This window comes from Ptiloglossa arizonensis, chromosome 2 (assembly GCF_051014685.1).
Source record: "Ptiloglossa arizonensis isolate GNS036 chromosome 2, iyPtiAriz1_principal, whole genome shotgun sequence".
Lineage (NCBI taxonomy): Eukaryota > Metazoa > Arthropoda > Insecta > Hymenoptera > Colletidae > Ptiloglossa > Ptiloglossa arizonensis.
This window is the reverse complement of record NC_135049.1, coordinates 2503161-3535116: the sequence shown is the minus strand read 5'-3', so window position 1 is coordinate 3535116 and position 1031956 is coordinate 2503161. Positions and strand designations below refer to the sequence as shown.

Sequence of the window (1031956 nt, the reverse complement as noted above, 5' to 3'; positions counted from 1 at the left end):
ACACCACGTACTTTGCATACCATCTAATGACATATCCGTTAAAAGACTACTTCTAATTAACATTTTATTCATTACTAAGTCTCACACAATTTAAATAGCGATTTCTTGTATTAAGAGTAAACGAAGACAAGTAAATTAATAAGAAATAGGCGAGAGAAGAAAGAAAAATAAAAAGGTAATCATCGGGGATGTTTTAGTAGAAACTTATTTCCTATGTAATTGTATTTGTATAATCATTTGTTAACAAATATAAACATGTTTGTAAAAGTGCATGCGTAAACGGTATTTTTAATTTGACTACCAAATAAAAATGGATTTGTTTCGTGGAGTTTAGTGTTCAATTCAATGGAACGCGAGAATTCACGTTTAGTTTAGGCTGAGAGCCCGTGGGTGTAACATGTCAGTTTTTATCAGCGCCGTTTTTAGACGAACGCGGACGGTTTGAAGCGAAGTAATCCCGGGTATTTTTACGCACGCGTACCTACCATCAGTCTTTCTCGGTATTCCGTCTTAAAACCTTCAAAAAGCTGCTGTTAGAAAGAATCAAAAATATTAAAGGAAATGCGCGCGCAAAAAGCAGACTCTTTTCTCTCCTTGCTCATAACGTTTTTTATTCCATATATCGAAATCGAAACTCGATGATTCAAAAGATCGTTTGACATCGCGTGTTCTATTTTAGAAGAATAGTAAATATTTCGAAATCGTACCCACGTGATCTGTAAACTAAAAGTGAGTTTCTAATGGATCATTTACGATTTTCAGTGTGATTTTTATTTTGTTTAAGTGACGTGAGTTGTACGGACGAAAAATGAGCTGTTTAAACGTTCAACATTCATTGAATATATCATTTCCATAAATGGATAATATATCAAATCTAATGTTACATTTGCAATCATCGGATAGTATTTGTACAGATCAAGTGAAATTAAATTTCCGAGAAGAAGAAAATTTCTGTTAAGTCAGTGAGAAGGAGAAGACACTAGACAGAGTTATTTATGTGATCTATTTTCACGCAAGTTGTGTTACCTTACTGGCCTAAAAATATCTGTGAAATTTGATTAGGCACAACTTGATGCTTCGATATTACCTATTCGAATATTTATATCTATTTTAAAGCGATAAATATGTTCAAAATTTTCAGTTATAAATTTTTATATTCTAATCGCATTCTATACATATTTTTCATATTGCTTCGTCAAATGATTAACGAAACAAATTTGTATAGTTATGATAATTTGATATCTCTATAAATTACGTCTTCCGTAAACAAATTCATCGTGACAGTGGAACAGCTAACAATGTATAATAACAAGTTGAAAGAAAATATTGTGATAAAGTAAAGGAAGCTACTGTTATGACAAAGTAGAATAATATTAATTATAAATAAATAAATTTCATTAATATTAAAATGAGTAAAGTTTCACAAGGGTATATAAATATGAGATGCACATTTTTTTTCGCGTTTAAAGAAATTTCTTTTTTCCTCAATCGAACGTATTCACTCTTAAGTAATTAATGATAAATATTCGAAGTATGTATTTGTTTAACTACAATTACAAAAATTAATTTTCATACCCTCAAGTTAATGTAGAATTTAACTTAAAAATTCAATAAAATTGAACATTCAAGACATCTCAATGAAAGAGTGAACATTTTCAGAATGAATTATGGAATTACAACTTTTGATTCATGTTTAATTAAAGTGGTCTAATACTTCACATCAGTCATAAAGAATTAAATGATCGATTAAATTCTTAAATTGTTGGGGATGTTTCGTTAAAATTTTAATTTAATCGGCAATAAATACTATGTAAAACCGAAAACCATAAATAATATTCTGATTACGGCAATTTAATTAATATAGATTTCAATTTCAGTAACGACTAAACGAAATAATAGTAATGTGAAATTCACATGTTATTTCGTACTGAACAATAAAACTAATATTAATTTCACATTTATTATCAGTTTTCTTAAATTTTTACTAAGTATTTAAGAATCATAAGTTTAAAATTTGTGTGTGTAGTGTTTCATAGTGAACTATAACATTTATACCAATTTTCTTGAAATTTTACTAAGGACTCGAAGAAATATTATTATTAATTTAAAATTTGTGCGTGATATACCGTAATGGACAATAAGTCGACCAACTCGTTTTTAAAAAAAATTGAGGAAAATAAGAGAAACATACATTCGTCGTCGCCAGAAAATAATGAAGAAAATCGTTCATTTACACCAATTAAAATTAAAGAGGAAGAAACAACTGATGAAATTCAGGTAAAATATATTTTTTTTCTCGTAATATTATTTTGGTTTACTATATCAAACGTTAGCTATTATAGTTTACTATATCATTTATTAATATGGTTTATTAATGGAGTAGATTTAACCCATTGCACATTATATAAAACTTTTAAATATAGAGGGCAATAAAAATTACAAAAAATATTGAAATATAACTTCTCCTTTCAAATAAAATATATATATAACAGACACAACCTGCCTGATTGTATCTCCCACCCCCAAACACTCTATTTTATACTATATACAAATATATATACACAAATTTATATATATAAAAAATACGGAGATCAAATTTTGTAATAATTTTGGAGTTTAAGTATTCTAACTGGAGTGATTTTAAAGTTTATAAGGATTTTTAAATTATAAACGAGAGTGATACAATAAGATTCGGAACTGAACTTCAGCGCGTGATTCAAATAGGAAGTCAAACCTATATATATTTTACAAAATTAACCATTTATCAATTTTTTTTTATTTCGTATTAATATTTTTATGTTTAACTATTTATTCTATAAGTTACAATAAAAACTAAGTTAAAAACATGTATTTTACTTCTAACAAAAAACGAACATTATTAATAATACAATATTGAACTAAAATAAATTGCAGTTGATTTAATATTATTATAGGTCTAAAAAAAAATATACCTTTAAGTCATTTATATACAGAAAAAAGGAATAGGTCATTTATTGAATGCTGATAAATTCTGGTAAAATAATATTATATTATACGTTATTGCAGGAATATGCAGCGACTACAATGAGTGAACTATTAGGGTGGTATGGGTATGACAAAGTGGATAGTGGTTGTACAAGAAGTTTAAACTTGGACCATTTTACATCCACACCTAATACCAGAAATAATCGAATGTTTAAAATGGATCAAAATTTTATTTCAAACAAGCAAACAACAAGGTCTCCAATATCTCTAAATATAGCTAATTCATCTTTTGACATATCAAGTTTACCACTGCCATATTCTACAAATAATTTAACTACTATAAATAAACAATTAATATCACCTCCATTATCACTGAAAAAAATATCACTTAATTCTACATCTAAATTTCTTCATACAAATGAATCAAATTCAATTTGTTCAGGTAAGCTAAAAGAAAATTATTATTATGTATATAAGATAAGAATTTCCTCCTTAATTTAATTCTAAAGAACTTACTAAAATTTATCTTTTCATGTTTTTACATGTATTGTAGATAATATCTCTTGTTCTTGGTGTGGTCAAGTCACTCAAACATGTAAATCAGGAAGACCTAATTCTCTTTCTTATAACATGATGAATACTTTGGGACACTTTTGTAGCGAAACTTGTTTTGCAGCTGGTAGAAGAGCAATTTTTAAACGAGCAAAAATATGTGATTGGTGTAGACACATAAGAAATCCAGTTAGTTATGTTGATTTTCAGGTACGTAAATAGAAAAACGATTTACAAATTTTATATGAAATAAGGAAGAGGTCCAAATAAAATAAAGTAGTAGATACTTCAAGAAAATTATTTTCAAAATTACCCAATCTTGGATAAAAGAATTTGTAATTTTTTCATTACACTTATATTACATATGCATATAATGCTAATTTCATTATACAATAATAAATTGGTGTACCAAATAATTGTAATGTGTTGTTTCAGAATGGTGAAAGCCAACTTCAATTTTGCAGTGATAAATGTTTAAATCAGTATAAAATGAATATTTTTTGCCATGAAACACAAACTCATTTAATGCTTCATGGTTTAAACAATGTTTCTTGTCATGATACAGAAAAGGGTAATTTAATAACACCAGAACTTTGGTTCCGCAGTTGTCAGTCACCACTAAATAGTCCTACAGAGGATACGTTTGTAGTAGATGAACATGTGACGTCTAATTTACTATTACCTTCTCATGATAGAGAAAAAGAAAAAGACCATAATGAAATTGAGAAATCAGTAGAATCTAATCGAAAAGCAATAAGAAAAAGAGATTCATTTTGCATTCGAATATGTACCAAAGCTAATAATCGTAATGAAAAAAAAAAGAATTTCCATACAGAACTTAATAAAAGTAATGTCAATGAAGATAATGAAGAAACAATACTAGCAAACGAAGAAAACAAATTTTGTCACTTCACAAATGATCAAAGTCATTGCAAAATAAATTGTTCAAAAAAAACTGTTTTGAACTGTAAAGATTTTAAAAAGGATCACAGAACAATGGATGTCATAAAGTGTAATTCACACGATCATCAACATCATAATAATATATTTTTGGAACAGAATATACATGTAAAAGATATAAGGAAATTGCAAGGAAACAAAGAACATGATTCATCAGAAAATGTATTAAGATCATCAACTTGGTTTACAAAATCAACTGCATCCACAGTGGAATGCAAAACTCCATTTGCAGTTAAATCTTTTGTAGACGAATGTAATCAAGTAAGGTGTAGAAAACAAACTAATGCATCTTCACGAATGGCATCTCCTGTACAATCTAGTCAAGCTGAATCTTCCAACAATTCATCACCTACAACTCTTTTACCTCCTGTCACAGTTCTTGTACCATATCCTATACCTGTACCTATACCTATTCCTATTCCTATTCCTATACCAACTCCAATTCTTAATAAGTTAATAGCTGGTGAACAAAAAGTTTCAGTAAATACTAAAGATAAAAAATGTAAAAATTTAAAATGTAGTGATTCAATAAACAATAAATGTTCTATATCTCGTGAATCACAGATGTGTATAAATACAAATGTATCAATGACAGACAGTCCACAGCATGCAGCTTCAGCAAAACTATGTTTTTCATTATCACCTTCTAGAATTAAGAACGAGAATAGTGGTAATCTACATTCATTAAAACATAATATAAAATCTCCAAGGAAAAGGAAACGTTCAAATGAAACTATTAATTGTGAACATGAAGAGATCAGATTGAAAAAAAGGAATAAATTCATAGCAGCTTAAAAAAGACAATTTTTAAATAAATATTTTTTAATAAAATATATAAATTATAAGTGAACATTTCTTTTCGCTTGTAATCAATAATTTAGAAATATAAACTATATTTTTTATGATTGATGCAACTGAATGTATAATGGATCACAGTAATTTTATTGTTTTAATGTAATAAAATTACATTTTGTATTTAACATCCCACCTGTTTATAATTTTTACCAAATTCTACTATTGTAAATTTAAATAAAAAATATAAAATAAATTCCATTTTAATAAGTAATATTTTATTTAAATAATAAAAATACCATTAAGTAAAGGTGATTATTTTGTCCTTTTAGTGTTGTAAGTCTAATGCTTTTAACGATCATTCTATGAATTTAATGACACATACAATGACTATCACTTAAAATCGTACACTTAAGAATTCTGCCAATTATCACTTATAAAACGCAGACGTAGTAAATTATTAATTGATATTAGGTGTTTAAAAATATTTAAATATAACAGTAAGTGAATCGAAAGTTTCACTTTCTTCTTAATTCCATTCTACCTTGTTTTAACTCTGTTAACTAAACACCTTATAAAATTATGTAGATTAGTATTTCTTAATAAAAGATAATGATTTATAATTAGGAAAAACCAATCCTTCACAAAGCAAATAATTTTGGAATATTTAAGAACAAATTTTAGATATTTAAGAACAGACTAATTTTAGAACTTTAATAAAAGGTTTTAATACTAAACTTTGTAAGATACAACTTTATTCTAAAAGTAGTTTTGCCTTACTTCCACTAACATCCTTATTAATACCATGACGTATCGCAAATTCATGTTTTACACTTGCAAAAAGAATATCAGTTAATAGAAAAATTTGTGCTATAGCAAATGCCAATGTTACCCCAAAGTAGAAGTTTGCATTTGCTGATCTGGAATAAATCCATTGGTACCAAACAGTAGGTGCAAAAACTGTGCAAAATAACATGAAACAGCCTACGATGAACCTTTGGTGAGTATCTAAAAAGAATGCAAAAATTTTAAAAAAATCATTGAATTTTATAAAAATACAGTGAGAAATAATTAATATAGTTTTTGGTAAAAACTTACATTGAAACAAATGTTTCCAAAGTGGCAAAAGAGACATGTAAAATCCAACGTCTCCTATGCATGGATAAGACTTAAATATAGCAGCAATTGCCAAATAAGAAAATGCTAATAGCATTGGATCATGTCGTAATCTCAATGCTAATGGTACTATATACAATAAACTAACATTTATTTGAAAAGAAGCAATAAAGAGCCATCTAAAATGCTCAAATAATTCTGTAAAAAAGTACCAATATAGTCCTATGTTTGGACGTAGATCAGGAACTGTTAAAATAAAACCAACTGTACTCCAAATGAATGACCAACTTCCCATGATATAATAGGAAATGCAAAATAGAGCTGTTAACATGCTTGCAAATATTGTGATGATAAAAATGATAATATTCCTTCTTTGTTTTATACACTTAGAACGAGCAATGTAAATGACTGTTGGTACCATAAGTGAAATAGGATAAAGTCCTTGCAATGTCAATAATGAAATTGATAAACAGCTCCAGAATATAGAACATCTTGTCATTGAAATCAATGCTATGGAATGCAATAAATTTGTAAATACTGTTGTTGTATGTCCAACACAGTTTAGTATTATATATGGATTAAATAAATATCCTGCTGAGACATACATCATCGAAGTTGATATTGCAGAATCATTTTCACTTTCTACATTTTCACTTTCTACATTTTCATCATGTGACTTTTCTTCTTTTTTAAATGCCTGTAATTAATATTATTTGAACAATATAATTTAATTAGATTATATAACAATAATAGCATTATTATTAAATAAACTAACCAGTTCTGTTGCATATTGTTTTGCTGTAAATGCGAGAAGTAAAGCAGTCAATAAATCAGTGGCAGTAAATAAGAAGAATAAAGTCCAACAAGATAAATATTGTTGTAGAAGATTAAAAATATATAAACCAATAGGAGTTTCGTGAAATAAATCTCCCGTATAAGGATCAATGCCAAAATTATATAAATGTACACCCTCAGTTACTAAAAATAAATAAACAGCACAGTAATATTTAATATTTTCTAATAAGTTCACTATTAATTATTATTATGATGACCATTACTTATTTTATAAATGTACGTACATAAATATTGTCATTTGTCATAATTTTAAAATACTATTGATTACAATAAATTCTTATAATTTGTGGCTTCTATATATATAAATAATATAAATAATAAATTAACACCTATCCTAACCTCTTTTCCAAGAATTTAACGCAGTAGAGACTTCTACACGATCGCTAATAACCTTTTGGTATCCAGAGTTCATTAATAGAAGTCTAATAGTACCAGCTAATATGAAGTTTGATAACCATTGTTTCGACATGTTTTATAAATTACAAATCATTCATATATTTATTGTATGCACATAAACACAACCCATTTAAGGAATGTAGCCGGTATTTAATCGGACATATTATATAGCTGTTTCGTTTGTTAGTAATTTTAAATCTTTAAAATTTTTTAAAATACAATTTTTAATAGCATTAGCCGACTGTTTTGATGTTATTAAACCGAAATCAAATAATCACGCCCTCCATTGTCAAAACTTTAAAGCACAGTGTGCGAATGGAAACAGGTTTCTTATACTTTCATTGAAATAGTTTTATCATTTTACATATCAGTCAATGATACCTCGTCTATGCTGTAACGTATAAACCAGTGGTATTATGAAAATATCCACAAAGGAGTGATCCGTACCTACCCTTCCTATCTTTCACCCCACTACTATCGGTCCACTACTGTAGTTAATCCCTACTCATAATTTTTTGCTGCAACGTAAATTCCTTTGGTACAGTATTTACCCTTGCTTTTGTCTGCAAGAGGTCATGCTCTGTGCTGGATTTGTCACACAATCTGAAATACCGACCTCATAAAATATCAGTGGTTTTGCAGTGATTTCTTCATTCAAGAACTGGAAACTCTATTCAATTGAACCATCGAAGTCGGTAAAGATAGCAAAAGTAGGAAAATTATTCATGTATACATAGCATTTGTGGTTCTCTCAAAGCTCACAATCTTAGAAAACATTATAATAATAAGTTCTATTCAATCTCACCGACGAAATAAAGCATGATACTAAGAATATTTTCGAAGTTACAGCTACTGTAACAATTTAATTTTATATGTATCTTATATTATAAGGGAAGAATGAGTAGTGATTCTGATTGCTACTAAAATAATGAATTCTCATTATGTTTAATTTTAATTCCTACACCTTATAGCACTATATTTTTATTCCAGCTGAGTGGATAACGTTAGAAGTTATATGAAAATGATAAGGAGACTCGCAACCTTGTGAGTTTCTGACCGCGTAACATGAAAAAGCATTGTCTTTAACATCTATCCTGTACATATCTCATGTGTGTAATGTATACTTTATCGATGGTACTGTGGCATTATAAAAATATTTTGTAATATAGTGTCACGGTATTGTTTAATGAAAAGTATTTTCACAGGTTAGACAATGCGAGACGATCAGAATCATTAATATGTATTCATTAATTAAGCGCGTAAATCGTGAAAGCAGATAAAAAGGTGAACAATTTTTCAGATTGCACAGTATATTTAAAGTGTCACTATGGTGTCATATCCATCAATTAATTTAGTAGATTTAACTATTGACGAGATTGCATTAGAGGGTTTGGATGGTATTAGTCTAGAAGGTTAGTATAAAAAAGTACTTATTATTTTCTTTCGAACAATCAACGATTTTGATATTCGATAAAATAATTGCTTGATTTTAATTGAATGATTATTATTTATATGTAACTTTAAAATTATAAATTCATCTTTTGAAATTATCAACCAATGTATGTTTTATTATATAAGATTGTAATTTTATAATATATTCGTTTTTATATAAATAATAGAATTAAATAAGTAAATGCTTTTTTAGTAAATACATATAATTAATTGTTATAAAGAAACTGTCTCTAATATTTTAATAACTATTACTGTTTATTATAAATATTTATACTCTAAATACATTACAACTAATGGTACATAATTTTATTTCATCTACATTGAATTTATATTATAAAAAAAATGTTGACATATATTAGAAGATATTATAATTAATTCAATAAAAGTAATATATTTATAATCAGTTTAAGAATATATAAATAATATTAATTAATGGAACATACTAGCATTGTTGTTATTCTTTATATTATTTTTAAAAATGATTATTATTATCAAAGCAGGAATACTTTAGTGAAACTATTTTATGCACAGAATTATTTTAGAAAATTGTTTTATATTATATGAAAAGTTTTGCATAAGGTAGTGTTAAAAATTTGGTCACTCTATAATTCCATTCATTTCATTTCTATATATTTTTAATACTAATTTTCTATGTTAAAAATGTGAATTTTTTATATGTAATGTTTAATTTCTTTTATAGCATTATGGTCACGTTTAGCACAACGACTACAGAATCCTTTGCCATTTTCAAAACCATTTATGGTTCAAATATGGTCAATATGTGTCCAAGTCAGAGAATTTGGATTTTATAAACTACAAACAGCACGGGAACCACTTGTAATTTATGATCGTTATGAATTTGTAGACCCAGATTTAGGTGTAATATTAGAACCAGTAAGTAAGAAAAAATATTAATTACATTATTTAATAACAAACAATATAAGATTTACATATTATAGGAAAATGTACCACCAGACATTTATCCACACTGTCCTATACATGATATTAATAAAGGCATTAAAGGTTCTTGCTCAACATATTATACTCGTAAAGAAATTACAGAAATTGCAAGAAATCTTAATTTAGATGAAGCTATAGAAAAATATGGAAAAAAATTAGTTATTGTTGCATCACAATCTGCTAGAAACCATGCACTAATGGGAGATGAAGTATCACCAATGCTTGAATTAAATGTAACTCAATACTGTTTCCTAGAAAGAGTAGGCAGATCACGGTATCATGGTGAAGTTACTCAAGGAAAACTCAGTCTGAATGCATTGAAAGAAGATCCTAAAAGTTTGTTTTACCATCGAAAATTATTACTACGACATAAATTAATAACAAAACAAATACATCATCTGAAAAGTGGTGGTCATAGTTGTAATGGCAGTCTTTTACATCTTCCAAGGTTCTTTGTTGAGAGGAAACCAAAAGCAATTTTTTTAGCTGAAGAGGTTATCAAAATTCTTAAATCAAAACCTAATTGTGTTGCAGAATATGATGAAATAAAACGCAAATTGCAAATTGAAAATGCAATAAGGAAATTATTTAAAACTTCATTCTTTCAAAAAGTTGTAAAAACAGATATAGTAAGTAATAAATATTGTATATTTCTCAAATTGATTGGATAGTTTCATTTTTATAGATATTGTTTAGATCATTTAAAAGAGGTGTATATTTCTAAATAGAGGGTACCATATAGAACTTTATATCCAAATGCCAAACCTACTGAATGGCAACAAAAAAATAATCCAGCAAAGGAAAAAAAGATTAAAGTAGTGCAATTGTTACATCCCACTATTGATGTTGTTGAAGCGTGGACTAAAGATGACATGCAAGAAGAGGATGAATCACATGGTTTGTTTATTAATTATTTATTATTTGCAGTATTTAACATGTTATTTTATTTTAGTGATCAAAACGATTGCATAGAGATCTGTTAAAACTAAATTTGGAGTAATTAAACCATTATTTTGTAGTTCAATGTACCCTAATTCTTTTAATTTATATTTCCTATGTTTTTTAGAGTTAAATATTTCAAGTCATAAATACAGTGTGCCCTACTTAAAGCAAGCAAATACATTAATTGAAGCTAGTGGAAGTGAAGGTGTATGCCAAGGAAGTTTAGCTAAAAAAATGGGCCTAACCAAATTACAATCCAGGACTGTTTTGCGAAATATAGTTAAAAGAAACATTGTTGCTACCTATATGAATGATATGGGTAGACAAAGACTTACAAAATATGTGTCAAAAAGATTTGAGAAAAGTAGTAAGTTGAGTAAACAATTTCAGAAGGAAATGCATAAAATCAAAGAGCTTACAAAGCAAATTGTAACTGAAAATGAAAGTCCTGAGAAAAGTATAATTATAAAACAAGAAAAGGAGGATACTATTATTAGTAATAACAGCAAAAATGTGGAAGAAGTAAAAATATCTGATGCAACTAATGATTGCAATGAAAACAATTATGTAAAAATAGAAGAAAAATCAAATTTACCTACAATACAAATAGAAAAAACATTTTTTGTTGTTAATCGAATATTGTATAAATATCATTTAACAAAGTGTAGAAATAAATATAAACGTACATTTTCGAATTTTCAATCAAGAAAAATTGAAAAAGTACAAGTAAAAGAAGAAAATACAAATTCTAATAATGTATCATTACAAATTTCTGAACTATCAAGAAATGAAAAAGCAGCAGCTGCATATAAGAATATAAAAGTTGACTTGACAGTTTTAACACCAATAAATACAGACAAATCTGAGAATGAAGTATTTGGATTTATGGAAAATGTGCAAAATAGTGAAAAGAAAAATATATCGAATATTACATACAGATTATTGCGAAGGGCTAATATGATTATAGAATCAGTAAAAGAACATCAAGTTATTGATGACATGACAAAATTAATGAAGGTAAAACAGTAAGAAAATAAAATTATTTTTTTTAATGTATAAGCAATTATTACATTTGTTTTTTATACTTGTGATTCTTATTTATACTGTTTTATACTCGTGTAGCTATATAATACCATGTCTACATAAATAATTAATTTGAAAGTTTTGTTAATGTAGAGTTTATATCTTATAGTTAGTATCAATTAATGTTTTTCAGATGATACATGAAGAAGAAGATAAAGAAGGATATGATGTGAAAATTGATAAAAAATCTTTAATAAGATTGTTACAAAAGCTTGCAAAAGATAATTTAGTAAAAAGTATAAGAATAACAATAAGTGGAAATGGAAAAGAGAAACGTTTGACATTTATATGTAATCCAAATTTAGATATTAACAGTGCTGTTATTCAATCAGCTGTGGAACAAGCGAAATTAAAATTTTATCTATTATCATCATCTCAAAAAACTAAATCGTTCACAAAAAAATGTTCAGAAAAGTTAGAGTCTAACAAAAATAATAATGCTGATGATATGGTAAACAAGTCTGAAGATAAATCTGCATTTAAACAATTGAAAACAGTAGTAACAGCCTGTAAATGTGGTCCTGTAAGTATTTACTTTGTTTTAGATTTTTAAAGTTATACCTGTAAAGCTGCATAATTATAAAGTAGTTGATGGAAAATGTAAAAAAAAAAACTTGTTCAAGAATGTACAATTAGTAGGTATGTTTAAGGAGTTTGTTATCTTCCTATGAAGTTGTCTGTTAGCCTCACTTTCATCTTTTATTACAGAATTTTGTTTCATTTATGCTTTTAAGGAAAAAATTTCTCTTAGAAAATATTACAGTTATTCAATGTTTCAATTGTATACTATTAATACTTGAACTTTCTTTTCAGAAATTATTGTTTGCTTATTTATTCATAAATTATATGTATGTCATTCTCTTTTAAAGCAATAATCACAGTAGATTCGTATTAAAGCAATAATCACAGCAGATAAGTATTAACAATAAAATTATGTAATTCTATTTTTTTCATTTCAGAGAGGATCAAAAAAATATGGATATAGTCCAAAATTTATACGCATGCAAGCATTACATATACTTTTGTTTTATTTAGTTTATGAACATCCAGGTGAACAAACCCTTTCAAAAGAGATGCAGATACAAGCACTACGTGATAACGATTTTAAAATTACGGATGAATTGGCAGGAGAATTCAGTACAATTTACACTAATGATATTAGTTGGAAAATGTTTATTCCACCTTTGCCGAGGTATACCGGTAAATATTAACCTTAAATACTATTATTAGCAGTGTATATATTTTGAATTGTATAAATTCATCTAAAAAGATTGATAAACTGCATTACATTTTTGCAAAATGTACTGACTAAACTGTTGCTTTTCAGGTTGGCCTCAAGGATGGGCGTTAATGTGCGATGTTCTGTTACGATTACCATTATCGATATTCTTAAAAATTCATTTTCTTTCTTTTGTTATACCAGAGTTGGATAAATATGCAAATCATCCTATTCGGAAGCATTATTTAGTTAGAGATTTACCAAGTGATATTAGGAATTCTTTGCTGTATGCGCGAAAGTACATATTCAATGTTCATGAGACAGTAACAAGATTATGTTACATTGGGCTAGTACAATTTGGTCCTCAAAGACTGAAGGAGAAAGACCAGGTATTCATTTACGTGAATCGACGTACAGAATTAATGGACACGACTTCATCTGCACCTAGTTATCACATAATAGAGGATAAACCCTATCCTGTAGTCAAATACAACTTCGACGCAATTCACGTAGTTGAGAAATACTGGTATGATATGTGGAATACATGTATGAATACATCATTAGGTGGTCGACTTGTCGTTCAAGGAAAAGACATAGTATTAGAAGACGTAAATAAGAAAAGTGATATGATTCAAGCAATGGTAGCTCGTTCTCCAGAAAAAGCTGTAAAATTGGATACTGGTCGTGTTCCTGGTGACCATAAAGGCGCTGCTGGAACAGATTCTGCTTGTTTTGCCCATCTTAAACGTAATTGGAATTGGGGTATTGGTACTAATACGAAGCAAACAAAGTGTCAGGAGAATGTACAATATGAAAGGGATATGTATCTTTCAAAAATAAAAGCGAAACCTATCAAATTTACTGAGTTCTCTGGTTTGAAGAGAGTGTCTGGTCCTCCTTCTGTGAATGCGACAGATCTTAGAAAGAAGGAACAGGCTAAAACTGAAGAGGGATCGAGTCAACAGAAGAAATACGAAGCATTAACGTGTTGTCGAAGTATGAAACAAAAATCTTTTGTAAGAAGAGTATTACCCCGTAAATCCACCAATAAAAGACGGACAAAATACGACGAAATTGATTATCGAGCGTTGCAACGAATGCAAAAATTGCGAGTAGATTGGGATTCACACGAAGATAAAATTTTGCTCGTTTGTAAGGTTGCAATGGTCTACCTGTGTCCAAATCCACGTAAACAAGTGATAACATTTTCTATGGTGAGAGACATCTTAAGAACGTATTCTCTTACTTCATATAATAAGACGTCAAGAGCTTGTCAAAGACGACTTTTGTACATGCTTAGACAGCAACAGAGTCTCAATGCCATTGCTTTAGGAATTGAAGAGATAAAACAAAACTTTTTCATTAGACAACGCTTTGATGGAATTATGGAAAGAATCAAAGAAGAATATAAAAATTCTTATGAATTTGAGAAACAAGTTACAGAAATATTCAAATCACTGGTTGCTTATATAGCGAAAAAATATTATGATATTTCAGATGTTGAAGCCCTTCCTGTGCCGATGTCAGTACAAGAATTTAATATATTTTATAAAGTGGTGCACCCTGCAAAACCATTTGGTAATCGTGGATTCGTGAAAGACGTTCAAAATGTTAATGATATACATTCTGCAGTTATCAATTCTGTTATTCATAGTTCTATGTGTTGTGGGAAAGACAGAAGATCTTGGGCATATCAATTATTCAAAGTGTATCAACAGTATCCAGAGATGCTTCTACGAAATGCCATGACAAAAATTCGAAGTGATCAAATGGTTACAGTTAAAAAGACTCAACTTCCTACAATAAGAAAATATGGTAACTACATGCCAATGAGTAGCTCTCAGTATCAGTTAAGTAGTAATTACATATATAAATTTCATACTAAATGGCCATATGATGTGTTCAAAGAATCATACGATGTTTTCTTCAAACTCAGTGATTGGTATCATCAGAATCAAATAGATAATCAAAAGAATACACTTAATAATTGCAGTGGCGTCGAAGTGTCACCAGTTACCGGCGGTTTAATAGCAGCAATGCATGATTTTATTACACGAAATCAAATAGATTTTGATATTGAAATACCGGATCAAGTAATAATGCTTGATCCAAGATTAACAGAAAAAGATGAAACTTATTTTAGAATTGCTAAAAGATATCAGGATGTATTAGCTAGTTTGGATAATTTAAAATTAGTGAAAGAGTGTTTTTTTCAAAATAGTAGCGCGATTTCTAATTTTACAAAAAAAAGCGAGCACGACAAATGTTTCAATTCCGACGTTGATATTTCAAACGATAACGATACTAATATTCGCAATGTTGATGCAAAATCAGATAAAGACGGCTTCTCAGATCTGGATACGGAGAAAAATTTATTTTCTCAAGAATACGAAATAGAAAAAAGAAATTTCGAGGATGCAAAATGTTCTGCCGATTATGACGATTTAATCTTCGATAGTGATGAAGAGAGTGGTCGTAATGTAGCCGACGATGAACACAATATAATCAGGTTTCAAGATGGAACTAAAATCATATTAAACAAAGATGATGTTGAGGGTTCAATATTTTGTGATGATGATTCAGTGATGGAAACGGAAGAAGGTAAAATATCTTTAACAGATGATGATAATCTTAAATTTTGCAATCAAGCACAAGCACAAAATACTAAAACTACTACAAATATACTTTTAAAATTTGAAGATGGAACTCAAGTACAGAGTACTCAAAGTAATAGTACATTGAATATAGAAAGTGCAGTTTCATCTCAACTGCATTTAGAATCAAATATGAATATGCAGAAAAAATTGATTACACCTGGACATAAGAGGGCGAGGGATACTGATAAAAAAATATTTGATTTAGATGAACCTATGCAAAAAAAAGCAAAACCAGATAATGAAGTTATGTACATTGGAAAGAATGACAGTAAGAAAAAAGAGATGTTGCCAAGCAATGATTCTGTACCACTTGAATTATTAGATCAAATACAAAGACAAAGTTTAAGTAAACATTCTACCAATGAAACTGATGAAAATAATGATGCAAAACAAAGTGCTGATGATACAAAGCTTAATAATGAAAAAACTATTTTAAATAAAGAAAGTGAAAGTATTCTGCTCTCACGGAAAGATAATGAACAGACATTTACACGTGTTAGTGATATTTTGAAAAATACACTACATGAACAGAATTATTTATATCAATATTGTAAGATTGATGATTCAGCTGATGTTCAAAAACGATATACTCGCATAGCTTTGTTAAGAATGAGAGAAGAATTGAGTGAACTAACAGTAGCAGACAGCCATCATGCGCACGACTATTTCGTCGTAAACATGTTTAAAGTTTTTTATTCCTTATATACATCAAATTCACAAAACTCCTGTGAAAAGGAAATTTTTAAGGGATTTTTGATGCCTTTAGAGTTATTACCTTTAAGATTGAGCACTGCAAATAATCTAATTCAAGAAGTAAACAAATTTGCAGTTTTTCCTAAAGACAGTGTGTCTTATTCTGATTTCAAGAAAAGTTTACCCAAGAATTTTTTGTCCAGTTTTAATAATATGGATGCAGTTTATAAGTTTGTACGCGATAAAAAAGAACTTGGAGCCAGTGTTCAAGAATTGATTGTAAGTAAAAATTAAATTATTATTAAAGAGTTATATATCTATTTTATGTTTCTTTTGTACAGGATAAATTTGAAAAAGCCATGGGAGAAGATTTACACCGCATTGCTTCACTCTTGACTGAACACCGTTTATTCTTACGATCTGGTGTAACGACTGTTCGCTACATACACCATCGTCATGCTGATTCTTGGTTAATACATTCATATAAAATTTATCGCCTTGAAAAAGAGACACTTGTACCAATGCCTAGAGGAACAATATATATGACAGAACCTGAGGTAATAATAACTGAAGGCAAAGATTTAAATCCAATTGAAGAATCCAATGAGAACCCTAGTTGTACATCGGAAAACGAATTACCAAAGGTTTCCAGTGAACAACCAATCGAATTAAACATTCAGTCAGAAATAAAAACTCATAAAAATGAAGATTGTGATAAGGATTCATCTAGTCATAGTGATGAAGAATGTAGTAGATACGTAAAGAAAAGAATGCAAAGAAAGAGGACTCGTTTGCTACCTCAAAGGGATATATCTAGAGCTGCAAAGCAATTAGATCTTACGTAAGTATATTAGTTAGCAGATATTATTTAAAAATATGAAATTATTTAAAGTTATTATAAATATGATAAATACATTATTTATTTAAGTTCACTACATGCATGTTTTAGTACAAAACAAGAAATAAGGGTTGTGATAAAACCGTGGATTCGAATAGATGGAGCTTTAAATCGTAGAGTACTTGATCGTATGTTGGGAGCAGTATTATCATACTGCTTGACGCATCCTGGTATAGCATTAACTAAAGTACAAAGTAGATTTGTTCCTGCTCTTCAACCATATCATACACGCGAATTGGTTGAGGTAATTAACTATATATATCTTATCCTACATAATTTTATCACATGAAATATTTCTTTTAATTTTATAATGACTTTCGCTAAAAAATTATTTTTACGGTACTTATTAATATTATGCTTTTGTTTTGGGTAGAGGTACTATGAAGATATTAATATAATTTTTTTTTGTCAGTACCTAATTGCTTTTATGATATTAAATATTGTCATCATGCAATAGTCACTGTTACAATCTTATCTAAACAAATCTCTTTCATATTTTGGAAGATGGAGAATATAGGAGAGTGGAATTTTTTCAAAAGATTTTTTCTACAATAACTGAAGTGTGGAATATTTGATGTAATGTGTTATATGTTTAAAATTTGCTGATGCAATCAGCTAATTGAAATTTAAAGATCATACAGCAGAAGACACATCTGCTACTGCTTAGACTATACATCAAAAACAAAGTCTCCAATTACAAAATAGTAAAGCACTTTTTTTGGTATTATGATATGTAAAATTGATCCTAAAAAAGTGTATATTTTTATTGACATCTTATACAAATAGTAGGAAGTATTTTATAATTTTAAAATAAAAGATGTATCAGGTGATACAGTTATAGAATATATGCTGTACATATATAAATGAAATATTTTATCATTTTTATATTGTTTCATAACATTTTTTTGTGATAGATGTTGGAAAAGTTAAAATGCCTAGAAAGGATAATATTAAAGAAATCACGTGTAAATTTATTTTCCAAGCCATCACCAGTTGAACCAAGTAAGTAAAGATACTGTTATTTTGTTAATGAAATGTATGATCAATTTTTGTTTAATTTTTTGAATTGAGTTTTATAGTCCTTATAATAACATTAAAGTTAAAGCAATATTTTCATTATTACATTTAATGATTATAAACTAAATTGTATTATATTTTTCTTTTAGAGATTACAAATACTGATTGGGTTGTTGAAGAAGATATTTTCCTTGAACCTGCAAATGGAGCAATGTTAAAATTCGGAATTTTTTTGAGTACTAAGATGTATGAATCAGATTATATTACATAATTGTCATGCATAAGTCAATTGAATTCTTATAAATGCCTATCAATTTTTACACTTTCAATTTGTAATGAAATAATCATTTAAAGAGAATGTACAAAAATATTATTTGAATTAAGTATTTATGTAAATGCTTTATTAAAGTTATATTAAATTCATTAAATAGTATTTGAAGTAGAATATTAAATTCCCTTATTTCCATACTATTTATATGTGCATATTCTTATATGTTTGTATTTTTAGATATATTTTGCACTACTAATTTTGTTGATCTTTTCTTGTTTCTGTATAGACTCAATTTTTAGTTGGCTATACCATTTCCATTTAATAAATCGTCTCTTTCCTGTCCATTTTTTGTTTGTTCAATTATTTTTTCTATTTTTTTTAAATATTTCTTTATCTTCTCATATCTAATCACTTTTTTCCTGATATTATATTGATTTTGTCTTTTTTTACAATATCCAATACTGTGTCCTGGAGTGTTTTTGATCTAAACCTAAGTATCATCAATATCATCGATATCATCGAATACTATAGCTTTTGATTGATTCAAATAATTGTTGATAAATTTAAATTAATATTTGAAGGGATGCACGCATGTAATTATGCTTATGTGTTGGTATAAACATTCCAAAACAGTTTTCATAAAAAGTAGAAAACTTTTATTTTAAAAAAGTAACAAATAACAAGTTTTCTGCGCTAGAATGATACAATCATACCATAAAAGACACCAAAATATCTATACAATATTAACAATTTTTGTAAATTCTCATAATCGATGAGTTATAAAAAACCTGCTATCTAGCTGTGATTATCTTAAGTCAAGGTATATTAGGCTATGTTACATCTTCATTAATGAACTAATAAATCGATTTAAATAAGATTGAAAGAAACTTAAAAAGAATGTTACCAATAATTGCAAGAGTAGAAAAATCCTATTATAATTTTCATACAAAGTTTAACATATATGTATATAAGATATTAAATAAATGAATACTGTTCAAACATATCTTATAAAATACATATATTAGATATTAAGGTTTCAGTAATAATTTAATTGCGTTTACAAATATTTTGTGTACGAACGATAGCATGATATATGGATTTTGGGAACAAATAGATTTCAGTCAGACTAGAGGAATATTTTCTTATGGATAAAAAATGATATTTTGTACATTAAATAATTAATGATATGTAAAATTAAATACATCATGATGTTATACAATTTAATGTTTTCATTTATGTGTTAGATAAATATAAATTAGTATAATAACTCTTCTCTTAAAAGGTGTTTTGTGTAACTATTGAGAATTTTGTTCAAATTATGAATACTATACGTAGATCAAATATCAATAAATGTACAGTAATTGTAATATAAAAAAAATTATGTAATTTATTAATACTACTAACAAAATTTGTAATGTTTAGAGATATTAACACATAAATGAATTATATTTGTATAGTTCCAAATAATATTTCTTCAACACTAGAACTACCGACAGTAAACGTATTATTATTTGTATCAAACTAGATACGCATTTTCGAAGTTAGATGGGGAAAGGACAAATTAATTTACGAGTATCATTAGTTGTCTATTTTGATAATTGTCCACGAATATTGTAAGTAAAGACACCGTTAATAATTGAGTAATTTTAAAAAGAAGTTTGAAGCAAGTCGAATTGTCCTTTTTGATAGTTCTAGTGTTAATGTGTTTTGCAAATGTATAACATTTAATATGTTTCTATTATATATTTTTATTACAAAGAAAATAAAGTTTATTATAGAAATTTTGTCATTTTTCTATTTGAAAGTATAGTTATCTTGCAATTTCGTACACATACTATTTTTTTAGGATGTATATATCAACTGTGAATAAAAAATCAATCAAGTGAAAAAGAATGTATCTATTTCTTACGATATTATTAAATGTAAGTATGGAAACATATTATTTTTATAATTGCCATACTACCTTAATTATAATAATACATCTCACATGTTTATAAAACTGCACATTACCATCCAGAAGATTTACCATTATATTGTTACAGATAAGCATAATAGTTAACTGCATAAGGGTTAGACTGTTTATACATTTTAACTGAAAATATCTACATAGTTGGGATTTTAATTACTTCTTTACGAAAATTGTTTAAATTCATTTTAATTTTAGCAATTAAAAAATTATACATCCAAATATATAAAGTTAATTTGCAACGTACACATCAATTGCAATAGTTTTTTTGAATGATCAAATTATGTTAAATTTTAAGACTAATATTTATGTTACACATATTATTGATATTAATAACGTTATAAAAAAAATAATAAGTGTAATAAAAGCACTAATGATTTATAACATATTATATTTTAATAAATGTTTTTGTGCATATTTATCATTGTATATGTAGTAACAATATTTTAATATTCTTAGGTAATACATTCATTTTGTATTTAGTAACTATTTTTTACCATTAAGTAATATTAATGTTCATCAATTTAATTCATTAATGAATATCAATAAAACTAATCAAAATAAATTACCATACTTCAAAAATTCAATAATCTGAGTAGATAATATCATTAGATGGTAATGTGTTAGAATTAAATATTTCAAAAAAATAAATTCAATGGAATGTTTTGTGTTGAATGATAATGTTTATATTCATTATTGTAAATTTGTATTTTTGTCCAATTTTAATTATGGAAGTTTCTTAATAATGAAGGTATTAATATCATGTGTAATAACATTTAACAATAACATACATATTTGTATATACTTGATCATGAAAATAATACACGAGTAACAACATATAGTAAAATATAGATACAACAGTACAACACGTTTAACAGTGCCTAGATTTTAAACTAAATGTTATACCCCGTTTATGTTACAAAATACGTATTTTATTTATGTTTTCTGCTATGCATATCTCAATAACTAATAGTTTGGATGAAATTGTAGATCCTTAAGGTACATACATGTACATTTTATATAATTTCTCTTCTGGTATCAATTTTTTCTTGAAAATATATATTAATTCTTTCTTATTCAATTTATATTACAAAATGTAATGTAATGTTGAAACGGAAGATTTTAAACTTTAAAATAAAATGATGGTTTATATTTTTTATGATACATATTAGATTAGAACCAAATCTGTTTAAGAATTATAATATAATAAAATTAACATTATTAACTCCAATTATGAAAACATAAAATTCACCTTATTCTTAAGTCAGAGATCTCTCGTTTCAGTTTTGATAAAACATTTTATACGATATTACTACTCTCTGTTCCAAAAAATATAAGCTCATAAAAAATTATATTAAAAAATAATGAAACGAGAATAATAATAATTGAATTAGTAATAGAAAATACTTCAGTTTAAAGTAATTCCTTTGATTCAACATAATGAAGATGAAAAGCCTTTGTTCAATTTGGTAGTACACTGGTAAAATGTTAAAGCAAAAATTGTTCCCATGAATTCTTAAAAAACATGATTTAAAACCGAATGTTCCTGTGTTGAATTTGTTCATAGACTTCGGTGGTTATCAACTGATACCCCGATTTTTCGCTCAAATAATATAACTTGTCTTGTATCCTCTTAGGATCATATCCCTCTTCTAAAAGATCCTTCTTCTTTAATTTGAATGTACCTAAAAAAATTAGTTATAATTTTATGGTAAAATAATTGGACCAGAAGAGCAAAAGTATATCATCATATACTATTAATTTTAATAAATTTTTGTTGAAGGAATAAGTTTTTATATATCTTGTTGCAATATACAAATAAAAATAATTTTTTCGAAAACGTATAGACAAATATATAAAAACACTAATAGAAGTGTTTTTTCTGATGTTTGTTCCACCATTTAAAACAACAGTTATTTAGATTTATCTCAAACTAAAGAAATTTTTGATAAAATATTTAAAAATAAAAAAAATTGATTATTTTTTAAAATATTAAGTCTTCATTATTACTATCATTGAATTTGACGAATGTTATTATTAAAATCACCTGTGAGATCAATTTTCGTTAAAACTCTAATAAATCTAGGTACCGCATAAAATGCTAAGTGTTCCTTCAAATCAACTGACAATTTGTTGATATCTAATGTAGCATTTTCGTCGTATATTGCTGCCATTCCAGCTTTACCTTCGATACCTGGAACCTAACAAAAAATTCAATGATATGAAGATTTGAATAATCTATAAAAGTGCTTATTACTATAAATTATTTGGGTATAGAGGGAGTATTATAACGCGTGGAACTCACTTTAGTAGTAGATTGGAGACACGAAAGCAATAAAACTAATTTATATAAACATGTACCTTCTTGTTCTGAAGTTATAACCATTTTTGTACTGCAGTAGTGTAAAGTTGCTAACCTTTATAGAAAATACATAAAATGGAATTTGATTAGTAAATATAATGAATTTGAGTAATTTGATTTACAGAACGAAATAGTCAACATGGACCTATCAAGCATTGCACATAATCAGTTTAGTAGGATAAACTATACTATAAAGTTTGTAATCAGAAATTATCAAAGTACAAAAATGGCTATAATTTGGAAATAATATCAAATAGGGCACATATTTATATGAATTATTTTGATTCCTTTTGTATCCCCAATCTGCAGCATAATATAACAAATTTCTAATAATATTATTATAAATATAGTTTCATAAGCTTTTATATAATTATGTAATCCATTATTTACCTCAACTCCATATACAATGCAGTCTCTATAATTAACAACATTACTAATAATAGCTTCGACTTCAGATGTAGAAACATTTTCTCCCTTCCATCTAAAAGTATCGCCTGTTCTATCTTTAAAATATAAATAACCAAACTCATCTGCTATTAAAATGTCACCTACAGGAAAAAGAAATGCAAGAATTAGTTATGGTAACATTGGTTTCTATATTTATGTAAAATGAACATGTGTAATAATAAAAATCAAAATAATTAGAGAGTTTAGGTATAAATAACAAATAAAAGTGATTGAAATTTGATTAAAGTACATTTATACCGGATATAAATGCTGAGTCGCCTTTTGTAAATACATCGCGAACTACTTTCTTTTCAGTTGCTTTTTCATCTACATATCCTAAAAATGCTCTAGATGGGTTGTTGGGTAAAATTTTTCCAACAAAGACACCTGGTTCATCTGAAAGTAACAACATATATATTCATATATATATATATATATATATATATGAAAATATTTTTTAATTGTTTGGTAAAATTTTTAATGAAACTACTAGTAAACCATTGTATTCTATAATAAAAAATATATTTACATCAAACAGAGTACTTACTTGGTTCACACACTTGACATAAACCTTTTGCATTTCTAATAGGTTCTCCATCAACATTTGCTTTTAAAATTGAAATAGGATAAACTGATGGAATAATTCTAGACATAAAACCAATGGCTCCAACAGTATTGTCAGTATTTACTGAAAGAAAATATAAAACTTTAATATAATGAAATGTTAATGTAGGCAATATATGCATACCTTATATAACAAAATATGAATTTTTTACATTATTTAAAATTATAATTGTAGCCAATCTAACAGGATTCGTCATTTAATCATTTAATCTGTCAAGGAAGATACTTTAACTCTTATCATGCTTATACTTAAAAATAATGTAGAATAAATAAAATAAATAAAGTAATTGGTTTACCAATATTGGCATTTCCTTCTGTTGCTCCATAAAATTCAGCAACTTGTGGAACATTAAATCGTTCTACAAACTCTGGCCATATCTGTGGCCTTAATCCATTTCCAAACATCAGTCTAATGTTATGTTTCTTGTCTTCTGGTTTTGGAGGTACAGCTAAAATGTATCTACACATTTCTCCAATATATTGACCAACCTAAAAATAAATTACGTCAGTTCGTTCTTATTGTAATTATTTATTTATTATTTTTTTTACAGACAAATCATATTGCATATGCATACATATCTTGTATTAAGATAAAAAAACTTGTAATAAAAACATTGAAAAAAAAAAAAAAGATTATTTTGTATATAAAATTTGTATTAACACATAATATATTCTGGTTCTTTATTCAAAAGTACTATTCTGCAATATAGTTAAAGAAAATGCAATTTTCTAAAAAAACCATTACTATGAATCTTTAGATGTTAGTTTCAATAAAATTATATTATTTCCTGCTGGTTACTGATTTTATAGCATTCAATATAGTAATAAATGTTTACATAATATAGATTTAAGTTTTTCATTTTGTCTGAAAAAAAAGAAACATGTGTCATTTCTATCCTACATTCCTATAAATTTACGAAATGTTGCCTACTTAAATGAGGTAATTAATATTTTCAAAAGGCAAACATTTATTAAAATTCTGACGGTATTTAATATACGATATTCTTCTTATTCCTAATATTTAATATATTTTTCAAAATTTAATATTTAGCTCATTCTTCAGACATGAGTTCTTCTAATTATTTGGAGCAGTGAATGATATATTATTTTTTCTAAATTAGAATATCTGAGTAAGAATTTTGAAAACTTACAAGGGTTTTGAAATACTAATTTACATTTAATAACAATACAAGTGGAGATAACTTACTGTACAGTTATATTTGATGCAATCGGTAAAGTAGGCGCTTGCTGAAAATTTCTTCCTAATTACTGTAGTTGCTCCATGAAGAAGAGTTGCACCTACAGTCATTGCACCGGCCGCAGTATGATACAATGGCAATGGTGTATAAAATCTATCTGTACTTTTGAATTGTGCCATCATAAAAATGCCAGTCGCTATAAACATATACCTGGGAAGGTGGCAAAAATCAGGATTAAAATACTGGAAGAATATCTACTGTGAAGTCACGTACCCTATAATAAAACGACATTATTTATAATAATATCATATAATATATTTTTGGCAAAGTTATTATTTTATAATGTCACATTTTTATAAATTCGGATATACCAACTTATATATGATTAAATCGAATACACTGCTCAAAGTAATTAGATGATCACACCTCCGAATGAGTCTAGAGAATAAATCAATTATCAGAAATGAAAAAGACAATATACATAAATATTTAATACAGGAAAATTTGTAGCTTATGTTTACCTGATACAATATGAACAATTTTTGTATTATTAAATATTTTATTAATGGGTGAAATTCTTTGAGTAAATGATTATCTATTAGTTCTAAGAAGTAGAGATCTATACACATCTACATACATGTTTGTTTCAGCAATGTCAGTCATTAGTTTCATTACGGTATAACTTAAGGCGAATATAGATCACGAGCAAAGATAAGACAAAATTATAAAGAATTCATTAAGAAACATTAACATAATAAAAAGAAACGTTCAATAATTTTACACAGGACGACTTAGTATACGATAAAATTAAAATATTTAAAAATAAATTCTTTTTAATAAACATCTTCATCATTTAAAATTTGACAGTTCTTTTAATAGCAATACGTTCAAGAATTAGCTGTTTCTTACCTAGAATTAGTTATAACTGCTGCTTTAGGAAGACCAGTTGTGCCACTGGTGAAAATATACAATAATTTATCGTTGTGACAGCCCTTTTCTTGAAGAACTGGCGGGGCGGGAGAAATATCAGTCAAAATGGCGTTTAAATCTTTATCCTTAAGTTTCGGTGTTTTGGAGTTTGGTAAACTACCAAGTCTGTATAGTGTAAATTTCGGATCCAGCGAGCCCGTGATATCCGAGACAGCTGAGATAAATATTTGATCGCATTACAGAAATGTTTGCATGTGTATCTTGGAAATAAGATAAATTAACATGTAAATTATTTACATGTACTATCAAGTAGTACATGTACATTCCATTTATGAGGAAAGTAAAGTCGTAGAAAAATAAAAGACCTCGTTGTAACATTAAATGTTTTTTTGTAACATTTTTACTTCTTACAATAAAGTATTATATAAAATACGTCACGTTTCAATTACGCGATGAATCCTGCATAGATTTTTAATAAGAATTGCATACAACATCTTTAAGTCGCAATAAAACTTTCAATTTTTCTTAAGGTACGCTGTATATATGGTGTCTCACAGTAAGTGGTATAGTAGAGAAGCTAGCAATGGCACACAATCATAAATCTGGTATATCAGTTAATGAAGATAGATGATAAAAGCTGGAATGATCGAAGAAGCGTAAAGTCGAATTACGGTTAATCGAAATCCTACTCGATTGACAAACTGTGTATTAGCAACTACGTACACCCATACTAATTCACGATTGTCTATAGCACGAGTTAATGATAATTGATTGCCTGAAATTCGAGTAGCTAAATTTCGTGTGTAATGCCTCCGATAAATAATTCCATGTGCATACTTCGTAGTTAATGTGTAAATGTAATAGCTGCTATTGATGTTGCGCAATCGTTTATAAAATGGTCCTTGCATTGAATCGACGACAGCACGCAACCGAACACCTAATTTTCTTCCATTTCGAAGTAGTTAGTTCTATTTCCTATTATTGCATCAATCATTCTAACAAGAACTACATACCTACAGCATCTACGAGTTGCACGTGGATATACTGGTTTAGACAGTTAGTTTCAAGGTAAAATAAATTACATCAGTTGTTTGTTAAATAAACAAAAGAATGTATTTCCAATAGAGATGGATTTTCAAGACAACAATTCAATTTTTCGAATCATCTGTATTATCCCCTTAAAATTAAATTGCAATCTATTTTTTTCAGTGCAGTAGATCGGTGCAGCTTGTGCGGTAAACGCCTATAGTGAATATGTTTAACCAAGAAGCCTACGAAATGTTCATACACGATGAGAGTAGAGTGATTGACTCTTACAAGTGTTAACACTCTTACTTTATAACATGAAAACGACTAAAAATATTATAAAGTAGTATTTTCCAAGCTAGTGGGCGTGAACCAAGGAAAACGTCTTATAATTCTAAAAAGTGCAAAATCAAATTTTTAATGTTGAAGCATGTAACTATAATCGAACATTGTCTAAGATCGACAACTACGAGTCTGACTCACATTGAATATCAATACAGTACGCCCAATCAGGTGCACCTAATTTTTCTACAGATGAACAATGTTTATTAATAAGTCTATCATTTATGCTGGTTACTATTGAACAAGTGATATGACGCATACTATCGTCTTATTTTGAGTCGTAGAAAACACTCGTTATTAGTGTTTAACTGCTATATAAACATATTGTTTTGTTTCATTTTAAATATACCATTTATCTCGTTCGATAAATAACCACATTTCTAAATTTTTCTTCACGAATATTATAAGAATATCCTTCAATTTTTGTGATTTTTTTATTTTGTATCATATGGTAAATATCTTTTATTTATAAGTGCAAAAGTTTCACAAGGATTTATTTTGATTAGAGGCTTTCTTTAAATATGTTTTTAGATTCAATGAGTGAAAAATTCAATCAATTAAAGTTAGTGAAAGCGATTTAATTTACCATTAATTACGATAAACATAACAAAATATTTTTTTGCATAAATCTCAAACGTAGACATTTTTTTTGTCTTTATGTATCTTTTAGAGTTTAGAATTTTTATCTCAATATTCCTATTATGACACAATATTTAACATTTGCACAACACGAGGTTTTCTGTAAAAATATAATTTTATATTATAATCTACTTACACTTATTATTTCCCATATGTTCGTTATAAAAGTAATACGATAATTAAGCATAATTTAATAAAAAATAATGAATTAAATTCAATTCAATCAAGAGCAATTTCAAAGAAATGAATAAATGTAAACGTTGAAAAATATTAAAATAAATGTACAACTTAAGCCATTGTTCATTGTGGGCTTTCTACTAGAAAATGTATCAATTATTCATTACGAATAACTAACATATTCAACGAAACTGAAACTTCAATGAACATGACATTATTTCGATTTTTTCTTCAGTTTCTCATATTATTTTTATTTTCCCTTTTTAATTTTAATTGTTTTAAAAATGAAATATTAATATACAAAACAATTTCAACTACTTTGAAACGTAACGTTTTTATTGGAATTTATATGTTCAACGACATTGCCAACTGTATAAAAATTTGATTTTAAATAGAATTTAGAAGTTACTGCAATTTACTATCACTTGAATATTTTTACAAAGAATGATATTGAATATAAATATTTCTGTATGAATTCTATTGAATCATTTGACAGACATGAATTATTAATAACTAATAATTAATGTAGAATGTTCTACTTACACGGAACGCCCTATTTATAGTACACTTGGTTATGTGAACCGTGCATTTTACACGTACTACATACTATTCGCATGCGCGCGTGACAAAGTGTTTCACAATAACCGTTTGTTAATTTATTAAATTGATGCTGTATTACGAGCGCAGCAGTAATGCTGCAATATGCATTATGAAACAATAACTGTCATTTATAATAGATTGCTTTGCCGTCAGTGAGAAAGTAACTTATTGCATAAAAATCGAACTGCACCGGAACTTCTTTAATTGCATTTCGAACATTTGCATTTTTCTGATGTACTTTTCTTCCGTGACTGTGGTACATTAGATTTTAATCTTTCTACATCACGAATAATGCATGTTTCAAGGCTAATGGCCACTTTACGATAAGTCATTGAATTCGTAATTTTATATTATTTCGGTTGATGAAATAATTATTTAAACTAAACAATACTTTCGTGACACCTAGATTAAATCTTAATTTAAATGAAAAAAATTTGATTTATTTATGCATTGAAAAAGATTTCGTTTAAAATCAACGAAATCGACAAGAAAATATTTTTTTGACAAGCTTTTGACACGTCTATTAAAACGAATTTTTCTGAAAAAATAAAATTTTATCAACAGTTTGTTCAAGGTCGCCTTAATACATTGAAAAATAAAAAATATAAAAAAAGTAAAATACTTTGAGAAAGAAAGGTAGGTGAAATTTAATCGTGCTTATTTTCTATTGAAGTGAAGCTCACTTGGTTATGTTTATATTAAGGAAAATTATGTGAAACAGTAAGAGCAATTAAGAAACTTAAAGCAAGTAAGAGAATAGTCAGAGCAAATGAGAAACAATGAGAACGAGTAGGATGCAGTTACATTTGATCACTGGTCGCCCAGTTTGTCTCTCGCCAATTGTATATTCCTTGTCCAACTTGAAAACATTAAAACATATTCGTGTTTGGCATAATTTTCATCGTTAGAACCTCAAGAATCAGATTAAAGCAGTTTTTTTTAACGATAAACTAAAACTATAAAACTTTTATTTTCCTGCTTCAATAACTCATTATCATATTCAATAACATTGACATAGTCAATAACGTGTCAGAGATAACGTTCAGGTACCGAGTCGGTAATTTTAAGAAGTGGTGGGGATAATCGCGTGAACTTTACAGAGGGGATTAACGCGACTCTTAAAGAGGATTTACTGTACTTCTGTTCGATGAGACCTATCTAATATCATACATTCTATACAAAATAGTTTTTTCTAAATTCCATATGAAATAGGATTATTTTAGATGTCAACTGTTATTCACTCACCTTGTATGAAGCGTAGAAAAAATTAAAATACGAAAAAAAAATAAAAACAAATGAACAGACGACGTTTTTGATCGAGTAAATGTTCTGTTAATAATTACATGGTTTTTTTACTTACCATCGATGAAATCAGTTCCGTAAATGAGGGCCTGACATTTAGATACATTGATACTGTGCAGGAGTGCAGTTTTGCGAAGATTGGTGTTAATGAGGGGCGTTATTATTCCTAGCTTACTTAGACCTAGCCAAATTCCAATGAATTCCACTCGATTTTCCAAAAGCACGGCGACAACGTCTCCCTTACGATATCCATGTGTTTTGAACAATGTAGCGATTTTATTACTGTAATCCTCCACCTGCAAGTATTTTGTTAGATTTTACGACCGTAAATAACTTGCATGCGAAAAGGAGTTGCTTTCAAATTAGAAATCTAATATAAATACACTGTTCGAGATAATTAGAGGTTCGTCTAAATAAATGAATTATTCTTCAAGAAGACATTTAATATTCTAAAATCACTAACCGATTACATAGATTAGATATTCAGAAAAAATCATGTTGTATTAAATACAAACTATTTGTTTCGTTACTAACATTTAGTTCATTTGACTGAATAGTTTCGAAGAATTTGTGATATGCGAACAAAACAACATGTCAGTCTCGACAGTGGACACTGGAATAAAAAAATCAATATAGATACAATATTGTTGTCTATTTCGATAACTGATCACGAATATTGTAGGCAAACACACCGTTAATAATTAAGTAATTTTAAAAAGAAATTTGAAACAGGTCAAATTGACCCCTTCGGTAGTTCTAATGTTAATATCCTGAAGCGTGTGAATAAATTTACAATTGACCGTATTTTCAGCGAACAGGAACATAGAACGAGAGTGTTGTAAATAGAGCAAATAGAGTTAGGAGCGAATGAAATGTTGAATTTAAAAGGAGGTAAAAAAATTGTTAAGTGGTTAAGAAGGTTGAGCGAAATGAGAAGGAGAAAGGAGGTAGAGAGCGGTAAGAGCAGTGGGTCATGGTGTGAAAAATGAATAAGACTGCGTGCATAGAAGATCTAACTTGGAAAAGTTAAATTACCACTGTATATAGTATACCTAACGTATACACTAAATATTTACTATATAACGTTTCAATAAAGCTTTTATTGAAATTCTTCCTTCACTTGATCTCAACCTTTTATATCTTCTCTTTACTTGTATTTAGAGGATTTGGTATATTTTTTGTAAACATAAAATTATAATAAATATTTTGTATATACTCAGACAACTCATTGGCAATTATTATCAATTATAGCGAGATGGTTTGAATGTCAACTGTTAAAATAGAAATTGATTATACGAGATGTTGGGGTATCTTGATGAAACCGCCAGAAAAATTCGTTATATCTTGGACTCGATTACTTTTCGCATACCTATGTTTATTAGAAATTGTTCGTTTCTTTTGATGTACCAGTTAAATCTGTGGTTATAATTTTATAGCTATAGACGTAGCTATATCGTTATCATCTGCACTTCGGGGACGAATGAAACGTACATAGATGGAAGTTATGGCTCGGTGACCATGCGTTGCTATAGTGGAGGCAAATTCATTTAGCCACTCAAAGTTAATCCACAATCAAAAATGACGTTACACACTACATCTTAACAGAGTAACTAAATTAATGATACGATTAAAAATCAAAACGATATTTATAAAAAATTGTTGCGTGAAAAGTGAAATAACATATCAACGAATGATGAAATATGTCATGTTGGAACAATTACATGAGAATGGGAATTTCGAAGGTATGAAAAATAGTGAACGAAGTAAAAGGATATACACTAATGAAATGGATATTTTTAATCAATTATTATGTAACTCGTTAAGTTTTCGTATTACCCTATCACAGGAAAATGTATGAATACTGTTTTTACTAACACGTGTACCCAAATTTTTGAGCGATAGTTTAGATAATTTCAAATTGAACCAAAATTTTTTATTCAAAAAGAAAAATAATCGTATACTAAGATGTATCTTACCTGTTGAAACGTCCACTCTTCATCTTCATAAACAAAACAAACTTTATTTGGATGTCGGTTAACGTGTTGTCGAAATACATCAGCGACGCTCCGATCCTTCTTTTCGTGGCAGCGAATAGTCCAAAGAATTCTCAAATACCCTGTGATAGCTCTGAAATTAATATAAACATTTCTGTTAGTTGAAATGAACGGAAATATTTCGACCAAATTCGTTAAATTTAATATATATGTATATATAACAAATATATTCTTAAATCTATAACGTTCTAAGTATGTTATCAATTATGAGAACTACGATATACGAGAAACGAAGTTAGGCAATGAAGATAAACCTCGACAAGCCATAAAATCATCATGGGAAGAAATTTCACTTATAAATTGTACAAATTTAATAATATCGATGCTATATCGTATTAAAGCTGGAAAATATACTTTTTTAAGTCGTAATGCGTTCGTCGTGAATCGGAAAATTTCGCGCAATTCGTGACACTTCTTTTGCGGGGACTTCAGGATTTAGAATGATCGATAAATTTCGAAAATGCTGCAATGCGCGATAATGCACGGGCTACATTATTGTCAAGGCTCTTAATATGTCAATGTATGTCGAATATCGGTTGTAAATTGTCCTATAGAATCCAGTTGATGGAATTGACATGATGAACATTTGTCGCGATTCTAATTGAAGGCGTAGATTAACGATTTATGGCCCCGTGAACAAGACCGCCTCGTGCAGCCGTGTAAATTGTTCACAGCACAGGGGCGATTAATCGATAGAACAGTATTCCGATCGATTAGTCGAAAATTAAAATTTATTATCGATATTCAAATTTTTCAATTTAAGTAATTTCTCGAAGCTCAAAATTCAATAGTAAACACTACACACAATCCTATTACTTCTGCTGCGAAGAAGTTAGAGCTTTTCTAAACAAAAAAAAACACCCAACGGTTGTTATTTTTTATTTATAAGTTGCAACGCTACTCCTACTGCGAAATCGAATGTATTTGCTACTACATATACTAATCGACGCACCCGGTACCGGATACACTAACGCGATAACGTTCGTGACCACTCTCGTTTTTCAACGACCTAAACGAGTTTCCCTTTTTGCATCCTCGCAGGAGGTCGTTCAACGATTTTAACAGTTTCACGGCACCATAGTCCATCCGCAGTAACGAGATACCAATGTTTACATTAATGCCTGCGCGAACAGTTAAATGGTCTGCAGCTATTAGTCTATTCTCCTCAACTCCAGGAACGACTCTTACTTGTCAGTTATTGAGGTTTGAAGTAACGGTTTGACAGAACGTTCGGAATTTACCCTGCACGTCTTCCTTTGAGCCACTTGGTTCGATTTCCCTCAAATTGCTCGATTTATTCAAAGGTACTAAGCAAAAATTACTAATATATCGCTCCTCCTATTTGCGATACATACACGGCATTTTCCATCTTCAGTCACCAACGGTTGAAAAGTAAAAGATTTTCGGTAATTTTTTTACAACGTGAAACCTCGATGAAACTTTGTCATTTTTCGTATATATTTTTTAACATTCCAAAATAAAAAATTTTTCTTCACCTTCTGAGGTATGAACATGTATTCCCGAAACACTCTGCATACTAGGTTCAATGAAACGAGTCAACAGCATAAACAAATACACCGGCCGACGTACAAGCAAGACAAGGCCAAACTCACAGCCTGTCTTCTTTTATCGTATGAATTCCGCACGAAAGTTTGTTTTTCTTCAGTAACTCGTGTCATTGGATCGAGTATTGCGATGAAGTGGTCGATGTCCCTTATTACGTCATCGATTGGCCGACACAATGTTACTGTCACGGAGAGACTGCTATATTCGTAATGTCTGTGACTTGCAACACGCTCGAACGAGATTCTCGCCAGAGTGTTTAGGCTTGGTCTCAGAAACCAATACTATCGAAAGAATTTTGATTCCACTGGTGAAAGAATCACTCTGTATACCATGCTCGATTATCTCCCGAAAACAAACGATCAGGTTAAATTCAACGAGAAGCTGGGTTACACCAATTCGCTCATAATTGTTCTTACGTTGGCGTTGGTTGCTCGACGACACACTCATTATCAAATTGACAAGACGTTTATTTCGTAGGTCGACGAATGACATAGAAAGTTCATCCCGATGATGGGAGAATCCGTGTCCGTGACCACGAAACGCCACTTGAAACGTCGGTGAAGAGAAAGGTTCAATGTTACTGCAATTATACCGTAAATTCGTATATCCACAATTTTGCAGATTCGCATAAACGTTCACAAGGATATGTGCACAGATTGGCTACCAGATCCGCAAAAAACGAAATTTTGGACAATTTCTGATTTTTTACTTAACTGCAGAAAATACTCCGAACTAGAAATTAATACCAAGTGGAGTCAATTTTAAAAGAAAATGTCAACAATGGTCACAAAATGGAATCGATAGTACTGGTTTTGAAAAATGTAATGCTTCTCAATAGTATTTGATTCACGATACAAGCTTTCGTCTAAGGTATTGAATCAACGTCGTTAACCATTTGTACTTTGTTCAACGAGTCACCAGGTATAAACATTTTCGAATTGGTTATAATTGTCACGGAAATTTTGTTGTACTTCTATGTTTACTATTATACTCTAGAATTATTCGTTGCAATTATGAATATCGACAAAAAAGATACAGAAACTAAGAAATGAACAATTGAATACAATCGCTTGGTGTGCATTACGCAACGAGACAAAACCGGTTCTGGGTTTAACAAAGGACATATTTGACATATTTGACATATTTAACATATTTGACAACTGTTGCAGCCAATAGCTGCAAGTGTGACCGTTGCCCCCCCCCCTCTTTCTTGCCTTGACAGGAATTGTTTTTTTTAGATATATCTGTTGACTCCGTTAGTTGAACGGATTATAGGTGCACATGCATTAGGGATAGCGGGCGGTCGTGAGATTAGGGTTCCACGCGGTGATATGAGAAGGAAGGAGGGGCCATAACCGTCCCCCTCCCCCCACCCCTCTTCCGATAAAAACACGAGCATGCGCAGGCTCTGTGTCGCACGGGTGGGGGGCACTGAACGTTTTGCTGCAGGCAGTTCCTGGTGCCTCTCCGAAATTGTGGGAGGATAGTCACTGTGAGTATTTTAGTGAGCAGATTTTATACCCGGTTTATCTTTCTCGATGTGGGGAATCCCATCGAGTGATGAAGTGTCACCTCAAGAGGTCGGAGGAATCTTTAGAAGATTTCCTTCGTGTAAAAAAAAGGTGCATATACATAATACAAGTATTTACACACAAAAAAAAAAGAAAATACAAAACGTTTGGTAATATTGTCAATTAACGATTAAATGCGAATACATAGTTTATCCTTGAAATTTAATCCGTTCTGAATTATTCAAAAACACGATTTCTTGTTTGTTTTGGACACTTGTACTTAAAAGTGTCCATTATTTACGTTTATGCATTAGTCTTTAAAAAATCATCGGTAAATTTTCTTTTGTATCGATAGATGTAATAATTTTTTTACATTAGGAATCTCAACACTGATTTTGCTAGAATATGTTGTGAAACTCAATACTCTGAATAATTTTTTCCTATACATATAACCGCCGCTTCGCCTCGATTTCCAAGATATTAATAACATTTTTTGGTACATTTTTTTGGTTTACAAAATATTTCAATTTAATTAAAATTGGTGTTGAGATCCTTAATGTAAATAATTACTAACAAATTACTGTGAAAATTTCACGTACGTTCAAAAGTAATTTTCTAATAAAAAAGTAATGTAGGGACTTGAAAATTTGCGTTAAATGCATCTACTTGCAACCTGGTGCATTCTAAACTATTGGCGATATAAGATTACACTGTGTCGCGATTAAATTGTAAGGTTAGTTAAATCTGAATGCATCCTAAAGAAAAGCTAACATAAGTGCTTAGTTAATTTAATGGGCCAGTTAGAGCAATGAAAGAAATCTGTGCGTTGCGCACTTCGTTTTAAGCGATTCATAGCTCATCGGCACTGGATTTGATGACATTGTATATATAACGCATGTGTGTACACGATAAGTTAACCGTGAACGTATATACAAATATATTCTGCAGCCCTGGTTTTAACTTTATGTATCTACAATTATCTATTTCAATAGGAATATATCATTTGAGTAATCCGTTAAATAAAAAGGCAAACAGATATTATATTCGGTAAATACAAATTTTAATGTACAAATAATGTTCGTAGTAACATCCACTAAGAACTAGTGAATACATACAAATTTACAATACTTCATCTTTCCTGATCAAATTGAACGTAACTAACGCAGTATCTTTCCTTTGCATAATTTTATATAAGTTCTATAACATGTCCTGCACTGTGCAATGAGGTTTTAATACTTTTAGTATAATCACCAATATTTTGTGTTAAAGTTGAGAGAAAGAATATTGTCTGAGGTAAGAAATATTATTCAAATGTAAAAGTTATTTTATGGCTTTATGGCTATAGTGAAAAATGCAGATAAAACAAACCAATGGCCTTACATAATAAACATCCTATATAATACAATCTTGAATTTTAAAAGTCGAAGCTAAACAAGTTCATATGTACCTACTTCTTTGTGAAATCAAAAATTAAATAAAAGAAAATGTTATTTAATATGTAAATACTACATAGATACGTATAAAATATATAGATGCAAGGACATAAGTGGGGTCATAATCGCGTATCTACGAATCCACGTAACTGGAGACTGCGTAATCCGAGAACTGTATATGGTACATGGAAAATACAAAACTTCGTACTCCACTTTTCTACAAATTCTTGAGTAATGCACCCTACATGTTTAGAACATTATTATACAAGGTGTAACATTTAAGCTGATAACTTGGTCAGCGGATAAAACACGAAAAAAAGAATGCAAGTTCTTGAATGGGTTCCTGAGAAGACATTAATTTATTTTTGGATAGGCTCTTTTTATAATTTTGACAACATTTATTGTACAGGAAGTGTTACGGCCATCCAATGTCGAAAGGTTCTCTATCTCTGTTCTAACTGATCGAATTCCATCAGCCAATTAAATGCAGTGACCATTAATCTTTCCAAACCATAAACGTTTAATTATGCAAATAGTGGATTTCGACCCGTCGTTTATCAAATAAGTAGTTGTTACCACGGTTAAATATTTTCCCGTACAGGTCAGTGCACACGAATGCAGAGAAAAGACAAAAAACGAATAATATAATTTGTATAAAAAATATAGAGAACGAATAAAATGCGATGTAAAAAGTTCCAGCAGGAAGCCACTAATGGACCGCAGAAAGGGATCCAGGTAACAGAAATCAAACTTATCACAAGTGCCTGTAAATAATACCAGTCTTATGCAATAATATAAACCGCATTGCACGATTTCTTATACTGAGATTGTTAACGACATTGCCAGTCATATTTTCTCAATGCAATAATTAGTCGCTACTGAAATTGTAATAAAAATCATACACGTTTATAATTAAAATTCCATGATAACTAATAGATTGTATCGATACGAGAGAGGGACAATCATAATCGATAATATTTTACAGAGAGTAAAACAGAGATTAAACGCGCACGTAACAATTTCAGTAATGAATATGATAAAGATATACGAGGGTAATTTTAACTGTTTATTATTGTAAAAATTGTGAGAAGGTCACTGTAAATATTATGACCTTCGTATAATATTATAATTATTACACAATGTTATAGATTGATAGATATGATTTCTTGTCGTAATTCCTTTGTTACTGCTATGATTTAGAAATAATAAATTAATTTCTTCGTTAATGTCGAAAACATGAAAAACAAACGCACAAAGTACGTTAATAGAGAGTAAAACAATCATTACTTTGTATGTATCATGATTTTTTAAAAGCTCATTATAATCTTAATCTTAAGAAGTTACAAAAACACTTGACTCAACGATTTGTACACATAATTTGATTGCATATCGAAATTATTATTAGCGATTCGTGTAAATATATTCTCAAGAACAGTGTTTTTGACTATGTTCATTTTGAATTAATTTTTTTTAACGATTCGCCGAAAAAAAACAGAAACGATATAACTTGATTTAGTTTTTTTATGACTCGTTAAATTTTATATTGTTTTCTTTGTGTATTATACACATATATACTTGTCAAAACCAGGTATATATGTACATATGTATGTATATGTTGCACATACATTCAATTTGATTATTTTTCTTCGTTTTATTTGTTTTTCTGGTAACTTATTAAGATGACGCATAAAATTGAAATATAGTTGCAAGTACAATATTCATGCAGTTGTTTTTCTTATTGAATATCTTTAACTTATCTATGTGTGTACCAAAAGTGTGTATTTACTTTTAATATTTACATCTTCACTTTCAATTTTATCATAAAATATTAATATTCAGACTAAAAATCAATTACTGTCAAAGTTGTATAGTAAATCATTTTCATTTTATGATACTGTTCACAAAATATTATTAAGTAAAATTTTTAATTAAAATAAGAGTAAAATAAAGCAATTAAATGCAATTTTAAATGCCAAATACCATTTTAACGTTTTTCTAAGTTCTACAATTTGACACTAGTTTCGTATTTTGTTATTTTTAACTAATTACTTTTATAAATCGTAAACGTCCAATGAAAAAAGTCGAAAAAAATTATATGAATGTTTGTTTAATTATAATTCAATTCGAACATGTATGCGATAAACGTAACACCGATTAAGTGTACATTACTAAGAAAAAGAAGACAAAAAAGATTGTAGATCTTATGAGCTGCCAATGTATTTCCTAGGACATCTAAACACAATTATAAGTTACTCGCTAAAAATTATAGTCACGTGAAATTGAGTCCTGTGAATCAATTTTGACCTTGATTATGCATATATATTCGATTCTGGTTGTCGTATGTCATTGCAGACGCTTTGAAACCTCTTGAAAGGGGAACAATATTTCATAAATCAAACGTTTTTTCATTAAACACGGTCAAGTACAAGAAATCGCCATATTTACGATTCACGGCGTAAGTATAACGTGTATTACTACGTCACAGTAGGAAACGAGAGAGTGAATAAACGTACGCAGACCGCCTTTCAATGATAACAAGTATTATTTATGAACAAGATTATGAACTAGATTATTATTACGTGATCGCTATATTAACTACGTTCTCTTAGATTTTCATAATCTGGAAAACATGGATTTCTGTGCTCGTTATTAATTTGCTCTTTAATAAAATACAGAGATCGTACTTTAGAAAAAACAAATTGATGTTTATTATCAAGGGTCTCGTTTAAAGTCTATATTTTTACGTTCTGGAACTTAAATATAGGCCCGCTTATTCTGAAATAAGATCAAGTCAAAATATTTTCCCTAATTTACTTTATCTAAAAAGTTTAAAAAGAAACGAAGTGAAGATAAAAATAATCACTGAGTGAAAATGTCTTCGTAACCGTTCTTAAACTGTTTTAAAACTTGTTATTTTGTTATCTATACGTATATTTGTTAACAACTGTTACAATTATTTCGTAAAATTTGAAATTGAAATTCAGAGTGTAATAAATAAGTAATGTTTGTAGTATTATATTTAAAAATAAATTAATGAGCAGACGTAGGAAAACCGTGTTTTCTGTACCCCTTAGGAGATAAAACGAGCGATAAATGACACATTATGAAACATTTTAAACAGTAAACACGTAGGGTGTGACAGAAAAATAAAACGAAACATGCTATATATAATGTCAATGATACGAATATGTTGAAATAATGTATAATTTTTATACAATTGTCGTAAAAATATTCTGCCGTTTCTGTTGTCATACTGCACCGGTCACTTACGTGCGCATGAAAAGTTTCCTATTTGAATACATACATCACAATCGTATAAACGTCATTATTGTGCAACGACAGTAATAGCTAATCATGCTACTTTAGAAATCAATTCTCTCACTGTAGTTCGCAATATTAAACTTTGACGGTCGATTTACTAAATTCTAGGTACCACATCACGTGCTTCTACCCTTGGTGCAACGTGATGAGCAAAAATGAATGTACACAAAAATGAATAATACATACATACCCTACATACTTAAGATGCTACACCACAACTAAATAAACCGATGTTTACCCATTTTGTCACTGAATAAAAAATACAATTTTTTTAACGTAACCAGCGTAAAGAGAAAATTCTTATATGCCTTTGTTAAACAATGTTAAGATATTTTTTTTCTTTGAATCGTGTTAAAGAAGTATTAACGTCCCGAGCAATTTTTACACGTAAAAGTTCAACAATTAGTTTAAAGTGATATGTACGTATATTAACTCCCGAAGATCGGTACTATTTTTTCTACATGTGACCGATTTTCTATAATCATTTTACCCTATCTAGGTATCTTTGTACATCTACATTACTTAAGCAAAGTTTTCTATTGTACATTGATACTTGTACGAGGTAATAAATATTTAAAAAACTACTCGCACGAATGAGCTCAAATAAAAGTATTTTTTATCATTTCCTAAACGTTTAGATTTCTTAATTATTTCAAGAGAAACGTGTATCTGTATATCTGGAATTTATCGCGTTTCATATTGTATCAGTTATAATTCTTACTGGCGCCACAATGTCCAAAATAATGTAAATATTTTGACCATTTTTATACATTAGATGTCAAATATTAATCTCCTATAAATTCACTAAACGCGTAACAGAGTTTGCAAACTGTATCACAATCTCATCTAGTATGATATATTTAATCAATCGGGAGATAAAAAATTAAGAGAATTGACGCACAAAGTAAATACGAGCGCAAACACCAATCGGTTACCGTTCAACGAGGATGAATGTAGAATAAATTTCCGATACACCGTATTATACTGTCAATCATAGAAATGCGTACTGTCCAATTGTTCCTCATGCTATTATTAGTCAACGTCGTGCTGAAATGATCGCCATAAATTTTGATGGTAAACAACGATGAAACTGACGTTCAGATCGAGATTCCGAGATCGCTCGCGGTTGTTTTTTTTTTTTATTGGATTGTCAGTTTCATCATCAGTTACTCACCTAGAATCTTATTAACGGAGCGATCATTAGCAACTGGAGATCGTAAGAAGGAATCACGATCGGTAATACCTCGGACGGAGATTGAAAAATTGTTACTCACATGACGTCTCTGGGCAATGTTTTGTAGACTACGTAAAACCATCTGAAACGTCCTCCGGAGACTAAATACGCGACGAGAACAACCACAAGCAGCTGCACGAGGGAAATGGGGCCCGCGTACATGGCGATCAGAGCCAAACAGGCGACCAAGCTCGCTAGCAGTATCATGATGAGCGCCAAGCGGCGAAGCAAACGGCCGACTGCCTTCCACCGGCTAGGTTCGCTCGTTTCCGTTCCTGTTCCCGTTCGCGTCCTCGTCTTCGCCGTTGTCGGTGTCGCCTCCGTCCCCGCTCCTGCACATAAGCAACGTTACAACCGTACACCCAACTGTGCCGCGTCTCCTGTTCGTCCTCTACGTTCGACGTACCTATCATCGGTTCATTGTTCGAGGCGATTTCCACTTCTACCTCCACGCTCGCCACATTCGGCTTGGTTCTTAGTTTATCCTCGAGCTCGACCCTGCTCTCGGCCGACGTCGACGTCCGCGACGAAGACGTCGGCCGCGAACAGATCGACGATGAGAGGCCTACAGCTTCGGAATGGATATCACCCTTTTCTACGTCCTGTAACAAGCAACAAGCAACAAGCGTGGACCATGTGAGACATTCACGCGTGGTATCGTGTAACGCAGAGTATCCAGTGCAAAGGTGTACCCTACTATGTCGAGAGACCGAGAGCCTATCTAAATCCGGATTGAAGTGTTTCTCGATGTTTTGTTACTCTCACGAGTTGTGCTACTTTCGTATCTGAGTATCACTGCAGACTCCGGTCTGGGTATTGCATTCTACGAAGAAATTACAGTTTCGTGTTTGTCAACAATGCAGAGGACAAAGAGGCACGTACGAACGAACAGAACGATGCGTGTTTACTTTGGACGACGATGCTTAGATTGAATGTCTGGCTTATATAATACGTTACAGCCCTTGAAACATTGGATACTTTACCAAGAGCCGTGCGTAAGAATAATGTTACAGATTTGACTAATTATTTTGAACAATATATATATATATATATTAATTTAAGTGGAGGATAATAGTAATATTCCACATATGTATGAATATGTATGTAGGTAGATATATCTGGAATCATTTTATTCTTGCGCGTACGTTGTAGATTTGGAAACTGGAAATGAAGCCTATACTTAAATGTTACGTGACACTGGTTAATTACAGTAAACATTACTGTACATAAATTATTATTCATTAGTTATTATAAATTCATCATTTAACAAGTTATAAACAAATTTTAATTTACTTCGCTATTTGTTTTGTCGTGGTAAACGTTAATGGCTTGTATTCATTTGCAAAATTAAAGGATTGCTGCACATGTACTTCTTTTTTTTTTTTTAATATTGCTTTATATGTCTGCTAGCATTTCTATACTTTCTACTTTCTCCTTGAGTTTCTCTCGTGAGATGCACGATACCTAAAACTGATCCAATTTCGAATATCTATAATTGTTTTCAGAAATTAATAAATATTTTAATAACAAATTTTATTTTAGAAAACCTTCTTTTTTTTCTTTATTTGATCGTGATAGAATCGCGATTATTTTTTTATTTACCTCTTATTTACATTGTTACTTGTTCAACAATTATATTATCTCGTTATTTAACATTTATTGACCTTCTTTTAACCCCCTTGACAAATAGACTTCTTTTTAATTGTTAGTTTGTATTATTCAACATTTTTTAATGATTATAATTTTTAACATCATAATACCATATTTATAAAGAAATTTATACTAGTGCCTGTTTCAACAGTGCAAATATTCACTGAATTCTCATGCACTTTATTTTTGTAATATTTTATACAAAATTACAATTAATATTTACAAAGCTATAATTTGTAAATTTTTTATTGCATTCTTATTTATGATGAGATTGAAGCGGCGCAGTCATAAAGCCATTTGTACAATGGTAGAGTTACCGATAATCGGTAACGGACTCTCTGCAACAGAATTGTATATGTATTTAAAACTGACAAATTTTTTGATCCATTAAATGTTTTCTATAATATGAAGAAAACTTGAAATTTTTAAAAAACTTTTCGAGTAATAGTTTCTAAAATTTCATAAAATGCTTTATTGTCTATCTCGCGACTATGTCGGTGTAACGTTTTATTAAAATTTGAAAGTTTAAGTAAACCAATATGTCATAAAACCAAAGAAAAATATATATTATAGCAATACTGTTAATTTCAAACATTATAATTTAAATGTTACAAGAGCAGAATAATGAATTTTTTAACTTTAAAATTTTTTGAAATACATACATAATTTTTATTCATAAACCTTTTAGACAATGGTACGAGAATTCACTACTTCTTGTCATTCATTGTAATTATAATTCATATATACACTCCTTAAGAAAATATTGATTATATACATGAATTATATACATGTAAATTTATACAAAGCTGTTAATAAAATTGAACCGTGACAAACAATAAATAAATACATAATATTACAATATAACCTTACCGATTTAAATAAAATATCATCATATGACAATATCTTTTCGAATAATCGTACATATTTGCTTTTTCTCAAAGTAACAACTTGCTACTTATTCTTATTGTTTTGATTCTTTCTTATTGATCAATCCAATCGTTTGTTCAATTATTTATCTGTTTATATTATATTTTTCCAACATTGCCCTAATCTAATTTTCATTATTACTTCTGAAAATAATCATCTCTATGAAATTAAATCATAAAAGTATTATATACATTTGTTTCTTTCAATATGTACCTTATCAGAATATTTAATACAAAAGCTGCTTTTTGAAACATATTTTTATATTATATATTTTTATCCTTATTGCAAATAAATTTTTGTAATGTATAATATATATTAAAGGATAATATTCAATATTTTATATTTTTCATTTACATAATTGTTTATATACTCTCAACATTAAAAAACAATGAAAAACTATAATGCATTATCTTTATACGATGTTACTTACCAAACTGAAATTTTCATATTGTGTTATTAATAATTTTGTAAACATAAGTATTGTTCAGCAATTTTATCCGATATTGTTCAAGATTCAATTTGATCAATTATTATTCATAATCATGACCAAAATTAAAGCATTTTCTATGACTTTATCGTTTCATTCTTTTAAAAAGTGTGTGTCATCATTAACACAAGAACCAAGTTATTTTTAATTTAGATAATCTTCAATAAATTCATTGTAAGAATTTCGAACAACAACGAAGGAAGAATCTTTACTCACCCCAAAAAGATATTTATGACTTTGATTAACGGTTTCGTATGAGGCTAGAACACATTTTTGTAGGACTCTTTTTAGTCGCGTAGTTGCTGTTTATATTGAACATGCGTCAAATATGCTTCATTAACTTTTAAGATGTTAGGCTTTTCACACAACCATCCAAAAACAGTACTTATTTCTTAAATGTAGCTCTTAAAAACATAGAAATTGTATTACTTTGTGATCGCCCTCAATAACGAGACTTAATCAATAACTCTACATTAGCTGCTTCTGCTACCGTGTGGCAAAATTCAGAAGCTCTTAACACTACTCAGCGAATATTATCTGCACGAAATAAATTTAAAATAAAATATTTAAAATATATTCTTCCAAACTTTCTATCATCTATTAATAAATATAAATTTAAGAAATTTTTTTATACAATAATCTTAATTTCATGAATTACAATAATTTATATTTTACACATTATCTAAATGTTTCTCTTTCTTTATTTACTTCTTTTCTGGGTAACTTCTAATGTATTATTCAAGCTTCGTATAACACTCGCCTATCTTTCTAACAGTTTTATGTGTCTCTTTTATTAATACATAAATGGTTTGTGATCTTTCCTTATAAATATGCAGAATATTAATGTGCAAATTTTTAATAAACCAACAATAATGCGAATACTGTAACATCTTATACGTGGACACACGAAAAAAACTAATCAGAACAAATTTAAATTGTGACAGAAAATAGTGACAGAAAAAGAATGTCCCTAGAATAACTTTTCTCGCAATTTCAAGATCATGTTTTTTTAAACCACTTTTAAATCATTCTAGACTGAACTAAATAGTATTGTTTACCATGAGAGACTTACAACACAAAGGAATATGAAGCAAAGAATTACTGCAGCATGTCCATCAATTACGCTACAGGAAGTAGAAAACCTGCACAGATCATTGATTAGGAGGCTTCAGCTTCGTCTTGGTACCAATGATCATTACTTTAAGTAACTGTTGCGGCTTCAAGATGCATTAATATAATTTAAATATCTTAAAATTAGGTAATTGGTATAGTATATCGTTACACTTCGTTAAATTTGTTTCTAAAAATTTCTGTAAAAATTTTCTGTTTTCAAGTATTGGAATAAATATTAAATTACGTGGATGACCTTAATTGTTTTTATTGGAAAGCTAGGATTGTTTATATGTATCATGTGAAAGCGGTTATCTGGAAGATCTTATCGACGTATCGTATAATAATGTCCAAGGTCACACGTAATAAAAAATAAAAAGCCGTAACAAAGATTTGATATACATATTGGCATTAGGTTTGAATATCGATTATGATTCCAGAGCTCTGTCACTCATTCTATTTCTAATATCTATCAGATCCTCTTTTTATCTTTAATTCCTTGTTTGACCCCGAATATTACTGTCACGTTGCTGAACCTAAAGTTTTGAAAGAAAATTCAAAGCAAATTTTTTAAATTAATTTCTATCAACGTATTCTTTACAACTATATTTGTACATAGTTGTACCATTCGTTCGGAAAAGAATACTGGTTACATTTATGATAATTAAAAGGAGCGGTTTTGAAATGCTCAAATAAACTTGCAAACATTGTGATGCAAGACTAGTAAACCGTATACAACCGTATTTTCGTTTAATTTCTTACTGTTCGAAGAACCAGGGCCGTACCAAAGCGGGGGGATAATGAAGAAGATATGTGGCTCCAAACGACTTGTTATACGCACACGTCTTTACAGGTGGTCGTAAAACTAAAAAAAGGTGAATTAACTATTACAACACTTTTTTGTACGCGTAAAAACATGTCAACGATGTAAAATACCTATATTCGTGTATCATTGCAAAGCGAATGGCCAAAGGTCGCCGTATTCCATTGTTACCTTGGGACTTAAAATACTTAGGCACGACCTTGAGGAAAAGTTCAATATTTTATCATAGGATACAATCGTTCCTTACGATTCGAAAGGTTCTGGTATGCGACGATGTTTAAAAGAAAAGGTATGTTAATATCCCGAATACATTCTCGAAGAATTCTCTGTCACGAAATTGATGAAACATCCGGTCCACATTTGACCGACTGTACATATATGACTTTACAATTACTAAGATTCGTACACTTCTTTTTACACGTGGAAGACATTATTATTTTCAATCAAACATATTACACTGTAAAAAATACAAACCATTTATACATCCTTTTATTCTTTCGTATTATTCATTTTTCATTGTAGGTAATATCTAATGTATTAATAACGAAGAAAAAATTCTGCGATTGATGTTTCATTAAATTTCTTACTGAACACTTTTATTAATTTAAAAAGACAATTCAACTTGGATGGAAAACGTTGAATAAAATTTTATGCATAACCGGTAATAGGCGTAAATATTGTCATATAGTATATACACATAATATATTATGTATGCTGTAATGTACTTTGTATTAACTTATGAATCAAAACTGTAAAAACCCGATAGTCATTGATTACGCGAACAGATCACGACCTTACTTACGTATTCCGATTTCAAAATTTTCTTCGCTGAAGAATCATTAGCCTACGAAATAATACATTGAAAAAAATGTTCGTAGTCAACAATAGTTTGTACAACAACGAAAAAGGTTTTCGCAAGTATCCGCTATTAATAATTTTCAGATTTTTTATTTCAAAGCGATTCTGTTCTCTCGTTCTGCTATTAATTATCTATTTATGTATGGGATACGTAATGCATCATAAAATTTAATTGATTTAATTTTCTAAAGAAGTATAAAAAAAGATTAATTGCACGCTTAAGAAGATATGCACATAACAATATAACGTCCATAAATTCTGAATAGAAATTAGCGTGTGTCAAGTATGTAAAACTTTATTATCACGGAAAACATTGTTGTTATAAAACTGTTGTATGCACTGTGAGATATAGAATATTCACGATTGTACGTTCTTTGCAATTTATCGTCGTATGCAAAACGTCGTTACCGTCGTTAGAAACTAAACGGACATGATTGATGCTTAGGAAGAAAAGTCGTTAAAGTCGATTCGAATTACGTTTCCACTCCAAATAAGAATTTTATTTACAATCGTCTTAAAAGTACATTTTCATTTCTTTAGTATAAGACGAATAAATGTATATTTTGCCAAGGTTTCTTTCCATGGACATTGCAACCGAGGCCGTCAAAATACCATCGTAATTGCGGTCACCAAGACGTTTCATAAGAAAGAGGGACTACAGTAAAACCAGTTAATATGCCCCAGTTGCCGCAAAGAAACGCATACCGTTATATGCGAAATTTGTACTGTTTTTAACGCTAAACGTTTATGAAATATTTATAGGATTTCCCTTTGCCGAAAAGGTAATGCATCAAAACATGTGGCAACGATACAAAATTGAGTTTCTAGCTTCGTATTTAATTAAAAAGATAGATTAATTCTTTGTACGAGGGAAATATGTAACGTAAGCTGCTCTCAAATCCTCGAATTTGATATATTTTTATCAACATGTCGGTCAATTCGTAAAAATTATTTGAAAATTAAAACTTGAACGAGTTTCATTAATTTTAACGATGAAAAAAGGAAGAAGCTCGTAATCAAAGCTTCTCCCCGTGGGTATTTCATACTTCGTGACTTTTTCAAAATTAACAATACACGTTTCAACATCTGAGAAATATAATATGGACGATCCTGTTTCAAGGCAACCGTGTGGCTCTCAATTATAAACTAATGGGTAGCAGAAAATGTTCAATGACCATCGCCTCAATATGGAAGTCTAAGAAGCACGCGCTGTTGCACGCTTTCTATTGCGTCCGACGTAATCGCGCAGGAGTAACGCACTTTAACATAATCGCGCAATCTAACATAATCATTCCCTATTCTGCAATAAACATTTATACTTCCTGGAATTTATTCTTCCAGTTTTAACCTACTCTTAGGTAAAAATCTTGTTTAAATTTCAAAATTACCAACTATACGATATATCGTCCTACCAAAATAAATTTCCAACGGTTACAAAATTAAAAAAGTGCACTTGTTTCGAAACTATAGACATGAAGTATACAAATAATGCAATATGAATAATTTGGTGCATAAGTAATCGTACAATCAGTTTCCGATTCCTTCTCGTTGATCGTATAATGATACCATCGGTTATATTGTACACAAAAATAAGTCAAAAATGAATTTTTTTTTCGAAAATCTCGAAAGGAATAATCTGTCGATCATAATCTTAGTCTCTCCAAATCAAATGATTTCTTCTCTAGATATTGTTTCGTATCAAGAAACAAGACAAGAAATAATGATCGCTTCAAAAATTTACTAGTTTGAGCAACGTCAGTATTATTTCACATTGATACTTTTGACAATTTATCAACTACGTTGACACGACCTTCCTTTCATTGTATTCTGACATCCTATATAAATCTACATGCAATTTCGATTGAAGAAAATAGAGTAACCTCGATAACTAATACGCATTAATCTGCAGGAAAAATAAAAATAATGTATGCTGAAAAATAAGATGCTGTCAATATATCTCATAACACGTACATTTCCAATCATCGATTATTATAAATGCATAAACAAGAGAAAATAATATCTGTACGTGCTTCTTAAGGTGTAAGAAGCTTAAGAAGCTTATTAAGGTAAATAATTTCTGCACAACGCAAAATGTTTATACACGACCGCACAATGCATTATTTTGTAACTAAACCACATATTCTCAAAAGACAAGTATATCTAATTTATTTTCCCGGACAACAAAGAAGCGTGCAGGAAATCGTTCGCTAAGAAAAGTTCATACGCATTCAAGATATTTCTAAGAGACCAATCATATAATTATTCTAAATACAGGTTTATCGAATTAAATGTCAAATGAATAAGTAACCGTTTAATTCTTTCTCAAACATACAGATAACGAATATCGTGTCAAAACACGTCATCTACTTATAATTTACAATTTCATGATTAACGCAATCAATGCATGCGGAGCAGTGTGAATATATTGGGAATATTAAATATAAAAATTTATTCGATATAATTTCCATAAACAATTATTCTTCTAAACTAGTTTATGGCATGTACGAATCGAGGCGTTTAACGTTATCACTCCAAAAATCTTCAGTTCTTTCGTTGATACGAAACAATATCTAAAAAAGAAATCTTTTGGTGCGGAGAGACCAAGATTACGATTGACAGATGATTCGTTTTGAGATTTGCGAGTCATCGATGTTTTCTCAAACGCGACAACATATTTTTTTGCGAATTACGTTGTAGCTGACATCGAGACGAATTGAACGACTTGTAAGAATATAACCATTCAAATGACCCTGAATAGAAAATTTATGTTAGTGGAACGTAACGTTTGATGGTGATGTTAGGAATGTAATCGTTCTTTTGTACAATCGGAAGAGAATAATTTCAAAACTGTAACGTTTAGTATTTTAAAGACCTCTTAAGGTAGGAAGTTGACGTATCGAAAGAATTACTTTCTCAACGTTTCTTGTAATATAAGAGGTTTCAAAATGCTACCGTGATTGAATTGAAGGAAAACCAGAGTTTATGAGGACAGGTGGTAGGGGAAAACTACCGTTCTCCTACCGCAGAAGTTTAGTATTCAGAGAATCATAATTTACAATCAAATAACGGAAATGACACGGTTAATACGCTTTGTTGGATTCATTTCATTAAATTTAACATTTTTATCGCACAAGCAAGAAGGACGTAAACGGAATTCTCTAACGTGAAAGAGCATTACGAATGTACAAAAAAAAAAAAATGTATCGTTAACAGAAAACAATATAAAGTGACATTAATTTCATACTGATATTGTCTATTGTGACTTATGATATTATGTGAGTACTTTCGTTTACATAATTCATCGAAATTAATGTCGGACATTAATTAAGAATTATAAAGAAACTTTACTTCTTTTCTTTTAAAAAATGTTCTGGTTTATATTTAATTTTTAACTTACATTTTAAAATAAAGTAAATAGTTTTTATCATATTACATTATAATAACACCATTGTATTACATTAACATGATACAATATACTTGAAGGTATTGGCCTTCTAAACTTACGTAAAACAATATTCAAAGTAATGTACATATTTGTTTATTAATATGCTACATGTATTTAAAAAAAAAAACAAAAACAATGGATCGCGATTTATTATGTACGCGTATTTTTTATCATAATATTCAGTGGATTAAAAATGTTTCTCCGATAAGTGAATGATAAATTAGTTTACTTTAAAACAGGATTCGATTCTGTTTCGATTCAGTGTAAACAATAACAGAAACGGTGTTAATCTCGACGTTATCCAGTTTTCATTGTTGCAAATCTGTCCCAAATTGACGAGCACGTTTCTTGTTTGACAAGTTCATTTCTTCGCAGAGTAAATTTTGATACAATAACCGATGCAATTTTAGCATGTATTATTTATTTCCAATTTCTGACAAGAGAAAAGTCTCATATCTGAAGCGTTATCAAATCTGAAATGATACACTACTTTTGTACACTGTTTTGTTCTCGTGTGATACTTACACGATCCTTGTCACAAATTGCATTTATTCCGTTCCCCACGTTGCCGCTCGACATCTTCGAGATCGTAGCTGACATGTTCAAACTATCGTGTTTTCAAAAATCGTAGCACCAATCATTAAATCCAACGTGTACGCGCAACGTTAATATAATTGTGTCAAGAAGTCAACACATCAAAGCTCGTTTGAAATCTACGGCTGCCGCAGAAAGTTTCACCTCTTATCTTGTACATAGACAAATTCACTTGGTTTACAGAAAGTACTCGGCGGTAGGTAAAAGTATATAGAGTCAACTGTTAATACACTATTACGAAATGCCCCTTACAGAGAAGAGAAGAGCTTTTTCTTAAGCCGCACGACACGGAAGTTTCAATATTTATTTTACAACAATAACGTACGGTTCTCTCGGAGAGAAACTGCAATCGTAGCCGTCTCGTTCGAGATAGAACAAAAACTTGTCGACCGCAGAAAACACGTGAATACGTGGAACATGGAAAAAAGAATCCCCGTGTGTACACACTGGCCACAAAGTGATGTTAGTTAGCCCGCGTACTAAAGCGGAATACCTACCAGTACCGAGTTTGCCAGGCCGATCATGCAAGCCGATCTCCCTCCATCGTTTCACAACCTGGTGTGGAGATACCGGTGCCGAGAAACAATTTTTTACTCATCCCGAACTGAATTTGTCAGGTCCATCTACTCCCGGAAGAAAGCTAAAAATAGAAATGGACGTACTACGCGAAAGAAGCAAGAAAATTGTATAATAGTTTCGTGGAAATTACCGGGCCTGTTCTGTAAGAATAGCATTGTAATTGTTGCGTCTTTTCGATAACATCGTTCAAAACAATTAAAAACTTCTTTTTTAATTGGGGGGGTAATCGAAGCGAAAGAACAATACGAAATAGTTGATCTATCGCGTATAATCGCAATGGTTGTGAGTTTACTTAAACATCTTGGATGAAATTGCATTATACTATTTCGTATTCATTATTTATGATTATGAATTGTAATTTTATGCCTGACACTAATAACTCATACCATATCTATACCACAGGTTTGAAAGCCCCCATAATACCTCGAATTTGGGTATCATGTGAATACATTGCAATAAAACGAAGGAAGGAGGAAGCATGATGTGTAAAAAACGTTAAAAGTTAGAGAAAGTTTTGAACTTTAATTACAGTACCTTCAAAGTCTTAAATTCGTGCGACAAGTAACGATCGAATTTTAAAATTGTAGTAAAAAATTACTACAATTTAAAATTAATTATAAAGAATTTCTTTGAACGTCTCGTGTTTATCAGTTATATGATGATAGAAAAAAGTTTTAGGAAAAAAAACTATTCAATTTACATGAATAAGTATTATGGTCGGCGGCTAATATTTCTTGAAAGTCAAAGATTTGCAATATCTATCATTTAAATTGGAGAAAAAGAGCACAACGAGACAAGTTGAATTACAATATGCATTATATGATTTTATTGGAAAATTTATAAATAAAATGTTTACCGACATGTTTGAAAGACAGAAAGTGCAATTATATATGAAACGTGGCCACCATTTTTCAACAAGAAAGATTTTCTACATTTTTTAATAAAATCACAATTTTTATAATATAATTGAACTCGATTTACTATTCCTGTTTTACCTGTTTCAAGAAATACACGTTCAATTTAAGACAACTTAAGCGACCTCGAAATGGTAAAATATGATCTGTACAAGATAATATTTATTCTTTTAAACTAAACAAATTTTCTTTCTTCAATTCTCTTCGATCATCAAAAGCAGTGGAAATATTTGTGGTGGTCACAATAAAAAAGACACCCTGTATATTTAAAATCGTATTGTTAGATCTCTGTCCTGCTTTCTCTCACAATTATTTCCGGTACGTAAATGCGTACTTGCTTAAGTGTTAATAGGGCGTTATAAATGAAATAAGATAAGTGTTTTAAGGTCATTCTATATTTTCTAATCGCGTTGAGAAATTGGTAATTTAACAAGATATACGTAATATTACAAAATTAGATATTTAATAATATTTAATTATTATAATATTAACTTTCCCAAGAATTAAATGTTAATAGTATTATTAGCAGTTTTAAATCACAAATACTTCTAGAAATAACTAAAGTTCCAATTATAAAAGTTATAACAACATAGTTAAGCAATATCATCGATTTTCACTTTGATATCATGTATATATTTTTATTTTAAATTATATTCAACGTGACAGATGTACCTTTTTATTGAAAATGAGATTGTCAATGTTATGTGACCGATAGAGTATGGTAACCAGTTAATTGTACCTATGAACGTAGATGGCGTGGCCAGGGTATTGCCTTATTGTAGCGTGCTATATTGCAAAAATAGAGCAGCAGTTGTTACGAATCGTTTGTGATCAGTAAATAAATAAATAATAAAGCAAAGATTTCCTTTAATCAACGAGTGTTTGTTAATATCCTTACCCTCTCGTACCTTCACACAGGCAATGTTTATCATGTTACGCGCATAGACGATTCGCAAGTCTCCTTTTCTTACCATTTCCATAGAACTTCCGACGTTATCGATTCAAACTGAAATCAAAATTCTGCGCATAGGGATTAAAACTAAGCATGACAAGAATTCATTGTTTTGGTAGTAATTAGAATCACAGATGAGACATAACATAAACCTTGAGAAATAAAAATACTAACATCGTAAAATAACAATGCTTTTGAAGCGACCTCTTCATTTAAGAATGGTGATTATGAGAATTAGTATATTTAACTGAAAGTAATAAACTTTGCAAATCATAACCAAAAAGCAATCTAGATTATTATTTGTTATTTAAAGAAGTGAATTGACAAACTTTTTTTTTCACATCGTATCGCCAAGAAGGATCCTTCTTAGTAGTAGGGATACACTCACATTTAACGTGAGGTTCTTTCACACACTTAAAGCAGATATATTGTACCAAGTTTTACTACAATTTAGCGTATGATGTGATTATTACTTTCTTTTTAATAAAGAATAATGCTTAATTATTTATTTTTTGTGCGAATAATTACTAAATGTTAGTCTATAGAATAATAATTTCTTTTCAACTAAATTCCTTATACTTTTATTGTACCGAGGCAGCACTTCCTACGATACGACCTGTATCATTTTTACCGTAGGCGACTATAGATGATTTTTACCGTAGGCGACTATAGATGATTTTTACTGTAGGCGTTCAGGTGTGAATCATAGTTCTTTCAGTCACCTCAATCTTCTGCCAAACAATTGTACTAATGAACAAAATAAGGCTAAATTAAAAAAGACTCAACACGAACCGTAGATTTGGCCCTAGATTCTGCATAAATTGCAAAGTTGAACGTTCTGCAAGTTATTAACTTTAAATTTCCATTTAATGAATAAAATGATACATTTTCCGGTACGTTTAAATACTTTTAATTAATAATGTTTCGTATACGTTAAAAATGTTAAAAATATTGTTTTTCCATTTATATAACCTTAACCTTAGGAATTGATATTCAAGCATATTCATAGATTAAATTTGTAGGCAAAGTTCAACAAGTATTTATCAATTCTTAATATATCATTGAATTAGCTATCTAATAAAATGTTTGCTAAAAGTACAAAGTAATTTTTTATCCATTTTAGATATCTTGTATGGATAATCCTGAGACAAATAAATAAAGGAATATAAAAAAAAAAGTAATAATTGGCAATATTTTAAATTGCGTGTATTAGGTTTACAAAATATATTCCAATGTAATGTGTCATACAAATATGTATATACCCATATAACACATAGTCATAAAGCATAATCCTTTTGATTTTATTTTAATAAAACGTATTTATGTAATGCGTATAACTTTTTATAATTTATGCATAAAGTAAAGTATACCTAAATTTACAACAGCTATTTTCTTTAAGTATATATATAACATTTTCAATTTAATTATATCTTACGTCATACATATATAAATCCACCACCAGAATATTCCAGTCGTGCTTGTGGTTCCACAAATGCTAACCAATCTGATGCATGTGTTGGAAGTAATCCCATTGATTGACATTTATACAATGCCAATGCAATATTTACCAGTTGTCCCAGAAAGTACACAAACTTTTGACCAAAAACATGAGTTCCTTCACTTACTTTAAATGCTAAAAAAATAATTTTTAAAATAGTAATGCTGAACACTTTTTCTGTCTTACGCAAATGTACCAAACAATTCTACATTAACTTTTGGGAAGAAGCAGAATCTAATATTACATATCATGGAACACCTCATGTATAAACATACATAATAATATAATACTCACTTTGTTGAAGAGTAAATAATGCTTTCACTGGCCTGATGATCAACATGCCAACCATCATAATAGGAAATATTGCTATAGAATTACCTGCCATATACATAATAAATAAATTCATTGGAACTTGTTTTAAAGGACCTAAAGCTAAATCCCATGACTTTTTCATTATCAAGTGATTAGAATCTGTTTCTCTAATAGAATCTGCGGCATGAACTAAAGCAACAGCTGGCGTATAACCTGGTGGGGAAGGGATATCCACATTTTTGTCTTGCTTGCTTCTACAAAGAACAATATTTTAGATTTTATAGAATTTGTAACAACTAAATATTAACTATAACAGTTATAGAATTATGACTATCAATTTTAATAAATATACAAATAAGAACCATTCCATTCTATTAGTTCTTAGATCTAATATTTATAATGTATCTATAATATCTCAATATTCTACTTTCAAATGCTTCAGGTCTCAATTAACTTGTAAAATTTGGCAATACAACTTAGTAAACTAGTACTTCATAACCTATACATATTTTAATCGTGTATTGAAATGTACAATACCATTGAAAAACAAGAATTTTCATTGGTGTATTTGTTTTCTACAATTTGTATTATATACTACACAAAAATTAAAAGAAAATTCATGCAATTCAATATATTGCAAGCAATAATAAAAATTAGTAAACATAACAGTGTGTACTTTAAAAATACTGGTTACTAACTTATGGGCGAAATCCAGAGCCCATTTGGATCGTTTTGTGTTTTGCTTAACTGCCATCATTACCATTACATGTAGTTTATACTTCTTATATTATTATTGTTGTTTCTTTATAGCTGTATTTTTCCCTCTTCGATACACACATATATACGCAATAGACACAATATGGCTACGACTATAGAATCATAGTCTGTAGCATGAACTAATCAAGTTACTACAAGAGAGATATGAATATTACAAAGTTCTTAGGAAATCAACTATGATCGGTGTACAATTTATCCCTAGTGCGTTTCTCAATCATTTTCTTCCCCTTGTATAATATTATATTTTTTCTGCAATAAAACTATTATAATAAACACACTTGTATATTTCCTACTTTCTTAGCCCTCTAGAAGAATCCTATAGAAACAAGTATATTCAAAAATGAAAACGCAATATGTATTTTATTCATACATCTTAGAACATAATTCATAAAAAATTTTTCATATAAAATAGATTCTTTGGTTATTTTTAACAAAAAACTTAAAAATATACTTATTTTTATAATACATAATCGAGGGTACGCGCAGTTACTTTCACGTTATATGAGTTCTAATTGTTTAAACGTTGGTACAACTTGAAAGGGGAATCTCACACTATCGTTTTATGCTACAGTTGCTAAGCAACCAAAAACAAATGACAATCTGTTATGCATAAATTGATGACAAGTTGCAAGATAAAAACTAAGCGAAGCAAACTGATATTTCAGTTAATATATACATACAAAATAATACATACATATTTATATACCTTATTTAACCAAAAATGAAACAATATTGTATAAGTAAACAAAACGAATTATTGAATAAAATAGAGGAAAGCAGAAATCCTTTTAACAAACAATTTGTAAGCAAAAATTATTAAAATTTATTATATTAGCACTTTATTCACTGAATATACAAAGTACAGTTTTTTATTCAGATTGATTATAAATATAAACTGATATAAAATATAAGTAAAATTTTGCAATGCGTGCACATTTATTTTGAATGTCGCTAAAAAGTTGAAGAATGCGATTTTTTAAATAAACTATTTCAATTAATATTCTGTAAAGAAAAACTCTAACTACTATTACACTATTACTACTACACTCTACTTTATTATTTATTTATTTTACTAATTATATTAATTTATTAGTACATCTGTAGTATTTAATGCTTATTTTATTTCATTACGATATTTTTATTATTTCATACAGATTATGGGTATAATGGTTTATTCATGCCTATAATATACTATTATTATTATCATCATCATTATCATTATCATTAGTATTATTAATATCATGCATTATTACATTATTAATACTTACTACTTACTTTTAATAGTGTTATGAGTTTTTATTTTTAGAGAAAGAATAAAACTTCATTATCCAGTGTTAAAGAATGTCTCACAGAATATTCTTTAGAAGACAAAGTCGAGGCTTTGAAAACTATGCTCATCCATAATGAAAAACATAGACAAGATCTACTATCGCATAGAAGTATAATGCCCGAAACAAAAAATATAGTTGGGGTAAGATTTCAGTATACAATAACCAATTTTATTTGAAATTGCTGCATACAGAATTATCTCCCTTTACTTTAATCTGTATGATTCCTTTTATTTGTATTCAATTTATTTTTATACTTATTGTAAATAAATATTTTATAAATAATGATAATAGTAAAATTAATAAATAACTTAAGGTAAAAGAATGTTTACAATCAGATCAAGGAACACCATTTCAAACAGTTATTTCTGAATTAAAAGACACTGTAATGAGTAGCTACTGGAATAAAGAAATTGGTAAATCACGTTATCAGGTTCCAAATCTTCCAGTGGGTATGAATCCATTAGAAACAACTTTTGGAAAAAAAACTGAATCTGGTACAAACTAATCATATGTATAATAAAATAGTTGTAATTTTATTGTAGCATTTAGAATATTTTTTTCTAATTTTATTGTAGCATTTAGAAATATATTTTAGAAGATTTATAAAGTACAAATCCAAAAATATTTTTACTATTAATCGTTTTCTATTAATTAGAAGCAACTATGACTGAACTACTTCAAACAAAAGTAAATCAAAATGATATTTTAAATAAGGATGTCCTTGAGATGTATAAAAAAAGTCATAATAGTTATCAGCCTGCAGAGCAAATTACTAGATAGTATGAAATAATAAAATGGTAAATTAGTATTTACAATTTCAGATCATACAAAACATAAATTGCATTTACAGCTATAAGGAACCATTCAATTCAAATCTTTTATTTGGGAAATCAAGATATAGTAACATTAACGGTACACGTATAAAAAGACTTCTGACGTGGATTGATTCTGATCCTACTACTGTAGTTAATTACATTTTGGCAGATTTTATAGAACGTTCACGTTTTCATATTGGAAAAGTAAGGTAAAATAAATGTTAATAGTAAAATAATTTTAATGCAGAAGTTAAATTTGAATGTTATTAGAAAATAAATTTATATTTTACTCAAGTGGGAAAGTTTTTAATTGTATAAACATTTGAATAGAGTATTGAAAAACATACTTACTGAAAGTGAAATATTGTATACAAGAAAATGTCACTTTTGTTTATACATATTTAAAAATTCTCTTTGTGTTATATCAATTAATTTTTTCAGAAATTTAAAAAATGCACAATTATATATGTCCATGACACATGGTAAAGCAAGTGGAAGAAAAGGAACACATGAAGTAGCAAATGTTTTAAGTGACTGTTCTATGAATAATGATGTGATACAGCAACAAAAATATTTGCAATATATAAACAGTTTACGTCAAAAACTTAAGAAACGTATCCCAGAAATACCATTTTTAGATATTTACGAAGATCTGTTATGTCTTGATAAAGTAATGTGTTATTTTTCATCTTACCCTTTTGCTTGAAAATACTTAATAAGGATCTACTTAAATACTTAGTATAAGATATTATATTTTCATTCAATAAAAGTAAAAACATTTAAGACTTATAGATTAATTTAAATAATTAAAGAGAAGTTATATATTTGTAGAATTCCACAGGAATATTACCAGAACACAATGTTATTTCTACATTAGCGAAATATAAAATATATATAAATGAAAAACTTTTAATACTACTACTGGATCTGCTTCAAATACGCAAGGATAAAAATATGAATTACAAAGAATTATTAAACCTTTTAAATTGGAAATGTCATTTTCCTACATTACCAAAAATAGAAAGTAATATATTTCAATTTTATTAATAATGTTACTCTATTAATGTATTTACATAATATATCAGTAATATATATTTTTAAAAACATACATGTGGAGCTTCTAAAATTAAGAACTTTAAAAATCAAAATTTTTCAGAGATACCTTTAGAATGTCAATATTATAGTACTATATACAGAGACGCAACAGAGAATATGGAGACAATAGATGTTACAAGTTAGTACAATTATTTTACATAAATTTTATTTAAATTAAAATAGTTTTTGCTAATATTCTGCATATATTATAAAAATATGTTAGTATTATAATTTGTATATTGTAGAAACGCATACATATATACTTTTAAAGTATCTTCCATGACAAAATATTCACTATTTTTTATCAAGAATATCAACAAAAAGGAGAAAGTTTAGTATAAAAACCAGCTGTTCAAAAAGTAAAAAATGTATAACATGACCAATTTAGTTTGTTTTGTTATGCATTTACATACGTTTTCATATTGATTTTCTTTTTATAATTATAGAAAACATATAAGTTATATTTCAATCTATATGAGTTATAAAAACTATAACCAAAATTCCAATATTTTTGTATTACTAATATTAAATTTGCATGAACTAATTTCTACTTTAGAGTACAAATTATTTAATAATTTAAATTTTAATATTTGTATTATTGATAAATAATTTCTTATAATAGGGATTGTATCTGAAGATCTTAAAGATAAAACATCGGCTTACAGCCTTATATTTCCAGACATCTTCACAAGACATGGCTTAAGCTATATAGATCTCTCCAAAGTATGTTTAAATATATAAACATATGTAAAACTATTGCTAAACATAAACTTAGAAGTCTAAAGAATAATAATTAAATTTTTTACTTAGTAATAATTTTTTACAGCTTAGATGCAAAGAAGAAATAAGAAGTATATTTGAAAATATTGGAGTTCAATTTCCTAATAATAACTTTGATTTGCTTTGGGAAGAAGGAGTAAAAAAAGATGGCACAGACAATTTATCTGTTAAAACTTTTAGATACTTACTGGATCAACATGACTTAACAATTAACGAAATAAAACAATAATTCGTAATGTTTATTTTTCAAAACTAATTAATACTACATCTCATCACTTTGAATGTAACAAGAAATAGGTAATATTTGAATGCTACCCTAGAAATTAAATATCTTGAAAATTATTAGTTTCAGGACATAAGTATCGTAATACCATTTTAATTCTTTATTTTCAAAATTCAAAACTCTATTAAATTCTGATATAAAAACTGAATATTTCATTTAAGAGAACAGAATTAACCTTCATACCCTCTTTATACTTTTATTTATGAAGAAACTATTGCCATTATATTATGTTTTTCCCCTCAAAACCATTAAACTTTTATATGTTGCACTTCTACTTATAATTTATAATTACGAAGGTATTAAAGTAGGCTATTTCTAATAGAACATCGCGTGCACGTGGGTATATACGTATACAAATGATTCTTATTATATGGAAAATTAAGTAGTGTTCTAATCTTGTGGTTTCAAAAATTTTGGTTTCGGTAATAATTCATTATTTTCTTCTAATGGTTTTTCATATTTATGTTTATGTTTTATATTTTTTCTGAAACTTTTCCAGTGTTGTGCCATTTCTTCATTCGAAACATCTGTTTCTTTTCTTGTTTCCAATAACATGTGCTCATTTTGTTCCAGTTCCATTATTTTTTCTATTTCAGGATTCATACCTTTAAAACTTAATCTACCATCAATTAATTTTTCACAGAAGATGTAACTAGGTTCAATGATGAATCTGTCTCTTAAATAATAAACAATATATATTAAATCATATTTTGTTATTTCTGACCAATTTTAGTTTCATTATAATAATTACCAACTATAACCAACATATAATATTTATTATGCATTCTAAAAGTATTTAGTTTTTTTCTTCTAAAAGTAACTCTTATAAGTTAAATTTATACACTTATAAGTTAATACTAATTTTGTATGTTAAGAAATCATGAGATGCAACATTTTTGTATGCTAAGAAATCAAAAGAAACTTACGATTCTTTCTTCATGCGCTTTGTCAGTTCATTACCAAAATATTCTTCACCTTCTTCCTTAAATTGTTGTTTTTCTACTTTCTCTTTAGTCCGTTTCATAAACTATTCATACAAGTAATACACACTTCTTAATAGAAGAAAACATACAATTTCGTGTTACATTGAGAAAAACGTAAAAATGTGTTAACCTCTTTAACTTACTTTCATTTCTAGAATACTTTTTGATAATTTTGCTTTGTTTGAATTCATTGTTCTATTTTAAAATACAAATCTTAACAAATAATTATTGCTATCATATCCTTAGTTACGTCCAAATAAAAGTGCACGTGACAATTAATACTTTCTTATTATGATTATACACTCTCTCCCAATGAAAATCTAGAGTAAATATTGACGCAGATCTTAACTACATACACAAGTTTAATAACAGGATATGGATTTTTAATAAAGCTTAAATTACCAACTTCTAGTTAAGTATATTTTTATGATTTATATACAAAGTAAGAAAGAAGAAATTATGTTCGTTACTAAAACCTAACTATAACTAAAATATGCAGAAAATTAACCTAAACTATGGTGAAAAACCCTAAACTATATAAATTCGTATATTGTATGTACATATATATAATTTAAAAAATTACAACTGTGAAAGCGTACTCACAAATATTAACACACTTGAAGAATAATATTTGTGATAATGATTGTTTAGAGGTTTGTACCTCTGGGTAAAAAGCGGGTAATGAAGCAGTGTAGAACAAAATAGGTACAACCGGCTTGTGTATTTCGAAGTGACAAAAAATCTAAACAAACATTGCAAGGCTTAGAAAGACAATATATTTTATTGGCTTTTATATAGCTCCACATTGGTTTGAAATAAGGAAATTATAATTAGTTTATGTTTTTAGTATATTCACTTTTTCAGTATCAGACTTCCATACATTTTTATTTATAACTATAATAAAACATTGTATAATTTCTGCATTAAATTCATATCCACAAAAATTCATTTACTATTATCTACAGTAGCCCATTCTTGTTTTATTTCTCTTTATTTGTAGATGGATTCTCCTAAAATAAAACATAAAATATGACATTTACATATTATTATTATTGATTAATTACTAATTATTAATATTTAATGATACATGAAGATAGGTGAATATAGAAGTAATTATGTGAACACAAGAAAATGGAAATAGGAAGGGTACTTATGTAATTACTTTTATTTCCTCCAAATTTTTTGACTGTTTTAATAAGAACTATTATAATGGTTTTGAACGATCTTCATTATTATGCTGAAATATACTGCAGACTTCTAACTTATCCTCAGCTGACCTTCCAAGTACTATGATCACAACTTTTATTTAAGGAACTAATTTTACAAAATGAGTTTATACAAAATTTTATGTTCATAATTCATCATTAATTTGTTTCACCAATAATTTTAATTGTTTTTTCAAAATTTACAATAAAAAACTAGGCCAATATTACAATTATCTAAATGTGTATATAATAATGTATTAATAAAAGAAAATATATATATTAATATTTTGGAATAAATTTTAAAATATGATGCCAAACTATATTAACGTCATTACAAGGTAAGGGAGGAATGATGCAATATGGATATTTTTTTGTTGCATCCTACCTCCGTTTTTTCAGTTGTAGTATTCGACGTTTTCTGTTCAAAAAGTTGACTTATGGTACGATAAAATTCTGATTCAAGTAGAGTTTTTACAAATGAAATTTCTTTAAGTGAAATTTCCATTTTGTTATCTCCTGGTTTCACTGAAATTATTAATCCAACATATTGCAGTTTGCAATTTCATTAATAGTTTATATTTCAGATGACAAGTGCAAAATTTATGAATCATAATTTATTATTGTGCAATACAATAATGGATTTGACTTAAATTGATTAAAAATTGTAAAAACTAAATTAAGTTGTTTCAATGTATAAAATATTCTAAATTTATTTCAGTATCATTAATGTATAAATTCAGCAAACCTTTTATGTTTTTTGGCAAAATAATTAAATAGATAATGAAAAATCCGTAATTAATATATAATATTCTTTATGAAGTATTTCAATACAAAAATTTCAAGTACTTTAATATCAAAGTAATAATAAATGTACGCACCACCACAAATGAAATTGTAACCAATATTTCCATAATGTTGCACCATATTAAATGCTTCTTTAGATTCCTTAGGGAAACAAATAGGTGCAACAATACTAGCACCTGCAGTAGTATAAAGTAATCGTTTAAATAAACCTCCTCTAAGACCCAGTATCAGTCCTGATAAACCACCGATACAAATAGCTCCTCCTCGTGGTAAAATATTGTCTTCATCTTGAAGGTAATCAACTACAACTATAAAAAGACAAATACTTAATTAGAACAAATAAACTAACACTTTATACATTTTAAGTTAAATTAAGTTTTTTATTAAATATATTACGTTTTTTGTGTAATATGGTTTATTGGTTAAAAATTATATAAAGAATTTACGAATAAAAGTATAAATATTAGAATTTTAGTCGTATATAAACACATACATTTAGCATTATCGATAGTTGATGAAACATTATGTGATAGTTTATGGTATATAACCGTCAAATCTTCAACCGAATGACGTACTTTTCTAATATTTTCCTCTATTATAGATGGGTATGCTATGCTGTGAAAGATCATGATTATCATTCTTTTTTAAATCATCAATTATTTGTAAAGATCATCTGATAGAATGTTTCTCATGATTTATACCATAACAGAAACATTTACATAAACTGATTATGAATGTAGAATACAAATTATCGTATAAAAAATATTTTAATTCTTTATAAGACACTTTTATATAAGACAATAAAAATTCATTCATCAATATGAAATTACTTGCAGTTTACCATGGCATCTCTTTAGAACACCCATCATCAACAGAGTAAATGGGTAGTTCAGATGGTTTTATTAATTTCTGTGATTGTGCTTCGTTACAACATGGTGTAGCATGCTCTTTTGGTGGAGTGGCAGGTTTCATTGCTGGTATTGCTGCACATAGTCCACACGGCATCAAGAATTTCTTGAAGAACTTCATGTAAACACACATCTGATTTCTCTCTTATATACCAGTAACAATATTTAAACTACTTAAAAGAAAACTTCTACTTGCATCTTTCCGAGATATTGCACCCGTTTATCGATAGAACTTTACTAAAATGTTCAATTATATTCTACTAAATTATAAAATAAGGGAAACAAAATTACATAAAAGAAACCTATTCAATCGAAAATAATAAATGGTATATTTTAACGATTAAAAATTCATGTAATTTATGTCTATATAACTGTACAATTACCATTGTCCGCTGCATTTTACAACACACAATCGATGAAACAGTAACTATGTTTAAAATTTATTGTTCATTCATGAATTATGAAGAAATATTTTAAAATAGTTTCTAAAATGATTAACCCAAATTGATATAACCTAAAGATTGTGGCACTAGTAGAATGTATTCTAGCAGACCTAAATTGTATGTTTTATAAAGATGCGACACCTAGTGTTAATTTCAAAAGTTGTAATTAATTAATTTATACATTTTATACATTTTATAAAAAGCAAAACAAATTATGATTTGTATAAAAAGTAAGTAAATAACAGAATTTGTAAAATGTTGGAAATTATGCAAGTAAATGGGTCATCTTTTATTCGACTATAAGTAAAATATTATACTATTTAATATAGTATTCCCTGTTCGATTCTTTCTTTTATATTATTATAACGTTATACCCTATCACTTCCTGAACCTGTTCAAACCAAGCGAGCCTCAGTATTACTCACTCTCATCTTTTCTTATATCGATCTCGATATGTACCGAGTTGAAGAGTCAGAAAGATAGCAGCAATCGGATTTCACTTACTTCCCTCGTAAGTTGCCTCGGCTCGGTCCCGAGCTTGTGACAACCTAGAAGGGAATACTATACTTATTACAGTTTTTCCAATTGAATTTCTTTAACGTATTTTTGTTATTAATTTATTTCTTGGATATGATACAATCACGAATAGAGATTTGTAACTGAGACCTTTTTCAGTCAAATACAGATTTGTAATCGAAACCTCTTCAAATATTACGGTTAAACATTTCATTAAAAATTTGTTAGTTTGTTACTGAAATAAAATGTGTTATTCATTTCGGTTATCAGTCGCTTTCTTAGGGTTATTACTTATTAGTTACAATAAAGTATGAATAGAGTAAAACTCAAAAGATGTACTTACTAGATTTATAGATAGTTTATGCAATAATTTGAAATAACGTAGAATTTATTGGCTAAAATTAAAAACTTACATTACTTCGTAGAAAATTGACATGCTGTATCAAATTCTTTGTTACGTAGTCATTTGCAAAAATTTATAACGGTTAAAAAGAAGAAGATCAGAAAGTCGCTTGAATTAATCTTTCGGGTATTATATACATATATACATATGTACATATATCTTGTTACGCATTAATACTCAAAATAAATCAAAATTTTGTATTCATTAAAACTATAACTATAGTGTTTATATAATAGTGAACTCAAGTGATGGAATTATTAATTAATTACTTACTTTTACACCGGTTCTGCCAAGTTCCATTAAAACACCTGGTTGATAATCATCGCAACGATGTACTGGTTCTCTACAAGTTATATCTTTACCAAATACTCTACCAACAGTAGATTCCAAAAATTGGTGTACGTAATTATTCATAATGATTTTAAACAATGATTACACTTCTTTAAATTTTGAAGTCCGAAATATTTTAATTTTTACGTTTTGTACAAAGCCGAAGGTATTAATTTAAAAGTCAATTAGCCATTTTTAAGTGTGAAATTGTGCTATTTTCATGTGTATCAGTAATTTGTTTAAAAAGTAAAAGTCGAATAATTTATTATTTTATTATAAAAATGTTTCCACTAACTAATCTTAATTATTTAAATATTTCAGTGTAGTTAATAAAAACAGTATTATTATTTTAAAGAACAAATAAAATGTTACAGCATTAATAAAAAAATAAAGATCATGTATGTTTTTTCATTTTCTTTTATATTTTTATACTATTAAAATTTAGTTTTAATACAAAATTTATTAGAATTTCTAAATAGTCAAAATATAAAACTTCTTAAATGTTTAAATTTTAAATAAAAAATTCAACTTTTTTTAAAAACTATTTTTCTAAAATCAAGCATTATTCATGAAATGTTTATAGCATTGAGGTTTACTCTAATAAAATTAGTAACAATTTTCAGAGTATTGCATAAAATGAGAAAAGTAAGTGAACATATAAAAGACAAAAACAATATTATTCAGTACATAATAAATTTTTAATAAAATAAAAGTAAATATCAATTTCTTATTAGTAAAGGTATATTTTTGTTTATACATGTTACTAATTTTTCATTTATTTATAGGTATATTTTATTAAAGCATGTGATGCTTTTCTGCTACTACAGTTTCCCAAAGTTTATCTTTTTTCATAGCAGTTATAATCATTTCTTGACTAACAGACCATAATCTTGATGCAAGTGCAGAATCTAATACTGTATTCGAAGGATCGCAACGGTAACAATTATTGAAATAAACTCCAGTTAGACCTATCAATTCAGGTGCAGTTGCACAGAAAATTGGTGTACTCGCTGCTTGTTGCTGTAAAGTTTGAATAATTGAACAATCAGATTCTTATTTCAAACAATTATACAGACTCTTATTTCAAACAAATAAGTATCATACCAGTGATTTTGTGAAAGGTCGCACTAGCGTAAATAAAAATCGTAATATCCACGAATAACGAGACAGTGAAGATGAAACCATATTACCAGGATGGCAACTAAATATGCTTACAGAAGGCCAACGTCTTGCCAATTCTTGTGCAAATAAAATATTACATAGTTTTGAATCATTATATGCTCCCATACACCAATATTTATGTGCAGGTGGAGAAAGAATTAATTGATGAAAATCTTCTACAGTTCGCAGGAACGAAAATCTATTAAGAAATAAAAATAAAACATTATAATTTGATTTTCGTATCGAAATTAAATATGTTTGTGATGTAATTTTGTTTAATTAAGAAATTTGTGATACCTGTGTGATTCACTTGAAACTACCACTATCCTAGAGTTAAGACAGTTTCGAATTGGTTCTTCCAATAAGAGAGTAAAATAAAAATGAGAAAGATGATTTACTTGAAATGTTGTTTCATAACCATCTTTCGTAAGTTCATAAGGAATCGCAAAAACCCCAGCATTTAATATAAGAATGTTTAGTGTTCTAGAATTGTAAAATACATTAATTATACAAATAAATTACAAGTAGTGTAATTATAGTAATATAAATTAATTACATTGATTTATGGTAATAATATTATTGATTAATTTTTTTATACTATGGGGTTACCTATATTTGTGTTTAAATGTTTCAGCTGCTTCTCTGACACAATGTAATGAGGACAAGTCTAAATGTAATGTTTCACACATTACATTGTCTCTTTCTTGTTGAATTTTCTGTACTGCTTCTTCACCTTTTTTTAAATCTCTGCAAGCCAAAATAACTTTGCAACCATGTAAAGCCAATGATCTAGCAGTTTCAAATCCTACAAAAACAACATTGATTTTAATATTAATTAAATACATTGAGATAATAGTATTATATATGGAAAACATTTCCAAATATATTATATATAGGTATTTCTTACCTATGCCTGTATTAGCACCTGTAACAATGGCAATTTTGCCTCTTAAATCTCGACCATGTAAAACAAACAATGCTGTACTACTCCCATCAAATCGTTGACGTACAGGTTGTGATAATTCTCTATATTCCGTTGCAAATGCAAGTCGTGGATCAGAATACGTTGTTATTTCATTCGTATGATCAATGAATAAAATTTTACCGTCATCTGACACGTATCTCTCCCATCCAGATGGTAATTCTTATTAACAAATAATGTTATTAAGTTCTTATCATTTTGTTTCATAATATTTAAGTATGCAATGTTTGATAATTGTTAAATATTTAAATACTTCAAAAATTACTGTACGTTATGATACTTTTCTTGATATTAGTTTCCTAAATTTGTATGATATAAATGAAAATCAGTTAATAATTTAAACAAACTACATTAATATATGAATATATGTACTAATACTGTACCCCCTTCAACAATCTTTTTACGACCAGTCCTAGGATGTGCCCATTGTGTGCTTCTTGTATAATGGCTAGAAAAAGAAAAATACTGTTGAAAATTCTGGAATATTTAAAAGTAATAAAAATTGTTTATGAAGTACCAAGAAATCTTATTTTAGGAGAATATATTTAAATCTTTACTATACTAATAGTTTATATCAGTGTATTGCAATAATAATATAAATGTGTTGTAAAAATATCATAAATATGATTTACTTCACATAATAGACGTTTCCATCAACAATTGCCATTTCTTCCCACCCAGGAGGTAATTCATCTTCACTGTCAGAATCATTCAAAATGCCTACCATTTTCTTGAATTTTTAATTTCTATTTTTATATCGATTTATGTCTGATTATTTGTTACTTTTTAGTGTTTATCAGAAACATTAATTTATGTAGATTTGGTATAAAACATGTAATAATGTTACATATATGTATGTAATACCAACGTCAGAATTGAAAAAAATTGTACAATAAAGATCAGTAAAAGTAAAGGTGGTACTACGTTATTATATATGAGATTGTTTACCTGCACTCTACTTGAACGGACAATAGGATTTCATTCCGAACGAAGTTAAGTGCAAGCTACACCGCAGTTGCGCACAATCGATAGCATTTCATTTCAGTCAAATGGATAATGGCAGCGACGGCGAGTGCTATAATGTTGCAGAGCAATAAACTTCAGCCAAAAAAGAAAGAGGACGTAGATAATAAAGACAACTTATGGTATGTTTAAAGAATTTTCTTTCGTAAACATTATAATGTAGAATATATATGAACTTGGAAATAATTGTGCTACGTAAATGTTTGGATGTATTCTTCGTGTGCCACATATCATAAATGCGAAAATTAACTTTCGAAAAACTCTTATTTAGAATTTTTTGTAACTTGTGTTATTTTCTTTTGTCTTTTTTGCAGGTCCTCTATTTTGGCCGAAGTTCAAAATAGTGGCAACAACAAGTTACCTTCAAATAAGAACATTCTCGTCCTAGGTAAATTTGAGTCATTCTCTTTCATTGATTCAGTTTTGATACGATATATACGTGAAGCGTATAGATATGTTCACTCATTTTTTTAATGTCTTTTAGTGATTGTGTTATTTTAACGTATTTTATTTTTTATTTTTAATGTTACATATGATAAAAAGACATAGAAATAGATTTTATAGCAATATGCAAATTTTGTATTAATATATTTGTGTTATATGGAATTAAGAAATAGCCTAAAGCATAATTTTTTTAAGAACATGTTCTAGTCTAAATAGTTATCTTTAAAATGATTTTTATAAATTAAAGAGTAAGATATTGTACACAAACCATTAAAGTTTTGTATAAATGTTTATCTACGTTTTGACTAATTGTAAACAAATTTCAAATAATGTTAATATTCTACGAAATAGAGAATGTCTCACATGTCATGCTTTGAAATTTCTACTTAACTGTCGATATTGATTTGATCTTTTTCAGTTACCTAATTTCTGTCATCTGAATCATAATAAATAATATAAACTAAAATGTTTTTTTCCTGTTCCATATGTTGATAAATGTTGTTTATGAAATTTGTAGAATATCATGTTTGGATAATATAATGGAAAGTTTACTGAGTGATACATCTACTTATTTTTTAAATAAAAGTTTCATACCAATTACCAGCAATTAAAGGAATTCATCACTAATGAAAGAAAATCTAGTAATATTTATTATTTTATGATGATGTTAATTCTAATTTATTATTTCCTATTTAATGTTCTTACTATTTTATTTGTTTATATGCATGCCTCAAATGATCACAATATTAAACATAGGATAGCTAAGGATAATCAAGTGCGTCATTACTTTTAAACAGATAAAAGTGATTTTAAAATCACTTCTATGATTTTATATTATCATACTACATCTCTCTTAATATTGTGTAATTCTTTCAGTGTATAAAAAATTATGGAAATATTTCAGGTGAACAGAGTTGTTACCCTGCATAAAAGTGGTAATTCAGTAACTGTTCAAAATATAATATATGTGTAATTAATTTGTAGGTGATAATGAAAGTGGAAAAACAACACTTATTGCCAAATTGCAAGGTGTAGAAGATCCCAAAAAAGGTTCTGGTTTAGAATTTGCATATATTGATGTGAGAGATGATTATAGAGATGGTAATAATAATTTAAAGTAAATGATATTTCTTAATTATCTAAGACAAAAAATTATAAAGTAATACCAGTTAAAATACTTGTTTAGACCAAACAAGATTATCTGTATGGGTCTTGGATGGAGATCCTGGTCATGCAAATCTTTTGAAATTTGCATTAAATGCAGAAAGATTTCCACATACACTTGTTATATTGGTAGCTGCAATGACAACTCCATGGGATATTCTTGATCAACTTCAATCTTGGGCTGCACTTTTGGGAGATCATATTGATAAGTTGCCTTTAGATAATGATACTAGGCAACGATGCAGGCAACTAAGTGAGTAAATTTCTCAATTATTTGTTTTTATGTGTGGATTCAATTTCTATGACTTGTATAGAGTGCTAAATTAAAGTATTTAACTTTTATGTTTATGGTTTTTTAATGTTATAAAACTTACTAATTTAATAAAATGATTTTTTAAGATTTAATAAGTTATTTCTTGTATGTTTAGATGTAAAAAAATGGCAAGATTACACAGAACCTGGAGACGAATTAGATCCAGGTAGTCCCTTAAGACGTACTAGTCGTAATCTTGATGATGAAACAATTGTTAATTTACCATTACCAGAGGGAGTACTAACAACAAATTTAGGTCTAGATGTTGTTGTTGTTATTACAAAAACTGATTATATGTCCATTCTTGAAAAACAACATGACTACAAGTAAGACTTACCATTAAAATTAGTAAGGTATAATTATAATGAATGCTAATAAATTATTCTACTTATCTAGCAAATTTGATTAATAAATTTAATTTCCTTATAGAGATGAACATTTTGATTTTATGCAACAGTGGATAAGACGATTTTGTTTACAGTATGGTGCAGGATTATTCTATACATCAGCAAAAGAAGACAAAAACTGTGATTTGCTTTATAAATATCTTACACATAGAATTTATTCACTACCATTTAGGACACCTGCTTTAGTTGTTGAGAAAGATGCAGTGCTTATGTATGTAATTTCCTTCAATTAAATATTCATATATATTTAATATGTTTTTAACATCGTTTTTATTATAGTCCTGCTGGTTGGGATAATATGAAAAAGATAAGTATTCTTCATGAAAATTTGCAGTTAATGGAACCAGATGATTATTATCGAGATGTTATTGCACAGCCACCAACAAATAGAAAAGTACGTATATACGAATTATTTTAATTAATGTAAGGAATTTGATTATAAACAGAACGTTTACTTTATTTTAATATATTCTTGTTAAATAGTCTGTGGCCAGGGAAGTAGAAGTACAGGCGGAAGAAGAGCAAGCTTTTTTAGCAAAACTACAGGCTGCATTATTTGGCCTAAAAGATCCAACACGTTCTCCAACGCTCAGGAACCAGGCAAGCCCAGGACCAGTTATTCAGGTTATACCATTTATAATTGGAGCATGCTTCTCATGTTACATGCAGTTAATTAATAATCATTCAGCATTGAATAATGGTGATGTCTTTGTGGCTAAATTATACGGCGACATCATGTGTGATGTTACATATATATTCACCCCTTAATAAATAACGCTTACCCGCATTAAAAATATCTAATTTTGATATTTTTAGTATCCTGAAAATATCTGTCTTTGACCTTGATTAGTTTTTTCAGCGAATGTGGCTTTACTATTGTGATATGTAATTACATAATACATAGCATTTACATTTCATGATTAGTTCTTCTGTACATTGATCTTAACATTTTATGTTATACACCTTAACATTTTAAAATCATTGCGTGTTTTCCATATATGTATCGTTAATTCATCTAGATGTATCCACATTGCTTTATGTTTATATTTTTATATGTTTTAGTTAATAGCTTACAATCATACAATTATAAAATATGATTGTGCTATAATAGATAATACATAATACTTTGTGTCTCTAAATTTATATTGTACATTGACGGTTATGTGAAAATGTTAATATGTATATTTTACTAGATTTAGAGTATATAGAAAATATATTTGCATACATGATTTTTTGATACTTTGTTCCATTAATAGTACCATCAATTTAAAACATGTATATCATTGTTCAGCAATCCATTGAATAGGATCGCTATGTGCTTTTTATAGTTAACTCTTGAAAGCATGTTCTAATCTATGTGGTATGATCTGTCATGGATATGACGGAAACTTTGGTTTTGCAAATACTAAATATTTTTCAAATAGGTGGCTACACCAAATAAGAAATTGGATCCCAAAGCTACTGGAAGTACACAATCTGGAGAAGGTGTTTTAGCTAACTTTTTCAATTCCCTTCTCCACAAAAAGACTGGATCGCCTGGATCACCGGGTAGTGTAGGCACGAGTCCAATAAAAAGTGGTAAATATTAAATGTACCAGGAAATTTTGTTACATATTTTTAATTTAAGGATTTAATTATATTTTTATTCTTCATTTTAGATAGTCCTCTAGTAGACAAAGCGGCCATATATAATGCTGCAGTGGAATTAGAACGTGCCACCAGAACAAATAAAATCTCTCCTCCTAATTTGAATTCTTCATCTGAATGTTGAAGGAGATAGATTTTCTTTGCGACCCCTTTATTGAATTACGAACCATTTATGTGAGTACTCCAGTCAAATCTCGGAGACAATTAAGGAGACACAGGATGCGATGTGTGATTTTTATTACATTTATCGCATTTTAAATGGATGCATTAACGATGCTAGACATTGTCGTTTGTATTCGTCAAACGTATTTGATGCATCTAGTAATTCGTAATAGTTTATTTATAATAATTCGCCACATATTGTGGTTTAATAAACAGTTTCATTATACATTAATTTAAAATAGTTTTTATGAAAATAGTAGTAATTGTTCTTAATTATTTTCATAAACAATAAATTTTTAATTATTAGTTCGTAAATATATTGTGCAAAGCACAAAAATTTACTTATTTTACAAAAAAAAGATAACGTAATATTAGAATCATATGAATTTGTTATAACATATTATATTAATTTATGAAGTAAAGCACAATTGCATAAAGTGGAAGCATATAAAGTAATTATTTTGTTTTCATTAAAATATTAATTTCTTTAGAATATATTGCACATTTTTTATTCATAGGTAAATGCACATTTTTAATGTCCTTTTGGTATTAATTGTAACTAAGTTTAATTAAAAATTGAAGTGGGTCGTAAAGTTTTGGAATTTGATTGAGCACTGTCTAATTCGATTAAAAAATAAATACAAAACAGAGGAAAAGTACGCAATGATGTTGTTATACAACTTATTAACAGCCTTATTTGTTACGTTTAACTAAGTGCGAATATTGATATAAAATAACAATTACAAAGTTATTACATTAATGTAAGTAAATATTTAACGTAGTAATACATTCTAATTATGCTTACGCACATGTCCCTATATCTTGCTATACTGAATTATTTAATGATTACTCACTGAGGGTGAGACAGTCTTTTTAGTACTCTAAAAACAATTTATACTTTCATTTTCCCTACTGAAAAAATTTCTCTATTCAGATAATATTACTCTGGTTGATGTAATTTGGCTCTTGTATTCGGTCTAATATATGAAGTGCCGTTATTATCGTAAAGGAATCATACGAATGCGTGAGATAGAATTTTTTACAAGTTGTCGTTAGACCTACGTGATATCTTTACCAAAGATGCAGAACTGTCTTTGGCCTGAAGAATATAATGCGATATGAAATTGAAGTACATGTTTATAAAGCGAGTGAAAGTGTAACATGTAACTTCTTTATCAACTTTTAAACGTGTATTATGTAAAGAGAAAGAATTTGTAAATTCAGTTATGATTAATGTCGTTTCCTGTATATGAAGTAATTCAAATTCTTGATAAAAAATAAATAACTTTTCATAAATGCCGGTTTTATTATTATGATAATATTCCAATTGATTGTACACGACTAACAATTATTAGATTAACTAAAAAGGTCTTTTACGAATTTGTGTATTATTGAATGTTTTGAAACTTAGAAGACATAGGAAGTATAGAGTAAATAAGTAAAAAATGTGGGAAGTTGATCGATCATTTAAGTTTTGGTCAATTGTGTACAGGATTTTTGATGAGCAAAAGTTTAAATTTCACTTTGCGCACTTGATTTTCTGGTCATTACCGTTCTTAAACTACTCACTAGACGCTTAGCTACAATGTTGTTTAAAAAAATGATCTTTATGAAAATACTGAAACAAAGAGTGATATGTTTCTAGCTTAGCCTTGCCATAAATCTTGTACACAAGAGATCATTCACTTTGTACAACTGATCTATCTCTTGCATTTCTAAATTATTTCAAATAGCCTAGGAAATGTAGAATTTCTATACACATATTAATATCCCTCTACAATTAACTGGAACTTTTAGCAGTCAGTATGCTTTTGATAATGCAAAGAATAAGAATTGTTTTGAAGAATGTTTTATATAACTTGTTACTATTCCATTGAAACTGAAGTCAACTTAGTATGGTTTGCAAAATAAGATTCATTTACATTAATATTCTTCGATAAATGAGTAATAATTTAAATTATTATTGCAATAAGAACAAATTATTATCACGATAGGCTCTATTGCACATGTAATTCTAAAAAATTCGAAAACGACTATGTATACGTATTGACGTGAAAATGTTACAATTTACAGATATATGGGAAGAAGTGTATTTTTTTAATACGTTCCGTGCGAAGTCAATCCATGTATGAAGAAGAAACGGAAGCTTTGAAGAACTATTGACGTCACATCAATCGGTGTCGCCGCCCACAATTGGACAAAACTTTTGCACGGAACGTGTTAATGTGAAATTACACGGCGTAAGACTTTTTCTATTATGATTGAAAGTTGGGATGTATTATGTGATTGCACAATAAACATGTTTTAAATCATAACATAAAAGTGTGTAAAAAGGTATTAAAACTATTGCAAAAGTATATTAAAATGAATGGTGATGCATTCAGAGCAGTGTTGTCGATAATTAATGTACGTAAGCGTGATCTATGTGTGCTCGTATGTGCATAGTGCGTGTATGTATAACCGTGCGTTCAGCTCAATGGATTTAAATAGCGTGCCCCAGAAATCAGACCTGTAAATTTTAATTGCTTACATCTCGAAAATAAAGTCTCAAATTATAAAATGATAACCAAGTTTTTTTGTTATTTTGACATATAGAATAAATCCTAAAAATATATTCATCATATTATACATGGAATCAAAACTATTTCGTTGTTTAAAATTTTGTCTAGTTTCCTTGCAATTTATGATTTGAATAAAATTAAGTTTACACACATTGTATTTTAACGTTATTAATTGTTGTTAAGAGACAAATAGTGTGTCTTCTATAAATTATATTTTACGAAAATGCTTATATGATACATATATAAATATTTAAAGAGCCGGTACTTGTCGTAAAGCTGAGATGCACTTATTGTTATAATTTCATTCAATAAAACTACGCAATTTATGCACAGTGTGGTAAAATAATACAAGTGTATGGTAATTGCTGTGATTAAAGTGTTTGTAATTGAAGCAATGAATTTAAAAATAAAAACGTAAAGATATGTTTTTCAATATTATTTTAATATTGTCAGTACTTCATGACACTATATTATAAGATTATTGGTGTGTTTACAATCCTTTTCTTAAATGCAATGCTTAGTATCTCTAAATGAAAAATCATTTTACAGAAATACTATGATAACAGGAATGACTTAAAAGCTATATGTTGCTTAAATATATATTTTGTATTATCTTATTCAGGACTCCAAAGTAATAGTTAACTATTTATTACTTGTGTAGCAAATAGTTAATAGTTAATCAAAATTTTGTTTCATGGTTTATCATGATTTTATAAACAAGTTCTTTTTATATGCAATTTAATTTTGTTTTTAATATATTAACAAAATTCTTTAAATATGTTCCAATGTAAGATTGCATATTAATAATATTTTTTATCATATTGTTAATTTTATTTTCTGTTGTCCATATATATTTAATTAAATAAGGTAACTGTATACGACTTATGTTTGTAAAAAGTGGAGTCTCGAATTAGATTTTAATGTTTGATACTTTCTAATTATTGAGCTACTTATTTTAAATATAATTAATAAGATTCCTATTCTAAATATAATAACTGCCTCGCAAAAACTTTTAAAACGGATTTGTAAATGGAAGAGCAGAGGAGCAATAGAAAGTAGTATTGCATATATTTCAAAGAATTTTAAAATGAAAATTGAATCTTTTGGGTACGATCATGATCTATGTTGTGCGTTATTATTTTTAATAATTAATTTGAAATGAAACATATTGTAAACATTTGCTTTGTCACATTTATGTATTGTTACTGTGAACCATATATTACTACAGAATGAAATCTTTAGAAAGTATACAAATATGAATTTGAATATTAATGTTATTTAAAAAATAACAAATTTTTATATTCTACATATTGTGATAAAATCACATTATACCAAATTGAAAAAATACTTAGTAAATCCTTGCATCATATGGTCATATTCTACAAAAGTGTAATTCAATTTTAAAGAAATATCACTTAGCAAATTTAGTTATTGTTATAAATAATTGGAAGCTGTAATTTTTGTATAAGATTTGCATAGTGTAAGGTTTAAGGAAATTCTTAAAAAAAAAATGAATATCCTCTTAAAAGAAAAGGAAGATGAATTAAAAACAGCAAAACACTAAATGATAATTATACTCTCATAAAATTTATGTTGAGAAGAATATCCTCTTAAGTTTGTTTATAATGCTAAATTTTGTTTCTAATGCTATGAACATCCTTTTATGGGTACATCGTTAACGAGTAATATTCTTTCTTTCTTATGCTTTTTTTGAGATTAACCTACGATGTTTATATAGGGACATAGAATATAAATCACTTGAATATTTGTCTTGGATTTGAAGATGTAAAAAACTGGGTAAGTTTAACTAAATAAATTGGATTTAGTGTCTTCATTTGTTGCGATTATCTAAACTTTGTTCAATGTACTTTTTCGTACTTTCAAATTTAAGAGGCATATTTTACGTTTTCCTTTATTTGCGTTTTTTTCATGTAATAATATATTTGAAGTCAATGAAATGGAAAGAAAAAGATGCAAAGTCTTGCAAGGATTTTTACAAGCCAACAAAAATATTAAATTAATATTAGTTGAATGTTTATTACCTTTTTAAAACTTTGCTTCCCTTTTTCTTCATTATTAAGACAAAATGAATCATTCTTGTTATCCAATAAGATATGGACAGTTGTATATATGTACATATTATATTTATGTAAATAATTGTTAATTATGCTTTTATTAATATTAACTTTAAAGTCATTTTTTAAATATGATATATAAAGTTAAGTAATCTTGTATTACATTGATTAAAATGATTAACTTCTTTTAATATTCCATAATTAGTTAGATGTTCAATGATAAACTAAATTTTCTACTGCTTATAAAACTACTTGGCACTATCCATTGTCGTTGTAAGTATCAAAATTGCGAATAATAATCCTATTTATGTAATTTCAAGCAGGGAAATTAGATGCGATTATTTAGTGAATTACGAAAAGTATTTATAGGAAATTCACGCATTGTGAGTGCGGGACAAAAAAATCATGTATTATAAAAATTGTCTCAAGAATGGAGTCGAGCTCTTGTAACAAAAAGTGAAAGTATAGAGTCTAAATTTAACAATAAAAATATAATATAGAATAGATAGTACAAATAATAAAACAATAAAAAGTAATAACAAAATTTTGTTCGAAAACTACTATGTTGAAGTTCCAGTATCATTGTATAAGTGAAATAAAAATGGAAGAAGAAAAAAAGTAATGTTAAACTTTCTTCATAAATGAGTTTATATTTAAGTTATGTTTAACATGATATTATCTTGCATAATACAAATTTTCTTGTCCTTCTGATTGTTCGTAGTATAATACCTAATAAAGGAAAGCAAAAGCTTTGTGAAAGGTTTGCTGGCTGTCTTGACTTTACAAGAAATTGTAGTTGGACAATGCATCTGTGCATTGTATGAATTTTTGTCGAATATATTCAAATGACAATTATGCGTACAAGTTATGTACCCTCACAATTGTAAACATTAATATGAATGCATGGAAATGTCTTAAATGTGTTTATCGATTAATGTTAATTACTAGAAGACAATTGTTTATTTATCAGTGGATTATAGTTAGATAAAATTAAATGAAGAAAGAAAATGGACGAAGCACTGTTAATATCTATTAGACAGTGACCAATTTCTTTTATGCATCGCTACATTATTATTTCCATTTCGCGCTTTCTTCGATTTGCACTCAATAATCTATTTCGATAATTAATCGATCGATTATAATTGTGTCGCATAATTAAGCGTCGAAGATATCAGTTTCGCGGGGAAATGAAGTTTTTTCTATCGAGTTATTTTTTCTAATAAAAGAATAATTAAACATTGCATTCAATTATTTTTTGAATATACACATAAAAATGAAATAATCGTTTTGCTGTAACTCACTACGCGTTACAATGAAATTGAAACAAAACAGTTTGAAAATTTCAAAGTTTGGATCTCCCTACCGGTAGGGAATTTTTGTGATTAATGATTTTATATTTGGATAACATTTACGTATTATATTTCAAGTATCTATTTGGGAAACTGTTTTACTGTATAGTCTATGTACATGCTACGAATAAAGTAGCAAGCAAAGACATTGCTCGATTATCGACACCATTGTACTTGTACAAACTGTCATGATTCTTTCCCAAAACATTGATATTGGAAGTGTGTGGAAAAAATATTAAGTTTTTCAGAATTGTTTTAGAAGAAATAATCAGTTTGTAAGTATAGCAATTTGGTATTGCTAAAACAATGTTTATATGTCTCGTATATGTTACAATAACACCACAAATTTTGTTATAATAATACTGACAAGAGTACTACAGATTTTGTCATAATAATACTGACAATAATACTAAAAATCTGTGTCTTTGAATCGATGCAATATTTAATTATTCTTTCACCAGTTTCCTTATGCAAAATTCCAGTTCAAAGCAGCGATAAGTTTCCTATGCTTAATAGAGTAAAATCCGTCTGTCTACCGCCTTCCGGCATATCGGACATTCTGACATCCGGTCTCCGCACATTTGGCAGGTTCCATGGCCGCAGAGGAATATCATGTTCTTCAAGCGATCCAGGCAAACTGGGCACATGGTCTGTGAAAATAAAAGAACGAAGGAAATTAAATGTACTTGCTCGTTCAAGCGAATTCATTAACTGAACTCAATTTGCGGTAACGATCGAGTGAATTGAACACTCAGATTTCATTACGTTAATGCTACCTTGAATTAATTGTTTAATTTGTACAATTTGATTAAGTTCTTCTTGAACGAAGATATTAAAGTATCAAGATATTCGAGTTCTTCCTTTATTGTGTTTATTACAGTTCGACAGCAATTTCAATGAAAGCTTACGACGCCTCTTTGATAAAATTAAATGAAAAGTTAATTAATTACATCGAGCAATGTTCTCTCATCGTTTGTCAATTTTTCTTCCGAATTAGAGTGGAAAACTGCACTGCGGATGAAATCATACAAGCGTTGAAAAATGTTTGTAGACGATTGCAGTATCTAAGGTACAATTTATTCCAGAATAATTGTCTTGTAGTGTAGTTTTTTTTGAAAAAACTTTGTCACACGTATGTATGTATTTATGTACATATGTGCGATAGAGGAATGATAAATATAAAAAACGTCGAGAGGATAATATATATGTATTATCCTCTTATATATGTAATTGAACGCAAGTTGCAAACAATAAAGCGATTATAAAAACCGTATTGTATCTACCGTTATGAGTGTATTATGCAATTATATTATTTATTCGTATTTGTTTCGTTTTCTTATTTGATAACAATTCTTACCGGTAACTTTGATACAGAATTTTTGTAAATTTACTAGAAATTTGAATTTGAAAGAGTCAATCGATGTTTCAAGATTAAATTTTCACGAGCACATTAGATATTTATGTTACTTACAATTAATTATATGCTTATGTTACAGAAAATAATCGAGGTAGTAATGTATATAATGTAAAATCGATAATACGCTTCATACCTGTTCTTTGATGTCTTGAAGTTGCTGTTCAAGTTTCTCTATATCACTGAGAGTTTTATCTATGCTTCCGTTATTCATAAGAGGTTCTCCATTTCCGGTAGGTTGCTTGCTTGTCGTTGGTTCTTCCTCTGGATCGCTTTTTACCTCCAAGATGGTACCTTTTTGTAATACGATAATTTAAATGAAGGATACATTGTTTCCAGTTTGAAACGAATTCGCGATATTTTTCATAAAAGTTGAATAGTTGATTCAGTAGTAAAGATATTTGTACGGAATAAACTTGTTTCGAGTATTAAGAGTAATTAATATATCAAAAAAGTACAATATCAATAGTTGTACTCCTGATCGAATAGATTGGAATAGAATTTCGAATTGCGTTAAAGTGAAGGAAAAAGTAAACGTAAATACTATAAAAACATAGACATCGAAAATGTGATCGTAGATTAACAAAAGGTTGTTATTGAACAATTTTATCTGTCGAATAGTGAAATTATAAAAAATGCAGGAAAATCGACTTACGATAGTTACGAAATCTTTATATAAAATTAAATATTTTTATGGAGATGAACGAAGAACTTTTTCCAGCTATCCGAATAACCGAATCGAACATTAGAACTACCGAGAGATTTCGAAATATTAAGGTACACTTTATATGTATCTAAAAAACACCAATCGATGAGGAAAAAGAAAATTTTTTAAAATTGATCACGTATCTAGAATAGAAAAAGTTATTACGTCTTCGAAAAACATGCTATGGAATTTAAAGCAAATTTCATTACGAAAGCAGTTGGAACCAGTCATTTTGACTGGTCGGTAATTCAGTGTTGAATAGTTTAACAGGTCGATTAAAATGACGTTTGTACCTGTAGTATTGCAGCCCTTAACGTAAGTGACATCTCCTCCTCCACCACAACAGACTGACAACGATACCATGTGTTGAATCTGAGATCTGCATTGGACGCATTTCTTCATAAGAGCAGCGCAACCTTCGCAAGCGCACATGTGTCCACATGGACGAAACAGTACACCAGCCTTGCGATCGGAACAAACAACGCACTCCTCGATCTATGAACAAATAATCTCGTTTCCGTTAATGCGCAAATTGCTGTTCATTTGATCTGCCACGTTGGTATTTAACCATGCGTGAAAAAATCGTGATTTCGATCTCTAAGGAGATTTGCTTTGAATTTCCAATACCATTTAAAGATGACACAACAGAAATGATCTCTGGTAGCTATGTGTATGTATGTATGTGTATGTGTGTGTATATATATACATAAAGTCTTTCTAAAATCTTCTAGAAGATTCTGTTCTGGGGATACGTGATGTTTATTAAACAAAATAAGAGTTTGCTCGTTACCATGACGATTAAAGTAATTTAAAATAACGTGAATTAAAGTAATCTGATCTACTTACAAATCTACATTACTATTATAAATTTTAGAAATTTATCAAAGTTATACGTTTCGTGTACGTTTACGAATTTAAATAAAATATTAATACAAATTCATATTATCGTATAATACAATCTAACAATTTATAAGTAATTAGCCAATTTCTTCATAATTTAAGATAGCAATGTTACACACGTGTCAAGGCACTTTGAGCTGTTCATTTCGAAATAACTTTTAAACTATGCGTTGTGTGTGTGTGTGTGTATGTTGTATGGTTTCCAGAGAGATTTGAATTCTTCTCTCGTTATTTCGTGTACTTTTCAATTACTTAAACGAAATACGCAACTGCGAGCATTTCATTATAGATAATGCGTCGAGTTCGTATTGTGTTAAACCATAATAATGTAAATGGACAATTTTCGCACGTGAACATCTTACCTTCACTCTCGACAGAACGTTCTCTCTGCAGATCAGACATTTCTTCACCCTTGGTGCACAAGTGTTGCAACATGTAACATGTCCGCAGGGGTTGAAAAGCATTTCACGTTTTCCATCCGAGCATACTAAACATTCGTCGATCGTTGCTGACGGGACTGTTGCTTCAATATTGTGCCTGAAAGTATAATTACGTCAATCGATGACGTGGACAAAATGATCAAGAGCGTCTTGTAAACCAAGGAGGGATGCGGAAGAAAATCTTGAACACGGTCAAATGTTTGTAACTTGAACATCCGATGTTATCGACACAGTAATTATCGAGATTCAACAACCGTAGAGTTTTTCTCGTATCAAAGTAAATTAAAATTCGAATCGACATCGATGCGTGTTGTCTATCAATTTTACGATTATCTAATCGTGTTGTATCGTTGAAAAATTTAATCACGGATAAATGTTTAGTGAAAAAGTCGCCCAAGAAATTGTATCGAAACAACGAAGAAATGTTGAATATTCCAGTCTTAATTGTATCCTCTCGAGAATATTTTTTGTCAAAAAGAAAAAAAAAATGTCATATGCGGCTTAATAATATAGTATTACTTGTCTACTAAATTCAATAATTCTTCGTTGCTTTAATACAATCTTTTGGGGGGACTCTTTGTACTGTTATAAAGTATGCTTTACACGTACAACTTTCATTAAAATCGGACTTGTAGATTACAGGAATTTCCTCGTAATATAGTGTAGAAATATTTTTTTGTTCCGCAGTGTAATACGAAAGCAACTAGTTTACTAAATTTCTCGTCCCCGAGCCGTGTTCGTCTTCGGGGGATTCGTTCGAAACTTCTCAACGAACCGTGACGTTTCTCGTATTTCAGGGACGAAAGAGATTAGGATTACTAACGATTCTCTGTCCTTGTGGCAAGTAGTTAGCGTTTTGCACAGATTCGGATCCGGACAGAGGTCAAGGGGAGTCTGTCCCTTCTTGTTCTTCAATTCCAAGTCGGCCCCGTGGGCAGCGAGGAAGCAGGCAATGAACGAGCTGCTCTTCTTGTCCTGGCCCTGTGCCCCCAGACCCATCAGGAGGCGTCCAACGTCCTGAACATCCTGCAGCTGTCGCAGCTGCGACAACGTGTGATATCTCAAGGCTTCGTGAAGAGGCGTGTCGCCGTCCTTGTCCGCCACGTTCAAGTTGGCGCCCTCGCGTACCAGCAGCTGTACCAAGATTTACGAGCCGCATTTAATTATCGAAAACCGATGCAAAATTAATCCGTCGTTTCAATAACAACTTAATATGTACGGCACCGTTTCTACTATGCGCGCGATGGCAAATCTACCCCCTGTTTCCGACTCGTGTGTGTAAGTAACCACTGGGTGGACAACTTTATTCTCGAAGCGGTAATTTTGATCATTTTCTTTGGTCAGGAGAACACGCTTTTCCGGAAATAATCATTTTATTTATTCGTTCTTCAATGTTACGACCATTTGTCCGGAAGATCTCCTCGGAAGATCTGAATTAAAATTGCGGGGTAATCGTGTGATACGGTGTAACGTGAACAAATTGTTTCTTTATCATTTTTTTAACATAATATTCTACGATTGTGTCGTTAATTTGGTTCGTGTCCCCTAAAGACGGTCAGCGGACGGTCGTAAGCTTTAAGAATAATTAAAATTATTATTTCCAATTTATATATGACACATTCGTCTTTCGAAACTAAAGTAGTAAATTAGTTTCTTGAAACCTGTGTGTGTGTGTGTAACCCTTAAACGCATAATTTTTTTTGAAAGTTGCAAATGAGAATGAAAAAAAAAAAACAAAAAAAAAACGTAGTAATAAATATGTAGAAATGCAATAGTAGGTGAGAAACGCGTTGCCGGTCCTTAGAAACATCTATGTGTGAATTGCAGTTGCAGTTCTGCAACTGTATGCATTTAAAAGGTAATTCGTTTTAAGGATCTCCGCAAAGTGGAAATGTATTAATAGGAAGTTCTTTTGGTACGAAACGTATAAAACATTTTCCGTATTGTCGCAACAAACGGAGGTAATTAGATGGCTTTTTGATGAACATATTTTTTGTATAGTTTTTTAAGTACGAAACGTAATACGAATTTATAAACACTCGAGATAATATAGCGTAAAAATACTCCTCGTAATATAGTGTACAAATATTCTTTTGATCCACTGTATGTAGAAAAGGAAGGACTATAAAAAATTGTGCATTTTGCTTCTTTTCTTTTTTTTTTTTATGTCAAATCCTCTGTGCAACATCCGGAAAACGACGTATCGGATGAGAATAATCCCTTAAACGTTATGGTCGATTTCCATCGAGGAAAGCATCGCGATTCTTTCGGTGGAAATGCTCGACGTTTGAAATGCTTTTTCGAAAGAAAGTAGAACATCGGGAATGTTTAGTGGACTGTTTGCTGAACATCGGATCGGAGATGAAATTTCTCCTCCCGTTGAAACAAACGTACACGAACGATCTGCGTGTGCTGCCGCTCTACAGCGAGATGCAGCGCGGTCTGCAAATTGACATTTTGCAAATCCAGGTCAGCTTTTCCAGCACGCGCCAGCTGTTCAGCAACTTCGACGTGATTGTTGAGGGCAGCCAGATGAAGGGCCGTGTAACCATCGTCCTTTTTCTCGTCAACTATCCATGGTCTCGGAAGTTTCGAAAGGAGCACTCGCATCGCGCTGCAATCAAAAGAAAAAGTATCGGGACACGACTGTCATCGCAACGGGACACGACTCGTTACGGACCGATTTTAATTGCGCCCGAATGTTTCCAAAATGGCGACACAATGCTCGGGAGGATCGGAATATTGAAATATTTCGCGTCAGGAAATTGTCTCCAATACGATAATATTGATAGTATCGTCCAAGTTGATAATATTGATAATATCATCCAATTTGATAATTTTTATAATACTGTCCAATTTGATAATATTGTCCAATTGAACAATATTAAACGCAACAGTTACTATTTCACTTTTATCGAAATTACTCCAGTTACAATCTGAAGTAACAACTGACTGGTTTCTAACAGGAGAAAAGTTAATGTTTCAATTATTTGATATTTGAACAAGTTTTATTTATCGAAACGTAAAACCGTAGATATATCACTAGAATGATTAATTTAAGTAGAATTTGAATCGAAACATTAACTGAACACACAAATCGATGTGGTTCGACGGATTACAAACGTAACAAAGTACGAGGTAAAAAAATTATTATCAAACAATAGCTACTATTTTGAAAGATAATCATTGTGAAACGTGTCGATGGTGATTTTCATTTTGAAAAGAGCGAAAACACAAGTTACTCGATGGCAATCACGACAATGCGAACTTTAAGCAGGTGAACTCGAAATTGTGATTTTCTCTTGTAAATTCAAAACGTTATTTGTTATCAAAGGATGGGCAATCAATTATATTGTTTGGTAAACGTTTGTAATTCGATGCCGCATTATTACTTCGCATTAGTGTCGCCGCGTGCAGTTAACCGATGATAAATCGCGTGAAATCAAACAGATATTTGTCGTCTGGGTATTTTCAGATCTGTCGATGCGAATAGTTTACGCGAAAATCAACTGAAATCCTTTCGGTTTATGACCACGATATCATTAACAGACGCGATTGTTGATTAACACACCCCGTAAACTCTGATTAGCAATGGCGTCGTTCGTAGATTATGTATTTAGTAGCAGGTGTGTTTATGCTAGCACACAATCTATATTGTGTCGCGTGACAGTGCAAAATGACCAGTGAAAATGGACCTTCTGCGATTAAGATTCGTTTCCTTTTTTTCCAAATTTTATTCGAACGATAATAAATTTGAATTTAAAAAGAGTTACATTTTTTGAACGAAATCATTCAGCACGAACAAAGAGCCTTAAATATATTCCTTAAATCGAAACAATATTTTCTTTATTCTAGACATATTACAATTTCTCGAATGGTTACATGTAAATAAAATGGATCGAACAAAGAAACCTTATTAACTGTCAAAGACTTAATTGCATTCAAAAATATTGCGTTTACAGTAACACCTCGTTAAAAGTTGGGATTCTTACCCCAACAAAAGTTTCAGAATAACTAATGAAATTCAAATTTCAATATTTGTCATTATATTTTTATGAGAACGTGTTTAAACATGAGCTTGTTTGGATTATTTTTAATTATACGAAATTGAAAAGTTTTGCAAAAACGATTCGAATAATATGTTAATAATAATGTAAAAGTAAAAAGAAAAGTTTGCCCATCCATTGGTAATATTCTCACAAGGTATAATAAAAAATGTAGATATAGTTATTTTCAATTTTTCTACCAATGTATCGGTGATATTCGTAAGACGACATATACAATACAATCATCGCATTAAATGAAAATCGACGTTCAGGTACGATTAAACTGCACATTTTATTGTAAAGTTATAAAAATTAATTTCGTCGTAAAAAGATAATACTCCTTTATGATCTAAACGGTTCGTCCTTATAGAACACGAGTGGTACGTAGATGGTCCTACTCGCGAGTCTTTCGCTGTGCGCGCTGTAATTGTTATATTTTCGTAACGATCAGGGTAATTTCTAATTTGAAAAATTAGTTTCGACGTTGCTATGTTTGTCGTGTGTCAATTATAAAGACTTCGTTTCAACGGTGTTCTCGTAAGACACTTCTAACTAAATACTGTTGTGCTCGATGGACCCCATGGAGAGACTTTCCTTGAGGCTACAGGCAGAAAGAGACATGACAGCTGTCCTCTGACAGGACCTCCTCGAGGCACCAGCACGGTTGGGGCACAACAGGCTTGCATATGTTTTTGTCGTATGCACGTGCACGTGTATGAACTCGTCGCGTAGATTTTCGATAGACATTGGCTTTCGTTTTTCAACCAGAAAACAAGTATTTGCAATGCTGCACCATCTGCCGTACATTTTTTTTTCTATACATTTGATACATACTTTTTCATTTTTCAACCGTTAATAACAAATTTGAAAGGACCTTCAGATGCGATATCATCGATGACCTCTAAGGAAAACATCATTTATCAATCTTTCCAGAACAATTTTACAATGTACTTTACTCTCAATTTTTCAACCTTTCTTTTTTTTTTCAGTTTGTCGACGAGGACCTCAAGCAGAGAGGTCGAAAAGCTGGAAAAAAAAATGCACGCGTAAAATTGTCTCACATTCTTGTATTTTTTTCAGACTAAAATATTCCGTAAATTAGAAAAATTAATATATTCATTTCTCTGTTTCTGATTATTAAGAATATACGAATTTCAATCGTGTATTTTGTAACGTAAAATGAACAATAGGTCACTTGTAACTAATCGCAACTTTAAACGAGCTTCGAATCACGATTTTAAAATACGTCGAGCACTTTTTACAAATTAAACAACCACCAGAGGTTCATCGTAGTCGCTTGTTGCAATTTATTGTTCCTCGTATAGATTGTTGGTCGCAACGATATATTGAAATATCTATAAACGGAAGTTTTCGCGTCAGGGTTATCCAGGTCAATACGTACACGATGTAATTTATTACAAAAATGTCGATGACCTTGTAATCTCAAAAAAGATGACCTCGAGGAAACAATTTCGTTCATCGTAAGACTTGTCCATTCGGGACGGACGATATTCGTCGAAGACCGCGAATAATATTTTATTTAGGGCAGTCTCGTTAAATGGAACGCCTTGTATAATTCAATGAAACACTGGTATAGAAAAATGGTGTTTGTACGATTAACACAAATAGTCCATTACCCGCGTTAGTCCGTCTAATTGTCGTTTTGCCGCAGGATCGATTTGCTCGCGTTTAACGGCCCTTTCCACCGTTTTATTCGATTTCTCGGTGTCATTACGCATTTTACGTCCCTCCGTTTGCACCAGAAAGACCGCCATCCGGAGACTATAAAATTTTTATGGTGCTTCGGTGGCGTATTTTTTTATTAAGGCGAATCTCGAAGGGCTCGCGCGCTGCGGTTGAGTGCAGTTGCAATCACGAGCGAGCGAGCGAGCGATTTTATCGTTATAAATATTCAAAAGGGATCGAGCACCGATGTTATTGCGTCAATAGCCGTAAATTGATTAACATGGCGCGAAAAAATTGTGCTTTTTTGTACGTAGTCTTCGCGACTCGATTTCATCGCCTTATTAAGAACGAATTCTCAAAGTGTCTCTGGCATTACGGGAGAATGTTTATCGTAACTTGAACCAATTAAAATCAAAGCCGCGCGAAAAATATTTATTCGACGATAACGTTTAATTACACATCAAAATCTAGTCACGACGAGCGAACCACCTCGGTGTAAATAAAATAGTATCGCAATACCTAGTGTATCTAGAATTAGTGAAATAGAATTATAATACCCAGTGCGAATTTTATTTTAATAGATTTTACGAATTGTTATTCTATCGTTTCATCGTGCTGCGAATAGATACCGGGTGGAATTAGTTTTTATTGCTCCAATTTTAGTGGCCTCAACATCAACAGGAAGCTCGTCTTCGTAAACTATCTTAAACAGCTCTTGAAGCGCAGTATCGCCGATTCTAGGTCAGGAATAAAAGGAGATACGAGCCAATGATTTGTGACGTTTAGTTGTTTATTAGCATCGATGATGCCATTTGTTCGCTTTACGCGAAGCGACTCGTGGAAGTGCTTCATCCTTGAAGCGGAGCGTTTTGAAGTTAGCCCAGTCGCATGATCGCTTACGCAACTGGCGCATAAATTAACGCGCGAGCGACGATAAATAAATTGATGAAAAAATTTCGTAGACGCGGCCACCGTGGTAATACCGTCAACGTGACGTCATTCGTTGCTTGGTTGCTGTAGATGACACTTGAATGACGTATCTTCTACTGTATACGTCGTGTGACGTGTTCAAATATCGAACATGTCGCCTGTCATACGATGTCTCGTTCTGTTAGATGCACGTTCGTGACACGGGAGCACATATGTCGCATCGTGTTGCAATTTGAACGCTCGATAAACCCGTCTGTTCTTATAAAAACGTCTTAAATAATTTTCTCGCCTTCTTCCGTTTTCTTACGTTAATATTATCGATGTAATGTGCAACGACGATCGTGACGGGTGTTAGTCGCAAAAAGGTAATACCCAACGACGACAGTGTTACGCGATTGAAGTTTCGATACCTGAAAAACAATTTCGATGAAATGAATTGTCGTTTGTGAGAGAAAAAATAGAGACGAACATCATTCACTCGATAATGCTGGGGTTCGAATTTTTTAAGTATTGGAACATCGACGTTCCTACTTTTCAACGAGATCGAGGAAGAAGTTGGAAGAAGTAAAGTATAGTTTATCGATACCGTGTAATAAAAATTAATTCGTGCACTTACGAAAAAGACGAGTGGAAAGTATCGGTGATAAAAAGTGGACAAGACAAACTAGAATATTTATACACTCCGATCTGCACTAGTGTTCAAAACATTAGTATCAATGTTATTACAGAAATTTTTAAAGAAAATTTATACTATTTCAGAGCGTTACTTTCAAAGACGAGAACTTTCATTCTTGAATCAATAACCAAAATGTTAATTTGTTCAATAACCGGGGTACCCGGATAATCTGAGCCTCCTGTTTGGATAAACCAAATATACAACTATGATTTCGTTCCCATACTTTCCCGAAACTCTTTCCTGACCTTTTCCTGACATACTACGTACGTTTTCAGAGATTTTAGCCATAAAAGAAACAATACTTGCAACTTTGATACAATTCAATAACGAAGTCGATTGTCAGTTTTGCACATATACACGCTGTCCTTGACTCTTAATCGAGACGATTCTCTTTAGCAAGGTGGTAAACAAAATTTTATCTTATATAACCCTGAGATTACGAATCGTGGAAGAAAATTCGTGCTTCCTTTGTCAAGATATCTTTTAACGTGGAAATGAACAATTGTCGGTACAATAAGAAAAAGAAATGGCAGCATTTAAATTAGGTGAAATGTTTTCACGAAAAAGGATAAGATTCTTACACTACAGTATTTAGATCGAAAAATAAGACAGAAACTATTCAATTTTATAGCAAAATATTACATCGAACAACAAAAGGTTTAACATTTTTAAACGAAATACGAGTACTTCCAAAAATAAATAGATTCTAAATAGATTCAAACACTGGTCACACTGGTTGACACTCATTATTGTAATTTTTATGCACAATTTATCTGTGCATTAATATTGCACATTTTCACGTTTCGAATGTGACGGGGAATGGACAGATTAATTTACGATTACCATTAGTTGTCTATTTTAACGATTACCCACGAATACTGAAACGTAATGTACAATAGTTTCCGCCTACACGTTATTGTACCTACACGTTGAGCGTTTCCAGCGTTAATCGCGATTGTCGACAAAGTGTAAGAGCACAAAAATTTGACGATTCTTCGAAACGGAGATCAAAGTGGCGTTCCTCTATCGTTTCGTAACGTCTCCGTGCACCGCGACGCCAAAATAACAAGCCGAGGGAGAAACGAATCGCCGATACCGCGCCGCGGTCGAATTAATCGTAAACGGGGGGAATCTCGTTAATGAATGGCGCGGTTCAGCATACGGGGCAAGATACTTGCTCGAATCTCGTCCACATTGTATCGGTATCGTCCTACACGCGTGCACGGCCGTACATACGCGTATACCGTGCATTTAGTGACTCACTGACAAACGAGGCATCATTGCAGAGTCTACCGAGAACTCGGTGTACGTACACGCGTCTGTTTCGCGGTCGCTCGTTCGTTTCGGTTCTTTCTCTGTTCGTGAAACGCGTTTTGTTCTGGTGGCGGTGAGTCAGTGTGAGATCGCACGGCGAAGTGCTAAATATAATTGACACAGTGCAACCCGGGGATCGTGTCGCCAGAGAAAACCACGGTTCGAACGCTTTTCAACGCGATCCACCACCGAGGAAGAGAATTCTTGGATAAATTAGGCTCGTTCCACGGTCCGTGCACGCTGGACGTTTCGTTGACGTTTCAGCGTGCCTACGCCGGGAAATCTAACTTTCGACTTCCTTTTTCCCCTCTTTTCACTCCGTGCATCGTTCGCATTGCACATTGCACGCGCGCGCAGTGAACCTCGTGTTCCGCGCCAGTCCAGGAATTTTATATCGTCGTTCTCGTCGTTGTCGTCGACGTGCATAACGAATTTTGATTGTCACTAGAGGAACCAATGTTAACGTAGATACGTCTCTGGGTAAGTTATCCGTGATCTGACGACGTGGTTGTTAATCGACCGTTTCAACGAGACGAATCGGGATCAACGATCACGGAGATTCCGCGAATCTCGTTTCGAGTATACTTCCTTGGTAATAAATGCACCGAATGTTTCACAATTGAAAACCTTTTTTCAATTCAATTACTCCTCTCAATGCGACTTATCGTCGATCGTTCGATAGTGTTGCATTTGTTGTTTTTTTTTTTTTTTTGGTGTTTTTCGAAACGATTAAAGTCGGTGGATCATCTGGAAACCTTTTTTCTTCATAATACTGCAATGTATTATTTTTTGAGAAAGTATCATCACAGGGTTACTGACTGTGATACGATAAAATTATCTACGCGTAATTCTTAGCGTTTTCTTCTCAAACCGGAGACAATATTCTCGTCGAGAGAATTTTATCGAATGCAAAAGCGTTTCTTCTTGCTAGAGTACCTCGATGCTGCGAAGTGCAGCGAAATTATGCGTGCATTTATGTTTCGCGAATAAGAATCGAATAATCATTTTTATCGGATGAAAAACGTTGCTTTCAGAATACATTTATTAAAAGAAGATAAAACAGATAATCGTGGCTCAGTATATTCCAGAGGTATTGAATTATTCTCGTTTACAAATTCCAATGCAGTCGCGTGATTTAATTCCAGTTTAAAGTATCTGTTTATTAACGAACACGGCATAACGCTTTCGAAATTGATTAGACAATGGTACGCCTTTGTTGAAAAATGTTTAGTCTGTAGTACAATCGCGCAAAAAGTGTGACCCGTAATTATGCGTTACGAATGTGTCCCTATCGTGATTCGTTTCTCGAGAAGAATTAACAATCGTTTAATCCGCCACGATGACGATGCTACGTTCCGAGTGTAAGTTTCGCGATGTTCTTCAAATATTTTCACGTCACCGGGAAGTCGTGATAGCGAATTTCCAAACCTCGAGACTGTTTATCTCGGTACCCTCGTGGAATTCAGGCGAAATTCCATTTATCTTCCTTTTCGTTTGGCCGCGCGTCGCCTCGGGAGATTGTTTCAAAGTTTTCGGATTTCCTATCAGTCATTCACGTCCACCGAGAAGCCGATTCGATCAGGACTCTACGCGATAAATAAAGCTTCAATTTCTCGTCCCACGACTTGTTGTCCATCACTTCTTCGATTCTGGAAACGCGTATCGTCGACGCACGATGAAATAAATTCCATTTTCAAAAGAGAGCGAAAGACTTCAACGCTGAGAACTCTTGGCTGTCACGAATTCGGCACGTGAAAAGTTCACCTATAGTTTCTATTACGTTGCACCGTTATTAACAGCGAAACTACCAAAGGGGGTCAATTCGACACGTTCGAAACTTCTTTTTAAAATTACCCGATCATTAACGGCGTCTTTGCTTACAATATTCGTGGACAATTATCGAAATGGACAACTAATGATACTCGTAAATTAATTTTGCGAGAATAGAGGGGGCGTTTCTTAGCGTTTCGTAAGAACATTCAATGCGTAAAGTTCTTTCTTTCTTTTTTTTTTTCAAAACCCTAGAAATTTGTCAATTAGACTTGTTGCAAACTTCTTTTCGAAATTGTCACTTTGATCTTCGTTTCGAAGAATCGCCTACTTTTCTGTTTTTAGCGTGGAATATTGTTTTCAATTTGTTCGAAAGGAAAAAGAAAAATGGATAAACCCGTTTATTCTGGAAAATATGTGTAAAATGATATTTTTAACAGTAAATTGTATTTCACCATTTCGGAAACAACAACGTCAGGATACTGATTTCAATATCACGATTGGAGACTGGCAATGGTTCGAACGTGTAAATCGCTTGGTTGAACGGGCGTATTTCCTATTGATTTGCGAATTTTTCGAGGGAAAAGGCGAGTTAGGGCTCGGTTAATGGAACTTTCAACGATGCACAACCATCGACATTGTCAATCGACACTGGCAATCCCCTCGTGGCTCTGTTGTTAAATACGCTTGATTTGCTCGAGCTAAAAAGAGTTACAGAGCAATGGGTATGGTTCGTGATTGCATCGGCACTTCAATTCTGTTCTTAACGACGGAAGTGAGACTGTGCTTTACCTCTTTCGCACGAGAATCAATTTGAATACATGAATTTTCATTCTCCTTGCAATATTTTTATGAATAACAGAGGAAACGTGTCGAAGAAGGATCGCTTTTTCTACTTAGAAAGAAACGAAGAATTGTAGACAAATATCGACAAATATTAAGCAATATTTATTTGGTATATTGAGCAGAAGTTATTTTTTTTAGATTCATTCTCCTCCCAATATTTTTATGAATAACAGAAGAAACGCCTCGAAGAAGGGTCGTTTTTTCTACCTAGAAAGAAACGAAGAATTGTAGACAAATGTCGACAAATATTAAGCAATATTTATTTGGTATATTGAGCAGAAGTTATTTTTTTTAAATTCATTCTCCTGGAAATATTTTTATGAATAACAGAAGAAACGCCTCGAAGAAGGATCGTTTTTTCTACCTCGAAAGAAACGAAGAATTGTAGAGAAATTTGGGCAAATATTAAGCAATATTTATTTGGTACTAGGAACGAAAGCAAACCATAAATCTGCAACTTTAAATTTTGCTCAAAAATTAAAAATTCGATCGATCAATTCCATTTTATTGGGACTAATATGTGTAATCTTACTGACTCTTTAACAGGAAACCAATATTTTTTTCTTCAATTTCCGCAAAAAGAATAGTTCAATGGACTTTAATTAAATTCTAAGAAGATGGGACTGTAGTTTTCATTTAGAACTATTATATTTAAGGTATGTTTAGTTAAGGTATTTTCAACAACTTGAATATTAAAAATCGTACATAACATTTTACTAAGAATGTTGCCGTAGAGGATGTTTTCTGGCTAAATACGATTTTAAGATCTTGAAAAAAAAAACAATTTTTCTCTGGAAATATGTTCGCAAATGCTTCGTTCAAGAGATATTGACTTTTAAAGTTAGATGATTATAAGAACGGAAATATCGAAATAATGTTTTACAAAAAGAAAAATGTAATTATTAAATCTTATTAAGCTTACTTAAGGCATCTCATCTATCGACGAGAGAACGAGTAGCTGACTAACATTGTGCAACTGTAATTTCTTCGCATGCTTGCACAAAATTCATATAAATATACCGTATCCACAAATTCATTAATGAAATACGTACAAGGCTCGATTATAATTAGTTTATTTTCCAAAAGCATTCAATGAACTAATAATTGTTTGGTACGAATGGAACGAACTTTGTTTACAGTGCAAATAAAAACCTATCAATAACCTTTGATCTTTAAAAGAAACGAGATATTTCGATGTTATTCATTTATATAGCTTTATAACTTTACAAGTCAATGAACAAAGTATTTGCGAGAATATTTTCAGAGGAAATTTGTTTTTGTTTCGAAGCCCTTTATTCAAGTTTAGTTTCACCCGAGAGCACCCTGTTATGATATTTATTAATAACTTTTACGGGAAACGATATACAAGCCTTTAGTTTACTTATTTTATAGTTTGCTCGTAAAGAATTATTTTAATAAAAAAATATTCGAATAACATTCAAATCTCAATGTTCATGTTATTCGAAAAAATGTATAGATAAAGGAAGTGAATGAAATCACTTAAATCCTTATTTCTTTAAAATAACACGTAGAAAATAATAATTATTAATACGAACTAATGCAATGAATAGAATGATAAAAGAAAACTTTCTTGACACATGATTTGTGCGAATGATAACTTATATGATAACTTTTGTGTGTGTATTTCAACTTTATTGTCTTCGATAAATAATATATATAATACTTCCACATATTGTTACGAGAAATCTGAACAAACTTCTTTTCCAAATTTAGCGAAGCTGTAAATTTTTTACTTTTTCTTTACGTTCAGCTCCATTTCACTTTTGTCACATTACAAAACATTAAATTAACAGAAAGCCACCGATGTACGAGTTAACCTACTACAATATAAATTGAATTGATGATCGCGAGTCCGTTGGCAGCGTAACAATAATCGTTCGCCTGCTTCGAGTTCAACTGTACACCATTCAACAATAAATACTACCTTGATCTTAATCGGTGGAATATTAAAACGAAATTTTGGGGAAACATTCTCAGACGTATGACAATTAATTAAAGTTGATTTACCGAAAAAGACCCGAGCACGAATACTTCCTTTGTATTAATTTTCTCTTTTCGTACGAAAAATTTTAGATTCCCACTGTATTCAATATTAAATACAATAAGACCGAAACAACTGTAAATTTTATTAAAAAGAATTAACACGTTGAATGCAGCGGAGGACATCGGTGACCGACGCTTCGAATTTAAAACCCTCACCGTAAATAAACCTCGATAACTGTTAATTTCTGTAAGGTCAATGTCATTACGAATAAAATAATAATTACACCATGGTAATATCGAACGTTTCCAGTTGAATCCGATTTGAAGAAGCGTTGAGAGTAACTTTAAAACGTCTCTTCGGTGTTCGGCATGAATAGAACGGTATGCAAAACTCGTTTGGCACTCAACGTGTTGAATAAACTTTGTTCGCTTCCGCATCTACCTCGTTGTTAGTACCAAAACATAATAAACTTAAGGTTTTATTCGCGAACTGAAAACTTTGTATTTTAAAATACCAACTAAAAAGAGCGAAAGAAGAAAATTCGTTAATATATTAATACGTGTCTCGTCGGTAGTTGCGTCGAAGTTAAATCGATGTTCATATTCAAAATTAGTTGGAGCGAGGTTTGAAGTGAAATAGAAAACGAGGAGGGGAGAAAGAGAGGCGAGGAAGCTAATATGCAGAAACCATGAAGAACGTTAGCCACCGTGACGCAATTTCCGGCGCTTCTATCAGAATTGGCACTCCCAGTGGCCGAAGAGGACCGATGCACTTCAAAGCGATCCTCGTCTCTTTCGACTCTGCGATTCGTTGATTCGATTCGTCCATTTTCTGTCATCCCGCAGCGTGCGAGAAAGAGTCCCGCAGCGAAGATTCCCACTTTCGCTAGAAAGTAATTGGAATAATAATGTAAATTTTCTGGACGAACGTTGATTCGACGCTTGCTCGACGAGTTTCACACTTTCGACCCCGACGATGCACCGCTATTAGTTAATTTAAAGTATCGTTCGTTTTTCAAGCGATAAGATCGAAACCCTACGAATTCAACGGCGGTTAAATACGATGCCGAGACGGTTGGATATTCAAAGATTTAACATTAAACCTACCGATATTTCGGTTTGTCTATTTCTAACGCGACAGGTCAAATGACCGGTCTTTGAAACAATTTATATTTCTTATTGTGGAATAAAGATAATTGCCAATTTAACAGCGAAGAATATAGTTTCTATTATTTAGGAGTAAATAATCAACGTACAGTTCGAACCTCCATCTCTTTTGTGGATGTTGGTCATCTTTCGGATAAAATAATATTTTCGTAAAATACATAACGGGGATTCGATCAACGGAAATCCTACCGTATCTAACAAATTTCACTCGAAGCATTCTATGATTCATTGGCAGTTATAGAATATTGGAAAGGTGTGCACAGAAAAAAAAAGTATATTGGAAGCACATATATAATAAAATGTAGATATATTGGAAAGGTATATAAATCACGGTTCATTTTTTTTTTTGTTTCTAGATTCGTTTTCTATCGAAACGAAACACGTATATTGTATCGAAATATTAAATGCACGAAGAAGCTCTGGAACACAGAGGAATAGGAATTCTCGCAAACAAAATTCAATTCACAGCTACTTCGTGTTTGCTGGTTTATATGAAACAAGTGATACATTTCGAGCTAAACGAATGGTCGTTGGTGAAGTTTACTGCAAACAACTGAGCCGACTCGAGTCAGGAGTCAAGACACTGCGAACAAAACGACCATCCTTTCCTCAACAGAAAACGAGTTCTTCGCTAAAACGACACACGATTTTATATGGTAACGTGGACGCCGAGGAAACTGAAGAAATTCGAAAGAACGAGTCACCCAGCCCGTTCAATGATTTCTCGTCTCCTCATTGGTTTCTCATCCGTTTAGGAGTCCGACGAGTTATTTAAATACAAAACACATAGGATTACGAGCTACCTTCAATCGTTTCTTTTCACGTTCTTTTGCTATACATGGACGATCGAATTGAATGTAACATTCGAATCGTCCGATTTCTAGGTAATTCAATTTGCAAATTAAAGAATTTAATCTCTCGTGTTTAACACACTGACTGCCACGTCAGTTTTCCATATTTAAGGATGTCCTCGGCATTCCTTTAAACCGTAGGGTGAAAAATAGAAATATTCTACAATTTATCGGTGTACTTGTTATTTTTCAACAACGTTGACAATAGTAACGTTATTTACAATTTGACAAGTATTGGGGTACATTTCTTGTAAGTGGTTTAACGAACCGTTTTAAATTTGGAGCGTCCATCGCCCAATGGCTATCGTGACATTCAACGTGTTAATTAAAATAACATGGGCTTTAATTCTGAGAATGTATTTACCTGCGATAAACAACACTAAATACAGTACCATTTGGAAAAGGTCCAAATGTGGTACCGTGCATTCGAACTGAATTCTAATGTTACAGGAAAAAAATGAGGCCATGGAATGATGGATACTATTACGTCACTCAATGTTTTCCTCTATCATTTGTTTCTATCGTCGACCGTGCGAGAGACACGTACCGTATAAATTGCATGACTCACCCTGTGTAAATTGCAGACTAGAGACCGAGATAGTAACAGCGACACGTATTTACAAGCAGAGGAAAAGTGATTCTTCGTCTAAAAATTAGTCAAAATTGTAGACTACCTTTTTTTTTGTAGGTGTTCGATGCAGTAGTCTAACAGAGACCGATGAAAAATTTACGGGCGTAGATATATCAATGGTGCGAGTATTTCTTTAAAAGCAAGTTACACAACGAGGGTGTGTGTAAACAAAAGAAACTGCACAGTATTTGCACGATGACGAGCGGACGTACCTCTTAACGAATAAACGAGACATATTCCGGATTTATTAACAAAAATACAGAATTATAAGTAGAGACTTTCTTTTAACACCAGAGCTAGTACTATTTGTATCGGAGCACGTATTTTCAAAGTTAGATGGGGAAAAATTAATTTACGAGTAACATAAGTAGAGATTTTTTTTCAATACTATAGATAGTACTATTTGTATAGGAGCACGTATTTTCGAAGTTAAATAAAGGAAAAATTAATTTACGAGTACCATTAATAAAGATTTTTTTTCAACACTATAGCTAGTATAATACTATTTGTATAGGAGCACGTGTCTTCGATGTTAAATGGAGGAAAAATTAATTTACGAGTACCATTAGTCGACTATATTCCGGGTCTAAACAAATGATCTCGATCTGTCCTCAAAAGGAAAAACACAGAAAAAATTGACGGTCGTTTTAGGACGATTCGATCCCCGGTGTCGTTCCGATCGGGGTCGTTCAACGACGGGTTCGCGCGCCATCGTGATCGAACTCGAACCCCATCGTCGGGCTCGCATCGGCGTGACGAAAATCGAAATTCCCGAGGGATAACGTCGAAGGGGTTACACCGGGGTTAGAGGGACAGAGGCGACGCGACACGGAGCATCGAGGACGAGGGAACAGAGACGGGACGAGGAAACGGAAGGAAGGGACGAACGGGGTTGATGTGGAGTGTGGGCGTGGGAGCGAGGGGCAGAGTATTTGAACCAAAACTAAATCACAACTACCAACTAATTCCATCCGCGGAGTTTGGATTCCGTGGTGGTGGGTCGGGCGAAACCCGATGGAAAGGGGTTGGTTCTTCGTGGTTGGCGGTGGCGGGGGTGCGAGAGAGAAAGAGTCCACGTAACGGAGGAAGAAAAAACGAGGAAAACCTCGGGTGCCGTTGGAAAAGGGTGGAAGGGATAGAGGAGGGGAGAGGTGGGGCAAGAAAGCACTTCAATCGCAGCACTTTGGCTCGAGCCGCGTAATTTATGCGTTCAATACCCGACCGCGGCACCCGGCCAGCCATTCCGGCGTGTGCTCTGAAAAAATATATTAATTCCGGGCTCCTTTAAAAGTTATTGCAAAAGGAGTTGGTTACGGTCGCCGCGGGCGCGGAGAGGCCCAGGGGTGTGCGAGGTGGGTGCGAGAGGGTAGACGGAGCGGGAACCTCGAACTTTCTCGCGACGATGGAAATGACTTCGACGTAAAATATGGCGGTAGACAAGTCGCAGGTGCGGCCGCGTAAGAGTCACCGTGAGATCGGCATCCTCGTTAGTCACCTTCGTTTCGATCGTGACGAACGCGATCGTCTACTTTTATCGAGGGGAGTGCGAGCATTCTTTAAACGGCGGACCCTACGGATTTTCGCGAATTTCACTCCTATCGGTATCTTGAAAACGGGACAAATCACTCGATGCGCTTCATTTTCTAACTGTACTCGTTTTATCGATACTATATTTAGTACCAACGGTCTTGGATCGACCTAATCGAGGATGACTTAGAACGTTGAAAACATTTTGGACGAATGGTCTTCTTCGAGACTACACGAGATTCGATTTATAAATCATAGCATTGATTCTCCGTTAATAATTGTTGAATTATTAAATTTATCCACTCTCGTACCAGTTCGAAAACAACCGAGTTTGAACAAATTGCACATTGAAACGTATCGTACAGGGTGTTTCCTGTAATCATCACCGGTCGATTTGAATTTCGCGCTATTTTTAAAATGTCAAACCAATTGATCCGAAACTTGACATATGTCGTCTAGACAGATGGGAAATTAATTAAAAAGATTGGCGATCCGTAAAAAAAGTCAAGGTAGCCATTTAGAAGACGTCTTGTTCCATTGTTATCATATCTCTCAAGTCTCTATTTTTCAATGAAAAAACAAGTATCGAGATTACTTGAACCGTTTGAGTGTTATTCGAAAAGTAAATCGACCGGTGACGATTGGGACACTGTACTAATCGGAAGTCGAACCGTGCCTACACATTCGCGATAGTATGGACAAGTATTTTTGAAGTCAGTGTACTGTCTAACGAGGTGAGTAACCGGAATACACCGCGAACGAGGGAGATATAGCAATGGCGAGCGAATCTCGGCCTACGTTTGTTCGACGGTCGACAGCCGAGAGCGATAAGACAGGCGCGCGAATGAATCATTCGCTAATAAAATTTCAATTTTTATTTATTCTATTTCGAAACTCGATATTCGAAGCACAGGTCAAGATAGTTTTCAATCGTGCAGACGACAATGATTCTTCTTTTTTTTTTTTTTTAACATGGTACAATATAACAGGACGTTACATGACTGTTATCCATCTGTTTGCGCAACATCAGGGTCCTTTTTTCACCATCGTGCACACATGGTGAGTCAGGTTTAAGGCCGAGGTCGTGTGAGAAATTCTCTCCGGAATTCTCGATTTGAAGCATCGACAATAAATTCGTCGGAACAAAGTTGAAACCGTAAAATACTATACCGAACGAACTCGCTATTCGTAGTGGCGCATAAACCACACATGCGTAAGCAAACTGAAATATAATATAGATAGAAGCCGTCACACCTTCCGAGAACATAGTTTTTATTCGAACAGCTCGATATTTGAGTACATCGAAACTAGAATCAATAAATCTAGAAAATAAAAAGTGGAGAAAACCCACGATATTTTAAATACTGCACACAAAGCGATCAAACATTTACAAGTAACGATAAAAAGATATAAATTTCGGGTTTGAAATACTACTAAAAAAGCGAGAGGATTGTACACGTAGAAATTGTGGAAAGAAAGTATTGGACATTTTTATCAAATATTTAGTTTGCACGAGTAATTGTTAGTTACTTCGTCCGAACAGGGTAATAAGATTTTTATATGTTTATTATGCTCTGTTTCATTGTTTATCGTTAATGATTAAGAAACACAGAGAACTACTTGCCATAACGCAAAGCTCTGTTAGTTAGTCGAATGCTTTATTATCTCGATCCTTTTATTATTCGAGCAGAGCGTATCGTTGTAGAATATCCTTTTGAGTATCGAATCATTCTGCCGTTATGGTTGAAACTAATTCCGATCATAATAGTTTAGTACGAAACTTACTGCGCGTTCATAAATGACAATGAATTCAAAACGGAAGAATGCTAATTATGGACAACAATATAATTTACATGTTAGAAAGTGGTGAGAGTGCCCTAGAAAATATATAAGGGATCCCAGAAGTCAGCAAATTTTTGAGAAATAAAGTGAATTTCAAATTCATAATGACGTGTTTGTATATTTCTATACAGAATCGGTGAAAAATAATGAAACCTTAATCATTATTTTCTACAAATGTCAACGAAATGTTTTTAAAAATCTCTCTTCAATTTCGCTAACTTTCATCTTTCAGGCGTGACATATCACTACAAAAAATACGTTCTTGCAAATCCATTACGAAGGTCGCTAAGTTATCCCCACCATTTCGCATGTTTTCCAACATTCGAGAAAACCGGGTAAGAAGATGTGAACGAAAAAATATTCAAGGCCTTGGAATCTTCAAAATGTATAATTTTGGAAAAATTACTCATTTTCAAAATAGAAAGTACTATCGCACGAAGGGGTACTTTCAGGAACGAAGACTCATCTAGGTTCATCGTTTCGTTTTAATTTTAGAAAGGAATTACGGAAGGTCTGTACGGGGTTGTCAGATGGAATAAGGGAAAATTAATTAATTAATTCAGCTCATTGTCCTTCACGTCCGCGGCCAAGGATCAACGATAAGTGGTTGCATATACCGTGGACGAAAAAGAAATTTTCTGGGCGATTGCACCGACCCCCCGATTCCCTTACGTCATTCGACTGTTACACGAGGTGGGAAAGGATCCAAGCTCCACCCACACCTCTCTTTCTGTCCCTTCCCCCACCCAATCCCCCGTTTCAAAATAATTCTTTCGCGCGAGGAACTCGAGATGACATCGGACTTTTCCTATTCTCCTTAAGAATTTATAACTCGGTCCCCTGATTACGCAGATGGTTTCGACTCCGATCGAATGTTTTTTTAATGAAATTATTTATGATCGTCCGAGGGCATCCCTCTTCCTCGGGGCGGATTTCCACAGCGGGGAGATTACTTTCATTGAATTTTATGAGCCATTTGCGGCGGCCATAAAGGAAATTCTTTGAAAATCGGGTCGTTCTGGGAAAAATATCTGCATCCGGCTGGTGCATAGTCAAAAAGTGGGCAAATGTTTGTTAAATGTTCTTTAACCGACCATTGGGGAAGTATTTTCAGTGTTTAACGATCGTTGTGAACGTATGTCTTGTCAATGAGTTCGTGTAAACTCGTGTATAAATTTAGGCGAAAATACTTACCTAAATTTCGGCAATCGCGCTTGTATCTTAACCAAAATTAATGTAAATGCCTTGCCTGAAACAGAATTAAAAAAAAAATAACTATGAGTAATACTAAATACAGAGTTTAACAGACAAGCTGGTGAATGAGAGATCGATTTTTGTTTATTTCACTCGTAATTCAAATTTCTAGTCGATTTTCACAAATGATGTATTTAATATCATCGAAGTCAATTTTTGGTTTTTCAGAATTTGGTAAATACAAATATTTAAAAATTGTTCTTCAATGGGGCGCTTTTAAAATGTTTGGTCGACTGATCAATTAATCAATTAATTCTCTTATCTTAAAATTAGAATTAATACTATCAGGATCAATGTTTCGCTGTGAAAAACACTCGTGAATTTTTCTCCTAACGCGGTAACGTATAAACGCAACTGCATTTTATCGATATGGAAGATGCATCCCGTTAATACTTAATCGCAAACAATATTTTTAATTTATTCCGATTTATCGTACCGATTTGAACGGACACTGAACCAGTACGGATTCCTATGTATATCGAGTTAAACTGGAAGCCCAGAAGCGAACACGATCGCAAATCCTACCTATCGATTTTTATATCAACATACAGCCTGCATCGATGTCTACCTCGTTGCTCCGTTCCAATTCTTTTATAATAATTAATTTCCCACGTAAAACGAGTACGACGTAATACAGACTCCTAAGCGGATTCACCTTAACGACGATTCCTCGCAGACGAACGCGGTCGAAAAACAGAATTACGTGTAAATCAAACAATACTGGCCTGGAGAGAGAAAAGAACGACGAGAGGAGCGGATCTGAGGAGTAGGGGAGATTGGGAGAGGGGATGAAGTCTTTATGCAGCGTTGTCTCTGTGTAGCAGCTGGTAATTCTCACGTTATCAGTGAGATTACTAGGGTGGGGCTCGGGGGACGTTAAATAAGATCTTAAAATACCCGTTCACGAGTGGTAATCCTCGAGACACCCGGTGACGTAACATTTTAATTTCAGCCCCGCATTCGAGTTCTCGGTGAACTCCAATTTTCTATTCGCGGTACTTTATTGTACGCGTTGCTTTGGTTAGTTCCTTTCCGCTGTTGTCCAGCTCCGGGATAAAAGCGTGGATTCCAGCTCGACCTATTTTTCTTCATAACGACTTTCGTTACCGGGGAAAATAAGATTTTACATTATTTTAAAATAATGGGTTTGTTTGTGCCGCGTTACGTGCACCTGAATACAATCTCGCGTTCTCAACAGGCTCAACCAGCTGGAATTTTCACTGCACTTCCCCCACCACCACCGGTGTCTCACATAGAATGAGGCTTCAGCGTCAACGGGGGTTTCCAATTTTTCTTCTCTCATTTCGTGAGAACGATCAAACTATTCGGTTCTTCGGAAAGTCATTTTGTTTTCCAAAATGGAAAATATACGATTTAATAAAATGTTTATACGCTCGAAAAAAATCGTGCTTCATTTCCACCAAAAAAAAAAACGGAATGACTTTCCAAACAACCCAATATTTTGGGCTCGAAAGAAGGGAAGTTTCCGACGTAAGAATACCAAACACTTTTTCTATTTATCGAAGTGTTTCATAATTATGTATTTAATATAATTATGTATTTTTATGTGTCATTGGTTAATACGTCAAAAATCGTGTTTCATTTTCACAAAAAAAAAAAAAAAAAAAACGAAATGACTTTCCGAACAATCTAATATTTCTATTTATCCCTCGCTCGGTTTTATTTCCGTAATATCGGTTTCTTCGGCGACTCGATTTATTTATTCACATGACGCAAAAATGGTTAACATTCTTCTATTCGATCTTTTTCTCTCCAATCGTCGATTCGTAACACGTGTCGAACGAAAGTGACAATGTTTTGGAATCATGATTAGAAGGTAACGTGTAAAAATGATTGTGTAACTTGTACGACGTTTGTCTGTCACAGAGAATAACATTAAATCGGTTGATCGTGATTTATTTATACACGTGTCGTAAAAATGGTCTTGACATTCTCCTACTCGATCTATACTTCTTTTTTCAATCATCGATTCGTGATTTGCGTCAAACAAAAGTGACAAAGTTTTGGAACTACGATTAGAAGGTAAAAATGATTGTTTGTGTAATCTGTCCGACATTTGTTTGCCACAAAGAATAACATTAAATCGGCCGATCTTTTGGTAGTTACCAAACGGAGCATAGTAATTGCGGTTTAAAGTAATGCTCGTTAAAGTTGGCGCACGTTAATACGTTAAGCGTACGTTAAACATAAATCGGGTAAAAGGTGAAGGAAAAAATTTAATTTATCCTTAATCAATGCCATCTTGACAGCGCGTTATTTACGACGACAAGGAACAAGCCGTTCTAATTAATGTTCAGTTAATAAATATTCATGTACCGGATCGCAGATGCCGAGCTCTACTTATCGCGTGATATTTACATTCCGGAAACGTGTATCGATTTTTGTACGAAATTTTAATTAATTCACGAAGCTGCAATTCGTGGCGGGACTTTGATATTGTTGCTTGCAAATTTTCGAGCAAGCCGAGTGGAATGGAGCTTTAAATCGCTTCGAGACAGTTTCGACTCCCCTCCCCACATCAGAGATGGATAAAATTTTGTTAGAATAAGAGATGACGAATGAGATGTTTATTCGATCGGACAGTTAAATTTTTATTCGTTCGTTGAGAAATATTTTGTTCGCTAGAATTCAAATTCTGATTTTACCCGAAAACCAATGGAAAAGTTGTTTATCTTTTAGTTGCTTTTCGACATTTTCATGTAGAACATTTTCCTGTTTCTACCTCCTCTCTCACAGATACATTCGGTTAGGTCAATTTTTCAGTATTTAATTCTTTGGGAGCCATAAATATTCAAAAACCCAATAGTTTCAATTGTTAAGAATTTTTTTAAATAAAATTGAGTTTATACAATCTCGGAGAACTTGTGAAAAATTTGACATAATCTTTATAGCATTGGTCGACATAAAAGATCTATTAATCCTAAACGACCTCGTGTGTGTAAGGAAGGTATCGAGTTTCAGTGTGTATGTGGAGGGTCGAGCTCAAATAGCCTTGTAAATCTTAAAAGTATCGAATGTTTTGAAAGATTTGGAAGTCTCGAAAGCCCCGACTGTCTTGAAAACTTTTAAACTTTTGACAACCTTGACACTACTTGTTATCGTTACGATACCGAAGAATTTACTCGTGTTTACCGAAAAATATTTTATACTTAAAAATACTTATAGTTATATACGTATACGAGACTTATAGAACTATAATAAAGGACAATTTTATTTCGAGCTTCCTATAAGATTATACCATACAAGTTTTCAATTAAAATTTAGATACAAGAGAATGTAATGTTGTTAGATACTTTACGCATTAATTTCATTAATCAGATGTGACTTGTATTTAACCCTTTACACTCAATAGGCGTCGTCATCTACTAAGGAGGTCTACCAAGACTCGAGACTCAAACAGTATATCTCATAAAATGTAAGAATACATAAAATATCGAATATTAAATATTCTATTAAGAATTACACCTGCAATGTATTTTTATGTTTGCTTTGAGTCATTTTACCGAACTACTACCCGTTCCCTCTAATACAGGGTGTTCCAATCGTCACCGGTCGATTTGAATTTCGCGCTATTTGTAAAACGTCAAACCGATCAACCCGAAACTTATATTTCCTTATTATCTCCCAAGTTTCTACTTTTAAATGAATAAACCAAGTGTCAAAATTACTCAAACCATTTGAGTTTTATTCAAAAAGTAAATCGACCGGTGATGATTGGGACACCCACTAGAGAAAGCTTCGAGCGCAAAGGATTAAAATGCAAACGATTCGTTCGACCGTCAGTTTTACGGACATTCACTTACAGAGAATATTTTCTGCAGTTTATAATGCAACGTGCAAATACTTTTCGGTATTGACAAGACTGTTGACAAGTTATTCAATTTTGTCGGGTATCTAGCAAGTTTCGTCGGTTTGACGTGACTTTGCACGTTTCGTAGGATCTCGTCACTAGCTATAGTGTCTCTAACGAACTCCAAACATATTCCGGCGAGTAGAAATCCGCGACACTTTCGGCCGATATCGCGGTCAACGTCGTCCATTAACGACGTATCAGTTCTTACGTTCGCAATTCGCAAAGTTTTATTATGCCGTAAAATTGTCGCTTCGTGCTCCGCCGCCGAGCTTTAAAGCGGAAAGAGACTTTCGAAAGCGAGTGCAATCTAGATTTTAATGGCCATAATGCCTCTGTTGTTTTGAGTTCGTCTCGTCATTAGTTTCGCGAGCTCTTTCGGGCTGCGAGCTGGCAACACTCCAAAAAACCCTCCGGAAAATAAAAGGGAAAAAGAACGAGGAACGGGGGTGAGTGGGAGGGGATAGGGTGAAACGACAGATCTATTTGGCGAATTTTATGACCGACTTTATGGACCTTTATCGAGGTATTCCGCCGTTTACTGTAACCCTTTGGTATCTAGGTAATTGAAATTGCGATCGAACTCGCTACAACGCCCGGCACCCTCGGATCAGAAATACTATCGACCATCGATAACGCGCGAATAATCTATTCGTGGCTTTCGATTTGTCGATGACATTTTTAAGGCTTCGATAATGCAGATACGGACGAAATGGAATCTAGCCCGCGATAAACATTTATCGTTCGCATCGTTCGCATCGTTCATTTCTTCCCGGCGAGATCTCTCAGTCGAAGAATTGTAAAATTGAATAATTCACCAGACTTTGGGAAAATACACTGCGACGAATAATAAACTACATTTCTCGCTACTCAAAATCACCCCAAATGAATTAAAAAGAGGAGAAAACGTATTCGGTGTACGAAAGAATGAAAGTGCACTGTGACGAATAATAAATTACATTTTTTGCTATTAAAAAATCACCCTAAATGAACGAAAAAGAGGAGAGAACGTATTCGATGTAAGAAGAATGAAAATTGAAGATGACGCGTATTGCAAAGTTTTCTCTCTGATATCGAGCGTTGAAATACAAGAAGAGGATCGCTAAAGTGGACGACCATTTTACAAAACGTTGAATTTATCGTTCGTGCAACGGTTCGCGGGCTTCTCGTTGCGGAAAATTGAATATTTCGAAATTTCTCGACCTATCACGGAGTCCAACGTGGTTCGTCAGAGGCAGGGATTCGAACGTATTGGCAAACGCTTTACATCCGACGTCGCGAGCGTGCAGTTAAATACTACTCAGGTGCACGCAACCGATAAAAAAAAGTCGTAAGGCGGCGGGTTAAATTCGACTTATCGATAACGTTATCGTTAGACGCGGGTGCCAGCCGCGGAAGGCCGGGGATAAATATTTTCCAGGTTGTTTGCCCGCAGTCTCTCGCTGAAAGCTCCCCATTTTCAACCGAGCAAACAGAACGAAACGAATCCGTGCTCGCGACGCGACGTCGCGTTTCATTACGCATTCCGCGCCCGAAATTCGCGTAATGCGATTTCGTCGACGCGAGTCCTTCGCGCGCAGTTGCACGCGCGCGCGCGCGCGCGCGCACGAACCATTCATAAATTACGTTCTGGACGAAATCGGTCAAAGTGATTTCACTCCAGCGAGGTGACGTCTCAATTTGTCGAAGTTGCTTCGAAATGGTCGAGCCGATCGCTTATTGCTTCCTCGAAAGTAATAAAATGAATCATTGTGTACGCGACACACGTGCATTAACGCCATCGAAAACTTCCATCGTCGATTCCCGATTTCACATCGATTTGCCTCTCGGTTCGTCTAACGAGAATGTTTCGCGTTTTAAAAAAAGAAGTTCGAAGCTAGTTGTTTCGTATCGATAGTTCGGAGTTCCTTTTATCCTCGCACGGGACCGTTCGCTTCGATTCTACGCGAACATTGCGTCGAGAGTACGTTTATAGGTTACGAGCCTTATAACGAGGAGTTCGTAAAAATACGTTTCCTCTTTTATACCGAGCGTCGGCCGTGTAACCGAATTGTTGCAACGACGCGTTACTATTCGCGAGGGAACTCTATCTCGAAGTAAATTTACGAAACGTTGTAAATGGTTCGATTTCGTTGGAAATTAATTGAAAAAAAGAAATCGATCCAGTATTCTTCGCACAGGTACCATACTTTCGTTTTTGTATCGAACGATTTTGTTCGCACCCTTCTACGATCTTGTCACTCCACTTTGGGAAACGTTACTCCAAATTATTCGCAAGAAGTTTGTAGCTTTTAGTAGGCCAAACGATGAATAATCGCCATTCGAATTCATTGTCGTCGACATAAATTATGTATTCGTCGAAAACATGGAATCCAGTCGCGAAGAGTTTGTATAAAAGTCGGTACTCCCGGCATAACTTTCTCTTTCTGCCAGGGTTCCAAATAATCCTACCAGCAGCCGTGAGACAAATAGCATTAACCCTCTTTCGCTCGTTCGTGCTTGTCGGAAAGGGCGGCAAGTTTGATGTAAAGTTCTATAGATTTGTCACGAGACAAAAAGTGACGTGTTTCAGGCACCCTTCGTGCGTAGCCGGGAATTCCGCTACTTTCTTAGGCGCTAGAGAGTGGCTTCTTTCGGCCGCTTTGCATTTTCCTTTCGCCAGGGACTCCCTCGTTTCGCCAACCGCTTCTTCCGTCCCACTTTACCCCACTGGCTTTCTTTCGACTTTGAATGGAAGCTGTTCGCATCGATTCTGCGCGGTTGCAACTTGGAGAGAGGCTCGCGCTTTTTTACGTCACACGCTAACTCGATACAAGTGGTATCTTAACACGTGGACGCAACGTCAGGAGTAAATTCGACGCGCAAAATTAATAAAAAAACGACAAGGAAATTCGATAATCGATAAACGTACCGGTTCTCCTTTGTTGAAAAACTTTTGAAAGATAAAAAATCCAACGTTCAATTTGTAATCGATAGAAAAAATAAAAATTGAAAAAGATCCCCACGCTTAACAAGAACGACACTGATGCAGTTTGTAAAACTGGTGATAATTATCTCACAATTGGAAATCTACCAATGAAATTTGGTCGATTTGTAGTTTAATACGTTACGTACTTCCTAAAATTACTCACACACCAGTCTCCAAAATCAATTTCTGAAAACTACCCCATTTCTCGGCCCGTCAAAGTGGCGTAACCCCTTAAGACTTTATTATCTGACCATGATGTTACCGTTCGATAAAAAATACACAAGGAGCGAGGGTATTCGTCAACGATGAAGGTTGGCAGAATTAAAAAGAAATTTCTCTCCCCCTACAATTTCCTTGGCTCGTACAATTTCCCAGATGGTTGCGTTAGAAAAAGCAATTGTAATCGGTTATCTCTGGAGGCAAAGGGAAGCGGGAGCGAGAAGGACGAGAAATATGAAGAGGCAGGAGAGTGTCTCAAAGGGGCCACATAAAAGAAACATTCGTCCGGTTTGCCAAATATCCTTAAGCCGCTTAAAAGCCCACCCTCGAGCGAGTAAGCGACTCCCTTCTCCGATCCCGTGAAACGTCGAAGAGAAGGAGAGAGACGATGGTCCGCAAAAACCTGAAAAACTGTTCCACTTAGGATCTAGACTTTCTCAGCTAAAATAACGATGATAATTAGCAGAAAGGACCACCACCGACTTCGTCGTCCTTCCCTTTTTTTTCTATTTTCTCGTCGCATACTTTTTTCTTTCCCTTCTTTGGGCCCCGTGTCACGTTATTCCGTGGTTTTCTTTCACCGGAACGTCTAAAAACTGCTCCGAAAGCGAATTCCGGTCCCGTATCTTGGCTGGCGAGGGGGGGTGAGGGGCGAGGTGGTTGGTTGCTTTAAGTCTTTACCGTTAGTACACGGGTAAAGGCTATTTTCAACGGCGAACACGTAACCCGATACACATCGAGCGGACGAGTCTGTGCCGTGTTCCTATAACTAGAAAATCACTGAGAAATGGTTCGATGTTCTCTTAATGAAATGCACGTCGAAGAGAGAAGGTTTTTCCGTTTGCCACCGAAGATGTCTAAGCTCGTTCTTCGTTCGACCGTTTCGTCGGTTGCGTTCGCGTTTTCGGGACGTTTGATTACTTACACCTCGACGAGCAGGGATCGCGATCAACTTTTGGTTTTAAATGATTCTGTTCGCACTTGTACTTTCCCTTTGAAAAAATATCGATTCTCGTGGTACTTTTATGGGTGACAGACTTTTATCTTGAGAACTTTTCTGAAAAATTGTTCTCATTGCGGAACAGGTACTTTAAAACCCTCGTGAAATTAGTTGTTTCGGAACTTTCGTTAGAAAAAGTTTCGTAGAATAAATAAAATTGAAAATTTATAATACGTTGTATTAATAAGTAATAGTTTTCTTCGGCATTATAATATTACGGGTAAGAAACTTTTATCCTGAGAACTTTTTTCAAAATTAGTTGTTTCGGAACTTTCGTTAGAAAAAGTTTCGCAGAATAAATGATTCTGTTCGTACTTATGCTTTCTCTTTTGAAAAATATCTATTCGTGTGGTACTTTTATGGACAAAAAAACTTTTATACTCTCAGTACGTGCCGTGGTATGTGATAATCCTCTGTCATTGTTTCATAAAGTTTTACGTCACTGTTTACATTCGAACTAGTAGCAGTGTAGACGAAGTATTCTAACGCTATTACAAAAGTATCCTACCCGTATAAGATATTTTATGATCAACGATAAGAAGGTAAGGATGTTGGACCATTTTGAGTGTGAGCCATTCTGTACAGAAATCGTCCCTAGAATCTTAACTCTTGACATTCAAACGCGTTACTGTCTTCACCCTCGCCCCCCCCTGCTTTTACGACTATTTGCCAGCAATAATCGTTACACGTTTTAGTGTACACGTTTACTAAAACCTCAAATGTGTACGTAAGTATGTATACTTTTGTGTAAACGGTGCAGTTAATGATCTTACTATGGCACGCATTTCTGGCTAGATGAATGAGAAGTACGAAATTTTGTCGACATAATTACTTCATTCGAATCACTAACACACTCCCACTGATTCTTCAAAGCGAGATGAATAAATTTGAAAACATGGCATCAACGAACCAAAACTTTACAAAGAATTTTTTTAATTTCAATGATCAATGTATCGATCACAGAAAGAGGTGTTTTAACAAACATGTTTCTACATTGAACACTTTCTTCGTCGCAAGACACCATCTTCTTTCTCGTGTAGAGGTCACCCTCCGCCCACACCTGGGGAAACATTGGTATTTTTGATTTTTAGCCCGTAAAGCTATTATATCCTAACTCATTGTTACGCTGACGTATATACAGGATATTTTATTTACTTATTTTCAACGGTACATTAACCTTCAACTGCGCATTATTTCACAAACAATGATTCGTACGAAACTTGTACTAATTAGAGGAGAACGCTGGTCAGGAGCAGAGTTCCACGACACATTGAACAATAAGAAAAAGTAATAATAACTTTTCCTCGGCGCGGCGTTAGCGCAAAAGGAGAAGCAAATGGGAAGAGGGACGGGAAGATGGATGGAAGGGTAGGGGGAGGGAAAGAACGTCGATTTTCTTTTGCGGGAGAGTTGTCCTCGTCGTGGCGTCAGCGCGACGTCCAAAAATAGGGGCTGTATTAGGGCGTAAGCCTGTAGTGGCTCGTTTTCGCACGGCTCACCGGACCGCGAATGCATCGTCTTCGGCTGCCAGTAATTTTAGATCCAGAGGAGACGTCGCGACGCGAGCTGAAGGATTTCTCTTCTGTTCCACTCGACTCCAAACGAAACGACACCGCGAGAAGTCTCCGGAGTCGTGTTTCGTCAACAACGGACAATCTCTTAATAACATTCGGTTGAAATCCGACCGACCGATTGACGAGTTAATGGTTTCTCTAAATAGCGATGCACTCTTTCGATCCAAGTACTCCTTTTTTTTCAATTTAATAAGAGTCCATGTAGCGGAGTCTTTAACACTAGAACTATCAAATGGGTCAATTCGATTTGTTTGAAATTTCTTTTTAAAATAACTAGAGATATTGAAAAATAGAATGGAACTATAATGCATATAATAGAATGTGGAAAATTAAAAAAAAAAGAAAAAGGCATTTTTGCCAACAACACGTAGTGTTCCCAGGCGGTCACCCATCCAAGTACTAGCTACGCCCAATGCATCTTAACTTCAGTGATCGGACGAGAACTGGTGGTGCATGCATGGTATGGTAGTTGACGGAAGAAATTTACTTATTAGATAAAATCTTTCTACTCGTTTTTATGTACACAACTTACACCAGATATGATAGTTATTTTATTTAAAGCAGTAGTTTCTTTCTTCTTTGAAAGTTGCCGCTCCAAAAGGAGATTAATAGTAGGTATTAATTGATGTATGAAAAGTATATTCTTGCAGTTGTCAAAATGTGCCCCTGTTGGATTGGAAAATGCCTCTTCTAGGGGTTTGCATTTTTCACTTTGCAAAATACCGGTTTAGGCCAATAAAGCAATTTTGCTTTAACAAGTTTAATTTATATATTTCGAAGTTAATTGATATCTGGTAATTAATAATTTCTAATGGTATAAATAAATATACTTAGTAATTATAGCAAGTCCATAGTTGATATGAAGTAATAAATAATCTACAATGGTATGAATAAATATACTTAGTAATTATAGCAAGTCCATATTTGATATCTAGTAATAAATAATTTACAGCGGTGTAGAGTATTTACATACGTAGTGTCTCTTTTGAAACGATCAAATCCATTATCTCAAAATTGTAAAATAGTACTATTCGTCGGTCTGAACGTTTTTTTTTCAATCGAAATTAAAATTCTTTTTCTTTTGGTAGACTACCGATATTCAAACATCCGTGGAACGTTGTTTGTCCGTAGATATCACGGATGAATTCGCGACACCTTCAAATAAAACCACAATTAATTACTGCTTTAACACTACATTGTAGAAGCGTTGGCCGTTTGCCAGCACCGTTATTGCTGCAAATAACATTCTATAAATAATACTTGCGACAAGCGATCGCGCTAGCCAGCTTGCTAGCATTTGGAATATGAGTCTAATTTAACAGTTACTACCGATTCGAAATCGTTATTGCATGCAACAATTAAAATTTAAACGACGAACACTATAACCCTTTTTGACTGGAGAATCACAACACGTGGAACCTTCATTTGTACCACACAAGTTCAAATCACCAATAATTTATTTGATAATTTAATTCATAAAAGAACACTTGAATGACGCCATGAGTTAGATTCAATGTCACCAAAAGTTATTTTAAGGTTAAACGAACATGGTTCTTCGTTGTAAGTAATATTAATAAAACAAGATGGCGTATATTAGAAATGTTTCGATAAAAATTGAGTTACTTTTACCTCGGGCTTCGTACGAGTTTCGTGCCAACTGAACGTGAAGTTGAACATTTGTAGATATATTTTCTCACCATATTGTAATTCCATGTATGTGCATCTAAGATAAATGTGTTTCACCTTGCATTATTCTTCATACATAAATCCCAAATCTTATCTCAAGTGTATACTCATGGTTCCAGTGCACGCTCTCGGTAGTTTTTAAAAATGATTCACAGGGTGAAGAAAGAATTCTGTTCGAATTACGTGACTTTTCTTGGGAAATGTTTAATTCGTACAGTACCGAAGGATTTAATTTACCTTGGTGTGTTGCCATCACAATCTCAGCCGGAAGTAGCGGAATTACGTATTATCGCGATATTTGCGAATGGAAAGCTGGCTTTTATCCAGGCGAGTGTTTTAAAAACACATCCTATATTTCTTTGCAAAACGTTGGTACAGAATATGTACATTAGGCGAACATCCCTGAACTGTCTTGAATTTTCCAAGAATACATTGTACATTCCACTTTCGTAACTTTGTTCGATTTTAAGATACCAATAGTAACTATTCAAACAATCGATAGTTCATATTCAAGATCGTTCGAAGGTCTCGATATTACAATTCACTGATATCCTCTCAATGTCCATGATAAATAAACCTACTTCCGATAATTTCGAAAAAAGATGGATAAAAAATCAATTTTATCATTTCATCAAATCTTCTGAATCGCAATAAACAAATTCTGATTGGTCCATTAATAACAAGAATAATATGGATAGACAAATTACGCCGATCAGGTATTTACAAAATAACGATTTGATTGACTATGATACGATAAAATTTGTATTCAAACTTTGCAATTGATCGTCGAAGACTAAACCTTTATCGTAAACATCATGTTTGTTCTGTCTTCATTAATTGTTTAGGTGTTTAACCCTTAAATAGCGCTCATATTTGCAACATAAATAGACAAACATCGATCAGTGAAAATGCATGATTTGGTAAACGCCTAGTTCGCGCTTAATTAAATAAGTATTTCATTCCCAACGTTGAGGGTAGTTTTAACATTGTTTAAACGAATATCGATCGATGAAAATAAATACACATGTAACATTTTTCAATGTTCCATCCGTGTGTCAAGTTTCATCAAAGTCAGGGGTTGCCAGTTGGGTGATGTTTCTTGCCAGTTGAAGAGATATCCCGCTTTCAAGTGAATCGGGGGTCCCGATTTTGTCACTTGAAAGCGGGAACTACCGTACTCTCGGTGAAAACGATTCTGTTTATACCACCACAGATACAAGAAGCACGCTCCGTCTTCCCGATTGGTAGAACGTGCGTCACCAATCTCGTTCCACCAATCAGAATCTTCACGTTTTCCGTGGGTTTGTGGTAGTATGGACGAGACCATTTGAACCGAGTGTACCACGAATTACGCCTCTGGTCGTCTCGTTTTATTATCGGTGTGAGATACACGTTTCATTAGGTGTTCGCGACACGGGCCATAAAGTCATAGTTTAAAGGAGTTTAATTGGATCAATTTAGTTATTTTGAGGGACCACGTTACGCGGCTTGTTTACCGAACGGAATTTCCTTAATCCGACGCGGAAAAATGCTGCGTATAAAAGACATTAAGGGTTAATGGCATCGTTTGACACTTTTACTGCGACGCGAGGTGCCGGCAATTTATGCATCGCCCTTGCTTTAATTTTTCACTGTTAACGTAAATCTCGAGTCGTTTGAATTTACGACGGGGAACGATTATTATGCTTCAGGCTTGGAATCGACACCGTGGAAATTTCACGAGGCAAAGTTTTTGTTTAACACTAGAACTACCGATAGTTTCTGGTACGTTAAGGCGTTCCTCGTACGTGTCTAAGAAAAATCAAAAATTTGAGCATAATATTTGAAAATTAAATCAATAGATAGAGGACTCGTGTTACAAAATTCATTGGTATTTAAATCTTCCAAGAGTACTTTTTCTAGTAGCTTAATTTTCAAATATTATATTTCAGGAGTGCAACGAACATTTTTTGACTAGAGAAATTGAGTCGTGAACGTTATGTAATAATGTTTGTACCGATTAGCGATTCACCAAACATTTTCAGTAATGCAAGCATAAATTCTTATCATATTTCAGCATCTATGTGACGTGACGTAACAGACGTAGCTGCGTTTCACTTGGCTTAATGAACGAGTTGTGGAAAGAAGGTAAATTTATGTAAAAATTTTCATGCACTAAAAGAACATTTTTACCTCCTTTCGACGAGCAAATAAAGTTTAATCGATTAAAAAAATAATTACATACTTTCGAGTAATTTTCATTTTATTTTAAAGTACATTTCTCCTTGACCTTTTGCGTTTATTTCGATTAAAGAGATTTTGGAATAGTTAAATTTCGCTTATATATATTTACTTATATTTTAGAGTATATTGAGAACCTGAGGTGGAGTTTGTCGATGATTCTGCGCTATTTCGAGTATGAAATTGCAGATGAGATGATAAGCATGGAATGCAAACGAGTTTCGTTCTTCCGCCAGAAGTGGTTGCCAAATATTCAACTTAAAATATCATAGTGTATAAATAATGTTATATACGGGGAAGGGCGAGGTAAGTTGCATCCATTATTTTTCGAAATCCATTTTGTACACAAAAGTTCGGAAAAAGTTCGCGTTTTTAAAATCTTCATTTCGTAAAATGCAGTGCAGCATTTCGTTACGATGTGGTCACAGTCGAACGAATATATTTTGAAATTTAAACTTTTATCGTCGCTTTGGAAACAAAAAAAAAAAAAACAAACAGTGGAAAATCGCAGTTGGGAACAGAAAACATCCGACGAGTTTAGTTTCGGATGGCACCGAGATGCATATTAGTATGCACCGAGTGTTTCAAACGATGTCAAACAGTTTCGTGTCCTGTTCTATGTTTCGCCTGTCTTATTTTATACCAATTTACGCGTCATTCATGAAGCGGTCGAGCATCGTTCGTTTCGACATTTCGGAAAACTATAAAGCGAAGAAGGTGAAGCGACAGGTTAGATTAATAACTGCTCGTAACTCGGCTTTGCACCGTGTATTTTTACTTTTTACTTTACTCGTCTTCTGCTTCGTACACGATCTAAGGACACGTGCAATGTTTATTATTTACTTCTCCTATAGAAACAAAAAAAAAAAGGAAAAAAAAAATAAAACTTAACGCGCTACGCTCGAGAGCTCGTGATACGCCAACTCGTGCAACTAGGTGACAACTGGTGCTCGAAGAATCAACCTCGATCGCGAGTTGCAATCTCACGCGTCGATCCCCCTTGAAACAATACGAAATCCGTATCTCTTCACAAAGAAGACACGACGAAGAAAAGAAAGCGCGAAATTACCTCGCTTTTATCCGCGGTTCGGCACGTCTGCGCGCTAAGAATGGCAACCGAGAGGAACGGAAAACTCGGATATTCCATTCATCCAAATAAAAGCGTCGCTCGCTCCCGGGGGGCATAAATTCGAGCGAAACATCAATTTCGAGCGGCGCAGCTCATTGCAAAGGGTTGAACGTCATTCTATCAAGTTCTCCTCGGGTTCCTTGGTTAACGACGCCGTAAGGGGGCGAGGAACTGCACGTACTTACATACGTCTTTGTACGGTATCGCGAACGGAGAAAAGAAGAAGGCAAAGTAGCGCGAGGGGAAGACGAAGCCCAGGGGCGAGGAGGGTTAGCGAGAGAGTAAGAGAAAGAAAGAGAGAGAGAGAGAGAAAGAGATTGAGGGGGCGAGGGGAGGGGAAACGAGACAGAGGCCTGGGTAAGTTATCACTCGAGTCTGGACCAGGAATAGTCGCCATGTGGTGGCAGCCGTGGGACTGACTATTTTCGGGTAAAGACAAATTTGGCGCGATGCGCTACGAGGGAGCAAGCAAGCCTCGTGGTAGTCTCAAGTGTAAGCTTACATGTGCCGGGGGGTGTCGGCCACGACATGGAGAGGCCAATGGGATCTGTGCGGCCATTTTTAGAGGGCTCGTTGAAGCAAGCGTGCTCAAAGCTTTGGCAGCATTCAGTCTGAGGCAGCCAGCCGGTTAGGTGGATTCGCTAGATGTTCCGGACTCGAGCTGCTCTTCGGTCTTTGATCGTTGCACTTCGCGACCGGAATCCTCGACCTCTTGAAGGACTCGGGGGCTGCCACCGAAGGTCCGCCATAGTGGGCTGCCCGGTCAGCCTCTCTGTCCGCAATCGGATAGAACAGGAAGTGCGAGCTATCAGATACCTGGCGATCTGGTGAAACGTATCGGTTTTCAGGACCTTCTATCCTGAACGCGAATCTCGATCGTACCGAATCAGTGGATTACGTAATCGGCCGGCTGGATCATGAAACAGGTATCGACTATGCAACCGGGGTAAGGAGTTCCCCGGTCTTCGTTGTTTGGATAGTGATCGGGTCGCCAGCGAGGATAGATCGGGATCAAAGGAGGAGGATGATCCCCTAGCGAAGGAAGACCATCTTCCTGAGCCGGGCGACTGTTCCGTGCTTCCTTACTTCCCATAGTGAATGCGACGTATGGAATGTAAAGAAGTATGGAGCTGCGCCCAGGTGTAGCATCGAGCTGAGGAAAACGGTTTGGGATTTCCCGTTCGAGCTCGAACGACACGGCTGGTCGAGCAACGCGTTTCCCCCGGTTCGAAGAAGACGAAGAACGGAGACCAAGATTTCACCACGACCAATGGAATCGCAGAAACGAATTCTCATCGAAATTTCACCTATCTGCTGCAATCAACGGCGAGAAAAGAAGTGCGCGACAATGTTTCCCACCAGTCGTGTTCAGGGTTTTCTGGGTAAGAGTACACGCGGTAACCGCAACGAGAAAAGGATTCCATTAACTTGGCGGTGCCCTGGGTCTGCCAGCTAATGGCCAGAAATAGACCCAAGTTCCACGTATTCCGTAACGTGGCTCGAGGATCGTTCTACGTCCATGTGGCCTCTCGTGTTCTCTATTTACGGGCTTACCGTGACTACCATGTGGTCGCCAGCTTTATTTAAATCGGCAAAATATTTCGAGCCGTTCCCAGGCCTCGTTTCGCCTCTCCCGCCGAGCGCCACGATTCATAAGCTAGAGATTTTCTTCTTGCAGATGTCAGCGACGCGCTGGTCGGAGTGAAACGAGGAAAAAGTGCTCTCTGGCATCGCGGGGCTAATCTTTTAGTAGCAGTGCAAACGCGTACGAACCGGGGAACCATCAACCGTAAGTGTAAGTATCGCTCGTCGAGGAGATGACCAAATTGCTGCTAGCGGAACGTACAATTCCCAGTTCTGAGCATTGACCCGGTCGATTATTTAAGGAGTAAGTAAAAAAAAAAAGCACGTTTCATCGGTGCCTTGCACCAGATGCCACGATCGACGACTACGCGTAGAGTTTGATATCAGGCAGCTCGATGGTTTATGTAATCTCGGAGCTTGGTAAGCAGCGTTCGCTCATGGGTTTATTAAATCCCGGCTAATTTTATTATAGCATTCGGTCGAAAGAGTGCACGGACTGGGTCGACGGAAGGGAGGAAGAAAGCTAATGGTGGTGGGAGAAAACTGAAAGGAGATCCACGTTCAACGGTGAAGTCAAAAATAGGACGTACGTACGGTCACCACCATATTTCCATAAATGAGTTCTCCGGTTACAGGGTCTATTTCCGGTCCGGGCCGGCAGCCGGAGTCACAGCCAATTAGAAACGGCCGCAACACGGCGCACCAAGACTTGGATGATTCGATCGAGGGATCTATCGTACGATGATCCTCCGCCATGGTTCACAGCGGCTAGATTTACGCGTTCGGCTCGACTCGCGCAACACCCGGGAAGATTGTGAGGATTGTGATTACGTAGGACAGGTTTGGAAAGTGACGTTAGTGAGAATCAGTGACGTAATCGGTTTTGCATTCCATGTACGCTTATGGATAGATTGTCGGTAATGTTTAATAAGCGGTCCGTGCCCCATTGTAAGAATTGTTTAGTCGAGGTGCTTGGAACTTGAAGCGATCGATAAAAAGAACACGATAATAATAATAATAATATCGAAGGATAAGTAAATTGTAATACAGTGAGTCGAAACTGTGAGATTTCTTCAGTTTTAAAAACGATCTTTCGCGCGCATTGCTCCACGTCAACCAAAGTCTGCTTTACCGACTGTACCGCACATCTATCCGGGCTTCGTCAACTGCAAAATTGTTTTAATGTTACTGATATCATTAAAGAATACAGTAGGGCAGATAGAGAGCAAGTTTTTAATATTTACGAATATAAACCTATGTAATTAGAAATAACAAACAACGAAGAAAGATAGATTTTAAGGTTAGAAATTGATAAATACTCGATAACTCGTGATAGTAATTCTAAAGTTTTTAAAAATGTAAGACCGATTAAAACGATCGAATTTTTATCAAGAAAATTTCTTAATGATCTCTTCTAATGCGTATTAATGAAATGGCGACAATTTACGAGAATTTTAAATAAAAATATCAAATGGTGTATAAATTGTGTATCGATTCATGATTTCCACGATCACAGACTTATCGTTGACACTTTCATTTTCACTAAACAGAACGATTTCAAAAATAAATTTTATCGATCAGTCTCTTCATTATCAATAACTTGACATTGTCAAAATTGTAATTATGTTACACAAGTACTGTACGTTAAATGTTTTCTTTTTATCGATAAATTTTATGCGTATGAACTTACACACAACGCCGACCAACATTGTTCGTACTTTTCGTTTGAAGGTTGATTTTCATGAATTGCAGAGCAATGTATTTATGTTAACGCGTAACAAGGTGATTTTTAATTATAAGAATTTCTATCTTTTTTCTATTTCCATTGCAAATAATATATTGTACATCTGTACTCGTTTAAAGAATAGAATGAAACATTTGTTAACGTCAATTTGTGTATTCTTAAAAATGTAAATTCCGGAGATGACTTGGATCCAAAGTTTAAAAAATGTTAACACGTTAGGCAGTGAATATATTACGGCAAAAAGGAATCCATTCGTTTGTATGCAAAAAGTGAAACAGTGAGATCATTTATAAGATCGTAAGATAAAATTATCAGCTAAAGAAAATACACCGTGCAAAAATGACCGAAAACTTTATTTGTAATTAAAAATTAATATTAAAATTACCGCAAATGCAATTACTCGAATATATTTTTACAGAGTGCAACATATATCACAAAGTTCATCATTTTGAGTACTGTTGCACAATATAAAGACTTATTTTAATTATTTATCCATTTGTGGAATAAGTTATCACGAAACAATTTATGTTGTTAGTATTTGGATTAGAATTTAGAAAAATACACGAATCGTTGTTTTCAAGTGCTCGTTTTAAAAAAATGGTGTAATTTCAGCTTTAAGACGTTGTTACGAGAGTGTTATATCTCAGGAAAGTAATTTCTTTAGCACGAGCAATAAACATTTAATGAAAGCTTTCACCATGGATGAGGTATACTTCGTCTGTACTTTCACCCTTATCATACCCACTGTTGTATGCAGTTCACTCGAGGCCCGTAACGTAGCGCTGATAAGAGAACGACGATAAAGTACATACAAAATTATCGTGTACTTGAAAGCAACACTTTAGTTTATCGCGTTATGAAAATTCATCAGAATTTCATTTATTTTTTAGAATCCTTAACCGTTTACTTTTTAGGTACGTAGAAAAACGCGAACAGTGGTTAATGAAATAACAGTTAATTACGTTACAATTATTAATTAATTGTAGTATAAACAGTAGTAAGTTGCAGTAGTATAGAACAATCCCTGTAATTAGAAAATTTTGTTCTATACTACTGTAGTAGAAACTTTCATTCTCATACGTACAAGAATTGTTATAATTCGTAGTACACTATTATATTATGTTCCTTTCAATGCGTTAAGTATACTTAAACCGTTACAAAAAATTTATCAATGAATAAATGTTCGCCGCATTTTTTAAATATTCGCAAAATAAATATAACACAGCATCTGTTACTAATTTTTATATTAACACCGCGCTATTCGAACTGACTGTTCGAAAATTAGAACTATTAGAAAATGATAGGGGATGATTCTGTACGTTTTATCGAGGTAGAAACGCGACGTTTTAACGAACTGGTCCTTTCCTCCCGTTATATTTTCATTTTTTCCATTCTGGCATTGAAAATTCTCAATTTATCCGCCCCCCCTCCCCCCCATTAAAGTTCTTATTCCTCCCCCATTAAAATTCTTATATCCCCTCCATTAAAATTCTTAGTTCGTCTGTCTCGGTAAGGATCCGTTACAATTCGTTGGTCGTTGCGTTTCATTTGTTAGAAAGGAATCGATCAGTTTTTGCGATTGGTCGCGTGAAATTACGCGCCTACGAGACTGCTCGTCGCGCGAAGAACGCGAAGAATTTTCTTAAGAATTCGACGAGTACGATCCGGAACATCCAGCGGGACCTAATCAAATTTATCAATTCATTGTTCGGGGCGACGGGTCGCCTCGCGAGAGAAACGGAGAAACGGAGAAAGGGTTCCTAGGGACGACCGGGTGAGGGGTGGGGCATAAAACTGCGCTAAACACTCGATTTATGAGGTTGAGACAGCGGTGCCGGTATGAGCGTTCACCCTAATAAATAACTGACAGTCTAGGGAGCAGAAACGACGGGGTTGGGTGGGCTGCTGCGAGTGGATGTGATCCCAGCTATGCGTGGAAGCTTGGAGGCTATTCATGATGCAGCCACCGCCGGATTTGCATTGCCGTCATTGTCGCGATTTGAATCGGTAGCTCGTTCGCTAGCGCGAGCGCAAGGACCTGTCGCGGCTTGCCCCTATTGTTGCAAACAATTCGTCGGTGCCGCGAGATTAAGGGTTGCTCTAAATCGAGAACGAATTTGCGTCACCGGCGCAGCCAAGAACGTACATTCTCGATTCACCTATTTTCTTAGCAAATCGAATTAGCTCTCTATTATCGGTTAAGGTTACCGTTACTACACCTTCAATTCCTCCGTTAAAGGGGTACACACCACTCTGAGACGTTAGAAAATAGGGAAAGTTTACGAATTTTTTCCCCAGATAGTTACTAAACGAAACACGTAGTCTTTTTTGGAGAATATAAATATAACTTTCAGCTTCATTTTAGAATTTTGCAAAAGTAAAAATCCTACAAAATGGCGAAGTTATTCGCTATTCCCACAATTCCTTCCGGTGAAACATTCTTCGTTGGTTGTCACATTTGACAAGCCGTGAAAAAATGATTCAAACTTTATTATAAAATGACACTTATGCTATAAAATGATATTTAATTTACGTATTGTCTAAAAATAATAAAATTGTTATGCTATAAAATGATATTTAATTCACTTGTTGTCTGAAAATAAATTTGTTTTCCGAACGTACCCTTCGAGTTTCCTTGTCAGTCACAGAAGCACTTCCGGTTGGCTGATTTAATTCGACTACAGTAGAGAACTTACAGAAATAAAGACTCGAAAGCATAACTACTCAAGAGAATCACAAACATTGATATCAGTCCCTCGGTCGTCCTAATATTCTTATTCACGTTGGTCCTGGACACCGACTCGTTTTCGTTCCTCGAGTTCGAGTAGTAGTTCAGCAATAACGAACAGCAATAACGTATATCGACTGTCGATATAACACATACGACGGATAGGTGGACTCTAAATTAGTAGGCGCCAGCATTAATGCAAATACCAACATTAGCCAATAATACAGAGTCTAATATTATTATTTTACGGGAATAATATCAGCGTAACTCATTTGGCTTAATCAAGAGCATTACCGCCGCTGTACGCAAACCTATTTTACCGTCGACAAATTTAATGCTGCACTGCCGGGCTCCGTATTCACCTGGTCGCCTCTCGTTTCTCCTCTCCCTTTCTCTCCCGTGAATAGTCTGTGAAATCGAATAGCACGCGAGTTCGGCCAGCGGGATTCGGCTCACGTGATCGCGATGAAACGGTAACCGTTTAAAGTCATGAGTCAATAACCGAGTTATTACTTGTTATAGAATTTGCTGGCCGATTGACGGACACTGGAAAATCAATTACCTACGAATCCTTCTTCTTTTAACACTAGAACCACCAATAACAAATATATTTCTATTTGTATCAGATGGTGTAAGTATCTTCGATGTTAAAGGGAAAGGGTAAATTAACTTAACGATATTTACCTATTTTGATAATTGTCCACGAATACTGTAGGCAATGACAACGTTAATAATTCGGTAATTTTAAAAAACAAGGTCGAAAGCTGTACGTTCAATTTGATGTCACGAAAATGAGTATACTTTTAAGTTTTTTTTGTTAATAATTGGGTAATTTAAAAAAAAGTTCGAAAGCTGTACGTTCAATTTTATGTCGCGAAAATGAGTATACTTTTAAGTTTTTTTTGTTAATAATTGGGTAATTTAAAAAAAAGTTCGAAAGCTGTACGTTCAATTTTATGTCACGAAAATGAGTATAGTTTGAAGTTTTTTTTGTCAAAAATAACCAAACGATTCAGTTTATTTAAAAAGTTTTCTACGAATTATCTGCTTAGATGTATGAATAAAATATACGTTATGATTTTAGTTTTCTATAAAAAGAAGGAAGAAGAAATATTTCGGAAATACTAAAACGAAAAATTCTTTTTTCAGTTTAAACTAAACTTTTCCGCAAAAATTGCATAAGTTTCAAAATTTGAAACATCCTTTGTAGAATCATTTTTTATACTTTACGCATCGCTGTTGCATTCGTACCCATTTTTCCACTTTAAATTGCCACTATGGTATTCAAAAATGCTTCCTTTGACCACGGTCCTCTACATTATTCAACTTTTCTTTTGTATTCAGTTAGCACGATTACAGAGAACAAAACATTTACTAGTTGTTACGGAACAAAAGTATTTACCAGTCATTATGAATAATCGTATGGTGGGCCAACTTTCCCCTCTAAAAATCAGAGAAACATAATTTAGAAATTACATTAATGCACGACATTTGAAAGAAGTCATTATTTTTCAGAAAAAAAAAAAAATGCTAATAAATTATAATTCACAGAGTAAGCAGAAAATTGTCGAGAGTATTAAATTAATGGAACAAGACGTCTTCCAAATAGCCGCCTTAATTTTTTTTACAGACCACCGATCTTTTCAATTAATTTCCCATCTGTTTAGACGACGTATGCTAAGTTTCGGGTTAATCGGTTCGAGATTTTAAAAATAGCGCGAAATTCAAATCGACCGGCGATGATTGGGACGTCCTGTATACATTTGAGAACTAAAAAGAACAATTCCAAGGGGTATCATGGGGCACGTGAAATCTGACTCTGCAGTGGTTGTTGACAGGGCAACTGTTTATGTTGAATGTATACCGCCCAATAGACCTTTTTCCCAAAGTTTACTTCGTCATGAGTGTCACAAAGAAAGAGTAAACACAGTGGATATGTTACGAGGAAATTCCCCTAACCTACAAATCTGACTTACTGAAAGTTTCTGTGCATATAAAGCATACTGGGCTGCATACGACACAATATTTGTCATAAAATATTTCGAAATACATATGTCGACAATACCACGTAACTATAATATTAAATCGAGAAACGAACCAAAGAGAGCGCGTTACACGTTACTGTACAAACTTGATCATTTCGCCTCGATAAATGCACCGGTGTACGCGAATCGGTAGTCAAAGCCGGCAAGGAGGGTTGTCGGGCGCGAAACGTCAAGAGAAGCTATAGGGGTCAAATGACAGGCACGCGCATCTATTGGCTACTCAGTACGATCGTCACGTTCTCCGCGACAATTTATGACGATTGGAATAGCGGCCAGTTCAGCCATTACACGTCCGTGCAACGGTGCCGGACTACTAAAGTCCAGAACGAGACACCTTACCAAACTAGTTCAATTAGCGGGCCAACGTGAAAAAGGATTCACCCGCCGTATCAATCTCTAACGAACTTCCTGATAGGAATAATCCACGTGTACCCTCCCGTCCCCCACCCATCCCCGTAAAGCTCGATTTCCTAGTCGACCAGTTTCCTCTACGGAATTTAACCGAGTATTTTCTACGCGAGGCTCCCAACTCGGGGTAGTATGTAACACCAGAGGTAAAACTAGCGCGGATCGGAAGTTGACGCGCGACGTGAAACAATGGGAACGACGGTGATGTACACGGTGGTTCATTAATTCTTGCCTTTTGAGGAGAATGCAGCGGCATCGAATTTCCTTCCCCCTCTCCGCGAGCCTCCATCCACTTGTCGAGGTTGATACGCTAGATGACGTGATTTTGAGCTTTAATACGATATTGTTATTTATCGTTAGATTTTCGTACGTGTAATTTCAACGAAACGTGCAAAGTATCGATTACTTGTATCCGAACTCTATTATATTATTGCATCGTACGAATACCGTTTCATAAAAATTGATGACAATCCTGAAGTGTCATTATCGTGGGATGGTGACTGTTTTTATTTTATTAATCTACGTTACACGCATCAGAATTTTCTTCCCAAAATGCAATGAAATATATTCAACGCAGAACAGTTAATTATCTACTTTAAATTTTACGTGTTGAGAAACTATCGACGGAATTTTGTCGATGGAGTTTTGTTCATATTTTAAACACGAGACTTAGGTTCACGTGTAACGAAATTCATTTTCAAAACTTAGCGATGCACGTCATCTAGCGTTTCATCCATGCAACAACTAAGAGTACCGTATTTTTCTCACGCGGTAAGACGCGGTACACGTCTTCGGAAATTTAAACACGACATCTTTATTTACAATAATAATTATATTATACTTGTACCGTGATATTAGAAGACAGTTTTAATTAAAAATTTTCAAGTACTTTAATACTTAAATACTTTAATTTTAAGTACTAAAATTCAATATCAAAATTACCTCGCAAAATGGCGATCATAAATACATTTATTCCTTGAACGTACTGGTTCTAAAGTGCCGATTAAAATGTATCGATGTTTTTTTACGACCGGAAGATTGAATTACAAAAGAATGAAATTTCAACTGGTGGAAAATGGCGTTAAGAACGATCCAAGATAATTTTGAAAATTTATGTATCGAGAACTATTTCTATGCTACTCGATTATTCGTAATTTGAATACCACGAGGGAGAAACTTATAGGAACCAGCATCGAAACAGAGAAAACAAATAATTAATGTCATTGCGGAAGCGGTATCGACGGACATAGCAGACCGATTCTTCGTTTTCATGATGTTCGGGGCGTACCGCAAAACACATATTCACCGATAATGAATTTGCTGGCTAATATATTAACGTTATCAACGCATCTGGATTAACGTTTCAGCCCGTCACGTTAATATAGTGCACACCGTGAGTGCTCGTCGACGTTAGTGCCGTATTTGCAAATGTTATGTACACGTCCAGAAGCCATGCAGTGTACACGATCGAAGCACTGACATAATAAAGATTTATTTACTCCGACAACGTATACATGGAACCGGGCTTGCGTTCTATCTGAATGTATAGATCTAGCGGACCGACATAGAATTTAGTTTCTTTTTCATTTCGGTGTGAAATCGATGGAGTGATTTACGTACGAAAATATACCGATTAAAAATTCTAGGAATTTTTCCTTTCCTTTAACGAAGAATAGAAATTGTAAGTTGGATTATTAATTTATACGGGAAGCTTTTGGAACCGTTCATGTGAAATTATCATTCATTTAAAGATACATTTATTTATCTCATCACCTTGTGGTTTCATTAACGAGTTGCATTACACACACATGTACAGGGTGGGTTATTTTGAGGTTCGAAGATCCTACAAAGATGGGTCCAATCCGAGCAAACAAGTAGCTCTTGGCGCCAAAATTTGAAAATTAATTTTTAATGGAAAAATTATGCACGGTCCGAAAGAATTATACATTTTACTACAGATCGAAGACTAGTCGCAATATTTGTACGTTTCTGTACTCAAATTTTGCAAAATAAATCGATTCGAAGATTCGGGGTGAACGAGTGTTCAATTTTCCACTTATAAATTACGTCGCGCAATATTATCTTACCTTCTACTTTTCCTCGCACGACGATACCGATGTTCTTCTATAAAATTTCGGTAGATTTTCGTTCTCTGTTCTTCTCCACGACATCGTTCTCCGATTTACGTTGAATCTCGCGAGTAATTGTTTCAAGTTTCGCAAAAAATTCTCAAACATTCGATGTAATTTCCTTTTGGGAACGACGTCTCCCCGAAGTAGTAACTTTTCTACCCGCTTTTCTGTCCGTGCTCGTATCTAAATCGGTATTTCAGCGACGTTGTCCCGCAAGAAGTCGTAGTCAAGGCTTCCAGGAGGATATTACCTTCTTCTGAGGAACGCGCTGGAACGCCAAGCATTTAGGGGTACAATGAGAGGCGGACGTAGACACGGGACTCGATACGCCGGGAATGGAACACACCACGGAGATTGTACTAATTAAGTCCCACCTCCCATTAATTGCCAACGTTCCTGCCTTGTCAATGCTCGCCGTTCGTCGCTATGGCTGCGGACACCAGCCGTTCATCACTGTGGCTGCGGGTACCAGTGATGTAGTTAACAGAATTTCGATATCGACATGCTCCACTTACGTAACTACTTGCTTCTGGCTGCTGGATCCAGAGTTGCTCCAACTTCGATACCACCGAGCCCGGTCAATAATAACAAGTCTGGTTCATCGCGCGATAAGATATTTGCAAAGCACGTCTGTGTCGCGACGAGCGTTCAACACACTATTGGATGCCTTTGATATCTTTTTTAGTTTCGAGGCTTCACATTTATCGTCACCGTGTCGATTCTCGTTAGTATTCTTCGATCGAGGATTTAACGAAGAAAGGATTTGTTCCACAACGAGTACAGCGGTCCTTCGATGTAGTCTGCGACACTGATAGGTTTCGCTTCCGCTGTATCGAGGGAAAGTAGCGATTCTAATTCAGAGATTCGCTCGTTTCGTCTCGACTCGAAACCGAACACGACTCGTTTGCAACCGAGTTCGATAAGGTTTGACAAGAATAAGTTATTTTATACACATGCACACATATCTAACGAATATTATATTTTGTATTATTTATAACGAGTACAGTAATCTCTCGATATAGTCCGCGACACTGATAGGTTTCGCTCCCGCTGTATCGAGGAAAAGTAGCGATTCTAATCCAGAGATTCGCTCGTTTCGTCTCGACTCGAAACCGAACGCGACTCGTTTGCAACCGAGTTCGATAAGGCTTGACAAGAATAAGTTATTTTATACACATGCACACATATCTAATGAATATTATATTTTGTATTATTTATAACGAGTACAGTAATCTCTCGATATAGTCCGCGACACTGATAGGTTTCACTTCCGTTGTATCGAGGGAAAGTAGCGATTCTAATCCAGAGATTTGCTGTTTCGTCTCGACTCGAAACCGAACGCGACTCGTTTGCAACCGAGTTCCATAAGGCTTGACAAGAATAAGTTATTTTATACACATGTACACATATCGAATGAATATTATATTTTTTATATTTTGTATTATTTACAACGAGTACAGTAATCTCTCGATATAGTCCGCGATAGATAGAGTTCGCTCGCGTTGTATCGAGGGAAAGTAACGATTTTATACCAGATCTTTTTACTCTTTTTCTCAAATCGTGGAATATTAGACAATGATATGTGTAGCAGTAAACACTTAGCAATTATGCTAAAACAACTATATCAAGAAAAGGTATTTTATTATTTCTTGACGATACGAAGTACGATTAGTACAATTTTATTGTGCGAAATCGTTCTACTGAGAGAAAATTATGCATTACTTCGGTCTATGTACTAATTTTCGTCATCTTTTAATCATAGCTCGATCCAGTTTCTAGACTAACTTTCTATATGGCTGCATTCATTGAAATGGTAAAATAACATTTCGCTTCCATCCAGATACCGAGAATACTAATCCCCAAAGCTTCGAAAATCGATTTCTACATATAGAAAGACGAGAAACCATTTTGGTAGTCTTGAAATCAATATTTCCCTTTCCACGAAATATTTTTTACAATCTACTGATTTTTCGTCTCGAACGGTATGCATTCCATTGAAATTTTATGTGTAATTTTACCCCTCCCCTGTATCCTACTTCTAATCACTAGGATGGACGTTGGAATTCATTCGACGTTGCAATTTCTGCAACTGCGACACGATGTACCGAAAAGTTAGAAAATTACATTTCCCGAAGCGCGGCTGCTGCTCGAATATTCCAAAAAACTCGCACGCCATCCTCGAGATCGGTTTTTCGAATGGCGTCACCGCGTCGCGTCGTGCCAACAAAATCCGTAAAAACATTTATTCGCGAAAGAAAATCGTAAATTGCCTGGAGATCCACCGCTAATTATTTTCGAATCTCTGGGACGGTGACGAAAGGAGACCAAAGGCGAAGCAAGCACCCAGCGCAGCTTAATTAGTCAGAAATGCAATTGCCCTCGGAAATCTTTCTTACGGAGCGAAGTTGGAAGTATTCTCGGTCATCGAAATACTTTAAAAGATTAAAGAGCCCTACTCTATCCTGTTTTTAATTAATTCTGCATAGAATTCGAGGGAAGCCAGTCGGTAGTTGGATCCTCGTCGAAGGCGAACGATATTGAATCCACGGATAACTTTTCATGGAGTTAGACCTCGCCTATCCTGGCACGTCGTTAAGAAAGCCCCAGAGGGTAGGAAGGAGAAGTACGATTTTATTGGACTGCCGGTCTAGCACGAGGGAAAAAGGGGTGTACGTGTTTACATTACCAAGTAACTGCGGCTGCCGCGTCACACCACTGCTCCGTTTCGTTATTGTTCGAATACGGTGAACCTATTATTATTATCGTTATTATCATTATTCCTATTTTGTTCTTTCGCACGGGTATAAGACAATGTGGTTTTGTCACCGTAATGGGAACCATCTTTAGAGTCGAAAAGAATTTATAAACTAAACGTGTACGTACATATACGTTGCTATCCCTGGAGAGGTTAACACGAATTTGAGTAAAATGGAACACCGTATGAAAACAATTAATTACACGTTTATAATTTATTTTTAAACGCAAAATTACCTCCTCGTATGAAATTCATAATACGAACATGATTCGAGGAAATTTAAAATATCCTTATAATTCTATTTTGTTGTTTAGTTGTGGCGTGACTTCGTGATTTTGCAATTTTTATTATTGAAATTTCGTTGTTAAATACGGAACCCGACATTACAGGCTCGAATGCGTTTCCACGTTCGAATAATCGGTGAATTCGAATTAGTACGACTTTAAAAGCCAAGGACCGATATGGAGAGAATAATTATAATGGGATAATAACTTTTATAATTAATTTCAAAAGTTCCGATTCGACGACCGAACTTGCATCCTTGAGTTTCCTACAATACAGGTCAATTATTCACCTACTTCGGGCTCCGACTATGAAATTCGACTTTTAATTCTGAAAACATGGTCCTAGTTCGCATAATTGAACGGTCGTTCTGAAACTTTTTAATGGCCCTCGTAATTGTTCGACCAAAATTACAATAACGTTCAAATTCGTTATTTTCATTGCGAATCACTATTTGCGTTACATATCGATTAAATGGTAACAAGATTACAAATTTTCGTAACAATTGAAACGCTTTCTTGGAAAAAAATATAAAAAATCGTATTTACAGTAGTTTCGACAAACTTCAATTTCATCAGAACGTTTTCGACCGTGATTTTTTTATAGTAAAAAACCAAGAGAAAACCTACACTTCAGAAATTTAGGTTTATAGTCTCCGAGTTTTATATTTATATACATATTGAAATATGGATGCAATTAAAATCTATTCCTGCTACTATGGCAGAGATCGTGGCTAAGGTTCAGAATGTGTGACTCGTGTGGGAATGGGCGGTCCGATCTCTCTTTGCCTCTGAAAGATCGGCGAAGATCCCGAATCGTTAGCGTAAAAAATCGCGATTTTTTAATTTAATTAAAAATTTAATTTAATTTAATTTAGTAATGCGCCTGAATAATTTGCACTCCATTTATCACTGTGTACTTTTCCCCGATTAATTTCCCATCTCTCTAGATGACATGTGTCATGTTTCAGGTGAATCGGTTGGACGTTTTAAAAAGGGCGCGAAATTTAAATCGACCGGTGATGATTGGGACACCCTGTAAATACTTAGTTCAGTCACAGCGGTGGGAGCGGTTATTCCGGCACTCGTTTATCAAAGTCAAAGAATGGACGATTCTAGATTGAGTCACGAACTGCTTCTCTTCTGAATTACCCACCTTGTACCAGGAAAAAGACGCAGACCAAGTCCTCGCGAGCTGCAATGACTGATGTGAAGCGTGCGATTTTTTTTTTTCGCGAATGGAGTTACTATCGTCTTGTCTGCTCTCTGCTACGATCTCGTTAAATTGTGACAGTTCAAAATGTTGATCTTCAAACAGTTGGATAAAACTTAGGGAAACGATAAAGCGATTTTTTTAATCCCGATAAAAAAAATTTGAAGAAATCGTAAAGAAACTCGACTTTATGAAATAAGAGATGATAGTAACATTGTTTCTTAAACTTTGCATAAGTAGAAGGCAGATTAAAACGAATCAAAGAGGCTCAATTGAGATCGAATATTATATAATTCAGTTATATAATACAGTTTCGATAATTGTGTAATGAATCAAAGGGGCTCAATGGGGATTGTTGATTGTATAATCCAGTTATATAATACAGTTTCGATAATTATGTAATGAATCAAAGGGGCTCAATTGGTATCGAAGATTATATAATCTAGCTGTATAATATAGTTTCGATAATTGTGTAATGAATCAAAGGGGCTCATTGGTATCGAAGATTATATAATCTAGCTGTATAATATAGTTTCGATAATTGTGTAATGAATCAAAGGAGCTCAATTGAGATCGAATATTATATAATCTAGTTATATAATATAGTTTCGATAATTGTGTAATGAATCAAAAGGGCTCAATTGAAATCGAATATTATATAATACAGTTATATAATACAGTTTCCATAATTGTGTAATGAATCAAAGGGGCTCAATGAGGATTGAAGATTGTATAATCCAGTTATATAATACAGTTTCGATAATTGTGTAATGAATCAAAAGGGCTCAATTGAAATCGAATATTATATAATACAGTTATATAATACAGTTTTCATAATTGTGTAATGAATCAAAGGGGCTCAATGAGGATTGAAGATTGTATAATCCAGTTATATAATACAGTTTCGATAATTGTGTAATGAATCAAAAGGGCTCAATTGGTATCGAAGATTATATAATCTAGCTGTATAATACAGTATCGATAATTGTGTAATGAATCGAAGGGGCTCAATTGGTATCGAAGATTGTACAATCTAGCTGTAGAATATAGTTTCGATAATTGTGTAATGAATCAAAGGCGTTGCCTGTTACTACCAAAAGAATTCGTTATTGAATCAAAGGAGAATATTTCCTCTCCGGTTCGCCTTTGACGTTTCGGGAACGTCAACCCTCAACCGCAATCGCTATTGGGACGCAGAAACGCGAGCAGCCTCGCGGTAGATCGAGTTTGGATGAGTGCCCGTGAAAATTCGTGATTGTCGCGGAAATTCCGGTCCCTCGATTTTCAGCAGCCCGGCATCGGTGGTGTTTATCGGGACCGGGACCAGGTTCGGTATGCGGCTCACGAAACAACCCCTACTTCTTGCTTCTCTACGCAAGACCACCACCCTACGGCCCTGACGCGTTGCACGTGACCCGTGGATAGCGATGGGACCAACACCCTCTCGGATAGATTCGATATTTGACGGAAAAATATTAATTTCTCGCGGCTATTGATTTATCGGTATCTTCGTTAATTAATCAATCGCTTTACCGAAATTTTATTCCCTATTTCTTTTTATTAACGGCGTTATCGTATCGTATTATACGAGTTTACTCCCACCTTGTTCGTTCATAGTACAGGTTCGTGCTGAAACAAATCGAACAATATTCTTACAGGGTATTTAACGTTTAATAATTCTGAACGAACATCGAATCTTTCAGTTTTTGCGTGCTGGTACTCGAAAGAGAAATATCATCACTCGGGAGATTTTTGACGTATCAACCAATGGCATATAAAAATACATAATTATGTTGCCATTACGAACAAACTTAAAATAAACACTTCGATAAATAGAGAAAGTGTTTGGTATTCTTACGTCGAAAACTTCCCTTCTTTCGAGTCCGAAACATTGGGTTGTTTGGAAAGTCATTTCGTTTCTCTTGGTGGAAATGAAGCACGATTTTTTTAGAGTGTATAAACATTTTATTAAATTATATATTCTCCATTTTGGAAAGCGAAATGATTTTCCGAACAACCCAATATATGCCCCACGATTCCGACGATTTTGCGAAAGTGTACTTTTCGCAATTCTTTGAAATTATATCGTTTCGATATGCACGCGGTAAACAGTCTCCGGTACGATTGTACTGTAATTTAATTCATTTTCGGTAGAGACCACATAAAGCGCATTCGATGTGTACCAGCGAGCAAGAGGTTCTAATTATATCCAAAGAGCCATTGATATACTCGTCCTTTCGAAAAGCTGGACCATTTTTGTCTAATTTAACCAGATCGTTACGATTAAAAGCGAAAGGAGTGGACTCGATTACAGAAAGATCCTCGAATTTTCTAATTCGAGTGTTTCAATTAGTTTAAAAGGGACAGCTTTCTGACACTTGGCTTCTATTTTCCGAAACACTCCTTCTGTATAACGTAATTTCGTTTCTTTTCCTTTCCGTGCGTTAAATTTATCATTCGTTCAAGGTGAGCACGTAACAACTATAAGCGTTTCTTCCATTCAAAGTTTCGAGCTGTTCGAATGTTTCGAGTACTCGGGCAGCATTGGTCCCATCGCTATTTAGGGGTAGCTCTGGACAGGGTACAGACGACGTGCTGCAGTAGAGACGAATGCAGTGGGAAGGGCGGAAGATGGCGGCGGAGGGAAAAGGCGCCATCGAGCACGTGACACACATATTGCCTACCTTTCGAGAATCTCGAGCCAAAAAGCTTCGTCTCCCCTTCTTCGTGCTTGCCCGGAATGATAGAAAAACTAATCTCCCAGATTAAATCTCTAATTCACGCCGCGGTCCGTGGTCGATCCGAGAAGATTTCTTTCCTAGATAAAATCGACGAAACTATCGCGCGTTTATGAAAAAGATTGGCTTTATCTTGGGTCCGGAGCTTGCATGCTGACTGGGTAGCCGGTGAACCCGGTGAACACGGTGAAAAAAAAAAGAAACGGTTCGTATCGTTTGTGGAAGCGCGAGGGAGATACGGTAATTGAATTCATTTTTGATTCAGCAGATTCTGGCTCACTTTTAACGTATATACAGTGGATCGAAAAAGTATTTGTACAGTATATTACGCGGAAATTCCTCTAACCTACAAGTCCGATTTTAATGAAAGTTCGTGTTCGTGTACAGCATACTATGACAGAATTTTTTTGTCGATAAAATATCTTCTCGAAAGGATGAAATTAAGATTCGAAAATTCAACGTTTCTTCATTGTTTTAATACAATTCTTTTGGGGGACTCTTTTCACAGTTGAATAATAAAGCACCAAAGAGTGAACATTTTTCGCAAGAATATTCTGTGTAAAGAAACATTTGAAATCAGCCTTTACGGTGCCATTTTCTCTTCGATTTTTCAAATACAACTTTGCAATGGTGCGAAACAGAGTAAAACTTTTCAGACGAAAAGTGTTCAGCTCTATCGTTCCGTTGCAAAAAAAGTCGGAAGAAAATTTGCATCAAAAGAATGAAAAAAAAAAAAAAAACATTGAAACCTTTGAGACTCGATTGTACCTTCTTAAAGAAATTTCCTGCGGACAAAAGAATTTCTCTATGTGTACACTATTATGCTCTACGTGCACACAAACTTTCGTTAAAACGAATCTTTCAGGTAAGAAGAATTTCCTTGTAATACAGCGTGCAAATACTTTTTAGAGCAGTACTTTCTCGTTGAACGAACAAAGAGCGTTCGTGTACCTCCGTTACGTTCACCGCAGACACGGTATCTAGTTACATTGATTTGTGTCTAATTAATGTTGCTAGAACTTCGTCCTTAAAGCGACGCTGACCACGTACAGCAATTAGGAACTTTCCCGAAATTTGATAATCTGATATTCTAATTTGGGCTTCAACATAAATTTAGGGATACAATATAGGTGCCGTAAATACATTCGAAACGGTATAACTGAGATAATTACCGCTCAAATTATGCAGGTAAGTTTTAATTGGCTAACGTTGGTTATTATTGCAAGTCCTGCTTAATTTTTTTTCCAAATTTGCACAATTGGCGAACGAACGATCACATTCTAAGAGTATTTTGCTAACCGAACCATCGAGAGATAGTACGATGAAGATAATTACACTTTTAATCGACTTTTGCTAGTTGGCTGTTAAACGACGCGAAAAATTTCGCAAATCGTAATAATATTCGAAGCTTTATTTATATTTCTTAGCGTAGATCTGATGTTCCAAATCGAGGTTATGTATCTTAATAAACAGCACTTTAGCCGTATCTAGTCTCTTATGCACTCGCACCCACCTGGTTTCATTTGTTTTTATTACTCGCGTCTCTGAAAGAATGTTGTAACTTTTATTAAAATTTACGAACCAGGAACGAATTTTTTAATGAATGCTCCAGAGAGTTTCTTCTTTTTTTATACCAGGTCTGCTGTTCGTTCGGAGCGGAGAGTTCTTAATGGATTAATATTCGGTAATGAATAATAATCCATCGGAAACTTTATATTTCTATCGTACTCTACTTGCAAAAAATATGTAATGTTTCGATCCAATTTCCGCTGCACGGAAGTCCGGTTTCGAATTGCTTTTTAAAATTACTCAATTATCAACGGTGTGTTTGCCCACAATATTCCTGGACAATTATCAAATTAAACAACCGACGGTACTCGTAAATTAATATTTCCCCGATCTAACTTCGAAGATACGTGCTCCGATACGAACAGTACTAGCTCCAGTATTAAAAAAAAAAAACGTCTCTACTTACGATTCTCCATTTGTTAATAGCTTTCCAGAGCGTGGACCAACGAATCGGAGTCTTGGTATCTGGTTTTCCATTCCCGTTCCTCTCCCCGTTTTCGTTTTATCGCGTACATTGTTTGTCCTGTCAACATTCGCCAGCGAGTGTTCGCTGACACGTCGTTCGCGTATCTTACGCGGCCATATTCGCGTGCCGAAATACATCGCAAAATTCGCAATTTCTCCGCACGAGTTTCCTCGGTTACCGTTCCAGGGCTCGGCCGGGTCCCATCAAAATCGATCAGCAAATAGCACTTCCGGTGTAGTACCTTCAAGGTGGATGGAATTTTTCCAGACACGGCCACGCCACGCGATCCATTCTAGTGCCGTGGTGGTCCGAGGTCACGATGTGCCCGGTAGATTATGCATAACGCACATGCATATATGCATCAGAGAAGACGCGTATCGGGTCGACAGGTGCGACCTACGGATTTTCCGATGCGGCCTCCGAGGCCCTCGACTTCCGTCGATGCGGAATCGCCGATGCAAAGAATGTCTACGGGTCTAACAAGCCGGGGAAGAGAATTTTCGGATGAGAAAAGGGCCAAGTGATGGCGTGGACGGGGAGAGGAAAATGTAAAGAGGAACGATGCGAGGATGGTGTAAAGAGGAATGGAGTATTAGATGGCCTGGCGCCAACGGACGCCTTTGCCTTCCACAGCCTTCCGGTACCACTGACCCCGGCCCGGCACTCGATCTGCCTATACAGTGTTCCTGTAAAGTGTTTGGTCAAACTTTTCCGAAATAGCCCTATTATGGTTCTACGATTTTTACGGTTTATACTACCACGGTCCGCGATTTTCCCAATTTTTCCCTAACCCTGATCGTTCGATCTGAAACGACGCTTGAAATACTGGATGCTGAAACGCAGTCTTTGAAATGGTAGCTGGTAGCGTTATTCCCTCTCACGCGTTTCATTAAATTTCGGCGAGTGTGTTATTCAATTGACTCGTATGTAAAGTAATAGTGTTTGCAGGAAGAAACTGTACTGCAATCATTTCACGGCTATGGTATCCTTGAATCTTTTAAGTTCGAAAGCACGGAATCACTCTGCGGGTGTTTGCTATTTATACATTTGGTATTTAACCTTATTGGCTGATCTATTTGTGAAAGAGGTGGAGAAGATGGTGTCTAATTGGTGCACAGTTTGTGTGGACGAAACATGGTTCTTCGAAGAAGAAATTAATGAAAATTGTAAAATTTAGAAATGTCTTTTTAGTGGACTTGCAGATGGTTTGCAGTTGTTCGGAAACCCGGGTTATGATTATTGTCGTTTGTCGGGAGTGTGCGTGTATGCGTATTTTATTAATTACTCGACAAGCGTCGAACGTGTATTTTTTCAATTTTTATAGACGATGAAAGCTACGATCACGTTACGTTATTTTCTTAGGTTGACGCGTTTGAAAATTTTCATAATCATTGCTCCAGTGTTTTTAAATTCAAAGATTGTGTTATGCGAAAAAGAAGTGCACAAACGGTAGAATTCACCGTTGCTAAGAGCAGCGTGTATTAAGTTCTCAACGCTTGTACAAAACATTCAAATAACGCTAAGGAGAGTAATTATCATAAATTTATGCGGTTACGTATTCAAATTAAGAATTCAAATTGGCTGCAGTAGTTAAATGCAAATTTTAGTACTTGGTACGTATTTACTGACACTTAAAGAGCACGTTTGCACCTACTTTTGTACCTTATTAACCAGCGACACCGTTTTGTATATTTAATGAAAATTCTCCAGTGTTACCCAGAGATCAATTTGACTTCACAGGGAACAATGAAAAATCAATTTGCAGGAAAGAAGGCTGAAAGTAATTGTGACGGATTAAAAGGTGACAGCATTTAATGTCTTTCAGAATTAATGAAAGTAATAATGAAACGGTATTTTTAAATGGTATTTTAAAACGTTCTCGGTTAGTTGTAAAGAATATCTACTCAAAGTATAGAATTGAATTTTTACAAGTACGACAGTGAGGTCGCACTAATTTTTTAAAAATTAGTTTCTTATTTTTACTTACGATATTCTAATGCAATTGAGACAAAACTCATAGCATAACTACGTGCAATTAGTCTATCCTATAAAGAATTAGCACGTAAAATTAAGATTAAACGACATCTGATATAATATAATTGTAATTAGACAAAGGGCATAAAAAATGTTATTAACAGACATTGACGATTATTTTTGAGGTTCGATACTCGAGAGAAATTTTTGAAATGTTTCAGAGGAGTTAATTAATTGTGAAATTATTTAAATAATATAGTACAATTTTTACTAACTCCGTGGATCGATATAACTTGCTAGGAATGAAATTCTGCGACCTCGATTTCAACATTTTATCGCCATTCGACGGGTTATTACGGCGTATCCCGCTCTGATTCTGAATGCGATCGATTTGTTACAATTCGAAAGCGTTCACCTACGAAAACACACGGGAAATTTGAGACCGCCGATGCTACGGCGCGATTCCACCATCGACTCAATGTTATCGAATTAATTGCCACTGGAATGCAAAGTTCGCTGGAACAAATGCGAACCCGATATTGAGGTATCGTGTGCGCAAATACGTTGCGCTTTTGAAACTGTCCTGCATGTGCAGCTGCGCTTACAGGGGTAGACTGAAGAAATCACGGTCACCTAAAAAAAATTGCACAAAAATGAGACCGTGTTTATCGAATTTATCTTGGATTGTTTTTTCAATAGAAGGGAAACTATATTTCTTTCTTCGTGACAAAATATATAATTTTTAAGCTAACCTTGTCAAAGAAATATAAAAAAATTTCAAATTTTACCCCAGTTCTTTCCTCTGGTCTACCATATAGGTTTGTATGGAGGAACAAAATTGTTTTCGTTCTCAATGTTACGATAACTTACACGTGATACTGTTATTTTAAACAAAATTTTATTAACATTAGCCCGAAGAATATAATGCTTTCTGCTGCATATTTTCTTATATCTGTTTCCTTTGTCTCACTCTTTGTTACTTTTCTTCTAGTTTCTTCTTTTAAAACGTTAGAGTTGAAATTTCTAAATGCTACTGTGCTCTGGTCTTACTTTTCGAATCAGGAAAAATTGTAACAATATACGCAAATTAATCGTTTATAATACATAAAATTAATATTTGGAACATGCGTAAATGTTAATAACAATCGCGTTCAGGAACAAGCATTCACTAAAACCGTTCACCTTCGTAGATTTCGCAATACCTTGATATTTATTTATCATAATTATTAACAACCGTTATAGGACCATACTTTAAACAATTGTTAATCATTGTTACTAAGACATTTCTTAGTATAAATAATCGATTAAAACATCAATTTGTTGAAATATTCGGTTAAATCGACTAAAGGCAATCGAAGTAACTGTGCATTACCTTGGCGGGGGTATATGTACAGCATCCGCTGCCGAAAATTTCATTCTATGGGGAGCCTCGGAGCACTCGTGGAGCACTCGGACTATTGGTGGAGTACCCTGGACCCCATAGTGTCCACGCTTGTCCACTCCTGACCATTCCTGACCACTTCTGACCACTCCTAACCACTCCTGACCACTCCTGACCACTCCTGACCACTCCAGACTTAACCCTGACCACTCCTGACCACTCCTGACCACTGCTGACCACTCCTGACCATTTCTGACCACTCCTGACTACTCCTGACCACTTCTGATCACTTCTGACCACTTCTGACCACTTCTGACCACTTCTGACCACTCTTGACAATTCTAGACTACGCTTGACTACTACTGACCAATGTTGACCGTTGATAGGCGGTGGTGAGTACCGACGACCATTTTCTAATTTTCTTTTTAATTGTTTTATTTGCTTCATTTTTACCTACGCGAATATTTCGCTGAAAATAGTATGCGTTTCTATTAACTCTTTCGCCGCTTACAATTAATCCGTACATAATGAAACAAAGCATCGAATAAAATAATTCAAACCAAAACATTTCTCCACTGTGCCCTGTGCAGTTAACGTACACTTAAAGAACAACTGCGGGGCGTATTCTTTTTCTGTTTCTCAATTTTTGTAGAATCAATGGCGATTGCATATCGGTTTCAATTTCAAGGAAAAGAATTTTTAAATTAATATTTTTGCGAACGTTGCACCTTCTCTGTGTTAAAGGACTTGCACACGGTCGATATTATTGTCCAATATCGAATATTGGCAATAATATTCAACGTGTAGAAGTGATATTGTGGATTGATGCAATATATTGGAACAATCAAAAAATGTTTGATATTATCGAAGCTCTGTCATATATTGAAACGTGCGTAGAGAGTATTGCACAATATATCAAGAATATATATGTATATGTGTACATATATCATATAAGAAGAGAAAGATTGGAAATATTGAGTCATCTGTGCGAACCACCGCCTCCCAATATTATTGACGCAATATTATCATTTCAATGATATGATTACATAGAAAAATATCACGTTGTTATAATTACATAGAAAAACATTACGACTCTACCATGCACCAACACTTTCTTTTTGAATGTTTTTAACAGCGAAGTCCATAATTTGTGTCAATTGTATTAACGAAAGGAGTAAATAAAAATTATGTATATGACAAAAAAGAAGAATTTTTGACTTCATATTTACACGTCCCTCTTTTATTCCTGAAACGAGTAGAACACCATTCCCATCCACCTATTTCAGTCACACCCTATATATATACATATGTAATATTACCAATGCTCAAAATGCATTCCATAGCGTTTTCGAGTAACTTTTTTGAGAGATGTCTTTCTTTTTCGGATACATCAATGTTATAAAATGATAGTTTTTCGTTAAACAGAAAATAACTTTGTACTTAGTGTACAGTTAACATTCACATAAAGTTTAATGTATTAAAACCGAAAGATGTGCTGTGAAAATGGAAAAGCACATGAAACGATAAAAAATAATATAAAAAAACAAATGTTTTATTAGTATTGTTCCTTTGTTTTGATTTTTACACGATTGCACCAACAGACATATCGCTCGCGCGTGAATATTGCATTTTTCATTAATACAGGCCGATCAAATTATTTATTCGGACGAAAAACCGCACGATTCAATTAAATCCATTGATATATCGCCGATTAATACTTGTGAGGCGAGGAGGAAGCGTGGAAATATTGTGGGTAATCAAGCGTTGAAATAATTTTTTTTTTTCTCCCGATGACTCCTCTAAGGGAATTTTGCATATCGTTGAACTGATTTAAGTTCAGTAAGAGATATCTTTTATTAAAATAAATCAGTTCGATAATGACGCGTCTTTTCTTGGAATTATAAAAACAGAACGTTAACGATTTTTAAAAAATTCCTTTTAAAATCAAATTTTGCAATAATTCGTTTCACACGTGAAATGATTCACGCGTTGAACATTGCATCGATAGATTTTGCATTCGCTTAAAAAATATTTTATAATACATGTTGCACGTAAATACGATTTGAAAAAATTCTCAAATGGTCCTTTACAATATCTAAAGAAGGTGGATCAAAATATATTTTAGTATTTTCTTTTATTAAGTACTTAACTAAGCTCAAATAAAAATTGGGTAAATCAAAAAGTAAAAAATGTATCAACTTAGTCTTCCCTGCTTTCAACGATAAGTACAGCCGTGATAATAGGATAGAATTATTATTAACTATGAAACAACATAAATTAAAAACAAAATCGATTAATGAAATCATATTGGTACTATTACCATCGATGTGTATATTTATTTGTTTAAAAATTGACAATAATACAATAAACTAACGTAAACTAACATATTTTTATTTGAATTTTACAAAAGATGGAAGCCATATGGGAAACGAAAAATTATTTCTCCGATGAATTAACCGTGCTGCTTAATCTCAATACACCACACCTGAGCTGTCGTAGAACCAGCTGTGTTATTTAATTAAATACTTGCCGCGCTATAGCCTATGAAGCGAAGATGAAATATCTCGGTATACATTACTATGGGGATCGTGGTAATTCTCACAAATGTCGGTACGTTATATCGTGCATATCTTTGTCAGTTTATTGCACTATACGCGTACCGGCGGAAAATTCGAATAAAATATATCAGACACCACCGTCGGTTAATAAGGCACGAAATTACGGGCAGGAATTCACTCGAAATAGTCGACCGACAGTAAGCGCTCGCATTAAATACGTTGTTGTATAACATTCCTGGAGTCTTCTCTGGGAACTGGTGTAATATATAAAATTAACGTCTCTTTTCCGTTATTGGAACAACCTTCGTGTTATTAATGGTATCATATACAGAGTTATTCATGGGTGCATATCAATGGGGCAGGGGATGGATCAACACATTTAAGGGGAACGTCAACTGTCAGGCCGAAAAATTCTGATATTTTTTCCCACGATATGAAATGTCCGATGGAAACATTTCGTACACGTATCGAGAGTTTATACTTTGAACAATGTTTCTATAATGCTTCATAAATAAACGTTATTGGATGTAGAAACTAGCTATGTACAAACGGTGCAATCTTTACTGGAATCCGTGTGAAGACGATCCACGATACATTTAAAAGCCTAATATTTTCTTCTTCTCTTTCACGTCTAAGCTCGAATATAAACACTGCACGCCATCATGTTTCTCTGATCGAGAATTCAGGTGGACCGGTTCCTTATCAACTTTCGTAAAGTTTTTGTAATTCTTTCTCGTGAGACTACACGAAAGAGACCATCTTAATGCTCTTACCAGTTGAGATGACTGGTTCCAAGTGGTTTTACAAAGAAATTTACTTAAAATTCCATAGCATATTTTCGAAAGACACTTCACGTGTTACAATGTTTAGCGGAGGATGTTCTTGGTAATTATCCAGACTTGGTCACTCGTCGATAAGACAGATTGTAGCCTGCACTTCGGAATAATGCGTTTGGAAGACGAGTGGACGTAGCAATTACAAGGTTTAGGTTGGAAAGAAATGTCTGATCGTAACGATAGGAAAGATACGATACTTTTCTGCAAATTGGAAGTCTGAAAAATAACGAAAAGGTCGACTCAGCGTCTTTAACACATCGCCTAGGAGGTTTCATATCTAAAACAAAAACGAAACGGGGAAAGGCAAACGATCAGATCGGAGGAAACAGTCGATTGTCCCCCTTCATGCGGATAGGCCGTCATCACCGGAGAAACCACCCCCTGGTCGTCAGGGACAATTCAATAAGGTCGACGGAGTGTGGATTTTTCTGATTAGCCGGCAAAGTTGGACGTCGGTGGCGCGTGATCGTCCTGCTGAAACGACCGCCGTGGGAGCTAAGAGACCAGAGCCTTTGTCTTATTTTAAAACTCGGGGGCTCCTCTCGGTCATTCGTGTCATGCCTCGAGAAATGCACTCAACACCTCCGGCACGGACACACCGAGTTTCAATCGGTGTCGAAGCACTGCTCCGTGAGCTGCTTACCGTTTTTCTCGCCCGTTTCTGTAACCGATAAATCGATTCGAGGTACAGACCGTCGAAACGATGATCTAATTCCGAGATACATTTGAAAGTCGTTGATTGAAAGTCAACAGGGAACAGACGGTCCCGTCAGGGTTAGAAGCTGATGGTTTCCCGAGCTGTGCAAGGTGTTTCGCGAAATACAACAAAATATACGTGGTCACGCGATATCGAAGTCGATAGTCGGTTTTCAAAATTCATCGCCTTTAAACTCGACGACCTTTTCTAAAATATTTCTCGCAATACATTTACCAACATTCACTTCTTTTCTCATTGTTTGTTCTCTGAGAAAAATATGTAGTCTTATTTACCACGACTGGTCATTTGATTCATATCTTTGTGTAAGAATATTCTCTCGAAGACTCAATTCTGAAACTATAAATTATTACAATTATTTCCAACAAAAGCAAGGTGTATAGTATATTCGATCGGTACGTGCCCAATAAACCGAACAAATTTGACATCAAATTTTGGTCAGCGTCCAATTCAAAAGCAAATATACAATAAACAGTTTTCCATACTTGGGAAAAGATAAAAGGAGGATTGTGTATGTGGATTTGAAAATCGTCGGGAACACTGATGAACGAACTGATCGGAGAAGAAAGTTTATTTAAATGATTATTTTTCCTTTTTTTTGGAGGAATACAATAGGGCAGAGAATACCGTCGAAAGAATACCACGACAACGTGTAGTTTTCACTGAGCAAATTCGGTGACATTGACTCGGAGATGTTACGAAAAATCAAATTTGGGTCGTTTTCGTGACACGAACTGGAACGACGATTTCATGACACCAACTGCAAATATCGTGACATCCGCCGTTACGGCAATCAAAGTCACGCGAACACGCAGCTTATCGCCGAGATAAACGATCGAGTTTTTCCATTTAAAATCCAAAGTTACCCCCACTACTGTATTTGTTTACGCAGTGGGGGCAATTCGTCAACTCGCACGAATGGGGCTGCAAGCAAGAGCGATAAAGCACGGAATCTTCGTGAAATTCCATTTGTTAACGAAAACTTAAATTTCGATACGTTTCGTTATATTTTCACCGTAAGAGTTTTGTCAAGAAATCGACAAAGTTTTCTCGACGAAAAGGAGTTCACGCGTGGCCTCGTTAGAATTATCTACAGTTAGGTATATGTTATTAAAAGTATACACGTTATTGAAAATGGCCACGATCTATCATTGAAAATTGTTTGGGCTACGGTTGTACTCATTTTTGTGGAATACAACGTCGTGACTAACCTACGACACATTTGAGATTAGATGTTTCAAGAGAGTTGTTGACGTTCGGGTAGCTGACGACGATTCTGCGCATCTATGTTGCGCAGCCATCGAGTGTTTGACGCGCAGGACGAGGAGAGGGGGTAACGCGAACCGAGTCTGCTCCCTAAACCAGAAATAAAGGAACAGCTATTGCAAAAATACAATAAGAAAAACGCTGCGAACGATAATATCTGAAATCAGATGTCACAAATGCGGCGACGACGTTCGTTGCGATAAAAGTTGGGATTTCGTTTGGCAATTTGAATAATTTTTTCATATATCGACAGTCAAAGCAAAGCAGCGCGATAAAGAAAGGGTCCTACATACCGTAAAAGTTTTTCGGTTACATTATAAGGACACCCTGTACGTTATCACACCGGACCTTTGGTCTGTGATCAATTTATCACACAAAGATTTACATAAAGGGAATCGGTCGATAAATGTTCCAAACTACATTTCTCGAAACTTAAAATTCTCTCATTTTCTTTTGCAAGCAATTGAAATTATTATTCACAAAATTGGTTTCTGCGACATCGATGAAATTATTCCGCAATTGTCGCTAAAATCCCTTCAACTTGTAATATTTTAGTTCGCGTTTCTATTGCGGGCGACCGGGACAATTCTGCGGCGTACCGTTAAATCCGAAACGTTGGAAATAAAAAAAATAAATACGAAGCACAAAATATGTACCTTTCGTCGAGAAAACGATGAATTCTTCGTGCTATCGTGCCATCGGCTCATAAACAGTACAGTAGTTTCGCTTTTAACGAAAACACCGCTCGGAAGACAATAATCACAGCGGCAGCAACTTCCTCGTTCCTCGGTGCAATTCGGCATGCAACGTCAACACGGATAATGTGGCGGGACCTGCGTTGCATCCGCAGTCTCTGTCTCATCAAGAGGAACGCTACGGAATCGTGGCCCCTTGCAACGACCAAGTATCCACCACGTGGCTGGAAGAAGGGGACAGGACGAATTCGAGGATTCGGATCGTTGGGAGAAATAGGGAGAAGGACGAGGAGAAAGAGACAGGTGGCGGACGCCCAACTCGAAGGAACTTGAAAAGCTGACGTTTCGCTTACGTGTGGAAACTAGCAAACAGGGGATACATTCTGCGCATCTAGATGAATTTGTCAAGTGAGCATCGAGGGCCCATTGGAAACGATGAAAATTGGACGGACGCGCGGACGTACGTCAGTGTCAGACTCGAGATCACATTTTCGGCGAACTCTCGATCTACTTTTGCCCTCGTTTAAATACAACGCGATCGACCCACTACTTGCACCACAACTTGCACGTTACCGATACTCGTTCAACCCTTTGCACTTTTTCATTTTCTTTTTACCTACCTCGATTAATTTACAAAATAGATAAAAGAAGTGAATCTCAACGAAATGTTGTATCGTTACCGATACTCGTTCAACCCTTTGCACTTTTTCATTTTTTTTTACCTATCTCAATTAATTTACAAAATAGATAAAAGAAGTGAATCTCAACGAAATGTTGTATCGTTACCGATACTCGTTCAACCCTTTGCACTTTTTCATTTTTTTTTACCTATCTCAATTAATTTACAAAATAGATAAAAGAAGTGAATCTCAACGAAATGTTGTATCGTTACCGATACTCGTTCAACCCTTTGCACTTTTTCATTTTTTTTTTTACCTACCTCGATTAATTTACAAAATAGATAAAAGGAGTGAATCTCAACGAAATGTTGTATCGCGAGAGTGAAGAGCGTGTAACAAATATATTTCTCATTTATATTTTCATTTAAACGGAGTTGATGTAAGAAATGTAACGTCATACTCGACACAGGAGTGGTGAAGGTTAAGGGTGATACGGCTTCAAAAGATCGACCTTTGGTTTGTATTTTTCGAAGGTACGTGCCTTCGAAAATATTTGCCCAATAGTCGATTTTTTCGAAGTTATAAACGTTTAAAGAGTAGATACTTCTCGAAAACGAATCATTGTTTCAACAATTCTTTCGACAAAAAAGAATCATTGCTGGAAACTCGATTATTATTTAAATTGAAGAAAATAAATTGAGCATACGAAGGGAAAAGTTCAAGTAATAGAACGACTTGTAAATATCGACAAAGAAATTATCGATTTGTAAATTTTTTGATCGCGAGTAACGGTTATACGTGACTTGAGCGCGATACATGAGCGTACATTAATTAATCCTTTGATTCTAAAACATCTCGAGCAAATTTCCAGGTATATACATTTGCATATTAAAAAGAAAGACGCCACATTCCACGACCGTATGTTTCCACCGTGTCGTTGTTTTTTCAAGTTACGAGGACTGAAATAACAGCAGCATTTATTACCATTTATTACCATTTCTCTCCTCGTTCGGTGTTGTTTCAACTTTTGCGCTTCAGCGCGAAAACTCCTTTCACGCGAATAAATGACGTACGTTTTTTATCGCTCGAAAATACATAAACTACGGGCGCCTACCTCTTTCCCTCTAGTTCTTTTCTAGTAATCGTCTCCTCGAGGATCATTTGTATCGCTTGCCTCGTCAGATTTCCCGAGTTCAAGTAACACAAGAGCAGCCTTTTCGCGGCTCGAGCACAATATCAGACCGTCGGAGTTTACTAATTGCCCATTGGAGAAGTTATTGCTGGTAATATTCGTTTGTAACTACTTGAATACGAACATCGTCGTAGTCGTCGAACGCGTAGTACGAGCTGCTCGATTAGTATACGAAACTTCGCACAAGGTCGAAGATTGTACAGTGCGTCCCAATCGTCATCGGTCGATTAGAATTTCGTGAAATTTTTAAAACGTCAAACCGATTGACCCGAAACTTGACATACGTCATCTAGAAAGATGGGAAATTAATTGAAAAGATTGCTGATTCGTAAAAAGAGACGAGACGGTTATTTGGAAGATGTCTTGTTCCGTTATCAACTCCCAAGTTTATACAAATATCGAGATTACTTGAACCGTGTGAGTTTTATTCAAAAAGTAAATCGACCGGTGATGATCGAGACACCCTATACATCGACTAGTGCTCCTTTCTCAGAGATCGAATCTCGTGGAAGCTGGATTATTTTGGACTCCTGCTAAAACCACGCATAAACAAATTCCAAAGTGTAATTTCTTATCCTTAGATTTTGGAGACCGAAGTGACACAGGTGTGTCGTCAAGTGTTCACGATCGACAGAAGTTTTGGTTATCGTAAATCTTGGGTCTCGAACGACTCAGGTTCGTCCTGCCAGGGTTATTATTTCAAACTCCTGCCAAAACCACGCATAAACAAATTCCAAAGTGTAATTTTTTATCCTTAGATCCTTGGAAACACTTCGGTTCGACGTGCGCGTTTACTGGGTCAAAACTCGTAAATCGGTGTACCTACTGTACCTACGCACGAAAAATGCAAAAAATGAATAGAAAGAAAATCTTTCTTCTAATCTGAAAAAGAATTCGAATAGCCCTTCGAGTACACGGTGGGCGTAGCCCGTGAAAGTTCGACGCAGTACGCGGGTGGAACTCGTCGTTTCCGCTGAAAGGATCCGAGTAAAATAAACGGAACAACATTGGTGGACATCGGAATTAAAGCCGAGCGATAACGCGCCTAGTCGAAAGCGTTCGTACGTGATTTTGAATACGCTCGAATGCAACTCGGTGCAGCTGCACAAAGCGCGCAAAAAACCTGCTCAAGAATTTTCCAAAAGAAATCACTAAACCCGGCTCACAGTCGAAGGGATAGGGGGAGGAGGAGGAGGAGGAGGAGTGGGGGGGTCTGGTCGGGGACGGTATCGCGAAGGTGTAGGACGGAAGGTAGAGAGCGGCCGCATAAACCGGATGTCCCAAGCTTCCCCAGGCAGCGTAATATCGTAAAGCCGATTTCACTGGAAAAAGGGCGGCATTGGTGCGCGCTTATACCCTTATACAGCGCCCCGTGTTTGTATGCGCGGCTGTGTAGGTGGAATAAATTTCGTGGCAACAATTCGACAATCCCGCTCCAATCGGAAGGGATACGCGAACGGAGATCCTCCCCTGGACGTAGTCCTGGACCCAAACGATCCACCTTTATCGGGATCCTGGCTGATGGATTCGGCCCCATTCTGCCCCAAATCTATTCCGTTTTATTGCCTTTCTGATACATAAATTTTTATTCAATTTGATTTGCCGCCATTGCTATGGTAATACGGCGAAAAGAGATGCACGCGTCTTCCCTCCCTTTTTTTTCTTCCCTCTTTTCTCGCTCGTCCAATGCCCCTTCCTTTCTCACCCTCTACTCCTTCCTCCCTTCGGCTTCTTCCGTGGCCCTTCGTTCCCCTTTCTTTCCATTTTTCCGCGTTCCCTCTTCAGAAACCAGTCGCCTTTGTACAGCCACTTCGGAATAGTCATCGTTTTTTCGACACAAACAGGGCTTCCTTCTGCCCGGTAACGATTATTCGAGGAGACCATTTCTTTTTTTTCGGAAGCAATGGAGGCTTCCGCGTGTTCGCGAGCGAAGGATGGATCGTTAGAGGGGCTCTAAAGCAAATCGTCCGATTCCGAGATCAGCTGTGAATAATTTTATAGTTCTCTGTTTCACCCTCTGCGCTCGGTACTCGAAACAGTGCTACTCGAGCAACGTTGATCACTCGGTGTGTCGAAAGATGGAGGTTGGAGGTTGGAGGTTGCAATTTTCAGAACGGGGTCGACGTTTCCGTCAACGGTTCACGGAATTTCCGACTGCGTTTACCTACGATGATGTTCTCACTTCGCCTTACCGAGGTGTTCCGTTACAGTTTACCATAAAGCACGAACAGTGTTACTCGTAACGTTACCTATGGAATTATTTCAGCAACTCGACGGGGCTCGGAGAATGTTGACATTTTACAGGAACGTAATTCGAGCCAATAACGCAACTATTTCTTTTTTTTTTTGTTACGGCTGTGAAACGGTTCCTGGGGGTGGAAACACCCCTTCGAAGAAATACGGTTCCGTATTATCGCGAATATCCACGAAACTGTAAAAAGTATCGGGGGAAAGTTTAATTCAAAGTTTTATTTCGATATCCCATCCGCTGTTGTGGAAAACGGTCAAACTTCGAATCGATGTAGATTGTACCGTAGTAATGAATTTTTTAAGTATCGAATTTTACTTTCGTCCGCGAATACTTATCTCGATATTTGCACGGGAGTTCGTTCGTTGAGAAGAATTATCTTCGTTGTTAAAAAACGAACGCATTTCGGACACTAATGTAAGATCAAATCATAGAAACCAATTCGAGAGGCATTTCGTGTCGCTAATAACCATCGTCGCAATCGATGTGACGTTAACACTCCCCCCCTCCCCAATAAAACAGAAATTTGCATATACCATTCCATGGGAAAATTGCACGTTCTTTTAACACGAATTTCGATTGCATTTTTTATTGCTCGTTTCATTTTTACTCTCTACACGTACCGCGTATTACTTTCTCTCTCTCTCTCTGACTTTTCATTTCTTGGGTCGTTAAATGTTTATTTTTAATTTTTTCCAACATTTTTGCACGCGTCACTTTATAGTTTTATTTTCTGTCCGTTAACACGCATCGTCGTAGTTAAATATCGACAGCAAAGTGCCGAAGAAACGATTTTAATGGATGCGGTTTGAAAAATTGTTCCTCGTGTTCGAGTTAAATCGCGTACATGGATGATTTCTAGGGGGAAAATTGGCCAAGTTCCCGAATCTTTTGTATTACTTTTGTTATACTTTTCCCCGATTAATTTCCTATTTCTCTGGACAACGTATGTCAAGTTTCGAGTCAATCGGTTGGACGTTTTAAAAATAATGCGAAATTCAAATCGACCGGTGACGATCGAGACACCCGGTATTCAAAATTGTCGAAAATTCGTAACTTTACGGACGATTGAAAAGAATGCGAATAAGATTGTATATAAATGTACAAAAACATTTTGTTGAACTGTCTTGCAACTTATCGTTCTAAAAACGTCTAGAAATGAAAATCGTATATTATTTTACGATTTCTATTACCAAAGATCACGATACTTTGACCGAATCGACATTAGAAAACTGAGCATTCTATTATCCGGATCGTAACGTCTCTCCATTAGTTCGAACAATGGAGGCTCTATAGTACTTGCATAGTATTAGCAACGAAGAATCAATGGCGTTCGTGTTCGATGATCCTCTGTTTCCTCTGTACGCAATTCTTTGCCTCTGAAAAATGTAATATCTCTGAAAAATCGTGGCTCGATCAGCTGTACCGATCAATCATTGACATTTTTACGATTGCGTGGGTTTGTTCCCCCCCCGTATAAAAAGATCCAACTTTTCACGATTAATCGAAAAAGCCCTGGAATCCCGAACGACTCCAAGGGGACAATGAATCGAATCAAATATTCGCGCGACACATTTAAGCGTACATAGTAGTTCACGTAGGAATTGCGATTGTTTGCGAGCACCTGACATTACTAGAACCGCTATTCTAGAAGAAGAATAGCCAGGACAAAAATAGCTTCCGTTCAATCGAGATGAAGACTTTGCCAGGTGAAGTATTTGATCACCCCATAGGAGTGGAACGATGAAGAGGATCCTTTTATTCTTTCGGTGACGAGATCGTTTCGGTGAAGTATTGCTCTACTACGAAATTCGGAAGGAATCCATATCCAGGATCATTCTATGGTGCATTAAATCAGGCCGAACATCCTGTAAGCTATGAGATTCGATCCTCCGAGGACGTATTCTTTATGAGAATAATCTGTATAATGAGAATACGGTCGTTGAAGTCAGTTCTTTTTATTTATCGAGTTTCGTATATTTCCAAGAAGACATATATATTTTTGCTTGTAAAATATCGAATACAATACCCGTAAATGTGGTCAAATGAATGATTACGTTCGATACATTTTTTTTTTTCTTTTTTCAATTAACGTTCTCCACTTATCAACGAAAGTTCACAGTTTCGTCGTTAATTAATGCTTCTCGGCTGACTCGGTACGAAACTGATCGATGCTTATATTCACAATGGAATAACGCAAAATGACGAGTATTGAGAAATAAAATAAAAGTATTTTTTTCCAATACCTAATTAGAAAGTTTCTGTTAGAACGTCGGTTAATCGCTAGAACAGTCCCAAGTTCTATATCGACTTTAATTAATCCTAGATAAATTTGTGCACGAATCGAGTAGCATCGATTGACATCCGGAAATCGAATGCACAAAGAGTAAGTTATATTCGAAACGATCATGATTTTAAATAAAGGAACCGTTTCTTCTTATTTTAATTTTGTGTACCGAAGGGAAATAGAAGACAGTCGAGGTAAAGACGATTTAAGAATTCCAAGAGAAATCGAATTCTTCGAGTTTCGTTAACATTTCCGTTTTTTTTTCCCGCGCGGGAACATCCTCTCCTGATAGTCCCGTTTCGGTCGTTTGTTGGAACTTTACACATTGTCACGGAATCCTATATAAATCGAGCATCGTAATTGAAATAAGAAATAAATCGTTGTCGATCCAATTCGCGGGGCTCTTCATACGGACACCCAACACCGAGGCTAGTCACGATTCTCCCTGTCATCGAATTACTTACTTTTTGCTGCTGTACTTCCATCGAATAGATATTTCGAGGCTTCCTCTTTTGCTCTATATTACCTTGAACATGATTTCCTCTCGAAGTCTCCTTGGTGAAGGAATCGTCGAACGGATAGAGACGTCTTTTCTCCGATAAATTTGAAAGTTCTCGGTTCTCTCCTTTTACGCGATTATTTAAATTATTCTCTCTCTTTTTTTTTAAATTATTTCCAATCGCGTGACACGAAACTGTTCTTCGGGCACGTTTCTCGCATTCTATAATTCTTTCGCGAGTGTGAGCATTCGAACGAAGAGTTTGTGGTTCACCGACACGTTAAATTCTTTCCGTCGTTACTCGCGCAGACTTTAATTAGCTCGCATGGGTTCGATCGAAGCTGGGCACATTTTATTTGAAAACGGAATAAAAGAAAAAAAAAAGAAAAAGGAAAAACAGCATCGCAGATTTTTACTCGTAAGTATAATTGACTCACCCAAATCTTGATTCAGAGGATAACGATCACGTACCTGTAACAAAGACAAAAATGAACAGTGGTTAGCGTATTCGTAGAATACATATTTAATTAATCAGCAATCGTAAATAACATGGCGAGAATCGCTCCGTATTCGACGAACGAGAAAAAAGAATAACCTTGAAAACGTTTGTTTTTCCTATTGTTCTGTGCAGCTACTCTTTCAAGACTTATCAATGTAAAAGTATCGATACGATTTCGGTGGTTCAAAATAAACGAAGCTACCAATCGGTCGTGTATACGTGTTCCTGTAATACGTAATGCTTTACCAATGCCTTAGCATCGTGTGCGGATTCGCTGTCGCGTATGTCTTCATTTATTCTCGGTGCAACATCTCGCGGCCGTTGTGTCATTTTTTCTATCATCTCGCACCGTCTTCTTTTTTCAATCCCTAGTAGTGGCGTAATCTCGTTCCGCGGGATGGTCTTGCAGAGTGAAATATGATTACGATGATAGCGGTAACGATGTTACAGGAGCTGACGCAGCTAGGCCATCTATCCCAGATGGGTCTTGGTTCAATTGATACGAACGAGTAAAATAGTATAAGTTGACCATCTGGTTGGGGTTAGGTGTTCAACTGCCTTGAAACATTCGTTAAATGACGGAACACGAATCACTTTCTTTGCATCATCGTTCTGAATCGATCGAGTACGTCGACTTTAAAGATATCTTCGAACATTCATTTTTCTCTCCGATGAAAATTTTGCATACGACACTCGGGCGATTATCCGCGAGTAGGCTCGTTCTTGCAATACTTTTCCCCGTAATTGACAATTGTTCTTCCAATATGAAAAAATTCCCACCTTGTGCAACTTCCTCGATTGAAATTGTTGAAAAATTACGTAGCGATATTTGTAAGTAGTAAAACTATTAATTCTCGGTGATACTGAACTTCAAAATATAAAAGTCTTGGCGATTATACATTTTTAAATATAAATATCTTGGTGATTTTACAGTTCACAGTATAGATTATCGGCGTTTCGAAAATTTTCAATACAATAGTCTCGATCGAATGTGGCGTTTCGTTGTTAAAACGAAATAAATAACGAGATACACTTGTCGATAGAAAAATTTTTAGAAAATAAGCAGGCGCTGTATCGTCGCTACCTGAAGTATAATAGTTGGACGATTCTTAACATTTCTGATTTCGTTCCTCAAAGATAACAGATTACGTCTCTGGGATGGGTCGATAACGTCGAAACTTGATTTTCCAAGGAAAACTGCCAGAGACCCAGCTACTCCCAATCGTGTGTCCCGGACACAGGAAGCATCTGGCTCTTCGTAGAGCCTGCATTTGCTCAAGGACGTCATACAAGTGCTCGGTAAGCACACCGGGACTCCTATGAGGCTTTAATCGTACACAGTCATCGAGGATTCTCGGGACACGTTTGCCCGGTTACTAGGAATTAACCCTTGCTAAGGTGGAACGAACGCATTTTGAGAAAACAGATCAGGGTTCAAAGAGCTGGTCTAATTTACAAAAGAAGAATTCGAACTTGAGAATTCAAAGAATTGCGAAACTTTGGAGATACACGGAGCATTTTCTGCGGTTCCAAATTCAGTTCGAGGGGGTAAGAAGAAATAGGAAATTACAGGATCTTTCGATGATTAGGCATATCGAAGTAGGATGAAATAGTTTGGAAAATCAACGAATTTAATTATTCTTAACAAGAAGAACACGTATCGTACTGTTTCTTCAAGATTCGAATAAAATTGAAATACGAATGCAATCTCTAAATTCTTTCTCTCTAACACGAAGAAATTTAAACAAGAGTTATATAATATTTCAATGAAACTAATGAGCTTCTAAATTTTACGCAAACGATGAAATTAATTAATGTTTCTACGAAAAATAACTCTAAACGTTAACCCAAATGTCATTTGATAAAATAGCTTTTAGTTTTAAGATCAATAGTATTCGTAGAAATGCTCAGAGATTTGTAGAAAATCGGATTCAAAATTTTTAAACAATCTAATACGGATCTTGTTTTGCGTTTTAGTAATTTACTTTTTACGAATGCGTATTTTTGCTTGCAGTGGTTACTCATTTCAACGTCATTTGTACGTGTTCGAATTTATACAAAAGTTTGAGAGAAACTCTAGAAGTACAAATTCAACGATGAAAACTGGTTAGATTTGTTACGATGTTTTCTCGAGATAAGAGTGCTTATCCAAGTCGGAGTAAACTATCTACGTAGAAAAGTATCCAAGTAAACCGTGTAAGAGTTAGGGACCGAGATTACGTTGAGAACAAGGTCTTCGTCTTGTTTCGAAATGAGGCTTTGTTACCGTCAAGACACGGTCTTCAGATTGGAAGTATGTTTGAAGCGTAAACATGGAGTTGGATAAGAATAAAATGAACACGAAATACACCTTCGTATAATTTTTTACACAGTGACAATACAAATAAGAAGAATTTGGACGTTTCTTGAAAAAATTGATAAAGTACGTCCAAAAATTTATGTACTCGAATCGAGAGTTTGAAATAAATTTTGGAACGTTACAAATTTTAGGCTACGAGCATTCATTTGTCACTGTGATACAAGACTATCTATGCAGCGATTGCTTCTTTTTTAAATTCATTCTACTTCTTAAGTCACGATATTAGGAAATTTAAAAATTTGTAATTTAACAATATTTTAGTGGTGCATCATCTGATCGTCCAAACGAAAACATTGAACCGTTGTAGCTGAATGAAAACTCTTCCGAAGTTTAAACCATAGAAAATTCTCGTGTCGATGAGTACTCTCATCGAACAAGACTCTCACGATTAGTGAACTAAATTTATTTACCGGTCATTGATATTGATTCGTTTTAGAAAATAATTTCCTACGTTAAAATTCGTTCAGCGCAATAAATTCACGAATCCTTATTCTTATTCCCTTAATTTACAAAAGAAGAACGTTCTCTTCCTATTTATCTTAATAATTTACGTTTTCGAACATTTTTGTTTCCAATATGCTTTGAAATGTTCTCAGCCTAATTTGAAGTAACGTTTTGCTTCGTATTTTCCACGCGCAGGGATCACCGATTGAACACAAAGAGACAGTTCGATTTTATGCCACGGCCTCGCGTTTGCCCTGCTAATTGACTTAATTGATTTTGCACACGCTACGTCATTATTGATGCGTGGTAACGCGGCCCTGGATCCGCGACACATTAAAATCACCGATTCAATCAAATTGACAGGCAATAACGTGAGATGCCGAGGCATACACCAAGCGCTGCGCCTGTCGCTCGGCAATTATCAGGTAGCCCGGGTTAGCAAATCGACGATGCACGAACGAACATTCAAACATACCGGAATGTTCGATGGCGACAGCCTCTCGATTGTAACGCACCAGCTGCGACCCTCCTTTTCTCAGTCCGTGACCACAGTGAAATTGGCCACGATGCTCAGTTCGCCACGAACCACCGGCAAAAGGATCGGCTTTTCCCTCGATCCTTCTTCTCAATCTTTCAAGTCATATTTCTTTGACCATTCAACGCTGTACTAACAGACGTCCCCTTTAACAGTCGAATTCTCGTGAATCGTTTAATTAATCGGAGAGAACGCTCGCGACTTTGAAGAATTGCGTATCACGAAAGCTCCTCTACAGGGTGTCCCAATCGTTACTGGACGATTTAAATTTCGCGCTATTTCTGAACCGTCAAACCGATTAACCAGACATTTGAAAATTAATCATGAAAAATTACAAAGTGAAAGAACGCGTGAAAATGATTCAGGCACGAAAAACTTTGGGAAAATTTTCGTGGACTCTACAAGAAAGACCTGTGATAAAACTACAGGGGCAAGAGACGCTGGAATACGACCGACCGAGTGTACGTTCAGACAAGTGGAAAGACGAGTCGGACAAGTAGAAATGCGAGTGTACGGTCGGACAAGTAGATCTGTGAGTGTATGGACAGACAAGTAGAAATGCGAGTGTACGATCAGACAAGTAGAATCGCGGGTCCATGGTCAGACAAGTAGAATCGCGGGGTCTATGGTCAGATAAGTAGAAAAGCGGGTCTATGGTCAGAAAGTAGAATCGTGGGTCTATGGTCAAACAAGTAGAAAGGCGGGTCTGTAGTTAGAAAGTAGAAGTGCGCGTGTATGGACAGACAACTAGAATCGCGGGATCTATGATCAGATAAGTAGAAGTGCGAGTGTGTAGCCAGACAAGTAGAAATGCGAGTTTATGGACAGAGAAGTAGAATTGCGGGTCTACGGTCAGAGAAGTAGAAATGAGAGTGTATGGTCAGACAACTATGGATATAAGGTCAGACAAGCAGATATGCGAGTATATGGTTAGACGAGTTGAAATGTGAGTGTATGACCAGACAAGTTTGAAGCTCTTTAACGAAAACTGAGGCACTTGTTGGGGAAACGACTTATACCATTATTATCTCCCGAGTTTTTACTTTTACATGAAAAAAGAAGTGTCCAGATTCCTCGAACCGTTTGAGTGTTATTCAAAAAGTAAGTCGACCGGTGAGGATTGGGACACACTGTATTTTGAACGTCATTTTCAGAAAGTGGAATTCATAGAATTGACCGCGATTGATCAATTTTTTCTGTTCTTCTTTTCAGATAATATTTAATCCATGCGTTAAAATTAAATCGTCCATATTTCATTACTTTGAACATTACCATTTAACTCATATTAGTTCATATTTTGCCTATCTTCGCTGTTATTGAATTAATTTTGATCCCTGTTTCTATTTTGTTGTTTTTGCTCCTATACCGTTTCTCAAACTTCGAGACTTACGAGGCCGTTTTAGTCATAAGCCAGTGTTAAAGTGATTCGGACACTTTGTACATTTCACTTGTTTGAAAATTTTCTAACAAGAGACTTATCGAAGTCTCGTCAGTAATCACCTGTACCAATTACGTGGCTCACTTTGTACATTTAAGATTCATACTGAAGATCACGGAAGTACTTGCAGGAACAAATATTCTTAGCGAAAATTAATTTTGCTGCGTCCCAAATTCAAGATTTTACAAACGGTACAGTGATTTATGACATTGAAAATGGTGTGTACAGGGGTAGGAACGAATGTCATCAAGGATGATCAATGACGGGTAACGAAGCTTCTATCTGTGTAAACATTCATAATTCATGTCAGATCGAATATATTTGCCGAAGGAATTCATGTTTTACTGCGGTGTATTTGTAATATCTGCGGAACGGAACATTAATTTTTCCAGGGAGCAATATAGGTGCGTGGGATATCGAGGTATTTCAGAAAATAGATCGCATCATAAATAAGAGGATGACTGTGATGATCTACTTAATACTTCCCTGGTTAATAATTTTAAATTGTCACATAGCTGATGTCTGCCTAGAAACATGTTGCATTTATTGAAAAATAATTTTGAAGCAATATTAATCCAATGACCATTTATCAACTAGGCTCGTAAGACTCGGATATTGAAATAAACGAGGTAAACACTACAGGTATTAGCAAGGCAAATATCAAGACTTTACGTGTATTAAAATTCACGATAATGGTTGTTCGTCGCAGATCTCGCGGTAGAGTAACTTAAAAAATAAAAATTTATAAATTATCTTTACATCGGATCGAAGGTTATTGCGTACAAATAATATACTATTTATATATTTAATGAAATGTCGGATGAAAAATCAAATCGAAGGCTTAGCTTATGTCAGAATTTTCCAAAAGGTTAGAATCTTTCTTCAATTAAAAAATTCCGACGACTTTCAGACGAGTGTTGGAAAAGTTTTCGAGAGACGAAATTTGAGCATCTTGTACTGGAATACAGAATTTTGAGGCGTTTCCACAAAACGTGCTCCATCTCACCCGGAATTACCCTAATGTCCATTGTCTCGAACAGCTCAGGCGGACGCGATGGCAGCTCGGTGAACGAAACAATTCATCTTGAAGATAAATCAAACGCTAAGATAATGATTCGCTCGGGTGTCCGGTGGTTGGTGAAACGGAATCGCAACACGAGCGTCGCAAGTGACGGGCCGCAAGCTGATTATCTTTTCGCTTGGCTTAAGATTGATATTCGTCGGCGTGGCGTTGCGTCGCGTACGGCCTGGCAAAACTGCACGCTCGCCGAAACCGCATTAGCTGGAATAGCATCGAATAGATCGGCGCTGAGTCGTCGGTCGGTCGATTGCACTCGCGAAATTCCGTTCCGGCTGTGCGACTGCAGTCGCATGCACCGCTCGTCCTCCCGCATCGGATGCCTGGAACTTCCGCATGTGTTGCGAATTAACGTGGCCGCTCTTGCAAACCGGATCGCACACTATGGACGATCAATAATTTCATTTGGACGGGGAACGGCTTCGTGTTCGTTCGTAATGGGAGCCGAGCTGTTTCGAGCTTCTGTTTTTCTTTTTCCCTTTTTTTTTTTTTTTAACCAAAACCCCTCCCTTTCTCGTCGCCGATGCTGCACTTTCGTTGCATTTTCGTGAACGAAGTACACGCTGTTCGCGTAATTTTGTTTATTAGGACCACGAACTTTATGGGGCCGGTAATCGGTACCGTTGTTAACCAACTGGAGCGAGAATTTGAGCACCTTCGATGAGAGAGTTTAGAGATATTTTGCGCTAGGTATTGACAAACAAGGGGGTTCGTAGTTCTTGAAAAATATATTGAAATATGCACAGTAGTACGATAAATTTTCGAGTAATGTACGAATTGTTCAGTTTTATTATAGAAATTGGATTGAAAATTGTCGACGAAGAATTACTAACATAAGTGTGTAAGACGGGATAAATTTACGATTAGAAATGCTAATTAATTATAGATAAAATATTAATTTTGTTAATACCGACTTTTTCAGAAAACAAGGGAAATATTTGTGGTTTAAAATAATCGTAGTGTTACATACATACATACATGCGTGCAAACGTGCATACATGCATACATGCATACGTGCATACGTGCATACGTGCATACGTGCATACGTGCATACGTGCATACGTGCATACGTGCATACGTGCATACGTGCATACGTGCATACGTGCATACGTGCATACGTGCATACGTGCATACGTGCATACGTGCATACGTGCATACGTGCATACGTGCATACGTGCATACGTGCATACGTGCATACGTGCATACGTGCATACGTGCATACGTGCATACGTGCATACGTATATTGAATTATTTACCCTCCTAGTCATGTTAGTAAAATAAATGAATTAATTAATATTCAGAATATTAATTGATTAATTACATAAAATTTATTTGTTGAAATTATATGAATTTAATGTATAAAAGGGAGAATTATTAAGATTAAAATAGATGCTAATAATATAATTAGTTCCCCTCATTTTCTGGAAATTTCTCGCAAAATTGAATAAGCAAATAAAAAATATCATTCAGGTTTAATGTGAACGGGTGTATTTATTGAAAGCTTGAATAAAGTTATCAGGGTTTCTTAAGAATAATGGAAATTTAATGATAATAATAAAATTAATATAAATAAATATAATAAATCATAATAAGTCTTTAATAGAGAATAAGGCATAAATGTAAATTTTATAGTAATCACTGCTTAATCCGGTAGGGTTATTTCTTCCAGGTACGTAGAGAAAAAATAAATAAATAAATAAAATGATAAAAGATAAAATAAAATGAAGTGAATAGAATTGATTTAAGGTAGCATTATTAATTGAGAATCCGCCTCAGATTCATTGAACAATTTCCGTACCAATATATAGAATTGTGAATAATAAATTAGTAATAATTGTTGCCCCTCTAAAAGATATTTATCCTCATTGTAAGATATATCCTAAGAATGCTGTAGCTATGGATAACAGATAGATTAATAAACCTATTGATCATACTTAAATAAGTTTAAAGGAATGATAATGGATTCCTCGTCTAATATGAATATATATACATAAAAAGTATATAGACGCTGCATTTATATGAATAAAACGAATTAATCACGTTCAGTTAACATCTTTTATAATATGAATAATTCTTTCAAATGCTAAATGAATATTTGGGCAGTAGTGTATTGATAATAGTAGTCCTGCAATAATTTGAATTATTAAATATAAACCTAAGCATGACCCAAAATTTCATCATATAATAATATTTATTGGTGTAGATAATTTAGTTAAAGAGTGGTTTATTAAATTAATTAATTTATTCTTATATTATGGGATATTTTCATAAAGTGTTAGTATTCGAAGAGGTAAATTTTTTTTTGAGGAAATATTAATAGAAATTAATAAAATAAAGAATATGTATATAATTGATATGATTGATATAATTGTTAAGTTTATGTAGGGTTTAAAATAAATTTTGAAGTTTCAGTCTCTAAAATTATAATAAATATTAATATTGTAGTTTATAAATATATAAATTAATCATAAATAATTAATAATATATATATATATATATATATGTAATTATATAAATTGGGGAATTTAGATTTAGATTTGGCAATTAATCTAGTAAAATAAAGAAATATAATTATCATTCCTCCTGTCCTCCTGTTAAAGAAATAAAGATTATATAAATATATAAATTGATATTTATGTATATATATAAATATATTAAGTTAAAAGTTAGACATAAATTAAATATTAATATATCGTTTGAGTGGGATTTTTTTGTAAAAATTAAGATTATTAATAAATATATTGAGTAAATAATTAATAAGTATTTAATAAATATATTTATTTTTAATATTATCATATTTTCAAAAAATAATTTAATTCAAATATTAATTTTGGGGATTAAATAAATTAAGTCTTTAATTTTTTTGAAAATTTATTAAAGGTTATTATAAATAATTTTAATTTACAAAATTAATGTTTTTATTAAATTACTTTAATATATAATAAATTTTATAGAAAGAGATTTATTTAAGTTTTAATTATATATTAATAATATATTTATTAGTCTTAATTTTATTATTTAAATATAAAGATTATTTTATAATGACTTTAATTAGTATAGAATTTTTAATTGTAATAAATTTGATATTCATTTTTTTTTATGAATTAAATAATTTTAATAGATGGATGTTTTTATATTATATAGTATTTTCTGTCAGGGAAAGAATTTTATGGTTATCTTTAATAATTAATTTAAATAATGTGTATGGGAATCATTTATTTAAAAAAAAAACAAATTTATTTTATAAATATATAGTGCTATGATAATGTTAATTATAGCAGTTTGTATTAAATTATTGGTTATATTAAAATTTAATTGAATAATATTATTAAAAAATGTATTTTTAATTATTTTATTAATCAATTTAATATTTAGGATAGATAATTTTAGACTATGGAATAGGATTATTATAAATAGTATAGGTTTAAGGTATTTAAATATAGTATATTAATATTATTAGTATGAATTATTAGGATGGTGTTTTTGATTTTAAAAGATTTAAAAAATTGCATAATATTAAGATATATTATATTTATAAGATTGATATTAACTTTTATAAGATTAAATTTAATTTTAAATAAGATTATTAATTTTTACAATAGTTATTTATTGAGGTAAGAGTGAATTTCGGGTTACATCTAGGTATTATTTAATATTCTATACTTTACTTTTTTCTTTTCTTTTTATAGCTTCTATATTTTATATAAATAAAAGGTTACTAGGAAACTAAATTCTTAACAGGTTGGAATTTACTATTATAGAATTTATTTTAATACAATTAAATAATTATTATATATATAATAATATTTATAGTAAAAATTCTTATTTATATGTTTCACGGTTGGTTATTAAAGGCGTATGTTGAGGCATAGAAGGTATAGAATATTAAATAATGTACGTGCATACATACATACATACATATATATGTATGTTGTTAAATATATATCTAACAACAGTAGTATAACGCATAATTTATTCGTTTATTTACCTATACATGTACTGCAATTTTTAAATTCCTTTTTGAAAGATTATAAATATAATAATGAGACAATGAAATGAAAAATTTACATCCTATTCAATATTCGCTTCAGTGTTTCTTATGCATTTCCGACATTACATAAAAAATAATTATATTATAAAATGAGTTTAAAAACAGCATATCATAAATAATATTTTCTTCATTTATTTTGAAGCAAATGAATGATTCTCCTTTTAACTCTTTGATCAAAAGTAACAAACGAGTTAGTAAATTTCCTCCGAACAGGTTTTCTTCAGAAAAGAAAACGAAGTTGGAGTATACATCACGCTTATACGATTTTTCTTGCATTCTACAAAAGATACGAGCCCTTAGAAACCGTGGGTTTTCTTTGTGCTCGAGGCTACAAAACTAGAAGACAATATTGTGTTATGTTCCGCATAATCGGAACAAGAAAACTTGTATCTGGAAAAAAGCTTTGAATTACAGTCACGATGTTCTTTATTCAAGAATTATGAAAACTCGTATTTGTATTATTACTCTCAAGAAGCACGTATTGATCGCGTAGATTGCAAAAACTGTTAAATCTTATTGAAAAAAAAAATATTCGTATAAACCCGATTGACAATTACTCATAAATAAAGTTACGAATTAAACATCTATAAGCTTTAGAAACCATTCGTTTCCTTAGAAAATTTAGATTACGATTAATCGGTGTCAGCAAATTATATATTAATTATATTTGTCACGATCAACAATTTTAAATTTTGTTTAAGTTATCGAAGCAGCGTAGTGGCGATTAACGTTGCAAGAGGCAAGCTCTGTTATTTAAATTTCGATAAAATTAAACATTTAAGGATATTGGGTATGAAAATTGTAGTAACGTTTTTGAACATAAATATCGATAAAATTTTGTTTCTGGTGGGTATAAATGGTAGTTTTGTTGCCAATGAAATATATTTCATCGTCGATTCGACAGTAGAATTATTCTGAATGCTTCTAATCGCTTGTTAATTAAAACATAAATCAGGATTTTACCGGACGATACGGTCGTTATTTAATAGAACAAATGATCCATGCTCCGTCTCTGGTACACATAGTCGATTACACATTTTGTTCCACGGCAGGATCTGCGCGGCTTTACGATGCACGACTTCCGGCGCGTTGTTTTGGAAAAAATTGGATTTGCTGGTTAATCCGCTGTGCACGAAAACGAATTATGGTGTTACTGCTGATGCCGGACAAAGGGAGAGTTGTTCCACTCTGCGAAAGTTTCAATAAATGGTATTCGAATCTAACAGCAGCGATAAAAATGCAAAAAAATTACGTAAATAGACCGTTTGTAAATTCGTGCGCTGTTATTACTATCATATTTTGCATAATGAGCCCTATTGTTTATACAAGCACGTATTGTTCGCGTAATGAATCAATTTCCGTTGTTTGTGCTTGCGATCGATTTCTGCACTCTGTGAATATTGCAAAATTCAATGTGGTTTGAATAATTTCGAAAAATAATTTACAGAAATGGATATTAATAATTACCGTGAAAGGCACCTTTAGTTTGTAATTTTCGAACGAAGGAGCGCAAGAAGCGCAATAAATGAATTATATGGCGTTCACGGTAAATTATAGGGCAAGAATATAAATTAATCCCAAAATGCAGTTTCACGGTATTTTACCTCGATATTAATATTGCTTTAAAATAATCAACCAATTTGTGGCCGTAGTTATTTGTAACAAGGAACCGTTGGTTTTAGGGGGACTGACGGTTATAAATTAAATGATAATTTATCACAAAATCGTGTATAAAATAAAAATTAAATTTCAAACGGAGAAAATAATTGTTTGTAAAGCTGTTCTTGTTTCGAAATATTTCTCAAACCTGTGTTCACAAATTTTTCATATCTTTCGACACAATAGTACAATATATATTTAAATCGAAAATGAACAACTGTTAATGCATTTAAAAATTTTAATCGGTACCCGGAATAATTAAAATCGATAGATTCAATATTTTTCTGAAACGAATAATAAAGAGTGAGTTTACACTCTCTAGACCAAACTACCCATTTATTTTAGACCATGTTTATAAAATAACTTTCGACGAAAAAAACAAAAATCTTGTATACATTATTTTTCAAAAATGTAAATTTGTAATTGAAAGAGTGTATTTTCACTTCATCGTGCGGCAACAATAAACGTTTATGATTGATAAATTGTTATATTTTTAAGTTTGCATCCGAGAAACCTGAAAAGTATGTAAATATAAGTTTTATGCGTACCATTGAAATCTAAAAATTAAACTATACGATAACGATCAGTATAAAGTACTTATTAGCGTGTCGTGTGAAAGAAACAAATTACATTCAGAGTTAACTTGTAGATATTGGTCAAGGTTCAATCGATTCAATGGAGAGATTTATACAATTATACTGATTTAAATGAGACTCGCCGAAAGTATTTTCTTTCTTGGAAGCACAATATTTTCAACGAAGCATACGTATTTTTTCCCGGTGCCAGTACAATATCCGCACGTTTTTCCGGCGTGACGTTATAAAGTATCTACGTACTGCATCAAGTTTATACTGAGCTATTATAAAAGTGTAAGTTACGAGCCGAGTGGAGAGAAATAAACATTGCTCGGGGCTTTTCCTCTGATATCTGAAATAAGTGTTCGAAATTGAAACTATTTCTTAAATTAATATCGTCACGCGCGGATTACACATTTCTAGATAAAAGATGAATAATCTTTTAAATACAATGTATTCTTAGCAACGTTGATGGAAGTATCTATAGTATATCGTACGCGTCAATAGAGAAACACGACTTTCCAGAGAGGAGAAAGTAATTAACAATAATACTAAGGAAACTATTATTATATATGATATTGTTTTAGAATACCATTATACTTGTAAATATAATAATAATATTATTACATTTTTCTTGCATTAGGATTTTATACACACATATATAGAAAGGAACAAAGTATCGAATAAAAAAGAAAATAAGAAGAGACGCACACGACTGATGGAATAAGAAAAAGTAACAAATAAATGTTCCAAGAGGGCAGTTCCTCTAGCACCTTTGATTAGTAAATCTTGCTTCATTTTATCAAGCTTGATTCAAATTACTACCTTGAGTAACTTTAAAAATAAATTCAAAATAGCACAAATGATATCTTTGGTAGTTTTAATTACCCTACCCCTAGCTCTAGTAACTTTAAAAAAGAATTCGAAACAGCTCAAATGATGTATTTGGTAGTTTTAAAGTCGTAACTTTGATATCTACCCCTCCTCTAGCTCTAGTAACTTTGAAAATAAATTCAAAATAGCTCAAACGATGCCTTTGGTAGTTTTAATGTCGTAACTTTGATATTTACCCCTCCTCTAGCTCTAGTAACTTTGAAAATAAATTCAAAATAGCTCAAACGATGCCTTTGGTAGTTTTAATGTCGTAACTTTGATACTTACCCCACCCCTAGCTCTAGTAACTTTGAAAATAAATTCAAAATGGTTCAAACGATGCCTTTGGCAGTTTTAATGTCGTAACTTTGATATCTACCCCTCCTCTAGCTCTAGTAACTTTGAAAATAAATTCAAAATGGTTCAAACGATGCCTTTGGTAGTTTTAATGTCGTAAATTTGATATCTACACCTCCTCTAGCTCTAGTAACTTTGAAAATAAATTCAAAATAGCACAAACGATGCCTTTGGTAGTTTTAATGTCGTAACTTTGATACTTAACCCTCCCCTAGCTCTAGTAACTTTGAAAATAAATTCAAAATGGCTCAAACGATGCCTTTGGTAGTGCTAACCACGATAATTCCCCCTCTCCCAACTTTAATAATTTCAAATAGAAATTCAAAACGGCTCAAATAGCATCCTTGGTAGTTTTCAGTGTTAACCACAGTAACTGCTCCTTTCCCAGCTTTAATAATTTCAAATAGAAATTAAAAACGGCTCAAATGACATCTTTGGTACTTTCCAGTATTAACCACGGTAATTGCCCCTCTCCCAGGTTCAATAATTTCAAATAGAAATTCAAAACGGCTCAAATGACATCTTTGGTAGTTTTCGGTGTTAACCACGGTAACTGCCCCTATCTCAGCTTTAATAATTTCAAATAGAAATTCAAAACGGCTCAAATAACATCCTTGGTAGTTTTCAGTGTTAACCACAGTAACTGCCCCTTTCCCAGCTTTAATAATTTCAAATAGAAATTCAAAACGTCCCAAATGACATCTTTGGTAGTTCTCAGTGTTAACCACGGTAATTGCCCCTCTCCCAGGTTCAATAATTTCAAATAGAAATTCAAAATGGCCCAAATGACGTCTTTGGTAGTTTTCGGTGTTAACGACGATAATTCCCCCTCCCCTAGGTCTATCGCGGCCTCTCGAGCCGACCATCTTTTCGCGAAGCGAAATTCGTGCCGTAGCTATGGAAGGGGTGGGGGGTAGGGGCGGCCTGCTATCGCGCTCGCTATCTCTCGTTCAAACAAATGGAAAATTTCCCGCTGGCAGATACGGCCATCCAGTCGGCGTTCACGCTGAAAAACGACGCGGAAGCCGTTTTATGCATTCCGCCGTCGTTCCCGGCATATCGTGCACCGCCGCACGAGGAAAAACAAATTCGCGAATAAATAACGTTATTTACGAGGCAGTCGACCGGAGGTTCCCGGCGTCCCTTCCAAGGCGAAAGGGATGGAATCGTTCGGAATCGAGTCGTTCGCGAGCCGAAAGAGGAGGAGAGAACTTGCCTCGGATTTGAATAACTTGCCGTAGAGCCCAGCGCACGTCGCTTGATGGTTTTCAATGCGAAAAAGGGTTGCCCGGGTGAATGGGATTCAAGGGGGCGAGAGGCGGTACCACTCCCGGGGAGGGGACCCTGGGACGATGGAGGGGGGAGACAATCGAGTGCAGCGCCGCTACACGATTCTCCCTGTACTGTCGTTAATTTTTAAACAGCACCCACGGCTCGATTCGCGGAAGGGAATTGAAAGGCTGTTAGGAATTATCGGGGATACGATTCTTCCTTTTTTACCATTCTCACGGCGCGCCGTGGCATTCTTCTGCGAGAAATCCTTGTACACTTGGTCCACTTGGTCCACTTGGTCCGCTTGGTCCGCTTGGTTCGCTTGGACCGTGTCCACTACTTTTCCGCAAATCGAATTATTGGATTGTAACGCGAGCAAACAAGACGGACCCAGTATTATTAAACGAGGAGTTATTTTTTTATCTTCGATTCTTTTTATTTTCTATCTTCGGATTTCTGAGTGCAGGAAGAGGTCAGGACGAATCCTCGCGTGTCTCGTAATTGTTTCTCCTTGATGACTGGTACTTTCGAGTCTTTTTATTGTATTTTCAATAGCGAATAATTTGTCCGATTCTCAACTTTTTGTTCTACACTATTCTGTTGTTGCACACGGGTAATTTGAAATAATGTTTCTTACATAGTTCATACCGTTGATACAAGTTTACTTTCGTATCTACTTTTTGTTTCTTTTGCTTCGGCTTGTGTTTGAGTATGTGTCCTTTTTTACGATCGTTCAAGACTGGATAAAGTATTTGAAGGTAAAATTAGAAAATATAAATAGTGATCAAAATTTATTTGTCTGTTCTTTGAAAGCATTTTATCGAGAAACATATTGCTCGTCTGGAAGATAAGTTACATAAAATTGGAAATCGTGTCGTACACTTTTGTTACGCGTGTCTTTTGCGTAGAAAGTATTGGAATTTGTTGAGTATTTCCATTGTAACTGCACGATGTTCGAGTCGTTCTTCTTTCGTAATCGATACCAACATCAAAAATGAAAAGCGGAATGTACCTGCGAAGAGGATGAAGAAGATCGAAGATTTCAGAACTTTAATTGACAGATCCACGTCAATCTGTCAGAGATCTTGAAGGACGTCGCGGCGCGAGTAACACGACAATCTCTAGACATTTGACAAAAATTGGCGAAGTTAAAAACCTCGCCAAATGGGATCCCTCATGAGCTAAACGAGGATCGAAGAAACCGACGGTACGAAATGTGCAGTTCGTCGTTCTAAAAAATCATTTCTGTAAAAGTTACAGTGACGTAAGTCGCATTATTAAAAATGTCGACTTGTCCGTATAAATGCGATTTAAAACCACACAAAGAACGTAGACCTTCTTTCGATTCTAACCATTCATGATAAAACTTCGTATGAACGTTCACTGTGTTACATGTTTGTCACGTACGACCCAATAGTTGTTTACTTCACGCACACACAAACTCTCGTTAAAATCAGACTTGTAGGCTAGGGAAGAAATTTCCTGTGGACAAAATAATTTCTTTATATGTACACTATTGTGCTCTGCACAAGCTTTCACTGAAATCGGTCTTACAGGGTAAGAAGAATTTCCTTATGGTAGTCCGAATACATTTTCGAGCCACTGTATATTGAAAAGCATATCGCGCGTATCTTATCGATTCTCTGTCACGATGTCGAGGCTATTTGGGCGGTAAAACGCAATTACCCTGGCCTTGTTGTCGTTGCGTCAAAAACTTTTAAATCGCGTCCGTTAAACGTGACTAAACGGTTAAGTTTTCAGTCGGCGGGTCTGCGATTCGCGGAACCGACTTGGAATTATCAAGTAGCGCACTGTATAGATGGCGGTCCTCGTCGTCGGCGCGGTCTCGAAAAGTTGGCACGGGATGAAAAAAAAAAAAAAAAGAAAAGAGAAAAAAAAACCACGGCAGTTTCGAAGACCGCGTTACAACTACGCAGACCCCGGTTAAATGATTCAAACACGATGCACCCCACGAAAGTCGAAGAAAAGTCTGTCTTTACTGCGTTAAAATTGCGATCGAAATTACGAACGACAGTTGTACAATCGTGGGTTTGGAAATTGCACAAAGCTCTTCGAAATTATAGGCATCGAAGAGTATTTATTAGAGAGGCAAACCGTTATTTATATTATTTATATCGAGAAACGATCCGAGTGTTTCATTATTGTAGTTTCGTTAGGAGCATTTGATAGTTGTTCTCTTTCGAGTTTTATTGAACAATCGTTGCAAAAGGAAAGAAATAACATTCGTTGTAAAATTCTTCGAACTCTGTTCATCTAAATGTGGGACACGTGTCTTAAAAACGTTCAGGAAGATTCATTTATTTTTTGTAAATTTACATTGTTCCTATTCGTTCTTCAAACTTTTTCTCACATATTTATATGTGAGTTTGCATCGCGGAAAAAAGAGAATAAAATATCATCAGTAGGGTGGATCTATGATTATTTCGGCCGTTGTGAATCACGAATAATAATTCATCTTCCGAAAGGTATTGAAAAACGAAGCTTCGGTGGAAGGTCGAGGGTTGTGTAAGGTGATTCGTTATACAGCATCGTTTGGATTAAAGGCCAGTTTTTACGTTATCGATGCAGCTTCGCTGAATCGACGACACCGCATCGTAAAATCACAAAGCATTCCAGACTCCCTCGTTGCGGAGGGAAGTTAATTGGAAGGTAATTAACGACGGTCGTAACTGCACTTCCTATGAAGATTCGCAAGAACCAGGATCGCTTTCGAAAAGGCGAGAAAACTCGTCGACTAGCGTCCCATTACGACTTAAATTGGCTTTTCTTCTGCATGGGATCTTGATCTTCCTTATCTGCGGTGAGACTCATTTTAGTTCTAAGGGAACGATTCATGCCTTTACGAGGAACACATCCGAAGGAATTTCTAATCTTTGGAAGAAACTTTTTTATTTTCTGCTTGCGGGAAAACGTAAGGTTCGAATTCTTACCCCGACAAAAGATTCGACGATAAAATCTCTTCGCGATCCTCTTTAACTCTAGAACTGCCAAAGGGGTCAATTTGACTTGTTTCGAACTTCTTTTTAAAATTACTCAATTTTTAACGGCGTGTTTGAAAATTTATTCAAATTGCGTTCCTACAAAAATTTCGCGGAATGATGTAATGGCAACGGGGATAATTTCGTTTCAGTTACGCGGGGAGAGATTGTTTCACTTATCCGGGGAGAAAATGTTTCACTTATCCGGGGAGAGATTGTTTCACTTATCCGGGGAGAGATTGTTTCATTTATCCGGGTAGAAATTGTTTCACTTATCCGAGAGATTGTTTCACTTATCCGGGGAGAGATTGTTTTACTTATCCGGTGAGAAATTGTTTCACTTATCTGGTGAGAGATTGCACCACTTATCCGGGGAAGAAGTTGTTTCGATTATTCGGGGAATACCACGATTTCGTCGAAATCGAAAGAATACCACGGAGCTCGAGTTGTGGCCGTAAATAATACTTTCCGCGGTATTTGTATATCCTACCGGATGAGTCCTCGTATTTTTCGCAAGTCAAACACTAGCCCTGATACCACAACGTCGCGAAAGAAACGCGCGGTTGCAAAAGTACGATGTGATCCGTTTTATTGCGACTTAATTTATGCCCTGTCGTCTCTGCGCTTTCGTAACGTTTCCCTGACCTTTTTTTTTTTTAGGGGGTTGGGGGAACTTTAAATCAGCTCCTACGATATTTCACTCGTGAAAGCCCGAAACACCGGTAGTGGTGGTACCTTAATAAATCATGAGTCGCGAAGAACGCGCCGGTTTAGACCGCCTTGTAAATCCGGAAGAAATTCACAGGTGTTCCCCGTAGAAAATGAATTCCGTAGAATTCTGCTTGTTCACACTTATCGGTATGCTTGATAACGTTTCTCGTTCGTTTGGCAACTGAGCAACTCAAGAAGGCAGTCTGGTCTCGTTTCTGTGTTGATCGTGAGTTAAAAGAAAAAAGACAGTTATCATAGAAGTCGAAACGACATGGTGTTTAGATATTTGTACTTGTTTCTGATTATTTCAGAATTATTTCAGTAGACGTTACGCTCTCGCGTTATAGTATTTCAATGAGGTCCACAATCGAAATGGGCGGGTCTCGTACGCAGTTATTTCAACGGTGCCAATTGTACCTCTATAACGAATTTAGCGACCCTCTCTATTAATTTAAGCAAGGGGTGTCCCAAAATTGCCGATGTCGTGCAATAAAACGCTTCAGTCCATTTATTTGCCTGTACATTCGTTATATGAGCAGAACCTATACCTATCTCAGAAACTTTACTACATATATTGTATACACGTACTAATACATACATCTTATTCCGTTAATATCTCCCAAGTTTTTACTTTTAAATGAAAAAATAAGTGTCAAGATTACGAAAACCGTTTGAGTGTTATTCAAAAAGTAAATCAACCGGTGATGGTTGGGACACCCTATAGAGTGAAGTACTGTTTCCTGTAAGTTCGTGGTGCATTTTCCAAGATGGCGCGTTACAGGATTCATTTACGAATTATGTTTTTATAAAATTGGGCAAAAATCGCAGCCTTCGATGCTCTGTATTTTTGTTACAAATTTTAAACAAGTAAAATGATGAATTATCTCTAATTTTACGTAGATTAAAATATATTTACTTTTCATAAAAATTTGTAATATCAAGTATAGAATGTCATTGATTCAATGCAGAATGACAATGTCCGAATTAATACGAAAGAATAATATTTTTAATAAAATGTTCGCATGCGTCAATTTTTGTTATTAATTCCAACGTGTTTTTTTATTAGTCGAACGGCAATGTTGTCTGTGATAAATATGGAAATTTTGTAATTTTTCTCGACCTTGGTATACTATGAGTAGAACGTTTCTTACTATACTTGTACACTGCAATAGTGTACGATGAAAACCACCGTTTGTTCAACTGAAATTGAAAAATGACTTTGCACAATGTTTTAAGTAATGGGGAAGGCTGGAAGATACTTATGATTTATAGTATGTACTTAAACACTTAGGGTTGATTTACACTAGCAATCTACTCGAGCTCTAGTCCGCCTGAAGATAAATTTCTTTCACGTTCATAAAAATCGGTATAATTTAAAGCAAGATGGTCGAAAGAAATGATATCTCGCCATGCAAACGTACACGTTTTAATAGTTTATACAATATACATTGAAACTGATAATGTGCACTAGGAAATTTTGCAGACTTTGATTCGTGCGTACATTTAACCGTACAAACGTAGTGCAAATTTTCGTTCGAGCAATTTTTTTCTAGATCTCATCATTTTCGAAATATCGAGGGGAATGTGTTTTCTCCCCTAACTTTGAGAGCTGATTTCACCCACTGGATATGTATAGTAGCAGATAAAAAAAATACAAGTTAAATATTTTTCTAAGAACCGTCTTATAGGTAAGTTTAATTAAAATCGACGATTTAGGCTCAAGTGATGTCCCTCGTGAGAAAAATAAGCGCACGACTAAAAGCGTTATTATTCTAGTTCTTGGATAAATATCTACTATCCGTATATACATACATGTATACATATCTACCAGTTGATATTCACAGGGAAAGACCTTTTGAATACGCTAGCTATCCTCTGTCTTCCAGTTTTTCTCAGTTTTATTTCCTTTCCTCTATTATCATTCTCTCTTTCTCCGGTGCCCAGACCCGCGTGGAAACTAATTTAAATCGTAATGGCCCAGCCGGCAGCAGTGTGGAACTACGAGTTTTTGTAAGAACGCCATTTGTCTGCCGCGTGCGCGCTCAACAATTCCGCGTCCGAAATTTAGGAGACCACGTAAGAAAAGAGAGCTTTCCGTGGCACGATTGTGGCGACAATCACAATTGCGAACGAACTTTTTCCTTGAAATTGGTGCTCCTCGTTTGCTCGTTCGTGATGCGTTTTATCGTATATAGAAACGTTTAACGTTCAACACAATCGACTGTCAAACCGATTTTACACAAATTTCCCCCGGGGGCCGTCTGTGTAGTAGCTTTTTTTTTCAGAATTCGTATTTGATTTACAACCCGACGAAAGTTCGAATTATTTACCAGAAATGTTGATACAGGAGAATGTCAATTTTCGCGTTTTTTTTTCCCACGAAACGAGGTTTGGTGTTTCAAGAATTTCCACCGATTGTAAACGAATCGATGAAATCAAATTTAAAAAACGTACAAAATGGCACCGCATTGAATGGGAACATTCGGTGTCCCTATTTCTTTGTGACAATTAAGAAATAAAAAAATATTTGACTGTAACTTTTCACTTTACGAGGTAACTAACCTGAAAAATGTTCTTTCGAGAAAATTCCTTCACAGTTTCAACGTACAGTGTATATATAGGAGTATATATAGGAGTATATATAGGAGTATATATAGAGCTCGTTACAAAGTTCTATTTGAAATTCGAATCCAGTAAGAATCTTTTCAGGATGATGTCATCAAGGCTCGTCTCTTAAAGAAAATGCGAAAAAGAAAAATTGATTTTTGTACACGATATTGTTTCGATTCTTTAAGATTTTTATTATCAGGTTGTTTTCTTCGTAGAAACATATTTTTGAAATTTCCACGCCATTTGAAAGTCAGATTATTCCGATATGTATTCATATTATTCGGATTCAAATTCAAGATCTTTCTTATCAATGGATACTTTTCGTGATTTCCGTGCTCTTCGTACTCGATTCGTCTGAATCCGAACGTACAGAGTTTTCATCCAGTTATTCAACACAAGAAAGAAATTAAAAAATACCTCTCGATTTTATAGCGCTCATGTGTCGGTTCCTTTCGTATAGTTTTATCAACAGCAGATAGCGGTTCTCGTGGAGATCTTTTTGCAAGATTTCCACGTAATTTGTATTCAGTTCGTTCCGGTCCAAGTTTACGCTCACTGTTCCCATTCCGAACGTGTTATTTGACGAAAGAGCGTATTAAAAAATAACCTTGGTGGATCTCCGCCACTAGCGTTTGTTCTCGGTTTCACGACGCTTCCGTGTCTGATTCAGGCGTCGGTGAGTCTGCGAAAGTTTTCGGTTAGTGTACCGGGTCCTCCTCGACTAGAATAGTTTCTGTGAAATGGCTTCCACGGAATCGAGGAACACCGTTTGCTTCGGTAATTGTCGAACGAAGATCGATCGTCGAGTTTGGGACCGTTATCATCGAACAAAACGCGGATTCACTTCCTGACGTACCAATTTCAACGATGCTTGTGTAACTGTCGATATCTCCACGGTTAGGTGAATATTGGAACAACCCGCGACTCTTTCGTCGGAATTTAGACGCGACTGCCTTTACGCCTCCTTTCATTCGGAAGAAGTCTCTTCTCTCTTTCTTTCTCCGAGTTATCGAGATGAATGCAGAGAGAAGAACGCTAATGATGATTGAGGACATTCGGTACGTTGCGCTTGGATCGAATGAAACTTCCGAGATACGACGTGGAATTATCTTACGAGGAGAGATCGCAGCACCATGGTCGCCAATTTTAATCAACTCTTTTTTAGCGATCCTAGAACGTCTGGGGCGTCTCTTAGCGTTTCGCAAAAATATTCAACGCACCAAATTTTCAAAAATACGACTCGATTGTTTTTTCTTCTTTTTTTTCTTTCGAAATAGTAGAAATTTATTGCAATTCATCCCGAAGGACATTCGGTGGGTTGTTTCGATTGTTAAGGGTAGGTGTTAGTTCCATTGGAGTAACGATATTTTAATCAACTCTTTTTTAGCGATCCTAGAACGTCTGGGGCGTCTCTTAGCGTTTCGCAAAAATATTCAACGCACCAAATTTTCAAAAATACGACTCGATTGTTTTTTCTTTTTTTTTTTTTCTTTCGAAATACTAGAAATTTATTACAATTCATCCCGAAGGACATTCGGTGGATTGTTTCGGTTATTAAGGGTAGGTGTTAGTTCCATTGGAGTAACGATACGATTGTTTTCACAGTAGAACTACCAAAGGGGCAAATTTGACCTGTTTCGAACTTCTATTTAAAATTACAAGCTGATTACACGGTCTTCCTAAACGCAGCTTCGCGATCTTTCCGTATTCGAAACGTAGCTGCTGTTTAAATGCACGAACGTTCAGGGAAATGTTTAGAAAATATATCGGAATTAACTTTGTCGTGTTTTTAGAATTTTAAAACGCTGTTTCTTTTACACGGGAAACTGTATGCACGGTTTAACGAAGATCAACGCACGATAAAAGTATTTTCATTTTGAACGAAGATATTCGAGATATATTCACGCGCATAATTTATTCGGAGTTGAGAGGTAACGTACGATGAAAATATTTTCATTTTGAGCGAAGGTACTCGGAATATATTCGCGTTCGTATATTTAATCAGAGTCGAGAGCTTATGAATTCTGTAAAATGGAGAAATCGAAACCGAGCTTGGAAAGCGAACAAAGGGAAAGAAACCAAAAGTATTTGCAACGATCTGGTAGCCATTTTGTACGTAGAATCCTGAAGAAATATCGGTAGTATTGGTAAGTGAAAAGAATAAAAATAAAATTACGAGCAAGATTTTTCTTATCGATTTCGACCGTCGCGATTATTTTTCTTAGTCAATTACCAAAAGTAAAGACAAAGTAATTAATCCCTGTTCTACTCTGCTTTCTGGTCCCAATCTGATGCGTTCTCTCTCTCTCTCTCTCTCTCTCTCTCTCTCTCTCTTTCTCTGTCCTCTTTCCGAATAATCTCAGTCCCCGATTAAACGGTGATGGTCCGCAAAATTTTTTTTACAACCATGCTAAGTTACCAAGGGTGATGAAATTGTGCATCGAACAAGTATCGAGTTTCACGGTTCACCGGATATGTGCGAAGTGAGCTACAACAAGCATTCCGTTAGTTGGTCGAGCATGAAATCCTATAATCGACGTGCACGATTCCGCGGACTCGTAATGCACTTTTAGCGCTTCGAGACGAGTGGGGGGATCCATTAGAATCGGTAGACCCGGTGCATTTCAGGTCGGCCGAGAAAAGAGGAAGACAAGCCTGTGTACGATCACGGGGGAACGAACGATTCCGGGGAACGTAGCTCCTCTATCTAAACTGCTTCGGAAGACAGCACGGCAGTTAAGCGGGGAAATTGCAAATCGAAACGCTTTACGCGGGCAATGAAAGGAGTCGAGGTCCGCCAGTTCGATTACGGCTCTGCCCGTAAAATGTGGCGCGGGGATATACGTGAACGCGAATGAACAGGAAGGAAGAAAGAGCCGGAAGAGAGCTCGTAGGTGGAATTAAGGACAGCCACGGTCAAACCATGAGATTCCTTGGAACAACCATATCCCAAACAACGATCTTGTTCCTCGATTTCCATTTAATTCTCTACCGAGACGTTTCTTTCGCTTTCTTAATCGCTCTCGCGGGGGACATACTTTCTTCGTCGGTGATAATGTTTATTCTATAATTGAAATTATCGAAATTGCGAAAAACTATATTCCAACAACGATTTTGTTCGTTGATTTCCATTTAATTCTTTCTCGAGACGTTTCTTTCGCTTTGTTAATCGCTTTCGCGGGGGAGATACGTTCCTCGCCGGTGATAATATTTATTCTATAATTAAAATTGTTGAAACTGCGAAAATACCACAATCCAACAACGATTTTGTTCGTCGATTTTCATTGAATTCTCTCCCGAGACGTTTCTTTCGCTTTCTTAATCGCTTTCGTGGGGGACATACGTTCTTCGTCGGTGATAATGTTTATTCCATAATTGAAATTATCGAAATTGCGAAAAAAAACTATATTCCAATAACGATTTTGTTCCTCGATTTCCATTTAACTCTCTCCCGAGACGTTTCTTTAGCTTTCTTAATCGCTTTCGCGGGGGAGATACGTTCCTCGTCGGTGATAATGTTTATTCTACAATTAAAATTGTTGAAATTGCGAAAATACCAAATTCCAACAACGATTTTGTTCGTCGATTTCCATTTAATTCTCTACCGAGACGTTTCTTTCGCTTTCTTAATCGCATTCGTGAGGGAGATACGTTGCTCGTCGGTGATAATTTTATTCTACAATTAAAATTGTTGAATTTGCGAAAATACCAAATTCCAACAACGAATTTGTTCGTCGATTTCCATTGAATTCTCTCCCGAGACGTTTCTTTCGCTTTCTTAATCGCTTTGCAAGATACATCGTATCTTAAGTATTTGTATATAAAAGAATAAGTATATAAGTAAGTGTATAAAAGAATATAGTCTAACAAGTGTAAAAATGGTTAAGCAACGAAGTCAACACCGCGAATTAAGAAATCCCGAGTCCGCTTGCCGGTTGGAAATAATCCCCGCGTTAAGATTACCAGCGATCGAGAGCTTGAAACTTCCAACAATTTCAGGGATGGTCGGTCACGACGTAGACTCGGTTTTCGCTAGGAAGACGCGCGACGTGCGCGAAAAATTCGGTGTCCCCGATTCCCTCGGCAGGAATTACACCTGAACCCACGCCATTGTACTCGCGCGACGTTATAACTTCCTCCGTCGAAGTCGTAATCACCGATTTAGAACGAGAAGTTCGACGAGTTCCACGCTCCGCGAGAATCGCACCTATTATGGGGCGGATTCGTTCGTTCGCCAATCTCTGTCGCGCGACGAGAACGAAGAATTCCCAAGCACGATTCCATCGGCGAGATTCAAATGCCTTTCGCTTCAGAAAACTATAAACTGCCAAGATACGCACGGAAACTGAGAGAACTCGTCCCGACCTAACAGTCCGGTGGGGTTACGAAGAAGGGTGGATAGTAGGGGTCGTAGCGGAGATTCAACTTTTCTTTCGCGCTGTTCACCAAGTTACGGTCCTTGCCCCGGATTTATTACCTGTTTCGAGGCATTGACGACGTGTCGATGGCACCAACCAGCAGTCGCCTGCTGAATCGACGAATCGGTTCTGAGCTCGAAGAGCCATTGGCCACGACTCCGCTTTACGCTACCTGCGACAGCTGCGGACGATCGTCCACGAAAATAAAAGGGACGGTCCCCGGTCGGGGCGACGATCGAACGAGCAGGTGGATGAAGGCGCTACGGGACCCTATAAACTGTTCAACAATCTTGACATCGAGTTCGCCCGATAGAACGCTGCCGAAGGATCTCGAGAAGTATTCTCTGAATCGCGTAAGCTCGTTCTTCGTTGATACGCCCCTGCGACTTTCGCCCCGTCGTTTACGGAAGCGCGACCTTTTCAGAAAATTGAATCCGTTATTTGGACGGGCAATTGATTCACGGATTCGTTCCGTACGTTTAAGGAAGTGTTATTTCACTTGTTTTACGACCGATCTTTCACGTTGTTAATACTCGCGGTAGATCGCTGAGATCTGCCGAGCCTTATGCGTGTTTGCACGTTAATGAGTTTACTCGAAGGACCACGTTCTCCAATGGAACGACGATAGGCGCTAATTGGGATAACAATGTATCGAAAAATCACTATCGAAGAATCCCGAACAGCGCGATCGCGCTTTTTGTAGACGAGTACGAGAAGACCCAAGAAGCGCGATAGCGCTTCTTTTTATTTTACGTCGATAAATCCCAAGCGGCGCGATAGCGCTTCGTTTATTTTAAAATCAGCCGAACGGTTTTAAATGCATGTACTATTTACAAGGAAAGATCGATAACTGGGTTAGATTTTATTTGGAATATTATTTTTGAAATTGAGCGTGAATGAATGAACGAAAAGGAAGCGCGCGGTTAGGAAAAAACATTTGATTTAGCGAAGTTGCCACAACTTGCGACAATGCACAGTTTGCAGCATCAAAAATGCAATAAAAAGATCACATTTAATTTGTGCGCAATGTAAGAAAAGGAATTCACCCAATAGGTTTCGATAAACACCGATGTTACAAATTATAAATGTTACTCTCCATTTAAATTGTTTGTTCGTAACAGAAAAATATTTTTAATTTGTAATTCGTTATTTTATGAAATACATCGGTATTATTATATACGCGTACTGTAAGTTTATAAATATATCAAATTTTGTTCGATTATTCAAAATGATTGAGAAGATAACAATGAAATACAAAATATTCTATTTTGTAATGTATTATTGCACTATTATTACAGTATTGTACCTATCGTAAAATGTATTATTTACATTAAAAAGAAGAAGCTGTGCGATGTAGTTGCGTCGGTAAAACTTCGACAGTCGATGGTTTTAAATGCATATATAATCTACAAAGAAAGAGCAACGAATCGGTTAGATTTTATTTGAAATATTATCGATGACGCACCGTCAGTTGTCGACAACGCCCGAAATGTGCTGCTTTTTCTCGACATAAAATCTGAACAGCGCGATAACGCTGCTTGGGACTAAAACGGTTAACGAGAAACTGGTTTTATACTTAAGTGAATTGCTACTAACACTTTGGTGGGCTCGTACAGTTAAACCACGGTGTGTCCCGTAAGAACGTGTTGGCGATATCTTCGAAACTCGACACCCACTCGAGTGGAAACCGTGATGATCTTAACGTATACGGTCCTCTCGAACACTCGTTGCCCAAGTTTCTTTCAGATTCGTTACCGTGGTCGAGAACAGATCTTCCCGAGACGACTACTGTCCATGCAAAACGGTTCGAGGCGATTTTCCCGTGTAGTTATCCAAAATGAGTTCTGCAAGTGCTGGAAAATACTTGCACAAGACACCAATTTGTTAAGAAGCGAGTAGATGGGTACAAGGAAACGAAAATCCGACTTAACGTTTAGTCACTTTCCACAAACAAGTATCAAAGTATCGAGCCATGTTTCCCAAGAGAACAATGTTCCACAGGTATTCGAATTCAACATTATTGTACGATGTTGTATTACTTTCGACTCAATATCGAAAGAACGTATCGTTTTCTGTATCTGAATTTTGTTTCGCAGTACGAGAAGTAACGACGCACATTCGTAGCAGCTCGTTCGAGAAACGTTCGAGAAACGTTCGAGATAACTTGCAGAAACGTTACCATCGAGACACCAGTAACACGTATTAATAACAGAGGCTAGCCAATCGAGTTCCTCCCTAACTTCTTATCTAAACGGAAGCTCGTTCATTATTCAAAGACCGGGTTTCTTTGATGGCCGCTAACAGTCTCGGTACAAGGCCCGCGCACGGTTTCACCTATGAAATCCTACCACCCGTTGGTTCATTCTGTTGAAGTCCTAGGTCGGAGTTGAAACTTCAATCTCGTCTCTCCGGCTCGAGTTTCGCTCGACATTTTGCTCGTCGACCAACTCCGGCTTCAACTTCAGATTCGACGTTCCTGGGACTTATCTTTGTTAATATACACCACGGATTCGTACTTGGACAGAAGTGGCGCGAGGATGAGAAATGAATATCATTCCCTTATTATACGGGGATGGAGGAAGTCGCAGAGAGTTTCGAAATACTTGCCCTTCTACCATAATTCAACGAACGTTTAGGAGATACAAGAGCGATTCTATTTCGTTCTAAAGGATAAGTGGAAAATCTTAGGAGACCCGGACAGAGGTTATTTCTACGTAAAAGAATGGAGAGAACGTGGAATACAATATTTCGTCCGAAAATGAACGTTAAACTGGATAGTTCTAAATTTAAATTAGACCAGTGCCCGCGTTACGAACCATTTAGTACGAAATATAACAATACATACAACAATGGAGGTGTAAGATGTAAAGTGTACGCGTGATGCTAACCGCGTGTGTTCTTTACGACTGTTTTATCTGTGCTGTATTCAGAGCTTGGTGGTTGTTATCTTTCTAACTTGTGAATCTGCTCTTAACATTAATATCAGTGTCTTTCCATTAGTATTCTTCTACGAGGTAGAGGTACGTATGTTTGCAATTTATATTTAACGTATTTCACGAATAAAGAACAAAAAAACTCAGCATACACGTTAATAACTATCGAACAACGTATTTATGCCGACTCGCAATAACGATACATTTTGTCTTCATTCCGTACTCCACAATTTTCGCGAATCCATAATATGCACACATTCCACATACCGAAACCTTGCGTTGGTAGAATCTAGGAATCGCGATAACTTTTACAAAAGTATCGATCTTCCCGATAATTAACAAAATTCTACAATTTTTCTACGAACACGAACATACGGAAAAAAAAATGTATTCCCATACTTTCGTAAGCTGCGTAAAACTGGTGTAAAATTTGCTTCCGAATACCCGGTCGATTATTTCAAACGACACTCGCAAGGCGAAACATCGTCTACAGTTCGTTCGTCCGTGTTCCAATGCTCGATTATTTTCTACGTTCACCAGCAACCCTCGTAACAAAGAAATCGAAGACTCGCGTTTCAGTCGGAGCGATACGCGCTACCGGGGAAGCCCTCTACCTTGACGCTATACGATTATTCCACACCGTTGTGCCTTCGAACGGTTAGGTCGTGTCACGGTGGCCATCGTCGCCGACACACGCGGTATTTGACGCTTCCAAGCGAGCGGAGCTCTCGATAAATACTCGTTGGCCCGCAATCCGGTCCGCGATCGATGCAACCTCCTACCCGTTTATGATGTCGTAACGTCATTCTGGGCAGCGGCGAGTTCACGCGGGATGATTATCATCGGGCGCGACATATTTCACGAAGGAATCCTTTGATCAATAGTTACCTAGCCATTCCGATCCGTGGCTTACTCTCGCAATTTCGCACCCCGCGGGAGATTTACACCGGTCGCAACTGACAATGCGAATCCCCTTTAATAATCGCGAGCGTCTTTATTGCCGGGTCGGTTTGTACCATTTGTAGCGGCGACTCGCAGGCTACTTTACAATACGCCGTAGATTCGCATTATTAGATAATATGACAGCTATACGACGGAGTTTAGCGTTGCGAGCCCTCGTCGGTGGGACTACTAGCAGCGATCAAGGCCTTGGCAAACACGTAGCTACCGGGTGAGCGACACGCCTCCATTCCCGCAGGATTGATCACCGTATCCCTCGATCCGATCGATTCGTTCCAGTGACCGTTCTGACTACGTTTCCTTCCTTTTTTCCCTGAGCCCTCCCCCTCCCCCTCCCGCCCTTCTTTTTTTGAAACGACGACTTCATCTCATCAACGTAGCACGGAAAGCTTTCTGAATGCACGAGCGGAGGAATATAGAAATGTCGACCTGGGCGTAGAAATTGTGGCGGAAAGCAATTCGTAACGGGGATTTGTGCTCCGAGTGTGTCACCCAGGGATCGAAGCATCTTTCAGCTTGAATTTTTGATGCCTCTGGCGGGAGTGTTGTTTGCCAGGATATTGTGATACACGTGTGGAATAATATATCGGTTGTGAATAATTAATACTTAGAGAATACATAGATAACGGTAGATACCGTGATTATGGTGCAACTCTGTACAACGTGAAGCGTTGTACAGAGTCTCGGCTCAATATTCAACACTCCTTGACTTAACATTCGACACGATGAAAACGATTAATCGATAAAAAATATATTCTCAGATTTTTACCGTATGGATCTTTCGAAGAGAAAACAATTTCTGGAAATTTAACAAATTCGACCCTCCTCGACACGATGAAAACGATCAATCGATGAAAAATATATTCTTAGATTTTTACCGTATGGATCTTTCGAAAAGAAAAGAATTTCTGGAAATTTAACAAATTCGACACTCCTCGACACGATGAAAACGATTAATCGATAAAAAATATATTCTCAGATTTCGACCGTATGGATCTTTCGAAAAGAAAACAATTTCTGGAAATTTAACAAATTCGATCTGTAGTTTTAACAAATCGGCTGATAAATAATTTTACGTTCGATCGAAAATACTGCGAGCGTTCTCGAAATATGACTTAATCTTTATTTAATTGGAATTGTTATCCACGACGCGTGAAATAGTGCAAGAAATCCTGCGGAATCCCATATTGTACGGAATTGGAGCAATTTGTCGTCGGATTTGTTAAATTTCGAAATTTTAACGAGGTGTGCATAATTCGTGAACTCTCTTCGTTATTTCGCGATAGTATTGTCCGAACGTTGGCAAAGTTCTGCCCATCTCGGTAATAAAGTCTCCAATTATTTGAAACGCTGTATTATCCAACAACGAGTTCTTTCGTTCGAGCAGGAATTAAGTTTCGAATCCCCGAAGATGCATTACACCCGGCAACAGTATTATTCTCGACCGTCGAATCACGCGTTAATAAATCACGTGGAAGAAATACGATTAACACGATAACGTACAGTAACAAACTCGATAATCCGGGATCCGTCTTCGCCATCTAAATTTACGACCGACTGTTACGTCCGCCGCATAACAAATTACCGAAACGATTGGAACGAACGAACACGAAGAGACAAAGATGACGATCAATAAAGAACGGCGCCAGATTCGGGGAATTCGTGAAGGTTCAGCGATCGCGGATCAAGATGGGAGCCATATAATTCGCGCACGGAATAATCTGGGTTATAGCGGGCCAATAACGAGTGAGCCGAGTCTGAGGCTGCCGCTGGAAAATCGTAATTTCCTTTCGCCATGATCGGTCATACGGTTCACCAGAATTTCGTCTGTACGTTGATATTACGGCGCGATGCAACAAACAAGATACCACCGACCCACCGCGATGCATCTAAATATTAATTATTGCGCGTGATTATACTCGGAGCGATCGATTAATTTCCGTGCGAAAAAGAGCCGCTGGAAACGATCGTGGAATTGAACGTTCGCGAAACGAAGGCGATCTTATCGTCCGCGGCAACGTAAATACGTATTTATGCTCGTTGTATCCCGAGCTGCGCGTATCTGAGATTGAAATCGCGCCATAGGGAGCCTGAGCTTGGTTTTGTTAATTACTCCAAGACCATAAATGCTCTCCTTTTGTCGTGATACGTAACGGGTGGCGTCACAGGCGACGCTGCGTTTTATCAGGGACTACGATGCGCTAGGGTGGAAGAGAAAAATATCTTATTGTTGGATGCAAGTTATTCTGCTTCAAGGGGTCACAGATAGCAAGCTTATTAAGTATTTTTATCTGGACCCGTTGCTTACACGGAGACAAGTTAAAAGTCCGTTGTACCGCTGTAGGTGAGTTGCAATTTTCTCGAGAAACGATAATTCTGCGAGTTTCTCTCTTTTTCGGGCACGTATCTCGAACCAACAAATTATTCACACGTGTTTCGAAAAGTCCTCCTTCGAGTGGATACGCGAAGATTGCCTAAGAATTTTCATTTCATAATCTGTAACCGCGGTTGTACGTTTCTAACATAATTACTCAATTATTAACGGTGTCTTCGCTTACGATATTCCTGGACAATTATCGAAATAGACAACTAACTCGTGAATTAATTTGTCCTTTTCCCATCTAACTTCGAAGATACGTATGCAAATAGTAATACGTTCATTGTCGGTAGCTCTACAGGGTGTCCCAATCGTCACCGGTCGATTCGAGTATCAAGATTACTCGAACCGTTCGAGTGTCATTCAAAAAGTAAATCGACCAGCGATGACTGGGACACACTTTAGCGTTAATAATAACAAATTTCCTCGAGAAGCGATTCCTATCACGAAGTAAACTTCTATTTCTATCTTCGTAAATTCTTTTCGATGTTGCAAAATCAGCCAAACTGTCGCAGCAAAAATCGAAGCTATCGGACTAAATCGAACGGTCGATCTTTTCCAATAATGCTCGAGCATCGAACATTGGATAGCAACGAGTCAGACGCTCGCCTAAACGGACGTTACACCGTGAACCAAAACGGTAGACCGACGTCGAGGCACACCGAACCGTTAAAAACCTATCGCCCAATGGTCACTATAGAAACCCCTTGGCCGCCCTTTCGTTCGAACACGTTCGTAGAAGCGTGAAAACACGCGTGGTGCATGCGAGACGAGAGAGACGAGCGAATAAACGGGTACACGTCTGCAGGAACGAGTCTGCGTTAGGTGTTAACGATGAGTTGTGGCCAGCCAGAGACCGATCCCCTCTGTCATGAGATCAACGTTAAAGTTCTCCCCTGGTTCGTACTTTTGCACGGTTCCTAATGGCTTTGAAATCGAGCCTCGGTTGATTTGTGAATTTCGTGCACCTCCACTGAGAGCTAGACTATGCTACTCGGTCTTTCATCCTGATTACTATCGAGTTTCGAAGGCATTCTGTGCCAAAAAATGTGTATTATATTTACTTATATTTTTTTTGTATTTTAATCGATACTTTAAATCAAAATATTCACTTTTCCGTTTTTTACTTGTTTCAACGTAACGATTAATCTCTCGGTTGATATCCACCATCAGAACAAAGTATACGTATAATTAGACGTTGGAATAAATTCGAAGTACTCGAGAATTCGAATATTTGAGAAAGCAGGGGAAGCATTGGTCGCCACACGCGTCCTAGATTGCTCGAGAACGAAACGAGGAATCGCTGAAATTAAGAAACAAAACACGGGAAACGTAAAATAGAAGAATGTCAATGAAAAGAAAGTATAGGAGAAAGTGAAGAAACTAAAGTCTACCCTGATGTATTCCAGATATTCGTAACTCCGAAAACGTCGATCAAAGGCAACGTGAAAGATGCTACGGTGAAAAAGTTTTCGCGACTGCGAAACAATTTTTAAAAACCGTTTTTTTTTGTCAGCCAATCGATCGATTCGTAAATTTCTCGCCAAGAGCAGTGAAAGTATCGACGCTGGCACGTTGCAAGCTGAAACGAAAATCAACTTCGACGCGAATGTTCGTTGGTGGTGTATTAGTGGCTCGTTCGACGAATCCGTGGAATCGGGACTGATAATTGAACCATGTCCTCGTTGACTTTCGTAGGTCGAAAAGCTCGTATCGACGCGGGTATTTTAAAGGTGCAACTTTCATCGGATTTTTCGAGGCATGAATTCTGACTGGGCAATTTTCGGTCGGCTGGAGGAAGCCCCAACAACATACACACAGCTGTCGTTCCAATGGGGGAATCCTCTGAAGCATATTTTTGGTTAGTTCGTCATCAATGGACGAGTCTATTTGCTATTCCTTTTATATTTTTGCGGGTCTCGTCCCGGGGAGAAATTATGATGTTTCGTGGTGTGCCGTCGACGTTTCGAATCTGCTGCTTTGTCCGTGATTAAAATTTCGCGTGTTTTAAAACGACGCGCTTTTAATGAAACCGTTCGCCCTCTTTCGAGGAGAACCAGTCACGTTCTTTCCAATTTTCATCGTAACTTTCGTTTCCGGGATCAGTCAACTGACCGCTAATCACTGATTCGAGATCTCTAACCGAACGTGTTCTCCGAGGCTGCTGGAAGTTCTAGGTTAAAGAACCCGATCGTTGTCCATGAATTTTTCAAGGTCTTTATTTCATTTATAACGTCAATATCGTTCTGTTGGTGTATTTCAATTATTTCGATGCAACTTGGTGACTCTTTCCTGGTTCGAACCGTTCGATTCCAGAATTTCGTAAATATTAATTAAATACTTTTATCATTGACAGTTGTATAATTCTATTCACCCGTATAGTCTTACAATTGGTTCAATTTGCTATTTTTTGGTACGATAAAGTTATTACTCGCATCGACATCCGCGAAAAGAGGTCAGTACACCATCGAACTTACCTGAAATTGAAAAAATTCTGAAATTATTACAGCGTTACGATATTATTTCACATTACGTAAGTGGAGATATATTTTTAATTATTATGGAAGACTGAATTGATGCAACGATCATTCTCGTAACAGACGAGATAATAATCACGTAGATACACGTTTTATGAAATGTGTTCAATTATTCCATCACGGTTTCAAAACGATCGAAGCGTAGAACTAATAAAAATGTAATTTTTATAGCAATTTGTAAATGTTTAAATTTGCCGTATTTCTTAAACCATACGTCATTTCAAAATTTATCACGCACATATTAAATTTATATTTGCCCTGTGCTTGCAGTAGCCATATTGCAAATAGAAATTTAATAACGCATTTAGTGCACCGGTTGGAGTACCAGTCAAATTGTTTTTCTTGCTTATTTTTACGCTCGATGTTGAAATTGCTACAAAAAGTATGATTTACAAATATACTTGACATTTTATTTCCCAACGAAAATGAGAGCACCATTTCACGCGTATATTTGACAGCGCATTAACCGCCCGCAAATGGTTATTAAAAATGGATAATTTAATAGCTCGAAGCCTTACCTCTATCGCTCAATGATTAATTTTTGCAACACTGTGTACAACATTAAATATCTACGTACAGTTCACAGCACAGTTTTACAGTACAGTTTATTCATTTAACATTGAAATTTCATCCGTAGCAATACCGATAAACAGAATGTCAATTTCGATTCTCATTTTTCAATCATCGAAATATGTAACAGTCGCTGAAAAAGTTCTCTCTGAAAATTGACCCGAAATTGAGAAATCCAGAGAATGTGGAGTTCGATCGCGAGAATGTTTCGATCGTTGAAGAAAGATCCTAGGCTTTGTCATTCGACTGCGTGTATCTCGGTACGTGAGAATCATCTATACGCGAGATTAGAAATCGCGCCGCAAGACCAAGACTTCATATTCCGATGGTAGCCTCCCGTTGCGAATAACCAGCGAGCTTCCTCCGCGGAATTGTAACGCGATTTCCCGGGATTTCAGGGATGCCGTTTTTCAGGGGAGCGAAGAGGAAGAATAACAGAGCGAAGGGTTCGCCTTAATGAACGTCCCCCGTCTTCGTTCCGCGCGCTCGTCGAGGTTACGTTGGTTCCTTATCAACATTAACCAGTGAGACGCCAGGGAGAATAACATTGGCCTCTGGCGAGTAATATATCCATACTTCCCGTCATCCCTTAATGCATTATGCATAAGGGTTCGATATATCCATGGTTGGTGTGTGCGGGTGCACGTCGACTGTGTACGTGTACCTTCTCCTACGGATGTGTACGGGTTCGAGGGCATCCGGTGAACGACACTCCTCTTTTGTGACTCGAATACACCGGGTTCTAACACGCGTGTATAAAGACAACAATGTCACGGTGCAACACCGCCTCCCGTGGCTCACGCCTCTAATAATTTTGTATAATCAGTCGTGTTCATGAATAAACTGTAAGTTATTAAACACGGTCCTCTGGAACACGAATCGGATAATCGAACACCTGTGTGTACAGGACCGGGTGACGATGAGATTTCGTTTTCTTTTAATTTCATTTTCTGACACGCTCGTGTATCGTCTATACCAAGTTCATTCGATGAATAAAGATGCGAGTCTCGTTCAGCAAATTCTCCCTTGCGCACGATAAGTGCACAGGACGAGGAGAATTTAGATCACGCTTCGCCCCGAAATATAAAGATCTTGGTTAGTAGTTGTAGTTAGTAGAAGTAATATTTCAAATATCGTTACTTTAATAGCGGTCAATACCGAGATTAATTTGAAATACGATCTTCGTTAAGGTAAATTATTCAGGTAACGAAACATTCTTTTCCTATTTACTTAACTTTGGTTAATATTATAATATATCCGTGTTTCAAAACCTGCATTCGTTCGCTCTTATCGCGTTGGAGAATTTCAGAAAGAGGCGAGATTGGTAAAAGACGCTGACCATTGAGGTTTCCTTCGTTAGATATTTTTTTTCTCTTTGTACATGCTGGTCCATCGTTTAGGATGCCGCGAGGTTAACTCGTTTAACGTTGGGTCAATTTCTGGGGGATCGAGCGAACGAGAAATTATTTTTAATGCCTCGTATAATTGAATGGACACGAATATCGCGTTTTACTCTCACGCTTGTCCTTGTTTTCCATAATATAATTATTCACTCACAGCGACGCTAATTCGTTCGACGTTAAGCGAATATCAACTTTTTTGTTTCTCGTGCTACACACAACCTTGGCCACCAGATTTATGACCCGTTTTTCCCTCGTTCCGGTAATGTATAAATCAAGCTTAATCCTGCTAAGATCTTTCCTTGCGCTGCACATTTAAGAAATGGCCCTCTTGCATACAGATCTTTACGTTCTTCGATGAAATAAATAAATGGAGCGGTCGCGAAACATTTTACTTATTTAGTCGATGAAAATACGTATCGTGGAAAATTGTTTAATTACAGAGAGTGTGAACAAGTTACAAATATAAGAAGAAAAGTGTCTCAACGAACATATTTACCTTCTATTTAAAAAACTGTTCAACTTTCTCTCTAAAATTTCAGTATGTTTCTTTAAAGCGTCGTTTAAAAAACGATACATATTCGTTTCATCGTAATCGTACTGAATTAGAAACTATGTCACTCTTTTGAAATTAAAAGAATGCGAACCGTATTTACGATACTTTTTTAACAAATTAATATTTACACAAGATGTTTTAGAAATACGTTTCAGTGATACGTTCGTTCGATACGTTTTCTTAACAAAGATTTCTAGTCTTATATTTATCTCCTGAAATACGAGCAAGTAATTCTAAAATCCATACGAAAAAAACTAGCGTAGGTCTTGAAAAACCTACAGGTCATCAAAGCGCAGCTTTATATCGAGTGCTTTGGTGAAAAGCAGTGTTTGAGAAAAAAGTGCACGAAGAAACGATTCTTGTTAGCGTTTCACGATGCATCGGAAGATCTCCTTAAGTATTTTTGCAATTTGTATCTCGCGTCGACCGAAACGAACCAAAAACTGAAGGAACGTTACGTGCCGTGCATTAACATTGAATCGCTACACGATTCAAATTCGTCACCGAAAGAAAAGTTCACCGAGTCGCGACTTAAGTTTGTTTATCGGCGGAGGTAGGCGGCAATTTTTCGCGGCTCCGTGTCGCATAATGGCGCGTCTTCCGCGAGACAAATCTTATCAAAATTCAAAGCACTCCTCCATCGCCGATGGGATTTGCGAAGCGCGCTACGTTTTCTTTGGAGTACGACGAGGACGCTGGCGCGTGCGCGCACGGGTCATTTAAACGGGGTAAAAAAAAGAAAGAAAGAAAAAGGTGAGCGGCAAAAACGAGTGGTGGGGGGTGGAGTGAAACCAAAGAACCGTAGAAGAAACGCGAAGAAAGGAAAGACGAGAGGGAAAAGAAGGCGGTAAAAAAACGAAGAAAAACGGATTATTCGGAGGAAAATAGTCTTAAGGGCGGAACAAGAAGGGTTCGAGGGGAGGGGAACGTTTCGAGAAAAGTATACAAAGAAGGGTGGAGGGGATACTCGAAGCTACAGAGAGCCGTGAGAGTGAAAGGGAGTAAGGATAAGAGCCAAGTGGAAGAGAAGAATGATGTAAACGACAAGGTGATTGAAACTCGGCGCAAATAAATATCAAAAGTAAAGGAGCGCAACAAGAGAGGGGAAGGGGCGAAGAAGGGGTAGAAATTCTAGAGAAAATGAAGCTAGAGAGAGAGAGAGATTAGAGCTCTAATCACGACTTCGCGAACCCTTTTGTGGCTTCTTTGACCGGTACTTAGATACACGAACAAAGTCATAAAGGTTCTGCACGCAGAGAAGCGCGTAGCTTAAGGACACGCGTCAACTGTATCTGTGACTGTAAAATTTTATGTTCGACATCGTGTAAAGTAGTTGGGTTTCTGAGATTGCTCTTACTATTGTACGATCGCGATACCTTTCTGCGTTTTAATAAATCGTACCTCTCGATAAAACACCGCATCGATCATCTCCGTGTTTGTTCGTATTCTTCGGGCGATGCTGCAAGCGTATCAATGTGGTAGCTACTAACGCGAATTAAAAACTTTTATAATTCTCGTTGCAGCACCACGAGAGTACTATGAACGGATTCGCGAGACTGTCCCGTCGAAAATAAGTACAGACACGATCTTCTTCGGACTATTTTTAATTATATACAATTAACAGTTTTCCAGAAATTATTTCTACAACGCACGAGAAAAATTACTTCGTATACAGGGGTGTTTCGTCTCATTCATCATATTTTTGTAAAGTATATTCTCGAATTAATTCAAAGCCGATGAAATGCAAGGCGAGAACAATTGCACGGTACAAAGGTTTCATTCGAATTTTTCCTTCTTACTAGAGGTTTATATTTTTCGTTCGAAGAAAACGTCGAAAAATTCGAAAACTCGTTCGGTCTCCGTTTTGTCCGGACTTGTTCCGTTTTAATATAATTTCGACGTGGAAATCACGGCGTTCTCCGCGTGTCTCTTTTGACTGCAAATGTAATTACGTTCGCACAGTTGCGACACACTCGAACAAGGCGACGTTCTCGCGTCTTCTCGTTTCTTAGCGCGGAGGTAATTAAACAGCATTGCGAAGAAGATTTGTGGGAAAAGAAGGACGCGTAACAGTGCTTGCGTAATTAAAACATTCTTGGTTCGGAGCAACTTTGGGATTATTGTTATTATTATTATTATTATGTTCGCGCACTTTGATATCGATTCACTTTCAACGTTGAAATTGCTGCGTCGGTAACATTTTAATTCAGTCGCGATGTAACAATAAAGAACGGGAGATAATTATATTTCGTACTGGAAAATCGGCTGGAAAATATTAATTTAATTGACCTAGTTTCCGCGATATAGATTTGTACTCCTTCCGGAGTACGACGAAGGCTCCTAAAGTTATATAATTAACAGTTTTAAGGGAAAGTCTTTTGTTGTCTCGCTGTTACATTTTCACAATTTTTGGATATTCTAAACGTAGGACCGTTGTTAAACCGATTTTGATAAATATAATTATTCTCGTGGCGTTTCGATGTTTTAAACTTTGGTAGAGTAAATAGCGTGCGATACTGACGTATTTTGTATTAAATATACCACGAGTTGTCGAGTTTTTATGCATCTTCGAAGAAACAGAGTTCGCATTTATGCAAACTTTTGTGTATTCAACTGTACGGAGGATTGTACTCCTTTCGTGAATTAATTTATATAAATACTTCTTCTAGACTCATGAATGTTTCAAAGCGAGTTTGTTTAAAAAGATATCATTGTCGAAATATTAAATTTCGAGTACTTGGATTTTCCAGTCGTTTCGATTATTTCTTTCTCTGTATCTTGCTCGAGCAACGGACTTCGTGTTCTTCGAAAATTTGAAAGTAATTAGCGATTCGTTGATTCAGTTTTGATATATGGGGAGTAAGGAAAAGTTGAAAGAAAGGAAGAGAAAGCAAAGCACACGGGGAATTTCTTCCCGTAGAACGTAAGACAATTACTCAAGCGCTGCTGTAACGATAAATGCAGCTCGGGTCCTCTATTGTGCACAAAGGTACCGATGAAAGATTACTGTCGAGAATTTTTGTGGTAGTGACTTCTTTTCATCTACATTATTAATCATATAATAACATTAAAACAGAATAAGAACGGCTGACCTGCATCGCTGAAATGGGTTAATTATAAGGAAATTCTGAAGATATTATTTGTAAAAGACGCTCTATTCAAAGGCAGTCCAGCAGAATTGAATGTCAAAGATAAAATTAATTAAAATACCCATTCAGAACATAAATGAATTTTACGCGTAATCTTAAATTCATTTATAGTACGATCGTCTATATCGAGGCGTGTCAAGACTGTGTTCGAGTTTTCTATACCGTCGATAAATCGATTAAAATCATTAGCGTACAACTCTGAAATTAACTCTGTGGTACATAGATATGTTCCACCTGGTTAACAATTTCTTGCGAATAAAGATGCCGAATACCTTAAACGTAATTTATCAATCCTCGTCCTATTCTTATTACGCTAGCACGTTATCCTTTCCTTCGTATCTCGTTTCATTTCCTTTTGTTTCTAGTCACAGAGTGCGCTGTTAACCGTGCACATTTGTCAAGACAATTTGCTTTTTCGAACCAGTTTATTTTTCTATCAAGCTTTAAAGTCCGCACCTGCCGTTCAGTTGCTTCCTCTGTAGAAGAAATTTCGGCAATTCGAGACTTTCGAGAGGCAGTGTATCACCCACGCCTTCGTAATCCATTCCTAAATCGACTGCCCTTTTTCCGAGCCACCACTGCTCCGTGAAAAGGGTTAAATAAACCCTTCCACGTGTCGTTCTCTATCTGGTGGAAAAATAGCTGCTGCGTTACGATTGTCAAGCAGTGCAGTGTGTAGTCAGTTTATCTGTGCAGTAGTAGCAGCCGGCGCGTAGCGACTCTGGGCCAGTGAGTATTGAGCGTGGGATCAGGGGGTGGTTGGACGAAGGGGTTACCGGACCGAGGGTGGAGTGCCACGCTGTCCTGACACGCCAATCCTCCGTGCTTTTGCCTTGATACTCCTTTCTCCTCCCTCCGATTGTCACTCGGTTACGCTTTATGCGTGTGTAAATTTTAATCCGCGACAAAGGTAAAAAGCTACGCGACAAGTAGTTACGAGAAATCACGATTTTTCCGTTCATCTCCACTAAATAATACTTATCTATGATTTCGTTTACCGTATAATATATATATATATATAAATATATATATATTTTTTAAATTATATTTAGATACTGACAAGGGAAGATACATATACACAATGTGTATACCAGCTATCATTTTCTATCTTACTTGGAATATTATTTTTCATTCAATTTTTGATCAATTTTTCATTGCTACATTAACATTTTTAATCTTTGGTGTAGAAATTATTTTAATTTTAGAATCAAGTATCTTATTAGTCATATTTAACATTTACGGAGCAATATTTTTGTTAAATAATATTAAATTTTTAATTCAAATCTCTCTGGATGTACTGACAACAAGATCTAAATACATTTCTGAACGATGCAAGGTAATTATCATAGCTAGATCGTATCTATTAGATTCATCGAATTGAGTAAGATTGCAAAACTATAACAGTATATTCTGTCATTTGAATTGCCAGTTTATAATTACAATTCTCGATATTATTCTCGCTTCGAATATTATATTAATTTCTCTCTTTGAATTTCTTCCGCGTGGATAAATTTCGTTTCCATTGTGATCGAAATGAATGGTGAAATAATACTACAAAATTACTCGAAACTACTTCATCGAATTGGGTCAAACATCGGTGGACTCATTTTGCAGTTGCTTTGATTCGATCCCTCCACAGTTCCCTTTCAGCCCTCTCGGAAGAAAAACGAGCACAGAATGTACAAGTATTCTTCTAAAAAGGAAAAAAAGGACAAAAAAAGAAAAGAAGAAAGAAAAGAGAAAAAGAAAAAGCGAAAAGAAGAAAAAGAAGAAAAGGAAAAGAAAAAAAGAATCTTCCCCACACGTTCGTTTTACCGTTTTAACCTCTAACCTAACCTCTTTCACAACTCAGCTATTCACCCCCTGAAATTCTCAAAAGAGGCTCTCTTAAATTTCCCTGTAAACACACGCCGCTTTTGATTCCCTCCCTCGTCCGCCATCAAAGTGCCAGCGTGGCCACAAAATGCGCGCAAAACCGTGAAAAAGAACAGTCTCGTCCACTATCGATCAACCGGGCGAGCTCCAATCTCGCGAGCAGCCTATTTTCGATCACAGAGTCCCGTGTGTACAAAGAAGGAACGATCAACGAATCGAAACTGGCGTCGCAAAGGCCGCAAGAAGATGGCCGCTTGGCGAACGCGGGGCGAATACGAGGTCTACACGGTGACACGAGGACCAAGACGACGGCCGAGGAGAAGACGAGGGGAGAAAAATAAAGCAGAAGGTAGAACCAAGGGACTGTTAGGGGTAGGGTGAGGCGTGGTTACCTCGGCCGGGTCTGTAAATCAACCGAAATGCTTCGGAATTGAGTTGTGGTACTCGAGGGGCCAACAGCGCCTCACCGCAAACTACGCCTGCAGGGAGATGAGGTACTTCTAGTTATACATACACGTCGCCGAAGAACCGCGAGGCGAAAGGCCGCTTGGGAACGAGCTATCGTCTCGTGAAGTGCTCCGATCTACACAGACCTGAAGATCTCGGCTACGCGGGACTCACTCGGACGATTAAACGCTCTCCGTGTTATTTAATAGCGGCGCATTTGTGGACCTCGAAGACGCAATCATCGACTCAACGGAACAATTAAGTTACAACTATGGAGCTTCTTCTCGGGAGAGGACCCCTTCCAAAGGAATAGTCGAGTAGGTAAGACCGAGGGGAATCATGCGAGCCGGGAAAAGAAAAATAATGGAAAGTTCAAGTTTCTGTTTCTTCTTCCTTGTCTTCGAATCCATTAAACCTGTTCGTTGCTTAATTAACCAGTGCCGGGAGGGATCTTTGTACGGAAATAATTTCATAGTCTATCCTTTAATAATCGTACTTAAAAATAGACCTGGAGAAATTGGTTAAGGAATTTTGTGAAACTGTTCGCAAGAATCAAAATATGTATCTGGGAATACATTCTTGGAATAATATTGTTCGTTATCTTCAAATATACGTGTCAAATAGACTTTAGGTTAGTCGTATTTCAAATTTCGTATATTATGTGCATTCGTGCTGTGCGCTAAAAATCGTGCAAAGTATAAGTTGAAAAATTGATCGCGATCCCTTTTATGAGAAAAGTAGTCGAATCGGTAAATATTTATAAGATTTTCCCGAATACAAAAATGAACAGTTTCGAAATTGTAATTGAAAAATGAGTTTTCCAAAATAAAGATGTTTACGTAGAATGTTGTTCACAGTGCGAGTTTATTGACAGAATTTAATTCGGATCGGAGCATTTACCATCGCGCAAGTAATAAATTTAATCTAAATGTTCGGTGAGAAGTTTCGCGTGGTTCAGGATTTAAAGTTGTGTGCACTATACTTGCAGTTTCTCGTCCTGCACGCAGTTTCATGTTTTATTTTGCCAATAAGTTAGTTGCTTTGACGTAACCAGGTAGTAAATTACCTACTTTTAAATTATTCACGAGCTCATGGCGTAGCGGTATCCAACACTGCGACCATATTTTTTCGTGCGGTCGCAACGTGTATACTCCCGAGTTTTCATTAATCGCTAAAAAGAAGGGACGGCGTGCTATAAAAAAGAGATAGCTGTTGGCTTTTAAAAAATTAACAATAAATTTAATCTCTACGGTTCCTTCTAATTTATTTACACCTTTTCCTGTAGATTTATCCGTTTGCCCATTAAACATTTAACTATATTTTTCAAGTAGTTGCTTTATATTACTTTTTCAAAATTTCGTTATTTTCCCTCGCATCCACGGCCTCAATTATTTTCAATTACCGATTATTTCCCCGATACGCACTATCTACCGTTGCTGCACAGCAATAGTTCACACGGCCGACGGATGTAGCTATCGAACTCAACGATAATAGCTTATTAAAAATCTAATCTTTTGTTAGCTTTAGGAGTTTGCAACGACCGTCTTGAATAAATTTGCTCAGTTTGAATAAACTTTTACAGCACAATTATTTATGCTTTTCGTGAACCTTGGTCTCGTAATTTTCGTTCAAAATGTATAGTACTTGAATCGATATTGGCAATCGTTAATTATCCATGTATTGATTCTATTAGAACGAAATCCCTTTAAATTTCATGGTTAAAGCCCTCAATTGATACAATACCGAGTAATATACAGTAATACGCATATCAAATACTATTTTACTCCGAAATTTTTATTCAACGTTATCGATCGCACCGAACCATGATTTTAACTAATTTTCCATCGTACGAAATGCAAAATTGATCACAAAGATATGCGTATTATCTGAATTTCATTCGAAATTGTGGCTACACTCCTGGTAAAAATTATGTTCCAGTCTGCGAAAAATCAGACTGGTAACAAATCATTGAACTCTTCTTTTCCATACCACGTGAATCATCCTTATTTTCCTTTTTGTTTTTTTTTTGCTTTCACAAAATGAATAACGAGCACTTTGTGATCCTTTTCTTATTTTACGGTCCAAAGAATGTATTTTTCGAATAATGTTAATAAAAAAAATTACCGAATTTAAAACCAAATTGCAATTATGCTCTTCAAAAAGCATAAAGTGTAAACAGTCGTATCCCAGGATTTTCGTTAATATTAAATTAGCGAAATTCATCCGTTTTATTCACCGATATTTAAATTCCAGGAACGAGAGGCACCGGCGTAAGAAAAAGTGCCGGGCTTCGGTTTATTCCGACAGTAAATATTGTTTCAGCTTCGTTTTTCATGTTTTTTTAATGCCAGAAATAAATACGACGGTCTTTATCGATTATTCCGTTTCACAATGGATCGTAAACATTCGAATGGCAGAGAAAAATGAACGCAACGTGCAATTTTCACAATCTCGTCTGCGGCGGTGACCGCGCGAAATGTTGAAGCGGCGAACTACTTCGGTATCGCAATTTCATAAATTGTCCAGTCTGGAAATGTCGCGCGACGACACACGATTTCTCTACTTCCGCGAGGCGAAATTTATGTCTGTACACGTCGAAAACCAGAGCAATGACAAATCATTTCGTTCGCCCGTGTTTTCTCTCAATTTTACTTGTGCGCGTATCGGTGTGCACGGTCCGTACGCGAACTACCAACTAAACGTGGATTAAAAATTATTCGAATAATAATAAAACGATAAACATTGTAGATAAAATTGAACGGTACACGATAACGCGACAACCACTCTACGTTGATTGATCTTTTTCGGAGTTTGTCTCTTATTTTCTCGATTCTTTATTTGTCCCACTTTTGTCGGTCTAGCTACATTTTCCTCCAGAAACCTTATTTAGTATTTCTGTTAATATCTTTATTTTGTTCTCCAATTATTCTTTATCCGTCTACATTCGTTCTTTCCATAGTGCTTATTTTCCTATTTCCTTGTATTTGCTTATATAACCCCTTCCCCGTCCTTGTTCCTAACCTTATTTTCTCGTTTCTTGTGTTGTATATTCTGTTTTCCTTTCTTGTGTTACTTCCTTTGTCCTATTTTATTCCGTTATTAGTCCCGTGTTTTTCTGCCTCCTGTATATAAATACTTTAATATCTTATACAATAGATGGTATTCATTATACATACAAATTATACATACAGCCAGTTCTCGCTCGATGTAACAAATTCGAGAGCGTCGGGACTCTTGAAAGCGGGGCGAGTAGTGATTTTCGTCTTACATCTACTCTTAATTGGCACGTGTGATTGAAAAAGGAGAACGAATAAGTAACTTTAACGCGACACGTATCGATGCGCCAGTTACCAATGCAAAATAACACTTTTCGTATTTTTCATTGCGATTGTACGAAAATTAGTATCAATAACGAAGGTAGATGACCGTCGAGCGAGTGAATGAGAACTCGGAGTCTATTAAAGTTGATCTGCGAAGATCTGTGAAGATCTAAGCACGTGAGAGTCTGTGAAGATAGGTGGTTATCGGAGAACTGTCAAGGAAGAACTCTGAAGGTGATCTCGTAGATTCTGTACCTTTTGAGCTGAACTTTTATAGCTTCTAATTGGTGGAGAAGTTGGAGCCAATAAGAACAAAATTTGGAGCGATCGATACAGGATTGAATGCTTAGGAAAATATAGAAACTGTGGGAACGAGTCGTGGATGCGTCTAAAGAAAGGTCAGGGAAAGGGAAATGCAAGAAAGAAGATGAACGAAAACGACGCAAAATATTCAGAGCTTTCTAATTTAGCATATGCTTGTGTCCTGATGCAGAACTCATTCTATGGTACTTCTCCTTTATTCTGTTACTGGTTTCTCAACCGATAGTAAACGAGAATGAAGCTACGAGCGTTGCCAATAATACCGAGCGCGCTCAAACTTTACAACACAAATCGAGTGCATTCGAAGTACAAATTACCATATTCGGAAAATATCTCGAGGCGTATTAAAAGCCCGAGACGGAACGAGAAGAGGGGTTTTGATTTGTTGGTTAAAACAAATCGATATCGTTCCTTTTTCCATTTTGATCTTCGAAGCAGAATTACTTGTAGAAAAATTGCAAAGAAAAATATATAAACATTCTAACCTTTTTCAATTACTTTTGCATTCCCGGTCCAAGAAGCGAGTCTCATTTGTTACGAAACACCCTGTAAATAAAATTTCATATTAAGTGGTAACTTCGATTTCTTATTTACCGAAAATTGATTCCCTCTTTGTAAATTTTCGTAAAGTCGCGCTGAATGTACGCTCGTGGAACCTTTTCACAGCAATATTGTAAACCAACGGGGTTATAAACATTTTATGAAAGTGGCGCGCGGTAAAAATTAGACGCGCCATGGCCGCGGAAATAATGTCGCGCGGACATTGTATTGTTACTACCTTGAACAAAACTATATCTGCCAGACAAACGAAGGAACACACAAGTTTCAAGAAAATAAGGAAAGTAAATTGTAGTTAACTTTACACAGTGGTAACACCGCAACCAACGAAGCTGTACTGTGGCGTGACCACTGCGAGCTGAAAACTTCAAACGCGTTTTCCTCGAAACTGTATTTCTTCGCTGTTAGCAGAATATCTCGAGAATCGGTACTATGATCGATTTTGAAATTTGACACTCGGCAAATGTTTCTTTATTATTGGAACCTAGGAAATACGGGTTACGATTATTACATTTTAAAATGATCTTTTTAACAATTTTCGATATTTTATTTATAGCGAGTCACGAAATAATTGACACACGCAGGAACTGATAGGAATGCGAAGGATAAAAGAAACGATGAAAGACTTTTTTACGCTTTTTGTTTCAGATATAATTTGAAACTTTGATCGTTGGAAAATTGCTTCGAAAATTAAAGGAGTTATACATTCTATTCCTACAATTACCATATTGACCGTTATTAATATTTTTATCGAGTAAAAGGTTCGAAGTAACCGATACTTTATTTATTTAATATACAGTGGTACCAAAAAACGAATATTTAATAGTAGATATTTGATACTTAATACTATTCATTATATCACACCGCGCACGTATCTTCGAATTTAGACGAGGAAAGGGCAAATTAATTTACAAATATCGTTAGTTGCCTATTTCGATAATTGTCCACGAATATTGCAGGCAAAGACACCGTTAACAGAGTAATTTTAAAATGAAACATTCAAACGTGTAAAATTGACCCCTTTGGTGGTTCCAGTGTCAATATTAATATTTGTCCAAGAAATTTTTCACGCGTTGTTTCCGCCTTCGTATCTCAAGCGCGTCGTTTCTTTGTCTAGGAAAAAAGAATGTCGTGGTCGTTAAAAGTAACCTGCGCGTTATTGGTGTAAAATGAACCAGATCGAGTCTAACGCGTTCACACGGGCCGTTTTCGTCGCTTTTGTGTCATCCGTGCACAACTGGTCCTATACGTTATGAAACATCCTGTACAAGGAATACTTTAGGAACTCGAAGGGAAATAGCGAGTCATAACGGCGCGATATTAAACGGAGCCGGAACATCCACGGAAAACGAGAAATATACTAAACGCGTCCTTTGCTCTCCCATTAGTACCGAAACACGCCACGGCTCTCCATCTCGGAAGAACGTAATGTTTCCGCGTGCAAAATGTCCGGCGAACGGACAAGGAAACTCGGGATTTGTGTTCCCACGTTCGCGGTAGTCCGTTGCAATAAACAGCCCCGTGTTTCATAAACTTTTAGCGACACACTTCCTTTGTCGTTGCCGCGGTAAACACGTAAATGCTTCTTTCGCGCCGGACGAAGTTCGACTGTAAGTCACCATTTACCGTCCTCGCGTGGAATGTTTACAAGCGCGACTGTTGCGAACAGTTAGGCGGCGAACGAACATAAATTTCACAGGGGGGGCTAGATTTCATAGAACGGTTGAAGGTAGAACAAGTAGCAGCTCTGGTGCCGATGAACGAACGAATAAAAGAATTGCTCCGACCTAGGGGGTGTCGAGTCACAGAATTATTAAACATTTATCTTCGACCTCACTTTTGCAAGAAATTGATACTTACAAGTGGAATCATTCGACGCGAACGAGTCTAAGTAATTCGTACTCTGTCCAATATTCAATAATTGATATTTACAACGGTGTTACATTTAAAATTCTTAAAGACACGAATTAAAGGAAATCGAAGATTTTGAATTTAAATTCGAGATTGCTAAGAAACGATACTTTCATATTCGAATCTAACTATGAGAGATCTAATCGTGTAATAGACCGGCACGGTGAGATTACTCCTTACATTGATTTGAAAACTGAAAGGAGATCCAGCAGAAGTAATAAAGTTCTTTTTCGATTCACTTTACAAAGTTCGCTTTACGGATCTCGGCAAAGTCTGACTTGAAAGGACTTCATAAACAACTTCGATGGCAACGTCTTCGCAATTTCCTTTTAAAAGAAACCTTCAACGGAGATACATAGACGCTAATTTCACGAATAACTCGTTTGAGTAGTTTGGAGGTAAAAGACGAGCGAGGAAAAGGTATCGACTGGATGTTCAAAGAGCCAGAATCTAAATGATGTTTGGAATTCACTTTGGGAAGAGTTTGGCAATGAAATTTTCAACTGGAAAACGAAAGATCGATCGACGTTGATATTAATCCTTTCTTCGTCAGCGAGGACTCGTAATCGTCCATTGTTATTCCATTCTTTGCAATTTTCCTTTTCGTTTGTTTAATTCCTTGGTTAAGGAATTTATTAACCCTTTCGTTTGTTTAATACATGGGTTACAATCAAACAAAGGACAAACAACGATATTAATGTGACAAATGCAACAGTCAAATCGCAGTGAAACGTGCTATAGTAAAATATCGTAAAATCGATGGGATAATATTGTTTTTTAAAGACACAATGTTTCGTCAACTTTGGTCGATAGTTTCTTTACACATTCTGGAAGATTCTCAATAAAATTTTTACTTTTTGCTGAATATTTATGCATCGTGTCGCTACAGTGTTCTATACAACAATCCTTTTGATAAATCCGCAAGGTAGCACGTGGAATACAAAATAAATCATTTTTAAAACTTTGACCGTGCTCTTTGAATTCCATTTTGTATTTCAAATTTCTTTCGCACAAAGTGCACGAAAATCTTTCAATACTGTAGCACGAACTGTTCAATTTGTAGAACTGGTGACGACTCATCCTATGCATTCCATTACGAATACGATCATTGATAGATTCAGGGTGATTCGAGAAAACCTTTCCACAAGAATAACACAGTATTTCAGCATTGGTATTTCATTCGTGTTACGCTCTTATCTAACGTATGTACAATATTAAAATCTGTCCAAGTACGAAATCATTGTCGCTAATAGTGACCTAGGTGAAGTAGACGAACTCAGCGAACATTTCCCTGAAAGAAGTACCAAACTGTGACAAACGTTCGGTTAAACTTGGCGTGGTTATTTATTTTTTATAATAAACATTTCCCGGCGGATCTCGTTTAAATCGTCGATCAATACTTCGAGATGGTCGCTCGTAAGATTCCGTTAGAATTTTCGCTCACATTCGACACTCGCGACAATGAAACTCGTTCGATGCAACGGGACCAAGCACAAATTGATCCGTTTAACAATCACCAACCGAAACAAACGTCTGCTCGCGTCCTTCCCTTTGACATCGTTCACCCCCTCGAATCAGGGTGTAATCGAAATTCGCGGCATCCGGCGAAACATTCGCTGTCTAATTGATATACGTGTAAGTACCAATCGGAGAGCTTAGAAACTTGCGAGCGAGAGGTGGTGGTGGTGGGAGTCTGCCTTACTTTCCAGGGAGCATAAAATTCCGCGCGTCTATTCAATTTCCTTCTTTCATGTTGGATTTGTTCTTCCGATGAAATACCAATGACGATTCCATTCCTTCGGCTTCTATAATTCTTTCTGGTAATTACGGGGCAAAAGACGAGTAACGAAGGGTTCTGAAAGGACGTGGAATGCTCGCTGGCGTGCTGTCAATGCACGTTCGAAGAGGGTGGTAAGGAACGATTGAACCTGGAGAAGAAGGAGAAGAAGAAAGAGCAAGGAGCAAGAGAGAAAGAGAAACTTGCACCCCGCAATGCGGCATGGCTTCTGATCCGACTGCAAGCTCAGTCAGCGTCCTCGAGAACAGTCAAAGAGTCCATCTGACTTTTCTCTAATGCTTGCCGATACCTGCTGCACCATCGATGCGAAGGAGATGTTCAATGAGCGGTGTTGATTGCTTCGATGTCTCCCCGATACGCGGAATTTATTATTTACTGGACAGTAATGAAAAGGGTGTCCCGATCATCACCGGTCGATTTATTTTTTGAATAAAACTCAAACGATTCAAGTGATCTTGAAATTTTTTCTTTCATATAAAAGTAGAGACTTGTAAAAGAACGAACGTTCTTAGATTTTTAGAAATCAATTTGCGATCCAACAATTGTTAAACGATCGTACAATGAGACCTAGGTGATGCAGTGTGCGACCTGCATTCTTGTTTACGAGACCTACGAGAATAAAAGTTCGGGTCTCTGAACGTGTCAAAAACTTTCAGCCTCGTTCAACACATTTCTGTTTTATTTCTCTTTTATCGAAACTTTAGTGCCAGCTAGTCGGTGGTGCTCGCGAAGCGTTCGAGAGATATTTGAGAGGCGGGTACTTTATCAAGTATCAAATAAATTCAAATAAATTCAACGTAGATACGTAGAAATCGAATTAACGAAAACTTTTACGTTATAAAGATACTTCGCGTCAAAATGGAAAGGGAGAAACGAACAATTGTTATTTTCTATTGAATTTAAAAATCGAGTTTTCGATATTTTAATTAACTCTTAGGTACACTTAACGAAAGGTTAGAATGTAAGTATTCTAGTGGAATATATTTATTCTTTTAAAGAATTCAAATCCTTCGAATGCGATTTATTTGTTCGAGTATTAGTTTTACACGGAATGATATATTTCTCATTGCTGTTCTGAGCAATTACTTCGCGCAAAAAATAGTTCATTTGATGAATCTTTAAGGGGAACGTGCCATTTCCGAACGCATTAGCGGATATTTATGGAGACGTTAAAAGGATGAGCCTTAATGACTCGGAGCATTAGCTTTACATACCAAAGACGCGATCGGGAGTACAGAAACAGCCAACCGAATTCTTTTGTTAGAAATCGTTATTATTCCCCATTAGAAGCACGAAAGCAATTATTGTAAATTCGACCTGCTCGAACAGTGAATCGAATGGTTAATTCGAGGACAGACGAAGCATTTAGGATAAATATTTTCGGGAGAAATTGCTTTTATAATCGGTTCAATTGCGATAATGGGCGATAAAACACTCTCTCGATTGAAAATAAAAAAAATCAAACAAGTCCTTGTAGATACACGAAACGTTGAAAGTCACTTGGTATGTACATGAATATTTATTAGATACAAATTATTCGTTTCGCGAAGGAATAAATATTATCCACCTTGAGAAAATTTATTCGCGTTTTTATATCTTGCATTTGCAAAGTATATAATACGAGTAAGATGCATCTTTCCATTGTAAATGAGTCGCACTTTGTATCGAGTATAAAGAAAATATCGTTGTACGATAAAAGAAATAGTATTATAAAATAATATCTTTTAAAACGTTGCCCGTGTATGGTAACATTTTATGCGAACAAAATTTTAAAAAAGGAGGGAAAATGGAAAGCTTCATCCTCGAGAGCTATTCCGTGTCAAATGTTACATTGAACCGCACACCGTTTAATTTACTACCTAGGTCGAACACATTTTAAGCAATAAATATGAAAATTTAGAAAAGAATCGTACGAAACACTATTTCGTTATCGTTAAAACATTAACATATCGATTGTTTCGTTAAAAATAACCCTCCGCGCTACGTCACAAGGCTTCAATTATAAATTATCATTTCCTCTTGCAAGAGTTAAAAACAAACCCTCTACGCTGCGTTAATTTTACCCCATTATGCAACACCCGATACTCGTAAACTTATCGATCGAAAGGGTTCCTTTGGTGCTTTTTTCCTTATCGGAAGAGTTCGTTACGCAACGTCCTCGTTAAATCACGACGATCGTGGCCGAGAATTAACATCCACAAACACCCTACGTATTACGTCCACGATCGTCGCGTTATTTTTCTTTTTCTTTTCTTTTCTTTTCTCGCAATACCTAACATTTCCATCGGGAGCTAGTGAAACCGGTACGGTTAAAAAAAGAATTTAATTACATCCCGGTTCGATCAGCGGCGAACATCTACCCCCACCTCCGGTGCGATCGCAATTCAAACAAAAGAATACCGTCCGGAGGCGGTCGCTCGTCACGGGACGGGTATAAAGGCTACAAAGGGACCGGCCGGCCAGAGAGCAACATATTTCGGCGTCTCTCGCGTTCGAGCCGAACGTATATATCGGAGCACGGTCGACGGTACGCTCGAAAAGTGGAGCTTCGATGGGAGTTCGTTCCGATCGTAGACAAAGAAAAGCGAGAACGCGCACAAAAGGACGCGAGAACGCGGCACCGGGAACGGAGATCGGCGGACAACAACGCGACCGAGAGAAACCGAACCGTTGGCCAAGCGAGCGAAAGAGAGGGGATGTGGTTCGGGAGAGGTCGGAGGACACTCGGCACCGCCGGCTGGAATCCCGTAATTTCTGCAACAAAGCGAGCCGTCCATCTCGCCGTGTAGGCGGCACGCCGCTGCACCGCCCTCCGTGTAGAGGGTTATTAGATAGTCGTGATGAACGAGCCCGCGTTGCATCGCGAGGAACGACCCCGGATACGTGTAATGCGGAAACACTTGCATCGGAGCGATGGGGCGTGGGACGGACCGTTCGATCGTCCCTGGGTTAGGTGTCCCAATCGTCACCGGTCGATTTACTTTTTCAATAAAACTCGAACGGTTTCAATAATCTTCATACCTTTTCTTTTATTTCAAAGTAGAAACTTGGGAGTTAACAACGGAACAAGATATCTTCCGTTACGGGTTTTTTTATCGATTTCACCCTTTCGATTAATTTCCCATGTGTCTGGACGACGTACGTCAAGTTTCGGGTTAATCGGTTAGACGGTTCAAAAATAGCGCGAAATTCAAATCGATCGGTGACGATTGGGACAGCTCGTATATTCTTTCGGCATTCATCGAAGCTACAAGCGTCGCCATTCTGCGTTGTAAAATCGAATCGAAAGGCCGCGGAGACCGACAACGCGCTTCAAACGGTTGTTCGATCATTTCGGATTGAAAATATCGATTATTGTTTTCCCCTCTTTCATATTTTCCGTAAGTTTCTTTCAAAGCATGCGCGTTGAACGTATTCGACCAAAGTACGAGCAACGTTACGCCGCTCTGGAGCGCGCAAGTTAATTTTACAAATTGATAATCGATTCGCGATAAATTCTGTCCACCGATTTTCAATTTCGCAAAGAATCTTTTCTCGTAGAAACGAAAATGTGATGAACAATATTTTCGAACGGACGATCGACAAAGTCGTCGTTGAAAGGAAAAACAAATCGCCAAATTGTTCAATTCCATTGTACAGCTACCATCGAAAGCCTGCGAATGTAATTACACAACCACGGAAAGTATCTTGAATTAACACACTAAATAAAATAAAATAACGAGATGCCGTTATACCGAGGTGGACACCCGGATTTGTATCGAGGAGTTACCGTACTGGTTCGCGATTGGACGATCTGCGAGTCTTCGAGCGCTTTAAAGTTGATAAGGGAAAAAGAGTGTACCGGAATTAGCGTGGCAGGGGCTCACATGCGCAGATGGCTGCGTTTTCGTTGCACCGTGGCATGGTTTCGTATAATTACTTAATCCGTTTACTCGTGCGCCAGCCGGGACGAGTGTAGAATACGAATTCGAATTTCGGGGCCGGGTGCATTCCCGTAGCGAAATAATTGTGCTTGCAATAAATACAGTCGCAGCTGATTTTATTCTCCACACCGACGTTACCGCGGTCAGTTATTAGATCATCGTGACGAACGAGCAACTATGGCGGACAGAGCAAAGAACGAATCCGTGGATGCACTTTGTCTTTGGATTTACCGGATAATATCACCAGTGCTCTCAACAAATACGATTTGTTGTAACTTTATTGCGCTACCACTATCGTAGCCGCCATTGTTTTTCAGCCGGGGCCCGATGAACGAGGTTATGAGCGCACAATGGCAGAAAAACGCGATTCCCGCGATCGACGCGTCGTTAGTGTCGCGAAACGTTTTGTGGGTTTTGCGTTATCAACCAGTTATATCGGGTCATCTCGTAAGTCTTCTTGTTTTGCGCTCCGCGAGCCAGGAACGCGAAGCCGAGCGCGCACAAACGGCTGCAAACCTGAATTTATTCGTAGAACATTAACTCCAAACGGGTTCCTGATGGTTTTTCATCTTGAACAGTTGGCTCGTGACGCGTTAAAGTAGTACGGTGGAAAATGTATTTCTATTAATTAGAAGACACTAATTATTTGTAAAAGATACGGTAAGAGCGAAAAATTGAAACTCGGTGACGTCAAATTGCCAAATTGAAACCTTTGCTAGTTTTAATATTAAATATTGTTACATCGTGGAATCGAGGGATTATTTTTCACGAAAATTCGACTATGCCCCTAGAACGAGACGCGGAGGGGGCAGAGGGGTGTATTTCTAAGCCAGCGATTATTTCGACGAAATTTGGCTAATAATTATCGTAAAGACGAATATTGTGGGAAAGACACCGTTAATAATCGAGTAATTTTAAAAAGAAGTTTCAAACTTCTTGTTCGAGTATTGTTTGGAGTGTTCCGTTTGTTAGTTCCGGTGTTAAGACGCTTTGGAAATAAGCTCTCCAATTACGTCGCGGCGTAAGCTGGAATCAGGCATCGTATCTCTCGCAAAAATCGACTGACACGCGTTCGTAGTTTCTGCTTCCAGATCGTTACGGCCTCGACGCGGTGCGGGCGCTGTGAAAGAGTCATGGACATCCGGTACGTGAATGACGTCCAATTTCATGGGACAATGGTTACGTAGTGGCTGCCGCGATGAAGAGAGAGGGATAACGGCTCAGAAATAGGGGGATGAACGGACAGAGGGGCTCAGGGAATTCGAGAGAAATACACAGTCTTTGCATGAAGCGAAAAGAGCGGGGAGGGAGCGTGCAAGAGAAAAAGAGAGAGAGAGAGAGGGAGAGAGCGAAAGAAACAAAACAAGAAACACGTGGACGAGAGGAAGATAGCGCAGAGCGAAAGAGGGAGGGAGGTTACTAGTGGTAGAATTTAGATGACAGAATCACGATGCCGTGAAATCGTTCGGTGTATGCCTGGGTACCGAGGGAGAGAAAGAGATCATTGTACTGTGCGAAAATGCGATTGTGGTCGCGATCTTTGGCGGATCTGAGGGCTGCGAAAAAATTATTTTCCTTCGTAACAGTGACGCATGCGTCGATTCGAAGTAACGCGGTACAGTTTGGAATTAATGTCCGCTCGAACGGGGCACGAAGTACAAACGTAATACATGTAATAAAATACGGGACGGAGACGTTTACCGGGGACGAACGCTCGAAATGTATTTCAGAAAGGATCGTGAACTATGAATTTTTACACCAAATGTGATTCAACGCGCGATACTCTCCTCCATTGAATTTTTTACGGACATCTTGGGGGTTAATTTTGACAACGAATAAGAACATTGTACTTACTACTGTATTGTATAATCTTAGGGATCGAAGTTTGCGTAATATTGAAAATTACGTTTCGTATTTTGCATCGAGAAGTAATGTTTTTGCTACCAACCACCGAAACCAATAATACTCAACGTAATTTTCCGCGATTCTAATTGCAACGAATTAAAAAAACGTTGTACACAATTTTCGTTCAGTTGCACGAACCTCTACACGAATAATAAATGTTTTTCGCCGTCACTTAAAAATATTACATAAACACCGGAAATAGAACGACCGATTTCCCTGCGGATCTCAAGAAATTAACTGTCCTGTATTTTACAATTCATTCGTAGAGGACACGTTTAAATCTCTGGAGATATTTACTTTATTAAGCAGAGAGATTAATTTTTTCTCTTCGCTGCGCGTTAAGGATTAAATTTTTAAGTCGAAATTTTAACACTTTTCGCATTAACAATTTTTAGATGTACTTCAACGAAACTAATCCACTTACAAACTGTATATTAAAGCGGTACGGGATATTTATAGCACCTAATCTCCGCTTCGGAGACGAAAATATGATACAACATTTATTACGTATTTACGATTTAAAATACGCGGATAGAATAATCCTAAATAACGTTTAAAATGTTTCTTAAAACGATAAGTTAAAATGCAATTTATCGACGCACACGTTCGCGTATTTTTCAATCTTCCCGTTATTATTTCGTGAAAATACATTTTTCCTTGCGAAACTTACAATGACAAAAGCGTCGCGGAGCTGTTTTTATATTTTCCGAAAACGAACTTTGCCTAGCAATGCGAAATTATATTTTTAAAACAAACGTGTTCATAGAAGGCTCTCTATCGGAGAAAATCGAATTCTAATATTCACCGCGTTCGAGTGCGGTTGACTGCTTTAACGTATCTGTATTTTTATCTCATTATTCCTATTTATTTTGGTGTTTGTAAATGTTTCGTGCTCCATTAAACATTCTATTGTAACATATTTACCGATACAAATAGTGTGATTCCTAGTTGTACTAGGATTTTTTGTAAGACTAGAAATTATATTGAAATCAATTCAATAATTCCAATTTACGTTAATGCGAACATAAATTTAAAATAATTTTTAATTCAACATCGATTCTGTTGAATTAAACATTCTATTGTAACATATTTACCGATACAAATAGTGTGATTCCTAGTTGTACTAGGATTTTTTGTAAGACCAGAAATTATATTGAAATCAATTCAATAATTACAATTTATAATACATTGATGCGAATATAAATTTAAAATAATTCTTAATTCAACATCGATTCTGCGCGATCGAAATCGAGGACAAGCAGAATCTCGTAACTTGGTAGAATTCTTCGTGTTCCGATCCACACGAGCGCACACAGCACACATCGCACAGCAAGTCGAATACACACGTTCCCCGCACGAACGCAGAACTTCTAAATGTCTTTTCTCGCGCGATAAACAAGTCGCAACTTCGATCGCGGCATCATCGCGCAGATCCACTTTAAGGATTTCAAAGGGCGTTCGGCCAACCGAAGGAAACTCATTAACATTTAAGCCGAGTTGTATTTTCATTAATTCCGTTACGAAGACTACGAGCAAGTTACCGTTTGGTTACGTCTCTCGAATTTAAGTCGAACAAGCAGACCGAGGAGGGATTTTCTTTTTTCGTGTCTTCCATGAGACAGCACTCCGTTCGTTTTTCCAGGAAGGACCTGGCCCTAGCAATCCCCTTTAATTCGTTTCGTTTCGATCGCGTTATTGTTTCCCAGTTCTTTATTTTCTCGTCGTTTTTCCACGCGGTTCATCGAAGAAGCAACGGGAATTTACAGAGTGGGCGATACAGCCTGGCATAGGGTATAAATCGAAAATGTAGAATAACATTTTACACGTGGTTTCATTTCCGAAAGAAACGATTTTAAACGTTCGTTGGGTACGCGTGCTGTCGAGTATCACAGGGAGAAGGATCTGGAGGAAATTGGAGTGTCACATTGGGCCTCATTGCGGGACTCGCGACTAACGAAAGGGCCCAATCTGTCCCTCTTTGATTGCGACATGCTTTTGCAGGATGGTAGAGTTTAGGTGCATTTTTAAATTCATAGAATATTAGATGTAGTTATACGATAATTTTGAAGAGACAAATAATTGAACGAAAACAAGAGGTATAGTAAAAATGAGTAATTTCGTTGTATCGAATGCTGAAAAATCGTGACGACAGTTACGCGTGGCACGTAACGCCAAGTACAAAACTTTTTTCAAAACGAATGGAAATTTATTTTTATTTATTTCTAAATTAAACTTTTATTAAATTATTTCTGTTACTTTATTTACTTTTACTGGTGATTACACAACCAACGCTTTCCTAATATTCCTGCCACGGGGCTACAAGTCAGCGATAAACTGTACTCGTCTAAACCACGAGTGTAGTCAATCGCGCGCGTGTCTCGAAAATTTTCATAACCGCTTCTCTCAAAGCAAAGATTCGTATCGATAAATTTCGTTCTATATTTTCGATTTATTTTTGCGCTAGAAATCCCCGTATACCCGGTGGTACCATCAGTTATCGCTCACCCTGTGTGTATTAACGACCCAACGAACCACTTAGAGCGCCAGCAGAGAAAAAGGTAAGAAGGATCGACGTAAAATGTAACAATGGAGGCCGAGGGACGTGAGAACCAAGTGACGGCTGACGGACCTCATAAATCACTGTAAAAAGTGATGTTTCGGGCGGAACATAGCCTAACAAATATTTGACGGGTCCACGTTGCCTCGCTATTTTTTTTTCTTTTTTTTTTTTTTGAATACAAATTTCCCCCGACCCTGGTATACGAAATTGAAGTCGAATATCCTTGAAAATCTGTTTTCCTTCTTTGTTTTTCGTTTTTCCATTCGAAATAATTCGAGCGTTTCCTGTGGCGGTTTCGGGAAAAATTCACGGCGAAATCGTTGTAAATTTATGTATTGCGCGTTGCCGCGCGCTGAAACATTGATGGACGTAATTTGATCAGTTTACGAGAGGCGATTTCGAAACACGAACGAAACGGTGAAATAAGAACGAAACTCTGGAACGCGAAGTTTCTTCTGACGGCGTTCCGAAGGTAAACAACTCTCCAGCGGTAAGTATGTACAGAGGAACGTAATTTGCATAACTTGAAACCTTAACTGATAGCGAGGTTCTCGTAGATTGCTTGTAAAAGAACGATGCACAAGATTTACGTCGTTTCGCGAAGTGGTTGGCAACCATTCAAACGAATTATTTCTTGCAAAGTTTTTCGGATTATTAGGATTACTGGAAAATACTTAACGTAATGTAACTTTGAAAAATTCCAGAGACTCGATTCGATTCTACTCAATTATTGCACGTTAATCGATCATTTTCTAACGAGTGGCTCGGTAAGAAATTATTAGAATTGTTTTAAAATGACATTTTTCTGTTTCGATCGAATCGATTTAGATTTTGCGTGACTATCGTATTAAAAGTAATTAGAAATTACTTGTCTTCTTCAGGAAAATGTTACAGATTTATCTACTGCAGTTTGTTAATTCCTTTCGAACAGTTTCAAAGTTTCCAAAATTTATAATATACACAATCGAAGTGTGTATTTCAACCATTTTTCAAAGTGTGATTCAATTTGTCACTGTTCGTACGAATATATTATAAAATCGTTAAATTTTTGTGTTTCCAAGTATACAGATTGAATATCCCCTGTTACGAAAATGTGACGTAGTTAATCAACGATTCTTCTTTACGAAGATCGTATCGAAAAGGTTCGTATTTTCTGTTTTACGCTAATTTCAACATTCTCTCATTTTAACATTTGACAGATTACTAAATTCACTCTAAAAATCTAATCGCACTAAGAATCAAGTATCAACGAATTACCATCTTCTTTATTCGATTCGAATTCTTCTCGAAAGAAACTAAGCACACTCGACTGAATAAAATATTTTCAACTTTAAATGTACAAGTGAAATAATTTCTACCGTGTAGTAGATAGAAACAATTTTAAATATTACGAATTACTCGCATCGAGAGGTTCGAAGAGCGCTTCTTTGTGCATCCAACTTACCTGAAACGGAACAATCGTCGTGTTATTCGCACATCGTTAAACATCGTAACATTCGAATAAATACAATTACGAATGTGAAATAAATGACGCTGCGTCGGTTCGCGCAACGTTAATAATAACTATCGATACTCGTTGGATATGATTATCAAGGCAGACCGTCGAAAGCGTCTAATTTCCTTTGCGTATTATTTCCATCGAATTTCGAGTAGAAACCAGGGACTCGGTTCCCGATTGGAAGAATCTACGAGATGAACAGACCCAGCGGCCAGTGCATTGAAATGCATCGGATGGTAAAGTCCATTGTCCTACTTCCGTCGTTTTGATTTCTCGCGCAGCGTTTGATGTTCCAATGGCTCCGCTTCGTGTTGCCGGACAAAATAAATCATTCGGTCGTCTCCACTTCGCGCGGAATCCGGCCGGGATCGGTTCGATTTCACCGAATATAATATATTACAGTCTGTCGGTTCGGGGACAGTCGGTTTATATTCCCGACGCGCGGCCGTCATTGTTAAAAAATGGCATTGTCCACCTAATTGAGCGAGGCAGACTGGAAACGTTTACGGAGAACAGGTTTGTCGATAATTCAGCCAATGTCAAATTATCTTAATAGTCTGTGCATGATTCGTTGAGTTTTCCAATTATGCTTGGTTCGCGATTGTTATCGTTTCAGGAATTACCGACTGCTGGATCTACTTCCCGAGCAGATTTTCAAGAATCGCGGAACAATGGCTCGATGGAAGGAAAAACAGCGACTTCTCCTCTGTATCGATGCGCAGTATCGAACCTCGTTACACGCACGAAATTAGCGTATCGATTTGTTGCAAATGCGTTGGTTATCGTTGCCTAACGTCGACCGATAGTAATACTCGATCATATCGAGAGAAGTGAATTGCGAACAAACATTCGAACGTTCGAGTTGCAATCGAGTCGAACATTGTGACAATAACGATGACAGTGATGACGATTTCTCGTTCGATTTTTCGACAGTTTCGAAAATATACGATCGAGGTATTCTCAACGTAAATTCGGTCTTCGAGCAGTCCCGAAGTTTATTGAAAAAATTCAACTCGAAAGAAATATGTAAGTGCATTCGAGAGACAGCGATCGCAAACACACGAGTAACGCAAATGTAATTCAAACAACGTGACACTGGACAGATAAGCTCCGATCGTAACTCTTATCCGTAAAAGCTGACATTGTTGGAATTTGTTTGCGTTATTGGATCGCGTGATTCAGGTCGTGACAATAAACGCTCATTATCATATTGCATAATACGACAGGTATGTAGGTCGAAGAATAATTAACGCGATAAATACGCACAACCGGTTCAACAGGAGTCGTTCTAATCGGATATCGTAATGCGTAAATGATATCGAAGTAGTGTTTCGTATCTTGAAAACGATTCACAAGCACGTTAATCGACGAAGAACACTACGACAGCGAAGTGTTAACAAACAACGTAAACAATTCGAACGTGCGGTAGAACCACGATTACGTGAACCGGTCGGAGCATTGGATATCAGGATAATCGAATCTTTTAGAATCTGAAAATCAACCACCTAATATCAAATACCTACACTGACATTCGATAAAAGTATAAATCTAGAATTGAACGAGTACGAATTAATATACAACGTTAAAAATGGTCCGACGACCGATATTACCGATAAAAAGAATTCTTTGATCTGTAATTTGCTACGAATGAAATTATAGTGAAAATAACTTCCAAACGAATACGTCCTCGATACAACTCAAAGTTTTTCGTTCGAGTAACGTTCAAACTGTTACGAGTGATCGAATTGGCTTGAAAATAATTCCTAAACGATCAAATCGTAGAGACATTCGACCGTACGCAACGATCAGACGTTTAGAAAGAAATTCCTCCGGCAATTCTAAACCGCGATGGAAGGCGGTTTCCGTCCAAAGAGCTCGCTGACAAAGCATCACGGTTGCTAATCTCGAGAATTCTTAAGGAAGTCCCCGGAGTTTCTTCGCGAGAGTCACCGTCACGGTTTCGAGGCGAGATAAGCTTCTCGCGACTGGTAAAAATAAGTTTTGACGAACGTTAATGCAGCTCGCGGTGCGTCGTATGAATAATTTATATACGCTACGAGAACGAAAGTACTCGGTAACAGGTGTTGTTGCCGGTGGTGGCGTTCGTCCGACTGTACGCCATTTTATTCCTCCTACGTGCATCTGTTGACGTACCGTAATACGTTAATAAACGCCGGTAACAACAGGTACGCCGCGGTTCCATCGGGCCGAACTTTGTCCAACTTGCGCAGTTCCTTACAAATGTTACGCTAATGCAAGCTCCGTAAGCTGCGAAACGGAACCGCGGAAGTACACCAGCCACGTGCGAACTTCCCTCGGCGTTCTAACGCGTTTGCGAATTTTTAACGATTCCTCGACCACGATGCTCCCCGGTTTATTTAGCGCCGCGTTCGAACTTTTGCACGTGGATATTTATTTTCGAGAAGCAATGGGCAAATGGTGGACTCGAGGCGATGTAACGGGTTGTTCGGTAAGTTTCGTCCTTCGATGAAACTTATTCAACGGTACTGTTCAATGTAGCATCGAAGTATTTGTTATCGAACGGCGAAACTTATCGAGCAACCTAATACTGTTCGATAAGTTTCATCTAATACAATTATTATCGGAGTTTGAACCGCAGATATCGAAATATTGCGGATAAAAGAGCACAGGTATCACGGTTGTATCGTAATTTCCGAGATTTCGATCGATTTCAAACGATGAAAAAGTTTCGTGCAAATATATTTCGTACGGAGCGGAAAATTATTTGTGCACTACATTACGAGGAAATTTTCCTAACCTACGAGTTCGATTTTAAGGAAAGTGTGGACAAGAAGCATACCGGGCTGCGTGCGAGGTAATTTTTTTGTCGATAGTAAATATTCTCGAGGGGATAATATTAACCCTTTGCACTCGAGGGCTTTTTCGCTCGCGCAAACCAGCAACTCGATTTCGGCCAAATTAGGCAAACATTTTACAGGTACTTTAAAAACATTTGTAAACGAACAAGCGTGTACGAATAATAAAATTTTAACGCAGCTGAAATTTGACACTTGAAATCGGTTTCTTCATTGTTTTGATACAATTTTCTCGGGGAGATTTTTTTCACGGTTAGAGCAGTGAAAAGTGAACATTTTTCGTAAGAAAATTTTTGTTGTCCAGTTTGAGTCTGTTTCTGCAAACGTCTTGTACAAATTTACCCTTTTAGATTAGTCGAGCTTGGAGATATCGCGTTATAGAATAAAGTACACCGTGGAAACAGAACTTCGTCCACATTTCGCGAACCCCAACGCGGGCAGAATACGTTTTTAATTTTTCGCTACCGCCCGAACCGTGTAGTTCTGACCCTGGAGGGATACGTTGAATGATGGAAGACTCTCGGCAAGTGGTAAGGTGTTTCGCGTTGCGCCGAATGAATAATTTATGTTCACCAACAGCGTTAGCCGGCGAAAGTGTTAAGTAGCAGGTGTTGCGGTCGGAATTCGTTGTTTACAGTATCGTCGAGCAAGTTTCGTTTTATTCGCGTACGTGGTTGCGCTGAAAGCTAATCGCGCGATCATATATGCACGTAACGTTGCGTCGAATCGTTGTCAAACAAACGTGCAACCGTAACGAAGGCGTTGCGGTACGAAAAACGTAATTGAATTTCTTCTACAAGGAACACTTGCACGAGTCAACTTCTCGTTGCTGTTGTTTTGTACTTTTGTAAAAAAAACATTCTTGTTTTTGTTTTTTTCTTCATTTTCTTGTTTTAAATTTGACCGCTCCCTTCTTACAAAAAGTACATCGTTACGGACGATGCGAAGTTGATTCAATTTATCGACGAGTTACAAATAAGTGAATTCGACGACGATGAATTATAATTTGTATAAGAAATCGGCGTAGAATACAGGGTGTCCCAAACATCACCGATCGATTTCAATTTCGCAGGTATCGTTTATAAAAGAGAAATTAATCTTAATGTTTCTCACAATGGTTTATATTTCTGTCATTCGTACGATTTTCAAGAAACATCGAAGTACAATGAATCACTTCATTTTTCATTTATTCCGTAATACACTCCTGTTCCAATTTTGTAAATATCATTCTTATTTTATTGGGTTGTTCGGAAAGTGATTTCGTTTTCCAAAATAGAGAATATATAATTTAATAAAATGTTTATACGCTGTAAAAGAATCGTGTTTTATTTACACCGAAACAAGAAAAATTATATTATTTTCCAAACAACCTAATATTTTTTGTAACCTTCTTTCCAAACCTTGGCAAATTCCTTAAATTGGTATTCTTCGCACAAGTCTGTACCAATAGGGTTAAAGGTTTTTGGATTCCACTAAAGTGCATAAATTAAAGTAATCGCACCTTTCGAGGCCGAACCTCTCGCTGACTTTAAAGACCTTATTTTCTATTGTTAAACTGTAACAATGTGTAAAGTATCCGAAAAGTCAACGGACGCTGTAATTTTGCGTTTCGTAAACATTGTGCACTGTTCGTCGCGGTGTTACAGAGGGTACACTGCCTTCTGTTGGAAAAATCGTATTACCGCGTAAAACTCGAATTTTCTTACGAGTTGCAGCGAAGATCGGAACAACGACTGTGGAAAAGTTGGAGTTACGCCAACCCTGTCGAAGCGACCCTCGTTTTTGGGTCAGACATGTTATTCCGATGGCGAGCGAAGTGACAAAGGGCTTTGAATGCGGAACGAGAATACCGACGCTGATATGAATTATTGGCAGCATTCGAAGGTCGAATTTTTTAAACGTCGCTGGTACCCGTTTAACTCGACGAGAACCTCGCGATATATCACGAGAGAGCCACGCATGAATTATGAGTAGAAGAATTTCACTACAGGGATCCGCGTACATTTGTAATTCGCATGCCATAAAGCGGGAGTAGAAATGAACAGAACGCAGAAGTTTGGAACCGCGCCATCGTCTCATTCTCTTACCGATGTTTCAACGTCTCGGAATTTTGTTACGAATCGAGTAACGCGCAAATGTAACGAGAACGTGCTCCTCCGAAACGACCACCGAATTAATTAAAAACTTTCAATACTTCGATACGAATCGACGATAGTCTTTGTTCGATTACGGTTTGCGCTTCGGAGCTATTGTACCGAATTCGAATAGATTATCGAGCGGATCGTTCACGAACGGAAAAATGTCGCGTGAATGTACAGCGATGAGCGTAACCACGGGTGGTTTATAAATTATTTCTCGTTTCTGTCAAGGTATACAACAAATAAACGTAACAGGTACGTTCGGTGTAATTGAAGGTAACGTAGACAATTCTTCAACGTTAAAACTACCGACGGTGAACGGAAAACGTACTACTACGTGTCTAGAAAACTATCCACAGTCCATGAATAACGTATTAGTACGTGTATTACAAATTACCAAGGACCTGTGAACAACGTGCTACTACGTGTTGCGCAAACTACCAAGAGTCTACGAGAAACGTACTACTACGTGTCCTACAGACTACCGACAGTCTGCGGAAAACGTACTACTACGTGTCCCAGACACTATCGAAAACCTACGAACAACGTACTAGTACGTATTCCACAAACTACCGACACGAACAACGTGTTACTACGGTTCACGCAAACTGCCAAGATGCTACAAATAACGTACTACTACGTGTTCTGCAGACTACCGACAGTCCACGAACAACACACTAGTACGTGTTCCACAAACTACCAAGAGTCTACAAATAACGTATTACTACGTGTTCTGCAGACTACCGACAGTCCACGAACAACACACTGGTACGTGTTCTACGAACTACCAAGGGTTTACGAACAACGTACTAGCACGTGTTCTGCATACTATCGACGTTTGATGAAAAACGTACTAGTACGTGTTCCGTAGAATAGGGATAGTAATCAGCTTTAGTTCGACTTAAACTACCGCGACCGAAAAGTTTTCAATCCGTACGCGTACGAGATAAAACGCCTCTAATGTTGGCCGGTTTCTTCTTAACACTGATTGCCTTCGGTGGTAGGATAAAAATCCTCTCGAACGCAGATCGTTAAACAATCACTCAGGATCCAGTAACAAAGTTCCACGATAAAAAGCGGATCTGTTAACGCGACTAACGAGTTTCCATCCTATTTACTCTTCTCGATGTACAGTATACCGTGCTCGATCGCTAACTCGCTCTTTTTACACCAATTAAATCCGTAGTCCGTTAAACCGGGATCCCAAAAATCGAGGGTTCACCGCGATGGTAGACAACGGAGAAGGAGAAGAGGAAAAGAAAAAAAAAAAAAAAGGAAAAGAAAACGATAAGCATCGCTTCCACGACGGTTCCTTGTATTAGCAGAAATTACGTAACAGGATCCGCAATGTTCACCACGCCGAGGTCTGGAATAACCAGAATGTAAAATGTTGGCGCGTTGCCAGTTCTTCGTGAGGCGCGCGCGTGTCCGGGTCCTCGATTTTATTACAAAGGCGCCCGTAGTGACAAGCGTTTCGGGCCACGGGAAAAAAAGGGACCAGAACGGCCACTCGAAAATTCGTTTATTTTTACGTCGACACTGGTTATAACTTCGAAGGCTGCCGGCCGGGCTAAGACATCGCTCGACGGAAAGATGAATTCCGCTGTGAACGGTCCAATGGCGGCTAGGTCATACGTGAATACCGCGTTTTTACGATTCAATTTCTCTCGACGTCTAGCGTGTTCTTACGTTATCCTGTTATTCCGCGCGCGTGTTACCCGCGGCGAGCGATTTCCGTGCGGCGAACACGTTCCACCGTGGCAGAAATCGTGTCACCCCTCAACCACCCCCGGTGAAACCCATTCGATAATTCGTTGCCACGGTTGCATCCCTTCAATGGGATTTCGCGGCGATCTTAATGATTTTTTCCTGCTCTTTACACTTTTACGGAATTCTCGGGCGGAACGGTGCAACGTAATTTTAGAGGAAACAAATTTTAGAGGAAATAGATATTTTCAAAAGGGTGTAAACAGAGCTCGAAAGTTTAAGGAAGTCTGTGTCTTAGATAGTACGCCTATCTCGATGGTATTTTTGTTTTTTATTCCTTTATGGAAATTTTTTAGCGAAACTGTGTAACGTAATTTTAGAGAAAAAGAAGAAATCTTCAGAAATAGATATTTTCATTGAGGGGGAGTTTTAAAATTCGAAAATCTGAGAGGGTTGATTCTTAAGAGGGTCTGACAATCTTAATGCTGTGTGTGTGTTTTTTTTAATCGTTTCGTAAGATTTCCAAACGGTATACGTAATTGAATTTTAGAGGAAAACAGGGAATACCCAAAAAAATACGGTTTTTCTGCGGAGGAAGTATTAAAGGTCGAAGCATTAAAGTTCAAAAGTGTAAGGGGGTCGATGCTTAAGAGCGCCTACTAATCCGTGGTCTTTGTTTGGGTTTTCTTTTTTTATCATTTTATAGGATTTTCAAGGCAAGCGGTTAAACAGAATTTTAGTAGAAAACAGGGAACGATTAAAGTTCGAAAGTCTGAGGGAATTGATGCTTAAGGGGATCTTCCAGTCTAGAACGCTAAAAAGAGGCGTGTTTTAATGAATTTTCTTCTCAAATACTGTTGATAATAGGGTTTTTAAACTTTACGAATTTACTTATACGCATTTCAAGAAAACTTTCTGTTTTTTACAGCAGGGAAGTTTTCCTTTACTTTGAAAGGTATGATTTACAACAGCGATGAGAACCAAAAGATTTCATTTTACTCTTCAGAATGGTGTATTCGTTCAATTTGCGATTTAGGTTGGAAAACTCGAAGAAATGGGATATTTTATTTGTAGAAAAACAACTATATTGCCGTAAATAAAGAAGAAATCGTCAGTGTGTAAACGCTCAATTGTTCGAGAAACAATAATCGGAATGCAGGTTAAAATAATTCTTTTAATGTTACATTTTTTTTTCATTCCGAAGTATTAATCCATTAAAGAAATCTCTGAATCGAGAGATTTCGGTGGGAAAAAAAAAAAACGCGCAGCTGTCGTCTCTGATTTTTAAATTCTATTCATCCGGAACAAAAAAATGACATTTCCCGTGTTCGGTACGAATACTGCGACGCGAACAAAAAATATTGAATATTTTTTAAACGACGTGGTTTTAAAAGAAATATAGCGAAATTTTTCAAAAAAATTGAAACGGTTAATTTAAACATATCGATTGTAATATCGTCGATCAAGATACATTTACTTTATCGTACTATATCCTTTTAATATACAGAAGACTGGTTTCTCAGCGTCGAAGTTGTTAGGGACTTTTGTCGAAAAAGGTAGGTTTCAACAAAACTGCGTTAAAGTTGGTATTCTCAACTCTGACGAGGTTCTATTCGTGCGAGCAACCGTAGACGCTGCAATAAAGTTAGCTACGAAAATTCAGGAACTGGTGTAATCGCATCGAGGCTTTCGCTAAATGCAAACGAGGATGCTAAAAAATAAATCGAGTCACCTTCGATGCTACCCTAGCTGTCGACAGTACGAACTTCCAATAGCATTTTCTCGTTTTTAAAATTCCCTCTTAAAATTGAACGTACACTTGTCAGCAACGTCTGTACTTAAAATCGTTCAAAGTTCTCGCTACCTTCGACATCGTGCACCAAGAGACCGTCATAAGTCACGCATAAAGCTCGCGGATGCATCGTTAGGTTGGTACAGTTATATGGCAGCCAATAAGAACTCGAAGGCACTCACGCCTAGACTACGCATCAGCAAACAAACGAACAGCAACAGCGAGAACTACGAAAACACTGGTCGAGTGTACTTTTACCGTCGCTATTTCGTTCTTTACGCATCTATAAAAAGCCCAATCTGCTTTAATACGTTGGAGACAAAGTAGAGAACGAGCGTGTCGTAAGCAACCAACCATCTGAGTTTTCTTCTCCGGTAGGATGGAAGAACGAGAATGGCGTGAACACTGTAACGACACGGTTTCGTTGCAGCCCGTTTCCATGGAAGAATATTATCTACGCGTTCTCGTCAGATACCATGTGTCTTTCAGTTGCTACGTGAGCTCTGTACTCTCTCCTCTGTCCCGGAACAATCGATTCCACACTCCTGGTTCTTGAACAACGATGAGACTCTGCATCGTTCGGTTTCAAAGTTTGATTAACCCTCGAGTAGTCCGGTGAGATTAGACAAAGACCAGTCTCCAACTTCGATCGACGAACCCTGATCTATAATTAATAAAAATCTAGCGCCAATCGTGTCAGTCTTTGTCTATACTTTAGTGTTCTACAAAATTACCATTTTAAAATTTACCTGCTTTTTATATGAGAAAATAAAAAGAAAGAAAGTCCACTAGAGAAAGTCCAACAGAGTGCCGATACGATGCTTTTGATCGAAGTAAGTTATTGAAATTTATGCGTGTACATTGTACAAAATATTATATACGTTTTGAAGAGCTTTAGATGTCTTTGAATGTCCTCGAATGACTTCGAATGACTTCGAATGACCTTAAACGACTTCGAATGACTTCGAATGACCTTATATGACTTCGAATGACTTCGAATGACCTTATATGACTTCGAGTGACCTCGAATGCCCTCGAATGACCTCGAATGACCTCGAATGTCCTCGAATAATGATTAATAAATATGTGTAACGCGTAATTTTTCATTTGCAATATATTTTGAAGCGTGCACAGTAAGTGCCACGCGTGGAATAGAGTGGTGTCCCGCCACGGTTCGAGTATGGAATCGACGAAGAAAAAATTGACGATCGAGAAAAATTTGCGAGTAACGGCACAGCGTGTTCGTGTGATCGACGTGAAAGTTCTCAAACCACGTTGACATTCGATGGTCCGTAAAGTTTTCGGTGAAATCAACAACGATCCGTAAGCATCCGGCGCCAAAGTTCCAACGGGGCAACCTAATGCGGCCGGTTATCTTTACTAAATTTTCCACTCAGCAGCTACAGCTCCCGTGATAAAGTAGCTCCGGACCCTTGACGACACTACGGAGACCGTATGCGAAAGTAGATACTCAACTCTGGCCATACGCTCGGATCCGGTGCCGCTGCGAGTAGAGGCTGGGTTAGTATCCGCAGTCGCTGTGAGCCCTGGTATACGTGGTTCGGGCTACAAAATCGGCATTTTCCAGGCTTATCCCGGTCGGGGAAGCACTCACGTGGTTCGCTATTTCACTTCCTTTCCCCGTCCCGCTGGCCCTTGTCCCTGACCAGGTCGTCGAAGCAAGAATATCGCGAAACTACGTCGTTCCGGAGCATAATCCTCCCGGTTGGTGTCCTCCGAGCTACCGTAACGAGATCGCGCTCGACTTCCGGCCAATCATTAATGGGATACGAGACGGTCGTGTATTTTACTTAATTCACTTGGCGATGCGGGCAAAAGTGGTCGCCGCCTGCTTGTAAGTTTGGCAGTTTTGGTACACTCGGCAGCCAACCGCCAGCGTTCACCGCGCGGCAGCGGTGAACTTTAATGGCGCGTGATGGAAGTTGGAAGTAGACTGATAACGATTAACGTTTCCTTTTCGCTGTGCAACAGTTAGGGCAATTGCCGCGAACGGGGCTTATCTGTTTTTCGAAACGAGCTGTTGAGACGTTAAGGAACGGTTTTATGAATTGCGCCTGATGAGCCGTCCATTCAGCGCGCGAAAATATTTTTTCGCGATCTTTCACATTGTTACACACTCTTCGACGATAGGTTTTCATATTGTACGGTCTTGGATAGAACGCGAGTCCTATTGGTCAGAAATTTTACTCCGCCTTTGCAACGCATACTACTGAAAAGGATTTTCGAACAGCGTTATCGATTGGTCGGTACATATGAATATTATATGAATATTAACGACTGCTATCTCGGATCATGATGAGGTACATAGTTATACCGAGAAATATTCTTCTTGCCTCGTTGCATCATCGGGAATCGTCCTTTTCAGCTCTTGACTGTAGATGAAAATAGATCGTGTTGTTTTTCAGTAGGATACTATATTTCTATAAAATATATTTTCTCTCAAAAATTCCAACCGAAAATAATATTTGAACTCATCGTTCGTTCAAACATTCCGATATTTATCTAACAAGTAACGAGTACTAATGCTACTTTGGTCACGCGGTGTGAGCAAAACATTTTGACATCTCTCCGCAAACGTTTAATACGGGAATCCTGTTTCACGAATTATTTATGCCAACGAGATGACCACACGTTCAACTCGCTCTTAGCTTTTTGCACGGCTTTTGCCATAAATCCGGCAAATGTAAAACGATAATCTTGTCCTGGTAGAATTTCATTCCGCTCGAATACACGACGCGCATTAATCAGTGGCTCAACTCGCTCGAGATAAAGGGTGACAAATTTTCGAAATCTTCGAAGTGAGCTCGGACACGGAAATCGTTATGAAAATTCAACGAAGGATTATGCAAAGATTGGAGAACATATTACGAGGTTGAAAGAAAAAATTTTAATCGAACTTGGAAGGTTAACCACTGTAGGGTGTCCCAATCGTCACCGGTCGATTTGAATTTCGCGCTATTTTTAAAACGTCGAACCAATTAACCTGAAATTTGACACGCGTCGTCTAAACAGATGGGAAATTAATCATGGAAAAGTACACGGTGAAAGAAAGATTCGCGTCAAAGATAAAATTTATGCCGACAATTCAGAGACAATTCCAGAGCATGAACGACAGCATCGAACGTGTCATTGGTGAAATTTATCCATGTCGAAGGTATCTTGTTTCATTGTTATCCTCCAAGTTTCAACTTTTAAACGGAAGACAAGTGTCAGGACTCCTGAAACCGTTTGAACGTTATTGAAAAAGTAGATCGACCGGTGACGATTGGGACACCTTATACACCATTCGTGTACTTGCCAGCGAAGCGGATAAAACGGCGGAGTAAATATTACCGATTGAGAGCTCGAGTTGCAAAATTACGCAGCTTTGGTACCATTTGAAACGGTGTGCCTCGGAGGTAGAGGTCGATTAAACGGCGAAATTATTCCAAGGAACATCGTTCATCGTCTATCCATCGCGAACGCCTGCCGGGTATATTAGCGCGCGCTGGTCGAAGAGTGCCGAGAGTGTCTAATACGCTTCGAAATCGAAAGAGAACCGTGTCCGGACTGCGTTCCAATTCGAGTGAAGTATCCGGTGAAGAGTACGCTCGAACCGACCGGTAGCGAAGCGATTCGCTCTCCAAGTGCATCGGAAGAGCACACTCGATCGAGTTGCTACATCGAATCGAGAGTTCTCCTCTCGACGCTCGCTCCTGTCTGCTCCGAGGGTCGTGATGGCGGTTGGCAGCGCTGTTCAGCGGTACCAACACCGCGGCGTGGCACGGCGTCGTGAACGCCAGGTTGGCGGGACGCCGCCCCCGGGACGATTATCTTCAATTTCATCGCGACGATTGTTGGACTTGAATCGCAGCCGGCTTCATTAAGCTGGAGAAAGGATCACCTGCAGGAAATTGCAGGATGGCGACAAGCGTGTAGCACTGGCAATTAGCGACTCCATGGGAACGGAGCTGGCTCGATTTACGAGCAGCTCGCTCGAAAACTCTGCCTTCAATTGGAACACCTTCGGCTAGGAGAGGTAAGTGTTGGAGAGGATGGAAAGCAAAAATCATCTTCGCAAATTGGACCGTGCTCGAGATCTAGAAATTCGGTCGAGAGCGACGCATTAAGGGGGTAGTCGAAGGTACCCGAGAAATTGTTGTTTTTAGGGATTTTTCTCTTACGTACCGGAGAGTGGATCGTTCGGGTCCCTGGATCTTGGATCTTGGAGAAGGGGTCTATAGTGGTGCGAACACGGAGTACCGAATGTTGTTTTGGAGAGTTCAGGAATCTTCGATAAGGAAAAGTGGACAGTTCGAGTCTCTAGATCTTGAATCTTGGGAAAGGGGTCTACAATGGTACGAACACGGAGTTTTGGAGAATCCAGGAATCTTCGATAAGGGAAAGTGGACAGTTTGGGTCCCTAGATCTTGAATCTTGGGAAAGGGGTCTACAATGGTACGAACACGGAGTTTTGGAGAATCCAGGAGTCTTCGATAAGGAAAAGTGGACAGTTCGGGTCTCTAGATCTTGAATCTTGGGAAAGGGGTCTACAATAGTACGAACACGGAGTTTTGGAGAATTCAGGAATCTTCGATAAGGAAAAGTGGACAATTCGGGTCCTTAGAATTTCGATCTTGCGAAAGGGGTCCACAATGGTTCGAACACGGAGTTTTGGAGAATCCAGGAATCTTCGATAAGGAAAAGTGGACTGTTCGGGTCCCTAGATTTTGAATCTTGGGAAAGGGGTCCATAGTGGTACGAACACGGAGTACCAAATACAGTTTTGGAGGGTCCACGAATCTTCGGTAAGGAAAACGTTGATATAATGTGGGTAATTCGATGAGTGGTTTAAATTTTTACGTTAATTTTGCTTCGATTAACCTTAGAAAATTGAAAAAATAAAAGAATATGTTTGATTAGAAAGTTGACATTCTTTATTTTCTCGAGTATCATTTTTTGTGATATCGATGTTCTTATTATAGATACATAAAATGTTGTACTTTTTCCTTAGCATTGTATCGCAATAGATATAAATCAATTTCATCCGAATGTTTCTTTTGACTTCAACATTAAAAGAAAGTATAGTATTCGTACTTGAATACGAATACCAACCGTTGAAACAAAATATAGATCCAATATTAATAAATGCTCCACCTGCGTGTCAAATTCCATTAAAACCGTAGATTGTCCATTGGGTGAAGTTCCTTGTCAGATGCAATTAAATTTTCCAAAAAGGGTTTAAATTAATTGTCACCTAGTCGATTGTCTTTATCCGTAAAAATTTCGATAAAATTTCATTGTCTCGTTTAATCGTCCCGATCTGTCTGTGACTTCTTTGGTGCGGTATCGTCGCGTCAATGTAAAGTTTCGCCGCAAAGATATTCAAACGAAAAGTCGGATAAATTGTTGGCGCTGTAATTAGGATTCGGTGGTCGCGTCTGGACGCGTGTTCGATTTTATCGGGCAATTGTCTGGCAACTGGTGCCAGGTTCATTAGACGTGATAAAGGATGCCATGCGAGGAAATTACACGCCAACGACGAACGCGTGGGCCAGTAATTAGTGCCAAAGTGCGGCCGTCGGTTCGCCGACTTTCTTGTCACGTCACTTCCGGATTATGGTCCGGTCCTTCGCGCGACTTTCGCAGTTAGGACCGGACACGGAGACTATAGGGTCGCTTTATAGCCGGACAATTACTGGATATTCGAGGTACTCAGACGGAAGTTCAGCGTATACTTATACTCTTTTTCTTTTACCCTCGGCCCACGAAGAATACGAGAAACACTATCTGTAACCTGAGCACGGTTGTCGTTAACCTGTGTACCGTGTATGAAATTAATCTACAGTTTGTTTTAAGTTCGATGAAAATTCTCGAGACACCGGATGGTTTGACAAAGGTTTACAAAGTAATTAAGACACAACGATGGGAATCGAAGTAAACGAGATTAAAATAAACGTGTAATATATATTGTACTTATTAATGTATTGTACATATATATTATATATTCGTACATATATATTCGTCCACGTGAAATTTCTTCAAATTTCTTCGAAAAGCTGAAATTAAGTCTCGAAAGTTTTCATGTTTTTTTAATTTTTTTAATGCAACTTTTCTTGGGACTACTTTGCAACAGAATCATAGAGCATCAAGAGCTGAACATTTTTCGTGTGAAAAGTTTTGCTCTATTACGAAGTTGTAATTGAAAAATCGAAGAAAAATTGTTAAAATAATTGTTCAGGGTTTTCGTAAAAGATATAATCGCGCCGATAAAGAAAAAAAATTTGGTAATAAATTTCATAAAAGAAAAAATCCAAAATTGATTATCTACATCTACTTTGGTTCGAGTTAATAATATGCGTGTGCCTCGCGCAAAACCCGACGCGTTCATAATCGAGTACAATAATGTGATTATACTTAGCGTTGCTTGTGGTTGCGTCTAATAAATTCGAGAACGAGAGTTTCTGGAAAAGCACTTTACGCCAGCTCTCTTCGTGCAATTATTAGGTTAATGTGTTACCGTGTTCGGTATTACAGCGCAGACTACTGCGACCGAAGAATTATTGTTCATAAAAGAAGAGCGTTTTATTTAATGGCTAATGTCCAACCAAGGACAGAATAACGCGACTCTTTCCACAAGAATTTTTCTGAAACTCGTTGGTTCTGGGTTACGACGAAAGCTTTACAATTAGGTTACTTGAATTAAGTATTCGGAATTTTGTACCGTGCCTATACAAATATACAATTGTTATTTCGATAACAATACACGCGCAAACTCATACATGGAATGCCAATGTACACTGTATCCACGTGTATATACCTATAATAAGCGACAAGTAACAAATAAATATTTTCGTAACGCACAATATTTTCGAGAAGTATAATTTTGAAAACTAATAAGCTCATTTGTTTTTTAAGTTTTAAATTATCGTAGTAAATACACTTCGCGACGATACATTTATTCCGCACGACGAAAATTCAAATCAAGATCTCTGTCCTTGAAATTTAATTCGCATTTTTATCCGATTAAAAAGAACGCTACCGTGCAACGTTCTCCGATAAAATGAAACTTCTCAAAGTTTTCTCTCTTTGTCTATCTTTAAAAATAAACCAGATATCGAGATGGTCTGTTTGCAATAGCTCAGCCTGCATATCGTGTATCCGTTGGTTGCACGCTACGCATAATCCATGCTGGCCAGATACGTTCGCGTTGTTCATTACTCTCAGTGTCTAACTGCTCCGGGAAGGAGATATCCTCGTGTCATCTGTTTTGCTTAGGTGACGTTGGTTCCCGAGCACAAGTCGACAAGACTGGGCTCGATATAAATTACGAGCACCTTACGCGTTCCTGATACAGGTTATCCTGTTATAGGTAGCCCCTACAGAGAATCCTTGGACGAGAGTGGAAGGACCGAGTGGGGGTTCTAAGTGCGTGTAACGAGATCCTGGGTAATGTGGGATAGGGCCAGGGTGTTGTTACAGCCATAATCACCATAACGTATGCCGCGGAGCTTGCGTCAATGTTGACTCCCGTGGTCACGCATACACTCAGTCTGGAATCCTACAGCGACGCCTTCCGTCGCGCAGGATTAAAGGGATCCTTTCTGGGGACGAGCAGCAAATTAAGGTGAAGTTACTTCGGACCGGTGGTCTACTTTGACCCTCTGACCACTTCGTTGCTTTAATGATCGCGTGCGAGATTGGTTCTCTAGGGAATGTAATTCTCGGCTGAACAATTAACCCCTCGTTCCGGGATTTTGACAGCAAAAACGGGAAAATTCTTGTCTGTGAGAACAGACAGTTGGATGATCCGATTACGTCTAAATGAAGAAGCTTCTCGTGAAAAAGAATCGGTACGAAATGTAGCGTGGATCTTCCCTACCGTTTCTAAGTTACCGTGTAACTTAAATGCGGACAGATACGATTTGCAGACGATATTGATTAAATGTTTAATAATTAAACTGTTTCACTATCGATGAAACTGTACCGTGATACTACCATTAAACCTGTATCACTATCCTATCGATAAAACTGTATCGAAATACTATCGATGAAACGGATGTGTTGCGTGAAAACCGGTTAGAATGAAAATTAATTTGAAATAATACAAAGGTTTACGAAACACAGTTCGGGGTTAAATTTATTTCAAATGATAAAAAGTTTCTTCAATTATGAAGCTTCTTTCCACGTACAACTGGATACGAGGAATGGAAAATACTGATTTAAGAACAATGAATTTATGAAATACTCGATAAATTTGACTACGAAGCCCAAGGAAATTCGTTTTCCATATTTTCACTTATACGCCATTCTTCTTATACGCGTGCAATGCATATTTTATTATATAGAGCGGCTCATTTTATTACATTAGACGGAGATAAAAAGCCTCTAAAATATTCACTGTGTGCGCAATGCGATGACTCTACATACGCAGGGATAAAGAAACTTTACGACAAAATATCGACGGCTGAATTACGATATCTTTGGCGATGTTATAAAAGCGAGTTAAAGCAATAACAAACAAGGCACGAATATTTCTTACTCTACGCGTGAAATTTTTTCTACGAAAAATTGACATAATATTTTCATTAGTTTCTTTATAAAATTGCACGAATTTAGAAAATTAGAAACATGAAATTTTCGAACAGACGCGGTGCACAATATTAAAATCTATTCTCGTATTTAAAGAATTGTTTTATTTTCTTTCTTTTTACCAAACGTAACTAGTTTAACTATTTTTTTTAATAAGAATCATTCTGAATCGCTAAGTCGTTTCGTTTTTTTTCAGTGAAAATGAAACACAATTTTTTTAGAGCGTATAAACATTTTACTAAATTATATATTCTTCATTTTGGAAAACAAAATGACTTTCCGAACAACCTAATATTTAAAAGCAAAAAAAAGGCACGATTAATCAATATCGGTATACATTAAAATCAATAACATTATTATTACTTGGAAGACCTTTTATTAAGGGTTTTCAATTACTTCCGTAGCAATTTCTTGAAACACTATGGGTGAATTCGCGTAATTCGATTTTGTCCCTGGTTTTTTTCAGCAATAGGCTTTCCAATTATCCCCCAACAGTTTTCTATTCGATACAGATCCGGACTACTGCTCTATCCTTTAAAATTGGAAATTATATTTAATGCAGGACTGTGCTCGGAATTAAAAATTAAGTTGATCAAATATCGACAAACAAAGAATAAAAATGGTCAGAAACGAGCAATTTTGTATTTTTAGTAGAAGTACAAAAATATCAGCATAGATGGTTTCGAAACTATCCAAGTTTCCAACTTTTTCGATCGAAAATATCAATTTTATGACCTACGTTGATTAAGCATTTTTATACCCAACGCAAACCTTCTTTTCAACTTTTCTCTATTCTCATAATTCTTTCGTTGGCATTCAGTCTGTTTAGATATATTATCAAACATTCGCAAACGAAAGGTAGATTTTAGATGAAAAGTATCACTTTTATGACTCACGCGTTGATCGAACATCTCTTTACTCCACCCGATGGGTACTAAAATCTTCCCAAAGCTTGGACTTTCTTCCGTATTACCCTGTATGTTCAAGAGTTTACCGAGACTATGACGGAGAACTGTTCGAAACTATTTAAGTCTATACTCTCGAGAGTGTTTGCGTACAAGTGTGTACGTTCGAGTAGATCTTGCGAGATCATTCTACGTGGGCGCACTACAAGACTTCCAGAGATCCAATTCCAAGACCTTTCTATCCCAGGGTAAGAATATTATCAAGATCCGTATCGAATGGACAAGGGGTACATAGTTGGTAAATCGTTGCCTTGAAATTCCCGATCCCCTGACCGTCGTGTTCGGTCATGGTACCTGTGCAAACAGTATTCCTTCCTGCGTCGTTAGGCGTACGCAGGAGACGAAAACTGGTCTCGTCGGAAAGAGCAGAAGACTCTGAAAGTGGCCGGTGTTGCAGGCCAATGCGAGCTACTTGACGGACCGTGCTCGAGATACTAAGTCGGCGGTGGTCTCGTAAAAGGGGTCTCTGCAAAAGATTATGCTGACGTTCCGAGAGTGCCTTAGGTATATCTTTTCACAAGATGTGCCCTCGGGTACGTATGTATCTTTACGAGTTCAACGTCACCCGTACAGTAACACGCTCCTTCAGTAATATCTCTGGATTCCACCTCGTCCGTCTAACTGTCTCAAGAGGTGTACGCAACGTCAAGATAGCGTAATATCTTCTCCGTCTCGTGTATCCAAATTTCGTGGAAATCCGGATCGTTGGCTTAGGAGCAGCCCATCCCCCTCCATTTCCCCCTCCACCGCTTGTTCTAGGGGCACCGGGCATAATCGAATGTTCAGGAAAATAAGCCCTCGATTCCACGATGTAACAATGCTCGGCACTGGAACCACCAAAAGGGTCAATTTTACCTGTCTCGAACTTCTTTTTCAAGTTACTCGATTATCAACGGTGTCTTTGCTTGCAATATTCATGGTCAATTATCGAAATGGACAACTAACGGTACTCGAAAATTTTGCATCGGATCGTAGGAGTTCTTTTCTCTAGAAATGGTATCCTTCGGAGACTCCAACGAAGGAAATAACGCGTGAAAGATTCGTTCGACAAACGTTAATATTAACACTCGAACTGGTAAAACGTTGGTGTAAAAATGTTTAAGTTAAGAAACGATAGATGGCGTTATTGCACCCCGCTAACCGGAATAAAAAAAAATAAAACACAAGAACTTTCCACCAGACCTGATATATTTCAGTAATAAGTGATTATCGATCCTGCTAAAGAATGGGAAATGGCTACAGGCCTGTCTTCTGAAAGGAATAAGTAAGCACTACTTCAAACATCGTCGGCGAGCGGGTATTTCATCTTCTCGGTTCCCTTCATCATCGACCTCATTTTCATATTTTATTCTTATCCCTCTTTGAATTCACTTCGATGCACCTGTAAGGAACAGTTTAATCACAAGAAACGCGTAATACCTTTTTGAATCGCCTTACAAGTCGTGCGATTTGTGCGAGTCTGGCCCATTTTCCGGATGAATAGTTATCTAGAAAGAACACAAATACTGCGTTCGTTACACGTTACGAACCTAACCGCGGTCATAGATTTCGAAATGAAAATTCTTAGGTAGCTTCGTGGAGTCACTCCCGAAGGAGCACTTTTCGAAACACACGTGTATAATTTGTCGATTGATTGTACGTACTCTTACGAAAATAATTCGTTTAAAATGAAAAAGAAAACATTGACCATTTTGACTACTCTCGGAGAAAGAATCCTCATTGAAAAACTTCTCACACTTTTTTCCGGTTTGCGACAGGAGGTAAAACCTACAGCACCCGTTGTCGGAAGTGACAAATGTGATAATTGGAACTCGAAACAAATATCTGCAACCGTGTCGAGACAGATAAGAATTCAGCGCGCGCAAGACACACGAACAGACAATATAACGCTGCGGTTCCGAAGTTCTCTCGATTCGTCGTAAAGCTTTACGATCATGGTGGACAGCGAAAGGTAACAGCTTCCCGAGATGGTGTGTAGGTCACCAAACGGTAGCAGCTGCTCCGATAGTTTGCTCTGCTGGGGCTCTGTTATTAGAATAAACACCGAATGCAAGCATTCTTAGGCCAATGTCTCCCGAAGCGACCAGTTTGCCAGTAGTCCTTCGCTCCTGCCAAACGATAACTCGACGAAACGACGAGTACAGGGTTAATATGTGGCCAAGGTTACAGCAGTCGTTCGGGAACACGATGCAGTCTTTTAGTACAGCTCGACCACTATTCTAGAGGCTCGGTCGGTTTAATATCCGACTTGGTTATACAGTTAACTACCGCGTACGAAACGTCCACTTTGTTTACGCAAGTCACCTCCATGTCGTACTACGCAAGGATACTGGAGCGTTGAATCTATCGGTACAAACAAGGAAATACTGTACGCGTTGAGTCGATTTGAAGTTTCGTCGGTAGACGTTGATACGTCGGGGAAAATTGTTTGGATATCCAGAGCTAGCTAAAAAATAATCCTCGTGAAAATATTTGCACAACGAAGGGAGTAAATTGTTCAACAGATGTATGAAAAAAAATTCACGCAAACGGAGCCTCGGTGGATAACATCGTCTCGTATGACCGAGTAAGTTTAATTTTCCGAGATAAGTTTCTTGTTTCGCGAATTCTACATTATTGCGCTCACGAACCGAAAGGATTAACTGAACAAGCAACGATACTTTTACCCAGTCGTTGTTCAAAGTGTTCGCTAAAGTTAGTTTATGCAAATGTTCTGTCCAAAGTTACTGCATTGCATTTCATTCGTACCAAGTGCACGGTATAAAGGTATTTCAAAGGAACGGGATACACTCGTCTGTACACCGGTTGGTAATTCTAAAAGATTGTCACGATATTTTCAGTTATATTTTATACCGCAAAAGTGAAACTAACCGGCCACTCTGAATATTCCAGACGAAATGTAAATTTTTATGCATTCCTCTAGGTTTCCTCACAAATCGTCCATTCGTGGTAGGGATCGTATTATTCGTTGCAGGAATCGGATTAGAATCTTACCTCGAATTAACGTGTATCGTTTAAATCGTCTATTTTTAATTTTCGTGAAAAACAAAGAAATAAATACATTTGTGAATACTTCCTGCGATGCATCTACTGTACGAAAGTGAGAAGTTGACCTCTGGAAAGAATTACGAATTATATTGAACTGTAACAAAACGGATGTAACGCAATTGAAGGAAGTGAAATAATCCAACGTTCAATGCGGTCAAACATAATTGGGAGATAAATCTTGCAACCGAGCCCTCCAAGCGGTTTGGACTTAACCTTTTCTCCCAATACGAGGCAAACGAAGGACGCGTTTGACCTATACCTAACCCTTATTTCCAATAAGAGGCAAAAGAGGACACACTTGGCCCAGACCTGATCCTTTTTCCCAACAGAAGGTAAAAGAGGACATACCTGACTCATACCTAACCCCTTTTTCCCGATAGAAGGTAAAAGGTGACATACCTGATTCAGACCTAACCCTTTTTCTCAATAGAGGGTAAAATAGTACACATCTGACTTGGACTTAACCTTTCTCCCCGATACGAGGCAAACGAACGACACATCGACAACATGGTAAACGAACCGAAGGCCAATAAAGAATACACGTAACCGCCGATAACGAAACGACATTATCGAGGATGACGGTCGATGATCAGCGAGCACAAAGAGACACTCGCGCGACCGGCACTCCGCGTACCCGGCGAACTATAACGAAACAAACTATTCCTAATTCCAGGCGACGTTGTGAAAGTGCAAATTGGATTACTGCATCGACACCGAGCTGCGAGCAGCACGCGGGTAACGAGCCGCGCGAGAGTCGGGGACCGTTTTTATATTTACCGGTGGATCGTTTTCGGTAGCGTAATTGCGTTTCGCCGCCTCGTCGATGAATTCGAACTAGAATTGCTAAACGCTTGTCAACCGCGATGCCGCGGTGCAGCATAAATTGGGGAGCATCGGTTATGGTTTGATGCTTTTGTTACTGGCCATTTATATTCGGGGATGCGCGTTCGGAGTTAGCACACGGGATGAGGTTGAACCTAGCCAAACCGTTCTGAGTAGCCATGAGATTGCACAGGGTGTTCCTTTAACACGTGGAACGTATTTCGGGGACCTGGTTCACTATTTAAAACAGTTACTCTTTAACTCTTTGCAAATAAAGTTGTGAAATGTTTTTTCGTGCAAACATTAATACGTGGAACGTATTTCGGGGACCTGGTTCAGTATTTGAAACAGTTACTCTTTAACTCTTTGCAAATAAAGTTGTGAAATGTTTTCTCGTGCAAACATTAATACGTGGAACGTATTTCGGGGACCTGGTTCAGTATTTGAAACAGTTACTCTTTAACTCTTTACAAATAAAATTGTGAAATGTTTTTTCGTGCAAGCTTTTTAAAGATAACGATTTTAAAGCGAAAGTTGTACGAGGTTGTACAGGGTGTACCTTTAACACGCGGAACACATATTTTAGAACTTTCGTTAGGAAATTGTTTCGCGACACGAATAAAACTCCAAATTTACGGTGCATGGGTAACAGTTTCCTCGGACAATAGAATATCTGTTCGTGAAAAGTGAACTTGTCAACGAGCAAAACTTGGATAACTTTTCAAACGATCGAGAACCCTTTTCGCTATCGACGAAGAAAATATTTCTTCCTGCGACCCAGGAACTTTTATCGCTACTTGTCATAAATTTTAATTAAAGTGGAACTTTGATATATCCATTCCCATCGGGATTTGCAACGCGGGAGATTTTTATCGCAACCGTTTCAACGGAATCCATTGAAAAAAGTTCCGTTTCGATCACCTGGTATCGACTGCGCCCGGTTGCATTTAAAATTGCACTTTGCGAAACGAAACGATACCGCGTTGGGTATCGGGCCGTGTATACAAACCCAACACTACCAAAAACAACCGGTGTTGTCGGTCGATTCGATCGGTTCGAAAGTAAAACCGATTCTTTCGTGGTCCCGCGCGTAATGGTTTCGTCTGCATTTTCAAGAAGCCGGGGAACGCCCCTCCGGGAAACAGTTAGGTCCGTTCTGGCGCGATGAGAGATTTCGGCCGAGGATCCGATCTCTTTCTTCCGGCCGATGGACACAATAAATGTTTCACGGTCCCTCCCCGGTCAATGGCACAGAATCTCAAAGAAAGAACATCGTTCCAAGGACGAGCTGGGATTCCACGGAATAAGCCTGGAGCAGCAACACGGCAATAGTTCGGGTCAGGGCGGTATCGCTAATGCAGTCCTCTGTCCAGTTGGAAGGAAATTGCATTTGGTCGGGCCACATCTAGCTGCAGCTATACAGGCCATCCGGGGATGTGAACCCATTCTAGCTATCAATTATCTCAAATAGCGCGAGTTAAACCAACCCATTCTCTAACCTCCGTTCGTGTTATCCTCCTACCCTGTCCCTTTAACCCTCATCTTTCTCGTTCCCTCTGGTTGGTATCCTTTCCACTGTCGGTTGTTCCTCTTTCTCGAGCTCCTTTGGTGCCCGTGCTACGGTCAGGCTCCCACTCTGACCGAATTCGACGACAGTCTCTTCTTCTAACCTCCCACCATGAGTACCATCCGCGTTCAGCCCCCCAGGACCAGCCTCATTCCCCGGCTGCTTTCTCCTGACTTCTGATTGCTTCTGTCCCCGGCCAGCTGCTCCGTGACCAAATCGATTCTCTGTTTCGTTGAATTTTCCAGACCACCCTTGCCCGTCATAGACGTCGGCCAAGATGTCGTCTTCGGAGGCTAGTTCTCGGTAACGAACACGACAAACAGGTACGGCTGCGCGACTCGAAACGCGGGGAACCTCTGCTCTTCGTTCGACAGCTTTCAGCCACGCACAGGTGTTAGCAGTTTTCCTTCAAATGCGATCGATCCTTCCTGGTTAAGTCCGATTTCGTTTGAATTTTATAAATTCCCAGATCCGTTTAACGCGTCGTTCCGTTCATACCTTGCAGTAGAACCGACCACGTGCAAGACGTTAAAACAGAGTGAAATATATTCTCCTCAAAGACGCCGAGATACGCCATTAATTAACACTTTGTAGGTAGCACACTCGATCGCTTAATTAACGGAGGATAGACCACGTGTAAACACGCAAGCCCTAATTTCTCGCTTCCTGCTGGCAAGGAGAGCCAACCGGAGAACTCGTTGCATCGAGCGTCAACACTGGCCCAGATCTACGATCAACGATGACTCGGGTCTTTCAAAGTCCGATAGAATCAACTCGACTATCGAAAAATTGCTACACAGGCTTAGGCATACCGGTGAAACAGGATCCTCGTGTTCTCTTATCGCCTGGATCTCCTTGGAACGAGCTTGGGTCGTCGGTTAGGCGAGTAACGAGCAAACAATAAAATGTAAAGTGTCTTTAAGATTGTTCGTCAAACAGATTTCTTTTTCCTACGACCAATGATGACTCGGGTCTTTCAGAGTACGATAGAGAGAAGATTCAACTCGACTATCGAAAAATTGCTACACAGGCTTAGGCATATCGGTGAAACAAGATCCTCGTGTTCTGTTATCGGTCTGATCTTGTAACGAGCTTGGGTGACCGGTTAGGCGAGTAACGAGCAAACAATAAAATGTAAAGTGTCTTTGGGATTGTTTATTAAACGGATTTTTTTTTCCTACGACCAACAATCACTCGGGCCTTTCGGAGTCCGATAGAGTCAACTCGACTATCGAAAAATTGCTACACAGGCTTAGGCATACCGGTGAAACAAGATCCTCGTGTTCTGTTATCGGTCTGATCTTGTAACGAGCTTGGGTGACCGGTTAGGCGAGTAACGAGCAAACAATAAAATGTAAAGTGTCTTTGGGATTGTTTATTAAACGGATTCGTTTCGTATTGCGGACGAAGGCAGTTTGCCCAGACCCCCTGGCGGAGAGGGAACCGGAGAGAAGAGGGCAAGCAAGTCGGTTACACGAGAGCGACATATTGGATTTACATGTACCAGCGCGGTAGGACCGGCTCGAATTAATGGCGGGGGCTATTACGACGCCGAATGAATATGCATAAAACTGCACAAAGTGAATTGGTAGTGGCGTTATACCAAAGGGTTGAGAGGAGGGCTGCGAAAACCAAGGGGAGGGGGATGGTGGACTGGCAAGGTGGGCCGCTGGTAGGCGTGGTTACACGTGACGTCACCGGGCTCGTTGTTCTATTTTACCGTGGATAGTCGCGGCTGGGATGGGCGAGCGCGGGAGTTGTTGTGTTTTGTGTCCCCGCCATGCTTCATAAATCAACGAAACAAACAGAAACGCCGGCGTGCATCGCGCCCAACGCCGGGCCAAACTCGATTCTGATGGCGAATGTATAATTTAATTCCGTCGCCGTGCGCATCGCTGGATTCGTAAAATCTACTACGACGAAAGAATATTGACATTGGCCGATGAAGGCTCGATGAAATTTCTCGTGCGTAGAAACTGACCCTACGTTTCTTCGTTTCGTCGATAACGTTTCATTCGGGCACAAACGGGACCGAGTTTAGTTCATTAGGCATGGGTGAATTTTATCAGGGATGTTGAACCGAACATTTGTAAATTGTCAAAATTATGATCATCCGGTGCGCGGAGAATGGGTATGATGCTGATGTGGAACACGTGGATTGGTTCGTTCGAAAGTCTTTCGATTTGGAAAGGGTCGCTGTGTTTAATTCACTGAAAGAGTTTCTAAAGAGAACGTAATAAACAAAATTATTAGCTTGTTCGGAAAGTCATTTCGTTTTTTTTTCTTTTTCGGTGAAAATGAAACACGATTTTTTTAGAGTGTATAAACATTTTATCAAATTATATATTCTCCATTTTGGAAAACGAAATCACTTTCCGAGCAACTGAATATTTCTCGTAATTTGTCAACTTGTACAATTATTCCATTTTTTGAGCGTAATTTCAGATACCGTGGTAACACGCTTTTAATGTCAGTTTCTACCTTGCGAAATTAACAGTACACGAAACTGTATCGACTGGATTGATACAAAAAAAAAAACCCCGGAATTGAGCGAAAGAAAAAAACTTATTCGAACAAATATTTGAGCACGATAACGAATACCCTATGAAAGAAATGAAACTCATCGTTGCGCGAAATCATGGTAGTAAAAGTTATTCGTGTTATTTAATCGATTAATTCTTTGTAGGGCGCGCAGCGTGTCGAACACGGTCTACACGTTCAAATGCAATTGTGCAAATTATATTTCTTGTAACGAACTTATCGCTACTAAATTTAAATGTCGTTTTGTTGCAATAACGAGGAAAACATAAAATTCCAAGGGTGTGCGAAAATCGGCGGACGTAGAGATTAAAAAGGTACAAATATCGTCGATTTACCGGGGACACTTTAATTCACAATTAGAGTCGTAATTGCTGTCCGTAATTTGCAGCCGAAGCTTCCAAATTGTGATTTGGAAATATCGACGTGCATTCCGCTTCGCGATAAGGGTAAATTGGATTCTGGTGGCGACCTTTTTCCCCGATGGTGGTGCGTAATCTAATTCCACGCATTTCGGGGGTCAAGGGATTGCCGTTACCGACGAGGCTTAATTTTGATATTGCGGGTGTTTCGATGCGCGATCAAACGTCAATTTGTTGTAAATGAGCAAACGTAAACTTCGCGTCAATATGCGCGAAATTTCAACGCGAGTTTTATTATGCCACTAGCCGCGTGTTTTCGTTTAAATTAATCATCCTTAGTCGCCTCGACACGTACTGTCATTAACGAAACATTCAAACGCAAAATTAATACACGTTCGTATTTTTGATTATAATTATACATATTTCTAATATCGTAAATTATCCACCCCACTGAACGAATTTTCATAGTTTTTCTCAAGGTTTCCAATGTAACGTTTTCAAACTGTTTCCTCACTCCAAATTTGGAATTCAGCGTTCTCTGAATATTCCACTCTTCCTTTTTAGAAATTTTCATTTCATTTTCAAAAGTCGTTTAGAATTGTAAATTCATGTGGATCGAAAATTATAAATCATTTTTGAAAATACTTTCGAATCGACTGTACGTACCGTAATGAATATTCGATATAAAATTCAAATAAGAAATTCAATCAAAATAAGTTGAACTTATTGCGAAAAAAGGTGATATTTTTAAATATACTAACAGAAGCACATTTCCTTGAGAAATATATATCGGCGATTCTAAACTTGAACGAAACATTGACACGATCGTAATAATTTTGTATTCATTTATAGCCAACACTTACAATGGATATATACAATTAGAAGAAAAAAAAAGAAATAATTACGTTTATTCGTTTATCGATGAAATGCTTGTTCAATTGTCACGAAACGAACTGAAATTGTTGGTCTTTGAGTATCTCGGTTGAAAAGACCGATAGTTATTTTCTTCTTCAGACGTCGAACATGCATAGGATGGTTATCCTTGAAGTAGCTTGCATGAAGGTAAGACTAGAGCCGCATTTGTCAATATGTGAAAAAAAAGAAACGAGTAAAGAAAGTTTCTTCTAACGTAACGCGGAGTAAGTGCCTTCCTTCGGCAAATTCGCTTCACCTTTTGCTATTCCGTCTGTCAACAAATAGAGTTCGAGACTTGTGAGATGGGTAGGGTGGTTCCTACGTAGGTCTGCAAAATTGATGAGTGACAAAATCACTACGCAGAACGTTTGAAAAGTAAAGGAACTGGTTGTTTAAAAATCTTAAGTAAAAACAAAAGCAACGGAAGAAATATTTATTTATAGTTTTTTGCACTTGATTTATCGCTATAAACGATTTTTAAACTATCTTACCGTATACTACGATCGAATTCTTTGAAATATACGAATACGTTAAATTCGAAGTATTAATTAATACACTTCAAAATAGTGACACGACAATAGACCGATCAGCTTACAAAAATTCTATTATGAAATATTTTAAGAGGACAAATTGCTTCTAGGTGACTTTATTTGTAATTACCGATCGAAAGTTTAACAAATTCACTCTGTAATGTTCAATGACACGCAAGTATTAATAATTATTAATACATAGTTGTACAATGTACTTGCACTGTATAGTGTGCTATATATCTACTATTTTTTGTTAAGATTCATTTCGTAACAATAATGAAATATTTGGCAGCAGTATATTTACGGTTGAAATAACACTCTTTACAAATTAAAACTTCTCTCTTAAATTTGTGTGTGCAAAATAACCGGTTTCCCAACTATCGAAATGGATGTTTGGAAAATAGCAATGAAAGCAGATTCAAACGACTAATAGGATTTATTTCACATGAAAGCAGCAGTTGGCTCACTGGTACTGCCTAAAAACGAACGAACGTGTCGACAGAATTTCAGAATTTCAACACGAGTAATCGCTATAATCGCTGAAATAATAATTTAAGAATACAATGAAATATACGTGTAAAGTATGAAAATGTCTATAACGTGGATAACGAAAAAATGTGGATAAATGTGGATAACAAAATAATAATGAAATAGTAATAATAAAAACGAGAAACTAACAATCTGTAAACAATTAAGTAACAATTGATTGAACTTTTTCAAATGATCCGATAACATAAATATGAATACTAGTTTTTTGTTCAAAATAGGAAAAAAAATGTTTGTAAAAATATATCTTATCCAATTCATAGAGGCATGCACTGGAAAATACTGTAGAATTAGGTTCGTCCATAGATCTATGCATTGGAAACACGCCATTGGTTTTCGTTTGAGGTGTTCCATGCATCGTGTATGAGAATAGATGGAAGCGCATGGATGTAGACCACGATTTTTGGCAAAAACACGTTTGCTATAAATTGTAGTTCAGTCGTATCGTAAATATTATTATACGTCAATTTAATTTATAAAGTTACTCTCCGTGAAATTTTTAATAGCACAAAGGGCTGTGTTTATAGATAATATATGGAAAAGTGATCAGCCTCTTTCAAGGACGTTCGAATAAAAAATACATCAATTATAAACTACATTACATTTTCTCTAAAGTTATTTGTGTGTCTCCATAATAACTAATAGGAACTTATTATAGCAAGAAATTTTACAATGAAATTAACGTCATCGTTAAGTGATCGAAATATCTGAATAATTTATACATTAATTTTATTCCAAGTAAATTGAGTAAACACAACGTCGAAAACAACTGATTTCAAGACATTATAATTACATTGTACAATACGGTAATATTGTCCAATAGAATACTAAGTTGTAGTTCAATTCCAACGACGATTTTTCAACGAGAAATAAATGATTTGTTCAAATGCACTTCCGATGCATCAACATTTCCGAGCCAATTGCACCACTACTTATGGGAATGGAATAGAGACGCAGTCAAAGGGGAAGAAACCTTTAGCGAGCAGTTCATTTAATAGAGTACACTCGTATGAAAGAAAGAACAAGCAGAGAATTAAAGTATATTTTTATATCTGTTTCAGCTCGACGACAAAGTATTTTACTATTTACTTCTTGTGTTTCTCTTTTTTCGATTAACCAATTTTCTTTCTAATTTATGCGGAACCTGAAATCTTCTCTTGCTCTCCGATCTGACTGCTCTCATCGATCTCTTCTAATGAGTGTACACGGTTCCTACTCGAATAAAGTTTTTCATGATATGATCGATATTATTCTTCGACAGAACCGTTAAAAGCACCAGGAAACGGTCGGCGCGCGTGGCTCTTTGCTATCAAATAAAATTGAATCAGACGTCAGAAGAGTAATGCGACGGTCAAAGAGCAAGGAACGTTAAAAGCAACTAGTTAAATGATGATAGAAATAAAGTGTCGAGTGCTTTTATTTCCAGTTTTGCGCGTGTTGCGCGTCGACACGTGAGATGAATAGGGTGTGTATCGAACCAGTCACGTCGATGCTTTATGAAGCGATTCTGCGCAAACAGTATTTCTGCTCCTAACGAGAACAATTCGATATGAAAATATAAACTGAACGCGATTCTTTTTAACGATTAATTTTTAATCTGGACGCAATCTTTGTACGACTTCCATTTAATCTTAGCTTCAAAAACCACCACCCTTGCCAAGAACATATTTTTCTGGGACATTTTTCTGAGACACTTGCTGAGCTCTACAGGCAGTCAAGTGGTGGCACTTATAGATTTACATATATAATAATTAATCAAATTAATACACTACAAAATAGTGACGAGCTGATCAGCTTACACAAATTTTATTATGAAATTTTTTAAGAGAACAAATTGCTTCTGAGTAACTTTATTTGGAATTACTGATCGAAAGTAGATGGAAAGATTTACAAGGAATATGTCAATGTTATTTACCATCAGAAACTATAAAAAGTTTGCTTTAATGCTTACTTTTAAGCTAGCTTGCTTAGGTTGCATTAGAAGATGAGACCTTGGAAGGTAGTAACCAGTTCCTAAACTTAATAAATAGTAAAATCTCATTGGGTTTTACTTATTCGTGGTACCGTATTCCTTTTAATCCATCAAGTACCAAATTATTTTTTGTTCAAAAGCGATGTCTATTAACAACGAAAGACAAGTGATGCGAATTTAAATGTATGTAAAAGGTTTCTTTTAAACGTTTTATAAATAGGACACTAGAAGCGCATGTGAAAATAACCCTCGGGTGAAGGAGAATGTGGACAGTGTGCTTCCTTTATGATAGTCCCAGACCTTACGAAGCCTGATTAGAACGTCTGACTCGGTACGATCCAAAGTTTCTTCCAGGGCTCATCTTGCTAGTAATACATAATGTATTAACCCCGAGACCCTTCCTATCTTACCAGATCTATAATATCGAAACTTGAACATTTTCTGCCAGATGTTCAATTTGTCTCAGTAGCAACAACTCGCACGTTAGATCGAAATAACTACGGTACAAATCAAGAAATCGTGATTCGAATCATCGTATTGCATGCATATAGAATAATTTGTCGTTCTACTTTTATCTTTTACAATCTATAATATTTCTCGTATCAAACAACTGGTAAATATTAACAGCATCTTGCATCCGTAAGAAAAGTAAAATGGAAAGACAATTGTAGACAGAGAAATATAGTTTTCCAACAGGACTCCTTTGTTCCATAGCAATTTATGTGAATAATACATACCTTATCCAGCGATACAATTCAACAAACATTGTGAAATCGATAAAAATCTACGTAAATCGACGTTCTTCTTTTCCTTAGCTCTCCTTCAGCAATATGGTCCGAGATTACAATCACATAACGAGTAACATTTGAAACGAATTGAAAAGGTTTCTTACAACTTCCTTATCGGCGGACATTCAACGGTGCATTGAGATTTTGTAAAGAAAACTTGCACAGCTCACTTCCACTGAACTTCGATCAGATGCGATACTTCCTATCGCGGAACCCAATGAAGAAGTCACTTTATCGTCGAAAACAGGTTTTCCTTGTTCGTGTTATCGAAGAATTCTGGGCTCTGAGTACCCCGTGCATATCTGATGCATGAGAAATTGTACAATTTACATTGCAGCTGGAAAAACTTCACGAGAAATAAAACCTTCAATTATTTGGACACGTTGAAACTTGATGTATACCTGAAGATCAATTTTTAGAGAGACACACCGATGAATTAATTTAGCAACAGGACGAAATCATAGAAGAAGATTGGTTATTCTGTTACGATTGGGTCCTTTGGGTAAACGTACACGTTTTCCTTGAATAATATACTTTACTTGAACAAAAATACACGAAAATATATGAAATGATGTTATTCACTGTACTCGATTAATATTTAAGAACAATGCTTTCGGTGAAACGTTTTAGTAAACATTTATCTACAGTTATCCTTACGCCACCTTTTAAGACACGATGTTTATGTATTAACTCTTTTAGTACCGAACGACGATATATCGTCAAAATAAATATATAGAATGTTATAAACGGTCTAATTTCATTGCAAAAGAATTTAAAAAATTCTTAACCGGAACAATACGCAGGAACAGAAAATATATTCCACCGCAGCTCAAACAGAGATTACAAGTGGGCGAATATAAGTATTTACGAAATTGGGAAGTACTGTTGTTATTAGCATATAGCGTATAGAAGAAGGGAAAGGTTTGCATTGTTTGTAATAGGAAGGATGATGGGCCTGTGCAAAGGTCACGCACAATTTGTAATCATTGCAATAAAGGGTTACACGGTGTATGCATCGGTAAGCATCGATAAATGCTAAATAAATTGCTCGTGTAAGTAAAAATAAGGAAATATTACATATTCTTGGTAGCCAGATAACTAAATATAAATATTTATAATAATATCAACATTTTTTTTAATCACGTTATAACGGCTACACGATTCACTTGTTCTGTAGTAGATTTGTCTAACGCTTGTCGTGCATCAGGGTTTAACCTTTTGTTCTCAGGACCGATATTAGTTATTTTATTGAAAATGAAATACTTATATTTCATTCTACATGATCCACATAAAACTGTGATCAAACGATGATTAGTGCAAATATTGTTTGTAGAAAAGAAACTTGTTTCTATGTTTTTCACCATGATTTATATTGATGTTGTATGATTTTCAATAAGTATCGAAATACAATTGGCATCACATTACCCTCCATTTCTTCCGCAGTACGCTGTATTTAAAATTTTTTAAATATCATTCTCGGTTTGGTTTTTACGAACTTTTTTCCAAACTTTGATAAATTCGTTAAATTCTTTGCATATGCACTCGTTTTTCGCTCGGCACTAAAAGGGTTAATAACACCGTGTAGACATCGAAAAAAAGTGTGATTCTCCGCAGAAATTTTTCTGCCAATTTGATCGAAATAAACACGAGAATAATTACGAGAAAACTAAGAACGGTGTCCACGGTTACGTTTACGTATTGCCAGTGAAGGTATCAATAGAGAGAACTGTGACATTCTACGAGGCATAAAGTTGCAACAGGTCGGATCCTCGTGACAAAGAGAACTGTAATCCTGATTACAGATGTCGTTAGATCTCCTGTCCAGAAACCGTTGTCAATGCAATTGCGTTCAATTATACGTCGCCAAAGGTGCTGTTACGTCATTCGTAGCTGTTCAATAACGAGCGCCTTACGTCTCTCAGTCTAATTACGGAGCGGCCATTTTGGAAACGTTATTTCGGACGAGAACTGACACCCTGAGATTGAACGCATTCCCCGGTTTGCCGAGAAACTGAATCGGTTAACCAAATGGAAGAAAACGGAAAAATTGTTCTCCGAGTTGTGCAATTAATTAAAATAAACACGCACCGAGCGTTTTAGAAGCTGCGAAGAAATATGCCATACGATACATCTCACGAATAAAGATCAATTATATAGTTTGAGAGTTAAACACGAAACAAATGACTAAAAATACAGAAACGAAAGACTAAAAACCTATTTGAATAACAGTTTGTGCGTGATCGTGGAAAATATTTTTTTACGCCATTTCAGTTGTCTTGTATCCCCGTTGTTACACGAATAAAATTCATCGTCCGGGGGATTCTTATTTTTTACCGTTACAAACGCGCGTTTTATTTTTATTAGGCAAGAAACAGGGTTGCAGCACACAAAGAAACAGAACCATTTATTCAGGTCAGAGGAGTGCGTGACAATGCATGCGAATGCAATAGTTCATCTTCAAGGAACGTCACCCAACACTTTCTGTAGCTGGTAGCCAGGTAAAGAGTGTCATCTGACTTAATGGCCCCTAGTGCATTTTTCATTCGCATAGAAAATTCTTCCAAAGAAATGAGAGACGCGTGCATTACTGATTACTGGAAGGCAGAAGGACGTCTTCGCGTTTGTGAGCTCGAAGCAAAGCTAGACTTCATCCCACGAATTGTGAAAGAAAAAGACACGGTTCTTTTCTCAGTGTGCTCGTTCATTCGGGTCAAAATTTTCGGCTTTGCGTTTAATAGTGAATCGCAAATTAAAAAATACCACGAATGCTCGCGATAATCTATATTCTGTACGAATTTCTCTTACCGATCGACAAGTATTATTTTTCAAGGATTTTGAAAAATACACACAGGGTGGTACATTTTCGTCACTGGTACCATTAGTTTCATCTTTATTGATCATTTTTTGGTCATTACGATATACCGTTACACGTAGTATGTCAACTTCGTATCGAATCATTGTGAATAGATTCCTGTAGAAGTATTGTAACACTTTGTAGTGTTTCCATACACCATTGTAATAGTAAATACACTGTTCCTATAATAGAATTTTCACGCAGAAAATATTCGCATAATAGAGTTCACATAACGAGTGTTAATCTAACGAAGTTCTACTATACTTTCAAGTATCAAGGCTGGAAAATGAGTCTTGAAAGAAACTTACAATGCCTCTTTTGGAATAATTTAAAGCAAAACACTTTGAAGTAGAGTTGCTTCTAAATACTGAAGCACCGTTCGCGTATCGATGGAAGATGATCGCCGAAAGAAACTATTTCACCATTCGGCTGATCAAAATTTCCGCCCAAATGCCAATTACACCCATTATAACTATCACAGATTATTGGCATGCAGCAACGTTACGGTTCGGATACCGTCGACCGAGTGTGTATCTGCAGACGATCTCGAACAGAATCCATACGCGGCCACTGGTACGAACCAATATAATACGGTACACACGAGTGCACATGCACGTGCAGTCGTGCATGGAGAACCGTAAAGACACGCATCGAATGGAATTGAATTCGAATCGTGGTGTCCACGTGTATCAGTGGAACGAGCCGATCGATGGATCTCCGATATCAGCGCCGTTTCGAAAGGCCATTAGAAGTCGAATATGAAACGTCGATAGAAACGAGACAATCAACGTCAGTCCAGGGCTCGTTCTTAACCCATCAACGCTCTTGGTGGTACGTCGAGAACGCTTCAGTCTTGAACGAACGTTGAAAAAGGGCTCCAGTTCGTTAAATGGCCGAGCTAACGCTTGTTCTGCTGAATTTGTTTCATAGAAATCGTTCCATCATGCTTTAAGGGAATTCGTACGGAACGATCGCGTTTCGAGTACAACTATTTGTAACCAGAAGTCCAAATAAACAGTTACACTTGATTTTTTAAAACGCGAGGACTTGTGTTTCTCTTTTATCGAAAGAATATTTTTATATAAGAATCTTTTTCAAAAACTGGAAAGGATATTTTGAATCTATTTCAGATCTTTTATTTACTTTATCAAACTTTTTTCTAACGAAGTAATTATTTTGTTGGCTAAGATAGTATAATACTGTAGATGATATTAATATTATTATTATTATTATATTTATTTCAAGCAAAAAACAAAGTAATACGTGAATGAGAGTCTCGCAATAGGGTGAGCTGAATTGTATATATTGTTAATGGTATTCGATATTTATAATGGTATAAAAGTGTATAGATCCAGTACTTTTTTAAAATAGATGTATCTTTTTCTGTTACACAAGAATGTATATTTTCTTTCAAGTTCTATTAAAATTAAAACTAAAATTTACATTTTCAAGAACTTTTATTTGTGTTCTCGTTAGAACTAATGTGGAAACTTTCTTTTTAGAATGTTCCATTTCAGCTGTTTAAATGGAACCCATTAAAAAAAGTTTCGTAACTTCCTCGACCCCTACTTGTAACATTACGCTATCACCGAAGAGTTCGGATTCATTTGTTCGCAAGTAACTTCGTGACGAATAACTTCATAAATTTTCATATTATAAGAGGAATTTATTACGGAACATTTTTCACATCAGAATCTGTCTTTCTTCTTTGTTACTATTTTTTATAGCTCGGACATCCAATAAAATATTACCTACCATTCATCTGGTAACAAGTCTTTCAAAGATCGTTTTGGTTTTATTTAAGCTGGCTCTGCGATATTAAGAAAGTTTCGATATGGTACAGTTTATCCAAACTAAATTTCCAAATAAGACAAAAATGTAAACTTTTAGAGTTTTGTTTTTTTAGATTGTCTCGAAACTATTATAAATCAAGTTTGAAAAAATATTGACTATCGACACACCAAAGCCATGAATTTCAATTAAACGATTACTATAACGAAACAGACTTCCTATAATTGGCATTTACTCGTGTTACAACATATTTTTCACAGAAAGTAATCACGGATTGCAGTTTTAATGAAACTTCAACAAGCTGTACCCCCTATTTCGAATGGTTAAGGAAATAGAATTAAATAAATATTTCACCTTGTATCGAGTAAAACGAAAAGGGTTCGTTTCAACTCTGTCTGCAGTGAGAGTCAGGTGTACCGTCATTCTGGAACTAGTTCACCAGAAAAGGAAGGTATGGGTGGAAAACGCGAGAGGGTAATTGAAAGGAAAGAGGGAAAGGAAGTCAAACGGACGAATGCTGTGTTTATACTATGGCAAAATCGTGCAACAGGAAAGAAACATGCACGTGCTCGTCAAGTAGCGAAGAATTAATCACGTTTTAATCCCAAATCTTTCGGTAGATTAAAATCAACTACCATTGGATACGTTTCTTATTTGTTTTCGAATTTTGTATTATACTTCGTATCGCAAACTCGTACTTCCACAGATTACATTTCCGAGCTGTCAATTAAACACCTTTAACTCCTCTTAATAAATTACGTACACCCCTAAAGTTTGAGACCCTTTTACTTTAATCAGCTGTACACGGTGTACTCGCGCAGAATGACCTGCTAAATTGAAACTATTGTTCGAAAGTTTCTTGTAGTCGAATTACAATTCTATGTACGTGTATATTTCTACAATAAGAACCCTGTCAGTGTAATTACATCGTCATTTAATCGCGCAGCTTCCGATACTTACACTTTCATCTAGAAACGTAGCCGTTAAGTTTATTTTTCTTCCTTTTCGTTACGAAATTATTACATCTTTTACCACGGACGCTTATTTCTTTATTTCGCAGGTTACGATTGCTAAAATTCAAACCGTTTCGATCGTGACTCTATCGAAATATATATGAAATTATAAATTACAATGCACGATTTTAGACACAAAAGGATTTTACGTAATTAAGTACCTACGATAAAAATATTAATTCTCGTATTTCCATTTCCGTTAATATTATTTTTATCGTTTTACCTCGAGTGCGAACAATGTCGGAGAAATGAGCGTTTTATCGTTCAAAAAACAATGTAGATCCAACGTCTCCCTTCAGGTTCGAAACAATGCAGGTTCCACTGTATTCCGTTCGGATATTAGAACGTTCGTAAAACGGGGATTCTGGTGTATTTTCAACTACATTTTATCCGAAACCAAACGACTCTGGACAATAAAGCGGAACATTCGGTCCAAGGACGTCACACTACCCTTCCCGCGTACGAGGGGGCAACGCAATCTATTTTCCCAGTGACCTCAGAGGGGGATGGAACGGCAACGGCGCGTGACCGCGGGAACCTCCCCCTCCTTCGTTCCCATTCTCTGTTCCAACGGGAAAAACATCTCGCCTGAATTCATTAATAGAGAAACGTAAGATACTGCGACGCGAGCTTCGCGGTTCACGAACAACGGAGAGCCGTAGCACAAGAGTTTTTAGCATACTCGTATATTCGACCAATTCGAAATTCGATCCGAGTTGAGACTCGGATTTTCGATTCCATCCGAGAACTCGGAAGAGTCGAGCAGCTCGCAAAAAAAACAAGCGGTTTGAGAAAATTGAGTAGCTCGAATTGAAACGAGCAACACTAAGAATCCGAGTAGCTCGAATCGAAATGAGTAACTCGAAGGAATCGAGTGATTCGGATTGAAACGAGTAACTCGAATGAGTCAAGTTTCAATCTTACAAATAAGAAGAATTTTCTAATAATGTAGCGTGAAAATACTTTTTGGAGCAATTGTATAATATATCCACACAGCTCAATTTTTCTGAATCACTCGGTTTTCTTTAGACACTCGAGTCTATTAAGCTACTTGTTTCAATTCGAACATTTCGGTTCATTCGAAACGCTCGATTTCCTCGAGCTACTTTGTACTTTCGACCTACTCGGTACTTTCGAGGTACTCGGTACTCTCGAGCTACTCGGTACTATCGAGCTACTCGGTATTTTCGAGTTACTCGATACTTTTAAGCTATTCTCTACTTTTCAGCTACTCGGTATTTTCGAGCTACTCGGTACTCTCGAGCTACTCGGTACTTTCGAGCTATTCGGTACTCTCGAGTTACTCGGTACTTTCAAGCTACTCGGTATTTTCGAGCTACTTATTACTTTCGAGCTACTCGGTACTCTCGAGCTCTTAGTACTTTTGAACTACTCGGTATTTTCGAACTACTCAATACTCTCGAGATACTCGACATTTTTCAACTACTCGGTACTTTCGAGTTCTTGGTATTTTCGAGTTACTCGGTACTCTCGAGTTACTCAGTACTTTCAAGCTACTCGGTACTTTCGAGTTACTCGGTACTTTCAAGCTATTTTGTACTTTTCAGCTACTCGGTACTTTCGAGCTCTTGGTATTTTCGAGTTACTCGGTACTCTCGAGATACTCGATACTTTCTAGCTACTCGGTACTCTCGAGTTACTCGGTACTTTCAAGCTACTCGGTATTTTTGAGCTACTTATTACTTTCGAGCTACTCGGTACTCTCGAGCTCTTAGTACTTTTGAGCTACTCGGTATTTTCGAACTACTTAATACTCTCGAGATACTCGACATTTTTCAACTACTCGGTACTTTCGAGTTCTTGGTATTTTCGAGTTACTCGGTACTCTCGAGTTACTCAGTACTTTCAAGCTACTCGGTACTTTCGAGTTACTCGGTACTTTCAAGCTATTTTGTACTTTTCAGCTACTCGGTACTTTCGAGCTCTTGGTATTTTCGAGTTACTCGGTACTCTCGAGATACTCGATACTTTCTAGCTACTCGGTACTCTCGAGTTACTCGGTACTTTCAAGCTACTCGGTATTTTCGAACTACTTAATACTCTCGAGATACTCGACATTTTTCAACTACTCGGTACTTTCGAGCTCTTGGTATTTTCGACTATTCAAACCGAGTACAACTCGATTCGTTTTGATCGATACACCTTCGGGTATCATCACCGACGTCGATCGGGACTCGACTCTCCGAATAATTTCGCGTCGAACGCGAAGCGGATTCGTGCCGAAAAACTGGGCGAAGCCCGACGTGTTTACCAGAATGCGGCCAAAGTGCCCTTAATCCGCCAGTGGTCCACGGAGGCAGTGGCAAGTGCGCGGAAAGCATAGGAGGGGGGCTCTGTTTCCGGGGCGGAGGGGGAACGGTAAAAACGCACGCAGGAACGTAGCCGTACGCAAGCTGGAACCGTCTCCGCCGGGAGGGTGAATCGAAACATCGAAACGGTCGACAAAACTCGGGGGGGATGAATGGTGGAGGAAAAGGAGGAGGAGGAGGAGGATGGGGAGGAGAATCGAGAGAAAGAAAGACGAACCGGAAAGACAGGTTCGCGGGCAAAGGCAGACGCGAACGAGGATAGACGCAATGGTGGTGGCTTGGGGTGGATGGTGGAGGGGTGGTGGGGGTCGAGAGAGGGATGGAGGTTTATGATACTTCTCCAAAGCTGGCCGTATCGATCGCCGAATAAAGCCGCGGCTCACCGGCAGACCTATTTCCACTGGCGGGCCTGTTTGCTAGCTGCCTACACAGTGTTTTGTGATGAGGATTTTGGCCGTTGGCCAAGCTCATTTCAAATGGACGTATTACATCACGAGTTTAGCGAATCAATGTTTTGTTGGTACATAACATCCCTTTTGCGCTGATGCGCGCGACAGGACTGCACGCCCGTGTGCTCGTCCCTGACGTACTTACACCCCTCTCCAGCCCCGCTAGTGTATACACACCTTGTGGGAGGAAGCCAGGACGCATCCGTTGGTTTATTTGCTCGGGACACTGTCTTGGAAGACGCACGACCGGTCAGGTTGCTCTTAAGAAGATATTCCGCAGTAGACGTTCCAGCGAATCGATTTCCTTTTTCTTTTTACTTTATCGAAGCTATCGGTGTGAAAAGAGGTTCGTACGTTGAACGGGAAATCGACGAATTGGCGAAATTATCATCCGTAACGTCGATTTTCACTCACCGTTGATAATGTAAAATAACCAAAAATCGTAAACATTTAAGTTCACCGTAAAAGAGAACTCAAAGATTGAAAAATATTTGAAATTTTGCACGAGTACGATGCGTTTCAAACGATGCTACTAACGTAACATTTCTTCCTTTTCAGTGTCAATAATACCAGTTTTCGTATTATTAAAAGATATCGAAAAGAAGTTCGACTCAAATTTTATGGTTTTCGATATCAGTGAAAGAAAATTCATTTCTTTAAAATTTTTCAATATTTTTACCCACCGAGAGAGAGAGCTTCGCTTCTTTTTGAAAAATGTCACAATTTTTCTTTAAAACGTTATCGTTCTGCCAATTTTCAATATCTCTTCTCTCCGTACTCCCGGGTCACGGCTATATCGGTGTTACACACGAATCGAGCTTTTTATTTCGAATCGTTGTAATACGGAATATCAAGGACATCGGGACAGTGGTTTTTTCAACGACGTATTTCGGACGATATATTTATTCGACGAATAAATATTTATTTTATGAAAAAAAAAAAAAGAAAAACACGTCACTTTCTCGAAAAGGTTGAAACACAGTCGTTCGACGATCCGAACGTACTGTTTCCTGACCAGTTCGAATAATCGTAGTTCTTTCTCCACTTCCAGCGCGAGAACAGAAACAGAGCAGATACGAGGAGCAAACGTCAGGGCTGCTCGTTGCACACGTTACGAGGTCCCGTTTTTCTCCGATTTCTCGTTATCTTCATCGCACACGCCGTATCTACGAACTTCAGTGCTTATTCTGTTTCCATTCGGCGGCTTAAACCATTGATCGCCTTTTTCTGTACTGCTAGCCAGGCAGAGCGGTGTGCGTTCGAGACCGATCGCTCGACGGCGGTATATCATCGTTTATGGGATTTATGAACCCTGTACTATCGCGCACGATAGTAATGTATACGATAGTAATACGATAATTTACGTACGCTCGTTCTGGACGTCGAAATATTTCCCTCAGAGTTCTTTCGCTGTGACAGTCGCGTATCGAATAAAGGCGGGAGAAAAAAAGAACAGGAAAGTATGTCACCGTGTTATTTCCGGTGGATGTACAAATAGGTTGATCCTGTACTGTTGATTAAAACGAGTGGGGACTGCATCGAAAGTAAATACGCTCCGCTTGATACGCTCGACGATATTTTAACAGATCTTCTTGTCAATTTCGCTTGTACAGCCGTCACGAGGTTGTCCTCGCTCGGTGCAATCGCGATGGAGCTGGCACGAAGTACAACTTAATCCGTCCAAGTGTAGAACAACGAGATTTCGACCCTCGTTGCGGGCTCTTTTCAAAACTGTGTAGTCGCTATTCTACGATAAAAGAAAAAAAAATAAAAATAAGTGGAGTGCAAGTGGTCGTTGGAATTCGTTTGCGAAGACTATTTTCGAAATGTGACACTAAGGAGACGCGACAGAGGTAAAAGATAAAATAAAAGTACAATTGAAAATAGAAATAGTCACTGGGATAAATCACACAGGAATATTAATAAAAAATATGAGACAAAGATTGCAAGTTTTCTATAAAGACCGATTAATATTTCTACGAGGAGATTTTATTCTCTCGAGAATACTTCTTATCGACGAAAAAACAAGTCATACGAGGCTCAGTATACTTTACAGGCACACAAACTTTCGTTCAAATCGGACTTGTAGGTAATTGATAAAAATGTAATACGGTGTAGAAATACTTTTTCGATCCACTGTACGTTCCCGGAGAAACCGCACGACACTAAAGTGGTAGCCACGAAAAGGTAACGCCTCGCGTGTGCATAATGTTGCGTTCAGGCGAGAGCGAGGGAAATTCAGAGGCCATACAAGACCTCGTTTGGACAGCGTTGTACGATTAAAACCATCACGGTCGTTATAAACGTTTTCAAAGCGACTAAGATGCTACGCGTGTCGATCGAGAGAGACTGTAAACATCGTATTTCCACCGTTGGAAACGGTTGCCGTGGCAACGAGCCAACGGCGGACTCTACTCTCGAAAAACGTGAGAGAAAATAAGCACTGGGTTCACATTTGTCCATCGTCGTACACACTTCACGTTACAGACTCTTAACACGTTATATGCCCCAAGACGTAAAAGTACATCTATAGACTATTATCCAAGTGAGTACAAGTCTTGCCTCGACTCTCCTCTAAACAGGTTTAGCTTATTTTCTTCGGTCCGTAAAAGAAAGCCGAGGTGGCTGTTTAGAAGACGTCTCGTTCCATTATTATCTCCCAAGCTTCTACTTTTAAATGAAAAAACAAGCGCCTAGATTCCTAAAACCGTTCGAGCGTTATTCAAAAAGTAAATCGACCGGTGACGATTGGGACATCCTATGTATTATATATTCTCTCCTAATTCAAAAATAATAATTTTCTAAATCAATGGAAGGTTCTCTCTCTCTTTCTACTACAATTCGTAAATCCGCATAGAAATTTGTTAGAATTGTTCCAAAGAAAGACATTTATCTATCAAAGACTTAAATAAGCCGAAAGCATATCGACGTTAAAATACTCGAATCGGTTCCTAGATAAAGAAACTTTCAAATTTCGTAGATTAATTCCTCGGGAACACGCCAATGAGAATACATCGAATGTTCGAACGGGTCGGTAATCGTTCTTCCGAAATGCAAAGCCAAGATCTCTGGAACCATCAAAGAACAACCGATGCTCAGTCGAGCCGAAAGGTTTTCTAACAACCTGTTGTGAGATATTCCAGCAGAGACTCTTCTCTCTTTCTCTCTCCGTTTCTCAATCTTCGTCCCGGCATTATGCACCCGGCTTTGGTGGATTCGACGGGGAATCGAGTGGAGATGAGAAGACAATCTGATCGTACCGGGAATAGCGTCAAAGCGCTATTATCGCCGATAGAAGCCGTTCTGGATTCTGCTAATTCCAGGAATTACGGCAGCAGCCTTCGACATGCACGCGATGCCGGTTACCGCGAGGTGCAGCATCCCTGGCACGGGCAGAGCCTCGTTGTGGTGCACTTCGAGGAAACTTAACTCGACGCTGCACTTCGAGGAGGGTGCAACCCAGCACATCCTCCTACGGTGCCGCATGCACGGAGACTGCGCATCTGCTCTTGTTACAACTGAATGGCCCATTGCTCTTACACGAGTTTCGTACAGTAATCTACCGAAATTCGCCGAAGTTTATGTTGCTCCGGCGACAATAACGCCTGGCAATAATTAATTCTGATAATGGTTACGGTGCGCGTTGATGAAAGTTTCGAACGGTCGCCGGTGAAGTACGGGCGACACCAGACAACGTTCCACCGATTCGGGTGCTTTTTTTCTTTTTTTTTCTTTTTTTTTTTTTTATTCGAACACGACCATTCAGTGAGAGACATCAGAATTTGTCGTTTCGAATCGAGACGGAAGGTTTTGTGCTCTGTATTTTGTGACAGTGGTACCCCAACTGTGGGTTTTTGAACAGGTTTCTGTGAAGTGAGGATCGAACTGTAATTGAAGTTACATTCGGTTACCAATTTATCGTAACGGTGGAATTCTAACATAGTTGCAGAAACAAGTTGAAATTTATTTGCTTCGAACGTTTCGATTATTACTTTTTCTAACATCGGTCCTGTTCGATGTAAACAATGTAATGCAACAGTGCAGAAGCAAGTGAAGATTATAAAATACAATGGTTACTCCCTTACTGTTACGTTGCGTTATCAACGAAGATCGACAAAGATTACGGTCGAAACGTTCGAAACAAATAAATTTAAACTTACCACGTTTTCCTTACGTACACGACTGTTGACTCTTTACAAGAACAAAAAAAAATCCATTATTCTGCGCGACTGTAATTATTTTCACTCGTTGCATTTATTTCTCGTGAATTGCTTCAAATTTTACAGAATGGATACTTAAAATACGAACGAGTAAATACAATGGATAACAATTGCTGCAATTGAAGAAATGTTTACAATTTATTTGCACAAACTTGCTACGTTTGTTTGCTTCTCCAAAAATGTTGCAGTCTCCGCAACGTTTGAGATACATTTAAATACTTGTTCCCGTTGCTACGTAGTATCGTTTATTTTTACTACGAAAATTTGATTTTAGAACAAACAGGATTAATTCGTGCGCAATATACATTACACTGTCGGTAAAACGCAAGTATCGTGAATAAACGAATCAATGCATTTTATAACTTGCATTGATAAAAATGGATCGACATTCGGATATTCGTTGTTTACGTATAAAATTACGAATATATAATAATAAAGAATCGAACTGATATACGATTAGAGGAATTTTACACGCGTTATGCTGCAATTTGGTTCGTATTTCGAATTTCGGTACAATACCTAACGCTCAATGATCATTTCTGTCACAGAAATTGTAGAAAAAAAGAAGAAAATCGATGTTTTTGATTTCACGTGCTTCGATAAGATTTAAATATCGAGCCATGGAGGTAGAACGCAACGCATGACCGATTAAACCGGCCCGAGACGGATAATTTCTACCACTGACGAGAATTCATTGGAAAATTTACAACGCGTTAGTCCCGCAAGGCAGCGGATTATCATGCACGCAGAATGTAAAAGGGTTTCGATGTTTCCGTGGATCTGGAACGAGCGGAGGAACTTGCGGTCGTCGTGGATGCAGAAGCGCGGCCAGCGAGCGCGTACCTCGCCGCTTAGGGAATATTCCATGAATCATAATGAGGCCGGTATAATTTGCAATTTGTTGCGCGTGAAAACGCGAATTTTACAGCCGGTGGCCGCTTGCTCGCGACGAACCATTGAAATTCAGAGTGAAAGTGTGATAACTTAATTACGCTCCGACAAACGAACGATTTCGAACAATTTCGGAGTGGTTGAAATAGCCTCGGTGCTGTGTACGCCCCCCCCCCCTTCCCTCTATTATTAAAGACATTGTCGCTGATAGTTTCCAGCCCGATGATATCGACGATCCAGAATCGTCGTGAATTTTCTAAATATCCTAGCGTATGCAATCTGTCGAAATGAAAAACGTCCTTCGTCTTCTTAGAAAAACGACTTCATCGACCAAAATATATTCCAATTGGATCATTCTTGTATTTGTACAATTTTGTACTTTGTTTGGATAGAATTTCCCGCTCGTGAACTCGAAAGAAAAACGTCTATCCCGAACGTTTCACATTTTCTCAGAATCATAGGTATTTCGTTACATACCCACAATATCGTTCGAAGGTTCCTAGGATTTGACTAAATGGTACCATCGATGTTAAATATTAAAGTAAATTGCACTTTCTCTTCGTTTCGGTATCTCTATGGATTTTCTCGAGTTGATACGTGCTTTGTTACGTTCCCGCGCATTACCATAATATCGGTGTACCAATAGCGATATTAAGACACGGTATTAGCATAATATTGGTGTACCGGTAGCGATATTAAGACAATCGGCAGTTTCATCGTTCGCCTAGCCGCGATGAAACTTTTGGAGAGGTTTGATGGACGATGCAACACTTCGTTACAGTTTTCATTTAATATTGGTGATCGATCCCTGATAAAAGCTCCGCTGCTACTACCGTGGCGGTATATTAAACCGATAATACGCCGTTGGCGTATTCCCCTGGCAACTAGGGTGTAATTAATTTCGCCATTTTACCGAGTGAAACTTCGTAACCCTGGCCTGTCGAAAACTTGCGATCCTGTATCAAAGTGTCGGTGTCGCCCGCTAAGAACGCCGGTGTCTTTCGCCAAAAAAGACGAGAACGTGAAAAGAAAACAAGGCGGGGCAAAGTTTATTACAGGTTCGGTGTCACTTATAATTTATAGAAATTCCGTGTAACGCGAACTTGGTGCAGTAACCGAGGCAGTTCCCTGCGTTTTACCGCGAGTGTGCTGAAAATACAGAAACCCGATCGCACGGTATACCGGGTGTCTCGGACTGAACGAGACCACCTAAACGTCTGCTTTATTTTCAATGGCGCGACAAACATTTATCGCGTAATTTCAACGATATCGAAGTTCGAATACCATGGAAGAAACATTTCTCAGCCCGGTTATTCTTCCATAGTTTTTTCAAGATCGTCGTTACCTTTTATCAGGGAAACTTATACTTTTTTCTTTTTTTTTTATTCCATCTCGTGACGGCTGAAAAATTACTTCTGAGTATGCTTCAGTCGTTACCTTCGGATGTACCTTGAGTACCAAAAATGTCACAAATTGTAGGACAACATCCTAACAATTTGACAGGTTCGAAAGTCTTCGAAGTTGTTCACATCCTACTAACGACAACGTCGAAACGAACTCGTTGCACAATTTACCACAACGCAGGCTGGAAACGTTTAACGTACAAAACTGCTATAACATTTGGAAAATTAATTTTTATTCTTCCGGTGTAAAACTTGCACGACGTGGATAATTATTTACCAGAAACACTTTCCAGGATACAAGCTCGATTAAAATGTTCCAACTCTCTCTTTCTCTCTCTTTATTTCCCTTAATGTAAAAAAGAACACGTTAACGAAACATTCGTGTTTTGTTATTATCCGAATTTATCAAAATCACAGAACGAACGTGTCAACACCACAGTCGAAACGAACCGAAGGTTCGCGACTTGTTGGGAGGGAGAACGTGCCCTGAGAGGAAGAGGGGGGGGGGGGGGGAGGCACGCAGCGGAACGATGTAACAAAAACGAGGAAGAAAATTGAATTACCAACCGAAGCGTCATTTAATGAAATTCGTCCACCATTTATCCCGACTCTTTTATCGGATCTTTAATGTTATATAACTTCCTTATCCCTACACCCTACCGTCCCTTTACGCTTTTCATCGCCCCCTATCGGACGATCCAACAATTACCCCTTCTGGGATAGTCCGAATTCTGCCAGAAGTTACGAGGAAAAACTTCCGGACTCTCTCTCTCTCTCTCTCTTTCTCTTTCTCCCCTCTCTTCCTGTACTTTTCCTCCATCCCCTCCTCGCCACACCCCCATTCTCAACCCTTGGACGTTCCAAAGGCAGCCAGCGAGCAAGTTTCCGGCCGGCGGTCGGTAATTTCATACTGACGCAAAGTACAAAAGAATGCAATCAGCGAGAAACGTGGCTCACGGCCTGAGGCATTCCTCGTGGATTTTCTGGGCGATGGCAATCGCGCGATACAGCTCGGCGAAACGAGAGTGGGGGTGGGGAGAGTTGGCGACCGATCGAAGGGGCGCGTGATTCGAAATTTACGATCGTCCAGCAGCGATCGGTACGCGAGTTTATATCGATAACTTGCACCCTGTTCCTCGACTTTGTCGCGCTAACCAGAAACGTCCTCCAAGTGTCACCTCTATTTCGGATAGAATTTTGCAGCAGGTGCCGAACGTAAGAGTGTTTTTATCGGCGATGGTGACCCAAGTTTAAGAGACGAAACGATATCTCGAAACTGTTGTACGCAGACTGATTCGGAAATACAGGGTGATTCGCTCAAGTTCAATATCGAAGTTACTTCTTGCGATTGAGAAAGGTTGGAAAAATGGAGAAAATGTTATTTAAATAGTTTCAAAGTGTGCATCGGTAACGAAGAATCGTTCTACCAACGTTGTAGAGAATGTGGACAGTGTTGAGCAATGTTTACTTATTGTTACCTGCACAAGTGTTTCGATTTCTTTCAGAGGTCGTTTTCTCAGCTCGGCACGGTACATTGTTGGCTTCGATCGAATACGCGATAGATTTTAATCGGAAATAAAAACGTCGATGAACGAAGGGGACACAATACTTCGTGTCCGAATTTCAACGACGATTTCCATACACGTTCGATGTATTGAAATGTATTAAATAAACAAAACTACGTACTCGTCTTGTAAAAAAAAAAAAACTCCCAAAAGCTATCCTATTTTCCAAGCAGTCAACCGGGTCGTAACCTCTTAACCCAATAACCTACTCCGTATATTTCGGTATTCAAATTCTGTATCGGAGCGTATCTGACAGAACTGTAATAAACTCCGCTAAGTAAGCAGCAACTTCCGGCTGAATGGTATCGCTGTGACGCAGGTGAACAAGTCAGCCGACTAGCAACTCGGGTTCCGTGAGCTGACCCAGGGAGCAGCCGCACCTAGCCATCAATAACGTTCCGACTAACGAGAGACGTTGGTGCCTCGTAAATCAGCTACCGAATTCACTCGTCCGGGAACTTCTTCCAAAAATCTTGCGTCACTGGCCAGGAATTTTGACGTCACTGGATGGACATTAATCATCGAGGCTACGAGAGCAGTTTTTCGTTCGGTCCTTCGAACCCGTCCAAAAGGATCGTCGCGAGGAAGCGTCAAAGGCTGCGTCAGTGAAGGGGACCTGACCGGATCGGAAGGAAAGTAACTTAAAGTAACAAAGCTGAAAAGTTAACCGTACGCGCAAATCACAGGTGACCGTAACGCGTATTATGCGCACAGACACGTAGGATGATTTTCTTAGATTCGTCCGTATCAATAACGTAGTGTTGGAAGTTACTTGTTGCATACAAATATTTTTTAATATAGATTCTACGTTCTTTGTACAACGATTACGCAAAGATTCATTCTGTAGCTATTAACTTTCGTAACTGTTGGTTCGCTATTGTTTATAAATTAAACGTCACGTAATTTAATATTTGCGATTCCTAGAATTGGTTTTTCCAAAGTACAGGTGACACGGTATAAACAACGGGTATTGTGCGTTAAATTTCACGTAAATTACAACCTAACGAAAACTGTGTACGGCAGCTCCTCGTTAAAAGTCGCGTTCGTCTCTCGATAAAACGTATCGAATCCCCCACCATTCTTTCCGGTCTTCGACTCGAATAACGAGTATCGGTGGCTTCTAATTCGTTGAGTATTCTTCGAAAATAAGTCTAAACACGAATAGAAGGTGGGAGAAAAAGTAAAGAGTCGCGAAGCGAGAAGAGCGGTGAATTTTTTACCGCGCCGGCCGAAAAGCACGGGTACATATTAATTAGCAAAATTCGTCGCTAGTTCGTCTTCGTGTATTGGCAGGCCGACTTGAAAACACGGTAATTTGCAGGCTGGGCTTGTCTCCCCGAGACGAGCATCGGCTACGTGCCAGTGGCCTGGCACCGACGAAGAAATTGACAAATTGTACTTTTAAATGATCGAGCCGAGCGGAACGAGACCCGGCTTCCACTCGAGCAGGAGTTCACGAGGAGTCTGTGAACTGGGTGGAGGACTATAAATAAGGGTCGGACGCTAAGCTCGGTTCTTACTTTCTTAAGTAAGGGTACCAGCGGAGCAGAAAGGGAAGAAGTGGCTCCGGGTGCCGCGTGACGAAGAGCTACGGTGAACTCGGCACCTTCTTTTTCGAGAAGGGTACAGCTCGAAGAAAATTAAATGACTGGAAAGGGGGGGAGGGATAGGTGTATGTGTGTGTGTGTGAGAGAGAGAGAGAGAGAAGTTTCAACGACCAAGTTTTAAATTAATATTGTTACGCGGCCTGGTAATCGTGATAAGCTGCTCCGGTGGCACCGTCGTTGCCTGAGAGCAACCCGTCCCCCTCTGTCAGTAGCAAGTGGCTAGGTGGGTACGACTGAGAATCCTTTTTCGCCGGCGGCGTTCCGCCGAATGAATCTTCTGGAACTGCGAGACGACGATAAGTTCCGGCCAGGGCCTTTATTTCACTCGGTGCTTCGAAGTTGAGTTCACTCCCCAGTGTGACGATTTAGTATTTCTACTTGGAACGGCATTCCAACGGGATTCTTTCGTATCCTACGCTCGTTTTTTGTATCCTCTCGCGACCCTGGTTCGCCACGATTGCTCCGTGCTCGCTTGGAATCGTGTGGTATCTAACGTTTGTATCAACGTTTGTGTTACAGTCTCGACGATGTGGCCATTTTGCTTCGTTTCTCTACGTTACTCGATACAAAATTCGTACGATAGACCTTTCACACGTATAAACATTTGTACACAGATATACGATATTGTTTATAATTGTTCTTCTCGTTCTTGTCGCGACTGTTTGCGTTTACGACTCTCAGGAATGTAAAGTGTCTCCGAACTTGAATCTATCGTTCACAGGGTGTCCCGATTATCACCGGTCGATTTGAATTTCGCGCTACTTTTAAAACGTTGAACCGATCAATCTGAAACTCGACGTACGTTATTTAGACGGATGGGTAATTATAACCGAGGCGTCCATTTGGAAGACGTCTTGTTCCATTATTAACTCCCAAGTTTCTACTTTTAAATAAAAAACCAAGCATCGAGATCATTCGAACCGTTTGAGTTTTATTCAGAAAGTAAATTGACCGGTGACGATTGGGACACATCGCTTCGAGGACCAGGCGACGGATCGTCGAGTGTTTGAAGGAGAAACAGACGAATCTTCTAAAATTCATCGTGGTCCAGAACCAGAGAACAATGGCGGCACAAACGTATGTCGTCGTTCAACCGTGGAATCTTGATCGTTAACATTAACATCGATTGCTTCCCTCTTCGTGATTCGTACGCTCGCATTCATAGTTCAAACTAGGTAGACGTTAGACGATAGCTGGAATGTTGTTCCAACGATCTTTCATAAGCTTGGTGCACGATAAAGCAATTAATCACCGTGATATCTGGTATTTTCGGTAGCACGTATCTACATACGATACGCGTACGAAATAGTAGTATAAACTGATATCGTCGTAAATTACGCTCTATCTGTATGTACCGAATAATTCCGGTTAACATGCCTAACCGGATTCAGTCGAGTTAAGTAAAAATTAGTGTAAGCGTTTCGGACGGGTATCAGATTTAGGCGAGCGATATATATCGGCGCTCGCGGATGGGATTGATGCGAAATCGATACAAACGTTTTATCGCGCAGCTAATGAACTCGGAAAAATGACCGAAGCTTCCGTTAGAACGATCACGAATCACGATGATTCGAACGCTGACGCTATCTTCCACTCCCTCGATAATGCCTCGTGAAAAATTATTCCTAATTTATCTCTATACTTATTACGTACAATTGTCGAGGGAATTGAGTTTTTCGTACTTTTTGCGAGACTGCTGAAAAAATTCCCCGTGACGGTTCTTTTTGTTGGAAATATTTTTCCAAATGAAGTTTACCGAGGTAATTACCAAGGTAACTTTCCAGGATGTGGAACCGTCATTCAGGGATGGAACAAATCGATAAGTCGATAAATCGATGCTCGAGGTCGTTCTTTCGAATGCAAAAAATAAGGAACATTTTCTGAACGTTTAGGAAGACTTTTAACGATCGTAAATGACCTTGGATCAGTCGTGGACTATACGTCTAGCTGAACGAAAATGTGTAATTTCGTTGAATAAAACAGATATAGCCTTAAAAGATCGAAGGCACCTTCATTTGGACGAGTCGCGTCAACGTAAAATGTTCCCTTGGAACAAAGTAAATTTCAACAAATAAGACAAAAGGCACCTTCGCTTGGACGAGTCGTACCAGCATAAAATGTTCCCTTCGATCAAAATAACTTTCAACAAATGAAACAGAAGGTACCTTCACTTGAACGAGTCATACCAGCATAAAATGTTCCCTTCGATCAAAATAACTTTCAACAATATAGACAGAAGGCACCTTTACTTGGACGAGTCATACCAGCATAAAATGTTCCCTTGAAGCAAAAAACGTCCTATTGGAAACACTTTTGCGAATAACTAGTTGGGGACATAACTGAATCTGCATATTCAAACGTGAAATTCTGCCCAACGCGTTAGAATCGATTTATCGCAAAGTTGAGCCAAGATGACAGGTTGCTGGATCAATTTAGTCGTTCGATAAGAAATGGAGCTATCGGTCGTTTTATTTTTCTAAAGACGATACTACTGTTCGATGAACGTGTGCAAAGTTTCGTACAGATCTGTCGACTCGTTCGTATATTCACGGTCGTTCAAAGTTAAAGCGTCGTGATATTCTTTCGCAATGGAAAAAACGACAACATTGATCGAACAACCCGATACGTATAAAAGAGAAATAACGAATTGGACTCCACCCGGTATAACATCGTGTCAAAAATCCCGTTTCCAGGATAGTCCGGTATCAACGAGTTACGTTTGTCACCTACGTGTATCGCTTTGTCGATTATCGAGCAACCTGAACGAAGCAATCTAGCAAGGAGACAAGCAATAACATCCACCGACAAAGGAACAAGATGAAAATCTAAACTAAACAATTAACCGTCGAGAAATAACCGAAACAACCAGACTGTAACGAGGGAAGGCTTGCAAACGGGATCAAAGGAAATCCGATTATCTCGAGGAAAGAGGCGACTATAACCGGGCTGGGACCGGGGAAAATTGGAGCGGTACAGAAACGAATGTCGGAACAAAGTTTCCAGGTCAAACACGTTGGGCAAACGTGGATTAGAGGGAGCTGGTCGTTACGGATCGGGAAAGCGGGGCCGAGCAAATGGAGATCCGATTGTTGGGTCACAGTTAAAATAGTTGCGACCGGTTCGGTGCTTCTTCGCGTCGGAAGTACGATCCCGAAGTTCGGGGGTTCTACTTCGATCTGGAATTAGTGGTCCGATCGCGAGCATTAGCCATCGCTGTTTGAGGCGGAACGACACCGCTGGTCACCGTCTCCGTCGCTAATTATAACAAACTATCCAAACTCTTGGCTGGCTGGTCCACAATCAGCCCCCAGCTTTCCAGGGCCCCGGTTTCCGTTAACCCCCTCCCGGTGCAAAGGACTGGCTATGATTTTCCGCGCGTCCTGGCCGTTCCGCTCCGGCTAACAATTACCAGCTATCCTATTCGTCTCTGAGAACTTTCGCGCAGTTTCCAACGGTTAACTAGGTCTTCCGAGAGAAGGAGCTCCTAAAAGCGCTCGAATGCGTGCCCTTTTTAGAAACTTCGCCTTCGACGTGGCTATCTTCAACTGTCTGGAATCCTGCTGCTGTCTGTGAATACCCCCCCTCCTTTTGGTCCCTGGTTGGCGTTAATTGGTTCGCATCGTTCTCGGTCGAAGGACTTTACGAACAACGAAGTCGTCCGTAAATATCACGCGTTTCAGTTCGCAACGAGTCGAAAGAGAGAATACTTCAACCAGAACGGAATAATTGATTATACGTTTTCCGTTTCGACTTGATCGTTTTTAACGTTCACTTCGTTCACTTTTAGATAACATTGTTAACATCGTTCACGATACTTTCGCTCTATTTTCGTGCAACGGATGCCGTGATTATTGACGTTCTAAGACGATCGCGTGGCACTTCTGGAGTCTCATCGTTTCATCGACAGTGGAAATTTACGTATCGATAATACCCTCGTTTAACGCGCAATCCTGGGTCGAATATTTCGACATTCGATCATCGATCGAGTTATAGTTTTCTTTGCAACGCTACCAGGCAGGAAGAATACTTTATTGTAGCAAGATGTGCAATTAATCGTCCTCGTTTTATCTATTTGATTAAATATTATACGTCTTCGTGGAATACTTTAATCTTGTACCGATGATGGATCATCGAATTCGGACGAGATAATTATTTCTTACGCGTGATTATTCCTCCAATATTTCTTTTTCCGTTCAAACTAGTATTTTATGCTCTTCCTATACTACCTTAGTGTTTTCTTGTAAAGAAACAAGTTTATCGTTATATTTCTTGCCTTCTACTCCATTAAATATTGTAACGCTGAACAATACTTGGTAAAACTAAATATAAACAATGTAATTTATATCCCGTTGTTAGTTATTTGAATTTTGTAACAATATTGCTTCGAATAAGCAATTATAAAATTATTATTCGTACGAAGAAAATGTTTGTTTTATTTTACATACTACACTAAGCTTCGAAACTTTTAGTACTTTGATATCTTGAACGTTTTTGTAGTAATTCTCGTTTCTATCTAAGAATAAAAACTTGACAAGTTGCACAGTACTACACGCAAACTGAATTCTTTTCAATTCTGATTCCATTATCTTCCAATGAAATATACAGAGCTCGAAGAGCGGGCTTTAGAAGCAACAGTCGCTGAAACAAAGAGTCGGAGTACACCGGATGTACAATCTCCACGGAAACTGTTGATTTAGAACTACTTTCTTAAACTCGCTTGCGTTCCAAATAAGTTTCCGTTCCATTCCTTTTGTTAACGTTAACTAGGTCTCTCGCGCAGAAACGAATTTATCAGAAATTGAGCTTTTCGGTTCTCCCGCGCGTTCCGGCTTTTTCGAAACTTCTCATTCGAAGAAATTACAAGCGAAAGTGGATTCTATTTTTGGAAAGTTTCAGCTCGGTTCGATCCAACGTATTTCAACCGGCCGAGCGAATTCAACAGGGGAGCGAGCGTTTAATTGTATCTTCCGAGTAAAAACAAAATAGCTTCGAGAATATTTCAGTTGACGCGAAAGCACCTTGGAAGATGAAGTAAGGTATCGATTGCAACGAAAGGTGTTGCAGCTCCTCTCGCTTAAAATTTACGGCTGACTTGAAACTTTCGCCGACAAGAATGTAATCTTCTTGATTGATTGACTCACTTAGATCGAGCTGCGTAAGCGGCGGGGTATCGTCAGGTAGTTAGTCACTTTCCCTTAATTATAAATACTAAACCGATCATCATGAATTAGATTAGTCCGTACTGAACCGAAACCGATTAAAGTAGATTCGCTGACACGTCGCCTAAGTTTCTCGATCAATCACCGTTTTTATACACTTATATAAATTAGGTTATGGAAATTCTTTGAAGTTCGTTACAACGAGCCGTTCGTTCGAAACAATCAACGAATTACGAAATATTTTTTACTCGACATTTCGTTTCCAAACGTTTCGCGAATCACGACGAGTTTCTTTTCAGTTGCTGAGTATCGTGCGAACCAAATTTTCGAATCTTTAAATTAATTCATTCCGTGTTAATGTTACGTCGTTACGGTGCATTTTTGAGATCCGATTTATATCGATATTACGCTATTGTTATTTATTACAATCTCAGAAAATCGAAGAAACTGATTACAGGAAAATTTCCAATAGAATTTCACACGATCGAAGTCGTTCGATTATTAAAGTAACTCGTTAAACATTCTTGGGCCAGATATTTAATATTGAACTTGTGCTTCTAAATTATTATAATTATTATCTCAAACATCAAAGGTTGAGTATAATAAATGAGTATAATAAATGGTCCAAGATTTTTAAGCAGCAAATCCGTGCGACAATCGATCAATTATCGGTCAACCATTCGATAAATGTGAAATCTATTCCCGCGGAACAATATTTGAACTTGCGTCTATTTCCACGAGGAGTCCCTCGTTTAATGTTTCTCCTCGGAGAGAAACGTTTGGCGCGTGTATTCAGCGAGGAAGCCACAGAACTACGATAAATTCCAGGGAAAAGGCGGGCAGTTTTCTCGAACGACGTTCTCTCAGACCCGCATATTTTTCCGGGAAAACGACGTTTCCGCCGCAAGAAGAATCACTCGTACCCAATGACAACTGGCGCGCAGACGATCGAGAATTCGAAAGTTTCGAGAGTGGGGGCACAAGGATCACGCGTAGCTGTTTGGTTTGGTTCACCCCGGGGCCATTGGCTCGCGAATCGACGACGCAGCCCCGAAATTGGAAAGGATGTTGAAGAATTATGAGACGAGGAGAAGTGGATCTCGCGACCTGTCCCAGCATCGATGACAAATTTGCTTTCGTCTCGGCCGGAACGAGGGGAAGAGACAGAGACAGAGTTTTCAAGCCTCGAGTCCGTTTCTCAGCTGCCTGAAACGTTCCCACGTGGAAATCAATTATTGGCTCGAGTCATATATAACAACCATTTCTCTTTAGAAAATTTAGTTTCGTCCAAGACGACCCGCGATTGAACTTCGATCCATTGGACCAGCGGATCCTTAAGAAAGATGCACCGCGTTTACATTTATCGTGTACTTTATCGGTTTGTAATTGTATAAATTGATTATTGGCTCGAGTAATATATAATATCCATCTTTCTTTAGAAAATTTAGTTTCGTTCAAGACCTCTCGCGATTGAACTTTAATTCATTGAGCAGTGCATCCTTAAGAAAGATGCACCGCGTTTACATTTATCGTGTACTTTATCGGTTCGTAATTGTGTAAATCGACTATTGGTTCGAGTCATATGTAATATCCATCTTTCTTTAGAAAATTTAGTTTCGTTCAAGACCTCTAGCGATTGAACTTTAATTCATTGGGCAGCACATCCTTGAGCAGGATGCATCGCGTTTACATTTATCGTGCACTTCATCGGTTCGTAATTGTGTAATGTTTCTTTCTTGGTTAAAAATAGTCGATAGAATTAGTAAAATTATAATACTGGAAAATATAAATCCTACATGTAAATTTCAATATTCAAGTTACAGTTATTCGTAATTCGTTCCTGAAGAGGTTAACGCTTGGATCACAGATGACGCCACAGTGGCATTGGGAAGTTGTGCGATGCAAATACAAAGTAGCCCCTTTTTTGAAATCTAGAAATTCCTACCGTTCCCAATTTCAAAATTCACGTACCATTTGAACGTACGGCTGTTAGATCGAATCGATTGTGTCGTGATTACGCCGAACAGGAATTTTTTCGGATCGAAACTCGTACGTCTACTTTAAGAACGTAGCGAGTTACGTAACGACATTGTCCGAGTCGTGAGATACGACAGCGAACGCTCACACGTCGCATTAAATTACAGAGTTCATTTGGGAAAAACTTCACGTAGGTGCACTTTACTTATACACGCTGTGTTCTGACACGAGATGTGAATTACGCAGCTCGTGCTAACGTTCGCTGAAAGTTCCGAAGGAGTACAAGTTTGCATGGTTACGATGGCGTACATTCCTCAACATTGTAGGAAATGCGGAGGTAAATCATTATCACAGGTGGATCGTAACTTTGCCGTGGATGTGCTTCTTCTGTGCTATAGAAATACAACTGGAGAGAAAAGTTACGTCTCTTTATCTTCGCTAAAGCTCCGGATTAAAAGCTCCAGAACGAAAATACAGTGGCTCCAAAAAGTATTTGCACGCTGTATTATTAGGAAATTCTTCTTACCCGTAAGACCGACTTTAATGAAAGTTTACGTGCACGTAGAGCACAATAGCGTATGTACGAAGAAATTTTTTTGTCCACAGAAAATTTCTTTAAGAGGGTGAAATCGAGTCTCGAAGATTTCAATGTTTTTTTTTTTTTTTATTTTTATTTTTCTAACGCAACTTTTCTTGGGACTTTCTTGCAACAGAATGATAGAGCATTCTTCGATTATTCTTCGAAAAATACTGGGGACACGAATATTAACGAATCAAATATTGCCAATCGGCATAAAGTTCCTCGAAATAATACACATAGGAATAATATTGATTAGAACAACTTTGATCAATGCGCGATAGCTAGAATAACATTGATCGGGACAATGTTGAATAGAATAACATTGACTGGAATAATAGTGCTCGACTGGAATAGCAGAATAATGTTAAGACGAATAATAGCGGTGGAAATGGCTCCTAATAGATAAAAAGGTAAAAGATGGAAAAATATCTGAATTTTTTTTATCTTCTCAGTGTCAAAAGTGGTAAACGATTATCGTTATGGCCACGTTAAACACGTTTCTTTACAACCTGGTTTTAATTACCGGAATTAAAAGAAAATCTACGTTTCATAGATACGTAACTCGCATACTTGTACAACGATTTGTATACTCGTGGAAAGGATTGTCAAGGAAATTATGGAATCATATTTCAAAGAACATTCTCAGTTTGTACGGTTTATCGCGGCTTATGGAGTTCTAATGACTTTCTTTTTAAATCGGTCAAACTATTTCCTGCACGCCAAAACCTATCCTATTCGGGGTATCAACGTGTCCTTGTAAGGATATCACGAAGGATCACGCGAACCAGTGGTTTTAAGGTAAGAATAGCGTAGCATATTATGCGAAGACGGCTTTGTGCCCGTAAAGACGGCTCCATAATGCTTCTAAACGCGTCTTTTCAGACATCAGAATTTAGTTTCATGTCGACATAAAAGCTGCTTGAATGACATCATATTACACCGTACTCTTATGTGTAACAGCTGACGATTCAATTGTTGTACAAACGCGCGAGAATATTCCTACTGTATTATTACGACATTTATCTCATTATTTGGAACACTTCCAATGAGATGAAAAAATACTATGGGAAATTTTTAAAACGAAACGAGAGATTTATAACTGACGACGGGAATGGTTGAAACTTTGCAAGTATTATAGATAGAAAGAAAAATGATTAGAATCTTTCCTTCGAATCGAAAAAAGACCCCAGAATTATTATTTTAAAATATTTTCAATTTTTTATCGCGTCGAATTATCAATTATTAGCTAACTCTTTTTTTTATCAAGCGTAAGATACTTTTATCGAATAACGTAAAATGACAATTACCGACAAGTCTAATTTCATACAACTACTTTATAAATCCACCGTATCGGAAATAAAATAATCCTCGTAAAAGTAAATGAAACACACGAACTGAAATATTTTAGTTCTCTTCGTAAAAATTGCGATAAAATGAAATACGTAGTCCGATGAGGTAGGTTTGCCTCGTGAATCGCACGGCAGCGGGTTAAGATCGAATAGTTTTTCCTCGTTCTGGCGAATGAAAAGCGTTGGATGGCCCAGTTTACGAAACTGCACGAAAATGGCGGAGTCGCGTGCATCGACGTGTGAATGAACTTGCACTTGACAAACGGATGGGGCGCGCTTATAGATATTTATAAAGGTTCGCGCGCGAGGTTGGGACCGGATGCTGTTATGGGTGAGTGCGTGTCGAGTGACGCGAGTGAAAAAGGCGACTAAGAGGTGACGGGGGTCAAAGGATGCATTGTCGTAACGAGTCGTAAAAAAAGCTGTAAAAGGTTAAAACGCGCCGACCTGACCACAGACTCGTTGGTGAAAAAGCAAGAAGAAGAAAAGTTCTTCAGAAGCGTAGAAAACGGCCTCGTGCGGCACCATTTTTCCTCCGAGATCATCAGAGATTGCACGAGGTTCTCGGCGGATGCTTTTAAGAACACGTTTAACCCCTAACGGATCCTACGGGGATCGATGAAATTGCGCGAGAGATACTGTTCGGTTTTTCCATCGAACGGTTCCCCGTTTTTTTTATTAAGTAAATTATACGGAAAGACCGTCAGCTTTTTTCTCGATGGAACTTAAAAACCTTTCGCAATCCCTCTTACGCATCTTTTGTGTCTTTTGGTGTCTTTTCAGAGATTCAACATTCCAGAACTTTAATCGAGGCAAAGAATTCGTATCAAATTAGGAAATTGGTTTTCAAACGTGTAAAATCGTGCAAGTATACCACGCGAACGATAATTGATATTAACTCCTTTTTAATGCGACGAGTTATTCAAAATATTTCGTTTGGGCTGTCTAGAATGAAGTTAAAGGAATTAGTTTTTTTTTCAACGTTTCTACCTGGTTACTTAGATCCTTGGAAAATTGTACAATTAATACGTTACGTAAAAATTTTCAAAGATTAATGTTCTGTAAATTTGTTATATTTTATAACGTATGTGTAAATGATGTTACACGAGATCTAACTGTTGAAGGAATCCTTCTGGAAGTAAAGTATATACAACTTAGAAATTAACGAACGATACTGAACAAACCATACCCACGTTACTTTATATTAACCGATTCATTCTTTTACACGGAAATTGAAAATCTCGAAGAGATCCAACTCAAAAGTAAGAATAAATCGTAGACTCAATTTGGATCTTACGTCTCTGTATATTTTACAAAGCATTTTTTTCACCTCAAGTTGTAAAGTTTATCTTGAAAATGAAAAAAATTAGAAAAATTAGAGTGCAAAAAATTTCCAGTGCATCAATTGGCGACCGAGAGTCGCCTCTCGAGCGCAAAGAATTAAATTTTAAATTGTAAAGACGTTACTCGAAGTGGCGGTATTAAGTGATTCATTCAACTTGTATTTCAAAAAATCATATTTTTCTAAAAGTACCGTTGGGACCGAACCACATCATATTTAGTTGACCGAAAGTAGAACCCGACACCTGAGGAGCCGATCAACGAAAGAGTAGCGTACATGTACAGCGCATAAACAAACAACCAATATTGCGTCGGGTACACGAGACGCATATGAAAGTTTCGTTTAACAGTAATTGCTCGCTATCTTCTCTTTGCTTCGACGTGCATGGACTTCGATTAAGGAGCTTGGTCAGAAAAGATACAGTGAAACGTGTTTGAACTCGACGTTTTACGATTTAATACCCATGTACGTACGAAACGAATTCATTTGTGCTTCTCTCGACGATTATTGGGTAATTCTTTTTTTATCAAGCGTAAGATACTTTTATCGAACGACGTAAAACGACAATTACCGACGAGTTTAATTTCATACATTTTTCGGTTTATACGATTACTTTATAAATCCACCGTATCGGAAATAAAATAATCCTCGTAAAAGTAAATGAAACGCAAACTGAAATATTTTAGTTCTCTTTGTAAAAATTGCGATAGAATGAAATACGTAGTCCGAAGAGGTACGTTTGCCTCGTGAATCGCAAGGCAGCGGGTTAATATCGAATAGTTTTTCCTCGTTCTGCCTAACATAGACAGACGACAGCAAAATTCGAAAACTGAAAAACGATGGTTCGAAAATTGTCTGTCGAAAAAATCCATACACAATTTGAATAAATTTTAATATTATAATATCAAAGCACCGATCCTAAATACATGGTACGAATAATTGAAAAGTTCTGGCCAAGTAAGAATGGAACTGCACGATCGATATAAATACATTCTAGAGATTAAAAAATATCGGGCAAAGAATGGGGACTCGTGAACAATGATTATTTAAGAACAAAAATATACAATCGAATCTATCGAAATATGTAACTAATAGCTCGAAAGAGAAAAAAAATGGCCGTGTACACGTGGCTGGTAACCAAACAAATTCGAGGTCTCTGTGTTGTTTACTCTTTCGAAATTATTCCACCTACGGACAATGCGCAATGTTTATTACAACGTAATAAATGGATTCTACTAATGTTTTCGTTATTCACTGTACGTTCGATCGAGAATGTTTCGGGCCAGAAGGGACGACGAAAAGGACGAAGGGTTGAGCGTGATGCGAAACGCCGATACTGTGAACGCTAGCAAACATATAGTAGCCACGTACACGCGAGCAGACACCGAAGGGTGCGGGAAAAGCTGCCGAGAATGCGAGGCGAAGGTTCTAGATTAAATACCGATTCGACGAGCATCTATTCTCCAAGGAAACCTTTCCCTGTAGTATTCACGTGGCAGGGAAGGGGCAAGGGATGAAACAAAAGGGCTCTTACAAAGAAATTTCTTGTCGTCGCAACGTGAAAAAGATTCGATGCAATTTCGTGATACCGTTGCAACTGAGTGAATCAGTTTTTTAACAAATGTTAAAACAGCTCGACGGTTGCGTGGAAACTGGAGTTTCCTCGTTTATATTGTGCAGCTGACTGTTATATCAAATTTGAATTAATTTGACAGCATTGTACAATACCGTTTCATCGACAGATTGTGTTCGATCGTACGGTATATTTGCTAAAACTTGAAACGAATAAATATATAAGAACACGCTACTTTTGTATCGGTAAACCGTGAATCTAACTATCGAGAAAAAGAAGACACTTTTTCGATAAAATTATTTTCATCTCTGGCTGGTAAATCTTTATAGGTTTTCTATGTTACCGAGTATTTTTAAATATCGAGTCTTGTCTAGGATGTTACGTATAAGTTTTTAACGAGTACACGTTTCTACGATAGTTCGTAATACACGAAAGAGGATATGCGTTTTAAATTTTGCTTTTTGATCAGTATGTCCGAGCAAGATGGCTAAAGGTCACCGTTTGCCCTTACCTTTTTAATTTCACACCTCTTGCCGAGATACTACTCTCTGTAGTGTTCTTCGGGTACGTGATCCGTTCACATGGACTCTTGCCAGCTAAGAGACAAATGGCTCGTTTACGTTGCCCCTTCCTCTTTTCAGCGCGCGCATTGCTATAAAGCGACCGAAACTTCTAACCTAAACATCACAAACCGATGCGCGACGAGTCGCACGAACTATTACGAAATGTCAATAGTACGACGATATGTAATTACTCGTTAAATACGTTTCATTGCGCGTTAAGAACACGTTTCGGTACACGTGACCACCACTTTGCATATTTTACTTATGCACCGGAAGCTTTAACGTTTTTAGTTTCCGGTGTTCTTTCGAGAACGTGTAAGGTGCGGGAAGTCCCAGTCTTTCGAAGATTTTCTCCGCGTAACAAAAAAAAATGACACGTACATAAATATATTAAATACATGCCATAATCGGAACACGTAAAATACATTAGAATATACTGAATAAACTGTCCTTGATAAATTATGGGCACAAAATAGAGAAAATTTGGTATGTTTCAATGTATTTTATATATTATGGACATTCCGATGTCGTAGCGACATTTATTGCAAAGAAATGCCTCTTACGTTTCAAATTGTAAAGAAATATAAGAAAATAAATAAGTAAAGAAGAATAATAGTTTCGATGTAACATTATTTTTCTTTACTTATTTATTTATATTTCCTTATATAAACGTCGCTATACATAATAGTATATTCAGCAGAGGATAATTTCGATGTCGTTACTTAGCAATTCGTGCGCATCGTAGCATATTGGTTAGGTTAGAATCTAGCCGTTGGATGTTTCAGAAGGTTAAGAGTTCCCGATATAATGATTCTGCGCAGCTGCGTCGCGCAGCCACCTTGGCGCGCTAAACCGATTACAAGACGTTGGCTCGAACCGAACAGTTTGCTCCTTAGTTGAGAAGGATCTGCGCGATCGTGTTCCGTCGATCTTAATACCTTTTAATTGGATAGAATCAATTAAAACAGACAATACCACTATTGATATTTAGAAACACCGATATAATTAGAAATAACGAATAATTGCAAGAAACGTTCCCCTAGGTCTTACTCCGTTGTACGTTCACCCAACGAATTTTCAAAATTAATCTTTCCAAACAGAAAGATCGATACTAAACGATTCTACCGCACATTTCCAATTTACGTTTGCCCAAGAAATCGTTCTATTGGCCCGGTTGTAGCGTTTGTTCCGACTCACTCTGTACTCATCGATCGATAGATTTTCAGGAAAATTTCCTGCTCAACGTACGACGTCTATAATGCGAATGTTTCTGAAAATACTTGTGCTTGTACTTGTCATTACACAAACGACGCTTCAAAGAGAAAACCGTACCAGAAAATCTTACGCAAAGTCGGGTTGATTGTGAGATCGAGCAATATTTTGCTAATTGGAAAAAGGACCGGGTGCTTTTTAATTACCTCGTTACTTTGTATCAACACTGTACGTGCATCGATAGGAAGATAATCGAGCCTTTTGTGTCGCCTTCCTTGAATCGGAGACAGTTTATTTAACAAGGCATGTGCTTCTTCCTTTCTTTCATTAGTGCCTCCTTCATCCTCCATTTCCACTTGCGACAATGACGCGTTCCTATTGTCGCTTTGTGAACGGCTCCGTGATTTCATAATTATAATTGAAGTGATAACGCCGGAGAGACGAGCACGAAAGGGAGATTAATCGTCAAAGTGCATCGGCGAGTTCTTTTTAATCGGATTTCGACAGAAACGAGGCTTCCGACGTGGAATTTTTGAAAACACCGATGTCACGCAAGTCGAAACGAATTATACATCTTACCGTGAATTTCGTGCTTCGCGGACGTTAAGATCTTCCGACTTACCTGAAACAGATAGAAAGAACAACTATCAAAAATAACATTTCGATTTGCTCGATACGAATAAACGAATTGTACTTTATTTTATACACGAGATGATGTTTCGAGTTCTTTTCAATTGATCTTTTTAGAGACACGATTTACGCGGCATTGAATGTGTTAATAGGCAATTTGAAAATAATTTTCTGAAACAACGATGTGGGTTAAACAATTCTCTAACTTCGTATACCTTACGCAGCATAGTTACGTGTATGTATGTGTGCGAGTGTACAGTTACGATTGTCGTGTCTACGTAATAAAATTTAATTACGTTTACAAGACGGTAAAATGAAACGGAACGGGAACACAAGACGAGACATTTTCAATTCCTGAAAATATAAACAAAAAGAAATACGATGGTAATAACTCCGATTTTCAGCGACTCCCATTATACGTAAATTACTATGTAAATTCTTACAAATTTCTTGTTCTTTGCACAAAATTATTTCAATTATCCAAATATTTCGCGCACCGGAATTAATTGAAACAAAAGCTCAAATCGTGTTGCGTAAATTGTATCAAGAATTTATTTACTTGTGCAACGCAATTTCAATTATTCTTTTCCTGTGTAATTAATTCCATCGTGCACAATGTAAGCGTGTCTTTGATTCAAGTGCTAGTAAAATGGGTTAATAAAAGTTTTCAATATTTTCTTGATAACATACATTGATACGTATCACTGTGAAATGTAAAACTCATTCGTAATCATAGAACATTGCAACAGGGTTCTTGATACAACATTGGGTGTCACGAATGGGAACAATGAATCGGAAACGGCAAATTTCAAGTCACCTTTATTTACAAATAACATTTTTCAATAACCACACTTTGAAGGAGGGTGGAACGTTCGAGGGTGTTCAATGACAAAGAAAACTGCTTGCTCCAACTGCTCTTTATTAAACATTTTACAGTAGATAGAGGCGGTCGCGTGCTGTGAACAGCGGTCACTGGAGAACCTTTAACCGGTTATTCGAGACCTTATCATGGAACTGCATTACCGTAGAAAGATTCTACGTAAAAGACTCCTCGAGGCCCGTTTGCTGGCAGTGGCCATCGGATTCGCGCATAAGTGACGCACTATATTGCCGCAGAGCTGTAACGCCCGAACGTTTATGCTGGAGGGTAGAGCTGGAACGTGTCTGTATACGTATGGGTTAATGAGCAAAGGTGGAATTGTATGTAAATTGGACGCAGGGGAGGGAACTCAACAGAGCTGCCGGAGAATAAAAGGAGCGAGAGGGAAAATGCGATATACGAGGATAGTGGAAGTGAAAGAGGAACGAAAAGTGAATTAGGAGCGGGTTAATGCGACGAATAAGGTGACGAGATGTACGTCAAGTAGTCGCTGCACCTGAAATAATTCGATTTTTCGTTGCACCAATGGTTTTAATCTATAAACATTGTACAGTTTACGTGGTGGGTGAAACGAATGGAGCCACATTTCACACGTAAAGATGACCAAGTTTCTTCCAGGTGGTACTTGCGCAGCAGTCTTGCACTGCAAAGAAACAATAAATGGTAATAACGCTAGATTCGCCAACCGATCGAAACAAATGGTTCGAACTGTTTTTACAAAGAAATTTACTTCAAATTCTATAGTATATTTTTAAAATACGTTACGACTGTTTCTATTCTATACGTATAATCAATTTTGTAAGTTCTTCTTTTTCTTGAATCTACGGAATACAAGAATCTACTTAATATACTGAAATCTATCGGTAGTTGTAGCGTTAACCGAGCACAGTGAACGATATGAAGTGGGCAAGATGTGAGCAACTGGAGAAACGTGGAGATGGCGTCCGTTGAATCTCGACATTACCGTCCAGATCAACACCGTAGAATGATGGTCTACGCAACACGGGGCAGTTTAAATTTAACTGTCAGAGTGTTTAAGTGCTCTCCTGTTCGCCCTTTTCCTTCCACCCTCTCTGCCCTCCTTATCCATCCCTCTCTACTTGAGAAACTAAGTGACTGTGAAAGCGGTCGAGTTTCCCGGCGTTTCAACGGCCGTAACGTGCTACGAATAAAATGGGTCTCGCCGAAACATCTGAAAAAAAGCGTTGCCATGGAAATTGTGCGATTTGCAAGATTAAAACGGATTACGATATTAGAAAAGCGGCGTTGGAAAAATCTCAGCGATGCGTGCAACACGTTTCCACGCATCCACGTAGATACGTATATTCTCAACAGAAACAAAGTGAAAATAAATAAACGACAAGTCAAACGTTCATAGATCGAAAATAGAAAGATCACCTTACATACATGGAAATAAACATTACCATACGTACAACGCTCCAAAAGTGAACGATCGAATTTTACCAGAGGATCAGTGACTAAATAAATTTTCATTAAAAAGAACGTGAGAAATGAAACGATAATAATAGTAGGATAAATAATAATTTTTGAAAGAGTGTTGACCAACGTTGCAACAAGCTTCGTCAGAGGTGCATAAGATGCACTCGCGCTACGTCGATAAGTGTGACGTAAACGAAACATCAAAACACTCTTCCAAAAGGACACATTCCTGAAGCCATAAGCAACATTCACTGTAACATTTATCGCGTAACGATTCTCGAACAAACACAAGATCAGTCAATACTACCCAAAGCTACACTTATTCTCAGCTTATGCCAATTTATGCCCGTTCTTGCAATTTTTCGCTCTACAATCGCCAGCATGCCAAAAGGACACATTTCTGGAAGCCATAAGCAACATCCACTGCAACATTTATCGCGTAACGATTGTCGAACAAAAACACAAGATCGGTCAATACTACCCAAAGCTACACTTATTCTCAGCTTATGCCAATTTATGCCCGTTTTTGCAATTTCTCACTCTCGTTCTACAATCGCCGGCATGCCAAAAGGACACATTCCTGGAAGCCATAAGCAACATCAGTCAATACTACCCAAAGCTATACTTATTTTCAGCTTATGGCAAGTTATGCCCGTTCCTGAAATTGTTCAGTCCGGTTCTACAGTCGACAGCATGCCAACGTCTCGTGCATCGCACCTGGCGCAATGGTTCGTTGCTCGGCGAAGAACTCCAAGTTGGGAAATTACGAGAGTGCCAGAATTGGGAATAAATGCTTGTCGGGTCTTCGAAAAGATAACCCGAGACCGATATCCTAGCAGGTAGCAGCGTAGAAACCACCGCGTGCACGTTTCTACCAGGTTCGGAAAGGAACGAGCTACATTCAGGAGGCAGCAAGAGCTTATCCTTTTCACCGTAGGATACGCCGTTCCCCCAGACAGCCTCGTACCATTTCGTAAAGTCATCTATTTGCGGGATTAACGTACCACGGATACCAACTTCCTGCTAGGTAAGCAGAGGAAACTTTCCGAACTTGGAGGGAACAGGAGAAAGAAGAGACTGGCGAGAGTTCAGGCTCGAACGAAAATTAGTTTCACTTTTTCCCAGTCTTTCCACTCGCCCCGAAGTCTTTACGTTCGTTCCTTCTTCTTACCTTCCTCGATCCTCAGCCCTTGCGCCACCTAGCCACTTTCGTTCGACCAGCGCCACTGTTCGCTGAAACATAATCTTTTCTTCGAAATTGCTTAGAACCCTCCGGGCATTGGGCTACCTCGGCCTCTAAGATGACTCTGCATGAATATTTAGTGGGCTCGTAAGTGAGGTTTCGAATAGGTGTACGGATAAATTAGAAACGTTACTGTTCTTTCCTGGCCTCTGTGGAATAGCCTTGAGGAAGTCTCGAATAACTTCCGAATCGCTGTTGGCTGTCGTTTCGAGGTAAGAGAGCGTTTCGAGCGGTAGAAATTGCCAGGATGTTGGACCGAGATCTCCTTCGATATTACCGATACGTCTACCTTTGAAACCGATACTCTTGCATCGATCCATTCCAAGATACGTTACGAACGATTTGGTATTTCTCGAGATACCCAAATATCGTATACAAACGTAACAATTGCATCGAGTTCGATACCACGACGATTGAACCGAAAGACGCGCGTAATTAATAATAATACGACTCGGATTAAAGATACGAAACGTAGAAATACCGCATACGCAACAGGCACAAAACTATACTCCAATTCGAGCAAAACACGACGACAGAAATCAACCTATAGTAATTTATTCGTTATGTTTATTCAATGGTGAGGGTAAATTTTTATTCGTTTACTGCGATATACTTCAATCTATAATTTAAATTCGAAATTGTTCTTCGATCGGTAACAAGAGCCGAATCTCTCTATTTAACTGAGAATAGTAACTCGCCCGGAAAGAACAGAACTAATCGATGCGAATCTGAAAAATGTACAAATAATGTAATATTAATCGATCTGAAAAATGTACAAACAATGTAATATTAATCGATCTGAAAAACGTACAAATAATGTAATATTAATCGATCCGAGAAATGTAAAAATGAAATATCATTGAGTACAACTTGCAATGAATACGTATTTATTGAACCTACAATGGCCACGGCTATTGTAGGCACCGTTGTTAATGATCGAGTAACTTTAAAAAGAATTCCGAAACAGGTGAAATTGACACCATTGGTAGAGTTCCAGTGTGAAGAAACCGTTGAAAACAACGTAACCCGTAGACAATGGAAAGAACTACTCTCGTAAAGCATTCGTCCGCGGGGTGTCTCGGCAAAATAGAAAATGCGGTAGTCTACGAGGAAGGGGCAAGAAGATCGGTTAGAAGAGGGATAAACCGGTGGCGAAAGGGAGCAGGTTAGACGGGAAACGACACGGCGAGAGAGAACGAGGAATACGGTGCAAGGAACGTTCCCCGAAGAAGAGGAAGATGGAGAAGAACGAGGACCGCCGCGAATCTGTCGACCTTGCGCCACGGCACAATGCAGTGCTTCGTCCCAATAAAGCCCGCCAGTTTATACACGATCTCTGGCAAATACGTTGCAATTATCATATAAAAGGATCAGTCTGGGGTAGAAGACGGCCGCTTATATAGCATTCCATTATAGGGGAGCAGAGTGCACGAAAGGAATCCTGGTAAGGGCGGAAGATTCCGCGCAGAAGAAGAGAAGCACAAGGAGAGATAGCGCGCGTATTGATCTGTCATCGTCTGCCCGGCCCTTTTCGAATCAGCGAGAATCCTATGCAAACCCATCCTATTCTGCTCTGTACTCGGCCCGAGCAGCCGGGAGAATTCTGCGAGGTTCGATGAGTCCGATCGATCCCGCCTGCCCAGGTTTGTCTTTAATGGGCTTCGTGTAGCGAATAGAAGATGCTGAGCTGGTTTGGTATTCTGACATCAGTAGCGTTCGTAATTAGACGGGCCAGCACAGCACTTGGACCGTTTTTTATTTCATCGGACCGTTAGGGTCTCGTTTTCCGTCCCGATTTATTCGCGTAACGTGGTTTCCACGAGGTAAACGGAACTGTAAAATTAAATTTTGTACAGAGATTCACGGTTGAACTATCGACGTTGGAGTTTACGAGTACCGTTAGTTGTCCACTTTGATCATTCTACACGAACCGTTATTAATCGAGTCATTTTAAAAAGAACTTTCAAACGAGTGAAATTTATCCCTTTGGTGGAGTTCTGGCGATAAAAACGGTGTTAATTTTTTACAATTTCTTTTCATATTTATGTCTCGACAACGAATAGAACGATATTCAAACAATTGGAGATGCATGGAATTTCGAATCGATGTTTCGATACAGTGTAACGTTGAACGCTTAAACGACAGGTTTCAAGATGGTCGACCTGATATCTTGGGAATCGTTTATCACTTCAATAAAGGTAATTATTTATTTATTTAAACGGAGTGACTCGTGACACTTTTAAATACAATTAATTTCAAAGTAGCGTACTTGGAACGTTCGATAACATTTTTACCAACGGTTATCTTTTCGACTGCGATCCAAGATCCGGTTGAACAAACGAGATTAGATCCGAGGAACGTAGATAAGGGACAATAGTTATTGTAATTGGCTAGGAATCAGGTGGGGTTAAAACTTTAATCAATGTGGGATAGAACATGGTTGTCTCTCGTTGAGATAGGAATTCGACTTGTGAGATTACCTAGCGATGTAGTAAAGTCGATTTATGTCACAAAGTATGGCTACGTTAAACCTTGTAACGTAGGTCACGTAATATACAGAATTAAACACATAAGCTTCGAGAGATTTCGAGTTTCGTCCGAAATAAACATTGGAGAATCAAACGCAAGAAAATAAAGAATAATTCGATCTCTTGTGTGTTTTTTTTTATCGCGTTAATAGTATCTTAATGAAATTTTCAAATAAAATTCTCACGACTGGTATGGTTACGTTAAACCTTGTAACGTAGGTCACGTAATATACCGAATTAAATACACAAGCTTCGAGAGATTTCGAGTTTCGTCCGAAATAAACATTGGAAAATCATACGCAAGAAAATAAAGAATAATTCGATCCCTTGTGTGTTTTTTTGATCGCGTTAATAGTATCTACATAAAATTTCCGAGTAAAATTCTCACGACTGGTCTGCGTAGTGCGTAAATTTCGATAACTTTGCCAAAGTGGAACTAATTTTCCTATCGCAAAAACTTTTTCCCGCGGTTCAGACTTCGTTAGGAATACGTCAAGATAAGTTATCGTTTTACCAAACCGGAGTCTTTCACGCTCGTGTTAAAACATCGGCAATTTAAATGAGCGAGGCGCTAAAACTTTAGTTTTAATTTTAAGCAACAGTGTCCTGTATAATATCCGCGAAAAAAGCGGAACAAATGTTTCGCAAATATTTGAATTATGCATCATCGGAATACGAGGCGCAGGTTTTCCAGGGAGATACCGATAAAAACCGAAATACTTGAATCGAGGGGGAGCAAGAAACAATCGAAGAACGCCCGTGATTCGACGACATCGATAAACATCGAACTTTGAACTCGTGGTTGCATTAACACCAGTATCTTCGAAGCTGGACGAGAAAAGGGCAAATTAATTTACGAGAACCATTAGTTGTCTACTTTGATAATTGTCTTGCTGTGTTTAGCGCAATGGTTAAAAAGTTAATCTATCCAATACTTGTTTTAGTTTACAAATCTATCCGATACTACTAGTTTTAGTAACTGTGGAATAATAGTCCACGCATGTGCAATTAAAAGAATAAACTTTCGACACAGTTAGTAGTTACCTGAACAATTCGGTAATTTGCATCGGTCGAAAGTCACCGTTCGTGAAAATGTATTATCGTACGGTCGAGGATCCCTAAAAATGCTTCTAACGACGTTTCGCACGTGGAAGTGTGGCTTTAGGTGACTCGACTTTGCCCAAGTCTGGGCATACCTTCAGCCGACAAAGACGAGACAGGTTTATCCAAGGCACGATAAATCTTCGCGTCACCTTGTACACGACTAGCTGTTCAAACAAACGTTGCACCGTATCGACACAGTGGATCTCGAAAAAAGAAAGGTGCCGGTTAAGCCCATAATTGGCGTGCAACAATGTTTGCGTGTCCGTTAGGAATTATGAGACCGCCGGATATATCGTCAGAGTGGTTAACGTTGCAGAGCACTATTCTGCCGGTTCTCGCCTCGTGGGTGTATAGGGTGTTGGTACAGTAAACTTCCATGAACTCTAATATAGTACGCCGTATTCAGAGAGTCCAGAGTTCACGGCTATCTTAAATTGAATCTGCCGCCAATGCCAATGCGGCTCGCGTCAGGGCTCTTGGGGTTCACTCTCCTTATTTCGTGCCTGCTGTTATCATTTTCTCTCCGAAGGCATTATCCCCTTAAGAAGACCAAGGAATGCCAATGCTCGCCTTAATCGATTCCGCTCGTACCGTTGTAATTGTCTCGCGCCGACAATAGTTCCGATAATTACCATTCGGTGGTATTAATTACCCAACACCTTTGACTTTTGCGCAACTCGGGAGGCACGTACACGGGGACTTAATTGATTACCGTGCACACGATTCAGTCACGCTGGAAAACATGCAACTGCGAAACGTACACGTACAAGGAACAACTTTAGCGTTTCGATTTCCGAGTTTTTTCGTTACAAGTCAAAACGGCTGGTTGCAATTGCTTTCGCAATGAAATTTGCTCTAAATTTCATTGCACGTTTCCCGGAGATTTTATGACTTTTTCTATTCTACACGTGTGATCAATTTTGTTCATTTTTTGAGACACACGTATAGGGTGTCGCAATCATCACCGGTCGATTTACTTTTTGAATAAAGCTCAAACGGTTCAAGTGATCTCGATACTTGTTTTTATTTAAAAGTACAAACTTTGGAGTTGATAATGGAACGAGATATCTTCCAAATGGCCACTTTGGCTTTCTTTACGGTCCATCAATCTTTTCTCAAAGTTTCTCACTCCCTTTTGGATGTCCCAATTATCACCGGTCGACTTACTTTTTGAATAAAACTCAAACGGTTCGAGTAATATCGATACTTGTTCTTCTATTTAAAAGTAGAAACTTGGGAGGTAATAATGGAAGAAGACGTCCTCCAAGTTGCCACTTTGGATGTTTTTTACAAACCACCAATCTTTTCGATTAATTTTCCATCTGTCTATACGTCATATGTCAAGTTTCAGGTTAATCGGTCCGACGTTTTGAAAATAGCGCGAAATTCAAATCGACCGGTGATGATTGGAATACCTGGACGAGTTGGGAAAGGTTCTCGTGGGCGTGTTCACGAAATTTCTCAACGTTCGAGAAGTTTCTCTACCGATTTTTGTTTACGAATACCGTTACACCGACCCTGTAACGTTGATCTAGCATCGATAATTAGAATTTCAAGAAAAGTGTCTCGCGCATACAATTACGAATTGATTTCATCTCCCGTTGTTTCCAATTATACGAGATTTTATATACGTTAACCGTTTTACATACGTTAACGTCCCATTTGTTTAGACGACGTATGTAGAGTTTCGGGTCGATCGGTTCGACGTTTGAAATATAGCGCGAAATTCAAATCGACCGGTGATGATCGGGACACCCTCTGTACTTTAATATTTCGAAATCTGTCGGCGGTTCTAGCGCTAACACACACACACAGAAAGAGAAAAGCGATAAAAGAGTCCTCAAATGTTGATCTAAAAATACCGAACCGTAGCCTGCTTGATTTTTAATTCGTTAACCACTCAATGTCGAGTATCAAAATGTTCGTTTGAATTTTCAAAGGGGGACTGCGAGCCGACAGCGTGAGAGACGCGACAGCCGAGAGAAACAAGAGTTTTACGAGTACGTATATCGAACCTACAATTTCAGCCGAGGAGGAATCTGCATTACAGAGAGCTGAAACGATTCACAAAGAAACGTTCGCATTGAAGTACATCAATAGCTCCATCTGTGGAAGGTCTGTCCATTAGGGATACATGGAACGGTTCCTTCGTGCAGACGGAGTCGTTTCCTAGGCGCGTTTCGTGGGGCACTAAAATTTTTAAGCGCGCTATTAGGCATCCGTAAGTACAATGCATCGATCGTGGCTGGTGTTCCGTGTTTGACACGCACTGCTGCGGGACATCTGTATCTGCGGGGACATCAATTCGCCGGTTTATGACGGCTGGTGTGAATAAAATCTGATCCAGTGCCTCTTGAATATTAATGATCCCTGCGCGGCACTCGGTATACACGCTGCTCATGCCACTAGCTGCGATAAACGCGTTTATGGATGTATCGGAGTTCGTTTCCTCCCCCTCTTTCTCTCTCTCTCTCTCTCTCTCTCTTTCTCTTCCTGTTTACCACTGGAACTCTTCATTCCTCTTCGTCACGCATTCCGCGCATTCGTCATCTCTCCCCGCCTTTTTACGATTCGTCGAGTCGGCATACTTCGAGCCAAGCAGGAGAAACAGCCGAGTAGACAGGATGCTCGTGATTTTCCACGAAGGCAGAAACTATCTGTCCGCGATTGTACTAAAATTCCCGTTTCTTTTAAGTGCGGTGCCTCTTACGCGGATTCAGCTACGAATGTTCAACCCTCGCAGGACGAACGTGGGTCACTCGAGACCTAGCGTTAGTCGTCTTTCGGACAGTCAACAGAGCACGAGTGTTTCGAGAGTCTTTCCGTACGTTCAGAATTACCAACAGCTGCGTTATACGTGGAAGATGTTATATTTGTACAATAAACGATAATGTATATATACTTTCGCGTGTAAAAAGTATCAACGAGACATTTGTAATAATCACTGTACTCGCGAAGATACAATTTTGCGTGGAAATTCTGCAGACAATTAATAAATACTTCTTTTCTAAATATGTTGGTTTTTCATTCCTCTGTAATAAACCTATTCGTAAAATGCAAGGGAAAAAATACTCTGTAAAAGTTACAATAGGTACCCGATTATCGAATTGGTTACGGGATGTTAAATTTTACCACTGACGCAACGAGGGCAGTATAATTAAATTACTCGTTAATAAAGACTGGGAAAATTTTCGGTTTAATTAAATTCTCTGAAAAAATTAATCTCATTTCGACTGTAACGTACTACTCTATAGAATTAATTTCTCTGCGATAGCTGGACGATCTAATCTGATCCCTGTTTTCAGACCTGTGTTACATGCAAGAGCTTCGGGTATTCATCGCTATCGGCCACGAAATTTCCAAGTGACAAGCTGTATCGTGCTATTCGTGTCAAAGTCACGACGGAACTTAGGAAACCTCTATCTAAATCATCGGCTTAAACAGCCTCGGCGAGCTCAGCAAAATTGGGCGCTACTATCCAAAGAGAAATTCAGCAATGTAGCCTTTGAAAATTAATTACTTAAACCAGCAACGAGAATGCAGAGATGAACCGTTATCAATTTACGACTCTGTTAACGCGAATTTGATAACTATCTTACGATTTCTCAAGCAATTGCGGAATCTTCGAATTGAAGAATGTACGAATACTCCTGTGAAATTAAAGTTCGAAATGAAATTAAAAGGGAAGTTTGATTCTTTGATCGAATTATACACTATATTATACGTACAGAATAACCAAGAAGCAGTACGCGAAAGATAAAACAATACCTCGATTGTAAAATGAAATCTACGGAAATTGAATAAATTCGAAATACAGGGCGTTTAATTTAGAAATAGAAATTTAAATAATGTTCAGGTTAATCGAAAATGTGAAATTGTTCGCGTCAACGTCACTTATGACAATCAAAGGGGTAATCGCATCGATTAATGTCACTCTACCAACGAAGCCGCGTGTTAATTTTCATTAGTTCCTTGTCATCGTTGGATCGAAGAAAGTTAAATCGTTCGAAACTAACGAGGTGTATCGCGACCGGATCAAAGTGAAACGCAACTTTAGCAGATCTTGCAGTAGATCGGTTTAAAGGCTCTGATAGGGGAATCAATGAAATCAGCAAATTCGAGCCACGCGATCCGAACTCCGAGAACTAAGGTTCGGCTTCTGGTAGCTTTTCAAAGTTGGAACGACTAAAGGGATAACGACGGTTGGGAATCGAGAGAAAAGAAGGGAAGAAGATCGGCGCGACCTCCTTTCCAAGCGAGTTTCAAGATGAACAAGTCATGCGAACCAACTAGCGTTGCTGTCAGCCTGCCATCTCGCGAACTAAAAGAACCAGACGGAAGGATTGCAGGAACGAGAGGGTGCCAACTGAATAAGACGTGAGTCACATACGTAAGTCACTGCGACAAAGTAGCTGTCCAGTCGTCAAAAATGTTCTGTTCATATCTCTGCGAGTCCCGAACAAACCGATCGTGTATCGTGTTGAACTAATTCTTGTTTCCGTAAGATTACTAATATCTCTTGTGTACCATGTTGCTCTGCTACTAATACTTTCTACGCAGTGTTATCTTGCTACTGCACTTTATGTACCATGTTGTTCTACCACTATACTTTGTGTACCATGTTCTATTATTATACTTTGTGTACTATGTTGTTCCACTACTATACTTTGTGTACCATGTTCTATTATTATACTTTGTGTACTATGTTGTTCCACTACTATACTTTGTGTACCATGTTCTATTATTATACTTTGTGTACTATGTCGTTCTACTACTATACTTTGTGTACCATGTTCTATTATTATACTTTGTGTACTATGTTGTTCTACTACTATACTTTGTGTACCATGTTCTATTATTATACTTTGTGTACTATGTTGTTCTACTACTATACTTTGTGTACCATGTTCTATTATTATACTTTGTGTACTATGTTGTTCTACTACTATACTTTGTGTACCATGTTCTATTATTATACTTTGTGTACTATGTTCTTCTATTACTATATTTTGTATACCATGTTGTTCTACTATTATACTTTGTATACAATATTATTCTACTAATATATTTTGAACCACGATAATTGTATATAATGGTATACAAAGTGTAATAATAGAATAAAAATTTAAATCAGGGTTCCCGTTAAGAAGCTTGTCGTTAACGCAAATATATACGAGTTATTAATGGCATACTTTAACTCGAAAGTAATTCCATGCGTGTTAAATACGGTATTCTAATTTTCCAAGAAACTCGCTACGATCTATCGCATTATCTCGATAACGGTGTCTTAATTTTTTCTTAGCGTTAATTGCCCGCAGAATCGCGCAGTATTGAATCTATGTCTTTGAGATATTAAATGTATAATGCCATTCAATTCGATATCGTATATTCTACGTTCCTGTTCACCACGAATAGACCTCTATAGAAGCTAATTAATAGGGGAACCTACTGATGTATTAATTCGGACATGTTAAACACAAACCGCATACAACCTAATAGCAGACTATTCGAACCGCAAAGCCATAAGTTCGACATACCTGTCTTATTAGATTAAATGCACGGATAGTAACGAACTATGTTGGATGTGATAATGTAATCGAGAAAATTAATCGAAGGAGTATCGACAAGACTGGTATTACGTGAAATAACAGGGAACTGGATACAACAGGTAAACACGTTCTTGAACAAACGTACTTACCACTATGTTAAATACAGGCAATATTTTACAATTGTAATTGCAATCGAAATTAAGACTTTATAAAAGATCGTTAAAAGACAGGGTGGGAAATCCATTAACAGGACTAGAATTGCAAATACGTTTCAATGATACGAAAGTATTTACACAAATCGATCGTTTTAAATGAATTTGTTACATTTTACGAACCATAAACAAGGAGAGAAATAGAATCGTACCGAAATTGATAATTCACAATTCCTTAAAATTCAAACGAACGGTATTCTGTTCAAGAATTTCTAGTATCGAAGTATATAATATTTAAAGTAATATTAACCACAATTAAAACTTTATTAAAGATTTTTTTTTCAAAACTGGATACATAGTTCGCGATTTCTGTTAAGAAACACCAATTAAAGAAGGTCGTTTCGATGTTCAATTGACGATACGTCTTTTGTTTCAAGAAACTATCACCACTGTGAAAGTTGGCAACTTAACATCACATGGAGGAAAAGTATTTGCACTTGAATCAAAGTTATAATATACTTCTAAACTTAATATTTCTACACCCGACGTTGTTTCAACGCTCGTGTGCCCTCGGGTTAAACTAGCAGACGAATACAAACTCGCAGACCCTTTGCGTGGTACAACAGGCCCAGTGAACGGGAACCGAACGAACTGTCCACTGGAAGAAAACACATTCTGACTGGTCGCATTACGAGCGATACGTAATTACCCGCGGTTCTTAACCGTGTTTGCGAAGCTTCGGTTGTTAACTTTTGTCGCCGGTCACGCTTCATCGTTCTGAGCAAGGATGTACCGTGGGTGGTGGCCATCGTCATCCGCGCTCCCCCAACGCTAATTATCACGTACGTACGGATCGTTGGCTCGCTAATGGACATTACCGTGCAAACAAAGTAAGGAAGTCGAGCGTGTAACGACGAGTCCATTGCCGCGGAGATTATGACCGAAGAGGGACCACGCATTTCCGATCCCTGCCCTCCTTCTCCCTCTCTCTCTCTCTCTCTCTCTCTCTCTCTCTCTCTCTCTCTCTCTCTCTCTGTTACTCTTACTCCTATTATTTCTCTCTCTATTACTCTTACTCCTATTACTTCTCTCGTCTCTCTCTCTTACTCCAATTCCTGTTACTTCTTCTCTTACTCCTACTCCTATTACTTCTTCCCTTACTCCTATTACTTTTCTCTCCTACTTATATTACTTCTCTATCTCTTACTCCTACTTCTATTACTTTTCTCTCTCTTCTACTCCTATTACTTCTCGCTCTCTTACTTCTACTCCAATTACTTCTCTCTCTTTCTCTTCTACCCCTTTTACTTCTCTACTATATCTCTCACTCCTACTCCTATTACTTCTCCATCTCTCACTCCTACTTCTATTACTTCTCTATCTTTTACTCCTACTTATATTACTTCTCTATCTCTCACTCCTACTCGTATTACTTCTCTACCTCTCACTCCTACTTCTATTACTTCTCTATCTCTCACTCCTACTTCTATTACTTCTCTATCTCTCACTCCTACTCCTATTACTTCTCTCACTCTCTTACTCCTATTCCTGTTACTTCTTCTCTTACTCCTACCCCTATTACTTCTTCCCTTACTCCTATTACTTTTCTCTCTCTTCTACTCCTATTACTTCTCGCTCTCTTACTTCTACTCCAATTACTTTTCTCTCTCTCTCTTCTACCCCTTTTACTTCTGTATCTCTCACTCCTACTCCTATTGTTTCTCTATCTCTTACTCCTACTTCTATTACTTCTCTATCTCTCATTCCTACTCCTATTACTTCTCTCACTCTCTTACTCCTACTCTTCTATTACTTCTTCTCTTACTCCTACTCCATTACTTCTTTCTCTCTGTCTCTCTCATTCCCTCACTCACTTACTCCTATTCCTACTTCTCTCTCTCTCTCTCTCTCTTCTCCCTCCCTCTTTGTTACTCTTGCTCCATAATCCCCGGCGTCGAAGTCCTCGACAGTTCGTTCGCGACCTGATTATTCGGGAGGAAATCCTTTTACGATCGATGCCAGCAGCCGGCAGGTACGGCCGATCAGCGAAACCGAAACGGAACGCGCCACGGTGCCAAGACTCGTTGGAAAAGTCCGTGTTCCCCGCGGCCACTCGCTCACTCGGGAATATCGAAAATTTCTGTCCTCCCTCTCGTACCCTCCAGCTCGCCGTGTGTACGTTACGTAAGGCGCAATTGGGTTTATTAGACGTATAAATTGTCCCGCTGCCAAGCCCGCCTCCCGAAACTACGGTTTTTCTTTTTTTTTTTTCGTTTTTTTTCCCCCCTTTAATTATCTTCGGTTGGCACGTGAACGCACTCGCGAAGTTCACGGTGAATTATTTTCCCTTCCTTCCGGAACGCGAGTATTCCGTGAAATTGGAACCGGTCTCGTTTAATTCCTCGCGAGCTCGAAATAATACACGTGTAGGTAAATTGTAGGCGAGGATTCGAACGGTGACGAAAAAAGGAACGCGGCAAGATGATACAAATCTCGCGAAGAACTCTTATAATTCATTGTCACGAAAATTTGGCATTCGCGGGACAGATATCTCGGCGATAAGGAAGTAACTGGATTACCTTGTCACACGAATTGAGAGAATTTTAAGCGGTGGTATGTTACATCTTGCTCGATCGAAGGACAGACTTTACCGATCCCAGGACAATAGTCGGAGAGAAATTAACACTATTCACGGAAATGCTCCCTCTGTGCGAGCTCCGTTAACGACAGTACAAGACATCCACCTCCTTAGATTCAACAAACAGTCAACACGACACGACTATTGTTAATTGCGAGGGAGAAGTTAAACTACGGGACACCAGTGTTCAAGTAGAGACGTTCAGACACTTATCGAGAAAATTGAAAAACTTTCAACCGATATTTGCATCAACGTGCCTCTTAATTTCGCTATTATAATATTTTTACGCCAACAGCAGGAATATTAGGAAGAAAAGATCGATTTGTTTTTCTTTTTTATCGGATAAATTTGCATAGTTTGTAGAGACCGTTTACCTATATTCTTGCTGTTCATTTTCTATGTAGAACAATTTTTTCAATCGAATATCAAGTGGATCGTGTAAAACATTCTTCTAAAAGTCGTTAATATTTACAATTAACGATATCCGATACTTTTTTTTATCAATAGTCTCGGCGTAGACATACTAAAACGTCTTCTCAATCCTTTTCCTTTGAACAACGTATCCATTATTAATTATACAATTTTTATAGAGGAAACAGAATCTTTGTATTTATTACCGTCTCGAGAGATTCTTCGTAAATAAAGAAATTCAAATTAAACGTATCGCTTGTTTTTTTCTTCTAATTTCTATTTGCGTATCGACACTAGAACTACCAAAGGGGTTAATTTGATCTTCTAACTTCTTTTTAAAATCATTTAGCAACTAACGATGTTTTTTCCTACAATATTCGTGGACAATTATCGAAACAGACAACTAATGGTACCCGTAAATTAATTTGCTCTTCCCTCACCTAACTTCGAAGTTGCGTATGTGGTCTGATACAAATAGGAATGCATTCACCGTCGGTAATTCTAGTGTTAATTCGAATATTCGTGGACGTGAAACAATCTCGCGACAACCGCCGGTTATCTCAAATATTAATTCAAATTTCCAAATGGAAGGAACAACGTTCACCGCGTTGAATGCTGCGTAAAAAATGTCAAAATAAAAGGCTGGGAAGAGCGTCAGTCAGCCTACGAGAATACTTTCCAATTCGGAAGTGTTTGTGAAACCGTTTCCACGTAAATAAACTTTTTAAACGGTACTTTAAAGAACCGAATTAGCAAAATCGCGATACAAAGTTTCGCGAAGTTTTCTTACCAAGTCGACTCGAATGCGTGTTTCATTCCCAATTAAAAACTTTCGGTGGCGGATAGTCGGCGTTGTATTCAGCAACGAGAATTAGAGACAAAAGAACAGTCGAACGTGCTCGACGAACACGAGCAACGAGGCTGCGATACTCTCAGGAATCCACCATCGGGTATACCTAATTCCCGCGAAGCAAACATATGCATTCGCAAAGTTGCAGAGTTTCTCGGTCGAGTGATTCGTACGTATACCGATCTCTATTGCGCGAGAGCATCGTGGTAAATATCGTTGAGAGAATTGGGACAGAGTCTCCGTCGAACTTAAATTCATTCGGGCGCCAAGAGGTAATTCCCTCGTAAATGAAACGCGCTGCCTTTCGCGCCGAACAGATCTCGCTCGACGTGTTTCGTTCGTTCTCGTTATCCTTTTATTTATTCGTCCCGTCTACCTACCGACAATTCCGACCCACGTCCACAACGCGAGCGTTCAACGATTTTCGCTTCCACGGACCGGCTTCGATCTTCAATCGTGTCCGCCAAATTACAGAGTGTCCCGATTGTCATCGGTCGATTTGAATTTCCCGCTATTTTTATAACGTCGAACCGATTAACTTGAAACTCGACATACGTCGTCTAGACAGATGGGAAATTAATCGTGGAAAAGCACACGGTGAAAGAACGCGTGAAAATTATACAAAATCGCGATCTTTAACGTCTAACGATTCGGGAACTTCGTAATCGTTCCTCTCGAAATCATGTGATCCGTAAGAAAAACCAAGGTGGTCGTTTGGAAGACGTCTCGTTCCATTATTATGTCCCAAGTTTGTACTTTTGAATAAAAAAACAAGTATCAAGATTACTCGACCGTTTGAGTTTTATTCAAAAAGTAAATCGACCGGTGACGATTGGGACACAAATCATAGGGAGACTCGACAGAGTAGCGTACAGTTCTTTCGTCAGGTTTCACGAGTACTATAATAATATTCTGGATTCTTTCTCCGAACACTTTGTAAAACGATCGAACGATAGTTGGACGGTAATATCGCCACGTCGAGACACAATTGCTAAGGAAATAAACCTCGTTGCAAAGGAGGAGGTACAAAGATCACGTGGACATTCTCCGCGCTCGAGTCTTTGTGACTTTTCGCAATTAATTTTAAATTACTTCGTAGCGCCCCTACGAGAAGACATTTCGTAAAATAGAACGAAGAGCGAACGAAGGTAGGAACTGGCCGTTGGCCATTTTAAAGCGATTCGGACATTTAACGCGCGTTTCGCAATTGAATTTAATTGAAATACGCAACGATGTAGTGTCACTTGCGACGAAACGGTACTCTCGGTGACACATTTTCCAGTAACAAGCAAAAGACTGTCGAACAAGATAGTTCGATTAAAGAGGATAACCACGTTACTGGGTCGTCTTTGCAATTTAATTTTAAGCTAGGTAATTTTGAATGTAATGTAATTTACCGATCCGTGTAAAAAGAAATTCTTTCGAAGTGTAGAATAACGAAAAGAAAAATCGAAGAATATCAATTTTAGTTCGCTTGTCAACGTTCGAAAAGTTCGAACTACAATTAATCATTTTGCAACGTAATCGAACACGGGCAAACAGGATGCACAACACTTGGTATTCATAATTATGTTATCAGTTTTAACACGTCACCGTAACAAAAACCGTGCTCCCATTTCATCGGCATCAAGGAGATAATTTCTACAGAATTTTAAATCTAATGCAACGCGGCGCACATGAACGTGGCTTTTCACATGCGCGTGCACAGTGGAAAACTCGAATTGGGGTGAAATATTTTCGTGAAACTTCCGTGCAGAATTTCCTACAAACAGAAATGAAACGTTCCAAGTTTACGTGTTCCGACAGAATTTTGTATAATTACCGTTAGTCGTGGCGTACGTACAAATTAGCTAATTTACGTTGAATAATCTACGTACGAAAATATTTTTCACGGATTCGAATTTTCGGCAGATTTAAAAATAGTTTTCCAATGCTTTTCTGTCTTCCTTTTTAGTTTTGTACAACGTATGTTTAAGCGCAGAGTAATTCGCGTAAAAAGAGAACTGATGTTTGTACAAAATAAAACGTCCGACAAACATAATAACTACCGTTCCTTTTAAACGGTAACTTTACGATCAGTTTAAACGAAAGAAAGGCATCTCGGGACTGCAAAATTATTTAACTTCATTTGAGAGAGTAAATGCCACTCTTCACATTTGGTACTAAAATGTTAAAATATCTAAAATAAGATATTTCTTTTCGAAGCATACAAATTATTGACACGCAACTCGACAGAATAATTTAGGAAAAACATATTTATAAATTATAACAACCATCAAACTTCAAATTCCAGAAGAGGTATTTCTTTGATTACCTGAGCTTTAAAATTTTAATTAAGAACCGAGAATTCTACATTTAAAAAATGTTGCATAACGCGTACAACTTGTAATTGCAACGTCATCAATTTATTACGGCACTCTGTTTACATTTATACAAAATAAATCCACCGAAATTGATAAAAACTCACTTGAACTAATTCTTGGTTTGTATGCACCGCTATGCACCGCTATGCACCGCTATGCACCGCCTCGTAATACGATTAACTTGAATCAGTTAGGAAATAGTGTATTACCAAACACGAAAACACATTCGCATTAAATTGAAACAAGTTACGGTGGAATAATCATCGCGCAGTAATGTAAGCAGAAATATCAACAGTTACTTCATAAATGATTCAAACAAATCAATTAAGTACACAAACAAAGTCGTTTATTAACCGTTATTACTGAATTATATCCACAGCGTATTATGTGTTTAAATACTTGGATTCGAATAAACGCGAAATCGTAATTATCGTACAGAATTATTTGTTCGACAAAAACATGAATTATTGGGATACCGTAGCTGTAGAATAAACGGAAAATAATATCAAAACCGAAAGGAAAGAAAATACAGGAAATACGTTTACGCACATATACATGTAACCATATATAATACATGTAACCAAGAGGAAAGAAAATACAAACGATACGTTTATTTTCTTTCCTTTTGCTTTTGATGTTATTTCTCGTTTTTTGTTTCTCTTTTTCACAACTACAGTATTCCAATAATTCGTGTTTTCGTCGAAGAAATAATTGTTATCTGTGTATGTGTACACCGAGGAAACGAATTTAGGGTTCCGAGAGCAAGTAGGAAATCGGAGCAACTCGAAAAGTCGAATGTTCCTTGAAATGAGGAACTCGGAGAACGAGAAAGACAACGAGAGGGCAATTAAGCCTTATCGTCTGCCGCGCACAGTGTTCGCCGTTATCATTTACGCGGCTTACATGCTTTTCCCCCTTCTAATCCCGTCTCTGGCACAACCCTCCTTTGTTCCGAGCCTTCAAATAATTATCGGTCATAACTCATACCGTCTGAAATGAAACAGAAATCCGAGGAAAGAGGTCTTTGTTTCGAGCTACGTTCTTCGAATCCTGTTTCCTCCAACGAATTTCCTAAGAAAGATTTTTCGACAAACTTACGTATTTGTACGTAAATTGAATCAATTCTTCGAATGTAAAATTTGTATCTACGAACGTATGTCCCGTTAGAGTTCGTTTTCAAGTTGCAGCGAGTTTCGTGCATCGATTCTTTCGGGAAACGAGCCAATACGTATAATTAATTTAACATTAAATACTATTTTTCTCTCTGGGTTTTACTCGATGTCGAGTGATAAATTGTTCGATTGTACGTGTTTATTGGGCAAAGGAGACGGTAGAAACGTGCTGGGAATAACAATGGAAAATACGAGAACAAAATATGCATTGTCTTATTTAAAGATGAAATTTCATCAAAGTGGCAATGGATTTGCAAAATTTGGTTGCTCGCAAACAGGACTCAATATTTTAGGTACGATTTTATCGATTATTCTGCAAATAATATTTCATAGTATTCTAGGAATCATTTTATTTCGTTCGTTCCATAAAAGCATTGTACGTCGATGCTTTGCACTACCTCGTGTTCGATATAATAAATGCAAATTATTCCAATCGATAAACGGTCGACACGAAACTGATATGTGAGCTTACCGAGTGTGATTTCAATCGATAGGATTTTTATTTGTGGAGAAATTTAAAATTCATCGTTTTTCAAACGTCTATCGGTAATACTGAAGTATTCTGACACAAAATTCAACAAACTTTTTAGCAAATTTAATAAAATCTGGAAACTCCGAAAGGACGAGAACAGTAAACTTTCAATAATCGTTTCATCGTTTTCAATCGTTAAATCTATTTTCGAAGTGGATTTCGCGTATAAGAAAAATTCAACGTTTGCGCTTCTAATGATACAACTCGAACTTATTTTGTACATTTCTATTGGTTCGACAGGTATTTTCGAAACGATGCGAAAAGTTTATAAACGTTTGTCCCAATTGACTTTGTTTCCAAGTTACAGGCATTTTTGTATCTCACTAACTCTGGTTAAAAACTGAGCTCACGTATTTGATTGCAGACCTGTTAACCATCAACGCTTTGTACCTTATGTTTGGCCTTTCTGAGTGTTTGTAAACACTTTCATAATACTCTACGAACCGTTTCAGGCTACTTTCTGAATAAGAGCAGCACGTGTTCAACATTTCCAACGTAGTGATTCCTAGTCCAAGCGATAATGGCGGACTATACGAATGCAGAAACGGCAGGTAAGCATTTACCGTATAGTCTTGTCGATTGCAACGTTGTTCCGGTAAGAAACTCGAACGAAGAACGTTTTTAAAATAGAAATACATTGGAAAGAATACACGAACGTTTACAGCGTACTGGCTCGTTTCGAAAACGTGCCTTTATCGATGGTAGACTCGGAACCATCGAGCCTGCAGTTTCAAAATTGCAAATCTTCAATTGCATCGGCCAAAATGATAGCGCGATACCGCGCAAACTTCAATTTTGTAAAAAAAAAAAAAAAGAATGGTAACCCTTATGGAAATTGAAAACAATCCCCCCGATAAAAGCAGTATCGTTAATCGGTAATCGTCGAACGAATTTTGCATTATCGTGCTTTTCTCGTATTTGTACGTATACATGTTACAAGGACCGAACGATACTATAAATCGCCACTTGTTTATGAATGCAAAGTAAGTAAACGCTTCGTTTTAATTGCTCGTTCACTACCACCGGAAACACTCGAACGCTCCCTAACGTTGAATCACATATTCATGATACTCGAGAAGCTCGTCAACCAGACGACGAATCACATATTCGAACCTAAATAAACTCCTTTAACGTGCACTTACCGAGTATCTGCTGCGTGGAAATATTCGGGAAGTGGAATTCGAAAAAAGAAAGTCGAAAAGCAACGAGGAATTCCGCGCGGAAGTATTCGAGACGTATTTTTCATCATTTTGGCGATGTAAAATTTTCGAAACGCGAATCGCCATACACGAACAAAATTCACCGAATTATTTTCGACTCCAAAGTCTCGCGGTGACAACGAATCGCACATACTATTTGAATCCACGTGAAGAAAGTCACGCACGTTCGAGAAGACGTTGGATCGAGTGTAAATAAATGAGAAAAGCGTGGATATTTTCGATGAAATTTGTTACGACGATCGAGCGTAGAGATTCCCGCGAAATTATAATTACGGAGTCACGCGCGAGAAGAGGAAACGGCTATCAAATGAAATTAAACGACACAACGAGCGGCCGCGAGAAGAATAACCCCGTGGTTCGTTATTTTTTCAAAAGGAACGAAAATCAAGTTGCTTTTATCCCGCGGCCGTGTCAAAAGAGCGTTTTAACGTGGCTACATTTATTGCCATTAGACTCGTACCTCACCGCGATGAATCGCATATACGAATATAAATGAAGTTATTCGTTAGTGTGTAATTTGCGAGGACAGCAAGGACGTGTCCCGCTCGTGGAAGAAGAGCGGAATTACAGAAGAGCGAAATTGTGCATTGTTCGGTGGTAAAAAGTGGAACTGTGGACGTTCTCGAGCTTGAAATTCATGGCCGATGGTCTATTCGTGTACATATTTATGTTTCTGACAAAAAGAACGAGGATTACAGCAATAACCGCAACAAATGACCGTGGTCTTTTATTTCTACTACGGAAGCGGCCGCGCACGTGATCCAATGTTGGTTATTTGTTTAGAAAACGACCGACCCTCGTCTCCTTTGAGAATCGCAATTAATATCCGTGACGGTCGATCGCAAACACGACTCTCGGTAACGGTAACTTCGGCACGGATGTTCCTAGGGAGAAATAGGGCCACCGATGAAACAACTAACCTGGAAATTGGCTTCACGATTTTTCTGATTTTTTACAATTCAGTTCAACGAAGTACGAGTATCGATCCCCAGAGATCGAACTGTTTTTATCGACTATTGTGAATTAGAAACGCCACTGCTACGAGTGGGAAATTGTGTAGCTTTTGTACGCGAAACGGATCAAAGATCATTTTAAAGCGCGAAAAAATCTGCAATCATTACTTTCGTTGTTACTTTTACGAGATTAGTTTTCCAATTGAAATCGAAACCTTTCGGAATTAGTTGAATCGACAGTGAATGAAATATTTCAGAATCCCCTGAATTTGAAAATTCCAATTCCGATGTTCAGTTTTCAGTGCTCTGTCGCTCGACTGAGATGAAAAGTCCCTCAAAGGAATGGTGTTAAAACGATGAAGAAACGTTGAATTTTCGGGTCTTAATTTTATCCTCTCGATTAATTAATAAATATTGAAAATTGACAGTCGTTGCGCAGAGTCTCCCAAAAGTATGTATAAAAAAAAAATGCATTTAACACTTTGATATACGCGTTGTATTTTTAGCACCCAAATCAGACCTGTTGGTAGAATTTTCTCATAATATAGTCTACTAGGTTCGATAAGTTTTGTTGTTTTCTCCATTGTAAATATACGAACGAGTCGATGGATCCTACACGAAACTTCACACACGTTCTTCGAACAGTAGTACCATCTTTAGAAAAATAATTAACGACGAATCTAATAGCTCCGTTTCTTATCGAACGAGAAAACTTATCGAGCAATTTATCGTTACAAGGGGAAAAAAAATACTTTTTCGATGCACTGTACGTAACCAAACGGTTAGTCAAACGCGTTACAGGATGGAAGTTGAGCCTGTACGCGGATAATGTCGAAAAGGACGAAAATTGATAAAGGACGATGAGAGGGAATGTTTCAACGTGACCTTATTGTAAACGCGATCAAAAGGGTGTTACTCGCGAAACAAACAGGCTTGCATACCAGTCGGTACACTCACCGGAGGTCGGAATTACGTATTGTTCGGCAGTAAAAGGCAGAAGAGCCCTGCGCGAGAGGGTGGACGATAGTGAATGGCAGTCGTATAAAATCCAAGAGGCACGACACCGGGGTGGAAAGCAAGGAATAAAGTGCAGGGACGTTCAGTGGCAGCGTTCTGGCGCTAACCACTGGCGATCGCGGCCCTTTTTTATACCTCGAGTGGCGGAACACCGCGTATAAAACCCGTTGTGTATGTACGAGAGCATGTCAGTAGAAGCTGTCGAGACATTTTAGTGTCTGAAAGCGACACAAGATGCAGCTTTCCGAAACAAACGCTTCAAACCAGTTTTTCGCGTCTCTATCGCCGTGTACTTATCACCCTTTCCACGGAGAAACGATCGAATTTTTCAGTTCCCAGCCTCTGTCAGAAAAACATGGAAACGTAACGTTGTAAATCGATTCCCATTGTTTTGCATTAACCGCGTTACGAAAAATTCACACTTTCTTCGTTAGAAATAATTATTGACAAGTCGTAGGAGCGTCTGAGAGCCTTTTTCTAATGGAGTTTCATGTGTACCGTATAGTTTTGTTAACCGAGGGAGGAGTTTTTCAAGAATTTATTCGAGAGAGACTACACGACGAATCGATTCCATTTTTCTTTCTCCGTCGGAAAGGGAATACATTGTAGAGCATTTGAAAAAATTGTCGATGCTGCGTACGAGGAAATAACAAATTGATACCGGTGCACGTGTGCAGTGGAAACGCAGCAAACTGTACTCTCTGGACGATTCAGGCTCTTATGGTAGTTCGAGGTCGAAGTCGATGGAATTTGATTGAATTTGGTCGTGTTGACCATCGTTTGTCGGTGAGAAGATTTTTAAATTTTGAAAAATTAATTTTCTTTATCAGGGAATTAATATTTTTCAAGAAAACTTACAAAATTCAGAGATAAGAAACCGGTTTAACGGGTCGAAGATAATCTTATTAGATGTATGGACGTAAACAAATAAAAAAAAAAAACGCATTTAACACTTTAATATAGGCGTTATATTTTTTGTATCAATACGATTTTACTCGCACTCGTTCGACGATTCGAGAGATCGTTCCATACACAAAAGGAATTTTTGTATTGTTCCAAAAAGGTTCTCGAAATAGTACGTAACCAGTCTGCGTTCTATGATTACCGATTACTTACAATTCCAAGTACAGCTTTGTAAATTTTCAGAATTTCTGCATAAAACTATCGCAGAATATTCATCGTACCATTTAAAGTTTCGCGACGAAGTGAATTAAAACGAAAACGAATCTTACCGAATGGTAATTTTCAACGATACGTCCTCTTAAAATACAATTTCTACAAGGTCCTGAAATTCATCGTTAAGATAATAACGAAACGAGTCTTTCTAGAATTTCGAAAAACAGACGCGAAGAATATAGGGTGGTGTGCACTGCATCCTCGAACTCGAAACTGGTACTAAACGCTGACAACTGTACACCTGTTTACGGCGAGGGTGAAAAGCAGGCATAAAATGCCTTGTATATGTACAATGAGCATGGCAACGGAACTTGGGATGGTTCAGTTCGTCCGAGCGAAAACGAGCCGCAATTTTGCGAAATAAACGACCGGTGCAGCTCTCCCGATGTTTGTTCCGCAATATTTTTAACGAGAATGACTCGCGATCCGAAACGGTGAAAAATAATTTCGGTGTGGATCTACCATTTCTTGGAGGAATTGTATTCCTCCGAGGCGATGTGCTGGCCTTACCCTTAATTACCACTGCTACCGAACGCTCTGTGAGCTTCTTTAATGTATGTGCATACATTTCGGGCTATGAATACAAAATTAACAACATATTAAACCGAACTTCCGAAGCTGAAGTTGACGTAAATATTTACTAAAGTTCTTTGCGACTCGATTACTCGCGATCTCGACAGAATACACAAAGATTACGCGAGTACACGTGTATGCAATGGCTCCGGAAAGTATTTGCAGGTTGTATTATAAGGAAATTCTTACCTGGAAGGCCGATTGAACATTTCTGTACACGTAGAGTACAATAGTGCATAGAGAAATTCCTTTGAGAAGGTGAAATCGAGTCTCGAAAGTTTTAATGTTCTTTTTTTCATTTGTTTAATGCAACTTTTATTGGGCCTTTTTGCAACAGAATGACAGAGCACCAAGAGTCGAACATTTTTCGTACGAAAAGTTTTGCTCTATTCCGCACTATTACGAGATTGTATTTGCGAAGTCGAAGAGAAAGTGACACTGTAAAGGCTGATGTCTGTCGTAAAATTGACCTCTTTGGTAGTTACAGTGTTAAAATAGCGTTAATATATTAGAGTACGGTGTGAAGAAAACAAGTATCAAGATTACTCAAACCGTTTGGGTTTCATTCGAAAAGTAAATCGACCAGCGAAAATTAATTAAATTTTATTTCTAGTTTATATATTCCAAATATATGCTCATACAGCTTATTAATTATTTATGGTAAAGAGTTAATCGTTTATCTCGTATAAGATTTGTAAAAGGGGCTGTAAGGAAAAATGAAAAATATAAAATTGAAATAAATATATTTAAGGATGTGAATGGGTATTCAATTGATCGTCCCCCTAGTCATGTTAGTATAATGAATAAAATATTCAAAATATAATTTGATTAACTGAATAAACTTTACACGATGAAATTGAATGGATTTAGTGTGCGAGCGGTATAATTATTAGGATTATTATTTATTTGGGATTCCTCGTAGGATTGGAACACCCAAAATGGCAGGAAAAACTTTCGGAAAAGATTGGTGGTTTCTAAAGAAAACCGAGGCGGCCATTTGGAAGATGTCTTGTCCCACTGTTATCTCCCAAGTTTCTACTCTTAAATAGAAGAACGAGTATCAAGATTACTTAAACCGTTCGAGTTTCGTTCAAAAAGTGAATCGATCGGTGAGGATTGGGACACCCTGTAGAACCAGTTGGTCGATTCCCTCGATAAAGGTTTCCCAACCGACCGAAAGAAAATTGATTCGGAAAAGCGTGACTTGATTCAACCTTCCCAGTAGCCCACCGGGGACCGTGAAGTCTTCGTACGTAAGTCGAGGAATCGGAGTTCGAAAAAATGTTAAAAGACACGGGGCAACTACGGTGTAGTTGAAACGAAACAGCGAAACACCAGCGCCGAGAATATTAAACCGTGTGTCTGCGGAAAAGAAAAGCAATAAACTAAAAAGTCTACTTATGTAGAAGAGGGGATATAGAAGGAGCGGGAAGAATATGCCCCGTTAAAGAGTGAAACTCGCGAATACAAGTAAATAAGAAGTCCGGGAACATTTTCAGGGAGGAATATCCGCGAGTAAAAAGCGTTCATAAGGATTTTAATAAATCCTCGAAAACGAAGCTCATAAAAGCCGCGATTCAAACGCGCGTTACCGGTCTTTTTCCGCGCGTCGGTGAAAAAAAAGTTATTCGCGAAAGACACCGCATATTAAACGGTGGTGTATGAAAACCGTGCCACCGGTACATTTATTTGTCCAAGCGCGAAAGGAAGGAGGAAAAGCGGGAGATGGAGGGGGTGGAGGGTGGAGCAGTTTTGCAAACGATGCAGATCCACCCTCGTTTACGTCGCTCGTTCTACGTACACGGCTGTCATCGCTTTGTTTTCCGCGTAACGATAATTTGCGGTTTGCCGGCGTATCTGTCACCTTGCCTTTATCCGATATGGGCATTTGCGGTTCTTCAAAAGCGGACAAAAATCGGCGAACCGTGACCGGGATGCACCCGCGTACGCCACCGGAATTGCAAAATTCGTAAAAGGATGCAAGAGCGTCTGGCAGATAGCGCAGCGTGTGAAACACGTTGCGTTTTATGCTTGTCAAAACGAACGGTGCCGGCGCAAACATCACAAAGACCTCACGGGGCTGACGATTTCCACGTCACGTGGGAACGGAATTCTTTTTTACGCCCTCGTATCGATCAGATATGCAAATCGAAGGTAGCACGGTGTTCCACTCGCGGGCTGAACTTTGTTCAACTTTCTCCTTCCCGATGGGTTTCCCTTGCGAGGTGTCTCCACTCGGTTCCGAAGCTGTGCCAACCCGAGAGGGATCATTGTGTCGTTCTACTGGAAATAAATGCAACGATCATCAGACGCGTCAGACGTCGTTAGCAAAATACTGATGTTGGTCTTGATACTAAAACTACCCAAGGGGTCAATTCGACACGTTTCGAACTTCTATTTAAAGTTACTCGTATAAATGTATAAATGTATAAATACATCGTATATATGTATTTTATATTTCGAACCCCGGATTACTAACGGTGTCTGCTTACAATACTCGCGGACGATTATCAAAATAGACAACTAATGGTACTCGTAAATTAATTTTTCCCCAGATAGTTCCAGTATTAAGAACCTACCATTGTATCGGTGTCTTCGATGTTGTATTACTGTACATTTCTTTACGACTGTATATTCTTGAAACAATTATTAATATACAAATATATAAATGTACCCAAGAACAACCGACGATCTGTAACCAGATACAAGACACACGTATTATCCAGTTCTAATTTCTCCCTCAACAACTTAGCAATTTCTATTTCTAATCACCGTGTAATTGCATCAATGACCGAACGAAAATTATGGTCGTAAACGTTTCGAGGAATAAATCGATTGAAAACGAACAACAAGATATTGCTCGAATCGACTCGAACCTCTAATTCGATATCCTGCGAGGAGGTGTGCAATTTTAATTTTTATATCGCACAAGTACGTTCCCACGAACATCGGTATATATTTTGGATGCATTCGTTCGGAACAATTCTCGCGATATTAATTGGACGCGTGGACGAAAGTAGCCACTTTCCATCGCGATAAGAATGATTTTCGTAGCAATGGGAACCGGCGATCTGCAGGCGCGTGAGAATCGTCCCGTTCGATGCAACATGGCGCCAGCAGCAGGGGCAGGTGAGGCCACGCGCGAAAATGTTGGAACGTTGGGTGAAAATGGAACGCGGGGAGAGACACGCAACAATACGTGGACCATTCGCCGGATCCTAATGACGTAGTCGGCTTTCCTACCCGCAACCAGGGATAACCGTAATGGTTTTATTCGTTTCACTTATACTCGAGCTTTTCCTGAGTTAGAGGGCCCTAAGTACCGCCGCCATTCCACCCGGGTTTCCTTTCGTATCGGAGCGATACGGATTTTCCGTGGAACATTCAATTCTTTCCGGGAAAATTCTGAGCACACGCGAAACCGCTGCTTCAGTGTGAATCCTTTGATAACGAGAGGCTTACGGGGCTCCGAATAACCCGGGGATAGTGTGTATTTCGTAGAGAAAAATACTTTTTTAGCCCTGCGAGAGAATCCGTGAAATAATTTCGCGAACATTGAAGCGGTCCAATGTCCGCGGACAAATTGGTTAAAAGGGATAAAGTGTGGAATTTTCAAGAGTTTTTCAACTTTAACGGTACGAACCGAAAGTTCTGAAACTGCAACCACCTTATATTTTTCCCCCCTCGCGCCGCTACGAAGCAGATTCTGCGGAAAATTGAAGGACTTTTCTGAAAATACTGAACTGCCCTTGCGATACGGATGTTCCGATAACGGGAAGCTCGGGGGATGCTCGAGTAAACCGTAAGAGAATTTCGTAAAGTAACGAGAGACAACGTAGCGTCGTAAAAGTATCAATGTCATCTTTGAAAAAAATTATTCGGCGTTTGCAAAGGAGTCTCCGGAAGATGTATTCTATACCTTTGTAAATTAAGAAAAACGAACGAAGAATAGAAATTTTGAGCTACCGAAACCATTTAATCGATTTGAATTTACCTTACAAATACAGGCTGTCCCGATCGTCACCGGTCGATTCGAATTTCGCGCTGTTTTTAAAACGTCGAACCGATTAACCCGAAACTTGACACACGTCGTCTAGACAGATGGGTAATTATAGCCGAGGCGGCTGTTTGGAAGACGACTTGTTCTGTTATTAACTCCCAAGTTTCTACATTTAAACAGAAAAACAAGTGTCAAGATTACTTGAACCGTTTGAGCGTTATTCAAAAAGTAAATCAACCGGCGACGATCGGGACACCGTACATATATTTTATATTTTGAACCCATCCGAAAATTTCCATCCGGAATTTCTTCGTAACGCGATGTACGAATACTTTTCGGATCCACTGTTTGTTAAATTACCATTAACCACGATGCAGCACGAGATGTAAAAGATTCGGTGATAAGCTGTCCGGCTGCACGGAACCTCGCCTCCAGCATTGCTACACGGTGCAACGATTGTACCCGGGGTTATGCATTGCGCGAAAAGGGATAGAAAGCAGACTCGCTGAAATCACACGTTGAAGATTCAACGAGAGGACACGCGTCCGTTCTCATTAGTCGTCGCTGGCCGAGCAAGTCAGCGCGGAAGCAGTTTTTCCCCTCTAATTAGAGTCTGGGCTTCGTTTCGCCAGGAGGGGGCTTCGAAGCAAACTTACGGACGAACTGTTCGGATTTTTCTCGAAAGCCAGCTGTCGGTTGCGTAAAAAGCGTGGCGCAAGAACCTCCAACGGCAACAACTGTCGACCATTGTATCCGCATTAGGTGCGTCCCGACGCCTGTACAGTGCCTCAAAGAACGACGACGGTTGGCGTCGGCTACAGCTGAGTTGTATTTTATAGCGCCGGCTCGTTCATCCTTTCCACGGTTTCCGTCTCCTTCCACTTCTCCCCCATTTCTTCGCTCTTGATTTTCCACATCCTTCCGTTTTTCTTCCTTCTGTCTCTACCTCTCCCTATCTTAACCTGGCTCTCCGGCGCTGAATCTTGTCCCCCAACGTCGTATCTCTACGGGGTGTATTTTTTCCCTGCCCTTTTTTACGTCATTCTACAATCATTCTTCCGTTTCTCATCCTCTTTCCATTTCTCGCATATTTTCCACTGCTCTGTTTCACTCTTTCTCTCCGTGGATCGTTTCTCAGTCCTGCCAACTATTTTACCCGGTTTGTATTGTTCGCGGGAAACGGAAGCAGCACTGGCCAGGACCAATGGGAACGAGAGCAGCAAGAACGAAACCGAAGAAAAATAACAAAGGCTTGTGTGTTTCGGGAGGCCTGCTCGGATGATCGTGAAACGTGAGATTGTAACGGAACGCGTTACATTACGGATTGTAATGAGAGCGCGTGTTTAGATGTGTTTAGTAAACGCGCGAACCGAGCGCTGAAGTAATAGATTGTTCAATAACTTTTGTCGTTTGATCTATGTAGTACTGTTCAATGTAGTATTGTTCAATGTGGTACTGTTCAATGTAGTACCGTTCAATGTAGTACCGTTCAATGTAGTGCTGTTCAATGTAGTACTGTTCAATGTAGTACTGTACAATGTAGTACTGTTCAATGTAGTACTGTTCAATGTAGTACTGTTCAATGTAGTGCTCTTCAATATAGTGCTGTTCAATATAGTACTGTTCAATGTAGTACTGTTCAATGTAGTATTGTTCAATGTAGTACTGTTCAATGTAGTACTGTACAATGTAGTACTGTTCAATGTAGTACTGTTCAATGTAGTACTGTTCAATGTAGTACTGTTCAATGTAGTACTGTTCAATGTAGTGCTCTTCAATATAGTGCTGTTCAATATAGTACTGTTCAATGTAGTACTGTTCAATGTAGTACTGTTCAATGTAGTGCTGTTCAATAAGTTTTGTCGTTCAATAATTTCTACGAGGTAATTAAACGCCTCCATACGACCAGTTAAATTACTCGTTCGAACGAATGGGTGTCATTATGGGTAGAATCATATTTCTGTCGAGATTTTTAATAACGGATCTTTGATCCGATATTTATAAAGTAAGAATTTGTTTTGAAGCTTTACAAAACCGACCGTTCGATCGGAAAGTGCAAATAAAATCGCTACTTTTCAGCATTAACGATAATAGTTCACTTTTAGCAACGTGTTCAAGCGTTCGAAAGATCTTTCTAAAGTTTGCTAAAGTCGTTTTACAGGATTTGTTCACCATAGTTTATTGCGTTATCTTTTCGTTCGAGCAGTAATTAATTCGTGAACGTATAAATACCCGAAAAATAATGTTTCTTTATAATAATATTTTTGAGTAAAATACGCGCAATAAAGGATTACGTTTGGATTCAGGTTTTATAAAACATTCCTTCTTCTCTTATAAAACATTTATCCATTCAAAAACAAATTGTACATCGGCACAGGAAGTTGCTACTATTTAATTTTTTTTCGTTTTCCGTTATCCAATTCGTCTGCCACTGTACGTTTCTCCGTTTTCTTGTCCGGAAATCTTTCCATCCAAGACTGCTTCTTGCCAAGTAGTTCATTCGTTTTTTATTTGTTGGAAATGGGAACGGTAAATGGATCACATTCGGAAAAACAGAGTGAAATCTCGGTGGAGAGGAAAACATTCTTAGTTAGACGCTATTGCAATGAAATTCAAATATTCATTTAAACGAAAATATTTTTCACATATTTTTCCGTAGAGTTTCGTCGATAAAAGAATAAACGATAGGTACTTCGTACAGAGAGTAAGTTTAAAAGTATTTTTACAGCAGAGAATAGTAAATTTAAAGGTGTTACGATACTTATGTATATCCCGTGAGCACGAAAAATTCGAATTCAATGATTACAACACGTTTTTTAAGGAGTTTTAATACATCCTCTTAAGAAAAGTAAATACAAGAGACAAACTTTCGTGTTAATCCTCGAAGTAAAATTAAATTGCGATTTAATTAAATTACCGAGCGTTAATTAAAAGAACAGCCAACTCTAACATACAGAACGATCGAGATACTCGTCTTCGTTTGCATTTAATTTTTTTACTTCCGTTCGTATCGCCGCTGTTTCAACAATTCCATTTCGTACTACTTTCGTGACAGGAATTCAGTCTCAAAAGCAAAGGAGAAATGGAAGGGAAATGAGAGCAAGGCAGGAAAGGGAAGAAGGAATGATCGTTACGAATTTCAACGACTCACTGATCACAGCGATTTATACGTATACGTATGTAGCACGATAGATTGCATGCGAAGTATTATGTTCTGCACTGCTTGGTATTCAGTCGACACCGGTGACTTACCTATATACCATTTCTTGGTATGTGCAATCGTTTTCGAACAAAAATATTCTATTATTACATCGATGAAACAACGTCTTCGAAAACGTAGTATTTATTTGATACAATCTAATATTATTGTAATAATTATGCAAGAAAATGGTAACACAGTTTTCGTTTTCTCTCTTTTAGTATACAACGATAGAAGAATATTTTCCGAAGAAACACATTCAGAATCAAGAGATTCCTTGACAGTTATCAAAGGACCGATATATTATTTCACTCTTGGCGTCGAATCAAATTCGTTCTTTAATTCTAATCTCGCGAACTGCTCCTTTCTCTTTTTATTCGAGCGTTCGAACAAGTATTATTCCCAGTGCCCACGAAATTCGAAATAAACTTCCGTCGAAGTCCTACTTCTGAAGTCGATCATCTACTCGACCTCGTCCCCCTGTTCTAATTCTTACCTTCTTCTTCTTCTTCTTCTTCTCGTAGGATTCTAGTGTGTCCGAAAGTTACCATCCACTTCCACCATCGCGATACACGAACCGATGTGAAAAAATTGACGAACGCGAAATTTCGGTGGACAATGAACGCGACAGGAACAAAGAAGAGGGTAATAACGATCCGGCGAAACGAATGCGTGGTGCGCGTTGAGGAACGGGACTCAAACAAGAACTCTGGTGCAGTCATGGTTGTTAAAGTTACGCCGGAGGAAGGATTTAACCGATGTCAGCGGCGGCCATGTTTTTTCGTGCTTTTTCGCGATTCCTCGTCGCAGGATTGCGAAAGAAAGAAGTTTACGGATGAAATGGAGGATATCAAAGGGAGAGAGGGGGAAAAAACGAGGGTGGGGGACGAGCTAGAGAAGAGGAAGTAACGCGAGCGAACTCCTTTAAGACGAAAAATAAGAGCGACTTGCTCCTTATCTAGATAGGCCGCCATTTCGTCTTGGAATAAAGAACGGAGAAATGCTAGCGACAAAAAGTCACGAGCACGACAGTCGTGGGGGTACGGGGGGAGATGAGACGAAAAGGGGAATAAGAGGAGGGGTAGGTGGGGGATAACTGCTCTATTAAGATTCCTAATCTGAGTGAACGCTCGTTCCGGTCCAGTGGCAATGGCGGTTTATCCAGGCGTACCTGCTTCGGTTACATTGGCTGCCTTTAAACGAGTTGACGATTTTCAAAACGATCGCATCAAGTTACTGGAATTGAATCGAAAACCGAGGACACAGACTCAAACAGCACGGCGTAAACAGCCACTTTCTCTATCTCCTTGTACAGCCGGTGAGAAAAACTTGTTCGTGATACCGCGAATGTCTACGGAGTCATCGCCAAGTAGCTCGAGTGTTCACGTGGGTAGTCATTTCGTCGTTTCTGGAGAGCCCGCGAAAGCTACTTTCGAGACGAGTCGTCGTTCGCGACCAAAAATTCAACACGCGTCTTCGACCCTTGCAAGATCTTCTTCTGTCTTAACTCGGGATAAGAATATTCGAATAATTTTCTTTTAGAATATTTTAGAGCTTTTTGTAGCGTTATACGTAGTAACGATAGCGCGGAGAAGTTTTTGGGCTAGGTGCACAGGGTGTCCCAATCATCAGCGGTCGATTTGAATTTCGCGCTATTTTTAAAACGTCGGATCGATTAATCTGAAACTTGACATATGTCGTCTAGACGGATGGGAAATTAATTGAAAAGATTGGTGGTGTGTAAAAAAAGAAGTGTCCAGATCCCTAAAACCGTTTGAGCGTTATTCGAATTTAAATCGACCGATGACGATTAGGACGCTTTATACGTGTACGATTTAAGGTGTTTTTTTTTTCACGTGAAACCAAAAGCATGGAAAAATGGTAAAAGAACAAAGTTGGGTGATATATAATAAGATTCCTCTATGACCCGATTCACCGACTACGTTTACGAGCGACACGAGAATGATTAAAATCGATTTTTCTGAAAAACGAAGACTCGTAGGAAAAATTTGTTTTCACCTTCTCGATTTATTTTCACACAGATTCTCAATGCCCTACTGTACCGGCCACCCCTGAAATACTTTAAAATATAATTTTAAACTTAAATTTCTTCGAAGCAATTACTCGAAATAATTTCGAACGAAGATTCAAATTATTCTCAAATATTCTTCATTCGGAACTTGGAATCAAAATTTGACTACTATATTTACAAAATTGAGGATTGAACAAAACTTTGAGGTGATAAACAAACAAGTAAAGCATAACCCAGTGACTCTGTAACCTTCGTACGAAACAATTTTTTACATCGCACACTTGTGATTATTATTAATCGAACCGTAGATTCGAATCGTTTGCTATTTGCACCGAAACCGATACGACCATTCGTGTGAACGATGCAACTTTTTCTACAATACGAATCATTAGATTTCTCCATTATTGATCTCGACTCGATCAACGAATACATTTATTTCATCGATCTTATTTAACTTCTGTTCCCGTTTCGATCCTTCGATGCACAGCTCGAGTTCCCGTACCGATAGGTGTCTACAGGTTTCGTGAAAAAGAAACGTGCTCCTGATGTCTGCTATAACGTTCTATCCGGTTCCGGATGCTCGTGTATAGGTGGACCTCGCGTCGATAAAAGTATCCTCAGGTCGGGGAAGTTGCTTTTATTGCTACGACGTTATTTTTCTATTGCTATTGAAATAGATACTCAACGAAAGATGCTGATGTCGCTACAGTACGGAGAACGAACGATAAAAATCTCTGAAGTTGCTTTTACCGGTATAATGGCGAACGTACACTTTTTATGTCGTACCGAGGAAACGAACGATTATGTACGGTAGTTCGTATAAAGTTTTTCCTTACGTTCTCGATACCTATTGCCAGCGTGTACACGTTCGCTATTAGTGCTAGCTCCCCTGCTATCGTATCGTGAAATTGTTTTACAAATAGCGCACGATTTCGTCTACAAGATATTTCACTCGAAAAGGACCACCGTGAAGTAGCCGTTTCATAGAATACAGGGTGTCCCAATCATCACTGGTCGATTTGAATTTCGCGCTATTTTTGAAACGTCCAACCGATTAACTCGAAACTTGACATACGTCATCTAGATAGACGGGTAATTATAACTGAAGTGGACTTTTGGAAGACGTCTTATACTCATTGTTAACTCCTAAGTTTCTACTTTTAAATAAAAATATAAATATCAAGATGACTTGAACCGTTTGAGTTTTATTCAAAAAGCAAATCGACCGGTGATGATTGGGACGCTCTATAAAGAATTCAAAAGTTGGCTCAGATTTAAGTAGCCAATCTCTATCGATATACTCTATGAGTCTAAATAAGAAAAAAAAATGTATCGACGTGGGTTATTTAACGGTATATAAAAAAATTACAAAGAAAAATACGAAATTTAAAAGGAAAAGTTAAGTCTAGTGACATTTATGTGCAGTTTCACGCAAGCTGTGTATTAATGGACGTAGTGTTAGAGAAAATTAATATTCTTGAGGAACGATTTTTGAAGAAATGATTTTCTTTAGTCGTAATTGTGCGCGATATCTTGTAAATATTTTACACTGGCTTTAACGACCCCAGATAGTAAACGCAGCTCGTGTAAACAAACTGAATGCAAATATTGATCCATTCGTTAAAAAACATTAAACAACCTATGTTTGTACGACATTTTTGTTTTATTTAGACTCACAGAATACGTTGATAACGAATAGAAAAAGATAAATGTAGTTTTTATCCGATACTGGTTCGAATAAAAATTAGAATTTGAATTATGGAACGAAATACATTTCAACGAACGAACGAAAATTTAACTCTCTTTTAGAGAAAATTTCAACCATTTGTAGTGGCAACAAGATTCCTTTATGGTAGAACGAAATGATTCGTTTTAAGGATAGAAGTATTAATCTGCATTCGTCCTAAAACTAATAGTTCCCAAGATACTCAACTACCGACGTATAAGGATAGCAATCGTTTGTATTTTTTATATCGTATCGGATATAAAAAAGATTAAAGGCTCCTCAAATTAAATTATACTGCAGGCACTTTTTTTTTTTACTATTCTCATTATAGGACGAGAAAGAAGGGAAATTAGTTCGGAGTAAATTTATAAGTTAGAGGACATCCGTTTTATGTTTCTTAAAGCTTACGGTTCGAAAGTTTCGAATATCGTACAGTGCGATGAGAAAAGGAGATAAAAAGTGCTTAGCGAAAAACTCTTAAGCAACAAAAACGAGGAAACGTTTTCTTATCGAAATCGAAAGATAAAATATACACAGGAAATATACGTGTTACCTAGTATAACAAAGAGGGAAAAGTGCATAACACTGTGCGTATTTATGCTATAAACGAAGAAGTGACAATATATAGCAAAATATTTAACGAAAGTCCATTTTTATTCCGATTGTATTTCATGTTATCAATTGACAGTAGGTATACTCTAAAAATTTCTTTAGGTTTTCAACGAATTAAACGAGTTTGATCTTTTAATAGGAAATAAAATATTTTTTGTTACAAAAGATCGTGTTTCCATTCATGTTTATTTAGAACTTTCGTTACGACCTTCGCTTTAGATCCTTTATAGAAATTTCCTTAAAATTTGATCAATGTTTTACAAACTAAAAAGATTCCATTCATTTCTTTCTATGAAAATTCGTTCTGAATTAATCCTTGTACGATGTTCATGCTTGTCGAAGTATCATTAATATCGCAGGGAATTGCAAGAAAAGAAGACTTGAAATAAAATCTCTTTCGATTAAAAGAGAAACAGGTTCCAGAAATTGAATCCATTGTTGAAGCATTGCACGCAACGCAATAAAAGGGAAAAATGGGAAACCATCAAACGAATAGGCCACATCATTTTAGTCGTTTATAACGAAACCGTTGGAACGAGCCGGTGATTTACACATTTTAAATTACACATTTCTTTACGATTCTTCGATACGTTGCTTCGAAATGTTGGACAAGTATATGAAAGTATATGAAAGTGCATAAAACGACAGGAAAATTCTCCACGCGATGCAAGCTGGTTCGCTCGTTCGAAGTAAGAGAGACGAAAATTCTCATCGAGCCCGTTAAACGATTTAATGCGTACGATTCGAATTCCTGTATTTAACGATTCTTCCGATAATTTATGATACGATAAAAGTACAAATTGGTGAGAATTCATCGTTTACGGAAGCTAGAGGGCAACTGATAAAACGCAAATGTTATTCAAAGGATTAAAAACCGAAATACACATTGTGCGGCGCTCATTAATTTGAAATATCGTCTCATCGTGCATGAGCTCCGAGCCACGCAATTAGCGCAATTTATTTTCAATATTTCAGCGGTGTCGCAACTTTTATAAAGTAATCAGGAAAATCCGAAACACCACGATAATTAACACGAAGCCTGTCCACCACGAGCCGCTTTAAAACCGCGTAACAATTTCTCTCGATTCTGTCCACGGGGAATGATGCCCGGCATCACCTAGCTTGTTACTAAAAGTAATTTCAGATTATACTTACAAATGAAGTTGTCAATACCCGTACAACGTGCTATCTTTCATACTTACATCACACGTAATTAACGAATTGAGAATTAAATTTATATGGAAATGTACTCGTTAAACTTATAAATAGAAGGAATTTATCGCGTATTCGTAACTAAATTAATTAAATTTCTTCCCTTGTAAAAGTGTTTGTTAAACACTTTTACAAGTTCGTCGTAGGCATTGAAAATTACGAACGCGTACATTTGGAAAAACATTTGTTACGGAAAAAATTGTTACTCAACGTTTAGTATTTGATTCAAAATTTACGTAACAAGAATAATCGTAAATTATGGACGTACAAAATAACAACTAATTAGACGAACAAAACAGGAAATTAAATTTGAGAACATTCAACGTTGAAATAATTCATAAAAGTTCTGTTACCAAAGTTTCGAACATGTTCAAACCGTTCACCGAGGGTAAAAGGCATAAAACAATGTTTATTTGGATAACGTTTAAAAGTTCGTTCGTCGTGTAGTTGATGTAATACTAAATAGATAAAATAAAGTTCGGCCCTTTGAGGTTTTGGTCCGCTTTGTTCTCACCTTTTAATGTACGATGATATACCAACTTTCAAATGTACCAACATTTGCGGTCAGAAACAGTTATTAATAAATCGTGTAAATTGTATAAAAGTTTGCGCGTGATTGTTACGTTTGAATTGTAACGAGAAAATTGGAAAAATATCTATACATTTATCGTAAAATATCTGAAACTAAAATAATTAAAAGTACTCGAACGATGAGTTTCGATAATTATGCAATTTAACGGATTCAGATTCCGTGATCTCGTTAAACAACATTTTCATATTACGAACCATCCTACCCGATATTACGAAGCGTATACTTTTAACTTTTACGGTCACTCGATAGATTTCTCGGTAGCAAATTTGATCGATGATCCATTATCGATTCAACGTATCTGTCGTACGTGTAGACTCTCTGAAACCTAACAAGAACAATTTTCGAAAGAGAGAATGCCATTCCAAACAACGTATTATCAACGAAGAACATCGCACGGTTAGCTTTCGGTGTAACAAAATGTGTGGAACTTATCGATTTGATATTTATTGAAATATCGAAGCAAAAGTAGGAAAAACAGCGGTGTATCGGAAATAAAGGATCGACCGCGTGATTTGTGCAGGTGACTTCGGCAGTGATTTTAACGATCCGAGGGAAGCGGGAATTTTGAAATGTCGCGAAGAATGGTTTTAATTGGATTCGAATTCGGAGGAACGTTCTTTCCGAACGAAATATCGCATCAGCAGGTTATCGATAACTGGAACGAGTAGGGTGGACAATCTGTCCGCTATTAAATCCGCCGCGCCTCTACCTTCAATTTTGCCCCAAGCGGATTCCGCATGCGGTATGCAGGAGTGGATTCTTTCACCTCTGCCATTCGAATAATTTTGTGGACGCACGATGACGAATGTGCGGGGTTGGAAGCGACGTCGAGCAAATAGAATTGGCGTGACGAAATTAATTACTTTTATGCTCGTCTCGTTCCTCTTTCTTTCTCTCTCTCTCTCTCTCCTTCCCGCACTTTTCACCCCGCTTTCATCTCCGTTTCCCTTTCTCTTCTGTACTTCTTCCGCGCTCTGGTCATGTTTACTCTCGATCACAATCTCGCCTCTACTTTAACGTGCTTTTTCCATGCTTTCAAAATCTCTCGACCGTAAGTCGATCCGTATATCGATCCGGTAACGATGATCGATTAATTTGCGCGGATACTGGATAACCGGTGAAGTAGAAGTCGAATTAACTCGCAAGATTGATTATCGATTTCCGATACACTTTTTGCCGTTGAATTCGAACTTCGGCTTTCTTCTATTTGCAAACCAATACGTTTTGAAATTGTGGGGCCGGTGTGTACTGTATTCCTTGGTACGGTCAGACGAATCACCACGGTGAAATAGAAAAAACGAAACGAACCTCGCGATTGAAATGAAAATATTGAATACCAGAAACGATTCGAATAAAAATGTCGGCCAAAGTCCGTGGATAAAGGCAGATTTAATAGGTTTTTCCCTTCGTTGAAAATATCAAAATATTTACACCGTATTCCCGGTTGTGCTGGATCGAAGTACTACGATCGAAGCTCCGTATTCACGAAAGTGAATATCATCTTCGTTAGATTCTGAGAAAATAGTTTCTACAGGGTGACCCGATCGTTACCGGTCGATTTGAATTTCGCACTATTTTTAAAACGTCGAATCGATCGACCTGAAACTTGACACTTGTCGTCTTGACAGATGGGAAATTAATCGTGGTGTAGTACACGGTGAAAGAACGCGTACAAATTATAAGTCGCGTTAAATATAAACTCGCGATCTTTAACGTCGATTCGGGAACTTTGTAATCGTTTCCCTCGAAATCATGCGGTCTGTAAAAAAACCCAAAGCGACCGTTTGGAAGATACCTTGTTCCATTATCGACTCTCAAGTTTGTATCTTTAAATAAAAAAACACAGGTATCAAGATTACTTGAACCGTTTGAGTTTTATTCAAAAAGTAAATCGACCGGTGACGATCGGGACACCCTACGGTACTTCATTTGTCGCATCTTGTGTATTGGTAAATGTATGCAGGAATTAATTTCAACGATTCGTTTTATATGATCAAAATTCATTAAAATGAGAAAGTGTGTTGCATCTTTCGAGCAGGACCTCGAACAAACGTCCCTGTTTCACCCCTTACGTTTCGAGACACAAGTTCGTTATGACGTTGAAATCTACCGACTTTCGACCGTGAACATTGTAACGCGTCGCGGGTGTGCAAGCAAAATCCATCCTGACGAAATAAATTACGGTTCCAGCGAGAATTATTTGTGGGCTTTGTCACACTGTCGTCACTGGTAGCGTTCAATTTACTCGGTGGCATCAATCTTACACTTCTTTATTCGCTTCGCGGGTCCTCTATCCATCCCCCACTCCTCGCCTAATCTCTGAAGCTTTAACCATTTCTTTCTTTCTCGCGTCTCGCACACCACGAAACGTCCCTTTCCCGCTAGCACCATCGGCCTTTGCAGCCTTTCTGTTAGTTTCCTCACACCCTCCTCCAACCTTCATCTATCAGGCAGCATCGTGTAATCGCGTCAACGTTCTTCCACGGATAGTCGCGCACCGATTTCTCCTTTTTCTATGGTCACCCCTGCTCTCCACCCAAAGGATTCGATCGCTAATCGTGTACAAATCTATTTATACCTTTTCCTTCCAAGATACGTGTTCCTCCATTAGTTATCTCGGAGCAAACGCAATCCAGGAGCAAGCATTCCACCGTGGACATTTATTTTTATTTCTTTTATTATTATTAGACATTATTAGACCTAACCCAGACCTAACACAGACCTAATTTTTTAGGCCACCTAGACAGGTTGACTTCCTGTACGAAGCAGTCCAGGAAACAACAATCATTGTCAACAATCGTTTCAAAGAGGAATTGAGGTCTTAGCATCGTGTGTCAGAGTTCAAAGGGAGAATTCAAGGGCCGAAGAATCTTAGGTTAGGGTCAGGACGATCAATGTCTCTCCAAGGGAAGAATAATCAAAGTTCAACCGGATGTCTGTTACCCAGGAAACAACGATAAACAGATACCTATTATCTGGAGAACAATGACAAGCCTCTGATTCTTTTTTCTAATAGTAGTTTTTCACCAAACCTTGAACAGTCTACACACGTGTAAAAGTTGCTGCTACAACGAACAAAAGCAAGCACAAAACCATCTCTTAGAAGTTTCATACAACTCTAATCAGTTTTGCGTAGAATTCAAGTAGTTAAATATATAAATACTAATCGTGTCGTCGATCGTGTCAACCACGTTACTTAGAATAAATTGTAATTGCATACGCAATTGTCTTGTTCCGATGTTTTTCATTTAGCAAAGATTATGGAGATGAGGAATTAAGTATTGCGTTTCTGATACTCTAGATGGTTATTATTTTTGTAAGCTCTTCTATTATATAAACTCTGACTATTGCAGATGTAAAAGTTGCACTATCTAGGATCACTTTTAGAATCGCTGTAACGAGAACTTGGCGAATGACTGTGGTAGGATGTTGGCAGAGGAATGCCATAATAGAAAACTTGGCAAAGGACTGCCATGATAGGAAGACTGTACGTACTGTAGAATAACCTTTACGTATAATGTTGTTTACTGTTTGCTGTTCTACATACAGTCGTACAGTCCTTCTACCATGGTTGTTCTTTGCCAAATTTTCCATCATGGGATACCTTAACGTTTTCCCATCCAGCCAAAATACGTTGGCAAATGGAACTGGAGAAAAAGTTTTCTTGGACTTTCATGGATATGGACTTTCAATTTTAGTACCAAATGCATACGAAATTCCTTTATGAAAATTGTAACCTTTCCACTCGAGAGGCGATCCTCGATCGCCACTTAATTCGGTGTACTATCTCCAATCCGGAAAACCATCGCGGTTTGGAATTTAAATTAAAATTCAATTACTTCTTTCTTGTAACACGTAAACATACGTATATGAAATGTTGAAATGAAAATGTTCCGCTTGAAATTAATTACACGATTCGAAGGATTTCATCGAGGTGCTAGTTTCTGGTAGCAGGAAAGCTTCGAGGGCAAAGGGTTAATAGTGAACGTGGAGCGATCCAATAATACGATTCTACTTTTCACAGAGGAAATATTTATTCGTGAAATTCTACGAATCAAAATGAAACACTCGGTTCCCTGATATTTTCAAAAGATGCGCAGAACGAGAATAACGTTTGTGTATTCCTAAACTCGCGGTGTTGCGAATTCTACAATTCTGTTCGCGCATCGTCACGTTCGAAGGACTATCCGAAACACTCGACGAAAGCTTTGACTTTATTCAACGATAACTTAAACACTGGTGCACGTTAACTAGAATCTCGGATGCTTCTGCCCCGAGTAAATATAGAAATATGACTCCGTGTCTCGTAGAAGCCAGTTGCTTCTGTTCTATAAGTTGAAGAGCCCGGTGCTCTCGATGTCTCAATTGAGAAACTAATGACGTGTCCGAAGTCTCGAAGTATTCTCCCTGATCAGAGCCCGACTCTCTAAGAGTCTTTCACTGGAAACCCGTTGTTTCCGTAACTAGAGCCCATTGCTCTTCAGTGATCGATGAAGACCGGCCCAGTCTCTTAAAAAACCTTTCCACCTAAGATCTGTTTCCTCCCTCCCGACTGTCTTGCAGAAGCATGGTTCAAGGTGGGAACACCTTGTAACAAATGAAAACGATTCGACAACGTAGATGGCGTTGTCTCCCGAATGGTGCAACATTGTTACCCTGTGATGCGAGATTTGGAAACACCACCACTTTGAACACTCTACTGTTTTCACATTTGCCTACGGTACTTGAAAATTTGTGCAACAGAGAGGTTAAATAAAAGAATTAAACAAACGAAGCGATCAGACTGCGTACAAAGTACACGATATCGCCATTGGACAACACGATCTCAGGTTTTACCTAGTCATTTTCTGATTATTTAAAACACTACCCCAGCCTTATACCGTGTCATCGAGAGATACATCCTTACAGAAGGGAATAGACATTTTGTACGTTTCCATACAGTATTGTAATAGAAAACACACTATGTGGGTCTAAATAAAAGAAATAAACAAACGAAGCGATCAGACAGCGCACAAAGTACACGATATCGCCATTGGACAACACGATCTCAGGTTTCGCCTAATCGTTTTCTGATTATTTAAAGCACTACCCCAGGCTTATTCTTGGGGTAGTGCAAATAACGCTTATAAAAATTAATTTCGCTTATAAACGGAATATTCGTATCGTATAAGATTCGGATAAGGGTTGCTAGTACAAGGGAGCTTCTAATAGGTTGCTCGATAAGTTTTCTCGTTCGATAAGAAATGAAGTTATTGTGTTCGTTGTTTTATTTTTCTAAAGATGTTACTATCGTTTGATGAACATATGTGAAATTTCGCGTAGATCCGTCGACTCGTTCGTATACTTGCAGTTGTTCAAAGTTCGAGTGTCATAGTATTTTCCTACAATGGAAAAAACGACAATACTTATTGAACAAGCTGGTACAATAGACGGTCTACCAGTTCCGAGGGAACCAGGCTCTAAAGGTTCAACGAACGTACGTTTCGGTCGACGATACGTTCGATAAAAACACATTTACGTCTCTCGTTTTGCAGCCGGCTCGTTGAGGTTTGCGCAAATAAAGCCTTAACGAAGGGGAGAAAGAACGCCGAAACTAATTACCGTTCTCGTCGAAATTCTCAAGGAAAGGAACGGTCGAGCTGCATCGGGGTAATTGAAATTTATCGCTGTGTCGTTCACGAAAACCGGGTACCGATAATTCAGTAATCTGCCGTAAACATTATTAATTTACCTCGCGGTGGAATTTTCCGGACGAAGTCGCGGCGTGACGCGACAGAATTAACGACGAAGATTTAAAACTCTCGGGTTGCATCGCGCGATAGAAAGTTTTCGGTGGGTTTCACATGGAAGCGGAACGCGTTGTCGTGATAAATCGGGGGTTACTCGCGTTCAGCGCGTTCGAATTTGTATTCCGGCTGCCCGGTCGGAAAAGCAGCTGGCAGCTTGTTTAATAAAATATTTCAGGCTGATGAATGGTTGCACGTTTCGGACTTTCTCGAGTCCTCGGGGACTCCCTTGTATTCCTATGGAAAAAAGCTTCCCGGCCAACTTGACGTTGCCTTGCGCGGAAAGAAATACAGACAGAGCTTTCCGACAACGTCGAATGAAATAATTAAATAGAGAACTCGCGGAAATACTATTACGCGTTGCCGTACATCGTGACGTTGCTGTAAAAACTCGCGATTCGCCCGTGAAAATAAACCGACACAATCGTAATAAAAATATCCAACCTGATACTTTGAAAAATTATATTGGGTAATTCTATGAACGATCGAGTACGTATACCGTAAGTAGAGGTACCGAACAATAATTAAAAAAGAGTAACGCGCACTTGCGATGAGATGAAAAATCGTCTCGGAAGTAAGGCAATAAAAATGTCTCGCTAATTTACAGAGAAACAAAAGCTGGATGAAAACGACGAAACAAAGGAGGTGCGTGGTATATAGTAGGTTGTAAATAAACTATTGTAATACACATTTAAAGCGTGCAAATTACGAAACAGTTGCGAGTGCATTTGAAATGTTTACGCGTGCGTTTAAATAGATTTTATTGTTTTCGAAACTTTTATTCCAGAAATATTTGAATTCTCCCAAAGTCGTTAACGTTGAACAAATGGTATCGCGATTAAAAATATTTTGATCTGTAATTATTACACAATAGGTGCTAACGATTTGTCGTGAGCCTTTGTGTTCGAAACATTGCAGAACCATATATTATATTGGGTTGTTCGGATAGTCGTTTCGTTTTCCAAAATGGAGACTATATAATTTAATAAAATGTTTACACATTCTAAAAAAATCGTGTTTCATTTTCACCAAACAAAAATAAAATGACTTTCCGAACAACCTAATAGTTTTTTCGATCGCTCTCCGATATGGATTACTTTTCGTCATTAATTATTTAAGGTTCCTACTCGTACATATTATTTTACGTGTTTTCGTAAAAACGAGCAAGACAGAATATCGCTAAATGCATAAAACTATAGTTTCGAAGTGTATAAAAAATAGTATAAGAGTATTTCGCGCAAAAGGAAATAAATGTGTGTTTAATTAAGCGTGCGGTAATATTGTACGCGATTACGATTAAAACGATCTACATTTTTCGGTTAGAGTCATTTATCACATTACGCGGTTGCACTGGTACGCAAGATAAATTCGTTTCGCTTTTCGGAAACATTACGAGCAACAAAAACGAACGCATCGTACAGGCTCTTTCTCCACTTGTCAAGTTCCACGATATCTTTTACGAGAAGGACCAGACACGCTTTTATCGCCGGTAGAAACTTCTAGTGACCCAGAAAAGGAAAAAAACTTCAGGATATACAATTCTTTGAAGCTGAACTTCTTCTTCGCGTACTTAAATAATAGGGAGCGCGTCGGATGTTTCTCTTATTATAAAAAAGTTTCGTTCGCAAAAGAGAGAAAAATTGTTAACCGTTCGAAGAAGTTACAACGGGTAAATACAAAACGATACTGTCACTTGAATTTTATATATTTCACGCAACAACAAGATATTACAACCCATTTTAACACCACGTTCTACCGTAACAAATTGACCCACATTTATAAACACATTTGTATCACATTCAAGTATATTTCCAGTACATAAAGAAGAATCCATTTTAACACCACGTCCTACCGTAATAAATTGTCCCACATTTATAAATATATTTCTATTATGTAGAAGTATATTTGTAGTACATAAAGAAGGACCCATTGTAACACCACGTTCTACCGTAACAAATTGACCCACATTTATAAACACATTTGTATCACATTCAAGTATATTTCCAGTACATAAAGAAGAATCCATTGTAACACCACGTTCTACCGTAACAAATTGTCCCACGTTTATAAAAATTCGTTCGCTTTATTTAATAAAACGTTAACTAGAATTCAGTGTCTCGGTCAGATACGCGTCGAGGCATTTTACCGTGTATCAATTGCCCGTGTGTCGAGAATTCTAGCGCGCTGTGTACACAAGTGAAACCGATGAAACGGCAGAAGCGTTTCCGAGTATCCGGGGGCAGAACTCGAGCGACAAGAACGAGAACAGTCGGACAATAATCCTGACGGTCGCCACGAAACGAGATCGACGAAGAATCGTCCTTCCCGAATACTTATTAACTCGGTTTCGCAATCTGTATTACCCCCGATTTATACCCAGGATGAATCGCGAGTCCAACGGGCGGAGGGATAAGCAGGTAAAGAAAGTACCAGCGGAACATCGGCGTCCTTCTTCAAACGGATTAAGTACAGGGACCATTCAGTTCCCCGATAATCCTCTCGACGATGTCCAACCCCACGTAATTTCCGAGCGAGCCAATGAAAAAACACAATCGAAAGCCCAGTTCCGTGAAACAAATTCACGGATTACGTTGTCGGCGGACCTGCGTCGATTTTTCATTGGAACGCGATTAATTAATCATTGCCGGTGAACGGACATCATCGTGATGGTCGAAAAAAAAAAAAAGAAAAGAAAGAAAGGGACGAAGCGGATGTATTCTTTACCTCCGAGGCTGCTGTCCCATTCATCCAAGGGTTCCCGTGACGACTCATTCTATGGTATTCAGTGGGTTTTCACCCTCCGGCGATAAGGAGCTGCGTTCCTTACATTTTTGTATCCGATTAATGGCCGCCTGATCGATCATTCGCCCCCACCCCCTCCCCCACCGCCTAACGACTCGTTTCTAATGAATAATTTATTAAAAATTCATCGTTCCTCCGCGTTGCGAGCCGGATCGCTGATATCCGCGAACTATTCTTTTCAATTCCCTCGGGTGCCAAAACCACTCGCGGCATTTGTGTTCCAGTGCCGGTTTCACCGAACGAAACTTTCCGCGCGAATGCAAATTACCGAGGAGAACGCAGCGCCGCGAGCTAACTCCACGGATCTTGAGGTTTTTAGGATTCTTTTCTTCCTCGTCCTTGTTGCGAAGGATGAATGATAATCCGAGATGGAGAACGATACAAGTAAACGGACGCAGGTTGTTGGAACCCGGAAACGAAATCAAACGAGACGTGTCATCGCGCGAACTTGTTTTACAAACGTGTTGTATTTTTACGCGTGAATATATTTCACGGACAGGCAAGAGCAAACTATGAAACCTTCGAATTATTATTATGTTATTTTCACGCGTTAAATACTGACGTAGTTCTCGCGTATCACGAGACATTTTACCGAAGACGAAATCGATTTTTGTAATACACACGTAGACAGTTTTCTATCGGTTTGGCAGGTTTTTCTTTAAACGATGAGAAAGTTTACTTTGTGTCGTTTAATCCTACTTTCCAGTTTGGAGGCGTATTTTGTGTTTTAATAATTCTTTAACGTAATTAATTGCACAGAGCTCGCGTTAGGCCTATTCGTAAACCCTTTTATAATACTCTTTGAATCGTTTCGGTCTATTTTCGGAATAAGAGTAACACGTATTTAACATTTCCAATACAGTAATTTTTATTCCAACCGATAATGGCAGACTGTACAAATGTAGAAGTGGCGCATAACCATTTATTGTACAGTCTTGCTGATTGCAACACTGTTTCGATAGAATATTTGAACGAAGAACGTTCTCCGAATAGTCACTCGCCAAGTAGGAATGCATTCGAAAGAATACACGAACGTCTACAGGATAATGGATCGTTTCGAAAACGTACTTCTATTTCCGGTAGATCCTACAGTGGGTCAAAAAAGAATTTGTACACTACATCGCGAGAAAATTACCCTACCCTACAACTCTGATTCTAATGGAAGTTTGTGCGCATATAAAGCGTGCACGCAAAGCCGATGGAACAAAACTTTTCGTATGAAAAATGTTCAACTCTTAGGGCTCTATCGTTGCGTTGAAAAATATCGCAAGAAGAGTTGCATTAAAAAAATAAAAAAAAGAAAACATTAAAATCTTCGAGGCTCGATTTCTTCCTCTTGAAGAAATTTTCTATGGACACGAATAATTTGTTCACACGTGCACTATTGTAATTTGCATTGAAATAAATCTTACGAGATGAATTTTCTTACAATACAGCGTGCAAATCTACTTTTACCATCGATTGCAAATGTGTCGATATGCCCTTCGAACCGTCTCTTTAATCTGTAATGATTTTCGTGAAAATCGGTCGAGCTAATCTGTATTATACGGTATGCATCGCGTAATGCACACTAAATCCCACCATCGTTCTAAGCAGGTCGTTCCCGAGCAAAAGGTTCGTTTACACCACGAGTCTATACTATTCCGTTATAGAAATACGCGTGGTTTAGTTTCGTTTCGAGTCTGACGATAAGTGATGATGAAAACGTAAGCATTCTATGACGTCCAGGCTACTTCTACGTTTCGACTAGTCTGGTTCTATTCACTATACAAGATGTTTCGTACGCTTTCAAATGCGCTATGTGCCCCGATATTGAATTCGTATATGTATCTAGTTTTCGCAATGTGGGTAGCAGAGCTGCCGCGACCGAATATCAGAGACATCAAATCGCAGAGTTCCTCGTCATAGCGTACGCTAAAATGTATAGGGAACTCAATGGGGAATTTAACACGGGGCTTTCTTGCCACGATTGGAAAATGACGTTTTAATTTCTACAAGCATAGTAGTTTTTAGTCGCAACAATACTCCATAATTAGTCCTATGAATATTCCTAAAGCATCCCTATCGATCCAAATAAAATTTTCTACATTTTTTTTTAAATTTTAGAAAAGAACCCTTATGTAACGTTTTTTAAAAGAAAATTTAGCGTTCACGAGGACAGTGAGAGTTGTGCCCAAATTTTCTCTTGATCGCGACACGCCTTATCGAAATTTAAATCGTGTGGCAAGGGGTTAAACAAATTTTCTACATTTTTTTTTAAATTTTAGAAAAGAACCCTTATGTAACGTTTTTTAAAAGAAAATTTAGCGTTCACGAGGACAGTGAGAGTTGTGCCCAAATTTGCTCTTGATCGCGACACGCCTTATCGAAATTTAAATCGTGTGGCAAGGGGTTAAACAAATTTTCTACATTTTTTTTTAAATTTTAGAAAAGAACCCTTATGTAACGTTTTTTAAAAGAAAATTTAGCGTTCACGAGGACAGTGAGAGTTGTGCCCAAATTTGCTCTTGATCGCGACACGCCTTATCGAAATTTAAATCGTGTGGCAAGGGGTTAAACAAATTTTCTACATTTTTTTTTAAATTTTAGAAAAGAACCCTTATGTAACGTTTTTTAAAAGAAAATTTAGCGTTCACGAGGACAGTGAGAGTTGTGCCCAAATTTGCTCTTGATCGCGACACGCCTTATCGAAATTTAAATCGTGTGGCAAGGGGTTAAACAAATTTTCTACATTTTTTTTTAAATTTTAGAAAAGAACCCTTATGTAACGTTTTTTAAAAGAAAATTAGCGTTCACGAGGACAGTGAGAGTTGTGCCCAAATTTTCTCTTGATCGCGACACGCCTTATCGAAATTTAAATCGTGTGGCAAGGGGTTAAACAAATTTTCTACATTTTTTTAAAAATTTTAGAAAAGAACCCTTATGTAATGTTTTTTAAAAGAATATTAGCGTTCACGAGGATAGTGAGAGTTGTGCCCAAATTTTCTCTTGATCGCGACACGCCTTATCGAAATTTAAATCGTGTCGCAAGGGGTTATATAAAGTTCTCGAACTTAAAGATGGTGGTTACATTTTCTCAAAGAAATTATCGGTGAACGCGTTTCATTCTGAAACCTGTCGTCTATTTCTGAAAGAGCATATTCAACGAGCAAGTAATTTTGAAAATTTCAACAAACGTTGACAAACATCGGCCGAGAAAGGTTGGGAGCGCAAAATACACATTTTATTTTCGTCTGGCAAAGCTTACTATGAATGTATAAGTACTTCAATTATCACATTTTGCCAGTGGAAGTGCGACGACGTGGAAAATAGGTCGTCAAAATGCGACACGGACGGATCTCTTGGTGCTCAAGAGTAATTCTCGTTAAAGCATTAGATATTGGATGCACGCAGGGAATCGAAAAGGTTCTTCTCTTATATATTCAATAAAAAACACGCACTCGGTGTTTAGTTTACGAGAGACCGAAGTTTCGCTGAAACTCGATTTCTTCTTTCCAAATAACGCGTACAAAACGCGTCTTTGTGCGGATTTGGACCGAGAGCAGTGCAAACATTTACATGCAAAGAATTCGTTAAAGAACGTGCAAATAATGAGAAACAAAACTGACAATGAGAAAAGAGAAACATTGTTGAAGTAACGTACGTTTTATCGTAACTTTCCACATAGAAGTACTCGACTAAAAAGGAGATGCGCCTCCTCGTTTATAAATAAGTTGAAAATGTAAAATGAAATTATCTTGTCAGAGTTCATTTTCTGAAAAAATACACCTCTGTGTAGATCTCGTTGTAAAAGACTCTATCGATTGCATTTGCAATTTATGAATATTAACGAACGAAGAAAACATCTCGTAATAAACATTTGTCTATTCAATAACGACTGCGTTGATAATTGCAATTTTACATCGAATATTTTATCGATTTTAAGAAAAACAAATGCAAATGTAAATGCACGAGAAAGTTAGGGACTGCTTTCGCGATAGTAATTCCCTAAGTATTAATTATATTCAATGATAAAGAACTACAAGTAGATTTTATTAATTTAGAAGATACTTTCGAAAGTTAAATATCGTGTAATCTATAGCAATATTTAAAAATATCAATAATTCGATGAGATCTGATCTTGTAAGATGTAAGATAATTTCATCTCGTAACTATAAAATTATACAGACGCTTTATACGGGGCGTCTTGTTTAAGATAACTAAAACTTCTTACAACGGGATCAATTTTGCATCGCAGTTGATTTACGACGGAATGTAGAACTTTCTAATAGGGCAATATGCGTTACAGCTTTGGTAGCTTATTACTCAAAAGTTTACGGATAAGCGAGACTAATCATTGCGTCAGATTTATTTCCCATAGATGCTCTACAGAAACAAAGAATGTCATCACCGATCGATTCACTTTCTTTCCCAAATCGTTAGCGTTAAACATCGCGATTTTTCGTAACACGTCTGAATAATTTGCACGCTTTCTTACACCGTGTACTTTTCCACGATTCATTCCGTTCGACGTTTGAAAAATAGCGCGAAATTCAAATCGATCGGTATTTCAATATCCACCCACAAGGTAATCGTTTATCACGAGTCACGATAGAAAGCACTTCGAAGAATCGTATGATTGTAAATTCGACCATCGAGATTGTGAATTTTTCAATTCACGCGCTGCCTTGAACGTGTTAATTCTGACTGTTGATATTTGACAGATCCTTGTTCTTACATCGTAAAGAAGTACATACCGGACAACATCGAAATAAGGCAGCCTGGTTTCTCGAGTAACGCGTTGCTTTCGAGCGTGAAAAGAAAAATTCAAGTAGCCGTCGTAGGGAGTCGAAAGAATAACAAGACAATAACGTGACAGCTCCGTTCTGGGAACAATTGCAGAAAAATAGAGGCGAGACAATTTGAAAACTCTTGTAACGTCTTTCACTTTCCTCGTTCACGCAAGGGAACGTTCCAAAGTACACATCCGGCAAATACCTTTAAGAAAAATATGCGGATTCACTGAATGCACGCTTCGTAAAAAGAAAAACTTTCAGCCACTTCGCACGAAAATCAAAGACACGAAAAAAGCAAAGTTGAATTTCTCGCGGGGCAGTGCGAACGTGTACGTTTCACGAAAACACCTCTCTCTCTCTCGTAACGAAGAGAGTCCGTGAACTACTTATATTAAATTTGAAAAATTCCGCAACATTCAGTTTTCACGAGAAGAAAGAAAATTTACCTATGAATGGTAAGAGCGTCGTAAATGCCATTGAACGAAAGTAAAGCCGCCTCTATGCGATACTGTTTTCAATATGCGATTCAACATTATGCTTTGTATTGAACGTGCACACGTACGAACAGGGAACATAGACGCCAAAAGGGAACTTTGATCTACTGCCAAGGGATAAATAGGGGTATGGTGAAGTGGCTCGGTAAAGCAGTTGTCTATAGATAACGAAATAATTCAAAAGTTTAGTTATTTATGCGGCTATTTTATCCAGAGTGTTATTTATTCCCGCGGCGTATACAGCTCACTCGAAAATTTACGAAATGGAGGATAAAGAGAAACTTCCTTTCAGCGCGGGACAAGCTCGAACAAATGGAAAACGACAAATAGGATACGTTTGTCCCGTATCGTGAGAGATACGATAAGAATAATAAAGGAACCTACTCGGTCCGATGTCTCGGAAATCGTTAGGTTCGATCGATGGATTTAAATTGCAAAATCGTAGACTTTTAAAGTGCCAACCAACCGAGTGTGCTTTTCAGTCCCGATTTCGGGAGCTGTCATCGCCCATTGTGACGTATTTTTCGCCGTTCTACGAATCGACCAAATTTTGTTCGAACATTATTATCGAATAAAGTACCGTTCGATATAAATTGAAAAGCTTCTGAATTTATTTTCGAAACGTCGCTGTAAAATATACGCTTTTTAACGTTCTTCGCGTACCCGGAATGTTTTCGCGGGAAATGACGAGGAACATCAATTCGCGTGAAAAAAATTACGCATTTCTATTAATAAAACGAGTGAAATTGCACTTTGCACGCATGCATTGTTCGAAGAATCGTCCCGTATATTTCATAGCGTTTACGTGACCGAACGAAAGAACGTGTCCATTTGCAGACTCCCGTGACTCTACTCTAAAAATCATTTACTCGACCAACCGTAAAAGTTGCAACAACTGAAAATCCCCGAGAGCTCCGAAATCGCCATTTTCGTTCCGCCCCGACAGGGAAGAACAAATTTTACATATTCGACCCAGATTCAACCAACGAACGGTATCACCCGAAACAATAAACTGGCAAGTGCGGTAAACTTTGTTTCTTCGAACAAGGAAAACATCTGCCGGTGGGGCTCGTATTTTACTCAGTTCCTCTCTCGTTTTTCGTTTCTACGGTACTTTTAGCACGCGATTTAATGTTACCACGTCTACTACGATCCTCTCTTTCTCTCCGGGTGCACGCATAGGGTACGTAACGACTTTAAAAGAGAGAATGAAGTATGGCCGCGGAGAGAGCGGGAAGAGAAACAGTACTGTAACACGACAGTTTCGTCCTGGGTGCTGTTACGGAAGAAGAAATGGTCGATTTGAGAGAAGCCGAACGAGGGGCGCGGCCGGGTAACCAAGATTTACATTTTTCCGGGGAAATAGGTTTTGCGATAAAAGGATTTGGAATAAAATTTACCTCGGATGGTGCGCCGGCCCGCGTAGGTATTTTGATTTAGTAGTCGTTTGAGAGTTGGCAAGCTCTTTGGAGTGCCGCCAACATTTTTATGTTATTCCTTTCTACCTACCCTGCTGTCGATGGGTCCCTCTTCCGTTTTTGTCGTTTCTTCCCCACTTTCTTCTTTTTCTTTCTTTCTTTACCCCGAACCACTGTCTTTTTCGAACACAGCAAACGTTTCGCACCGAGTCGGCTGGAAATCAAACAAACCGAATCGGTGGATGTATCAATGTCGTCAAACGCTTATGAACCACTCCAGCGAATAGGAATCTACTCGATAGGGCAGTTATTTAACGATACCTGGACGACTGACAAAACTACGACTCGGAACGAACTTGTGAAACAATTGCATCGTGAATCGGGATTGCGATTTCTTCATCATTTTCTATATTTAGAACCGCAGTTTAACAGGTCGAATTCGAATCTATTTTAATTACGAAATTATTTACGCGTCGATCATTCAACCACTGTACAATTCGATAACGATAAGACGTTAACGTTAGGAAATTAATTGAAAAGATTGGTGGTACCTTATTCTATTATTAACTCCCAAGTTTGTATTTTTAAATAAAATCAGTCAACTACTATAAGAATGTAGAAAATTGCAAAAAAGCTATCACCGTTGACTCATCGTGTGGTACGAAAGTTCAATAATTTTTATCGAACGCAGGATTTTCCAGAAAATTCTCTTCTGTTACGAAATTATGGAAAATAAGCCGTCATTGGATCGTGCGTGAAATTCTACCAAACGTCATCATAGATACGCGTAACGCGTACGCGATATAAGTCAGTACCCACACACATACACACACACAGGTGCATATACACAGTATACCCTCTCTCAGGGACAGAAATATAGGAATAAAATTGTTGCACGGAAACTGACGAGGACAAGCAAATATATATGCATTATATTTATCGTCCGTTCGAGAAAAATACGACGTAAAATTGCATTCTGACACGGATGCAGACAGGGATCACAGTGATGCGAAATTACGGACCGAGAACAGTGAAATACGCATTGGATGCTGTAACGAGGGAATCTGAATCGATCGAGCGATAAATATTTAAACGTAACAAAATTTAACGACCAAGTGCAGCAACGGTATTGCATTCTCAGTATTTGAACTGAGAAATAATTCCTCGCGATTAATAAATCAGCCGTAATAATTGTGCACGAGAGATCACGACGAAACAGATGCCTATTCCAATCAACTTGTTTTGCGTAAATACAGAACAACCGAATGAAAAGGAACGTCTTTTCTCTTTCTTTGAATAAAAAATGATAGCGTCAGTATCTTTCCAGAAAGATTCGTCATCTCGTTCTAGTGTTTGGTATATTTGGTATGTGTAATAAAATCAATCGAACGATGAAATTTGTATTCGATCGCACAAATCAAATGCTAATTTCGCTGATTCGACGAGTAACGGATAAGAAGTTTACCTTTTGTTCGTTGCTCGAAACTTTCGTTCGGATGAAAATTTTGTCCATCGTTGTTCACAATTATCTAACCGATTTAGAAGCAACTTGACGTTAGGCAGGAGCGAAGGCTGGAAAGAGCCACGGGAAACTTGTTCCGCGAAACAAGTTTTCAAGAACCGAGTTACGAGACGGTCAATCGATACTTGGGAGCATTCAGAAATGACGAAAATACGAGCGAGATATTTTCAACCCTTTAGAAAACGAGTTGCGGGCCTCGTTTGCTTTCGAAATAGGAGAACCGAGAGTTCTCAATTTCTTGAGTATTCAGCCCGGCTCCTTGCCAATGATTTTCGAAAACTAACGCGCGTTCCGCTTTTCCGCAAACATTTTCCACGAAAAAGCATTCCATCTCCCTGGTCGTTGGACCGTGCGGACGGCAGCACGTTGGCCCTTTCAAAAGGCTTCTTTTCGAGCTTTTCGCTCTTATCGGGTCCTCCCTTTTGACGTTGAAACGCACAGCGTGATATATTAATGCCAGAGATTAAATTGTGTACTGGACTCTGCGCGGATATGTTTTTACGGCCGATAACATTCATCCCCAGAGGTTATCACGCGGTGGACTAGCAGTTTTCCGCCGCGGTTCCCGATGTCTTCGGAAACGAGGTCAGTAAATATTTACGGTTTCGTTTTTCGGGTCGGATCAATTCTATTTGAACTGGCTCGGCTAGAAAGCAACCGACTCCCAACTGCCGACTCCAGTTAGTTCATTGGACATTTTCGGCCACCCTAGAAGCCACAATAAAGCGAACGAGACGCGAGACTTTATCCGGGGCGAGTCCTCTTTTCCAGGACACAAAGTACGAGATGAAAGCAATTCGGAAACATATTCGAACGGTGATCGGAGAACAATAAAGGGGACGAGTCGGCGTCTCTTTTCCAACGATTCGTTGCGTAACAATTAATTGGTCGACTTTCCGTACATTTGGTGCACTATTCTTTTTCAATGTCGCGTTCCTATGTAAATTCGCTCGGCCTTGTAGCATCATTTGTAAGAAATGTACGAGTACGAAATACAATTTAGTTAACTTAAATATACTATTGAAGTTTCAATGACGCGTGTCGTAATGAACAAGGTCGGTCACCCCTCTCGGTGTTCTCGAAAAGGCAAAATTTTCTTTTCGTAGATATTGCGCAAGGGTTTCTTTCCAATATCTTCGGGAAAATATATTTCAACGTACACAATCGCTAACAGCGCGGTTCTGTTTCCATTGTAATTAAGTTTTCGAGCTCCGGTTCGATTTGCAGTCGGCTAAGTAAATGAAAAAGGTTCCGATGGAACAAAAGAGCAGCGCTCTGTTTGCACAAACCGAAGGCAATCGAATCAATAAATTTATCATCGAGAGAAAACAGAGGCAGTTGAAAACTAGGAGATTGAACGCCCAGTGACCCGTGAAGAGGCAATAAATTAATAACGTTACGCTTTACTCAAATCGGACGGAATCGGATCGATATTTCTCTGACATAAATGGAACATCAGATACGGTCGTCAAGTTGATCGTTCCAACGAACATCCTAAATAGCCTGAGAACTTTAATAAAACTAGCGGCGAACGAGATTAGCCCCTCTGACTCCAAAGATACGAGACTGCTCGGTTTTTCTAAGGATACACGGAAGGGGGATGCAGAATGGAGACGAGTTTTCAACAGAGTTACCAACAAAGTATCCGATACGTGCCCTCGATCCTGAAGCCGGACAACGGTGACATTTCATGAACAAATTTCATCGAGAAATTAAATTTATCAACCCTCGCGAGACGAACGTGGACCACTCGAAACCTCACGTTGGTCGTCTTTCGGAGCACAAGTATTTCAAGAATTTTTCCGTACGTTTAGAATTACCAATCGACAGCTGTGTAAACGTGGAATATAATAAATATATTTTTGCGTGTAAAAAGTGTCAACGACGCATTTGAAATAATCATTCTATTCGCGAAAATGCATTTTCTGTAGAAATTGTGCAGAACGTTAATAAGTATTATTTATTTTCTAAATATGCTGGTTTTTATTTTCCGTATAATATGCTTATTCTTTTATAATAGGTTTCCGTGTGTTGCAACAGAAAAATATACGTCTAATACGAAATTTTCGTTATACTCCACGGAGTATGTGTAGATGTAAAATTCAAAGTGATTATTGCCTCTACGAGGCACAGTCGAACATCTAAAATGACACAAAATGATCGAAATTAAAAAAAAAAGAGATTAATTAGAAGGTGAGATATTAACAAATACACGCAAATGACTATGCCCCAAAGTCAATATGTAAGCGAATTAAATGTAACTTTGTAGTATAGTATAGCATAACGCGAGTTTAAATGGTCAATAATAACTATTTTGTACCGTTAGTTTCGATCGATTATACATTTTTTATTATCGAAAATTTTCTCAACCCCGTAACAGTGTTAGTTTAAATTTTTCCTAACTTCGCATCGAAGAGTCCTTTAATATAGTTCTGTGACGAGCAGAAACGTTCCTTTAATTAATTATTACGTTACTAAATCAATTTTCCTTCATTACGAAAAACAACCTTTTATCTTCCCCTCCCTCCGTATATAAATTTCAAAATTTTAAAGGCAATGACTTTTTCCATAAGCTATTGCTAATCGTGCTCGAAAGAAATATGAAATCGTACGGAATAAAGAACGCAAATTGGTACAAAACCTTTAAAATTCCTCCGTACTCCGAAGAAAACTCTCAAACGTCGAGTCCGTACAAGGCTCACAATTTACCGAAACATTTGTAACATTTGTCACGAAGAAAAAACGACACGCTATTGTACAGCGTTAGCGAAACTGGCGCTCGTTTCCGTTGGAATTCCTTCATTCTGTTCGAAGCGATTCGCGTTGATTTACAAGTGAAATTCGAAATCTCGAATCAATAAATTTATTCGATATTAATTCTGATCGTACGAGTTTCCTTTCGACGATACGCATCTCAAGTGTAAACGTTTCAACGCGTCACGTTTCATTCCGAGCTCGAATCAAAACGACCATCCTGATCTCCATAAACTTTCACGTTCCTCTCCGCACCTCGTCGAACCGAAGGCATTACTTTTTAATTTGCTTACGTGCCGAGCATAAATCAAACGGCAGCCTACAACAGCTGAGCGCGAACAAAAAGCGAAAAGGGGACGCAGAATCGAATCGAGCGTCGTGGCGTCGAGCGTCGGAACGCCAGAATCGTTGCAAACCGTCGCCAAGTGCTACGCTTAACCCATTCGCAACGCATGGTGCACTGGTACGTAAAAGCAGCTTACTGGCCACTTTCAGGTACGACGTAATACCACGGTGCACGGTGGCCGATGCGGTTATAATATCATCGAATGTCTGGCAATTACCAAAATCTATGTAATTCGAAGAGTAAATTATAACGCAAACGTGATTATTATTTAGAAATGATCAAAATTTCTGTAGTTTATAGTTATAGTTATCATTTTCAAATGTCTGGCAAGGACCAAAATCTGTGTACTTTGTGAAATGAGAATTGTAAAATAATTAACGTCGTCGAATGTCTGACGATGATCAAAATTCGTGTAATTTGTGGAATAAACAGTGGAATAAACATTATCAAATGTCTGGTTATAATCAAAATCCGTGTAATTTGTAAACTGAACTTAAACCTTGCAAGACGAATGTCACTCGAGACTACGTTGATCGTCCTTCGGGCATTCAACAGAGATTTTTTTGTACGTTTAGAATCACCGACCAACAGTTGCGTAAACGTGGAAGATGTATAAAGAAAAACGATAACAAATACATATCCGCGCGTAAAGTGTGAACGACAAATTTGTAATAATCGTTCCATTCGCGAAAATGATTTATTCTCTATATCGGTGTTTCTTTTCTCTGTAATAAACCTATCGATAAGATGCGAGGAAAAAATGACACTTTGAGATCTGTTGATGCGTGATTTCGGCACGGGTCGGAAATGATCCAGCTTCCTCCGAGATTTAATACGTGCGTCGATCGAGCACGTATCTAGATTACGTTTCACCGATTCGTTTCGAAGCGACGCAATACGAAAAGCTGCACAGAGTACGAGCACCGATAGGTTAGCTGCGCGTATAGTGTAATTCGCGGGAGAACGTTAAACGTATCCAATAAATCGTTACACGGTGTTTCTATTCGTCGTCCATTGTTCGAATAAAATCCGAGCCGCCTCTGCCGGCCGAGTAAGGCGGCGAGATCCTGATGCGCGCGATTGTTCCATATCGTTTACAAACTACTGCGCTAACGGTGCGTCTAGCCTTCCGCTCCACTAGCCGAGTGCCCTGTGCAAGCGTGCGCGTATGGGTTGAACGAGCATGGCCCTCGATCGACGACTGGTCCGGGATGCCGCGCGAATTACCTACGCGGTGTCCGGGTCTCCGCGAGCGGGACGGATAATAAATGCTTAATGTTATGCTTACTGAATCGTCGGGAGGAATCGGATCAATAATCCTCGGACACGAAGCAAAAATCAGCTCACGAGCGCCGGGGCCGGGGATCACTCCACTGAACATCCTAAACAGCCTAGAAGCCTCAATAAAACTACCCAACGGACGAGCTCGGCCTTGCACGCCAGTAAAAGAACGTGTCTACCCGGTTTTGCAGGGTGTGTGCGTGGTACGCGGTGTAGCCTGTCGGGAGAGAAGGATCGAGGGTGGTTACCGACGGCGACGTTACCGGAGAGGTGGCAGCGCGGCGGTGGCGGCGGGTGCTGGAACCAGGCAGTGGTGGGACGCGACGCCGTAGAACGGGTTTACGCTTGCGGCCGGCGCAAAGTGTTCACCGACACGAACCGTTCGTGTCTCAGCAGGCTTTCTGGGACGCGGCGCGCGCATGCGCGTTCCCGTCTAGGCGTCGGCTGGGGGTTCGAGCGGCCGGTGTCTCGGTTTGATAACAGTGCGACGTCACCCGTCGTTGGTAACGCGTAAATCGCGCGCTCTGCCTTGGCCAGGTTTCCACAAGGCATCGACTATCGTCCTGGGAACGATTCCTCGACTCTTGCTCCTCGTCCTCGATCTACTGCCCGTGCACTTCGGCGAACTGGCTCGAAACACTTCCTCGCGATGCTCGAGAATGATTTTAATTTCGTACAGAGAGATGATTCTATCACCGATCACGCTGGAGTAGAACCGTCCTTTCGTAGTCCGGTGCGATCGTTTTTCCATTCTCCGACCCCGGCGTGATATCGCGGAGGTGACGTATCTCTGGGCTCGTTTCTTTTTTTTTTTTTTGAGGGAGAGGAGGAGGAACTTCTTTCGTTCGATACTTTCGTCGAATTCTCAATTCGTATATCGAGAATCACGAACGTTTAACGATTTAGAAAATTTTTTACGATAATGACTGGAGTTTCGGGTTTACCGATCACGAACGGTTGGACAAGTTCCGTTTGTTCTGCGGTCAGTTTCGTCGCCGGGAACGAGGAACGGATTCCATCTCCGTTGGGGATGACTTTGTAATAATTGTGATAATTAACGAGTTCCGCGGTTACGACTCGAGGGACGAGAATTTCCAAACCAAGTTCCCGCGAATGCTACACTTCGTGATTATAATTATAACGTGATGGAGAGTTACGAAGAAACAGTGTCCCGGCAGTAACTATCCGTGGGCAAATATAAAATGGAATTCTGGAGACCGCTAAGCGATATCTAGGTAGCAAAATTGCCTTTTTAAAGTTGAATCGATTTCAACGCGGGCGTCGCTAGTTTTCGTTCAATTCGAATAACGTGTCTGGAGATCACGATTACCAAAAATGTTTACAGTGCGATTTTTGCATCGAGGGACTATTCAATTAATAAATTCAATTCGAAATTAACGATTCTGTAATTTTTAGACGAGACGGAATATTGTTACATTCGTCGAAAAAGTCGAAACGGAAATATTTAGTTCTCAATTGAGAACGTAAAGTACGTAATATGTTGCAAAAAATATTAGGTTTCCGGTATATTCGCAATTTCGTGCGCAGAAGGATGAAATTTTGGGGATACGTGTAATTACGTAACGAGAAACGAATAGTTCTATTTACGAAATAAGTGCGTATCGTACTTGTACCTTTACGCGAACAAAATTCTATTCAATGGGATTGAATTTTTTCCTGTATCGATTGTTCGTATTTTCGTTCAGAGAAAGGTACAGCTTGTCGGTAAAGCCCGTCATTTTTCGAGTTAACGTGTTAATCGTGTTTTTCAAACTACCCGAATGATCTCCCGATCAATGAAAACGCAACGTGTCGCGACACATAATGCGATACGATAAATCCGGTTAATTCGTTTCGGAGCTTTCCGCGTATGTCGAGTTGTATAAATACGATGTATTGCAGAGAGAAAGGAAGATCAGACCCGAGTTAAGGGGATTTCGGTATCGAGTAATTTTTGCTCGATCACAGATCTCTCCAAGGCTGACTAAAACGTATCACCCAACTGTCTTTCTTTCCTCTCAGGAGTAATCTTTCTTTCCTCTCTCGATGCATTTCAGAAATTTTAATCTTCGTTCGAAAAATTCATTCGCGTCGAACGGCTCGATACGCAAAACTTTTCGGTACACGTATCGCTGGCTTTTTAAATAAATTATCGAATAATAATACGCACTTTGATCTCTGTTAGCTTGAAAATGTTTCAATACGTTTCGTACGTTTCATTCTCGACTAGATTTCCAATTCCCTTCGGTATTACTAAACAAACTTATTTAATACGTGAATATATATATACACACATATATTACAAATATTCATAATATCTGGGAGAAACTCAGAGGAGGAGGGTCATAACTACGTATCTACGAAACCACTCGAGTACTCGCTGTGCAAATAAACATGCTGTTTGTAAGATCGGAGCATTTATCGGTGTAACCTAATATCGCAACCACGGAAGAGAATACATAACCAACGGTTTGCAATAGCTTTGAACGGGGTAGACGTATCGTCGACGATACCCAGACGAGTCCGTCGGGTCGACGTAGTTACGACCGTCACAGGGACATTTTATGGTGTATTTTTATCGACAAGCTACAAACAGAACGGCCAAAGGGGCGCACCAGTAGTAACAGCCACCCGTGGTCAGACGATACCAACTGACCGATTTAACAGCGCGATGATCACTGTACGCTGCACACTGGTTTAAACCCTTGCCCTATGATTTAAGTTTCGATAACACGTGTTACGAGACATTATACATGGGTTTATTTCTTATAGTTTCAAAAATATATATTCGAACGTACGTGGAAAGAGTTGAAGGCGAACAAAATTCTTTCACTCCAAAGGAAAGAGTTCGTTTTAATAGTATTTCGTAGTGGGACAATTGACGAATCAAAAGTCATACAAATTTTCGAAAAATATCTCAAATTTACGCGAAACATACAATATCGAAGTCGAAAGATAGATGGTACTTTTAACAGAAGACGTAATATTAAGATTACAAGTAACTGACAAAATTTAATAAGGAAAAGTTGTAACAATAATTATATTGAAGTCGGAGTATAGATGGTACTTTTAGCAGGAGACGTAATATTAAGATTACAAGTAACTGACAAAATTTAATAAGGAAAGGTTGTAATAATAATCTGTTTATATAGACGTAACATTCGAATTTTTTCAAATAATGTTCCAATTTTCAATTTTTTCCAGGAAACTTTTCTCGATTTAAAATCGCTTGGTATTTATTTCGCCTCCCGAAACGGTTTTTAGTTCATCGATGCAAATTCCCACGAGTTAACCGCAATTTTCGATTTAGTGGTCTAGTTTTAATTGTATTCCCTGACACGTAAACGTAACAGACGAAACAACGTGTTTAGTTGTTAATGATGCTGGAGAGGGTTCTATTAACAGTATTGCGAGCCGTTTCCTTAGCAAAATGATTTACTGTTCGCTATCAGTTACATTTCCGTGTATTTCTATTCAACGGAAAGCCGAAAACAGAGGGAACGGTTTTCGTGATATTAATAGCGCAGCTGTGTTTGGAGATATCGTGCTTTCCTATTAATCATCGAAGAAGCGAATAATAATACAGTGTTATTTGTATTTGATATTATTCCTCGGATAAAGGATTTTAACAGACGGATCGTGACTTCGATATAAAATCGAACGTTCTTTTAAACGAAACAAATAAATTCTAACAGAATTTTCAAATTTTGTTCTCGAACTCTTTATTTAAACTTATTAAGAGAAATTTCTCTCGTTATTTGTTTGCATTCTCTCCAAGGCACATGTGAATTTTCAAAGAAACAAGGTTGCACGTGAAAAAAAACTATCGTATTAAATTCGTGCCACTGCATCAACGCGATGCATTTATCAGAGAATATTTTGTCAGCGAGTTTCACAGAGGACAGCAACGAACAAAAATTGCGATACACGGCGAACAACGTCGTTTAGAAAACGTTATCGATCAATACCGATCGAAATCGAGTATCAATAGGGGAAATTAATACTCGGGTTCGTTACTATTGCGAGTGAGAAAAACAATATATAAATGTGAACGATTATGTACCCGTGTGCTCCGTTAAAAGTTACTAATATTCCAATCCTATCTTCCGGTTCCATTCAAGTCGCAATTTTTACAAATTTAGACGAATCGAGTGAATTCTGATCCACAACCAGACTGCAGTTGGAAAGTAGACGACTATTATCTCCCGTTCTATAAATTTGGATCATCCTTTACGGTTGCTCGTTAAAACTAACGCAGTTTCCGGCCGATCTCCTGGATTAAATCGGTCAAACAAGCCTACCACGTGACGCTGAAAACGGCTGGGAAAATCTGTGACTATAGCGTGACTTAAATCGAGAAATTTAAGTATTTTTTCCTTTAGAGACCACTTTAAATTGATCCCTGTGGGTATTATTTTTATTTTCAAATTTGTAAGAAAAATAGTGTAATCGAGGAAAACTTCAGAAACGTTTCATTTATAAAAGAGCACGTTCTAGGGCTTGATCACTTTGCGACTGGTAAAACAAAACTTATTTCTAATCTCTTTAGATATATGTAGGTATCGAGAAATAATTTAAATAAACTATTGAGCATATTCGTTACTCGATGAGTAATACATTCAATATATACTTCAATGAGTGTATTCGTTCTTTGTAAGAATTAGAAAGTGTTTTAAATAGATCTCTAAGAAACTTAAATTTTACATAAAGTAGATATTAAACAAATCTAACGCAGAGTAATGACGGTAACCATTTAAATGTTAATAATCTTTATATTAAAGACTTACCAAAAACCGAAAACTAAAAATTCTTTAAAATACATACTTTAGGTATATATATATTCGTTCTAAAAAATTTGCGCAAGAAATAAATGTTTCAACTGGTGTAAGATCTTTCCGTCCATTGAAGAAGTTTGTCGGAGCTCTAGAAGTTTAAATATTTCATGCATATAAACAGGAATTATTATTCGCGTCACGTCGCTCGAATACCAATCGTGAGTATGAATCTTTTATTTTTAGGTTTTATTGCTGACCACGAATCTCGATAACCGAAATTGAATATTTTTACCTTTTATGTATTATTACGTGCGTTATTCGTCTGAAATTTTATAGTAGATAAAACGAAATATAATGTTTCGTATTTGAGACTAGACCTAGGTTAGCTAATGATACCGTATACATTTATTATAATAAAATATTATTCTAGTTTGTTGTTTGAATATATACGTATTTCATTATTAGCTTCGTTTAAACCGTCAATAATTTTCAACCGATAATTTACCACAAGAGTCCGCGAAAGAAAAAGAAAATAATTTTGTTACATTCACAACTACTTTATTTATCACTATCTACCTCCCCTCTCTCTATTTTTCATTCGTACGTACAGTACGTACACTAAATAATTTAAACTCAATTCGTAACATCCACCTGCAATCTATTCCACGCAATAAATTTTATTCTCTATGAAATTGTTCCTATCTCCGATATTTTATTATTACTTTTGCTTCCAGCTTCCTTCGTGCTTTATAGTCGACGGTTGTATTGTTTCTTGGAAACGCCAAAATTCTTATTTCGCACGCGCTAAAGAATTTATATATTCTCGTTCGTCGACTTATCGAACCGCCTTGATATTATATTTATCGACAACTAATTTTTCCACATTTTCTGTATCCCGTGGTAGATATTGGCAGCCATCAGAAGTTACGAAAAGGCTTCGTTGCTTCGTTGCTCGGATTCTCCTTCCGTTAATAACGTTGCAATTACTTTGGATAATTTGTTCCATAAAATAACATTAATTGCGGGATTTGCATCAGGTCACTCGCTCCTGCAATGTCAGCTTTAATCGACAGACGGATGAGGCTTCTATCGGTGCAAACAATGCACGAGGAGTATTTATTGCGGTGGCTAATACCGGTTTATTGGGATGTAAAATGAAGCGAGTCCGTGCTGACATGCTTGGTTTCCTCCTACTCAAGTTCACCGGCGTCGGACGCATAATGGAACGTGCTTTAGCGCCCGTTATGAATAAAGGAACAACCATTGTCGATCGTTAACCGCGTATTACGTTTAAGATTGTTGCGAGCCAACTCCGATTTCATTCAGCTGGAAGAATATCGTGAGAGGGTAGCATTTCGCCCGAGAGAAATTCTTGTTAGCGTTGCGTACCACTTATTGTTAGCCTATATTCAGTAGGTTATCGCTTTATCCACCGACTTGGGTCTGGAGGGACATTAGCAACGATTATTCCTGAACGCGTTGTGTTTATAAGTGCACGCGTAACGAACAATGCTCTATTGCGAAGAGACGATAAAAGGATACGTTGGTGAATAATTTCTCAATTACTCGTTCGATCTATTTATCAAGCGGGTTTCTTGAAAGACAGAGTGGTAAACGATTTTAACTAAATTGAAATTCGTTTGATATTTGAAATAATATTTAAACGTTTTTTTTTCAAAGATGGAGTTACTTTTGGGGGAAACAAAGAAAATTGTTGATTCCGATTGAAAAAAATTGAAAGCTACAAGTATCGGCAAAAAAATCATACGTTATGTATATACATTGAAAATAAAATTTTTAAAAATGCGAAGAAATTGTTTCAAATGTAAATACACGATTAAATGTGATTTAAACATTATTTTAAACACGTTTCGTTGTTTCGATGAGAAATATACGTCCAAATGACCAAAAATATGTAAATTGTTTTCACACGACGATGTTGACTTACCCACGTTCTCATCCTTCAGATAACATGGAATTCTTACCTGCAATAGAAAACGAAAAATAATTACGAATTTTTCATTGATAAATTCGCGTTTAAATTTCTCGCGTTACAGAGCGAAGAGAACAAATGTAAAAGGTACATTAGCGTGTTCATAAATATTACATTACACGTAATAGAAAAAGATTTCGTGTAATTCTATACCTTTGTCAAATATCAATTATCGAAACGCTAATTAATTTACTGCCTCTGAAATTAACTGGCGACTGTTGCGTACGTTGACAAAGATCAATTTTAACACGATGCAATGACGTCGGTGAACGAAGAATTATTACTACAGTGAATTGTTTATTTACCCTGGGGTTGAACGTTAATCTAAATTTCAAACTTTTACGTTCCAAGCGAATTTCGCGAGGGAGGTTCCCCTTTCGAAATTCGTAACGGTTTGCTTATTTTCGTTAATGATAGATAAATTGTGGTCAGATCCTTAATTATTGTTTGCAGCAGTGTTACGTGTAATAATATGCCGGGCGCATTAACGCGTTGATTCAGTTTCAGAACGAAATGCGGCCCTTGTTGTCGTAACGCGAACACGTTAAACATACTAGGCAGAACAGCTGCACATATGCGTACGATAATTTATCAGCATAATTTTGACCGGTGGCTTTCGATAATCACGAAAAACGGTGTGTAATCGTTTAAATTCCTTTCACACGGAACACGAGTATGGAAAGCGACGATCAAATCTACAAAGATTTCACTCGAAGAAAGAAAATACTACGTTACAAATTTTCCAATCGAAGAGTTCGATTTTTCTGATATTGCGCGTAACAATGAACCAGTTACCTAAACTGTTCGACGATTCGGTGAAACACTCTATGATTTAAGTAGTAAAGTAGCCTTAGTCGCGTCTTTTAGATCAGTATGACTCGAGTTTCGCTCGTATTCGCTAGATAGTGCCACCGATTGCGTTACCGTGTTCGATGAATCTACGAATCGCATCATTTTCCTTGTTAATTTAAAAAATGTTCGAACGACAGCACAGAGACGTGGAATTGCGCAAAATATAAAAATACTTTTCATTCCATCGTTTTATAAGTATACACAAGTACTATCTTTCGAAATACGTTTTTAATTTATTTAAGAAACGAACGAATGTTTCGCTGATTATTTTCTTCACGCATTTCTTCTCTTTTCAGCGTCTCTAATGTTACTTACGTCAACGTTACTATGAAATAGTATTATTTTAACAGTATCTATTCGTATGGAACAATTTTATGGAAATACTATTATTATCGCGTTACTGTGTTAATGAAATCAATATTACAATAAATTCTAATTCATCGTGCATAATAATGATCATCGCTTGCATTCTAATACGTTATAAGAAAAGGGTTATTATTATTATTATTATTATTTCGTTGTAATATTTGTTTATACATTGCAAATGGATTTGACACGCAGTGTATTAAATGTTTCGATACTTTCTTGAAAACTCAAATATACCTTACTCGTATCTGATAAATAATTCATTTCGGGGTGACATATATCTTCAAGGAATATTGCAGTTTTACCTTACGCGGAAATGAAAGAATAGGTAGACTTTCATTAAGTTAATCTACCAGCTTAACAGTCTAACAATTTTCCTTCTAGAATTTAAATACGAAGCGGTTTCACTGCTCGTAGCCACACAGTAATTAAAAAAAGATTATGGAATCTGAACAATTGTAAATGCAGAGTACGTTATATATTACCTGCTGATTAAAAATTTGTACATACCTCGCTATTGAATATTTTGGATGTAACAATTTACATTGAATATCGATTTCATAATTTATAACGAAGAAACCTTGATTCACTTTTCAGAAAAACGCGACTTACTTATCTCAACAGGCGAAATTAAGAAACTTAAAAAATATTCGAGTCAAAATATTCTACTGTACTGAAAAAGGCAAATAAATATACGTTGAACAAAATGGTTGAAATATAGAATCTATAATATTTGACCTAGACGAATTTCTTTTGTATTCTACTAAACGAGTTAAAAAATATTGCGATCAAGAAAGCGATTACGAGACTCAATACACTTTTCAATGTAATTTTATTGCAAAAGTTCCCCCGTAATTAAAACTTGATCCAATCTGACCATTAAAAAGATCACCGTTTAAAACTTTTTACCTAAACACCAATTTAACGAAATTAAAAAAAATATATATATCCTTGTAAGACTTCTCTCCGTAATTAAAACTTCGTTCGGTCCGAACGTTAAAAAGTGCATTCGTACTCGAATACAAACTTAACGAAATTAAGAAAAAGGATTAAATTTCAATTCCGGTTGAACCCGTTCCGAGATTCGTCTGTTCGACACACGCGCGCGAAAATTTCACGATCGCGTTAACCAAACGTATTCGTCGAACACGCCCATAGACGCTTGTACATAGACGACTCAACGTTCGAAGAGTAAAAAAAAAAAAAGAAAACAAACAAACCACCCTTCGTGGTATTCGGGGAATAACCGTGTGCCCAGATCCCCTGGCGGGAGCTTACGCGTCGCATCCATCGGCAATCCCGAGGAAAAGTAAATCCCGAATCGTCATACCTTGGCGGACGTCCGAAAGCTGTCAACGAACGCGGAAAGAGGCTGACGCGAAGTTACAAGCGCGTGGACGCAAATGAGCTTCATTCCCGCTGCATGTCGTATTCCCGACAACACCCCCAACGCTCCTCGACCCGGCAGACCGCCCTCCGCCTATCGAGTCTATCTATTTAGCGTGCAGCAATGTAGAACGAGTAGCATACGTATGTATATGAGTCAATTAGCATACAAAACAGTCGCATTTGCGTTGATATTAGACCGCGACTGCGCCCGCGCTCGGAGTGCTACCCGGCTTTATTAAGCGTATCTTTCAAAACCACCGACGACGGTGTCGGTCCAGGGTCCGCAGTCTCCCCGACCAACCCTCTCTCTCTCCATCGACCATCGACCCCTCTCCGCGTTTCCACCCCGTTTTCTAGATCGCCAACCCCCACTCCACCTCCTGGACGTAAGCTCGTTTATTACCAAGCGCGAGCGGTACAGCGACCACCGTGTACGAATACACCTGCGAGGCGTCTCCGTGACATTGAAACTCAACGACGTGAAATTCTTAAGGGTGGTTTCAGCTCGAAAAGGACCACGCTCGCGCACACCTAGACGTCAGCGTCGTGGTTTTTTGCGACGCGATGTTTCCTCGGTGCACGCGAGCTTGAACTTTACGCGACTCGTGTGACAACGCGCGGGGTTTTCATACGCCGCGTTGTGCTAATGACCCGAATTACACGTACGTTTCATCGGGGTAGGTGTGCAACAAGAACCGGGCGAAATGTTCCCTGTAAAGGCGTCGTCTTCGCGATACTCTACGCGAAGATATTTCTGAGAAGCGTTCCTTCGAGATGCTTCGGTCTCTCGCCGCGAGGCGTTTGCTTTCTTTCAGTTACGAAAGACGAGCGAGGAAAATTTTCGAAACAATTTTGCAAAATTGAGAAACACACTTTAGGATCCTCTGATTACGCTAGAATTTGTAACGGAGAATTTTGTGCAGGAACCATAGTTATAGAATCGAAGGTAGAAAAGATAAAAGTGGACAAAATGTCAAAAAGACATTATTAGAAACAATTTTGGTTATGGACAAACACACTTTAGGATCCTCTGGTTACGTTAGAATTTGTAACGGAAAATTTTGTACAGGAACGATAATTATGAAATCGAAAGTAGAAACGATACAAGTGGACAAAATGTCAAGAAGACATTATTAGAAACAATTTTGTTTATGGAGAAACACACTTTAGGATCCTCTGGTTACATTAGAATTTTGTGTAGGAAGGATAATTATGGAATCGAAGGTAGGAAAGATACAAGTGGACAAAATGTCAAAAAGACATTTTTTTTTTAAATAATTTTGATTATGGAGAAACACACTTCAGGATCCTCTGGTTACGTTAGAATTTATAACGGAGAATTTTATGCAGGAACCATAGTTATAGAACCGAAGGTAGGACAGATACAAGTGGACAAAATGTAAAAAAGACATTATTAGAAACAATTTTGTTTATGGAGAAACAGTTTATGATCCTCTGGTTACTTTAGAATTTGTAACGGAAAATTTTGTACAGGAACGATAATTATGGAATCGAAGGTAGAAAAGATACAAGTGGACAAAATGTCAAAAAGACATTATTAGAAACAATTTTGTTTATGGAGAAACACAGTTTATGATCCTCTGGTTACGTTAGAATTTATAACGGAGAATTTTATGCAGGAACCATAGTTATAGAACCGAAGATAGGACAGATACAAGTGGACAAAATGTGAAAAAGACATTTTTCGAAACAATTTTGGTTATGGAAAAACACACAAATCTACGGAAAACGAAGAAAAATTCCAAAATTTCATTCGAACGATCTCCCAGAGGAAAATCTGAAAAAATTCCATAAAACGTTCTTCGATGCATCGAGTCGCGCACTCTCTTGCAGATTCAACCCCGAACCACGGAATCCCTTTCGCGCTAAAAATCGACTCGAAACCTAACGCCAATAATACACCTCGTAGGAGTTCGTTTTACCGTGTAATACGCGAAAAACTCGATTTCAATTTTCGTTCGAGGTTCGTTGTCGTCGGTGATGCGAGAAAGGGCGAGAATGTAGCTTTCGATTTATTCAACGACGAAAAAAACAACGCACTCGCGATGAAACGAACGAAACGATAAGGGAAAATAATTACAGAAGCGGGCTCCGATACGCTCCGGTGGATTTCGAAGGCAATCCATTTACAGAATTATTCTCCACTAGCCGGGAAAAATTCTTCTCGCGCAAGATTGCATTTTGTTAAATGCCAGAAGCGAAAGACGATAACATCCATTACGCCACAATCGATACCGCTATGAGCCCGATAATTGAAGCCCGGCGCCTCCAAAGTCTGCTAATTGGAGGCCTTTCGCTTAAAGGCACAGAGCGCGTAAACGATTCACGCGGAAGTTTCGTTTCAACCGGCGAACGAACTTCCGATTTCGCGTCGACGTTCGAGCGTCGCTTAAAACGACGTTCCCGTGCCATTCAATTTGTCGAATGTACCCGCCAACGGGTGGGTGATAGCGTGGGGGGGGGGGGGGGGGTGAGGGTAGAGAGGAGTTTATTCGCGACATTATCGGCCAACAGAAAAGTGTCGAGCGCTATTGGGTTACAGAGTGACCAAGGCCCGTAACGCGATCCTCTAAAGGGGATACACGGGGATACGAGCGAATCGCTCGGAAGAACTCGAGCCGCCCGATTTTTCCCGCTGTCCACTTTATTCTCCACCAGAGGTTTCCCGGTGTTTACAGCCTCGCTGAATAACCGTATTCCGGGCTGATTTAACGCGGGACCGAGTTATTCGCCGGGACCGTTAATATCCGGGAAAAAATTTAATTTAGCAGAAATTCCGTCTTCCTTCCGTTTTATTGGCATCGATAACGGGGATTTCCTGGGGTATTGCGTAATTATTCGATCGCTGAATGTTAAATTATGCAGCGACCGGGGCTTATTTATTAATAGAGACGTCGTCGCGGAGAAACTATATTGCGCGAGGTTTTAAAAGAGAAGAATTTATTACTGTTATTGTTATTATTATTATTATTGATTTTTATCGTTGCTGTTACGGATAGAAGAGACAAGCGTTAAACGAGCGTACACTCGCGTCTGAAAATTCTACTCGAATTGTAATTAATGGAAAATTGAGAGAAATCGACGGAAAGTTAACGTGTATAAAATCTCGTATAATTGGAAACAATGGGAGGTGAAATTAATTCGTAATTGTACGCGCGAGACACTTTTCTTCAAATTCTAACTATCGATCTTAGATTAACGTTACAGGGTCGGTGTAACGGTATTCGTAAACAAAAATCGGTAGAGAAAATTCTCGAACGTTGAGAAATTTCGTGAACACGCCCACGAGAACCTTTCCCAACTCGTCCAGGTATTCCAATCATCACCGGTCGATTTGAATTTCGCGCTATTTTCAAAACGTCGGACCGATTAACCTGAAACTTGACACGACGCATAGACAAATGGAAAATTAATCGAAAAGATTGGTGGTCCGTAAAAAAAGCCAAAGTGGCCATTTGGAAGATATCTGGTTCCATAATTAACTCCCAAGTTTCTACTTTTAAATAAAAAATCAAGTATCAAGACTACTTGCACCGTTTGAGTTTTATTCAAAAAGTAAATCGACCGGCGACGATTGGGACATTCAAAACGGAGTGAGAAACTTTGGGAAAAGATTGGTGGTCCGTGAAAAAACCCAAAGTGGCCATTTGGAAGATATCCGGTTCCATAATTAACTCCCAAGTTTCTACTTTTAAATAAAAAATCAAGTGTCAAGACTACTTGCACCGTTCGAGTTTTATTCAAAAAGTAAATCGACCGACCACGATTGGGACACCCTATGCACCCCGGAAGGCTTTCCACAGGATGACGTTTCGATTCCACCGAAGCGATCCAATCCGCACCGACCACGTTTCGATTTCACCCGCCGCGAGAATCCGGGAAACAAATCGCCCAAACGATCGCGATCGATCACGCGCACGGTCCCTAATCCGTCCCGAGTAACAAAAACTCGTCTCTCCTGCGTAAGAAATCGAATAGCGCGCGCGATATGTATTGAACATCCTCCGGGCCGCGAGGAGACGGAACGCGCGAAAGAGCGGAGGAGGGTTGGACGACGACGACGAGGAGGACGAGGAGGACGAGGAGGACGAGGAGGACGACAATGGAGAGTACTTTTCTTCTGGAGCGCACACAGAGGGCCACGGTGGTCTAACGATTCGGAAGCAGCCGTGAAAGAGCGAGGACTGTCAATAAGATTATTCTGGCCCGGCGGCGGAGCGCGATTCCTTGATTCATGCGGGCAAAGAAGTTGAATCGTCGACCCGTCGATTCAGAGCGTAATGGGTTATGGGTACGGGCACCACCCGCCGACAGGGTGGGGTTTTCCAATCACTTAGCTAATCACGCCAGTCAGCCAGCTACTCGTCCAGTCAGCCAGACGAGCCGTTGTTCTTCCGTTTATCGGACGTGCCGGAACAAGGTCCCCGCCTGATTCCTCGGGGCGTGTACCATAGTCGCTAACTCGACTTAATGGCCCGGCCAGCACCGCTAACCCCCTTCTCTCTTCCTTTTTGTGTACGCGATAGCCAGCCAGGAAAGATACCGTTTTATCGCGACGACCTGGTCGCGCACTTTGAATCCACACACACGGAATCTTCGCCTCGATGATAATTAACGCCGGAACTATCCACAGTGAACGTATTACTGTTTGCATCGGGCGACGCATCTTCGAAGTTGGACGGTAGAGTACCGTTTAGTTGTCTGGTACGATGCAACGGAATGTACAGAGCGTAACGATCATCACCGGTCGATTTGAATTTTGCACGGTTTGTACAAAAATGCCCAGGAGGTCATTTGGAGGATGTCTTGTTCCATTACTAACTCCCAAGTTTGTACGTTTGAATGAAAAAAGAGCACCGAGATTACTCGAACCGATTAAATTTTAATGAAAAAGTAAATCGACCGATAACGATTGGGACTCCTCGTAGAATAATGCAATAGAAGATGTTCCTCTTGGAATTGAAATTATTGAAACACTGAATGTTGAACGTACGATGTAATTTAAATACACCGTGCACTTAACGATTCAAGTACGAGAGAAAAACACAGACAAATCTGGTAATCCCGATTTCTTTCTACTAAATTAACACTACGTGGAACGAAAATACGATTCTTTGATATCTTCTACAACGAACCTTGTACGAAGCATAATACGATTAAAAGGCACGTGGCAATTAACTCGTACGTGCGTTAAAAGTGACCGTTTTTTTTGGAAAATAACAGAATAATTCGTAAATTTTCCTCGCGAGGTAAAATAAAACATAGGTAACGCAGATTTCGTAAACTTCGTTACAGACGTTCCGTTCGATTAATATTCCTCGTAGCTTCGAACGATCTCATTTTCGCGTAGCACTTTATTACAATGCATTACACGTATCGAACGATACGGTCTTCCATAAATTCCGCGAGCACTCGTTGCAAATCGTTTTTATTCTCCTTGATACTTTCCGGAGACACCCAACATACTGCTAGGAAAGTTTCTTTACAATTCGGTTGCTTTTCAAAGACACTTTAGCCTCGAAAATCTATTTTAAAAAATTTGTATCGCCTTCACTGCCTTCTGGAGAAAAATTCTAATTAATTTTTCACAAGGTACAAAATTAAAAATTAATTACGCGGTTCGCCTCGCATTTTTTCTTCTCATTTAAATGGTGCATTTTATAAACGAGAGGATGGTTCGTACTTCCTGCTGTGGTTATTATTATTCAACAACTATCTACGGTACGGAAAGGTGAAATTGAATACATTGCGATCAATTTGACTAAAAGCTCCAAACGATCCAGTGAATCACCGACCACTCTCCCATTTCGCATAAAATTCCAAACAATTCTTCTTTCGATACGTACGATCTTGCAAAAATCGAAACCGCTCGTCTTGAAATTTTCAAAAAAATACGAAACTTTGAACAGAATATGAAATTCGTAACGAACCGTTTATTTTTATCGAATCGTGCGGTCACTTTCGGAACACAAATGGCGCAATACTCGGCTACAGATCAAAGATATATAAATTTTCCTGAATGTGCAAATATATTTTTCCACGTACGTATTACGCATTACAAAAGCTACGTATTTTTCCTACCTAGTGGATTGTAAAAAAACATACATACACCTTGCGTGGAAAATTGTAAAGAATAAATCTCCTTGTTTGTATCGCACCTGATGAAAAATACACATCGGTGTGTTACAAATAATCGAAAATACACATCGTCGTTCCTCCCGTTGCGGAGTATCAGGCTACCGAGACGTTGATACAAACGGTCGAAAACTTTCGAGGGAAGTGGACGACTCGTTACGACGACACCGCGAACTTCGTACATTTCAACACCGCGAGCACGGAATAATTTTTCAATAACGCTCGTTACGCGTAAACCGAGAAATAAATTCCACGCGACGCCGTGAAACGCATACTCGTTCCGCGTTGAACCAGAAAGTGAAATCGTTGCGATCGAAACGCGGAGGTCGGGAAACAACAAACCCCGTCAAAGCGAGGAAACGCGGGCGGAAAAGGAGAGAGAACGAATCGCCCTCGTTATTCCCCCACCGAAAAACGAGAAAAATCTCTCCGCGTCTCTTACTGCCCACGCACGTGTTCCCCGCGGTGCAAGGGATGGCGCGAGTGGCGGAACGAAAAAAGAAAAGAGAAAAAAGAAAAAGGAAAAAGAAGAAGAAGAAGAAGAAGAAGAAAAAAAAAGGGAAGAACAGGAAGAAAAACGGGGGCAGACGGGAGACGGAAGAGGTGGAACGGAGCCGTGTCCATATTTTTCGTCGCGCGGGCGTAGTTTTGCAAAAACAACGCGATTCGTCTTCCTATTTCCAGCGAGTAAATCGTATCCGCGGGGGCGGGTGCGATATCCCCCCTCCCCGCCGCCGTAAGGAAAAACGAGAAGCAGAGGGGGAGAATGGTACGGGGTGGGGGACCGTGGCGGGCAAAGTGGGGCGAACAAAACCGTTAAGCTAACGAACGTGTCGGGGACAAAGCCGAGATAAAGCCGAGGTAGAACGGCGGGCTCTTTTCGTGCCAGCTGCATGCACCGTGCACATGCGAGCGCGGAATGCATTGCGTATATCATTCCGCGGGCGCGTGCACGCCGATTGAATCGAAGTTACGACGGCAGGCGGCGTTCCACCGCTTGGCCGATAAAACGATTCACGGCTGCCGCCACGTGTGTGCATTAAGAGGCAAGAGAGCGAAAGAGATGTCGGCCTGACTCTGCCCGATAGGAAGTAGGTGACGGGCTAGATAACGTATGCGTTACGCCATACCGGGACAACGCGTTTCACGAGGGGCCTCGACGAAAGTGGATATCGAAATGGACGATTCGAGAATCGGGAAACTGGAAACGCGTTTGGGCGTGCGTGTATCCCTTTGACGACTTTGTTTTTTTTTCCTTTTTTTGCCCGCGCGCGATACATTTTCCGCGAGAGCGAACACGATCGCTCGAAAGCGAGAATCGCGATTAGTCGACCGACGAACTTCCACCAGTATCCGCGTGTACAGTAATACATGTGGTCTTTTCCACGTGACGAATGTTACGAGTGTTTCGGTAAATTGTGAAACCTTGAACGTCAAATTTCACGTTTCGCACTAATTTGTGCTCTTTGGCGTCAGGATCGCAGCTTCTTCGAAATAAAGGGAAATTTGTTCAGTAACGTAATCGTTGATCAAAGAAACGTTTCTATATATCAATTGTATCGACTGTATCGAAAGACTCTTCGATGCGAAAGTAGAAATGTTTTCGTAGTTTATTCGAGATCGTCCTTGTCTTCGATAAAGTTGAACAACTTATCATCAGAGACGCGACGAATCTGCCAGAATTTTACAAAGTTCTACGATTAACGTACTTTCGAGTCGCTGTTTCTTTTCGTTTTGTTCAACGCGCGAAGCATGGAATATTCGTAAAATGTTTTAGATAATCGCGTACCGTGTTTTCGCGTTTAGACGACCAGACGCGACTGGCAATTACGTGGATAATTAAGCCCCGAAGATTGTTCGATCGATGCACGGTTATTGTCGGCGTCGAATGCTTTAATGCTGCATTGTACTTCGCGAGGGATTCGATCGTTACGAGTGTTTCGCGTTACGAACAGAACGAGATACAAAGATCCGAGAAGCGAGAAGCTGAAAATAAATCGCTCGAACGATGTTCATTGACAAAAAATTTCAATGCACCTCTAAGAAGACGACCGAACGAGAATAACAGTAATTTCCTAACAATGGATAAAGTATGATTCGACAATAGCGCTAATTATCGCGCGTCGATGCCCCCGAGGGCGAGGGCGGCGACGGATAAAATTATCTTATGGTAATTCGGTTCTTAATTAAGGGTAAAGTGTATTTGCCGCTCCATTGTCCGCTCGCGATTGTGCGAAACCTTTAGCCGAGTTTCGTTGAATTCTTCGTGTTCGTGCAGTTAGGTGCGCGAGAAAACGTCTCGTTGACGGTATCTGCGAGTGACACTATGAAAGACGCGCAACGTAAACCTAGACCATTGTACACGTTGCGCGTCTTTCGTAACGTCATCTGCTAATACAACATATAGCGTCGTAAGTACTCCCATAGCGTCGATAAGTAAATATTCGATGGTAAGTTCGTCGCGTTTTTAACCGTTCGTACGATCATTTATCTCTGCAGTTACGCACAAGTCTGACCAATCGTGTGTTCTACATTTCGATCGATGACCTCTCGCCATTTTTCTCGGCAGCTGAAGAACCAACAAAACCGACGAAAACGGGACGAACTTGTGTCACGATCCGATACAAAGGGCGTCCCAGTCATCGCCGGTCGATTTACTTTTTCAATAAAACTCAAACGGTTCGAGTAATCTCGATACTGTTTTTTTTATTTAAAAGTAGAAACTTGGGAGTTAATAATGGAAGAAGACATCTTCCAAACGATCGTCTCGGCTTTTTTTACAAACCACCAAACTTTCCCAATGCTTTCCCATCTGTCTGGACGACGCGTGTCAAGTTTCGGGTCGATAGGTTCGACGCTTTAAAAATAGCGCGAACTTCAAATCGACCGATGACGACCGAGACACCTTGCGTTAGTGCTGCGTTAATAGTATTTTACGCTCCATTCTGCGTCTTCGATAATGCTCCAATCGCGTTCGAAATACTCGACAGCGTCGTTCGTGGTCGTTGGAACGTTTCGATCGATTTATTTATCGGTCCTCTTTGGCGATAAAACGTTCGCTTTGCGGCGAAACGAGAAAAAGCACATTGAACGTCCACAAGTGTCCGGACACTCACGAACGACCCGTGTAATTAGCAACGAAGCCGCTCGAGAGATCAATCGTCGCAACGACCCTCGCCTCGACAACGGAAGTCGCTCGGAATCGTTAAGCAGCCCCGAAGAAACCGAGAAAACATTGAAACACCGGGATCGGACGAAGAACAAGCAGCGAATCCACGGCTCGATCTTCGACGGTTGAACCTCGATCGGTCGTGGATCCGAGGATAATCGAATTAACCGATCCGTTGGTCGGTCATCCTCTTGAAAGCGAGAAAGTTGGCGCAAAAATACGGTTTGGAAGGCGAACGGTGGAGACGATGACAAAGGGAGAGAAATTGGGGAAAAGAAAACACAGGTGACGAGCACGGGAGAATTTCTCGACGAGCTGTGTTGCGTTCGCTCGCGCGAATTTCACGAGGAACCGCAGAGCGGACCGATTCGCGTTGATTCGCGCGCGAAGAGTCGACGGGAAAGGAGGTTCATGGATGAATAAATACTAAGTTGTTCGATAAGTAGTTCGATAAAACTTATCGAACAGTACTACATTGAATACTACTGTTCTATAAGTTTTATTGAACAGTACTACATTGAACAGTTCTGTTCTATAAGTTTTATTGAACAGTACTACATTGAACAGTTCTCTTCTATAAGTTTTATCGAACAGTACTGTTGGGTTGTTCGGAAAGTCATTTCCTTTTTTTGGCGAAAATGAAACACGATTTCTTTAGAGTGTATAAACATTTTATTAAATTATATATTCTCCATTTTGGAAAACGAAATTACTTTCCGAAAAATCCAATACATTGAACAGTACTGTTCGAGAAGTTTTATTGAACAGTACTACATCGAACAGTACTGTTCGAGAAGTTTTATCGAACAGTACTACTACTGCTGTTGTAATTGCCATGTGTCGAACAACAGGCAGTCCTATTCCCATTATCATTATCATGATAAAAAGTATACACGTTTGCGTTATTTTTTAGGGTGCTCGATGTGGTAGTACATCGAACAGTACTGTTCGAGAAGTTTTATTGAACAATGCTACATTGAACAGCACAGTAGTACATTGAACAGTACTATTCAAGAAGTTTTATTGAACAATGCTACATTGAACAGTACTTCATTGAACAGCATAGTAGTACATTCAACAGTATTACATTGTACAGCACAGTATTACATTGTACAGCACAGTATTACATTGTACAGCACAGTAGTACATTGAACAGTACTACATTGAACAGCACAGTAGTACATTGAACAGTACTATTAAAAAAGTTTTATTGAACAATGCTACATTGAACAGTACTTCATTGAACAGCACAGTAGTATATTGAACAGTATTACATTGTACAGCACAGTAGTACATTGAACAGTACTACATTGAACAGCACAGTAGTACATTGAACAGTACTGTTCAATAAGTTTTATCGAACAACCAAACTTATTGCACAACCTATTAATAGGCTGTTTTTCCACCGTCAAACTCCACAGTGGACTGTATCAGTTTATCCATAGTAATTATGTCGCTCGACCTTTTCTCGACGACTTTTCGATTGCTATTCGACTTTCCCTCGATGAAAGACTCTCGATCGATTCTCGACCACTAGAGGGTGCCCCGATCATCACGGATCGATTTGAATTTCGCGCCATTTTTAAAAGATGGAACCGATCAACCTGAAACCTTACATATGTGATTTAACCTTTTCGCTATGGAGCGCTTGTGACAAAATGTGATAGCTGCGAACGGAGCGCATTAGTGAGTAATTGACACTGAGGTACGGAATGCTACGAAGTAAGTGGAAGTCGTTTCTTGTTCTCGAAATTTCACAACGATATTTATTATATTCGGTGATATCGTTTTACTTTATAAAATATAAAACTCTATAATCGTAATTTATTTTTTTTATATATTATATTAGGGGGACCGGAAAGTAATGTCGTTTCCTTACATTAAATTCAAACACATAAATTTTTAACGAGTTTTTATTTTTAATCAATGATATAATCACCCTCATTATCAACAACCTTTTGCCATCTAGTGTGCAAATTTGCAATGCCGGATCGATAAAAATCAATTGGTTTTTGAGCAAAATATACAGAGGTGGCATTTTGAATATCATCCAAATTTGCAAATCTTTTGCCACTTAGAAAGTGTTGAAGCGATCGGAATAAATGGAAATCCGATGGTGCAACATCGGGCGAGTATGGTGGGTGAGGCAGTACCTCCCACCCCAATTCATTAATTTTTGCCAAGGTTCGTCTTGCGCAGTGCGGTCTTGCATTATCGTGTTGCAGAATAACGCCTTTTCTGTTGACAATCGCTGGCCACTTTTCAATTAAAGATTTATTTACACGATCTAATTGTTCACAGTAAAGGTCTGCATTCACAGTCTGTCCAGGTTTCAGCACTTCAAAATGAACAACGCCGCGAATACTCCACCAAACACACAAAAGGGCCTTTTTGGGGTGTAAACCTGGCTTAGCAGTACTTTGTGGCGATTCATTTGGAGAGAGCCACTGCCTTTTGCGTTTTGGATTATCATAAAGAACCCACTTTTCATCTCCGGTGATCAAGCGATCAAAAAACGCTTCTGTATTGTGCCGTTGAAGCAATAAGTTGCATGTGGTGGATCGGTTAGCCTCGTTCTCTTCGGACAGATTATGCGGGACCCAAACACCTGCTCTGCTTACTTTCCCAATCTGCTGCAAATGTTCTTGGATGGTCGACCAAGGTTGGTTAAGACTGTTTGACAATTCCTCGATTGTCTGACACGGATTTGCTTCCACTTCCGCACTTAACACGTCATTGTCTAACGTTGTTGGTCTTCCTGATCGATACGAGTCGGAAAGATCAAAATTACCGGATTTGAACTTGGAAAACCACCTTTGGCATTTACGAACGTCTAATGCATTTGGATAAACATCGCAAATGTTTTTGGTAGCAACTGTTGCGTTACTACCCTTGCGAAACTCAAAAAGCATGCAATGCCGGATATGTACCTCTTCTGGTATTTGGCTGGCCATTTCACCCAAAATTGTAAAGAAAAATTTTTAATTTAATTATTTACAACTAAACAAGTCACTATAACCTCAGAATGTCTTTGCTACGACTTTAATGTACACAATGAGCTGACAAATGACAATCAAATAATGACATGCGCAGAAACGACATTACTTTCCGGTCCACCTAATATTATAATACTCGTATAATATTTTTACACAATATAACGAAATTACTAAAGTATTTAAAGCCAAACGCAATATTAATAAAGTTTGGTACGATAAAGTTCGAAGCATGGAACCACGCGTAAGTCAACGTCACATTGTGAACAATAGTATCTCGACCCGCGTCTTTTTCCGCATTTACTACAAACCACACATTTTCGAACATGATCTTTTTTTTATATCTCGTTCGAGGCATTTTTGATGCCAGATACTCGATCAACAAAAGCACCTCGTGCAAAATATGAAATAAAAGTATGCATTGTATGAACGTATATATACGCTCTTCGTACCTCAGCGACCACTTCTCCAGAGCGTATACACACGCTCTTTGCATACGAATGCTCATTCTTCGAGGACGTATACACACGGCCGCCGGAGCGAAAGGCTTAAACAGATTACGATTCGTGTGTTTTGATAATATTATATTTCCACCAGCACCACCGCCTCGTTCGATACACGCGTGTCCCAAAATTGTGTTCACCTTTTCGTTTCGTAACACCGGCAAGGATAATTCCTACAAGAGGGACAGCGAGGCGCAAAGGGCAGCAACGTGGCGCGAAGGGCGCGTTATCGGGCTGCATAATTATCAATGCGACCGATGCATATTTCACGCCGCGGCATCGTGAGCTTTTACATCGCGGGACGGGCCAACGAAATGAATGGACGTACTGCAGACAGTGATAGCGGCCCTCTCATAATTACTCGCCGCGGCAAGACCGTGGCCGCGACCGGCCGACCGACAAAACGTAATAAATGTACGCGGGGGTCCAATAAACGTCAAACGCCGATGACAAATCGTCAAACAATATCCGTGCCATCGGCCACGTCCGGCGATTTGTTCGCGATTAAGGACGGAACGACGATTAACCCTGTCGAGCGGATTCGTCCGGCGTTGCGTCGCTCGTTCCAGCCCCTTCCACCCTCCTCGCGTTGCCCGATCCGGGAGACTTCAACGTAGAGAACACGGGAACGCGACACGCTCCATTTTGTTCAACGATCCACGCCGATTTTTAACGCTCGCCCGGCGTTAGTTTCGCTTTAACGAACCTCCGTCGTCGCGCTGACGCACAGACCCGGAACGTTTCCACCGATCCAGGAAGAATGCACCTTTAAAAGATATTGGATTCGGATCCTCCGCTTCGACACGCTCCGAAATACTTTACTCCGCTTGAATTCGTTATTTGCTCGCGAGCGCACTTCGGACTGCACAATGCAACGGAGGGAATGGGCGCGAGACGATCCGATTTCAGCGCCGCTGAACTACCAACGAAAATCATTTTGTGTTCGAAATTCGGAGCGAGGTGATACATTTTCTTTTTTTTTCAAAGTAAACACGAATAGGGTAAATACGAGGGTGTCGCGCGACTTTGGTAACGATCGTACGAATTATTTTTCAACCGGGTTAAATTTTTAAAAGCGATCGGAGAATTTTTTTTCTTACCAATGCGGATCGATCGTTTTCGAAAGTGCATCAGAATTGGACATTTTTTATTTACCAACGCACAGATCACCGAAAGGACGATATTCCATATTGATTCTAGCTTCGACTCGAATCGAACCAATATCGAAACATTTTCGACCCAGTTTCCGGGTCTTGTTCGATATTCTCGATTGCACAAAGGTTAGAAGAAATGTATTTCTCGCCCGTGTATTTTGTACATATTACGGTACGATTGTAACGGATGAGAGATTACTTTGCAAGATTCGATCGTTTTCGTACCGCGTGTCAAATACCTTTGCATCGTGTAAGAGTTTCAAGCCGTTCGGAAGCATCTCGGGTCTTTCGCGAAGCTGACTACTCCAGAAATAATTGAAACTTGTAACTTTGAAAAAAGTTCAATTTTAAACTCGCTTCAGTTCTAAATTAGAGGCCGAAGTTTTCTAGTTAACTCGGAAGAAACACGAACTGCTTGTCTTTCGTAATTTCGGCGAGGTGGAAAAAGGACTCCGAGCCAGAAACGAAAATACCGATTTTGTAAAACTCCACAAAGTGCAGCCTCGTAACGAATACATTGACCTACATAGCCGTAAACTCTCTCCTCGTTTCGTAACGATGCAACGATAACCCTGCCACGGGCGAAATTTTATTTCAATAAGAGATAACGAATAAAAACAACGAACAGCAACAATTGGTTTAGAACTAACGAATGAATTTTTCCTCCGATAACAATTGAATCGACCGAAGGGGCATTTTGGGCAGCTTTTTGTTTATATAAGCGTTCGACTAATATTCCGATACCGTGTACAGTACACATTCCAAAAATGAAATTGGTTACTCGATTTTGTAATTCGTTATCGGAAAAATCGAACAGCGATATATTGTAGTTTTTTACGTAGGAAAGAGTTGGTAGAGTTCTACTTTGTTAAATTTTTATTACAGCTTTCAAAGATTGGTGTTCATTGGAGTTATTTATCTGCGGTAAATAAAAAATAAAAGTAAAGTGTTGTCCGGTTTCAATTATCTTAAACGATTCGTCCAATAAATTAACACGTACTCGCGTTATATTTACGAATTTCGTGGATTTTCCTCGAAAATTTTTCCATCGAAATATATTTCTTTCGTTACTCTCTTTACAGTATTTAACAACTCCAACGAAATCGATCGATAGAATCCCTAGCATTAAAACGACGCAAAAACTTATTCTTCGACGAAAAGATATCAACACCAATAAAGACGTTACAATCGCAACATTTATAATTTTTTTATCACACTGCATCTTCTTACGACTAGATGTTAAGAAGCATTCATCGATACACGAATCTTGAATCGTACACCCTGTATAATCTAGCAATGGTGTCTTACGACCAATTGTTACAACTGTAATCGAAATCGGCGTTGACATCGCGTGCAATATTTTCCAACGAAACAATAAAGAAACAACGGTGTACTTTGAGGCGCTCCGTTGGTAAAGAACATCGATCGTCCTTTACACCTTCTGCTTATGCTAACGCTTAGAGGACGCTTACGGGACGCTTCCACGACTTACTCGAGGATTTGTTGTTCACGGGCGACAAGCCGGGCGGAAAACAAACGAGAAGAGAGATTCGCGGTACGGAATTAAAAGAACCCGATTACCCGATCGGTCGATCGCGATCCAGAACGGAGTACGAGATGCTCTCGTTTCTCGATCCGGAGAATGGCACGCGGAACGTTCTCGGTCCGAGAAAACGGAACACGGGATCGTCCGCGAACACCGCGGAAATATTAGCGATAAATTGTCGGTGTTTCGCGCGGGTAAACAAACCGGTAGCCATCTTCGTCCTCCTCGAGGTAACGAGGATTCACGGGGAACGTAGAAATTGGCGTGGCTTCCTCTGGTCGTGTTCCGACCGCGCGGCCGTTTCGCGCGTGACGCGGGTTACGGGACGCCGGGGGAATCAAAGCCGGACTAATTGGGTGGCGTTAAAAATTAATTAAAAAGCTCGCGGGACAAATTCGGCGGAAGAGGGATCATTCGTAGAGCCCGGGCAACCCTTCCTTCCACGGTGTTTCCTTTGACGGTCGCGGAATCGATAACGAGGCCATTAACGGCGAACGAGTGTCGAACGGAGCAATTTCACGCGCGGAAACGAAACCCATGAGAGTGTTTTAATATTTATCGGAGGGACGGTGGAGGAGGGGTAGACCAAGAGAGGCTCAGAGGAGCGGGGGCGGGGGGATAATGGATTTTATAAACCGCTTTGAACAGAGAGCGCAGGACAGCGCGAAAAGAAAGGGAAAAGGTACTCGAGAGGAGGGAAAGAAGAGGCTGACAGTGCCGCATTAGCCGACAAGCCAGCACGCCGGTTTTGTTTGCAAGTTTCCGAATCAATTATTTATGGACTCGTTAACGGGCACCGTTTTCCACCCAGACGAGTGATCCACTTCCTCTCCTACCTTTTTCTCCCGCTTTTCTTTCGTTCGTTTTCAGCTTCCCCCCTCTCCTTTCCCCCTTGTTCTCTACTTTTCTTTTTTTTTTTTATTTGCATATCCGGAGCTGTCGCTTTGGTAACCAAACGGAAGTGGAGTAAGCGCGCGATAACTCGTTAATGCGGCTCGAGTGTGGCTCGGAGAAGAGTATTCCTCGATACGTGGATACCGTGACCACCTCGCTAACTGTCCCTCCGCCTCATTGGCTGCGCGTCGGTGTCCTCCCCCCACCACCGATCGTATCTTGCTCACTTTCACTGTCGGTCACTCTCAGCTCTCGAGTTCGGGATCTACGACAACCCGACAGGCAGGTAGGCGAAAGGTGGATATTTATCGAGTCTCGTTCTCGAAAAATTCAAAATGCTTAAACCTTTGCACTCTAAGTTTTCCAATTTCTTCTTAATTTCGAGAAATGCTTCGTAAAATATACAAAGATGCCAAATTTACATCAATTCTACGATTTATTCTTACTCGACCGTTTGAATCTCTTAAAAACGTTGCAAAATACGATATTATTTCCAACTAGTTACCCTGCGTAATAGTCGCTCTACGATATTGTAATTAAATTGCTAATTCCATTTACTCTTCTAATAGTGTCCGTAATAAGAAGCAATTTAATTAATACTACACTGTAAGTTTAATACGAAATCTCGTTAATACGCTTAAATAATCATCGTATCAGAATTTAACAAACTTGTGCCGTTTACGAATTCACTTTGCTCCGACGAAATCGAAGGAAGTGAATGTTTTACACTTCTTTCTTATTATACGGTAGTATTTAATTCCGTATCGATGAAAATAAAGAGAACGGTTCAACGTTGGCGATTTTACAGTTCCTTGGAATTGAAAGTTAATTATCCGCTGCCAGGAGACAGCGATTGACAAAATATTATTCGATCAAATATTATCTCCGTTGGAAATGATTTTTCGAGAAGTAGAATAAAGCTTTAAGAAGGTGAGGTAAGTCCTGCGAGAAATAAAAGATAATAAGAAGATAACGCGACGGTATAACGAAAAGTTATGAGAGTTCTGTGTTTCAATATCTGCGGGCTGCGTACTTCAGATACGTACTTGAAGTTCCACTTACAAGGAGAATTCGAAGTACGTATAATTTGAGTTATGAGCGCTACGGGGCAACGATCAAAGTTTTCACTGTTAGCGGTTGCCGTGTAGAAGTCACGTGCAACGATGGCCCGAAGGGTAATACCACGATTGTGACGTTTCTTTGAGCACCTTTTCTCCAGATTTTTATCAAAAATATCGCAGCGCAAGTTCCGCTTGTTAATTTTTTTTCTAGAATACAAAGTAAAAATCTCATCACGTTTCGCAAGAGCGCACCCTACAATGCTGAAGATATTTTCGTTAGTTTGATCTTCTTCAAAAACTTGGAAAGAACTTCTTATTTTCGGAAAGTAGAAAATTGCGGTCAATTGAAGTAAAAATGCTACAAAAAAAAAAGAGATCGATACTATTTAAATATATACTACCGACAAAGTTTCCTTCTGTAATCTTGCACAGCTTATTTATACACAAATAATGGAGATACTTGGATGTCTCTATTCAAATAGTATGTTCTGTATGTGTATTAAAAATTTCGTTTCGTAATATTTCTATAATAGTTTGTATTCGTGTTTTTAACCTTTTTAGGAATTTCGTAAATTTTAGGAAAAGTTTCCAAAATTAAACATTTTACTTTGTTGCGTAAATGTTCCCTTTCTGAAAAAACTTTTATTTTTGTATTTATGATAAAGGTATAAAGTCCAGTTACGCGATATTACGTTTGCGCAAAATTTATATTAATGGCACGCGACAAACGTAATATTACGGAGGTGGACCTTAACGAGTTAATACATTCGAGAAAAAGTGCTGGGAACACAGTTACCACACCAGCTCGCGTAGTTTCGTTCCGACTACAAGATGTTTTTAAAAATTAAATTCCTATCTTATGTGTATCAACGGACGTAACTTTTTGCAGCACTCTAATATTTGACTCTGTCGCGCTGCTTTTGGCTTAACAAAAATGTGTAAGCTAAACTTCCTTCCATTAACCGTATCTCGTTGCTTCAGCGCTGTTCTGCTACATCGAGCACTAAAACACAATGTACTTGCACACAGTTTCATAATTAACTCGTGAAACTGTATTATTAATCCGAATACGTGGCCACCGATATAAGTATAGTCCGTTCCTGAAATAATTAAAACTTGGGAAAAATCGAAAACACAGTTTCGGAGCACCTAATAAAAATAATATCGCTTCAAGTTCAATTATTATTTATTAATATTTATGTTATTTGAATTTTTTATACTGGAAAATTTACTCGTCCGGAATATCATATTTTCCCATTATACTAGTCCCCGGCTGTACGAAATAATGTTCTCCCGGACGAACGAAATGGACAACGCACGAATTGAAATGAAGTATCGATCGAAAAATTTTTATTCTTCGAACAGCACATTTAACAAATTTAGAATCGATTTCGTCTGGAATACGGAAAGTTAAAATTTAATTAACTTTGATAGAAATATCATCGCGAGAGGCAACGATCCCAAGAGGGAGCGATAGTACACTCACATGGGGATCGAATTTTGTCCACGAATGAAAATGAAAATTGTTACATTTTGTATCGTACACTCGCGAAGTAATTGATGAAATTTTTACAATCAAGTATTAGCCTACTTTCGACTGTTGTAATTTTTAATCATATCCCATTTGAATGTATTATGGAAATAATCCGAGTAACGCAGTTATAAAAAATAGTCGAAAATAATAAATCTCGCCAAGTCGTGGGTAATACTCGCTGGAAGATATATGGAAAAATATCAAAATTTTCATTTTTACCAGTGATCGAATGGTCCGATACTCGCTTTTGGCTCTATCTCGCTCATTCTCGACGATATTCCCCTCGTTTACTCTCCTCGTCGGCCGGTACATGCGAGACTCGGCTTCAATCCGAGATAAAAATGATCGATTCGTGGAACAGAAATGCTCCGATTATATGAAATTGAGCAGACCCAATTTAACTTTGTATAACCAGGAACTACCGTACTTCAGATACTAGAGAGCATGCGATGAGGAAATTTCGTTACGACTGTATAGGTGCGTGTAAATGCAGTATCGTAATCGCTATTGTCGTTCTCAACCTCGTTCTCTTCGGATGACGATACGTTTATGAAATCAGCTTCGTCTCTGGATGAAAAACTTTTTTCTTTAATCGTTTAAGAAACCTTCGGGTGCATTTGTCGAAGATCGATACCGAGCTGAACGAAAACGTTGCCACATTTGTACGAAAAGATCAATTCAAAACTCAACAGGATGATTTCAATTAATTTGATTTAAATCGTACGATGGATACGAAAGTTACAATAATTTGTCCAACCCGGTAAAAACCACAAAAACGGGTGAATAACATTATATTCGTATAATTACCCGGGATCGGAGCGAAGCTTAATTAATTACTGACAATATATTTCGTCGTATCGTGGAACTGTGTGTCCCGAAATCGATACCAAAATCGCGTAGCCGGAGGTTATAATCACGGATCATCCGAATGCGAGTGACGGTAATTAATTGTTTTTGTTGTTTCGATTGCTGGATCCATATCGCGTAATCGACCGTGACACGTGGTTCTTTCGCGGGTAAAACCGACACTCTTGACTAACGTGGCGTGCCGCGGAATGCTTATGCCGTGTAATACATGCGCGGCAACGTAATTACATGCAATTTACATCAGATTTTAATTCGATACAAGCCAGTGCCGAGAACCAGTTGAAAGTGCGATTCTAATCGGGCAACGACGACAGCATCGATAACGTCGGCCTGATATTTCGCGACGTAATTACTCCACGAAAAAAAATCCCTACAAGTTCGAGCACCGTCTCCTCGATCCTGGAAAGGATGCACAGCTACCGAGGAACACCCACCGATCGCAAACACCTTGGTAATTATGTTTCTCCCAACGAATCAACGTACAGTGGCTCCGAAAAGTATTCGCACGCTGTATCGTGAGGAAAATTCTTCTTTATCGTGTATTTCTTTATTTTTTTTATGCAACTCTTTTGTGGGACCTTTTCTGCAACCAGAGTCTGGATCACGAACGAATCGAGTATAAATAATTCGAGGAGCACGTAGCTCAAAAATCTCGAGAAACATTGCAACGAGTGTTGCTGGTCGCGAAAGACCACGGAAATTAATCGTCTGCGACGACTATTCGAGCATTCCGCGGGTCGCACGTTTTACGAAGCGAGTACAAAGTGAGTCGTTATTTCATTAAAATGGAAAACATTTTACCGAAAAGGAAAGCATCGTAATGTACGAAACCCTCCAATCTCGTTAACCGCTATCTTCGTTTGTTCCTATTATGACGGTACAATTAATATCCGCGATAAAATTTAATTTCTTCCGTTACGGAGTACAATATAGCGAGAATCGTAAAGTCGCGGCGAATAAAGTCACTTACCGATGTAAGTCCGAAATTGTCTAAACTGAAACGATTTACGAACCAAAATTGCATTACGCTTATACGATACAGTTACTTGATAATTCGAAACGGACAATTGCAATTTATTACGACGGAATCGAGGTGCTGCTACAGTACCGTTTCGAAAAGTAAAACGAGCACAAAGGTGACACAAATTTCACGAAATTTGTTACACAGCGTTCTTTGTGCTCCGATAAGTCTCGACCCGCTTTCTCGATCATCGATTTACGCAATTGTTACATTTTCATTTTCGTATAATCCGTCTCTTTCCGTCTTCTTATTCGCGATACGAGAAACTATCGAAAGCATTCACCGGGCGAATAAACAATTCGAACAATTCCCCTTTCCTTTCGAAACATAAAAATGTTGCACGATCGCTGAAAATTAAAAAAATGTTCACTACCCCGAAAACACACTACGAGCAAAGCCATCGCGTAGAAGAAAAACGTGTTTACCAGAGACTCGGTTCTTTTTGCACAGAGGAACGAACGTTCTTCGGTCGCTAATTTCTCTTCTAAGGTCAGGCGGCCGATAGCCAAAATTCGTGGCGATAAATCTGAAAAAGATTCGCCCGTTGGGGACGTAACGGAAAATACAAAACGATTATTCGATGCGAGGCAAGTTCGTTTTCAGGACGGTTGCCAACCCGGAGCCTTCAAAGTCTCCAAAAAACCACGATCGAGTGCCCTCCCACCCCGGTGGCATCCACTGCACGATACCGCGAAAGGACTCTACTTTAACAATCTACGTAATTCGTCCCGGAATAACTCTCGACGAAACGAGACTACGGAATCGCGGTGCCCGGTTTCAAGAAACGCGGACGTGTTCGAGTTTCTGACCAGAAGCGTGCGCCAATTAAGCGTTTCGTGCTTCCCTTTGTCCCGTGTCCGCTTCTGGAATTTCGACTCCGGTTCCCAAACCGCTCCCGATAACTCCGAGCTCGTCTCCGCGTTCCAAAGGCGCGAGGGACGACGATAAAAGTGTCGATTTCGAAGCTCGGTGTCACCAATCCCCCACGACTCGAACGATCTGTTGATCGCGACGATTTCGCGGTCGTCGACTACGCCTCGCGCCAAGCGACCGGAAACAAAGCGTTTCTTGGTCGCGATCGGTCGGAAGACCAAGAATCTCAATGTTCGAAAGAACTAATCGTGGCACGGTTGTGTGTACGTGTATCTATACAATTAGGTTCGGTGTGAAAAGATTTTATCGTCACTTTTGTACAACGTACAAGTTTATACCAGGATCGAGTTATTTTATCGGGTCGTTCGGAAAATCGTTTCGTTTTCCAAAGTGGAGAATGTATAATTTAATAGAATGTTTATACACTCTAAAAAATCGTGTTTCATTAAAAAAAAAAAAAAAAAAAAACGAAATGACTTTCCGAACAACTCAATAAGTTGGCTCAAAGCTTAATATCCCCAGGAAGAATACTGGCAATATCGTAATTTCAGGGTAGCACAGGTTTAGGAAAACGTAGCTTCGAGAATACACGGTCTTGGAAAGGCACGGTCGCGTTATTTATCGTTACCCATTAAATATTTACAGTCGATAAATTATTCCACATAATTGAACCGAACCAGATGACGCAAACTACGTTACAATCGCTACAAATATTCGACGGTCGAACCGTTCGAAAAGTCCACGGTTACTATGCTGTATCCGAGCGAGTGGCAAATCGAATCGAGTCTAAAACTAACTCGAATCGACTCGCAACGAATACGTCTGACCAACCGACAAAGGACGGTCACCTGCCCTTCCAAATTAATGGCGAGAGGCCACGAGCGAACGAGGTATCACGGGCCCAAGGTACCGTTGATCAAAGGTCCGCCAGGATTGGGCCTAGGAGGAGGTGTCGCGATTGTCACAGGCTGCTGGAAGTGAACCTGGTCTGTAAAATTCCACAGCGATAGGAGCTTGCGTACCCAACCGTGCCAAGAGCTCGTCGCGAAGCTAAAGGTCAAACGTTTTATGGCAGGACAAGTACCCCCCATGTTCGTCGGGCTGGACAAAATTGCCAATAGCCGGTGACAGGCCCACTCCTCTGTTGCCATTGAAGCCTCTCGGCAGACCCAAGCCACATGGACAGACCATATCCCGACCGACACGAGTCTCCGCGCAAAGCGTAACGTCGACAGTCTCGACGCGAGGCATTAAAGCGAGAGAGGCCGTAAAACCGTGCGCGGTTTAAAGAAGCTGTATCGAAGTTGGTTCGCAAAGAGAGAGAGAGAGAGAGAGAGAGAGAGAGAGAGAGAGAGAGAGAGAGAGAGACAGATAGAGACAGAGAGAGAGATAGAGGAACGCAGAGACCCGCGCGATTAATCGCGAGACGTCCCGGCGAGCGCTGAGACTCGATCAATGATCATCCACGGTCATCGGAGCATCGATTTCCATCCGTCGGTGGAGCAAAAGCGGGGTTTGAAGGATATCGTTGAAAAGAAGCCGCGATGCAAACGGCGACGCGGAGCGGTTGTCGGCCATTAAACGAGGCCGAATCGTTTGATCGTTGGCCAGCCAGGAAACGGGCCAGAGCTGGCCAGAACGAGGCGCGTAGGCAGACGCGAGTAACGCCGGCGTTCCTATTCATCGTCCACGAGAGGGGGGCCGGTAGGGGGTGGTTGGTCGGGGCTACGAGTGCACGGATAGGTGGTGCGGAACATCGTAATCGGTCGGGCGCGATCCCACCGTGCCAACAAACTCGTCCATGACGACGACCGTGCTGCTCTCTCCGCTCTCGTACCGCGGGTTGACGCCGGTGTAGGCAGCAGCGGTGCCCGCGGAGGGAGGGGGAGGTGGAGGAGGCGCAGGAGGGTGAGAATGGTCGAGTGGCGCGGATAGCGAGAGAGAGAAAGAGAGAATGAGAGAGAGAGAAAGAGAGAATGAGAGAGAGAGAAAGAGAGAGAGAGAGAGAGAGAGAGAGAGAGAGAGAGAGAGAGAGAGAGAGAGAGAGAGAGAGAGAGAGAGAGAGAGAGAGAGAAGAGGCGGAGGACAAGAAGCGGAAGCAAGGTGTGGAGAGGCTCGGGAGGGCGTGCGTGTGCCCGGCGCGTTTACGCCGGTGGAGCAGGTGTAAAGAAGAAGGCGGAGAGGATGAATGGATGGGGGAGCAGCCAGAGATCGGGGTAAAAAAGGCGACGGTGGCGCGGGAGGGGGCGAGGGCGAGTACGAGTAGACGAAAGAGCAAGAGAAAGGGAAAGAAACGAGGCGATGAAGAAAGAGAGGCGGAAAGGACCGAGAGGGAGAAAAAAAGAAATAGGTCACATTAAAGGTTCATTAGGGCACGGCGGCTGGTATCTGACCCAAATTCATATTTTCCATAGTGACGGCCGTGGAACGTGGGAGGGGAGAGGCAGGCAGGTAGGAGGTAGGCAGACAGTTAGGCAAGCAGGCAGGCTGGCTGGCTGACAAGCAGGCCGCTCGGGGGGTAGGTGGCTCGGTTTGCCCGAACACGCGGGGGTGGGTGGCGTACTCGAGGGGGGTGGTCGGAGAGGGAGAGAGGGGACCTCGGGGTGTGTGTGCGCGCGCGCGTGCGTGCGTGTGCATGCGTAGAACGGGTGTGTGCGCGCGTGGAATGGGTGGGTATTCGGGGGATAGGACAGGGTTGGTGCGTTCGGTCCAAAGGGTCGTGGTACGCTGGCGCAAGCGTGCGGGGCGCCGGCGCCACCCCCACCCTACCCTCTCCCCTACCCTCGATGCACAGCTCGTGTACGGACGGGGAAGCGTCGCGACGCCTGCCGTCGGCTGCACAGTGCGGGCCCGGACGCCCACCAAGTAGTACGTTCACGTTCTGGTCGGACCGTCTGACCGCAGCGGTGCTACTCTCTCTCTCTCTCTCGCTCGCTCGCTCTCTTTCTCTCTTGCTCTCTATCGCGTAGTTCCCCCGAGATCTTTCTCCCCCTCTCCGTTCGCCACCCTCGCGCCGTCTCCTTCGCTCTTACCCTCTCCCCCCTCTCTGTCTCTGTCCCTCCTGCGTACCTACACACACGTCCGTACGTGCACACAGACACACGTATACACTCCCCTGGTACGTACACACGTACGTACACGTACACGCGCGTAGCTCTCGGTGCGCTGCAGCAGAGTGCAGCTGCAGAGGGACGTAGCTGCGTGAACTGTCCGCGATGGACTCGCTAAAGGAACGGACCGCCCCGAGTCCCCAGTAGTCATGGCGTAGCGCGTGGCCAGACACGTCAGGAGGTGAAACCAGCCGCGCACGATACCGTACATACACACCCTCGTAGTGGAAAAACGGACGACAGAGTCAGCCACGGCTACCAGAGACAGTGCGGTCGAGGTCGAACCGTGACGCCGAACGGACAACGCTATCGTATCGAAGATTCTCCCAGAGAGAGACCGTTGGAGGACGTGTGAACGAAGTAATCGCGAACGATAGAACAGTAGGGGAAAATACGAATAAACGAGGAAACCGCCGGTAGACGTAATTCCGGGGTCGCGGACGGTGTCTATCGACGGGTGGGTATTCGAAGGCTGTTTAAAGGGGCGCGATCGTTCCGAGGTCGGGGTCGGTCCTCGATCACGGGTCGCCTACCGTGTCGACGATTTTTACGGTAAACGCGGACGAGGACGCTGGATCGACAGGAAGTGCGAAGGCTACTCGAGGACGAGTGGCGGCCTCGGCCATTGTCGTTGCAACAATAGCGGCGTGTTCAAGAAGCGTTGGCCAACCCTCGAGGGGCGCAGCGGCTTTAAAAGATCGGAAACGGCTCGTGTGCACGGGTTTCGTGGTGACGGTGGTATCGCGAATCGCGAATCGCGACAATCCTCGTCTATCTCGGGGTACGAGAAACGTACCGTGGGAACGCGTTCGCGAGTAACGCGCGAGCGCTCGTCTCGCCGCGCGGAAAACGGAAGGAAACTGTAAGTGGAACGAAAGCTCGTCGTGCACGCCGGAGCGTTGCTTTGTCGCCGGCTTTCAGACAACGTCGGGGAGGACTCGGGGCAATTCTCGCGCGAGTCTGAAGTTATTACTTTCGAGCTCGAGAATTCGCGGGCCCGTTTAGAGGCAAACGCCGGTTAAAGGGAGTTCTCGTTAAAATTCCACGGTTCTCGGGGTGGTACTTTTGTCGTCGGAAGTTGTGCACAACCTGGAACGCCGAAAGAGCTCGTTCATTACTTCCCGGTGGCTCTCAAGACTCGTGAAAAATATTCCTGCGAAAATTCGCGTCGAATTACCTTCGCGAGAGGCTACCCTCTCCCTTTCTCGCTTCGATCGAGAATTACACGCCGAGAGAATCCAACGTTCGCTCGAGTTCTCGCGGAACCGTTGCGATATCTCGCGGAAACTTTCTATTCGTATTTCTATCCGCGGTACTCAACGATTGGAACGAAAAACGGGAACTGTAGTACTTTGAACGCGCGACGTGAAAACGCAGCGAGAACGACGCGTCCCTTTCTCCGATAATCGACCGGTGAACTTTTTCGACCGTAAATGGAATCGTTCCGCTCCATCGACCGGCTCTTCTTCTCACGGTTACATCCGTTGGACGCACGGAGCTCGAATTCTCGTATCCGCGGCTGCTTGTTTCGTTACGAATCTAATTTCCAAGGAAAGTTCGTCAGGGTTCGAACTTTTCTCGTTAGAGCGAATCAAGGAAGTCTCGGGGAAGGTAATTGAACTTTGCCTCCTGTTCGTTCGCTTCTTTCGAGGAATTCCGGCGCCCCGTAGCGGGCACCGCGACGCCGTTTCGGTGACTCGTTCTTCGAGTCTCCTCTCGTCTCGGTGTTCCTCGACGGTGTTCACGACCGGACCGTGAGATTTTCGTGCAACGATGCGAGGAGATTATCGATCGCATCGTCCTCCGCCTCCTGGCGAGCGAGACGATTCGTCTTCTCGCCGAAGGGAGGCTCCTCGAAGACGAAGCTGACGTACGATCCGTCGGAATTGGTTCGCCGTTCCGAGAATATCTAATTTTCGGTCTCTCCGAGGACCGATCACGGTCGAGATTATCCGTTGGTGCGCGAGAATACGCGTCGATCGACAATTTTATACCCGATTGGCCGTCGTTCTTCGATCGAACGAGAAAATCGAAGCGGATAAGAGTGAAACGGACCGAACCGAGGCGAAAATACGGGACTCGATATCGCGTCCATTCGCCACCCGGTTGGAACATTGCGGGAAACTTTCGCAGCGATGTTCTCTTCCTTTCCACCCTCCCGATTCGTCGATATTTACACGATACCAGGGTCGTCCCCGTCGATATCCTAGCGCGGAAAGTTTTTTATTCCTCGAGATCGTTGTCCCGGTTATCGTTCACTCGGGACCAACTCGCGAGCGTGAACGATCTCTCGCGACGAACCTCGACTTCTCCCTGGAACGAAGCTTCCGACGAGGAACGGAGTCCTTCGAGCGGAACGCGCGAACACCGTCGACTCGCGCTAGACGAACTAACCGCGCGACCAAGACTCGCTCCGGATATAGGCCGGTGGATATTCCCTCTAACTCGTTCCCTCTCCCGTGTCGCTTCCGTCTCGTTCGCTCCCGTTCGCGGTCGTGGTCGTCGTCGTACGACGAAAATATCGTCGAACGAACCGAAGGAACGCACGCAGAGTGCCGCGGAACCGTCCAACGGAACTGGGAACTATCGTCGCGCGTCTGTCTCGAAGGTCTCGTCGATACGAACCGTGTGCGCGGACCGTGGAAAACCGCTAGATCAAGGTCGTCGCCCCGAGCCGACATTCTTTCCCGAGGAACGAGACTTTTTTCCTTCCGCTCGAATCCCAGCCACTTCCGGACGGAGCCAACAAAGACGCGACACGAACGGACAGAGAGACAGAGAGAAAGATACAGAGAGAGAGAGAGAGAGAGAGATATTGGTGTTTTCACGGAGAGCGGAATCGTGTTGCATAATTTTCCTAAAAATATCGGGGAAAACGGGCGGCCGCGGGGGCCGCTCGTGCGCGAGTCGTCGGAAATATTCGCGAGCCGATGAACGGGACGGAAAGTAAAATCCCCGAGCGGGACGACAGTGAAGTGCCGGCGGCTCGAGAGGACGCGAATCCGCTCGAGCGTATACGGGAACGACGCGACAACGGAGTGTTACTCGCACGGTGACGGAAATCTTTTCTCAAGGTTCAGTGAGTGTTTGTCATTCTTGGCCGCGCGGGAGAGAGTGGATCCAGAGCCGGAGTCAGCCGACAAGGTATGCGCCCGCGCCCGTCCACGACGCTATTAATCCTTCGAAATGTTCCAGAAGAGTGCGGTGACTCCTCGAGGAGGTGGTATATCGCGTTACCCGTGACCTCGGCGATGAAATCGTACGAGGACATCGCGAAACACGGCCCCGAACCGCGGAACCATAATCGTACCGCGTTGCTCTCGAACGTACGCGGACTCGAGACGAGCGTAAAGCCGGCCGCGAGACTCTGCGCGCTCGCCCGTGGGATATATTTAAACGGTCGCGTCTCGTGTTACTCGCGCATCGCGCCGCGGCCGAGAATAGTTACTCGCTCGTTCGCTCGCTCGCTCGCTGGCTAACTCGCGTCGTCTCGAGGAACACTTTTCTCGAGTGTAGCGGAGAATCGATTCATCGAAAAATCGAATTCCGCGCGATCGAGGGGTCCTCCTCTCCGTCCGATTTCAAGCTCCACGAGGTGGGGTGGGGGAGGGTTTCGTTCGACGATGACCGACATTCCCAAGTTTCGGGGAACGGGTGGGGGGTATCGGGGCTATTTAAATATCCGCTGGAATCCCGCGAGGTATTCCCTCGGTGTCTCGTGGCACGGTGGAGGGGATCGGGGATGGTAGACGCGTCGTGGCAGGGGCCAACGGAGAGGAGAGATCGTGGAAAGCAGAGGGCGGCAGTCGCGGCAGGAAGGGTGGCGGTGCCAGGGGCTCGGAGGATCGAGACGGGGTCCATTGTTACCGCCTTAATGCCCCTCTTCCTGCCAATAACCCCCCGCGCGCACAATGACACTCTTAATGGCCGCCCAGAAGGCAACGGCGCGGTTTCGAGGCGCGACCCTGCCTCTCTCTGCCTCCCTGGCTGGCTTCTTCCTTCCGCGATACGCCGCGACGTAGATGCGCGACAACGCCATTGTCTCCGCTTCGCCTATTTCCACGGGTATCCAAATCGATTTTCCTACCTAACGCCACCCCTCTGCGTTCACCCTTGGCCAGCTGTTTCGCGCTCACCACCGTGTGTCGATCTCGATTCACCGACCGTTCGATTCTACCGACCAGGGCTTACCTACGATCCGTTGATACCGACCTCTCGTACGGTGACTTCTCCTCGAGACCAACACCGATATCGTTTGCTCGAGATAACTCCGGTACGAGTACTCGACGATTTACGCGCCATCGACCTCATCGATTGAGAACTGCGCTCGCGAGCCCGGGACTCGGCTCCGATAACCATCGCGGTGTATTTCAGCGCGAAACATCGAGCGTCTCCGATCCAAAGAACGGTAATTAGCCGCTGCAACGACCAGGAACACCGAGGTATCGGCTGTTACGGCTCGCGGACCGCGAAACGTCATCCGCAGGGACGATCCTCCGGTTTCTGGAATCGACGTTTCGCCCGATGGTGAACGCTCCCGGGCCGAAAGATCGCACGGATAATGGGCGTCACCGTTCGTGATCCGACTTTCGACCACCCCCTGGTGACTTTGACTTTGCTCCTCTCCTACGATTGCCGAGGATCCACGAAACGGTTGGACGATCAGCACCCGGCACGACGTAATGTTAAGCTTAGCTGGTTGAACACGGGTCAAATATACCGCACGATTGACGCATTTGGTCCCCTTCAACCAGCTGTAGTTGACATTAGACTTCAACCCGCGGGCCATCCGACGGGAGGGAGCCACACCGAGCAGTGAAAACGCAAAGTGTTCCGGATAGTGTTAACCGATTGATAATTTAAGAGCGTAAACGGCGTCCAACGACGTCCAACAACGTCCAACGAAGCGCTTAGGAATCACCGATGGCCCGTAACCTCGTTGCGATGTAGACTTTTCGCTGAGAGAGAGAGAGAGTGTGTGTGTGTGTGTGTGTGTGTGTGTGTGTGTGTGTGTGTGTTTGTGTGCAACCCAACACGGTAACAGGGAGGAAAATACGTTTACGATTTTAACGGCGAGGCATCGAGTACGCAGTAAAATGGCACACGGGATGTTTGTTCCAAACCCAAGATCGAGGTCTTGCTTTAAATCTTTTACAACGAGCACTTGCTACGAATATATTATCGCGTGTTCGTACCAAACTACCGGATGCACGGTCTCGATACAAAGTAGCATCGCGATTTATGTATCGCAAACGTATGTCGCTTTTGGTATGTGGCGATAGTTTGATAAATAATTTATCGAGCGTCGAAGAGAAGGCATTCGAGTACACAGACACGCGTTTCTATCGTGAAAGTTAACGGTGGATGATTTTGCTTTAGACCCGCGAGAGTTTTCGTGCGTTTCGCTAAATGCTAAAAAAAATTGGTAAAAACGAATCGATAGCATCGACGGAATTGAAAAGTGCGGTGGCATGTAATTAGTAAGCTTTGCAAGGGGAGGGAGCTGTTTAGAAATCGTTTCGCGGTATATTTCGTGCATGGTTGTGAATATCGTCGATGCGTTCCAGAGGTTTTCTTTCACGGTTAACCGAATTTAGTGACGTTCCTTTTAGCAGGTGTGCACCCGTTTACGTTTCCTGGGAATTTCAGTGCGATTCTAATTCACGATTGGTCCGCTGTATTCCAGTATCGTTGCCTCGTTGATCGACAGTTCCAACTGGATCGAGAAAACGTGGATAGTAGTATTCCAGGCACGAAATACAGGGTGTCTCCATCGTTACCGGTCGATTTACTTTTCGAATAAATCTCAAACGGTTTAAGGAATCTCGATACTTTTTTTCCATTTAAAAGTACAAACTTGGGAGTTAATAACGGAACGAGACGTCTTCCAAATGGCGGTTTCGGCTTTTTGTACAGACTGCCGATCTTTTCGATCAATTTCCCATCTCTCTGGACAACGTACGTCTAGTTTCGAGTTAATCGGTTCGACGTTTTAAAAGTAGCGCGAAATTCAAAATCGGGCGATGATAATTGAAACACCCTGTATAGCTTGTCGATAGCGTAGAGGTCTTTAGAAGTATCGTAGCGAGTCGAACGGTTTCAAAAATACGAGGAAAAACACATTCGAGGATTTTGTTATTGACACTATTCTTCGAGTAACTAACCCTTCTGAAATGATCGCGCTTCGTGACATTGCTCTTCGATATTTACTCGTTGTAATAAACGCGAATTGAACAGTTTTGTTTCACCAAATTTTCGAACTCTCTGTTTTTACTCTTGAACGACATCGAGCGATCGATAGTCGAGACCTATAATTTTAGATGGAATTAGAACCACCGATTTTACGCACGGTACTCGGAGGTTCCTAGATGGCCACCCCTTCATTGATCGTGCACGGTATAGTTCAATCCTTCGAAGTGAAGCGGTTCAGGGCGTAGAAAAATGAATAACGACGACGAGGAACGAATTTCGAAACTGTTATCGAATTGCTCGAACATTTTTCCATTTACCGTTTTGATCTTCCAAGAGTTCGCGCAAATGGAAAAGAAGAGTAGAAAACTGAGATCATCGTTTCTCGACAACGCTCGAGAAAGCCCGAAGAAATGAAGAGATATCTTTGCATTTGGAAAACGTAAACAGAAATCGCAAAAATTAACTTTGACGATCGAACGTAAAGTTTCCTCTTTCGTCAACGGTTTATCAACGATCCATTTACAGTATACACGCATAAACTTGGGCTACGTTAAAGTCTTGCGTTTAAAATCTATCTCTCTTTGCGATCTACCTTTCATTTTTACGCAATGTACGTATCAATACTTGTTTCTCTAAAACGATCGCAAAATGATATTCAGGAACACGTATGTCCGCAATCCGAAGAGTACGCTCTCTGTCGTAGAAAACTATAGTGTTTTTGAGAATCGAAACTATTTAAATATTAAATATTTACAGTCCACGATATCGTAGATTCGAACCTTCCCGGTATCGACGAAAAGAAACTAATCTTCGAGTGAAATTCTTCGAAAACGTCGAAAAGCAAATACAATAATTTACGTATCAAGTTTTCGTGACTCGACGCCGATGCAACTGCATCAACGCGTTGCGCCAGTCGCGATTAATTCCACGATCGTGAATCGAATCCTTCTCGGTCGTTTTCCATGCCAAGAACGTCGCCCACGACTTCATTGAATTCAATTCGAAGCGAGCGAAACTGTTCCCGCGGGGCGTATTTTCTCGCTGTAACTACCGACGCGTCGTTGTAAAAGTTAAGTCCGTCAGAAACGGCGCCGTGTATAACAAAGAATCTTACGACTCTTCCGGCACTTATGTCCGGCAAAATCGTGCCACTAAACCCGGAATCCGTCATTAAATCCTCTTTTGTGGCCGACGACGTTCATTGAAATTCGGTCCGCAGGCACCGAACGCGGGAAATTCAAATTCAAAGGATCGTGACGATCAGCGAAAAGGGGCAAAGAAACAACATTTCGAACGACGAATGAAAAAATGAAGGAAAATACTTTCTTTTTCTTCATTTTGGATCAACATTTTTAACGAAAATACCTCGAGTTAAGGTCGAGAGATTTAAATTTCATGTTATTATTTAAATTGTGCTCTAGTCGGTCATTGTCATTTCTCCTATTCAAAGTTACAAGCAACTTTTATACGAGTCATTTTTCAACTTACCAATGTATTCGCGATTCGAATACTTTTTAAGGCGCATTTTGTTCGTCCTTATCGACACACCGGTATACACCGATACAAGTGCACCGTGACTTTAAAGTTTCGACAAGTGCATGTAATGCGAGGCTCACTCGCTATTGTTCTCTCTCTTTCTCTCTCTCTCTCTCTTTCATTCGAATTTCTCGTCTAACTCGAAGCTGGAACTGGCCTCGAGATAAAAAATCGCTACACGCTTCGTTTTTTAAGTAAATTGGCCCCCTTTTTCAGGCATTTAACAGCAGGAAATAGTAGCTTTAAAATTCAGTCGCATGCATTGTTACAACTTCGTGAGCAACCGTGACAGGGAAAAAATTGAAGCAGGTCGTAGCTTCGGCGAGTTGTGGGCCACGAGGACGAGTACAATTATTTTTAAATTATTCGCTACGACGATTAAACGACTCTAATTATTCCAACGGTTGTTATACTTAATTGTATAAATTTACAGCTGCTGGAAGCGGTCGAAGTGTTTCCGTGGTGATCGATGGACGCTGGATTTAAACAATTCCCTCCGGTGGTCGGTTGGTTTTTTTTTTTTTTTTTTCACACGTTCCGTGCAACCGTCAGATTTAATGGAAGCATGCACTTCTATAAACGAGAGAACTTCTTTCTCTGTTGTTCTTCGTGTTTTCTCTTTATTCTTTTCAAGTAGATCAGCGTTGTCGAGTTAATGGGATCGCAGCTCGTAATTAGTCTGGCTTCTAATTTTAGCCGCAATACATTCGTGTGTGCGGGAGAGGAGTAGGTAAACACGGCTGCTGTTAATTGGAAATGTGATTTATATTTAAGGGCGAGCGTGTAATAAAATTGATCGCGCGCACTTCTGAACGCGAACAGAGAAAGCCTTTGCATATTTAAATATAAAATTGCCGGCAGATTGTGTACGTACAAGTGAGGCGACTTGGAGATTTAAGAATTTTGTGTGTATTAATTTATAAAGAGCGAATATTGCGAAATTTACTAGCTTCGAAATTCTATAAGAATTTTTTATCAACGTTATAATTTCAGGACGCAATATTATTATCTTCGTAAACAATTGGTTCGAAACATTTAAGTTACCTTGGGGGAATTATAATACGTCATTATTAAATATTAATAATTATCGATAACGTACTATTATTCGGACATTGCACAATTGTACCTTAAATGTCGCATGAAATGGAAATACTTCCTACTCGGTAATGTCATTTTTCTTTCAAATATTCTGAAACATCAATTTTTTCATTTATGACATTTATATCCTACCGGAACGAATTGTTGCATTCTCGAATATTATGAAAAAATTTCAATGTTCGAAAAATTTTTATTAGAAAACGTGAATCGTATGATTCGCCTAAAGAAATGTCCCAGAAAATATACCCTTCGATTCAAAAATACAAATACATTTTTTCGAAACGTTCGAAGTATACCGAATACGTTAAACAGCATTTCGATTTTTAAATATTATTTTCGGTAAAGCTGCAGCCGTTGAAAGTTTTATTAAAAATTCTGCGTTAATCTCATCAATCATCAGAATTAAAAACTCCGTGGGAATATATTTTTTTCTGAATTATTTTAAACCTGCCATTTATCTCGAGTGCAGGAATTGTTCAGACGGACTTGTTTCAAAAAGCTTAAAAACCGTTTTGGACAGACGTTACGATACGTTGTACCGGTGCAAATGTTTAACAGTTAACCTGTCCAGTGACGCGGACGATTATAAGCGTTTGGTCGATGTGTACGAACTGTCGTAACAAATAACCAACCCATGTTGCGACAATTTGTTTGCACAATTTGTGAAAATAACGAACCGATTAACGCTCAGCGTTTTTCCTTTCGATCGAACGAAATGAAATTTCTTCACGATAGCGTTCGTGTTCGCATCATCTCCAGCTTCTCCTCGTGCTCGTGCTCACGACGTAGTAATTACAGGACACGAGTGCATCTCTCGATGACGTGCTGCAGAGAGAGGGTGGCAAGTAAGGCCCGATATTGTAATCCGTCGACAGGGACAGCAGCTGCCAGCTCGACCTAAATATTCGTTTTAATTAAATATCATCCTGCTACATTTCATTAGCACGACGAGCTAATAACGGTTAACAAGTGAGACGGGCACGCATCCGTGGCTGGTGGGAAAAAAATGAAAAATAGAAAGAAAACCGAAAAGAAGTTAAAGCGATATCACGAACGGGATGGTATATTTCACGAATTGATACAATATTATACCAATATCATATTTCGCACAAGTGAATATTTTTTGTATACGCTATAAATGCATAGAATTAAAGCAGTCAAATTTCGATGTTCGAAACGAGTGCTTATATTTCGTATTCGGCTTTCATTGCTTTTCGAGCGAAGTAATTAGTAAAATTAACTTCCCTCCGTATTGCATACGTTTTTGCATAATTCGTGTTCGCTCGTGAAATTCCCGGTATTTTCGTGTTTTTAAAATATATCCTTCGAATCGTTGATACGTTGAAACTGTCGATACAGGGAGATGTAATTTCGCCGGAAAGGAAAGTTTAAAGCCAATACGACGTGACTCGTTCAACGCGAGAAGTGAACTTCGATTAAACGGTGCGGCCGGATTGCATCGATAGTTACGACAGCAATGTTTTGTAAACACTGACGTTATTTTCGAACGCAACGTTTGTTCATTGGATACACGCCCCGTTATTGGAGATTAACTAGGATATCGAATAAAACTAAAAGATGGTACGAGTTTTCTCGCGTACGCCATGGCTTGTTCGGAAAATACACCAATCATGTACTGGTAACGATTACAGGACCCCATGAATTTTATCGTACGAATGAAACTGTAACGTCGAGCTCGATTAACTTCACTCTTTCTCCATTATATTTCAATTTATATGACAAACTACGCGCAAGTCTTGCCAAATATAGTACTTCCTTATTGTATGTAATTAAATAAAATGGAGAACGACGAAATGAAATCTAAATTCACCCACTGACAAAAAATGAAAGTATTATTAACGTCTTTATGAAATAAGGGTGAATACAGTTTTAGGATATAAGTGTATCGAACGAAATAGTAGAAATAAAACGACAACAAAACACACAAACTACAACTAAGCTGACTATGCTCGACGCTGGCTATGCGACTCTTTTCTCGACACGCTTCGCCTAATTTCCAACAACAAGTGATCTCAGAAACGCTTCTCTCGCGTCCTATATTCTTACACGCGTTCATTCCCTTTAGTTCTAATCCTTAACCTTCCTCACTACATGCATCTGGTCACGTTCAAAGTTCCTTAGTCTGGCGCCATCTCAATTGCTCGTCTTTCGCACCTCGGTTCGGACACACCGTCATTCAGTTCAAACGCTCTTCTTTCGTGCCTTGAAAACACTTCACTCTATCCCAAACACTTCACATTTTCTCCGGATTACACATACTTCCTTTCGTTTCCACGCATTACCACACTCGACCGTCATGCACTGTGTCACCATTACGGAAAACCCGCTCAGTCGTCTATTTTGATAATTGTTCACGAATATCGTAGGAAAAGACACCGTTAACGATTGAGTAATTTTTAAAAAAAGTTCTAAGCAGGTCAAATTGACCTTTTTAGTAGGTTTAGTATCGATTTCGTGTAACCGCGTATCATTGTAGCTCGCTATGGAATTACAATGTGAAACGTTCCCAAAGACAGACTCGGGAATGAACTGTGACAACCTGACAGGGAGCTGAATAAAATTTGAAGAACCGCGAAACACAACGGGAACGAGTAAGGTACTATTATCGTGACAGAAACAATTCCAGAAAATGAGAAAGGTAACTTGTTTACAATTTAATAGGATTTTAAGCAATGGAAAATCGTATGTATTTTTACGGTTTTGAAAATTGTTATCCTAGGTAATACGATTACCATCGTTCGGACGAAATAGCGATCGACCGTACAACGAAATTTCCCCAACGTTCGCAGAAATTTCCATTAATGCGATGGCACTGGGTATCGACGTTTCTACGAATTTCGTAGAATGTGATGTTACGTAGAGATATCTCCTGAAATAAACATAGCGTAATTGGACGATACGGACGAATTCCCAGAATTCCAACTCGACTGATTCTGATAAATTGCAAATCCTCGTTTAATCGTCGTTTCTGTAGTCGAATCGGTAAATTCATCTTTGAGTTCTCCGTTTCGAATTAATCTTTGATACTGTAGAATGAATTTTGTACATCGCAATTAATGTTATCGAAGCAAGACTATGGATAAACGAGTATACTAAATATCAGTTGTAATTTTTTCCAGAACTCATTTTTCTTTATCCCTGAAAAATGTTTAACCGCAGGTGGGCATTTTTGTCGGATAGCATTCTACGCGTCAAGACGAGAAGAAAATGTCGAATAACGAAATTGCGGTAAAGGCTTCGTTTTAAAGTTACAAACAATTAAAAATTCGAGTCGGATACGCTCGACTCTCAGTGGCGTCGGACGCACTCTGACATTTTTCATTTTCCCTGCAAAATGTTTAATTACAGCTGGCCATTTTTGTCAGGCAGCATTCTACGGGTCAAAATAAGAAGAAAATGACGAGTAACGAAATTGCGGTGAAGGCTTCGTTTTAAAGTTACAAACAATTAAAAATTCGAGTCGGGTATACTCGACTCTCAGTGGCGTCGGACGCGCTCTCACCGACCTGCCTCAGTTGCATCGTGCGTGTAGTATTGCCTATAACCTTAAAACGATTCAACTTTAATTCCGTAACTTTAAAACGACCTTATCGTCGCAATTTCGTCGCTCGTTGATTACCATTTCGTTTCTCTTATAGAACCGTACCCCTAAAACGACGACTACCTGTATTTGAACACCCTGCACAATTGGATGCTCGAATTATTCGTTCGACTTCGGTTTGGATGAAATCACGGAACTGTACGTGGCAACGAGGGGGGGATCGTAGCAGATTCGTTCCACGATAGTGCTAATAACGCAACTGACGAAATCGCTGTTGACACAAAATTACGGTCACCTGTCACCGTGTCCCCTCCGTTGGACCCGGTCACACCTTCCAAAACCTGGTTTATTTTACGCTAGTCGGTCGCGCGGATCCAAGGTGGATTAACGCCTCGAAAGTATCCGGTCCTCGATGGCTTCGGTGGTTACAGCGTCAGAAAAACGAGTAGCGCGAGGATGACACGGCGGTGGAGCCACCCTGTCGCTCTCACGGCGACGAAAATTAGTTTGAGCGCATTTGCGGGGACCGCAAAGTAGCAGACCCCTAAGTAATGTAATCTCGTCCGCGGTGATGTCGTCGTTGCTGGCGGTGAGGCTGAAGTTACCGTCGTTCCCGGTAGATGCGGTGACACATGTATGTACGTGCTACCGGCGTTGTGCCAGTTTTCACGCGACCTCGGGAATTAGGGACGCCGATTCGTAGAACGCCCCCGGTGGCTGCACGGGCCCCGGCACGAAAACGCGTTCTACGAATGCATCGATGGGACACGCGTATTACCGTGAAATAACCGACGTAACGTGTGCATTCGCCGTTTGCACTCCGAACTTTGTTCGCGAAGTGATAACGGTTGGTGTTCCATAGGTGCGGGGCAGGTAGACTCTCCCGGGCATCATCAGTGGAGGTTGGTGAACGCTTTTCCGGGAGCAAAGTCGCGTTTTGGAACCGGTGAGAGTTTAGACCAACGTTCAACCTAATTTTCCATGGAAATTTATGCCACTTCGAAGCGTAATAAGGCTCCTGGTAAACGGAGGTGCACCGAGAGGCTTCGGTCTCGCGTAAGTTCGACGGTCATTTAGCACGTTCGTTGTGCACGTGCGAATTATTATAACGTTCATCGGTGATGGTACGCGTTAAATGTTTCGAAGAAGGATTGCCACGAGGACACCCGAAACGTGAGTATTACCGTTTCGGTTCGTTCAAGTCGATTGAAGTTTACAAATTTCTTGCGTTAAAATCATTCAACTGATATCGTACCGTTCTCCAACGAAAAATAATAGAAGATTTGTTCGTTCAACCCTTCGTTGATTTCAACTGCTTTTACAAAGAAGTTTACCTTAAATTCCATAGTATATCTTCGAAACGCGTTACGACTTTTCTTATTCTATAGTTTTTTCCTAGATCATGTATCTTCCGGGAATACGTACAAGGAACACCTTAATGTATCTATCGGTAGTGTATCTAGTGATAATGTATCTATCGGTGAAAAATGTTATTTCAAATTTTTTTTTTTATATATAATAAGAACGAAACGAGATTACATTTTTGAGAAAATTAATTTTGAAAATTCTCGGGGTACGCTTGCGATTGAGTGCGATTCGGCTAACTTGTCCGATCACTGATCGTTGTTTCTACTTATGTTCAGGCTTTGTCTCATACTTGAACAATGAATTCTTTATACCACTTGTACTTTGTTCTCCTTGAACTTTTCAACGAACACTTTGTATTTCTTTCAATGTTCAGAATCCTTTGAGCCTTCGAATAATTTCAATCTGTGACTATTTTGTTCTTACTACTTTATGACCACTTTATTACCATTGTATTACCATCTTGGTTACCCTTTCATTACCATTTTATTAGAATTCTATTACCACTTTTATTACCATTTTATGCCACTTTTCGTACATATTTTATTACCATTTCATATTACCTTATTAACATTCTATTGTATCAACTTAACGTTCGATCGTTATAATTCTTATAGCTAAAACGCATGTCACGTTCGCGGCTAAAATTTTTTATTCCTCGCGTAACCGCCTTATGGAGGCTCGAAATACAAAGTGTCGAATTTGATCATAAATATCCGGGTCAAACCGATTACACGTAAGTCAAGAAATTACCCAACACGACGATAGTTGTATCGCGATCGACAATGAGGAACAACTCGGCGTCGATAGGTCGGAAGCGATGCGAGACGATATTGCAGCACAGATGTTCGTAATGCCACGGCTTACCGTGACTTAATAATGGCTCGCCATTGCGCCAGTTTCTCCCGGCTGCTGGAATTAAGGACAGTTTCGGCTGACACGTTCTGATTTTCCCGATATACATCGTAATTCGCGACCCATTCCATCGGCGCACCGTCGACCGTTTAATTGAAGTTCCAAAGTCATGTTCGATGCTCGGAAACGTAAACTACCCTTTGCAACGATGACGAAAATTCTCTTCTATCGACCGCGTTCCCGGCTTAACCCGATTTAACACCAGAACTACCAAACGGGTCAATTCGATCCGTTTTGAACTTCTCTTTAAAATTACTTAATTATCAACGGTGTCTTTCCGTACGATATTCGTGGACAATTATCGAAATGGACAACTACTCGTGAATCGATTTGTCCATTTCCCATCCAACTTCGAAGATACTTATATGGCCTGATATAAGTAGGTATACGTTCACCGTCGATAGTTTTAGTATTAAGAATTCTCGAGCGTGTCCTTAATGTAAAATTAATTTAGTAATTGACAGGAAATACGAGATAGATCCAGCGAAATGAATTGATTCCGTTCTCGGAAATGATAATACGATTTTAATTTAAAGAATTTCACCTCGATGTAATTGGTGTATCGGTGAAATTGATATTTTTAACCGATAAATTAAATAAGTATCGTTGCATTTCGGGAATGGTCGTATTTCGTTGGTCAAGTGGGCAACGCGTCTACTTGTCCGCACTTTGGGAGCTCCGATCCGTGTTATCAATATTTCACATATTTCGTGTAAATTACGTATACACAAATATATGCACATTCGTAATGCACTAAAATATGCAAAATATATTAGGATACGTACAATTTTACATTTACCGTTCTATATATTTCGCATATTCTCGTGTATTAAATATATGCCTGCATATCATTTGACGTTACTCTTTCGTACGTTCGGTGGCATAATGATTCTGCGCAACTACGTCATACCGATGTAGTAGCACCATCTAGCGTTTCATTCACGTGACAGCTAGAAGCATACCGTGAATTGAGTCATTGGTCCCTTGTGCAGCACGAGTCACTGTCACTGGGATTACACAGGGGTCCATTAATTCTTATCGTTTGAGGGGAATGCGACACACCAAATATATCCCCTTCCATTATATAAGCTTTACAACACGTCATCGCTCCAATGAACGGATCTTCGTTCGTTAAATAAATACAATTGCATTTTAATATATTTCTGTATACGTGGTACGATACGTATTTCATAAAAATTTGCTCGTTGAATCGATAATTTATTATAAAGGCAACACGCATACTTTAGAGCACTCGTCCTGCCCAAATTGTATCTATCGGAATACACGTATACCTAATAAATGATGGTTCGTTCAATCAAGCATTGTTACTTCGTAACGATTTGTACTACTTACTGCACGTACATATATATGTAAGTAGTTGATCCTATCTCCGTTAAACGTTTCGAGAAGATCGAACCGTTCCGTTGCACGGTCAGCGACACAGTGATTCTGCGCACCCGTGTCGCGCAGCCGCCAAGTGTCTCGGCACGCGAGATCGTGGTGGGGGCTCAGAAGGAGAAAAGATAGCGTCGAGCTGTCCATACGCGACAACCTATACAACTCCACACATTTCATAATTATCCTTCGTACGGTCTTACCAACGATAACTGCGTCTCATTATTAATAATATATGGGTCTTGTAAGACACGTATCAAACGGAAAACTTTTCGAGCGAGAGTCGGTCGAATTACTCAATCATCCGATACTTCGATCAATGACCAGTGTAGCTCTCTATTCGCGACGTGTTGTACCGAGCCAACTTCGTACAATACATCACGAGCCGAGAGATACGGGTATACCCATGTCTTATCCTTAACGCCAATCCCCAGAGCTCCTCGACGATGTCCAAAGCGAAGAATCGTGTTGAACGCGATTGTCCGGTCGCATTGGGTCTCAACCGTGAAGGCGACTGGTGTCCTGATTTTCCTCATTTTCCTCTTTTCACGTCCAACCCCCCCTCTCCCCTGTCCGCAACTAATGAGCCGCATTATTTCCACAAGCGTAAAACCGGCTACGATTTTTCTTCCCGGCTCTGCACCACGGCCGACATCTCGCAAGGATGTTTATTCATTCGCGGAACAACGCGAAACTGGCGTAATTCCAGCGAAGAGAAGTTTCTCATTTCCGTCTCTTGAATCCCCGTGCTTGTTTCGATACGGAAGTTTTTTCAGCTCGTGTGCAAGATTACTCGACTTGAAACTATAGCGACTCCATTTTTGCCCCGAGTAATTAGAAATAGTTTCGATCGATACGGAGAATTCAATTTCTACTTGGGTTTATTCTTTCACTTCGAAAGTTTCGCTATTAACTTTTTCCCAGCGTTTATTTCATAAAATTGTTTCACAGTTTTTACCGAGCGAATGGAACTTTATGCGCGCGAAAAAAAAATTAAACCTTGAAGAATCTATAGCGCAACAATGGCAAAATTCATCAATTTTCCAAAACTGAAATATATCGACGAAAAAGATCAAAAGCAGACGTCGTTAGGTAATTTAAAGAATCGTCCATTGAAACAACACCCAAAGCCAGAGGAGATAGTCTTTAAAGATGTTCAAATAACAAGATCTTCGAACGAATTTACAACTGTCGCTGCTGGATTGTTATCAGTCGGTTAATCAACGCCCACGAAATCCACTTTTAGCGTACCAAGATTAATCTTATCCCAGCGGGAACTGGGTCATTCTCAATCCATGTCTACTTCGTCACTTCTTGGCACTATTGTAAATTACGAATATAACGAATAACAAACGAATTCATTAATTAATGTTCAAAATTGCATTATTCGATCCAAATTATAAAACCACGTAACATATACCTACTGGATACGAATACAAGAAACACTGGACCGTATGAATTACATGATAGTATAGCACAAATCTGATAACAAGCTTGTTCGGCGTGTTGAGATATTTCAATGTTAAGGGTTGCTGCATAAAGCATAATAATCAAGTGGATTTCCGGATCCAATTGATTACTCGAACGCCAAGCAATTGATGCTACGCGTCCTATTCATTCACCACAGAACTGTTCATCCTAGTAACATCTAGCTTCTCGACCAAAGTGAGCCGGAAGGATTGTTATGCATAAATCACGTACGATTTTAAAGTTTCGATTGTCCAGTCACGGTTCACAAAGGACTACGAAGGAGGATATCACCACCTTTCAAGGCTATAAAGCAGTGACCTTTCATCGATTGCAGAATATGTCCCAATCGTCACCGGTTGATTTACTTTTCTTCCCGAATCGTTGGCGTAAAAGATCACGATTTTGTATAATTTGCACGGGTTCTTTCACCGTGTATCTCTCCACGATTAATTTCCCATTCGTTTAGAAGAAGTATGTCAAGTTTCGGGTTAATCGGTTCGAGGTTTTAAAAATAGTGGGAAATTCAAATCGACCGGTGACGATCGGGACACTCTGTGCAACGAATTCGATTTCGATCGAAACACTGTCGTGAAAAAATAAAGTTTGAACAAATCTCGAGAGTAATCGTTCAGTCTTGACTCTCGACGATACCGAACTCGCATCGATTCGGTTAGAAGAGCAGAAGGGTGCGAGACCGTATCGAAGCTGGAGTCTGCCAAATTATACGGCAGCTTTCGAGCAGCAGTTACGACAGCCCTTCACGAGACTGGACGTATAGGTAGACAGCTGGTCGAAGTTGCAAGTGGCCAGCCAATTTGTGAATCTCGAGTAGGTATTGCGGTCGTGCAGATGCTCTGCTATGTGTTCGGCTGGTTTCAAAACGTTCTACCGCGGCGAGGCCTCCTGAATCGGCCAATAATGAACGAACGCGTACCCAGCCGAGGGCTACCAGACCACAGAAATGGTGTCTAAGGATATTGAAACTTTAAGGCGAGCGCATCGTGCACGATTGCCCGGCCCTCCGGGAAGAAAAGTATAATCTCATAAGGAAGCTTACTTACTTGTTCCTTGATGGGCTCTCGAGAAACCCTGAAGAACGCCGATACAGTTTCCCTAGCTTCTTGCTAGCCAAGGACTCGTGCAGCTCCGCAATATCCGATTCATTTTTGCCATTGCTCATGCGGGTAATTGCGGTTGAACGAGCTACCCGACTGCCCTTTCCGCGTCAGAACATCGTTTCTTTACCAAGACGTATCACGTACGAGAAGTTGTCTACCTTTTCAATACTAAACTATACACTTCCGAGCCTCGTTTGCCCATCTCCCGGTCCAATACTACAAATCCCATTCTTTCGAAATTCGTGATCCCTGCTTCGAGACTCGTCACCAGTCCGCGATTTCTTCCTTTTCGATCGATTACTCCGTTTTCCGTTCGTCTCGATTCGATCGTTCGCGTTTGTTCCCGCTTGTGTAATAACAACGAGGTTAGTTCGGAAAGCAGTCTCTGGCTGCACCGTAGCGCAAATGATTCGGTAAGACGATATACGTGTACGCTATATATCTAATTGTGCAAGTCGATATCTCGTAGTTTCTAACCGTGTACGTATTAAGCTCTGTATTTTGGATTAATCCTCCGGGAGATATCGACGCAACGTTCTTGCACCGTATCTGATCGGGTAAGTCGGAGATGACTCGGCGTATTTTCTAATCGTATACATATCAAGCCTCCGTATTTCGAAACAATCCTCCGGGAGATGTCGGGCGCAATACTCTTGCACGAGACACCGAATCCAAAGTCACAGGACTTGCCGTACCTTCGAACCGTACGCGTATCGAGCTCTGCGTTTAGGATCAACCCCGAGATACCAACCTTCCTACACACTTCCCTGTATCTAACCGTGCGAGCAAAGGACTTGCACTTTCGAATCGTGTATTTATCTTTCTACCTTGCATCGATCCTCGAGGAGATATCGACGTTCTTGCGCGCCAGAGTGCATCCATTTACATTTGCAAGTGCACACGCTGCGGGAGACGTTTGGGTAAAATCCGGGTGTTCGTAGTGCGCTACGAAATAAGCAAGCCGGTGGATAGCCGCTGGATAACCAGAAATCACTGGCCTCGAGGTAACTTTAGAGCCAGGACAGAATCGATCGACTTCGTTCCGGCCGAGGAGGCTAGGCAAAGGTTGTTGGACACCTCGTATATGTGCGGGCACATACCAAGGCGGGGTACTCGGTAGCTGCGTGAGATACAAGGGGTTGTATATCAAGGAGCCACGCCTAACACGAGAACCACTTCCGGTCTAGACACGCGAACCTGCTTGCCTGCCAGCGCAGCCCCAGCCTTGAGCGTCGAATCGGTTCCCTAAATACGTCGGCATTTACAACCTCCACCTATCCAACCTATTCTCCAGACCGGGCTCGCTACGAATTGAGTCCTCCAGACGGGACTAGGACGTGATCCAACTCACGGTGATATCTTTACGTGACTGTGCAGCACGATTGAAATCCTGCGGAAGAAGCCGCGACCGAATCGGACACGATCGGTAACGAGGGAAGAACGTCCTTCGATGAACGTCCGTTGTAGCGTCCTCATGTGGGAAATTCTAAATGAAAAATTCTTCCGTAACGATCCATCCAAGGGATAGATTCTGCTTCGTTCGGATTTTTTTCAACGTCTAATAATCTGGAATATGTATATTTAATAGCGTTTGTGGAACAGTAGCTAAATATCGAACATGTAGAATTTTTCATTCCAATGTCCCGCGTCCAAATACTTGTGAAACTCCAATTCGAAATGAATATGTTAATTTTGTAATCTCTGTGCAAACATGTTTTAACTTTCCACTTTTTACCGTTGACAATAACTTTTTCGTCGATATTGAAAACATCATTCGTAAAGTAACCTTGACAAACGTGCGAATGAACTCGGCATATGAAATGAATTAATTTAAAAAAAAAAAAACCTTATCCAGATTCGATGATAAACTAGCAACAAAATTGAATCAATGATCGTTTACGATTGTGTCGTTCAATTCTTGTTCCTTCGGTTTGGAGAATGAATCGAAACGTTACCATAAATTAACTAGAAATTACTAGGTGGATCTAAAAATTGGAGAAAACGTAAAGGAAATAAGTAACAATCTTGCGTCGATCGCATATCAGTTAACATTTCCAACTAGTTCGTGCATAGAACTACCGAACGATAACGTAAGTTGAAAAGGGAACTCTGTAACGTAAAAAGTATCAAAGTCAATGCTCGAAAGATAACCAGCGTGCAACATGCCAAGAAGATAAACAGCAGAAACGAGTGGGAAGATCGCATTACCAAATACGTACGTTCCTTTTGCTCGTTAAAGCGCCGTCTCCGAACAGATTACATCTCCTTTTATACATGGAAATGGAAACACATATCAATCGGGTATCTTCTATTTGCCGAATCAAACCACTCTATGTTTCCCTTCTCTGCAGATGGAAACGCAACCTGGTCTCCGGGGAACTCTTTTATGGACTTTGCTGCGACTGATGCTTTCCAAATAGTTTGGATGGCAATCCAAACCGATAGGATGGGATAGAATAGAATGGGGGTCAGACCCGCATTCAAAGTGGAGCTTGTTTCAGAAATTCATTGGCCGTTGCGCGAAGAAAAAGACCTTTCATTCGGATTGAAATGATCTGCTTTTTTCCACGTTGATGCAAGAACGAACGTGAAAACGTGTACCCCGTCGTATCTTTCCTCGAAAGACACCGGTGAAGAGTAACATTTTCGAGAAACTTGTTTCCGAATTGACTCGTATTTCGTATTTAAAGAAGCACCTTTTTCTTTCCAATGCACGTGAAAAAAACAGAATCTTCGAGATACGTATAAATATTTGCGGTATTGAAACGAAAGGTTAACAAAAGTGAAATAACTCTACGCGGGATGCGACGTGCTCGATTATCGATAAAGAATGGAAGTTTACCACGTACCTTTCGTCTTCGTCGTCGTCTTTTCAAAAATTCAGAAGAAACATGAAAACGATCCGATACGGTTTATATTAATTATAGCGTCTGTAAGCGGTGCGTCTATTCAAGGAAACGTTGACGAGCTAAATATATTCATGCGGTACAAAACGAACGACAATTTCCAAGAAACGATGATCAATTATGATTCCCACGCGATCACGTTGTTTGTGAAATTAGTACGACTTAACGACAGATCGTGTGGGAAGGGAGAATTAAATGGAATATTACAGTCGGAGCACGATCAACTAGCAGCTCAAAGCCACCGAGACGTTATCCACACTTAAGACTCCACTTAACACTTAATCTCAGGAATCTCATTTCGTTCAAAATATACAAAGATAATATATATATATATATATCGTTAAGAAATTTGATTATAAACATCCATTACCAATTTTAATGGTAACCTCCAAGATATAATATTTAACGTTCAAATTTCAATCTATTTAAAATATTGTAACATGGTACTAACCGCTAAAATAGAACTAAACATTCGTAATTGAATTTCTCAACGATGCAAAACATCTTCATAAAATTTATAGATACGTTGCGTTAACACCGGTTTAAATATTTGTTCGGTTCAAGCGAAATAACTTAATCGCACAGGTAGACGTATGCGCAAACATACCTGAGGAGGTTAAATCCTCCGATACGTTTTAATAAAATTCGCAAGACAAACAACTCTACGAAGCGCCATATTTCGTAACGTATCGTAAAAATTACTTCCTATAAACTGCCAATAAAAATGGTCAACCTATTCGCACAGGCCATGCACAAGGAAAAATTATATCCAACGCATACCGAAACACTGTGCAATCGATACCAGCTGTGCCAGTTTCGAGCACCAACAACGAACACTTAAAAAGATTGCTAAAAAAAAAAAAAAAAAAAAAAAAAACGGTATTACGTTGAACAAAATATCACGAAACAACGAGGCTGCGGTAGGAGCCTACGGTCCAAGCTGTTACGTAGTTCCAGAGGCAATTCGATAGCTGTACTTACGAGCGAACCTGGAAATCCAGAAAGCGCTTTGGCACACGCTCACAACACGTGTAATCACTTTTCACCGACAACAAAAAGAACAGAATGACATAATCTGCGGCGTAATCGATTAGTCGGCAGCCAACCGAAGCAGGTGGGGCTCCGTTGATACGCAGTGGTGCACGTTGTGGGCTATCACGAACCACCCACAACGCTATCGGTGCTCTCGAAAATCACGATCGAAATAATCCAGCGTGGATTTATCGAGGAGGACGCAATTACGCGCCGAATCTCGGCCAAATGACGTTTCCTTTCAAAATCGTTGCCGAAACACGTGTGACCATGCGTACAAATCGATCGAATCTGATTATTATTACGCGCCAATTCTAACGTCGAAACCCACGATAAACTCGAAGCGTTCCAACTACTAGAAACGAGCAGAAAGTATCGCAAATAGCTCGATACACGGTGAACGGCAATAACAATTTATTACGATACGTATAAATTTTGTAAACGACGTTTCGATTACATTATTTCATGGTCCACTTTGGGTATAAATTTAATTTAATGTTTTACCACGTTATAAAATGTGGTCGAAATGTCGTTTCAAAGATTTATGTAAATTGAAATGAATCGCCAACATTGTTCGGTGCACTTCGAAACGAAACAGTTTTACAGATATCTTGTTGTAGAAGCAAGGAGACAAAACTTTCAAGACTTTTGAATCATTCAAGACGTTCAAAATATTCAAAGCTTCTCAAATATGCAAGACATTCAAAGTATTCGAAACTTTCGAAAAAATTCCGGCCTTTTTAAAATATTCTGCATTTTTTAAATATTCAAGACTTTTAGAATATTCTACATTTTTCGAATATTCAAGGCTTCTAGAATATTCTACAATTTTTAAACATTCAAGACTTTCCAGTCCACTTTAGTCAAGAGAGTCCGAAAGCGATTCAAGACTTCGAGTTCTTAACTTGCTTGAAAATTTGTAAACGAATGCGTGAAAGTCACTAGTTGTGATACTTTCGTTCGGTAGGCTCAACACCAGTGTTTCGTCATTTCGTTTCGCGAGGAAAAAGAATGTTCACGGCTGAGACGTGTCGAAGGGAAAGGGTATGTGTAATTACATCGTTGAGGTATCGTTAGGATTAGACGAGGCGAGACTTTATTGCCATAGAGTATTCCAGCAAACTGCGCGTAGGATGGTTTATACTTTTATTGCACGGTAATACCGAGGTAACTATGAAGCTTAACGTAAAGTTTGAGCGTTTCACCGAAGAAACTTCACGCAGCGATAACCAAATACGTGCTTCGTTTTCTTTCTTCTCGCGACCGTAATGACGTTATTATCGACAAATTAATAAAACCATAATTAGTAATTATAATTAGCGAAAACTTTGATTATCAGTCACGTACGATTAATATCCGCCTAGTTGGCCGTAAATTTTTAACGTACGAACAATACGTACGTATTCTTCACTTTTCGAAGAGCACTTTGATGATCTCTTCGAGGTAATGATCATACGTGTAAAATAAAATCAATATAAAATATTCCAGTAAAATGTTACCAGCAATGTCTATCGAAGGTTATTTTTAAGTAACAACGAATAATTGTATCGTCGAATTTCTAAAATAAAAACTCAATTCTTACATCGAATTTCTATTAAATTTAAAATTTCGTTAATTTTATCCAATATACATGTTATCGAATTTAAATTTTAAACGAAGATGCTTAAAGAGTATCCGAGAAGACGAGTCCGAAAGGGGTCGATTCGTTGGCTGAAACAGAAAGACGCGAGAGTGTCAAGAGTGACTCGCGTCAGTCGGTAAAATGATCCTTTTAAAGCGACACAGAGTCACAATTTACAAGCGATCGAACCCTGTAAAGCGGAATTAGAGAGAACGTTAAGTCGTATGTCGTGAGATAGTAAAGGAACCCCGCTAGCTTCTGAACGCCATTGGTTGCTAGCAATGGTCGTAGGGGTGGCCGCCCTTAAAACGTCAAGAAACCCAGGTGGTCCGGCACGATATCGCGGTAACTCAATCAATGCGCTATTCCTTTCACGGCATCAGCGATTCTTATCTGACGTCACTATCAGAGCCGCGAGAGCCCTAGAGATTCGAATTACGATCAAACGGGAGCCAGGGACGAGGAACATCGATAAAAGAGAATAATTTTCACCGGTTTAATTCCGAAGTCGTTCGAACGTCTCCAAGATGTAGACGCGTAGATCAAGGATTATAAAGATAGAAGGAATTTTCGTACTCGCGGTTTATCACCCACGTTCTATTTTCCCCCTTAACTACCGATAACTAAGATCTCACCGATTTCAATGGCTCGGAAGCACGTTGGAGAGGTTAGGTTCGTGGATATTGCAAGGATACAGTTTACGAGATTATTAACTCTTCGCAGACAGTGATGACACACTCGCCGAGTCTTCGAGGTGTAATTTTTAAACCGATTTAACGCTACGAAAGATACGTTCAATCCTTTGCCCATTCCACGAGGTTCTACTAGATCGATAGTAGAGTTCTGCTAAATCTATTATATGACATTTAATACTAGAACTACTAACGGTGAGCGTATTATTATTTGTATCGAAGCAGATTCTTCAAAGTTTGACGACAAATTAATTTACAACTACCATTAGTCGTCTATTTCGATAAATGTCCATGAATATGGTAGGTAAACGCACCGTTAATAATCGAGCAATTTTAAACAAAAGTTTCAAAACCGGTCGAATTCATCCGTTTGGTAGATTCTAGTGTTAAAATAATACAGAAATTGACGAGAATGCACCGCGCATCGATCTACCGTTGCACTTTCCGTTGCACTCGGAGGGGAATTTTTATTTACACGCACGATTTGCACCGCGGTCGACAATCGGACTTGGCAAACTATGTTTCTAAGTGAATTTTTAACGAGCTTCGAAAACAGACGTGCGGTTCCAGGATTAAGTTAATTAAAATCCAATTAATAATTTAATCAACGACACACCTCGGCGCGAAAACGGGGAGGGGAACGGGCGAAGGCGCGCGTGGATCCAGGTGGAAGCGAGATACACGTGCTTGACGCGCGGTGAGATAATTCCTTGGGAATTTCGAGAAAAGTTCCGGCCGTTTTAGCAAAAAGTTACGCGGCCCAATTAAATCAACCGACGATCCAATTCAATTTCAGCCCCCGGGTATAATTAAATCTCCGGCGAATTAGCGAAAGATTTCGGCGACTCGAGTAAATTTCAGTCGAAATTAAATTTTTGACGAGTCAACAAAACTTTTCTCATCTCCACCACTGAGCGCATTTTGCCGCACCCGTTCCTGCTCTCCAGCGTGTTACACCGACCCCTCCCTGTCCCGTTGCTTTGCCATTCTACGCGCATGGAAAAAAGTTTCTTCCGCGGAAGAGGTTAAATTGTACGAATACACTATACCAAAGCATTCTATGGTAAAATATACAATATAGTTCTTTTGGACAACTCTCGCCCATCTGTGCGATAAAACTGCCGCGACCCATTTCGATTACAGTACCGCGAGCTATAATAGAGAATCTATCGAGTCCTTGGTGCATCGATGAAACGTTGCAAGCTCGCTTTTTACCCGTTTATAGTTAAAATTACACGTTACTTTTACTTCGTTGATACGATCATTTTTCGTTCGATTGTATATTCGTTGGTGACATTGTCAGAGGAAGAAACGATTACGTTTAACCGAATAAACAAAATAGAATAATTGGTCGAATACGCGATACTGAACGTAAGAAAACTTTAATCGTGTATTGCATTCTCGACAACTCAAGGAGTGTGAATTATAAGATATGGAAAATTAATGTTCGTTACTTAATTGGATAAGATAATAGTGTATCATAGCGAGGTGTATTATTATATTTCTTTCAATTTTAAATTTTATTTTTCTTAAATTGTATGCACGAAAGCATATAACAATTATAAGAAGGACCTTCTCGTATGACGTTGAAATTGTTAGTACAAACGTTACTTAAAAATACCTTCGATAGTCGTACCTCGGATCGTAACGAATTAACAATTGTTAGGATTTCGGAAACCTTGTCCCTTTTGCGACAGACTCGGAACATTTCTTTTTCCAATCGAAAACCGAATAACTATCGGCCCGCAAATTGCAAAAAACGTAGAATCGTGTGCAAACGAAATTATACGTTAAAGATTAAAATACCTCAAAGGCCATCTCGACGGTCCAATCTTCGTTACATCCGCATTAACTAGGAAAAAATGCATTAACAAGCACATATTCCCTGCAGGAACAAGGTACATTTTCCATCGATTAGAATACGAAAAACGTTAAACGTGTTCGATAAAACCTATAAAACAAAATTCAAATAATAGGTACCATGTGTACAAGTGTGCATATATTATGTGTAACCAGTTGCTGCGTAAGGTATACTTTTCCTCTTGAAAATATTTATATCGACAGTGTTGTTCAATAATATTAACTTGAACGAAATTATTTTACGTTCGATCCAACCACAACTGAAGGATACGCTGTCTGAGAAGCACCTACTACGGTAACGCTTTGCTTGTACGATATTAATTATATCATTTCTTTGTTCACTAACCACGAGCGAATTCAAATCACAGTGATTTCTTTGACACCGTGGGTATATTCCGAAGGAGCTCGTAGCTCTTAACCAATGAACACTGTATCCCTAAAATTCATTCTCGTGATACAAGAGGTCGATTACAAGAAAAGAAACCATCCCCGGATTGAGCGCGCTCGACTCGGTATCTTACAAGCGAGAGTTACCGAGGCAAGTTCCATCGCTTAACGCCAAACCACTCGGAATTACGTTTCACTCGATAATTTTACACTCGAAATTTCAATGTCGAGCGATTTTCTGCTCCATATCGATCGTGCGCGAGTCGCGAATCACGCAGAAGTGCGTGTTTTGTTAATAAGCGACGAAGCAACGGATCGCGGCAGCTCTGCGTCATCGTGGATCGGTAATTAATCGCGGACCGCGTAGTACTGCGTTCTATGTCGGTTAGCAACAAACTATAGATTACATAGTACCGCGTGTTTTGTTAATTAGCGATGAACTATGGATCACGCGGTACCGCGGATATACATCACTCGCCAGTGTGCAAGCAGACCGTGTTATGCGGCCGGACAACTGACCGCTACTATTTTTTTACTGCATTATTTATCCGGTGTTAATTCTCCGTCGCAGTTTCTTGGCCAAAAGCGACAGTCCACAGACAGCGCTTTGCTCGAACGCGATTCTCTGGACGTGACAGTTGCTGACACGTGTGACCACGCGTCCTTCGCAAGTGACGTCGCGTTAAGTTGAACAAGACCGATGTTCGTCATCGTGAAACGAATACAGTAACCCTTTGATAAATGGCCGTTTTCTTTTTCTGTAAATCCTCTCCACGAATCTCCGATTCTGTTTGGACTCTGGCGACCGTAGATTAAAAAGCAGCTGGTTCAACTTCAAAGAGGTGTCGTACCGATGTAACAACTGTCGATGCAAACTAAACACTCTCATATTTCTTATCTCAAGAGTATCGTCGATAGAGCGGAAAGATTCTCAAGACAAGAATAAGACCAGAGACAATTCGTGTTCCAACTATTTTTAACTATACGCGATTGAAGGCTCTTCCGAAATTCTTGTAACGTATAAATGAAAATAGTCCGTGAATGTTCCTCGTTCGGGACATTTTCAATCGTAGATGTTATTTTTGAGAAATTTCTATTGATCCGTGATTAAAAATTGCCCGAACGAGGTCGTTTTTGGGCTAATTTTCCTCGAGAGAAGCTCGCCAATCCATTAGCAATTCTCATCGGAAAAACATCGCGGATTCGTTGACGATACTTTCGCGGAGATACAACGAGGAATATGAAAGTTGTCGGTTAGCATCGGTATTGTCGCATCGGTACGCGCGCAACGTCGCTTTGAAGTTCGGCGAGCGGTTGTAATGCAAGCTGCGGTCGCTGTTGCGCTCGCACTTGGCGCATCTCGTTCGTTCTCTCTGTTAAACGATTCGTACGTGGTACGAAATACGAAAGGTCGATTCCAGGAACAAATTCGCTACCGTTCCTCGTTAAACAGCCCGACAACGTACCTTTTATCGAGGGTTTACGGTATCGAGTTACCAAGAACTCCGAAGCGAGGACACCTCGATTACACGGAGGATGCTGCAACATTGTCGTTATTTTCACTACCCCCCCTCGTGTTAACACCGCGCGTAACAAGGGCAAATACAAACGCGTTTCGTTGCTGGAACGCGGTAAACTTGTTCGCGAAAGTCCTCGTTTCGTGGCAAGTGGTAAATTCAATTACTCACCGCGTCCAGTGACGTCAGAGTGAACCCTCTAGCCGGTAAACAGGGTCACCTTACTCACCTGAAAGAAGAAACAGAGCGTGAGCGAACAGAAGCGAAGACGAAACAATGGAATTTATTTAATAAAATCGCAGTAATTCAACGACGTTCCCGCGGTGTACACGCAATCGTGATATTGAAACATTTTCCCGGTCATGTTTGTGCGCCGTAAAAATCCGTGAGCGCATTTTAATATTGCGACAACGCACGTTCTATCCCGATGACGAACGTACGGGAAAATATTAATATTTATCCCCGTTGGATATTTCCGTTCCCGTCGTTTACGCGGAAAATACACGACAACACGGAGTCGGGATGCACCGGAACGCGTCCATCTCTTTCCACAACTTAGTTAACGATAACAACAGTTGCGATGTAAAATAAAGGGAAAACGAAAATAACGAAACAATGGTATCGGTGCGGATTATAATCTATCGAAATATGGAATTACGCGTTTGCACTTTAGTTTAGACATTCAGGACTCGCAGAAACGTTGCATTTTTGCAATCTCTGGAATCCTCGGAATAAGGGTTCTGTTTGGAGAAAGACACCCTATGTTCGGTATGTAGGTATTTACAATCGTCAAGGAATTTCATGTTTTCTCGTATGTAAAAAACAAATTTTCAGATGGAATCGCAGAGACAGTGCACTTGAAAATTTGTGTGCATTTTTGAAATTATTTCAAGCACTGTATCGTAGAAGTAACGCCTAGAATTCTGAATATTCGTAAATATATTTCCCAATGACGCAACACAGCCACAGTGGATCAAAAAAGTACACGTACGCTATATCGATTTGGTGTAATTTTTCGTCTAAAAAAAACTGTTCTCGAGAGGACAAAATCAAGACCCGGGAATTCAACGTTTCTTCATTGCTTCGATACAATTTTTCCGGGAGGGGGCCGAGGGGGGGGGGGGGGGGGGGAGGCTTTTTTCACGATAGAGCGGTAAAAATTTAATTAGACGATTCAATCGATCGAAATAAAGCAAAAAAGAAAAACGTGGGTTTGCATCTCGTTGGGAAATTCGGAGGAATGTGTCACCGGCAAGAAAACACTCTACTCGCCCTTCTCGACAGAGTTTTTAAAGGGCGGCGAATCCCCAACGGGGAAGAAGTCGCGAAAAATGGGGTGGAGCTGTATTTCGAGATCGTACATCGCTGGTACAGGGGTGCAAAGTGTTGAAGGGGGTTGACAGAAATGGTTGGGAAAGGGGATAGCTGAAGGTGCGTCACTCACAGCTGACACCCTCCGCGCTCGCCCTCGAACCAGCTTCCAATCCCTCGCCCAGATTAATGTTTCCCTTTACTTAAGGGCCTCCTTGTCCTCCTTTTTTGGGTCGCAAGTGCATCCGGGACTGGCGCCGTTCGCGTGAAAGTTGGCGAAAGAAAGAAAAACCGCGATGACTCGACGCAATTTCCAGCGCAACCTGACTTTCCAGCGCCACGACGCCGGGGCGTCGCTGTAACGCGATATCCGTGTAGCTGCCCTTTTTAGAATGGTACCGAATGGCAAAGAAGTCACTCTGCGCGGCCATTTCCGGTATCGGTGTTGCTCTACGTGCAATCGTTGCATCTTCACAACGGAATGTTAATTTAACTAATTCTGAATTAATATTCACAACGGAATATTAATTTAACTAATTGTGAATTAATATTCACAACGGAAGATTAATTTAATTAATTGTGAATTAATATTCACAACGGAATATTAATTTAACTAATTGTGAATTAATATTCACAACGGAAGATTAATTTAATTAATTGTGAATTAATATTCACAACGGAATATTAATTTCAGCCCGCGAACGATAAAATATTTTCGTACACGGCTAAGTTTACGAATAATTTTCATTAATCGCGAACACGAAACAGTGTGCATAAGCATCTCAGAAATCGAACCGAGTCGGTTAAACAGAGCAGAGAGTTAAAATTTAGCTAAAACTGAGAAATTTACGGAAAGTAGAGTTCATGTATTTCTGACTGCGGCGAAGTGACACAAATCTGTTATACATCTGTCTATTTTAAGCAACTAGCGAGCGATTTACGTTACTTGTCAAATTAAAATAAATATTGAGCCGCGCGGTCCGAGCGAGTATCTATTATTAAATGTTTCGACTTCTATTTAAGTATTCTGCGGATGAAAATGCAATCGACAGACTTTGCAGATATTTGTACAGAGACACATTGAATTAATTCATCACCCAACAGAACTTTCAATTCAACACGGTATAAAATTTATTTTAACGAATGCACACGTTCGAAGATTTATCAAGGAACTTTGCTTTCCATTAACATCTCGACGTCGAAGAAGCGCGGGAACACTGACCCCGAATGTTGAACGCTATGTCGCTATGAGCTTTCGCAGTATTCGAAATATGGGGATAAAACTTGGGTCTCGTATTTTTCTCGAACGTTATACTGTTTGGTTAAAACTGTCAACGAAGCAAGTCGGATTACAACTGCACCCTCTGTTTTTCGTGCAGATTCTCGAACTTGTTTCTAACTTTATTTTCCTGGCCGGATAAACCGAACGAAAGGACCGAACTTTGCGCACCTCTGTTCCACAGTTTGTTTCTGTTCATCCGCCACTGTAATTTAAGCTCGCTTCGGTCCACAAAGCGCTCCGACGGATCGTAAACTCTCCTTGCGAGTGAAAAAAAAAGGGAGTAAAAAACGAGGCGCGCAGTCTTCTCGTGAATCTGTCCGTACACGGAGAAATTGACGTCCTCATAATTCGTCCCTGACCTTGCTGACCGTAGCAGGAAACGAGTATCCAAGTGACCCGGCAACCGTATTCATCGATCGCGCGGAAAGTATTCGAGCGAGGCTAGGCGAGACCTTCTCGCTCGAAGCCTCGAAAATACGCGACTCTTTGGAAATGCAGCTGGAAAATACGCGCGACGAAATCAGCGTAGATCGAGCGAGTGATCGAGGGGGAAGCGATTGCCCTGGCATATCGATGAGACCAGCAGCTCCGCGAAGTCGACGTGAATTTCTTAGGACGACGTTATCGCTCGTTGGGTGTGACGAAGAGGAAGGGGAAAAACTCACTCGGTAAGTCCGATACGAGACATGTAAATTGCTCGCTGGTAGCTCCAGTTGCGAGTATACCGTAGCTTAAAAGTCTGGGGGTCGTTTTCCAGAGGAAAAACGATTCGAAATTAACACCTTTGTGCTTTGCGTTCTCGTCCGGAATCTTCGACTCTCGGTTGCTCGGGTTAAAAATCTGGGAGTCGTTTTCCAAGGGGAAAAGGATTTCAAGTTAACACCTTTGTGATTCACGTTTGCTAAAAATATATCAAGAGTAGCATTTAGGATACATACGACACTGTGCAATTGTAAATCATAAGAGTGTACTATAATGCTTCGTTCAATTCCTAGTCTTTGACTACCGGAGGCGTTTACGTATCGATTATTCTTCTTTTAACGTTCTTTCGAACATTGAAATGTCGTTGTTAGTCGGATAACTCCGACCAATTTAAAAACCAGGGTGTCCCGATCATCACCGGTCGATTTGAATTTCGCGCCATTTTTGAAACGTACAACCGATCGACCCGAAACTCGACATACGTCATCCAGACGGATGGAAGATTAATCGTGAGAAAGTACACGGTGAATTACATTTTTCGATAATCCTAAGCTCTCGAAACGTAAAGGGCCAGCGTTGAACGGGGTTATCGCGGTATAAAATTGATTTCTCCACTCGCAGAAAATAGCGAGTCACGATAACCTTACACGTACACTCTAACAATAAATACCAATAACGATCGTCATTAGCGATCTATTATCCACAATTTTGACTATACACTCTTCAATTTACGACTCATTGTACCTCGAGTCCTCCCTGGACGCAACGATAAACTTTACATCACAATCCGAATTTACGATAAACATTTTCCAACGATCCGTCTGTCCAGTTCCGTCGGGATCGAAAATCGTCGATCGACCAATGATACTTCTCGATCCCATCGCAACGTAACATCGTTTCGCTCTGCCTCGAAGATTCATCGCCAACCGAACGGGGAGACAGCCGCGCTTATTTTCCTCGATTCTTTCTACCGGAACGAGCACTTGTGCGACATACACGTCGTAAATACCGTGCGCGATAAAAAAAAATATCGAAAAAAGCTGGTTCTATTTACGAGCTCGAGGAGCACGATTAAAACCGTTTCGAATCCAATTCGAGTGTATCGCGATCACCGGTTCAAGGGATGTCTATGTACCTCGGTCGTGATACGGACACCGGCATCGATCTGATCAATCCATTCAGCATCCACGATACGTGGACGGTTAAATCCTAGCCTGATCGTCTTACACAGTTCACAGGACATCGTTCGCTGTGATATGTACACTCGACATAGCGAGTGCGCACTCACGTACCTGTTGGGTAGCCGGGTTACATACAATGCCGCGCTACGAGAAATTCCACGATGTTCGCAAATATTGACTAACGCTGAATATCTGGCAGCGTTCGAGCTAAGTTCGTGCCGACAGATTATGTATTTTACCACTGTGTCAATACCTTACGACGAATTGCGTAATGATACGTACACACGTATCGTGGTTTATGCATGTACATACGTCCGTGGCAGGTGTTGGATCCGACGTACCGGGTGTCCCTGCGGAGACCGTGTCTCTTCGACCGCTTATCGTTCGTTCTCAGTTTGTACCAGTTCGTACACAAATCTTTAAGAAATCATTTCTACAGGTACAAAAATTCGTATTTCATCGATGCTCACTTTTCCGATAAACGAATCTTCCAGATCCGAATTGCAACTCGTAGTCAAAACCGAGACAATTGTCCCGTTTGGATACAAATCGTACCAAAAGTTTCGATCCGTTGCTTTCCGGACGACCCAATTATCGACCTCTAAATTTATCCAGCTGCAAATCAGAACTCGTGTTCGATAACTCGAGTGCTAAACGTTCCGACCTTTCGACTCGTTGATCTCTAAAAAGAATTTCGGTGGTTCGTCGGAACGAGATTTTACGCTCTCGGAGGTATTTATTAAAAATTTGCGTGCCAACGGTGAGAACCGTGTACCAACCTACGGATTGTACGCGGCGTTCCGGCAACGGATTACAAAAATATTATCGGTGAAAAAACGCGACTCCCGCGGTGTCGTGTATCTTCCACCGTCCTCGATCGCACCGCCTGCAATATCGACCCGAGACCCGACAAAAATCCCGGCTCGCGCGCACCGTGCGAAAGCAGAGCCGCAAAATATTATTCAAAACGAGTGAGCACGTTCATAAATAACGCTAACGTTAATCCGACAGGTCTCATGGCTAGAGTGTGGTAACACGGCCGGCCATGGTTGCTGCATCCTGACTGCAGCGCGATTGCACAGTCGCTGAACACGAGCCAGGTGCGGATTTCCCGAACAAATATGGATTGGCCGAAACTAGGCTGGTTTAGGGCTGTCGCGGCGTTCGAGCTTTTGTCATCGGCCATGTTTGTTTTACGTTTCATTGGTAGAGATTACGCGGTGAATTCTTTGCCCGGTTATGATGCTGAGGCTACTACCATCCGTGTTTTTCGGTGCATCATCGTACGATATATTCCCCACGCGACGTGTTCCATTGCTGTACAGGGTCTAGCGGAAATACTCGAGTTCGGATTGTACGAACAGATCTGTCCACGTGTTTTGTAGTTTCGAGATGTTTTCGTGATATTTTTACACCGTTTCGCTTTCCAAAGGTCGATGGCTGGACCAAGGGCCGAACGGCTCGCAAACTGTGCATCCTCGTGAACGCTGATCGTCCCGAGTCGTGAAACGTCGCGGTTCGATGCGCTGGTGAAATTCTCGGGCTCGAAACTCTGATTCGTTCCCCGTTGAATTCCAAGCTACCGAGTTTCTCGTTCGAGTCAATTCGAAGAAACGACGAGAACGCCTCGAACGCGGCCAACTTCTTACCCAAGCTTCTTCCAAACGTTCGAATATCACGTACCGTTATTTACACGCGCGTCTTAATGTTTCATCGTGTTTCCGTAACAAGCACGTAACATTTTTCCGGTTCTCTTCCGGCAGGCTTCGACGAACACGTTTCTCGAACTACGAGAGAAAGTAGGCCGCGAGTTAAACGAGAAGGGGGGGAAAAAAAGAGGAGAACCCTCGCGAACCTCGACGCTAGATCGATAGACGTTCGCTGAAAAATGTGTTTCTACGAGGAAAATTTTCGAGCGTAACAAAGCATCCGCGAAATGTGCACGAGATCGGTTCCTTAAATTGCCAATATGGCCCCGCGTCCGTGTAAATTTAACGCCCCGATTTATCGACGCTGCGCGTACCGATCGCGGCGGCGGCGGCGGGGTGCGTTTAAATCAACGTGGCTCGAAAGGAATTCTTTCGAGCGTAGAACGGCCGTATCGACGGCACAAATCCGTTTCCAACGACCGTACGGAACGAAAGATAGAGCGCGCCGAGCGATATAAACGGACGATTATGATATAAATAGCGACGGATCCAGCGAGTTACGCAACAGCACGAGAGATCGCAGCAACCGTGGCTGCGCTCGTTGTTGGAACACCTGCATGCACGCTATCTCGAACGCGAATCACCGACGGATCGATTAGAAAAGAATTGACCTATAAACGCGTGGCCGAAATAAAACAGACGCGACCTCAAAATAAATCCTCGAGATATATATTTCTCGTTTGTGTATGCATGTGTGTGTGTGTGTGTTCCTCCCTTGTGCTGGCCCACGTTTCGTCGTTATTCGACGGGGGAAAAAAATATGCTACGTTCCCGGTCGCTCGATGGAAAGTAATCTCGCGTTAATCAGACTAGTGACGAATTTCATTTCGAGCGAAGAAATACGTATCTCGTGATTGAATTTCATCGACGTCGTGTGTGGAAGATAAACAGTTTCAAATCAGAGGTTTTAACGGAGCAGCGTTGTTCAAACTCGAAAGGCACTCGATGCACGATAATGGAACTTCGAAATAAAAGTACGAAACAACGAGGAAACTCCAATCGGTATATAATTCGTACACAGTAGCCGGTTACAAAATCACTCGATCGCATTTCAACGATTTATTAACTCGCGACCTTTTTCCGAATTTTCTTTCGCAATCGTTTTGCAATTTTCGCCAAGAATTTATCTCGATCGACGTTCGCGCGTAAACTTTACCAGTCGGTTTTAATTTCTAATTACATTCCAATCGCCATCCGTCGATGAACTTTGATCGTTTTAATCGCAACTAGTTACGATCGAGGAGTATCAAACGCGAACTAAAAGGAAACGAGTTCTCGAGGTGAGATGGTGAAGAAACTGTATCGAAATTCATGAATTCCTACGAGATTATAAAAATAATTAATACGACAAATCTTAAGTAACGAAGAAAGAAATGCACTTTGTTCCTTTTACGAGCAATTCTCACACGGATACTCTTCCGAGTGGAAGACCCTCTTCGAGTACAACGAAAAAAAATTACCTTTCAGAAACCTTAAGAAACCGACGAGATAACATCGAAACTGCACATTCTGTAGGAAAATTAAATACAATATTAAAAAGTAGACGTCTTGTACTCTACGAATGTATACACGAACATTGTACACCACGTTTCTATTGCGAGAAAATTTTTCTATTTTAAAATATTTTAGTTTTCCTCCAAATGTGCAATCTGAATGTCATTTTTCTTCCCCTGCAATCGTTATTCCGATCTCGATCGAGAAAAAATCCCAAACAGTGATACTTAATTTCGCTCGAGTTTCCAATCGTTAAAAAATAAAATTCTCTACGAAGCTTCGGAGAAATCGGTCCAGCACTCGATGCGTCAATTTTCCGACAGAGACAACGCAGTGGTATTATACCCCGTTAAAGTGCCCAAACAGAGTAAGAGTATCGTTACGGAAACGGTCGCGGCAAGAACGTTAAAAACGATTAGAATCGATTTCGTAGATTTACCTATGAACGTTCGTATCCGTGAAAGATTTACCGTATTGACAATTTTGTATCGAGTAACGTCGCAAAACGAAGCAAGAATACTCCGAGTTGCATCGTAACACGGAGGAAAGACGCAGTGGCGGTGTAGCGTGTTCGGCAGTGAACAATTTCTCTTCGATCCCCTCTCTACGAAACCCTCGAACTCGCGTAGCATTTACGCGAGCCATTTTATATCCGAGCACGCCCACAGAAGTTATCTTTCACCGCGCGCGTGACTCGCGTGCCCGCGTCGTGTGCAGCGCAAGTGCATCGAGCAGGGGGGAGGGGTGCAACACCGGCACAGGCGCCGCACAATAAGCGCAATAATTCCAGTGCATCGCGCGACAGTAATAGCGACCGACAAACTACGAAATCCCTGTACGCGACAACTATCGTAAATACGCACGCACGCACGCATGCACGCACGTACGCGCACACGCGTAACACCCGCCCGTGCACTTTATAACCACCGAACACGGTCACAAGCCGCGACGCAACGTTTTTGGCGATATTCGGCGTACCTTCCAACGGGATGGCGATGCGTGTACCGGCCTGACCACCTACGAACTGGGCCACATTTATTATACAGCTGGGACGAACCGAAACTCGTATAAATATTGTACGAAAAACTGGAAAGGGGAACACGAGATTGAGGAAGAACACCCTGGAGACGATCGACCTTCATTTTTATAAAATTTCCAAACTTCAGAACCTTCGGAAACTTTCTTTTACAATATTCGACCTGTATACGTTGGCACGACAGTCTTGATCATTTTTGTAGAATTATTGTTATTATCGTTGCCGTGTTCGTTCGATAAATACCGGCCGGAAGTCGATAAATGAGCTTCGTATCGCCATCGTTTGTCCATCAAAAGCCTCTGAATCGATGTTTCGTCGACTTTGGTCATCGACCGAAATATCAATCGACTCTTTCTCAAATCTACCGAGTACGGTGATGGAATCGTTGAACGTATCTGGAGATGCGTTCTCGGTGAAAATAGTGTTTTATTCGTTTGACAAGGTTACGATAATAATTTCTACACTCCGTAAAAAATCACGAAAGCTCCGAATCTTTCTTTTCTTTCTCGAAGTATCTCCTTTCCTGCTCCGAATTCAACTGTGAAAGACATCAACTTGCTCGATCATTTTTCTAAAGACAGTACTAGTGTTTCACGAACATACGTAAAGTTTCGCGTAGATTTGTCGACTGATTTGTATATTTACGGTTGCACGAAATTCCAGTGTCATAGTATATATATTTACGATAGAAAAAACGACAAAAGCTGTATAACTCGGTACATGTACGCGTTTCGATACGGTTTGTGTGTAGAAAAAAACTCGTGCCTCGAGTATTTTATCGCATCGTCGAAAAACGAGGAAGATAGGCGAGTGTCGTGAAACGGGACACCCGGTAGGTGGTCTCGGCTAGCGGGAATAATATTTCTGGGACCGTGCACGGCCCGAAATGGCCGGTACAGGGTGCGTGACGCTGGCTTATCGGCAGAGAACGATATACCGTCAGGAGCTGGCCGAATGGAAGCATGCACGCGCGCTCCCCCGGCGACAGTTTCGGTAAAACGCGGCTGTCGAGGTTTCATCGCGCCATTTACAATGTAATAATTGGACAGCGAGAACGATAACGGGATAGTCCGGCGATGCACCGCTCGTTTTCCCCGCCGGGCCCTTTCATCCTTCTTCTATCTCTCGTGCGCGCTTGCACGATCGTTTTTATCATGGCCGTACGAGAACGATCGTGATTCGCCTGCGCGAGACACGCACAGGGACTGTAAAATACTGAAAAAGTATTTAAATATGCCGACGGATATAATATATTCGGAAACAAATTGGAAACGAGATAACGCGCGAATGCAAATGTGAAATGTTACTTCGAAACCCCTCTCGTTCCCTCCATCGTCGCTCGAAGATCAATTTGTTTCCCGTTTTCGCGCGATTCGTCTTCGACTGGATTTTTTTTTTTTTTTTTTTTTCGTTTAATTGTACAATTGCGCCAAATTCGGTACGGACGCGACTGACCAAATGGCCAGAAAATACACGGTAGAATATAAATCTCGGAAATGGCCTTTACAGGTACCTATCGGACAGTGAAGGCCGAGTTCGATCGTTACGTACGCTACTTTTTTAATTCTCTAATTTTACAAAATGAACACTTTTCATACGTAAAATTAGAAATATTATTCAACCCTACGAGTGTACCACTTCGGTACCATTTAATAGAATCGATCGATCGATCGATCAACGGAAGCTATTCGTTATTTAATAATTAAGGCGAAACGAATTCGCTCGGACGAAACATCGAACAAATCCATTTCGGCTCGTTTCTACTCGATTTCCAAATCCATTTTCCTGTTTCTGGTTCCAGGCGTTCGTTTCCTGATCTATCCATATGTTCATCCGTTTTGTGCGTCTATCTATTTACGCGGCCATCTATTTCCGTCTCTAATCTCTTCGACCATCTATTCGTTTACTTCTGTCTCTATTTGGTCATCCGTTTACCTGTCCATTTAACTGTACGTCTGCCCCTGCCTTGGTCTATCAAACTGACAGTAGAGTTGTCGGTGGCTAGTCTGTCAGTCACTCGGATGGCGCGCAAGTGATCACGGCGGATATTGGGCAGACGTACGTAGCTACTCTGTTACCGAAATCGGAGCAACGATCGAGGTTGCAAGATTTCATCAGCGATCACGACACTCCCACTGATTTCTACGAGAGTGTTTTTAATTCCGTGACCGAACTGACACCTGTGTTCTATGATTCAACCGAACCGGTCGTTTCCAATTATTCGAAATGAACGGACAATTGACGATTCAAACGAGTAACTTTTTTTTACTAACTTTTTCATTCGCGACTCAGGATACTTATTCGATTATGTTAACCCAATCGCTTACCCAATTTTAAACGAAATTATTATATACAACAATTCTTCCCTAACCCATCGTGTCCTCGTAATATTATATTGGGTTGTTCGGAAAGTAATTTCGTTTTCCAAAATGGAGAATGTATAGTTTAATAAAATGTTTATACGTTCTAAAAAAATCATGTTTCATTTTCACCAAAAAAAAAAAAAACAAAATGACTTTACGAACAAGCTAATACTTTCCTGGAATTGTTACAATAGCTGTAACATTCGAGACACTTTTTATCAAAAGACTGAGGAGTATAGTCGAAAGAAAGGAGGCTTTGGAATCAAGGATCGATCCTTCATTGTTTTCACCAGGAGAAGCTGATTATCGCTTCAAATCCTTCGATTTAACACAGAAAGAGTGCTCGAGACCGTGTCGTGGCACCCTATCAACCTCCGACTTTAACAATAACCAATTGCAAAGCGTTGACACTTTGAGCTTCTCGAAAATCTACTTACGTCTATTATTAACAGATAATGAGGCACGATAAGCTTCGAGTCGAGTGATACTTGACCGGACTTTCAGCAATAATGTCTTACATCGAGTGACTCTCAACGTTGGGTCGTTAAGGGAACAAATTATGATTAAAACCCCAGAACTCGGTTCGGATTTCGTAACGACGTTCGTTAAGTGTATTCGAGTTTAGGCCATCGTAAACTGCAATCGATCGACGCGCCTGTAACGGCAAAAGTTATTCGATAAAATTCCTTCCTACCTAAATTCATGAGACAAAGTTTAAAACTGATACCGGAAAAGTGTACTTCGACGCGAAGTTTTTATCGTCAACATTACCATTAATGTCGTACGTTCCGGGAAGAGCGGGTGAGCATGTAAAAGTTTGTCGCTCTCGTGGAAGAATAATACATCGGCGTGAACAATAATGAACCAATTATCGACCGTAGAATCTGGCGTGCACGAAGCTACGTAAATGCATTCGAGTAAATTAATTTTAAAAAGGAGTTTAAAACAGATAAAATCGACTCCCTTGATAATTTCAGCGTATAACTTGTGTCTGCAGGTGTGTTTAATCGGTGAATAGATTTAATATGTAATAAAATTAATTAAGAACGTTTCGTTCGTATTAATTACAACTTATGGGAGACATACGCTATAAACATATAAAATGCAATTAAAATTAGTAGAACGATCTACATTGGTGACAATACAAACAAACTTACAGCGTAACGACGCATCATTCGACGTGCTATGCAAACAAACATTGGTGAAAATACTATTGTATTAAATATACGGTATTTCTTCCGTCTCTGATATTTGGTTAATTCTTTCGAAATATCCAATGCGTAATATAATTACCATAAACCGTACCTGTGTAAAGTCGTTGTCGCAGTAATAATTACTATCGTACCGTCGAATCGTTCGACTTTATATTTCATCCGAGTTAACCGATAGAATCAAAATAATAAGAACAATCGAAACACCTTGTATCGTTAAGTGGAGCACAACACACCGCTAACGAGACATAATTCGTGGGGTTAACCGTGCTACACAAGAGATCGAAGTAAATTTACGAGGAACGGTTTAATAACTGGTAGACATTACGCTTAAAGGTCTATCAACAACTACACGAAACTACTGCTTTGCGCAAACTTCCACGGAAACTTGAAGTCCGATTGTGGCAGGGTGTTAATTGAACAACTGACGTTCCCCGTGTTACAACTTACTTAACGTATGCAACCTCAGCGGTTATGCCACCGTTGGCAACTGTAACGTTGCGACTTATTTAACGAATTTAGCGCAGCAGTTACACTTGCCATTGGCTACGACGACGTCCGATATTGTGTTCGAATTCAAAGCACTGTGGTCTGGAGTAATAGTCGAGAAATACTGCAGTTTCCTATGCATTCGAGTGATAGTGCAGACCTCGGTGATAATGTGTCGCGCGTGTATAATTTCTGAAAAGCGAGACACTGAAGCGCGATCGCATCTGTTCCGGATGTAACTTTTGCCAAACATTTTTACCGAAATTATTTAAATTCTTATATTTTCTTGTCGATTCTGATCGCGTTACAGGTCGACGAAGAACATTGTAACCCGTTAGGTATCGTTCTGTCAGAGGACAATACGGAAAAATAATTTTTTACCGATACTAAAATTTATTGGAATATCGTGCGATTTCTTTATGTAGGAAACTGAGACCCGAATAAAGTACAATTTTGCGAAAAGCTTTTTTTTATTAAATAAAATACTTTTTATACTTCATTCGGAAGCACGTTCGTCCCATTGAAGCGTATCGTATACGTAATTACCATTTGCCACATTATCCACCGTGTTGTATAGTAGTCTTCAATTGTATTCGTTAGGTCTTCACGAGTGGAAATATTTGATAGAAATATAAATTTTGAATTACGATATTAATGAAAAAGGGGAAATTTTTAATGGAATTGTGTGTTTCGAAAGGACACAGAAAATATTAAAAAGTTCGCGAACAAATGAATTCTCATTAAATTGAAAAATACGTGTATGAAATATGACCACACTGTGTAACTACGCATCATATCCGTTGCTACAATACCTTTGTTAAATTCTATATTCTATGTTTCTTTCATGCATTTTTAATATATTTTTCGTTTAAATTCTATGTAATTGCACCTCGGATGATATTTATTACTTCTGCTCTTATTACTAAGGATTGAATTACTTTGACAATTATAAAAAAATTACCCCATAATATTACGATTCAATTTTTGACGTGCTTCGTATGCGTATGTACGCGATGGTCGAGCACGGTTGGTACAACAATCACGGATGAGATGATTCCTTGTTAAAAAATGAATCGAAAATGTGGAGTAAAATCTTTCGATAGAAGATTCCATTTTCGAGAAAATCGATTTCGAAAATTTATTGGGCACGCGTGCCATTGGCAATAAGTACGGTTCGCTTAATGCGACTGTCTATTACTCATTATTTCCTGTTGTGTTGGTGTTTGTGCACATTGATGGTAGTGGCAAGGTATTATCTGTTTTCTGCCAATCTTACTACCGCCTATGTAATTAGAACCAGGTGGTTGAAATGGATACTACCGTAATATCGTCGGTGTGACAAACACAGTAGAAATGGTCAGTAACGGGCAGACTAGTCAGCCAAGTCCTACTAAATTGCACACATCCTTTACAAATATTCAAAATATTTTTTCGAGTACGGAGTCTCGTATCGCAAAATGTTATTGTGTATTTTTCATTTATTTTTGCGCAAAGAATCAGGTCATACCAGATTATGTGACCCATTTTCGCCCATCTTGTACGCAAATCGATCGAAACATTTTAAGATAAACGTAGACTATCAATTTTAAGGAACAGCGTAAGAAACGCCAAAAATAAATGCACCAGAAGTTTACCATTATTATCAAAATTAGAAACGGTGAAATTGTTTTAAGGCAAAGTCGACTCGAGCATTTTCAACGTTTTCCCTTTTGAAACGAGGTAACGAACAATTAATCAAAAGCATCAACATCGTACAACGTAAAGAGGTATGTACCAAAAGGAATATATATTTCCATAAATGTGCGCAATGGATACATTTGTAAAAATGATAAAAATTCAAGCAACTAGTAGTTTCGCTATTTTAATAATTGTAATTAATTCGGCGCAGAGGTTCGAATGGAATGATTCTACCTTTGAAAAGGTTAAAACGGTTCGAAAGGTTTAAAAAGGATTCGGTAAAAATCCCCCAGGCCGAAACGCAACCGGATGATCAGTTTTGTCGCGGAATCGCGACACAATAGACTTGTTCGAAATATTTACAGATGGGCGTGCTGGCAATGCACAATACACAGATACGTTGATTCGAAAACAAACAACCGTTTTTGGAAACATCGTGCGCGACTCTCGAGAAAAGCAACGAAGCTCGCTTCGGCAAACACTCGATCGTGCAACGAGGAGGAACGCTAAACATTCTTTGCGAGTCAGGCGTTCACCCGATGCTTTCACCCGCAATTCGTCGAGCTTCGCGACGTCTGTACTTGGATACCAAAAGTAAACCCTGTTCGTGGAATATATATCACCAACAGCTGGAAAGATATCATCCGGCAGGAATTTAGAATCGTATTGGGTCGAACGTTCCAGTCGGCCTTCAAAGGTCACCTGTGACTAGGAAAAAATTACTCGATGATGTCCACCTTCCCCTTCCACACGTGTAAGCTGCTATTATTACCATGGTACCATTAGATCGTTCGGAAAGTTCGTGGCCTTTCGAGCTGAACGAGTTTATTACTATTTTATACGAGCAACAAAGTATCGTTCCACCCGCAGGTCGTATATTCTATAATAATATAGTCTATAATTACTATTGTATACCGGTATACAATACAGGTCGTATATTCTATAATAATATAATCTATAATTACTATTGTATACCGGTATAGTCCATGATTGTTATTATACAATAGTACGCTTATAGTTACTATTATATAATAGCCTATAGTCGCTATTGTACAATAGCACAGAGTTACTATTATGCAAGGAATGACAGTACCCGGATGACATCGGCCGAACTTTGCCCTAGTCTCCACTCTCACCTACCGTACCCCAAAGCGATCAAACAGGATAAGACTGTATATATAGACCCACGTGCGAATAAACCGAAGAATCTAAATCTAACCTTCAAACTGAATACTAGTGTCTCTTGCTGAACCTTCTCTTACGATGGTTCAACGAAGTCTTAAAGTCGAGTAGATTCACGTGACAACAGAATCCTTTCTTAGTTGAAATTCATCTCTTTAATAATCCTCAGCTGGAACTATTTTTGCTTCAAATATTTAAGCAAAAGAAGTCGAATAAATTCACGTGACAACAGAATCCTTTTTTAGTCGAAGAGATTCGTCTCTTCGGTAACCTTAGTTGGAAGAATTTCTTTTTCAAATATTTGAGCAAAAGAATTCGAATAAATTCACGTGACAACAGAATTCTTTTTTAGTCGAAGAGATTCGTCTTTTCGATAATCATAGTTGGAATTATTTTTGTTTCAAATATTTAAGCAAAAGAAGATGTGTAGATTCACGTGACAACAGAATCCTTTTTTAGTCGAAGAGATTCGTCTCTTCGGTAACCTTAGTTGGAATAATTTCTTTTTCAAATATTTAAGCAAAAGAATTCGAATAGATTCACGTGACAACAGAATCCTTTCTTAGTCGCAGAGATTCATCTCTTTAATAATCCTCAGCTGGAATAATTTTTGTTTCAAATATTTAAGCGAAAGAAGTCGAGTAGATTCACGTGACAACAGAATCCTTTCTTAGTTGAAAAGATTCATTTCTTTGGTAATCCTCGGTTGGAATTATTTTTGTTTCGAATATTTAAGCAAAAGAAGATGTGTAGATTCACGTGACAACAGAATTCTTTCTTAGTCGCAGAGATTCATCTCTTTAATAATCCTCAGCTGGAATTATTTTTGTTTCAAATATTTAAGCAAAAGAATTCGAGTAGATTCACGTGACAACAGAATCCTTTCTTAGCCGAGAAGATTCGTTTCTTCGGTAACCTTGGTTGAAATAATTTTTGTTTCAAATATTTATTTGAGCAAGTGACGCGTAAGAGTGCCGTGATGCACGCGTCGTCTCGCGTAGCGATCGTCGAAGAAGAAAGGCGCGGAGAAATCGAACGAAAGTAATAAAAGTAGCGAAAAATCCAGAGACCGTACGCATCGCAGACGCGGTGATATTAAAGTTCGCGCGGAGTTTCGAGCGGGCCATCGGGAAGTCGATTGGAAGCGTTCATCGTATTTCAATTGTAACCTTTCCCAAGCTCCGTCCGCGCCGGTTTTCCCTGTGACCTCCACTACCTCCTGGCGGCTCGTTACCGTGCCACGACCTCGTTATTCGCCCCATGCCGTGAACTCATGAACATTATGGATGCAACGATGCCCTTTGACGCGATATTAGCTGCACGAAACGCGAGATAAAGGAGGATTTCGAAGCACGCGACCGGAACCGTTGAACCGGCGCCGCGCCATGCCGAAATCACGGTTCGGCTGCTGTCGCGTTTTAATGAAGGATGCTCTTTAATAAAATATTAAAGTCCCCTTCGAAGATTATGCGAAACGACGAAGCCAGTCTCGGGGCATCGATCGCCGTGGGATCAAACGCGAGCCGAAAGACCGTGTTATTCGATCATACTAATTCTAAGGGAAATTCTGAAGCACGTTCGTGGGAGATTCGGTGATGAGAAGAGGACAGTCGCCATGGTTTCGTTACGTGCGATCTTAATGAGGTAGGACGGTTCGAAATTTTGAAAACATCGATTTCTTTTATTTTTCTTAAACAGCAGTGCGAAGAATAGAATTCGAAAGGTCCCGGTCTTTGAAAGAATCCATTTTTCGGGGCACGAAGAACGCAACAGTATCGCAATTTGGTCCAGGCCTAACTTTAAATTCGTTTTTCTCGAATTTATGCTTTCAGAAATGGTGTACAAGATTCGTGTATTAAAAATTCGTTGCGCATTTGGAGTTTTTATCGAATAACCGGTACGTGTTTCTTTCAACGATACTTACGCTCTTTATTTGTTACGAGATGCGATACTTCCAGGTTAGCAAACTGTCCAGATAGAGTCTTAGATGTTTGACGTTTGTTTACAGCTTTCTGACGCATCATTTTTCAAAATAACTGTAATTCGATGGAACTTATTCGTATTAATCGTAATTTCTTTTACTTTAGTCCTCTTTTACGTTGAATATTTATAATAATTCCAATCGAAAGCTTGGTAACGCCGACCGCAACATTTCGCGGTAATTCGTACATCTTACCACGGTCGATTGTTTTTTAATCGCGTTTCGTCCTCGTCGAACGTCTACAAAACGCGCTTCAACGATATAATTCAGTCTCGTATAACGAAACGGTTAACCAACACGGTAATTAACCAATTATTTCCATTATGCGATCAGATCGGTCGACCGGTACGTTTCGGTTTGCTAAGCGTTTAATTAGCTGCCGAGCATATTTTTCTCTCGATCGATTCAAATCCAGCTGCCAGACGGATCGATCAGGCGCACGTGCGATTTCGGGCAAATTTATCCGCGGTGATCGAGTTTCGAGCACGAAAATACGTGACCCCGACAACTTGCTTCAGCAGCTGGCAGTTTCGTTCGATTTACGCGCGGCGACATAAAAACAAGATTATATTAACCCAAGATTTAACGAGCGAAAGCCGTGGCTACCGGGGAAGCAAGGTTAATATCGAAGTTAATGCATTTCGCGTGGAAAACTGTTCAACTCCCGGTTTTAAACGCAATTGCATCCGATCAGCCGAAAATAAAAAAAAAAAAAAGAAAACTTCCACGAAACTACGGCGATTAGACACTTAATTATGACCGAAAGTCTCGGTTAAAGTATGGAAGCCGATTTACGAGTGACTAATTATAATTTACGACCGCGCGTGCATCGTTATTAAAGCTTAAAACGGATTAAGGGGGAACGATCCGAAACCTTGAGCATCGCTGGTTCAACAACTGTCGATTCGCGGTGGATTAACCGAATCGGTGCAAGATCGATCGATCTTCATTCTAGTCTCGACCATCGAGATCCCTCTAATTAAACCGCGCGTTTACAGACTAATTTTAAGATGGCCACTGAAAAAAAAAAAACGTTTCATCGTAGAGACAAAGAACGTACAAGATCGATCGATCTTTATTCTAGTCTCGACTATCGAGATGCCCCTAATTAAACCGCGCGTTTACAGACTAATTTTAAAATGGTCACTGAAGAAAACAAAACGTTTCATCGTAGAGACAAAGAACGTACAAGATCGATCGATCTTTATTCTAGCTTCGACCATCGAGATCTACTTAATTAAACCTCGCGTTTACAGCTAATTTTAAAATGGCCGCTGAAAGAAAAAAAAATGTTTCATCGTAGAGACAAAGAACGTGCAAGACACGGATAAGACTGAAAACGTACTATCGACTTTTCCCGCACGACGGTTTGGTAGAGGTGGTAAAAAGTATTATCCTATAGCCGAGGAGCGGTCGTCCAGGTATCCGCGATCCCATATAGGCTCGTGCCTTTTACCGCCACGATCAAACTCTTGCGCGACGGAAAGTCGATACGTAGTGTACCCTAGCCTATCTGATACACCAGGCGGCATTAATTTCTGTCGTTTCGGGAGAATACAGCGTGTCAAATCTACTTTTAAGCCAGCTTTTCCTTACCACGTGGATGAAACCCTAGATGGCGCATTGTTTTTGGTTCAGCGAGCACGCCAAGGAACACAATTTAGCTGGTTATTGCAAGATTAATAATTTAGGAGACAGGGAGTAACGCGAATCGAATCCTATCGAGACGCATCGTACTTTATTATCATTGTGTCGAAATTTTCTTTCGAGGTTACGTACGACTTATCTTTGCAAAATCAATTTTACATATTTAATGCGTAATAATTTTTTTATCGAATGGAGACTTTATTGTTAAGTTCGTGTATATTTATTTTACAGTCACTCGTGCTTAAATTACCTACCATATTGGAATTCGTTCTAGAAACTCAACTGTGTATATTTAACAAATGATGTATTTACAAAGTTAATCGTTAAGTGCTTTGCAGCTAATGACAGAGCACCGTTATTTCATAACGATTCATGAGACCCGTCGCACATAGATTAGCCAGGTTTAGGTTAGGTGTTCATAGGTTCGAGTCGCAGGTGGTTCTGCGCATCTACGTCGCGCCGCTGCAATAGCGCCATCTAGCGTTTCGGTCACGCATCAACTACAAGTTTGTCGAGAGTACGAGAGAATTTACTGCCACCCGATGTACACCGTTGCCTCGTAACAGTAGATTTCAGAATTTTATTCGAGCAATAAGTGTCTCTGTATACAAAGTTGTCGTTCGAACAATTTATATTTTCGTTCTCTATGCGATACATATGATTCTGAAATGTACATCTTCTTCATTTTCGCTTTAAATACTTTTTTTTATCTCAACTTGTATCGATAACATATTTTTGAGTTACGTTCGCAATTGTTTGTTCTCGGTTCGATCGCTATTTCCGAAGGTGAATCGACACAGAGGATCGAAACTTTGAAGAAAGCATCTCGATTAAGGCTACGATGTTCGTTTCGTTTTCCTAATTAATTTTCCCATCATCGAATGAAAAGATTTGGAAGTATCGTAGCAACGATCCATTCTGTCTTAAATTGGTCAAATTTTGCGATTCGGGTTCAAAACTTACAGCACGGAGAAACTTTAAACGCTGACCATGGTCTTCAGCAGCTACTGGGTCTTCGAAAGATAATATCGCTCAGTGTCGCGTACGGGAAACTCGGTGTCGGTTAATGACAGCAACGATAAAACGAGTCGATAAAAAAATTCGACGCGCAAACGTGAGCTTGTTAAACGCGAACCGCTTGCGAGTGGAGAAAAATTGCGGTCCTCTCTCAGGATTTCAAGTGGTACTTCCGTTAGTTTTCTGTCTGCTGGATGGAAGTGTCCTACTCCTTTCTTTTTTCTATTCTCCTTTTCCCTCCCTTTTGTACTTTACATGCTCTTATTTACACGCTTATACAGGGCGGCTAGATTGTTTCACGTAACAAACGTACAATTTAGAAATCTATCGTAAATATTGAAACCCGACATTTTCGACAGAAATTAAAAAATTTCTTCAAACTGCAAATACAATTCAATACACTTTGTAACGCCACTGTAGTTTACTTTATTATCTACGACATTGATCTATTTCTCGAGAGACGGTCTTCTTATTAATTTTCTCCGCAGTTGGATGAACCGTTACATCTGTCTATGCATACTCTACGATAACCAAAGCGTTGTTCTCAAATTTCATCGAACATCCAGAACAGCCGTTACACTTCTCGGTCCGTTTTGGATCTTGGATTCTCAATGTTCTCATCATTGTCGTTATTAATTTCTTTCCCCGTCCTTCTAGAATTATCATCGTTTGCGAACAAGAACCATAAAATACGTCGGTTACATTCTTCGTTATTAGTCACTGTCCTCCGGTTTGATTTATGTTCGATTCAGGTTTACAGTAGAATGGCAAACTAAACGGATCGATCGTACTGAAAATAATGGAACGAGTAATAGAAAACCATCCGAGTAAAAACCAACCTTGGATCGATATTGGATAAAACTCGACGGTCGCAAAAATTATGGACCAACCTGATGTACGTATCGATTGCCCGCGAGAAAAACGTTGAGTACTGATAATATGACCACTCTGTATATCTATGCACACGAACATGCGCGAACACGTACGCATGCAGCCATTTCGCAGATGGTGTGTACAGAAATACTTACGACCTCGTGCAACCGACAGCTGCTCTCTCTCTCTCTCTCTCTCTCTCTCTCTCTCTCTCTCTCTCTCTCTCTCTCTCTCTCTCTCTCTCTCTCTCTCTCTCTCTCTCTTTCTCTCTCTCTCTCTGAACGTGAACACGTGGGTGTGCGCACGTAAAATGTACCGAACGATAAAAGTACAGGTAAATCGTGGCGGGTGGTACGGTACTGCACGCCAGTAAATTTTGCAGAAGTTATGTCGCGAGAGAGGCAGCACAGACGCGGTTCCACCGAGCATACGTCGAACATTGAATTTTTCCTTCGTTTCCTTTCTTGACAATAGCTCGGCTCGAATGAAACGTTGCACCGCTTTGGAAACGCACGTTGCCACGGCAGCCTTGCAATTTCTTTGCTGCATTGTGTTCCCCGTTATTAACGAGCACTCGACGCTGGAAGAAAAGTGAAGCGATTGGATATCGAACGAACAGAGTCTAAACAATTTGCAGTATTGTATTTGCCGTCGGACGGGTTTTAATTAATCGACCGATTATCGATCAAAAAGTGAAACGTAGACGACCCGGGCTACGATCACGCTTTCATTATTTCACGTTTCATTATCGCGAACGAGATGCATTGTGCCGAAGTCTCGATTATAATTTTCACTTTGCTCGTAACGTAAAGTGTATCTCGAATTTCGATCCCAAGGTACGAGTTGCACGGCTCGCGATCCGCTCGAACCTTTCGCTCGTTCGTTCTCACGAGAGCACGCTGTCACCCATCGTTCATAAGCGCAGACGTATGCTCGCTGTTTCGAATCGAAACAGATGCTCTTCGAGTAACCGAGACTGCATCCAAGGCTAAAGACGCTTCGGAGTAATCTTCTTTCTGTACCGTTCTCTTTCCGATGCCCGGGTCTTTTAAAACTCGACGATATCACGGTTCGATTGAAACATTCGTAAGAAATCTAGCGACGATTGTTCGCAGAACGCTAGATCACGTTAAACTCGATCGACAGCTATGGCCGCGAGTATCGCCGATGAGTATCGCGATGAAGAGCACGATGACGACGATAACGTTGATTACAGTGGACATCATCGCGCGAACAACGATCAGGGCGATAATAACCTGGGTGGCGATGATCGTGGCAACGATCGAGACAACGAGATGCGTAACTATGGCATTACCGTGTACAAGTGAACTACGATAAAGAGAGAACATCGATAGGATCGAGGATTCCGGAACTAGTATGAAAACGTGGTTGAATGTGCATGAATCTTGCACAGGTACTTACTTCGTGAAATAATATAGGCGCTCGTAATCGGAACCGAACAGGATATACGCGAACCTTGAACGAGTATTCCCAAAAGACGTACTATAGCACATTACCGCGTACAAGTGAACTACGATAAAGAGAGAACTCTGATGAAACAGAGTATATGCGAACCTTGAACGAGTATTCCTAAAAGATTAATTTGAGATAATAATTGCTAGCTGATCGAACACGAATTGGTTCGAAATTTGATTAGACAGATTGTGCCAAACGTATGCAATAAAAACACGTCACCTAATATAATGTACCAACCCGACCTACCAACTCGACCTTCCCCTGTGTTATCCAAACCCTACATTATCTAATCTCTACATTACCCGAATCCTGCGTCACCTTAGCCCATGCGTCACAGGATCCTAACTCGTGTCCGAAACGTTATACCCTGAACCTCGCTCCGTCCTATTACTCTCATCTGTGCTTTAAAGATCTTCGAACCGAAATAACCTCCACAGAAGGGACATCGAGAGACCAGTGGTCCAACCAAACACCTGTGCGCGATCCAACTACACTCTACGAACCTTTGCTCGCCCAACTAGATATCCTAAATACAAGAGAGTTCCATTTACGAATCTTGAACCTAGTTATTGTAAACGAGGAACGGTAGCTTTTTGTATACAACGTTAAAGATGTAAGAGAACGGCTACTTGGAAGCTAACGCCATTCGAACGTTCTAGTCAATTTAATCGGTGTTCTATTTTTGATCGGAACTGGCGGATAAATTTCTACGATAAACTTGGAACGAAGCTAGTTCGTTTTCCGTCTTCTCGCATTTAAATGTTTGAAAATTGGTCTTTCCTCTCGTCAGAGATCATACACGAAACAATGGAATAGCTAAAAACGCGGTAGCAACGTGGACGTTAGCTATTTACCATAAAAATTGAAAAGGACTCCGGCAGCAAGTCGCAAGTTACTCGTGTAACCGAGGAATCAGGAGTTCCGTCACGATCGAAACGGGTCTGAAGAAAAACCACTTTAAATTGTTCGGTGGCCATAAAAATTTTGCGAGCACCGCGCCCCGAGTTCCGTTTGAAAGAGGGAACACGTACAACCCCGTCCGAAAAGGGGCGAGAGACTGGAACCGCGTACGAAATACATTTAAATAGAAGCTACCACTCGCAGTGGTGGTAGTACAATGATGCTTCCGGTCAGCAAGTACCACAATGGGTACGACCCGTCCGCAGGATCCGTCCGCCTCCTTTCTCCCGCCATAATTTAGCCTTGCTTTGCATATAAAAAGCAACAATGGGCCGCGGCCCCGCGCTGCCGGAGCGAAAATTTGATTTGTCGTCCCGCTGGCTGCACTTTTTGCAGCCTCCGGCCCGACCTTCTATCTCTGCCCTCCCCCTGTTACCGCCTACCCTCACCCCCGTCGCCCGTTCCAGGCCTCTCTTTTCTCCCGTCGGGTTCATCCGCGACCCCCTACACGAGATTCTCCGCTTTTCTTAATTCATTGTCAGCGTTCAACGTTAGCTCCAAACGCTCCTACGGAGACATCCAACGATCCTCCGCGTCCTCGACGATCGAACCACTCGCGAGATGCGTAGTGTCACGTGTTGTGAGCTAAATATTTCACCAATGACACGTACGATGTTATTTTCCAGTTCTGGAATTCTCTCCGGATCGTCGCGGATTTCCCGAGCCCCATATGCGAAAATTTCGTTCACCGTGTACTTTCCCACGAACAATTTCCCATCCGTCCAGACGACGTATGTCGAGTTTCGAGTTAATCGGTCGGACGTTTTAAAAGTAGCGCGAAGTTCAAATCGACCGGTGATGATCGGGACACCCTGTATTCCAGGTACTAGCGATAACTCCGGAAACGACGAACGAGAGACACGCTGGCAACGTCGATTGATCGTAAGTAATCGATACTTTGCAACGATCGATACGATTGCAAAATAGCCCGAGTAACGAGAAAAAAAAACAAACAAAATTCGCAATGATTTCTGCCGGCACACGATTTCGAGGGGAACGATTGCAAAGTTCCCGGATCGTTGGCGTCAAAGATCGCGATTTTTCGTAATACGCCCGTATAATTCGCACGCGTTCTTTCACCGTGTACTTTTCCACGAACAATTTCCCATCCGTCCAGACGACGTATGTCGAGTTTCGAGTTAATCGGTCGGACGTTTTAAAAGTAGCGCGAAGTTCAAATCGACCGGTGATGATCGGGACACCCTGTATTCCAAGTACTCGCGATAACTCCGGAAACGACGAACGAGAGACACGCTGGCAACGTCGATTGATCGTAAGTAATCGATACTTTGCAACGATCGATACGATTGTAAAATAGCTCGAGTAACGAGAGAAAAAAAAAATCAAAACTCGAGCGTACTTCGAAACACCGTTCGCAGCGATAGATTATTCTGGACGAGTGTAGACCGAGTTACTCGCCAGAGTTTCTTTCCAAATTGTAACGATCGAATACTCTCGCGAGTATTAGCGAGAATGTATATTATGCCGGTAATTATGCGTGTAGAGCGGCAATAATACGAAGCCGTTCGACTTCTCGGTTCGAAAAACCGTTTCCGTAACAATGACCCGCGCCAGGAACGATTAAATGAATTTCTCCGTATCGGAACGAGAATTTCCATTGTACCCGGAATACCTTCGAAATTACATTAAGGGGTACGCGCCGCGGGGAAGGAAGGAAGCCCCCCGTAGTAACGTGGAAAAATTAATATTTATACAATCTTCGCTTCTCCGCGTTTAATTCCGAGCGTACGAGCACGAAACTTCGGCCTCGCACCGAAAAGAAATTAACCAAACACACACGCATCGGATGGGTATTGAAATTTTTAATTAAATCCCCGCCGCGGCGCGCCGCTTGACCCAATTCGTTCGTCGCTACTTACCACCGGTACCGATGTTCGTAACGTCCCATTCGCAGAATTAATTTGCCGCGAGCGTTAACATACGCGGAAGCTGGCAAATGCATAAATAATTTTTCATAAAAACACTCGCGGCCGCGACACTCCCGTGCCTGAATGCCAACGAAATCCAATTACAGCGAGCACAGAAGTGCGAGAATAAAAAGGTGCAGCCGGTCTTCCCGGGCGAACGAGAGTAGAAATGATTTTTATGGAAACCGGCTGTGTTACAAGCACCGCTTCCGCGGGCAAATTTGTTTCGATCCCGCAGCCCTCCGGCCGACAAACGAGTTTTTCCTCCTTTAATTTGCACAGGCAAATTTCCAGAAGCTGGGTAATAAGAATCCGCGTAACCTCGATACTACCGTTTCCCTTACATCGCCGATATTACTCGTCGGGTTGCCGCGAAATTTAAATCAGTCCGCCCCGTAACCCAGGGACAACCAGATGGGTACCGATACATCGGCTCGTCCGGAAAGTTTGTGCCAATTTTCGGTAGGTAGCGTTACGACGGAGCCGAATACGATCGAAAATAATCGACACGCGTCTAAAAGATGACATTTCGACCATCTTTGGAGGGCAAAACTTTGCTCAGGATAGATTCATTTTTGGAAGTTTCATAGGTTACGTGTACGTATAACTTTTCCAAGTAACGTTTCCTCGGTGTTTCTATTAACGTCTCCCTTTCGTCTACTTCGTTGTAACGGTCCAATCGACATCATTCTCCATAATCGAGGCATCTTCGAAGCACAATCTTCGCTAATTGTAAGACAGCTGCGTAGCCCCGAGAGAGAAAGAGAGAAAGAGAGAGAGAGAGAGATCAGAGCATCGATCTAATACGGCGACATAATTGCTCGACGGTACACGGTTTCCCTCCACGATGTTTCTCTTACGCGACAACGCAAACATTTTCAACGAGATTGCCGACTGAAGATTGCGAAGGCCAATGTAGTCTCTCGAGGCTATTTTCCTCTGTTCGCCGCGTCCACGCTCGAGTACGATGTTTTGGATCTTCTTCCAAAATTGGCATCAAAACGAGGAGTCGCTCGTACCGTATCCGGTTTTCTAAATCGTACCTCATCGATTTCTGTCATTGATAAATAGCTATTGGGTTCGTCGTTTCATTTTTCTAAACATGGTACAACCCTTTGATGAACACTTGCAAAGTTTCGCGCAGATCCGTCGACTCGTTCCTATATTTACAGTTGTTCGAACTTTGAAGCGTCGTAGTATTTTTTTTTGCAATGGAAAAAATCACAAAACTTGTCGAACTGATTTTGCTGCCAAAAATATAACGCCTGTATCGAAATGTTAAATGCGTTTCTTTTTATACATACTTTTGGTAGACTCTGCGCGACAACGCTCAATTTTCAATATTAATTAATCGAGAGGATAAAACGAAGACTCGAAAATTCAACGTTTCTTCGTCGTTTCAATACCGTTCCTTCGGGGGAGTTTTTATCGCAGTTGAGCGACAGAGCACCGAAAACTGAACGTTAGAATTGAAATTTTCAAATTGAGGGGATTCTGAAACATTTAACAACCCAGTATATACGGCACACTTCGATAATTGAAAGTGCAGTGATCGAAGCGACGCAACGAAACTCTGTAGAAAAAATCTATCGCTTTTGTTCGATTTCTAGTACCGAATATGAAAAAGTAGGCAAAGAACGCGGTTGCCGGAAGGTGGATCGAAAGTGAAGCGTTCCAGATTCGAGCGAAGAATACCGCTCCATCGGCCTCCGGTTCGGAAATAGGCGGACATTTTCATCTGACATTTGCCGCGGTTAAACGGATATAAAGGTTCGTAGTCGGCGTCACCTTTCCGCGCAAGTTCAAACGCTACTCAGCGAACGATTAATCCGTGGGTTCCTTACCGGCCGCGATGAAATTTTCAACCGCGTCGCTCGCTCGGGATCCCGCGCGAACGAAACTCGCACCGCGGGGAGGAGGGGAGGGGGGTTTCCGTCGCGACCGAAAGCAATTAATAATCCCCGTCATTAAATATTCCCGACGCGTCTACCGTGCGACGTCGAGCGGCTACCGGGCTTTCCGTGGCTCGTCGAACGCGGTCAGCTCGAGCACGGAAACGCAATCGCGGGTTGGTCAAAGTAGCCGAACGTAACGCGTCGATTTCCAACAAGCTGGGAACTGGAACACGAAACCGACCCCGCTCCGCGAGATCGAGCCGAACCGTAGGATCTCCATGCGGGAGCATCGCGGCTAAAAACAATTAATAATCCGGTTATTAAAGATTCTCCGCACGTCGGGCACGCATGCTCGCATCCGGCTAGGCTGATTAATAGCTTAGGAGAGGCGACGCGCGCGTCGCCACGTGCGACGCTGTTTAATTGCGCGTTGTATTTGAGAGTGGCGGCTTAATGGCAGGCCCTTCTCCTCGTCATCGCCGACCAAGTAGTAAGCCAGACCATCGCCGCACCGTCGAACCGAATACAACGCGACCCCGCGCGACCGAATCGCACCACCGTACACGCGGAGAGGACGGACAGGTAATCGTGAATTAGCATGACAATGGCGCGGCGTGGATCACCACGCTCAAGATAAGCAGCAATTTATGAGCCCGGGATACGGGAGGAACGGATCGCACGCCTTATTACGCACTCCCGTCAAACGGGATGGTAAACGGATTAAACGTCATCGTCACTTTCCAACGGGGTTACTTCGAACGAAGTAATCGACCCGGTTACCTTTACGTATTTCTTTAGAAATTGTTCGCGCGATTCGTTTCACCGATGTTGCGAATCGAACTCGATATATTGGAAACGTGGACATCGTAGATATCGAACAGTGAATTCTCGTGGAAAAAAAACCTTGGGAGATAAATAATGCTATCGCGTCTGGGTTAGGTGACCTCGTAAACAGTACACTTCTGTGTCGAAGAGTTTTTTCGGTGTATCGACATCGTACACAATGGAGTTGTTTAAATATTCCAACCTTGTGGTATTCACGCGATCTGTTTTTCCAATTCGATGCAACGCGTCTAACGACGAAAGTTAAAGAAACATCGTTCGATGAAAAGGAAATACGTTATCGAAGAAAGTAATTCCGAACGTAAGGAATAATTGAACAAACGATTTCATCCGCGTTGCACGCAATATACGACCATTTCGCAATATTCTAATCAATGTAGATCCGCTCAGAATCTTCCGAGGATTCTAACGTCTAACAGCTTTGAAGGATCCGTCTAGATCATCCGTTTACGAATTCCCTCTGATCGCATTAACTATCCTAATAACCGGTAGTGCGTTTGCTTTATTCAATGAGACCGCAAGATAGGATTCCAGGGCGGTTTGTTAAGTCAGACGGATAACAAAGACATAACAGCAAATCGGCTAATCTATCAAACGCGACGTTTAATTGGCAGAAACGTATTATACTACGGTAATTCGTCGCTTAAAGATCCGTATCGCTGGTTATTTTTAACCAAAGATCGGTAGAGATTCTTTTCTCGCAACCGATCGAACTCTAACAGATCCCTCAAAGAAGACGGTGAACATACGTAATGACATCAAGGTGGTACCACGATGTGTCAACACCAATGAAAATTACAAAATTTTTATTACCACTTCGTAAAGTTTACGGATATTTTTTAAATTCTAGTTTCTTCATGAGAAGGTACTTGGAAGAAACTACGCAGTAATTTACCGTAAATTTTTTTATCTATGACTGAAGTAACGAAATACCGAAACGACTTACAAAATTTTAACAAAAACTAGGACTAAAACAGGATGTAAATATCAATCGTTAAACTACGATGTACTTCTTAATCAATTTCAATTAACAGAAACTTCATTAGTGTAATATCCTAAATTCGCAGCCAATTAGCTCGGTACTACCCGCGACGAAGAATTATCGTTCGTCGCGAGTAATACGCGATTACCAGGTCCCACCACGTGGAGGTTGCTGCGAGCGGAGACCCGGAGAGAGATAGATGGAATCAAAGTTCCATCGATCTCCCTCGACACGCGATACAAACAAAGATACTAAACCAAAGAGATGGAAGGAATCAATGTTCCTTCGATCTCCTCGCTTAGTTCTGCCGAGCAATATCATTATGGAAAAAATGGGGCAAAATTGGGAAAGACGAGGCACGTACCGTGGAGTTGGTCCTACTAGGTCGGTCCCGTTTCTCTTTAGTGGGCCCGATTCGGGAGGAAATGGCCGACGTCACCGAAAGGAGTGCCCCATTTCCCCTCAACTCCGCGCCGCGAGCCACGCAAGCGTGGTCACGACTTACGGAGGATTACGAAAGATAGGGTCCTCTCCTGCGATCGGTGGCTTTCACAGAGATAGAGGTAAAACCTCCCTCTGTGTTCGCAACATCATCTTCTAGAAGCGGACGCACCAGGAGAGACGGCAACTGACCGTTCGGACCGGCTTCACGGCCGGTCACTTGCGTATGCAACAAGCAGAGGTGACCGGGTTGGGAAACGAGGAATCGAGCAAAAATAAGCTAAACATTGGATAATTGCTTGGCAGATCACAGATACTTGCACATGGTGGCTTGAAAACTAACTTGGTCTAAACTTAAAATTAACGATCCCCCGGAGGACGCGATGAAGCTGACTTCTTCGGTCTTCGTTTTCCGATATATCTAGCTAAGGTAGCTGAATTGAATTTATAATGAATATTAAACAAGACTATAGTCATGTAGTAATAAAGGAAATAAATGGAGCAGTGACAAAAAATGAATATAGAAAAACAAGTACAAATTAAAATCAGAGAATAAATACAGGTATGACAGAACAAATAGAATAATTGAAACAGAGAAAAAAAATTAGAGAATGGTTGCCAGCATTGACCACCGCCTACCAGCGGTCAGTACCGGTTATCAAGGGGTCAACCGCAGTCCGTGGCTGCCCGCGGATGGAGCAGGTACCTAAAATGAAGACATCCGTCCACCTCGGCAGCTCCCGATGGAATAAAATTTTTAGCAACCGGAGAGGGGGGGGGGGGCTCCTTATATACCCACCACAATATGACTTACCGCTACTTCGATTGTCTTTATTCGATCTAACCGAATATTTCAAGAAATTGATGTCTTTTAAGCCATTATTTGTACTAAGACGTTGTTCATCGTTGTTTAAACTATGGTCCTACGACGGTTGTTAATAATTATAATAATGAAACAGCAAGATATTGCGAAATCTGCGGAGGCGAACGGTTTGGTGAATGTTTGTTCATTTCCACGATTCTTACTAACATTTACGCATGTTCTCAATATTAATGGAACAATGTGAATCTTACTTATGCATCACAAATGATTAATTAACTTATAGAAAGTGATTTTGATCGAGATTCGAAGTAAAAACGTGTTTCGTAAAGTTTTAAAGCATGGAAAGTAATAATTGTCTATTAGGTACATTAATTTAACATTTGTTTAATTCTCATAAGTTACACAGCACAGAATTTGTATTTTTTAGTTAGAAGCGTTGAAATTCAATTAATCGCTTTTCTAGATAGAAAAATCATCGTGATAAACACTTGCGAATCGATAATCGATATTCGTTCCGAATATTATTGTAGCAAGACGCCTTCGCAAATGTTGCGATATCTGAATTTTTATTATTGAGAATATACATAAATGTTAATAACGATCGCGCAAACCAAGAAACATTCATTGAAACCGTTCGCCTTCACAGGTAACTTGATGTTTATTCATCATAATTATTAACTACCGTCGTAGGACCATACTTTGAACAATTATTAACAATGTCCTAGTATAAATAATGGCTTAAAATATCATTTCGTTGAAATATTCTTTGTTCGCGAAGGAATTTTTCGCTGAGATCCAACTGACATTTTCAAGGCTACAGGTATCGATTATCGATTCACAAGTCTTCATCGCGATGTTTTTTCTATCTAAACAAGCGATTAATTGAATTTCGGCACTTTTATGTAAAAAACACAACTTCTACGCGTATTGTGTAAATTATAAGAATTAAACAAATGTTAAATTAATGTATTTAATGAACAATTGTTACTTTCCATGCTTAAAAACTTTACGAAAGACGTTTTAACATCGAGTATCGATCTAAATCAATTTCTATATGTTTCTTAATTAATTGCAATACATAAATAAGATGCACATTGTTCGGTCAATATTGGGAACATGCATAAATGTTAGTAACAATCGCGGAAGTGAACAAACATTCACCGAAACCGTTCACCTTCGAAGATTTCGATTAGATCGAACAAAGACAATGGAAGAAACGGTAAGTCACCTTGAGGAGGGTATATTAGGAGCCCCCGGTTGTTTGAAATTTCATTGTTCCTGGAGCCTCCGAGGTGGACGGATCTCTTCGTTTTAGGTTTATGGAAGGGGGACCCCCCACCTTGGTAACCGGTACTGGCCGCCGGTAGGCGGTGGTTAGTACTGGCGACCACTCTCTCAATCCTTTCTTTTTTTTTAATTGTTTCTTTGTCTAATTCATTTCATTTGTACTCTGATTTTAATTTCTACTTGTTTTGACACGTTTATTTTTTTCCACTAACCAAATTCATTTCTATTTTCTATTATGCCATGACTTTAGGTTTCTCTTAGATTTCTCTTAGGTTTCTCTTAGATACATTCTCTTAGATGTATCGGAAAACGAAGAACGAAGAACGAAGAGGACTGATGTATTGCATCCTCCGCGGGACTGTTAATTCTAAGTATAGACTAAGTTAGTTTTAAGGTCACCATGTACGAATATCTGTGATCTGCCGAGCAATTATCGAATCTTTAGCTTCTTTTTGCTCGCTTGCTCGTATCTCAGTCCGGCCACCTCTGCTTGTTGCATAAGCAAGTGACCGGCCGTGGAGATGGACCGAACGCTCGATCGCCGTCTCTACTGGTGCGTTCGCTTTGAGAGAGAATATGCTGCGAACACAGGGGCAGGTGTTCGCACCGGTCCCTGCGGAAGCCCTTGTGCCACAAGACCCTCTCTTCGTCATCCTCCGTGGGTCAGGTCCACGCTCTGCGTGGCTCCTGACGCGGAGTTGGGAGAAACGGGGCACTCCACGGAGTGGACGGCGTCGCGCATATCCTTGAGAATCGGGCCCACTGAGGGGAAACGGGACCGACCTAGTAGGTACAACTCCACGGTTCGTGTCGCGTATTTCCCAATTTTGCTCAATTTTTCCATAATGTATAATAATTGCTCGGCAGAATTAAACGAGGAGATCGAAGGAACATTGATTCCTTCTATCTCTGCAGTTGGAATAAGTTAGTTTTAAGGCTGTGATCTGCCAAGCAATTATCCAATCTTTAGCTTAATTTTGCTCGCTTCCTCGTTCCTCGGTCCGGTCACCACTGCTTCTTGTACAAGCAAGTGGCCGGCCGTGTAAGTAGTCCGAACGGTCTATCGCCGTCTCTTCCGGTGTGTCCGCTTCCAGAGGGGGCATGTTGCGAGCACAGGAGCAGGCATTTTTGCCGGTCCCTGCGAAAGCCTCCAAAATAAGACCCTCTCGTCGTAAAGATGGAGAAACGGGGCACTCCTCTAGGGGAGTGGTAGGCGTCGTTCGTTTTCTCTGGAATCGGAACCACGGAGGGGAAACGGGATAGACCTAGTAGGACCAACTGCACGGTTCGTGTCGCGTCTTTCCCAATTTTGCCTAATTTTTCCATAATGTAATTGCTTGGCAGAACTAAACGAGGAGATCGAAGGAACATTGATTCCTTCCATCTCTTTGGTTTAGTATCTTTGTTTGTATCGCGTGTCGAGGGAGATCGATGGAACTTTGATTCCATCTATCTCTCTCTGGGTCTCCGCTCGCAGCAACCTCCGCGTGGTGAGACCTGGTAATCGCGTATTACTCGCGACGAACGATAATTCTTCGTCGCGGGTAGTACCGAGCTAATTGGCTGCGAATTTAGGATATTACACTAATGAAGTTTCTGTTAATTGAAATTGATTAAGAAGTATATCATAGTTCAATGAGTGATATTTATATAAATACAGGAGAAAAAAGGAGAGAAAACTGAAATTAAAAAAAAAAATTGAAACATTATTTACACGAAATGTGTAATAATAATCGTGTCGGACAGTGTAATCCGAGACTCTTTCTTCGTCGGACCTAACTCCTAGTCACGCGTAGCTACTTGTCCGCTAGAGATACGAATGGACAACTCTAGCAATAAGAACGCAAATTTTTGTTCAGTTATCCGGGAAGTACAATCGATCGAAATGAAAAAGAAGAAAATCTCGGTAAAACGTCGGCTAATGCGACGCAATTGCCTCGCTAACTACGCAAACGAATAGAATCGCGCGAACCGATAACCAAATTTGGCCATCGAGGGATAAAAATTGACAATCGTGAAATATTAATGGCAAGTCTCACTCGTTGAGAGTTCTTTTATTAGGGACGCGTACCTATCGTCCACGATGACTCTCAATCATCGATTCATCGAGCGGCGAGGGGCAGCTCTGTAATCCTGCCTGGAAACGGTGCAGATAATAATAGGGCTATAAAACGCTCCTCGCAATAATTGGCACATTGTAATCTCTCCACGCTGGCCGTTCGGAACACCTCACTAATCGCTCGTAATCAATCCCCTGATTGCTGCCGTTTATATCACCGTTGTTGCCGCTACGTCTTCCTGGATACAAGCAGCACCGGTGCAGGTGCAGTTTGTGCACCGCTCGTCCAGCACGAACGGTCGAATTATGGTGGTGCCTCGAGTGTTTCGTCGAAACTATACAGTAATGAAGTGCCATTATTGGAAGATGCACCCTGCTTTCCAATATGGACGAACGATTCTCTCACGTTATCGATCGAACCTAACGCGTCTCATGGATCGTCAGGTATGTCACGGTCAAATGATCTTCACATTCGAGATTGCGCTTCACCGTGCAAAGAAAAAGGGAACGTTTCGCACGATTTAATTTCAATCAATTTGCGTTCTCTCTCGTGCACACTGGACCTTATTAGATCAACGATATTTAAGAGATGAAACAAAACCATAAAGAACAATGTCCTGTCCCTACGATTCCGAGCAGCAAAGATTGACAAGATTTCTATCCAGATGACAGTTTCGAACAAGGAACAAGAGAGAAATAACTTTTTATCGTTGAATCAATATTATAGTTCAATTTTAGAATGAAATATATCACAGTTACTGGATAGAAATTTAAAAAGGCTGAAATATTAATCGTTCGACATTTATTGTCCTTTCTCTATGAACATACACTAACCAATGCTTCGAAGAAAGATGGCTCGAGCCAATGGAATTAAAGTATACGCACATGCTGAGTTTCCTTCAGTTATTGTATAGTGGACAAAGTTTTGAACAAAATATTAGCCAACCTTCTATTCCGATGGATTGCTATTTTTTTTTTTATCTCTCTTTCGTATTTCAATGAGAATATCGTTTAAATTGTGCATGTATCGTTCGTGCGTGTTTTCCTCACCTTACTCATTGACATTTAAAGGTTAAAACAAAATAGATAAAGAACAATACGTTTCATTTTTTAAATGTCATCGATCGTATCTTACACTCTACTTTAGCGCTATTTCTCTAATTTTTCTTCGATCTTTGACCGATGTTAATATAGCATTAAAACAAACAAGAAAAAATTGTATACATAGAGACATATGAAAATCATTTTTATTCATCGTTTTTAACATCTTGTTTGTAAACTTTACTACACTGGTCTATTTAATTAATTCGAACGTTAGACAGTTCAACTTGACTTATCTCTTCAATCGTTTCCATAAATATTTATTTACGAAACGTCTTTACTGCACACATGTGTAAATGTCTAGGTATAAAATGAGCAAGTAAAATATGTTAATAATTATATAAAAGAGTAACCTTAATACTAATAATATTATTTTCTTGTTGCATAACTTATGAACATTCTATATGATTGAATAATTACGTTGTAATGTTTTATCATTTTTAATGAAAACACATTTTATACGTCCCCAACTTTTTGCAATTTCTATCAAGTTAAATGTCGCAAATGAATGGGTGTAAATTCAATATTATCAGGCTTGCGTATGTTGGTCCACTTTTAATTCCGTCGTACAATTTCTCCTTCGAAAACAGACATAAATATTTTCGTTATAGCGGTGACGTCAATACGGAATCCACTCCTCGGTCACACAGCATTACGATCGACGGTAATTTCATCTGTAAAACACCACGGAACGCGTAAATCCTAGAAAATTCATGCTCGACGAACACCGGCTTTATTAGTTGGCAAATGCACAGTCCGTAATTCTCGTGGAGAAACTTTGCGATTATTAGATCTGAACGCAATTTATTTAATCGAATTGACGTTTTTAGGATTGCCTAAGTTATGGAATAAATAAACGAAAACGCGAATTTCTTGATGTTTGAACAGTACAGAAGATTCGTTTGTTGGTATCTCGATATTTCGACCTTACATAATAATAATATTAATCTTAAAAAGTAAAGACCAACATACGCGTTAAGAAATGTAAGTGAAAATAAGAATAAACGGAGGAAATAATAATAAGTATCGTATCAAAGATTTAATAAAATTAAGTATTTTTATTATATTTTTTTAAAGCATTATTTACTTACAAACTTTTTTGGTCGTTACGAAGAGGTTTTTCATCTCAAAGACTTGCACTTTTGCACCCTCGTGCAAAAAAGACATTAAGAAAGGGATAAAAACAAATGTTAGACACTGGCCGAAAGTATACTCCTTTCTTAAACAAAAGTATTCATCGTACTTGGAGCAACAATGTTTGCTTTTAATATCGTGCGTTCTAATGGTATTAAAAGTTCATTGTCTAGCTGTATACTTTTATAATGACTTGTGTAAAGAAGATTGATCACGCGATACGACGAAATAATATACTCACGTTGTATGCAACGCAGAAACATAAATTACTGTCCCGTTATATTTGTATCGAGAGACATTTTCCAAGGGAGTATTACTGCAGCAAAAAATTATTCACAACTCGTATTAAACTCGCCCACCCTATCGCTCGAGAGTCGGTTATTAGATAAAAGTAATAATAATAGCAATAACTGGATTAATTGAATAATGTAATAATGTATAAAACGAACAGGAAACGATTGAGTACAAAACGAACAGAAAACAATTGAGTACAAACCACCAAGTAGATCTTTCTCAGTATGGTAGAGATCTGTTGACTACAGAGTTGCAAGTGCTACTCACCGTTCGCTTCGTTTACTCCTTCTGAGTTGTTGAACCCTTTGTTATTCGTACCATCGATTACACCACACCCTTCACATATTTCACAACACCTAATACGTTCGAAGACGCGCGAGAATTTTTACTTTGCCACTCTTCCATCGAGAGCTAACCGCGCAAATTTTTGAACGAATCCTCCTGAGGTCATTGAGCCCAAAATCGACCATCGTGAAAGTAACATCTTTCGTAACAGTGAACGCGCTGTATCGATCATTCGCAACTTTAATCTCGAGTAACCGTCTCAAATTACATTACAGAATGAACTGTATCACACGTGTGTTGAAATTTCAAAAAACTTGTCTCGAACACTCAGCGAAATGTCTATTCTCTGGAACGATCGGAGATCGTCAGTGTTTGCTTTAATACTGACCCACCGGATTTTCCGCGACAATCGTACCACGGGTTCGGTGACGAATATTTGGGGGCTTTTTGAACGCGATTGGCCCTTCAATCTCCTGCTGGAGAAAGATCGATGCTTCCTCCGGAACAAAGGGTGTGGAACAGTTTGCTAATTAAAAGGGCCAATTCCTAGAACCAACCTCGTCGTTATCAGGGTAACATTCTATGGCGATGGTGTTCAGCGAGTACTCGAGTAGTACAGTGGTGGATAGAAAATGGTGTTCGCATTCGATCGACACCTCTTTGCGAAGTAAAACTTCTCATCGTTTCGCTCTCTATTTGCGAGATCCGTTTCATCGTGCCAAAACAGAATTATTACGTTTCCAACTGAGAAATTCTTCGGACTACGTTACAACCATGTTTCCCTTTCGAAACTATTCGATAAACTTTGATTAGGCTCGATACGCTAGAACCTCAATTATTGCAAGAAAACGGGCTCGAAGATTCCTGCAACGAGCAAGGTTCGTGCAATAATCGAGGTAACCAATGAGAAGGAATCCGACCGCACTATTTAATTACATCCCTCTGTAATCTCTCTCGTTGCTAGGTAACCGTCCCTTGCGCTTTTTAACGCGATACAATGTACAAGGCTCGGTTGCAATAATCGAGGTCCCACCGTAGCACATTGCGCAGAAATACAACCAGAATCGTCAACTGTAAATCGGTAACATCCTTGTTCGTATTATCTACCTATCGTGTACGCAAATACGAGTACGCGTGTGTAATTATGAACGTTTCGTGAACCTGAGTTGTGAGTAAAGACTCTTACTAGCCTGTAAGAACATTCGGTACGATGAACACGTGTACATAAAAACCAAGTACGTTAAAGCCACTGATAATTGAATCACTCTCGTTTACTCTAAACTCTCGTTGAAACTCGCCACGCATACCGAGGAATGGTACAACCGCTGATGAAAAAGCTTAAAAGAAACAGTGGCTCGCAAACTTCATCCGAATGCCGATTAATTGCGATCTCGACGAAACACTGCTCGACAAAGTCGAGTCTTAGATTCTTAACAGACAATGGCAGCGCGCGCGTGAAAGATAACCGTGTAACTTCGAGGCACGAGGTCTCATCTTCGTACGGTCGGTGCGCGATATTGCAAATCGCAAGGCGAGTTGAAATTACGGCATGCCTCGAGGAGTATCTATGGCATCGATCAAGCCTACGTGAGATGCAACACAGACGCAACCGGGATTCGGGCCGCGCGCGCGTCCACACATGCGTGTAACCCTGTTTCGCGAATATCGTCACGTTCGGTTCTGTTGCGCCGGGTTTCCAAGTTTTCTTTTTTATTTTGCACGGTCTGCGGCTGCTGGATCAGCGCTGTTCGAAAATTAATGGAAACCGTAACTCTGTGTTAATGCACGCCAAAGGGGTACCCTGTTACGTCATTTTATACGCGTTTCGCGACGCTCGATCAGTTTTTGCCGTCACGAGGTAACAGAGGGCCACGACATCGAATGCATTCTAAGATAAATGCGAAAGAAACGACACCTCCTGCACCGAGCGTACTATCTCTGCATATTTTCGGATTCTTAAATTCTTGTTTCGTGGACACTTTTGCGCGAATTCTGTACCTGTGTAAATTATTAAAATCGACTACACAAGCACAGCTAGCTTTAAAGGCAATTTCGTCCGATTTTGTATTTTTCCGTGCATCGATGCCCGTGGTCGTAATTTCGATATTATACATCAAGGAATTATTATTATTTAACGACGTTGAACGATCTTCCGTGATCCCGAAAGATCTTGAGTGTATTTTAAATAGAAATTAACGCGCGAGCTTCGTTGCAAAAGAAAAAACACGGAAATTGGTACGGAGTCCATGGTTCTGGTCCGGAGTCCAGAAAATTGGACCAGATTGGTCGAGACTTTGGAACGTGTAAGCAGCCATTTTTCGAATAGAACGGTTAGCCAGGAAGAATGTGTGTCGAACGATAGAGCACACATCCAGCAAACGGAACATCCGGCTAGGAATTCCGGTTCAGCAGCCCGATAGATTCGCTTCTCATCTTCCCGCTGAACGAAACATGCCTAACGTATCGATAAACCGTGAATGGTAAAAACGCACGATGATCAGTTGCACCGGATCCAGGGAACGAAATGAACGATACCTGTACTTTCCTCGTCGATTTTAAAATTATACCGTAGCGAAACGCGTTATTGTAACTGCGAACAGGTCAGGCTAGCCAACGTTAATCCTAACAGAAGCTCGTGAAAGTGAACACGCGCTTCGTAATCGTTAACAATGACCGCACGGGGCACCGATGTAAATGTCAACGACTTTGCGATATGTAGTCAGGAATCTCGTTCGAATTATACGGGTAAAGTGGCAGAATAGAAGGATATACGCGGACATTCTCCACTGTCATATCCGAAAGGAACACACCGCAATTCCTGAAGCCCAATGATATGCCTGAGGCATGCATACGTTCCACCCCTCTATGGCGCATATCTTGGTGCATTTCGCGCATGACTGATCAACGCGATGGATAATTTATCTGCAATATCGAAGCTAGAAATTCGAAACCGAATGAATATCAACGATGTAAATCCGTTCGCACGAAGGAAATCGAAAAGCGAACAATAATCCTCGGGAACCCTTTTCGCGCTGTTCTTACACGATTACATGATTTCAGTTCTTACACGATTACATTATTTGAGTTCTTATACGATTACACGATTTGAGTTCTTACACGATTACATGATTTCAGTTCTTACACGATTACACGATTTGAGTTCAGATCGGCGTAAGCCAGATCGGTTTCTATCTATAATTAAGTATAATATATTTTAGCTTTCGACCGCCCGTTAATGAATAATGCGTCACTCGATGATCGTTTCTTTCCACGTCGACGCTTTCGCTATGAAAACGCGTGCGAAACGCTACGCAAACTCGTTTACAGAGCGTTTGATAGATGACAGCATAATTGACTGCTTTAGCGATCCCTTGTGCACCAACATTGTGAAACATGTGGCAGAAATACCGATTTACATAGCTAGCAATTTATCTTCTCAGTGTTTAGAAGAATGAAAATATATTCGACGATGCTAATGCGTGCACGGTATTTATCGGGGAGCTGTGCGAGCTCTTAACGCAGAGCAAACGCGTTTCAGGAGCGAATGGAGAACAACGGTGAGTACACAGAGCTCTCGGCGTGTAGATCGAAGCTCTTAACGAATAAATATTGTAGAATATTTTTAAAAAATTAGCTACAACTTTTCTCGCGTATCGAATTTAATAAACCACCGAACCGAACGCAATATGAAAATTTGCACCGTACTTTCGAAAATGTTCGTATCGCTGATTCGAAGCGAAACAAATTTTTCAAGGAACGAGAGTATATCGAGTGATAGTTACCGAGTAAGTTGAACAACTTTAATACGTTGCAGTATGTATGATACATTATGTCTGGAACTGGGTCATACGGATGACCAAACATCTACAGGAAATACGAGATCGGTAGGGTAGCATCTAATGGAGAATTCTATCTTGACGTTAATTACGGTGTATCGATAGAGAAGGATTATGTATGTACAGTATCGATCCGCCCTCAGGAAATGCTTTGCCGCTTCCGGGAATCTACGTGGACTTTACGTGACCTGCGTTCATTCTATGATTTACCACCGAAAGCTTGTAAAGCGAGACTACGTTCTTGCGATGATTTCAACAACGAGACGAAAAAACGAATAGCGTGCTTCTTAGATCGTGCCTCGTCCTTCGACAAAATTAGCTCTACGTGCCTATCGACAAAGGACACATCTTTCGTTTACACCTATCGTCTGCATAGATGTCTGTACAGACCTGGGTGTTCATTCTCGTAGACATTCGCTGATCGAAACAATTGATCGCTTATTAAATTTACAGACCTGGCGATCCTAGAAGAAATTAGGTCTTGGATTTATCGCTAATCGTCTCCCGGAGACTCGTTCGCGTTCCAAAAAATGTTCACCGAGCGAGATTGAGAATCTTCTACCAAATTGTACCTCGAGCTTGCAGAAGTTAAGAATCCTTGGTACGGACGAACGTGGACAGTTAATCGCAAAACGTTTGTCGCGATTCGGTCGGAAGCGTTCGCTCGGTAAACATAAATGCGCGTTAACCTAACTCAGCCAGTCGGTTCCGAGAACGTCTTTGTTCGGAACGAATTCACGTTCGCCCGGGACGAGGAACATGAAAATAAACGGGAGTAAACAAATCGGGAGATAAAATTGCAAACGTGCCGTACATTTCTCGACGATCTAACCGCGCCACGGTATTATTTAATTCTTTGCGTGGAAACGTGCCCCCGTCGCTTTAGCCCCTCCCCCGTCGCCCCCTCCCCTTTCCACTTCCGTTCCACTCGCTGCTCTTTCTCCGCCCCCTCGTGCATCTTTAGACGCTCCTCGTCGACGCGCCGACGTTCCCAGGGAAATTGAATCAGTATTCTTCGAACCGTCATATCGGAAATTTATTCCCGGCCACCACACCACCACACCACCTCCAATCCTCACCAGGAATGAAAATTAATTTCGAAATTTCACGCACGCACGTCCGAACGTAACAACCACCGCGACAAATAATCGGTGTTTATCGATTCGACTAAACGCGGCGGTATTCCCGGTGAATGTTTACTTCACGACACTTCTCTTCTTACGATAATTATTGGTAAACGTAATTACACAGTTCGGTGGTTCAATCTGGAAACGCCCGAAGGAATACCAACTCTTGACTTTAGCCACTTCTTCTTTAATTAAAAGTGTGTGGGATTATGGAATTGTTCAGCACAAGAGAAAATTTTAATAGGACGTTTATTTTTAGATAAATGCAATACAGTCGTGCAGCGGAGTATGGTTACGAACAACTGAACAGATCGTAACGATCACGTCGGCACACCGACCGAAAAAAATAGGAAAGCCGGTAACGAGCTCATCCACCATGCCTTGACTTCTCAAGCGCTCCATGGTTCAATGTCGTTGTATTCCAACAAAGCGAATTAAAGTCAAATTCCTTTATCTCGTATTTCTGGTTAACGATCGTTAACGGTCAATCGTTGCATCGCAGGAGTTTTACCGTACGAAATGAATTCAACCGTACAATAGTGAATTATTATTATTATTCACAGAGTGACAAAATTATCCTCCTCGAAGAAACGGTTCATAATTTACGATTAAAATTTCCCGATTCGTTGTTTTCTTCGTTCAAAGTTCTTTGATTCGTTTTTATTCACAATTTACACCATTGGAAAAATCCTTATCAGCTTTCCCATGTACTCAGCCTTATCTAAAACTGCCTTGGAAGGGAAAACCATAATTTACGTCGTAGAATGAGATTAACACTAGAACTGAAACTGGCTTCCAAGTTATCAGAACTTCTAGATGTGAAAGTCCATTACAATTTTGCGCACCTAGAACTGTTCCAAGTTACCAACTGAGATTAGAAAACATTCTTTCGATCTTATCTCTTCGAATTTGTAGTAACGATATTACACGTTAATGTTATTCGTTGAAATTGTTGACAAACAAGTGCCTCTAAGAAGATTATAAATATGTTGACGATTAACCAAAGTATGAGGAACAACGATCCTCGATTAGAAAGGAGTCATCAATTTCTCTGTTATTGATAAATACGTACAAACAGCATCTAACGTTGTAAACATAAAATATACGAGTATTCCGAAGTAAAAACAAAATATTTCTGCTCGAAGACTTGTTTCGTTAGAGTTACAGATATTTTCAAAAGTTAGAAAGATGTGATGTAACTTTTGAGCAATTTACTTCAGTTGATTGCTATCTAACAATACAGTTTTAAATTTGTCTAAAACTAGGATTCTTGTAGAGTATTTTACATCTATTTCGTATGTGTATTAACCGCATTCATATCGGTACGATTTGTGATCCGTTGAGAACTCATAATAAGTTCATACGCTCGTTAAGCTGTATGCCTACGTTACATAACATAACAAGTTAATTGTTACAATAATGAGAATATTGTTATAATTTGCTCTATAACGCATTGTTGTATAGCGTAAACACAGCTCCATCTGTCGTTTAAATTAACTTGTCACTTGTCAAACTGTTATTAATTTTAACAAAGTTTCTACTTTATCACCAACATCGACTCACATCGAAGAACACGTTACTATTTACATTAACGAAGAAAACCGGTTTTGGAATGAAGTAAAAATAGAAAATCTAATCCAGTATTTAAAATGTAAATCATGGATTCATCAAAGTTACGAAGATGCATTAAAAAGAGCAAAGGTTTGTTATTGTTCCAGGTGGGTACAAGAATAAATATACATATAAATTACTTTATTACTTCATGTTCGATATTTTCTTTCTATTTATTTTACAACACAATAAAAAGAAAAAAAATACTTTTCTTTTCAAGGATTATACGATAATACTTTTCTTTTCTTTCGAAATGTTAAAAGAAGGAATACACCCAAAAATATTCTCAAGAATATTTCGTTGTGAAAATTATCGCGATTAAAATTCGAATCGGTTTCGTACCGAAATATAATTTGAAAGAAGCGCGTGAAAAATATTCCGTTGCGCACACTAGGTAAGACAAAATCAAGAATACGTTAAAAGTTCTTTAGACGTTTACGATCTTCCATAATGACGGAACAAGACCGACAATCGACGTTGAAAATTCTAAATGGACAGCCGTTAACTGTGGAATAATAAAAAAAAAAAAAAATCTTAATCGTGCATGCCAATCGTCCCAGCACGCAGTCCCTGTACACGTTACAGCAATAAACTGGCCCGATACGGTCGACGATCATGAAACGCGGATCGTATTTTCGTTCAACGACCCGATATTATGTAAATGGACACCGAGCACCCAGTATCTTTCTCGTCGAATTTAATTGAGGTTCGAGTTATTTTCTTTTTTACCCTGGCTATCGCGTATTATTCTTCGAACGTTATTCGTACGTGTCCCGCGAGTGTCGCATCGAAACGATCGTTCCCGACAACATCCCGCGAACGTGCGAGTCGCGTGGAATCTAAAGGGAATCACCGCGCGTGTTTGAACTGAAAATATTTAATCCTTTCGAGTGGAAATTGATTCGAGCCGCTTCTACGAGTTCTCTTATTGCAACTGGAAGAGCATTGTCCGAAGGAATTGAAACTGCCTCGATCGTGCGACGATTGGAGTGTGTTCTTTGCGCGATCGTGATAGGGCGAACTTATCGAGCTCTCGAAAGTCTCTTCGTACGACCGAAATTTAATCGCTTCGTCCACGGATTGTAATTAGTACATTGATTCTTTAACCGGCTCGATTGTATCTCGAGAGCGGTTAACCGTATTGTTCTAGATGCTCGAATTGAGGAAAAGTTTTGCGACTTCTTTCTTCGAACTTTCCACATATTCACAGGTAACGTTATAGCTAAGCAACCTGTGAAATTACCGAGGTTTTTCTCGCTATTGATCAACGTAACGGGGAAGTTGTTGAATTTCATAAATTTTCGAACATTCGTGAATAGAAATCGCTCTAACCATTGGAATCGAAGTTTGTCGGTATACTTGAGACATCATTCGGAATCAAGTGTGTTGTACAAGGTGATCCGTTTAATTGGAAACTCTGGAATATCTTATATGGAATTGAAGTTATCGCTGAACGTTCTTATAAAATTTTGTATCTTAAATAATTGTCCTGTAGGTGTATCAATGGGCCAAATATCAATGTCGAATTAATTTTTCTAAACGAAACCTTATACGTTTTTATCTATAATTATATATTATACAAGCGAATACCATAGCCGCTTGTGGGTAATTGCGATGGTATTTACCAATCGTCAACACTTGCGTCAAAGTCATCCATTTGAAACATTTTATCTACGAAGAAGACTTGCAAATACCGAAATTGTCATCCGTCTGGAAAATCTAAACAAGAATAAGTAACACTGTTGACGAAACTTTGCAAAATGCACGTTTGTCGAGAAAGTTGAAATTTGTAGTCGACACTTGGGTCAAAGTTAACCACTTTAAACGTATCATCTACGAGTACCTATCCGATGGTAAAGACGTGGCAAGAAATTTTCTTTGCAAAAAAATACCGACTTCACCAATTCCCCGAAAAGTTTATCAATCGATCGGAAGTATATCGACCGAGTGGCCCAAGGTTTCCGGTTAAGCCGCGAAGTCAAAAGTTACCGCCTCGCTTATTTTCTGGGTAACCTGTTGTACAGCCACCTTTGGGCCTGAGATAAAGAGGCGGGAACCCGGGGGTAGTCTAGCGTCATGCAGGGTTATCGGGGAGTGATCAATTTTACGAGCTGATCATCTTTTATGGCCTCCCATAGCTGACTTCCTCAACCTCGTTCGCCTTTTGCCCCGACACCGAGCCTCGTCCGCGCACTTACGGACCGATTGTCATTCATGGCAGACCTTACCTTCCTCGTAAACTATCCGCTTCCTGGCTGCGCGACGCGAATTCTCGCGCGTCCTCCGCTTCTTTACACTCGCCGATGTACGGCGTCAGCGTTTGTCAGCGGTTTCGCCACGGGAAGGACGTCGTTCGACATCGCGACGATGCAACGAAACAGAACCAGTTCGTCGAGGATGAACGAGACAATTCTACGCGGACTTGTGCCCGTTTCCTTGACAAGCTGCTGTGACCCAGACGATTGATCGCTTGATAAGCTCCTGTTGTACACGCAGACCGTAGAGTGTCCCAATCGTTACCGGTCGATTTACTTTTCGAATAACACTCAAATGGTTTAAGTAACCTTGATACTCGGTGAAAGTAGAAACTTGGGACTTAATTATGAAACAAGACGTTTTCTGAACGGCCGCCTAGGCTTTTCTTAGAGACCACTAATTTTTCCCAAAGTTTTTCACGCCGTTTTGGCTGTCCCAATCCTCACCGGTCGATTTACTTTTCGAATAACACTCAAACGGTTTAAGTAATCTTGATACTTGGTGAAAGTAAAAACTTGGATTTAATTATGGAACAAGACGTCTTCTAAACTGTCATCTAGGCTATTTCTAGAGACCACTAATCTTTTCCCAAATTTTTTCACGCCGTTTTGGGTGTCCCAATCCTCACCGGTCGATTTACTTTTCGAATAACACTCAAACGGTTTAAGTAATCTTGATACTTGTTAAAAGTAGAAACTTGGGGCTTAATAATGGAACAAGACGTCTTCTAAACGGGCCCCTTGGCTTTTTTTAGAGACTTCTTTATTCGAACTTTCCACATATTCACAGGTAACGTTATAGCTAAGCAACCTGTGAAATTAATTCACCGAGGTTTTTCTTACTATTGATCAACGCAACGGGGAAGTTGTTGAATTTCATAAATTTTCGAACATTCGTGAATAGAAATCGCTCTAACCATTGGAATCGAAGTTTGTCGGTATACTTGAGAGATCATTCGGAATCAAGTGTGTTATACAAGGTGATCCGTTTAATTGGAAACTCTGGAATATCTTATATGGAATTGAAGTTATCGCATAACGTTCTTACAAAAGTTGGTATCTTAAATAATTGTCCTGTAGGTGTATTGATAGGTCAAATATGAAAGTCGAATTAATTTCCGAATCTTCTTCCAAAGTTTTTCATGCCGTTTTTGATATCCCAATCGTCACCGGTCGATTTAATTTTCGAATAACACTCAAACGGTTTAAGTAATCTTGATACTTGTTGAAAGTAAAAACTTGGATTTAATTATGAAACAAGACGTCTTCTGAACGGCCACCTAGGCTTTTTTTAGAGACCACCAATTTTTCCCAAATTTTTTCATGTCGTTTTGGGTGTCCCAATCCTCACCGGTCGATTTACTTTTCGAATAACACTCAAACGGTTTAAGTAATCTTGATAATTGTTCTAATAATCGCATAAGACGTCTTCCAAGCGGCTGCCTCGGCTTTCTTTTACAAACCACCAATCTTTTCAATTAATTTCCCATCTGTCTACAATCTGTATAAATAATCTGTCGAGTTTCAGGTCAATAGGTTGGTCGTTTTAAAAATAGCGCGAAATTCAAATCGACCGATAGCGATCAGGACACCCTGTAATTTCCCCGTAAAACCTCTCGTCACCTGCCGGCTAAGATTCAACGTAAGGCCTGTAGGTTCGATCGAAACCTAGATATCGAACTTACATTTCTTTTTGACGTTGAAATATAACCTTACGGACGAAAACTGGAAAAAACTAAGCTAGTTTGGAGCAAAGTCGCTAAACTCTGTAAAATGACCCGAGAAAGTTTACGAAAATTACCTCACCCGGATACACGATCGCGATGGTACTCGTTTTGGTTGTTCGTATCCGAGTGCTGCTAAAAAAACGAGGCGTCGCGATCGAGAAAACGAGCGGTCGATAATCAATTCGAAATGGGGAAAGGGGCTCGCGGTGTATGACGCATTAGCTCGAAGAATATTCGCAGGAGGTAGAGACTTTTTACGCCGGCGAAAACGCGGCACCACGGAATATTAATGTCGCCATTATTTCCACAATATCCTGGGCGAAACGAGGAGCATGCGTATCCGGCGCGTAGCCGACAGTTTCTCGAGACAATGAGAGTCGAAACGAAACGAAGCAGAACGCTACTCGGCCAATATCCACGGTATGACGCCGAAAATTAAAAGCAGCGGCAGATGCGCCGCGACGCCTACGAACAGCGGGTGCATTAAAGCGTCGAGCGTGCCGTGCAGACGCCCTGGGAGTAAAAACAACGTTACCCTAAATCGGGCTAATTAGCGGAATGGCCACGGGTCCACAGGGACGAAGAAGGGTACTTCGTGTACAAAATGCTTTCGAGAAGTAACCTCGTGCCATCTCCTTTTTCTCTCGGATTTTTCTTGTCGTTTCCGAGCCAGCTCCTTCCGTTCCCTCTCTCCTTTTCTTCCGCTCTTTCTTCCCATTCCCCTCCCTCCCACTGAGCCTGCCTTTTTATCTTACGATCGTTGCGATCTACCTTCGACGATCGAATTTCTAGCCACGGAGCCGATTTAATTAACATTCGAAAGTTTTCAATCGAAGACAAAACCTCGCAGTCGTTCGACGGTATTGTGTCGGAATTAAAATAGAGGAGCTGTTATACGTTAAAGCGAGCCGAGTTTCTTCAATTTTGCGATTAAAAACTGGGCCAATGAGGGGGGACGGTGGGGTAATTGCGAACGCGGGGTAATCGCGGACACAGCTATTTCAATTTGTTGGAGAAGGAAAACAGATACGTCCAAATGACAATCGACAGGTCTGTACGCGTTCAGTGCCAGAGAACAAGCAGAAGATGGAAGCAGCGTACGTGATTCGAGGCAAATTAAAATTCAAACTTTTAGTTACTCTTCGTCCAATTTTTCCCAGTGTTAATATTTCATTCGCGTAAGTTCCACGAGATTTTTAGCGTTAATAAACTTTTTCTTTCACGTTTCGAAGTTCTAAATTAATTACGTTCTACTCTTATCGCACCTTGGGATCACATTGGGGTGATCACGAATCGAATGGGGTGATCTCGAACGTTTGCTATTGCTCTGAAACGTATTGCTCGAAATTTGACGACAATACAGCTAACACGAAACATCGTAAAAGGTAAGGAGAAAATACAAAGATAATAATCAGGAAAATGAATACCATTGCATTCGTTGGGGTACCATTGCAATTGAATGGGGTAATCTCGAACGTTTGCTATTGCTCCGAAACGTATTGCTCGAAATTTGACGACAATACAGCTAAGACGAAACATCGAAAAAGATAAGGAGAAAATACAAAGATAATAATCAGGAAAATGAGTACCATTGCACCCGTGGCAATGAAAAGTACAAGGACCCATCGATCGAAGACTGGATCGTACGTTAGAAAGGTAATTTGTGGGCACATGAAAAGTGCACTAGTGGTGAAAGCACATCGGAGTCTCATCGGTGGTCCATCCTATCGGCCCTCTCCATCGTCTCCTTTCATTCTTTTTCGGCTGGCATCTCGTAACTTTCACCCTCGCTACTTTCCCCGTCCAGCTTCCGGCCAAGTGTATTTACTTTTATGGCTCTTTCGCGACGAGCAGCCCGTGACGCGAGTCGTTCGGGACTTGTTCCTCGGTGAAATACTTCTTAACGACGAGTCCGTTTTTCTCATTTGGCTAATGAAATAACGAGACGATTGTTCACCTCCTCGCGCCTAACCTCGCCACGGTTTCGCGTCATCGTGAGAGGAAATTGAGCTCGAAACATCGCTCCTGTTCATCCATAGAGTTACTTTTAAACGAAAGGCACGAGAAGGCTGTTTAACCTTGGCAGTGCCGACATGGGTCACTCGAGACCCAAGTTTTGCGATAACCAAAATTTTTGCCGATCGTGAAGGCTTGGTGGCACACATGTGTCATTTGAGCCTTGGCGGAAAGTAATTTACGACCCTTCTCGTAGCAGTCATTTGTTTGACAGACGTCAGCTGTTCTGTCAACCTTACGTTAGTATTTCAAAAGTCTTTCTACACGCTCAGAATGGCCGAACATTCGAATAACGATAAATTCCGGTAGAAATTGTGCAGAAAATTAATAAACATTCCGCCAATTGTCCACAACGCAATCGCGATACTTTTCTGTTTTCTTTTTCAACATTTTCCAATACGCAGTGTCGCAAGGTTGGATCGAACGAACTCACCGTTTACAAATCCGTTGCTCCCTAGTACGAAAATAAAGCAAAGGTACTAGAAAGTTAAACCACGGGTTACAATTATTGATACGAAAAACAGGAAAAGTTTCATCTTCGTCGCAATGATAAATTCCCAACCAATTTGGTTACATCGTGTTCCGTGATAAATCAACAACGCTCGGTAACCAACGCATTTATTTACCGTTTGGCAAATAAATGCTCGCCGGCTATCGTGACGAGTCTCGGCGAATAATAAATCCTCTCCAACGCGTAGGATTCAGTCGCGCGACAAACCAAGAATGGAAAACACTCTCTAGGAAATACACCGTAAAAATACAATTCAATTTCGCGTATGCTCGTTGCATAGCCATCGCGTGCTTCTCCTGGATGACAGTCGCCGAATTTCTCCAAGGAGAACGGAAACTTAATAAAGCGACGTTCTTTCACGTTTCGAAGACTCTCTCTCTCTCTCTCTCTCTCTTTCTCCCCATATATCTATCTATCCATCTATCTTCTCTCTTGCTCGACTTCTGTCAATTTAACGAACGATTTCACGCGCGAAAAGACCATACACGACAAGGGTCGCGACCACGGTACGGTGCATCGTTGCGCTTCTCTCGTCCGTTGCATCGCGATGCAAGCACCGTTTGACACCGCGCTCAGCCCCGAGGAGACAAGGCGAGAAGCAAGGCCGCGAGAAACGACGAGAAATTAAAAACACAAGGGTGGAACGAAGACGACGCATCGGGGACGCGAAAGAGAGAGAGAACGCGACCGTGGGGAGACGCCGAGCGGGGAACGGGGGGAAATAAAAAGATCCTCGAACCATTCATTAGGCCTCTTCGCTTCTCTCGACGAACGAGGACCCGTCGTTCGACTTTATACGCCGTGAGCCCGAGCGCGCTCGCGCGCGCGTCGACGTTTTCAGGCCAACCGCGCAATGCCGCCGGATGTATGGAAAAACGTTCAGACGTTGCTCGAGAGGAACCAAGGGTCGAAAGAAAGAAAAAAGTGAGACAAAGGGAAAGACGAGAGGCGTCGCGTGCAATTCTACGACGCACGCATGCATGCACGCACACGCGCTGTTTTCAAATGAAAAATCTGGGTCGAAGATGCGAGAACGAGGGGGGAAGGGTTGTTATCGGTTTTCAAGGGGGGGAGGGTGGTGCGAGAGGCGAGGGAGGCGAGATTCTTACAACGGTGATAACGCAACGACTCTTTGTTGAGCGAGATATACGCCTCGGAATCGCCTTACGAACGCGGGGATTTATTATTGTATTCTATTTACAATGGAGGAGTAAAATTGCTACGTATGAAATACGACTTGAGTCGATATTGGAAAGGGAGGTATAGAAAACGCGCATCCGAAATAAATACAATTTGGATCGATATTGAAAGCGCGGAAATACGGGAATTCATTTTTCTATTTTCTCCGAGATTTGTTTTCACTTATTTTTAATACAATGAATCGTTGCTCTTGGAAAAAACAGATGGCGAAAATATATATATTTTTACTCTGTTTTTAAAACGTGTCGCATAAAATTGTTCTTCGTAACTGTGCCTTTTTTGCACGTTCTTAAAAGTAACGACAGCACCTGTAAATTTAAGATGATTTTCGCGAAACCGACGTTACCGGATCGATACAATGAAAATTAATTTATTTTACGTCGGTACGTGCTGCTCAAAAAATTTTACACGGACTATGTACACTTGTACGTTATACGAATAACTTGAAAAAATATACACCGTAAAAATAAAAATAGTACGGTCGTGTTTCGGCTCATTTTCAACCAGTCGATGGATCGTTCGAGCTGAAAAAAATATAACCAGTGGTGGAGATAACTCTTTCGAATAAATCCGTGCAAAATGTTGCTCGTGGTCTAGTATCGGGCCAGCAACGAACAACAAAATTAACGCAAGCGCTGAATCTCGAAAAATCGGAACCGACCAATCGTCTTGAAAGAATGACGCTTCAGGCTGCTGCAGTTGCAGCCATCACCGCCGATTCCCTTATCTCTGAAATAACAATGGATCGGCCATTACCAGGGGGCACAATCGGCTGTACATAATTTACGTATGCCTCGGCATCGTTGCAGCGGCCACTAACCGGCCCATAAAGTGCCGGAAGTCGAGGCTTACGGGGCCGTTAATAGTCAACGGACGACTGCGGGACACTCGTTTCGAAGGACCTATAAAAGCCCCACGCGCACGCGCGCGCGCGCGCGCGAACAACGCTCCGGGTGACCTAGGTAGTGGAGGGGGCCGAATGGGCGGGGCGTGGGTCAACCAGTTGCGAGAATGTCAGTCAATTGTAAATTGCCATCGTACCGGCGATAATTACTCAACGCTAAAACTATCAAGGCGGTAAATACGACTTGTTTGACACTTCCTTTTAAAATTGCTCAATTATTAACGATGTCTGCCTACAATATTCGCGGACAATTATCAAAATAGACGACTGTAACGGTACTCGTAAATTACTTTAACCTTTCTCCATCTAATTTTGAAGGTACATTTGAACAACGATAAATTTCGGTAGAAATTGTGCGGAAAATCGATAAATATTATTCGTTTTCTTTTCTCTCTGACAAATCCATGTTTTCGTAATAATAATTCAACTATTTTTTACGACAAATCTGTATTCGTTCTCTACGATGAGGGAAAGAACGAACACGTTGGTGTCCGTTTACGCGTGATTTCGTCGCGGGTCATAAGTGACCCGGCCCCGTCCTCCAAGGGTCAACGAAGTTAATCGAAGGTGCTGGCCCGTCGATGTACCATGGATTCCCCATTGTTGGGGGATCCCAGACGTGGTTCCTTGGCTGACGTTCACGGGATTCAGGGACCCGTTTCGCCACTTATCGCGGGCTTGATTGAAGGGCCGCGGGACAGAAACGGATTACCGGAAGAAGGAGAAAAATCGACGGTCTGGTCTCGTGGACGGTACGGAAGGCGCGAGTGCGACTATCGGGCAGGGAAATGAAAGGGGCGAATCGAGAGCACGATTTTTCAGAGTTCAAGGCAGCCCCGAGCCAACCGACGACGTTCTCCTACGTGTGGAAACGTCTCGATTTCGGATTGTCGGGGACGGAGGGACGAGGGCCGACTGTTTGTTCACCGCGGCTGAAATTTATGGATATTGTTGCGCGGACCGAGCGGCGTTCTCTGTATCCTTCACGTCTATTGATTCCCAATGCTGCAAAGAGGCCGCGGCGAACGTCACACAATGAACACTCCAAACGCGAATGAATTGATCCTCGAGCGCCGCGTTTGATTTCGAACCTCTCGGCTGGAAGAACAAGCCCGCTGTTCTCGGTTCGTGCGTCAACTGTTCAAAGATTAATATTTTTCCGCGCGCGGAGATCGATACACCTGCTGGACAATTTAATAATTATTTCTCCTCGATCGATCGACCAGGTATTATTAATGGAATTGCTCCCGAAACGCGTTCAACGAATGAAATTGGTACGACAACGTCATATTCGTGGGCCGTGATTTTTAATGCGGCTAGGATTTCATACGCGAGAGATTTTTATGCTCCGATAGTGCAACAGTTGGTTTTGTCTGGGAAATTTAATTTTAAGGAGTTTTACGCAATAACGAAACGCCAAAAGTTATATTTTGGAATTTGCAAGGCAACGTAAGAGGAACGGATGATTACGTGCGGGAATTTAGTAGCTGACCTGAACAAGGAATAATAAACTGGTGTCACTATTGATAATTGAAGTAGAATCGTCCATAAAGAATTATCTGGCCCAAAATGCAACTTTTTTAGAAAGAAACATAATTTTCTGAGAAACGTTCTCCTATTACTCGGACAAAAATTCTTTCGTATCGCAAAGCTCATGGCATTTGGACGACTATTGCTGCTTCGTTACCCTAATAGTAAGTTCTATCATCGTCCAGAGTACCGAGGGAATTACGTTTTACGAGCGATATTCACCGTTGACACAAAATAAGTGACCGATGCTGAAGACACGGCATCGGAAAACAGATAACGAGCAATTTCTTCGATATTTCTGTACGGAATGTGATTGTTTTCATCTTCCCTCTCCTTGAGACTGTCACGATGATAAATTAACAATTCTTGGTAATTTAGAAATTGCACCGTGAGCTCCTCTCGCCCGTGAATTACGACTTTGTAAGTCTTGTCGAACGGCTACGAAGAATGCCGGAAAACACACACGTGAATTTCATACGATGCTCCGAGACACTTCAGAAATACTCGGGCTTGATATTCGACCGGACGACACGCCGACATTTCTGGAATTCGTAGAATTTCTACCATTTATTTGACAAACGTTTAAAATGCACCGACATTAATGGTTTGAATTACTTTCATCGGCACACGTAATTTCTGGTTATTCGTGCCTCGGGGTTTCGTTCATATTAGTTGACATTTCGTAGAGAGAATGAGACATTTCTGTAAATTATTCTTATTAACCGTACGGTTAATAATATTATTGCGTCGTGGCACGTAGCCAATAGAAACGATAATTCAACGCCAAAAGTATCTCCGATAAGGATGCGATAAACTGTACCCGCAGATAAAATCGATTATTTGTACTTGAGAAAATTCCTAGATCTTGGAAATATATGAACAAATATATGTGTAACGCAGTGTTTGAAATCGTCGCGTCGAATAGTTACAAAGTTGTAATGGTTCTCTCGAAAAGAAATTTCAAACATCGTTCAATTTTAGGCTCCAAGCTACACAGACCCTTTGAATAAAGTATTCGATAAACAACTAAAAATATATCTACTTTCGCGATTCGTATCTATGATCGATCGCGAAGCAGAACGACCACGGCCGAGAAAGACAGCTCGAAAACCTGCCACAGACGCGATCAAACGACTAAGATTAAAGTCCGATGTTCGAGAAGAAAAGGGGGCGAGCACGAGGCAGGAGAGATGCGAACGAAACAAATTATCAATTGTACGATGTGCAATTTCAAACAACCAACTGTCCAGTAGCACTGTTAAAAAATTCTTTTCAGCGTTGTCTAACATACGATAATTGGTTTTATCGTCCAAAGTACGAACAAAGAGAATTCTTGCTACTCGGAGAATATTAAAGACGGAAATATCGATATCTCGAATACTATGGATTCTATCGAAAAATTGTACAGAGTAAAAAAGTTATCAAATTTAATTTGCAGTAACTTTCGTCACGTGCGATTTTGCGATCAAAGCAACGGTAAGCGAGATGTTCGTTTTATGGTTCGCGTTCCCCTATAGCTCCCCATTCTGGCAGGAATTTTGTGACGTCGTGTGGCTCGAATGGTTTAGTTCAGCTGGATTACCTTATAGATACGCTCAAAGTTTCGTTACAATTGTTACAGTCGTATTCCCGTGAAGCGATAACGGACAGAGCTATGTTTTATTTATATAGATCGAGAGGAAAATATATAATTTTAAATATCATTCTAGAAAGGGGCATGCAAGCGTTCAATAAAAAGTTACTATACTTTCACGACGCACAATGAAATATTTGGAACATTTGGGCACAATTTACGTTAAATGACAAACGGAAACGGACACGAATATTTTAAACGAGCACGTTACAAAGTTCGAGGCTACAAAAATTTATAAAGGAATATTCGACGATGCGTTCGAAGAACATTCGACTCGTGAAAACTCGCTACAATCGATTTATTACGTCTCTTCCCGCTCTAAACGCTCTCGATCGAAATAAAATGCTTCGAAGGGTATCCGTACACAAATGAAGGGTTTTAAAAAGATTAAAATAAAATATAGTCGTCGTTGGATCATCAAATTGTATATTGAAAACACGGTGCTTTATCGGTAATGAAATACAAATACAGCGTTCGCTTAAAATTACAAAAATTATATTCACCGAACTGAAATCCCATAAAATTACTCGATTCTATTCACCGCGTTCGACGCGACTTAAAAACCCGGTGCATCCGCGCGGTTATAATTTCAAACCCCGTTGTACTCCAAATTCCGTGAATTCCGCATCGGAATACAAGTACTTCGTATCTCTCGTGGCAAAATTTGCCCACCCCCCCTGCTCGGACACCGAACCAACCAGGATCAAAGCTGCACAGGGAATCTAAAACGTTCCTCGACGAAAGGTGCAACGCAAACATCGTTAACGAAAGCGAGGATCGGTTCGCGAGCCGTCGTATCGTAGCCGTAAAAAATGGGCAAAGGTAACCACCAGGGACAACCGAGAGCTCCTTGTACTCGGATTATCCATCCAGGTGTGAATTCGCCGCATTACGATAGACGTTTTCTTCTCCCCCGTTTTCGTCAGCGTGGTGCACGCCGGGTAAGAGGCGAACGCATTTCTAATATTTGTCTGCGATCGGCGGTTCTTTCTCATTCTCGTTCGTGTATCGGTCCCTCTCTTTCTCGAGTCGAGCCGGAGGCTCCTCTTTTTGCCCAGTTCGCACACACTGGGATCAATAATGCACCAACCACTCGCTGTTCACCCCTCTCCTTCTCTTTCCTCTTGAAAACCGTACCAGCACCCACCCACCCCCAACACGCCTGCTCGCACCCCTTCCGCCACTCACGCCCCCCTCCCAGCACAGGCCAACTCTACCAGCTCGTTCTCTCGCTCAACCTTGCCGATCTTCCTTCTTTCTCGTTCCCGCCCCTCCGACCCTGTCATCGTGCTCTTTCTCCCCTCTCTCTCTCTCTCAAACCGATGCACCTCTTCGTCGCTCCGTCGCAACCCCTCTCTCTCCCTCCACAAGTCGGTACAGTAGATACCTCTTCCTCCGACCAAGCGTCCCTTCCCTGTTCCTCGGATGACTCTTGCCGCGTCTCTCACTCTCTCTCTCTCTCTCTCTCTCTCTCTCTCTCTCTCTCTCTCTCTCTCTCTCTCTCTCTCTCTCTCTCTCTTCTCTCTCTCCGTGTCGCTCGCTCTCTGATTCTTCCGCCCGCTCCCCTCACGGTAACCCTTTTCCTGCACACGCAATTTCCGTCACATTCTCTCACGCCGACTGTTTTTCACGAGGATCCTCTGTCTCCGTTCGTCTTTTTCTTCCCCCGCGAGTGTCTCTTCACCCCCTCCACCCCCTGTCGGTGTGGTGTCTCCGTCTGCGTTCTCCTGGAGGTTTTCCTGGCTTTTTCAGCCCCGTCTCCGTCTCGTTACCTTGCCGAAAGCTTGCCCCCTCCATGGTCCAAGCCCCCTACCGCGAACGCCGTTCTCCGTTCCCCCCTGAACGCGTCTTCTCTCCGTTTCGTGCGTACGATGGTGGTTCCCTCGACGGATACGAGTCGCGTCTTTCCTCCTCGGTTTCGTCCGTTTCGGCATCTACCCTCGCCGACGCATCCGTGGACCTCTCTCGTCCGACTAGCCCCGAAGCGTTCCCTCTCGGTCGCTCCTCGCTCGTCACCCACTTTGCTCTTTTCCTCCTCCTGTGTCTTTCTCCTTGTCTCCCCGTCCTAGCAAGCCCCCACGCTCCTTTCATCCCCTCCTCCTCTCGATTCACAACGAACGTAGCTCCCACCACGAGGAGCCGGGGTTTCAGCAGCCACCGTGGCTCCAGTCGTTCTCCTTCTCTCGTCGGCCACCTGGACCGAGGAGGAACGGGTCCTCTTTCCATCGAGCTCGTGGCAGAGCTCGTAGGAATTCGCGCTTTGATGAAATCTCCGTCTCGCTCTCGTATCGAAAAGCATTTAAACGTTGTCTTTCCGGCTCTTTTTCCTTCCGCCGCAGCTGTCCCCCTTCCCTACACCCGGTGCAATACTTTCTTCCATTTTCCTTTCCTTGTATCATCGCTACTGGCACCGTAGCCCGCATACCTCGGAGTACTCCTGTTTGCACGTTTTTCCCTCCAACGTTCACGCCCCTACACCCCTCCGGTCACCCCCCTCGTTCTCACCCTTACGCTCGTTTCGCTCGCCCCCGGTCCCGAAGAAAGAGGCTGCGACTCTTTAAAACTGTTTGCTCGACCTCCTCGGGAACGAACCCTCTGGAATCGAGTCGCCGGGCCGATCTTTCACGATTTCTACGCGATGCCGGTTCGGTTCGGTTCGGTTTGGTTCGTTTCGTTTCGTTTCGTTCGAACCGAGCCACCCACGCTGCTTTGTTTGCCAGCGGGCGTCAAAGCGTTATTAGAAATCCGATTTGGCGAGAGCAACCCGGAGAAGCGAGCTCGAGCGATTCCACGGTCGTTAGCGACCGCGATCGATCGTTCGATCGCTGATTTAGGGGACTTTTCGAGCGTTAAGGGTTCGAGATGGAAGAGAGAAGAGGGTTCTTTTTTAAGATAAGGGACATTTAACGAGAGTGTACCCAAATTGAAGGTTCTTGGAACGATATTCGCGACAATTTTCGTTAAACGATATTCAGAAACTTGGTTCCTGGGTCGTAGTCGAAATTCAGTTTGACTCGATTTGCATAATTCTGAGCAACGAACACGATCGGGTGTGTTCTCGTTCGCATAATCGATATTTTCACGAATCTACGCGCGCGGCTTGTTTTTGGCAATGTCGGTTTTATCTTTGTCCGTTATAGATAGAAAAAAGTACGGTATTTTACCATAGTGTTCTCGTGGTAAACGCACGAAACACTTAACGAATTCTTCGACGATCACGATCCACTTTGTATCAATTTTGTAAACAGAAATGAATACAGCGATGAACATTGTTCAAGAAGAGACGATAACAGCGTGTATTCCTCGACGATCACCGGACGAGAAAAGTTCATCGAATAAAAGCGTAAAACGCAAAATTGTTTTTAATTCTTTACTTGAATTTCACTCGTTCCAGTCCACCTCTAAAAGCCTCGAGTGCCACGCTTCTACGATGCTTCCCAAATACCTGCATGTTTGCTAATTAGACGCGTTTTCATTTCGAGGATCCTTACGCGCGACCAAATGGAACAGATCTGTGATGAATCGGACGAAAAGCGACAGCGGAACAGCAAGTGCTCGACGACTCCAATTTCACGTGTCGCATAACTTTTAAGGTCCATTTACATTACCAACGAACCGAGCACGAGCCGAGCTCGGAACGAGTACACTATCGAAACACGAGGGGATAGTGTTTTGTCATTATTTCCAATTGTATATTCGCGTCGAACGAGGACCGAACGAGCTCGTTGAAAAATCGTTGTTAACGTACGACGAATTCAAAAAGTATTTGCACACTGTATTACGAATAAATTCCCCCTAACCTGCGAGACCGATTTTAATGAAAGTTTGCGCGCATATGGAGCATACTGGGCCGCGTACGAGATCATTTTCTCGTCGAGGGAAAATGTTCTCGAGTGGAGAAAATTGAGACTCGAAGATTTCTCGAAAACGAAACCTCGCACGAATGAAATTCATTGTAAATCTTACGCTTCGGCTTTTCGATCGTGCAACGATTTCCAATCCGTTCTGTATCACTGGCTCCGCGTGCACGAAAATAAAACATCGAACGAAGATTTTACGTAACGTTGGCTCCAGGTTAGGAATGTCTCGCGACGAAACGGATCGCCTTTTCAACTCTCTTCGTATGACCTCGACTTTTCCGCTGAAGAGAAACCAACCCGAAAAACGACGGAAGTGCAAATATTTAAGTATAATTTTCAGCGTAAAGGAGAGCACACACTCCTCGATGTACCTGTCTCGCGTTCTGACCTCGAAGTTATAAAAATTACTGGGCAATTGCGCTCCTATCTTTTCTTACGGGCAAACCTTGTCGTGCAATTATGTAAACGTGCTCTTCGAGGGAACTTCGTTATCCATCGCGTTAAAATTTCAACTGAAAATTACAAAGAACGTTTCGCACACGTCTGACGGGAGAAATTACTTTCCGTGACTATGTTTCTCGCACAGAGGCGATAATATGTTACAAAACGGTACGATGTGTGCCACCATTTTAGTCGAACAGTTCTCGAACGAACAATTTTCCAACAAATTGTGAAACAAATGGGTTCTATTGCCCGGTCCGATCCTTCTTTGGATATAAATTCACTGGATTCTTATTTCTCCAGCCATTTGGGAATCATTTATTCGACGTTCTTTGTCAGTATTGAAATACTTCGTCTATGTATATATATATAACACGGCTGTTAACAATTCTGACAAACGCCTGGAATTTTTGAAAGATCGTGACAATTTATTCAACACGTCGACTGCAGGCAAGTGGCACTTTCGAACACTTCCTGTGAATACAGGGTGTCTCGCTCGAATCGAACGTTTCAATTATTTCCACTGCTATCGAAAACATGAAAAAACGATCGAGAGAATTTTCAATGGTTTCGTGGCTGATAAATTATCGATCTCGTCTCGTTTCATTATTTTTACATTGTTCCATTTGGAAGTTATCCACGTACGACTGACAACTTCGCATTACGAGAAATAGATGTTAAGATGCAATAAATGTCAATGACCTTGGAATAACTTTTAAGACGACCTTGAGGTGATTATTTTTATAACCGTCAGATGCTACATCGTAGAATTATAAAGTCATTTAAACGTCTTTTGGTCATTTTCTCTTATCTTCGAAAGCAACGACGATAATTTAGATATTTCATTTGAACGAGACGCCCTATTAAATGTAAATTAATACGACACGTTTGTATAATTTTCTCTGATCGTTTTTTCATACATGCCACAAAGGTACGGCGTGAATACCCGATATAGCTAAATATTTATATTATTTATATTATTCGATGCTTGAGCCACTCTCAATGTTGATTGTCTTTGTTCCAACATTTACCGAGCACTGCGTAAATATTTGCATTCCGTGGAATCGATTTGTTTAAATATCGTTCCTCGACAATTTATTGCTACAAATTGTACTCGTGTGTAATTTATTCATTTTTTCTATTTAACTCCCGTTCGATACCGAACGACGAAATTATACATCGATAATCAAATTCCAGACCTTCCATTTTCTTTTTCCGAAACATTTTCCGACAAACTTCGTAATAACATTCGGGACGCACGGATACTCCCGATAATTGGATTATATTTACAGCGGGGCCAGCTGAATATTTGTAAGAAGCTCGTCGTTACCCTCACTGGTGAATATCGAAAAATCGTCTTGAATTCAAGAACGAGCGTAATAACGCGAAGGAAACGAAGCAACGAGCGGTTTCGCTCGCGGGAAACGGAAACAAAGAGGAAACGAGGCTCGGTCGGCATCGCTGCGAGCAAAGTACCATGTGAGATGAACGAGCAAATAACTTTATTTAAGAAAACCGCTCCAAACGGTACAGAACCAAAGATAATGTTGATGTTTAGTTACTTCGGTACAAACAGAAGCACATGGATAAAGTAGTAGACGCAATACTCGGCGCAATGCTCGGTTAATCGTAAACGAACACACAAAGGTGTGCTTGCACGAAACAATTCGATCGACGTACCGATAATTGTACACTCTGTTATCGCACAGAACTATCAAATACCGTCGAATAATAATCGGAGTAGAAAAATAGTTACTTATCGACTTTAATCGCCAAGAACTAAAGAAACTTGTATTGTCGTTGCGCAACGAGCAATTATCCGACGAATAATTTTTCAGAATACAAATACACGTAAAATAAAGTATCACCGAATATTTAAAATAATGCAGGTATTAACGGCAATTGAGATTGAAAATACAGTTGAAATCTAAGAGTAAAAATTACGAGCACTTTGGTGCACGGTTTGCATAGCGATTAATATCTCGAAATGCGATCGTCGAATAACAAAGTACTGTGCATTAACTGCAATTATGTCAAGATTTCATTTAGATGAAAATAGGTGAATAATTACGACCAAGCTACGAGTGAACATTTCGAGCATATCGATTTAACATATTTTGTACAATCAAGTGGCTTGTCGCTAATTAAATTCACGCTGCGTCAAAAAGCTGTTGTATAGAAACAATTTATACATCAGCGAACGAAAAACTAATAAAAATTACGTACGAACGGAAATATACTGTTTTCGCGTCAGTTGATATCATCGTACTATTCGATGCGTTCTAAAGACATATCTTCGCGAAAGTTTTGTCAATATGAGGTCAGAATTTAATATCGACTAAACTACGACCACTTCCGGAATCGAAAGTTAGTCGTTTCGAAGCACAGAATTAAATCGTAACGAAGAACCAATGTACAACTATTGTTTTATCACTTACCAATATCGTCGATGCATCGTGCGACAAAAGAGTGAGAATTTATTTCTTACCTGCAACAAACAACGAAATGTAACATTAACATAGAGTAAAACGTTCATTCTCGAGCAAACATCGAATCGAAACGATCGAGTGAAACAGTAATGGTTAAAATTGTTAACATTGCACAGTTCTCGTGTCCAGGTGAGTTTGGAAACGCGATAGTTGATTCGTTCACGCTGATTTCCAGAATCTCGCATATTTCCATTTACACTGATTTGCTAGAATTTCGCATTTCCATTTACACCGAGTTTGGAAAATTCCGTACGTTTTCACGTACATTCGTTCGCTAGAATGTCTCTCGTTTTCCGGATGACAAATGAACTGACGAATACCGAAAAGCAATTGCAGCGTATAATAATTTATTCCTCGATTATTTCTCGCGCATGATAACGTTAAGAATTTGTAACAATATCGTGTCCCTTTGAAAGAATTTTTTACGTTTCACTTACCCACTACGCGAGCGAGATCATGTTTCAGGCACACGTTGTTACAAGTATTCCAAAGTGTTGCTCTTTAAACCTGTAAGTATAATTTTTATGCGCAATATTTTTCGTGTTTTCTATTTTAAATAGAACCCAAACGTACAATTTACAAATTTACAAAATTGAATACATATGTTGTCTTCGTATACGAGTTGTTCAGATCGAATACCGTGTTGTCTCTTTTGCTATAAATATCCCCTTATAGTTTATCGCAAGGAACGCGTCACTGATTAAAATTCTCCCAGATAATTTTACATACCGAAATTTGAAATCCCGGTTCCTACCGAGCGCTAAATTCCACGCAGTGAAAAAGGACGATGTATTGTAACGAGAGCTTCAAAGGTACAGCCACCGTTTGTGTTCGAGAATCGGGTTACCCGGACAAGGGTTAAAATATCTCCGAAACTATAAGACAAATGTGCAGAGCAAGACGGGCCGTAGGTATTCGGGACATGTTCACGTTCCCCGGTATACGTGCACGTCTCTGCCATAGAGTTCGGCAAACGTGAGATTGTAATTCAGAAACGCTTGTCATTCGTGCATTTTCCGGTACGAATGCACGTGCCAGCTAACCACCGCTGCGGCGCGCCAGGACGAGTATCAGCGACACAGCAATACCATTAATGCACAATGACGAACCACACGGAGATTGATCCAACGATCAACCTCTGCAATAATCGTGACGTTTAATACCGGTATTAACTACGGTCGAAGTCAAAAATATTGTCGAAGTTGCACACGTTTTATCCGAATTTTTACAGCTTCGCGGCGTCTTCGAAAGCGACAAGTTTCATTTATTACCGGTAGAGCTCTTTAGAGAGAGATGGTAGCGAATTTATTCCTGGAAGCGACCTTTCGTATCTCGTACCGAGATCCAGTCACGTGCGAATCGTTCGACGAAGAGAGAGAACGAGATACATCGCTAAACTTCAAAGCGACACGACCGGACATCGGTGTAACAGATACCGATACAAATTAAACACACTTTGGTGCGCGTTTCCTTGTACCTTGAAAGAAATATTAATTCAGGAAGGAATTGGCGAATCATCGATCCAGACGTTAACTTTCGTAAAGCCCACGATCGAGCAAACATCGTTGCTTACTCGACACTCTCCACCTTCCCTCGATTCACGGCACCACGGTTCCTTTTAACCGAGGATGTTTCTTTCTGCCTGGAAACGCATCATATTTGTACAATTTGACTCTCACGGTATTTCGACTCACGGTTGAAGCTTGAAAACGAATTAACCGCGTCGCTCGACGATTCTCCGTACCCCGTTTTCTGGCACACGTTCTTGCACGCTTTCGGTTTATCGTAACCTCGCGAGTGTATCGTTGTACAAAAACAGGCGCGATCTACGCAACGAATGGGCGGATACAGACACGATCGTTATTCCTGATCGACGTTTATAAGCCGCGTCGAAATTCGAATTCACGGTTCTACGTCGAACGGAAACCAGGCGATCCAGATGCATTAATAAAGCACATGGACCGCGCGTAATTCGCGTTACACGAGCCGTGCAACGTGGAAAATTTCGACATCGGCGGGAGGGTGGACGACGGCGGCCTGATGGAGGGGGAGAGGGAGGGGGGTGGTGGCTGGTAGAGGGGCGGCAGGGAGAAGGGGTGCTGGAGAGGGTGCTGTTCAAAGCGTGTACCCGACACGAAACAAAGTGCGGAAACAGCGTCTCGTTAATCGTAGGATACGCTGTCCCGGGTTTCCGTTGTTTCCTCGTCGTTATTGCGGATAGAACGAGAGAAATGTGTCCGTAATTTCGGATATTGCGCCTCACTTTTCGGATTAATCGCGTCGCATTGGAAGCCGAAATATCTCGCCAGCAATTTCTACGATACCGCGAAACGATTGGCGGCTGTACCACGGAATCCCGTTGCCCGGATTTCTGAAATTGTCACGAGCCGTGATAACCACGACCGGCCGTGATAACCGGATCGAGGGGATCCCAATTTTTTTCCCAACGAAACTTCTTCCATCGAGAAAGCGAACGAATAACGGTTGCTCGAGCCTGGGAATCGCTTAACGTCTCTCCCGCTTACATATTTCAACCATTTCCCTCTACTATTTGACATCTTACGCTGGAAAGACGCGCTGCACGCGACTGTATATGCTTGTTGTATGCTTCTAAAGTGACCGTTTACAAAAGGTAAATAAAAACCTCGGCGAAAGTGCAAGGTAAGTGCCAGGTAAGTGCAAGCTACGGGAGTGTAAGAAATGCATTTCGTTGCACGCTTCTCGTTCGTTCGGAGTTTCTCGTAGTGTACAGAATTATTAACAAGATACTTTGAAACACTGTAAATCTTACTTTTAACTACGACAATCCGGCAGAGGGTACTATAAATACAACACGATACTGCTCGACCAAAATATCGCAGGTTCAAAACGGTTTGGTAATAAAATCGCCGCTCTCGCGAGATTTTAATATTGTAACAGCTGATTCATCGATCGAGTACGAAGAGAATGCTGCGCGATACGCAGTTTATACTGGTCCACGTATTTACGAATCATGTTTCTACGACAATTTCACAAATCTGCTCTTCAACTCTTCCGTGGAACGACAACTGACGTACAAAGTCTAAAAACGATCGGATTTCTAATATGCATCGTGTCGATCAATTTTCTTAATTCGTTCGATCAACTGATTACCGAATCTATATTTTGCGAAAAATGTTTCGCACGTTTCCCAACGTTCCATTTACTTATCGAACCAATGATAAGAGAAGTATGGTCACTTTCCGATCAATGATTGAAAAGTTAACAGCGTTCGCTGATCACATTGACATTGTTCAATTCGTCGGTTACGAATGTCGATCATTTGTAATAATTCCATTACACTCTCTCCAATTCTGTTTTCCAACGAGAAGAATAAAAAATTCGCTTGAATTAATAACGATCAAATTTACAATTCAATTGTAACATCCCATGCCTTTGTAATAATTTTTTTTATAGTAATACCATTTATAATCGGGGGTTTTGGAAACTGAATAATCCCCTTAATAATTGGCGCCCCTGACGCAGCATTTCCCCGAATAAATAACATCAGATTCCGATTAATCCCGCCTTCGTTGCTACTTATAATCCGTGTAGAAAAGAAAGGAGCGACGCATCGGGGGAGATGTCTAAAGAAACGAAAGCTGTATGCAGATCGCGTAATAAACAGGGAAAAGGGAAAAAAGGAGAGAACGTGGTGGAATGGGAACGAGTGACGCAGAAGAAACGATTACATGGCCGTTTTCGCGCCTCAACGGTAGCGTTTTAAAAAACATCATCAGATTACTCTTTATCGAGTGGGAACGTGTCACGAGAATAATTATGCTGTTTGTAGCACAACGGCTAGCCGTAACCGAAGGACGGTGGGTGGGTTGAAAAAAAAAAAGAAAAAAAGAAAATAATCTCCGTGACTGTCGGGTTCGCGTGTCCACGGTGCGTGGTCTCAACTTGTCGTCGTTAATATCGATACAACTCGTCGGCACGTGACAGCACGTGCAATCCCACAGGTTCAACCATGCCCCTGAACTCACGAGTTTCCGAGATACCTGCGTTCTGTTCCGTATCTCGAGTTTCCACGACGTCCCATCCAACTTTCAGTCGACACCTCGTCACAATTTTCCAAGGTAGAACGAGCTTCGTGACGGCCAGTCCGATCGAATCGGTAAGAGAATTAAATGTGACCGTTTTATGGGTGAATCCGGAGCCACCGTGTTGCGATAACGCTACTCCGTTTGATCGATTCGCCTTATAAACGCTCCACAGGTCGATCGTCAAGGTTAATAATTTCCTGCAACGTAAACCACGTTTCTCTATGCGCTGAAAACACCAATGATCGAACCGCGGAGTGTTGCAGCTGCAACGGTAAGTCCATGAAGATTTTGTCACCTCGTTTCCGGCAATAATACGAGTTTGCACACCTGTACACAATACGGCATTCCACGTCCTACGTCAAATACAATTGGATCTTGGTTCTACACCCCCAGGGAGATTTCCTATACCAGTCTCCGATCGCTTCGAAGCTGTAGCTTCTCAAAGAGTATAAAATATCGTGTCAATTGGATCGAGTATCAACGAATCCTGCGACACAGTGTCAAACGTATTACTCAAAGTCTCGAGAACTTTCGTTTCGTCATCTTTCCAACTATCTTCGTATTCCACGTATTGTGGTTCGTTTTCATTTCTTCGAGCAAAAAATGTATTTCGAACGAAAGTTGGACAATACCAAGGAGGACACGCTGCAAAGGTTAATTTCGAATTTTTAAATCGGAACCTGTATTTTTTACCATATATTATTGTATCTGGCATCGTTGCATTTTCAAAGCACACCTAAACGTGTCGAATTCGGTCTTACCACTCTTATTCATTCTTTAGAAAATTACGCGTTTCGATAGATCCGTTCTGCATTCTTTTGATTCGTTAGTCGTTGTTGCGGCACGCAAAAATCGGCGCAGTCCGTCGAGCCCTACGTTTTATGGCGGGATTAGTACGGGTGCCGAGCATGTCATCGGCGCACGTGCTACCCCCCGTCAACTAACTACCCTGCCTGGGTTCTTGGAAGGCTGCTAAGCAGCTGCAAGTAATTAAGGCGACTTTCGCCGTTTTATGATTTTTAGTAATTTTGACTTCCAAGAACCCACGTTTTAAACTAACAATCCCACTCCTGGGATCCCTCTCCTGCAACTCCGCTGTCCACCTCCAAATTTCCTCGACCAATCACATCCTGAGCCGAGTGTATAAAGCGGAGGGTAGAGACGCGAAAAATGTCATTTAAAACATTACACTACGTCAGCAGTCATTATACACTAGTCATTAGTCCATTACAGTCACTACGTCATTACACCATTACACTGTTACAAGTAACAAGACTCTTACAAGTTTGCCACGAGTCACCATCACTTGCAAGACTTACAAGTTTGCCACAAGTCTATCACTTACAACTTACACACGAAGTCACTGACTTACATATTTGCCAGAAGTCACACTTGAAACATTCTTACACTTCGCTTACACAACTCAAACTTGAACTACAACTGTGCCAACAAGTGAGAGCAACAATCTTCACCATCATTGTACAAAATATATTATTGTTGAACCACATCGACAATAGTGCATTTTTAATCACCAACCATCTCGAGACCTCTAACGAGCTGTCGAGAAGCGCGGACGACGAGAAGCTCCAACATCAACACCTCCCGTCGTCCAAGGCGCATCAGTCGTAAAACGACCCGACACTCTGTAGAATATAGTATACAGATACGATTAGTATCGTCAAGCTGCATTTAAATACCAGTTACACGGAAAAATAGATCGAATCGTGATCTCCGTAACCATGGAATCTCGATGCAGATCCTTTGAATGGAACTATTGGAAAATCGAGTCGAAGGTTGGATCCGCTGACACAAAAAAACGCATTTAAAAGCGTTGGATCTCCGAACGGGGCGTTGAAAATTTCCCAAAACTGAACTCGGCTGTTGACCAAGTGGCTGTAGTCTACGTAGAAATCCAGAGAATGCTTTTCGCAGTCTACCTGGGCTTGCGGCGCAACATGCCCAGTACCACGGAGGCTACTAATTCAACAGTAATTTGTTTGCTTTCGCTTGCAAGGTTTCCAGATCCAGGCGCTTTATGAGTTTACAACCTGCGAGCCCAACTGTAGGAACCTACGAAATTTCCGCCAGCAACACCCAAAGGAACGGCCCTGTACACGTGGGAACCTGTTAGTTGTGGGCAGTCATTTTACCGAAACCGATAGAATTCTCAAACGAACTAAATTCGGTGCACCTTTCCAAACCAACAAAGTTTAAATATTAACCAATGCGTACTGTGTTACGTACACATGTCCATCACAGCAACATGGACATTGCTTAATGTATATTGACGTCCTTGTACGGACGTTGCAGTTCTTATTGTCTAAAAGCAAATTGGAGCACGGTCTTGAGCTCTGAATTGTGTAGATATTAAAAAAGTATCGAATCGAAACGGCCTGACGTCTGCTGATCGAAATTTCAATAAGCTATTGTAAATATATAGATACGTAACATCACTCCTAATATCACAGAGTACATTAGTATCACTTCTAGTATTGTAGAATAGTTTGTTTACTATTCACCTTCTTCAATCAGTTGCAATGTATCAAATTAACGTACAAAAAACGAGAAGGAAATGAATTTGGACGAACGACATGGGTTGGAACTTGAAAATTTTAATTAGAATTCTTAAGGTACTTGTCTGTTTCGTTAATAAAAAACTTCTCCCTGATGTTTTCACATCTAACATTTTCATTCCCGAGGGAATAAATCAGAACTCGTATTTATGTGTTTGATTAGTTTCAAGATTGGATGTAGAGCTCGACAACTTAGAAAACATCCCTGCGGTAACCCCCCCCCCCCCCAACAAGCGTCCTCGTAAACTCAATTTACTTTTCAGGTTCCTGATGACGACGTTTTTACACTATTCCAATTTGAATTCTATACTGCACATTTTTTGTTAAACTAAAATTACTGCACAGTATTTATTTTTTCAAATAGTTATTTTATTCGAGTAACGTTCATAGGAGTGATCGCACAGTGAATTTGTGTACGTCCAAAATCGTAAAAAAGTACGTGTCAACATTTTCGAATAGATTTAAATACGAACACAGAAAAAGTGTCTCTGTTTCGTTCGTACTGTAAACTATACTATCAAAGCTCGTTATTAAGTAACGCGTTATTGAATTATACACAGACCAGAATTTTTGTTGCTGTTAAGTATCAGTCTGCAATGTTGAAACCTTGTTCACTGTGCATCCTACAATTTATCGATTCGTTTATGGAACCAGTGAATTGCCATTGCAGTGCATAAGTAGTGAATCGGAACAAATTTCCAATAACGAAATGAAAAATAAACTTGCTCGATTACAATTAGAGAACGAGCAAAAGTAGAGGGAGGACAAAAGTACGACGTGAGGAAAATTTAATAAAATGGAGAAGGAACAAAGCAACGAGAAACGATACTGAAAGAAACTGAATTATTTCAACCAAATTACACCACAAAGTATTCATGCGCGCCGACTGCTGTTTCTTCGGCACTTGACTTTGAAATACTTTGAGTTCAACGGTTCGATACATCATGCCTCAATTCCGTTTCAATTTCAATGCAAAGCGTATTCACTAACGAAATTGGAAACCAATAACGAAGTTGGAATCGATACAACTAATTATCCCACAGAGTTGGTCCTCCTACGAAACTCTGTTAATTAGATTAAATTTTCATTTAACGGTACCTCGGTGCATTTTTCGCTATTTCACAGTTATACGTGTACACGCCTTTTGCTTCTCGTTCGAGTTTCCGGGAACGCAACTTGTCTATGTATCCTTTCACAGAAATGACCCGGAAGTTGGAGTTGACGTTAGATCGTCGAATTTTCCGTAGAACACTGACAACTTTTAATCATCTCGCGTCGAAAACTTGCACGCGAAATCGTACCGATTTCACCGAATACCGAGTGACGTCACGTTAATTGAGCGCGACAAAAAAGAATCGGTATTGAAAACTATCTCTGCTGCACCGAACTGAAAGTATTTTCTCTTCTAAGATTCGACAAAAATTGATTGGAAAACGTTTGAACATTGTTCTGTTTAAAAAAATTTGATATCGTCACTTTCGAATCATTTTCCTTCCTTTTTTTTTTACAAATATGTTTCAAGTTGCATCAACTATTTACGGCTATCGGTAACTTGTTTCGTTCGTTAGAGATTGTTCAATAGATTTATGTTTTCAAGAAATGCAACGATTTTCTTCAGTGTTTTTCAGTTTGGTTAATAATTTCTTCGCGTTTGGGTTTGATTAAAAAATTGTCTTGTTCGCAAAGTGGTTATTTACAATATGTATTATTTTTGACCAACGAGAGGATACAGAACGTTTTAAATAACAGTCGATCTTTACAAGTTGAAAACAAATTCTCGCAAGGTTCAATTGTTACGAATAGGAGATCCGAATTCACCATGTGTGCAAATTGAAACCTACACTGCGTATTATTTTCTTTCTGGTATTACAACAAAGGTAAACGTTACTTTATCACACAGAAGGTTTAAACATCAAACGTTGATCTCCTTTGATTATTTTTAATTGGATCCTTTGAGTATGTTTTATTATTGTTCTTTCAAAGAACGCTTTATTCCAATTTACGATACATGAAAAGTAAAATAATAACGAAAATCTGTAAAGGATGAAAATAAGAGAAAAAAATTGTGGTAGATAGTCCGACACATTGCTCGAAAGAAATTAATGGAGAGTGTCTTGCAAACAAAAAATTACTCAAAAATTAAAATGGTAACCATTTATTCGTGGTGGTACACATCCGCGAAAAAAATAATTTTAAGTAAAAAAGGATAATAAATTTCGTTTGGTATAAATGTGCGTCTCGATTCTAAATACTCGGAAAACATTATTTATGAAAACTACGAGGAAATATTGTTCGGAAAGTAACGTCTCTACGATTTAACTGTACATCCACTTACACTTGCGTCGATGATTATAAAAACGATCCAAGTAGATATTATTTAATATTCGTTTCCATGTCGTTACAATATAGTTCGATGCGATAGAAAATTAATGATAATTTCAATTTTATAATTACCGGCACAATTGTACCCTCTATATTTAATCGAATCGCCCTCTCCCTTCTCCCTCGAAGAATACAATAACGACAATGAAAGAAATTTAAGTGTTCATTTTTCGTTCCAAGACAGCAATTTATTTTCACCTTCCTATAATAATTCCATCTCGTCTTGCGGCTTCTTCATCGATCAATTTTCAACCAAGTTATACCCCTCCTACTGCGGCGTCGTGTTTGCAAAAAAAAAAGAGGAAAATAAAGTAAACCATTAATTAAAGCGGCATCCTTGTAAAAAGTTAATTAAATCCAACACGTTTCCCGGCAACCATGATCCTCCAACTATCGAGGCGAAAGCAAAGCCAACAAGAACCGGCTGGAATGGTTCTCGGGCGAATTCTCTGCTTGCTTATCCGTCGTTCGAGAATGTGAGAACAGTCAGCTGTGACCCGAGCGGGAATAAGTCAAGATACGTGTTACAACAACAACAAGAGCCAGATCTCGCTGCGAGGACGAAGGATAAAGGCAGTGGCTGGAAGAGAATCGAACAGTCGAAGAATATACACATCGATCGACGCGACAACAGTTGCAAAAAATTACGGACGAAGGTTAAGTCTCGTTCGAGATTTAAAGACAACGAATTCGAGTGAACGACTTCTTAGAAAGCGCACCACGTAGCAATTGAATTCAAAGAAGATTACCGTGCTGTCGTCTATGGCTAAAAAGTATAACACGTTGTCAAGGTCTACGCGAACAACTTTTCTCTGTAGAAATAAATAATACTGTTCCCTGTACACGCAAAAACATTTATAATGCTACATATTGTACTTGGAAAGTTTCAGATGCTGTAGAGCCGGATCGGAGCGAATTTGGGCTAGATGTTTTGAAGAGGATTTCCTCTCTGAGTACGAAACGTGAACAAGTAGTCGGATGCCCCTGACGGGGAAGCCCTCTTCAAAAAATCTAGCTCAAACTCGCTCCGATCTGGCTTTCTTGTCCGTATACACAAATTTGTACACCGTGAGTTTAGGTAATATCAATTACGATTCGTATTGAACTTTACACTGTATTACCATTATTTGAAATGCGAAATATTTCAAGCACAATATTGAAGAAAGAAATTTGATCGCTGCGTCTCGAGCTAACCCGATAAAAGTAACTCTCGTTACGTATTTTTCCACTATATTTTGCAACCGACTCACTTGTACCGATGACAATAAATTATGCACTTTAGCGGTTGGTAAGTCTCGCTCGAAGAAATGAACAGGTTACATATCCGGAGATCAATTGTTCCAGATACTTGGCTAATTGTGAAAATAAGTAATTGGTTACAACAAAATCATTTGCAACAGCACTATTAGCAACACCGTTAAGTTATCAGATGTGTAATAACGAAAGGAACTTTGCATTGAGGAAATTTATATACAGTGATGCAGGAAATTGATAATATTCACGACAGTTCTTAACGAGCAATTAACACACGCGCACAAATTGTACGGTAATTAATAAGAGCTTTCCGATCAAGATTATGATCACCTTCCGTGCTGGAAGGATAGTAACTTTGGATAACTATCTACTCGAAGTTGAAACAACGTGTAATTATTAAACGTCAAATTATTAAAAATTGTATGCACACTGTTTCTGAAACGCTGATCGAATGATAATATAAAATAAGTAGCGAGCGCATTAATACAGGCGCAGCGTGCTAAACCCCCTTGTCAAAATTATTATAGGTAGACGGGCATGATGAATAACACATTTCCTCCGAAGACCGCGTTACTTGCCACATTTTACATACGAACGTCTGGCGTATGAAATTTTAATTTTAAACAAAGCATTTTTCGTCGCTTCAACGTCATTTATCAAAGCCTTTATTTTCTCTTCACCTACAGAGCCTCGGTTATTACGTAATTTTTCAAAGAAAGACACGGTTCCATTAGTGGCGTAAAAAATTACCGATAAATTTATGAATTATACTGTATTACCATTTCATAAAAACTCTTCAAGATTTCCAGTTATTTAAAACGCGGCGAGACAATTTCCTGTAAAATTGATACGGGAAATAAGTAACGAAATTTGAATACACTCTTTTAGAAAAAGTATAGGTCCTTTTCTCGGGAGACAGCTATTTTGAAATTCATGACGTCGTGTTTCACCGTGGAATTACCTGTGACTTGCTTATACTGCGATAAAAATTACAATTCGAACGAATCTGTCGATGCGACGCTGAATTTTATTTTACATAAATTATCTCTCGTAGAATAAAACGGTTCCAGTTCAATCGTTGAACTAGACCGAGAACTTACGCTACGAATGCGCGAATAATGAAATCGTAGAAACGAACACAAGATAGTTAACTTGGCATAAAAATAAGGTTACTTGGAAATTCATCGAAAATTAATATCAATTGATCGCTGGTTCGAACAATATTTATTCCAAGATTCGTCGACCGCGACCGAGAAAACTAAACGCTACTCGACAACGAAGTTATCATTCCAATTCCCCGTTTTTCTCCATCCCGGCAACAATTTGTCGCTCGAGGTAGCCCCGGGGATTTCGTCGAGAGCGCGTTTCGAAATTCGCGCGCGAAACACATCGCACACCGTTACGCGCTGTTTAAACAAACGTCTAACGCGTAGCTGGTCTCGAGCTTCTAAAGAATGATAAATACCCCGTTATATATTAAGACGCGGACGAAAAACGGGTATAAGAATAGACGCCGCGGGGAAAGAATATACGTTGGGGAAAAAGCGGAAACGGAGGAGAGGAGAAACGCGAGAAAAGGAGAAGGAAAAAAAAAGAGAAAAACGTGGTCGGGAGGAGGGAACGGAGAAACACGAAGAGCAAAAGTCCGTAGCGATGGGATAAGGTGGCGGATACCGCGGCGAGAGGAGACGAAACTACGAGCGAAAGACAAAAGGGGTGGGAATGTATTCATCGCGCGGGAGCGTTATGGGGGCAGTTATCACCAGGTGATAACTCTTATTGCTGCAATAAAGTCGCACTGGCAGCCCCGAGAGGCGGCAACTGCTCCCCGAAGGCTGTTCTTGTTACCAGCCGGCGACGCACATACTTCTCACCCTCGGCCCTCCCCGGCCCTCCCCGGCCCTCCTCGTTCTACGTCGCTAACAAAAGCCACGTATGCCATGAGGCCGAACGGTGCTGCACGCTCGACCGCGTGCTCGGTTCCTCGTGCCGTAAATATCCCGTATTCGTTTCACCCGAAGCTTCGGAGTTGATCTCGACGAACGTCCGTCACTGTCGCGGTACGATGGAGGGCGGGAGGGTGGGAGGAAAGGGGCACGCGTTAATTGCACCAGAAGATTACGAGATGCCTCGGTGTACCGCCACGAAGGCTTTCGTTCGGTCGTCGATGACACTGTTAAAGTGTCATCACGCTTCCCGTGTCCTAGCATTTCTCTGCTCTTGCTGCGAGTAAACGACAGAATGCAAGGAGAAGGGAAAACCCGAAGACTTCACCTGGCCATCTTTGCGAAGACGGATACTTTCACCGAAGTCGTAATCAAAACTGTGCGGTCAAGAATATCTCCCAACTGTGAAGAGCTCTTTTATCTTCTCTGTTTCGGTGTAACAACAGCCGTCAATTATCTTTTGTGGCAAGACAGAGTGTCACCTGGTTAATCGCCTATGTACTTCAAACGAGCACCCGGGTCAGGGACAACTGCTCGCAAAGCCTACGAGATATGAATTTTCACCCGTTACGCGTTAGATACATTCGAGTTCGCGATTCTGAGACGATAAGGGACCGTTGCTAACGCGAACGGTTAAATAGCAAACCTTTTGCCCCTTTTGTTTCCAAGAATTTTCACCTAACTTCATCGAGAGGTTTTTAAATTTTTTAGATACTCTCCTGACCCGTTAGAGCTAAAAACACTTGACAAATAGCAAAACTTTTGTCACTCTAGGTTAGAAGAGATTTGACCGATCAAGATTATACTTGTATCGAGATGTATAACCTTTTTACGGGAATAATCTTACAAAAACACCCCCGACTCCTTGAGAAGGTAAATTTGCGACATTGCGACGTCGTGGGGACACATAGAACCCCTTAACGTATGGCAAATCTTTTGCTACGCTTCGAAGAATTTTTACCTAGCCTCGTCGAAAACACCAGGTGCGAAACCTATCCACTGGGACCCCCACGATGACCCTTCTCGCATGATTTTGGGGGACCGGGTAGTCCAGCTTAAGGCTATGCAAGAATGAAGTCTAAGGGACACCTGTTCGTCAAAGTAGCCAGGTAAAGCTTTCGCGCTTCTGGTGTCCTTATATTTCTCTGCTCTTGCTACGAGTAAACGACGGAGTGCAAGGAGAAGGGGAAATCCAAAGACTTCACCTGGCCATCCTGGTGAAGATGGATACTTTCACCGAAGTCGTAATCAAAACTGTGCGGTCAAGAATATCTCCCAACTGTGAAGAGCTCTTTTACCTTCTCTGTTTCTGGTTGGTCCGCTCTATCCTTAAGGAAACAGGTCTTTCGAGAGTGAATAAAGAAAGGTGGTAGGGTTGACCTTTTCACATGTTCGGGTGGAAATTGTTTCAGATACGAGGATGGTACGATACTTGGTACGATCGATATTTTATAGAATTTAAGGAGAAAGATACATATCGCAAATACGCACTACGGAAACGATGTATCATAATTACGACAATTTTCCCATAGAAAAAGTAGTTTCTTTTTGAAAAAATTTATTCGATAATAATAAATCGGGGAACTGAAATTAAATTCATAAGGGAGATTAATAACTAGAACTGTCATAGTTTGCTGCGAATAATTGAAGCTAACTAAAATTATAAAATATCTGACAACAGGCGAAACCTAATTGAGAAATTGGAATATTTCGCGTAATTAACGCTCTTGATGATACTCGCGCGAGTTTCGCGCTACTGGGGTTTGTTTTCGGACAACGGAAATATTAAAAAAAGGAGGTACAAATATGTTACGAAGTCTTGTGATATATTGCGTTGGAAAATAACGGCGCAAAACTAGACCGAATAAAAAAAACGCGGTAAAGACAACGATAGTGATAAATATGCTAGATGCAGCGGAACCATAGAGTAGTAACAGAGATAACTAGACATTCCAACTCGCGAGATAAAATACATTGTACGGAAGTTATGGGAATTTTTATTAGCGCATGAAGAAACGAATGATTTTTTCCCCGCGTGGTAGAATTTGAAACAGCCCTCTTTACTCTCCTTTTTATGGGGTACTTTATTTAATAAAATACAGTTACGACACATTCTTATTCCAGTTTTGCTTAAAATATTCGGAACGTTACCCGAAACAGATTGTTGAGCCGCCGTAATGCGTGTTTTGGGAATTTTTGAAAATTCTTGCAAATGATTTTTCTTGCTCGTGATAGACGAAATTCGATAAGCTGCATTTTTTATAAACGAGCGAACCACCTTTAAATGTCTCCTCGTAGTTCGATTTTATCGAAAAGACGTAACAGTGAATTCGTCTATACATCCAATGTAAATATTTGTACGTATTCAATATATAACATTTTAATACAAGTTTTCTAATAAATAGACTTTCGAATAATCGAACATTTATTACGCACTCTATTGAAAACCCTACTCCGTAAACAGACGTATTCCATCGACTTTGACGTACGCGGATCTCTTAAAGGGACCAACCGATAACGTTGCTATGACGCTGTCTCGTTCTTAAACGATTATTCATCGGTACTGAACTATTCAATTACCGTTTGCTATGGCCCAGCCGTGTTTCCTTCCCTCTGCAAGATTTGCAATACACGTTTTGCCAATGTCGCGGGTAATAGGAAGATAATCGGCTTGCCTATCTTAAGTAAATGACATTCAGCGCGATAATTAGTATTCAGGCGTACGGTTCTATCATAGAGATCATTCAATTATGGACGGGGATAGCAGCTAAGTAGAACATCGATAGGTCGCAGAGATTTCACTTGTCACTAACAAGATCTGCACGGCCATCAATTGCGGCCAGTTACGGCGAGTCAGAGCTAAGATATACTACCTTCGCGTGATGTTAGAGCGGACGTAATGAACAACGTAAATCACCGTTATGATACGTGGCCGATTTAGCGACCCTTATAACGAAAAAAGAGGAACCGATTAATTGGACCCACCCGCGCCGCGCGGAATGTCAATAATCGAGGTTCGGTTGTGAAATCAATCATGATCGAAACACTGAACTTGTGGCGCACGTGCTCCGAATTTTGCAGCCCGACAATTTTTATTTAATTCGAGAGAAGATGTAATCTATTTACGTTGCTCGGATCGATTATCGAATTAAATTCTTTTATCGCGAGATTCGGGTACACCGAGATGTTCTTCGTACGTGCCCCGAGAAAATCTAACGTTAAGGCACACCGAAACGTAAATCGTTTTGTTTATAATTGGTCGGTTCAGTTTTTCGAAATACCGGACTTGTGGCGCACGTGCTCCGAATTTTGCACCCCCGAGAATTTTTATTTCATTCGAGAGAAGATCTAATCTATTTACGTTGCTCGGATCGATTATCGAATTCAATTCTTTTATCGCGAGATTGAGGTATACCGAGATGTTCTTCGTACGTGCCCCGAGAAAATCTAACGTTGAGGCACACCGAAACGTAAATCGTTTTGTTTATAATTTACCAGTTCAGTTTTTCGAACACTGGTAAATTATAACGAGGCTCGAAACATCAGACCGATTTGAAAATTCGAGGTGTTTCTTTCCAAGAAAACGCAATAATTTTCGAGCACGTAGAGTACAAGTGCAACCACCCAGTGTAAAATTTCTGATCGAACTTTCCCGCAAAATATAAATGTTACAAGATACGTGGAAATATTTCCTTCCATATTCGACAAAGTAAGTTCGAGGTCTTGTACGTTGCGCGCGATACGTTTCGACAGGAGCTTGACAAACAAGCAAAACTGAAAGGAAGATTCAACGACCAGCCATCTACTCGGATCACTGTCCCCGTGTTTACGGCCGTGCAGTTTTATACTCTCCCTAATTTTTCTCGGTGCCAGTGTTCCACGTTTTCCTTGATTATTCGCCTTTCGATGTACTCGAGTTTGGCCGAACGAGGACAGAAAAACAGGGACAGGAGAGGTTACGAGTCCTGCGAGTCTGCAAGCCCTACCGCGTATCCTGGTGTAGGAGCGGCAGCCTTGGATTATTTAGCATGAAATGGACATCTTCTGGCCCGGTACGTAATATTAATATAGTCTCCAGCACTCGCTGCGCCAGAGACAATGGCGGAGATTCTGTTGAATGCAGTAATCAGAGGGCAGACTGCGTCCTGAGGGACTTTGCCTCGGCTCCGCTAGGTTGCCTCGCTCCTCTCTTCGCGTTGAACGTTGATCCTGTGGAAGCAGGATCCGGCTGCTCCCTTCCGCCCCGAATGTCTCCTTCCTTTTGCTCGAGCCATCTTCCACTTCGTCTTCCTCGCCCTCTTTTTCACTCTCGTGCTCCATGTTAGCGTTAGCCGCTGGCAAGGCTCGTAACATGGTCACGGGCTCTACACGTTATTTTTAAACTCATGGATTTTAGTTTACAGTCAACGTGTGTTTAGCCGAAGTAGAACGCATCGCGAGAGGAGAAGTTCGGGCTCGTCGAGGTCGAATCTGCCGGTCGAGGTCGTTCGTCCACGGTGATCCACATACTCATCGACGATCGATTTTTCATTAACAGTGACTCGTTTCTGCGCAAAATTTTACCTCGTTCCTTTTAGCGAGCATACGAGAAAATTACGTTCTTATTTCTTCAATTTTTGCAAAACGACGCTAGGTACATCGTGGATCGCCACATGCTCGATCTCTTCGAATCGTTTCGTTTAGAGCGAACGTTCTAACCGATCTCGATCCGCGACGCGTTGTGTAGATCATTAGGGTTAAATATTGCGTCAGTATCCTCGAAGACGCCAACTCTTTCGCTAATTCTTCGATCGACCGATACGCGTTATATATCCACCGGCACTCTCGAAACGTCATCGTCGAATGGGTGACCTACTTTCGCGTTATTTTTCAAGGTCATACTTTCAGAACGAAACCGGGCAAAGCGATTCAACATTGATCGCTCCGTTACGAGTATTGCACGCGCCACGTGTTCTTCTAACCGCCATTACAGCACCTTTGAGTTGCCCATTTGACGTACATTAAAAAGACATTTGCACGAAACCGTCAGCCACTATTGCGAGGCAAATCGCTAACTACGGTTTAATTATTCGAGTTTTTCCAAAAGTACAGTCCTACGTTCAAAGACATTCGTTGTTACGATCTGTTTCTTTATCCGTACACACGATCGAGAACTTGTCCCCAATGAGTTAAGAATTATTTAGAAACCATTCCTTGGGGTAAAATTACACCTACAGGTGTGCGCTAAACTGTATCCTCCGTAACTGACAAGAAATCTCGTCTGTTTACGTATCCATTAACATCCTCCTCCTCGCAACGTATCCGGAATTTCTCAACAAAATGCTATCCGTGCATCACCCGAACGTTCGGGTAAACGCGTGCATGCAAAATTCACGTTTTAATTAATACCCACGCGTTTTAATTAACGTTTCGCGACAAAGCGTGCATTAATTTATAACTGCTCATCGCGCGTACGTAGCATGCAGATAAAGAGACACGAGGAAGGCTCAAGGAACAGAGACGATGGACAGAGATGATCGTCGTCGTCGTCGTCGTCGTGAGAATCGCGGAGCTGTTACCACGTCCGACGAGTTTGTTCCTCCCCGTGATGGATTATCGTGGGATTTCACAATACTCTTAGACCCGCTAGGCCGCCATTTCTTCGACCTAACGACCGCTCCCCGCTGTCGCGGAGGTCTTGGATCCCGATGGTTACGTTTCAACGATAGTTCGGGACTATAGACGGATTTGAGTGGAATTTCTGGTCGCGCCTCGGCACGTTGAAAATCGTCTTTATGTAATTGAATTTTTGTACAGGTGGTTTCCTTCGACCAACACACCCTGTGTACATTCCTGGATCAACATTTTTACCCCGACAGAATTTATTACCCCGTTCGTTTCGATCGTTTCACGGTACGAACAAACACGGGGTTCCGTAGAGCGCGCGGCTCCCGTATGTTTCGATATTTTTTATTCCAAAACATTGCCAAATGTTTACGGAATTAAACACATCGGCACGTTCCATTGACACAGGGGTACGCGATCGACTATCAATTTCTGCGCCGACCCTTGTATTTTCGAGTGCGCGGACTGTTGCCAAAAGTCGCGAGCCAACCAAACGCGAAATTCTTGGTGAAATAGGTGATAACTTGGCAACTACCGGTAACTCGTATATTTCAATATTTGCCGTCCAGAGAACACGACGGTATAAAACCAATGCGGCGGCATAAAATAGAAGGAAACTTTATTCCGCCCTTGTTCCACCAATCTCGCGCGAATGCTCGAGGAAGTGCAGTCCGAAGTCCGTAAACGACGTAAAGAAGAAACTAGGAGGACCCGAACTTCGAAGCGATCCGTTCTCCTGTACCGAAATGTTTACGGTATCTCGACATTTTCTTTTTTTTTTCATCGAAACACACACATCGGAAGAAGAATTTCAAGCGTTGGGTAAACGCAGTAATACGTAGCACCGCGAGTTCTCGAAAAGTAAGTAAGAGATTCTACCCCCCGAACGTTGCGACTCACTCCCTCGTAGACGAAAGGGAGCCGTATCGATTTTCGAGATTCGGTAGAAAATCCACCCCTGAAGGGAAAATATTTTCGTATTCGAAAATTTTGTTTGGAATTTTCCGAAGAAAAAGGTCGCTCTCTAAAACTTTCGAAATATTGACCCCGAGAAAGGGAATTCTTGCGTTGCGATTGCTTCTTAAAATTGTGTAAATTACGCCCTCGAAAATTAGAAAGGTTACTCAGATTTTTTATTTTAGGCGGCCACGGAGAAGCATTCGATACCGACGCGTGAATATTCTTCTTTGTTGTTTCGTTTTTTAAACACTGCTGCCAGAAAACAGTAACTTGACCCAGCATATCCCGAACTGCACGGGAGGGCGATGTTCCGCACGTTTTATATTTATCGTCGAGAAAATGCGACAATGCAAGTGTCGAGCATCGTGGAGAAATGCCAAGAAAAGGTGAAAGGAACGATTTGCTCGACTCTACTTTTTTCATTAAAATATCGTTCCCGAAAGAACAACGCTAATCTTTACCCCATGTGTCGATCGGTTCTATCGCGAAATTCCGATTGATTGCAATTTGATCGGACGGTCGAAAATATTACCGACAATAGTATTTTTCCAGCATTTAATGTCAATTATCGTCAAACTTTGAAAAAATTTAAATTCTGCGCGAACAATATTCCACGAGATATTTATTTTAAAGCGACGTATATTTTCCACGGTCGATAAGAGTGTCGAGTTAATTCGAAAGGTAAAACAAATCGTATAATGGCACGTGCCTTTTCACGATAAACAACCTATTCGAACGATCTCTTCGTTCTTCCATCCAAGATAAAACATTTTAAAAGTCATTTTAAAAGTCACGAGTCAAAATGAAATAATATCGAATGTGCGCAAAATGAGAATAATTTTATGCACTTTTATCCAACGATGCAATTTTAAATAACTAGAAAAAAGTATTGAATTAATTTTAAGATGCACTTTTCTCGAAAAGAAAATTTCGATGCAATTGTGTCGTATCATATTTTCGTCCGATTTTGAACCATAGAATCTCCTTAGCCTCGTTTGTACCATGAATTTTGGCCTACGGTGTATAAAGTATACAACGAAGTTAACGTGCAGAATTTCTCTCGACTTTAAAGATAAACTTACGTACACGAAATGCAGCAAGGAAATAATGAGACCGAGAGGAACACGTCTTCGGTAACTTCCTCCAAAATAGGCCCCTAGGGACGCAATACGCTGCTTTCAACGTTGATGCAAGTTTTCTAAGAGCCTTAACAATTTGTCCGCTCGAATAATTTCCCGTGCTAAATTGTTCTATATAATACTCGAAACAAGAGTGAAAATTCCCTCCTTTTCATTTTTGTTTCAATTTCGAAAATGTTCCGAATCTCCTAGTTTTTTACAAATTTTCTTCCAAGCCCTCCCAACTCTTTTACAAAATTCTTTCCCCGATCTCGGTTCTCCACAAAATTCCTTTCGTGTTCTCCAGTTCTGTAAAAAATATCGACACTTGGTTAACAACACTTACTACCGTAGAACCTCCATCTTTTAACAGTAAAAGAGTTAAATCTTTAAAATTACTCAATTATTAAGTAATTTACCTACAATATTACCTAGAGTGCATTTAAATCGAATGCATTTCGTATCGAAATATACGACTAATGGCAAAATTAATTCGCTCTTTCCCAATCCAATTTCAAAGATAGCTATGCGATCCGATACGTTGTTAGGTCCAGTGTCGAGAACCCCTTGAAAGTCGTCCTCTGTCCACGGAGATGGTTCCCCGATAAAAAAAAGGCTAGATTTTCTCACAGACTTCGGAACTCTTGCCTCGGACGCAATTTGTACCCGTTGTAACTCCCATATGGAGGCATCCGCTTACGGAAGCATCTCCTCCATTTTTCAAGAGCCCTTTAAGGCAGGTTTGCAAGGTAGAGTCGCGCGAAACGAACACGCGATCCTGACCAGGTGATACGTACGGTCCACGTTGAACTCCGATACACCTTTCGTGACCTCTCGCGGAACTGGGGTCGTGACACGCAACTTTACTTTGATCCAGTCCGGCTACTTTCTTGCTGCACGGTGCATTCCCCCGGGAATGGGGCGTCCGGTATAATCTGGGTGACCTTGCAACCTAAACCCTCGAAATGAGAACCGCTAGAGCCCACGTAGATAAGTCCGCCCTGGTGATTCGCGGCGTCACGCCACCGCGCCAACCAGATACTTTAAAGCAACCCCTGCCGGCGAAAAAGTGGCTGGTAGGGTGTGCCACGGATCGGACGCGGGGGCCGTGGGGACAGGAGGGATGCTAGCCACGACGGTACCAACATTCTCTTTGGTATAGGAGAACGGTAGGGACGAACCAGCCGCGCGCCGCAATTCCATAACGACCTCTCCACCCCTTTACATAGATAATGTCTCCCCCGGCCCCCGGCCCGCGGCACCCTTCGCCGGAGCCGTGGCACGCCAACCACCCCCGGAAAGAATTTCCATATGAACCGTCCCGTGGCATTCGTTGCTTTTCCCAGTTGCGTTTCGTAGCACGTGGCCTTTACCTCGTCACGAGCGGAGGAAATAGTTGGCGAACGCGTTTTCTCGCGGAACAATTTTCAACGAACCGAGCAACGCCGGAGGAGAATTAGATTTGTGGCCGATGGTGTGTCCGGGTGTTTAGCGACACGTCGGTGAAACCTCCCGACCAAATCTTGATTACGTGTTGGACACAGGGTAACCGTGGACACGGTCACTGACGTTGGATGGGATCTGTTTTACAAATTTCTGATCACCGATCCGAATTCCGATCGTTGCTCGGATTTCTTTCGTTCGAACGATCGTCGAGTAAAACCGGGCAATCGTGAACACGGTTACTGACGTTGGATGGGATGTGTTTTAGAAATTTCTGATCACGGATCCGAATTCCGATCGTTGTTCGGATTTCTTTCGTTCGAACGATCGTCGAGTAAAACCGGGCGATCGTCAGTTTAACAATCGAACGAGCAAAATTCTCAGGTACCTGTGTGCTAAGGCATTGTAGCGATTTATTCGCGATATTTGTTCGATTGGACAGTTAAATTTCGATTTCTTCTGTTTCGGATGAAACAGTTGCCGCGCGTAATCTGAAATCTAGAAATAATGCAAATATAAAGAAACAATTGTAACTTTGGCCTGTTAAAAATGTACGATCGTATTAAAGTCCACTTCACTCGTAAAAACATTCTTCTTAAGTCTACCCTTTTAATCCTGAAATATGGGTCTTTTACAGAAGAAAGGAGCTAGGAGTTTAATACGGAAACTTTGTTTTAAGATTAGGGCAAGTTATAGACACTCGCAAAGAAGCAATGTTCATGCTTCTGTGATGAACAAATTTGCATTAACGTAAAGTTTTAAATACTTCGGTTGTAATTTCTGTTTACTCGGATCTTCGATTCTTATCGGTGGAATATGGTAAGTAGACGTTGATCGAGCTTGGCAGTAAAGGTTTCCCGATAAGATTTTCGTCGACGAACCTCGTTAAATACTGCTCGAAAGATTCGCACACGTGAACCGACCTATTAATATCTGCCGTTTAAATAAATTACTGCTGTACCCAGCGAAGATTATTTCTGGTCCAAGGAATCGATACATTTGCGACTTTTAATCTTTCGCTTCGGATCAAAGGAGGACGAATAATAGCTTCTCTACTTCATGATTATACGTACGAAACAAACCATCCATCCAAACGCATTTCATTTTCGGCTCAACGGGATAAATTGCCCCGGAACAACAACGAACGTACTTCCAAGCGTTTTTCGTACCAATAACGCAAACTGATGTAATTGTATTACAAAAAGCCCAGTACCAAAAGCTGAGGATTATTCACGATTCGTTTATTAAATGTAACAGCTTAAAAAAAAAAATGGAAAAATATATATAGAATTTAACCTTGCCGGAAAAAAGTTCTCTTCCTTTATAAATAAGTAATACCTCGCCTACCCTTTACGACGTTCCTTTCGTTCCTCACATACTCAACCGACCCGTCGGAAAAATTTCTACACGAACCTTTCATCTTGTATTCGTTGCTTTTTCAAACTGTATTTCGCCGAGAACTGCACCCTGACTTCAAAAAGGTTCGAGAGATCGTCGATGAACATCCAAATCTATTTCGTAACTCGGAGTGCAAGTTCTGGCCGTACATTATTGTCGTACATTTAAATGAAAGATCAATATACATCTGTATATAGTACAGAGACCGAATCGATTACAAATATATATAGATATTACCCTGTATTATAATTTGTTGTATACAATTTTAACACGACCATCGATTTTATTTTATTATTCGTGAATTTGGATTCCTTTAATGGCAAATTTTACTACTATCCCAAAATTTGGACCACGATCGCATATCTCATATTTTCGCACATTCTTCGCAACTACAAATTTGCGCAAAACACATTTTCCGCCAATTTACCATTAATGTCTAAGAAACCTGCATTACCGCACGATGTTTAGAAAATACGATAGCGAAATTTCCGCGTTTCTCCTTCAATTAAACATCTCGCCAAAGGATTGCTAATAGGAATGCCGCAAGCTCACTTCCCAAGATGCACTCTATTGCATACGGTATGATTCGATTCCGTGAAGTGGCAAATAGCAAGACAATTCCGTCGCTTGATTATACACCACATTTACTTCAGATAATGCCACGCAGTTAAGTATATTTGTATACCGAATGAACGCTAGCGTTTGAACAAATAGCACACATGATGTAACAGCGTTACAGTTATAGCTGCAGCAGCTGCGTTTAGCGACACGGTATTTGCGAATTCTGTGGAAAGATGCAGTAAACGGTGTCTAGAAATGAAGGGAATGTAGTTCTGGACGTATAAGCTATGCCTCGTATAACCGTGTTAATTAACCGAATTCTGCGACTCGAGAAGTACTTAATATACGTACTGTATAAATGCACAGAAGATGCAACAATAACGTACCACGAGGAAACTTTTAACATGGAAAACTGTAAAGTACAGGGAAACTTTCGGGGATGCCGCTAAAGTTTATCCCGTGTAATTAAACTTTCATTTTTAGATATTATTCACTCAAAATGATATATTTTTCAATGTTTCTGTTTGGAGGGATATTTTCCAGAATTGATGCAAGTTCTAAACTTTTCCTTGCAGTGGACGCGATTAAAGGTTAAACGGATTTATTACGAAAATATTAGCTTAACTTTTTTATCTAACTCGCATCCAACGAATTAAATGTAATATTTATTACAGTTGTACTTACTTTCAGTATTTAAAAGAATAAAAAATTGATATAATAATATCAGAGAAATTGGTCCAATTTATATGTAAGTTATTGCATTGAAAGCAATTGGAATATTTTGGCAAGTAACGAAAGCAAGTAATGTTATCCTAATAGATAATTATTCGATCGTGGTTGGAATATCGTATAAACGTGATCTCGTTTATTGGGACCATAAGTCCGGTTGCATACGTATTGTTTAATTAGAACCCAGTACCCAATAATTTAATTATTAGGGTAATTACAAAGAGCTACTAATAGCCGTATTGTTATACTGTCTATATTTCGCAATATTACGGGTAAAATTTAAAGCACAACGTGCTTTCGAATAATTCAAGGAGATTATACAATGACGTGACAAAGCAAATTCGAATCAGATCTGAAACTACGCGTTCATGTTACGCTTATTAGTGACATAGACATCATATAACTTAACAGCATCGTGCGTTAGCATTATAATGCAGTTCAGAAATTGTTAGATTTAAATTGCAAACAATGAGAGCGAAATTATAAATGAATAAAAAATTCATAGTCGTAAATATTTCGTATTCGTTAAAAAGAAATAAATAGAACAGTATTTTGTAAAGTTCGTCCAGACTGTTAGTTTCGATAAAATGTTTTATACCAAATTTTCGCATTTAAACCGAAGGAATGAAAAAAATTGTGTAGAAATAAAAAAAATAGAAATATTTTCTGCAATGCTGCATTCGTTGAATAAAATATTTCGAATTTTTTATTACATTTAAAATGTAATAAACGGTGTTCGTTTCGTGTGAACACCGACTCAATTTGTCATAGCTCTTAAATAAAAAATATTACTCGTTGCAAAAAATGAAGTTTCGCGTACAGCTGCAAAATTCTACTAAATTGGACGATGCAACGAGACAAAACGGAGACACACTTTGAATAAAATTTTCCCAAACGAAGGAAACGAACTTTTCTCAAAAGATTAAACAAAGTTGAAGTAAAGAAACCATCGAAAGTACAAAGTAAGAGAAAACTTCCATGTTTCAAAAGCAACGCTGACTTTAAACGCAATTTAGTACCGCCTTGGATTTCAACAAGATTTCAACAATTAGCAGAGTAGCAATGGACAGTCTGCGTGGAATTTGTCGTAAAATTGGTACGAAATCTCAATTTGAACCAAAAGTTACTTTTTCATTTTCATTTATCTCCAACTATATTATCTATATTATATCATCTTCTTTCTACATTATCTACATTCATAATCCTATATAATAACTATTTCCTATTTCTCGTTTCTCAGTATAGCTAGATAATAATTCCTTTGTTTCTGCATTCACTGTCGGATAAATTTATCTTCTCCGTGTTATTTCGCTAAGTCTTCCTATAATGTTGTTCGCTCTGACCTACTGAAATCAACGTATCTTGTTATTCACCTTTTTCATTTCCATTTGTGCGAGACCGTCAAGTTTATCTCTAAACATTACGAAGAAATTCCTGCAGATGTATTCAGTTTGTGAAAAAGTTAAGAAACATTCTTGGATCGTGGATGTCGCAATGGTGTAAAGTTTGTCAAAGTCCACGCCGAGCAATGACTTCCTTGTTTCATCGAGTGCGCGAGACGCACGCGTTCCCGTGGGACGTGCAATAAACAAAGCAGGTTAAATCGTCAGTCGGAGCCGATAAAACACCGCGAGAGCCGGGCCAACGAGATCGGCTTCTAATCTCTGGCCCAGCGGGAGCGAGTTACTGATAATTGCAGCAGGGAACTCGCGAAACGTACGATAAATCACGGCCGCTGTAAAATATAGGAAACGATCACTGGTATCGAAGGCCTGTAGCCGGCGGCGATAAGGCGAGCAACAAATCAGCCGGGATGCACCTGCCGATCGAGCGGATCGCGCGCAACTCTGGCCTAGCCTCGAAAGGCACGATCTTTAAAAAAAAAGAGCTTCGACGAGCTGCGTAAATTCGCATGGGCCACGACCACGCGTTTATCTGCTCGCGCGACGACGGAAGGTGAAGCCTTCGTTATACGAACCTAGGTAGTCGAGTGCTCGATTGTCGGAAAGTTCGTTCGAACGACCGTGTGAAATAATTCTTACCAAAATATTTTTTACGAGGAAGATAATTCCGATTTTAATCGTTTGGAACGAAATGGATCGCAACGAAAGGTAGGACGAACATTTTCCTCTCACGTATCTATTCCTTTATCAAAACTTGCTGTTTTAACTGTCAAAGAGTCTTTAGAGATTCAAGATATCGATTAACGACCTTTACGCAGATCCGTATCTTCGAACGTACTAAAATATACGAGAAAAGTACACACCAAGGAATTTACGAGGGTATTTGTAGAAAGCTAGGTCCCTTAATCTTTCTCCTTTAAGAAAAGGAGTTGCTCTTTTTCTAGAAAAAAAGCTTCTCAATTTTAAATGGAATTTCACAACAAAAAATTGCAATTTTACAGGCAAATTGCTCATCGTTAACTAACAATGCCAATTTTCGCATTTTCCCCCGCCTTTGCAAGCGCTAACGACTGCGCGTAAATTGAAAACTTCGTATCAAAGATTTCGAAATTTCGTGTTTTGGAACGATGCAAAGAATTTTCCACATTTTCGATTAAACGAAAAAAACAAATACGAAACGTTGGAAAGGGAACGGAAGGTAGATCGTGGCATGGTAATCGATCGAGTGATTTTTGCATTTCTGCTTCCGAAAATTCTCCTCGTTAGGAGTGAAAATCTCGTAGGTCGTGCACGTCGTTTTAATCACGTATTTTACGCAAATTCGACCCGATAGAAATAATGCAATCGGCGGGGCTGCAATTAAAACTTTCGCGACATCATCAATTCTGCAATTTTAAAATACTGGCGATTCTATGGTGTCTCTGTCGTTTTCGATCCGTGTAACGATCACGATCTCTCTCCTGCTCGTTCCGTAATTCTTACCACTTTTAACGAAATAAACGATCGATCAACTCTTACATATTCCGTTATTTCTATCATCCATCGGTAATTTAACAATTTTCGAAAGAAACCAGCACCATCGATCCCTTGTAACTAAACGATCGAATGATTCGCCGACTATGCGAAATGTAAGATACACGCACTCGAAGGATTCAACTACCCTTTAAGCTACATTGTAAATGAAATAAAACGATAGATCGAAATAAAACAATCGCATTGAAAAAAGTAGTGTCTCGAGTAGAAAATAACGAGAAAGATCAGAACGATACTCGGGGCAAAGTTTATAAAATTGGATTGACACCGTGTTAAGAACACTCGCGACGATTCCAATGTGAACTCTTGTCCTCTGTAATTCTTGTCACTTTTAACGAAATAAACGATCAACTCTTATATATTCCGTTATTTCTATTATCCATCGGCAATTTAACAATTTTCAAAAGAAACCAGCACCATCCATCCCTTGTAACTAAACGATCGAATGATTCGCCGACTATGCGAAATGTAAGATACACGCACTCGAAGGATTCAACTACCCTTTAAGCTACATTGTAAATGAAATAAAACGATAGATCGAAATAAAACAATCGCATTGAAAAAAGTAGTGTCTCGAGTAGAAAATAACGAGAAAGATCAGAACGATACTCGGGGCAAAGTTTATGAAATTGGATTGGCACCGTGTTAAGAACACTCGCGACGATCCCGATGTGGACTCTTGTCCTCTGTAATTCTTGTCACTTTTAACGAAATAAACGATCAACTCTTATATATTCCGTTATTTCTATTATCCATCGGCAATTTAACAATTTTCAAAAGAAACCAGCACCATCCATCCCTTGTAACTAAACGATCGAATGATTCGCCGACTATGCGAAATGTAAGATACACGCACTCGAAGGATTCAACTACCCTTTAAGCTACATTGCAGATGAAATAAAACGATAGATCGAAATAAAACAATCGCATTGAAAAAAGTAGTGTCTCGAGTAGAAAATAACGAGAAAGATCAGAACGATACTCGGGGCAAAGTTTATGAAATTGGATTGGCACCGTGTTAAGAACACTCGCGACGATCCCGATGCATTTAAACTGCATCGCAGATGCTTCGCACGACTTTCGTAACAAGCCAAGGTTTCTGACGCTCGCTCCAGACCGTACTCCCAATTCGCAATCACGAATCGCCTATTAACGGGCTGACACTCGCAGAAGAGACGTGTCACCGCAGATGGATTCCTTGTCTCCCGCCATTATCGTTATACACGCGCAATTTACCACGGGGGTTCACTTCCTACTGTGTTCCTGCGTCGCGCCGCCTCGTAACATTTCCAAGGTGTGTTCACGAGTTCACAGCTCGTTAACCCGACCTGTTGTGGAAATTCTGCACGAACCGGTAACTCTACAATGTCCTTCGGGCAACTTCGAGCCACCGACGGTCTCCGATCTTCGACCATCGTCGGGATCGATCTTTGCGAGACTGGACGATGGTCAACCGCAGTGCTGGCTATTTTTTACTCGAACGAAAGGTAAGAGAGAATTGTTTACGGATAGAGCGAGTCTCTCGCGTGACTCTGAACCGAGCCGTCGAATCAGCCTTTTTTATCTTAATTTTCTTCTTTGCCAACTGACACGGAAAATATTTTTGCGAAATCTTCAGGGAAACGTGGATTCTTATAGTTTGAAACGTTTCGATGGATTTAATACGGTACATCGAACGTAACATACTAGTAACGAAATGAATAGAGATAAAAGTTTTTGTTTTTTTACGCGTACTAGAATATTTTGGTACGCGTTACGAAATTACAGGAGCTAATTAGGTGAATAATCAGGGAATATCGAGTAAGGATTATTCGAAAGAATCATCGAAGTTGGAAAATATAGACGATAATTATTTGGGAAATATAAACGATCGAAAGTACGAGCTGTAAATTTGTTCGACACGATGTCTCGTTTCATCGATCAATATTATCGAAACACAGGGTTAGATTGAAACACAATGTAGAGAAACAAAACTTCGAAAAAGAGATTTCAGTATTTCAGTAGATGTATCAAGTTTTCAACCGGCTTGCATTATTCAGAATTGTCGATGCAGATAGAAACTCTTGGGAAGAGTATAAAATGAAAAATTAAAGAAGTTCTAGTTTTAACTTTTTAAGCTTAACTGAAACTCCTCCATCGCCAGACTCAAGTCGGATCGATACCTTCGGAAATAGATTTCGGATACAAAATTAAATTCGAACGATCAGTTGTTACTCCGTAAAAGAAGTATACATTTAAGCGCGAATAATTTTGCAAGGGTCACGTGCCGTCGTTTCGAAACTTTCGACTGTAAAAATACTTACATTTGTATATTTTTATCAAACGTTTCGAAGCAATTCTGCGAGTCGTATCATACGATACGACGAGAACCGTTCGTAGATATCGCAGCCTACAGCAGCTATTTTCCGTTACAAGAAAAAAAAACAATCACTGGTGGAGGCACCTCAGAAATATTTCTATTCCTTTCTACGAGTCCCATTAACTACTTTTGTTTGCTTCCATTGTTCCGAAGCACGTCGTATATTATATATCTCGCAATAAGAGAAATACATAGCTGGCAACGTCCAACGATAATCTCCGTATTAATCCAGGGAAAGTAAATTTTCGTAGTCACGGCTGAAAGCAACCGGAAATTAAAGAAAAAAAAAGAGAAAAAGGAAGAAATTACGGTCGTTCGCGGAACCTGTATCGAGGTAAAAAATGGTCCTACCTTTTTCATTACGTTTCTCTGTAAAGACGGTGACACTTTTTACTTCAGATTCGTTGCGAAAGAACAGAGATGCCTGGCGCTCGGAGTGCATTCGTCACTGTCAAAGATCTCTTCGGAAACGAGGAGAAGAATAAGGAGCAACGCTCGGTAAATATCCCTCGAAGCGCATCTAACGACACGAATATCGAGACCCCTTCGTTTCGTTTCGAGAGAAACGTCCCCTGTACAAATTACTTGTTTACGATCAATATTTGTGACGTCTGAAATTGAAGCTCGCTGCATTCCCTGCCGCTCGAAACTGGCTCCCGGTATTTATTCTCGGCAAACCTTTTTTCAAGCAGATATAACATGCCGAGTTGCAAATTGCGCATAGAATTTAAATCTATTTTCGCAACCGGAAACTTTCTCCACGTTTCTTCGTGGCCTGGGTCTCCGGTGACGATCTTTCAAATACATGGACGTTAACATTCTGCCGGGAACCAAGACGTTGGAACGATCGAGCAGAATTTTACAAAAACAAAAACACTTCCCGCGACGAGTTAACCGAGTGAATTTTTAAACGAATCCTCCACGCTCGAATCGTTTCACCGTCGAACGGTAAACGTGTCTCGAATGCCCTCGCAAGGGGGGATGTCGGAACGATAAAGCTGTACAATAAAATCGCAATAAAATAAAACGGGCGAATCAAGGTTTATCAATATTTTGTAACGCGTTCTCGTAAACTCGAACTATACACCGCTCGAATAAAGGAGCCCCCCTCCCCTCCGATAATGAGCGAATAGCAGCCTCCCTGACTAATTAATCGTTTCACCCGGAAATAATTTCATTAAATTCGCAATATCGTATAATTAGCATCGCGATGCGTGCTCTTCCGATTGAACGATCTACGAAAACTTCTCTGTCTCGAAATTCCAGTGATTGTTCCAGTCGACCTAATATCGTTAGGCGTCGGATGAAACACGGCGTGACCCGGAAACGGGAAATCTTCGAGGAAAAACGTTCCCGGGACGAAATAATTGACCCACGGGTGGGGAAATGCTTGAAAATATTTGAAATATTTAAACGTCAATTCGAACTCATTAGCAATCTCCCATTCATCGGTTTCGTGCTCACCGATCGTGCCCCCGACGACCAACCACCGTTTTACTTCTAGTACCTCCGCTGCTTCACGGACTTTCAACACTTTCGTGCTTTCAAAAGGATACGCGAACTTCGCGAATTTACAGTTCGTTAACTCGCCCCGTTGCCAGAAGTCCAGCAGCTCGCGAGCTGAATTTCAGAATACCTAATTCGCACCGGTGTATTATTATGACACCGTTTCTCTTTGTCTCGCGACCGACGCGAAATCTGCGCGAGATGGATCTTTTTAACGAGATCGGTCCACGTAATGCGATAATTAAAGATATCGTTTTACATTTCACGGAACCGTTGCCCCCGATTTTCGCGAAATTTCGCACCGTTAACCCGGACACACGGTTCGTTCGATGTTCGTCGAGCGTGCGATTCTTTTTCATCGAGATTTCATCGCGTTCCTGGAACATTCTTCCGAGTCGGCGCGTAGTTTTGTTTCGAACTTGCAGATATTTAGCCGCCAATTTTAATCTTACTCTTTTCCCGATGTACTTTGTTTTATCGCGTACCGTTCTGCCGTATATTCGTTCCGAATTCACGGGAATAGGAAAAATCGGGCTCAAATTGGCGCTTCGTTCCAATTACCCTGTTGATTCCAATATTATTTTATACATATTTCACTTTAAAATCCGTGCCTCCGATATTTTTATAAATTATTTATTATGCATCGAACTGTGTTTGCATATTTTTGAAACACCGAGGAAAGATTAATACGGATATTGCGTACAAACAAGCGGGCACGGCCGTTAAATTTAATCAATAATTCGCTGCCATCGATTTATAAACATGGAAATTCGGAAACATTCAAGACTAAACGTACCGGCCGATAAATATTAATTTTGGCCTTAATAGCAAGACCGAAATATACCGTTGCGAAAAATAACGTAGGTTTCACCATTAAGAAAGTAATTCGTACGAACGCGAAACATCGAGCACGCGCGAAATAAATTTAATTCGTAAAATTATTTTTTCCGCTCGGTTTAGCGAGCGTCGATGTTAATTTTTTTTTAACGCAGCTGTACAAAGTCATCCTCGTAACGGTGGCCACAATTCGTAACTTTAAATAGATATTTTCATCGAATTCCCGATCAGTTTTCTTTTCTAAATTACAAATAAATACTTTTCCTTATCTTTACTATTCGGGTACGGTACCGATCGTTTTAAATCTATGTAAGAGATAGCCAATCCGTATTAGACAACGGTAAAAAATGTAACCTTAAGTAGATAGTTTCATCAAACTTCCGATCAGTTTTTTTTTACATTACAAATACATACCTTCCTGTATCTTTACTATTCAAGTAAAGTACTCGATCGTTTTAAATCTAGGTAAGGGATAGCCAATCCGTATTAGACAACGGTAAAAAATGTAACCTTAAGTAGATAGTTTCATCAAACTTCCGATCAGTTTTTTTTTACATTACAAATACATACCTTCCTGTATCTTTACTATTCAAGTAAAGTACTCGATCGTTTTAAATCTAGGTAAGGGATAGCCGATCCGTATTAGGCAACGGTAAAAAATGCACTCCGGTGCGTCGAGTTACAATTTCCAATAATAATTCGCGTACAAGTTAGCGATCTTTTAACATAAATAAGTTAGTAATTTTCCGCAAGAAATCGGGAGCCAGCGCGTTAAAAATGTACAATTCCGTTTAAGAAACAGTCACCTTCGTGACTGCCACGAGGAAAACTTAATTCGATAGCGGGGATGATCTCGACCACGTGATGAAGAAATGCTACAGAGATCGAAGGAGATCACGGAATTTCCCCAATTGGAAACATTTCGGGCACAATTCCCCCAAAAGATCTGTTCTCTTTCAGCGAGCCTATCGGACGGTCCGAAGAGGCAGCACGAATCCACGTAATTCGTTGGCGAGACACGTGTCGACCTTGGTACCGACAGTGATGAAGCAACTTTGTCTGCATAGATCACGCGCAACCGAGGAGCCATTAACACCTCACGTGCCGCCATTCCCACGAGCGTTCGACGAGATTCCCGCGTTTCAATCGGCAAAGTTTCGACTGCTTTGATCCAGCCGGCTCCGGCTGACGGCGAGGATGCTTCCCACCCTCGTGTGCCACGGTCCCGAGGAGCCGAGACGCGCCGCGGCGCGCTGCGCCGCGCCGCGCCGTTTCCCCGCTACAAAGACTACCAGCTTGGTTCACGAGTTTGCAGCTCGTTAAGTGGTGGCACCGCAGCGGTGAATCGCGGGAAACGAAAGCCCGTCTCGGGATGGTTCGCTTGTGCCACGGTGGCAAGTTCGAGCTATAATTCGCGCCTGGCCCGGCGAACCCAAGACATTTTAATTATCTTTCGAGCGCGTTTCACCGTCGAGCGGTTGCCGCCGCCTATCTCGGGGTTCTCCGGGCGCTCGTCTTCCGTTCGCGACGACACGCTCGCTCATCTTCGCGTTCCACGGTTTTTCCGGACGGTTCTACCGCTCGTCGTTACGCGAGCGTTGGATTTTACGGCGCGCGTTGCACCTCGGCGAAACGAAACGGTATTCTTTGTTCGCTCACGGTCGGCCTCGCGGGTAATATCCGCGACCAGGATTCTCCGGCCCGACCAACGCGGATGAACGTTGTTATTCCGTTCTCGGCCAACGGGAACTTTATTGCCCGGCCCACGGTTCGTTAAATTCAGCGCGTGTTGCAGCGAGAAGAGCGTGCTCTCCTCTACCTACGTCGCTCCGTCTTCGGGCTAATTACCGGAGCCGATGCGCCCCTGTTAATTGGGTTTTACTTGCGTTCGGGGAGAGCCCGCGAACCGGCTACTCGCTGCCCGTTTTTCTTCGACGTTGCCCCCGGAGCCTCGAGGAATTAGGATTGAATTAACGGGACGCGGTCTAATACGTTGATTATTTAACCCCCTACCCGGAAACCCTGTTTCGCGTGGGGAACGGTTACTCGTGTCGGTATGGCGGAATGCCACATTCGTCTGTGTACAGTCTGTCTAACGAGAGCGTCTACGGCAAAACTCGGAAACTATTTGGGATATTGAGTTCAAACAAAATACACGTATTCTTCGCGATACGGACCAAGACGCTTTATTATTAACCCTTTCAAAGTGAACCGTACCGTGGTACCGAGCTCCTGCCGCGATAGTCGTTTAAAATTGCCAGCGCATATTTCTGCTTAACCTCGGCCATCGACATGCATTTAGGTGGGACACATATATGCGTTTCTCGGCTCTATCGACTGTTTTCACCAAACGCATATACGAGTTCTTCGGCCAATTTGATGATTTGCGTAAAACGCATATATGCGGCACTCGTCCGCAAAGGGTTAATACGGTGTCCAATCGCCCTCGTTATTGTAGCATCGAATTTTCCGAGTTCGCTTGGGCCTGTTTCGACCGCGGGCCTAAACGAGGTGGCACGTGCGGACAGACCCGGGCCGAGGTAAACATTTGGTGCCGATCTGTCCGCCAGCTTTTACGATAGGCCCGAGGATCCCTTTACAGGGGGTCCTGCACGACGACCAGGTGTAAGGATGCATGGGTACGAAAGAGAGTACACGTGGCTCGGAGAAAGTGAGGTATGCTTGGAAAAGACGAACGATCAGGATGGCCGAACGTGACCGAATGTCTGAAGTGAGAGAGACCGAGGAATAGAATGAAAGAGAACGAATGGGTATGACTGTATAAAGTGCGAAGGGAATGTTTGAGGACAGTTTGTGTCCTGAGTGCAAGAGTACGACGACGAGGGTATGTCCGAGGAGTGTGTCATGGACAGTACGACGAAGACGATAAGACGAAACGATTAAAAGACATACCAAGACGAAAGACCGGTGTAAGACTTAAGCAACAAAGACGGTTAGCTTAGTCTAATACGCGGTCGATCTACCTTAGTAGAAAGGGAAACCAATCACCAACACCACGTTTAATACTTGTATCATTGTAATATATCATATCATTAAATATACTTTAATATACCGCACGAGTACAACAGTTATTTGGGGGTTCGTACGGGGATTAATAACTTCAACGACCTCTTCTTCAGTGATCCGAGGAGAAGAGGAAGAAAAAACAACATTATCAATAATTAATTGACATCTCCGAGGCATACTTTCTACTAGTTTCATTGCATCATTTTGGGACAAAGATCTCCGCACCGGTCGAATTTGTCCGAATAGCTGCTCAACCGTGTAGATTTTCTTTCTTCCGAGCTTGAATTTTATAACAGCCCAAACATTTTCGATCGAATTTGCATCTGGCGATCGTGAAGGCCAATCGAGCGCATCAATACCATTTTCTTCCTTCCGCGCAGTGCACAGTCGGCTTCGATGCTTCGGGTCGTTGTCTTCTTGTAACAATCAATTTTCATTTCTCCTTGTAAACCACCTTTGGCCAGACGGTAATAAAGCCCTCTGGTAGATTTTAACCATTTTGGCAGCATTTAAGTTGTCTGTAAACATGTGTAAAATCCCGAATCCCTGTTTCGAGAAATCAACCCCAAACGTGCACCTTTACCGAGTGTTTGACGGTCCGTTGCACGAGTCCGTTTGCAGGAGTACCCCAGGTACGAGTTACCGAAGAACGTGTCCAAAAAGAAGCCTCGTCGGAAAAAATGACGTTGTCCCAATCGCGGTCCGAATTTGCTCTCGCCCAAGCGAGTCTTTTCTCGACACGTTTGTCGCACAGTAGCGCACACTTTTTTTAACGTGCTACGAAATTTCACATTATTCGCCAATAAACGTCTTCTTATGGTTTCGCATGATATATTCGCACCTTTTTTACGTAAGATCACTTGCCCCCAAAGTAACGATAGACCAGGATTTTTCTCGAATGTCCGTAGTATCGATTTGTCTTCCTTTTTCGATGTCTTTGGTGCAATGCCACGATCCGGCAACTCATCGACGTTTTTTACCTCCAAATATCGATTCACCCACTTACTAACAAATGTTTTCGACTTTTCTGTGTACTTAACAGCCACCGAGTATGACATTTTTGGTCCTTTCGGACGCGAACACAGAAACACTGCTTCGTAACGCGTTGCGTATGCGACACTCGTAATGCGTAACTCTAAAAATATGTAATGCTCTGACCAAGAATAGGCGATAACCGAGTATTTTTGTACAAAGCGTCTTAGAGAAAGGGTCAGGCTACCTGCCCGAGTGGCAATTTCCCAGCTAACAATTCATAAGAAAAAGTTTTGCCGTACACGCTCTTGTTAGACGGACTGTAAATGTACCGTGCAATGGTTTGCAACAAGGAGGCAGTCTTCGCACCGCTTCTTGAAGTTCACAGTGTCGTATTTATTGGAACTGTAGCGCGTTGGACGACAGGAGCTGTTGAATTGGAGCGTCTCGTCGTCCGCACTTCTCGACAACTCTTTAGGGGTGTCGAGATCGTTGGAAATTTAAAGAAACGAGTCTTGTTATGGTGTTTAACAATGGCTGTATTTATAGTAGAGTTGGCGAAAGTTGGTAGGTTGAATATTTCGTGTAAACTGGCCACGGAACTCTAGCCACCGAATTCTGATTTGTTGTAATCTGTTTGTCAAACTCTTGTAACATGTGTTGAGCTCTCGTGTCTTGTGTAACTGTCGAACTTGTATGTTTCTTGTAGCGTTTAACTGGTTGGCAAAGTTGTGTGTAACCGACTGAATCTTGAGTGGCAAAAATTGTGTCTAATTGACTGGTTGGCAAAGTTGTCTCTCCTCCGCGTATAAATCCTCTGTTTTATGCGTTCGGTTCGAAATGCTATTGGCTGAGGAATTTTTGAGGTGGACAACTGTGTCGGAGGAAAGGAAAACCTGGAGTGGGATTGTTAGTTGCTTCGCTTTAGCGAAAAGCGAAACTAATCACCGACACCGCATCTAACACCAATAACACTGTAGCTTGTAATATTCTTAAATATACATCGATACACCGCACGAGTACAACAATTATTCGAGGGCTCGTACGGGGATCGATAACTCGGCACACGCCTCCAGTTATTCGAAGACAACATTATCGATATGTAATACTTGGACGTGGCGACTAAGATGCAACTCTAGCTTTATCTATACATCGCTCCATTTTATACTTTTCTCTGTTCTTTTCCTTATTCGTCGTTCCTCTACACGGTGTCCCAATAGTCACCGGTCGATTTGAATTTCGCGCTGTTTTTAAAACGTCGAACCGACTAACCCGAAACTTAACACGCGTCGTCTAGACAGATGGGAAATTCTAGATTGAAAAGATCGAAAAAATTGGCGGGTTGTGAAAAAAGTCGAGGAAGATGTCTCGTTCCATTATCAACTCCCAGATGTGTAGTCTCGAATAAAGAAACAAATATCAAGATTACTCGAACGGATTGAGTATATTCGAAAAGTGAATCGACCAATGACCGAATCGAATGTCTCGGAACACTCTGTACAGCACTCTTGTATAATTTTCAAGTTTAGATCAATAACGACACACGGTTGTACCATAAGTTTCTTTTCTTCGCTCAACGGTGTGTTATTTCGACGCGTACAATTTCGATACAGCAACGAAGACGTATCGGTCGGTATTAAACACCGAAAGCGTACTCGTTGAAAATAAATCGCGCGACGAAATTCGTTATCGACGACGCCAGAGAAGTGTCGTGAATTCCGAAGAAAAAAGGTAAAAATCGGAACCCATCGAGCGTTGGGTGTCGATCGCGTCGAAAGTAAGGGGGTCGCGCGGGGAGTGCCTCGGTTACGTTTAAACTCGCGCGAGAAGTCGCTCGTCCGCGTGATTGCAGCTCGCGGATATAATGCGCGATTCCGCGGCTGTTTGCGCTCGTGTGTAAACCGGTCGACCGTGCTGATTTATTATTCGTAGAAAATTTATTATTTGCACCTAGCCGCGACGTACGCGCGGCCGGTTGCGCGCGTACGTACACGGTCGCGCGTTTTCCGCACAAAGCACGACTCTGACCGGCGAACGGTGACGGGGGAACGGGGCTTTTCGGACAAAGGGAAAATCTGTCGCGCGATAAATTCCGGAAATCAATTCGATTTGCGAGGCACGGCCGCGAAGGCACCCGCGCGCCGGACTAACGCGAACTAATATAACGGGGTGAAAACACCGGTAGGGGGAAGGGTCGGTAGGGCGCGATAAATAATAATTATTGCAACCGAGGTAATGCAGAACGCGAGGATTGGCCGGTGCGAAAATACCGGTCGTCGTTGAGCGATAATTGGATCCTCGGTGTCGGTGTTTCTGCAATTTCCGTTACACCGGCCGCGCCGTTGTACTTCGGGGGGCGGGGCCGGGGTCTAGGTTGTTCTTCCGGTGTATCGAGTCGCGCGAGAAATGCATTCACCGGCGAGGTCTTGAAAACGGCCGCAATTCCACCGACTCTCGCAATTATTGCGATTAGACGGGCGCGTGTTCTTACGCGGTACACGGGCCGTACTCGGGTAATAAAGTAGCGCGATACCCGGTGCTAACTTTCCCAGTTTCCACGAACCCGAACGAAGAACGAAGAGGGAGCTTGTTTCGCCAATTGGAATCGTGTTCGTTCCTACGGAGGTCTGAGTGCATCGATTGAGTTTACGGAGATGCGTTCGACGAGCTTTGTCTTGGGTCCGCTGCACCGCTCTCTCGCTTTCGAGATCGGTGCAATTCGTATTCCGTCCTGGACCCTGCGAGCTTTATTAACAACGTTTCACGGTCCTCTTTCGACGTTCGCGTCAATGGTATGGAAATTCCTCGAACGCTTACTTTCGGCTCGTCGTTTCCTCGTGACAACGTTAGGTACTCTCGTAATTGTTGTTAGATTTTACTCGAGATTTTCGATACAGCTTGAACTTAGATTTGCCTATGGTCGAAAAAATATTGTTCGGGGAAATTTTCTATCATTTTACGGCGGACCTTCGACCGCAATGGACGTCGATTCGTTGCACAGATGTTTATTTTGCAACTATGTAATTATGACCGACGAGCGTGGTCCAAGTGTCGTTTTACACTACGTACCCGAAAACTTGTATCAATATTTGCTATATTTACGTATATTTTAAGATATAAACAAAAACGGTAGAGGAATTAGTGTAGAGAAATACTGATTCGGGCGTATGAAATATTTTTTCGAACGAAATTAAAAACCATTTGCTATTACCGCCCCGGTGCTACGGAAAATATCTCGAAGTCGAGATTTCACGATAGAAGAAATCTTATAATTATACAGTCGATTTAACAAGTGGTGCGATTATATTCGATTTTCCAAATATTTTAACGACGCGATCTCGATACTTTCATTTCTGAGTACTGTTCCGTTCTGTCGTGAATCCTGTCGAGTATTGACCCACGAATTCGAAGCGAAATAAAGAAAAACGGTACAGGAATTGGTGTAGAGAAATACTGATTCGGGCGTATGAAATATTTTTTCGAACGAAATTAAAAACCATTTGCTACTACCGCCCCGGTGCTACGGAAAATATCTCGAAACGTACAAGTCGAGATTTCACGATAGAAGAAATCTTATTCGAGACGGATAATCAATTGCCTATTTATTACACCGATCGGGAAACGTTGTTACAAAGTGGTTGTACGTTTGCGATCCGGAGCAACAAAGCGTAAATTAAACCGTGGAAGAGAGCACTTTGGATGTGGCTCTGTTCGCGAAAGAAGGAAATAAAGAAAAAGAACGACAGGGGCGTACCGTGGAGCGACGAACCAAAAACCGGGGGATTTGGAAGAAGCCCGGACGTCTGGGGTGTACTCGCTATAAGCACACCACGTACAATTACGTCGATCCGTCCAAAGGGGGTAGGAGGGGCATCTGCATGTAAATGGGAAAACGGGTAACTGCACGAGCATAAATCAAAAAGGTAATTCGGAAAAAGACAGCCCGGCTGGCCCGTTCCGCGTACCCGTGACGCGAAACCACCGAAAAGGGTTGTCGAACAGCTAATCCGCAGGAGTGCAGTTACTTCGAGAGATCGTTTCATCGGGAGAGCTTTCCCTCCTCTCTCTCTCTCTCTCTCTCTTTATATATATATATATATATATATATATATATATATATATATATTTCTCTTTCTATTTCTCTTTCTATTTCTCTCCGCTTCTCGCACCTCTGGGCGCGTGTTTCACAGAGACGACGACACAGGAAACGAGCCCAACGTCGTTCGCAAAACGGGAACGTGATCGTGAAAGAAGATTCGCGTCTTCTGATGCTTCGCAGTGAGCGCGAATGTAATTTCGTGGCAAGTAAAATCGCGCCGCGATAACGAGGCCGGAACGGGTTTCGCATGCACGCCAGGTAAGGTGGCTTTAGAGTGTGCGAAATAGAATTAAGTGTGATAGGGAGGGTGGGATGGAGAGAGAGAGAGAGTGAGAGAGAGAAAGAGACAGAGGGGGGAGAAGTAGACGCTCGGAAAATAGGAAACCGCCAGTAGCAGTTGAGAGAAATGGAAATTACGCGGAACGCTGGTGAACGTGAGAACGGTCTCGCGTATCAATTTATCTCGTGATAAGTTTCGAACGACTGTACTGTGGATTAAAAAAGAATGCAAATGGCGCTGCTGCTACTGCTCCGATGACACTCTCGGATCCTGTAACGGGTTTTACAACGGGACTCGCGAAATGTAACATCGAGGTGTACGAGGTTCGCTTTCTTCGTTCACGGATTCGATTAACACTCGAAGAACGAACGTTCGTTCCATGAACGTAATTACTCGTGCAAGAATGGGAACACAGGTGGATCGAGACGTTCCGAATGTTTCAACGAGGTTGCTCGAATTGTTTAAAAAAATTTCACGAATCGATTGGTCGATTTAACGTGCGGTACGATTTAATCGATTTTCCAAATATTTTTACGACGCGATCTTGATACTTCGATTTCTGAGTACTGTTCCGTTCTGTCGTGAATCCTGTCGAGTATTGACCCACGAATTCGAAGCAAAATAAACAGAAACGGTAGAGGAATTAGTGTAGAGAAATACCGATTCGGGCGTATGAAATATTTTTTCGAACGAAATTAAAAACCATCGAAATCGATGTTGCGTTAAATATTCCGCCGTATGAACCCCCGGTTCTCTGGAGCACCGTATGCATTACAATTACCGTTTTTGAAACGAAAAATATATCCCGCGAGCAATTCACCGTTACGAATTGTGTTTCGTAAATACGGAATATCATTCGCGCGTAACAACGATGACGAGAAATGTTAATCAGTTTCGAACGTTTGAAGCTTCTCGTTTAAATACGTTTGATTTGAGAATAATTGTGTAATATTGTAAATTAAGGTATAATTGTTACATCCTTCGTGTACATATTAGTTTTACCGTAACCTATTTTCGGTTTCTCTGTTCAAATTCGGAGCAAGCAAATTTAAAACTCGAATATAACGGTAATATTGACCCAAAGTGCGAGATAAATTTTAAATCTTAATAGGAAATTGTCTTCGAACGATTTATTTCACGAGTTGCGCAAACACCTTTGAGACAACGATAGAAGAAAACGAAAAATTCATTCTTTTACGAGCGTGTGTCGCGGTGCAACGCTGCACTTGGTAATTAACCTTTGTACCACATATTATCGGTGATGGATCGTCCCAAAAGTGACGATTGTCGAAAAAATGTGTCGAAAATTGGAGCTCGTGCATCAACCGAACGTAAAGTTGTCGATACGTAGTTGATTTTTACACCAAATTCCCATTATTAACAATTTGCCTTGTTAGCTGTCAGTGAGCAAAATATTGAACCGATCGAATCCATCAAAATCCGTGAAATAAAATTTCGAAAAATCCGACGACGTTGAATACTCGTTTAACGAAAATTTACCTACGATCGAGAAACCCAATGAAAACGTACTCGAACGATTATGGCCGTCCGAGTACCGATCCAAGGAAAAACTACCACGATGCAAACAACCGTAGACATATTTTCCTCGACGTATCGAGCAACGAAAAGTTATCGAATTATCGAAAGTCTATTGTCGGCCGTTGTAATCAGCGTTTGTGATTTCATAAAGCGCGCGCTGAATAATTAACAAACCGATAAATTGATACAAGCATGGGAACTGCCGAAGCAACAATTTCACCGCAGCGACCGATTCGTGTATACATTGTTTCGTTATCGATCGAGGTCCATTGTCTCTGCAATCCTTTTGTTCAATCGCTTGCCTTAAATCGTAATCTTGATCGCGATCGCCCGGTTCCCAGCGTGATTACGCGATCGCGCATAAATATGCACCGGTGCAACAGAAACGCAACGACCCCGTTAATAATTTGACGAGTGTAATGTTAATCGGTGGACGCCTGTGCACTTTCACGCTGATTGCATCGCGCGTTTGGACCGCGCACGGCTTCGGCTCAGAACATTGGAAAACGATTAAAATGGACGTCGACCCGCAAAGGAAAAACACATTTGACAGCCGCCAGCCCTAACAAATGTTGTACTTTCGCAACACGGGCCGCCACGATGACAAAGAAATGCGTTTTAACGTGGTTATTTCCTAACGCGTTTTCACGCACGGGGCTGTACATGTGCCGGGGGATGAAAAATAATTTACCGCTCGATTCTGTGGCGGAAAACACGAACGACAAGCTCCGCGGAAGGGAAATGAGTTTTATCGTAACGGAAGCGTTGCTTTTTCACCACCTCCACGATTTTCGAGAAACAATCGCGCGAATTAGAAACTCTACGATCGAGTGGTATCGTTTCGCGATGGTGACGATCATTCGCGCGAATCTTTATTTTCATTTTAGCCCAGTGTCGTTGGGTTTTATCCGATTTACAAAGATTTTATGCGCGATTCTAGAAGATTTTTCGTTAACGCGTTAATCACCACGTCGAGGTTACATGGCCTTGAATGTATTATAATCTTACGTGTATTGTAAGATTAATATTCGGAACATGCGTAAATGTTAATAAGAATCGCGTTCAAGAACAAACATTCATTGAAACCGTGCGCTTTCGCAGATTTCGCAATATCTTGATATTCATTTATCATAATTATTAACAACCGTCATAGGACCATTCTTCAAACAATTGATAACAATGTCTTGGTATAAATAATCAATTAAAATATCAATTTGTTGAAATATTCGGTTAAATCGACTAAAGGCAATCAAAGTAACTAGGCATCACCTTGGCGGGGGGTATATATAGAGCAGCTCCTAGTTGCCAAAAATTTCATTCTCTGGGGAGCCTTCGAGGAGGACGGATCTGTCCCTGTTGATCACCTGAACTATTCGTGGATTACTTTGAAGCACGGGTGATCTCACTCTTGACTAATACTGACCATTACTAACCATTATTGACCATTACTGACCATTACTGACCATTACTGACCATTACTGGCCATTACTGACCATTGCTGGCAATTGCTAACCATTACTGACCATTACTGGCCATTGCTAACCATTACTGGCCATTACTGACCATTACTGACCATCAGTGACCATTACAGACCATTACTGGTAATTTCCGGCCACTGCTTACCACTATTGACCACTGCTGGTCACTACTCACCACTGTTGACCACTGCAGGCCACTACTCACAACTATTGACCACTGCTGGCCTCTGATGGAAATCATTGACCACTATTGACCACTATTGACCACAATTGAGCACTATGGACCACCATTGGTCACTATTGACCACCATTGACCACTATGGGCCACTATTGACCAATGCCGACCAGTACTGACCATTACCCTTTTGGTTAGGTTTGGGTTAGGCCTCACCACTATTGACCACTGCTGGCCACTGCTGACAATCATTGACCACCATTAAGCACTATGGACCACCATTTTCCACTATTGACCACCATTGACCACTATGACCACTATTGAACATTATTAACCACTATTGACCAATGCTGACCAGTGCTGACCATTATGCTTTTGGTTACCTGGATCCTCCACGGACTGCCATAGATGTCGTTTGATCCCTTAGTAGCCGGTGCTGATCGCTGAGAGGCAATGGTACACGACCATTCGCTAATTTTTGTTTTACAATTTTTTTTGTTTACTTCATTTATCCTATTTGTTCAGACGTATCCGTATTTATTCTTAGATTTTTATTTCTACTTGTTTTCCCATGTTATTTTCTCTGTTACTGTGTGAAAACTACAAGAAATATCTTTAAAAATATTTCCTGTAATTTTTCGCGCTACATCACATTAGTCACAACTCGAAAGATTACCGACATAAAATGTACTTACATTAATGTTCCCCGATAAATGCGTAAAAATGCGCAAACCGGCTACCGACTAAATTTAACCCATTATTATCGTACCGCGTATAATTGTACACTTGATTCTACCAGGACGAAGAAAAATATATCCGTGTTATATCCACATTTTAATAAGAATTTCTCTTACCATAGTTGACAGGTAGAATGTGTAAAAATCATGAAATACTCGATGGGTGTGGAAAATTATTAAAGTCGGTGTAAAAATGCATTAAAGTCCATGGAGGTGTATTCGGAGCAGCACTATCAGCGACACCATCGTCTGTGGTCACGCGTTCAGCTATCTGGCCTTAAAATAGCGCGCCCCAAAAGTCAAACCTGTGAAATTTAACCACTTCTATCTCGAAAACAAAGCCACGGATTGCAACATGGTACAGGAATTTTTTTCATTATTTTGCAAAGTGGAATGCACCGTGAAAAAACGATCCACGTTTTTGCTACGTAGGTAGTTTCAAACTTAACTGATCGGTAGAAACTCTTGTTAGATATAGATGCAATGATTAATCGTTACTAATATATTCGTTTCATTTGCAGACTAATCGATAAATTAATTTTCTTGGGGATATTGGTTCGTTGGTAAGTAATCTTAAAAATTGTTACACGACAACGATCGCTAAAAATGTGATATAACACGATAAAATCATTTATACACGATAAGATCAATAGTCCGTTTGCATTATAATTCATTTTGGACAAAATGATTCGTAAAATAGAAAAATTACGCGCGAAGTCCAATATTCAATGAAAATTGAAATGAAACTACTCTATAGCCGGATATATCGATTTGCTCGTTAATTGTGGATATTCTGAAATAGGTATACGCAATATCAGCTGCGTCAGAGTATTATGTACTTGCGCAAAGAACTGTTGACGTAGAAACAAGAAAACTGAATAGTTTAAAAGAGATTAGTTCGCGAACTCGTGTTCGCTCATGTTTCGGAAAAATCAGGCCACACTTAAATTGTTCGAAAGTTGGCAAAGAGGCGTTCATAATTCAACAGCAGTCCAGCACCTTCATGATATAGGCAAAGTGAAAAAGTTAGCACAGTGCATCCCCCATGAATCGAGCGAGCGCTACAAACTTTGTCGCTTCGAAATTTGTTCCTCTTTACTGTCACGTAATGAAAATAATAATAGGTCGGTTAAGACTTTATCCATCTCTGTAGACAGGGGACCGTTCAAATTTACAAATGAATTGATCTCAGAAAGTAGATAGACTGAATCGAATAAAATTTATATATCAGTTTCGAAAAGAATATCCGGGTCTGTTGAAAAATTAGGCAGATGATAGCTAGGAAGAAACTTTCGGTCTTCGTAACACGTTTCTACCGATACTTGTAACCTATTCTAAGCGCGAACAGAGCCGAAATAACGAAATAGAAATTGACTCGTGTTGTACGAAATTTTATCGATAAATTTGGACACGAATGTACCAATAGTTCGATAATGGCGCGTATTGTTGTCCGTAGTATTGCTACGTCCGTAACGAATGAAGCAGATTTTCCGCAAATCGAGAAAGAACGCGACCGAACCATGCACGAGAGCCGTTTAAAACTTTTAATTGGAAATGCTTCGGAATATTCATCGGTATAAAAATGTTGCATCATTTAGTGCCTAACTGGAAAGTGCTCCAATAAACGCGTGCAATTGCTCTGTTATGTATTAGGAAATTTTGAACAAGCATGTATTCGCGTTCCAAGGTTCCGCGCAATGAAATAAGTTTCAAGCAGTTACCGTGGAAGCAGTAACCTTTCGAGTAACCTGATAAAATTGGCTGTTGCTTTAAGACCACGCGATACAAAACACGGGGTCGAGTTGAACATTTATATCCGACAAAGATATGGAAACGTTCTTAATTTGATTTTTCGTCCTGTGAATTTTGAGGAGAAAATTGTTTCCCAAACAGTAACATTGGATCCTAATGAAAACATTAAAAACTGTAATTATCGAATTATGGAATGGAAGCAAATATTACGCGCAAGCAAACGGTCCGACAACATATTCGAAACACCGTTATGAAATTATTACTCGTCGAGAAGCTAACTGTTTCTCACCGTTACATCCGCGGACTGTTTTCTATATTTTCGAACGTCAAGGTAAAAAGATTCTCTAAAACAATTTCCACGCCATTGGCGAAATATTCCAGCTTGAACCGCAGGACCAGCCCAGCCACTATTATCGTATCTTAACAATTCGGAATATCGATGATATCCATCGCGTGGCTGAAAATTCAAAACTGTCCGTGGATTCACGTGTTATTCGGATGATCCGTGGTATTCGAATCACCGAACCAACGGGAAAGAGTTCCGTTGCTGGGAAAAAGCAGCAAACTTGATCCTAATAGAAATATGTTGTACAGGGAAGATCGATCGTTCAACGGTGGAAAAGAGAATCACGCAATCCGTGAGAGCGAAACGATGCTGGCAGGATGATCCCGCGGAATCAGAACGAAAACGAGGATCGTCCGTAGAACGGGCTCGGCCAGTTCGTTGAACTCTGGTTGGCCGGATGCCTAACCACCGTGATGGGCGTCGATTTCCCCGACGAGACTGCGAGTAGCCCGGTCATTTCGGCTGCAATTACCATGATTCTCGGGGACAAAGGAAAAAGGAGTCCGCAGACTCTGGCATTGACATCTATTTGTAAACGAGGCAAAGAAGAGCGTTTAGGTAAAACGTCGAGATGTCGAACACCGTCCGCGTAGCCCTCATTTTTGTTTCCTCCTCGGTGAAGAAACTGGACACGTGTCCACGGCACACCAGCTCTCGCGACAATCTCGCGAAAAACTCTACACCGCCTTCGAGCACGTTTTACAGGTTAATCCATAAATCCGACATTGCCCCGGATTTAACCTCGATGTTTTATTCGATCGTTGGAAACAAAGTTTAACGTTGTATCGTCTTGAATCAGAGACGAATCGAACAACGAAACGTTCCGAAGGCACAAATCTTTTTCGCCCGAGATTTATCGATGTGTACACGTACGAATTAGAAATGTACACGACGCATCGGTGGCGCGAGCTGATACCGTTATCAACGATAAGCTTTCAGTGGGAAAATGTAAGCGCGTGAGAAGTTTCGCGAAAATCACAGTGCGAGCGGAAATATTTGGCGGAATCGCTCGTGCAAATATTTGTCGTGGAATAAACCCCTCTAATTCTGGGGAACTATTCGCGCATGAACGGATTTCCCGTGAAATCGTTCGATAAACAGTCCTCTCTGGAGCAATGAGACGTCTTGATTACTCATTCTGCTTCAACGTCGAGAGCGAGGTAGAGATATACACAGAGAGAAAGAGACGGATGGTTCCGTATATTCACTGTCGGTAGTTTTCGATACAAATTTAAACGAAATGTCCCGGGCAACCATGAGCTCGATATGTATCGCTGATAACCCCGGCAGGACGAGTCGCGAGAAAAAAGGATACTCCGAGGAAACGATAAGCGCGCAAATATTGGCGTTCCTGAAATGGCAAACTACGTAACAGCCCCCCCTCCCCCCCCCCCCCCATGGTTCGAACGGGCCCTCAAGAGTGCTTTTAATTCTGTGTACAGCCAGCTAGAAAATCGCTGTTTACAGCGGGACGGTTTCTGGGGGAGGCGTTTGTTCCATAATTGAGACCCGAGGCTAGGAAATTTCGAAATTCTGAACTACGTATCCGGTGGCTACGGAACCATGACGTACCCGCGATACAAAACGACTTTACGGGCAAAGATATACAGATAATTTTTTTACGCAACGCGAACCGAGAATTTGTGTACACATCGTGGCCACGATACAGGCCACGCCCGTTAAATACTGTACATCGATTAACGTATTAATGGAATTTGCTTTCAGTTCGAGGTACACCAAGTCAGTCGGTGAATTGGAAATTCGATCGATGCGCGAAGAGTCGTAATTTTCGTCGTGGCTTTAATCCGGTGAAGAATTCGTTTGTACAAGTGTAAATGATTTTTTCGGTAGGAGAAGTTGGGGAAAAAATTTTTTTATCGCGGCGTTGGAAGCGTTTATAAACACTCGGATCGTTTAAATTTCATCGTTTTACGGCGCTCCGCTTATAACAATCTAAAAACGATGCAACGAGCACGAGCGAAATTCAATTTGCGCGAATATATTTTCTACCGATACCTCCGAAGCAATTTATAAAACCGCATGTTTTTCAGATATTTACTCGCAGACCAAATTTCCGAATCAATTATTAAAAACAACCGTGGACGACACGAATCTATTATAATATTTAATCGTAAATCGCGTTCGTTAACGAGATAACATTTCGATCGCACGACAAATCTAGCCGGATGTCATATTATTGTTCTGCTGTCCAGTGAATTAATTATTAATTCCCACTCACAATTATTGCTGTGCACTGCGCGCATGCATAATCGACAAATGTTTGTTCACCCTGTGCACGATGCAGTGACATGCGTTTGCAATAATTCTTGGAAAAGTCGTTTAAAACCCTTCCCTGCTTAAAAATAATGCGGTTAAAACTTCAATATTCGAACAGTTTCCGATTAAATATTTTATTTCGAGAACAGTGTTATTCAATAAAGGGAAACGGTACATAGTTTTTGTACAGTACCGTGCAAATGTCCTTGTGACGATCTAAATTATATCAAGGAAAGAAAATACGTTGATAATAATCGGAGAAGGATAGTGCATCGCGTAGTGCAATAATATGTAGAGTACTTGGAAAACTATGCATACAAACGATTGCATCGGATTGTAACATACTACGTGCTATTTGGTATAATTTCTTCGATACTTTTGGAAGTTGTTAACCTCTCTATCAGTGTTGGATACATTCGTATATAAATAATGAGTAACGAATAAAGTTTTGTTCGCGAGTTAAGAATAAAGTTAGCAGTACTCGTGTACTGTGTGCAATTTCCTGTTATTATTTTACGTTGTATATAGTTTGTGGAGTATGTATGGTATATATGTGTGTGTGTGTGTATATTTGTGGTCTGTTTGCTGCGTCGAATACATGTAATGTACACACAATACCATATCGCACAGCACATATCGACCGCAAATGCACATAGTACGTCAAAATTCGATTTCAACGCTAAAGACTCAATTTAACGACTTAATTGCTGCGTAAAACTATCTTTAATCACTAGCGTAATACCGAGTAAAATAATAAGAGTTTCATATATTTTCGTGAGTACTAATACTTGAAAAATGTAACGCGCAACAAGAAAAATTTACCTGTTTTGGACAATCTACGGAAGAAAACTCAACAGAGAAGATTATGTAGAAATACTCGTCACCTGTGCCAAAATCAGTCTCAGTATCTTACCTGAAACGGAATAAAAAAATGGTATCATTAGTAATAACAAGTACAAGTTTTAAATGCGTACAGATAACAGAGTAATTGATTCCTTTCGTTTTCGATAAAATTCGAAACGCTTGGTTCGCCTCGATAACATTGAACATTTTCAATAGAAATTGTTACACTTTTAAATATTGCTCGTGTTCATTACTGAGCGTTACGTATTAAATTATTACTCTTTGGATTAAAACGTGAACGTTTGGTTATTCGAAACGAATGGAGATTTTCCGATCATTAGGACAATGTGTTCGTCAATTAATTGTAATAATCAATCGACGTTCGACCGAATCTCTTGATATTTCTACCATTAGGATTTCAATTAGGACCGTTAGTTAGAATTTTGAGTTCGTCGTAAATTATCTTTCAAATAACGTCACTCTTCGAAATGCGAAACTATTCTTTATTTTATCTTCGAACGCGGCGTTCTCGAGAGCTTTTCGAAACCTCGAAGCGCATCCAACATCGAAAATATAGCGAGTTAATTCTCTAATTAAACTCTATAACGTGTACGATACTTTTGTGTTCTCCGACTGGAGCTCCAGCTCGATACTCTATTCACGTCTGCTCAGAAAGGAAGCACTAGAAACGAAATAGACGAGTCGCGGTTTGAAACAACGGGAGAACTGACAGGGAAAACTATTCTTCGAGACGTGTAGATACGTTTCCTCATTATCGTGGTTCGTTTCTCTATCGAATGTTAGCACCGAAACGCGCGTTCGACCCACCGTTTCGAAACAGGACTGTCTGTTGCTATTTTCAACAACGAATTTATAAATACCAATTTATTCGATTTTAATTCTTAGTTTCGTTACACGAGTCTCGGTAACTAGTTAAGTTCTGCACCTAATTCTGAAGTATAGAAGATTTTATCGATCGACATCTACTTTGTGTTCTCGCAAAGTTCTTGTTATCTGTCCATGTAGCAAATTATTTCTTTTAAATGTACGACACGTGGAAAAAAGAATTAGTAAAGATCGAGACAGAAGAAAGTTTCGACGGTGAAAGAGACACGTGGAATAATTTAACACAAAAGTTTATATCCGCGTTAACCTTTCGAATTGAAAACGAACGTGTCTATTAATACGATCGAAACACGTACGTATGTACGTTTCTTTTATATTTTTCTATTCTTTAACAGAAAGTTACTATAAATTAATATTGATCATCAACGATACCTTCACTATTCTAACCGACAGATGGAAGAATAAAAATTTTGTTCTGCTCGTTCCTTGTATCATTTAAGCGATTAAATCTCACGGAAATCATTTGTCACACCTATCAACGAAAAATATCGATATTAAATAGTTCCTTCCAACGAATTAATTTAAAAGCCAATGTATCGAAATCGTCGAGATTTAACGAGGATTCGGGTTCTTGGAGACATTTCGGAGTGAAACGATTACAAACAGTCGACCTTCGAACGATCGAAAGGCCGAAATTGAGTCTGTCGTTGGTAGCGCGTAAATATGAAAAATATATAAACTTCTCGCGATACCATCAACCAGATGACGGTACTTCGCTTAGCGACCGAGGCGTTTTAAAAACCATCGTTCCTCGCGTGCTAGCGTTCTCGATCACAGCGTCTCCACTGAAAATTATTTCCTGCGTCCGAAAAAAATTGATGCCCGGTCGTTTCAACAACGGCGTTCGGTCGTAGTCGTTGCGAAGTCATACCGTCGGATGCGGAATGGCAACGATTTGTCTTAAAGATCCGCCCCGGCAACAGGAAGTCTCACGTCTGACGACCGTCCTATAAAGTGTTCGATTTACCCCCTTCGACGCGACAAGGCGATTTGCTCGATAAACCAGCGAGCGAAATATTTTTATGTCCCGCTATAATATCTTGACCGGGCCCGTATACGGAACCGTAACGCACTCTCTGCATTGTAAACCGTATAAAACGTGCGATATAAACGAGCCGATCGGGAGAACGACGATCGAATGTAAACGCTCGATATACGATGTATCGGCAATAACCTTTACGATACAAATGGGTCGTGGTACGAGTTTTTCTTCCCTTGCGTTTGTCCATGGAATTTCGAAACGTATTATTACTTGGACCTTGAATCGTTTTTCCGCTCGATTCAAGATCATTCGGTGAAAAAAAAAGTCCCAAACGTATGAAACTCGAGTCTTGAATTTCTAATCAAATTTTGGACAATAGAACTTTCCAAAGGGAATTTATTCTATTGTGTACAGTAATAGCGATTAATGCACGCATTTTCCAAGTCGACGAACCGCTGAACGAAACATCGATTAATTAAACAAGTACTCGTATTGTCGCTCTATTTAAACAAATTTTCAATTTATCTTGAAAGCTAACAAGACCGAAAGAAAAATAACGAATCTTCTAATTTCTATCGCAAAATTGTATTTCAATAATGGCGGACGTTAAAAAAAAAAAAAAAAGTTCAACGAGCCTCGGACTAAAGGTAGATTTTTAATTACCATAAATATCAGATAGCGTTTAAAAAAAACATCCCATTCCGCGCCATTGAAAACAAGAACGAGAAAATCTCGGGCGAAAAGCGCGGTCGGTGCTCGTTTCTAAAGGAATACTAAAGGGAATTAAAATCGCAGATAAATCAAGAAGGATCTCCGGAAAGACGCGCACGCCCGAAAGTGTAGGCGAGAATAAGGACAACAAAAGGAAAAAGGAGAAGGAAAAAAAAGGCTTAAGCAGGGCTGTTTAACGTTGTATAAATTGTTACCGGCGCCCCGACGTATACTGCTGGACATCCCCAGGAAGTGAGACTCCAGCCGGTGCTCGGAGGTAGAAAAATAGCGGGAGATTTTATCTGTTAATTGCTCGCCCTAAATCCCCATGAAATAGTGCGACCCGAAGCCGATACCGAGGCGACATAAATAAGGCGGCCATAATTACTTTTAAATCGTGGAGCCAGCCAGCCAGCTAGCCAGCCGGCACCCTACTGTCGTCCGTAATCAGGAATTATCGAGGATTGGAAACAAGCGCCGGAGCATTGTCGCTCTCGGAAAACCCTCCCGCGATGCATTGTTCCGGTAATCTTATGAAACCACGGTACGTCATGCCGCGAATAATTGAAAATAAATTACAGCCCTGGCTCTCGGCGGAACGCTGCGAGGAGAAGACTAAAATGGTCGCCGAACGACCACCGGGACGCTAGAAAATTATTACCAGCGGAGAAACGTTAACGCTGAAACTACCGAACGGGTCAATATTACTCGTTCGAAACTTCGCTTTAAAATTGCTCGATCGTTAACGGTGTCTTTGCTCGGACTGTTCGCGAACAATTAACAAAACGCACAATTAACGGTACCCGTGAATTAATTTCGGTTTTTGATACAACGTGTTCGACGTAACGACGGTCGATCGAACAAGTGACTTCATTTTTCAACAGGGCGGAAAAATCCTACCGATTGTTCAAACGTCGAATCTTTTTTTACGTGTAAATTTTCCGTCGATGTTAATAACTTTACGCTGAAATGCCACCAATTGCATTTACGTTGTGTAACTTACGCAAAATGCAAGGCAGTGGCATAATAAAAATTCGTGTATACATATATATACACAAACTGGAGTGATATTAACCGAATGTTCGCGCGTAAAAATATCAAACTTTTAAACGCACGATCGGCTCGTAACGTTAATTCCCCTGAATAAATAGTCCATATATTTGCGTTAAAAGTCCCTACGTAATATAAAAATGAGAAAACTTTTAAAATACTTTGGCACCGCGATGATATGGGACACGCTGGCATAGGAATGGTCAGAAAAGAATTTGAAACGGGATAAATAAAAAAGAAGGACCCTATTTAATGATTCCTCTATTCCCTTAAAGTTGCTCCACGGTTACAGGAGGAAACGTAATATTAGCACAGACGATAAGGTACGACTTTGAGCCGGGAAAAACGTTTAATTAAAATCTAGGTTGTAAACAGAGTGTAATTAAGCTTTTCAGGATGTACACGTAACGTTCGCTAGTAATTTAAGGTTCGTTTAAAAAGAGCTAAACGAAGGGTGGCGTGTCATTTCATCCTCAAGCTGATGCATTTCCCTGTTTCTCGTTGCACACTCGTTTCGATCAATTTCAGCGACCGTATCGGCCAATTCACCGTTGATTTTCTGCATCGTGTAACTTACCGCACTCTTGATATTCCATTACCGTGACAACGAATGTGATCACCAAAGGTCGAATATTTGCGAAGAACAAATGATTCCTCCGAGATATTAATTATTTCTTGAACGTGGGCCAGTGAATATAGAACGATAGATGTACCGTATCGATACAATTCAATCCGTATCGATACCGCGACGTTCATCAAAACGGGGCAGAATTGTGTCATCTATCCGGGGTACTTTGCATAGCTCGTTTCTTTCTCAAAATATTCCTCACGGATTATCATTCGGCAATGCGTAACGATCTGTCAACGATCTTCGATTTCGTCTTCGAATCGACTGCTCGTATCGAATATACCGCGTTGGTAATTCGTTTCATCAAACCGGGGCAGAATTGTTTCATCTATGCGGGGTACTCTGCATAGCTCGCTTCTTTCTCAAAATATTCCTCACAGATTATCATTCAGCAATGCGTAACAATCTATCGATGATCTTCGATTTTGTCTTCGAATCGACTGCTCGCATCAAAGACACCGCGTCGGTGATTCGTTTCATCTATCCGGGGTACTCTACATAGCTCGCTTCTTTCTCAAAATATTCCTCACAGATTATCATTCAGCAATGAGTAACGATCTGTCAACGATCTTCGATTTCGTCTTCGAATCGACTGCTCGCATCAAAGACACCGCGTCGGTGATTCGTTTCATCTATCCGGGGTACTCTACATAGCTCGTTTCTTTCTAAAAATATTCCTCACGGATTATCATTCAGCAATGCGTAAACGATCTGTCGACGATCTTCGAACCGACTGCTCGCACCGAATATACCGCGTCGGTGATTCGTTTCGTCGATTCGGGGCAGAATTGTTTCATCTAACCGGGGTACAGCCGTACTCTTCTACCTGGAAAAGCGACGAAACGTTCGTGCACCGTCTGTAATCGTCCAATCGATGCTCGATAAGTTCCGTTCCTATTCGAAGGGGGAAATCGAAAATCGAAGCGAACTCCCCAAATTGTTTCCACGCCCGTCACAGTCCACAGCCGCAGAAGCTTCGCCTCCAGGACGAAGCACGTCCCCCGGGACAATATTAACACCCTCGAATGCGCTCTGCCAATTTAAAGTTCGTCGATGGTAAGCAGCCATCCCGCAACGAGACGGGCGAGGGCTGCGGAATGAGATGGCCGCGAACGCGAAAGAGGGAAACGGAGAAAACGGATGAAGGGGGAAGGGTGGGGTAGGGCGGGGGGAGGGACTGGAGGGACTGGAGGGACTGGAGGGGGAAGAGCGGTTTCTTTGACAACGGATGGCTCCTCCAGCCGAACCACACCGAGGTTTAAGTACCCACTCTGGCGCATCACGACGAGTACCGGTTAAGTAGTCTTTCCTGCCGCCGGAATAATTACCCAATAACAAGTTTTCGTCGACGGATTATAAAGTCTTAATTAAAACGCGATAATCGACATTTATCCGCGTGGCCCGATATCGCTGTCGTCTTCTCGTCAGAGGCGCCGGCGATCCCCGCGGGATCACCACGGGGATCACGGGTTCGCGTGCGATCGACGAGAACGGGATTTCCCTCGGGGAATCGGGTTCGCGTACGAACAGCTATCAGCTATCGTTGATCGTTTCTTCAAGTGGTAGCCGTGGTACAGCGTCGCGCTCTGAATTCTGAGTTCGGGGATCGTGACGCGGATGCATTTTAAGTTGACAAAGACACCTACGCTTCGCGCTGGACAGTGTCGGCGATATCTTTGCGAATAGAAATTTATTCTTTCGGAGCTTCGTACGGATCGAGTTGCTATACAGCATCGTGGTTACGGTCTGACTAGGTTACAGTCTGCACCTCATCTCGTACGTACTTTTCGTTCTATTTGCTCGTATTCGTGTTCGTGTTTGCGTTACGGATGTCCGATAAAATAAAAAGTAATAATTTCTTCGGAATTCGTCTTCGAATGTATCGTTCAACATCCTCGGACCACTTTCTCCTTCGCGGTTCGAGTTCGTTGAAATCTCTGAACAGCGAACGTATAAAACGAATCGTACATCCCTTGTGGTAGTGGGCAACCGCCGTAACAAGAATTCTCGATTCATCTAAATATCAGTTAGAAACGTGATATCGCTTTAAAGTATTCATAAAGAAGCACAACCAGAGCGGAACTTATGGCATCGAGGTTCTGTCCAATCTTCAGCTAACGCAGCCCGCGTGAAATTCCATGAATTTCGAATGCTCCCGCTATGATAGCATCCCGAAGTATGTACGTGCTCACGGATACGTTGTCATACGAGGAGGTGCGGATATGTTCCGTCGTGTATCATACGTTGTCAGACTGCATATAAATAATATGAAATTTCCGTTCCATCTTCGGGCATTAAAATCGAATTCTGCCGGATGAGGCGCGCCACCAGGAAGGAAATTGTTCGTTAAAGGTTTTCAGAAAAAAAAAACCACGAACAGGAGATTGCATTGTCCGTTATCTTCCGACGATTAACCGAGAATTTCTAGTGGGTCATCATGGGAACGCCTTAAAGGATAAATACGAGGCGCAAAATTGTCAGTTTTGTCGGATACTGTAAAATGGTGCAAAATACGTCGCAACGGCTGAACATGAAACGGTGACAATATTTCAATATTCAATTTTCTCCTTTCAACGTAATGATAAATAAAATATGTAAGCACAAAGTAGTGAAAACTCTTTTTATTGTTTGAACGATGAAAACGTCGATGACAGTCTTCGATGGGTAAATTTTTAAATACGCTACTTTCTTTGACACTTTATGCACACGTTAAATTGTTGCAAAACTCTGTGCGTTGTACTCAATTAAAAATTTTGCCAAATTTTATACAGTATCGCGAAGAAAATTTCTAATTTCTAAGAAAGAGAACATTCGATAAAATGGCTACGATACAATTTTTAATTCAATCGCTCCCTATGCTTATCGCAACGACTACAAACGATATAAATTACCCGAAAAACATTTTCTCCTTAAAATTACGAATATACCTCTCTTTACCTCATGGTTACTTTCTTACGTGCCGTTTATTAATTCATATCAGAAAATGGGAAAACTTTGGCTCGCGGAAAGTCGGAATGGCCTTTTTCTAGCAGTTACATAATTTATTGGCGCATCGGAGAATCCTCCACAAACGACAGAGATCCTCTTTCTACTAGAAGTACAGGAACGTTGTCTACTTAATTATTAAATGCGACAAAACTTTTAAATTATGGTGGATGCAGGTTTGCACCGATATTAGATGCAACTGCAAATAAAATCCTTCACAAGGAGAACCTTTTTCTGTGCGTAACGCAGTTTCGAGATCGAATTCTTCATTCCACGGAACAACATTCTTAAAATGGTACCCAACGATATCCAACGCGATACCCCGTACTCTTTGACCCCGTAACCGTTTGACATCGTTCTACGGTTCGTGTCGTACAAATACGAAAATTACACTCCGTGAAACCGTGTTGTTAATTAAGAAACACCTCGTGTTCGTTGGAAAACGTTAGTTACAAAGTAACGAAACGCATCGCTAAAAATTTAATATCCAACTGTAACCCATCCAGCACCGTGTGGCCGCTGAAAGGAAATACATGTTACTCGGGTTGCGTTCTCGAGTCAAGTAACATGTCTACGCTGAAACAAAGTTTCGAGTCTCGTCTTTCAACATCGAGGTTCGTACATTCATCATCCCAGGGGGCAACGATGTCGTACTGCGAGCCTCTGATGTCTCAGCTATTTTTCCTCGCCTATCTTACAACTAGGACATATTTTCCTCGGCTTCTTCTCGAGCTTTCTAACCCACTCTTCCATCCTCCCCTCGCTCCGGCTTCACCTTTACCTTCCGTCTTCGTCTTCTTGGCGAGAATCGGAATGCGAAGGACGATGAAACATCTCCCGGGAAATCACTTATGATTCCCAATGTACGTGTTTCTTCAGGTTGGTATTAGCATTATACAATCGTTCTTTGTTTCTCTCTCGCATCGATGGTCACGATGGAGGAAAATAACCGATAGCGAGCAGAACTGGAACGACGACGCTGCCTTGTTACTTCTCGAATAAAGTCGACTTCTTTAATTGGAGCGAGAGGCTTTTAGGCTTGTTCGCTGGTATCGCGAAATGGTAGCGAACGAATTTTTCCCGTTCCGTTCAGCGACCGTAAAGAATGCAAAACTGATATAAAAGACGAGCAATCGCTCTTATAAATAGAAATAGCACCGTTTAATATCCTTTTGCTGGATTATGCAATCTTTCACTCTTAGTTCCCGGGGTAGTTAGTTTCGACGTTAGAGGCTGAGATTGGACCGATGAATTTTTATCGTGGAAAGTTACGAAAACCTTCACATTTTAATCGGAATTTACGTAAGCGTAGAACCGGGGATCGAAGTACCGATCTAAAATACGATACTAGGAAAGAAGGGGATCGTTTATTTCTTTTTTCATTGGGAATACCATTTTCTCCTTATCTTCATCGTGAAAAATAATTTTCTAGGTTACGATCTCCTCTATTAGGTTTTTATGCTTCGGCTAAATGTGTAAATATAAAAGTACAAAATTATAATAACTTTATATTTCCTGGTGAAGATCCGTATATATATATATATATATATACCTACACGAAGGAAATGAATAAAGAATACCGATAATAAAGGAATTATTCTTAGTATAGTAACACTTTGAACTCGAATGGAGACCCTTGGTCACCACTCGATTCAGTGTACTTCTTGCAATTCGGGAAAATTTTGTTACTTGAAATTCAAATTGAAAATTAGGTGTTACACTCTTTTAAGATGTGAACGTATATATGTAAAGTATTGAAATAAAAATATCCAATTCCGTATTAATTTTGCGATTTAAAAGAGTTTATCGAGGCGCCAGTTTCAGGTAGCGAAAACGCTTCGAGTGCAAAGGTTTAATTATTGTTCTTTAAACGTTAATTTCGTGAAATTATCATAGGTTGCAGCCAGGAAACAGTTTAGAAACTTTGAAATTTGATTCTACGACTAATTAAATATTCCTATTCCAACTCGTTTCATTTTTCATGAAAAATACCATAAAAGATCTTTTATGGTACACCTTTACAAGATATCAATTTCCTAAATTTTTTGCACGTTGCATGTACAAATAGTTACATTTTGCATTCGCAAAAATCCCCTCTGATTTGATTCTACGACTAACTATATATTCCTACTCCAACTGGTTTCATTTTTTACGAAAGATACTAGGAAAGATCGATCACTCCTGTTGATGTTCCATTTCTTCGGGAAAATGTTTAAAATATACAAAGTAATGAAAATAATATCGTTATTAACAACTGAAAAATACTCGAACACGATTCGCTATAATATTTCAGTTCGGAGAACTCTAATACTTTGTAAACGACTAATATTATTCGTATTAACGGTTAATTCTTCTTACAAAAATGTTCGTTACACTTCACTCTTCCACTGACTTGAAAAGTATCGTATCCGATATACGATTATCATTAACCATTTGCGGTCGTATTAAATTTGGACATGGGTGTCGTACTGGTCGGAATTAATTTCCCTTGAAAAAGCAGTGGTACGTAACATTTAAGATTACGAAGGATAAACAAGATTTATTCATTCTTTTGCGAACTTTAGATACACGTTCATACAACAATGTGCTTTAATGTAATGTTTTTATGTAAAAATTATATTTCATAGTTCTCCATCGTGTATCTTTCGAAACAGTCTCCAACGCACAGTCCTGTAAGTCTTTTTCGACTACACGCATCTCAAAAATAATTAGTTCGATGTCTTCCGCCCTTGATCTTTCCGTTTGAACATACAGAACAATTTTTACTTTTTACATCTTCGTAGTACCTCAATATATGCAGTTTTCCATCAAGCCTTTCCTCTTTACTGGATTCCGTTATCTCTAATAGGAGCACCGTATCGGTTCGTGAACAGATGCTTTAGACATTCAGGTTCGTTCGGAGAAATTGTAAACTGATAGATACTTGAACAAAGTATAAGATTAGTACGGTTTCTTGCTACGGTGGTTGAGAGCAGACATACGACGGTAAAGGGTTAAAAAAAGAAAAATTAATAGAAAATGTCAAACAATCACGATTCTCGCGTTTCAACCGCAACAACAACGAAACGATACTCTTTCTCCCCGCGTAACGATTATTTACATTTTTGCACACCCGATTGTCGTTCACCCGCGTTCGAGAACACGTTCACCGCAAACGATTAGGTTTCCCCTCGTTTCGCAGAAACGACGCTCAACTGCGAACCGACGACACTCTCGCGCGTATTTCGCTCGAAAAGCGCACGACTTCTACTTCTACGAGGCAAGATTCGTTTCACCTTTGTACCCCGTATAATCACCCTGATTACAGGCATGTACGATCATTATTCACGTCACCGAACTTCTCCTAACGAGACGATAATTCCGTAATTCAGGAATTCCAAGATCCGGGCCAGACTGGCAGATTCGGGCTCAGGTTAATAAGCAGCCCAGGGTTCGAGCCGCGTCTAACGTCTTATCAGGTCAATATTAACAAGGGTAATAGAGCCAGCCGCTGTACAAAGTTCTGGCAACATTAATGAGGTAGGTATAATTTAAAAGTTCCAAATGAAACGGTGACAATGAACGCCGCGCCCGGGCTCGAGCGCCTCGGATGAATATCCGTCATAAATGAAAACTTTCGACATTCAAACAGTGAATGCCGGTAATTTGCCTGCAGAAAAGACTCTTCAGAAAGCTCCCGCGGAAAGCGGCGAAACTTCTGTCGCGTTTCGACCGACGCGTCTAGCGAATTTCCGCTCGCTGCTTTGTTATCGTCGCTCGCTTCACGCACGCACGTGTATTTTTGCCCCGCCTCTATCGTCCCCACCCCCCCTTCCCCCCACCCCTGCCCCGTGCACCTACATGCCGAACCGTGCTCCCCGAGCTTCCTAAAAAGCGTGCACTCTCGCGAGAGTCGTTACCGGCGAATTTTCAAGGTAATTTGGCGAAAACATTTCGGTTCAGAAATATTCCGCGATGAAAGAGCCCACGAGAATGCATTTAAAAAGCGAAAAATATACGCGGTGGGGTGTAGCTAGCTCGGGGTGGGGAGAAATCGTTTCCCGGTGCTACCGCGTTAAAATTTACAGGGTGGTCTCGCTTCCTCCAGACGGCCGCGATAAAAAACTTACTTTCGGGATTTACGCGCCGCGTGTATTATTAGGCGGCCGAGCGTAGTTTATTTTGGCCATCGTTCGCGGCCACGTTTGTCGCCACGCTACCAGTTATATTTTTATTAGCGTTCTTCGATGGTTACGAAGGACCGCGCGACGAGTGGTGCGGACATTTTGAAAACCCGTGTACCGGGTGTTATTTCAACCGGGAACCCTCGCGCCGATTCAAGACGGCCGAATTCAATTTAACGGAGTAACTCGAAAAGTTTATTTAGAAATTTTAACTAGAAGACAAGTATCGCGTGGATCGTTCACGAGTTGGAAAGTATCGGTCCGTTTGCAATACACGCTGCAAAGGTGTCGACGCGTTAACGAGTCGCTGTTGGTAGTCGAGATGACTTTAAACGCGAAAAAAGAATGCAATTGTCCTTTGTGGATGCAATTCAGTTACAGCATCCGATACTCGAATACTTAGTTATTCTTTGACACGAATCGAAGATAAGTGATCGAAACACGCGTAAAATTTATACTTATTCTTGTTCCCTGGATAATTCGTGGAAAGTTTTAATTCGAAAACCGCATATTCCCGTACGTTAGTTAGCCGGAAGAAATCTTATGCGCATAAAATTGAATTGGAAACACCGGGATTAGCATTTTTGCCAACTTGCCGGGATCGCGGAGCATTGCGAAACGGGACGAGGAGCTCTTTGAAATTGATTTCAATTTTTCAGCCGCGATAATTAATTTCTCCGCTAATTGAACAACCGGACGATACACTTTCAATCGTTGGTCGAACGAAGCTTCCAAATTCGATCGAGAAGGTTCGCGTCTACTCGTCTCTGTTTCTTCGCGAGGCTCTCGTTCATTAACTCTTGCTCTCGTTTATTTCCTTTCATAGTTCCAGAACTTTCGTCCCTGGAATAAAAGAAAACACTCAACTCGGCCCGAAACGGCCGCTCGGATGAAGCAGAAAGGAACGCCGGCCGAGTCTACTACCCCTCATCCTCGATTTTATCTGCCTATTTTACTTTCTAATAAAAGAAAACACTCGTCCTCGAAACCGTTTTAAAATACCCGCACCAGCAGGAACGATAACATACCTAGACCCGGCGCGATCGGCCAATTCATCTGTCTTCTCGTTCCGCGAAACGATCCGAAGGGTTGAAATTTTAATAACACTCGGCTTGAAACAGCCCCTCCCCTCCCCCCCGTCGCTCTCCTTTCGCCCCAGTCTCGGCTGTGGATCGTCGTTTCGCTCAGAAGCAAGAATCACTCGCACGGTGCATACAGGTGTTGCTGCCGGGTGTTTCGTCTTCGTGGCAAAACTCCTGACATTACGAGAGTGCAGCCTCGAAGGGATGCAGAACGTGTACGATATCGGATCGTTTCGAGGGTGAAGTATAGCAAACGCTTTCACGTCGGTTTGTCGAGACCGGGTGTATCGAAGAATACAAATAAAAGTATCGTGGCGTCTGTTCCGTGGTTCCAACTTGAACCACGTATTTTCTTCGGATGGGAAAGAAACGTTACGTGGAACTTCCTGGAGCAACGCACGACAAAATTGGAATTGTCGGTTCGCGCCAAGGCGGTGAAGAGAGATAGAGATAGAGATAGATAAATATATATATATATATATAGAGAGAGAGAGAGAGCTAGACTTGTATTACATGCGCCATATTTTTAACTATGTATATCTGTGTTTACAGAATATTGCTGCAACGATTGGACCACGTGTATATACACGAGGTAAAGTTATATAAACGAAATTTTTTACCTTTTATTACTTTGTCTTTCGTTATTGACAGTTCTTTCCCTACAATCGTTACAATTTAATCCGAAACTCTCGGATATCGTTTCGAAGAACGTCAATTTTTACTTCGTACGTCCGTTAGCAATTTGAACAATTTTCGTCCGAATGCGTCGCTACATTCGAGTAACAAAAGAACGCGATACGTACGAAAATTTAGAACGTAAGTTTTATTTCCGTTGTTTCCATTCCCTTGATCGATCGAATGTTTCCAGTCACGAGTTCTAAATCGGTTCAAACGTGCATTAGCGATGTGTACAGTGAGTCGAAAAAGAGAATGATAAATAATCGCGAGAGTCACGAAATCGAGTCTTACTCCCGTCGTTAACTCAAAATCGATCCCGAAAGCAAACTTTGCCAGCAAGGAAAAATTTGTCGCACGATTCTGACCCATTTTCGTGGGAATCGTCGCTATGGATGTATTCGTACCATGATTACCGCCCCGCTCCGTATAAATACAGGCAGCACGGGGGCAGCCACATTGCACGCATACGTCTGCGCATTTTATACGTGTAATTGAGGTTTATGGTTAGTTTAGCAGCCGGGTCAGCTGCCGTGGGATTTCCTGAACGTGCGAGGCGCGTTCCGACTAATTTGAAATTGCGCGCGCGTTCTCGTTGCGAATATAATTTGTCCGCGTATCGATACAGGTTTTGCTTTTGCGGTCATTTGCCGACCCATCCGTTGAAATATGCACCGCGTACCCCCGGTGAATTAAGAAATTGAGTTTAGAGCTTCTAGCCAGGCCTCCGGTAAGTTCCACGCAAAGTCCACCCGATTCGAGCGGTCCTTTGAGCCTCGGAGTTCTCGTAAATATTTTACGAGCTTCTCCAGCTTTGTACCTTTACTTGTTGCTAAATTTAATACGTCAATAGCATCGACCGAAACCTGCACACTTCCTCGAACGATGGTCCTGCGTTGAGTAGAGTTGATTATACGAAGATGCCGCGAGGGCTTGAAAATGAGTAAAACGTGCAAATGCTAGTTCGGATAAATATAGTAATGGAAAAGAACGAGATACGTGGAAACGTCTCTTTCTCGTCGATTCTGGAATGACCGGTGCCTCGATCGATTTCACGTGTTTATGAACTTTCGTCGAATTCAATTCCAATTATCCGTTATAGAAATACTCGCGTTGGATCAAAAATTAAGAAAATAGGAAACGAAATGTTACCGTGAAACGCGTATTTGGAAAAAAAATTAATCATTACCGCAATCGCGTCAATTTTAACGTCTCAACTGTATCGTCACGTTTAGACTTATTTCATCGAAAACACTTACACCGTTCTATGGATCGTACTTTCGTGGAGATACAGTGACGAATATAAATATTATTGTTTTCATCATCGAGTGGAATTCGAGCGACTTCGAAACATTTCATCCGGGCAAACATCCAAACATTTAACGGGTTAACGATATCCTCATCGGTTTACGACGACAAATATAAATATTTTCATTTATAGATAAAATTCGTGTACAAGTGGGTTCCATCGATAAAATCCTCACCGAGACGCAACGATAAATATAAACATTGTTATTTTCATTACCGGAAAAAATGCGAGTACGAGCGGTGGAGGTCGCGAAACTTTTACCGAGGTGAACGCCTGTACGTTTAACGAGGAGTTACCGTAAACACGCTCGGAAAGTCAACACATTCGCTGTGTAATCGCGTATTTCGCCAATCTCTAGCTCCGCTCTCCGGTTGATCTGGTGAAAAGAGTTCTTACAGACTTACACAGTCATTTGACAAAAAGTATCAGCGAGGAGGACGTTCAGCGGGAATTTGGAGAAAAAACGAGCCAGGTAGCTGCACGGCCAGCCAGCGGCCTTACACGAATTACTTTCCTCGGTGGGATTTCGCTTAAGCCAAGGAAATTTATTTGAACTCTTCACGCGGCAGGCTACAAGGCCCGTATGCCGCAGGATGCGGCCATAATTTTGAGAAACGCCTCCCACCGGTTACGCCGACAATTCCCGGCGTAATGTCCTCGACAATTCATTCCCAAATGGCCCGAACGGCAATTCTTAGTCGGCGTTGCACAAATCTTACGTGCACGCTGGTCGGGGGAAATACATTCGTGTCGCAGATACGTTTCCACCTGCTAATACACTATTTTATGGTGCCACTTGTATGTTTCGTTGCGCAGACGCTAAAAGAGACATCCGCGCGAGAATTTGCCACGAATTTTCTCTCGCGTGAACGTGGATAAGTTGATCCGATTCGACGACGGTGTACCTACAATTCTTTACTGATGTAAAGTTCAGATTATAATGTGTAGTTTATTATAATATGTAGGGATCTTGCGTATCTAGTAATATAGTTTTTTGTACATACGAGAATACAAAGTCCGAACGAACAAGTATACAGTGATGTGCCTTGACGTAAATGACTGTTGTAAAGTTCAGATTATGATGTGTAGTTTATTATAATATGCAGAGATCTCACGTATCCAGTAGTATAGTTTTTTGTACATATGAGAATACAAAGTCCGAACGAACAAGTATACAGTGATGTGCCTTGACGTGAACGACTGTTGTAAAGTTCTGATTATAATATGTAGTTTATTACATTATGCAGGGATCTTGCGTATCTAGTAGTGTAGTTTTTTGTACATACGAGAATACAAAGTCCGAACGAACAAGTATACAGTGATATACCTTGACGTGAACGACGATAGTGTCGTGACTCTCGACTTGGAAATGAATAGAAAAAAAAACAAAAGAAAAATAGCCAAACCGTTGACGACCCTTTCGCGCCAATATAGAAACAGTCCTTAAAATTGACATCGAGCATTCGCTATCGACATCTGGCACTCTTAGGATCATCGTTGCATTCGTTCCAAGATTTACGATTTATCAAAGGCGTGATTTTTCGTTTTTAATAAGAAAATATTTCAGCGATATCGTAGACTAAAATTGAATACGCGACGATCGTGAAAATACACAAAGAAAAACCAACGAGGTGACTTATCGCTCCTCTGTATTTGGATATCCAATGTGGGAACGGTGAACGTTATAATACCGTTAAAGAATAAGAGCAAAGAAATTCTGTCACGGAAAGAGATTCGTGCGAATTCTCGAGGTTCCTCAATTCGGGTATTGGCGCGCTATTTGAATAATTCTTCTCCAACGGCGCGTACCGAAGCTGATTCGAAGTTAACACTTCCAGCACGAATCTCATGGGAAATATATCGTGTGTCTGGCAACATTACACGCGGTGTTTCCTCGGTGTAACGCGAAACTAATAAAGATTTAAAGTCTGGCACCGCAGCGACAAATTTAATAAAAGTGCGAAGACAATGGTTTGTTTTTGTAAAAGAGATCGGCGCGTTAGGGAGTGGGAGGGGGGGTTTAGAAGGAACGAAGAGCGGTGGACGAAGGACAAGAATAAATGGCGGCCACGACTGGACAATGGAAAACACTCGACAAAGTCCTGCGTTATGAGCAGCGCACAATAAAGTTCAGAGGTTGAAAGGTGAGACTCGAGTGCATTCACAGCTTGCTTTTTCAAGGTGTGCTTGAAATATCGGAACGACTGATATTGTGCTGTACTGCAGCCACCGGCTTGAACGCATTTAAATAGATAAAAATAGCCTGTCGATAAATTTTTATAGTCCTCGCTTATCGGCTTCCCCGTGGCGATAGCGTAGATACGGAGTTTTGCATTTCCATGCTTCCATGCTTCATTCGGCTGGTGTCAAGAATGTTCGATGTCCGCGAAAAGCTCTCTCGGAACGGGCCAATTCAGAAACGCCGTGATACTACACGGAACAATAAAGGGCACTTTTCTATCGCGCGTTTCGAGATCTCGAGAAACGGTTCGTTTGGATAACAAACCGCGAGTATCGATCACGAAGGTTTTCTTTTTGAGAATTACGCGAACGATATTACGATATCACTCGATATCGACACCAATATTATTTTCTATTACATTTCGCTTGGATTCGGATATCGTAGTATCGATTTATCGTCGTCATCGTTCACAAATTGGTACACTTGGATTAAAATTTGTTAATATTACGTTACGAGTGTGTACAATGCTCGTCACGTTCCAGACAAGTATCGTAATTAATTCAATTCAAACGTGGATTATTTGAAAACTCTTTGTTCTTGTGACTAGGAATACGAGCAACCGTAAGTTTTAAAATTACTTTGCCTACAATATTCGTGGACAATTATCGAAATGACAATTAACGTAACTCGTGAGTTAATTTGTCCTTTTGGGGAACTCCGAAGATACCTACACGGTCTCGTACAAATAGGAATACGTTCACCATTTGTGGTTCTAGAGTTAACGGTAGCGACATTAACGGAACGCGTTACATTTTTCACGATGAAAAGTTCGATATTCCTCGTTAACAATGCGATCGACTATAAAATCTCCGAACGCAGGACACAATGGACACCGTTGATTTTCCTATTGTCCGTATCGCCTCCAGCAGTCAGCATTCGCAGGGCGTTATCATCGATCTCCTTGATATCAGCCGTCTCTTTTCCTCCGGTTCTATTGCGAGACTGTCGATATTATGGACATATCCAGGACGGGGAAGCGAAACGAGAGAGAACACGGACTATGGTTGCTCGGGTGGTCTCATGTTTATGAAGTGTGCATAGTCCTCTACTTATGAATAATGTTACAGCCGAAGCTGTTCCGTATCGGAACGCAACGTGACGTAACGTAACGCCATCGGTGAGAGTATAGATCCCGGTCGTATCGGTGCAAGCTCGATTATGGTTACAGCACCTCGTTACTTTGAACAGAGGCGGGAACTCCGGTTGAAAACGTTTACGGTGAAGGGAACCTTCGAAAAAAGGACACAGTCGCCCGGAATTCTTCGCATATTTACATCTCGGTTTTCCTTCTTCGTTTATTGGGAACTTCGACGCGTCGAAATATCGAGCAGGTAGAATTCAACGAGAAATGAAATTCGATCGATCGAGGCACGGTGGTTTCCTTGCCATAAAAGCGGGGTTGGTAGCGATATCGAACCAGAAGCTAATACTTTGTTTTAAAAAATATTAACGACCTTGGAGTATCCTCGTCCACGCTATACACTATCGTGTCTCCCGTGGAATCGAACGATTTTTACCTCGAACGATCTATTCTACGTTTATAGTTATTTGGACGACCCCTCTTAAATGCTCCACTCTCGCGATCAGTCTGTTTGCACAGAGCACGGTCATCCAAGTGTTAAGAGTAACAATCGTTTCGTCGATAAAAATACTCGTGGGAATTGCAAAAACAACTGGCGCAGTGTAGAGAAGAGAAGAGAAGAGAAGAGAAGAGAAGAGAAGAGAAGAGAAGAGAAGAGAAAGGATGAGAAGAGAAGAGAAGAGAAGACGAGGCAGCGTATGTATAGAAGCGCATACCCGGCTAGAAATACGGCTGGAAACGTTTCCGTTTCCTTGATCGCGGCGATTTGCACGGGGCACTTGTAAAAACATTTTGAAAAGCTCGCGGGGCTCCAGGAGAATCGGAAAGTTATGATTTGCCAGAAAAGTGCGGGAACCGGGGGCCGCGATCCGTTGAATGGACATCCTGATTGATCAATCGAGGAACGATCGGCGCAATCACGGGTACCATCGGTGTGTCCCCGGTGAAGCCGACGGGAACGCTCGTCGATGGCGGGCGTCTCGTAAAGAGTCGAACTTCGAAAGCCGTGTCCGTGCAAAAACGTCACGTACAGTCGTAGAAAGTGGATCTACAATGGCCGTAAAAAGTTTTTAACCAGACGCGCCACGCCATTTCCGTTTCTTTAACGAAGAACATTGGAAAGTTTAGCGCCGGCTTTATCTGTTCGGAGTTTAACGTTCCTGCTATTACAAGAACACCCGACGCCCGCGACGCTCGAATGGGAATCATGGTTTATCGAGCGCGTATTTCGAACGGTCCTGGATGAATTTTAAGTAATCGCCATGGGCGATTGGATTTGGCTGCACTCTGTCTAATTTAATTAACGCTTTACGCTCCAACTTGCTTTGTTACTTTAATCGTCGGGCCAAGTTCCACGCTCGCTGGAAGAGAACCGAGCGACTTTCCCCTCCGAGCACCTCTACGTTACCGCCGAGCGTTCAATTATTATTCGAGCGTTCGATACGTATTACGGGAAATTGCACGTTTCTTGAAACCGGGGAGATTCCACGCGTACCCAGTCCGGCGGTAAGTTACGTTACAAGTAACTTACAAGTAACCTTACAAGTGGCTCCGAAAAGTATTTACACTCTGTGGATTGTCCGGAAATTCTTCTTATCCGTAAGTTTTCTCCATTGTTAAAAAATACTATGACGATTCGATTTTGAACAACTGTACATATACCAACGAGTCGATGGATCTGACAGCTCCGTTTCTCATCGAACGATAATACTTATCGAGCAACCTATTGCTAGTGCCTATGTAATGGATAATAAGTAATGCACGTATACAGAGAAATGAGTCCACAGGAAATTTCTTTCGAATGGCGAAATCACGTCTCGGAGGTTTCAATGTTCTTTTCGTTCTTGATACGACTTCTCTTGGAACCGGAACAACGTGTATCAATTTACTCGCAATAGTTTCGACCGTGGAAATAAATTCTGATCAGTTTTTACAACGACCCGATATATTTGTAACTTGCGACGAGATTAGGTAGAGATCTTTTTTAACCAGAGAATTTAAAAATGTTTCTCCTGCTCCCTAAATTGTTACAAACCCGTAGGTAAGCCAAGAAACACAGAGGTACAGTTCTCGGTTGCAAAAAGTTCATTCTGATTCTCGATTTCGCGTAACCGAGGAAACAAGTGTTTCCGTTCCTCGAATTTACTTCTTTCATCGATACCAGTATCGATAGACACACCGAATACGATCCGAATAATCCCTTTCGGAGCTCTCCGGTCCTACTTTAAATCGGTTGAATAATGAAAAATCGTAGTCGGTGATTTCTGTTACACGAGGTTGGATAATTTAAATAGACGACAGCGATAAAGCGCACACCTGCGGTGAATTACCGCGTCCTCGGACTCCTGATGAGGCTAGCTGCAGTACTCGCGAAACGATGGTATCATATTCCAAAAGGTCAGAGCTTACACCTGGAAGCCTCTGTAAATTATATTGCGACTCGTACACTTGGTAGCGAGTTTTATATACGAGAGAATACTTTAAAATGCATATCCGCTAACGAAGAAAATACAAATTCTGAATCCTTTTAGAGATACGTTAATACGTGTACACGTAGAATCGGTGTAACTCGATTACTCTTGGATACTTTTGATGCTTGCCAATGGCTACGGACGATCGGAACATCGCGACGAAGGAATAACGAACAAATAAATCCGACAATTATAAATTACAACTTCGTGGTAACTCGTATCGATCCAAACGACTCGTACGATCAAAGTATACGAGATTCGTGCAACGAAATTCGTGAAATTTCGAACGCGTCGATTCCGAATATTCCAACGGTAGTTGGTACTCTATTTTCGAAATACTGTTTCCATATTATAGCCAAGATTCTTTCTCTCGTCGTTCGATCTCCCGTTTCGTCGCACGAACCACGAGACTTTTAATCAGGGGTTTTGAATCTTACCGTGACGTATCGCAAGGAAAACAATGTTCACCGTTAAAAATGATTTCTCCACGCTCGGCCATGCGAACGACTCGGAAGATCATCACGGTGGAACGGAAATCACCGATTCGTTAACCGTCACCGTATAAAATTAATTCCGTCCGTTATCGCTAGACCCTGCTATTAATTATCGTAGACCAATTAACCGTAACGAATGGCTTCTTTGTTAACGACACAGCCGGCGTAATAATGGACACGCGTATACGCGTTATCTCCGATTACACGAGAACAACCAGCCGACAATAACGCGAACGCTCCGTCATACGAGAAGTTACGTCGGTCGTTCTCTCCCTCGTGGACGCGTATTCGCGGACCGGGAAAAAATTAACTTCGACACCGATCGCAAAACGCTTCCATTTCAACCTGTCCGATGTGAAATAGCGCGACTAATGTTTCCCGTTATCGAGCAAGCGGTTAAATAATTTTCCGCGCGTAACAGTTGCGCCCCCTCAACGAGAGCAATTCCCGGCTGGTTGTTTTCCTGCTCATTAGCGATAACAAATAACGCAATATGCTTTCCCTATAATTTTGTGGAATGCAGCCGTTACTATGTTTGACACGTGTACGATGTTTCGGAATTTCAGCCACTGCCAGGTGACAGCATATGCGTTAGCGCTAAGTCGGATTATCGCATATTATATGTGCATCGCAAATTCAATGACGGTGCATTTACCGATACTAAATCTGGCCCTGGTTAGGGGCCACGGTATTGTTCGATTCGTCATTACTTACCATTAGTGCGTACCATCCGTATACCTAATTGTTCTGGAATCGTAAACGCACGAACTCGGCCAATGAGGCGCAAGGGCCGAGATTCGATTCCAAATTATTCCTGTTCTTTTTTTTCTTTTTTCTTTTTCTTCTTTTTTCTGGACGACAAACGACTATTTCACCGATCGAGCTATTCGGGTCGTTGATGGATTCTCTTTGAATCCGATAATTAAAACATCAGCCCGGAGAATAGTCTTTCTTCGTTGGTCTTCGAGTGGGCCATCCATTACCATTACTTCGTATTGTCTATGTAACTGTCTAATTGTCCTGGAATCGTGGACCGACGAATTCAGCAAATCGTGATCGAACCAAGTTTTCAATCCGAATGGTTTGTTTTTTCGACTTTCTCTTTTCAACGAACTCGCTGTTCGTGCGAACAGTGCTCGATATCGGTAACACCGTACGTCTCCTTTTTCTAAACCGTATGTCCGCTCTTGTAACCGAAACTATATTTACAACTACTGTCGTCGGAAAACTATTTTTCTAATTTCACGACGATCTGTGAACCGAACGCGATTAAAATATTACATTACACGCGCACAGAAGTAGAGCCGACGTAACGATCCAATTTCCTTTACCTTTGTGCAAAATTCGTAAGTTAATAATTCCATTCTTACCGAACCTGAACGTTTCGATCGTGCCACGGTTCGGGTATTTTCAAAAATTCCAGTCGTTTCTCTTTATTATTTCCCCGCGGTGCATTTAACTCCGAGACTCCCGTCCTCGCTCGTAATAAATTCATAACAGAAGTTTTAACCACCGCGAAAACCAACAACTATTTTATTCGAAAACATACTTGAACCAAGCACGGGAAAAGCAATGCTCGACGACTTGTTCCACGACACTCGCCGATTCGGATTTTCATTCCCGGTGTGCTTTTCTCATCGATCATTAAAACTCCGGGGACCAACGGAAAATAAACACCGTGAACCCGATCGGTAACGAGACGAGGGCGAAGCGATGCTAATAACACCTACGCGAATTTATCGAGCGTAAAACCAGGAACGAAACAACCCAGTGATTCCTTAGCTGAATACATTATTAACGACACCGTTAATTTCCTTCGAATTCGATTAATCCGTGGTTCCGTTGAAGGTAGGTACGCGCGTTAGGTGTTCCTTCGCGTGCAGGAAATAAAACGGGGGACCCGGATGGGATAGCTGGAATGGAAACGGAGGATGGAAAAAGAGAGAATTTCTGACCGGTTCGACGATAGAGCGAAGGAACGGGGCGGTGGAAGAGGGGTACGGTCGAGGATTAAAGGGAGGAAGGGAAAACCATCGGAAAATGGAGCAGTTGAGCAGAACGAGAAGGAACGACGTGGTTCGTTAACGCTTTCATTGGAGAGCGATTCTTCACAAAGCCAATATAGCCGGAGCCCCTGTTCTCATTTACTGGCTTGTACATAGCCACTGCAATGGTTACGTTTATCCGCCGGAGACTTCTGCAGTCCGTGTGATTCGTTTAAGTCATCAGCGACCGATCGGGATACCTTAATGGCGTTTTCACGAGGCTCCTCCTTTCCTTTCGACCGGGAATTCGGACCAGCGTATTTTCTTACCGATCGTGGGGAATCGCTGATCGACAGTTATTTAAGAACCATCCATCGTTCGCGTTTCACGATCGCTTAGAGCTATACGGGATCGTACAAAGACTAGCGAAATTGACGCGCACGGTAGGATTACGTCCAACACTTCTCGATCGATTCGCTCTCGCTTAATCGCTTGTACGGGAAAATATTAGCTCGTTGTACACGAAATGGCCCATTTCACAATCGCGTAAAACTTTTTACAATTTAACAGGTTCCATGCCCCACTGATTTTTGGCTACTTCGGGTTCAGACCGCGTGGAGCGTATACGCCCCCCGCGCTACTGCGATCGATGGTTTCGCCTTTGACTAAATATTTCGTTTGCAATATTGTAGCACTGTAATTGTGCATTCTTTGCGTATGAATTGTTATCGATCGCTTTCAAATAATTCAGAACGCTCTTTTCAGCCGGAGAAAGATTCAGATGTGAAAATGCACCGAAAAGTGCATTCGAAGATTTTATTTTATCCAAAGATGCATCCAAGGATAAGATTTCTTTTAACGAAGACGCACTTGCGTTACATTGAACAAAGTGGACAGAATTCGATACGTCGTATTTTGATAAATAAATATTGCTTTTCGTTTCTAATAATTTATGACCGATAATCGGCCGTGCTTCGACCATCCGGGGACGCGTCAATTGTTATCGATCGTTTTCAAACAATTCAGAACGCTCTTTTCAGCCGGAGAAAGATTCAGTTGTGAAAATGCACCGAAAAGTGCATTCGAAGATTTTATTTTATCCAAAGATGCATCCAAGGATAAGATTTCTTTTAAGACGCAGACGCACTTGCGTTACGTTGAACAAAGTGCACAGAATACGATCCGTCGTATTTTGATGAATAAATATTGCTTTTCGTTTCTAATAATTTATGACCGTTAATCAGCCGTGCTTCGACCATCCGGGGACTATTATCTACGCCAAGTTCATACGACTAGCAAAGAAAATACCACGTATTTTCAAACATTCTCCTCGTGTATTTGTACGTTGGCTGAAATAAAATATACAAAGTGTGTAGAAACGCACAGCACAGGCGTAAAATATGTAAAACGTAGAGAAACACGCGGCTGTGCAAAATCTGCGCGTTCTGAATATGCAAAACGGAGTACAAATTGTTGAAATTCTTAAAAAAGGAATTTCGACCGACATCGTGGTAATTTTATTCTATTAATATATGCGCGCGCGTCGGCGTTTGTAGTTTGAATAATTTATAACCGATAAATCGGCTCTTCGCGCTGTTTGAAAACCGTCGGTTCGTGGTCGCGACGGGATCGCGTTAACCTCGACGTTGGTAACCTGGTTTTTCGCCAATGGTTGGTCACGATCCTGATACAGACGCTCGATCATTTACGGGCAACGCGACCGCGACCGACTATCCCTCGCATAAAATGATCGTTCCGTAGCAACGAGAACGCGTCGCGTTCAGGATCGAAAAATTCGGAAATTATCTTCCACGAATAACACGGACCAGCCATGGTCGAGTTTCTGGCACACACGGATCAAGTATATACCACGGCCAGGGAGGAATACTACCGGTTCGAAATGGTGGTTAACGGATAGGAAAGAGAGACCGAGCGAGCACGGCTAGCCGTGTGTAAAGAATTCCTGCCGTCGATGGCACAAACTTTCGCTATAAACCACCAATTCTACCCATAGCGCGAGCTCGTATATTTGCAACGTTCGCGACCAACGCGGGCAAACTTTGCGCGAGTGTAGCCCCACAGACACCGAGATACTCTTTGACACGGGATCCATCCGCAGCGGCGCGTAAGCGTACCGCGATTGTGTGCGTTCGTCGCGCGCGTCTTCTCAAACGGTGAATCGTGTATTTGTATATAGGATTTCTCCGCGCGCTCACGTTTCGTCTACCATTGTCTACCTTCGAGTCACCAACCAACCGCTCGGGACATCTTGTTGACGAAAATATCACTCTGCCCGTCGATGTCCACCATTCACCACGGATAGATTCGCGCGCGAGACAAATCGAAACCAACATTTTACCATTGAATCGTGGAATCGTGATTATTTACGACACGAAATCGCCGATTATCGTCGCGCGCGAAGGTACACCTTTCGTAAGAATGAGAATCTTCCCAAGGGAAAATAAAGATTCGAACGAGGACGAAAAGAAAAATTTCGATGCAATAGTTTGAAGAAGAACCTATCGCACACTCCTATGCACTATTATGCACAGAAACTTTCATCGAAGGCAGTCTTACAGGTAAGAAGAATTTCCAACGTATATTTACCCCGTATATGGGAAATTAATCGGAAAGATTGATGGTTTGTAAAAAAACCATTTGGAAGATGTCGTATTCCATTATTAACTCCCAAGTTTGTACTTTCGAATAAAAGAACGAGTATCAAGATTACTCGAACCGTTCGAGTTTCGTTCAAAGAGTGTACCATAGTTACACTTTTTGTAACGCAGCGTACGAATACGTTTCGGAGTCACTGTAAATAGAGACAAAGTGTTGGAAGTTTGATCATATTTCTAAAAAAAAAAAATCAACTTGTCTCTCGAGGCAACGAAACTCCGTCTACGTATATCGTTTAGTTACAACGTCGCTTTATCTTGTGTCTTTCGCGTAAACCCGTAGGCACACACTGACTTTGTCTTTCGAACAACGAGATAAGCTACGGTAGTCGTGGCGTTACACGTAGGCGTTAGTGTACGCAAAGGAAGCGATAATCGTTTATTAAATCTCGTTTACCGTGTCATATACCGGCCGATACATTAAATACCTGTCGTGTAACACCACTGACGTGTTTCTCTCGTGTAAATGCGTAAAGCCACTTTCTCAAAAATTGCATTCCTTTGCAATTCTACTTCGCTTCTCGACACTGGATCTACCAACCGGTGAAAATGACTTGAACTGTTCTTGCTAAGAAATTTACTCACTTTTTCTACATTGTACGTACAATCGATTTCACGAGTTCCTCTTTTTTTTCAATCGTCGATTTTCTCGAGACACGTACAAGGAACACTTCAATACGCAAAAATCTACGGATAGTTCTGGCATCAACTTTCGACGTTTCGCATCAGTCGGTGCACACGATTCACAATTACGCCATCCACGGACGATGGAAACGCTGAGTGGAAACAAGTGCGAGAACATGAAAAATAAATTCCCCGGTTGCGCGTCCACCGTTCCGGATACGGTACGGTAGCAAACGGAAATAAATTTACCACGTGCGCATCTACGATCGCGGCAAGTACCGGCAAATAATTCCTCGTGACGACGAATTCGTGGGATGGGAGAGGAAACGCAAACCTCCCTGTATATATCATTAAAAGGACACCGTCTACTTTTCTATTTCTCTCCGCGTCCCTCTGTCTCCATTCTGAGCTCTCCTTTCGTCCGGGAAGGGTTTTTCTCGTAGCCGAGCACAGTTCGTCTTAACCACGGATGCACGGTTGCGCGTCGACTTTACGGAAATTCGCAAAGTGTCCGCATAAATCGTTGCAACTGGGTCGCGAAAACAGCCTCGTTACTTTGTCGTTCCGCTCGAGACGCGACGCCGACGCTTTTCGTTGCATCGCGACCGCCCTTGTTCGTCCACGAGTTAACCTTCGAGATTGCAACTAAGAGACTCGCGTGTCGTTTACTGTTGCGTCGGACGTCCTCTGTTGTTCGTCATTGGTGACACAGTGAGACCGTTGTTCGCGAGACCGTTGGATGTTTCGTGAAAATGCGTTTAGAAAACGGGGAGAACGATGGGACCGAACGACGTTAAACTACATTGTTCGAAACAGTTCGTCGGAGGTTTCTTTTTCTTCGTGTTACGTGTCCCGAGCAAGTATGCGCGTACAATTGTGTTGTTGCACACCAACGTTTATTCTCGATAATAAAACCTCGCTCTGTAACTCGCTGTAAACCCAAGCCCAAAGATAACCCTTACCCTAGTAGAGGATGTCCCAATCATTGGCGGTCGATTTACTTTTCGAATGAAACTCGAACGGTTCGAGTAATATCGATACTTGTTCTTTCATTCGAAAGTACAAACTTGGGAGTTAATAATGGAATGTGACATCTTCCAAATGGGTTTTTTACAAACCACCAATCTTTCCGATTAATTTCCCATCTGTCTGGACGAAACGCGTCAAGTTTCGGGTTGATCGGTTTGACGTTTTAAAAATGGCGTGAAATTGAAATCGAACGGTGACGATTGGGACATCTTGTATTTTCCTGTAGTATATATATATTTCTTGTAAACCGCAGCAAACGGATCGATACCAACAGTTTTCAACTACGAATCGAAGAAACGTCCATCGTACTCGCAACTTTGTACTCTAAATTCTATTCGGAAATAAACCAAGGGAATGCAACAGTATGTTAATTGCGTAGCGTGATGTGGTACACGCGGTGCCATGCAATATTGTACTTATCTAAATACATCGTCATGCGTACTAAGTAAATACCTGCAATCGATGCACGTAAACGTTTATTTAACCCTATAACTGGATCGCATTTCGGAGCAATTGTAGATGGCAATTCAAATAACAGAGCTGATCTCTGTCTAAACGCGAATATATTATTAAATTCGTAGCACAGTATTTCTGGAACTGTATTTCATATTTATTTTGCATATTTTCCACTTAAATATCGTATACGTAAATGCATCGTACACCTAATATTTATATTCATCTCGTAACGTTAATTCTCCCCGACATTGAACATCGATTAAACGAATTTACCAAATACCAGACAATATTACCAAGATGGAGCAATTTGACAATTCTAAAGGTCGAGAGTGTTATTTACGAGTAAAATACTTAATCAACTGTCGCACAAACCCCAAATCTAAAAGTACGAAACGCGCAATGATTCATTACGATGGGAATAAATTGCACCGTGTACTGTGCGCAGCTGATATAACTTTGTTTAATTAAGTTCATCGTATTTAACTTTGGTAATTAACATTGCTTAGCGTAGAATCGCGTACACTATGTTTCTGTGTAGTAACAGAGCTTGAAATTAATTTCTGACGATGACGGAACTTTCTGCAAGGATAACGAATAGTCCGATTTAAGCACTTTGTTTGCCTCAACTGCGATAAAATAGTTGTTGATCTCGATTCAACGATAAGGAAACATCCGTATGGAAACCACACAGGACGAGCGATATTTTCTCATTGGTTAAAGATAAATGAAAGCGATAGCGATGGAACTTAATACAGTGGATACATTTTTTCAAAGGAAGACATATTTGCAAAATGTGATTGCACTTTTCAACGGACTAATTCCGTGCTTCATTTTTCAGATAAATTGAAACTCCTGAATATTATGCAAAAACAGAATCCTTTGGAAAATAATTCGAGCTGTTTCGTATTCCTTTGATTTACGTAAATAAATTTAGGCGAATTGAAATTGAGAAATTGTTTTCGGTCAAATTATTTTCATGCCGCATCTTTTCTAACATTAAAACGTATACTTTTACCCAAGAACGTAACATCCGAACGTTAAATTATTATCCCGAAGTTCTTCAAAAAGTACGAACGAAACTTTGAGTTTATTTACGTCAGTATTATTAGTCGAGAAGTTTGACCAACGGTTTTTTCCAAATGTTAAATAACGGTGATTGGGACTTCAGCGTCCGATTTTCCCAACATTACAACCATTTATAGCAATTCTGCATTGCGTGCCCATGTGCAATACGAACTCTCTTGGGTCCTTCATAAATACCATTCTGTGTTCACAATGCTCGAAGAACGTTCTTAAGGAGGAGAAGTTTATCTTCAATATTAAGATCAATGTTGGCTCCAAAGTATATTTGTACGTAGTACTATCTGCTGTTCAGGTATCCGAACGAACTTGGACTTTATCGGAGCAACCCTAATTTGGCTGTAATTCAACAAACTAACCTCATTCAGACTCTGTATATCTTTGAACTAACAAGTTGTTTATACGTATCAAGCCTCATTGTACTTTAAAACATAGTTAGACTTGTTAGATTGTTAATTACCACTACGGGTTACTACTAGAGCCACCAACATTAATGTAATCACCAGAGTTCGGTAACTCGAACTTCTCAAATACGAATCTTAGCACTCTAGGTCCATTAAAATACAATACTGTTACAGTTGGATCAAGATACAAGTTCTTTGTTTCTCAGAGAGAGGAACACATTGCCAAGACGTAGAAATAGAATTTGTCTACGCGATGGTACGTAACTCGAGAAACCAGTTGAACCGATTCGTTTCATTTTACACGAAAATGTTGGGCACTTGTCTTCGTACAAGCTCGAAACTTTGTTCGTCGACTAATAAACTTGCAACTCGCGCGTTAACCAACAGAGTATAAATACGTACGACTTGGTTTCGTTTACTATTCTATGGAAAGCAGCAGATTTCCTTTGCACGGTAATGTGCATTTATAAGGGTGAAATGCGATCGCACAATCGAAGAAACGTAACCCGTGGGAATTTTTCGAAACGCTCGACAGATTTCAAGCAACCCTGTACAATTTTATCCACCGCGTGAATAAAATTTTCCACCGCGTAGACATTCTCACGAGTGATTCCCAGGTTAATAATTTTGTGCGGGTTGCACTGCTCCCACGGTTCTTCATATGGTACCGAATCGCGGAGCAGCGTACCTCTTCTTCTTGTTCGAGCTCTAGAACCAGCAGGAAGACGAGAGGAGAGTTTCTACGATGACAGAAACGACCACCGATGCTGTTAAATGGAAACCAGGGAAACTCCTGAAACCTGTGGCGACATAAATCGTACTCACCGTACGAATAAATTATTCGTTACCCACGTTCGCGTACTCTGCACACGCGTATTACCGACGATCCTTTCTAAGCGATTACACTCGTTAATGGAAATAATGCAGCTTCGGTTTTAAACAAGATTACTATTTCAACGTAAGTTAAGTATCATTACACTGTTTTATACGGCTAGATTGATTTTGATTTTCAACGAAATGGCTGATCTTTCCCGTGTTGGAAGGTCCCTGAAACTTGACATACGTCGTCTAGACAGACGGAAAATTAATTGAAAAGATCGGTGGTTTGTAACAAAAAGCCGAGGTGGCCATTTGGAAGGTGTCGTGTTCCATTATTATCTCCCAAGTTTCTACTTTTAAATGAAAAACGAAGTGTCCAGATTCTTAAAACCGTTTCAGTGTTATTAGAATTTAAATGGACCGGTGATGATCGGACCGGCCAAACCTTGAGAGAAGTTTTGTGCTGTGTAAGAGAAAGCCCTGCAATGAAATTACACGGGCAAGAGTCGCTGGAATACGTCCGACCGAGTGTAAGTTCCGACAAGCGGAATTGCGAGTTTATGGTCAGACAAGTAGAAATGCGAAAGTATGACCAGACAAATGGAAGTGTGATTGTGTGGCCAGACAAGTAGAAATGCGAGTGTGTAGTCAGGCAAGTATAAATTCGGGTGTGTTCGAACAAATAGAAGCGCGAGTGTATGGTCAGGCAAGTAGAAATGCGAGTGTGTGGTCAGACAAGTAGAAATGCAAGTGCGTGATCAGACAAGTAGAAATGCAAGTGTGTGGACAGAGAAGTAGAAATGCGAGTGTGTGGTTAGACAAGTAGAAATGCGAGTTCTTGGTCAGGCGAGTAGGAATGCGAGTGTGTAGTCGTGTAAATAGAAATGCGAGTGTATAGTCAGGCAAGTATAAATTCGGGTGTAGGTTCAAACAAATAGAAGTGCGAGTGTATGGTCAGACAAGTAGAAATGTAAGTGTGTGGACAGACAAGTAGAAATGCAAGTGTGTGGACAGACAAGTAGAAATGCAAGTGCGTGATCAGACAAGTAGAAATGCAAGTGTATGGACAGAGAAGTAGAAATACGAGTGTGTGGTTAGACAAGTAGAAATGCGAGTGTGTGGACAGACAAATAGAAATGCAAGTGTGTGGACAGACAAGTAGAAATGGAAGTGTGTGATCGAACAAGTAGAAATGCAAGTGTGTGGTTAGACAAGTAGAAATGCGAGTTTGTGGACAGACAAATAGAAATGCAAGTGTGTGGACAGACAAGTAGAAATGGAAGTGTGTGATCGAACAAGTAGAAATGCAAGTGTGTGGTTAGACAAGTAGAAATGCGAGTTTGTGGTCAGGTGAGTAGGAATGCAAGTGCGTGATCAGACAAGTAGAAATGTAAGTGCGTGATCAGACAAGTAGAAATGCAAGTGCGTGATCAGACAAGTAGAAATGCAAGTGTGTGGACAGCGAAGTAGAAATGCGAGTGTGTGGTTAGACAAGTAGAAATGCGAGTTCTTGGTCAGGCGAGTAGGAATGCGAGTATGTGGACAGGCAAGTAGAAATGGAAGTGTGTGATCGGACAAGTAGAAATGCAACTGTGTGGTCAGACAACTACGAATATAAGGTTGGACAAGCAGATATGAGAGTATATGGTCAGACAAGTAGAAATGCGAGTGTGTGGTCAGGCGAGTAGGAATGCGAGTATGTGGACAGGCAAGTAGAAATGGAAGTGTGCGATCGGACAAGTAGAAATGCAAGTGTGTGGTCAAACAACTACGAATATAAAGTCGGACAAGCAGGTATGAGAGTATATGGTCAAACGAGTTGAAATGCGAGTATATGGTCGGACAATTAGGAGCGTATGGTTAAACGAGTAGCAACTGTCGTGAAAAACCTTTGGACAAGTTTGAAGCTCTGTAAGAGAAAACTGAAGCCGTTGGAAAAACGACTAGTAGTAGATTACCATTGCGATCTTCCAAGCTTCTACTTTTATACGAAAAGAAAAGTGTCCAGATTCCTGAAACCGTTTCACTGTTATTCAAAAAGTAAACGTTCAGCGATGATTGGAACACTCTGTATATATGTACGTACGCTCGATACGCACGGAAGATTTTCCGCACAAAGTGTACGTTTTGCGTCAATGTCGTCCACAGTGAAAGAATCGAGTCTAATTTCGAGACTCGTGCAGTCAGCCGAGAAATGCAGCGAACGCGCTAAGGAACGATGGTGTCGCTGCGTTATCTCGAGACTGCCCTGTCGAGACATTGACGTCCTTTGCGATGCAAGGAACGATTCGCTACCTTTTCCCCTCCACAGTCACACGGAAGTCTCGACAGCGACTGCCAGTAACGGCGACACTTTTGGAATTTCTTCGCGATTTATGACCGGCTCAGCACGTCGCTGACTTCCCGGTGTTCCCGGAAAACTGGCATGTGTTACAACTTTCGAAGCACGATCGGGGCTCCGAGCCGCAGTCGCGATAAACTTGCGACTCGTAGATTCGTCTTGCGTCAGATTCCACTCGTATTTCTTAGGGCGAGATTGGATATTTGTTATACTCGACGAACGATAACGCGGCCCTTCTTCCGGGCTTCCGCGCAGGGTGATTCATGGCCCAGGGGTATAAGTGCTGATACATACATTTTATTTATGGAAAACTGTGTTGCCCCGAGACCCACGATGCGATCATTTCAGCAAGAAACGACCCGAATATTGGTCAAGCGACGATAATATTCTATCGACTCTAACGCCGTTTGAATATCCCGCCGAGAATTTTGTTAGACGAACCTCCTGTTCCAGAGCTTCTAACAGTTATTTCTGAAAAGTCTTTTAAAATATCCGAAGTTTTAAACAAAGCTAAGAGTTGCTTTTATCGTTGGTAAAATGTATTTAAAAAGTGTATTCGATACAACTCGAGTAACGATAGAGAACACATTGTTTCTACGACTTTTCTATTATTTTTTTACCGTTGGTAAAATATATTAAAATAATATACGAAATGTGGATTGAGTAACGATGTAGATTATATCGTTTCAAGTATGGAAGACGAATCGCTCGTAATCTCATCGAAATTTTCGAAAGAGTGAAATAAAATTCGTGTTACGTTATTGATTGCAACATTCAGATACGATTTAATAGAGAAAGATGACGCGTCGTATATTTGACGGGCAAACATACGTTACGGTTTCTACAGCAGGAAATTTCATCACGGTTGCAATAAATTTGTAACTCCAGGGACGAATCCGACGTCAGATTTTGGTCATATTTCTTAAGTTACGATCGGATATTTATCACACGTTGAACGATAACAGGTTCTTCTTCCGAAGAATTTATTTTTGTAATTTATAGCCGAAGAATTCGACGATAAAGAAATATTGCGTAAATATTACGATGAAAACTTCGCAACGTAAAGTTAAAGATATCGCTACGAGAACACGATACCTGATATTTAACAAATTCGACTCATTATTGTTATTCCGATACTCGATGCGGAAGTTTTCCAATTTGGGAACATGATTTTATACGTATTAAATGGTAATTCTTTCGTGTAAATTTTATTGTACGGAGTACTGAATTATTCGTCGAGAAAATGATAAAAATTCCAAACATTTTTCGTCAATTTCGAAGATAGAGAGAAGTACGAATCGTTGATATTAAAAACAGAGCCACGAAACGACTGAATTATTTGCTAAAATTTCCTGGTGTTTTAACTTCTTTCGTTAACATTCAAACAGCACTTTTCTCCGTCACGATTGACCATTTTTTATCGTCACTACTGTCTAGCGGTAAAACAGCGAAGCATAACTTTCGGGAGAACTACTAAATGCAAAGCAGCGAATTAAAGTGTATCTTCTTCAGAATTTTCGCGAGAATTAACTGCACGACTAGACGCTAGCCGCTTTTTATCGCGAGACTAATTCGATATTCCGACAAAAATGATTAGCCTGCTCCGAAATACCTAGCTTTTAACTAAACTTTACGATGCTTGAACCATAAACTCGGCTACCTTTTTCTCTGACGAATTTTTATCGTTGCAACCTTCGTTAACAATGAAATACATTCGTGCGGAGAAATAAATTGTACTCTTTTTATTTAATTTACTTTCGGTTGCGATTAAAAAAAAATTGAGAGTAACGTCTGATCATGAAAAAGGAATAAAGTGCATAGAAAATTTTCTTAAAAGAATATATTACTTTTGTACACCATTGAAGTACAAAATAAAACATCCTATAATTTTTTCAAACTTTGTTTCATTAATTGGTTACGATTCTGGAATTTCTAATTAATCCGAAGTGTTTGGAATAGTCGAGCGAGCGAAGTGTGAAAGAAGAGCGACTGAGGTAGCGCCATATTGGGAAATTTTAGACGTAAATGACCAGATGCATAGAACGAGAAAGATTAAAAATTAGAACGAAAGGGAATGAATGCGTGTGAGGATATAAGGTGCGAGAGAATAGTGTTTAGGGCAGCAGTCATGTTGGAAAATTGTCCAAGTCAGCGTAGTTAGCATAGTTATTAATTGAGTGCTTTGTTAATGTTTTGTTCCCACTACAACCTCGTTCGATACACGTATATCCTAGAACTTTATTCACTCTTATTTTATAACCACCAGCACCAGATAATTCCTACAGTACGATGTTTAGACGTTTCGATCGCCCTTTAAAGTAATTTTTGTCCTACTGCTACCTCATTCGATACACGTATATCCTAGAACTTTATTCACCCTTATTTTATAACCACCAGTACCAGATAATTCCTACAGTACGATGTTCAGAAGTTTCGGTCGCCCTTTAAAGTAATTTTCTTCAAAAGAATTATTTTCTTTCCTCAATTAGTATTTCATAGCATCGATACAACTTATTCTCGCAAAGTTTTCCAAATTTTACCTCTGGCGTACTTATGCTTCAAGCGTACGTATTGGAAAATATTTATTATCCCTGGTCCTGAACGACGTAAAGCGAACATTAATTTCACGTTTAATTTCAAGTGTATATATTTGCCAACCGGGGGTTTTGTTTTTTAAAGAAACTGCATAAAATAAAAATCCAATCTAAAAAGTACATTTAACGACCGTAGCCAAGTTAACTCGATCAACAAGTCCTGCGAATAAACAAGCGGAACTGTGCACAGCGAGAGAAAATAATAAAGAGTGAAATAAAAGGAGGAATAAAAATTTCCGAATATATTTTCGCAACCGTCTTTAAATATTCGGTAAGCGACTTCTCAAGAGAGTTGTGTTCTTCGAGACCGTTGATAACAATTATCCAAAAAAGTGAGCAGTCGATTGGGCAAACGATCGAAACGTCTTGAAACATTCAGTAAGCGACTTTTCGAGAGAGTTGTGTCCTTCGAGACCGTTGATAACAATTTCCCCGAGAAGTGATCAACTATGAAAATATTTCACCGATCGGGCAAACAATTGAAACGTCTTTAAACAATCAGTAAGCGACTTTTCGAGAGAGTTGTGTCCTTCGAGACCGTTGATAACAATTATCCAAAAAAGTGAGCAGCCGATTGGGCAAACGATCGAAACGTCTTGAAACATTCAGTAAGCGACTTTTCGAGAGAGTTGTGTCCTTCGAGACCGTTGATAACAATTTCCCCGAGAAGTGATCAACTATGAAAATATTTCACCGATCGGGCAAAGAATTGAAACACCCCGTGCGATATGCTCAATTTTCTCTATTTCCGTGTGCATGGATCCTCATAATCCACGCAGCAGTCTACGTTCGATAATCGATCGGCAACGACGAGGATTTCGGTAACGAAAGACGAAATCTCTCGTTCGCTTCCTCGTCTCTAATGAACGTCCCGCGCGCGCCCGATGCGACGTTAAACATCGAACAGCGAAGAAAAAGCGCGATATGTTCGCTCGGTGGAGTTCAAGGGCCGTGGCGGGTCGTTTGTTTCTCCAAATTGGAGCGGCGAGCGGTTAACATCAGCCTGAACGTCAGCTAAAACCGTCGGCAAGTTCTGACAGACATCGCTAACGAGGCAACTACGGGTCCTCGTAGGTGGATCTCCTTTCTCTCTCCGGGTGTGCTGATAAATTTTCGTCGCCGGGAAAATGAAAGTTTGGTGGTTGAGGGACGAGGGTACGAGACGGAGGAAAGGAAGTTCGCCGGAATAATTCCTATCATCGCGCGTGCTTCGCTAAATTCATAACCCGACCCTTAAAAGGACACTCGAGTCTCCTCAAGGAGCCGAGAGACTCTTCGGGCTGCGAGGCAGAAGCACTAAATCTTGGACTGCACTTAATTACATTCTCAGCCGACCGTTCCCGTACCTTGCTCACCCCCCACCCCCCAGGAATGGGCTAACGATGTTTTTAATGTTCAGGACTTAAAAAAGCACCGCTGGAATACCTGAGCCAACCCCGTAAACGTTAACGCGCCCGCTCTGGAACAACGGGCACCGGTCTGTTTGCCGAAGATCCCTGAGAAAACAAACGCCGAGACGGATAAATAGCGGTTAACTTATCCTTTTCGTTAACGCGCGCAATTAAGGGATTTTATTTTGCATTTTACAGTGGGCACCAAGACCGTCTCGCTTTACGTCCGACTTGATGTAACAGGACTGGTAACTGCACGGTAATTTCGACTACCGGGTCAGTCGAGAATGTTTTCGTTAACCGTGCACTATCGCGGAACACGAAGCGCGGTGGATCGGAAAAGTATTTGTATTTGTATCGCGTGGAAATTCCTCCAAGCTACGGGTCCGACTTTAACGAAAGTTTGTGCGCGTACAAAGCGCGTAAAAAATGTTCCCGAGAGGAGAACATTGGAACGCGAAAATTCAACGGTTCTTCACTGTTTCAACGCAATTCTTTCGGTGGACTTGTTTCACAGTCGAACGATAGAGCATTAAAAAGTGAAGCGGAACTGATTCGGAGAACTTGAGCTTGTACGTTCGAGAGCGTACTTACGATTCGAGTACTAGTACGATTAAGTTTTCCTTCACCGACCGTAACACCACATAGCCAAGAACATACGGTACACGTTACGCGAAATAACGTCGATGACCTTTGAAGCAATTTCCTCGCTATCGTCGTATTTCTCTTCTCGAATCGTCCGACTTTCTTTTCCCATCGTTTCTTCGTATCTTCGATAAGAGTGAAGATATTCAAAGTTCGTTATAAATGTATCGTATCGTATAGATACGTAGGTAACGGGGACCCGTTGTACCGTTTAAAATTAACAAACATAATAACAGCTTCGACGAGTCGTTGTGTCTTCCAAACGCGTCGTATAATTAAGTATCGATCTCGTTTCTGTGGTCTACGGCTATCCAGAACGCTTCTATCGAAAAATTCGAGCAATTTCGCAAAATCGTTAACAACTCGATCCACGATCCTATAACCATCTGCGGCTGGTTCTTCCCTAAGAGAAAATTTCTGGTGAGAAAATTTCCAGGAGACGCCAAGTGCCTCAAAACGGTGCAGTTTAAACTTTGTAGTTTCATCGATAATTTAATGAAATGACGTTTCAAAGGGGATATTAGATAACTCGAGTGCTTTTCAGGGCATAATTACATTCTGTAATGGATATTTGATGAAATTTAATCGTTCATAAACCAATAGAACTTGCCGAGGAGACGCATTCTGATAACCACGGAACTCCACGACGACGAAGCAATATCGAGGGTAGCGAAGCGGTAAGAAAAGAAGTGTCGTTAATATTAAGTGTAACGAACTCGTCAACCATTTTGTACCACGTGAATTCTAACGACTCCTGAAACTTCGTATAAGTAACCGAAGCAGTTTTGCCCGACATCTGAGCAAATATTCGTAATTCGAGAAGCATTCCTTCAACGAACAGAAAGGTAAAGTTACTCCTAAACAGGCTGGCGAAGTAACGCTTACGTTGTTACTTGTCGAGAAAGCTGAGACGGACTTTTCGAAGAGGTCTTGTTCCATTATTATCTCTCTTCTTTTAAATAAAAAACCAAATGTCGAGATTACTTGAACCGTTTGAGTGTTATTCGAAAAGTAAATCGACCGGTTGCGATTGGACCACCCGGGGTGAAAAACCTTGGGGAAAGTTTGGTGGTTTGTAAAAAAAAGCCGAGGCGGCCGTTCGGAACATCTCTTCGTCGATTATTATCTACCAAGTTTCTACTTTCAAATAGAAGAACAAGTGTCAAGATTCCTAAATTCGTTTGAGTGTTATTCGAAAAGTAAATCGACCGGTAACGATTGGGACACCCAAAACGGCGTGAAAAACTTTGGGAAAAGATTAGTGGTCTCTAAAAATAGTCTAGATGACAGTTTAGAAGACGTCTTGTTCCATAATTAAATCCAAGTTTCTACATTCAATGAGTATCAAGATTACTTAAACCGTTCGATTGTTATTCGAAAAGTAAATCGACCGGTGACGATTGGGACACCCTTTGGTTCGTCGCTAAACGCTAAAAAATACACGATTCTGCGAAAGGAACGTTTCGAGCGAACTCGACTCGCGCCTTGGTGTACATTTTGCTGGATGCGGATATTTCGCGAACGCAATATCGACAGACAGGAAACTGCGCGAGAGGAGTGGTACGAATATTGTGCAAGGGGTGCAATAATACTAAACAGGGCAAGTACATCAACCACTGACTAATTGTGCGGCATTACTTGGGCAACAACAGAACAGTCTGGCTCGGTCTGGTCCGCTCCATGCGCGCGCATGCGCGAACGTCGTTCCTCGAATTCTAAGGGCAGGATCGTTGCGGCTGTAAAAGTCGTTAGGGTTGCGAGGGCATCCGGCAGACTTCACTTCCGACAATTGCAACAAATTGAAAGTGATGTTGGAATTCTCGTGCCTCCGAGCGGAGAGATTCCCGGTAATGGTAGGTTGGATCGTAACACGAGTGAATTCAGGCCGAACGGAAGGGTTCGTTGGAATTTACGGAAGGGTGAGACGAATATCGAACGTGGATCTTGCGCGAAAGATTGCGAGGACATAGAAAATACAAAGGAACGAAACATCGCTGATAATTTCTTAAATATGGCACCGACCAGTAGCAATGAAGTTTCGACAGGTTGGAGGGTGAGTGGCGAAAATCATTTCCTTTTTAATTCGTTTCATTGACACAATAAACGTACAATTGACTCGGTGTGCGAGAAATGTTCATTTTGATCATTTTCGACGTTATTTCGAGTATTCCTTTCAACGTTGGAACTACCAAAGTATATTTTTCAAGCACTTATACACGTGCGAACACTGGATCATTCTTTTTAATTATTTCACAGACATCGTTGCTGTTCAATTATCCACGATGCACTGTAATTTGGTAGCTTACGTAGACGCACTGGCTCTTACGATTAGAATTAATTGAATTTTGAAGTCGATCTATCCAGTGGTGGAAAAAATTAATTAAACTTTTTCAAAGTTTCTACGAACTCGATCTTATCCGCTGAGAATCTACAGTTTCGGAAAGTAAAAGTTTTCAAGTGGTTCAAATTCCCAGAAAATTCGACGACGTGGAATTTACCGTTCGTTGGTAGATCTAGGGCGTTTGTTGATGATCAATTATGTAAAAGGAAGTAATTAGAAGGCAGACCACTCGATGGACTTCCGATTTTCCACGGAAATACGAAGCTTCGTATTCGAAACCCGTTCAGCAAAGCTATTCAGAATTCGATTATCGATGAAATTATTATAAAGCATCTCATCGGCTCCCTGGTGTCTGATGCCGGTCTTTGGAAGACACGATTCTCTGTGCATCGCTTCGGTGACGTACACGCGAGAGGCGTTGCCACAGGACGAATTAATTGTATTAGAAGACAAGCGTTCTACTAATGAGCTAATCTATAGAATTTGCTCCTTTGTTTAGTAATTAGGTGCCCCGATGCTTTCGGTAAACTGGCTCTGCCTCTCTTGTGTCAAATTCCCCGACATTTGATTACACCTCTGACTGAAATTCCATCGATCGAACGCAACGCTTTATTTCTTTTCGTTCTTGTTGAAAATCGATCGACGAAAAAACCGTATGCAAAACGCAGAGTGTCTAAACGCACTCAAGTACCGTTTCAAATAATAACGTAGTTATTAACGTCGTTTCAAGTATCAACGAATTTTTTTTTCGTTCTCAGAAAATTTCTATGAGACGTTGATATCGAGTCTCGAAGGTTCGAAGGTATTTTTATTATTTCGATGCAACTTTTCTTGGGACTTTTACGCGTCAGAATGATGGAACTGAGAGCTGAACATTTTCATACGCGGCCCGGTGTGCTTTATATGCGCATAAATTTTCATTAAAATCGGACTCGTGGGTTAGTAAAATTTCCTCGTAACGATAGGTCGCTCGACAAGTTTTGTCGTTCGAGGAGAAACGGAGGTATTAGATTCGTCGTTTTATTTTTCCAAAGACGATACTACCGTTTGATAAACACGTGTGAAGTTTCATGATCCGTCGACTCGTTCGTACATTTACAGTTGTTCAAAGTTGAAGCGTGGTAATGTTTTACAATGGAAAAGACGACAAAACTTATCGAACAACCTAGTATAGTGTACAAATACTTTTTCGATCCACTGTGTATAATTATATTCCGTTTCCAAACAAATGGTATTTCCCTGTTGCTATTTCACTGCATTGGAGATCGAACGTTCCATCGAAGGTGCATATTAGATTCGTCGTTTTATTTTTCTAAAGATGATACTACCGTTTGATGCACATGTGCGAAGTTTCATGATCCGTCGACTCGTTCGTACATTTACAGTTGTTCAAAGTTGAAGCGTGGTAATGTTTTACAATGGAAAAGACGACAAAACTTATCGAACAACCTAGTATAGTGTACAAATACTTTTTCGATCCACTGTGTATAATTATATTCCGTTTCCAAACAAATGGTATTTCCCTGCTGCTATTTCACTGCATTGGAGATCGAACGTTCCATCGAAGGTGCATAACAGCGGACGAAGACTATTCGGGAGAAGCAGAACAAACATGTCGGCATCGAACAATCGAGATCGATGTCGATAACGCCCGCGAATACATTCCTTAGCCGCCCAAGGAGCAATGAAACTGATTAAAAGCCATTAGTATTCGGTGGGATGTACGAACAGAATTTCCATGCCGGATTTCGAACCCACTTATCTCCAGTATTAACAGTTGATAACGGAACCGATTATATTTGAGTTCGGAGCTGCAAATTGACGAGCAAGCCAAGTCCTAATCAAAGGTCTAAATATGCTGGTACCAGCACTCGCAACACAGAGCTGACAGATTACCAACGCAAATGTAGAACTGCGCTCCGAGTTCGGCACCCAAGACGCCCTACAGAAATCGGTCTGTAATCTGTCGAACTACGTTCAATTACAGAACAATTACAACTCCGTGTTGCGTAGCTACGCACATCGATAAATCGACAAACGCGTTGTTATTAATTGCAAGTAAAATACAAGACTTATCACGAATATCGCAACACGGTTGACCAATAGGAGAATTTTTAACGAGCGTGTTCGAAACGAGTTGTTGTTTCGATCCTGAAATTCCCTTCGAGATCAAACGTTCAATTTACACTCGCTGGACTGAACCTGAAAATACTTTACAGCTTAGTGCGCGCAAAAAATTAAAATAGACAATTTTCGGAACAAGAAAACTATACCTTTATCGTTGAGGTCACTCGATATCGAGTGTCGAAAAGAACTAAGGGGAAACCTATGGATGAGAAGAAAGAGACATTTTTAAAATCGACCACATGCCTGGAATAGAACAAGTTTCAACGTCTTCGGAAAACGTGCTATGGAATTCAAAGCAAATTTTTCTTTGCGACATTTTTAGCGGTCATTTTACCGGTTGGTGGATCTAGTGTTAAATTAGAAAGCGTCGTTTTTCAATTTTGCAACGTTGCTAACATGGAAGTCAAAGACAGCGTTAAAAATAGAAATAGAAATTTTTGTTTGCAAAAGCGGTCATTTTTTCCGGTTGGTGAATCCAGTGTTAAATTAGAAGGCACCTTTTTTCAATCTTGCAACGTTGCTAACATGGAAATCAAAAACAGCGTTAGACCCGGAGACAAAAAGACTTTACAAGCGTAATGCACGAAAAAAATAAAAATAGAAATAGAAATTTTCGTTTGCGAAAGTGGTCATTCTTTCCGGTTGGTGGATCCAGTGTTAAATTAAAAAGCGCTGTTTTTCAATCTTGCAACGTTGCTAACAAGGAAATCAAAGACAGCGTTAAAAATAGAAATAGAAATTTTTGTTCGCGAAAGCGGTCATTTTTTCCGGTTGGTGAATCCAGTGTTAAATTAGAAGGCATCGTTTTTCAATTTTGCAACGTTGCTAACATGGAAATCAAAGACAGCGTTAGACCCGGAGACAGAGAAACAACAGCCGGAAGATGGACAGGATAACGAAGCCCAAACTCACGCCCGTTAACCAGGACATGGAAGGAACAGAGAAAGAGAATCGCAGGCGTAAATGTACAGACGGATAGATGAAGATGGGATACCTCGGAATATTCTCCTCGCCCCGACACCCTCCTATTGTGCTCTATTGTTAGAGCACGCAATATCTGACGCGGGTATTTCAAGAACGAGCGACAATTACTGTCCTGCCGGGACAAGGATGTACCAGGATCGGATCAGCCATTCTGACAATGTGAGACAAGGTCTCATTGGGTCTCATCGGGTCTCGGTATAGTTGCGGTGGTTGTTACGTCGGGCGAGATTGCCAGCTGTGATCGGTCGCTGTTGAATAACGCCCCGTTTCGACATTATTCGGTGTAAATTTTCGCCCAATAACAATCCTACGTCGACGAAAGAAACTCTAGTTTAACGCTAGAACCACCCAACGGGTGTCACTTTGACCCGTTTCGAAATTCTTTTCAAAATTACTTAATTATACACGGTGTAATATCGACTCGATCGATATCACGCGAAAGAAAGAGTTTCTTTTAGATTCTACATTTATTTTTTCACTTAGAATCGTTCAGATCTGGCTCGTAACGTTACTGGAGGAACTCCATGGATAGCTTTTCTGATAAATATCGGCACACTCTCTGGAAATGAAACCAAGTTAGTTCGTCCATCGATTTCTATTTTATTGGAGTTCCTCGGTCCACTCTCTTGGGACGCAACACGATTTGCAAACCTAGATAACGACAAAGTTCACCATTTTCAATAATGCTATAATTCTTTTCTCGGTATTAAACGTAGAAATAAATTTTCAATATCGTTCAACGATCTTTCCTGCTTTTAACATATTTTTTACAGTAATTCGATACTTTCGCCAATTTAGCGAAAGACTGGAGAGATGTTTCGAAACAATTCGGTTCGAAAACGGGGAATTTTTATAATTTCTTTACCGAAACGGAGAAAAATTTCATTTTTCATTTCTGTCTCCACCACTTCGTCGATACTTGAGAAATACATCGTGAAAGGTAAAATAACGGATCGAACTTATCACCAAAAATAGAATCGCCACGTAGTAGCAAAACCGAAAAATTCTGTGGTAGAAATTAAAAAGTTCTCGAATGCCATTCGATGCGCACAAAGTGAAACAATTTTCCAAAGCTACGGCGTTCGGAGCTCGATTGAACCTCGATTGTATTCGGTTCGAATTTCAGTCCGTTAATAGAAACGTTTAATCGCGCTCACCCATATTCCGGGTTCAAAATTAAAAATCCCATAACCGATTCGACGTTTCCAAGGATTATATTGGATATCGCGCGCGAAACGATTTTCCAATTTCGCGTGAACTATGTATTAAGAAAATTTGAGACGCGATTTAAAATTTCGAAGCGTCTGGTTATTAAAAACGATTCACCATTTGTTGTATCAAGATGCGCGGAACGTATTGTATCGGAATGAAACACTTGGAAAAATTGAGCAGCGCTAATTTTCATTTGTATCCGAACTCGATTCAATCCACAGTTTGAGCGTTTGATGCAAGTTTGAAAAATACCAAAGAAATGATTTCTGAGTTTGTAATTTATCGATGACCGTAGATTTTCACGCAAAGCGATATTATAGCAGAGGGAAATTATGGAACTTTTGTAGTGGGTGCGTGCTGGCTTTAACTCCGACAAAATCGGATATCGCTTTATTAAATTTAAACGCAACGACAATTTTCCCGCCACTTTGCGTATTATCGTTCGGTTCGGGATCAAAGCTCGACCGAAACTTTCCGAAAATCATAGGAGATTCGGATGTGTTTCACGATTCCAATTAGCTTCGCTCAATTCTATCGACTGTTTAACCACCTCGTTCCTCGTGCCTCGCGATGCATTTGCTCATAAACAAACGCTTCAACGTTAGACCGGATGATTGGAAATTGTAATTACACGCATAGATAAACGTTTCCGTGTCACGAGTCGATCGATCGATCGATCCCTCGAGGAAAAACCGGTGATCGCGGGTAAATCGCTTACGGTTCGATCGTTGCGAATCGATTACAATTGACGACAACACACGCGTATCGAGACCTGGGTAAACGTCGATGTGTTCGATAAATAAATAAATAACCGTGACGATTATCGCGTTAAAAACTCCGCCAACAATGTCATCGGGGGAAAGTACTCACGCGTCTCTATCCTCGCGTCACCCTCCATCGGAAAACAATCTTCGTCGATAACTTACCTGAAACAATGAAGCAAAGAAATTCCATTAAATGCTGGCCACGAGTTTCCAGGTGGCAGCAATTAGCAACAAGACGTCGAGTCTAATGGTATAATTAACGAGGAAACTCGGGGTGATCAACACCTCGGTTCGTTCTAATAATTAATAGGTACAGCGATCCGTCAGCCACCCTCTCGACTGTCGAGTTTCAACCCTCTCCGAGTGCGTCCCTCTTTCTGCGCGGTGTGCACTCATATTTCACGATGTATTGTGCTCGCCCGGAGAGCTTTGCCGTACGTATAGCCGAGAAGGGGCTCTGGCAAGGTGGTTAGGGGTTCAGGAATTGTTTCGCCGGTCCCAAAGCTGGCCGGAAAGTAACAGTGACACGCTTTTACGACTGCAGGGTCGTTAAAGATGACGCGTCGGTCCAGTCTGAGTACACACCGCGCAAACTGCCCTCGTTTATGATCCGCGATCGACGTGATCCTCTTATCGTCGCGAGTCCCGCTACTTTCGCAAGTTTTTAATACCGAGGCTGGACGAAGTAACTCATCGGTAGCCAAATATTGGCAATCTGGCGAAATACTCGCAGCAGGGGTTTCGTACTCGGAGTGACGGTAGCCAAGTACTCGTGGTGCATCGGTGATGGAATATTTACAACGCAAGTGACGAAATACTTGCAACGGAGCGACGACGGAGCATTTGTCATGGAACGGTGATGAAACGCTCGTAAGGGATCGTGGTAATTTCTACGTGATCGGTAGCCATCGATACAGCAAAGTACGCTTACAAAATTAGTAGGAACTTGCTCGCGTTGCTCGTTTCGTCTCGAATGCGAGTTCGTTCAATTACGAATTGTACGGTGAAACATTTCCCAACGAACCGATAAAAATTGTACTAAATCGCTACACGCTGCTTTTACCCGCCATCCGTTATTCGAATAAAATGTGCTCGCCACTGCTTTATACTGTACATTGAACAGCGATATCACAGCGAGGCACATTATTCTCGACAACAGCGTACACTCCGAACGGTGAAATAAACATCCAATTGAAACTAACCTCGAAAGAAGATATTCACCGGTAATCGGAAAATCGATAGGATAATATCGCTTTCGGAAGATACGATTCAATGGTGTACACCGGTTCGCATTACCCGGTTTCGAAGTATCGAAACAGCGTGATTGATAATCACCCGAGTGGATCCGTTGCGTTGGTAAACGTGCGGACAAAAGTCCGTAACGAGGATAAATAAACGGTGAATAAACGATTCGTGAATGCGCGAAGAATCATCACGGCGCCGCGAATTAAATCTGTATCAAGTGCAACGACTCCTAGAAAAGTCTTCCGGCCACTTAAAAACTAATTTCGCGACTCGCGGGCCACGGTACGAGCAACGACGATTCTAATTACCGCGGGCGAAATTCACTGGGGAGCACGGGAGGGGGAATGAATGGGTGGGAGGGGGGACGGTGAAGGCGTTAAAAAATGATCGCGCGGAATGAAACTCGCGTTACTGCTTCAATTAGCGGGGCGGGGTCCGGTGCCAAAGAGGGATCCGCCTTACCGACATAAATTAAACTCGGCCGGCTTCAATTATTTACACCGATTCGCTACGAATCGCTCGGGCACCGCTCGCGAAATTAACTTTGCATCGCTAACAGCAAACACCTGTAACAATAATTAATGGTACCGCCCGGTGTCGCTTAACGAGCGTCGCCCGACTTATGGCTTACGGACACGCTTTGCCTTAAATTTTAATTAAACCCAGGGCTCGAATAATCCACCAGACACTGGAAGAAAATTCTCTCGACCGGTCCGGCCGAAGGGGGACGAACCAGAGGGCACTGGTAGAACGTGGCGAAGGGACACGAGAGGACGAGGAGGACCGCCAACCGGTAGACCGGGGGGACGGTGGGGGACGGTGGGGGACGGTGGGGGCGAAATATTCCTACGACTCAGGTTGCTAGCATATCGCGGGCGAAACTTGGTCCCTTTACTCCTACAGGTGCAGCGCACAATGCAATCTTCCCTGGTCCGCGGGCACAATGGCGAAGTTACTGAACTTTCGGAATAAATCAAACGGGGCAAAGATAAAATTGTAATGAGCGCGGAGATAGAGAAATTTATGTGTCTACCGCGGCGTCGCTCTTCCAACGGGAAAAAGAAGCTCCGACTTAGGGGGGGGGGGGGGGGAAGAATTGTTCCGGGACGAATTGCACCGCTGCGTGCCACTCGCGGCCCCCTTTTTTTTCTTTTTTTCGCGCGCCATTGCCCTCTATCCGATACTCGAGATGATCCCGGCGACAACGATCCCTCGTAACGTTCGATCTTCCCGAATACGATGATCGAGGGTCGAATCGGTGAGACGTTACTCGGAAGAACAAACTTGTCCAAGTACTTTCGACGATCAATCGCGAGGAAAGTTTCGCAACGATTGGTCTTGGGACACTTGGAGAGGTTAGGAGATTACCGGAAAGTGTACATTGTAGAAATTCAAAGTTCCACGGAGCGTTTTTCACGGCATCTTGGCCGCGAGGAACGATTCGAAGGAATGAAAAATATATAAAATTTTACGGTGACGTTCACCGTGATCTTCGAGCAGCCGGTCCGAAGTAACATGGTTACTTACATCGTTCGCCTTGTAACCGAGAAGGATTACCTCGAAAATCAAAAGTCTACTCACTTTACCGCAGCTAATTGATTCTTTGTGCTCGCGTGGGCAGATTTCCGTTCTTCGTGGTCGTAACGAACAGTGGTTACTCGTCGAAAAAGGTCCATCGAATGGCACGTTCACGGCGCTTTTAAGAGGGTATCCGAAACGAGCACGAAACACCGAATGCACCGCAAACGCTTCAAACGCGACACCGCCGCGCACGGAACACAACCAAGCGGATCGAAAGTAGTTACCCGGCCGGGAATTCGCGTAATCTGCAACGTGCTAATGAAATGCATCGTATCAAGAGGATTCCAGAAACGAGAAATTCAGCATTGATCAGGGTCGACGAGGCTGTACGCGGTGGACTCGGGTAGAAAGCCGTTACGACCCCATAACGGCGAGGCAGAGTAACCCCATTAACGGAATCCTTTAAATCCCGTTGCCCATGAGGGCGTACCGGGGTGGCCCTGCCTATGCTCTTGGAATCCACCGAGATGTTTAGAACGATAGCAGCCAGAATCCTGGGAGGATGGGAACGCTAGGGTGTCGGAAGGAGGGTGGTTTTTGGTTTCCCCCTGGCATACTATGGCCCGAGGAGTTAATCTTCGCTTAATCGCCCGTTTTATGGGTCTGTTGTGCCAAATCAACTATCCAAAGGATGCATAAATGAGAACATCCGTCTTGCACTTCCCGTACATCGGTTCGTTCGATACAAATGAATACCACCTATTGACCCTTGGTCAGGATTATAGGTGCTATTCACCGATTACCCTGGACCGTTGATAAACCGTGTTCAATTGTCACCTTGGGAATTGAAAATTCATTCAAGTTATAATCACCGGTAGACGCGTGTTACCGATTGCGATGCGCGTCGACTATTTTTAATATTCGTGTACATCGTGCGATAAATGTCCAAAAGTTTGTCAACGTCGTCTTTCTTCGACCTATTTCTAACGACGTTTGTCAACGTTATCGGTACCGTGTAACGTTGCGTTTTCCGAGCGATATTTCCCTCCTTACGGGGATAAACTATTTTAAACGTAAAGTAACGCGTGGCCATTGACGGAGAATCATTGTTCGGACGCGTCGCTTTCGAGTCAATCGCGTTACACGTTTCGAGAGCTGGAGTACCTTCGCCGTGCAGTTGATTCTGCGCATCTACGTCGCGCAGCCATCAAATGCCTCGGTCCACGGAACGAATCCGTGTCACCAGGTGTACACCAGGTTCCGCAACAATTGTTAGACCTAGACACGCGTCACAGAGACGAGAAAGCTGCCGATCGCTAGAATGCGAATCGCCAATGTCGTTCTACCAATCGCAATGTCTAGTTTTGACAAATTTTCTACCACTCGGTATACCTAATTTCGGAATGTAGTAGATTCGTCGTTGAGAGAAGTATGTATAAAAATTTCCACGAATGATTTCGGTTGACGCAATTAGGCGATAGTAAAGTCACGACCCGGTAAATAAACTAAACGAGTCCCAAGCAACGTGTCTTGTTTCATCGATTTTCAAAACTTTTCGAATCATTTTCGCACAGATAGCAATTTTTTCTGGAAACAGATCCTAATTCCCAATACAACGTATCCGAAACGGTGAAACGTTGTCCAAAATGAAGACAATTCTTGACCTAGAACCCGACAGAGAGCCATAATCGTAAATCGGTAGGTCACTCGATCGAAGAATCTTTCTGAATCAACGTAGCTGTTTTCTCTAGCATCGTTCTTAACCATCGCGAGTGGTGGTGCATCCAGTGCAATGAGTGCATTGCGCCATAAATATCGGAACTCTTTGATATTTTATCAAGACTTCGCAGTAGCGGAACAAGTAATTATTTTGCGCTTCGGTGTACCGCTAAAGCAATTAAGTCGTCTGCCCTCGTAAATCTGACGTGTTCTCGAGCAGTCTCGATGCGAGGAGGCTCGTCTCTCTCTCTCTCTCTTTCTCTTTCTTTCTCTCTTTCTCAGCCACGTGCCATTTAACGGAACATTTTTAAGGCGGAGGCTGTTTAACGAGCGCCCGCCCGTCTCGCGCAATTAGCCGCCGCTTGTGGCTAATTTTCATTAGCGATACCTACGCCTAAGGAGGATTCTCCGGGGTACTTCTGCCGTTTCGTACCGGTTGAATCGCGTCCCATCGCTTTCTGCCCGTGAAATCGAGAGGAAGGATCGCCCTGAAGGAGAAGAAGAAGAATAAGAAGAATTATAGAGGTCCGCTTTGGACGGGTTTCGGGTTTTCTATCGTTACGCGGCGAGAGGCGCGCTACCGTGAAAAGAAAAATCGCTCACGGTCGTAGCAATAACTCGATGGAAACCGAGAATTGAATTAGGTACTTTTACGACCGATGGAAACCAAATTGTATCGTTGCCAAATTTTACGAGAACGAACCACAGCCAGAGACAACGGGGATCGCGCGGGAACGAGTTATCTCGAATTCGCGGATTTTTATTTTCAATGTTCTCGAAAAAGAGTGTTGCGTGAAAAAAAATTTCACTTCGGTCTTTAGACTCGCGCACCTTTTTACACGGAATTATTCCCGTCTCGATTGTACCATAGACTACGCTACACCCTGTACATGCCTTTACACGAATTTGCAGACACCTTCGCTCACAACAGATTTGCTGCAGGGAACGAGACATCTCGACTTTTCATATTTAGCGTTGACTTCGACTAACGAGATATCTCGTTTTGTAAGGGCTGGCAGGACTTACGAAGAAAAGAACGATACTACAATAGATACGTATACGTACATATATTCGAATCCAAGTATCGTTACAGAAATAAGTGTTACAGGAATTAAAGTTGCTTGAAAAAACTACTACAGTTTGCGCGGTTACACATTTAATTCGTTAAAATCACGCTATAACGTGTATCCTGTATATTTCATAAAAACGGAACTTTTCATAGTAATCGTTATATTTTTGTCGATAATACGATGCAACCTCTTTTATGGATACAAAAATCAGTGACCATATTCGAAGATACTTTTTGTAACGTCTTTTGGTTCGAAATGCTTGAAAACAATTTTCCAGATTTACAGAGGTACTGGACAAAATTTACAAATATACCGTGCAAAGTCCCTTATTTCTTTTTTAGTGTTAACAATTTGTTCTAAAATACTGATTCCCAGACTGCTAAGAATCACATCTTGACGTTTCCATGTTGCGAAACTCGAGCTACATCTTCTGCTTCAGAATCGTCACTTGTCCAATCCTTTGCCAATCGAAGTAAAAATTCTTTATACCTTATTTTCTTCGTAGCGTTTAACTATTCGTACACCAGGAATGAATCGAACAATTATTATCCAAAACGTCACATTCTTTGACCTCTGGATTACTTCATTGGTATCGAATAAGCAGTAGGACAAATACTGATCTCTTGTGTTATATTTGTCGATACAAATAGACTTTGTTTTTACAGTATCATTCCTCTGTTTCATCAAATGTGCCAATATTGTCAATTGTCGAAATCGTGCGCATTACTCGGGTATCCCGTAGTAGTTTGCATTTTTTACGGTACCAATTGGCGTTTCCCATTCTGAATGGGTTACAGACCACACGGTTGTCACGTAATAATTAAGGATTTGATAGAAAAAATGTTCATCTCCAACGGGAGATCGAACTCTTTATTATTTCCTTCTGTATTACACTTTAATTGCGGTACCTTTGGTCACAGATTCGTGCGGATCTAATCACGGATCAAGACTGATCTGTCTCTTGTGTGTCGGGTTTTTATATCCGTTCCTGTCCCGAGTGTCCTGCGTTGCGTAATGAGTGCGTCATTATGGGAACGGAAAGAGTCTCGTGAGTTGTTATGGGAACGTATGCATAAGGAATTTCGGTTATCAGCGGTCTGTCGTACGGAGTGTCGTGCGTTGTTACGGGAGCGGAAAGAGTCTCGTGCGTTGTTATGGGAACGTGTGCGAAAAGGAATGTTATCGGTTTTTGGTATGGTTACACGGTCGTACCTGTTCCGCAAAGTGCAAGAACGCTGCATAAAAGTGGCCCATCGTGATCTTCGCGGTTATTCGAGCAGTGATTTGCATCGCGGAGCGCAACGCTTCGAGGAAGGAGGGACACGTTCGAGCCGAGCGGAGCGTGTAAGGAAATGCCAGAACGGCGTACAGCGACTAAATTCATCAGCCCCTAGCAGAAATGGCGTTCCTGGCGTACAGCGAGCTTTATTTGTCGTGCCACGTAGGATGGGCTCCTTTCATTCGTGGCCTACTTATCTTCGTTCTCGCTTCCATAAAAGTGTCAACTAAATCATCACGCGTCCCCAGCCTTAACTGCGACGTCGGCCTATTTTGAAACTAGGCAGCCTATTCCCGACGAGGCGTACGGGATCGCGAGTTTTCATCAAGAGGCTCCTTCGCTTTTACCCGATCGTCTTTCGTCACGAGTGTCTCGATGCGTTCCTAACGGGACTTTCGCGCGTCGCTTGAGTAAAATAAATATTCGAAACAAAAATAATTCCCAACTAACGATTACTAACCCATTTGCATCATCGGTCTGCTTGAGTTGCCGCGTTCGAACATCAGAGACGTTCAACCGATGACTGACCCGTATCAACGCGAGCGGTTGAACGTACGTGCAGTAACGAGCATCAAAATTATTTATGGAGTTTATGAACAGTATTCTGTTCAAAACGATCAATATACAATATTATATAGCAAATATCGCATTTTACATTTTTTTTTTTCTTTATAAAGAAGTAAAAACAAATATTTTTTTATACATAGAGTAAATTTATTTAAATTGAAATGAATTAATTTTCGCGGAATTCTTTAAAGTGGTCTGTATGTAATGCTTTATCGCAAACGTGACATTTAACGCTAGGTTTACGGGACACGTCGTTTTGACGCATCTATCGATGAGGAAAATTACGAATACCGTTTACATTTTTCTTCGGTCACTTGTACCGATTTTCCATTTAACGAGACAAATATGTATCGAAATTCATTTTCTTCGAAGCTTTCTAATTTTATTATTCTCCTTACGGTATACCTATTTCTCCTCGATACGCGCGGATTTAACGCAAGAAATATCCGTAAACCTAGCGTTAAAGACTGTCTCTCTTCGAATTGACTTACTCGAGCACGCAACGCATCGTTTCGATGTTCTATTTCCCTTTGCTAGAGTTGCAGGTATCCGTACAGGAAAATGTCTGCCAGTAAATCGCGTAATGGAATCATTGACAGGTGTCTTATTTACATTTACGTTGGCTAAGAATTTATCAACAATTTCTTCCGCTAATAGCTGTTTACACACACGAAACGCTCGATCTTGCTTATGATTTTTAAAGATTACGTAACTGTTCAGCAGCATCGTGTCGATAAAATAAAAAAATATCTTTTTATAAGCTTTTTGCACCTTTGCATAGTGTTTCTTGCGTGCCGCAACACTCGTAGTGGCAGTTTGAAAGATTTTCACAAAAGAGTCAAACTTATTTAGAATACACCGATGTGTATCAAACTAATGGTTACCAAAAAGTTCTCAGAAGTGGTTAAACGTGATCTGTTGCAACTGGTAAAATGGGAGTCGTAGGCTCGCGGACTATTCCTCGCTTGGATGCAAATGGGTTAAAGAGACGATTCGTCTCGATTAAGAAAAGACTCTGGTGTCGCGTGAATCTACTCGACTTTAACACTTTGTTAAACCGTAGTAAAATGAGGGACGCGAGTGTTCGGGTACTGTCGTTTCTGGACTGTCGGTTGTTTTTGGCGACCAGCAAGGGCAAGGTTCGATCGACGTCGTCCGGTGATCGATAATCTTTGAACGAGCAGTCGTTCGATGTTCCACACGTTCGACGTAAATGCAGAAACTTTCGCGGTCGCAGTCGCGCGAGGAGTCATAGAACGCAAAGTGAATGCGTGACGCGCGTGACGCTTTGAGAGGTTTGAACTAGTTTCGATGAGCTGTAAAACGAGAATTAATGGCACGCTGAACGACTGTAGCGAAAGTTTCGATGTCGAACCCTTGTAACGGTTCTGGACGAGAAAAACGCCGATAAGAAACAAACACGCTACGCAACGTTTGACGGGCGTGCGTTTCGTGCGTTTTCTGCGCCACGATTCGCAAACGTGAAAACAAGCACGCTGGTTCGTCGATTCGATTATTATATTTAAATAAATACAATCTCGCGGCGGAAGTAACGTTTGTGGTCTTAAACGTAAAATGGTAGCGCGTAGGTGGCCCTGTGACCAAAACTAGGTCATTTCGTGAAGAACTGCGAGAACATTGTTTCACAGAATTGAACGAATCGTATCGAAGGTTACAGAAAACAGTCGAGAGAAATAAAAGCAAAAATCTGTGACTCTCGAATGCTTTTCACAGACTGAACCGAATTATAGAAGTTTAATCGCCCAAGTCCTTTTCCGTGTGTTTATAAAACGTAACGTACAAGAACGCAAACTTATCTTCCAGTATTTACGACCTAATACTTCTAAATCATCCTGCGCAAGAGAAACACAATCTCCTGGTTGCTCACCAATGGAGAATTTAACGGCAGACGAGACGATAAAAATCCTTTCGTACTCTGGCGAAAGTGTCCCGAAACAGCAGACTGCGCGCGTAGACGCGTGGCCGTCGAAGCGTACGGTTCTTGGACGCGTGGCAGGACGTGACGCTCGCCGCATTCCGCTCGCGCGTAAACCGTCGCTACTGACACGATCCGCTACAAAAAGGTCAAGAGACGTCGCGATCGGCAGAATTTACCCAAGCTACGATTGCCGAGTTAATGGCGCGTCCCCTCGTAAATGGTAATCGTGGACGACCTGTCGACAGGATCGGAGTCCGCGCGTGCTTCCCTTATCCCAGGAGCCTATCGAAAGGTATTGGCCGATCGTAAAACCGACAGTGGACAGGGTGTTTTCCTCGGAGCGTGGTCGAGCGAGTTTATGCGACATTTCGCGGCTTCCTTCGCGCCATATTACGGACAGTCCTTTCACCGACAACCGAACGTCCAGCGATCCTGGAGATCCGCACGACCTGTCGTCTCGAGGTTATCGCCACGTTTTTCTCGGTCAACGAACCGACTGGAACACAATATCAATCAATGCTTCGGAACGATTTATACCTATTTAGAGCTTTCCCGAATTTTTCGTCAAAGACGGCTCGAAACGGGACACGCTTAACTCTTCGATTTACGAAAGGTGTACAGAGGATGTCGCAATCGTCACCGGTCGATTTGAATGTCGCGCTGTTTTTAAAACTTTTAACCGATCGACCCGAAACACGATACACGTCATCTGGACAGATGGGAAATTAATCGGGAATATTGGTGGTTTGTAAAAAAAGTCTGGCAGCCGGACGTCTTGTTCCGTTATTATCTCCCAAGTATCTACTTTTAAGTGAAAAAAGAAGAGTCAAGATTCCTGAAACCGTTTGAGTGTTATTTAAAAAACAAATCGACCGGTGACGATTGGGACGCCCTATATGTCAACACCATAGCGAAAGTTAACATTTGGTCGATGTAAGTTTTTGTCGTTTAATTTACAATGGCACGAACTGTACAAAATGGTGGTAATTTTTTAAAAAATGATCCTCGTTCACGTTTGTAACGTCATCGTTTTCAACGAACGTGTTTCGATATGCCCTGTAGGTGTGCACGATTCAAACTACTGTTAGTCTATTTAAACAACTAAAGACTCTAAACTACTATTTAGAACAACGAGAAAAGGTTCATTTCTCGATCTCTAGTTCTGTGTCGTCTTGAATTCGAGTCATCCATTGAAACAGCGGTGATATGAAGCGAACCGATAGCAATGGGACCGATCGAATGACTATTCGGTAATACCGATACGTATCAACTCCAAAGCGTCGTGTACGGTATCAAACAGGTGTCTAAATCAGTTGTCGATTGTGTCGATAAGGGTGAGTTTGCTAATATTTCTTGCGCATCGGTGTGACGTGTCCTACTAAATTAATGTAATAAACCAACCTTCGATTTTGGAGCAGATTCGTTTCAACGATACCGTTAGATTAATTGGAAAAGTCTAGTCATCGCAAGGTGACGTTGATCGCGTAACTATAATACAATGCGAAATGTCAGAAATTTCTATTGGATTTGTATTTAAATAATTCATTCGTTTCGTGCTAATTAAAAAAATTATTCGCTCGAGCGTTATACACAAAATCGAGTATAATAGGACTAGTATGGTCGATGGATCGAACAAATCTTTCGATCTTGTGAGTAGGTAAACCTTCGATTTGATTTTTAATTGGTTTTGTCCAGGATTCATTCCCCACTCCTTTTAATCCTATTAAATTTAACAGAAGCAAAATCCCACAAACATCGATCAAGAAAAATTCTCTTCCAATTACTATTAAACGACTAAACGATCGAATCGTTCATTACCAAAGTGATCCAAGTGCGCGTGTCCATATTTCTCTGTAAATAATTCATTTTAATGTTTCGCGTTGTTCAGGATCTGGCTTCGCGTTATTAATATTTTCCAACGGTTTCCTCTTTCCAAATAATCCTAAATTTTTATACAAACAAAACATCCCGCAACGAACAAAAGAGAAACAGAATTATATTTCGCGTTGTACGAATAAATTCCGAATAACTGTTTATACGTTCAATCGCTGTATCGTTTCTCTATTCGTCTATCGTTCGAATAAAATTTCGGCGATGTATTTCTATCTTTCCATAATTTTTAGCTCGTATCGCCGAAGAGTACCCGAGTTGAGAACCTTCCAGGCACCGAGATCGGCAAATACAAGAGATTGCTTGTCTACGACTAAAGAGAATATTAAATCATTTTTCTTTTTAAACGAACCAACGCCGCTTTCATAACGAATGGACGCAATTCTCAATGCGACCGAGACGAACGAAAAAATGTTCTCTCCTCGTCACCACACCCCGGTGTATTCCCTGCAAATTGTCCAACTTTCGGTATATTTTGTCTTCGCACTGATTCCAATGAAGATTGCACCGTGTGCGCGTAGATCTTGTGCGCTCCTAAAGGTGATAAACGAATGGCGTTAGAGAGGTATAAAAACCAATAATTGTAAGTGAAACTGGACCGGCTAGTTAAATAACTATAACTGTATTTTATCTACAAGATCTCTATGGTACAAGATAGTGCTGTTGCACAGTTGCAACAAAGTTGCAAGTGACGAAGAGTCGTAATTTCAAAATTGTAAACTGTGCCATCGTTGGCCTCGATTTCACCCTGCCCTTTCCCAAAGGCGTACCCTTTGTCACCAAGGAGAGGGCAAACGAGGTCGCTAGTCAGGGAAAACTCGACGCTATGGGTGTCCGGCGCCGATTTGGGGACTCATAAATTGGACTACGGTCCCAGTCGCAGCGTCTGGATATTCCGTGCCCGAAAGCTATTAACCCTTTGAACTCGAAAGGAGATCCTCGGTCACCGCACAATCTAGCGTACTTCTTTCAATTCGGGAAAATTTCGTGACTTGAAATTGAAATTGGAAATTAAGTATTACACTCTTTTAACACTAAACGTACCGGCATTTTTCTATACCTAATCTTACCATAGGGGGTCATTTGACCGCTTATGAAATAAACGTAGATTTTTCGTAAAAAATTCTTTATTTATTAAAGGAAATAATTTGCAACATCATTTCTGATTTCGTATACTATAAAATGAAACACATATTTTTATCGTTATAAACAAAACAATCGACTAATTACATTTTTTACATAGGATGGTTTTCTCCTTCGTACATTTCCCGCGAACAAATTTTTTACAAATTATGCAAGTTTGTGTTGTTTTATTGCCCGCCCACAATCTTATTTGACATTTTTTCCTGGATTGAGAATTATTATTGGAGCTGCTCGATACTCCTTCTCGTTCATTTTCCTTTTCTTCTTCACAAAATTCGAGGTACTCTGTAACAAGCTCGTCTGCTAATTGTAACAGAAAAGATTGCCTCGATAGCTTCAACCCAGTTGTTTCCTGATAGAGTATCCACGAATTGATTCTAGCCAGATACAAAATATTGAAAAATACCTGTACAGGCCATCTATTGCACTCGATTTGACGCTATACTTTCGCGCCATTTGGTCAACTATATCGACGCCAAATTTAGTTTTATTATATTATAGTAACTGATCGTTTCGGGTGTCTTCTTTCTATTGTTCTTGATTTTTACGGTTTTACGTTTGGTACTCGATATCGCTACTTTTTTTCTTGGTTTTGATTTATAAAGCGTTAGCGTACAGTCGTTTGATTTGTATGTCATTGTTGAAAGAAGTTTCGAATTATCTTTCGTTGTTTTTGCAAGTGCGGACAATTCTCTCCTGTTCGCACGCATTGTTCCCACTAACGTTGTCCTTTTCGCCAATAATTTTGCAGCCAAAGATGAAGTCGTAAAAAAATTATCGGTTGTAATATTTCTTCTACAGTTGGTGAAAGGTTCGACTAATTTCATCGCAACAAATTCGCTGAGCGGTATTGACGTCAGTCTGGTTTCATCGCGTCTTAAGTATGAATTTAGAACCAAGGTTCCAGTTGGAAAACTGCTAAAAAATACGTAAAGTTCGTACGGGGTCAAATGACACCCCGTGGTACGTAAGGTAGGTGAAGAATTTTTGTCGGTAAAAAATAAGCTACGAGAAAAACGGAAAGTGGGAAATTGAATAATCGGATGATATAGGAATTTACAGAAAGTCAAATGACCGACAGAAATTACAATAAATGTACGAATTTAAAGTAAATTTTCAAAAGGGGTCATTTGACCCCGCTTGGTACGTTTAGTGTTAAGATGTAAACACACGTACGTCAAGTATTGGAACAAAAATATTCCATTGCGTATTAATTTTTCCGATTGAAAAGATTTCATCGAGGCGCCAGTTTTAGGTAGCAAAAACGCTTCGAGTGCAAAGGGTTAAGTTCTTCGGAAAGTCATTTCGTTTTTTTTTTTTTTTTTGGTGAAAATGAAACACGATTTTCTTAGAGTGTATAAACACTTTATTAAATTATATATTCTCCATTTTGTAAAACGAAATGACTTTCCGAACAACCAAATATTTATTAGATTGTTCGATAAGTTTTGTCGTTTTTTCCGTTGTGAAAAAGTACTATGACGCTTGAACGTTTGAACAACTGTAAATATCCCGAACGAGTCGACGGATCTACGCGAAACTTCGCACACGTTGATCAATCGGTAGTACCGTCTTCGGAAAAATAAAACGACGAACCTAACAGCACCGTTTCTTATCGAACGAGAAAATTGATCGATCAACTTATTACAAGGCCCCGCAATTGAACGCCCATCGTTCCTCGAGACTCGCTCGGGTATTCCGGCGAGGAGGGAGCACAGTGTGCTCCCCTCCCCGCGGCGCTCTTCTCATTCATACGCGCGTCTCCGCGCGCTCGTTAAAAGAAATTGTGCCACCTCGTCCGCGACGCGGAAGCCAAACGCGAGTTTCGGTAATACGATCGATTCAATTTGCCAAAGTTCGGAGAATCGAGCCCCGGGTCTCATAACGGCCCCCCTGCTCGGTTCTCCATTTCGCGCAATTACTTTTCATTCCCAGCGTCGGAGCGGCCCCGTAGATCTCTCCCCCTCTTCGCTCCTCGCGGGAGCCGCGTCGGGGCGTGTTCCCTCGATCCAAGAAAGAAGGAAGCGGTCCGCGCGCGCGTCGAACGGAGAAAGGGAGAATTCATCCCGATAAGTGAGATAGGAACGAGTTTCTCCTCGCTCGGCAAGTTTGCCCGCGCCAAAGCAGATTCCGTGGCCAAGCCTTTGCACTCCTATCCGAAAGCACCGTATAAAATTAGGCCCCCTTTTTCCGCTTCTCTATCACCCGTCGTCTCTGTCTCTCTTTTTCTCTCTCTCTCTCTCTCTCTCTCTCTCTCTCTCTCTCTCTCTCTCTCTCTCTCTCTCTCTCTCACGCGCGCGCCCGGGCGTCGATCGCTGCTCGCTATTGCCCTCTCCACTCGATCTATATCGCCCCCCTCCCCGTCGTCCTCCCTATCAACCGACCACCGCTCTCTCGACATCGTCACAGTACCCCCTCCACGCGCTTCATCACGACTCCGTCCTCCGTCGGGTCTCCTATTCCCTATCATCGAATTCGTCCTTTGATCCTTCGGTGGGACGCGCGTTATCGGGCCGATCGATCTTCCTCGGCTCACGGACGACCCGAGGGCGAGCGGAAGGGAGAATACGAGAGGAGAGAGGGAGAGAGAGAGAGGGAGAGAGAGAGAGAGAGAGAGAGAACACGGTAGAAGGCAACGGAGGAACAACCGGAAGCTCGGGAAACGATATTCCCGAGATGCCGGCTGACAAATTCATTCCATCTCGCGGGAGACGCGACATCGTCGTACATTTATATCGCAGCGACGCGACGGTAAGATACGCTGCCAGATATCGGGGCTACGCGTGAAAAACTGCCGATGGATGTGTCTTCACCCTCCCATCGCTCGGCAGCGTCTACTACCCAGTCCGCGTTCTTCTCACGGTTCCCCCACCTTGCGCCTATTCTCCCCACTCTCGGCCGTTTAACCATCCCCACTCCTCCGTCGTCGCTACAGTCTTCGTCGTCGGTCCACGGTCGCACCATCTCCTTTAACCGCATGGTTTCTACGAGATACCGACGCCACTTTCGCGGACACCCTTTAGATTCCGGCATATCAATGCTTTATGGTAATGTAGGCAGCGAGCGCCGAAGTTCGCGCTCTGTTGTTCTCGCCGAGCATTTATCATTTTTACCGCGGATACGTTTAACCCTTTGATACAAGGACGTACGAAACTCTGCGATCGCTTTAAATTGGTACAAAGAAGAATGGAACGCGAGGACGTGATCCCAGTGATGACCCATAAGGAGCCTGTTCCAACCAACGACTCGAATTCTATGGAAACCTTTGATCGCCGCACGACGAACGAAGCGGTTAGTCGATTACCGACCAAGCTCCGCGTCGAATCTCTAAACTCGCTTCTAACGTCACCGAGTAAATCTTCGTTATTATCTTTAATAACTCCATAAATCTCGTTAACTACGGTTCTCTGGGAAATCGTCTGCTTCTTACTCGCGCAACGACGTCGCTGACCGCGTACAGGGACCGTCTCCGTATTCTTCACCCAAAGAATGTCCCGTGACAACGACTTGTCAGCATTCGAATTGCTGGTTCCTTCCTGTTATTTTACCATCAGTTGTCAATTTCGGTAACTGTCCACGAATACCGTTGCAGGCAAAGACTGAGTAAGATGAGCAGGATGATCGAGTAGTTTTAAAAAGAAGTTCGAAACGGGTCAAACTGACCTCTTGGTAGCGTTAATATCGGTGCAACGGGTAAGCCGAGCGCGTGTTTAAAAAAAGGCAGCGGCACATCGAAAACTTTCGTGGCGCGCAATAAGTAACTTGGAAAAGAAATTAACCACGGACGTAAATACCCGGGCAGCGGTTAAAATTCTACGCTCGTCGGGTCGTTTAGCTTCTCTCCCATGGGCCTAGATTTTTTTCGTCTTTCGACTCATCCTCCGCTCGTAAAATAAAATCCCAAGTCCGTGTCCAATCGTACTTAATCTACGATTAAACTTATAATTTGTTCCGTGTCAGCAATATCCCCCTCCTGGCCGCTCGGAACGAGCTCGAAGAGAAGCGCGGCGCCTAAAAACAATTTCCAGTCATCTGTTATCGTCGCGCCATCAATCATCGCAACTTCGAATCGACTTTCCCGAGCCCCCGACAAAATTCTTTCGAGCAATTCCCCGACCCGATCCGCCAGCGTCGATGGAACGAGAGAAGAGAGAAAGAAAGAGAGAGAGAGAGAGAGAGAGAGAGAGAGAGAAAAAGAGGAGGAGAGAAAAGAGAAACGTCACCCGAATCACCGGGGCAGGCCACCCCTCGTCGAGTGGAGTCGAGTCGCGTTAAAACCGTGTCGAGAACTCCTCCCCGAGCTCGGGATGGATCCGTGGGCCGAGGAAAGATGGAAACTCGCGGTGTCTCCGTGAGCACCCACGCGGCCATATTATCCCGCGTGAGCAACGAGCGACTTGGCGAAATTAGCCGAGGCGCGTTATTATCGCGGCAGCCAGCGGCGTGCTCGTAATATGGTCGCCATTGCGGGCTTCGAGCCGAAGGAGAGGCCCAGGCTCGTGTTAGCGGTGTTTTAATCCCTGCTGAGCCAGTCGGTAAGTCGGGAGGGCGGAAGCTCGGCATAACTCTTCATTCGCGAGGTTAGCCGGTATAACTGTAACTTACTTCCTCCAACTTTATCACGTGTGCGCCACTGTTTGCCTATATACAACTCAGACGTCCCAGGATCCGTGCCCCGTGCACCCTGGCATCCCCTTGGACCGTTCCATTCCAACGAATTCACCCTTCTCGTCCTATGGACCGAGCTTACCGGCCGCTGGAGGGGAGCCGAGGGGACGATAGCGACGCCGGTGGTTCGCGACTCTACTTGTTTGAATAATTACTCACTCGGTGCAGGAGTCGTTTGGACCTGGACGGTGTTCCGCAAAAAATAAGATAAATAGAAGGAGACCGGGAACGGGGGGTGCCGTGCACGCTACCAGCACGCGATTATCGCGGAAACTCTTTAAAGGGGAACTGGCCGGATTTCGGACGAACGCATTGACCGTTTGGCGCTCCACAGAGTGAACTGGAAAATTGCTCGGCCGATGGACGAGAAAGATGCTAACGAAAAGTCTTGGTAAACAAGGACCGGTGAATTCCATCGTATCCGGGATAATCGATTTTCGTGTTTGGACATTCGTCGAGAGCCCGAGAGGACGATCATTTTCTTTCGTCGAATATACGGTTATCTTCCAAACTCGATCGATTTCACTTGTTTCGAAATTCTTTTCGAATATTTCAGTTCGTTTAAAAACGATGAAAATATTCCCAGAATGAGAATACTATTGGGTCTCACGATCGGTGCGAAAATTAGGTGCAATGAAATTTTTCTGTATTTGAACGTTACGTGTGATTATCTATAGAGAAATCGATCGATTTGACTTGCTTCGAACTTCTTTTTAAAGTTACTCGATTATTTACGGTGTCTTTGCCTGCAATACTCGTGGACAATTATCGAGATGGACGACTAATGATAGGCGCGAATTGATTTGTCCTTTCCGCATCGAACCTCGAAGATACGCGCGTGGTCCGATAGAAACAGCGATACACGTTCACCGTTGTTAGTTTCAGCGTATAACGAACACGCGTCGAGTCGCGCACGTGACTGGTTCGTCGGGAATCAATTTGCACGAGGCGCAGATTTCCGTAGATGATAAATAACGCCGGTGTCTCGTGTCAAGCGAAACGTAACCATCGCTCAGCGATAATACCGTTCCGCGTAAGTAGTATGTAACGATTGCATAAAAGCGTAGGGCCGATATGAAAGCCCGATGATGCGCAGAATTCGCGTTACAACGATTTATCATTGCGCCGCTCCTGAATACCGTATCGATACAATGGTGGATGTTCATATAAAAACCACATCAATCTTCGATACGTTGCACCGATACCGGAGTCCCTCGTGCGTTCGTGGCTCGCTTCGAGAAATGCATCCTGTATTACGTAACGATTCTGAATCAATGCATCTCGCGCGTCCTTGGAAGATCGTGCAAACGTAGCACAAAGAGACCCGTGGAAAACGGAACGCGCGTTGTACGAATAAAATCGAGGCCTTCCGCGGAACTTGCACGCGTGTCGTTCGCGTTTGATTTTTCAAACGGCCGGTTCGTTCGATCGTCTGTCTCTCTTTCACCCGTGAAATCAAAACGTTTCCTCCTTTTACCCGAGCAAACATTATCCAGAACTGCGCGACAGCTTCTTGACACGGTTTCGAAGCGCTCCTCGTTGCGTTGCACCGATGAAGCAGCAACGAGAGTAATCTGACACCGTTTATTACGCATTCGGGGTGTCCAATTTAAATCGACGTACGGGAATATATTTTGTAAATAATTCAAAGAAAAAAAGGAACATATTTCTCATCGTTTCGAAAGGGGAATCGTTCATTTTTTAATACTCGGGCCTCGAAGGTTATTTCGAGGTCAACTTGTTGCTTTTGGTGGAAATTTAATCGTTTCGATCGAAAAAAAGTGCTAGAAACTGATTCGTAATTTTGCAACGGAGACGAGCGCAATAATTACAATTTCGAAGCTTTCCAATTTCGAAACTAACGGGTAAAGGGAAATTATTACTCGCGAAAAAAAAAGAAAAAAATTATAGCAATATTTACAATACGCGTGTCTGGGCACCGCATCTGCATATTGGAAATCTGTGAACATCGCACATTGAAAAACGATCGGCAATAAAATTTTGTTATCCTAACGCTCGCTGTGTACGAACCTAACTGAAAAATAAATTTTCGCGAAAATATATCGTTGATTTTTATGCCTGCATACGTGCGTATCTTCCATATGTAATCGAGCCTTTTTTTTTGCAGGAAATTGCTTCGAGTTGGTGGTATACGCGCTGGAAAATTTTATCGAGTGCAAAGGATTAATATTAACTGCTGTCCGCTGATGCGTATTTCTACGAATCAGCGATAAGATAGCAAAGTATCAAAAATTGGTTCAAAAATTGTGCGAACTGCATTGGTAACTTACCGATACGCAACCGATAAAATGAAATTTATGAACTAATTTTTAATCCAACGGAAAAAAATGTTTCGATACCGCGAGATTCGGAATCCGGAAGAGAATTCGGAGTAACGTGAAACATAAAACCTAAGGCGTGTTCTCGCGATGCATCTTCGACGAGGACCGATCCCCAGAACGCACCTCGGTCGAAAAACCCTAAAGAAAAAAGGACCAACGAAAGCGTAAGATAAACGAAGGCTTATCCCGTATCGGTAGATTGAATAAAAAAAAAATCTCCCCTCCTCGATGCAACGTGTACAAATCGATACGTCGATGCAGGTTGCAGAAAACAGTGCAGTCTGCGCGATTTAATTCGCAAATTGTTCCGTGAATGTTGGATACATGATGGATGGATGACGTGTACTCGTGATACGCGCGACGACGAAGCTTCGATGCATATCCTCTGCGCTAAGTATGGATCTGTGTCGCAGCTATTGCGTGCTGATACATCATCTCCTGGTCACTGTATTCCATAAATTTGTATTACGTCGCTAAATTTCAAATTCGGCTGTAGACATTTCGTAATACGGTGACGCTACATCGTCCAGGCATCGTGTACACGTGCATTTATACATACATTTCGCGAAGGACACGTACGAAATAATTCAGAGCATTTTGGTTCGGCGCACGCGAAACACGACAGCGTTTCCAGCGCAATAACAGTTGGTAATAACACCCGTTAATTGTGGAGGCATTGCGTGCACGTTGATCCGAAGTGAAACTTGCCTTCGATCGGAATATCCTTGCGGAGTAACTGCACGGTTTTATGCAGGATAATTCAAATTCAGCTACATACGTCGGACCCGTACCGAATGGTGCCGGCAATCCTATTACTCTGTTCGTTTTAAATTAGAATAAATTTCAAGGTACACGTACCAATCAGACGGAATATATACTTTTTAGTTTAGAATAATTAGACGGGAGTATTTTCCGCGAAATATAATATAAATTTCAACAGAGTTTATTCGTCCGTTGAACCAGTTTTCGACATCCCGCGTTTTCGCATTTTATAAATTCGGGATTCGAAATAGCTGCGCAGCGAGTTAATATACTTTGTTTGTCACGAGTTGGATAAAATTATCCGATAAGCCAAAAACAGTGGAACGATCGAAAAATAATTTATTTTGTATTTATTTAACGACTTTGTTCACCGTATCGAAGAAAAAGAAATGAAATATAAGTACAATATTGAGTACCGTTGCTTAAATGATAAAGTCTGCAACCTTCAAAGCGCACGAACCATCGCATCGTAACTGTGCTTCAATGGTACGACAGTTTTTATTTCCATGTTGTCGCTTTTGAAGAAATTATTACAGTTATCTGAAATCTCATAGATTTCCGATTATTCTACTTCTTTCCAAATACGTACACCGAGTCAATGTAACAATTTCTGCACCCTGAACTGCACCCTGAAATCTCATAGATTTCCGATTATTCTACTTCTTTCCAAATACGTACACCGAGTCAACGTAACAATTTCTGCACCCTGAACTGCACAGTTCCCGAATTCGTCAATTAATTTCAACGCGTTTGATGAAGATTCAAACGGAACTTGGCGAGTACCGGCGTGTAAAGCACTGGCAAACCCTTGTGTATCGCGAGATTCGGGATGAGTATTGTTTCGGATTCGTGGCCGTTCTAGGTCTCGAAGATTAACCATGTTGCATAGTAAACAAGGTCTCTGCACCGTGGGAGCATGCTCTGCCGTCACTATTGTAACGTAACGTACGTACTGTACGTTACAACGTCCGCAGGAAGAGCGGCTTTCCTCGGACGGTTTTAAGCGGGTTTCGCGCGGAGAGTGGTTAAGAAGCGAATTCCAAAAGGTTCAGATTTCCTTTAACGAACTCACCGAATGTGAAACAAATTCGAATTCGATTCGCTTCGGCAAAAGAAGTCGTAATCGGTCGATCGACGAAATATACAGTGGATCGAGAAAGTATTTGTAGAGAGAAGTAAAAGGAGAGGAGAGGAAAAAATTAACGTGTAAACGAACGAGTAAAACCGATATGGAAATTCAAAGAGGAAGAAATGAAAAAACGTAACGAAATTACAAGAAACGTTTACCCTGCATTCGAAGGAGTACATTGGATCGAAAAAGTATTCGTACACTATATTACGAAGAAATTCCCCTAATCTTTTTTAACCAGGATTCAAAAACCAATCGGGTGAAGATGTATTTGTATTGGATTGTTCGAAAGGTCATTTCGTTTTCCAAAACGGGGAATATATAATTTAATAAAATGTCGATACACTCTTAAAAAAATCGTGTTTCATTTTCACGATAAAAAAAAAACGAAATGACTTTCCGAACAACCTAATGCATAATGTGCACCAATATTGGTGTACATTGAGTTACTTTGTTTATTGTAAATTTTATATTTCTTAATTCAGTCGAAAAAATAATATGTAAATATTTTGATTTGTAAAATAAATTTAAAACACACTTCCGATAGTAATTTTAAAGATTTGAGAATTACATTATTTTTGAGTTTCCTATGTAAGTAAATTTCCATCGAAATAATATTATTTCCATTCAAGTCTATTGTACCGATTTCGTTGCAATTACCCTATTATTTAGTTAATCCCCTCTTGGTATTTCGTGTAAATTCATTAATGCGGTTATTTCATTTTCGTTACTATACTGCGTTACAACGATTATTATGTTAAACGATGCGTTGTCGTCGCACAAGTACAGTATTTTGGCGGCGGTAATAAGATGTATAAGATAGGAGAGAACGGAAAATAGGAAAAGGAGTGGGGATAAGCGTTTCATCCCGGGCCTGCTAGTAGACTCGTCAGTAAGGCATCCTAGCAGGCCCTGCCTTATACGCCGGGACATTGGAAGATCGGTAAGAGGTCGTATATATAGCGATCGGAGCAGGTACGGGAACTTGCGGGAAACGGTTGGTGGTGAGTTTCCCTCTGGTGGCAAGCGTGGGTAGTGCCGCCACAGTATTATACTATTCACTATTACCACCGTAATGCAAAGTTTGCCAACACTATGTTTCTTTTTTTCGGTTACGAAATTTACATTCTCTACGAGAAAACACGTTGGTTAATATTTCAATTCTAAATATAGAAACATTTGCACAAAAATGTACAAAAGTATAGGGAACAAATAATGCAATGTTTCCGGATACGAGAAAATGCTTTGAAAAATAATGCATTGCAACGATTATTATATTAAACGATGTGTCGTTGTGGACCAATATAGTGCACGATTCGAATAACGTAGGTACCAGCAATGTGTGCATTTAAATATTCTAGTACGTTCTTATCAGCTCTTTCGTGTTCTATTTCCTAACAACCGAGAAGAGTCGTTTCGTGAATTCCTAAATAACCGAAACGCATCGTTTACATTTCACATACAAATACGAGCAATGGACTTCGTACTACCCCTTCAATCGAAGTATTCCCTCTCCGAAGTAAAATGCGCCAATTACCGAATCGTTTATCGATCGATTGCCTAAAAACCACCCCGAATGTTTGCGTATCGATCATCAGAAATCGTGGCGAATATTTTGCTGTCCGATTTGGTAAACGAGTATCGTTTATCGATCGATGCATGAACCACACCGTGGAATCATTTGAATTCAAAAGACGTTCGACGCGACGCAACAGTAATTCCCTTGTTATTGCGACGTTAAGGGGAGCATTGTGCCAGCATCTTACGGTCTGGCTCTGGTTCTCCGAGATTAACGGTGTAACATGCTAATTAGGACTCTCGCGTCGAGAAGTCCGGTTTAGTCTCGGCAAGCGATCTGCTCTGCCTTCGGACATTGCCACGTAGTCGACGCGGTTGTATATCAGCGGAGACGCTAGAGCACGTACTTACCTACCTGGGCACAATAAGCCATTGTCGTAGCTCCAACGTTACCGTTTCCCCAGTTACCGTTCATCGAAGACAAAGCTACGAGCATCGACCTGCTCACTCGGTTCTCCACGGTCCTTGGTTCTCCGTCTCGTTTACACGAGCAATCACTTTTCTTTCTTTTTTCTCTTTTCTTTCTTTTTCTTTCATCCCTCTAAAATTCCCTTCGCAGATCTCTTCGCATCTCTCGGTTATTAATTTTCTCCTCCTTTATTTTCTGTTCTTCCTCCACTTTCTCATCCCAAGCACACCCTTTCGGGTTCGTTCCCGTCGTTTCGCTACCTGCTTCAATTTTCTTCCCTCGCATCTAGCTCTACGCTACAATTTCCTCTTTACTACGAGCGTCTTCTTTTTTTTTTCTTTCTTTCTTTTTTTTTTTTTGGTATTTACTTCTTCGTATCTTCTGCATCGAGTTTTACATCCGCGGTTTTTCGAGTACAGCGAGGCTCCGAAAAGTATCTGCACGTTGCATTGTAAGGAAATTCTTCTTACGCTTTTCCTTTTATCCACGCGTCTCTTTCAGATTATTGCTGCTTAGTTTCTTTCCAGTTTCCACTTCTCCGTTCCGTACTCGTTAAACCTTCGAATTATTTTTCAAAGCATTTTCTCGTATCCGGAAACAATGCGTTATTTGTTCCCTATACTTTTGTACATTTTCGTGCAAATGTTGCTACATTTAGAATTGAAATATTAACCAACGTGTTTTCTCGTAGAAAATGTAAATTTCGTAACCGAGAAAAGAAACATAGTGTTGGCAAACTTTGCATTACGGTGATAATAGTGAATAGTATAATACTGTACTTGTGTGACAACAACGCATCGTTTAATATAATAATCGTTGTAATGCAGTATAAAACCTTCGAATTATTTTTCAAAACATTTTCTCGTATCCGGAAACAATGCGTTATTTGTTCCCTATACTTTTGTACATTTTCGTGCAAATGTTTCTACATTTAGAATTGAAATATTAACCAACGTGTTTTCTCGTAGAAAATGTAAATTTCGTAACCGAGAAAAGAAACATAGTGTTGGCAAACTTTGCATTACGGTGATAATAGTGAATAGTATAATACTGTACTTGTGCGACAACAACGCATCGTTTAATATAATAATCGTTGTAACGCAGTATAGTAACGAAAATGAAATAACCGCATTAATGAATTTACACGAAATACCAAGAGGATTAACTAAATAATAGGGTAATCGAGTTCATGATATAGTATTGCAACGAAATCGGTAGAATAGACTTGAATGGAAATAATATTATTTCCATGGAAATTTACTTACATAGGAAAATCAAAAATAATGTAATTCTCAAACTTGAGATCATCTTTAAAATTACTATCGGAAGTGTGTTTTAAATTTATTTTACAAATCAAAATATTTACATATTATTTTTTCGATTGAATTAAAAACTACAAAATTTACAATAAACAAAGTAACTCGGTGTACTAATGTGCATTATATAATTTCAATGAAATTCATCGCGATGAAAATTTTTATTTCAGATTGTGCGTTACCACCCTCGCAAAATAACGAACGAAACGGTCAACGAGCTCATTGTGGTTGGAAAAACTCGTGTATTATTCAACGGTCTATTTAAATTTTCACCTCGGTGATATATTTTCACTTCTCGACGTCTTTTCCTAATAATTCTGATATTAAATAATACTCTCTGCTCGTTGAAGGCGCGTGAAATTTTGCTGTATAAAATACTGGCACAATGAAAGAGAATCCAGAGGGTTCAACGACCATGAAAGATGGAGGAAGATTTAAATTTAGCCGAGAGGTCTAATCTCAATTAGTTGAGAACAGGGACGTATAGAACACGCTGAAAGATTTAGAACGTTTCGGTGACCGAATGAAATTCATCGAGGGATAGTAGGAAGAGGTACCTAGAAATATCTCAATTTATTTTTCACGCTGAAACGCGCGCTAAAACATTTTAGTGCAGTTGGAACGGAGCATGTACGAAGGGCTGCAGGGCAAACATAGATCTTCGACCGGGTAAAGTTCTCGCACAAGAACAAAGGCAACAGCCAACCGAGACTTCGAGCGTTGAATCGGCCAACTTTCGGTAACGCTGTATTTCCAGGACGAACATAAATTCGGTTTTTACGATCGCTCGCGTTTAAATTTTGATCGGATGCCGAAGTAAGTGGATTGCGCTCTCTGGTACCTCACGAGTGAAAAAGCTCGGTTGGAAATTAAAAGTCGTAGGGATACGTGCAACTGTGTCGAGGAACGTTGTCGTCGAGTGTCGTAACCTCGAAATAATAATCTCGCTCCGGTAGATTCTGCGTAATTTTTTTCAGGGAGTTTGCCGAACGAATAGAAATTTTAAAGAAACATTTTCAAATGTTTCTCCACGTTCCTAATTTTGATTCCGTTTCTTTCGCGAATCAATTGCAATCCTATAAAACGGTTAACAACGATGCGTTTAAACGTTAATCGAGTACTCGGCTCGTTCAATGAGTTTCCGTCCTGTGGTCTTTCTTTTTCTTTTTTCTTTTTTCTAGAAAATGAAATTCCTGTAAATTTTAATTATAAGGTAATAGGTTTCGTTCCTTTCTTTTCTTCTGCAAGCTACCTGGTTATACTCGGTATTAACTTGCTTCCATTTACGCGTATTAGTACTTTTAATTCTTATAAAAAATTCTTGATTAAATTGTTGACTCGGAGCGGAGGCAATATTATATTCTCCCCTAACCTTGGTTCTTAACGATTTTTCGCGGATAAATTAAATCCGACTCTTAATATTGTCGATTTATTAATGTTTCTTCTCGTTTGCAACGAACGAATACAGTATGTACCAAAGAATCGCAATTTCTTATTAATTGTACGTTTGTTTCGTTGAAATCACTTTCACTCTCCTTATTTATGCAGCACCTATTTACTCTTACGTATGAAATAAATATTTTAAAAGTCCTTGAATTCACTTTGTAAGGAATAATTACCATTGAATATTCAGAAAGCAGTTTTTCGCGCAATAAATGCAATATTCGCAGTAACGGCGATGATAAACGCACTCGAACCTCGTACAATGCGGTACTAAATAAAGGTTTACGGTGACCTTTAACAACGAAAATGTTAAGAACGCGCAATATATATTAACGCATCAATTTATCAAGGAACGTGACATTTATTTTTCCTGTCTCGAGAAATTCTGTGCAGAACAATGTGTTTTCTTTTTATCGAATTTTGTGATTCGATCGTGGAATCAACGGGAAGACCATTAAAAAACCTTTTGTTTTCCATTAACTTCCGTATGTTGTTAACGTTCATATTGTAACGTTCCGTTACTTTTCAATATCAATTTCCGGAACGTTGCTGCCACCACTCACAACTCTCCACTCTGCCAATGCACTTCTAGTATTTCCTGGCTCGCTCACGATTCAATTATGCCACGCGATACATAGGTGGCGCGACTTAACGAATAGGTGAATTAATTTAAGTGTACCGTTAGTTGTCCAGTTTGATAATTGTCCACGAATATTGTAAGCAAGACACCGTTGATAATCGAGTAACTTTAAAAAGAGGTTCAAAGCAAGTCGAATTGACTCCGTTGGTAGTTTTAACGCTAATGATCATTTCTGCTTTTAATTCACCGTCGAAACGACGTTCACTCGTCGGTCACCGCGCAAATCACGTCAGTCAGTGTCTCTTCGGGTTTCCAATACTTTTTCGTCCGAAACATTCCCAAACAGTCCACGTGCGACGCGTCCATTTCACGCTCCATTTATGCAAACGCAGCCGGGACGTAGCGGCGACGGTGACCCAGAACGATCGCGCGGAATTACGTGATACTGCATAATTCAATATGATTTAATACGTCAATGTAAATTTCAAAAGATCCTTTGGAAAGCGGCGATGATATAGCCGGCTTACGTGCCTACACATGCAACAGCGGACGCGCATTTTCAAGCGTCAAATCGGATTCAAGCGCATCGCCTGCAGTTTCCTACGCGTAGATCGCTTACGCTCGTATATATATATATATATCCCCTGCATTTCCTTTTTTGTTCCCCATTCGCGTACAATCTTCAGGTTTTTCGTCCTTTTTCCTCTCCATCCCCCTACATTGCTTTTCTTCCCTTCCATGAAACGAGCTATTAAAACCCTACTAGTTTAACCCTTTTAATGTCGAATAAAAGGATAACTCGAAAGATAAGAATTTACTTTTTCAAAATACAAAAAAATATAGAAGCCTTGCAAGCATTCTTCTATTCGTTGACAATTAACGTGGCGTTGTATTTAAATCGTTAATATTTTTTCTCATCTCTTCTTAAATTGTACGTTGCACGACCACATACATTTTCAATTGTTTTTACAGTTACTCCGATTAAGCTCGCTTCGATATCGTGTTCTCTTTTCGTTCTAGGTAATACTTTTTAATACCGAATAAAAGGGTAACTCGGTAGATAAGAATTTACTTTTTCAAAATACAAAAAAATATAGAAGCCTTGCAAGCATTCTTCTATTCGTTGACAATTAACGTGGCGTTGTATTTAAATCGTTAATATTTTTTCTCATCTCTTCTTAAATTGTACGTTGCACAACCACATACATTTTCAATTGTTTTTACAGTTACTCCGATTAAGCTTGTTTCGATATCGTGTTCTTTCATTCTGGGTAATACTTTTTCCCGTAGACACCTTAATAAAACTATACTTCGAGGAGAATATACTTTATATTTTTGAAAATTGAGCGCTTCGATCGTCCATTTCTACGAAACTAACGTTCAGCACGCCAAAGAGAGCAGCGAATATAAATGTATCGAGTGATTTCTGGTTTTCTAAAAATCGAACACTTTAAGAACGTAAGGAATGATAGCTTCTACAAATTACACGGCCCTTCCTCCGAAGAAAAGTGTTCGGGAATACATTCTCGCGGGATAATGTATGCCAACAATCGTACGGAACCACGTTAATGACCCAGGAGAAATGTATTAGGTGACAGATATAAGTACCGAAGAAATGAGGTTCGCGGGATTTACGACGTCGCGATTATCGTTTCTCTTCCCCGGCTCGTAATTTACGACCATTCGATACTTGTAAATTGCTACGAAAATCTTCCTCGAATTCCTCTCGAAAGCAAATTCTCCCCAAGGTACCATTACGATCATCAATATGCAATAAGTGGTTTTATTTTCAGAAGTTTTAAGAATACCTCGGTGCTCGATTGCGCGGAATTTGAAAATGAAAATACCGAATATCACGACAAGCGAAATATATTCACGATCGTTTCTCTCGATGTGTAATTTTTTCTTAAAAAAAACACGCGGATATAATATACGCGTTACATTCGTCGAAAAATAAAGTCATTTACCAAAAAACAAAGAATAATCATTACGAGTAAGTTTAGAACCAATAATCAGTGTTCGTTTATTCGAATTTTATTGCATTTATAAATTCTCTGCTATTTATTAATTACTCGAACATGCTCTGCCATTGAAATTATACAATATATAATTCCTTTTGTTAAAAGTCTCAATATTAACACTTGTTTTCCACGATTTTTACTACGCGCCTTCTTCGATGTTAAATAATTTTTACAGGTCGTACAACTTTCTTCGTTTCTCAAAACTTTTCCCATCTTCACGATTTTCTTTAATTTCCATAATTTTCTATCTTTTATAATTTTCTCTTTCATCTTCCCTCTCTACCCTAGATATTACCTTCTATTATATTTTCTATCTTGTATTACCTTTCCAACCTTTTATTATCTTCTCTATCTTCTGTAATTTGGCTGCTCTAATAAGATTCAGAGAGTATTGTTGGTCGAACAACATTCACCGACTCGTCGAAGAATAACGTTATCAGACCTCGTGAAATTAATAGCGTTAGCGGGACGTGCGCGCGCATATCCATCCTGGAGAAGAAAAGTAGCTTTTATCGCCTTTCCAAATAGTTAGAAATTCCTTTCGAAAAAGTTCCACGCGAAACTTTCCTCCGGCCAAGTTCCTACGGAAACTGGAATATCCTCGGAGAAAACCGAGATCGTTATATCCGGCAATATTCAGGCTACGTATTGCCTTGAGAAATTTATAGAAACTTTCGATAGTTGCCTCAGCCATGGGCGACAGGGATGAAAAAAAAAAAAAGAAGAGAGCTATGAAAGTAAGTATGTGGCAAAAGTTAGCCGACACGTATCGAGGATCAACTTATCAACGTCGATCGAAGGAGGCCGTGGCTACTGCGAAACTTGTCGTTTAATTTTAAATAATCTCAGCGGATAGAAGGTAAAAACACGGTTAACGCACGAACGATGGATAACTTTGTTCGAGAACTGTTCCGGGCAATGTTTCGTGATCTGAATAGTTCAGCTGAAATACGCGCTGCTTAATGCGGACAAATATGAGTTAAATGTTCCATGGATACGAGGCTAATAATACAACTCGTTTCGAAGTTACGTAATTATTTCGTAACTGGATTTGTTATCACGGATTTGTAGCATGCGCGTGCCACTGTATTTCGAATCTGTGGCTACGCAATCATATTTGCGCCAATGGGGCCAAATTACAAGCTACATTTTTACCAAACGACTCGAAACTTCGATAGAATTAATCACGATCCTGTACAAATGCGTGGATAGTTATCAATTTCTTTTTACAGAAGATTGCATCGTGTTAGTGCACGGACGCAAGGTATTATTCTTTTACGAGAAGTGCGATAAAAAGAAAATAATTTCGAAAGTGCGAAAAAGAGAATAAATTCTCTTTGAGAGAATATTTACTTCTTCGGGCCGAAAATATATTATACGTACAAGTTTCTATCCGAAGAAATTTCAAAGTATCTTAAACTACAATTCTGCACAGATTATTTATACATCTTCGAAGAGGATACTCGACGTGTTTACATTTGCACTACTCCACGGTAACAACCATAATCCATAAAGTCGTCCTTGCAACGAGTACCAAAATCGTTAAAAAAAAATATTACCCAAACGTTACAAAGTTACAAAAGTTTTCGGTTGTCGTGGACACTTCCGCAAAGTTGTACACCCGTAAGTATCGTTGTTTGTAAATAAATCGTGAAATTGATAGTTTCGTAGAGGGGCTTTTTCCACCACTTTGTCGATTCAGCGGTAAAAAGTTTAACGACACGAACGATGAAAAAAGGGGGAAAAAGAAAAAAAAATAATTGCCGACTCTGCGACTGATTCGAGCGGCAGCTAGTGGAAACTGAGAAATTGGGATCGTTATAATGCATCGTTTGCCGGAACCGCCAAACTGTTTCCGCAAATACGTAAACGAGGAGCGACGCCGCGTGTAAACAGAGCTGGCGCGCCCGTAGAAAAAGATTTCGGGAAACGGTAACACATTCTGGAAAGGCCGGAGGCTGTGAAATACATAATCTCCCGCTATCTCTTCTCTCATCCCTGGGGCGATAAAACGCCGGTACGAACGGTTCTGCGATGTTCTCGCAAGAGCGCCAGAATTCTCACGAATTTACGATCGTGTCCCAGCGCTCACGAACCAGCCGTAGCAAAATCTACGATGGGAACGTGACGGAAAATTAATGCCGGAAAATAATCTTGGTCGACTTTAGTCAGGTTAAGAAGATTGTAATAAATTGCAATCTGTCAGAGAGGTATTAATCTAAAATCTTCTCCGAAGCCTCCTCGAGAGCATCAACGGTTTTTGTTTCCCCCGTGACGTTCGATGAAGTAATCGGCCATTTTTTTATGAGAAAATAACGACAATTTTTTACTGTATTTATATATTTTTTTTCAAAAATCGCAATTAGGAGTTCGAATCGTCTAACGTCAGTTTTAATATTTTCGAGTCGACGTGAATTTTAATTTCGTAAACGTTGTCCGAATTTCGTAATAAATGCTAGTTTGAATTGCGTCGATACGACAATTCGCGAGGGGTGATCTTTAAAAAATTTGAAAAGCAGAGTGCGCTCGGTACGAATTTTCCTCGCGTTTCTTTTTTATTGTAAAATATTAATCGTCCGTTCGAATACACTTTAACGAATGGTAGAAGACCAAATATGGAACAACGATAGAGATAAATAAGCGATGATTTCATTTACCTAATACAAACATAATATAAGCACATTTCGTTCCCTTTAAAATTTTATACGCGTGATTAAACGTGACAAATAATGATAATTGAATTCAAACGTCTCACATTGTTGCGTTTTGTGAATTAACGACTGTTGGCTACCTACAATGGTAATTTCCATCGTTAATTATAATGTAAATTAATATTCGGAATTCCGTACATTGTGGAGCATCGATAGCTGAAATCGATTCGTACATAAATCGAAAAACAATGTTCCGATCGCGTTACATTAATTACTATGACAATTTTCGAACACGCAACAAGGAAACGCCAACCATTGTTACACACAAAGCTTCTGTTACAAATAAGGCGTATTGGTATCGTGATTCGATTATTCGATAATTTAAATGGGGGAGACAGACGGTTATCCGATAGAAAATAATGGTGGAGTAATTACAAAATTCCAATGCGTAATATGTCTATTCCTAAAGAATGTTTGCGATGCGAACGTGATTTTATCTTACATAGTAATCTCCTTTTTATATAAACGGTACAATTTCTAACGAAACATACACATGTACGCTTATAAAAATGCTTCGTTTCTGCAAAGATCGAAAGAGTGTATTTTAGAAAAAATTTCGAGACTTCTTCAAACTTTACACAAGTATAACAAGTATTTTACGTCCTTGTACTTCTCTCGACTAAATTTTTTCTTTTGCATAGAAAATTCTAACTTGTATAATTATTAACTTGTATAACTTGTATAATTATATTCTTTTTAATTTTCAACTTGCACCGATACATTTAAAATAGGAAACATTTATAATTTGCACTTACCCTGTATTCTATTCTTCGATCTCTTAATACGAGTTGAGCTTAAGGTGCCTAACTCTTTTCGATCGATATCCCAAGGATCCCCTACGGTACACGCGTCATAATTACACAATGTATACCGTGCCTGTACCATTTCCATCATTAATTAATCTATCGAAACTTGTTTCGAAAATTACATCCGAAGAGGATTTTACAACCCTGCGGTGTAAAGATAACGTTGGTAAATAATTAACTAAGCGTAACCGCGTTCCTCGATCATCCGAAACAATGCATAACTCGTTTAATTCGAAGCTGTCGGGACACAATGCGCGTAAAATTATAAAGTGGGAAGGTTTCGGGCGCGAGTTAACCGAGCCACCCTGTATACCATCCGGATCGTAATAGTATCGTTAAGGAAAGTCCACTTAACGAGGATACGCGCCCTCCTAAATGCGAAAATAATTGATACGACAGGACCCGAATGGTCAGACCGGGTCAGAAATTGAGAATTGAGAGAGGGTTTAAACTAATCCCCCGCCAACTTTCCAAGCCAATTGTACAGTTCGAGGGCGTTCCTCGGCGCTGTCTGAAGATATCAGCAGCTAATGATCCTCCGCGGCGCGTGCATGTAATTAATGCGAGACCGTGTGAAGCGGATTTGTAAGGGCCGGCTGCCTTGGGCATGTATAAGTCTGGGCTAAGGAACTTGCTGAATAGAAGTTTCGCCAAAGTTCATGAGTGGAAATCTAGGCGAGGACTCTGGGGATTAATTACTTCCATCGAACTTGCTTCTTTCTCCGCGATAATCGCAAACCCCTCATGATTGTATTCCTTGCCGTGACGGCCGCGAATACTGCTTACACCGGGAATTTGGTAAGAGAGATGCATCGAGAGGAAAATAATAAAATAATCGAGTGTCGTTTGGTTCGGGATCGATCAATTCTCTGCAGATACCTCTTATCGATGAAGAATTGCGGCACGATTTTTGCGGTAGTGGCGAGTTGTTTTCAATTTCAACTGTTTTACAATTATAGACACAACCTAGAATTTTCTCAAATTTTTTCCAATTTCGATGTCGTCGGAGTGATCTAAATCACAGCGCGAAACTTTTCATTCTTATCGAGAAAATAATAATTGCACACCCGTGCCCTTTGAAGTTATCGAATAAGTATCGAGAGGAATTGTCTCTTTTTTATCATCAATAGCGATGATCTGCTCAATTCTGCGTACGAATTCGATCCTTTATACGAATATACAGTTTTGGATTAAATTATATCGGATTATAAGTTTTTTGACGTAAATCGTGAAAAGGATTATTAATAATTAATTGAGTTTTGGATGGAAACGGGGAATAAACGTTAAAGGACACATTTAACGTTAATATTATGAAACAAATTCTAGTTTCGAAAACGATGCACACTGATATTCCAAAAAGCCATTAATAGCTGAAACCGAGTATAGAACAAGTGCAACGAAACCTATAATCTGAATGTATATGAATACTTGACATTTTCCATTCACGAACAATCGATGTCGTAACATTAAGCCGAGTAAGTATATCGCGAGGATCGATCATTCGTCCTAAAAATTGACACAATAATAACAAAAAGGAATATTTATTCGTCACGAAAGAAGTTCTGAAGCTTGATTTGGATGATTTTTGACGACAAAGGTACATCAGGGCAAAATTAACTCGAACCGATACAATTATACTCGTTCTCTGAGTCTTGATGCCTTTTTAATACTACAACACTCTTCGTGCAACTGTAGAAATTTACCGTAAAACGAAGAAACAATTTTGGAGAGGATATCTCGTTATCGGGAAAACTAATCGATAGTAAGAAAATTGATGTTCGGTTTTCTCGAACGCATTGATCGTCGATTCCTGAGAAATACACGAGAGCGCAAAAAGCTTCTCGGGCAATATGTGGCACGTGTCGTTTAACGTTCTAAATTGCTGTTCGCAAGCGTTTGTCCAGCTAAATTTGCCGAATGAAATATCGTATCCATTTTAACCGACCGTTCTTGCCAAGAGTGTTCGCAATTATGGTTTTTGCTACAATATATTAAGCGTTCCTCATGAGCGAGTTTCTTACCCGGAAGTTGCGCGAGAGTTCGCTGAGTAATATAACAATCGGTCACCCGAACCATTAATTACACGCCCATAGTAATTTCGCGACGATGTTAGCACGAACGCAACGCGTAATATGCAAAATCGTTCGTAAATTAATGCCGAAAAAAATTAAATTTAATAAACGTGCGCAACGTACCTCGAGAAATTATTATTCACGCTTGCGCTCATCGAGGAATTCGTTGAATTAGTAACGAATATTATAATCTTACGTTTACATTCACTTTACCTTTATCGTTTTTAAATTGCGCGAGATCCGTGCGTAGAATCGACCGAAAAGAATAGCAGCACGAATAACGATAACTTTACGTATGCGCAAGTAGTGCACTTTATCGCGTCGTATAATTTTTCATCGATGCGGTAAATAAACATCGATTGCGTAAAATACGAACCGAATCTTAGAATTTCTCTTCTCGAGAGCCGATCAATTTACTTCGATTCGGAGTTCGAAACTTGTATTTGTGTAAATTAGTTGTTTTCGTAAATTTCAAAATTGAAAATAATGGAAAATAAAGTTTCGAATAAATCAAATTGCAGAACTGAGTCTTAAATGATGCTTTCTTCCCAAACAACAGTTACGGGAAAGTTTTTATCCTCGAATATTATCAAAATCCGGCTTGTAAACATTAAAAAAAAAAAAACTTTTAGCATTGAATGCGTTTACCTACATCGATGCAGTAATGTTGATTAAGGCTGAAAAATTTCAATAAGCTTTTAAGAAACTCACGAAATTTCAAACTACAATTATCCTCGAATATTATGAAAATCTGATTTGTAAACATTAAAAAAAAAAGGAAAAAAAACTTTTAGCATTGAACGCGTTTCAGAAACTGATTTTACCTTACATCGATGCAGTAATGTTAATTAAGGCTGAAAAATTTCAATAAGCTTCTAAGAAACTCACGAAATTCCAAAGTACAATTAAACTCCATTCAGATTTTCCTCGCCGGTCGAGCTTCTCCGCGGAGCACGGGAGAAATGCAAAATTAAAAAATCACTAATTTAACCACTGTTTCTTAAAATTGGATATTATCTGTAGCGAATCAAGATTCTCGAGAAAAAAAAATCTCGGGGAAGGATCAAGTAAATAACTTCTTCGGCTACCAGTACTTTCAATTAACCTTCGTTAAACTTAAAAGTAGTACTACCCAGAGGGTGCAGACAGCAGCCAGGATTATCGATAAAAGTTTAACCAGCAAAGAGGAAGGAAAAAGAGAAAGCAAGTACCGGCGAGGAAAAACAGCAAGTTAATCCTGGCTGAATACGTTCATTACATGATAATTACAACCGCACGAAATACTGCGTTTTCCGTTTGACGAAATCTAACAAGATGTAACACAATGTAAATCCAATGGGAGAAAAATACAGTTATATGAAATGTGACGAATATAGGTCAATTTAATCTCGACGTACGTTCCTGCGCAAGGTTGCAGTCTCGTCGATTGTTTGAAAGAAAGTATTCAAATTATTAGCCAAGAGTTACAACGAGATCTTTTGTCCGGAATTTCGGTAACTTTATTCCGGATGTTTCTCAAAGAAATTTAAAAACGAATTTTCATAAGAGAAACGTTAATAACGATATTATCAGACGTAATTTGCGTCAGTTTGTTGTTAAATATCTTGGTAATACCGTTCAAAAACGGTCGTTTAAACTTCCCTCGTAAAACGCAGACCAAGTTAACAATCTGATTTATTACGCAATATCCAGGATACTTTTCGTACTCGAAACGTACGATAATCTTTCGATTGTTCTCTAAATAGAATTATATCATATTACAACGGAACGATATTATAATAGATTATTCTCCAAGTTTTACAAGTTTTTTCGAGCTTGTCCGATAAGGAAAGAACGAAGTAAAATGTTCGGAGCACATTTTATCGTGGAAAAGTATTTCAGCGTATTCTCTTAATTTTAATTTCTCGAAAAACTGCATCTTTCGCGTAACTTTATCGTCGAGGGTCTCGCTGCAACGGACGCTTATAAACGCTAAGTGGATCGTAACGGGCCACACTGATTATGCTCGATGAACGCGACCAGCAGATTTTCGCGCGCGGCGCGTGATAAGCGTTCAAACCTCGGCACTGAAAGGGTTAAAGCGCAAAGTATCCGAGGGACCCATCTCATTTTAGAAAATCCCGCGACTCGTTCAATCGACGGCTTCGATCAGCGTCGAAGTCAAAAGAACCGTGCCGTGGGTGGAACGGGATCGGTAGAAGTTACGACGAAGGGACGGGGAGAAGGATCAAACCGGAGAAAGATCCTGCTGAGATGCAAGGTGACAGACAAGAATAAAGAGAGGTAGACGGTGGAATGGTGGAAAGCGAGCCAGCGTGGTTCAGATTTTCCTTGCATCCCCCACTCGACCGGGTTATGCATCCAATTCCATTTCCCATTTCAACTTTTCTCATCTTTAACGACTCGCTCCAACTGGCGGCCGCTACGCGGGAGAAGTTAAATACCGTTACCGTAATGTTCAATCATTATATCTGCCGTTAAAATAGCTCCGACGGAGAGAGCCCCCGGTTCGGAGGCGAAGAGAGAACGAGCAAGGATAACTCCGAAGAACCGGCGGGAGGGTATAAAGAAGAAAAAAAAATGGAAGAAAAAAAAAAGAAAAAGACCAGGCAGATTTAACTACCACGGCTAGAGGGAACGCAGCTCCGTTGAGCCTTTCGAAATGGTCTCCACTTCCCCGATTCTCGAACATCGCGAAACGCGTGGCCGAACTTTGTCGAACGAATGGAATGAAAATCAGCGAAGAGGCATTCTACTTTTTACTTAGCGGGATCGTTTCGTTTCCGAGCGAACTTCGGAACTGGAAGAAGTACGAGAATGGCCAAGAGAGCGTTGCCTAGTCCCGTAACGGATGCTGGTACTTTTACTCGCGTTTTATCGCTATGTAAACGGACCACTGCGAGAACTTCCGCTCACCTTTTGTTTCGTTACTTTCGAGTGTACGGCAACTTGAGCTTCGAGTCGTTGCTAAAATGATTTAACGGCCCGTGTGACGATCCAGTCTCGAACGATCGAGGAAACGAGGAGATCGAGGGAAAGTTCGGTGACGTTTACACCTCGTCGCCCCGCTTTCGAGCGAATATCTATCTTTGCATCGGATTCGAGTTCGCTTGGCGCGAGTCTGTCCACTCGACGAGACAACGATCGCTACCCACCTCACTTTCGAGCCAGCCACGATAGAGACACGCTTCGCGATGTGAACGAGCGTTTGGATTTTTTAGAACAGGCGACATTTTTGCCTCTGAATCGTGTTTGGGTAATTTAAATATTTATTACGCGCATGACGTTCAACGTGGTCAAACTGCACACTTACGAATCGTAGTAAGCTGATAAATCGTACACCCTACAAGTAACGATTCAACGTTAACTTTACAATTTCAATGTAAATGAACCTTCGATAACGTTTTCGATAGGCATTTTGCGACATCGAATGATTTTTGTACAATCTTTCCCTTAGGTCTACGTTACGTCGACGACGTCGCACCGAAAAAGATCGAAACGTAAGTAACAATCGCCTCGCACGGATTACCTTCGTACTTTATTTCCATTCCTGATTCTCCAAGACCGGCCGTAACATTATTTCGGCAAGGTAGCTTCTCCAATCGGGAAGAAAGTGTGTCATTTACGTTTCCTATCGGACCGTGAATCGGGGAAAAAATATTTAAAAGCGTAGTCAGGTGAAACACAGATGGAAGATTGATTACGAGCCGCTGTACAACTTTTCGAAATTACCTCACTTTATACGGAGCCTGGAACGGGCCAAAGAAACGAGCTAATGATAAAAGACAAATACCGGGAGAAAGAAACGAAAGGAGGACGAAAAAGGGAACGAAGGGGTAATGAAGAACCGAGCCGGGAGGAAAGCTTCATCAGGCCGATCGAAAGGACTTCGCCACTGTTTGCCTTCCCCCACTGGAGCTCGACGGTGAGCGAAAATTTCGCGAATTTATACACGGTAGTCGCAGTAATTAGCCGAAATGAGAATTGGTCCCGACTACGGAGCCCCGGCCGAGTCGCTTAATTGAAAGCGACGCTCCGCTGAAAAGTCGGATTCCCGGTCAATGCGCATCCATTCTGCAATTACACGCGATGCGATTTGCCGGCAAACAGCCACGGTCGGCCAATGGAAATGCACCATCGTGCGCTTGAATTTTAACAAAACGAGAAATCGGTCGCATTATCGGCCGCGATACCACCGAACATTACCGATTCGAACGTACCGGAGGAAAAGTGATTTTCTTGCAAGCGAGTTGTAACAGTATTGCCAAGCTTATACAGTCTGTCTAACAAGAGCGTGTACGACAAAACTCGAAAACTATTTGGGATATTGAGTCGAAACAAAATACACGTATTCATCGAGATACGGACCGAGACGCTTTATTATTAATACGGTGTCCAATCACCCTCATTGTCAATAATTAATTGACATCTCCGAAGCATACTTTCTACTAGTTTCATTGCACAATTTTGGGACAAAGATCTCCACACCGGTCGATTTGTCCGAACAGCTGCTCAACCGTGTAGATTTTTTTTCTTCTAAGCTTGAATTTTATAATAGCCCAAACATTTTCGATCGAATTTGCATCTGGCGATCGTGAAGGCCAATCGAGCACATCAATACCATTTTCTTCCTTCCGCGCAGTGCACAGTCGGTTTCGATGCTTCGGGTCGTTGTCTTCTTGTAACAATCAATTTTCATTTCTCCTTGTAAACCACCTTTGGCCAGACGGTAATAAAGCCCTCTGGTAGGTTTTAACCATTTCGGCAGCATTCAGGTTGTCTGTAAACATGTGTAAAGTCCCGAATCCCTGTTTCGAGAAACAACCCCAAACGTGCACCTTTACCGAGTGTTTAACGGTCCGTTGCACGAGTCCGTTTGCAGGAGTACACCAGGTACGAGTTATCGAAAAACGTGCCCAAAAAGGACCCTCGTCGGAAAAAATAACGTTGTTCCAATCGCGGTCCGAATTTGCTCTCGCCCAAGCGAGTCTTTTCTCGACACGTTTGTCGCACAGTAGCGCACAGTTTTTTTAACGTGCCACGAAATTTCACATTATTGACCAATAAACGTCTTCTTGTGGTTTCGTATGACATATTCGCACCTTTCTTACGTAAGATCACTTGCCCCCAAAGTAACGATAGACCAGGATTTTTCTCGAATGTCCGTAGTATCGGTTTGTCTTCCTTTTTCGATGTCTTTGGTGCAATGCCACGATCTGGCAGCTCATCTACGTTTTTTACCTCCAAATATCGATTCACCCACTTACTAACAAATGTTTTCGACTTTTCCGTGTACTTAGCAGCCGCTGAGTATGACATTTTTGGTCCTTTCGGATGCGAACACAGAAACACTGCTTCGTAACGCGATGCGTTTGCGACACTCGTAATGCGTAACTCTAAAAATATCTAATGCTCTGACCAAGAATAGGCGATAACTGAGTATTTTTGTACAAAGCATCTTAGAGGAAGGGTCAGGGTACCTGCCCGAATGGCAATTTCCCAGCTAACAATTCATAGGAAAAAGTTTTGTTACACGCTCTTGTTAGACAAACTGTAGATCGACAGCGTTAGGGACTCGCGATAACGAATCACTCGTTGTTATTTTTTTTTGACACTAAACCTACCGACATTTCCTACCATGAGGTAGGATTCTAAAAAAACATATTTATCTTAATATAGAAAGAGATTTTAGCCAATGGGATGGTAAAAAAAATATTTTTCCGATGCTACAATAGAAATCCACTCCCCGCTTCTCTATTTAGAAAGTTTTATTTACCTTTATCCATTTTCAGCACATTTTTTACAAATTACAGCATTTTGTATTGCACATTTTCCACATACGTATTATTTACATTTTATACAAAGTTTGTTAGTCTTATCGACTTTAAAATATCTTATTTGACAAGATTTCCGTACCGAAGAATCTATAGCTGTGTTTGTTATTGTTTTTGATGAACATTCTTTGCTTAGCTGCCTCTCCTCCTGATATTCGATCTCAAGTTCTTCTGCCAATTGAAATAGAAATTCTTGCCTCGATGTTTCTTCACCCGTCGTTTCTTTATATAAAATCCAAGCATTTATCCCGGCATCTAAATCTAAAATATTGAAAGATACCTGTAAAGGCCATCCTTGACATTTAGATTTTACACTATATTTTCTGGCCATTTGATCGGTTACATCTACACCGAATTTTGCGCTGTTATAAAATCTAATTGTCCAATCTCATGATTTCTGCGAAGTCATTTCGGCTCATAGTTGCCGAGAAAAATGACGGACTCCATTTCGTGTTCCATAAAAATGATACATCCATATTTTTAGCCTCGTGTGCGCCGTGTGCATGTAGAAGTCCAATAAATGCATATAATTTTGCAATAGATAAATTCCATTTCGTTTTCGACACGCGAAATGCCTCTAATTCCGTATATTTTCTTACACGTTCAATCGTGTTACGATCAATAATCAGGGAAAATGTTGACTCAATTCTGCCCTTTATAATATTTCGTTTAGCGTATCCTGTCGGTCCTGATATTTCCTTGAAAATATTATAAATCGGTGCTCTTTCGCGATTAGACCCTTCTTTTATTTTTTGTCAAACAGTTCCGTCCACAGCAGTATCAATCTCTTCCTGATTTTCACTTTCGGAACTAACTATAAATCTCTTTCTTTTCTGTCCTCTTCGTATATTCAAAATATTCTCTTCGTCCGTATCGCTGTCGAATAAGTGACAATTATTTTCTGTTGTATCATTATAAATAACGGAAACTTCTTGGTCATCTTCCGAACAGTCCTCGTCGATATTATTTATTTTACCTAATAAATTGATATTCCTCGAATGTCTTAACATTTTTGGGGGTGAGTATACAAATGATAAAGTAAAAATTAAAATACAAAAATATAAATCAAACGGGGGAAAAGCATTGAGACCGGAAAGAAAAAAACAATTGTAAATAATACCGCAAAATATTGTTGGGTCTGTTGACTTTGTCGAAATGATCACTCATACCGCGTAATAATTTCTATTATTGACACTGTGAAATTTCGATGCTCTGTTAGAATCGCAAGACTACTGTCGTACAAGGAACGATATGCATTTGTTCCAATTGCGCGTTTGTCTAGACAGTAGATCAACAATTACACCGTAGACTCGTAAAACAATTTCAGGAGTGCATTTTCCGAAGAATATAGTCGTAAATAACACGAATTTTTCAAATGGTCAAATGAACGTTCGTGTTAGACTAGACATGCATACATTTTTTTTTGGAAAGTAAACAATAAAGAAAGTTGTGAATATTAAAAAATGGGTTGTATGTATGTTATAGGAAAAGTCGATAAGCTACACGGTCATACAGTAACGTTGTATACGAGAAATTGTAAATAAAATTTCAAAAACGTTCATTTGACCGCGCATGGTAGATTTAGTGTTAAATTGGCCAGAAGTAAAAGTTGAATTGATTTAAGACTCGCAATTGGTAATTTAGACATTCAGTTTCGAAGATTCGTTCGTTTAGTAATGTAAAACGTACAAATTACTTGTGAAATTTACCTGTAACACGTAGGACAAATTGTATCTTCGAATCGTAATGCAAAATTGAACCATTGGAGACACCGCAGACGTAATTTGAGTATCGACGGTTTGCATTTTAATTGAAACAATGAACGAAACGAATCAACGGATACGTCTTTCAAATAAGCGTGGCATAAATTCAGCTTGTAATGCTGAATAAATTTTAAGGGAATTTCGTTGCACGCGGTAATACTCGGAACGAAAATAGTTGGATCGAATTTACCTCTTGTTTTTCCTATTTCAACGTCTGAACGGGAAAAAATAGAGAAGATTTATAGTCGGCGGTAGTAATTGCTTGAAACGACGATTGAAACTGCACTGGCAGCGTATTGGTTACTTAATTGAAACTGGAGAGGGTTTCTATTAAGTTGACACATCTGAAATGTTCTATTCGAGTTCAAATTTTGCGAAACTATAACACAAACGAAACGATACGTTCTCTAACGGTTAAACGTTCGACACGATATTATGGGAAAAGAATTCTTACAAGACACGCGTGCGTGATCCATCGTACAAATTTTTCATCGACAAAATTTCAAACACAAACGCCGGATAAATTTTTTAGAGAATTCATATTGAATTTCAATTCGAACTTATTCGTACACCGCGTACGGTGGTAAATACCGAAAAAAAAGCGGCGAGTGACCAAGTAAGGGTTATTTATCTCGTAAAATCGCCGAATAAATTTTTTAGATAATTCATATTGAATTTCAATTCGAACTTATTCGTACACCGCGTACGGTGGTAAATACCGAAAAAAAAGCGGCGAGTGACCAAGTAAGGGTTATTTATCTCGTAAAATCGCCGAATAAATTTTTTAGATAATTCATATTGAATTTCAATTCGAACTTATTCGTACACCGCGTACGGTGGTAAATACCGAAAAAAAAGCGGCGAGTGACCAAGTAAGGGTTATTTATCTCGTAAAATCGCCGAATAAATTTTTTAGATAATTCATATTGAATTTCAATTCGAACTTATTCGTACACCGCGTACGGTGTGAAATATCGAAGAAAAAGCGACGAGTGACCAAGTAAGGGGTATTTATCTCGTAAAATCGTCTTCCACCGGGCAGAAGCATCTACGTAACGTTTTCAACCGTCGAGCGTCCTAATTAAAAAACAATCGACACGGTCCGCGTCATCGCGACCGGGACACGCGACGCTCGGTGTTAATATTCATAAAACGAGGTGTCCGGTGTCCAGTTTTAATCAGGACCACGGCCCGCGTATAATGATGAAAATAAAATTCCCTGTTTAAATTTTCGCGGAATTATACCGGGACGTCGCGTCGTCGCGTCGCTGAAAAATCGCACGCACTGGATCGAGTTATAACGGAGGACACCAGTGTGTAAACGCCCGCTCGGAAAAGTCGAGGCATCCGCGCGCGAAACTGCGCGCGGGTTGTTTTACTTTTTAGAGCGGGCTCGAGCGGAAAGCCCCGTAGCTCCGGCGGATTTCACGATTATTCCGTAAATATTGGCCCGTAAAGCGAATATCGATGCATTCGAAATTCACTGCGACTATCAATTTTCAATCATCGATTTCGACGAGCTAACGCCCCGAACCGGGCCGAGACGAGGGAATTTAATAATAATCCCAGACCGAAGAAGAAGGAAGGAAATTTACAGCTCGTGTCAATTCGATATTCAACTACGCAAGTGATACTCGTCGTACGCGTTTTAATAACGACGGTGCCGAGCCGCGATACGATATATCGCCGAAAGTTTATCAATTATTCATACTGATTAAAACCGGCTCGAATTGTTCGCTGGATATCGCGACGGTCTCCTCGGTACGATTTTTAACGCGCGGTAACGGAAATATTTTTGCAAAAAAATTATCCATCGACCTGATCGGATGGAATACGTGTATTTATAACGCGCGACGATTGTTCGCCAGGCGAAGGAACAAATTATTCACCGATCGTATTGCGTTTCTGAGGACAATGTCGAACGTATACTCGTTAAATCGCTTACGTAAATGGAGAAAGTGAATTCGAAATATTTGAAATATTCCGCGCACACTCGCAACCGAACATTTATTTCCGTGGATTATTAAAAGAATTTTCAATCGTGTTTCCCTTCCTCTCGTTCTTAATTATTTTGTTTGGCGTATCGGAGCAAAGTGTATCGCATAAAAATTACTCGTTTCCAAACGAACGATAGAAATAAGTGTAAAAGTTTACACTTGACGGACAGTGGTCGAACAAATGTGATCAATTGTTCGATTTATTGTCAAACAATTTGCGGTTGAACAAATAGAAGAGGGGCTCTGCGAAGAACCTGTAGCTTCGAAGTACCAAACAATCGTGTAGCTGTATTTAACGAGTTCTGGAAAAACAGTTTGCATCGACCTATATACATAAAATGTAGTGCCGATTGCAATGCCAATGATGCATTATCGATACAAAAAAGCTAATGTTTGAAAAACAAGCGTATACTGATTACCGAACGGAATGTTTTACCGATGTATGAAACGGAGTAATTTATTAAGTACATACTCTGTTAACGGACTGTTTCGACGGTGATGGTAAATATACGAATGGACGTACTTACAAATTTTCCAGTGAATATATTTTCCACATTCGTGTTTGCGAGGAATATCTTACCTGAAACAGAGAAAAAAATAATACAGCGAATCGTGATAAAATAAAAACGATTATTTCTCAACAGCCTTGAGTGTTATTTATCTCTTCGGAATTTTTACTTGCAACTTCTTCGTACCGTCTTTAAATTTCTATAAAAAATGATTTCTCTAATTCGTGCATTAACGGGACACCAATGTGGTAAATGCATCGACATTTGAACAACATTTCGTTTTATATACTATATTTTTCTTCGCACTTTGACGTCTGATCGATACCTCCTTGGACTACTTACCGACAGAAGCGATTCGTGTGCCTAAACGTTTCTTACGTTTTTCCACGTTTAAAAAAAAATATTTTCATCGAATAACTCGCGACACCGATCGTTAACGATCCAAACCGCAAATCACGAACAAGAAAAGAAGAATATTTTTACATTCCACGAAGTATCTTCGGAACTTCTACCTTTAATCAACTATTTTGCAAGCGTAAGACCGTGCGACCAATTTAGATTACAATTTCGTTAAAATTTTACGCTTTCCGCGCGTTCCTCGCGCAGACGCTCAAGAAACGAGGAAAGAATATCTGTGCCCGACGACAGTAATTGCAATACTTGAAACATTTCGAGGGAAAAACGGAAAATAAAGTTCTCCGTGTCGTTGCGTTCGTTTACTTTAATATCCTCCCGCTAATGTTCGTTTGAACTTTAAACGATTCGCGGACTATTCGTTAAATCGATCCCATCGCGATACAACTTCACTGTCGGACATTGAGTTTAACATTACAACGATATTGGAATTGTTCGTACTTTTGCGGAAAAATCTGCACGATTTCGCACAAAAGCTTCGATATTCCCTGCAATATTACTTTTCCATTTTACGGAACGCTCGGTTTATTATTGCTCGACCGTTTTAATTAACGGAATTCGAGTTTCGTGTACGACTGGCAGCGTGTTATTTAAACATCATTTCAAAGATTACAGTTCGGTCACGGATCCACGACGTCCGTACCAATACCGGCCATATTTCCAGCGAATATCAACGCTGGAAAGTGCCGAGAAACATTTTCCATATTCACCTCCTCGGGCTCAATTTATATTGCTCAAGTTCTCGGTGACGTTACCTCGGTTGAAATCAACCCACAGTTCCTACAGACTGACGTCGATATTTCTATTCTCCCAAAAGTTGCTCCCATTAATATTCATTGTAATCTCGCCCCGACCTTAACCCGTAAACATTCTCGAAGAAAATTGATCTTGATGGCCTGTTTGACGAACACGGTGCCACCGTTCGCGTTAATATCCATTAAAACGAAACTATCGAGGATCCATGGAAATATCTATGAATAGGGACGATAAAAATTTATAAATAAACTAGAAAGATACGAAGCACGACTGCTGGTCGATCAATGGCTGGAACATTCATCATACGAACTAATAGGGTTGAAGGCTATTGAGGCAGAGACTGGAAAGCTACGTGCGTAACCATACTTGGGAGAAAAGGTATACTTCCTCAGAAATAGCTTCCGTTGACGCGCGAGTAAAGTCAAGATGACCTTGAAATAACCTTGAAACGATTGGTAGAATTGGTGTTTGGTATTGGTACTGATATTGAAAGATCGATAGTGTCGTTTGATTGCACACTCGAAACGCTTGAAGAACGTGTGTCGGTTTGTTTCCTTCAAATCGCGTATGTTTGAGACTCTTTACAATCTCAACTCAAATGGAGAACCCTGTATACACGATCCTTTACCTTCTACCACTGTCCCGGTGTATAAAACAGGGCCTGTTTGGTTGCCTCACCGATGAGTCCGCTAACAGACCAACCAACATTCCCTTCCTTTTCCTTCATCGTCACAACCTGGAAGCTCACCACAGTCGTAACGATCAAGAATAGGACAACGAGCCAGCATCTGTCCGATCACGATACCGAACGACACTCGAAACTCCGAAACCGGTTAACGTACATCGCCTAGGTGCCGGCCAACGACCACGGGTGGACTCTCGAAAGAAATCTCTCGGACGTTCCCGGTACATCGTGAGACATCATTGACATCGGCTCCCTGGTACCGTCTCCCAGCTAAATTTACATTCGAGTTGCAAATGGTGTTATTCGTTTAGGTGCCGGCCAACGACCACGGGTGAACTCTCGAAAGAAATCTCACGGACGTTCCCGGTACATCGTGAGACATCATTGACATCGGCTCCTTGGTACCTCGACCAGGTAGTGGTAATCCCTGGTAATCGATCCAGCAGTCGTGTTTGAGATCTTTCTAGTTTATTTAGAAATTTTTACCGTCCCTATTCATAGATATTTCCATGGATCCTCGATAGTTTCGTTGCAATGGATATTAACGCGAACGACCGAATTTACACTCGAGTTGCAAATGGTGTTATTCGCCTAGTGCCGGCCAACGACCACGGGTGAACTCTCGAAAAAGAAATCTCACGGACGTTCCCGGTACACCGTGTGATACATCATTGACATCGACTCCCTGGTACCGTCTCCCGGCTAAATTTACATTCGAGTTGCAAATGGTTGTTAGCTCGGTTCCGCTTACGTCCGTAAGTAGCGTCCACGTACCAGCGGAACCGGCCTCGCAACATCAACGTTAGCTGTGCAAACAATCCCGTAGCGTCTAACGATCCATCCTTACCGGGAGGGACTTCGTTGAACGTTTCCAGGACCGCGTTGGCCCGGTCTCTTGCCGCCACCGCGTTACGTTTGACCTGGTTTCCCCCCCAATTTCGAGTTAATTGCGTTTACGTGTAGCCAAGTCGTTCGTCGAGCGAACAGGAGAAACCTGGGCGGCGACGGTTTTTACGTGTCGACGGATACGTCTTAATGCCCCCGCTCCATCCCCGGCCTATCGCGGTCCGCTTCTGTCCAAGGCGCGGAAACCAAGGGGGATTCAATGACTCCGGATTAATCGCGACGGCGACAGCCAGAAAACGCGAGACACGAGAACGGGACACAGCCCGGCATCCTTCAGAGACAGGCTTCGAGACACGGAATTGCTTTCCCACGTGTACTCATTTAGCCCGGCTCGCGAGCGATTTATCTTTCGTCGAGAGACGAGAGCACCACCACCACCACCACCCCCCCCCCCCCCCCACCCTCGTGCAACGAGACGTTTTAGGTATAACAACGTGCATACCTCTCTATTCTGCCTGGTTGATCCCCCCCTCTATTTCTCTCTTTCTCTCTCTCTCTCTTTCTTTCTCTCTTTCTTTCTTTTTCTCTCTTTCTTTCCGTAGTATCGGATTTTCGGCGTCCGCTTAGGCCTGCTTCGAGCGTAGGCCTAAACAAGATAACGCGCGCGGTCGGACTTGAGTTAAACTAAACATTTGGCGCCGATCGGTCCGCTAGCTTTCCTGGAAGGCACGAGTATCCTTTACAGGGGGTCTTGCTCTTGCGCGACGACCGAGCGTGAGAATGCATGGGGATGAAAGGAAATACATGTGGTTTGGAGAAAGTGAAGAGTGTTTGGAAAAGACGAACGATTAGGATGGCCGAACGTGACCGAATGTCTCAAGTGAGAGAGACCGAGGATTGGAATGACACAGAAAGACGGTATCACACAGTAAGACGGTATCACGCAGTATGAGACAGTATGACAAAGTATGACGACGAGAGTACGTCCGAAGAGTGTGTCGCGGACAGTGTGACTGAAAAGACGATAAGACGAGACAATTGAAAGACGCACCAAGCGAAACCAATCACCAACACTACGTTTAATACTTGTATCATTGTAATATATAATATCATTAAATATACTTTAATATACCGCACGAGGACAACAGTTATTTGGGGGCTCGTACGGGGATCAATCGCTCAAAGATCTCTTCTCGAGTGATTCGACGAGAGAAAAACAACATCTCTTTTTCTCTCTCTCTCTCTCTCTCTCCTCGTTCCGCCGCTTGTTATTCGCATTCTCCCCGGGACGTTTCGCGTTTCTTGCACGGTGAACAACAGAGAATTATCCCACCGTGAAAGAAGCATCGCTACGTGTGCTCTATCGCGAATCTGGCGTCCTCCTGCGGGGCTTTCCATTTGATTTGCGGGTTGGGGCTGGGACGAAGGGAGAACTGGAACTACGTTGGAACGAAAAGGAAAGAATAACTGCGAGCCAGGCGCGATAATATTATCGCGGGAGAATGCAAACTCGTTCGGAGCACTACGCGTCCAGTTACGCCCGGGAATGCGGACGAACGTCGGGGATTGAAGTCGATTCACTCTTACGGGAGAGGTGTCCGTTCCTTCCGTTTATTGAATTCCATTGATTCCTAAGGGTGGAACGGAAGGGGCGCAAGAAAACTTTGCGACTGCGAAATAATGACGAGGTTTTTTCTTTTTTCCGGACGACGAATTGGAGCAAATTTTGTCGCCGGTTCTGGGTAGTCGAGCGTTAAACGCAGAGGAGGAGTCTTTTATTCGATCGACGAGAACAGACTTTTCGAATTATTCGTTCGTCGGTTTTTTATTTCGAAATTAGTCGAAATGGAAACAACGCATGGCCCTGAAACACTTTTTTCTATCGTTGGTTATTTTGCAACTATGAACAAATCTTTCGTTCAGACGCGAGTGCGCATTGACGCGATATCGTATGAGAGAAAGGCAGAAAGGGACGGTGGTAAAAATTGCACAATTTCGTCAACGTTTTCTGACGGAAAAACATTGTTAATCGAATCGTTCCTTGTCCCGAATATCGCCGCGTTGTAATATTTTACAACGCGCAACACGTACAAAGTGTGCTGAAATTCTCGATCCGACCGGGCAGAAAACAATCCTTCGCGTAAAAATGGATGGAAAACGTGTAATGGAATTTTGTTCATCGTCCGTTTCCTTTTCGAGAAGATTCAATTTGAAAATTCCCACCACCGAAAAAGCGAACGTATCGCTATTTGTGTCGGATCACGTATCTCGAAGGTTGGACGAGAAAAGAGCAAATTGATTCACGAGTACCGTTAATTGTCTATTTCGATAATTGAACGACGAAACACCGTTAACGTTTAAGTAATTTTAAAAAGAAATTTCAATCGGTTCAAGTTTCAACGGTTCTAGCAGCTTCTAATTTTTTTCGTGGTTCAAGCGTTAAAATCGCGTACGAAAAGAACCGCGAGAACGTCACACTTCGAGAAACAGTTTCGACGAAGAAACAGCACCGTTGTTACCCCGATCTGAGCATCGGTGTCTCGAAGCACGGTGCCTACAAAGAGGACTTTCCAAATAGATTACGAGCCGGTATTGAAACGTGGAACGCGGCTCGGTAAGCCAACACAGGAAGAAGCAAAGTGCCGCGATTGCTTTCGCGAACAAAAAGCGTCGAGAGCTCGGCGAAACAGTTGAGAAATCATTGCTTCCAGTTACGAGATTGTTCTCGTAGCAGTCTGGATCCAGGTCCCCGTGCGAGGACGTTTTCAGGGTTGATACGGAACCGGAAGAGCGTACCGTGAGCCCATTGTGGAAGGTCCATCGACATTGCTCTGATATTCTAGAGCGGGGTGTTGCACGAACCTATCGGAGCAATTAAACTACCGGCAGACAGGGGTAGTTGCGATGTCACGGTATAACGGCGACCATTAAGATAACATGCCTGGGGGTGATTAGCCAGCCCAATTACCGCGAGACGTCGTGATTCTCCTACACTCGCCTTTGCTATCGGACATGGCCCTAGCCCTCTGACGAATCTTCGGCAACCGGCGGGCACACCTGTCGCTCCGATCCCCTTCCTTCTTCGTCGCCTCTTGTTACCACGTCTCGTCAGGTGACAGGGATAATTGCACGGTACAAGCCACTACCGAACACCGTAGAAACACTTTTCTACTCGCTCGAGTACGATTAACTATTCATTCCGCGAATGGAACCAAAGTTTTCGGATTTCTGTCGAATCGAGAGGTGAATTGTGTCCAACGAGGACGAAAGAGATCTAGAAGTTTGAACGTTGATTCGAACAGAATCGGCCAAGGATCGAGGATTTAGGGTACTTGAAACGTATGTTTGGTAGAAACGCTCGGAGAATTGGTTAATTTTCTTCTTCTTCCTTCGTGTAAAAGAGATACGGGACTAGCTTCTCTCGTAGTATCGATTCACGGATTGAACACGAGACCCGTATTCTTGCGTTAAAATGATGAAACGAACTATCGAAGGGTAGTAGGAAAAGATCGAAGAAACGAAGAGGAGTACGTATTACGAGAAGTTCGTTTACTTTCATTCGGTCGGTGAATTTCAGCGATGCGTTTACATTGTGGTTTTTTGCAAGTATTCCATCGAAGGGAATCCGAAAAACACGGAATAGTCAAGCTTTGCCGAGAACACTTCAAATATGAATTTTTTACGACTTTTCTATTTCGTAAATATCTCACGATTTACACAACTTCGTCGCACGAAAGTTTTTTTTTTTTTTTAATTCTTGTAACATTTTAGCGTCTTGCGATTTTCGAGGAACGGTGTATTCCGTTTACGAGAGATACCATCGTTTGAGGAATTTTGAAATTGCATCCTGGAAAATCGATACACATTGATTTTTCGAACGCGGAAGCCCTCGGTTACCGTTGTTGATATTTCAATACGATAATACGATGACCAAGTATTCAAATCCCGAAACATTTTCATCGCCCCAAGGCCCTGGAATCCGGAGAGAATTTGTAGCATTTGCAACTTCTTAGAACGCGAGACAAGTAAGACGCATCCTCGCCATCTCGGAAATTACATCCAGCCGCATCTTAATGCGCAAATGATATTCAAGCTTTAAAAACTTCCGCATTATCCTGAAATAACAGCGACCAAGTTATTCCACGATTACTCCAATTTTTTCTGCCGTCAAGCATGAATCTTTCTCTCCCGTGAGAACTCGCGACCACCGGGAAGCATTATAATATTTTTCCCGCGGTAAAGTTTTAATTTAAAAAGAGTAATGCAGCGTAAAACGAAAGAAAAGAAACGGAGCTGAACGTCAAACTAAAAGAAGACACGACGATTCTGGACGAAGAAAAACGGACGAGGTTACCATCGAGTAGGTCACTGTGTTGGTGATCGGTTTAACGATAGAATTGGTCAAACCTCCGTTATCGCTAGGAAATGCGTTACTTCGAGCGGTGAAACGTTTAAACAAATGTTTGAATAACGAGTGCTTGTATAACGGAGATTCTAACCTACTTAAATAGCCAACGACAATTATTCGTCGACAGATTGCCGGATAATTATTCAGACCGGCGAAACTATTAACATCCGAAGCATGACTCGTATACCGTTGTTCGATAGAAACCATCGCTCACGTGACGTCAGTATTACGAGTCGAAACAGCATGAAAATTAATTAGCAAGCAGAGTCAAGGAGAGCTTCTTGCCAGTGTTTACTCTTTACTTGTTGTCTGATCACGTTCGACGGGTGATCAATCTTAAAAGCTAATAGATTTTCTTCTCTACGGGAAAAAGATCAAAAGTTGCACTGCAGTTCAGTTATTCCAAAGCGCTCTATGAGTGATTACGTTCTCGTTCTCGTTGACGAAGATTCATTGCTTATTTCCGAGTATTAAAATAAATAGGAAATTGTGACATCTCGTAGCTGCTATTTCCAAACGAAATACATCAAAAATCGTTAAATACGTATTCGTTCCGTGTGAATTTTAAATTCCTCGATTTCGAACGCTTTCACGGTGTAAAAGAGTTAACGACAAACTTACGCGTCGCAATATTTGGACAAAAACTTTCGTTTTAGCTGGATTTCGTACACGGGGTAATAATTTAAGAAACAGTACACGATTTCGTTTAATTGTATCTCCTGTTACGATTCCACGAAAGAAGAAGAAAACATACGTTTCAAGTACCTTAAATCCTCGATCCTTGGCCGATTCTGTTCGAATCAACGTTCAACTTCTAGATCGGTTAAAACCGAAACTGCCCGGGTAAATTGAGATCAAAGGGGTCCATTTTGAAACACCCTGTATCAACGCGTAGGCTAACCAAGTTCCTAATGCTCCTAAGGCAGTATCTAATTCACGGTATATTATCACCGTGCCGGAGATAAGTCAGCATTAATTATCGACGATAACGCGGTAAACTAACCCCCCGACGGCATTAATTATGCTAATCATTATGCTAATGATTATACGACCAGCTCTTAGCCACTTCATGCATGTATGCATGAGTCGGTGACAAGTAATCGTACTTAATTGTTCGATCGCATAATCGGTCCAGCAACGACACGGTAAAAACCGACGTCTGCACCGCTAACGTCAATTTACAAATTCGTGCCTTCGCGTAATAACTTAACTCTAACTAGCCTTTTAACGTCGTCCAAGGTAATACGCCACGATGGTCCGACATTAATTACGAGGCATCCTTACGACGGAGGAGCATTCTTATGGCGATCAATTTCTGTTGAATGGAGAGGTAAATTGTGTCTAACGAGGGACGAAAGAGAGAGCGAAACCGACACCGAAAGAGCCGGTATTAAAAATCGCGGGACCGCGTTGAATGAAACGAACCCGTCGGTGGTTATTGTAATGCAAAAATCATTTCTCTCCAAATACTTTCGTAAACACCGTTTTTCTTTCCAACTGTCGTTTCTCCTTGAAATTTTCTCACTTGGAAAAACGATCCGAAGCGTCGAAATCAGAATTGCGAAGAAAATTCACGAAAGAAGGAGAATAAACGAAAAAAATTTCAATTTTTGCAGTTTTGCGGATCAATCTACCGGAATTTTATAACCGTTCGAAAAGAAAGCTACACTTTGTCGTGTTTCGAACGGATCGAGTAAATTTGCGAAAATTTACGTTGAGAAATGAATTTGTAAAGGTGCAAGGTTCGATCGCGACCCGGGATCGTTTACGTTCGTTCGTACGGAAGCTCGAACTCGGTTCGGTGGTCAAGAATAGGGTTTCGGGAACGGAAATGAAGACGATTTTCAACAAATGGGACGAAAAGCGCTGTCTTTGAAATTCTTTTGTTTAAAACGACGGGTTGAACCGTTTGGAGAACGGTCGGTCGTTGGCAGGTTTGAAAAAGACGCGTCGCCACGCTCGTGGAGGCGTGTCAGCATTTTCGGGGCGAATATTTGGTAATTTCGGCCCTGGCCTGGATGGCCGGGACGGCAAAAAGGAGACAGTAGTCCAGCGAGCGGGAATGATGTAATTACGTAGTTAGCGGGACCTCACGTAACGGCTTGACATCTGTCTTCTGCCTGGAGAGTCGTTCCAACCGGCATCTGCTGGTGTCGCCCACTTCGTGTTTCAAGAAGCATTTTTCATCCGACCGGATACCGGGTTCCTCGTTATTTCCTAAAAAGATTAGAAGCGACCGGGGAAGGAAAAGGAAGAACGAGGATCGCCTGGCTCGCTAATTACGTCGCGATCGTCGAGCAGTTTGCGAGCTACGCCACTCGAAAAACTGCATCTTAGCTTTTTTCCTGGACGCAACGTTGACGGGACGACGTTCGGGGGAGTTCGGACCTGAGAGAAAAAAAAAACAACGATGCTCGCTACCGTTGAGGAACGCTGGACGTTCGAGCAGGTTACGACAATGTTCCTCGGAAAATGTAAAACGTAAATTTCTTGAAACAAACGCAACGACGAGCTTAGTTTCAAGACCGTCGCATCGGTGCCAAAGAGTCGTCCGTTGCACGAAGTTGTTCGCTTCTGAGAAACATTTCGGTGGCTCTCGTGATAATTCCGTAGCAATGAACGATCAAGAGTGAAGTTTACGCGAAAAATACGGCGCACGTTACCCTGGCGGAATCGAAACGCAAACGAATCCCCCGAGCCTCCCGAGACCCCGCTGGAAAGTGTTCCAGACGACCCTCGATATTCAAATACGGACAGAGGAACGTCGATCAGCTTCTTCCTCCTTGAAATGGAGTGCCGTCGGCCAACATTTATCTTCGAAGTCGGATGGTTAGCGCAAAAATTAGCTTTTCGCCCGACCGGCACAAGAAAACGGTACCAAGGATGTTGGATCTGCATAATTTCGAAGGAGTTTCGCGTCGAATGAACAGACCGGCAAGAAGACGGGGCGGAGGGAACGGAGGGAACGGAGGGAACGGAGGGAATAAGAAGAACGAAGCTACGTCGGGACGACCGTTGAGTAACAAGCCCTGAAAAAGAAGAACCGAAGAGAACGGAAGACGACGAAGAAGACAAGGCGGAAGAAAAGCAAAAGCACGGAGACAAAACGGATAACAGGGTAGGAACGGGGCAGCCCGAGGAGTCTAATCCACATTCATCAGGCTTATAAAACACTGGCGGAAGCTTCGCGAAGTAGTATATCCAGCAACGTCGACCGCCACGTACTCGGTACCAACGAGAATAAACCCTGTCTCTGAACTTGGTTAACATCGTTACGGCCGAGTCCCGAGAACGAAGAAGACGGCCCTCTACATTTTCATTGGCATTCCTATTAAAGAAGAACAGCGGCGATAACGAACTTTATTTAGGACAGCTGCGAGGGCGCGGCGAGCTGTAATCAACATTCATTAAAACGATTGCAAGTTGTCCGGCGGGAGTCCCCCCCAGGATTGCTCGAGGCTATTAGGTTTAATAATAAGTTCCTTCGGACGCACACATTTTCGAGAGTATTATCTTTAAACGTCACGGGAACTAATTTCTATGAATAGATCTAATTACGAAGTTCGAGTCGGTCGGATCCGCGCGAACCAACGACATTAAGTGGCGATCCTCGCTCTTTCTCGTACAATGGTGTTCCGTTTCTCAAGACGGAGATGGAATATGGTAGCAGTGTGCGCGATCGACGAATCTGACATTTCTTTCGAACATCTGTACACGCGGTGGTGTCGGTTCGCGATGCACGGAGCGAAACGAACGACGAGAGTCGAGACGCGATTCATTGGCCGCTCGAGGTCACCGAGGAGCTACCCCCACTACTCGGTTTAACTACGTCATCGTATCCCTTCTCTGTTCGCTCAAAGCGCGAGGCGTCCGTTGAATGAAAAAACGCACAATGCGCGTAAAATTGAGCGTTGCCTTTACAAAGTGAACAAATTATTGCAATTTTACCGAAATTCTTTAATTCGTCTACCACGTTCGTCCCGAGTTTTATGTAATTCACCGAATGGAAAATTGTCCACGAAGACGAAAAATGTCGAGGAATTTTAATATTTTCAAATATCGCGTTATTCCCCCCGATCGTCAAAAAGTCTCTCAAATATTGCTATTCAGGGTTCGTGGCATGTTCGATTTGGTTGTCATTTTTACTTCCACGTTATACATACTTTTACGAACGTTAACAAAAAGTAAATGCGTTGTATAACTTGAAGGATAGTCGTTCTTAGAATATCGCTCAATTATTTGGTCTCCTTGTTGCGAGCCTCGTATCGCCATGATTGAGAGAGTACGACACTAATTTATTAGGCTAGTTTCGCACCAGACTAACATATCCATGTCTGTCTATTGCCATGATTATGATTATGAGCCTATCCTGTTGCACTTCGGGGTATTGACCCTGGAGGAGTAGACATTAACGCACACTGTAGCGTGTGTAAAATACATTTAGATATGAACTCAGTCATCGACCAATTATTTTTCGTGCCGTTATGGAACTGAAACTTTGCGGACGTGCTGTAAATTTCAGGCATTTCGCTCTCTTTTCCACGAAATCTCAAGACACGTCGTGTACAGTTGCTTGCACAAATATTTCTGAGACTGTCGATACATTTGTATCGCAACGAAACTCGAGTTTCAACGTTCTGTATATTCAAGTATACGACACCAATATTCTTCCATCTCTCTCTGCACATTGTACGTGTATAAATATAACACATACGTGATAAAAGAAGAGTCAGCCTTCGTCGATGATGTCGCTTGTTCAAAAGAATTTAAAGAAGAATCCAAGTCTAACCTCCAAACCGAATACTCGTGCCTCTTGCTCGAACCTTCTTTCGTTACGGTTCAAGAAAGTGTTAAAGTCGAGTAGACGACAACAGAATCTTTCCTCGATCGAAAGGATTCGTCCCTTTGATAATCCTCGGTTGGAATTATTTTCGTTTCGTCCGATTATTTTCAAAGTCTCGTCACACCAGATACCACGGTAGATACCATCGTAAACGTTCAGTTTGGTCGATACGCGCGTCGAGAACGATTATTGACGAAAAATCGAAGGAGCACGGTCCTTAAACGAGTCTTTTGACTTTCCCAAAGCCGTGTACAAAAGCGAAGCTCCTTGGAGCCGAAGACCCGCAACGGCCAGACTGTTCCACGTATCTGAGAAGGTAACGCGCATCCTCTCCGCGCGGTTGGAAGCCTTCGTTACGCTTTGGGCCGCGTCCAACGGGTCTCCAGTCGATGTCAGGTTCCTCGAAGGCACCAAAGAGCCCACTGGTCCTCCCTGCAGATCTTCCCGGGTTGTCTTCGCTCGTTTCTTCTGTGTTGGCTGTACGGGACCGCGACGTCACGTAGCAAGATACTTTGCAGACGGACAGAAGGGCGGTTGGTAGAGTCCGAGGGTGGGGGTTTGGCGGGGGATAGAGGGGGATGGAGGGGGACGGAGTGGAATTAGCCGACTAGCGGCGGTACTTTCGTCGTGATCTCGATGGGGTGGAAACGACTCCTGGAGGAGGGACAACGATAGCGTTCTTGATATGTCCTGGCGGTAGTCAGGTGCCATGTACGTGACGTTCCTTTTTCGCATTTGCCGCCCGCTCCACGACTCGAGTCGTCGATGAAAGTTTTCTTTTCTCTCGTTTTCTTTTCCTCACTGTCTCGACTATCCCCTCTCGCGGCACCTCGCCGCCGTTTCGTCCTCCCTATTCGGAGTAACGATCAAGCTGGATACGTATGCACGATCTATTTGTATTCTCTTCGAACCGGATCCGTCAAAGAGTTTTCCGTCGAGAGAGGTAGATAAAATTGACGTTGATTTAATATCGTGTCCTGTTGCGTCAGTTTACGAAGCGAGTTTTACGTTTTAACCCTTCCGGTGACGGAATCTAGACGCAGTTTTCGATGATTTCTTCCTCAAAGGGTTACCTCCTCTGCGACGAGGAACTATCTCGGGTTATAATAACCGATGCAAAATAATATTTTCGACCGACCGGTAAGTAATTGGATCACGAAACAACTCGATTCAGAATGTATCTTCCGTTATTAAATGTAACACTTACATCCTCGTACGTTTACGTAACTGTACGCTTTTGGTCGGAATAAGATTTAATATTTTCAAGGACTTTTTTATTTGCATTTTCATGGATTTTATCGATCGGTGTCTCGCGCAATTTACGATACTTCAAAGTCGTGCGATTTCATCGAGAATTGGTAAATTTCATTTCTCGATCGTTCGAGTATCGCTGTTCGAAATAATTCAATTAGCATATCTCGTGTTCCAAAATCGATGCATCGTTGCAACGTAATACGTACGTAAAAAATCGTGCATTCGGTGATTCATCGAAGAAATCGTAAAACGGAAAGAAAACAACACAGCGAAAAATAAACTGGGAAATTATTCGAAACGTATCGCAGTATATTGGAAACGATAGTCTCGATTTTTACTTGGTAACAGTTTGCGCGACGACTTTGGAAGATTCGCCGAAATACTGTTGAAAACGGAACACTGGGAGGGACCCATTGACCCAGTTACACGCGAGTGAACTCTGATCGATGCCGTTGTACATTTTCCGAAAATTCCAGGATTACTGGAGCTCGATAGAGGCGATGCATCAGAGAAGACAATTCTACGACCATTTCGATCCATTTATCCGACTGCTGGGTCGTCGACGGTTTCGGCATTGAACTTAATACGTCCATCTCGTCGTGGCAGATTACTTTTATCGAATAAAACGTTGGAAAACATACGCGAAAAAAGGTGGGAAAAAATAACGACTATCGCGCGTTCGCTGCGCTCGTAATTTTTTTTTTTTTTTTTTTTTTTTTTTTTTGTCTACCCTTTCGGCCAGAGAATTGAAAACGTGGCACGAATTTTGTCATTTATTTTACAACGTGTAAACAACGCTACGAGACAAGTACGATACGCCGTAATTAATAATGTTCGTGTTTATTCTATAATACACGCGCCGACTCAATGGGGGGGAAAAATAATAAATGTTCTCTGATACACAGTTACGCAATGAAAAGGAGAACGAATAAAAACGAATCAGGTTGGTATTAATGCATCGAACAATACGCAAATGATTTCAAAAATTGTATAGAATTGGTCAAATCGGTACCGCTGGTAAGCAACACAATCGCACGTTTTGTTATTTTTAAATAAATGTGTTCTCGCGCGAAAAACTTACGCGAATCTGTAGGTTTTTTGCAAGGAATTGCAGCCCTTATGTGCACACGTACGTATACAAATATTCTGGTTATATTTTATTCGTATATTCGCGAACGTAGGTACTTTACATATGTATGTGTAATAAAAATTATTAATAATAATGAGAACAATAGAAAGAAATCGTAGAGGTAAATGTCACACGTGCGTGTAAAATGTATTACGGTTGCAAAATTATTGAAACAAAACCGCGTATCGTTTCTTTTTTCTTAAGCAATTAATCTACTAATTTTATCGATGGAGCATTCGAAAGAAACGATTCGTTTTTTCTTTTTTTTAAATAGGAATAAAGCCACGAGAAGCGAAACCACATTATTGCGTTCAAGTTTTTCCTTTGCTGAATTTTTCCATTTTAAACTAAAAATGAAATATAACTTGTTCCAATTGCGCGGCGTGCCATGCGCATACACACACCTTATATTTCACAGCAAGTTATTCTCGTGTGAAGAATATGAAACTACTGCTTATTTATCCTTGAAATATGAATCGCAACTGTCGGCGACACGGTTCTAAATCTAACAAAATTTGTGTTTCCCATTGACTAGAAATTCTCTCTGTGTACAGACTGTTTAAACGATAAAACTCGTACGCGATAGAACACACAAGTTGGAATATAAATAGACAATTATATGGAACTTTTTTATTCGACTTTAAAAATGTAATCCGTGATCGCTAATGACCTTTGAGCTGATACGAAGATAAATAATAACATTCGATACAAATCTCACGTGAACTTAATGCATCGTACCTAATTAACTACTTTACATTTTAACATACGTATAATGTTGTATAATTTTTCCAGAATAATAGAACGCTAAGAGCTGAACGTTTTTCGTATGAAAAGTTTCGTCGCGTTTCACACCATTGCAAAGTTGCGTTTGAAAAATTGAAGAGAGTACTAAAGCGATGAAGAAACTTTGAATTTTCGGGTCTTGATTTCATCCTCTCGAGAACCGTTGTTGTCGACGAAAGAATTACGTTACAAACTTGCGCGTGACAAACTTTCGTTAAAATCGGACTCGTAGGTTCCCTAACCTGTATAGAAATAATGAGAATTCACGGGAATAAGGAAGTTAATTGGTTACAGGACAAGTGGTTTCCATTCTAACTCGATATTTCTCGTTTTATTACTCGATCGTTCGAATCTCGTGATAAATTACCCTTAATTTCGTCACGAGGCAGTGTAGAAATGTTTTCTCGATCCACGGTAGATCGAATTACATTTACCCCGACACCGATACGCAGTCGCGTCGCTCGCACGAGCTACGAAGAAAATTGGAGGCGAGACGCGTCGCTTTGCAGTCAAAGCGACGCGACTCGGTCGTTGTGCGCCGGGTCCGAGAGCACGAAACGACGCGTGACCCCGTACTGGTGCGCGCCTCGACGTATACGTGTACACGTCGAGGCCGGAGAGAGCAAAGCGAGCCGAAAACTCGACTCGAAGAAACGGCGACTCGGTGAATACCACTCCGATCTCCCGAAGTAGATCACAAAGGAGCGTCGAGTCCGAAGAACCATCGCGCTTTTACCGAGTCGTTATTTTCCCCAAGCCGGTGCTTAGTCCCAGCCCCGGCAGCCTCGGTCCCGGTGCGCGTGCCGAGGAAAAAGTGTCCGCGAACTTGGCGCCGTAATAATTCCCGCAAAAAGGTCGGAACTTTGGCTATTCCGCTTTCCATTAAGCGGTTACTCCTCCAAAACTTTGCCCTCTGTCCCCCGCCGCTGCTCCTTCCAGTACACTCCACTCGAACCGACCGTGCCAGAGAGAGAAAGAGAGATGCTCGGGAATTTTCGAGGAGAAACGAGACGAAAAAACGACACGACGAGGTCTCTCCTCGACAGGGGAGCCAGGTGGGTGGATGGTCGAAGCGCGTGTTACGCTCTAACCAAATTTTCACTGGTTAAAAATGCCCCGGGTCGCGGGCCAACGGTATCATCGTTATTAGAACAGTCGCTGAGGGGTGTCGGCTGAGTTACGGGGCAATTATGCCGCGGGGTAATACTCGTATGTCAGTCCGAAATGGTTGGAGCATCCCCCTTCGTTGGCGGGAACCATCCTCGGGGCCGGTTTTATACGAGCGGCGTATCTCGCGTTTAGAATCGGGACCTCCTGAGAAACGGCAGGACTCTCAATTTCAATGGACTCGCGACGAAATCGGTCAGGAACCAATTACACGATTTACGCGTCGCGGGCTCTCCGATACCCGATGACGTCCAGCGAAATAATGTTCGATTGTATTCGATAATTAACTTGTACCTTATTTCGCGCGTTATACTTTTTCGACTTGTAGACGATGAAACGTGTCGGAACATTCAGAGCTCGAACAACGACTATTCAATTCGTTGAATTTAACCAAAGGGGGCCAATTTGACCGGTTTCGGAATTGTTTTTAAAATTGCTCAATTTTTTAGTAGTGCGTTTGTCTACGATATTCGCGTGGACAATTATCGAAATGGACAACTAATGTACGAGAAATTGTCATTTCTTGCGCGAAATGATCGAAAACGTCAAATTTGAGATAAAGTCAAAAATTGACAAAATATTCCTAGAATGAAAATACAGAAACTATAGATTGAAAAAATAGAACTTTTTCTATCTTTACCGTTACTATTCCTATAATTGACGAACACTTGTTTATCTTTTTAGTTTTTTTTCCACGGTAGTCGACAATTTATAAATTTAAAACATCCCTCGTGAAGCCACCGAAAACAACTATGTTTTTTTTTTTATGCAGTTGTATCAGTTTCGTACAAAGTTTCGTTTCTTTTGGATAATTAAAAGTGTGTTTTGGGTATTCTTGGTACGTCAGGGCAGTGTTTAGGGTTAACTTGTATTTTTGTCTTCTTGTCTGGTATTCTTGATCTTCGGTTAATTTTCAGTTTTCTCCATCTGTCTCGAATCGTACGGAACAGTTGGACCATCGCCATTGTAAATTAATATCATCTTATCTGTTTACGCGCTATCAAAACAATAATGCAACTAGCGATATTGCAACTTCGATACCACTCGACCCTTGATATTTATTATGTTTTCTGTCTATTGCAAGACACACTCCGTCGGATGTTTATTCGACTTTTGTAAAGCTTCGTCGTTAAAAAAAAATTCCATTAAATATGAAACGCAAAGGGTGAACTCCCTTACCGGCTTTTGATTTAATTTTAAATCCGTCTTATCAGATTTTCAGCCTTTGTGCTCGTAACTTTAATTATGTTTGCTTTGAGAACTCGAGCTTCCTACTTCCAACTCTCCTTAATTTCGCAATCGTTAAAACGTAGCAATTTTAATTTCATATTTATAGAAATACATTGTATCCAAGTCGTGAATAAATATAGACACGTATTGTGCAAATATTACGCGGAATAATTCCGTTTCGTTAATTACGACTAAAATGTCCGATGCGATGTTTTTATTAAATTCAATGAATTTAATAGTCGTTGTTCGAGCTCCGAATGTTCGGACACGTTTCATCGTCTACAAGTCGAAAAAGTTTAACGCGCAAAATAAGGTACAAGTTAATTATCGAATACAATTGAACATTATTTCGCTCGGTACTTGATGCTGATGTTTCCAAATACTTTAATTAACCACGGCGGCTACAAATCCCCGTTGAAATAAAAATGCAACGCGGCTTTGCGTCTCTGCGATATCGTTCGACATTGCAAATATCAAGGAAAGTTTCTTACGGTATTTTCACCGGAATTCATTCAGAAATACGATTCTGACATCGCGTAATCGATGACTGGCCAAGTTGGGCATCGAGAGTCCGAGCGAACTGACCTAATAAATCATAATTTTCCGATTCGCGTCACAACAACAAGTCGTTATGCACGTTTGATGAATTACGCGTAGCTTTTCCCAACTTATGTTTCCATTAGCCGTCGCGAAAAACTTTTCCCACGGACACGCGGGATATTTTGCTCTCTAATTAGATATTTATGTTTGCTCGACACTGAACGAAAACACACCGATTGAACAAAACGATCGAGGACTTTTGTTTCGTCTTTGTTTCGCGATCGATCGAGTCCGCGTATAAATTATCACGAGATTCGAAAGATCGAGTAAAACGAGAAATATCGAGTTAAAATGGAAGAAACCACTTGTCCTGTAACTAATTAACTTCCTTATTCCCATGAATTCTCATTATTTCTATATACCCTCTTCGCTTTGTGTACTTGTTCACTCGTGAAAAGAGATACAGGGTCAGCGAGGTAAGCTGAATGAATAAGTCATTAAGTGGTACCGTTTCAATTTTCAGTCTCTCCATCAAAGGCGAGGTCTTCCGTTCGTTCCATCCGAGTTGATCAAATTGACTGATAACAAACTCGTGAAAGGGAAAATGCCTTTGTGTCGTACGTTATCGATCAGCATTATTTAAAGCATTAGTTTCGCGTTTCTAAACCCGGATGGCAATCCGCGTCGTTCCGTCATCAATTCCAGTACGCGTCGACGGGAAATAGTCGCGAGGCGGTAGTGAGTTTTCATTGAAAGTAAAGAAGTAATTTAAATTCGAAATAATTACTCGAGAAGAAAAAAGACGATCGGTTTTTAATAAATGCGCACGAAAAATCAGAGTTCGTTTTCGCTCGGGGATAAAAATGTTCGTTTGCTGACGTAACAGATGCAAGGTTACAAGTGACAAAAAGTAAGATTCGTTCGATAATTCTGACATGGAATTATTTCGAATCAATGACGTATGAATTCAAACTTCATTCGACAACGAACTCTGTCGCTGTTTCATTTTTTCCGAAAGAAGTATTCGCTTAATTATCGTATCTACGTAATTGTAAACGGGTGCGTCCAGTGTGGTTTTTCTACTGTTTGAGTTTTAGAGTATAATGAAAGAAATATTCAAGCGATATACGTACGAACTTTGAAAAGAGATTGCATATTTTCCACTTCGAAGCACGATACATCGAGGTACTTGAATTACGTTTCTTCGTAGATTCAAAGTATCGTAAATCGGTTATTTGGAAAAATCGGTCGAAACGGGAAACTCCGAAACTTTCCGTCTTGTACCGAACTGAAAGAAGAAAGCTAGTGGTTCGTCGAGTCGTGTGGAAAGAATCTCGTGGAAACTATCTCGATTAGATACAGTAAAAGTAACATTTTCAACGGTGAAAATAGAATATTACACAGCACACGGGGTCCAGAATTTAATATCAATGATGCACCACCGAAGTGGGGGTGACGCAACGCGGAGGTGGTAAAATATTACGGTTCGTTGCAAAATTAACGAAACTTTTAAAGATAATCGAAATGATTATAATAACATAATTTCGTATACTTCTTTGAATAGAAAAGGGGACGAATATTGAAGCACACTGTGTAATTACGAAACTCTGAAAATTAAAAGGAAATAAATGAATTTACGGTAGTCGCGAAACTTAACGCAATTAGAGTAGATTGAGGAAATGAATTTCAATTTCGTTCTCTTTGAAACACCGCCTGATTCAAGGGGCTTTAAATGGACGCGGAAACTGCCTCCTTTACGAAAATCTTGAAATCCATTGTTTTCCGCGAGAATAAACTTTCTTTTCCGCCTTCATTTGCGCCCTTATTGTTGCTAGCATGGTCTTATCTTCTTGCACGTTTCATTTGAGACTATCGACTTGCCGCGTGATAATACGATCTCTCGCGCTGAAGGTGCAACCAATTTAAACTTAGCGACTGGCTACGGCATTTTCACTGTCTACTCCGTTGCAACCAAAAGTTTTTCAATTTCAACGAAAACTTCTAATAAGGTAAATACATAACCTCCATCGTATGCATGGACGGTACACATTTTCTACGGACACATTCCGCGATTAACGTTTCAGTTTTGTACCGCTTGAACTTTGAATATTATTTAACGAAACCCTACGCAACGAGTCGAACCACGCGTACAATTACTATTAGCCTTTCGCTGTCGTTCAACGACGATACGAATTGGTTCGAATCTACGGCTACGAATTTTCGTACTCGAAGGTACTTTTGTACTTGGTTTTTCGAACAGTACTCCAAAATGTTCAGTGACTTGGCGTACGAACAATTAACGAAAGTTTTACAAAGATTCCACGTCGTCCTTTCGGTATTGTAACCCGTATCGGACGCATTGGATGGAATAAAATATTAGTTTGGTGAACAAATGTTCCCGTTATCGCTTTGCGCGGCGAGAACGCGTACACCGTTGTATTATAGTATAAATAATAAATATACGCACAGGTACATACGTATATACTCGACATTCCCGAAGAGATTAATTTTCAGAGTCGATAAAAGAGAAAAAAACAAACACATCGTGAGTTCCACTCCTAACCATTGCGTTATCGGAGGTCTCGAACATTTTTTCTGCGCGCTATAAAATCTTCACGGTAGAATCGGGACGTTATTTTGCAACATCCGCGATGAGAACCGCGATACGATCGACCGAAGAAACGTTTCGTTCGAATTGTAAAAACGGAGGGGGTGTTTGAAAGGAGAAAGTTAGCTGCGACACCCTTGCCGATGTACTCGCGCCTGTAACTAAAATACTGTAGTTCCTTTGCGGCGCAACTTTTCCCACGGAGGGAAAATAACCATTCCGTCGCGCCGCGGGCAATGGCATTCCCCGTAACAATAATTATGTCGTTCGCAACCCTCTGGGCCATGAACGCGGCAAATTGGGAACAAAGATCGGACGTACGTCCCTAAAGTAACCTATTATTCGTCCTGTGTAACGGCTCCTCGTAAAAGAATCCTGGGTGGAAGTTGGTGCGAAACTGGCCGCACCTAACTTTTACTCGTTGCAGCGCCAAAAGAGGCCATATAGCACCTAAATGGCGCAGCGGGATCTCTCTGCACACGCCGGGGCAGCAAGTTGTTATCGCTATCACGGCCAGATAGCTCTTCGAAGTGCATTCGAGTGATCGTCGACGAGGATCACAGTCTTTGCTGAGGCCAGCTAGCGGGCGCTTGGCTCGGGCTGCCGGTGATTCATCACGAGACACTCCGCCGTGTTTAGATAAAGTCCTCTCCACCTCCTTCGGCCGCCATTTCTCCTTCAGCCCGAGACGTTCTTCGCGATGTCTACCTCTCGCACCCTCCCCGGCCCCACGACCCCTCGCGCTTTTCTTTTGCTTTACATTATCACGGCACACCTACGCGAGATTCTTCAAGAGGGACAAGCGGAATCCTCACGAGTATTCGATGAGCTGACAACGCTTCGACGAAACGAACTTTCGAGTGCAGACAGCTTAACGAGTAGACTTCTCGCTCGAAGAGGTTCCCCGGAATTTTAAACGGCCTTTCGGATCTACTTCTGCACTTTTTTGCACCGCAACAACAGGCTACCGAAACTTTCCACCAGTAGAATTTTACTAAAACCTACGGAGAGACAAACGCGAGAGGTACTTTTACACTTTCTTGCACCACAACAACAGGGTATAGAATCTTTCCACGAATAGAATTTTACTTAAACCTACGATGAGACAAACACGAGTGGTACTTCTGCAGTTTTCTGTACCATAACAATAGGGTATCGAAACTTTCCACGAATAGGATTTCACTAAAACCTACGAAGAGACAAACACGAGAGGTACTTTTGCACTTTCTTGCACCACAACAACAGGGTATAGAATCTTTCCACGAATAGAATTTTACTTAAACCTACGAAGAGACAAACACGAGAGGTACTTTTGCACTTTCTTGCACCACAACAACAGGGTATAGAATCTTTCCACGAATAGAATTTTACTTAAACCTACTAAGAGACGAACACGAAGGTAGACGACCGTAGAGCAAGTGTCGAGGATGATCGAAACCTGACACAAACAGAATTTAAATTTGCGAACGGAGAAGTGTAAAGGTAGATGACCGTCGAGTAAGAAAGATCTCTGGAGGCCTGCTAAGTAAGGTGTCGAAAGATCTACTCGGGATAACGAAGGTCCGATAGGGAAGATCGCTGAAGGTCTGCCAAGGAAAATGTCGAAAGATCTACTCGAGAGGATACCTGAAGGTCTGCCAAGGAAGGTATCGAAAGGTCTGCTCGGGAAGATACCTGCTGTGGAAGATCTCTGAATGTCCGTTAACCCAGTGACGACGTTAGCAGAGGTACTGCAGGTTCGATGGTACTTAGGCTAGTCGACGATGATGAATTAAAAGGCTCCGTTCGATCATCCCGCGACATCTTGAGTCGCAGAAGTGTTGTTTCTTCTTCTTCGGATCGGTAGACAAGTGTGCTTAGTTATCGATTTCCGTACGAGCCCCCAAATAATTGTTGTACGTGTGCGGTGTATCGATGTATATTTAAGTATATTATAAGTTACAGTATTATTAGTATTAGACGTAGTGTCGGCGATTAGTTTCTCTTTTCACTCAAGGTAGATCAACCGCGTATAAGACCAAGCCTATCGTCTCGATGCCTTCGGCACGCGTCTTTATCGTCTTTATCGCTTATGTCTTTTACCGGTCTTTCGTCTTAGTGCGTCTTTCCAACTGTCTCGTCTTATTACGTCTTTTTACGCATACCGTCCGCGACATATTCTCCGGACATACTCTCCGCGTCATACTACGACATACCGTCTAATACCGTGACACACTGTCTCCCAAACATTTGTCTCGCACTCTATATAGGCACGCTCATTTGTTCTCTTTCATTCTAATCCTCAGTCCCTCTCACTTCAGATATTCGGTCATCATTCTGATCGTTCGTCTTTTCCAAACACTACATACTACGTATCATACTACGACATACTCTGTCATACTCTCTACGTCATACCGTCCTATACTGTCCCAAACGTTCCTCTTGCACTCTATACAGGCACGCACGTTCGTTCTCTTTCGTTCTAATCCTCAGTCTCTCTCACTTCAAACATTCGGTCACCTAATCGTTCGTCTTTTCCAAATACCCTTCACTTTCTCCAAACCACGTGTATTCCCCTTCGTCCTCGTGCATTTTCACGCTCGGTCGTCTCGCAAGACCCCCTGTAAAGGGATACTTGTGCCTTCCGCGAAACCTAGCGAACAGATTGGCGCCAATTGTTTATCCTACGCAGGTTTGTCCGCAAGCGCTATCTCTTCTAGGCCTGCGCTCGAAGCAGGCCCGAGCGGACACGGAAAATCCGATACCACAGAAGCAATCACGTTTCACCGATCACAATCGGAGTACGATCGCCGTAAAAGTCTCGCGAATCCTCGGATACGGGAAGTCTGCGAACGACAGAAGGGTACGTGTGGGGGGGTCACGGGAAACGATTCCGTAGCCCAACTCTTGACATTTTTTAACAGTTTCTCCCGATCGAGCTCGCCGAGCGTAGAAGTTTTCGCATTACTCCTGCGCCGACGAAGCACAGGCGAAATAAATTCCGCAAGCTCGGTCGTCGCGACCGTGGCCCGTAGAACGACATAAATTGTCTGGCACGCCAGTGAGTGAAAGTAGTTCGGAATGCGGCAATTTATCGAAGCGCCTAACAGCCGAAACCTCAAATCCCGTCGTACGCCGCGGAGCTGATAAATTAGGGTGATTATTAGGAACAAGCTGTTGCAAGGACTGTTTCTTGATAAACGTGCCCGGCTCTCCCTGTACTTAGCTTAGCCACGTCTTAAGCTGCGATCGTAATGGTAAGCCGTAAGCACGTACCTAACGTGAGTCGTAACGTAAGGCCCTACACTGGGATGTGTGTGGAACGGTTGGTTCCGTTACGTGCCCACGGTGCTCGTTATAACCGCAACCGTGTTCCCTCTCCCGGAGGAACGTTTTCCCCGAATTAAGAAAGTATCGTTATCGCGCTTGCACCGGAAATAGGTCTATGGAAATACGGAAGCTTGGCCCGGATCGTTCCTACGGCTCGTAAATTAAGATTTCGTGGATTTCCATAGAGCAATCGAGGTTTGGCAATCGCGTCGCGATAGTAGCGATTCTTTCAACTCGGTTTCTGTGGTCTCGATTCGAACACACTTGATCGAACGAGCGGATACGTGGTCACACCCCGCGCTCGAACGAACCCGAGTAACCGTTTCCGGTATCCTCGGTGTTACTTCGTTCCGAAAGGTACACTCGAGACGTCGGCCGGGCCGCAAGTCCGAGAGCAACGATCCCGAAATAAACCCGGTAGCCCGCGTTCCCAATAATGAAATTATCGAAGTTCCAGATCCGTTCGGGACGCGATGATCGATCGAACGGAACCAAAATAACCCTCCCCCCTCCCCATGTTCGGCCCATGGACCAGCCGCGGCGAGAACCGCGGCTACGAAGAGGAGAACTCGTTCGCCGCGCAACTCTCGCCCGGGTAAGAAAACTCTCGGAGCAGCCCGGTCAATGAAGATTTTCCTGATATAGATGGAACCGATAGAGACCACTTCGTGGCTCCAGACCCAGATCCGGACCGGCACACCTACGCGAGGAGCCGAGCGAACACACCACGGAACTTTTATCCCTTTTATCCCCCGGAGGCTGGCCGGAGGGACGCGGCGGGGAACACCGGAGGGCGATCGAAGCTGGCCTAATCACGCGGGTCAGGTCTGCAAGCTCAAGGAGTTGTTGGCGGCAATATTAACTTTGATATTGGATGGCGTTAAGAAGAAACACAGCCAATAACTTCTGCCCCCTGGAATCCGGGGCGCCAACCCCCCACCCCCCTCCGAACACTCCTGGTCGTCGTTTCACCCGTTGCCACGAGCTTGGAAAACCGTTTTCCGCACCGTGATCCGAGACCCGGCCAGCACTTTTCAATAATCGCCCGCGACACATTACAATAAGAGCAACTCTGTCTAGCTTCTGTGCACGTACGCGGGATCGTACGTGCGTGCACGCGCACCCACGTTGACACTAGCTACGTGTGTATGCGCGCGCGCGCGAGTGTGTGTACCGGCCAATATTGAACTCGTGCTCCGCCGCCATATTGGAAGAGCCGTGTCACCACCGTTTCGACCACCGTTTCTTCTCCGCGAACCTCCCAGTCTACCGAGTTTACCTACTCGCTGGCTGATGTGTTCTTTTAATTTCTGTGTCGCGATCCACCTTATCGATTCCCGGTCGGATCTTATCGTCGGACGACGTCGATCTCGCCCCCTCGGAACCATTTGCACATTTTATTTCACGCGTGATCTCCCAGGGCTCGTCTCCGCGACGACGAGAAACGATTTCGTTTCAACTCCCGGACCCAGAACCCGACGATATCGACCCGAGAGTACCTCTTCCGCGCGTTTTCGTCCGACCGTGTTTGCATTGTATTCCAAAAGGACCACGGAAGCGTATTTTCGCTCGATTTCGGTCCGGGGATAAACAATTGGGAATCGTTTGTTTCCGAAACCACGAGGCGACGTTGATTCAGGTCGCGAGAGATTTATTTTCCGCACGAGGATGACAAAATTGGGCAAGGATCGAACCTTCCAGGACGAACGTGGCTCGCTCGAGACTTCGCGTTGGTCGATTGGATATTCAACGGAGCAATCCAAGCATTTCGAGAGTTTTTAACACGTGGAGATACACAGTTACCTAACCGTAACGAATAACAAAAACATCCGCGAGTACCGGAAACGAATTTAGGCATCTACGATTTTCACGTACACGGCATACTTCGCAGCTAGAGAAATCGCCAGCCGAAAAGGCATTAGTTTTCCGGGAACGTTTATAAACAAACTCCAGGTGAAACTTCGCCGATTGTTTAAAGGTCTCACTGTCATCAGTGGTGCGAATAAAATGCATCTTGAAAATAATCTCGTGATTCTTTGTTTGGTAACTTCACCAACGTTACAAAGAATAGAACAAAAATACAAGTTTCTCTGATAAAAACTAACCGGACGAAAGAACTCACCTTCCATTGTATTCTAACATCGATACCATTTAAACTGTCGTTAACGTAAATATTACTACGTGAGGAGCATTCGATGCAGAGAGTTTCCGTTCCTGACGTTTTGTAGCGTATTAAACTCGTTAGTTGCTGAAAATTGAGAGCAATTCTGTGCCTGCTTCCACGAGCTAATGAAACTTTATTACTGTTTCGAGTGTATCGTGCCATAAATATTTGTCGTGCCATTGAAAATAAAGCAAATATAGGTGGTCTCACCGTAGAGACACCCGATGTAAGAATTCCTTTCTAATATTTTCGAGAAAGTATAGTCTGTCTAACAAGAGCGTGTAACAAAACTTTTTCCTATGAATTGTTAGCTGGGAAATTGCCACTCGGGCAGGTACCCTGACCCTTCCTCTAAGATGCTTTGTACAAAAATACTCAGTTATCGCCTATTCTTGGTCAGAGCATTACATATTTTTAGAGTTACGCATTACGAGTGTCGCATATAGTACGCAACACGTTACGAAGCAGTGTTTCTGTGTTCGCATCCAAAAGGACCAAAAATGTCATACTCAGCGGCTGCTAAGTACACGGAAAAGTCGAAAACATTTGTTAGTAAGTGGGTGAATCGATATTTGGAGGTAAAAAACGTAGATGAGCTGCCGGATCGTGGCATTGCACCAAAGACATCGAAAAAGGAAGACAAACCGATACTACGGACATTCGAGAAAAATCCTGGTCTATCGTTACTTTGGGGGCAAGTGATCTTACGTAAGAAAGGTGCGAATATATCATACGAAACCATAAGAAGACGTTTATTGGTCAATAATGTGAAATTTCGTGGCACGTTAAAAAAAGTGTGCGCTACTGTGCGACAAACGTGTCGAAAAAAGACTCGCTTGGGCGAGAGGAAATTCGGACCGCGATTGGGACAACGTTATTTTTTCCGACGAGGGTCCTTTTTGGGCACGTTTTTCGGTAACTCGTATCTGGTGTACTCCTGCAAACGGACTCGTGCAACGGACCGTTAAACACTCGGTAAAGGTGCACGTTTTGGGTTGTTTCTCGAAACAGGGATTCGGGACTTTACAGATGTTTACAGACAACTTGAATGCTGCCAAAATGGTTAAAACCTACCAGAGAGCTTTATTACCGTCTGGCCAAAGGTGGTTTACAAGGAGAAATGAAAATTGATTGTTACAAGAAGACAACGACCCGAAGCATCGAAGCCGACTGTGCACTGCGTGGAAGGAAGAAAATGGTGTTGATGTGCTCGATTGGCCTTCACAATCGCCAGATGCAAATTCGATCGAAAATGTTTGGGCTATTATAAAATTCAAGCTTAGAAGAAAAAAAATCTACACGGTTGAGCAGCTGTTCCGACAAATTGGACCGGTGTGGAGATCTTTGTCCCAAAATGATGCAATGAAACTAGTAGAAAGTATGCCTCGGAGATGTCAATTAATTATTGACAATGAAGGCGATTGGACACCGTGTTAATAATAAAGCGTCTTGGTCCGTATCGTGTAGAATACGTGTATTTTTTTTCAACTCAATATCCCAAATAGTTTTCGAGTTTTGCCGTACACGCTTTTGTTAGACAGACTGTATATATTCGAACATACGAACGTGGACGAGATTCACAATCGGTTCTCGTGTTTGGTCCGATTTCCTTGCCGCTCGCGCGCCATCGCGAACGATTTACGCGTTAAACGCTCGGGGCCCTTGGTCCAAGCAGCGGACTGTTTATCCCTCGATTGTTTTCGTTCGGAACTCTTTCAGTCGGGCAAATCAATATCGAAGATTCAGGCAGCGATTCCGCTCGCGGGGAGGGCCCGAAGATAATAGGATTGCCGGCACACTTCCGTGAGCTTAGCATTCTTCGACCCCGAAGAATTTCCTCTCGAATCCGGTCTGATCGTCTTAATACAAATGCGCGAGTTTGGCGCGGGAGAGATCGGGACGTACGGAAAAGGTGCATCGGAGGATAAACGCGGCTGAGCTCGAGGAAATTGCATTCCCCGCATCAATCTCTGTCGTGGCTGCTCGCCGCCCAGCATCTCAGGTCGGGGAGCCTTTGGAATTTTTCAATATACCTATGCCGCCTGCGAGCTACTCTCGTATTGTTTCACATAATTACGAACAAGCAAAAAGGAGCGCGGTCCCGCGCGCGCCATTGGAATCGCGAACAAACTTCCCTTCCACTATCGACGAAGGTTGGCAACCGACCCTCGGATCACACGGACCCTAGAAGACCATGGTCTCTGTTGTAAAGTTCAGATTATAATATTTAGTTTATCATAATATGCAGGGATCTCGCGTATCCAGTAGTATAGTTTTTGTACATATAAGAATACAAAGTTCGAGCGAACAAGTATACAGTGATGTGTCTTGATGTGAACGACAACAGTGTCGTGTGGTCTTCGTGACTCTGGACTTGGAACTCGATTAGAAAGAAAAACCAAAAGGAAAACGGCCAAACCGTTCACCGCGTGGCGGACGATCCTTTCGCGCTAATAGGAGAACAGTCCTTAAAACTGACATCGACATCTGGCACCCTTAACCTATTTGCATCCAAGCGCGGAATAGTCCGCGAGTCTACGACTCCCATTTTACCAGTTGCAAAAGACCACGTTTAACCACTTCTGAGAACTTTTTGGTAACCATTAGTTTGATACACATCGGTGTATTCTAAATAAGTTTGACGCTTTTGTGAAAATCTTTCAAACTGCCACTACGAGTGTTGCGGCACGCAAAAAACACTATGCGAAGGTGCAAAAAAGCCTATAAAAAGATATTTTTTTATTTTATCGACACGATGCTGCTCAACAGTTACGTAATCTTTAAAAATCATAAGCAAATTCGAGCGTTTCGTGTGTGTAAACAGCTATTAGTCGAAGACAATTGTTGATAAATTCTTAGCCAACGTAAATGTAAATAAGACACCTGTCAATGATTCCATTACGCGATTTACTGGCAGACATTTTTTTGTACGGATACCTGCAACTCTAGCAAAGGGAAATAGAACATCGAAACGATGCGTTGCGTGCTCGAGTAAGTCAATTCGAAGAGAGACAGTCTTTAACGCTAGGTTTACGGATATTTCTTGCGTTAAATTCGCGCGTATCGAGAAGAAATAGGTATACCGTAAGGAGAATAATAAAATTAGAAAGCTTCGAAGAAAATGAATTTCGATACATATTTGTCCCGTTAAATGGAAAGTCGGTACAAGTGACCGAAGAAAAATGTAAACGGTATTCGTAATTTTCCTCATCGATAGAGATGCGTCAAAACGACGTGTCCTGTAAACCTAGCGTTAAATGTCACGTTTGTGATAAAGCATTACATACAGACCACTTTAAAGAATTCCACGAAAATTAATTCACTTTAATTTAAATAAATTTACTCTATGTATAAAAAAATATTTGTTTTACTTCTTCGTAAAGAAAAAAAAAATGTAAAATGCGATATTTGCTATATAATATTGTATATTAATCGTTTTGAACAGAATATTGTTCATAAATTCTATAAATAATTTTGATGCTCGTTACTGTACCTACGATCAACCGCTCGCGGTGATACGGGTCAGTTGTCGGTTGAACGTCGCTGATGTTTGAACGCGGCAGCTTAAGCAGACCGATGATGCAAATGGGTTAAGATCGTTGTTGCATTCATTCCAACAGCCTCTACCAAGATACGAATACCCATTCTCGATCATGTTCCACGTTATTTTTATTCATTCAACACTGTATCGATACTTTCCGCATGATTATTCGCCACCAGATGGTATTACGATCGTTGGCTCGCTGTTCCGATCTCAAAGTACGCTGAAGCTAACGTCGAACTTTGATTCTTGGTAAAGGCTTCTGGGTCAGTCCCACCAATTGGTGCACCACCAGATTTATTTGTAAATATTATTTCTATCGCGGAGATAACACGTAAACAATCATAGATAAACACCGAATAATGTTAAGAACTATTGCGATTGTATTGTTTCAATTTTTGGACGGTATCCTAGGTCAAGGAGACCACAGCAGTGTAAGTATTTTGATTTAATGACTCGAACCGGAAACAAATCCTTCTTTTTCTTTCATTTTTGATTCGCTGATGTTTTCTAATGTATTGGTAGTGAATAATAATCTATTGGAAATCCAATTTGTCGGTAACGTAAATATTACTACGTAAAGAGTAGTTCTTAACGTTTTAGCGTATTAAACTCGTTAGTTGCTGAAAATTGAGAGCAATTCTGTGCCTACTTCCACGAGCTAATGAAACTTTATTACTGTTTCGAGTGTCCCCTCATTGGAGTGAGCTAATATTTTTTTCAAACATTTTCGTAAATAGTATGGTATATCATTTTATGCACTTTCCAATAGATCTTGTCGGTGTGTGGTAATCTATAATATAGAATATTTTGTTATATTTTAAATAATGAAAGAGTTACGACACAATGTACTTCAAACTGTTTTCTTCTGTGCGTTAATTCGGAAAGATAAACGAAACAAATTGATTAAGATTTACAGCAGCATTATAAATTTAAGGAACTTGTATTTATTTTAATAAACGATCCACGAGAAGATTTACTTGAATTGAAATTTCCATTTAAAGAAAAATGTATTTTAATATAAATTGGAAGTTGGGTCGAAAAGTGAATCGTTGAAATAGATATTTTTTAAGTAAATTTGATTTAGTTTTAATTGCTTTACTTTCCAGCTCTAGAAACTTAATAAAATATATATACCGAGTATACATATTTTAACCATCGACAAAATTCAACGGCAATTTGAATATGAACATTAGCAAGTCTAAATATACATGTATACAGTACAGGGTGCGAGTGCAAAGTCCAACAGTGCAGATCGCAAGTTTGAATACAAGTTATAATATATGCGGAAGAGTACAAAATACCAATATGCTTATAGTTTCAGTTCTATTCCCTGCAGTTCAAATATTTAACAAATTCCAGTTTTAAAACCAGATTGTTGTTAAACGCAAAGTTCTACGGCAGAGAACCTGTATCCAATATCGTTTCTTAAATAAATTTAATCGACTCCTCTATGTTATCGTTTATCGACGTTATCTTTTAGGCCCTATTTTATATTTGTTCCTCGTCTAGTGGATACAAACGAAAGAATTTGATACGATCTATTTTAATTGGAATTACAACTCGATCTCTTCAATGCAGGCAGGGAATATTTTGTTTCTCGAAGAACGAATCGCTGATGTTCTTGATGCGACAGGATGCTGATTATTTCTACTCCAATTTCCATTGATGCATTAATTGGTCTTTTGCACCGTTAATTAAGTTTTTCGCGGATGAATCGTCGACCTGCTCGCTCGCGTTCGAAGCGTTAGCCGTCTGCATTTCGACCTGATGCACTCTTCTCGTTTCCTGGGATACCGATATGCTCGAGAATTGATACGAGTCTGACCTCGTTACCTTTTCGGGGATTTAACGTTAAATTTCAAGGAATTGGAGAATATTATCCGCCCACGGCGGATCTGTGGCAGCTTTAAAATCGAAAGAAAAATAACAATCGTGCATAGGAATTCCAGTGTACAATTTCGATGGGGTGGTGGATGGCCATTAAATCCGCTGTGAAAATTGACACATTTTCCACGAGTTTAGAACCAAATGTCAAATGGGGATGTATCCTATTTCTGTTTCGGATTTTCATCCGTGGATATAAATTTCGATGTAGTATTTGTGACGGTCGAATAACAATTCCGAATCTATTTCAATCGGAATGGTTAGAATTCTTTTCGGAATTCCAATTTGCGTATTCCGTAATAAAAGTTGTCGGTAATAACGATTCTTTTCTGGGCTCGATTAGTTGCGTTATCGTTGGAAACATATTTCTTCGGGTACGCGCACAGTAATTTACAATATTTTGATTTATCACCTTCGCGCTGTTAATGGCTGTTAATTTTTCACGCGCAATACAAATATCGACTTTCATCGATGAAATAACGCAAATATTTGCATTTCCTGCATTCGTTTCGAAGTTACAATAATTCGTAGTCACCGATTTCTCGTTCCAATGTTAATTGTTTTTTTCCATGTACTTCGATCGCCCTGTTTAGAATCCTGAGCACCGAAACTGCTCGAAAATTTAGCATAGCAAATACCCCTGGTATTTCGACGATCATTCTCAAGTCCGTTGATTCGGCAACAAACGTTCACTTTATTTCGCTTCGAACGAGTTTCAACAGAGATTAAGTTTCAATTTCCAGTGGAAAATAATTTTTCAGAGAGACTCGCTCGCTAGCGAGGGCACAACGGACGCATACTTTGTAATCTGAACGAAGGACTTGGAAATAATTAGTTGATTTCAACGGGAATTGTTACGTATTTGAAAAGCGAGCGGAGAGGGACTTCTACGCAAACAGGTAAACAGGTCGGTCCTTAGTCGCTGCTTGATTTTTCTATTTCCCGGTAAATTATTGCCGTTGCTCGTAAACCAGAGAACTCGTGACGTTTATGCCCGCGCGGAGGAGCATTTCGCGCGCGATTAAGTTCTCCTGTTCCGCAAACAACTCGCTGCGACGCGAACAATTAAACGAGATCATCGAGTCGAAAATGGAACAAATGTTTTCGTTTCGTGCGGCGTTTGATAACGTACGGAATGTACACCGAACGGAAATGGTATTTCAACCATAAGTCCCGTTACAACCGTAGAAAAACTGAGAGAAACATTACGAGCGTTGATCTTTTCGCCGTGAACCACTCGATGGTAGAAAAGTCCCTGTGCTGAAATTATTTCGCAGTTCGTTCACTACCAACGATACATGTACGGTAAAATTTAAAAGAAGGATAAACTATTCACAGATTGTAAAAATCCAAAATTTTATACACCTTGTACCTTTTCCAACTCGAGAAGAGTTCTCAAGAGATTAATTAATTAGAATTTAATTTGCACAGTTACCAACTATATCGATAGTTATTGATATATATAATAATTCTACCCTCGTACCGGAACAATAAACAAATTTATAACATTAAGGATTGAAAATATCCAAAAAGTCGCTACCAATGATCTCCGTAACCTCGGATGGAGATAGGTGATCTGCATAATTTCGTAGATCGAGAGCGTTTCGAATAAATTATTGTTCGTTACGGCTTACGACCATGATTTATCATCGATGCGCAAAGTCTTTGAAACGAAACGTTTACTCAATTATCGGGTAACGTTTCATCGTGAAAATTTTCGTTATCTTTTGACAATCTCTCTATCGTTTAATCGTTTCTTGTATAAAAATACGGAATAACGTTTGAACGAAATTAATCGTGCCGTACCAATGGCGTTTCTGAGGACGTCAAGGAACGAGGAATCAAAACAGAATCCCACGACCGAGTAATAATCATCGAGGAAGAAGCGAGGGAAACACACAGGTGGGCGCGAAAAACACGGTCGATTGCTCGATCGTACAAGAGCAAACCCACCACCCCCTCGTTGTCGTAAAGAAACCGGAGAGGAGAGCGGCCACGGTAAGGGATATCCAGTAAGCGACAAACAAACAAACAAACAAAAAAAAAAAAAAGAAGAAGAAGAAGAAACGCGCACAAATTCGATTCCTTGGATCGCGAAGCTCGAAACACGCTAACTTAGCAGCAAACTCCGGCTCAATCAGACCCTTGTTAACTCCGGCTGCTGTTACTGCGGATATTGAAGTATTGATTTCGTTCCTCTCCCTGGAAAGTTTATACCGGCATTACGGATTTCATGCCTCCTCCTCTCTTTCTCTTTCTCTTTCTCTTTCTATTCGTCCTCTACCCATGGAGTGCCCCCCCCCCCCTCCCTCCCTCCCTCGTTTTCCCTTCCTTGCGAACGCTGCAGACCGACCCTCTGCAGTAGGTATTTGCATTTCAATCGGTTGATTAAAAATCTATAATTATGCCGCCCCCGTCGGTAAGAATGGAGAAAAAAACTTTTCGACACGCCTACCCCACCTTGCTCGCGATCGGCCTTTTTTTTCGAGGCACTTGGAGCCAACCCTCCATCCCCTTCCGAGATCGGCGCATCCGTTCGTGATCGGTCCAACCCCTTGGTCGTTGAACCACCGATGTGGTTCGTCGTGTTCAAGTTCCTCCGAACGACGAAGACACACGGAGTTCTTCGTCGATGGTGTCTTCAGCGGGCAGGAAATTTGAAAAGTCACAATTTTAGAAATGTTTGAAATTTTGGAAAAGTCGACTTATGTTGTCTTAAACAATAGTTTCAAACCTCAAATGTGTAGGAATTGTCTAATACTGGTATCGGATCAATTTGTTTCACCTTGTTATGAAATAAAGGTGAATTAAGTTCTAGGATATACGTGTATTGAATGAAGTAGTAGCAGGAACAAAACATTAACAAAGCACACAATTAATAAGTACGCCGACTACGCTGACTACACTCACTACAGTCACTACGCTGACTATGCTGACTACGCTGTTCTTTCGCGACACGACTCGCTTCGACGATTTTCTAACAAGAACGCTCAATGACTGCCTATGACTACCTATGACTGCCTATGACTGCCTATGACTGCCTATGACTGCCTATAACTGCCTATGACCGCCTATGACCACCTATGAACGCCTATGACTGCCTATAACTGCCTATGACTGCCTATGACTGCCTATGACTGCTTATAACTGGCTATGACCGCCTATGACCGCCTATGACCACCTATGACCACCTATGACCGCCTATGACCGCCTATGACCGCCTATGACCGCCTATGACCGCCTGTGACCGCCTATGACCGCCTATAATTGCCTATGACCGCCTATGACCGCCTATGACCGCCTATGACCGCCTATGACCGCCTATGACCGCCTATGACCGCCTATGACCACCTATGACCACCTATGACCGCCTATGACCGCCTATGACCGCCTATGACCGCCTATGACCGCCTGTGACCGCCTATGACCGCCTATAATTGCCTATGACCGCCTATGACCGCCTATGACCGCCTATGACCGCCTATGACCGCCTATGACCGCCTATGACCGCCTATGACCGCCTATGACCGCCTATGACCGCCTATGACCGCCTATGACCGCCTATGACCGCCTATGACCGCCTATGACCGCCTATGACCGCCTATGACCGCCTATGACTGCTTATGACTGCCAATGTTGTAAAATAAGGGTGAATAAAGTTCTAGGATATACATGTATATGTAGTAATAGAAACAAAATATTAACGAAACACACAATTAATAACTATGCTGACTACGCTGACTACGCTGACCACATTATTCTTATTTTACGCGACATGACACACTTCGACAATTTTCCAACAATGACTGCCCTAAACACTCTTCTCTCGCACCTTATATCCTCACACGCATTCATTCCCTTACATTCTAATCCTCAATCTCTCTCACTTCAGACATCTGGTCACGTTCGCCCATCTCAATCGTTCGTGTTTTCCAAACACTCTGCATTTTCTCCAGACCACACGCATTTTCTTTCGCTCGTGCCCTTTGGGACACCTGGCGACAAATCGGCGCCAAAGTGTTTACCTTAACGCGGGTCCGCACGCAATACATTCTTCTAGGCCTGCACTCGAAGCAGGCCCAAGTAAGAACTGAAAATTCCAATACCACGAGAGTAAGATGTGAAAGGCCCCATCCGAAGAAATCTCAAGTGTTTCAAAGAACCTTTTGACAAAGAACATTTATTATCTCACCTTAGTGCGCTGACAATAAGAGTCGATGGTCCATCGCTCTAAATTAAGGTACACAAGACGTAACACAATACATTCTTCTAGGCCTGCACTCGAAGCAGGCCCAAGTAGGAACTGAAAATTCCGATACCACAAGAATGTGAAAGGCCCCATCCGAAGAAATCTCAAGTGTTTCAAAGACCCTTTTCATAAAGAACATTTATTATCTCACCTTAGCGCGCTGACAATAAGAGTCGATGGTCCATTGTTCTAAAATTAAGGTACACAGGACGTACGTTCGTACGAGGTTTTATCTTGGCGCATAAATTTGCACATTTTTTGTATTCAACTCTTCCGAAATACCCTGAACAATGTTTTTACTATCCAAGGGAACCGTTGTCTCCTTCGGTCGATCACCGTTGTTTCTCGAGAAACGTCAATCGTGTTCTCCGATAGGGACTGACGCCATAATCGATGTTCGTGTATGCACCGACGAAGACGAAAAGCGGAACGACGCGGAAAAGTTACGCGGCACGGGTGACGGGCGCGGTAATATACGGAAGCGCGACAAATACTAAAAATTGCAGTTTGGTAAAAAGCTCTAAGTGGAAAGTTTGCGAGCGGCAAGCGTCTTCGTCGACGCCGCTGAGTGCCTGTCCCGGCGACGTCCACCGCCGCGAGAACACCACCATCGCCACCATCGCCTCCTCCACCCTGTCCCCTTATTTCGCCAGGGACCGGCAGAGACCGGGATAAATATAAACAACTCAACTTCCGAGACCGTCTGCGCCGTGCTGCTCCGTAACATAATTTAATATACACCCGCGAAGTTACGCGCTAAGCCACCGACGCCAGAGATTTGTATTTAGGTTAGTATCCGAGGAAACTTCGTTCCGACGACTTCAAGAAACTCCATCCGCCTTTCCGCCATCTTATTCCCATTGTCTAGGGCGCGAAATGGGTGACGCTGGCCGACCACCGCGTCCCTCTTCTTCGTCGCGCAAGCTGACGCGTTGTCCCTCGTAGGTACGCTAGCTTGTCTCAGAAATACCGACGAAAACGTAACACTTCCGGTACAAAGTCGCAAAGATCGAAAGACCGATGAAGCCAGCGAGTAATCCAGAAGTGTTTCTACCGAAACGAATAATTACTATTTGCAAACGGAATATTAATTTCTCGGCCCACTTCGATCACGACTTCTTCTCCATGTGGCAAGTGCCTCCCGAACTCGGTTTCTTCGACACGATGTAGATTTGCAGAATATTCCCGACCAAAGTGGTAAAAAATGTAGCGATTAGTAGTCTAGATTTACGCGATACATTACTTGGCAACGTTAACCTCGAAAAGCACATTTTGCGGTTGGTTAATTTCACCCGGGATACCGTATGGTGAGTTACTGTACAGTTAGGATACATACTCGTATAACATACGACTGACTTCCAAATGAAACACACGTTACGCTCCGGAGATACTGCCTCTGTATTTTCGAATTACTGACATTCAAGAGTGAATGGATTTTAAATCGAGTTTTATAAAAATAGACCAAGTAGGTTTTTCAATGTAATAAATAAACCCTTCTTTCGGTTATACTACGAATGAAACTTCTCTTGAAAAGATTTTTCGAATTTCTACATTTCCGTGTCGACTGGTTGAAATTTAATTTTCGTCTATCAAGAGACACTTAATTGGAAGTGTGCAAAGACTCGTCATCGATCGTAGCCATTTTACGTAATTATTTATTTTCACTTGCAGTAAAATCTCGAGCAAAGGTCGAATTCTCGTAGGATAGGCACAGGTGCACTTTTATTGTCGGCGAAAGTATTGCGCAGTTCAAACGGTCGTAGAGTCTCGAAGGGCAAACTTTCGCAAACTGTCGAGCCAACGTGTAATCTTCGCCATCTCGATCCCTGTGCTTTTCGATCGAGAAAGTAAGGATTCGCGGATTAAAGACGAAAACTTCCTGATCCTTCGAACATTGCGCGAAAACTCTCAGCGTAAACGAGAAGGGTGAAGTCGTCACCGTTTGTGCAAGTATTGTACAAATAACCGCGTTTTCGGATGCAGCAAGAGGATGTACGTATAAATTTGTTATCGTCACTAGGCACGTGAACAACTATGCATCGATAAATTTTCAAAAAATTCTCGTATATAATTAATATTCACACCGACCGTAATCAATTACGTTCGTTGAAATATCAAACAAAATTTTCAAATAATTGTAAAATTACAATTATTCGGGTATCGTACAATTGTTTATAAATAGTTGGCAGAGCGCACGAAATACGAAGCGCTGTTTATAAACGACCAAGTGAAATCAATTATACCGACTCGATGTAAAACGAGACTTTAATTTAAACGGCTGCTTGTGGGAAATTAATATAATAACTTTTTCACTCGAATCGAACGATCGAATACAGCTTCGAAGGCAAATATTAATTCGATACGTTTACGGCATTGTTTCGATGTTTATAACTTGGAAAAATTAATAGCGTATCTTAATACAAGCGTTACCATTGTACTCTTAACGATGAGTGACTCGAAACAACAGCGAGTTATTCGTGTGTAATTACTTTCTACACGAACATCTTTTCTTTATTGCTACGCGTCCGTATTCAATTATTTTTTCAACGTCATTTTAATACAAACAATACGGAAAAACTGAATCCGAAGCTGTTCGATTAATCTCGGAAACAGAGTCGGTTACAAAAATTATACCTTAAAATTGAAAATGATTCGTACACTACGCATATTTATAAACTCGAAAACAAAATTAAACGCGACCAAGCATTACACAGATCCCATTTATATATTTTTTATCCGCAAAATTCACCGTGAACGTTACGAAACACCCTGTGTGTCGACCAAGTATTGAAATTTAATGCCACTAAAAAATATACAAAGCGCTCGATCGATTCGCTCATTGGTGATATCAAAACGAGCAATTCAATCCCTAGAGAATCATCTTTTCCCGAAGAATATTTTCTCGAAACGAGCGACCAGAATTATCTTCGTTTGATATTAGATATATATACATACATACATACATACATACATACATAAATTGCGTTTCACGAGACCGTGTTGTTACGTGCATACATACACTTTGACGAACATAAACGGCGCTAGAAAAACGACGCGCGATTAGAAGGCTGGAAACACCGCGCGGCCTCATCTCGCATTTTCAAGCAGACTCGCCACACGCTCCTCCAACAGGCCATAGCCCCAGGTGAGACAAACTGTCCAGCTGGGATAAATTTAATCGCGATAAGATCGCGAGAATATCTCTTTTTTTTTTTTTTTCTTTTTTTTACTCGCGGAAAGATATACAGGAATTTTAACAAGGCGAGTCACCCGCCAAATACTTTCGCGTAAATTTGTCGCTTCGCCAGTGATCTCTCTCCTTCTTTCTCTTTCTCTCTCGGCGTGTTCCTTTCTTTTTATTCCGCGACCTTTTTTCGGCCAGCTGGCAAATGGAACCAGCAAATCTCCAGGCGTTTGCAACACGTGCGAGCGACAGTGAATTGTATCTGCATCGTTCATGTACGTGTATTTGCATAATAGACGAGCACACTGCGAAGCTATACGTAACTGCGACACGTGTACCGAGCGTAAGAGAAAAAAGAAAACGTCGTTCGAGGAATGTGGGATCGTTTTTTTTCTTCCTTTTTTTTTTTTAATCCATCAGCAACCGAATCAACTTCCGTGCGAATTTTATTCGGATGTTTACGCTTCTTGGTCGGTTCGGTTTCAATTATACGAAAAATATGAATTTTTGCGATATCCATTGTTATTGGAAGGTTCTAGAGTGAATGGTATCCATAGTCGTTTATGAAAAGCGACCATAGTGGTTTCTGCTCGAGACCAGTATTGTTTCTCTTTCATACCGTATTGTGTTACAGGGCGTTAAGTAGAGAGACACTTTTAATTGGCGACGTAATTGATACGAATCGCATTTTCTGTAGGAGAAAATATTTACCTTTCTACGACCTCGTTCTTTCGCAAATACAACTGGGCTCCTTCCTTTTTAATGCAACTGCATATTCGGTCTCGAGAAAATCGTGACGAACGATGAACGGTGATTAGCATAATAATTGTGCGACGATTTACGTTCGAAGAACACGAATGGAACAAATTTCGTCATTTGCATGCTACAGACCGCGAGAAATTTATTTAAAGTAATTACGTCAACGAAATCGCGATATTTGTATAATATTTTTCTCGTCGATGTTACTGGTACGCGGATACTGTTTTTCGAAGAATTTTTCGAATTTTTTTCATCAGAGATTCCCGAATCAAAATTAATGGATTTTCGTGTAATCTTTGGCTATCAAGTTTTTGAGTTATCGTTGGTCGAAGGGAATTGCACACCTAACGAATCGATACATTTTCAATGTATCGTTCCGGACCATTTTTCTATATAATTTTTCACGATTTATACGTATTAATCTTTTCCATGCATCGAGTGTACTAAAAATATTTCCGTTTAATTACGAGATTACTCTTCCGTTCGGCACGATATATTTTTAATAACAACAGTTATCGGTGTTATCAATCGTTCGTGTACGTTTCAAAAATCAGTATTTCGCAATGATAAATATTTTTATTACACAATAATTAGTGTTTCATTTCTCCGTACCGACATCGCTGTAATGCTGTTCATCCGAAATTTATTAAACGCTAATGCAAGTACGTATTTATTTACGTATCGTTCGGTAAAGGCGTTGCCATGCGCGGCTCGCCGATATATTGCATCGTGTTTCCTATCTGTATCGAGGATCTGAAATGCACGCAGCCAGGCTCCAATTTTTCCACTAACAAATGACATTGCATTTCGCGCTTTTAATTTCCAGCGCGTAGATTGCCACCAAAGATACCGTGCGAACCAAGATCCAAACGCGATTTAAAACCGCATTTCGATGCAGCACGCATTTATTTCCGTGCTTTACCAGCGAAATCTGCTCTTCGGATCGTAACAAATTTAATACGCGAGGACTGTCACGAAAGAACTGTCGCTTCATCGCGCGATCGCGATTTTTATCGACGCGTACGCGCACAACAACGTAACGCCACTACGACGAGAAATTAATGTCCCGCGTTACTATTTCAATAATTGAACAATTAAACGAGAAACGGAGAGCCCTCGATTTTTCGCAATGCGATTATTCATACTTGCGCGTGTTTAAGTAAATTGCAACGAAATTGCAGCACGTTGCCGCTAACGTTGCAATTAAAACTCGGCTGAAATCGATCGCTTCTACAATATCGATCACCTTCGATCTTTGTTAACGCAGCAAAGGGCGACGAATCTACACTTACATATAATTTACAACGTAAAGTGAAACTGAAAACCTCGTGAAAATTATCGTGGAAATTCCGACCTTACCTGTACAACATCTTTGCTAAAGTGTATCGTGCATCGAACAAGTCTAAAAAAAAAAAAGGTAAACAATTTCCGTCGCCTCGAAAGAACAAAATTGCGATGAAATTCGCGGCGAGCGAGGCTCGTGCGCGTGTTGGACGTTATTAACTTTTAAATCCCCACAGCCGGCGATATATCGTTTAAGCGACTTTCGATCGCTCTGCCCTACGGTGAAATTAAGAAAGAACGCGCCAGAGCGTAAGAGGAGAGATGGAGGGGAGGAATCTTTAAATTAATGATCCTACGTGCTTAAACGACGGGCAAAGAAAAATGACGGCGCTTCTTTCCTCTCGCGGTGGCCTCCTCTCGCTCGTTACACTCTTTAGCCCCGGTCGCGACGACAGGACGAGCTTCCTGCCGAGGAGAGGAGGAAGAGGAGGAGGAAAATCGCTGCGAAACAAGCGGAGAACGACGATGGAGGGGAGACGGTGACAGAAAGAAAGAAAGAAAGAAAGAAACAGAGAGGGAGAGAGGAATTGTCAACTGTTCGTTCTTTCCAAGGAGGGAAGAGGAGAGAGAAAGAAAGAAAGACACAAACAGAGGGAAAGAGAGAAATCTGTAACTGTTCATTTTATCCAAGGAAAAAAGAGAGAGAGAGAATGACAAAAAGAAAGAAAGAAACAGAGAGGGAGAGAGAAATCGCCAACTGTTCATTCTTTCCAAGGAGAGGGGAGAGAGTGACAAAAAGAAAGAAAGAAACGGAGAGGGAGAGAGCAATTGCCAACTGTTCGTTCTTTCCAAGGAGGGAAGAGGAGAGAGTGACAGAAAGAAAGACACAAACAGAGGAGAAGAGAGAAATCGACAACTATTCATTCTTTCCAAGGAGAGGAGAGAGAGTGACAGAAAGAAAGAAAGAAACAGAGAGAGAGAGAGGAATTGCCAACTGTTCATTCTTTCCAAGGATGGAAGAGGAGAGAGTGACGGACAGAAAGACACAAACAGAGAAGAAGAGGAAAATCTGTAACTGTTCATTTTAACCAAGGAAAAGAGAGAGAGAGTGACAAAAAGAAAGAAAGAAACAGGGAGGGAGAGAGAAATCGCCAACTGTTCATTCTTTCCAAGAAGGGAAGAGAAGAGAGCGACATAAAGAAAAAAAAACAAATAAAGAGGAAGAGAAAAATCGCCAACTGTTCATTCTCTCCAAGGAGGGAAAAGAAGAAACTGACAAAATGGAAAGAAAGAAACCATCGAACAGAGGGAAAGAGAGAAATCGCCAACTGTTCACTTTTTCCAAGGAGGGGAGAAAAGAGAAAGAAAGAAAGAAGGAAAGAAAGAACGAATGAAAGAAACAGGTAGGAAGAAAGAAATCGCGAACCGTTTTCTCTTTTTTCTCCAAGGAGGGGAGGGGACGTTCGGTGAACAAAAAAAGTTTATTCGAACGAGTTATCTCGTCGAGATAAGACGATGAAACAAAGGAGTGCAGAAGGAGAGGGGAGGGTGCGAAGACGGACCCGAACGCATACAATTACGAGCGAGGGGCGTGTTAGAGCGCGGGAGAAGGACGAAACGCGAAAATGGTCCCGGGCAGAGTTGTCCTTATCGCGCGGCTCCTCCGGACCTGTCCCCCTCCTGGCCCTCCCGTCCTCCGGCCGTGTATTAGAGGACAGAAAGAAGTTTAGTCACTCGAGGAAGCGGAAAATCGTCGGGGAGAAGTCTCCTCTCTCTCGCGAATGCCAACTTTAAATTGTGGCAGTTCCTTTTATCGTCCCTCGTAACCGTTAAAGAAGCGTTTCGGCTTCGCGCGACAGTGATCCCCTTTTTCTCGCGTCTCTTTCTATTTACCACGGCCCGGTACCGCGAATAAGACTCGGTCAGAAGACGACGTCCCGACCGAGTAGAATCCGTAAATCGTCGCGGATGGCACTTCCCTGTAACGTCGTCGCTCGGAAATTCGTCGCGCGCGCCCCTTCAACGTGGCGTGCCACTGAATCACGTACGAGTGCCGTTTTACGGGCCCATACATAGGGAAACGCGGTAAGACAACGACGAAAAAGAGAGACGGGACGAAAGAAAGGGGGGAAAGAAAAAAGAAAAAGAAGAAGAAACGTACACAGCTCCCGCGAAGGACACCGTTTCGCTTTGAAGTTTACGCGAACGAGCGCGAACATTCCCCGAGTTCTTTCGTTTCGACCAGGGCCACTTTTATTCGCCGCTTTATCGGTTTATCCGTACCCTCCTTTTTGATCCGAACGTTTTCATTTCGAAACGAAAGCTTCTTTCCCGCCTAACGAACGGAATTCCAACGTTCGTCGAAAACGAATCGACGATGTTTGTCGCGCGACACGCTCGTTATTCGCCGGACGTAGAGCTCGCGAACGACACTACAGGGTGGCTCGAAACAACGCGAAATGTACGAATTTACCAACTTTGCCAATTACCGATGAATTCTAACTAAATTTTCTTCATCGACGCTGAAACCATGGAACGTATCGAAAGTAGAGAAGAAGAAGACAAATATATCGGGTTGTTCGAAAAGTCGTTTCGTTTTTTCTCGGTGAAAATGAAACACGATTCTTTTAGAGGGTATAAACGGTTTATTAAATTATACAGTCTCCGTTTTGAAAAACGAAACGACTTTCCCAAGAACGTGATAATTAAGGAAGGACACGCGTAAAACGTATGTTTCATCTCGTAAGAGTTATTCAATATCGAAAAGAATATTGTGCAATAGTAACAGTCTTTCCATTGCTTTAGCAAGTCAAGGTGATCCGTGAGAATTCGCGAGAGACACACCTTAATCGGAACTAATTCGATGAAAATTTTATTCGTAGATATCGTACCGTCGTGAAAATAATTCGAGGCTTCTTACTCGAACAACTGAAATTGCCAAGTTTAAATCCAACGATGCTGTTTCGAGAATACGCAAGTTTCATCCGTATATAATTAGAGAGTAAGGGAAAATCTGTGTAATCAGATTCGTTGATGCGGAATTAAGATTCATGGTAGCAGGAGATACTTGGTATTTGCGGAGATTGCGTTTCTAGAACTCCTGCTAGTGGTCAAACTCAACGAATTATTAAAGCCGCCGCAGTGGTACAGATACGCGATATTTCAAGCCTCGTCGAGAGCAGCGGTGCGAATTAAACTTTAGACGCATTTATTAACCGCGATACGTTGTTCGTTCGATACTCTTTAAGCAAATGTATGCACGCTCCGATTAGAAAATAATCGTTTAACTTTATTCGGTCAGCTCGTACCGCTGAAACTCGACAATTACGAAACTCGTATATCGCGTACGCGTACGCACCGATTACGGTAAGTAATTACGAATCGATTCGTGTTTTTAAAATCGAATCGATCCTTACCGTTTAACGTAATCGAAAATTATTGAAAATTTGTACGTAAAAATGGTAATTTTTTTACCGAAACTGATACGCGCAACGCTGAATACGCGTGCAAGTGAACATCGACGATCGGTGTGACACTTTGGCGATTCTTTGCTCGAAATTTCATTAATTATCGAAACTCAATTACCAGCGATATAAATACAAGCAATGCCCGCAGCATTGCTTCGAAATAAATGGAACGTACTCTCTAACGATGGGGTCAAATTCAATATGTACTCGCAAATATTAGAGAAATTAACGACGTCGTTACACGGCTCAAAAATATTTTCATATTTCAAATTCAGTGAGCACGCTTCCGAACGTCATATCCGAATATCGTGAAATTTCACGATACGTATATATATTTCGTAGTAAAAATATACTACGCGTAAATATATCGAGTAACTACATCGAACGATAACAAATAACGAGCAAGACCGCACGCTTTCGGTGAAGAAAAACAAAAAAAAAAACAATGCAAAAATGTTAAACTCACTCTTCAGAGAGTCGTTAATGAGCTCCCTACTCGGATACAGTCTTCAACGTGCTGCGGATGCATCCCAACCGCCAAAGATCAAAAGTTTCCATTTCCTAATCGACGACCCAACACCTCGAAGGTTTTCACTCTTTGATTCACGATCTCGCGATTATACCGGTTTACGCGTAAGAGTACACGACGGTCACGACCATCGGTAACAAACTCGCGATAAGTTAAAATTGTTCGGGAAGGTTCAGAAACAACCGACGATCAGTCACGAAAGCACTAAAAGCCATTTTCTTTCGCGTTCCTTTGGTACGGTTTCTCGAGGACTCCGGAAGTTTGCGAGTCGGTTTAGTGCCACGCGGAATAACGCGGCGTCGAGGTTTACGAGGCCGAAAGAAAAGTTCGGTGTATTAGCACGACGAAATGAGTTGTGCGAACGTTTCGCCCCGCGTAAGATCGAGTGTTGTAAAACAGAAGGCGGGCTTAAGGATTGCTCGAGTGCTGTTGCGTTTACGCGTACACAGCCCCGAAGTGATATTTCCAGGCATACAGGCGCGATAAAACACCGACACGGAACGCTCCCACCGGCACATAAGAATCGAGAATGAAAGAATTTCATTATTTTTCGGCTCGAAACCGGTTCCGTGCTGGAAGCGAATGCTTCGACCGGATACCGAATTCCTGCGTTTATGAAATTACGATATTGTAAATTCGTTCGATTCCTGAACGAACCTCCGTCTTCTTTTTCATTCGTTTAATTGAACGGCTCGGTACGGTGCTTGGGAGAATTTAATTTTTTATTAAAATCAATAGTCACCAGACCGATTCGATCTATCGATATACGTACTTTGCATATTTTCGTGTCCGTCTCGAGTTTATTTTCGCCCGAATCAAATTTATCGAGTCGATGAAGTTTTATCAACGCGTTTGCACACAATAGTATACATCGCGAGTCGAATCGTTAATTGATTTGATAATCAACGTTACGAAAATTAACGAAACGCATTGTTACGTGCCAGCTTCGTTTTTCTGGTTTCAAGTAACGCGTTAACGCGATCTTTCGTCGAGTTTTCGATCGAATTGCAACGAACGAAATTATAAGTGCCTTAATCTTGGCGCGGATATTTTACACCGTCTATACCTGAGAATTTATAATAACGGGCGCACGGATAATATTAAATATTTCGTGCCTGTTGAAAAGAATTTGCCAACGTTTCCACCCACGTTACACCGTTCTACAAAAATATCGATACTCGCAAGTTCTATTCACGGAAAAGGCTTGAAAATTATTCGGTGTTTGTTATTGGAAATATCAACGAAACTATCGAATATGGAAATATTTAAAACGATGCGACGCAATTATGTACGTTTCTTGTGCACACGGAGAAGCTACGATTAAAAATCGTATAATATCGTACAATGTTAACTGTCGCAAAATTAGCTCTCGCAAACGTGAAAACGAGAAACTTGAAAATTATAAGAATGCATCCTATCGTCGACAATTGCCTTCTTTCGATATTGTTCGTTCCATCCGTATCATGGTCGAATTTCTGCGAAACGAGTATGCTATCCCCGGATAAATGGATTTCACGCTCGTCGCTATTTAATTACAGGAACCCTTTTTTCCTCGTTCCGGTTAATTCGCCGTCCCTGCGAAGGGCGTTGAGGAACGATGTAGCTCGGGTACATAGACGCGAGCCTTAAATACAAGACAAATTTCGGTAGATTTAAATTTAGCACGGTTAAACTTCTAACCCGGCATTTTACTACCCTCTCGCCTAATTTCGCGCGTTCGTCGTCCTCTTTCGCATCGAAATTCTTTCTATTCCGCCACTCCCTCGCCACCTTTTTACACCATCGAATCCTTATCAGCGATATCGATACGCATAGTCACTTGTCACAAAGCACACAAAGTAAAAATATATAAGGTAACAACTAATACTAACATTAAGTATACATTCTAATAACTATACGTACTAATTCAACAATAATTGCCACTCCCTCGCCACCTTTTTACACCATCGAATCCTTATCAGCGATATCGATACGCAGAGCACTAGTCACTCGTCACAAAGCACGCAAATTAAAAATATATAAGGTAACAACTAATACTAACATTAAGTATACATTCTAATAACTATACGTACCAATTCAACAATAATTTATACATTCCAACGAATATTTACGTCGTCGAGAACAAGGTATTTCAATACTAGCAACTATACAAGGCAAATCGGTTATCGATTCAAAGATCCAGGGAGTGTTTCAAATAAATTTATGTACAAGTCGTAGTACGAGGAGAATAGTATCCGGAATAGTGTACATTCATAGTACGAGAAGAACAGTATTCGATACTACGATATAATGTATCTTCTCACTGAGATCAACTCACGAGACAAGATTCTTCCCAAAAACTGATCGTCTTTCGATACCTTTGTCCGGCACGAGAATTTTCCAAAAAAAAAAGTATTTTCTTTACACGCAAACCGTAACCTTAAAGCCACTCCCTTTAAATTTCATTTTCCTCTCATTTTCTCACCGCGTCAACCTCCCGGCCTATTTTCCTTCTCCGGTGGAATATCAATTTCCCTAAAAAATATTTCGTTCGCGCGAATTTCTCCACCGCCCTCCTGTTTCCGTCTCTGTTCCACGATTTCCCCCCCCTCGTCGTCTCCGACTCTCTCAATTACGGACGCACACGTACGTACGCACCGAGCGGATCGTTACTCTGTGACGCCCAAGCTTTTTGGGGTGCTCACGCCTCATAGAATTTATACGGTCTTCCGCATCAGCACTTTAGGACATTTTGCAGATTAGGACATTTCGCGAGCAGCGTACCCGCCAAGGCGAAACGAAACAGCAGCTACTTTGGATTCATTAAAGAGACCCTTCCTGCTCGAGCAGCCGCGCGCACACGCGCACACGCGCGCGTTCCCCTTTGCCTTTTCGTTTCGCACGATACCGACCCCCGTCACGCCACCCCAATTTCCTTCGAGACAGATGAAGAGAGTTTGACTATGTCGAAACGTACTGGGCATCTCCTTCGTTTCACCCCCCGTGGACGTTTGCTCGCCCGTTATTTGTTAGCCTTGTCCTCCGCTACGAGTTCGCCCACGGAAGGCTACCAAACACCGTAACCACCGGATAACTGAAACGACCCCGCCTCGGATAAACGAAACGATCCTTACTCGAATCACCGAAATTACTATACCTTGGACAACCGAAAGGAAATTTTGGAATTCGATCGCGTGACATTAAAGACACTACGAATAAGATCGCGTTTGGACTCTTATCGTGTAATTAAAAATCATCAGAACGAGGTTTCGTTTCGACTCGTTTTCATCGGAAGAACTTTGCCAATTCGCTGACGCTACTCTTGCGAAGACAGAATGTTAAATATAGAAATTTTCATTTTGTTTACGACCAATCCAAAATGCGGAAACGTAGCTATTTCCAAGGAGTGTGTACGTTAACGTTTCAGACGGTTGAATATAAGTTTCAAGCGGACAATTAACGTTGCACGTTCAACTGAACATTGTTTTCGATACGTAAAAATAATTTCTTAGAAATTCGCTGGAATATATTGTCGAGATTCTTGATTGAAATTGTGTTTATGAAAGTGTTTCGCGAAGAGTTTCTTTCTTCGTCGAGTTTAATTCACTTGTATAAGATCTACACGTAAAATATAATACATCGGGAACTGCGATAGGAGAACCGAATACGAGCAACCGACAACGAATGTCGGGGGTGGAGCGCTGAAATCGCCCGGGAAAAGGGATCGGGGAGAAAACAGAGCACGAGGGTTGTGGAAATACAGAGGAAGTTAGCCACGTGCATCAATCTGATTATAGTAAATGTGAAATTATACCTCGCGCGACAAATATAAATTAAACACGCGTGAAAGTCAATTTCAACACATCAGCGATACATTTTTAATACCAAGTTGCAACCAAATCGTATACGGACGGTCGTGCACAAAATTGTTCGAACGTTTTGCGTAACAATTTAGCAAGATTTCGGTCGATCGAATACACGTATCGTGAATTTTTTGATGAATTTGTTCCCAAAATTGAATGAAACTTCGTCAAAGGTAACCGTCGTTGATACGCGCGCGAACCGTTCAGAAGCGGTGAAACTTTGTTGTTTTTAATCGTTGCTGCTCGAGATTCGGATTACTTCAACGAAGAAACACGAAAGACTATTTTAAGCAGCTCACCGACTACTTTAATTGCCCTGACGCGCACGCGAGACGGTGGATCGGTTGCCGACATTTTTATGTATATTCGTTATTTTTATACCTGCCCGTTAGGTAAGAATATACGAATTTAACAGACGGGGGTCAGAGAGGAGAGTGGGGAGCGGCCTGCAGGTAGTCGGTTAAAATTTTAATCAAGACTTTTATGTCGGCACGGCTGCAACCTCGAAAGAGGAACGCAGCAAGAGCAGGCCATCCGTAGCAGCCAGCATTCACCGGCAGCTTCTTTTCCTCGTAAAATGCATATTGGATATTTTTATGGCCGCGGAAGGGGTCTTTCGAGGGCGATTAGTTGTTTTTAGGAGCATCAGCTTTAAGGGGAGGTATTTCACTTTTGGCAAATCCAGCCACTTCGCTGCCACGAAGAGGAGGGAGTAGTCTCACCAGTGAACTGTTACACGTGTCCGTTTATAATAGGTTTCTCGGTAACTGTCTACACTGTACTGGTCATTGTACCGTTCAATGCAATACTGTTCAATATAGTCCCGTTCAATGTAGTCCTGTTCAATGTAATACTGTTCAATGTAATACTCTGTTCAATGTAATACTCTGTTCAATGTAATACTCTGTTCAATGTAATACTCTGTTCAATGTAATACTCTGTTCAATGTAATACTCTGTTCAATGTAATACTCTGTTCAATGTGGTACTGTTCGCTGTGGTACTGTTCAAGGTAGTACTGTACGGTGTAGTACTGTTCAAGGTAGTACTGTACGGTGTAGTACTGTTCAAGGTAGTACTGTACGGTGTAGTACTGTTCAAGGTAGTACTGTACGGTGTAGTACTGTTCAAGGCAGTACTGTACGGTGTAGTACTGTTCAAGGTAGTACTGTTCAAGGTAGTACTGTACGGTGTAGCACTATTCAAGGTAGCACTATTCAAGGTAGTACTGTTCAATGTAGTACTGTTCAATGTAGTACTCTTCAATTTAGTACTGTTCAATGTAGTACTCTTCAATTTAGTACTGTTCAATGTAGTACTGTTCAAGATAGTAATGTTCAATGTAGTACTGTTTAAGATAGTACTGTTCGATAAGTTTCATAGAACGACAAAACTTATCGAGCAATCTGGTACTACACTGTCGAGCAACCTAGTACCTTGGAATATCCAGTGGATCGCCGGAGCGTTTCGACTCCGCTCGAAAAGTGCAACGAACATATTACACGATCTGCAATCTGAAAAGACGATATTTCGTTTCTACACTGAACCCTGGCTCTTTGTACAGTATAAATTACCTTCACGGTAGACGAAAAGACGTAAATAGAAAAGAGTTAAGTCACTGTCCGGTCATTGGAAACGATTGAAAACAAAGACGAAAAGGAAAATGGTAGGGACGAACGCGTAAACGGAGTCTCGAGGACGAAGCGCAAACGTCGCAAAATTACTTTTTGTTACCTTGTTACCCGACTCAACGGGGGTCCTGTTCCCCGCGTACCGACAGAGTCGGTTCTCTTTTACCTACCGTACCGGCGACAGAAACGCCACGCGAACCTTGCATTCGGAGTGCAATTGGAAACGAACGTCGAGCGGTCATGTTTCGTCCAACTTACCCAATATTATTTCGACACTGTGCAGTCGCAGTTAGAGCGATATTCATGAGTACCAATTACACGTGTAACGTTTCCCAGTGTACCTCGTTTGCACCCGGTATATTTCGAAATGCGGGGAATCCCGCGCGACAACCGACCTCTTCCGAGAGGTCGGTAGGGTCTTTGAAAGATTTCCCCCAAGCGAACAGGAAAAAGAAAAAGAGAAAGAGAGAGGTGTGCCTTATTTGCGTAACCTCCCCTACTCTGTCCAGTGTTACGCGCGTAATCGTACCTTGTTCCCGCGAAATTGGCGTGCAGCCATATTTTACCCGCGTTCCGTTTGCAACGCCGTCGTGCTTTATCCGCATAATATTCCGTATCTGTGTTTGTGCATTCGTGTTCGCTGCACGTCCGACGTCTTAATCAGTTGCGAAGATGTGGACGAGATTGCGTGATTTATGTGCACGTTGTACTGGCAGCGCCCGGGCAAAGGTAAGAAGATGAATTCATTTACTGTTTCAATATCTACGTTGTTCGTACGTCGGCTAAACAAATGGGTCTGTTGCTCGATACTGTTTCAGCAGGTAGTAGGAAAAATCGAGCGTAGAATCGACTATCGGTAATTTTCGAGATAACATTTTTAAAGTATGCATTCAGCGTCATTTTTTACGCCCAATTCAAACGTATAGAAATTAAGTTTGTAAAGAAATATTCGTGTACCACTTTTTTTTTCTTTTTTAAATTATCGCGCGCGCAAACTGTAAAAAAGAACTTTGATTTCGGAACTTCACCTCGATCGACGTTAATCAGTTTTTTATTTTTCCATATCGACTAAAATTCTCCCACCGCGTAAATCCGATCTTTTTTCCACGAAGCTTGTTTCGCAAAGAGGAAAAAGCAATTCGAAATCGAGTCTTTCGAGTATTTCCGATTTCTGGGTGCTTTTACGAATATCGATAGATTACCCTAAAGTAGGAAATATTTATAGAGGAAATATTTCCTTCTGTCACCGTAATCGTGTATTTTAGATTCGTCTTGTGATTCGTCGCACGAATATCTGTGGCTCGACGGAAGAATCAAATCGCAGTTAAAGAATAATTTGTCCACGTCTGTGCACGACGTTGGTCGTGGCTATTATTACGTCTCGAGTGTATTTTTATTCGCTATTATTGCTGTCGCAACGAGGCGTATTCTTTCCCGATCGCTTTTGTACGGTACACCCCGAAGCCGAGTTTACTTCGCACGTCAGCTCGACGGAACGTGACCACCTTGTAGTCACTAATATCAAAGCTCTTTTTATGCGGCGATGAACAAAGGCCAGGCGAGAGAGAAAAGAACAGCGGGGCGTACGTGACGCCTACAAGTACCAGGACTCGAAGGATGATCACTATATCGTGAAAAGTCAACTTTAAAGCCACGACTTTTCCACAGCTTGGTTATATACTTTTAAACGTCTATTCCCGACGTTTTCCAGAACGTAAACGATGTTTCTGGAAATACTGTACCAGAACTCCTCCATGCTTGCATTTATCACACCACTGCACAAAATACCTCTACTTTTTAATAAGATTTGAACAACCTCGAATTAGAAAGATTACCAGCGCTGGACAAATGCGTTCGAACTCCGACGAGGACACCGTTGATGATTAAACAATTTTAAAAAGAAGTTTGGAAAGGGTCAAATTGACCTCTTTGTAAGTCCAGCGTCGATTCTACGCGTTAAGAGCTCCAAATGAGATACGACGCGTCACTCTTCCAAGATAAAAAGACGAGAATTACGCAAACGATTGGTTCCGCGAAGGTTATCGATCCTCGAACGAGCGTTGATCGCTCGTTTCTTAATTACCGGCTCGAGCAGGACAGCGAAATTATGGCAGGTAAAACGCGACGCCGGAACAACCGGCAGATGACTATATGGGATAGGAACGCTGCTCAGAACGAAACGAGGGCCGCTGACTAGGAAACACTGTCTTGGCTTGGCTGTTTCCTTGCTTTCCGTGTTATGCACCAACAGTTCAGGCTGCGTTTAATCAACTGAGCATCGTACTCCAATTGTGCGGCTGCCGGTTCCTGGCTTCGCCTGCACCGGTGTGACGTCTCCTAAACCGGCGAAGCTATGCATCCAAGATGGATTAAACTTTTGAGATATATGCCACTTGTTCCCGAGACGATATACGGGTTCGAGGTTCGGGTGGGGGAGAATTAATTATGTTCGTTCCTCGTACGATTTAGCTCGCTGGCTGGAAATGGCTCGTATTAGCACGGTGACGCGTTTGATCGTCAACGGAAACTATTGCGCGGCTTTGGAATCATTATGAACATTCGCAGTGACTAATAATTCACAGCCCGCTTTGGTTCTTATTTGTGAGCGTTGCGCAAATCGGTGTAAACAGGAAATAGTCCAACGAGCCTCGACCTAATGCCGTAACTTCCGCTACGAGTACATTCGGATTATCGCGAACGAAATAACGACCGTTATTATTTTCAATTCGTCGAAATGGTCCATTGGAACGAGCTACCTTTGCGATCATCTTTCACCAATCGGATCGTTAAAAATAACTACCGGATTCGTTTTATGCGTAATGTAGGAATTTTATTTAAGTAGTTTTGGTTATAGAATAAGGCTGAATAAAGTTCTAGAATGTACGTGTATCGAATGATGTAGTAGTAGGAACAAAATATTAACGAAACACACAATTAATAATTACGCTAACTACGCTGATTACGCTGTTCTTTCGCGACACGACGAGCTTCGACCATTTTCCAACAAAAACCCTCAATGACTGCCAATGACTGCCTATGACTGCCTATGACTGCCTATGACTGCCTATGACTGCCTATGACTGCCTATGACTGCCTATGACTGCTTATGATTGCCTATGACTGCCTATGACTGCCTACGACTTACCTACAATTGCCTATGACTGCCTATAACTGCCTATGACTACCTATGACTGCCTATGACGGCCTATGACGGCCTATGACGGCCTATGACTGCCTATGACGGCCTATGACGGCCTATGACGGCCTATGGCGGCCTATGACGGCCTATGACGGCCTATGACGGCCTATGACGACCTATGACGGCCTATGACTGCCTATGACTGCCTATGACTACTTATGACTGCTTATGACTGCCTATGACTGCCTATGACTGCCTATGATTGCCTACGACTGCCTATGACTGCCAATGTTGTAAAATAAGGGTGAATAAAGTTCTAGGATATACGTGTACTGAGTGATGTAGTAGTAGAAACACACAATTAATAACTACGCTGACTACGTTCGCTACGGTGACTAGGCTGTTCTTTCGCGACACGACGAACTTCGACAATTTTCCAACGACTGCTCTTGATTGCCATTAACTTCCAATGCCTGCTAAAGATTGTCCAAATGTTCTTCTTTCGCACCTTATATCCTCACACGCATTCATTCCCTTTCATTCTAATTCTCAATCTCTCTCACTCTATGCGTCTGGTCACGTACGCCGAAAATTTCCTAATACCGCGCTATCTAGATCGCTCCTTTTTCACTCTTCGCTCGCTCGTCTATTCCAAACATTTCGGATTCCCTCCGGACAACGCGCAATCTCTTTCATCCTTTCGCATTACTACAGTAATACACGATAAAAAAAGAAATTACAATACCTTAAGAAAGGAGTGCCGTTAATTTAGTGTTCATTTCGATATTCGTCCACGAATATCGCAGGCAACAGTTAACAATCGAGTGACTTTAAAAAGAAGTTTGAAACAAGTCAAATTGATCTTCTTGGTAATACTAGTGCGGTATTGGATTTTCCGTGTCCGTTTGGGCCTGTTTCGAGCGCAGCCCTGAAAGATATATCGCGTGCGAACAGACCTGCGTTAAGGTAAACATTTGGCGGCGATCTGTTCGCTAGGTTTCTTGGAAAGCGCGAGTGGTTTCTTGCAAGGCGACAGAGCGTGGGAATGCACAAGAACGAAAGAGAATACATTCAATTCGGAGAAAATTGAGTGTTTGGAAAAGATCGAATGAATGGAGTGACCGAATGTCCGAAGTGAGAGGGACTGAGGATTACAATGATAGAGAATGAATGCGCGTGGCTGTATAGGATGCGAGAGGAGCGTTTTAGAAACAGTATGTCACAGTATGTAACAGTATGTATGGGTAAGAGTACGAGTAAAGACGTAGTAAGAAAAGAGAATTGAAAAGACGCACTGAGACGAGAAACTTGAAAAAGACGATAAAGACGCGTGCCGTGGGCATTAAGACGATTAGCTTAGTCTTATACACAGTCGATCCATCTTTAGTGAAAAGAGAAATTCTAATACTAATAACACTGTAACATATAATATACATGTTGGAATAAATGCGACAATGAACCTAAGAGTGTCACATGTCGATAGCGAATGGTCGATGTCAGTTTTAAGGACTGTCTCCATATTCCATCCATATCCATATTGGCGCGAAAGGGTCGTCAACTGTTTGGCTATTTTTCTTTTGATTTTTTTCTATTCAGTTCCAATTCGAGAGTCACGAAGATCACACGACACTGTCGTCGTTCACGACAAGGCATATCACTGTACACTTGTTCGTTCGGACTTTGTATTCTCGTATGTACAAAAACTATACTATTGGATACACGAGATCCCTGCACGTTATAATAATCTACATATTATAATCTGAACTTTACAACGATACATAATACACATAAATAGACACCAACACATCGACACTAGTATCGACAAAAGGATAAGAATTGTCGCGTTGGAGCGTTAAAAAATAATGTACATACATCCTTTGTACAAGACGACATCGAGTACTACTACTCGATGGGTTGACCTCGACGGTGGAATATTCTTGGAAAATCCAATCGTTCGATTATCCGAAGATTGCATCCTCGGACCAGTCCGGATAATCGAGCCGCATTATTATCTCTGCCTTTCGAAAACAAACGGCCATTCCACGGTCCGTTGAACCAGAGAGTAATCTAGTTGCGCCGTACGTGAAACTCTGACCGCTTTCTCGGTTTCTTTCGTCTTTTATACCTCGTTACGGCTGTCCCATATTTCCTTCCATTCAGTCGCTATCCGTGTCCATTCGTTTCTCAAGCTCTGAATGCCCGATACGAAATTACGATCCACCGGTGTTCCCACTGCGTCCCTGTATCCATCAGTCACTATTTACAGGAACCTTCCACCATTTTACCGGCTACCTTCCATTGCGACTTTTTTCCCACTTCCTCTGGAATCTGCTTCCCCGTTGCATTCTTTCGTCCACGTTGCATCCCTCTCTGTCCCACCATTTTTCCTTCGATTTCACCGGGCTTCTCCCTCCATGGTTTTGTTGTCCCATGGACGCCGGGGCAGGTCTCGACGACGGAAATTCGGTTTGCGGCAAGACGCCTGCCTTCCGGTGTACTCGGGCGTCTCCCTTAAATTACTGCGGAATTATCTGGGAGCCAGCTCGCCGGCGAAAATGATTATTGTAGCGAGGGAAGAAGGGTCGTCTCGTCTAATGAGGAAAATGCTTCGTTTGTCTCGACGCGGCTCAAACGGATAGTCGAACCGTGTTCCGCCCAGGAAAGGATTACGCGATTATTCTTTCCGACGGTGAACAACGGCCGGGTTTCCTGGAGAAATTAAGCGTGAGAAGCGTTTAACGCGAATCGTCCATTTTCGAAAAATCACGCGAAGTAACGGTTTCGATCAGGTGAAGAATTGGAAAATCAATTTCCAAGAATTGGAAAATCAATTTCCAAGAATTGGAAAATTAATTTCCAAGAATTGGAAGGTCAGTTTCGAAGAATTGGAAACTCTTCGGTGAAATTCGGAAACGATCGGTCTGTATCGGTGCTTTCCAAAAATGGCCCGGGCCAAACTCGCACGGGCCGTTTTAGAAAGGAATAATTATTACTCCGCGAGGAATAAATAAATACTCGTAACAGTGTCGGCTCGTGCGAGATAAATTTTCCGCGGAGAACTTTCCACGGTAGTTTCGAGTTTATCGTTTGCTTACATTTGCCATATTTAACAGACTCGCTGACGCTCCGGCGACTGTCCCAGTTTTATCGAACTTTTTAAATCGTTAGCATCGGTGAATAGGAAGTTCGATCACCGATGAGGAAGTAGACGAATTCAGCGACCTACATTTTTACAACCTTTAGAATTTCAAACTCACATTACACTTTTAACCCGACGGGAGTACGATAAAACATCAGAGACAGCGACACTTAAAATACATTATCGGCCGTACATTCGAGAACGACTGTGTTCCGAGAGTATTGAATATTTTCACGGTAGAAATGTATCGCGTATGGTTTACATTTCTTTTCGTTGTAACGGTATATTACAGGGAAAGTAACGCACCGTTTATCTTGATCCTTTGCGATTAATTATTTCTTAAGATCGGTGATGCCTCGAGAGGATATTCCGGTGGAGACAAACACGATGTTTGATGTTTCGCGCCAAAATTCAGAAGCGTTTGAAATTTTAGAAAAACGTGGTTCAAGCAACGCTAAGAAAGCAACCATTTCCGATTTCCTCGATGAAACGTACCACCGTGAACGTCTTCCACGAAAGTGTCGAACAAAGTTAAACAACGCACGAAAGAAAAATATTACAGCTCACTCGACAACAACCGCGCACGTACCGAAGCAAAACGAAGACAGCGAAATAACACACGAACTGCGAGTCGCTCCAAGGGAACAATGCCGGGTAATCGTTTCAAACCTGAACTCATTAACCCTAATGAACGTATTCGACGTAACACGTACACGGGCAGACACCAACACGGGCGCAATGTCTCTTCTTCCAGAGAGCTGTTTAATCGCACCGCCCGGGGAAAGATAAATATAGTTCGCCCGGAGAGTAAATTCAGCACATGTCATAAAGCAAATCACGTGTACCCGGCGATACGAGTCGGGGAATCGAGAATTTATTAATCGAAATCGCGCTGGGGACGCGTGAATTTCTGGCATAGCGATCAGCTGCTGATTGAGTCGGCGGAGGCCGTAACAATTTGCGTGAACGCGTTCAATCCTAATTGAGAATATTGCTGGAAATTGGCAGTAAATTGATGCGTATCGTAGAAGCCAGCAATTCCCGGCAGTTAATTAACCGGATAAAGCTCCGGCGCGCTCTTGCATTTACGCTGATCCTTGTTACTTGGTTGCTCGCATGCTACCCACTCCACTTTTACCCTGTTTGCCTGCTCGCCTCATTGCCTGGCTGGCTTCGTTGCTCGCTAGCTCGCTAGCTAGCGAGCTCGCTTGGTCATCTGCCGAACACGAACGAAACGACTGCTAAACCGGAAGTACGTATCGTGGTACGTAATACGTACGTCCCACAGTTTTCACCGAGGATAGGTAAGTACGTCGAAATTCGTTATACCGCTCGATAATTATCGCGCGGCACGGCAAGTACGATGAAACATCGACCTTGGTGAATACAGCCTGTCCCAATCGGTCGGTTTCAATTTCCCGCTGTTTTTCAAACCTCCAACCGATCGACCCGAAACTCGACGTACGTCGCCTAGACGGTGAGAAAACGCGTGCAAATTATTCAAGGGCATCTCCCGAGATTCTACTTTTAAATGAATTAAAAAAAAAACAAGTGTCAAGATTGCTCGAACCATTTGAGTGTTATTCGAAAAGAAGTTCGGTGATGATTGCGAGATCAAAAACGGCGTGAAAAACCTGGCCAGACAAGTGCAATTCCATGTGTATGGTCAGACAAGTGGAAGTGAGGGTGTACGGTCAGACAAGTAGCTTATGCGAGTGAATGGTCAGACAAGTAGAAAATGCGAGTGAATGGTCGAACAAATGGAATTGCGGGTACTCGGTCGGACAAGTGGAATGCGAGAGTATGGTCTGATAATCAGAAATGCAGGTGTATGGTCAGATAAGTAAAAATGCGAATGAATGGTCAGACGAGTGGAATGCGAGAGTATGGTCTGACAAATGGAAGTGCGAATAAATGGTCAGACAAGTAGAAATGCGAATGATGGTCAGACAAATGGAATTACGGGTATTCGGTCAGATAAGTGGAATGCGAAAGTATGTCTGACAAATGGAAGTGCGAATAAATTGTCAGACAAGTAGAAATGCGAATGAATGGTCAGAAAAATGGAATTACGGGTATTCGGTCAGACGAGTGGAATGCGAGAGTATGGTTTGACAAATGGAAGTATAATCGGACAAGTATAAATGCGAATGAATGGTCAGACAAGTGGAATTGCGGGTACTCGGTCAAAAAAAATGGAATGCAAAAGTATGGTCTGATATGTAGCAATACAGGTATATGGTCGAATAAGTAGAAATGCGAATGAATGGTCGAACAAGTGGAATTGTAGGTATTCGATCGGACAAGTGGAATAGAAGAGTATGGTCTGGCAAGTCGAATTGTGGGTGTATGGTCAGATGCTAGAATCTATTCTAAAATATAGAACAAAATCTTTCCAGGCTCCAGAAACAAAATATAAAGCTCCCACTCTGGACAAGTGTGACAGGTACACAGGTATATTTCTGATGAAAAATGTTCATTTTTATTATGTGCTACATTTCACTTATCGTAATAGGAACGATCATATTTCACTTTATTCGACCAGGAGGAGTGATTTTCGATTTTGGACAAAATGAAATTTACAAATAAATCTATACTCGTCAAGATATCACTGACATCCATTCTTGCCCATCGTACAGTCCCACAAACGTAGCGTAAGGAGTCGATGAAAATGCAACGGAAAGAAAAGTAGATAACACGCGGGGGGTGAAAAGACCAAAGGAAAAGGGGGGAGGATCAGCGAGAAAATAAGAAACGGACGCAGCGTGGAAACGAAAGGAGGGATGAAAATAATGGGGCAAAGAGAGGGGGGGCTGAGCGAGATGGCAAATTGGCCCCATGTGTGTTTGCTCGGCCGCGGAGAATAATGTACACACACGGAGGCGTTAATGAGATTTAAAAATAATGGTGATTACCTGCATTACTCATTAGGTATAACCCGGTACGGCGGGGATGCGCGAGCATGGCTCGCCGCCGGCTGTGCGTCGACGATTCCGCGTTTTTCGTCCTTCGTCCGACGCGCCCGAAGCCGCATACGCGCGTCCTCTCGGCTCGTGAGCGCGCCGCGCGTCTACGCGCGAAACGTTCACCGCACGAACACAGAGAAACCCGCGCCGCGGTGAAATTACTCGGGGCAAAACAATGCCCGGGAAGAAAACTCATTATACGTAGCTCCATTATAATCTACGCTCCTTGCCGTGTCCTTTGGCTATACTTATATTTCTTGGAACCGCCCGCGAAACCAGCCCGCCCTGCAATCCCGCGCCGATGTTTCACGGTGGGTGCAACGACGAGCGGTGCATTCGCGCCCGACGAACGAATTAATGCCGCGGAATTTGTCCCCGGCCGGGAAATGAATTTGCCCGTGTTCGAGAGGAAACGGTGACGACGGGGAGGGAACCGAGAACCGAGTTTCTCTCGGTACTGCCGCGACGATGAATCACGCTCTGTCGGCGAATCGCAAGACACTGGATTCTCTCGTACAGAGAAAGCTCTTCTCCCGTCGAACGTGATTTTCAATTATTTATATACTTCCTTTTCAACCATACGGGTAAAAGTTTGATAATTGCGCGGACATCGGTACCTGGGCAAAGTATTTCTCCAACGGAGATACTTTCGCGTTATTTTCATTACTGTTGTTATTTCTTCTTCGAATCACTAGACGAGTGTGCTCGGTTATTGATCCCCGTACGAGCCCCTAAATAATTGTACTCGTCCGGTGCATCGATGTATATTTAAGAATATTATAAGCTACGGTGTTATCAGTATTAGAAGCGGTGTCGGTGATTAGTTTCGTTTTTCACTAAAGGTAGATCCACCGCGTATAAGACTAAGCTTATCGTCTCGATGCCCTAAGTACGCGTCTTTATCGTCTTTGTCGCTTGTGTCTTTTACCGGTCTTTCGTCTTAGTGCGTCTTTCCAACTGTCTCGTCTTATTACGCCTTTTTACTCATACCGTCCGCGACATATTCTCCGGACATACTCTCCGCGTCATACCACGACATACCGTCTAATACCGTGACACACTGTCTCCCAAACGTTCGTCTCGCACTCTATACAGGCACGCTCATTTATTCTCTTTCATTCTAATCCTCAGTCCCTCTCATTTCAGATATTCGGTCATCATTCTGATCGTTCGTCTTTTCCAAACACTACATACTACGTGTCATACTACGACATACTCTGTCATACTCTCTACGTCATACCGTCCTATACTGTCCCAAACGTTCCTCTCGCACTCTATACAGGCACGCACGTTCGTTCTCTTTCGTTCTAATCCTCAGTCTCTCTCACTTCAGACATTCGGTCACCCAATCGTTCGTCTTTTCCAAATACTCTTCACTTTCTCCAAACCACGTGTATTCCCTTTCGTCCTCGTGCAATTTCACGCTCGGTCGTCTCGCAAGATCCCTGTAAAGGGATACTTGTGCCTTCCGCGAAACCTAGCGAACAGATTGGCGCCAATTGTTTATCCTAACTCAGGTCTGTCCGCACGCGCTATCTCTTCTAGGTCTGCGCTCGAAGCAGGCCCAAGCGGACACGGAAAATCCGATACCACAATACACAGTACTGTTATACCAAACCGTAATCGTGCTACGATACCTGCCGCATTGCGTTCTTAAGATTAATCTTTGTTCCCATACGAACCGATTCATAGAAGTCGAATAACGTAAGGCAGCCAAAAGACTTCTTAGACCAGCCTACGTGACTCCCCGTGTGAACCTCACGCTGCGATCGAACTCTTTCTTTGTCACCGAACGATATAAAGATCAGTCGAAGATCCCGAGGGTCACTCTTCTCTAAGTCATGTCTAAGTGCTAAGTACATCTGTGAAATTGTTATCAGTCGGTCTATTTCAATAAAACCTCGGTAAAGTGCCAAGGATCGTTGAATTCTACACGAGTGTTCCTTTAACCCTTTCCTCCTGCATAACGGTACACTAAATATTATTTATTCGCTGATACTAGAGTGTCGCAAATATAGTGTAGTATCGGATTTTCGGCGTCCGCTTAGGCTTGCTTCGAGCGTAGGCCTAAACAAGATAACGTGCGCGATTGGACTCGAGTTGAAGTAAACATTCAGCGCCGATCGGCCCGCTACTTTTCCTGGAAGGCACGAGTATCCTTTACAGGGGGTCTTGTGCGACGACCGAGCGTGAGAATGCATGGGGATGAAAGGAAATACATGTGGTTCGGAGAAAGTGAAGAGTGTTTGGAAAAGACGAACGATTAGGATGGCCGAACGTGACCGAATGTCTCAAGTGAGAGAGACCGAGGATTGGAATGAAAGAGAATGACTGGGAATGACTATATAGAGCGCGAGAAGAACGTAGGAACACAGTATGATATAGTATGACAAAGTATGACGACGAGAGTATGTCCGAAGAGTGTGTCGCGGACGGTATGACTAAAAAGACGATAAGACGGGACAACTGAAAGACGTGTCCAGCGAAACTAACCACTGACACTACATCTAACACTACCATCATTGTAATATATAATATTATTAAATATACTTTAATATACCACATCAGAGCAATAGTTATTTGGGGGCTCGTACGGGGATAAATCATTCAAAAGGATCTCTCCTCCAGAGATCCAAGTGATAAGAGGAGAGAACGAAACAACAATAGTGAAATTCGATTGGAAGTTTTCTTTGAAGAATTGTTTCGGTTTAACGACGAAAGAAGTTTCACGACGTATTTTAAAATCAACAGAAGCATCTTAAACTTCGAATTAGTCGAAACAGGTGCGACAGAAATTTGTTTCGTCCGTATATTTCGTGCGCAAAAATTCTCATTTCGTTTTAAACGAGCGTTTTCCAACGAATTTGGAAACCACGTCGAAGCTTTGAAACTCGTTCAAGAGAAACGACATTTTTTGGTATCGTGTACGTATCTTCGAAACTGTTGAATTTACGATTCAACCTTACGACACTGTCGTCCTTGTGACATTTTTTTTTATAGAATTGTACATCGGGAAGTAGAAATATATAAAACGAAAAATATACTGTTTCGTTTGGAACGATCGGCGTGTTCTTCGTACTATTGCTAAAGAGCACAGATAAGGATCCAGTTCGGTAAAAACTAATTTTGTGAAATGTGAATTACAACATCCGTTTGCTTTGCAATTTTCCTCTTGCATCGTAACGTTAATAATAAATAACGAAACTCGAAACGTAACTTTGATTTACAATACGATCGTACACTGTACGATGCTCCCAAACGATACCGTACCACAGTTACAAATAGTAAAACGAATTCGCTGTTTCGAAAACCACGGGAAACAAAAATACACATATTTCATAAGAAAACAGAGAGAAACATTCTACGCGCGTAGCAAGACTTTATATTGCATAAAGAGAAAGAAACAATGGCCAGCTACTTGTGGAAAAAATTCAAACGACAAGGAAACTCAATTTTGCGTTCCCGTTTCGCGTAGAATTTGACCTCTGAAAACCACTCAAAACCTATAAAACTATTTTATAAATAAAACATTGGTAAACAAAACACTGCAAGAAGTAATAATTGTAATCCGCGGAACGATTCAATCGAAAGGACACAAAACTGTTCTCTTCAACATTGAAAAAGCTGAGCAAAAAAATTAATAACCAAACGTGACTTTTTCAATTTCTTTTCACGGCGACCCCTTTTTTTTATAGGTCAGAAAGTAAAAACCTCCCAAAAAAAAATATATAAAATTCCACCGAGGTAGAGGTGGATAAAATCGCGAAACAATCGTCGGCATGTTTTTACAATATATTTTTTCCGAAAAATCGGTTCACCTTTACACTTGCACGACTTGGCAAAAAAAAAAAAAAAAAAAAAAAAAGGAATTCATCAATGGTATCCGAACAACGATCGCCTCGCGCTCGATCCGACCCACATCGCAGTCAATGGTGCGAACGAATTTTTTTTCGCAACGATATAAATAAGTCGAGACGTCACCTTCGGGTGAATCGCGCGATCGAGCCGATAGTGATTAATTAGCCCGGGGAAAAATGAGCAAGTGCACGCGTGGCGTGTCTTCCGCGCGGCGTACAACGCTGCCAAGCGGTTTTTGTGTCACGAGCCGTGGCTACGAGCTTTTTCCAGGGTAAAGGGGTCCGTGGCAAGTGCGCGGCACTCATCGAGCTCCACTTGCTAACGAACACCGACCATTAAACGACTCGTGCGTCGTCGCTCGCGATGCGTGTGCACGCGGGATGCGTGCCGTGCACACGATCGTCTCGCGTAACCTCGGCAAATGAACGAGCTCGCGAAATTTTTTTCACACAGACACCGCCCGCGATTCAATTCCCTCCGAGCGCGACACGAGTGGGAATTAATAAATAGCGCGCTTGTTTCATTATTGTTTCGCAATTTTTGGAGCGAAAACCGATCGATCGAGGCACGCCGTGTCGAACAAGGATCGACGAATTTTTTAATTCTCCGTGGAACGTCCGGTTTTAAAAATTTACGAACAATCGTGCATCTCGGTGAAATTTCCTGGACAATGTATTAGGTTGTTCGGGAAGTCGTTTTTTTTTTTTTGTTTTTTTTGTTTGGTGAAAATAGAACACGATTTTTTCTTAGAGTGTATAAACATTTTATTGAGTTATATATTCTCCATTTTGGAAAACGAAATGACTTTCCGAACAACCCGATATTTACTAGGTTGTTTGATAAATTTAGTCGTTTTTTCCGTTGGAAAAAAGTACTATGACGCTTCAACGTTTGAACAACTGTTGCACTACTGATCTTATAACGGGTGTGCGTTTTGAAGATTACTTCAAGGTCCTCTTGTGTTTTTTTTTCGTCGTAGACCCACACGTTTTATTTCTATAAATGAAAACATCGTTTATATCGAGTTGTTCGAAAAGTCGTTTGATTTTTTTTTGTGAAAATGAAACACGATTTCTTTTAGAGTGTATAAACATTTTATTAAATTATACATTCTCCATTTTAGAAAACGAAGTGTCTTTCCGAACGACCCGATATAATTTTCCTTTGAGAATTCTATCGGTGGAATATACTGATTTAACGAAGGAGAATCGAATAGGTATTTGTAGACTATACTGTAAGGAAATTCCACAAACTTTCCAAAATGCGTTAAAAGAAGAATTTCGTCGAATTTGTTAAAAAATTTACTGGTGGTTATTATTGCTTTGCGCTCGATTAAATCCCACGTATCTTATTCGATCACACTTTACGTTCTACGAATTAAACGACTTCTGTCGACCTTTACGATTTCGAACATTGGTCGATCCTCCCTGGCGAATCCGGCAACAACTCGAAAAGCGTATAATCCTGAAAACGATGCCTCGTTTATCCTATTCGCGACCATATCCGCGATATAAGCGCTCGCGTTGAGCATCGATTGTTTCGAGCGTGAGACCACGGTCGATTCCACTTTTGGCAAAAATACGCAGTCGAGAGCATCTCGAACGAACGTCGACGGAACTCCGACGATCAGAATTTCCGCGCAATTATGTTTATGCGCTCCAGCGGGAGCGGAAGTTCGCGGTAAAAGTTCTACGAGAGTTTGGAAAAAGTTGTCGGAGAAATAATCCACGAATTTATAATTAGAATGCTATCGAGCGTGGCCCGGAGATCCTGGCCATTTGTTAAAACCGCACGGAACGAGAGGAGCCTTTTGTGCGTATTTTCCGGGAAGGTTCGCGATCGAAATACCATTGGAACGACGGGACGATACAATGGAAAAAAACGATTATTTTCCGAGCGAGACTTTTCGCGCGAAATCTTCGGTACGAGTCCGGCCCATAAAAATTTCTGCTCGGCTGGATTCCCGGGAGCGGTCTAACGAGACCGGAAGGCTGCTTTACAAGTTAAACGAGTTCCGAAAGTTCACAGATAGTCGAAATGTTCTCTGTCGAATATATTTGAACAGTTCTATTGAAAACGCCTTACTGAAACGCGCTCTGATTGCGGAAATGTATCGAGCGAGATACGTTTAAATCGCCTATTGAACGTGCTCCATCGTGCCGTATCGTTCAAAGCGGCGTATTTACAGAATCTGGGAGTACCGTGCCAACGATGTAATTGAAAAACTGTACGACAAAAAGGGAGTGTGCACGGAGAAGTTGAATGAGGAAAAAAAAAACAAATAAAAAATAAACAAAAAAGAACACAATTTTTCGACGCAATTTAAATACGGAAGCGACGACAACCTCTTCGATGCGCGAAAACGTTCGAAAACGCGAAACCGTGCGAGAAAGGAATACAATTTTCCAACGCGATTAGAAGGCTCCGAGTATCATCGGTCCGGTGATGATGAAATTTTCGAAAATATTTCAAAAGCGTTGCGTCAAAAATCGTATCCTCGTTTCTGGAATCATTCAACCTTCGCGTAGCGACCGCGCGAACATTTTTTGCGCTTCCGGTGAACGTAAAAATCGAAAAATTCTACGAGTTTACGTCGAGAGCCTCTCGCGAGATTTCGAGCGGTTTTACGGAATTCGTTAAAAACGCGAAAAGCATATTTGAACGGCTTTATTCGTTGCCGTTGCATTAAAGGCCGCTGCAAACAACGAGACAACGCGCGCGCGCGCGGCCATCGTCCACTTCCTGTCCTCATCAAAATTCGCCGATGGATATTACTTGTGCAAATCTTTGGTAAATGCCGTGGATAAATATTTGTGTCCTCCGCAAAATTTACGGGTTCGCCCGTCACGCGAGAATTAAACGAGTTTGCGAGGCTCACGGTTGGTTTAGACACCAAGCGGGGAGGGCTAAAATATGTTCGAATAGTTTTACCAAAAGCGTTCCGCAGGTATTCACTGTAATTAATGACACCGACGAATGCATTCCTGTTTTCTTTCCGTCTTTATGAACGTTCGACCGTGCAACGAGTTCCGAGCGGACGAGGAAGACCGCTCTGTAAATTCGTCGATTACAAAACCGTTTCTAGAGTTTTCCAATCGGTCGTTTATTCAATCCTTTGCGATCGTATTAAATTTCGACATGGGTGTCGTACTGGTCGGAATTCATTTCCCTTGAAAAAGCAGTGGTACATAACATTTAAGATTACGAAGGATAAACAAGATTTATTAATTCTTTTATGAATATATGCTCGTACAACAATGTGTTTTAATTTAATGGGTTTATGTGAAAATTATATTTTACAGTTCTCCATTGTGTGGTATCTTTCGAAACAGTCTCCAACGTACTGTATGTTCTTTTCGATTACACGTGTCGCAAAAATAATTAGTTTGGTGTTTTCCGCCCTTAATCTTTCCGTTTGAACATACAGAACAATCTTTACTTTTTAAATGTTCATACTGCCGCAATATATGCAGTTTTCCATTAAGCCTCTTTACTGGATTTCGTTGTCTCTGAGCTTTTGTTATCTCCAACCGATAGGATCGCACTATTGTTTCTTTGAAAGGTTCCTTGGCTGTTTGGGTTCTTTTATACGATGTGTGAAACGACACGTCGTAACAGACATAAGATAACGAAAGATTCTCTAAAGAGTGTAGCTCTGACAATGGTTCCGAAATCAGTTGAGACTTGACGAGTCTTCGGTATCGAAAGAATTTTTTTCGTGATTTTTTGTAAACCTCTAGAAAAATGGATTTCACAAATGAACTCGGCTCTAGCCAAGACGTATTTATAAAAAAATTAGCGGGATGGAAAGTGACCCAAGCGATTAAGGTGATGATATACTAGTAGGCGTAATAGATCGCGAATACGAAAGTCATAGTGATGCCCCACACACCTCTGATAAATCAGAATGTAATAAAGCTTGTGACGAATCTAAGGAAGTACCACCCAGAAAAAAATTTATACCGGATTTGCAAGATCACAGCTAATCTCCGATGTGAGAGAACCTTTGAATTTTTTCAAGATGTTCTTTACCAAATAGCAAGTCGATTGTATAATAATAGATACGAACAACTATGTTGCAAAGAAGTTAGAGGGAAAGGCGTTATCGTCGAGGTCGCTCTAGAAAACTTGGTACAATGTCAAGAAGAAAGAATTTTTTGCGTTTATTACAGTGATTGTAAATATGGAGATAATACCACTCAGCGATATGAAAGAATATTGGTCAACAGACGCAATAAGTCACGTTCCATTATTTGCCAACACCTTTACAATTTGCCCAAATTTTTTTGGACGTTACATGTACAAATAGTTACATTTTGCATTCGCAAAAATCGCCTCTGATTCGATTCTACGACTAACTATATATTCCTACTCCAACTGGTTTCATTTTTTATGAAAGATACTACGAAAGATCGATCGCTCCTGTTGGTGTTCCATTCCTTCGGGAAAATGTTCAAAATGTACAAAGTAATGAAAATAATATCGTTATTAGTAACTAAAAAATACTCGAACACGATTCGCTATAATATTTCAGTTCGGAGAACTCTAATACTTTGTTAACGAATAATATTATTCGTATTAACGGTTAATTCTTGTTAGAAAAATGTTCGTTACACTTCGCTCTTCCACTGACTTCAAAAGTATCATATTCGATATATATATAGATTGCGTTTGGTTTTATTTTTGACTGGCAAACCTTGCCAATTCGTCGACAATGCTCTTACGAAGATGCGACGATAAATATAAAATTGTTCGTTTCGCATTGAAAATCGAGTAGACAGGCTCGGGCGTGCAGACCGTTTCGAAATTCGGCCAGTTTGTTTTTAAATCCACAGCTGCTCGAATCACTCGAGCCGAAGGAACGCGAATAGCAGCGAGGTGGGGTGACTCGATGCGTTTTATAGAGGGGAAAACACGGCTGTTTATCGAGTTACCGTATTTCAAATATTGTCGCGGTCAAGTATCGTTACGGTCCCGTGAACGCGATATCTATCAAAAAGATTAAAATTTACGGGAGGAACGCGAATCGATCAATCCCGTTTCGTTTCGGTCGGCCAGAATGCAATAAACCGCGCCTCGGCGTTCCTCTTTCGAATAACGCGAGGCCGGGAACAGGAACACAAATCCTCCTCGAGCTGTCCGACAGGTCAAAGCGTGTCGTCGCTGAACTCGTTCCCCGAATTGATAACGTTAATTGGGTCATCGCGCCACCGAGCAAGAATTATTCGTGTCTGGAGCACCCACGGAACGCGATGAATGCTGCTTGCATCCCAGTTCGTTGCTCACGAACGCGTAACAAAGACGACGGCCACTGACCAATTACAGCCCGCCATTACCGCGAACCATTGTTTCGGAGGACGTGGACTGATACCGTGTTTTCAAACGGACGTGTGTGACCGAGAAGACGCATAGACGACCGAGGAAACGCGAACGCTACGGAGAAAGGGCGGTAGGAAAAAATAGACGAACGAGTCGCATTCGAGATACAGTAATCCCCGCTTTCGAGCGACAAGTTTCGCGACCGATGCAAGCAACGGAATTCACCCGCTCCGCTGTTGAGAATCATTTTCGCGAACCGAGGCGGTGAGAAGAAATTTTCGCGAAACTGGAAACGAAACATTTTTCCAGGATTTTCTTACCGTTTCGTCCTCTTGCGTTTCGAAGTTCGCGTTACTTTTAACGAGGAACCGTTCCAAATACGGTGAACAAGGTAACGAAAGTCGCGCGTCGTTTTCCGGTGAATTGATATAAAATAAAATTGAAAAAAAGAAGGGCACGTGTACGGCGTGGAGAACATTGAAATACGAAAATGCTTGATTTTTCGTCAACGATCGACGCACACGTAGCAGACGTCGTCGCTTCGAGGTTACAATCACGAAGCGCGAGTAACTCGAGACTCGCTCGATATCGTTCCGACTCGCTCGCTCTCGATCCATCCTGTTCACCGTTCGGTACACACGCTCGGTCTCCGCTCCGCGAGAAAAATCGTTACCCGTGCCGCTTTCGAGCGCCGCGGTCCCGGTTTCGTCGCTCGAAAGTGGAAACAACCGTTACACGGGCCACCGAAAGAAACTAGTTTGCTTATTGTAGGGAAAATGATGTACAGCCGTGGCCCGTTGGCCGATTCGTTCCGTTGATATACGCTTGTCCCCGACGGTTACGACGGAGAGCTTATTCCTAGCTCGTCGTGGCGTTATTATCGCCATAATTCACGTCGCCTTGACGCGCACCTTATAAAAATATCGATCCCTTATTGGCGGCCGGCCACTCCTGCCTCCGATTTTTCTCTTCTACTTTTCCACGCCCGGTTTTTCACCGCCAGCGTTGTCTTCGTCTTACCGAAGGGAGAGACCAGGACCCGTAGACGACGTTGACGGAAAACCTTCCACCGTTGGGCGTCACGGTGGCCCTCTTCGCTATGATAAATGGTCATTGAGAACACATCGGTCGGGTATTCTTTTCATATCGCGCTTGCACGCGTGCATCCTCTCCCGATGCTACCCGGCAACGAACGAGATCGAGGGAATCGCATCCTCCGGGAAGGAGGAGTACCACTTCCTACTTTCTTTGTTCCGGTGTGGGACCACCACCTGCGAGTGTGCAACCTCTCGGGAGATGTTTTCCTTGGAAAAGGATTCGCGGATTGGAAGAATGGGTAAAAAGTGCTGCATGGGAATTCTCGAGGCAGCTTGGTGTTTCTCGAACGAGAGAGATCAACTTTTAAACCAAAGTGTCTATTGTTATCGGGGACGCGACACGATTCGTTTAACTCGCGCGACGAGCCCGGCTTCTGAGCAAACGATAACCGCCGAAAGGACAGTTCTCTGAATCGCGACAACTGGCTTCACTTAATAATAATAATAATAATAATTGTTGCGCCTTGGACGACGGGAGTTGTCGATGGTTGTAGTTCTCGTCGTCCGCGCTTCTCGACAGCTCGTTAGAGGTCTCGAGATGGTTGGTGATTAAAAATGCACTATTGTCGATGTGGTTCAACAATAATATATTTTGTACAATGATGGTGAAGATTGTTGTTCGAACTTGCTGGCACAGTTGTATTTCAAGTTTCGACTTGTGTAAGCGAAGTGTAAGAATGTTTCAAGTGTGACTTCTGGCAAATATGTAAGTCAGTGACTTCGTGTGTAAGTTGTAAGTGATAGACTTGTGGCAAACTTGTAAGTCTTGCAAGTGATGGTGACTCGTGGCAAACTTGTAAGAGTCTTGTCACTTGTAACAGTGTAATGGTGTAATGACGTTGTGACTGTAACGTGTAGTGACGTAGTAATGTAGTGATCTAATGACTGAGTGTAATGGCTAGTGTAATGGCTAGTGTAATGGCGTTTTTCGCGTCTCTACCCTCCGCTTTATGCACTCGGCTCAGGATCTGATTGGTCGAGGAAATTTGGAGGTGGACAGCGGAGTTGCAGGAGAGGGATCCCAGGAGTGGGAATGTTAGTTTAAACCGTGGGTTCTTGGAAGTCAAAGTTACTAAAAATCGTAAAACGGCGAAAGTCGCCTTAATTACTTGCAGCTGCTTAGCAGCCTTCCAAGAACCCAGGTAGGGTAGTTAGTTGACGGGGGGTAGCACGTGCGCCGATGACATGCTCGGCACCCGTACTAATCCCGCCATAAAACGTAGGGCTCGACGGACTGCGCCGATTTTTGCGTGCCGCAACAATAATAACGCGAGTGTAACGACTGCTCTTCAAAGTGTGACCAATTATCCGAGGTCCGGTTACCGAGGAAGCTCAGCGTAGGTTATTGCAGGAAACCAAAATGCTTTCACGTGCATTTCTCTTTAATTATTTATCGTTCGCACTGGGCAACGTTTTGCGGTTATTATACGCGCGCGATAAGGATTCATTTTTAAACGTAATCTCGATGTAAATTTTCTCTCCGGTTGTTGGTAACTAGGAGATTAATTATTCCGTGGTGTCCAGAGTGACAATTGTACCTATCAAGTGGGATCCAAAGTGTCTGTGGTACACTTTGTCCGAACTTTTGGTAACTATTTCCTCCACAGAAGGGAAAATACTTTCAAAGGCACCGGTCTTTGAAGATTATTTCAATGCAACGATGCCATAGGACTTGTAACACGTAACCGTTGGTGAACTTTTCTTTTGTTAGCATTCGTCCCCTCGAATCGTGCAACCTTCTCTCAATCGATTTGCCTATCTCGAGCAACAAACCGGCAATAGTTACTCATGGCTACCGCTGACAAATCTATTAACTTTTTTGTTTAAATAGTGGAATCGCATTGACGACGAAGTCTCTAATTTTGTTAATTTTCGAGTTCTTTTTCTACCAATTCGGACAATAGTTACACTTATGTACATACATGGAAAGATATTTATTTATAACTAATATACATATATTTATTTATTTATTTATTTATTTATTTATTTAGAATAACGAAAACTGAACAATTTATTGCTCCGATAGAATCAATTATTTACACTGGAAAGAAAGACGTGCAGCACGGAGAAATATAAATATTATAGGTATACTTGCAAAGGTTGACATCGATATCTACGATAGTTTTCCGAAACAACGTTTCAAATATCGGCCAATTTTTAGTGCTCCGAACAAGACAGGGCCCTTAACTCACGACAAGGCGTTCGTGGAAGTAAAACTCCTCGCGCCGGAAGAAGAAATAGCGCGGATATATTGTGTTGGCAGTTTGCACGCCCACAAACTCTCGGCGTCATACACTGGTGGCGATATAGCAAGGCTGGTTGGTCGAAATGGAGGGGCAACGGAACAGAATGTATGTGTGTGTGTGTGTGTGTATGCGCGCCATGCCGCTAGAAATAGAGTTTGGAGCGCGCGAGAGCTGGTCTGGACCGTTTTATGCATACCGAATGCATATCGAGCCATTCTGTTGCATCGCATGCATGGACAATTGATTTATAGCCGAAACAAACCGCCCTCTTTTTCGATAAATAGAAAAGCTCTCCCCGTGGCGTTCGAAAACGCGACCACGGAAAAGACTTCCTGTTCCCGATACTGCTCCTCGTTTAGAGAAACCGATGTCTTTCCTTTATTAACTCCTCTCGCGCGCGTTTGTAAATATTTACGCTACAAATAGACAATTCGTGTCAAGGAACGCGACGACCGAATCGAAACGACTGGTTCCAACCGTTTTTCTAAAGAAATTTACTTCGAATTCCATAATACATTTACCGAAGACGTCACGAGGTATTCTATTCTATACGTACGATCGATTTTGTAATTATCGTGCAGGAATCGATCGGTAGTTTTGGCGTTCGGTTTAGAGGTCCATCATCGAGCATCGTTTGCTAAGACTTGTGAACAGAACGACTCTCGAGCTTTAAAAATGAACGATCGTTGCGGAATTTCACTTATACATCTCACAAAAATACCATTCGTGATCTTCGAAACCAAACGCCCAAGGTTTGAGCCTAACTGACGATTAAATGGTAAAACAATTACACCGGAAGGAATGGCGTTCGAATTAAATACCAGAAACTCGACTCTGCGGGATCCCCCTTTGCATACGCATCCACTCGTCCGTGTATCTTAATTATCCCGATTATACTTCTCCGGCAAATTGCTCTCGGCTCCACCTCCGATTCGTCTTATCTTAATTATTCAAACAAACGACACACATTCAGGTACGAGTAACCCCGAAAGACGACGGCCCCCGTATAACGGACAACAAAGCAAGGCGATATTTATGGGGTGCCATAGAGCGACGGAAACTTCCCCCGACTCTTTATCGTACGAGGCTCGCGCCTGTTTCGTAAAATCGGCCATAAATCCCAGTGACCTTGGCGAACGTTGCGGAACAGTTGAAAACTGCTTAGCAAAGGACTTATCCACGCCCGGGCGGGATCGTGTTCGAACGAAAGACTTCGTGGATTAATGGCGTTCCCATTGTTGCGAACCGCGACGGTCGCTTGGTAACCGTCACGTGAAACCAGCAATATGGGAGCTCTGTAGCGCGTTTCTTATTGCCAGAAATGGGTGTTGAGAAGTGACTTTCGTTTCGTTTCGTTTCGTCGCGCACCGAGTTCGCCTTCGCGACGACTGGTTCATGGGACCGGTTCAAGTACACCAGCGTGAGACAAAATACGACAGGACACGACGATATTGAAATCGAAAGATCGACACAGGCATACTTCGTACTTGCGAATCGTTCGATTCATTATTTTCGAGTACAGTGAACCGGGAACGCGATTCACCGAAAGAATCGATTTCTCTCTCGAAGGCAAAACACTCTTTTCGATGTACCTGCACATGCACATGCACTCGGGGATCACTGCTTCTTGATAGGGATTACAAGGTGATTCGAAATTTCTATATATTTGCATCGTTTGTAGTAGATTGCATCGGTGCAATTTCGATTGCAGATTTATTTTTAATAGTTTCCTGATCTTTAATAAGTCACAAGTACGGTTAGTTGTCCATTTCGATAATTGTCCGCGAACATTGTAGCCAATGACACCGTTAGCGATTAGGTAACTTTGAAAAGAAGTTCGAAATCGAATAGTGCACGTGCACTCTGGGATCACTGCTTCTTGATAGGGATAACAAGGTGATTCGAAATTTCTGTACATTTGCATCGTTTGTAGTAGATTGCATCGGTGCAATTTCGATTGCAGATCTATTTTGAATAGTTTCCTGATCTTTAATGATTCACAAGTACGGTTAGTTGTCCATTTCGATAATTGTCCGCGAACATTGTAGCCAATGACACCGTTAGCGATTAGGTAACTTTGAGAAGAAGTTCGAAATCGAAGAGTTGCACGCTTACTCTTAAATCGAACGGTTACGATAATCGATGTTACGTTTTTTATTCTATAGGTACGATCAATTTTGTAATTATCGTACAGATTGAAATTGCTCGCTCCACAATTTCGAATCGCATCGAATGCGATCTTACTTTATCGCCCGATGCTTTGATTCCTCGTTTGACAGACAGAGCGCATGTGCTTGCACGTTTGGACGAATGGACGACAGGTGGCGCGGTAGAGCACCCACACGGTACGGTAGGGACGATTCTTCGTTGGCCTTGAACGGTCGATTTATTTCGATTCGACCATAAGTCCGTCATTGAGCCCACTTTTGTAAAATCGAAACAACTCCTTCCGCGTGATCGATGTAATTTCACGAACGAATCGCTTTCTTATACGAATAATTACGAAACGACATTTTTTAATGCCCTTGAAACAACGACGAATTATTAAATCGATGGAAAAAAGCGAGAATTTTTACAAATCGTGGACAACACGTTTGTCGAAGGTGGAAAGAATCACAGGCTCGACCTGGAAAATCGTGAAAATACACCGTGGTAGCGATGGAGACCAGGCTCGCGATGGTTGTAGTAGAGTCGGTGGAAGGGGTTGGTCGATTGTAACGTATATTAAAATTCCAATATCCAGACTTCTGATAACTTCTACCATATATCATGCAAAGCGAGGCTGGGAGCTAGTCCGCTTCGAGGTACCTATACTGCAAACTGCTGGAGACTTGGTAGCAGAAAATCTCGAATCAAGGACCCCTGACAGGAAATCGTACATAAAATAAACGATTCTCTGTTGACGAAATTATTGTTGAATGCGCGTAAACCAATATTCGATTTCGATGGGATTCCAAGAACAGAGTTAAATCCAGAGGATGAAACATTCGATAGGAACGATTGGTTGGAACAAGTTGATTCCAGAAAATTATGTCCAATGTTTTAAATGCTGACTAATTGTTGCGAATCGTACAAGCGTATTCGATCTCGAACGGTAGAAGAGATATAAATAGAAATTGCGGAAAGTAGTCTTCGTTGAAACGAAGATCTTTCGTCTCGAAACTAATTTTTAAACAACGCTTGATAATTCTAAGTAAGTAGGATCGATATTGCCACTATCTATCGCGTGTGAATTGAAAAGTTTCGTTTATTCGATGTCTACGGAAGAGCACATTATCGAACCTCGAACAAAATCACATCGTTGAATAAAAAAATCATTCCTCGCCTTTGATCCGTGGTCATTTCTCCGAAGTAGCTTAAAAAGAGAAAGAAAGAAGAAGCTTTCCGAACACTTGCCCAGTTTCGCTCTCATCCTCCGAGGATACAAATTTCTCGATTATCATCGGAAAAAGATGTCCAAAAGAAGCGAGATTCGACTCGAAGATTCCTGGCGAACCGGGCCGCAATTCCGCGATCTGATTAAACGAAACGACCCTCTCCGAAAGCAGAAATAGCTTTTAGGGTTGTCACGTACTTTATCCAGTTCTGCCTATACGTACGGCCGGCAACTTTTTCTCTTCGGTCGTGATAAGTTTTCGATGGAATTAAGGATCGTGTTCACAATGGCGATGGCCGCGGCCAGCAGCACCATCCTGATCCTCACAATAGATGTAAGATAGCCCAGAATCCTCTCTATTCCTGGGAGCCATAGGAGTGTCCTGTCGATAGATTTATTGTGGTTTTCTTGCCGGGGAGTTCCTCTTTTCCTTTCGTCTGTGGCTATCTGCAATCTATATCGCGCCACCGCCCCCGCCACCCCACCCACTAACGTTTCTTTCCCTCTTTCTTTCCGTAGCTCTCTCTATCGATACTATCGCTATCGCAGCCGGTGCATCCCTCTTTGCGCCCGAAGTAAACCAGACCAACTTCGAAAGCTTCGTCCCTGCAAAGAGATCTGCGGAATTGACAACTCACGGCAACCCCCCCCCCCCTCCTTCTCCACTCACCCCCACCCGTTTCTTCCTTCTTGAACTCCGCCACCCTCTCCTCTTCTTTCTCCGCGTTTCACCCCATCCTCCGTGTCTACCCCTTTCCTCGAAGCTTTTTTTCTTCGCTACGTTCGCCGAATGTTTCATCATCCGATTCTCCTTCCAGATCCCCAGTCACATAGACGCTAGCCCCCTCCCCTCTTACTTTCTCGCGGTGATTTTCACCCCACCCAGGGCTCCCGGGGCTTTTTCCCTCTGTCTTTGGCCGAGATTTATCTGGAAGTTTTATAGCTGGTGCGCCCGATCCATCGACGAGATGCCACGGAAGCGATCGCGCGAAAACCGCGGCCGAAAGAACACGTTAACGCCTAGACGTCCCGTTCCGGTCCGATTCAGATAAGCGGGCGAAAACCAAGCGGATCCGTTTTGTTGCCGAGAAGACAGATAAAACTGTCTAACGCTGTTCCCCGGTCACCGCTTATGCGAAAACCAGCACGGAGAACGATGAGATCGCGAAGACGGTCCAAACTTCGAATAAATATACAGACCGTCTACCTGCTCTGAAATGAAAACTGCCTATCCGAGCTGAAACTCCAACTATTTCAATCGCGAAGATGACCCATCCAGCCTAAATTCCAAAGGAACGACCTAATCGGGCAAACGTATCTGTGAAACAAAAACACGAGATTGTCGTTGGAGTTTTCAAACGGCGGAAATAATAATTTATTCGTCGCTAATCGCCAGCGTTGACATATTGTTTTAACAGTGTAAAGAACTGAAGGAACTCGCTAAATGTCTGGAACTTTTACAACGATGACGGTATACGTTACAATAGTGCATCGCATTCGGATTGCTTTTTCTCACGCGTTCTACGAATTATTTTCAAAACGACTTGTACCGTATACAAGAAGACGGTGTTTGAACTTATTTTTGACAATACTCTCGAGACAATTGAACAACGATGAAAATACAAGTTGGCTCGTTTCGAAGAACACAAAGAACGGTGGGGATAATTCGGTACGTTTTATAGAGGAAGAAACGCGACGTTTTAACGAGGAGTCGCGGTACCTCGATACAGGAAGATATTTCAAACCTATATTTACGTGTCCTTTCTTCAACCCTAACACGAGTTGCGCTCAAAGTATCATCATATATCCCAATTAGATTTTATTAACGAAACAACGTCATCAAGGAAACCGTCGCTGGTGCAATTCGCGTTGAAATTCTCGCTGCGGTCGATTTTTCATTCTCGGTTTTTCTCTTCTGGGATCATCGACCGGCGCTATTTTCCCGGTATCATTGAAATCATGATCCCCCCCCAGAAGAGTTCAAGCTCGTTATTTCTCCGATCCGGATACCGGTTAAAGAGCGACAACCAGCATAGGCTTCGTTTGACAGAAGCGATATAACATTTGTCGCTGGAATCGCATAATTATGAAAGTGTATGTCCCTCTGGTCGGAATTGGTTTCCAGTCATTGTCCACGAATCCGCATGAATGCGGCATGTACTCATCCCGTGTGTCGATGTGGCTCAGCGAAACTTTGCCGCGCTGATGCTCGCGCAATATGTTCATTATGCGCGGACACTGTCCATTCATACGCGCAGCAATATGTAATTGCTTTTGTTGCGGTCCACAGATAGAGTAATGCAATGCTGTAAGCTCGTATTTATCTCTAGAATAATGATCAACGAACGCGTGAACGATATTCTTTAATTTCGAGCGTCGTCGTTCGTTTCGAATTAACAGCCATTTTCCAGCAAAGGGATCAATTTTTCTTCGTTGTTCGTTCGCACAAATGGGTGAAACAATCGACACATTACCGGCCGGAGATTGACTGACTTTTATTCGAATGATAAAAAAAAAAATAAAAACTCGGGACAACTAGTCATTCGCAACGTTTATTCGGAACTTTGATTCGTTCGATGCGAAATATAATCCGATTGTGTACAATTCGGATTGTAATATTTATCGAACAAATATCGCGTGAAAAGTTGATCTTTTGTTTGTTATTTGAAATTTTTATACGGACAGAAATTTTGTCGATGTGTACGTGTATCGCAAAATACGCGATCGAATCTAATATTTGAGAACACTTTCACAAATTACACAGCAATGGACGATGTTTAAAAATATACAATCGTACAAAGGAAACGAAACCTTCGATGCTGAAATGTCATTTGTTGTAAAATTAAAATACCGGATAAAAGTTTGGAAAATGTGAAATTTTTGTAACATTGGCTACCCAGGCAGATATTTTAAGATATTCGTACACGTACACTTTCAGTTTATACCAACGTTTCTCAATCTACGAATCGCGTTTCATTTTTAACGACTCACGAAACGATAACTGCTATTTTCAACCAATGCGAAAAAAAAAACGGTAAAATGATTTTAGGCGATTCGAGAATGGTTCGGTTTCTACGTAATCTACGATTTCATTGTAAATTTCATCGATGAATATCGGACGATGTACGTTTGAATATATTATCTGTTATTTCATCCATTCTCGTCGCTATCAAAATGATGAATTATCCATTAAATGTGGATAAAGTCCAAAGTGTCGTTTATTCGCTTCGTTCATTGATACTCTATTTTATTATGGGAAAGATGCTTTCGAAAAGTTTGTTTATTTTCTACCTTGATACCAAATTATGATAGAAAGACAAATTAATTTTCTACCCTAAAAGTTCGAAACTGAGACGAAGCGGCTTAATGTGAAATGAACGAATAATGGCCAGAATGGACCAATTAAACAGTTCGGAAGTAAGAATTATTTTTTACTATATACGCATGTTTGTTTACTTTATAGATAAATATATAGATAAGAAACTATTTAAAATTGTTTCATAGGTTCTGCATTTTTTTCTTAGCTTACATTCTTTGTTTAATAACGCGCAAACAAAGTAAATTACCATATAACGTCACTTTTTATTATACCGTTACGGACATATTTTAAATCTCTAATAAACATTTAATAATACGTATGCAAAATATTTGAAAACGTGTATAAAAAACTGTGTAATCGGCGAACTGTGAAACGTTAATTGAAAAGTTGAATTATCAAACTATTAGAATCACGGTTACGCTGTTCCGGTCGAGATTACGGTTCTTCATATTCATTGCTCATTTACTGGTCCGTATAGCTCAATGATTAGGAGAACAATGCGCTAATAGTAACGAACCAAGTATAAAATGAGAGGCAAAATCGTATTCATGGGATTTAGTAATTTATGAAATCTCTGCACGATTCAAGCATAGGTGTACGAGTGATAACGTTTCGCTTTATTGTCGCGAATGACAAAGTAAACGGTTTATGGCGCGAACATTCAACTAACCCTAATGTCCGAGGAGGTGAAAGGCTCCCTTCTTACCGAGCAATTTAAAAATATCGCAAACACACCGACTGCGGATGCACTTTCTTTTTACAGTGCTCCTTTTAATAACGAAGAAGCAAACGGCTCGAAAAAAAATGTAAAACAGGGCGGAGACGTGGCACTTTAATTATAATAAATTCTCTTTAAGCATTTTAATTATAATTAACTTTTTCCGCCGTACAAACTTTTAGAAATCTAGCAAGAAGGAAAGCACGAAAGGCCACAAGAGACAGGGGAAGAGAAAGAGGAAGAGAGAAAGAGAGAGAAAATATACTCGATTTTCACTGAATAAATTACTATTACTCTGATAATTTTTTTTTTTTTTTTTTTGAAGGTGTAATTAACTGAAGAAATGCAAATAACAATACAGAACCCAACGATACAAATTTTAGTTTCCCTTATTAAATTTCGTTCCTCCTTGCAATTGATACAAAAAAGTAAACTTAGAAACGTACTTAGATAATATCGATATATATTTTCCAAACTCTGCACCACGATCCTTCAAAAGTATGAGCACGTGTCTCACACTGAACAAAACAACCGAAACAATTTCGATAATCAAATTTTCATTCGTCCATCTCTTTCCTATGAAACGTAAAAGGAAGGCGACGAAGCTGTCATTTTCGCCATTCTGCGAAATTTAATTATCACGCACAACGTTTAACGCAAGCTCCTCCGTGAACTTTCTCGTTGTGTCACCAACAGGTGCCTACGCGACTTTGAAAGTGGTCTCTTCTGGGTTCCTGTGTCTCACGGGCTCCTTTCCTGGTCGAGCTGTATTCTTTGCCTTTATTACTCGCTTTCTTTCGACCGACTCCTTCCCCGCAATTAATATTTTTCTTGCCTATTAATTTGTCATTCGGTACAATTTCGTACTCTCGCCTGTCTGTCAATGACCGAGTTGTTTGTACGGTATATCGAACCAAAACTCTGATGTGTGACTCTTCACGGTTTTCTACCTAGACCCTTCTCGACCGATTCGATTATTTCAGCGCCAAGTGGACGCTGTTAGTTACAATCTTCGATTGAGAACGTCGAGTACATTTTTAAACACGTTCCCATCTGTGAGCCAGGTTAAAAGTATCATTCGTCTCCTATCAGCGAGCACTTGCCGGAAGTGTATCGCTCTCATTTATCAGGAGTTGTCGAAAGGTATGCTTCCGATACACTGCTATTACTCCGTGGCATTGAAATAAAGACTTAAACTCGCTAATCTTGGGACTTGGGTAAATCGAGTGCCCTTGAAGTTGATTTATTACCTTCCGCGTTTCGGTGGATCGTGTATACAACCAACGTCTTAGTCCTTCCTTCTCAATAGCGACTGACGTGTCATAAACCCGCGACGTGGCACGCACAGCTAGTGACCCTAATTCAATTGCAGCTCGTGGGTCCAAGTTTCTCCAGCAACGTTTCCGCGCAGTACATATCTGTAGGTTACACGTGACACAATGGTCGAACGTTGCATCACAGATGTTGCGTAGGTTGCAATAACTTAAACGTCGCACGGTTAACACAGTGTTGCGCGACTAGTGAGCGAGGATCATTTACACAATGAAAATTTAACTGGTAACGCACACCTGCTCCGTACTGACAATTCTTCCCATTCTTGAAACGATCGATCGTTCTGAAAAAGGGATCGTTTCGTTCCTTTAATTGTATTGTCTCTATTTTACAGTTTGAAGTCGCAAACTTCCATAAAAGAACCTAAAGTACACCTGTAGTCGTCAGTTTTGTAAATAGAGATCCTGGGTAGGTGCACACTGTGCGAGTAGCTAGTGTCTTACCACGAATCTTTGTAATCACCGTTTTTTTGTTTTTTGTTTTTTTTTTTTTCAATTTTTCAGAAATACCGCTACAATCCAATCGGAGGAAATATAAAACTTCCTTGCGTTATTGAAATAGCTCTCAAAGTGTCACATTTGCGAACAATCAAGCTTTACGTGTACCTACTTTGCGCGTACCGTTGTACATAAAGTAGATCAATCGAGCACATCGTGTTAAGAAAGAACTGCGATGAACTAAAAAGTGACGTGGTCTCCGTGTGATCGATCTGGTACGCGTTTTTCGTTGGAAAACGTCTCTAACTGTCAAGAGTCCTAAATACAACTGGAGTGCGTATCCTATAATTCCAAGTATCGAAATAGAAACCAACCGTCGTGGTTGAATCACGAAAGAAACAAATCCCCAGTGAGGTCGGATTAAACAAAGTTCTGAACAACATCGGTCGGGGGAGATTGGGCCGCGATACGCGAAAGCTATTCGGATGTCTAATTGAGGGAGGAGTGTGCGCGCGCGCGCACGGGCGGGTTGCCTAAATTTTGCAGATGCAGCTGTACACGTCAGCGCCAGGGAACCGATATTGGTTCGTCTTCCGCCACCCCCGTTTCCCACTCGGTCGCCATATTCTCGCCAATTCTCGCGTTTTCTCGCGGGAGTTTCGCCGAGCACGGAGAAATAGGGAAGGTAGAAGGTGAACCAGCAAGGCATTTACTCGAAGGAGTAGTGATGGGTACACCTCCCCCCACCCACCTCCCCCCTCTCTCTCTCTCTCTCTGAGGCAAGTTTTCAAGCAATTTAGTCGAGCGAGACGTTCCAGCCACTTCGAACATTATTCGAGTTTAAAAATGTTTGAAAAGTTGGGAAGGCTTAATGGCCTTAACGAATTTAAAAAGGTCGAAAGTTTTGAAAGTCTTAACGATCTTGGATGTCTTCGAAGTAGTCTCGGGGACGACTTTTTGAAACATAAGAATTTCCTGATCTTAAAACGACGAAAACATCGAGACGTCGATAATAAATAATCGAGAGTCACGCGGGGAGGTGAAATACCGTAGACGTGAAACTGGTTCTCGAACAAGCGTCACTGTTCTTGGCGAGACAGTCTTGTTACGGACGATAGACCAATGGAGGACGAAGAGTATCGAAGTAGATCGGAAATGAAATCACTCGATACGAAATTATCGGAATAAAGTCGTTACGCGGGATGGAGGTAGAATTACGAAACGAAATATACAAAATAGAACGAAAGAACTGGGAAAATTGAACAATGCGTCGACAATGTTGTTTAAATGCGAAGCAAGTTAGGAGCGTACGTATTTCCAAAGGACGGGACGTGTCGGAGAAAGAAGTATGCGATTCAGTTGTGCGGTGACAAGTAGGGATAAATAATTAGGATGATACAGAACGGGTTACAGGTTACGTTTCTACCTAGAGATTGATAGGGGTTGACAGAGCTACAAGAGTCGAATGACTTTTTGCCGACAAATTTCATCCGTTTGTACACTATGTAACGGCGGAGCGAAGTTTATCCGTCAGTGTCCATTTCACTGAACGAACCTTTAGGGCATCTCTTCCTTGAGGTCATTGACCGCTACACCCCTGAAAGAGAGCGTGACTCTCGGCTAAATCCTACGCCCTTTTAGGATTACCAAGTCCATGAACCTGGCTGAACGCTGTTTTGTTGATCTTACCCAAACCTAATCCTCGAAACTTAAGTTTCCCTAGCGACGAAAATACGTGTCCCTAACATTTTTGGCTACTCGGCGACCATATGACACATCAAAATCGACCGTTTCGTAGATATTCCTTGTAAGTGGTTCTCGAAGGGGGAACACCGCCACCTTACAGGTTGGAAATAATGCTGACACTTTTCTATCTCGAAAGTCGAGGAAACTTTCAATCTCTTAAAATGTAAACGATGGCATCCCCCTTTGAATCGTCGCAGTCGTTGATGAATTTGTCGTTGGTGTATAATCAACGCTAGGAACTTTGCCCGGAGTTCAACACTCGTCGATGAACAAATATTGCCAGTGTTTTCAAATACTTGGAAAGTTGATCGCTCCTCGAAGTAATTCGAAGTTTCGAAAGTGACGACGCCTCGAGCCCATCGCTACGGAGGCGCGAAAGATGGTAGGAGGATCGGAGACGCGCGACTGGGTGAAGTACGAGCTGGTAACGTCGGCCGGGAAAGTGACTGCTTTTAAACCGTCTCCGACACGACTGATTGATGGAGTTTCCTAGGACTGAATTGCATCCTAGGCACACTCAAGGATTCCACGGGACCGCGGCATAGGGGACGTGCCTCAACCGCTGCGGTAACGCCATTACGCAAACGTTCACGTTTCTCGGTACGAACGAAACTGACACAATATCGCCTATTCGATACAAGATCCAACTTCGAGGCAAATTGTCGCCGAAGAAACTACCGAATCCACGCGGTCCCTTTAACCCCATGGCCTAGAATTTAAGTTTCCATAACGCGTAACGCGATCGAGAACGAACGAAACTCTCGCTTTCCCCGTGAACGCGAATGTTTCTTTTCGAAGAGATCGCGCAACGGTTTTCGTCCAATATTTTCAACAAAGTACATTCGAACGTACAAATGTGGAAAAAGGTTCCTCGATTATTAACGATCTCGCACTTACGAGATTATCCTCCACAGGAAAGCGGAAGCTGAGTGAATTTACTTCCGCGGACGTTCTTCTCGGAGAAGGCTTTGCCGGCACCTGACTGAATCTATTTTTCAACAATTTTGTCGTTGCGACACGCTTCCTCCCACACAACGATGCGAGAGCGCGGTCGGATGCGTGCATCGATCAAAACCACCGATGGAATCGTTACTTTGCCCGAAGTGAGAAGTCCTGTTCGAAAAAGGGCGCATAAAACCAACGAAAAATCTCGAGTCAAAGATTCAATCAACCTAATGCTTCAATTTGGACGAGCAAAATTTCTGAAGGAACGCTCGTGGAACGAGAAGCTGGTTTCGAGTGAAAGCACTTCTACCTCGAACTTATCTTCCCGCACGAACGAGGCCGACCATAAGATCGCGAGCAGTTAATTAAGAGAAGAGCAAAATTGCCGGAAGGGACGGACAAATCTCGTGAACCACATTATTCCCTATCGTCGCAGGTAATGCGAGGACGAGGTAGATAGGTGGTAATCCGTGATTAATGATTCCGAAGTCGCTTCCTTCGTGCCACATACTTCGTTACGATCGTTTCTTACCTCTATCGGGAGTGCCCACCCATTAATATACCTTCCACCTATATCAATGATGGATTAACCTACTTGCACGTTATTACCGGTTAGATCGCGTTCACCTCGTTTATTTGCAGACTAACCGATCGAGCGGTCGGCTCTCGAAGCTTCATCGCCCCACATACCACCTCGTAACTCGCTCTTTGCCACTGATTTTATTAACGAACCAACAGGGACGCTCTCTGCGACGCGTCTTTGACGACAGCTTCGCGATCTTCGTCCGCGCGGAGACATCGACAATTTATTTTTAGGCCGCGTGCTCGTTAGACTTTTCGTGAATCGAAAATTGGTTAGCTCTGTACTCGGTACAACGAAACAATCGACGAGCGAGACAAGAATAAATATTATATCGGCTTTGCCGTACCGGCTGTACGAAAGTAATACGGCCTCCTGTGAAACACTGGCTGTCGTGAAAATGGTCGATACGATGAAGATGGCGATGTTGGTTCGAATTTGTCTTCCGGGGACATCGTTCGCACGGTTTTCATCCTGTCACGCTTGCTATTAAAGGACTTCCTGCTTTATCGGGTCGAAGGAATCGAAATTTCTTTTTCGTATTTTCCGAAAGTATGTGCACCGTTTTTAAGGTTGAAATTTTACTCGCAAATTCGCGAAATTGGCGGATTTACGAGGAAGAGGGGCTGGTATGTACCTTTGCGCCGGAGGCACATTAACTGGAGAAAATTTACATTAGAGAGAATTGCAATATTGGAATATTTAAACAAATATTTCATAAAATGTTGCATCAACATTTCTGCAATGTTCCACGCAGTATGGGAATCTTTGCATATTTCGAATTCTTTTCAATTTATTTTGAAATTATCATTACGTATCGATCGACATGCTACGAGTTAGTTACAAGTGTTTCGTGTAGATACGAGAACTCCTATTTTTAACTCGATCGATTATTGCTAAGTTTTTAGTAATTGTTCCAATACCCATTCGCTTGGGTATTCACGATAATACAACGTGGCTCCTACACCCGTATAGTGTAATATTGGTGGAGAAACCGAGATACAATCTCACCAGCTCTAACACGCTGCAAATTAATCACGGAAATTAATCCTACAGGGTCGTAATACCATAGATCAAACAAACCAAAGACAAAACAAACTCAAACTGTTATTTTATAATCATGAAAAAATAACTGATCATGCAAGGTGCTACTGTGTCACATAATGCATTAATATCGCGTACAAACTATCTAAATGGAAAAACTCTGGCTCTGTAACTAAGAAAGTTTCGTGCGAGTATCGTACTTGATTATGGTAAGTCCCGATGCTACCTATTTCGCGAATTACTAACAAACAGTGTCTCCCATTTTTAACAATTTTGGTAGATTTTTTTAGTTTAGAGTCGGTTGGTCCTCGAGTAATTTCGATGTAAGTCGTCAAACATCGATTTGTAACTAATAAAAATATGGCGTCTAATACCCCAGTTTTTGGCCATCTTCCAACTGACTCGTTACGCAGGTGTCTCTGACGAAGATTATGCATCACCAGATGATATCGACCGAACCTTGCCCTTGCGCTCGCCAAAAACAAATCATAGTCCAGAAATGACAGTACCTGAATGACATCGACCGAACTTTGCCCTAGTCCCCACTCTTACCTACCGTACCACAAAGCGATCCAACAGGATAAAACTGTATATATAAACCCACCTGCGATAAATTTTTTACTAACCTTCTTTTACCACGGTTCAACAAAGGGTTAAAATCGAATAGATTCACGCGACAACAGAGTCTTTTGCGAATAAACCAAAGAATCCAAGTCTAACCATCCAACTGAATATTCGTGTCCCTTGCTAACCTTCTTTTACCAGGGTTTAACAAAGGGTTAAAGTCGAGTAGATGACAACAGAATCTTTTGCGAATAAACCAGAGAATCCAAGTCTAACCTTCGAACTGAATACTCGTGTTCCTTGCTAACCTTCTTTTACCACGGTTCAACAAAGAGTTAAAGTCGAGTAGATTCACACGACAACAGTCTTTTGCAAATAAACCAGAAAATCCAAGTCTAACCTTCCAAAAACCACGACAACAGAGTATTTTGCGAATAAACCAGAGAATCCAAGTCTAACCATCCAACTGAATATTCGTGTCCCTTGCTAATCTTCTTTTACCACGGTTGAACAAACGGTTAAAGTCGAGTAGATGACAACAGAATCTTTTGCGAATAAACCAGAGAATCCAAGTCCAACCTTCGAACTGAATACTCGTGTCCGTTGCTAACCTTCTTTTACCACGGTTGAACAAATGGTTAAAGTCGAGTAGACGAAAAGAGAATCTTTTCTCGGTCGAAAAGAATCGTCTCTTGAACAATCCCTAGTTGTAATTTTCGTTTCAAGTATATCCTTCGACGCGTAAAAGGGCCGTCGTCGCGACACCGTCGACGTCCACTCCTCGTCTAACCAAAAACCACTACAGGACGTAACCGATAAGCCAGCGTCATTACCGTGCAAACTCTTTCCACCGATCCTCCGCGCGTGCTATCGCGAACTCTATCCAGCCGGTGAATACAAACAGAGAAACTCTGGCTGCTCTAAAATCTGCAGGCTCCCTCTCGCGTATAGCCGAGTCGTGCACGCGCGTGCATTTCATCGTCCGAAGGAACAATGGACAAACTGACGACGCATTGTTCGTCGAAAACGAAAGCGGAACGATGTCGTCGTAGTCGCAGTCGTAGTCGTCGTCGTCGTTCGCGCAGTGCCGTACGCAACGATCGTTCGACGACGATGATTCCGCAACGAAAACGCGGCCACGGCGACTCGCAACGTCGAACCCCGGGCCCGAAGTCGTTAGACGTCAGCCAGCAAACTAGCATAAATCAGGCTCGGGTCAGCGACAGATAGCGGGTGTAATTACCGAGGTCGGGGTAGGGATGATTATTCGAGGAGAGACAGAGTGGCGCCGACAGAGAAACCACCAGAAGGCTGGCGAGGGCTGGGTAGGGGGGGTACACGGGGAACAAGTTGCGTAAAGCACGACGGAAAGAGAAGACGAATGAAAGACTGTGTAATTTCAGAGATGTAGAGAGGGAAAGAGAAACTGTGGCTATGTATGCACGACAGAGAGAGAGAGAGAGAGAGAGAGAGAGAGAGAGAGAGAGAGAGAGAGAGAGAGAGAGAGAGAGAGAGAGAGAGAGAGAGAGAGAGAGAGAGAGAGAGAGAAAGAGAGGGGTTAGAGAGGGTGGAAAGAAGACGAGGAAGAGAAACGATGCCACAGTGCTCGACTGCACACACTGTGCTACAAAAAAAGCGACCAATCTACATACATTTACAATGCACAGGTTTTGTTAGCCTGCCCCGTCTCTCGCTGTCTCCATCCGCCGCCTCCCGTTTCGCTCTGTCGTGCAGACCAATCCGAACGAGCCGTCGAGTTGGGTTAGGTGTCGGTAACCGTCGGCTGTTTTATTTCGACGATGCACTATTCTTCCTCCTCTCCGGGGTAGCCACGGGTTAAACGATTGCCACGGATCTTTGTCCCGTGGGTAACCGACCACCCACGATCACTTTTCTCCCGACGAGAATGAGAGAGCAGAGGGTGAAAGATGTATGACAGGTTCTCCTCGAGGACGGTGGACAAATGGAGACGTAACGGGGTCGTGTTGGACCGGTCGCGGATTTTTTTCCGCCCGGCGGACGCGTCCCGGGCGAACGTGGGACAAGTTTCGGGATCGATCTGCCCCGAAATGGGTGTTCGTGCATCCCAACGGAGCTCGGAGCTTCCCGATGCAAGAGGACCCGGTGTTTTAATTATCGAAGCGATTTTCACACGGTCTTACGGCTCGACGATACGAAAAAGGACAGAGACAACGAGGATTTCGGTACCCGTGGAACTACCGTTCCCTCGATAGCTTCGATGATACAGTTTTGGTGAATTACGACAAATTTGAGAACTACGCGGACCCGGAACATGCCGGCCAAAGTAATTCGGTAAATGTTGATCGAAGCGATCCTACTCGCCAAGACATCGCGAACTCGCGTCAAATTTACCAATACGCGCGGGAAAGTTATTACGATGAACACTAGTATGTAGGTAAACATTCGTCGAACCTACGACGACAGTCACGAACAAATATACCGTGGACTTTGATCCGAAACAACCTTAGCGATATCTGCGCGTAGATATCTAATTACTCTGAAATTTTTCTGAGAAAATTATTCCGAAATTTTCCAACGCTAGGAAATAATAAACACCAGTGATTGCGTAAAAGTTGATCGAAATTTATTTACGAATAAACATACCCTGGACCATGCAACGATCTTACCAATATCTTACCAATAAATACTAGTATATAAGTAAACATTCATCGAACCTACGACGATACTTACGAACAAACATACCATGGACTCTGACCTGAGACAACCTTATCGATATCTGCGCGTGGAAAATTATTCTGAAATTTTCTAAGAAATAATAAACACTACTGATTGCGTAAAAGTTGATCGAAACTACCATCTTATTTACGAATAAACGTACCATGGACCTGCAACGATCTTACCAATATCTTACCAATAAATACTAGTATATAGGTAAACATTCATCGAACCTACAACGACAGTTACGAACAAACCGTGGACTCTGACCCGAGACAATCTTAGATCACTCCTAGGGAATAATAAACACTAGTGATTGCGTAAAAGTGGATCGAAACTTATTTACGAACAAACGTACCATGGAGCTGGAACGATCTTAGCAATATCTGCCGGTGGAAAACTATCGTGAAATTCTCGAACGCGTAGAAAATAATAAACGCGTCCCTGTTCCGCTGGTGGGTATTGTAACTTTCCGAACAAAGTCGGCAGCCCGGTGCACGTTGCAATATCAGAATATCGGCGCCTCTGTGTCGGTTGCGGAGCATCCGGTCAATAAGAACTCGCACGGACCAACGAGGGCGAGTTCACAGTGGCAAACTCGGCCTCCCGTTTCCAAGATTTTTTTTTTCCCCCACCGTCTCTCGAACGAGAACCAATTTCTTGTCACCTGTGCCGCGACACGGAGAACAGCTTGTAGAAGACAGGAGCGAAGTGCCCTCGAAACGTAGAATCGTAGTCGCAGACACGTCGTTGAACAACGTTATTCAGCATTCTGAAGTCGGTAGCTATTGCGCAGGGGCGCCATTAACGACCTAATTCGTCCCACGGGCGTCCTTTAAGTGGCATCCGCCTCCAGGAGACCGGAGGCGAAGACGGCGGCGGTAGGAGGCAGGCTACGCGTCGAGAGCGCGAGATTTTTGTCAGCAGGCAATCTGCATAGATTTACATCCGCTTAGTCGCTTAGTTAAACGCTTTATCAAAGTCACCTTCGCCGCGCAACCCCAGAGAGCGCCTCTGGGTAATAGACGGTCATTTCTCCTATGGCCGAGTAGAGTACACCGGAGAAACCTCACGATTCCGCCCTCGTTTTGTCAGCCGTTCATCCCTACACGGGACTTCAATTATGCTTAAAGCGCGCATCCTGCCCTCGCTTATGCCCAGAACCACAGCCACGACCAGGCCGCCCCGGTTTCCTCTAATTATCAGCTGTTTTCAGCCGCCTCCACTCGCAACAAACGTCCACCGCGTGCACGATTTCAACCAGGAGTTGAACAAAACAAAAACGAGCAAAAGTTTGCTTCTTTCAACGTCTCCGCTTATTCTTTGCGATCCGTCTCGGTGACGTTTGGAAAATTTTTATACCGATTTGTTGCATCGGCACGTGTACCTTCGTTGAGATACCACTGTGCGCGGTTTTAAACTATTTCGATCTTCCAGAGACACCATCTGGGTAAACTTTTGCAGTTAATTTGTCGGGACGATTTGCAGTTCTTTCCTCGTAACGAAAAGAAAACTTGCCGATTTCTTCGTTCACTGTAGGGATTTCTCCATCTTTGCGTACATCGTCGTTCCTGATGCACCGAAGTGCATCAGCTATTGCATCGGTTCCAAGCATTATCGCTACGTGACTCTTCGCAGCTGTTCTCTAGAGTGTTGTTCCGCATTTTCGAATACGTTTCGTCACTGTTTTGTGTATCTTTAATTTTACGCTCAACGAACTTAAGCGTAAATGCGTTTTTCAAGATTGTAGATACAAGCCGCGAAAAGCCAGCGATTTACGAGTTCTTTCGACGTCAAAAATTTTCCATCCCTTAGGCTGTCGCGCGTATACCGAAACAAAAGCAATTTGCATTGAAATTACGTCGCATCGGCGCGTTAATGAGACATATATTACCTCGGTGATAAAGCCCATGGCTGAAGCGACATTTACGAAATTTATATCCGGTCTGGCGTGTTATATTAAAGTACAAGATGAAAGGAGTCATAGTTTCTTACGCTACTATCGCTGGAAATTGGACACAAAATTGTTTTAGTAACCATTGCGAACAAAGTGTTCTCAAGGTCCGCGTTAATTAACTACCATTTAATTTCCATCGTTATTATCAAATATTAACCGACAACGATGTAAAAATACGTTCAAGGTATAGTAGTAGCTCTCAGTCGCTGATCAGGCAAACTTGGTTTTAGAAGCAATTAAGCTTCAAACTCTTTTAGGGAGCAAGCAGGCTTCGTCTGTCCGCCATCAGTATCAATCATCGGATAATTAGTCAGTTTGAAGACCAAGTAGGAAGAAATTAAAATCAATTTGGTTCTCTATTACTCGAGGCGGTTGTTCCTTCGGTTTAACAGACACTTTTGCAGTAACCAAGCTTGCATTGTGTCCCTCTGAGTGAGAGATCCATGATTAACGTCAATCAACATTAAGAAACAGATACTAGTTAATTTGGTTTATCGATGGATTTACGTCTCGTGCATCGTTTCACGAGAAATGCATTTTCCATTCACGATTCCTATTTATTTTTAAAATGCTACGATACGGTTTATCACGCCACTTTTATGATATATTTCATTGCAACGTTGCATCGCGTATCCGCTATAGACACGTGTGACAATAGCGACAAAGGTTGAAACACCGAATAATGCGATAACGTTTGCTTAAACGAAAATTGAATACCGGTGTGTTCAATTTCTATCAATAGAAATCCATCCACTGGATATTATTACAGGTATTGAATGTTTAAAGACGCGAGAACCACCGCTGAATTTTTCGTGTCAAATCGAGAACGTATGATTGGCACTTCAGAAACGATCGCAATAGGGTCAGCAGCGGTTTTTTCTCTGAAAACAGGAATCCACATAGAAAAACACTTGGAAAAAGTAGGGAAACACCAAGGGACCTGGAGGGTAGCCCCCTTTTTCTGTGATGGAGTAGGCCTGGGATTAAATTCCAGCATGGATCCACGTGTCCTTTTTTTTTACACGGGGCCTGCATCGCTCTTGACAAATGGTCGAACTTGTTGAATAATTAAACGCGACGGTTTCGTTTCACGAACGCTGAATAAACGCTGACGTATTTGCAAACATTCGATTTTTAATCGCACTTTACTTGTCGGTGGAAATAAATAATGTATGGTTATCTCGGTTTCATATTCATTGAAATTGTTGACGAATCCGATAATAAATCAAACAATGAATAAGTAAATAAAGAGCATATTTTGTATGCAAAAAAAAAGTCAGAAAAAGAGATAAATTTTTCGGTTAGGTAGAACCAAATATAAAAGAATAATATTTTGTTTTTCCCCCACTACAAAATCACGTACATACGTGCTGTTCGTTTATCCGTGAAAACATCCCGATCGAAATCTTTCCAAGTTCGAATACAGCGCGAACAAAACCTGCGGGACGTTTCGTTCCATCGAGTCGGAGGGAAAGATTCAACGATAAGTGAAAAATGTTAAAATCCCACTTCCCGTGGCTGGAGTATTTCGGCTCGTGGGATTAAAGAGCGGGTAAAATTGGTTCTCGCGGCAATAATGGAACCGCGATTTGTAAAGTGTAAATATAAATGGGAAAAAACGAGTGATTCGATAAGGCCGAAGATAGGATCGAACGTATTGCATCATATTTTCCATTAGGGAGAGCCAATTGCCACGGCGGTTGCACGTTAAACTGCAATTCCGATAACATAACCACAAGTTATCGCTGTCCTGGAGGCCAAGAGAAAATCCGCCTATTTCGATCAAATAGTATCCAACGAATCGGTCGGATTTACCGCACTACACGCAAACCAATGATATTTCCCAGACGCATTTTGCACAAGTATAATATTATTGTTCCTGATTTTCCATGTGCCGAATACACAATACCGCGAGCGAAAGCATTGATTAACATTTTACGCGATTCAACGCGGATCGTTTTAATTCGTTTGCCACGCGATGTTTATTCGTTCGATCTTCTCCGGAATTTGTTCTATATTTTTTACTACACGGAGAAATTATGAAAGATAATTATAACTTTTTCTGTAAACGGATATACTGGTGCAGGTGCGTCTTTCGATACCCTTCGAAGAAACTCAATGTTTACTTCGTTAGATAAACGAGATTTTTAACTTTGAACGGTCGAGCACGCACTTTAGTAAATGTAATTTTAGAACACGAAGTACGAAACAGTGAAATAATAACACTCGACTCGACGATGAATGTTTTCCATTTCGTTTGATTTAAAATTACGTACAATGTAGATTATTTACGTGTTTCGAGCGCGTTATTAACGATGCGAGAGCTCTTTCGGCTCGAGTGTCTTCTGCTAATTGTTTGCAAAGTACGGCTTCGATGAATCAGCGATTCGAATTTTTAACGCTTTGCGACTGAAATTACACTCCGAACGTAACAATTCTTAAAATCTGGGTCGAGTGGATTTCTCGCTTTACGCAACCGAAAAAAATCAATTTCCTTTGCAATTTCACACCTTTTATTCCTTTCGGAATAACCGAATACAATTTAACGAATCATTAATATTAGAATTTATTCCGCAATAATCGTTCCGATGAATTTGTGTGAAAATAAACTCGTCAAGAAACCAAAAAATATTGCGAAAAATTCGTACACCGGATGATTTCTTTAAAAGCGAGTAAAATAATATTATTACTCTCGCTCGAGCATACTCGAGCACAGCGGTTAAAATATTGATATAAAAACATGTTTCGCAAAGCGATGCAACGTGTTTATATAAAAAAACGAGTAGGTGGCAACGCGCTGCGTTCAAGGGGCATGACTGTACAATGAAAGAGACTCCCGTTTATGGTTTTGAATATTTAGGCCTTGAGAAATGTGCGAAACTTAATTTATTCCTTTTAGACTAGGTTCTCGTGTGCAACGCACGATGCAGAAGACGATCGAGACAACTTACCAACGTGCAGTGCCTTTTAGAATTTATCTTTCTGAAGCGTTTCGAGTGGTTTTGTGCTTCGATAATGGCCTACTATATTCGATATCATTGAACGCGATCTCATTCGTTTCATCGAAACATTAGAAAATATTAGGTTGTTCGAAAAATCATTTCGTTTTCCAAAATGGAGTATACATAATTTCATAAAATGTTTGTACGCTCTAAAAAAAATCGTGTTTCATTTTCACCACAAAAAAAAAACGAAATGACTTTCCGAATCCAATATTTCGATGCACCGTTCTTTCTAACTGTGTCTAAACTTGCGATGCAACATTTACGGTAGGTCAATTGTCGGTATATAAATGATAGAAGCAGACAAGCATCTCTACTTCCGGCATAACGATTCTAAAGTTCGCTTAGTATCTAGACTTTGATTAGAACTATCCCGAGCTTGATACAGAAACTGACATAAACTTTAGAACACGTCTGGAGTTTAACTAGGACCGAATTGGACATCTTGAGAATAAATTCAAACTTTGTCTTTGCATCGTGTGCTTATAACGTATTCAAACTACACACGATCACGGTGTACCTTCGAATTCTGTGTGTTTCTGCAAATTCGAACTTGGTACACCCTTGCAAATGATAAAATGTATGAAGAATCCGCAACGGTACGCGTAATTTTTAAATTAACGTTATTTAAATTTAATTTTCCATCCGAAAATCCTTACGTAAAATCTTTCACGTCCCGGAAGAGTATCAAATTTTTTCCACGGCTCGTACGAAAGATGATCCCTTGTTCTTCGCGACGATAACATTTGCAATCCGATCGATGTTACACGGTGCTGGAGGTTCGTCGTCGTTGAAGATGTTCGATTCGCATCGAAATCGTTGAGAAAATTGCATTCGTTTCGTTTCGGTCGAATAATCCGTACAAGTATCGTATCTCTGACGCGATTCGTGCAGTACGTTCGCAGAAAGAACTTGTTCCAGGGTTAACCGAAACGTCGTCAGCAGCCCAATTTCGCGACAAAATATTGATCAGAGATAATCGATCGTAAATAGCCCATGGTTTTTCTACGGTACATTGCGTGCCTATAATGCGTCTGGGCAAATATTTGTAGTAACCTTTCAATTTCTCCGACGGTGGAAGAAAATTGATTCTGGCCGATGCGTTTGTGGCGCGGTTCGTGTAGACAGTGAACGGTGAACAGCTTAGAGGGAGAGCAAGGCCACGAAAGGGAGAACGGAAGAAAGGGGACTGGGAGAGAGGTGGAAAGAGGATGGGAACACCGGCAGAAGGGATCCAATGTGAAATACTGTTTCATTTCGCATTTTCATATAAACTACTGACAGACTCTTTTAGATGCAAATGCAGCGTTTACCTAACTCGACCCGCGATGCATCATCTCGCATCTGTGCAAACCGCCACTTTCTTTCGATACGAGTGCCCTTCGCGGCTGCCCTCTCGCAACGTTTCTCGAGTTGTGCAACGCGTACAAAGGAAGAACAGGATCGGAATAACGCGCAATGATCTCGAGTGACTGTTCGGTATCCTGGAATCGCGTACACTCGTTAACTCGGATTCGTTCCGCGAGAGGGGTCAATGTCTCGGTTCGAGTCACCCCTTCTCGCTCACGGTACGATTCTGGTTTACGCGCTGGCACCCCAGATGGCGTTACCGCGGCTGCGCGGCGCAGATGCGCAGAACCGTTACAGGGAACTCGCGCAACAAGCCGAGTGCTAGGTTTAAGCGACGCCACCTTTTGACCGGACAAATGAGCCAATATTTGAGAATTTATCCCAACGATACGTCACGTCCGATACGAACGTTTCGCGGAGTTGTTGAAAATAGAAACATTGAACGATACTTTTGACAATTTTCGTCAAAAATTGTTCACGCGTACAGAGAACACGATTCATTCGCCGATGAAATAAATTAGGAAGCATCGTGTATCAGTGAAATCGTTACTCGGTTGATCGAAATGTTTCGTTGGTCTAAATTCGTTTCAAACTCGACTCGTTTTTTTTTTCTCTTCCGATCAAAGGATCTCGTACAAGCCCGACGGACGGTTGTTCAAAGTGCTGCGATAAAAGGGGAATTATTAGTTCGATTGGCACAAGAAGCGCTAACAGGAACATCGGTGTAAGACGATTAAGTAATTATGGATGCGTATTTCAAAATGGCTGGAGTTCTTGCATATTAACAGCGGCTGGCGTGGAAGGAACGTTAATAATCACTTAACGGGCTTTAAAGTTGCATCGCGTAGGTCGGCGGGGCTTAGTTTCGTTTGGGATTTATGGCTGTGCAGTTTCGAGAACGCCCACGGTATAGTTATACGTTCCATCGTTTCGGTGGCGCGCTGGTTTTTAGCATTGGCCTCTCGAGTACGCGTCGTAACATTCATCGGGATTACCGCTGCTTAAGCCGTATGTATATATTTGAGAAAAGTGGTGGAGCCCCCTGCCATTAATTCATAAATTATCGTATCGTTGATCGTATCCCGAAATATACGAAATCGTATACGAAATTTCCCGCATCGTATTTGATTTTGTAAACGGGACGCGAAACGTTCGAGTAACTCGCGAAACGTGTTACGGTGCGTTGCAAATTTTCGAACAATCGAGACGTTCGGTCCACAATTGAACAAAATTCAATCAGAAACGATAATCGCGGGGAATTTACGCTACGAATTGTTCCTTCACCACCGCCGTGAACCGCTCGCAAATTTTAGTTTAACTTTTCCTAGCTCTTTGAAAATTAACTTTTTCGGTGGTCTTACGATTTCGTTCGCAGCGTATGTATCAAAAGATCGGGACGACAACCTACTTATCGTATTTACGAGCTGATACTTAAACCCATTCTGCCGTACAGAGGTTTTAACTGGAAAGCGATTTTGGAGTTTGTTGCAACAGTTTTCGATCACTTGCGACTCAATAACGACGGAAACGGATTACTTTTTAATAAATTTGCACTACCACGTTGCGCTATCTATTCGAAAATCTCTGCTACAACGTATCCGTGTAACTCTAACGTACATATACGGTTTCGTTGCGCTCCGTTTCGCTAAAAGACAGTACTGTACAAATTAACGCGATGTGACACAATGTTCGTCGCTTCACCGGCGCGTTGAAGCGTTACCCAGCGATCTAGAGATTGTATTACCATCGTTAGAAGGATCGATACCTAAACTTTCGTTAAAATCAGACTCGTAGGCTATCGGTTGTGGACCAGCGTAGGTCGAGTTTCCTCGTAATACCGAGTGCAAATACTTCTCTGCTCTGTACAGGGTGTCCCAAACGACCTGAGCCCCGATACTGTACACATTGTATCAGATTTCGGTACTCTTAATTCGGCTCCCGAAACGTGCGTCGCTTCGATCGGGGCACGGTCGCTCGAACTCCAATAACGTCTCCGTTACCTTAGAGTAACGCGAAATTACGAGAAACGACGGATCGTGTGGTAGCCAGGAAAGTGCAGAAGCGATAAAAAGAACTCCAACTGCTTCGAAGTCTGAGCCTGGGTATGGCATCCTGAACGGCCACGTATGCCGGAGAAAGCAAGCTGCTAGAGCGTTTCCCAACTCCCTTTAACAGTTTGGCGTGCAGCCTTGCTATTATGCCGATGGAGGAATTAGTTTTGCGGACGAAACGGCCGGTTATTACTGACCTCGCCGGGAGCGCGGCCAGGGTTCTTTATTATTAACTTTACCATTTGCAACGGGGCCACGGAAACAGCCACTCGAGCACACGGCCTAACTACGAGCCTACCAATGAGTGTGTTCCAGCGGAACGACTGGCTTTGCATTCCTCCTGTCTCGACTACTTCTTCCATGGCATCGCCTACCGCTATAAACCTTCTAATTAACGACGACTGCGAGCCTGATAAGGGCTTCTGCCCGGCTGCCATCCTTACCGCCTAGCCTAGCACCCTTTATTCTCATCTATCTTTCATGCACTGCCTCGGTGTCTTATCGTCCGTCCGGGGATAGGCCGCAGTACCGACGTGTTTACGACCGAGTAATTATGCTAAGTAAATATCAGTCGATCCTTCCACGTTACCTCCCTTGTTTCCTCTCTCGTTCGCGCTCACTATCGACAACCGTGGTTAACCGGCCACGACCAGACACCGCCACTTTCACCACGGAAACCCTCTTTGTCCTTTTCCGCCATCGCGATACGCGACGATCACCAGCCCGCGAGCCATCGTCCGATAGAAAATCGCCGATTTTTATGAAACTCGACGACACGGAGGGTGCGTTGTCCCGATCATCACCGGTCGATTTAATTTTTGAATAAAACTCGAACGGTTCGAGGAATCTCGATACTTGTTTTTTTATTTAAAGTAGAAACTTGGGAGATAACAATGGAATGAGATAACTTCCAAATGGTCGCCCCGGTTTTTCTTTACTGACCATCTTTTCGATTCATTTCTCATTCATCTAGATGAGAAATATCAAGGTTCGAGGTTTTCAAAATAGCGCGAAATTCGAATCGACCGGTGACGATTGGGACACCCTGTACAGTGGAGCAGAAAAGTATTTGCACACGGTATTACGAGGAAATTCGGTCTACGACCGATAGCCTACGAGTCTGATTTTAACGAAAGTATGTGTGCGCGTGAAGCACACCGGGTCGCATGGAACATAATTTTTTTTGTCGACAAAAAATGTTCTCGAGAGGATAAAATCAAGACCGGAAAATTCAACGATTCTTCGTCGTTTCGATGCAATTCTTTTCGCGAACTTTTTCACGGTACTGAGATCGTCGGATATTCCTCGGCGAAGGATTTAAATAAATTCCAAACTGGTGATCATTAGCGCGCGAAATTTTTATAGACGTTCGCTCATCTAAACACAGCCCGTGCAATTTCATTTTTACGATCGGAGAAGAACCATAATACCATCCACAAGCTGCTTTTAGAATCGAGTAATAACTGACAATCCTTGGGATTCTGTTCTTTCGGTTCCTCTGGCTTCTAAGCATTCATAGTCACTGGCGGGATTTATAGCGCGGTTATAGTACCCTTCGTTCTTTTTGAGTCGAAAGAATTTTTAGTTCACTTAACATTGGATTACCAGACGTAGTAAATATTCTAGAGGTAGCAGTTAAGGTTCATTGCTCAGGGTATAGAATCTTTACCTCTCTCGTCATGAATAGCAACCATCGGTCGTAAACCCAGAAGTTTCCGGGGAGGGCGAGATAAAAATTAATTTTATCGGCTCTGCAGAACCGGCAGAGGACTCTAGACCAGAAGGAAATTCCCCATCGTTGCCAAGGTTCCGTCCACCAGCGTACATTGGCATAATTACTGCAGTATTCGATCTTCGAAAAAGAACGCATCGAAGACACGATGAAAGCTCACGTATAACCTCGCGTATCAAAATTTCTATCGAAATATTACGTTCTAAAAAGATATTTGAAACATTGCTACCATTCTTTCGGAATATCGCGTTTCAACAACACACAAACGTAACGTTTTCGTGCCAGGGGTCGTTTAAAGATCGTGTTCTCGCAACTTGTTCGTTTTGTCCAAATGTTCGCCAAACGATACACAAAATAGTGTTTTAGAGGAAATTCAAAACGGACGTATAAACTGATCAAAATTGATTACAAGCGTTGCTCCGTGGAACACTTTCGAACACTGTTGTATCGCGTAACACCGTCGGCGATAAATAAAAATTTATCGCGGAATTAACAAAGTCAAACGTCCTGAAATAAATGAACGAAGTTCGGTACATTAAATATGTCCAATTTCCCGGTGAGGCTCCATGGAGATACCGCGGCGGCGCGAAATGAAAAATGTTGATTCGCTATAACGAAATATTTGAAAACCGGATTCGTTGTATTGCAAATATAGCTGGCACGAGTCCCAGTCTCGCGATTTCGACGTGTTATTTATTTTCCTGTTTACGCTCATCATTTAACCGCTAAATATAAATCGATGCTAGCAAGTAGGGGTCACGTAAATAAACGAATGAAACTATAATTGATAGATCAAAGCTTCGTATTCGATCGATCGTTTCATCTGCGACACGACAGTAAGAAAAACAAACACGAAAGTCTGCCACGAAAAACGAATTTCTCCAAGAGTCTCGTAACTGAAAGCGCACTCCAACTTTCGAGATAAATTAATTGGCTACGGTAACTGTACACCGATGGTAAAAGTCTCCACGATACAGCGTCGAAAAATCAATCTACCCTCGATCGAGTTATTTGTCGCTAGAAAGTTTCAAATTTGACGCAGATGGTGCCGGTCGCGTAAAAAAAAAAATACAAATTCCGTGTACCGTCTGCGAAATTCCGATCACGTGGAACCAAAAATTTCGTTACTCGATTTATTCTTTCCGTACGACACTGTCGAATGTTTAAATCCTTTTTCGGGTGCGAATATTATTCATTTCATCCCTCTGCTACCTTTATTTTATTCGTTTCGAGCATATTTGCACCATAGGTCGAACAACAGTATATTTCCTCACCGAACGCAATCGATTCGAAGAATGCAACAATTTACAAAACTTTTGTAAACTCGTAAACGTTTACAAAGGTCAAGCAAACGTAGCAATCTACAGGGAAATAAAAAATACTGTACGTGTACAGTAAAAATCTGGAAAAACAATTACCGTGTAGAATGTAAACAGAGTCTGGTAATTTTTGCCCAGTGATTCGGGGATTGGCTAAACCCTTTGCGAATATTATTCATTTTATCCCTCTGCTACCTTTATGTTATTCGTTTCGAGCATATTTGCACCGTAGTTCGAATAACGCAACAAATGTAACAAAACTTTTGTAAAGTTTATCCTGCGTTCGTTCAACGTTTACGAAGGTCGAGCGACAGTAGTGGTCTACAGGGAGATAAAAAATACTGTACGTGTACGGTAAAAACTTGGAAAGACAATTACCGTGTAGAACGTAAACAGAGTCTGGTAATTTTTGCCCAGTGATTCGGGGATTGGTTAAAAATCTCTGACCCGATACGATTCGCGATTGTTTCCAGAGATGAACTTTTCAGCTGTGCGTGGTACGTATCGCGGTTACCATCGGATCCTGTATCAAAAGAGCGAGCATCGTCAAACACGGACGTGTTTAGGCCCAAGGCAATAGGGAACAATACACTCGACGAGCACACAGCAGCCGCTACGAGATTAATCATGGCGCCATTCTCATTTATCCGAGGTCGTTCAAGGGGCAGGATATTGCCAATGGCTGAATGGGACCGCAGTGTCTTTCGTCACTCGTGCACGCCCCATATCTCTCGAGTAAATAACCACTCGAGCTCTTATGCAAGTAAGGAAACGAGCTCGAAGCGATGACGAAGACGAAGAAAGATGGAGCGTGATACAACGGGAAGAAGAAGGAGGTAGGCAGGGTCATGGCGAGGTGGGTTGCTCGGCCTCCGTAAAATTACTCCTGGCCATCGTTCGGCCCCCATTCTCATGGACGTGGAGTGTACGCGTAGGTGTGCGTATATAAGGGCTAGAGTAGAACAGAGAGAGAGAGAGACCAAGATCTTTCGTGGCATAGACGTGAACAGAGACGGGGAGAACCGTCATGGGGCCTAGATGGTTCTATGTACATCTACTTAAAGCCCGTTGCTATCCGGAACAAATTACTCGGGGGACGAGGAAATTAAGTCGACATCTTCACGGGCTCCACCACGCAGGGATTAGTTAGCATAGAGAGATATTCTTCCGTACGATGAACAACCGTTTCCCTTTTGTTCCTTTACAAATTGCACGTGCTCCATGGTGTCCGTCTGTCGTTACCGAGCAGGTGACGTAGCCTTCTGGCTCGATATCCCGAGACACGGTCCACTCGTTTTCCTCGGTCCCGCTACCCAAGGGTTTCTCGTCCTTGTACTCGGGTCCACGTGTGCGGAGACACTCGGTGGTCGGAAGATGCAACCGTGTGAAAATCAATTTTAAACAGAGCCACGTGGAGCTCGATTTTAACGACAGTTGATACGGTAGTCCCTGGCCGACTGATCAGGAACCTCTCGGTTCGTTTATCGAGGGAAGGTAACGATTCTTCGAATCGACCACTGCGAGCGATGCGAAAACGATCACGGTTATCGAGCAAAGAATTCGACGAGTTGGAGTGGCAACGCTGATATTGGTTGACAAAATGGTTTCCAACGTTTGGTCCACGCCCTTTCGGTCGAATCACCGAAATCGGACACCTACTCTCCGTTCGAGAGACAGAGGATCGGTGACGTTTCCGGATACGATACTTGGAGAAACTTCGAAATTAAGAAACGAAAGAGTAATCCAAGAATCGGACATTCTACCACGTGCGAGAGGACGAAAATGGAAGAAACTTGGACCGCGAGATACGAGATTTCGTCGTGTATCGCGCGAAACTGAGAGAACGAAAGAACGGGAAAGTTATCGCGCGCGCGATGGGTTGACATGGAAAAGATTAGGTCCGGCCGAAAGCAGAACGTTTCTTTGCGCATCGCGCAGGGCAAGATTAAATTTTTGCGCGGAGAAAAACACATCCTCCTGAGAGAATCGCGATACGAACAACGGAACCCGCAGGACTCCTCCCACTTTGGTTTTAACGTAATTGCTTCCCGAAAATAAATATACCACGGGCAAGAACGGGCCAAGAAAACGGCAGAACGGTCCACGGCTTAATATATGTAGATTATCTTCGGGAAGCCGCGTTCCCAGTGCAGATATTTACTACAGCATGAGTAGCGAAGTTCGGAGCTAATGGCATCCGAGATCGTTTCCAACAGCGCGGTGGGACGAGCTTCCGATCGCTATTTGCATTGTTCTTCTTCCCGTGACTAGACACAGATTGAGCCAGACGCGGCCGGGAGGATCTCTTAAACGCATCGATCTCGATATCGCCAATATCCAAAAGTGGTTTCTCTCGTTCGAGTACTTACTTTTTCTTACCTCTTTTTCGTCTTCCTTCTTCTGTTTCGTGTAAACTACCGTCTTGATTCATCATCTCGTTAAAGACGACGTACCCTGAATATTTCACCTCGGGTATCGAGCTCGAGGTTTCTCCTTTTCGTGCGAATATTCTCATAATTCGTCGAGGAAGCTCCGAAGCTTGCGATTGGAAACTTTCAAAAACATTCCGTCGATCGATTCGACCTGTTTTGTCGTTGGTTCGATTCGTGCTCGATCGTTCGAAGAGGAGAAGAAAAAAAAAATACTATATCCCGCGAAACAGTTTGGTACGTTTGCTCCCGGCAACGTTGCATAATTCCGCGCGAGGCAGCAACGGGGAATCGAAAGTCGCCTACAACGGGCCTGACCCCAATGCCTCGATAGCCAGGAGCGAGGATCAAACGGTTTTTCCGAAATCCCGAATGCAAAGTTAAACCGAGCACACGGCGACGGGTCCCTGTTAGCCGAGCGGGAAACGAGGTTCCCGGCCTTCGCACGGTCAATTCTCAAGAAACTCCGGACGACCGTAAGCCGCACAATGCGCCTCCGTGGCTATCGATGGAAATTGAATCTGGCATATCGTGGGAAACGGGGATCCGTCAACGAAGAGAGAGAGAGAGAGAGAGAGAGAGAGAGAGAGAGAGAGAGAGAGAGAGAGAGAGAGAGAGAGAGAGAGAGAGAGAGAGAGAGAGAGAGAGACTGTGTGAGTGAAAGAGTGAGTGTGAGTGAGTGAGTGCGTGAGTGAGTGAGTGAGTAAGAGAATGTGTGAGTAAGAGAGTGTGTGTGTGAATGAATGTGTGAGTGAGAGAGTGTATGAGTGAGTGAGAGAGTGTATGAGTGAGTGAGTGTGTGAGTAAGAGAGTGTGCGAGTGAGTGAATGTCTGAGTGAGTGAATGTGTGAGTAAGAGAATGTGTGAGTGAGAGAGTGTGTCAGTGTGAGTGAGAGTGTGTCAGTGTGAGTGAGTGAGTGAGAGAGAAAGACAGAGAGAGAGAGAAAGAGGATAGGGGGTGTAACAACGCCGGGGATGGTATAGCCGGTGCGAACTGCCAGGCCAATGGTAGTCAGGAACCACTTGAGCGCCGCTTTACAGACGACCAAAGACTCCATTCCAACGGCGAACTAAACCAAACAAAACCGAACCGGAGCTGAGAAACTCGGCTGGAATCAACTAAGCCAAACCCCATCGAGAGCTGACTAAACGGCAAACTTATCTAATCCAACTTCCCTGGCGCGAGGAAGAAAGAGGGCCTGGGTGGGAACACGAGTGTGCCGCAGACGGAGAGGAAAAACGGGCCGATAGAGAGATAAAAGGAGGACGAGGAAGGAGTCTTCGCCGCAGAAGATACCTGCGCTCGCCGTTCGGTTCTTGCCACCGGGGTATGAAGTTTGTTCGACGTGCCAGGACCACGAGCTTTCGCTGAGCTCTTTAATTACTCCAGAAGGAACACGGCACGCTGTTTAATCAGCCGTTCCCTGGTTCCCGGTGTACCGAGAGCTCGACTCCCGGCGTCAAGAACTATAAAAGTTCTGGGCGAAAGGACAATATTTGCGAAGGCAACGTTAACCGCGAATCTGTTCGTGGGAATTAATCACTTTCCAACGCACACGGATAATTTATCCAAAACCACTCCGCGCGGAAACCACTCGGTTTTCGTTATGTTTTCCCTTCGATGAGGTACGCCATAGACGAATCGTTGAATCAGGTGTCTGTTGCGAGCAATAACCAAACGATCCTCGATCACCCATCGGAGTACACTCTGCGATACTATTACTCTTTGGATTTCTCCTTTGGGGAAATTTGAATTTATAATAGAACCGTTTATAGCGACGATAGCTTTTCCGGTGTACGGAAGATTAACCTTAACGCATGTTTTCGTTCAACTGCATACTCAAGGCGTTTGTGTAAAAAATGAAACTCGTGTTGTCAACTTTACGATACAATGAGAGGATTAAGGAAATTCAGAAGCATTCGAGCGCATCTATTACGACAGATTTAACCCTTTCGCTCCGGCGGGCGTATATATACGCCCTCGAAGAATGACCATTCGTATACGAAGAGCGTACATATACGCTCTGAAAAAGTGGTGGCTGAAGTACGAAGAGTGTATATATACGTTCGTACAATATAAACTTTTGTTTCGTACTTTACACGAGATACTTTTCTTAATCGAGTATCTGACTTGGTTAATTATAAGAATATATTAGGTCATCCCATATGTAACGTCGTCTCTAATCGTACTTTAAATGAACACTTGAATCGCATCTCGGCGATGCGTTTATAGAAACTTCTTTCTATATAGCTTAAAGAGTGCTCTCTCGACAGTCTATCGATTGCGTTCGATGCAGTTCGATAGACATTTTTCACTTGAAAAAAAATTTTTAAACGAACGTGTGCGAACCTCATTTCCGGCATTGTACGCTATACGAATTTAAAAAAAGGTAGTACAACTACGGATACGGTTAAAAACATTTGCGCAGTGTATGGTGAACGTGCTTTGAATTTGAGAAAGTGTCAAAGATGGTTTTCCAAATTTCGAAAAGGTGATTTCGACCTTTCCGACGAACCGAGATCTGGTCGACCTACAGCGTTCAATTCTGAGGCATTGAAAGCTTTGATCGAGTTAGAACCACAATTAACTACCGATGAAATTGCTGAGAGATTAGGCAGTAGCAGCAGTACCGTCCATAGACATTTAATACAATTGGGAAAAGTATCGAAACTGGGAAAATGGGTTTCTAACCGTATCCAGCGCATGAACATTTCTGCTTCCCTGCGAGATCGACGAAATAATCGTTCGTTTCTCGATCAGATCATTACTGGTGCGAAAAGTGGGTCTTACACTGCAATTCCAAACGAAAACGTCAATGGCTATCACCTGGTCGAGCATCTTTACAGTGACCAAAACCAAGGCTTCGTCCCCGAAAGTTTTGTCGCGCGTGTGCTGGGATATTAGAGGAATTATTCATTTTGAGCTTTTAAAGCAAAATCAGACCGTAACGGCTGAGATTTACAGCCAACAACTTGAACGTCTTCGAGCAGCGTTAGTGGAAAAACAACCATCGTTGGCGAATCGCAAAGATGTTCTATTCCACCACGATAACCCTAGGCCACACACAGCAAGGATAACGGTAGAGAAAATTAAAAATTCCAATTGGGAACTTCCGCCACACCCACCATACTCCCCGAATCTTGCCCCAAGCTATTACCATTTATTCCGGTCGATGCAACATTTTTTAAGTGGAAGAAATTTCATCAATAGCGAGGATGTAAAATCAGCGTTAAACGAGTACTTTGATTCAAAATCCCAGAAGTTTTCGAAAATGGAATAAGAAAGTTAACTAATAGATGGGAAAAGGTGATCGAAACTGATGGTCAATACATCGATGATTGAAAATAAATGCAAATATTAATTTTTTTCACCGAAAGTCACCGTCGAAAACAAACATTACTTACGAGATGACCTAAAATTTTGAGGGCGCGATGCCTCGAAGAAGAAATTTTCTCAAAGCTCCCCCTATCTCGCAGAAACACGTAGACCCTCTATTTAAATGCTCAAGGCCGTCGAGGAGTTGACCCCGCTGTACCGTTTAGCCTCTGTAGTTCCATCTCCGCAGTCTCTTCGCGTTAACCTATAGGCATGCTCTGTCTCTCAAATACAAAGGAATGCAATAATACCGCAAGAGAGTAGGTAGTCGGGCAAGTAGCCTCGAGCGACCTGCTGAACTTGCCTCTGCAATAGTGTAAATATAGACTCCTGGATATCGTGTCAGAGTTTGACAAGTGCGGTTCGAATAACCCGAAACTTTCGAACGAAAGTGACGGTAGAGTGAACGTTGTTCGGGTTCAAAGATGCGAGATGCACAAAGTGTACAGTGTACCGAAAGGAAGACAACGAGTCTCCGTTCGGTTCGAGACTCGAGACCGTTGCAAGACACGCACCAGGTGCACGGAAAAGCGAAACAAATACTCAGCTAGACGCACTGGAATCGAGTTTCTCGCTCGACATACGCAAACGTTGCCATTACGCAGCAGTGCAAAGTTTGCCCCTCGAAACAAACCGACGGAGTTTGTGCAGATCCGAATCGATAATCGTTCGATGTGCCAGCGCTCACGGCCACAATCCGATCGTGAGAGAGAGCTCGGCCGCAGCCGAGTGTACCTCCCTTCCACCCTAATTTTACGAAGGACGATTCATTTTATAAGCCGTCGTTAATCGCGGTGAACCTGGGCAACTGTTTGGCGGCCCCTCGGGATGTCCGAGGTACAGGGTCCTGGCGATTTGGAGATAAGGTTTCGAGGCTTGTTGGTGCAACCTGACCAACGTTAAACCCCAAATCCCTACGCGACTATCCAAGTTGAGCCTTGCGGTGTTGTGGCGGCAACGGCCAACCTCTCCGCAGGATCTATCTCGAGAAATCCATCCCCTCGCGTCTCGAGAAGCGTCGCAGTTAACTGCATGCTACTCGATGCGCATTCACCGCACAGGCCACCTCGGGACCTTCGTCTCCTGGAGCCAGACCTCTTTGGAAGAGGATCGAGGCTCCACGATCGTTTGCTACGGTACCTGTAATTGTCACCGCATCGTGAAGCTAGCAAACATCTTGCAACGAAGCAACCGTTCGAGCGTTTGCCTCCAGGATCAACCGTTTGTTTAATGTCCTGCAGAGAATCGTCGAGAAAATGATAGCTCGGAATGTCCAAGTACAGCGTTGCCTCTGCAAACGGTAAACTAACCCTTTGATCGCGAACGACGACTCTAGAGATTCGAGAGGATCGTTCACCGTGACCTGTTGGTGACTGAGGTCGATCGGTTAGGGCACTGCGCTCTCTGAACGCCTGTGTTCGACGAACGTGTACGAACAACGATAGAGTCTCCCGTACAGAGTTTAGGGTCGCAGAGGTCTCCCGCAACCTAAAGATTCACAGCTACGAAGATTCTAACGCGTTAAATATCATTCTGGTCCCTTGAAACAACGTACACCGGGAATTCTAGCGGTATTTTAGCTCATTTGGATAAGTTGACGTTGCAAGCCGATTCTCAGGATTCCTAGGCGCCAAGTTTACACCGTAATACACGAATCTGTATCTCGTTAGTGTCCAGTTATCAGTGCTCGGCACAATTCTGGTAAACTAACGACGCGAAAATAGAATCGTAACGTAAGTTCTCAAGATTTTTTTAACGAGCACGTACAAAGTAAGTTCGTTGCGCATAAAATTGTTGAACGAACACGGGACCTCCGAAGTTGAAATCTCCGGTAGGAAAATCGTTTCTTGAAGCTTCGGTTTCACAACCGATTATGCGAAGTAGACTCCTCCCTGGATCGCGGTTGAACAAAAGTGACATTCTCACCGAACAGCAAGTTGCGGTTACAGAGTTAACAAACGACGAACTTTGAAACGCATTGCTACTTTATCGATGAAACGCACGGGTCCTCGAACAGTTGGAGGGCCGTTATCGAAAAGATTCTGAAACGGAACCATAAGAGGAATTACGAATCCTACGGTGAAAGAAAATCATCTCTTTGTAGACTCTGTAATCTTGCTGGAATGTAAGCTTCTTTCTCGTTTGTACGCTGCTAACTTGAAATAGAATCGGAGCGAAGATACGGTCGTAAAACGAAAAATTCCAGAGCAGTCTTTCTTGAGATACGTTTTTCTTTTTTTTTCTCTCTCTTTCTTTCTTTTTCGACGCTTTACCATTTTGCTCGCAAAAATTTTGACATTGCGCAATAGTAATAATTCCTTGTCGCATTTTTATTTTAACAACGTTCCGTTTAGTATTTCTTTGTACCTTCTAGAAAACATCAGTTCTCTTACATCGGAGTGAATGTTACTTAAAACTCGTACGAGTTTCGACTTGCATATTTTTAACCGTAGAATTACACACCTTAATCGAACCGTTAACGTTTCTTTCGTATATAAAATGCACTTTACGATTCGAAAAATGTTCTGCTTTAAATAGATGTCTCATAATTTAAAAAAACAAAGGATGAAATTTATATATCTCTAAGCGCGTAAGAGAACAAAAAATAGAGTTAAAATTAGAATTCAACGGGCTTGCGAGCACGATCAAACATTCCCGTCTCTGAATCACGAAATCTTAGATCGCAGTTTCCGATTGCATTTCGTTGAACGAAAAGTTGAGAGAACAAATATAATCGGTTTATGGTAGCTAATGGGAACAAATGTCGCAATTAATCCTCCATTAAAGAAAAATCCATCGCAGCTGACTCCATTCATCGAAACCAGTCTCGATAATTTCACTCGTAATTGTTAGCCGAGCGACTTACATTCTTCGGTCGAATGGTAAACAATTTTCGAGAAAAATAACACCTGTATCGATGACGTCACCTTGCACGATGTACGATTCTTCGAAGAGAAACGAAAAACACCTTTCGAGCCAAAAGTACGAACATTTAACCTTAAATACAAATGTTTCGCGCAGACGTCAAAAGTATACACCTTGAACAATATACCTGCTCATTTTTCTAAAAGAATATTAACGTCTGTAGAAAATTCCCTTCTTTTTTCACGTTTTAAACTTGATATTTATTTCCTTGCATTTACTTCGATTTCAGTTGAATTGGAAAAGTGGGGTTTTCCTCCGAGCCTATCGATCCGAAAAATTGGAGATCACGGACTGATCGTCCACGTGGATCAATGAGGAAGATAAATTCTCGAGACTTCCGGCTGGCCACGATATCAGGGGTCTTGAAAGCGAGCTGGCCGACTTTTCGTATCAGCCACGAATCGCTCGGTTAGCCCCCCCGTGATTAATTAAACCATTATCACCGGACTGATTACACACAGGGTCGACCCGTTCCGTCAAGCCCGAGGACGCAGTCAACAATGTGGCCGCTTAAAGGGTCGCGTTCACAAAAGCCCTTGTCAAGCTGCCACGGCTACGGTTCGCCGATAGTTTTTATTGGGACTGCTTGTAAAAGGGTGAAAAATTGAGGCTGCTTCCTCGCAAGCCCACCGCCACGCCACAGGGTGGCGGCCAAGATGCAACGCCAAGGGGACACCCAGCGGAGAGTTTGACAGGGTGTGAAGAGGAACGAAGGAACAATGGCCGAGGAGATTGCTCGAGACATTTCCGTGTTCGCGGATCGATAATTGCGTATACTCGCGCGCGGACGCACGAATGCGTAATGGACGAGCGAGGGTGATCCTAACGAGCAATTTAATTAGCAGAATTTACGAAAAGCTGCTTGTAATGTTAAGCAGACTCGTCGCGATACGAATATCAACGACGAGAGTGTATCGTTATAATTTTAAAATAGCGTAGGTTCGGGAAAACGTAGCTTTGAGAGAACGTAGTCTGGAGTGTCTGGAACAGGGCAATAAAAAAAGTGAGAGTAGGAGTCGTGCGACGTACAACGTTCGTAAGAAAGAGAAATAACGTAAAGTGGATTAAAATAAACTAAACCACGGAGTACCGAGTTACAGCAGTACGTGCATACGGACAGTAACAGCAGAGTTAATGGAAAGAGATCTTCGGGATAAGATTGGCGGTCTGTAAATAAAACCGAGGCGACCGTTCGGAAGATGTCTTGTTCCAGTATTATCTCCCAAGTTTCTACTTTTAAACGAAAAAACAAGCGTCAAGATTACTTGAACCGTTTGCGCGTTATTCGAAAAGTAAACCGACCGGTGATGATTGGGACACCGTTGGTCAACAGGAGGTTTCTTGCGATCCAAATACGAGGGACGAGAATGCATTGTGCATTTACGAGGATAACTGCGCCAAGTTACCGAACATCGGTTTTCAAGTGTACAGGCCAAGATTTCTAGACAGATATTTCGAGTCACACGCGGTTGTGTTCCAAGAAAGTACACAGATGAGAGTCATGGAATGGGAGGTACCGTCGCGTCCTTGGCAATAGCGTATCAATTATGTGGCGGCGCTACCAACGCTTGCCACCAGAGGGAAACTGACCACCGATCGTTTCCCGCAAGTTCCCGTACCTGCTCCGATCGGTATATATACGGTCCCTTACCGATCTCCAATGTCCCGACGTATAAGCCAGGGCCTGCTAGGAAGCATTACCGATGAGTCCGCTAGCAGGCCCGGGATGAAACGCTTTCTCCCCTCTCCTTTTCCTATCCTCGAGTTTAGAGCCGCTAAAATTACACAGACCGATTCTTTTCAGGTAACAATTTCAGGACATACTTACAACCTTATTATACGGGATGAGTAACCTTAATATAGTGGGGTAGTGTCGTGTTTTTAATCGCCTCCGTCCTGTTTTCGGAAAGAGCCACAAGGCAGTGTTGAGCGTAGGGAATATATTGAGCCCAGAGTGGTGAAGCGTTGTATAGAGCTTGTATCATAGTTATTACTGTTATCTAGCCGTTCTCTGAATATTAATTATTTATAATTAATAAGTTATTCCACAAGAGCGATACTGGAACCATCAATACACTTGCGCACTCTTCTGTTCCTTTCACACGCACTCTCGCACTTCTCTCTCTCTCTCTCACTCACAAACTCACTCACACATTCATTGACTCACATACTCTCTTACTCCTTCTCTCCCCCCCCCCCTCTCCCTTTCTGCGTGGAATGGTCGAAAAGGGACGGCGGTAATAAAAAGCACAGGGACGCACGGACGTTGTGGGAGGAATTGAGGGGGAGGAGATGGGGTGGTGTCCCGAAATGAATGTTTGTTGCTGCGGCTTTTTACAGCCGATTACGGGGATCACCTTTATGAAACTGGCCAGCGATCCCACCACGCTGTGAACCCGCCAGCCCAGTAAACACCGTTCGATTAATGCCAATTCGCCAATTATTGCGCCGCACGGCCCCGATAATCGGTCGAATGCATTTCAACGTCGCCTTCCGGTTTCGCGGCGCGACGAGATTTTTCGGGAATTGAGCCGTACCGCGGCTTCCTGTCGATATTTCGCGCAAATTACAGCCCCCACGTTCGCGGAATGGCCGGACCGCGAGAGAAGCACCGGTGAAATTACGAATTCCAGCCGGATTCTTTCGCGTGTCGATGGAGAGGTTACGAAACCCGCTTGGATTCGAATCGAAAATAATTTCAAAGCGCCGGCTGATTTTAATTTGCCCCGTTCTAGCGGCGAACACCGATGTTCTCGCGGGCACGTGGTATTCATAACCGTCCGAACTGTGATTCCAAACGAAACGCGTTCCGATACGAACAAATGGGACGAATAACCGGAGAAAATGGCCAATTTTCGAACACGCCGTGAACGTCGAATTCTTACGAAAACACGGCAGATAGAAAATATCGTCTAATGGAAAACGGTTGTACCTACGCGCGATATACTTTACATCGATGCGAATCTCGCGTGTAACGGGGAAAACGAAAATACAAAAGTTCACAAGTTTACGCAAGGTATCGTTGAAGTCTTCGAACGAGAATTTGTTTCGCAAAGTATTTCGCGTTCACGGTCTTTTTTGTACTTTATCATTGTCGAATGCACCGTATGGAAAGTATACGGTCGAAAAATTTGTCGTGCATATCGTAACTCGCAATTACCAGGACGCGTATAAATCATGGTAATTGGTTCAATGGATGCTTATGAATTCTAGTTCCAGAAACTTCTCCAAATTTCAGTATGCACGGACCGGAGCCATGATTAACGATCAATGATGTCTGCAAATGACGGTGCTTACGTTGGAGATGCCACTTAATATTCCCAATGACCATTCGGTAAGGCAATTTAGTGTGGCTTCGTCAGATTATTAACATTGCGACAAGCTATTCGTTATCGAGCGAAACATTGAATAAATCCCTGTTTCAAAGACGAAACTGAATTTCCAGCGAATACGTACAAGAGGAAAAGACATTTTAATTTCTACCTCGTTTAAAGTAGTGTCGTTATTACATTATCGCGCGACAAAGAAATATTAAACTTTGCAATAACATATATATACATAGAAAAATTTACAAAACGATATCGTTCGTTCCAGCTCTTCGAATACTTGAAAAAAGTCTCGATGAATTTCTGTTGGAATTTATTTGGATGGATTGGAATTTATTTTACAAACGTACCAACCTTCCCAGTGGTTTATTTTAAAGGAAACCAGCTGGAAACGCGAATATTGCCAATATCGAGAAATATTAAAAAATCAAAACGTTCTATTAGTCGATAATCCGACAATTTAATAATTTCTTAAAGAAATTTCCCACGAACAAACAAAATCTGTCTATACGTGCACTATTGTGCATTCTAGATGCGCTATTTATGTTTGTGCATTCCACGTGTGCAGAAACTCTCAGTCTTACGGTTAAGAAGAATTTCCTTCTAACGCAACGTGGAAATACTTTTCGGAGCCACTCCAAGTGTTCCCGATCGCTATAGAATCGTTCGGTTGGAGATTTCTGAACAAGAGTTCCGTTCCATTCAGCACCGAACACGGAAGCGAATCGAATATCGTCGATGACGATCACTGGAGGTAACGTTTGCAAATCTCGTCGAACGAAACGAAATTAACAAACGAATCGGGAGGTGCTCGCGATGCAGGATTAAGAGAGACGCGTGACGAAAATAAAGTTCCGTTGGATTTTGAAATATCTCGAACGGAGATCGATATTTCGAGCCGAAAGCAGTTTCCTGCGCGCGAATCACGGCATCGTTAAACTGTCGGAAAGGGGTCCTTGAAGTGCGATAAATCACGGTTCATAGAAATCAGCGGCCTTAGGAAACTCGCGCCGGCCTGTCGTCGCTTTTCCATGATATCTGCTGCCATTGGCGGAAACGTTTTAGGGCGCTGGAATTACCGGAAATCCCTCTCCTTTGATTCGAACGCAGCGTGCTGGATGAGGCCACGACTCACGGTTCCTGCGTTTCGACGACGGATAATGCGGCTGCCGGATATGTCGTTAAAAACACTTTTTCCTTTTTCGATACCGTGTAAAACTCGAGTCTGAACGAATTTAAGCTTGAAATATTTTTCCGTTCGACTATACGCTTAATATCCGTGGGTCGAGTGTGTCTCGAACGATACGGAACTCGTGTTTGTAACTTCACCGTGGGAAGAGACACAGGATCCGGTGGACACTATCGCAAAAAGTTCAATCGTAAACTAACAATGTTCCGCGAGGAAAGCGAAACCTTCTTTTCGTCGAAGATTCAGGGACAAACTGATGGACACAAATGGGTAAAGAACTTGATTCTTCTTGGGAGAAGATATAAAAATCGATAAATCGAGTAAAATATAATACAAAAAATCGAAATCTTGATTGTATTATCTTGAATTATATCCTGAGACGATTAAACTCGAATGAACCGTGAACGTTGCGCGAGCTGCGTGAAAAAATATTCCTTCTTCTAGATTTCTGCTAAACTTAACTTCGTTTCATCGCCCTGTTCCGAATTCTTATTCGATGAAACGTCACGAATAAATATTTTCTACGCGGTACAGTATTTCGAGAGAGAGAGAGAGAGAGAAAAAAAAACAAATCTCTTTTCGAGATCGCTGATCGTTCGAAAAGCAACGGAAAATAAACACGGGAAAGCATCGTATAAAAAACGAACTGAAAAATGTGAGTTTCATTTTTCATTGAAAGCTTCACTTTTGGAGCAAACTAAAATAAATCAGAGAAACTGCCGTGCGTACGAAAATAAAAAATATGGAAAACATATTCCGATCTTAAAACACATTCCGATCGATAAACATCGCTATCGAACACGTATCGCGGGGCAAATTAAATAAAGATTCGTCGAAAATACTCGCGTCTCGAACTCTGTCTCTATCGTTCGCGAAAAAGAGAAATGCAAATTCTGTTGAAAAGTTCCAAACCCTTGCGATACAATTCAGATTCGTTAATAGTACACAACTGCGGTAATTCCCGCTTTCGAGTGACAGTTTCTACACCGGATTCGAATAACGGAATCGTCTTCTCGACAGTTCGTGTTCGTGTCGTTCGAAACCTACCCCGCTTTCAAGCGAATCGATTTTCATCCTACGCTCAATGCGATACTTTCGTACGTATCGTATTTCAACGATATCCACATTCGTTGATATAAATAATTTCGTTCAAACGGCGCAAGGGAATTTCTAAGTAATTACCATTTATTAAAAAAGTTTAACTGACGCAAAAATTTCGAAAAGTATTATATCGTTCCAAATCCAGGATTATTTCTATGAAACCCATCGTACGAAATAAAACAATGCAACCGTTTTTCGATAATGAAATAACTGTAAAGTAGAATAACGCAATACTCGAAACGGTGCATTATTAATATTTATTCAAAGAGTGTTCCGACCCGTTGCTTAATTACTCTTCGAAAACGAAAAGATATAATCGATCGGAAGTGAAAGAAGCGTAAAGTTAATTTAAAAAAAAAAAAAATGCATTCATCGCGCCGCTACTGTATATTCCCCGTTACGTGGTAAAAAGTCTGCCCACATATTGCAGGAAAATCTATGCAAACGATACGAAAGTCTCGCGAATTCCCAAATGTGAACACGAAACTCGTCGAAACAGGACAGACAGAAACTACGGAGCACTCAAAGAACACTGTCATACGTTTCCCGAAAATTCGTAGCCAAAACAATTGGCTCTTTATCAAAGTCCTCGAGCGATAGGATTCCACGGCAGAAGCGAACGATTCCCAAAGCGGTGGCTGAAAAATACCTAACGATCCATAGAGGGTCCACGAGCGGCCATATCGTTCCCACGACCGCAGGAAATCCCACGCGGTGCCGTACGGTCGCATCTACCTCGCATTTCCGTTTTGCATTTCAAATTCCCACCGGGGTACGCTTACGCAACCGTAAGCGTGCAGCCCCGAGACGATAGCGCGCATCGATCTCGGACAGTTTCCATTCGATACGAGCCCAAAAGCATTCTACGTTCCACGTTCTCGTGCGCGTTTCTAAGGAGATCGAGGACCGAACTTGAAAATACAATACCCCGGGACGCGGTTGAAATTTTTGTTTCGAGAATCACGAATTCGCCGCTTCTCTTTCTCCTCGAGTCTACGTAGATACCGATTCCGATCGGACCGTAACATCGTCGAATGAATCTCTTTCCTCGCGAGATTGCATCGAACGCTGATTCAACGGATGAAACGTTAAGCAGCGCTCCAATGAACTCGAAGAAAATTGTTACTGTTCCACGGAACAACTAAATGTGTTAAATTACTTTAGGAGGAAAAATACCTTTCCAGTTTTGAGAAACAGTTTTGATCCACTGATTCAAGGGATGAAACATTAAACAGCACTCGAGTGAATTCAAAGAAAATTATTACCGTTCCACGAAAGAACTAAGTGTGTTAAATTACTCTAGGAGAAAAAGTACCTTCCCAGTTTTGAGTACAGTTTTGATCCGCTGATTCAAGGGATGAAACGTTAAACAGCACTCGAGTGAATTCAAAGAAAATTATTACGGTTCCACGGAACAACTAAATGTGTTAAATTACTTTAGGAGGAAAAGTATCTTCCCAGTTTGGAGAAGTAGTTTTGATCCGCTGATTCAACGGATGAAACATTAAATAGCACTCAAGTGAATTCAAAGAAAATTATTAACGTTCCATGAAAGAACTAAGTGTGTTAAATTACTTTAGGAGAAAATGTACATTTCCAATTTTGCGAAGCAAAGTACTCGAATTGTGTTCAGCACCGATTATAGAAAAAATGCTTGAAAAATTAAATAAAAAAGGAAAAATGAATCAATTGATTTAACACTTCGCGATTTACAACGCACTCGTATACATCTATTATTCTAAAAAGAATGAGCATATTTTGTTCGCTGTTGCGGCACAATACTACTAGCATTCTGATGCAAAAAAGTCTCAAGAAAGATTGCATTGAAAATAGGAAAAGAAAAACATTGAAATTTTTGAGACTCGATTTCACCTCCTTAAAGAAATTTCCTGTGGACACAAAATTTCCCTATGTACGCACTATTATGCTCTACGTGCACTCAAACTTCCAATCGGTCTTACAGGTCCTTGTAATACAGGGTATCCCGATCGTCACCGGTCGATTTATTTTGCGAATAAAAATCAAACGGTTCAAGTAATCTCGATACTCGGTTTTCTATTTAAAAGTAGAAACTTGAGATTTAATAATGGACCGAGATATCTTCCAAACGGTCACCTTCTTTCCCGCAATTTTCCATCACATTTTCACGCAAACTCGAATCAATTTCACCAATGACGCGTTCGACGTTGTCTTTCGGCTCTGGAATCGTCTCTGGATCGTCGTGTATTTTCCGAGCTCCATACGCGACAATTGTGCGCATTCACGGTGCTTTTTCCCCGGCACACGATTTCGGGAGAAACGACGAGTTCCCGAATCGTTACAGGAAAGACCGCGATGTTTCGCGATACGCTCGAATAATGTGCACGCGTTCCATCACCGTGTACTCTTCCACGATCAATTTCCCATTCGTCCAGACGACGTAGGTCGAGTTTCGGGTTAATCGGTTCGTGGTTTGAAAAGTGGCGCGAGATCGAAATCGACCGGTGACGATCGGGACACGTACACTCGTTCGGAAAATATTCGATCGTGGGTAAGTTTGACGTCCGGCGAATTCCGCGCGACCAAGCAACACGAATCCTATTCGCGTTGCGTTGCTGAGAAAGGACGAGAGGGTCCGATAACCGAGACAGCGGAAGGAGGACGAACGAACACCGTAGAAGAGGACGCGACAGTGCGGGGGGCGGGGTAAAAGGCGGTTTGCGGTGGGATGCGGTAAGCGGCAATGAATTAATCGCCGTGAACAGTGCAAGCTCGGTCCAACCCCCGACCAAAATCCCATGCTGGCCCCTGCACCCTTTCCCCCATCGTCCCGTAAAGCCTCTCTAAAACCCCTAATGCCGGCGACCGCAGCCACCCCCCACCCCCCGACTCTGTCGTTTCGGCTGCAGCATCAACAATCGTCCGCTATCTATGACGTCGTATTAGCCAAAGACACGCCGCCAGCCATTCCGCGTTGCCCGAATTTCAAATTTCGCGGCCAATCCTCGCGATCTGCGCCGCGATTCAATCATCGCGAAACGCGTCGCTGTTCCATCGTGCGGTGAAGCATCTTCGAACCGATAAGGGTGTCCTACGAAGGGCGTGTCCGAGGTTATCTCGAAAGAACGAATTCGCAGACGTATCAGATGGAAGAGACCCTGAAACTTTCCGATACGGAATAACGAGGCCGCGTGGGATTCCCAATGGCACGATGCATCGATCCATCAATAAAGCTGACCGAAGTTCGCGGTTGAATAGCGATCGAGAAACTCGGATGCGACGTACGCAAGTTCGTACCGTAACCGAGTTCACGTGGACTCGGAACAATTGAACGATGTACGGGGGAACGTGGACTAGACACGCGCGTTGTTTCGGGAATTTTAACGGTGAGAAATAGAAAATTTTCCAAATTTTCGATATCGGTTCCCGACGAGATATACCCCGAGTCGAGTTCTTTGATAACGATCCGGTGATTCGAAGAAATTGCATACTCGAGTGCACCGCGCGTTAACGGTGATCGAAACTGGATACGCAAGCGTGTAGCTTCGGTACGTACACCCTCGTTTATCGGTGTGGTAAACTTTACGGGATGAAATAATCTCTTAATTACGAAGGTACGAAAGTCTAACGAATGAAACTCTCGCAGTCTGATAAATTTTTCCCACTTCGCGGCTGGTAATTTCTGTTGATTCGCGGGAAATATTTATCACCGGGTACGCGTGCTTCTTAAAACTCGCTGTGGTGAATCTCTCCCTCGGCCTGGAATTTATTTTCTCGAGTGTAATCGTTCTGTCGCGGTTCGAGGACAATACGCGAAAAGTCGAGTAAGGATTAAAAAGGGTACGTTGTTGAACCGAAACGTTGACAAATAAACGGGACCGTTTATTATATTTCGAAATGACGAAATTGATTAAAATTGTAAAAAAAAAACCCGGGCGCGTGTACGTTGAAATATTAAATAGATTGCAAGAAATTGAATCGAAACGTTGCTGCGTTAATTTCAGTTTCGACGAAAACGAAATATTTTTAACATCGTAGGTAACGAGTGTACGAGCACACGGGAATCTCTTCGACTGGAATATTTAATATTTTTAACCAAAAGTGAAAAAAGTTTCGCGAAGCGATTGGAGAGAAATAACACTTTTCGTATATCGATAACACGATGATAATCTATCTAATAATTCGAAAGAAAACGAAGAACGTGAGCGAATTTACGGGATAATTTAAATAAAAGTGCAACGACGAGTGCAAGACTCAAAGCGAGGACACTGAAAACGTTTAAAATCTTTCAACCGCGAACGAGTATAAACTGTCTAGCTCGGCGTTGTATAAGAAATGGAAGCATTCGAGAATCCTTAAATATTTCTCCTTGTCGCGGTGCAATTTGAATCGTAGGAAAAGCTTCGAGTTATCTCGTGCGTGCAATATACGTGGTCTCGACTACATACCCGTTGCCGAGGTACAAAAATAGAAGATGCAAAAGTTCGTCGACGTACCTGCAACAGAAGAAAGAAGAATTTACATTAGAATCGTGTCATTGTTATCCTCCCATCGATGAAGCTAAATCCTTTGGTCTATTTCGACCGTAATCCCCGTGTACCGGCGATTCGGGAAGAAAAGTCTTGTCTTTAATCCAATCTACAATCGTATTTCAGATGCAGCCGGATGCTTTCGTTGGTCCTATCGCGGAAACAGCAATCGACATCAGGACTCTCTTGGTATTTCCATCGTCCTAAACCCGAGCAATCTCGCCGAAACAAGCTCGCAGATCTCGATGCGCCCTCGTTTCACCTCAAAATAATGTAAAGTTCAATTTAAGCCCGGACCATTGCCAAACTTCCAAGCTTAAGCGACGGGAATCGAATTGATGTTTTTCGGATCGGGATCCTACCGTCTTCCCTCCTCCCTTTCCGTCTAATTTTCTTTCCTTCGCGTCTCTTGGCTATTTTTTCTTTTTCTCCCCTCTGTTTCCCCCCTTTAACTTTAAGAGCGACTTTAAACGCGAATCACACGCACGGGACACGAAACGATCGAATTTTCCGAAGCCGTGTTTTCGCGTTCGTGGAACAGCTGCGATACGTTGCTATTTAAAATAAAATTAAATAAAAAAAACAATACCATCTATTCTTAGTAAACGTTCTGCAAAGTATTGTTCATCAAGTGCCGAGAACAAGAATTCGCTAATGATTCGTGTCCGATTTGTAATGGTTTAATTTTAAATCGACAAATACAGTGACGCGAACTAAAATCTTGTTACATTTCTCGTAATACAGTGACGACAAATACAATTTTGCAAATTTACAACGAGAATTCACGCGTTAAATAAAATTTACTCGCCGAACATTTCCATTCGAATTATTTAACTTTAAATCCATTTTCCAGATTCTTTCGAGATGAAATTCTCGATACAACTCGTGCGAACTAAAATGTTGTTACATTTTCGTGTTACAATTTTGCAAATTTACAACGAGAATTCACGCGTTAAATAAAATTTACTCACCGAACGTTTCCATTCGAATTATTCAACTTCAAATCCATTTTCCAGATTGTATCGAGATCAAATTCTCGATACAATTCGTGGGAACTTGAGTACCAATGGATCTGGATTGTGTTCTTCGAACAATTTTAAACAGAGTAACGCGTAAACGTAGTTCGACGTAGTCAAATTTGTAAAGGTTTAATTTTAAATCGACAAATACAGTGACGACAAATACAATTTTGCAAATTTACAACGAGAATTCACGCGTTAAATAAAATTTACTCGCCGAACATTTCCATTCGAATTATTTAACTTTAAATCCATTTTCCAGATTCTTTCGAGATGAAATTCTCGATACAACTCGTGCGAACTAAAATGTTGTTACATTTTCGTGTTACAATTTTGCAAATTTACAACGAGAATTCACGCGTTAAATAAAATTTACTCACCGAACGTTTCCATTCGAATTATTCAACTTCAAATCCATTTTCCAGATTGTATCGAGATCAAATTCTCGATACAATTCGTGGGAACTTGAGTACCAATGGATCTGGATTATGTTCTTCGATAATAACTTAAGAGTAACGCGTAAACGTAATTTCATCAGACGAAGGAAAATTCGAGGAAGATACGGGAAAACAAACGAGTAGAAATGACGAGACAGCTCGTCCGCCGGGTTAACAGGTTAATAAATCGATAGAGGCTCCCCTTTGTTCGGTTTTCCCGCCCAGATATAATTCCCGAGATAATTATATTCCGTTCCATCGGCGAAGGATACCGTCGTGACGTAGCGCGAAGCTCTTTCGTCGATCGATGGAAGCCGGCATCGAAAAAAGATTGCGAATCTTTCTCTTTAAAATGACTCGCGTAGGTAGCAGCATCGACTCGACCTATTTCGTGTCCATTCAGGCTACATCGAGCGTCTGTCTCGTTTCTCCTTACCTCGAATTCCCCTCGTAGGTGAATGCATGCAAGGCTGCACTTCGCTATCTGTTATCTCCTATCAGCTATCTGCTCCACTTGCATACTGGATTTAGAATAGTCGGATATGGTAAGGATCGAGGTTAAACACTTATTTCTAGAGCCACTTCCTCGGACACGTCCTAGATCCCTCCTTGGTGTTATACTTTCGTCGGTTCCTTGTAGACCCAGCCCTACCCACCTCTCGCCCGAAGGAGCGCGTTTCTTCGTTCTCTTCACGGATGATGTATCGCGTGAATTTTAGCGATACGTTCAAATGTGCCCGAGTGGGGTGAATTGCGAGGAAAGAACTGTCCGTGGGATGAAATTTACTGGAATATATACGGCTCTGTAAACGGTTCTGGATGGACGGGGGTGGGAAGGAGCTAAAATTACGAGGCCAGTGTTAAAACCGGCTGGTATGCACGACAGCGTGATAAAGTTAACGTTTCTATCTTTAAGCCTCGCGAGTTTCCAGCTTTTTTCCTTCGAGCGGAATCGCCACTTTATTACCAGCAGCGGACTGAAAGTGGAAACATACGTTCTCGACGAGTTTGCACCTCGATTATTGCAACCTTTCGGCGAGCTGTTCCGTAAACGCGCGATAAGTGTCTCCGGATGAAAGCCAATGGGGAAGAACGCGTAGTATCGTTTCTCGATCGTTACGGCGTTGATGGAACGTGGGTAAAGGTCAGTGGGACTGTAAACCCACGATTACCTCGATCGATGGATCAACGAAGTTGTTACAATTCCTTTCCCGTCCGTTCGTTTTCTTTTGTGTTCGGAGGGGGGGCATCGCGTGTCCCGAAATTCGAGGAAATAAAAGAGAGGCATTAATTCTTCGTTGCCCATTAGGACAAATGCTACCTATCTGTATCCTCTTTCTTGGTAACGATGCTCGTAATATACCATCCTAACCTCTTGGATCGTATTTTTTTGCGAACGAGTAATTACGACCGGATGTTTCCCTGGGACTTTTTCTCATATTCGAAATGTAAAACAATTTAGAAACATTGCCTTTAGAAACGCTCTGCACGATTCACTTCGAATACAAAGGAATTGGACCGATCCGGTGGCATACTCGTTAACATCGATACGTATCGATTCCCAAGCACCGAAGTAAATCGTCATTGATAATTTGTGTAATTTATGCAATCGATGTATTTTCGTTTTTTTTTTTTTTTTCTTTTTCATTTCTCTGTCCGATACCGCGTTTCTGTTTCATCCTTTTCGATGTACGCAACCTTCGTGCGATAAAGATGTGTCGTAATTATTATTATTTGTGGGATTATGGAATCGTTTGGCACAAGAGAAAATGTAAACAGAATGTTTATTTTTAGATAAATATAATACAGTCGTGCAGTAGAGTATGGTTATGAACAACTGAACAGAGTGTAACGATCAAATCGACACATCAACGGAAAAAAATAAGAAAGTCGGTATCGAGCTCGTCCATCGTACCTGTGACTTCTCAAGTGCTGCACGGTTCAATGTCGTTGTATTCCAACATTATTATTATTCTTAGTGTCAATTTAAAACGAAAATATGTCAAAATTGTGGAAACAAGTCTCGAGTACATCGCAGCGAATACGAATCCAATGCGTTGATTGCCATTGAATTTTTGATCGATTTTAATCGTTTCGAAGACAGCAAGAGTGCTCCGGGCATTTGAATAAACCGCACACAAACCGTAAAAGATATGGACAGCCTCGATGTTGGGCGATTTATATGTAAATTAGCTGGTTAGTTCTGCGCAGCATTTCGAAGTAATTTGGGCGATCGCGCGCACGATCAAATTGCTGGAGGTACAGGACTCGTAATTGCACAAATCCAGACTCGTTAACTGTGTACACATGCCAATCCATGGAACATATTCGTTAAAATGTGGCTACACATGCACGAAATCAACCCGCCACCCGACGAAACTTTTTTTTTTTAAACAATTTATTGGCTACCCAGGTGCGACGTCACCGATGCAATTTCGTCGCGGTGTCTAATTACGTATTTTGATAATAATTCGATGTTAATTTCATGAGGTTCGAAGCCACAGTCGATTGGCATTTTATTTCATTTTCCCTCGTTCGACAATAACGAATTTCCCAGAAAATGAAATGGTAAAAACTGATGAATTAAATCGTGGAAATTCATAACGTCTGTACGTTGCTTTTTACCTTTTTCGTGGCTTAATTATTTATTTTAAATCATTTGTCGAATATTGTTCCTTGAAAACATTCGCACCGAATACTCATCTATACCGAATATAACAGTGGTCAGTTCTGTCATCGCATTCTCTCCCCTAAACTAAATAATAATAAATAATTACTACATTGAATAACAGTGTTTAGTTCTGTCGTCGCATTCTCTCCCCTAAACTAAATAATAATAAATAATTACTACATTGAATAACAGTGTTTGGTTCTGTCATCGCATTCTCTCCCCTAAACTAAATAATAATAAATAATTACTACACCGAATAATTCACGCAATAGCGTTTCGGCAAGTGTCTCTCGAACTAAAAAGGACTTCGTCAATTGTACCGAAAAGGAATTGTTTAAAACGATACCCTTGACGTACTATATACGAAGGTTATCGGAGCATTGTCCCCTGAACGGAACGCTTACCGTTTCTATTTTTATTTTTATTCGTTCGCGATTTTTCGTCGAACAACGTGCTCTCCGACGTCGTTGCAAAGTCAATCGATGCGTACGCATAATAGGTTGGCTCGATAAGTTTCGTCGTTGGCTAAAACTTATCGAACAACCTATTATTGTTCGCTGGTTCGCGAACGGTGGCGCTACGCAAACCGGATGAAGAGCGGGCCAAAGCGAAAAGGAAAAAGGGATTCCAGTGGTGGTGACGGTAAAAGAGGAAAAGTAAGTTTCCACGAAGCGTGGAACTGCCGGCTGCACTGTCTCGCAAAGTTCCCCTGTTGTCCTTTGCCCCATGGCCCCATCCGCGATTTCTGCCGCTGGAAGTCTCCTCGAACTTTCGCGAAATGGAACTCTGGTAAGCCAGCCACCTTGCAGCGATATCTACGACGGCTCGTGAGAGGTTGTGACGTTCAAACCACGTGGACAAACATCCCCAATTCCGTAAAAATCTACGGATCGACGAGAACGTCCAGAGCAAACAACATCACCCTCGACGATTCCTCGTGACCAATAATGGATTTCAACGCTGCTCGAATTAGGGTAGATGCGGACAAAGCGTACTGGAAATATGGGTCGAACCGAAACACGCGAATCCATCGCGGTGAAAAACGTTGAAAAATCCTTCCGCCGCTTCGTTAACCCAGGATTTGCGTTGAGAAAAACGCAAGGTTGTTCGTTCGAGTCTCCTGGTAACTTGACCCTTCGGAAACGATTTGCTTCGATATCACCCTAATATACATGTACGTTGAATTTGGACTACGAGTGTCCAAATTCTCTTTCGAATCCTCACTCTCGCGACATATACTCGTCCATCTTTGACACCTCAGGGAGGAAAGACACCACTTTTAAGTATGAGATCCTCGTGTTCCGTGCGGCTGATTGCGAACGAAAAGACAAACTTTTAAAGCGAGCACCGCAACGATCACCGATACTGTTATTGTTTAAACCTTTACGGTCGTACGTCTGCTCTCAGCCACCACACCAAGGAACCATACTAATCTTACACTTCGTTCAACTGTGTATTAGTTTACACTTTCTCCGAACGAACCTGAATGTCTAAAGAATCTGTTCACGAACCGATACGATGCTCCTATTAGAGATAACGGAATCCAATAAAGAGGAAAGGCTTGATGGAAAACTGCACATATTACGGTACTATGAAGATGTAAAAAGTAAAGATTGTTCTGTATGTTCGAACGGAAAGATCAAGGGCGGAAGACACTGAACTAATTATTTTTGCGATACACGTAGTCGAAAAAGACTTACAGGACTGTGCGTTGGAGACTGTTTCGAAAGATACACGATGGAGAACTATGAAATATCATTTTTACATAAAAACATTACATTAAAACACATTGTTGTATGAACGTATATCTAAAGTTCGCAAAAGAATTAATAAATCTTGTTTATCCTTCGTAATCTTAAATGTTACGTACCACTGCTTTTTCAAGGGAAATTAATTCCGACCAGTACGACACCCATGTCCAAATTTAATACGACCGCAAAGGGTTAATGATAATCGTATATCGGATACGATACTTTTGAAGTCAGTGGAAGAGTGAAGTGTAGTGAACATTTTTCTAACAAGAATTAACCGTTAATACGAATAATATTATTCGTTAACAAAGTATTAGAGTTCTCCGAACTGAAATATTATAGCGAATCGTGTTCGAGTATTTTTCAGTTATTAATAACGATATTATTTTCATGACTTTGAATATTTTAAACATTTTCCCGAAGGAATGGAAGACCAACAGGAGCGATCGATCCTTCATAGAGTCTTTCGTAAAAAATGAAACCAGTTGGAGTAGGAATATATAGTTAGTCGTAGAATCAAATCAGAGGTGATTTTTGCGAATGCAAAATGTGACTATTTGTACATGTAACGTCCAAAAAATTTGAGTAAATTGATCTTTTGTAAAGGTGTTGGCAAGAAATGGAATCTGGTTTATTGCGTCTGTTGACCAATATTCTTTCATATTGCCGAGTATGGTGAATATGCTTTGAATTTGAGAAAGTGTCAAAGATGGTTTTCCAAATTTCGAAAAGGTGATTTTGACCTTTCGACGAACCGAGATTCAGTCGATCAACAGCGTTCAATCCTGAGACATTGAAAGCTTTGATCGAGTTAGAACCACAATTGACTTCCGATGAAATTGCTGAGAGATTAGCAGCATTAGCAACAGTACCGTCCATAGACATTTAATACAATTGGGAAAAGTATCGAAACTGGGAAAATGGGTTTCCAACCGTATCCAGCGCATGAACATATGTGCTTCCCTGCGAGATCGACGAAATAATCGTTCGTTTCTCGATCAGATCATTACTGGTGACGAAAAGTGGGTCTTACACTGCAATCCCAAACGAAAACGTCAATGGCTATCACCTGGTCGATCATCTTTACAATGCCCAAAACCAAGGCTTCGTCCTCGGAAAGTTTTGTCGCGCGTGTGCTGGGATATTAGAGGAATTATTCATTTTGAGCTTTTAAAGCAAAATCAGACCGTAACGGCTGAGATTTACAGCCAACAACTTGAACGTCTTCGAGCAGCGTTAGTGGAGAAACGACCATCGTTAGTGAATCGCAAAGATGTTCTATTCCACCACGATAACCCTAGGCCACACACAGCAAGGATAACGGTAGAGAAAATTAAAAATTTCAATTGGGAACTTCCGCCACACCCACCATACTCTCCGGATCTTGCGCCAAGCTAATACCATCTATTCCGGTCGATGCAACATTTTTTAAGTGGAAGAAATTTCAACAATAGCGAGGATGTAAAATCAGCGCTAAACGAGTACTTTGATTAAAAATCCCACAAGTTTTTCGAAAATGGAATAAGAAAGTTAACTAATAGATGGGAAAAGGTGATCGAAACTGACGGTCAATGTATCGGTGATTGAAAATAAATGCAAGTATTAAGTTTCTTCACCGAAAGTCACCGTTAAAAAACCACATTACTTACGGGATGACCTGTTATAATATATATACACCACCGGTCACGAACACATCGCACGGTAGAACGATTGTTTCTATATATTTAATTCTACTTTCGTCGAATAAACACCCTCGGTCATTTCTGTCTACGGCACGATTCCTGCGCATACGAATCGTGGAATTCAACTTTACACGGAACGTCGTGCTTTCTGCTCGGAGCGTCGCGCGGTTTCGGCGAGTTTCTCGCGTCAACGGCGACGCGACTCGCATTTGAAATACGAAGGGAAAAAGCCAGCCGAGAGGAGTCAGCCAACGAAGAAAAAGAAGAAGAAGAAGAAGAAGAAGAAGGAGAAGAAGGAGAAGGAGAAGGAGAAGGAAAAGGAGAAGAAGAAGTAGAAGAAGGAGAAAGAGGAGAGGAGAAGGAATACGGCGACAGAAAGGTAGAAGCAAAAAGCATTCCCGTGCTCTTCCGTGGGACGTTCGGTGGATACACTCGTGTCATACTCGCGGCCCGGAATTGAACAACTTTCCGAAAGTCGCCGATGTTCCCGAAGAGAGGAGACGCCAGAACGGGAGAACCGTGGCGGGCGGGTAGGGGGGCCGGAAAAAAGCGTGGAGGAAAGCCGAGGGTAGAGGGTGAGCGAGAGTCGGGGAAAAATGAGACAAGAAGCTCTTCCGGAAAAGTAGTTCCGGCAAAACAGAAAACTCGCACGCGTCTCTCGCTCGGCGACGTCGAGGTTGCCGGGGTGGGAGTGGGAGTGGGAGTGGGGGGTGGGTGGGCGGTGACGTTTCGCGAGGGCCCCGCGTTGTCCAGAAACCGGGGCGAAAGCGACCAGCGGCAACTTTCCGCGGAAAGGAAGCGGAGGAAGTATTGTGCTGGCCGCAGATCCGCCATGCGTATGGATTCGCCGACAGGAAAACAGTTTCTGCTTCGAATCCGCGATTGGGTCCCCGACAAGTTCTCGACGGGCCGCTTCGACGCCGGTGGGGGGAAAAAGAGAGTAAAAAAAAAATAGTTGAAAAAAGTTGAAGGAGATAAATGGAAGGAACACGCTTCCGATGGAATCGACGAATCCTCCGCTGCCCGCCACTTCCGGCATCCTACCCTCTTCGTCGCTCGCTTGCTCTTTGATTCGAGTCCCGGTTTCGTCGAAACGTTACCGGTTTTGCGAACGAAAAACATGCCCGCGTTCGCTAACTTTTTCCGTGCACGTTAGTTTCGCAAGCAGTGCCGCGATATCATCGATTCGTACGGTTCCAATCGGTTACGAAACAGCAAGTTCGATGCACAAGTTTCGAAACTTTTTTCACTTACAAAATTCTCCGATAGAAGTTTGCAACGCGCGCGTAGTTTCCATATAACAATTACCATCGTAGTTAACGGTTAAATATCGGTAGCTGTGATTTATTCCCCTGTACCGAGATTGGTACCGAAGCCAACCCCACCCTCGAGAACCCTCTTTTCGAAAGTACGTCGGATCGATTCTCTGACAAAAATTTCCGATACCTGTGACATTCACGACACGTGTGCAACGAAAGTAGGTATTTGCAGTTGAAGCATCGGTAGCCGTGACTTTTCCTCTAGTGGAATTCGAATCCACGCGACTGGCAAAACACCCTTTATGACAACCAAGCTCACGGACGACAGATTCAACGAGCACGATTCTCGTCCAGGTGAGAACGACGAGACGGTTCGCAGACGCTAGCCAGTCACGATTTCGCGATCAACTGGTTGCACGCGCGAGGACGTCGAAAATAATAGACACGACAAATGAACGAACGCGCCGGTTGTTCGCATCGTTCGAGCGATTCGAAGGAAACGCGACGAAAACGAAGAACGGGACGATCGGAGGATCGCGGTGCATTCTCGCTCGACGTAACAAAGAAAGTTCGCTCGGTGAAGAATAAAAAAAAAAATAGAGAGGGGCGGCGGGGGGAGTGAAAAGAAAGCGAGAGGATCTCCGGGGGATCCGTGAAATTGAGAGGAATCGAAGGTATATTTTCACAGACGATAAACTCGCCGCAAAATTTATTTGAGATTCTTGACGCTCCTCCACGCTCCATTTAATATTCTTGACTCGGGCCGGGCGTGTGCAACTCCGTGTATCCGCGAGATAAGCCCCCCGGAATATTATAGTTCTCTTTTTTCACCCCCATCCTGAGCCGAGAACGCGGATAAGCGAATCAACAACAACGATTTTATTGGGCCGTGTGTGTCGTCGCGCGCTCGCAATAACTGTAAACCAGGAATCGGTAACGGCTTATTTATGCTAATCCGATTACTCCCGGCAGAACGGAACGAAGAACGTTATTACGTCGGGCCGAGCGGTAAAACTTTCGTAATTATGTTACCGAGACATCTTAATTCTTCGTGGCTGGGGGGGAGGGAAAAAAAAATTCTCCGGAGACTCTTCGAGGGCCACCGCCCGATGAAATCTTGTTTGCTACGCTTTCGGTCCGTGGTACGGGACTTGGTGCTTTTTAAAATGTTCTTTCAAACGAAATACACACGTATCTTCGATACGAGTTGTCCATCTCGACAATTGTCCACGAACTTTGAGGGTAAAGACATCGTTAACCCATTTGCATCATCGGTCTGTTGCAGCTTAACACATTTCCAATAGATTATTATTCAATACCAATACATTAGAAAACATCAGCGAATCAAAAATGAAAGAAAAAGAAGGATTTGTTTCCGGTTCGAGTCATTAAATCAAATACTTACACTGCTGTGGTCTCCTTGACCTAGGGTACCGTCCAAAAATTGAAACAATACAATCGCAATAGTTCTTAACATTATTCGGTGTTTATCTATGATTGTTTACGTGTTATCTCCGCGATAGAAATAATATTTACAAATAAATCTGGTGGTGCACCAATTGGTGGGACTGACCCAGAAGCCTTTACCAAGAATCAAAGTTCGACGTTAGCTTCAGAGTACTTTGAGATCGGAACAGCGAGCCAACGATCGTAATACCATCTGGTGGCGAATAATCGTGCGGAAAGTATCGATACAGTGTTGAATGAATAAAAATAACGTGGAACATGATCGAGAATGGGTATTCGTATCTTGGTAGAGGCTGTTGAAATGAATGCAACAACGATCTTAACCCATTTGCATCATCGGTCTGCTTAAGCTGCCGCGTTCAAACATCAGTGACGTTCAACCGACTGACCCGTATCACCGCGAGCGTATGTACAGTAACGAGCATCAAAATTATTTATGAAGTTTATGAACAATATACTGTTTAAAACGATTAATAGACAATATTATATAGCAAATATCGCATTTTACATTTTTCTTTTTTTTTTTTTACAAAGAAGTAAGAACAAATATTTCTTTATACATAGAATAAACTTATTTAAATTAAAATGAATTAATTTTCGTGGAATTCTTTAAAGTGCTCGAGTTGCAAGTATCCGTACAGGAAAATGTCTACCAGTATATCGCGTAATGGAATCATTGACGGGTGTCTTATTTACATTTACGTTGGCCAAGTATTTATCAACAATTTCTTCGACTAATAGCTGTTTATACACATAAAACGCTCGATCTTGCTCATGATTTTTAAAGATTACGTAACTGTTCAGCAGCATCGTGTGGATAAAATAAAAAAATATTTTTTTATAGGCTTTTTTGCACCATAGTGTTTTTGCGTGCCGCGACACTCATAGTGGCAGCTTGAAAGATTTTCACAAAAGAGTAAAACTTATTTAGAAGACACTGATGTGTATCAAACGAATGGAACGAAAAAGTTCTCAGAAATGGTTAAACGTGGTCTGTTGCAACTGGTAAAATGGGAGTCGTAGGCTCGCGAACTATTCCGCGCTCGGTGATAGTGTACAATCGCGACTCGTGGATTATTCCGCGCTTGGATGCAAATGAGTTAATAATCGGGTAATTTTAAAAAGAAGTCGAACCATTTTTCCAAACGAGTGAAACCGACCCCTTTGGTAGTTCTAGCGTTAAAATCTTAAGGGAAAAAAAAGGAATACTCGAACTTTCGGTTCGTAGAATGGCCTTAATTTGGAAAGTTTCCGTTTACAAACTCCCGAACCGAACCGGTAACAAAGCGCAAGAACCAATGTTCGAGAACTGTGAGTCACCGAATCATCGTGGAGTTCAACGTCGTCGAAGATTTCGCAAAGACTCGGCGTCTTCGTGCCGATTAATCACCCTGAAATGGACAAAACCGGTCCTCACCGGGAAGCTTTCAGCCGTGAGTTTGACGCGACACTGCCAGAACTCCGAGCAACCTGACGCGTTAATATTTTACAGTTAGCCGGCTATCGTAGCTTCTGCTGCAACGTGGTTGGGAAATTATTGCGCGATGCCGGGAACACGTACCCCGCGTATCGTCGACCACCGATGCGTAATCCTTTTTTCGTTTCGGCAGTCATCGACCAGCGACTCGTATCAATCGGTTTCGATTCGTCGAGAGGCGAAAAAACGTTGCTCGAAATCGCCCCTCGTTAAGAGTTCCGTGCGGTGCGTGACAATACAGTGGCGCTCGGTTGTCATCGTAATGTATATTTACAGAGTCGTGCAAACGCGGGTGTACGGCCAGTAACGTTGCAGACGCGTCGCCGTGTGTATACGGAGCGTTCATCGAAGAGTGGGGGAAGGAAAGGCGGGAGAGCAGCCACTGTGACACACAACGCCGGGATAGCTCGGTAAAGTGTAAACTATTATAATTATCCACGAAACCACTGGCACTGCGAACAGCTTGCAGCATTGCGGGGCCCGCAAACTTTCCCTCGGCGCGTCGTCTGTGGAAACACGAGTTCCAGATGGCGCGGCCCGATACGACATTTGTTTCGCGTTTGATTATTAAGAAAAAAGGAAAAACGCCACCCGCCCCCGGTTCAGCGCACCGTGGTCGACTCGTTGAAACGAACGGATCGCTCGAGATTACTCGAATATCGCAAACCGGTCGTTTCGTCTCTTCGAATTCAAAATTCATTCGTACAATGAAACGTAAGGATCTCTGCGAAAGAGAGCGGAAGTATACGGAAATAAAAATTGATAAAGAAGAGCACGGTCGCTTCGAAGAGCTGCAAAAATATTCTCGCGGCTGATTCGTAGATTCAACGTTATTACACTGTTGTACAGTCATCTTCCAATTTGTAAAATTGATTTTCCTATTTGCCCGTGATCGCGTAGAAATTGCTCGCTAACCTAATTTCGCTCCACAACCAACAGTCGCTACAATTTTACACGCCGCGTGTTTACAATCCTGGGCAATAGATGTTTGGAACATGTTTCGCCGATGAAATATGCATCGGTCGAATTGAATCCGAATAGCAATTAATAACCGGGAGCTGTTGAAATTGAATAATATCACATTGAACGTAAGATCTATAATTTAACGTTATTCATTATTTTCCATCGAACTCTAATTTTAATATATTCGACGAACGGACGATTAAATTTAACCTCGATCGATTTAAATAACAGAAACATACGACCGATGTGTTTCTACGTGCAATCGGTTGAATTTCGAAACGAATTCGCGTTCAATTCTTATCAAAATAATTCTACTTCGGTCATTGGCGATACCGCTGAAAATTTTCAAACAAAACTGATTTCGAATCCTGCTCGCATTCGCTTTGATATTATAATTTTGTGGCTACCTTAACACAGATGTTCGAGTTTATACAATTAACAACAGAGCGGACATCGTTACGCTAATTGAAACGAACATTAAACCGACCGAATTTGTCGTATCGATTCAATGTATCGATATCACTGTGGTAACAATGTTCCAGGAGGTTCTTCCCGGGATTTGAAACAGTCCCAACACAAAGACAGAATAATTCGCAGTGCGCACGAGATGAAACATAATGCTCACGGATATCACTCTTCGAAGCGATGATGGCGGTGCGATATTACGATGATTAAATGGATTCGTTGGTAATGAGGTGGGTTGGACGCGAAACTTAATGAACTTATCGCATAGAACGTCATCGAAGCTGTGTTTCGTCGGTGTCGCGTGCGTATCAAAATTGACCGAACGAATTCGAAACTTAAACAAAGTGTTTCAAGAAAAACGAATCGACGGTAATTCGTACATTACGATGGAATTGCTCGAACAGCGAGGAAGGAGTTTTCGTATTGTTCGATAACGCGGTAATTACCGTTTCTCGATAAAAAAAACGAAATATACGTACCCGTTCGTTGAAGTTATTTTCAATATCTAGAAGAACGAAACGGGAAAAAAAACTTTCGAGTTACCAATTAAACACTGTTTATCGATCGAGGTTCGAATCGAGACGGTTCGCGAGATACGTTCACCGATGATCGAAACGATTGTTTCGCACACAAAAAGTATTACGTTGTTCGGAAAGTCGTTTCGTTTTCTTTTTCGGTGAAAATGAAACACGATTTTTTAGAGCGTGCAAACATTTTATTAAATCATGTATTCTCCATTTTGGAAAACGAAATGACTCTCCTAACAACGGTTTATCCGTGATTCGAACTCGACGTTAAAGGAGTCTCGATAATTCCAGCCGTGAGTAGAATTTCTATCTCACCGAACGAACGCAAATTCTAAACGGAATGAAAAATAAAACGTCGCACATCTGCGGCCATCGCCAACCTTCTACTACAAAATTAACACGGTAAGGTTAAAAGCACCCTTTGTATCAATATTTGCGACGAAACAGCCGAGCACGGCACGAAAATAAATAGTTAAAGAGGGTCCCCGGTTAACGCGACGCCTGAAAGCTACCCCCCCGGAAACGAGTTCAAGACGCGAAATTAAATTCGACTACGTTGGAATTCCGATGAGGGATTCGATCAGCAGACGCGGCGCATCTTCGACCTGGTTTCCAGAACTCGCGCGTCTGGTATCGTGCAGCTTCGTTATCGTCTACCTAATTTGAGAGTTAATTTAAGGCGCCACGATATAGAGAGAGACAGAGACAGAGACAGAGACAGAGACAGAGACAGAGACAGAGACAGAGAGAGAGAGAGAGAGAGAGAGAGAGAGAGAGAGAGAGAGAGAGAGAGAGAGAGAGAGAGAGAGAGAGAGAGAGAGAGAAGATGGTAGCGACAAGGTGAAACGGGGTGACGGCGAGGGGGTTTCTTGGGGGAGGCCGGGAGTTACTTGATATTCGCAATAAGGGAATGCCTTCCAACTATTCGTGGACTGTTTCGTATGCGGCCCTGGTTACGAAGGTAACCTAAGTACAGTTGCCTAACTTATATTGAAGATGTTTGGAAGCTTTCGAGTCTGAATTGCCGTGCCGCGCACGATGCGCCGCTACTTCCACCACCCCCCACAGCCCGTGCAAACCCCCTCTTCAAGCCCCATACACGGGGAGCTTGCATCCGAGGAAACCCCCGTGCGAACGTGCGCACGAGACAGAAATATTCCTGCATTGTGGTAGTTTCGCGCGTGTGTAAAGAGGCTACCGGAAGAAAGACGGAATTTGTAGTCGGCGCGTTTCGCGGCTCACCTTCTGATTACTCGGTGAATTCGCGCAGGGAGGGGTGTGAGAAAGAGAGAGAGAGAGAGAGAGAGAGAGAGAGAGGGGTCCTCCACGATGGAAAATAATTTTGAAATTCTGGATCTCACGGTGCACGTTACGCGAGAACCGATGTTCTTCTCGCGATCGGATCTCAAACGCGAAGGGATATCGCGAGTGGTGTCGTTGCCGAGGAACGTAATTCGCGAGTGGTATACTGTAGAAAATAGATTGTAACTTGACGACGATTATTATTGGATCGTTCGGAAGGTCATTTCCAAAATGGAGAATATACAATTCGATAAAATGTTTATACACTCTGAAAAAATCGTGTTTCATTTCCACTAAAAAAAATGAAACGACTTCCCGAACAACCCAATAGTTTATACACAGAATGGACGTTTCATTTGGAAGGCAATGCGATTTTGTAGAAAATAGATTGTAACTTGACGACGATTATTATTGGATCGTTCGGAAAGTAATTTCCAAAATGGAGAATATACAATTCGATAAAATGTTTATACACTCTGAAAAAATCGAGTTTCATTTCCACTAAAAAAAATGAAACGACTTCCCGAACAACCCAATAGTTTATACACAGAATGGACGTTTCATTTGGAAGGCAATGCGATTTTGTGTAGATATTTTTTACGAACGTTTTTCCTATTTTTTAAATTCTGCACCGAACAACTCAGTATTATTATTTACCGTCAGAGTATACGCGCGAAGCTATCGCGAGAAACGTAGTCCGCGCGCAGAGTATTGCGGCAAATGGATTATAAATTGATAACGATTATTATTATTATTATTATTATTATTATTATTATTATTATTATTATTATTATTATTATTAGAGCGTACGTGCACGACCATTGCGAGAAACGTAGTTTATATCGTGGATAATATTTTTCCCGCGAACGTTCACAGTCCGCTTACACGCGTCCATTTACGAGTCTCCTGTTGCGTCGCGACAAAGCCAATGAAAACTCGCCCTATTTTCGTGCGATGTTTCGATCGCTCGAATATCGAGAAACCGTTGTTCCTCGCACCTGTCGCCCGTCACATTTTCCACCCTCGATTTTCTGCCGCGGCAACGAAGGAAAAGGTGAAGATTCGCAACGTACGCGAAGCAAAAAAAAAAAAAGAAAAAAAGGGGGGCCCCTTCATATTTTATTAGCCATTGATATATTACCCCGGGCACGTTGCGCGTCGACCCTGCTTGGATAGTCGGTTGCTGAATATATCCGTGTTTACGTTTACGTCGGGGGATGGATAGAATACACGAAGATCGGTCCACGGTTTGCTTTGGCACGGTCCCGGTGTGAGTGTCGTCGATTGATACGGGATAGAGTTAGAGGGAAAAATAAAGGAGGGCCGAGGGAAAAAGCCTGGCTCCCGATACTTACCCCTACAGGTATTTTCTCCCTGAAATGTTATGGTACTAAATTGCTGGAAAAGTGGACATCGATCAAAACGTGCGTATAAATAAGCAGCCCGGTGGTACGAGGTCAATGTCGCCGCAAAATGGAAAAACCTTTGCAACCGTGAACGAATTGAAATCGAAAAATTCGACGTTTCTCCCTCGAAATGGGTGCCAAAATCTACCGTAACGAGAAACCGAGTAATCGAGATCTTTTTCGCGACTACGATACTGTTAGTCCGATTTGAATCTTTCGAGAGTCCCGCGTCTTTTGTTCAGCTTCGACCGCGACTTTAACCCTTGAGGTGACTCCTTCGAGTTCGATTTCTTTTACTCGTTTTGTTTACGTACAACCTTACGAAGTGAAATCGTTTTAAGTTAGTTGTAAGAAACACACCGAATACAGGTACCGGTGAAACAAAAGCCTCGAGCGCAAAGGGTTGATCTCTCGATCCTCGAAGTTACCGGAGGGCTTCGAAAAATTAGACAGAGGATGTAACAACGGCAAGCTGCGGGAACTTCTTAGATCGGGGGGCGGAAGAAAGAGACGAGGGTCGAAAAATCGTTGGGCAGAACGAACGGAATTGCAACGATTCGTCGTCTCTAATTCCCGGATCGTAAAGAAAAATCTCGGTAACCCTTCGTTCGGCAGTGGTCGCTCGACACTGTGACGGGATTCTATCGGACAATTCGAAGCTCGTAAAGTTCGAGCGAATCGACCGGGAGGGTTGTCCCGGGGAAATTCAATCGGTGGTAAATACTCACTTTCCAGAATTGCCCCGATGGATCGGCCACGTGTGTCGTCGATTTCCATACGTCGCGATACACGCGCGATTCGCGACTGCTCGCAGGAACGCGCCGAGAGTTTCGAAGATTGTAAACGAAAACGAAAAACTTTCCCAGAAGTATCCTCGAATGCGCTCCTTGATTTTTAATGAAATATTTTACTCGTTCGATATCGTACGATTTTCGTTAAGAGACTAGTAGTGCCATTCGACTGCTAACTCGAAACATTCACCCTTTCGCTTCGGCTGGCATATGTATACGTCCTCGATGAATGATCATTCGTTTACGAAGAGCGTATATATACGGTCTGGAAAGTGGTCACTGAGATATGAAAAGCGTATGTATACACCCTCGAAGAATGACCATTCCTTTACAGAGAGCGTATATATATACGCTCTGGAAAAGTGGTCACTGAGGTATGAAAAGCGTATATATACGGTCTGGAAAGTGGTCACTGAGGTATGAAAAGCGTATGTATACGCCCTCGAAGAATAACCATTCCTTTACAGAGAGCGCATATATACGCTCTGGAAAAGTGGTCGCTGAGGTACGAAGACCGTATATATACACATGAGATACTTTTGTTATGCGAGTATCTGGCATGTGTACTATTGTTCACAATGTGACGTTGGTTTACGCGTGGTTCCATGGTTTGAACTTTATCGTACCAAACTTGATCACTAATATTGTGTTCGGCTTTAAATACTTTAGTAATTTCGTTACATTGTATTAAAAAATATTATACGAGCATTGTAATATAATATATAAAAAAAGGTAAATTACGATTGTAGAGTTTTGTATTTTACAAAGTAAAACGATATCGCCAAATATAATAAATATCGTTGTGAAATTTCGAAAACGAGTCAATTACTCACTAATGCGCTCCGTTCGCAGCTATCACATTTTGTCGCAATCGCTCCGTAGCGAAATGGTTAAAGGACACGCTTCGATTTGTTTTCTTTTAAATGGCGCGTCTTCGAGGTTCGTACAAATGGAACACCCTGTACCTCAACGACTCGCGCCACGTATACGTACATACGTTCGTTTATACCCCAGCTTTTTCCCTTTCTCTTGAAATATGGAATTTTTCCTTAAAGGAACACGGGACGCTTCTTTCGCTTTGTTATTGCTCCCGTAAGGGGACAGATCATCGAACTCGTTCGAAAGACAGAGAGGAAAGGAATAATAAGAAGGAAAGCGCAACGCGACACACTCGAGCGCCCGCGGGGCTAAATCACGCCGTGAAAAAACAATTCGGCGCGAGTTTTTCTACAGGGCTATCAAAGGGGTGTGTGCGCACATATGGGTGGAGCGAGAGAGTCACAGAACCAGCAGGCGGCGCCATCGTCCCAAGTAGTCCGTAGGTAACCTAGTACACCCTCCGCGTCTCTACGGGGAGAGCGAGGGAATGTCTGCTAATCCTTTACAGGGAATTCGAGTGATAAATTCCGTAAATCCCTGTTCAAGCACACCCTTGCACCAACCCATCTACCCTTACCATTACCGGGGTTTCCCTCTCCCTGAGCGAGCCTCAGCCTGCAGCGGCACCACCCTCGCTCGGTGGTCCTAGTCGCTCCATCTACCCCACCCACGTGGAATCTAGACTCACCTCGCCCGCCCCGTACCCCTCCTCGCGGCCCACCCCTCTTGGAAAAAGTAGAAAACTGCGATTACAAAGACTTTTCCGCGCGCCCGACCCCGCGCCCTCTTCTCGCATCCTTCTTCCCTATTCCGGTCGCTTTCCTTTCGTCGTTTCGTCCTCCTTTTCCTCCCGTTCCGTCTCCTCTCCTTCGACCGGCCTCCTTTTGTCCTTCCAACGACTCGTCCTCCTCCCTCCTCCCTCCTCCTACTACCTCCTCCCTCCTCCTACTACCTCCTCCCTCGTCCCGCCCGAAAACCACCCTCCCCGAAGCAGTTTCTCGCTCCTCGTGCACACGACTCGCTCCTTCCCGGATTAAAACTTTAACACTTTGTTACCCTTTTTCAGGAAAGAGACAAAGATAAGAAGTCCAAGGGGGCCCGGGCTGGGAAGGAAGGAGAGAGACCCGGCCGTGGAAACGGTGAGAAAACGAGTGACACGAGCACGGCGCGAGCGAAGGAACGAGAGAGGCAAGTCCCCGGCGTAATCCGGGGCTTCCGCTACGTTGGACAAATTTCAGTCTCCGGGCGAATTTCGCTTTTGATAAAACGCCCCATTTTGCATTTCGCGCCTCCGCCGCGCGCCGAACCCCCCCTGCCAACCGGCGAGAGAAGGACGCCTGTTCGCGATAATGAAGGGTAAGTGAGGTCTCCGAGCGTAAAGAGCAAACGCATCCCCCGTTTTAAGGGACAGCTTGCGTCGTACACGGCCCTCGACAGTCGCGCAAAGTATCCGGAAAATGAGATTCTTAATCCGAGCACCGAGACGATTCCTAACACCAGGGCTACCGATACATTTTTCTGTATCTAGGTGTGCCTTGTACGCGTTTCTGGAAAATCGACGATCGAGGACGAAGAGGAACTCGCGAGATCGATTGTGCGTATAGAATAAAATAATGGCCCGTATCGAAAAAATTGTCCACGTAGAATTTACAATTCCGAAAGTAATGTTTTCCTCGTGTCGTAGAATAATTCCTACGCTGAATTTTGCTTATGGCATTTCACATAAGTCGTAACTTGAAAATATGCCATGGAATTGAATATATTAGGTTGTTCGGAAAGTCATTTCGTTTTTTTTTTTCGTGAAAATTGAAACACGAGTTTTTTAGGATGTACGAACATTTTATTAAATTATAATTGAAGAATTACAATTGTTCTCCATTTCGGAGAATATACGACTTTCCGAACAAACTAATAAATTTTTTTTTAAGAACAGTCGAAACCAGTCGTTTCGACCGGTTGGTGAAACTAGTGTTAATTTACCAACTAAATCTAGCGTTAATGTTTCCTGGATAATCGGGCCCCGAATTATTTGTTCGGTTTCGTCGCTCTTTGCCATTATACCAACATCGAACGTTTCGGTTGCGTTTCGAAATGTGAGTCGGGTGTATTTCCTCTACGATAAGAGCGGGAAGTTGAGAAAGTTTTCGGTTCTCTTTTGCGCGAATGGATATCTTTTCTCGACGATAAGAGCGAGAAATTGCAAAATTGAGAAACTTATACCGTCGAAGACGGGAGCAAGAAATTGAGAAATTCTTCGCTTTGTTTTTTTTTGTGCGAGCGGACAAATTTTTTCGACGATAAGAGCGACAAGTATAAAAATTCTTCGCCGAGTATAAATCTTTGCGGATAATCGGTTTCGTCGCTTTACCTGGAAAGGTAAACCTCGTTATTGTCCCGAATGCTCGTCCCGCTCTCCCTGTACGTACATCGCGACGAAAATTATTATGGAAAATGACAGAACTGAATTTCGTAATTGGTTTACCTACAAGACCCGGTACAAGAAAACAGCACGCGATAGTTGAATTACCACAATGAAAGTCATCCATTTATCTGCCTGGTTTAACGCAATCTTTCGAGAGCATCGACCATTAGGGGTTTTAAGGACGAAACGATCTAGAGCAATCGGCGTTGCTGAGCTTTTTTCACGCGACACACTTTGTACGAAACGCGTGTAAATAATCATTTATGTCGATAATTGGAAATACGTTGCTTCGAGAATAATCTACCTAAGAGAATCATCGGGTCTCGGCGAATCGTTCGGCAACGATATTACAGAGATTATTTTCGAAAACTATGCTCGTTTCTACGATACCCGTATGCAGTCCACGCTTAAACGTGTTTTAAGCAAATAGGTACGCTTTTAAAATTGGCTCATGAATATGCATATTGTGGCGTGGCACACTTTAAACGACAGCGAAGATTGCTTTAGAAATAAGATTAGTAGCTGTTATAAGTAAGGGGGTAATTGGTTTGATAAAAGTGTAGCGAATATAAACCTACCAAAAACTCGTTCCAAAGCAAATGGCGTTTATCTTTTATAGGGCAACGTGTGCTATCGTACGGTATCGCATTTCACAAAATGCGTTAACCCAAATTCGGCCTAGGAATTATTCTACGACACGAGGAAAACGTTACTTTCCGAATTGTAAATTCTACGTGGACCATTTTTTTCGAAACGGGCCATAAACGGGCAAATAAGAACTCGCGTTACGTTTGATAAAAAATTTCATCGAGAGGGTACAAAAAAAAATATATATTTAACGTTCGTACGAAAATAAAATCTTTACCACCGTTGAATGCTCAACGAATACCTGCGTGGATCGTGGCCAGTTCGTAAAATAACGAAATCGATGAACGGTAAACTGGAAGAATTTCAATTCAATTTTATGCACAGACATTGTTTCGAGATTTTAAACAATTTTCAATCGGGTAACGATAAACAGTCGTCTTTCGAACGTTCAAAGGAGCACTCCAAGTATTCCAAGAGTTTCAACAGCTGCGTAAACACAGAAGACGTTACATTTGTACAAAAAACGATGACAAATATCTTTCTACGCGCAGAGCAACTCCGAACGAACGATATTTCGTTCGAAAAATGTTGAGAAAGGATCTTGTTTACCGGAAATACCGTATTCTCAAAAATTGCAACACTTTTCCATTTTCGTGGATCATTGAATGAAAACTTTGCCGACAACGATCCGTGTAAACCGAAACACCGAAAGCGTTCCGAATAAATTGCCCTTTCCACGATTAAACGCTGCGTGAGTTCCGGGTCCGGGAGATCCAGCAAACCAGAAATTAACAGTCGTCGAATTTTCAACGTTTCGTTGCCACGTCGCGCACGTGAAACGATACAGCGAACGCGTACACTTGGCGTGGCCCCTCTGGCAACGGTCGGCGTGTTTCAATCGGATATCGATTCCACATTTCTCAAAGTACAGAATTTTCTAGCGAAGCGTGCGCCTCGCTCGCAAGATTACAGGGTAAGAATTTCCCTAGAGCGAATAAATCTGACGGTGGCGCGCTCGACCAACGGGTGGCTCGTCGTCCATCGATTTCGAATTTCAGCGAATCGGGACCATATAATAGCGCGTAAGACCGATCGTCTCCTCGCTGTTGCGACGAATTCCTCGATATCTAATTTCTAGGAATGGCTTCGTCACCTCGGACCACCCGGCACAGTGCATCCCGATCGCCAAGCTCGAATTCGACGAACGCCCTCTCGATGAGACTCACCCCGAAAACCAACCGTGCGAAACATTTCAGCCCGTACTATTCTTTAAGATAACAACTGTACATAAACCCACCAAGCTCGCGAATAAAGCAGTCTACATTTTGTAGTCTACCGGTCGCCACGTCGTTACGCTGTCCGTTTCAACCCATCGTTTCTCCGGTCCGAATGATTTTCAAGTAAAGTTCTTAGTTTGGATTAGGTGATCGTCGCGAGTCTCACCAATCCTCGCTATATTTAACTTCGACGAATCAGGACTCGAGCGCGACTCGAATCCTTCGCTAAAAAGCGACAGTTTGGAATTTGTCCCGTCACGCTGTGGATGACAACGCGAAGAGAGCTTCGTCTTGTCCAAACTCCAAATAAATGTAAAAGCGATCCACATAGTCCAAAACTTGGGACAAAGAGTGTCCGTCTGAGCTAGAACTCCAAGGATTTCGATGCAAAGGTGTCCTATCCAGGCTAAATTCCAAGGAAACGACCCCTCTCCAAAGATACGTGAACCTCCTGATCTTGAATAAAGGGATTCAGTTTCCAACTTGAAACTTATCGCGCTTATTTTCACCGGTCTTGAACCTGTACCAAGGTTAGTATTAACCCTTTGCGCTCGAGCGGCGACTCTCACTCGCCACGATGTTTCACGCGGCTACTCGAACGGCGAGTGAGAGGCGACAATGTTTGTTTAGGCTAGATTTCTTTATATCCGGTTGATAGAAGCGCAGTATTGCTTTGCGAATAGGTTCCTTTTGGCTGTTTATGTCTTTTCATAGGAAATGTAAAGTATACTGTATATATTTTAAAATGGAGATTAAGATAAAATTCCTTTTTGACTGTGCTCCTCACGTTGGATACAATGTATTCAGCGTTAGTTCAGCTTTGATAATTGTAGAGAATACATCGCAAGGTTTTTCACTCGTTTTAATCGCTCGTAATGTTTCGAGGCTCTATAAAAATGGAAAATTGCGATGATAGTAACTCAAGCGAAGATGAATTTGATTTCAAACTGCTCAGAAACTTAACTGTTCATGGTGGAATCGGTGGTATAGAAAATGAGAACTAAGAAAGTAAGAAATATGAAAATTATAATAACAGACAGCGAATCCGGAAGTAGCGGTGATGACCCACAAGACTCTAATAATTCAGAATGGACACTTTGTGATAAATCTTCCGAAATACCACCGAGAATAAAATTCAAACCTGGCGAAAAATTACCAAGGCCACAGGTATCTTCACGTGTAAAAGAATCTTCGGATTTTTTTAAGCTATTCTTTACCGACGAGCTGGTAAATAAAATAATAATGGATATAAACAATTATGCTGCAACAAAGTTACGAATTACGTTCGATTTGTCAAACATGGCATAATGTCACCGAGAAAGAGTTTTGGGCGTTCGTCGCTGTTATTATATTAGGTTGTTCGAAAAGTCTTTCTTTTTTTTTGTGAAAATGAGACACAATTTTTTAAGAGTGTATAAACATTTTATTAAATTATATATTCTCCATTTTGGAAAACCAAATTACTTTCCGAACAACCATAAATACGGGAACGATGCCACTGGCCAATCTACAAGAATATTGGTAAAAAAATCCAAACAGCCACGTTCCATTTTATTCGTACACATTTACACGAGACAGATTTTTCCAAATTTTTTGGATGTTGCGTGTGAAAATAATTCCAGCACAAGATACTAACGCTACAACACGTTTGCGGCTAATAAATGACTACCTTGATTATGTGAACTCAAAAGTTTTTATTTATTTTACACCGAGTGAACAAATTTGTGTTGACGAATCGGTTGTAAAATTCAAAGGACGAGTTTCGTTCATAACATATAACCCGAAAAAAATCAACTAAATGGGGCATTCGAATCTATACATTAGCAGATTCGAATACGGGTTATATTTGTGGAATTTTGCCTTACTATGGTAGTCTCACAACGTAAACATTGATAAGACCGGATCTTCCAGTATCGACTAGAATTCCATTACACCTGTACACAATGCTGTTGAATAAAATTCTCGGTACGCAAGGATATCGTATGTTTACAGACCAGTATTATACTAGATGTACATTAGCTGATGAACTATGTAAATTAAAATGTCATTTACTGGAACGATATATCATTTGACTCGAACACTTACATTTTCCTCGAGAGATTACAATCTATGGTCAATTTCTATCTGTACAACTCGACAAATGGGAAACAGTTGCCAAATGCGATAAAAAAAAAAATTCCAAAACACAAATCAACGATATCTTATCGCAAAAATAATAATTTGGTTTCAGAGTGGAGGGATAAGAGGATCGTCACACTTTTGACAAATTGGCATAATGCAGAAATGAATACCGTAGGAAGAATTCTTCGCCATGGTGTTCGAACTGTTATTAAAAAACCTAATGGCATTATAAATTGTACAAAATTCATGGATGGCGATCAGTATACCTCGACATACTGTTTCATAAGGAAATCGCTAAAGTGGTGGCGAAAATTATTTTTTGGGGGAATGGAAATCTGTGTAATTAATCCTTATATTCTCTATAGACAAGTAAACAAGCAGACGAACGAAGAACCAATGACGCATTTACAATTTGTAAAAACTTTTGTAGACCAATTGAGAGGAGACTTAACAATTGCGAGTTCAAGCTTCGACGTCGACCGCTAATTACGATGCGGTTCGGCTAAATGGAAAGCTCCGTGTGATTCTCACGGGCACAAAAAAGGATTGTAAGGTTTGTTCTTATCGAAATAAACCAAGCGGAAGGCACGAAACAACGTACTATTGCGATACTTGTCCGAATAAACCAAGAATGCACCACGATCAATGTTTTATGAAATATCACGCAAAACGCAACTACAGAACTTCAATTTAGAAAATTATATTTTTCAAAATGTAGATAAATATACTATATTAATATATAACGTTTTCGTATGTTAATCTGTATATAAATTCATTTTATACCACCTGTAAGACACTCGTAATATTAGGTCGTCCCATAAGTAATGTCTCTTATCGTACTTTAAATGAACACTTGAATCGCATCTCGGCGATATGTTTATAGAAACTTCTTTCTATGTAGCTTAAAGAGTGCTCTCTAAACAGTCTATCGGTTGCGTTCGATACAGTTCGATCGACATTTTTCACTTGAAAAAAAATTTTTAAACGAGCGTGTGCGAACTTCATTTCCGGCATTGTACGCTATACGAATTTAAAAAAAGGTAGTACAACTACGGATACGGTTAAAAACATTTGCGAAGTGTATGGTGAACGTGCTTTGAATTTGAGAAAGTGTCAAAGATGGTTTTCCAAATTTCGAAAAGGTGATTTTGACCTTTCCGACGAACCGAGATCCGATCGACCAACAGCGTTCAATCCTGAGGCATTGAAAGCTTTAATCGAGTTAGAACCACAATTAACTACCGATGAAATTGCTGAGAGATTAGCAGCTGTAGCAGCAGTACCGTCCATAGACATTTAATATAACTGGGAAAAGTACCGAAACTGGGAAAATGGGTTTCTAACCGTGTCCAGCGCATGAACATTTATGCTTCCCTGCGAGATCGACGAAATAATCGTTCGTTTCTCGATCAGATGATTACTGGTAACGAACAGTGGGTCTTACTCTGCAATCCCAAACGAAAACGTCAATGGCTATCACCTGGTCGATCATCTTTACAGTGGCCAAAACCAGGGCTTCGTTCCCGGAAAGTTTTGTCACGCGTGTGCTGGGATATTAGAGGAATTATTCATTTTGAGCTTTTAAAACAAAATCAGACCGTAACGGCTGAGATTTACAGCCAACAACTTGAACGTCTTCGAGCAGCGTTAGTGGAGAAACGACCATCGTTAGTGAATCGCAAAGATGTTCTATTCCACCACGATAACGCTAGGCCACACACAGCAAGGATAACGGTAGAAAAAATTAAAAATTTCAATTGGGAACTTCCGCCACACCCACCATACACTCCGGATCTTGCCCCAAGCTATTACCATCTATTCCGGTCGATGCAACATTTTTTAAGTGGAAGAAATTTCAACAATAGCGAGGATGTAAAATCAGCGCTAAACGAGTATTTTGATTCAAAATCCCAGAAGTTTTTCGAAAATGGAATAAGAAAGTTAACTAATAGATGGGAAAAGGTGATCGAAACTGACGGTCAATATATCGGTGATTAAAAATAAATGTATTAATTTTTTTCACCGAAAGCCACCGTCAAAAAACGACATTACTTATAGGATGAGCTAATATATGCGCAAAATCGTCTCGAGTTGTTGCTCCGCCCGAGCGAAAAAGTCGTCGAGGGGTACTGATTAAAGTGCATTAATTCGCACTAAGGAAGATTATTAACATTATTAACTCCTAAGTTTGTATTTTTGCGTCAAGATTTCTAAAACTGTTTGAACTTTATTCGAAAAGTAAATCGACCGGTGACGATTGGGACACCCTCCGTAAGTATTATAAAAATCACTCGTACGAGCAGTAATTAAATTTACTTGTTGCAAAGGACAGCCGCGAGTAAACATTCTCCTGAATTGTCGATCGTGCCGCACGTTAAATTGCACTCGCACAGTTGCAAGGAAAAGATACTTCTCGTTATTTCCTTACGGTAGAAAGTCCGATGAACGAAGTACAATTTCGTGACCGTCGAGACAACAAGATGGCCGATCGAAGTAACGCGCCGACGCGACAATCGCGCTTGGGGTACGAAACGATTCTTTGAGCATTAGCGACTGATTGCGAAATTGCAGCCGCGCATCCTGGCGATATTTTCGCGAGATTACGTTCTCTGTTTCGTTCGTTCCCCGTGTTGGGTGTGGGGTCACTAGTTCGTTCGGTGAACGTTAAATGGCGTCTCCGTGAGGGCGCAGGATCCTATAAAGCGCGGCTTAACAACTCCCGGCGCAGCACTTAAATTTAAGATCATGAGGATTTAACTAGGTACTCGAACGTGTCTTGAGAAGAAGACCAGAGAGCGGAAACCGATCCGTTTAGAGTCAAGAAGTGCTACAACGACGTGGATCCAATTACTTTATGGACAGGGCCGACGATACGACGACCACTCGATCCGGCGTTGATTTTGCGTGTAAATTATGAACCGTGTTGCGACGTAACGATAAAAAAAAAAAGATTCTTGGAGACGGGGAGGGTTTCAGCGCCGAAAATTGCTACCGACTCAATAGCGACAACGATACATTTTTGGTAGAATACAAAAACCTTGGAAACATTCCGGCCTAGGTAATTCGTGCAACAAGAGTCGTACCTGGCCCTGAACTGGAAAAGTCGACGAAGTGAGCAATTTTCGTAGCAAAAGAACGCTAATAACTAATTGGCGTGAGGTAAAAGCTCGACATTTTTCGTACGAAATGTTTCGCTTCCGTTTGCAAAAGTTATACCGATGTAAGTTCCAAACGTAATTCTCTTTTCCTCGTTTCGTTGGCGAATAATTTGTTCGACGCGAACGTTTACATTTTTCTCGAGAGATTACAATCTATGGTCAATTTCTACCTGTACAACCAGTTTCACTTTGCGTTCACATCGTTGCGCATATAATTTTCGTATTTTTCAACGTCCGAGAAACGCTAAAACAACGCGACGAACAATTTCTTAATATTGTACGTCAGCTGACGAATTGCACTGGTTGCAGTAGAAACGTTCAGTCAGCATGGAACACGGGCTTTAATAATGCAAATGTGGCGCGAAGCGAAAGCGACCGAAGACAATTCTTTCTGGTTGTTTTAAAGAGACCGGTCCGACTTCGCCTAGAACTTCCTCTTCAATATTGCCTTCTCCATGTGCCCTGTAATAAATCGTCGGTGAACTAATATTCCCCCAGCAATATTGTCATAGTAAACGATCACTGTTCTCGCGAGAGAGATTCAGTCTTCGTATCGATATTAAAATAAGATTTCACCGTGCTACGCAGCAAGACATTTAATTCGACTTAACGCGTGTCGTGTTATCCTGTTGCAAACGAAACTGAAAACGATTGCAATACCGTTATTTCGAAATTTCGAAACTTCGAACCAGTCGTTCTACCTTCAACGTTATCGTGTACGGTAAAGATCGTAAAAATTCGATCGCTCGTTTAAAATCCAATAAAATTTGTTTCGTTGTAATGAATTACGTTTCATTTTTGTCTACAACGGGACAACGCTTCGAAACAGTCTGCGAATGTTTGATAAAATTATTTGCAAGAAATAAGCGCAAAGAAAGGGGCTCGTAAAATTAATTCTCTTGAAAACGATCAACTTCGTTAGGTCTTACCACGCTTCGGCCAGTCGAGATGAATTAGAGAAGCAACGAAATGCAACTCAACCCTTTGGGATATGTTACAAAATAGGTGGCGGAATATTCAACAAGAGAAATTACACGGGTTTGTAACGTCGAGAATATGCAAAATTTTAACGAAGGAGAAGGATCGTTACGAAATGCGAAACATCGCAGAGCCATGCTTTTGGATAAATGTAAATCGATATTTATTATTTCGTCAGTTTTCTCTGGATCTAGTAACCCGGAATCGAATAAACGAAACCCGGGATACTCTGTGCACCGATACCTAGGGATTTCAGCGAGTGAAAGGTACACTTTACGTAAACGCAACTGTACATCGAGAAAACGTATGTTGCATCGACGAAACACCGGTTCGTAATTTTGTCACAACTTTTTAATAAGTCGTTGAAGAAGCTACGTTCGTACGACACTTTTTCTTCTCGATTGTGCCCGTGAAACGTATCGACGAAGTTTCGGAGAAGAAACACCCCATAGATCGATACCTGGGGACACGTGCCGCGCGTTGTCACGATCGCAGAGGGAAACTCGAAAAAAGAAGGTCAAAAAGTGTCAAACGTGGAGAAACTTCGGTTTCGACTCGTCGATATGCACGGAACGTCACCAGGGCCATTTTCATCCAAGTTACCGGCCCCTGCCGCGCAATTACGGCCAAAGGTAACGGACAATCGGGAACGAAACCACCACGGAAGAAAGATTTTCACGTAGACGCGGCTCCGTTCACGGTGTCGGTGGTGTGTTTCGAGGAAACTTTCGAACTTTAAAAATCTCTCGCCGACAATACCGGGCGCGGTGCAACGCCGGGATGGCGGCCGGAAGACTCGAAATAAATCTCCGAGCACGTAGCCGGAATGAAAGCTGGGGCCGTGTCTCGCTCCACCTTCTTCTTTTCTTAATAAATTCCCAGATCGGAGTTGAACTAATTACGCCGCCGGGCGCGGAATTTCAAACGAAATCACTTACCAACGAACGCGTGAAATATGGCGCCGCATCCGTCGCGTACGTGAACCGTGCGCGAATCGCAACGCGGGATGAAAAGTTGCCCCTGTCTTATAACAGCCGGAGAGAACGGAACTGCTTGGTGCCTGACTCGCGTATCGAGCCTTCCAACTTTTATCGGGAGGAGAATTTATCGTGCCTTTGAAGTCTGCCCGTGGCAGAATACCATCGAACGAATTAATGGTACCGTGGGAATTTCCGTTGTATCGTCCAAACGTGAAACGATGCTGCACTTTCGAAAACTTGGACGATTTTTTATTTTACGGAAAGTTCGACGTTTTCGAACGCGTTTGTCGTAACGTGCTGCACGATCGACGATTCAGGACGGGAGAATGTTTACTCGCGGTTGTTATTTGCAACAAGGAGATTAAATTATCGCTCGTACGAGTGATCGTTAATTACGGAGGGTGTCCCAATCGTCACCGGTCGATTTACTTCTTGAATAAAGTTCGAACGGTTTTAGAAATCTTGATGCAAAAATTTAGGAATTAATAATGGAATAGATTCCAAAGGCTTGTTTCGCAGACCAGCGATCTTTTCCAAAGAAATTTCACGACGTTTTCGCACAAGTGTGTCTGAATAATTTGCACGCGTTCCTTTCACCGTGTACTTTTCCACGATTAATTTCCCATCTGGTCAGACTAATCGGTTTCACGTTTTAAAAATGGCGCGACATTCCAACCGACCGGTTTAGATTGAAACACTCTGTATATAACGAGTTCAATTATTACTTTATCGCGAATGGTAGCGGCGTAGGGCTCTCGAAAAGTGTACAACTGTGCACAGAGTGTTCCATTCGATTCGAGATTGTAAAAATCTAAAATTCACGTGATTTATAAAAAACAAACCTACGCGCGTTCTTTAGTGTTTCGAGTAGAGTCGAATAGCATTTATATATCCTCCATTTTGGAAAACGAAATCACTTTCCGAACAGCCCAATATGACACTCGAACTTTAAACTGTAAATATACGAATAAGTCGACTAGATGGAAATCATAATAAATAGAATACTAAATCGTATAAAATACTAAATTTCGTTTTTTTTTTTTTTTTTTTTTTTTTTTCCGGTGAAAATGAAACACGAGTTTTTTTAGAGTGTTCAAACATTTTATCAAATTATATATTCTCCGTTTTGAAAAACGAAACGACTTTCCGAACAACCCAATGGAATACAAAATATAAAGTAAAAAAGATTGGTAACGGTCCCGATCGAAAACGAGAGATCCATGCGTGGATGTTCTGTATCGGAGAGCGCAACGATCGTTATCGGTTATCCGAAACCAATCGATCGTTATCGATTATCCGAAACCAATCGATCGCTCGATCGTTCCTTGCCGATCGATCGATTCGAATGAAACACCTAACGGTATAACGAACCACCGAAAACGGTAGGACAAAGTCCATGTGCGGGCAATTCGGTAGCGGGATCGGTAAGCGAGGAGGGCCAGGGTGGTCCGCTCGAAGCGGAAGAAGAAGAGGAAGTTGAGAAAACTCCGGACGCGAAAGTTTCGACAGGGCCGAAGACAAAGTAGAAGAAACAAAGGAATGCTGGTCCGCTTCCTTTTCGCGGTCCCGCGCAGAATTGGAAGCAACTATCCAATTTCCGTGGAAACAGCGGGGCAGAGTGGGGCCGGGGAACGATAGAGTGAGTCGCGAGGCAGAGAGGAGAAATCAAAGAGGATAAAGGAGATATAGAACGCGGAGGGGAACCTGGAAGATGGTAGGGGGTTTCGGGTTGGCGCAAGAAGAGGGAGACCGAGAAAGGAAACGTGGACGGACAAGGATGTGCAGCCAGGAGGTGAAATTAAGCTTAGCGATCCGGCGACCCGGAAACTCCGACTCTCTGAGCCGAAACCTTTGAAAGATTTGATAAACGCTGACGTCACTTCTTACGATCGTCCCAGGAAATTGTAGGCGGCGTGGCGCGGCGGCGAATGTCGGTTTCACGTCGAATATTCGCCAACTACTTTCGGCTGGGTTGCTGTCGGGGCTACGTATCCCCGATATTTCATACCGCGGGGCCGGCCAACGCGAAAACGCGATCGACTTCGTCGGACGCTAATGAAAATTTCAATAATCCTTCACGGGGATCTCCACCGCGACCGCGACCGCGACGAACCTTCATCGATTCACGACCAACGTCTGCGGAACAGATTTTTTCTCTTCTTTAACCTCCAAGTAAGTATTTCGGCTTGTTCGGAAAGTGATTTCGTTTTTCGAAATGGAGAATGTATAATTTAATAAGATGTCTGTACACTCTGAAAAAATCGTGTTTCGTTTCCATCAAAAAAAAAAAAAAAAAACGAAATTTAGTATTTTATGATTTAGTATTCCATTATAATTTCCATCTAGTCGACTTATCCGTATATTTACAGTTTAAAGTTCGAGTGTCATATTGAGTTGTTCGGAAAGTCGTTTCGTTTTCCAAAATCGAGAATGTATAATTTAATAAGATGTTTGTACACTGAAAAAATCGTGTTTCGTTTTCATCAAAAAAGAAACGAAATTTAGTATTTTATACGATTTAGTATTCTATTATGATTTCCATCCAGTCGACTTATCCGTATATTTACAATTTAAAGTTCGAGTGTCATATTGGATTATTCGGAAAGTCGTTTCGTTTTCCAAAATCGAGAATGTATAATTTAATAAGATGTTTCTACACTCTTAAAAATTAGGTTTTGTTTTCACCAAAAAAAAAACGAAATTTAGTATTTTATACGGTTTAGTATTCTATTATGATTTCCATCTAGTCGACTTATTCGTATATTTACAGTTTAAAGTTCGAGTGTCATATTGGGCTGTTCGGAAAGTCGTTTCGTTTTCCAAAATGGAGGATATATAATTTAATGAAATGTTTATGCACTCTAAAAAAAATCGTGTTTCATTTTCACAGACTTTACGAACAATTTGATACAAAAACGGTCCGGTCTAAAATTCCAAGTACCTCGATCCGGGTTTCTTAATCCGACTTTGAAGTATTCGATCGGTGATTAGAAATCTATTCACGGAGCGTGACAGGACTTGGAATTACGACCACTGTTTAATTAAATCCAAAACGAAGAGTTGCTAACTCCTGTCTTAGAAATTAACGGTTAAATTCTTTGTACATTCCACGCTTATTCCAAACTTTTTCCAAACATTCCACGCACGTTCAACGCACATTCCCCGTGAAGAGCGAATCCAACCGTGCAACCTCCTCGTCGTACAAAAAAGCCGAAATGCGGTGTTCGTTTTAAATCGCGATAACTCCGAGGAAAAAACTGTAGTCTCGTTAAAAAAAACACACACACACACACAAAACTAAAGTGGAGACTCTACGGTTTAATACCGCGTTGATAAAGGACGAGGGGGAAAAAACGTGTTTCAACAGCGTGCACGACCGAGGTGTTGAGAAATTTTTAACGATTCGATGCGAACGATTCAGAAGAGGCGTCGCTGCTTGGAAAAAGTATCGTTGGAGAGGGAGAGAATCGCTCGTTGAATTATTCAAAATTGTCGTTTCGAATTTCGAAATGCACTTTTGAGAGAGGGAGAATCGCTCGTTGGATTTTCCAAATTTTCGTTTCGAGTTTCTAAATGCACTTTTAAGAGGGAGAGAATCGCTCGTTGGATTTTCCAAATTTTCGTTTCAAGTTTCGAAATGCACTTTTAAGAAGGAGAAAATCGCTCGTTGGATTTTCCAAATTTTCGTTTCGAGTTTCGAAATGCACTTTTAAGAGGAAGAGAATCGCTCGTTGGATTTTCCAAATTTACGCTTCGAGTTTCGAAATGCATTTTTAACGTGGTTGCACTTGCTGAAATTCGTTCTTCTTTCCACTCGTGTTGGGTTCTTTTTCGCAACAGGGTCTCCGTGTCCGTGAAAAACCCAAGATCGGTACAAAGAGGTATCGTGCGGTTAACCGAGCGGTTAAAACCGCCTCTGCCCCCCACCCCGGACGAAATTGCCACAATTCGGGACAACATCATCGGCAGCCGTATATTCGCCGAAACACGGCCAATAAAGCGGGCCGTCTTGTCAGAATGACGGATAGTCGAATGTTCGGGCGTGTTCGCAAATTTCCCGGTAACTCGGCGCTCGTACTACTTCCGGGGACTTGGTCTTAATCCCGAAGGCGCGCGTCGAGACGGAGGCAGCGACCCGGATGCTTGTTGCCAGCGAGCATAGACGCAGCCTGCGAGTTAACGTGGTTTTGCCATAGGTAGCGTACTCCTATACCAAAACCATCCCGATCCTCCTGTTGGAATACCTCGAGCTCGCCAGACTGCGGAGCGAGCTTTGTCAGCTCGGTTGGCGTCTGAGGTGAACGCAGCATTAATACCTCCACCCTCTCCCCGCGCACGTTGCTTCGGAGGAACAACCACCCCCGCCAAGGCATCCTGGGGCACCTCGACAACCACCTCCTCTCACACCCAACGCCGCCCAACGCCGCCCAACGCCGCCCAACGCCGCCCAACGCCGCCCAACTCAACCCCAACCCCAACCGGCCACCTCTAGCCGCCGTTAATATCGAATTCTTTGGCGCAATTTACGAGGGAGCACCGCGAATTCAGGGGAGGTCGTTTAATCCCGAAGTCAAATCCTTGCACGAAAGCAAGCCCAGGCCGTGGCTGGTACGTTTCGCGGAGTGTTTTCTAACCCCGTGAATCCTTTCAAGGATTACCGCGTGCCTGTGCTCCCCGGGGAGAATCTTGCTGCATATTACCTCCGAGCGAACCGGAATGCTGAACCGGTTCCGCCGGAATACTTAGTAGTTGCTTTGACCTCGCGAGTCGGCCCTTGCATTCTTCGACGTGTATACTATTGGGAAGATGGAACTCCAACCACGGGCCAACGCTACACCTGGACACTTTTCTTTTTCGAACGAACGCAACAACCATTTAGAGAGCGCCAGGTGTCGATATAGCCAGGTGTCGATGGTGCGTGCCACTGTTTACCGATAAAGTGGCTAGCTGGTTTTCTTTTTTCGTAAATCGATCGGTTACATTACTTCGACGCGAAGAAAAGCGATTTCGAGCGATATAGTAAATCGGTTTCTCGAGTTGTAGAAAATGAACAAATTATGCGCGAATACGCACAAGTGTGCCAGCTATCACGGTGCGATTTTTTTTTCTAATGAAACTTGTATCGAGCAAAACTTATGGCATTTTAATTTGCGTTTAAATGAATGTTAATATTCGCGCGAATGATATAATTTATTATAAAGGCATATCGATGAAATGACTCGATCTCCTGCATTTTTTTAGTTATAAATGGAAATAGTCGGAAAGTCATTTCGTTCTTTTTTTTTTTGGTGAAAATGAAACAATTTTTTTTAGAGTGTGTAAACGTTTTATTAAATAATATATTCTTCATTTTGGAAAACGAAATGACTTTCCGAACAACCCAATAGAATACCTACTGTGATCGAAACACGAACTTTTCGATAGTATACGTGCGTAAATAAAATCGAAATATTTATAAACGAGTTTCCAAATTGTTTCAACTTTTAGAACGAAAACATTTCGTACACAGCTCGCGAACATTGTTTCGTTTTTCCTCGAATTTATTATTATAATTTTGTTTGCCTTGCGTGGGAAAGAAAACGCTTTGTAAAAATAATGCACACGGAAATGATAAACCGTAGCGTAAAAGCGAATCGTCGGTTCGCTTTGCGGAACATTACAAATTACGCTAACCTATGGGGGTTGACTTTAAAGACGGAAGTTAATACGAGCGTAACAAAGTACGATAAAGTGGCTCCTTGCTCGATAGCGCCTTTCCTTCGTAAATTCCACTTACTCTTATCTTCATAACCTGAATGCAGGACTGCATACATCCTCCGCAAAGAAAACTTTCTTTAGATTGCAACCCAACGAGATAGAAGAAAGTAGAAAGTGAATTCGCGGACAAACCGAGGGACGACTTTGACCGATTATTCCTATACGTTTCACCGAAACACTTTTCAAACTGGATAAAACAACGATACGTCGTTTCAACTACTGGAACCGCTAAAAGTTCATTTACGAGTACCGTTAGTTGTCTATTTTGATAATTATTCACGAATATCGTAGACAAAGACACCGTTAATTGAAAAGGAAAGTTTAAGAAGATGTTACTTCAAAAAGAAGTTCGAAACGAGTCAAATTCACTCGTTTGATACTTCTAGTGTCGAGTACTACCGATCTAAATGTTTTCGATTCGAAAGTACCGTTCGAGAAGTAAAATATTCGGTAAATTTCGAAAGATTGATCAACAACAAATTCTTCTCGACGTAATTGCGTACAATTGGAGGTTTCGTGGCGTAGATACGATCTACAGATTAATTCTAAACACTCGCAGTCTAGTTATCTATTACAGGGAGAAGGAAAGATCAGACCCGGATTAAGGGGAATGTACCACGAGTAAGTTGACCGTGAACAGTGTCGAGTAATTTATCCTTAGTCGCAGGCCTTACGAAGGCTGACTGGGTAAAACGTCCGATCGATACTGGTCGTAATTCCTTCCACAATTGATTTTTCTTTTTCACCGCAATACATATCGATCTTGTTTGCTTTCGAAGTAAATTTTACAAACACTTTACGACACTTCACGTCGCGAAACAAAGTCTTACCCCTGGTTAATTAAATTATGATAATATAAAACAAGGTCACGTTTGTGTAATATAAAATAATAAATTTATTCAGTCTCCTCTCGTACTACTCTCTTATTCGATACGTGATCATTGAAAGTACTGGAATCACGAATAGATAAATTACACGCCTAGAATTCGAGTGATACATTCTGTGCAAACGTTTCGAATCGGATAGAGGATTTAATTCGACGAAAGGACGTCGTGAAACAAAGTTTTACCCCTGGTTAATTAAATTATGAAAATATAAAACGAGGTCACGTTTGTGTAATATAAAATAATAAATTTATTCAGTCTCTTCTCGTACTACTCTCTTATCCGATACGTGATCATTGAAAGTACTGGAATCACGAATAGATAAATTGCACGCCTAGAATTCGAATGATACATTCTGTGCAAACGTTTCGAATCGGATAGAGGATTTAATTCGATGAAAGGACGTTCACGGGACACGAATAACTTAACGAAGCAAGAAAAATACACTCGGAGGAAATCGCGTTGAATCGAAGCGATCGAACAAATTTCTCAGCGTTCCCCCTCTTCGATATTCATTATCGCGATATCCTTGTTAAAGGCTCGTAATCGAAACTGTAATGGCGCAAACTGCAGTGTAAGCGCGATTAACGAAAATTTCACGTCTGCGAGAACAGTCGGTGATATTTCTACCCTGCGAACGTGGTAGTTTGCACCGTCGACTATGCACTCGAGTACTTTTAAGTGCTACCAGAATGGCGTAATATCCGACCGGCGATAACTGAATCTCTGTAATGAACACTTCAGCGAAAATAATCCGACGGGAATTCGAAGGGTTCCACTTTCCTTCGCGAATCACCGTTGAACATCTTTGCCGGAAATACGTATTCACGGGATTGTTCACTAACGGTACTTTGAACGGAACTGAGAGTCGAAGAAGCGATCGCGACCCGGTGTGTTTGTTTCCGCAGAAGAAGAAAATAACAACTCGTCCAATTTTCCCCGAGTTGTCCCGCAATTTCGGAAAATCGGCGACGAGGAACGGTTAAAACGTCCCAACGGTCCCCTCGGTGTATCCGTTGAACGTAAAGCTGTTGAAAATAATGTTCGAGTTTCCAAAAGAGAAATGAAAAAAAAAAAACAAGAAAGGGAACCGCCCACAGCGGTCTCCTACATCGAATCGGGAAGATCGGACAGTCGACTCCCAAGCGTTCCCAATTAATGACACAAAGGGGACAAAAAGGAAAGGCGAAGGGAGAACAGGGCAAAAAAAAAGAAAAAAAAAAAGAAAAAAAAAGAGTTGGTGACGGCGGTTGAATGCATAATTCCTAACGAAAGTGCGCCGTTATGTCCTAAGGGTAGCGATGTAGTTTTCGTGGAGCTGGTATGTCCGGGAGGGGAATAGGATAACGAGAGGATGGAGAGGGAGAGGAACGGGGATACTCGACGTTAGTTCCAAGCGATTTGGCTCTCATGCGATTTAACACGAGGGCTATTATAACTCGATATAGATATAATGGCACGGTTTTACTCGGTGACTCTGCCTTCGGCATGCACCCACACTTCCAGACCCTTCGATGTACAGGGGGTTTCAAAGCTACAGCCGCAAACGCGAGTAGCGGATAGAAATTGTAGAAGTAATTTAGCTAGGTTGATAGACGCAGCTTAATCCTTTTAATACAGATTTACCATTGCTTCTCCGTGGAACTGTGGCTGCGAGAATAAAGATAACGTTGAAACGAGTTCATTTACAATGGATAAATTTAATAAAATTCTACCTCGAATACTCGCCAAACACGAACCAACAAGTTTGGAACGCGGTAAAGTTAGCTGGAAGAGAATGGATTGATACACGAACGTGCTCTCTCGTTGCGAGAGAAGCTTAGATTTGTTCGTTACTTACGAAAACACGAAACACGATGTAAACTGAGTAGTCGTTTTTACTTCTAATCGTCGCAAACGCGTCAGAGATGGATACCCTCTCGATTAATATTCCACATGCTGGAAATGGAAATATATTTTCCGACGAATAAAATTATTGCGGCGAGACCTCTGGGTACGTGATTCGTGCAGGGCAATTCATTTCCATTAAAGTGTTAAACCGTTGCACCGGAACGATACCAAATTCGTAACATGTCCTTCATCTTCCAACCGGGCTTGGATCGCGTCTTTAAGTTTTACTATTCGAAATTTCATCGCTCGAACGTTTTCAGAATTCAAATTGTCCTCGTCGATTTGTAGTGTCTCACCTGTAAATAGAATTGGTCACCAACGTGCCACAGTATCGTGGTAGAGTAACTCCTCGGATAAATAGCCGTACTTTTTCCTTACAAATGCCCACGAATCGTCCCTACCACTGTTCGGAGCAGCAAGGTCTCGCGAGACCTCCGAGGTTCTCTTTCTCCCGCCTAAACGATGCGCTAACACACACGTCTGCAAATTACCTCGCGATGAAGACGTTCCTTTATCGAGGTCTTTGGAACAGTTCGACTTTGGAAGAGTTGTAATTATTGAACTATACGTTGGAATCCAACGACTTGGACCAATGCAGCGCTTAAGAAGTCAAGACACGGGGGAGGGGATCCACTTCGATATTTTTCGGTTGGTGTCCCGACGCGACCGTTACGGTCTAGTCAGTCGTTCATCGTGTGACGAATTCCTCGATATCTAATTTCGAGAAAATTAGTTTCAGAACAAAATCTAACGGTGGCGCGCTCGACCAACGAGTCGTCGTCCATCGATTTCGAATTTCAACGAATCGGGTCCATATAATAGCGCGTAAGACCGATCGTCTCCTCGCTGTTGCGACGAATTCCTCGATATCTAATTTCTAGGAATGGCTTCGTCACCTCGGACCACCCGGCACAGTGCATCCCGATCGCCAAGCTCGAATTCGACGAACGCCCTCCCGATGAGACTCACCCCGAAAACCAACCGTGCGAAACATTTCAGCCCGTACTATTCTTTAAGATAACAACTGTACATAAACCCACCAAGCTCGCGAATAAAGCAGTCTACATTTTGTAGTCTACCGGTCGCCACGTCGTTACGCTGTCCGTTTCAACCCATCGTTTCTCCGGTCCGAATGATTTTCAAGTAAAGTTCTTAGTTTGGATTAGGTGATCGTCGCGAGTCTCACCAATCCTCGCTATATTTAACTTCGACGAATCAGGACTCGAGCGCGACTCGAATCCTTCGCTGAAAAGCGACAGTTTGGAATTTGTCCCGTCACGCTGTGGATGACAACGCGAAGAGAGCTTCGTCTTGTCCAAACTCCAAATAAATGTAAAAACGATCCACATAGTCCAAAACTTGGGACAAAGAGTGTCCGTCTGAGCTAGAACTCCAAGGATTTCGATGCAAAGGTGTCCTAACCAGGCTAAATTCCAAGGAAACGACCCCTCTCCAAAGATACGTAAACCTCCTGATCTTGAATAAAGGGATTCTGTTTCCAACTTGAAACTTATCGCGCTTATTTTTGCCGGTCTTGAACCTGTACCAAGGTTAGTATTAACCCTTTGCGCTCGAGCGGCGACTCTCACTCGCCACGATGTTTCACGCGGCTACTCGAACGGCGAGTGAGAGGCGACAATGTTCGTTTAGGCTAGATTTCTTTATATCCGGTTGATAGAAGCGCAGTATTGCTTTGCGAATAGGTTCCTTTTGGCTGTTTATGTCTTTTCATAGGAATCGGTGACCGGTGTAAAGTATCAGGAAGTGTAGAATCAGGATTCGAGTGTGACTCGAATCCTTCGCTAAAAAGCGACAGTTTGAAATTTGTCCCGTCACAATCGTCATGCCCGCATCACTGTATTATCTTCTACTATTTAAATAAACGTTCTATTTACTTTTCTCTTCTGTTCAACAATTCCATTATTCCGCAAACTATAGTGTGGTAATGCGAGAATGAGAGATTGCGTGTGGTCTGGAGAGAATCCGAAGTGTTTTGAATAAACGAGCGAGCGAAATGTGAAAGAAGAGCGATTGAGATAGCGCTATACTGAGAAATTTTTGGCGTACTATAGTGTGATAACGCGAGAATGAGAGATTGCATGTGGTCCGGAGAGAATCCGAAGTGTTTTGAATAAATTAGCGAGCGAAATGTGAAAGAAGAGCGATTGAGATAGCGCCATACTGGAAAATTTTGAGGTACGCGACCAGACACATGGAGTGAGAGAGATCGAGAATTAGAATGAAAGGGAATGAATGCGTGTGAGGGTATAAAGTGCAAAAGAGTGTTTAGGGTAGGAGTGATTGTTGGAAAATTGTCGAAGCGTGTCGTCTCGCGTAAAATAAGAATAGCGTAGTCAGAGTAGATATTAATCGTGTGCTTTGTTAACGTTCCGTTCCTACTACTACCCTATTCGGTACACATATATTCTAGAACTTTATTCACCCTTACTCGATAACTAAATAAATTCCTACAATAGTTTATGTCATTCGGTTGAGTTAGTTCCCTCCATTGGAGAGGTGGTCCTTCGAATATTGAAATTTTTAGTAACCACGAATTATGCAAACACATTCGGAACGTAGTTCCGTGCTTTCGAATCAATTACGAGCACGTTACAATTTCTACAGGTGTAAGAAAAAGCCCATTCCCGCGCGACTATCTATACCGTATCAGAGCCAGTGTTGTCGAGATGTATTTGCGAGCGAGTGATCGGTGACCGGTGAAATGTGTACAGGACGTTCGGCCTGTACCGATCGGTGAAGTGTTGCGCGACAAAACGCAAGGATCAATTCGTGCGTTTCTTGTTTCCAATCGAATGCGCGCACACGATTCGCCAAAGGCGTCACCTTCGAGTCCCTGTCAGCCATTCGGTTCCTCCGATATCCTCGTAGCTGTTGTCATTGTTCGCATAGGCGTCGTCGAGACTCCCGTTAACCTCTCGACACCGGGCCGGTCGGTCCGCGAGGTCGTCGTCTCGCCGCCATTGCCCCGTAATAATTATTTAACGGCGGCAAAGTAGTCGAATGAAATTAACAAACTATTGGAAGTAATTAGATCTTCGCTGGGCCAAATTAAACGGCTCGCGCCCGACGAGCTATTTCAATGCTTATCCCACCCAGCCTTCAACCCCGTAACCCTATCGTCGCCCAGTTTTCCGGCACCCGTGCTCCGACAACCCTCTCCCCTCGTCCACCCCTTGGCCCCCAATGCCGCTGGTGAAAGAGTCGGGCTAATTACACCGACAACTATTCCGAAGTTTACGGCCGTCGATCGGAACGTTCCCGCGTCCGGAACGAAATGTTCGCGCTTATCTGCGAATTCCTCGTTCCGTTTCTCCTTCGTTCTACTTCCAACCCCACCTCCAACACCACCACCACCACCACCACCACCACCACCATCACCTACTCACCACCGTTCCCTCTGCCGATTCCGATTCTTCTTTTTCTTCGAGCTGTTCTTGTTCGCGAGGTATGGGCGTAGAAGGTGCACGCCCGGGAATACCAATCGGTAAAACTCGGAACTGTGCGTCGTGCAAGGAATTCCAGCGGCACGAATGGAATTACGCGGGTATAACACAACCGTAGGAACGTTGACTGACGAGCCGGGCCGGTGAACGCGATTAAAACAACGTGGAGCATTCCTGCCGATGGGACCGAGGACTGTTTAGATACCGTGGATACCTTCACGTTCGAGATTGGTAGGGAAGACCCCGAGCTTAACCGGGGTATTTGTTTTTCTTTGTTCGAGTTAACACCAGAGCTACCGAACGGGTCGATTCGAATAATCGGGTTTCGTCGCTCGATTATTCAACGAGGTTTTTGCCCAGAATATTCGCGAACAATTATCGAAATGGACGACCAACGGTACTCGTAGATTGATCGATCCGTTAAGAGTCGATAGATACAGTTTCGCGTTTTCAATTTGCGTCGCAACCTCGCGTCAAATTATCCCTGCATGAAAATTCCACGTCGGAAGGTTTCGAAGTAACAACATTTCCGATACAATGATCCAGGTGGTACCGCGAACCACCGAAAATTCACGCGCTCGTTCGTTGGCGTAAACTTGGACTTAGAAGCGACCCAGATATCCGCGGTATTGCCTGAAAATTACAGCGCGTTACCAAAGAACAAGCGTAATCTGAACGATAAGAGAAAGTCACGAGCACGCTGGTTGTAATTTCGCGGCGTTGGTCGTTCTCGGGTTAACCGAGGGATTTAATCGTTCCATCTAAATTATAATTAATGCTTCGGGTTTCGTGTCCGTGGCCAAAGCCAGCGGGCAAACAGCAACGACGCGTTTGGTTACGTTTTAACCGTGACGTACTCCCATTTAACCGTTTCCTCCCCCCCTCCACACGCCCACTTCGTACGCGATTCGACCACAGATAATTTCGTTTCTCGCTCGAGAACCGCGCGAGACAACCGCGCGGAAGGAAGCAGCTGGTGTTCGTCCGCGAACTTCTAACGCGAATTCGAAGCCACTTTGGACGTCTCGCGGTGGCTTAATTATGTTAGCCGCCAACGTAAAACGCAACGGGCCAGCAGACAGGGCACAGAGCCCGCTTTGATCTCACCCGTGTAGCCCCCGTGCTCTGATTGTGACACGCCGAGCAGAGTCGGACAGAAGATTCGCCTCGCAGTCGCGGGAACATCGTTTGTTTTGTTTTGCGAGGACCTCGATCACGTGTGTGCCCGGAAACCAAGCAATCCCGAGAGTTTCCAGCGACGCGATTAAAATTTCGTTAGGACGTGGTCGCGTGTCAACGACTGATTCGAACGGGTTCCACCATCGTCGTTCGTCCGGGATTCGCCAGTTACTTTGTGCTACGGAGTTTGACAGAGTTTGACAAGCACACCATTGTTAACCTGGAACGATTCTAGGCTTCTTACGGAGAGCTCTCCCTTTGATTTTTATTTTCGAGTAGCCATTGCGGAACAAGTCCTTCATAAATGTACGCATTCTCCCTCTGTAAATGTTCTCGGCTCGAACTTAACCTGGAACGACTCTAAGTTTCATACAGAGAGCTCTCCCTTTGATTTTTATTTTCGAGTAGCTATTGCGGAACAAGTCCTCCATAAATGTTCGCATTCTCCCTCTGTAAATGTCCTCGGCTCAATCTTAACCTGGAACGACTCTAAGTTTCATACAGAGAGCTCTCCCTTTGATTTTTATTTTCGAGTAGCCATTGCGGAACAAGTCCTCCGTAAATGTTCGCATTCTCCCTCTGTAAATGTTTGCATTCTCCCTCTGTAAATGTTCTCGGCTCGACCTTAACCTGGAACGACTCTAAGTTTCATACAGAGAGCTCTCCCTTTGATTTTTATTTTCGAGTAGTCATTGCGGAACAAGTCCTTCATAAATGTTCGCATTCTCCCTCTGTAAATGTCCCCGACCCGACCTTAATCTAGAACGTTCCTAGGCTTTTTACGGAGAGCTCTCCTTTGGATTATTATTTTCGAATAGTCATTGCGGAGCATGTCCTCCGTAAATGTTCGCATTCTCCCTCTGTAAATGTACTCGGCTCAATCTTAACCTGGAACGACTCTAAGTTTCATACAGAGAGCTCTCCCTTTAATTTTTATTTTCGAGTAGCCATTGCGGAACAAGTCCTCCGTAAATGTTCGCATTCTCCCTCTGTAAATGTCCTCGGCCCGACCTTAACCTGGAACGACTTTAGATTATTTCTTATACAGCGCTCTCCCTTGAATTTTTATTTTCGAATAGCCATTGCGGAGAAAATCCTCCATAAATGTTCGTATTCGCCCTCTGTAAATGTCCTCGGCTCGACCTTAACCTGGAACGACTCTAGACTTTTTACGGAGAACTTTCCCTTGGATTTTTATTTTCGAATAGTCATCGCGGAACAAGTCCTCGGTAAATGTTCGCATTCTCCCTCTGTAAATGTCCTCGATTCGACCTTCTTACTGCTTAGAACAGCGTCGTTCAAGACTTTGTTACTTTGTTCTCCGTATCGCCAATCTCTGGCTCTAGGCGTTCCTCACTGTCGCGTGCATTCGAATTTTTAAACAAAAATCAAAAATCTAGGAAGTACTTTTACTTTTATTGTTAATGCAGTATGGTTCTGTAATCCTCGAAGGTTTATACGATCGTATTCTCCGGAGCTTCTTCCGTAGTTTTTTAAATAATAGCGTGCAAAAGTTCGGACGTTAATTAATGGAGCTTGCGGCCATTGTGTTTCGAAACCACCATCCGGAGATTGCGTTAAATCGCCTATAACGAGACAACGAGAACTCTGCGGACCCATGGTTATTAGTAGTCTTTTCTCAGATGCGAACTTGCGGAACCGTTCTGTAGATTTTGCGACGATAATTTAGAAACACCGTATTAATTACACCGTGCTTAACATCGGTGCAACGCAAACGCGAAAATAATGGACCAACGATACAGGACACCGTCACCGTGATTGGCTCATCGTTTGGTCCAACTCCCACCGTACAGACCCATCGAAGAATAAACTCGATCCCGTGATGGAATCCTCGTTCCTCGTGCAGCGTGTCCGATAATACACAATTTCGGTAGATCGAGACCACGCTGCACTTGGCCGCTTTACAAGCAACAAGGTATGCGAGCCAAGGTGCACGGTCGAGCGCGTGATTTCACGTTCAGTGTAACTTCGAATTAGTTTTCGTAACAGGACTTCTCCCGACTCGTATATTCTGCGAGAAGCCGCACACGTCGGCCGTCGTCTTCCACGCTGTCGTGGTTTCGTGAGCGCCATCGTGTCTTAAAGCGCCTCAAAGTGCTGTAAAGCGAGGGTTAATCGAATTTAGGTGCACATAAATCGATGTCCTTTCACGGTGGAAGGAACAATTTCACTTGGACGCTGAGTCCTTGCGGGATAGCGACTACTACACACGCAGAGCATTCGCATAAAAGTAACGGACACAATTTACAGAAACACGAAAACACGTTCGAACGGAAAATGTTCCGATCAAAATTTACCGTTCACGAAAATTTGTAACTTGCACGTGACTGATGAATTTATTTTTATCGATGGGACAATTCTTTTTCTCGCTGAATCAATCGAGTAAAATTTTATAGACACGTTAATCGTAGATCGTATCGATTTAACGACAAAATTGTTTCGTAAATAAATAAGTTTCGTAAGTAAATTCAGGGTGTCTTTACTTCAATCAACGTTTTAATTAATATTTCCAACATTCGTTAAAGATATACCTTGGCGAAGAAAGAATTTATGGAAAATGAACTCTTCGATCGTCTTATTTACAACGATATTAAAAATCTATTTCAGCGATGTTCGACTCACACTTCGGATCGGTGTCTGAGACTGAAATTGTACCGCAACGTTATTATTGCAACGTTGTTGTTACATTATACCGTAATACCATTTTCAGAATAAATTGGTTTCTAGTTTGTCTAGCACTGTTATTGTAGCGGCGTTATCGTTCAATTAGGGGAGCGCAAAATTAACGCAGGAAAATAATTATTCTCCATGGTGTTTGTAAATGCAATGTACGTACCGCAATCTAAAATTGAATTTTGAAAATTGCATTAACAACCTCGTGCATTTATAATCCGGAAAGTCTTCCTTGACGGTGTATTAACGAAGAATTCTCCACGAAATGTGTAACCCACCTTTCGAAAGTTGGAAAGACCGAAGTGCACGTAACACGGTGTTTATAGGTCTCGTAAATACTGATCGATTTCACGACCATGTCACTCAACTATCAATACGCAGATATTACTATAATACGGAGAGGCAGAGCTAGACCAACACGGGCGATGAAATTTACAATGCGACCTCTGTTTATATCTACGTACGTATGCATAATAATTGCACCATCAGGGTTGAATAACGAGCTATTGGAAACACCGAGCAACAAAGAGAAGGCATAACTGGGTAATTTTAGTGGCCTTTACGCGTAATAGCTGTGCACTGGCCAGGCATCTGATCGTTTCGTACTTCTGCAGCCATAAAGTGTTATTAACCTCGATCTATCGTGTACACTTCTCCGATAATGCCAAAACATTACAATCCGCGCATTGTACGACGCGAACATTACCGCGCCAGGTACTATTGGTAAATTCGTATTTACCGTATCTTCCGCTGTTTACACGGTTGAGAACGCGAAATGCGTTTGTAACGTTAATTACAATTTTGTCAAATGTTTCGCTCAGCCCTGCGTTCCGTGATTTAGAGCGTGATTAATCGAGCCACGATTAATTGAAATAGAACAATTGACTTACGGAAAGAAATTGATAAAATACGATGCGTAGTTTACATCGATGATAAGATTGTACGTAAATATAATAAAATTACATTGGATGAAAATCGATACGGTTTGGAAATTTCTTAACAATCTGGTTAAGAAAAGACAACATTCTAACGCGATCGGACTTTCTTCGAGTATGAGTATAAATTAATATAAATCTTTCGATCGTAAATATATTCATTTGGAACGAAATATCTAAAAGTATTTTTAAAAAACGAATACACCGAACACGTGGAAAGAAATTGTTACGACAAAAGAAATATATGCAAATCTAGCCAAGTGTTCAAAAACACGGAACCATACGTGCAATATACGAGAACGTGTCGTTTATTTATATCGATGTAAATTCAGATACTCGTTTTTGTTCCTCGATGAATATATCCGGTAAAAAATCTTATCCCCGAGCCGAAAAATAATTTAGCGAAGAATTAAAGTGCATCGTGCTCGGTCGAATGATTAATTCATTAAAGCTGACACTGTTATTAAATGTACTGCCTTTTTAAACTAACGGCAGTAATTTTCGTTCATTATACTTGCCAAGAACAACCGAACTCACCCTCCCGCCCTGTTATCATCTTAACAAAGTTGCCAAGACACGCGCAACGTTATTTATGATAATAACCTTATCACATATATAGCGTACGCCATTTCCGTGGCACCGTCATATACAAATTACACTACACGGCTTCGCATAAGTATACCGAGGCCGGCGCATCCATTGTTCTTAAAGCAAAAGTTCATTTCGCGAGATTAAAACGCTTACCGCCTTTCTTCGGCCAAGTTCTCACTCGAAAGCATCCGGCTCCCATGGACAAAGCTGCAGATGTAAACAGATTAAAAGAAGCAACCGAGGGCTTTCACGATGACAAGGATGCTACGACATTTTCTAAAACAATCTTCAGCTTGTACCAGACAAATATTTGTCATGGCGGAGAACTGGTGAGAAATTTTTATACCTCGAATCCATAACATCCTTTAAGGGGTTACGTCAGCACGACAGGCTGAAGAATAAGGTAGTTTGGGGAAATATCTCTCGAAGAAAGGTGAGCAATTTTATGCAACGTTTATCTATTATCCAAAGGAAGCTACATTAAACTTTTACGTACTCTTGTACGTGAAATCTTATTCCTTGCAATGTATGGATATTTAAAAGTATTAGATTATAGATCGTAATTTTTCCAAAGTACGGTACCCATAAAAAAAAATATTATTTAATCGGGTTCCAAGTATTCGTCGAGAATAACACGTGTCGAGGTAATTTCACTATACCATTAGTTGGAAATCGGAGGATCTAATTTGGAGTTCAAGTATAAACGTTCAAGTATAGTGTAGCTCGTTCCTAGTCTACTTATATTAACTGGTAAAATTTAATTTATTTCTTGAGAAGATCAAAATTGAAACATTCGAAAATGTACGTTCTTATTCTCCATCGAAGTGACTTTTGAAGAAAAAACTAAACAATTGCCTTCCAAGTGCCTAAACATTGGAGATACTATTGAGTTGTTCGAAAAGTGATGTCCTTTTCCAAAATGGAGAATATAAAATTTAATAAAATGTTTAATCGTGTTTCATTTTCACAAAAAAAAAAAAAAAAAAAAAAAAAACGAAATGACTTTCCGAACAATCCAATAATAATTAAAAATAAAGAGCACAAATTTATCGATCGACTTGGTGTTTCCTCTAAAATCGAATAGAGCGTAATTCGAAGACGGTTAGGGTAACACTGTTTCGGATTCCTTTGTAATTGTAAAATATCTTTCGGTTCGTCGCAGATCCTCAGCCAGAAGGTTTTCCTCCGGAACAATTACGCTCTTAAAGGGTAACGAAAGTGGTCGTCGTGACTTTGCGGCGCGGGCAAGCCGCGAGAAGGCTTGCCAGCTTCGGCCAGGAAGGCTTAATCTCCACGAAGCTGCGTGCATTGCATTTCGACATGTGGCGAACATCGCTCGACCCTAATTCGTGAACATACAGAGAGACCGAAGGCAGAAGCATGGAAAACGAGGGAAGTTTCGTCAGCAACCCCCGGAGAATGCAGCCTACAAAGCGGCAGGCGGCGTGGGCCGGGGGAAGGGAAGCAAACGGAAGGGAGCTGCACCGGGAGGGCAGGAAATTACGTCTCCGGACGTCCGTTCGTTCGGCTTCAGAGCTCCGCGCAACACAGGACTTGAGAGAAGCTGCCAGCTCCTTCACAGGCGAAGGAAAAGAGACACGCCGGGACGGAGGAAGCGCGAATATAGAGAAAGAGGATTCGCGTGGAGGAGACTAGAGGCTAGAGGCGTCCCCCGACTGAGAACAAGAACAGGGAGGACACCCAAGGAAGACGAATACGAGAGCATCGAGAAACCTGACCCGACTGCGACTCGAATATAGTCAAAATTCCCTCTTACAGGGTGTCCCGATCGTCGACGATCGATTTGAATCTCGCGATACTTTTTCATCCTCGAACCGATTAACCCGAAACTCGACGTACGTTATCTAGACGGATGGGAAATTAATCGTGGAAGAGTACACGGTGAAAGAACGCGTGCATACGTTCGGGCATATTTACGAAAAATCGCGATCTTTGACGAGAACGATTCGGGAACTTTGTAATCGGTTCCTTGGATATCGTGTCACGGCAAAAAGCACGGTGAATAAATGAAATTTTCCCATACGAACGAATAAAAATTTTCCGGGAAAAGAAGACGGCCGTTTGGAAAATATCTTGTTCCATTATTAACTACCGAGTTTCTACTTTCGAATAGAAAACAAGTATCAAGATTGTTCGAACCGTTTGAGTTTTATTCGAAAAGTACATCGACCGGTGATGATCGGGACACCCTATATTTGGCACGAACGCAGGTGTAACTAGCGCGAGATCGACCTTGTCACGACCGACCATATGCGAATATCGCGCAGTCTGCATTGATGGTTCTCTCTGAGAGTGCACCGCAGTCAAAAGCTTAAGCACCGTGTCGATCACCGGTGATCGACAGTATACTTTTCATGGATTTTCGTAACGGATTATTATAGACACACCTTTGATCAGATATATCAACCGCTGCATTCCCTGCACTACGATTCGCTAAAATTTTTCAACGTAGTGTTCCTACTAAATTAGTACCATCGAGTAATTTGTACGCTGAATCTAAACTATTGGGTTGTTCGGAGAGTCATTTCGTTTCCCAAAATGGAGAATATATAATTTAATAAAATGTTTATACACTCTAAAAGAAATCGTGTTTCATTTTCACTAAAAGAAATCAAATGACTTTTCGAACAACTTAATAGTTGCCTACATAGAACGTGTGTTCCTTATTGAATACATTTCTACAAAGAGACATTACAACGTTAATTGGTGTGGTGTATTCTTTTCCGCAACCTTGCAGAGATCACCGGAAACAAACGAAAAGAAATAGGCTGGACACATAACGCTTTAAGATCTCTGCGATTGCTTCTCATCTGTGACCTGCCAACTGCTCGTGAGACGACACGAACGCTCTGACTCGTCAAGACATCGGTTGTCCATCCTAGCGAAAGTTTCTATCTCCACCCACTTCGTCAAATGTGTCCCTACCCAAGCTATACCTCTCCAAACTATCCTGTGCATACGAACCTAAACACCGAGCCTACGATGATTGTCAAGGAATTGACAGAAACGCTCTGACTCATAAAGACATCGGTTGTCCATCCTAATGAAAGTTTCTATCTCCACCCACTTCATTAAACGTGTCCCTGTCCAGGCTACACCTCTCCAAACTAGCCTATGCATACCAACCTGAATACCAAGCTTACGATGATTGTCAAGGAATTGACAGAAACGCTCTGACTCGTCAAGACATGGATTGTCCATCCTAGCGAAAGTTTCTATCTCCACCCACGTCGTCAAATGTGTCCCTACCCAGGCTATACCTCTCCAAACTAGCCTATGCATACGAACCTAAACACCGAATTTACGATGATTGTCAAGAATCGCTCTGACTCGCCAAGACATCGGTTGTCCATCCTAGCGAAAGTTTCTATCCCCAACCACTTCGTCAAACGTGTCCCTGTTTAGGCTACACCTATCCAAACTACCCTGTGCATATAAACCTGAACACCGAGCTTACGATGATTGTCAAGGAATTGACAGAAACGCTCTGACTCGTCAAGACATCGATTGTCCATCCTAACGAAAGTTTCTATCCCCAACCACTTCATCAAATGTGTCTCTGTCCAGGCTACACTTCTCCAAACTAGCCTATGCATACGAACCTAAACACCGAATTTACGATGATTGTCAAGAATCGCTCTGACTCGCCAAGACATCGGTTGTCCATCCTAGCGAAAGTTTCTATCCCCAACCACTTCGTCAAACGTGTCCCTGTTTAGGCTACACCTATCCAAACTACCCTGTGCATATAAACCTGAACACCGAGCTTACGATGATTGTCAAGGAATTGACAGAAACGCTCTGACTCGTCAAGACATCGGTTGTCCATCCTAATGAAAGTTTCTATCTCCACCCACTTCATTAAACGTGTCCCTGTCCAGGCTACACCTCTCCAAACTAGCCTATGCATACCAACCTGAATACCAAGCTTACGATGATTGTCAAGGAATTGACAGAAACGCTCTGACTCGTCAAGACATGGGTTGTCCATCCTAGCGAAAGTTTCTATCTCCACCCACGTCGTCAAATGTGTCCCTACCCAGGCTATACCTCTCCAAACTATCCTGTGCATACAAACCGAAACACGGAGTTTACGATGATTGTCAAGGAATTGACAGAAACGCTCTGACTCGTCAATACATCGGTTGTCCATCCTAGCGAAAGTTTCTATCTCCACCCACTTCGTTAAACGTGTCCCTGTCCAGGCTACACCTCTCCAAACTAGCCTATGCATATAAACCTGAACATCGAGCTTGCGATGATTGTCAAGGAATTCGTAGCAAAACATGTATGCGCTTTCGCGAAACCGACCGAACGATATCTCTAACTCGAGCCGTTGCTACCCGGGGTGCAAGCGGGATGTTTGCTCGCTTCTCGACTCGGGTAGCTCGAGTCAAAGAAAACTTCATTAGCTTTGAGCACTTACTTCCCTCGAACCATCCTGCTGCGAATTAGTTTCAAGACACACTCGAACCATTTGCCGTGCAGGTTCGTCCTATCCACGCAGCCAGTCCGTCGGAGCTGTTCTCGCCGAAATCTTAATCGTTCGCCACTCTGCCTCGCACGAATTCGTCCTCCCGACCGTGAAGCATTATGATGATCTACCACGGGTATCCTAAATCATGCTTAATCTAATTCCAGGTTCGTTTCGCGTCAGGTGACGCGTCCCTGCGTAATGTCGCGGTCGATTTTCGCGCAGATATACCTGCTGCTCTATGGAAGCTGCCGTCGAGAGGGGGGAGGGAGGGGGTTGGGCGTGGGACAGAAAACCAGGGTAATAGGTTCCCTTTGAAATACATCCTCCGGTCGGTGATGCGGCACATACATCTTCTCGCGGTAATCAGCACCCTTCGGTTTAAAAGCAACGAAGGTAGGTAATATCCGGAGGCCATAGACACGGATGCGAAAACCCGGTCCCGTCGACGCCCTTTCCCTCGACTTTCCACGGTGAAAGCTACCCCCTCGAAACCGGGCGCTCCACCTAACCACCGATCCACCGGATTCAGCTCCACGGGTGTGCAGGTTTCTTTCTGCGTGCCCGTGAGTGATCATGTTCGAGCGTGTGACGCGCCACGGCGAAGAAAAATTATCAAACTAACACCCTTTACGACATTTCTCGAATAGGTTTCATCTTCTGTTCGAATACCTACTACTCGAAGATTATTGTCTTCCATTTTGATTTCACTCGGAAAGTTCCTCTCAGACCACGCGGACCCGAATGATCGATACATTACGGCAATATTTAACCACCAACCGCAATTTCACGCGTTGATCAACAATAATGATTTGATAAGTACGAAATTTCAGTCGAATGAGCCAGGTAATTGGTACACAGTGTCAATGTTTACCGGAGCAAAATTAATTATAATAATAACAATTTGGCAATTACCAAATTTTGATGATATTTCTGGTTCTCGGTTTATCAACACGAAGAATCAAAAATGCGACAAAAGCTCGAAAACGATGTTCGATTTCTCAAAGCACAAGAGAAACTTAGTTGAATAAATAGAAGAAAGAACAGGTTATAGGATAAAACAAATACTTGAGAGTAACAGTGTACAAGAATAAAAAGTAAAAATTGCGACGTTTTTGTTCGTTACTGTCAACATTTTCCAAGTACAATTTAGGACGCGAAACACAAAAATTCTAATATTTACAACCGAACGTTGCGCGCGAATAATAAAACCGACATAAGAAGTTAAACTGAATCGACGCGAAATATTCAATTAACATAATACGTTAAAATTCGCGACCCGGTAGATGGCCACGAACCGTTAAACTCAACCTGTCCACACTCGTTCATCGTTTTCGCTTTTCACGAGCTGGCAGCTCGAAATGGAAGCAAATACTGCTCGATAAACAACAGAGCTCACAGTGGCGTAACCTCAAAAATTCTTCCTTTATAGCAGAACGTTTCAAAAAGCTTCTGTTTGAGCGCAATACTCTGCACATCGATCAAATCTACCATACGTTCGAATATACGTGACGCACGAGCAACGCCGAAAGTCTCGTTCAATATTTAAAATAAATTATAAGAAACGAATACGTCACGCCATGTTTTGCATCGAGAGAAACTCAATGGACACGATTAACGAGGGATAGAATAAAAATTAATTTTCACGTGTGTGAATCAAGAAGTGAAAATATTTATCAACCTGGAAACTTAAAATTCCGATTAAGTACAAAATAATTAGATAATAGTGCAACTTTTAAAATCGGGACAATTTTTTTTTTTTTTTTTTTTTTTTTTTTTTTTTTTTTTTGCGGTCAGGGTAGGATTTTACGCCATTGAACCATCGCTTTTTTTCATTCAGAGATAGAAATTCGGCCGTTATTTCGACGAACAATATCGTAACAGAGCGTGGAAACGAGCGAATCGCTGACACCGAGAGGTCGAAAGTAGGTACCTCGTAATTGTGATTGCACAACTACTATGCGCATCCGGTACCTGCATTTTCGAGACCCGGAAACGGCCGTGAAACGTCGCAGAAAAGAGGAAGATTCGCGAGTGTGCGTGAGAAACAGCCACGTTGCTGAATCCTCCGCGACAATAAAATAACCTAATTTACACAAAACGTTGGCCACCCTTATTACTCGACAATTCCCTTTGATACTCGCTAAAAGAATCTAAAAACACGCCACAATTTGCATAAAAAAAGGGAAGACTTAATTCTTGAAATAAATATGTTGCTTGTATGGGGTGACCTACTGAAAACAAAACGTATAAAAAAAAAACCTTAATTCTGAAAATATGAAAAAATGTACACGTCGTTTAAACTTTATCTTAATTGAAGAATTATCTTAATTTCGCTACAACAATATATATAAATTTTTTATACGCATTTCCTCTACCAAAAGCAAACATTTGTAAAATACTAGTGTACAACAGTTTGATCATTCCTTGTATATTGATCTTTCGATCGCTACGATTATCGATTAACTAAATCGTGTTTCGATTCGCAATTTATTTTGTAACAATTATGCTTGCAGTCGTATGTGAAAATTAACTAAAGAAACGATGCTACACTATTGTCCACAACAGCTGAGAAGTCTAGGTACCTGGTATTTTCGTTTAGTCGAATATTTAGATCAAGAAATTCGAAAATTACGATCGTAATCTTCGGATATGTTTCCCAAGCGAAGATAATAATATTGCAAACGAGAAATGAAAATAAATAAGAAACATGGCTTCGTGTCCATCGTTCCAGTCCCGAAGTAATAACCAGAAGCGAACAGATCTCGAAGATTCTCGAGATTCTAGGGGACGAAATTGAAGAGGAAGGCGGTGGGGTGAAAATCGAGATAAAATTAACTCAGTACCTCTCGAGAATGACCGACTCGATTAGACTTTGTCGAAGAACGACTGCTTCGAGAACACCTGTGGTACGACGTTCTTTCATGATTTGGCGAACAAGGGAACAAAGCCACCGATCGAAGACGGTGAAGGATTGGATACGTCGCTTTAAAGTTCTTTTTAGGGTTCTCTTGAGTTTTCGTAATTTTCAACCACTCCAACGGTTATCGACTCATACTCGTTTCATCGTGAATTAATATATTCCGAAGTAGCGTTAAACAACGGATCGTGGGGACTGTTTACGAGAAATTATTGCAGTACGAGTATCCCAAAGTATTCTAAATACTTCGTACTCGTATTTGTGTTACAAACTTTCTCGTTAAGTTGGAATTCCCGGAACATAAATAATTAGGCAAGGTTTGGTAATCCATACTCTGCAACTTTCCAAGAAACACCCAACTCCTGCGTGGCTTCCTCCTTCTATAGAGTAACAACTCCAACTACCTACTTGTTTGCTCCTAAAGGAAACTGTTGCGATACAGAGTCGCGAATGGATGTCGGGCGATCCTCTATCACAATGCAGAGCTACCATTGCGATAGACCGATACCGTAAAGACTGATAAATAAGACACGTTGAACGAAATACTCAATGAAACTTTTCAAAAAGTTGCGAAAGTGGAAGAGAGATAGAAGAAAATGTCGAATACGAACAAAGTACGATTTTCGACAATCGTAAAGTTTGAATAGAAGTTTCACCTAGTCGTATGTGGGGCCACTGTAGTCGATCAATTATATATAAAAAAAAAACAATAACATTGGTTACAATGGCGCCTACAGTTTGGTGAAATATATTAGGTCATCCCATAAGTAATTTCGTCTCTTATCGTACTTTAAATGAACACTTGAATCGCACCTTGGCGATGTGTTTATAGAAACTTCTTTCTATGTAGCTCATACATAGACATTGTCATGTATGACAATGGAAAAATGAACACGACATTTTTCACTTGAAAAAAAATTTTTAAACGAACGTGTGCGAACTTCATTTGCGGCATTGTACGCTATACGAATTTAAAAAAGGTAGTACAGCTACGGATACGGTTAAAAACACTTGCGCAGTGTATGGTGAACGTGCTTTGAATTTGAGAAAGTGTCAAAGATGGTTTTCCAAATTTCGAAAAGGTGATTTCGACCTTTCCGACGAACCGAGATCCGGTCGACCAACAGCGTTCAATTCTGAGGCATTGAAAGCTTCAATCGAGTTAGAACCACAATTAACTACCGATGACATTGCTGAGAGATTAGCAGCTGTAGTAGCAGTACCGTCCATAGACATTTAATACAATTGGGAAAAGTACCGAAACTGGGAAAATGGGTTTCTAACCGTGTCCAGCGCATGAACATTTCTGCTTCCATGCGAGATCGACAAAATAATCGTTCGTTTCTCGATCAGTTGATTATTGGTGACGAAAAGTGGGTCTTATGCTGCAATCCCAAACGAAAACGTCAATGGCTATCACCTGGTCGATCATCTTTACAGTGGCCAAAACCAGGGCTCCATCCCCGGAAAGTTTTGTCGCGCATGTGGTGAGATATTAGAGGAATTATTCATTTTGAGCTTTTAAAACAAAATCAGACCGTAACGGTTGAGATTTGCAGCCAACAACTTGAACGTCTTCGAGCAGCGTTAGTGGAAAAACAACCATCGTTGGCGAATCGCAAAGATGTTCTATTCCACCATGATAACCCTAGGCCACACACAGCAAGGATAACGGTAGAAAAAATTAAAAATTTCAATTGGGAACTTCCGCCACACCCACCACACTCTCCGGATCTTGCCCTAAGCGACTACCATCTATTCCGGTCGATGCAATATTTTTTAAGTGGAAGAAATTTCAACAATAGCGAGGATGTAAAATCAGCAGTAAATGAGTATTTTGATTCAAAATCCCAGAAGTTTTTCGAAAATGGAATAAGAAAATTGACCGATAGATGAGAAAAGGTCATCGAAACTGATAGTCAATATATCGATGATTGAAAATAAATGTAAGTATTAATTTTTTTCAGCGAAAGTCACCGTCAAAAAACGACATTGGATGACCTAAACCAGACTTATGGGATGACCTAATATATTTCGACGCGTGTGTCCGAGTACGTATTTCGAGCAGAGTTTTCATAGTACTTTGCATTGAAATTGGAGATCCTCGATCGACGATTAGGAAAAACTACCTCGAGACTGTCTCATTCTCGAGGACGTGTACGAATCGTGGAACGAGCGATCGGTCATCGCGAGCAGACGCGACATTACGATATCCGTTTCACGTTGAAGACGTTAACCGTCAGTTTTTAAAGACACCCCGATTCTCTGGGTGTAACAATAACGCAGCGTCAGTCGTCGAGACGTCGTCAAAAGAACAAACACCTTGATCCATTAGCTACACGCAACACGGGCTATTCTTAATTGTCAGCTGGCTTAAGACGAAGCCCTTTATCGTCCTTTCCTTCCCTGGTGGCGCTTACCTCGGATGGTTAAAGTCTACCACCGACAGAGGCATTCAGAGCAGTGCACACTATCACGGACAAAAGCGTCAAATCGAAAACGCAAGGTACTCACCTTGGGTTGCCACGGAGAGCGGCGTGGTGCAGAGCGTTGAAACCATTGTTGTTCGTGAGGGTGATGTCTGCGGCATGGTCCAACAACAGAGCCAACATGTCATCCCGTTTCTTAGAGATCGCATCGTGAAGGGGAGTGTCACCTTCGGAGTCCTGGAAACGAGAAAACAGGTTTTTCTTGGTACGTATCGTTCATTTTTCCATTGGAAAACGATTCCCGAGAACAGAGACTTGCGTACGGTCGTGTAGTCGTCGAAAAATACTCGTCGAGAACATCCCTACCGGACTTTCGAACACGTTTTACAACGACGAAATAGATTTTTCGCGCAAGAACGAACAACAGCGACCGTGTCACCGATACGAAGTATTCGTAGTATTCCCTATCCGAGATTCTAATACGGTGACAAATATGCGAATACAGGTAATGAAATATTGGCTTGTTCGCAAAGTCGTTTCGTTTTTTTTTTTTTTTTTTTTTTATGGTGAAAATGAAACACGATTTTTTAGAGTGTATAAACATTTTATTAAATCATATATTCTCCATTTTGGAAAACGAAATCACTTTCCGAACAACCTAATACGTTGATAGAAAATACGTAGAACGTTTGAACGAACTTAGAGTATATCCGAACGCATTCTTTTCGAGCAAACTTTGTTTTAGGATGACGAAAGTACGAAAATTAAACGCAGAAAATACGCCTAACTGGAACACTCAACAAAGCTACGCAAAGCGCGTAGTTACAATACTTGAAAATAATTCTTTCCGTCTTACGTCCGTTTCGACACCAGGGTTTTAATCTCGATTATCAATTAGATTTAAACCGGATCGAGCCTCGTAATCCGCCAGACTCCCGTAGAAGAACGTGCAATTTGTTCCTAATCGCTCGGCACGTTAAACGGTTAAATTAGAAAGAAACGTTTCAATTTTAACGAATATCCGAAATTACATCGAAACGAAATGTTCCAAAGCGAGTTTTTGGAACGTTCCATTGTACTCTGGGTTTCATAAATTGAAACAGATAACGAGAGCGCAAACACGAATTAACTCGTCCGATCGTTCGACAACGTGTCCATGAAAACACGAGTTAACCCTTTCGTTGTGTCGAGCGTATATATACGCCCTCGAAGAATGACCATTCATATACGAAGAGCGTATATATACGCTTTGGAAAAGTGGTCGCTGAGGTACGGAGAGCGTGTATGTACATTCGTACAATATATACTTTTATTTCATACTTTACACGAGATACTTTTGTTAATCGAGTATCTGGTATGAAAAATGCCTCGAACGAGGCATCGAAAAAAAAAATCAAGTTCGAAAAATGTGTCGTCTGTAGTAAACGCGGAAAAAGACGCGAATCGATGTACTATTATTCACAATGTGACGTTGAATTACGCGTCCATGCTTTGAGCTTTATCGTACCAAAATTGATTATTAATATTGCGCTTGGCTTTAAATACTTTAGTAATTTCGTTACATTGTATTAAAAAATATTATACACGCATTTTAATATAATATGTAAAAATATAAATTACGATTATAAAGTTTTATATTTTATAAAGTAAAATGATTATTAATATTGCGTTTGGCTTTAAGTACTTTAATAATTTCTTTAAATTGTATTAAAAAATATTGTACGAGCATTTTAAAATATAATATATAAAAAAATAAATTACAATTATAAAGTTTTATATTTTATAAAATAAAACGATTATTAATATTGCGTTTGGCTTTAAGTACTTTAATAATTTCGTTACATTGTATTAAAAAATATTGTACGAGCATTTTAATATAATATACAAAAAAAAATAAATTACGATTATAAAGTTTTATATTTTATAAAGTAAAACGATATTACCAAATATAATAAATATCATTGTGAAATTTCGAGAACAAGAAACGACTTCCACTTACTTCGTAGCATTCCGTACCTCAGTGTCAATTACTCACTAATGCGCTCCGTTCGCAGCTACCACATTTTGTTACAAGCGCTCCGCAGCGAAAAGGTTAAAGGACACGCTTCGATTTGTTTTCTTTTAAATCGCGCGTCTTCGAGGTTCGTACAAATGGAACGCCCTGTACATCAGCGACTCGCGCCACGTATATGTAAATACGTTTGTTTATACCCCAGGTGTTTCCCTCCCTCTTGAAATATGTAATTTTTCCTTAACCCATTTGCATCCAAGCGCGGAATAATCCGCGAGTCGCGACTGTCGACTATCACCGAGCGCGGAACAGTCCGCGTGCCTACGACTCCCATTTTACCAGTTGCAACAGACTACGTTTAACCACTTCTGAGAACTTTTTGGTTTCATTAGTTTGATACACATCAGTGTATTCTAAATAAGTTTTACTCTTTTGTGAAAATCTTTCAAGCTGCCACTAATCTATCACAACTGCCAAATTGTTGATAAATACTTAGCCAACATAAATGTAAATAAGACACCTGTCAATGATTCCATTACGCGATTTACTGGTAGACATTTTCCTGTACGGATACTTGCAACTCGAGCACTTTAAAGAATTCCACGAAAATTAATTCATTTTAATTTAAATAAGTTTATTCTATGTATAAAGAAATATTTGTTCTTACTTCTTTGTAAAAAAAAAAAAAAAAAAAAAAAAAAAGAAATGTAAAATGCGATATTTGCTATATAATATTATGTATTAATCGTTTTAAACAGTGTATCGTTAATAAACTCCATAAATAATTTTGATGCTCGTTACTGCACGTACGATCAACCGCTCGCGGTGATACGGGTCAGTCGTCGGTTGAACGTCGCTGATGTTTGAACGCGGCAGCTTAAGCAGACCGATGATGCAAATGGGTTAAAGGAGCACGGGACCGATCAACGATGCGTTAACACGGTGTGCAGGGAAAGAGGATCTTTCAAAGGTGGGGCGATAATTCGTTGGAACGTTCGGAAAATTCGCAGTCGTTTCTCGGAAACGTATGCCCGGGAGCGTTCTCGTCGTGTGCGCTCGAAAGAGTTGAATGGCACCGGGTACGGTACACGGCAATAAAGCAATTCATCGGGCGATTAAATCTTGTCCTGCCGCTAAAATAAACATTACATCCGGCTGGTCGTGTCACCGGTCCCCTGAACGCGAGCTTGGTCGCTCGTGCTCGTGCTCGTGCGCGTGCGCATGCGCGTGCGCATGCGCGGACGTACAAGAAAAATTCCGCGCCGCTGGCCAGGGCGCACTCGTGGCATCAGCCGGCTGCGTAAATAATAGGGCATCAGGCACAGATACTTTATGGGATCAGTTGGAAAAATCCTTTGTATAACTCCAATAACCGTGGAGGATAAATCTGCTGGCGCTGTCGAGAACCGCCGGCGCTATCTCGCGCTATAAATGCTGGCCATGTGTCACGCCGTTAGGTGAGGGTGAAAGAGAAGACAGAGAAGTGCCACGTGGAAGTACGCGAAGGAGAATCGCGAACGAGAAAAGGAGGAACGAACCGAGGTAGAAACGAGATGGCTCCGAACCGTTTCGACGCGGAGACGATCGAAACGGAGGCTGAGGATCTAGACGGAGACAGAGTTTCGTGGAGAGGAGAGACGGTGAGCGGGGAGGAGGAACGTGGATTTGGAAGGTAGAGGACGGGACAAGATCGCAGGAAGTACCCTTGCCGGCGAATGGGAATAGCACGGGGCGAATGTTCCACGACAACCACGGGATCCTGTCTTATTTACCTGATCGCGCGATCCTCGCCATTATTCTCGCCTTATCGATCCCGGGTGTACGTTCCAGTACCGTTGTTACTTTGGCCAGCTCCGTTTCTACTTCCGTGAACTGCAATCGACGATCGAATTAACGAGCGCAAAGGACACGGTCACGGGAGAACACGGTCGCACACGCGCGGGAAAAGTAACAAGAACGGGTCACTCGACTCACCAGGATCGATTCTGTCCAACAACCGGATCGACTTCTCCAGAGCCTGGATAACTGCCTCTCCCGGTCCGTGATCCGTTCTACGATACTCGAACGACTCGACGGACTCCATAAATAACTCTAGAGCTTTCCCTGTTTCCCTTTTGCTCTTGCACGTACGCGAGTAAACCTTTGACAAAGGAATTGCACCTATTGTTCGGTTTTATCGAGCAACACGGTGAAGTTAATCGTTTGCGGGCACCACGAAGGTGTACGGTGTACTCTTCTGGTGGAACAATTTTGAACGAGACCAGCGCGAAGACCACCAAGCACACCGACAACACCGACACGTAACCCAAACACCAGGATCACCGATAATCAAAAACCATGTGTATAAGCCACCGTACGCCGAATGAAGATTCATTCGTTGTGCCAGCTTACTTACGTTCCGTAGTATCGGATTTTCCGAGTTCGCTTGGGCCAGTTTAGACCGCGGGCCTAAACGAGGCAGCACGTGCGAACAGACCCGAGTCGAGGTAAACATTTGGTGCCGATCTGTCCGCTAGCTTTTACGATAGGCCCGAGGATCCCTTTACAGGAGGTCCTGCACGACGACCAGGTGTAAGGATGCATAGGTACGAAAGAGAGTACACGTGGCTCGGAGAAAGTGAGGAATGCTTGGAAAAACGAACGATCAGGATGGCCAAACGTGACCGAGTGTCTGAAGTGAGAGAGACAGGAATAGAATGAAAGAGAACGAATGGGTATGACTGTATAAAGTACGAAAGGAATGTTTGAGGGCACAGTATGTCACAGACGGTACAACAGAGTGTGTCCAGAAGTTAGGACAGGACAGTGTGTCCTGAGTGTAAGAGTACGACGTCGAGGGTATGTCCGGAGAGTGTGTCGCGGACAGTATTAGTAAGAAGACAATAAGACGAGACGATTAAAAGACGCGCTAAAACGAAAGACCGGTATAAGACTTAAGCAACAAAGACGATCGAGACGCGTGCCGAGGGCACAAAGACGGTTAGCTTAGTTTAATACGCGGTCGATCTACTTTAGTGGAAAGCGAAACCAATCACCAACACTACGTTTAATACTAATATCACTGTAATATATAATATCCTTAAATATACTTCGATATACCGCACGAGTACAAGAATTATTTGGGGACTCGTACGGGGATTAATAACTTCAAGATTCCTTCTCCAGTGATCCAAAGAGAAAGAAGAGAACAACAGTTCCAACGAATTGTCGCGCCACATTGGAAGATCCTCTCTCCCTGCACACCGTGTTAACGCATCGTTGATCGGCCCCGTGCTCCTTTAAGGAAAAATTACATATTTCAAGAGGAAGGGAAAAACCTGAGGTATAAACAAACCTATGTACATATACGTGGCGCGAATCGCTGATGAACAGGGTGTTTCATTTGTACAAATCTTCAAGACGCGCGATTGAACAAAATTAGTGTTCGTCAACCGTCGCATACAATTATAAGCATCTATTTATGTATCGTTTTGTATGTTCGGGTTAGGTCTGGGTTAGGTCTGCGTTAGGTCTGGGTTAGGTCTGGGTTAGGGCTGGGTTAGGGCTGGGTTAGGTCCTCCTGTATACCATTCTTTTTTTTTTTTTGTTCTGTTAGTATGCACACTAATGTGCATGCTAATGATAACCCTGTACTGGGTTCATAGCGTAAATAAAAAAATAAAAAAACCGTCGCGTACTCTTACCTGTGATTACGCTAGTATATTCTCTACGGAGATATTCGTTAAATGGTAACTCTTTACAGAGACGTTCGCTAAATAATAACTTTTGGTGATTAACTTCTATTTCTACGGAGTAGGAGATAAATCAAATTAATATTATCTTAATATTTGCTTTTGCGGATCGTGAGTTAAAGTGCGCCGGTGAAACGACTTTAAAACTGTTGAAATGAATGCAACAATAATGCTAAGAGTGCCAGATGTCGATAGCGAATGGTCGATGTCAGTTTTAAGGAGTGTCTCCATATTGGCGCGGAAGGGTCGTCAACGGTTTGGCTATTTTTCTTTTGGGTTTTTTCTATTCAGTTCCAAGTCGAGAGTCACGAAGACCACACGACACTGTCGTCGTTCACGTTAAGGCATATTACTGTATACTTGTTTGTTCGGACTTTGTATTCTTAAAATATCATTCTTATTATATAAGTATCATATAAGTATCATATTTAGAAACATAAGTGCAAGTATAAATATAAGTATAAGTTTGTATTTACTTATAAATAAGTATAAGTATTTATTGATAAATCTTTTAAAAAATAAAATTTAATCTTAATAAATATAACACAAACTGTATTACCGTATACTTGTTTCTTCGGATTTTGTATTCTCATATGTACAAAAACTATACTACTGGATATTATCCCTGCGTATTATAATCAACTAGATATTATAATCCGAATTTTACAACAAAAACTGTAATATTTTTGTTTCGCGATCCGATACGGGCTCGTGACACCAGCGTCCAAACGAAAGGAACACTGGATAAGTTGCGACGCAACGCAAACCCTGTCTTTCGACGAGTGAGTAGATCTCGACGAGTTGTCGACGAATCCCTCTCACGTTTTTAACCCCTTGCGCTACGCTGAAATTCCAAACAAGCCGTGCTTAACTTATACAGCCGAATGTTCGCGAAAAGAGCCGAAGCGGCGGAGCCCGAGTGTCGGAAATTTAAATACAATATCTTACGACTAAGTGCAAGATAGCCGCACTGGTGTTTACTTGTAAAAACTTTTTACTTTGTAAAAAACTTTTTACAAGTATTCTCATCGTTACAACAAATTCTGTACAACTAACAATAATACGATTAATTAATATCCATCGATCGATTGCTCGAAACATTGTAAGCCTTTCCACTACTCTTACTTCCACGCGAACTACTTGCTTCTTTAATAATTTTCCTCCTTTTTTTATACATGCTGGAGGGTTTGACGAAATTAAAAATGATCGAGAATGCTACATTTTGCGAGGAAGACTGTACGAAACGTGTGCACCTCGTGCAATGGAACAATAAGAACTAAAGTACGACTGAAGCTTCCTTGGTCTCGTCGAATGCACACGTTTGCTTAGTTTTCAAATGTTATCTGGGCTACAACAATGTATCCTAAGTAGCACGTAAACTACATTAGGAGACAAGATATAAAATACCTGTTCGTATAAAGAAGAGATAAGAGCACATTCGGACGTTCTCGTTTAACCCGAGATGAAGACCACGAGTACGGCTCGTGATGTTCATGTTTGACCCCAAATGTCGATTACGAGCCAGACTCGTGATATTCGCGTTTGACACGAAATTAAACAACGAAGCCTGACTCGTGATACTCAAGTTTGGCCTAAAATTTTCATCACTGGTCAGACTCGCGAAAATAATAGTGTGCAAAGGGTTAAAGATATCTCGAACGATTGTGAAATTCTTTCCGCTGAAAATGACTCCAAACACCGTTTCGATTGCGATAAGGTAACCGCTCGATTCGTTGAAGAAGCGACACGATGCGCGCTAAAGTCGCGTGTATCCGTTCGACTGAGAATTCCTCGAATTTATAGAGCGTTATTTTTTTGCTCGTGAACGGTCGTTGCGGTGATTGACGCAGAGCAAACGGAAGCACATCCAGATACTGCCACGTAAACGTTTGGCGGAGCTAACAAGCCATTTTAACGTGTTTGACAAGAAACTGCCGTCGCAGGAATTTCTGATTACACTTGAGCCGAACCAGATACAGACGTCGCAGACGAAGCGTCTCTGTGTACGTATCGGGCGAACGAGTCGACAAAATGAGAAAAGACAACAGCAACAGCACAGCAACCCGGTCACGGAAGTGTGGATTACAATCAGAGTCAGTGTCGAGGGCCACTGAGAAGCGAAATGACAGGGACGGGAAGTCGAAGCGGGTTGATTGCACCGCAAATATTGACGCGGCTAATTCTCCCTCTCCCCGTTTACCTATCGAAGGTGACGAGCTACACTAATGAGGGCTTTAAGATATCACCAAGACGCCAGGCAAACTCGAATTTCCAGCATCGAGGATGAAAACCGGAACGACGCGTACGATTCGAAAATTCTTGCCGAGCTGGGCCAGATCACTAATGAAAAACAAGCCCGGTAAATTCTAGAGAGCGACGAGAATGCGGATAGACCATTATTTGCAAACACAAACGCCCGAACGTACCTAGTTCCTCTTGTTTCGATTTACGATGGTATAACTTTCCCGGAAGAATGTTTATTTTCACGAGTCGAATATCCTTGGAAGGAAAATAACGCTGAATTCTGCAAGTCGGTGGCCTGTAGTTTCTGTAAATTGTTTTGTGCAAAGAAACTACCCGTCTCCCGAAAATATACTAACTCGTTGGACAGAATATTTATACAAAGCAGTGGAACGTAACGTAACGCGATTCGTAGAGTTACTTCGAAGGGTAGCAGCGCACAATTAAAAGTTAACAATTTTACCGCAAACCCTGTGCGCACAATGAACGCGATAGAAAATACTTTTAAAATTGTTCGAGCATTGTTCTCGTTGAATCATCGAATTCGTTTGATCTTTCGTTCGTATTTTTGTATTCGTCGAACTTTTGTCGTGATTTCACCTGTTCGGATTTCTCGACGCTGGACTGCGCGCGAATGAAATTCGTATTATTAATATTTGAGAAACTCGCTAAATTTGGAATCCCCGATCCAAAGAGCCGACGCTAAGCCAAAAGATACTTAACCCAACGGTTCGAACTTAACCTCGTTTCTCATGATTCCAATCAGCCCTGACGTCACACACTGTTGGAAGAAAATCCGGGAATAATCTGAACACCGTACATCGACCGAGCTCAACCGCTATTTTCCAGGGGAGCGATCAATAACGATCTCGGCGAAGATACAGGCTACGGTGAAAGGACGGATAACGAAGGACGGCGACGGGACAGGAAAATAGGAAACGAAAGGGAAAGAAGGAAGGAAGAACCGGGGACGATCTCCCGCCTCCTTCGTTACCTCATCCGCTCGTTTCTGCAGACAGAGAAAAGTTCGAGAGGTAACGCGGAGGTCTGAGAAGATAATGCGGACCGTGAGAAAACGGAGCATCCCGAAAGTCCGCGTCCGCGCTTGATTGCAACGAAACCTTCCCGCCCGTTTCCAGTTCGTACTTTTGAGCAGGCGACCCGGGGATCCCTTTGGCCCGATGCGCCAAGGTGGAACGGGACGAGCCGGGACTATAGCCGGCTCACAAAGACGCTGGCTGAAACGCCGGTATGCGGGTCGTGTACCAACCCTGACGCCTACGGGGAAGGGGCTGGCCCGGCCGAGTTCCCCAGAAGTGCAAAGGGTGCAAAATCCTCCCCTTTCGCGGCGAATGCAAGTGCTAAGAACAAGAGTTGCCTAACTCGTTACGCCGCTCGTGCCGGGACTGGTTATTCGATTTTGCGATCTTCGCCGGCCCGTGAATTTATGACACCTTCGGTACGACGAACTCGATCGCCGAGGCTAACTCCGATGAATCATTGCGCGACAACGGGGAGCCTATCTTTCCGTATATTTCGAGACGCGTCGGTTTATACGGGACAATTGGCGAGTGAGTAGATTAGTAGACGAGTGGACGAGTAGACGAGTAGAATGAGTGGACGAGTGGACGAGTAGAATGAGTGGACGAGTGGACGAGTAGAATGAGTGGACGAGTGGACGAGTAGAATGAGTGGACGAGTGGACGAGTAGAATGAGTGGACGAGTGGACGAGTAGAATGAGTGGACGAGTGGACGAGTAGAATGAGTGGACGAGTGGACGAGTAGAATGAGTGGACGAGTAGAATGAGTGGACGAGTGGACGAGTAGAATGAGTGGACGAGTGGACGAGTGGACGAGTGGACGAGTGGACGAGTAAGTCAGCGAGCAACCTTCTCACGAATATTCACACATACGCGTACGTCCTATTTTTATGCTATTTTAAATATTGTAACACGGAGATAACCACTACAATTAGTGGAGCGTCCGTCGGGAATTGAATGATTTGAATCGACTTATCGTTATATTGCAAAGTTTTTTCTCCGTTCCTTTCTCACATTACTAATCTTTCGCTGAAAAATTGTTTACCACAACCAAATCTCGTTAACAGACGCGAAAAATGTGTCGCAGTGTTATTAAATCGTAATGAGCTGATAAATCGAACTGAATAAATAATACGATAAATGAACAATGTACAAACTAATTTCCATATCTGGCAATTAATCCAAGGTATTCGACCCCTCGGCAGGATTTACGACACTCTACGGTACAAATCAGATTAACGATAAACGGCAGTAATATTTTTCCGCATCGAAAAATGAAATTAACACGCAAGTTTGCAATAATTTAAAATATCGCATTTACGTGGCCAAATTAATACGATCAATGGCGAAAATGAAATTTTTAAATCGAGGTTCGATATTTTACCAATTATTAGACGAATTTCGTTCAAAGGAGTTTTCTCTAGATTCTTGTATGTGTATAGTAGAGTAGTTACTCGATTAGGAATCAAAAATCAGGACCGCCAAATTTTCTATGTTTTCAATTAGACCTTTACGAGTGGGAACGAACCCGATGTTAAATTTCTAACACAGACACTATCTTCGAGTAAACAACTACTGTAACAAAAGATACTTTTAATACGATCAATTTCGCGTTCTCAAACTGCATTCCAAGTTACAAGTAAAAAAGTTTTTAGAACGAAAAGGATATAAAATGTTTCCAATGGCCTGGAAACAACCCTAACACGAACTCCGCAAAAAATTTGTTGGTTCTCGTTAAGACTAAACCGACGAGTTCGTATAGTTCTTTGTAATCGTTTCTACGGCAATCGAAACACGATGTGAACATTTCTAAAGGTTTCTCACACGCGATGACGAGCATTTTACTTCTTTTATGCGAGAAATTTATCACACCATTAACCCTCGGCTGTTGTAGTAAAGTACTCGTTTGGAAAGTAGTAGGATGAAGTAGAGACGACGCTAACGATAACATCATGGATATTTACCGACAAATTGAATTTAATCGAATCACGAAAGACTCTACTTAGGCTCGTGCAACTTACGAAACTTACGTTTCGTAAACTACAGAATCATCTTCTAAAAAAGAATTCTCAAACTTCACATCAGGCGGACAGGTAGTCGGAGCACGAAGAAATATCAAATAACTTTCTCATTTTCTACGATTGTTACTTTCGCAAAATTGTAAAATAAAGCTGAAAGTTATGTTTACAGTCTACGGAAAGGACCACATTTTTCATTTAGTAACTACCTATAAAAAAAAAATTCCCAAACTTTACCCATTTTTTAACGCCTCGGAGTGGTGTCCCTTGAATGCTCGGTTCGGCGAATCTTCACGGATAGACGGACACGTAGTCGGAACCCGAATAGTGGATAATACCGAGTGGTGGTCATGGCGTTGCGCGTGTCGTCAGGTTGTAATCACGATGGGCAAGCGTCGCGTTGATTTCACGCCGACGCGTGTGTACGAGCGCCCACGAATAGGCGTTATGTACGATTGGCTCGCGTGTATAGCCAGGCTAGCTACCACGATCTACCTGGCGAACGCTGAACGACCCTGCTACGGACGACACTCGTACACAGTCGCGCGATCGCATAATGTTACGTTTATGCCTGACATTCATCATTAGCCTCGGTAATTTATGTTGAACAGGAACGGTTCGGGCGAACGGGCTAATTAATATAAATTGCCGTCGCGAGGATTACAGGGCCGCAGCGGTGGCGTGACGCAATTCATTGTGTACTTTACGAATCGGCCGAAAGCCGATTAAGCCTGCCAAGTTGCCACTGACGGACGTGCAAATATTCTCCCGCCCCCGCCCATCGCCGCCCCCTTTATCCATGGTCCTCGAATGAAGTTGAACGTGGCGAGCGTCGAACAAAAGCTCGTGAAACTACGGACGAGTATTAAGTAATTGCTTTTTTACTCGACGGAACGAACAATTTGAATAAAAGTACGAACGCGTTCGGTAATGTACAATGACCAGCGGACGAGCAGTTTACCAAGAAAATGAAGGAATTTTTATACCGGATTTTTATCTACGAAAAGGGAATTTTCTTCTCTTTTTTCTGTTTTTTAACCTAGCGAGTTAATAACTGTGCGTAACGTTGCGTATCGCGGATTCGAGGATTTTAGGTATTCTTATTATATAGAAAACACGTGCAAAATAGACTTTCACCGTTGATACATCGTTTTGCGTAAGTGCATTTATTCTGCGTTATTTTCGTATCGAGATGCGTGGTGCAAAATTTTCCAAGCAAGTAATGGTTTCGATGAGTAAATTTTCCGTGGTTAAGGTTTCAACGTTTATTTGCAAGAAAAATTATCGAAGTATCGGAAGACGGTTTCTTTTCCAATTTTTGCACGATTACATTGCCATTGCGAAACGTAACCTATCTTCTCGGAGTAATCAAAAACGAATAATACGAGAATTTATCGACAATAATTAGACGATTGTATACCAGAAATGAAACTAACGAGAAAAGATTTCTTCGTTCGAAATATTACCTCGAAAGAAAGAAGTAAAACGACCGCACCGAGTAAAGATAAAAAGGAAATTACAATCTCTCTTTGTAACAAAGGTTACGCTTTACAGAAAATTTGTTCAGAAATTTGAAATTAGTTGCACGATGATTAAAAAAATGTTGAAACTTTGTGTACCATTTTCGAATTATCGAGAAATGAAAACCGCAACTTCAAAGAGGAGAACAAAACATTTTTGAAAGGGCAACAACTAATTATCGATATTAAAGGAGTTGTAAAACTTTGCAGCGAACGTTTGCAAATATTTTTAAACACGTTGCTTTCGTAACAACGATCCAAAAATACTAAACTGTAAGAAACTCGAAGGAACTATAACAAGGGAAGATTGTCTTTTAATTAGACGAACGCACCGCGATAAAAATGTTGCTAGGTAGTTTCGTTGAGGAAAAAAGAAGGGAATGTGAGCGCGCTATTACATGTCATCGGCACGTTTCGATTTTGCAACGTCACGAGCAAACTTTTACTCGACACGCTCTTAACCAACGTGTCTCAATTCCATCCCTCGAGTGTATCTACGGATGAAAATTGTTAAAGAATTTTCCATTTATTTGCGCAACAGGATCGTAACCCGAAGCTTAATAACGACCAGGTTATTGTCCGACACAGTACCCTTTTTATACGAACTTTTTATCGTCAGCAGCATTCCCTCATTAATTCAGCAACATAAATTTTTATGGCGCGTTCTGTGTAACGGTCCGCTCCTCTATGGAAGCGCAAAGGTAGGAAAACCAATCAGCAAGCGCAGGAGAAAGAGGAAGAAAGGAAGAGGCGAAATGCAAAGCGTGGGCTGGGCCAGGAACTGACCACGTGCAGTAGTTTAAAATTACGGCGGGAATCGATAACCCAGTTCTTTCGAGGATGGCCGACGCTTTGCTCCGACGCGAGGCGACGCGACGCGGAGAGGCGCTGCCAAATGCAATTCGCTGAATCGAAACATCGTGATGAGATCGTTTTTTCCGAGCACGTCGTACCGGAGTCCCGCTTTGCACTTTATGACAGCCGGCTCCCGACCAGGTACGATGTACCGAAGGCAGTATAAAGAAAAAAGAGAGAAGAAGGAGAAGAAGAAAAAAAAAGAAAAAAGAAGAGAAAAAAAAAGGAAAGTGAGGAAGGAAAATTGGACACAAGAGAATCCAATATAGCGGACTGTTAAACCGTACGTACCAGAGTAAAATGAAAGAAGTGTAGGAGAATAAAGCGAAATGAAGAAACGCTTTCAACGAAAAAACGTCTTTTCGAACACGACCGGGTCTGAAACTCTTTACCGTTTCACGGTAATATTACACGGATTTGTGGAGATGTCTTTTTTTCAAATGTCTCCGTAAATACGTTCGTTCTAGCAGCGAGAGGTTGCCTTCCGAGTGGAAAATTGGCCGAATCGCTTAAACGTTCAGCTTTGTTTCGTTGCTGCTCGAACTGTCTTAATTTAACGAAAGTGGTGATTCGTGACGGTACGTACCCTCGGAATTGTGCAACGGACAATGCAAATTTTACGATCATCGGGAATTGACGCAATCGGAGACCGTGCTACAAGTGAAAAGTATTCGATAAATTATTTATCTCTGACGGTGATTCATTTGTCCAATTACCGTGTTAATCGCATTTCGTTCCGCCTATAATTTTATTTTATTCCTTACTCTCGCGTTAATACAAATTTTGTAATATTAAATTCATACCATACTCCGAGTTTCTAGAATTTTTAATTATTGGGTTTGTTTGAAAGTCAGTTTTTTTTTTTTGGTGGAAATGAAACATGATTTTTTTAGAGTGTATAAACATATTTATTAAATTACATATTCTTTATTTTGGAAAACGAAACGACTTTCCCAACAACCCGATACAACTGTACGTAGTTTTAGTTAATTTCATAACACAATTTTCGAAGAAGAATTCTAATTGCGATACGAATCGAAATAGTACAAAAATATTGGGCTATTGTCGTCACAGGGATGCGGTGACGTACGCCGAGACGTTTACGTAAAACGTTTTAATTTACAACGCAAACGAAATACCAGCCGGTGAGCTTAAGAACCGACAAGAACAGAAGCAACGAATAAGATTCCTGACGAGATTCTCGGTATCGGTTCCACCGATCTCAAGACCTCGTGGACATCCGAATGTTCGTACCAGAACTGCACTCTCGGCTTTGACGATACGCGAGGATACTGTCAACTTTTAAGAAAAACCGAAAACGTCTCCAAAGGACGAACGGAGAAGAAACTAGCGACAAAGGATTCGAGAAAACTACTTCTGCATAATTCCGTTGAAACGTACTCAGAGACTTGGCCCTACCTTCTCCAGCATTCTGTGCGCAGGACAAAATTTAATTTAGCAAGGCGAGTCAAAAGAGGGTAGAGACGAAGAGCGTAGCGCGGAATAGTGGCGGTCACAACAATAACTTCGGAAAACCCCACCTCCACCTACCGACCGCAACCACTCGTTGCTTATTGCTTTTAGTATTAACTCACCCCTCGTATCACCGAACTCCTCCCCCGTAGGATCGGTCTTTGTCACGACAAAAAGGCTCGACTTTATTTCGACCCATGATAAGTGGCTTCTCTCCAACGTGTTTCTTTTTCCTCTCGTCCTATTCGGTCATTCTTCCCCTACCTCGGTTTCCGTATACTTGTAATTTGCTTTTAGTCTATTCGACCGACCGCGACAATATATACGTCACTATGAGTTATACAACGATATACACCGATGCACGAACTATGCGGAATCGCTAGCGATAAACCCGGAGGAGGTCTAACCGAAACGCCCAACTCTCGAAACTCAAGAAAACTCGAAAGCATAAATCCACTCCGGGTCAGTCCCGAAGTAACCTCGATCGTGTACACGTGACTATGAATTATAAATTGATACACGAATTATATAAAATCGTAACACAACTCGGTAAACCTTTGGAGGACAGTGTTCAGACGCCTGGTCTGCCAAATGCGTAACTCGCGATACCTATTAAAAGTCACGAGCACGAATCCACGTACTAAAATAACCTCAACTGTATACGTCTAACTGGAAAGTATAAATCGATGTGGAAATTATCGGGTTGTTTGGAAAGTCATTTCGTTTTCCAAAATGGAGAATATACAATTTAATAAAATGTTTGAACACTTTAAAAAAATCGTGTTTACGTTTCACAAAAAAAAAAAAAAGAAATTTAGTATTCTATTATTATTTCCATCTAAATCCGTTGACTTATTCGTATATTTACAGTTTAAAGTTCGAGTGTCATACTGGGTTGTTTGGAAAGTCATTTCGTTTTCCAAAATGGAGAATATACAATTTAATAAAATGTTTGAACACTCTAAAAAAAATCGTGTTTACGTTTCACCAAAAAGAAAAAAACGAAATTTAGTATTCTATTATTATTTCCACCTAAATCCGTCGACTTATTCGTATATTTACAGTTTAAAGTTCGAGTGTCATACTGGGTTGTTTGGAAAGTCATTTCGTTTTCCAAAATGGAGAATATACAATTTAATAAAATGTTTGAACATTCTAAAAAAAATCGTGTTTCATTTTCACCGAAAAAACGAAACGACTCTGAACAACCTAATATTATGAGCACGAATGTAAATTAGTAGACCTCTAGAATTTTTAATCATTGCATCATTCGTATGCCTATTCCCCGAATTGCCAAACAAATTTTAAATCCCGAATCCAACTACAAGTCGAACCCGAACCAACCTTAACCGTGTACATCCAACTATGAACTTAAACTTGAACTTACATGAACTTATCGTCTCTGAATTTAAAAATGTTTACCCTTGCGAAGTCGTTAACACTGTTACGTAAAAATGAACCGATAAAACTTCGTAGTTGGTAGAAGCACGGGAAGGGAAACGAGGGGAGAGAGATTAGACCAACTCTCAGCGTCCTAACGTTCTAACCCGAAAGTTAAGAAAAGAGGATAAGAATTTGGTCATTCGAGACGAGGAGAATTTCCCTACATGTATAATACAATTTCTCGATGCAGAGTGCACGCAGAGGAAAAGTAACGTAATATTTCGAAACGGTGCTACTTCCTCGTCGGCAGCTCCGGAACGGTTTCGTTCAAACTGATTGCACTTAACAAACTCCATAGATAACATCCAAAGTAACAAACAAATAACTCGGTCTCGTCTGCGATGGTAACAGATTGAATTACGTTTTGACAACAGCAAGATCAGTCGCGGTATACTCCCTCGCGTCTCAGCGCTGTATTTTCTTCCAAGTGTTTGCAGTGCCAACAGCGAACGGTGGTATCATCCATCAAGGTAGTGGTTTAGCATGCTCTTGTCAGTCCTTTCTGTATCACAGGTCTACCGCTCAGTCGCGAACAGGAGGCAAACTCGTCATCGTGTCAACGTCGATCAAACCATCAAAATATCATCGAGTACCAGCGAAACGCCCAAAGCAACGAGCACTATCATCCATCAGAGAAACTTTGTCGCATGTAAACGCCATTTCTCTTCGGGTCTACGTGATGCAAACGGCGATCGATAGCAACGCCCCGGCATTCTATTCAACTGCATATGTCGTCGGACATGCTTACTAATTCGGGGCATTAATCACGTATCGCTTATGGATACGGTTTAAGGAAGGTCGACTACGAATTGTAAATTCGTTCGCATGCACGGACACGAAAAGAGAAATGGACCGTAACGGCGAAGGCATCATTGAATGTGAAATAGAAATTGATTCGCGAACGATCGATACGCGTGCTCGGGTATACTAGCTACGTTCGCTACGAGCGCGAGCGGTGAAACGATTTGTTGTTAGCGCTATTTAGCGCACGAGACACTTACGGTCGGATCGAACCCGGTTCATCGCTCGAGAACGCTTCCACGACTTACGGATCACCTCGAACGCTACTTTCACGTCGTGCACCGAGTAACGTGGCAATGGTGGAACGCACACGCATCTTCGTATTTATGAAAAAAGCAATTGTACAGATAAGGACGAATTTACCAGATATTTTCACCGTCGTATTTGTGAAAAAAGCAACTGTACAGATAAGGACGAATTTACCAGATATTTTCACCGTCGTATTTGTGAAAAAAGCAATTCTACATATAAGGACGGATTTACCAGATATTTTCACCGTCGTATTTGTGAAAAAAGCAATTGTACATATCAGGACGAATTTACCAGATATTTTCATCGTCGTGTTTGTGAAAAAAGCAATTCTACATATAAGGACGAATTTACCAGATATTTTCACCGTCGTATTTGTGAAAAAAGCAATTGTACATATAATTCAGAACGAATACAGAATCCAGACGTACCCTACTCCTCGAATATTTTCGTTACGCGTGGTGTTCGGTTACGAATATCAAAAATTTGCACTTAATTTATACGTGTAAACGTTCACTTCGAGCACTACTCATTGTATCGGGTTGTTCGGAAAGTCGTTTCGTTTTGTTTTCTTTTTGGTGAAAACGAAACGATTTTTTTAGAGCGTACAAACATTTGATTAAATTACACATTCTCAATTTTGGAAAACGAAATGACTTTCCGAGGAACTTGATATTGTGTTTACGCGTGTTTTCTCAGCATTCGGAACTACATTTCTTCGGAAGAGACACGGAATTCAATACAGAAACCCATCGAATGTTTCACTCTTAACCGAGATATATGCTTATAGGCCGCTACTAGATCTCTCCAAAACAATGCCGTACCATAAATCGGACGAGGAGAGTGAAAAGTAATGCGATTGTTTGGAACGGATCTGTAAGCCATTCGAGGTGGCACCACGTGAAATATAAGTCAGAAACCGATCGAGGGCCATTTCAGCCAAGTACCGAGTGGGTAGACTTCTTTACAAACGACGAAAACTGGCGCCGTCGACAATACGGAACAAACTATCGGATCTCTAAAAGTTCCTCCCAAGACGTTTCAATGATATACTTAAGAACCGTATTACGAACAACGATGACTATTCGATCATGGAACGCTGCATTGAAAATAAAATTCTCGTATCAAATGTCCTTGTGCGTGATCCGATAGAAATGTATGAGTGCGCGAACACACAAATTTAAATTACACGTGTTTTAAATTCTCCTACGAATCCCCACAATCGTCGTTCCGTAACGTCTCGCGGTATTCTCGAAAGTGGAGAGGGAAAAGACGAATTGATGGAGGAATATACAGGGTGTCTTGTTCCATTGTTATCTCCAAAGACTACTTTTAAATGAAAAAAAAAAGTGTCCAGATTTTCAGAATCGTCCGAGTGTTGTTCAAAAAGTAAATCGACCGGTGACGATTGGGCCGCTTAGAACGGTGTGAAAAACATTGGGAATAGTTTAGTAGTCTGTAACAGAAAAGTGAGTCGGCCGTTGGGAAGGCGAATTGTACCACTCTGATCTCCCAAGTTTCTACTTTTAAATAAAAAACAAGTGCCAATATTCGTAAAACCGTTCGAGCGTTATTCGAATTTAAAGCGACCGGTGACCATTAGGACACCCAAAAGTTGGGACAAGTTTGATGCTCTGTAACGAAAAACTAAGGCGACCGTTGGGAAGACGAATTTTACCATACCGATCTCCCAAGTTTCTACTTTTAAATGAAAAAAAAGTGTCCATATTCCTGAAACCGTTTGCGTTTCATTCAAAAAGTAAATCGACCGGTGATGATCGGGACAGCCTATAATTTTGATAATTGTCGTTGATTGGGGGCGAACGACGTCAATAATTGCGGAACTTTGAACAGAAATTCACAACAGGTAGAAAAGATCCATTAGTTCGTTTCAGCGTAAAAGGCACCGTGCAGTTGGCGAATGTTTTCAGCGCGAGGGGTCTCCGGCGCGAAAGTGTTGCGAACGTGTCTCGTATCCGCTTGAAGACGGTGCCGAAACGCCTCGCGGGATACGACCGGCAACAACTGTTTCGCGCGATTCGAGCCCGCGGCGTGTTGGCGCATAACTCAAAAGCGGAGAGTAGTCCGTGGACGCTCGATCGCGGGCACGGGCCGCGCTCAAAAGCGAAGAAAGACCGAAGAGACGTTGGTCGGGGCTAGGTGGTGAGGTTCCAACCGGAAGTCTGCAGCCGGGGATTCTTACGGAGGTATACGTGGACGTCACCAACAGTCGAGGTACGGCTGATTCGCGGCGATGCACCCGGCAGTTTACGGGTTCCTGGGCCGGCCATAACTTCGGCCCAGACAATTCATAATGCGGCCGCGCCGCGAGGAAGAAAGTGGAGAAGCGAGTGGAAAAGATATCTTCGGGCTGGCGTGGCTGGCTGGATGGCTGGATGGGATAGTTCTCGGTGGCTGGAGCCGCCCAACACACCGCTACCATCGCAGCCGCCACCGCCACCAAAGTGCTCTCTAAATTATTCTCTCGAGCGTCACGAGTGGAGGAGCCTTGGAAAATAGGGCTCGACCTGGTCCAGAGGAGAGGCGGTCGTGAGGCGAGGCGAGGGGTCACGGGCTTGGAAAAGAGAAAGAAGAACGAACGTCGGATACAGGAGCTTCGTTGCTTCCGGTTGTTTACCACGACCACGATAAAGCGAGTTCCACCGATTCGAATTAGTCTCGAGCCCTTCTCGCGAATCGAAACCAATCGGGCGTGCTCGAGCCTCTTCGATTCTGGGTTCCCAAGTTTCTACCTTTAAATGAAAAACAAGTGTCCATATTCCTGAAACCGTTTGGGTTTCATTCAAAAAGTAAATCGACCGGTGATGATTGGGTCTCTTAGAACGGTGTGAAAAACATTGGGAATAGTTTAGTGATCTGTAACAGAAAACTAAGGCGACCATTGGAACGGCAAATTATACCATTCGGATATCCCAAGTTTCTACTTTTAAACGAAAGGAAAAGGGTCCATATTCCTAAAACCGTTTGGGTTTTATTCAAAAAGTAAATCGACCGGTGATGGTAGGGACAGCCTATAATTTTGATAATTGTCGTTGATTGTGGGCGAGCGGCGTCAATAATTGCGCAACTTTGATTAGTTCGACCCCAACGTCACCGAGCGGGACCACTTGGGGACCAATGGTGAACCATGCTTCACAGATCGGGCTGTTTCGATGATTCGGTACTAGGAACCGTGTATCACGATATCGGGTTCTCCGAAAAGTACCAACACACAGACGTAAAGGGTTAAGAATTGTATCTCGTCGCGTTGAATCGTTCGAGAGGTATCTCACATGGTCACAAATGAATCCGTACAATCAAGATTAGAATTTGCCCGATCGAGCAGAGGGCATAGATCCAAGACGTATCCTACTGTTACAAATGTCTCGATCTGTGGAGCTTATGGATACGATTTACACGACCATCCGTTTCTTGGTACGAGTCCAAACCAACGTAATCCACTTCTCACCCAGACAATGCACGCGCGATACCACAACAGGAACGAACATAGATCCAAATTAAATCTTCTTTCCGTAAGGAATATATTTTCGAGCGCACGAGTAGGTAAGTATTTCTTAAACGAAAGAATAATCTTTCCATCTACATTGATGTTGGTTAGTAAATAGAAAGTTACATTCGTTATCAAGTTGAAAAGGTATATACCATATTTAATCGTTCCTAAACGGGCATCCCGATACATCGTATTTTTCGAATTAAATATTTTCTAAATATTACACAATTTACGAATATTTCCCCGAAAGACAATGTGACGTCCAAAAGAAAGTTTAAACGTTCAGATTCTTTCGATAACGATTCTAAAATTTCCAAAAGAAAAACTCTGATCGTGTAAGAAGTTCAATGGACTGCACTTGCGGTTAAAGTAACGTCGTTATCTTGGAAAAATTAAAAGCATTCTTTGCATTTTTCATTTATTCTTTCACAAGTTAAGAATTATCTCGATTTATTCTTCCAAAGTTAACAATTATCTCGATTTATTCTTTGAAAGTTAAGAATTATCTCGATTTATTCTTTCAAAGTTAACAATTATCTCGATTTATTCTTTCAAAGTTAACAATTATCTCGATTCATTCTTCCAAAGTTAACAATTATCTCGATTTATTCTTCCAAAGTCAACAATTATCTCGATTCATTCTTTGAAAGTTAATAATTATCTCGATTCATTCTTTGAAAGTTAACAATTATCTCGATTCATTCTTTGAAAGTTAACAATTATCTCGATTCATTCTTCCACAGTTAACAATTATCTCGATTCATTCTTCCAAGGTTAAGAATTATCTCGATTTATTCTTTCAAAGTTAACAATTATCTCGATTTATTCTTTCAAAGATAGGAATTATCTCGATTCATTCTTCCAAGGTTAACAATTATCTCGATTTATTCTTTCAAAGATAAGAATTATCTCGATTCATTCGTTCAAAATTAACAATTGCCACAACGTATTTATGGAAGTATTTAATTACTTATAATCTCGGTATCGAAATTCTCAGATTTTCCAAATGTCGAAATTCCTCGACCAACGAAATTCTTCCAATTATTTCATTCGTACTTGTAAGCGCGAAAGAAAAATTGCGTTCGATTCGCTCTACAACGATAAAAGAACATTCGGTATCGTGGTAACAATTCTCCGACGAAAACCATAATAAAATAATCATCGAGTCGGGAGAAACGTTTCGATCGAGAACACTCGACTCTCTAATCGGGAATATTCAACGTAAATTCTTTTTAACGGTAAACACCCGCTGCCATGATTCGCAATCGTTTTGCGTGCCGTTGAGCTTCCGATTCGGCACCAATTTCCAGGAAAGTCGAAATAAATGTTCACGAATTCGTGTAAATCTCTAATTTCATACGGTGTACGTATCAGGAGGGATCGAACGGCACACGCGAGGCCTCGATCCTCGCGCGAGAGGATTTTCACTCTGGCTGCACCGTTATTCCCAGACTAGTTAAGAAGCGAAGTAAGCTCGCCAGCTTACTTCTATCGAGTCTGGGCGGCATTGCCGAGACCAGACCATTCTTACCTCGTGGGCGGAGGCGAAAGCAAGGAACGGAAGTGGTCTCAGGCGGGTGAGCCAAGCAGCAAGCGGTAGGATGAGAACGAGATTAAAGTATTTGCAACTGCAAGAACGACGCGGCGAGACTGTTAACTACCGAACACGCCTCGTGATACTTCCGTGAATTTCTGCATCGTGATTCGGGCGACGAACGCCGAAAATATTGCATCGCGCGGACGCGTCGAGCGGCATCCGAATCTACGAACGCGTCGTGATCGAACGGGTGGGTCGAAAAACGATGCAAGTCGAAGTTGTATCTGAAAAAATTATCCATTGTGTTCGAAAAACAAGCTCTCTGTATTTTTCGACACGTTGCACGCTGGTGACGGTTAACGGAGATCGCCGTTTCAAGCTTGCGATTACTCTTCGACGTAGAAAACGTATCGACGAATTGGAAACAGAATAAATCGAAGGAACGAACAAGTCCAAAATTGCAACGAACGAACGTACAAGGAACGAATCTTTTCATTCTTCTCGAGAAGATTTTTTCCTTCGACGAAAAAATGATGTTCAGTGTGCTTTGTACGCGCACGAAATTTCATTGTCGAATGATCAATATCATCGCGTCGAACGTTCGCTAGCATTCGTGTTCCAGTTATCGTTTGAATTTTTCTAGGTAAGGGTGGCTGGTATTTGTAAATAATCGACTCCGTGAACTCGTTGGACGAGCTAACACCAATTATAGAGTTTGCGAAACGCAATGAAGCTCACGATTCTGCCGCCCCGCCCGACGATGCACATTAATCCCGTTACTTCCGTAGTCTTAGCTTCGTAATCCTCGGGTCCTGATTTATGCAGCAGATACTCGAGAGATAACTCGAAAGCACGGTGGGTCACACACTCCTAAGACGGTTCCACGAAAAGCTTCGACTTGTTGGGAACTCTGCACATGAAATGTTCATAATGTATTCGGAAGAAAGTATAAATCGTACGTACGGATCTTCGAATGCGGGCGGTGCTGATCGGGAACCGTGGAAGCTAAATTTTCTACTGCCCGAATAACGTGGAAATGTAATAAAGCACGTGTCAAGAGTACACGACGTTTTCAAATTGTACGATCAGATTGTGGCGACGTACCGTACGAATTTAAATTGCAGATAAAATGCAACAATACGTAACCGTAGTTTCGGAAATGTTTTATTAAAAAGTTACAACAACGGGAGAACGAAATACGATTTATCGATAACGTCAGCCCCGTATTGGCAAGAACGGTCAATATTCTCGAACGGAGTATCAACGATGATTATACTGATCACCTTCGACGATCTCAACAGGAAAGAAGAACGTTCTGTCGAAACGATCAGACATTGAGACGTTGCAACGACAAAGAATTTTTCGATGTAAAATTTAAAAAATAGGAAAAATGTTCGTAAGAAATACATATACAAAATCACATTTCCTTCCAAATGAAACGTCCATTCTATATATAAACTATCGGGTTGTATATATAAACTATCGAAAAGTCATTTCATTTTTTTCGGTGAAAATGAAATACGATTTTTTTACAGTATATAAACATTTTATTAAATTATATATTCTCCATTTTGGAAAACGAAATCACTTTCCGAACAACCTGATACATTTTCCATTTTTCTATCAAAGTCCCATCGTACGAAGGTAATGCTTTCTGTTTATTCATCTATACGTAAACACAGTGATCTGACGACTACGGTAGACCAGAATAGTTCTCCCAAATGTGTATTAAACTCCTCTAAAAAAATACGAGTCCAATTAAAAAGATTCCATTTAATTTTGACATCCATTTGAAATCGTGGAACTTGTGTCCGAACGAAAGATTTTGCAACAATTTCCAGTCAAGTTTCGAGTCTCGAAGCAATTTAACAACGACGGTGAAAGAGGTGAGGTACGAGGGAAGGGACGATGGTCCATAAAACTATCCGCACCTAAAACTCGCCCATTCCCGAATCCACATACTGAACGGCAGTAAACAAAGTATTATGAAACCATCTTTAATAAAATACAAAACGACTCTTGGGGTCGTTCGCAACTTTCTTAACTTGGTCGCGATTAAATCTCCGTTCACCTAACGACCGGTAAAGTTTCATCCCCTCCGATGGAGACAATTTACGCGGAAAAGTTTACGATAAAATGAAATTATAGAAAAAATAAAAATTCCCCATTGTAGCGATAAATTCGCTCCGATTTTGACAAATACAAATATTTTCGCGCGTGGCATAACATGGTTCAAAGTGGGCTACAATAATGTCTAATGGGCCAATAAATGAATGCGCGACAATTCTTATCGGTTCACTACCAACGGAATAATCCAAGACGATTCACGCTGTTTATATCTTTTATTAATATGAAATGTTTTACTAGAAAAATTACGAATCGTTTTATAGATTATCTTAACCAGAGAAACTCAAAGTTGTTGGATTTAACAAACGACGTTGGTCGATGGACCGTTTTCGGTGAATCTCGTTGAACATTTTGCATAATTAACGAAATCACAAGGGGTGATTAATTACGAACTGTCGAAATTAAGTGAGCTGCGAATAAAAAAAAGGCTGAAAAGCAACGAAAAGTGAACGAAATAAAAGCAACGCGGGAAATAGCGACCAATTATTTTGGCATGCGGCAGTAAAAGAGCTAATTATACACATCGAAACCACATCACGTTGGTCGCAAATGGGCCAAAAACTGTTTTAATTACAACGTACGCGCAACATTATACATTAGTCACGATCGGTGATTTCAATTCTCTGCGAGCACGATCGATTCGGAGCAAATTGCAATCTTTCGAGAGCCAAACAAACGGCAAAGACAATTCGTTTTATGATGTAACGGCTGACCACGGTTAATAAATTATCGAAAGGCATCGGTACGCTAATTTTAAATTATTCGTATACGATACGCTCTACGAGAACAATTTACATTTACATTATCAATGCGCGGTACATGGAAATTTATAGGCACCAATTACGAACCAAGTTTGAATATTATCGGCGTAAATTTTTATTCAAATTGCTCTCAGGTTGTTCATATGCAAACCAACTTGTAATTTTCATTCACCCTGTCCATCGTTCTTTTAGTTTTCACTTGTACCGTTAAACGATACTGAAAATAATCAAATTCGTTTGCAAGGAAAAAATAACACTTTGAAATCCATTTCGTGCGCGATTTTGGATCAGAAATGAGCACGAAAATGGCTATAACTTTGGAACAGGGTGAAATACGCGTTTGTACGAACTCTTTTTATTGTTTTCGAGATCCCTGGAACATTTCCCACACGGTGCAACAGCACACTGTGCATCAGACTTCGAATGCTACAATAATGATACAAACTGTATCAGTTTTGAATTAACCCTTGCGTAAAAACACAAAATTATATATATTTTTGTAAGTACGTTACATTTCGAAAATATATTTCGTTGAAAATGTTCGAAAGAACCCCTTAGGTAGTGTTCTCGAAAAGAGAATTTAACGTTCACGAAGCCAGTGAGAGTTGCGATCGTGCTTGACGATGATTCCAACGCGCGTTATCGAAACTTAATAGGGCAAAGGGTCAACTAGATTTGTAACGTAAGGAACTCGTGTTAACGGGAAGCCGCTGTCGAGAAATCGCAACACGTTTGGCAAGGTGCCGAGTTTGTAAAACCAAAGGGGGACGAAAGATCCAAGGGACGAACGACTCGATGACAAATTATAATGTAAAACAATGGAGGACGGTAGCGATCGGGCCCTCCTCGCGTTCTCATGGATATGGTATGCCCACTATGTAATAAAATAATACACGGCTGCACACTTTGCCCATAAAGGGCGCCCATGAATATTTCATATCGCTTAATTCCTCGGGCGTTATGATCGCCGCAGGACGCAGATACGCATCGGGCAGTATCTCAAAAGTAATCTGCTGCATCCGTGCAAACAAAGAACGGGAGCGCGAATTAACAAAAGTAATATCTCGCGATGTAATTGCCGTTCACTTTAATACGCGATAAAATATTCGCTCAGAAATATGGTAAACGTTACGCGTACCAACCCGGGTGCGTTCGGATTCCAATTCGATTCGAAAATCACGTTCCCGATATTCCTTAATGAACTGTCACGTACACTGGGCGAAATGTATGTTCTTTAATCCATTACGCGCCTACGTTTTTATCCGTGAAAAGGAAGTATTTTTTCTCACTTTAATTATTCCCCGAATCCTCGGCGAGAAGACCAAACGGGTCAGATTGGTAATCGTTCCTTTGTAATTTTCTTTCCTACGAACGGTTTTCCAATCGAACCTTTCTGCGCGTTAATTCCTTCCTTGACTTTCGATATCGTTTATTTTCATTTACGTACCGCAACCGTACCATTCCATGCTAGAAACAATCGAGACAGAAACGGATCGTTTAACCCTTTCGCTAAGGAGCGCTTGTGATAAAATGTGATAACTGCGAACGGAGCGCATTAGTGAGTAGTTGACAGTAAGTAGTCGACTTGAGTAGCTTACATCGGTAAGTAGAAGTTCTCGAAATTTCACAATGATATTTATTATATTTGGTAATAACGTTTTACTTTGTAAAATATGAAACTTTATAATTGTAATTTATTTTTCTATATATTATATTAAAATGCTCGTATAATATTTTTTGATACAATGTAACGAAATTACTAAAGTATTTAAAGCCAAGCGCAATATTAATAATTAAGTTTGGTACGATAAAGTTCAAAGCATGAAATCTCGCGTGAGCCAACGTCACATTGTGAAAAATAGTACAACTCGCGTCTTTTTTCGCATTTACTCCAGACGACACATTCTCGAAATTGATTTTTTTTTTTCATGCCTCGTTCGAAGCATTTTTGATGCCAGATACTCGATTAACAAAAGTATCTCGTGTAAAGTATGAAATAAAAGTATCTATCGTATAAACGTATATATACGCTCTTCGTACCTCAGCGACTACTTTTCCAGAGCGTATATATACGCTCTTCGTATATGAGTGGTCATTCTCCGAGGGTGTATATACAGGTCCACCGGAGCGAAAGGGTTACTTCCTTAGCTGTGAACAACGAGTACGTTCGTCGTTAAAAAAATGGTCATTTTTTGTCCAACGACGAGTGCACTCTGTAATAACAACTTGTGTAATAACGAACAATGCATGCCACGAATGTAATTCAAAGTTTCGAGGAAAACGGTCGTTAAAAGGATGCGACGGTGCAAGTTAGCAAACGGGGCTTAACTTTTCTTCGTCCAATAACCGATCCCTGTGAAATTCAGAAAAGGAAGTTCAATAATTCAGAGTACCATCGAAGCAATAGATACGCGACATGGAAGTATTGGTTCTCGGCCAGTCCATTTGGGGAATCGTCCCTGGGTCGAGTATCCCCCCACGGGTGTCAATAACCAAAATAATACGCAATACATCAGAGGCTGAACCAGAGATGTTCCACGGTGACATGTTTATGGCTGTCAATGTGATGTTCTAACCCGCAAATCACGAACCGAGGGTCACGTCGACGCTAGCTGATTTATAACACGGATTCGCGCTACTACTGACGCTTCAAAAACTGAACGTCTGACTTCAATCTGCGAGATTTCCATCGAGCAGATTACCGAATGGATCGTATAGCAAAACTGTCGATCGTCCGCACCTGGATATTTATACGGTACGAGTACGAATATGTCCGCGCAAAAGTTATTCCTCGTTAAATGGAATGACATTTATATGCGATTTTGACATTGCCAAACGACAGATGAAAATTGTGCTGATCCTTTTAAGCTGAAAACGAATAAGCTATTTTGCACAGCGTTACACAGCGTTTCCAACAGCTCGCGTTTTTCGAACGTCTCCCTCGAAAATTTCACAGTGCCATTAAATACACGGTTCGATAAAAGAGACGCTTATCTTAAAAAAAGAGCAGACTTGTCTTTGTTTCTCTTTGTCCTATATGTACAAACGTATAATTATTTTTAACGATAAAAAGATTTAATTTAAAAGAAATTCACCAACTTGAAAATAACCAAAGTAAAGGTGAAGCAAAATAACGTAACCGAGGTTGAACCCTGACGGTTGAAATCTCCCCAGCACGCATGTACCGAAGAAATTCGTTGAAATCGACCTCCTCGTTATTAGTCCTTCTCGTAAGTGGTACATTCGCTCGCGTCCGAGCAATTTGTTTGTCCCGGAACGTCATATCCGGCCGAAACAGTTCCAGAGTCGTTCTCATTGACATCCGTGAGACATTTGTTGTTTAAGGGCAAACGTAAAGTCATACGGAATTGTTTGTGGGTAATGTGAATCTTCTCCAGGTCCTTTGACCACGTCTCGAGAGTATACCGTCTTTCTACTTGTCAAACACGTACGCATATAGTGGCGCACGAAACGGAGCAGTTGTACCGGAGTTACCGGCGTGGGTATATTAACTTGGTACGTGAGTTGTATATGTTGCGAGATACTTGCGATCCTAGTGTGGCAACACGAATAGACCGTGGTTAAGGGGCAGGATGGAGGGTTACGACGATTCTTTGAAATAAAAGCAGAGACAATATCAGAAGAAGCGAAGAGAACAAATATAGAGGCCAAGATTAGAGAGAGAAAGAGAGAAACGGTCGCGAAAGAAAGGAAACGAACGCGAGGAAGGGAAAGCCAAGAGAAAAAAGAAGGGTTTCTCGAAGAGAGACGCAAAACTAAGTAGAAAAGATTTAAAAAATCCTTTAAACCTTAAAGGTAGATAAATAAAGACAGTCTCCTTAGACGACGTTGGATGCAATTGTAGTTTGAAGTTTTTCTTGGAAAGTAGAAAAATTAGAAAAATTAGAAAAATTAGAAAAATTAGAAAAATTCCAATGCACCGATTGACTCTCGTCGAACGTAGTACTTTCAGAATCGACAGTTGTAGTATCGAGGATTTAATCGTTAACAACTTCTCACTGTATAGGATTTTAATCAATGTCCACGACCGGAAACGTAAAATCGGAAAACCCGAAAGGACAACTCAGCAGCAGCGCTCCGTTTGGACCGGATTATGGATAGACTGCTCCGAAATATTACCAAGGTACAACGGAACCTGGAATTTCTATGCATCGTAATCTTAAATGATGGACAAGCTTCTAGAGTGGCGTTCAGAAGGGAGGTGGAGGAAAATAGAGAAACAAGGGGATCAGGAGGGGTGATCGTGAATGTACGGAATTACAAGAGGCGCGAGACCAACCTTGTCCCCGGACTCATCTCGTCCTCGTACTCGCCGACGATAGTACAGCCAACCTAAAAGCACGTGTGGGATTTATCATCCTTGCAGTTCCTGACTTATGCGCATCGTGAGAATATTCCTTGCGTGCCGATGTAGTCTGCAGCAAGACTGCCAGCCATTACAACACCGGGGACTCTATTACGTAGGAAATACACGACGAAGAAGAGGTGAAAATTACGTCCAGAACAGGGCGATATAAATGCCTGCATGTACAGGATGGGCCATTGACACAGAAACACCTAAAATACCTCGTTTTGCTCATAGACACACGAAATGGCTATAATATTTTAATAACTCTGTACACGGTTTCGTGTTACGATCGACCATCGCCTGTTACGCTTATCTATAATACATGGTTAGATGCGTGTTTCTGGAATTTTATTGGCTTGTTTATACACGTATATTGTGTACCGAAGATAATTTCAAGATCGGATTAATATCTCTCGTAGTGTACTCGAACGAGGAAACATCTCTATCGAAACTCCGCTTCGTCCGATATCCAGAGTAGTATCACCATCGTCGTGTACATTTTCTTTGTTCATCTCAGGTCTGAACATCCAAAATGACTAAAAGAGGCACATTGTGAACCTTTTGGTGCGAAATGATCGTTCTTGATGTAGCATTTCAACCCTTTGAACATGTGAGAGGAGACCCACGGTCACCACACACAATTCAGTATACTTCTTTCAATTGGGGAAAATTTTGTGATTTGAAATTTTAATTGGAAATTAGGTATATACACTCTTCTAAGATGTAAACATATGTACGTCAAGTATTGAAATAAAGATATTCCATTGCACATTAATTTTCCAATTTGAAAGATTTCATCGAGGCGCCAGTTTCGGGTAGCAGAAACGCTTCGAGTGGAAAGGGTTAAACGACAACGATGCATCGAGAAAATATAAACCGAGTCCTGTTGCAAGTTTTCTTCGTACGGTGCAAAATCATCGAGCATAACAGCCGAAAGTGTCCCTGAGCAAATCCATCGCAAGAAAATATGCCGAACATGGTTCAAGGGGCGTACCACCGTTCGACCTGTAACATCCACCCCCACGGTATTTCCTACGTGCAACGAATAAATCATCCTTCGTAGTCTTCCATCGGCATGGAACAGGACACCCTCGTGGAAAATGCCTTGTTGGCTCTCTTCGTGAAAAAAGATGGCAACCGTTTCTACACGCGCGTATCGATCAACGCAACGTTTTCGAACAATCACTGGCGAGTGGTATCTTTCAAAGAGTAGAAAAAATTATCGTCCGTAATTTTTAAAAAACGACATAGCGACAACAGATACAAAAACTACAGACGTGAGACGAGACAATGATTTTCTAACGTTCGGCTCGCTGGTTTAAAGTTTGCGACACAAGTGTGTTGAATTTTGATGAATTTTATTTTACAATTTATACTCTCGAACGGAGAGGTCTTACTTTCTTCGTATACATATATTTAGTGCAAACATTTGGGATCGACAAAGTTCGATACTTTTTACTCGGACATTGAAATCTTGCTAAACACAAACGAGACGATAAAAGAAACACTTAAATCGACGATTCCTTGCGTTAACGAATAATTGAAAATTTGCTCGAAGCGATCGCTTTATTACGAGCGTTTTATTCTGTTTTCGGATTATTTGATTCTCCTGTAGTGCATCGTAAGATACCGCAGACCAAACGACCGCAATCTTCCCCGTCTTATTGTTGATTACGTTCTGTGCCTCGAAGCGTTAAACGTCCGTAATATTAATAATCGTCATTATCTATCTAGTCCACCGTCATTAAGAAGCTCATAAAAGCAATCGGTACGAGCTTCGGTTCGCTGAAAGATAAGCCGGTACGTTAGATTGCAGGTAAGTCGTTTCAACGAATGCCAAGCTGCATACGTAATTTTAGTTGAACTCTCTAACGCTATCGTAACTGCTTTCAGTATGGAGGACAATGGCCGTACGTGCGCCAGAACTTTGAAACTTTCTTTTATATCATACAGACCGCTACATTCCGAAGAAATACCTCTTCGCTCTGCTCCAAGATACAATCTTTCTTATCGATACTTGCACGAGTCTGCGAGTTCTTTTTGACCGACTTTATTTTTCTCGGCCATAAATGATCGAGGATATTTCAAATCGAATCGTTTGATAATTTTCATTCGGAAGGGTTGCTCCCTTTGAGTACGAATTCGTAAATAAAATCGTACACTCCCGAAGTCGCTGATACGGGGTAAATTCTGCGGGAATGAAAGTATTTAGATTTCGAGCAAAGTTATGCGGCCTTCCATAAACAATTTTTTTTATCGACGCGAAGGACACCGGTGCCAAAAGCACTTCACAGTCCCATCGAGGACACCAGGATTTTCTGAGCGGCAGACACCGTGGGTTGTTCCGGCCGTGTCTTACGCCGGCCAAATGGCCTCAGACGGTCTCCTGGCGTGCCAGTCGTTACCATTTGCATGGAATTCCGAAGCAACGTGGCATTCCTATGCAAGTCGGTAAGTAACGTAGACCGCCATCGAGGAGATCCTCGACGAAAGGTTCGCCTCGAAATGAGGGGAGACGGGACGGAGGAGGAACCATCGCGGGAAAATCTATCCTGAAAGGTGGATCGAGTCGCTCGATGGGTTCCGTGGGAAAATGATTCGCCGCATTATCGTCCCATTTGCGTAATCTAGTGTGAACGTTTAAATCCACTCGCCATCCGCATTACCCCGCGCCACCTGTCCTCCTTCCAGCGACGAAGCGTCAGCCTGTAACGAGCCACCCCTCCGCGGATATTATCCAGCTTTCGTGGTTTATAGCACGGAAGATTTTTGCAGATATTCGATAACGCCTCGAACATTTCGATTTAGACGGGACGACGATAAGCTGGATCTTCTCACCGATAAGTTCCAATGGGGAGAATTTTAACCGGGAGGACACCGAAGGTATCTTTCGCCGAGTTTGCGAACTGGCAACTGTTAGTTTCGCGACAGAGAACAAGAACGAATATCGCGCGTATCGTGTGTGTATCTTACCGCGCTAAATCCCCGCGTAATTCTCCCGACATCCGATACAATGGTCCCTGAAAGCTATAGAATTAACAAGCGTTCATCCGATGTCAGCGTTATATCCCTGCGCGCCACTAACGTTCTCATTATGCGCGCGCTATGAATATAATCTCGTCTATCGTCGATGCGAAAGCCTATTTGTCGATATCCCGGGCACGATCGACTTCTCATCAAGGGACAGAGGTACACTGACCAACCTGCTATAGCCACTGCTGGCGTGACACGAACGTTCCTGGCGTGCAACGTTTATTTCTCGTATGCGGCTCTTATATACATACATCTCTCGCTTGGCTCCTCCGACCCCCGTATTTCCATCCACCTTCCCCTTTATCCGCAGCAAGCCCCGGTAGCAAGTCTGCGGTTATAACGAGCGAGACGCGCCACAGTTACCAACTAGGAGAGTCTATAGGTAGCCCCGACTGCCACTGGATTCCTACCTACGACTATCGTTTGATAGTGCAGGCACGCTCCCTGCACCGGCGCTCAACCTATATTAATCTCTCTCTCTCTGTCTATCTCTCTCGCTCTGTCTGTTCTCTCTCTCTCTCTCTCTCTCTCTCTCTCTCTCTCTCTCTCTCTCTCTCTCTCTCTCTCTCTCTCTCTCGCTGCACCATGGAGAAAATAATAGAAAGTGAGTCACAGCCACCGCCCAACCGCATTGACCATGGACGCGAACCAGCCAGCAGCCTAGTCGTCGTATCAGAAATTATGAGAACGATAACGACTAGGGATGTTCCTTGCTGCGAACAAAGTACCGTGATTTCGCCCACTGAACGCCCGCTACAGGGAACGAAAAGGTTGTTTGCAGAACTACCTGGACATTTTTCTGGATATTATGAACGTTTGGACCGGTTCGATCATCGAGACCCGACCTCCCATCGGGCAAACGGTGTGTCTCGACACTCCGGAAAGACGAACACGAAATTACCACCTACCAATCTTACACTCGATAGTGAAAATTAGTGAGTGTGAAAATTAGTGACGACGACAACGACACAACGACACAATGACACAACGACACAACGACACAACGACACAACGACACAACGAGACTACGAGACTACGAGACAACGACACGACAACACGAGACGAGACAATGGGACAACGAGACTATGAGACTACGAGACAACGACACGACAATACGAGACAATGGGACAACGAGACAACAACACAACGAGACAACGAGACGACGAGACAACGAGACAACGAGACAACGAGACGACGAGACGACGAGACAACGACACAACGATACAACGACACAACGAGACAACGACGCAACGACACAACGACACAACGACACAACGAGACAACGACACAATGAGACTATGACACGACAACACGAGACAACGAGACAACGAGACAACGAGACAACGACACAACGACACAACGAGACAATGGGACAACGAGACAACGAGACAACGACACAACGAGACAACGAGACAACGACACAACGACACAACGACACAACGACACAACGACACAACGATACAACGACACAACGAGACAACGACGCAACGACACAACGACACAACGACACAACGACACAACGAGACAACGACACAATGAGACTATGACACGACAACACGAGACAACGAGACAACGAGACAACGAGACAACGAGACAACGACACAACGACACAACGAGACAATGGGACAACGAGACAACGAGACAACGACACAACGAGACAACGAGACAACGAGACAACGACACAACGACACAACGACACAACGAGACTACGACACGACAACACGAGACAACGAGACAACGACACAACGAGACAATGGGACAACGAGACAACGACACAACGAGACAACGACACAACGACGCAACGACACAACTACGCAACGACATAACGACGCAACGACACAACGACACAACGACAACCTTTGCCGTAAACACCATGTTCGTTAACACTGGAAACGAAAGAGGTGTGTAGCCTAATGAGTTAACGGCACGATCCGTATCGCATCGATAACGCAACCACCCCTATCCATTTGCTGCTACATTTTCCCCTCTGCCAAATAATCAAACGTTAGAAAGGCTGTTCATCACTCTCGACCCGACTCTTGAGCCCTACGTGTCGACCTCAAAGGAGAACAGGTCGACCTCTCTCGCCGATGAACGCTCCGATAGGCACCGCCTATAATGTTTTCACGATCGAAAATTGCACAGGTTGACCCAGTGAACCGTACACTCCGAAGCGTCAGAGTGTAAACTGCCACACGGTTTCGCGGTTTATATGGTGGTTTGTACGGCACGGTTTGTCGATTGAATCCCCATCGACGGACTCGTTTCCAGCGGAGCTTTTGATTTCCAGCGATCCATCCGCGAAATTACGATAGATTTTACGCGGTAAGAATCGACACGGTACAAATAACACTCGCGAGGGACATAGTCTTCGAATCTCGGTCGATTCTGCCCAATCGTACGATCTAAAATGTCAAGTACCGCAATCACGGTCGAAATGTTCCGAGTTCGAAAAAGTTTCGGGGAACTGGTACACCCCATAAATTGAAGACAAACGGCGTCGAATACTTTCGGGATGAAAAACTTTTTACGAATTGAACGAAATTTAAATTCGGAAGAAGAATAAACGATTCGCATTTCTTGGCCAAAAATATCATAGTGTAAGTACAGAGAAATAAAAAGTAACGAGAAATTAGCATTTTGGTCAGGTTTTCGGAATTTTCGATCACCGTGAGCGTGTCGTAAGCCAACGGCAAGGCAACGATTCGAGAACTCTTGAGTCTCCATCGCGCTACAAATCGAAGGATTCTTGAATGGCCACGTCATTAGATTCTTCTTATGCCAAAACTCGGGGCGATAACGACGGAATAAACGTGAACTAACGAGCTCGGTCTCTCGCGCCTTTGTTCATTATAAAGAAGTTTCAACTTCGGACTCCCAATCTCACTAATTAAACGAGCCGGGAGCCGAGATCCGTAAGAATATGCTTCGGTCATTGCTTCTTAGAAAAAACTGAAACTACCTAGCTTCGCTTAACAAGCAAACGTAATCGACAAATCATTGTTCTCGTTGAATTCTACGTTCGACATGCTCGATGAAAAAAAAACGAACGCGAGTGTAAAAACGTTAGTTGGGGGAGAACAACGTTCAGAGTTGTTTCGTTTAAATAACACTGCGATTAGTTTTTCGTTTTATCGAATGTGGCATTATCCGAGTACGTAGTGGGTCAGTGAAGAACGTAATTCTTATTCGAAATCTTTTACATTTCAAAATACGTAGAATTATTACGGATATTCGGGGTAACCAAGATGTAGGTACTATAATGTATGCAACGCACGAGCGACCAACGAGTTACGTCAGTTTCCACACGGTGGAAAAGAAGCGGAGGATAAGTCGTGCGCCTTAAGCAAATAATGAGGTCCTTCCCGTAGCAACGAAACAGCGAAATATCTGGCTGTTGTCTTTCCAGACGGTGAACAATTTTATGGAGCGACGAGCATTACGATTCATAAAGTGCAACAAATCAGAATGTAAGTTACGCAGCCACTTCTACTTCCATAACGCAACTCTGAGCCCCTGATGGATATTCTTCCGCAATCTGCTGTATTTCTATTATATATTTATCTCTCTTTCCTGCCAGGATGCACCCATCTCCAATAATTTAGTGTCTTGCGTGCACGTTCCTCTAGCAACGTAACAGTTCACGCCTCAAGGAATATGTTACTTCGCGTTCCGTATGGCTGCACACGGTGATTACCGAGCTCGCACGAAATTTACCAGAAAATAATTTTCGTTATTTGAAAACTCACGAGCCGTCGTCAAAGTGAACACATTCGTAACGAAAGTGAGCACATTTCTTAAAAATGGAAACACACAGTTTCTTCGACTTACTGTCCAGAATTTAAAATACTAACAATTCCTGTTAATAAAATGGAAGTAACGATCGAAGTTATGCATTACTGATGCAAATGAATATACACGAGAGATTGTTACTTCTTGTGCAAAATGATCGAAAGCGCCAAATTCGAGATAAAGTCAACAATTGTCAAAATATTTCTAGAACGAAAATACTAGTCTCCGAATCGTTGCCAAAATTCGATACAATGAAATTTTTCCATATTCGAGCGTTACGTGTCGTTATCCATAGAGAAATCGTAGAATTAATATTTATTACATATTTATTAACACTGTCGCTACCAAAGGGTTCAATGTGCCTACAATTATCGAAATAGCCAACCAATGGTACTCGTGAATTAATTTTTCCCCATCTGACTTGAAAGATACCTGTATGGTGTGACACAAATAGGAGTACGTTCACTATCGGTAGTTGTAGTATTAAATTTTCGATCGCGAATCGTTCCTGATTTACTTTAATCCGTGCCACTTGAACGAACACCGAAGAAAAAGATAAACAAAACGGAAACGAGAGCAACGCCGTTTGAAAAATACAATCAATGATTTCTGTCCGGGCCATTTGTCGCGTTAACCGTTTCTCATGAAACACGCGGGCTCGATCGAGTATTGGAAATCGCTATCACAGGACGCGGGAATGGAAACGAAGAAGCGAACATGTTCTGGACGCTCTTTTCATTTCTTCCGCGGCACGTGCTCGGCATGGGGAACATTCAATGCATAAGAAGCACGATCGAATATAAATCATGCCTTTGTATTTTTGCCGGCAATCCCGCAGAGACAGTTGAATAATTTCTGAAACGCCTCTCTACGTGCCCCGACGCAGTAATTTATGGCGCGTGAGACAACATCCAGATCACCAATGCATGCAACCATCGTGTACACTGAAACTTCCCATTCCGACTACTACCTTCCATTCGCGTTTTATTATTTCGTACGCTCGTTGAGCACAACTACCTCCGTATTCGTCTTTTGTACAGAGCCAAGTGAAACATTCTCGCGATACCAGCGGCGAGTATCGTGCAATTTGTTGACATTCCTCGCGACGGAGTAACCCGCGACACACGTGCATTTAAAAAACTTTTTTTTCTTCTTTTTTCTTTTTTTTTTTTGCTTTTTCAACTTCACGCTCGCACGCTCCAATAACTGCGAGTTTCGCCGCGTGTTCCGCCGCGTGTTCCGCCGCAATAGCTTCGATTTATTGGAAAATTTTTTAAATTTACAAAGTGACATCCGAATCCTGAACGGCGCGCACGTATATTTGAATTTTTTTTATTGCCGTTTTTTCTAGATTGGCTCCTTTTGATAGAAATTTGACGAACAAATTCATCCGCCGAATACGTGTCAATATCCGCTGAAATACGAGGGTGAAAAATTACAAGTTCGTCTATCCGGGGAAAAAAATATCCTTAATATCCTACATCGATCGCTAATGCCAACACGCTTTCGTAATTCCCATTGGAAGAATTGATTACGAATAAAAACACCAGTCGTACGGATATTTATCTCGTACCTACGGTATTATCTACAATTTTTTTTCGTCTTATTCTCGCACGTGGAATCACCAACTGCCCGATGACACCGACATGTAACCCAAACACCAGGATCACCGATAATCAAAAGCCATGTATATAAGCCACCGTCCGTCGAATACAGATTCATTCATTGTGCCAGCTTACTTGAGTCTAAATCGCTGTTCGTCACCCGTCGCGTACTCTTACCTGTAATTGCGCTAGTATATTCTCAACGAAGATATTCGGTAATTACGCTAGTATATTCTCAACGAAGATATTCGGCAAACGGTAACTCTCTACGGAGACTTTCGTTAACGGTAACTCTTTACAGAGACGTTCGCTAAATAGTAACTTTTGGTGGTTACCTCCTATTTCTACGGAGTAGGAAATAAGTCAATTTAATATTTGTATTTGCGAATCGTGAGTTAAATTACACGAATGAAACGACTTTAAGACTATATTATTGTGGTATCGGATTTTCCGAGTCCGCTTGGGCCTGCTTCGAGCGCAAGCTTAGAAAAGATAGCGCGTGCGAACAGACCTGCGTTAAGGTAAACACTTGGCGGCGATCTGTTCGCTAGGTTTCGTGAAAGGTACGAGTATCCCCTTTACAGGGGCTCTTACAAGACGACCGAGCGTGGGAATGCACGAGAACGAAAGGAAATACATGTGAGGGAATACATTCAATTCGGAGAAAATGAAGAGTGTTTGCAAAAGACGAACGATCAGGATGGCCGAACGTGACCGAATGTCTGAAGTGAGAAGGACTGAGGATTAGAATGAAAGAGAATGAATGCACGTGGCTATATAGGGTGCGAGAGGAACGTTTTTGGGAGAATATGTTCACGGTATGTCGTAGTATGTCCTAGTATGTCCTAGTATGTCCTAGTATGTCCTAGTATGTCCTAGTATGTCCTAGTATGTCCTAGTATGTCCTAGTATGTCGTAGTATGTCGTAGTATGTCGTAGTATGTCGTAGTGTGTCCTAGTGTGTCCTAGTGTGCCCTAGTGTGTCCTAGTATGTCCTAGTATGTCCTAGTATGTCCTAGTATGTCGTAGTATGTCGTAGTATGTCGTAGTATGTCGTAGTATGTCCTAGTATGTCCTAATATGTTCTAATATGTCCTAGTATGTCGTAGTATGTCCTAGTATGTCCTAGTATGTCCTAGTATATCCTAGTGTGTCCTAGTATGTCCTAGTATGTCTTAGTATGTCGTAATATGTCCTAGTATGTCCTAGTATGTTCTAGTATGTCCTAGTATGTCCTAGTATGTCCTAGTATGTCCTAGTATGTCTTAGTATGTCTTAGTATGTCACAGTATGTCACAGTATGTCACAGTATGTCACAGTATGTTACAGTATGTCACAGTATGTCACAGTATGTCACAGTATGTCACAGTATGTCACAGTATGTCACAGTATGTCACAGTATGTCACAGTATGTCACAGTATGTCGTAGTATGACCCAGTATGTCATAGTAAGAAAGAAGAGTACGTGACAGTATGTATATGGGTAAAAAGACGTAATAAGACAGGACAGTTGGAAAAACGCACTAAGACGAAGGACTAGTAGAAGACGTAAGCGACAAAGACGATAAAGACGCGTGCCGAGGGCATCGAGACGATAAGCTTAGTCTTATACACGGTCGATCTATCTTCAGTGAAAAGAGAAACTAATTGCCAACACCACGTCTAATACTAATAACTCTGTAACTGATAATATACTTAATATATTTAAATATACACCGACACACCGCACGAGTGCAATTATTTGGGGGCTCGTACGGGTATCAACAATTTTAGACGCTCGTCTGTGATCAAACAACAATATTTGCATTTGCGAATCGTGAGTTAAAGTGCGCGGGTGAAACGACTTTAAGACTATATTATTTTTGTTTCGCGATCCGATACGTGATCCCGTGACACCATCGTCCGGTAACACCCTGTACACGCGTTACGATAGCGCAAATTTCAGTACGGCATGTGTCTCTCGAATACTCCACCAACGCCATTATCTTCGCGGATCGATGTTAACCTAACGGACAAGTTTTGCGAGGAGTTACGAAAAATCACAATACTCCGAGCGCTGGTGGCCATTGTGACTAAGGAAGCATTTTACCAGGACTGTTCCGCTTTGTGCTATTCGGCTCTGAATACGGTTCAAAGGGGAGACCTCGCTATTGGCGGACCTGTTACACAACCGTATCAGGTTGCCACGTATTACCGGGCAGGTCATAAAAATTGATAAGCCGGTCCCCGACGTCCCGCGGGAGCAATCCGGGATAACTCGAGACAATCAACGGGCTTATTGGGCTAACGCTTTTGCTCGAGTTAACCGGTGTAATTGCTCGGAGGGTACTCTCGTTTCGTTTAACTTCACATGGTCCATGACGATCGTCCCTCGCTCATCGATCATCCCAGACTTCTTCCTACACCGATGCTTCCTTTGCGCAGCATTCGACGCGATGTAGCTCGTAGTTAGCTCCGATAGTTGAACCGATACTTTCTCGATAATATCCTGTTTCGAAAACCCTACCGTACTTCGTATTTTAGCGGATAAGACGCGGCTTAATCTATCATCCGTTGTGCTCGGAGTACCTTCCAAGTAAAATACATCGATCGTTAATTTAATAAAGGAGTAATACAGAACGGTGTGCTCGATGAAGCGTTGAAGTTAATTATTGACTCTCCATTGATTAACGATCTTGGACCACGTTCCCGTGAAAACGCTCGACATTTTATCTCATGTTCGTTCCATGAAATAAAAATGAAAGACATTGCCGGTGATGTGTAAAACCGTGTACACCGGTACTCGGTTTCCTCGGGCATCGTTTTTCATCTCTCGTGGGTGTGCTTGACATCGATCTGCGATTAACTTACCATCCGATCTTCTAAATAATTATTTTCAAGACACATCGCGAATTCTTCGATTCCTTGGAGAAACATGTTCTACGAAAAACTTTAGTCACCGACGAGGTTTCAAAATTGGCCAATTTCCACCATTGTGTTTCCTACCACTGCCACGCGTTCTACACTTTCCGATTCAACGTTCAACCGGACTTAAAAATCGGGAGCCACATTTGCCGTACAATCGTCTCGCTAATTATAATTACGTCTCCATTATTTCGGCGTTCGTTCAAAAATTCCCGCGCTCGAATGTAAATACCTCCTAATTGCGGTCTTTTGAAAAGGTGCGTAGTTACGGACACTTCCGTACAGCGTAGTATTTGCCATTTATTTATCTTACGCGGAGGACGCAGACACTTGTGGCGTCATAGGCTGCAAGAATGATGTCGACAATTGCAGAGGATGCCGGGCTGCACCGTTTCTTACCATCCGAGGCTCGTCGTTAATTTTAAATGTCGTAAATCACCCGGAATAACCCCGCGCGCGTCAGCTTCACTCAGCAGCCACTGTCTGAAGGTGCTTTATGGATTCATCTCGAGCAGAGCTAACAGGTTGGCAAGAAAAACGAACGAGCCGCACCTTATATTCATCCAGCCATTTTACTTCTCCAAGATTCTTAGACATACGAACGAGGCTTCCAACCTGTGAACGAGAAAGTGGCTGCGACCGGTACTATTCTTTATTCGTTTCAAACAAAACATCGGAGAAATGGAACGATCGCGGCATTGTTCCTCGGACAATTTTTTCGAGCCGTGTATCGTTCATAATTTCGAGGATTTCTCGTTCTCGCGAATGAATGAATGATCGACGATACGTTACACGGCTCGATTGAAAAGATTCACGAAAGAGTGGAATTTAGACTAGGTTTCAGAACGTAAAGCATATTTTCACCGAACGGAACCTCGTCGTTGGAAAATAAGAACGGTAAAAATTAGAAAACCGCGTGGCTGTAATTAGGAAAATTAACAATCCGGATATAATATCGTCCCTCGATGAAAAAGAGTCCCTTCACTCCGATAACACCGTCATCGACGAATGAAACAATAGAGGAGGCACGATCGAATTCCGATAAGAGTTCGATTCCCAAATCCATTTCACGATGGCTCTAATTTACACGCGAAGTCCGTGTCACGGGGCGGAGTTATTAAATTTTCTGGAAATCAGAATCGAGACGTAATGACACGGTTGGGGATTACGAGAGTACAAAGAGGAAGTTGGACGATTTCAGGGTGACCATGATAGTCAGACTCTGATTAGACGAGGACTGCCGGCGTTAATGCCCGGTGAAATTCAACGGAGCTGACCAAACTGTGGCCAGGAGAGAAGCCTCTACCCCTCTCATAGAGAAAGAGAGAGAGAGAGAGAGAGAGAGAGAGAGAGAGAGAGAGAGAGAGAGAGAGAGAGAGAAGGGTAAACGAACAAAAGGGTAAAAGGGATGCTGCGATGCAATGGATCGGCAAACTGATGTAGCCCCATCGTCTGCTAAATTGATTTACTTGACAAAGATTGAGTTACCGAATTAGGACCGTACCGCACCGGCGCGCTCGATCGTTATTCAAACCTAACGCCTTAATGACGCGACAGCTTCATTGTGTTTATAGTCCAGAATTAACCTTTCTACGGTGAATTTAACTTCACGCTGCATCGACCGTCCGATCGTTACGACCGTAGATGCTGAAAAAGCACGAGCTTCGATCGAGTACGAATTTCGAGCTCGATCGGTTTCGCGATACCTGTAAACCTTTCGGGGAAATAAAAGGAGATCGGAGATTTACTCCCGCGCAGCGTATTCGACGCGGTGGAAAGTTTACGGTCACCGAGTGCAAAGTGCACGTGCACGACACACTTTAACGGGGGCAGAGCTGCGCGACTTTTAAACGGGTAATACGTGTTATAAATTAACACCAAAGCGAAAGTAAACATTTGATCCATACAAGTTTCTGTCGTTTAACACTGGAACTACCAATGGCGAACGTATTTTCTATCGAATCGCATAGGTATCTTCGAAACGAAATGGGAAAAGGTCAAAGTAATTCACGAGTACCGTTAATTGTCTATTTCGATAATTGTCCAGGAATATTGTAGACAAAGACACTGTTGACAATTAAGTAATTTTAAAAAGAAGTTTCAAACAGGTCGAATTGACCCCTTTGGTAGTTCTAGGAATAAGTCACGGTGTACAAAAAGTAGCAGTAATCGCTTTCAATGATTAGTGCAAAGTGCACGTGCACGAGTCCCTTTAACGGGGCAGAGCTGCGCGACTTTTAAACGGGTAATACGTGTTATAAATTAACACCAAAGCGAAAGTAAATTCACGAGTATCGTTAATTGTCTACTTCGATAATTGTCCAGGAATATTGTAGGCAAAGACACCGTTAACAATTAATTCGTTTTAAATAGAAGTTTCAAACAAGTCGAATTGATCCCTTTGCTAGTTCTAGGGATAAATCACAGTGTATAAAAAGTAGCGGTAATCGCTTTCAATGATTATTTTTAGCAAATTACGTGCACATAATTTAATACATTTGACTTAATTATGATTCACGAGGAAAAATTCAAAATTTGATCGCAATTTCCTATAGAAAACCAATTCTGAATGAACAAAATACAAGTACTCACCAATTTTCCGCTTATTTTCCGTTAATTTTATCCATTTTCAGTACGTTAGATGCATTTGTCTTACCTGAAACATACAACGTGCAGCTGTATAAACAAATGTTGCAAATAATTTTTATACTCTTATTTTCCTTCTAATAAACGATTGAAACAATCGCGTTACCGTACACAAAAATTGTCTTCCTAGTCAGTTTCGAGTAAACGCGATCAATTTATTAAAAAAGAACCAATCTAGTCGTACGGTTAAAATCGATGATCCGTTAGAAAACCGCGATTCTCGTTAATAAAACACACGCAAACGGAGCTTATCGCTCAAAACCCATCGCGTTATTTCGCAGAGCCATAAAAGTCCCAGGATCGAGGGATAAATTTTAACTAAGAGCACCCGAGAGTCGTAAGTTGCGACATGTGACACGAGCATAAAGCCAAGGACGGTGAACGATCGAAAACTCCCGATTCTTCGAGCCGTATTCGACATCGTTATTCGATAGGTGCGCTCCGATCTGAAAAGCTTGAACGCCACCCGGTATATTGGCGCTCCTACTGCCACGATCCTCGCCGACGAAATGAAATGGGACAGCGGGACCGAGACACGGCGAAACGAAATGAAGCGAAAAGAAATGAAATAAGGGTTTCATTATTTTCGCGGGATACATTTCTGGCGTCTTAGGAAACGTCAGGTGACGTGACAAACGACGAGAGCATTCCGCGGGAATTAAACGCGAGCCCGTTCGGCCTCTCCGCCCATCTTCAAACAGGTTACCTTAACGACAACGAAATGAAAAGGGAGGAACCCCCGGGAAAAAAAAAAGGTGAAACCACGAAAGATACGGTGGTTTATTAAGACGCCATGATTCTGATGGTGAATTTACCGCAACCAAGGGAACCGAGTACCAGTGGTGGCTTCGAAAGAACGAAGACGTTGACAAGCCATGGTATCGTCGAGGTTGGTACCCTTTAATTGGTTCGCGATCTATAGCTTTAATATGAATTATGCTACGGTTTTACGAATGTTGGCTCCTAAATGCAATTGTTATTAACATTTACGTACGTTCCGGATGTAATTGTTGTTGTAGTTGTAGTTGTAGTTGTAGTTGTAGTTGTAGTTGTAGTTGTAGTTGTAGTTGTTGAATGTAATACGCATTTATCTGTGGATTGTAAATGCTTAAGCAGTCTACGGAAATTAATTTTCATCGAGATTCGAAGTAAAAGGTGGTTTCTGAAGTATTGTTTAAACGTGATGTATTGGCAGAGTTTTAAAACATAGAAAATAATAATTGTTTACCAGACACATTAATTCAACATCTGTTTTAATCTGATATTATTGCTTTTCACATTTAAAAATTCTACTTATTTAACAATACGTCAGAAACTACCTTTTACTCCGAATCTCGATTAAAATTAATTTCTCTAGACTGTTTAAGCATTTATTACATATGAATAAATGCGTATTGCAAGAATAAAATTCTGAACGTACGTAAATGTTAATAACAATCGAGTTTAGGAACAAACATTCAACGAAACCGTTCGTCTTCGCAGATTTCACAATTTTTTGATATTTATTTATCATAATTATCAACAACCATCATATGACCATAGTTTAAACAATTGTTAACAATGTCTTAGTATAAATAAACATCAAGTTGTTGAAATATTCAGTTAAATCGACTAAAGGCAATCGAAGTAACTGTATAACACCTTGGCGGGCGGTATATATAGAGCCCCCAGTTGCCGAAAATTTCACTCTCCGGGGAGCCTTCGAGGCGAACGGATCTCTCCCCGTGGAGCACCTGGACTAGTCTGGAGACCGAGTGACCCCGTGGTGACCATTCTTGACCATAAATGACCACGATTGACCACCATTGACCACAATTGACCACCATTGACCACCATTGACCACCATTGACCACGATTGACCACGATTAACCACGATTGACCACGATTGACCACGCTTGACCACGCTTGACCACGCTTGACCACGCTTGACCACGCTTGACCACGCTTGACCACGCTTGACCACGCTTGACCACGCTTGACCACGATTGACCACGCTTGACCACGATTGACCACGCTTGACAAAGATTGACCACTCTTAACCACGTCTGACCAGTGGTGACGACTACTGACGACTACTGACGACTACTGACGACTACTGACGACTACTGACGACTACTGACGACTACTGACGACTACTGACGACTACTGACGACTACTGACGACTACTGACGACTACTGACGACTACTGACGACTACTGACGACTACTGACGACTACTGACGACTACTGACGACTACTGACGACTACTGACGACTACTGACGACTACTGACGACTACTGACGACTACTGACGACTACTGACGACTACTGACGACTACTGACGACTACTGACGACTACTGACGACTACTGACGACTACTGACGACTACTGACGACTACTGACGACTACTGACGACTACTGACGACTACTGACGACTACTGACGACTACTGACGACTACTGACGACTACTGACCACTACTGACCACTACTGACGACTACTGACCACTACTGACCAGTGGGCTTGACCACGCTTTCTTAAAGAAAGAACACTTAACGTATGTATTTAACATACTTTTAAATTCCGCAGATATCTTTACCGTAACATTTTTTAGCGACTGACGTAGCAATTTGTTTAAAATTTTAATTACTTCGGAAAACATAAACAAAAGTCTAGCACTTGTCGATAGCCCATATCGAAAAATAATCATTGGAAATGGTAATGTCACAAATGATTTTTTAAGAAATTACCACTGCTTTTTCATAGTTCATACGGTTGCAAACGGCAGTAACTTACACGAACCAAACGTTTACTCTCGCTTTGGCGTTGATTCATAATACGCGTTACTTTTTAACCCGTCGAACCGTCCTGTCTCGTCAAAAAGGTTGTCCGTCGCGTGTAATTATACAATGACAATACACAGTGGAAACGCATCGTCCTGTTAGCGACATTCCACCGTTACGGCCAACACTCTCGGTGGATCCTTTGACAGAAATTTCGAGGGAAAAACCGTGACGATGTGGACGGAAGTGACGGTAGTGCCGGCAAATCGTTAAACTATCAGAGCAATTCCGACGCGACGGCAATTTCAGAAATACCGCGCTGACAAAGTTCCGAACTAGCATCCCCCGTTCTGAGTCGTGTCAAAGAGTTACATCGGTCGCCTCTAATTTCTTGGATCATCGGTCGCGTCCAACTCGATTCAAAAGTGAGAATCGAACTAGCGCGGGTGCCGAGAACGTCCGCGTCAATGATGGGGTGGGGCAACGGGGTTTGCGTGGGGCGGAGCCATAGACGGGAAAATTGCAGGCGAACGGCAGAGGGTAGGAACAAATGCGTCGGTCCCAATTTCACGGGACCGCTTCTCCAGCAATTGCTATTCGATTTTAACCGGTGGTCACATTTCGCGTCGCTGGTCTCCTACGAGTGCGGTAAGCAATTCCCATTCGTATCGCGCCACAGAGGGAACCTTGGGTCCATTCGACCGAACTAGGCTAAACCTGAATGGATCGCGTGGCATCAGGAAGCTATTTGTTCGATCGCAACAATGGACGATCCTACGGCACGGATCCTAAAGGCCCGGCCCACAACGACGCCCGCGACTCGTATTAAGATAAAGGGAACCGCTCTATCGACTCTGTAAAGTTACGACGCATACCGTTAAATCAACGTCGGTGGACACAAACGAAATAGGAACGACGACCGTGAACGCCTACGCGCCACGATACGATCTCCGATTCGTTGACCGAGGCGCTCCAAGGAGTTCCTCCGACCAGTGTCGTCGTTCAGCGAGGATTCGACCCTAGTGCGAACCTCGTGTCTCTTTCGAACCATTATGCTCTCGTAATACGTACGTGTATTGTTTTTTCTATAATTGGAGCAGTGAGTGCTCCTTCGTTCCCTCTCGTTGTATCTCAAGGTTCGAAGCACATTCGAGATACTTTCGATTCGAAAACCTTGACCGTACAGACAGAACGTATTAAGATTGGGAAGTCCTTCGAGACTTGATTTCACCTTTTTAAAGAAATTTGTTGCGGATAATAAAATTTCTCTGTAAGTGCACCATTGTGCTCTAGATGCGCACAAACTTTGATTAGAATCAGTCTTACGGATAAGAAGAATTGCCTTGTAACGTATTTCGAATGGTTCAAGTATCTGTCGCGCGATTGGCCATATTTGCACTCTTACATCGTGCTGCTTCGGTAACGCCATCCAGCGTTTCAATCGTACAACAGCTAGAAACTTGCCAACGAAAAGGGAATGCGTTTGGTATACGGTCTTCCCCTTGCACGAATGGTAGAAATTAATGCTGAACCGATATACACCTGCAAATTGATGCTTTCCGTCTCTCGAACACAACAGATAATACAAACACGTATCCTTTTTGTGCGATCGTTTCATTCTCTTTCTTACATTGCCTTGATTTTATGGAAACTGACTTATCGATTTTATGGAAATTAACCGATGCAATCGTTATAACCAATTTTCGGGAAACAATAGTTCCGCTCGAGATAGTTTCCGATTTGCTTTCAAATATTCATAACGATTCTGATAAAATAATTATCGACGGTGACGATTAGGCTGGACATTGAGAAATATTTATTCGTTTATCAACGTTTGTCGAATATAATTCAAATATCGCGTAATTTTCATTGTTCGATGTTCAATTAAATTTCATACTCGGTTTATAAGTTTAACGATAAATACGCTAGGTGTGCACAATGAGATTTCACGATCTTATAATTCCGTTTGTTCGTCGCAATAGCAGCAGGGACGAAATTTATCGATAGATATGTATCAATTTATTACAAAATAACAGAAATTGAAGGAATAATACGAATTAAAGAGAAATTCAAACTATCGAGCCGGTGAACATTTCAATTCCTTTCAATCCACGTTTGCGCTATGCGTTTAATAGTAAAGTTATGCAGGCGCATATGGGAAAATGATTTCCTTTCAGCCCCTCGTGGCGTCATGCTCCGCATTTGCAGTAAATCTGGATAACGCCCGTAAATATAGCATCATAAATCAGGAAATGGACTGAATATTCACTCCGTTTATTACCATCAGAGTGCCGGGCGGTCGAATTCGGCTCGACAAACAACGCTACAAACCTTTTACATGTGAAAAGATATAGCAGGGAATAGCTTCTACCGATACGTCGCAATCGATGCTCATGAAAGTCCCATTAGCATCAGGAAATACACCGTAAGAGCTTGGTAAGTGGTTAGAAAGCTTCAGGAGATAGAGATTGATCTCCTCGGGGCTCTGCTATCCGCTTAGGAGAATAATAGAAGAGAATTATGCCCAGCATTTCAGAATTTCGCGTCTCGAAATTCTACATCTATCAACTTCACGGAGAATTATGCCACTGACTAGAACCGCTACTTGCTTTTTGACGCACACACCAATTCGATGGTTCACGAGCAGAGAGCGTTGAGGTGTTTCAATTTCGAAGAACTTCTATACTGTACCTGCTACTATTTTGCCACGTGACCGTGTACCGCAATGGCGAGCGATACATATTTATGTTAACTATTCACCTTTGTACAAAAAACATTTTTAATTTACAAATTAATTTGTAAACAAGTTTATAATTTAGAGTCTAATTTTAACACTGCAAAAGTACACAATCGATAGTCTTTCAATCAAAGGGTCTGTAAAGTATAAAGTGTCTCCATTGGATAAATTGAATGTAAATTTTGAAAAAAAGTCCTTGAATAATACGATCGAGGAACGAAGAGACATCGACGAATTCATAAAGTGGAAGCAATTGGACAAAGAACTTGATTATTCGGGAGGAAAAAACAAATTTTATTTTATATGTTCGTCTATAATAACTGGCATTCCGGGAGGCACGAGGAACGAAAATGAGATACGAAATTGGTATTCCCCGCGACTCACTGAAAGTTGTTACCATTATTCCTAGGAACATGTTAGGAAACAGAAATGTTCCGGCCCGTAACTGTAGAGGGACATAACGACGATGCTCAGGACGCAATCAAACTCTTTCTATGATCTCGAATCAACGAAAATGCCTTGTGCTGGACGTGGAACGTGACTGACCGAACGGAATGCCAACTACACTTTGGTCATCAACGTCCTCGTTGCATCGGATGGAAAACGAAACGATGCTGACGATGCACCGAACTTACTACGAATCTAACGATGATCACGAACTTCCTGTTCGTCGCAATAAATCGTATTTTCCGTAAATTGCTGGGAAACGTTTCGAAAGATCCTTTTAAAAATCTACACAATTTTTATCCAACGCGGTCGTTAACAAAAACCCGATAGACTCGTGCGACGTCTTTTTTTCCTTCTTTCTTTTATCATCGCGCTGCATCCCCTCGGGATTAATTCGATACGTTACGTATCCAATTTCTCTAAAATCTCGAGTAGAAACGGTCCCAGCGCCGATAATAAATTTACTCCTTTTAGAATCCTTGGATAAACGAGATAGGTACGACGCTGTCCGGCTTTCCACGGTTCCCTTTATCTCGGAATCTCGATCCACCTCACGAAGCACGAATAAACAAGAACGGTCTGACACAAAGAAATGAAGCTCTTCGATTGCTCGTAGAGGAAGAAGGTAAAAACCGAAAGAAGACGGAGGACTTTCGACCGTGTCCTCGCAAAAAAAGAGAGCATAAATTCGTCCAAGATAAACGCATCCACTTTTTCTACGCTCGTCGAGGTGGAAGATTAGGGAAGCGATAGAGCAACGCACACGACGGAAGCTACGGAGGAGGAAGTGGGCTTTCCGTCCAATCGTCGGGAGACCTTATATCGCGAGAATTCAAAAAGGGAAGAAGTTGTGGTGAAACGAAACTCCTGGGAACCCAAGAACACTATTTCGCGTTCAAGAGGCGAACTAGAGACGTTGAAAAGTCTTTAAGCCTTCGCAACTTCGACGAGAGACACGGTACACCGAGACTGCAATCTTCTTCGTGCTATTCGCCGCCGTTACCTTGCATCTTTCAACAACTTCATTTTCTACGCAAATGTCGTAAAAACGCGCATATTACGTTGCATAGGAACGAGAACGTTCGGAGAAATTAATGACCAAGTATTGCATTCGATGAACAATCAGAACGTATTGTAGCAAACGAATTTAACAAATTTGTTCAAACAATTAATTCGAAGTAAATTAACGACCGGTAGAGACTTCGATCGATGTAAGATTCGATAGATAATTGCCTCTCGACAATTTAATGCAGTTTTAATACGTTATCTTGCATCTTTCAACAACTTCATTTTGTACGCAAATATCGTAAAAACGCGCATATTACGTTGGATAAGAACGAGAACGTTCGGAGAAATTAATGACCAAGTATTGCATTCGATGAACAATCAGAACGTATTGTAGCAAACGAATTTAACAAATTTGTTCAAACAATTAATTCGAAGTAAATTAACGACCGGTAGAGACTTTGATCGATGTAAGACACGATAGATAATTGCCTCTCGACAATTTAATCCAGTTTTAATCGCATTCCGAATATTTTCACTGTTTGTGAAACTATATTTCATTTCACAAAAATTAGCACGGACGAAGCCATTTATACAAGCAATTACAAATAGTGGCCGTTCAATTTTACGAATTTAACGAATACGAAACGGGGACACGAGCTTTTCGTGGAATTACGCAAAAATTACATTTCCGAGATGTTTCAGCACGATCGAAACTAATAACACAATTACGATTTGAATTTATACTGCATTTACGTCCGATTGTTATTGTAAACGCAACAAATAAAATATTTGCTACGTATACAATTATTTCAAACACAAGTACATGTAAAATGTACGATTGAATCGCGATAATACGAATTTGAATAAAAATAATCTTACTCTGTCGTACGACTCTAATCTGTACCTATTAAATTATTATTACTAGTAACGCAACACCAATGTTCGATGCAGTTACACGCATCTTGATAAAATAATCAATAAAGTTGCATTCTCATTTCGATTCAAGTACCTCTTACACCGGTCCATAAATATCTGAATTCCGAGTCGAATAATTCGGAAACGCGACAAATAAAATATTTACTACGTATACAATTATTTCAAACACAACCAGTATATGTAAAATATACGATTGAATCGCGATAATACGAATTTGAATAAAAATAATTTGACTCTGTCGTACGACTCTAATCTGTACCTATTAAATTATTATTACTAGTAACGCAGCACCAATGTTCGATGCAGTTACACGCGCCTTGATAAAATAATCAATAAAGTTGCATTCTCGTTTCGATTCAAGTACCTCTTGCACCGGTCCATAAATATCTAAATTCCGGGTCGAATAATTCGGAAATACGACGTAGAATTTCTACAATGAAAATATTACGTTCGCGGCGGAATGTGTAAGTTATTTCTAAGTGGAAATGGTTCGCATTAAAGTATACACCGCAGTGTCAACCAACGCCGGGAAATAATCTGCTCAGGAAAATTATTTTGCTCGTAAGCCCCTGCACGTATTTCACTCTTTAGACGCGAGGAAGGAATCGCGAAGAACTTCCTCTCGTAGGCACCAGCCACCGCCAAAATCGGTTTATTTCCGTTTTAGTAAGTTTCTCGTGTATCACGAGATGCACGATGGAAAGAAGGAAACCTCCTTGCTTCGAGAATAATTCTTTGGCAGGCGGAAAAATTGTAACATTTCACCGCGTTTCTACTTTGCGGGGGATAATGCACGGGAAAAGAGAACGAGGGAAAAAATTGAAAAGCGTTATAATACTTGGTCGAAGGAAAATTCAACCGAGAAATTTTTGTTTCGAGAAAAGAATTCGGCTTAACGAATTTTCCTTTCTTTCGTACAATAAGATTTTACGATGTCGTTTAAAAAATGAAGCGAGTACGGCTAATTTTTATAAGATAAAAACGAACAATAAAGCGTGCAGTCTGTTCTTAAGCATTGATAAGATAGACACTTTTCAGTATTAACGGTTAATAAAATAACAGATTCGATGTGTCTTCGAATCTTCTTTGGTAATTCGATGAAATTTAAATCGCTTCGGTATCAGAAATGTTACACGTTTGTGCAAGTGTATACAAATGAATAAATATTTTTCTCGAATACTGTACGTCGCGCGTGATTATAAATTTTCACTGTTGTTCGTGATGTATCTGACCGAACGGAATAATGCTCACTGTTGTCCGAAATAACGCACGTTTTCATAGCCGTATAAAAATTAATTTTTTATGCGAAAGATACGTAGTATTTATATCTACCGAATATTTTATACGTTACGTGTGTACGTTTTTTTTATAATCGTATTTATTTTCATCTTCACCTTCCGAGCAAACACGAGTCATTTTTTTTAAGATACTAGGACCTAAATAATAATAATAATAATGTTGATATTAAAAATATAACAACGTCTTGCGATCGAGAGGGAAGTTTCACTGTTAAATTTAAGGTCTCGGATTCGTCGTGTTGAAAATGAATTACCGTACTGTTTAATTATCGGAATGGCCGATATTAAACAGTTGCGCTATTTATTATACAAGGTAGTAACTGCACACGGTTGGTAGCTCTCTCCAATTTGCAATTGTCGTGGAAAAGTTTTCAGAACGCGACGCTCAACATTCTCGAACAAACGAGATTCACCGCTATTGAAACAACTCGATCGAAAGTTTCCATCGTTCGATTGCTCGGGCAATCGCAAACGAAAATGGCACGGGTGATCACGACGAAGGAAATCCAAAACTTCTCTCTACCCCTGTAGACCGGTATCTTCTGTGCGTCGAGTTTCGTTAGCGATACGAGGATTTGCGGTGATAACGTTCAGTTTCGTGAAACCAATAGACTAACCGAGATAGGTGGGACAGTTCGGTAAAGCGGAAGATTTCTGCGGAATCGCGTGATTTTCCCACTCATTTCATTCCTGATCCAGGAATGCAGCTCGTTCGGGGCGTCCTTATTCAAGAACAGCGACCTGAACCCTGAAACCCAGAGCGAGGAGAAAGGAAGAGCGACGCACGAAGAGAGAGAGAGAGAGAGAGAGAGAGAGAGAGAGAGAGAGAACCACGAGGTCGACCACTTCCGTCAATTCGGTCTGGTAAACTTCTGCGATGGTACTAACCTAAATTCTAATCGTAGTATGCACTACGTTAGAGTTCCACGGAGGTAACTGAAGAGGATCGGGGAAAATGGAGATTGGTCTGTCGATAATACGTGTCGGGTGTATGGACAGGTATAGGGGGCTGTTCTATTCGTGTATATATGCAAACGTGCCAGACGAGATTGTCTCTAACGAGTTAAGATTACACCGTTGGAATCGCGGTGATCCAATTTCGATTAAATCTGACACCCCGAAGAAAGACTCTGGAGGGGAGCCGGAGGCGTTAAAATGTGCGAGGGCTCTGTCCACGGACCCTACGACCTCCTCGCTGGCTCACCTTCGAGGTGAGTTTCTCGTGAAATTTCAAAATGCTCGATAGGGAGCTTCGTATCGCAAAAATGTCCAGCGCTCCCTTTCGAGTTGTCGCAAACTCGAGACCGAACCGTGACAATTCGAGAGGAAGGTGAAACCCGATCGCTGCTAGTTCCGATTCGTCGACCATGTGTACACGGAGAACGGAGCGAGAAGGAACGTGAATTTGAACAAAATATGGAAAATAAAAAAGCTCTCTCGCCACTGAGTCTAAAATTCTACCGTTACACCATTTCCAATGAATCGCGAACTGTTTAAAATTGTTACAAAAAGCAAACGCTCTTTTCGTGCTTCGAGACGAGTTGCAGCTTCGTGAAAAATTCGATCGATAACTCTCGTCGAAGCGTTCGAAGTCTTGGTAGAAATCAAAATTGCCAGGAAGATTGTAGAATCCCAGACACTAGCATGTAGCGCGCTTAACGCAAAACGTTCTATTTTCCGGCAACTCAACGGCCACTTCTCTCCCACTTTTCTCGCCTTCCACTCAACGTTTCAGTCTCAAATGTACCCCGAAAGGAGATATTCGAGCCAAGAGTGCTAGAAGAATCTCGAATGTAGTCGGTGGACTTGCGAATGAAACTCGCATCAGTTTCGCCTGGACGAAATACAGAAAATCCCAGAGAAATGTTCACGATGTACAGTGAAATTTGTGAAAACTTGTTTGGTCGCCTACCCACGTCTAACTGTGCCTACAGAACTTTTCGAGTACCTTGATTTTACTTCCGATGTTAATGAACCGATTAGTATATTTTTTGTCTTAAAACGAAAGAATTACGTCAAATTATTCCGTAGTAACCCGATATACGAACAAATGGCCCGTGTATGCGTAAGAAGTCTTAAATTCGGACCTAATTTCAAAACCATCGCTAATTCAATTTTTACTATATCTGTACCTGGTAAAAAGTGATAAAAAGGCAGATTGTTCCAGACTCTTGTCCAACGATACACTCTTGGTAGGTCTATCGTAAACGACCAAAATTCTCGAATAATGGATCCTGAGAAAAATACCGATGGTGTCCTAGCAATAGCAAATGGACGAAAATGGTGGAAACGAACACAGCTCCCGGAGGATCCGGTAAATCTTAACCGTGGCAAACTTCCGAAAGGATACATCGCCACGTGCACGACTTTTCGCGAAAGAGTCGTCTAAAAGGCCACGCGGGACTTGAGGGACACAGGTTTACCTCCATAAGGGAGACATTAATCTAGGTTGAGGCTCGGCCACGTAAGTGTTGTCTGACGTGGAATATAAGATGAATGGACAGCTAAGGAAAATTTAGGTCAACATTTGAGTGCCTCGTGCTCGAATCTCTGTTAACGTTCGAAGGTATTTAAACAGAGTAAAACATTCGACGCGCTGAACTTGTTGCACCAGCTTAACACCATTCTGTGAGAAATTTAAGCTTTCTATCGTAAGTGTCCCTGTGACTGCCATTTCAATTATTTCATTCAATGACGGAGTAGCGTACTGTGAATCGCGAACAGAACAATTTTAACGCCAAATTCAGACTTTGCTTTTAGGTAACAATTCATAGACGTTACATATTTGTTTACACCTATTACTTACACGGGAGTGGTAAGTTAAAAATTTCTACAGTACCGATACTACGAAGAAAACTAAGAAACTCGTTTCTGAAACTTGTACTCACAATTTCGTAAGTTCTGACCTTTACATATTTTAGGATTCCCAAACATTTACGTTCAATCATCGTTACGATAAATATTACGTTTGCGAATGGAATGTTTTCTTCGGTAAATACTCATCGCCATAAACTTTCTAGGAGTCAATATTAGACACAGCTTTAAGTACTCGACAGTTTGGATCACGATTAGCGATAGGACAGAGAGGTATACCGAATGCTCGACCAGCGTCTCGCATTAGCGAATGAAATATTAATGGATCCTCCCTGCCTCTAGATAAACCCCAGTTAAATGGCCCATTGTATCACGTTCTCTGCCATCTGGCATTGTGTGCGAAAATGTGTTTAGACGTCCAGAAATCAATGATCTGTTACATCGTATACACGTGTGTCGTAAATTTGACGATTGCAACGAATAATAGGTGTTACTTTCAGAATGATACAACCGTAACGTATTCGTGCTCGTAAACATACGAAATTCAAATTTCACGCACAGCTATCTGAGCTTGTAATCGCGCAATAACTTGAGAATTACACAACAACGGGCCGTCAACAAACACAAATCAACGACATCCGTACAGGATGCTTCGCGAGAACGTTCCACGCTCTGTTTAGAACAACGTAAATTAAATATCGTCCGGCGATACAAAATACGAACAATTCTCCATCGCCGTGTCGCAAAAACTATGTTAGTACTATGGACCATGGACGACGTGAATTCAAGCGTGTTGGAAAGAAATTTGTTTATTTGCCCCTTTCGTTTATCACGGCGAAATTCAGGGATTAAATTAACCCCCGTAGCTCGTCTTGCTTCTTCATTGTCAGAGTTCGTGCGACTCGTTTGCTCCCATCGCTGATCCGACGTCGTCTATCCTTAATAGACCATATTATCTCCCGGACGGGAAGTCCGGGTAATTTTAAAAGTTCCCTCGCGTCGGCCCTATGGTGACGCCCCTGGCGCTTTCCATGGGGAATGAGAGATAAAAGCATGGCGGAGCGAAAAGTGATCGTAGGAGGTGAAATGCCCCGGTTTCAACGCGAAAGAAAAGGCATCGCCCTCCTACGGAGAGGATATTTTCTGAGCTTTTTTTTCCCCCGTGCTCTCGCGGACCGAATATCGTTGCCCCGCAGATAGGTACTCGTGATGCTCGGAAAATAGAAATTGTCGACGGAGTGGCTGGTTTCGATAGCCGGGACCTTTATTATCGCGGTCGCGGTTTCGTAGAATCGGTGTAATTGAGATTTGATTTATAAGTACCGTGGACACTTATTCGCTAAGTATAATACCCTCGAATTGCTGTGGGAAACACAAAGGTGAGAAAGAAAGTGAACAGTTTGCATAAATATCGCGAATTGTACGAGGAAAAGTTTTTGCACGATTGTGCGATTTTCTAGGAAAATCGTACGCAACCGATTGATTCATTCGCGCTACCATTCGACTCTTAACGAAGCGCCAAAGAACGTTTCGTATGAAAAAAAAAGAGACGTGTAATGTACATACGAATAAATTTTATCGTAACGTACTTGCCGGTAAAAGATAAAATCTTGAATTTGCACGATACTTTTCTCACATCGACGGTGAAAATCCGAGTTGGGTGTACAGTGTGGAACATTTTCGTAATAACGAAATAACACCTCCGATTTTATATCTTGACCGAAACCTAGTAACTACGTCGAATTTCGTCCCTCTGGTAACGAGTCGATAAAAATGATCTTCGCGTCAAGTACAGCTCGTAAACGAGGTATTTCCCGATACCGTCACGATCCCTTTTTGTCGAGTACTTGCGCCTCTTACAAAATGTTGCAATTAGTACTGTGACGCAACAACGTTCCCTGACCAACAAGAAAGCTTTACGCTCTTATTTGTCAATACGATATATGATCGTGGATAAAAAGAACGCCGATTTTTCCGCGCCATGGTGCAACATCTTCCTATTAGTTGAACAGCCCTGGCGAAAAAAGCGATGACATTCCCGCGGTTGAGGCGGAAAGCTGAGAGAAATGTATCGAATGTAATAGAAGAACGGATACGAACAACGAGACTCGCACATCTCGAGAAAGAAACAACAGTGTTATTAAAATGTAATCTAAAGTATTTACTTTACTGGGTGTCGTTTCCTACTGTTTGCGCTACAGCGCGTGTACAAACGAGCGTAGCGCACCGGTAGGGAAAAGAAAAATAAAATAAAATAAAAAAAAAAAAAAAGAATGAAAAGCGTATCGTGTGCACAGGTGTAGCCAGGTGCACGCGTATGTGTTTTTCCGCCACTAACGTTGCTTTTGTTACAATGTTTGCACTTTTATATATTTTCACTGTTTGATCCTACTGTGATAGGAGAACATGGCGTGGCTCCGGTTTTGTTTCGTACCGCGATGTCGTATCGGGCTCAACTTTTTCATACACGCTTATGTTCCTCCTCCCATATTTTAATTTTGTGTTCGTCGATTGGTAACATATACAATTTAAAAAACTTCTTCGTATTGCGAGAAAATATCTTGGTTACAATTTATCGCGTTCGATAAGTCAGAACTCGTATTTTCCGTTTAAACGAATATCCACTTTCGTAATATTTTTATGGAAAAACTGTTCACCGTTCGGGATTTTCTTGGAGAGCATTCTTGTGTTAAAGATATTTTAAAATTTATAGAAAAAATGTCCTCGAGGGCAGTTATTTCGGAAATTTTATCAGAACGTTGTAAAATGAATAAAATTCTCTCAGAAGTCGAATTTATGTATTTTTATAACTAGAACCGTGCGACATTTTGAAAGCGACGTTGTCGTACGTTAAATCTCGATCCACTGGAAAGTCGTTGTGTAAGCGTATCCCTAAGACGGGGCAAGTACCAAAGAAAATACAAAGTTCACCGACGCCATTGGGCCTCTTCATCAGCTCCAGGAGCACAATATAATAATTTGTCCCCTTACATGACAGCCAATGCATTTTAATACGTTTCCCGCCTCTCATTTCGCTGACAGGACGAACCCGATGAAAGCGGCTGTGTTCCTTCGGGAACGTCGAGAAATTTCCCGGTGGAGTACCGGGAATTTTAAATTTTCTGAAAGACGAAGAACGTCACCGTCTTGCACGGCGTTCAACCAACGACGCAACTTTTCGCCTTTTACGTGGAGCGCGTTTACCGGATTTTTCCATTATGGCAAACTTTGATCGAATCGTTAACACTGACGCCACACGGAGACCGATCGGATGCTACTATCAAAAGCAGAACACGAGAAAGAGCCGGCTTGTATAGCTCGCAGCTGAAAACACGAATCCCGGCTCGAGAGGAATTTGAATACCCACCACATTTGAAACTACTTGGCAGCATCGAACATTAATCGATTACATTTTCAATCGATCGACCGATCTAATCAATTGCAACGAAATTGAACCACGATTGAAAAATCAGATTCTAATTGCAATTGAAAAACTGTTAGCTTTCGTTTTTTTACGTCACGATTCGTTCTTTCTTGGAAATGAAATACTTTCGGTCAACGAACGTGTCGATTTTTAGAAATATTTCCAAGTATATATAAAATTCGGAAATTGATGCGAAATTTACAAAAAAAATTGCGACCGAAATGGATATATCCAATATACGGAAAGTTTCGACTCTTCAATTGTTAATTGTAATTTTAAGAGAATTGCTACCGCAATAGATCGATTGTAATTGCTGCACGTAATTGATATTCGCGATTAAAAAATTTAATTATTAATTGTCAATTCGATTACATTTTGCTCAACGGTAGTATACTATATTTGGTATCCGTTGCAAATATTGGAATATTGTAAAACGGAAAAAAGTGAACGGATGAAACATCGTTTTTAATTGACCAAACTTCACTTGCACAATTGACAACAATGGAAGAATAGCGCCATTGTACGAAATGACGAATTTTTGAAATTTTTTAACTTTTTAAATACTTGACAAACGTTGCGAAAAGAAGTATCGTTTTACAAGCGTTGAATAAAAAAATAGTGCGGACTATATTTAAGATTCTATCTTGGTTACAACGCTTTCACTGTGTCTCGTAAATAGAATGAGCTACGTGAACCGTTATGCAGAAAATTCTGCGATACATCAAAATGATTCTGTACACTACAAACTCGTTTTATTACTTCGGAAGTTGTTTATCGCGAAAGTGAACGTTTAAAACTTTTCCTCCTGACGATCCCTTCCATCTTATATACACACACCATAAAATAATCATTTGCCTTTCAAAATAGTAAGACACTTGTAACTTACGACTACTTTTATTATACCCTTGAATATCGTCCTCGGAAAGATAATTCCAAGCGTAATTATGCAATTATGAAACACTGCAATACGAAAATTATCGAAATCTATCAAAATCTATCGAAATCTATCGAAATAATTCGATGGTATTCGATAGTGTAATTTCGAAATAGTCTCACACGCATATTTCGTATCAAATATTTAATGTAAACAAATTTTACGAAACACATGTACGTTACACTTTAATAAAAATATTGTTGACTAAAAGTAGTCGTATTCCATTTAATATTGCTACTTCGAAACGTTCGAGAATAAAAGAACTTTACAGATAAAACTACACTTGTACACACTTCTTATAAATTTATCAACGTTGTAAATATACAAACATTCCAAATTTCTTTTAAATTTTAAAAATTCTCCTAAAAATTCAGCTTTCGTACCCGCGCCGTTTCGCACTCCAACTATTACGGAATACATTTTCTAAAGATAACGAAAGAAATACGGAGGGATATCTTTATGGAAAACTTACATGTCGGTTTAACAAATGACGACAGAATCAAAGCCTTAAAGGGAACACTCGGGACCCATGAATCTTTTGCGAACTCTCGTGATCAATGGGCCACAGAGAAACTTCAAATCCTATAGTATAAAATTATGTAAAATTTTCCCTAGGAAAGAAGTTTCCCGAAGTTAAAAGAGCTTACAACATCGCTATGTATGCGCAGAATGCGCGCAACTTTCTCCGAGAAGCTCTCTTACCGCGAATTTTCACAGCAATGTAACAGCAGAAGATCCAAGCTATCGTAGTAATCCGCGAAAAAATATACAAGTTGTAAAACTTCCAGGAAGGGAGCCGAGGAAAACACGTGCGTAAACTTCCCCGGGAGTTAAATATTTTAATGATTGTTGCAAAGAACGATTTGTCGAGTTTATCCGTCCCCTTTTCAGCAACTTTTATCGTGTTAAAGATGAAGCACCTTAAAGGGAACGTTACATTACTTTCGCGGTGCTGCGAGTAACGAGTAAAGTGATACTTGAATTTCTCGGGATAACACGTAACGATGTTAAATTTATTTCGAACAATCGCACCTAAAACAGACGGTTCGAATTCTCGGTTATTTGAACGTTTTAACCGTGCGTTTAACATTTTACGAAATGTTCGAATTCGAGTAAGAATTCGAAACGTTGCTGGTAAAGTAATAATCGATTCGACAGTTTGCCACAGACCTCGGAATAGTATACGAGCTGTGTACGTGTAAATGGTGTCGCAGACCACTCCTCCCGCTCAAGATCGAATCTAGATAACTCTGTCAACGTATCCCGAAATTAATTATAAAAGCTCCTTTCGGGAGCAATAATACTGTTGTACGGCGCAAAGTAGACAGGCCGCGAGCACCCGCGCGCTTTGGAAATCTTTTTATTGCCCGCGACACCATAAACTGGGATCTTGGACAGCTCATGCGACTGAAACCGACTATGGGTCATTCGAGCAATTAGCTGCAGAAGGCTGATTGGCGAGAACCCCAGGAAAATCAGAAATTGTATCTCTCTTTGGTCGTTCACCGCTCAAACGTGTCATACTCCCAAACAGTATCGTAATTACTAGGTTGTTCGATAAGTTTTGTCGTTTTTTCCGTTGTAAAATAATACTACGACACTTCAACTTTAAACAACCGTGGATATACGAACGTGTCGACGGATCTACACGAAACTTCGCACATGTTCATCAAAAAGTAGTATCGTCTTTAGAAAAATAAAACGATGGATCTAATAGCGTAATTTCTTATCGAACGACAAAACTTATCGAGCAATTAAACATGGGGAAGGAGATAAAGGAGCGTATGATCCCCTCCCTTGTGAGGGAATTAAGAAAATTTGTTCAATATTCACCGAAAATAAAAAAATGATAACTCTCCGTATTTGAAAGATCTCCACGGAGCAAGGTATCATTAAAGAGTTTTACGTTTTCCAACATTTGTTGGTAAACTTTAGCCGACGTTTAGACACTGGCTCTACACAGATGAATATTGATAACTCCGTCGTACGATACTCCTCAGCGGCCATTATGAAGGCGGCGATGATAACATTGAACCCCTGGGACCTTTCCATGAACTTTGTAGAAGCTGCGGGTATTAATTCTGTCGTTTCGTCTGCTAAATATCCATTCTGTCGTGAACATCTTTTTTCAAGTAAACAAAGTGTTTTGTAACCGCTTTTCCCGTAAATTTTCTAATTCGGAAAGTCTGCACGCTAAATAGTGCCTGTCGAAATGTTCTTTTCGCGTGTCGCAAAAATGTTCACGCTTGAAAACTCGATAAACGTAACTTCGAGAAACGTAATCTTGCTATTATCGGATATACCTAACGAACTGACCACTTTTGAGAAATTTTCAGTTTTTCAGTTTAACGATCAGATCCAGAATTTTTCATCAAAAAAACACTGGTGACTCTACCATTTTATTTGCACAACAAACTTTCATCTTGCTCGGCTAAGATTAACTCGTCGATTAATCTATCGAAACGCCTATCGAAGCAACAATTTTCACGTAACTCGCTTTAAACGTCCGGGACCATCGCTTCATTTTTATGAGCTTTGCTAATTAATTGTCCGTCATTCCGAAACACGCTATCCACGCGTATTACAATTAATCTTCTCTTTGTATCAAGGATTATCGGTGCACGTAGGCAAATACCGATCGAAGCGATATTGATTGAATGCTTTGACTAAAATGTTACCGTGACAAAGCATGGCGATCAAACGTTGTCTCAAAGCTGAAAGCTACCATTATTCCCTCTATATTGACACTTTCAAACAAAATGTTTACACTCGGCTATGAACCCAGTGTTACGCAGTTCTCTAATTTACAGAGGAATGCTGACCACCTCATTGCCAACAATAAACCAGACGCCTATGTCTTCGAAAGCACACGAAGGGTAATAAAAGCGTACACATTTGCGATCAAAGACATTCTAATCAAGAATTATGCTGCGTTGGAATATTTGTTGTGTTAACTCTCCTAACATGTTCTTACATTAAAGGAAATTTACATTAAAGGAAATCGTGTCCTACATATCGACTAAAATTTACTAGCTAAACCAGAACATTTTCGAAGGGTCCTAGATCAATAAAATTGTCGGACTATCAGCGATTTTAAACAAACGAAATACAAACGTCACGATGAAAGATCGTATTGGTAAACACGGAAAGGAAGAACAAACAATGTTGCAACTCCCAATAGGCTGAAGAATCGTCAGGATCTACGTCTAACCTATGAAAGAAATTCATTTTCAAAAGGCAGCTGCAGAGTCACCGTTTCGAGAGATTCTGCGCGTGATTGATAAACACGAAAAGGAAGAACAAACAATGTTGCAACTCCCAATAGGCTGAAGAATCGTCAGGATCTACGTCTAACCTATGAAAGAAATTCATTTTCAAAAGGCAGCTGCAGAGTCACCGTTTCGAGAGATTCTGCGCGGTGGAAACTCCGGACTAGCATAAACACGCTCAAGTTTTGGGGGTTGAGTGCAGCAGCCCGTCACTTGCACGGCCGCCATTCTACAAAGGAACCCTCCCCCTAAGTACTTGAGTACAGCAGGCACCGTCGACTAAGAGTTTGTTGCTGTTTCTTGTTTCCAAGCTGCCACTACTACTGAAGAGCTCCTAATGCCCGGTGTAAGTTTAACGCTGGTTGTCGGCTCGTACGAAGCACCTTGCATTGTTATTACAGCTTTCGATAAACACTTTCGACCTCGTTTCATTGCCAACGTTAAACGAAAGGGAACTGACTTTAAAGGACCGCTTCGAAAATTTTACGTACACTGAAATCGGTCGCGAACGATTCTTAATAAAATATTTTTTTTCCCGTCCAAGTATCCTGTAAACGTTTCGAGCCACCTGACTTGTCGTTTATGTTTATAACCGACGCACCGGTATCGACTATGAACTTTTCGATGAAAGACTACCTCGTCTGCTCCGACGAAACTGTGGAAGAAAAGATTTTTTTTTTTAAATTCGTTGTACACGTTCACGGAAAATTCCAAAGCATAGAATACAATTTTTTGTACACAAGTATAAAATCGTACGATTACTTGCAAGATTTAAAAACCGAGTGGTCGTTAATAATCCACGAAGTGGACGCGACCTCAAACCCGGAATTAAAACACAAGAATCTGAAAATTAAACAAAAGCTTTCTTCGTTCGGTATATTTTATATTGTTCGCGCTTGCAATAAAACTTTACCTATATTTTCTCGTGATACAATTTTTGTTATCAATGTTTACCGTTTCTTGGTCACGATATAGGTAGAATGTTCTACAGAATTGCTGGTAATTGAAAACCCTCGGTAACTTTGCGGTTTCTATTCAACGGAAAGCAGCGTTACGGGTCCGCGTATGCCGTTACATGTTTCAAATTCAGCTTTCGCATTCGGAGCCAAAAATTTCTTCCTTCCCTGTTAACGTAGCCTCGTTTCGAATTTATCTTTTCAGGAAAATCCTTCTACACGCGAATCCCCGTTCTACGAGAAAACACGAGCTCCCGAACAGTGGTACAAGCGTAATAAAAGCAACCCAAGGAGAAAGCATTTTATGCTGTCCCGTAGACGTTTCTGTGCGCGGTGGTTGAAGGTTTCGAGGGAAGGTTCACAATCGGTATGAAAAATAGGTAAATTTGCCTCGCCGCGTTAAAATTACTGATTCTACGGCCGACGGACTGGAACGAAGGTGCGGTAATGGTTATGTTCTATTATATTCAAATGGTGAACACTTGGGGAACGCTTTCAAGTGTTCTCCCGGAGCCATGCTACAAAAGATGACTACCGTGCTAACCACTGTTCTAGACCATGGAGTACAGCCCGTAACTGTAAAAATAATCAACGTGTACCCCGTCTACTTCGCTACTAACAGCGTAATACCCTGGTCGTTTTACGATCCTCTTTTGCCCGACATTTCAAACTCGCCAACGCGCAGCGAATGCACCCGTGCAGCGCGCAGCGTTCCTGTCGAGGTCCTTCACGTGGACCAACTACTTACACTGGCTCCAAAAAGTATTTTCACGTTGTATTATAAGGAAATTCTTCTTACCGACAAACATTGTATCATGTACGGCCCGGTATGCTTTATACGCGCACAAACTTTCGTCAGAATCAAACTTGTGGGTTAAGGGAACTTCCTCCTCGTAATATAATGTACAAATACTTTTTGAATCTACTGTACGTGCAAGACCAACTTAAATTCCGAGCTGACAAAAATTCTACCACGGAATAACTAACTTCACGTGCGTGCGTGCGTGCGTGCGTTCGTGCGTCTGTATTGAAGTCGTTTACATGGAATAAACGTTTTCATCGCGGAGTCAATTTTAAATTTCCTCCGATAACAAGATTACCCGCGCCGCGTTTAAATTTTGTTTTATAGGTCTTTTACTGCGGACGTATCGCGCGGAAAATTATCTGCGAATGAGTTCACCGCGTTGTCGTCTACTTTACAATAGACCGAGCGAGACACTGGAAACTTTGCTCGTCTGGAATTTTCATTCCGGTACGTACGAAATTGTGCGGTTTAAAAGGGACGTGGAGCGAGTTCTACACTTGCGCGGTTTGTTCGTTTTAAAACTCTTCCGGGTATGTCCAATTGTACAAATACAATGTATTTTTAATTAACCCCTACGCTTACAATGTCGTGCGAGACTCGTGGTAAGGAATTTGGGGCATAAGAACCACAATCTTGTCCACGTTCGTACGTTGAAATATATTTTCTTGAGAATATTACAAAGTAACCCTTGTACCATGTTTTCGAAAAAAAAATTTACCGTTCAGGAGGACAGCGAACGTTGCGAGTGTTGTGACCGACCTTGCTATCGATTATGACTGGATTTCTTGTGATAGATTTGGTGAAATCGAAGAATGAGATACGAACATAAAAATACTCCATTTTTAAATCATTAGCGAGTAAAAAGTCATGTCGATCTTTGAACAATTTGACCAGCGTCTAAAATGAGTAAATAACGAATACAATATTTTATACACCGTTCAAAATAATGTATATTCGCTAAATAAAATATTCGATAGCGCAAAACTTAAGAAGCTTCGTAAATTAAACGTTTCACCAGCGTCTAAAATGAGTAAATAACGAATACAATATTTTATACACCGTTGAAAATAATCTATATTCGCTAAATAAAATATTCGATAGCGCAAAACTTAAGAAGCTTCGTAAATGAAACATTTGATAAAAACTTGACAATTGAGTATTAAATCTGATTTCTTTCGTTCCCGACAGTTAGTTTTATATTTATTTCCTACGTTTGTAAATCTCCATTATTCTCAAGGAGAATCGAAGAAACACGACTCACCTACTATAAACTGTTAGCTACTGCACTATTCAAACGTTCGCTCGGTGGGCAACCTTTGAAAAAGGTATTTTATAAAGAATCCGAAGGATACAGCGAAATCCGAGGATTCTCCTCACGAAGGTGCATAAAGAATGAAAAAGAATATGTCTTGGGAGTGTAATGGCAGATCTTGCTGTAAAAGTAAAGTGTTAAATCCATTTATACCGAGAATCTATTGAAGTATTTATATAAAACGTTCTGCCCAAGTCCATGAGGGATTGGCCAGAGACCAGGGGTTGCTTCTTCCAACGAGGAACTTATTTTCTATTTTGAAAGTAGCTACACAGCAATGCATACTGAGGAGTAACGCGCGGACTTGTATACCGGTACTTGTATACATTGCGTAAAAGAAATATCTATCGAGCCTGAATCTTACTAATGCTTTTCCGAATAAAAATTATACTTAACAGCTGAAAAAGCGAGAAAAACGGATGTCAAACGTTTGGCGTCTCGTTTTAGAAATACTGTCCACTTTTGAAAAATCTGTTACGCGAAATGACAAAATACAAATAGATATCCATTTACTACATAGAGAAACAAAGATACAAAATTATACGAGTACACGAGTCTTCGTGAACGTGATTTGTAAATTTGTACACTATAATGTGCATGATAAAAGTTTCGACTTTACACGATGTATTTTATCGCACAAATGACACTACTCTGGAAAAGATAGGACCAACACCGTATCACAATATTCCGCGTTTCGTACGTTTCATCCTTCCAAACGTAAAACTACCGTAAGATAATAACAGAGGAAAAATGTTAATTCAAAGAGAATACAAATTCGTATTTAAGCTAAATTGTACCCACGACGATGCTTTATTTGCCTTGGCATCGTTGTAAAACGAGTTTTAAGAGCCAACATTTTACGTAGCGATCCAGGAACCAATTTTCTTCCCGAGTTTACCCACAGATGGTTCCATTGTCAAGTCTTTTCCGAGGGGAATATTATCTCTGTCGGCGACTACAAATTTCGAAGCACTGTCGACTCCTAATCAGCGTATCGTCCTTTGTCCGACCAGGAACAATGTGTTCGATCTTGCCTAACGAAATACAACGTTCTTTGGACCCACCGTTATCAAATCCTGTCTAAATTCTATGGTAACGAACAAAATCGACAATTAAATGGATAAAATTACCAATTTGTGTTGTGTGCGACCCATTATGCAAACTTTCGTTAAAATCGATCTTGTAAGTTAGAGGCATTTCCTTATAATATAGCACGCGAGTAGTATTTCGAGCCACTGTACTCCCTTCGAAGTGTTACACCCCCCCCTGAAAGTAAAGAGGATATTACTCCCAATAGGGTCAAACAGTGTAGCGATTGTTGAAGATTTACAAACAAGAACCTGTTAAATATTTTCTCCAGTCGCGGAGCAAATATAAATCACTCATCGACGCGAGTGGCAATAATCTAGATTTACGAGCACGATTGTTCCACCCTTGCTCTTCTAGCAAAAGTAGAGCGTAACACTTCACTCGTGACTCGAATTCACACACACAAACACACACACACACACATACACCCGTCCAGTCGTGCACCAGTTGAATTATCTATCTTCGACGTAACCCTTTCGAGCGATCAGACACAGGAGCGCTATTCTTCGCGCGCAAGCGGACATTTTCTTCCAGGGTGTGCAAGCCAAGAGCGTTACTTCTGTCGACTTTGCACCGAGGGGAATATTGTCGCTGTCAGCGAATATGTTTTATAGCAGCATCACGCCAGGATGCGGCTCTAGCAGGTACGGCGCGGCTGCGAGATAGATTGAGTGAAGAGAGGAAAAAGGGAGAGGGAAAAAGAAGGATGGAGTGGGGATGAGGTGAAGAAAGAGAGCAAGAGAGAAGAAGATGAAAAAAAAAAGATGCCGTATACCATCGGGCTAGGTGGGTATTGGATTTGTAATAGGGGCCATACGGGCTATAGGCACACCGCTCCTCCAACCCCTCCTCCTCTATCTTCCACCACCGACCCACCCGACCCTCCCATCCCGTCAACTCCACCTCGTCCCATGTCGAAATTGCGAACCATTTTCTCGGATAGAAGACGTCGCAGCGGCGCAAAGTCTCCTGGCTCGACTGAATCCATTATTCGCACGAGAAAGCAAAGGGCTACCGGGTGTTCCCGTTTTTTACTTTCTCGGAGACCTCCCTCCATGCCGGGGTTCACCGACGCGCACAAAAACGACAGAACGACGAGGAACCGTACTCGCGTTTCGTCACCGCGACCGCGATCGTGTCACCGCTCGTGTCACGGGAACTCCTTAGTTAACGTATCAACCAAGTCCAAGAGCACTCCTTGGTTAATCCACGACACGGGTGTTCCCGTTTTTTACTTTCTCGGAACGTGAGCCCTCCCTCCATGACGGGGTTCATCGACACGCACAAAAACGACAGAACGACGAGGAACCGTACTCGCGTTTCGTCACCGCGACCGCGATCGTGTCACCGCTCGTGTCACGGGAACTCCTTAGTTAACGTATCAACCAAGTCCAAGAGCACTCCTTGGTTAATCCACGACACGGGTGTTCCCGTTTTTTACTTTCTCGGAACGTGAGCCCTCCCTCCATGACGGGGTTCATCGACACGCACAAAAACGACAGAACGACGAGGAACCGTACTCGCGTTTCGTCACCGCGACCGCGATCGTGTCACCGCTCGTGTCACGGGAACTCCTTAGTTAACCCATTTGCATCCAAGCGCGGAATAATACGCGAGTCTACGACTCCCATTTTACCATTTGCAACAGACCACGTTTAATCATTTCTGAGAACTTTTTCGTTCCATTAGTTTGATACACATCGGTGTATTCTAAATAAGTTTTACTCTATTGTGAAAATCTTTGAAACTGCCACTACGAGTGTCGCGGCACGCAAAAATCCGCGCGGCACGCAAAAAACACTATGCGAAGGTGCAAAAAAGCCTATAAAAAAATATTTTTTTATTTTATCGACACGATGCTGCTGAACAGTTACGTAATCTTTAAAAATCATGAGCAAGATCGAGCGTTTTATGTGTATAAACAGCTATTAGCCAAAGAAATTGTTGATAAATATTTAGCCAACGTAAATGTAAATAAAACACCTGTCAATGATTCCATTACGCGATTTACTGGCAGACATTTTCCTGTACGGATACCTGTAACTCGAGCACTTTAAAGAATTCCACGAAAATTAATTCATTTTAATTTAAATAAGTTTATTCTATGTATAAAGAAATATTTGTTCTTACTTCTTTGTAAAAAAAAAAGAAAAATGTAAAATGCGATATTTGCTATATAATATTGTGTATTAATCGTTTTAAACAGTGTATCGTTAATAAACTCCATAAATAATTTTGATGCTCGTTACTGCACATACGATCAACCGCTCACGGTGATACGGGTCAGTCGTCGGTTGATGTTTGAACGCGGCAGCTTAAGCAGACCGATGATGCAAATGGGTTAACGTATCAACCAAGTCCAAGACCACTCCTTGGTTAATCCACAACACGCGAAAAGAACATTTCGACAGACACTATTTAGGGTACAATCTTTCCGAATTACAAAACCTTGTCCAAGCAACGACTAATTTCGCTTTAGACGTAGAAATCGACGATTGGTCAAAGCTTTGCCGTAACGACGGGCAGAAGGCTATTTCTTCGTATGGTTTTACGATCGTTAAGGTGTAAAAAAATCACAGTTTCGCGACCACGGACACCAATGCAGATTACCACCGGTTCATTCTCGGGATTTATTTAACCATACCGGTTCAACGTAGCGAACACAATCGGCCTCGATTATGGCGTACGCGGTAGTCCTGCTAGGGCTCGTAAAATAAAGTGGTCTCGGTTGGAACACCATGTCCGAGAGATTGAGTTGCTCGGCGTCACGGGAGGATACGGTTCCGTGGGGGAACCGATTAATCCTCATTGGTTAGAATTCGCGCGATTGTACACACTTTATGACACTTTTGTTTGCGTGCACGACCATTCGTTCTCGCACCTGCTACGCAACGAAGAACGATACGGCTTCGCGACTAAACGAAAATATTACAACATCCTGTACGATACGCGATAACACATTTTTCACTATATATTCAAGGTAAGACGAACGTCTTTCTCTCGACGCTTAAATTACCAAAGACCCACTTACGAATTATTAGCTTGTTCGGAAAGTCATTTCGTTTTCCGAAATGGAGAGTACATAATTTAATGGAAAGTTTGTACACTCTAAAAAAATCGTGTTTCATTTTCACCAAAAGAAAAACGAAATGACTTTCCGAACAATAATTTATCTTTCTCCATTCTTAATTTCAAAGATGCGTAAGCGGTCTGGTACAAATTGAAATACGTTCACAGTCGGTAGTTCTAGTGTTAATAAAATACGATACGCTCAACTTTTTTCAAAGTTACACAAATCCAGCGAGAAACGGACCTTCTGCGAATTTCTCAAGACTTTTTCAAACATTCGAGACTTTTCAAACATTTGAGAATTTCCAGATATTTGAGACTTTCGAAACTATTTCGATCCGAAGACGGTTTCGAAGTAATCCAAAACTCGACATTCTCGACTTGCTCGAGATCGTGCCGTTACTTTTTGCGAACGAAATGGCAACGATGGTTTTGAAACGTTGGTGCGTGTAAACAAGTTTCTAAAAAATCGTATTCCCCGAATAACACGAAAATATAAAATTTGTATACTGCCGCGGTACGTTGGTCGGTTGACCAGCGAGCACCGCTTAAAAACATGGTTGATTTACGTTTACTGTTAATTTATACCATTTCGCACGGTGATTATGAAAATGAGAGGAAGCATTACCTAAACTTTCTTAATTACTTTCCCTACCTGTAAAAGAGCGTTACGCGAAAAGAAGACTTTGCGATAATTTATCGTTATCACCCGTGCGCCTGTGTTTTAAGGAATTTCTAATAACCCCGTTTAATTGATTCCTTCGACGATTTTCAAACCCAAACAGCTTCTTCTTCGGAGTTCGAAGATGCAGATGAACTCTAGATGCAAATTTTACAAATTGACAAAATACATTGTAACGGATAAAAAGATCTTATCGAGCAGATCTCCCAAAAGTGATATTTCACAAGTATATGTCCACCACTTTATATTTATATGAATTTTTGCGGTTGTCGATCGGTGAAATATTTCCTACTTATTCGTGGACACCCTATATACACCCTATATAATATTATTTTAATGCCATTGTCCCATCAACGAGTCAACATCGCTGTTACGTTATTACGTTTACCGCTTGAACAATGACGTTGCAAATATCAACTCGTTGTAAATATTTTCCCTCCGGGTGAAACGTTTCGTTGCGATGGTGACTCAAAATCGAGATCGGTACGCCATCTCGAAAGTATAAAAAAAAAAAAGAAACAAGAACAGCGAGGAACGAAGGAGGCCGAGTCACCGGCGTATGCCAGGCACGTGAGTGTTGTTTATCGCAGAAAACGCTCCCGGTTGTCCTCAGGTTCGAATTGTTTCGAAGGAAAATAGGGATCCCTCGGTGTTATATCCCATTACCCGGACACCACACCAGATATACAGAGCGCGACTTGATTATGCGCAACACGTATTCTCAAACACAATCCCGCGACACTCGTAACGCAGGTGGAATTCGAGGTTTCCTCCAGGCAGATAACTGCATTAATTAAGTCTCCTGCAAATGAGGAGATACCCGTGTAACAAAGGTGAATTAACACTAATTCACGTTCGTGTGCATGTGACTCTCTATGCGCGACGACGTTCCACTCTCGAAACCAAAAACGAAAGACGAGTTCCGGGGCTAAGTAATTAACAACAGGGAGAACATTCACGGCGGGGATTGACGCGCGCGGGGGATTCACCAGGAAGCGGAAAAAAAAATAAAATAACCGTACGAGCTCGCTGAAACCGACTCCGTACGATTTCTCAATGTTCCGGTAAGCGTCGAATGTATTAGCTATTCAAGGTCGCGTCTTCGACCGTCAGTGATATCGAAACTAACTTCTCTCTTGTGGCGTCGCTACGGTCTTCCTTCGGATACGTGAACGGACACATTTAAACTTACGGAAGATCTAAACGACAGTCACTTACGGAGGATAAAATATCCACGATGAATATATTTACTTACAGAAGACTGTCACTGCGGTGATTGGGTTTATCTTCAAGCTGTCAATGAAACTTATTTTCATTTCCATTTCGCTCTTCTATTTACTGTTTCGCTCTTCTCTCGTAGATGTTTCTTTCATTAGTCCGATACATTTGTTTCTTTTTCTATCGACTCCGGGACAAACGATAAAGTGCGACAAACGTGGAATCAACTCAACGCGAAGAGACCAAAAATAATGCACCGGTGAAACGACGTGTACAATACACTGACGTGAACGATACTTGTCTATACTATCCAAAATGCTCCAGAATCATGGCTAAGTAGCTTGTGCATTCTACCGGATGTACCAATCGAATCTCAAAGAACGTTTATACATTTGCAGTAGCAACGACAAGTTTTTTTAAAACCAGTGTACCTCCTGCTTGTATAAAACGCCAATTTTTTACGAAATTTTGTTTGTTTATTACGATCCAATTTCAACCACTACTAAAAATTAAAGCTTTTTGCATTTGTCGTTATATTTATCTTCACGAGAGTACTGGTAATGTAGCGGCGATTTTTCCCCGATAAAAATAAGTCCAAACACGACCTCGTTCAAACAAGATGAATTTTATTTTACGTCATGTATTAAAATTCACTTTGACGGGTGTTGCGAACTAAGTTTCAATAACGAATTATTCGATCAAAAATAAAGATGGCTTATACAATCTTTTTCCTTAAACAAATTAATAAATTTCATAAACATATGTAAACATATCTACTCAATATCGGTGTAGTGTATTCAATTCGTATGGTCTAAAGAAATTAAAAATTCAACCAACCAAAATGTTAAAAGAAAAGAAAATTTTATACATATCTTTCTATAATTAAATATTAATTTTGTAGTTTCTAATAAAATTCATATATACAAAATACTGTCACGAATTCCGTAATTATGTATTGTACAAAACTATCACGAAAGTCTACTAATGAATGAACTCGGTATTATCAATAAGAATATTGTTACAAAATGTAACATTCTTTTAATGATACCCTAAATATAATATACTAATAATAAAGCAAAAAGTACATATCGAATTAAAATATCAATACGTTGTATTTTTAATTTCCTTTATTTTTTCTAAATTATTATACAGGAAACAATAAATGCACTAGTATATTATAATGCAAGTATGTAATACTTTTCCAAAAGCTAGAAAAGGGCTTATACTAATAAATATGTAACTGTTAAGCTATATAAGTTCAGTTAGTATTAACAATAATATTTAATTTGTAACTATGAGAGATCGCACATTTAAGATTAAAATCAATGAAGATCTCAGTTTATAATACTAAATATATTCAATTTGATATTTAGAAATAATTTTATTTTTAGTTCAATATTACTTTTAATTTAAATACTGAAAGATACTTTCATGTCAATAATTAAATTTCAAATACTATGTTACGTTTTTATACATACGATAAGAAAAAAAGATATATAAAATGTAAACTTACCTGTAAACTTGGATGGCAACCTAATTCCAGCAACGTGCGCACTACACCAGCATGTCCTTTGTTAACCGCGATATGGAGGGCAGTTTGACGTCTTTTATTTCTCGCATTTAAATCAGCTCCAGCACCAGCCAACAATGCCATTACACCCGGTTCATCTCCAAAAGCTGCATGATGTACAGCTCGATCTCCATCTTTATCCTAAATGTATCATATATATATATATATAATTTTAAATGCATCATTTTTTTAATTTAAATTCAAGCGGCACATAGACGTTGCTACAAAATATAAATACCTCCGCAATATTACATAAATATGTAAACATTTTTTTAAATACATAAACTTACAAAAAAAAATACTCACTTCAATCTCTACATCTGCCTTATAGCGGAGGAGAATTTTAATAACTTCTAAATGGCCATTTTGACTTGCAGCTTGTAAAGCAGTATGACCGGCAAATACACCGTTTACATCAGCTTCGGGTCTTTTCAAACATTCTTCGCATTTAACAGCATCGCCATTTGCGGCAGTTTTTACCAATTCTTCGTTAACGTCACCCGAGACGTGTGTTTCGAATAATTTCTTCAAAAGTGCCGATAAACGTTCTAAAAAAATAACCAATATTAAAATGATAATCTACTAAAAGTTCTAAAAGATAATATGAACAAATGAAATATAATTTATTGATACAATTCTATCGTTTCCAAGTGCTTAAACGTACCTCCGCTACTATTTCCTGGAACACTACCATCGCTACTTGCTACTTTTGTAACTGCTTGAGGATTATACGTCCAAGATGTACTACAAACTTCTACTTTTAAATCTCCATCGTGATATATTTGCAAAACTCTACCGATTTTTCCCATAGTCTATTAAAGTATGTAAACATTATTAAAATTAATTTGGAAGTACTCGAATCCTTAATTAAAAAATAGTACAAACCGGTGCCATTGCTTCGGCCCATTCTCCATGACCACGTTGAAGCAGTTTGATTTTTTCTAGATCGTTGCATATTTGTACCAAATCTCCAACCGCAAATGTTTGGTTATCAGAGCTTGAACTGGTAACTGGTACTGGTATTTGTACTTTTGTCAGTACAGCAGGATTAAAAGTCCACCGATTTCCACTTGGATATGATACGACAATGTCGTGATCTTCGTCAATACCAACAACAGTACCTGTAGTTCCAAGGCACTCGAACATTCCGTCTGTCCAACCACCATGTCCATGTTGCAACGACTGTACTATTTCTAATTCTAAATCAACATTAACCTATAAAATAAAAAGCACTATTTATCATGTTTCTTTAATCATCTTTACAAGAGAAAATTGTAAATACTATTGTAAATTACTATTATACATTTTTACGACTATAGATTTGAATTACCTGATCTCCAATTTGTAATCCATGTGGACCAGTTCGACCAGGCCCCTGTTCACCTAATAATGGCAAATGATCTCTATATACTGTCTGTCCTTTAGCATCATTAACAACTTTTAAGTCAGCCTAAAACATAAACCGTATACTAATTATTTACATTGTTCTACTGTATTGAGCTTTCTGTGATAACTTCTAGTGCATACACTCTCACTTCCTCGAATGAATAATTTCAAATACAGATAACTGCCTTTGCCCGAATACGTTTACTTTCCTCCAACAGACACCGGATCCGCGAGATGAATTCAAATTTTTGTTTCCGGTTGCTAATGAGTAGGTTCTTAAAACAATACTGCAGCTTCGCCCTCTACGATTAGCAGTGAGATGACTCGTTCGACCGTTCGACCGTTCAACGTACAACAGTAGCCAGTATTCTTTGTAGCAGCAAGTAAGAAAAACGAAGTTTATATACAAAGATATTACTTAGGATTATCCCACGTTTTCGATACAAACGAACACATCTACTACTTGCGAGAATTACAAAATTTTTAATTTTTTACATGTCATTCATCTTCTTTTTTATAACCAAAGAACGTCGGCAACGATACAAATGTACTAACAAATGTGAATAATGTTCACAATACATTTGCAATATGCATGTACATATCGACAAAACTATATTGGGTACAAGTTGCATATAATTATATAAATATAAATATATTTTATTTAAAATATAATAGTATGTTCTTTCATTTTTATTTATTATATTTGTAATTAGTATCCACTATGGCTAGACATAGCTAATAAATGAATAAAACTATTCAAATTTCTATATGAAAATTAGTTTTGAGGAACATATTAGAAAAGATTTGCTGTGGATCACAATTAACCTGCCATTTATTCTGCACGAGACTGTTTCATCACCTGTCTACCAAGGGTTAAACCGAATTCTTAAATAAAACGTTAACTATTCTGTACTTTTATCATTAATTTACCAATACAAATTATTTGGAATATACACACTGTGATTCATGTAAATAGAATATTGACTCACATCGATATATATCCAAAACATTTCATGCTTACACACTCTGCATTATCTGATATTTGAATAAAATATGAATTCTTTAAACTAACCATTCCTTCAAACCCAACACGATACAAGTTTTTGGCACCATTGTCCCATATAACGTAAGCTGCTGAACGTGGACTAGCTGCTGACCAATCTTGAACTTCATTGACTTTACCTCTTCGACCGTTACCACCATCTTGATCTTCCCATTGCCAATCAACACCTCGTACAACTCTTGCACCAGGAAATATACCACGAATTGCAATCTAAAATTATATGTAAAATACAAATTGCATATCATAATGTGATAATAATAATTATATAATATTTAAACAGGCTAATTAATACCTTTTTACTTTTACGTCTTGGTTCCAATAAAACTCTTTCACTTCCAGGAGTTGCTATACGATAAAATCTGTGTCTTAGGTGATGTTTATCTCCGTGATAACAAATAGAACATAGATCATAATTGCCACATTCTGCACATTTCCAGCGAATTCCAAAAATTGGTTGCTGCCGACAAGTATCACACATTGTTCCGTCGTGTTTTACACCCGTTGGGGCTGAATCCAAAATTCGAAGATCAAATGCACCAGAACAACGATAATTAGCTGCTGTACCATTATCCCAAACAACAACAACTTCTTCTGGAGATTCAAAATTTCGAACAGTACCTACATGACCTTCTCCTCCATCCTATTAAACAAAAAATTAAAAATCAGAAATTATAAAAAATAAAGTATACATACTAATAAATGTGTTCCCTCTCGTTTTTATTTTTATAATTTGTACATTTTTTAAATAATATAGAAATTAATTTTTTTAATTATCCAATAAAGTAAAAGCAATTTATCTAAAAGTTTGTTCTCAGTCATCAAAATATATAAAAATCAGTTTGAAAACAAAAAGATAATGTGTAAAATATAAAGATAAATATAACGTGTAAACATGTACAATATTTTAATAAAATAATAACACTCGTATTCGGACTGTAGAAAAACATAAAATATAAACAAAATTCTTCGGTAAGTACTAAATTAAATAAATATCAATCACACAATAACCTTAAATACTCATGTACAACTCCATTTTAAGCAGACTATAAATATGAAATTGCATAATGAGTGAAAAATATGAACAAAAATTATAAATTTAATCATTCAAAATCAATTTCCGACAAATAAAATACAGTATTTTAAAGATAAATTATGATAAAACAAGTTAACCTTTTTACTAACCTGTTTACCCCACTTCCATTCGGGACCACGAATGACCCGAGCTCCGACACCCTCCATCATAAATCGCGTCGTACGAGTACCGGTACTCGCACCAGCCTCCATAATTCATTAACGACAAATATTTCTACTAATAACGCGAAAAAATTAAAGAACCCGATACTACTAGCACGCACTAACACTGAAAAATATAGCCACCTTAGACTAATGTCAAAACATGTTATACCAACATTCAATGGCTCAAACCTTAAGTTTGTATACATATCACATGTAGAAGGTTAACACCCTCTAATCACATTTAGACCTTTCTTTTATAGTTTTACATAAGTCATAACTTTTCCAAAAAAAAAAACAAATTTATTTTACAAACATTAAACTTTTTTTATTACTTCTTATTCTTACACACTTGTTGGTTTTATATACATAGACAATCTAGGGATTTTTATTTATAACACTCTGATTCAATCTAATTTAAAAAATATGTATATTTTAATTTCTATGTTCACATTTTTATTTAGATTACCTAAAAATTGTTTTACATCGGAGAAAAAGTTTGCGTCAATTATCAATAACTTCTTAGCTTTTTATTTCACTGTACATTTCAGTACATACAAATTTGTAATTTGTAGTATAACACGTTCATTTCATTGTTCACAAATATTTTTGTTTCCACTTAATATCATCCAACATAAAATATTTAAAATTATATTTAACTTAAACTAAAACTACTTTTCTAGGGAAGAGGAGAATAAAACTTTTCATTATGAATAAATATAATTCATAGAATATATATTACAAATTTTTAATGTTTATACGTTTCTTAAAAAAATTAAAAAAAATAATTTTTTGCATAAAATATATATTTAACAGATCAATTCTATTCATTTCCTTATATACGAAGTACAAAGAATACGAAAATTTTGTTATGAATAAAAGTAACATATTATTATTTGTAAAGACGAATATTATAGACATCATTATACATAACAACTACAAATAATGTAAAACATATCCTTAGTTTCCATGAATTGATAATATGATTAATATTATACGTAAATGCAAAAGTAAAACAAAAGATTATTCGTTTTAAATATACTACTGTATTTATGGTGTTAAGTTTCAAGAACGAAATTATTATTAATTAATCGTTTTTGGCACAAGTGTAAATATAATACAGTATAAGAGTTTCTTGTACAAAATTTGTGTCCCTAAATATAACAAAAGAAACGAAAAATTCATAACGAAAAAAATATTTAACATAAAAATGTAAACAAAATTCTAATCTATTTATATGATAATTACCAAATACCGATATTTGCATTCTTCATTGCTTACATCTGCAGAAACGATGGAGTATTGTTAAGTTTAAAACTCGTTTGTTGATCTATGCCATTGATCGTGCGATGATTATTCATTAACAACTATATATTACCGTTGAACTCAAATGACTATTCAAATTTGAAACAAACTATTGAACGTGGTTATAGAAAGAAGTTATACATATATAATTAAATTAACTTTTTAGTAGTTCATGTAAAAGAAATTCATTCGTGGAAGATATTTAAAATGAAAATATTGTTTATCAGTATAGGATACAAGTATTAACTATTTACATTTGGTGTTTCATGTGTTACTGTTTTGCGTATTTATATGCTTATTATAATTCCTTATACGTAATAAATTATTGATATTACAAATTCATTACATGCAGGAAGTATACACTCCACTGAGAAACATTGATATACATTCACACAATTCGCGAGTATCCGTAATGTATTGTACAACTTAATAAGGAGTTTAACAATAAAATTACGATATTAATCTGATAGTAACACAAAATTGAAGATATCAGTTTATAAAGTAGTTAATTTTTAATATTCCACGTTTACAATTTTTTTATTATGATATTTTAGATATTTTACAGCTGGATACTCTTACAAATAATATTTCATGTACTTATCACGTACTTATATCCTTTTTCTTCACTTTGGCAAAATAGTTTAATATTTTAATGTTATGAACTATACATTCTCTGTTTATATTTATATAAAACTTGATTGAACCAATTTTTAAGAAAATGATTTTCTCTTAAAATTGTTATAAAAATTGTAAAATAATATTTACAAATAGTAAATCACACAAAAATCTTTTATCGCGTAGGAGACAGTAAAGATAATTAAAATAAATATTTTATTTTATCATCTACTACCTTATTGTACTTTAATTTGTGAAATGAAATTGTATATAAATAAAATGAACTACTTTCATTCTGATGTCTTCAATTCCTGCAATTAATCTCTTTCCTTTTGTTAAAACGTTGTCGTACGTACACGTATATGTATCCATACATGTGTCTATTTATACATATACATGTATATGTTTATATGTATATGTAACAAATTGTATTATCTAAATTAGACGTAGAGTTTAGATAAGATTTTTTTCTGAAAATATTTAATAAGTTTGCAGATAAATTTTCTATAGCCATTATTTTATATATAATGAATGCTGTCAGATGTTCGTCTTACTGTTGAATAATGTAATGAACATGACTGCAATGAATGATAGGAATCGTAAAATATAAACACTTCACTTCACATTAACATTATGTCAGGATCCTTAAAATTTCTTCCACAATTCCCGACAATAATGTATTATTGTTACCTTTCCCTTCAACTGCCAAATTGCCTGATGGTTTCTGTAAAAAGAGAATTCCATCTCACTTTCGTTAAAATCGTTGACTTATTACAATTATTTAACATACATGCAATGTAAAAATATTATTTTACACTTACATCGTATTTTAATAAAAGACACACATTATGTCCTTTCAGAGATTGTCCATATAGAGATGCAGTGTCTTCAATTTTTTCGACAAGAGTGAGATTACATTTAGAGCAGATTAAATTTAAAATTGCATCAAAATCTTGAGATAGAACTATTTCTTTTCTAACTTTGTATACAAGTTGACCACTTTTAAGTAATTCTGTCAGTATATCCTTATGTGAAATATGACCAAACATAAACTTACTACACGGCAGATGCATAGTAAAATCAAGTTTTTCCTGCAATGTACTTTCTTTGTTTTCTAACATGTATGTAAGCGTGCCTCTCAATCTCTGAGCAAAAGTTACATCTGAAATTAAAATAGTAAATTGTGTTTCTTTACTAGTCTGTGGAGGCAGTTGGAATGGCAGTTTTATACCAAATTCATCTCCATGCTAAAAAAGAAAGAAAATATGTTACGAAGTTTTTCATTTTACTATTATATTTAATAAATGTTGTATATAATCTAAGAAGTAGTAAATTTAAACTAACATGCGATTAAAGACTTGATTGTAATATAACATAGTTTTTCTCTGTTCAAAGTTGTCTTGTGCTAACTTACATTTCTCATTAATCTCAGTGAGGATGTATCTAGAACATCAAAAACTAATTCCTTTACAAGTTTTTGACAGTTATTTGTAATGAGTATTGACGCAAGTAATTTATTTGACTCATGAGGGATTTGTTTCAATTCATACATTATCGAAAGCACTTTATTTTTAACTAACTCTTCATACGAAGTCACTGGCTGCAGCAAAGTTGTATTTTCTTCAGAATTGATAAAATTGTATCTCAGATCTGGCAATATTTCCTTTGATGGCGTTGATATACCGGCTGTTTCTTCATAATCTGATGATTTCTTGTCCCTCTTACTTTTAGATTTCTTTAACTTTCGATGTTTCAAGTCATCATCCGTTTTCTTATGCTTCTCTTGGCTCTTTGACTTTTTACGCTTAACGTCTCTCGGTTCCGAATCTTTATCACCAAATACCTCTGTATATTCATTAATTACAGAAGGTTTTTCCGAAGAAATATTATTTTCCAACCACATATCAGTAAGTTCCAGCTGATTATCATGTCGTTTCTCTTTAACTTCTTTAACTTTCTTTTTAGCTTTTTTATGTCCCTAATAAATGAAATTTAATAAAGCAATGTGATTTCGTTAAACTACAAATAATACTTAATTTTAAATTAATATTTAATGCAATGTCTGGTATATTTAAAATGGAAAATTACCTTTTCCTTCTTCTTTGCTTTAATTTCAACATTTTCTTGAATCAAATTATTTTCAATGACTCTGTGCTCCAAGACAGGTAAACGTTCATCATCCCTCAAAGGCATATCTAGGTCAATGTTCAAAGCTCTATGTGGATCATTTGCATCCACTTTGTCGTAATCATCGCTATCACTTAATTCAGCACCTGGTGGAAGTTCACCTATGCCTGTATTTACCACTTGAATAGGATAATCATCATCTTGCTCATCTTCTGAAGCAGATTTTTTATCTATCCGAGTTTGAATAATTAAAGTTAATTGTCAAATATTGTGAAACATGCTTAAAATGTAACATAAAATTTAAACATACTTTTCTTGGATTTCTTCTTCTTTTTACCATGTATTTTATATCTTTTATGATTGTTTGTAATTTTTAATGAAACTGGAATATCCAACTCCGCAACAGGAATGTTTTCAAACTCTTCATAAATATTCGATGAGTTATGATATGATGTAGAGTTCTTGAACGTGCCTTTTAAGTAATGTGGATTATTTTGTTGCTCCAATTTTCTGGCTTCACGACGTTTTTCGAGTTCTTCGGCTGACGGTTCATTAAATTCTCGTTTACAGTAGGAATCATTTGTTTTCTCTGTCTTAATAAAAATATCATTCATATCTAAATCTTCTGAATCTGAACTTTCTGATGGTGGGTCATTAATCCACGAATCTAAGTCTAAATCCTCAGGAATTGGCACCTAAAAAAAAAATAAAATAATTTTTATGATTTTGTACTTATCTTCATTATATATGTAATATCATTAATAACTAACAAAATAAATAGCTTTTTACTGTGAATATTTTAAACTTCATCTTATATTCAAATAATTAATCATTAATCGAAAAAATGAAGATGACTTTAATACTTTGATAGGCAATTAGAGATACTCAGATGTACAAATCTTTGAGTTTATATGTAAGAAATACATTATAAGCAATTATTACCTTCCTTTGTGCTTTGGGCGCAACAGGATTAAGTTCCCCCTCAAATGCTTCCATCAATTCTTGTGCCAAACCAGGATTTTCTTTCAAACATTCAAGTAAAACCAATGCAGAACTAGATCTTTCTTGAACCTCTAAGTCCCCACTGCATACAAAAGCTGCTATTTTATCTTTCAGTTCATAAATCTATAACACATGTAACACATCATTAAAACCAATATATGAATTAGTAGAAAAATATAAATCTATTGAACAAGCTCTGACAAATAGAACACATTGCTAATAATCCCAAACATTTAATGCGATTTTAAACATGTACATTAAAAATTAAAATTCTGTATTTTTTTTTTTTTTGTTACAGTCATACCAGCAATAAGTTAATCTGGAATAAAATATTAGGACATTTTATATACAAAGAATTAGATATAAAAAAGCATTAAAGTCTATCAAAATTGGTTTTAGAATTAAATTCCAATTATTTATGCATAGGAATCAAAATTGAAATTTAGACAGTTGAAAAATTGAAATATAAAATATTGAGAATTCATAGCATACCTGTTTCATTGTTTCAGTATCCACATCTTTTTCAGCCATACATAATGTTGCGGTAGCAAGTTTTAGAATATTATGAACATAAACAGCTTGAATATGTCCTGGTAAACTAGAAGCTTGCGATCGTAACATCGATTGTAATGTTGCTAAAGGATCTTCTAATTCACTGTTAATTCAATTTGTTACCAATTATATTTCAAACAAAATATTAATATGGAACAATATAAATCTATTATATAATACCTGGAAAACTCTCCACAAATCCATGCAGCAGCATATAAAACTTCAGACATTGTTGCTCTTGGCTGACCTGTCAAAAGGTATGAGTTGTCTAACAGTAAGGCACATTGTTGAACTGCATACTTTCGTATAGCTTGTACACGAATTGCTACATCAAGTAATTGAGTTGCTACTAATGGTCCATGTTTAGTACCTTCCATTCGTGTAAGTTCAACCAATACAGATATGTACCTATAATTATAAGTAAATATTATACAAATACAGTGAACAAGTAGTATAACTACAGAGAAAGTAAATATTTTATGTGTATATTATTACTTTACCATTCAAAGTAAGTAACAAATTGATAATTATTTTGTGAACAAATCTGAATAATTTTTGAAAGTAATTCATCTCGATAAGCAGTGCCTTCAGCTTTATCCATGTGCACCATTAATTTTTTAACTATTTCCATTAAATTTTTCTTTGAAACCATTCCATATAGTAGATCCAAGGCACGCAATCTTATACTTTCATCTTTATCATCCAAGCATTGCATTATAAGGTCTTTGTGAGCTTGCACACTCTTAGGATGAGTCTTTAAAATTTTCGACATTGCTAATAGTCCCAAATACTTTAAATTTTGATCAGAATCCTCTATCAATATCCTTAATTTTTGAACACATAACTGTATTGAATCAGAATGGTTTGGCATGCCAGATGAAATTGAAATTAATACAGCAATTACTGTATTGATACATTCATACAGAAGGGACATTGCTGATGTACTAAAAACCAGTAATATTACATAATTAGTACTAAATTATATATTTGATATATGGATGTACTTACATAATTGATAATTTAAAAAATTAAAACAAAGGTCAAATGCAATAATGAATTTACAGCAACAGAATGTGATTGTGAAAGGTTAAGAGAAAAAAAAATTTGAAATAAAATTTCCATATAAACAGCAACAACACGTGAAGCTATTTTACAAGCTATAATCAAACTTGCTAGTACATTATTTTATTATACTTATTAATAAAAATACATGAAATACCTGTGTATCAAATTTGTAAGGGGTTCTATTAATTTTTTGCCAAGCCTAGGTTCTAGAGGTGTCAATGCGCCAAACTGTAAATATAATTGCAATCTAAGAAATATGATGAGACTTAACATACAAACATTTCTAAACATAATATACACAACATACAAAGTAAATGCCCACAGATACATATTAAAAGTAAATACAGGCTACTAACGCATACTGCAACTAATATCTATAATTTTACTATATTTTCATGAGAAAAATAATCAACTAAATAATATGAAAACCTTGAAATCAGGTCAATTAGTGGTTGAGTGAGTCGCCGACCCATTTTCGGCTCAATCAGTGTTATAGTGGAGAACTGAGCACGTGAAACAATACCAATATTATTTGGCTCATGTTAGAAAAATATGTGTGTGTAAATTTTCATTAATTATAACAGTGAGCCTACATTCCCATTAATCTGTTTCATTTTGTTTTTTATAAAATTCAAAAATAATATCCACTCACCAATTTAATAATTTTTATTAGCATCCAATTATTGGTAGATGTTGTCATAAGCTTGAAAAAAACAGGTGCTAAACTTAAATAGTTTTTTGGATTCTTTCTTGCTAATTCACAAACTACATTAACTGCAGCACTTTGTACACCACTATCTGGATCTTCCAATTTTTCTTTCAATCTAGGAAAAGCAGGCCGTAAGGCCTCTGGAAATCGCAAGAAAACTTTGTACATCATTAAGACAGCTTTCTTGCGCAGGTATGGCTTTGTAGATGTTAATAATGTCATTATATCATTAACTAAATCGCGTGCAAGATCTGAGCTTATAAAGCAAGACAATCCACTCAGAGCCAAACCAGCATCATACTGATTTTGGCTGTTTAGATCTTTACGAATCATATTGGTAGTTAACATCAAAAGCTGTAATAAATTGTTTTAATAAATAATTCTATTTGTATAATGTTAAAAAAAGAATATAATTATTTTACGATTAATTAAAAGTCTTTGAAAACCTGATAAATATTCTTTAGATACCATGATAAAACTATTTAATTGAATATGATATATACATATACATATGTACAATACAAAGATAACATATCTATAATAATGTAAAAACTTTTACAATATAATATTCATATAAAATATGAAATATTATATTCATTTTATAAACATACACCACAAAATGATATAAATCTTTCACATGATTCTATAATATAATAGTTAATGGATAAAGATGCTAAATTTATGGTTGTAACTAATTACAATAGAATGCATGTAATGTTCATCAGATTTCTTTTAGACAAAAGTTTTATGTTAATTTCAAATAATGTCATACTTCTGTATCTGCATGAAAACTTTGACTTCCCGCCAAATAGCCAATTCGTTTGTATGTAAATTTTGCAGATGACATCACTTCGATTATGTTGAATCCAGCCCAGCTAATATCATACCCCAACATTTGAAGCTAAATAAATGTAAATAAGTTACATTAATAATATAAAAAATCTAACTAGTTAAGAGTTTTATGTATATTCTATTTACATATGTTAGCTTTGCTACAGCATTTGCTTTGACTGCAACATTGTCTTGCCGTAATTCTTGTTTTATTTCTTCTATGCATTGTGCAATATACTTTGCCTACAATAGTATAAGAATATTTGTCAATAAAAAGAAAATAATTCAAATCATTAACGTAGATACGAATGAGGTTATGTCGTAATTAATATTTGAAATTAATCTACAATATACAATTACAAATGTACCTCACTTTCTTTGTTGTTCCTAATTCCGCGTACTAAATCCGTCAGATTTTTATCGAACATACGTTCGAAATTTCCTTTTACTTTGCGGAGAGCCATAATGGCATTTAAAAAATAAATGGTATATTTTCAATATCCCTTAAAAGGTTTCTTTCTACATCCGCCCAATATTCCGACTTAATCGGATAATTTGCTTTGATTGCATTACCGTATGTTAGAAACCTTAAACTTCAATCACAGTCTTACATTTACATTTTTTGACAGATCGGCGGATAAGAAAGTCCCTCGACGATCAAACCTAAGAATTAAGATCACAAACAGACAAACTACTCAACATTTCGTTTATTACACAAAATTTTGCAAACACAAAATTCCCAAGTTTCATAAAATTGCAGATCTGCTAGTTACAATTTGCCTGTTTTGATTGGGTATCTAACATAATGGATAACCATACTGAACCACATCATAGTTACATAGAATTTAGAATATCATCCTTGTGTTGAGTACATTTATGCGACTTCTAAATTCGACTTATTGTAGTACACATAACCCTTACGTAGAGAATATGCATTTAAGCTCCAAATTTACCTTATTCCGATCCAACTGAAATAACTTAACAACTTTCAAATAAAACGAGTAATATTTTAATGTCGATATAAAATTATAGAAAATTAAATGCTTTTTTGTGGTGTGAAATAAATAAATCAGCATAAAAAAGCAAACTTGTAGGTTATATTATAAATTCGGAAATCGCTTCTTCGTGTATTGTACTATACTTAGCAAATATAGAAAACATGATCGTGCAACCCACAAATATTTTGACTAAATGATGAGACATCTAATAGAAACAATATTACGACACTTGTCGATTTAACGCCATCAAATTATTTACTTAAATTTGTTTAATTTTTAACAGTTGGCACTGTCATAATTATTCACTGCTATTGTGTACACGTCTTTTTAGCGTCGATGTGTTAACCCTAATTTTCTTCATCAAACGACTTCAAATGATTACACCGATATAACTCTACTATAAAATAACGTTTATACGGCATCTAACTTCAGTACTTATAACTTTAGCTTAAATCAAATATTTATTTGATAATTAATTATCTATTTTAGGAATAATTTTTCATAATACATCATACTGAAATCTTTGAAAATCTACTTGTAAATAAAAATAAAATGCACACAACGTATCCCATTCGAAACAGACCACCTAATTATCTTCTTTATTTAGTTGTACTAACATAACAAAAAATATTTTAATCATAATCTGAATAGTTTTGAAGGAAATATAAGACGCAAAAAAAGTTTCTTTTCAATATTATTTTTTTTAGAATTTTCAAAAACATCAATATTTTTTTATCTATAAATACATATTTTTTTTCTTGAATGTTGTACTTGACATTAATATGCTTTTAACCATTGTAATAATATAACCTTACGATGACCTAGAACTTCAAAATTTTAAATCAAAGGTCACCGACTTGGTCGTAGTAGGCACATTGTACATAATGTAGTCAACTTGCTCACCGAATTTCACATCATCGAACTTTTTCTTCTCAAAAAAACTAAACGGACACGTTTATCATCAACAACCAAATAACACTAGAAAACATAATAGAACGAATAATTGGAGTTTAAGCTGCTAACACTCCAAAAATCACTGAAAGAGCTTCACAATTTATCATTGGCTGTTGTAAACGATGTGCCACCGCCGAAGGACATCATTTTGAACATATATACAAAATACCGGTGTCTTTTGATTTTAAATTTTGGAGTTCTAGGTCATTTTAGGATCATAATATTATAATGGCTGAATGTATATTAATGTCAAATTCAATATTTAAAAGAAAATGATATATACTTACAATTTACAAAAAATATTGATAACCTTAAAAATTTTGAAAATATTTACATTGGAAAAAAATTTACTTGTAACATATTATTATTTAAAATTATTTAAATAAGATATCAATCTTTTTTTGTATCATCATAATCTGAGGACATAATTAGGAGGCCTATTTCGAGTGAGACACCCTGTATATCTTGTTACGCCTCTTATTATAGGCCACATCTAACTTCTTATATTGTGCGGTTGTATTCTATTACATGAAACAAAACCATCGCGTAGTACTAATTATCAAAGTGTACGTCCATGTGTTACACGGTTTTTCTTTGTATTGACCCATCCAATACTCCGTTTCGCAAGTCCTCTATACGTTTGTTTTGTGAGTCGTTTCAGATTGCTCTCAACTTTCGTAGTAGGTCTTAACGGATATGTAGAGAAGCCATTGAACAAAAGGGTAGAGAAGTGTTAAATTTTTTTCATAGAACGGTGTCGCAGAAACGAAAAACATACAACCAATAATGAAACGCGTGACATTGTTCCTTAGCATACGGTAAAAATTTAATGGAAACTGTGCGTCGTAAAAATTTGAGAAATATAAACTTTTCAAAGAAGCTTCACTCTAATTCGTCTGGGCATCACTGCTAAGACATTGTCTCACATCGTGGCATGTTTTCGTGGTGCACAAAAGATCCGAAGGTTGAGAACCTCCCATTTTTGTACATTAATTTTTTTTTATTTGCGTTAAAAAAATAATATTTTTAGAACAACATGATTGTAGCTTGTATGTGCACTGTAACTTTTTGTTACGTACATATTACTGACTGTATTGACGCATCTGAAAACGTACTTTGCCACAAACATGAATAATATTTTTATAAATTTATTTGTAACACATTTTTATTTTTTATTAATAGTAATATATTGAATATGATTTTATTATTGATGTGTACAAGATAAAATATGTAAATATATGCTGCACATACATAGGTTCAAATTTTAGAAAAATGTAATATTTATATTATAAAGTATACTTTTTCTTTTTATCGGGAAATATATGAAACAAAAAAATTGCAAAAGTATATAAAATAAAAGAAAACTATTTTATCAAAAAAAAAAAATATACTTGTTAGTAAATCTATCATATAACATGTTCTATATTGATTATTTACAGGAAATATACAACAGATAAATTATTTCTTACTTTCAGTAAGCAATGACAGGATACTTTGATTTACCATTTAATATGGATAGAATATGCAGAATTTGCCTTACAGAGAGTACTAATTTATCCCCTATTTTTTGTGGGGATCAAGAAGTAAGTGACTTTTCGGGTCTTCCACAAAAGATACAAGTTTGTGGGTCAATAGAAATTCACGAACAAGATGGACTACCTTCGTTAATTTGTGATATTTGCATTTATAAAGCAAGCGTTGCTCATGAATTTAGACAGCAATGTCAACATTCTGATGCGAAGTTACGAATGTACTATAATAAACCAGCAAAAAATACTATCATGGTAAATATGACATTTCATCTATTCATTATGTATAACATAGTAAATGTATATATTTTTTTCAATATTTTAGGATACATATACACAAACGGACTCAAAGACAAGAACAGCATTACCAAAAAAACAAGATAATGAAGGAGAGTATTTTGTAAAAGAAGAAGTGCAAGTAGTATCAAATTCTCAAGAATATGTGCAAAATAACTCATATTCAAGAGATGAATCTAATTTAAGCACTGGACAGATTGATATGCAAAATGAAAAACTTTTTATATGTTCTATTGGTTTTGAAGGATCTAAGGAAATTGAAAAAGAACCTTGCATCTCAGAGAATAATATACATCAAACTTCTTTAACAGAAGGGAATAGCAATGATATTTCTGAAACTATAGATATACAAAATAAACCAGAAGAAAATCAAGATATTAATCAAAATACAGAAGAAACTGGCAAAAAACAAGAAGATGAGTTTCTCAGTGAAAGTATATTAAACGATAATATTACAGAAGAAGAAAGAATTCCACAAAAACGCACATCTACTAGAAAGATAAAATCAGTGCCTAATAAAACTTACAGCGAAGATGAAATTGATGACAATTATTATGACCCAGGTAGTGATAGTCAAGATTCCGGAGAATCAAAATTTAAATGCAAAGTATGTTCAAAACATTACAGTACACAAAAAGGTTTAAAAAAGCATTCCCTTGTTCATGAAAAAAAATATAAATGCGATGTCTGTTTGAAGATGTTCTACAAGCAGGAGAATATGGAAAACCATAAAAAAATACATACATCAAAACCTCTTGCATGTAAGTTGTGTCATGCATGTTTTTCTAAACCTCAAAGCTTTGCACGTCATTTAAAGTCTCATACAGAAAAACTAAACAACATGATTAAACAAATCAATACAGATGAACAGAAGGATAACAAAGAACCAAAAAAAGAAATGAAACTTGAAGACGATACAGATGATGAAAATGGTACTGTGAACGAAATCGATGAATTTGAAAATGCACCTGAATTGTACAAATGTGATATTTGTAGTCAGTATTGTTCTTCTTTAAAAAATCTAAAAAGACATGCTCTTGTGCATGGAGATAAAAAGTATTCCTGTACTGTATGTAAAAAATGGTTCTTTAGACCTGATACATTAAAAAAACATGCAGAAAAACATGGCCATGGATTATTAGATAATTTAGTAGACGATAATAAATTCTTTGATTCTGATGATGATCCTTTCCCAAACACTACAAGGAATGCTCTACAAGAGAATGAAAGTGTTAAAAAGGAAGAAAGTGATGAGGATGGTTCTGGTGAATATAAATGTCAACATTGTGATAAAATCATGGCAACAAAGAAAGGTCTTAGACGTCACGTATCGATGCATAAGCCAAAAGCTGAACCAGTTACATGTGAAATTTGTAGGAAAGTCTGTGCTAGTCAAGCCCGTCTTGTTCTTCATCAAAGGACACATAAACCAAAAGAAAAGGTGCCCAGAGAATACTTATGTCACATTTGTAGTAAAGTATATCCAAGTAATTCTTCTCTTACATATCATATGAGAACACATACAGGTGTTAAACCACACGTGTGTAAAACTTGCAACAGTGGATTTACTACAACAACCAGTTTGGCCAACCATATTAGGATCCATACAGGTGACAAACCATTTGTTTGCCATGTCTGTAGTGCAGCATTTGCTGTAAGTTCAGCTTTTAGGCGACATTTGACCAGACACACAGGTGAAGCAAATTATCTTTGTAAAACATGTGGTAAAGCGTTCAAACGACTTAGTACTTTAAAAGAACATACTTACACACATTCTGGTGAAAAACCATATGTATGTAAAACATGCGGCGCTGCGTATAGTCACAGTGGTAGTTTGTTTGCACACCAGAAACGTTGTCGAGCTCAATATGGTGAAATGGTTGTAGATGAGCATCACCATACAGTTGCTCATCATATTCATGTGAATAATGTACAATCTGCAGTGCGGTCACTTGCTGTGATAGGACAAATGTTTTAAAAAACAAAAGATTCATTGTATCAGAACTAATGATTTTACTTGTGCATCATAATGAATTATATATAGACTGTTAAAAGACTATAGAGCGTGCTACGATTCTCATAGTATATAATACAGCATTATTGTAGAAATCGTGCACTTGTGTAAATATATAAGCAGCTCCTTTTTTACAGAGAAATAATTATTTAAATACTCATACATAATTAATCAACCTATCCAAACTAGTGCTTTATTGCAACAAAATTTATCTCTATATGTAATATCTAAACAGTCATTTATGAATATTTTTTAAATCTAGTTAATACTGACTCCAATAATGGTTGTATAACTTGAATACAATGGCCTTGTATATCTTTGTATATCATTGCAGTGTAATAGAAAATTATACATTAATTACAATTTTTACATTGTTTTCTGTCATTATAAGTTATATTTTATGTATATTTGTATTACCACTTTGAACACTGTTTTTCATGTTATACATCATTACTGCATTCATAATGTCTGGTTCTAAGTAACAATATATTAAAAAGTCATACAGTATACTGATTATAATCACATTTTATTTTAAAATTATAGAAACTTATAAATTGTATATATTAATAATTAATATTTAAAATATTAGAATCTATAATTCAGGTTTTTCACTACATTTGGCATTTAATTATCCATTAATATTTGTAAATTAAAAGTAATTTAAAGCACTAGTTTAGGCATGTGATTAAGATATGAAGATTTAATAAAAATAAAGTGAATGTACAAGGTAAACAATCAAAATTAAACCCCCGTACTGGCCTCGCAAATATAACATTTTGTTCCGAGTTATAGTTAAAATTACAATTCATATTTAATATATATTTAAATAAATTTGTACACACATAATGAAAAATGTACAAAAATTTACAAACATTAATTGCTATTAATACATTGCAAAAAAGAGACTGATTCTCATTTATATAAATGCATTAATGGTAGAGAAAATTTTATAACTCTTGTATTGAAAGTAATTAAATGAAAATATCATTAGATCATCCTCAGTAATTGTCATATTGTAGCTTTTTATGGTACCGATATAAGTATTATTTAGTCTCCAGTCTTTAATACAGTCTGTGTTATATTTAATTCATTAAAAGACATTAGCTTTATATTCACTATAAATATTGGATCTATGTTAATTTACAACAAAGTAGTACTACTACTACATTCATTGAATGTAAGTATAATTTTATTATTGCTAATACATATCACATGTATACTATATAAGTTTTTATGTATGTATTTTATTATATTTTCGTATGATAATTTCTTGAGTACAAAGTTATACAATTCTTATTTTACACTTTAATGCATCTTTTCAAAATTCATTTTACACGTTTAATCATGTGTAGTCATCGCATTTGTATCATAAATAATAATTCATTGTGCCATCCAAATAACATAAATGACATGAACTTCAAAAACATCATTTATGAATTATTGTTTTATTTTTTACTATGTTTTGTAACTGTGTACAAAATACTATATACTTTCTACTACATTTAAAGTTACAATGCACATTTGTCTTAATTACAATAAGATTATTAGTAAATTAAAAAAGTTTTAGCAGATGCATGCTAACATTTGGATAAGTAAATAAACATATATCTTAATCAATATTTTTCACTGGGCAATGCGTAATCAAAACTTATTTAGTGTTAAAATAATTTATAATAATTCATTTATATACACTATTTATGTATATGAAAATAATAGTAATACAAAAAAGCATAGAAAACAAAATATGAATACCATAAATCAGAGAAATGTAATAAATTGATAGTATATGCGTTTCTTAGATATACGTAACTAAAAAGATTACTACAGTCATTTATCATCACAGTAGATAACAATAATTGACAAATTTGTCATATAATAATAAATAAAGTAAAGCATAATACTTAAAAATATACAGTATGTTTATACAGGCATTCAAAGGTAAGGAAAAAATTTAATGTGAAGAAATATTTATACAAAGATTTTAATATACGTTAAAAAAAAAAAAACAGCAAAACTAATATTAATTTATAAATCTGTTTTATGAATAATTCATTCTTGATTGTTTTTTCTTGAGTATTTTGTAACGACGCCAAATAGATGAACGCGTTCGTCTTAAAACTTTTGCCAAATCTGAATACTTCCGTTTTTCATCAAGATTTTCATTATTTTGTAGGTGATTTAGAATTATTTTATCTTCCTCGGGACGAAACCTTAATAATTTAAACAAAATTAAGTGTAGAAATACATAAACATGTTATATTAATAAATAAATTGAACATTTTGTTTCCTGCATTTTGTTTTCTAAAATGCTAATATAAAAATATTTAAAAAATAAAAATTCAATATTATTGGTGTTGAAAAGTAATACATCATAAATATATTATCATAATGCATTGTAAAAAAAACAACGAAATATGCAATAAAAAAATAATTGTACATTTTTACACGATCAATTATACTATCAGCACTGCTTTAAATTATTTCAAAAGCTGCCTGTTTAAGAATTCTAATATACAATTAAACTATTTCCCTTCACAATCTTAAGTGGTTCATATATGTTATTGCTTATGGCTGCTTTACCTACTGCTTTGATTATAAGTTAGCCATAAACCTCTACATCTATGAACCTCTGTAAAGAAATGAAATGCATATGTTTATACAGCATTGTATATATTTACAAACTTAATATTTGTGTTTTAACCTAGAATACGCTTGAAATATATTGATGTCTTTATAAAACGTACTATAAAAATAAATTAAAATAATAGCAGACGTTTAATCGTTTATAAATTACAAGAAACAAAAATGTTAATATTCACTATTTTAAACAATACTATTAAAGGATATATATTTTAATAAAATATTCTTATATAATAAATATAAAATACAATTGTACTCAATGTCGGTTACTGATCAACATATTACAACATTTCTATGTTTTATAAAGTTTAACAAAATGGTATATACAAAACAAGTGAGTCATTATCATCCTGTTTCTAGGTTAAAATTTACACAATAAATAAATTATATTATATACATACTAACCTTCTTTGCAAATGATCTGCATATAAGATTCTAAACCTGTGATATACACTATATAAAGTTCTATTTGGTAATCCATCTGCTAAAAACTGCACAAATTTTCGTCTTTGTTTCTTACTGCGAATATATGTTTTATTTTCTTCACGTAAAAGTAAAAATGGTTGAACATTTCTATGTCTCCAATTATGCAACTACACAGAAAAATAAATACATTTTTTAATCAATTACAAATAAAAAATTATTACATACTCCTCAAGTATGAGACAAGCTAGTTTTAGTTTACAAACCTTACAAAATGCCTTCCAGTTATCACTAATTATTTTATCTTCTGATGGATGGTAGCATCCCTTCTTAAGTGGTGTAATATTTTGAAACCTTTCTACTTCCTCATGTGTTGGAGGACGAGATCCAGCACGTGATTCAATTTGATGTTGTGGTAATACAGGATTCCTTAGTTGTATATATAAGTTTCGTAAAAACTATAATAATTAAATTATATAATTATCTTTGTCCGAAAAACACATATGATATATGCAAAAGAAAAGATTCCTTTCTTATTAAATATCAATATTAAAGAAATGTAGCTAAAAACATTACCAATGCATCTTCTTCAGAAAGTCTATTTGCATCTGCAAGTTGTTGTGCAAGGACAGTAACATCATCTAGTTCCATCTTTTATACTTCTTATCATCACCATATATTTAATAATCTGAACCTTTAAAAAAAGAAAACACTTAAACACAATAAAGGTTAAGTTAGACAATTTTTTAATAATATTGCAATTCAAATTGATTTATATCTATTTCGACTGTATAAAGAATAAATATCTTTTATAAGATTTGAAATTATCAATTGCATTAATATAACAATAAAAATAAGGTAAGTCTATTATATATATTTATTTAATATACATTACTTTTTTATCAACATTATTATCAATCTTAAATGTAACCTGATTAATTGATATCCTTAGTTTGAGTTTCTTAAAACGATATTACACATTTAAAAACAAATACAATTACTTATATTTGTACATTTATATTTATTACGTGTTTCTAACTTTTAAGGTTAGCTCCTTAGTAGGTGGTGCACACATGTACATATGTACATCCCTTCTGAAAAGCATATAGAAATGCATAACGCATACAAATCCAAGTATAACTTGCGTGTAGTACCAGCTGATTTTAGTTCTGATTATTTCACTTTAAACAATTACGTATGTATAGTTAGACATTCTCAGAATAAAAAGAAAGTTTAATCACAAAGTCATATTTATTGAAATTACAATTTTTATAAAACTTCAATAACATTTTACTAAATTAACTAGAATAAGATCAATAAACAAAATGTTTTTCGTTCAAAATTTAAATAGAATTTTAAATGTAGTATTTTACTAGATTTAATTAAAATCAAAAAAATATACTAATATTTATTTTAATTTATTTTATTTAATATTTGTCACAAATAAATACTTGATTAAAAATATTACTTATGTATAGGTTGGTATACATAAACTAGAAATATATTAATAATTGTTATTTACTTTCCACCATAGCATGAAGCTGAAATTCTTCAAGTTTTTATACCATGCCTTCCTCTGAGAGCTATCTATGCATATGTATTTAAATACCTTTCTCAAAAAGAAGTCTATTGATTGATGCAATCATCTTGAAAAAAGTATTTTAGTACATAAAAGAAAAAACAAATATAGTATTTAAAAAAAAATAGAGGATTTTATACAACTAAATATATTCTGGTTTTGGATTCTTAGAGAATAATAATTTTAGGTAGTGAAATTTATCATTAAATGAAAAGCTACATTTTAGTCACAGGTCAATAAAAATAAAATCAACTTCTTTTTCCACGTAAATTTACAGATTCTTTTAAGAGTATATAGATATTGGGTTAAGAATGCCTGATCTAAAAAATAAAAATGTAACACATTTTACATTTTAAACTCATATTAGATGTAATTAAAATAGATTTATTCTAGAAAAGTACTTTTGAATACTTGTACCTTCATTTTCTTCACAAATTATAATTTAATAACATTAATAATATTTTAGAAACTTGAAATGATTTGATGATTTTCTTACACAATTGATTTTCACACAGTATGGCATCAGCTTCAAGTACAAGTGCACGTAGTTTGTTTGTTGAATCAAAAATGAGATTGGCTGATAGAGTACAAGTTAATGTGAATAACATTGCTTCCCTTGCAAGACAAATACAAAGGGGCTCAAAAAGCAGTGAAGTAATATGTCGCACAAATTTTACATAGTATTTATAATGAAGATTAATTCTTTTTCTAATTAAGACACGCTTACAGATATTAATGCACAGTGCAAAAAATTTTGCACAGCAGGAGCATGGTTTAGAAACCGCAGAAACAAATTTAAAGAAACTTGCTTTTATAACAACACATTTAGAATATCAAATGGAATCCATAAATAAGAATTCTACAATCTTAGAAGAAGTTACTGAACAAATACGTGCCATGCAAAGATAAATTGCAACTAATAAATATTTATTATAATATATATTTTAGCATAATTATAATATATTGTTACCATGTATATTTATAATATATTCTTATTAACAGGGGAAATTACCCGTTTGCTAAATATAAGTTCAAAATTGTGTGTATAAAACAAATAGTTTTTGTTTGTTAATGTAAATGAGCTTGTTACATGATATATTGTAACATATTTTAATTTTGAGAAAAGTTTTTCTCAATTTGTTAGCTTTCTTTTCATAAAAGATAATGTTAATAAGTTTTTGTGAAATAATGCTATTTAATGTGTATTATACGTATGATGAATAAATTAATATTACGTTATACTACCATCATTATTTATTTTCATTTAATTATCATCAAAATCCACAATCTCTATACTTTTGAAAAAGTACTTCAAATAATTGATATTATTTGAATCACAGAATTATCATTACTGTTGCAGAAATAATAATTCTGTGATTTTAAATCTTTTGTATGATTTTTTTAATTTATAAACCCAAATAAGATTTAATATTAAGTATGTATTCATATGTTTGATTAGAACATGAGAAACAATACTTCGTACTTATTGTTAAATTACTTGATATTTATTTCATACACTTAATTTATAATTTGAATTGGAAAACAATTTAATACAATTGACAGAAATACAGACCTTTTTGAGAGAAGATACAATGTGTATATAAAGACCTCATGTTTTTTATATAAAATTTCATAGTATTATAGTATACATTATAAAATTGAAATTAATTGCTTACAATTTTAATATTATAAGATATTTGATCAAATAATAGTTCTATGAATTTTTAGTACATACACAAGACATAATTTGCTAAATAATTAATCTTTGTCATGAAAGAGACTTTCCAAGGTAAGGTTGTGTGAGATTTATCAAGGGTAGAGTATGTCATAATGACCAGGACGATACAGTAAATAAACTGCTGGAGTAGCGTCCTCAGGAAAAATATGTCCCGTCACTTCAGTTCCTGCACCTCGGTCCATATAACGAACTCGCACTCCAGTTCCTAAAGCAGTACACATTGCTATAATGTGAACATGATCAGATTCTTTGTACATTGGTTCCACTTCCTATAAAAGTATATAATTAAACATTTTTTTATTGTTGGTTAAAGTAATAACCATATATTAATTAACATCTATTTTTATCAAGGTTTATATATATACTCTCAGTATATTTTGTATATAAATTTTATTATGAAAATAATTTTTATTTACTATAAAACTAATAATATAAAATAATACTTATAATACTTACTTGATGGCAAAATTCTGAAATAGTACGTTCTCCTTCAATAAAATTTTGATAAAAATCAGCTTCACGTTGTAATTGACCAGATGTAATTAATCTAAGATATACAACAACATAGTCAGAATAACCTTGTTCATTAAAAAGTTTATGTAGTTCAATATAACTTGATTCTGCATCTCCTCCTATTTTATCAATTACCTCCATAAACTGTAATGCAAAAAGAATAAAATACTTTTTCCAACACTCTAAATGTATCTGTATACTTCAAAATTAAATTAACGAATTCTTTTTAAAACATAAAATAGTAAATTTGTTATTAGACTACTTATAATTTGACATATTTACCGTATCATGAAAGTCTTCAACAGTAAATTGAGGAAAACCTAACTCTACCAAATTGTCTTTACTCTTTAATGCAAGTTCACGAAATTTCTCATATTCATCTTTATTTCCAATTAGTCTTTCAAGATATGCATAACTAAATGCTCTAAAAAAACAATTCCCATCTGGTCTAGTTCTTCTAATATATGAATATTTTTGACCCAGTGCTTTAGCTTTTGAAAGATAAACATCATCTTCTGTATATTCACGCTCCAAGCTTTTTATCAATTCTTTTTCTCCAACTAAAGCAATAGATTCAGAAATCTGGAAAGTAAAATAAATCCATTTTATAATTTCATTTATTATTATGCAAAGAAAATTTATGTATTAAATTATAATAATGAAAGTAAAAAATAATATATTAGAATAATCTTTAAAATTGTCTTATTTTATAAGATACTATAAATGTATAAATTAAGGAATTATTTTAATGCATTTCATTCTAAATAATTAATTTAAAACAGTAAACATAATCTTTATTAAAGAATAGTATACAAGTAAGCAGAAATGAATATTAATGACATTTATTAAAAATAAAAAATTATAATTTCTAATTTGATAATAAAAAATAATTATTAATTGACAAGAAAATGTTCAATACATCAATTCTAAGAACGACAGAAAGTGAATATTAACCTCCTTTTCGATTCGTCTTTGTTGTTGAAGAATCAACTCATCTTGGTTGACGTCTGTAATAAAACGAATATAATAAATTATATGTCTATGACTTCAAATCGTAGTTTATGTTTAATAACCTGTATTTTCCGTTAATTGCCCTTTCAAAGATTTCTCTTCCATGTTTCAGGAGATTTTTATAAATTTTGAAACGACTGTCAAATTACCAGTCGTAAATAAAAGTCCGATGTCCATGTGGAAATTGAAAAGACATTTACCGTCGTATTTAAACGCTTTAGATTGGCAACTGTGTTTCTCGAAATGGTGTAGATGTAGAAATACGTATTGTCGTTCAATTCAAAGATAGACTGGACATAAATAATACTCACGTAATCAGAATTTCATTGGTTCATTGTGTCGACATCACTGCGATATCATATTATATACATAGGCCCAAATGGGTATAGTGGGTAGAAAGACAAAGAAACGTAACAAATCATTTAAGAACTGCGTGTAAGTTGAACGATGCAGCATAACAAAATTTAATAAAGCACTTGTCTTCTGTGTCGCAATAGTCGGTCTGTATCGACTTTGTATGAAACAGAAAGCATTTATTCATAGAAGCAGTGAATTCAATAAATGCAGAAAAATAAAGCGTATTTAACAATTTCTTATTTCAAAATAAAAAATCGTGTCCACCAGCTGCCTTAAATTAAAGGTCGGTAAAGAATTACTTCTTGTAACTAGTGTAACTCAAACGAACCGCGTAAAGAGAATAGTGCATAAGATAGAACATCGATAATAATCGAGATTGAGCAACAACGAACGAGTGATTGAAACTTCAAAGTGATACCGTACGCGTATCAGTTTGACAACCATTAACGCAATGTAAACTGGGTTATATTTTTCATTACACCTTCATGAAACCATTATCTACAAATTAGCGAGGTATTTCACATAAAAATAAGTTTAAATATAACTTTATTCAAAGGTACACATACAGTAAATTTTCGTTGATGATTGCAAAGGATCGAGTAGGGCTTTACAATGTGTAAATACAAGCGATTCATTCGCCTTTATATTTTACCGATAGTGTAGTTAGTAGTTGAAGAAAAGGATAATAAGTGAGAGCGAATGAGAAAGAATGAGTGGAATCACAAAAGAGACAACGTATGAGAAAGAGTAAGAGCAAATAGGGAAAAAAGAAGAGTGATTCCGAGAAAATGAGAGTGAGTGAGATGCATATAGATTTTCATCTGCTGTTCGTTTAAAACCTGAAATTGAATGAAACTGTTAGCTTTTAAGTCATTTCACGATAAATCGAAATAGTTAACTATTCTAAATTATATCAAATAATCAAATCATATCATGTTTTATCGATAATCCGCGACGTGTTTCTAATCTATGTAAACATGGCAAATTTTGAAAATGAAAGAAGTGCGAGTGATAGAGAATTAAACGATAGTAACATTAGCACTGGAGCTGAAAATTCTCAGGATTCTCAAGAAGAAATCGAAAATAATATTCGAACTGATGAAGAACAAAAAGAAAAATTAGTGAAGTTACCGTTAGGGCGGATAAAAACAATTATAAAAATGGATCCTGAAGTGAATATGGTTAACCAAGAAGCTGTTTTCCTAATCGCAAAATCTACTGTAATTATAAATTGTACCTCAATTATATTTACATAATATATATATATATATATATATATATATATATTATATATGTATATATATAAACTTGTTATAGACTTATATGTACATATATAATGTTTATATATTTTTGGTACATTAAATTAAATTACAAAATGTCATGACTAAAATTGATAAATTTTGTAATCTTAATGTTATAAAGTTTGTCTTCTGTTTAAATTCAGTTTTGTGTTAAAAGAAGCATTTATTACATTCAAACATATAAAATATCATTTTTCAGAAGTTTGTACTTTGTTACATACTCCAAATCTGATCTTTATCAAATTAAACTATTGAAAAGAATACAAAAAATAATATAGAAACTGACTTATTTAATTCATACCTTTGATATTTGATTGAAAAAATGATATTTCATATACACTTAACATATTTGTATTATTATATACAAACATTATGAAATAATCAAGTGAATTGGATATCAATATAATATTTTGTTTTAATTATATGGTAATATTTTATTGTTTAACAATTTGTTTACCCAATTAAATATAAGTATTCTATGTTGAGCAATATTTATTAACTTTGATTTCTTCTACAGGAACTTTTTATCGATTCTCTTACCAAAGAATCTTATAAATGTACTGCACGGATGAAAAAAAAGACCATACAAAAACGAGATGTAGAAAGTGCAATTAATAATGTTGATGCACTTGTATTTTTGGAAGGGACCCTTAAGTGAAATTTGATGATATTTAATTTACATGTCTGATGTAACATAATAATAGCATTATTTTTGTATCTTTGTGACAAAATTGTATTTTTATGTTAAAAATGTTAAAAATGACAATTTATAAATATTGTAAAATGTGTAAACAATTTTAATTTTCATAACATATGTATAAGAAATGTAAAAAGAGTTAACGTAATAGGATTTATTATTGAAATAAGTATTTACTGTTATAATTCTTTCTATACATGTAAATGAAAATGATATTCAAACTTCATTAAACTTTGCTGCATCAATTTAATTAGCAGTCAAAATAAAGTTTTGAAGTGAAGATACAAAAAGTGCATAAAAATTATATAAAGGCGTTTTATTATGAATTCTCAAACATAAAGATAAAGTTGTTAATTTCTTCATGTAACAGAGATAAAGGTATCGGCTGAAAATATTTTATATTTATACTAAAATTTATAAGCTGTATGTCTAATGTGTATCTTTATTGTAAAACTCATTCAATACACATTCATATGATTTCATCTGCATATACAAAGAATTGCACAATTTTATTATTATACAAATAAAATACATAAATAAAATTTTTTAATAACATACAGATTAATACATTTCTATAAATATTATAACATTATTTTTGTTAACTGTATTTATATTATTTGTAGTTTACCTTGTATAATGCAGAATGAAATTTGTACATCATAATTACTTTTAGCTTTAAATTTAAATAGTAATTATAGCATTTGCATGCAATTTAAAAGAATAAACTCTTAGGATCTTGATTGAAATGTCAAAGAATATTCACATGAAATTGAGTATTTTAAACATTTCTATCTAACACATAACTTACGAATAACACAGAGAAAAAAATCAGTCTTATTTCATATATGCCAATCATTTAGTTTTTATATGCTACCAATTATAAATATTCAGAGATCATGACTCATAGTAAATAATAATGATGTAGAAACATATAATGTCAAAAGACATAGACTAATTATTTATATAATCTTGTTAATATATACATCAATTACATGCAGGGGCTACTTTTTAACTGTTGTCGAAAAATGAATGAACTTAAAATATATTATAAAAATTCATATAATATGTAATCAATATTTTTTATATATTTATATTGCATGGTTATTACATTTAGAGTTTACTGAAAGTAGACACGTTATTTGAAGTGCTTTAAGATATACAGATTTTAAATTCTTGTCATTGCTTTTCAATTTGATTAAAATCAGAAAAAATCCTTAATACAACTTAGTGTAACTTTACTTTGCATACTATGTTAAAATACTACTGTAACATTAATATTTTTTGAGTATTATATTCGGGGTAAATTAAAAGATCGTTTATACTTTAATAAGTATTGAAATCGTTACTTTTTTAATACTTCTTCTTTTATTAATCCAATTTGTAATCTGTATTATTAAAGTCTATATTATGAACGTAATATGAAAATGGCTTGTATTCTATACGGAGTTATATTATATTTTAATTTAGACTTAATTTTCATTTTCTTTGAAATTTAATTTATAATACATTTTAACATTTTCATTAGATTTAATATTCTGTACTATTACGAACCTTTATATTTTAAACAAATTTTAGATGTATGTTTTGTTATTCTAGGAAAGTACAAGCAGTTTTCATGTATAAATCTGTAATTAAAATGTTTACTTTTCAAATAATTTTTCCTAACATTCAACAGATTTTCATCTTACACTTTTTAAATAAGCTTTATTTTGCAACTTTTTTGCTATGCTGAACTTCCAGTACAATAAAAATAAAAATAAAATTATTAATGACAAAAAATACGTTATCGTGATACACGTATATTTCTTAAAATTTGCCTAATATAATTTCAATATTGTGCTAAAGTCCACTGATTAACGATACTTGTTTCAAGGAAAGAATATGAAAATTCATTAAAGATGTATGTATATTACTGTATAATCATACATAAAGGTTACTAAAAGATTAGGAAGTAACTTGCCATACTTTTTACTTCTTACGTTTAGCTTTACGTCGCTTACAATCTCTAAAGGAGTTTTGATCTCCTGGTGCGCTTGAAGTTCCGGTCTTGCTGTGATTGTACAGATTATTTAAAAAGTCTTCAAAATCTGCTTCACTATTCAGTATAACAAAAAATTCGTTGATCATACATAGGAAACGTTTTTCGTTAAAAGTGTAAAATAGGAATACCTTGTATTCGGATCTATTTGTTGACGTTTTTTCCCATTGTTGGCTGCTTGCGATGGTGGTCGTTGGCCTAAGACAATCCTGTATTGCACGCTATGTGTATTTGCTCTCAGATGCTTTAAATTACCAGCTTGACAAGCTGCCCAATTAGTAATATCGTATACCGCTCCTTCCATGCATGCATAATAATGCCAAAGAAAACCCATTAAACGAGATTCTGCCCAGATGTCTCCCTATTTAAAATTTTAGTAATCTATTTAGAAGCACGATTCGGTAGGTGCCTTGTTTATAATCAGTTTTAATAGTTACTTCTTTCGCGCTATGACGTATTTTACATTGAGCACAAAATCGTGCTGCATAACAAGGACGTTGTGTAGGAATTCTTTTGTGCCTCAGGCCACAATTTGTACATCTTATTGTATTTGCAGCCTGTTCCATTTTTCTGTGAAGTTGAGAGAGTAAATCACTCAACTCACCCCAAGCTGCTTCTACTTGTCTAGTTTGATCAAATGCTTGTCTACGTTCCTAAAATATTAAAAATGTAGATTAATTATATTGTACTTAAATTTTTAAAACTAAAATTTATACGAAGAACTTTATAAATAACTTTTATTATAGTCTTATTATAAATACAAAAATAGTACCGGTTCACCAATTATGTCAAAGGCATGTACAAGTATTTTGAATGCCTCCTCTGCACCAGGCTGATTATTTTTGTCAGGATGTACTAAAAAAGCTTGTCTCTTATAATACTTTTTAATATCATCGTCTGAACACGTTGGTGTTACACCAAGTATACTGTAAGGGTCTTTTCCTTTACAAGCTAATAATCTCTTCATAGCTTCTTCACCAGTACTAGGTAATGCAATATTAGTTTCAAGACCACCACGTATCCAGTTACTATTTTCTTCTTTTTCTTCACTTTTAGCTTTTATTTTACGCCAAAATGCAAATTTACTATTTCCAAACCAATTATCTAACTGTTTACCAACAGCATTTAAGATACGAATTTTTGAAAATGTTACAGCTATATAAATCCATGAGTATTTTAAATATAGTATGGTGTGATACCATCCGCATTTACAACTAAAACAAAGATGTACAAATATTTGAATATATTTCTGAAATCACTGCAGCATATAAAATACATCTATTAAATTTCATTCTATGTTATGAAATGTAAGTTGTATTTACATATATTTTTTGTATTAAGTATTACTTACAGTTGAATAATGAGATTAGCACTCATACTAACTACATCAGATACTAAGTGTAACAACCAATGAAATATTTTTAATCCAATTTTACACCAACGACTGGCATATTTATTTAAATTTTTACACAAATCTTTCACTGGAGATTCTCTATTCTCTCTTCTTCGATTTCTTTGAGCTTTCTTAATCTGCTGTGCTTTTTCAGCTTGAAAACGTTTACAATTTTTTTCCTTGGTAACTTTTTTCTCTTCTTTATTTGTTTTATTTACAACTTGTTGGTTTTTTTCCATTTTTTCAGGGGAAACAGTTTGGCTGGAAGTATTTATTGTGTTCAAATTGTTATTTATTTGTATAGGTCGTTTGAGAAAATTTCCAATAGATTTAGAATTACTATTTTGAACTTTTGAATTGTTAAGTGTTTCTCCCTTTTCTGTCTTCTTAGGTGTTTTAGAAATTTTTTTCTTTTCAAATTGATTAGATCTATCAAAAGTATTTATTTCGTGAGATTCAGTTTGTAAGCCAAGGTTATCTAACGATACCCAACGTCTTGGAAGGTTTGAATTATTCTTTTCTAAAACTTTTCGTGGTATTTGTATTTTTGGAGAATTATGATCATCGCTTCCAGACGAATATTGTCTCTTTAATACTGCAGATTTAGATTTGTTCTTTGAATTTTTATTGGAAATCTTCTTACTTACAGATTCAGGTTTTGGTTTTATAGATAGAACTGTTAATGGAGATGGTGGTGCTGGAGCAGATTTTGTTAATACATCAGAATAAGAAGGTCGCATGGGTTTTACTTCTGCTACAACACGAGGTTTTTTATGTTGAGGATCTGTAGAACACCTGGGCAGCTCTTCAGATTCTCTTACATCTGCGTTCAATTGTGGTACTGGTGTTACATTTGGGGAACCACCAAAGGGGCTATAGGTACCAGATTGATTCGGTACCCAATTACCAACTAAATTGTCAATTAACTGTTTTCCATTGAAATTCTGAGTTGGCAAATCAGATGGTACTGTAATATGTCTATCATTAAAGAGGCCATATTCTCGATCAATCATGTTTTGATTTCCATATGATGCTATATTTGAAAGCTGACATTGTTCTGCCATGATTTGAGAAGCATTTCCATAAATTACATTAATATAATTGCCTCCTCCAACATCTATTGTACCGATCAAGTCATTATTTTCATTTATACCTAAATGATTTACTGTTTGAGATGGAAAATAAATTGAATCTGTTGTGGAATCATAACTTGACATATCTTGCATGTAAAGAGGGGTACTCATTGGAGTCATCGATTGCATTGTAGGTGGATTAGATTGTGGAGATTGACTAGTAATATAATGTCTTGTTTGACCTGAAGAATAATCTCCCCAATTAGGAGATGTAGCTTGTTGTGGATTTACACCAAATTGGACATAATGGCCATTGGAATTCTCCAAATCAGCAGTCATAGCTTCAATAATTTTATCTAAAGACATAGGTTTAAAGCCAGGAGGTGATTGTTGTTGTTCTGCCATATTGCGGTAGATTTCTATAAAAAAATTTTCATTTAAAACATTCATACATGTGTGACAAAACATTTTTTAACTATTATGGTACCAAAAATATATTTTACAGTACAAACGTGTCCTAAGAAATATAAGCGTTTCTCATATCAATGTCGATAAATTATGCTGCAATAGGTATTTTTTTTAAACAAGAGAACTTGAAATTATTTACGATTCAAATATGAAAGTAATATAAAAATATTTATGCAATAAAGAAGTAATATTGACGTAAAGTAGTTCAAATTGGATTGTTGGTAATATATAAATTGATTTTATATAGTTTAATAACCTAAAACAAATGTTTCCCTGTGAGATCACAGCAGGTGTAACGATGCAATACTTACATACATCGGCAAGTATATCACCGCTGAATATCCGTTTACATTGTATTCAAAACAAACGGCTTTTTAATGTATTGAAAAGGAAATATCATACTTAAGTGATATGTGCAATTTTAAACTATATACCATGCGGTTAATACAAAATCAGTCACTGTATTTGTACGTGGTCCGCACTACTCAGTTCATAAACGGATCACATAAATAGTTTTCTTTCTGTATACATACATCCATATATATAATACTGTTGCGAAAAGTTCCTAGATAAACGGATATGTCCAATTACTGAACCGTTATGGCTTCGATATATAGGATCTTAATATAATTCTCATTAAAAAGTTATTATTTCTTGTGTGTTAACGTTTTTTTACTTGCTTTGTTAAAAACAATTAAACAAGATTATATATGAATTATTTTGAAAACGATAAAAGCATCGTACTTTTTACTAGATACGCATTCTTGTTATTACTAGCTCAGCCTATTTCTCGCGTTTAATTTTCAAAATCAGCATGCATATTTTCTTAATATTTTCCAATTTGAAACCAATATTTTAATTTTACAAATGTTTTACGTCTTCTCTACAGTTGCCTTTAAAATTGTTCTGTACACATTTTATTCAAATAACATTTTAATTGCAACGCTTATTTATTTATTTTTCATTAATCTTCGATGTTATTTCTTAATAATTAACATAGATTCCTGATAACTATTAAATGATTTTTGAACGTCTTATTGTGTTTTTCTTAACCTTTTATTGTCTTTATACAAAAAAATGCTTAATTTACACTAATAAATTATGTATTTTAACTCTTACTTTTTTTCGCCTTATGAGTAGTATAATAAAACTAAATTAAAAGTAAGTCATTGTGTAACAACATAATATATATTATATATAAAAAAAATTAAAATATTACATATAATACATATAATACATATAATACATATGTTATATTAGATATAAGAATTTTTAATCATAACCATTAATAATTAAATTTTATAAATATGAATAATAAGCTTATAATCATTGGAATAACAGAATAATTTGTTTTCGGTGATGCATTACAGGGCTCACCATCTCTTTTAGATTTGCAAGCACAAGCTTCAATTGTGTAAGCACCTACCTATAGAAATATATTGATGATTTAAAATAAATTTAATAAAGTTTAAAAAAAATATAATTTAACAATATATATAGTAAAATAATATGTATACAATAATATATACATAAGTAAAATGATGGAAATGCTTTTTATTATATATTATTCAAGAAAATTGCTTACCTTTTGTTCATAGCATCCCGATGTGACAGCTATCGTTTGATCTTCCATTATTTTTCCACAAAACAAGGATGTATTAACAACTGTAATTATTTTCAGCTGTTTAGGACTTATTTCTTATTTTTTGTCATTTAAGTTATAATATACTTACGATTATCATTGTATTGAAATGTATACGTTATACAAGAATTATCAGATGTTAATTCACATAATGTTGTACGGTTTTTAGTGTCCCAGATTTCGGATGTATTTGGTGGATTTTCTGAAATTTATATACTTTTTATTATCTTTCATTACATATGAATAAGAATTTATTACAAAGGTACGTAACTTTTAAGTGAATATAATTATTTTTATTGAAGCATAAGCAGAAAAATGTATAAATATTTATTGTCCGATGATAAATATATACAATTTTACCTGAAACAGTTACAGGGTCAAAACAAGGCACTCCTTTCTTCGTTGAGCAATTATTTCCTTCATTTAACTTTGATGATACCCAAGTGAACTTAAAGCAGTAGGATTTATTGTCTAAAGCTGTTATAAATTAGATAACAAATATATTTTCAATTATATTATTCCAAATTTTGAAAAGTTAAAATGTGTTAAGTGTAATTACCTAATATAAGAAACACTGCATAAATAATTATAAATAGACTTAAATAAATTGTCTTCATTTTGAAACAATCAATACCTGATTCCAATCAGTTCATTCTAGAAATAAATCTTATCTGATAAACCTAATCAATATCATAGTAACCAGTCACTTATCTGATTGTGTACATATAGTATAACTTAACACTGGATTGCAATGTGCAAGGTAAAATTTTATTCACCTATACATAAAGCATAAAGAAGCATCTATTGTCCGCATGTTATGTTACATGCATAGAGTACCAAATGTTTTCTATTTAATTAAGAATGACATTTAAAATATTTGTAATTTATTAAAATGACTAACATATATTTACATTTTTAAAAGATATAATGCTATTTAGTGGCAATGTTATGAGGTAAGTAAAAATTAGTCATTATAAAAAAATTCTTAGTCTACTGGTAAAGATAATATTCTTTGTAAATGCTTTATACACTTTGTTTTAGATGTTTCAAATGTGTTCCTTCATTTGTTCGTAAGAGTATTATATGAAAATTATACAGGAAATTTGGTTAAAATTCATCATGCCTGGCTAATGCTGCTCCAAAATCAGTGGCTTGAGAACCAACAAAAATATCATATTTTTCTAATATTTCCACTTTTGTAAGTTTTTGGTCTGCATCTGTGTCTGCTTCAAATATTAAATGTCGAGATTCAGCCTCTGCATGGTCAAAGTCCAATGGAATAATCCAAGTTTTCACCTGTGAAAAAATGAAAAATTTATTTAAGTTTATATATTCCAATATATATTTTTCAAGACATATAAGTCTCTACTTCCAAAACTTCAATATATTCCCTTCACCTCTTCAAAGTTTAAGAAGCCATCGCCATCTTTGTCTCGATACATAGAAAACTGCTCTTTCTCATTTTTTACCCATTCTGGTTCCTCTTCATCTTCTGCACCTTCATACAAATCACCTACAAAAAAAAAAATACATTTTGTTTTTTTATAAAAGATATCATTATGAAAAATTATTGTCTCCTCTAAAAGATTTTTAATCAACATTTGTGCATACTAAATTCAAGAAGAAATAAAATATGTACCAATATATTCTGAAAGAGATATTTTGCCATCTCCATCTTTATCAATGTCTTCCATGGTTTCTAGAACTACAACATCTTTCGTGTGATCTGCATTTTCCGCATGAAGAAAGGCAGTAAACTCTTCTTTTGTAAGAGCATCATCGCCATTCAAATCTGCAGCAGCCCAACGCCGACGATCTTTTTTAAGCATGTCTACATATGAAAAGGTATTATCTTTAGATTTTTCATGATTTTCTGCTTCATGTTCATCCATGTCTCCATAAACCATTGCAAAGTACTCTGTCCATGGAAGTGTTTCCTTATCCTCTGGATTATGAGATTTCCAATGGCGTTCAACATTGTCTCGTATATAACGTCGTTGTGTATGCAATATCCAATCTTTAAGTTCCTCTCCAGTGACATAACCATCTTGATCTTTGTCTATCTTGTCGACTATTATTCCCAGTCTACGTGTACTTTCTTCAGGAGTAAGTTGATCAAAGGTTTTTGCTTCTTCACCAAGAAAGGCTTCATGATCATACGCTGCATTATGTTGAGAATTAATGTAACGATCGTCTTCACTTGGCTCCTATGATAAAATTTAGTTAAAGACATTTAAATAAAAAATGTATAAGTGAACGTACACTATTTATGCCAAAATGTCACAAAACAATATATTTCATATTTTGTAATACTCTGAAGTATATTGTACAAAATTCTTTAAATGTACCAAACAAGGTTATGCGTAAAAGATGCATTTTCGTTATAAAAACAGTCAATTTTATTTTTCAGTGATTAACCATGAAGACATTTTGATTCACGGATTTTTGAAAAGTTCTAAATACTTCAAAACTAAAGACAAACCTTATTGACGACTTGTGGCTTGTGCTCGTTCTCCGGCTTTGGGATCGCCGTTGCCAAGACGGAAAAACCAAACAGAATTTGGAAAAGCATGAATACTTGCATAACTCACGTAACCACCAACGAGTAAAGGATTCCAATCCAAAATTGGTAAAGGGATAAAATGTTTTTATTTTTAAGTGGTGAAAAATACCGATAGTGATTTTGACGGATAAGATTTCAGAAGCTCCCGTTTAGCTTACTCAACTTCCACATCAGCAAAGCTTAATATCTTGCTTGACGCTGCATCCCCACTTCCCAGCTACATATTCGTTTCAGAAACCATTTCTGATGCTGATGCTGGATCGTCTTCGCTCTATATCGCAAACATCATAACATAAGTTAAATTCCTAGGATGGATGTTGATGTTCGAACGCTATCGAAACAACCCGCCCTTGATTACATATGTATGACTCCGATCCACGTGTTACCGATAAGGGAATTGTTTATAAAGGATGGTCGATCAAGACTTTAGCCCACATTGTAAAATTTTATTGAATAGGAATTATATATATTGTATTAAGTTTATTTCAAAAGATGTAATAATATCTTTCTTTTATAATCATTTTCAGTTATAAAATGTTTTTATTTAACTAGAAACGTATCGTATAAATGTAAGTTATTAAACTTCTTTTCTATCTGATTTATTTTACTTTTAATGGAAATTATGGTATAATCTCTTGACATTAAGCATATAGAAACCAATATATTGTTTCATTAATTGAATATGACGTAATTCTTTGAATGCCCAATGAATTGATTTCGATGACCATTTATGCTGAGTATACGTAGCTACATATAGTATCCTCTTGATAAAATCATTTAATCAAATAAAAAACATGCATATTTATTATTGTCCTTGTATTGGTTACTCTTTAAATTATAAACTGAGGGCTTAACTAATCGGTATGCGGTTAACAAGATTTTAATTAATGAAACTGCTGTTTTCTAGCTAGGAAAAGGCAACGTACTCGTAGCGTGTATAAATCCAGAACCCCGAATCTAATTTTAGATCCTACATCTGTAACGATATTTCAATTTCCTGTGGTACTAAAGTACACAGACTTAAAATTTCATTCATCCAATATGAAAGAAACTGTTTGTCTCAATATATCGCAACATTTTTCATCGAAATAAACAATGCATCGACATTATTCAATTTTTCATTAGCAGACTTAATAAGTTACCGAAACATTTATATCAAGTTTGAAATAAGTGTATTAAACCGTTACATTTAATTAATCCTCGCATTAATCAAAGAGTTAAAATGTATATTTCGAATTGTGTTATTTACAAACGACACTCATTCTTTCCTGAAACCTACCACTTTTACGATTATTTTCTGCATTATGAATGAGTCACTTGCAACGATTCTTTTATCTAGGACGTGCTTATCCAGTTATCTTATATTTGTCGATGATAAAGAGAATACTAGGTGGAGGTTTCAAGTATTCGTCGCCGGATACGTTCATAACTACGGTGTACACGTTTTGATACTATCTCATTAGTGAGTAACTCTTGCGAGAAAGAAAGCAATTTAATTGTGTCCAGCTGCAAACTACAGATCGTAATTAGGATACACGAGTGTTGAAACTGACAGTGTTAAATAATGGTTGTGAAATCTTCCGGGCCGAACTTGGAGCAACGAATTCAGTGTATAAAATTTATCATCTTCAGTTTAAATGCCGTAATATGGGTGAGCGAGAGAAATGCAAACAAATAAAATTTATTCGGTAGATGACAGGACTTACCAAATGTAATATCGTGTCATGCACTATAATGGTATAAATGCAAGTATTTTGAACAATTCGGTAGTTAGGAAAACGTATAAACAAATTTTTGCTCTCCTTAATCAAATTAGTTTTATTAAAGGTACGTTATCTCGTTAAGAAGAATTTTTACGTAGTATTGTCTTTATTTTTCAAACGATTTTTTATCTTACTATTGAATTACCGAATACAATTGTTATGCAAGGAGAAACTTCTTATTCCATGAATAATTCTTATTGTTAGTATCGTGAACAGAGTATTATGTATGGAGGCGATTAAGATTTAAACGCTCTTTATTGCAACATTCATCTTCCTTATATTCGAATCTATGTGAGTCAGATTATAGCGTGCCAATCATATCAGTATTTATCAGCGTGACGAATAGGAGACTACAACCGCTAAAGAATTAAACATTAAAAATTAAACGAACCAACGGGTTCTTGTCATTTTATTTACTTGGATAGTTTACTTTCGTTAACTCGTCTTATTGTCGAACTCTATATCTTTGATCTCTGAAATTATGTCTTTTGATCTTTTATTGGAATTATGTAGCTGGACAACGTTTTGAAAATTTTTTTTGTATTTATTATTAGTTACTCGGCAGCGCAATGTTCGGATTGTGCATGTGGCTGAGGCTGGATCCAGGTTTCCAAGAATGGGTCGAATTCCTTGATATGTATGAATTTTACATCGGCATTTACATTCTGCTTGCGGCTTCAATATTCGTCATAATTATCACATTTGTCGGCTGTGGTGTTGCTCTTATGGAATACATCCTTGGCCTCTGCATTGTAAGATATAGTATAGATATACAGTCAATTACTTTAATCGATCATTTTAAAAAGTGAATATTGCACAAGTTGATCATTCTTGGTAATCTTTTCGTTCGAAGTTATCTAAAGATCAACATGGTCGAGTCACAAAACGATGATAAAAAATATTTAGAACTTAAAGGTACAAAAATAATCTACGGAAAATGTGCAGGCATGTGAGATTGTATCGAAAGAATAATACATATTTAACAATTGCGCATGGATGTTCCTTCAGTACGTAGGTCTGCAGATACTTTGCTACGTTCTCGGCTTGGTAGGAACCGCGATACTCTTAGATTATTCTACTTACGACAGCAAAATTCAACCGCTCATACGACGTTCCATGACTGCTCTCATCAATAAATACCACGACGAGAGAGCAACGTTAATTCTGCAACTGATTCAAGAAAGCGTAAGACGATATATTCATCATTACAGAAAGAATACAGTACAACACTTGTGCCCTATGCTACGAGTATTAATGTTCTCACGGATAATAACATAAGTAAAAAAAGAATAGCGAATTTAAAAATATCACTTCCTCTGATATCAAAGGACACTCTCGTGGCAATTTTTATAACAGACGTTTCCGTTGTTACGATGCACGATTGCAGGCAAAGAGTTGTTCAGGACCATAAGTTAATTCGTGTACATTTAAATATTGCAATGTAATTTTTGCAAAAGATATATTTTAAAGTAAACTTTAAATAATTTGTCGAATAGCTAACATTATTTTGAGACACCGTTTCTTTTGTTCGATGCTCGCGGATTGCATACGAGGGAGTGGCTGCGAATTAATCGAATAATTTAAAAATAGATCGGCTGCTGTGGTGCCGATGGGCCGATGGATTATTTGAACCTGAAGAAACCTTTGCCCAATGAATGCAGAGATTCGGTTACTGGAAATGCCTTCTTTCACGGCTGCGTTGAAGAGATTTCGTGGTTTCTGGAAGGTAGATCAGGATGGCTAGCTGGTCTGGCGTTGGCTTTGTGCGCGTTCCATGTAAGCAACAATTTACGTCTATTATTAAGATTCTGTAATCGTTTAAAAAGACAATCATACAAGTCTATATACACATCTATTTAATACGGTACGAAAAGTAAGGGATGCACACTGTTACAAGACTGTCTATATTTATAACGAAGAATCAAGAAAATATTATATTAGAGTTTTTTTACACTTCGATATACTTGTTATAATTTAATGTATATATATATATATATATGTGTACTTTAACATGTACAAACGTTTTTATTGATAGTTATTTTCTGATAATATTTCTATATAATACTATTTTGTGATAAGACCGATTAATTGATTTAATTTTACAGATTGTAATAGCTGTCCTCACCTTGGTGCTTATACGAGCTATTAAGAAAGAAGAGGAGTCTATTACGTTCAAACGTTAATGTTCACCTTTCTTTCCATTATGCATTATAGAAATCAGTTTACATTCTTCGCTAAATTCGAGAACACATAGTAATCATTCCACGAATCGAAATTTCGAGTGTTCAAATATTCATCAAAATGGATTGGTGACCGAAGTAAGAATATATTTGAAGAAGACTCGCAAAATATACTATAAAGCATTTTTTACTGTAACTTTTTACTCTCATTCATACCATCATTTTCATTTTGTTTTTCTTTTAATTCTTTTTGTACGATTTGGGTCCAATCTATACAGAAAAATATATAATATTTTTACATACTTTATTTACAAAATTTTCAGTATACATACAATCCCGCATAATGGTCATTAATTTATTTACAATAATTTGTTCGTTGACCAATTACAATCGTCATTGAGCACCACGCAATTCTAAGTAGTAATTTAAGATAACTCTCTGTAAAATTGCACCGAGAATTCTTGTTTGTTCGTAGTGCATAGATTATGAGCAAATTGAACATTTGAATGTTATCGAACATCATTGTACATTTCGATACAGCTACGTATAACCGTAACGCAAAATGCAAAACTATCATTGGGCTTCAATGCATTTACTATGAAATGGAAATGAACTTAATACAGTTACAGATGATTGTGTGTTTTCTTAATTAATGTTAATTTAAATATATAATATTAAATGAGTTATTGGTAAAATACGAATAAACGTATGCGTTGTAATCGTTTCTAACGGATTCAAAGTAACGTTGATATTTTTGAGACTTTAGCAAAGTCGTAAAACAAAATGAAGAAATGATTATTTACAAAATTTACATTAAATTTCGTTGTTGAAGAGCAATTTAAGACTGTCGCATTTTTAACGAGGATTCTATGTTTTATCTATTTGTTGTTTCGATTAAACCACTGTCGGATGGAGAGATTTAGTTTTACTTTCTAAAAAATATTTCCTTGCAAATTCACAAGTTTTGCTTAGTAATAATTACGAAGAAGTTATGAAAAAATGAACTTATCGCTATCGAGCTTTGTAAATACGTTTGCATCTAACGCCACAGCTGGACAACTTCATCCCAAATTAAAAACGAGGAACATGACGTTCTCGAGGTTTTTCTTGAAATTTACGCCTGTAATCATTATTATAAACAAGTATTTCTACAACTATGTTTCAGCAGCCATTTTGGAGAATCTACTTCATATTTAATAGACTCGAAACAAATACTGAAATATTCAGACATTCGTATTAGAAACTTGAAAATCATTAAAAATGCACTTCGAGTAGCAGTTTTATTTCCTTTTGTTTAATCGAATTTTAACTCGGTGCATTAGTTATCGTGTACGGTCATAGGACATAGTAGCGATACCGATTGGAAAAACGACGAGAAACATCATGGTCGTGTATTTCAACTTCGCATAACGTGTACTTCTCCATTACCCGCTCTTCGAAAGCTTCGGAACAGAGACTTCTTAAATACTAATGCTACTAATAACTACTACGTTTTAAATACATTAAATAAGATTATACTAAAATGCCAAATTTATGGATAGCAAAGAAGCTTATTGAAACCCAATGGAATCCAAGTACGTGCCACAAATTGTAACTCAACGATCATTGTTTCTTATCGATGTACAAATTTTTGAAGAACATCTATCATAATCAATCACTTTGTCGTCATTCGATGCAAACGTTTTCTCTGTTCGCTTCTCATAAAGTGTTCCGCAAAATACATTACTAGGTTAGCGTCAAATATTTTGGCCATTCAAGACTACTTTATTTTGTATTCCTATATTCCTTGGAAACGAAGCCTTGTTTGTAAAAATGTTACTCCGCGAATACTGCATTTTGCGGAACATCCTGTGTACGCAATAAAACATTCTGCAATCCTCGGTACGTTAAGAGCAACTTGTTTCTTCGCACGGTTAACACGAATCAAAGAAGAGTCTATCCTACGTAAGGGAAAGGTGGATAACCGACCGGCGGAGGATAGTAACCTGGGTAAGCAGGTACGCTCGGTTGCACAGGTACGGTAGTTGTAACATAGGTTGTGACCTCAGTTGGTACCACTCGGCTGGAGAATAATGTGGTGTAAGCCGTCTTTGCTCCAAAGGTCAACTTGAGTATTTTAGAATCGGAAACGGTTGCCAGGACTTGCGTGATCAGGGGAGCGCTCGTCACCGTGAACTGTGGCTGCTGTGGGAACAGAGGTAATTGAGGCGGTAGTTGCGGTGGTAATTGTGGCGGCAATACTGGCGCAATTGTGGACGTTCCGTATTCATAAGAGGTCCGTGGCACGGTACCGACTGGTCTCGATAACGTCGAATAGAGCGTGTTCCCGTTATTCACGACTGGAATCACGTGAGACTCGTACAGTGTTTCCAGGACAACGACCGGCCGTGATGTCGTGATCACCTGTTGCTGCTGTTGACCAAAGTATTTCAGCAGGGCCAGTTGATCAGGAGTCAACTGAGACTCAATGGGGCTGCTGTTCTGTGTTTCTGGCTTCACCTTCGAGGATGATACGGACTTGAACGGGTCCAAATCGGAGTCCATGTCACCGTTTGGCGCCACTACTCTCTTGGGAATATCATCGTCGTCCCTCTCCTCGTCCCCAACGTCCAATTCCAAGTGAAGCTCGCTTCCTGCTTCGTCGAGTTTCGAGTTGAACTCGTTTAGCGCTTTGCTGGGAATGAACTGGTAAATGTCCATCGGTGGCAGAGTCTTCGTGGCAGTGACCACACGTGCGATATTGTACGTTTGCACGAGTGTCAATTTGGTGGTGTTACCACCGTGTATTACCGGTAGCAAATGGGTTTTCAGAAGAGTCTGAGTGGTCGAGAAGGTCTCTGTCAGAGTTTCCAAAGGCGGGGTGGCTTGACCAGATTCTAGAGATATAGCTGGAAGAGTTGCTACGGCTGAATCTAGCGGCAACGTTGTCTCGTAAGCTGCTGCGGTATTCATCAGAAGATTCTCGGTCAGAGGTTCGGTGGGCGATATCGTGGTAGTTGGATCTGTCGTTGAGAACGACTTCTTCATCGTTGAAGTTACCGTAACGTAGCGTGTGTTCCTCAAAGTTCCAACCTATAATTAGAAAGAATCGCACCAAAATAATTAACTATCCTGTCATTGATCGATCGACTTATAATGTTACAATATTGGATCAAGCTAGTTTGCATCGGTTCGAAATTCTTTCCGAAAAATGTTTACCTGGAACGTATATGGCGATTTAATGGTAGCTATTTCAAAGTATGAATTACTCATATCAGCGGCCGTAGAAATCTCAACATTGATCGTTTCAACGGGTAAGATCTGTTCAGAGTGTTGCTGATCTTGAACACTGATACTGGCTACGTCTTCGCTTTCGCTTGGATCCAGCTCGTCGACACTCGCAACCTCTTGGATTTTTCTCTGAGCGTTGACCGGCTGACCCGACGTAGACACAGTTGTCGTGGATGTCGAGACAGAAGCAGCTGTAGGTTTGCTGTCGTCGAGATTTATCGGGTTCTCGGTGGTACTGGTTTCTGGCGTGGAACGTATTTCATCGTCGTCGATTTGCTTTCGAATGATGACTCTTGGTTTAGGAGTCGTTTTATACGACCAACGACCCTGCGTTCTCGGTAGCTTGAGTTTCGGCGGGGGGATAGCACCAGTTGGTTGTTGTTCGACTTTATTTTTATTCGTTTGCTTCGAAGGCAAAGTCGGTGGGATACTTGGTCTAAAACCACTGCGACGACGCGTGACAGGTGGTTCCGTCGTCGTTGTCGGAGGATTTCGATTTCTAACATATCCAACGAACAATTTTTTGCAATTAATCGATCCTTCATCGTGCGAAGATCAATTGCGCCAACGGTACAACGCAATACTCACTTGTAGGTTGGTCTCGATGTGGTACTAGTTCGATGCTTGGGTGGTTTTACCTGCTGCACTTCACCGCTATCGTAATCCTCGTTAATTTTGTTGCGGAATTTCGGACGCGCGGGATTCAGAGGTGCATGCTTTCGAGTACTTCGTACCGAGGAACCTAACAAATGGAAAACAGAGCTTAGATTTTATCATAGATCGATTTTAAAAATTCTCCATTTTCAGATGAAATCTTTTAGATCGATTCCGGTGACTGTTTAACAACGATAACATATACATTATACGCAAAGATATCGTCCTATTTCTTGAAACTTTCTCTATAAAATATCTACTTCAAAGAGATGGAAAACAGAGCTTAGATTTTATCATAGATCGATTTTGAAAATTCTCCATTTTCAGATGAAATTTTTTAGATCGATTCCGGTGACTGTTTAACAACGATAACATATACATTATACGCAAAGATATCGTTCTATTTCTTGAAACTTTCTCTATAAAATATCTACTTCAAAGAGATGGGAGAGAATGGAATGAATACTCTGTATTTTACCAGCTGGAGCGCTAAAGAGAACTTCCAGGGGTAACGACGACTCTTCCTGATGATTTGTTGGCGTGGGTTCTAATTGCGGTTTCAGTTTTCCTTGCTGCGGTCCGATAGTTTTCAAGATTCGTTGAGTGCTAGATGGGCGAATCTTGCCTTCGGGAATCGGTGGTGTACCTTGAAGGATCCTAGAAGAGCTTTGAAGCACCTGAGCGTATTTGCCGTTTATGTAGGTACCAATCACGCTAGTTTCGTGAACAGTGGTTAATCCGTCTTTAACGATGGTACCACCGAGTTTCGTGACGAGCCCAGTTGGGTTCTCTTTTTCCCTTCGACCCGTAGGTCTCGGTTTCGGATGGATTTTCGAAGAAGGTCTCAGATTAACCAACTGTGAAAGTAAAATCACTGATCACGGTACTGTAATGATTCTATAGCGTTATACTATTTTTAAACTTTGCGGTTCCATGTGGTTCGAGTCACGGGATTAGAAAAGAGAGTTTTAAGCGTGATATTCTCCGACATAAAGGGTCTGTAACATTAGTTTCGCAAGAATTTGTTTAGCATTGGGAAAATACGTGATTCGTGAGTTTTAGGAGAAAAGAATAGTTGTTAGTAAACGTACACAAATATTGTATTATTTGTTAATGCGTCTCGATACGAGTGTTCTTAATGCAGTAGAAAATCCAATATTCTAGCTAGAATTCGTACTGTTTCTTACATCATGTTTCCGACAAGCAGATTTTTACCGGGATGAACTTTAAACGAAGGCCTCGAATCGATGAGCTGCAACGATGAGGTGAAATCGTTCATCATACGATCTAAGGCTTAACTTTCACACGGTTCACGGCCGATTGTTGCACGATAATAATGCATTTCAAAGCGATAGAGTGCATTGGTTAGAAGCGGAGAAATAAAATACAAAATTTTCTTTAGATTTTAAATATTAAATTGGAATGCAATTCTTAGAGCCGATTTCTTCTTCATAATATTTTCGTGAAGAAAAATCTTCATACCTTTGATTAAAATATATATTTAATTGATATTTCGTTAATAAATACAAACGACAAGTATATGGTACTTCGATCGACCTCTTTTTAGTAAAATTTAATTTTTCACGACGGATACGTCAGATTTGATTAAGTTGTAGAACTAAGAACTAGATTTTCTGGTTTAGTTACCTTATCGCATATTTGCATGCAGTAGCAGAACAATCCGTGTCAATGTTAATTACATGCAAACGGAGAAAACTTAACAAGCGCAAAATTGCATCCTTGATCAATGATTTGGAACGGAAGGTTATCTCGTGGCACTATAAGATTATACTGTTGCAGAGAACTAAATGCTTGTAATAGAAACAAATGCAAACGAGCGTTTATTATATATCTTAAAATTTGTAGTGAGAGAGAAGTTCATTAATATCACTTTATTTTAATTTTACTTCACATCGAGCCGAAAAATATTTATTTAAAGGAAACGGTAAAACAATAAAATTTCATTTAAATGGGAATACGTATGTTAGATAGTATTGTTTGCTATATAAAAAACAATTATTATAACAGATTTACTCGAACCATGTATATTTAGTTTAAATACAAGTATCTTAGGTGTAAACCAATACAATTTTGTTTTACTTAAAATAAGATATGCTAGCTTTGCCTACCTTTGTAATAATCCCTTAATAAATTAAATATAATTTAAAGTAGTTGCTCCTGATGAATGTAATACGATTTTTTGAACGTTAAACATAATCGACCCAATTGAAACGATCAATAATTTTTCCGATAAAAACAAAATCCAAAAACTTCAGATTCTTACAATATTTAAGGAAACGATTAAAGTGGAGTCAATTTTCTTACCTTGTATGTCTCGTCAATTACTTCTGGAGGTTGTTTCGACAGGAAATCGTACTCAGGTTCCGCAAGATTGTTCTTTACCACGGGAGTATCGTCCTTCGATTTAACTTGTACGTGCGAGGACACTGCAGGACTCTTCGTCGTTAACAACACTCGAGTCTTTAGTTCCTGAAAAATATATCGTTTATGTAAGTGGTAAAATTTATGCACGTCAGTTTTCAAAATCAAGTACTCTCTCGGTACAAACTTTTTCTATACTGAAAATAAGTATATCTTAAATAAGACCAGAGTTTTCTTCATTCAATTTGGTACCTTTATTAGAATTCTTTTCTTGATTCGATCAATAACTTTGTACACGATGAATGGTTTGCACTTCTCTATGCGAATTAAAACACATATACGAACGAGGCATAATGGTTAATTACGAGTTTAGCGAACGTTACGGCATAAAGTTTATTGAAAATATTGAATCACACACGCGATACTGCGTTTCAAAAGTAATCATTTACGTCAAGTTTACGTGATCGTTTGAAAGTAGAAATCTTGTGTACGTTGGTACGTCTGTATACGCTATACAGGTACGTACCTGCGAATAGACTTAAACCGGAAAAGTTTGCTTCGCGAAAGGGAAAGTACCCTACTTCCTGCTCGAAGATATAAATAGTTTTTATCGCACCGGTCCCGCAAATCTACACTTGTTGTAACAAAGATTTGTGTATCGATAGTATCATTTAAAGATCACAATGTCGTTATATATTTGTGCCCAAATGTTTCGTTTCCTAATAATTCGTACTTTCTTTCTTGGATAGCGCCATCGGTTCATCTCACCTGACTTTTTGGGGAGCGCAATCCATTATCTTCCGAGGAATTAATGACATTCTGTTCAATCACGGAATTTACAACAACCTTCGAGCCTTTAACCTGTTTTTTAGTTTCCTCCTCGGAATTTGTCTTATACGTTTTGCTTGGTTGAATATCAAGAGCCACTTTTTCCTTTGTTTCGCTCGGTTTCGTTTGGATAATCGAAACACTGTTCTTCTTTCCCTTTTCACCACCTGAAAAACAAAGTCGATGGTTAATTAAAGTAGCGCGTAATTTTACGATTTTGCGAAAATTGATGTATTCTTAAACGTATATCGTATTATGGATATCTGTTTTTTAATACGCGCGGTGTTTACGTATCGGGGAAAGCAAGAATTATGCACAAGTACATATATCCAATACGTAACGTATTATTATACAGCCCAACTTGATTATAACGAGTAAAAAGTCATAACGATTTCAATTTACGATTTAATTTACGAATAAAAGTACCAAATGAAATTATGTTTGTTGTTAGGTCTGGATTAGCATCTTTTCTAATTGGAGAGAAATATATACTGTCTATAATATTAATAATATATATATATATATACATGGCGCGTATTATTCAAAGGATCGATTTACATTCTTTAATCCGCATTCCTTGCGCTCTGATACATGTGTGTGTACACAGAGTCAAGGCTTGTATTCGTTGCAGTGCAATTAATCTAAAAATTAAAGGTGTAGGACAACGACGTGAACAATAGATATCCTTGTGTTCACAATGGCGGAGGAACAATGAGATGACGAACAGGATAAGGTATCAGTTATAGCTTTGTAACAGACAAGGTCTAGCCAAAATTATTCGTGACTTTTGCTCGTGAATAACTCTCTTCCTTTGGCTCAAGGTCCCGATACGGTTCAAGAAATTTCGTAATCGCATTTTCGTGAATATTCCTTTGCTCGATTCTACCGTTAACGTTCTTCGAAAAATTCGTAAACGAGTGTGTCTAATTACAGGATTAAAATATGTTTCTCGATGACGTTATACGACTGACGTTCATTAAATTGGAAGAGACTTCTTAAGAAGCAGGGATTTTCTTTTAAATACGAAATTATACCTGATGGCGCACTTTGTGGGCTGAAGACCATCACTGTGTTTCCAATGGTAGTGGTGAAATCCAAGAAACCGTAAACGGTTTGTGTAATAAAATCATCGTTTACAACCGTCGGTTTGACGGCTGCTGCAGCAGCAGTCGCTATCGGATGACTCTTGTAAACTTGGGCTGCGCATTCTGTAACTAAAAGTGAAACTAAATATAGGTACATACCTTAACGGCGGTAGTTTTCGTAGCGTAAACAATCGATTGTTGCAGAAATTGTATTAAGACGTAACTTTATGTAATGTATTATGTCATGAAGTTGGTAACGTGGAAAATAAATAATTTCGATGTAAAGTTTCGTGAGCGATAGTTGTTCCGTGTAACAGAAACGAATAACGTAATAAGCGATAATAAAAACTTGTACAATGTTTCATTAGGAGCACGTTTGTATTAGCAGCATATTTACTTATAACAATTAAACCTTAACCGATTGAATATCTTACATTTATTCAAGTGTGTGTTTAAGCTTTCTCTTGCATACGATGAAAAAATAATTCTCGAAAGCGTAATGCGACTAACTTTCTCAAAACTAATTTCACTGGTAACCATCATTGATAAATGAAACGAACTCGAGAATCTCGAAAAGCTCGAAGAATCTCGAACTTTCGGTCGCGTTCTTATTCTTGAAAATGAGCGATGTACTTGTGAGCGATTTTTGATCAGATTTTAATTTCAATCATCGCTTATTTCGAACACGAAAGGCGTTTTGTCAAGATGTTTTGAATGATCAATGCTGTAACCAAGTGCGCGCGGCATTGCTTACAAATTAAAGTCCTTTACCGAAGGAGTACGCGCATATATGTATATATCTGCTTAGTACGTGGTTAGTGTGGGAAAGAGTAGCCATTTGGTAATAAAGAAACGCCTTAGGCATCCATACTGGAACCTTTTGCAGAACGCGTACAACACCATCGGTAATTATTCGTATGACCACGCGTGTCAAGGAAAACATTGATTATATTTTTTAAACGGTACGTATTTGTTAATTTGGAAAACATTGATTATATTTTTTAAACGGTACGTATTTGTTAATTTGGATCGCTTGACGTTATAAAATGTTTACCCTAAGCTACAGGTAGTAATGTTCTCACGAATAATAGTTTACACCAGAAATTAACAAAAAAAAAAACGTATACATATAAGTATATAATATACCTGAAGGAATCTACGGTTCAATATTTATGACCATATTTTACATTCTAATACCTGACTTAGACGATTACTTATTCAAGATAATAAAATAATCCACAAATGAAATTTACGATAATTGTAGAAATTTACGAATGCATTCACTTCAATTAAAGATTTTCGAATAAACTTTGAGTATAATTTAAGTAACTTGATTAATTTTATTGCGCCTTTATGGACGTTTTCATATTTCTCTTGTTGCTTTTGATGGATTATCTCAACTAGTATCTCGAATGACATTCTTACTCGCGATATTTAATTAATACTAGAACGAGTGTTGGAATGTAAAAACACACGGATACTCACCATATATTAAAGATATGGCAATAATAAAATATTTCAACGTCATCGTGTTCAGTCTGATTTCATTCTCCGTCAGTACATGAATCTTTAATCTGAAACAAAACATAAGTATCGATTTTTACAAATTAATTAGAATTTATCCATCTATTAAGAAATTTCTTTTTTTCAAGAATTCGGTAAAAGTTATCGATCTACATACATATATTACGAAATTCCTATCTTCCATAAATCAGTAAGTATTACCGATTGATTAAGAATGTTATTTTGTTATAAATTAATAAAAGATTTTCGAGATTGCTGCATTGGTTATCAAATTCACAAGAATCGTACGAAATATATACAATCTTGGCATCATGTTGCAAGCTAATATTTCAGTTTTCACTTTCTATATGGAATTAACGTATCACGGTTGTAAATTGAAATGTAAAATGCAATATACTTCTCGAGTTTAAAATTAACTGCGATTGAAATTCGTTTTTAGCAGGGCAAAAAAATTTAGCACGCATTCGTTGTGTTACACGATATGCAAACACTTTTACATACATATGTAACGTAGCAATGTAAGACATTCCACGAGGATGATCAGAGTGAACGTATAAATAAATAAATGTGTCTTCTGGATATGGTTTTCAAGTGTTATGTGCTTCACGAACCTCGTCATTGAATGGAATATGTTCAATAAGCGTCCTAAACAAATAATCCTATGAGCAATATGTCATGTAGACAGTTCGATCGCAGGAGAATATTACCCAGTGGAAGGAATTAATAAATAAATAAAAAAGAGTGTCGGTTGCGTCAGTCACAGAAATACTGTATGGACAGTCGTAAGCAGATATACTCGTATAATACTTATTGAAGTATCTCCAGGCACATCTTGACGACTAAAAATTGCTCGTTGCGTGCTGTCAGTTATTAACATTTACACACATTTCTATCGGAGAAAGGTGTACATTCATATTTATGTATTCGTTTTTCATTGACGCCTTAAAACATTTAATGCGGTACTAATGGAACTTCGGATTTGATCGAATCCATTATTAATTATATTATTATCGGAATATGACGAATTAAATTATATTTGCTATTGGTTATTATCGTGGTGATTTTAAATTCTCAATTACGATAGGTTAAAAATTACTCCTTGTACAAAACACTAACTTGGAGTTTTTCTGAAAAAAGTTAAAGAAAATCTTGGAAAAGAATTGTCAATATTCTTCGATTGTGGTTATTCCTGACATTGAGTATATGTACGTGTGATCCAGTAATAATCCAAATTAATTGAATTAATTTACTTTTCGAGTAATGTGTGTAAGCATTGAAAGAATCTATCCATATGTTTCACTCGTATCTATTTTGTAATTTTTTATTTCTATACGTACGCATAATAAAAGTTTGCATTTTGAGTCGCTTTTTAGACATGTACATCATTGCAACAAGCAATAATGCTGCTTCGCAATGCATGAATGACACACGTATAAAGTCGTGCACCGTTAGGAAGGCAACGAAATTGTTGCATAACAGTAGCGTTGGTAATCGGTTAGCGTGAAACAATAGTAAAAGGAGATACCGTTCCAGCTTGGATGCTTACCAGGCGTGACTGGAATTTGTAATTTCAAATCGATTCGCTGAACTTGAAGCGATATCAACTTTTTCTTGCTAAAAAAAAAAGCTTGTTATCTTTTTTCAAAATTTGTACTCGTTTACAAAATTGGATCAAACAATCTTTGAAAACGTTTTAAACTACGACTAAATATCTACGAATAAAGAACAATTTGTTCCCTTGGAATAAATGAACAAATTATTGTAAAATAATTTCGACTACATCTTTCAAAGGGACTTGACGCAATATATCGTCATATACTTATTGTTAGTAATTAACTTTATTGAATTCTACGGTTTCGTGGAATTGGACTTTAGTTTACATTACTCCTTATTCTAGTTTATTCACCTCTGTAACTACTCAAACATTTTTTAATTTGCATACGAGAGACATTAACTTGATATCTCATAGAAATGCAATTACGAATCAAGGAATTACAGTACGGTCGAAAAGTTGTAGAAACACTTTTAGAAATTATTCAATAAATACTGTACGCACCCAAGAAACAGGGGGAATTATTTTTCGTATATGTTGGATCCGTTACTATCTTTCTCTCAATGTATACCCCATTTCTTGAGATTGATACGTCGACCATTGCCTTTGTCCGTTTCGATTAAATATTCGAATAGAAATTTTTCTTCATACTTGGAACATTGTATCTTATTATATTGAATCTAGTAGTAGATCTGCTTGGTAATTTTCTTCGATATTTTCGCAGCATTCTTTTCCTCCTTATTTTGTAGTCGTCATTCTTTTCGAGATTGTTTTCGTTTTCATTGGTGATTTTGATGCCAAAACTCGTCTTCGCTTTTTCTTTTACACGCGATAAGCTGCGCTTAGTATAAGTCGATAAAAGGAAACCACCGGTTGGTAGAAGTATCTGTGAGTTCGTTCGTAACCCGTTCCTTTCACTTGTATTCTCTCAAGATATTGCGGCAAGGTGTTCATATAATCTGCTCGCTCGCAGTAAAAAGCGCGAGCAATCCTCAATTCGCGCGTTGCTATCGCGAAACGCTCCAATAATAGGAAAAGTAAGCGCAATTATTACCAATGGATTACTCGCGTTTTTTTTTTTTTTTTTTTTGTGGTTAATCATACTTCTTCGTAGACGTAATTCTTTCTCGGTGTGCGTTCGCGTAATAAAATTGAATCAAATTTTATCAAATTCCGATACGCATCGAATGTTTTTATTCTTGGACGATATCTTTTTCGCAAATATACCAACGACCTTTTACAAAGTACGGAGATCAGGTCAATACGCGAATTCGCGTGTAACATGATAGTTATACATTTGCAACGTTGTTTGCAATTTTTTAATATCTCCTCGACACTTGGTTGAAACAATTTTTGTAAAACACCCTTTTTAGAATAAGTATTGGATAACTTTCGGTGAAATATTCAATTATATTTCAGAAATACCGATACCTCCGTTATGTTGGCTAGTCGGTAAACAATCATCGATAATTTGTCATTCAGAGTCGTAACGTCGAACACAATTTAAAATGAATTCTGTTCGTGTATTTCCATGACCATACACGGTATCAAATATTTTTGTCATAAATACGCAACACTGCACTTGCGACATTTTCCTTATTTCCTCGGAAAGTTTCCTTAGTGCGAAAAATTGTGTTTGTACGTACGAAATTCGAGCAGAGAAGATATTAAAACGTGATACATTCTGATCAAAACGGTGCTTGAGAATATGCAAATTGAAGAATTGAGAAACATCTGTTTTTTCGTGCGTTGCAATTTTGTAACAGTTCGTTGCTTTTTCCACGTACGTTCGTGTTCCGTTTACAAAACACGATGTGTATTAGAAATAGAGGTTAACGAAAGAAACCAAAATTTCTATTTGTCGTACTTCAAGGTTTATCGCGAGTACCAAGTGAAGTCATTCCGCAACGTCGGCAGCAAGGAGTGGCCTCACAAATACGACTCAACGTCACCATAATATCGCATGCTCGAGTAGAATACGTTCAAAGAAACGTTAGCCGAATGTTGCACGCACTATGATCGAATATCGATACATTATTCGGTTGTGAGAAACTAAACACGCGGTAAAGTGCAGGCTTCGTATCGTTGATACAACGGAACAAATTGCACTGGCATTGTACGGTTAATTATAATTATCCTACATCGTAACTGTACAACTTTCGTTTGATACATTGTTCGATATAAAAAACAGTTTCGAAGATATTTGAAGGGATCGTTCTGTATAATTCGTCGTACAGAATTCGACGTTAAAGTCGCAGTGATAAAGAAATGTCAATTAACGTAATTCCAATTTCAGAAAAGCATTTAAGAAAGATAGAAACGTGTAACTCTTATCCTCGTTATAATTTATTAGGGAAAGTAGCAGACATCGAGAATTCTACTGTAACAAATGATATTGATTTTAACGGATAGTTCGATCGGTTAAATCTACATTCCACCTGCTTATAATTCTAGAGATCACGATAAGGCAAATAACTATTACTGCAATGTCACGAATTCCAATGACGTGGTCGGGCACGTATATCTCAAAATATGAACTACATATGCGAATACCGTGGGTCGAATTAATAACGATAAATTTGGCCAATAGCTAACCGAATTGTGTATCCTTTGTTTAATTCGGCAAGTAATAATTTTTAATACGATAGCATTTTTGTATAATTAATTCTGTTTATATACACACAGGTATGTATGTATGCATTTCTACTGCGATTTTGAAGCCCGAAATAGTTTCTTTGTTAAAAATTGCAGAGCTTGCTTGAGTATTCAGACGAATATCATTATTCGAACGTTGTTTGCTCGTGTCTGGAATTTCGAATAAGGAATTCATCCCGGATTGTGTAGCATAACGGTCCTTCTACGTCCTTCAAGATCGTCCTCGAGGATAACTACACACTGTCCACTGTCTCGTCTGGCTTATCGCGAGGTAATACTATTAAATCGACTTGTAATTACACAAAGAACACTTACTCGTGATCGATCCTTATTAAATCCATAGGTATTAACGTAAAATACCACTGACAAATTGTAATTAAATGAATTCGAAGAATTTATTGCGCATATAATACGCACGATACGTATCGATTTAGTCGATCGAGATAGTTGCGGATATAGTGGTTTCGACAAGATAGAAATGATAGTTCTCCTCAAAGTACGAATAAATTCTCGATACAAGTATATTGTTTGGATGCTACAGTGTCATTGAAACGTGAATCGTTCCGTTTCGAGCGTATTTTAGCTCCGAGGGTGCTTTCGAAAGATGATTTCTGTAGCTCAAGAGACGCGTATTAATAGCCTATCGTTTTATGCCGCAAGACTATTTGTTCGCAACCTATTTCCTTACAATAACAAATTCTTTAAGAAACTTTCACTTTCACCGTGACACTAAAGAAGTGACCAAGCCGGTAATCAAAGTTCATGAAATTCTGCAAGCTTCGGCGAAGGATTTCAATGGAATCGAGTACCCGTAGCTTGTTTCAAACGCTCGCACGTCCTGCATTTCCTCGTTTGGTGCAAGACTCGCGGCAGTATGCGTTTCGCAAAGAAAAAGTGAGCGGATAGTCGTGCCCCGAAGCGTTCACATATCTCCCCGGAGCAATTTAAAGCTTGGATTTATGTCGTCCGATCACGTGAAACTTTCCGCATGAGTTGAACGAGAAACACATTAACGAACGCTATTCGCAAACTTAACCCATTATCTGCCATTGCTCCAGTTTTGACGTGCAGCCGCCTTTTCGTTTTAAAATCGTTCACGACGAATACCTATATATAATACCGACTCGTGAATTCTATTCGACCAGAACGTACAAAATACCCGCTTTCTTTTTTGCAGCTTGAAATGAAAACGCGTCTGCATAACAGACACGCCGATCAGAGTACGTTCACCGTTCTAATTAAAACATTTTCGCCAATGAGTTAGAAGATTTTGAATTCTCGGGAATAAATTTCGTTATCTTGGGCCCTATTGATTTTAAAAAGATTTTTAAAAACGTATTCGAATCCAACGATTGACACAGAGACAGAAACATTAACACTGCAAACGTTTTCGATCTCGAAAGATCGTTCTCGCGCGGTTCATTTCCTTTTTGTACGATTCATCTAAAATAGAGACAAATATGCGCAAAAATAACACTACGATTGAATCGAAGATTTGTTGAATTGTCGAATCAAAGATGAAACGTTTTATTTTGAACACTGTTATAGAAATTTATTTTACGAATCAAGTATTCCGGTCCAAAAATAAATTCGTGTAAAATACTTGTCTTCTCTAAATAGTTAATCAGGTCCGTTTGAGAAAAAAAGAATTTCACGGAAGTAATCGATGAATTTGACCCAAGTTCGATCAAGACTACACGATAATTTATATTCACGAGCGACCAAATGACCAGATTTGCCGTATAATGGCACGAAACAAAATTCTTGCATCCCCATCATTCGGTCGTTGCCGTCTCTGTCAAGGTTGCGCAGCAGAAAATGTAAAATTCTATACGATCGTATGAAAGAGCCCACTCGCAATATCGAACTGTCTTTCCAGCCGAATAGACTACAATTTAAACGGAACATTTACATTTACATGGCCGATAATAGCTCTCCGCGATAGAACTCATGAATACGATACTATGAAATTTTCTCTCTCCACTTTTACTCGTAAGATCGACTTCTATTAGAAAAGACGTAAGACAAATTCTTGCGCGAATTATCTATTCAATTGTACCGTACTATTTACATATAATTATTCGAACGATTGAGTTTCTATTTCTTCGAAAGATCCGATCATTAGCGAAGTTTTTCATAAAATTCACAATGAATCTGGAAACCGTGCACAGAGTACAAAGAAAGAAACATAGATGTATTTTTATTTTATTCTTACTGTCCTTTACACGCGTCGGTTGCAGTTATAGCAAATTACGCGTTAAAATTGAATAAACAATCGAACCAGTCAATTTACTTTCGAATAGACTTTATAGATTCTTCTTTACTCAAAAATATCCGTGACTGGTTAACCACACTGACCGATGTTACTTTCTACCGAATACCATTCGATCAACCTACACGGCTTTGATATAAAATAACTTTTGAGCGGTTTCACGTATTCCATTACAAGTCCTGTTCGTAACAGATTTGCTTACAGACCTATCGGTTTTCATTGGGTAAGCTTCATTCACCTAAGCGTCTTAATGTTCCATTACTTTAGCAGTAGCGTTGGTTGCGAAGCACGTACCTATCATTTGAACCTGTAGACGTATCGTCATCATTTTAGACCTCGTTAATTGATTAATTAACCAACTTTACGCTATCTGTACACACGTTACAGATCAGTGTCACTGGATTTGCTAACGGTTGACGGGTTACATATTTGCATTGTTAACATTTTTTCCTTATTTCTGTGTCTAGAATCCATAACTGTGGTAGTTCCCACGTGCCAACAAATACTATATGTATGTGCACAACGTTAAGGTCATTTGGATAAAACGTTGTCTTCTGCATCGATCAGAGGTTAAATATAAAATTCACCTGGCAATGCCACTGCACCCACCACGAACGTTACTAAATTACACAATCGATTGGCATAAAGATAGAATATAAAGTACATTACCATTTGACATTCCTAAATAGTGATGTCAGCTACGTTTCGTCCTTCAGGGATACATTTTTATTCGGACACCGGGAGGCAATAACCCCAGTCGAGTGAACAATTCGCGATGTTTTACGGTAATTTTGATGGACTTCCCCATTAAATCCACTCAATGGACGAGTTCCGTTCTTGCTTCGTTTAGAATCAAACAAGATGTATGGTAGGACATTTTGTACACCCTTAAGAACAGGACTCACGGTCGTGTGTAATCGCTGGCTGTACACTTCGTATAGATATACGTATCGCCACTTCCTCAAATATGTTAAAACCGGTCATCAATGGAGAACGGGATTTCTGGCCAAGATCCAAGATCATGGTCATTCGGCTTGACCATCGACCGGTTCCAACACCCGCTGTTATGCCTTTCTTAATTCTGTTTTCGTAGGATCGAATATCGCCGATAATAATCGCAACACGCGAGGATTCTTTCACTTTTTACTTTCCTTTACACCGCACGACCAATAAAAATAACGATTTTATCGATAACCGATCGATCGAACGCATTTCACGATACGAAACAATTTCGTGCAACGTGACAAGTCTCGATTTAATTATACTTTTCATCGAGATAAAACGTATAGATATTTATCGAAACAGAAGGATGCGTTGAAATATATAATACTTTCAACGAAATTAAGATTAGCGTAGTAAATGTATCGATATTCGTATACCTAATGGCTCGTCAATTTCATAATTCGATGAACAAAACAAAGTCAAGTCTCAAGATCACTGTACTAATACATACAGTTATTACCAACGATGACATAAATATTGGTATACATTACGCTATCGTATTGTACACTTCGCATACTTTATGTAACACAATTTTTACGTAATCCGGTTAAGCAGACCTACTTTTCTCTAAGAACAATGATGCAAAGATCAGGTATAGACGCAAAAACTCACCGCGGATGTTATTCGAGTAACTATACGAATCCAAGTTAACGAGGGAACGAAGAGTGTCGTTCGTAATTATTCCAACATTGGTCCTTAGAATGTTCTTTAGACTCCAAGGATTAGAGTAACGGTACTAGGTGTAACGATTACCTTTTCTACAATCTATTGTCAATAATTATTAATCCTTAAACTTCGAATCGCTCGATTTTCTGTAGAGTAACGGATTAGAGTAACGGATTAGGGTAACGGTACTAGGTGTAACGATTACCTTTTGTACAATCTATTGTCAATAATTATTAATCCTCAAACTTCGAATCGCTCGATTTTGCGGGCTCGCGTTACACGAGTAGTTGATACTGCAAACGCACATCGTCTCTCGAAAGTTGGTCACTCGAGGAATGGCTGTGCGAACGGTTGCAAACTCGGAGGTTCGCTATCGTTCGTATAATTATCATAGGCGGGACAGAATGTTTGCGATCAATCGAGTACGAGTTAAACACAATTCTGTGGAACTTCGTAATATTTACTATAGTTACGGGTAAACGTCCTGCGATTGTGAGAATCCTTAGGAAAGTGCTTTCCCATGCATAGTAACTTCTGGCATCGTCAAGAGAAAAGGTTAACAAGAGATCGTTGTGTACGTGTTGTTACAAGACAGGCCACGATTCACTCATCCAACGCACCCTTATAAAAAGAACGATATACGCGCTCTGAGGACTGAAAAATGCGAGAAAAAATATTTATGTGCACAGCGTACGATCGATGAGGCCTGCAATCGCGAAAACGTGAAATCGAGTTTGCTCATTGAGGTCAATCGTTTCAGACGCATTCGAATCCGTGTTACTTGCAGCTGCTACGATGTTACAGTGGAACCTCGAATAGGTATCTGGGCCGATTAGGACACACGATGCTCTCGCATAATCGAACGATTGTAGTTTCGTTCCGGAACCTTAAAAACGATCGATATTAAAAGAAACGAAAATATCATCGATACAGTCAACGAATCCAAGAAATTGTTCTAAATGCGGACAATCGGCGGGCTGAGGTGTAATCGAATAGTTAAAATAGGTTAATAGTTGTTCATTCGACAAATGGAAAGTTGCTTATCCGTTACTCGTTATACGATACGTTTATCTGGACAACAATTTTACCCATCTCCGTTGATGACTGATCCGTTTTCAGCTGTGTGCGTGTTCTCCTCTGCAAAAGGATACGTACTCAATTTCCAGAACGATCGTTAATGTAATAAATTAAAGATCCTTCTACGAATAATATTTCCTGCTTGCATCGTGCTTCCAAGTTCACGGTGAACTCCGATGCAAATATTTTACCCGTTAGCAAGGTCAAGAATCATGGCCGGTCGAAATGCCTGCTACGTTTTGTTGCGAGCGATTTTTTTATGTCCGAACCGAGGACACGATATTTTTGCACGAACAACTGGTATCGTACGAGGACTTCTGGTCCTCGTACGAACTGAATCAATAACAGATAACAAAGCTTGTGTTCTCTGCTGATCGGCTGAGTGGAATTCTTTCGGAATTAAATTCATATCGGAAAATCGTATTTTCGAGAAAAATACCCAAAAAGATTGCAAAAGCATAGGATCGATGATAATTGAATTAAAGTAGAGTCGTTCATTGGAATGCGCGAGGAACTACGTTTCATGAAATGTTCATGGTGCGTATTGTAACTCAATAAGAAAACTTCGGTGGTTGTAACACCGATTCTCACATTAAGAAGTCGCTATGTTATCTTGCGAACGATCGTTCTTTGAAAGTAGTTCTCAGCGAGTGTGATTGTTGCGAGAACAATTCCCGAGAATCTTCCAATTGTCAAGAGCCAGTTCACATCTAACGATTAGATAACTCAGTCTAAATTCCATGGTTCCACTCACGTTGGTATTCACGATCTTCGTTTCGTCAACACGATACCAAAAGGAACTGTAACTCATCCGTGCCCGCGTCCGTTAGTTGCGAAAATTGTTCTCTAATAAGGTGCGTTTATTATTAAAAACTTTCAGATGCTGATGCCTGATGTCGCTCGAGACCAAAGTGATTTTAATTGGTTTCGCGAAACAAGAAGGGAAAGTACATTTTCCGAGCTTTCTTCGCCTTAATCGCGATTTCTGTCTCACCCTGTACACAAACAAAACAAAAAAAAAATAGTTTTTCAAATACCTGCGCTACTTCCAACTTGAGAGAGATTTTACTTAGGCTTGAAAGAAATTTCGTGCAACAAGAGATCGACAAGAAACTATTTCTTAGCAAATCTTGAAACTTTTTAATGGCGTCTGATTCATCGTGGCGCCTTCCAAAAGAGGGAAAGAAATTGGAATGTTTTGAAACGGTGTTATATTATTTTGCAACACTTCGACACCGAGTCTGGTTTTAGTATTTTTAATCCGGTAACGTAAACTCTACTTAACTCGGAACATTTTTCCTACCATTTATGGAATCCGGGCAAGCGTTATTTTAATTACTTCCCGTTTGAGCGTGCAGTTTTGGAGCGCCAATCGACCTGAATTCTTTTCCTCCGGTTTCTATCGAACACCGGATGAATCTCGATAGCGGAAGCTCGATTTCTCTTCAAAGCTTATCTCTTACGGTAACTCGATTCACCATTTTCAGTTATTATAAACCGTTCGAACGTAACAGGTAATTTAGCATAATTTCATTGCGTTATAGGATAACCTGATCCACTTTGCTAATTCCTCTTTTATAAGACACGCAATGGCAAAGAACTTCATTCCAGTTGTATTAGTATTTGTGAAATTAATAGCTTCGTGCCAATAACGTTACAAGTACGGATTTATTTTCTTCGGGATGGAATTATTTCGAAATTTACAAAAATTCAAACCGATACGGCTAATTAACGTGTGTATACAGTTTGAAAGAAAGCATCGTTAATTATCAATAAATAATACAAAGTATAAAGAGCTGGACGAGATCTTGGGTATCGCATAGTTAATCTGCTTTGTTACTTCCGCTTTTCTTTCTCAGTCACAAGTAAGAGAAAGTAGGAACCCTTTCACTCTTTAAATAGCTAAAATACCAAATTTTAAAGCTGCAGTTGTTCGATAGTCAAATATCGCTATTTCTTATGAACGTATAATTTTATAAGTTTTAATTAAATTATATCGACACACGCTTGACCGAGATAACCGCTTAATAAATTAAATCGGTAATTAATATCTTGCGCGTTTCGAATAAAGAGTCCGATTTTAAACACGTATCGATTAATTGTAAACATAAATAGAACACGAGTGCATTTTCGCGACATTACATTTTTAAAGGAATATTTTGTATCTTTAAATTAATGTACAAATCGCGTGAATGGAATCTGATTTATATAAATAAACGGAAGCTCGAGGAGACGAAATTTAAAAAACACGGGTTGACTTCGTTACCTTCTACGCCGGTTAAAGACAATTTAGATAAATGTACAAAACAATCTACACGAGCATTTCGAGCATTTATCGATTCTACGTGTCGATATTATTTCGATGTTTCGAACCAATTGTTTCGTTTCTTTAAATTCCAATGAACCACCCGTTGAACAATTTGTTTCGAACGAATGCAATAATCCGCAGAAACAAGTAGGTGTCTCCGTAAGTTTTTCAAGTGCAATGGTTCGTAACACTTCGTAAAGCTCTGCGCGTTTAAATCCAGTCCGGTATAAAAATCACTGTCAACGACCTACGAGCACGTAAGATTAGATAATATATAATACCGTTCGGCTCTAGCGTTCTGCACCGATTCCGGTTAAATTATATTACATAAATTAAGATTTGTGTGTGGGTCGCGAGTGCAACATTTGAGATCAGTGAACGTTTTGCACGCAAAGTGCCGCACGCAGTCCTTGTAAAATGTAAATGGATCGTGGTCACGAGTAAACGTCGAACGCTGCACGTGGCTGTACAAAAATATCCGCGTGGCTAAGCGGCGCACGTGACACCGCCAGCTTAGAAAGCAAACGATTCCGTGGAATGTCAATTTGCCGATCAATCACCAATGCCCTCGAATGAAAACCCGCCGAAGCGAGTAACAGGGATACTTTTCAGCGAAACGAAAAGAAAAGGATACAGTTTCTCATTGTCACGCGTTATTAAATGCCCCGACCGACTTTTAACTTTGGAAAAAATTCACCGCAGAAACCCAGTAGAAAATGGAGACCGTACACGGGGTACTTGAGCTGGATTTATTTTTCAATCGAGTGTACCGCTGACACTTTTTCAACAGATTTGAACGCGTTGAGGAATTACAAGTGGAAGCGGTACTTTTTTAAAAAATTGGCACGCGGTGTCCGGCAAATTCACCAATATAACTTTTAGGGAAACTTAAGAGACAATTAGGAGATTATTTGTGCGAACCACACCGTTTTCCAAGAATAAAAAGAATTCTTCGTTCGAAGAAATATCAACCCTTAAAATTCGTCGATATCGTGACGAATTTCTTATTTCTTCGACCGATAAAGTAACCTCGACAAGTGTCCGTAGTAATAGCCGAGCAAATCCCCGAAACCTTAGGGAACGAGTTCAGTTTTCAGCTAGGTGTACAGAGAAATCATTACTCGCAATGATTTATATCGTACGTTGGTTATATTCGTGAAGTTACATTATCTTGAACATCTCGAAATGAGAATTAAGCAACGTAAACATCGTACGAAACTTCATGAATAATTCTGCTTACAATAATAGAACGTTACTATAGAAATAGCGGTATCGTACTGTTCATTTTTAGGGTTAATTCATCGTCCAAGGAGTTTCGCAAACGAAGCCGCAAAAGGTAAAACGAACAGTATTCTCGTTTACCTCCGGTGAACGGCATAAAAGAAATGTTAATTGGCAAAAAAATATTCCATAATGCTAATTTCTACTAAATCCAAGACTCCGGGTTTCACTTTGTAACACACGGCGTGGCGTACCGTAATGTAACGCGATGTAAACGATTCCCCAATTATAATGAAAAAACGTAAGCACGTGCTGCGAGAACCGTAGACACGTTCGCGCAAATAGTGATGTACTTTCACTTGGATTTCGTTGAGCACAGTGGTTAGATACACAGAAGATAGGTAACCAGCGGTTACACCTCCCGTGGCTGCGAACTTAACACGAGACTCATGTTCTTGATTCTCGCATTCAAATCCAACGATAAGTAACTCGGTGAGGAACAAAAAGGAATTACAAACCCGAGAAGAATCCGAGTAACGTACGCTTCGATGCTAATAGGAGAAACCATTGATAACGAATTTTATTCGAATATACGCGTACGTAATTCTTCAACGACGTTTACTTGTACACGTGTAATCCTTTTCAAATACAAACGTAATGTCCACGACGCGAAATTATTAAATTAAAAAAAACGTTCAACTCCAACTGTTACGTACATCTTCGACGACGTTTTCGGCCACATTGACTCCTGTACACGTGTAATCCTTTTCAAATACAAACGTAACGTTTACCACGCGAAATTATTAAATTAAAAAAAGCGTTAAACTCCAACTGTTACGTACCTCTTCGACAATGTTTTCGACCACATTGACTCCTATACACATGTAATCCTTTTCAAATACAAACGTAACATCTACGATACGAAATGATTAAATAGAAAAAATGTTCAGTCCCAACGGTCACGTAACAGAGAGAACTGACTTTGAATTTATCTCGATCAATTTTCTTTTGAGCAAGTAGGTAAGAAGACCCGTGAAATCATTTTCTAAAAAGGCACGATTCCCAACCGGAAGCCACCGATAGTTTTATATCTAAGAAGCGGGTACGCTAAGACCTCGAAGATCTCGATAATTATTTGAACCAATCCGCCCAATAATTGAACTTTAATTCGTTCCGATATCCATCGCAGTTGGCTGAAATAAACATATTCGAAGTATTACTTCGAAAGAAAGTGACCATTGTCGTTACAATAGCGGACAAGACACAAAGAAAGAGTCTAGAAATGAAATACGAGAAAAGTAAAAGCGTTCGCGCGTTCTAAATTTCCTTATGGAACGAGACGTGGCTATGATCTGCACGAGTATATTCTATCAACGATAGGAAAATATACACGATGCAATCGTTTATTTAGATGCACGAATTCATAAACGTAATTGCCGATGATTCACACGTTGCTTCGATAATAAATTATACGTGAATATTTCTGAAGCGAAATAAACATTTTCGTTCGATCTTGTAATGGATCATTATTATTTTATTTACTTTTTACTGAGCGCTGAGTAGACCAGTCGCGATATTCGTTTCGTTGAGAATGAATTTTATGCTGCGAATTAACAATGTCGATACGCGCATTTGTAACGAGAAAAAAAAATCACCGTAACGCAAATCTTCAATAACAAGTTTTCCGTTACCGAACAATTAGCATCTAATCGTTGTTGCTTTACTACCGTTACGTAAAACCATTTAATCGAATAACGGATACCTGTCTATTATAGTATGGAAATTAATTTTTATCACTGTACCCAGTTTGTTGTGAAAAAAAAAGAACATCTAACAAGATGCTCGTGAATACGTAAACTTTAGCGCGACAATTGCATCGTAAAACGTGCACCGTGTCATCCACGGCGATGATTTTTACAACAAGAGATTTGTGATTTTTCACTGAGTATCGTAAATCGGTGCAAAATAGAGAATACAGAGAATATTCGTTCAAACATTTATTATCGAAAGTCCAAGTTTATTCTAAAACGAATTAAACTACAAAATGCCATGAAAATTCCTTTGCAAATCGATTTAACCTACAATCTCAAAGCAAACGTTATTGTATAATAAATTTGTTAAAGTCTCGAAGTAAAGTAAAGTAACATAAAGTAAATAAACTAGTGAAGTAGTAAAGAAACTCTCCCTTATAAAAGCACGCGAAAACATGACTTGTCAAGAAATGAAAAACAACCACCGAATCTTAAAGATACAAACTGTTAAATTTGTACACGTGTTAAACGTATTTCCTCGTAAATGAATCGATCTTGAATGAAACTTTAGATTACTTTTAACGTTGTTTCGAAAACACTGATTCTAATTTAACGTCGAATCGATACATCGACCATTTTGCGAATAAAATTCGTTTAAACGAATGTTCATCGTTAGTGACAATTGGTGAAACTTTCTCCAGCGATAACGAATATGAAAGTGACACATTTCTCGAAGAAACGTGACCACAAATTCGTAAACACTATTCCTGAACCAATATCTCGCGTCTTTGAAGAAAACATCGCTCTTGTCTGATCTCGACGTATTATCGTTTGTAGTTTCGGTCAATATTTATTATTCCCGAAAAACAAATTATCGTTACGTGAAGACTGCATTGGACTTGCACGATCGACCTTGCCTGAAACCCGAAAACAATCTGTCCTAATCGTTTAATCGAAATTGGCATCTATTCTAGAATCACCGCGATGGAAGACAATGTTTTTCGAATCGCGACGTAGTATGCAATTTCGAATTTTCTCTATCTCAAACGTCGCGTGTGAGAGAATCGTAGACGTTTGAAAAGATCGTTCGATTCTGGTATAACGAAGACAAATCGTCTGGGAAACCGTACGCTTCCTTGCCCCAGGAAACGAACCCGAGGATTATGTAAAGCTACCAGAAGTGAATCCACTCTGGCCAGGAAATAAACACTCGAGTCTCTCGGAGAAGCCGATCTGCTTTCCATGAATTTCTAGATACAAGAAATTCTTACATTTAAAATCTTTCGTTATTTTTTATTGCACGGGCTCGTCTCGTTTACCCTCCGAAACCATTGACGCGGTCTGGGGGTGTTTGGGGTTAGCGCGCGAAGAATAGGTTAAGCGTACGTTGACAACAAGAGGATGGTTCACTCACCAAAGATGCGTCGTTGACGACGGCGTCGTGCAACGGTTGATTAGAGACGCTCAGTGCGAGAACTCGTTGACGTCGCGATGCACGGCGCTCGACATTCCTTTCAGCTTGCCTTGGAGTAACTGGTCGCCAAAGCGGTTTCCCTCTCTCGATTCGCATCGACTTCTTTACATTCTACACCAGCCCCGATCATGGCTTTCACTTCATCCGTCGAGGAAATGGTGAACCATGATCGCGCCGAGACTTAGCGACGTTACTGGTCCAGCATCTTCGGGGCCTGCTGAGCAAGCTACTCCTATGGTGCATCACGGATAAATATTTCAAAATGAGGTTAAATACTTCGAAACGTCGTATTACGGGGATTTTACCCCATAGAAGGTCAAAGAAATCTTGGAGTTTACCTAGATTTTACGACAACAGCGTTACTTCGAATAATCTAGGACGTTTAAAATGATTTTCGTTCGGATTTAAGAATATTTTTACTCTCGATGTTACAATTACTCGGAAATTTCGCTTTAATCCTCATCCATTCCCCGCGTCAATTTAACACATTTTCCACGTAAAGGATTACATTATTCTGCCGTTTGTAGAAAAATTAATACGAGACTCTATGACTTTCTTTCCTATTTTCCTATTCTCACTTACCCACTCTTTCTCCATAACGCCATTAGAAGCCGCCACAACTTCAAAAAGTAGTTAATGAATGTGCGGGTTCTCGCATTATATCTGTACTTGCGCTTCTTTATCGACTAAATGGTAAGACGCACACTGTATCCGATACAAGTAATTACGATATTAAAGATTTAAAAAACATTCGTAACAATTACGATTAAAAATTATTTCTACGAGTGTCATTTTGTCCGTTGCAACATTCTACAACGGTACTGAACGACAATGGTTTTTTAGTGATTAAGTACAAACAACTGTTAGTTGTACACAGACAAGATATTGAATAGAAGTTTCATTTTACGAGAGTAAACATTTCGGACGAAATATAGAATAGACAAGACAAACAGAATACAAAATACACGCTTCAGTCTACACGATCTGAAATGCCGACCTCTCGGTCAAATATCAGTGATTTTGAAGCGACCTCTTCGTTTAAGACGGTAATTCTAAGATGTATATTCAACTGCACCACCAAAGTCGGTAAAGGTAAAAAATGTAAAATATTCCTGCCTGTATATCATTTGTGATTGTATCAAATCTATCGGTCTTAGAAAATATTGTAATAAGTTCCATTTATTTTTACAAGTGGAATTTAAAATATTTTAGTAACATGAAACTAAGAATATTTTCAACGTCACAGGTATCCTATAAGTTTAATAAAATTTTCCGAGTCGAAAAATTAGAAATATTAATTTAAAATATCCATTATTTAAATCCTCACCTTTTAATTTATAGCCTCTAAAATTATCGACGAACAGTAATACTTTTCCATCTCGATGCTCTTCCAATTAGCATTGCCTTACAATTTATTTGAATTCGCTGTACCATTCCCGAAAAATGTTTTCATTACACCATCATTTCATTAAACTATCTATATGATAGGTAGCGAATTCATACAATATTTTAAAATTCTTGGATTAGCGTATCTGTGAATGAAAGATATCGGTAACTTGTCGTTACCATTAGCGTTTGCACAAAATACTCCAATTATCTTTTCATAACCCGAAAAAGTATTGTTTGCGACATTTTATATCTCGACCGTGTCATTCATTCTAATACTTTGATGTATCGACAAATGAAAATTAAAATATTTAAAATTTACGAAATTTACATAGGACATTAATATTTTACGAGATCATTATCTTAATTTCTGTAATGCGGATTGTGCCCAATCCATGGCTTGATTTTTGGCGACATCTGTTTCCGTAAGATGAAACATTTATTCTATATCTTGACATTCTTAACAGTCACCAATTCCCAAGATGAACACTCGACAAGAGTCTTAATTGATTCAAACGTTAATGACTCTCCTTTCTCACGTCGTGAATCATTGGCTCCGAGTGAAATGTCTATTTTATATTTCGTCTATACTTGCTTAGCACAAAGTCCCGTGGAATGTCTGATAAAGTAGATAATTCTTTCATTCGTAACTTATTTCAGATAAATTGTTTTCGTTCAATGGTATTATATTGACTGGTACCGTTGGTCAAATAGAAAAAAATATATATTTAATATTATCCATGGGAAAAATATGTTATCATAGACCTGTCTAAAATGTTTATAACCTAAATTGACGTAAACAGTTGTTGTGTGAATATTTACTTATTCTTTCTATATTTCTTATTATTTATATGTAATAAAAATTGCAACTTTTAAATATGATTCCTATCGTTATATTGATTCTAGTTTTGTAATTTTACATGTACAAATATTCGTATTATAGAAACACGTAATTCTAATATGATAAAATACTTTCTAAATTTCTTTATTGTATTTAAATTTTACACGGTGAACACTATATATAATTTCAACTGTTGCAAACGTAAAAGATAGTTTTTTAAATTAATAAAAATACATATATATAATTTATAATAAAATCTATACAAATATCTATTACTTTACAGAATATTAATCAATTGAATGTGATTCGATACTCCCAAAAATAATGGAAGAAAAGTTAATTAGAAAAAGTTTTCGTAAACAAAAACGAGCATACCACAGGCTTTTAAGAGACATGAATATTAAATGTTGTGACAATGTAACAAATGTGGGTTTCTCAAATAAAAGTAGTATAATCTGTAGCAATACTGATATTAGAAAAATACCACATATATATTTCATTTTATTGTTTTTTGTAGTATGTGATGATTTGTAATGCCGGTTTAGTAACTGGATTTCAAAGAGCAACATTGCAAAATATTATAGATCCATTGATCAGCAACTATGATTTAATAATGGTACCAAATAAATCATATTGTTTTATTAAATTTGATTCTATAAAAGATGCAGAACATGTATATAACAAAATTCACGGTCAAATTAAAGTTACAGGACAAAATGTACTATTATATGCATCATTTACAGAATCAGGTATGTAATACAATTTATGACAGAATTTATATTATATCTTTTTACATACTGAAACAAATTGAAATACCAAAATTTATATATTATAACTTCGTTTTAGTTCCTGATTTAGCATACCATCGATTATCTTCTGATCTTCCTCCTGGGCTTAGACTAATAGAAAATATTATAACCGAAGAAGAAGAAGAGTTTTTGTTAAATACAATCAACTGGAGCAATGAAGGTATATTGAAGGTTTTATAGTTTCTATGAGAAAACATTTCAGATTGTTAGATGTCATGAATTTGTAATTATTGTGTTTAATCATTCACTTTCTAGTATCGAAATCATCGGATTTAAAATATAGAAAAGTTAAACATTTTGGGTATGAATTTCAATATGATTCAAATAAAGTGGATCTTGACAAATCTATCGTATCTATTCCTGAAGACTACCAATTTTTGCAAGTACTATTTAAAAAGTACAATGTGCCATATGATTTTGATCAATTAACAATCAATCGCTACTTACCTGGTCAAGGTATATTTTACAAAATTCATTCTATAACTTTCTTTCTAAGATAACTATAATGTTTTACAATTTAAGGGATTCCACCGCATATTGATACACATAGTATCTTTGAAGATACTATATTATCTTTGTCATTGGGTTCAGCATGTATCATGGATTTTAAACATAAAGATACGAGAATTGCTATTCTTTTACCATCCCGTTCGTTATTAATTATGTCAGGGGAAGCTCGGTATGCATGGTCACATGGAATTTGTCCTAGGCATAATGATATAGTAGAAACCATAAATGGAATTACAACACAGCCTCGATATACGAGGGTATCGTTCACATTTCGAAAAGTGAGGAAGGATGATGATTGTTGCTGTACTTTTCCAGAATATTGTGACAAACAAAAAAACTATACCACTACCCTCATTGATAATAAAACAGCCACTGGAATAGAAAATTCTTATGTACATGAAGTATGTTGTAAAGTTTATTTTATACTTCATTTTATTTTATTTATAGGAAATTATTAAACAAGTTGATTTATAGGTTTATGAAAAGATTTCAAATCATTTTGATGAAACAAGACATAAACAATGGCCAAACGTATCAACATTTCTTCAGTCATTGAATCTAGGTGACATTCTTTTAGATGTAGGTTGTGGAAATGGCAAATATCTCCATGAATATAAACATATATTTAAGGTATGCATTGTTACTTTATTACTTAATCTCACTACACATTACTATCATATTTCAAAGTTTATATATAATAAATTTACATGTAATTTTAAATTCTTAAAATCATATATAGTAAAAAAAGCTTAATACTGCAGGTTGGATGTGATCGAAGTCAAAATTTAATGAAAATATGTCGCAATAAAAGTTTTGAAGTCTTTTTATCTGACTGTTTATGTTTACCATATAAAAATAATAGTTTAGATGCAGCAATAAGTATAGCAGTAATTCATCATCTTTCAACCAATGAAAGGAGAAAGCAAGCAATTTCCGAATTAGCACGAGTGCTTAAACCAAATGGAAAGTGTTTGATTTATGTATGGGCAATAGAACAGGAAAAGAATTCTGCTCAAACAGCTTATTTAAAATATAGTACAACTAAAAAGAAAAATAAAACTTTTTCAAAAGAGAAATTGACAGAATATGGTATAACATTACCAGTACACGAAAATCGCACACAATTTATGTCTACCGATATGCTTGTTCCCTGGAAAAGGAAGGGAGGAGGAGACTTTCTTAGATTTTACCATGTATTTAAAGAAGGTGAACTAACACAATTATGTTCAGAAGTGCCTACTTTTACTATAAAAAATGTATACTATGATCAAGGAAATTGGTGTGTAATTCTACAAAAAAAAAATGAAATAAATTGACTAAAACAAAATCTATTAATAACAAATATCATGTGTTTTTTAATACATTTATATGTACATATTAAAATCACAAAATTAACTGAAATGTAAAACAAAAATACAAAGATACTTTAAATGTTTTTACCTTTATTGGAAAAAGAACAAAATACATGGAATATGTATACTATACAGGGTTTTAGATATAAATAATCCCTGATATCTAGTTTTTTCGTTATAAACATGAATAATGCATTATTAGACAAGACAAGTGCACTGTACAAAGCTCACTCTGCTTGACTTTTACTTGCTATTGTGCTTTAATTGTATAACATATTTAATAGCAATATAGATTATCATTATCATCGTCATTAATAATAATATTATTATTATCATCGGCATCATAGTTTTCATTATTATTACTATTGATATTAATATAATTACTTGTATTAGGTATCGTTTGTAAATATATTAGCACACCTTATTCACAAAAAAATAGTATCTCCAATTATAAAATTAATACAGAACGATAATTGTTTCCAAACAGTATTCCCAAAAATTGCAACCAAATTTCATATCAAGTGTAATTTTTTTTTAGAGATTAATGTCAATAGTGTACATAATATATACAACGATTGACAATACTAAACTATTAGTAAAATTGTTATATATTTTCAATTGGCGAGTGCTTGACTTAGGACAAAGTATACTGTCCTTTCTTCTTTAATATATTCAAAAACTTACACAGGCCCAACTTCTTCTGGATCATAATTTTTTACTCTTTTATTGTATGCAATTATTTCCTAAATAATCAATATTAAATATTAATTTAAAACTTTCTTCAAGTTTACAAATTATAAATTTACCAAATTTGACTTACTCTTTCATATCTGGCTCTATCTTCTTCTGCTATTGCCATATACTTTGATTTAGTTTGAAGATCTGTACTCATCCATAGTTTACCCAACTCTTTGGCAATATCACCTACTCCCATTTCTGGATGTAATTCTCTCATTTTTCCACGTAGTTCTTGGCAAAAATAGAAAAATGCAGACCTGAAATAATATTTACAAACAAAACATTGAACACTAATCAATATGTAGATACATACAATGCTCTTTTTGGTGCATCTTTATCTCTGTATCTTTTTGTTCCTCTACGTGTTGGTTTTTCTGTTTCATCATGGCCACCATAATGTCTATCATAGTAATGCATTTTCTTATTGCAATGTGCTCCATCTTCAAGGTGTACGATCTAGCAATATATCATAATTCTGTTAATACGTACACTGCATTTATATAAAATTTTACTTGTACTATTCAAAACAAACTTACTTCATTTTTTACTGGTACTGCATTAATAATAAAATTTTTACTTTGCATATTTGACCATTTTGCTTGATTGTTTGAAACACTGGATACATTTCCAGGTTTCATTACAGGTTCACCGCATTCTGAGTGTTAAACAATTAGTTGTGTATGAACTCATAAATTAATAAAACTGTTCTAGTTAAAAATATTATACTTTTATAATAAGGCATTATTATTTAATAACGCAATTTACAAAATTTTTAGTATAAATGTTTTAAACCATAACAAAATTTTACCTGGTGTCATATTTGTTTGTCCAACAATCATTGTGTCTCTCATTCCAGAATTCAAAGAATTATCACCTGTCTTTGTAAGGTAAACATTCTTTCTGTCAGTCGATTCCATGATTAACAAATTTTTTTGTTTAATATCCTTTGCCCAACAAATCGATATATTTCCCAAAATTACAATAATCTAAAATATATTTATTCCTTTACATTTTAAATAATTAAATTATATATATATATGATTTTATATCATTAAATAATTTTATAAATGAAAATAAAAGAATTTAATAAAGGACCAACATCTATATGTATTTAAGTATGAAGCTACAAAATATATATATATACACACACATATTCATATGTATATAAATATTTAAAAGTCAACAATTAGTTTCTTGTACCCATATTAATAATAAATTTGTTTTCTATGATAACTATAGATCTTAAATATATTTATAATAACATATTCAAAACAGTGATATAAACAAAATTTATGAATTTTATATCAATTTCATACTTCTTTTAATACATAATTTTGAAACTTGTGTATAATCTATAATAATAATTAAATATTACTTACCACAAATATAGTTATGCGAACCATATAATACTCTATTGTCACGACCCTAACAAAATACCATTATGGGTAATTTTCCCAAGTTCTGTAGAACAAATATAACAAAGTTGAAAATTTTTAAGTGTTAGAATAATAATACACATACAAATTGAATTATAAATGAAGAAGTATAACATACTTTTCCCTGTTCCTTAATAAATCCATTATTAATATCATACAATTATTAATAGAAAAAGATTACATCCGATTATTTGAGTTTATTAGTAATATTTGCAGCAATTTACTTTAAATCCTGGCAATTTATCAAATATTAGTTTAAAATTGTTTAATGCCGAAACACGCATGTTTCGTTTTTATAAGTATCATGAACCACATATTAAGTATAATTACATACCACATGTAATAATAGTATTCGATAATATTTTTATAAAATTTGAATAAACAATGTCGTAAAAAGAATATATTTCTTCGTTACAATATAAACTGAAAAGAGGTATGCCCGCAACATCAAATACTTTGCAACGAAAATATATTCAACGAGAACAAAAAGATAAAAGGATAATATTGATGATAATAAGAAAACGAATGAAAATAATGAAATATTCAAACATAATAGAGATACGCAAGTAATGAAAGTAAAAGATGAATGTAACAGATATTTACCTACAGATGACGTACAAAGGCAATCGCTGCTACAACACAAAATAAAAGCTACCTTTCGCGAAGTGCGAGGTGCACGACTCAAAAGAGTTAGAGAGTGGTAAGCGAAATAAAATTAAGTCCGACATGTAGTTGGTGATCAAACTTACCAATAATAAATGACAGACAGCGTTGCAAAGGTGTTTGTGAAAAGCGACTGTAAGTAACGCGGAAAGTAACTTATTAAGTATTCATTCTACAGATCGGTCCTATCTATACGTATCTATCTGTACGTATCACGCGTACCGTGATCAGCATTATACACGGAACACGTACGATATTTAAACGTTACTTTTATTAAACACTGGAATTCAGATTTATTGAAATTCCGAATATTCACTGATACAATACTAGTCAGTTATTGAACCATAGAACGCGGATTATTGACGACAGGACTCAACGTTAAAAAACAGATCGTATAAACCAAGCTAATTGAAGCAGATATAACCGGGAATGGCTACTTGGTGGTGTGCATATCATACATAATGCGCGCGCGCACGTATACTCACTGTTTGTTTTACATTATTTAATTTCATCAAAATTTTAAAGTTTTCATTTCGGCATTAAATATTCTTCTTTATTTTTTAATTCTGTTCTCAAAATGATATTAAAATTGTTGAAAATCTAAAAAACTATTTAATGAAAGAAATATTAAGGGAAGTTCATATGTAAAGTGAATGGTTCCAAACCTCATCAATACGTATAATTTCAGATAATACCATATTGATTGAAATAAAATCTCATATACTCAAAAAATATAATCATCAAAGTAACGTGGTCTTTATATATTTATAATAATTAAGAGCAGCGTAAAGTTCATAAATTACTTTTACGAATTTGTTATTACTTAAGTTTTATTTTTGTTTAACGGAAATGTGTAAAAATTATATAAAATACAAAAAAATTGTTAACAAATTTAACTAATTTTTAAATCATTTCATATATTTTCGACACATTGCCTTGGGGAACATGATAGAAGCACATGCGAATGGATCTTATGTTGACGATTATTAAATGAGAACTAAATTAGTATTTTGATTGATATGTTTATTAATAAATTTATCTAATTCAATCTTGTATTTGCACACTTTTATCATTTTTCTGCAATAATATAAATAAATTTTAAATTTATAAATTTAAATTACTCTATGTACTGTAATTTAAGTACTACATCGATTCTCTCGCAAAGAAAATATCGATTAACAAATTGACGTTTACTTATTAACTATCGATACTAAGAAATTGTTTAAAACAGTATTTAATAATAATTTTACTATGTTTTGTAAATATAATTGAACGAACAAACAATTCATATTATAATTGATCGTGCAAAATTAAAAAATTTTTATAGTGCAACATAAATGATAAAATGTACTGATATTTGGATCAAGGTTATATTCATTTTGAAAATTTTTATTTTTTTGAATATTTACATATTTAATATATAATAGTAAGTAAATATATGAAATCATGAAGGAAATTTTGTTATCAAATTGTGAAAGAAATTTTATAAATAAATCAGTGGAACAAGGAACGGTATGATTTTGGTGATATTTCATTGTTTCGTTTAAAGAAGCACATGTAATTGAATTCATTCAAATTATTGCAATGTGTTTTAGCGATTAGATGGCAGAAATTTATTGGAAGCAAGACCTGTTAACATTTATTTTGGATCCAATTGGGGTAGTTGTATGGTTTTACTTGGGCAAACAAGGTTTGATTAAAATTAGATTTGATGTTTCTTATGGTTTTTAGAACCTTTATATAAATCTAACAATGTATGATTTTTATATATATTTACATTGTTATTTTCCATTGTAATTTTCATAATTCGTTTAATTTTATAGAAATAGATATAAAGTCTATGATCGTTTTATTACAGAGCTGTTGCACAAGTAACATCTAACATTCAACAACCTAAGACTTCTCGGCCCAATGAAGGAATGTTACATATAAATGTTGAACTTAATCCAATGGCTGCACAACATTTTGATGGTGGTAAACAATCTGAGTCTTCAGTATTGATTAGCAGGCAACTTGAAAAGTGTTTCAAAGATTCAAAGTGTATAGATTTAGAATCCTTATGTATTGTAGCTGATAAAATGGTCAGTAGTTATGTATAAATTGAAAATATTATACAGAATTCAAATATTATCTAATATCTTTGCAAATAATAGTTATAATAATTTAATGAAAAATTAATGAGTACATTATACATTCTTATGAATGAAATTGAATGTTATATGTTCGTTTAAATAATTAATTTGATTATAGGTATGGAATTTAAGAGTTGATATTAATATTATTAATCATGATGGAAATTTAATTGACTGTGCATCTATTGCAACATTAGCTGCTCTTTCGCATTTTCATAGGCCAGATGTAACTTCAACTGGTGAAGATATTATAATACATCCATTTTCTGAAAAAGATCCTTTGCCTTTAACATTATATCATTATCCAGTCTGTGTCTCTTTTATAACATTCGAAAGGTAAGTACCTCTAAATAGTTTAATTGTATGATGTAAAATAAATTGAAATATGCATATTTTCTAAATAAATTTTATATTTTTAGTGGAAATACAATTATGGACCCTACATATCTAGAAGAAAGAGTTGGAGTAGCTCAACTGACTCTTGGTATAAATTCATACAAAGAAGTTTGTAGTTTGCATTTTAATTATTTGACAAAAACTATGACTGTGGAGGATGTCATATCAGCAGTTTCTTATTATGCAGCAAACTATGCTGCTACATTACTGAAACAGATTAAAGAAGCAGTAATACATGATGTAGAAGCAAGGTTTACTTTACAAATTTATATTAATTGTTTTGTAATTATTTTAAAATGGTACTTCTAACTTGTTTTAACTTTACACGTATATGTAGGTATAAGAAAGATGATCGTAACACAAATCGTTTTAAAGAATGTATAACAATGAAAAAATTGACTACTATGAACAGTGAACACATTAGTATCAAACTACGTAAATGGGGTAAAATGGAAACAATCGAAACTGATGGTAAATGATTTTATTATATACTTGTATTTTCATTTTTACATTTTACGTAATATTACCTTGATTTGTAATTTTGTAACATTTATGTAGAAACTTATACAGAGAAAGATGAAAATGATAAGTATAAGATTATAAAACCTGGAGAAGGTTCTGCTGAATTAGTAATGGATACTGTAGGTATTTCTTTAATTAAAATGAAATGGAATTAAAATAATTTGCATATACTTTACAAATTATTTCTATAGGATATATCAGTTGGTGAAGGTGGGCCTAATACGTGGAATATGTCAGAATCCTCGGAGGAAGAAGAAAGTGACATTGAAATTACAGCCGAAGTAAAAAAGAACGAAGAAAAATAATTCACTAGATCAAAGTGAAACGCGAGAACAGTTGCAATACGAGCGAAAGTGCGAAGACCGGTGATGTAGCTATACGTTTATTTTTTTTACGTGCAACAGTTCTTGTAAACCTCAACATTAATTTAATTCTTTTTCCTTTTTTATACATACAATTTATATTACTAAATTTTATGTTATACTAAAGTAAACAGCACATAAAGAATCAATTCTTTAAAATATAAATAATAATACTATAAATCCTTCAAAATAGATAATAAATAACAAATAACAATTTTAGAACTATATTTCATACATAAACAATACACATATAGAAAGTACAGTCTTCTGAGCGTCTTCAAGTGTGATTTCGTTAGAAGGAATGTAATAATACGACGTCTAAAAGTAAATAGCACATTGTAAAGAAAAAATTTAATTAGATTCTTTACTGAGGCAATTGTTCAGGTTTCAAATTTTTCAATCATTATGCCCTCCATCAAACTATTTTTAGTATATGTGACACGATCTTCATTCTACGAGTTAGACTCGTGATGTTCGTGTTTGGCCCGCATTTGACTCTATGAGTCAGATTCGTGATGTTCAAAGTTTTTATCATAAATCAGACTCGTCAAAGTACGGCAAGTAGTTAAAAGATACAATGTGGTAAATATAAATTAATAGAAGCAACTATTCAGAAAACAACTGTGCAAGATATATTTACCTCATTTATTAAGTAATAATTAAAAACTTTGATGTAAATAAATAGTATATTAAGATGTACTGTTACACATATATTTTTTTGTGTATTTTATACATAGATCTTACAAAATACCTATGTCTATTAACAAGTAAAAATCCATACATATGCTTTTGATCTCACTAGTAAAATATTATTATAATAACAAAACTCATGAAATAAAGCCTAGGCTATGTAGTATCATTACTTAAACCATTTTTTTGATCCAATTTATTTGCATTGGTTTTTACTGTATAAAAGAAAAAACTTAATGCTTCTTTTTCAACTACAGGGATGGTCTTAAAATGCTTCATAAGAGTCTGAAACAACAAATACAAATAATTATTAATAATACAATCATACCCCCATACAATGTTATATTCTGCACTTTTTTTTGTAACTTTGCTTTCATGGAAAAAAAAAAATAATGTCACAATATAGATTGAAGTAAATATTTAAAAAATGAAAGATTAATATACTTACATCAGCTAATTGAGCTTTATTTAAACCTGGACGTGTAGAAACTTTATAGTGCCTTTTGTACCGCCTTAATGTGCCAACTTGCAATTGAAAAAGATCGACCTCTGGAAGATCATTATCTGTTTCACCTGAATCTTCTTCTGAATCCTTACGTCTGCGCTGTTGCTGTTGTTTAGATCTTGCACATTGTATTACTTGTTTATGATAATCACAAATGTATATATGACGTGCCTATTGACAAATCAGATATACAATAATATAAGACTCTTACCTAATCATACATAGTTAAACCTTAGTACCCAAAAAATTTACTTTGATTTGTTAATTATACATGGATAGTTACAAAATGAAATAGAAAAATACTGATAAACTCCACATAAACTGGAGCATTAAAAACCAATAATTTGTATCATTTATTTTTAATTATATGGGCTATATATAGTGCTTAAAATTATTCATTGATATATCGGTCATCTAGGAATATTTAATTATATATATTTATGATACCAAAAGTAAATAAATAAAAACTGTGTATACCACTGTGACCTTGTTCATTGCTCACTGACTTTAATTACCCATGAAAAATCTGAAAAATTTGATCACTACGGATACCAAAGATCCACTGTTCTCTACAGAATAATCTAAATTTCATTAGTAATGTATAATATTTCAAATCGTGTGAAAAAATATAACTTTAAAATAAATGTAAAAGAGAAAGAATTTTGTAAATGACTTTTAATGCAATTTTTCATAATTATTATCTTACCACTTGATCGAGATTAAGTTTTAATCGCCGTTGAGTTACAGTTTTTTGAATACGTTTGCTGTAAGAAGCGTTGCCAGCTGGCCGAGTGCATCGTTCACCCTCATCTACAAGGCAACAAATTTGATCAGCAGCTCCTCTGGAATCTTCTTCACCGGTACTGAATCCATTCATTTTTTTTTTATTCTTAACATCAACTAAATCAGTATGAAGAGTATGTAGAACTTTAACAACCTCGAAATGTCACGACGTATGTGTTTGCGTCAAAAAACGGCGTGTCCCAGAGTAAAATACACTTGGCGATGTCTGCTTTTCACAGTCATAATTTCTCATCGAATTTCATTTGTCATTCACGATTTAGGAACGAAATTTATTTCTTTGTTCATGGTGACGTTTGTTACGCGGTATCTAGTCTGTTATTTAATGCAAAGATTCAAGCTTACAAATCGATAATTTAAATAGCAGAGTTTGCGTATTACGAACACCCCGATGTTAAGCGATGTCGCATAATATTTCACTTTCTTTCTTTCAAACAATATAACATATGATTTAGTTTTATATATCTGCTGCACCGAGTATTTCAAGAATCTTGTAGAATGCAAACATTTAAACCTACTATTTCTTTGCAATATGTTTTTGTTTATAAAGATTTCTTTGAAGTTCTATGGCATAACACTTCACCCGACTTCACCGCGTTTTATTATTTACACTACTACATTAAATCACACGACTACACAACTGTGTGTGTATTATTATATAGTTTATATACATTATATATACGTGGAATGAGCACTTTGAAAAATTCCTATTCAGTAACATTCAGAACTACCAACTTACACATAGTTATCGATGAAAAATAAAATAATTTAAGAATCCTCCTATAGGATGTATTTCTAGATTGTCTTCATTACACCGTTTGATTAAATTTCTTACCGTAAACCAACTTCTATTTATTATACTGACTACTGTGGAATATAAATTTCTTTCTTTTGGTAATTTGAGGATTTATGTTTATAAAAACGAATAATTTAAATCAGTGTATTTGGTGTTGATAACTCCAATTTTCCAAATTTTTTAAATATTTTATGTCGATAATATTGCCTGTATAAAAGTAATGAAAATACTTGTAAGGTATTGAATTTTAATTAAGTTTACAAATTTTGCTGAAACTCTTCAAATTTTCAAGATGGTTAAAATTTCAACAATTTTAGGTTTCAAATTATGTTCGAAGTGATTTGAATTTATCGCTTAATCACAATACTCATTCGAAACATTCCAAATTCCATAACTACTTAAAACTCATATCCTGCATAAATAAACTGAGTCCCTCTACAGCAAGCTGCTCTTACTTAAAAATCTCTAGCAAATCTAAAATGAAACACAACTTCTCTGCGCCACTAACAGAGGTCAGACATTTACAGCCACCATATTACCTTAAAATGTATTCGTAGCAGAAAGCTCGCGCTTTTCTCACTTCTGGCCCTCTAGATGAGATTAATGGAACATAATACTCTTCTGTAAGATGGAAATTTATTTCAATTGTGTGTGCACGTGTAGTATATGCAATCTTAGGTCTTTATGAACACAGAAATTAGCGCATTATTTTAAGAATTATTGTAATTGGCATGTTGCAATAAGAAATTAGACGAAAGTACACTTTAACCTTCAAAATACATATCAAACCTAGTATATAATTTTGAACTATTTTATGTAATTTAATATTTTAAATTCTCTATTTAATATAAATTATATTTATTAGAAATTGCTACTATTGTAATGTCACATCAATTGAACTTTTATTTATGAAATTGTCACATATATATTTGTAATACTTTTAAGAATATTTTGTTTAATAAATATTAATTTAATAAAATTTCTACAATTTAATCTTTTATTAACTTTAATAAAATATGATTCTTAAATATAATTTTCATTAAAAATTGTTAAGTATAGATGTTCTATAATGTATAATTTAATAAAAATATAATATTAGTTATGTTTAAGTATTTCAACATATTTATGAATTTGTACATAAATACAACAGAAAACGTTTATTTGCTTAAATGACAGGAAATATATTAAGTACTGGTTGCATCACGTTGGTGGTACTGTAATTTGTGCCTTAACATTTAGCTTACGGAATCTAACGCCATCTACGATAATAATAAACCCTAACCTTAATAATTTAAATCATTCATTTGTCAAAAGATACCATTAATCAACTTAAAAATAGTAAACTAGTTTTATTACAAAAAATGCGTTTATTCGGTTAAGTAAAATGAACATTGGTTAGTACGAAATTAACAATATACCGTAAACGGTTTTCCACGCACAATTTTTCCCGCCCTTTCCACCAGTAGACATTTTATTGGGGGGGTAAAAAGAAACGCTTCAAAACATAAAAGGTTGATGCTGATTGGCTTACTTTTTGCGGCTTATCTGAAATAAGCCAATGGTAATACAGATTTTCCCCATACACTTTCATATGCCGCACAAGTGGCGTGGGGTCGCGATATTCGAAGCTGAGAATCCTTTTAGCTGTAGAGGACTGTCCAGGTAAGAAAAATCTAAATATTTTTCTTTTTAAGCATTGACAGATTTCAGCGACTAACAATTGATTACTAGGCTATCACCGCCGTATGATACGCGTAATATGAGCAAACATTCGGTGAAGTGCTACTGTGCTGCGTACTGTGCATATACCTTTTATTTCTACACAACCGTCATAGCAAATGGCTGCCCGGAGATGTGTTTAGCAAGAAGGTTCTCGTGTACCTTGTTATCGTTATGTGCTGATATATGAAGAAATATTGCGTGACAGTTTTTACTATCGTGAAAACATAGATACTCTAGATTTGTAACGTAAAATGTCGGCGTGGCTTATATTACGGGTGTTTCGTCATAAATCAGCCGTCAAGGCTATAGCCCGCGTACGATCCGTCTCTGTTTGGCTACTTGCGCCATGCATTGGCATATATGGGATCTTGCACTATAGTACCCGTCATGGTTTTATAACGAATAATTTACCACTTGACGCGTAGATTATGACGGTGAGCCTCGAGCAGTTAGAAAATTTGTAAAAAATAAGAGGGACTTTTAGTCATCAATTTGTTATCTATGGCGTAATTTACAATATATTGCGTTGCTTTTCATTTCCCGCTCACGTCCAATTCTCGAAGTATTGAGAGTTGGATGTACATAATCGACAGTGGCATATTTACGTACCGATTCATTAGCATTTTTATAATGATATACATCTTGTGGAGTTCGCATTACGCAGTTTATGTTGTTTAAAATAATTGAGTTGGTTGGTGTTAAAGGGGGTGGGGGTGGGGGGAGGAGGAGTGTCATGCACAGTATGTTTAAACGTAAGCGTCTGTTTTTGCTGTATGCGCCATATCGTCGACAGAATATACACGGTGCAAGGCGCCAAAATGGTATTATGCTTTTTCTTCAATTTTTACTTCATTTTTAAAGTGAAGTTGTAATCTCCCTGTTGGTCTCTGAAATTTGTCGACGTGGCTTCTCTTTTGTATTTGTAATATAAATACAATATGTGTTCATTATATTGGGAATATGTGAAGCTGATTATACATAAAATGGTGGGAATATAATCAATGTACGGAAGACATGTTTGCAATACGCAAACGTCACCGTACTTGTTGTATCTACGTAATATGAGGTTATATGTTGTCCGGCAGAAATATGTATACGTGATGTTATACTTATTTCTTTCTTTGCTTATATTCGTAACATGTTATCGCAACCGCGATTTTTTCCTTGCAAATATATATTCTTTTTCTTTGTTATATGTAGTATACTTGAATGCTATTGTGATTATTTAATGAATTTGCAATTTTTGAAACGAGAATATTTTTAGTTACACAATTTTAATAGCGTGTATTACATTTACGGTTACATATTTAACGTAAACTTTATAGTATGAGATATATTAGAAAATTTATATATAATTCTTACCAACAATTTTTGATATTAATTAAATTTGTTAGTAAGTTTATAACACACATAGAAATACATCATATTACATTTTGCGTTTAATTTTTGTAAAAATTATTGACAAATTTTTTCACCGAAATTATTAAAATTTTTTTCATGTTTTATCAATTAATTACAAACTTAATGCGAAGTGCTTTGATATATAGTTAATGTATTGGAAAATACATACTTCAACTATTTCTTCCACGTTTCGAGATTGACGAATCGAAGATTCCTTTATTCATAACCCTCAATTGCACGGTAAACAAAATACTTAGATACTTTTTCATCTTACAATTAACATGTTATTTTATGGTTTTAATTTTATTATTCTTTATGAAAATGAATTGAATATTAGTATATTACAAGTGGGTACCACGATGGGCTATTAATGTACCCTTCTTAACAAATATAAAGTAAAATTATAAAATATAAATCAAAATGGATAAATAAAAAGTAACAAAACTACCAATAAATTGAAAAATACTTTTCATGAGATAATAGTATATGAATATATATGCACGCAAAGTGATGATTTTACATACATAATAAAATTTAATTAATGTAGCACACAATACATATTATGCAGCCGAGTGTAGTACAGCATTTTTATAAACATACATATGTATATCGTAGATACAAGAGAATCGTGTTGGATATAAAGAACATTTTCATATTATTTTAATTATTCTTAAGTATTATTACGAAGTTGTTCAATATTGATGTTTGAAATTGTAGAATTTTTTTATACATTTTGAATTTGACTAATTTTTTTGGATCCTCTTAGTTTTTTCTTGATAAATACAATTTTTTCCTTCATGTAAAGTATTCCAATAGAAACAAAATTTGTTTTTCAGCTTTTTATATTTTGTTCCAACAATGAGAACTGTAAAATTGTAAAAATCAGAAAGTTTATAATATACGATTATTATATTTTATATAATGTCAGTATAATATACGGTATTTTTGAACGACACCTATATCTACATTATATGTATTAATAATCGATTATTGAATATCAACATTTAACCAATGTTTATACGTTATAAAACTTATACGTGGCTACTAATAATACTCTGTCCTGCCTTGCTAAAGTTATGTAAATTTTACGTAAACTTATTTTATATATACAAGGCGTATTAAAATTAAATGATTTGACTGTATGCCGATATCTTCTACGAGTAAAAATAAATTTGTTGTAAATATTGGTCCGAAGAATTGGAATTAAATGAAACTTGTTAGAATTTTATGTAAATGAAAATAAGAAAGTAATTACAAGACAATGTCGCGATCTATAAGAGCTTTTTTTGAACGAATAAGGTCTAATTGTTGGCTATGAGTATGAAACTATAAAAACATCATATATATCTGACCAATGATTTTTCTAAAAAGTTTTTTCAAACATTTATCTCTTTTTAATTATTAGTAGGTTTAAGTGGTTTGCATTCATATTGATAGTTATGATACAAATATCTTGGATTACAAATGTATTCATATTTTCCCTTTTAAGTTTATATTACTTTGCCAGTTACGTCTAATTCGATTTTAAAATTTAAACAATCAAACTTTGCACTTGAAAGTGTCATTTCTGCAATGTCATATATCATTATTTTTATACTATACTACCTCCGACACCATGTATCTATAATAATATAAAGTGTAGGTAAATAGTAATGATACATACCATTGTAAATACGGGTAAACATTTTAAGTTACCTTATGGAAATCATACACGTTCACGGCGGTTGAAAAGCACTTGATGTCTAATCTAGTTAAGGAAACATAAATGTTTGTCATTTTTTATAGAAAATACTGTTTCCTCATTGGTCTTATAAGGTGATCTTTATCTCATTACAAAAGTACTCGTTCGGTTCGCAATACATTTTTGGACTTATGTCTATATATAAAACATTGCTCCTTATTTGTATTCGTAGAATATACTGGCACTAGAAGATCATTCAATTCTTGGACATTTGTATATAAAATTGAATTCGTTTATTCTACAATATTTATAAATAGTGAATCTCAAAGAAGCTGTTTCATCCGAAATTGTCAGGAATTGTAACGAAATACTTTTTTTTGTATTGCACGGTCTATTGGGTTTCTCCATATGAAATTTTATAATATGTTAAGTAAAATAGCTTATAAGTATTTATATTTTAAAGTAGTTTCTTTAATAATATTTATTTTAAACATTTTTTTATTTTTTACATTGTAGGGAAAAATAGAAAAATTTTATAATGTAAATTGAAACATATCAGGATTAACACGTCAATAGTTGCATATCATTTCATTAAACATTTAAAATGTCGTATACGTACTGGTTAACATTTATCAAATCGGTTACTGACATTCTTTCAAATATCTGATGACATCGTCGAGTTTAACCCTTCGATTCCCACTGTAGCGATATGGCTACGTATTTAGAATTATGAAATAGAATGTTACTGCCATCCATAATTAGATATGTTAGTTGAGTTATATCATGCAAAATTCATGATAAAACGGTATTGTTTTTGAATGTTTCACCACTTTTTGGATTCCATGTGTTTAGTCGATATTAATTAAATAATTACACATGATTTATTGAAATACGACAAACCGGATGAAAGAAAAAGAAGTAGACCCATCTGATTCTAACAAATAAAACAAGAAACGTTATCATCATGTGGCAGTAAGACCTATCGACTATGTTCGCAATGACAATGTAGGACATTATCCAGAGCGTGTAGAAAAAAAAGGAAGGCGCAAGTAATGTGGAATTATGCTTATCCAAAGAAAGAAGTTGTTTTCTAAACTTTTTTTTAAAGAAAATAAATGTATAAATGTTAGCTAAATGTGTATTTTATATTTGTAGTTTTTTTTTATAAAATGTTCGATATAAATTCTATTTTTTTAACAAATTAGCATTTTCTCATTCAAATGAAAAAAGTCTGAATGTTTTCAAAATGTCAAAATATTTAGATGAATTGATTATTTGATACCTAATATCTACAAAAATGGAAAGTAATATATTTCACAGCTTTTAAATAATTTAGGAATGAAAGGAATAATGGCATCCATAGATAATATGAATAGCTTTAGTGTTTAGAGTTCTCTAAAATATAAGAAAAAGAATTTTATTCCTTTTCTTAATACTTTCAGATGAAATAGCTTAGTAATGTTTTAAATGAGACACCCAGTGTATATAATTATATATATCGTCATTATTATATATAATTTAAGACTATGTGAATACAGTATAATAGATTATTCTATTAAAAAATCAGTAATTTATCATCTTTTTTGATTATTTTGTGTATTTTACACAATACAAAGTAAATTTATATAGAACAGAGACCAATGTGTTTTCTTGGTTTGTGGGAATAAACTTTATTTGAACCTATGATATTTAAATAATTGGCGTTGTAAATGCGTAAGAAAATTAAATATTTTATGTGCATTTCACCTGTTGAAATTAAATCTCTACTTTGAAAAGATTAATTCTTTTATTCGAAAGTAACACAATGCGTCAAATTTCAGTTTTTTAAATGCGAACATCGTTGGTGAAGAATGTAACAGAAAATCAACGATACGTAAATATAAGCTTCCAAGAAACTCTAAAATCAAACCTGGAGATATTAATATGTTTATTGTTTATGCACTATATGGATAAACATGGACACACATATTTATGATAAAATTTTTCTCTATCGAAACATGTATATAATTTATAAAAGATACATTATTAATAAGTATGTATAGTATTGGTATTAACTAATGTAACTGGGAAGCTATAAATTTTTATAATAAGGTTTTTAAGTAACATATTCATGTTTTATAATCATAGGATTTGTTATATAACAATGTTCGAATTTATTTATACAGAATGTTTCATAAATAGTTAGATAAATATTAGGCAACTATCTTGATGTAAAAGCATATATAATGCGGTGAAACGTTATTTTATTCTTTATTTCATAACGATTTGATAAATCTTGCATAGCTGACGGTAAAAAGTTAGTCTTTTCGAAAGAGTTTCTTTGATACATCGTAACTATTATACTGACATGAGACATACTTTCATATTCCCGTGGACTATTGACCTACATAAGAGTTCCTGATATTTCTTAATTGATGTATATGTATTTGAAAATTATAGTTTTTCAGTAAGTTTATGTTTTCACTCTTCTAAACCACTACCAGATAATAATAGGACATTTACATTGTTCAAGTATCGAACAATATTATTTAATTGAATTAATTTAACTGAAAAATATTAGCGATGGTAGTAAAAATAATATTTCGGAATTACTAGAGATTTAATTTGTACTGACATTTTTGAAGAAAAGTGAAAAATGTTATGACTTTTAAATGCCAATTACTATGATTATATCATATTCATTATTCTTTTATCTAATTTAGATAAGAATCATATCTTGTTGATATTCATATTTATTTAAATTAATATTAGTGTTATTAATATTTTTACATTTATTTTTATACATTTGTAGATAATACACGTGCTAATTTTCTAGAGAAATACCAAAGATAAAATGACTTAATTCATTCTGTAAAAGTATACATTTCAATAACTTAAAAGTTTTCACAATTACCGTACCTTTTTTTTTATCGGCACAAGAGTTGGACATTCAAGTTACTTGTAATACGAACAAATGCTATACATAGCAATATAAGTAATTGTTTACAGTTTCTTATGTATACCAACTTCCTATTTTTGTAGTTCCCTGTTTGACCAGTTTTTATTTGGGTAATAGCAATGTATTATCTTTGTCAGATGTGGGGGTGAAATTTGAAGAATGTTTACGGTAATTACTGAAGCTAATCGAACCTACTTTTACGATGTGAAAAAGTTTACTGATTAACGAAGAGCATCAAAGTAATGTCTGTGTAATTATCTGTAGAGTAAAGTACTAGTTGAAATAGTAGATTTTTAAGATACTTTACATGTATTCGGAAAAATATACATTTGAATTACTGAAAAATTAAAGCAAAGTGAAAGTTGAAATAAAACTATTTAAAGTATTACTTACTTTATTAAAATAATATTTTATCTGAAAATTTAGTACAGACCGATCATTTGGTACATATTTAGTATATATATATTTTACATCTCAATATTTCTTGAAATTTAACTTATGTTTTCAGTGTATATTTTATACAATAAATTTAACTTATTGGTATTAAACAAAATGTCAACCAGTTAATGTTTGCTGTTACCTAAGTTAATCCTGGGTAAATATATGGTATTTCTACGAAATATTTCTATGACTTTTCAGTCTTGTAAAAGTTGTTAAAAGACTGTTTCGTATGCTATATAAAATTTCACGTTATAGTGCACGTAGAGCGAAATATTCTGTACTCTCTGATATTACATATGGATATTTTGAGGATAAGCATCTAAAAGTAAGAAATTAACTTCAGCTTAAGTATAATGTAGTATTATTGCATAACTGTTTTGCGAAATATTTTCCTGGTATTACTTTTGTCTATATATAACTTTTGCAATTTGAGAGATATATGTTTTAATATTATTTTAGTATAACTATGTTTTTATAAATTAATACTATTTATACTTCTTTGAAATTAATAAGTATTGATATTTGTTTCGTAAAATGAAAATTTTATACTGTTAGTTGTTAAATAATTATTAAAACTTATAGTAGTAAAGCTTTCATTCGTCGTATAAAAACGTTTCATTTAAATTATAATGAGACGCAAGAGCAGTCTCAAGTCTCAAATATAGGAATAATAAAATTGAAAGTGATCTTGCGTAATACTGACAGGCACGTTCAACGTTCTATACATGTAGCTCGCAATTACCATTTATTCGATGTCAAGAAAAAAGAGGAGAACGTTACATAGGCACCTGTGTATGAATTCATTCGTATATGTGAAAAACATACGTTTACTCGAAAGAAAAAATATTAAATATTTCATATTGCCTCTTTGTACAGGTGCATTGGATAAACGCAAATATAACGCTCTTGCACGCATGAAGCATGTATGTGTACTCGTTTGGCATTGGTCCATAGTAGATATATCACGTTTCTTTTCTTACGTCGTGTGTTAAAATTTTGCAGGGACGCATATTTTAGAATCACGACATGATCGATTAAACAAAAAAATATTACGAAAACGAGGTTGTCGTTGAAAAGCACATTTTCAAAGTAACAAATTTGGTTTAACCTTACTAAATTTTAAATAAGTCTACGAATTGTTAGGATAATACATAAAGACTGAAGAAAACTATTCTGTTAGCATACTTTCAGTATCAATTGTATTTTATCGTTTCTATGTCTTGATAATTTTTATATAAACATTTATTTGTACCACATAATTTGTACGTAAATTTTAATAGTGCTTAAAATTTCAAAATACAAAAACATTTAAAATCATATTATTAATATTCTTATCTATTGCTTCAAGTAATATTATTTTAAATAGTTTCAGAAAAACAAACATTTTGAAATCATCACATACACAGTGTTGTCAAATGCATATCAAATATTTGAAATATATACTTTCTTGGCATTATGTATGAAGTATTATAGAAGAAATATCTAATACTGTATCACTCATTAAGGGAAAATATTGTATATTTAATTCTGATTTTTCATTTTTCATAAAGTACACTAATCTTTTATTTTAGTATTTTTTTTCTGTTATTGATATTGTCTATCAGTTTGCAGATTTCTTACTTTTCCAAATTGAAATACAAATGTTAGTTTATACGTGTGAAATGTGTACATTTATACTTCCATACTTAATATTATTAAAAAAATGTTTTCAATTGACGTATTTTCCACAAAAACAACGGTTGTTGTCGAAAATGTCGTTAGTAGCTTTTAAAATTTATGTATTTATAATTTCTTACATTTCCCAGAAAATATACAAATTTTTTTTTACTGAGTATTCAAAAATCTAAAGTTCACAAAAACTGCATAAAACAGATTGTTTGCTTTATAAAAATAATTATCATTTTCTAATCTCGACTTCTAATCTCATCGAATCATTTATATAGTTAGTTCTCACACTGACAGACTTTCGGAATCGCGTGTTTCGCGGGAGATCGGTTCGTTTCGGTGGGAATCGGCTCGCTTCGCTCGAGCGAACATCGCGGTGCCAACACGAGCCGGAGAATTTGAAGCCAGGGCTCTCGTTGCCTGCTGTGCCTTTTCTCTTTCGTCGTATGTTTCTTTTTCTCACTCTCTTTCTCCCTCCTTTCGTCATCAGTGCCTCTCTTTTTCTTGCCATTCCACCATTTCCCTTGTTCACCATGGTGCCCCTTCTTGCATTCGTTCGTTCGTTACGTTGCCTAGCCCTGGGAATGCGCGGTCGCTGTACCTCTCTCTTTCTCTCGTGTGCTTGCTTGCTTGCTCGCTCCCTCCGTTTCTCACTCTCGTTCCATCTCTGTTTCACTCACTCACGCGTCTTATTGACCCGGACCCGGTTCTCTTCTCCTCTCTCTCGATTCGCCGGGTTACCTCCGACTCACCCGCCTCTTGATTGGGGGTTGAGTGGGAAGAAAGGAAGCCGATGTACAAATCCTATGATATACATTTTCATTTTGTCTTGTCCATGCGTGATTTTAAAAAATCGGAACTTCGAAAGGTTGCAGGATTTCACGTTGTTTCTTACACATTAGAAATTTCTTGTGGAGTTCAGTTTAATGTATAACCCGGCAATATACACGTTGATTGTTCCCACGATATGTTTTCATATTAATAGATTTCATTAGTATTAATAGACCTCTCTTCTTATATTAATCAGAAATTTTTATGGAGTATGCACTAGAAATTATATTTCCTACAAAATACTAAAATTCATTTTCGACTTAAGTTAACTTATGTTGCGCTTTATGAAGCAGAAATATAACAATATTTGTTATGAAATGTAGGATAAGAGTAATTTTACTTAATGATACGTTTACTTTATATCATAATAATATAATAACTATATTCACAGAGAAATACGACTCGATGATGTTAGTTTTGTATCGTTTTTAAAATTTGAGAAGAATTAAGATAATATGTGGATTTATCTAATACGAACGGTATATTTATTGTGCATTGGCCAAAATAACTATTATTATGAAAACACATATTTTAATATAAAGTACGGTACAAATTATTACAAAATGAACTAATGATAAAACATTTTGTAACATCGAAAAGCATATTTATTTAACCAATAATAGAAAATCTACATAAAGCAAAAATTTACAAAACTCATCAATTTAATAACTTTCCAGAAGAGAATAAAAATTATACAGAAAAATATATTAACGAGAAATGGATTATTGAATAACGAGGGTGTGTAGATGCTGATACAATATTTTTTACATGCATATATATATGTATATTTTGTTTCTAATTGGTGTACTTATAGTATGAAAGTATAATTTTGTTGAATTGAAACGAATTTACTGAGAATTTTTTCACAACTTTTCTTTCCCAAATTTAAAAGTTCTTCCGTATCGACTGACAAGTAACATGGAGTAAGAGTTCTTCAGTCGGTAAAGCCGACTTGACACGCAGGAAAAAGGGTGCGCGAAAAGCAGGAAGTGCCAATGTGGAGCAAATTCCAGTGGCCGTAGCAGTGTAACGAAACTAAGAAGGGTAAAAAAAGGCGCGAGAAGAAAGAGCGCACGGCGACAAGTCAGAGTTGGTGTATCTTCCTCTCCCTTTCGCTCTCTTTCTCTGCCTAAAAGTTGACCTCGAGTTTCAAGGGTAGAGAAGGGTTTGCAGTCGTTTGCCCCTCTACCTTACCAGAGACTACGAGCCATGGCTCTCGAATTCTCTACGAACGGAAGAGAGAAAGCGACGTTGCCTCGATGTCAGTAGTGGTAGTCTCCCGCCATCCCCACCATGACTGTAATGTAGTTCGATTGGTTGGCGTGCTCGGGTTTTCCTTTGTGAGCGGGCGGGTGAAAGCGTGGCTTGGCAACGCTGTACGAGTTCGCCGGCGTCCGCTGGAAGGAAGGCTAAGCTCGTGCGAGTGGAACAAGGATAGAGGAACGCGGAGAAAGAGACAAACAGACAAGTAGCGAGTGAGACTTCGGGCCGAGTGGAAGGGGATCGAGTTGGAGAAAGAGAAAGAGAGAATGTACAAGCGTCCAGCCAGCCCGTCCTCGCCAGCTTCGCCCTCTGTGTGTGCGGTATCGCGTGTAGAGTCGGTGGCGAGAGAAGCAATCCGCGCGTAAGCTTCTCCATGTGAAAAAGCTATTACGCGTTCCACTACCACTGTGCATCAGCCAGCGTCGGTGTGCATATGTACACGTAAAGAAGCATTGCGTCTCTACGGGCGCGTGGTGTCGCATAGAGTGCGTAATTAGCGACGTGTGTACAAGCAAGTAGAAAAGACGTCACGTTTCCGAAGAAGAAAACGGCGATATATATGATTTCTGCGTAAAAAAAAACCGACAGTGAATGCGTAAATGAATGAGGATACATTCTTATGCCTAACACTTTTATCGGTACAACTGAGAAGAAACGCTGTTTCTCGAATGAAAGGCTCCATGAGTACTTAGGGGAGGGAAGAAGAGAGACGGAGAGACGCACTGTATCTGTCGATGGTGGGGAGACAGAGGGAAAAAGAAAGAGCTAGAAGGGGAGAGAGAGCGCCCTCCCCTACCCACCCGCCCGCCCTCCTCCTCTACCCGCCGTACCTACTCACGGAGCTAACGAACGGTTGAGCGTAGCGTCGAGTAGACCGCATCCCAAGTATAACGTACGTATTCACGAGGACCTTCTCCTATACAACGTGGAAAAAGCGTGTACGAAGCCGCCTGTGCAACCGGGAGTACTAGTAGTGATCGTGTAGTGTGCCGGCTGGACAAGAGAAACGTGGTGTGACGACAGTGAGAGAGCACAGTAGCGCGTGCGGTGCGTGTCGCGTACACGACGGCTACGAACAAGACTCCGTACGAATGTGAGGGTACGTGTGATTGTGTATGTACATCTTCTCGTGAGAGCGAGCGAGCAAGCAAGTGCGTGCGTGCGTACGCGCGCGCTGTGTGTGTGTGAGTGTGTGTGTGAGTGAGTGAGTGGTGTGTGAGTGAGAGAGAGTGAGTGAGTAGTGTGTATGCGCGCGCGTGTGTGGTTGTATGCTTGTATGAGGGAGCAGAGGAGCGTATGTGTGGGTGAGTGCGTGAGCGTGTAAATTCTTCGTGCGTCCTTCTTTTCGTTGTTGGAGGGACGATTCAGTAAACGAGGCCGAAGTGACAGACAGACCGCCGCGTGTACGATATGTCGGAACACCACCGCGTAGCCGGTGGCTGGGGCACACCGAGCCCAGGAAGCCGCGAGGATGCCTCCGGTGGTACCGCCTGGTGGTCTTCTGGTTTAAACACCGTTTCGGCTGAACAACAACAGCAACAACAACAGAATCTACATCAACATCTGATGAACCAACAACAACAACAACAACTATCGCAACAACAGCAAGCACAACAGCAACAGCATCATCAGGATATCGTTAGGAGTACTGCAGCCGTTGCTGCTACCCAGCAGCTTTTCTCCTACAAGATGGCCTCCAGCTTTCAGAACCCAGCCACTACGGGCACGCAGTCGAATCCCGTCTCCACGTCTACGCCGGTTGGCTCCTGCATGAGGGGAGGCTATGATTATAGATTAGGAACGGGGCCCGGAACAGGCGGAGGTGTACCTGGTACACCTTCCGCACCACCGCCTGGCGTACAGTGGTGGTACCCAGGTGGAGTTATGGACGCCGGACAGAACAACCTGCATCAGCAATTGCAGAGCCAACAACAGCAGCAGCACCTCTCGCCCATTACCACACAAACGTCCACGCCCCCCGTTATGTCCCCGGTATGTTGCGACCACGATCGACCCCCTTTTATATGCTTCCTCTTTTCTTGTCGTTGCCTGCTTCTGACTTTTATTTTTGTCTGTTTTTTCCCTGTACGTATATATACATTTTTTCGCTTACTTTTAGTTGCGCGGGATTCTTTTATGCACCTGGATGAAGAGCCTGGTCCGGTCTTAATGTTTCTTATCAATCGATCTCGCAATGCTTTTTAACTGTTAGATTTAAAGTTCTAACTGGCAACACATTGGGGTTTACAATTATTGTTTACTTTTTCATTTCTTTGGTAGATTCCGAAGATCTTTCGATTTTTTTAGTACTGGTCCGAAACGCGCATCACATATTTTTCTAGTGTTTTATTCTTCCAGTATCCTCGATTGAATACGTACATTGATGATAGCAATGAATATCTGGTTTTTATGATATTTTCATTTTGAAAATAACGAACTACTGGATTTCAACTAACTGACCAAGCATAAGTATTTTGTTCGATCTTTACATGAAACTAGGGAAGAAACACGATCGTAATAACAGTAATTATGGTAACACGCAATTGATCGTCGATATTTCATTGGATATAAATAAGATTTTCATAAGGATATATGAAGTTTAATACTTTAGGATTTTATCCCGTTATATTTCTATTTGTTTCTACAGAAAAGTTTTTTTTCAATTATTGTACTTTCTATCGCGATTAAGCGACTGAAATGACAATGTTTTATATTCTTGTACTTTTACTCAACTATGATGAACAATAATTTGTTTGAATATTGTAAACAGAAAAAGTCATTTTAGGGAGGGCTGCTACTATTTACATCAATATTTGGTTTTAGATGGTAAAATACGTAAAAGTGATATATATGATATATACTATTTCATGTTTCGGCATCTCAAATCTTAAATATTCATTTCTCATTGATTCTCTGTATTGAGTTGTCGTTCTTGTATAAGAATTTTTTTTATTATTGTTGTACATTTAGTGTACAATGTTCTTGACGACAATCAGACTGGTAGACGTTAATCGGCTTTTTGTCATGTTTAGAAAATCTTAATAACCGATTCTATCGGTGCCTGCTTTCGCACTACCGTCTGCGTTTCATCCTGACTCGCGTCTCTTGCCCCACCGACCGTTGTCCGCTATTGATTCCGGGTTTCGTGCGGCCTTCTTCGTATGTACGTTCGTACAGTGGCTCTTGCCGCGCTGGGCCCGGTTCCCTTCCTATTTTTTTGAAGCTTCTGATTCCTTTTATCGATGTATTTTAGATGTGTACAATTAGGAATGGAAATTTCGATCAACTGTTACACTCTTGATACAAGAAGAAGATAACTTTATTAGAAAAAAACGGACAAAAAATTTATTTTTCAAAGGTACTGAGGGTTTAAAAATTGGTTTGTCTGATTTTACTAACATATTTTATAGCTGTTCATAATTAAGAATAAAAATTTCGGTAAATGAGAAACTCTTTATGACGAGAGAAAGAAAATTTCGATACTTTTCTTCTGTTTGAAGAAAAAAGTATATACTCTTTCTCCATTTTGTGTTTTAGTCACTGATATCAAGAAATAGAAATTTAGTATTTATGTTACTAAAAGAAGGGATCCTTTTTTTTAAATTAAAGGTAAAACAAAAATTTTTGTTCAAAGTTCCTAAGAATTTGGCAATTAATTGTTAAAAAAGAATTTAGTTTTTCAGAGGTTATGAAAGTTTGGGTATATTCATTTTGCGGTTGTGCGGTTTGGTCGTTCATAATTAGATACAAAAATTCCGATCAATAGTCACCCTGTTTGCTATGAAAAGAGGCAAACTTTTTTTCCCTGTTTGAAGGCAAAAGAAGGATTTTATTTTTCAGGTATTTTGAAAGCCTGGGAAATTACTTTGCGCCAATGTGGTTCGTATATTGTAATCGTTTATAACCGAAAACAAAAATCCTGACCGTTGTTGGCTTGCTTTGAATACAGAAAGATGCAAATTTTTAAATTTGTACATTATTTCAAGAGAAAATAGTTTGTTTCGGTTCGTCTGGAAAATTTAGAAATTAATTTCTTGATATTTTTTGACTTGTGTCATTGAAAAATCATCAGAATTTTATTCTCTGATAAAGGGTGGTAAAAGAACATTTTTCTAATATTTGCAATGTGTGGAATTTTATGTTTTCTTTCAGATTTGTATTTTAATTATTTACAATTAAGGAAAGAATTACGATTAGTGATCGTCCGTCCTTTTGACGTAAATAGAGGCAAAGCTCGAAAGTTTTTTTCTAGTTGAGTTAAGAAATGGAGTTTTGTTTGTTAAAGATTCAGAATACGATGTATTCGTAAACATAAGAAACCTTTTTCTCATGTTTCTGATGGTATTTTTATCAATAGATATATTAATTTACGTAAGAACTATATTCAATATTGTGGAAAAAATTGAAATATTTGATTGGTGAAATGTTTAATTCTTGTTTCATTATTTTTCTATTGATACTTTAGATTTTGTTTTGCTTTTCTATAGAAACAAATGTAATGATCATAATTTAATGTACATTCAGTAATTAGAATTTAATATATTTAAATTTTTTAAAAGTTACTTTCTTTTTCATATTTGGTTGCATTTTGTCTCTGCATTGAAAATTTAATTCCGACAGTTTAATAATTCACAATTCCATTTTATATTTAACAATTCTCGGTCTTTTGCGTTTACGTTCTAGTCTAATTAAAGGAGAATTCATGTACTGAGTAATACAGTTTAATGTTAAGACTCTATACTATATATCTTCTAATGGAAAACTTAATTATTGGTATATGAATTATTTAAGATCCAGGAATTGAAAACAGACGATCTTGATTACAACTTGTATGTATACAGAATTCTGCTAACTAGACTTTGACTGCTTTAAGTCGTAACACTTTTTGCATCTTTGCAAGCAAAAATTATCGACCGAATAAAAAAACAAAAATCTATACATTTATATTTTTGAAATACATGCCTGTAATATTTATTTTTGAATTACGAGATACAGTGTAATCTTTATTTTTGTTTTATACAGAAGATTTTGTTCTGTGTTTCGTCTACTTCAACACAAATTTCAAAACTTCATAGCATCAAATTACGTACTTTTTGAAGTACGTAAATATTCGTGAATATTATACTTTTATTCTTAACTTTTTCAACTATTCCTTATAGCACACCGTATACATCAAGCATTTTAAGTAAGTTTGTCGTACTTATATAAATTAATTTGATAAATATTTATTACTTCATGTACATTGAGTATAGAATATATAATAGGAATATCTATTTCCTGCAAAAGATCATTTCTTTGGAAATTTCAAGTTATTCAATATTAAAGAGTGCACGATATCTTAGAATATTGAAAATGTATTTGGAGCAATATTAAAAGCGGGACTCGAATGAAAGTTAAGATCGAAGACTGTATCTATCAAGTGGAGAGAAAGTCGGAAAGTGGTCCGAAAATTTAAGATTACAGTGATAGAGGTAAATGGAAGAAGGGGAAGGCTTACATTCTTTCACGCGTGTAAGAAAAAACAATCTTAAGATCGTTGAACATTTGGTAAAGGAAAATCATATTTGTCATTATGTTTCAAAAATAATCTGGGTTTATTGCTTCGATTTGTATCTATAAAATTGTTTGTAATATGTCACTCATCTTTTCCAGAGTCGTTTCTGTTTTACAGTACGAGTGATAAGTTCCACTTTAATTGTGGTTTACAGGAAGGTTATTGTATCTTCTCTTCTTTTTCAAATTGTTTCACTGGTACAACTTGGTAAGGAAATTGATAAAATAAACACATTTCATATATACTTTTAAACATGTTAAAAATATGTATCTTTTTTGTAACTTTTAATGATTACTACAATTTTCTAATAAGTTATAATTTTATCTTAATTTGTTATTTGTAATATGATAAAGTTTTGAATACATTTGTGGATGGAATATGTGATATATCGATTTGATAAAAAACTATATTATTTTTAATATTGTACATATAAACATATCCAGTATAAATTTAGAGTTTGAATTTTGTTTTGAATCATTTATTTGATACGTATTGTTGAATGAAATGTAAACACGTGGAGGAGTTGTTAAAATTGTTCAATTACTAATGATAGTTAAATCACTACAAAATAAAATATTAATTAGGAATGATAATCCGGTTTCTATATAACAAAAATCTAAAACTAGATTTTCTAAATATAGTTACTTTGCATATTGAATATCACAAACATGTTAAATTTGTCGAAATGTAGACTATATACTAACCAAATTTTATAGAAAGTTGTTAAAATTTTAGAATTATTAGTACTGTATTTATTATCAATTTTGAGATCGAATCATTGAGACGAGATCATATTGGAAACTGAAGATACAACTAAAATCAAACTTGTTTTAAATGAAGATACTTTACATAAGTATATTGTATTTTTGCCGTTATGACTATCACGCATGCATAAGTATTGTCATATTATTTACATTTCAATGAGTTTTATAGTACTAGAGCATCTCAATGTATTATAAACTCGTCAATATCATTTTGTAACTTTTAACTATTTTTGAACAATTTTGAAGAACGTTTTTATACATTTCAGGTACAAAATAAATGTAGTAAACGTTTATAGAAGTTAACCATGCGTTACAGCTATTTCTGTATACGTACATATATGTATTTCTTTTTACAGCATTATGTCAAGGGCAAACACATCATTTCAGTTGATTTTGAAAAGGATTAAGTATGATACATATTTCTATTCGGTATATAAAGGGAAACCTAAAAGTTATGAATTTTTCGGAATTAAAGTTACTTTTAAAAATTAATGTGACAATGATTAATAATATAACTACAGTCAATCTTTTATAAAATACATATATTGTCATATGAATATTTTATTTTGATAATGTTTCATATTATTTTGTTATTGTTAGTATGTTTAATCTGAATTGTTAAATTTTCGGGAATGTACCTATAATATTTTATAGATTATGAAAGAATTTCATCCGATATATGTGTATTATTAATACGCATAAAATTCCGTCAACGATTAAAATCGATTATACTGTATTGTTATCATCTTATAAGATACTCTGATACAAATTTTTAGATAAAACTACTTTATCCTTTCAAATCGAAGCAGATGAAGCGCTTTATTATACACATTAACAATTAATATAGATAGTTAGTTTGCTTCTTCTATTATTTACATTTACGAAAGAATAATACAAAGCAATTAACCGTAAATGGTTGATTAAGTATTTGATATAATTTTTTAAATTAAAATTCATGACACAAATTATGTTTTTATTTCTTCTAACAAAATTTTAAGAGAAGATATGAAGAAATAAATTAATTGGCAAACAAATTTCTAAAACTTTTGACCATTGTTGATTTATCGTAAAGAGAAAACAATTAATAAAAGTTGGAATGGAAGTGAATGTATATTATAATTAAATTCTGAAAATAATATAGATTATCAAATAATATGAATAGAATTAAATTTTGAGAAATTTTCGTACATAACACGACTTTTAATTCTTACATAATATACAATGTGGCAAAGAATAGTATTTGAAGATAGTCGCTTAAGTGCACGTTACATATAACTCTATATAAAATAGAACATAATGGAATCTTTTATCTTGTTCCGTGGATATAATTGGAAATATGATATCAATAGGAATCCATTTAACAAATGCAAATATTAATTTTACAACTATCTCTAATGGATCTACACATTTGAAATGTGCAAATATTTGTCTCTTTTCTGTAAAGATTTTTTTTTAATTGAGTGTCTTTTGTATTTTTTGTCATAATTCATATTATGTGCATTTGATCGTTGAACTAAAGTCTATATTGAACATACAGGCATCCAATCTCTATGCGATCATATCGGTAAATGTTTGTTAGCCACACATAGTAACATGCAATCAAAAAATAATTTTATCTTCATCGAGATGATGAAATTGATTTCCAATGCATTCTAACAATGTTTATGTATTGTTACTGATTGTTAACATTATTGATGTTCTAAAAAGTTCGATTTTTTCGTAATTACCCATATTTCCATATTAATAGAAATTCTAATTTTTTATTTTTTCATGGTATAGTTTTTAAAAAAATTATACCCCTAATATCAGATGACAAAATTTTATGGTATCCTTTATTATTTCTATTTTTATAAAAAGTTTAATAACAATTATAGTGTAGAAATGTTAATATGATTTATCACCAACGTTTTTCTTTTTAAAAGTATTGATAAATATGTATATTTATTTATTAAAATATATTTATATATATTTATCTTGTTCTAGATTTATTCTTGTATGTCAATTATGGTAATTATATATTAGAAGAAGTAGTTTTTTCTGCAAAGGATTAATTGGACATGATTTAAAAATTTTAACCTAACAATTAAATGAAAATTGCAATCGTAAAACTCTCACACTACGTGTATTCAAAACTAGAATGCAGTATGATATTAATTATAGAGTTCTTGCACAATGCTTATTCTGTGATAAATAATATTGATAAAAAATCTTTTACGCGATAAGTATTTACGTCTTAATTAGTACGAGGGTAATGTTGTACCAATTGCAGTAATTATACTAGAATAAGATATTAAGATATGTATGTGTAGTATGTATATTACTGACTAAAAAGACTCCTAGATTTGAATTAACAATTTATTTAACAAAATGTATAATCTATAAACTTACACGAATCAGAGGTACATATAATTTAGCAAACTATCTTCTGCATACACAATCTAGTACAAATTTACACGTATACAGTATTATAAAATATCTGCACGCATTGCTGTAATGCGCTAATATTATTTTAGTTCACAAAGCAACGCTTTGCATGTGAAAAAAAGAATTTTGTTAGATATACAAACATTTGTTTCTAATAATGTTTATTAAAACTAGAAAATGCGTCGCCAATATACCGCACGTGATATAGTAATAATGTATCAAACTAGTATCAATTGTGTAGGTACATCTTTACGCGGATGTAATGATATGAAATATCTTTACTATGAATCGTGATTGATAAGGGGTGAATAGTTTAAATGTAATTACTTAAACAAGTATATTTGCAGCTAAGAACGGTTCCAATACCTGATATTTCGAATAGCTCGAAGAGTTAATTCTTTCGAATTTCGAAGAAATTCGATCCGTTCGAATAACTCGCCAAAGAAATTCGATCTGATCGAAAAACTTGCCAAAGAAATTCGATTCGTTTGTTTATTCAAGTATATTAAACAATAAATATAGAGATTAATGATGATTATTAAATAATTCAAATGATGATTTGGAGTAGTTGAAAAGAAATCTTTTTTTATCCGAATATTCAAACCGTTCGAATTATCTAAGTAAAATGTGAAGTATTTAAACGGATCGAATTGCATTCAACTACTTAAAAAATGCAGCCAAATTGAGTTTTCTTTCAAACTTATTGAAATAAGTCAAATTTATTTGAAGAATTCAGTATAGTTATCGAGTACTCAGGAAGTTTTAATTTTCAGTCGAAGTTACTGGATTTAAAAGAAAAAGGAATTAGGTGCATAGAAACTAAAAGAGAGTCACTAAAATTGAGCAATTTCGAATCTGTTACCATTTTTAATTTTGTGGCGTTACTAGCTGTTATGAGCAACTTAATGAATATAAAGGAAAAGCGGTAATTTCTTGGGAAATATACTATGCAGATGTTAAGTGATATCTGGCAATTGTAGTCGTGTCAATAACAGTTTGTTTTATTTCTTCAATTACAGCACCAGTTACAGCAGTTAACGCAACAACAAAATAATCTTCAGCAAAATAACGCTCAGAGCTTACAACAGCGAGACAATATGCCGAGGGGAAAGGATTCGAAGCCAAGGGGACGGATGACCGCATACGCGTTCTTCGTGCAAACATGTCGTCAAGAACACAAAAAGAAACATCCCGAGGAGAAAATTGTTTTCCGAGAGTTCTCCAAAAAGTGTGCAATGAGGTGGAAAGTAAGCAAACATATTATTATCAAGTATTTATAATGTTGTTGTGAATTACAATCACAATTTTATTCTTTTGTTGTTAATGTAAACGTATAATCACAGTACATACTGTTTAAAATCATCTATTCAAAAATTTCCAGCAGTTTAAGAGTTTTAATATACTATCTAACATGCATTTAGTATATTAAAAAAAACATTTCTTTCATTTCTGGTATTTGACCTACACTTCTAAATTATCCAGAAATCTTAATCCTTTATTAATATAAAATTAGTCATTTCATATACTGTCTAAAATAGTTAATGAATTGATTAATCATATAACTTCGCAACTGAATGGGATATTCAATATTTTAAAAGCTCCAACATGTTACATAAATGGTGTATTTATAAAAAATGTTACTGTATTAAATGTTGCTTCCCAATTATGTATAGTCATCTAAGAAGTCATTATCAAATACTTTTGTTAATTTTTATAGTTTCCTTCCATTATAATATTTTACATTAAATATGAGTTACAAAATATGACTCTCACAGTCGGAATTTTTTGTTTTTAATGCGATTAAATGTTTCTCCCTACATGCTTAAGTTTTAAAAATTGTTTTAAAATCTTCAGTAACAATTTCTAGAAATTTTAGAAATGTAGGTGTAAGTTTCAAATTATCAAAAAAAACATTAATTTTCTTCTTGTAAAAGAAGAATATTCATTCTTCTTGAATATTTATTACCATTTTCTCTCTTGTAAGTAATCTAGATTCAATGTAGAGAACTGAAAATAACTAATAACATCTCATTATATACGACATTGTGAAATTGTAAATAGAATAGAAGAATAATCGGTTCTACGAACAATAGAGCTACATTACGTTTTTAATGAAGTTCGTTTCTTTATTTATGAAATATGTTTTCTGTTCGTAAATTGTTTTAAGAAAGAATATTATTTAAGTATTTAAATGTTCATTCTTGAGGGTCATAAAATTGTGACGATATAGAAATACAAGCATCATAAAGAAAAATTAGTGAAAGCTCCGAGGATATAGAATGACCTTCTTCACCAATGTACGCAACATTGAATTTCAAAGGTTAGTCTCAAGCGAATTTACATATTTCTAATGGAACATCTTCGTACACTTTTCTAAATACATTTTTCCGGTAATTAGTTCGTTAAATATGTTCCAAGAAATAATAATGGTTTCTGACGTTTTACGCTGGAGTAAAAGTGTAACTAATTTAAGTAGTAATTTACAGTTAACCGACCTCATATGGAAGTTACTATACGTTGATTTCTTTAAAGATTTCTTGCTCATATATTTTTATATGGAAGCCAAAGGGTTAATAAAATCATTTTAATTACTTGATGTTCATAAAAATAATAATAAAAAGCAATAAGGTTAATTCCTGCAGATAAAACTTTTTCGTAAACATTTGTAATGTTTCTAAAATATTTTGAAATATAAAAGCATAAAACAGCGTTAGAAAACATTATATAAAAAAATAAAGGAAGGAAATAACGCCAATTGTTATATTATACTTGAAGATTAAAATTTAATATATCGAATTCATGTTCGATCGTGATTGTTGCAGCTTCGAAGTATTCGCAATGAGGCGCGATATGTACTCTACATCATCAATACCTAAATCACGTTCGATCTCTGATCATACAAGTTTTACTAAATTCTAGTCAGGGAACTAGTTTAATGTGGACAGATCAAGAATATTTAGGATTAACGGTTATCGTATACCCGCACTGACTACTACCTATAATCCTGTCACGAGTGGAATTAGAATCGGGACCGGTTTACAACAAGAAGTCGTTCCATAGAATTTGTTCCTTATGTATAATAAGCTGCATGTCGAAGGCTAATGCCATACCAGTCACACATGTATCCTCCATAAATGTTTCAATTCTTTATATTGTTTCAATAACTGGTTGTTTGTACAGGACGTTTTTAAAATACATGGTCGAGCTTTAAATTCATTGTAAGGATAAAGGGAGTTATTCGAACACGAATCTGATAACGTTTCTTTTCCGAGTTACAGTTTTTTGCGATAGATTTTGGTGAGAATGGCTGTCGAGTTTAGAGTTACAAATATTGTTATCTTTTTTTTCTCTTGCAGGTAAACAGTAATAATTCCTTTGATTGTGTGGTTTGTCTTAACACGGGGATCACTGTATGGAAAATGTTTATAACGGAATAAAAACGATAACAGTACATGTAATTCTAATTTTGATAAATATTCATGCTTATTTATTGTGAACAAAATTGGTTATAACTCGTAAAGAAAACTATACATAAAAAGAAAGATTATTTTATGTATAGAGGGAAACAAATTAGAAAACGTCGATAATTCTTGAAACGCTGTGGTAAAGATCAAAGGACTGTATAATACGATCATATAGTTGAACCTTGAGATTATCCAATTTAGTCTGGAAACAGGATGTTCGGATAATCGAACGACTTCATCTTAAAGCAAAGAAAGATTAGTTATTTTAATACATTTTGTGTATAACAAAATAAAATGATATAATAAAAACATTTTATTTTCTCAGACTTCTAGATCTAACTCTGATTTAGTGGAACTGTTAACTCTTTGTGCTATATATCATCTAAGATAGTCTGCTTACAAAGCAGTAAATGACTGGAGATATTATTTTCAGAAATATATTCTTCATTATCCGTTTGTTCACATCTGCTGTAACTTTTCTTCATTCGTTTAGTAATATCATCATCAACCATTTTGTTGTCTGTAAATCACTTCCTTGTATCATTTTCGTCATAATTCTCTTAGATGGTTTTTATATTCGAAGGTTCTGTTAATCTGTGTGCGAATTATAGATGTTCTACTATATTATATTGATGTTATTTTTAAATGCATGGAAAAATAGCAATTGAAAATTTCAGGTCGATTAGTTGACACATGATAACTGAAATATTTTAACATAAGGGGCATATATTACGAATTTCAAGACGGGTGAACAAATTCAGACATTTTTCGGCGAAAGAACTTGAAATTGTGAAAGAACGTCATTATGAACAGGTGTCACTCTAACATCTGGCTATCCCACCCCTTGAAAAGGGAGACACTTTCTGCGCACTTTTCTTATGGACTCCAGACCACATGGTCTTTAGAAGGATTAAAGACGTTGACCTTCCGGTTATCTTGGTAAAATGTCTTAGCAGCTGCAAACTTATAGAGCGACATTCCATGGAATGTTTCGTTCCCAAATATATTTTATTACATTTCTTGAAAGGGACAATAAAATAACCTATAAGCAAAGTAATTAAATAATTTCTCTTTCATATTGTCGCATTTGAAAATGAATTTTTCTTTTCGATTTATTTATTCATTAACAATTACTTGTTTCATATAATGATTTTGTACTTATTAGATCAGAGTATGTTGTTTATTTTGAAAAATGTAAATATTAATACATATAATTTATTTTGTTCTATACACTGACTTTTGCTCCAGTCTATGATATTGTCCTTATTTGTCATATGAATTAAATTCTTTGATAATTATTATATATTTCTTTATTGAACAAGATTTATGCTTTTGAGTATGATACAGAGTAAGATGAATTTTTGAAACCATTTTTAGATTGCATGTACGTTTCAACCCTGTCCTTATCGACCAATTCTCCCAAACCCGGGGCTCACCCTCTCCGGTCTCCTTGACTCACCGTACATGAAAACCAACTCCCTCTTCGTTTATTACAACTCTACTACTACACTACCAATTCCCGATACCCGAAGATAATCAATTATGTAAGCAGTTCCTGTCTCAACAAAGATAATAAAAATATATTTGGCTTTTTGATATTTGCTATTTAATATGATTATAACGCAATATTTTTTATTGCACTCTTTTGAATATAACGATTAAATATTTTTAATTTCTTTTTTTTAATTAATATTTTTAAGTTTATGTATAAATAACTATGAGCTGTTACATCTTCATTGTATTGCGCATTAAAGATCATTAAATAATAAAATGTAGTAACTATTACTATTTTCTGTAAGTTTAGACTTTAGTTTAACATTAGTATTATGTACTTTATGATTATAGACGATGTCAGACAAAGAAAAGAAACGTTTCCATGAAATGGCAGAAAAGGATAAGAAGAGATACGACGCAGAAATGCAGAACTATACACCACCAAAAGGCGAAAGTAAAGGCAGAGGCAAGAAACGTAAACACATCAAAGATCATAATGCTCCTAAAAGATCTTTGTAAGTAAACACGTTAAAATAAAATATTTCTAATAATATAATAAAATATATTTTCAAATAATGTTTAATTATTCTTAAATACTGTAAAAATGATTTATCTAGATCTGCTTTCTTCTGGTTCTGCAATGATGAACGTGGAAAAGTGAAAATGCTAAATCCCGAGTTCGGTGTAGGTGACATTGCTAAGGAACTTGGCAAGAAATGGTCAGATGCAGATCCTGAAACCAAATCGAAATATGAGGCTATGGCAGAACAAGACAAGGCTCGATATGAAAGGGTATGTATACATAAATATTACTTTATGCCTCTTTGTTTTAAACTTGTCTTACTGTAAACTATCGAGTACCAAATTTAAATGTAATTAATTGTATTAAAAGGTTTTCTAATGTTTTTTTTTATAAATTATATATGTTAATTACTTTGTATATTATCTAGGAAATGACTGCGTACAAAAAGAAAATGAAAGATGGTGCACCCGTGGTAGCAAATCCCGTGAATACTATAAAAAGTGACAGTGAAGAAGAGTATAAAGAAGATGATGAATAGCGGATACACGACAAAATTTCATCTATCACCCCGTGTCCTTGATCCTGAAAGCATACCTCACCTACTGTACGTACCATTGACCTTAGCGTGAGCGTACTTACATCACTAGGAAAACAAATAACTAATCACCAGTCCCCGATTATTTACAATAATAATTAAAATACCCGCGATTATAATAATTATTTTAAAATTGTATGTATGAGAGAGGTACGAGAGAAGATAGAATGAGTGACATTTGTATTTTAACATATTGATAGTATCATGTAAAATGGCGTAGGATAGCAGAATGGAAAGATATGGTGCCCACTTTCTATCAGGTGGAAGGCGCAGGGGCTCAATCATTGTTGACATTGTCTCCAGACTATGTTAAAAGCTAACGTAGTTACAAATCGTAAAACAGGATACGGCGGCTCCATAGTTGGGCGGTATCACTCGATATAGTTTGATATTTATCAGTTCAGTTCATTCGTTGCCAGTTGTAAGAAGACTTATTGTATATCTTTGTACAGAACATTTCTTTAAATCAAATCTGTCGCAGGTGGGGCATGGGGCTGCTTTGTATGAATGTAATTGATTTAAGTACGTGTCGTATAGTTGTAAGTATTAGGATAAGTATATTTTAATGCAACTTCGATTCTACATCTGCGTCAACATGTGATAGTTTCCACTAACAATGTATTCTAAACCAGGAGATTGAGCCTTATAGCTTATAAGTAATTGGAATCTAAATAAATATCTAATTCACAACTTTTCTAAATCAAAAATTGGGACGATAAAACCCAGCCATGGAGCAGTGGTATTTCAAAGTCCTATAACCATATATAAAACGAATAATTTCTATTCATAAGAAAGCTAAGGATCGATACCATCATCCGATTTGATTTATAAAATTGATACAAATTTTGCTTTTATGTTGTCTTAAGAATTATTATAATCTCAATTTTTTATAATTATATAAAGTAATGAATTTTTCTTATCGAAATCAATTGACAGTCGTTAAAGACAGACCAAACTAGAATTGTATTTTGAGTTTTAGCTGATTCAAGTAGTCCCTGCCCTTACCATCGTCATCCTCCCTCTCATATTCATTTTTCCAATAAAGGAAGTATGTTAAATCCTTTCAGAATCATGTGATTCCGTTCATTGTTTAAGAAAGTAAGATAGGGCGTGTCTTGTACTGCCTCGAGTCATCTGGTGTACAGCAGGCTGTATTATAATAAATTATTGTGGTTTCTTGTAATATTAACATTCCTAGATCCTAGTATGTACAGATCTTAATCATTGAGATTAGAGCCAACTGTGTAAGAAGCATACCAAAAAAACAGGCTAGGTAATGCAGATGTGAATTTCGTGGCCAAGATTGGTATGCAAAACGAATATACAAGAGGCTTTGTTACAGTCAGACTGACTTGCACCTTGATTTGGCTCAGCAGGTAACCACTACTTTTCGACAAAGCTTTTCATCTCCCCTGCACATTGTCATGTAACGGATAATTGTATGATTATATAAGCAAAAACCTGTTTTAGAGGGAGCTAGAGGACGAATACTGTAAAATATGAAATTGTAATATTTTAATACTGATTTGCAGATGTGCATAATTTTAACATAGCTGGTTAAAATGAATTGTACTGATACGAAGGTATCCATTTGATGGAGATAAATAATAAAAACAGATATTGAAAATTACGACAGAATTTTCTGTATTATTATAGGGGAATTATAACAGTTATAAAAGAAATGTTTGTTTTGTATATCTCTTAGGATAAATAAACTTTTCAAAAAATATGTGAATATGTTTCTGGTACTGCTCCAAACCTGTTTTAATGCATTTACATGCCCAGGATATTTAATTCTTAAAGCAGTACTAGACTTAGAGTACTAACACTTACGATATTTATATAAAAGTAAGTATATACGATATGCATTTGTTTATGACATGAAGTATCATTTTACACAATGCTTTCTTATAGTATGGAGAATAACTTCTGCATCTTACACATTTATACTGGTGCTAATCAGATACGAATTAGCAATTAACCCAAAATTGGAAGTAATGTGTTAACTTGTTTCATGTTATACACGTTACATGCTTCAGCGTAAACGAACATTACTGTACTTTTTTATATGTATTTCATACGTTCAAACAGTTTTCTATTATTTTATAAGCATCACCGTAGATTATAAATGTACCAATGACATAGTAGTCTTATCAATAAAACAATAATTGTTACTCTTAATATCACTTTTTTGATTTATATATCTACTGAAATTCATTATCTCATAACTAAAACGTTTAATTTAATGTACATAACAAATTTATACATATAACAAATAACATTGATTTCTTTAATAATTCCGTTGTAATAAACTAACAAACAAGATTTTTTGTTGCATTTAGTTGTGATCAAGTGCATATTAATTGTGACAGATCAAATGCTATCTTATTGCAATATATAAATTATTGTTAATTTCTAGTTTATTGTATTCATATCATTTGGATAATTTTGTAGTTAACACTATTCTTAAAGTGCCAATTATTTTTATTTTTGTTACAGGTTTACATAAAAAAGTGACCCCAAATATAAAATTTATGTACAATATATGAACATAAAGTAAAAATCTATGTTACATCTAATTAATATCATGCAATTACATATAATATGATGTAATTTTTTACAATTTAATTTTGAAGTAAAATATTAATATCAATTAAATATTGAACATTAATAAAAATGTTTAGACACAAAATGGAGAATTAAAGAGATAAATAATTTCTGATCTAATATGAGGTAATATCATTTTTAATATAATGCACTAAAAACTCAGAATAAATTAAAAGATATTAAAGTAATTATGAAGTGTGTATTTATAAAATACAAATGTATCGATTAAATAATTATTTTGTTTAATATACATAAAATTGTACTGTATATGTTAGTTAAAATGTTATTCAATATGTTACAGTATAAACCAATAAATTAACAATGCTAATTAAATTTTGCTGATGAAATTCTGAGAAATGTCATGTGTATGCTCACATATCATTATTTTATTTGAATATATATTTTGTTGATATTTCTTTTGTCTTTGAATCAATATGAAAATTTGCTTAACATTTTCAATACAAATGTGTTTATTCTAAGAAAATTGATGCGTATGAATAAAGATATTCAAACTAATTCTAACGTTCTTATCAAATTTGTTAGTACATTTATGTTAAATTAATATAACAAAACAAGTAAGAAATTATAAGACTGTATAAATGAAAGTTAAAAATTAGTAAATAATGTTCAAAGAACGAGGCTTAAATTTCAGAACAAAAGAAATTCGCTTGTAGTACCATCTATCGACATAAATGGTGAACTGCAACATTGACCGGGTTCAGAAATTCGTAGTTTCGAAAGATATAGTTGTCTTTTTGTTTGCGTTCAGTCTTAACGGTTGCAACGAGGACTTGTATTTGAACATTAAATGTAAAGGACTCAACGGCCGTTAAAAGGTCATCGTAGGCCTTACAGTTTGGTTGTGTGAACAATTCTAATGAATTGAGTCAACGATTTTTTGAAGTACGTTGACTGTCCTATCAAAAGTTATTCTCATATATCTCCGGTTTGTAAGGTAGGTTCGGATTTTTAATGTTGAATCCTTTCGGCTACTATATTCTGATGTCCGAAATCTGCTGTTGTCACAGATCAGGACTTGTCGTATTTTCTTGTTTGTTCTATTAAGATTCATCTGCAATAATGAATTAACATTTGTTTGAACGTGTATGAAATATGTAAACCATTGCTATTGAAATACATCGACATATAATAAATTTATTTACAACAAATACATTTCGGTGATTGTTTTAACTATATCATAAAAGGAACTATTTGTTTTATAAAATTCCAGTTGTTTTGTAAATAAAATAACAATTTCTAATCTTTTATTTAATATGTTGCAAGATTTTGAAACAGCATTTAGTTTTTGCTCTTAATGCTCTCTTTTATATCTAAAATTCTTTCCTTATTATTATATATAATATTTTTTCATCGGTAGTACTAATACAAAAAGTACACATTGGGGAATATATAAAATAAGTTACATTATTTATTCATCATCTGTCTAATGTATCAATCATATTGATTATATTCATATTCATACTATGTATATGTTTTGTTTTTATCATTCTTTTTATTTATGTGCAAGCATAATATCTAGTGAAAATTTTAAATATAGTGAATTAAGTTATTTACTTAAATAATTTATAATGTAAAAAAATAATATGTACATTTGGAGGTAATTACGCATAATATTTGTTATAGTGATATTTTATGTTAAATATTAACACTCTAGTAAGATATTAAAAATAGTATAAAGTAGTGCAAAAATATTTAAATTAATCATTTTTATAGATTTTAAAATATGGAACAAGATACAGAGTATATTAAATTACCGTTAGAAGAACGATGTGTTCACAAGGTAATATGTGTTTTAATACAGCTTTTAACTTTTACTTTAGTAGTGATTGTATTTTTAACTACTTTTAATAAATGAATTTTCTGAAATATTAATATTATATAGTTATGGAGAGCTCGTTTGCATGGTTATAAAGAATGTGTGAACACATTCCAATGTATTGATGATGAAAAGTCCAATGAATGGAACAAGTACCTAGGATTTATTAAAAAGTTTGTAATAGATAGCAATGCTGCAGCACAAGAAAAAGGATTAGAGGCAGCATTGGCTTTTATTGAAAATGCTGCAGTAGCAGGAAAGTAAGTTTTATATAAAAAAATTTACAAATTGATTTACACATCGTTTAGCATTACTTTTATGTTGATACAATTTAGTGATATGTATATTTTGGTTAAACAATGATTTTAAGATCTTGGATCAAATTGCTTATACATATATAATTTTATAGGACAGTTGGTGAAGTTATGAATGGAATAGTCACTAAATGTATCGCTGCACCTAAAGCTAAGACAAAAGAGTTGGCAGTGCAAATAACATTGATGTACATAGAAATTGAAAAACATGAAGCTGTTCAGGAAGAATTGTTAAAGGGAACAGAAGCAAAAAATCCAAAAATTGTTGCAGCTTGTATTTCTACTTTAACACTGGCTTTAAGGTAATGATATATTGTCTATATTATTAACTACTATAAATAAAATTTATTTTATATTTATTGCATAATTTTTTAATGTTTCTTTTTTTGGATATTACAGGCAATTTGGTCCTAAAGTAATTAATATAAAGCCTTTAATAAAAAAGATGCCTAATTTTCTCGAAGACAGAGATAAAACAGTTAGAGATGAAGGCAAATTCATGGTTATTGAAATTTATAGGTATTCTTTTAACATTCAATGTTTTTAAATTATTCTTGATAATATATGAATATGTATTTTGTGTAATATTTTATGAAATTCTCAGGTGGATAGGTGCTCCTTTAAAACAACAATTAAATACACTAAAACCAGTACAAATCACAGAATTGGAAGTAGAGTTTAATAATTTAAAAGAAGAGAAGGTTGTACCAACTCGTTTTCTGAAATCTCAGAAACCAAAATCAATATGTATTGTAGATTCTATAAGTGAAAATGGGGAAGGTAAAAATATTATTTCAAATTGTTTGATATAATTTTTATGTTTTTGTTCTTAATGCAAAATATTTTGTTAAGATGGTAAAGACGACGGAGATGGTGGCTCTATCCCAGAAATTGATCCTTATGAATTGTTAGAACCTATTGATATCCTTTCTAAACTACCAAAAGATTTTTATGACAAAATTGAAGCTAAAAAATGGCAAGAGCGAAAGGAAGCTTTAGAAGCTTTAGAAACTCTTGTAAAAAATCCTAAACTAGAAAATGGTGACTATGGAGATATAGTGAGAGCTTTGAAAAGGGTATGTGTTACAAGATTTATTTTACAAAACTTATTATTATTTTATTTTTAAACGAATGTTATAAACAGGTTATTTCCAAAGATACTAACGTACTAGTTGTTGCTTTGGCTGGAAAATGTCTAGCTGGACTAGCTATAGGTCTTAAAAAACGATTTCAACCATATGCAACAGCTTGTCTCTCATCGATTTTGGAAAAGTTTCGCGAAAAGAAACAAAATGTTGTACAAGCACTTAGAGAAGCTGCTGATGCTATTTTTCTTAGTGTAAGTATAAGAAAAATGTATATGTATAAATTCTTGTGATATATAATTATTAAAAAATATATGTTAAAAATGTTATACAACAAAACATTTAAGTAATATACAATTGATGGTTTATAAATATCAAGACAATATATATGCAAATATATATTGAATTATGTAATATCATATATATTGAAATAACATATTTTTTATTTATATTAGGTTACTATTGATACTATATTAGAAGATACACTTGTTGCATTAGAGAATAAAAATCCTGCAGTTAAAGCAGAAACAGCTGCTTATTTATCAAGATGCTTTTCTCGTACACCACCACAAAGTTTAAATAAAAAGTTATTAAAAGCATATACTGGTGTACTTTTAAAAACTTTAAATGAACCAGGTATGTTTTGAAATAGATTTTCTTAAAATTAAGTTCTTTTTAATGTGTGGTGAGAACTCGACTTATACAGTTAATTTCAAGTTGAATACTAAACAAGCCTGAGAATTGTATAAATAAAATGTATTATAGAAGGAAAGAACACCCATGAGTTAAGAAGAAAGTAGTACTGTTACTAAAGTAAATGTGAACAGTATTGATTAATTTTTTTTTAAATTACAGGCTTTACAAAATTTAAATAAAATATCTGACCCAATTTCTTCTAAAATTTATCTTACTTTCTCTTATAATGCATTTTCTATACAATCTAGGTTTCAAAAGATGATGAAACTTAAACAGATATATACATGCTTTTATATGTATGTTATTATATATATTCTTATTTATAAAAAGAAGACTATTTAATATCTAAATACATAAATGGAATACAACTGTATATTTATGAATACATATATAACTCGAGAACTTATTGTACACTAAAGAGAGAAAATTATTCCAGATCCAACTGTTCGAGATACTTCTGCAGAGGCTATTGGCACAGCAATGAAATTAATCGGTGAAAAAGCTATGATGCCGTTTCTTACAGATATTGATAATTTAAAAATGACGAAGGTACTTTATACTTAACCATTTTTGTTTATAATTGTGTAAGCAAATATTAAATTTCTCGTATTGAATTTATACATTTATACATTTATTTATTTTCCTTTTTTTTTATTAGATAAAAGAATGTGCAGAAAAAGCTGTAATACATGTTAAAGTGCCTAGTGCACCAAAAGTCGCTATAGAAAGACCAAATACAGCTCCAAGTAAAATTGAATCAACAGCAAAACCTAAAGAATCAGAATTTAAAGCTCCAAAGAGACCTAATACAAGTGCAGTTAAGAAACCTTCAGCTAAGAAGCCGTCTGCTTCGTCTTTGACAAATTTGGGTAGATATTAAAACTGAATTTAACAACGTAAATATACTATAATTGTAATAAGTGTCGTTTAATTTTTGGTATTTATTACAGCAATTTCAAAGAAACCATCTACTACAAAAATTCAAACAGAGAAAAATTATAGTGTTGAAGAAATAGAAGAAATGGCAGTACAATTCTTACCACCTGACACTCTTTCAGGTCTTGTTGATAGTAACTGGAAGAACCGTTTATCTGCAGTTGAACAACTTCTAGAAGTAATGGGATCATTTCTGTAATTTTTTTATAATAATTAGACTGTGAATGTTTATGCACATATGAGATATACAAATATGCAAAATGAAATATACATCATTAAGATCCTATAAAGATAAAATAAATTTTTGCTAAAATCCCATTTTTATAATTTTATTTTATTAATATATGCATTTGTATATACATTCACAGTCTAGTAATAATAAATAAATTATAATATTTTAGGAGGTATAAAATAATATCATGGTTTTATTTTTCTAGTCTGTAAAACAAATGGATTCAATAGAAGGATCTACACAAGTTATTGTACGGACTTTAGCAAGAAAGCCAGGTTTTAAAGACACAAATTTCCAAGTTCTCAAATTGCGATTAGAAATAGTCAAATATCTAGCAGAAAATTTTCCATTTTCAACGTAAGATTTATATTTAATTCATATTTAATTTTATGATAGAATAAAAAATTCATTCACTTATTTTATTAATTATATTTCTTGCAGTACTGTTTGTGAATATTGCCTCATGGATATAACTGAGAAATTAGGAGATGTGAAAAATAGTACAATTGCGGGAGATACTCTTTTAGCAATAGCAGAAGCAACAAGTTTTGAACATGTGGCAGATGAAATAGTGGCATTTGCCTTCAATCAAAAGAATCCCAAAGTTCAACAAGAAACATTAACATTGTTATGTAAGGGTCTCACAGAATTCGGTTGTGTGTAAGTAATAGATCTGCTTTAAACAAAATTTAGAAATGAATAAGTGAAGTAGTATTTATACAGCATATATGAATATTTTAGTGTCAATGTTAAATCTTTAATGGAAAATATCAAAAAAGCGGTTACAGCAACAAATCCTAGTGTTCGTACTGCAGCTATTACATTGTTAGGCACATTATATTTATTTATGGGTAAACCACTACTTATGTTTTTTGAGAATGAGAAGCCTACTCTGCGTCAACAAATTGAACAAGAATGTGAAAAGGTAAACATTTCACTATTAAGGTAAATTATTGTTTACAAATATGCTATTATAACTATATATTTCTTCGTACAAATTAATCTTTATTTAAACGATAGTAATAATTATATTAACAAGTTATATTGTTTTAGCATAATGGTGAAACTCCTCCAATACCAATTCGTGGAGTAAAAAGCAAAAAGGATAAAACAAGTGATAATGATGATGATGCTGAAGTAGATAAGAAATTTAGCAGCAATAGTGAGCTCGACATTAATAATCTCATTCCACGGATCGATGTCAGTAATCAAATTTCAGAGAGTCTTCTTAACGAATTATCTGATAAAAATTGGAAGGTAAATATGGTATTATCTATAATATTAATATGGTATAGAAACGTTTTCTAATATGTAATAAATTGTATTTTTTGTAACATTAGGTACGAAATGAGGGTTTACAAAAAGTAAGTACTATTATCTCCGAGGCAAAATTTATAAAAGGCTCTATTGGTGATTTACCACAAGGATTAGCCTTGCGATTAGTTGACAGTAATAGTAAGATAGCACAGTCAACTCTAGGTATATGTCAGGCATTAGCTGTAGCCATGGGTCCACCTGCAAAACAACATATTCGAGTTCTTTTTCCTGGTTTCATACAATGTTTGGGTGATAGTAAAAATTGGATTAGAACAGCAGCAATTTCGTGTATAAACACGTGGGGGGATCAGTGCGGCTACAAAGAATTCTTTGATGGAGAAATAATAGGAGATGCTTTAAAATCTGGTTCACCAGTACTTAGGGCCGAGGTTTGGAATTGGTTAGCCCAAAAATTGTCGCTAATTCCTGTAAAACAGATACCAAAAGAAGAACTTTTTGTATGTCTTCCATATTTGTACAGTAATTTAGAAGATCGTAATTCTGATGTTCGGAAAAATGCTCAAGAAGCAGTATTAGGTTTTATGATTCATCTTTCTTACGAAGTAATGGCTAGGAACACAGAAAAATTGAAACCTGGATCAAGAACAGTAGTACTTGCTGCATTGGACAAATCTCGGCCAAATCTACCTATTAAACCTTTACCGAAAAAGCAAGCCTCAGAAGAAAGTACTCAGAAAGTTGTTAAAAGTGCTGGCGCTTTAAAAGCATCAAAAGCAGTAGTAAAGTCTAAACAGAATCAACCAGCATCAAAACCTGGCAGTGCTCGTAAAAAAGATGACGATGTGGATACAAGTCCTTTATTGGCTATTAATAATCTTAAACACCAACGTGTGATCGATGAGCAAAAATTGAAGGTTCTGAAATGGAACTTTACCACACCCAGAGAAGAATTTGTTGAACTTTTAAAGGAACTTATGACTGCTGCAAATGTAAACAAAACGTTAATAGCAAATATGTTTCATTCAGATTTTCGATACCATCTTAAAGCTATTGAGGCATTAACAGAGGTAGATATTTAACAAATTTATATTTTAAATGTTTTTATTAATATTTTTTAATAAATATTAACATTATATTATATCATTAAAGACACAAGTTTAATATTTCTACAAATTTTAGGATCTGCCTGATAACAATAAAGCATTAGTGTCTAATTTGGACCTTATCCTCAAATGGTTAACACTAAGATTTTTTGACACCAACCCTTCTGTATTACTAAAAGGTTTAGAATATTTGCGGATGGTATTCAATTTGTTAATAGAAGATCAATATCATATGTTAGAGAACGAAGCGGCATCGTTTATTCCATATCTCATTATTAAAGTAAATCTTTCACATTTTTTTTTCATAACATACATATTTATCAACATGTCTTTCTCTGTTTAATACACTTTTGTTTAGATTGGTGATCCAAAAGATGCTGTGCGTAACGGAGTTCGGGCATTATTTAAACAAATAGCATTGGTGTATCCAATAAGCAAATTATTTTCGTATGTAATGGAGGGTTTAAAATCTAAAAATGCTAGACAAAGAACAGGTAAGCAATATAAATGAAAATAAATTGTAAAAAATTAAATCGAATAATATTAAATTATTTAATTTTGTTTCTTGTTTTAGAATGCCTAGATCAATTAGGTTCCCTTATAGAAAATTATGGCGTGTCCGTTTGTCAACCATCTGCATCTGTAGCATTGAAAGAAATAGCAAAACAAATAGCAGATCGTGATAATTCTGTCCGAAATGCTGCTTTAAATTGTATTGTTCAAGCATATTTTCTTCAAGGCGAACGAGTATACAAACTTATCGGTCAGGTAATAATTTTGTAAAAATTATATCCAGTTGAAAGTATTACAATTTTTTTTTTTAATTGATTTTCAGATATCTGAAAAAGATCAGTCGTTATTAGATGAACGTATAAAAAGGGCTGCTAAAAATCGTCCAACAAAATCAGCTTCAACAAACAGACTATCAACCCCTTCAAATGTAACTCCAATTCCTTCAAATGAAGATGTTAAAGCAGAATCTGAGGAAGAAAATGAAGAAATACCTGAGCCTGAACCAACACCACCACCACTACCATCAAATGAACTGTACGTATATGTTATATGTTATCTTTATACATTATACAAGAATATTTACTTTGTTACGTTATTTTATTTTCTTAAATTTTAAACATTTATTTATAACTGCGGAAATTTGCATTTTAATAATTCTCCAGTTCAAATATAATATGGATAGAATATGTAATATCAGAATGTAACATTGTTCTTTTATTTTTTTTGTTTCGCTTCCGATAAGCAATAGTATTGAATAATATCATAAAGATAGTTTTTTCTTATTGTCTTATGATTTAATAACGTAGATTATAATATAACTATTGTCAATAATTTTAAATAAATTTTAACTTGTAGAAGTTCTCCAACATCGACACAATCAAAAGTAACGGGTCCATTTGGACTCGATATGGATTTTTTAGAAAGAATTGAATTAAACGCACCTGTAAAGTATAGAAATCCCATTCTTGTGGAGATTAATTTAAATGATCTGAGTGAATCTCCAATTGCAGTAAATCCACCCAAAGTGCCGTAAGTAATTAGTATAATTCTGTGTAGTTGCTATTATTCACTAATTAAAAGAGATAAAAATTATAATTTATGATCCTCAATCTTAATGTTTTTATTTATTTATTTACTATTTTATATTAAAAGTTTATAATTTTAGTATTACAATTTAAAAACCTAATATTGGAATAACATGTTACATATTTCAGGGTGATTCCAATTTCTCCTCCAAAATTGTTAGTCTCAAAATCTGCATCAGTAACACAACAATTAAGTCCGGCTAACGCTAGTAAAGAAGATAGTCTTGAACGCAAAATACTTGCAATGTCTAGTTTGGATTTATCTGTTGCAATACAATCAATGAACAGTATAGACAATGTTTGTATTTATAATATATGTTTTATAATTTACTTGATTTGTTTAGAGATATAAATATAATCTCAAATGGTTTTGCAGTTGATAAAATCTCATCAAGTTCAAAGTTTGCAATCCAAAGAAGATAAATTTATTGGTTCAATAAACATGCAATTAAAATTTTTACAAACATATCCTTTACAACAGGGAGGAACAGATATTTCTAAAGGTTTTAGAAATACATTTATGGTTATTCTAGCGGTAAGAATAATTATATATGTATAAGTTTTATAATATAATATAGTTATATGTAGGATAACATGTGATAGGTATGATCTATTTATTATGAAATTATTTACAGTTCTATGATACCGGAATTCTTGGTAAGAATGTTCCATTGATACACTTGAAAGAACTTGTGGATCAAATGATTAGTTTGTTGGCTGAGAACAAATTAAATCATTTACACCAGGCAGAAGTATATTATCGTGTAATCAACAATATTGTTTGCAAAATAATAGATAATTCAAATCATACTACTATTATATGGTAAAATCCTAAAATTTGGTATCTTCTATTAATATTAATATTAATGTATAATAACATTTTCAGTTTAATTAAACTAAAAACTATTGAAATTAATTTTATTTATGCTATTTTAATTTTTAGTGCTTTAATAAAGTTACTCCATGGGTGTGCTGAATCAAATGCACCCTCCAAATATGAAGAGTTAGTTATGAAATGCTTATGGAAAATAGTAAAAACAATTCCTAATTGGGCTGCAGATTTAAATTATGATACTATTCTTTTGGAAGTACACCGTTTTCTTAAAGTATACTATTTATTATATGCATATTGTAAACATTATTTATAATGAATACGATATTTATTAATTTATATTTTATAGGATTATCCGAGTGTTTGGTGGAAAAAGCGAAAATCTGATACTCCACTCCGGACAATTAAAACAATTCTCCACAGTATGACTCGCGTGAAGGGTAGTACAATACTCAGTCATTTGACACGAATAAATAATACAAACGAATCAGAGCTGCATTCGTATCTCATAAGGCTAATTACGGTTAGTTTTATTAACTACTTATAGAATATTAACTGTTAAAATGTATATATAAATTCCAATTTATTGTAATAATACTTAACAGACTTTTAAGCCGGATGATATTAATACCAATTCAAGGGCAACAATAAAATCCAGTAATAGTGGGAAAACTCAAGAACATTTATCGAAGTTCACTCACCAACAATTATCTGAAATATTTAAAAAGATTGGATCTAAAGAACACACACAAGAAGTATGTGACGTAATGAATAATTTATTTCAGATATGTAACTTTCAATTTTTTATAGTACAATAATTACATTATATTTTATACAGGGTTTAATGCAACTGTATGATTTTAAACTTCAATATCCTGAAGCGGATGTACAACCTTTCCTAGTCAAATCTCACCAATTTTTTCAAGATTTTATAGAACAAGGATTAAGAGACATTGATCAAGCACGAAAAAATCAAAATCTTATACCACAAACCAATAATCAATACTCAGCAGGTAAATGATTAATGTGAAATATTAAAGTGAAAGTATTATCACTTTTGTACAATTTATATATTTCAGATACAGCTGAGCCTGCTGGTCCCGATGAAAAAAACCGAATGGATCCATTGCACAGGCTCGAAAAAATTCGAACATCTGAAGCACAATGTAGAACAACTACCAGCCAACCGAGTCCAACATGAATTAATCTGTTTCAATACTAAGTAGGTAAGGATATATTAAACCTCCACGAACAAACATTTTAGAATATGACATTCAACAGGACAGGACAATTTTGAATAGCGGAAATTTATCACGTATATAAAAGTTACTTTATCTAATGTATAAATTTTAATGTAATATAATGAACTGTTATATATACATTAAGGAAATTAAATTTTAGTGATTTGTGGTCAAATTTCCCGATATACATCTAAAACAGTATAAATATTTTGTCTAGTATATCATGATATCCACCTGCAAAGGGTTATTAACAAGATTAACAAAAACTAAAATTTATTTAAAAAAGAAAAGAGTACACAATCGCGCACAATAATGTTCTTAAAACTCTAAAAAAAAACGTTAATATTCTAATTATTACTCTATTTGACTTTTTGTACAAATATATTGATCATAAATATTTGACGTAGTTATTGTTCGCACAAACAAATAAATTATAATTTATAGGATTGCAGTGCTTAAACTGGATCAAGAACCAATAATACATAAATACAATATTAAATAAATAGAACATAGGTCATGAAGAGTAATGCTCGTGCCTAATGTACGTAAGGATATTACTATGCTCTTCAGTGCAACATTAACAGTAGCATTTATGTTTAATTTTGTTAGTAGTTACGTATAGGTTATGCTGCTACTAATTATATAAAATTTATGTGTTGTAATACTTAACGTAACTACGAACGTGTTATACTACTCATATTTATCGCTACTCGAAAACGGTAATTAAGCTATAACAAGCTAGTATTATGCTCTCTTTAGACTGACTTTACAACTGATTTATACTTCGTTATTTCTTTTAAAACAAATTGTGCGGTCTTTATTGTATATTATAAGCTCATTGTTTCGTTAAATCTATATTTATAAACAAAAAACATTACAGTAAATCCCCGTTGTAAGATCACCAGTTGAGAGTGGGCAGAGCCCTTAATCGTAGACATCGCAAACGATTAACACCTTGTTCAGTTTGAGTTGGTGTTCAGTCATATAATATCATAGTAATTTACACTTTCCGGATTTCCATGTTGATTTGCCCAATTGTTGGTGACAGCAATGATCTTACAATGAATAGAATTTGGTGATATAACAATGAGGATTTACTATACATCTATATTGTTATTTAATTAATTAAATTTTAATCGTACTATGAAAAACATGTTTCTCCGTATTTATAATCTCGGTATACGAATATAGATTTAATACGTTCATTTTTCGTGATAAAATGATATAGTGTTAGAAAAATACAATAATATGAATGTCTTCAAGAACTTCTGAAAAATCTTACGTAGTGTACATAGATTGTGTATATATTCTAACATTCAAATATTCAATAAACTATGTCTTACAATAATACTATTTTGCTATTTTCATAAATTATAAACTTGCTAATCAACTTTTGATTAATTATTTATTACTTTAGTTTCATTTTAGTTACATTTCAATTTCATATCATGAAATTGCATTGCAGCTTGTATTACTAAAAATGAGAAATAGTAGAAACTTGTATTTACAAACATTCTTCATTTATAATTATATTTAGTTCCTACTAATAATAATAATACTGTAATTCTTCAGATTTTACACTGATTTCATATAATGTCCTTTTTAAAAGAAATTATAGTTTATATTTATGGTAAAAAATTTGTTTATGATACTAAACATAAAAGAAATTTTTCAAATGATAATACTATATAAGATACCTGGTATTTCTGTATAAAAAATATATTTGTAATTAAAATATTTTATTATTTTTTCATTGAGAACACTATGTTCTTCAATATAAGTAAAACTTGTGAAGATAGGTGATTAAAGAGGGATTGCCTCTGGAGACAATTCTTTATAATGAGGCGCGAATAATGACTTATAACGAAACATAAACTGCATAAAGTTTCGTTGAAATTTATTTAGCTGTTTAGACGCGATCGTATTAAATACATTTAACAAATAATTTTCTTTATAGTTAAAATGTGATCAGGTCTTAAAAAGTGTTTTTACGTAAAAACAATTTTTGAATATTTTTCTTTATTATAATATTTATCTTCGTTGTATGAATCATGGGCAATTCTATCTTCAGAAGTAAGTAAAGAATGGTCAGTTAAGTTGTTACCCGTAAATCGGATTTCAGTTGTTTCGAAAATGAAGAGAAAGCCTTAAATTCATCTCCTTTCTTGACATCCCAAAACTATTCGAAGTATCGAGTTCATGGCACAAAGCGCATAGTTTCTGCATTAATGTGTAGTAGTGGAGTAAATTGGATGCTTTCTCTAGCATCATAAGATACGATAAATCGACTCAGCAGACCAATAGGATTTCGATCACATGATCATCTATCTATTTTTTATATTTGCATCTTTCCAGTGAATGGGTCTTTTTCACATTTCATCTATTTCTAAAGACGCTATTTTTCTTTCTCTGACAATTTAAAGCTGATGGCAAATTTTTCCATTTGAATTTTAATTTTGAATAGAAATGACAAAAAATGAAAAAAAAAAAAACATTGATGTATCGATGTATAATGTTATCGATGAATTTGATATATTGTTAACAATAGATCGATGTTTTTTCAATTATTTTAAAATCATTAGATTTTCAAGAATTTCAATCAAAATTTTTGTTTATTGGTAATTAATTATTCCTGATTAATCTTAATATTAAAACTATCAAAATATATTACTTACATACGTAAATGCGACTACATCGATGAACGACGATATTAATTGCTTATATTATATATGATGTAGGCGTGAATGCACAGACCTATATATTTTTCACTTACATATGTCTTCACTGTTAAATTGGCCGTTAAAACAAATAAATCTGAAGTTATTGACTATACACGTATGTACGTAGTTTACGTATAATATGCTGTATAAAGATCTGTTAATTTTTTTAAAAACTGATCTTAGATTTCAAATCCATAAAAAAACATCGACGGCTTCAATATTGACATCGACGGCTTTATTATTGTGTTAAATTTTACAATATGCAGGATAGAAAATTCTTATTTTGTAAAAAATACTTTAAAGAATCTAAATATATTTTTTAGGATCTTTATAAACGATATCTTGATCAGAAGTTCATCGCGAGATACTGAAAATCATGTTTACCCGATAATGTAACACCTTTATTTGGCCTACCCGTTTGTAAAGCCTGTTATACTTTAACGCTCTTATTAGTTATACATGTCGCCGTTTTGACGTTATGAAACAAAAGTGCCACTGTACTAATGGGCATTCTTTGTATGAACTTTTCCAAGTTTTGATACTAAAATAGCCAATGTCGTATGTTATATTTATAACAAAATCTTATATTAACTCTATTTACATTAACGTATACTTATACAAGGTATTTAACAAAAAATGGAACAAACTGAAACTTGTAAATCCGAGGTTTTGTTATCCAAATATAAGTAATTGAAATTTTATGCGTGTAAACATTGCAGACATCCGTTTTCGCATCATTAATACTATCAGTTAACTAGTATATAAATAGCACATGTCTGGAGTTATGTCAATAAACTTAGGCGCTCGAAAATGGAGTCTTAAATTACAATATGGTCAAGAACTTTTTGTTTTCGACTTGTCCCAACTTTTTGAAATATTCTATATAATATATAATAAAAGCAGCAGAAATTGTATTTAGATTAATTTGAATGATATCAGAGATGAAGAGTTTTAAAACATTGATAATCCATTTCAAGTTGATATTAATATAGTAGATTAATACATCATTAATATAAAATTAAATTATTCATCAATAAATTTAATAATGCATTCTTATTTATTTGTAGAAAGTAATTATTTTTGAAACAATTACACATACTCGGGTAATTTTTAAATATATTAAATGTCTATACAATAAGAAAGGATAGGAAGAAAGATCTCTAAAATAAAAAAAGGATATCTACTTAAATAAAAATATTCAGAATATGAAATTTGTTGCGAAATAATAAAGGACATAGTTTCTTGGAGTTACTGTTATCTATGTGATTGTAATGATTAAGATGAATTATCAGTAGAGAAATGTATAAAAATATAATCCATTATTTTTACAAACTTCGGACATTTAGAATAATAGACTTATTTAATTCTCGCAAACACGTATATATATATCAACCCATTTAACTCGTTTACGCTATAAGTAAAAATTACTGGCTTTGCAACAATAAAGATCTGTCTTTCTTTTAAGCAGATATTTTTGTTGGTGCAAAACTAGTGACTTTTACTTTAAGCGGGAGCTTAAATCCTAAGCTGTATGTACTCTGTGCAAATAGCAATAAAATAAAAATGTCATCTAGATTTTAAGACTCATTGTTTTTTGAAATTTTGTTTGAAACTGTATTTGTATTCAGTTTGCTTTCCAATGTGATAAATACATACCAATATTATTTTGCCCTTAGATATCTTCTGTAGGGCTGATAAAAATTGCTGTAAAGGCAAATAGTAGGAACACGAATCCACCAATTGCAGTCACTAGATATAAAAAAAAGTCCAACTTTTTATTACTTTTGTACTTCACTCTTTTAGCGAAAATTAATATTTAATAAATGTCATAAGTTTTATACTTTTTAGAAAGTGTTGATTTTTTATTATAGAAAGAAAATATATTTGAACATATTTTACCTGTTTTTACTGAAATTCTCTGAGCTATCATTCTACCTCCTAATACTGCTAATACTGTACAAAATGAATGTCCCAATATTCCACCTAGTAGAATTCCATAAACATCCTAAAAGTAAGACATATTTCTACAGACTGAAAATGGTGACCATTTTATATTTAATATTATAATGTTTAGTTTTATTGTACTATTATTTTCGTTTTTAAATATAATCGTTCGTTACCTCTCTAGTTACAAGTATAATAGTTGTAAGCTGTGAGCGATCTCCCCATTCTGCAAGAAACGTTAGTGTAAATGCTTGAAGAAATACCCTAGAGAAAAGCATCAGTGCGCTAACTTTTGTTGCTTTTCTAACAACACCAGTTTCTAGATCTTGCACTAGTGTAGTTCCTGTTTTCCTTTCATACTAAAAATGTTGTATTGAATAATTAGTTAATTCTCATAAGAATGTTGACGGAATAATTACATTGAATACATTGAAAATCCTCTGAAATATCACAATGTTAATACCTCATCTTCTCGTTTTCTTAAATCAGATTGTACTTCTTCTAATTCTTCTTGATTTTTTGTTGTGGACATATAATAACTATCTTTTAACATTTTCAATCCAAATAAGGCAAAAAGAGCAGTAGAAATGTAATATGTACAGGATCGTGGGATTATAGTTGCAGCATATCCAAACATTACTAAAAGTAAGACAGAAATATAATAGTTACAATAAGTTTTATAACTTCCTCTTATATGGAAATTACTATAATTGATATTATCAACTAAATACTTGTAAATTGCTCATTTAAAAAGAATATATAATACAATTCTTAGCCTTTCTGCAATCTTACTCTTTATTAAGATGTGAAATACACTTTCAATTTAACTTTTGAATGGTGAATATGAGTCAGACACGATCCATGCTAACATCTTGCATTTCAAATTAAATTTCAAACCTAATTACATTACTTAATTTTTTATTAAAAATGATCTAGGTTCACCATCCAAGTTAAATAAAACACCCAATGCTACATTTCAAGATTAAAAAGATTATTATTTATCAAGAGGTTTAGAAAAATTTATTAGAAAATGTATCATAATAGATTCGCTGAATAATGGGTTACTGGCACAGTAATATAAGTATCATTAAATAGAATATAATTACACAAATAAATACGTATCTACTGTTATTTATATGACTAATTTTTGAACAAATATCGTTATTTCTCATTGGTAAATTGCTTGATCAAATTTGAATTGATTCAAAAATAAAATTTTATTTACAAATATCTTAATACCTGTCGATTTTAAACATGTACCGTAAGAATTTTTTATTTGACATCGGATATTCTTTGTAACTCTGGAATAAAACAGAAAGTGGTCTTCACATTTCCATAAAAGGACATTGCTGCAAAAAATTAATTATTGCATCCTGTATCCTTCTTGCTACTATGAAACTTTCATTCAACACAACTTTACTGTACAATGAACAATTTACTACTAATTTAAGATTGTCAAGTTAACCTTATTATCTTGCATATTAGAATAATAAATTGTTTATTAAAAGTTTTATAAATGACAATACCTGATAGCATAGTCATAAGAATTAAAGCACTAATTGTTCCTACAAAGACTGTCAATCGAGGATGTTTCATTGCCATAATAACAGCAATGAAGAAAGTTTTGTCTCCTAACTCAGAGACAACAATGACTGATAAAGAAGCTATAAATGCATGTAAAAAACCAAAGTTATCCGCAGTTTGTGATGCCATTGTACCTTCGGGTTTCTAAAATTTGCCATGAACATTGTTATTATCAGACTTATGTCATTCGATATAAAAGAAAACAATTAAATACTTGCCGCTGACGTCATTATAAATTGATATTTATCATCATAACGAGGCTCACTTTCACTCGAGACTATTGGTAACAGATAAGTACTCATTATGCATATAATAGTACATTCGTTGTAACATCACCACTCGAGACAGAGCCATACAGCACATGCAACGCGCGCAATTTGATCGCACTTATGTACCGCCGACAGCGTCAACGGTAACATAGTGGCCAGATTGTGCATAATGGCTACAGTCCATACAGTGAATCGTGGAATTTCCCCCACCACAATATAACCGAGCAGGGTGATCTATTTTATCCTTAGTTCCGTCCAAAAAGCGATTGTTTTGTTTATACACCTTTCCGTTATCAGATCATGGAGATAGGTCACAAACACTTCTTTCTCGTGTCATCTGAGAATTTGTATTCTAATTTTATCATACAGAATAATAAATTGCGATTACGTGTAGAATATGAAAATGGCTTCGCGAATACCCCCTCTTCATCACATGACGTCAATTAGTGGTGTCCAATATATAATCAAATTATTTTTTAGAATCTACTAATAAGTAGATAGCCGTTTGTTCCAAAAGTACTAAATCATTACAAGAAGTAATCATTATTATCTATGGACTGATTATGCTCAAAATCTAATCAGATCTTGATATAAGAATATAGAACCCAAATACAAAATTTGGTTGAAATTCATTCAGCTGTTTGGACGCAATCGTGTTAATAACATTCAAGAAAAAAGTTTTTTTTTAATAATCAAAACGTAATCAGATGTTTTAAAAATATGTTTTACCGTAAAAAACAATTTGTTAATATTTTTCTACATTATATAAATTGCGGGCAATCTTCTGTCTTCAGACGTAAACGACGCACAGTGAAGTAATTGCACTAAAATTTAATTGGATCTAAAAATTGAACAATTTGCTTGCAAACCGAATTATTTTTGCACTTATGCTTAAAAGTTTGACACTCTTTTTCTGAAATTATTTTGGCTTACAGTTAAAGAAAAATTCTCAACGGAACTCAATTTTTTTATTAATATGTATTTACATTTTTAGTTTTTGCATTATATCGAATAAGTATTTCCGCGTCATCAGCTTTATTCCACATGCTCTTGCAGTGGTCTCCATTGAATAATATAATGAAATTTTAATAACCATATTTATATATATTTATGTTAAATCACTTACACCTGAATGACGAAGAAAAATGTTGAGTGCGGAAAATAGGTTCGTTTAACAAATTTAACAATTTTGGTATTTAAAAATATAAGTAAAATAAAATGTTATATGAATATAATAAGATAAAATAGAACTTAAATATAATTTACATTAATTAAACTATCTAAACACTACATACATATACAGGATAATTAAAAAATACATACATATTCATACTTCAGAGGATGAATCCACATACTAATTGTAAGATGACTAAAAAATATCATATAACGTACATCGTACATATCTTAATTTTCGAGTTATAGATGATCGAAGAAAATATTCAAAAGGTCCCCTTCGTCTTTCAATATTTTTATTTAAAATCTAATGTTTTAAAACCTTTTATCATTTATTAAAACAGTTCTGTTTACTAAACAGAACAAAATAAACCTAGGTAATTATATTTTGCTCTTTAATAGTCAAGATTAATTCTGGTTTTGTTTTCATCCATTTCCTTTATGAAATTATCTATTGAAATTAATAATGGTACGAATACGTGGAGAAAATGTACAATCTCTAGCTCTCATCATTTTTTTATTTTAAATCATAAATATCACCCAGAATATAATGCCAGAAGTGTACATTGATTCCTATCTGTGGTATCCTCGATTACCGTGTGTATCAACAATGTTATTTAAGATACGAGGTCAATAACGTCTAATCCTCTTAGAAATAAAAATTTCAAGGGAAGATTTGTCCTTCCCCCACCCATCACTCACGGAAAGATAACAATATCGAGAAATTCCCAAGCATCGAGGTGCGTCTGCTTTATCTGCTGACATGTAATTGTTTTTATGTGTTATTACTATTTTCGTTTACTTTTTATCAGAGTTTTATCTAATATTAATACATCTTGATTAGAAAGATAAATTCAATGGACATCGCGAAAAGTATTGAGTCCGATTGAAATTTAAGCTAGTATTGGACTACCGATATTATTTGTAAAACTAATTCTAACTTTGCACGTGTCTAACAATGTGCTAGGCAATCATTATGTCTGTGAGAAGTTTTCCAAAATAATTAGACGCGTGGTAGATGGATTAACTTACCACGTGGTCGACAGGTTAGCTTTTTATGTGATGCGAAATTATTTTCTTTGTTATTATTTAAAACGAAAAAGTATTTATAGAGAAATGCCAGACTCTTTACTAAGACTTTTCAAAAGTAAAATTTAATATATTTATTTGATATATAAACTCAAAGCATGGTCAACTTACATGATCGTTACTCATTCCTCGTCTCGATGGAGCTCTCGAGCACGTGTCGTTCATTACTTCATCACCTTGCGCTTAAACGTCATACAAACAAAAGAAGATAGCCTATTCTTAAACCCAGTTACCGGCGCAGTGTCGATAACCTAATTATTACCGCTAGATATTGATACTTTATAGTATATGGCGTAATTCGATCCGTGATTTAAATATTTGGAAAAGTTGAAGTATTTTCCAATGCAAATATCTCAAGAATAAATGGTAAAAATTTTTTTTTTTTATAATAAAATGTATGGTGTAGTCTAAAAAAATATTAGTGACCTTAAGATCTTGTAAAAAATAACCTTGAAAAAAATTCTCTCCGTGGTTACATATAACCTTTAAAACGATGTAACTTTGTCCTAGGGAAATTTTTTATAGAACAAAAATAAAGCAGATATTTAGGTTCTATTTTGGATAATTTGATCCTATTTAACCGAAACGCTCTGTATAATGACAATGGTACACGTTTCATGAAATATGTGTAAGTAGCTTTTCACAGGAACATAAATGTATAGAACATATTTTATCAGTAACTACATTACATCGAAGTGCTACATAAAAATTTCAATAATTTTTGAATCTGTCGAAATACTTAGTCTTAATTTCTACCGTTAAGAGCGTTGTAATCTTATTCCAATATGAATCGATAACGTTGGACGTGACACTGAAATGGTGAAAGGGTTGCGAAAAATTCCTAATCCGTTGCACGAAAAACTGCTATACCTACACAACTGCAACTTCTATTTCATGTTTCGTTTGTGCTGTCTGTGCATACGCATATTTTAAGATAACATAACATTTAAGAGTATTAATGCTTAAACTAAATATAAATAATTTCGTTCATACATGTTAAAAATAAGTTTAATATGGATCACGAAGAAGAGTTTCTTAACAGCTTTTTCACTCAAGTTGCTCAATTGTGTACAGACAAAGCCAAGGAATTAGTTGTAAGTGGTTACTAAATAAAAGAAAACATTGTGTTTTTTTTCTAATTTCCTGTCAAACTGTCGAAAATTCATTTAATTTTTAAATAAAATTTTATTACATCTAATATGTAATTATAATCTGTAAAATTTTTAATAAAGTTAATATGTAAAATATTTTAATGATATTTTCTTTAATAAAATATGTATATGAATAATAACAAATTACATACACTATATTTTACAAAAGAAGTTAAATTATTTCTAATAATCAATAGGAAAAGGAACGTGGATCATGTCGTCAAACACAGATGGGCCCATGGGGAATGTTACTTATGCATTTACCACAAATAGCAATAGCAGAACATTCATATACAGATATAGGTTTTCTTCATACCAAAAATAAAGGATTTCTAAGAAAAGACGTAAATATACTAATGCAGTGATTAAAATAAAACAAATAATTATTTGATTTATCTGACACATTGTTTTAATTTATGTAGAATTCACTAAGAACGGTATACGAATCTTTGAAATCTGACTTGAAAAGAGTAGAAGAGATGACAAGGGGAACCAATTCCATTGGTGCAACAGTTGCAGAGGTTTCTAATCAATTGTGTCAATATATTACAGCCAAGATACAGTTGATAGATTTGTTAGTATATTATTATTTTAATTTGTCATATAAGATCTTATGCAACATTATTATATTATAGCTATGAAAAAATGTACAATATGAGTGTAAACAGTAAAATTATGAAATATCAGGAATTGTTGCAATGCATAGAAGGGATAGTAGAAACTCATTCTTTATCTTGTTCACATTTAGCATTAACTGCACTAAAAACAAGTTTAACGTAAGTAAAAGTAATATGTTAATAATAAAGAAATAGGGATTATAATCTTAAAGCTTATTATTTATAATTTAAAATATATTTTAATCAGACTAGAGTGTGAAATATTAGTGCAATTAACAAGAGTACAAGTCGAATTACAGCATTGGAGATTTTTATCGACATTAATGTCTCTTTATGGTGCACAAACACGAATGTCAGCTTGGGAAAGAACTCTACAAAACAAAGAGGTTGGTAATGTATGTAAAAACTAAAACATGTAAAAACATTTAATTCTCAATTGATAACATTTTCAGTCATGGAAATTAGGTTTTGGCGCAACGTTTTTAAAAGCAAATCAGCAGCCAGCATTATACCAATGGTTAGTGAAACTACGCAGTAGCATATTAGCTAAATGCTCTTTATATTTCCATACTACTTTAAGTCAGCAGGCTAGTCCAGGAGAAATGAGAAGCATCATGAGCAAACAAAATGTGGACTACTATCAGAAGTAGTGCATCATTACTTAATATGACTTATATAAATTATTAATTGCCAAGGTCTAATATATTTTTATTTCAGAATACAAAGTTTTCAACGTAAACATGACGTTCAAGCAGTTTTAATAATATTTGATTCTAGAAGTGTAGAAGATTCAGGGCCAGGTTACAGATATCCTCGCAGAGAACCAGATACTTCTGAACATTTCCCTGTTGTTCTCAGTTGTCCTGGTGTAAGTTTACATAAATTGTAAAGTATTTGAGGAAGTAAAAAATAAATTTAATGTATTATCTGTAATAGAATTTATAGAAGATATTTTGTTCTTTAAAAGAAATACTCATGTAGTATTTTTGTATTCATTTTAGATGTTTATAAAAAAGCCATCAATTCATTTGGACAATATAGAGAAACGAATTAAAGAACGTCAATCAGAACTTCTCACTATGGATAAAATTATTTATACTAAAAATGTAAAGGTATATTAGATAAACTTTTCAAAAATTATATAGATAAAATTGTGCAAATTGATCTTTCTTTCAGGATTCATGTGTATATGCAATGTATAATACTGATCCCAGAATGACTCTTGTCACTGTATTTGAAAGTGGCAAACAGAGAGATAAGGAATCTCATATAACATCGTTTATGACAGATTTATGTCTGCAAATTAGGTGCAACAAAGTGTATGAATCACTAAAATTGTCGAAATAAGATATCACACATACGTGTATTAAACTGTTAAAATAATTATGATTATGATATGCAAAAACAAAAAATTGTATTTAAAGTACAATCGCTTTACGATTCATCTTTATCCTCAACAATTTTAAAAACAGACTTTGCTGTGTGGTCCTGCTTTACATTACCTACCTAAAATAAACTAATGTATCCAAATCCTCTTATTGATGACGAATAATTATGCTATTACTAAGTTACCTCTTTGTAACTGTAATATTGTTGCAGCCAAAGTAAGGACTGTTATAATAAAAATGACACTATATGCGATTTTCCATAAATAAGTATTATAATTAGAAGAAGTCCAAAATGAATATTGCATAAGTAAACATGATAAAATAATAATAATAATCAAAACAAGACTAATAATATATAAATAGATGAAGTACATAATAAAATTTATTGCCATTTTTTTTCGAAATGGAAGTTTTACTTAATTTTTGTAAATTATATAACATACGATCAATGTTCTTTTCTACTGGAGATAAAGGTCTTTTATTACTATTTTCTTCTTTTATTATTACTACCTCTATAATGGATTCTGTTTCCTCACATTCCAAAATCTACTTTGTCAACTCCACAGATATTGTATTAAATTGATACCATAGATATTGTATCAAAATACGTATCCAGATTAGCCATAGACTGTTTGATGGTATGATTTAGAAGTTTTACTCATGACAGATAAATGATTTGCGGCGTTATTAAATTCCATGTTTCATTGATTAAATCAATACAGGCCTCGATATCATAATCACTGTAGAATTTTGTAATATCATGTAGCACCTGTAAAAAAATGAATATTTATAAAAGAGCGAAAAACGAAGAGAAAATAATATAGATAAATAATAATATGATATAAATTAAATTTACCTACCTGACAAAGTACTATATGACGAAATAGTTTTTTACATTTTGCAATTATTCCCTGATCCATAAGTTGAATTATTGACGAGGTGTTTGGTGGTAGGAACATTAATTTAAAATGCCCAGTACCTAACTCTACTTCTTTTAATTTAATTTAATACTTTTCCATCCCGATACTCTTCTAATGGTTGTTACTTCATGATTTATTTGAATTCGCGGTACCATTCCTGGAAAACGTTTTCATTGATCCAAGCATTTTGCTGAACTTTATATGTAACAGGTAGTGAATTCGTACAATGTTTTAAAGCTTGTGGATTAGCATATTTATGAATGAAAAGTATCAGTAACTTGTGGTTACCACTAGCGTTTGTACAAAATACTATAGTTATTTTCTCTTTTTTCATGTTTTTTTCTTTCATTCGTTTTTTTTTTATGAATTAATAGTTTTTGCGGAAGAGTTTTCCAAAACAAACTTGTTTCGTCTATATTATAAACTTCTTCTCGAAAAAATGTAAACTCGGTAATAAAATTTCTAGCAGCAATTTCATTAACAACTGCCGCCACAAGTCGTACAGTTGATTTTTTAAGTTTGTTTGTTATCGTTCTTGAACAAACTTTCTTACCAGTTCTTCTCTCCAATTCAGTTGCTATTTTAGATGCACTTTCAAATGGATTTTCTTTTATTTTCGATTGAATAAATCTATCATCTCTTTCAGTTAACTTACTCAATCTGTTGGAACAACGCATATTTTCAATTAATTCTGTATTTTTGTATATATTTATGATATACTGAACACTGGCATGACTTTGTTATACTATTTCACCAATTTCGTGAAATGATTTTTCACTTTTCCATAAGTCAATTACAATTTTTCTTTCCTCTACTGTAGTTTCATTGCTTCTGGCACTCATTATAGTAAAAAAAAAAGTATAATTCTTCGACAAAACACGCTAAGAATTGATTTCTACGAAGCAAAAGAAACAGAAACAGAAAAAACGGGATTTCCCGAACGTTGTGGTTTCTGTTGGTATGTACAATACATATTTCGTCAGTAGATGTCACTGTATGAATACTTTTTTCTCGTCGATTTCATTACTCTATTCGGTTTTTGAGACTCATCTATTATATTTTTATCTAAGTTATAATAAAATTCATACTATCCCATGAGTTAATTTAACGAAACAGGAATGTGAGTTAATTTTCTAACTACTTATGTACATTTCATAGCTCACTAGTTGTCTATAATTCAAGTTATTAATGTTTAAATTGAATGCATTGCGGTGTACGGATACTTTTTTCGGTGACTGTACTTAGAGCAGCTTCTAACTTTTTAAAAATTTCAAGCTGTATTTAGATAGAAGTTTATCGAATACTCTTGCCACTAATAAACTTGTAAGTTGGTTTGTATACCTCTCTCCAACATATCTTTCAGAAGTTAAAATGTAATCTAAAGATGTGTATTACCAGTATACAATTTTCTAGCCGTTTCCTTTATTTTGCATTCGCACCGCTTAAGTCTATTGCAGGTATACAGGCAATACATAGGTATGCAATAAATACGACGCACATATGTGAAATTGTAAGAAGTGACCTTCGAGTTAATCGTCTGTAAAATATTCTGTTTTTCGGATTTATGATAAGGCAATTGCTATTGAAGAACAGCATTAACTCCGAGTTGTTTACGATAAGGTTTAATTCGTAAACTCTTTAAGTTTTTATCTTTTTGAATTTCTCCTGTTCATAAATGAATAAAACTGTAATTTTGCATAAATAAAAAACAGTTGCTTAAAAATTGTTAAAAGTAGCACCCGTAAAAGTTAAATGCTGGTCGTTTAACACCTGAGTTTAATCTATAAAAAGGCTGAAGCCCTCATCTGTTATTTAGCATGTCTCGAGTCGGGATGTCATGTTCCTTGCTAACGTTTTGATTCAGCTTTCATGTTATTACTTAGAATAAGAGTAGTAGAGAGGGAACCATGTGCTTTCCCTCCAGTTGGTGATATGACGAGTCCGAGCCAATCGCTGCGTGATAACAAGAAAACTGGCATTCTTGGGATTCCAAAAGTTCCGACACCTACATGTTTACTTTAGCAACCTAACGATTACGATCCCTCTGTTTCGTAACAAATAATAAAGTATTTATTATAGTTAGTAAGAACGTAAATTTTAATTATTTATGGTACATAGTTTTTTACATAACAAACGATACACTAATTTATTCATAAAAATATTATAACAATGCTTCTATTTTCAATTGTGAATATTGCATTCCATATAAAATTTAGTCGCTTAAAAGAAATAATTATAAAAATGATTTTATTTAAGTATATTTACAAAACATTTTCATTATTACAAAGTAAAAGTTTTATAACGACATGATTGCTCTTTTCACTGCTTTTTCTTTGTTTCTTTTTGCTCTATTCCTACGTTTACTACTTTTAGTTGCATCTGTGAAAAGTTGGATTCCTTCCTTTTCCTCAATAACACGTTGCATATGTAACATTCCATGTAAATTGAATCCGATTGTATCCTAGAAGTGATTTTTAATTAAATTAAACTTTTTACATAATTATCCAATTATAAATTGTATGAGGAATATTTCTTACTCTTAGTTCTGAAATTTTTTTAATGGTGAGTGTTTTGACAATTTCTAGCACAGGTAAAAGTTCAGAAGTAGTCATAATTGGACCATGATGAGCTTGTACTAAACACAATGCTAATCTTGCAATTAATTCTGTGTGATAATCTGATTTTAATAATTTGGGAAGCATTTGAAGAATTTCACAGGCAGTTGAATATGGCAACAATAATAATGTTTCTTCCAAATCGCTAAAAATAATTATTTTATTATGCAACTTATTTTTATTACACATAAATATTTAATGTACAGTATGTATAATGTACAGTATATATATATTTTTACCTTGCTCTGATTCGTTTAATTGTTTCTAACAGATAATCCTCTACAGTTGTACAATTATAAGCTTGCATTTCTAAAGGGACAGTAGGCGCTGTATTTGGTGATGCTAATTTTGATAATTGTTCATTAAATGCTTTAGATACATCTAAACATTCTAGGATCAATTCGGCCTAAAAAGTACATAATTTGTACAATATATATGAACATAAATTTACACGAATTTATACGATTTATTAATATTTACCCCTCTTTCACTTGATACAGTTTTTCTCGAAGGTAAAGATTGTGGTTTTTGGCCAGAGACAACAGTGATTTCACCAGTAGCTAATTCATTTTCTTGACGTTCTCTTTCTTCTTCTTCTTCATCTTGTAGAACTAAAGGCTCTGAGGTTCGTTCATACAATCTAACTACTTTATCAGATCCACAGGATACAACATAAATACCATTTGGTGAAACAGTACAATTCCATGCTTCACCTGAATGTCCCTGAATAAATAAATTTTATGCGATTTCATGTTTTAATCATTAACTGTTTCTTTATAATATTATGAAGTATGTTTTAAATAAATCCAATTACTTGCAATGTCACAATTTTTTGGAAAATATCAATATCCCACTGCTTTACTTTTCCATCCTTTCCACAAGTAAATATGTAGTGCGTACCAGGAACAAATGAAAGCCCCGTTACGGAATCATCATGTGCAAACATTGATTTGTGACAGTCTCCAAAATCTAAACCCCAAATTTTGATATTTCGGTCCGCAGAACCAGTAGCGATGAGTGTTGAGTCACTAGATATGTCCATACACAAAACTGGCAATTTATGGCCATAAAGTGAAACGAAAAACTGAAACAATATTGTATATTTGTTATTATTTCTAATTGTTCGGAAAACTATATATATATATATATATATATATATTTATAGATAATTACCTTAAACGTATCGAGGAAAAAAATTTTGACAGTTGTATCAAGTAGTGCAACAGCAACAAATCTATTATTAGGACTTATTCTGACACATAATACACTGTCTTCTAGTTTTAAAGTTCTTGAATGTAAAACAGACAAGACTTTTGCCTTGATTTCTCTATCAGGATCTTGAATAAGTTCAAAATTCCAAAATTTGACTGTTTGATCTCCTCCACCACTTGCTACTCCCTTCTACAAGAATGTAAAATATAATTAAGAATTTATACAACACTATGAAATGATTATAAAATATAACAGTTTATAATACATATAATATAAAAAATGATCAATATAAATCACCTTATCAGGAAAGAGTATAACACTCCAAAGTTCCTTGGAATGTGCTGGTACTTCTTCTAAAATGTCACCTGCTGCGATATCAATAATCAGCATTTTACCATCTTTTAAACCTACTATTAAATGTCTATCACCCGGTACAAACGTTGCTGTTAATGCATAACCACACTGTACAGTGCGCAAACATGCAAGAGTTGGTCTAAAATTATAAAAGATAGTATAAAATGTTGCCGAGATTTTCTACAAATCTTATAAGTTATGTTCTAATACCTATTCCACAATTTCACAGAATCACCACTTGCCGTTGCGAAAGCCAAATTATCAGAACTAAAACAAACGGCGCGAACATCTGTACGGTGTCCGTAACTTGTTAGTGACCTTAAATGTTTCACTTCGGCATCGTTTTTTTGTGTGAAAAGGGAATATAAGTCAATGGAATTATTATTTATTCCAACACATATCTGAAAGAGCAATATAAAAATTAGTTGGACAAAGCATTTCTAGTTAGATTTTAAGAAGGAAGTAAGATTTGTTTGATGTAACTTACTCTGAGTTCCCCTTCTCTACCCATTACCATATTTAATCCTTTTACTTTACCAGACACTTTAACGACAGGCAAACGAATGATTTCGTCTTTTATTGTTGGTACTCCAGAAAAATTTGTTTCTGCATTGCTTTCACTTCTACTTGTAAAATACACATATTATGTTGAAAAATATTTAAATATTCATAAAATACTTAGTTTATATAAATATATTACAACATTTTTTCATACTTTTCTGCTTTTTTTCTTTCTTTCCGCAATCGTTTTACCACATTATCTTTTACTTTGGTATCAGATAAAAATTGAAATAATTCTATAGTATTGTCGACACCATGACATCCTATAACAGTATGTGTTGTATCAACTTCAAGGTTTACAACTCGTCTGTGACTGCTTCTCAATATACTTCCAGTTTTTTCACATTTTAAAGGATATTTCTAGTAAAATATAATATTTTCATTAAGTATAAGATCAAAAAGTATATTCTAAATGCAACTATAAATTAACAAGAATATACCATGTCGCTGACTTCAGTATCATCAGTGATATTTAAATCTTGCAAATTAACTTCAAAATCTGAAGTTCCATTATCGGTAAAAAATATTTTCCACACATGTAATTCATTATCATTGCAACCAGTTATTAAATATTGATCATTTTTAGCTAATACAAGACTCCAAACCTTGATTCATGAATACTTATTTATAACCATGTGAAGGAATTATGATTTAGTATACTTATATTTTCAATGATATTTACCTCTGTTCTGTGACCAACAAGGGTTCTAAAATTATGTTCTGTATCTATATCCCAAAATTTTACAAAGGTGTCTTTACTAGCACTGATAATAATATTGTGATCTTTCATAAATGCTAGTTTAGTTATTACACCTTTATGTCCACTTAATCGACATATTCCAGTTTCTGCTACTACATCCCAAATGATAATATCTGTATCCTAAAAAACAATAAATAGAAATTAATAGTTTAAAAACTTGGTTATTATATACATTTCACTTAGCAAAATATCTTACTTTTGAACCAGAAGCTAATTTATGTCCTTGTTTATCATATGCCAAAGTTGTAATTTCAGATCGATGACCTACAAATACACTTATATTTTCTCCTGATCTCAAATCAAATGTTTTCACAGTACCGTCTGCATAACCAACTGCTAAATGTCTCTGATTAGGAGATGAAGCCAAACACGAGACATTTATTTTATCTCCTGATAATATTTGAGCCTAAAGCAATAATGAATTATAATGATATATATATATATAATTTTCAGTAGAACAGGTTAAATATTATGTATTTTACCTTTTCTCCCAGACGTAAATCCCATATGAAAACATGTTCACATGCTCCAACTGCTACGAATCTACCTTCCTGTCCTTGTAATATTACAAAAACAATATTACAAGAAGGACTGGCAATTATATTTAAATTTCCAGCTGGCACATATCTCAAATATTGCTTGGTTAAACCCATTTTACATTTATTAAATAAAATGAGAAATCGAAAAAAGTTACCAAGATAAAATTGTATTTTTATATACAAAATTACGATCTCTTTTCTTATATGAAATATACAATATTCACTCCGATAAACTGTTTCATGATCGAAATTTTATAATAAAACTTTCACTGAATAATCATAATCTGTTGTTTAAAATATTGTATGGTTGGTTATTTAATATGTACTTGAACGTTTGTTTCATATTCTAGGTTAGAAGCGCACATGGCAATGATTACCAGGGATATTGCGAGAAGTAAAAAACGGTAGTAATTGGTCAACATAAAACCAATGAGCATTGACATTTTCTCGATTGGTCAACTTTTAAAATAAATTTATTGTAAGTTACATGTTCATTATATATTAAGAAAAATGTTGATAAATAATATGTGTCAGTTATAAAAATTATGTATACGAAAACAAAACTATTTTTTAATTAACAACTGTTACAATACTTACATTTTTTTTATATACAATCTTTATGATATTACACTATTTAAAAACGATTGGTTATTAGTTACTTAAATTTTCTCAATTTTCATACACTAATTTGAACTATTTGAATCTCTCTTAATATGTCTTATTGATTTTTAAATGATACTTAACATTTATAATAATTTTATTTATACAAAAACCATTTTTCATGATATAGTAAATACAATGTTAAAAATATTAAAAGTATATGAATAAAATAAGAAAGGAAAGTAGGACAAATAACAAATTGGATAAAACTATATGACAATTTGTTTTCTTGTATTGTTTAATACAAAGGAACTGTAGAAAAAATTACATTATATTATAATATACATACACGTATTTTGAGAAACAGTCAAATTTTTGTCAGAATCATTCACTCGTGCTTAAATGATGCACACACATATAAATTGCTTGACTCACATTACAAATTACTTTTGTAAAACAGTGAACAAAAAGGCACTGTTAAGAATTATTTTGTTATTTCTCAAATGTATCATTTTAATTTTTTACAATATTAACACTTCAACAATTTTCTCCCATTCACATTAAATAATATAATAACATCACAATAATTTTACTATACTTTGTACATCTTTTAAAGGGACAGAAGCTTTACATAGTTTTAAGTTACCACATGAAATTCAACAGCATTGAATGTTTCAAGGGTGTGCATTATCTATTAATTGGTAAATTATCTACAATAAATATATATATATATATATATATATATATATATATATATATATATATATATATATATATATATATAAATGTACCTACGTACATACGTACGTACATACATACATACATACATACATACATACATACATACATACATACATACATACATACGATTTATATATATATGTGTGTGTGTAGACACACTAAATAACAGGTTTTTACACTCTTGGCAACTTATAATATCGTAATCAAAGATGATGACAAATTATATAAATATTACAAATTAAGTTGTACAGCATACGAAAACTATTGTTAATATGTCTTATGCAGTTAACAATATGTCGATGCAGGAGTTTCAGCAGTTTTTTACATTTTGTCACTATATTTCAAGCATAAATGTTGTATCAAAAGCTTATATGAAACGCATATATAGTTTAGCCACTGTATAGTCCTATTATGTATGCGAATGTTCAGAAACCATATGTATGTACAGTACTAAAAATGTATGAAATGTTCTATCCAGTATTTTCTGATTGAGGCTTGCCGTTTTGTTCTCCAACATGAACTGGTTGAGCTAATGAGTTCTGGAACCACATCATCCAGTTGCTCAAATAATGACCTCCCAATTGATTATCAGGGTTCTCCTTTATCTGCACATTGTTTAATTCTTCAAAATTACGAACGGTTTGTAGTTCAGTGAAATTATTATTCATCGAATGGCCTCCATGCATTCTTACCTCTCTTTTTCGAAGAGCGTCTTTTACTAACCTTTGCCTGCGTTCCTCTTCCGTTTCAATGGCAGATCTAGTAAATCTCATTTCTCTAACTCTCAAGGCATCTCTTCTTAGTCTTTCTTTTCTTTCTTCTTGCGTTTCTTTAGCATACTGATTAAGTCGAGCTTCTCTTCGTTTCGTAGATTCTCTGTTTAATCTCTCCCTCCTTTCTTCAGGAGTTTCAGTAGCATATAACGAAAGCCTTTTCATTCTTCTTCTCTCTGCTTCACGATCTAGCCTTTTCCTTCTGTCTTCGGGCGTTTCATTATACATTCTGTATTCTCTTTTTCTTGCTGCTTCGGCATCCAATCTTTTTCTTCTTTGCTCCGGTGTTTCATAATACATTCTCATTTCTCGTCTTTTTGCCGCTTCTTTTGCTAATCTCTGCAAACGCTGTTCTTCGCTTTCTTGTTCGTATAATTTTTTTCTTTTCTCTCGCATACACTCTGCTTTTCTTCGTAGTTTCTCTTTGTAATCCTGTAACGACCTTATTTTCAATTGTCTTTTAGATCTCTCGTGTTTACTTTCCTTGATTTTTAAATTAACATTTTCCAATGTTTGGTTCCTCTGTTTCGTTAATGGTGTAATTGTAGCTTCAATGTCAGTAGGAACTTCAACTTGTTTCTTTGTATTTTTGGAAACATTCGATCGAAGATCACTTTCGTTATCTATGTTGCATAACCATTCTGTAGTATAGATCGTTTCTTGATCTAGTTCATCTTCCTTCTTTATGTTAAGGTTTAGCCCTAAAAGTTCACTTGGTATAGTAACTGTAGAAATACTATAGTTGGCTGTTTGTATTTGTTCGTTATGATCAATAAAGACCTCTGAAATTTGATTCGTCGGCTTTTGTATTTCTATATTCACATTCTCATAGTCTAAATTCTGCAAATACATCGATCCATTCAAAATGCCATTAATGTTATAATTTTCATTCTGTTCTGTAGGATTTATTGTCGAGTTTAAATTATTTAAGTTTGCATTTTCCACATAATCTTTATTATTTGTATTCGATTCTTTGTTTTCATTAACTGTACCGTATCTTTTACTTTCTTTAATTTCGATGGCGCAAAAATGTTGAGCTGCATTAATTATTTCAACATCATTGAAATCTGTCTCACGTTTGTCGTTCTCTTGCTTAACGTACACAGGAATAAAGTCTATGGAACAATCTCTTATTTGTACACTGGTTTCACTTAATTCCATGACCTTATGATCCAATAAATGACAGCAGATACTGAAACGATAAAAAGAAAAGATACATTGGAATTTACAGTTTATTCGTAGTAATACAATTTTAGAACAAAATCATACGCAATAATTAACAGAATCTGTATTATAATATTCGAAACATTATACTTTTTAACCAATCGATGACAATATAAATAGTAATTAAGGCAAAAGGCTAATTCTAAACAGGAAAATTTCTGTACTTGAAAATAATGTTAGATTTATATGTTTATTCAAAAGAAAGTATTAAGACGATTTAGTGGACAGTTTAACGAACGAAGTGTTGGTCAAAAGTATATTTCACCTGTGTATCGTCTGCTTATGACAGCTGATCCGGAGATGATACTATAAGTGTTAGAACATGTTCACGTTTGCTGCAAACTGCAGACTTTCAGCCGTTATCTTTTCCTTGCGCGTCACATGGTAATATAATACAGTCGACAGGTTGAGTTAATATCCATAAACTCGGCTGCTTGTCGTTAGACGAAATTAATTCGCACGTCGAGCTATTCGCCGCTCGTCTATCCACGTCGGTCGACATTAGGTTTGTTCGCATTGACTGCACTTATTGCACTTGCGCAAAAAGTGCAAACAACCATTGGTCGATTCCCATAGCTCTGAAAAGCTGGTCAATGTTTTTCGTACGGATGTTGAAAACGAATGGACCAATCGCTAAAAATGATTTTAAAAAAGATTTTAAGACGATGCGCATGCGCAAATAACCGATACAAGCGCGTAAAATCTGAAAACAGATTTTATGCGTTTGAGCTTCTTTTCGCTATAAAATAGATTTGTCTTAAATTTAACAAGGACAAAGTAGATCTTTACTTCATAGAGGGCTCGTAGTCTTAATTTTGCTCAAGTCATTCGAGAATACTACACTCTACACGATAAACTAAGGAGAATTCAACACTGACGATAGGTTCTTCCATATACAATATCTTCCATTTTCAAACGATAAAATCGGTAGATAAGGATTTTTATCTCGCTTAATCTTGGTATACCACCTGATAGGAATACGAACAAGATACACAAATACATGCGACAGTGGCCGTATTCCTATTTGTGTCAGATCACAGACATCTTAGAAATCAGACAGGGAAAGGGCAAATTAATTTACGAGTACCATTAGTTGTCTATTTCAATAATTGTCCGCGAATATTGTAGCGAAACACACCGTTAATAATTAAATAATTTTAAAAAGAAGTTCGAAACAGGTCAAATCGACCTCTTTGGTAGCTCTAGCGTTAAGGTGCGAATAAACATTGTATATAAAAAAAAAAAAAAAACAAAGAAACTCTACCTGTATTCGTTGTAAACAATTCCTTAAGAAGAGATTACTCGAGAACTTGTAGCGTGAACTTTGATGTAAAACATTGAAATTTCGTAATTTTGAAATTAGGAATTACACCACCGAGAACAGGTACTGAACTCTCTCGTAAAATTCGCTAGTTAAATCGAGATCGATCGGGCAAACTCGTCCGTGGACGTTTCGTTTGTAAATTTCTTTTCAACACCGTCAAGCGCGAGGATATTCGTCCAATCACCGCTCGTGAATTCCACCTTTGGTATACTCTCGCAACGTACCGTTCTGGACGCGTTTCTTTGCGCGCCGCCAATAAATGTCATCGCTTTTGGTGGTAAAGGGAGAACGCACGATGCTTATAGCTTACACAGCATCCGAATGTCCGGCCCTCTTCGTATGAGAATCTTACTCCAGGACGTATAGCGCCGCGGTGGGACGGTTCAGGGAGCCGACGTTGGTTTTTGTCGGGCACTACGTGCTCTGATAATTAAGACATTTCCATTTAGAGTTGACGTTCGGTGACGTGGGGAGCTGCACCAGGCGCGCGTACGTTTTCGGCGGTCCCCGCGTTACAGAAAAACCTAATCCTCATGCATTGTGTCGATAATTAATGGTGTATGATCGAGGGCCTCGTTCCTGGAACGACGGAAGATCCGGATCGCTTAAAAAACGCGATACGTGTATATCCACCGCGAGAAAGATTTATTAGTTTCGCGTAATAGCGAGAGAACCGACGGCCAATACTCCTCCCGATATCGGCTCGGCATTTAAGGAAATAATTGGGCGTTTGTGTTTTGCCTATCTGGCGAAGAAGGTCGACTTCTCGAAGCACAATTAATCTCTGCCGGTTTGACGTGGCCACGAATTTTATTTGTTTCCCGCGGTCGTTCTATTCAAACCGAACGAACGTATCGTGCAAGCCACGATATACTGAAAATATTTTTTAAACGACCGGACCCTTTTAATTATGGCCTCCGACGCTGTTACAGTGTACTCCCGATAAAAGAAACTCGGTACTCCGAGAGCGAAGAATCCTTAGGTAACGCGCGTTGGTCGGTGATGGAGGTTGATTCTCGGTTTCGGTACCGCTCGAACGAATCGAGAACGCTATCGTAACATCGTAAAGTAACGCGATTTTAATACCGATCACCGTACGATGTTACACGAGGCGATACGCTTTTTCTGTATCGCGAAAGGAAACGTGGAATCGACGAATAAGTAAATGTTTCCGCGATGATCTCCGTGGTGGTTGGAATCGAGCGTGTTCGATATCGATGCGCATCGAATCATTTACTAGACGCGTGTACGATAATATTTCTGATTGCACGTTGCGCGAGAAAATACATGTTGCGCGATACAGCGACAACGGAACGGGCAAAAACCACGAGAAGAAATTCGTAAAGACGCAGCGGTAGACCGAAAATTGTGATTCACGATCGAAATGGAAATGTGTTAAGGAATCGTCTCGTCCGTCAGCTATTTCTCGCGAGTAATTGTGTTAGGTGATGGGTTACGATCCGTGAAGCGTAATTTACGAGGGGATCCCCGTCGGTTAGCCAAGCGTGGTTACAGCGCCAAATTCGAATGCAGAACGAGTCACGGTGGAATGTTGGCAGGTTCTTTTCATCCCGGCTTGACAAAATCATTAGGGGACTAAATCCAATAAAGGGGCCTGCGCCCTACCCGTCCAGGGTCCCGACGTAAGAAAACATTCTCGGTGAGGCGATCGGTTGCATCGTAATCGGCATCAATGATATCCTTACGCGAGATGGCGCGTCGACAGTTCGAAACTGTTACCTACACGGGTATTAGCAACGTATTTACGGTATCAGACGTATACGTGGTTTTCCACTATTGTAATCTATAAATATAATAATAGAATAATGTGATACAATATAATTTCATTGTAACTTGTAATACAAATCTGTAATATTATTTACTCAAGTCTCGTAGATACGAAAGAAGAATCGCGTTCAACGTTAAAACTACCGATAGGTTTTGATACATTGAAAGAGGAACTTTGCGAAATCGATTATATCTATAGAGTAGGAAAATTCACTACGTCTTTGGAAGCTATGCCATGGAGTTTAAAGTAAATTTCTTTGTCAAAGCAGTTGGTACCGGTCATTTTGACCGGTTGGTAAATCCGATGTTAAAATCTTTGAATTCATTGTGGCCGTTGAAGGTAACTCGGAGGAACGTATTTGAAAATGCATCGAAGCTCGGGGCAGTGTATTCGAACGTTCGAATCAATGGTAAGTAATCAGCGAGACATTAACAATAGTCCATCAAGAGGTATTCATACCAGTAGGTTCAATTAAGTTCCCTTGTTGCATTTCCAAATTATCGTTACGCTCTATCGATTCGTGGAAGAAACATACCACGTGTTGTTTTAAAAGAAATCATAGTTGACCTTGAAACAACCTTGTAGCCCCCACCCAGGGATCTTTCTCCTTCAACGTAAAGTTGAACGCGAAAGTAGATTTTACCATTTCGACGTAATCTTCGAAATACACTAACCGTGGTAGATACTGCTCGAATCGTTTCGTTTAAAGATTAACCTGTATAGGGTGTCCGAAAATGAAACGACTCAACGTTTTCTACGGTTAGTGATTGGAGAACGGTGTCGCGCGAACGATCGCACAGAGTAAATGGTAAAAGTGAGCAACAATTCGGAGAGATCTGCGTAATTTTTCGTTTCGTTGGTATCTTCTTTTCGATATTGCACGATCAACACCGATTCTAAATTGACGCGTCTCCGATACACACGTTAAATCAAATTTAACGCGAGCCACGCTCGACTCAGCTCGCGCCGCTTTTTCTCTCGATGTATTCTTTTTGCGGAACGTCTCGCTATTAAATTACTTAGCAAGATTAAGGACTTAAATAATTCCCCGGCGCGTCTCATTCGACGCCACGCGTTCAGCGGAACCGGTTCTAATGATGCTTACAAAACACTTCGCGAACCAAGTAAAAGAAATACTCCTAAGCACAATCGACAGCTCGTTTCGTTTTCCTTTCGTAGCTACCCCACGACTTAATCGGGTATCTTCTTAATTAAGCGACTTCGATTATGATGTAACTAATGACACGTCGAAACCACTATGACTGCATTTCTTTTATATTGTATTCGATCCTTGCATCGTGGCCTTTCACCTTTCGTCTTACGTAACCGTTTTTGTAATTTTCTACCGGTTAATTCTAACAAGAGAAAAATCCAATCTATTCTTTTGCGAATTTTAACGCGCTTTCGCAGGATCGTCGAGTACACGTCCCGATAGGCTATCGGAGCGTTGCGAATTTTCATTAAGAAACACGGAGATCTAATTTCCCTCGTTTGTATTTCTTCTTCTTCGATTGTACCGTGAAAAGTATATACCAATTGTATTAAACGTTTCGTTTCAAGTCGTTTACGAAGCTGAGACGATAACGACGGAACATCGAGACAAATTTAGACGCACGTTCCGCGGCTGAACCGAAAATCGATCGGTCCTGAAAACGGAGATCGGTGGGGAGGATCTTTCGAGCGAAATTGGATCCGTTTCCGCGGTCGTTTAAAAAATCTGCCCGAAACGACACTCTTGAACGAATCTGGAGCGTAGATCGCTCTAGAAACGGGGAATCGCATGAGCATGAGGCTCGACGATCGGAATTGGCCTGGAGGCTCCGCTTGATGTATGATCGGCGCAGAAATGGCTGTCGTCGCGAGGCCGTATCCCGATAAATCTCTCGACTTTTTATCCGCGGACGGACTTGTCGTTCGCGTATAAATGTATCGTTTTCATCAATATTTATGTCGGGGAGGGAGGGCAGACCAATTGGACCGAAGTTCTGCTGGCCTGGTACAGCAGAACGTCGTCGCTGGGACCGTCACCGGCGATACCACGACGTCTTTCCCCCGACTCCAATCGGCTTTGCCTCTCCCTCCGATAATAAAGATATCCATTATACCCGCCGGCTTCTTCTTCCACGACCAAACATTTCGTTTTGTCGGGCTCGAAGCTTCTCTTGTCTTCCGTTCGTTGTGGATTTCTACCACCCTTTCAACGCACTCCGTTCGCCGTACGATGAATATATGCATTCGTACGGCGACGGTGAACGCACGCCCCTGTACGTATATTGTTAATCGCACAACCGTCGTCGAGGTTTTGCATATCCCCGGATCTCTCGCGACGAGAGCCCGATTCGCACGGCACGATCCAACGAGACGGTATCAACGAAACGCGATCGAAACTCGAAACTAGCGATGTTCCAATACTCGCTAGAAACGAACCGAGCAGAACTCGGTAGGAACGAACCGAGTATAAATCGGTAGAAACGAACCGAGCGGAACTCGGTAGAAACGAACCGAGTATAAATCGGTAGAAACGAACCGAGTATAAATCGGTAGAAACGAACCGAGTATAAATCGGTAGAAACGAACCTAGTAGAACTCGGTAGAAACGAACCGAGTATAAATCGGTAGAAACGAACCGAGTATAAATAGGTAGAAACGAACCGAGTACAGCTTTTCCTTCTTTTCTGTAGTTTCTTATCTCGTACGATGCATTATTCGCCCGAACAATTAAATACAATAGAGGAACCTCCGTATCGAATTTATTCCACGGTAAACAGTGCAAAGTATGTATCCCAAAGACCCGGAAACACGAGAATGCCAATTGAGAAACTCCGGCGAAATGAGACTTACTTGCTTTCCGTAATTCAATCTCGATTGCGTACAAGCGTCTTGAAAATGATCAATAACGGGACATTAATCTTAATCCGAAGACAGTTAGAAGAAAGGTACGGTCAGCACTTTGATTTCGCTTTGATTGCCTGTGTTCGCGTGCAAATCAGCACGACAATGGGCCGATGTACTTACCGACTCGTACAAATTATTCTCCGCCGCCGTGGAGCGTGATTAGTATCGTTACAGTATTGCGCGTAACAAAGATGTACGGACGTACAATGAGGGCGGTAATCAGTGTTGTTGGGATTTCTATTACCATCGTTGTTGCTCGCGTCCCGGGGATAAATAAACCGGCGTTCGTCTTCGCGGTCTCCTCTATCGGGTCGCTTTTTATTCGTCGTAGCGACGTCACTTTTTACGGCTAACGAACTCGTTAGTACGTCGCCGCGTTCGTCGTGGTATTATTCCGCAAAACATTCGGGATGCCTGGCTGTCAGAAGGAAATTATGCGGCGTATCGCGAAGAAAGTTTCTCGTTTTGCGACTCGTGCCGCGCAACGGGGAAAATGATTCATGCGACGACGCATCTACCATGCTACTCTCATCTCGAGTCCTCGTGTCTTACCGTTGAATCCAAATGTCGACGCGTTTTATACTCGGGTTCTTTCGACGAGGTCGAAAGAAACAGAAACCGAGCGACTCCACGAGACACAGTAGTCTTTCTCTTTTTTCTTCGATTCGATCTACCATCGATCTGTTCGACCATGGTGGATCCTTTGGGTATTTTCGAACCATCGCGCTCTCGTAACAGATTTCGCCAATCCATTAAGAGATTCTTGCGAGAAACCCGAAAGAAGACACATTTAATTTCCACGGATCTTACGATCTAGACTTCGAAATCAAGGAGGCGAAGAGAATCAAAGTTCCATCGATCTCCTCGTTTAGCCCTGCCACGTGACCACTCGATCGTAGGAAACGAGGCAAAATTAGGAGAAACACGGCACGAATCGTGCATCAGGTTCCAGATTCGGTTCCGTTTCTCGAAGAGAAAGATCATCGACGCCCCCGAAACGAGTTCTCCGTTTCTCCTCTCGTCTAGCCACGAGCCACGCAAACAGTGGACATGACTCCGGACGACCGACCGCAGAGAGGAATCACGAAGACGGCGGCTACCGCAGACGGATGCGTGTTGCCACGCACCCCTCTCTGGTCAAGGCACCGTTCCTTTGAATCGGATCACCTGAGAACGGAACTAACTGTTCGAGCCAGCTACACTATCGCTCGCTCGCTCGCAGAGAAGCAATCGACGACGTGGGTAAAAAACGAGAAAAAGAGAAGCCGTGTGTTCGACAGCGTACAGAGATTCGTACAATTAGACCAGGCTGGACCGACGAGACGATCACCCTGTTTAGCGATCTAAACAAAAACCGATCGTAGGGAATACGTGTGATCTGTCTCGTTCTCACTTTCATTTTACACATCTCATTTCGCATTTAAAGTAAGTACATTATTTTGTGTAAATAATGTTTGACTTTTTTTTTAATACTTCAAGATTCTGCTCACTTTTCTCGTATATTTTTGTGGATACCAATCACCAAACTATGATTAGAAATTTCATTAATATAATATATTAAATTCGCAGCCAATTAGCTCGGTACTACCCGCGACGAAGAATTATTGTACGTCGCGAGTAATACCGATTACCTCGTCTCGCTACGTGGAGGTTGCTGCGAGCGGAGACCCAGAGAGAGATAGATGGAATCAAAGTACCATCGATCTCCCTCGATGCGCAATACAAACGAAGTTACTAAACCGAGGAGATGGAGGGAATCGAAGTTCCTTCGATTTCCTCGCTTAGTTCTGTCGAGCAATTACATTATGGAAAAAATAAGGCAAAATTGGGAAAGACGCGACGCGATTCGTGGAGTTGGTCCCACTAAGTCGATCCCGTTTCCTTTTAGTGGGTCCCATTCGAGAGGAAGTGGCCGACGCCGCCGAAAGGAGTGCCCCATTTTCTCACAACTCCGCGCCGCGAACCACGCAAGTGTCACGTAATAATTCGGTATTTGACACAAAAAAAAAAATGTTGATCTCCAACAGGAGACAAACTCTTTATTATTTTCACTTGTTTTACACTATAATTACAATTACCGTACTGTTGGTCATAGATTCGTTCGGATCGAATTACAGGACGAGACTGAACTATCTCCTATGGGTCGTGTTTTTATATCTGTTCATTCCCTTGTTTTGAGTATCATGCGTTATGTAAGGAGTGTCATACGTGCGTTATTATGGGAACGGAAAGAGTGTCATGCGTTGTTATGGGAACGTATGCAAAAAGAATTTCGGTTATCAGTGATCTGACGTATGGAGTGTCATGCGTTGTTATGGGAACATGTGCAAAAGGAATTTCGGTTATCAGTGGTCTGGTAGGGTTACACAAGCGTGGACACGACTTGCGGAGGATTACGAAAGAAAGGGTCCTCTTCTGCGATCGGTGACTTCCACAGAGACAGAGATGAAAAATCTCCCTCTGTGTTCGCAACATCTTTCTCTGGTAGCGGATGCACCAGAAGCGACGACGATCTACTGTTCGGACCAGCTACACAGCCGGTCACTTGCTTATGCAACAAGTAGAGGTGATCGAGCTGTGAAACGAGGGAGCGAGCAAAATTAAACGAAAATTTCGATAATTGCTTGGCAAAGCAGAGATATTCGTACATGGTGGCCTTAAAACTAACTTAGTCTAAACTTAAAATTAACGATCCTGGGGAGGATGCGACGAAGCTGTCCTCTTCGATCATCGTTTTCCGATATACCTAGCCAAGGTAGCTAAATTGAATTTATAATGAATATTGAACGAGTCAAGACACGATCAAATAATTAGCACAGTATGTGTGGGTCTATGGTTAAATACAATCATGCAGTAACAAAGAAAATAAATGAAGCAGTGATAAAAAAATAAACAAGCAAAACAAGTACAAGTTAAAATCAGAGAATAAATACACATATGTCAGAAAAAAATCTGAGACAAAGAACAAAACTAACAAGAAAATATTAGAGAATGGTCGCCAGTACTGATCACTGCCTATCAGCGACCAATACCGGTTACCAACAGGGCATCGGCGTCCGTATCTGTCCACGCAGGGTCCGAGAACCTAAAATGGAGACATCCGTCCACCTCGGAGGCTCCCGGTGGAATGAAATTTTCGGCAACCGGGAGCTCCTTATGTACCCACCCAAAGGTGACTTACCGTTACTTCGATTGTCTTTGTTCGATCTAACCGAATATTTCAAGAAATTGATGGCTTTTAGGTTATTACTTATATTAAGAAATTGTTAATCATTGTTTAAACTATGGTCCTACGACGGTTGTTAATAATTGTGATAAATAAACATCAAGATATTGCGAAATCTGCGGGGACGAACGGTTTCGGAGAATGTTTGTTCATTTCCGCGATTGTTATTAACATTTACGCATGTTTCCAATATTAATCGAACAATGTGCATCTCACTTATGCATTACAAATGATTAAATAATTTATAGAAATTGATTTTGATCGAGATTCGAAGTAGAAACGTGTTTAGTAAAGTTTTAAAGCATGGAAAATAATAATTGTCTATTAGGTACATTAATTTAACATTTGTTTAATTCTGTAATTTACACAATGCGCGCAGAAATTGCATTTTTTACTTAAAAGCGTCGAAATTCAATTAATCGCTTTTCGAGATGGAAAAATCATCGCGATGTACACTTGTGAATTGATAATCGATACGTGTAGCCTTGACGGTTTCGATTGGACTTCACCGGAAAATTCCTTCGCGAATAAATGGAGAAATGAAGAAATGCCCGATCCGACCAATTGCGATTCATTGTATAAAATTTTGTTACTTGACGGTGCAACGTCTGTTCGTCCACATCGATACGCATCAGCGATACGATACGCAATACAACGATACAAATAGACACCGGGTTTTCGATCACGAGATGGACGCGCACGTTTTCATTTTTCGTCCGTCCCCTCGCTTCGTTTTTCTCCGTTTTTTGACAGACACTGTATCCCGCTGACACAATGCCGCTGGCATTAGAAGATAATGACACAGGGGTTCGTCGCTCTCGACACCCCGAGTTTGCCGCGAAAGGTGATTGCACACGATTCGAGGAGAGACGAGGAGGGAGAGAGCCCCGATCTTCGTCATCGCCATCGTCTTCGTTCGTGTTCCACGTCTTTTCTCTTCTTTCATCTTTCCCCCTCGCCCCTAGGCTCCCTGGTCGCGCGCCTTGGATGCGGTTTCGTGTTTCGTGTGTGGAAGGGCACCGTCACGGTGGTTTTTCGGATGATTCGTTATACACACGCCGCGGTTTCATTGCATTTTATTTGACGGTTCATCACGATGGAGATCACCGACGGGACCCAGATCCTGTGATTTCGGTAGATCTGGTAAACAATCTGTCCTTTAGATCGATCGAAGGGGCACAGCGTCACGGAGGATCTTCATTCGAGAAGAAGCTGCCCACGGGACAAAATCGGTCCGATGTAATCGGTTTATCGATGTAATTAAAAACGCAAAATAATTAATTACAACGACATAAGTATTTATTTACCAATTTGTCTCTCTTAATTGATTTTTCGAGAAACGAAGGTGATTTTTAATACTTTAAATGGAACGTTATACGTTTCTTTATATATTATTAGATAAAAACGTATTTTAAGATAAACTTAATCATGTGGTGTACAAAATTAGTACAAAGATTAGTTCCTCAAATTAGGTTATCTACGTTTATTTAAATTGTTCAACGTTATATGTTTATCCGTTGCACATTTATTTATTATTTATCTACTTTTACATCGACACAAGTATTCTCTAGGTTGCTTCGACGATGTTTGTTTTCTCTTTGTATCGTGCTTCGTCATACATTAAATAATCCGTTAAGGGGTTTCTAGAGTACGATGATTCTTCGTTATTTAGACGTGACATATAAAATGTACTATGTATAATACATATATATATATATATATGTATGCTCATATTCGTTTGTAGTCGTAAAGTGCTACCAAATACGCGATGCAAGTGAATGCATTTAGTATACGACTAATCTGACTTGCATCTTTGAACCCAGCTAATCGAGTAAAACACACAGTACGAACACGTACTTATTTAATGTTGAATGGAACGAACAGACAAAGAAGAATATGACAAATTGACGAATCGAAAAAACGAACGTCGTTACAGCGACACGACCAAGTTTCGTAGCGTAGTGTGTTGGTTTTGTTAAGTATTCTTATCTTTCTTATCTCTATTATCTTTTTATTTTTCTCTCAACTGGATGTTTAATTAATACTTGCCACGTATCTGACCTAGAAACATTCGAGCTTTGAAAAATTGTTCTTAACGATATCTACAAGTAAATGAAAAAATCTCTCGGTCAACTGGCAATTGAGAAACGTTAACAGATTTGATCGTAGCGCGCGTTATTCCAAATTGAATGCAATCACGCGCACCCTAACAATGATTTAAATAATTTTTTAGAGCGCATCTACATCCGAATATTTGGTCCCATAATATAATGTACAAATACTGTTTGGATCCACTGTGCGTGTATAAAAGTGTACATAATGCGATTCAGAAACATAAATTTCTATTAAGTCGAGGAAATAAATAAATCATACGTGTCAGATGAAGAGAGAAAGAGAGAGTAATTCTTCGGTGAACGATAAATGAATCTCACGATTTCTCTTCCGCAAAGAATGTTGGTCAAAGAATCGTGTTTAGGTACGTAGGATGATTTTATCGAGTGATACGTTCGTTCGAGTCGAATCTGCCACTGAGACGGTAGAAAAAAATAGAAATACGTGTGTACGGCGTGCGACGATAAGGGGAGCGAATGGCGCGTGTTTCTCCTAATAACAAATCTCGTTTCATGCTCGTCGGAACCAGGGAAGGGCCTTCTGCTACGTGTCCAGGCACCACCATCGGAGATATAATTTATTACACGGTATACGTATCGCTTCATCCGAGGGGATCAGAACGGTGGCTCTCGTGGCTGCTATAACAACCGCCGAAGACATTAGCGATGGAACAGCCTTAAAACAAGGGTTACTTCTTAAAAAGACCGACTTTCTGAATTATTCATCCTCGTTAAGAGTTTTCTTTTGGCTAGACTTTAATACGCATGAAGGTTTCCTAAAGTCCTCTCTTGTGTTATTCGTACGCTATACAAGATGTTTCTCAAATAGATGGCTAAACTTTAGGAAGATGAGAACGAAATGGAAATATTTCACGGTATCGATCGTTTCGTATCGCAGAGCAATGGTTTGCTCACTTCTCGAAAACAATTTTGCTGTAAATTTAGCGATAGTTATTCTCCGTGAGAGAACCATAGTATTCGCGCTAAATTTGGCAATGGTGACCCGGTGATATCGAGCTATCGCATGCTATTTACCGATATTTTTCTATTACAATAATTTCTTTAATTTAAGAACAATTTAGTTTACCGTATACATCATCTTCTCGAATATAAGACACGTGTAACGGAGAACGGAGCAATAATTGCTGAAGATATTAACCACATAAATGTGCACACTTTTGCGAATGCTGCAATTGCGGTTTTAAGAATAGCTACTGCTATCTCATTGGCGGTAGAGCTGCTCGTACAGTACGTGAACATTGTCGTGGAGCGACAATGAACTTCAATTTCCTTGCGCCAACCGAACCTATGTTTTGGTACGTTCAAAATATATATATATGAAAAATTGTTCGAACTGGTTCGTGTAACTTTTTGCGCAAAATCGTGTGTTCTGAAATTCTAGGCAGCACAGAAGGCGATAGAAGACGATTAACGACTTTAACTCCATCTAAAAGTTTCCTGGTGTAATTTTTATTTATTTGAGCGCGAACTGACTTCCAGTGGTTGTTTCACCGTTGTGTTACGTGTAATTACACGATCGGTTAGTAAATCTTGGAAAGTCTCGCGCGAGATTGAGAAAGATGCGAAATAGGAAAAATCATCGGTAAATTACACGATCTCTGCGTTGGTCATTAATGTTTCTTATATTTCATGTGACTCGTGGCAGTCGTAAGCGCGTATATTATCGCCAAGTTTCTCGATGTGTAGCTGCCTACCATAAGTCATCGGAACAATGCTTTCACGGCCACGTAGGTATTATTTGCTCCACCTCTTTGCTCGAAGTATGATCTATACGTTCGAATAGTCGTCCGGCTCATACTTATTACACGTTGCGTGTATACACATTGCGAAGAAATTAAGTTCTCGATGTACCTCTAAAATTAGAAACATTTCGTGTTCTGCGATTGCTTTTGTTCGAATTTGTCCAAGTGCGAAATTATCGTTTCAAATTTGACGCCTCCTTTGTACGAACACGACTCGATTCGATTTGTCGATCAATTTCAATTAAAATAGTGCATTCCTTTCTATAAGTTTGGGGTTGTCGATAAATCTTACAAGTTGTCAATGGAACAAAATTTGAGATGTAGATTTTCATTGTCTTAATAATGAATAGCAACTAAAATTATTTCTCGCGTCATTTTCTACAAATGATAAATTATGTTTATATGTACATATAGTGCAACAAGTGGACAAATATTTCCCTACAATTTCGAGCGAAATTACAAAACGGTTCTTTGTAACGAACTTGTGGATAATAGTGTATTTTACAACGATCGTCGTTAATAAGAACATCATTTACTTCTATCCAATGTACTTTGTAACTACATATTATAAATTATGTGGCAGATATCGGGGTGGAGTTACGATGTTGGAAATATGAATCATTGTCCAGCGTAGGTACTGTTATCACTTTATTTCTGCCGCGTGTTAATTAGTGCCTAGTGATCTCGTGGAATCATCGCGGGTCATCGGACTACCATTAGTTTTCAGTCGGTTTTGTTGGACATTTATTAGTACGTTGCGTCCAATATTTTCTTTCGTACTTCCAATCAGAAATTATTTGTTTCTAAGTTTGATATAAATTTATTTCCAACGTTGCTCATTTATGTTCGTTACATTTCATGCAACACGTACCTGTAATAATGACTTATTCGACTTGATTGCGTTCTCGCTATAACTCGCGATTTCCAGGTTGCTTTTACGGCACAAGATCGAACGGGATTATTAAAAATTAGCGCACCGAGCCGAGCATAATGTTGTTGATTAACCGATGGAATCTGGTACACGAAGTAACAGTAAACTAACTACTCACTTTTTTCTTAGAAAAATAGTTTTACTGTTCTTACGATGTTTAAAGCGTAGTTTGGAATGTTCCGAGCCGGAATTGGCGCATATAAAAGTTACAGGAAGCATGTCCGGGTTCAAAGAGCCATATTTCACGTGGCGAACTCCCGTAAGGAGAGAGGAGAAACGCGTTAAAGATAGGTAAACGTGGCCCTTTACAAGGTGTGTATTTTCTTCGTACCTTTAGAAAGGATTCCAGCCACCAACACCGGTACACGAACACGCTCAAAGGAGGAGGAAACAAGGATGTTTATAATATTCTTTATACGGATTTTCATCGGTATTGCTGGTTCCTTCGTAAAACCAGCAACGGTAGTAAAAGTGTGCAACATAGACGCAATGTGTCGCAAGACTTTTTCGAGAATATTATTGACGACAAATTTGTTTTCGAGGAAATCAAAATTACCCGAAAAATTGTATCGAAGTGCAGATTAACCACTTCTTTTTTAATACGATCTACTTGCATTTCAATCCATGCCTAGAAATGTCTCGACATCGACGTGATTACTCTATCCATACGTACAATAAATATCGACCGATTTGAAATTGGAACGAGCCTTCATTTTTACACTCAACGCAACGTTCGAATAATCATAATACTATAATCACATCCGTATTGCTTTTATCAAAATGATAAACTAAACTGATTTATAGAGTACTACGAGAATACGATATCGTATTTGCGAAAAGTTGAAAGTTTCCATCGTTATCAATATTTGTAAATACTACTATATCTTGGACGGAGACAACCGAGGTAAAAAGATGAACAATTGAATCGTTCACAAAGTTGAGTAAATTTTAAGTCGATTTTCTCGAGAACGGAGCCTTGGATAAAAAATGTCGTACCAAATGTTTTTCTTATTTTTTCACACAGAATTACTCCCTACTCGGTCCTACTACGAATTCCGGCCCAAACTGTATATATACTCCCTTATATATATTTGAACGCGTACAACGTTAAATTTTGTACATTGTTTAATGATTTACCCCTCATTCGAAGGAGGGAAAATAGAGATTTACAATATCTTATATTGTAAATACATATAACAATCTGTATATATACTCCCTTATATGTATTTGAACGCGTACAACGTTAAATATTGTACATCGTTCTAAGGAGGGAAAATAGAGATTTGCAATATCTTATATCCTATTTGTGCAATATATTGGTACACGAAGAAAATGTAAGTAGGAAATAGAACGAATTAGTAATGCGTGATACGCTTTCATAGAAAGTTGCTATGCTCGAGAGGCGTAGAAAAATGACGACGTCAAGAGGCAGACAAATTTCGGTGAACTCGATGAGTTCGAGGAATACATGTGCCGCGCGGTAATGATCATTACCTTGTAATGACCGGACGAATCGATCAGGTTCGATCAGTTCTGTAACTTAGTGGTTCCCAACTACGTTGTACCGTCGTGTAATATTTCATAGAAATGTCGAAGGTAAAATAATTTAACGCATCGTGTAAATTGTTAAATTTATACAAGACAACTTGAAATTTCGTAGGGAGATCGAAACAACGCAGTTGCATATTTATGGAATCGGAGTCCACTGAACAATTTATAATACACGTATAGCTATCATCGTGTTACGATATGGTTAATTTAGTGGACGATTTTCAATTGCTGTTCAATAGCTCTCAATACGCTATTAATCGTATAGAAGACACTTTGCGTTAAAAAATGTCGCATTGCTTTAACAGTGACGGAAGAGAAACGATACTTTGATATACGTTGTCTCGAACTCGCGTATTTTCTGTAATATTGCGTGTACAATAGGGTTGTATGTAGATTTTTGCGAGCGACTGTACGTCCCGTTTTTTTGGTCGGCCAGAAACACGATCCTATGATTATTTCGAGCAACATATTTATAAATGTTATTTCACTCGTCCATGCGATTCGCGCGAATTTCCGGCGAGAGTCTGGGCCAGTCTCGATACAAGTATCGCACCGTTCCAGGTGCACCGTTGATCGAGCAAGGATGAAAAACACTGGCTAAAGGGGTGTACGTAACCGATACGTGCAAAGTTCGCACCTCGGATCAGAGCCCTGCGTTTGCCCTACCGCGCAACACTGCTCGTTAAACGAATTAAGTAGTTACGCTTTGTTTAATCGGGGGCACGGAGGCCTGAATTAAGTTGTTATCGGGAATTAGCTGATTATACCGAGCGCCGCGAGGTGTCGAGTTGATTTGTTATTGCGAAATATGGCATGAGGTTTGTTTATGCCAGCCACGCCCAACACCCCTTGTCGACCTTATGCTCGTTTATGGCTGACCTTAAATAAGGTGCACAGATCGTTCCATCCTTGGACCCGTCTCGCGGTTCTTTCTTTGCTCTGTTTCCCTTTCGATCTTTTGGCCCACCCCTTTCACTCACGCTCGGAACGAGGGGATGGATAATGATTGTCTATAATGCTATGATAACACTCCACGCGCATGATATATCACTAATGGTAAGAGACTCTCGCTCGGGCGTGCTGTACCTTTTTCAAGAAACACGATACATTTTTCGGACGGAGACAGGTAAGAGAGGGGTAAAACTAATATTGACTGTGGCGTATTATGTATTTTTCTTAAAAAGCGGTATCGTCTTTCATTTGGGAAAAATTACCAAGCGCTTTCGATTAGTCTATTAACCCTCTAGCGCCAGTCCTACCAAACGTTCGGGGAGCTTCGTTTCGATAAAACTTATTGCGACGACCTGTTACTTGTGCACGTTTTCGAGATCAGTACGCGGTATCTTGACGTTGCCGTTGTCTGGAACGTATCAGGGCAGATTTATCGGTCAGAAATCCATAAGAATCTTATCACGAACACCATCGTGCCGAGACATATTCCAAAAAGGTTGGCGCGAGTGAAAAATTCGCGAGTAATGGCGACGCGTTAGTTGCAAATGAAACGATGCGAGCACGACGTGGAATTTGTACCGGAATTTCATGTTAACGAACCTAGGAGAAAGGAAGTAAGGGGAAGGACATCGACGTGTCGTCTCGAAGAGCGGTAAAAGGGCTCTTCGTCATTTTCCACGAAAATTATAGTCATCTATGCGCGTAATCCCCTTTATAGCCGCGTTGCATCAAATTATAACTGCAACGGCGCGCGCTTCCAGCACCGTCTTCTCTCCGCTTTCCTTTTCTCCGTTCATCTTGCTCCCTTCTACCTACTCTCTCTTCTCTTCGTTGAGTCGCGTACGTCGTTTTCTGTTTCTTTTTTTCGTCTCCTCGTAGCTACGCGTCCTCGAAGCCTCGTAAAACGGCACATTCCGCCAATCATCGCGGCACATCGACCAGACACGTAACCCCACGACCCCGAGTCGCGACCTAGCTTAACTTAACCCCTAATTCTATCGCTCGATCCGCGTGGACACACCGATAAATCGGTAAATCATCGATATCTCCGAGCGACTATGCGAATTCTCGGTACAGTCTCGGGTAGACGGTGTAGAGTAAGCTACGTACGCGTACGAGTAATTTTGGTAATCGTTATCGAGATTGCATTTTTCAGCAATTAAACCCGCGACGTGTACGGTTTATAAATTTAAACTATAGGGATAGAGGTAGCGGTACTGGTACCTGAGAGTATTTAATCAACGAGATGCCCTCGCTCGAATGCAATCTTACGACAGTCGCGCGACACCGATCGCTGGAACAGTATCGTCGAATCGTTGTTATCGAACGATTCGATTTTTAGATAGTCGCAAGACACTGAGAATTGTCCGGTGAAAAACATGCGACGTTCATCTCGCAGAATACACTCCCTACAATTCGAATCCGTTACTTCTTGAATTGAATTTTGATCGTTAAACACGTGACGATAAATAATTTCCTGAATCGATTTTCGCATAGACAAGACTGTAGATTATACGCATTCGCGACGTACACGAATACGCGAAAGAAATGCAAAACGTACGCAGAATGTATGCAATTGTGTAAAAGAAAATATTAGTATTGTTATTTATCTACACATTATTCTGCATGTATTTTTCGTATCGGTATGCGCATATGGTGAAAATCCGCAGTCCAATTGTAAGATTTCGGTTCAATACCCTACAGCAGGAGGTCAATCGTTTTGTTTGTTAGTATTTCATGCCATTGAAAGATACACGCGCGATTTAAAAAAAATGTTAAGTGCAACGGTTCGTACCGTCCAACGATATTGATACTTTATGGACTTTCTGCTACCGGAAAATTATTTTCTTGGTGTTTTAGGTACGAAACTTTTCATTGAAATACGAAAGAAAACGTTGATTTACATATTACTTCGTTCGTGAGAAACGACCTGTCGTAAAATCAACGTTAAGATTTCAGTTTAACATAAAATTGGTTTTAAGACTTTGTATAGTTAAAAAAATTTTACTGCGGGTACTGATATTTTATAGTTACCTAGAAGGTAAGCTCGGTGAAATTGCGGCCATTATCGCAAAGATCAAACGATGGATATTGATTCGAGAAATACGAACTTTGCGCGAACTTGATGGTGGTTCTGCGTATCGATCTACGTCGATCGATCGATCGCGGAAAGGATTACTGGTGGTTAACGATCCTGCACGGACAATCGTGGGGAGTAATTAAAGGCAGTTGATCAAAGCATGGATACGTTATAATCGTGCGTATAAATTAATTTTCGATGTACGATGAGATACGGTGTCTCGCGTGTACACGCTCGAGAAACGATACGAATGCAATATCCGATACGAAATTAAGAATATAGATTTGCTTGGAGAGTTCAGACGTCAGAGGATACGAATAATAGTATCTTTCTTCGGACGAAATGACTCGTGTAAAAGAATTTCAAGTTGGAACGAAAAAAATAAATAGCCGGTGCTGTTAGACGGTATAGTTTACTTTCTTCGTCGAATAATCGAATTTCAGCTTTAATATTTCTTCGATCGATGTGTAGGTACATACGTGTAAGAATAATTATTAGTCGAGTTCACCTGTTGCGTAAGAAAGAGCGATTATCATGGCACATTTACTTGCAAATACTTAACTGTAGTTTAATAATACATTCGGTTGTGTGTGATTTTCAACGTAAAAATGTCGATGCTAGAAATAATTCGAGCGTTGGTTAATGGTCTGAAATATTGAACCGTAATAAAAATGTCTTCGAACCCCCTCTCGTTGGTCTCGAAAAGGTTCCTCGACGTTCTTCAACTCGGAATCTCGAGGATAGAAAAAGCCGCGATGGCACCGGGAGGACGTGCCAACCTGTAATTGTTCTCCGATGTAATTGCCCCGTCGGCTCCCCTCGTTCGTGTTGGAAGACCTGGAAATCCGTGCCCCGTCCCTGCATCGGCAGAATTCTCAGGAGTCGATTTCGAAACAGAACGTTTATCGCGACTCGTTTCGATCATTATGAAATCGTAGCGATCGTATTCGCGCGGAAGTACAGTTAACGCTAGGACTACCGACGATCAACGTATTACCTATTTGTCTCGGATCGCACAAATGTTTCCAAAGTTAGAAAGGACAAATTTCTTTCTGCTTGTCTATTTCCATAATTGTCCACGAACATCGACACTCAATAATTAAATAATTTTGAAAAGAAGTTCGAAACAGTTAAAATCGATCCCTTTGGCGGTTTTAGTGTTAAAATCGGAATGGCAGCCTCGTTTTGCAGCATTTAACGAAACGATCTCAGCGCGTCTCGCTGTTTTGCGGCGTGTCTTTCAGGAACGCCTAAATAACTGAATTATGGACGCTGAACGCGTAATCTCCCGGTGGATTAATCGTTACTGCAACCGGACACGAAACCCGAGAGATCAAAATAGGTTTCAATGCGATCAAAAATGAAATCAAGAAACGTTGATCGATCTTCGTAAATGGAGCATACGACGGTAAGGCTAACGATTCTTTCCTTTTTGATATTCGATAATTTATCGATCGATCGGTTTTATCGGGATACATCGAATCGTGGTAAATTCAAGAATAGGAAAGGAATTTCATGAAAATTTGTGCACATTGCAAGAAATGTTACAAAGGAAATAAATTCGATCGATCGGTTTTATCAGGGTACATCGAATCGTGGTAAATTCAAGAATAGGAAAGGAATTTCATGAAAATTTGTGCACGTTGCAAGAAATGTTGCAAAGAAAATAAATTCGATCGACCGGTTTTATCAGGGTACATCGAATCGTGGTAAATTCAAGAATAGGAAAGGAATTTCATGAAAATTTGTGCACATTGCAAGAAATGTTGCAAAGAAAATAAACTCGTTCAACGACTTGAGAATTTCGTCGCATCGTATTACGCTATCGTCTTTCAAAGTATATGTACGTATTACATTGCGGGACATTGTAAACTATCATTATACATCTAAACAGTATTATTTAACCGGTATCGTGGCATCTACGTAAGAGTTATACTAACGTTACTCTGTACTTTCTAAATTGTTATGGCTTGGGATACATCAGTATTTTAATTTTACCGAATTCATGCATCGCTGCGAAGATGCGTTACGAGATTGCATCGAACTTGGAAAGATTATCTCTATATTGGATGAATTCTGCAAGACCGAACTAAAGTAAATGCGAAATTGCCCGTTATGACAGTAATTTCGCGCGAAATATAAATTCAAATTACATATCGAAAACTATTCCTCTTGAAACGATTACTCTCGAACAGGATTTTTTCGACTCGATAAAGAACGCAAAGTTTTAATTCGAAACGTAATTAATCCGAGACAACGATAAAGTATACATTGAGAATTTATTAAATACGGAATAAGAATTCGGTAGATACGGGTCTTGACTTTATCCTCTCGACAACATTTTTTCTCGTGAAAAGAATCATGCCACACGCGGCTCAGTATTCTTTATGCGCGGGCAAACTTTCGTTAAAATCAGACTCGTTGGGTGAATTTCCTCGTAATGGAGCGTGGAAATACTTCTTCGATCCACTGTGTCTAATTTCATCGTCGATGATCCAAGTGTCCAGTCTCGCGACCGGTGAGTCGAGTAATCGGGTTTGCTCGGAGAGTTTCGTAATTAGAAATTTCGGGCACGTTTTTGGGGGTAATCTGTCCAACTGTGCGCCCGGGTAAACGCAGCGAGAAAGGAGGGAAAAAAGTATCGGACGGTATCGGTGGATCGGCGGATCGACGAGTCTCGTGCCTGTGGATCCGGAATCGGACGGAAGACGAAGTGTCACGTCCACGGATGAGCGACAACGACACGCACTGGCTCGGCGAGAGGACGAAAGGGAGCAAAACGGAGGAGGCGTGAGACGCGAGGACCGAGAGGTGGATCGAGAGACCGCGAGCGTTGTTCGCGAGGCAAAGAAACCGATGAAGACGAAAAGAGCAAAGGGAAGGAGCGAAAAAGGGTTGAGAATAAAAGGAGAGACGGCGGGGGGAGGTGAAACGAGGCGGCGGACGGTAAGAAGGGGAGAAAAGAGGGGGCTGAAGATCGGAGAAAACTGACGACGAGGGAGTAGAAGAGAATCGAAGGAGGAAGAGGGGCCCGGAGACCTGAATCGGGAGAAGAGTTCGATACGTTTATGGAGAGGTTCGAAGTCGAGGAATAAGGGCCGGGAACATAATTATCCGCCAAGTCAAGGAACCCAAAGGCTGCGGATAGAGAGAAACGGTACACACGGAGGGACAGAGGCGAACGGTGCGCGTGCGACAGAGAGGGACAGGGGAAAGGAGAAAGGAGAGGGACAGGGAGTTGCAAAGAGAATCTTATTCTTTGGTGCGGCTGGAATCCGAAATGTTCGGGGGGGCGCATTATCTTCTTGCCGCGGCCAGTCAGCGCCACTCGCGGATTCCAAGATACGACGGTGTACACTCATACACCCTACCGGTGTACACGTACCATCGTTCGCGGTTACAAGTGTGTTACATTTAAGGAATTAAATTGGATTAGTATACCAAATGTACGATAGAATGCGAATGTAACTTCTCTGGTGAAACCAGCCCGCAAAAATAACAGAAACGGTTCGTATAAATCTTTGTACCGTCTGACCTTGTTTCCGAACCACGGACGTTTTTATGTTTCAATGATCCTCGGTTGCGAACCGAGCCGGGATAATTGATTTCATTCGGATACATTCGCGGCGAACACTTCGTCTCGATGACTATTTCTAACGATTTCGTTACGTTACGCCCATCGAAACGAAAACAATTGTCACTCGGGAAGAAGAACTCGTACGGTTAGTCCTTGGATGAACTTTTTTCGTATTCGTCCGTCCGTTTTGTACATTTCTTTTTTTTTTTACGCAATAACGTAAAATGTACAAGTGTAACGTTACGCTACAAGTGTATTGCATAATCGTACGTACAACGTGAAGTTAATTCAATAGGTATAACTTGAAATGTGTAACCCAAGTAGGTGTATTCTAAATGTACACAGTTTTGGAAGAAAGTCACGGAAACAACCGGACCTAAAATAGACACTCCTTCGCCAAGGAGAACATAAGAAGCAGCACGAGTTATAAACCGTGTCAGGTCGACATCGCGCCATATTCCAAGGTACATAGCCACCGACTTTTTGTCGTCCCCCGCGGCAAGGTGAGAAATTGAAAAGTGGCTGTCCGCTGGGTAATTAAGATTTCGGCTCTTTGTACCGCAGGGTCGCTTTAATGTTGCACCCCGTCGATCTCGTGCGATCCTTTAAAACCGTTGTAGATTACTCTCGAAAAGGTCCCGGTGTAAAAGGTATGGGCGGATGCGTTTCATAATAAGCGTTATTATCTAAAGTGTACGCGCTTTAACGTGCAAATTGCTCACGTTTTCCAGAGCGATCAGACGTGCGTTTCTGTAACGTAGATTCTATCGAGATAATGGGAAATAATTAGACGAAGATTCTTAACGCAAACTTTTCAGGAACGACTTAATTGGAATACTTTGTACAATACTGGACTCCGTTGAGAACACAGTATCGCACTTTACTGTGAAAATACCATGAAATTTTGAAAATACTTGTTCACTGGAATTGACAATTCAATTTCGTAATTATCAGTACGTCTTAAGACACAGGTACTCCGAAAGAACAACCTACTTTAGCATACGTATAAGAAGCGCGTTAATGTTTTCAATTTGCTACCAAGGCATCGTGCGAAAAGTTTGACCTACTATGTTCATCGGTAATGTCTAAGTTGGGGTAAACCATTTTGGGCCGTACAAGGTCACGAATCGCAACTTCGAATCTGAAGCAAATAGTGGTTAAAAAAACAAAAATGATTTAAACAAAAAGGCCAAATCGATCGTACTCGCAACGAAAATAATCACAAAGGTGACCTTTTGGTAGATCGTCTCGTAAATTATGGCGCGTGTAATACGCAAGGTGTGGTGAACGGGCGTACGAAGAGTGCACCGGTTGCGAAAGACATTTATGATTTTCAATGTTACCGAGGTTAGTTTGTATCGGAAGAAATATCGTACAGCGTACACGCTTTCGTTTCGAATCGTTCAATACGTTCGCAGACTTTTGGATCGCACGGATGCTAAATCGAATTCGACGAAAGCTGTTTTGTGAAGAAAATTTCTTTGGTAAATTTGAAAAGTCACTTTGTTTCCTCTAGGTGTAGGCAGAAAAATTCGGAGGATAGAGTCGCCAGTTGACCCGGTGAACGAATCCAAAGGAAAGATATCGCGGAAAGAGTGCCGATTCCGTAGTGGTAACGAGTCGAGATGGCCGAGAACATCGGCGGTGCCACTTCAAAGCGGGAATCCCGCGCAATCAGATTCTCTTGCCCTCCCTGCTCGCTTGAAAAACCGAGCGAGGGGCTACCACCTCTTCGGCTCTTCCTTCTTCTGTCCTCTCTTTGGGCTGCCCGTTCGCGAGGATACCCGAAGGCAACCACATCGAGTAACGATCATCTAGCGACAGTCGAGCAATCTCGACGATATCCAACCTCCGTTAACGCTACCGTTCCTCCTCTTTTCGCGATTTCTGCCCTTATTAGCGATACCCAGTACTTGCACCGACAATCAATGTAATCGACCAAACTGACTCTCGGTACATAAACATTTGTCCAATACGATCCTGGTACTGGGTTACGGTGATTCAAATTGTCGAGACAATTGCTGCCAGGTATTTTTACACTCGTAACACACTCGTTTCGCACACTATTCGATCAGAGAATCGCCCAACTACCGGTAAAGTGTCGGATGTTACGGAATTTGGAAGAGAGCACTAGTCACGTTACGTGCAACACGATACACGTGTTTACGTGCAGAAATATATAATTAGAGCACGAATCTTTAACTGTGTATACGTTCTTGATAACTATTTGACATTTCAGTATCGAATACTTACACATTTCTCCAATATTTTGTCGTGGTACACATTGAACGAGTACGCTCCTTACGAAGGTAAACGATTAATCGTTACGTACTAATTAATTTAAACGCTATAAGTCATTTTTTCTAATTCGAGCGTATTTAATGCACTTGCTTCCAATATTATTCTTGTTCCACAGAAATATATAATTAGAGCACGATTCGTTAACTATGTATACGTTCTTGATAACTATTTAACATTTCAGTATCGAATACTTGCACATATCTCCAATATTTTGTCGTGGTACACATTGAACGAGTACGCTCCTTACGAAGGTAAACGATTAATCGTTACGTACTAATTAATTTAAACGCTATAAGTCAGACAAGTTTAATTAGCGAGCAGACAAGAAATTAATTTCGTAATTAGTAAAATTTTTGCGAGCATCGCATTACTTTCAACTGTTGTCTTTTATATTTCCGTTTTTGATCATCAATTCGCATAACTGTAAATACGGAACAACGTCATTAGTGCTACCATAGTGATGCACGCACGTTACTCGGCTTTTTTTGATTACTTACTTCGGTTATACGTCTAGGGAAATATCCTCGAAGACAGTTACGAGTAATTATGGTCGTATAAAATATTACACCCATATTAATGCGGAGTGAGTACTTCCATATAATTGAATGCATTTATGCGTTAACGTCGTAAACTCGAATTTTAATGTCCTCCGCTTCTTCACGAATCTAATTTGGCGCATTCTCGAACTCAGCCCACGGTAATAAATTTACGGCTTGACGAATGTGGTGGGACTTTTTTTTTTTCAAACAAACGACACGGAAACTTTACAAACATTTCTACACCCTAAAATGGCATGTTCCTTATTACGGTGCAAGTCGTACTCGCGTGTCGTTACAAATCAACGAGCACGAGTCTTTTGCGCTTTAGAAATCGTGTTTCGTTTCTTTTAGTTTCCAACGAAGTTTACGAACGAGGGAGTAACGTTAAAATGCAGATAATAGAGAGAAGAGAAATTTTACTCCGAAGATAACGAAAAGGCTTATGGATGTCAGAATCGGGCAGGAGCTGCAATCACAGCTGCATTCTTCGTCGTTGTCGCCGTAGACAGTGGCAACCGTATACTCGCGTACCATTTGCAGCCACACTTTACTTTGACGTTTTAAATTCTTAAAGACTCGTAGCTGTGTTTCTTTTAACACCTCCTCGTTACTGCCTCTTATTTCTTACTACTTGTGACCTTGAACGGTTAATGCGTTCGTAGGTTATTTTGATAGTCGTTCGCGCCATCGTAATTCGAAATTTATTGCAACATTTGAATATTGACTTCAACGATCGTATTCGTGACGATTGAGACTAGATTGAAAAACAGCCCCTGGATGTACTTAACCGTTATGCAAATTATTCTTGTAAGACAATATACATGTGTATACCGTAGCTGCGTGTACGATAACTCGAAGAACAACTCCCTTTGACGATCGTTCTCCCGAACGGAGTTCCGCAAAAGTTTAGGGAATGTAAAGAAAACTCGGGGTAAATCTGTTACGGAAATAAACAGTGGTACGAGCAACGATGCACGCGCGAAAATGCACACGCGCTTATTATACGTATCTATAAATTCATTTTAAATCCGAGGATTTATATGCATGAATACCTTTCCGAGGCCAGTCTCGAACCGTGAAAGATCACGACTGATCGTTTCGTACGACAGCATAGATTAATTGTGCAATTAAACAACAAGTTGTACTGGTTCGGGAAGAAATCCTGTTCGAGTTTCACGCTTGTCTCGCGTTAAATGGGAAAATACGATTTTGTTCCAATTGTGTGAAATCTAAAGAAATCATCGATAATTTTTACTCGGTAAACATAGCAACTTTGTTACGTTATACGAGAAATAAATATACGACGAATCATTTTTTTTTTTTTCTTTCCTTCGAACGATTATTTTCACAAAATATCGCCGACTAGAAGGAAGACGGATCGAGTGAAATCCTGGTAAATTTCATAGTTGTGTAATAGAGTCGTACGGTATCCAATTATGTTCTTCTTCGCGAGACATAACACGGATGCAAATTCATTTACGTCATCCTTGATTTATTTGCATTTTAACCACTTCGGTCGGCCGCTAGACTCGCCGGTGGTTGGGTAATTTTATTCAAACTTTATTCAAAGATCGTTAATTGGGACACTCGCGTTGATTCCTGTTGCCACGCATCTTGGAACGTAGCTACAGCTCGTTAAGAATTACAGTCGCGCTTTCTTTTGTCGTTTCTTTTGTCGACATTTCCTAATGTTCGTTTATCCAACTCACTCTCATTTTCAGGAGCTTCCGTACACTATCACTGTTACTATCGCATCTCGGAGCATGTACAAACTGTTGGTGGAAATTCGTTCGTATTTACCAATTATAAATCGTCGTTTAAAAAAAGTTCCTCGTCCGTGTTGTTCATCAAGCGCGGCGAAAAAAGAAAGAAACAGAAATGATTATGAAAATTATAATTTTCCATCGCTCGACCTCAAGGGCTCGTATCCTTAAACGCATCCTTAAACTTTGTCCTCTGGAAATGATCGCACGGGTCACTTTGCAAGGATTACCCAGCATACCGGTACCGAAACAGTTAAAGATACTATCTAATAACACACACTGCATCCACACGTCATAACGTATATGGGATCAAAAGATATCCTTCGTTATCTTGCACAGCGTACGAGACGAAGATCATTCATGCTGATATGATAGTTACCCGCCGTAATTGGTCGGAGGCCTTGTTTCTCGGTGTTTCTCACTGATCTTGCTGGCGTTTCGCTGACGAGTTCTGTTATGGCAGATTGCATCGCTCATCCCCGACGATTTAACTTGGAGCCGCTAGGGATAAAGTGCAACTTTGATAGAATTACATTAGTATGCTTAATGCTTCGTTCTGACGCGGTGGTTTCTGATTGCAACGTTTTTCGTGTAACGGTTGTCTGTCTGTCATCGAGCCTTACGGATATTATTTTTCTCATTAAACCTGTTACCGTGGTGTCGGGCTTTACAGTTGATCGCAATGCATGCATTCGATGAAGTTCCTTGAAATGTTACAGGAGACATCGGTGTACGCTGGTTACAGCGAAAGTTTAGGGTAACCGAGACTCGTACGAAACGACTCGTTCCTTGGAAATTTTCCAAGAAGCAGAGAAATGGCTTTTCTTTTAACGGAACCTGCGTCGAAAAACGACAAATCGATCGATAATTGCGCGTAAAAATGAAAATGTTTTGAAATAATGATAAAGTAGGAAAACGTTCGAATTTACGAAGGAAACTCGAACGACTCATTTTTCGCTATCGTTTACTTAAATAGACGAATATCTTTCGTCTTTTTAAAGCGAATTATTACACAATACTAGTAAAAATATTGTACGATGCAATACAATGTAATATTAATTTACACGATTACAGACAGAGTTTGTGGTTTATCTGTCGGGATGTTACGGTGTTCAGTATTGAGGCAGTTGCAACCAGTCATTTTGATGGCTGGTGTTAATTGGATAGTGGCATCGATACCGTGTGCAAGCGTTAGTATTTACCTTTCTAATTCCAGTGTTCAAAAGTACGCCCTTCGGTCTGAAGCAGCGATTTACTCGATCACGAAATGACCCATCGACTCTTTGTACCTGTTAATATTTCGCCAACAAAACGCGGACAGTACAGCGAAGACTGATTCACAATTGACACGCGGTAACCCGGTGATTATAATCAACACTCGAACAATATATCATCCCGTTGTACAAGCGCGGGTACAAAACCGCCACCTGTCGCGATCTCTATCCGCCATCGTTTCTTAAATATCCGTGAATACTGTTAGGACATCGGTATTCTTGACATCATCGGACATCTGCATTTATCATTAGTCCAAGCGATACTTGCGCGGCGTTGATTCGGCGCACGTTCGGTGTGACTGATTTATCCAGGCGAGAATACACGCAATAATCCTCGCAAGGATACCGATCGTCTCGCTGGAAAAATTCACCGGGCCCGTTTGATCGATGGACACGGTGTCGAATTTTAACTGTACGCTGTCACTGCGTTATCTCCGGATTGTTAATTGTCCGTTAGAGATTACGCGTTTCACAATTTAGGGAAGCGTCGCGGGAAGCTTGGATTTTCTGCGCGGAGCATAAATTAACGTCGGTTGGTTGGCGGGATCGATTATGGTCGAGCACGTAGACGGTAGCTTATTTGGGCGTTTTAACGGTGCTTCTCTGTGGCCGTTTTCCATGGCCGAAGCCTCGTGGCTAGGATCTTTGAGTTTCTGGTGTACCGTGTATCGCGACTGCTACTCGAATGTTTACAGTCTAAGCCTTTAACGAACAAGACACGGCACTTAAAACGAAGATTTATCACCCGTCGACTTTTTAGACGGTTCTCGAAAGCATTAAGACATAACTGTCAATATTACGTGTAATACATTTGACGAAATTGGGAATGGTTTTTTGTCAGCCACTGCTCGAACCTTTGGCAACGTATATAAGGGGGCCTATTTAAATCTTCGAATCTGTCGATGACGCTGATAATGTTACGGACAACGGTTAAATTTTCGAAATTTGTCGAGCACGCGTCGAAGAGGTGTCGCTTCCTCTCGGTATCTATGTCTTTAATACGATTCGATGAAGGATCGAAAGTTGTAAAATGGTATTTTCGAGTAAGCGCCGAAGAGGTATCGCTTCCTCTCGGTATCTATGTCTTTAATACGATTCGATGAAGGATCGAAAGTTGTAAAATGGTATTTTCGAGTAAGCGCCGAAGAGGTATCGCTTCCTCTCGGTATCTATGTCTTCAATACGATTCGATGAAGGATCGAAAGTTGTAAAATGGTACCGATACGTGTATCGATGCAACGTGCATCCCAGCGGCTCGATGAATACGAAACTGCCAATTTAGCAATCGGGTCCGTGTTATCCTTCCTACGTTTCATTTACCGGACGTCTATCGTCGTAATGTTCCCGGGGGCTAGACTTCTTACCGTTACGGCACCGAACAAAGGATCATCGGAACGTAAACGAAGTGGCAGGCGTTGATACGTATGAAATACCTAATTTCGCGCCGAGGCACCAGATGCGAATCAATATTGCGTCGTTAATATGCGCTACGCGCACAATACAGTTACTCTAATACGGGGTAATTATTCGAGGCAAGAAAAAGCGACGGTGTCAGTGTTTGACAAATCGGGAAGCTAACCCCGGCGGTAAATTGCCGTTTCCTTGTCCCTTCCATACGTACCAGGGACGGTAGCGTCGAAACTCGGTGGACCATGATTACCATCGACGATGACGCTGACGACGAAGACGACGACACCGATGATGAAAGATATATGAACGACGATGAATATTACCTGGTCTCGCGTAACAGTTTCCCCCGCGTTATCTCCCTTTATCCAGCGGTCTTTTTACCTCGTTACGAGCAAATAAATCGGCGAGGTCGACGCCGAGGTCGGGTTCTATGGTCGCCAATAGGAGGTCAGCCAACACTGATTCACTATTACCGAGGATATGGACGTCGCTTCTGGGTGGTAATTAGCTCCAATCCCGGTAACGGCGTCGTATATCTCGTGGCAATTTTTACAAGGTCCGAGCACCGACATGGCGGCCCCTCTGTACATTATTTTTATGCTATCGTTGTATCCCTTGTTTCGCTACCGCGGGATTTAGTCTACGCTCCGTACGTCTTTCGTTCCAGCCCGATGAAAATAATTTCAACGAAATTGCGCGTCGAACGTAACGCGGTTCACGTTGCAGCGTGATTAAATTATTCGTTCGTCACGTACACGCCGAATCGCGTAACTCGATCGTTTCCGGCGTCGGTTCGAGTCTCTTCCATTTTGGAGAACGCGGGTTGGATTCACTCCATTTTCTTAACCTTTTTACGGCTTATTGTTGATAAAATTCAGGAAAAATTCGACGAAACGAGAGAATTTTAAAGCGAACCACTTTTATGGAAATGTTTTTTTTGCTTTTTCTGCGATAGTTTCGTTTCCAGTTATTGAATCGATCGCCAGAGTTTAACTCGAAAGTTTTCAGGCGCTCCACATTTTCGAGTATCGTACCACGAGTACGATAAGTCACGGGCATTTTGTCCGGATATGTTTTTTTTTTCCATCGAAGGATGCTCTTTTGTGTGAAAGTCCTCGTGATCTCTCACCTCGGTGCCGATCGATTAGGAGAATCCCGTTTAGGGAGTATCGAACGCGTTTCCTCTCCTTCCTTTGTGAGGTGTGGAAACTGTAACGACTCTATCGTCGCGATGATTGGTAAGAAAAAAGCCACTCGAGTGAAAGCGATGTGGGAACAAGTTTGGGAATCTTCCCGAAGGAAACTCGAGGCGAAAGAAGGAAGAAAGAGGAAGCGTGGGAGGAGTTGCTCGAGTCGACGTAAGGGGACTTTCATCGAGAGTCTCTCAATCGGGGAAAATGGTAGCAAAAAAGAGGGAAGGGCGACGCGCGTAACAGGTGCCTAATTGTTATTTGTCAATCGATAAACATTGGGTCTTTATGGGATTGTTTTCGGTTAATTTCACCTTCGATCGTCTCGAGAAATGACCGTGCTGTAATTAGATGTCGTGAACGAGGGAAGCATACATTTTAATTGGATCTCTGCTCGTTTCTATCCTTCCATCTTTTTACGACTTCTTTCGAGGGTCGTTGATTTCAGAGTTGTCGACTCTAGAGATATCGTCTTTGGAGTTGTCGTCTATAAACTTGTCAACATTACGGTCGTCGACTTTGGAATTGTCATCTTTAGAGTCGTCGCGTCTTCAGGAAACTCGCTCAACAGCTTTGTATTATCTCGTTACTCGATCCGTACAAACGGTAGGAAACTTCTGTCGCGTAAAGATCGAAATCGAGTGACTTGTTGTTGGTAGATCGATCGATATCGACCGATCATCGATTTGGATTCCGTTTCTATCGATATCCGTGGCACGTGTCGCGATTTCATTTTCACGCAACGTACCGACAACGTCCCAGAGGCCAACTTCCGCTTCGATTTCAAAACGTTGGAACGATTTCGCCCGGTGTCGTTTCGTTTTCGATTCGCGCACAGTCACGAAGTCAGATTGACTGGATGTTCCGCGATCGTGATTGGGATGACTCGTTGGAAAGCTTTCAGGCGTCTCGTTTGCACATCCCCGACTTTTCCACGTGAAAAGGTGAGCAGGCGTTGTCATTCGGTAGCCGCGCAATGTCTCGGATATACCGATGGCAACTATATCGACCCGATTGTCGGCGATTCGACACGTGGAACTTCCTAGTTCCATTCGTCGAAACGAAGGGACGCCTCCCAGGTCGAAATTAATGCGATTGCGGTTTTCGGTCGACTCGAACGAGCTACCGTGTATTGTGCTTTTCTCGAAATTGATCCTGGCCCGGGACCACCTAGATTGGACTACCGCCGAGAGCGTCGAATCGACTGGAAAAAATTTTTTCCAAAGAAGAAACGGAAGAATAAAAAATACAAATAAGGTAATTCGGGTATGGGCAAGATCGGAACGAAACGTATCCAGGTAAGAACTTCTCCAACTATTGTTTCGTGTACGGACAATAATCATTGGTAAACGCTATTTTTCGTTACAGAGAATATCTACACCGATTCTTGTGCATCTTTTCGTGAACAGTTTCCATAGAATTCCACCTTGGGAATTTTTACGGTATTTCGCGCATGGAAAAGTGATACCAGGCCAAGCGGTAGATTTTCTTTCAGAGGACGAGGATAAAAATGTTGCCGTCAGAATCGAACGATATCGCGCGGTGCTTGAGAATTGTTTCCACTTGAAATTCATCGACAAGGTCTGCGATGTAGTCTGCGACACACGGTTCAGATTCGTGCAACGAGAATTTCACGATTCTTGCATTTTCCATTTGCGAACCTACTCTCAAGGTCATTTCCTTGCTTCTTCGACGCGTTCAAACGATACATCGGACCACGGCGTGTCCGTAGGAAAAGTACCGTTGCCAAGTTTATTGACAGATCTTTCGCTGGATACACGTACGTCGTGTCGTTGTCAATGCGTCTCCATAAATCACGCTGTGGAGATCAAGGACAGGTAGGCTTTGCGAGCGAACGACCGGATAGTTAGCGACTTAGCCGTGGATGCGGGGAAACAAGGAGAGAAAATTTAATAAGTTGTAAATTAAAAGTTCGCTTAACTGTCAGTTCCTTATGGGCGATCGATGCATACTCGTCGATATACTCGCTTATGGCACCCGCGGAGGCAGCCACGTTATGGATAGTCCCTCGTGTAAACGACTGGTGCTTAAAGCAAAGAACTATCGTTTGCCTTCCTGCTTCCGTGATTTCTTTCTTCGATTATTAGTTTTGCAATTTTATCAGTACCGACGCGTAATCGAAGCTTCACGTTACGAATTTCAACGAAGAATGATCGCTCTAGGAAAGACAGGATAAGCGACAAGACCCAATGCTGACCATTCTAGGATTATCCACGATACCTAACGGAAAAATTACAATCGCCGGTCTGCGGTTGCTGCAATCAACCGCTACTGACGTTTCGTTTACCGTAGAAACGCAAAAGATTCGAAACGCAGAGACGAAAATACAAATTCCATCCAAACATAGCTTTGACACCTCGAGTCGCGTGTGTTACTATCGCACCGCGTTAAGATAAGTAAAAATAGCAGTATAGTATGGTACAACTCGGTTCTTGTTATCGTACAATGGTAACGTTCTACAGTTATAGTAATAACATCTTATAATAGCCCTGACCTCGATGATCGTACATTATGAACACGTATGCAACGAGCAGGCGCAACACTCTCAAAATAGGTGTTCGACTACACAATCGTGTTCTACGCGTCCCGTCTATTTACAACTGCATAAATTTTATATTTGTATAGAAATGAACAACCGATCACCGACGAATCGATCGTTCGAAATATTCCCAAACGAAGAAATCCGTAAGATTCGGATCCTTTTCACGAGCAAAGATTCACCAATGCGCCCGTCACTTGCGTCTTTTACCAAGCATAGAATTTTTCACGTTTACGATTCGATATTTCGAATAAGTGGTGGCTTCGGGTCGAGTTATTTCACGAGCAGGAAACGGAGATTACGTCGATCGTCTGGAAGACACGAATTAGACGAAAATGTCCTGCACGTGCGGGGCAGGTTGCTGGGAGCGTAGCACGGGTCAAAATGTGGGGGAAGAAGAATTTTTTTAACGAAAGGAACTTCTTTACGGCTTTACGTTGATACCTGCCGAGACAGAAGAACGGGCCAGTGTTCTGGCGCGGCCATTATTTCAAAATTTCCAGATCTCATAGGTGCATTGTGACTTAATTCGCCTTCCCGCTACGGCCACGATGGGTGGTCGGTATAGATTTCCTTCGTATTTCCCATAAGAACGCACCCCGTTGAGCGGGTACGAGTTACAAAAGAGAGTGAACTCCTCGCTGGATCGTTTATTTCAATTTCGGTTCGGTGATTTCACACATCGTGGTACATTTTGTGTATTTTCTTTTTAAGAATGTTCGCCTCACCATTTTTATTATTATTAGCGCTGAGATTACATATTTTTTATTCTACGCTGATAGCGTAAAACACAAAAGAAGATTCTGTTCCGTTGTGAACGCTTCAACGACATCCGTTACCTTTTTAGGTCTTTGCGACATTTCGGTAGAGGTCCTGTGACTTTTCAACGGGAGTGTACGCATTAGTGGTTTCGAGCTATAATTTTTCTCGATTAAGATTACCCGAGAGTGGACGCATCCTATGCGGTTGAATCGATTCCCGTACAGTCACATGGATGTTCGAAAAACTATCGACACCGATAGTTTCCAGAAAAGTCGGGCACAAAATTCTCAGCACGAGTTCCATCGAATTTCAACGTTTCGTGAGAACGTTACTGCTCAAAGGATTGAAAGGGAAAATTGATCCTTTGGAAGGAGCTGATGAGTGGGTCTATTATATCTAGGCCATGGAGGCGGAATCGCGTGAAAACGTGGAACAGTTTTTCACACTGGATCGCGCTTTTATTGGGTCGTTCGACACTCCGTTTCCACGTGGGTGGCTCCAGACGCGTTACACGGACTTTTAAGGCAGTTTAGGAGCCGTTCACGGCGCCCGTTAGACAATGCTAAATCTTCAGCTGGGAGGATGTGTATCCTTTGATGTTGCGAACACCTACCACGATCCACCGATCGTCCTCTCATAGTTTCACGTGAAACGTCTTCGTCCGACCGATACTCCCCTTTCCTTTGATCTACCTCTGCAGTGTCTTCGTTCGTTTTGATTGTAGGCCATGCGATGACTCGTACATTCTGCAGGATGTGGCATGCCAGATGCGTCGGATCAACCTCTCGATCGTGGCCCCGGAACAGAGTCCGAAGCTATCTCGGAAGGACTTTATTACGGGCGAGAAATTCGATTACGACTTCCTCCTCTCGAGTGGATGTAAAACTTCGATTTCATCCTACCAGCTTTTTCTTCCATTTCTTTTTTTTTTTCCTTCGAGGAAACGACGTTCTCGAGGAGAGAGCAGGGAAGATCTTAAAAGGGGTAAAAAGTCACGTTCGCTTCAGCTTTTGCATCGGACGTGGCAACGCGGCCGAGAAAAACCATCTTCCCGTACAGTGGTTATTTAAACTGTATCGAGTAGTGCACCTTTCACGTTTGCTCCACATTTTATAGCGCAGATTTCTAAGCAAAATGAGCAAATTTTCTATCCAGAGTGTGGCTATTCCGGTGAAACTGCGCCGAAAAGAGAAGTATTGCGAAAATTGAAATTGGAACGGAAGTATTCGTCCGGAAAGGGTTGCTGCGTTACACAACCATCGGATATAGCATACGGTTGAGGGTACACGAGCGTTGAATCGGTACACAAACGTTGCGATGGACGTCGATTTCGACGAATGTTGCGATCACATACGTATACACGAGCGGTGTATCCTGATGCTTCGTACGATCTTTTGTACACAACGTTCATTGAACGAACACATTGACACGCGGAAGTAATTAAACCATTTTTCACGGTCTTTGCGTACTTCTCTGTAAAGTGCACAGTAGTGCCTATATCCACATCGTTCCCCATTTATGGGATGCACCCAGAATTTTCTCTTTCGCGTGCCTTTCGAATATAAATACCTCGAAAAAGTTACAATATCCCATACGTCCACATTTGCTGCCTTTTCTTGGCCAACTGACGCAAAAGTAGCAGCGCTCGTGTACCTCGGGCCCAAGTGTCCGCCAAAGTGAACGTACGATTCTCAAGCTCAAATTCGAGGGAAACGTTCCCAGAACTTGGACGGATGGATGTCGCTCGATGGTCCAGATCGGTAAGGTAAATGGCTTCCGCTGTTTCAGCTTCTAAATTGAACGCGGCGTTCTCTCGGGCTTCCGTTCTCCCGCACGTTTTCGAGCTCTGTAACTTTACGAAGAACCTCGGGGCGGTGCATTCGGTCCCGTGCACACGGTGCGGCGTGTATGTAATCATGTCCTTTCTTCTCGGTGCTTCCGTACGCCCGGTACCCTGTAGTTTGTGTACGAGCTGCGACACACAGTACCCGCCATACGGAAGATCGCAAATCCCGAAAGTGGACATCGCTGGGGGATTTTTTCCATTTTTGCGGAAGCGAGCGTGCGCCCCTTAAAGACTCCTTGGGTCCTTTATTCGTTTCCTTGGGTTCTTTACCGGTTCTTGTTCCACGGGAGTCGATTCGGGGCTCGATCGCTTGGGAAACGAAACGTCGAATAGAAGGAATGAACTGAAAGAACGAGACTGGGGGGAGGGGGAAAGCGCACCGAGGAACCAGAGGATGGTATTATACCGCGTACAGGGGGTCTGTTACGATTCTCGTGTGTTCATAACGCAGCAGCTCGGATTGCGTGCCTCGTGACGTGCATGTTTGCCGCGTACAGGGGGGGGGGGGGCACCGCGTGCCCCGATGTTTATACAATTGCATCGAATGAATATCGATGGGCCAGCACATTCGAAGGGTGATTTCTTCGATCGGTTATTAAGCCTTCTCCGTAAGGTTCACGTTCGCCGCGGGTTTTTCACTTGCCTCACCTTTTCGAGATTTTCGCTCTCTGTCGCGATCGTACACGATAAGAGCGTTCTCGGAATCGATAAGAGCGTTCCCAGAGCCGACGATACGCGGATCGAGATCGGGGAAAGTGAAACGGAAGTTTCTCGTGTCCTCGTGTGAACAGTTTGCTCGCCTATACGGGACGAATTTTAATTTATTCGTTCTTAACAATAGAACCACCGAAGGGGACAATTCGACTTGTTCGAAACTTCTTTTGAAAGTTACTCGATTATTAACGGTGTCTTTGTCTACAATATTCATGGATAATTATCGAAATGGACAATTAACTGTACCCGTGAATTAATTTGCTCCTTATGTGGTCCGATACAAATAGTGGTACGTTCACCGTCGGTAGTTCTAGCGTTAACATCGAACGATCGTCCATTTCCAGACAATTGATATTGAACTTGGCATCGAGGAAAAGATATCGTGGTCACTTGATTTGAAAATTTACAAAAAAAAAAAAATGCGTTGAAATTGAATACAAGATCCAAAGAAGATAAAAATATAAGATAAAAGTAAATTAATCGAGTGCCGAGTAGGACTGGTAATTAACTTTTTATTGCATCGAGCGATCGGAACCTCGATAAAGAAAATCCCCGTGAAGTTCGT

The 1031956-nt window shown here is 38.9% G+C and overlaps 34 protein-coding genes, 7 long non-coding RNA genes and 1 other non-coding gene across 101 annotated transcripts; 17 read left to right on the top strand and 25 right to left on the bottom strand.

Moving 5' to 3' along the window:
* The first annotated feature begins 393 nt into the window (after window positions 1–393).
* Sobp (Sine oculis-binding protein) lies at window positions 394–5481 on the top strand. 4 transcript variants are annotated; one of them, XM_076305618.1, is made up of 5 exons: window positions 394–729; window positions 2080–2277; window positions 3046–3406; window positions 3518–3726; window positions 3952–5481. In XM_076305618.1, exons 2-5 carry the CDS (start codon window positions 2131–2133, stop codon window positions 5269–5271), a joined length of 2037 nt encoding a protein of 678 aa, XP_076161733.1. In that variant the 5' UTR covers window positions 394–729; window positions 2080–2130; the 3' UTR covers window positions 5272–5481. The 4 variants fall into 4 exon arrangements, with proteins under 4 accessions (XP_076161733.1, XP_076161734.1, XP_076161732.1 ...); XM_076305619.1 differs by having other exon boundaries at window positions 2027–2277; XM_076305617.1 differs by having other exon boundaries at window positions 1878–2277.
* Window positions 5392–8277, bottom strand: Pig-u (phosphatidylinositol glycan anchor biosynthesis class U). Of its 2 annotated transcripts, XM_076305627.1 has the most exons (6): window positions 7579–8277; window positions 7160–7362; window positions 6990–7081; window positions 6803–6894; window positions 6367–6630; window positions 5392–6276 (listed from the first exon to the last, which is right to left on the bottom strand). In XM_076305627.1, the coding sequence occupies exons 1-6, from the start codon at window positions 7706–7708 to the stop codon at window positions 6023–6025; spliced, it is 1035 nt and encodes a 344-aa protein (XP_076161742.1). In that variant the 5' UTR covers window positions 7709–8277; the 3' UTR covers window positions 5392–6022. The 2 variants fall into 2 exon arrangements, with proteins under 2 accessions (XP_076161742.1, XP_076161741.1); XM_076305626.1 differs by having other exon boundaries at window positions 5402–6276; window positions 6367–7081; window positions 7579–8271.
* Window positions 8278–8296: 19 nt separating this feature from the next.
* Window positions 8297–18995, top strand: LOC143143855 (general transcription factor 3C polypeptide 1). Of its 6 annotated transcripts, XM_076305616.1 has the most exons (14): window positions 8535–8744; window positions 8841–8919; window positions 8991–9047; window positions 9788–9981; window positions 10047–10676; window positions 10776–10944; window positions 11114–12006; window positions 12206–12595; window positions 13032–13272; window positions 13400–16920; window positions 16983–17482; window positions 17591–17783; window positions 18454–18541; window positions 18706–18995. In XM_076305616.1, the coding sequence occupies exons 4-14, from the start codon at window positions 9847–9849 to the stop codon at window positions 18825–18827; spliced, it is 6882 nt and encodes a 2293-aa protein (XP_076161731.1). In that variant the 5' UTR covers window positions 8535–8744; window positions 8841–8919; window positions 8991–9047; window positions 9788–9846; the 3' UTR covers window positions 18828–18995. The 6 variants fall into 6 exon arrangements, with proteins under 6 accessions (XP_076161730.1, XP_076161726.1, XP_076161727.1 ...); XM_076305615.1 differs by lacking the exons at window positions 8535–8744; window positions 8841–8919 and adding an exon at window positions 8297–8345 and having other exon boundaries at window positions 8936–9047; XM_076305611.1 differs by adding an exon at window positions 8297–8345 and having other exon boundaries at window positions 8626–9047.
* Window positions 18996–21453: 2458 nt separating this feature from the next.
* Window positions 21454–51957, bottom strand: Fatp1 (Fatty acid transport protein 1). 2 transcript variants are annotated; one of them, XM_076304927.1, is made up of 13 exons: window positions 51386–51957; window positions 41967–42162; window positions 41601–41892; window positions 32418–32568; window positions 30500–30737; window positions 26335–26569; window positions 25434–25635; window positions 24523–24715; window positions 24150–24290; window positions 23861–23998; window positions 23546–23703; window positions 22841–22994; window positions 21454–22478 (listed from the first exon to the last, which is right to left on the bottom strand). In XM_076304927.1, exons 1-13 carry the CDS (start codon window positions 51458–51460, stop codon window positions 22324–22326), a joined length of 2328 nt encoding a protein of 775 aa, XP_076161042.1. In that variant the 5' UTR covers window positions 51461–51957; the 3' UTR covers window positions 21454–22323. The 2 variants fall into 2 exon arrangements, with proteins under 2 accessions (XP_076161042.1, XP_076161043.1); XM_076304928.1 differs by lacking the exon at window positions 51386–51957 and adding an exon at window positions 44841–45051 and having other exon boundaries at window positions 21456–22478.
* LOC143143564 (uncharacterized) lies at window positions 25647–26326 on the bottom strand. Its single transcript, XR_012991184.1, has 2 exons — window positions 25801–26326; window positions 25647–25699 (listed from the first exon to the last, which is right to left on the bottom strand). It is a non-coding gene; the product is annotated as an uncharacterized LOC143143564 (long non-coding RNA).
* LOC143143565 (uncharacterized) lies at window positions 41525–46740 on the top strand. 2 transcript variants are annotated; one of them, XR_012991185.1, is made up of 4 exons: window positions 41525–42555; window positions 45659–45882; window positions 46506–46609; window positions 46695–46740. It is a non-coding gene; the product is annotated as an uncharacterized LOC143143565 (long non-coding RNA). The 2 variants fall into 2 exon arrangements; XR_012991186.1 differs by lacking the exons at window positions 46506–46609; window positions 46695–46740 and having other exon boundaries at window positions 45659–45937.
* On the bottom strand, window positions 43349–44800 carry LOC143143567 (uncharacterized). The gene is made up of 3 exons (XR_012991188.1): window positions 44568–44800; window positions 44081–44280; window positions 43349–43548 (listed from the first exon to the last, which is right to left on the bottom strand). It is a non-coding gene; the product is annotated as an uncharacterized LOC143143567 (long non-coding RNA).
* LOC143143566 (uncharacterized) lies at window positions 50590–53001 on the top strand. Its single transcript, XR_012991187.1, has 3 exons — window positions 50590–50690; window positions 52072–52175; window positions 52436–53001. It is a non-coding gene; the product is annotated as an uncharacterized LOC143143566 (long non-coding RNA).
* A 2082-nt stretch (window positions 53002–55083) lies between these two features.
* Window positions 55084–62150, bottom strand: LOC143143563 (ER membrane protein complex subunit 4-like). 2 transcript variants are annotated; one of them, XM_076304946.1, is made up of 4 exons: window positions 61917–62150; window positions 61717–61817; window positions 55692–55963; window positions 55084–55532 (listed from the first exon to the last, which is right to left on the bottom strand). In XM_076304946.1, the coding sequence occupies exons 1-4, from the start codon at window positions 61962–61964 to the stop codon at window positions 55336–55338; spliced, it is 618 nt and encodes a 205-aa protein (XP_076161061.1). In that variant the 5' UTR covers window positions 61965–62150; the 3' UTR covers window positions 55084–55335. The 2 variants fall into 2 exon arrangements, with proteins under 2 accessions (XP_076161061.1, XP_076161063.1); XM_076304948.1 differs by lacking the exons at window positions 61717–61817; window positions 61917–62150 and adding an exon at window positions 56408–56586.
* LOC143143561 (EF-hand domain-containing family member B) lies at window positions 57111–61459 on the top strand. Of its 2 annotated transcripts, XM_076304936.1 has the most exons (10): window positions 57111–57288; window positions 57793–57957; window positions 58131–58311; window positions 58473–58596; window positions 58668–58841; window positions 59074–59302; window positions 59464–59656; window positions 59789–59866; window positions 60350–60450; window positions 60554–61459. In XM_076304936.1, exons 1-10 carry the CDS (start codon window positions 57208–57210, stop codon window positions 60734–60736), a joined length of 1509 nt encoding a protein of 502 aa, XP_076161051.1. In that variant the 5' UTR covers window positions 57111–57207; the 3' UTR covers window positions 60737–61459. The 2 variants fall into 2 exon arrangements, with proteins under 2 accessions (XP_076161051.1, XP_076161050.1); XM_076304935.1 differs by lacking the exons at window positions 58131–58311; window positions 58473–58596 and having other exon boundaries at window positions 58639–58841.
* Window positions 62151–62603: 453 nt separating the features above from the next.
* On the bottom strand, window positions 62604–65680 carry Mic26-27 (MICOS complex subunit 26/27). Of its 8 annotated transcripts, none has more exons than XM_076304943.1 (6): window positions 65559–65680; window positions 64624–64805; window positions 64276–64397; window positions 63857–64090; window positions 63364–63503; window positions 62604–62783 (listed from the first exon to the last, which is right to left on the bottom strand). In XM_076304943.1, the coding sequence occupies exons 1-6, from the start codon at window positions 65562–65564 to the stop codon at window positions 62754–62756; spliced, it is 714 nt and encodes a 237-aa protein (XP_076161058.1). In that variant the 5' UTR covers window positions 65565–65680; the 3' UTR covers window positions 62604–62753. The 8 variants fall into 8 exon arrangements, with proteins under 8 accessions (XP_076161058.1, XP_076161054.1, XP_076161053.1 ...); XM_076304939.1 differs by having other exon boundaries at window positions 64624–64823; window positions 65559–65579; XM_076304938.1 differs by lacking the exon at window positions 65559–65680 and adding an exon at window positions 65074–65247 and having other exon boundaries at window positions 64624–64823.
* A 1352-nt stretch (window positions 65681–67032) lies between these two features.
* Wwox (WW domain-containing oxidoreductase) lies at window positions 67033–69367 on the bottom strand. The gene is made up of 7 exons (XM_076304934.1): window positions 69158–69367; window positions 68909–68973; window positions 68451–68687; window positions 68153–68348; window positions 67841–68026; window positions 67487–67742; window positions 67033–67402 (listed from the first exon to the last, which is right to left on the bottom strand). The coding sequence occupies exons 1-7, from the start codon at window positions 69250–69252 to the stop codon at window positions 67178–67180; spliced, it is 1260 nt and encodes a 419-aa protein (XP_076161049.1). The 5' UTR covers window positions 69253–69367; the 3' UTR covers window positions 67033–67177.
* A 149-nt stretch (window positions 69368–69516) lies between these two features.
* Window positions 69517–76251, top strand: Dlic (dynein light intermediate chain). Of its 5 annotated transcripts, none has more exons than XM_076304931.1 (12): window positions 69518–69670; window positions 69863–69936; window positions 70977–71093; window positions 71179–71409; window positions 71585–71795; window positions 71899–72087; window positions 72156–72270; window positions 72360–72500; window positions 73301–73454; window positions 73535–73697; window positions 74204–74446; window positions 75759–76251. In XM_076304931.1, the coding sequence occupies exons 1-10, from the start codon at window positions 69582–69584 to the stop codon at window positions 73645–73647; spliced, it is 1434 nt and encodes a 477-aa protein (XP_076161046.1). In that variant the 5' UTR covers window positions 69518–69581; the 3' UTR covers window positions 73648–73697; window positions 74204–74446; window positions 75759–76251. The 5 variants fall into 5 exon arrangements, with proteins under 5 accessions (XP_076161048.1, XP_076161046.1, XP_076161047.1 ...); XM_076304932.1 differs by lacking the exon at window positions 75759–76251 and adding an exon at window positions 74620–74981; XM_076304933.1 differs by lacking the exon at window positions 75759–76251 and having other exon boundaries at window positions 69517–69670; window positions 72360–72476; window positions 74204–74981.
* A 1383-nt stretch (window positions 76252–77634) lies between these two features.
* Window positions 77635–129402, bottom strand: LOC143154961 (E3 ubiquitin-protein ligase MIB1-like). Of its 5 annotated transcripts, none has more exons than XM_076327099.1 (8): window positions 104200–104361; window positions 103615–103669; window positions 85525–85744; window positions 83954–84264; window positions 83053–83227; window positions 82084–82285; window positions 81221–81378; window positions 77635–80320 (listed from the first exon to the last, which is right to left on the bottom strand). In XM_076327099.1, exons 3-8 carry the CDS (start codon window positions 85738–85740, stop codon window positions 80180–80182), a joined length of 1203 nt encoding a protein of 400 aa, XP_076183214.1. In that variant the 5' UTR covers window positions 85741–85744; window positions 103615–103669; window positions 104200–104361; the 3' UTR covers window positions 77635–80179. The 5 variants fall into 5 exon arrangements, with proteins under 5 accessions (XP_076183214.1, XP_076183215.1, XP_076183218.1 ...); XM_076327100.1 differs by having other exon boundaries at window positions 104224–104353; XM_076327103.1 differs by having other exon boundaries at window positions 104330–104352.
* Window positions 91652–117970, top strand: LOC143154962 (uncharacterized). Of its 5 annotated transcripts, none has more exons than XR_012994285.1 (4): window positions 116341–116756; window positions 117049–117119; window positions 117336–117518; window positions 117612–117970. It is a non-coding gene; the product is annotated as an uncharacterized LOC143154962 (long non-coding RNA). The 5 variants fall into 5 exon arrangements; XR_012994283.1 differs by adding an exon at window positions 116924–116980 and having other exon boundaries at window positions 117336–117970; XR_012994284.1 differs by lacking the exon at window positions 116341–116756 and adding an exon at window positions 91652–92262 and having other exon boundaries at window positions 117336–117970.
* On the bottom strand, window positions 112570–116149 carry LOC143155350 (uncharacterized). Of its 2 annotated transcripts, XR_012994385.1 has the most exons (5): window positions 114936–116149; window positions 114280–114461; window positions 113839–114182; window positions 112888–113531; window positions 112570–112792 (listed from the first exon to the last, which is right to left on the bottom strand). It is a non-coding gene; the product is annotated as an uncharacterized LOC143155350 (long non-coding RNA). The 2 variants fall into 2 exon arrangements; XR_012994384.1 differs by having other exon boundaries at window positions 112570–113531.
* Window positions 113662–113780, bottom strand: LOC143143920 (5S ribosomal RNA). Its single transcript, XR_012991290.1, has one exon. It is a non-coding gene; the product is annotated as a 5S ribosomal RNA (ribosomal RNA).
* On the top strand, window positions 118987–122880 carry LOC143154774 (uncharacterized). Its single transcript, XM_076326738.1, has 6 exons — window positions 118987–119119; window positions 119190–119287; window positions 119378–119723; window positions 120020–120136; window positions 120398–120492; window positions 120561–122880. The coding sequence occupies exons 1-6, from the start codon at window positions 118987–118989 to the stop codon at window positions 120741–120743; spliced, it is 972 nt and encodes a 323-aa protein (XP_076182853.1). The 3' UTR covers window positions 120744–122880.
* A 149878-nt stretch (window positions 129403–279280) lies between the features above and the next one.
* Window positions 279281–855170, bottom strand: LOC143155339 (E3 ubiquitin-protein ligase MIB1-like). Its single transcript, XM_076327964.1, has 10 exons — window positions 854994–855170; window positions 854104–854451; window positions 853821–854021; window positions 852693–852812; window positions 852248–852577; window positions 852027–852174; window positions 851669–851910; window positions 851306–851503; window positions 777455–777606; window positions 279281–280450 (listed from the first exon to the last, which is right to left on the bottom strand). The coding sequence occupies exons 1-10, from the start codon at window positions 855093–855095 to the stop codon at window positions 280252–280254; spliced, it is 2040 nt and encodes a 679-aa protein (XP_076184079.1). The 5' UTR covers window positions 855096–855170; the 3' UTR covers window positions 279281–280251.
* Window positions 511874–512860, bottom strand: LOC143143552 (uncharacterized). The gene is made up of 3 exons (XM_076304925.1): window positions 512785–512860; window positions 512633–512718; window positions 511874–512026 (listed from the first exon to the last, which is right to left on the bottom strand). Exons 1-3 carry the CDS (start codon window positions 512858–512860, stop codon window positions 511874–511876), a joined length of 315 nt encoding a protein of 104 aa, XP_076161040.1.
* A 938-nt stretch (window positions 855171–856108) lies between the features above and the next one.
* On the bottom strand, window positions 856109–865168 carry Garnet (adaptor-related protein complex 3, delta 1 subunit-like garnet). Of its 2 annotated transcripts, XM_076327963.1 has the most exons (15): window positions 865152–865168; window positions 863619–863913; window positions 863398–863493; window positions 863192–863320; window positions 862363–862773; window positions 861865–861938; window positions 861146–861589; window positions 860826–861053; window positions 860586–860748; window positions 860034–860216; window positions 859402–859786; window positions 859053–859321; window positions 858379–858942; window positions 857786–858211; window positions 856109–857688 (listed from the first exon to the last, which is right to left on the bottom strand). In XM_076327963.1, the coding sequence occupies exons 2-15, from the start codon at window positions 863712–863714 to the stop codon at window positions 857596–857598; spliced, it is 3561 nt and encodes a 1186-aa protein (XP_076184078.1). In that variant the 5' UTR covers window positions 863715–863913; window positions 865152–865168; the 3' UTR covers window positions 856109–857595. The 2 variants fall into 2 exon arrangements, with proteins under 2 accessions (XP_076184078.1, XP_076184077.1); XM_076327962.1 differs by lacking the exon at window positions 865152–865168 and having other exon boundaries at window positions 863619–864458.
* A 526-nt stretch (window positions 865169–865694) lies between these two features.
* On the top strand, window positions 865695–869085 carry LOC143155048 (uncharacterized). Of its 5 annotated transcripts, XM_076327298.1 has the most exons (4): window positions 865695–866166; window positions 866642–866986; window positions 867057–867789; window positions 867892–869085. In XM_076327298.1, the coding sequence occupies exons 2-4, from the start codon at window positions 866684–866686 to the stop codon at window positions 869004–869006; spliced, it is 2151 nt and encodes a 716-aa protein (XP_076183413.1). In that variant the 5' UTR covers window positions 865695–866166; window positions 866642–866683; the 3' UTR covers window positions 869007–869085. The 5 variants fall into 5 exon arrangements, with proteins under 5 accessions (XP_076183413.1, XP_076183412.1, XP_076183410.1 ...); XM_076327297.1 differs by having other exon boundaries at window positions 865695–866020; window positions 866678–866986; window positions 867057–869085; XM_076327295.1 differs by having other exon boundaries at window positions 865695–866020; window positions 867057–869085.
* Window positions 869086–871007: 1922 nt separating this feature from the next.
* LOC143155372 (uncharacterized) lies at window positions 871008–873293 on the bottom strand. Of its 5 annotated transcripts, none has more exons than XM_076328017.1 (5): window positions 873037–873293; window positions 872682–872799; window positions 872372–872563; window positions 872088–872275; window positions 871008–871252 (listed from the first exon to the last, which is right to left on the bottom strand). In XM_076328017.1, exons 2-5 carry the CDS (start codon window positions 872754–872756, stop codon window positions 871081–871083), a joined length of 627 nt encoding a protein of 208 aa, XP_076184132.1. In that variant the 5' UTR covers window positions 872757–872799; window positions 873037–873293; the 3' UTR covers window positions 871008–871080. The 5 variants fall into 5 exon arrangements, with proteins under 5 accessions (XP_076184132.1, XP_076184134.1, XP_076184131.1 ...); XM_076328019.1 differs by having other exon boundaries at window positions 873119–873293; XM_076328016.1 differs by having other exon boundaries at window positions 873001–873292.
* Window positions 872812–874719, top strand: Borcs7 (BLOC-1 related complex subunit 7). Of its 4 annotated transcripts, none has more exons than XM_076303826.1 (4): window positions 873192–873300; window positions 873640–873871; window positions 874200–874338; window positions 874414–874719. In XM_076303826.1, the coding sequence occupies exons 3-4, from the start codon at window positions 874201–874203 to the stop codon at window positions 874591–874593; spliced, it is 318 nt and encodes a 105-aa protein (XP_076159941.1). In that variant the 5' UTR covers window positions 873192–873300; window positions 873640–873871; window position 874200; the 3' UTR covers window positions 874594–874719. The 4 variants fall into 4 exon arrangements, with proteins under 4 accessions (XP_076159944.1, XP_076159942.1, XP_076159941.1 ...); XM_076303828.1 differs by having other exon boundaries at window positions 873640–873916; XM_076303829.1 differs by lacking the exons at window positions 873192–873300; window positions 873640–873871 and adding an exon at window positions 872812–872963.
* Window positions 874720–875193: 474 nt separating this feature from the next.
* LOC143143096 (ubiquitin thioesterase otubain-like) lies at window positions 875194–877176 on the bottom strand. The gene is made up of 5 exons (XM_076303983.1): window positions 877009–877176; window positions 876890–876942; window positions 876218–876517; window positions 875879–876079; window positions 875194–875691 (listed from the first exon to the last, which is right to left on the bottom strand). Exons 1-5 carry the CDS (start codon window positions 877049–877051, stop codon window positions 875494–875496), a joined length of 795 nt encoding a protein of 264 aa, XP_076160098.1. The 5' UTR covers window positions 877052–877176; the 3' UTR covers window positions 875194–875493.
* Window positions 877177–877595: 419 nt separating this feature from the next.
* Window positions 877596–879351, top strand: Pole4 (DNA polymerase epsilon subunit 4). The gene is made up of 2 exons (XM_076303968.1): window positions 877596–878523; window positions 879122–879351. Exons 1-2 carry the CDS (start codon window positions 878281–878283, stop codon window positions 879260–879262), a joined length of 384 nt encoding a protein of 127 aa, XP_076160083.1. The 5' UTR covers window positions 877596–878280; the 3' UTR covers window positions 879263–879351.
* Window positions 879352–880862: 1511 nt separating this feature from the next.
* Window positions 880863–884756, bottom strand: LOC143155073 (uncharacterized). Its single transcript, XM_076327354.1, has 6 exons — window positions 884585–884756; window positions 882691–884224; window positions 882112–882553; window positions 881777–881992; window positions 881471–881700; window positions 880863–881396 (listed from the first exon to the last, which is right to left on the bottom strand). The coding sequence occupies exons 2-6, from the start codon at window positions 884208–884210 to the stop codon at window positions 881270–881272; spliced, it is 2535 nt and encodes an 844-aa protein (XP_076183469.1). The 5' UTR covers window positions 884211–884224; window positions 884585–884756; the 3' UTR covers window positions 880863–881269.
* A 715-nt stretch (window positions 884757–885471) lies between these two features.
* On the bottom strand, window positions 885472–886645 carry LOC143155134 (uncharacterized). Its single transcript, XM_076327524.1, has 5 exons — window positions 886475–886645; window positions 886276–886392; window positions 886007–886117; window positions 885859–885938; window positions 885472–885699 (listed from the first exon to the last, which is right to left on the bottom strand). The coding sequence occupies exons 1-5, from the start codon at window positions 886530–886532 to the stop codon at window positions 885559–885561; spliced, it is 507 nt and encodes a 168-aa protein (XP_076183639.1). The 5' UTR covers window positions 886533–886645; the 3' UTR covers window positions 885472–885558.
* A 259-nt stretch (window positions 886646–886904) lies between these two features.
* Scf (Calumenin B scf) lies at window positions 886905–888696 on the bottom strand. The gene is made up of 4 exons (XM_076327522.1): window positions 888398–888696; window positions 887555–888122; window positions 887313–887428; window positions 886905–887211 (listed from the first exon to the last, which is right to left on the bottom strand). The coding sequence occupies exons 1-4, from the start codon at window positions 888497–888499 to the stop codon at window positions 887023–887025; spliced, it is 975 nt and encodes a 324-aa protein (XP_076183637.1). The 5' UTR covers window positions 888500–888696; the 3' UTR covers window positions 886905–887022.
* Window positions 888697–889927: 1231 nt separating this feature from the next.
* Window positions 889928–892717, top strand: Tsp2a (tetraspanin 2A). Its single transcript, XM_076327638.1, has 5 exons — window positions 889928–890129; window positions 890796–890993; window positions 891250–891426; window positions 891832–892017; window positions 892347–892717. Exons 1-5 carry the CDS (start codon window positions 890043–890045, stop codon window positions 892422–892424), a joined length of 726 nt encoding a protein of 241 aa, XP_076183753.1. The 5' UTR covers window positions 889928–890042; the 3' UTR covers window positions 892425–892717.
* Window positions 892718–892721: 4 nt separating this feature from the next.
* LOC143155195 (uncharacterized) lies at window positions 892722–918174 on the bottom strand. Of its 2 annotated transcripts, XM_076327637.1 has the most exons (10): window positions 918083–918174; window positions 902126–902214; window positions 900590–900769; window positions 899496–899722; window positions 898671–898835; window positions 896824–897202; window positions 896280–896433; window positions 895620–896190; window positions 895212–895493; window positions 892722–895106 (listed from the first exon to the last, which is right to left on the bottom strand). In XM_076327637.1, exons 2-10 carry the CDS (start codon window positions 902166–902168, stop codon window positions 894357–894359), a joined length of 2751 nt encoding a protein of 916 aa, XP_076183752.1. In that variant the 5' UTR covers window positions 902169–902214; window positions 918083–918174; the 3' UTR covers window positions 892722–894356. The 2 variants fall into 2 exon arrangements, with proteins under 2 accessions (XP_076183752.1, XP_076183751.1); XM_076327636.1 differs by having other exon boundaries at window positions 892722–895493.
* Window positions 918175–919935: 1761 nt separating this feature from the next.
* LOC143143079 (tRNA (carboxymethyluridine(34)-5-O)-methyltransferase alkbh8) lies at window positions 919936–923060 on the top strand. Of its 5 annotated transcripts, none has more exons than XM_076303957.1 (8): window positions 919936–919953; window positions 920653–920795; window positions 920887–921118; window positions 921216–921338; window positions 921434–921634; window positions 921701–922089; window positions 922163–922318; window positions 922450–923060. In XM_076303957.1, exons 2-8 carry the CDS (start codon window positions 920694–920696, stop codon window positions 923002–923004), a joined length of 1758 nt encoding a protein of 585 aa, XP_076160072.1. In that variant the 5' UTR covers window positions 919936–919953; window positions 920653–920693; the 3' UTR covers window positions 923005–923060. The 5 variants fall into 5 exon arrangements, with proteins under 5 accessions (XP_076160072.1, XP_076160069.1, XP_076160071.1 ...); XM_076303954.1 differs by lacking the exon at window positions 919936–919953 and adding an exon at window positions 920018–920155 and having other exon boundaries at window positions 922450–923059; XM_076303956.1 differs by lacking the exon at window positions 919936–919953 and adding an exon at window positions 920173–920323.
* A 50-nt stretch (window positions 923061–923110) lies between these two features.
* On the bottom strand, window positions 923111–926307 carry LOC143143081 (high mobility group protein B1-like 1). 3 transcript variants are annotated; one of them, XM_076303963.1, is made up of 8 exons: window positions 925964–926307; window positions 925333–925446; window positions 925158–925239; window positions 924587–924764; window positions 924315–924433; window positions 924092–924234; window positions 923861–924035; window positions 923111–923783 (listed from the first exon to the last, which is right to left on the bottom strand). In XM_076303963.1, the coding sequence occupies exons 3-8, from the start codon at window positions 925179–925181 to the stop codon at window positions 923721–923723; spliced, it is 702 nt and encodes a 233-aa protein (XP_076160078.1). In that variant the 5' UTR covers window positions 925182–925239; window positions 925333–925446; window positions 925964–926307; the 3' UTR covers window positions 923111–923720. The 3 variants fall into 3 exon arrangements, with proteins under 3 accessions (XP_076160078.1, XP_076160077.1, XP_076160079.1); XM_076303962.1 differs by lacking the exon at window positions 925333–925446; XM_076303964.1 differs by lacking the exons at window positions 925333–925446; window positions 925964–926307 and adding an exon at window positions 925818–925934.
* On the top strand, window positions 925894–930964 carry Rrp45 (exosome complex component Rrp45). 2 transcript variants are annotated; one of them, XM_076303960.1, is made up of 8 exons: window positions 925894–926320; window positions 927473–927567; window positions 927736–927958; window positions 928128–928345; window positions 928429–928656; window positions 928743–928876; window positions 928964–929046; window positions 929119–930964. In XM_076303960.1, the coding sequence occupies exons 2-8, from the start codon at window positions 927545–927547 to the stop codon at window positions 929230–929232; spliced, it is 1023 nt and encodes a 340-aa protein (XP_076160075.1). In that variant the 5' UTR covers window positions 925894–926320; window positions 927473–927544; the 3' UTR covers window positions 929233–930964. The 2 variants fall into 2 exon arrangements, with proteins under 2 accessions (XP_076160075.1, XP_076160074.1); XM_076303959.1 differs by lacking the exon at window positions 925894–926320 and adding an exon at window positions 927151–927389.
* Sap30 (SIN3-associated polypeptide 30) lies at window positions 929987–931911 on the bottom strand. Its single transcript, XM_076303965.1, has 3 exons — window positions 931191–931911; window positions 930428–930655; window positions 929987–930264 (listed from the first exon to the last, which is right to left on the bottom strand). Exons 1-3 carry the CDS (start codon window positions 931359–931361, stop codon window positions 930136–930138), a joined length of 528 nt encoding a protein of 175 aa, XP_076160080.1. The 5' UTR covers window positions 931362–931911; the 3' UTR covers window positions 929987–930135.
* An 11831-nt stretch (window positions 931912–943742) lies between these two features.
* LOC143155311 (high mobility group protein DSP1) lies at window positions 943743–960471 on the top strand. The gene is made up of 5 exons (XM_076327905.1): window positions 943743–946015; window positions 953785–954012; window positions 958075–958238; window positions 958341–958515; window positions 958674–960471. The coding sequence occupies exons 1-5, from the start codon at window positions 945434–945436 to the stop codon at window positions 958782–958784; spliced, it is 1260 nt and encodes a 419-aa protein (XP_076184020.1). The 5' UTR covers window positions 943743–945433; the 3' UTR covers window positions 958785–960471.
* Window positions 960472–962199: 1728 nt separating this feature from the next.
* Window positions 962200–973944, top strand: Msps (msps cytoskeleton-associated protein 5). 2 transcript variants are annotated; one of them, XM_076304148.1, is made up of 31 exons: window positions 962200–962403; window positions 963183–963249; window positions 963352–963545; window positions 963695–963901; window positions 963999–964118; window positions 964204–964379; window positions 964452–964675; window positions 964744–964938; window positions 965140–965320; window positions 965817–965929; window positions 966039–966249; window positions 966331–966494; window positions 966754–966905; window positions 966990–967208; window positions 967290–967473; window positions 967602–967805; window positions 967889–968893; window positions 969006–969209; window positions 969288–969423; window positions 969504–969697; window positions 969765–969976; window positions 970298–970471; window positions 970657–970825; window positions 970904–971062; window positions 971163–971350; window positions 971471–971633; window positions 971709–971882; window positions 971965–972114; window positions 972198–972372; window positions 972439–972581; window positions 973045–973944. In XM_076304148.1, the coding sequence occupies exons 2-30, from the start codon at window positions 963193–963195 to the stop codon at window positions 972558–972560; spliced, it is 5826 nt and encodes a 1941-aa protein (XP_076160263.1). In that variant the 5' UTR covers window positions 962200–962403; window positions 963183–963192; the 3' UTR covers window positions 972561–972581; window positions 973045–973944. The 2 variants fall into 2 exon arrangements, with proteins under 2 accessions (XP_076160263.1, XP_076160262.1); XM_076304147.1 differs by having other exon boundaries at window positions 972439–972585.
* Window positions 973945–974348: 404 nt separating this feature from the next.
* LOC143155150 (putative divalent cation/proton antiporter TMEM165) lies at window positions 974349–981690 on the bottom strand. The gene is made up of 7 exons (XM_076327563.1): window positions 981491–981690; window positions 979067–979454; window positions 978791–978992; window positions 977728–977903; window positions 977441–977623; window positions 977220–977325; window positions 974349–977069 (listed from the first exon to the last, which is right to left on the bottom strand). The coding sequence occupies exons 2-7, from the start codon at window positions 979148–979150 to the stop codon at window positions 976993–976995; spliced, it is 828 nt and encodes a 275-aa protein (XP_076183678.1). The 5' UTR covers window positions 979151–979454; window positions 981491–981690; the 3' UTR covers window positions 974349–976992.
* A 40-nt stretch (window positions 981691–981730) lies between these two features.
* On the top strand, window positions 981731–985013 carry LOC143155149 (KICSTOR subunit 2). 2 transcript variants are annotated; one of them, XM_076327561.1, is made up of 10 exons: window positions 981731–981745; window positions 981890–982473; window positions 982728–982874; window positions 982953–983104; window positions 983166–983306; window positions 983395–983533; window positions 983600–983793; window positions 983865–984015; window positions 984149–984259; window positions 984324–985013. In XM_076327561.1, the coding sequence occupies exons 2-10, from the start codon at window positions 982393–982395 to the stop codon at window positions 984492–984494; spliced, it is 1287 nt and encodes a 428-aa protein (XP_076183676.1). In that variant the 5' UTR covers window positions 981731–981745; window positions 981890–982392; the 3' UTR covers window positions 984495–985013. The 2 variants fall into 2 exon arrangements, with proteins under 2 accessions (XP_076183676.1, XP_076183677.1); XM_076327562.1 differs by lacking the exon at window positions 981731–981745 and having other exon boundaries at window positions 984149–984253; window positions 984324–985012.
* LOC143155151 (uncharacterized) lies at window positions 983562–986412 on the bottom strand. Its single transcript, XR_012994326.1, has 3 exons — window positions 986009–986412; window positions 985396–985612; window positions 983562–985304 (listed from the first exon to the last, which is right to left on the bottom strand). It is a non-coding gene; the product is annotated as an uncharacterized LOC143155151 (long non-coding RNA).
* A 1131-nt stretch (window positions 986413–987543) lies between these two features.
* LOC143155148 (WD repeat-containing protein 3) lies at window positions 987544–991860 on the bottom strand. 3 transcript variants are annotated; one of them, XM_076327557.1, is made up of 14 exons: window positions 991440–991860; window positions 991154–991363; window positions 990880–991077; window positions 990638–990802; window positions 990352–990557; window positions 990124–990262; window positions 989847–990037; window positions 989580–989775; window positions 989244–989471; window positions 988885–989154; window positions 988551–988793; window positions 988310–988476; window positions 987993–988215; window positions 987544–987916 (listed from the first exon to the last, which is right to left on the bottom strand). In XM_076327557.1, the coding sequence occupies exons 1-14, from the start codon at window positions 991608–991610 to the stop codon at window positions 987752–987754; spliced, it is 2772 nt and encodes a 923-aa protein (XP_076183672.1). In that variant the 5' UTR covers window positions 991611–991860; the 3' UTR covers window positions 987544–987751. The 3 variants fall into 3 exon arrangements, with proteins under 3 accessions (XP_076183672.1, XP_076183675.1, XP_076183673.1); XM_076327558.1 differs by having other exon boundaries at window positions 987545–987916; window positions 990124–990259; XM_076327560.1 differs by lacking the exon at window positions 990638–990802.
* A 1095-nt stretch (window positions 991861–992955) lies between these two features.
* Window positions 992956–995329, bottom strand: LOC143155320 (uncharacterized). Of its 3 annotated transcripts, none has more exons than XM_076327924.1 (3): window positions 995100–995329; window positions 993530–994802; window positions 992956–993442 (listed from the first exon to the last, which is right to left on the bottom strand). In XM_076327924.1, exons 2-3 carry the CDS (start codon window positions 994769–994771, stop codon window positions 993308–993310), a joined length of 1377 nt encoding a protein of 458 aa, XP_076184039.1. In that variant the 5' UTR covers window positions 994772–994802; window positions 995100–995329; the 3' UTR covers window positions 992956–993307. The 3 variants fall into 3 exon arrangements, with proteins under 3 accessions (XP_076184039.1, XP_076184038.1, XP_076184040.1); XM_076327925.1 differs by having other exon boundaries at window positions 993303–993442; window positions 993561–994802; XM_076327923.1 differs by having other exon boundaries at window positions 992959–994802.
* Window positions 995330–1031956: the final 36627 nt, after the last annotated feature.

Excerpts from the sequence above, each read along its gene's own strand:
- Fatp1 (XM_076304927.1), bottom strand. The coding sequence starts at position 51,460 with ATGTCAGCTACGATCTCGAAGATGTCGAGCGGCAACGTGGGGAACGGA. Across the intron at positions 42,163-51,385 it reads CAATTTGTGACAAGGATCGT|GACGTAGAAAAGGGTGATAT; the intron begins GTAAGTATCACA and ends TGCTTGTTACAG. Across the intron at positions 41,893-41,966 it reads GAACAATGAACCGATGATAG|GAGCGGGGACGGAGGCGACA; the intron begins GTACGTCGAACG and ends GCTTATGTGCAG.
- Wwox (XM_076304934.1), bottom strand. The coding sequence starts at position 69,252 with ATGGTAGGCATTTTGAATGATTCTGACAGTGAAGATGAATTACCTCCT. Across the intron at positions 68,974-69,157 it reads GGAAACGTCTATTATGTGAA|CCATTATACAAGAAGCACAC; the intron begins GTAAATCATATT and ends TTCTTTTTCTAG. Across the intron at positions 68,349-68,450 it reads AGGTGCTAATACAGGCATAG|GATTTGAAACTGCTAGATCA; the intron begins GTAAGAAATACC and ends TTGTTTTTGTAG.
- LOC143143563 (XM_076304946.1), bottom strand. The coding sequence starts at position 61,964 with ATGAATTCAAACAAAGCAAAATTATCAAAAAGTATTCTAGAAATGAAA. Across the intron at positions 61,818-61,916 it reads AAAGTATTCTAGAAATGAAA|TTTATGAAACGGACTAAAGA; the intron begins GTAAGTTAAAGA and ends TTGTATGAATAG. Across the intron at positions 55,533-55,691 it reads ATTATTTACTCTTCAACAAA|CATTTAAAGTAAGTGAAGGA; the intron begins GTGAGTATTATA and ends TTATTTTTTTAG.
- Rrp45 (XM_076303959.1), top strand. The coding sequence starts at position 927,324 with ATGAAGGAAATTTTGTTATCAAATTGTGAAAGAAATTTTATAAATAAA. Across the intron at positions 928,346-928,428 it reads TCTTTTATAACATTCGAAAG|TGGAAATACAATTATGGACC; the intron begins GTAAGTACCTCT and ends TTATATTTTTAG. Across the intron at positions 928,657-928,742 it reads ATACATGATGTAGAAGCAAG|GTATAAGAAAGATGATCGTA; the intron begins GTTTACTTTACA and ends ACGTATATGTAG.
- LOC143155048 (XM_076327297.1), top strand. The coding sequence starts at position 866,684 with ATGACAGGATACTTTGATTTACCATTTAATATGGATAGAATATGCAGA. Across the intron at positions 866,987-867,056 it reads CAGCAAAAAATACTATCATG|GATACATATACACAAACGGA; the intron begins GTAAATATGACA and ends TCAATATTTTAG.
- LOC143154961 (XM_076327104.1), bottom strand. The coding sequence starts at position 85,740 with ATGCGAGTGCTCCTTTCGAAACTTCCGAGACCATGGATAGTTGACGAG. Across the intron at positions 83,228-83,953 it reads TGCCACAAGGACAGAGAATC|GCACAATATTGAAGCAACAG; the intron begins GTTAGTAATCCT and ends TTATACTTTCAG. Across the intron at positions 80,321-81,220 it reads TTCAAGACATCAAAGAACAG|ACCATGTGCCCAGTTTGCCT; the intron begins GTATGAAGCGTA and ends TTATTTTCACAG.
- Tsp2a (XM_076327638.1), top strand. The coding sequence starts at position 890,043 with ATGGTTGTGAAATCTTCCGGGCCGAACTTGGAGCAACGAATTCAGTGT. Across the intron at positions 890,130-890,795 it reads GTTTAAATGCCGTAATATGG|TTACTCGGCAGCGCAATGTT; the intron begins GTGAGCGAGAGA and ends ATTTATTATTAG. Across the intron at positions 891,427-891,831 it reads TGCAACTGATTCAAGAAAGC|ATCGGCTGCTGTGGTGCCGA; the intron begins GTAAGACGATAT and ends ATTTAAAAATAG.
- Borcs7 (XM_076303829.1), top strand. The coding sequence starts at position 874,201 with ATGGCATCAGCTTCAAGTACAAGTGCACGTAGTTTGTTTGTTGAATCA. Across the intron at positions 874,339-874,413 it reads GGGGCTCAAAAAGCAGTGAA|ATATTAATGCACAGTGCAAA; the intron begins GTAATATGTCGC and ends ACACGCTTACAG.
- Mic26-27 (XM_076304938.1), bottom strand. Across the intron at positions 64,398-64,623 it reads TGTTCTAAAGAGATGCCATG|CATAGCATACCCATCTATAA; the intron begins GTAAACTGCAAG and ends GATCTTTCACAG. Across the intron at positions 64,091-64,275 it reads AACTATCGATAATGCTAAAT|TTGTAGTTGATTACCTTCAA; the intron begins GTATGTGTTTAT and ends GTCTTTTTATAG.
- Garnet (XM_076327963.1), bottom strand. The coding sequence starts at position 863,714 with ATGGCTCTCCGCAAAGTAAAAGGAAATTTCGAACGTATGTTCGATAAA. Across the intron at positions 858,943-859,052 it reads AAGCAAAGAAGAAGGAAAAG|GGACATAAAAAAGCTAAAAA; the intron begins GTAATTTTCCAT and ends TTCATTTATTAG. Across the intron at positions 858,212-858,378 it reads CACTGAGATTAATGAGAAAT|CATGGAGATGAATTTGGTAT; the intron begins GTAAGTTAGCAC and ends TTTCTTTTTTAG.
- LOC143155195 (XM_076327636.1), bottom strand. The coding sequence starts at position 902,168 with ATGACGTTGAAATATTTTATTATTGCCATATCTTTAATATATG. Across the intron at positions 900,770-902,125 it reads TGCCATATCTTTAATATATG|TTACAGAATGCGCAGCCCAA; the intron begins GTGAGTATCCGT and ends TTTCACTTTTAG. Across the intron at positions 899,723-900,589 it reads CCCACAAAGTGCGCCATCAG|GTGGTGAAAAGGGAAAGAAG; the intron begins GTATAATTTCGT and ends TTTGTTTTTCAG.
- LOC143155339 (XM_076327964.1), bottom strand. The coding sequence starts at position 855,095 with ATGGAGGCTGGTGCGAGTACCGGTACTCGTACGACGCGATTTATGATG. Across the intron at positions 852,813-853,820 it reads GTGTTGGGTTTGAAGGAATG|GCTGACTTAAAAGTTGTTAA; the intron begins GTTAGTTTAAAG and ends TTTATGTTTTAG. Across the intron at positions 852,578-852,692 it reads GATTACAAATTGGAGATCAG|GTTAATGTTGATTTAGAATT; the intron begins GTAATTCAAATC and ends TTTATTTTATAG.
- LOC143143081 (XM_076303963.1), bottom strand. The coding sequence starts at position 925,181 with ATGGTTCGCATAACTATATTTGTG. Across the intron at positions 924,235-924,314 it reads CAGTACCAGTAAAAAATGAA|ATCGTACACCTTGAAGATGG; the intron begins GTAAGTTTGTTT and ends ATATATTGCTAG. Across the intron at positions 923,784-923,860 it reads ATAGAGCCAGATATGAAAGA|GAAATAATTGCATACAATAA; the intron begins GTAAGTCAAATT and ends TTGATTATTTAG.
- Sobp (XM_076305618.1), top strand. The coding sequence starts at position 2,131 with ATGGACAATAAGTCGACCAACTCGTTTTTAAAAAAAATTGAGGAAAAT. Across the intron at positions 3,407-3,517 it reads ATCAAATTCAATTTGTTCAG|ATAATATCTCTTGTTCTTGG; the intron begins GTAAGCTAAAAG and ends CATGTATTGTAG. Across the intron at positions 3,727-3,951 it reads TTAGTTATGTTGATTTTCAG|AATGGTGAAAGCCAACTTCA; the intron begins GTACGTAAATAG and ends GTGTTGTTTCAG.
- LOC143155148 (XM_076327557.1), bottom strand. The coding sequence starts at position 991,610 with ATGGGTTTAACCAAGCAATATTTGAGATATGTGCCAGCTGGAAATTTA. Across the intron at positions 990,038-990,123 it reads GTAGAGAAGGGGAACTCAGA|ATATGTGTTGGAATAAATAA; the intron begins GTAAGTTACATC and ends TTGCTCTTTCAG. Across the intron at positions 989,776-989,846 it reads TCTGTGAAATTGTGGAATAG|ACCAACTCTTGCATGTTTGC; the intron begins GTATTAGAACAT and ends TTATAATTTTAG.
- Pig-u (XM_076305626.1), bottom strand. The coding sequence starts at position 7,708 with ATGTCGAAACAATGGTTATCAAACTTCATATTAGCTGGTACTATTAGA. Across the intron at positions 7,363-7,578 it reads GTTAAATTCTTGGAAAAGAG|TAACTGAGGGTGTACATTTA; the intron begins GTTAGGATAGGT and ends ATTTATTTTTAG. Across the intron at positions 7,082-7,159 it reads AACAATATGCAACAGAACTG|GCATTTAAAAAAGAAGAAAA; the intron begins GTTAGTTTATTT and ends TATTAATTACAG.
- Pole4 (XM_076303968.1), top strand. The coding sequence starts at position 878,281 with ATGGCAAATTTTGAAAATGAAAGAAGTGCGAGTGATAGAGAATTAAAC. Across the intron at positions 878,524-879,121 it reads TCCTAATCGCAAAATCTACT|GAACTTTTTATCGATTCTCT; the intron begins GTAATTATAAAT and ends TTTCTTCTACAG.
- LOC143143561 (XM_076304936.1), top strand. The coding sequence starts at position 57,208 with ATGAAACAATATTGTATAAGTAAACAAAACGAATTATTGAATAAAATA. Across the intron at positions 58,842-59,073 it reads TTTCATATTGGAAAAGTAAG|AAATTTAAAAAATGCACAAT; the intron begins GTAAAATAAATG and ends TAATTTTTTCAG. Across the intron at positions 59,867-60,349 it reads GGAGACAATAGATGTTACAA|GGATTGTATCTGAAGATCTT; the intron begins GTTAGTACAATT and ends TTCTTATAATAG.
- Scf (XM_076327522.1), bottom strand. The coding sequence starts at position 888,499 with ATGCAAGTATTCATGCTTTTCCAAATTCTGTTTGGTTTTTCCGTCTTG. Across the intron at positions 888,123-888,397 it reads AGCCACAAGTCGTCAATAAG|GAGCCAAGTGAAGACGATCG; the intron begins GTTTGTCTTTAG and ends ATTTTATCATAG. Across the intron at positions 887,212-887,312 it reads GCTTCTTAAACTTTGAAGAG|GTGAAAACTTGGATTATTCC; the intron begins GTGAAGGGAATA and ends ATTTTTTCACAG.
- LOC143143096 (XM_076303983.1), bottom strand. The coding sequence starts at position 877,051 with ATGGAAGAGAAATCTTTGAAAGGGCAATTAACGGAAAATACAG. Across the intron at positions 876,518-876,889 it reads AAAGACGAATCGAAAAGGAG|ATTTCTGAATCTATTGCTTT; the intron begins GTTAATATTCAC and ends TTTACTTTCCAG. Across the intron at positions 876,080-876,217 it reads TTGAAGACTTTCATGATACG|TTTATGGAGGTAATTGATAA; the intron begins GTAAATATGTCA and ends TTTGCATTACAG.
- LOC143143079 (XM_076303957.1), top strand. The coding sequence starts at position 920,694 with ATGGAAGAAAAGTTAATTAGAAAAAGTTTTCGTAAACAAAAACGAGCA. Across the intron at positions 920,796-920,886 it reads GTTGTGACAATGTAACAAAT|TATGTGATGATTTGTAATGC; the intron begins GTGGGTTTCTCA and ends TGTTTTTTGTAG. Across the intron at positions 922,090-922,162 it reads AAAATTCTTATGTACATGAA|GTTTATGAAAAGATTTCAAA; the intron begins GTATGTTGTAAA and ends GTTGATTTATAG.
- LOC143155073 (XM_076327354.1), bottom strand. The coding sequence starts at position 884,210 with ATGGCAGAACAACAACAATCACCTCCTGGCTTTAAACCTATGTCTTTA. Across the intron at positions 882,554-882,690 it reads GCTAATCTCATTATTCAACT|TTGTAAATGCGGATGGTATC; the intron begins GTAAGTAATACT and ends TCTTTGTTTTAG. Across the intron at positions 881,397-881,470 it reads CAAATAGATCCGAATACAAG|TGAAGCAGATTTTGAAGACT; the intron begins GTATTCCTATTT and ends TATACTGAATAG.
- LOC143155320 (XM_076327923.1), bottom strand. The coding sequence starts at position 994,771 with ATGGAATTAAGTGAAACCAGTGTACAAATAAGAGATTGTTCCATAGAC.
- LOC143143855 (XM_076305615.1), top strand. The coding sequence starts at position 8,963 with ATGGTGTCATATCCATCAATTAATTTAGTAGATTTAACTATTGACGAG. Across the intron at positions 9,982-10,046 it reads TAGGTGTAATATTAGAACCA|GAAAATGTACCACCAGACAT; the intron begins GTAAGTAAGAAA and ends TACATATTATAG. Across the intron at positions 17,483-17,590 it reads GCAAAGCAATTAGATCTTAC|TACAAAACAAGAAATAAGGG; the intron begins GTAAGTATATTA and ends TGCATGTTTTAG.
- LOC143155150 (XM_076327563.1), bottom strand. The coding sequence starts at position 979,150 with ATGAGTACTTATCTGTTACCAATAGTCTCGAGTGAAAGTGAGCCTCGT. Across the intron at positions 977,904-978,790 it reads TCTTATGACTATGCTATCAG|TAATGTTTGGATATGCTGCA; the intron begins GTATTGTCATTT and ends TCTTACTTTTAG. Across the intron at positions 977,070-977,219 it reads GAGAATTTCAGTAAAAACAG|TGACTGCAATTGGTGGATTC; the intron begins GTAAAATATGTT and ends TTTTATATCTAG.
- LOC143155372 (XM_076328017.1), bottom strand. The coding sequence starts at position 872,756 with ATGGAACTAGATGATGTTACTGTCCTTGCACAACAACTTGCAGATGCA. Across the intron at positions 872,276-872,371 it reads ACTGGAAGGCATTTTGTAAG|TTGCATAATTGGAGACATAG; the intron begins GTTTGTAAACTA and ends TTTTCTGTGTAG. Across the intron at positions 871,253-872,087 it reads GCAGATCATTTGCAAAGAAG|GTTTCGTCCCGAGGAAGATA; the intron begins GTTAGTATGTAT and ends TAAATTATTAAG.
- LOC143143552 (XM_076304925.1), bottom strand. The coding sequence starts at position 512,860 with ATGTTCAATGTTATCGAGGCGAACCAAGCGTTTCGAATTTTATCGAAA. Across the intron at positions 512,719-512,784 it reads AATCAATTACTCTGTTATCT|ATACTGAGACTGATTTTGGC; the intron begins GTACGCATTTAA and ends GTTTCAGGTAAG. Across the intron at positions 512,027-512,632 it reads CCGTAGATTGTCCAAAACAG|ATCGTCACAAGGACATTTGC; the intron begins GTAAATTTTTCT and ends GATATAATTTAG.
- LOC143155149 (XM_076327561.1), top strand. The coding sequence starts at position 982,393 with ATGGATCACGAAGAAGAGTTTCTTAACAGCTTTTTCACTCAAGTTGCT. Across the intron at positions 983,307-983,394 it reads GCACTAAAAACAAGTTTAAC|ACTAGAGTGTGAAATATTAG; the intron begins GTAAGTAAAAGT and ends TATTTTAATCAG. Across the intron at positions 983,794-983,864 it reads AATGTGGACTACTATCAGAA|AATACAAAGTTTTCAACGTA; the intron begins GTAGTGCATCAT and ends TTTTTATTTCAG.
- Dlic (XM_076304930.1), top strand. The coding sequence starts at position 69,582 with ATGGCAGCGACGGCGAGTGCTATAATGTTGCAGAGCAATAAACTTCAG. Across the intron at positions 71,410-71,584 it reads GCAACGATGCAGGCAACTAA|ATGTAAAAAAATGGCAAGAT; the intron begins GTGAGTAAATTT and ends TTGTATGTTTAG. Across the intron at positions 72,501-73,300 it reads GCCCAGGACCAGTTATTCAG|GTGGCTACACCAAATAAGAA; the intron begins GTTATACCATTT and ends TTTTTCAAATAG.
- LOC143155311 (XM_076327905.1), top strand. The coding sequence starts at position 945,434 with ATGTCGGAACACCACCGCGTAGCCGGTGGCTGGGGCACACCGAGCCCA. Across the intron at positions 946,016-953,784 it reads CGCCCCCCGTTATGTCCCCG|CACCAGTTACAGCAGTTAAC; the intron begins GTATGTTGCGAC and ends CTTCAATTACAG. Across the intron at positions 954,013-958,074 it reads AGTGTGCAATGAGGTGGAAA|ACGATGTCAGACAAAGAAAA; the intron begins GTAAGCAAACAT and ends TTATGATTATAG.
- Msps (XM_076304148.1), top strand. The coding sequence starts at position 963,193 with ATGGAACAAGATACAGAGTATATTAAATTACCGTTAGAAGAACGATGT. Across the intron at positions 966,250-966,330 it reads TTCGTCTTTGACAAATTTGG|CAATTTCAAAGAAACCATCT; the intron begins GTAGATATTAAA and ends TATTTATTACAG. Across the intron at positions 967,474-967,601 it reads TTGAACAAGAATGTGAAAAG|CATAATGGTGAAACTCCTCC; the intron begins GTAAACATTTCA and ends ATATTGTTTTAG.
- Sap30 (XM_076303965.1), bottom strand. The coding sequence starts at position 931,361 with ATGAATGGATTCAGTACCGGTGAAGAAGATTCCAGAGGAGCTGCTGAT. Across the intron at positions 930,656-931,190 it reads AACTTAATCTCGATCAAGTG|GCACGTCATATATACATTTG; the intron begins GTAAGATAATAA and ends ATTTGTCAATAG. Across the intron at positions 930,265-930,427 it reads ATAAAGCTCAATTAGCTGAT|ACTCTTATGAAGCATTTTAA; the intron begins GTAAGTATATTA and ends TTGTTGTTTCAG.
- LOC143155134 (XM_076327524.1), bottom strand. The coding sequence starts at position 886,532 with ATGAAGACAATTTATTTAAGTCTATTTATAATTATTTATGCAGTGTTT. Across the intron at positions 886,393-886,474 it reads TGCAGTGTTTCTTATATTAG|CTTTAGACAATAAATCCTAC; the intron begins GTAATTACACTT and ends AATTTATAACAG. Across the intron at positions 885,939-886,006 it reads ATTTCAATACAATGATAATC|TTGTTAATACATCCTTGTTT; the intron begins GTAAGTATATTA and ends AAATAATTACAG.
- LOC143154774 (XM_076326738.1), top strand. The coding sequence starts at position 118,987 with ATGTTCCGGACTCGAGCTGCTCTTCGGTCTTTGATCGTTGCACTTCGC. Across the intron at positions 119,724-120,019 it reads TCGTGTTCAGGGTTTTCTGG|ATGTCAGCGACGCGCTGGTC; the intron begins GTAAGAGTACAC and ends TTCTTCTTGCAG. Across the intron at positions 120,493-120,560 it reads AAGGAGATCCACGTTCAACG|GGTCTATTTCCGGTCCGGGC; the intron begins GTGAAGTCAAAA and ends CTCCGGTTACAG.